The sequence below is a fragment of the Cydia pomonella genome, chromosome 17 (genome assembly GCF_033807575.1).
Source record: "Cydia pomonella isolate Wapato2018A chromosome 17, ilCydPomo1, whole genome shotgun sequence".
NCBI classification, from domain to species: domain Eukaryota; kingdom Metazoa; phylum Arthropoda; class Insecta; order Lepidoptera; family Tortricidae; genus Cydia; species Cydia pomonella.
This window is the reverse complement of record NC_084719.1, coordinates 842893-1996325: the sequence shown is the minus strand read 5'-3', so window position 1 is coordinate 1996325 and position 1153433 is coordinate 842893. Positions and strand designations below refer to the sequence as shown.

General features: G+C 36.9%; 21 protein-coding genes and 3 long non-coding RNA genes across 32 annotated transcripts; 9 read left to right on the top strand and 15 right to left on the bottom strand.

The window, feature by feature from the left end:
- Positions 1 to 49695: 49695 nt before the first annotated feature.
- Positions 49696 to 101144, bottom strand: LOC133526928 (acetylcholine receptor subunit alpha-like 2). The gene is made up of 8 exons (XM_061863788.1): positions 100669 to 101144; positions 79770 to 79814; positions 77273 to 77382; positions 69377 to 69557; positions 68653 to 68812; positions 53682 to 54252; positions 52976 to 53168; positions 49696 to 52359 (listed from the first exon to the last, which is right to left on the bottom strand). The coding sequence occupies exons 1-8, from the start codon at positions 100852 to 100854 to the stop codon at positions 52162 to 52164; spliced, it is 1644 nt and encodes a 547-aa protein (XP_061719772.1). The 5' UTR covers positions 100855 to 101144; the 3' UTR covers positions 49696 to 52161.
- Positions 101145 to 207317: 106173 nt separating this feature from the next.
- Positions 207318 to 695397, top strand: LOC133526927 (acetylcholine receptor subunit alpha-like 1). The gene is made up of 8 exons (XM_061863787.1): positions 207318 to 207799; positions 541239 to 541442; positions 658670 to 658714; positions 673955 to 674064; positions 685716 to 685896; positions 687774 to 688358; positions 690229 to 690504; positions 691230 to 695397. Exons 2-8 carry the CDS (start codon positions 541257 to 541259, stop codon positions 691440 to 691442), a joined length of 1596 nt encoding a protein of 531 aa, XP_061719771.1. The 5' UTR covers positions 207318 to 207799; positions 541239 to 541256; the 3' UTR covers positions 691443 to 695397.
- On the bottom strand, positions 275602 to 276451 carry LOC133526758 (uncharacterized). The gene has a single exon (XM_061863470.1). It carries the CDS (start codon positions 276305 to 276307, stop codon positions 275732 to 275734), a length of 576 nt encoding a protein of 191 aa, XP_061719454.1. The 5' UTR covers positions 276308 to 276451; the 3' UTR covers positions 275602 to 275731.
- LOC133526923 (uncharacterized) lies at positions 427610 to 434112 on the bottom strand. Its single transcript, XM_061863777.1, has one exon. The coding sequence runs from the start codon at positions 433815 to 433817 to the stop codon at positions 427869 to 427871; it is 5949 nt and encodes a 1982-aa protein (XP_061719761.1). The 5' UTR covers positions 433818 to 434112; the 3' UTR covers positions 427610 to 427868.
- On the bottom strand, positions 628841 to 630037 carry LOC133526998 (uncharacterized). Its single transcript, XR_009800803.1, has 2 exons — positions 629432 to 630037; positions 628841 to 629009 (listed from the first exon to the last, which is right to left on the bottom strand). It is a non-coding gene; the product is annotated as an uncharacterized LOC133526998 (long non-coding RNA).
- A 10113-nt stretch (positions 695398 to 705510) lies between the features above and the next one.
- LOC133527275 (uncharacterized) lies at positions 705511 to 711645 on the bottom strand. The gene is made up of 4 exons (XM_061864213.1): positions 710432 to 711645; positions 707386 to 707603; positions 706562 to 706672; positions 705511 to 705926 (listed from the first exon to the last, which is right to left on the bottom strand). Exons 1-4 carry the CDS (start codon positions 710567 to 710569, stop codon positions 705722 to 705724), a joined length of 672 nt encoding a protein of 223 aa, XP_061720197.1. The 5' UTR covers positions 710570 to 711645; the 3' UTR covers positions 705511 to 705721.
- An 8230-nt stretch (positions 711646 to 719875) lies between these two features.
- On the bottom strand, positions 719876 to 743480 carry LOC133527084 (uncharacterized). Its single transcript, XM_061863977.1, has 4 exons — positions 743017 to 743480; positions 742269 to 742450; positions 741434 to 741544; positions 719876 to 720323 (listed from the first exon to the last, which is right to left on the bottom strand). Exons 1-4 carry the CDS (start codon positions 743149 to 743151, stop codon positions 720179 to 720181), a joined length of 573 nt encoding a protein of 190 aa, XP_061719961.1. The 5' UTR covers positions 743152 to 743480; the 3' UTR covers positions 719876 to 720178.
- A 1483-nt stretch (positions 743481 to 744963) lies between these two features.
- Positions 744964 to 753920, bottom strand: LOC133527083 (uncharacterized). Its single transcript, XM_061863976.1, has 5 exons — positions 753399 to 753920; positions 751545 to 751770; positions 747912 to 748121; positions 746820 to 746933; positions 744964 to 745585 (listed from the first exon to the last, which is right to left on the bottom strand). Exons 1-5 carry the CDS (start codon positions 753565 to 753567, stop codon positions 745471 to 745473), a joined length of 834 nt encoding a protein of 277 aa, XP_061719960.1. The 5' UTR covers positions 753568 to 753920; the 3' UTR covers positions 744964 to 745470.
- A 2470-nt stretch (positions 753921 to 756390) lies between these two features.
- Positions 756391 to 763155, bottom strand: LOC133527108 (uncharacterized). Its single transcript, XM_061863999.1, has 5 exons — positions 762807 to 763155; positions 761548 to 761758; positions 759485 to 759700; positions 758085 to 758192; positions 756391 to 756526 (listed from the first exon to the last, which is right to left on the bottom strand). The coding sequence occupies exons 1-5, from the start codon at positions 763153 to 763155 to the stop codon at positions 756391 to 756393; spliced, it is 1020 nt and encodes a 339-aa protein (XP_061719983.1).
- A 769-nt stretch (positions 763156 to 763924) lies between these two features.
- Positions 763925 to 774825, bottom strand: LOC133526924 (uncharacterized). The gene is made up of 5 exons (XM_061863778.1): positions 774490 to 774825; positions 771530 to 771734; positions 769847 to 770026; positions 766452 to 766562; positions 763925 to 765788 (listed from the first exon to the last, which is right to left on the bottom strand). The coding sequence occupies exons 1-5, from the start codon at positions 774647 to 774649 to the stop codon at positions 765650 to 765652; spliced, it is 795 nt and encodes a 264-aa protein (XP_061719762.1). The 5' UTR covers positions 774650 to 774825; the 3' UTR covers positions 763925 to 765649.
- Positions 774826 to 785319: 10494 nt separating this feature from the next.
- On the top strand, positions 785320 to 790473 carry LOC133527271 (uncharacterized). Of its 2 annotated transcripts, XM_061864208.1 has the most exons (4): positions 785913 to 786254; positions 786994 to 787154; positions 788444 to 788548; positions 789001 to 790473. In XM_061864208.1, the coding sequence occupies exons 1-4, from the start codon at positions 786108 to 786110 to the stop codon at positions 789113 to 789115; spliced, it is 528 nt and encodes a 175-aa protein (XP_061720192.1). In that variant the 5' UTR covers positions 785913 to 786107; the 3' UTR covers positions 789116 to 790473. The 2 variants fall into 2 exon arrangements, 1 of the variants encoding a protein (XP_061720192.1); XR_009800851.1 differs by lacking the exons at positions 785913 to 786254; positions 788444 to 788548; positions 789001 to 790473 and adding an exon at positions 785320 to 785841 and having other exon boundaries at positions 786994 to 788250.
- An 11061-nt stretch (positions 790474 to 801534) lies between these two features.
- On the bottom strand, positions 801535 to 808223 carry LOC133526869 (uncharacterized). Its single transcript, XM_061863697.1, has 4 exons — positions 807540 to 808223; positions 806058 to 806278; positions 802725 to 802832; positions 801535 to 801981 (listed from the first exon to the last, which is right to left on the bottom strand). Exons 1-4 carry the CDS (start codon positions 807747 to 807749, stop codon positions 801804 to 801806), a joined length of 717 nt encoding a protein of 238 aa, XP_061719681.1. The 5' UTR covers positions 807750 to 808223; the 3' UTR covers positions 801535 to 801803.
- Positions 808224 to 809875: 1652 nt separating this feature from the next.
- Positions 809876 to 810818, bottom strand: LOC133527106 (uncharacterized). The gene is made up of 2 exons (XM_061863997.1): positions 810408 to 810818; positions 809876 to 810205 (listed from the first exon to the last, which is right to left on the bottom strand). Exons 1-2 carry the CDS (start codon positions 810816 to 810818, stop codon positions 809876 to 809878), a joined length of 741 nt encoding a protein of 246 aa, XP_061719981.1.
- Positions 810819 to 810987: 169 nt separating this feature from the next.
- Positions 810988 to 821861, top strand: LOC133527294 (uncharacterized). Its single transcript, XM_061864270.1, has 4 exons — positions 810988 to 811965; positions 816990 to 817222; positions 819884 to 820000; positions 820964 to 821861. The coding sequence occupies exons 1-4, from the start codon at positions 811825 to 811827 to the stop codon at positions 821118 to 821120; spliced, it is 648 nt and encodes a 215-aa protein (XP_061720254.1). The 5' UTR covers positions 810988 to 811824; the 3' UTR covers positions 821121 to 821861.
- Positions 821862 to 824590: 2729 nt separating this feature from the next.
- Positions 824591 to 830101, bottom strand: LOC133527272 (uncharacterized). Its single transcript, XM_061864209.1, has 4 exons — positions 828912 to 830101; positions 826728 to 827215; positions 826265 to 826375; positions 824591 to 824974 (listed from the first exon to the last, which is right to left on the bottom strand). Exons 1-4 carry the CDS (start codon positions 829179 to 829181, stop codon positions 824794 to 824796), a joined length of 1050 nt encoding a protein of 349 aa, XP_061720193.1. The 5' UTR covers positions 829182 to 830101; the 3' UTR covers positions 824591 to 824793.
- Positions 830102 to 832873: 2772 nt separating this feature from the next.
- LOC133527010 (uncharacterized) lies at positions 832874 to 842718 on the top strand. 2 transcript variants are annotated; one of them, XM_061863897.1, is made up of 6 exons: positions 832874 to 833524; positions 833667 to 833760; positions 834358 to 834483; positions 835374 to 835468; positions 838526 to 838633; positions 841009 to 842718. In XM_061863897.1, exons 1-6 carry the CDS (start codon positions 833499 to 833501, stop codon positions 841160 to 841162), a joined length of 603 nt encoding a protein of 200 aa, XP_061719881.1. In that variant the 5' UTR covers positions 832874 to 833498; the 3' UTR covers positions 841163 to 842718. The 2 variants fall into 2 exon arrangements, with proteins under 2 accessions (XP_061719881.1, XP_061719879.1); XM_061863895.1 differs by having other exon boundaries at positions 832874 to 833760.
- An 8916-nt stretch (positions 842719 to 851634) lies between these two features.
- LOC133527105 (uncharacterized) lies at positions 851635 to 859743 on the top strand. The gene is made up of 6 exons (XM_061863996.1): positions 851635 to 851663; positions 852812 to 852884; positions 853105 to 853236; positions 854157 to 854230; positions 856084 to 856191; positions 858884 to 859743. Exons 1-6 carry the CDS (start codon positions 851635 to 851637, stop codon positions 859029 to 859031), a joined length of 564 nt encoding a protein of 187 aa, XP_061719980.1. The 3' UTR covers positions 859032 to 859743.
- Positions 859744 to 859798: 55 nt separating this feature from the next.
- Positions 859799 to 972497, bottom strand: LOC133526866 (acetylcholine receptor subunit beta-like 2). Of its 3 annotated transcripts, XM_061863694.1 has the most exons (14): positions 972342 to 972497; positions 960494 to 960592; positions 958669 to 958765; positions 954872 to 956937; positions 947651 to 947844; positions 946562 to 946690; positions 942875 to 943036; positions 941140 to 941299; positions 939862 to 939989; positions 937509 to 937684; positions 931250 to 931402; positions 929948 to 930066; positions 928641 to 928753; positions 859799 to 861779 (listed from the first exon to the last, which is right to left on the bottom strand). In XM_061863694.1, exons 4-14 carry the CDS (start codon positions 954921 to 954923, stop codon positions 861561 to 861563), a joined length of 1605 nt encoding a protein of 534 aa, XP_061719678.1. In that variant the 5' UTR covers positions 954924 to 956937; positions 958669 to 958765; positions 960494 to 960592; positions 972342 to 972497; the 3' UTR covers positions 859799 to 861560. The 3 variants fall into 3 exon arrangements, with proteins under 3 accessions (XP_061719678.1, XP_061719677.1, XP_061719676.1); XM_061863693.1 differs by lacking the exon at positions 972342 to 972497 and adding an exon at positions 962698 to 962849 and having other exon boundaries at positions 954872 to 958765; XM_061863692.1 differs by lacking the exons at positions 954872 to 956937; positions 958669 to 958765; positions 960494 to 960592; positions 972342 to 972497 and having other exon boundaries at positions 947651 to 950592.
- A 12663-nt stretch (positions 972498 to 985160) lies between these two features.
- LOC133527293 (uncharacterized) lies at positions 985161 to 992604 on the top strand. Of its 2 annotated transcripts, XM_061864268.1 has the most exons (5): positions 985161 to 985583; positions 986766 to 987459; positions 987805 to 987882; positions 989478 to 989658; positions 992129 to 992604. In XM_061864268.1, the coding sequence occupies exons 2-5, from the start codon at positions 986770 to 986772 to the stop codon at positions 992296 to 992298; spliced, it is 1119 nt and encodes a 372-aa protein (XP_061720252.1). In that variant the 5' UTR covers positions 985161 to 985583; positions 986766 to 986769; the 3' UTR covers positions 992299 to 992604. The 2 variants fall into 2 exon arrangements, with proteins under 2 accessions (XP_061720252.1, XP_061720253.1); XM_061864269.1 differs by lacking the exon at positions 985161 to 985583 and having other exon boundaries at positions 986516 to 987459.
- Positions 992605 to 992788: 184 nt separating this feature from the next.
- LOC133527071 (alpha-tocopherol transfer protein-like) lies at positions 992789 to 999829 on the bottom strand. 4 transcript variants are annotated; one of them, XR_009800818.1, is made up of 8 exons: positions 999410 to 999486; positions 998235 to 998332; positions 997528 to 997687; positions 995995 to 996244; positions 995518 to 995628; positions 994627 to 994763; positions 993418 to 993543; positions 992789 to 992955 (listed from the first exon to the last, which is right to left on the bottom strand). XR_009800818.1 is itself a non-coding variant. In XM_061863960.1 (8 exons), exons 3-8 carry the CDS (start codon positions 998320 to 998322, stop codon positions 993498 to 993500), a joined length of 792 nt encoding a protein of 263 aa, XP_061719944.1. In that variant the 5' UTR covers positions 998323 to 998332; positions 999410 to 999451; positions 999677 to 999829; the 3' UTR covers positions 993289 to 993497. The 4 variants fall into 4 exon arrangements, 3 of the variants coding, with proteins under 3 accessions (XP_061719944.1, XP_061719945.1, XP_061719946.1); XM_061863960.1 differs by lacking the exon at positions 992789 to 992955 and adding an exon at positions 999677 to 999829 and having other exon boundaries at positions 993289 to 993543; positions 999410 to 999451; XM_061863961.1 differs by lacking the exon at positions 992789 to 992955 and adding an exon at positions 999777 to 999812 and having other exon boundaries at positions 993289 to 993543; positions 999410 to 999454.
- A 4827-nt stretch (positions 999830 to 1004656) lies between these two features.
- LOC133527079 (clavesin-1-like) lies at positions 1004657 to 1011429 on the top strand. The gene is made up of 6 exons (XM_061863971.1): positions 1004657 to 1004869; positions 1005866 to 1005960; positions 1006397 to 1006541; positions 1007669 to 1007760; positions 1008650 to 1008751; positions 1010925 to 1011429. The coding sequence occupies exons 1-6, from the start codon at positions 1004722 to 1004724 to the stop codon at positions 1011222 to 1011224; spliced, it is 882 nt and encodes a 293-aa protein (XP_061719955.1). The 5' UTR covers positions 1004657 to 1004721; the 3' UTR covers positions 1011225 to 1011429.
- A 13297-nt stretch (positions 1011430 to 1024726) lies between these two features.
- Positions 1024727 to 1029154, top strand: LOC133527081 (uncharacterized). The gene is made up of 2 exons (XM_061863974.1): positions 1024727 to 1025705; positions 1028999 to 1029154. Exons 1-2 carry the CDS (start codon positions 1024900 to 1024902, stop codon positions 1029009 to 1029011), a joined length of 819 nt encoding a protein of 272 aa, XP_061719958.1. The 5' UTR covers positions 1024727 to 1024899; the 3' UTR covers positions 1029012 to 1029154.
- A 64563-nt stretch (positions 1029155 to 1093717) lies between these two features.
- LOC133527234 (uncharacterized) lies at positions 1093718 to 1095326 on the top strand. The gene is made up of 3 exons (XR_009800842.1): positions 1093718 to 1093969; positions 1094082 to 1094214; positions 1094311 to 1095326. It is a non-coding gene; the product is annotated as an uncharacterized LOC133527234 (long non-coding RNA).
- Positions 1095323 to 1096404, bottom strand: LOC133527235 (uncharacterized). The gene is made up of 2 exons (XR_009800843.1): positions 1096135 to 1096404; positions 1095323 to 1095563 (listed from the first exon to the last, which is right to left on the bottom strand). It is a non-coding gene; the product is annotated as an uncharacterized LOC133527235 (long non-coding RNA).
- Between the last annotated feature and the right edge of the window lie 57029 nt (positions 1096405 to 1153433).

Genomic DNA, 1153433 nt, shown 5'->3' with positions numbered 1-1153433 from the left:
ATGGGTTTTTGAACAGCGCGCCAAGCGGGACGTTCTGGAAAGTCAAAAATCTCATACAAAATGACACTTAACGCAAACGCGTACGTCACGTTTCGCTGTCGAAAATATTTACACTAGGGGTACAGATGTTTGAAAGTTCCGTTCTATCTTGGTTCGATATTTTCAATTTATCCGTTAATATCATTACACAAAAACGAAAGACGTACGAATTTGGCGTACACTGGTATATCAATAGAATAGTTCTTTAACCGGTAACCGCAAACAGAAACAAAATTATTTTAATTCCCGGGTGAATGAACGAAAACGGTTTGAAAAATAGAACGGCTTCCGAGCTCACAATCAGGAATAGCATCTCAAACTTAACTCCAAAAACGCTTGTTAAAAATACATGCCCCCACTTAAGAACATCGAAAAATAATTCAGTCCCACCCCATTTTCTCAACCCTTATACTTTGAAATGATCACTAACGACCGGCTGAAAATATGGCAAAGCTATTTGAATACATTCTGCGTAAGCCTGACAAAGGAAGGGTCCTGAATTCGATTTCCGTCCCGGCAACAACTTTGTATGCTATAAACAAGTGCGGGAGCGGGTTGGGGACTTAGTTTCGTGTGAACTGAAGGTCAAAAGGTTATTGGTTACAGTTTTTACTGCGGTTTTTATAGAGGTCGCTTATGTGTATGTTATGGTGGGGCTACAGGGTTCGAGAACTCTATTTTAACTAGTTCTAACCCCCCCTCCCCTTTCCTAGATCTTGGTAGGAATTCTAAATAACACAATTGAAGACAAAAATATGAAAAACAATTAGACTCTGATATATCATTTAAATGCGAACTGTAGAGTTATATAACATCAGTTATATCGCTATTAAAATTTAGACGCAATTTATTTATTTAGTATACATCTTTTTTTTACACTTGGAGAGACTTTACACCTTCAAATCTTATTAGTATTAGTACTCTGACATTGGAGACCTTATAAATCTCTAGATTTGCTGTATTTTTAACCATAGAGAGTACAGGTACATCTCTGTTGTATTGTAGTCCTTGGATTTCACGGGCCTATAAATCCCGGTCTTTTGATTGCGTGGGGATATATATCCAACACGTAGAGGCCCCTTGGAGAGCTTTAATGTCATGTAGAACGCCTGTTGGAACCCATTCACAGGCGCAACAATAGACACCCATGAACCGGTCGCAGCAGGCATTGGGACTATTGTAGTAAAAGTGAACAGTATAACGGTCTATGGATTGAAGTTTGGGAGGACAATGAGACTGGGTTATTGTAAAAACGTCCGGACGCTAGGGAATGCAAAAACCGGAGGTTTTTCAAAACCGGTTTTTTCTTCGGTTTTACCAAAAAAAAACCGAAACCGGTTAAAACCGGTTTCGGTTTTTAGAGTCAACAATTCTTAAATTCATCGCCATGGAATGAAGAAAAGATTGCTTCACGTGTAAAAACTAATGCTAGTATAGTAGATACACGATTTTATCACGAAATTAAAGACAGAATATCTGACTATTTTATTGTATTGTATGGGAATTGTCAAATGACTTAATGTTATTTGTAACTAGGAATAGGAACAAACCAATTTTATTAAATTATTTTTTTGGTTAGTTGGTTAGACACCGAAGGGATTTTCGACAGCCGAAAACAGCTCTGCCGTTTGGCTGAACAGCGCTCACACTTCCCTGGTTGACGTCCAACTCCATCACACGATGCGTCTCATCTCTGGATGCCTCAAGGCCACACCGATCTATTGGCTACCAGTCCTATCCCACATACTACCTCATATGCGGAGAGAAAGATACCTTGGCCTTGAAATACAAAAGATCCGGGCATCCCCAAACTTACCTGTCCATGAAGACCTTCACGATTTTAAAAAGACAAGACTTAAGTCTCGCCATCCTCCAGCGCTGAGATTCCATGATCCAGCACCAATGTCTAACCTACGGGATTCTTGGGAATCTGAATGGGAATCAAGATTTCTCCCTGGCGACGTCTCCAAGCCTAATACCAAGACACGACCTGCTGGCTTTGAGGAGCCCCGACGCATTTGGTGCATGCTGAATCGGATAAGGACGGAAGTTGGAAACTGTGCCTATCTATGGCACAAATGGAACTGGTGCGAATCACCAGTATGCCGGTGTGGAGCACCCGAGCAGACCGTACACCACACGGTATTTGACTGTCCTCTAACCAAATACCATGGGCAAGTAGAGGATTTTACCACCTTAACTAAAGAAGCTGTATAGTACTTAAAAACTGTAAATCTTTGAAGTAGAGTAACAAAAAGCCACACGAAAAAAAAAACCGAAGGGATAGGTATTTTTTTCTTAAATATATGACTATCAATTTATAATTTAATGTTATTTGTCTTAAATCAAATGGCCCAATCCGAAATCTTGCTCTAAGTTTTTCGCTGTCTTCTAGTATATATTCAAGTAGTTAATTCGTTAAGTTATTATGGATTTGTAAAGTAGGAAATAAATGAAACAAGCTAATACAACAAATTCACGTCACGTGTTTCTCCTCGAAAAGTCAATTAGAAACTGATGGTGTTAGCTTAAACTGAGCAAAAACAGGTAGTCAAGTAATTCCATTCTTTAGGGTTTGAACTACCCTTTCCTATTAGTGCGAAAGAGACAATAAAGGTTGTCGGTAAGTCGTTATCACCGAACCAACAAAAGACTTTAAAGCTGCCATTGATATAATTGATTACGTAGAATTTTTCTACAGCGCATCGCATAATAAAATTATAAGTAAGACCTTTTATACCCATTTTTATTAAAAAGTACTCCTATACAATTCGTACACCAGCACGGATGTCCTGCCACTGCCAGTAAGTACTTTATATTATTTAAATCTATCGTATTTTTGTATTTTGTACCGTAAAAATTCATTTAGCGTTACAAATGATCAAACTAACACAACACCACATTATTTGATTTGATGTCGATTCAACCGGTTTAGGACCGATTTATACCATTATAATGAATAAAACATGCAACTTAGGTAAATAAAAAAACCGAATAAAACCGAAACCGGTTTTTTCAAATTCTAAAAACCCGGTTTTAATTTTCCGGCAAAAAACCGGTTTTAACCTTTTTTTTCGGTTTCGGTTAAAACCGGTTTGCATTCCCTACCGGACGCCTGCCATAACATTGTTTTCACTAGTTATCGAGGCAGGCGGTGACTCGCCGCCCACTAGATGGGCTCCTGAAAATGCCGTCGTGAAGACGACCAGGAGCAACACCAGTGTGAGCGGCTCAGGGGTGTCGAGAGGTCTGCGCCGCTTTCTACCCAGTGGCTGATAACAGCCACTGTGCCAACTCGCGTCTTATGCAAGTTTTCACTTCCACCTCTGGAGCATTTAGCTCTAACGACTCCTCTCTAGCCGGCCAATGAAGGCAAGCCAGAGCTGAGAGTCCTGCGGTTCCCCTTGGGGTCCACTCCGACCGACGAAGACACGCCGGAGACGGAGACCCTGACCGACTCTCGGGAGTACTCGGGTCCGTGGGGTCGTTACTCCCCAACAGCTCGCCACAAGCTGCCCTGCGTATTGTAGTTATTATTTATTTTAAGATTATTATAATGTAATGTTTACCCAGGCTGGCAGGCTGTTGTATTTATAAATATTAATTATTGTCACTGTATGAAGTTACTATAAATGTTGTATTGACTTGTAAAAGAGCTCTTGGGGCATACTTGCAGGAGATAGTTTTTGAATTATGAATTTTTGTATTGTATTGTACGGTTGGCGCGTTGTTTCATATGCTACTATTGATGCCGACTGTACACGACCTAAACGAAATTTTCAATAGACTTTTGTACTTACGGAGGATTCTTAGGCCCATTCTATTCTTCCGGTCTAGTCTACCATAATATATTTGAAGAAAGAATTAATTTGCACTAAAATAGTCCAGGTTAATAAACATTAATCTGGCTGAAGCTCATTAAGTCGGGAAGCTGGAGCTGCAGTCAAAAATATGTATACGACTTTGCACCTTATTTCAACGTGTTAAGGGGTATTTATGATGTTGAGGGTACAACTTAGAGTTACGTCTAAGTAATTGTTTTCCACATACATAACAATAACGATAAATAAACATACAAAGTGACCTTATCGGGGAGGGTGAGGTTGCTCGCCTAGTGTTTAAGTGGGATCTATGAGGATGGCAGCTTCTTACCTCATTTACTGCTGCTCGCTACACCGTGCCACAAAATAAATAGCGGCGGCGCGCGCCGGAGCAGAGTTCGCTCAGTATAAAGTGCCATTTTCGCCGCACGCACACAGACGTTACATTTACAGGCGTTCTCGGGCACTCTCGGGCAGAGCTTAGTCGGGCTGTGCGCGCGTTGCTCACTTGACGTCCCCGCCGCTACGTAGGTACCTACTGTCATATACGTCAAAATGCAGTGTCTAAGGAATGTAAACATGATAAGATGTATGTATAAACGAATCGATGTATGTATGTCTGTAAACTTATATTACCTACTCCTTTTTAAAATTCGAAATTAATACAGAAGCAACCCTAGTGAGTCGGGCAAGTTTAGGTATGTATTTTCAAGAACGGCGGGAACGGACCTTCTGTTTATTTTTTATTTTGTGACCGTGCGTATTTTAGAACCTGTGTCAAGAACAAAAACTTACCAGCAGTGATTAAAGAATCAGAATCAGAATCAGAATGCTTTATTTGTAAAACATAGGTATAAATAGGTCTAAGGTATACATTTTGAACACTATGTTTCGCCGGTCGGCATACAAATGTCAGAAGAAATGAAAATCTAATTAAAAATTGCACAATGCTGTAGCTTATAAAATAAAACAATTAAAATGAGTATTACATTACAATTAAATTAAAATACAGTTCAAAATTCAAATACAATTAAAATACAGTTCAAAATTCAATAAAATTAAAATATACATATATCATGGTTATAATTACTATTTATGTCATAATCATCTAGATATTCTTTTATGGAGTAATATACTTTATTTACTAGGAATTTAAAAACTTCTTTTTTGAATATATGGATGTCCTGTAGTTTCCGTATGCTTTCGGGTAAATTATTATAAATTCGGGGTTCCATTCCAAATATACTTTTAGAGAGAAGAGCTGTTTTATATAGTTAATTTTTTATGTTGTCAATTTTACGTGCACTGTTAAATTTTGTATATTGACTTATATTGCTCTTCACATACAATGCTGAGTCTCGACTCAAGTGTTATTGATATCGATAGCAAGGAATTTCTATAGAGCACTTCTTCATACATTAAGTTAAATTTTTTTTAGGTTAAAGGTTAAAACGGGACCCTATTACTAAAAATCCGCTGTCCGTCCGTCTATCTGTCTGTCCATCTGTCAGCAAGCGGTATCTCATGAACCGTGATAGCTAGAATGTTGAAAATTTTCACAGATAATGTAATTCTGTCGCCGCTATAACAACGAATACTAAACAGTATGGAAACCTCGGTGTGCGAGTCCGACTAGCACTTGTCCTTTTTTATCTCTTGGGGTAGCATCTGTATCCCCTGGCCGACGCGACGCCCGAAGTCCCCTCCAGGTGAAAAAGTAATGTACAGATTATTGGAATCAATGATCTTAAAATTGTCATATCCACTTTGTCATCCCTCCGTCACTAAAGACGCTCGGGCCCGCAATAGTTTACATGTTATCGCACCGCATTGTGACACTAGTTTCAGTTTAGTTGGCTTTATTAGAACACTGCGGAGCTCTCAGGAACGAGGAATTCATAGCAAGAGTTCGCGTCAATAGAGTTTTCGGAGTTCAAAGTGCGCTTAAGTTGGTGGAGACGCGGGATTTCCTGGGTAGCGCAACAATGTATGTTTGATAAATCCTACTAAGAGTGTTATAAATGTTAAAGTTTGGTAGGTAGATGGATGTGTGGATAGAATATGGCTGTTTTGTTGTTTTGTCTCATCGAAAGACCAGCCCTGGCAGTCACCAGCATGATACTGAGATGAGACCATTTCGTGACACTTTCTCCGTCCTGTTTTACTTTTTATTTATTTTTTCTTTTTCTATTAAAGCAATAAGTTTCTAATAAATTATTTCTATTTTTTACAAGATTTTATGTCACTTTCCCTGTTAGTTGGTGTGGGTCAAATCTTAGAAGCTAAATTTGAACCACTTCCCGATTTCCGGTTGAGCTAAAATTTTTCACGCATATGTAAATCGGATGACAATTAAATACAATATTATAATAATATGGAGTTGATCCGATGATGTAGACTGGATGTGGCCATGGGAACTCTGTGATAAACCCATGTTGCACAACACGTCTTTGAATTCGGCATTCCTAGCGTTCACATACATTGTAGTACAAAGAGTAGCACGAAGGTATTCAATATCACAACACGAAATCCACATGCAGTAATGACGCCACAAACCACGTGAATATGCGCATGGAAAATAAATAAATAAATAAATAAATTCATTTATTTCGACCAACTTAGGATCATATTACATTTAACTTATTATATTACATTTAACTTATCATATTTTAACCTATTCTGGAGAGGCTTGGACACCAGTACGTGAATCATATGACAGTGATTCAGGCACTGGCAGTCAAATCTCTCCGCAAACGCTCTCAAGATGCCGTTGGAACTAGCCCGCACCCTGCGCACCAGGGATGTGCAGCGTTTCCTCATTGTAGTGTAGAAACAGTCTACTCTGGCCTCCGCGAACATCCCCGACGCACTACAAAACCGAGGTAGTCCCATCAGCACCCTGAAAGCGTTGTTAAAAAATCCCGGTAATCACCATAATCGCATGCATATGCGCGAAACATGCGTGCGGCATCCCGTTATTGCCGGTAATGGGAACGCACTGATTTTGCCATTGTAGTGCGCCGTAAATTCGATCATTTCTGAACGGAATTTCGATATTGATTTGAAATTGGAACTGAGCTGAAATTGAATGCTGCTGTTTTTTTGGTCGATTAATAAGTTTTTGGATCACAGATACAGAATGAAGTGGGCTTGTGATTTGGGAGTTGCGGTATTTAATCTGTCGGCCGAATTAATTGTACCTAACCTAAATAGTCCGCAATGTAACTAAAATTGCATGCGAGTTCACTTGCCGTCTAGATCAGCCCTTACGCTACACGTTCGGAAAACAAAGAAACAAGTAGATTTAATGTGATATTCCCGATTGACGCTCGACGATCTAGAACGACGCTTAGGCTTAAAGATAATTGAAGTGTGTAAAAGGGAAGCCATCACGTATATTAACATTACATGAGTGCAAAAGAGGCAGACTACGAATGAAAAACGTGACCATGTTTAGTTTCAAAGCGGCAGCTAACGGCCGCTTGAATATACCAAAACGTAAGGTTAGCGGACTGGACTACGAAATGCTGTATTCAGGAGATACAGTGTATGGTTACCTATTTCTTGGAATATACTGTTACAACTCAGTTATATATTATTTCTGAATTCAGTACCTTCTTCGAATGACACTTAGCATCTATCCGATTTTCATTGATATTTTGATATTTGACCAATTTTGTACATTCTACATCTATGTTTCGGACTTTTTGATAAGATACGCAACTTTATTACCTGACCACGGGAAGGATTATGATGCTTATGATTTATCGGTATGTATTATGCGGTCGATATTTGTCGGTTTGTTTGTGATGATTGTTCCAATAAAGCGTTAGCGGTATCACTGAGCCCAATTAGGTAACCCGTAACAAAAATATATCGACCATAGGTATAATAAAAATCGGCCCAAAAACCGTTGGACTTCTGCACGTTTCCACTCTTTTAAAAAACCTCCCCTGACAGATTATAATTATGTATAAGAAATTAACACAGCGTGTTAGCTGCAAAAGTATTTTCAACGATAGAATCATCGTTCACGCTTGGATACAACTGACCCTAATAAGCCTTCCAAAACATCAGCCCTTCATACCCACAAAGCACTTATCTTTCGTAAGAAATATCATTAAAAAGGCGAAACGAATCTATTGTACGCCACAAAGGGACCTGCGCGAGACAATCCGAGGGATAAGAGGGTTTTTTAGGGATCCAAGGTTTAAACTTGGATAAGGGCAGTTAACTGTTGTTTTGCGTAATTAAAGAATTTTATTGTGTAGATTAAATATGGTTTGGAGGATGGAATTTAATGTGTTGGGGGTTTTAGGCTGTTAATAAGTAAATATCAAAGTTAAATCACTGAGTCTCTGGAAAGTGATTAACTTATTTCTGAAGAAAATACATAAGTATAATGCGACCCATGCTAACTTGTGTATGTAGTAACGTATTTATATATATAAATAGATATAAATACGTTTTTAACATTGGACATATCGGCCGCATGCACCCGGAAATGTGAGCCAAAATGGTAACTGAGTTTCCACTCCCATCTTCCACTTCCTATGGAACATCATATAGACGGTGCAGGACGGGGTGCAAGCAGACCGAAAAGGAGACGGCGGGACGACTTGGACGCATTCTCTCCAAAATGGTGGAAAAATGCCAATGACACGGTCGAGTGGAGAAAACGAGTAGGCCTTTGCCCAGCAGTGAGAAACTAAAGTAGTCTAACGAAGAAAGAAACAAATGGTTGTTTCGAAAAACAACTCCGCATGATAATTTCCCCTATATGGAATGAGCAAGAGCCAAACAAAAAATTACATTAAAAATAAACAATTTATATTAATATTTAACGTCTCCGTTTTAACAACGAGCCACCATTTAATTATTTCCCATGATTTTACGTAAACAATAATCAAATAAGTAAATAAACACGAATGTATTCAATAACAATTTCCACACGAACAAATCTTTTCAGCGGCCAAAGACTTAAGACTTGAAACTTCGACCCAAGCCAAGTAAAATACAATACAAGTTGAACAAGTTCCTGCTTAATAAAGCATTGATTTATAACCGAAACGACCCAAGTCATTAGGCCAGCTGGCAAGCGAAATCTGTTTAAATTAAGGCCCGTTTATATTGTCTGACAAGATGTCTGATAACCGGTATCTAACGTTTATTAATACAAATCTTCCGCAGTGAAACTAATTTTAAGGTTCAACTTACGTAGGAATCTTTAGTCATATTTAGCATTTGCCAGTAACTATTTCCCAGCTGACATTTAATTATTTTCCAAAATACAAGTTTTTTCACTTGATTGTTGTGTCAACGGACCTTCCATTATCTGTACCACACCAAGTACTGGCCTCCGCGATATAATAGGCTTGCCTAGCCTAGTATGGGGACCACCGATACCGATTTTGCATCGCACGTTAAGATAAGTTCCTTACATAATAAATTAAATAGTGAATAAGTTTGTATATAGAGATTACTTAAGTTAAATGTACCTACTTATCTTAAATAAATATTTTTCATTTTCATTTTCATTCCTGCGACATGTTTCGGTGAGCCTAGTAGGATGACTGCTGTAGTTATTGGCCCGTCCATAGTAAATAGCCACTCCTAACAAATCAGAAAGAAATAAGTCAATAGAAGTCTTACTGTCAAGAGTGGCCAATTACTACGGAGTGACCAATAACTACAGCAGTCGTTTAGTGACTGCTGTAGTTATTGGGTTATCGGTCACTCCGTAGTAATTATTGTGCATGTAAGTAAGTTAGTAAATAAATATTCTTTATTGTGCACCATACAGTTAAAATGACCGCATGTAAAACTTTACTTACTCTATTTTCTTCGTATGTATTATAATTTATATAAACGAAATCGAATACCAGACAGTTATACGTGTCCGTTATATATGGTTTTACCAATTTTCATGTCATTTTAATGCACACATAAACTCACGCCTGTATTCCTAAAAAGGGCAGGCAGAGCATATGAGACTGCTAGTTTCAGTGCCACTTCTAGCAATGAAGGGGTTTAAAATAATAATGAAATTGCGCAATTCAAAAATGTGACAGGTTCGCCCACAAGACACTTGAAACCATATCCCACAGTCGACGACACCTACGGGAGGAAATGGGGTGGAGAAATTCTTAACCCAACATTAGCTGGTTCAAATAAACTGAAGCTTTCATAATAAATAAATAATAAATAAATAAATATTATAGGACATTATTACACAAATTGACTAAGTCCCACAGTAAGCTCAATAAGGCTTGTGTTGAGGGTACTTAGACAACGATATATATATAATATTAAATTATATATATATATCGTTGTCTAAGTATTAAATTCAAGAAAACATCTGCTGGGTACAAAGGTAACTGTCGGGAATATAATCTCCATTCACTCGAGGATAGGCGCAAAGTGGCTGAATTGAGCCTACTTTTCGATATAATTAGAAATGGTTTAGACTGCCCTGAACTGTTATCTGGCTTATCGTTTCGAGTTCCAAGACGTCGAACTCGACCCACAACTCTGTTTCATGTTCCTTTCCACTCCACTAACTATGGTTCTAACGCCGTCTTATCACGGATCCCACACTTGTATAACACCGAATTCTGCTCTGCCGATCCTTTTGTAGGGTCTAAGTATAAATTTAAAAAAGACATATATTCCGTTTTGCTCAGAGATAACGAAAATTAATATAAAATCCGTTTTGTATTATAATATAAAATCCGTTTTGTATTATAATATAAAATCCGTTTTGTATTATTTTTGACACTTGTTCTAATTCGTTCGTAAAATAAGAAAACAAGTACAAATCTTATAATAATAATATCTAAGTAGGCATATCATAACTTCTTCAAGCTATGTGTTGATGGGTACTAGGGAAATGCAATGCAATTTGTTAGAGGTTTTTTTTTTAAGGAGTTTCTTTCTAAATGTTGAAATTTTTATTTCTTACTACCTAATTCTACCATTAATAAAAATTCAGTTCAAATACTATGTTCAGGTATTTATTTGGATATGTTACTAATGCAAATTTTATGGTCTTTTGCCAAAAGTAAATTAAACTCGATTATTCATTAAGTACATATTTTACGACCGGTATGTATTTTTAAGGTTTCGAGCATTTGTGTGTATATTGTACATTTTCGTCGTTTTTAATTTTTTTGTTATTTTACTTTGTTATGTATTGCAATTTAATGGATGACTGTCATTGGCCTTCTTTTACGTAAGCATTTATATGTTTAGTTATATTTACGGCTGTTGTTATCCTGAATACCAATAAAATAAAAATAAAAATATAAATATTTATAAATACTTTAATACATAGAAAACACCCATGACTCAGGAACAAATATCCATGCTCATCACGAATAAATGCCCTTACCAGGATTTGAACCCGGGACCATCGGCTTCGTAGGCGGGGTCACTACCCACTAGGCCAAACTGGTCGTCAACTGCCAAACAGGTGGTGGTTTCATTATTCGTAACTGTCTCAAAAATAATGAATTTTTTAAAATGAATTTTCTAGTGCACTATTTCTTGTATAAATTAAATTAAACATATTTAAAAGATATATTTTATAAATTAAATGTATTTATTTGCATTAAGTGTGGTAAACATTTCATGGTCATATTTACATATGTAAAATTAGATCACACACTTAGCTAATAATAAGCATGCAAACATTTTTATTTAGTATACTTACAAACATGAATTGATTGTTCATGTTCAATGCTAAATAAGTAAATACTTAAGGACATTACATTTTATTCTTCGTTATAAGATTCTAAAAAATCATTCATTGTATATAAACATTTTTCTTTTAACCATGTAAATAGATGCTGCCTAAACTGGGTTATCGATGGTTGTTGACTTATATCAAAAGGTAAATTGTTAAATATTTTTATCGACATAGTGACAATTTTTCCCTATATATCATTATATCTGTGTCCTCGTATGTTATTATATCGTTATATCTGTCTCTCTCTTATCATTGGCTTGTCGTCTTTTATTCCATAGATGTACCTTGTGTCGATTAAAAAGCGCTGGTGATCTAGCGGCAAGAGTTGCAATCCGGAGGTCGCGGGTTCTAGTTTTCTAGCCCCGGCTCGTACCAATCAGTTTTTCGGAACTTATGTACGAAATATCGTTTGATATTTACCAGCCGCTTTTCGATGAAGGAAAACATCGTGAGGAAACCGGATTAATATCAATAAAGCCTAATTTACCCATCGGGTTGGAATGTCAGATGGCAGTCGCTTTCTTAAAAACTTGTGCATACGTCAATTCCTGGGCTTAGTTGTCAAGCGGACCCCAGGCTGCCACGAGCCGTGGCAAAATGTCGGGACAACACGAGGAAGGAGATTTACCTTGAGTCGATTATCCGTACGATATCTCGGTCAGTGTGAAGCTCCTCTAACACTATCCAATCCACTTGATGACTTGTCACCGTCCAATATGAGCAAGTTCCCGCAAATAAGCTTTTGTACCAAGTTCTAGAAGTAATTAACATTGTAAACCGGCTTCGGGGTTGCGGGGTTGTGGAAGTAACTCGTGTACCGGGTATAATGACAGGAATTGCTATTGGGTCGGCGTGTCGAGTTCATTTGACATTTGGTACCGTCCGTAATGGTATTCATAATTGACATTTGGATCGGCCTCAATTGTGGTCTCATAATCGTAACTAATACGTACCTAAGTTGGATTAAACTCCATATTGAATCGTCCGTGTGACTGAATTTCGGTTGAAATTCATCAATCTTAATTTGATTTGTTCGTTAGTTGAAATACTATTACCTCCTTACTCTCTGCTATAGTCTACATCTTAATCAGCGCAATCCAAACTACAACCTTTCTTTTCAACTATAAGGCTGCGTTTCTACCAGAGATGTGCAAGGATGCGTTGCATAATCACTACACGCTGAGCGAGCAAAACCAATGATATGATACTATTGGTTCTTAACAAACACATCCATCGCTACGCATCATCGCACATCTCTGGTACAAAGGCAGCCTAATAAGCTATGCTCAGCTCCGTTCAGCTCAATCATTCATTAGGATACAATCGGTAAATGAGCCGATTTTTTTCTGACGTCGTTTTTTCTTGTCAGATTTCATGAATTTTAATAAATATATGTCCTAAAAAATCTTCCCCCAAAGTTACGAAAACGTATGTATTTTTTGTGGCTCAATGGAAAATAATATACATTTCTTTGACCATATTTGAAATTTCGTGTTTATTCCGCCCAGAACGATGAGCTCTCTAAGCCTTTATTGCTGTTTCACACCAGAATAATGTAAGAATTATGTATGTATCTCTATCTAATACACTATATTTCTAGTACTTGTAGATTAGTCTACAAATTATAAAGAATAAAACTTCGACGACCGGTTTGGCCTAGTGGGTAGTGACCCTGCCTACGAAGCTGATGGTCCCGGGTTCAAATCCTGGTAAGGGCATGTATTTGTGTCATGAGCATGGATATTTGTTCCTGAGTCATGGGTGTTTTCTATGTATTTAAGTATTTATAAATATTTATATATTATATATATCGTTGTCTAAGTACCTCAACACAAGTCTTATTGAGCTTACTGTGGGACTTAGTCAATTTGTGTAATAATGTCCTGTAATATTTATAAAAAAAAAAAAAAAAAAAAAAAAAAAGGGGATGGGAAAAGACACGAAGGAGGACAATTTAAACGTTGAGAAGACGGCATAAGAAAAATAGCTGGCCCAACTTGGAGACGAACTGCAAAGGACAGGACAAAATGGAAAGGTTTAAAGGAGGCCTTTTTTTACGACAATAGCAGCTTAGCAAAAGCTATACAAAGTCAAATTAGTTCCGGCTTGCTTACAAATATTTTTAAATCACCGATAAAGGCCTCTAGCTGCCTAGAGGCATAATAAAGGTCTCTCGTTCCATTCTAATATGCCTGATAAATCCAAATTGCATTTTTCTCGGCAAGTTTTGATGCCTGGGCGACTAGAGGATAGAACGCAGAGATAACGTTTATGAATCATCTCCGAGATCATTGCCATCGATCAGCGATCGAAAATGAGTTTGTCAAAGGTATTGGGGTCAACTTATAATATTTGTACAAATTAAACGTTTAGAAGTTTAGTAGTTAGGGGTTTACTGTGGGACTTAGTCAATTTGTGTAATAAAGTCCTATAATATTTAATATATTTATTTAGAAGTAACTTGCGTAAGTGCGTAGTGTTGGTATGGTCTACTACTAGAGTCTCACATGCCTAAATTAGAAAAATATTGAAGAATTTGTGTTACTTTTACGAGAGTGCACGGTCTTATTTAGGTATTTTATTTTTTATCACCTTCATGGAAAACTAACAAGTTTAAATATTTATACAAACTACAATAGAATTACAGAGCCAATTATAGTATTTTTTACGAGTTTTCCAGCGTAACTTAAAATGACTCGAGTCGTACAGGCTCAATAAATAATTATTTTCTTTAAAAATCAAAATATGTAGCAAGTTAAATAAAGCTCAAGTTTCGGTATAATAACTGAAGTCAATCACATAAGTACCATGTAAATTGTAAAAGTGCCGAAATAACGGAAAATCTCAACAAAAAATAATACAAACATTACACGTAATAAATGAATATTTTCTTTCGTTGATAATTATGTTTATTTAATTTGAAACCTTAACAAATGTTGTAAGGCATAAAAAAGATAAGTATAATGTAGGTTTTAGAAAGGAGCTATAACACATTTATTTGTGTACTGTTTCAATTGCTATTGGTGAGCAAAAGAGAATATTTGTATTGTATTGTTTGTTGTAATCTGGTTAGTTTGCAATCGTATGTAAATGATAATCACTAGTTGAAAAATAGTGACTTGTAACTAGCGTCTAAAAATAAAAACTGAGTTGAGTCAAAAAGATAAAAGATTCAAAAGACTCCGAAAAGACTCGAACAACTCGAGTGTTCACATCACTACGATTAAGTCGCAGAGTCAGCTCACACTAAGTGTCATATTAAACTGTTCGGTCATATATTTGGATATTTCCGCTTTTGGGACACAAGGAAAAATTTGTCGAGAATATTTCTTAGTGTAAAGTGGTATTGGTTTGGAATAAAAAGGTTTCAATAGTTTTAATTTCAAATGACATATAAGCAATTTTAATAAGCAGGTAGGATAAAAAAAAAACTTAAAGCTGACTTCAAAAAGGATAAAATAAAATATCATCCCGTTTTACATGGGCTAGCAACTGATACGTTTGATTGATGTCGAGGCCAAGCGTTTACTAGTAGAGAATGCCTTCAGGCATCAAGTACGCCACACCACATTTATTTTCCTTATTTGTGCTATAAATATGAAAATTCACAAGATCCATTTCGTTTTACCGAAGCCAAAAAATCGCACACTGTCGTAGATATCCCCTCGAGTAGCGGCACTTTATCAAAGAGCTAATGAACTCAGCGTTAGAGGAAAACACGCGTCAGCCAACCGAGCACTACTCGCATTGATCTGAAGCCCGGAGCAAGGTACTGGATTCTCGGCTCAATCAGTCAATCAACAGAGAAATGAAAATGTCGTCTCTTTTATCGGTGTTTGAAATTATCGGTGCTTTGTTGTATTTTTAAGATGAACCTATGGGAGAAATTTTTCAATACCGCTTTTTTATTCGAAAATTCAAATTTTTCAATAAAGTGGAAAACGATACTCTGTATCTTTAGGTATTTAAATAGAAGTAAACAAATAATTTGTACATTTTAGAGTAGTTATAACATTTATTGGCTTACCAACCAAACACAAAACCGCCTGGATCTGTGACTAAACGACCTGACTTTAACCTACTTTATTTGATCATGTAATGTTTTCATCTACCCTTAACTAGCTTAAGGAGCCATTTGAGGGTAGATTTTGTTTACTTTTGTTTCGCAAGCCTAGCCTTAGAAAAAGGATAAATAAAGGAAATAATAAATATTATAGAATAGAACAGAATAGAATATCATTTATTTCAGTATAAGTACACAGTTATACAATACATATAGAGGAAGAAAGAGAAAAAATGACTTATAACTAACTTGTACACTGTATATAATTATACTGAAAAAGGTGAACATTCAGCATAATGCCAGGTCCTACTGAAGTAGTACGCTGACGCTGGTCTTCCGCCGTGGACACCTGTAGGGAGCGTAGTTGCGCGCAGCTACCAACTACAGTTAAGTTACTGAGATAACTATAATAATTACGACGGTAAACAACAAAGCGGCAATGAAGCAGTTGACATCATATGTTAGCATGACTATCATGGTCCAGAAAATATATATATATGTACCCAAAATAATAATATAAATAATTAGTTACAGTACTTAAGATTATTATATGGCATTATTACACAAATTGACTAAGGCCTACGGTAATCTCAATAAGGCATGTGTTGAGGGTACTTAGACAACGATATATATAATATATAAATATTTTCCGTTGTCCCGGCATTTTGCCACGGCTTATGGGAGCCTGGGGTCCACTTAACAACTAATCCTAAGATTTGGCGTAGGCACTAGTTTTTACGAAAGCGACCGCCATCTGACCTTCCAACCCAGAGGGTAAACTAGGCCTTGTAAGGATTAGTCCATAATATATAACCCTGTAAGAATCCTCGTAAGGGCATTTATTCTTACAGATTCGTACAGGGTTCCTACCCACTAGGCCAAACCGGTCGTCGAATAATGTATATATTATTATTTTTAAATTAATATTTATTATTAAGTAGCTCAGTTGTTGTCCAATCCAGAATAAAATACAGTCTAATCACACACATTAACAACAATACTAACCTTACCTAAGTACGGTGTCCTGTCATCAGAAGCCTCTTCAAATAGTGGTGATCACGTATTTTTAGCGCAGACGAGGGAATAGCCGTTATCCAAATCTAATGGAAGGTCCCTGATTTGGGATGCAAGTCGCGTTGGGCCGCAGTAAACTGTGTTTAGGGTATTATTTTGTGGTGACATTCTGATTGCTAGCGCGCAAATATATTTTGAGGGTCAAGATAAGATGGCAATTGTACAGTCAGAATCAAAAGTAGCAGATCAGACTACACATAAAAAGTATCCACGATTGTTTAATAGATTAATAAAAAGAGATATGTCTCTATGTTCAGGTGGGGTAAAAGAAACACCTGGCCAGTGATTATAACAAATAAAAGTTGTAAAAAAACTTCAAACAGTCGTTTAGTAAATTAAATTTGTTTATTGACATCCCTGCATTTTTTTAATATAATTTTTAATCCGTATTATTATTATTAGTATAGTTATTTACATTAAATAACTACTATTAAAACGAATGATTGTAATATATTTTAAATTATTTTCGGAAGTATTACGTAGACTACTAAATTTAGATATTAGGCAATTGGTAATAATATGTTTTGTAAGGTAATTTTAAGTATTTAGTAATAAGGTTAACTTGCTATACCCTACTCAGGGTCCATGTTGTGAAAATTTAATTTAAGATAACATCTGTATGTACCATGGAATGCAATTAATAAATGAAATGAAATGAAATAAATGTGCACGTAATTTTCTAAATCATCGACTCGATAAGCGACACTAAAGTCGTCAGATGGGTGCGAAACCTAGTCCATTCGATGCAGAAAAATCTGGTGATTCCAACAATGTATATAACTCAATATCTCTAAAAATGTTGCTTATCCCATTTCTTCTTTCCAGAGTCGATATATTATTTATATACGTTCATTCTCCCGGCCGGTTTCGACCACGGCAACTGTTTCAACTCCGCTGCTGAAGACGTTCATGTGCCCGCGTGTGGCCTGCGTAGCCGATCTTACTAACCCTTTACTAAAAAAAGTTTACTTGGCAGTGTGCATTCTTATGGTTATGAACGTTACTCTTTTTAAAAATCTACGCTACAAGTTAACAGCCTGCTTTATCTCTTTACAAAATGATTTAAGCCATTTTTGGATCAGATTTGTAAAACTTACAATTTTGCAAGTCTGAACCGTAAGATCCTTTACTATTGATGCCTACTGTAAGACTGCTAGGCCCTCTGAACTACAAGAGCTATCGAATCAAGAAGAATACCTCACCGGATCATATTCGCCCGCAAACAAGCCTTATCTGGGCAATTTGGGGGATCACTCGAGACATTTGTTTTTGACGGCGGCGATTTTTCAATGTCCACAATTGATGGCTTTGTTACGTTTAATAACAGTGTTTGCGATTCTTGTTTGTGTAGTTAATTGGCTCTGAAATTTTCGGCTTGGTTGAATGATTAAATACTAACTGGCTTGAATACTTATCAAATCTGGGGTTTGCTGTTTGAATGAATCATTGTTAATGAATAAATTAGTTTAGTGCGTAACTCATAATATTTGTAACGTTTCCAAGCAAAAAGTCCCACTTTGTCACTTGCCACAAGGAGGCGTTGACAGGTTATTCGTATAAAGATATAAGCAAATTTCGTGCTTGTGGTAAGCGACAAAGTGGGACCTTTGACTAGATTTCGACACATTTAGAGATAGGAGCCAGGGATGTTAGAATTTGTACCTAAGACGCAGGTATTCGGGTTTTAAATATAATTAACTGTTTTTAGGGAATCAGAGCTACCGCTTCTTAGACTCTTCGATACGACTTTTAAGAAAAGAGAGATTTCCTCATTTTCCGCAAAAAAAATTTTTTTCCACAATGTTTGGTTTACTTATTTTAACCTACAACTAGTTTTCTTAAGTAGTTTTCTTTAGTATAATAATGACATCTATTTCAGTATATCTTTGTCTAAATTGAACCTTCTACCTACCTACCTACCAACCTAAGAGTCATTTATCCAACCAAAAACGCCACTTTTAACACTGACAGATCAGTATCATATCAGAAATAGATCTAATAACTAAAACTCGAATCGGCCTGTTAGCCAGTGTATAAAGCCATAAACCTTGTCAACCTACCTCTCGGTATTCCAGCACCTCGAGCGACACGCCAAGGTTCTCCCGAGAGTTACCGTGCTAAAATTCTCGCGAGAATTTTTGCGAGAATCACCGCGCGTGCCGACGCGATAAATTACTTAACGCGGTAGTTAGGTGGATGTTTTCTTGGAAATTGTCACTACACGGCTTTAACGACTCGCGTGCTTGGTATTTTTAGTAGACTTGATTGCTTATGTAATAAGAATGAAATCTGCTAACAAAAGCTATAAAAGGCTCCTTAATTACAAATTTACAAGTTTTTTCTTATCGGTAAAAAGAAACCCAAAGGATACAGGATAGGTAAACTAGTTTAGACTGAAAAATTCGTTACAAGTAACTATTTTTAACTAGTTAAAACGGGTTTTCACTGAGGCGACGTGGAAAACTATTATTTTATTTACTTTCACTAAAAACGGGTTTTTACGATGGTATGACATGCATTGATATGACATTGTATTATATTAAAGCTTTAAAGGGGGGAGCTAGCTCGGTTCTCCATACAAAGGTTGTTACGTTCTCATTTTAAAACGACTCACTAGATTGCTCTGAAACTTTGTATTTATAAAAGGATAAGGTATATCTATGCCTGTAATTAGTTTATGTAGCTTCATATGCCATAGTTAAAAAAATACAGCAAATTTAAGATTTTTATACAATACTTGTTATTACTATATTTCGTTTAATTTAAAAGATGGAGCAATATAGGCTGATTTCAACCCTAGATATATCTTATGTCGTTTTACATGCAAAGTTTCATTACAATCCAACATGTAGTTTTAAAATGAGAATGAAAATCCGTGTGTATGGGAAGGTGAAATTCGGCCGAGCTTACCGGGGACTCTTAATAAATACTCGTATCTATCCATTAACTATCTGCAACACATAACAAGCCCCAGACATACAGAAGAAACCAAAATTACAACAAAAAACAATGTATAAATAAACAACCGAGCGCCCTGAATGTTGAAGCGGCACCAACTTTTTGTATAATTCTGTCTGTGTCAAGTCGCGTTAGAGAACTTTTCCCATCCATGCTGATAGACATACCTTTTCTTTTTAGCTAAATGTCGGGGTAATCTAACCTTTATGGAGTGGTAATACGGATCTAAAACATTTTTGATGACACAGCGATCTTAGGAAAGTTAGTAAAAAACTTTTGTGTGTGGAGATAAGTTGTTGTTATGCGGTAATGAGGCAGTTTTGTTAAGAGTCTAATTTTTGAAGATTTCATCGGTACTTTGGAAGTACAATGTTTACTTTGTTAACATGAATTCGCTAATACTTTTATTAACATATGTATCTGTACCTATTTCTTTTGTATTTTGATGAGTCATGTACACTAAATTAGTAAATGTGTATGAGCTCGGAAAATCTTTCGCTATCGCTTGAATTCTGCCTTTTCTTTTTCCTATTAGACCATCTTTAGTGTCGGGTTTCGTAGCTGACAGTGGGACGAACGGACATATTCACATAGGAAAATAGACTGTTCCTGGCTGACAACTAAAGGTTGATAACTATTGTTCCAATGTTTTGGTTAACGGTGAAATCCTCACATGATAAACTTATTTGAGTTAAAAACATTTTTATTCTGAATTAAGCTAAAGCATCTTTTCTGTTGATATTTTAACGAACAGAATTTAAAGAAAAAATTTATTACTTTCGTTATCAGGCATATTCAAACCTTCTACTTCTTATAAGTTGTATGATGAAAGTTTTACTAAAACGTATCCAATTCGTTAACTTTTATAAAGTCCACAGAAAAAGACATCGGTTTTCCCGAACGTTCCTGACCCATTTAAGTATTGAAATTAACATTGGTACGAGAGTAATGTTTTCTTAGACCGGCAGCTGACTCAGAATGTATTTGATCAACTAAATTACAAACCCATTGTCTAATTGAGTCGGCCACGTTTCCGAAAGCAATCAAAAGCACTTCTGATCCAACAGCGCCCGCGACACCTCCTGTTTACAAGAGGCGAGGAAAGCCCCAGCCTAATAAATATTCCAATGATTGCCATCCAATTCGGCCAGCGCCAAATCTTTCCGATGGGAGTTGTGCATTAGCATACAGCTCGATAACTTTATTCTGCTGCCCGTTTTGTACGTACAATTGAATCTAAACCTTATCTTTAATGTGTTAAGGAGATGTTCTGAAATCATGATGGTAATGGTGAGTTGGTTAAGTTTATTTCTAACGCTCAGTGAGAACAATCCTTCAAAAGAGCGCACCTCTTTGAATAGAGCTTGAGACCCGAAGTTTGAAACGCCTTAATTTATGCGTTTCTCTTTAATTTTGTTCAGAGATTTGAATGCGATGGATTTGATTTAAAAGAGAAGACAATGCAACGTTGAAGAGATGAACTAAAACAAATGAATGAATTATTTAAAGCAGTTTGGAGAGCGTGGACTAAATTGGTACATTTTAAATGGTGTTTATTTTGTTTCTTCCGTTGGTAATTAAATGTTAGTAGTTAGTAGCAATTTTCGCAGGTTTCTACGGTTTTCTGTTAATTTTTATTGGATTTGCAGCTGCTTTAACTAGTAACAAGTAGTAGCGATGCAGATTAAGCAATTAATAAGGAGCTTACAGTTATTTTGTGTATTCGTACTGTGTAGAAACCTTGTGTGCAACTGTACAAACTGTAAGTATAACGATGTAATATAATTTATACCAACAAATTTCTTCATCGTTCTTAAATAATGCAAGGAATGCCTTAATTCGTTTTTGTATAAATTCGTTACTGTACATTTGACATAGAAACAAAAGACATGCATGATCTCGTAATACCTATAAACTGAAGTGTGTTAAGATGTTCATTAAATTGAGGTAGGACGAGCCTTAACAAAAAGTCGGGAGCACACCAGGAACGAGGCACTGCTCGTATTATATTTGTTTATATACACAACTTTGTTTATGGAGCACTTTAATTATACCTATAAGACCACTTCGATGTTATTCCAAGGTAGCTGGATAAAAAAAGCTCGTTTCAATCACGAATCATATTAGTCAGTACAAAATTATGAAATCTAACCCTAGGTCAACTTCTAAATTCCATGGACTCAATATCAGTTACCCATGTCATATTTGACGACCGGTTTGGCCTAGTGGGTAGTGACCCTGCCTATGAAGCTGATGGTCCCGGGTTCAAATCCTGGTAAGGGCATTTATTTGTGTGATGAGCATGGATATTTGTTCCTGAGTCATGGGTGTTTTATATGTATTTAAGTATTTATAAATATTTATATATTATATATATCGTTGTCTAAGTACCCTCAACACAAGCCTTATTGAGCTTACTGTGGGACTTAGTCAATTTGTGTAATAATGTCCTATAATATTTATTATTTATTATTATTATTTATGTCCTATAATATTTATATTACTGCTCATTTTGAAAAATCTGTTCTTTTCATATTTGTCAAAATCTTTACCCACTTGCCAAATGACCTAAAATCCCTGGATTGTCAAGGATTTAAAAGTAAATTATTTAAGTGGTGTTTACAAAAAATGTTCTACACGGTCAATGAACACTTTTTATCCACCAATGCTTAAAAAAAAATCTTACTCCATTTTATTACTATTGACAATTAAATATTATGAATTATTGCGAAAAAATTGTGTTTGCTACTTTTCTATATGCATGACATTTACCTATTATTATTCCCTTTATTTATTTTCGGTCTTAGGCTAGGTCATTTATAATTTGAATATAAAAGTAAAATATAAATACACATTAAAAAAAAATAAAAACACATATAAACACATTTTAAAAAACCTAACCTAGGGTGCTGCCAGCAGCTGGGCAGGGCTCAAGCTGCCGGTGGTCAGGGCCGCAGAGAGAGGAACCGCCGGACTATCCGCGCCGTGTCCAAGATCACCGCCTTCTGCATCTGACCCTTGATCCAACCACCTAGCGAGAGTCTCTCAAGGTCTTACCTATTATTATTATTATTATTATTCTTTTTATACTTATTATTGACTTTTTTATAATTTATACTTTTTTTTTTATTCTGACATTGTTATACTTTTATTCTTAATTGGTTTTAATGACATGCATATTGAGAGTCCGATTATTGTACGCCAAACTCTGGCTGATTGTGATGTAACAAAATACTAACCCTACCACCATTTATAACCTCACATTCAAACAATAAATAATTTGTATTTGTACTTGTAAGCTAACTTGAAATTGGTACTTATTTGTACGAGTACGAGTTCTCTACTCTTCAAGGCACCATCAATTTAATGCTGTAAGTAATCTCGAGCACATGGAGAAGTGAGGTAAGCGAGTTAGGGAGTTAGTAGCGCATTCATAAATTCCAAGTAGTATCACAGCTCCAATATTTGTCGAACCATAGTTACCCAACGACTCACGTACGTTATTTCTAAAATAATTACTAGCATAGATATACCTACTACAATCCAATACGTAGTTTTAAAATGAGAACGAAACTCCGTTTGTATCGGAAGGTGAGATTCGGCAGAGCTTGCTGCGGACTCTTAAAACAGGCTTGGTGCCAACATGGTCCATGGTCCAACTTAGGCTTGGTGCCAACATGGTCCATGGTCCAATTTAGGCTTGGTGCCAACATGGTCCATTTTTTTTAAAGAGGGGAAATGCGTTTCGCATACCACCCAGGCGCGGGGACGGGCCTGGGATGGTTATGTGGGACTCCCGTATAGACTGATGAGATTTACCCACTAAAACCCCTCTGTTGCCGCCTCAGTGCTATAGGGCGAGGTCCCAGGAACGCCGAAGTACTCTTCCGCAACCTCGCCAGCGGCCGTCCGGACTCGGACTCGACTCGTGGGGGGCCAACATGGTCCATGGTCCAACTTAGGCTTGGTGCCAACATGGTCCAAGAGTGACAGCTGAAGTGGTTAGTGAACGTCAGTAGACGTTTCCACAAGTTAAATACAAGATACAAGATACAAGAAATTTATTGGTAAAAGTCAATGTTTTACAGGTCATTTTGAGTTAGGTACATATTCAACTAATACTAGTAGGTACACAGCATTTTTTGGATAAATGTCACTTATTATAAAATAAAAAATATGTTTAAAGCAGAACAAATACATAATCAGCATTCAATAGGTCGCATATGTCTTTCAAGTCGTCATGTTATTTATAAGGTAAAAAATTAAAAACGTGTTTATATATAAATTACCTACTTAGGGTTAGTACACGATTCAACAAACTCGTCGACGCTGTAGCATGCTAAGTCAGTTAACATTGCTTTAAGATTTTGGTCAAACTTTTTATTCGTTTTTGCTAGTTTTATTTCCTCAGGTAGCAAGTTATACAATTTTACGCCTAAGATCCCAAGTGACTTTCGGGCCCTTGCGAGCCTGCACCGCGGGACGATTAACCGGTTAATTCTACGGGCCTGCGAATGGGTAGCGTATTGATCCACGTTAGCTCTAACATACTTACATGCGCTTAATGTGTAAACACTCGGAAGAGTGAGAATCTTATACTCTTTAAATAAACTTTTTGCGGGATGATCATATGACTTTCCGCTGATAATACGAACAGCACGTTTTTGTAATTTGAAAGGCCTTTCGCGTTCAGCCGCCGTCGCCCAAAGGTCAGCACCCATAATAAGAAGCGAATGAAAATACCCATAGTACGCTTTTATCACATTTTCATGAGACAAAGTCGGTGCTATTCTGGAAAGCGCATAGCATGCGGAAGACAGTTTGCCGCACAAGCAGTCGATGTGAGGGGACCACGTGAGACCGGAATCTAGGATGAAGCCTAGGTATTTTACCTCTTTAGCTTGTGGTACTTCGACGTCATTTAGCTTTATAAGTAGTTTGTTGTTAATGTTATGTCTAAGCTGGAAATATAAAATATTGGTTTTTTCTAGATTTAATAGCATTCCGTTTGCAGCAAACCATTGAGATATTAGTTGCATAGCAATTTCGACCTTAGAATTTAAAATTTGAAGGTTGTCAGCGCTCACCAGGATGCATGTGTCATCGGCATAAGTTATGAACTCTAAATCAGGACTAGCCGATGAGATGTCGTTTACCAGGATTAAAAATAGGACATTTCCCATTGTGGATCCCTGTGGTACAGCCGTATTGCCTATATTTTCTAAATTCGATTTAGAGTTCATAACGCATGTACTCTGTTTGCGGTTATTTAGAAAGGAGTATAGTATTAGTATTATGAAACTGGCCTCCGACACCATACCTAGATAATTTTTCAAGGAGCAAAGAGTGGTCGATCAGCTCGAAGGCGCGCGACAAATCGCAAAATATAGCAGCGACTTGTCGCCCGGCGTCGAGATGAGTCAGCGTCCGCGCCACGACATCGCGCGTCGCGTCAGTCGTCGACCGCCCCGCTTGATATGCATACTGTTGCGTATTTAATAAACCATTACCTATGAAATATCTCATAAGTGATGAACTCATAAGATACTCGAAAACCTTAGACATAATGGGTATTAGAGATATTGGTCGGAAACATTTCTCAAGCTCCATTTCACCCTTTCCTTTATATATAGGTTGTACTTTTATAAGTTTCAATATATCTGGATATACTCCATTAATTAGGCACTCGTTGAATAAAAGCAGGAATAATGACACGACCACTGGCGGTAGGTAGTCCAGCACGCAAGTAGACATGTCGTTAATATCTTGGGATTTTTTTCGCTTAATTATTTTAAAGGCTTTAACTATTTCAGTTAGAGTGTAGGGTTCAAACTGGAATGTAGGCACGTATATTGGTAAATAGTTATACAAATAGATAAGAGCAGAGCGATTACACGCCTTTGTATTGTTTACATTTGTTTGTATATAGTACCGGTTCAGGCGGTCGGCGGCAGCGACGGCGCGCGCGGTATCGCTCTCACCAGCTGTTTTGGAAATAAATATGTTTAAGGCACTATTATTTTTATTCGAGTTTTTGCATGTTTCGGAGGCGATAACGCGCCATATGCATCGAGACATGTTTTCATTCGATCTAGCTATCTGACTGTTTACATATTCACAACGAGTCGATTTTAATGTGGACCAATACAGTACTTCCATTTTTTCAAGGGTCAGGCGTAACTTGCAATCATTAGGCGCTCTAGATATTTCTAACTTAAGTTTGTGTATTCGGTAGCGAATTTGTCGAACCGTTTCGGTAACCCAGATTTTCACATTGTTTTTTACCAACTGTTTTCTAAGTGGGAAACATATGTCAAAATAATGCTTTATTACGTTCATAACTAAACCTATCTTATCACCAGGACATATACGTTTATCATGAATTTCAACCCAATTATATTGTTCCAAATTAGAAATAAAATGATTTATGTTGTTATTTGAAAAAGTTCGTTTTAATACATGATTACTACCAGTATTTAAGTTATTTTTAATATTTACAGAAACATTTATGCTTACGTGGTCAGACAAGTTAAGCTCAATACAAGATACATTCTGGATGTCAGATTTCGGAATATTCGTACATGCGTGATCGATACAGGTGCTAGATAAAGTGCTTATTCTAGTAGGCATATTAATTAATTGTCTAAATCCATATTGTTTTATAATATCATTCATTTTACATGTCAGGGTACATTTAGTCAATAAATCTATGTTAATATCACCGACTAACAAGATCTTGTAATTTTGCATAATTGTCATATTTAATAATTCGGTTAGCTTAGAAAAATATAATTGTACGTCACCGCTAGGAGGTCTGTAAATGCACACTACGATGAGGTCGGCGCCGATGCACTCGACGGCACAGGTTTCGAAGTGCATCTCAACTGACAGGTTTCCAACTTCTGGTCGCTCTATCGTTATTAGTTCGGTCCTGGCGTAAATACAGGCGCCTCCGCCACGGCGCGAGGGTCTCGAGTATTGAGCACGAAGGGAGTAGTTAAGGATATTGACTGTACTTAGCTGGTTTGACTGCAGCCAGTGCTCCGTCAGGCAAACCACGTCTACGACAGGATCGCATAGTTGGAGTTCGCATTCCAATCTATAGGTTTTATTTTCAAGACGGTTTATATTCTGGTGGATTACATTAATTAATTTGACTCCACTGTTGTTAGACTCCTTGTGTTTGTGTGAATAAATATTATAAAACATCTTTACATAAGTTGACTGAGTCCCACAGTAAGCTCAAGGTTTTGTGTTGTGGGTATTCAGATAACGGTTATTGATAGTATGGAAAATGATGAGAGAGTGATCTTGCAATATTTGATCAGTACAAAAGGTGGTTTAAATTTATGTGCTTCTAATTGGCTGCGATACAGAATATGTGGAGCGCTCCTATTGGTGCTTTCGAAAAGTCTCCGAATACTAGCCGAGCCCGACGGCTGCGTTTAGTTACTGCATTGGAAATATTTTTATATGATAATAATAAGTAAATATTCGCAACACCCATGACTCAGGACCAAATATTTGTGCTTAGCACACAAAATACCGGGATTTCGACTCCAGCACGATCGGTTTCATTCATACTAGGCCCGACCGGTCGTCGCAAGTTAAGACTTTTTTTTTTTTTTTTTTTTATTATCACAAATAGTATGGTACATTTTAAACTTGTGTTAGGTTCGCCAAACTTGCGTTTAACGGCGAAATGAGGCACTCATTTTCAACGTTAGTACCTTAATCTAAATTATATGATTAACTTATAATACTAAGGTTAATACATATTTATATCATATTAACACAGTATAAGTAGTTGTAGTATATTTACCTATCCTATTTATTTATTCAGACATGCGTTGTACCTATTAGCAACTTCTTAATTTTTGATTTAAAGATGTTTTTACTAGCACATTCGTCTTCTACTGATAACTCATTAAATATTCGCGGTGTGATATAGCTACGCGTCCTTTTACCATAGTAGTTGCTAGCGGTTGGTTCCACGTATTTACGACGCTTTAACCCTCTTGGCGCTCGGGTATATACTCGCGGAGTTTTAAATTTGGGATTATTAAATTGCTCAGCTGCTATTAAGTACTTAACTTTATCATGCACTGGCAGGATGTTCAGTTTCTTAAATAAGACCGTGTAATCGTTTCTACAGTTTGCTTTAGTTTTTTTATCAATTATATTTTTTAGTAGCCGTAGTTGTAAGTTTAATATTTTGTCCAGATAAGTTTTGAAGGTGCGTCCATAAGCTATTAAACCGTATCCAATTATAGCATCCGCCAGCGCATGGTATAACATTCGTAATATTTTATTATTAACTATATTTTTTAAACTAATAATTTTACACAGTATAGATCTTAATCTATTACATACAGAATCTATGTGTATTTTCCAGTTAATGTGTTTATCTATAGTTAGGCCTAGGTATTTAAATTTATCAACTACTTCTATTGATTTACATTTACAATCTCGTTTCTCGATATGCAAACAATCGTATGTGTGACCAATAATTTTAATAGGCTCCTGGGTTGGTTTTATGTATGGTGAATGTATGAGTAGAAATTTGGTTTTTTCAGTGTTCAATATTAAACCATTATCGTGAGACCATTTAAGTATATTTTCGAAGTCCTGCTGTATATAAGTCTGTACGTTAATAAGGTCTTTATCAGCAAATAGTAAGCAAGTGTCATCCGCATACATGTATGTGGAACAGTTCCGTACAACATTAGTTACGCTGTTCACATGCATTATGTACCCGAGTGGGCCATACACCGAGCCGGTCGGCACCCCGGTCTGCACCTCTGCCTCGTCACCGCTGACACCGTCCACGGAGACACGCAGGGTTCGTCGCGACAAATATGTACGGAACCATTCCAACACCGGACCACGAACCCCACATTCGTCCATCGCCTGCAATAGTTGTTCGTGGTCCAAGGTATCGAAGGCTTTTTTAAAATCAATAAAAAGCACCCCTATGTACTTTTTATTATTTAAATTACTATAAACTTGAAAAACTTTGTTTTTTTTTTTTTTTTTTTTATAATAAACAGCCTGTTTTAGGCTTAATTGATCGAGCTTTAAGCCGAGCGGAGGTCTCCATTTCTGCTTTATCAAACATTCTTTCATATGTCTGGTCTTGTCTACAAGTTAAGACTTGAAAAACTTTGCTTTTTTATAATAAACAGCCTGTTTTAGGCTTAATTGATCGAGCTAAAAGCGTTTCGTACTTATGTCCAGATGTTCTTGTCTAAAGGTCCCATTTTTCAAACAATTCTCGTGAAATTTGGTAAGGTTAGATTTTTTGTCGGTTTAGTTATTAGTTTTACTTTAACTGACTGAGCCTAGGAGGTTCGCGAAGTCGACAGCTCACAGAACCACTATTATACCGGTCCAAGAGTTTGAAGTCGGTAGTGAATGTCAGCCAGCCGCGGCTATCCGCGAGTTAAGACTCGAGCAACTTTGCCTTGGAGAATAATCTGCTAACACAGTTTGCACCTGGAATATTCAGGTCAGATTATTTGTCTAATAGAAGATAACTTTAAAATGTAGTGATATTTGGTTAAATAATGATGATACGGAAGTGAAAAAGGTAATTTGATGGAGAAATTGATATTGAAATTTACTTGGTGGCAATATGCTTTGCTGCTGCCAATGTTAACGTCGATGTTGCTGCCCTGATTTTCGACATTAATTAAATTAAATATTCTCGGGTAGAGGTGTAGGGTTAGAGCCGGAATAGCTTTATTCGATGTTCATAAGCTCATTATAATATGCCTACTTAAATAATTAAATATCTTTATCTTATCTTATTTGAAGCAACCATACTGTCGGCAGCAATCTGACGCAGTAATGCTGGACGGTTTAGTCTGAACCCGAACGGTACCTTTAGAATTTAAACATTTAAATTTGAATTTTATTTATTTGTTTTTTTTTTTTTATGCGAGCGGTCGGTTCTCGTGTTAGTGACTTGTAAGCCACAATTTCGTTAAAAAAAAAACAACTGTATCGTGATAGTATTTTGGCAGTGAAGTGAGAGCATGGCAGGAACATTGAAGAACGACCGTGTAGTGTAGGATAGAACGTTTATTTGTTACATTGTACATAATTATACATTACTCATCAGGATGCATACACTATTGGTTTCTAACAATCTAAAGTACATGTAAAATAATTCCCTCTCTTTTTCTCTCTGTCTGTCAACATGACAGTCCGAGTGTTGCCGTGGTTGTTTGTAAAGGTGGCTTCACACGAATGTATGTGGTCGCCACATTATTTAGGATCTATGTAACAGCTCATAAGATAACATGTTTTGGTAATGTAGGACGATTGACTACCCCAATGTAGGCGAGCGCTCATATTATTCTGATTTTAACCTTAATTGTTGCTTTGCCACGTCGGAAATACTTAACACATTAGGGTCTGAGGCTAAGAATCATTTGAGAAAATTCATACTATACAATGAATGAATCCTTCATACAAACAAACATTCACTAAACATTTAGTATTACATAAGACAATATCGACTGCAAATGACACTACCGCAAGCACTAAATCTCAGAAATTTATGCATAAATAAATCTGCCGTTAGTTAGTTTATGGGCCGTTAATAACAGCTGGCAAATATTCTACCACGACCTAGAAGCAATTTAACTTGGAAGCAATTGAATTGTAGATTCGCAGACTAACCAAGCTGCTTAATCAGTTTTGGGAGTGCGCACTACTAAAACTAAATTGCTAAATTTAACATGTAGGCGTTAGAAAATTGGTATTAAGCTAAAAACAGAAAGAGGTGACATATGAAAAGACGTTATTGATACTTACGGCCTGATTCGATGAATGAAATACGATAAAGATTAGATAGATAGATAGAATACTCTTTATTGGCACACCTCAGTAAAAACATACAAGAATAATAAACTATTAATTAAATTTAGAGGCAGACAACAGGCGGTCTTATCGCTAAAAAGCGATCTCTTCCAGACAACCTTTGGGTAGCAGAAATAGAGAAGTTAATCGAAAAAGTAGGTGTTGCTAAACCGTTATGAAGCCTAGATTCACACACACAATTACAGTGAATAAACATACATACATGGTAGAGAATGCCTCAAGGCATTAAGTCCGCCTATTGTACGTCATACTTGTACTTGTGCAATAAAGTTTAAATAATAATAATAATAATAATACATAGATTAGTTCTGGTTTAGACCAGTTTTAATTTAGATATCGTTTGTATGTCGTATAATTGACAGAAGCAGCTCGTTTCAGGCAACCAATGTCACTTTGACGTTAGAAATATCGTAGATAGATTTTATAGGGAGCGTGCATGAACTATAGGAGGCAGCACAGGAGCCGTCAGATTTTTGGCGCGAGGCGTAAATGTGATGTTTATTGTTCCAATGTAGCCCACAAGATGGCAGAACCACGGCAGAACCTACCATGCACAACAAACCACGTGACGTGTAAATTTACATGTTTATTGTCCCGATTCAGGCCACAAGACGGCAGACCCTCCAACGCGCACGGTCCCTATTGGGATCACAGCGGAATCGAAATAAGCGACAATTTTGACATGTCGTTTGGTTATCGATCTTTCCAAGATCTTAAACGCGTCTTAATCATTTTTCGAATCGGGCCGTTATTCTATGGATTGATGAAAGGATTTTAAAGAATATTCTCCGATTTTGTTTATAGGAAGTCGAATTAAAAAACCTGACGGCATTTAGGCTTTCATTATTTTCAAGCTATTATTCAGATGATTAATTACACGTAAGTAGCTTGCCCATGAATAACATTAGTGGCTATTGTGGTGGTTAGCTGTAAACCTCGTGATAAGATTCATAACCTAAAAAAAAAAAAATTAAAAAATACTTTCGACTTCGTTGAGTCATTATCGCAGCATACTAACAATGGTCTTAAGCGCCATTGACCCTAATGGAAGTTAAGTCCTTTATGCTAATTTCCACCATTTTGAACATTAAAAAAAAACGAAAACGACATAATTTTTTTATTTAATTATTCAACTGCTCACAAAATTTCATAAGAATCGGTTGAGAATTGCGACCGCGAGAGGGGTACCCCTAGTGTACATTTATTCGATAGCGAAACGTGACGTACGCGTTTGCGTTAAGTCTCATTTTTTATGGGATTTAGAAACAGCGCGCCAAGCGGGACGTTTTGGAAACTCGAAATCCCGTACAAAAATTGCATTTTCTCAATCAAACGGTCCCGGACTGGAATCGAAATATGTAGGTACAGTCCAGGTGATCCGTATAACTTTTGTTTTGCTGTTTGGGATTGTACAGTGTACATCTATAAGTATATATATTGTTTAGGTACAGTCAGCTGCAGAGGTAACTCATCCCCCTACATAGACATTTTTTTGCAAGCGGCGCAACAATCTCTGCAGCTGGCGGTACGTTAAGTTACCACGAACTTTTTTTGAGGTTTGCTATTTATTTTGTTTATTTGTTTATTAGGATCACCAACAGAAGATACAATTCACATACTATAATTTACATACTAAAAGAGCACATTTATAATTGATCCCCCACTTAAAGGCAATCACAGCATGCATTATTTAAGTTAAGATTCAGAATAAGACCTTAATATAAATATGATATTAATTAACAAAACGTCTACTTAATACGAACCATAAATTTTCCACACAAAAGTAACCAAGTTAGCCGAGCTAGCTGAGGTTGTCAACAGATAATAATTTGTTTTTAAATGAGGCTTCACTGTCGTGAAACACATCCAAAGAAGGGACATTATTAGCATGCTTGTTGTATAGGCGAGCCAGGCGAGGCAGAGGGGAGTGAGCCAATAGGTTAGTTCGACTACGACGCACATAGAGTAAGGCACAAGGATAACGTGGTAAACGAGACGGTACTTTCAGCCCTATCTGACTAACAATATGCATAAAGTCAATCTTGTCGTTTAGAAGTTTGTACAAGAACATTAGGTCCAGCATAGTACGCCTACTACTAAGAGAAATTAGTTTAAATTGTTTAAGTCTAGCGTTATATGCTTGGCAGCCTGTTCCACGGCGAGAAGCAAGATGTCTAGTAAACCTTTTTTGCAATCGTTCAATCCTTTCAATATGTATTTTGTAAGTAGGATCCCAGACAACGCTACAGTATTCTAATTTACTCCTCACAAAACAATTAAAAAGGGTCACCATTGTAGAACATTCTTTAAACTCCCTAGCACATCTTAACACAAACCCTAGAGATTTAAAGGCAGCATTTATTGTCTTATCTATGTGACGCACAAAGCGTAGTCTGCTGTCTATTATGACACCCAAATCTCTTATTTCATTGACCTCTTGCAAAGTTTCGTTAAAAATAATGTACTCTGATGGTATAGGGTTTCTTTTCCGACTAAATTTTATGTGGTAACATTTAGTGGGGTTAAGCACCATTTTGTTAGACTTACACCATTTTACCAACACATCCACATCCTCTTGTAACAGATGGACGTCAGATTGATTTTTTACTACCCGGACCAATTTTAAATCATCCGCAAACAGCGATACAGTCGAATTATTAAATTCATAGGTGATGTCGTTAATAAATATGTTAAAAAATAATGGCCCCAAATTAGACCCCTGTGGTACACCGGAGAGTGCAATATAACAGTCAGACTGAGTGCCTTCTATTACCACAGTTGAAGGCCTGCCTTGAAGGTAAGTATGGCACCAGCTAAGTGCTACTACAGCCATCGCGTTTTTTTTTTATTCTTTCATTTAATATTTAATTAATTGAATTTGCTATGGCTAACCGAGAACCGTAAAACTAAAAAGAAGATTATAATAGGTAAGTATAATTTGTATGGAATGGATATTGTGGTGGTGTTTTAGAAGTTATGTTATATGTGATTTCAACTTGGGGAAATTATACTTATATGTAATTTTCTATTCCTCATTATAAACGAAGGTTCTAAAATCGAGTTTTCAGAACAGTTAATTGAAATAATATTTCCATAAATGCTTGTCAAGTATAAAGTATGTAATAATTGACTCGGTCTGGTCGGTACGAGTAATTACTACCATCCGAGCGTAATATCGTACGATGTTAGCGTATACTAAAAGCCTTGTTTTTAGTCTTATCGCTGCGAGCCAGCTGCCCATACAAACGATGTCAAATTTTTACCACACCAGCTGTCAGGGCTCTATTTTATTCTTCGAAAACTGATGAGAAAGTTGCATTTTATCCACAAGAGCGGCAAAGTATTTTGATATTTTTTTGTATTGTTTCCTTATGTTGGCTGCTAGAATTGACTTTAAATAAACATAGGTAATTATAGCGTTAATTTGGATTCCACTTTTAATATTTTACGGTATGTATTTTGCGAATTGTTATTGTGAAAAATGTGGTGTTGGGAGCGGTCGTTCTCACCCGCGACGGGTACATGACGGGTTAGAACAATTTGGGCCTAACGGGCAGTGGGCGGTAGTCGCGGGCGGCAGGTGGACGTTGCTTAGGTACTGCGAGGCGGGCCAGAACGACCGCTCCCGAACATCTACGATAACACACGCCACGGGCGACGGGTTAGAATGAACCTGGGCCTAACGGGCAGCGGGCGGCAGGTGGACGTTGCACACGGCGCGGCGGGCGAGAACGACCGCTCCCGAACATCTACGATAACAGACACCGCGGGCGACGGGCTAGAACGACCTGGGCCTAACGGGCAGCGAGCGGGGGTCGTGGGTGGCAGGTGAACGTTGCACACGGCGCGGCGTTCAAGAACGACCGCTCCCGAACATCTACGATAACAGACGCCACGGGCGACGGGTTAGAACGACCTGGGCCTAACGGGCAGCGGGCGGCGGGCGCGGGCGGCAGGTGGACGTTGCACACGGCGCGGCGGGCAAGAACGACCGCTCCCGAACATACCATACAGACGCCGCGGGCGACGGTCCGCTGCTCGCCGCGGTTGGTGGATGAGATTGACCAAGGCCTAAGGAGATGCAATGAGGGTTGATAGTACTCGTACAAGAGTACTAAAGGCGAAGGGGAACATACGCCGAGAAGATTATATTATTTAAAACATCTGCCCGCTATTATCTAAAGATGCAGAAACATTTGTATGTCAGCCTGTACGTATGAGAATTATCTTAAACACGGCGGCGTGTTCGTGTCTCTCGTTACGCGCCGCCCCGGGCCCCGGGCCCCGCCGCGTGCTAAATGAAACGGGAGAATCCGACATGTCAAAATTAAATTCACGGAGAAAAATTATATTACGTGCTGATACCTTATTATTTTATATTAAGAAAATATTTTATACAGTATGTATACTAACGAAAACCATTTACTCAGATCCCTAAATCTTTGAGTCAGAAATATGAGATCGGTATTGGCACCTATTTTATTTATAACCGGAGAATTTTGAAGGTCTAAAATATAAACCCCCTTTTATTGAATGTTGACATTCTCAATGACAGCATTGAAAACGCACCTAAAAGACAAGCGTCAAACGTCATCATGATGTTTTTTTTTTGAAGGACAGGCAGACGTTTGACCACGATCTCACCTGATGGTAAGTGAGATGCAGTCTACAGTGGATCACGCTTACCAACAAGATACCTATTTACTCTTGCCTTGAAAATATCCAGATTCTGGCAGGGCATTCCACTCCTTGGCAGATCGCATAAGGAATGTTGAAGCAAAACGCTTCGTGCGTATTTGTGGAATACCTACCATGAAGCGATGCCGGAGTGCCGTTTGGTAGTCCGATGGAGAAATGGGGACGGAGGAATAAGATTGTGCAGTTCCTTGGCACATTCTCCGAAATGTATCCTGTAAAAGATCGTTAGGCTGGCAACCTTGCGACGATGCTCCAGAATTTGGAGTCGAGCATTCGCCTGGTTACACATAAACAATACAAAACACACGCGCCTTGCTATTGACAACGGCCATTATGGAACTAATTAATTACCTAGGATACTTTTTAACAGTTCTCATAGCGCATGAGAGTTGACAATAACAAGTTAATGTTGATAAGCTGCCCCTAATTTACATATTAAAAGTGCACAGAAAGCATGAAAGTCATAAATCAGAAACGTTAACGAGCTTTACGGGTGTTACAAACACCTTCAACCGACTGCAAAAAGAAGATACTTACTTGTCAAATTTATTAAACAATGTAATGCCACATGCTCAGAAGCTACTAAAACTACCGGCCACAGTGAAGGCATATTGTGCAGACGCAGGTGCGTGAATTCGAAGCCAGGCGACGTACAGAACTTGACGATAAGCGTGACGAGCTAAAGGCCAGACCACCTATGGCCATAACATATAATTACGTAGGAGGGGTGCTGACCTGCAGCGAGTGTGGCCGCACATTCGCTGCTAAGATTGGCTACGTCAGTCACCTGAGAGCGCACCAGCGACACTCTCAGCGGTAGAAAGCAGTTGCTGTGGCCGAAAACGGCTAGGAGACGATGATGATCAGGTGCAGTTTCAGTTAAGTTATGAACACAAATAGTGAACTGGCATTAATGGGTTGTGACCTTGCCTATTAATTTGATGATCCCGGGTTCGAATCGCGATAAAGGATTAGGAGGGATTTATTTGTGTGATGAACACAGTCAAATATTTATTCCTGAGTCATGGGTGTTTTCTATCAATATAAATATCTATTTATCTATATTAGTATGTTTATTGTCGCCTAGTGCCCATAGTACAAGCTTTAAACTTAGTTTGGGGCTAGGACGATCTGTGTAAGATTGTCCCAAAATATAAAACAATACATACATTATTACCTTACATACAATCACGTAAGTTTTTCTGGGTGCATTGACATTAGGTTGGTTTTTATTCGTATGTGAATTGGCATATATTATTGAAGATTAATATTCAGAGTCAGAAACAAATATTATTCCTCCTGCTAAGTATATTTAAAGCTTACAAAGTTCGACATTTCGCTAGAAAATTAACCGAATTGGCACCTCGCAGACCTAGCTCCGCGCAGCGTTGATTACACCAGCCCATAGCTAACCTTATATTCATTACTTGTTATTAAATTTGTCAGTCCGAGCGCGAATTAGCTGGCAGACATCTTGACGCTAATAGACAGAGGAGACGAACCAGAATTTCCTGACCTGTGAACTTACATACATCAACTCCTTTGCGATCTCTTGGTTAAAGTATTTAAAAGGGGGGTAGTAGGTCTGGTATTTCTGGTCACGTTTGCTAGTTCCAAGCGATGATCTTGAAAGTTTTATTTCCACGATACGAAGTTGTCGTGACGCTAAGTTGGACTATTGACTTGGAATAAATTTAACTGGGAATTTAATTTTTTTACAACATGTTTAAAAACCATCTTAACAGAGTATATTGACTGTACTAGCTATAAGTACTTATTGCCACAGTTCTTAATTAGTTATAAGCTACGTTAGTTTTTTTTGTATAAATTCGTTACTGAAGAAGAAATGTTTCTGGGAGGTAGTGCTTAAATCAAAATCATGGACTTTTTAATGTCGTAATTATAACTTCTTTTTGAGAATTTCTGTCACTAAGATAATATTGTAATGCTAAATTAGAATTCAGATGTCAGAGTTAAGTTTGAGTAAAATCCTCTCTTTATTTATATTCACACAGACGCGAGACATACAGAACAATTCGAACGTATGTACACTGACATCAGAATCATGCACGATAACTGAATGGCATCATTTAGATATCATTTTATAGATATTGGACCCGGGTACGTCCACTACGGCCAAAAGAGAGCTATGGGCATTGCGAATATCATCACGCTTTGTGTGGTACAGCAGCACAGCGGATGTCATTCCAGATTCTAGAGCAGAGCCCAACTGGGGAAGTACCTTCAACTTACAGAAAACTGCAGCCAAATAACACTAGACCCTACTCATAGTGTTGTGTTCCTGCCGGTGAGAAAGGTTACCAGAGCTCAACGAGGGGGGGGGGGGGGGGGGTTAGGTTCGCAACGCACATGTAAATCCTCTGGAGTTGCAGGCGTACATAGGCTATGGAGACTGCTTACCATCAGGTGAGCCTTATGCTTGTTTGCCACCGACGTAGCATTAAAAAATAAATAAATCAGTAAACGTTCGAAGCTCGAATCGCCCTGAAAATGTGTGTGTCAAAGTTGCATAGGTACACTATGCTACGCCTAATCGTTATTTAAAACGTAATACCAAATGTAAATGTACATAACGCACACACGTTTAGAACTTTTACGTTCCAATAAGTGGCGTAAGGCGGTCATGAAGGAGCCTCGAGAGCAAATAGTGGTCCATTAATGTGCCGTTTAATATTAGTCGTTCGTGTGCTGAATCAGAAAACGGGATCAGATCGAGTGCACCGAGTGCAAGGATTGATGCGATGGAAAAGCGGTCCGGACGAAACTTTCTATTCCATTTGAAGGTCTGAACAGTTAAGTGGGGATTACACAAATCATTATACGGTTTTAAATGTTTGTTTTCACTTTTCATGATCGGATAAAGTTGGTGTTTAAGGCGCGTGTGAGCGGCATAAGTAACGTTGGCTTTTTTATGGTCCGTACATAAAGTAAAATTATCCATTACGACCCTTATTATGCTACGTACTGCTACGCGCTCGTGCGTGGAATTATTTCATCTTGATTTAAATAAATCCGGTAAAATAATCTGAAATATTTGGTATTTTGGGATATTTTGCTCGCAATCGAAATAAAGAGCAGTGCGTCGCTGTGCGTACAAAAGTCGCCATGTGTTTTTAACCTACTTTACAGGAGACACAAAAAACTGTTTATTTCTATAATTATTGGACCGAAATAAATCAATATTTTTATGTCAAATGCATTTGCATTTTAAAATACATTAAGGAATAACCTGAAAAGATATTTTAGTTTTAATAATATGAAAAAAATACTTTTTCATAAATATGTTACATAGCGTTTTTTGTTCGACTCATAAATAACCTCTAAGTGTCTTCGCGTTACATGGTTAGATTTAATTGTTTCGGTGGTTTATCCAGTTTTTCCCATATTGCCTTAGATGGTGTATCCCTACCAGTCTGCTCCGATTTCCGGTACCTTGGGTCATTGATCCAAAGTGACGGCAACATCGACCGTGACGTGAAAAATAGAATAAATGCTGGATGGATGAAATAATGGCGACAGGTCTCTGGAACAACTTGCGATCCACGAATGCCTCTTAAACTTAAGGGGAAAATCTACAGGACGATCGTGAGACCTGTTGTAATGTATGGATCAGAATGCTGGGCGACGAAAGTGACGGATGAAAGAAGAGTGCACGCAGCGGAAATGAGAATGTTGAGATGGATGAGTGGAGTGACGAGAAAGGATCGGATTAAGAATGAGTATATAAGGGGAAGTTTGAAAGTAGCACCGGTAGCGGAGAAGATAAGGAGTGGTAGGTTAGCGTGGTATGGACATTTAATGAGGAGGGATGAATGCCATATAGGAAAAAGAATGTTAGGAATAAATGTTGATGGACGGAGAGCGGATGGTAGACCGAAAAAACGATGGATGGATTGTGTGAAAGAGGATATGAGAAAGAAATGAGTGAGTGCTGAGGTGACGAAAAAACATCGACTGTAACTAGTATAAAAATATCGCTATATGGCAAGACTTACATAGCAGGCGCACTTATGTTTTTAATGTATTGCTGCTCAAGAAAGCTAATGTAGTTATGTGACTTATTCCAGTTAGCGATTATAGGAAGAGCATTCAATAAAACATAAAATTATAGTTTGAAGTTAGGTTTGAGCAGTAAAACTGTTTGTGAAGCGCAATAATAAAAGAAAAAACAACGACATTTGAGTAAGATACGTATTAACAACTCCCATCTCAGATTAAGATATAAAATGTATGCGTAAAATGTTCAGCGTAAGTTACCTTCGAAATAAGATCGAAACTGTAACTAATTGTTTAATCTGAATCGATCTCCTTGTCTGTGTCGCAGCGAATACTGGCTACTCCAACGACAAGAGCGAGGTTCTCAAACAGAAGACAAACACCTATAAATATTACCTACTCTACGACGATTCACACGTCCCACAGGTCGAAATAGAATCCATCTTTCCAAGACTGCCGCTGGCAGCCTGTGATTAGCCTGCCGTGCCATCCACACAGCTACCTATTCTTTAACCTTAAGACCAAGGCATAGGAATCAAAAACAGTCAGTTATTCCTGTCACTGTTAGTACACGGCACTGGCGTCGGTCCAAATCGTTTGTCCGCAACTGTTCGCGTTTTTACTGCCCTATGCCCGTTTTTAATTCGGGAATAGTCGCATTGCGTTTTTTTGTGGCGACGACGGTGACTGCGATTGCGGAAGTGTGTTATTGAACGGAGTCTAGCGCTATTCAATTTTGTTTTCTTCAAAGTTATATTTACGTTCCACTGGTCCTTGATTTATAGGGTGATAAATGTATAAGATCAAACAACAAAATTCAAGTATAAAAAAAGGTTACCTTTACTACTCGTATTACCGATTTTATGTCTTAACCACTGAAATATAATACAAGCATTATAAGTCTTACTTACTTGCTATAGGAAACAGTAGGTAACATTTCATATCCATCGATGAAATAAGTAGTAAAAACTGAGGAGGTACGGAGGTCTCTTTTATTATACGTAAGAATCAGGTTACATTGCAGGTCGAATATGTATGTAGATATGGAGGTGGCCAAAAAATGGTAAAAGTTGTTCAATATAATCACAAAACCTGCCAGGGAATGGGAATGCACGTATTTTTTGGCCACCTTGTATATTTGTGATATCAACTCCATGTGATTGTTATGTGATAAATTATTGTTTCATACGTCATCATAACATGAACTACCATAAGCCTGCCTGCTTCTTGCCGGTCTGTGTCGCGCTATACACGGCACTGGCGTTGGTCCAAAGTGTCCAAACCGTTTGTCCGCAACTGTTCGCGTTTTTACTGCTCTATGCCCGTTTTTAACTCGATAATAGTCGCATTTCGTTTTTTTTTGTGGCGACAGTGATTATAAAAGTATGAGTTTTTTTTAACGATTAACATGCTTTGCAATGTGAATGTAAGTTATACTGAATAACTTTTCCTATGGGACCATTCTGAATTGAAACTTAGCTAAGTTTTACTAAGTACTTACTTGTGGTTCAAGTTTTATTCAACTTCTAAAAAGTCCGAAACTAATACAGTTCTGTTTGTAAATCCAATACGGGCGATAAATTAAACCCCATATATAATTTATTTGTGTAATAATTTAAAGTAAAGTAAGTAAGTAAAGTAAAAATTGTTTATTTCAAAAAATATTCACTTGGATACAGTTTTTACTGACCTCCACACTAGGCTTTGCCTGTCCCGTGGAGGAGAGAATGATAACCCTAAATATCTAGTAATACAATAATGCTAATAACGAATAACAAGTTTAAATGAAATTATTAGACAAAATAGTATTAGAGAATTGAACAATGGGTAGGTACATTCGTTATTACAGGGAAGACTAAATTGTAAAACTAGACGATATATATTTAATATAGTGAAAGAAGATAGAGAAAATAAAGATAAAGTAAAATAAAATTGTTGTCTTCTATTAACTTAATAAAGTAAAATATTAGGATAGAATAAGAGTTGTGCTTGTGTGTGTGTGTGTGTGTGTGTGTGTGTGTGTTTGTGTGCGAGTGTGTGTGTGGGACTGGGATGCATAGGAGTGCATATGTTTGTGTTCATATGAGTATGCAAGTGTGTATCAGTATGGTATCCTTATGAGGTTCTCTGTCTCTGAATAGGATAGGTGCATCATGCACTTTATTAGTAGCTTTTTTGCTTCAATTACTGAGTGTTCCTGAAATTTATAAAGCCTGATTAATCGGTTGTAGATACGGGGATACAAGAAAATTGCAAAGCGGTGTGAAAATGAAGTGTTGACGGAAGTGACAGGTACTTTGAATATTCTGTTTGTAAGTAATGTCTTATATTCGGGGAGGTTTAAGGCTTTTTTATGTACATGTAATGCAACTCTTATTATATTATATTATATTATATATGTCTTATTATATTATATATGTCTTATTTACACTTAATAACCATAAAAAACTCGTATCTCGTAACTTGTGTGCTGATTTACATTGCGGGCCGAATTCTTTTGTATGGTTAAAATTGTCATTGTATTTTTAAGCAAAATTTATCTCGATATACTTGGCCGTATTGAATTATCACCCAAGGCAGAGGAAGGCCAAAAACGAAATGGCGAGACGACCTGGACTCATTTCGTGGCGACTGGCGGGAGCATGCACAAAGCCGTGACGAGTGGCGTCTACAAGAGTAAAAGTCCACAACTCTGCTGCTGAATAGCGGAAACAGAAAGATATGTATCACGATTCAAGTGGAAATTTGTTTCTGATTCAGCGTCTGTAATTCAAAGTAACATTGTATTTCAATATTAAAATGCATTACAATTTTATTGAACAATGAAATTGATGTGTTGGAAGAGTATGAATTTATTTTAATTTTGTTTTGAACTGTTTCAATTTATTTAGATTTGGTTACACGGATGCTCGTTTAAATTATAAATTGCTTTACCAATGTTTAACCTGGTTTCACCTATGAAATTTAGCGTATATTCATTTGTATTTTTTATACTAGACTTGCAAACAGATGTCTCGTCAAACTATAAGCAAAATACGTAATTATATTATAATGTGAAAATCCAAATAGTTGTTGCTGGTTTTAAAGTAATTATTTATTTTCGATTTCCATCAGTTGTCTTAAGTAAGTATAACTTTTTGAAATATGTCCAACATGTACAAATATATCAAATAAACTTTAAGAAAACTTAGTTCACCTACAGTTGGTCACAAGTACATGAAGTAAACTAATAGTTAATCTAATGCACCTTGGGTGAACAGAGTAAACGAAAAATATGTTTCAAATTTGACAACGACGTAAAGGTGAATAAAGTGTATTTTTAGTTTACTTAATTGACCCGGGTGATCTGAGCTGGGTGAACAGAGTCAACTACAGGTACTTTAATACAACCAAATTTTGAAATGAGGCGTAGATTTTTGTGCTATAAAATTATGTTAAAAACCCCTCTGGTGTTGCAGGTGTCCATGGGCGGCGGTAATCGCTTACCATCAGGTGATCCGTCTGCTTGTTTGCCTCCTCTATCATAAAAAATAATAATTTAGCCTTAAACAACAGGATCTAATCAAAAATTGAAATATTTCGCGCGGCATTGCGTTCCGAAAACAGTCATCAATTTTAACAGTTGTAACGTCGCGTCAGTAGGTGCGACATTTTGAACAAAGTAGTGGAACATTGCGTGTTGACTTATTTTACAAGGAAAAATAAATTGTCGTAACTTTTTGTAAATCATACGCAAGTTAACACATTAACTTCTCTTATAAGATTTCTGCTGGTATCAAAAATACACGCTGCATAATTTTCCTTCGCCATAATGTTCACCTAACCTTTCAAGACAACTTACCGTTAAAATACCTTACCGTTTTCTTTGTTCAAGCATCCAGATCAGGAAAGTTTCCATCCCGAGCCGAACTAATTTTGAAGTCAATACCGCGAATTAAACGACCATCGGTCGCCGATGAATAATTCACAGGATCACTTTGATGATGTGTTTGTGTTGTGTTTCAGTTTCCTAATGACAGTATTATATTAGGGGGCTATTAAATGTGCAATAATTTTAGCTGTTAGGCAGGTTTTAGTATGTTTGTATTTTTAAACTTCGCGATTAAAATTGTATCAAAATTCAATTCGCAATATGAGTATCTTTTATTTCTAAAAACAGATGTCAAATCAAACAAATACATTGAAAGAGGCTTTGATCACTTTATATTATATGAGAACATCTATTTCAGTTAATAATTGGGTACTTGACACATGTTGAATATTATAACAAAATTTAGTTAAATGGATAGAAAATGAGCCATCCATTGTAAAAAAGTGGAATTTAAAAAAATATATTGTGATTACAAAAAAATACAAGGCGCCGAAGTCTCAAAAAAACATTTTTTTTGTCTTTCAAAAATAGAATAGAAAATGGTACCATTCGATTCCTTACATTTTATTGAAAAATAAATTGTATGACAACTATACAAATAAACGCAATATTTCAGGATCAAAATGGCAATTTCCTTGATCTTCCATACATTTAGGACAGACTTCATCACCGTATCATTTTGTTAGAGGCGTTTTAATCGTCCACTGCGAGCGTCACACTTTAACTCTCATTTCTGACCTTTGTGTTGCTTAAATGCCATGAGTCCTGTTGTGTGGGTAATCATAAAGATATGTATTAGAGGGTAGAGAAAATAAAGTTCAGTTGTTATCGAATACGCTTTTCATTCACATCATGGTGACAGCGGTGCCGTATTTTATTAGATATTAAGGGCATTTTGGGCAAGTAAACAAGTGTCGTGTAGTTTAGAAGTGTGTGCTAGTGATAAATTGTGTTTGTGTAAACAATGGAGCATGCGCGGCCTCCACCAGAGTTGTGCCTGGAGGGTGGCCCTGCCGCGCGCGCCGAGGCATGGCGCCGGTGGTATACACAATTCCAAGTATTCCTGAAGGCTTCAGGTGTCTATAAGGAGACAAGTGATGTGCAAGCCAGTTTGCTGGTAAACCTAATAGGGTCGGAAGGTTATAATGTGTATTTGACCTTCAGATTCACAAAAGATGAGAACCGCGATGACTTGCAAACCTTAGTAGACAAATTTAACGATCACTTTGGGACCAAACAGAATGAAACGATGGCACGATTCAAGTTTTTCTCTAGGAACCAGGAAAGTGGTGAATCTATAGACGAGTACGTAACGGCACTGAAAATACTTGCCCAGCAGTGCGAGTTCAAGGACCTCGAGGAGAGCCTAATGCGTGATCGCATAGTGTGCGGTGTTGCCAGTAGCAAAGTACGCAACCGCTTGCTTAGGGCGGAGGATCTAACTTTGGAAAAGGCGGTAAAGATAACTCAGGCGAATGAGATGTCAAGTGAAGAAAAGCGCCAAATCGAAGGCTCTAAGGTTGCCGTGGCAGCGTCATCGTCGGCAGTGGATGTACTGTATGGAACCTCTGGACAGTTTGCTGGGGGTGGCCGCGGCAGGCGCCGTTGGCGGGGACGCGGCGGCCGGCGCGGTGGTGGCGCGACGGCGCGCGACGGCGCCGCCGCCGGCCCGAGCGCGCCGGATCGCTCCTGCGCTGCCTGCGCGAGTACCTATTGCGACGGAGGTCAGCGGTGTCCAGCGAGAGGTGCAAAGTGTTTATTGTGCGGTGGTGCAGGTCATTTTAAGGTAAAGTGCCCATTTAGAAAACCAAACAAAGTGTATCAAATTGAAGAAGAGGACGGCCACAGTGACGACGACGAACTGTACTTCATCGATGGGGTCGATGTGGACTCTGATTATCGCAAAGACCGCAAAAAATGGTATGAAACTTTACTAGTTAGTGATAATCGTAGGGCCGAGACTTTTAAGCTTGATACTGGCTCGGATTTAAACGTTTTATCAATGAAAAATTTCAAAAAATTGGGTCTTGACAGTAGTACTCTTATAACACCTGATAATATTAGGGCCGAATCATATTGCGGAAATTTTGTACCTATGATCGGTTCGTGTATTATTAATTGGTTATATAAAGAACGTTTATATCCGTTGCGGTTTGTTATATCTCGAGACGATAGAAAGAGTGTTTTGGGCAAATATGCTTGTGAGGACTTAGGCCTGGTCAAACGCATATATTCACTTACCTTAGATCATTATGAGGATCTCTTTCATGGCTTGGGTAAATTGCCGGGTGAGTATACTATTAGTATCGAGGAAGGAGCGCAACCGTCAGTCTGTCCGGTTCGCAAGATACCTATGGGCGTGCGCGACAAATTACAGGGTGAATTAGATCGCATGGTTAAAATGGGGGTCATTAGAAAAGTGTCCCACCCCACACCGTGGGTCAATGCGATTGTAGTGGCCGCGAAAAAAGATGGCAGTATACGCGTGTGCCTCGACCCGCGGCCGCTAAATCGCGTTGTGCGCCGCGCTCGCTACCCCCTCCCCGCGCTCGGTGAAATAGCCACAAAGCTACAGGGAGCGCGATATTTTAGCAAACTTGATGCTCGTTCAGGTTTTTGGATGGTACAAATAGACGATGCCAGTGCCGACCTATGTACATTTGGGACACCGTTCGGTAGGTACCAATTCTTACGCCTCCCATATGGTATAAACTGTGCGTCTGAGGTATTCCATTCTAAGGTTCGTCAAATTTTGGAAGATCTGGAGGGAGTAGAGTCCTTCGTCGATGATATTATAGTCTGGGGACGTACCTTAGAGGAACACGATGCAAGACTAAAGTCGTTGCTAGACAGATCGCGCGAGGTAGGCATTAAATTTAATAAACAGAAGTGCGAATTTAGAGTACAAAAGATTACTTATCTAGGTCACACGTTTAGTCATGAGGGTATGCGCGTTGATTCTGAGAAGGTTAAGGCTATCGAGAAGATGCCTTCTCCACACGACCGAGCGTCTCTGGAAAGGTTTTTAGGTATGGTGAATTACTTATCGAAATTCATACCTAACTACTCGGAAGTGGCGTCACCTTTACGAGCCCTGTTAAAAAAAGACACGGAATGGTGCTGGGAGCCCGAGCACGAGGCAGCCGCCGGACAGCTGCGGGCATTGGTGAGCGGCGCGCCTGTGCTGGCCCTGTACGCACCGCGCGCTCCAGTGCTGGTCTCGGTAGATGCTAGTCAGCACGCGTTGGGCGCTGTGATCCTTCAAGCGGGTCGGCCCGTTGAGTTTGCCTCTGCCACGCTAACAGATGCACAGACCAGGTATGCACAAATTGAAAAGGAGCTTCTTGCCATTGTCTTCGGACTGGAGCGTTTCCATCAATACGTGTACGCTCATGGTGACGTCACAATCGAAACGGATCACAAACCACTGGAGGCATTGTTTTCAAAACCTTTAGATGCTGTGCCAGCGCGTTTGCAGAGGATGATGCTTCGCATACAGGGTTATGATTTCAAGGTCGTGTATAAGCCAGGTAAATATATGTTTGTCGCAGATACATTGTCTCGAGCGCCCCTCCCGGATAACATCAGTGACAAAGTATCCGAAGAAATAAACGACCAGTCATGTTTCTTATTGGAAAATGTCAGATTCAGTGACGGTAAGTTACGTACTATCAGACAAGTGACTACAGACGATGATGAGTGTCAGTTAATAATTAAATATATACAGTCAGGTTGGCCGCACAGTAAATATGAAGTCAACGAAAAAGTGCGAGGACACTGGTCGTTGCGAAATAGTTTCGAATATGTGGATGGTATAATTTTCAAGGACAATTTAGTTTACATCCCCAAGGCGTTGAGGGCAGAAATGATAAGTCGCGTGCACGACGGACACATGGGCATCGATCGTTGTAAGCGGCACGCGCGTGACGTCATGTTCTGGCCGGGAATGAGTCGAGACGTGGAGCGTCGCGTGCGCCGCTGTGGGGCATGCGCCGCGCGCGCGCCGAGGGCCCAGCGGGAACCCATGCTGCCGCATGACATACCTGATTTACCGTGGATAAAAGTAGGTTCAGATATTTTTCAATATGGCTCTAAATATTTTCTTATACTGGTTGATTACTTTTCTAATTTTATCGAAGTAAGTCAAATCAAAAACATAGGAAGTAGGGCAGTCATAGAAGCCATGAAAGATAAGTTCGCAAGACACGGCATTCCTTGGGTATTAGTTACAGATAACGGACCTGCTTACGCATCCAAAGAGTTCGCGGATTTTAAAAAAGAATGGGAGTTCGATCATATTACGACATCTCCCCATTATGCTCAATCGAACGGTCGTAGCGAAAAAAGCGTGAGAACTATTAAGGACATTCTCATAAAATCTATAAATTCTGGTACTGACTTTTACTTAGGACTTTTAAACTTCCGAACCACACCCCGCGACAATTTAAGTTCGCCATCTCAGTTACTAATGGGACGCACGCTCAATACAAGATTACCGTCTCACGAGAGCAAACTTCGGCCGAGCCGAGATAACAGCCGTGACTACGAGAATATGGTACGTAACCAACAAACTAGTAAGCAACACTACGACCAACGAGCACGTGCGCTGCCGGAACTACAGCCGGGTGACCGGGTGCTGGTGGTGGACAGGCAACGCAGGAGACAAGCCCGTGTCGAGTCTCGAGCAAATCAACCTCGTTCCTACTTCGTGACTGATCGTTCCGACAGGCGGATCAGACGAAACAGGCGCCATTTAATAAAACTTGAGCGATGTTCACCCGTGGATGACAGCAACGTTGCTGACAAATTACCGAGTGACGACGAAGCCTGGTCGAGTGCCGACAGCGACAGCCTGCCGTCGCCTGACGGAGCTGGTGCTGCTCCTTGTCCTGCGCCTAACTCGCAACCACATACGGAAAAATCTCGCGAACCTAGACAGGCGGCGATTAAGGCACGCATTAATATGAAAAACTATATCTAACTCTTAATTTTTCCAGGCCAATGAAAAAGTTACCCTTACAGTTATTGTCAATTAAAATAATTAATTAAGCTCATATAATCCTCATAATAATAATAATTTAAAAAAAAAAGGAGATCATTCTCCTTACTTACCTAAATACTCAATGTTAAGCTACGTTTACGTGCATGCAAATGTGTATTTTACTGAGTTAAGAATGGTTATTTACTTATTTGTAGTACTCGTATGCGTGTGCTTCTGTTGATAGATTAGATTACGTGCATGTTTATCTAAAATAGTAATAATAACTATCGCATTGTCACTGTGTCAACTGGCACAATTACAATATGATCAATAGGTACTACGCGAAGCATCTTGTTTATTACTTAGTTAAGATATATAGTAATAACTGATATATACTTGCAGTAGCACAAATGTATTTATTCGTAACGATTAGGCTGTTACGTCATTAATATATACAATTATTACTCCAATAATTATATCTTTTATATACCAATATAATAGTACTTCAACTTTATACTTATGTAAAGTTAGCTTCTATATCCATTGCAATTATAATAATGTAGCTTAAGCTTATGCTACTTATGTATTTATGACTTATTTTCGTAACGGGAAAGATGTTGTGTGGGTAATCATAAAGATATGTATTAGAGGGTAGAGAAAATAAAGTTCAGTTGTTATCGAATACGCTTTTCATTCACATCAAGTCCTATATATGGACATTTGATCCTCAGGAAAATCAAGATCGTTTGACATTATTTACAAAAAACAGTCAAGTAGCCAATTATTTTGGGTTAAGCTCTAAATACAATGTGTGTCTAAGAAGACATTAATTTTATTAGAAAAGGAAAATACTCTTAAGAGCAAATTGTTATAGTTAGATAAATCATTGAGGACGCTCGAAAATTCAACAAGCCATATATATTTGCTACGTTGGCTTTCCATAAGCATTAGACTTTGTGAAATGACTTACAATAATTGTCAAAGGTAGAAAACCAGGGCCATCTGAAGCAGTTAATTGATAATTTCCAAATGGTTATGATAACATTGCCGCTTTGGCACCGATTAATGATGTTGTCGGCTAATTTTTATTGATTGTTAATAGCGTCTCTCAAGGGTGCAATCTATGACCGCTCATGTTTAATATAAATATAATTATTATGTAGAAAAGATCATGCACACTCGAACATACAATGACATCTAAATGATGTCATTTAGTTATCGTGCATTTTGTTCTTACTTGCCGGTAAATTTAATAGCACGAGCGAGACGCACGATAGCAAAATGACACCATTTTGGTGTCATTGTACGTACGAATTAGTCTGTATAACTAATATTCGGAGCCAAATAATTGCAAGCAGCGGATATTGTACCGTTCATTATTTCTAATCGAGGTAATATGAAAATACTACCTACTTAGATACAGATAATGAATTTTAAATTAGTTCGCGTGGTCGCGATATCATAGTAACAAATGAAATTAAAAATTAAGTTTTTTTTTTAACATAGAAGAAAGGTACGATGGGCAATAAAATAAACTCATTTTATTTTATGACACCTTTTATTTGCGGCATTACAACGTTAAATCGCTACATAATTACCTGTTATAACTAGGTATTCGGTTAAATAACCATCGATTATAAAACGATCACTTACAAATACGTATTACTACCAATATGTACGGCTTGTGAACAATTTGTGTAACTCTTAGAGGAATTTAATTTGTGCCAGGTTGATATATTGAATCCAGACTTGTGTTCTGCACGCCATTTTTTTCTAGAATATTTACCAAACTTTTTTTGAAAAATTAGATAAGTAAATCAATTTTATTAAATAATAAAGCCTATCAATTGAAATACAGTAAAATTGGTTTATCAAAAATGTACGTCAAATAATAAATAATTTTAGTATTTATTTATGCTATTAAAGCAAATAACGTTTACTCTGAACAAAATATATGATCATTTTCCTGCGTAATATACTAGTCAATATGTGACAAAATATTTTTATGTCATCACTCATCAGGCATAAGTGCAGTTTTGTGTAAAATACTTCCTTTAAAATTTATGACTACACATGTCAGGGTATTGGCATAAAGTTATCTACACCGTGTTTTTATTGAATTGCGTTAACTCCGGGGTTTCGGTAAGTACGTTTAAGGAAACTAAATGGCATAGTTAATTTTCAAAAAAAAAAAAATTTTTTTGTTTTTTTTTACTATTTTTATTTTTATAAAAAGTAACTAAATGTTGCATATAGCGATATTATAACACGGGCATTACATTTAACTCAACCAAACAATTGAAAACTGTGATATATCAATGTCATTTCTAACATCGATCGTCCGAGATAGTACGTACGTTAGTAGCACATGTATGAACTCGCACTAAACACTAATCAATAAGTAAACAGGCCCTAAGGCAAGTGTACACGCTCGTAAGGGCCTTATAATATAAAAAAATATGATTGATTATCTCCGAAATGGAGTTAATTAGAATATCGGTGTCTTTGAGAAAGTTACTTAATTAAAGCTCAGGAATGCACCCTCGAAATTAACGCAAATCAAAAAAAACACGGTGTATAAGTGAAATATAGAAACGCTTACCAAGTATCAGAAAAAGGAATAGTTAATACTTATTATATACCCTTATTCTACTAAATTCAGTAACATTATAAGCGATCCTACGAACATTAAATCTAACACAGCCATATTATGGAATATAGACGCTTATTTTAAACCCATTCCCCCAAAAACGTTCGACGAAAGTTATTCATAAAAGTTTTACTATCTAATACAATTTAGCCACTCCGCAAAGTCTGAATTTGAAAAATGAAAACAATGGAAGGAGATTCGAAAAGTTATAGACAAGTAAGATATTAGACCTTAGATATAAGACCTAACTATATTTAAAATATTAAATAACAAAATCAGTAAGAAGACAATCTATTTTCGATCTATTTTCTATGGTATGAGTAAATTTATCTAATTTGTCAATAAAAATTTACTAGACAGCTGTTTAGATTTTAATTGGTACACTCGCTAAGTAGGCAGTGGTTAACTTATTTTGTTTTAACAGCACAGACTCCAGAAAATTAAATCAAAGTTTTCCTGAATATCACTCATTAACGACTAATATCCAATTGAAATTACATTGACAAATACTTCTTATACTTAACTATCGTTTTAGTTCTAGCCATCTAAGCATTGAGCTAAAAGTAACTTATTTCCAACCTCCACGATTTCAATCGGGGTTCATTATACTCGCTGTTGCTTGTATCATTTCTGTATCAAAATGAATTACATTAGCAACACACTTTAAACTTATATTGACTTGAACAATGTTAGCTACATTTTAAATAACAAGTCACAGCCTGGAGAACTTTGGCTTTAATAATTATCACTAACACTACACATGCACGTTATTCTAAAATTATTTGTCGATCATTTGAATAAGTAATAAAATTTTGACACAGTTATCTTTTGAACTAGTAGACATCACGACACTCATCAAAATCATTACTTATTAATGCAAATTAGCTTAATACCTCCTCACATGTTGTTTTAAAACAATGTACACACTAAATATAATTATATTTTGATACTGTAATTTGCTAGCAAAATGTCCCATTCTATTGACTTGTAATTTTGTTTGATGCGTGCAATCTATTCTGTTTGCTTTCTAAACAATTGAAATCTACTGTTTGCTTGTATAGATGCTCAATTACTCACGGTAGGTGAGGAGCTACGGTGAGTAATTATGAGTGTAATAATTTAATAAACATTGAAATAACATTTTTATTAAATATGCAAAAAAGTTTAAAAATTTCGTGGCCTGAGTAGAGATCTGAAACCACGGCCTTTTTTTTACTGGGGCTAGTCTCTCATTAACTTTTCGGGCTTCAGAAAAATAAGTTTCAGCCAGACACTACCCGAAACAAGGCAGACATGAAAACGCAAAAGTATTAAAGAAATAACTCCCGGAAGGTATTCTTTTGTACTAATCGTGTTTAAGAATCACCACTATCCACCGGCAAGAACTGCTGCTGGGCGACCGACGAAAGAATCATGTCGATGGGTTTGGTGTCGTCGTAGAGTGACGGGGCTTCGCAGAGAATGGCAAAAGTGCCGACGATGGAGGCAATGGTGAAGATCCAGAGGAACAGACGGTCGAGGACCATGGCCACGAAGCCCCAATCCTGGTCTTCCTGTAGGCGAAATGTAACATGAAATATGTTGAGCCAAGATACACTTGTTCTAGAAATATACTATTAAAATGCCTACTTCCTCGTTTGATTTTGGTGTTGTCCAGTCGGAATACATATTTTTGTAGCATGAATGAAAATATAGGCGATCTACACATTTTCTGTTAGTTAACAATAAGGCATTAAGGAGGAAAGAGGCAGAAAATATTGCATAATTGATATCATAACTAAACTGAAAAACCTCATAGCAATACCAAAATGCTAAAAAACATCAACAGTTTAGGTTTTTAAATGTTCTGCTAAATTATTGGTAGTCAAACACCACAAAAAAAAAATATTAAACTTGGTATTACGAAGTTATTCCTAGTAAAAAACATATTTTTTGTGTATCTACACTAATTACATTGATCAAATCCTGTCACTACATATCGTGCTGTATAAACATAAACGTTGTGTATCGTATATGGCTTTTTCGAGTTCGAAGGAATAACTTCTTGCATGGGGCCACGTCGCTCAGCAAGTCATCGTGGCTTGATATCACGGAGGGGAGGCCGCTGAACTTCAGGACATGATGATGTTTAGTGGAAAACCAAACAACAGTAAACTACAATAAACTAACCGCATTGAACTCGTCCTGTCGCTGCATGTGGTGTTGAATAAACATAACGTTGTGTATGGCCTTCTCGAGCTCGAACGGGTACTTCTTGCGCGGGGCCACGTCGCTCAGCGAGTCGTCGAGGCCTGACATCACGGAGGGGAGGCCGTTGTAGCCAGCGCCAAGGCTCCCCAGAGCACCGACGAGGCCGCTGAACCTATGGACGTAATAATAATACATAGTTGATTAACTGTGAGGCTATAGGCCTTAGAACATGTAACTTTAGAGATAGGCTGTATTGAATAGCGAATAGGTAAGGTTGCTTGGTGCTCTCAGACTAAATAAAGCAACAGTCTGTTCAAGGTGGCATATAAATGATGTAAAGTTAATCAGAAATAGGTGGATATAGGTACCTGTCTAAAGTTACCCAGTACGTCCACTAGGAAAATAATAATAAAAGGAGTAATAAATACACCATAGTCTCATGCTTAAATGCCGGTGTCTTTAGGAAATGTACTGGTTGAAAGAAGTTTTAGCAGTGATTTTCATGTAAACAACTAAAAGTTTCGTTTTATTTATTTATTGAGATGACAGCATTGACAACGGGCTATGAATAAAACTAATAGTAAACGAACATTTTATTCCTTGGAAAGAGTTTTATTCCTTTTATTTCATTTATTTATTTGTGTTATTTTTTTGTAATTTTGGCCTATCACAGTAACTTAATTACCTGTTAGTAGCAGTAGTCGAGTGCAATCCATTACATCCTCCAGGCAAATGATGTCTCAACGAATCCGGGCTCGAAGCGTTAGAGTTTGTCTGCTCCGCCGCCGCCAACGCATCCTTAAACTTATTCTTCTTCAAGCTCCTCCCTGCGATCTTCTGCGCAGCCAAATCCCTCAACAAATCTTTAGGCACACGCATTAATAGTAATCTTGGTAACTTCGTTATGAAGAACTTTCTTACCCAAGGAGCCATTTTGTGAGTACTAGGCTTCCGATAATGCACATTCAGTATAACTATAGTTATAACCACTGACAATCCTACGAGCAACATGGTAAACAGCAAGTATTTCCCAAGTAACGGCAAAGCTAAGGATGTCGACGGGATGATTTCAGAAATCAGTAAAAAGAACATGGTTTGTGAGAGCAGGATGGAGATGCTGAGAGCTATCTTCTCTCCAGAGTCGGCGGGGAGGTAGAACACAAGGACGGAGAGATAGGAAATGCCGACGCACGGAACGATGAGGTTGACGGTGTAGAATAAGGTCTTGCGGCGGAGCGTGATGTTGAAGAAGATGTCTGGAACAAAATAAGATACATGAGCTACAGAAGAGATACCTAATATGTTGGAGCACATAGCACTTGCAAAACAAACAATAATCAGAGTCATTTCCTTATACATCATAATACCAATGAGGATGGTATTTGTGTTCAACGATTTATATGGCGATGAATTCATTGCCCGTCTACTCTTACAGACACTTAGAAGTTCAGGGTCCACATGCGGGTTTCCGACCCTTTAAAAACTTTGTAAATACAGGATGGGGTGTGAGAAACAAAGTTCACTCGGAGCATGAGAAACCTTAAAAGAAAATTTTTTCTACGTAATTATTTTTAAGTTTTATTTAGTTTTTAATGATATCTTTAACCTTTTCGACGCCGTGTCAAACACAAAAGCTGTCACTCGGATTTTACAGATGTTGATCTGTGATCTGTGACGGATTAACCCGTCTTCAGCGTTGGACCCACGGTGTGGATATTATTGATAACTTTAACTATTTATTTTCCCAAGTGTTTCTCTTGCTTCATTCTCTTACCCCACCTAACCTACAAAGTACCTACTCCTTGAAGATCTCATACTGTAGCCCCTTGAGATAAATGATCGCAGTCCAAGTTTCGTTGATCGTGATTAAAGACATGCCTTTGCGGACAAATTGTCCTTCGCTGAGGTATTTACGTATGTACACATGTGTAGAGCCATAGAGTACATTCTGTAGATTCCACATTATGAAGAACTGACTATTGGTCGCTACTTTGTTTGAATATGCCAAACGGATTCCGAGATACAAGACTAGATTAGACTGATTTATAGGTAAACTTTCACGATTTTTACACGTTATAGAAACGGAACTTAATCGCGTATTAAGTTTTAAATTTATCTTCGGTGTTAATATGCGATTAAGTCTGTTTCTATAATTTAATAAGATAAGCTTACATCTGTGGATAACTTATATAGGTGGAAAAAGTCATTATGGTAAGTAAATATTAAAGATTGTATGAAATACAACACACACAGAAATTGGTAAGTAAACACTTATCTTAATGCGCATATCAATTGAAACCCGGACGCATATCGCTGGAAACCAGTATTGAATTTTATTGGGAGCGTGCACGACTGTCACGCAACCTAGTGTCCGCAAGTCTAGGGGAAAACGTCAATTCACTAAATCTTATAAAACTACTCCAAAACTAAAAACTACTGAACGGATTTTCATACGACTTTCATCTATCAATAGAGTGATTCTTGAGGAAGGCTTAAGTATATAACTTGTTAAGGTTTTGTGTAAATTGTTTGAAATATAACGATGTTTTCGGAAAAAATCACGCTGGCTAGGAGCTTTAATCGAAAACGCTGCCTAATCCGTTTGAGCTATAACAACACAATGTATGGTGGGGTTGTTTCTCATTCATAGGTCTACAAAAAAGTCCGCGATGTTAAATGTCTATCTTTTAAGGATAACTTACTATATCCATTCTTAACTTCTAGAAAAAGATCACGTAATATGTGGCATTTGCAAAGCTATTTACATGAATACATTATTAACAATTATCAAAATAAATACGTTAGTTATATTAAGCATTTCATACAGATTACAATGGTCCTTTACACCATACAATTTAAAAGAATATTTCAGGAGTAATCGTAAATCAAAGTTTCATTTCGAGCCATATAATTGTACGAAGTGTTAAAGACGCTATCCGCAGTTAGTTCAAATTTTTACCACCTTATGCGCTGGGATCGCTTTACTTACCCCCACCATGCACTTCGCACGGTCCCAATAAACCATCTCTGTGTTTTCCAACCTTATTCACAACAAAACGAAAAATTATTTTTCGTAGCCCTCTACTGTTGTTTTACAAAGGTTTAGCAACCTTCTTATAAAGCTTGGCCTGGGCCAAATGGAGGAAAATATTGCACCATCTGGAATGAGGCGATCTGCTGGTAGCCGCTATTAGGGCCGCTATCACACGGCGCCGAACGCGCGCGTGTTATTTATGGCGTTCCGTAATCTCGCTTTATATGTTTTGTACTCCACGTTTAAGTGTCTGAGGTTACAATTTACGTTAATGTTATTTGAAATTACGCGGTTTGCGCGCATTTGAGTTTTTGTAAGTATTTATTTAGTATTCGATGTTCAAGTTCACTAATTTATTTTGCTAAACAGATTTCATCATTTAATGCATAAGGAACCGTTCAAATTCAGACTGCACAAGCATTACTGCGGCAGTATTGCGGCACAAATATTGTTATAAATATCAATGTTGATGCTCTTTTTAGGGTTCCGTACCCAAAGTACCATACTAAAACTCCGCTGTCCGTCCGTCCGTCCGCCCGTCTGTCCGTCTGTCCGTCTGTCCGTCTGTCCGTCTGTCCGTCTGTCCGTCTGTCCGTCTGTCCGTCTGTCCGTCTGTCACCAGGGTGTATCTCATGAACAGTGATAGTTATACAGTTGAAATGTTCACAGATGGTGTATTTCTGTTTCCGCTATAACAAAAGACAGTAAAAAACAGAATAAAATAAATATTTAAGGGGCTCCCATACAGCAAACGTGATTTCGGCAGAAATTGGACTAATCTCAGATCAGAATAAAACGTCATGAAGATCAGCGCATGCATCAACGATGAGTCGCTAGCAATCCCAGAGCCCAACTCTATAAAAAATTATATTTTTAACTATCGCACTATGACCTACCAATATGTAAATACCAAATAATTGAGCCCGTCATCTTTTTCAAGGCAATATTCGCCATTGCCGGTATTAATGATTGTTAGGGCCGTTCACTAAAACTTTTTTAGCGATATTTGTATCGCTGAAAAAGTTTTAGTGAACGCTCGATTGCATCGCATCGACCGGCAGTATTTAAATAAACTTACTATGTCGCCCCCGACACCGCTACTGTACGCTGTTATAGATCACTGCAAAAAGTATGTAAAGGGTATTACAGTGTGAGACGTGTTCAAGATTACATAACACCGTGTGACACGCGGCCTCGAGATCACATATAAATCGTGGCTCGAGCCGCTCTCGACTCGAGCGCAATTTGACTCGGAGGCCGATTCTGAGTTAAGAATTAAATCAGATATATAATTTGTTATCAGGCAATTAAAGCTCGTAGTTATGTAGATATGTACCATACAGACTAAACACACTTGATAATAATATTCTTAGAAACTAAAAATTATTGTGGCGGTACAATAGTTTTTTGCTGTGTCAAAAAAACTCTGCTTTTTGTCAGCTATCGTTGATCAGTGCTTATGATAAAATTCGTATCAAAAAAGCCGATTAAGACGATATATATCGCACCTGCATGTTTCGGCCACGGCAGACGATGTGTGGTATTTCGAGGGTCTTGTGAGAATCTGCCGAATGACTATAACAGGTGTTATAACAGGTGTTATAGTCATTCGGCAGATTCTCACAAGACCCTCGAAATACCACACACCCTTCGGCCAAAAGTCTGCGTTCGCGATGGTATCCAGCAGCGGCCGCGGCAAGCCTCCCATTAACGAGATGAAGTGTTTCCAGCCAACACTCTTAGCTTGTAACGGGTTTTCTGGCGGACATATTCACATCGTCTGCCGTGGCCGAAACATGCAGGTGCGATATATATCGTCTTAATCGGCTTTTTTGATACGAACTTTATCGTAAGCACTGATCAACGTTAGCTGACAAAAAGCGTCTAGAAGTCATCTCTTTGGACCCGGGTATGTCCTTATATTACGTCCAAAAGAGAGGTATGGGCACTATGAATGTCATTTCGCTTAATGTGGTAGGGCACAGCATAGCGGATGTCATTCCAGATCTCGAGTAGAACTAGGGAAGTACCTCCACCTTATAGAAAACCACAGCCAAATAACACTAGACCAAACTCATAGTGTTGTGTTCCTGCCGGTGATGAAAGTTGCCAGAGCTCAACCAGGTTGAGGGGTATTAGGGTCGATAAGGCGCATGTTTCCTCTGGAGTTGCAGGCGTCCATAGGCTACAGTAACCGCTTACCACCAGGTAGGCCGTATGCTTGTTTTCCACCGACTTAGCATTAAAAAAACTCATAAAACATTTCGCTCGCACTTATTGGTACGCATGATAATAAAAAGACTCAAGGTCGTATCAAAATGCGATAAAAATCATATTAAACGTTTATACCAGAATCGACCCCTCGAGCCGTGCCCTAATGCGACGATATGCGTAATTGATACTTAAATGCGAATTACGTTTATCTGCAGATACGTGGCGGAACGGGGTATGTTCTAAAACGAATTTGTAACGTTGAAATTGCGATTGTGGTTGGTTATGTTTGTCGAAGGAAGATTTATTGCTCGATGTGGGTTAATCTATCGGTATTTTTTTGTTGAGTTTATTTAATTTTATTGATTTAAGTTATTATTAACGTGAGGATAAAACATCAGCATGTTTTTTTATGTGATAGTCAGCAAACTAGCAGACGGGCTGCCTTATGGGAAGCCCTCATCGTCACCCATGGACAAAATTAACATCACAGGAGCCACCTACCCTAAATTTAATACCCGCTTCGTGACGAATCCGATATTGTAGCGCAAAGGAAATAACTCAGGAGGCAACTCATTCCATATTATGCACGTTCTAGGAGGGAACAAGCGTAATGCCCGCTTATTCTTTTTGTGCCATGTATCTTTGAAGTGAGGATGAGCTTTGCTCCTTTAGCGGGAGGTGCGGCGATAGAAACGAGTTGTTGCCGCCACTGTATCTGTCAATTTCCGTCAAATAATATAAAGATTCAATTCAGCTTTTAACATCTTTATTACTTACTAGTTCTCGAAAGTATATCTGGAACTAATCGTTCTTCAGTGTTAATCATTGAACTATTATTTATTTTGTTTATTTATTTTAACATGAATAAGAAATAAAAGTAAAATATATAAACACATTATAAAAAACCTAGCCTAGGGGCGCCAGCTGCGGGACAGGGCCCAAGCTGCCAGTGGTCAGGGCTGCAGAGTGAGGAACAGATGGTCTAGGTGTTGGTCGAGACTCCTCTATGAGATCGATCGCTGACACGACTACGAGTATCGGAATAATGATCGTCGCGTCAATATCCCACTGGCGGTTATCTCGTGAGCCAAGTCTAGGTACTTGCTGGACTTATCCTTCTCGGTTTTCACGAGTTTCTTATAATGGGGGATGGTGGTATATCAGCAGCAGCATGATGTCAGGCTTATTGGCAACAATAGTCCTGTCAGTGATGATAGATCGATCCCATTATTCCCAATAGAGTGTGGCACGACCATTTTCGAGAACTGGCGCAGGTGAGTACTTGTAGTACAGCACTTCGCAGTCCACAAGGCCGTATAGGAGAGCAAGCTGCTGGTGAATAATTCTGGCTACGAGATTTTGTCTGTGCAAGTAATGAGCCTGATATAATATGCCTGAGTGACGTATAGAATCGGCACAGAGAACAATTATTTTGCGGCATGAGTTGTTGTCGGCCGACAACAAACTATGGAAACGGAGATTGAATCTCGCGACCTAAAGGCGTAAGTACTATGAATTTCATGGCGGTTATAACGTTTTGGTCGCATGGTAATGATAACACAATGGTGATAAGATGTTTTTTGTAGTTATCTGCGTGTGCAATAGAGTAAATGATGAGTCACGCTAAAACGATCCGGGTATGGGCCGAGGCGTCTGAAAATTCATTTTTTAGGGTTCCGTACCCAAAGGGTCAAACGGGACCCTATTACTGAAACTCCGCTGTCCGTCCGTCCGTTTGTCCGTGCGTCCGTCTGTCCGTCCGTCCGTCTGTTACCAGGCTGTATCTCATGAACTGTGATAGGCCAGTTGAAATTTCTACAGATTATGTATTTTTGTTGCCGCTATAACAACAAATACTAAAAACATAATAAAATAAATATTTCTTTCCAATCTCGATTCTCATCCAATCACTAAAGTTAAGCAACGTCGGGCGGGATCAGTACTTGGATGGGTGACCGTTTTTATAGATAATGGTACGGAACACTTCCTGTGCGAGTCCGACTCGCAATTGGCCGATTTTCTATAGAAAGCATCAAGTGATCACTCCTGTCATAGAAAACAAGGTGTTGGACGCCTCGACACAGACCTGGACCGTTCTCCTCGACTCATTCTTAATAGTGTCTTGTCCAGGTACTAACCACGTTTTTACTCATAAACTGATACCCGTGTATCCTCATTTAATAGTGTGAAGCTCGGAATACTTAATGCATATATGTCTGAAGCAAGTGGATGTTTGATCAAGGGCAGGGAGCCCGGGCGAACGTCAGAGCAGGTTTTCATAGAGTAGTCTATCTTTAAGCAAAACCCAACATTATGTATGTCATCATCATCACAGGCCTTTGCGTCTATTGCAGACGATTTAAGCATTGCTGTTTAGACAACGGGTTTGGCTGTGGAGGCCGATGCGTGAGCGGCACGACCTCCCACATTTTTGGCAGAGAATGCTCATGCCACCTGAGGTTCCAGTCCCGATTTGCTTTCTGCGACACCTTCTGCTATCTAACGTATTACACCAGGCTTGGTCGCATAGCCTTCTTCCCTCCACAACACGCTTGCGCCATCCATGTATGTGTGTATTGATTAGGTTATTCCAAATAACAGTGTCGAAGTGTAAATAGGTTTTTATATAATTAATATTTTTATACATATTGTCTATGCTTACTTGACACCTTGTATGTATATTTCTTTTATTTTTAGTTGTCATTAAAATGTAGGCTGGAATCTAATAATCTAGCGGGTTGTTTCGTTCTGCTCTCCAAAGCTATCCTTAAATTAATGTCCACAATTCCCGGAAAAACAGTATATCAAACTTAAATCTATGAAACGCAATTGTATAAAATGTAGTACATCTACAGGCTAAAGCTATTTCATTAATTAAACTTAAAACTATGTAAGCGAAAAAGTCACGTTATGCACTCAGTTTTTCAACCAATGACATAATTCCTTTGATTTTTTAAAATCTCATACGCCTAATCATTCAGACTTTTTTTTATATTTCCTTAGTATCCGTATGAAATAGACTATAGGGCAATTTAACCTGAGATTTGCATCAAGAGGGGGCCTGAAGCCAGGCAGAAGGGAACAAAATATATGACGCGCCGCGTGAAACTTGCGATGGAAGATTGGACAGATACTATGGAAATATATTCCTTTTTTAAATTCTGCTCGTTAGGTCCCTCAACAATATCACTAGCTATTTTATACTAATAATTTACTGCAATCGTTTGCAGCGTAAAACAACAAATGAAAATTAGACATTGTTTCGTGTTTTTTTTTTCAATGAAGCCAACTTTAACCTTTTAACTTGATGAATGAAAGGACTGATTTTTTTATTGATTGATTGAAGGAAGTTATGCTACTATCATTCTCTCTACTGCGTTTTCGCCTTTTATTTGTTTGTCTCATGCACGAACAGAATGCTTACACTTTGAGCGTTCGAGCGACGTTTCTCCATTTTAATTAACCTAACTTCTGTACAGTCGAGAGTCGAGTTCACAAACATCTTTACAATACAAACCAGTGTTCCGAAAATATATTTAGACACCTCTAAGACGCTGACAATAAGGACGTGTAAATAAATATTTGGAACGTACCCCATTTCATTACGATATGACTTTAAAACTGACAAACGCTTCCGTTAAATGTATTTGTCTTGGTCTGGGATGCATGCTCGTGTGTAATTAAACGTATGTTAATTAAAATTTGTTTTTGTGTATTCGAAAATGACGTGAGAATTGGGAATTAATTTGCTGAATTTGCTTATGTATGGTTTTTGTAGGTTTGCGTTTTGTTGATATAAGTAGCGATTGCATTGTTTTTTTCGTTTTCATTAGTTTATTCATCATTGAAATTCTATTCGATTTGGTAATAGCGTTTCAAGATTAATTTTCCATTTACTGCACACTACCACATTAGTTTACTGTATAATAAGCTATCAATATTACACATTAAACAATTTAAATGAGCAAAAAACAAAGGAATTAATCACGAGGCTAAACTATCAAGATGGCGTTCGAATCGGAAATCCAAAAATGATATATCGTCAACCAAAACCGTCACTTTTGACATTCGGCCCGTTTCGAAGAATGATTAAGACACGTTTAAGATCTTGGAAATATCTTTAAAAGATCGATAACTAAACGACTTATCAAAATTGACGTTTATTTCGATTCCGCTGTGATCCTAATAAGATCTATCAACGATATTACTAACGTCCAAGTGACATTGTTTGCCCGAATCGAGCTGCTTCTGTCAATTATACGACATACAAACGATATCTAAATGAAATCTATACAAGAATTTATCGTTTTCGTATTTCATTCTTCGAATCGGGCCGATTTACAGACCAGATTCAGCTCTAATTCTTAACCTATTATTAAAAACAGAATACGCCTGTTAGTGATCGACTATTTTGTAAGCGAAACGAACACCCCGCCTAATCTAGCCCTAAACCGTTTGTAATTACCCGCGTATCCAAGGCTATTCAACCGTATTCTCTAACTAATACAGACCAAATTGCCTAGTCATTTAGTTTTGGGATGGTAAGCGGTTAGAATTGTCCTTCGACGGGAAATGGCGATGTTATTGGGATATGGATCGGTGTTAGTGAACTTAAGGAATTCGTATTGAGGGTAAATGTACTTCAGAAAGGGGAGCTGAAAGTCATTGTGCAATGACAAATGGTTACAATAGAAATCGGCGTGTAATTAAAAGGTTTTTTTTTTCTATTCAACCTTATCAAAACAAATATTAAGGTGATATCTGAAACTGATACCTGAGAGTTTCTTTTTTTGCCACATTGTATGTGATCTTTTTTGTCACGTTTGTGTTATTTCTAGTCAGGATCGCGAGCCCTTTTCATCCTTATAGGAGAAAAAACGTGTCCCAAAATTTCCATACATTTTTCACACTTTCTTTTTCTGGGACATTTACATATTTACATACCATTAGGATCGAAAGAGCTAGTGATTTTGAGTAGAAAAAATACAAAATGTATGAAACAATACAATATTAATGAAAGTGCCTTTTGTTAAAAGAATCGCTCACCTCATTGGTACGAGCCAGGGTTTGAACCCGCGACCTCCGGATTGCAAGTCAAACGCTCTCACCACTAGGCCACCAGCGCTTCATTCACTTTTATAATAATAATAATTATTAAATAACTTTAAAAGTTGCCAGCCGCCCGTTACCGCCGCGCCGTACCTCCGAAAGCCTAATTTAATAAACAAAATGATTTACGCGCACATTAACACATCCTGCGCTCCTAATGACTGTTTTTATTCTGCGCCCATTCATTGTTACGGCCCTCGTGGGCGTTCAACTTATCGGCGCACCTGGAGGCTTATTCTGATTGTAATAACAAGATATAAATTTGATGATATGTTGTGCGCGTGCCGCGACCGCTGCAGGGGACCATCGAATGCGCCGACTTCTGGCCGAAGGGTGTCGTGTTTCGGAGGTTCCGGGGCAAACTGCCGAATCCGACACAAGAGCAGCCGATTCAACGGAGCCACGCCGTTTTGTCGCCTAAATAGTGTTTAGATGTAATTTAGACTAATTGCTATGGCTAAAGCACGGGTAACGCATTTACGATTATTAGACGTAGCATCAAGCAATTAAAAAATAATAATTGGGCACATTTATTGTACACAGATTTTTTAGCTCAAAACTAAGCAAAGCTTGTAATGGGACTTATGAGGTAATAGGCGATTTGACAGTTGACAAAATAGATGTTAAACACTGAGAAAATTCACATGTTTTATTACATCAAACGCAATAATCACTAAAAGAGTTTATCAATAAAAAGTTAAACTTAGAAGTTACTACTTTTTCCGAAACCTTTGTGGGTTTCGGAAAAGGTAGTAACTCACTCAACGTCATATTAACGGTCGCTATTATAACTTCTAAGCGTAGCAATGGGGTTGGCAACTGTCAAAGGTTTGCATAGATGGCGCCATCATAGCTTGCCCCTGTCTCTAGTTTTGTTCTATGAGATTTGGCTTAAAGTACTGGAATCCAGGTCACAAAATTCCCAAAAAAAAACAAGAATTTGATACAATTCTAGGGATTGACAGGGCAAGCTATGATGGCGCCATCTGTTTAATACTTCGACCGGCCAACCCCATTGGTAGTATAGTCAATACCTGAGTTCACTTGGGTCTCTCTCGCTCAGGCTCGATATGCAATGCATCTCTATATCGTTGCAGAGGGTCTACAGCGAACCACAACGTTCATTCGTCTGTCTATTTGCCTCTTTATCGTCGTAAAATGCAAGAGCGATAAAGAGGCAGATAACGAATTTTCGATTCACGATTTTCGCGGTAGGGCCTCAGATACTAGTTAAAGCGACGTAACTCATGCACATTTTCCACTCAAACGCCCTTTTAATTTAACAGAGCAGAGTTCACACATCGTCGACACATTTGACTGACATATCGTAGAACTTATTGCTGTGCCATAAGGCCTACAATTGGTCAGTGTGTTCAGTAATTTTCTTGCGTGGGCGAAACGTGTTGTTATACTAAATACATATATGTCTGGAATAACTAAATGGTATGTGTTTTGCAGATTTTACCGTTGTATTGTTTTGTGACGAAGCCTGTAGCTGATTGTGAGTATTTGTGAGCCTGTATTTGTGTTCACCTGACGAAGCCTGCGTTGCGGATATAAAATTAATTGAAATAGCTGTTATATACGACAGAAAAAGTGACCAAGGCCTATTAATGCCCAGGGCTGGGACCAAATCAGTGACCTCTGCATTCACGGCAGATGACTTAAAGACTTGCACCACACATGCTCTTAAATATATCTTATACCTTTAAACGAGCAATTCTTGTATATATATATATTTCTGTGATCTCGGAAACGGCTCTAACGATTTCGCTGAAATTTGGTATATGGGGGTTTTTGGGGGTATACAATCGATAGTCTTATGTTTAGGGAAACGCGTGTTTTCGAGTTTTCATGCGTTTTTCTTTCGACGCAGAATATGGTCGCTAATTTCGTGTTGTCGGCCACTGACCGTCTGGTCCAGCGGGTTAAGACGCGGACGGCTAGAAACGAGTGTTACGGGTTCGAATCTCGCCCGGTGATTAACTTTTTTTTTTTATGTTGAAGTTTATATATAATTTTTATTGTTTTAGACAAGTTTAATTTAGTAAAAAAATGTAGTTAATGTTTGAGATAACAATATATATTTCACATAAATATGTCTAACATTTACCTATACTGATTTCGTGAATAAGATTTATGCTTTCGAGTTTTTATTTTATTGAGACTTATGAGGCAATAGTGATACACCACCATATTACAATAAATAGTTATAACCGAGCAAAGCTCGGTCGCCCAGGTACTATAATAATAATCATGACTGATAGATATCTAATTGTATAGGTAACCAACAACTTATATTCAGTGTATTTTACCTGTGAAAAACATGTATTGTTCTGTTGGTAATCTTAAATACAGAAAGTAAATTAGACCAATACGTTTCGTACCTCCTATTCGAATCAATGATTCTGGGATAGTTAGAAAGTTGGCATTGCCTACAATGTTTCTAGAAAACAAGTTAAATTATTTTATGAAAATATTTTGATTTGGATTATTTCAAATAGAAAACTCTTGTAGATTAAAGTATCCCTGTTGGGTACTCGTAGATAGGTTTGTACCTATGTAGGTATTGTGAAATGCGGTAAGTACTTTGGTTTTGCGGGCGGGCTTACCCGACAGTAAATTTCTTAGCGTCGTCGGTTATCTATGCTAAACTGCCTGTCGCTGTAAGCGGCGTTTCACCCGTACCAGAGGCAAGTTAACTGTACATTGCTTGTTGTTATTTTTTGCATGTATTATATTTTCTTGAGAAGTTTGGAGACTGATTTGAATTTAATCTTATTTATATGGCAATTTAAATCCATATTTATAAGGACAAAAATATTTCATTTATTTATACTTGCGCATCTTTGGATGCACCACCCCGAAAACATAAACGCTAATATATATAGTTACGTAACAAATCAACACCGAAAGTACAAAAAAAAAACATTTATTTCAGATGGTCTGTGTAATGCCAAAAACTCCGTTCGCCTGAACTCATGTTTTTAAAAGGTACAAAAGAAACCCTTATGGTGCGACTCTGTCCGTCCGTCCGTCCGTCTGTCACAACGCTAAATATCTCGGGAACCACTTAAGCTATCGATTTGAAATTTGGAATAGTTATGGAAAACGCTAACCCAGACACATTGAAAGTATTATTTTGTGAAATTAATTTTCATGATGTTTATAGGTCTGGTTGTTTTACTTTTAACAAGAAAATATTAGAAATCATTTGTATTACCTCATTTGATCACACACTGCATTAAAAATACCAACTTATGTGTCTGTAATATCACCCTGATAGGGTTACTTAATTAAATAAATAAATAAGTAAACTACCCTCTTTTTGAGCATTATTATTAAATGATAGTTTGCACACAACAACGCGAGCTCACCATGATGCTACTCGGTATGGAGTGAAACACATCAAGCAGTTTTCAACTAAAAATACGTGTTTGACCCGTTAAAATTTTGGTTTTTGAATCTCTACACATTTTAAAATGGCATAACTTAAAGACGAAAATCTTGAAGTTAATCTATTATGCAATGATCGTCGGATTACTTTGCATTGGTTTGCAGCTTTGCATTTTTACTGGCACTTGATTTAAACCCGAGAATGCGCGATACTGCTTTTATGGCGTTCGTTGCTACAGATCATTTACTAGTAGATGAAGATATACGAGGCCACTACTCAAATAATTCTTAGTAAACTGAAGTAAATGTCATATAGGAAAGAAAAAAGTGACCAAGACCTCCAGTGCCGAGGGCTGTAATCATACCAGTGAAGTACCTCCATCTTACAGAAAACCGCAGCTAAATAACACTAGACCCTACTGATATTTAGTGTTGTGTTCCTGGGTTGTGTGTGTAGGAGGGGGGGGGGGGGGGGGGGTTTAGGGTCGTCATGTCGGTTGCCGACCCTAACACCCCGCACCCTCATTGAGCTCTGGCACCCTTACTCACCGGCAGGAACACAACACTATGAATATAAAACAATAATCATTATGATGTCAAAATGTATGTTTGGACGGGCCTCCTACATTAGTTTTGTTAAGAAATTCACTCAGTTTCCTAACTAATCTGATATCACTTCTAAGACCAGTATTATATCATGTGTACATTTTATTGATGATGATAATAAATGATAATTATAAAATAAATAAATGAATATTATAGGACATTATAACACAAATTGAGTAAATCCCACAGTAAGCTCAATAAGGCTTGTGTTGAGGGTACTTAGACAACGATATATATAATAGATAAATATTTATTAATACTTAAATACATTAAAAAAAAACCCATGACTCAGGAACAAATAACCATGCTCATCAAACGAATAAAATGCCCTTACCAGGATTTGAACCTGGGACCATCGGCTTCATAGGCAGGGTTACCCACTAGGCCAGACCGGTCGTCGAGTTATGATATAAGTAATATAAATTGTTATAGGATGTAACTGAGAGGTATGGCTCATGGAGTATAAATACTTTAACCGTCTTATATGTGTGGTGACGGCGACGAGTTTTCGTAAACTCTTCAAAGTGTCGAGTCTGTTAAAGTAATCTACAGCCACTGCAGACACTTAATGTCGATCGTAAAAATTGCATTTGGAAACCATTTCTGTTAATCTCTTGAATAGATTGAGTGCATTATAAATATTCACCGAAATCCCTGCAGAGTGCAACGAAATATTTAAACTAGGATTATGCGCAAACATTTTGATTGCGATTATTCGTTATTCTGGGAAGAATGCAAATAGTATAAAGCTACCTAGGAACGTAAAACCTTGTATAAATCCAGTAAGGTTATGTGGGGTAAGAGAAACATAGTTTTTTTTGCTTCTAGGCTAGAGATATAGTAGAAATATTCCCTACAACCTTAGTTGTTTTATTATTCCAACTGATCGTCTAGTCTAGACTAATCTAAAGAGGTTTTGGCCGAAGGGTACCCCAGCTCCGTGACCGGCTTCCTGACACTGCGGGTCACGAAATGCTTCAAAGCCAATTCTCTGACGTCGATTTCTGCCTCAATAGTGTCGCCGCCGGTCTGTCTTTTTATTTGATTGGTTTCAGATTTACAAGTATGATCTTATTTTTTCTCCAAGGGCTCCTGGTAGCACGAATACCTCTCATGTTTCTCAGTAGGCACCCCAAGATATCCTACTCCACGAAGAGATACTATCCCTAACACTTTCTCTGAGGTCGATTCCTGCACTTCTATAGTGTCGTCTGTCTGTCTTTTCTGATTGATTCGCTTCAAGTTTATGATCTTAACTTTTCTCCTAGAGTAATAAAACCAATAAAAAAGGACTCACCCGGATAAGGTTCCTGGCAGCACGGGTAGTACCTCTCGTGCCTCTCAGCTGGCACTCCCAGGATGTCCCACTCCACGGAGGGATAGTATTCCCTGAGGTCGATTCCCACCTCAATAGTGTCGCCGGTCTGTCTCTTCTGGTTGATGTGCTTCAGATCAATCTGAGTGACAAAAAAATGATGATTAGTATTTGAATTCCAGAAAAATATCATTCATATCTTTTTATGAAGCATTTATGTTTTGGTCGTTTTCACCTAGTTAAAGGCTGTGAGCATCGAGGGACCGGCGGAGGAACATTATTCAAAACTTAAATAATGTTTGGAAATGATGATGTGATTTTTCATTCGCATTTGTTATCCCATTAAACTTTACTTTTCAATTGGTGTTTGACGTTTGTCGATAACCCATTGCCATCTTATGGCGCCGGTTCTTGAAAAAAGATCAAGGCTGTCCAAGAGTAGCCTAGGATTTTAAGATGTGGGTAAAAAAAAAACTAAACATATCATGGGTGGATGTACTTATACGATCGATTATGAAATAACGCGCAAGTTCTCACACGATGATTTTCCTGTATAGAAAATGAATAGGATGACATTCTAAGTTAAGTTTCAAGTTCCGGGAATCTCAATGGTACGAGTCAGGATTTCAAACTATGGATGGCTTTTGTCGCCAGGTCAAGTAAAGAGTGAGTAGGTACTAACCATTCTTAGGTATATTAAAAATACCTGGTCTCCATCATAGCTCCAGCTCCCAAACTTGAGGAAGCAGGTCTGCTGGTCGAAGGGGAAGTAGCGAACGTCGATCTCGCAGGAGGATTTGAAGATGGCCGGCGGCGTCCATAGCACCTTTCCCGTGTAGCTGAGCACCGCCTTTGTCATCGTTGTCACCACGTACTCGCCGTCGGCACTGGGGAATGCTATAAATTAGTTAACGAGTCAACCGGCAAATATATCATTTTATATACACATCGAACCAACGTGGCTAAACTATATACAGTGGAACCCCGCTAACTCAATACTCGATAAGATGAAATCCTCGTTAACACGTAATAATATGCTATGTTCGCATAACCTATACACAAATTTTAAAATTTCTATTAGGTACAGTCAGCATCAAAAGTAGCGGATCAAATAACGCTTCATAAGTATCTACCATTCTGTAGCAGCTTAACAAAAAGTGATGTATTTAATATAGAACAATTAAGACTGTAAAAGATATACTTTTGAAATTTATCGAATTATCATATATTTTTATTATTTTTATTTATTAGAATTATATTTATTTTTTATTTATCGAATTTTAGAAATTTATCTATATTTGGAAAAGTTATCCGAAATATCAGATACATTTGGCGCGTTGTTTCATCCGCTACTTTTGATGCTGACTGTACTTTGGAAAGAGGCACTCTCATCTAACTCAGAATTATTCTTTACTGTCATACAAATGTCCATCGACGCCTTTTATTCGCAAAATCATTACGAGTTATTGTGTTGAAGATGTATTCGTAGCAAGTTTACCATGCATTGATTTAAGTGCCGTTATACGTAAATAATCAAACTTAAAAACGGGGTCTTTTGGGCATTGCAATGTATTTGTATGGATTATGTACTTATAGTTCTAATATTATATAGCTCACAGCGTCAACATGCCTGCTAATTGATAGCATCGACAAGAAACGGAATGATACATCAGGCCGTCAAAACAGGCGCGTGGCCATTAATCATCCACGAGCAACGCACGTGCGCTAATCTTACGGGTGGCTGGCCAAGGGATGAGGGGGCAGCGTCATTCAATAAACACATGTAAGACAGATCATGTACCGTTAAAAGCATATAATAGTAGATTATTAACACATTGAGTGCTGGGAAACCGCTCGGTGGGTTCTTTATTCGTAGTCGGTTTCCTATATAAAGCGAGAAAACCCTGGGATCCCAAACGAGCGTAGCGCTACGAAAACGTTGGCAGTTAATGCGATAATCATCAGTTTTTGTGGTAGTCGTTTTCTAGATTATCAGAAGTGTTTAATCCTATATAACAATCTTACGGGTGGCTGGCCAAAGGATGATGGGATAGTGTTATTCAAACAGACCACGTTTTAATTAAAGCATATAGTAGAAACTTGAGAGTGGTAGTTATTTTCTAGATTAAAGAAGTATTTGTGTTTAAACCTAAATAACAATATCTTATGAAATTTACTATTTTTGTAATCTTTGTCACTGTCGAATGAATTTTAGAACTTTAATAAATTATTACTGTAGATAGTCATAATTGGTCCCGCTGAGACGACGATAAAAACGTTATAATGATGAAAACACAAAGATTTAAATCGACCGGGATATGAACCGTTATTACCTTTTTTATTGTTTATGAGCTGAAGCATATATTTCAACGCAGTTACATGCATCCTGTTCACAGGTAACTGGAGAAAGCGGGTGGGTGTCAAAGGGTAGACCGCGCTCGGTCTACCCTCATTCGTGCGCGTCGGCTGCGTTCGCTTTCAATGTTACCACTGGTCGCGTCATATTGCGGTCGATTTAAGTCTCGTGAAACTAACTGAGAATCATTCAAAACTGTCAATCACAAAGATGATTATATTAAAATATTATTTTGTTGAATAATGTGAAAGCCATTTTCGATGCTGCCATAAATATTTAATTTCCACTCCACTGGATTACGCGAAAAGAGGTGACTACCCTTGATTTTTATAATGTAATGTTTTCCCAGGTATTGGCTGTTGTATTTATAATAACTTGTAAGGGCCTACAAAAAACCTACACTGGATTGCCCGTTCCAGCACCACTGGATGAAATTACATGTCCGGTGACAGTGGACAATCTACTGAACCGTTGAGATAGGGACCGTGCGCGTTGGAGGGTCTGCCATCTTGTGGTCTGAATCGGAACCATAAATATGCACATTTACACGTCAAGTGTTTTCTTGTGCATAGTAGGTTCTGCCATCTTGTGGGCTACATCGGAACAATAAACATCACATTTACGCTTCGCGCCAAAAATCTGACAGCTCCTGTGCTGCCTCCTACAGTTCATGCACGCTCTCTATAATATTGTAATTATTAACTGATTGATTACATTTATTATTGCATTGATTTCCGAATTGATTGAAGTTTTATATACCCATTCATATAATGTATTGTAAATATTTAATTTTGATCATAATTGTTGTTTTTAATCAATGATCACAGGGTAATAGATAGATAGATTTTTTTATTGGTACTAATCACCAATAAATAAATCAATCTATCTATTTAATAAATTATTTTTAATTTTTGTTTCAGCCTTAAGTAATACTAACATCATATTTATTGTTTTGTTATATTGTTACTAACCAATGTGTCTGAAATAAAGTTTTCAATTTCAATAAAAATAATGAATTTAGGATTTCAATTTATGGTTATACATTTAGGTATACGTGCTGTATAGCGCTGTATTAGTACTGTTTCCCATGACTTATGCCATTCAACTGCCCGTATGTCCGACCTCTACAAGTGAGTTAGCCCCGGACGGGTTTATGGGACCTGCCACAAACGACGGAAGACCGCGCCGCCAGCCAAATGATTTATTTTTCATAAAATATTAACTTGATTCATCTCCGGACCTTAGCTGAAGTGCGGGATTGATTCATTAAGCTGTTTATTAGCCAGCTTTTTGGAAAACGAAAATATATTTCGGAACTGAACCGGTCAAGTCGAGCGCTTAATTTCCCCTTTTGGTTGAAACGTCAGACGGCAGAAATAGATCACATTTCTGAGAAAATACACCAAGTCTACTTTTACTGTTATCGTTTAATATGCGTTCGAAAAAGCGAATGAGAAGTGTTTTTAGAACTTAGAATGATGTGCGTTGCGATCTATGGAATCAACATTGTTTAAATACATCATATTTTACGACTGCTATGTACTTTTAAGGTTATGTATAGTATTGCACATTCTCGTTGTATTTTTTTTTATCATTACATAATGTAACTAATTTAATGGATGACTGTTATTGGCCTTCTTTTATATAAGCATTGATATGTTTTAGTTATATTCACAGTTGTTCTTATCCTGTTTCTGAACACCAAAAAAAAAATACAGATTTTACCTCTTACCTCAATGACTTTAACTAGGTATACCAACGCATTAAGAGAAATGGTGCTATAAACAGTCCAAGCAGGATACTTCACGTACACTTCTAGCAATAAAATCCTTACAAAGTCATCCTCCTTACGACATGAAAGACGGTACGTTCCCATCGCCATTCCATATTCCACCAGCACTCTCCACTTTACGATATCAATTTGTACGGAATCGACTTTCCATCCAAGGGGGAAAGCAGAGTGCAACTCTGCAAATGGTAGCAAATAAATTCGTTGACCATTCAATTTCCGTTCTGCGCATGGATTGTTTACTGCCCGAAGATTTATTCTTCACTCGCCTCATGCGTAAGAAATTCTATATGTCATGGGCCCGTGACAGTCGGTAAAACTTAAGAAAACCTTATTCCCATAGACTTAAAGTACAGTCTTGTTTAACGGTATGTATTAGACTGGGAAGTATCCGCTCTGATAGATGATTTCAGCAAGATCCTATTACAGTCTAACTTGTAGTTTGAATTTTAACTTTAATCAGATGGAGTAAGGCATAGTTTTTATTGCTACAATCATGAGCTTGTGGTATTCGGCTACATAATGTACTGTTTCGATGTTATGTGTCCTTTCCAAGGATACTGTTTTAGCCGGGACGTACGTACTTTTATTTCTGTAATAAACTTCCTGATGAGTTTCTTACGTAACTTTGTCACGACACTAATCATGTTGCGAGCCTACTGTAGACTAGTCCCTTAATAAGAATCGTGTGTTGAGTTGATGGAATAATTTGGGTTTTCTGAAGGTCGCCGTTACTTAGAAAATGAAATTTATAAACGGAAAATCTTCGTGGTCTTAGAATCGTGTGACGAATTCGCTTATAGCGACGAACCAGATACAACGTCAACATTTTGAGGTCCTGTCGTGGTCAAGTATAAGTATTTAATCTTGGTTATGACTTCTTCTTCTACTTCAATTTCATTTTTGCTACAAGCTTTTTTCGCTGACTGTACTTTTTTTCCACAGGCAACTAATACTCATCGAGACAATTCTAAAAACCCCAAACACAATTAGGTTGCGTTGTTTTATCACAGCGTTCCTATGGCTACCTCTTGTTTCCATCATCAGATCAGCTTGATGGTACTATAATATTGCATTGTCACCCGACTTACATATGTATGCAAATTTTCAGCTTCATCGGAACCGGGAAGTGGGTCAAATTGAACTTGCAAGATTTGTCCCATAGGTACATACAAACAGAGCAAGTTAAATAAAAGCTTGTAAAAGTGACATCATTCAGATAATATTATTTTATGTCAAAATGCAAGTTTTGGACGCGGTCATGCTGAACCTCATCATTTTCATAATGTTGTCCCGGCATTTTGCCACGGCTCATTCAAGGAGCCTTAGATCCGCTTAGCAACCTAATACCAACAGGCACTAGTACTGGTCACAATAGTAACGAGTTAATAAAAGGTTCTTATAATCTAACCTTTGTTTTGTTATATCCAAACAAACAAGGGATTTTCGGTTGTATTGATCATGAAATAATGCAGTCGAAACCGTTTATAATAACATCGAAGCGACCTTTGGATTATAGCGATTATAATAACCAGTAAAGTAAGGACGCTAAGCATGTATAATTTCGTAATTGTACTGTACTTGTACAATTGACCTCTATCGCACGCGCGTAATTATCATTCCTGTCCCTTCCATGATGCCGGCGGTCCATGACTAATACGTGTACGACTAACGTGTTTCGGGTTTTTAGAATTGTCTCGATGAGTATTAGTTGCCTGTGGAAAAAAGTACAATCAGCGAAAAAAGCTTGTAGCAAAAATGAAATTTTTGCCAAAAATTTCGCCCGTGTTTCGCTGGTCAATGCTGGTGGTGGTGGTGATGTACGGACAAGTTAGATCATTTGGATATATAATTTTGACGTCAAACTACGCCTCCAGAATAAATACGTTAACTATCATTCTAGTGTTGTCTGTTACCTGTCCATATAGGATAGAATTTCCATAGAACTTAATTCCATTAAAATTAGACTGTTTGAAACTTCCATAGAATTTTTATGTATACATCATCATCATCATTGGCCTTTAACATCAATTAAATGATGGTTTAAACAGCGCCCATAACATTGCGGCACTTACGTAAATGACTAGTAAGTCCAATTCGAGAGCGGCAGCCGCGACCGCATGGCGGGCAGGAGAATGTCATGCCCGGTGACGAAAGTGGGAAAACAGCGCGCTGGTGTCTCAGTTCTCGCCTAGTGTGAAGGAGTTTAAGCCATGCTTCATCGTGTGCAACTACTCCATCTCCCAGGGTCTTCCTCCAGTGCTCGCGGTCTTCAGCCTCCCTTTCCCAGTCGGTGGGATCGATCCGGAAGGACAACATATCCTTAAAATGAAGCACAAGAAGAGAGAACAGAGGTATAGGCATTGTGAATGTCATCTCGCTTTGTGTGGTAGGGCACAGCCAGTGGATGCCATTCCAGATCTAGAGCAGAGCCCAACTGGAGAAGTACCTCCACCTTACAGAAAACAGCAGCCAAATAACAGTAGACCCTACTCATAGTGTTGTGTTCCTGCCGGTGAGTAAGGTTGCCAGAGCTCAATGAGGGGGGGCGGGTTTAGGGTCGGCAACGCGCATGTAACTCCTCTGGAGTTGCTGGCGTACATAGGCTACGGAGGCTACTTACCATCAGGCGGGCCGTATGCTTGTTTGCCAAATTGCCACCGACGTAGTATAAAAAAAAAACACATTTACATTTATGTATACATTTGTTTTTTTGAACGTGATATAATTCTCCGGTCTCCGCTCCCCCGTCACGGTACACATCATACCGAGTGTTCCGTTGTCGAGTCCATAATGCCCGACATATAAAATATTATGCCGCTTTGACTCTTTGTCTCGTAATATGGTTGCCGTTTTTTGGTAATTTTATTGCGATTTAAAGGGTCTGAGCTTAAATGGCCGGCAATAATATTTGAGTGTGTTTTTGCTAGAATGGAACAAAGGGTTTTGGGTTGGAAGTTGACCTTGATTTAGTTTTACGTTTTTATGTGAGTGTGAAATGCTTACATAAGTACTGAATTTACTAACACTATCGTACAGATGTATCATAATTTTCATAGAACGTTTGAGTGGAAATGAAAAAGGTTTACCTTCGGCTACTTATGTAGTCCAGACGCGGTTTATTTATTTAGTATAAATTTTATTTTGACACTTGGAGAGACTTTACACCTCCAAATTTTATTAGTATTAGTACCTACTTTTACATTGGGGACCTTTTACATCTCCAGATTTAATGTGTTTTTAACCATAGAGACTATACATCTCTATTGTATTGTAGTAATTATTTATTTTAAGATTATTATAATGTAATGTTCCAGGTATTGGGTATTGTATTTATAAATGTTGTTATGTATTTTTCATGTCACTATATGATGTTACTATAAATGTTGTATTGACTTGTAAAAGAGCCCTTGAGGCCTACTTGCAGAATAAATTTATGAATTTTGAATTTAGAAGTGGAGTGAAGTTATAGTAAACATTATGTTTGTTATGTACGAATTTTGAAATTTTGAAAGCTTGAAAATTTTATGACCACGAACGGACATAAAAAAACTAACAAATATAATAATTGTTATATTTGTTATAGTTTATATAGGATAATGCACCATATATTATGTTATGTCTTCCCCATGGCCATAGCAATATCAAAGGGGCCATGCGTAGCTAACCTTTGAGAACCAAACTTAAATCGACCGGGATATAAACCGTGATTACCTTTTATATTGTTTTCGAGCTCCCGATATTTCGACGCAGTTACATGCATCTTGTTCACGGGTAACTGGAGATAGCGGGTGGGTGTCAAAGTTGTGTAGAACGACCACACAACTACACGACGACGACAATGAGCGCGGTAAAAGAATAAAAGGTAATCACGGTTTATATCCCGATCGATTTAAGTCTAGTGAAACTAACCGTGAATCATTCAAAACTGTTTTTGATTACCAATAATACTTGCTTCTCAAAGAACTCCATATTATAATATGTAGGAATAAGGGTATCACCTTAAGGGAATCGCCTCGTTCTCTTGCACGGTCTAGGCAGAAAAATAAAGCTGGATTGGACATTCAGTCTGAAGCGATCCTGACCACATAACGAGGCAACAGCTCTTTAAACCTGGCGGCGGACTATTATTTACTTTTATTATAGGCTTTTGGGAAGACTTGGAGCGAACTCAAGCTGGAAGACCGATCCAGATGGCGGCGCTCTTTGCCGGCCCCTCTGCCCTATCTAGAGGATATAAGATCAAGTACCTAAGTCAATGCCTTATTGGAGTCATTCAAATAGGAGCAGGTGGAAAGTGACAAAGATGAGAGCGCCACTGTAAACATCTCGTTTTCATACAAATTTAAGTCGCCAGTAGCCAAGTCGTTGAAGAGTTAGCTTGGACTGACCCTGGATGTGGTACTTGCACAAATGTGTTAAGTATATACTCGTAAGTGATTTTTTAGTAAGCTTACTTGTTGTAAAGAACGATATCAGGGAGCCAGATGTGTTCAGAGGGCACATACAGTTCCTTCTGTCCGCCGTACTCGTTCGGGTCCCATTTGAACTTGTGGTCCTCCCACTCCTGCAACCAAATAGTATAAGTTACAGCCACAACACTTATACTGGGTGATTTAGAGATCGTGATCTCCAATGTCAAATATGTATTGAGATGGTCATACTGAACACGTTTTCCCATAGGACCGATATGAAAATCGTGAAAAAAAATTGACGTTCATTTCGCTGTGATCCCAGATCCCAATAAGATCTATCTACGATATTTCTAGCGTCAAAGTGACATTGGTTGCCCGAATCGAGCTGCTTCTGTCAATTATACGACATATAAACGATATCTAAATGAGAACTTATCTAAACCAGAACTTATCGTTATCGTATCTTATTCTTCGAATCGGGCCGTAAGTCTGAGTCTTCGCCGACTTGGCAGACAATCAGGTCAGTTCGAGTTTTTGTTATTAAATCTCATTCCAATATGATACTGATCTGTCAGTGTCAAAAGTGAACTTTTTGGTTAAAAGTTGACATAATGCGCAATTCAACAGGTCCTCTTAAGGAGACTGGAACCATCTCATATATTAAAATGATCTCAGATCCATGTTAGAGCAGAATCACATTATATTGTTGGAATTGGCCTAAATGAACGGCTACGCTATACTTGACGTAGAACTTGACGCAGATTGATCGTAGATGGACCAACACAATTTACTAGAAAACATAACCACCCACAATAACCACTAACCCTAACAATGCATTTTTATCTGTATCTTTACACCAAACATACCAAAATTCATTAAATATACAGGAAACTGAATTTATACCCACGCTGTACGCGCGGAAAACAATTTGAGCTGAAATTGCTCGGTTGCATGTCGCAAGGCAATATTTAGCTGCATTCGGGGCACTACATTCTGGGTCTGAGTTCCTTAAATGTTCGTGAAATATACTGTGAAGTGTTGCTACATTAATGCATCGGTTTTACAAAGGAATGTTGTGTTTTAATAACTATAGTACCTGGGCGACTATTTACTGGTTATAACTATTTATTGTAATATGGTGGTGTATAGGTGATAATCTTAACTACATTTTTTTACTAAATTAAACTTGTCTAAAACAATAAAAATTAAAAAAAAATATATAAACTTGAACATATAAAAAAAAAAAGTTAATCACTGGGCGAGATTCGAACCCGCAACACTCGTTTAGCCGTCCGCGTCTTAACCCGCTGGACCAGACGGACAGTGGCCGGCAATACGAAATTAGCGACCATATTCTGCGTCGAAAGAAAAACGCATGAAAACTCGAAAACACGCGTTTTCCCAAACATAAGACTAGATCGATTGTCTACCCCCAAAAACCCCCATATACCAAATTTCAGCAAAATCGTTAGAGCCGTTTCCGAGATCCCAGAAATATATATATATATACAAGAATTGCTCGTTTAAAGGTATAAGATAAACAACACTAAAAGATACTAGAACCAAAGCGATCGCCGAGCGACTACTTCAAATTGTATATTCTATTTTTATTACAACTTCTGATTATGGTTTCACAAGTTTCACCGAGGTCTAACAGAAAGACTGGCTACAGTTGACATGAGCATGTAGCTTTGCGAGTTTTTCTAACTACCGCTTACTTACCTTTATTTGAAACTCAAAACGTTTTGCACACTAGGCATATAACTAGGCCGACGCATTAACACTAACGATATTCATTTCTGCTTACATTTAGGTACTATATGGACTAACTAATGACAGGATTCCATGTGAATGCGACCCCTAAAACTATTATACCGATTCTCCCATTTTTGCCAACCTGATTGAAAACCTCGAAGGCAATGTTTAAAGTTACTTACACGCGTTAAGTTAACTACACGCGAGTAAGGGTGCCTTTCGACCAGAGATGTGCTATGTTTGCTATGCTATGTTTTCATAGCAAACGCAGCCTTAAAGTAAATAATAATACGACTTCTTTTATTGACCGAGCGTTAGCGAACGCCTCCGTTGCAGCTTGGACAATAATGTCAATAATGCTTTCGCATGTCCGGATTTTCTCATCTACAGGTCACATATCTCAAGTATCTCAACTAATTCACGTGAAATTTTATGAGCAGGTTAAATAATTAAGTAAAAAATTGACAATTTCGAAGTCTGCAGCTACAGAGCTGCTAGTGTAAATACTTTTTACAGTACATATGGTGCTACTTTACCGCACTAGTGCGAAAATTAGAATATTACGTTACTGTGTCGAACACTTAAAGGGCCATAATGTACTGTAAAACGTTGTACGATACATGTGCGAATAGGTAATTCGCAACTCGTGTCGATTTAAAACACTCCCTTCGATCGTGTTTTAATTTATCGCCACTCATTTCGAATTTCCTATTTTTCGCACTTGTATCGTAATGTACTATTAAGAGCTTAAGCCTCTGGGCTATGATTCCTTAACTATACTCACATGTTCGAGCCATACGTTGGTGGTCAAGATTTGATCTTTCAAGTTCTGAAACAAAAGAAAGAAAAAATATTATTTTTAATCAAAAAGTCAGTGACATTAAAATTCGGACTTGTATTCTAGTGCAGATAGATACCTAATCTTGAAGGATATATATACTAAACTAACTTTGAGACATTTTGCATTTGAAGGTTAAATTTTTTTGCAGATGACAGCTGTCACCGTACCCAAGCTATTTGAAGTAAGTAGGTCATTTCACGAATGTCATTAATCTTATGTGACAGCTACGAATTAAAAGTTTGAAAAGAGATAAAAGCGAGTTATAATACCTATCACTGTTCAGTAAGTAACATAATACTGCTTTATCTATACACATATTATAAGCTCTCTATATTTGATCACACTGTTTGCAAATTTAATTTCCATTAAAACGTCATCTCGACTGATACTAATGAATGAGGTCAAATCAAATTCTTTTGTTTTTCAGAGATATTCGAAATTGAATTTCATTATTAAATCGACATTGATGTTATTATTAAGTTTGTTCTAACAGGTCAGTTTAACTTTATGCTTACCATAAATTGCGGTTTTTTAACGCATCATAGAAACTTTATGGTATATTTGTGTAGATAGTAAACGCCTCTATATTGGGACTGGCACTAGTAATAGTATAGACAAATCCCGTAAAACAAGTATTTACCATCAGTTTTTAAACGATAATAACATTTTACCATAAACAAGAGCCAAAGATCTGCTTAAGTTTAATTTCTCATTGATATGTGTTAGTTCGAAAATTAATGGCGCCATACATCCCATGACTGGAGCAAAAAAACATAGTTTTAATTTGTTAATAATATTGAAACCCATTGCAGAAGCTTTCATTAAATACATAGAAAACATAAAAGACAAATAGAACATTCAACTTTTAACGCATAAAGCGGTAGAAATTTTAGTCTGTGAAGTATCAAAATTTTCTACTAAATTTCCCATTATTGGTGCCGTTAACAAAGACATGTTAAATTCGCCCCCGGACATCGCAACCAGCAGCACAGAACGTTTCAAAACCTATTCATACATATACCTGAACCTTCAATAACTTCATTAAACGCGACCTGAGGAAAACCATTACGTTGAATGGGATGTACATTAGCAGGGACTCAATAAGAAAAGGCCTCCTGGGTTCGAGGCCTGGTAAGGGCATATGCTTGTGAGCATAGCACAGATATTTGTTCCTGAGTCTTGCATGTTTTCTATGTATTTAAGTATTTGTATATTATATATATCGTTGTCTGAGTACCCACAAGACTATAGCGTTCTTGGCTTACTGTAGGACTTAGTCAATTTGTGTAAGAATGTCCCTATAATATTTATTCATTTATTTTATTATTTCATGATATGATTATAAGGGTCAACAGGTTACAAGTAGCTGCGGAAGATCTTTATTTTAGTGTCTACGGTTACATTTTATTCAGCAATTTTTGCGGAACCTATTAGATGTGGGAATATTGGACAAGTTGAAATTAAGCAGTTTCAGATAAAACTGTGTAAGATTGTCCTCCTGTTCTTCTGACCCTAAAGTTGTGTATGAGTTAAATATAGCACATTATTGCTGGTGAATTCAGATGGAACATTTTTATGGCAGATGTCGATATGTGCCTCCTTAAGACGTGTAAACAAAAGGAAGGAATGGATTTCAGCCCTGTAATATATGTACTTAACATGGCGATATTGTTGACGGAGCAAGCGTTAGAACGAATGCATGAATGAATGCCTATATTACTGTTGGAGTTGCCAACACTCGGCGCTCAACAGTAGCAATGATTCTGGTTAAGAAATTATACAAAAAGAGGATCAAAGGTAATCTAAAATGTAGTGTGTAGTAAAGGGAATCTAAAATTAACTATGTTTTATTTGAACTTACTACTGAGATTATTGTATACGATTTCGCCAGCTTAATAAATTTTGTTTTTTAACTAGTGAAATCATTGTTATGGCAGGTGTCCGGTCTTTGCAATAACCCAGTCTCATTGTCCACCCAAGCTTCAATCCATAGACCGTTATACTGTTCACTTTTTCTACAATAGTCCCAATGCCTGCTGAGACCGGTTCATGAGAATCATGAGTGTCTATTGCTCTACCTGTGAACGGGTCCCAGCAGGCATTCTACATGACATTAAAGCTCTTCAAAGGGCATCTACGTGTTGGATCTATATTCCCACGCAAGCCTATCCAAAGACCGGGATTTATAGGCCCGTGAAAAAGGAAATATATTTTATTGTTAATTGTAAATATACGATACAAAATTCCGCGCCGGAAACAAACGACTCCGCCAATACATCACTGCTAGATCAACGCTAACTAATTAAACAGGATAAACTGCACTTTTACAACAGCCATAAATTATGCAGGCCCCTTGCATTCCGTATTCAGATTGATTACGCGAGTGCGAGCGAGAACTGGACTGGATGTCTTTCGATACCTCCCGGGCGGGAGGTATGAGTGGCCGTGTCTGCCGTTAGGCTGCGACGGCTGTAGCGGGTCGCTCCCCACCGAAGTGGGGAGGTTATTTCACGTCTTTTTGTGGACGTGTGTGCTGCTGGTGATGATCAGCTCTTCGCTACCGTTACCCAACCCCACAACCCCTAGCCTGATACCGTTTGAGCGGGGCCAGGTTTGGGGGCCATGTATGACACTAATTAGCATGTTAACAAATATTTAGTTTTAGTTAAATTATTAATTGAGTAGCAAATATAATATCATATACCCGATATACGTTGGCCTTCTGACTGTATACTTCTTTCTTTATACTTTATTCTTTCTTTATTGCATCCATGGTTTGTACAGGTGTTACATACTCGTAGTAGTTGTGAGTTTCACATGGACCCTGATAGGGTACAGCAATAGTCTTAAATCTATGTTATGTACTTAAACGAGGTTTTATAACAATGGTTAGTTGATTTTATACTATTCTATTCTATACTAATTCCAATTTTAAATTTTATGTCAACAAATTCATTCACAACTAAGAGATAATATTATTACTATATGTATAACATTGTATTCCATCTCATTATAAAACGGTAAACAATAAATGATTTCTATTCTATTCTAATGTAAAAACGTTCATACTGCATACGGTTCTATAAACTCGCTCGTGCTTCTCAGGCGATTGCAATAGCTGAGCTCGATGGGGTCGCGACCATTCGTTTACATTGTGACATCATTTTCCTTTACATTCGAAAGAGTGGAAAAATAAGCTAGGGCTATCAAACCGCACTTCAATAAAACGAATAATAAAAGAAGTTTATAATTCAATTTAATAGACGAAATGTAAATTTTCGATTAATTTTTCATAAAGTGAACGTTTTCATGGTAAACATCACAAAAAATAGAACCAGTAGAATATTAGTATTTTAAAAAGAGCCCCAAGAGCCTGGTAGACTTGGTCCCCCTGGGATCAAAGCTCCCAATTAGGGGTCAACAAGTCTCCCTAACACCGGGGACACTTGGTAAAAGTCTACAGTATGGCATTTCATTAAGTATTGTTTTATATTGTTGCACAATTCTGTTCGAATTCAAAGTATTAATAAATATATATACCAAATAGTTATTCTGAATCGTATGGTCTATACAGTTTTTCAATACTGCAAATGGTTAAAAAAATTCAGAGTAAAATCAAGAAGGGTGATAAACCCTATAGTATGTAAAACTTCTACTCGCTTTAATTTCTTCGTATCAAAATTTAAACTTAAATATATGTAAGTTGAATGTCCATATCATCCATTGTCATTGTCATTGTTTTGTCATTGTCATTTTAAAATGAGAGCCTAACTTCGATTCGGCTGGATTCGTGAGGTTATTAGCCAATTTTAAGTAGGTTCCAGTAAGAGGTAACCCCTAGATACTTACACAGGATAGTCGAGCCCAGTTCGGTTCTCGGGTCGATAGCTGGCTGGTTGCCAACTGTCGTCAAATCACCATGCGTAATGTTCGTCTATTTTGGTCGCCTTTTGAGAAGATATCTACTGCCTATGTATAACAACGGTACGTGACGTTGGCAATAATACATGCTAAGCTAAGAATATTAGTAAAGATGTGACCATTACACCATAAAAAGTGCGATGCAACTACCCGCTAACTTCACTCCGTGGAGAAGTGTCATGGAGAACGGGTGGGTGGCAGAGTACATGAGTAACAACAGTTGTTTCATTTCACCACCCAGTAGACAACGAAGCCTAATAGACGTCGCAACAGACAATGGTAGTCAGATCTTTCTGGCAGACATGTCAGGCAGACAAGTAAGGCATAATATATGCCTAATTCCACCATCATCCTCGTTGCCGTCGATGTATCAGTCAATTTCCTTGATAAAATGGGTGTCATTCACCGCTGCATTACTGCTGCGATAATGACGTTCATTCTGTTACCTTTAGTTCAAAAATTTGTCTCCCAGAGAGTCTGCCAAAGAGATTTAACGGACATATTTCTCCTTACAAGTCTTAATTAGATTTTTTTATAGTACTTCGGTGGAAAATAAGCTAACGACCTGCCTGATGGTAAGCAGTTTCCGTAAAATATGTACGCCTGCAACTCCAGAGGAGTTACATGCGCGATGCCGACTCTAGCACTCCGCACCCTCGCTGAGCTCTGGCAACCTTACTCACCGGCAGAAACACGACACTATGAGTAGGGTCTAGTTTTATTTGGCTGCGGTTTTCTGCAAGGTGGAGGTACTTCCCCAGTCGGGCTCTGCTCTAGATCTGGAATGACATCCACTGGCTGTGTCCTACCACACAAAACGAGATAACATTCATAGTGCCCATACCTCTCTTTTGGACGTAGTTTAAGGACATACCCGGCGACATACCCGGGTTCGGGTGGTTTGCTAGTATAGGTGATATTACAGGCCTTTAGCTGCTCTGAATCGGAACGCAATAGCCTTCTGCAGGAGTACTAGATGTTAATTACAGTGTGAAGCTTTTGTGCTTACCAAGCGTTCGCTGGGATTATTTTGGCTGACCGTGTGGGCAATTTGAACGCATATTTAACATCAAACTGAAATATAAATGATGTCATTTAGTTATAATTTAGCTCCTTTCTCTCGTACATGTATTGGCGCGAGCCAGACGCACGGGCAAATGATATCAAAATTAATTTTGATGCCAAAATGTAAGTTCGAATTGGCCTCCGTGTGCTAGTCGAACGCAGGGCTTAAAATGTGATTGGGTCAAACACATTTTAGAAAAGGTACTTCTGTCTGTGAATACTTTAAAAGCTAAAGACCTAGTTATTTAAATATCATGTCTATATAAATTGCAATACCGCAGTCATAAATGTGTTTTGTACCGACTTATGGCGAAAGAATGATTTCGAAAAACATTTAATTATCTCTGAAACAAGGACTAAATATTACCAGGAATGCTTAGTTAAAATGTCTCGCAATGCCCACGGGCACCTTGTATATTTATATGTATGTCTATTTGTATTCCTTATATGTGTATGTTTATTCACTGTAATTGTGTGTGTGAATGTAGGCTTCATAACGGTTTAGCAACACCTAAACCGCCTGATGGTGAGCAGTCACTGTAGCCTATGGACATGGACATGTTGTTGCCGACCCTTTAAAACTTGTACACTCCTTTTTCGATTTTTGATTGTCTAGTCTCTCGAGAAAACCTCTGCAGTTTAAAGTTGATAAATAAATAAATAATAAATACTTGGGGACAATCTTTCACAGATCAACCTAGCCCTAGACTAAGCAAAGATTGTACTATAGGTACTAGACGACAATATACATACATATACAGGGCGTCCCAAGACTATGGGACATCAAGGGAAAGTAAACTTAAATATAAGACATAGGATATTTAGCTAAAAGGAGACTTTATTTTATTTTCAAAACTGAGTAATACTGCATTCAAAGATTTAAAAAAATATAAGTTACTTTGTGTGAAAAAAAAACATCCTGTATTTTTATGATGCCAATCGAAAGAATACATAAAAAATAAGTCATCTCAGAACTATGATATCGCAAAAGAAATGAATAGAGTAAAATTTTTGATTAAAATTTTAAGATTCGGTTTAATTCCCAGAAAAAGTAAGCAATTTTCAATTTTTTTTTTTAGAAATTCTTTGATTGCAATATTACTTACTTTTAAAAATAAAATAAAGTCTTCTTTCAGCAAAATATCCTATCTACGATATTTAGGGTACTTTCCCTTGATGTCCCATAGTCTTGGGACGCCCTGTATAGATAAATACATACTCATACCCAGAAAACATCCATGACTCAGGAACAAATATCTGTTCTTATAGCACACACAAATAAACAAATAAATGCCCTTACTAGGATTCGAACCCAGATCGGCTTCATAGGCATGGTCACTACCTACTAGGCCAGACCAATCGTGATATGTAAACTTTGAATTGGCCTCTAGGGGCTATAGGTAACAAACCGTAGCATAAGTTGTTGAATTTGGGTGCATTTCGCGTGCATCCGACCTGATTTGTGCGGGAGGCTTTGTGGACTAGCGATGTGAACTCACCTATTACCGGCACACGCAGCATACATGATATTTACCAATGGTATCGTTTACTATTTTGTATCACACTTGCTCGTAAACAGTACTATTGTATGCCAGCATACGATAGAATGAGCGGTAATAGAGTTATTTTAATTTCACTATGCCCATGGGCATATATTTTTAATTATATCACTAATTTATACGAACGAAGTGGATATAAATTAGTTTTACTTTTAAAATATTGACGTTTATAATTTAATATTTTTTTATGTTTAAAAATATTTAATGTGATTAATTTAATAGCCGTCTTAAATATTTTTTTACACAATTTTCATTTGTGGATGGATCTGTGCCTTGACGATATGGCGGACGAATGTTTGAAATGTCACCTAATTTAAGAATTATTTCGCTTAATTTTTTACACAAATGAACCATAATTGTACCACGGGCGGTACAAGAATTACGAATTCGTAACACTTGTTCCTAAAGTCTTGTTTACCGCCCTTAATACACAATGTACTATTTTATTACACTTGATAACAAGAGAGAGCTTCTGTAGTACCTAGGTACCAGTTATACTGATCTTCTGTTATTTTTCTATGAGATAATACAGCGTGTATTTTTGATACGAACTCATAATCAAAGGGCAGTTAGTTTAGGCTGTAATTAACACACTTTCATAGGTTGTATAAAAAATGGACGACTTTTATTTTTTCATACAAAATAATTCAGCAAGCAATGTATCACTACTTTGTTCTAACTCAAAACGTCTCATTAATGACGCGACGTCACAACTATCACAAGTGATCATGATGTACGAAATATATTGTTGGGAATCATGGCATTTAAGCAACACAAAGGTCAGAAATGAGAGTTAAAGTCTGACACTCGCACTCAACGATTGAAACGCCTCTAACAAAATGATAATGTGATGTGACGTCACATCATATAAGTCTGTCCTAAATGTATCGAAGATCAAGGAAACTGTCATTTTGACCCTGAAATATTGCGTTCATGTGTATAGTTGTCATACAATTTATTTTTCAATAAAATGTATGGAATCGTATGGTACCGTTTTTTCTATTTTTGAAAGATAAAAAAAAATTGAGACCTTGGAGCCTTGTATATTTTCAATCAATCAATCATTTATTTATTTATAATCGCAATATAAATTATTGAATTCCACTTTCTTATAATGGATGGCTCATTTTCTATCCATTTAACTAAATTTTGTTATAATATTCAACATATGTCAAGTACCCAATTCCCGGGGACATTTTTGAATTCTATCATCCTTAGGCCTGGGGATTTCAACATTTTCCGGGGAATAAAGTTGCTTTTATGTTTTTTGAAAACTGAACAAATCAAAACCAATGCAACCCAACAGGGACACCAATTAAATATGATTTAAATTGTATCGAACTGGATAAGTCCTATAAGAAGCACCTTGGGCCGTACGAGGTTAGACAGACATTTATAGTTATTTCAGTTCGTTGATAAAAGTGTCGGTGTATTCTCGTTTATCTCCACCGGGCACAGATGGGAATAGGCGCTACATAGACATCATTCCCATCTGTGCCCGCCTCTTGTGTGGCGGTAGTCACGTGGCGCGGGCACACAAGGGAATACTTACACCAAAATGTCTCAGTACCCCTAGTGTAACTTTGATCGACATCATAACGTGACGAACGCGTTTGCGTTAAGTCTCATTTTGTATAGGATTTTGAGTTTCCAAAACATCCCGCTTGGCGCGCTCTTTCGAAATCCAATACAAAATGAGACTAAACGCAAACGCGTACGTCACGTTTGGAAATCGAATTTAGTTACACTAGGGGTACAGATCAAATATTTCAAAGTACATGTTACAAAATGTTAGTAGTTTATTTCTATTTCTACTAACAACCATTATTAGGTACAATAAATGACCGCCCTTAAGTAAATGGTTTACGCTGTTATCGCTAGATAAACAACGAAGTATTTTTTCAGAAACTGTGTTAAGGTGCTGTGTAAAACCGTGGTGCTTAGCGCTAGAGCGTCTAAATGACGAGCGATTTTCCGCGATGGCGCTCTTGACGACATGTACGAACAAGCCTTAACGCTTGCTTGTGAATAAACGAGTTTTATAACACCTGCCACAGTGGCCAGAAGAGACACAGTATGTATACCACACATTTTTTCACCAGCAGCTTGAAAAAGCCTACTTGCTAAGTGCGACTTTCCTCACTTCAGGGAGTGAGATAAGCTTTTGTCATAATGATGATGCTTTTCATTCATTAATGTAAATAAATGTGATTTTTTTAACCTTTAATATGTTCTCACTGCTGAGGTGAAAAGCTGTATGTGTCACACGAGAGCAAAGTTATTTTACATCTCGTGTTTTTTAGTCCCTCGCTACGCTTAAGATTTTAACTTAGAATCACTCGCGAAGCGAGTAAATTATAGAATCTTTCGCTTACTCAGGACTCAAAATCAAAACTCGCTAAAAAAACTTTCCTCTCTTGTTGCACAAATAACTATTTTTAGATATAAAATCAGTATTATACGGTGCCCCTCATAGAAAGAGGAGTAATGAAGCTCTGGGGTTTTATCCTGGTCCCGGGTTACTATCCTGGTAAGGGCATCTATTTATGTGTTTAACACGAATGCGTGTTTCTAAGTTATGGATGTTTTCTATATATCTATTACATACATCGCCGTCTAGTATGGATCCGCAACAAAAACCTTATTGAGCATAAGTACTGTTGTAAATAGGACAAGTCGATGTGTGTAAGATTGATCTATAATATTTATTAACCGCCTTCAACTGTAAGAAGGAGGAGGTTCTGTATTCAATTGTGTCTATTATTATTTATATAATTTATTTATTTATTAAATAAATATTATTGCACAAAATATATACAACAATGTACAAATGGCGGACTTAATGCTCAATGGGTTTTTATAGATAGATATATTTATTTATTTCATAATACAGAATACATTATAAATTGCAGGCATGTCAATCTACAAGAATTCATATTATGATCGTCAAAACAGATATACAAAAACATAATCAATAAAATATCAATTCAAAAATTAAATAATTACAGGATACTAGTATAATAAAATAATGTCAATGTATAATTTATAAAAACGCCGATCATCGTTTTCCTACTGTTAAAAAATGTCCCCTGTGTCCCAGTCCCACCGAGTTGTTACGTTTTTACTGCCGTCATTTCTTTAAAACGTGGTCTGTGTACAGTCGGCTGCCAAATTGGCTCGCAGCGTGCGTTCGCTTACACGAACACGTCGCTCAAGGTGCAATAAATCAATAATAAATGAATAATTATTACTTATAGGACATTATTACACAAATTTACTAAATCCCAGAGTAACGGAGTCAAAAGGGACCCTATTACTGAGACTCCGCTGTCCGTCCGTCTGTGTCCAGGCTGTATCTCATGAACCGTGATAGTTAGCCGGTTGAAATTTCTACAGATTATGTATTTCTGTTGCCGCTATAACAACAAATACTAAAAACAGAATAAAATAAATATTTCTTTCCAATCTCGAGGTTCTCATCCAATCACAGAAGTTAGGCAAAGTCGGGCGGGGTCAGAACTTGGATGGGTGACCGTTTTTATAGATAATGGTACGGAACCCTTCCTGTGCAAGTCCGACTCGAACTTGGTTGGTTTTATTTTCGTATATGACATCAACGAGTATTTCTGTTTATAATTTAGAAAGACCAACTCAACAGATAGATATGTAGCTATATTTATAATTGCCTGAATATAGCTAGGGAGCTATATTCAGGCAATTAAACACCCAATGTCCTTGAAATTGATGTTACTTAAACAGTTTTTTAAGAAAGACTATTTGTTTTAGTCAAGTAAGAAAAATATATGTTCATATTAATTATATTTCAAAGACCGTGGTTGTACTCGATACATGATTGAACGAAATCGGCTCGATAGAAAATAATTGCAAAGATTGGTCTTAAAATCACAATTAAACGGTTCTATGTCTTTATTGTTTTGACTTATGGGTCTGCAATTAAAATCACAATTTCAAAACATTTATATCTAAACCGTGGTTGAGTAAAATATTACACTAATAATCCACTTTTTTTTATTTAAATATTTTTCTTATTATTCCCTTGCCCAGGCCCATAGTAACATGCGACAGTGCTATCTCATTTACTCCGATAGAAATAGACAGTGTGCGCGCTTTAGGTATTGACAGCCTCTTAAAAGTCTATACTCAAATGTGTCGGCTTAAAAGTGTCGGCCAATTCCGAAAATCACCCATAATTCCATCATATTAGAGTACATTTTAGGATTTACCCGAATACACTACTAACACACATTATATCACATAATGTACGTATACCCGAAAAGCTTTCATATCGATACTCGTACTAACAAAAAAAGGTTAAAATCGACTCGCAAGATTATATTACATCGTTAATTACTTAGTTAATAGTATAAAGTGAAGTTAAAATTTTACTGGTTAACCCATGGTTAACCATTTAAAACTGCTCCAACTCCAACTTAACGAGCCATATCAAATGAATACCAATCAGTATCTTTACCTAACTAGAGACATTAACCCCCTTATTCATAAACGTCTACTAAAGTTACGATGTCGCTGATAATCGTTTGTCCCTATCCGACGTATTGGTATGATGGAAAGGGACAAATGATTATTAGCGGCTTCGTAACTTTAGTAGACGTTTATGAATAAGGGGGTACATTAATACCAATAAGAATTCAAGTCCTATAATCGTCCCTCACTCTCCGATCTGTTGCCATAAAAATGCCTCAATTTTTCCGCTCTCGAGTTCGCATAACCGCCATGTAACGAGCTAGTAGGTCCTAATTGAAATGGAAGAGACGTTTACGGACCTCGGGGTAATTGCTATGCATTTTGCCACGTTAAGTTTTTTGTGCTTTGGTTTCACCTTAATTTCGTTTTACCCATTTACCAAAATTAAATGTGGCATTATGAAAATACCTAAATCTTTAAAAAAAAATGTAAATTAAAAAAAAAATTGGCATTCACCGATTCAGAAATTATCACTCTTTTCCGTGCTCAGATCTATTTGTGACGTCTATGAAAAGGGACCTTATTGTCGGTGGCGCTTACGCCATTATCAACGATGCTCCCATATTATAAACAACGCCGCGCTACGCAGTGCGGCGTAAGCGCCATCGACAATAAGGTCCCTTTTCATAGATGTCACAAATAGATCTGAGCACGGAAAAGAGTGATAATTTCTGAATCGGTGAATGCCAATTTTTTTTTAAATTTACATTTTTTTTTTAAAGATTTAGGTATTTTGGGACTTGGATAATATATTTTTATAGAAAAACCAAGTATTTGAAAAAAATTAATATCGATAAATATTTTATCGATAAGTCAGTCATAGATTAATAATTAAAAGATGTAACTTGTACTTGCTGTAAACTACTAAGATATTTCAAGAATGCAAATGAGTTACAAATCGGTATATAATTTCTTTATTACATATATTTAGTACTTACTAAGAAATAAAAACACGAAATGTATGTGTTGTGTCAAAAGAATAGATAACTACCAATATAGGTATTAAAGAAGATATCGTACACGTTATGTATTTCGCGGTAGCTATCTTCTTAAGCAATATTTAAAATATCTATAGTTAAGGTTAAGGTAACATCGATAACATATATTATGTCGAGTTTGTCAATCACTTTATTTTGCCACAAAATTTTGATTGATTGACAAACTGAAATAACTTTTTAATAAATAAGTGATTGTCGACTTCCGGACATTTTAAGAAGGACACAATTTGACATTTTAACCATTTCGGAGACAAAGTTGTTTAGAAATGCAGGACTTATAAACCATTAGAATTATGTGTGGTTTAATAAGTTCTATATTCCGAGCAAGTGTGTTGAAAACAAAGATACATACTTCTTATCTACCGGCCTGCAACATGAGGTAAAAATCCGTTACGTAAGCTGCCTACTTAAAATATAACCCAGATTGTGGATAATGTCGTTAGAATGTAAAATTGCAATTTTCCTTCGCCCGGGGTATTTATTTTCAATTATAAACTTCATTATAGTGGCGAATGGAGCCCTCTTCATTATGAATAAAAATACCCATGCATTATGAGCGTAAAATAGTCCGAGAGCCATTGTAATCTTGTTAAGGTTGCGGAGTTTATTATTATGTAGGCATTTTTTTTTTAACTTTCTTGAAACAGGAAAAAATTAGATGTTAGGTGATTTACGTGAAAAAGTTACACGAGAATATAAATCTTTGGATTGATTGAGAGTATAAATAAAGAATTTTAATATTTATGTCAAAAATAATACGTTCTAAATTTTACTTTATTATTTTCTTAATTTATTTTTCTTCTTAAGTTAGGTTGTTAAAAATATGAACATAAAAGTATAATTCAAAAACACGTACAAAAACAATACATAAATGACTCTTTTATTAATAAGATCAATAATACGGGTTAATTTTTAAAATCGAATATCGACTACACCAGAAACATTTCATGCTTTGGCAACGTTTATGTACGCTACCATAACTCTTAGCAATACATTTAGCTTACTATTTATATACAGCAGGAAGTGCTTCCAGATTTGTAGATATTTTTTATCTTCAAAATTGACGCGTTTTCCAAGTTACCCATGTTCCTCGCGCTATCTCAACGTTTTATTACGGCTCATTGGAGCCTGGGATCCGATTGGCAACTAATCACAAAAAGTGACGTAGGCGCTAGTTTTTACGAAAGCAACTGCCATCTGACCGTCCAACTCAGAGTGTAACTAAACTTTATTGGGATTAGTCCGGTTTCCTCACGATGATTTCCTGATGATATTTCATACATAAGTTAGAACAAGCCGGGGTAGAACCCGCGACCTCCACACTCTTACTGCTAGGCCACCAACGCTTGTTTTCAAAGTCACCCAATGCAAAAACGGAACCTCCATGAGACGAGAAAGTAACGAGTGATTGACTATTTTCTTTCGGAAAAAAGGTAACGTGTAGTCGATGTAACTAAAAGTAAATTAAATACATTCATATGTATATGCCCCCTTTGGACCCGGGTATGTCCTTAAACTACGTCCACAAGAGAGGTATGGGCATTGTGAATGTCATCTCGCTCTGTGTGGTAGGGCACAGCACAGCGGATGTCATTCCAGATCTAGAGCAGAGCCCAACTGGGGAAGTACCTCCACCTTACAGAAAATCGCAGCCAAATAACACTAGACACTACTCATAGTGTTGTGTTCCTGCCGGTGAGTAAGGTTGCCAGAGCTCAACGAGGGTGGGAGGGGGTTAGGGTCGGCAACGTGCATGTAACTCCTCTGGAGTTGCAGGCGTACATAGGCTACGGATACTGCTTACCATCAGGCAGGCCGTATGCTTGTTTGCCACCGACGTAGTATAAAAAAAAAATATATATATATATATATATAAATCTGGACAGGCGAGTTCTTTTTCCTATATAATTCATTTATCCGTGAAAAAAACTGCTTCTGATTGCCGCCGAGCTGACAGCAGCGCAGCTTAAGCCAGCTTTGACGACTTATTATCAGGTTCTAAATAAAATATCATTTATTATTTATATACTTATTACGTTATACTATAAGGTACTAACAATGTATATTTTATTTTTACTTCGTTACTGGGAAATGTAACTAGTTGCTTGTGTCGTTGTACATCACAGCTGGCTAGGAATTGAATTACCAATATGTGTTACATGCGCGTTGCCAACCCTAGCACCCCGCACCCTCGTTGAGCTCTGGCAATCTTACTCACTGGCAGGAACACAACACTAAGAGACGCTAGTGTTATCTGGCTGCGATTTCCTGTAAGCTGGAGGTCCAAAGAGAACTTTGCAACTTTGGCAGGCAACTGTTAAATTAGCTGTCTTTGCGCCACAAAGTGACACTGTTCCGTACATTGCCTTATGATATCATAATGGCACCAGAAGCCTGTTAAAAAACGCTTACCTGCAAAATAAAGCTCATTTAAATTAACTAAAACTTGTAGGGCAGATGCCTCGCGTGCCTCCGCGGGCACGCCTCCGCGGGCGCGCCGGGAATCCCAACTATGTCACAAAGAGCCAGTGTGTTAGACTTTGCTATGAACAGAATTTCACATGGAAACTGCCATGTATTTTCTGTAGCTTCTTGGGCTTTATGTTTAGTGAATTGGAAAGCGCTTTGTTGTTATAATATGTACTGTGTAAACTAAATTTTTCAGCTTATAACAATGGCACTTGTAAAATTATATGTTTCGTGAATTCAAATTGATCTCAATTTAATCTTATTTTGACATCACTCAAATGCCGCTTTTGTGATAAAACTAACTTATTAGAGAAACATATATTATTTATGAATATGCTGGGAAGAGGCAAATGCCATAAAAGTTTGATGAACCGTGAATAAACATAAATAGTCGTAAAACTGACATTTTAAAAGCCAAGTTTGTAACACGATCTGGATTCAACCAAATTAATTATAAATAAAACATCACCTAATAGGTATTTCGCTTGCACCATTAAGTGAAATCGAGATGTGTAATAATTATAACTTGATCTTCAATGTGCGTGTAGTGTTGTGTGGTAGTGCGAACGAGTGCGGACGAAAACTTTAAAATTAGAATACCGTTCTAATTCTATAAGTTTTTTTTGTGTAGGTGTAGGTGTACCACGTAGTGTATGGTGGCAAACAAGCATATGGCCCGCATGATGGTAAGCAGTCTCCGTAGCCTATGTACGCCTGCAACTCCAGAGGAGTTACATGCGCGTTGCCGACCCTAACAACCCTCCCTCCCCTCGTTGAGCTCTGGCAAGTTTTGGTAGTCTCATGATACGACCTTAATACGAAAGAGGGCGACGCTACCTAATTGACTGGGGCTCCAAAGTAACGTTGTCCCCATTTTTATCTCTGTATACGAACATTATATTAAATATATTTACGCAATTTGCTATGCTACGTATGTTTGGAGAAACGATCGTCTACTATCGTCTTAAAACGACTCGCATTACATCTCCCGCGCATAAATAAATGCGAGAGCGATGTCTTATAAATATCATAACTGTAACAAAATTCAGAATCTAAATACCGCTCAAAACCGGGATAATTTCAGGGCCTCGCCTGCCAATACCGTTCGAGTGTGTGCCAATTTAGTGAAACTAATCAAAAGACGCAAGTTTAGCGGGATTACGGGCTATGTTGTAACTTGCTTCAATTAAATGGATTTAACGGAATTTGAGGTAGATTTCGCATGTAAGTGGAACGTTGGGTTTTAGTGCTTGTGTTTTAGGTAGAGGTTCTTAGATTTAACTGCGGATGTATCTTCTTCTTCCTCGCGTTGTCCCGGCATTTTGCCACGGCTCAAGGGAGTCTGGGGTCCGCTTGACAACTAATCCCAAGATGTGGCGTTCCAACCCAGAGGGTAAACTAGGCCTTGTTAGGATTAGTCCGGTTTCCTCACGATGTTTTCCTTCACCGAAAAGCGACTGGTAAATATCAAATGATATTTCGTACATAAGTTCCGAAAAACTCATTGGTACGAGCCAGGGTTTGAACCCGCGACCTCCGGATTGCAAGTCGCACGCCCTCACCGCTAGGCCACCAGCGCCTCATATATCCGTCCTCTTTAATGTAAAAGTAACTATCTACTAAAATTGTTGCTATAATAATGACTTTTAATTAACACTGAACTGACTTGAGCACTTTTTGAAGTCCTTTTCAAAGTATTATTCAAATGGGAAGGGTATCCACGCTGACAGATGTCATCTCCATACAGTTTATAACTTAAAAATGTCAAATCTCGCAAAATTGTATTGAGATGACATCTATCAGCGTAGTACCCTTCCCGTTTGAAATGTACTATACCTAGTGAATTAGTGATGAGACTGAAATTTTAATAAGGGATTTGACAGTTTAGTCGTTTCTTTGTCATTTATTGAAAATGTAGCCATAGTTCTTAGGTATCATTGCACGTAAATCTAATATTGCCATTATCTGTATTTGTCCTAACTTTCAAAACAACACCCAGTCCCAAAATGTCTAAATATCAAATGGATTCCTTCTTATAATTGGCGAATGACAGAATACCTTTCATTAATTTCGTCGGAATCTTAAAATACTCAAACATTGAAAAGTACATTTGGTGAAATTCGAAATTGCCGATGGGATTTCTTTTTGAAATATATTAAGTTTAAATACGCCTTACGTGTAATTTTGTATCTTACATTGAATTAACAATCATTAGTTAACGGTATGCTGGCTTTATAACCAAAAAAACTTTGTGATCAGATCATTTTGAACGCGTTTGAGCGACTCCTCTCACTACATCAGTTGTCGCTCAAAGTTTGCCAATTAAGCGCTACTTTAACAATGCTCGAAACCAATTTGTCATATTCTCCATTAACCTGCATGTCGGTGACGCGGCTGTGTTTGAGGCGCGCAATTAATTTCTGTTATTAATGAAATGCGAGCAAACACGGTTTGTGTACGCGTGTCTTTTAGTCGTCGGCTGAGAATACATTTTTGCCATGTTTATTTTTGAGAAAACATGTTTTTGATGATTTCTAAAATAACAAAAATATGCTATAACTGACACCAATCGATTGAATAAAATATACATTTTTCAAAATTTTTGAGCCATATCCCTATTTTAGTTTAGGATAATTACACTCGCTAAAAGAAAATATCAGAAAAATTGTGACATACTACATTTTCTGCCATGTCATACATTAACCCCCTTATTCATAAACGTCTACTAAAGATGACAAGCCACTAATAATCGTTCGTCCCTTTCCGACGTATTGGTATGATGGAAAGGGACAAACGATTATTAGCGGCTTCTCAACTTTAGTAGACGTTTATGAATAAGGGGGTAAACGTTTAAGTTTTACTCATCCAAAATGGATTGATTTTATTTCCAATATATTCAAAATATTTGTATGATATTTATATTGTATCTTTAAATAGTAAACGTATATGCCAAAATGATAAATAAGTTCAAAATTACCTATATATAAAACTTTACGAAAAAAAAAAAACATTTCTTTTCGCTTTGGTTTCATTTCACGTAAGTCATTTAGTTTTACCCCTTTACCAAAGTTCCCAGATCTCAAAACGGAATGTGTCAAAATGTCTGAATCTCAGAATGCCTAATTTTTTTCTTAAAATACCACAATCCCAAAATGCCTAAACTTCAAAGTAATGTTAAGATCTGTATTCTTCTTCTTTTCGTGTCGAGGTTCCTTTTTTATACGATGGAAGCCCAATAGGCAGCGGTGTTGACAGCCCTGGCTGTCGCGTCCCTCAGATCCAGCTCCGAGCAGTGATGTGTCGCAGGTACATTGAGTCGAAGATCTGTATACTTTTTGTATATGGTCAAATAGAATATTGAGTGAAGTTCTGGAATCCGTGCGTGAAAAGTGTTAATAATAGAAACCTACCACGAAAAACGTAATTCAAGATTTCTTATATCTTGCACGACATTACCTTACGCGATTAAGTTCCGTTTTAGTATATATAAATAAAGTAACCACACTCCAGCGTTCAGGGCCTGGATCGAACCAGCGTCCTCTGCATTTATTTTGCGGCACATAGTTACACTGGGCAGTCCAGATCACGACGGTACGGGTCGAACTTTTTCAAATATATGCAATCGCTTAGGAGGCTGTCAATACCTAAAACGCGCACACTGTCTATTTCTATCGGAGTAAATGAGATAGCACTGTCGCATGTTACTGGGCCTGGGCAAGGGAATAATAAGAAAAATATTTAAATAAAAAAGTGGATTATTAGTGTAATATTTTACTCAACCACGGTTTAGATATAAATGTTTTGAAATTGTGATTTTAATTGCAGACCCATAAGTCAAAACAATAAAGACATAAAACCGTTTAATTGTGATTTTAATACCAATCTTTGCAATTATTTTTTTTCGAGCCGATTTCGTTCAATCATGTATCGAGTACAACCACGGTCTTTGAAATATAATTAATATGAACATATATTTTTCTTACTTGACTAAAACAAATAGTCTTTCTTAAAAAACTGTTTAAGTAACATCAATTTCAAGGACATTGGGTGTTGACAGCCTCTTAAAGGCTTACGGCGTTCTTTAACCAACTACATTTGTTAAAAAAAAATTGCATTTTAACCACCCCTATCTCTGCCTCGATCTAGGATCAGCACCCTCTACAGCCATTTTAACTCGAAAACCCGCGGAATTGTGTCAAACCCTTAGGTAAGCCCTTTTAAAATATTATAAGGAGCTCTCTAGTGGCTCATTTAAGTCTAAGGGCTCAAGCCAAGAGTCCTGCTGAGGCTCGATATTATACGTATCCGACGGCAAATCTGATAAACGCTGAGATATGGGAGTTTTGGAGGCAATAGTCGAAGATCAACGAAAAGTATTCGTTTAAAAGAGGGCTAATACAAAATGGTAGTTTTTAATGTACAAGTTTTAGTCAATGGTAAATGCCATGGAAAAATAGCACGGAAACTAGATAATACATATTTAATAGTGCATTCGTTAGTGGGTGGGGTGCATTTTGACACCCATACTTAACATGATTTCATAATAAATCTGTTTCCAATCATTTAATGGGATATAAGGTAGAAGTGAAGTACTAGAGCTCGACGCTGCACTAATACTCGACATGGGCACTTTATGTCAAAGTGACAAGGATTAGGTTCAAATTTAACCTGCATTTCCATTAAATAAAGTGCCCGTGTCGGTGACTAGTGCAGCGTCGAGCACTAGTACTTCTACCTTAATAAATCTAAAACTATTAGACAAAAGTACCGTTTATTATAGTTATACCTTGTACGTGTTCAAGTAATCACAGTTTTTTTGCCACGTGCGGCAAATAGTTCATAGCGCGAGCACCCCAAGGTTGATAGCTTAAAGTTGGCACTTTTGGAAAAAATCACGAAAGCATGTCTTATTTTCCTTATATTTTCAGTTCTATATCATTATCCTGCATATAATAGCTATATAACTTTAGTATAAAATAGCTTGTTTATATCGGTAGTCCAGGGAACTGATGAGTAAAATATTAAACCGGAGTATATTTTCAGTATATAGAGGGCCTTTGGCACCCGTTAACATTTTTTGAGGTGTAGGTGGTATCATTTCCTTCCTTTCCGTCCTTGGAACCTTTGTCCTAGGAGCAACGGTTACGGAGATACGATTTTTTAAATGTTTTTCCTAAATTACCCAAAATCTGATATTCGAAGCCCCATAACTTTTTTTGTGTATGGTTTTAAATGTATAATTTGTGTATTGTCTTAAGTTATGTCCGTCTACTTACAAATACTAGTTTTTTGTTCCAAATACACCACAATATGAACCGTGGCTCCTAGGACCAAGGTTCCAAGGACGGAAAGGAAGGAAATGACACCACCTACACCCCAAAAATTTTTGACGGGTCATGTACCCAACACCCAGTAAATATATAAGTATATTTTTAAAATGTAACCTCAAATTAAAACTACCTACAAAACTAAAACTAATAGGTACCTAAAAAATAAAACGAGATGTTTCCGGATTAACATCTGCAAAACTTTTATGTAGTTAATATAACTTGATTAGTAAATAAATGAAAGATTTGACGTATATATTAACATTATTACTATGATGAGACTAAGAAAATAAATTACTAGCAGTAAGAAAAAAACTTTGAATTAGTTATACCTATTGTTCTGCAAAGACACTGCTGTAATACGATAATAAGCCTTTTTAGGGTTCCGTAGCCAAATGGCAAAAAACGGAACCCTTATAGATTAGTCATGTCCGCCTGTCTGTCCGATTATGTCACAGCCACTTTTTTCCGAAACTATAAGAGCTATACTGTTCAAACTTGGTAAGTAGATGTATTCTATGAACCGCATTAAGATTTTTACACAAAAATAGAAAAAAAAAACAATAAATTTTGGGGGTTCCCCATACTTAACTCAAAAAATCTTTTTTCATCAAACCCATACGTGTGGGGTATCTATGGATAGGTCTTTAAAAATGATATTGAGGTTTCTAATATCATTTTTTTCTAAACTGAATATTTTGCGCGAGAGACACTTCCAAAGTGGTAAAATGTGTGTGAATGATAAACCTAAAAAAAATATATGTTGTACATTACCATGCAAACTTCCATCTAAAATTGGTTTGAACGAGATCTAATAAGTAGTTTTTTTAATACGTCATAAATAGTACGGAACCCTTCATGGGCGAGTCCGACTCGCACTTGGCCGCTTTTTTATATTGCGCTTTTTGAAGTACCAAAGTACGGACTGAACCCCATAAAGTACGTAGGCTGACGTGCTTTGGGCCTGTTTTATACTAAAAATAATACAGCCACTCACCAAGTCAATCAGTTGGGACAGCCGGAGACCGAGTTTCACCAAAACAGTATTATTGTTTTTATCAACAGGTCGGATCAGCCTGTTATAATTACTGAGTAAATCATCGTAAAGTCTCTTAGCATCCGGATTACCCCACACGACAAAAACAATCGAAAACAATACGAAAACTATACGCTTTGCAATCATTTTACCTTCGCTTTGAGGTTATGTTTTAAAATCAATAGCACTGACGAAACGCTGTTCTTTTTTTTTAAGCATACGCGTTAAATGTATTATAAAGTATCTTTTAAAGTCTATGAACGGTTTTAAAAAGCGATTTTATAGTACATTTGACAGCTAGACCCGAGAGCGCTCAGTCTGTGGCGCCATTGCGGCCGAAACGTCGAATCACTACTGCGCAAACTCGCTTTCTGTTTATTACCTTGACCAATGAAAAACTCCAGTTGTAGCTACATTCGACAAGTGACGAATAAAATCTGGTGAATGTTTACTTACTGTATTTAACTCAGATTAGCATTCATATACATTTTCATACTTAATTTATTTTCAAACTTGTTTTTTTATAACCAAAAAGCTTTTGGTACTGTTATGTTTTGCCGAAATATATGTGTTTTTCGGCCGCGAATACATTATTTACGTGTAAGTAACCGATCGATGCGCAGTACGCACGCGCGTTACCCATACATGGTTGTCACCGCATCGCAATAATAGATGGCGTTGGCTGTAGGCAATTAATTTTGGTTGTTATATTTACGTTGGGATCTCACGCGGGCGGGAATGTACAGCTTATCTCCCGGTACTTAACGGGTTGAAACTTATCTTGTACGCTTCCTTATACCTCATACTATTATAGGAACAGTATTTGTATTCATATTATATAGGCCGGTAATGATGATTTGTATAATATGTATGTATTATTTTGTAATAGCGGGTTGGAGATGACCTGTTAATTTTGATGTACACACGATTTGGTTTAGGTTATTTTTACGAGATAAATGGAACTTATTTAAATCCAAATCTGGCTGTTATTTCGTTCACGTAAAATTAATTACACGAACCGGTACCAATGTTAATTATTTTGAAAGAATAATAAAATACACATATGAAGCGCTGGTCGCCTAGCGGTAAGAGCGTGCGACTGCGACTTTCCATACGGAGGTTGCAGGTTCAAACCCCAGTTCGTACCAAAAGTTTATTTGAAATTTACGTGTGAAAATATCGATACGAAAAATGTGCCAAAATTATGTATACACAACCTTAATATATGGGAAATAAAGTCGTGTATACATTTTTGGCAATTTTTTTATCGATATTTTCAGACGTGACCGTAGCTACGAAATATCATTTTATATTTACCAGTCGCTTTCCGATGAAGGAAAACATCGTGAGGAAACCGGACTAATTCCAATAAGGTCTCTCGGTTGGAAGGACAAATGGCAGTCACTTTCGTAAAAACAAGAGTCTACGCCAATTCTAGGGATTAGTTGCCAATCGGACCCCAGGCTCCCATGAGTCGTAGTAAAAATGCCGGGACAACGCGAGAAAGAAGAAGACATAAAATGGATGACCGGTTTGGCCTAGTGGGTAGTGACCTTGCCTACGAAGCTGATGGTCCCGGGTTCAAATCCTGGTAAGGGCATTTATTCGTATATATTATATATATCGTTGTCTAAGTACCCTCAACATAAGCCTTATTGAGCTTACTGTGGGACTTAGTCAATTTGTGTAATAATGTCCTATAAAATATATATATTATGTAAATCGAGTCTTTGATTCACGAGGGGCAAAGTCAAGGCACGGCGGTAACAAACTTTGCTCTGAAATGTAAAACGACGTTTTTGACCACACCAACGCGAGGAAAATGCTAACTTTAAACTATAAAAAATCAAATACAAATGAACGTTATAAAATATTTTTCATTCAAAATAATATCTTTAAAAGTCAATTCTACCAGCGAACATGAGGAAACAACTCAAAGTTCATCGGATTACTTCTTGTTGATAAAATGAAATTTTGTCATCAGTTTTTGGTTTAGGTATAAAGAGAGCATTAACGAGCTGGTGCGGTGAAAAATACAAACCGTTAACATGAAGTACCTAATAAACATGCACACACATCACATATACAGTGTGGAAAGATAAGTCGGGCCCTGGAGGGAAACTAGCTTAAATCCTTAAGCTGGCTCATTTTACTTAAAGGAGACATTCCTTTATTTAAAAAAAAAAACAAAATTGCATTCAAAGATTTTCTAAAACTCGCTAGCCTCGCCCGGGACTCGAACCAACTAAAATTAAAAAAACAGACACTCCCTATTTTATTATACTAATCGATAGTATTATTATTCAGGTTAACACTTCTCTAACAAATATTTGGTTACTGTTCACTTTCAACAAGTAAAAGACACGTTCTCTTATCCATTCCGTGTTCGTGAAACGAACAATCAGGTCAGGTTTTCGTTTAATGTTTGGTGTGGAATCAAAAGTAATATGGTTGTTTTGGTACACATTTACGAAGGACATCTGAATGCAGCAAAATACATTGAAATATTGGAGCTTCTACAAAATCAATTAAACCTTCTACCGGAAGAGGAACGAAATAATATCATTTTTCAACAGGTTGGTGCACCTGCCTACAACAGCAGAATTGCCAGGACTTACGTCAATGAAAATTTCAATGTCTGGATAGTTACAAACGGGACGATTAGATGGCCTGCAAGAAGTCCAGACTGACGCCCATGGACTTCTTTTTATGGGGTCATGTAAAAAATGTTATTTATGAAACTTGTTATGAAACCGTTTAAGAGCTAAGGGTTGCGGTGGAAAATGTTATTAGGGGCATGCACCACAACACTTTGCTGAAGGCTACAAGAAATGAATTTCAACGGCGACTAATTTTGTGTAGCCGGAACGAGGGGGCTCATTTCGAACAATTTATCAGTTAATTAATTTAAGTGTAACAAATTGATAGTAAAATAAAGTTAATGTTAGATTTAACAATCATTTTTATTTTTAAGGCCAAATGTTTGTTAGAGAAATTTTATCCTGAATAATAATACTATCGATTAGTATAATAAAATAGGGAGTGTCTGTTTTTTTAATTTTAGTTGGTTCGAGTCCCGGGCGAGGCTAGCGAGTTTTATAAAATCTTTGAATGAAATTTTGTTTCTTTTAAAAAATAAAGGAATGTCTCCTTTAAGTAAAATGAGCCAGCTTAAGGATTTAAGCTAGTTTCCCTCCAGGGCCCGACTTATCTTTCCACACTGTATAATACACATACACACACACACATCGCATTTAACTAGCACACTCGTACTAGCATTTAGTTAGCTTTATTAGTAGGATAACCAATGACTTCGTTTAGGTATTTTCAGATTTCATAAAATTTACAGTAGCAGTATAATCCCAAAGTGTAAAACTTGAGACGTTGTGCAACTAAATCGAAGGACCAAAAAGGTTGAGCAGTAATGCGTTCATAAAAGCAGGCCCGGGCAAGAGTGAAAAACTTTTCGCATCTTTCAAATTTGGAAATGTCGAGTTCTTTTGTTTTGAGCGTTCGGATTTAACGTTGTCCGTTTAATGGGACGGAATTTGGTAGTTAATTTTTTTGTTCGAAATTGAACTCTATTTTTAAGGAATTAGGATGTCTAGTTTGTATGGCATTAGTTGTATTTCACTGATATTTGTACGGACATGTGTTAGCGCGAACGAGACGCAGGGGTGACTGACATCATTCAGATTAGTACATTACGATACAAGTGCGAAAAATAGGAAATTCGAAACGAGTGGCGATAAATTAAAACACGACCGAAGGGAGTGTTTTAAATCGACACGAGTTGCGAATTACCTATTCGCACATGTATCGTACAACGTTTTACAGTACATATGGCCCTTTAAATGTTCGACACAGTAACATAATATGCTACTTCTCGCACTAGTGCTATAAAGTAGCCCCATATGTACTGTAAAATATATTTTAATATTTATTTATTTAAACTAATATATTTTGATGGCACCGATGTAAGTTCACAGTCACAAATTTTTTTATACTACGTCAGTGGCGTACAAGCATACGGCCCGTCTGATGGTAAGCAGTCTCCGTAGCCTATGTACGCCTGTGTTAGATTATTATTTATAAATTGTATTATGTATGAAACTGACCTGTTTCTCTGACTTCCAATGTTGATAAATATTCATTATTTAAACACTTAACTTAATATCACGCGAAGTTTACACAATTTGTGATTTATGTGGGTACGATACGAAACCACGGTTGTTTAGAGAAACATGGATAGTGGTAACTTTGAGACGGTAGTTAACCTTCTAATAAGATTCGTAAACTATTTTAAAGTGATTATATTATGTATTAACATTACTTATTAGTAATTATGTATAACGGAGTTTATTGAAAAGATGTTGTGATCATTTTATTCTGCATTATTCGATAAATGAGAAGATACGTTTGTGACGTCACTTCTCAAACGACAAATGGCATGATTAACCAGTTGTGAGTGGCTGGTTAGCAGTGGATATAAAAGGGCCCGACCCATTTCATTTGGATTAATTCTCATTGTCGTTCTGCTTTGCGCTGCAGCACTGAGTTAATCGTCGCCACAGGAATATTGAAAGTTAAGTAAATACTATGTGGATAATTATTTTAATGTTTATATACCTTAATGCTGAATTAATTATTAAATAATTCATTCAGACATATATTGGTGAATTATAAAGTATTAGTGATTGTATTTACTAGTTCTTGACGATAAAGTGAATAAATTGGATTATTGACTTTTATAAAAAGGTTTTATTTTCAATTATATTTGTTAATTATTTAATTTATCATACTAGTAATCCAAATAGCATCTAGTGATTCTTTTAACAGTTTCGAACAATTCTGAATCAAGGTAAATAAATAACTTGATGACAAGTTATGCCAAATTTATACAGTTAACTAAGTGTTGTTAAGTAGTATTGAGAATTTAATGTAATATTTACTGTTAACTCTGTTTTAATTGCTTATTTACATAGCAGCAGGGTTTGCTTTTATTTACTCGGACATCCATTTTAACTTATTATTCTAACATCAGAAGTGGGATAGTATCTAGCCTTACTTTAAGGAATACTTATATATTTCAGATAATTTTGGAAGCTGTGCAAGGCCTTCTGAAAGCGATCAAGGATGCTGTCTCCGGTGCTCTCGGAAAAGACGTGGACATTGCTTTGCCTACTTTTGACCCTGCTACAAGCGACAGTGGAGCAGAGTCCTGGTACACCTATAATGATGTAAATGTTAAAATTTAATTTTTTTATAGTAGTGTTACCTCAACATCCGAATCGCCTATATATTAAAAATAGTTTGCTGTACTATAAAACTGCACATAATGCGAAATGAATTGTCAGATTGGCCGAACGGTTTTTAGAGAGTTTAACAAACGGTAGATACCACCGTCCGAAAATCTACAGGATATACACCTTTTCATTATGGATTTTTTAATTATACAGAATTTTGAAAGATAAATTGATAAACTGTATAATCTTTTAGTTCTGACACTTGGAGACTTTTACACCTCTAAATAATTTGAGTTTTTTTTTTGTAATTTTTTTAAATATTATTATTATACTTTTTTTTGTAATTCGATGTTTTCATTTTGACGTGTAAAAGTGCCCTGGTGGCCTATTTACTGAATAAATGTTGAAGGTGCCATTGCCTAATAATGTTATGTCGGTAAATATACCTTTTATGATAGATTGGATATAATATAATTAAAAAGAAAACGCTGGTACGCCACATACTTGATACCGATTGGTCTCACTGGCAGCGTGTGAATGTGATCGGTATGTCTAGGTATGGTTTGGCATTTTTGATGCACTATTTCGGTATCCGCTGGTCGGTCATTTACTTGGTGTCAATTGTCTCACTAGCAGCGGGTGAATGTAATTGGCATGCCGAGGTATTTGGCAATACCCACATTTTTGATACACTTAATTTGGTATCCGCTGGTCGGTCATATACTTGGTGTCAATTGTTCTCATTAGCAGCGGGTGAATGTAATTGGCATGTCTAGGTATTTGGCAATACCCACAGATTCGATGATTGAATGGTGCTAAGATGTTTATTCAAGCAGTTAATAATATTGATTATTTAATAATGTATGACATAGCATTATTGTTTATTAAGCATTGGTTTCAATCTAAAGAGTAGCGATTGAATGAGAGTAACATGTTTATTCATCCGGTCAATAATATTTAACATTGGCTTTACTTAATTAATGATGTGGTTGTCTTTCTTGAATTATGCTTTTAGTACTTCGGGAACGAAGTACACGTCAGTATGGCCGTGTTAGATTATTATTTATAAATTGTATTATGTATGAAACTGACCTGTTTCTCTGACTTCCAATGTTGATAAATATTCATTATTTAAACACTTAACTTAATATCACGCGAAGTTTACACAATTTGTGATTTATGTGGGTACGATACGAAACCACGGTTGTTTAGAGAAACATGGATAGTGGTAACTTTGAGACGGTAGTTAACCTTCTAATAAGATTCGTAAACTATTTTAAAGTGATTATATTATGTATTAACATTACTTATTAGTAATTATGTATAACGGAGTTTATTGAAAAGATGTTGTGATCATTTTATTCTGCATTATTCGATAAATGAGAAGATACGTTTGTGACGTCACTTCTCAAACGACAAATGGCATGATTAACCAGTTGTGAGTGGCTGGTTAGCAGTGGATATAAAAGGGCCCGACCCATTTCATTTGGATTAATTCTCATTGTCGTTCTGCTTTGCGCTGCAGCACTGAGTTAATCGTCGCCACAGGAATATTGAAAGTTAAGTAAATACTATGTGGATAATTATTTTAATGTTTATATACCTTAATGCTGAATTAATTATTAAATAATTCATTCAGACATATATTGGTGAATTATAAAGTATTAGTGATTGTATTTACTAGTTCTTGACGATAAAGTGAATAAATTGGATTATTGACTTTTATAAAAAGGTTTTATTTTCAATTATATTTGTTAATTATTTAATTTATCATACTAGTAATCCAAATAGCATCTAGTGATTCTTTTAACAGTTTCGAACAATTCTGAATCAAGGTAAATAAATAACTTGATGACAAGTTATGCCAAATTTATACAGTTAACTAAGTGTTGTTAAGTAGTATTGAGAATTTAATGTAATATTTACTATTAACTCTGTTTTAATTGCTTATTTACATAGCAGCAGGGTTTGCTTTTATTTACTCGGACATCCATTTTAACTTATTATTCTAACACCTGCAACTCCAGAGGAGTTACATGCGCGTTGCCGACCCTAAACCCCCCCCCCCCCCTCGTTGAGCTCTGGCAACCTTACTCACCGGCAAATGTAAGTAAAAGATGAACCTCGGCGTATCTTCCAAGATAGGCTCCTTAAATGTTATTCAAAATCAGCAGCGAAGACTTTCCTACTAAAATTAGGGCCAATGACGGTTTACAGGGTCAATCATTGGGTTGTTTACCCTATTTACATGTATTTCACGTATAGTGTTCTCGAACACGAATCTTAATTATATGCGACGTTCTAATTGGTTGAAGTTTATTAGTAATTTTACTTTTCTTTCTTTGTCTCTTGTCAATTTTATTTTTGACTAGCGTTGAAAAAACCCGGAAAAATACGGGAAAATTTTAAAAACGACTCGTTTTTTTTTTTTAAAATTCGAAAAAATAATGCAAATTTCAGTTACAATACTTCCAAAAAAAACGAATAAAGCTGAAAAAATCTAGTTTTTTTTTAACTTCTGTATTGTTCCATATGAATTTAATTGGGAATTTAAACAGGAAGGTTAAGGTTGCACGTCTAATGTGTTACTTTCTGGCATTTTATATATTTGACACTGTCATCACTCATGAGCATTGTATATGACGTATTTAATTTTTCTGAATAAAACAGGAAAAAAACCGAAAAAACGAAATTTGGTAAAATTCCCGAAAAAAATTTTGTTTTTTTCTGGAATTTTCATCCCCTACTCTTGTTATTGTTAGTGACACAAAAGTATGTAAGTTGTGGATGAATAAAGATTTTATACTATCTATCTGTCTAATTAATTAATATACATGATCGCTTGCTGCTGCACCGCCATGGCTGCTGAAATGGTGGAGTATGTACACCAGAAGACCGGCTACACGCTGAGGGTGTTCCAGCTTCGATCGCGCCACTACGTGCACTTCAACTCTTTAGTGGTACGTGTGCCGCGACCGCTGCAGGGGACCATCGAGTGCGCCGACTTCTGGCCGAAGGGCGTCGTGTTTCGTAGGTTTCGGGGCAATCCGAATCCGACACGAGAGCAGCCAATTCAACGGAGGCGACAAAACTTTTGTTAGATAAATAGTGTTTATTTTTAATTTTATAAGATGTATATTGTATTGTATTGTATTCGGGCGATTTTTCCGCAACTCGACGACTTGCGCCTATTTTGCGTGATATGTTGGGGGTGGGCTAGTCCTGCCAGCCCAGCTCCTCGAGGAATCCTATCAAACCTTTGATGTTGAGTAGGACCTCGGGGAGGTCTCTCGGAGATCCGAGATGTTTAGCCCTGTATGGAGTCACTCCGCTGCATTCCAGCACCACGTGAGAGGCTGTTTCTTCTGTCTCCATGCAACCTCGGCACAGGGGACTGTCTGTGACACCTGTTGTGAAAAGATGTTTGTTAAATAGTCCATGACCTGTTATGACACTGGTTACCATACTCAGTCGGACCTTCTCTAGTTGCAGGAGCGCCCTTGTGAGTTTTCCGTTGATGCCAGGCATGGCTTCTTTTGCCTGTCTGCATCCAGTCTGGTTCAGCCAGTGTTCTGTGTGTAGTTTCCCTGTACGTGCCAGCAGCATTGAGCGTACCTTGCTAAATGGTATCGGAAGAATCGGTTCCGGACCAATCGCCCCCGCATTCGATCCTTGCCTGGCAAGCTCGTCCGCAGCATGAGATAGATGAGATGTATATTTAATGTATGTTAATCTATAAGGTATATGTAATATGGGCCGTGATGCTAGAATCAAGTTTTAAATTTAAAAAAATCAAGTGCGATAAATTATAATACCTATTACTCAAAATATTATTTTATATATATATGGCTGCCAGTTATTTAATTAATTTATAGAGTGCTAGAGTAGAAAGTAATTTAAGGATATTTAAAACAAATATGATATATAACAATAAAGTATTAATAAAAACTATAATTACAACTGTCATGTTTTTTGTAAACAAATATACTGTATACCAGATATAAATTCGGAACAGTTATAAGATGTTACAATTTCAAAGTTTTCACAGAAGTTGATGTATAATTCAGTGTTTTGTGCTGCGGAGACACGTTTAGTTTTACTATTATAAGTGTTGTTGTTTCCTTTACTATTCAGGTGGCCGTTGGAAACTACGACTACACTTTGGAAAGTGTAAGTATTACAATGTTTTGTAAAGAGAGGATGTTATGTGAGGGAATTAGAATAAAAACAACGATATAGCACGCCGCGCGTAACATGCGATGGAAAATATGGCCGTCGCGCATGTTTTTATAATAAATAAATAAATAAATAAAAGGTCTTTATTGACACACATACAAAATTAACAAAATACGTGAAAATAGCTAAAAAAAAAAGAAAATAACTTAAACTTATTAACTTAATTTAACATAATAATTATAACTTAATTCTATGTTTTACCTTTCCTTCTACGTAAAATACACCGAATAAATACTTCTGTTTAAACTTTTGCTCAAAACAAAATCGGTTCTAAGACTTAAAATTTATTTCTTAATAATTTAAAACCAGTTAAGTATTTTTTCAGTGTGTAAAAAAATAGAACTTAGGTATAATAAAGACCTAAATTAAAGTACCTTTCGATCGACCAATTTGTAAAAAAATATATATTTATACCTATACATCTCTGGCCACAAGGCTCAAGAAAGTTTAAGCTAACGTTCCCACCCAAAGCGTAAATTGGGGACATCACACGCATTTAAGTCCGTACGCAGATGTATTATGCAAATGTGCAGGTTTTCTGTGATGTTTTCCTTCCCGGAAAGCAGCTGGTAAATATTTCTTACATAAGACCCGAGAAACATTAAACGAAAACTTTATCGTTATTCCTACAATTCACACACCTTCACAGCCGGGGCTAAAGAAAATTGTAGTTTTTACACTAAACTACATATATTGAATTTTTACACTTTGTAATCAAGGGCAAGTGTTATGGATAACAATGTACAAATTGCAGAACATTCCCAAATCGCGGAAATATTCTTATTCTCGACTAAAACCTGAATATCTTAATATCTAGATGGTGTATATTATGAAATCATTAAGTATTCCGATAAATTCTCGTTCTCGAGAACATTCTCAGAAGTTACCGGGAAATTCTCATGTGGAAAGTTTCGCAACTATGGAAACTTCTCGTCGGTGCATTGCTAGTTATGGATAAATTCACACGAAAACTAGATAAGTAAAGTCGGTTTAATGAAAAAAAAAAACAAAAAATTTCTAATTTTTTGCCAGTATAATTTTTGTATAAAATAGCTATTAACTGAGTGACTTAGCCGAGGAATCTCTACTTCTTCTTCAACCTAGCGTTTTCCTGGCCTAGCGCCAGGGTCTGCTTTCTTACTTAATCTTCTCCACTTTGCCCGGTCTTCAGCATCTTCAGGTGTGAGATTCTTCTCTTCCATGTCCGCTGTTACGACGTCCAGCCAGCGTTTCTTAGGCCTAGGTGCGTGATCTAAGGCCTTGGACGGTGAGGTTGAGGCATCTTTTTCCGACGTGAGGAACAAAATTACAAAGAGAAGAATATTTTCATTTCATATTTTTCATAAAAAACATCTGATAGTTTCCCGAATTCCTTGAACAAACCCTTTCGTTTAATGTATTAGTACAGGATGGCAGCCGATATAAATTACCCACCCAAAATATCGACTAGTACACCTTTATAAAATTAGGCGGGTGATTCATCTCAATTTGATCGCCTTCTGCAATTATTACCGAGCGGCCCCTGGTGAATTGGGAACTGAATTAAGCACTCTATTGCTAAGGCTCTGTATTGAGTCACAAGCGATATTGGATAAGTTTAAGAGTAAAAAAAGTATTAATTCGAGAGTACCAACTGACGTGTTAAGGACTTGCGCGAATTCGCCTTTTTATACGAACGTAGTCTTCATTTTCCTCTCTGGATAATAACCAGTGATCGGAACTATGGGAGTAAAACTTTAACAAAACTTATCTTAAACATATTCGAATATCTATGAATGTAAATACTTTTATGGCTGTAAGTACTATACTATTCCTATCCCTATGGAAATGAATATTTTTAGGGCTGTATGCACTATTTTATGTCCGCTTAACAAGTTTTGTTAAAGTTTTACTCCCAAAGTTCCGATCACTGATAATAACACGATTGAAAATATTTTGACACAGTTGGTTGTATATCAACCAAAGCTATGTCCCTACGTTAGACTTATTGCGCATTTCTAATTATTATACGATCTAGGAGCATTTAAACATTTTGGATGAAATCTGTTTTTCACTCCTAATTTTTACAATAAACTAAAAAATCGAAAAAAGTCATGGCAATGGTTAATATATAAAATTTGCAAAAATATTTTCCATAATATCAATACCAAAACGAGGGCTACGTTTGTATTGAAAAAGCGCCCGTCCCCGTTCCTCTTAACATTTTGCAATTGGCTACTTGACTGTTTTTTGTAAATAATGTCAAACGATCTTGATTTTCCTGAGGATCAAATGTCTATATGGGACTCATGGCATTTAAGCAACACAAAGGTCAGAAATGAGAGTTAAAGTCTGACGCTCGCAAATGCCTCTAACAAAATGATAAGGTGATGTGACATCACATCATATAAGTCTGTCCTAAATGTATGGAAGATTTTTATTTTTATTTTATTTATTTCCACACTTACTTAGTATCCTTACAGGTACTAAACCTAAGACAATAGTGTAACTATTAACAAATAATTATTTTAACTTATGGCGCATATAACATAATGTGAACAATGTGGACTTTGTGAAGATCAAGGAAATTGCCATTTTGACCCTGAAATATTGCGTTTATGTGTATAGTTGTCATGCAATTTATTTTTCAATAAAATGTAAGGAATCGAATGGTATCATTTTCTTTTCTATTTTTGAAAGACAAAAAAAATTTTTTTTTTGAGACTTCGGGGCCTTGTATTCTTTTATAATCTCAATATAATTTTTTAAATTCCACTTTTTTATAATGGATGGCTCATTTTCTATCCATTTAACTAAATTTTGTTATAATATTCAACATGTGTCAAGTACCCAATTGTATATGGCGCTGTAGTGCGCCACGTGTTTTGCGGTCACCGAATTGAAAGTAATTAATGAAATAAACGTATTTGTCTACTTAAGTTAACAAGCCGCAATCGTTTGTCCCTTTCCATCATACCAATACGTCGGAAAGGGACAAACGATTATTAGCGGCTTTTTAACTTTAGTACACGTTTATGAATAAGGGGTTTAGATTTTACGCATTTTACTCAATCAATGTATATTTATTCAAGGCTACCCCGTGATGGCAGTAGCCCTCCCAATTTCTCGAGTACATACGATCTTAGAAAGCTTTCGCGTCTTTTACCAACTTCAAGTGTGCCTAGTATGTATACATTTTGTTTCCAGACTTAGAAATAAAGTCTACGCCAGGTAATTTGCTGCTCAACATTTACTAACGGATTCTAATCCTTATTTAGACGTAATAAGGTCTATTTATTATATTTTAGTATATCGCTGTTAGTATGTCTATCTCAATTAACGAGGTAGTTAATAGATTTAATTAGTATAGAATTCAGCGCACCGTAACAGAAAGCCGTGTCGGATATAATTATTTCCACTGATCGAGTTAGATCGGATGCGCATCAATTATAATGTTAACACGTATTCAATGAGCGATTTAATATCACGTTGATACGGAGGACGATTCTAATATAACAATTTGGTATGGTTTTGATCCGGAGCCCTATTTAAAGGACCATGGGCAACTTTGTATGGAGCCTGGTCCAAAAACCAACAGAAATGAGAGTTAGGTCATTAGATAAGTAGGTATTCTATGTAATTCATTTCATTATATGTACACCAAGCGGAATTCCATTGCAGAACTGAGATATTTGGATTTTAGTTGAAATCATCATCCTTATTACCTTGGCAATAGAGTCTACCTCTAAGCGGCGAATTGTTTGCCACAACGAGGGTGTGAAGTGCTTAAGAGTCGGCAATGGTAAGTGCTAGAGTCGGCGGTTGAGTTGCAGGGGTATATAGGCTACGGAGACTGCTTACCATCAGACGGGCCGTATGCTTGTTTGCCACCGACGTAGTATAAAAAAAACCAAAGGGAAAACTTATGTGTCTGCTGTTGCTCTTTAATGAAATATTCACAGGGTGCTTAGCCAAGGTGACAATCGCTTGCGCTACAACGAAACTTTATGTCTCTATCACTCTTCCATATAAGTGCGACAGTGACAGTGCGCTGTCAGTGGCTACGCACCCTGGTAATTTATTTTGAATTTTCCGAAACATTCAAAGAATTTAAGCACGAAACCGAATTAGTTTCAAGTCGGCAACAAAAAGAAACAGAAGTATTAACATCTTGAATTTCTGGAAAGCAATCAAACTTCTTGCTTAAGATTTGATGAATTACCCGAATATTTAGAAATGTTATTTAAGCGGCGAAATTACCTGCCGGTTCAGAACAAAGAAAACTTTCCAGATTGTGTTCATTAAATTCAAATAAGATAAAATGCGCTGGGAATTATCAAGTAATTAAATTTGACCCTACTGCACTCTGAAGGTGTAATTTGGATAACATAACAACATCAACAGTTATACTGTACCTAGCTGTCGTTCGGATGTCCATCGCAGGGTTGTCTTAATCATTCCCGAAAAATATTTTGGCGAATGTTATTTCCCAACCAATTTTTCGCGTAATTTCGTTTCGCCGAATGATCAAGTAGCAACTGAACATAATAATTCGTATTATTTCCCAACCTAACACTTAGCAACTGTATGTTTGGACTGGACTAACTAACTAACTATTGTGGCGCAGTGATCCAAAGAGGGTCTTGGCCTCCAAAACGAGAGAACGCCACCTGTCCCGATCCTGTGCCACTTCCTGCCAGTTATCGGCTTTGAGTTGGCACAGATCCGCCTGTACACTGTCGCTCCAGCAGCGGTATCTGGGCCGACCCACTGGACGGCGACCAGTCGGTTGTCCCAAATAAGCTCTCTTAACACCTCGATCCTCACCCATCCTCAGTAAATGGCCGAACCAGCGAAGTCTGTGGCATTTCGTTTCGCCGATGATATTGGGTTCGGCCACTAACCTCTCGATTTCGGCATTCTTACGGATCCTTCAGGTGCCGTAACACCTTTCTTTCCGCTACCAGGAGCTGAATCTCTTCTTTCAGTGTTAGTGTCCAAGCTTCGCAGCCATACATAAGGATTGGTCTTGGACAACAACTTAAAAATAGACTTTTTAAAACGCAATGTTTTAGGTAGCAGAATGACTTTGTAAGTCTAATACGAAACATAAAAAGTTTATTTTTGTAATCTAATATCGTTCGATGCAAAAAAGTGTGCCCTGTCAGGTTGCAGTTCACTTAACACGCTCCTCCTCGCTTAGCTCGTCGTCGCACCTATCTTGTCTCTGTCAAATGAATAGACGTTATCTTATTACTTTTTTTTAGCCACATGAATGATTTGGCAAAAGAAATGCATTCCAAATGTTAAATATCATAATAATTATCTACTTAACAATAATTATACCCAGTAAAACGTCATAATGAAAAATTGTCGAATGTTGGTTGCCAAAGTGAACCTGCGAAAAGTTGGTTGGCAAGTGAAATTCGGTAGGGTACAGAAAGGTAGTGTACTGAAAAAGGGTTCATTTCTCAGTGCTGAAGGATCCAATGCTTCTTGAATATCAAATAAGTTTAAACAGTCCTTTAGTTCAGTATGTGATGAATACACAAGGGCTAAAACAGGTTTTTAACGATATAGGAGGGGCAAACTGAAAGTATTTAGGATAGAGTAAACTAGTAAGAAATCATATAAAACTATGAGATAAAAAAGCGGCCAAGTGCGAGTCGGACTCGCCCATGAAGGGTTCCGTACCATTTATGACGTATTAAAAAAAAACTACTTACTAGATCTGGTTCAAACCAATTTTCGGTGGAAGTTTGCATGGGAATGTATATCATATATTTTTTTTAGATCTTTCATTCTGTTATTTTAGAAGTTACGGGGGGGGGGGGGGACACACTTTTTACCACTTTGGAAGTGTCTCTCGCGCAAACTATTCAGTTTAGAAAAAATGATATTAGAAACCTCAATATCATTTTTAAAGACCTATCCATAGATACCCCACACGTATGGGTTTGATGAAAAAAGATTTTTTGAGTTTCAGTTCTAAGTATGGGGAACCCCCAAAATTTATTGTTTTTTTTTCTATTTTTGTGTAAACATCATAATGCGGTTCATAGAATACATCTACTTACCAAGTTTGAACAGTATAGCTTTTATAGTTTCGGAAAAAAGTGGCTGTGACAGAATCGGACAGACAGACGGACATGACGAATCTATAAGGGTTCCGTTTTTTGCCATTTGGCTACGGAACCCTAAAAATGACAGCCGAATGAAATTTACCTTTTCATCACACTTGCTCGAAAATGATTGTATTATATGCAGGTATTAATACTGAAGCGCAAAGGCATGTAATTGTCACCGTGGGAGTTATGGATTGTGAAAAAAATAATTGAATGGAATCAGGCGTTACTTTGCGAAAATCCATATTAATTAAAACAAAAAATATTACTTTTCTAATCCGAGGAAAGATAACATGCCAGTCAATCAGTGCTAACCCGTTATAGGTACTTACTTGCGTTGCGTATTTGTATGGGTGTTTTGAAGTGTGAAATTGCACAAGATTTACCGAAATGAATGAATGAATGAATGAAATTTAATCCAGAAAAAAATGCTTAGGATCTTGTTACTATGGATTTTGAACTTGAAAAGATTTTAGGAATCCTTTTGTCTACCCGATGATAAAATGCAGTCACGTTCCTAATATATCTTTCGACGACCAGTTTGGCCTAGTGGGCAGTGACCCTGCCTACGAAGCCGATGGTCCCGGGTTCAAATCCTGGTATGTGTTGTGTGGTTTTCTATGTATTTAAGTATTTATATATTATATATATGGTTGTCTAAGTACCCTCAACACAAGCCTTATACGCACACACACACTCACCCCTCTCCCTACTCCCCTCTTAAGGGAACTCTCCATACACACACCCCTCCCCCTACTCCCCTCTTAAGTGAACTGGAAACCTGGTATCTTTACCCTGTAAGTTTATTAATTTTCTTCTCTATTTTCTACTCAACTCATCATGTAGTAATATAGCATTTTCTGTATTTTAAGTTAATCTGTATCACCTTTGTTAGTTAAGATACTTTACTGCGGAAGAGCGGTGTCTCTTATCACAAGTATCTCTGAATACTTAAAAAGAAACATCTACCCTGTTATTGTAAAAAGCATGTATGCTAACGAATAAATAAAATTTTATATTTATATTTATATCATGTGTGTGGTACCGATTTAAGTTAATGATTTAATCTAAGTTACTAGATTAAACATTATGGAATTGCATGTCATTCTAAATTGAAATCATAGACAATATTAAAACGCGTCATATACGGTTAAGGCATTTAATTTCAGTCCCATTTCCTACCTTGTTATTTTGACAATAATATGAGTGTCACTATCATATTGAGTGTCACTATGACAAACGAAATAGTACCGAAATTATTATTTGAATAAAGTAAGCAAATTTGTAGGCAAATTTGACAACTGTATATTTTTGTATTGACGACCGGTTTGGCCTAGTGGTTAGTGACCCTGCCTACGAAGCTGATGGTCCCGGGTTCAAATCCTGGTAAGGGCATTTATTCGATCGTGTGATGAACATGGATATTTGTTCCTGAGTCATGGGTGTTTTCTATGTATTTAAGTATTTATATATTATATATATCGTTGTCTAGGTACCCTCAACACAAGCCTTATTGAGCTTACTGTGGGACTTAGTCAATTTGTGTACTAATGTCCTATAATATCTATTTATTATTTATTTATTTATTATCATGTGTGTGGTACCGATTTAAGTTAATGATTTAATCTAAGTTACTAGATTAAACATTATAGAATTGCATGTGATTCTAAATTGAAATCATAGACAATATTAAAACGCGTCATATACGGTTAAGGCATTTAATTTCAGTCCCATTTCCTACCTTGTTATTTTGACAATAATATGAGTGTCACTATCATATTGAGTGTCACTATGACAAACGAAATAGTACCGAAATTATTATTTGAATAAAGTAAGCAAATTTGTAGGCAAATTTGACAACTGTATATTTTTGTATTGACGACCGGTTTGGCCTAGTGGTTAGTGACCCTGCCTACGAAGCTGATGGTCCCGGGTTCAAATCCTGGTAAGGGCATTTATTCGTGTGATGAGCATGGATATTTGTTCCTAAGTCATGGGTGTTTTCTATGTATTTAAGTATTTATAAGTATTTATATATTATATATATCGTTGTCTAGGTACCCTCAACACAAGCCTTATTGAGCTTACTGTGGGACTTAGTCAATTTGTGTAATAATGTCCTATAATATTTATTTATTATTATTTATTTATATTGCTATTATTGCTTTAAAACGTCATAAATTTTGCTGTGACTGGACATTTAGACACAGCGCTTCAAAACCTTGATAATCGTAGGTACAGCGCCATCTACTGGACTTACGGCTGCTCAGATTTGTTTTGTGAACTCCCTCTATCTCGTTTTTGTCTTTTATATCATTATCAAGTGACTGGTTTAAAGTCAAAGTAGGAGCTAACTTTTGAATTTTTTTCTTCATTTGGGGTAAATAATTACAACTAGTAAAATACTTACCTACATTTGAACAAAAACTATAAGATCTTTAACCGAATTTTCATTGAACCCTCTTAAACGAAAGGTGTTTAATCCTAAAACACATCGATAAACCACACTTGTTACTACAGCCATTCATGCATAAAACAAGGGAACAGAAACTAATAAGAGTAACCTGACAGCTTCCCAGATACCAATAACGAATTCTTATTTAATCCTATCAAATAAAACTTACAACCTAATTCAAACCTTAACCTAAAGCACTAAGGTATTTTATAAGTAGATATAGTGACGAGATAAGAGTTTGCGAGGATGACGTGTCGATATTATGATAAATAAGCTACCCTCGTCAGAATGCCGCGGTGTGCGTAAATGGAAAACTTGACTGGCATTTGTTTGTGTTGCGACTTAAAACAAATGTAGGGTAAGACGGTGTGTAAACCATTGAAATGGTGATTTAACAGTCGGTAATAAATGTAAATACAAAAAATACGGGTACTTAATGATACTTGCTAAACTACACAAAATGTTGTCACAAACAATAACTGATATTGTATTCGTGTATAAGTAAGCGATCTGAGTATCTAATTTTAGATTTGTGTACCCACCAACCTTTACTGCATTGCTAGAACTAACGATAGTTTATTCCCTGATCCCTATAAGACAGGTTTACCTAGTTTAGGGCTCAGGACACTATTCCTAAGCTATCTAACAATAGAATAGTCATAAAAAATTTAAAACTCTTCTACTATATAAAGCTGCATTTTTGATAAGGTGATTTTATTATTATGATAATAATAACTAATATAAGTAATATAAACTAACTAAATTAAATCTAATAAAGTAATAAACGTAATAAGAATATTAAAAAAACTCCTCCTATGAAAACTCCCCCAGGTCTGTCCGCTGCGGAAGGGTGCCCATAAGGCTGTCTACATTCCCTCATTTTTGATACCTAAATAAATCATTTTTTTCCCTTTTCATCCTTATAGTAGTACTTTCTAGGGTATAATATAATTAGACTAATCGGATTAAGATGAAATTTTTGTTGGTGTAGCAATGTTCTTTTTTGTCGTCTCCCTCTTGTCAGAATGGTCGTGGTTGTCATATCAGGGCCGGTGGCAAGTTTCTCAATCCGTCAGCATTCTTCCCGTATGTAGACTTTCTTGTAAATACATTCATGGAGTGGTCTTTTGAGTGCATTTTAGACAAGTCAGTCAAAATGATCAATATTATGAGGAGTTTGAGCACATCAGGCCTGTGCAGGGCGAGTATCGATGCGACACTATGCAAGATTAAGGTATTGTGGTTAATCTTGCAAAACTTTAAATCTCCGCGGCCACTGCACTGGAGATCACATTTTCTTTAGTACAAATGCCATATATTCCAGTTCAGTATCAAAATCTCAAACGCAACACATGGAACAAAACGAATGGCCCGTGTGAAAAAACTGTTATAAATTGGGCCAAATTACAAAACTCTTCGTTACGTTAAATTTTATTGTGGAGCCTACGTCGGTATTAAACTTTGCTTATTATTGAAATGATTCTGACAAAGGCCGTTATTGCTGAGAAATGATACGGAGTTGGCGCCGGGGAGATCGTTTGGCCATAATGCTTAAAAACTTGAAGTATTTACTGGAATTGGGGAATCGGGGAAGAGCGGTCGGAACGTAACACCGTTCAATTTTTCCCTGAAGTGTAAAAGTCGCTGTATCTATCAGAATGACGAGAAGTGGAAAAATTATCAAACCACGAATCGGTAATTATGTTAAAACTGTCCTTTTATCCATGTTTTATATGTGTTTTTTTTATTACACGCTTATGCATGAGGTAAAAAATGCAGTTTTGTTCGCGGAGAAGAGATTTTTTTGTTCCTCTTGAAGTTTAAAAGTCCTTTCTTAATGAATTAGTTATTTTACGTTGTAGGCCGATATAAAATTGTACTAATGGTATTCTCTACCAGTCAACCATTGGGTCAAACAGACACTTGTCGCTAGAGCTGGATTGTAAAGATCGAGATGAAATATGAAACAAAAATCAAATGATTGTAAATGTTAAAACATTGTTCTAATACTTACACATATATTATTTATTTAATCTTTATTGCACAATACATGAAGGTTAAAATGGCGGAATTAATACCTTAAGGCATTCTCTATCATTTAACCAATGGGTTAAACCAGAAAGATTACGTAGGTGCAGGGTTTTTTAAAGTAAATGAATTTGTAACCGAGACTATATATGAATATATACTTTATACTCGTATTGATAAACTTACACACATACTTAATACAAAGAACATACATATATGAATACATACAAAATTATACCAAGTATGAATCATCAAGTTGATGAAGAAGAAAATTTGTCAAGGAAATACTTGCGCAACATGCGCTTGAATGTGAATTTGGTCTGCGCTTGTCTGATAGAGAGTGAGAGAACGTTCCAAAGTCTGATTGCCTGGACAGTGAAATAATTGGACATGTAACCCGTTCGGTGTTGGGGGACAACTACGGGAGGAGCGAAGACCTGTACCTGGACGTGGGGTAACAAATTTAAATTTTGAACGGAGATAATCTGGGGCGAACGGGTCAAACAAGATATAAAAATAATAACAATACTAATAAACATGCAATACTCGTACATTTATCCTTAAGCACGTTAGCGCGCTCCTTACATAACTTGCTTTTAAATGAAAATTAGCTCTGTAACAAACTGAATAATTTGTGTGTTTCAAATTATGGACTCGCCTTTAACAATTTCAACTGCATGTTATATGTCAGTGTTTTCATATATTTAGATAGATCGTCTCAACTTATCTCTAATTGGGCCCAAAATGTCAATAATCGCAACTCGAAACTCTAATTGCAGCGGCAGACGTATTTACCCTTAACGTATCGCAACATTCGTAACTTTACATTACCATTGACAAGTAAATGATGAAGACTGGTATAGTCCATAGATATTAATATTCTACTTTAGATTTATTATATTATATTCCGTTTATTTACTCAGACAAGATCCACACATTTGTTAGTATTATTAAAGCTAAAACCTAAAAACTACGTTAATATTCGTAACTCACTAATGATAACGTATTTTTAATTAAGTGTTGCATTATTGAGCACTCATTACTTACAGCTAATGTCTTCAGGAGGCTGTTCGGGCTGTCACGTATTCTGGTTAGAAGCGATACCATCATTTTACGCAGCACAGCACTGAAACTGTCTACGCGTGCTTCCGCGAACATGGTGAATGCACTGCAGAACCGTGACAGCCCCAGCGGCGCCCCTAAAAGCCTTATACTGCACTGTACGTGCCCAGCTTACCCACAGTGCAGCCGAGTACAGCGAAGTTCAGTATGAGCTTAGTTTTCACTGCAGCTGTACACCGCGCGTATTGTATAAGAATGTATTGGGGACTCAGAGGCGTATTCTGTTATGAACTTGATGTAGATTTGTTATGGATACGATCTCTCAGTATCAAAAGTGGCATTTCTTTTTGAAGAAATCTGTTATTACAATCAGAATACATCTCTCAGTTTGTTAAAAGTTTGGAAGATAAACCTTTGCTCCGGTGGATTGAATACATTTATTATCTAAGTTAACTCACTACAATATTATTACAGTGTTAAACAAAAATACTTTAATAATCATAATGGGCACAACATACCTAAATTATAAAACTTAAATCTAAAAATCTTTCTAGAAAATTATGTACCTATTATTTGCAGATATTTTTTAATCCACAAAAAATTTGAGTAAGTACGTCTTTTCTTGACGCTCTTTTCTTGTGTATTTCCAACCGCAAAGAAGTTTTTGGTACAGTCTGCATTATAATTTTTACTAATTTTGTTTTAAACTTAATGTCACCTAATAATACAGTAAAGAGCGGACTGATTGTCTTTTGAAATTCTCTACGAGTCATCTGTAGGGGCAAAGAGAATGTTGGTAAAAAAGTAGCTTAACATTACCTACAGTACAAATCAAATAATTTTATTAAATATTTAATTAAGTAGTCACACTACTATATTTATAAATTATAAACTGAAATAGATGACATATACTAAATCAAACCAAGCCCTCCAGTAGCGGAGGCCAGATAGTCTATAATAAATAATAATAAATATTATAGGACATTATTACACAAATTGACTAAGTCCCACGGTAAGCTCAATAAGGCTTGTGTTGCGGGTACTTAGACAACGATATATATAATATATACATATTTATAAATACTCAGGACTCAGGAACAAATATCCATGCTCATCACACGAATAATTGCCCTTACCAGGATTTGAACCCGGGACCATCGGCTTCATAAGCAAGGTCGCTACCCACTAGGCCAGATCTAGTCTATATCGTTGACTGGTCTCTGGCGCTACCTTTTTCAATTAATACGTAGCTAGCTGTGTGTTGGCGTTACATGGTTACCGGTTTGTTGACTCTGGATTGAGTTTCTCTTTCGCCGCTACTATAAACTTTGCGTTTGAAGGGTTAACTTAACTATGTAGTCGCAAATGGCTATTTTAAGCGTTGCGGTCAGCGGCTTTCGACGTTCAGGATTGGTTTGATTTGATATAGAATTGTTGTGATGTGTAGGGCTACCATTAGTTAACACTTGACATTTACGCTAGCGACTGCGTCAACTTCCTCCCGCGGACGCTCCGGCTGTGGAATGAGCTCCCTGTCGAGGTTTTCCCGAGGGTATACAGTATGGGGTTCTTCAAAATAGGAGTGTACAGGTTTTTAAAGAGTCGGCAACGCGCATGTAACTTTCAAAATTCAAAATTCAAAAATTTATTCTGCAAGTAGGCCTCAAGGGCTCTTTTACAAGTCAATACAACATTTATAGTAACATCATATAGTGACATGAAAAATACATAACAACATTTATAAATACAACAGCCAATACCTGGGTAAACATTACATTATAATAATCTTAAAATAAATAATTAATACAATACAATAGAGATGTATAGTCTCTATGGTTAAAAACACATTAAATCTGGAGATGTAAAAGGTCCCCAATGTCAGAGTACTAATACTAATAAAATTTGGAGGTGTAAAGTCTCTCCAAGTGTCAAAATAAAATTTATACTAAATAAATAAACCGCGTAACACCTCTGTAGTTGCAGGCGGCCATAGGCTACGGTGACTGCTTATCATCAGGCGGGCCGTATGCTTGTTTGCCACCGACGTGGTATAAAAAAAAACATAAACTCGATCGCAGTCCATCTCGCTCGCATTGATGTTTTGGTGCGATCAAGAGGAAATGCTATCGAGTTCATGCAGTGTTGCTGGCGGGGAAGGTTTTCAGTATTTTTGCAGTTGCCAAGGATTATTAGGAAACTTGCTTTATTGACTATGTGTCACTTTTACCTGTCAATAAAGTAAACTCACCCGTCCGTCTCGCTCGTGGAAATACATATACGAACGAGTACGAGTATGTATGTAGTGTATGTACGAGTATGTAGTTGTACTGGCTCAAGCGGTTAGGGCTGAAGATGTGGCCCGGCTTAAAGCGGTAAGACAACCTAAATCGGGGGCTTGGTTGCAGGCACTGCCTTCGCCACATTTGGGGACCCTACTGGACAAAGACTCCTTGAGAGTAGGAGTCGCCTTACGGCTGGGTTCCAAGGTGTGTGAGCCTCATCGCTGTATATGCGGAATGATGGTGGAAGCGAATGGACACCATGGCCTGAGCTGCTCCCGGTCTGCGGGGCGGTTCCCGAGACACCATGCGATCAATGATTTAATACGTCGTACCATGGTCTCGGCGAACGTGCCTTGCATTCTGGAGCCTCAAGGCTTAAGCCGTACAGACGGCAAGCGCCCCGAGGGCCAAAGGCCACTGCTTGCTGTGGGATGCAACTTGCGCGAGTACATTAGCGCCTACTCATCTTGCTCCCACTAGCAGGTTGGCAGGCGCAGCCACAGAAAATGCCGCGAGGCTCAAGCGATTAAAATATGCCAACCTGGAACCAGCGTACGATTTTGTTCCGGTTGCGGTCGAAACGGCTGGGCCGTGGTGTTCAGAGGCTAAAAAATTGGTTAGGTACTTGGGGCGGCGTCTACGTGACAGAGGGTGCAATCCCCGTTCAGGCTCCTACTTAGTCCAAGAAATATCGCTTGCCATCCAGCGCGGCAATTCCGCAAGTATTTTTGGTACTTTCGGACTGGGGAGTCGGAATGGGGTTGATTTTTTTTTTTTATACTACGTCGGTGGCAAACAAGCATACGGCCCGCCTGATGGTAAGCAGTCTCCGTAGCCTATGTACGCCTGCAACTCCAGAGGAGTTACATGCGCGTTGCCGACCCTTAAACCCCCCCTCGTTGAGCTCTGGCAACCTTACTTACCGGCAGGAACACAACACTATGAGTAGGGTCTAGTGTTATTTGGCTGCGGTTTTCTGTAAGGTGGAGGTACTTCCCCAGTTGGGCTCTGCTCTAGATCTGGAATGACATCCACTGGCTGTGCCCTACCACACAAAGCGAGATGAAATTCACAATGCCCATACCTCTCTTTTGGACGTAGTTTAAGGACGTACCCGAGTCCAAAGGACGTACCCGGGTCCAAAGGACGTACCCGGGTCCATTATAAGTAGGCAGTATATTAATTAATTGTTTTGGTTTTTTTTTGTTAGTTTTAAGGTGACAGTCCATTTCTGACCGCAGCTGCACTACTGCTCCGACATTACTGCAGCGGCCTGAACGCGTCGGTGTTATTGTCAATTTCCATAGTAAAATCAATGACGGTACCGACTGTACGTAATATGGTCATTTTAACGTATTTCCGACCGCAGCTGCACTACTGCTCCGACATTACTGCAGCGGCCTGAATGCGTCAGTGTTATTGTCAAATTCCATAGTAAAATGATGACAAGACCTACTGCACGTAGCATGGTGATTTTTAGTGTTTGGTGTACATACGACCGCAACTGCGAACCGCACGTCAAATCTTTACAGAAATGTCTTTGGTCACAGATATTAGTAGCTCTAAGCAAAGAGGATATAACCACTACACTCTAAGGAGTTTATTACACCCGCGGATAAACAACCCCGATAGTTTCTGTGTTTCGCGGTAGTTCCTCTGTATCTTGGCGTTGCTCTTATTGTTTTTTTTTAATGTTTCCTGATAATTTCATTAAATAAACAGTTCTTTCCTTTTTTCGTAGTTTTCCGAGAACAGCTATAAGCTCGAAAGGGCAAGAACGATAGAGAGGCAAATATACGATTTTCAAATTAAGATTTTCATAGTAGGCAATAAGTAGATAGTAGCTATGTATGTATGTATATATAAATTATTTACAAAGTAATAATAGTGAAAAAACTGGAAAACTGGTTCGCCTTTGTATTAATGATGAGTGTTTTTTTCCTGTTTTGTGTTCATTTTTGTACAATAAAAAGTTTTACTACTACTAATACTAAATTACAGGACGCACTTATGTGCTAGAATAAAATCGATGTAGGTATGCTAACCATTATCGTACAATCATGTACACATAGCATAAAAATGTGACAACATAATATTTCTATGATGATTCTAATACTGAACGGAGTGGTCGTATGCAATTTCCTCTCTCTTTCCTCTTTCTCTCTTTTTCCAAATTTTGACTGAGAAAATGTTTCGAATGAAATAGCTTACTCTGTATCCTCTGTATTTGTGTTAGGATATTACGAAACCACAGTAAATTACATTTTTTTAGTGGCAACAATGGTCGCGCACTGTGCGGCTTAAGAGGAATTTCCTCCCGCGGGCGCTCCGGCTTTAGTATGAGCTCCCTGCCGAGGTTTTTCTGAAGGTCTACAGTATGGGTTCTTGAAAAAAGAAGTGTACAGGTGTTTAAAGGGTCGGCAACGCGGAGTTGGAGGCGTGCTTAGGAGTTTCAGTGATGCTTATATTTAACAGGATTAATTACTGAATTCTCGCTGACAGTACCGTGGCGTCTGTGGCACAGTGAATTTGGCGTGATAAAATGTGAAAGTGTCGTAATATCATATTATATACACCGTGGGTTGGTAAAATCCGACAGATCTTAACCACGCATTCCTGAGGATCAAAAAATGTTTAGTAAAATTCGGAAAAAAAATGTTCTGTTTTTTCTTTTAGCCGATTTAAAAGCCATTTTCTGCACACAGCACGTTATTTCTTTCTACATCTTGGCGAAAAAAAAAACGTTACAACGAAGAAGAAAAGTTTTCTTAATTCATCTATAGATCAAAATTACGAGTGTTCTTTTTAGTTGAGTAATGTTTGTCAGAAGGTATGACTAAACCAAGTCACATAGAGGTAGCACCGCAGCCAAAAAGGCGTTTTTCACAAAGTTATTGCAAAAACAAATTTTCGCAAGAATTGCCATTATCTCTGAAAGAAGACCGATTACAGAAAATTTGTATGATATTTTAGCCTCTAAATGCGATTAAGAATACAACTTTAAATCTATCAGGTTTTACCAGCCCACGGTGTATAATATCGTGACACTTTCTCACTTTGTCATTTCAAAGCCATTTCTGAGATAAAAGAAGCAATAATTCAGTTGTATTACCTAGAAATACAAAAGGCAAAGTTGTTGTTTAACACCTCATGGTAGCATATGGATACTAAAACGTAAGAAAAATTACAAAATTGGACCACAAGAGAAGCGACAGCGGTTTTAAAATAAAATTGTATTGACAGTTGCAGGGACTTCAAGGCATGAGGGTTAAACAAACTTTGCTACAGAGCGCAACACGAATTTATTTTATCACACCATCACGAGGAAAATATTTATTATTCCAATTAATTTATTAAATATTCTTTCTATCAGCCCCTTGGCTAACGTAAATAGCTTTCTTCATAAAGGATTTCTTGTCTCGCCCATCAAGTTTTATATGGTCTAGTCATAAACTGTATCTGCCACGACCACGAGTGCCGTCGCCCATGGACATCTGCAACACAAGAGCGATTATAAGATTTAAATTTGTGCTTTAGTTGGAAATAGGAAACTGGACAATATTAAGTGTAAATTGCGTAATTATAGCTCTTACAAATCAATTTATTCCTTTATTCTTTACTTTTAGGTAACTAATGAAAGATTGGTTTAATATGAAAACTCAGAAAGATAAATCTGTAATATTTTGCTAACACTGAACGAATTTATTTTGTCGCATCGCCATCTCCGAAACCCACGAATCCCTTTGCAAAAATAAAGTAAACCCGGGATAAAAGAGCCTACCTAGCTTTTTGAGGGGACGTTTATCGCAGACTTCTACATCCAGGCGGTACTAGGCCACCAAAAACGTGCAGACACCACCGGCTGGATTTGGCTGGATCACGTGATGCAAGTGGATCAAGTGCGCATACCGTATCCATCACGAGCAACATGAGTCCCGCTCTCGTCGGGTTGCTGTGTGCGGTGGTCACGCATTTAGTCAAGAGGATGGGGAAGATAATTTCAAAATGTTAACTTACCTTAAGTGAAGAAATATTTCTCCTCTGCATTCATTTAATTCGAGTAATTTGGTTGTATTTCTTCAATTTGAAGTTAAATTGTTATTCATTTAATCGGAAAACAAACGATCACCAACAATATCTGGTTTTTTAATAATATTGCGTAGCTGCCTTCGACTGACTGTGACTTTTGTAGAAAGGCAAACTGTTTTTCGTTTTCGTGTACCATGTAGCATTATCGTCACTTACTTCTTCTCGTAAAAAATACAAATAAGTAAATTAGTAATTTTATTTATACGTCTGACAGTGACATTATTCATTGACTTTGACAATCAACTGACGAACGCTGCCGCGACTACACGCCGCAAACAGCAGCAGTCGGCCGCTGCAGTAATGTCGCACCAGTAATGTCGCAACGGTAGTGCAGCTGCAGTTGGAAATGGACTGTCACCTTTAGTGTCTTTGTTTGTTTTTTCTTTGTCTTTTATATGCATGCGTTTTGGTTTTAGATTTTAAGTTTTGACATAGTGATTTTTGTGTATGTAATGTTATATGTATAAATTACTTGTTTAAATAAATTAAATGTACTATTTATTGTTGTAACTTATAAGATATACTAAATAGAATAGTTAATTTACGTTAGGTTATTTTTTGTACTTGTTTTTTGTGTACTAGAGTATATGTAGCTAAAACTTGCATTGTCAAATAATGCGTTGCATAGCTGCCCAATGGGTGCCGATGAAATGCAAACAGCTCATAAATCAAACTGGAATTTATAAAATGCACTGTTATTACCTATCACTTTTCATTTTTTATTTTATTTATTTATCCATAAACACATAAATACTATTTGTCATTGCATAAACAGCGAGCGAAAACCGCATACGGTTTATTTGCCGCCATTTTGAATGAAATATGTGAAATAGAATATAAGATGGGAGTACCTACGACAGTCGACTCGTTTATATAGCCTACCATGAAAACGTAATACGATTTATTTGAAAATTGGAAATTTGAAAAGCAAGAGCGACAGAAAGGCAGATAACATTTTTCGATATTTAAATGTTGGCGGTAGGCCTTCAGAGGTCAATCTAACCACGGACCATGTCGCGGGCAGAGACTGGTAATTGTATAAATATGTGGGTATTTCAGGTAGAATGTAGGAAATATAATTAAAAAGGTGACGGTGAATTATTTCGAAATGCTATTTAAACTACACAGTGTGACATACGGTCCAGCAAATGTTGCTTATTTTTTTAAGCCGACTAAATTCAGTGTTGGCCAAACGTTAATTAGAATTGACTATTCATTACAAATTAAACCGTACACCGTACCGGCCGGTTCAATTTGTAATGGTTAATGGTCAATTCTAATTCACGTTCGGCCAACACTAACTAAAAAATGTTCAACGACCTTGAGTGTAATACGCACCAAGCTACGAAATTGCACACATACATAGGCCAATTCAAGCGTGCATCTGTCATCAAAATAATGTCCGTTATTAATCATTCGCGCACAGTTTGAATTAATGTTTTCATAAAGTGACTATGAATTCTACGGCTGGGTGTACAAGTCGGTAATACTATTCGCTTAGCACCTTTGCATACAAAATACAAACCTCTACGCAGGGGATCACTTTTCACTGCAGCTAACTGAACATTGAGCACGTCATTTGCCGCCAGAAATTTTACGATATATCTTATTCATTTTTTTTTGCCATGTCAATGGCAAACAAGGTGGGTTGTCGACAAGGCATATTTGACAGATCCAAAGTAGTAACGGGTTTTCATTTATTTTATGCAATAAATATTAAAGTGTAACTAAAAATACCTGACTAAGGGCTTGTTTCACAAGGTGCATATAAAATATTAGATTGCTAATTAACAAATAAATTAACTGCCAGATAATTCTTTCTCCAAAACTTGGCACTACAGGCCGCGTGGCCAACGTGCATACCTATCGTTCACGCTCTGTGGTGAACGAAACGCAACGATATGGAAGAGTGATAGAGAGAGATAGCTACGATACGCTACGGAGAGTGAATGATTGTAACGTTGGCTGCGCGGCCTGTGAATTTTTTTGAACATTGTGAAATGCTATCGTTGACTTTATTCGCCAGATAAGTGGCAAGTAGCTTTAATCAGGACTTACTTGAACGTTGTGAAATAGAGGGCCTACCGCGAAAATCGAAATTCGTCAATTGCGGGAATTTTTCTCTGTCACTCTAATTACGTCTTAGTGAGAGTAAAAGAGAAAGATCCCCGCAATTTGCGAATTTTAGTTTTCTCGGTAGGCCATCAGGCCCTTAAACAATTAAACTGCCGGACATTACTGTATAAAAATAAATATTAAATTAAACTATAAAAAAATATAACAACCATGTGTCTCGGAACTAAGTTGCATTCTCTTGATGATAATATATCGCGTACTCTTACCCAGTGCGTCGCATTTAAACCCCCGCAATGCGGCGCGCACACTTAGACTACCACAAAACAAAATTATACTGATTCATTGCTGACGGGTAAGGCTGCCATCTGGAATTTCGCCAAACCCGGACAAAGATTCAAAAAAACCCGGACATTTGGCGTAAATCGCATTTTTTCCCCGGACGAGTCCGAAAATAATATTTTTAAAAACAAGACCTTTAATTTTACATGTAGTTTTAATGTGCTTCCTTACATGAAAAGTGTCCGGAGTTACACTTCTTGACCCCCCCCCCCCCCCCCGGACGGCCTCCAAACTAGGACAAATCCGGGAAAACCCGGACGGATGGCAGCCCTACTGACGGGTTATGGAATACTAGTGGGTCTGTGAGTTGTACACCTCGCAGACCCTCTTGGCTCTGCCATTTTTTTACAAAAATATAATCGATAAATTCTTCTTCCTCGCGTTATCCCGACATTTTGCCACAGCTCATGGGATCCTGGGGTCCGCTTGACAACTAATCCCAAGATTTGGCGTAGGCACTAGTTTTTACGACTACCATCTGACCTTTCAACCCAGAGGGTAAACTAGGCCTTGTTGGGATTAGTCCGGTTTCCTCACGATGTATTCCTTCACCGAAAAGCGACTGGTAAATATCAAATGATATTTCGTACATAAGTTCCGAAAAACTCATTGGTACAGCAGGGGTTTGAACCCGTGACCTGCGGATTGCAAGTCGCACGCTCTTACCGCTAGGCCACCAGCGGTTCTAGCTCCTATAATGGTTAAAAATTTGAAATAAAAATCAAACGTATAGTAAATAAATTGAATCAAAATATATTCAATAATGTTAATATCCAGAGAGGAAAATGGGGACTATGTTTGTATGAAAAGGTGATTTCGCACCGGTCTTCCACTTTCGTTGTCTTCTTCTTCTTTTCATCCTATTACCCCCTACTGGGGTGTAGGGCTCGAACCATTTTCTTCCACTGACTCCGGTCCTGGGCAACTTCCTCCCACCCCATCCACAATACACCCAACTCTTGCTCCACGGAACGGCGCCAAGTAGATTTAGGGCGACCATGTTTCCGTTTTCCGGGCATCTTCCAGGTCAGGGCCACCTTGGATAGGTGGGTGTCAGGCTTCCTGAGGGTATGCCCAATCCAATGCCATTTGCGCGTTTGGATCTCCTTATGTACGGGTTCTTGTCCGGTTATTCTCCATAAGTGAGCCCACTTTCGTTGTAATGAAGTGAAAAATCGTGCGTGAGATTCGCACCAATCACCAAAACGATCGTTAAGGCTGTATAAAAATCAGTTCAATTCCGTAAGAAGTTATTTAAAAATCGTCCTGTACAATGAAAGAAGATTAAAAAAAGTAGTTTTCAGTTTCAGTGACATGAATCGTAAAATTGAAAAAGTCAAAACACACCCTTCCAACGCTTCTCTAAGTGATTACAGAGATTTCAAATCTCTCCCAAACACTTCTCGCTTTGCGCTATTTATACAAAGCTGTTTTGAACCTTAACGTAACGCGTTAGAGCGGAATTTCGATCAAATATAAACTGTAGTCTTTGATGTTCTCTAACAGGCGCGAATTTAAGTAAAGGGAAGAAAATTGTTCACAGCCGATGCAATTTGGCTGTTTGACTGTTTGAAGCATTTGTATAATGAATATTGCCTAATCCAATTTGTAAAATTATTTTAAATGCAAAAGTAACTGCAACTGCTGGTTTCTCTATCTTTCTGTTACCTTTTCACAATAAAACCGCTAAACCGCCTAACCTAGGTTTAAAGATCATTTATTCCCATTAAGAATTTTACAATTCAGTTATTATGAGAACAGAAATTAATTACTTAGTAATAAGCGTTAAGAAAACAAGAAGGTAGTTTACCCAATACTCGGACAACATAAGTTACCGATACACATTTCCGACTCATGCTAACCTAACCTAACCTAAGTTAAATTTTCCAGTAAACCATGGTTTTAACTCAACTACTTAGATGAATAAAATTGCAGCGTTGACGCAGGCTGTGTTACTGTGTCACAGTCAAACTCCTTGATAAATTAGTGTCAGATTTCAATCTGTCTTTTAGTTCACGGCTATTAATTAAAGTATTTATAATCGAATGGATGAGCTGGCCGATACAAAGGCATGGGTACCACGTCGTACAACTGACAGAAACTCTCCTGGCGTTCAACACTTAGTTTAGTTCTTAGTTAGGGCCTCCGCTAGCTGGCGCGGGTGCACGGAGCGGACGAGCGGGTTAACGAAAAATAGTATGAGCAACGCTAACTGAAGCGGACGCGTGTGGCGGATTTCACCTACAAATAGCACCCGCGTGTGTGCGCACGCGGCGGGCGTCCGCGTCAGCTAGCGGAGGCCCTTAGTTCTAATAAACGTAGTTGATAAGGTTACTGAGTCCGATTTAATACCCTTATAATATGGCAAGAGTACCCAACCCTCCACCCCCCCTTGTCACGCAAAATAGGCGCCAGTCGTCGAGTTGCGGAAAATCGCCCGAACTACAATACAATACAATACAATACCCTTATAATTTCCAAATAAATTGGCAATTGACGTAAGAACGCTCTAATCGCTGCAGGAAAGCAACAATTAAAGTAAAGAAATCTCGGAATCAATCAAGGAAATTGACAGTCACATTTCCCCGTCAACGCTCCAAAACCTGCTGCAGTCGTCATCCGAATGTCACCAGGTAGCATTCCGTTGTCACTCCAAAAGTAGTGACTGTTGCGACATTACTACTGCGGCCAGTGTTGTCACATCTACCAACTTTTGGGTAGATCTACCTATTTTGCCTGCGTTCTACCTATCTACCTCCGTCGGCCTGAAATCTACCTATTTTTCAATACATGTGACGGAACATTACTTAATTTCTACCGAATTTAGATTCGATGTAATGAAAACTTGCCAAAGAAATAGATTATACAAGCAGATTACCTACAAACAATGGAAATCCTCATTTTTGTTTCGATTTCTTTAATAAACACACTAACATCATAATATTAAAGACTAATAAATAATTTGAAAATTATAAAAACGCACTCGAGTGGTACATCTACCTGTTTTTCATTTTAAAACCACCCATTTCTACCTATTTTTGCACCCTGTTCTACCTCGTCGGCAAAATTGTATGTGACAACACTGACTGCGGCATTGAAGCTGCCGCTGCGTTGTATCTGTCAATTTCCTTGGTAAAATGGGTGAGGTTCGTCGTATTACCCACGATTATGACATGTAATCGGTCACACATTTTATCGTGGAAATTGACAAATACAGCGCTCGCGACAAAGCAGTATTAGTAATGTAGCAACAGTAAGACGAATATGGAGGACCCGTTCGAAATCACCTTTTCATACAAACGTATTCCTCATTTTCCCCCTGGATATTAACATAATTATAAATATTTTGACATTGTACTCGTATATCAACTACAGCTATTCCCCTATGTATGATTTTTTCCGAATTTGTAATTATTATAAAAGTTAGGAGCATTTAAACATTTATATGAAATCTGTTTTTTGCTCCTAACTTTAGCAATTAAAAAAAAAATCTTAAAAAAAGTCTAACGTAGGGGCATAGCTATAGGGTTAATATACATTAAATGATGTATATTTTCCATAATATCAATCAGAAAGGAAAATGGGGACCACTTTTGGATGGAGAAGCGGCCATCCCCTTTCCTCGTAACGCATCTGTAGTTGCCGTGAACTTTTTGTAAGCCCGCAAGTTTTTCACAAATAAAATATAGATACATATGGTGGCTGTTACGGCTGTAATACCAAATGTTGTCGAACGCTAACCTGAAGTTTAATCTTACAACATTCAAATAAAAAAGTGTAGTTAAATAAGTAAAGTACACACAATACACGAAGAGTAATAAAAGCTTGTAAACTCTAAAAAATATTAGCCGATCTATGTAATTTAATAACTCAAAAAATTACTGAACCTTAGATAATAAAAAAAAAACATTTTGTTACGAACAGACCTTTTGGCCGACGTAACACATAGTTCGCAATTCCTAATTTTATGTGAGTCGTAACAAAATAATTAGGCATTCAAATATTTTTTTAGTGTAAAAAATTAAGACGTCCAGGTAAGCAGTGGCTCGTCTAGTAAGAGTTTCGTTTAGTTAAATAAAATCTTGTAAAATACGAAACCTACCAATCTTAGTCATAAACTAACCTAACAGAGTGCAGACACGAGAGTCATATAGTTTCATGTGTCATGAAATATCGTCGGCCATGCAAAACAGAGTCCAGCCACGTCAGCACTAAATCAGGGAACAATAATCCAGCCGGCCGTCGCAATGTGCTGTCTTCGACGCTTTGCACGATAGTGTACTTGTCTGCTAAATACGTGAATATTATGCTGATTTCAAAATTGTGATCGATGAGAAAAAAAAATATAGTTTTTCGAACTGTCTCCTATTACCTGTCTCCTCGCTGACAGGACGGAATTATAAGTGAGTACTAGATAAATTAATAGAAACTTTGGGTTATCTAGTGCAGTTGATGTGATCGTTAAAACAACTAATAGTTCTCATGTATATGTAGTGCATCCTTTATTATTTATCTTATATACCCTGCCATAAATATTACATACTAAAACATTTGTTAAATTTTATTTTATGACTGACAAACAGACATATTTAGGAATCATTTTGAATAAAAATGTCGTTGATCCCCTGGAGGATGGGCCGTGCGCTGGTGTGGGACGCTACTTGCGCCGATACGCTGGCAGCGTCCTACTTGCCAGGGACCAGCAGAAACGCCAGGGCGGCGGCTGACGCCCGAGAGCGTTTTAAAACGAATAAATATAGCTGTCTCGGCACGAATGTAGCTTTTGGTGTCGAGACACTTGGTCCGAGACAAAGGTGCGCGTGGGCTCCACAGGGAGCTTGGAAAGCGATTGAGGGAGGCAACGGGAGACCCTCGCGCAGGCAGCTTGCCGTCGCGATACGGCGCGGGAATGCTGCCTGCGTGATGGGCACCCTGCCAAGTGGCCAGGGTTTGTTTTACGTATCTTTATTTTTTCTAGGTAGGTTACTTACTAATAGCCCCCGTAGCCTATTCTGACAGAATACTACGGAACCCTACTGCTCTTGGCCGATTTAAGTAAATTTAATGACAATAACTGGTAGCAATAAGATGCTAGTTTAGGTAAATCAACAAAAATTAATAACACAAAATATTGCACGACATTAGAAAGGCCAAAATACTTACCTACTTAGCATCAAAAGTTGCTAAAGTAGCTAAAATTTAATTTTAATATTTTGAATGTGCATAATTAGCCTCAGGAGTAATTATACACATTACGACTAATTAGTCTTTAAAGACCAGAATATTATGAAACAGGTGCCGAATTTAACGAAATAACGTAAGACGGTACTAAAGACGAACTGTTTAGTTCGTGGGTGGGAATAATAAATGTGTGTGTGTGTGTGGGTGGGTGAGTGGGTTTGTGTGTGTGTGTGTGTGTGTGTGTGTGTGTGTGTGTGTGTGTGTGTGTGTGTGTGTGTGTGTCGCGTGCCTGCGTGCGTGCGTGCGTGCGTGCGTGCGTGCGTGCGTGCACATTACTCATAAATACTAGTTGTAAAAGCTACTTAACCTAAACTAATTTTAAGATTTGTGGTATTTTAAGATTTGCAGATATCATTCCAGATCTAGAGCGGAGCCCAACTGGGGAAGTACCTCCACCTTACAGAAAACCGCAGCCAAATAACACTAGACCCTACTCATAGTGTTGTTCTCCTGCCGGTGAGTAAAGTTGCCAGAGCTCAACGAGGGGGGAATGCTAGGGTCGGCAACTCGCATGTGACATCTGGAGTTGCAGGCGTACATAGGCTACGGAGACTGCTTACCATCAGGCGGGCCGTATGCATGTTTGCCACCGACGTAGTATAAAAAAAACTCTTTTAAAACTATATGGATCTCCCTAGATTCGAAATAAATAAATGATTGAAATTGAATATCTATATACACCGTTGTTGTCTTCTTAAAACTCACAACACAGGCCTTATTGAGCTTACACTGGGGCTAGCTCGATTTGCATGTATATTTGGCCCCTAATATTAATTATTTATTTTTATTTATACGTAGACCTTGTTTCTTTACAAATGGGATTACTGTCAGTGAACTGCGTGAACACAGCGTGTAACACTGTTACACGTCTAAGCTGCAATGCAGCACGCACTGTGAATTATATATCCAAGTGTGACCCGGTTGTGCGGATTCCTTAGCTTACAACTTGAATTATAAACTTACCTTTAGCTCAAACTAGGACTAAGGACCTGTACCCCTAGTGTAAATAAATTCGATTTTGAAACGTGACGTACGCGTTTGCGTTTAGTCTCATTTTGTATTGGATTTAGAAAGAGCGCGCCAAGCGGGACGTTTTGGAAACTCAAAATCCTATACAAAATGAGACTTAACGCAAACGCGTTCGTCAAGTTATGATGTCGATAAAATATACACTAGGGGTACTGTTTCACAATGTCCAAGTATTGGATAGCTAATTAACAAATTAATTAACTGCCAAATAAACCTCCCTGCAAAACTTAGAATTTTATCTACCAGTTAAGCTTATTTGAACATTGTGAAACGCCAACGATGACTTTATTCGTCAGATAAGTGGCAAGTAGCTTATTCAGGACTTTACTTGGACATTATTAAACAGAGCCTTACTGCCCGATTCGAAGAATGATTAAGACACGTTTAAGATCTTGGAAAGAGCTTTAAAAGATCGATAACTAAACGACATGTCAAAATTGACGTTTATTTCGATTCCGCTGTGATCCCAATAAGATTTATCTACGATATTTCTAACGTCAAAGTGACATTGGTTGCCCGAGCTGCTTCTGACAAACGATATCTAAATGAGAACTTATCTAAACCAGAACTTATCGTTATCGTATCTCATTCTTCGAATCGGGCCATGAGACTAATTAAACAGCCTTTGGGACTGTTGTTAGAATTTCATAAACATATATGCTTGAACTTTTTGATCTATTTTTATACATATGCGTTATTCTGATAATCTTTACGGTTTTCATATAATACTTATACATAGAGGAGGTAGGTACGTATTTCTTAGTTTTATGGGAAATACTCACAAAAACATCACAAAATCGCACAATTTCAAATATGAAAATGATGCAGCACTCCAAAGCGACCACGGACTCTGTTACTTCAGGAAAATCAACGTGTCATATACAAACGAAACAATTCCGTAGAGCGTTCCTGTCTTACTACCATAATAAATTTCGATTTATTGCAGGCCCCCAAAGGCGTACTAAAACAACTTTACAACACTAGTATCACATATTTTTATATCTACAAATTTCGACTTTAAAAATCAACAAGATAAAGACGTTTATCAAATACTCTGCGTGTTTAAATAAGAGTCTTCGGAAGTTATAACGACGATGTCAAATGCGAAAACATTTTCTATCTGCGCTTCATCGAAAGGTAAATAGAAATGGAAGAAATATGGCGGGATAGTAATGCTCAAGGTTTAATGTTCATCTAGAGATGAGTTTTTAAGTTGCAACGCAAAAGACGTCTAGTGCAGTTCCTTGGTGGCCAGTTCAGAAAATAAGGATTTGAAAGTAAGGCTGGAGTTTGTTAGTAGGTAGTTTTATACTTAGTTACTAAGCGTACGCGAAGAAGCTGATAAACAGATGAAATTAAGATTTTTAGGGTTCCGTACCCAAAGGGTCGAACGGGACCCTATTACTGAGACTCCGCTGTCCGTCTGTCCGTCCGTCCGTCCGTCTGTCACCAGGGTGTATCTCATGAACCGTGATAGTTAGCCAGTTGAAATTTCTACAGATTATGCACTTCTGTTGCCGCTATAACAACAAATACTAAAAACAGAATAATATAAATATTTCTTTCCAATCTCGAGGTTCTCATCTAATCACCGAAGTTAAGCAACGTCGGACGGGGTCAGTACTTGGATGGGTGACCGTTTTTATAGATAATGGTACGGAACCCTTCCTGTGCGAGTCCGACTCGCACTTGGCCGGTTTTTTATATAACCTAATTACGTCATATCTCTGCAACTAGAGTTAGACCAAGCTAAGTTGGCAGCGATTTTGATAACCCAGTCTGTGCAAGTGTTAAGTAAACGTCATAATTTCGTAGATGTTTGACGTTTGAAATAACACTTGCGATGTCTGGGCTTAGCTTGGTCTGACTTTATCTGTGTGATATTTTCCGTATTCCTTCAGCTGTTTATCTATAAATGAGCAAAAACATCTTCAAATATTTAAACACAGGGAAATTTACATTTAGATTAATACTGCAATGAAAGGAATAAACTAAAGAGATTAAATTTAAAAAAAAAACCCTGCAATCGCACTATTGAAATATTACAAAATAATTACATTTCGTTCAGGACTGTAAACTGGGGTTTTATTCAACATAGATTATCGATTTAAGCGGAATTGAGGGTTGATTTTTGAACGCAAGCGTAAAAATTTTATGATATGGTTGACAACCTTAATAAGAATACATGATCAAAACGTTCAAAAACATATTCCTCTTAGTTTTAAAATCGGTGATCAATGTTAACCGCAATTTAAAGTAACCCCAGTTATCGGTACTCTTTCATAAATCGACCCCAATCGCTTTAAGTTCAACTTCAACATTTATTCAGCAAATATGAATTACATACAAGCAAAGATAAGCACATGAACAATTATAAAATACAATTAATTAAAAATATTAATGCTAACTAAGGTATTGTTGTTTAAACAAAAAGTAAGTAAGTAAGTAAGTATAATATTTTATTATTATTACTTAGAGATGTATAAAGTCTCTAAATGGTGAAAAACAAAAAAAAAACTAAAATAATAATAATAAAAAATACAAACAGATACAAAAGTAATAATTAAAATTTTTGGAGGTAAATATCTCTAAATGTCAGAACTAAATATTTTTTTATCAAATTATCCTTAGAGATGTATAAAATAGAGTCTCTAAGAGTCTAAATTCCGTATAATTTAAACATTCATTAGGATAAAAGAAACATATGAGAACCGAATGAGGTGTCTCACTGTAATTAGGGTGCCTTTCCACCAGATATGTGCTATGCTGTGCTATGCATATGCTAGCATAGCAAGCATAGCTCTGGTCGCAAGGCAACCTTATACTCAAAAATAAAGTTAGCTTAAACAGTCCGGTTGAGTCTCCACAAACAGCTAGCACCCGTTCACGAGTATGACTTCAGACTCCAAGACCAAGACTTGATCAGACTAAAAAAATATTCCTCGATAATGTTCTTTCCAATCGAGATTATGCTAGTTCGAGAGAGATATATACATACATATGGTAGTTAGAGAGAGATAGGTGCGACGTGAGAGGCAATTCGAGCGGTGTTAGAGTTCGCTGGTTGATCCCATTAAACGCGGGCATCGGCCGTGAGCTGTAGGGGAAATATTCCTGGGGTGACCACAGTAACCGCCAATAATGAACGAACTGATAGGCTTTCCTTAAAAGTCTATCTCACCAAACACATTTTCATGTAAAATTTTGCCAAGACTTATCCATAAGGCTCGCACTATCGTTATTAGAACCTCTAGTGTACATTTATTCGATAGCGAAACGTGACGAACGCCTTTGCGTTATATCTCATTTTGTATGGGCTTTTGAGTTTCCAAAACGTCCCGCTTGGCGCGCTGTTTCTAAATCCTATACCAAAATAAGACTTAACGCAAACGCGTTCGTCACGTTTCGCTATCGAATAAATTTACACTAGGGGTACTGAACTATCATACTGATGACTACTTTAGAAACAACTTAAATCTAAATATTTAACAGAATAATTTGACACCCACACAAGCAGATCCTTATGTAAATGGGTGTTTTCTATGTATTTAAGTATTTATAAATATTTATATATTATATATATCGTTGTCTAAGTACCCTCAACACAAGCCTTATTGAGCTTACTGTGGGACTTAGTCAATTTGTGTAATAATGTCCTATAATATATAAATATATAAAAATATATAAAATAATTTCTACGTCAATTCTTACGTTTACAATAATTTACTGTTGCTGTGCTGGTGCAAATAGAAAAGGTTAAATATGGAAATTAGAAATTAGAAATGTTTATTTGCCAGAATACGTTACAATAAGGTCTTAAAACAGTTTTAGTATCAGTAAGAACGAAGGCTTAAAAGACCCAAGGATCTTTAGCAAAGCCGAAAAAAAGTCCCCAGAAAGAAAAAAATCATGGCCGCCCCAGTTATCGCCTCCGTATGTGCGTTCCGAATCTTCATACATAAAACATGCGGGAATCCGAACCCAATAATATCGTGTATTGTTTGACAGAAGCGGTGTATTGTCTGAAATTATGATAAAAGGACCAAACGGACCCGTATAAAATATTATCGGCCCGCGACGGTACTACAGATTACACGTAAAAATGATGAAAATGTGCAATCGAGATATTCTTTGAGCGGAATTCTGCTGTTTTTATATGATACGACCTTGACACGACTCGCAATGCGTTCCTTAAGAGAATATTACAATACCACGTGTTCGTGCAGAGAGAAAATATTTTTCCACTCCTAAATATTTTCCATTTTCCATGATTTTTTTGGATGTCATTGACACAATGGCAACTAAGTTTTCGTTTTTGTTTCAAAATTTTCAATACAGCGCTAAAACGCGAGACCTATAAACCAAAAATTTGAATATATTATGCTGAAGCGATTGACATCAATATCAAAGTGATTTGTTAAGATTTAGTTAGTGGAAACCGTTTTCTCCCCAAATGGAATTTCATAGAAAAAGTACCGTTCTTTCGTTAGGATCGCCAAGCTATTCTTCCCTCTTAGGGTGACGTTCGAATGTCTACTGCAGCTGCATTACTGCTGTGGCGTCTTTGTTGCCGCTGCTGTTTCTGACGATTTCCTTGATTAAACAAGTGACGGAATGTCATAATCGTGGCAGTAATGCGGCGGCGAATCTCATACATTTTATCAAGGAAATCGACAGATACAGCGGCAGCAACAACGACGCCGCAACAGTATTGCAGCTGCAGTTGACATTCGAACGTCACCTTTAAATGAACTGTAACATTGATAAATTTTGACTATCTGTCTGGCCTAGTGAATTAACCCTGCCTATAAAGCCGATGCACGATGGTCCCGGGTTCCAATCCTGGTAAAGGCATTTGTTTATGTGATGAGCACGTATATATGTTCCTGAGTAATGGTTGTTTTCTATGTATTTAAGTATTTATAAACATTATATATATTGGCATCTAAATACTCACAACACAAGCCTTATTGGGCTTACTGTGGGACTTAGTGTATAAATTTAATTGTAACGGTGTTAGCTCATCGGCACTAGTTAGTATTTGAATCTAGTAGCTTACCTTTCTGTAAATAGCCGTGTCCAAAACGAGGAGGTAAACAAAGACTCCGAAGCGTTGCCAACTGCCAATTCACTTCATAACCATTTTATTTTCGCGTGCAGAGGCACGACCGATTTAGTTTTCACAATTTGATAAGGTTTTGATTTGACAAAGTATATTGTGGCAGTTTACAGTGACCAAATATTTTGGTAATATAATATTTGCTTAAAAATTGGGACTTGCGAACTATGTGTTAACTACAACGGCCAACAGGTAAGTTTATAACAACTAAATCATATTGATCAAAATGTATTTCTAAGTTCAATGAGTGCGGCTAATTATATTGTTCAGTGCAGGCATGTTACTCGCACTTTTTGATGCAACTGAGGTGCGCTGACTGCATTCGCGATCGTCAAGGTTGTCTCGAAACACTATCTTAACGAGAGAAAACCTTAACGATTTTTTCTATTTCGATTAACTAATTTACATGAATTTAAAAATATTTATTTTCTTATATAAAATAATTGTAAGCGTACTTGTACTTATGACATTGACGTATCTGATCATTAACTATGCCAATATAATGTATTTTGTTTGTGTTATGCAATTTTATCTGTTAAGAAATTGCATGATTAGTCTTAGCAATTAATGGTTTTACTTCGCCAAATATAGAAACTTGAACTTGAACTTTAATCAGCAATGCTTGCAGCAACTTGAGTTTTTATAATAATAATATTATTAAATACTAAAAAAATAAAGTGTGATTTGTTCAATGATTTTGAATAAGAATACGGGATTTCTTAAAATAAATATAAATTATATATAGGTACCAGGTATCTGGATTTATTCCTCTAGTTTGAGTATATATCTTACATTTTGTTCTGACAGTAATGATACTTTTACTGATTTAAGTAAAAAAGGAAAACTTCACTTGTAATTAATAACTAAGATACTTTAAAATGATAAAAATCAAGCAACAAAACTTGTATTAACTCATTATAATATCCACTATGTAACATTTCCTGTGCTACAGAACGTTGGCAACAAATCGCCATGTATCAATTTCGCACATGACTATTTTAAGTGAACCAAACTTAAATCGCTATGTAGCCAAATTCTGGTTTTTAATTCCTATAATAAATTTCTACGAAAAAACTGTTTGTTTTCTTCATGTTTACCATGTAAAAACTATAGATCTTTTATATAAAAAATAAAGGTGTAACAAATATGTTACGTACAGAGAAATAAACAGTTTTTTTCGTCTCCTGAAAAGTAGCTCAAAAACACATAGCGATTTTTTGATTCGCACCGATGATTGTGTTACGGTTTTCATCTCGTGTTAAAGTCAAATTCAAAGGGTTATTTATACAAATAGGTAGGCCTAGTAACAAGCACTTTTAAATTATCAAATTTTACAAATGTCATCTTAATCTAAATATCAAAGCAATTTATGTCAAACTTAATAATAAGAATTATGGTGGCACCCTAGGTTAGGTTTTTTTATAATATGTGTTTGTATATTTTGTATTATTTGGGTTTTTATATTTTACTTTTATATACATATTGTTAAAAGCCTAGCCTAAGAAAAAATATAAAGAAACAAGGTCAATAAAGAATATTACAACAGGGTCGTCTAACACCAAAATCACCTTATATATACAGTTAAAACGATCTTGAAGGTCACTCGATTGATGCATGCGAAATGAAGAGAAAGTCGTGCGTGAGATGCGCCAACCCCCAAGATGATTGTCAAGGTCGTCTCAAAACGAGTTCATAGCCACAATAAATTGTAAATCACGAAACGTCTGGTTGACGTAACTGGTGACCGAAGAACTGGCGGCTTCCTCGCACAACGTATCAGTATTGCGATACAACGAGGAAATGCCGCCAGCATCCTTGGTACAATGCCTCAAGGGCCTATTCTAGATATAAGCTAGTTATAGTAACCATCTGTATATATCCATTATGTATATTGTTATCTCAAAAAATTGAAATAATTGTAAAGGACAATGGGCACTTTTGTATGGGGAGTGTCCCATGGATGTATACTGTTGAGACATATGTCGTTTTAAAGCTCTTAATCGTAGTATTATTTTATTGTATGGCACCAACCTTGGACCACTTGCAGGGACCGAGCTATATAAAAAAAGAAGTTGCGCATATAAGCAGTTATATTTCCTTATACGCGGGATATAAAAAGTTTTAGCGTATTTTATTCGAAAGAATATAAAAAATGCTTTATGTTTTTTGTATCAACACCAATGATAAAGTATTTAAAGGGACACAATGAACAGTTTTAAAAAATCGTCATTCTAAAAATTACTTGATACACAGCGAAATAAGAGTGTATACAAATGCCATGTATATCATGTGAAAAGTATTTTTATAAGCTATTTTTCGTATAATATAACTGGGGTCAAATCGTTGCAGGGACCAAAATAAAACCATTTAATGAGTTAATTAATTGTAGTTAATTACGCCTTAACTTTTCTACTCAACGCCAGATGTCGCTCTAAAGCAAAATTCTACTTGACGTAAAACATTTATACATCGCGGTAATCTCGTCAGTCTTACTCCATCATTTTAAAAAGTATAGACTAGTTTATGGATTTCTAAAGTAATGTCAAGATGACTCTGAATGTAATATTGTCAACAATAATTGTCAAAACACGCAATTTAAAATATTCAACATTGTAATTACAAAATAGTATATTTCTAATACGCTATAATTTTCTCCAATCGAAAGGCACTCCATTCCATTGATCTCAGAGAGTATGCTCCTTGATGATCTTCACTATTCATGGGGTAGGTAAGATCAAAGTATTATTTTTTCTCGTATAGCTGCTATATAGCGTTCGACTCCATGGAAAATAAAGGCTCCAAATTATATAAAAAATGTAGCATATATACAAAGTGCAATTTAGATAGTATTCCAGAAAAAAATGCGCCTATGTAAATGCTGAAAAGTTTCCTATCGTATTGTCGAACAAATTCATATCTACTTCTGATCTACGCGACCTTAGAAGTTTGGATTGTCCTACCTAATCATTTTACATTTTATTGTTTTCAGAACAAGAATTATTTTACTTCCCACTGTCTATGTAAGGGGACTTAGAGCGGATTCATACTTTACTATACGTGTCGTGTCGAATGATAGTCCCTATGTCAGTTTCTCCAATTCTATTTTGCGTAGGATAAGTTAAAAAAATAATTAAAAATATGTGTTACCGTATTTTTATTCGTGAAATGTTACCTATATTTCTAAGTTAATGATTGTACTATACTTCCAAAAATATGTCTGACAAACATTTTATATGAAAGCCATTTTTCCATGTAAAAATGAACTGTTATAGGGACCATCTTTTGAATTTATGATAATTTATTCATATTTTAATGTACTCGGGTAGTTAATATTGCAGGCATTATATCAGCACCAAATAAATGCTGTGAATCAGATATATATTAAGTGGCGAATAACGTTTCCAAATCGCATTTTCTTTTGACATATTTTTCTTTTTTTTTGCCCTTTTTTTCACGACCGTTTTGGCCTAGTAAGTCGATGATCCTGGGTTTGAATCCCGGTAATCACACAATCCATCACACAAATAAATGCCCTTTATTTGTGTGATGAGCACAGATATTTGTTCCTGAGTCATGGATGTTTTCTATGTGTTTAAGTATTTGTATATTATATATTATTATGTCGTTGTATGAGTACCCACAAAACAAGCCTTCTCGGCTTGCCGTGGGACTCAGTTAATTTGTGTAAGAATGTCCCTATAATATTTATTATTGTATGTCCGGTAACAGAACTCCCCAGGAGCACTCGGGTGTGTAAGGTCGCTACTCCCCAACTTATTATAATTGTTATTACTTTCAGCATTTTTAAGTTGTTCATCGGACACTGAGGCCATTGAAGTTTCAAGTTGGCGGCATCAAAATGGAGTACCTAGGTACTGTTTCAAATAAATGGGTGGTAAGTAAGTACATTTGGTGAAGTGGAACTGCTGATGTTGATCAGAAACGGAACTCTTCCACGCGCGTGATTTGTCTTCTTTGTTAAGTTTGTAGCGAGTAAGTTTCAAGTACCAAGGTTTTTAGGAACCTTTGTGTCAAGGTAAAGGTCTGACGATGGGTTCCATGAGGAAGCGAGGGAACACCTCAAATCTTATAGGCATATAGTCATTTTGGATTTTCATCAATACCTTAAGCTTTTTCATTCCCACTAGTGGCATTTAATGAAGTGGAACTACTGATGTTGACCAAAACGGAACTCTTGAACGCGCGAGATTTTTCTTCTTTGTTTTTTTTTTATGATATAAGAGGCAAACGAGCAGACGTCACACCTGATGGTAAGCGATTACCGCCGCCCATGGACACCTGCTAAACCATAGGCGTTGTAAGTTCGGTGCTGGCCTTTAAGATTGGAATACGCTGTTTTCTTAAAGTTTTAAATGTCGTATTGGTCCGGAAATACCGCAGGCAACAGATCATTTCATAGTTTAGCTGTATGAGGCAGGAAGTTTCTAGAGAAATGCACAGTTGAGGACTGCCAACCATCTAAGTGGTAAAAATAAAAATGTTGTAGCGTAGAGCGATGACGAAAAGAGGCGGCAAGGATTAATCCGAGCAATTCGATGGAACACTCGCCGTAATAGATTTGTCCTGATAAGTTTGTAGAAAGTAAGGTTGTTAAAAAACATCTGTGTCTAGATCCAGGTCTGATAGAAAACCTCAAACCTTATAGAAATACATATAGTTTTTTTTGGATTTACATCAATATCTTTGGGCGTTTTATTAAAAAAAAAAGCTACATTTAATCAAGTGGAACTGCTGATATGTTCCAGAACGGAACTTTTCAACGCACACGTTTTGTATTCTTTATTAAGCTTGTAGTGAGTAAGGTTCTTAAGGTGTACTTAATACATCAATGTCCAGTTCTGATGACGGGTTTCATGAAGAATCGAGGGAATTCCTAAAATCTTTTAGGCATACATGTAATAATTTCTGGGATTTTATTTACATATCAAGCATTTTTATTAAAAAATTGTCATTTGACTAAGTGTAACAGCTGATGTTGACCAGAATGGATCTCACCAACTCGCGCGCGATTTGTTTTATTAGTTAAGTTTGTAGCAAGTAAGTTTTAAGTATTAAGGTTTCTAGGAACATTTGTGTCAAGGTAAAGGTCTGATGATGGGTCCCATGAAGAATCGAGGGAATTTCTTAAATGCTATAGGCATATATGTAGTACTTATTGGATTTTCATCAACATATTATCAACTTTTATTCACAAAAGTGACATATGATGATGTGGAACTACTGATGTTGACCAGAACGGAACTCCAACGCGTGCAATTTGTCTTCGTTAAGTTTGTAGCAAGTAAGGTTCTTAAGAAACATTTTTATCAAAGTACAGTTCTGATGATGGGTTTCATGAAGAATCGAGGGAATTCCTAAAATCTTATAGGCATACATGTAATAATTTCTGGGATTTTATTTACATATCAAGCATTTTTATTAAAAAATTGTCATTTGACTAAGTGTAACAGCTGATGTTGACCAGAATGGAACTCGTCAAATCGCGCGCGATTTGTTTTATTAGTTAAGTTTGTAGCAAGTAAGTTTCAAGTACTAAGGTTTTTAGGAACATTCGTGTCAAGGTAAAGGTCTGATGATGGGTCCCATGAAGAATCGAGGGAATTTCTTAAATGTTATAGGTATATATATAGTACTTATTGGATTTTCATCAACATATTATCAAGTCTTATTCACAAAAGTGACATTTGATGATGTGGAACTACTGATGTTGACCAAAACGGAACTCCAACGCGCGCAATTTTTCTTCGATAAGTTTGTAGCAAGTAAGGTTCTTAAGAAACATTTTTGTCAAAGTACAGTTCTGATGATGGGTTTCATGAAGAATCGAGGGAATTCCTAAAATCTTATAGGCATACATGTAATAATTTCTGGGATTTTATTTACATATCAAGCATTTTTATTAAAAAATTGTCATTTGACTAAGTGTAACAGCTGATGTTGACCAGAATGGAACTCGCCAACTCGCGCGCGATTTGTTTTATTAGTTAAGTTTGTAGCAAGTAAGTTTTAAGTATTAAGGTTTTTAGGAACATTCGTGTCAAGGTAAAGGTCTGATGATGGGTCCCATGAAGAATCGAGGGAATTTCTTAAATGTTATAGGTATATATATAGTACTTATTGGATTTTCATCAACATATTATCAAGTCTTATTCACAAAAGTGACATTTGATGATGTGGAACTACTGATGTTGACCAAAACGGAACTCCAACGCGCGCAATTTTTCTTCGTTGTTAAGTTTGTAGCGAGTAAGGTTCTCAAGAAACATTTTTGTCGAAGTACAGTTCTGATGATGTGTTTCATGAGAAAGCGAGGGAACTCCTCATTCTCCTCAATTCTTATAGGCATATAGTCATTTTGGATTTTCATCAATATCTTTAGCTTTTTTTATTCACATTAGTGGCATTTGATGAAGTGGAACTAGTGATGTTGACTAAAACGGAACTCTTCAACGCGTGAGATTTTTTCTTTTTTTGTTTGTTGTGATATAAGAGGCAAACTAGCAGACGAATCAACTGATGGTAAGCAATTACCGCTAGCCATGGACATCTGTTACACCATAGGGATTGTAAGTGCGGTGCCGGCATTTAAGATAGGAACACGCTCTTTCCTTAAAGTTTGAAAGATCGTATTGGGCCGGAAATACCGCATGCGACAGATCATTTCATAGTTTAGCTGTATGAGGCAGGAAGTTTCTAGAGAAATGCACAGTTGAGGATTGCCAACCATCTAAGTGGTGAAGATATAAATGATGTAGCGTAAAGCGGTGACGGAAAGAGGCGGCAGAGATTAATCCGAACAATTCCTTGGAACTTTTAAGTTTGTAGAAAGTAAGGTTCTTAAGAAATATCTGTGGTAGACACCAGTGTCTAGTGTCTAGGTCTGATGATGGACACCTCAAACCTTATAGAAATACATATAATTTTTTTTTTCATCAATATCTCTAGGTGTTTTATTTAAAAAAAGTTATATTTGATCAAGTTTTTAAGTGGAACTGCTGATGTTGTCCAGAACGGAACTTTTTAACGCACGCGTTTTGTATTCTTTATTAAGCTTGTAGCGAGTAACGTTCTTAAGGTGTATTTATATCAATGTTCAGTTCTGATGATGGGTTTCATAAATAATCGAGGGAATTCCTGACATCTTATAATTTCTGGATTTTTATTTACATATCAAGCATTTTTATTAAAAAGTGACATTTGACGAAATGCAACAGCTGATGCTGGCCAAAATGGAACTCGCCAATTCGCGCGCGATATGTTTTATTTGTTTATTTTGTAGCAAGTAAAGTTCTTGAAGACATTTGTGTCATAAGGTCTAGTTCTGAGGATGGGTTCCATGAGAAATCGAAGAAATTCCTCAAATCTTATAGGCATACAATACATACAGTAATGTTTGGATTCTCGTCAACATATCAAGCATTTTTATTTAAACAAGTTAGTGATATTGACCAGAACGGAACTCTTCAACGCGCGCGATTGTTATTCTTTGTTAAGTTTGTAGCAAGCTAGGTTCTTAGGAAACATTTGTGTCAAGGTCCAGTTATGATGATGGATTCAATGAGGAATTGAGGATTTTAAATCGATTTGAATTCACAATTGGGAGGAATTGAGGATTTTCGTCAACATATCAAGTTTTTTTATTTGAACAATTGACATTAATTGATGAAGTGAAACTGCTTATATTGAGCAAAATGGAACTCTTCAACGACAAGTATTTAAGGAACATTTGTGTCAAGGTCCAGTTCTGATGATAGGTTCTACGAGAAACCGAAGGAGCTTCTCATATTGTATAGGATAGGCATACATATAGTCATTTTAGGATTTTCATCAATATTACAAGCATTTTTACTCAATAAAGTGACATTTGTTGAAGTAGAATTGCTGATGAAGAACGGAACACCTCAACGACTTCCAGATTCTTTATTTTTATTACTCTTCTTTCTTTTTCATTATTCTTAGAACAGGTATTTCTACTAAGTGAACCGAACTGCTACTATTAAAAGTAGGTAGGTAGGTAGGTTAAATAGGTTAAAACTGTAAGGATTATTATGTATAAGTAGTCTTTCTTTTAATTAAACATAGGTAAGTAATTCTATTTAAGTATAAGTGTCTTTAAAAAAAACATCAATCGACTCTTATCTGTCACTAGTTCCAGTTTCAGAGTATAAAATCCGGGTACACAGCCACGGCCAGCCGGGTAGCCAGACAGTTCGAATACGGACAAGTTATTGTGAATAAAAAATCTTATCGTCTTGCAAAAGTTATTGTCATAAATGTATAGGTTTCGAATACATGAATATAAAGTTAAAATGCTGGTAAAAGTATTAGTTTTTATCATTAACCATTTTATATCCCAACAAAACTGTTACCCTTACAAAAATAAAATGCTTTAATTACCTAATGTAGGTTACCTTAGGTAATAAATAAATAAATAGGTAGGGACAATCTTACACAGATTGGCCCCAAACTAATCAAAGCTTGTATTATGGGTACTAGGCGACGTTAAACATACTTATTTAGATAAATATATATTTACGTATATACATAGAAAACACGCATGCCTTAGGAACAAATACCTGTATTCATCACACAAAGAAATGCCCTTACGCGATTCAAACTCGGGACCATCGGCTTCATACTTCATAAGCAGGGTCACTACCCACTAGGCCAAACCGGTCGGCAAAAGGTAAAGATAATTAGGTAAAGACAATGAATACTTAAACGTATTATAAATTGACACCAATATCCATCAAATAGTATAACTAGGTATGCTAAGAGCGGGCTTCAGGCCATTACGTCGCACCTTTAGAATTAAACTAATTTGACTCAAAAAGTACGACTACTTTATATATGTAGTTTGGTAGAACAGTAAGAACTCACTATATGTGTCTCTTTTTCATGCGGTGAAATCCCCCCCACCCGGAAAGGGTAGCGACGCCCATTTTATCGACTCTCGAGTCGACTCCAATCTGATACTAATAGTAAGTAAGTACTTACTTAGTAAGCAAATTGTAGTAGTCATCCCTTCTTAGTAAAAGGAAAGTATTGTAAAGATACTACTTTTTAACCGACTTCAAAAATTTTCTGAACCAATGTTGAAAATTAGTTATCGTTTGAAAGTGGGTATATAGTTCCAAGATGGTCCTATTTTTGACAAAACCACGAGGAATTAAGGGAACTCCCCAAATCTTATAGGCGTTTTTTAGTTTCATCAACAGACCAGGCATTGCCATTCAAAAAAGTGCTATTTGAAGAAGTGGAACTTCTGATCAGGACCAGAAAATAACTCTTTAACGATGCGTATTTCACCCTAGACGATTTGTCTTCTTTGTTATGTTTGTAAAGAAGCTACTTGCTTAACCCTTTACCAGGCCAAGGGATATATTTCACCCACATCTTATATCGGTTACCGTAGTCAGGTTTTAACTCCAAACCACCTATAAAATATTTTGTCAATCCCTGAAAATATTATTTTATGATCTTCATTCACAACACGCTTCTAAATTGCGTAATATATCTTTGGCAGCCGTTTAAATTCACTTGAACGCTAATTTCAGTAAACTACGGATAAATTCGAACACTTTTCATAATTTCTATGAAACAGAAGTACATAGGTCGAATAATTTTTTGATATTTTGTAGATTTTGAGTGTTGAAAGCTAATGTAATCGGAAACATTGCTAAATATTCATGCATTATTGTGTATGACCAGAATTAGGATGTGGGTTGACATTATCCCATGGCCTTATTAGAGTTTAACTGTGTGGGAGCTATATTTCCCATGGCCCGGTAAATTGTCTTGTCATGTCATAAAAACTCACGTAAGTAAGTGATTTTTTTTCAGTGATTGATATAATGTTTCGTAGGAGATTTGGAGTTAAACCTTGACTATTATAACCGATATAAGATGTGGGTGGAATATATCCCTTGGCCTGATCAAGAATATAATAAGACAAAATCTAGTATGACAGTTCATTACTTAGACAGGCGATGGGATAACCTTAACCCACATTTTTATTTCTGGTTTAAAGGAAGATCTCCGACGTTCATAAATACATTTTTTACAAGGCGTTCAATACGGTTGCAACAGCATATAAAGTACGTATTAAGACACGCTGGTTCTTCGGGGCCTGGTAAAGGGTTAACGAGGTTTAAGGAATATTTGTGTAAAGGTCTAGCTTACATCATGGGTTCCATGAGGAATTGAGGCAACCTCTCAATTCTTGATGGAACGTAAAACTGTTTATTGACATAATTGTCGATAGGTATCCCATCTGCTCTAATTTACCCCACTTGACGGTACTTACATGAAAAAAAAACTTCTCTTAAAAATAGGAAACCGACTTCAAACATAGGTATTAGAAAACAATACAAAAACTGTTATTGTATTTTCAGAAACCATACGGAAATAATGAGGATGCATCGACATAAGAAGAATCGAACATGGGCAAGATAAAGTTCAAGAAAAAAGCAAATATAATGTGTACTTGTGTGTAGTCAAAGAAAGTTGAAAAATAAAGCATAATTAATGGCCATAGAATACAGAACCGATACACGAACATTAAGACTATTAAAAATAGACATATAGGTTGATCGTACTACTCGTACTAATGTATTTCTTTTGTTCAATTATATTATTGCATTAAAGTTAGATTCTCTAGATATATATTATTCATAGGTTCTGTATTCTATACGAATTGTTTCAGTGTAATTATTGTACTAAATACCGTTGACCGCCTGTCAACAGTATTTATTTCTACATTACTATCACAGAAGATTTTAGGCCCTACAGTAGTTTTTGAATTAGTATTTACTATGGACAAATATAGCGAAATGTGAGTTTTTACCTAAAATATCAATCTTTTGTGAACGTGGTGTAGAGTATATACCGCCTAAGACTGAAGTAGCTACGCGGGCAACGTTTTCAAAATAGAATCGTGTTCATGGTCGGCCCATGGTAAAAATAATTAGGTACACGTAGACCCGCTAAATAAACCCCGTGGACCCACCAGGAGAACATATTGGAGAGACTAGAGATAATATACCGCTTTAAGGGCGGTCGCACTCGGCATTGACATCTGGCGTCTAGATGGCGGGTGGACCTCAGCGAATTTCAAAGAAATATTTATAAACATCCAATGACGTCCGGCTCGGACACCAGATCTTCAATCTCCTGATTCCTGTGGAGTCTCCAGGTTCCATCCTCTCCACGTGTGAGTCCTAGGATTTTTCGCGCTGCCAGACTCCGATGACTCAGGCACGTAGTCCAGATGGGTGAGGATCGTGCAGCCTGGAGGGCGTACTCTGAAGTTCCAAATGGCCGAAGACCGTCTAGACGTCCTAGGTAGGTCCCGCTGGAGAGATGAAATGCAAAAAGACCTTAGCGAACTCGGCGCCGTCGACTAGATGGAAACGGTTTTGGACAGAGAAGCATGGCGGTCTTTGGTGTCGGAGGCCAAGATCCACTTCGGGTCGCTGCGCCATAGCAGTAAGTAAGTATTTATAAACATACTGTACCTTCTGTGTACCTAACCCAAAACGAGATATTTAAGAAAAAGTCCACCCGCCATTCTGACGTCAGGATTGCGGTTGGATCTATGAAATCTTGCATTATACCGCACTAAAAGTATGCAGTTATATGGTACAGTCGCCATCAGATATATCGGAGTGGCCGAGGTGCTCAAAGATCTCTAAACACGCACTCTAACCTCTTGACAGTAGAGGCATGTTCAGATATTCGTGGGTACCTTGGCCGCTCCGATATATATGATGGTGACTGTACCTTCAGTTTACCTCTGTAAATAGAAATAGAAACCGGTGTACCTCTCCCCAAAACAAGCTAGCTAGGCTAAGCTCATGCACAATATAACTGCATACTTTTAGTGCGGTATAATGCAAGATTTCATAGGTCCACCCGCCATCCTGACGTCAGGTTGGCGGGTGGACCGTTTTGTAAAATATCTCGTTTTGGGGAAAGGTACACTGGTTTATATTAAAGGTACACAGAAGGTACAATATGTTTATAAATATTTCTTTGAAATTCGCTGAGGTCCACCGCCATCCTGACGCTTACCATATATCTAAGGACCGACCTTAGGGGCAATAACGATAGTGCTAGTTCAGTTGTGTCATTCACAAATTCGAGCCAATCGTGCTGTCTAACGCAACTAGATGCGATCAATCGCGTGCATAATGCGAACTCATCAACCAATCACGTCGTGGTACTTGTGGCGTTAGACTGCACGATTGGCTCAAACTCGTGTGCGTAACACCGCTGTACTGGCCCCATTCTTATTGCCCGTAAGGCCCGTCCTCAGATATATTATGTCAACGACACAGTCGCGATTTTAAAAAATCACATCGCTTCTGCTACCAAATTGTTGAGCATAACGTTTTCCTATCCATAGGTTCCATCTGTCCAGTAGGATCCACCATCTCGATCCACCAGATTGAAGAGATTGTTACTTAACTGATGGATCGAGATAATGAAACCTACTGAATAGAGCGGGTCGATTGGATATAACAAAGTACGCTTATATGAAACGCTACTCCGGTGTGCGAGTGAGACAGTCAGGCCAATTTGAACTTGCATTTGACAGAAAACTGACTCCATCAAACGCTACCAGTTCCATTGCCGGCCTCTTCGCTGCCTTCTATAGTGGTTCAATCTTACCTTGCTTATGAATATAAGGGGCGTGCACACCGATATTAGAGTAATATTGGAATCATATCAGTTAGTTGCGGGCGTCTCGCTCGCACAAATACATGCGTATAAGTGCGAAATGAACACACGAATGACAGCTAACTGGTATCATTCCAATATTATTCTAAAATTGGTTTAATGTCAGTTGCACTTTCGAATTGGCCTACATAGCGATTTCCTTAGCCTGCACACCGGATCGGCGTGTGGGCCGGCATCTAGCTAATGTAAAGCCACCTCATTGGGTGCTTTTAGCCTTTTGAACGGCAAGAACACCTAAAGATGTGGTGAGAGAAAGCCGCGCGTCCCTCATGCACTGCACTAGCTTTACAGCTTGCATTGCGACCAATGTATGCCGCTCACCGCCCCGCCGGTCGCGTGGGTCCAATCCACGGCCCTAGAAGACGTACTTTACATATAAACAAGAGCACGCGAGCATTTTGCGAGTTGTGTATGTGTACTTGTGTTATCTAGGCGCACAAACGGTTACAATAACAAGAAGTGTACACCGCGTGTGCAGTCCAACACGGGAGCACGGGTGCGATTCGAAAATAACGCGCTAGCGACGCATTACGACATTGATATTTTACCCTTTGAACGCCATAACAAAAACGTTACTCACATGCCAAGGTCACTGGCGCAAGTGAGCTTGAAAGTGCATGAGTATTACATTAGGGACTTTGACAGCGATTATAACAGCTATAATCATTAATGTGTTCATGGCCCTTAAATCATGTCTAGTGACGGCGCCTTTAGGTGTTCTTGACGTTCAAAAGGTTAAGGGCGTTTGCTAGCTGGCGCTAGTGCACAGAGCGGGCAAACACGCGCAGGTGCCTTTGTAAGTAAAATCAGTCGCACGCGTCCGCGCCAGTTAGCGTTGCTCATACTGTAAGAGCTCGTTCCCACTATGTCGGATGTCGTGGCGATTTTTAATCGTACGTTCCACTGGCAGAACATTTTATATGAAGCTGTTCACACTCGTCCGACAACGATTTTGTGTCGGATACGACATAAAATGTCGTGCGTTTTGCCAGCCCTCCCAGCCCGGAAAAAAATCGTGTCGTGTCTCGCTCGCGTACGAGTGAATATAGCGCTGTTCACATTTTGTCGGATGTCGGAACGATTTCGCCCGCGCCGCCCGCGCGGCACCCCCTCACACACCCGCGCGTCGCTGCCGCGTCGTTGCGATCGCTTCTTAATTCAGCTATCAAATTCTGAAATATTCATAAGGTAAATCTTTCCTTGAGAATTGGGTGTACCCAATATCTCCTTTTTTTAACTGCCTCTAATCGTTTCTTTCGCAAATAATACAAAACCACAAACATTTCGTCGACGTTCATCTTGTACTAAGCCTCGCTACCCACTCGAAAAATACACGCCAGCTGCGATCGTGCACGACAGACGACTAGTGGGAACAGTACCGCCGACACCCGATTGAAATCCGGATCCGACATCCGACATAGTGAGAACAGCGGCAACGACACACGATTAAAAATCGCCACGACATCCGACATAGTGGGAACGAGCTCTAAGCCGCACGCCCGCTCCATGCACACGCGCGACGTTGCGGACGCCCTATGCCCTAAACCTTACTTGAAAGTGTGAAGGTTACTCTGACAGCGGCTATATCAGCTATAATGTATTTATGACGCTTTGAGCATAGCTAGTTACGACGCCTTAAGGTATTCTTGGCGTTCAAAAGGTTAAGGGCGTTTGCTAGCTGGCGCGAGTGCACGGAGCGGGTGCACGTGCGCGGGTGCCTTTGTAGGTAAAATTCGTCGCACGCGTCCGCGCCAGCTAGCGTCGCCAGTTACTGTTTTTCGTTAACCCGCTTCAGCTAGCAAACTAATCGCAAATGGTCCGAGATTGGCGCAATAACCATGCATTCTCTTATCTGGATCTGGATGCACCTATTCACCAATGCTTGCTTTAAATTAACTTGTCGACTCATCCTGCTAATATTTGTGCGACCGTGAAGAAAATGTATGCCGTCAGTTATTTTTCAATTTATATGAAATAAAGGTGTTAAATGTATTCAAAAGTTTTTATTTCATATGTATATATAATGGAACGAAATACAGCTACTATCTTAGCTTGGCAAGCAGTTAAGAGTCGCTGATGCTTTTATTGTATTCACTGCGTTAATTTTAGGTTTAAGATTCTTTATTCTCACTAAGAATTTGACAATTCACTTACATGAGAACTTAAAACTACACAATTTAATCCTGCTTCATATGGCAAACGAAGGAAACGTTGCTTTGAACCGCGACGCAATCTCAAATGTTTCACTTTTACACAATTTTCCTGCAGAGAGACAAAACAAGTATGTACATAGTACCTTTTTACGATTTATTTTATCGTAACATATAAACTTAGATTTATTTTCTTGCTGCTAATTATGGTACTCCAACTACTCCATAAATACATTTACTTACCTACTTATTGCTTAGGAATCTTATTTCATGTTTAATAATAAGTTTATATAACGTTTCTAGCGGGACATAACGCGAACTTTAAAAAATGTAATGCTTTTTCTACCTTTATCACTCGAATATGTAAGAGCAAGAGAGATAAATAGACGAAACTTACTAGTTCAAGGTAACCACTCCTTTTATTGTCAAAGTTCCGAATTAAACAAACTTATTCTTCGGTGACATTTTTAGCGTTTATAAGCGACTATACGGATCCAGCATTTGCCGCTCATTCGGTTCTCCTATTGCACGCAAGATGTCAGTACTAGAGAGGATTTGAAAAATCATAATTAAGTAGTTTAGTGCCATTTATTGAGCAGTAATAATTTAAAAAAATATATAAATTACTTTTTCATTATATTTCAGGCATGCAAAGTGATGTAAATGGTTACAAAAGTAACTCTAGATGAATGACATTTTTTAGTTCCAGTTTACGCCGCAGCGCATGATCAAAATTATTAATATCATCTTCCCTGGACACTTTCGGTCTTTGGTGTCATATAAGTAATTAATGCTTAATTGAAGACCTTCCAAATAGGATATGACTCAATTGTATATATCAATAGTAAAAATTACCCAAACTGCTACCAAGGCTCCATCTAGTGCCAGGTAGAACAAACAAAGCGGCATTTACCACAATTAATTAACGAAAAAACTCGTTTTATTACTGCCCCTGCAAGCATTTGAGTGCAAGTATATATATATTAAAATACCTTATAAAAACGTCTTTTAAATGATATATATGGCTTGAGTATACAAGCAAGTTTCAGTGTTTAATAGCAATATTTTTCATTCAAGCATATGTTATATCAACTAATTCCAGCCCTGTACGTACTTAAACGTAAGTAGTGGTAAACAGAAATCTAGAATTTCTCATATTCTTTCATACAAAACACCTAACAACCGGCTACGTAACAAGTACTTTGTAAAACAACAGTTTATATTCGCCACTCTTTTTTTTAAATTGCTCAGTCCCTGCACGTTATCCAAAGTTGGTGTCATACAATAAAATAATGCTAAGAGTCAACCCTTTCAAACGAGATATGTCTCAACAGTATACATCCATGGGACAAATTGCCCATTCTCCTTTAGAATCGACCTCCTAGACTCAGGCCACGTTGCATTTTATTGCAGTTTTCGAAGGGTCATTTTGGCGGAAATGGAGTTTGGCGTCGTCAAAGAGAAGTAAGTTAATAAATACTTCTATTCATATTATAATATATTTACATATATGTTACTCGAAATAGTGGAAGATGGCACTTCTTATCATCTTTGCATTTTTAGGATTTGACGTTCCACACTCTATCAGTGCAAAATCTTTATCTCTATAATACAGGATGTTTCTTTAGCAACGTGCAATAATTTTCTGGGTGAATATATAGGTCATACTGAGCAGATTTTACTATGGGACTAACCCCACAATCGCGCAGGAAATATTGGCTGTGTCACTTCAATTTTTTTTTTTTTTTTTTTTTTATATTATAGGACATTAGTACACAAATTGACTAAGTCCCACAGTAAGCTCAATAAGGCTTGTGTTGAGGGTACTTAGACAACGATATATATAATATATAAATATTTATAAATACTTAAATACATAGAAAACACCCATGACTCAGGAACAAATAGCCATGCTCATCACACGAATACATGCCCTTACCAGGATTTGAACCCGGGACCATCAGCTTCGTAGGCAGGGTCACTACCCACTAGGCCAGACCGGTCGTCAACTTCCTATGAAGTTAGACATTTTTCTGATATTGTTCGATTTTTTTTATATTTGACAGGCAATCTTGTACACTAGACCTGTGATATGGAGACACCTACATACTCGCAAACCTGCATATGACAAAGCTTCAAAAATCTCCACACAGGCTAGGATTCAATTTAAAAGTCGAGGTGAGACGGCCCGAGTAATTGGTACCACGCGCTGATTGGTTAAGCTAGTGTGAGCGAGTCGGAGTGAACCAGTTTATTTATTTATTTGTTTTTTTTACACACGTGCAACTTAATGGGAAGCGCTGGTACCAATGAGTTTTTCGGAACTTATGTACGAAATATCATTTGATATTTACCAGTCGCTTTTCGGTGAAGGAAAACGTCGTGAGGAAACCGGACTAATCCCCACAAGGCCTAGTTTTACCCTCTGGGTTGGAAAGTCAGATGTCAGTCGCTTTCGTAAAAACTAGTGCCTACGCCAAATCTTGGGATTAGTTGTCAAGCGGCTCCCATGAGCCGTGGCAATATGCCGGGACAACGCGAGGAAGAAAAACACACGTACAACTTAATAATAATTGACGACCTGTCTGGCCTAGTAGGTAGTGACCTTGCCTATAAATCTGATGGTCCTGGGTTCAAATTCATACGTTATAACGTATTTTATTCCTATTTTAAGATCTAGGTTTTAAGTTTAAGGGTCCACTGAAAATCAGCGTCGTTGCACTATGTGCTCCGACACGTGCTGAAGTGGTATCCTCTTTGGGACAACAACTTACTAAAGTCAAATGTTAATTTTAAGATTGTTGTGTGTTGTTTCAAATAAATAATTTTCATTTTTTATTTTCAAATCCTGGTAAGGGTATTTATTTATGTGGTGAGCATAGAATTTGTTCCTGAGTCATGGGTGTTTTCTTTGTATTTAAGTATTTATATTATATATATCGTTGTCTAAATACCCATAATACAAGCCTCATTGAGCTTACTGTGGGACAAAAAAAAGGAGAACTCTTCATTCTTGGTGGAATAATACAAAATCCCAGCTTGGACAATAATAAATTTCATTGTTTTGCAAAAATACCATACATTTCTGTACGTCAGTGGAAAATTGTTCCTAATACGTATACTTAGAATAGAAAACTCTATCCATCCAACAAATTTAAGGTGCCGTAGGATCAGAGAGCGGACTTTTTGAAAGAAGATCAGAAATTGTTTCCAAAAAAATTATGAGCAATCTTGAGGATTTCCCCTAGTGCATAGCGACTAGTGATTTTTTGACTTTTGCTGGATAGAAATGAATTATGAACATAGGTTTAAAACATTAAAAATATGGAAATTGCTTCTAATTCGCAAATTGATTTTTGACGGACCTAAAATTAACGCAGTGAGAGTGAGAAAAGAACACGATCCTTCGTAGGTTCCTAAGAGGTCTGTTTAAGCCCACACGGGCTACATGTTATGTTATAAGTATGTAACTTTACTTTTGAGTGGCATTAACGTGAGACACTTCATTCGGTTCTTGTCTGATTAAATTTTTTGTCTTTTAATTATTTATATAAGAATTTAAGCCTTGGGGACCCTCTACATCTCTAAAGATAATTTAATATCTTATTTTTATATTTTATGTCTGACACTTAGAGACTTACACATCTCTAAAGAATTTTAGTATTAGTTGGTTTTTTTTTTGTGTAATTTGACATTTAGAGACAGTATACATCTCTAATAAAGTATTTATTATTTCATCGATTCCATATTTGTAATTGTTTTTAGGGTTCCGTAGCCAAATGGCATAAAACGGAACCCTTATAGTTTCGCCATGTCCGTCTGTCTGTCTGTCTGTCTGTCTGTCTGTCTGTCTGTCTGTCTGTCTGTCTGTCTGTCCGAGGCTTTGCTCCGTGGTCGTTAGTGCTAGAAAGCTGAAATTTGGCATGGATATATAAATCAATAAAGCCGACAAAGTCGTAAAATAAAATCTAAAAAAATAATTTTTTTAGGGTACCTCCCCTACACGTAAAGTGGGGGTGAAATTTTTTTTTCGCTTCAACCCTAGAGTGTGGGGTATCGTTGGAAAGGTCTTTCAAAACGAATAGGGGTTTTCAAGAAACATTTTTTGATAGAGTGAATATATTCGGAGATAATCGCTCCGAATGAAAAAAAAAATGTGTCCCCCCCCCCTCTAACTTTTGAACCATAGGTCCAAAAAATATGAAAAAAATCGTGGAAGTAGAGCTTAAAAAAGACATTAAATGAAAACTATAGCGGACATGATCAGTTAAGCTGTTTTTGAGTTATCGCAAAAAGTTTTCCCTTCATAGTAAAAAGACTTATTTTAATTAGGTACTGATTATGCAAATTTGCCAATTTGTTTAACTCAGGTGAAAGGTACCGTTTCATCCCTTGGTTAACAATTTACTATACTTTAAGCTCCAGTTTAGCTTATTGTGACGGAAGAGTTACTACGGAACCCTACACTGAGCGTGGCCCGACATGCTCTTGGCCGGTTATTATTTGTATTTTTTATTGTTTGTAAAAATGGACATTTAAAAGTGCCCCTGTGGCCTATTTGATGAATAAATGTTTGATATTTGTTTGATATTTGAATGGTTCAAATCTGCCAAAAAAACGACAATAAGATAAAAATCGACCCAATTACAATTTTCTTCTTTCTATTCTCTTTGGCCAGTGCTACCTTCGGTCCTTGTTCGGCAAGTGATTGGAATACAATTCTGATAACCGTCACTTGGCAATAAAACTGAAACGGTGGCCGTTGTTTGGTTATTTTTAACGGCTGCATAACCGAATGCTCGAGGATTGCACAATTATCGACTATTGTATCGGTTAATTGGAAAGCATTTTTATTTAAGCTGCTTTTACATTTGTAGACATCCCACTACCGTTTGGATTCAAAATGTACCAGCATTACTGCAGCTGTATTGCAGCGTGACATTACTGTCGACTGCATCGTTGTTGCAAATATAAAAAATCTAGGCAGTAGCATCGATTGTGACATTTGCGGCAGTGATGTCGGCAGTAATGTCGCTCTGCAATGCAGCTGCAGTAATGCTAGCGACTAACCGAAACGATAGCTATTGTTTGGTGATTTTGACAGCTGCGTAACCGAATTCTCGAGAATTGGCACGATTATCGACTGTTGTACCGATTAATTGGAAAGTATATTTTATTTATACAGGATGTCTATTTAGTCACTTGCAATAATTTACGGGGTGAATATATAGGTCATATTGAGCAACTTTTACCATAAGACCAACCACGAAATCGCGAAAAAAAATTACTCTTCCATACAAAATGTCAAGGTCAGACAGCCAAAATGTATGACACATGAAACCATGCTGCTAACGTTGGCTGGCAATCTACATATTGTCACTAATCAATTCGCAACACTCACGAATCAAACACCTCCCCGTGTCTCCCTCGCACTTCGCGTTCGAATATTATTTGAATTTGCAATCAAATCTCTGTCGCTGAGTTCAGCAATCACAATTTATTAGCATCTGACAATCGTTACACGTTTCAAATGTCCTAAAATATTGTTGGAAAATATGGACTAGGCTTTGTTAGGTGTTGACACTATATGATTTATTATTTAAATCGCCGATTTTACTGGCAGCGTATTGAAATCAGTGTGACCTATGTCAATATCAAAACGAATATTTTAAATAGAACTCGACTTTGGTACCTACATATACTTCGCAGGTGTGTTATGTATCTAAAGATGAATTTATTGTAATAGTGTTTAATAGCGAGTTTCGATCATTTTGAACAAAAAGCCCGTTTAAGTAAGTAAGTAAATATTCTTTATTGCACCAACAATTATACATTTTACCTCTTTCTTATGTCAAATTCGTAGTGATTTTTAGCGTGACAAATGATTACATAGACAAATATATAGGAATAGATAGTCTTTAAGAAATAGACAAATACGTATTGTGTTACGTTACCGCTTCGTTGTAGTTGTGATGTTTATTTATTTATATGTTAGTATTACACCAAGAAAGGGTGCTTACTTAAGAGTCAGGGGGTACTATTGCTCCACCGCTACAGTACAGTAATAAGAGCCATAACAGCTATTGGAAACCTCATGCGATTCTTAACCGAATCCTCGTACAATAAATTTCAAATTCAAACTAGTTTCCCACCGTCTCTTGCGGATGCTATGCCCGGTGGGATGGGCATTAGCGTCTTGTCTCTGAAATAATGTCAAATCTTCGTTTCCGAATACCGCCTGAACACGCTTCAAGCCTCAAACATCGACGTCTCACTAAACTCATTAGCCGGTGCCGAGGTTCACATAATTCAAGTCAGCCGTAGTTTGCCGTAACTTTGTTTAAGCATGTGCACCTTAAACACGATTACGTTCGATGAACAAAAGCCTTGTGACGGCTCTTGGCAGTTAACGTTTACACATTACTTCGTTAAAAGCGCGCGTATACATTTTCGCCTTTTAATTTGAAGTGTACTATATTAATTTTCTATTAAGTTGCTCATCCCGCAACTTAATAGAAAAAAGCCATAAAAACATAAGCTAAATGAATGATGTCAAATATAAAAAGCTAACGTAATAAGTTTCAATGTCAAATGACATCACTTAAAAATGCAAAAGCAATAAAATATATTATAGGGTAGCGTTGCAACACTTGCAACAATCGGGAATCTAGTATTCCGCTAGAACTGGTTTACACTATTCGCAAACCAAACATGCAATATATTTGTGATTATGTTTTATTATTTTACTCACTGATTACAGTTTTGACAACGCAAAAAATCATTTTAAGCTTAAATAAAACTGTGTGTAGGCGTAAAATCAGTTCTTCGTATAACGGCTTATCACCTTCCGAAATAAAAATGCTATTGTAACAAGTTTTAATGCTGTTTACTATAGAAGGCGGATAAATTATACTATCGAATTCGAAATTGAACGCTGTTTTGAATTTAATTATTTATGATCCGATTGCGTTGACAGCCGTAAAGGTGACATTGACAACTGCAGGTGTTTTACTGTTACAACATTACTGCGGCGGTGTTTTTTTTTTTTTTTTTTTTTATTAAAAACTGATCGGCGATTGGCTCTAGTCACACCTGATGGAAAGTGAAGACAGGGCCTAAGATGGAGCTCACCGATTCAGTAGTAGCCTATTCACTCTTGCTTTAAAGAGACCGAGGTCATATTTATCAGGGAATACAGAGGGCGGGAGCGCATTCCATTCTTTAGCCGTCCGTAACAAAAAAGAGGAGGCAAACCGTTTAGTGCGAACAAATGGAATGTGTACCACGAACGGGTGCATTCGCTCCCCACGCCTGGACGTCCGATGATGGAAAGGGGACGGTGGGATCAGATCGTGCAGTTCCTGCGCACACTCCCCGAAATGTATCCGATAGAACACCGATAGGCTAGCGACTCGACGGCGATGCTCAAGGCTCTGTAATTTTGACTTGATAGATGGGTCATCGCCAAAAAGTCTATGAGCCCGGCGCTCTATCGAGTCCAGGGCCGCCAGCTGATATTTGGCGGAACCGTCCCATAGGTGGCAGCAGTATTCCATGCTTGAGCGGACCTGTGCTTGATGCCTATCGGTATCTGTCAATTTCCTTGATAAAATGAGTGACGGATTGAACGTCATAATCGCAACAATGAAGCGGCGGCGAACGTCGCTACTTTTATCAAAGAATTTGACAGATACATCTACGGCGTTGGTGCCGTAGCGGTAGTGTCGCAACTGTAATGCAGTTGAAAATGTCATCTATCACCACCTAAATGCACCTCAAAACTATGTCCAGTTTTGATTACTTACATATTGGTGGTCACTTTTGTGTTAAAGCTACCGTTGTAATTGAATTATACTCGTAGGTTCCTAGTAAAGCGTCTACCTTTCTGTTACATCTTCTCTCTTACACTGCTGAACTGATTTATATGAAATTTGGTTTGGAGACCTATTTTGAGGTCCAAGGAAGGATATAGGATACTTTTCTCTTAGACGACCCTGTCTGGCCTGATGGGTAGTGACCCTGTCTATGAAGCCGATGGTCCCGGGTTCAAATCCTGGTAAGGGCATTTGTGTGGTGAGCACGGATATTTGTATCTGAGTATTTATATATTACAAATTGTTATCTAAGTACCCACTAGCCCACAACACAAGCCTTATTGAGCTTACTGTGTGAATTAGTCAATTAGTGTTATAATGTCCTTCATTTAATTTTTTTTAATTAAAAATAAATTATTATTCTACGCAAATGAAGTCAAGAGCAGAAGCTAGTCCTAAACAAATTTCTGTAAATTTTACGAAAATAATTTCGCCACAAAAATGTTGTCATCGCCTGACAACAAAGTAACATAACACTTATTTTCCGTTGTCAGGGGACGCCAACTGAAGTGCCCTATAGCGCGGTGTTAATTCGATTTTAATAATTAATTGTCCTCCGTGCCGACCTCTGCTAAGAGATAAATCTTGTTAGTCCACGGTTCTTTTTGTAAATTGTGACACTTTTCAGATAAAATGATATCCTTCGGGAGTTAAATTTCGTAATGCAAATACTCAGTATCTTCTTTCCACGATTTAAAAATCATGCCAGAAGAGTTATTTTACTCAATAGTTCAGATGCGCTCGACTTACGATTGCTTTGAGCAATCATTAAGAGGGGATTACCTAAAGTAAAATCGTAGTTCTTATTCTGTAGTAGTAGTAGCAGTCTCTCATTATCGTATATAAAACTTACACAAGGTCAGTACCCCTAGTGTAAATAAATTCGATTTCGAAACGTGACGTACCTACGCGTTTGCGTTTAGTCTCATTTTGTATTGGATTTAGAAAGAGCGCGCCAAGCGGGACGTTTTGGAAACTCAAAATCCTATACAAAATGAGACTTAACGCAAACGCGTTCGTCACGTTATGAAGTCCATTAAATTTACACTAGGAGTACTGGTAGGGTAAGAGAGACATACATTATTTTGCTCGGGATAAGGAAAACCGTATGAGGAAAGTCCTTCTACGTGGGTATTTTTAAGTCAATGTGATTTATGCATTAGGTTTATTTTTGATATTTTTTTTGTATCTCTGTTTATTTTCCCTGCAAGTGTCCCCCTTGCCCCATATTTCCTCTTATCCCACCAAACTCTTACTACAAACATGAACCCTGTAAACAATACACTCTTTTCTAGGGCATTCGTGTAAAAAGTAATTTGCAATCAAGAAAAGCTAAGTTATAATTAGGAAAGGTGAACTTATTCCTTACAGGGATTTCGTCCAGTGACTCCAGAATTGCAGATTTTATATAAAAATATATAAGTTAGAAAAAAATCACACGATAACTTCTCCCGAAATCTTAAAAAGTTTAAGTTAGCTTGATCAACAAACATTTCGAGAACGTCTAATTTTCGTTTATTTTTAGATGTAATTTAAAAATATATATACGAAAAGCATCGAACGTTGTGGAGAAATCGAAAAAAGGTAATACTCGGAATTTTCTCCGTTTACAAATAAATAATATATGAATCCCTGTATTAACGTTCCAATGTCATTAAACAAAAAAAAAAACCCGAATGTAAATCTTTCTTAGTGAAATTTCACAAATCAATGAATTAAAGACTTTATTCCTTTAACACAAGGCATTCATTTAATCACCGTTAGCACCCTTTATTTCCATTTTTAATATAACCAAAATTAATTCTCCTAACGAAATTCGTATATTTCAGAACTACAAGCGTTTAAGCAGTTGAATAGGCAAGTCTCGCAAAATCGCTTCTAAGATCCTCAATGCATACAATATTAACGTATGCTAGTCTTGTACAGTTGGCGTTGACAGAATACAACGCGCCCACTTACTTAAGAAAAACACTCACATTACTAAAACAAACCGTATACTTTGCGTTATAGAGTCTAGTTTCAGTTGTAGTGTTTACACATTTCTTAAAGGCGTTCGAATTACAGGGTCTGCCCCTTATGTACGCCAATAAAACATACAAATACATGATTTGATTCGCAAGAGCTGCCAGTATCGGATTTCTTGTGTAATTTGAGCTATTACCGAGTTTTGTCGCTAACAGGCGTATTCTTATTTTAAAAATACGATCTTAAACTGATATTGGTTTGATAGGTCACAACGCATCTCACTTGCATCTTGCAGTTTTTAGGGTTTCGTAGTCAACTAGAAACCATAAGGGTTTTCTAGTTTTGCCATGTCCGTCTGTCCGTCCGCCCGCGGCTACGCTCTGTGATCGTTAGTGCAGCTGCAATTTGGCATAAATACATTAATCATCCATGGCGACAGAACGTTAAAATAAGAAGTACAAAAATATTTTTTTAGTGTACTACCGATACAAAATTTATTTTATTTTCGTTATTTTTTACTTTCTCCCTATACTGTGAGGTATCGTTGGATAGGTCTTTCAAAACGAATAAAAGTTCCAGAAAAAGATTTTTTGATAACGTTAATATTTCCGAGAAAAAAAGGTCCCTGCTACTCTCCTCACACTAACTTTTGAATGCCTACTAAAAATAAATCGTAAAACAAAAACTTAATAATGACAACTTTTGCGAAAATAATCGTTTCAGTCGTTTTTGAGTTATTGCAACGAATCTTCTCATCTTAGTAAAAAGGCGTAAAAAGTGCTGCGAAGGTGTACTCCCTTATGCTTGTAATGTACAGGATACTAAATAATAACCCCCATTTGGCCTGTTCTGACAAAATGGTAATTTCTACACGTCTTGGTCACGGACCAAAGCCACGAAAAAAATCGCATGGAATCTAGACTACATATATTTGCAAGGGCAGGCCCAACGAAAACCTTAAAAGGATAAAGTTATGTATCGTCCCCTATATACCGCAGTCTAATTTACTTACTTATAGCTAGTGATATAGCCGAGGTATCTGACCAGTAAACTGTTAAACAGAATTCGGAGTAATTGAAATAAAAGTAAAAAACCGGCGCAACGACCATTACTTCTGTCGCAAGTTTCGCACGGTGCGCCATATCTTTTGTCCCCTTCTAATTTCCAAAGTATAAAACAATATCATATTTTTAAATTTAAATCATGTCTTCGGTTTTGGAATGCTTGTGATCGCAACGCTCCTTATTTTCTTTTCATTAAGGTCTTGTTTCAGCGGATGTTTTTATAAGGGAATCGTGGGATTCGTGACAGTAAACTTCCAGTTGAATATTCCGAGTAAACTGTGCCCATTTTTAGGGTTCCGTACCTTGAAAGGAAAAAACGGAACCCTTATCCACTCACTCACACACTCACTCACTCACTCACTCACTTCACTTACTTCACTCACTAACACTTCACTTCTTCTTTCACTTTGTTGTCCGTCCGTCCATCTGTCTGTCTGTCAAGACCCTTTTTCTCAGTAATGCGTGGAAGTATCAAGATGGAATTTATATTAAATGCTCAAGTCTACTGTGCCTTGGAGCTGTGAAAATATCAAACTTCTAAGCCAACGCAATCAAAAGATACAGCCGTTTATTAGCCGTTAGCCGCAAATTTCCGCAAATTTTCGACACTCGCAAGGGAATCAAAACCTACAGGGTACTTCCCGTGAACTCAGAATCTTGAAATTTGGTACGAAACAACGTCTTATAGCGCAGATAAAGGAAAAATTGCGTAAACCGTAAATTTTTAGTTACACCATATAATAATATAAAACTAACAGGTTTGTACGGAACCCTCGGTGCGCGAGTCCGACTCGCATTTGGCCGGTTTTTTCAACTTACAAAAACTTACTTGTCAAAATCCTATGGTTTATAAAGACATAATAAAACTTAAGACATAATGAAATATTTTAAAAGTTTGTCTATTAAACTTTTATAATATTGACTTCCACACTTTGTTACCTCAGATGGACGCCCCTCGCTTATTAAAGAGTTCTTCTCTGATAAAAAATCACCTCTAAGAGCACAGAGGGGCTAAGATATGTCGTACAGCTTTCACGTTCTAACAAGATTGCTGTATGACACAATTTTATTATCAGCTATCTCAAGAAACATTTTCTATAGCGCCCGCCATGTCACGCTAACACAAAACCCCCCAATTCAACTACAAATGGACTCCGTAATTCTACAAAATACGGAGAAATAGTAGAATTGGCTCATTTCAGATAGCCATTATATTTATTGGGCGGAAACTTGCCGGCGGCGGGAGATTAAGAAATTTAGTTACAGTTCCATGGCTTGGAATTGTGCGGGTTTAGTGGCTTTTTAAGTGAATGCGACGTTTGAGGTTGTATGACAAGGAGGGTTAGCCGGGAAGGGATTACTTCTAGTCACTTGTGCACAAAAAGGAATTTATTTAACATTTTGATGATCCTTCCGGCCAATTTTGCCTATGGTGACCACTTCGAATCCTAGTTAGCCATGCGCCTGAAGATGGCTGACGTAGCCGATCTTCGAGATGAACCCCCGTGCACAATGAGGGCACGTGAGGACACCAGCTACGTAGTGGTAGTGAATGGACGCAGGCTGGGGTGTTTTCAGCTAGTTGCGTTAGTGTTGGCTATAGGATGTGCTAAAATAGAAGAATTAGATACGATAACGATAAGTTCTGGTTTAGATAAGTTCTCATTTAGATATCGTTTGTATGTCGTATAATTGACAGAAGCAGCTCGATTCGGGCAACGAAAGCTACTTTGACGTTAGAAATATCGTAGATAGATCTTATTGGGATCACAGCGGAATCGAAATAAATGACAATTTTGACATGTCGTTTAGTTATCGGTCTCTTTAAAGATCTTAAACGTGTCTTAATCATTCTTCGAATCAGTCTGATGAATAAGACAAAACTTCGTGTAACTTCGTACCAGCGGCGATACGAACATGCTCGATGAAAAATCCTAAGCGGTTAAAAGGTTAAAATGATTCTGATGCCCCTAAAGGTACTGTTCGAATTCAATTACATTATCAGCATTTCTGCAGCAATTCTGGTATTGAAAGATCATAAAAATCGGCCCGATATTCCGGTATTGGTCGCAGCAATGCAATCGGCAGTATTGTCGCGCTGCAATACAGCTGAAGTAATAATGTTGTAGTCTGAATCTGAATAGCACCTTTAGATGAACGTACGACAGTGTCTCTCTCTTTCAATTGCAAAGTGTTAAAAAGTGACACTTATTTTATTACTTGGATTAAGTAACTTTAATACCCCTGCAAGCATGCAAATGTAAACTTCAAATGGATACTTTCCTTTTCTTTATAAGGTCAAATATCAAATATCAAACATTTATTCAGCAAATAGGCCACAGGGGCACTTTTACATGTCCATTTTTACAAACAATAAAAAAAAAAACAATTACAAATATCGAAACGATAAAATAATAAATACTTTATTACAGATGTATACTGTCTCTAAATGTCAAATTACCCAAAAAAAACTATGATAAAAAAATAAAACCATAAAATACTAAAATTCTTTAGTCTCTAAGTGTCAGAGATAAAATATAAAAAAGATATTAAATTATCCTTAGAGATGTAGAGGGTCGCCAAGGTTTGAATTCTTATATAAATAATTAAAAGACAAAAAATTAAACAGACAAGAACCAAATGAAGTGAATGAATCAAATTTCGTTGAAATTCATATTTATATTCAGGAAAAGCGGTGCTTATTGAGAACTATTGAGAGTAGAAGAGGAAACATGTTGGGATACCTGTTACGACACGACGAATTTATCAAGACCATTATAGATGGGAAAGTCGAAGGAAAGAGGAAGAGAGGAATGCCAAGAAGGACATACATGGACCAAGTGAACGTGGTGTCGTATCAGGCTGTCAAAGAAGAGGTCGAGGAAAGAAATACCTGGAGATTGCTTCATCGACAAGAACGCGTCTCTTAAATTACTAATGATGACATATTTATATAATATTTATTACATTAAGCATTTTCCAAAACCAATTAAGTATAGGTAACCTATACAAGAACAAAAATCCCTGAAATAAAAGTTAACCGCAGCGGTCTAAAAGTTCACCTAAAATGTGTGATGAAGGTTGACTTAAAAATATGAAATGTAATATTCTCGAAGTGCATTGGTAAGGCGAGGGCAGCTAAGTAAAGGTTTTACTCGCCAAGTTATTATATTCCATAACTTCCAGACTCGATGTAGACAGGTGCCCATACACATTAATATTATTATGTTGTTTTTAAAATAATTATATTATGAATGCAGAATATTAATACATGTATGTATGTAAACACTTTATTGTACATAAGGGACAGGTAAAGATACAATAAAAGGAAAAAAAAAATGTTGGCAATGTACAAAGGCGAACTTATCCCTATAAGGGATCTCTTCCAGTCAACCTTTCAGCAATTGAGAGTCAAAAGTAAAACATGAAAGACAAACGAACTCTATGTACAAAAAAGTAAAGTATGGTTCAATCATTAGTATCATTACACAAGTCTATATAAAATATATAGCGGTAATGCAGCGGCAATGCTTGCGGTAATGTTTTTGAACAAAAGTTTGTAGGTTTGAAACTTAGCTCGCAGCGACTTTTACCTACCTATAAGTATTTTGGAACTTACAAAATTTTTGTTTACTTCCACAATTTTTGTTTTTAAATAGAATAGAATAGAAAGACGTTTATTGCAAAACCATCTACAAACAGCACCACATTAGAAAACAAAAAAAAAGTAAGAAAGAAGATCTAATACACTAAACAGTTATAACTACTTGTAACTTATACTAACATGCAAGTATAAGTTACAAGTAGTTATAACTGTTTTTTTCAATTTAGATTGTTGAATTTTAAATGAAAGAAACGGTATTTTTTTTAAGATACGTCCGGGAAAATGCAAAGATGAGAAGAAGGAACCGTTTGACAGGCCGTACTCGTAAAACGAATGTCAATTGGGGCACGAAATTTCTTTAGTGACCGCGAACGGGAGGGCTCAGTAAAATAAGTAATCCAACAAGTTGGACCGACAACTTATTCAATAAATAATTAACCAACTTCAATGTAGATGAAGTCCGCAAAAGCTAGTCCTTACATAGAACTTCTTAGGTTCATACAATTTAGCATACATATCTTTGTTAAATTTAACTCTGTCTATTAAACACAAATCGGAAAAAGGCTATATAACTAATATAACACTATTTCCCCTTTGCCAAAGCACATGCCTAATTGGGCATAAAGAGCGTGCATGAACTGTAGGAGGCAGCACAGGAGCCGTCAGATTTTTGGCGCGAGGCGTAAATGTGATGTTTAGTGTTCCGATGTAGCCCACAAGATGGCAGAACCTACTATGCACAAGAAAACACGTGACGTGTACATGTACATGTTTATGGTTCCGATTCAGGCCACAAGATGGCAGGACCCTCCAACGTGCACGGTCCCTATAGCGCGATGCCTGTTGTGACTCGTCCGTACACAAAAAGAGATCGAAGTGTGCAAGACTTGTCTTTGACGTGTGTCTTTTCTATGTATTTGTGTCGTAATTATAAATGGGATTATGTATGTAGTGAGAAGTGCGACTGTGTGCATGTTTGTCCCCGCAAAAAATAGCAAAACGTTTTGTATGGTAAGATATCGCTTGGGCACCTCGCTTCCGACGTGTCGGAAGCCGGTGTTGCTGATGAATGAAAGGGACTAACGATTAACAAAGGCATGTTATACTTATTTGACAAACGTTTGTATTTAACGCCCTAGTATTTTAATCCACAGAATCAAAATAAAAAACAATTTAGTAGGAAAAAATACGGTAAAAGTTACAAAATATATACCAAAAAATAATTAGGTAGCATGTGTGACAAAAGGAACGGGCTTGACATAAACCGCATCAGCCATTACATTATACAATATGACCGCGCAGCGCTGTTTTTCTGTTTACCTTCCCATCACTGAACCACATTTATATAGGTATATGCGGTTTAAAAGAATTTTAAACAGAAATTAGGTCGTATAGGTATGATAAAAATAATAGGTATATGAATTTAATATTAGGGCAGCCGGTATTGAGCTACACAGAGCTCGGCCGCCGCGGCCGACACTGTCATATAAACCAGTACGAATATACTTGACTAAAACAGCCTTAATTCTTCCTGAGAAGCTATTTGGACAAACCTAAATTTTGAAAGCAATATTTAGAGTGTTAGTTTAAATATTAAGAGTGTTAGTTGTCAAATTGAAGTATTCTGACATTTTTGATACATATTTATTGTATTATTTTTCCTTACGAGTATCAACATATTATTTATTTATCAACACATCAACTCTCTTGTATCTAACAGTAAACACATAACTAGGTTTTAACAATTTACCTTAATTTATTATAGAGGGTAATATGTATTTGAACGGGAGACTATTTCTATGTTAAAATACTTAATGTGCGTTATGTTTTATAAGATATAAATGAAATGTAGTTCTATAAATCTATTTACACATTTTCTTTATTAAGCGCAACAAAAATGCTAACTGTCTGATAGATTTTATTTCACAAATCTGCGCTCCAGTCATCTCAAGTCATCAATTTAGCCTACAACAGATTGAAATATCTAAGCTGACAGCAAATCACTCTTTCAGAGCAACAACAAGATTGATGTCAAGCTGCAAACACCAAAAAATGTTTCACAGTTTAATACCTACTTTTTAATGCGGCGATAGAACTTTGGAGTTTGATATAATCTTTCAAGAAAAGTTTGGGGCCTAATTCATCTCTTTCATGTTTCTTCGAGAAAAGAGGTTGGGAAAAATTGCTTCTGTTGGCATATTTTTCGCGAAAACATTTCTTACGATCGCTCTATTTCTTGTTAAAAATGTTAATCTAAATATATCAAACAGTTCAGTTGCCACTATTTTAATTTCAACCAATAAATGTGTAAAACCAATCATTTTATTAAGATAAAGATAAGATAAATCACCAGTGGTCGTTGACCTGCCACCGAGACCGGTCGTTATCTACGCGCGGTAGTGAATTATATTTTCACGAGTGAAATTTCTACCCTCATTGTGTAAAGTGCGTAATGATGGAATCGGATTTTTTCTACCTTCAATAAGTGACAATACCGCAAATTTCTTACCGTTTCTGACTACAGGAACAAAATGAATTCCCAAACGTTAGTCAATAACCCTAGTTATGCTACTGTGACACAAATCACCACATTCCCCAAAAAGGACCAAGCAATCGTCATCGATGCTTTAGAAAACGTACAAATAAAAGATTATGCTCAAGCTTTAGGAAGAATAATCGACCCATCTCAAATCCGATTTTTGTCAAGAATAGCAAACAATAGAATTTGTATCTACCTTTCCTCAAAATTAATCGCTGATGAGATCATTGATAATAAAAAGTATATAACAATCCAAAAACAAAAACTACCCATCCGACCGCTTATCAGCAGAAACAAACGTATCATTATATCTAACGTGTGCCCCATTATACCGCACACGGAAATAGAAAAGAAACTTGTAGAAATGAATATCACGCCACAGTCACCCATCTCTTTCCTACGTGCTGGTTTCAATGAAACGGGCTACAATCACATTCTAAGTTTCCGAAGACAAGTTTACGTAACACCTGAGGATTTCGCTCGGCTTCCAGAAAAAATGACGATTGATTTTGAAGAAACGAATTACTGGATTTATTTTTCATCAGATACAATGACTTGTTTCATATGCAAAAAAGACGGTCACGTTGCCTCTAAATGCCCAGATAACACCAACGACACGAATTCTTCCAACCAAAATACACAGGATATTACTCATACTCCGGAGACACAAATCTTCAAGCGTCCACATCCACCCACTGAATCTTCGACAAATACTGATTTCATGGACTCCGAAGCAACAAAAGAAGACAGTATACCTAGCAATGAAAATAGTGATGAGGACTTTGACAACGTTTCCCAGTCCAGCTCAGACGAAGTTTACAAATCCAAGAGTGGAAAGAAACCCAAGAGAACACCTCACAGTGATCTGGAATCAATTAATTGGGACCACTTGGAGAACTCCATAACCGATCCTTGTAAAACGTACCCACTATCTGGAACACAAGTTAAAAAATATCTCACAGACACATATGGAGTTAAGGACATCTCAGAAATCACTTACAGTTACACAGAAGAAATTGATGCCCTGATTGATATGTTTACTGACTTGATACCTCACATCACATGTCGTAGTGTTAAGAATAGACTCTCGCGTATCGTAAGTAAACTAAAGCTCTTATCTGGCAAGGGAAGTTCCGAAACAAATAAGTAAGTCACTCTTAGGCCTTTTTTTTTTTTTTTTTTTTTTTAATTTGTTTAATGGACTTGACTACACGTTTCAAGCTTAATATTATTCAATGGAACTGTCAAAGTCTGATACCAAAATTAAGTGAATTGGATGCATATCTAAATAACGAAAAAGTACATATAGGCATTCTTTCTGAAACTTGGCTGGAATGTAAAAACCAAATTAAATTAACAGGTTACTCTGTCTTTAGAAAGGATCGTGCAGATGGGTATGGAGGTCTAGCTATCCTGGTCCACCAATCTATAAATTGCATTGTCAAAACTCTTCCAAGAAATTATGATAATATTGATATTTTGTGCCTTGAAGTTCTTAATAGCAACAAACTTCAACATATCATAGGTGTCTATTCCCCCTCAAATGTCATAGTGAGCGTTACGGACTACCAGGAGCTTTTCAGCCACTTCTCTGAGAAAACTCTAATAGTCGGAGACTTCAATGCGCATCACACCGCTTGGTCATACACAACTGACACACGGGGTAGGCTTTTATCAGACATTAGCTTAGAACATAACTACGTATTTCTTAACAATGGAGATTTTACTCGTTGCGCCAAGCTTAATGATAGAACAGTATGCACATCACCTGATATATCTTTTTGTAGTGCTGATCTCTCACTCGACTTTGATTGGAACGTCACTAACGAATCTTTTGGCAGTGATCACCTTATTATCTCTATTAAAACGTTAGAAAGTACTCAAATTAGCCCCGAATTGAAAAGAAACATCAAAAAAGCCAACTGGGTAGAGTATACACTACACATTAGATCCGCATGTGAGGGATTGGATTTCGGAGACGACAACGTACAAAGTAATTACGATAAACTCATAGAGATAATTGAAGAAAGTGCTAACAAAAATATTCCTTTTATTAAAATCAGTATTAACCCTAACAGATTCAAGCCGAAACCTTGGTGGAATCCTGATTTATCGAAGGCAGTAGCAGAGAGAAGATTATCTCTAAAACACTTTAGGAAATCACGCACGGTTGAAAATTACTTAATTTACAAAGAGAAGGTAATTACTGCTCGAAAACTAATTAAACTTGCAAAAAGGAACTCCTGGCAACAGTTTTGTGACAGCATAGACTGTAATACGCCCAGCAGTGTGGTTTGGAGGAAACTCAGATGGCTTAAAGGTTACCGAAGTCCTAAAGACTATTTACCAGAAAGTACCGCAGTTTCCTTCGTAACAGAACTCGCTCCTGATAGTGTCTCCTTCCCGCCCCTAGATTTTAATATGAATGGTTCCAATCCACTTTATTTCTCATTTTCAGAACTAAATTTGATTCTTAAAAGACTAGATACTTCGGCTGGTTTAGATTCTATTACTTATTCCATGATTAGCCATTTACCGGACAATGCGAAAGAATACCTTCTGCATATATTTAACTCAATTTATAAAAAAGGTGAGATACCAGAGCAGTGGCGTAGGATCAAACTTATAGCCATACCAAAGAGAAATACTGATACTCTTAAGTACCGTCCTATCTCACTTATTAACTGCCTTTGTAAGACCTTTAATTTAATGATAACTCGTCGCCTTGAATACCATTTCGAAAGCAAAAAATTATTTAATGACAGCACTTTGGGTTTCCGTCGTGGACTTTCATGTCAAGACAATCTCAGTAGGTTTATTGTAGACACAGAAACTGCGTTTATAAACAAAGACTACGTTTTATGCGCTTACGGAGACATAAGTAACGCCTATAACAATGTGGCAATTGAACCTCTAATAACCTCTTTAGTTGAATTTGATGTGGATCCGCTCCTGTGTAGATACATTAGAGAATTTTTAAAAGAAAGATATTTGGTATATAGGCTACGGGATGGTAGGGAAATAACACGAATAAGCAGACAGGGTTTGGCTCAAGGTGACCCTATGTCACCCATTTTATTTAATATAGTCACAATTAAGTTATGCAACCAACTCACTAAAACAGTTAAGGTCTCACAATATGCCGACGATTTCGCTCTGTATTGTATCAATCAAAGCATTGATTTTTGTGCTAGTATCATTCAATCAAGTCTTAACATATTTACATCAATGTTAGAGAAAATTGGCTTAGAAATATCTCTCTCAAAGACTAAACTCTGCATTTTTACTAGAAAATACAAAGTACCTGCTATTAGTATACGTATAAATAACATTGAGATTGAGGTAATTAATTGTACAAAGTTTTTGGGTGTTTGGGTAGACAGTCGCCTGAATTGGACTCGACATGTTTTAGAAACTGCCCAAAAGTGTACTGCATACGTTAACATACTTAGTTCCATAAGTAACTCAAAGTGGGGTGTCCACCCAATTCACCTAAGAAGACTTTATTTCGCACTGGTACGATCTCGACTTGATTACGGATGTATAATTTACGGTAACGCCAGCTCTAGGCTCCTTCAGAGGTTGGACGTAATCCAAAACCAATGTCTCCGCCTTTGTGGAAGCTTTATTCGGGACACTCCAATTTTTGCAATGGAAAGCGAACTTTGTATTCCACCCTTAAATTTTAGAAGAACCTATTTAAGTGACAAATGCTTCCTGAAACTTTCTTCTAGAACATCCGACTATTTGAGAAAACAATTAGAAATATTAGACAACACATTAGATTCGGGCGCAAGATATTGGCGCAAAAAACAATTTCCACTGTTGCTTGAGAGTTTCAGAAAGTACTCTAACTTACCTATGTCAAAATTTGAATTTTTGCCCCAATTTTTGCTCTCCCATGATATTAAAACACTTCCTTGGGATAGAATCATTTTTCACAGAATGAGCACTATTATTGAACCTAAAGCTCATCTATCCATTCACGATCTTAAGCAACGTACCGAAGATATGATAGACGTACAGTTCTTAGATCACACTAAAATGTACACGGACGGGTCCAAAACAAGACACGGTTCTAGTTGCGCGTTTTACGATGAAGCTGCGGATTTTGGGGCGAAATTTCTTATTGAAAATCCATGTATACCCATAATGGGAGTCGAACTGACAGCAATTAATGAAGCAGTACATTACATAGAGTCTACAACATACCGTAAAATTGTTATCTTTACAGACTCGAAGAGCAGTCTACAACATTTGTTGGGAAGTGCTAAGGGCGGTAGTGTCGGTAGATACGAAGCTTACCTCATTATTAAATGTATCCATAGATTGATACGTAACGGGGTTGAAGTTCGTCTACAATGGATTCCTTCACACGTGGGCGTCAGGGGTAACGAGATAGCCGACTCACTTGCATCCGAGGCTCTACAGAATGGCATACCTCTCGACACCGTACCGCACTATACTGATCATCTTCCAAAAGTAAAAACCGACAATTATATTAAATTTAAATCCTATTTCAATGAGTGCTCAAAAGAAAAGGGTATTTGGTATAAGACCATTGTAGACGAACCACCGCGCATACCTTGGTTTGCCTCTCGAAACCTCAACAGAAAAGAATTAGTTATCTGCTTTCGAACCCGAACTTACCACCTCCCACTTAACAAGTTTAACTTCATAATGAAAAAAAGAGACGATCCAAACTGTACACGATGTGAGAGAGAGGAGGACCTCCTCCACTTAGTTCTGGAGTGTAAAATCAACGAACAATCTAGGTTGGATCTCTTAAAAGAAACTCGGTGCTCTGCGGGGGATCTTCTCTTCTTTTTCCATCAAATTTTAAGCTCAGGGTTCACTGCCGAATATAGTGGTAGATTTTTAAGTTTCATCATACAGTCATTGGACCTTAGATTCGAATATTATAAAAACTCTCCTTAAATAGTAATACCAATTATTTAAGTAACATCTAAAGTTTAAGTAACTTTGTTTAGTTTTGAATATTATAAAAATACTCCTTAAGTAGTAACCCTAATGTTTTAAGTAACACCTAAAGTTTAAGTATCAATGTTACTATTTTTAAGCCGACTTAATCTTAAGATGTATGGCTTATAAAATAAATAAGATTAAAAAAAAAAAAAAAAAAAGATAAGATAAATATATTTCTTTGTTTAACGCAGAGATGGCTAAATATCTGTATCTGAATTATAAGAAGACCGTATTCTTTGATAATGTTATCGAGTTAGAATATTATCTTTCCAAGATGATTATTCGACATTACAAAATTGATTTTATATTGATATCAGTCTCAGTAGATTATCGTCATTATCATCATCAGTTGCATTTGCGGGTCTCGGGAGTGACCCTACTTACGAAACAGGAATCCCGATTTTCTACATGTACATTCAAATATTTATATATAACGCTATATTATAGATCTCTAAAAAATTACTGGACGGACAATAAAGAAATTAAATACATGTCAGCGGAGTATGGAGACAAGCATAGTAAAAATAAGAAAAATATACAAAATACGTAATACCATCATACGCCAAAAAACAAAAGTTACCGATGCGCTCTCTTACGCGCAAAAATAAAAATGGCGATGGGCAGGCCACATAGCCAGATTGACTGATGACCGCTGAATATTACGAATAACCTCATGGTGAGGACCAACAGGAACCAGGAAACATGGCAGACCTATCACAAGGTGGGCATACGACAACATTATTATGTTTTCGCCTATTATGTTCGTTAATTAAGTACCTGCGAGAAATAAAAGGCTTTTTTATTTTTTCTTTATTTATTTTATTATAGATCTCATTGGCCATTCAGCGTGGTAACGCTGCCAGTGTGATGGGAACATTTGAGCCAGGTACGATTAGTGATGGTTATTTTATTTATTATTCAGCTTAAACTATTGTTTACTCGTATAAATGACGAAGCCTGTTGCGGATATCATCATTGGTTTGCTTGGGACGAAGCATGTTGCTGATATGCATCAGTGGTCACCTGATGAAGCCTGCGTTGCAGATAATTTACATACTAAGTGGATTGTTTTAAAAGTGGTTATAAATAGTGTACATTTTAAATATTATATATTATAATATGTATAAATCTATTTATTGACAATAACAATATACATAATGGATATATACAGATGAATACTATAACTAGCTTATATCTAAAAGAGGCCCTTGAGGCATTGTACCAAGGATGCTGGCGGCATTTCCTCGTTGTATCGCAATACTGATACGTTGTGCGAGGAAGCCGCCAGCTCTTCGGTCACCAGTTACGTCAACCAGACGTTTCGCGATTTCTCCAAAAAACTTGTGCGCGCTGGGACCCCATGGACCTAGAGTTTCAACGCCAAAAGGTACAAAATGGTACTCTCTACCGAGGCTCTTATATTTATTACGTTTCAAAATTTCGGCGCTTTCCGCCGCTGCGCCCGCTTTTACATTAGTCCGTTGGAGGTGGGACGGTGCCAGTGTGTCTACGCAGGTAGCATCCCACACTAACATCCGTCCCAAGCTCCAAGGAACCAAGGACACCCCATCAGGCCTCTTGCCATCATCCCTGATAATGCCAGTTGGCTCAAGAAGAGCAGGCACATTGATGGTGGCAAGAGATCGACGGATTATGTCATTAAGCGACGCATGTCTTGAAAAACGACCTGCACTTTTTTGACAAGATAATCCGTGGTGTCCCAGTCGGTCCACGTCCGTGCCACAAGAGCATATATGTGGCGTACATACCGAAACCCCGAGTCGCAAACCAGTCGCCAGTCTTAGGGAGGTCGGATCCAAGAAAGTACCAGTATTAGGTGAAGGATGGGCATGTAGCCAGTAGCCGGCTTCCCGGGCTCCGACCGCCAAAAGTCTCGCGTGATCTGGACCCGTACAGTTGTTTAGAAGAGTATTGTAAGTTAAATCACAGTAAATATTATCCCAGCTCCTTTGTGATTTTGGGTTGTCTGGAAATTGTTTGCCCGGGCAAGCAATTTTAAAAGCATTTTTAGCATCCTCAAAGCCCGTAATCTCATAGTTTGTGGGCAAAGCCCTTAAGATATTTCCTATGAGACCAGACGTGCTATTAATGGATGCCAAAAAGGCTGGGGAAGCCACACTGGAAATTTTGCGAATTCCTAAACCTCCGAACCGAATAGGGAGGGACGCTTGAGACCAGGAAGGCTCACTCAGCTGAATGTTTAGAATCGTCTCTATACTAATTTTGATCAAATCGTCTATAGGTGACAATAAATTTTGATGTTTCCAAAAAGGACAGCAGCGGAGCACATATGTAAATTTAGGGACAAAAAGACAGAATTTCAGAATCACAAGAGCATAATGAGGGCTAATTTCGAGTAAACTATTCGTGTGACTTTTGAATTTAGATATAGAGTTAGAAACATAATCAGGAAAAGATTCTTCAAATATAGGAGAACCCAGGAGGCAAAGAGAATCCTTGTCTACCAATTTTATATTAGGAGCCAGATCGTCAAATTTGGGTTTTAAGTCGGTCAAAGTACAAGAAGATTTGTGAATAAAGAGTTCGCATTTGCTGAAATTCAAATCTAAACCAATATTTTCGAAACTGCTCCTAACAAAAGACAAATCAGAGAGCACAGTATTCACGTCGCCTCCTAGGGTTCCGTCGTCTAAGTACCAGACGTTGAATTTTGATTTTAAATTTTTAATAATTGGATTTATAGCCAAACTAAAAATTGCTGGCCCGAGAGGGTCACCCTGCTGACAACCAACCTCAGAAGATAATTCATGTGATTTGTACATTAATTTAGATGAGTCTGAATAACAAAAGAAAAGGTAATTGTACAGTTTCGGAATTTTGTCCTTAACTTCTGTCAGCAAAGTGTCCCTATTAACCGAATTAAAAGCATTTTTAACGTCAATTTTGACTACAATTTCACAATCATCGAATGAAAGGTAGGTCCTTAGGGCATGGACGGCTGCCTCGCACCCACCTTTCGTGCCAAAACCTAGCTGTACTGGTTCAAAAAGGGACTGCAATTTTGATCTAAAGTGTCTAACCGCAATTTTTGATGCCAGACGTCGTAAAGTAGACCCCACCGCAATGGGTCTCACCCCTCCGTCCTTTTTGGTTAGGGCAATCAGGTTTGCACCGTATAGGATAGGAACAATTTCGGTGTTAATTTTGCCTGAAAACATAAAGTTTATTAATTTAGTAAGGGAACAGATAAGCTGCTCACCTGAGTCGCCCACCGAATGACAAATTAGGTCCTTCAAATGTTGGGGCGAGATCCCATCCAGGCCAGCCGCCGAACCGGTTTTGAATGACATTATAGCGTCAATAATGTCCTTGCCTCCGATTTGGAGGCAGGCCTGGTCAGCCGTAGGTGGGGCAAATGAGTGTGGTGTTGAAGGAGCCGGGGGATGTTTAGAACGTAAGGCCGAAAGGGTATCAGGAGTATCTGGCGATTATCGTTATTATAATTGACCTATCTAAAATTGTTCTCTTAGTAAAATTCATTTATTTTTCTCATGCACCAATTCAAAAACTACGAGTGAAATGTCCTGCAAGAGCCTCTATTTGAAGAATGAAATACGATAACGATAAGTTCTGGTTTAGATAAGTTCTCATTTAGATGTAGTTTATATGTCGTATAATTGACAGAAGCAGCTCGATTCGAGCAACCAATGTCACTTTAACGTTAGAAATATCGTAGATAGATCTTATTGGGATCACAGCGGAATCACAATAAAAGCCAAATTTGACATGTCGTCTACTAATCGATCTTTTAAAGATCTTTCCAAGATCTTAAACGTGTCTTAATCATTCTTCGAATCGGGCCGTAAGGCTTAGTAAGCTATACCTTAATACATCTGTCTCATCGATCGCGGTTCTTGGCAAAGTGATCGCTTTCGGCAGTTTTTGGCTAAACCTCACCTCGTCGGTCTATCATCACGTCGACACTGTAACCGGTCGTACTGGCTCAGAGCCAGGCAGACCAATTCGAATAGGCAATTAATCTCAAAAGGATATCTTTTTGTTATCATTCGCTCGCGTGTCTCGCTCGCATGTATGGACAAATACAGTAAAATGTATGCGCAAGTGGTAACACAATGACATAATTTTGATATCAAAACGTAAGTTTTAATTGGCTTCAGGCACTGTTTAATTCTCATAGGCACCAGTTCGTTCAATAGCGAATACTGTTTTCTAGAATTAGGAAAAACCTGACAGTTTGTACCTAAACATATTTTAGTCTCACATATATTTTTGTAAGCCTATGATAATTGCGGATGCGGAATAACTTACCGAGAATAGGCACTGGTCCTGATAACTCCTTATTACGCTTCCACTGCTGGCGGCGGCACATTTATTACTTTGACTTAAGTTTATATGCAGGGCGACAACTGAAATGCGGATGCTTCGCTGGTCTGCGGGTGTCACCAGGTTAGACAAAATCCAGAATGAGTATGTCAGGAGAAGCTTTAAGGTTCTGCCTAACAAAAGTTAAAGAAAACCGCCTCCGCTGGTACGGGCATATCCAAAGACGGCCAGAGGACCATATAGTGACGCTAGCCCTAGATTTGCCAACGACGAAACGGGGACGTGGAAGGCCACCGGCCGCTTGGCTTACGACGGTCGGGAAAGACCTGAAACAATTAAGATTGGACACCAGCACAGCTCAAGACCGAGCACAGTGGAGGAGAAAGATAAGGAGGGCCGACCCCAAGTACCTAGATGGGAAAAGATCGCGACAATAGAAGAAGAAGTTTATATGCAGGGAACCCCAATAATTGTTACGTAATCTGAGTCAGAACGGTACTTTAAATCTCACCAAAATAGTTAAGAGATAAGCTAAGCTACCTTGTAAGATTTGATCGTAAATGTTAGTACTTTCGTCAATTTCGATGTTTACGATAACCTTTGCTCGATAAGCACTTCATCTTCAAGAAGCTGCATTTGAACTATAAGAATCTCAAATTGATTTGATATTACTCACAGTACAGCGCGTCTTGCTCAAATCTACCTACACCTGGCTTGCGCGTGATTATGAGTATGTATGTATAAGACCTGATGTCTACTAAATCTTCTTGGTGTAGTTTCGACTCCTTGCAATGGCTCATGCTTGGCAACTTACCCGGAGCATTGGCAAAATCATTAGGTTTTAAGAAAGCAGCAATCTCTCTCGTAAAATCTGGCCTCCCACAACAGAAGCAAGCACTTGCGTAAGAGCGTGCGACTTACAATTCGGAGGTCTCGGGTTCAAATTCAAACCCCGGCTCGTACCAATGAGTTTTATGGAACTTATGTACGAAACATCATTTGATACCAGTCGCTTTTCGGTGAGGGAAAACATCGTGAGGAAACCGGACTAATCCCAATAAGGCCTAGTTTACCCTCGACGTTGGAAGGTCAGCTCGCAGTCGTTTTCGTAAAATCTAGCGTGTACGCCAATTCTAGGGGATTAGTTGCCAAGCGGACCCCAAGCTCTCATGAGCCGTGACAAAATGCCGGGACAACGCGAGGAAGAAGTTTGCCATCTTGCCACCCACCACAGAGGGAAAACTAGGCTTCATTGTGGTCAGTCTAGTTTCCTGAGGATATATTATTATCTTAGGAAATTTCAAATTATATTCATTCCGTAAAACTCATTGGTAATTACACTAATTACGAGGGAGTTAGAACCCGTGATCTCTGGATTGAAATTTACATGACCTAGCCTTGCGCTACCAACGTTTTATGTCTAGTAAAATATCTAGTCTTAAACAGACCTTAACATTTGAATACCACGTCTGAGAATAAGACGAGGCTTGGCGCCAACAACTACACGAGTTTTGCTTAAAACTTTAATAAGTTTTCATTCTGAAACGTCACAATTTACTTGGAAACTTTGTTCTAGTATTATAATTGCAATTTTCTTTGCTTTGTTATAGTACTCGTAAAAGGGTTATTTCAGCATTAAGAATCCATAACATTATCTTACGGCCCGATTCGAAGAATGTTTAAGACACGTTTATGTTCTTGGAAAGATCTTTAAAAGATAGATATCTAAACGACATGTCAAAATTGACGTTTATTTCGATTCGAAGAATGATATACGATAACGATAAGTTCTAATTTAGATAAGTTCTAATTTAGATATCGTTTGCATGTCGTATAATTGACAGAAGCAGCTCGATTCGGGCAACCAATGTCACTTTGACGTTAGAAATATCGTAGATAGATCTTATTGGGATCACAGTGGAATCGATATAAACGTAAATTTTGACATGTCGTTTAGCTAGTGATCTTTCCAAGATCTTAAACGTGTCTTAATTGTTCTACGAATCGGGCCGATATTTTCATTAACCAGAAACGTAATTTTTGACACTAACAGATCATAGTCATAACAAATCCAGAAGATATTCATAACCTGTTATTACAATTAGAAGGCGTCGGTTGAGAATACGTTTGTGCCATATCTATTTCCGAGCAAAATCGTTTTTTTAATGATTCCTAAAAAAACAAAAATATGCTATAATTGACACTAAGTAATCGGTTTTAAAAGTTGTATTTATGAAAAAATTTGTGCCATATTCGTATTTTACTATTATAGGATAATTTACACTTTAACAGAACAGAAAATTATAACAAACATTTTGACAAATCCAAAATATCCATAACTTTGTGGGATGTACGTTTACTCATCAAAAATGGCAATAATAAAAATGCTTTTATTTCATGATTACTACTATATTCAAAATGCATAATAATATATTTATATGGTACTATAAATAGTTAACACGTGTGCCGAAATGAAAACTAAGTTGAATATTTTCTAAATATAAAACTACGTTTTTCTATAGTCTTTTCTTCTTTTCGTTCGCCTGCAAACCAATGTAAGTGGCGTATGGCACAAATGTACTCGTATTTATACGCACCCGATTTCATTTAAGTAATCCAAACAGATATCCATGATAAAGATGATGTTACAAGTACATCGGTTACACATGACTTAAAGAAACTAGCTGAATACTCTTCTTTCGTTTCCTACATATTATAATTTTAAGCAAAACTAAACAAAAACACCCTTTTAACCACCCATTTGATTGTTTCATATTTTGTTCTAAAAGCTGTCGAAAACTTACTCCAAACTAAATTCGTCACCTGTTTTCACAGAAAATTTGTTGAATAAGCATAAATTCGTTAAATCTGACAATTAAGTTGTAACTTCGGCAAACTTATAATAAGGCTCTGGCACGGCGTACAGTTATTATTGGACACGAGGAGCGAGTTATTTGTCGTCAAACCAGTTTACATGACCTACGGCCCGATTAAAATTTTCTTCAAACAAAAATATCACTTTTGACACTAACATAACCGATCCATATCGTATCTAGACCTAATATTTGACGTATCTTAAAGTTCGAATCGGGCCGCTATCGTAGACGAACTTCTACTTTTAGGATATTATAGAGTACTCATCATCATCATCATCATATCAACCCTTTATCGCCCACTGCTGAGCATAGGCCTCTCTGCCAGTACGCCACTTGTCCCGGTCCTGAGCTAATCTCATCCAGATGTGGCCCGCAATCTTCCGAATGTCGTCCACCCAACGAGCCAATGGACGCCAGGGGCTTCTTTCATCGGAAAGCGGCCACTATTCCGTTAACATTTTAGTCTACCTGCCATCACCCTGCCTAGCAACATGTCCCGCCTAACTCCATTTTAGGTTGGTAATGACGCAACCCACGTCTCGAACCTTGGTGCGCCGATCGACTCGATCTTGAAGCTTGATATAGCATGGCACGCTCCATGGCTCTCTATGCTACACGGATTTTATGCACAGCCTCCTTGGTGAACGTCCATGTCTCGGCACTGTAGGTCATGGTGGGCAGGACACATTGGTTGAAGAGGCGAGTTTTCAGGCATTGTGGAATGTTAGCAGATCTCACGATGTCCGCTAATTCATTATTTTTTGTAGAGTATTTGTGCCTTTGTACACATTTATTGTTTTCTTTGTTATGTATTTGTTTTGTACAATAAATTGTTTTATTACTGCTACTACTGTAACTATTATATTACTCGTATGTTACAGCGGTATCAACAAACGACACCGCAACAGTTTGATATGCGAACGTTACTTTTACGCTTGAAGCCGGCAGCGTTGGTTGACGTTAAAAAGCAAATGCTCCAGCGTGCTCAACAAGGGTATGGGGTGTTAGGGTCGGCGTCTATACGCTACGGTGAAAGCTTACCATCAGGCGGGCCGTAAGCTTGTTTGCCACTGACGTAGATAAAAACCTTTTTATTGGTTTTTAGATAGAACTGCCTTTCCACTCAAGCAGAGATAAGAACAGACGTACGAGAATCAACCAATACCATTGTCAGTAATCCAGTGGAGCGGAGAAGACAACCCATGCTGCTGTTTCATTCCCGCACGTCTCTTATCTCCCTTCATCTCCGCCTCAGTGGAAACTAAAGGCAGCCTAATCGGTAAGCAATCGGAATTAGAAAATGTCCTTGTTCGACTCGAAGTACTCGAACTGTGAGCCCATGCGTTACATTCAAATTTTATGCTAAACAGCCAAATAACAAGCATTAGAAGCCGATACATATTCATAGGCGGATTAATGAGTTTTGCCGAGTTCCACGTAAAAATAGGCTGGGATTTACTCGGCTTCAGAACATAACAACAGTTGCGCACAAAATTTATAAATGAAACATATAATAATAACAATAAATAAATAAAATAATAAATATTTGGGGACAATCTTACACAAATCTACCTAGCCTCAAACTGCAAAGCTTGTACTATGGGTAGGGGAAGGTGAGGTATAACGATCCCCTTAAGGGAAAAACTTAACTGTGGCTAAAGTTGAAAGCAAAATCGCAAGATTTCTATTGTTAGAGGTAGTGAATTTACTTAACTTTGTAACTGCATACTTATTTTTTATTTTATGTATGTAGTTTTTTTGTACAAGAGGTTTTTGTTAAAGTTTAGTAAAGGATCATTTTATACACACCCATGTAAAAAATGATCCCTGGGGTAGGGGTAAAATAATCCCAGGGATCATTTTATACCATTATTTAATAAATATCAGTGAAATAAAACACTCAGCTGCTTATTTTTATCATATGTATTGTTCATAACAATTAAGTATATAAGCAAGCTACAAAAAACCTTTCCAGTCTTCTAGTTTAATTAGAGATCTTTTTTTATAATTATCTACTACTCAACCAACAAAAGTAAACATTAAATATTCCAACAAACTTTTAAAATAAAATAATAAATATTTGGGGACAATCTTACACAAATCTACCTAGCCTCAAACTGCAAAGCTTGTACTATGGGTACAAGGCGATGATGTAAATTCGTATACACGGTGCCCGCGAGGAAACGGAAAGATTTTAACAGTATATTACGGATCGTATTTAGAGACAAAACGGAGACGGAAAAGACGGGAGGAAATTCTTTTTAACCACCACTATCACCATCCAGGTTCCAGGGTATGAGGATGATCACCCTGCCGGCAACGAGCGGTGCAGTATTAGAAAGCGACCTTTGGCGTCATGACAATTAATTCTTCAGAGCACAGCTCGTTGAACAAGCGGTAGAACACGCACAAGGAGGGATACTAAAGCGTTATTTTTTTTTTATTTTACACAACTTTGATGTATATTTGTTTGACGACCGGTCTGGCCTAGTGGGTAGTGACCCTGCCTATGAAGCCGATGGTCCCGGGTTCAAATCCTGGTAAGGGCATTTTTTCGTGTGATGAGCATGGATATTTGTTCCTGAGTCATGGGTGTTTTCTATGTATTTAAGTATTTATAAATATTTATATATTATATATATCGTTGTCTAAGTACCCTCAACACAAGCCTTATTGAGCTTACTGTGGGACTTAGTCAATTTGTGTAATAATGTCCTATAATATTTATTTATTTATTTATTTATTTATTTGTAGGTAAGTATGACCTTTTTATAGTTTCAATCAATCCTGTTTTTTAAGAGTGAAAACTAAAGGTCGACATGGGACATTAAAGCAATACACGAATCAGAAATTAGAGTCCGTCGGAAGTTTTTTCAACACACCTAAAATGCCTCATACAATTATTCCGTCGCATTTCTTTAGTTCGCATACCTACCGAGATCCGGAACCGTAAAATAACGTAAATACATACATAGATTCCCGTTTCAATAAAAATCTGTGAAACCAGCGTGAAAAAGGGGCGCATTTATCAAGATCACAGATAGCGGCAGACGCACAGATGGTTTTAGAACGAACGTCGGCTGGGGATAAATTATCCACAGGATGCTTAAAGTGGGCCACTTTTTGCACAATGGTGGCAAATAAGGGTAAGGGTGATGTTCCGATGTCAACTGCAGCTGGATTAGTATCGCAGTGCTGTTGTTGCCGCCGCCATATCTTGCAATTTCCTTGATAAAATGAGCGTTGGAATGAACGTCATAATCGCTGCAGTACTTCGTCGTCACTTATTTTATCAATTGACAACTGCAGCTGCAGTTGACATCTGAACGCACCTTAAATGTACCAGACCATTTCGGACCGCAGCTGCATTACTGTCCCGGCACTACTGCAGCAGGCTGAACGCGTCGGTATTGTCAATCTTCATAGTAAAATGAATGACATGGGCTTAGCTTAGGCATGCATCGGTCAACGTAGGCATGACCTTGCGGACACCATTAGCGGAGGATGACAACTTTAGCGGAGTTACCGGCGTACAACGTGTTGCCAAGTGGTTGCCAACAGTAATCCATGCTCTTACATAGCTCATAAAAGGGTTTTGCGTGTTTGCAGATTTAAAACTTTGCCTTTGTAGTTCTTTGCTTCAAGGTGACGTTCAGATACCAACTGCAACGACATGCGCCGCATTACTGCCGTCATTTATTTTATTAAAAATAATGACAGGTGCCGTGGCGGCGGCAACAAGGACCGCAATATTAATACAGCATTAAGAGGAAAGGGGACGGCCGTTTCTCCATACAAACGTAGTCCCCATTTTCCTCTTTGAATATTGAAATTATGAAAAATATTTATACAGAATTTGATGTATATTAACCATAGCTATGTCCCATGTTTCATTTGTTTCGATTTTATGATTATTGTAATAATTAGGAGTGAAAAACAGATTTCATACAATTTTATAAATGGGAACTTAGTTAATAATGTGTAAAATCGTGAAAGTTGAACTCAGAATTTTATTTTGCTACTGCCCATGGGATCCTGGGGTCCGCTTGGCAATTAATCCCGAGAATCGGCGTAGGCATTAGTTTTCACGAAAGCAACTGCCATCTGACCTTCCAACCCAGAGGATAAGAATAGTATTTTATGAAACCGTTGTTTAAGAGAGGTCAGAAAAGGCGATTTGAGGCGAAGCCGAAAGTTGTTAATAAAGACGCCACGATTATTTTTTGACTTAGTTAAACAACGTTGCGTACAATACTTTTTCTATTGGTCGTAGAAACACTTACTATGAAAAAAAAATTGTAAATTTAACAATTATTTTTCATGTTATCTAGTGGACCGGTATCTAACTATTCTAAATAGTATAGTCTGAGATACTTCAGTTGGTGGATAAAACATTTCGTCTTCATCCATTTAACTTGAAATACACTGTTTTTTAACACAAAAGTTTAGTTTTTATTCGACTATTAAAATACGAGTATCAGTTTAAGAAACCAAAGTAGTTTAGTTAAGGAAATAAATATATTTAAAAGTGGACTCTGTAGTTTTTATTTAAAGCATACATTTTATAATAATGACCAGTAGGGCTAAGATGGTCGGCTCTTCATCGTTTGTCACCATGCCTGTCACGTTCTGACAAGTACGTAAGCGCGAAAGTGACAGGCATAATGACAAGTGATAAAAATTTAACCATGCTGCCACCGCAGCTCGTATATTTTCTTGAGTCGACACGGATCTGTGTACATAGTGGAAAGTGGTTATTAAAAATTAAGTTTCACAAATCGAGCTACTGTTTGTTCAATATTTAAAATTACGGATGTTAGCTTTTCATCCATACAAAAAAGATAATTTAATATTCTAGCTACCATTTTCAACCATTTTCTTTCATCAAAACCTGGAGCCCGAAAGTTGTTATATCTTAAGAACTTGTTAGGGTTTTAAAATGGTTTAATGCTACATTGACGGTCGTCTTGGTGGTTTAATGTTGCTTAATTTCATGCACCAGATATCGAGAGTGATACTCAAGGTAATAATGAGATCAAAATTGTAACAAATTGATAAATCTGATTTGGGCTCTGTGTGTTATTTTATTGTGTTTCTTTGGTCATTTGCTCTACGTGTATCGATGTCCAGTTTAACCGCAAACTGAAACGAAATCAGTTTTCTTTTCTTAGCACGACGGTGGAAAACAAGTATACGGCCCGCCTGATGGTAAGCAGTCACCGCAACCTATGGACGCCTGCAACTCCACGGGTGTTAAATGCGCGTTGCCGACTCTTTAAAAACCTGTACACTCCTTTTTTGAAGAACCCCATACTGTAGATCGTCGGGAAAAGAATGGTGAATGATCGAAAACAGTTTGAAAAATAAAACAGTTTACGAGCCCTGTGCAGTACCCCTAGTGTAAATAAATTTGGTTTTGAAACGTGACGTACGCGTTTGCGTTTAGTCTCATTTTGTATTGGATTTAGAAAGAGCGCGCCAAACGGGACGTTTTGGAAACTCAAAATCCTATACAAAATGAGACTTAACGCAAACGCGTTCGTCACGTTATGATGTCGATAAAATTGACACTAGGGGTACTGGTCAACAAAACTTTTTAAAGACATTCTTTTCTAAGTATAACACGGACAGACAAATATCTTCACCTATAGGATTTCCATTAACCGGGTCTTCAAAACTTGTCCCAAGTGAACGTAAAATAGCTAAAGATGTCTGTAGTGGTTTGTAGCGGAGAAGAACAGGGGGTAGTGAAAATGAAGGAATAGGTTGCTAGTTGTTAGTGTGGTGCAAGTGCGGAATTTTACAGTTTTGAGCAAAAATTTGTATCTTACCAATTTATTCTATCTTTGTTTTCACTCTTCTTAAAAAGATCAATAATTTTGGATTTCATCACTTCTAAAATAGTACATTTCGATGCGAGTGCGGAAAGTATGTCATTTTCCGCACGTGTATCGAACGACGTTTTTTAATACAGCTGCGAAAAAATAACGAAAACAACAAGTACCTTTTTATGCATGTTCTATAAGACAGAAACAATTATAAATATAAAATATTATACTATTATTACTTAAGTAACGTTATTTACGATTATTTGTGTATCGTGTATTTAAATTGTATGAAAACAATATCGAATGTTGCCTTTGGAAACTTGAAACATTCTTGCAGTAAGAAAAAACGCCTCTGCTTTGACAGGCATTTCGGCAGCTATTCCGTTCCATTCAGATAACTTATTAGGAACGGTTTTTCAATATTCAATTTTTAAAATTAAACGTGCTGTAATGATGAAGAGTACCTAATAAAATATGAAATATGCTTATACCTATTTATTATTTTTACATAAACTGTAGGTTTTTATGTTGATTACGACTTTTAAAGGAAACTAACATTAACACTCATCAATAAGTAGTCATGAATTGGAACAAGTGGAAAAGTAAAAAGCACTAGTTCGCGAAATCCAACTTTCCGCACGCTAAACAGCTACGTAAAGTAGCACTTTTTGAGCAACAGTATTAAAAAATACTAACCAATTAAATCGTGTTAGTCATCATCTCTACAAGGTCCAGTGCCCCTTGGTTTGTATTAAAGGCAAGTCCGCAAGGGACCGTCAGCGGAGTGGCTCGATCTCTCATTTGATTTACGACATCGCCTCGTCTGCCTTTTGCTCTTAACCCAATATACTCATTACTGATCAGAACGTATATACTTGTATCACTATTTCTTCAGCGTCGCCGTTTTGTTTGATTGGATTATGGTGTGAGAAAAACCAATATAGTATTTTTCGATGCAACTGAGAGGTTAGACGAGACGAGATATCGTCACGTTGCCAATCATATTATACCTATAATATTGCCAATAATCCTCTTTGTTCACATTTTTTTATTTGTATTATTTTTATATAAAAAATAAGAGATAAAGAGCCTTTAAAATGTCACTACTAACAAGGTTATCTGAAAAATATCTCTTAAAAGTATAGTTCGCCTTGGTGCAGACTGTATTTTTCTCTGTGTTATTTTTTTTTTTGTGCAATAATGTAAAAAAGTAAAAGTAATGTAAAAAAAGTTTATTGCCAAAACTATAGTCTGTATCTTTAGGTATTTAAAAAAAGGTAAACAAGCAATTTGTACATTTTCGGGTAGTTTTAATATTTATTTGTTAACCAACCAAATACAAAACCGCCTGGATCTGTCACTGAACGACCTGACTTTAAACCTACATTATTTGATCATGTAATGTTTTCATCTACCCTCAGCTGCCTTAAGGAGCCATTTGAGGGTAGATTTTGTTTACCTTTTTTTAAATACCTAAAGATACAGACTATAGAAATCATCTTTCCTTAATAATTACAAATTATAAAAGAGATAAAAAAACAAGACATTAAATATAAAATAATAGGTACCTTTTTTTATACTACGTCGGTGGCAAACAAGCATACGGCCTGCCTGATACCTACATAATTTAATTTCATATCGTTAAGCCTGTGTATTTACATGCAATTAATGTTCGTGTAATAATTACACGAACATTAAGTAAACACAACTACATGACAACAACAACATTATTTATTGATGTTGTTGTTGTGTAAAAATACACAAGTAAGTATAACGGGTTGGCACTGATTGACTAGCACTGACTGGTGCGGATTAGAAAAGTAATATCTTTATTTTAATTAGAATGGATGCATATTCTGTACTCTGGTCTCGAAGGGGAAAGCTCAAAATCAAACACCTCGTTTAATTATAAACAGAAGTATGTTTAATTCGGCTGAACTATTAACCACACAAATCGTCTCAAATACACAAAACAAAATTAATATCTTATAAAATCCACGATAGACAACCGTTCGCTAGTTTAGAAATAAAAAGCTACATCTACCGGGAAATTGAGTAACCATATTTACTTAGGCGTTTTATACAATGGATTTCCGCAAAGTAACGCCTGTTTACCTAAATTAGACGTCAGGCCAATTCCAACAATATAGGTAATGTGATACTGATCTAACATGGATCAGTACCCCTAGTGTAAATAAATTCGATTTCGAAACGTGACGGACGCGTTTGCGTTTAGTCTCATTTTGTATTGGATTTAGAAAGAGCGCGCCAAGCGGGACGTTTTGGAAACTCAAAATCCTATACAAAATGAGACTTAACGCAAACGCGTTCGTCACGTTATGATGTCGATCAAATTTACACTAGGGGTACAGAAATCATTTCTATATGAGATGGTGTCAATCTCCTTTACGAGTAGTATAACCTGTAGCTGAATAAGCATAATAACATAACATTTTCGTATTCGCGCTAACAACGCCAAGTGATGGCTCCAGAGCAAAGTAGAAAGTCTGCGACTTGTATTTTTAGGTCTGGTGCAAGGAACGAGTTACAGTCACGTAAATGTTTGACAATTAAAAAAGCTAAAAGTTTTTTTTTTTATAAATTAACAATTATAAAAAGGTTTAAAGGTTTATGTTATACTCGACGACCGGTTTGGCCTAGTGGGTAGTGACCCTGCCTACGAAGCTGATGGTCCCGGGTTCAAATCCTGGTAAGGGCATTTATTCGTGTGAGATGAGCATGGATATTTGTTCCTGAGTCATGGGTGTTTTCTATGTATTTAAGTATTTATAAGTATTTATATATTATATATATCGTTGTCTAAGTACCCTCCACACAAGCCTTATTGAGTTTACTGTGGGACTTAATCAATTTGTGTAATAATGTCGTATAATACAATATTAATTAACCACGGATTTTTTCGATAGGAACACTACCTTTTAAAAACTCGGATCGTTTGCCTACCATTCATTCAACAATGGCCTCCGTCAATGTCAAGTGTCGTTGTTCAGTAGTAACTTTTAAATAAGCTCGTAGAGCTTGACGTGGTTCGGTAGTTGCTTTTAGTAAAGAGATAGCTGGATTCACTAAAAGCTACGATGGATTACCCGGTGTTGATTAAAACATGCTTAAACGCGTTTCAAGATTAGTTTCTCATAAACTACACACTTTCACGATAGTTCACTGCATAATAAGCTAATTAAAGCAAGAAATATTACTTTGCTAATCCGCGAGAAAATAACTCGTTAGTCAATCAGTGCTAACCCGTTATATTTACTTGCGTATTTTTACATGCAATTAATGTTCCCACCCTCCCACCACAAAAATAAATACGCAAATAAATATAACAACCCACCACCAAAAGTACAAAACTCGACATGTGTTTCGCCTCTCTACGAGGCTTCCTAAGGAGATGCTGGAGATGTTGACGGTCTGACACCCGACAACTGAACTGATAATAAGCTATCAATATTATACTTTAAACAACATTAATAAGCAAATAAATATTCTGGAGACATCTTCGCCATCTTGAATGTCAAAGACAACCAAAAACTAAAGTTAAAACACCTTTTATAACAAATTGGCATTCCATTTAATGTTTTTGCTGTTCTACCCGCTACCGCTCATGCTTGGCCCACAACCACAAACTTTCGCGGTGTATTCATCCCAGTTTACTACCAACTTTTAACTGGCCAGATGCGGCTCAGCCTCTCGGGTATGAATCTGATTTGCTTTTAAATTAATACGACGTATTTTTGTTGGAGTGTGCCTTCTTCTGCATCGCTGCGCTGTGTATTGGACATGGGGAATTTCGATGTTTTAAATCGTAACTGGATTTGTTATTGATATGCAGACATATAAATTTTGTGTTGCAAAATAAAATGATTGACAAAATCAAACATCAACATGTCTGTTATCGGTGTTACCTCAACGTTATAAATATTGTTAACATTGTGTTTATAAAAAGATAGCTACTACACAACACGTCCTCCTCCTACCAAATATCCTCTTTGATATAAAGGTAGTTTTCTATTCTTTTGGCTTTGTATATAACAGTATAAGTTTTTATTTTTAATAATTATATGTAATGAAGAAATTATTTACCGATTTTTTATTGATTTACATTCTTAAAATTTCTTAGTAATTTAGCAGGTACATGTTACATCTTTTCATTATCAATCTATGACTTATCAATATAATATGGTTCATTTTCTCAAATATCAATTTTTTGCCTCAAAAACTTCTATGTCTATGATAATTATGACATCTACTGATAGAATTGAACAAGACCAAATTTGGGTAGTTCGAAAAATCCGCAGTCAGAAGATGTTGATGTGATCTTTAAAAGGAAAGGCGATGGGGGGAAATTAAGTTTGAATTGATATTTATGTATCTTGATTTTTGTTGCACGCGCGATGCATTGCAACGTGCCAAGTTCATATAATATCAATAAAAAATAAAGCTAAGATTTCAAACTCCGAATAGACCTCCTCTCTATTGGATTCTGGTAATAATATTGCATTTTACGCTCGGAAACTAATGGAAAACTGTCTCAGAGCTGTGATAAAGATTGTTGGTACGGAGGAAGTTATTACATAAAACGTGTCGATATGTAAGATGCAAAGCTGAAGTGTTTAGGTGCACTTTGTTGGAGTTAATGATCGTTTGGAAGAGATCGCTTTTTAATAGAACTGCTTGTATTGTACTATCTTTTTAATAAAATTGCTTTTCTTGTAGGTACTGGCTGTGTTGCATAGATTTACTTCAATCCTGGCAGTGAATCCATAAATCTATATTTTTTGCCACTTAATACATGTGTTTTACTTATATAGGTACTGCGCATAAAGGCAGACGCAGAGGCAAACGGGCAGACGGATCACCTGATGGTAAGCGATTACTGCCGCCCATGAACACCTGCAACATCAAAGGGGTTCTAAGTGCGTTGCTGGATTAAAGATAGGAAACCGCTCATTTCTTGAAGGTTTGAAGATCGTTTCGGTTCGGGAATACCGCAGGCGACTGTACATTCCACAATTTAGCTGTGCGAGGCAGGAAGTTTCTGGAGAAACGCACAGTTGAGGAATGCCAACCATCTAAGTGGTGAGGATGGAAATTATGTCGCGTAGGGCGATGGCGAAAAGAAGCGTTAGGGATTAATCCGAACAATTCCTTGGAGCACTCCCCGTTATACATGCGATAGGAAATGCAGAGCGAGGCCACATCTCTACGAACTCTCTCTAGAACTTAATTATAATTAGAATACAAAAAAAAAGTTTATTATACATATATTTTTTTCATTGAGGTTTAAAAAGTACCTACTCGTATTTTATTCTAGTGAATGGGCATCAAAAAACACTGGCCAATTATTTGCGTAAATATAAATTGGGTCAGCGATACTAACCCCAGGGAGCAAGGCCCCCTAAAGAAGTTTCGGCTAATCCCTTAATGACGTAGACGGCATAATATTATAAACACCGCACTTCCCTACTTACCACAGACCAGGGATTGAATAGATATCTATTCAATCCCTGGTCTGTGGTACCAGAGTTGAAGCAACGCAATAACGGCATGTCATGTTATGATAGCGGGAGTTTTAAATTAGTGTTATTTTTTTCACTGATAGTAAGTTTAGCAGTCAACTAACTGCAAGATCTGCTTGTAAAAGAACCCTTGAGGCCGGCTTACAGGATCATTTTTTGAATTATGAATTTTGACCAAGTTTTTACAAGGTGTTTCGTCTTGGCGGGGGCATAAACCTCCTTGTGTCGTATTCAGCAGTATTGAGGTGGTGTGGAGTCATATTATTATGAACTGAGGAGTCAATTAGACTTTTTAGCCTCTGACGTGGTCTAAAAGGTATGAGAGTAAGTTATGTATCTGATGCCCGCAAGGGTAGCGGCAAAGTCATGCACAACGACAAAGACGTAGATGGAGTAGAGCCCGCAATTATTAAATAAGAAACTTTTGAAATTCGTTAATATTTGTAAGATTTATACAATGAGCATTTTTAACTATTAGTATATGTTAGTTGTAACGCTTGAGATGACAGCTGCTTATAAGCATTTCCGAAGTCTATTTAAATGAATAGTCTGTGTTACCAACGTAGTCGATTTGAAGGATCTTGTTAACGTCAAAAATGAGAGCCAAACTTAATTTTGATATTATAGGGGAGTTAGAAGATGAAGCTAGTTAATATCGTTACTGTAACATGTTTATGCTTTTTACTGGAGTTGTGAGTGGGTTAAATGAGTTGAGATGATACACCCAGGTCATTTTTTAGGGTTCCGTACCCAAAGGGTAAAACGGGACACTATTACTAAGACTCCGCTGTCCGTCCGTCCGTCCGTCTGTCACCAGGCTGTATCTCATGAACCGTGATAGGCAGACAGTTGAAATTTTCACAGATGATATATTTCTGTTGCCGCTGTAACAACAAATACTAAAAAGTACGGAACCCTCGGTAGGTGAGTCCGACTCGCACTTGTCCGGTTTTTTGTGATATTAGTAGGCAAACGAGTAGAGGAATAGATGGTAAGTGATTACCATTGCCCATGCACACCCGAAACCTCAGAGGGGTTGTAAGTGCGTCGCCAGCTTTTAAGATGGGAGTACACTCTTTTCTTGAAGGTTTGAAGGTCGTATCGGTCGGGAAATACCGCAGGCGACAGTTCATCCCACAGTTTGGTTTCTGGAAACACACAGTTGAGGTCTGCCACCCATCTAAGTGGTGAAGATGAAATTGTCGCGTAGAGCAATAGCGGAAAAAAGCGGCAAGGATTAATCAGTTCCAAAATATTATGAATTTGGAAAGGCTTTATCTCGAAAACTACTAAATCTACAGAGACAATTCCAGTCTTGTGTTGTAGCAAATTTAGTTTAAAAACGCCCTTGTACTATTAAAAACTAGTCCTTTAGGGTTATAATCGCTCAAATAAAAATAAAAAATTACCGCGGTTTTTAAAAATTTTGATATTTTTGCGTTCGTCAGAGGACTTGAGGTCACAAACTTGTATGATTCATATATATAACATCATAAACATGTGTGCAAAAAATTAAAACTACCGGATTTGACGCAAATGAACCCCATTACAAAAGGCGACAAAGTAACTGACCACGTTTATTTATTAATGCTCGACCATCATGAATATCATGATTACGGAAGGTGGAGATAAGGAATGGAATCTCCATATACCAAAAAGTGTCATCAAAAAACCTTAAATAGGTGACGCTACAGGTATTGTAGCGTCACCTATTTAAGGTTTTTAGAATACTTGAACAAAAAATATCAAATCATAGACAGCGCACTTCACTACGTCAATAACGCCTAGGTTCTTAGCTACTCTAGCGCTACCCTGGAGAGATTTGGAACTATTATTTATAGCTGACCACTGGACACTTTTGCATAAGTTCTGCCTATGGAGATTGCGTTCCTTAACTCTACCTGCCATAATCATGATGTCTATCTAATGTCATTTCCTGACAAATATTCTACGTAAAAACGTATTTGTTATTAGATTTAAACTGTATGTTTTTATTTGGATATTTCTCATTCAATTAGTTTGGATTCGATTTCGTCCACTCTGTTTAATCCAGACATAACCTATGTCTATACAATTTCACTGATTAAATCCGCGATCGGATAGGAACCCAATCAAATCACACACACACAGTCTCTGACCAGTTATGAACCTTGTTGCAATTAGATAAGGCCCAAGGACTGGTCAGGTAATTGTGTTGCGTTAGTACCTTACACAGTAGATTAAGGAAGAATGTTGCGTGCTACCGTTCGCCAACAAACTGTCAAGCATTTTGGCGAAAAAATATGTAAAAAGAATTATGCTGTGTATTTCTTATTGTGTATTTTAAAAAAAATGTATTCCTGTATACCAAAGCTGACAATTTCAATTTATATAACATATCTGGTTTCATCACTGTAGAATTTGTTATAGAACTTTTCAAACACGAAGGGTACAGTGACGTGTGTTATCTCCATACAATCTATAAGCTTAAAACGCCAAATCTCGCAGAGCTGTATTGATATCTGTCAGCCTACTTTTTTTTTTACTTCTTTTTAAAATTATGGCTGTAGTCCAGTGAGACTTGTTCGCCAGTATCAGGGTATGAAGAGCTTTGAATACGACTAAAATTGTACGGTTAGTACAAGATAGTGTACGGTGATTTGATCAGCTCCTGTAAAGCGATAGCTGGACTTCTTAGTTATTGTGAATAAGTGATATAATTTACAAAAAGCTATAACTCCCTAGAGAGTTAGGGACTTATAGCTTTTTTCCCTAAGGAGTTAGGGAGTTATAGCTTTTTTTCCCTAAGGAGTTAGGGAGTTATAGCTTTTTTACAATCCATAACTCCCGCGGAAAAATATAGGCCTTTGTTCTTCAGTACACCTGCATGAAATAAGGTCTTTTTCGACCAAACGAATATTTTCTCACTTACCGCTTGGTACCCGGTTGGCCTTATGCTAGTTAGCCACTAACATGGTATTTTGACTTTTAAAGCGAATTCTGGTTGACAACCTTTATGTTATAATTGGAGCCCTGTATCAACGCGTTGATTGTCACTCACAACTGCACAAATGATTACCATAATGTATGCACGTTATGTTGTGGTTACATTAATTGGTTGTATAATTCATTCATCCAAGCTTTTTTTTAATACTACGTCGATGGCAAACAAGCATACGGCCCGCCTGATGATAAGCAGTATCCGTAGCCTATGTACGCCTACAACTCCAGAGGAGTTACATGCGCGTTGCCGACCTTAACCCCCGCCCACCCCTCGTTGAGCTCTGGCAACCTTACTCACCGGCAGGAACACAACACTATGAGTACGGTCTAGTGTTATTTGGCTGCGATTTCCTGTAAGGTACTTCCCCAGTTGGGCTCTGCTCTAGATCTGGAATGACATCCGCCGTGCTGTGGCCTACCACACAAAGCGAGATGACATTCACAATGCCCATACCTCTCTTGTGGACGTAGTTTAAGGACGTACCCGGGTCCAAAAGCTACACTGAAATGATATTTACTTGATGGTGAGTAAGGCACCAAAGACAAAATCCGATAATTTTAAATAATAGTACCATAGAACAGGTCAAATCATTTAAATATGTAGGCAGCATAATTACTAGTGACTCCAGATGTACACAAGATATTACCACCAGAATAGCTTTTATATATATACCACAAAAAAGTGCCTATTTAAAGCCCGAATATCAGGCAATATATGCAAGAGGCTCATAAAAGTTTACATCTGGAGCATAGCACTATACGGAAGCGAAACGTGGACAATGAGGCAACGTGATAGGGAAAGGCTGGAGGCTTTCGAGATGTGGTGCTGGCGGCGAATGGCAAAGGTCAGTTGGATGGAGAAGAAAACAAATGAAGAGGTTTTACGCATGGTAGGAGAGAAGTTTGTTGAGAACCATAGAAAATAGAAGAGGAAAGATGCTTGGACACCTGCTACGACACGACGAATATATCAAGAACACAATTGAAGCGAGAGTTGAAGCAAGGAGACGGAGGGGGAGACCAAGGAGAACCTACATAGATCAAGTAAAGGAAAAACTCAACGTCGTGTCTTATCAGGCTGTCAAGGAGAAGGCAGAGGACCGACACACATGGAAATCGCTCCACCGACAAGAGTCTAACTCTTAAATATATGATGATTATGATGATGATGATGAGTAAGGCTTAACAGCCTTCAAGCCTAATCGATAGTGTCCCTGCCTACGCAGGAGGAGGTTCCGGGTTTGAATCCCGGTAAGGGCATTTATTTGTGGGTTTATCAGGAATATTTGTTTCTAAGTTATGGGTGTTATTTATGTTTCTAAGTATATATATTGTGGGCTTTGGGTTAGGTTATCTAGGGTAGGATTATCTCCAAATATTTAATACATTAAAATTACCAAAAATACACTATAGTGGCTGATACAAAAATGGAAAAGTAACGGCCGAGCTCTGAATTAGTATTTTCGAATTGACCTCCTGGACACATCAAAATCTAAAATCGATTACCGTTTGACATTTCAATTTAAAAACCTTCCCCTAATCTCTGTTTAATTGGGAACCAGATTCAAGGATACTCGAGATAAATTATTATATCTGAGAACAAGAAGATTGCTTTCGGAACTCTGCTTGTTTTCGATTAAATTACGTTGAGTTTGTACGTGGAAGTTTTTCTGCAGGGAATCATACCGAATGTTCCTCCCTATTAGTTTTATTGAAAGTTAGTGAGCTTAATGTGCTGGAATATAGGGGAATTTGTGGATTGGAATGATAATTTAACATTTTCTCAGTTTCATACATTTTTAATTGACCAATTGTAATGTATTATTGGTAGTGTTTTTTCTCGTACGAGTAAAAAACATGGCAACACCTAGAAGTTCATTGAGTGTACAGGAATATCTTATAGTAAAATAACCGCGGAATGAACTGATGACTTCTATGCTATCAGGCCATCAGCACGACTAAAAGTGTACGTTTAGTACTAGACAGTGTACGATAATTTTATTAGCGATAAATGGACTTTACAAGTAGCACGTGGACTATCAGCCCGGCCGTTGACTCCAAAATGGTGATAAAACCCGTTTCAAGATGAATTATCCGTTACCAGCACACTACCACATTAGTTTCCTGTAGTTGACTCTGTTCACCCAGCTCAGATCACCCGGGTCAATTAAGTAAACTAAAAATTCACTTTATTCACCTTTACGTTAATAAGCTATCAATATTACACTTATTTAGACTTATATATATTAATTATTTATGTTTGTTTAGAAATGTTTGTTTTGTTTTGTTTGTTGTTGTTTATTTAGAATTGTACTCGTAGTTTATTTATATATTATTGTTTTGTGTGTATTTGTTTCTAATTGTATTTGTGTGTAATATAATATTCTACTTTTGTAATAAATTATAACTCATTGGGAAAAATATTACACTGTAAACAATATTAATGAGCAAAAAATAAAGGACTTAATCACGAGACTATCAAGATGGCGCAGGAACCGGAAGGCCCAGAATTTTATTTTAGACCATCAAAAATTTTATTAACCAATCACAACTTTTTTTAATACCGGGAAATAGTGCATTGGGTTGAAAGCTACGGGCGGGGTATAATTACGGAGAAGTTGTCCCGGCATTTTTGCCGCGGCTCATGGGAGCTTGGGGTCCGCTTGACAACTAATCCCAAGATTTGGCGTAGGCACTAGTTGCACGAAAGCGACTGTCATCTGATCTTCCAACCCAGAGGGTAAACTTGGCCTTGTTGGGATTAGTCCGGTTTCCTCACGATGTTTTCCTTCACCGAAAAGCGACTGGAAAATTAAAAACTTATTGGTACGAGCCGGGGTTTGATCCTGCGACCTCCGGATTGCAAGTTGCACGCTCTTACCGTTAGGCCACCAGCGCTCAAGAGTAACCAATTTAAAAATTTAGTAAAAGATATAGGTACAAAATATGCTGACCTTAGGCAAAGTAAAAAGCCATACTTCTAAACGAAAACCTTTAATCCATAATACCCTCGCATTAGTCAACAATTCGGAGTCATCAAAGCGTCCCTAGGCCACAAATAGTTGCGATAAATACAAGTTGCGGCAAAAAGTCCGCTCAAAAGACCCTGTTACTTTGATGTCGGCCGAATTCAGATTGTGTTCGGTGAGAGTTTTGATGTTAGGAATGTAATTTTATTTTTTATCGACTAACGGCCCGACTCGAAGTATGATTAGGACACGTTTAAGATTTTTGAAAGATCGATAACTAAACGACATGTCATGTGTCAAAATTTATCTGGTAGTAAATTAATTTTTGAATAATCTATTCAATACTTTACTCGGAAATTGTGAAACAGGCCCATAATAAACTAAACAATTTGTTATTTAAAAATATGAATGCACACACAAAAAAAAATTGTTTCTGTAAAAATATTTTTTTTTCACATTCATATACATTTAAAATTTAACATGAATACATTATACTAGGTGCCCGTGAGCATTGCGAGGGATTTTAACGGTGCATTCCTGATGGCAACAGAAGCAAAAAATGTTATGAGTTTTTGTGAAATTCGACAAAAAAAAAATAGCTTTTTTTGAACACTTCTGTACATAAAACGCAATTTTTATTGATAAACACATCTTCTTCTTCTTCTTCTTCTTCGTCGTTCCCTCATGCCTGAGGATCGTGACCAACAACTATGTCCCTACATTTAACGCAATCAAGGGCTATGTGGGCTGCCCTCTGCATGGAACCACATGCTTGTCTTATGGAATCCGACCATCTTGCAGGGGCTCTTCCTCTAGCGCGCTTGCCTTCAACTTGACCCAGTATGATGTCACGTTCGACATCAACTAAATACACAAACTAATTTTTTTTATTTGGGGGTAGCCTCTCGAATACATTTTTTAATATTTCGATGACAATCAATAGGTATGTCCAGACTAGACCAAAAAGTGGCAATACCGCAGTCAAAAATGTGTTTTGTACCGACTTATGGTGAAAGAATGACTTCGAAAAACATTTAATTATCTCTAAAACTAGGCGTAATCTAGAAAATTTTATATGACATTTTAGTTTCTAAATATTACCAGGAATGCACCGTTAAAATCTCTCGCAATGCTCACGGGGACCTTGTATGTGTTAGGAGCAATATGAAATAAATAATTAATTAGTCTTCCTACAACTAAGGTTAGTAAACACAGGACATAACATACTATTTCTACATACAGTATATTGGCTTGCCTGTCAGTACATGTATCATATGGCAATGGTTTATGTACTGACAGTCAAACCTTGCCGCAAATGCCCTCAGGATGATGCTAGAGCTGTCCCGCACCCTACGCGATAGGGACGTGCACCGCTTCCGTATTGTGGTGTAGAAACAGTCTACCCTAGCTTCAGCAAACATCCCCGATGCGCTGCAGTAGCGAGGCAGCCCCATCATCATCCTGCAGGCATTGTTGTACTGTACACGGAGGGCGTTGTACCGTTTCTGGGTATAAAAGATCCACAGGCTCTCGTGTAAAAAGTTGTGCAAGAGGCTCTAAATAGAGCAGGTATCAGCCTGTCAGAACAAAAAGTTGATAGCTCCGAACTGACGGGTCTATACCGACCGGCGAACTCTTCAATGTTGTTAAACAATATTAACATGTACTAACTGTATCAATGGCCTATTTTCTTTACATAATACTTTATAAACCTATCTGTTCAGTTTACTTGTAGTTTAAAACAAGCTTAGTTTCTCGTAAAAAGCAACCATTGGATCGTAAATAACGAGCGTGCATCACGTGTCATAGTACGGCTACGAGCGTAGCGCTTGCTACGAGCGGCGTAGCAGGGCTACAACATTAACACGGCCCGATTCGAACTTTAAGATACGTTAAATTAGGTCTACATATGGATCGGATAAGTCAGTGTCAAAAGTAACGTTTTCGTTTGAAGATTCTATATTAGAAGATTATATATTCTCCGTGATTTTTAATGTTATTTCAAAATTTGCACCAAAATTATTTCTTTATTTGAAAAAAAAAAGCGATACCGACAAACCTAGAATATACATATACAATATATATATATTTATATACACATATATATATATATATGCTGAAGCGATCGACATCATAATCAAAGTGAATTGTTAAGATTTAGTTAGTGGAAAACATTTTCTCCCGAAATGGAATTTCATAGAGAAAATACCGTTATTTCGCAAGGATCGCAAAGCTTTTCTTCCCTCTTAAGCCCCCAGGAGTGGTATTCGAATCGTATTGAAAACTTTGATATTATAATGTGTATACATAACAATATCAAATCTGTATTGATTTTACATTACCTTATCAATCATTTTGCATCACGCTCGTTCTAAATAGATAGCTGAACTTTGCTTTTTTTAGGGTTCCGTAGTCAACTAGGAACCCTTATAGTTTCGCCATGTCCGTCTGTCTGTCTGTCCGAGGCTTTGCTCCGTGGTCGTCAGTGCTAGAAAGCTGAAATTTGGCATGGATATATAAATCAATAAAGCCGACAAAGTCGTACAATAAAATCTAAAAATTTAATTTAATTTAGGGTATCTCCAGTACATGTGAAGTGGGGGTGAACTTTTTTTACTTCAACCCTACAGTATGGGATATCGTAGGAAAGGTCTTTCAAAACTTATAGAGGTCTTCAACAAACATTTTTCGATAAAGTGAATATATTCGGAGAAATTCGCTCCGAAAGAAAAAAAAATTGTCCCCCCCCCCTCTAACTTTTGAACCATAGGTCAAAAAATATGAACAAAATCGTGGAAGTAGAGCTTAAGAAAGACATTAAATAAAAACTATAGCGGATATGATCAGTTTAGCTTTTGAGTTATCGCAAAAAGTTTCCCCTTCATAGTAAAAACTAAAAAGACGTACATCCACAGTTCATCCCTTGGTTTACAATCTACTATACTTTAAGCCCCAGTTTGGCTTATTGTGACGGAAGAATAAATACGGAACGCTACTTTGAGCATGGCCCGACATGCTCTTGACCGGTTTATTTACTATATTATCTATGAGACTGATATTGTAGATAAGAAATACTGCGTACAAAAAATTGCTATTTAACTTTTCTCATATTGGGTTAAGCGAAATGCAACTTTAGTTACCTTAGTACAATAAAATAAAGATCAGATATTGAAGTTAGAAAGCTGATGTAAAAGTTTTTCTAAGTTAAGACATATTATTTGATTTAAATATTCATTTAATAATATAAAGTAAGTTTAATAGAGTTTGTGCGTTAGATTTGAAAGCGAACATCAAATTGTTTCTAAACAAAATTAAGTGTGACAAAGTTTTAGGGCAAAGTGTAAGCGGACTCCCGTTAAAACGTTACGTATGAAACCATTCGAGCGGAAAATCTGCCGTTCGCTGCAGCGCGATATGCTTATTAAACAAAATAGTCCAGTTACCCTTAATTAAATGTAATTATCATAGGTTAGTGTCTTTGTTCAGCAGAGACGGCCTTATCGACTGGGCGGAACTCGCCGCTCGGCTTCACTCGGGCGCGCTCGGCCGTCTCCGCTGCCCTTCGTTCACTAGGAATTTAAGGGCTGCGTTAGGAAAAGTCCCACGCACATTATATAACCCAAAAAATGATGAATGTGTTTTTTTAAAGCTAGCATTTAAAAGAAACGGCTAATTTTTATTGAATTGAGTATACTAGCAATTCCCTTTGCCGACAACCCTTTGGGTTACGCGGTCTCGGCACATGGTCTGGCGCGACGCAGGCGCGCTCGGCGGGGCGCGGGGCCGTTCCCGGGCCGCCCCGCCTCAGTGGCAGGCTGCAGTGGAAGCGCGCGTGTCGGCTGCGTCACTTCCCGCGGTCGCTCATTTTGCAAGTCGCCGCATTTTGCAGCCGACGCGGCCTGCCCCGCGGGCGCCCCGGCCCGGCGGCCGCGCCTCGCGCTTCGATCGCATGTGCCCGCGCTAACATGCCCGTGTGTTCGATTGTTTACCTTAGCACTAGTTGATAGCCGAGGCTCTGGCATGCTCATGTGAGTACCAGTTGTCAACGCACGCGGCCGCACGTCTGAACCCTGCATTGCGTCGTGCCAATGCGTGCTGATATTTACTAACCCGTGTGCCAGATTGTGATGCGTTTTGTGGATTGTCGGCAGTCGGACTGTGGTCGGCGATTCGTGGTCTGTTCGCCGGGGTCTGGATCGGTGTCGCGCGGCAGCCGCGCGGTTGGCGCGCGTCGTGGCGGCATGCGGTAGCGCGAGCGCGCGGCCGAGCGGCGGGTCGGGTCCTGTGCGCTGTCGGCTATGTGCCCCCCTTGCGCTACACTGTGAGTACACACTACCCAACTAACCTCAACAACTCATTATTGGTATCCAACACATGTTTGGGCCACTTGTCTACTTCTAAAGCACCAAACCACAATGATAACAATAAAATAATATTATCATAACCCGATTTACGGGCAACACATATTTCCCAGTGGCACTTACTGTCAAAAATATTCAACGGCATTTCACATATCAACATCTTAGTCCATAACAGTTCACTCTATTACAAAACCATTGCCTTACCTTAAACACCTTATAAACAAAACGTAAGGTCAGGCGTGGTAACAAAAACATCGGAGCTAGGGAAACAACAAACTAAAAGTATCCGCCAGCCTAGATTACTTTTCCAAACATATATGTATCTCTATATGTACAGTTCGCGTACAAAAGTATATTTTACAGTCTAATTAATCGACATATATAAAATAAATAAAAATAAATAAATAAATATTATGGGACATTATTACACAAATTAACTAAATCCCACAGTAAGCTCAATAAGGCTTGTGTTGAGGGTACTTAGACAACGATATATATAATATATAAATATTTATAATTACTTAAATACATAGAAAACACCCATGACTCAGGAACAAATATCCATGCTCATCACACGAATAAATGCCCTTACCAGGATTTGAACCCGGGACCGTCGGCTTCATAGGCAGGGTCACTACCCACTAGGCCAAACCGGTTGTCTTTATATATATAGAGATTATGTGGCTTTCCATTCCCAGGGTCCTTTTAAGCTTCATGTGTGATAAGGACTTTTTAATTAGATGTTTTGTTGGAATTTCAGATGGAAAGGACCTTATTGCACTTGAAGCATAAAGACTCTTCTATGATGAAAAGCTACATAATTATATATCTTTTTGTTAAGCTATTAGAGAATGGTAGATGCACTTGACACATAGTCTATCCGCTTTTTTTCATGTTCTCTCGACCACAGGATTATTCAATACTGGAAACGAAAGTATAGTCAGATGCACAGACACCTAAACCCATGGGGAGGGGGATGTCACTTTACTGCAGCTAACTGTATTCAATGATATCCTATACTTATTACAGACTACCTAGACTTTGATAATAAGCCAAGCAACCGATACTAAGTTGTTAAAAAAATTATAAGTTTCATTCGTCTTTTGACCATATGCTGGTCCCAAATCCGGGTCTGGTCCGGGTTACCGAAAATTGTTGAACAGTTGAGTTCACAACCATATGTGCAAGCCGACGTTCCAAAATATATTTACACGCCTCTAACACACTGGCAATAAGGTCTTCGGTTTCGGTTTAAAGATTCTTCATTCTCATAAGAATTTGTAGGTACAATTCACTTAAAATGAGAACTTTACAATATACATTTTATTAACATATTCCATGTCACAAAAGGAGCGATAGACACTGATTATTTGTTATTATTTATTATATATATTATATTTATTATGGTGTTTGTTATTATTTTGCCGGTAAGTATGTTTAAGTGTTTGTATTAGGGGGTAGGTTTGTGGACACCAGTGCGCGCAATACTCGTACATAGATCGCTGATGAGAAGACACACGGCCCGATTCGAAGAATGAAATACGGTAACGATAAGTTCTGGTTTAGATAAGTTCTCACCTTGCACAAAGTAAAAAAGAAGTTAAGGAACTGGTTTGCTTCCCTCTCATATAACGACACGGAAGATATTATGCGAATTTAAAGCTTTGATAGTGGGTATAACTCACATACACACACACACACACACATATACACACAAATACACTACACACATAGGTCAATTGTATCGTTAGCATAGAATAAGTACTCCTTTTCATTTTCTTTTTTGTCTTTTGTTCCTGTATTTACACTAGCTCTCAACCTTATAATGTAAAATGTAATTTACTTTAACCAACCTAATAATGTAAAATGTAATTTAATTTAACTTCTTATAATTTGTTATACATCCTAGTATATAATTGGGTAAAATGTTTATGTAGAACCGGCTCGGTGGATCCCAAGATACAGGCTCAGCCTAGTTTGGGACACACAGGACAGCATTTGTGCAACTATTAGTATGTATTATTTCATGATAATAAATTATTCTTATTCTTAAAAAAAAATCTTATTCTTAGATATCGTTTGTATGTCATATAATTCACAGAAGCAGCTCGATTCGGGCAACCCATGTCATTTTGACGTTAGAAATATCGTAGATAGATCTTGTTGGGATCACAACGGAATCGAAACAAACGTCAATTTTGACATGTCGTTTAGCTATCGATATTTTAAAGATCTTTCCAAGATCTTAAACGTGTCTTAATCAGTCTTCGATTCGGGCCGATAGAATGGGCGCCACTATATATTTTTGGAATGTTGGGTTGTAAGTTGTAAAGATGATTGTGAACTTGACCAAATTAAAATTACAATATTATTCTAAGTAAATAAAAGATGGGCGTGGGTCAAAATTATTTTCGTTGTATTTTTAATGAAAACTCTATGGCTTAAAAATTTGCCTTTAAATAAAAAAGTCCAGTGCTGCGTGTCTTTCTAGCTGTAGATTACATTTTACATCAGAAAAATTAAAACTAAATTTCATCGCATCTACTCCGTCATATTTTTTTGCGACAAAAAATAAGACAAAGAATATAAATTTTGGCCCGCGCACTGAAATGAGAAAGAAAATTTAAAAATGTCATCAATATTCCAGTCTGTGACAATTACAAAATACGCCAATCATTTTACAAATGTATTCCCAGAAGGACCTTTTTGAGAAGCTTCTACTTGAATATTATTAGAGTACAAGTATCAGGCGATCTAGATTAGATATGGATCTGATCTGTAGGTGTCAAAAGTGATATTTTTGGTTGAAAATATATTGAATTTACAATAATACATACCTACAGATTTCTAAGTTATTCTAGACGTGACTCAAGAGATTATTGCACGAAAGCATTTGCGATCTAAATATATCTACAAAACAGTTTAATTTCGTGAGATGTATTTAATTATTCATAAAAAATGTTTAGTAATTCATAAGTTAATTGATAAACTTATCAATCTTGTGTAGGCTGCAGGGTTAAGATGGTCGGCTCTTTGTCATTTGTCACCATACCTGTCACGTTCTAACTAGTATGTAAGTGCGAAAGTGACGGGCATAGTAACAGGCGACAAAAATGGAGCCATGATGACACCGCAGGTTACCTTTAAAAAAATCCAGTTAAAAAAAGGTCCATAAATGTTGGAATTTCGAGATCTGAAACTTGAATTTAACTATGAACTTAACAAGAGCATTTTGTTACTAATAACATCTATAAATAAATCAGTCAATGCCTATTTTTTAATGAAAAAAAAAAATTGCAATGGAGTCGGCTAATATTTAAATTTCATTCTTTGTTTACCTTTTATGAACAAAGTATCGATGTTCCCACATTGGCTAGCCGTTAGCGATCGTTATTCCGCCCTCCACAAGACTTACACATTTTTATCACAACATTTTATACGGGCAAACTTTAAATTATGCTTACTCAGCAGAAATGTTGAAAAATGCAGCGCAAATGCAAGCCACAGCGTTGCTCGTGAAAGCTAAAAGCTAAAAAACTAATTCAGGACGTACAAAAGTGCGTGGTGCGGAGCGGTCGTAGACTACCACTTGCAGATACAGCGTTACGAACAAACTCCCTTATAAATAACTGACAAATAAATAAATTACCTATTAGATAATGTTACACAAATTTAGCCCTACAGTAAGCTGAAGAAGGCTTGCGTTGTGGGTACTCGAGGTTCTCTGCCTTTTCGCCGAAAATTGTATTGCCGAATTTCACTTGCCAACCAACTTTTCGCAGAAGTTTCATTTGGGCGAATTTCATTTCCCAACTTTACATAATCCAACCTAGAACGCAATTTTCGTTGCGTTAACGGTTGCCTAATAATTATTTTGTAAAAGTTATTCGGCCGAATGAAACGTCAGTGAAAAATTGGTTGGCAAGTGAAATTCGGCAAATCAATTTTTGGGCGAAAAGGCAGGATACCGTACTCGGGCAACGATATATATTATATATAAATGCATAGAAAACACCCATGACACAGGAACAAATATTTGTGCTCATCACACAAATAAATGCCCTTACCGGGAATCGGGAGTTTCATAGGCAGGGAGTTTCACCTACTAGGCCAGAAAAGGCATTGTCATCAATGTTGCAGTTAATTCAAAATAAGGGTTTGCACAAATACATACCCTAAATTCACCTTTTAGTACATAACTTCGCCTTCACTAGTATTAAATCATAGTTGTACACTATAAACTGTATCATGAAATTTATTATCGTATTCAATATAATTAATAAAATTATAGGATTTGGAATAATATGCTAATTTGAACGTGCACTGAAATCAAACCGATATTTGGATGATACTGGAATCATAATAATTAGCTATAACGGTTAACTCAAAGTTGGTTGGCTAACCATAGCACGCGCAAGTGGCCCTCAGTAATTTACATTCTGCGTTATTTTATACTATGTTTTATAATAACTAGCTTCCGCCTTGACTTCGTCTCCGTAAACTAATTATTTCCATATATTATTTCCATAGTAACTTATAAAACTACCCTCTATAAAACTATCCCATGTCCTTTTCCCCACGACACTCTCTCCTTATAGGGGCATTCCACGGGCTGTCTCATACGGACGCATTTTATTTCCTGTGTTGTGACTTTTTTTTAAGCCGGCGATTATTTTTCTGTACATACTTTTGACCATTAGTCACCGAAAAGGAAACTCAAATACAAAAATTTGCGTTTGTATGAAACAGCGGTAGACAATTTCATGGAATGCTCCTATATTCCTTTTCCAGGTTTCATCTAAAACATTTCTACCGCGTAAATAGGTAACAGACAGACAGAATTATTGTAATATTAGGACCGGTAACTCATTATTTTGGCTTTAAAGATAATATTATTTCGTGTAAATGAAATTTCAGCCTTATTGAAATTCGAGACTCAAAGTTTCTAATATAGGTATTTGAAATGTATAAACTTGGACGCCACTAAAAGCGCCAAGTCTTACTAAAATTATTTGTGAACAGCGAGTACTCTAGTATTATTATATGAATTATCTAGCAGGGAGGAGATCTATGAGAGTACAGAGCACGGCTGAGGGTGTAAAGGCATACCTATATCCTATATTATACAATATGTTGAAGTAGAAAAACCGGGGTAGTAATGCGTGGAAAATTGTATATTTTTAACAATTGCCAAAAATTAATTTGACTTATATTATACTAGTATTTTGATAGTACAATAAAACTATAAAAATTGTCAAAATTTGGATTACGGGTATTTATTCTCAGAATCTATCTGTTTAAAAACCGGGCAAGTGCAAGTCGGACTCGTGCACGAAGGGTTCCGTACCATTATTTATAAAAACGGCAAAAAATTATGTTTGTTGTATGGGAGCCCCCCTTAAATATTTATTTTATTCTGTTTTTAGTATTTGTTGTTATAGCACTGTGGCAATGTGTCCCATAGGCAGTTAATCGACAAACTATATAAGGAAACCATCGGGGCCCTATGTCACGCTGCCGCAGTGACGCACATAGCGAACAAGAGTGCGGGGAGGCGCCGGTTGGCTGGCTGGAACAAGCACGTGAGCGAGGCTCACAGGTACGCGAAGCTTAAATTTGCAATCTGGGAGTGGCACGGGAAACCACAAACAGGCTCGGTTTTCTCCGAAATGATAGACGCTCGTAAAGTTTTTAAAGGAAGGCTAAAGTGGTGTCAGAACCACCAGGACCAAATTAAAATGGACCGGTTGGCGTCTCATCACGCTAGCGGTGACTTTGCGAGCTTCTGGAAAGCTACAAACAAACTAAACCCTAACAGCAGCGTACCTGTGAGTGTCGATGGTATTTCCAATCCCAGGGAAATAGCAGACTTGTTCAAGCGCAAATTTACAGTTAGTTCTCCCTTGGGTCCTGCGTGTAGGGCTGACGGTGCTGGGTCGCAGAAAGGTGAGTTGTCTGTTTTTATCTATGCTAAAGATATTTGTAAAGTGATTAAAAACATGACAAAAGGGAAGTCACCTGGACGCGACGGTTTATGCATCGAACACCTGAGGCACGCGGGCCCTCATCTACCGCGTGTGCTGTCTCTGCTGTTCAACCTGTGCCTGAGCCACTCTTATCTGCCGCCTGAGTTGTTGGAGACTCTGGTGGTGCCCATTATTAAAAACCGGACAGGTGATGCATCGGATGGGTCAAATTACAGGCCTATCTCCCTGGCTACAGTTGTGGCCAAGGTGTTTGACAGTGTGATTAACTCATATTTGAGAACCTATGTCAAACTTCACGACAATCAGTTCGGATTTCGACCTGGGCTGTCTACAGAAACTGCAATCCTTAGCTTAAAGCACACTGTCAAATACTACACAGATAGAAAGACGCCTATATACGCCTGTTTTTTGGACCTGTCTAAGGCATTCGATCTCGTCTCTTACGACATCTTATGGAAGAAATTACAGAAGTCAAGGCTACCATCAGAGTTCATTCACCTTCTTAGGTACTGGTATCTTAATCAAGAAAACCGTGTGAGATGGGCTGGTGAGGTTACGGAAACATATAGGCTCGAATGTGGCGTACGACAAGGTGGGTTAAGCTCACCAATATTATTCAACCTGTATGTGGACGCGCTGATTGAGCAGCTTAGCAGCACTCATGTCGGCTGCCATGTTGATGGCGTATGTCTAAACAGCATCAGTTACGCAGACGACATGGTGCTGCTGGCGCCCTCGGTCGGCGCTCTCCGCAAGCTTGTAGCCATATGCGAGTCCTATGCCTCGTCACACGGTTTGATTTACAATGGTAAAAAGAGCGAGGTAATGGTCTTTAAAGCCGGGAACAAATGCCCCTCGCATGTGCCCCCAGTTCGACTCAACGGGACCGGTCTCGTAAGAGTCAATAGGTTTAAATACTTAGGGCATATTGTTACCGACGACTTAAAGGACGATGAGGATATAGAGAGAGAACGGAGAGCGTTGTGTGTAAGGGCGAACATGCTGGCCCGAAGGTTTGCTAGATGTTCAAAGGGGTAAAAGTAACTTTGTTTAAGGCGTTTTGTTCATCTTTTTACACAGGTAGCCTTTGGGTCAGCTATACCCAAAAATCGTATAATGCTCTGCGAGTGGTGTACAACAATGCCTTCAGGGTGCTGGTTGGGCTGCCTAGGTTCTGCAGCGCCTCCGCCATGTTTGCGGAGGCTCGAACCGACGGCTTCGCAGCAATTATACGCAAGAAAGCGGCCTCCTTACTACGTAGAACCAGGGATAGCACAAACAGCATTCTGAAGATGATTGCTGATCACGTTTGTTGTCCCATAATGATAAGTTTAATTAAATTAATTAAGTCTAATATAACTTTTAAGTATTAACATTAGTTTTTAAGTCTTATCTTATGTAATACTAACAAAAAATGGGATCACTGTTATCTTGAAATAAAGAATTGATTGATTGATTGATTGATAGCGGCAACAGAAATACATCATCTGTGGAAATTTCAACTGTCTAGCTATCACGGTTCATGAGATACAGTCTAGTGACAGACGGACGGACGGACGGACGGACAGCGAATTCTCAGTAATAGGGTCCCGTTTGACCCTTTGGGTACGGAACCCTAAAAAGAAATACGTACGACAAATCAAACAACCACGACAAGCTCCAAGTAAGTTTTCTTTCAAGATGTTACGTAACCATTTGCTAAAATAAAGAGTACAATCAATATTCATAAATATTATATTTCTAGTATGTATGTGTCTTTACATTTATGTACTACTACATACACTATGTAGTTTATAAGTATATTAGTTTGCTTTTCTTTTAAATTCATTGTTTTTTTTTCTCTCTCTGCACCAATTGCAAATGTCTCTATTTTGCCATATGGTTGACTGGTAGAGAATGCCATTTGGCATTAAGTCCGGCATTTGTACATTGATATTTTGTCCAATAAAGTTCAAATAAATAAATGTCCGATTAAAAATGGCGCCTTTTCACATGCATTTTGTACGGTCTGTCACAAAACTGACACCAAAATTGTACATGAGGAATTTGAAATTTCTCTCTTTTTTAAATAATGTTCTCATGATTTTCAGTCTAAGTAACCCAAAAGTTAGTAGGTTTTACCAAAAACTTATTTAAATTGCAGTCTCATTTCCATTCAGATAAAGAAGCAAGTTTACGTTGAGCAAATACCCTCTGCATAGTTCAAATTGTTCAAGTACCTATGAGCACCTACTCATATACCTATATTATGTATAAATCGTAACTTTTTTTAATGATGTTTACTTAGTTGAGTATTTTTGAGCCTGTTCCAATATATGTTTATATAATAGACTAAATAAACATAATGTTCTTTAACTTTAAATTTAATAGTCTACATAAGTTATGTATGACAAGTGCGATCACAAAAAATTAGTAGGTATGACAATTACATTTCACGCAATACTAAATGTATACTTTACATACATTGAATATAGCACAGAGAATTATCCCAATGTACATTCACAAAAAAAAAATCCCCAACCCAAGAATCCAAGTAAAGTCTTTTTGTTTTCAGATTAGAAACAATAAAACCAGGCTAAGTGCTAGTCGGACTCGTGCACGAAGGGTCCCGTACAATAACGCAAAAAACGGCAAAAAACACCTTTGTTGTATGGGAGTCGCACTTAAATATTTCTATTATTTTGTTTTTAGTATTTGTTATTATAGCGGCAACAGAAATACATCATCTGTGAAAATGTCAGCTGTCTAGTTATCGCGGTTCATGAGATACAGCCTCGTGACAGACAGACAGACGGACAGTAGGGTCTTGTTTTTACCCTTTGGGTACGGAGCCCTAAAAAGTACCTAATTACTTTTCTTACTTATGTAACCGTAATATAAAATATCACATTCATTTTCCTAAATCTCTCCGAAAATATCTTACTTACAAGAATATCTTTCGAGTTCATTGAGTTTTTCGTACATGAAAATAGGTACGCATTACCATGCCTTTTCAATACCTTGTTCAGGATGTAGGCGTCTTTGTATCTGGAAAGGGAATTTATTTCGTAAATTGTAGATTTGGCTACATTTCTATGTACGCTGAAAAAAATGTTTGCATTACAGTAACGAAATATTTTGTTACTACTTAAACTGACCTAGTCAGTTTGTACTTGTAACAGTCGGTTTTCAACAAAATTGATAGAAATTAATTTATTTTTAACTTAATTTCAGTTGTTTTTTATTAATGCGTGCTTCCGGCTAAAAAAAGAAGTGATAATATATTTTTTACCGATTTTTTCGTTAAAAAAATGCTTGTAATGGGGGAATAGTTAAACATGTAAAACGCTCTTCTGAATTAATTTCACTATTGATTTTGAGAAAAAGATATTTACCACTATTTAAGAAATAAAAACATTTTTTTGCCAAATCTTAGTCAGAGCATTGTCGACTTACATTCATGTTTTTTTTAATTATCAAATTACTTACAAAAGTGACGTTATCGGAGTGTACCAAGAACACATAATTTTCTCGGAAGCCATTAATTTTCGCAGATCTCACGTGGGGGTAAGTAGCTGTAGGCCCTTTAACTTCGGCATACGTGTGATCAGAACCCCTGGTGTAAATTTATTCGTAAGCGTGACGTGACGTACGCGTTTGCGTTAAGTCTCATTTTGTACGGAATTTAAAAACGGCGCGCCAAGCGGGACGTTTTGGAAACTCAAAATCCCATACAAAATGAGACTTAACGCAAACGCGTACTTCATGTCTCGCTATCGAATAAATTTACACGAAATAAACTTAATAATAATTTACACTTTACTGATCTAAAAGCGACACAGCCGACAGATAATAAACTATAAAATTGAAAATTGGTTTCATATCATATGTTATAAAGAAAAAAAAAAGTGTGACTAAGTTTTTGGCATAAATGTTTAGCAAAGTAATAACCGTAAATCCACCCAATTATTGACCAGTGATTGTAGAAGGGTCGCATTTTTATCACTTGTCATACCTGTCCCGTTTTAACAAGTATGTAAGTGTGAAAGTGACAGGCATAGTGACAAGCGATAAAAATGGAACCATACTGCCACTGCAGCGGTTGTAGAACGGTCGCATTTTTATCACTTGTCACTATGCCTGGCCCGTTTTAACATGTAAGTGTGAAAGTGACGGGCATAGTGTCAAGCGATATAAATGGAACCATGTTGCCACTGCAGCGGTTGTAGAACGGTCGCATGTTTATCACTTGTCACTATGCCTGGCCTGTTTTAACAAGTATGTAAGTGTGAAAGTGACAGGCATAGTGACAAGCGATAAAAATGGAACCATACTGCCACTGCAGCGGTTGTAGAACGGTCGCATTTTTATCACTTGTCACTATGCCTGGCCCGTTTTAACATGTAAGTGTGAAAGTGACGGGCATAGTGTCAAGCGATATAAATGGAACCATGTTGCCACTGCAGCGGTTGTAGAACGGTCGCATGTTTATCACTTGTCACTATGCCTGGCCTGTTTTAACAAGTATGTAAGTGTGAAAGTGACAGGCATAGTGACAAGCGATAAAAATGGAACCATACTGCCACTGCAGCGGTTGTAGAACGGTCGCATTTTTATCACTTGTCACTATGCCTGGCCCGTTTTAACATGTAAGTGTGAAAGTGACAGGCATAGTGACAAGCGATAAAAATGGAACCATACTGCCACTGCAGCGGTTGTAGAACGGTCGCATTTTTATCACTTGTCACTATGCCTGGCCCGTTTTAACATGTAAGTGTGAAAGTGACAGGCATAGTGACAAGCGATAAAAATGGAACCATACTGCCACTGCAGCGGTTGTAGAACGGTCGCATTTTTATAACTTGTCACTATGCCTGGCCCGTTTTAACATGTAAGTGTGAAAGTGACAGGCGTAGTGACAAGTGATAAAAATGCGTGAGTGCTACAGCCGCAGTACTCTACCTGTATATCTATGATTTATGATTTCAATATGAAATTAAGTGTAAACAACATTATTTTTGGTTTTGTTGTGTTTTATCTTCAATTTAATCACATTTAAATAATAGTCACACTTGAACTAGTCAGTTTTGTAATTTGAGTGTTTCTAAAATTATGAATATAAGGTATTTGTTAATTTACGTATACCTATTACTATTTTTTTTTTATGGAGCATAGGCAGGCGTTTGACCACGATCACACCTGATGGTAAGTGATGATGCGGTCTACGGTGGAGCACGCTTACCTATGAGATACCTATTTACTCTAGCCTTGAAGAGATTCAGATTGTACTCATACGGAAACACAGACTCGGGCAGGGCATTCCACTCCTTGGCAGTTCGCATAAGGAATGTAAGTAATTTAGGTATTTTAGGTATTAGGTATAGGTACACTCGTTTCTTTCTCGCTCTTAACACTTTTACCTGTTTGGCCTGACTGACTGACTGGTAAAGAGAGCCTTCTGGCATTAAGTCAACCTTTTGTACTATATTTCGTGTGCAATAAAGATTAAATAAATAAATACATGGGGTAGGAAATTGGTAGCTTTTAAGGTCGTCTAATATTGGCCTTTCGTTTGGTCGGTACTGAATACAGGGTTGTATTCTAACATACGAGTATATAAAACCATCACCTAAATTTGGTATTTATCAAAACAAAATTGTATGAAAATCCTGTATTACATTAATCCCACTTAACGGATTTATTATGCACTACCAACATAGAAAACCATGATAAAAATTAAATATTTAATTGGCAATATTTGAGGCAGCTTATTCGGTCATTATAAATCAAATTATAATTTAAGGAGCACTCAATTAAAACCTCCATTTCAAAAATTTACCTCATTCCGGCTTAATCAGCCTATAAATAAATAAAAAGCCATAGCAAATTGAACTTTGGCTCTTTAAAATAAGATTTCATTTAGCTTGGTTGCGTCTCATTCAAAATTCACCGTTCATGAAACATTTCTAGTTAGCAAGCTCGTTCGTTATTCCGAACGCTTGCCAGTCTACAAAACCAATGAAACCACGCATTTATTAAACGTAATCAGTAAGCACACTTATAGTGGTTCCTTTGAGCAAAATGACCCTCGAGCGCTCAGTATTCGAATGGAATAACTTCAGAGTAGAGGGTGGGGTTTATAGGCACGCAAAGGCGTAAGTAGAAGGATATTTTTACTAAATTGGCTTTTTCGGTGTTGGAAGGAAGACCTTTATTTGAATATTTATTAAACTGGGCGCGACGTTGTTGTGACGTATTTTTTGCTATCTCGTCGACAAGTTTCAGCTAAGCGATTTGATGTCGTGGCGCCAGAGGTCTGCTAACAACAGATAAGGATTCAGTACTCGGCTTTTACATATTTTACTGTAGATCAATAAGCACTAAAGAGTATCTTGAGGATATTCCGTTAACAAAATAGTAAATCCGCATAAAGAAATAAATAGTAGACTGCGCTATCGAAAAGCACAAACAGGAGAACGACCAGCGGCACCCCTTGCATGGACATATCCTGCCACCTGCTCGTCTTAAAAGTCGCAGGAGTTTCATGCGGAACACCAGCCCCTGCAGGGTGAGCTGCCCGATGTGCGCCGCTTGCTGTGGCAGACCCGGTGCCCTCCACCGGACGTGTACGTGCAGGCATTAGAGCATCTACGGGCCTAGTCATAAAGAACCTTGGCCAATTTGGATGTCCTTAAACAGGCGCAGGTCCCAAGTTGGTCGCTGTAAGCAAAACATGGCCAAATGGGGACTGCTCCGTAGCCCCTCGACTCAATGTACCTGCGACACAGCAACGCAAACCATGGCGCATCTACTGGCGTGCCCCGCATGCCTACATCACTGCTCGGAGCTGGATCTGAGGGACGCGACACCCAGGGCTGTCAACACCGCTGCCTACTGGGAATCCATCGTATGAAAAAGGCACCTCGACACGAAAAGAAAACGATGGGAAAATTTTACACGACTCGATCTAGCTCACACACTAAGATCAATAAGGCTTGTAGTGTGGGTGTTAGACGATGATATATATGATATATAGATATGGATAAAATTAAATACTTAAATACATAGTATCTTACATCTATAAATATAACCCAGATTTTGAGCTCGGTATCTCCTGCTCCGTTGCCAGGTGGCCCGATTTGAAGAGTGAAATACGATAACGATAAGTTCTGGTTTAGATAAGTTCTCCTTTAGATTTCGTTTGTATATCGTTTATTTGACAGAAGCAGCTCGATTCGGGCAACCAATGTCACTTTGATGTTAGAAACATCGTAGATAGATCTTATTGAGATCACAGCGGAATCGAAATAAATGTCAATTTTGACATGTCGTTTAGCTATCGATCTTTTAAAGATCTTTCCAAGATCTTAAACGTGTCTTAATTATTCTTCGAATCGAGCCGAGGGTGACTACCGAATAGCTGGATATTATTTTGAGAAATACTTCTAAAATAAGCTTTATTGACACACTGGCAATATTAGTTTAGACATCACGTTTATCTGAGGTCCCACAACGGTTCGCTCCGGTATTTCGCAGAAGATAAACAAAGTACAATCAAATTACATATCTATATAAAAAAATTCAATACTGTTTTCTGATTTCTTATTACGAGTATGCAGCCATAATACGTATACTAAAAACTCATTGCCATTATTATCTTATTATTTCCACTATCCAACACCAAATAGGGTACTTGCCTGCTAGTCAAATCAGTTTCTCTTTTCGAACTGTCAAAGTAACTGCTGTCTCGGTTTTTTTTTCTAATAATTTTCTATTGTTTTTTTTTTATGCAAGGTCTGAAATAATTTATTTTAAATACAGGAAACATCCCTATTGCAAAAATATACAATTAAATGACCATTGTTAGACTTTATTCATTTGCAATAAGGTTCACGATGTGTTGTGCGGACGAGTACTAAAGTGGTCGACTTCACTATATTTTCAAATTCAGATTTTCAATATCCGTTGAACGCAATATCCGAGCTACAGTTATTGACGAGGGTCGGACTGGTGGTGTAATAATGTGAATTGCTGGTAGTATTTAATATTATTTTTAATAATTGTATTACTCGTAAATATAACATTATTTAGGCTACCTCCTAGCCTAGTCGGTAGTAACCCTGCTTACCTTATCGTTATAGATATTTAAAACGTAATTATAGAACTAAGTTTTGCCCGCGACTTCGCATTGAATTAGTAATTTCAGTTGAATTAGTAATTCGGGTAGCTTTTTTTATCCAATCAGCTTTTAATTGATTTCCTTTACAAAATTCCTTACTTGACAGACAATTATAACGCCCTGATAAAGTGTAAAGGCAATGATTCAATCTGAGCATATGCTCACATCAAGTATCAGGCGATGCATCAATTATCTTACTTTCGGAGCGTAAGAGAGATATTTAACCCTCTTGAAGAATGAGTTCAGGAATAAAAACTATCCTATGTTCCCCGGGACTCAAATTTTCTTCTTATCAAATTTCAACGAAATCGGTTCAGTGATTTAATCGTGAAGAGATAACAGACAGACACACTTTCGCCTTATAATATTACTAATATGGATGATGGGTGCTTTTGCCACGAACAGTTATAAGGCAAATCCCTATTGGAACAAAAATGGCGGAGTTGAAGTGAACATTTAACATCCACCGCTAACTGGATTTGCGAGCGAGCCTGGGCCTCGGTAATTGCGTCAGTGGTTGTCGGCCTTAGTTCCTATACTTGAAGTATACCTTTAAAATTATAAGCTATGATTTATCTATACCCAAAGTCTACACAGACTCTGCATTCGAAAGAACAAGATGCCACCACACATACGTGAAATTTTACTTGTAAAATGCTATAATTTGAGCAGTTGTATTTTGTGCTATTTTATACTATGTTACACCCGCAACGTAATTTTTGTTGATCTTCTTAACTTACACGAGTATAGGTCGTAATTGTGGGCGCAACTGAAGTATGCGCTCTCATACAAAATGTGTTCGGAAGTGTAGTGACCTCGATTGTCTTATGTGCTTCATCTAGTTGATGAGATTGTCTGTGCCTTTGTTTCTCGCGTGGAATGATGCTCCCTTTAACCGTTTATTTTTATATTACATGACCTGAGGAAAGTCCGTGATTTTATTTTTTGGAGCGAAAGTCACAAAGACAGGATCGAATGAATTAAATTGTTGGCAACCATATTGTGATTTAAAGACGCGGTACAATTTTTCTAAAACACCGCTCTCAGAATCTACGGGACCTTAAAATAAATTAGGAATATTTCGAATAGTCTAGCTTTTAGAAAGGCGGGTTGATATGACATAAAACGACGACCCCAATGGCCAACGCAACACAACGGGCAACGGTCGGCGGACGAGGAGGGCCTACCCCAAGTAAATGGGACTACCGGTCTAGGGAAGAAGAAGAAGATATGACATAAAAACCGACAAACTGAGAACCTGCTCCTTTATCATTTCATTGGTGCGAGTGAAATGAAGCAATGGAAAGATTCGCATGCCACTGGTACGGTTCGGTAGTTCCGTTGCTTAAGAGCGATCGGACCGCTGTTCCAAAAGGTCGCAAGTTCGAGTCCTGCCCGAAGCAGTGATTTTTCCATTTTTGTTTCAATACAAAAATTTACGAGCAAAATATTTTGACGACTGATATCCACTCAATCGAATTGGCGCGAGTTGAGAACCACCTCTACCGGTGAAACTTAATAGATGAAATAATCGTCAATGCCTCGTATCGGATCCGGCGCGAGGTTTACGATTTCCCGTCGCCGCCGCCTCATTTCCCCGCTTCCTGATCGACTTGCAATCCGTAACAGTTCGCTGGGGCCTAATTGCGTCAATGCACAATATATTTCGGAGATTGATCATCTTTTGTTTCTTGCCGTAGATCGCTTGCTACTGGATTTTGTACGATGATGAGTGGTTAATTATATATTTATCGTAAGGTGATTACAATACATTGTAAAGTCGCCATCAGATATATTGGAGCGGCTAAGGCGCTCACAAATATCTGAACACGCCTCTATTGTCAGGGCGTTAGAGTGCGTGTTCAGATATTTTAGAGCATCTCGACCGCTGCGATATATGTAATGGTGACTGTACAGTTCAGAATACATACGTTTTAAGCATTCGGTTGTTTTGTGCGAAAATCGCAGCGTTAAAGATGACTCACGATAGAACAGCCCGGGTCCAGGCCGAAATATGTAAGGTATATGTAAGGTTACCGGGATATTTTCTATAGATTTAGATTTAGATTTATTTCACAACATAATTATGATTACAGTACAAATTACATCAATGTCAATTTATAAGAATCTATATTGTGATCGTCAGAAATAAACTTGAATAATAACAAGATAATCCAAATAAATTAATTTCAATAATAATATATATATATGAAAATGTTCACCTGAAAAGGATCGTCAAATAATACCAAGAATAAGCAAACACAATGTCAAATCATTATGCAATTATAAATTATACAGTTATGTCAAAAAATTCACTTATTGAATATAATGGGTTGTCCAGTAAAAAGTTTCTCAATAGACGCTTGAATGTTGTATCGGATGTGTCCGTCCTTATTTCTGCAGGTAATCGCTCATAATAAGTCGGACCGATGACACGCGGGTTCTTAGCTGCAAGTTCCATGCGACGTGGAACTGTTCGCAATCGACCTGTAGTTCTAATGTTTATACCAGCTACCTCAACGCGTTTAAACAAAGATAGGTTATTTCTAACATACATAAGGATTTCGAACAAATATAACGAGTAGTGCGTCATTATTTTGTGCGTTACAAAAAGGCCCCTGCATGAATGTCTAGGCTTCGCACCTGCTAGCTAGCACGCTCCTCTTATTGCCTGTTTTTGCATGATAAACACTCGGTTGGCATGCGTAGAGTTTCCCCAAATGAGTACACCATACGTCATTAGTGAGTGGAAGTGAGCGTAGTAAATCGATTTTAATGTAACATACGAAACAAGGGGTTTCAAGTTTTTAGAAAAGGAAGTATCGGATGCCTAGGCCCAGACTCGGGCCGTTTTAACGTGAGTCATTATTTAAACGCCTGCGTTCAACGCAATGCGTTTGCCGCATCTGCGTCCCGAAATCACGACAATGCATTGTCATTTTTAATACGTTAAAACAATGTAGGGCAACTTTGTTTTTTGCATAGAACGCTGGGTCCGCAACGTGACTTAGGCTCCTCACACCTTGCATTTAAAAGCTTGAATTTTAAGGAACGTTCACATGGATCCCAGAGATTGTATGTGTCAAATTTGATTACTGTCGCTATTGTTTGAAACCCATTTAATACCTAAAATCTGTTTTTGCAATCACAATATTTAGTCCGAAACCTTTTTCTTTCGTTAATTTTATTAAATTTGTTTTTCATAGCACTCGTGTACTAATTATGGATCTACTGATGTCTGTTTTATTGAAATCCGCTCAATAATTCGGCGTCCTCTCAAGGCGGCTGTACTAATTTTTCTTCAATAAAACTAGTGTAAACAGGTTGTGAAGGGCAAGAGGGATCTACCGATATGTTATTTGAAAAAATCCGGCCAGTATCCTAAGCTACAGGATGTTCTGAATCATTTGTACTTAGACCCATAACCCTACTTTCTGGTGAAGTCGCAGTCGAGTAAAATGTTGATATTGAGGTAGATCACGTACAAATGTATAGACAAAAGTGGAATTCATATTCCTCCGAGTTTCCTATTAAGATAATGTCCCCTTTTTTTGTTTTTTTTTTTGTTGACGGAGTGGGAATGATTTACGCACGGTGTGTGGGACTCGCCACTCCTTTCCCCTCTCCAGGGAAGAGGGGGGGAGAATTTAGCCCTACCCACTAAACCCACTCCGGCGTTTCACCCTCTTTGCCGTTAATGAGGGCGCACTGGGATCGATGATGACATTCACCACGGCGCCCTCCGAAGATAATGTCCCCTGGAAGCGTATAAGCGCTAAACCTAGATTCAGCAAGTATTTTTTATAATAAGATGCATATTTTCCTAGATACCGTAGATTTAGAGTAAAATGCGAAGTTCTCCAGCATGGTACACAATTTCCAAGATGGCTGCGATTCCTCGAGGACCCCAAATGTCAAATGGTGTGGACATGAAAAAGGGGCCTTTAATTTGTATACATGCCATATTTCAGGACTGTCCCAGAGATTTCGAGGTTTGTTCTATTCCGATTGTGCTATTAGTTAATTACATAACTTAAGGTGCAGGGTAGGGCAAGGCATTCTCCATACAAAGCTTGTGCAAGTTTTATTCGTTAGTTTTGGCACTATAGCATTTAATTTAATTTTTTACTTGTATATATTGGATATACGCAGAACTTGATATAGAAATTTTTCTTAATCTAAAATAAATAACTAACTAACTGCTTTGGCTCAGCGATCCAAAAAGAATCTTGGCCTCCGAAACGAGAGAACGCCACCTGTCCCGATCCAGCGCGGTTTCCTGCCGTGAATTGGCATTCAGCCGACGCAGGTCCGCCTCCACGACATCACACCAGCGGTACCTGGGGCGCCCGATCGGAAAATTAAGAAAAATACAAAAACACAAAAAAATACTACATCAAGCCCTAGCTAATAGGAAAATAAGCATATTTACCAAAAATAAGAACTGTAGCGCAAACACAAACGAAAAAAAACGCGCACAAAGTTTGTATGGAAAGAGCTTGCCCTACCCTTCGCCTTAAGACAGAAGTTCCCTTAACTAGGGACTGAAAAAAATAATCGACTTGGTATTACATGTATCTCACTACTTTTCACGGTAGAAGAACTGAGTTGCGAGACTTGGTTTTTTTACAAGTTTTGTTTTTGATGGCATATTTGACTTTTATATTGATATTGTATAAAAACATAAGCTAAGACGGTGTATAATACAGATTTTTGCAGGTTATTAACGTGTGCCATACACGTCACGTCTCCTACAAAGTAGACTTTTTTTATGGAATGCTCCTAAAACACTACAAATTGCAAGAATATGTAATAATAACACAAAAATCAGAGAACCGTATTAAATATTGAAATATGATACAATATGAAATCAATCTCAAAGCGTCCCCCTAGTTTCGTAGAACAAAGCAAAACTAAATTTAATTACCGAAACATCAATGACAAATACGCACCCATGTTAGCGCTCACACAGTCGAATAACGTCGTAAGCGACTCGCAGTGTTACAGAACGTTGTGATGTTGTAAACTGTTATTTGCGGGCGTGTTAATGAGATTACCGGGAGGACTATTCTAATTGTAAACACAGGTTATTAATTTGATCTGGATATAATTTGTCAGAGTACAGTCATGTCTGAAAATATCGATATTTTGGACCCGGTTACGTCCTTAAACTACGTCCAAAAGAGAGGTATGGGCATTGTGAATTTCATCTCGCTTTGTGTGGTAGGGCACAGCCAGTGGATGTCATTCCAGATCTAGAGCAGAGTCCAACTGGGGAAGTACCTCCACCTTACAGAAAACAGCAGCCAAATAACACTAGACCCTACTCATAGTGTTGTGTTCCTGTCGGTGAGTAAGGTTGCCAGAGCTCAACGAGGGGGGGCGGGGTTACGGTCGGCAACGCGCATGTAACTCCTCTGGAGTCGCAGGCGTACATAGGCTACGGAGACTGCTTACCATCAGGCGGGCCGTATGCTTGTTTGCCACCGACGTAGTATAAAAAAAAATATATAGACAAAGTGCCAAATATACGTATACACTGCCCTAATATATAGGCCATAAGGTCGTATATACTTATTGTCTGCACCTCAATCGTGTTGATATTTTCAGACGTGACTGTACAAAGTGTCTTTTCTTCAGCTGCAAACGACGCTTTTGATACTGACAGATATCCAAAACATTGCGAAAAAATTCCTAAGTAAAGTAGATTACTTTTTTATTCGATTATGAAGATTGAACTTTTACATATTTATGACACGTTAAGGATTAAAAATGATTATGTCATTATTATATAAAACAAAAACATAAGTCGAAAAGCTTACTGTAAGTATATTAATTGGCGCAGTTGGTAGGATCCGTATACATTTCCCCCCGTACTAATTTCATAACTCAAAAGCAGTAACTAAAACAGTAATTTCCATCATACCTTTGTACTGAATATCTTGAATTTAATTTCTTTGAAGTCAACTAAATCAATTTCCGCCCTCCCGTCCATTAATGTACACGTAGTAGTGCTACGCCGCTACGCTTAACGCAGACATTATAATTTCAATTTTAATAAATAGCGTAGTACTTTGCGTAAATGCGTCCGCAGGCGACAGTGATCTTTATTACTTGGATTTATGGTTGATAGTTGAGTGGAAAGCTTGTTAACAGCGTAGTGAATAAATAGGTTACGCAAAGTGCTATATTGCTGCATTTGAGGTATAGGAATCAACAACTTAACACATTCACTAGATACGTTTTCGTAATGCTAAGCTCGTAGCCGATCCTAGTGTTTTCCGCTTTGTAGAGAAAAGTAACTAAGAACAGAGAACCCATAGAGGAACAATTCGACAGAAGCCGCGCCACTGGCGACCAGCTGCGACACTGCAATGGCGGACGTTTTCAATGTGTGCGTGTCCCGAATGTATATCCAGGCGGATTGAGTACATTTTCTCTAGTTTGGTACGAACACCTTTCTAGCTTGGTAATAATTTTAAAGTATGAAAAACAAGTGGGATCACCCTCCACTTTAGGTACAACTTCATGGATTAATATTGTATTTTACGAAAAATAACGTGATAGTTGATTAACGTATCTATGAAAATTTGTCATGTCCCTTTATTTTATTTCAATCGGTATAATTTTTGCAACATTTGACCACGTATTTAATTTTTTCTTCGAACAAATAATGCACTGACATCTTAATTCGACTGACGGCAGATTGGTGTATGAGGCCATAGAGATAACTGTCAATGTGTGCGTGTCGCGCGTAAATACTAGGAAATTGGTGGATGATGGAATCCTAGTTGTGTTTTAGCGAAACTACGTCCTTAGTATTTTAGGTCCATGAGCGGGTTCCCGTCACTCAATGTGTTAAACACTGTTATTTTTCGCTTTCACTTTATTATTCTATGGGTTTTGTGTTTAAGTCCAATTATTCCAAGATTTAGATACGTTAAATATTAGGTCGAGCAACACCGGCTTCCGACACGTCGGAAGGGAGGAGCCTCACTCACTACATACAAATTTCAATCTGTAACCACGACACAAATACATAGAAAATGACTCAGGTCAAAGACAAAATCTTGCACACCTAGATCTCTTTTTGTGTATGGACGAGTCACAACATCCACCGCCATAGGTACAGTTGTACCTATGCTTCGGCAGAGGGGAAATAGTACGAATGCCGTCTCTCTTCCCGGCGTTGCTCGAAGGTCTAGATACAATGATAGGGATCAAATATAGAATAGAATAGAATAGAATACTCTTTATTGGCACACCTCAGTAAAAATATACAAGAAAAATAAACCATTGATTAAATTTACACAAGACAACCTTTGGGTAGCGGATATATTAGTGTTAAAAATGACGTTTTAATTTGAAGACAGAGATACATCATTTTTGACACTGACATAATATCCTATCCATATTGTATCTAGTATAAAGTTCAAAACGGGTCGTAAATTCTATCTAGGTTCACTTCAAGCTGTCTGATCAAAACATTGACAACTTAAAAAAATCGTCTATAATATTCCCAATTGAGTGTTTTATATCGACGATAAAAATATAGTACGTAAGCATATTCATCAATCATAACGTTATAAAAAATGTAAGTTGATATCAACCTAGGTTTGGAAAAAATGCACAAATTATTTATTTACTATCATTTATTGCAACATTGTCACTTTATTTCGTATTAAAATAATTTAAACTTAGATCAATTATAAAAAAAGTTATTTATTAAAAAAAAATTAAGAGGCAATGCTGCAATAAGGCTGGAGTCATGTTTTTTCTTTAAATCTGGATCTTTAAAAGGTTTAAATAAAAATAACAAGTCAGAGGAATGTACTGAATAGTTGTTATTACTTCTTTCACTTCACCGTTTCGAGTTTCCTTTGAGGAACTCGGCGGATGTGATTTCTACATCAACAACGTTTCAAAGTATTTCAATGGACGTTGAAACTGAAATGAACAGGGTAGATATGTTTACTTTATATATAGGTAAAACTTCAACTTATACCTTAGTATCTTAGTAAGTGCTTTAAAAAAATAGTACAGTTTACGACAGATTACTTAGCATAATCTACATATTAAATATCTAATTACGTCATGGTTATTTTTTATCACTTAAATAAAAAAAAAAAAAAAAATATTATAGTCACATTATTACACAAATTGACTAAGTTCCGAGTGGAGTAGAACGGCGAAAAGAAAATCATCTGCAAGAACTAAACCCATCTAACAAATCCTGTAAAGTCCGTCCGGAGAAAGAGAGACAGAAAGAGACGACTCTGGGACATTGACGATTAAAAATCCAAAATTCGTTAATTTTTAACAAGTTTAATATGTTTGACAAGGCTAAAACTAAAATTAAGTTTAAACATTATTTATTTATTTATCGTATGGCGGTTACACACTGGTAAAAAAAAATTAGTACAGTAAGTATTCAAAATATACAATTATACAGGTATAAACTGGCATTCTTCGTTAGGTTTTTGAAATCTTCGGCAGGTCCATTGTATTTGGTAATGGGGCACTCGAACACCATGTGGTGTATAGTCTGTTCCGGATCTCCACACTCGCACGCCGCCGATTCGCTCCATCCCCACTTGTGCCAAAGGTACGAACAATTACCGAACCCAGTCCTCAGGCGGTTCAGTTTGCACCATATTTGCCGGCTTTCACTAAACCCTTTAGGCCGCTCATCTGTGCTAAATTCATAGAGGTTGTTGTTTAATTTGTGTTGCTGGGCTTCCCATTTTTGCAACCACGCTTGGCTTTCTTTCCATGTCGTGCTAAGTATGTGGAAGGTTTTAGCTTGAGGGTTTCGGGACTTAAGTCGGGTGTTTTTGAGGTTGCTAATGTCTTCATGGATGGGCAGCAGAGTATTAAAAGTGATGAAAGTTGATAACATTGAAAGTGATGAAAGTTGTGGTGATAGTTTTTTTTTTTTCTGTCAGAGAAATGCATTTAAGTGTTCACTTAAATACACTTCTCGATTAGAATATGTTGTATGTTAAAATAATTAATATTTCCGTTTAAATTGTTATTTAGTCAAAGAAACCAGTAAATTAAAGACACTTAGCGCGAAGAATTTCGTAAATTGACACGGTATTTCCTGTCCCTATCGCACACGCATAATTATATTACTGTCCCACCGATGATGCCAGCGGTCAATGCCACTGTGCGAGCGGGACTTCAATATAATTATGCACGTGAAATAGAAATAAAAAATGGCGTATATGACCAAAAGTCTGCATGCTTAGCGTCCTTAATTTACCCTGGTATATTTTATATACAAAGGAGAATTATTCTTTTTTTTAAAGACGAACAAAATAAACACGTAGAAGTTCACTTCAATCAAACAATTCATCACCATAATCCCAGTGGCTAATCCAAAAATTATCTGATTTTAATTTTAAAATAAAGACCCCTGGACCACGTATCGAACAATACGTTCCCAAAACACATCTATCCAGCTCAGCGATGCGTAAAGACACTTTAAAACAATTCGGTAAATTGAAAACCCTTGTTGTGCGTACTGGGGCCCGAATCGATGTTTGTAAATCTCAATATTTGTTATTCATATGATACGAGGGTATTTCTAAGTTGTACTTGAATATTATATATTGGATTTTTTAAAATATTTTCACTCAGAATAACAAGCTATTTATTTTGATCCTAGTTCTAGAAAAAAGTGTCCCCGCAATTTTATACATTTTTTGTTTGTCCGTTTATATATATTACGGTCATAGAAAGTTGTATTTATAACGAAAAAAAACGGAATAAAACATTGGGGACATTTAATATTATTTACTTTATTGTATTCTTCTGCTGTGAGCTGTAGACCTCGTGAGCATAATTTAAAAATAAATAGATGGTATGATGCTTTTTTTTAAATTTTCTCAAAACTGAATTGACAAAAAACATACAACCATCGAACCTGCTCAAAAAAATTCACGAGAATCGGTTGAGAATTGCGACCTATAGAGGACACGTCCGGATATACGAAAGGCATCTTTGCCCTAACTAAAGCGGAGACGGATAGAACTTTAAATAGAAATGCCTACTAACTTGGCTGCTCGGTGCATCTTGCTTGAATTTATTTTTTCGCTAAGATGGGAACTGAAAAAAACAACTAACCTAGCTTATTTAGTTTCTGAATGAGCTTTGTTACTTTAATTCAAAAATAACCCATTAAACCAAAAAATATTACTTTGCTAATCCACGAAAAATAAACAAGGTAGTCAATCAGTGCTAACCTGTTATTCTTACTTGCGTATTTTTACATGCAATTAATGTAAAAATACGCAAGTAAGTATAACGGGTTGGCACTGATTGACTACAACATTATTTTTTCGCGGATTAGCAAAGTAATATTTTTTGTTTTAATTAGTATGGATTTCCGCAAAGTAACGCCTGATTGTATTCATTATTTAAAAATAACTAAACTTACTTAATTCGAACGTACACTGATATCAGAATTATATTTGATGATATTGATATTTAGCTATCCTGCGTCACATTCGCACCAATAAATTGTACGGAAAGTTCGAGCAAAATGTAAATGAATGAAATAATTTAAAATATAAGTCATTTTGATGTCAGTGCACGTTCGAATTGGCCTATTACGTTATACATTTATAAGGACTACCGAGTGAAGTCAAACAGATCGAATTTAGTAAGTCAAGTGGAATCGGCATTTCGTACTGCGAGCCATGCCCAATTCCAAGGTATCATAATATATTAATAACAAATCAAGTTGCGATGTTTATACTTAGAATAGGCCGCCTGGATTATAATTCCGATATTCATCTGGTGATATTCAGAGCTTGACCAAACTCATTGTTTTCATTGAGCAAGTTAAATTGTGTCCGCATACTTTGCCTAATCCGACATGGACCAGGTATAGATGGTGTCATTTTGTTTAGGGACCTTTAAGGATGACTCGAGGCAGATCGGGCCAGGCCCGGGCCGAGGCGTCTGACACGTCATTTTCTATGACGGCTGATAGGTGATCACGTGGTGCTCTCCATGGAAAACGAATCACCAGAAGCTCTGGTCCGGCCCTGGCCCGGTCTAGCATGAGCCATCATTTATCCTGTTCGAGACCTTTAAAAAATCAAGGGCTCCTCACATAAACTAAATGCCAATGAGACATTTATGGCCTGAACTAATTAAGATTAAGTCATTCTAATAGATGGCTATCAATCGTTGCATCTTTGAGGTAAAATTAAATTCGACTTCCCCCGTGGATAAAATAATAACTAGCTGTTTGTTATTGACAAGTCCCGTAAATCACGCGATTCCCTCTTTACTATACACGGGTAGTTTATTGTCACGCGTGCAATAGAGTATTTAAGAGCAAGTTCGGCCTGGCCAGCCACATTAGGGCTCATGCTAGACAACGTCCATAATATGTTTATTTGGGGTCGCCGTCATCGAAAACGATGAGGAGGACTATAGTTTAAATATAAGATAATAGTACATTACTATAGAGGTCGGGAAACAAAGGGTTGCAAGTCAAGTAGATATAGACAGTTAGGGAAACGCGGCCGGCAATCCCGTTTCTCGCCGAGATTTGTACGGTGCTTTTATCAAACTTGTAATGAAAAAAAAAACTAATTACAAATCAACTGATGGGTGAATGCATTACTTTGTGTTTACAATTTGGCTTTTAAAAAAGGATGGTTATTTACAGGCCTAGGTGTATAAAGTTGTATGCAATTCCTTTATATATATCATCTTCACTCATATTACCGGATACGTAGTTTCGGATCTAATTTGAAGTAAGTCTTTTGAGAAAAATACATTTATACGTAATGACCATAAAATATGTACGGAGATGTATCGACAACAAAAGCAGAAAAACCGGCCAAGAGCATGTCGGGCCACGCTCAGTGTAGGGTTCCGTAGTTACTCTTCCCTCACAATAAGCTAAACTGGAGCTTAAAGTATAGTCAATTGTAAACCAAGGGATGAAACGGTACCTTTCACCCGAGTTAAACAAATCAGCAAATTTGCATAATCAGTACATATTTAAAGTAAGTAAGTCTTTTTACTATGAAGGGGAAACTTTTTGCGATAACTCAAAAACAACTAAATTGATCATGTCCGCTATAGTTTTCATTTAATGTATTTCTTAAGCTCTACTTCCACGATTTTTTCATATTTTTTGGACCTATGGTTCAAAAGTTAGAGGGGGGGGACACATTTTTTTTTCTTTCGGAGCGATTATCTCCGAATATATTCACTTTATCAGAAAATGTTTGTTGAAGACCCCTATTAGTTTTTAAAGACCTTTCCAACAATACCCCACACAGTAGGGTTGAAGCCCCAGAAAAAAATCACCCCCAATTTACGTAAAGGGGAGGTACCCTAAAAAAAAAATTAGTTTTTATTATACGATTTTATCGGCTTTATTGATTTATATATCCATGCCAAATTTTAGCTTTCTAGCACTAACGACCACGGAGCAAAGCAGACAGACAGACAGACAGACGGACATGGCGAAACTATAAGGGTTCCTAGTTGACTACGGAACCCTAAAAAAGACACAAAATTGACCCAACTTAGCTTGCTTTTAGGAGTTTTATAATACTGGCAGCTCTTCTTATTTGCAACAATATACGAGTATGAGAGAAAGATCCACTGCGAGTGAAATCAAAATTTAATCCTAAAAAGACATCAAATTAAATAAGTACAATTGTAAAGTTCGAATAGGCTTAGTGACTTGTCAAATGTTGAAACAAGTTATTAGTTTCGGGCTTTGCCTAAGACCACTTGTCAATCTAAAGTTAGGCCAGACAAATCTACAACAGGGTCTGACTAGCATTTATTTATATATGCTGTAGGGCTGACACGACCTCGATTGTAAGCGTAGAATAATTACGCAACTTTGACAACCCTTGGGGCGGAAGGAAAGTAAACACAATTATTAGATTATTATATTTGTCTGTGCAACTCCGCTTAAACAAAAATGAACTCAAACCCAAGTGGAGAAGATTGTTATTCACTTGGCATGTGATATAATCAAGATTATAATAATTATTGTTTGGCAAGGGATGTGGGTTTGACATTTAATTCTTCCCTGCTTATTTTATAGTAGAATTCGCCTAAGGGAAGAAGTTAGATAATTTATGAAACCGTTTCTTCACATTTTGAAGAAAACTGATTACTATATTAGTAAAAAATATTACCTTTAGCTTTGTGCTCATTTTGAAATGAAGGTCCACGAAAATCTAAATTTTGTTATTTTATTTTTATCTGTCTCTGTATCGTTCGAATATGCAAGAATGATAGAGAGGTTAGATAACGAAATTTCGATCTTCTTGTGTTGCGGTAGACCCGCAGATTGTGATGGATTTTGGTAGTGGCGCCCCCTACGCAGAGTTTCGCGTAATATTTCTTATTAGAATATCATAAAAAGGGAAAGGGATCGTATTTAAGAGCAATCCTACAATTATGATCATATACGCCTGATTTTTTTAAATTGTTGTAATTACACTATCATGGATTATTTAGGGAAAAGTGGTATATATAGGGACATTATTACACAAATTGATTAAGTCCCACGGTAAGCTGAAGAAGGCTTGTGTTGTGGGTACTCAGACAACGATATATATAATAGATAGATAGATAAAATCTTTATTCAACTACAACTTACATGCTTTGTGACACAAACAAATAACAAGAGAAAAAGAAAATTGACAAGAGACAAAGAAAAAGTAACATACAATTTGACACTAATATCAATAACAATGTATTACGTGTCTTATTTTTAGATTAATAGAGATATTAGTAGAGGGTCATGTGTTGTGGTAAAGAATAGGCGCTGACTCAGCATAAATGCTGCGGAGACCACAGCGCTGATCTTCCGTCAGAACCTTAAAACCTACACTAATAAACGACCAGTACCCCTAGTGTAACTAAATTCGATTTTGAAACTTGACGTACGCGTTTGCGTTTAGTCTCATTTTGTATTGGATTTAGGAAGAGCGCGCCAAGCGGGACGTTTTGGAACCTCAAAATCCTATACAAAATGAGACTTAACGCAAACGCGTTCGTCACGTTATGATGTCGATCAAAGTTACACTAGGGGTACTGTGCCCCTAGTGTAACTAAATTCGATTTTGAAACTTGACGTACGCGTTTGCGTTTAGTCTCATTTTGTATTGGATTTAGGAAGAGCGCGCCAAGCGGGACGTTTTGGAACCTCAAAATCCTATACAAAATGAGACTTAACGCAAACGCGTTCGTCACGTTATGATGTCGATCAAAGTTACACTAGGGGTACAGTAATACAGAAATACTGTTCGAATTTGTGTTTGAATTCGGGTTATCACTATCATAAAGTAATTAAATACGAACAATTTTAACAAATTAGGCGTATTTCAAATTGGATATAGACAGATAACCAATAAGTGTTTAATGTTGAAAGCTTTAACTCTAAACTTACTTAAATACTTAGATAACGAAATTTCGATCTTCTTGTGTTGCGGTAGACCCGCAGATTGTGATGGATTTTGGTAGTGGCGCCCCCTACGCAGAGTTTCGCGTAATATTTCTTATTAGAATATCATAAAAAGGGAAAGGGATCGTATTTAAGAGCAATCCTACAATTATGATCATATACGCCTGATTTTTTTAAATTGTTGTAATTACACTATCATGGATTATTTAGGGAAAAGTGGTATATATAGGGACATTATTACACAAATTGATTAAGTCCCACGGTAAGCTGAAGAAGGCTTGTGTTGTGGGTACTCAGACAACGATATATATAATAGATAGATAGATAAAATCTTTATTCAACTACAACTTACATGCTTTGTGACACAAACAAATAACAAGAGAAAAGAAAATTGACAAGAGACAAAGAAAAAGTAACATACAATTTGACACTAATATCAATAACAATGTATTACGTGTCTTATTTTTAGATTAATAGAGATATTAGTAGAGGGTCATGTGTTGTGGTAAAGAATAGGCGCTGACTCAGCATAAATGCTGCGGAGACCACAGCGCTGATCTTCCGTCAGAACCTTAAAACCTACACTAATAAACGACCAGTACCCCTAGTGTAACTAAATTCGATTTTGAAACTTGACGTACGCGTTTGCGTTTAGTCTCATTTTGTATTGGATTTAGGAAGAGCGCGCCAAGCGGGACGTTTTGGAACCTCAAAATCCTATACAAAATGAGACTTAACGCAAACGCGTTCGTCACGTTATGATGTCGATCAAAGTTACACTAGGGGTACTGTACCCCTAGTGTAACTAAATTCGATTTTGAAACTTGACGTACGCGTTTGCGTTTAGTCTCATTTTGTATTGGATTTAGGAAGAGCGCGCCAAGCGGGACGTTTTGGAACCTCAAAATCCTATACAAAATGAGACTTAACGCAAACGCGTTCGTCACGTTATGATGTCGATCAAAGTTACACTAGGGGTACAGTAATACAGAAATACTGTTCGAATTTGTGTTTGAATTCGGGTTATCACTATCATAAAGTAATTAAATACGAACAATTTTAACAAATTAGGCGTATTTCAAATTGGATATAGACAGATAACCAATAAGTGTTTAATGTTGAAAGCTTTAACTCTAAACTTACTTAAATACTTTATCTGGAGGAGAAGAAGGTAAGGAGAATGGACTGCGTTAATTAAAAAAATCCTTAATTAAAAAATCGTTAATTAAAAAAAACAAAACTCCCAAAAAAAGCAAATGATTTTTTAAGAAAGCCGAAACAAAAGGTTTCACGTAAAATAGCTGGCACAAAAAAAAACATAATTTTGAACGAAACCAAAATAAAAAGGTTCGAAGGATAACGTAGTAACCAGTTAATTTAACCGGTATTCAATCCATACTTAGGCTGATTTACTCACAACATATTCCTCTACCAAAACCCGTTATATGAAATAAAATTCCGCACATAAGCTCCAAAATGCAATGATACACAAAATTCATTTATCATTAATTTCAGTTTTAATAAATCCCCGTATACATTGTTTTGTTCGTCGCGGTCTCGATACGCAGTCGCGCGTGACGGCCAACAGATACCGGCATTTCTGTACAATTTAATGAAAGCTACATTTTGACACGAGGCGACCGGTCCGGTCATGTCGCCATTATGCAGGCAATATTGAAAAAGGGTTCATTTGAATTGGGAATTAAAGAATTCTCTTCTAATTTTCACGCAAGTTGGTACTTGCGAAATGGACAAATTAGTTTAATTACGCATCTCGCTCGCAGTTATTGATGTGATTGATGCCATTTAAATGTTAATATTGTTTAAAATCGACTTCATAATGAAAGATATACACAATTGATAGCGTAGCCCTTGTCGAGGCCTTCATGCGATTATTTGTTCCTAACCAGTACACTCGCGCGCGGCGTCACCCGCTGTTAGCAGAACGCGGCGCGCGCACGCGGGCGCACGCACAGGCGCCGGTCGCGCGCGCGCACGCTCTACTCAACTCCGTGCTTGAGGCACACCCGGAGTGTGACTTGTTTGTGAGTGCAATCGGACGATTGATGACTGAGTGTAAGAGAGTGATAGAGCGAGAGATGCCTGTAAGTAGTATTATATAATGTGATTATGTAGATACTTTTGTACTCAATGTAATACTGTCTCCCAATTTGTGCCGCTGTGGCTTTAGCTGTTAAGGTGCAATTGTAAACTGATTAAATAAATAAACAAATATAAAACGCACTAGGTCTTGAGTAATTGATTTATTTGTGAATTAAGTACATGATAATATTAAGTCCGACGACCGACGCTCACGTTGGCGCGGGAAGCTCTCTTGACAGCCGCGCCCATGACAGCTGGGCTGTCAGGGCACGTTTACAAACCCGGACAATATAAATATTAACAACTAGTATCAAAATAGAAATAGTTTGATGACAGACGGTGTTTTCCAAATAATAATGATATAAATTATCTTACATTTCTAACAATACGTTATTTTACGAGGTTTCATTTCCTTTATTTTGGGGAACTTCTGCTGACTCTCAAGGGTTACTACCCATATGTGCTTTTTTCTGGAGAGGCAATAATTAGATGTGCTTAGATTTTTCATTGGAGTTTTTAATGACGAAACGAGTAAGTGTCGGTGGCCAAATAGATGGTGGATGGTGGATGGTGATGGTGATGGTGATGGTGGTGGTGGTTGGTGGTGGGATTTCCTATTCAGATTTCATGGGCTTAGAATCCTGAATCATAGTTTCTTTCGAGGTATACGTAGGTTTTGTATATTCCATATTTTTATATTGTATATGTGTATTTGTCATATTGTATAATGCTTATGTTTTAGTGTTAGTTGTTCTAAAGATATTGTTGAAAACTCCTCAACTCATCTCCTCCTCTTCTCCTCCTCCTCTGGAGTTGCAGGCGTAAATAGGCTACGGAGACTGCTTACCATCAGGCGGGGCGTATGCTAGTTTGACACCGACGTAGTATTAAAAAAAAAACTAGTTTCGTTTTGTGCTCTTCAAGCAATCCTATTCATTATATAAGCTAATAATTATTATATCATTTATACAAGCAGGAATGAAGATAATGACGAACCAGATCAGTGCTTTTACAATTTCATTATTTTCTCATTTAGATTGCCATCGTAAGTAAATACAAACTGAAAACAATTATTGCGCAGCAAATTAAATGGTTTTCAACAAAAACGCGTCCATTCTCCATCAAAGAGCAAAATCCTCAAAGTAAAAGTAAATTGTTGCTTTATTTAAAAGTACCCAAAATGAAACTGGCCTGGAGCTCGAGGGTAATCTGTGAAAATGTGGTCTACCTGGAAAACTTTTCAAACACCTCAATTGAAAAGTACCTGAATACATTATAACACTTGAACAGTGGTTTAAACAAAAATATATGCTGCTTTACAAATATGCCAAAAAAGGCCCGATTCGAAGGATAATTAAGACCCGTTAAAGATCTTGGAACGATCTTTAAAAGATCGATAACTAAACGACATGTCAAAATTCACGTTTATTTCGATTCCACTGTGATCCCAATAAGATCTATCTACGATATTTCTAACGTCAAAGTGACATTGGTTGGCCGAATCGAGCTGCTTCCTGTCAATTATACGACATGCAAACGATATCTAAATGAGAACTTATCTAAACCAGAACTTATCGTTATCGTATCTCATTCTTCGAATCGGGCCGATGATCAGTCAAAATAATCTCATTAGACACATAAATGTGAAATGAGAGCCAAGTTCAGTCAAGTATTCGGATATCCTAATACTTGACTGAACTTGGCTCGCATATGCGTCGTGGTTGACTTCGCCGGCTAAATAATTGTGATCTATAAGGGTGCCAAGTTTATAGGCTATATTATATTTTTCTACGTTATTTTCCTAAAATTTTGGTTTGTTGGTATAAAAACTAGCCAAGAAAAATCCTGATCTTTCATTACATACCAGGTGAACTAAAACTTGGCACTCATATAGATCTCAATTCTTTTGCCGGCGAAGTCAACAACGACGCATATTTAGACACACTTATTTTTTGACGGGTTGTCATAACTTTTTCTACAGAAATAATTAGTACGAGTATTAAACATGATTGATTGAAACTTAAATTAATTTGTGCTATTACAAATTCTAAAGGCGCTTAATGTGTAAATAAAGACTGTGTTTCTTAAAAAATATAACAATTAGAAAAAAAAACACAGATTTTTTATCTTCAGTTTGTAACCACACAATTATACCCACCTGGATGCTAAATTCTAGTATGATAGGTCAACTGGAAGTGAGGTATTTTTATGTTGTTAGGTCAGTCAGTCAGTTAGTGAGAACAATCCCGGTTTTTAGATGTTTGTATCTTAATAACCGGTTAAGTTAGTTAACCTTAAGGGTTTACTTATTAGGATGAACCACATTTTACACTCACACACAAATCTAACAAAATTGATATGAAAGGAAAATACTAAAAATAACCTAATGCCACTTACTTTACATATTCGACATTCGAATTTTGTATTCATCAAGATCAAAGGGAATCCAACAAAAGTGTTTCACGGTTGACAAATAGGTGCTTAAGGTAACATTGTGGGGTGTTGAGCAGAAAATTTGCGTTGATTTCGCTTTCAGCTGCAGACGAGTGAAAGAGTGGTATTGAGATTTTGGAATTTTAACTTGTTTTGTTATTGATATGATCAACTGCTCAATTCGAACAATGCTTATAAGCAGGGCCCGTATATTTCATACCGTTGACGCAAAAAATACGTTAAATAACATATGGGGAGTTTTTTTTACGACGCTACAAGATAACTTATTGACGCGTGAAAAATAAATACTTGTTACGTAAAAAACACTTATAAAAATCAAAAGTATGTATTATTTAATAAACTAATAGACTATTATTTAGTTGAGTGCCAATAAGATGCTGTAGTTTTACAATAAAACCACATAAAATCGTTCATAACCTTTTTAACCGAATAAGTTGAAAATTTAAGCGAAGCGCTGGTGGCCTAGCGGTAAGAGCGTGCGACTTGCAATCCGGAGGTCGCGGGTTCAAACCCCGGCTCGTACCAATGAGTTTTTCGGAACTTATGTACGAAATATCATTTGATATTTACCAGTCGCTTTTCGGTGAAGGAAAACATCGTGAGGAAACCGGACTAATCCTAACAAGGCCTAGTTTACCCTCTGGGTTGGAAGGGCAGATGGCAGTCGCTTTCGTAAAAATTATTGCCTACGCCAAATCTTGGGATTAGTTGTCAAGCGGACCCCAGGCTCCCATGAGCCGTGGCAAAATGCCGGGACAACGCGAGGAAGAAGAAGTTGAAAATTTAACAACACTAGACTACTAATTAATAAAGAAACATAAATATTTTATCTTTAAAGAAGCACCCATTGTGGGTTGAAACCTCCGTGGTTCATACAAAACAAATCTAAGCTTTACGGAAACATTTTTCTATTATATTACGTCTCAGTTTCCTAATTTTTTCAGGAGGAATTTTTCCATAAAACTCGAGTAATTTGAGAATTCACCTTGTGAATGCTGTTATATATATACGCAATGAAAGTCGGATTTTTTAGATTTTCCTTCCTCATAGGAAAATTCCAGCGCTCACAAATTGTTCAATGTAATTTATTACAAATTATTTATGTATTCTTGTTTGTAATAGACACATTAAAAATTATAACACTTGTTTTAGTTAATTGCCGAGAAGGCGCTGCCAGCAACACTGATATTTGTTGAAAAAATTAAAAATAAAGTTCTGAATAAACTAAAAAAAACAGCCTAAAATATATAATACATATGTATTCAGGGATCACGGAAACGACTTCGATGAAATTTGGGGTTTTCTGGGGCGAAAAATTGATCTAGCTAAGTCTTATCTTTGAGAAATCGCGCATTTTTCTGTTTTTTTTTTTTTGCTTTCTGAGCAAAGCTCGGACAAAGTTAGGTTTAATAAACGGCGGAAGTTTCTAGGTTTCATCTTTAAATAAACATAATTATGCATAATAATAACTACAAATCGAAATATTTAATCGAATAAAAATGTTAACCTTAATTACTACTGGGCACTGAGCATAATAATTACCTATACTTTCCATGTATACAAAGAACCAAATAATGTTTAAAGTTTTCTTAATAATTTCATCAATAACTTATATTTAGCTACCTAATTATAATTATTTTCATTTCATTCAAGTTAACTAAATGATTTTGTTAAGATTTTTATTTTACATAACTCGAAATGCGTCTCATTTGCACCGTACGTATATACTAAAATAAGATCAATTTGTTACGTTCGAATAACGTACGGTCAGGAACATAACCTAATTGCCAACATATTCCTACATGTACCACTAAAAGTGCGCAATATTTCCTCGCCAATAGTAATGGCAATATTAATGCTCGGCAATTTTTAATCCTCTGCAATTTCGCCCTCCATTCCAACCTTTCACGCTCAATCACGCTGTCAGCTTACTACTTACACCCTTCGGTCACCCCCTCTGGGAGGTCAAGGAAATGGCTACAATATACGGAGGGGGGGAAATTGTGTTGCACAGCGCTTTCGTGTGTTATCCAAACTTGAACAATGAAGAGTAATTTTTGAATACAGATAGAGAGTACGAGTAGTAAATGTATATAGTGTTCTGTATACGCGCCGCATGATTTCGCTTTGTTGTAGATGGCGCTAATTCATTCATCGCGCTAATAGTTATTTGTTAGACATAGTTGTTGTTTTTACCGCTCGGGCATATTGTATTGCATATTGATACCCGAGCAAGCGAAAGATTCCAAAATCAAACCATGAGCGTTGCGAGTGGTTTGAAAAGTAGAACCATGAGCGTTGCGAGGGTTTCGTGGGGTTAAATAAATTTTGCCCCCGAGTGTAACACTAGACCCTACTCATAGTGTTGTGTTCCTGCCGGTGAGTAAGGTTGCCAGAGCTCAGCGAGGGGAGGGAGGGTTATTAGGGTCGGCAACGCGCATGTAACTCCTCTGGAGTTGCAGGCGTACATAGGCTATGGAGACTGCTTACCACCAGGCGGGCCGTATGCTTGTTTGCCACCGACGTAGTATAAAAAAAATAACACGACATTTTTCACCACATCAACCCGAAAAAAATATTAACTATAAGATATCAAACAAAATCAAACCAAATGAATGACACTAAATATTTATCAAACGATCAATATAAAAGGAAACAACTCAAAATTTGCATCTAATTACTTTGCCCCACATGTGGATAAAACGCAATTTTCTCGTCAGTTTTTGGACTATCAACAGAGCTTTTACGAGCCGGCGTGGTGGAAATATATTTTTTAACACTATAATTAAGTAAAGGACAATGGGCACTTTTGTATGGGGAGTGTCCCATGGATGTATACTGTTGAGACATATGTTGTTTTAAAGCTCTTAATCGTAGTATTATTTTATTGTATGGCACCAACCTTGGACAACTTGCAGGGACCGAGCTATATAAAAAAAGAAGTTGCGCATATAAGCAGTTATATTTCCTTATACGCGAGATATAAAAAGTTTTAGCGTATTTTATTCGAAAGAATATAAAAAATGCTTTATGTTTTTTGTATCAACACCAATGATAAAGTATTTAAAGGGACACAATGTACAGTTTAAAAAAATCGCCATTCTAAAAATTACTTGATACACAGCGAAATAAGAGTGTATACAAATGCCATGTATATCATGTGAAAAGTATTTTTATAAGCTATTTTTTGTATAATATAGCTGGGGTCAAATCGTTGCAGGGATCAAAATAAAACCATTTAATGAGTTAATTAATTGTAGTTAATTACGCCGTAACTTTTCTACTCAACGCCAGATGTCGCTCTAAAGCAAAATTCTACTTGACGTAAAGCATTTATACATAGCGGTAATCTCGTCAGTCTTACTCCATCATTTTAAAAAGTATAGACTAGTTTATGGATTTCTAAAGTTATGTCAAGATGACTCTGAATATAATAATGTCAACAATAATTGTCAAAACACGCAATTTAAAATATTCAACATTGTAATTACAAAATAGTATATTTTAATGCGCTATAATTTTCTCCAATCGAAAGACACTCCATTCCATTGATCTCGGAGAGTATGCTCCTTGATGATCTTCACTATTCATGGGGTAGGTAAGATAAAAGTATTATTTTTTCTCGTATAGCTACTATATAGCGTTCGACTCCATGGAAAATAAAGGCTCCAAATTATATAAAAATGTAGCATATATATAAAGTGCAATTTAGATAGTATTCCAGAAAAAAATGCGCCAATGTAAATGCTGAAAAGTTTCCTATCGTATTGTTGAACAAATTCATATCTACTTCTGATCTACGCGACCTTAGAAGTTTGGATTGTCCTACCTAATCATTTTACATTTTAATGTTTTCAGAACAAGAATTATTTTACTTCCCACTGTCTATGTAAGGAGACTTAGAGCGGATTCATACTTTACTATACGTGTCGTGTCGAATGATAGTCCCTATGTCAGTTTCTCCAATTCTATTTTGCGTAGGATAAGTTAAAAAAAATAATTAACAATATGTGTTACCGTATTTTTATTCGTGAAATGTTACCTATATTTCTAAGTTAATGATTGTACTATACTTCCAAAAATATGTCTGACAAACATTTTACATGAAAGCCATTTTTCCACGTAAAAATGAACTGTTATAGGGACCACCTTTTGAATTTATGATAATTTATTCATATTTTAATGTAGGTACTCTGGTAATATTGCAGGCATTATATCAGCACCAAATAAATGCTGTGAACCAGATATCTAAAGTCTTTTAAGCGGCGAATAACGTTTCCAAATCGCATTTTCTTTTGACATATCTTATTTTTTTCTTTTTTTTTTGCTCTTTTTTTCACGACCGGTTTGGCCAAGTAAGTCGATGATCCTGGGTTTGAATGCCGGTAAGGGCATTTATTTGTGTGATGAGCACAGATATTTGTTCCTGAGTCATGGATGTTTTCTATGTATTTAAGTATTTGTATATTATATATTATTATGTCGTTGTATGAGTACCCACAAAACAAGCCTTCTCGGCTTGCCGTGGGACTCAGTCAATTTGTGTAAGAATGTCCCTATAATATTTATTTATTGTTATTATTATCGTATGTCCTATCATGGAACAATAAGGTTACGGACCGTGCGCGGAGCCGAAGCAACACGTAGAGCCCTTTGGCCACCTTAATGAAATGTAAGGGGTACTCCGATCGGATGCTGCCCTTGCCCGTATTATGGGTCGCACGCAGAGGCAGCACCCGCCAGGGTGTAAAGATTATTTGAGAGTTTATAGAATCTAAAATGAACCGGGCTATTGGGTAAAAGCGATGGAATAAATACTGGGCTATGAAATAAAAAAACCGGACGCCTACCTAATAAAACGGTATTCAATTTTATTTCCGGCAGACGGCGACTCGCCCCCACAAAAAGCGACATCTAGGATGGCTCTTGAGCCGGTAACACCGGTGTGAGCGGCTCAGGGGTGTTGAGAGGTGTACGCCGCTTTCTACCCAAGCAGCTACTGTGCCAAATCGCGTCTTATGCATGGTTCACTTCCACCCCTGGAGCTTATAGCTCTAACGAATCCACTGTGGCCGGCCGTCTAAGGCAAGCCAGAGGCAGAGAATCCTGTCCCACCCACCCTCCTTGCAGGTAACAGAACTCCCCAGGAGCACTCGGGTGTGTAAGGTCGCTACTCCCCAACTTATTATAATTGTTATTACTTTCAGCATTTTTAAGTTGTTCATCGGACACTGAGGCCATTGAAGTTTCAAGCTGGCGGCATCAAAATGGAGTACCTAGGTACTGTTTCAAATAAATGGGTGGTAAGTAAGTACATTTGGTGAAGTGGAACTGCTGATGTTGATCAGAAACAGAACTCTTCCACGCGCGTGATTTGTCTTCTTTGCTGTTTGTAGCGAGTAAGTTTCAAGTACCAAGGTTTTTAGGAACCTTTGTGTCAAGGTAAAGGTCTGACCATGGGTTCCATGACGAAGCGAGGGAACACCTCAAATCTTATAGGCATATAGTCATTTTGGATTTTCATCAATACCTTAAGCTTTTTCATTCCCACTAGTGGCATTTAATGAAGTGGAACTACTGATGTTGACCAAAACGGAACTCTTGAACGCGCGAGAGTTTTCTTCTTTGTTTTTTTTATGATATAAGAGGCAAACGAGCAGACGTCACACCTGATGGTAAGCGATTACCGCCGCCCATGGACACCTGCTTAACCATAGGGGTTGTAAGTTCGGTGCTGGCCTTTAAGATTGGAATACGCTGTTTTCTTAAAGTTTTAAATGTCGTATTGGTCCGGAAATACCGCAGGCGACAGATCATTTCATAGTTTAGCTGTATGAGGCAGGAAGTTTCTAGAGAAATGCACAGTTGAGGACTGCCAACCATCTAAGTGGTGATAATAAAAATGTTGTAGCGTAGAGCGCTGACGAAAAGAAGCGGCAAGGATTAATCCGAGCAATTCGATGGAACACTCGCCGTAATAGATTTGTCCTGATAAGTTTGTAGAAAGTAAGGTTGTTAAGAAACATCTGTGTCTAGATCCAGGTCTGATAGATACCTCAAACCTTATAGAAATACATAAAATTTTTTTTTGGATTTACATCAATATCTTTAGGCGTTTTATTAAAAAAAAGCTACATTTGATCAAGTGGAACTGCTGATGTGTTCCAGAACGGAACTTTTTAACGCACACGTTTTGTATTCTTTATTAAGCTTGTAGTGAGTAAGGTTCTTAAGGTGTACTTAATACATCAATGTCCAGTTCTGATGATGGGTTTCATGAAGAATCGAGGGAATTCCTAAAATCTTTTAGGCATACATGTAATAATTTCTGGGATTTTATTTACATATCAAGCATTATTATTAAAAAAGTGTAATTTGACTAAAAGTAACAGCTGATGTTGACCAGAATGGAACTCGCCAACTTGCGCGCGATTTGTTTTATTAGTTAAGTTTGTAGCAAGTAAGTTTTAAGTATTAAGGTTTTTAGGAACATATGTGTCAAGGTAAAGGTCTGATGATAAGTCCCATGAAGAATCGAGGGAATTTCTTAAATGCTATAGGCATATATGTAGTACTTATTGGATTTTCATCAACATATTATCAACTTTTATTCACAAAAGTGACATTTGATGATGTGGAACTACTGATGTTGACCAGAACGGAACTCCAACGCGTGCAATTTTTCTTCGTTAAGTTTGTAGCAAGTAAGGTTCTTAAAAAACATTTTTGTCAAAGTACAGTTCTGATGATGGGTTTCATGAAGAATCGAGGGAATTCCTAAAATCTTATAGGCATACATGTAATAATTTCTGGGATTTTATTTACATATCAAGCATTTTTATTAGTAAATTGTCATTTGACTAAGTGTAACAGCTGATGTTGACCAGAATGGAACTCGCCAACTCGCGCGCGATTTGTTTTATTAGTTAAGTTTGTACCAAGTAAGTTTTAAGTACTAAGGTTTTTAGGAACATTTGTGCCAAGGTAAAGGTCTGATGATGGGTCCCATGAAGAATCGAGGGAATTTCTTAAATGTTATAGGTATATATATATAGTACTTATTGGATTTTCATCAACATATTATCAAGTTTTATTCACAAAAGTGACATTTGATGATGTGGAACTACTGATGTTAACCAAAACGGAACTCCAACGTGCGCAATTTTTCTTCGTTGTTAAGTTTGTAGCGAGTAAGGTTCTCAAGAAACATTTTTGTCGAAGTACAGTTCTGATGATGTGTTTCATGAGAAAGCGAGGGAACTCCTCATTCTCCTCAATTCTTATAGGCATATAGTCATTTTGGATTTTCATCAATATCTTTAGCTTTTTTTATTCACATTAGTGGCATTTGATGAAGTGGAACTAGTGATGTTGACTAAAACGGAACTCTTCAACGCGCGAGATTTCTTTCTTCTTTTGTTTGTTGTGATATAAGAGGCAAACTAGCAGACGAATCAACTGATGGTAAGCGATTACCGCTGGCCATGGACACCTGTTACACCATAGGGATTGTAAGTGCGGTGCCGGTATTTAAGATAGGAATACGCTCTTTCCTTAAAGTTTTAAAGATCGTATTAGGCCGGAAATACCGCATGCGACAGATCATTTCATAGTTTAGCTGTATGAGGCAGGAAGTTTCTAGAGAAATGCACAGTTGAGGATCGCCAACCATCTAAGTGGTGAAGATATAAATGATGTTGCGTAAAGCGGTGACGGAAAGAGGCGGCAGAGATTAATCCGAACAATTCCTCGGAACTTTTAAATTTGTAGAAAGTAAGGTTCTTAAGAAATATCTGTGCTAGACACCAGTGTCTAGTGTCTAGGTCTGATGATGGACACCTCAAACCTTATAGAAATACATATAGTTTTTTTTTTCATCAATATCTCTAGGTGTTTTATTTAAAAAAAGTTATATTTGATCAATTTGGTCTGATGATGGACACCTCAAACCTTATAGAAATACATATAGTTTTTTTTTTTCATCAATATCTCTAGGTATTTTATTTAAAAAAAAGTTATATTTGATCAAGTGGAACTGCTGATGTTGTCCAGAACGGAACTCTTCAACGCGCGCGATTCTTATTCTTTGTTAAGTTTGTAGCAAGCTAGGTTTTTAGGAAAAATTTGTGTCAAGGTCCAGTTATGATGATGGATTCAACGAGGAATTGAGGATTTTAAATCGATTTGAATTCTCAATTGGGAGGAATTGAGGATTTTCGTCAACATATCAAGTTTTTTTTATTTGAACAAGTGACATTTGATGAAGTGAAAACTGCTGATATTGAGCAAAATGGAACTCTTCAACGACAAGTATTTTACCTTAGGCGTTTTTTTTATTTTATTTCGTTTATAGGATGTAAGGCTTTTAAGGAACATTTGTGTCAAGCTCCAGTTCTGACGACAGGTTCTACGAGAAACCGAAGGAGCTTCTCATATTGTATATTGTGTAGTCACTTTAGGATTTTCATCAATATTACAAGCATTTTTACTCAATAAAGTGACATTTGATGAAGTAGAATTGCTGATGAAGAACGGAACACCTCAACGACTTCCAGATTCTTTATTTTTATTACTCTTCTTTCTTTTTCATTATTCTTAGAACAGGTATTTCTACTAAGTGAACCGAACTGCTACTATTAAAAGTAGGTAGGTAGGTTAAATAGGTTAGAACGGTAAGGATTATTATGTATAGGTAAGTAGTCTTTCTTTTAATTAAACATAGGTAAGTAATTCTATTTAAGTATAAGTATCTTTAAAAAAAAAACATCAATCGACTCTTATCTGTTACTAGTTCCAGTTTCAGAGTATAAAAGCCGGGTACACAGCTAGCCAGGTTACGTTAGGTAATAAATAAATAAATATGTAGGGACAATCTTACACAGATTGGCCCCAAACTAATCAAAGCTTGTACTATGGGTACTAGGCGACGTTAAACATACTTATTTAGATAAATATATATTTACGTATATACAAAGAAAACACGCATGCCTTAGGAACAAATATCTGTGTTCATCACACAAAGAAATGCCCTTACGCGATTCAAACTCGGGACCATCGGCTTCATAGGCAGGGTCACTACCCACTAGGCCAAACCGGTCGGCAAAAGGTAAAGATAATTAGGTAAAGACAATGAATAATTAAACGTATTATAAATTGACACCAATATCCATCAAATAAGTAGTATAACTAGGTATGCTAAGAGCGGGCTTCAGGCCATTACGTCGCACCTTTAGAATGAAACTAATTTGACTCAAAAAGTACGACTACTTTATATATGTAGTTTGGTAGAACAGTAAGAACTCACTATATGTGTCTCTTTTTCATGCGGTGAAATCCCCCCACCCGGAAAGGGTAGCGACGCCCATTTTATCGACTCTCGAGTCGACTCCAATCTGATACTAATAGTAAGTAAGCCCTTATTTAGTAAGCAAATTGTAGTAGTCATCCCTCTTAGTAAAAGAACGGAAGTATTGTAAAGATACTACTTTTTAACCGACTTCAAAAACTTTTTTTTTGTATATATGTTAAGTAAGATCTTCGTCATTTCTGAACCAATGTTGAAAATTAGTTATCGTTTGAAAGTGGGTATATAGTTCCAAGATGGTCCTATTTTTGACAAAACCACGAGGAATTGAAGGAACTCCCCAAATCTTATAGGCGTTTTTTAGTTTCATCAACAGACCAAGCATTGCCATTCAAAAAAGTGCTATTTGAAGAAGTGGAACTTCTGATCAGGACCAGAAAAGAACTCTTTAACGATGCGTATTTCACGCTAGACGATTTGTCTTCTTTGTTATGTTTGTAAAGAAGCTACTTGCTTAACGAGGTTTAAGGAATATTTGTGTAAAGGTCTAGCTTACATCATGGGTTCCATGAGGAAATTGAGGCAACCTCTCAATTCTTGATGGAACTTAAAACTGTTTATTGACATAATTGTCGATAGGTATCCCATCTGCTCTAATTTACCCCACTTGACGGTACTTACATGAAAAAAAAACTTCTCTTAAAAATAGGAAACCGACTTCAAACATAGGTATTAGAAAACAATACAAAAACTGTTATTGTATTTTCAGAAACCATACGGCAATAATGAGGATGCATCGACATAAGAAGAATCGATCATGGGCAAGATAAAGTTCAAGAAAAAAGCAAATATAATGTGTACTTGTGTGTAGTCAAAGAAAGTTGAAAAATAAAGCATAATTAATGGCCATAGAATACAGAACCGATACACGAACATTAAGACTATTAAAAATAGACATATAGGTTGATCGTACTACTCGTACTAATGTATTTCTTTTGTTCAATTATATTGCATTAAAGTTAGATTCACTAGGTATATATTATTCATAGGTTCTGTATTCTATATGAATTGTTTTAGTGTAATTATTGTACTAAATACCGTTGACCGCCTGTCAACAGTATTTATTTCTACATTACTATCACAGATTTTAGGCCCTACAGTAGTTTTTGAATTAGTATTTACTATGGACAAATATAGCGAAATGTGAGTTTTTACCTAAAATATCAATCCAGGAGAACATATTGGAGAGACTAGAGATAATACACCGCTTTAAGGGCGGTCGCACACGGGATTGACATCTGGCGTCTAGATGGTGGGTGGACCTCAGCGAATTTCAAAGAAATATTTATAAACATCCAATGACGTTCGGCTCGGATACCAGATCTTCAATCTCCTGATTCCTGTGGAGTCTCCAGGTTCCATCCTCTCCACGTGTGGGTCCTAGGATTTTTTGCGCTGCCAGACTCCGATGACTCGGACACGTAGTCCAGATGGGTGAGGATCGTGCAGCCTGGAGGGCGTACTCTGAAGTTCCAAATGGCCAAAGACCGTCTAGACATCCTAGGTAGGTCCCGCTGGAGAGACGAAATGCAAAAAGACCTTAGCGAACTCGGCGCCGTCGACTAGATGGAAACGGTTTTGGACAGAGAAGCATGGCGGTCTTTGGTGTCGGAGGCCAAGATCCACTTCGGGTCGCTGCGCCACAGCAGTAAATAAGTATTTATAAACATATTGTACCTTCTGTGTACCTAACCCAAAACGAGATATTTAAGAAAAAGTCCACCCGCCATTCTGACGTCAGGATTGCGGTTGGACATATGAAATCTTGCATTATACCGCACTAAAAGTATGCAGTTATATGGTACAGTCGCCATCAGATATATCGGAGTGGCCGAGGTGCTCAAACATATCTAAACACGCACTCTAACCCCTTGACAGTAAAGGCATGTTCAGATATTCGTGGGTACCTTGGCCGCTCCGATATATATGATGGTGACTGTACCTTCAGTGTACCTCTGTAAATAGAAATAGAAACCGGTGTACCTCTCCCCAAAACAAGCTAGGCTAAGCTCATGCACAATATAACTGCATACTTTTAGTGCGGTATAATGCAAGATTTCATAGGTCCACCCGCCATCCTGACGTCAGGTTGGCGGGTTGACCGTTTTGTAAAATATCTCGTTTTGGGGAAAGGTACACTGGTTTCTATTAAAGGTACACTGAGGTACACAGGAAGGTACAATATGTTTATAAATATTTCTTTGAAATTCGCTGAGGTCCACCGCCATCCTGACGCTTACCATATATCTAAGGACCGACCTTAGGGGCAATAACGATAGTGCTAGTTCAGTTGTTTCATTCACAAATTCGAGCCAATCGTGCTGTCTAACGCAACTAGATGCGATCAATCGCGTGCGTAATGCGAACTCATCAACCAATCACGTTGTGGTACTTGTGGCGTTAGACTGCACGATTGGCTCAATCAAACTCGTGTGCGTAACACCGCTGTACTGGTCTCATTCTTATTGCCCGTAAGGCCCGTCCTCAGATATATTATGTCAATGACACAGTCGCGATTTTAAAAAATCCACATCGCTTCTGCTACCAAATTGTTGAGCATAACGTTTTCCTATCCATAGGTTCCATCTGTCCAGTAGGATCCACCATCTCGATCCACCAGATTGAAGAGATTGTTACTTAACTGATGGATCGAGATGATGAAACCTACTGAATAGGGCGGGTCGATTGGCTGAATTGGATATAACAAAGTACGCTTATATGAAACACTGCTCCGGTGTGCGAGTGAGACAGTCAGGCCAATTTGAACTTGCATTTGACAGAAAACTGATTGTCTCCATCGAACGCTACCAGTTCCATTGCCGGCCTCTTCGCTGCCTTCTATAGTGGTTCAATCCTACCTTGCTTGTGAATAAAAAAGGGGCGTGCACACCGATATTAGAGTAATATTGGAATCATATCAGTTAGTTGCGGGCGTCTCGCTCGCACAAATACATGCATATAAGTGCGAAATGAACGCACGAATGACAGCTAACTGGTATCATTCCAATATTATTCTAAAATTGGTTTAACCCTTTACCAGGCCAAGGGATATATTCCACCCACATCTTATATCGTTTACCGTAGTCAGGTTTTAACTCCAAACCACCTACAAAATATTTTGTCAATCCCTGAAAATATTATTTTATGATCTTCATTCAGAACACGCTTCTAAATTGCGTAATATATCTTCGGCAGCCGTTTAAATTAACTTGAACGCTAATTTCAGTAAACTACGGAGAAATTCGAACACTTTCCATAATTTCTATGAAACAGAAGTACATAGGTCGAACAATTTTTTGATATTTTGTAGATTTTGAGTGTTGAAAGCTAATGTAATCGTAAACATTGCTAAATATTCATGCATTATTGTGTATGACCAGAATTAGGATGTGGGTTGACATTATCCCATGGCCTTATTAGAGTTTAACTGTGTGGGAGCTATTTTTCCCATGGCCCGGTAAATTGTCTTGTCATGTCATAAAAACTCACGTAAGTAAGTAGTGATTGATATAATGTTTCGTAGGAGATTTGGAGTTAAACCTTGACTATTATAACCGATATAAGATGTGGGTGGAATATATCCCTTGGCCTGATCAAGAATATAATAAGACAAAATCTAGTATGACAGTTCATTACTTAGACAGGCGATGGGATAACCGTAACCCACATTTTTATTTCTGGTTTAAAGGAAGATCTCCGACTTTCATAAATACATTTTTTACAAGGCGTTCAATACGGTTGCAACAGCATATAAAGTACGTATTAAGACACGCTGGTTCTTCGGGGCCTGGTAAAGGGTTAATGTCAGTTGCACTTTCGAATTGGCCTACATAGCGATTTCCTTAGCCTGCACACCGGATCGGCGTGTGGGCCAGCATCTACCTAATGTAAAGCTACCTCATTAGGTGCTTTTAGCCTTTTGAACGGCAAGAACACCTAAAGATGTGGTGAGAGAAAGCCGCGCGTCCCTCATGCACTAGCTTTACAGCTTGCATTGCGACCAATGTATGCCGCTCACCGCCCCGCCGGTCGCGTGGGTCCAACCCGCGGCCGGCCCTAGAATACGTACTTTACATATAAACAAGAGCACGCGAGCATTTTGCGAGTTGTGTATGTGTACTTGTGTTATCTAGGCGCACAAACGGTTACAATAACAAGAAGTGTACACCGCGTGTGCAGTCCAACACGGGAGCACGGGTGCGATTCGAAAATAACGCGCTAGCGACGCATTACGACATTGATACTTTACCCGTAGAACGCCATAAACAAAAACGTTACTCACACGCCAAGGTCACGGGCGCAAGTGAGCTTGAAAATGCATGAGTATTACATTAGGGACTTTAACAGCGATTATAACAGCTAGAATCATTAATGTGTTCCTGGCCCTTAAATCATGTCTAGTGACGGCGCCTTTAGGTGTTCTTGACGTTCAAAAGGTTAAGGGCAAACGCTAGCAAACGCTAGCTGGCGCTAGTGCACGGAGCGGGCAAACACGCGCAGGTGCCTTTGTAAGTAAAATCAGTCGCACGCGTCCGCGCCAGTTAGCGTTGCTCATACTGTAAGCCCGGACGGACGCCCTATGCCCTAAACCTTACTTGAAAGTGTGAAGGTTACTCTGACAGCGGCTATATCAGCTATAATGTATTTATGACGCTTTGAGCATAGCTAGTTACGACGCCTTAAGGTATTCTTGGCGTTCAAAATGTTAAGGGCGTTTGCTAGCTGGCGCGAGTGCACGGAGCGGGTGCTCGGGTTGTAGGTAAAATTCGTCGCACGCGTCCGCGCCAGTTAGCGTCGCCAGTTACTGTTTTTCGTTAACCCGCTCCAGCTAGCAAACTAATCGCAAATGGTCCGAGATTGGCGCAATAACCATGCATTCCCTTATCTGGATCTGGATGCACCTATTCACCAATGCTTGCTTTAAAGTAACTTGTCGACTCGTCCTGATAATATTTGTGCGACCGTGAAGAAAATGTATGCCGTCAGTTATTTTTCAATTTATATGAAATAAAGGTGTTAAATGTATTCAAAAGTTTTTATTTCATATGTATATATAATGGAACGAAATACAGCTACTATCTTAGCTTGGCAAGCAGTTAAGAGTCGCTGATGCTTGTAATGTATTCACTGCGTTAATTTAAGCATTAAGATTCTTTATTCTCACTAAGCATTTGACAATTCACTTACATGAGAACTTAAAACTACACAATTTAATCCTGCTTCATATGGCAAATGAAGGGAACGTTGCTTTGAACCGCGACGCAATCTCAAATGTTTCACTTTTACACAATTTTCCTGCAGAGAGACAAAACAAGTATGTACATAGTACCTTTTTACGATTTATTTTATCGTAACATATAAACTTAGATTTATTTTCTTGCTGCTAATTATGGTACTCCATAAATACATTTACTTACCTACTTATTGCTTAGGAATCTTATTTCATGTTTAATAATAAGTTTATATAACGTTTCTAGCGGGACATAACGCGAACTTTAAAAAATGTAATGCTTTTTCTACCTTTATCACTCGAATATGTAAGAGCAAGAGAGATAAATAGACGAAACTTACTAGTTCAAGGTAACCACTCGTTTTATTGTCAAAGTTCCGAATTAAACAAACTTATTCTTCGGTGACATTTTTTAGCGTTTATAAGCGACTATACGGATCCAGCATTTGCCGCTCAATCGGTTCTCCTATTGCACGCAAGATGTCAGTACTAGAGAGGATTTGAAAAATCATAATTAAGTAGTTTAGTGCCATTTATTGAGCGGTAATAATTTTAAAAAATATATAAATTACTTTTTCATTATATTTCAGGCACGCAAAGTGATGTAAATGGTTACAAAAGTAACTCTATATGAATGACATTTTTTAGTTCCAGTTTACGCCGCAGCGCATGATCAAAATTATTAATATCATCTTCCCTGGACACTTTCGGTCTTTGGTGTCATATAAGTAATTAATGCTTAATTGAAGACCTTCCAAATAGGATATGACTCAATTGTATATACCAATAGTAAAAATTACCCAAACTGCTACCGAGGCTCCATCTAGTGCCAGGTAGAACAAACAAAGCGGCATTTACCACAATTAATTAACGAAAAAACTAGTTTTATTACCGCCCCTGCAAGCATTTGAGTGCAAGTATATATATATTAAAATACCTTATAAAAATGTCTTTTAAATGATATATATGGCTTGAGTATACACGCAAGTTTCAGTGTTTAATAGCAGTATTTTTAATTCAAGCATATGTTATATCAACTAATTCCAGCCCTGTACGTACTTAAACGTAAGTAGTGGTAAACAGAAATCTAGAATTTCTCATATTCTTTCATACAAAACACCTAACAACCGGCTACATAACAAGTACTTTGTAAAACAACAGTTTATATTCGCCACTCTTTTTTTTTAATTGCTCAGTCCCTGCACGTTATCCAAAGTTGGTGTCATACAATAAAATAATGCTAAGAGTAAACCCTTTCAAACGAGATATGTCTCAACAGTATACATCCATGGGACAAATTGCCCATTCTCCTTTATGTTATTCTCTAGCATGCGGTTCGATTTTTGTCAATGACACACAATGTCAGAGACACAAAGAAAAATGTAAAGAATATTTCTGTCAATAAATAATTTTGTATTTTTTTATGATTATGTATGCATTTTAGCTTTGTGTGTGTAAGACTGTACAACTGTTGCGGCTTCTTATTTATGATCAAAACGTAAAATTAGCCTATTCCGACAACTATCATCAACTATCATTTGACGACCGGTTTGGCCTAGTGGGTCACTACCCTGCCTACGAAGCTGATGGTCCCGGGTTCAAATCCTGGTAAGGGCATTTATTCGTGTGATGAGCATGGATATTTGTTCCTGAGTCATGGGTGTTTTCTATGTATTTAAGTATTTATAAATATTTATATATTATATATATCGTTGTCTAAGTACCCTCAACACAAGCCTTATTGAGCTTACTGTGGGACTTAGTCAATTTGTGTAATAATGTCCTATAATATTTATTTATTTAATTTATTTAACCCGCTCGTCCGCTCCGTGCACCCGCGCCAGCTAGCGGAGGCCCTCACATGAGCAAAACAACGAAGGAGATTAATAAAATGCATTGTAGGCAAAATGTATATTAAAGTAAATAAAACGAAAGTCATCAGAAGTTAATGTTTCTATCTATCTATTAATAAAGCTTGATAAACGAATAGTAAGTTCAATAACTGGCATGTATATTTAACCCCATGCTACAATTAGGTACTTCATGGACATTACTTGCTCGATGGATGTTAACGAGCAAAAATTGTTGAATATTTATTTTTAACGAGAGCACATTGTGCTTTTAAAAGGCCATGTTCCTAAAATAGCTTTATCATTCTGTTAACAGCCCCTTTTGTCACTCAAATCTATCCTCGGAAAAGAATAGAAATAGGTACATTTGAAAATAAATAGCTTGAGAGTAAAGAGGACAGAACAATACATACGCCTAATTAATCTAACGATATCCTTTACACGCTTAAAACAGTCGCTTTCCCCTTAAAAGTAGAGTTAAAGCGGGTACAGTGGCTCAGCTCGAACAGTGGCTCAGTCGCCCAAATATTGTTTTATACCGTAGAATTCTCGCGTTTTACAATAACCATTGCTTGTCTATTCGATTACTGAATGTGCTGTATTAGCAGAAAAGCAAATAGCCTCTCTCGTGTTGGAATTAGGTTGAGTGAGCCACTGTTCCTGCCTTGACCCAAAATAAAAAGGAAAATAAAAGAGACAAGTTTAAAAATTTACATAAAATAAAAAATGGAGGAACTGGTCATCTTAACTATAAGAACAGAGAATAAGTAGGTATGCAGGTATGCTATAGTATTAATACTATTTATTACAAGATGGAGCATATTCCTATTCATATTGGTTATTTTTATTAATCATACATTGTCATACGTGCATAATTTATATTATATAAAAAACAATAAATTTTACATAAATACATATCTTACAAATTATTATAACATCTCGCGGTCACCATATTTAATATTAATTTTATATGGGAGCACCCATATAAAATTAATATTAAAACGCGATTACTTATTTCTATTGCGTTTACATATGTGCCTTGTTTTCATATTACTTAATATTTATTTATACCACGTCGGTGGCAAAAAAGCATACGGCCCGGCTGATGGTAAGCAGTCACCGAAGCCTATAGACGCCTTCAACACCAGAGACGCTCCTTAATTATTTATTTGTTTTACAAGGTTGTTGTCTCTTCGTGCTAAGATTGATACTTGAGCAAGCGAGAGGTTCCAAAATTGTGAGGGTTTCAAGACCGGTTTTAACAAACTTTGCTACCGAGAGAAACTACCTTTTACATCACACCAACGCGAGGAAACCACTCGTACCTAGTAAAATATTACAAATACATCTCAATCTCAATGATCACTTTATAATTTATAATTTATTTTCTTATTCTGACATGTTACTAATTTTTTCTCTTAATTTTTAAATGATATTATTTGATTAATTTTTCTTCTTACTTATTGACATATTTAGTTTTTTTTACTCATATTTTAAATTTTTTACTGACAAATTTTTAAATTACTATTCATGTTTTATTTTTATTTTTGGGCTATCTATTTGAGCGGGCGATTTATTTGAATTAGTTTTAATATTTATTTTTATTTTGATATATTTTTTGTATGCATGTACCTAGATTTAAGATTTTTCAAACACAATGTAATATTGTTATTGAATATAAAAAAAACAAACGTAAATAAATCAAAGTCATCACTTACCTATAAGTCAATTCCACCATCCAACACGAGGAAACAACTCAACATTTGCGTCAAATCACTTTGACACTCTTGTGAATAAAATACAACTTTCCCATCAGTTTTTGAATAATAAACAGCGCCTTCTCGAGCGTGTGGTAAACACTTACAAAATAATACCTCTACGGTTATACATCAGTTGAGTTATAAATGGTGTAAAATGCATAGTAGTGCTGTTTACTTTTACAAGAAACATTACCCATTTTTAGTGACCTCGTGTTCTTCGTCATTGGTTCATAACGCGGTGTCTGTGTAGTTTGGAGGGCAAACAAAACTAAACCTCCCTGTTATAGTCATAAAACAATCCGTAGCCTCCCTTCCTCCCTTCCAGAAAAAAAGAAAAAAAGAAAACACGTTCCCTCATTTATTTATGAGTACCTCCTTTAAGACTCGCGACCATTAGCTCTATTATCTCTTTTTCTCTTCCCATGCTTCCATATAGCTGTCTCTGTCAGTTTTAAGCATTGTTCGGGTTAAACAGTTCAAGTTTGCGTTCATGTCGAAAGTGTCTCAATGTGAATTCCACAGTAGTTAAGTTAAATTGTTTTCATTCGGAACGACGGGCCGAGTGATTTGTTATTTTGGAAAAATATTTTAGCTTGTAGGTAAATTTTGTTTATCTCCAGGTGACATCCGGATGGTGGTTGTTGAATTATTTTATAACGAAAACTAGTCAAATAGATAGCAAATGAGCTATTTATCAGAATAATGTGGATATTAAAATAAAATATGGAAATGATAAAAAATACAAAAGTTGGAATTTGAAAAAAAAAATACTAAAAAAAAAGTTATTTATTTATTTTTACTTTCAAAATGGTAAAAAGTAATGATACCATTCGACTTATTACACTTTATGAATAAAATATTGTATAGTTGTATTGTATTAATGCAATGGGTCTCATATAGACATTTGATCCTAAAAACAAACCTGATCGACTGATAATATCTTTGAGCAACACCGGCTTCCGACACGTCGGAAGGGAGGAGCCTAAACGATATCTTACCGTACGAATCGTTTTGGCATTTTTTGCGGGAGAAAACTGTGTGCAACAGTCGCACTTCTCAATCACTACACACAAAATCTTATCTGTAATAACGACACAAATACATACAAAGACCAATCTTGCACACCTCGATCTCTTTTTGTGTACGGACGAGCCACAACACGCATCGCCATAGGTACAATTGTACAAATTCTTCGGCAGAGGGGAAATAGTACAAATGCCGTCTCCCTTCCCGGTGTTGCTCGAAGAATAATATGTATTAATAAAAAAAATTCGTCAAACCTATTGCTGCAGCGTTGTCACAGGCAGTGTTAGTGTCAGTTTCGTTGAACAACCAACCAACTAATGGTCTGATTTGTCAATGCCTTTTAGTTCGTGTAACTACCGTTGGCGCTAGTTGCATCTACAGGTGTAATGCTCAGCCAAGGTATGGTTGAACCGGACCGACATGTTCGTGATTTATTTTCTATCAAGCGAAAGTCAAACACTCTGGATTTTAAAAAGCGGTACGATTTTTCAAAAACTCCGCTTTGAATCTGAACCACCGCCCGAGGTATTCCCGGACCAATACAACCTTCAAACCTTTCAGGAAAAGATCATAAAGTATCTACTTACCATCAGACGATTCGTCAGTTCGATCGCTTCCTGAAAAAAAGATCCTTCTGATCTGAGTGTTTGTATGTTTTTGTAAATTTCCAAAACTCATTATTGTTTAATAACAAAACTTTATACACAACCTTTCTCGTTGTTATTCTAGCTTTTTGATGCTTTCAGAAGTTGAGCTGCGAAAAGCCAGCAGAAAAGAGATTATAGTGTTAAAACCGGCCAAGAGCATGTCGGGCCACGCTCAGTGTAGGGTTCCGTAGTTACTCTTCCGTCACAATAAGCTAAACTGGAGCTTAAAGTATAGTAAATTGTTAACCAAGGGATGAAACGGTACCTTTCACCCGAGTTAAACAAATAGGCAAATTTGCATAATCAGTACCTAATTAAAGTAAGTCTTTTTACTATAAAGGGAAAACTTTTTGCGATAACTCAAAAACAGCTAAACTGATCATGTCCGCTATAGTTTTCATTTAATGTCTTTTTTATTTTAAGCTCTACTTCCACGATTTTTTTCATATTTTTTGGACCTATGGTTCAAAAGTTAGAGGGGGGGGACACATTTTTTTTTTCTTTCGGAGCGATTATCTCCGAATATATTCACTTTATCAAAAAATGTTTCTTGAAAACCCCTATTAGTTTTGAAAGACCTTTCTAACGATACCCCACAATCTAGGGTTGAAGCGAAAAAAAAAATTCACCCCCACTTTACGTGTAGGGGAGGTACCCTAAAAAAAATTAAATTTTTAGATTTTATTGTACGACTTTGTCGGCTTTATTGATTTATATATCCATGCCAAATTTCAGCTTTCTAGCACTAACGACCACGGAGCAAAGCCTCGGACAGACAGACAGACAGACAGACAGACAGACAGACAGACAGACAGACAGACAGACGGACATGGCGAAACTATAAGGGTTCCGTTTTATGCCATTTGGCTACGGAACCCTAAAAATGAGTATGCATTATGAAAGTCTGAGGGCGAATTTGTTCGGAAAGTTCCGTATTTCAACTTGATTTTAGTTTCGCCATTACTTGGAAATAATATTACAAAGTTAGTGTATGAGATTTGTGGATGATTTGGACCGCATGTTTATTATTTTTTGAAAACATAGTCTCTTCCTGAGTCTTTAACACTATTTAGTGGACTAGAAATGATATTAAAATTAATTAAAATTACGATAGTCATGCTCAACCCGAAATCGATTTCTGATTTTGCGTTTATTTTTGCTAAGTCAAATTATTCGAATCCTATATCGAAAAGGTACTTTTTAAACAAACTCTGAGGGAATGCAAAAAAATAAGCCTAAGTATGCTGCCGGATAAAACAGAACGGGATTTTTTGTAGATTTTTAAAATAGGTATAAGAAACAAACGAGCAGATAAATTACCTTATGGTAAGCGATTATCGTCGCCCATGGACACCTGCATCACCAGAGAGCTTGCAAATGCATTGCCGGATTAAAGATTGGAAGAACGCTTTTTCTCTTCGTAAAATAATAGGGTCGTTTTTTCTCATAAAATAAACTGGCTCTCACGTAGAAACCATAGACCCGACTTCTAAACCATTAGGATTCAACCTCCCCCGGAGATTGTGGTGCCGCTTAAATAGACTGAGAAGGTCATGGTCGCTGCAATTACTTTCTGCATAAATGGGGGTGGAAGGACTCTGCAATGTGCGAGTGTGACGAAGAAGTCCAGACTATGGAGCATATAATTCAGCGATGCCCTTTGCACTTATACTCGGAACCACCAGAGGACCTGCTGCGCCTAACACCCGACGCAATTGCGTGGCTGAACGCTCTGAATATTGACATTTAATTGAAATTTTAATTGTAATGTAATTTTTATTCTGTGATATTTATATAACTACCTATTTTTTGTATAAGCCATACGATTAAATAAATAAAATAAACAAAAATTCATCGAACTCTAACTACCTTCACTGTATGAACTATTTACTGTAATATCATCTACAATAAGGATGACCCGCTAGTGGTATCTTCTGCTATCTAAGGAAAACGGCCACATTTCTGACCAGTTAAAGTCAAAAACAACAAACCTTGTAGTAGCTGGATAAGGTTCAAAATAATCCTAAACTGTTCAGTAACATCACTCAGTCCAACTAATTCCAAGCTATACCCGGATGCCGATTGTGTTTTAACGATTTGATAAGGTTTTCATATTATTTTAATACGGCCCTAATAGTGAGAACCGTTAAGTCTGTTAATTAGCTTTGTATTTTGATATGTAAATTAAGGAAACTATAGGTCAATTTACTGCTGCTTAATCTAATGTTCAATGTTATTGAATGACTGTTTGTTTCTGAAAAAAAAAAAAAAGTCTGACGCAGCGACCTAAAATGTGTCTTGGCCTACACGGTCCACTCCACCACTCCACTGATCCCGGTCCTGTGCAGTTTCTCGCTAGTCTTCAACCTGGAGCTCGCGCAAATCGTGTCCACCACATCCGCCCATCGATACCTAAGTCACGCGGATTGGTGGTCAAAAATGCAATCAAGAGTTGTCTTATTAACCATCTCGTTGTTAACGGTGTGAATTCCATAGTAATTAAAATTGAATTTTTTATTTATTTAATCCACGTTAATTATAATATGTAAGAAGCGCTGGTGGCCTAGCGGTAAGAGCGTGCGACTTGCAATCCGGGGGTCGCGGGTTTAAACCCCGGCTCGTACCAGTGAGTTTTTCGGAACTTATGTACGACATATCATTTGATATTTACCAGTCGCTTTTCGGTGAAGGAAAACATCGTGAGGAAACCGGACTAATCCTAACAAGGCCTAGTTTTACCCTCTGGGTTGGAAGGTCAGATGGCAGTCGTTTTCGTAAAAACTAGTGCCTACGCTAAATCTTGGGATTAGTTGTCAAGCGGACCCCAGGCTCCCATGAGCCGTGGCAAAATGTCGGTACAACGCGAGGAAGAAGAAGAATTATAATATGTAATGAATTGAAAAGATGTGTTTCTTGCCGGTACCATATTGGGATACCCTCCTCCAATTGAGGGGGATTTAAATTTTCTCGAGACAGAGGTGTAGGGATAGAGACAGCGTTATTGGCTTTATTTGACGTACGTAAGCGCATTGTAATATGCCTACTTGAAAAATAAATCTTTCTTTTTACCGTTCGGATTCAGATGATCGATGTTGGTGCCGTAATATAGGTGTTAAAAGATATCAAGTCATATTAAGTTGTTAAAAGAGAATCGGCCTCTCGCTATTGCCTCTAATCCCAGCTGCGGTTTCGTTTTCCATTTGTCTCTCTGTCCTTCCCAATGGATATAAAAGGATAAAATAAATCTTAAAGCGAACGATAGTCTTGTAAGACGCAAGCATGGACTACATCCCATAGATAGCGCTTTGCAAAGAATCGCGGTCAGGGACCCGTCCACCCCTTCCCAGAAAAAGCCTTTAAATATATCAAATAGCTCCAACGATTGGCTTTCCCTTTGAATTGCTTACACGTTCATTTAACTTGGCACTAGGAAAGGGTTTCCTTTTCAGAGATACTGCTAAAATGAAAGGGTATCCCCTTCCTTATTCAAAAATACCTTTCAAACTACTCTTCGATATTAAACACGACTTTAGCTTGTGGAGGTCTTCGTATGCTGATGACCAGGAGTGTTATCCTTCGTAAAGCCCAATGTCATTACAATGTATACTCCGTTTCAATCTAATAAAGCATTTTGTAAACCAAATAAAGTCGTATTTCTTTTGCTCTAACAGTTTTGAATGATTTACGGTTAGTTTTACTAGACTTAAATCGAGCGGGATATAAACCGTGATTACCTTTTATATTATTTTTGAGCTCCCGATATTTCAAAGCCGTTACATTCATCTTGTTCCCTGGAAACTGGATATAGCAGGTAGGTGTCAAAATTGTGTAGACCGCGCTCGGTTTACCCTCATTCGCGCGCCGGCTGCGTTCGCTTTCAACGTTACAACTGGTCGCGTCCACACTTGATATAAAAGGTAATCACGGTTTATATCCCGGTCGATTTAAGTCTTCTTTTGTTTTATTGCTTTCTCAAATAAAGTGAATTAAATGCACACAATAACTATAAATTCCGTTCCAGTTTTAAAATTATACACGAAATTCATCTCAAACCTTGTTGTATGTAAGGCTAGTATTATTATTTGACTTCCTTAAATAATGAATATACTCTAGCCTAACGTATTGGAACGGGGAGTAGTGTTATTTTATTGTTAATTTAATTATTATTAGTTATTTTCGATGTTTACAATGATTTTAATTTTATTTATTTCTGACATAAGTACCTATTGTATATATGAATGTAAATCATGACAATGTATGATCAATACAAATAAAGGTTAAGAATATAAGTAAATAAGGTTCAAATAAAAATAGGAATATTTTGTATGATGGGTTTTACGAGGTTGAATGCTTCATCTAGTTAGTGATCCGTGGGTCAGGTAATTACGGTCGGTCTTTGTGAGTTCAGCGGATTTAGAGAAAGGTTTCAGTTTCGTTTGAGCTAACTTTGGTTCAGGTTGTTTTAGTGTTTTAGGGAGCCTTTTTCTAAGAAATTGTATTGTTTTTGGGAGAAATCGCACTTATGACTTAAACTTTTTACCCCCAATCGAGCATGAGCATAAATGCTTGAAACGAGCCAATTACTTTTTTTTACTTGTGTAAGTTTATTAATTTCCGCTGTCCAAAGGTTGTCTCGGAGAGATAGCTTTTTAGCGATAACATCGCCTGTTGTTTACATCTAATCGTGTTGTTTTTTTCTTTTTGTATTACAAATATTTGGTAGTGGTTTCCAAATCTGAACTCTTCGACCATTTCTCATAAATAAGACATAGGACCTTTAATGGTTTGCTTAAGAATACTTTGACATCATACGCTTATAAGCGTTCTTAAATGACGCCTCAAGCGTACGTTTTCATAAAATTTTAAATATATAAAGGCAAAAAACTTTCAGCATGCTTACTGAATATGAAATTGGATTGTAACATTATTCTTACAAATTCAATTTGTACAATTTGTCTTTGAATTTTTGATGAAACATTTTCATGAATAATTTTGTTACAGCCTCATTAAAATACAAAATGTATTTAATATCGTTAGAAGAATAATGATGTGAGAAGGAATATTTGTGTTATATTCTCGGTATGTTTAATGTGATTAGCAAAACTTGGAATGCGTGGGTTTCTATCTAAGTATATGTATATCTCGTAGGTTGGTGTTAAGAGCAATTCCTAGCCGAGCAACTTTTTAAATCTTTGAAGCTATGTTTCTGGTCAGCTCTGCGGTGGGCGGGAGTGCGTGCGTGCGATAAGGACAACTGCTGCTCGAAGTAAAAACTCACGCAAAAAACTCAAAAATCGAGGTTTCGTTCACGACCGTTTCCTCCTCTAAAACGGAACCAATCATTATGAAATTTTAGAAACTGCAAGAGGAAGAAATAATCTATGCCGCTGTGTTTAGATTTTTTGGATATTTGTTATCATATTTGTATACTGCGCCTTTTTTGCAGTCAATTCAATTGAGCCGTTTTTGCAATTTTCGAGGCGCTGTAAGTTTCTTTAAAATAAAATAATACACAAAAGCAAAACATAGCGGAACAGATATTGATGATTTTGATCTGATTTGAAAAAATCATTGCTTTAGGTTAAAAATCCAGGGAGGAAACAGTCGAGAGCGTTTATATGGAAAAATCGCAACTAGGAATTCATCTTAAGGTACCATTCGAATTCAGACTACACCAGCTGCAGGAACGCGGCCCGACATTATTACCGACTGCATTGCTAACTAGAATAAATGTTCTCAATACAACATGTAGGACTTTCACATTTTGAATACATTTTAAATGGGTCTATCCCGAATTTGTATTGTTACCGTTGTTTCTGACGTTTCGACGCAGGTTTCACTGATTCTGGTCGTGGATAACTAGATGTATAGCCAACGTACCAATCGTTAACGCTGCGTAGCGTTGCGTAGTCAGTTCTCTCTATCACTCTTCCATATTAGTGCGACAGTGACAGTTGCGTCTCGTTCGCTACAGAGCGGTAACGAATGGCATATTAGCTACGTAGTCTGACGTGAGAGCAAAATGTTAAATAGAGATTTGTGTAACTACCAGTGGCGGCGCGTCACAAACATTCGTAGGAAACCCGGAGCTAACTTTGTTTTCCTTTTCTCCATGAACCGATCGTGAAAGTGCTCAACGGGCTGTAATTAGACAAGCCGGTAGGAATTCAGTTCTTTGCACGATCCGCCACTGGTAACTACCCGACGAAAAATCTATGAAAACGTTTGTGGTAAAGCCGCGTTTTCACTTGGTGCTCTGACAGTTCTGAGCGAGCAATCGTTCGTTCGTTCGATTAATGGAAACAGTTGCTCCAATAGTAAATAGGAAGATCAAAAATTTGCTCTAAACAAAATTATTGCTGAGAACAGTAAGTGAAAACGCGGCTTCAGACATCACAAATTCAAACAGTCCACCACAGTTATATTTTAATTATTGTCAATATTCCGACGCGCAACACTCACTTTATCCGCGCACACATCGGAAGATCCCTTGACTTACACTTCTGGATCACTGGTCCCCAAGTTGGCGATAAGTTAAAACCGTCTTCCCTAAAATTTCTGAGGTGCTTCCTGCTTCTCGCATAACTCGCGGATAATAATGGCATTTAGTGGAAACAATTTTCAATAAATCGCGATAGAGCCAGTTATAAATACGTTTTAAATTTTCATAATAGATACCGACTTTCTGAAGTGTTCGCGAAATAACCCGAACTTACATTACCTATATTCAATGAGGCATGAAAGATATATTCTTATCACGCGTTAATAAACTCAAAAGTCATCGTTATCAAACACAATTTTACGGCTTGTTCACGTTGGAATGAATCTTTAACCTTATTTAGCGGCACAATGCAGTTTTTACGAGCACTCCGGTTTGTGCGTGCTTTATTTTGCGATGGAGTCCAAAGGCACAGTTGCCAGATAAATTGTAGTATATTATTACCATAAAATAGCTCCTGGAACTCCTCTACCCTGACTAGAAGAATTAAAGTGAGGATCTTCAATTCAAATGTAAAGGCCGTGTTACTGTACGGGTGCGAAACCTGGTTTATCCGCAAAGATCTAACAAAAAACTCCAAGTGTTTGTGAACAAATGCTTAAGGCAAATTCTACGAATCTTTTGGCCTAACTGGATCACAAACGCTCACTTATGGAGAATAACCAGACAAGCACCCTTATACAAGGAGATCCAAACGCGCAAATGGCATTGAATTGGATATACCCTCAGGAAACCTGACACCCACCTATCCAAAGTGGCCCTGACCTGGAAGATGCTCGGAAAACGGAAACATGGTCGCCCTAAACTTACTTTGCGCCGTTCTGTGGAGCAGGAGTTGGGTGTATTAGGGATGAGGTGGGAGGAGCATAATACCCGAGCAGCCCAGGACCGGAGTCAGTGGAAGAAAATGTTTCGAGCCCTGCACCCCAGGTAACAGGATGGTAAGAAGAAGATAAAATACCTCATATTCTTCTGAAATGTTGGGTGTCGTGACTTAGGCGAAGGCACAGAACATATGTGGTGGTGTGGCACCGCCCACCGCAGCGGCACGCAGTGGAGCGGCTTGAAATTTTGTATCCTTCGCCGTTCCGCGCGGTGAAGCGGCGTTGTGTGTGCGCTCAAGGCGGATTACCTCAACACCAACAACAACAGAGCTCAACGAGGGGCGGGAGGGGGTTAGGGTCGGCAACGCGCATGTAACTCCTCTGGAGTTGCAGGCGTACATAGGCTAAGGATACTGCTTACCATCAGGCGGGCCGTATGCTTGTTTGCCACCGACGTAGTATAAAAAAAAATACCCACACCGTCATACACCGTGATCTTCGCCTTATCATGCATGCCGTTTCTCCCTTACAAAATTTCTTCCATATACTACATGGTGTTTCACGACGAAAGAAAGATATTAATGGTGCATTTCTGATTATATTTAAAGACTAAAATGTCCTACAAACTTTTCTGGAATTCGCCTGATTTAAAAAAAATAAAACATACTTATATTGTTAGGTACTAAGTGCTAAACGCCTTTGTAATGGCGATGTTGCCACTATGAGACCTAGTCTAAATATTATTGATAGATGTCAAAAAGTGACAAGTACCACTTTGCAAACGAAAAAAAAGTAAATATTCATTTTAAGCGTCAGTTTTACCCATAGACCATTTACTCTTTATGTAAAAAACATCCAATAAATCGAAAAAATGTTGTTATTTAAAAGTATGAGAATTGGAACAAATTAAATCACACATAATCAATAGAAATCATTACACAAAAAACTTAAATAAAACACTACTATTACAAAAAAAAAACAAGCACAAACTTAAAATTATTTAACTAACGTAAAGCCCGTCCTGTGTCATGCCTTGTCCAAAAGTCCCCATCCCACTCGCAGCGTTGCCACGCTGTATGGCGATGGAGAACTGTTGGACAAGCCAAGACCCAGAACGGGGATCGTTCCCCCTCTCCCTTAGCCGCCGACCCAGTTCCCTGAACAATTCGGACGCCTCGCTGCACCAGGGTCCGGCTGTCTCGACAGCAATGGGCACAAAATCGTACGCCCCCTGTAACCCGGAGTACTTGGCACGCTTATTTTTGTTTATTTTTGTTATTTTATTTTTATTATTCAAAACTGTTTAATACTACCTATTGATAATAATCTAACCACTGTGGCGAGTTTATGATTGTTGGAAAGTTAAGTGCCACTGTTTGTCCTTGTTAGCTGAACTCAGTCTTCCACAAGCTCACTTTAAAACAGATTTTATTCTATACTGCACAAGGCACAAAATCGATTGACATCAATTTGACGGGCAAAGGAAGAATCACGGTCATTAGCTTCAATACATTATGGGCCATGTTCTGTACAACAGAAGGTATAAATTTGAGAGGTAGATGGGAAGCCTTAAAATTTGTACTCAGACTAAGTAATGGTTATATTGGCACAGTTTTGTATTTATACCTGTTTTACTGATTTTGATTGCTAAATAGCCAAGTGTTCCACGGGTAAATAAGTCAAGGATTTGATTAAGTTAATTATTTTAAGAAACTAATTTTAATTAAAAAAAATGACTGGGCCTAGGTGTGAAAATCCAAAGCCGGAGCGTTTCGGAACAAAATTTCCTAATCAATCAACAAGAATGTTACGATAATATTTCCATACTTGTTTGGGAAATAAGAAAACTCCAAATCATGATGCTATATATTAAATTATAAGTATGTATTTATCTATATACTTATGTATTTCGTCGACTAGTACTCATAGTACAAGCTTTTCTTAGTTTGGGGCTAGGTCGATTGCTCTGTAATATTGTCCCCAAATATTTATTTATAATTTTATTTCATGAGTAACTGTCCCGGGTACCGAAGACAATATTATAGTATATCCTATGTCCTTCTTCGGTCCTCAAACTATAATTTAAATTAAACCGGTCCAGTGGTTTAAGTATGAAGAAGTAACAGACACACAGACAGAGAAACAGACAGAAACACTTTCGCATTTATAATATTAACAGGAATTTAATAACCGTATCGACTTATTCTACAAACTAATGAAGTTCATGAATAAAACTTCTTTAATATAGCGTCCAATAGATAATTTATTAAAATCATAAATAAATGAGGGCCGGGCTAATATCTCTCAAATGAAGGGTAGCAGATATTAAATTAACTAAAATAAATTCTTGGAAATTTGGTTCAGTTCAGAGCGTTTGAAATTAACGTAATTTGATTTAAACTAAAACTTTTTAGGTTAACAAATATCGACTTAATTATCTATTTATGTGTAGGTGTACGTGTAATCTGACAATGATACCCATGAAATAAAAAAAACCGGACAAGTACGAGTCGGACTCGCTCACCGAGGTTTCCGTACTTTTTAGTATTTGTTGTTATAGCGGCAATAGAAATACATCATCTGTGAAAATTTCAACTGTCTAGCTATCACGGTTCATGAGATACAGCCTGGTGACAGACGGATGGACGGACGGACGGACGGACGGACGGACGGACAGCGGAGTCTTAGAAATAGGGTCCCGTTTTACCCTTTGGGTAAGGAATCCTAAAAAAGACAAATAAATAGACATTATAGGACAGTATTCAACAAATTGAATTAGTCCCATGGTAAGCTCAATAAGGTTTGTTTGTACTGTGGGTACTCAGATAAAAATATATGTATAAACATTAATAAACACATAGAAAACACACATGACTCAGGAACAAAATATCATGATTTGAACCCGGGACTATCGGCTTCATAGGCAAGGTCACTACCCACTAGGTTAGACAGTTCGTCAAATAAGGGTGCCTTTCGTTTCGACCAGAGATGTGCTATGCTGTGCTATTCTATGTTTTCATACATTGTAAACGTAGCTGTAGCTGGAGCTGTGTTTCAGATGTATGAAAAGTTGAAAACATAGCATACCAAGCATAGCACATCTCTGGTCGAAAGGCACCCTAATTCTTGCCATCATTTCGATTTTGGTAGCACTTTTGACATTTGACAATCTCTTGTATTTTGTGCCATCGCATGATGCTTCCCCCTTAAAAGAGGGGAATGGTGTAACCTTCTACATGACGGCATAGCGAAGCATGATGAAGTCTGGCTCGATGATTTAAAGCAGAAAAGACTTCGGACTACACAGGAACCATCAACAGATTCGCGCTTCACCTGCGATCTTTGTGGCAGAAAGTGCCGTGCTGCGATTGGACTTTACAGCCACAGGAAAAGATGTACGCACGGACCTCTTCTTCCTCTTCTTAATAACCTGTCGCTGCAACAATCATCTGTCAAGATGCTGTGGCCAATGATGATGATGATGCTTCCGCAGCGCTTCCTCACTACTTCATGTTTTCCTAATTTATCCTACATACTACACATTAGATTACAATTTACTCAAAGTTAAATGTATTAGTAAAATTAAATGTATTGATATTATAAATATCAAGATTGTTATATTTGTTCTTTTTACTCAGCAAAACTGCTTGTTGTTTATATTATTTGTTAATTCAATTCTACACGTGTTGTTATGGAAGAGCGGGGTCTTCTGTCACAGGTATTTTATACTTACTAGAAGACTCCAACCTTTACAATTGAACCCTGTATCATTAACAAATAAAACATTTTTCATTTTTTTTTTCATACTATACAATCCAGCCGTGGTTTCTAAAAAAATATACATTGCTAAAGCAACTAAGCGCACAAAGCTAAATCTGGCAACACCCACTTATTTGTGTTTCACATTGGCAAGCTCTTGCCCATATTTTTCTTCCCGCATACGTGCTTACCACAATTCTGTGCTTCTCTAAAATCGCCTGTATTTCTTGGTGTTAAAGAGAATCGTATGGATACGTGGTTTTATTGGCAACGGTTGTGTTTTGATAATACGATTGTTCGCAGCGCATTGTTCTGGCATTGTTTGCGGTTGAGAAATCTTATAGTTTACAGTGGATATTTCATCTGTTATGTAGGTATATTAATTTCTTTGGAATTGCTGATAATTTGGATAAATAAAATAGAATAAATAAATAAATAGAATAGGAAAATTTTACACAGATCGATCTAATCCCACAGTAAGCTCAATAGTGTGTTGTGGGTACAGTCGATTTCATAAATATGTATATATATTTATGACTTCGACTGTAAAAGACGACGATGTTTATAATATATAGTTATATATAAATGCTTTTATACATAGAAATAATCACAAAAACATCCAAGAAAAAATTTAAGACAAATATTTTGTGATAAACATACAAATACATGCCCTAACCGGAATGCAAACCCGAGACCTGCTTCGTAGGAAGTGACAATTACTGCTTTACAAAAAGAGATTCTCTATAAGAGGGTGGCAGATCTTTTGGCTTGTTTTATCTGCTAATATTGATACTACATGTTAAGTAAAATTCTGTATTCCATTTTATGGATATACTTATATCTTACTTACAGAAGAATATTTCCAAGTTCACACCGTGGGCTCGAGTAAGCCGATAGATTTTAACCACAAACTACTGAGGTCATATGGAGCAAAAAAATGATGTGATACTATATTGACGACCGGTTTGGCCTAGTGGGTAGTGACCCTGCCTACGAAGCTGATGGTCCCGGGTACAAATCCTGGTAAGAGCATTTATTCGTGTGATGAGCATGGATATTTGTCCCTGAGTCATGGCTGTTTTCTATGTATTTATATGTTATATATATCGTTGTCTAAGTACCCTCAACACAAGCCTTATTGAGCTTACTGTGGAACTTAGTCAATTTGTGTAATAATGTCCTATAATAAAAAAAAAAAAATCTTGTGCGTGTGTTTCCTGCACACGAAACGTTATTTATTTTTACATCTTGGCGCAAAAACTGTGTTATATCATGGAGAATATTCCCAGTAAAGAGAACATTCTAAATGTAAATAGTCTTCCTGGTCTGAAAAATGAAAGTCTATTTTTTAGGAGTAGTGGTAAATTTACATCATCTGTCTTGCCAAATTTCGATGCACAGCTGACAGCTGGTAGCAGCTGCTACACTATTAGATTAGCTACTAAAACGTGCCATAGACGTGTACACGTGATATATTAATAGCAGCAACACTATGAAGTGACCATTTGGTGGACCTTATGACTACAATAAACCTACTGAAGGAGTTTTCCGGCTTTTTAGGGTTCCGTACCTCAAAAGGAAAAAACGGAACCCTTGTAAGATCACTTTGTTGTCCGTCCGCCCGTACTTCTGTCTGTCAAGACCCTTATTCTCAGGAACACGTGGAGGTATTAAGCTGGAATTTATATCAAATACTCAGGTGTACTGTCCCTTGAAGCTGTGAATAAAAAAAATCAAACTTCTAAGCCAATGCCATCAAAAGATACAGCCGTTTATGTCACAAATTTCACTGACAGTTTCAACTGTGGTTACTCAAAGAATACGTCTGACTACCCGTCAAGTTACATCAGTTTAAGTTACATATATTTTGCCTATATATGTCCTGATATTCTCCTTCAAAAATATTGTTGATGTTAACCTTAACAAAAACGCAATCGCTAAAGTTCATGTCACACATCCCTAAGCCTCCGTTTGGCAGGGATCCAAGATGGCGGCTGGCGCCAGAGAACGCATCGAGCCCGACTTTAGTGCTGTTGTGTAGGCTGATTTACAATCGAATAATGAGCGCCGCTATTTAGAAGCTACACTTACACATAGGTGAAGTCAGACCTCTTAACTTTTACAACAACGCAATCGCTAAAAGTTAATGTCGCACATCCCTAAGCCTCCCTTTGGCTCAGCCAAGATGGCGGCCGGCGCCAGCGAACGCATCACGCCCGACTTTAGTACTGTTGGGTACTGATTTACAGTCGAATAATGAGCGTACTGTGAACAGACAATGCGAACGCAGAGGTCGATTCAAATTTTAAAATTTGTGATGGTGATTGGCGCACATATGAAGCACGAATTTTGCTTCATTTCACATGAGCATGAGTACTCTTCGAGGTCATATCAAAATGAGATCAATACCATAACAAGTTGTTAAACTTGAATTGGGCACCTGGGTTACACGCTGAAATCTGAAAAAGACCAACACATTACTTGTAGTTAGTAATTTTTATAGATCAATATTTCCAGACACTGTTGACTTTTGAGCGCGCGGTTGTTTCATACGATGGACGCAGCGTTGAACGCATGCGATCACGGAATGTAGGGAAAATGACAATGCGCTACCGCTGCGTTATCGCGTAAAACAATATACGGTCATTAGATTATTTGACTTAAAATGGATGTGCGGCAAACGCATTGCGTTTGACGCTGCGTTATCGCGTAAAACAACCGCGCACTTTACCTATTGTTCACTCATTTGTAAACTTTTTTACAAGGACAAGCTTTTTTATTTGTATCGCTGTTACAAAACCAACAATAAATAAAAGCAAATAATGATTCTTAAGAAAGAGACAACAGTTCAATAACCTTTACTGCAGCGAATCGATTAAAAGGCTTCACACATTTTTACATAATAAACCAAAAAATACTTTACCAGTTGACAATAAGGACGAATTCAAATTGCGGTGTTCCGAGACATTTATTTCAGTCCAAAACATTTCTGCCGCATACCACCGACATTCCACGTCTTATGTCGCTTTTTATTTTTATAGCATCTTCTGAATACTCGCTGTTTCCAAAAAAACCTAATGTTACCAGTATTTTCCGGTAAATTCCGGTTATTTTCATGTAAATGGGTGGTTGGTTACGCCCAACGTGTAAGCTCTTTGAGGCAATTTGTGGAAGCAAGTGCAGTTCTCGACGCTTGTGGGTTAAATATTGAGCTACATTATTGTTTACGTATGTCGAGTACAAACTGGGGCCTGAGGCTTTGCCGGCTTAAGGCAGACGACAATCTTGTATCAAACTTGAAGCTGAAACTTGATATAAGTATAAACTTTAGACACGTTCCGACACGCCTACGTTTAACACAATTTTGGAAACAAAACAAATTATTTTAGAAATGTTGGCTTGTGTTTTTTAAGTAGTCAAACGATTGTACGTTAAATTAAAAACGGAAACGGACGTCATATTATATATCATTTATTTGTGTTACTTTATAATTAAAAATAATTGTTAAATACTGAAGGTCTGTAGTTATATTTATCTGTGGAAGTTTTCAAATATATGATTTATTTAATATATAATTTAGTAGTCTTATAAGGAGTCAAGAAAACACTTGAAATATTTTTACCTGACAAATAAAAATACAAACTAAGGGAACTTCCAAATTTTAATGAATATCTCTATTAAATTAAATCTAAATTTAATTGCCGTAGTAGTTTCAACTTGTTGTTAAATTGTTATATTATTTTCTTGCTTTAATGTTTATTTTGCGTTTAACTTCAATGAATCCGAAATGAGGAATCTAACATATTTGGAAGCTTATACTTGTAGTCAGTACAAGCATTTCTCATCAGCAAATTCAGTTGCTCCCGCAAGTCCCTCGCTAACAGTATGGTCTCGTACGAAATCGATCGTTTCATTTTCAGAGCGCTTGTGAGTGTGGTTGGCCTAAGAAGCTTCGGCTGCGGCAGGGCTATCTGTCTATCAGACTGTTCTACCAAGCTCACTGTGTATGAAACTAGATACTTTATCCCATATATAATAACTGCGAGGAATACGGAGAACCCGGTCATTATGCAATTCTTCTCTGTGCAGATCATTATTAGCTCTCTTTCATCCTGATCTATATCTTCACTTAGCTCAATGATATTTCGGATCGGACTATAAACGCCAATATATAAAATTATACCGAAATAAAGAGCAATTGCTAAGGTAACGTATGTTTTATATTTTTCAGTCTTCTCGTTTAGGTAGTTGGTGATTTTACGGAGGTCGTAGGCGGGGTTCAGCATGACGAGAACCATGACCATTTGGATGAAGAGCAGGACTGCAGCGACCGCGCAATGGGAGTCCATTTTGCTTGGTGAAATTTCTGGTTCAATTGGTTTTTGGTGTTACATTTTATTTACTATTTTTCACTCGCAATTTTATTTGTATCGGCATATTGACAGATAACACAATGTAGTTTGAAGTAGGAATGATTGTCATTAATTTTGACGTGTGGTAGAAAAATGGATGAAGTTTTTATACGTTTTATTTTACATCTAAGGCCGGGTTTACTAGGTTGTATTTGCTCAAACATTTATGCTGCATTTTTATCTTATTCAAAAGATTTTGAAAGAGAAAATTATTCAGTGGTTCATTAGTTGTATAACAGAGAGGACCAGATTGTTTGCTTCGAATGACAAATTATCAAAATGATGAGATGCGCTTCACAGCTCCGTAAAGGCTCCGTAATAAACAGTACCTAACGATGTTACCGATTGACAATTCGATTATCACAAACATGTAGGAGACATCATTATTATAGTTTATTCTGCTCGGGGCAGGTGAAAGAGTACGAAGATTCTCTACAAGTTTTTCTATTGCCTCAATGTTTGTCTTACTCCATCTATCTTTATCTCTCTCTCACTATGTTATAACCAAGTGATAACAGAGATACACACAAAAGATATACAAGTATATGTGTAATACGTTTACTCACTTATACCTATATTGAGACAGCAGCCACACGGTGAGTTACGTGCGCAAGCACGCGGATGATACGCATTCTTATCATTCCGTGCGTGATAATTTGCGCGTTCCGTCTGTGGATCTTTCTCTACTGATAGTACAAAAAAGGTTTATCTACAGCTACTTAAGCTTTGTTTTCATTGCACCTAAATATCATAATGCCATTATATTTGTTTGTCCTAAATTTCAAAACAACTTAGTCCCAAAATGCTTAAATATCACTAGAACACCACTAAAACCACACCACCACCACCAACACACCACCAACACCACTAGAATAACACTAGACCCTACTAATAGTGTTGTGTTCCTGCCGGTGAGTAAGGTTGCCAGAGTTCAACGAGGGGCGGGAGGGGGTTAGGGTCGGCAACGCGCATGTAACTCCTCTGGAGTTGCAGGCGTACATAGGCTACGGATACTACTTACCATCAGGCGGGCCGTATGCCACCGACGTAGTATAAAAAAATATTTAGGTATTATAACACCAAGTCGATTTGAAGTTTAGGCATTTTGGGAATGTGGTGTTTTTGAGAAAAAAGTTAACCATTCTGAGATTCAGGAATTTTAATGAGTAAAATAAAATGAAGGTGCAACAAAACCAAAGCAAAATAAAATACGGAAATATACTTCAAAATCAGCTGTAGTCATAGTGGATCGTAAAAGGTATAATTAATCACATTTTGCACTTTGGAAACAACGGTAGAATTAGAATGTTCTCTGGACTGAAGTATAGCGTGTCTGCACATCATCTCAAACTCCATCATCCTTGACAGCACCACTAAGAACTGCATCAATCTCAAAATCAGAACCAAAAGGAATACAGAAGAAGAAAATGTCGTGTAACATTTTAACAGATTCACCATTTCAAAGTCTTTTACCAATGCCCTGTCATTTACTTCAAATAATATGTTCTTAAATTCCATATTCTCCCAAAGAATCTCCAAGCAGGACACAGCAGCCAAACCAGAAACTATTACTGGTACAGTAATTACGTCCCGAAGCAAATCATACCAGATGGTCCTGATACATTCAGACTCTCTGACAGGCTTCAAGAGGGCCATGACCATTAGAATTTCTAAAACCAGCACAAAACTCACTATCGTAGTAAATGGGTTAATCATTTGATTTCACTAAAGCAGATTTCGACGTGAAACTTTCTTGACTTAACTCATCAAAATCTTCCGCATCAGTTATTAAACCTGAATATCTTGTAACTTTTTTCTTCTGTAAATATTTGTTTATACGCGAGTTATCACTTTCATCCAGATCGTCCAGTGACGGCTAATCTACTAAATTATATTCAACTTCCTTGTTGACCGAAAAGAAATTCGTGTATTCCGACTGATCCGTCATAGAGACATCCACCAAATCATAATTTTCCATGGACTTTGAGAATTCGTATAGCTTTGCAGAAAACTGGACGTAATCGAGCAATCTAAGGAACACTAAAACCAGAAAGAGTGAGAACGCTCCGAGCCAAAAATTTCGTTTTGCGTGGCTGATTTCGATAACACGAACCAATTTTTCTCTTGCAGTAAAACTCTTATATCTCGACTTGTGTATGTTTAAATTTGATAATTTCTTCATAGGCTTGAGGATTCCGTGCCATATAATGAAAATACTATAAACAGTAGCTACTAAAACTATAACATTTTTCATAACTCGATTGTTCTTACAGAACGTGATAAATTTTGATAAATATATAAGGTCAAGCACTGGTAGGACGAGGATTAGATTTATTATCATTTGAATTCCATTTACAGCTATTAGATATGTGGTTGGAGTATCCATTAGGTGTATTTTTTCCGTTTCATTTTGTTCAACTGACAGTGACAACACGTTGACGTGACAAAACCTTTTTTTCATTCGTCTTCGATAGAGTTCAGATCGCATTACGTGATGCAGAGTGCGTACTTCTCTGATTGAATTCGTTATCAACCCGCAACGTATCGAACGAAGCATCTAACAAGATGCCTATTTACGCCGTCGATATCTCGCTGTGAAACAAAATAACGGGCTAGTACGTGGCATTCATTTTGTCATGGCACATTATGTTGCTTGCCTCGCCTGCTTCGCTACGCACGACACCCGCGTTGTTTCCTAACATTAAAAAGACTTATGTTGCAATCGAACCCGCATGCAGATAAGTCGTTTAGGTTTAAAGTTTCGCTTGAATGCGACGTGCCATGGGTGTAATCGAAAGGAGGATATCTTGAGTCTCGCTTGCACTAAGCGCACGTGGCTTCCCCAGCCAGGCTCTATTCACAACCGACTGTATTTTCACGTGGAGCTGACGGTCCAGTATAAAAGAATCATTTCATTATACGTAGTTAGTATATCTGAGGATCAAGTTATGTTAGTCTTGAACGTAGTTGGCTAGAAGTTTTGTGAATGGCCATTCAGGTGTAAGCGCCCTTCCAACAGTAGCTATGTCGACTTATCAATTATGCTGAACTGTTGACTTTGCAAACACCAATATTTTCGACGCTTGCGGCATGCGATCCCAAGGAAGCCTGGTTTTAGATTTAATCTTTTAATTAATGAGCGTTCGGACGTAGTTGGGCTTTGGACAGGTAAATAGAGTGTTTAGTAAAATGATGGTTACGGTAATCCTTTTGAAAGAGGACGGGGTTATCAAGTTAAGCAAACGAATATTAAAAGGATCATTACCTCAAAAGACTGTAACACTATATAATATACATCGTACAACAAGGTTCCCTGCCGCGTCTGTCTGTCAGAATGTGTACATACAAAGTCTATCTATATACGTCTTATAAAACAAATTCCCCCGCCGCGTCTGTCTGTATGTACATACATACGGACGCGGTTGTCTGTATGTTCGCGATAAACTACTGAACAGGCTTTCATGTGGTTTTTACCTATCAATAGAGTGATTCTTGGGGAAGGTTTAGGTGTATAATCTGTAAACTTTTTGCGATAACTAAAAACAGCTAAACTGATCATGTCCGCTATAGTTTTCATTTAATGTCTTTCTTAAGCTCTACGATTACGATTCCACGATTTTTTTCATATTTTTTTGACCTATGGTTCAAAAATTAGAGGGGGGGGGACACATTTTTATTTTCTTTCGGAGCGATTATCTGCGAATATATTCACTTTATCAAAAAATATTTGTAGAAGACCCCTATCAGTTTTGAAAGACCTTTCAAACGATGTCCCACACTGTAGGGTTGAAGCAAAAAAAAAAACATCCCCACTTTACGAGTAGGGGAGGTACCCTAAAAAAAAATATTTTTAGATTTTATTCTACGACTTTATCGGCTTTATTGATTTATATATCCATGCCAAATTTCAGCTTTCTAGCACTAACGACCACGGAGCAAAGCCTCGGACAGACAGACAGACAGACAGACAGACAGACAGACAGACAGACAGACAGACAGACAGACAGACAGACAGACAGACAGACAGACAGACAGACAGACGGACATGGCGAAACTATAAGGGTTCCTAGTTGACTACGGAACACGTTAATACTCGTAAGACAAAGTCGCCTACAATTTAATGTACCTATTTGTATAACAAATAAACGAACCTCGTGGCTTTGGATTAAGGCTAAGACTTATGATTTCACTATGTATATCACAGTGTAGGCAGATTTAAGGCTAACTTTTACGAAAGTAGGTCAAATAATATGAGGGCGATGTTTATCAAACATGTAACAATGTGCCAACATAAACGGGCTCGGGGATCTGTTTTGTGATACAAATACAGTTGCTTCTTTTTCTGTACTTTTAGACTTACGGCCCGATCGAGGAATGATTAAGACGCGTTTAAGATCTTTAAAAGATCGATAACTTAACGACATGTCAAAATTGACTTTAATTTCGATTCCGCTGTGATCCGAATAAGATCTATCTACGATATTTCTAATGCCAAAGTGACATTGGTTGCCCAAATCGAGCTGCTTCTGTCAATTATACGACATACAAACGATATTTAAATGAGAACTTATCTAAACGTATCGTTATCGTATCTCATTCTTCGAATCGGGCCGTTGGGTTGGATTTTAAGTTATTTTTAACAATATTTTCTGAAGAACTTCATATTTGGACCGATTTTAATTTAGTTGATGAATTTGTTCCGTGCAAAACATTCTTCACGGAACACTTAATATGGGATCACTTTGGTCTTGCATTCCCTAGAATGCGGTTTTCTTAGAGAACGTTTGATGTAGATAGCTTAAATTTGGAACAGTTATTTCGTCAGATTTAGATAAATTTTGTTGAAAAGATAGTACCTATTATGTACGATATAAGCGCAATTTCACCGTATTTCATAAAAATCTTCCACTGAGTTACGAAAAAGTCTCGTATTCTCGTAACGCTACCGAATTTTTCGGGTCCAGCAGGTTTCGTATTCATCTCACCCAGAATGAGAAGTTCCGTATTTAGTTCCGTAAGTATTTTTCACAAAAATATGAAATCGACCAATATTCATTAAATTTCAGTTTCTAAAACTTAAAGCCAGAATTTGACCCCGAGAAATCAATTGGCAAAACATGCCATGTTAATAGAATACCTAGTTATTGTTATTTTTTTGAAATATTTGATAAGGTTTGAATGATAACCAAAATTTATGAAAACAGATATAATTATGTTTGTTTCGTTAAAAAACCGGTCACATTTTTTACAATATTTGTAAGTAAATAAATAAACATTTTTCCAACTACTATACCAAATAGACATAAGCCGCTTACCGACAGGAATAAGAGCCTCGTAAACCCAAATGAGTTCTCAGAGCCCCCCTTATAAATATGATTAAACGAAACCAAAACCGCATTTGTTATACACCCTGTATAATACAGGGTGCGTGGAAATAGCTCCTTTGAGTCACGTAGCCGAGATAATGACGTCACGGAGTTGGACCGGAGTTTTGGGGCACATGTGGATCTTGTAAGTGTGTAAATGTAGCAGAAAAAGTGGATTTTACCCTGTTTTCCAAAAATTTGGGAATTTTGGTGCTATCATAGTGCACCAAAATTCCCTAATTTTTGGAAAACAGGGTAAAATCCAACAAATAATTTTTGATTATACGTAAAAATGTGTAGTTACCTACTTTTTTATTCAAGAAGTTTGAGCTGGATTGTAATAGATAATACTTACATACCTAATTTATGTAACGAGCACCAAATAAATGGATATACATTTTACACTAAATAAATGTAATACAAATAATTATTGTAGCTTAGGTAAACTATGATAAAGTAAAAACTAAGGGTGCATTCACACCGCAGTTAATTTTTGTGCAACACGGTAATAAAAAAAATGGTTACAGATAGAAACTCAATGTAGTAATAATATTTAGGAACGTTCTTCTACAAAACGTACTTGCGGTGTAGATGCCCTTTCACCATTACCACCATTTGGCATTTGACATCGATGTTAGCGTCTGCGTAAACTCGAATGCAGTACATCTCGCTTGCATTGATTTATTGGTGCGATAGAGAGGGTATGCGATCGAGTTCACGTAGACACTACCGTCAATGTCAAATGCCAACTCGTGGTACAGCTTCTTAACGCTCTTACTGTTTTTATTAAAATGTTCAGTATAAATAAAATATGGCTATTATTTATGTCAATAGTTTAAAGAAAGAGTTTAATATGATTGATTAATGTTTAAATATTTGTTTCAGGTAAGTACGAGTCGCTCTGCCATCAATGTCCACGTGATGGGTCCTCGTAATCACTACTTTTCTAATTGGTAACTTTAGTAGATACACAATAGCAATACACACATAATAGTGTAGCAAATGCTACTCTAAAGTTATTTATAACTTAGTGTTTTTGTAAATATGTTTGTTTTTTTTTATTCTTTTTGACATTTCGACAATACCTAGGTTGTCCCTAGCTATGTATACATTGACATTTTCTTTTTTGTCGTGACATTTCTTTATTTATTAATTTTATATTTTTTGTTTTAATGTTAAGTTGACGATCTTTTAGTGAAAGCCTTTGTTTTATTCTTTTGTGTAAAATACTGTGTCTTTTTCTTGAAGAAATAAATAAATCTAATCTAATCTAATCTAAGGTTTGGTTTTAACATTTTTGTTCAGATAACCGCTCGCGTCACGTCGCTCAAGGTTAGGTTGAAGAAGCTGTGGTTATCTGACTGCTGAATAATTTTCCTTTCCTAGTGTTCCTAGTGTAACTATAATCACTAATTATTTTCCACTTTTTTCATTCTTTTTTTTGGCTTAATTTCCCTATTACTTTTTTGTGTAATATATGTATGTTTATCCTATAAATTTTGTATGTATTTGTATTTGTATCCTCTACTTTCTGGTACCTTGTTGTACATGTTGCTGCATTTGTCACCCTCTCCTCTCATCTACTCAAAGGTTATCTGGAAGAGATCCTTTAAAGGGATAAATTCTCTTTTGTACTCAGCTTTTCCTAATTTTAAGTTACTTTTATTATGTGTTTTTATACAATAAAGAGTTTACTATTACTAATACCACTAAACACAACTAACGGCCGTATTCGTATAATGCTTATAAGATGTCACAGCGATACTGTTCTGTCTGTGTTAGAGCGAAGAAATGAAGCACATTAATTTATTTAAAAACATAACATTTAAAACGATGCTGTAAGTACAAACTTCTTCTATTATTTTTTAAATTAAACTCAAATAAATGGGACTTGAAAGAACTGTCATACTTCTGTACCTAACCTTAGCTACAGCAATCAAAACTCGCTTTGTATAGCATTTACATACAGATACGTTTTCTATACTCTTGAGTGTACCCAGGGTGAAATTTTAACCACCGTTTATACTCTGCGTAGTGACTTTACAGGGCCCTTATTCGACATGCTAAAAGTGACGTTTCGTGTTGATTTCCATTTGATGTGAGAAATATTGTGACTTGTCGAATTGCTATTATCACCACCTGTCAGTGAACAATATCCACACTAGAGGCGGGGCGTTGTACCGGAATAGTTTTTGGAACAGGTTATTTGTAATAGACTACTTTTAGCTTGTCGAGTATTTAAAAGTACGGACTTTGATTTCTGAAATAAAACAAATATGAAACTTTTATCACCTCGTACCTCCATTCTTACCGTTACTTTAGGTAAAATAAAATTTTGTTAACAGATGGTCGTCTGGGTGTCTGTTGTATCTAAAAATAATGTAATAATATATAACAAAAATATGACAATAGATTCATAGCCTTCACTCAAAACGTCACCATATTTCCGACCCTTAACGAAATAATAAGTCGATATTTGTATAAATAATCCTTATTTGTAAGACGCCTAAGCACGGCAAATACGTAAACTGCCTATTGGGGGTCATACTCGTAAAACTGGTATTTTAGACGTACTTTTGGTACGAGTAACAGAGACGTACTTTTGGTACGCAGTCCCAGCTCTAGTCAGGATTCTAGTTGTCAAATATAAGCGTGTCGAATACGTATTAGTTAACTGTCAAATGAAATTAGATCAACGGTAGACTTTTTTGTCGATGGGTATGGCTGCCATGTTTGGATTTATGACATTTAAAAGGGGATCCTAAGGCAGAGAGTAGTTTTACCTGTACGATTTTGATTCTTCTACTGGACGCAAGATGGAGTTAGCTGCCAAATTCCGATCAGGCTGACGCAACTAGGAAGAAAAAAGTTTTGTATGGAATTTGTTTCGCAAATCATTGCCAACGAAGAAAAAGAAAACGTCAGTGCTATTTATTCTGTCAAGTTTACATCAAGTCTACTGTCAGCCTAATTGCTTTGTTTGTTTTGAGGGCTTCAATGTTTTGTTCGGGTATTTCGTGTAATTTCTTTATTATTTAGTGCAAAAATCGAAAATAGTCAACAAGAGCGAGTTTGTTACAATGCCAGCGAGAAAACGGTTTACTAAGTGTGAAATATGTGGCAAGCGAGCCACTCGAGAAAATCACGAAAAAAGGGATTTTATGGCGAAATTTCCCTTGGATGAAGACTGGTAAGTATTGCTTTAGATACTTTTGACCTTATTTTGGGTCAGCAGGCTATAAACACATCGAAAATTAGATATTTTACATTATTTTTCGTTGTGAACTAGGGATGTACTATAACTATCGATAACTGTAGTTTTATTTGTATATCAGTGTAAATAATTAAATTAAATATGTGAAATTTCCTTAGAACTAGCATGCAATATGACCATAATTAATTCGTCGAAGATTAATAATGCATAAATTATCTATTACTTATGCATTAATGATCATTAGTTAACATATTTTTTTATCTAGTGATTATTTAATATATTAACCTAAAATGTAAGAAAATTAATCTCTGTTTTTATGATAAATAAAGAAATATTATAGGACATTATTACACAAACTGACTTAGTACTAAAGTATGAATGGCATGTGTTGTGGGTACTTAGACAACGATATATACCCACAACACATGCCATTCATACTTTAGTACTAAGTCAGTTTGTGCAATAATGTATATATATATATGTACATAGACCTAATTTATAAGTATTTATAAATACATAGAAAATACCCATGTCTCAGGAACAAATATTCATGCTCATCACACTAATAAATGCCCGTTCCAGGATTTGAACCTGGGACCATCGGCTTCATAGGCAGGGTCGCTGCCAACAAGGCCAGACCCGTTCTCATGATTAACAGACATATAAATACATAAAAAGTTAAAGCATTGATAAAGGGTTGTTGATAACTGGATGCCGAAAAACATGATTTATAGATGCATATTAGCGCGAAATAATCAGTTGATCATCTCATTAGCAAACACATGGAATATAAACTGTAGATAAAGTCATGTTTTTCCAAGGCTGTATGTTTTCAGATGCAGGCAGTGGGCCAAATTTGTTGGGAACGAAGACCTGATACATCTTCCCATAGAAAAGTTACATTTATTCAAACATGTATGTGCACATAATTATGAAAATCAAGCATTTAATAAAATAAAAAAACACGACTTAAAAACTGTATTAAAATAATTCGGGTCCACATTAAGCCCGACCAGATAGTAGTCCAATTAAGAACTATCCACTATATAACATACAACTTAAATGTGGACTCGATGCTAACCTGATTTCGAGTACAAAATTTGTAGACAGGAGCCTATGTTTCAACCCTCCCCATTTTATCGATATCGATAAGAATCGTAAGCGTGTACTACACTATTTAAATCGCTTATGTTGGTACTATGGTTCTTTGACAGTTCTTTGTCGTACATTTTGGTAATGATTTGCGAAACAAACTGATTCCACTCGCTAGTATGGAAGTCCCGTCTCTTAAAACGTAGTGATTAAGTATATGCTCTTTGACAATGACATGCAGTTGCGTCGATGTAGATCTATCATAAAACGTACATGTGACGCATGTGACAATTGTCCAGGATGAAAGAACTATCTTGACAATTAACATAAAGCAATACAATACCACAAAATGTCAACAAGAAAACAGATTTATTATAAAATACAAATTATATATAAAGCTTCATTTTAAAACCAATGGTCGTGGGTTCTAACCCCGGCTCTTAACAATGTGCATCTTGTAACATGTACCGATTGCTTTTCAGTAAAGTAAAATATATTATCATGAGGAAGATGGAGTAGCCCCAATAAGGTATATTTTCCCCTCTGGGTTAGAAGGTCAGATAGTAGTGAGACAGGGAGATATAGTGAAGAATGCGGAAAAACAAGCATTTATTGTGTTGTTAGGCTAGTTCTTTTTTTCAAAATTTGAAAACGAACGCAACAGCATGCTCAAAGCCCCCTGTGAGTCAGAATCTGTTAAATTCAGGCTTAAGACGAAACAGGAGCTAAGCCCGTACACAAATTTGAGATTAAAAATCTAAAAGGTAAAAAATATCGCCGTCGCGCTGACGAGTGTGGCACCCCGTACCTAGCTAGAGACTATCCCTTGTGTGTGTACCAACAAACCAAATTTTAGACAAATATGATACGTCTTCTTCTTCTTTGTCGTTGTACTCTTTGCAGAGCGTCGTGGTCAACTGCTGACATCAGGCGCAGATGTTGCTTGCCGTACGATTTCTCGCCATTTTTCGCGGTTGGGGGCCATTCTGGCAAATGCGTTCATGGACCCTTCATGGCAGATTTGATTTGGTCAGTCCATCGCATAGGTGGCCTTTTGCGCGGTCTTTTTCCGTTTGCTCTACCCTGCACCACTAGACGCTCTATGGAGTCGTTGTTCCTCCTCGAGACGTGACCGAAAAAACTGAGTATGCGGGTCTTTACGAGAGTCGAAAGGCGCTGCTTGATATGGAGTTCTTTAAGGATGGAGACATTAGTCCGAAACTCGGTCCAGGATATCCCCAGCATTTTCCTCCAGCACCATATTTCTAGGGCGTCTATCGTCTTTTCCTCTGTCTTTCGGATAGTCCAGGTCTTCGCAGCGTATAAGAATATAGGAAAAACGAGGGCCCGTACAAGCCGAACCTTCGTGGTGTTTGTGACGTTTCGTGATACGTAGCCTATACGTAAAAACTAGCCAAGACAAATCCTTTATAATTTCAGGATTTTCTACACAGCACAGAACATGGCACCCATATAGATCTCAATTCCGTTGTCGGCGAGTCAACAACGACACATATTCTTAATATTGAACTTAATTGGCTCTCATTTCACATTTATGTTATAAATTAATTATAGGCATAGACATACCATATCTTATTGTAAGTACAAAGTTTCAGAGCAATCTAGCAAGTCATTTTAAAATGAGAGCGTAACTACATTTGTATGGAGAACCGAATTTGCTGCGGACGCACAATGTAGCATAATCGGATTAGGACCAACCTCGAAATCTCTGTAACAGTCATGAAATTTATTATGTATATAAATTAAAGGCCCCTTTTTCATGCCCAAACCATTTAACATCTGGGGACCTCGAGGAATCCGAGCCATCTTGGAAAATGTGTACCATCAACACAACAGTCAACATTAAAACTTATTAAATTCTACACAAAAAAGTCCTCGATATCTTTGCAGAACAATACATCTTGTTATAGAGAATACTTGCTGAATCTAAGTTTAACGCTTATACACTTCCAGGGGACATTCTCTTAAAAGGAAACTCGGAGGAATATGAATTCTATTTTTAACTATACATTTGTACGTGGTCTACCCCAATATTAACATTTTACTCTCCTGTGACTAAACCAGAAAGAAGGGTTCTGGGTGTAAGTACTGATGATTCAGTACACCCAGTAGCTAGGTATTAGGATACTGGACGGATTTTTTTAAATGACGTATCGTTAGATTTCTCTTGCCATTCACAACCTACTTTTACTTGTTCTATTAAAGAAAAATCAATACAGCCGCCTTGAGAGGACTCCGAATATTAAATCATGTTTTTTCTTCTAGCGCCTAAACTATTGAGCGGAGTACAGTAAAACAGACATCAGTAGATCCACAGTTAGTATACAAGTGCTATGCAATACAAAGTTACTAAAATTAACCGAAGAAAAAAGTTTAGGGCTAAATAATACGTCATTTAAAAAATCCGTCCAGTATCCTAAGGTACAGGGTGTCCTGAATCCTCAGTACTTATACCCATAACCCTACTTTCTGGTTAAGTTGCAGTCAAGTAAAATATTGATATTGGGGTAGATTACGTACAAATGTATAGTTAAAAGTGAAATTTTTATTCTTCCAAGTTTCCTATTAAGAGAATATTCCATGAAAGGGTATAGGGGTAAATCTGGGTTTAGCAAGTATTTTTTATAGCAAGATCATTTTTTTTCGCAAAGATGTCTAAAACTATTTTATGTAGAATTTTATAAGCTTGAATGTTGCCTTACACGATTATTGAATAAAGAACGTATATTTAGAGTAAAACGCGAATTTCTCCTGGATGGTCCACTTTTTCCAAGATGGCTGCGGTTCCTCGAGGTCCCCAAATGTCAAATGGTGTGGGCATGAAAAAGGGGCCTTTAAGGGGCGTATATACATACCAAAATTCATGACTGTTCAGACATTTCGAGTTTGGTCCTAATCCGACTGTGCTAATGCCACTATGTACGTAAACTGTAACTGTACTGCGGACTCAACCTTCACGTTATAATTTTTTAAGTATTAACGTTGACTTAGTAACGAAAATAATAAACACGTCAATTGAAGTAAACAATATTATTATATGCAAGAAAATTTTGCAAAATAGGTACATTAATGATTAATATGTAAAACACCATTAATTATTGAATTAAAATTATGATTTTGTGTTAAAAAATATGAGACCAATTATACAGCCCGATTACACGGGCTACATATTAAAAATGATTATCATGGAAACAGTAAATATACACAGGTGAACAAAGTTATAGTAAAATAGGTGCATAATTTCAGAGCTTGCCTGGCCCACCTGTACCACCTACCATGACCACGGCCGTCTCCTACTATTATTTTTTTCTAATACCTATGGCCTTACTAGCGAATAGTATTCCATGTTCTTGATCCAGAATTTAAACCCTGAACTACATATTTGTGGCACTTGGGGTTGAATTTGAAACTCTAGGGCACTAGCGTGGCTCTATGAGAGCGCCTTATATAGGCTTCTGGTGACCAGAGGATCAGCATTGTTAACCAGCGCGGAAATGCACCCAGCCTTCTGGGCACCCTACCGAGCGACCAGAATATAGGGCAAATATTTTATGTATACGTTTTTGACTTAAGTGTTTTTATCATGGTTTATATTTAAACTTACAGATGTCGAACTACCAGCAAAGTTTTTGAAGAGGTGTAGTTTTTATATTTCCTGGTACCAAACTGATACAGGAAATTGGAACATCAGTAAATAATCTACACCGAAGACAATGAATTATAGTCACATAATACTTTAATGTTTTATTTTATTAAAGAAATCGGTAGAAAAATGTGTTAACTGAAAAAGATAAATTTTATTTTATTTGTAGTTGAATAACAAAATATGTATTTAATCTCCTTTTAACATAGGAATTCTCTTTGTGTAGGTACATATAAATAATAGGTACTTAGGTCTTGGTAAGTAATATAGACAGTACAGTAGGTCTTATCTTAATAATTTGAGATCTCATACATGCGTTCCGATATATCTGATGGCGACTGTACATACAATGGGGTCGCGTATACGAGTACAAAGAGCATTAAAATAGTTGTTGATAGACCAAGTGAGCGAGCTACTATGGTACCTATCTTTTTATCCATTTTATGCATTATGTAATAGCGCAATACAGAAATTTTTTTTGACTAATGTAGTATTATTTTTATAGTAATAAAGGTTATTCATGAACCATCTCGTAATTTAAAAAAAACGGACTTTATCTCTAAATCATATGCCTTATATTTACAGATGTGTTAGGTTACAACTTGGTTCGTGAATGTGGTTTAGAAGCAACGTGAGATTGGGGGCGGAGTAAATTGCATCAATTTTTTTTACAATTTTGAGCGTTTATAGGAGAATATGTGGAGCGAGCATTATTCGACGTGTAGGTGTGGGTTCAACAAAAAGATCGCATGTCAATAGTTCTTTATTGTCGTTAAAATTCAATTAATAATCGCCTTTATCGACCATCAACTGTGTGGTCACTTTTTAATTGATTGACGTTGTCAGGTACAGTTTCACTACTCGCCGCCGCATTGTTCATAGCGCATTACTTATCCTATCGAATACAAGATGTCGCTGATTCCTGTAAACTTATGTTTAAAAAAAAAAGACGCTTTACTCTATGCCATATATTGTAGGAAAGGAAGGGTATTCCCTGTCGTACGTCAAAAAATCCAAGATGGTGCCCAAGCCCATGGACAAAAAAGTCTAGCAATAAAATCAACACTTGTCAAAATTTGACATTAGCAATCCACAGTCAGGTGACAATCAAATCAAACCGAACCACTTCGAGTTCAGAGCCATTTCAAACTATATAGTAGTAATAAACAAAGTTGATTTTTGTTTGATTATTTTTTCTATGAATGAGTTTTGATTGTTCCAAATGATAATATCCACAGTTGATAGAATCAACACTTGATACAATCAACATGCGATAGAATCAAGTGTTGATTTGATGTGGACGCGAAATTTGACAGTTGTGCATCTCGAATAAGGCCCCAGGTCATACTGAACAACTTTTATTATGGGGTAATGACGAAATTGCGAAAAATAATTTGGCGGATGATCCCATAGAAATCAGCGGCATCACGTCATCAGACGGAATGTATGAAATAACCAAAATTTTTTGAGTCATACTAAAAGTGGTTCAGTATGACAAATTCATTACTTAGAGTATGAACGGTGGTTTAAATTTCTTGTATTTAAAGTTAGAGAGTAAGTCCATATGGGCTAGTTTTAATACCTTACTTTGAGTTTTTTTTTGCCCAGATACTTTAGTGTCCCACAGCTGGCCAAAGACCTCACCTCGTTTTTAACCGACTTCAAAAAAAGGAGGAGGTTCTCAATTCGTCGGAATATTTTTTTTTTATTTTTTTTTATGTATGTTCACCGATTACTCGAAGACGCCTGGACCGATTTGCAAAATTCTTTTTTTGTTTGATAGGGTATACTTCCCAGGTGGTCCCATAGTCATCAGGTCAAGATCTGATGATGGTATCATTGAGAAATTGGTGGTATTCTTAAAATTTTATAGGCAATTTTAACGTTTTTCATATACTTCGTAAAGCTATTTAGGTATTTGCGCCTGGTAGTCATCATCTCGTTACAGAGCTGATGATGGAAGATACAATTCCTTAACGGTAAAGAGATAGGGGGTAGATGGCTTCCGTTGTTGCAACAATACGTTTACTTTAATGATGATGATTACACGGGAAACCTTGTCAATACTAGCAAACCGCTTTCTTGGCCTAATGAATAGGTACCTGTCTACCTTTAGTCAGTAATGAGATTTCTCAACCGTTGCATTTCTGCTAATGCCCGTTCATCGTGGGGTTTAGTTAACAGTTTAGTGGGTTCTAAATCAGATAGAGCTATTCCTTCCAGTTTTTACTCTGCTGAGAGCTACATATACTTGTCCCTTAGCAAAATTTCGAGCTTTATCGAGGGTTATACCCTGTAGTTTATGTACTGTTACAGCCCAGCATAAAATAATAGGCAACATTCAACTTCTTCAACTTCAACATTTATTCAGCAAATAGGCCACAAGGGCACTTTTACACGTCAACATGGAATTTACATACAAACAAAAACAAGCACATTAACAATTAGGGTTACCCTCATGTGGCAGAACAATATTGGTCAGAAACACACTTGGCATAACATGTTTCGCAGAAACACTTTCGGTCGAATGGTAATTTTGCATAAAGGTATAGTTGGAATTATTAATACCACGCATACGACACATTTTGCAGCACATTGTTTCGTAGAACATTACTTTGGCCGACTTTGGTTTAGCATCATTTTAGATACCATAATAATCCTATAGCATACTATTACAATTGCATAATTATTTTCTGCTAAGTAGGCATAATAGGATTGTTAGGTATCTTGCGTCCCCAACACAACCGACTCGCTGTCAAAAAGGAAATACAGTCCCAGAGTCACCGTTAGGTACGACGACGAGCGTAGCGAGGAGGAGTGTTAGGTATATTGCGTCCCCAACACACCCGACTCGCTATCAAAAACGAAATGCAGCCCCAGAGTCACCGTTAGGTACGACGACGAGCGAAGCGAGGAGGAGTGTTAGGTATCTTGCGCCCTCAATACACCCGACTCGTTATCAAAAAATAAATACAGTCCCAGAGTCACCGTTAGGTACGACGACGAGCGAAGCGAAGAGGAGTGTTAGGTATCTTGCGTTCCCAACACACCCGACTCGCTATCAAAAAGAAATAGGAAGAATTATAAATAAAACAATAATAATAATAATAATGGATACGGCGCGGATAGTCCGGCGGTTCCTCTCCCTGCGGCCCTGACCACCGGCAGCTTGGGCCCTGCCCCGCTGCTGGCGGCACCCTAGGTTAGGTTTTTTATAATGTGTTTATATCTTTTGTATTGTTTTGTAAGTGTTTATATATTTTACTTTTATATACATATTGTAAAAAGCCTAATCTGAGAGAAAAAGATAAATAAAGGAAATAATAATGGATTTATGATAAATAAAGAATAACAATTGTAATCTTTTTATTTTAATTTCAAATTAGCACCTAGCGCCTTCAATAAACCAATTTAGGCGGCATGACAACTTTATGCCGCCTAAATATTATGCAAAAAAAAAGTATCTGCGAAAGTACTATTCGTTTAGAAGACAGTTATGCTCATAAACATTATGGCAATATAAGATTCGATATTATAAAAATCTGCGAATTGATTTATGCCAAAGCATACTCTGCGTAAGGTGTTTCTGCCAAACGTTAATTCTGCCAAGTATCATTATGCGAAACAAAATATGTCAAAAAAGTTTGTACAAGACAACAGTGAACCCAACAATTAAGTATAAAATACAATTACAAAAAAAAACTAAAATAATAATATTTAAAAAAAACATACAGGTACAAAAAATATCTAAAATGATTAAGAGGTGTAAATAGCTGTAAATGTGAGAACTAAATGACTTTTATCAAATTATCCTTAGAGATGTATGGAGTCTGTAAGAGTCAAAATTCCGTATAATTAAAACATTCATTAGGATAAAAGAAACATACGAGAACCGAATGTGGTGTCTCACTGTAATTATATACTCAATAAAGTTAGCTTAAACAGACCAGTCTCCACAAACAGCACCCGTTCACGAGTATGACGCGTATCTCAGCCATCGCCTCCCTCAACCTTCATTCGGGAAATTGGCGACCCGATCAACGACGCCACCATAAGTAAGGACTTTTAAGCGAGCATGACATGTTCAAGCTAACAGGGTATACTAATATTTAAATAGTAATAACATGTAGCTGTGAGACACAACATTTTGTGCTTGTATGTCAGATAAAAGACGCAATAGCTACACAAAATTACTAGCTTAAATTAACTTAAATTTACTTAGAGATGTAAAGGTCTCTAAGTGTCAGAATCATTAAAAATATAGGTATACACAATCAAATTAAATACAAAATAAAAGTAAAAATTTAGAGATGTATAAAGTCTCCAAGTGTCTAAAACTAAAATTAAGTTAAACAATATAATTCAGGAATATCTGAAACGGTCATTTTGTTCCAGTTTGCCTGAGCAGGAATTTTTCGTTTTTTAATATGATTTGAACAACGAGTACAGGTCACGATATTACCTAAAGCGATTAAAACAGCAGGAAGTAAATTGTCTAGATTTGTAGTTACTAGTCTCGTACGCTGCTGAGGATATATCATTTTATTGCAAATGGTGCACACAACATCATGATGGCTATATATATTTACATCACTAAAAATCAAAAAATAAATATTTTTTAATTAAAAAAAAAATCCGCCTTCAAAAAATATCCAATAATAAAAATAGAAACTATATACACAGATAAAACACTAAAAATTTAGAAATAATAAAGTTTTTTCTGTATTAGAAATCCAAAGTTCGTTAAAGAACCCCTTTACAAAATATATTATTTACTTACAAATCAATAATAATAAACAATATTTGGAGTCGGTGCCAGCAACGATATAAAAATAACTAGTGATACAACTTAAATGTCGTTTTCAATTCAATAACTTAGAAATTAGTAGATAATGTAGATATGTTTACAAAAACTTAATCCCATTATATCGTTGCTGGCACCGACTCCAAATATTGTTTATTATTATTGATTTGTAAGTAAATAATATATTTTGTAAAGGGGTTCTTTAACGAACTTTGGATTTCTAATACAGAAAAAACTTTATTATTTCTAAATTTTTAGTGTTTTATCTGTGTATATAGTTTCTATTTTTATTATTGGATATTTTTTGAAGGCGGATTTTTTTTTTAATTAAAAAATATTTATCTCCACTCGATCCTGTCATTGACATTTTCCCACCATTTTGGATAGAAAGCGTCTTAACTTTAAAAATAGTAAGTATTAAACTGCTAACCTTTTTTTTTTTTGCTTTTTTTTTATTTGTTCTTTGTTTGTCCGTTGTTTGTTTGTTTGTTGTTCTTAAGTGGTGGTAGTCGAGTGGATATGACGTCCGACTTTCAATCCGGAGGTCGCAGGTTCAAATCCTGGCTTGTACCAATGAGTTTTTCGGAACTTATGTATGAAATGTCATTTGATATTTACCACTATGTTTTCGGTGAAGGAAAACATCGTGACGAAACCTGCATACATCTGCGAAGAAATTCAAAGGTGTATGTGAAGTCCCCAATCCGCATTGGGCTAGCGTGGGGACTATAGAGCCCGAGCCCTTTTGCACATGAGAAGAGGCCTGTGCCCAGCAGTGGGACGTATATAGGCTGAATTATTATTTTATATTATTATTATTTAACCTTTGTTCTATGCTAAACTTATTCTTTGGGTTGTTGGCCATTATTATGCATTTACTAATTCGTAAAATAAACCAAAGTCCCGCACACAGCTTTTAAATAAAACGCCGTGTATTTTAAGCATCTACACATCCTCTTATTAAAAGCCCAATGACCTTTTTTCAGGACGACAACACGTATTTACGACCTACAAGGTCTTATTTCAGAGTCCTGAGTTTTAAAATAGAATGTCCTCTTTTTAGGGCACTTGGTTATTTTTTGTAATCCTTAAATTATATTAGGCGTCACAAGGATCCTTACATATCAAACCTTTAGAGTGCTATATTTATAACCTTTACGTAACTAGATAAAATGGTCCTGGGTTTGAATCCCGGTAAAGACATTTATTTGTGTGATGAGCACAGATATTTGTTCCTGAGTCATGTATTTGAGTATCTGTATATTATTTATATCGTTGTCTGAGTACCCACAACACAAGTCTTCTTGGTTTACCGTGGAATTTAGTCAATTTGTGTAAAAATGTCCCGATAATATTTATTTATTTATAAAAACCCTGATTTCATATCACGATTTAGTACAAATCATTATTCACTAAAACGAGGCTTAATTTCCTCTTTTAATTATAATAAACTTCAAGACCGAGTGAGGAATGTCGAGATCCGACGTCGCACCAAGGTGCAAGACGTCGGACACGTCATTACCAAATTAAAATGGAGCTGGGCAGGACATGTTGCCAGGCAGAGTGATGGCAGGTGGGCCAAAATGCTAACGGAATGGTGGCCGCTTTCAGACGAAAGGAGTGCCTGGCGTCCGTTGGCTCGTTGGGTGGACGACATTCGGAAGACTCGCTCGCTCGGGACCGGGATAAGTGGCGTACTAGAAGAGAGGCCTATGCTCAGCAGTGGGCGATAAAAGGCTGATATGATGATGATGATGATGATGAATTATACATCGTGAGCTGTTAAAACCCGACAGATTTTAACCACGCATTCCTGAGAAAAATATTTAGAAGAAAAAGTGTGTGAGTGTCGTAGAGCACTCGGTTGGGACGAAGTATGTTGATGAACAAAAACAAAAAAAAAAATCAATCGACAAAATAATAACTATCGAAATTAGGCAGTTTCGATAATCATCAAATAAATCAGTTCAGAAATGCCATTATGCCACTTACGGGCGGGGAGAGCAACAAAACATAAGATTTTTTTTTGTATTAGCTGAAACTGCTTCAAATTCGCTTAGTCAATCAAAAAGTATGAAATTAAAGTGTAAAAGGAATACAAAAAGTTACAAAAAATACATGTCCGGGGATAGAACCCGGATCGTCGCTGTTATCACATATTTTTAAGCGACTGTTTGCCAACTGCGTCACTTTAGGACATACGTAAGGCGGTGAAATAAGGCTACTTACTCTCGAGATAGAATTTAAACAAAAGAGGGCCTCGACGAAAAAATCACACTTTTTTACGCCTAGCCCCCGTCCGCCAAGCGTCCGATAAGGAACTTCGTTCCAATACCGGTTAAAAAGTGTTTACAAAACACAAGCCAGAAATACAGCGAGTATGAGTCGACGTGCGGATGAATAGGGCGCTATCGATCTGTCTAGCAAAAGTGAAACCGCGTGGGTTCAGGCGACGTTCAGATTCTAAAAATAGGTATCATCTTTATTTGGTCTCTTGGTGCATGTTGCAAACATAAATATGAGTTTTGGGTTTCATTTTAGACTTTAAATTTGAAGTTTAATATCTGGTAAATAGCTTTTTAGAAATGTGAATAATTTATTTCAGGTTCGGCGATGTCTGAGATAAATAAGTGTTTAAGTTTAGGTTCTAATTATAAATCACGTTTGGTATCATTTTCAACATAATTAAATTTGAAGACCATTCATTTAAACCGGTTAATTGGTTATTAATTTCCCATACAAAACTTCACCCACCTTTTCACACCCTTTACTTAAGGGATGATTTTGGGATAAAAACTAATCTATGTCATTTCCGGGACTCAAACTATATCTATACTTGATCTATACCCAATTTCAACTAATATTAAATCGGTACATCGGTAAAATGTCAGGCATATTCAAAAAATATTAAGCATATTTATATGAAGGCATAAACCTTGATGTCTTCAGTTTAGAATTTATATAGATTAAAGTAAGTACTTTGACAACGCACAATATTTCTACGTGATATTCGGGGAACGAGAACTCTCGACGGCTTTAAGGGTCCTTAGTATTCAAGGGGTTAAAATCGGTAGTCAAAGAGCACTCTTCATTCATTAATCCATTCTCACGCAAAATCAGTAAGGCTGCCTTTCCACTTGTCATGGCTCGGAAACCGGTTAAATTTCCAAACCGTTATCACATACTTGGCGCAAAAACTTTTAATTTCGCTTTCGTTCGTAAAACCGTAATTTTTAAACCGGTTTTTAGGAAAACATTTCTGGAAAGTTCTTGTCAGATTAACCGGTTTAGAACAATAAAAACCGGTTTCTTCATATATCTGTATCTTTGTTTACGCGGCACACCACCACACCCGCTGACCGTTTCGAACGTACGACTATCCATTCACAATCAAAATGAGCAAATAACATCTCTAATACTTACGGGTCTGACATCTGACCTCATTCCAATATGAGATGGTTCTAATCTCCTTGCAGTCCTGTAAGGACTGACAGAAGGAGGACTGAATATGGAATAATTATGGAATATGGACAGGAAGGAAGCTGAATTGCGCATTATGTCAACCTTCAACTAAAATCGTCAAATTTGACACTGACGGATCAGTATCAGATAAACTTCATATTGGAATGAGATCTAATAACTAAAACTCTAATTCAAAAACGTCACTTTTGAAACTAACAGATCAGCATCATATTGGAATGAGATTTAATAACTTAAACTCGAATTGGCCTGTTAAATAACCAAAACCCGAATTATTTGTACGGGTTAAACTGCCATTTTAAAAACCTTTCCAAAAATATCCCGGAGCGTACTAAAAATGTTTTGTGCAAACATAGAATAATGAGTAGTGATGAGTCGTTGCCAGAAATACTGGAGTATTGTCGGAAATATTGCCTTTTTTTTAAACTACGTCGGTGGCAAACGTGCCCGCCTGATGGTATGCACATGCAGTGCAGTAAGCATGCTCGTTGTCTACCCTAACACCCCGCACCTTCGTTGAGCTCTGGCAACCTTACTCACCAGCAGGAACACAACACTATGAGTAGGGTCTAGTATTATTTGATTGCAGTTTTCTGTAGTAAAATTGTAGTTTGACTTTTTATCTTGCAACGTTGAAATTAAATTGAGCTGTTATTTTATGGAATGTTTTTATGCAGACCGATACTACATATTTTATCTAATCAATTATTTATTTATTCAAACATTTATTCAGGGCCAATAATTTTATATCCGTAACGCTGGCTTCGTCAGGTGAACACAAACTCATAATAAGCTACAGGCTTCGTCGCAATACAATACAACGGTAAAATTTGCAACAGGCTTCGTCACAATACAATACAACGGTAAAATTTGCAACAAGCTTCGTAAATTTACTCTAAAAGTATACATTAAAAATAAACCCTACAAATAAAAAACACGTTAATAATTATTTAGTTCTGGAATTATCTATAATTTTGTTTGCCATTTTAATTTGATTGGTGGTATTGGATTGAAATACTGGAAAATTTAATTATATTCGATATGAAATTAAAAGTCCAATGAAAATGTCCATTAAGTATTTATTAAATTTTATAAGAAACGTACTTCCAAGTTCAAATAAGCAGTTGCCAGTAAGCTATTGCAAGTAGGCAATATTGCAAACAATATTGCTGGCAACGGCAATTCGTCCCATCCCTAGAAACGAGTACTGAACTTGATATTGCGCGGTTCTGGCCGTACTACTATTTGAATATAAATGAACTTCTCCAAACGCGCATACATTTTTATATCTTCAATCCTCTTATTACAATAGCTCACTTGTTTTGTCTACCTACAAGGGTTTTTGAACTCAATGTGAATGCGTTTAAGGTTTATAATTCTGTTTTAAGATTTGAATACATCTCAAACCTTTATGGGAGTGAAAGTTAGTGGGCAAGAATTTCGGAATGATGATTGCCTTATTTTTTTAACTAGCCTATGCCCGCGTAGTACAGTCAGCATCAATAGTAGCGGATGAAACAACGCACCAAAAGTGTCTGACATCTCAGATAACTTTTCCAAGTATAGATAAATTTCTAAAATTCACGTTTCAAAGTATATATTTTACAGTCTCAGTTGCTCTACATTAAAAACATCATTTTTTGTTTAGCTGTTACAGAACAGTAGATACTTATGAAGCGTTATTTGATCCGCTACTTTTGATGCTGACTGTACCTACTCAGTAAAACTTCCAAATCCATTACTCTTTAGGATTTTATTAAAAAATCCTGTCTGCGTGGAGTTTAATAGGGTGGCAAAAAATACAGTGTCAAAAAAATTTGTGAATTATTTTTCTTTAAATTTTAAATGTCATTTAAAGTTTAAATAAACTACAATCAGATGATAATTAAAAAAAAAACATACTATCTTCAATCACTAACGTGTAATCTTTGACAACATATTTTTACGCCAGCCTGTATTATTAAGGAAAGTCCCTTTTTCCCAAACATCACCTTTGACCGTAGTTCAAAGGTTTCTTACTTATTATGTATTATTACCTATTGTATTCAAAAACAAAATATCATATTGATATTAAGGACCGATCACTTTTTAAGTGAACTTACGTATTTAGCCTTAGTAAGTAGGTAATGCATAAATATTAGGCAATCCTGCTTTACAAAAAGTAACTTTAAGTATGTTTTGTCTTAAAGATACCTACTCAACATTGATTTAATTTATAGTTACTCGAATAGGTACTTAAAAGTTCGTCTTTAACATTATCCTGTAAAATCAACTCTATTACTCACGCAATAAGTTTCCTTTTTAAACGAATGAGATTGACTTAAATGACAAAGATCAGAGTTGTCGGGTTTGAAACTTAAGGCGAGGAGCTGGAAGTTCGCAGTTGGTTGTTAACTAAAACTTACAACTGACAATGGGTATCTGTTCTGAAATCTCTACAAAACTGTTACGTCAGTTACTATATACCACAGATTTACAATGAAAAACATTGCCTGACAAAAATATGTGTGGCCTCGAATTTCTTAAACATCCGACCAAAATGATATTTTAACATAATGCTAATAATCAACGCATTTTCTTTCTTATATGCTGACTCTGGTACTCCGATATAGAGAAAAGTACATAATGAATAAGGTGGGATTTGACGATTTTCAATATTTCTGTCAGGCTAGCCTCAATTTGACGTTTCCATAGTTTTGCCTTTCAAATGTTTCGCTTTTGTAGATGGCGGCAAGTGACTTTAGACTAGTGGTGGACAAACTTTCTTCAGGGGGGGGGGGGGGGGGGGGCAGAAAGCCTAAAACATTTAAGAGGATGGCCAGAATTGTAGCAGGATTGTATCTTGATTTGCGATTATCGTGGGCCAATGCCATCTATATATATAAAATATTTCAACTCGTCTAGAATAAAAGGTACAAAGCTTTTGCTTAATTTAACAATATAATGGTCTAAATAGCTGAAATAGTTCATGAGTTCATTACATATTGGCAAAAGTGTGGATTTTGTCTTAGCTCTCCTAAAAAAATGACTGTTTTTCACATCACCCGATCCCACCCGACCCGATCACATTGAACCTGAAGGCTAGCCTGTGTAGTGTGGAGGTTTGCTGGTGTAATGTAATAATCACACCCATTAAATCTTCAAAAAAACACCGAGTACTCTGTACAGGATTACTATAAAATATGTACACGTTTTCATTCCCTGTATACCTAATAGGCAAGAAAACAGGCCAAGAGCCGCCCCGAGCACGGAAACTTACCTTATGAAAGTTTGCACGACAAATACAAATAAACACGACTTGCCTTACACGGGCTTTCATACTAGTTCTTTGTTCAGATCAGTTTTATAATAACATGTGGGGAACATGCGGTTAAAAATTGAGTTTATACCCGAGTGGTGGCATTTTATAACAGGTTTATTGGAGGAGGAATTTGTATTGAACGGTTTACTTGGCACATACTGGTTTAAAGAGAATTATATGATTAGATTTTAAGTTTCTAGTTGAATAGTATAGTTTGTATTAGAAGATATACAAGGTGCCCGTTAGCATTGCGAGAGATTTTAACGGTGCATTCCTGATGGCAATAAAAGCAAAAAATGTTATATGACTTTTTGTGAAATTCGACAAAAAAAAATTTTTTTCCCTTTTTTTGAACATTCCTGTACACAAAACGTAATAAACATAATAATATATAACCTAAAATTAACTAAAAAGTTTTTATTTTATTTGGGGGTAGCCTCTCGAATACGGTTTTTTTTTAACAAATAGTATTTTCAGTCCGAAGATTTTTTTAAACAAAAACGTTATAAAATTATAAAAATAATTGAAATTAATCTATCGACAGATCCATTTAGAAATAAATTGAAATAAGATAGGTGAGATTTCATGGCAAGCGAAGAATATCTCTATAGAAATGAATTGTTACATTCGTGGTAGGAAAGAATGGTCAACGATATATTTTCCCGTTCACCCACGTCCCCATTTCTGCTTATTTTTATCTCTGAATGCGAATCGTTAAGTTGGCAGCTCGCCGCCGACGCATAGATTACGGCACAATGCTTTTGTGTACGAAAAAGCCGTGAAACTATATTTTGGGCTTGTTTGTGTGTGCTAAATTTTAGTAATTTTTTGTGAAAAAGGATATATGTCCCATACAGGGATAAGTTCGCCTTTGTTGTATTTAATTTACTCTGTAACTGTGTTTTGCGTGTTTTTATCTCTATGTACAATAAAGTATATACATACATACATACATACATATGTGTAAAGTAACAAAATAAATATATAAAGTAATGTTAAATTCTAGTTTTTTTTTCTGTGTAAACCGTAGATTATATTATTTATTATATGTGGTTTATAGTAGTTTATGTTACTGCTATATTATGCAAGCGATGTTTTAATTACTAATTATATAGAGTTACATTAATAGTACATTATGATACAAGTGCGAAAAATAGGAAATTCGAAATGAGTGGCGATAAATATCGACACGAGTTGCGCATTACCTATTCGCACATGTATCGTACAACGTTTTACAGTACATATGGCCCTTTAAATGTTCAACACAGTAACGTAATATGCTAATTTTCGCACTAGTGCGGTAAAGTAGCACCATAGGTACTGTAAATATTATTTATGAAATTACGAATGCTTTCGTTTTCAATCCTCCTTTATATACTTACGAATCAAATATAAATTACCTTTTTTTCAAATATTTAATAACGAAGCCCAAAATAATGTGTTTCATACAAAAGCAAGATCTTCAGTTCTAGCTAATTATTATAAAGCCCCCGGCCGGGCCATGTTCACGTGTTTGCGAAAGAGGCTTAAGTCACTGGGCCTTGTATGAGACTCAGGGCTTTATTCGCGGCGCGACGGACGCACGACGGTTATGCGAGGATCTTACTGTTTTATTATACCGTGGCTTGGAGCGCTTTTGTGTTTTTACTTAGCTATACAGCTTGGTGCTTGTTTTATTTGGGAAAAGGTAAAACATTAAAATACCGTTTTGGTAAGATGGATGTCAAAAACATTTTCATGTAAAATGTTAGCAAGACGACGTAATAGTTGGGGGTTTTCAGAAATAAATTGTACCATTTACTTTTTTCGAAATTCAACCAACTTTTGAGTTATTTCGACTCATAATCAAGAGGACTATTTGAAATATAGAAAAAAGTAACCCGTTTTTCATACAAATTTTGGCTGTCAGTTTTGTGTAGGTCCATATAAAATGTATGTAGAAATGCGTCACACGTCATTTTTTTCGGAAACTTAAAAAAAGATAGTCTTTATGATTGTGAGTAGAAATAACCCAAAAGTTATTAGTAGACTTTTATTTGATGCCCGGTTATCAGATATCAAGCCAGCCAAGCTTCTAACTCGTCTACATGCCCTAATTCCACAAGCTCTAATTTCACAAACTCTATTACACCTTAGTCAAAATACATAATTATGTGGCTTGACCGTTGTCCGTTGTCCTTTGGTAAGTAGTGTTACGGCCCAATTCGAAGAATGATTAAGACACGTTTAAGATCTTGGAAAGATCTTTAAAAGATAGATAGTTAAACGACATATCAAAATTGACGTTTATTTCGATTCCGCTGTGATCCCAATAAGATCTGTCTACGACATTTCTAACGTCAAAGTGACATTAGTTGAATCGAGCTGCTTCAATTGACAACTTGAATAACAATATCTGAATGAGAACTTATCTAAACCAGAACTTGTCGTTATCGTATCTCATTCTTCGAATCGGGCCATTACTAAACATTGCATTGTTGTTATGTAACGAGCTTTATACGCCTATTTTGCAAGTAGCATTCCATCATAGCAACCATCCTTAAAATGTATAAACTCAAATAATGTTACTATTTTTATTATAATTATATTAATTATAATTTGAATCATATCTTTTGTTATAGTTTTTAATTTCTTAATGTATCATTATCATAGACAATGTATGATTAAAGCCAATAATCTATCTAGCTATATATAGTGGAACATTGTATTTTGAATATATTTTACCTCAGTCTCCTGTTGACTACAAACGCTGTAAACGGTGGAAAAAGTCGGGGTAAATTTTATAAAAATATTACACGCGATATATAATCCCCCAAATAGAGATGGAATAAGGCCTGAAGAAGAAGAAAATACGCGATATAATCAGTTTAAATGGTTTTATTTCATGAGTTACTAGCACAGAATATATTATTATTAAAAAATAAAAATAAAAACCACGCTTCTGACATTTAGGCCCAACACTAGTCACTCCATTCGATACAAGTGAATAAATATGGCCGGACGCAGCAAAAAGCGGCAAAAACTGGCGAAAATGTCCAGAGCAATGTACCATTACTAGGGTTACCAGGTCGTTGCTATTTTGAGGGACATTTTATGGGATACGATTCTATTAAACTAATTCTACGGTCTAGCGGAAATAATTTAAGTCACTCGCGTGGCATGTTTGGGAGAACCTAGTTGCCTTACCATAGTTACCATGATTGATATTGACCAGGCCGCGTAGCCAACGTGCAAATCACTTACGCTCTGTAGCGATCGCAACGCAACTGTCACTGTCGCACTATGGAAGAGTGATAGAGAGACATAAAGCGTTGCGTTGTCGAAGCGCTTGCGATTGTCACCTTGGCTAGGCCAGTTGAAATTTACATATTCGCTAGCGTGTGCGTAACTTATTTTCTATGCATCTTGATCGTACTGGCATATTAGTGCGAGTGAGATGTATAGAAAGTAGGTTACGCAGACGTTAGCGAATACGTCAGTGTCAAATTCGTGGTTAAGCTATTAGCACTAAGAGTTCTGAGGATTAGTTTACGTTGACGTCGCGTACTCACGAAAGTTAATATTCTTTAACTACATCTTTCCAAATGATTACACACAGACATTGGATAAAATGTTTAAATCAGGGATAAGTAACTATGTTTACGCTTTTATTTGCTTTAAGTTACATATTATATTCTAGCGTAAACATATCTTCTTTCAAATTATAATAAGCTCCAAATATATTCCATAATATTCTAATAAACGGCGTGCGGAATGGTCACATGTTTCGTAGTCAGTTAAACAGTTTATAGTGCTTATACTGTTTAATTTAATTCACGTATTTTTAGTCGGTATAACTACTAATATACTATACTATAGTATAGTGCTTAATGACCAAAATGTTCTGCCCCAAATTCGATGTAATTGGTTCCCTTAAATTTTGAGACTTGGAATTGGAATAAAAAAAAGTCCCGATACATTCTGTAAATCTGGTCACCCCATTCCGCCCCACTAGTTATACTATTCTGATAAATGATGCTGGTGATAAACGGTTTGTGAAAACTGTTTGTTTTTGTCCCATTGTTTTTTAGCCGTTTGACGGTGGACTGAAACAAACGTCAAACACATGTGTGGGTTCGCGCTAATGACGTTGGCATCGAGATTCGATTCGATGTGTTAGTTTTTTAGGGTTCTGTAAAGGCTGTGAATTAAAATCCTATTTATTGAATTGTTAGTCTGTGTTTCTGTACGCCTATCCAACGCTCGGAACCGGCTTATAAAATACCGGTAAATACCGTTTATAAGATCGCGAACGTTTTAAGAACTTTAGTGTAATTTAAAAAACCGGTTTATTCGACGAGCGACGAAAAGGCCGGCCTGGTGGTGTGCTTCGCAAACATAGACATCGACGTAGGAAGAAACCGGTTTTTATTGCTCTAAACTGGTTAATTTGACAAGAACTGTTCTCATAAAAACCGGTTTAAGAAGTTTTTCGAGCGAAACGAAATGTTTTTTCGCCAAGTACATGGTAACGTTTTGGAAATTTAACCAGTTTTGGAGCCTTGCGTCTGTCCATAAGCGGGCTCTATTTCAAGAGCCGTTAGACAGTTGATTTTTTTAATCTTCCAAAAATACGTTCGCAATTGTTTCATCGCTTCTAACTTTAATAATTAATAAAAATCGAAAAAGTGACAAAGCTATGACCATCATTCATCTTCAGAGGCCGGAATTATCGTGGTATTTTTGAAATGTCTTAAGGACTGGTCATTTATCGACTATCGATATACGAGTACATATATCGACACAATTTAGGACACAAAATATTAAAGAAAATAAAAGTAGAGGTAAACAACTTATCGAGAAGGAGGAGGCGGTCTTATCGCCAACAAGCGATCTCTTGATAACTTTTAATTCGTTGAAAATGTGAAATAAAGATAACCAATTAAAACAATGAACAATTACTAGTTAATAATGTCACATTTAAATACTTCAGTTCAGTGATTTTTTTTCAATTTCATGTTCAAAATCTGTTTTCCTGTTAACAGGTGCCCGATGCGTTTCTTTATATTAGAAGTAGATAGTTATGTTTTTTCATATTATCCGGGTAAATTACTTCCTTTAAAGTTACATCCATTAACAAACATATTCTATTTATTGACAATAACAATATACATAATGGATATATACAGATGATTACTATAACTAGCTTATATCTAAAATAGGCCCTTGAGGCATTGTACCAAGGATGCTGGCGGCATTTCCTCGTTGTATCGCAATACTGATACGTTGTGCGAGGAAGCCGCCAGCTCTTCGGTCACCAGTTACGTCAACCAGACGTTTCGCGATTTCTCCAAAAAACTTGTGCGCGCTGGGACCCCATGGACCTAGAAATCCATTAACTATTTATTATGTTGTGTTCTACATTATAATATCGATATTATGAATATCGGAAGTCGATAAATTTAATGAGAAGTCCCATGACAACTGTTCAAAAATGTCACGATAATTCCAGTCTCTGCTCATCATATTATGTAATAATATTTTCCGTAATATAAAATAACCACAAAGGAAATTGAGCCTACGTTTGTATGGAATTAGTCCATTTTCCTGTTAGGTACGTATATAATTTACCATTTAATATCTACTTCACAAACTTTTCTAAACAACCAAACAATATTAAGAAAATTAAAAAGAAACTCCATCTGAATTGGTTCAAGAAACGGCGAAGTTTCACAAACTCCTGATGAATTCTCTTTCCGATATCCCAAAGAGACTTAGTAACCAGTGAAATTGTTCGTAGTGTTATTTTTACTTTGATATTCATTCCCGTAATACAAACAAGCTTTGAATTTGTATTGCTTTTCAAAAGGTATTTATCAACATATATTGTAATATTTTCTCGTAATTTGTGCTGTGAATAATCCCACTTTGTTTCGGTAAATAGGTCTTTTACTTAAAAAATATTGAAGAATTGTTGCTTTTGATATAAATAGAGTAACGTAGTATACGTTTGGTATTCCAAAACCAGCCCAATTTATACAAACCATATTCTTATTTAAAAAAATTGCTCACTCAACAGCTTACATTTAATTTAACTATATCGAACTTAAGCTATCTAAATCAAGAATATATAACCGTATTTTTTGTTTAATACAAAACTTAACATAATTAAAATATATATTAAAATGGGTCACCATTTTTTTTAGTTGAATATTGCTCGACGTCTTTTGCGTCATAACGTGGAGTTACAACGGGACGCCGCCTATCTGTAAATTCGCCGACGCATGCTTCCGACCAAGCTGCTTGTTATGGAGCTAAACATGTCGAACAATCTTCCACTTAAAAATATGTGAGTGACCCGTTGAAATTAGGATTTTTAAAATTATAAAAAAATTGATCTCAATTTTATTTAATGTTGACAATATAGTAATCAGGTGCGAGCGAGATGCATATCTAAAAATCGAATGCACGCCAGTGTAAATATGAGTAGGTAATAGGTAACATTAACGATACATTTCGTACACTGAATTGCAATTTCACCGAGTTCAATAAAACAAACGGGACACAACCGCCGCTTCATAATGGACGACGTTAATAGGAACGTGAAAGCGTTTACATGTCACGATATTCTATATGACGTTAAATGTTTCAAGTTTAAGGTATTTTATATATAAAGAACGAGTATCACGAATGGTTGTGTACAGGTTTAACTCAGAGCCCCTTGTGTAAATTTATTCGATTTCGAAAGGTGACGTACGCGTTTGCGTAATGTGGCTGATAGACGGGCGAGTAAGTTCGCGAACTTATGGCTCGACGACTTTTTTCGCTTGTAAAGTACGCGTACTTAGGCTCACACACGAGCGAAAAAGGTCGTCGAGCTGTAAGTTCGCGAACTTACTCGCACGTCTATCCGGGACTTTAAGTTTCATTTAGTATGGGATTTAGATACAGCGCGCCAAACGGAACGTCTTGGAAACTCAAAATCCCATACAAATTGAGACGTATATCGAATAAATTTACACTAGGGGTACAGACCTTTGTTCATATCAAAAAGTTTACCTCAGACCAAACTTCAACAATTATAAAATAGAATAAATAATTATAATTTAGAACCTTTATACAGCATAGATAGATTAGTTCAAAGAAACTAGGGCTTATTGGTTTTAGAGATAAAACAAATTGCCATTGAATACACATACAGCGATGTAGGCATTTCAGAAACCACATCTATAGATATAAACTATATATAAAAAACAGCACTTTTCTGCACACATCAAACATATCTTACAAAAAGTTTTTGGCAAAAATTTCATTTTTGGTACAAGCTTTTTCGCTGAGTGTACTTTTCTTTCCACAAGTAACTAATACTCATCGAGACAATTCTAAAACCCCAAACACAGTTCGGTTACGTTGTTTTATCACCGAATTCCTATGGCCACCTCCTGTCTCCATCATCAGATCATCTCGATGGTACCATAATATTGCATTGTCACCCGATTTACATATGTATGCAAATTTTCAGCTTCATCGGAAACCGGGAAGTGGGTCAAACTTAACTTGCAAGATTTGATTACAAACAGACAACCACATTGTCATTTTTATTACAAGCTTTTATTTACTTTCACCTGGCCGTTGTCTGTTTGTAATCAAATTTTGCAAGTTAAATTTGATCCACTTCCCGGTTTCCGATTGAGCAGAAAATTTGCATACATATGTAAGTCGGGTGACAATGCAATATTATGGTACCATTAGAGCTGATCTGATGATGGAGACAAGAGGTGGACATAGGAACTCTGTGATAAAACAACGCAACCTAATTGTGTTTGGGGTTTTTAGAATTTGCTCGATGAGTGTTGCCTGTGGAAAGAAAAGTACAGTCAGCGATAAAAGCCTGTACCAAAAATGAAATTTTTGCTAAAAACTTATTTGAAATACAATCAATAAAAATTGGAAATCTCGTGGTGTTGACCAAGGGGCTTTCAATTCTATTAGTAGAATTTAAATGCCTAGTAGTAAGGATATTATTAAAGCGATAACCCGAAATCGAACGATCGAAATTCAAAAATCTGCCCCCAGTTCTGTCAACCAGAATTAATGGAAGTGCACATTATCAATTAATCGTCACACAAAGAACCTTTATGATTGCCGTGTGAGAGCCCTCGGCCGTCACTCGCGCGGTAATTGCCTCGAGGACTATTATCGCAGATTGATGGGTTCCCCATTGTTCTAATTTTGATACGGGAAGAAGAAAACTATCTATTTTGATGACACTATTCACTTGTATTAGATTCTTTCTTCTTCCTCTTTGTCGTATCCTCATGGCTGAGGATCGTGACGACTACTGATGGTCGTGTATTTTGAAAACGTATTTGATAGCTATTTTGTAACTTCGAAAAACTTTTACATGAGATATTAAAAAAATTGGTACACAACAATTATATACAGTGAAAAAAATATGATCTATCGAGCACAAATTAAAGTAATTGTCATTCAGATTAACTGCTTTAGAGAATATCAACAAATGTTTTAAACACAGTAAAATACAAAACAGTAACCGTAACTGTTTGAACAGTTCTAAGTATTGAAAAACGAACAGTAAATACATTTTAGCTACTCAAAACAGTGAAATTTAATGTCTTTTCTGAACAGTAAAATTACTGTTTTGTTCGATAGGCTCATATGGAACTGTTTAAAGCATCAAAGTTAATGCATTTTCAACTGTTGTAAATGGCTTTTTTTCTCAGTGTACCTACATAAAGATATCATAACTATAATTTTGAACTTATTTGCCGTTATAGGTATATATATTTTTGGACACTACAAGGGTCAAAACTGAAATCCTACCACTCCATATAGGTAGTTATCTCCATATTATATAGTTGGCCGCATGTAAAGGGCGTGTTTGTGGCTGAACGTGTCACTCAAAGATAATTGCCTCGAGTGCTATTATAGTGGCAGCTGGTACCGTGCATAGTTTCGGTTTATGCTTTAGTGTGGGTAGTTAGGTATATGCGACTTACGACCCGATTCGAACTTTAAGATATGTCAAATATTAGTTCTATATACGATGTGGATCGGATATGTCAGTGTCATAAGTGACGTTTTTGTTTGAAGGGACGTCACTTTTGACAATGTCATATCCGATCCATATCGTATCTAGACCTAATTTTTGACGTATCCTTAACTTCAAATCGGGCCGTTTAGCATTCAGTTAATCAATGGTTTGAATATTTTGACATTAACATATTTCAGGTGAACGGGCCAATTACATCCACACTTCCCGATATCGGGCCCGAAATCAGTCCCGATGTTTACATATTTTTGTGAAATATTTTGTTAATAGTTTATATGTTGAAGCCATTAACCAGTTGGCTAATTAGCCAGCTAATTAGTTGGCTGAAGAACAAACAGCCAAGTTATTGATCGCAACGTTTAACTCTGAACGTCGTCGTGTAGTAATTTAGTAAATTTGGACATTGATAAATTTATGTTTGGTTTGGTTACGTTAGTGTTTTATTGCACATTTATTTATTATTATTATTTTATTTATTTTATGTTTTTAAGATTACATTGAAATCAAATGGCAAAGACGTTTTCAAAGAGCTGACTTTCAATATGCCAAGTTGTTAAAAGTTGAGTGATTTTCTATCAGCCTAGACGACCAATAAGCTGGCTAACTAAACCAGATGGCTGCGATTCGAACATGGAATTATATTTTATTTTTGTAAATAAGTATTGTTAGATATTAGGTACATACCTTCTCTGGTGGAACATAAGATACGTTCCTTTAATTATTATAATCTTATGTATGTACTATATTTAAAAAATCTGTAAAATAATTTTTGGCCAGGAAAGCTTTCTACTCCTGTAAATCCTGTAATGAATTTCTTACTGAAAACTTTGACTGACTAATACATACATTATGAGTATTTTATTTGGAAATTGTAAAAAACTTTATTCTTATTATTTTATAGTGACATTGCTGGAAGTTTTAATTGTTGTTAAGTGTTAAAATATTGTATTTGTTGACATTCAATTCTCTTTGTAATTTAGTGCATGTTGCATGCTAATTAATATTATCAATGAAACAATTTGGTATGCCCTTGGGTACGACATAGTGAAACAAGCAAATATATAACCATCATATGCAATATCACACCTATGTTCTTCGAATAAAGTATTTGTATGTAATTTAATTATATTCTTGCAATAAATTATTGATTGGTTGATTTAATATCCGGACGTCCAAAAGATGTCGTTTTAATAAGCATTTCTCCCTCCTTGTCATCTTTATTGCCAAGATGCCATTTCATAGAAAGTTAATGAACTATAAGACCGTAAAAATTACTGCCATAATTACTTTTAAATTTACTCATTTCGGTCTTCACTCAGCAATTAAAAAGAGGTCACTTGGTACATAAAATAGCCTTATTTCATTGCTATTTGGTGTATAATATTGACCGGATTCCTGTAAACCGTTACGTAGCGTAAAATCCGATGTTCCCGAAATCCTTTAAACATTTTTATCACGCGTTCGCAACCCTTCCTTATTGTATCTCGGATAAATAAATAATTTGGACTACTCTTACAATTTAAAAGGTCTTAACCACCACGTATTTTGTATTGATATAGGCTGTTTTCTATTAAGGCTACAGACGGTACTGATAGACGTGTCGAAATTACAAACGCCCTTTATTGTTTCTTTCAGAATAATTCGAGTGTGTAATATGGGTTTAGGATTCAGTGCTGTTTGTGACGTTCCACTGGCAAAGGTATCTGATGCCGGTCGACGCTTATGCTATTATATACGACGCTCTAATACATTTAATTTTAGAGTCAAGGCTCCGAACCGGTTTATAAAATACCGGTGAATAATTTTCCTTATTGTAACCTACAAAAACCAGTTTATTCGACAAGTGACGAAACGGCCGGCCGGCCTGGTGCCAAATAAACATAAACCGACATAGGAAGAAACCGGTTTTTGTTTTTCTAAACCGGTTAATTTGACAAGAACTGTTCTTATAAAAACCAGTTTAAAAATAACGGTTTTTCGAGCGAAGCCGAAATTAAAATATTTTGCGCAAGTACATGATAACGGTTTGGAAATTTGACTGATTTCCAAGCCTTGTTTAGAGTACTAAACGTTAAATTATTCTTAGTTTTGTGCTAACCATCCACGATGTAATATATGTAGTTATATTGTATAATGTAATACAGTCAACAACACTATTGGATCTACATCCTATGTACTATTTTTTTTGCGACACTAAATGACTTTTTATTTATTATTTAAACTTTATTGCACAATAAAAATAAGTACAAATGGCGGACTTAATGCCTTAAGGCATTCTTTACCGTCAACTATAGGGCAAAACAGAAATTCTCGAATGTGGGAATTTATTTATTTAAACTTTATTGCACAATATAACAAATAAGGTACAAATGGCGAAATTAATGCCTAAAGGCATTTCTCTACTAGTCAACCATCAGGCTAAACAGAAACAGTAGTACGTGCAGGCATTAAACAAAATAAACAGAATAAGTAACTTAAAATAGCGATAAATGATATATACTAACGGTAATAAACTTACATAACATACATACATACATACATATAATCACGCCTATTTCCCGAAGGGGTAGGCAGAGACCACGGATTTCCACTTGCTACGATCCTGACATACCTCTTTCGCTTCCTTCACTTTCATGACATTCCTCATACACGCTCGTCGGTTTAGGGTGCTCTTGACCTGGCCTTTCTTCAGGATTTCCCCGATTTGATCAGAGAAAGTCCGCCGAGGTCTACCCCTTCCAGCTCCCTCTTCTACTTCTCCCTTATACACTCTCTTTGTTAACCTTCTTTCACTCATTCCTTCCACGTGTCCCAACCATCTCAACATACCTTTCTCAATTTTTGACACTACGTCTTCGTTCAGTCCACACTTTTCCCTTATCACACTGTTCCTAATTCTATCTTGTAATTTTACACCACACACACTTCTCAACGCTCTCATTTCCACTGCATTCCACTTACATAAATATACTATAATTAGATATACACACATATATATTTATTTATGTACCCAGTGCAAAAAATACTATGACTACGATGGACAACAACAATTATCTTGGAGTCATCGCACTTAAATTTTGCAGCGTTATCGATATTGGAATTCAACAGCGTGTCACCGACCGACCCTTTTAACGCATTTACTGCCAGCAACCCGCCAGACGGGCGCTCAGTCCGTAGTCGCTTTTCGCTACATACGCATTTTCCCATGTTATCGGCTACGCTCGTAGCGCGTAGCACGCGCTGGCACTGAATGTGTTAACCGCTTGCTTGCAGTCACGAGTTGGATACTGATGCGATTTAATAACAGATAATGGATGACTCAGGCTAGACCGGGCCGGGGCCGGGCCGGAGCTTTCGACGCTTCGTTTTCTATGGAAAGCACCACGTGATCAGTATTAATAGAAAGTGACGTGTCAAACGTGGCATCCTTTATCCCATGCCATGTCCAAAACCGTGTATACCAAATCCTTTACTCGATTTTGCCTTTTAGTAAAAATAGCAATGAAACTCAAGTTTGTCAGGTTCCCAACGAATACAGCCTTCATGTGCCCATATTTCACACTGTCTTGAAACAATATACATAAGCATGGGTTTTCCGTGTACTGTAATACAAAAATACACTCGTACAAAACCGGGTACTACCCGGTTTTATCCCGTCCGGTTTTGACCCAAACGCAACTACGAAAAGTAAAAAATCTGCTGACATAAAAACGATTTGCAATAACAAAATAATGTTTGTTCTGTCTTAATACCTACATACTTGTACTTAATCGCATAAAAAACACTTATTATCCTTACCTTCCTGCTACCTAAAGGTTGTCTGGAAGAGATCGCTTTTTAGTGATAAGACCGCCTGTTGTTACCTGGTTCTATTTTCCTTTAAAATTTATTTGTAGTTTTACATGTATGTAAAATGTATAATTGTTGGTGCAATAAAGAATATTTACTTACTTACTTACTTACCTTAACGTGCGACAGATTGGTATGATGAATTCCATGGATTATTTTATCAGGCACCACCATAAATATTTTTTCTTATTTCATTTCTAAACGCTGCGCTGGCACGCACGTTATTAAACTTTTGTTGACAAACTAACCATGATGGATGACAGTAGTGACCAAAGCGTTTGTCAATATGAAATTATCTGAGTTGCTATTATACCGTGTCTGGTTTTATCCCGTGTTCCGCTTTTGGACCAATCTTCTCTACAATATTTTCACGTTGCCAACACGCGCGCGGTTCAGTTGAGTCGCCGCACAGTTCCCATGGGCAGTGGGGAAAACTGCAGCGTTCGAGCTTTCTCGACTCCGTTCGGCTCAGCATTGCTACGTAACGAGCCATTATTAGGGTTGTCAAAACTTGACGTCCGTGAAATTTGACAACCCCTTAATAGCTGGAAGGGATAGTGCCATGCACTAGAAAGGGAAAACACGATTTGTCCCCGAATCGCTGTTAAACTTCGGTTTTACAGATATATACCTAGATAGATAATATTAATTTGTAATTGAAATATTTTCACATGTTATTTTTCCATAAAAAATGAACATAATTGAAATTGAATATACAATGTGCCCGTGAGAAATTTTCTATATTAGGCCTAGTTTCAGAGATAATTAAATGTTTTTCGAAATCATTCTTTCGCCATAAGTCGGTACACATTTTTGACTGCGGTATTGCCACTTTGAGGTCTAGTCTGGACATAAAAAATTTAAAAAAATGTATTCGAGAGGTAGCCTAGCCCCAAATAAAAAAAACTTTTTAGTTAATTTTAGGTCATGTGTTAATCAATAAAAATTACGTTTTTATGTACAGGAGTTTTTGACGACCAGTCTGGCCTAGTGAGTAGTGACCCTGCCTACGAAGCCGATGGTCCCGGGTTCAAATCCTGGTAAGGGCATTTATTCGTGTGATGAGCATGGATATTTGTTCCTGAGTCATGGGTGTTTTCTATGTATTTAAGTATATATAAATATTTATATATTATATATATCGTTCTGTAAGTACCCTCAACACAAGCCTTATTGAGCTTAATGTGGGACTTAGTCAATTTGTGTAATAATGTCCTATAATATTTAAAAAAAAGGAGTGTTCAAAAAATAAAAAATATTTTTTTTTTTGTAGAAAGTTTTTCTGTTGCCATCAGGAATGTACTGTTAAAATCTCTCGCAATGCTCACGGGCACCTTGTACAGTAGTACTATTATTTATTCTTTATTCTGTGCCGTGGGGTCGCTCTAGTCAGTCTTGTATAGACATCCCATTTAGTTCGTTGCTTATACCCGACAGGGCGGCGCCACCGTCACCCACGGAGAATCACATGATACAAAAACCACGTCAAAAAGCTACACCGATCAATAAACCTCGACCTTATTTTTCTCGTAAATGTCGAGACATTTGGGAAATCTCAGTGGTCATAATAAAAAAACACAATCAAAACAACGATATGGCGTTTCTCAGAGAATAACGGTTTCATACGCTGCGGGTTATGACGGCATTGACAAAAATAAACATTGGTGGAGAGTTAAATGCCCCTGTTTTAGGAGAAAACTCCCGTGAGACGTGAACATATGAAAATATAGAACGGGTCACACATTTAATTAACGAATAGGTCAATTGTCGGTTGATATGTTTTGTGGTCTATTAAGAAGTATTCTATGGAACACGTTTCGAGGAGTATGCGATGGGACTATTTGAGCTAATCCCCTCATCTTCGTTCTGCCATCGTGGACATGGCGCAGACTTGAGTTCCACCCTTGTGTTGTTATTCTTTTACTAATTCGCCTTAAACACTGCTTCCAGTTTTATTATGCGAACGGGTAAGGAGTGGAATTATACTTCGTATCCAAATCCAAGACAACAAATATAATTTACTAGCAGCAGTACACGTTATCGTGCAGTCCAAGTCACACATTTTAGAGATTATAGTATTTAAAAAACAAGTTTGCGCTGTCCCTCTCACTCGCTACGCTGCGTTCCTGCTTCGACATCGCTCCTCCAGTACTTTTTATTTCAGAGTTATTTTTGTGTTATTAACAGAGACTATTTTATTTTCATTTTTGGGGATGGGGGGCGGGTCTTTGTTGTCTTGGATTTGGATACTCGCATAATTGTAATCAAACTTCACAGGTAAGTTCGTTTGATTATTAAATATATAACATGGATATTTTCTAATTGAGAGTACATCTTTTAGGTGAGCATGCTAGAGCATGAGAATGGCTTTATACCGTGGTCAAATGTGTTGGAGTATTTTTTATTTTTTTGAACTAATGTTTATAAATATAAATATGTTCACCTATTCTGCTTCCAACTTGTTTGTGCCCCACACCAAGAGAGCTAAACCCTCATACATTTCCACAGTAAAAAGTGGTACTTTCTGGACTACGTCGGTGGCAAACAAGCATACGGCCCGCCTGATGGTAAGCAGTCTCCGTAGCCTATGGACGCCTGCAACTGCTGCAGAGGTGTTACATGCGCATCCGACCCTAACACTCCGCACCCTTGTTGAGCTCTGACAACCTCACTGGAACACAACACGACACACACATATACAATACAATTTGACAGTTCGCTAACAAATTATATTAATCTGATACTATTAAAAAAAGACCTCTTTAGCTGTTAACTATTTCGTCTATATTTAGTTTAAAAATCTTGGGGCGCTACGACCCATAACAACGAAAGTACATTGTTTATTTTATTATGTACTCGTAACGCATTTCGGGTTATTTTATGGGGTTTTTATTGTGAGGTGAACAGAAACGAGGCTGTCCTCTTTATTATGTTTTAACTTGGGCTTAAATGCCTAGAATGTTTATGAGGTATTTTATCGGACGAAGCGTGTTTGGGGTCGCAGATGATTATTTGAATTTTGGATAACGACTTTCTTGTTTGGTTTGGTCGTAAAAATCGTAAAAGCGGTTGGTTCGTCGCACAGACTACTTGCCTAATATGTAGAGCATTGAAACATGAAATTGTGTAAAAATATTTTCCATAATGTCAATATTCAGGGATAAAAATGGGGACTACGTTTGTATGGAGATGCGGCCATCCTCTTTCTTCTTAAGATGGTTCGATTTCCATACAAAAAACGATTACGTTTTATGAAGTCATTACACACTATTACTACATAAATATGTGCGCATCTATCTACTTTGGACTATTAGTTTGTAGACCAAATTGATAGAAAAAACTATGTTTCATACAGAAATCACGCAAAAAACGTTATATTTTTCTATCAAAGTAACACCAAAATGGTCACTGGTGAGTATTTTAAATTAATAATTGCTTGACATCTTTCAAAGAGCCTGCGTCGGTCCGCCAATACATGCTCCTGTTGAGAGTCTTCGCTACTATGGACCGAAATATGTCAAAAAATATTCGACTTAAAATACACCATGAGTAACCCGTTTTATTGTATTTAATATATTATATATCTGTTGTTACACGGAAGTTTTATTATTACCTTAATTCATAAGTATTACCTTGTAGTCTTGATAAACGTTTCAAATAGCATTATCTGTGACGGGTAGTCTAGGCGTCGAAGGTTCTCAAACTTTCCATGGTTCGCGCATTAAGTTATGGAGTTCAGGAATTGGTAACGACTTTTTGATATGACTTCGGAAAACGGCTATTAATATGTACTTATTTGAATAACTTGTGAGAACTTGCTCTGCAAACTGTTCTTATTTGAACTTGTAGAACCACATTCTCATAATACCTCTATAATTTAGGCATGAGGTCTTATTTGAGTTGCCGATCAAGGCAACTGTTTCCTTATGGGACTAATAAACGGGCCAGGGGCCTATTATATCGTCAGTCATCGCTTCCCGGCTGATACTTTGTCATGATGATAGTTTAGATGCTGTTTTAAATAAATAATACCGTCAGCCAGTTGTATCGCGGGGAAAAGACCGTCAGCTATTTATTTATTTAAGGTTCACCAACAATTGTTGACATCGATTCATTCAAAACGTACAAGCTAATACATGTAAGGAGTGGTGTCACAATTACTTACAGGTAAACACGGCATGCGAGCTATTCACATGAACATGTAAAAAATACATCATCTGTGAAAATTTCAACTGTCTAGCTATCACGGTTCATGAGATACAGTCTGGTGACTGACGGACGGACGGACGGACGGACAGCGGAGTCTTAGTAATTGGGTCCCGTTTTACCTTTTGGGTACGAAACCCTTCTTCTTCTTCTTCTTCACTGGCTCAGTGACCCAAACAGGATCTTGGCCTCTGACACAAGAGAGCGCCACTCTGCCCTATCCTGCGCCACTTCACGCCAGTTGGGTATTCCGAGGGCGAACAGGTCTTTTAGGACTTCGTCACTCCAGTGGTATCTGGGACGCCCAGACGGACGTTTTCCACCCGGGTGCCCCACATACGCTCTTCTCACGGCACGATCCTCTCCCATCCTCTCTAGGTGACCGATCCAGCGGAGTCGTGTGGCTTTGATCTCGCCAATTATATTGGGCATCGCAACCAGCTCCTAAACCCTTACACCCTAAAAACCCTAAAAATGACAAAACTGAACGTAAACATGGGGTCAGTTAAACCCGGTACAAATCAGCATAAAGTTATTACAAAGTGGTGTCCTTGGCCCGGAGTTATTGAAATCTAAAATGGGTCTCGTTCGCCTTTGCTCGCCAACGTAATAGAGTGCTCCGGTGACTACGCTTTTGAATATTCATGGTTTTTAATTTATTGTGGAAGAAATATTTGGTATAAAAGGACTTAATAACAAATAGCGTTCCCTGTTCTTTGGGGTGAATCATAAATGAGTATAGGCGCTTATATAATATACAATACAAATACTCTTTATTACACACCTCACTTAATAATACAGAAAGAAAACAGTAACATAAGTAGAGCTAAACAACAGGCGGTTTTATCGCTAAAAAGCGATCTCTTCCAGACGACTTTTAGGTAGCGGAAATCGATAATGTACACAAGGTAATAAATAATATCCTCAGAAAATATTTCATTACACGAATCTAAAAATAAGTTTGGAATTCTTTTTGAGAGTTCAATTTCAATGTTCAACTTCATTTATTCAGAAACCGACTGGATCATTATATTCATTATTGTTAATTCAACTCAAATTGAAATTTATGACTAGTAGACAATTTTATCTCAGGTATTTGTCTAACAATATTCGCAATTTTGATTTGTAGGTCGCAAAATGACGTTAACCGTTTTTACATACCTATTGGAACCAATTTGTGTCTACCGCGTGTAGAGCCAGTCTAAGCTAACTTTGCATTTGCACTGACTTGAACAGTACAGTACATAGTGAGAGCTTCATTATAAACGTTAACTGTTATAAAGCTTATTTGACACCGACGTAGTATAAAAAAACCTGGGTCATACAACATGTTCTCGGTAGAAGTAGAAACACACTTACACTACATACATACATACATACATAAATAATCACGCCTATTTCCCGAAGGGGTAGGCAGAGACCACGGATTTCCACTTGCTACGATCCTGACATACCTCTTTGGCTTCCTTCACTTACACTACGGTGACCGTTAATCATCATTAGAACAGTATACTTGCTTGCAACCTACGAGATATAAAAAAAGGAAATATCCCGGAATGACAAAACTGATGGTCACCGTGCGGCTAACGGGCGATTCACCCTTTGTCGGCGCGAACGTGTTCGAGGGGCCACTTTTACAATTCAGCGGCAACCGGACGGCAAGCGCTTACTTTGTCTGATACACATCTGTTGAGATATTATTGAGTTGCATGGCTTAAAAATCTACATCCATAGGACATAGCGTTCATGTGTTTCACAAGGGGGCAAAGTTGTTATTTAACTGCTCGTGCTAATATTGATACCCGTGGAAGCGAAAGATTTAAACATTAAGAAGTGGAATCTTGAGCGTTGCGAGGGTTTCAAGACACGAGGGTTAATCAAACTTTGCCTCCGATTGAAACACACAAAAACAAGAGGAAAATATTACTATGAAATACCAATTTAAACGAACCAAATCCAATCCAAATAACGTTATAAAAATTGTATCATTAAATAAATAAATATTATAGGACATTATTACACAAATTGACTAAGTCCCACAGTAAGCTCAATAAGACTTGTGTTAAGGGTACTTAGACAACGATATATAAAATATTTATAAATACTTAAATACATAGAAAACACCCATGACTCAGGAACAGATATCCATGCTCATCACACGAATAAATGCCCTTACCAGGATTTGAACCCGGGACCATCAGCTACGTAGGCAGGGTCACTACCGACTAGGCCAAACCGGGCGTCGAAATCATTCAAAATCATCATTTAATAGTCAATTCTACCAGCTAACATAAGGAAATAACTCAATTGTTGCATCTGATTACTTTGCCCCACATGTGGATAAAGTGCAAATTCCTTATTAGTTTTTGAACAATCAAGAGGGCCTTTACCAGTTGGTGTGGTGAAAAATAAAATGTCCTCTTAATTCAGAACCCCTAGTGTAAATTTATTCGATAGCGAGATGAGATGAGAGGCATATTACAATGCGCTTATGAACGTCAAATAAAGCTACACCGGCTCTAACCCTACACCTCTGACCCGAGAAGATTTAAATCCCCCCTCGATTGGAGAAGGGTATCCCAATTATATTTTTAACCGGACTGGCAAGAAACTCGGCGGGACATATCTTTTCAAAACATTACATCTTATAATTAACATGCATTAAATAAGAAAAAATACAATTTAGATTACTATAGAAATCATGCAATTAGTAGGTAGCTACTTTTCTTTATAGAAATTTGAATCAAAAATCAATTCATAAAAAATGATTTATTTTTAATATGCCCAAGTAAGACACTTGAAGAAACTGTTTTGTTTTACTTAAACGATTGTAGTTTTTATTTTTAATGGCATTTTGTAAAACTAACTTATGAAGCAATTGTTTCTACTATAGAACCTAATGAATATTTTGTTAGTTGGCAGCAATTGGGACCGTGCGAAGTGCGTGGTGGGGGTAAGTAAAGCGATCCCAGCGCATAAGGTGGTAAAACTTTGAACTAACTGCGGATAGCGTCTTTAACATTTCGTACAATTATATGGCTCGAAATGAAACTTTGATTTACGATTACTCCTGAACTATTCATTTAAATTGTATGGTGTAAGGGACCATTGTAATCTGTATGAAATTCTTAATATAACTAACGTATTTATTTTGATAATTGTTAATAATGTATCCATGTAAATAGCTTTGCAAATGCCACATATTACGTGATCTTTTTCTAGAAGTTAAGAATGGATATAGTAAGTTATCCTTAAAAGATAGACATTTCACATCGCGGACTTTTTTGTAGACCTATGAATGAGAAACAACCCCACCATACATTGTGTTGTTATAGCTCAAACGGATTAGGCAGCGTTTTCGATTAAAGCTCCTAGCCAGCGTGATTTTTTCCGACAACATCGTTATATTTCAAACAATTTACACAAATCCTTAACAAGTTATATACTTAAGCCTTCCTCAAGAATCACTCTATTGATAGATGAAAGTCGTATGAAAATCCGTTCAGTAGTTTTTAGTTTTATAAGATGTAGTGAATTGACGTTTTCCCCTAGAATTGCGGACACTAGGTTGCGTGACAGTCGTGCACGCTCCCAATACACTTATTTTGAAACTATTAATGTTGATTTTGTTAGGTTGGTAGCCATTAATCGCAGTAACGTTTTAGCGATTTGAAAGCAGAAGTGCTGTTATGAGGAATGGACAATATAGACTTTTATTTAAACCTATTATATATGTTACTATATGCTGACAGTATTATTATATTTCCAAATATGTATGCAAGTTTACAGTTCTAAACGAAAACACTAACAAAAAAAGACTTGTAAAAGACTTGTGAGTAATAAAATATTCCTAAAAATGTATTTTCACGTACAATTTTGTCACACAATACTTACGTGTCCCAGTGTACTTGAATTATTTATAGATGCACTCATTTTGCTGAGTTTAAACAAATGGTTAACAGAGAAAGAAATGGTGCAATAAACTAGCGGGAGTTAACGTTTGGTGTGACTTGAATATTTAGTACTTTACTTAACTACAGCGTAGTTTGTTATGGGAAGCTGCAATGGGTATGTGAACGTAGCGAGGGATTAATCATTATCAATCCATATATATGCTTGTTACAAGCTAAAATTAATAAAAAAATATCAAAAATTGAATGAAGTTTCTTAGCGTTATTTCTCATCAAAAAATTAGTACCTAAACCTAGAATACCTATACAACAGCTAAATACAAACGATGTACATCTTTTGAGAACAGATTATTAAGTCTCAATAACACTTCTTTTGACACTGACAGATCGGTATCGTATCGCTGTGACATCTTATAAGAATTGTTCGAATTGGGCTGCATAACTTCGATTGCATGGCGGCAGCCAGGTTCATGTGATTCTTACTGAACATCCATTATAATTTAAGTAATAGCTTTTACGCACGGTTCAGTCAACCATCTTTCACATTAATGCTATTACTTCTACTAATATTCATATTCTTAGCCTAAAATACATGCATGATGCGCAAAAACACCATTATTAATAAATAAAAATACCTTTATTATCTCAGCTGAAGCTACTTAATGAAAATCACAAATTCTTCATTTTCCGACTCTATTTCATCAGATCAAGGTATAAAATCGTATAACATCTGTCGACGAAGATGCACTCACGGGAGCAAACTAATTAGGAGGCTTGAGAAACGTCTTTAATACGTAATCTTCCTTTACACAAAAGGTCATATAATACAGATAAATACGCACACGACTTTCAATTTTATCTCAATGAAGTAAGGTAGGTATGGGATGTTTAGATGTTGTTTTTGTTGGGGCGATAATGTCTGCAACGCTTATACTGTGACGTAGAGGACGTAAAGATATTCTAAACAATTTTCCCTTTTCATCGCATGCTTGATAAGGGTGTTGTTTCACGAATGCGTAGAGTAATCGTTGAAATGACGTCCTATGGAGTAATTCTGTTATATTTATACATATGTAGCTTTTCAGCAATAAGGCCGCATGTTATTTTAATGTTCGTTATAGTTGCTATTGATGTCCTCCCAGACGTATCCGTTGACGGCGACCTCCTAACAAGTTATTTTATTTTTACTACATATTACGCGCGTGACTTGCAAATCCAAATTTAGTCTTGAAAGTTCGGCTGCACGGAGCACAGTAGAGCTGTCCAGATGAGTTGTATGTATAGTTGTAGGAGGGCTTGGGACGAGTTTTTCGGAGCTGACGTTTTGCGTCAAGATCTTCAAGCACCCGCACCCGGTTGAAAGTTGTCAAGACCCGTACTGACAGCGGTTCGCCAGTCCGATCATTCAGACGTACTCTCAGAGTAAACAACCAGTTGAAGTTGAAGCGTTATTATCTCCGAGTCGCAAGCTCCTCCCACGATTCGCAAGATATGCCGGTGGCCGACAAATGGTTAATAGTATCATGTGGATAACTTAGTAATAATATTTTAATAATGCATTAATTTTTGGGAATAAAATGTTCATGTAATATACATATGAAACTTTGCAGTTTCGACATTGTCACGTAAAGTGTACACATGCAAATAGGTAATTCGCAACTCGTGTCGATTTAAAACAGTCCCTTCGGTCATTGCCGATTTCCTTCTTTCCGCACTTGAATCGTAAATAACTATGTTTCGATATAGTTTGCCTACTTACGAGTAAAATATAAATAAATAAATAAATATTATGGGACATTATTACACAAATTGACTAAGTCCCACAGTAAGCTTAATAAGGCTTGTGTTGAGGGTACTTAGACAATGATATATATAATATATAAATATTTATAAATACTTAAATACATAGAAAACACCCATGACTCAGGAACAAATATCCATGCTCATCACACGAATAAATGCCCTTACCAGGATTTGAACCCGGGACCATCGGCTTCGTAGGCAGGGTCACTACCCACTAGGCCAAACTGGTCGTCAAAACAAATACATTAGCCAAAAACTTACCATCTTTGGTCCAAAACTCCCTATTATGGTCCAAAATAAATCTAATAGATATAATTCGTTTAGTTTGTACTTTTACTTGCATGTCGTAGTTCTAAGGCATTTTTTAATAAATGCAAGAAAAAAAAACGAGATAAAACCAAACAGATCATAATACTCATATATTTACGGTATATCAAACAAAATCTTTATCATTTATACATACTTATATATTTTACGTAATCAAAGTATATTTCTCAAAGAATCTGTAATACTAATGATTTAAAAGAAGGAAAAGGAAGGATCTAAATTATCCTTATTGACCTTTAAAGGAATAAGTAATAAGCGAAGATGTAAGGGCCTCATCGTATTCGCATTGCAGATGAAAGTGGGCGATCGCGCAACGAACGTAGTCTGTGTCTATCTGTCTATTTAAATATCTATAAACCCTACAAACCTGGGAGATGCCCGGAAAACGGAAACATGTTCGTCTTAAAACTTAGCGCCGTTCCGTGGAGCACGAGTTGGGTGTATTGGGAGGAGGTGAGAGGACAAACTACCCAGGAGACAGAGACTAGTTGACAGAAAACGCCAATAGAAACTTTGGTAATGTATGATTATAGTCAAGTGACTTTCGTGGCATTGCGAATAATTTTGTATAAATTCCTATCTCTTACTTACGGCCCGATTCGAACAAAAGTGACATTTTGGTTTGAAAAAGAGTCACTGTTGACAATGACATATCTAATCCATATCGTATCTTTAGCAAATGTCTGACGTATCTTAAAATTCGAAGCGGGCCGTTTCTGTCTGTGACAAGCTCTGTACGCACCGATCCGTTTTTTAATAAAAAGCGTCTCAAAAAATATCAAATAAATGTCTATAAATTTGGTCAGGATCCTTTCTAAGACAAGAGGTTAACCCTCTATCGCCATGGATAAGATATCCATCTCGTTTTACAAGATTATCTCTGCAAAGTATCTTTTCAACAGCTATTAACGAAATGCCGCGTCCAGACGTTGAAAAAGCTGTCAAACTATTTTTACAAACAATTTGTTTCTGAATGAACATAGCTTAACAAACTCCATACCATAGCAAAAACAAGTACGTGTTACGAAAACAAAACGCTCCATACCCCCAACATAATACTGAAGAACCCCAGTATCGTTTAGCTCCGACGAAGTTTCAAAGTTACTTCGTTGGCAAAGTTATATTTTCTTTAGTTCACCATCGTTACTGGTGATCGTGACTGCCTTGATTAATTCATTCGAGTGGATGGGGGCTATTGTTTTTCTTCTTAATGGTAGTTGGAGTGGGGTGATTTATTATTTGTGTTTTTTAAGATACGTGCGTTTTGAAGCGTCATGCTGAAGTTTGTTAAGCTATTTTTTTACGTAATATTTGGACTATTTTTATGTAGAAAGGAATAAGAATATTAATAGAGATAAGTAGAGTATAAATAGAGTGACATACAGGCCAATTCAAATGTGCACCAGCCATCAAAACGATATTTGGATCATATTGGAATCATATAAGGTAGCTGTCATTCGCCCGTTCATTTCTCTCTGACTTGTCCGACTGTCCGTACATGTGTTACGGCCAAATTCGAACTTAAAGATACGCCAAATTTTAGGTCTAAATACGATATGGTTCGGATATGTCAGTGTCAAAAGTATTTGTTTGAAGAAACGTCACTATTGACTCTGACATATTCGATCCATATCAATTCAATTCAATTCAAATATACTTTATTCATGTAGGCCTAGCAACAAGCACTTATGAATAGTAAGACAGTATTACATATAATTATCTTAATCTAATTATCTGAGCAATTTATTGATGTTGTAAATATTATTCCATATATAATACTAATGAATATAATTCATAGATCAAATTTAATACTAAAACTTTCACAAAATATAGTCATGCAAAAAAAAATGTATAAAAAATACTAGTCTAGATTGTTTCTAGAATAAATTCTAAATGTCAAACAAATATAATAAAAACAACAAAGGAAATACATGCATTGGAATATCCATTTCATCATCATTATTCAAATATAATAAATAATTAATCATTTCGAATCTCAATTAATCCCACTTTGTTTTATCATTCATGTAGTCTTGTGTGGTATAATAAGCTTTAGAAATAAGTTTACGCTTTACATGATTCTTAAATTTATTAATTGGTAACTCAGTAATATGGTTTGGAAGTTTATTATAAAATCTCACACAATTACCCATGAATGATTTTTTAATTTTATGGAGCCGAGTGAAGGGCACGGCGAACTTATGTTTATTTCTAGTATTAATATTATGAATGTCACAATTTTTCTTAAAATCGGCAATATTTTTATGCACATACAGAATATTCTCATAAATGTATTGACAGTGCACTGTCATGATGTCAATTTCCTTAAATTTATCTCTCAGTGAGTCTCTATGGTTCATTTTATATATTGCTCGAATAGCCCTCTTCTGCAGAACAAAAATGGTATTTATATCTGAAGCACCACCCCACAGTAAAATACCATATGACATAATGCTATGGAAGTAACTAAAATATACTAATCGAGCTGTTTTGACATCAGTTAACTGACGGATTTTGCTTACTGCAAAAGCTGCAGAACTCAGTCTATTCGAAAGAGTAGCAATATGGGGACCCCACTGGAGTTTAGAATCTAAAGTTATACCAAGAAAAACTGTACTATCAACTAATTCCAATTCCTCATCCTTGACAATGACACTTGTTTTTACATGCCTTACATTACTAGTGACAAACTTAATACATTTAGTCTTATTCTCATTTAACAATAAATTATTAACATTGAACCAATTTACTACTTTTGAAATAGCATCGTTTACATCATTGTAAGCTTGTTGCTGTCGTTTGACTTTGAAAATAAGTGAAGTGTCGTCTGCAAACAATACTATATCATGGTGGGTCTTTACAAGGAATGGCAAGTCATTTATGTAGATAAGGAACAGGAAAGGTCCCAATATTGACCCCTGTGGTACACCCATAGAGACCAATGACCCCGGTGATCGCTGTCCATTCACATCGACCCTTTGTATTCTACCATTTAAGTAGGACTTAAGTAAATCCAGTGCCGCTCCTCTAACTCCATAATAGTGTAGTTTCCTGATTAATGTTTCATGACAAACGCAGTCGAAGGCCTTAGACAAATCACAGAAGATACCTATAGCATCTCGTGACTCCTCCCAGGCATCGAAGATACGCTTAATTAGCTCAACACCAGCATCGGTTGTCGAGCGACCCCGTGTAAAACCAAACTGCTTATTATGCATTAAATTATTGACGTTAAAATGTCGTACTAATTGAGAAAGTATTAATTTTTCAAAAATCTTACTGAACGTTGGTAGCACAGATATCGGTCTAAAGTTAGTGGGGTCAGAGTTGCTACCCGATTTAAATAAAGGAGTTATTTTACTATGTTTCATTAAATCAGGAAACTCGCCGCAATCAACACTGTTGTTAAATATAATTACTAAGTCAGGCGCTATAATTTCTACTAAGGATTTGACAGCATGGACAGAGACTCCCCAGAGGTCATTCGTTTTTTTGACATTAACCGAATTAAACGCCTTTACTACATCGGAGGTACAAACACGTTCAAAATGAAAATCTCCACAACACTCTGGAGCGTTATCTTTTAATAGAGTAACAGCGGATGAGGGTGATGAATTTAAATCCTTAGTTGTGAAAACTGGTACGTCAGTGAAAAAATTTTCAAATTCTGTAGCTACTTCTAAATTGGAATCTATAATTTTGTTATCAATATTTAGTTTAAAATCATTCACTCTGTGTTTCGAGCGACCAGTCTCCACATTGATTACTTTCCAGGTTGCTTTAATAATGTTGGGACTATTTTTTATTCTTTGACTTAGATAATTTCGCTTAGCTATATGACAATCTATTTTAAACTTTTTCGAATATTGCTTGACATGTTCTTTAAATTCATCACTCGTGTTAAACCGCCGTTCCTCATACAAGGCATACAGTGCACGTCTTCGTTGATGTAAGTCCGCAGTAGCCCACTCACTAAAAACTGATGCACCACTAACTACGACCGATTTTGAAGTAAATATCGCATTATAATGATCCATAAAAGTGTGAAAGAATGAATTATACATACTATTTGGACCCATATCGGAAGACAAAAAGGGTAGCGCCTGAACTAGACTTTGCTTCATTCTTTCTACGCGGTCCGAGGTTACTGGTACAAAAGTTATTTGTTTTCTCAAAGTATTTTTCCTTAATGTCTCAAATACCATTAATTGACCTAAGTGGTCTGATTCTAAATTACTGATAACTTTTTTAGTAATAGGAACAATATCAGTGAAAATATTATCTATACAGGTTGCACTAGTAGCAGTCACTCTAGTAGGCTCCATAAACATGTGGTTGAGATTACCAGATTTGAATAGATTCAACAATCTACAAGACATTGTTGAATTTTCCAAAATATTTACATTAAAGTCGCCGCATATAAATAATTTCTTACTAGAAGATGATATTTTAAGTAGCACAGAATCCATTACACTTTCAAATATTTCAAAATTACTTAATGGCGGCCTATACACACAGACAACAATAAATTGCTCCAATTCTACTGCACTTAGTTCTATAGTCCGTTCAACAGACATGGATACAATATCCTTACGTTCCTTAAATTTTAACTGACTATTTAATATAATTAACGACCCACCATGTATGGAACTAATTCTGGTGAACGAACTTCCCACCTGATGATTATTAAATTGAGGCATTAATTCATTATTTGTTAACCAATGTTCAGTAATACATAAAATATCAACATAATAATCGTTCATAAAAAGTTCAATCTGTAAATCTTTTCCTCTAATACATTGAATGTTTTGATGCACCAGGTGGATATACTTTCCATGTTTACAGTATTTTTCATTATATTTATTTAAAACTAAATTGCCAGAGACAGAATCTTTTGTCTTAACAGCTAGTTTAAATCATTGGTTATGACTGGAACCAATTCCAAGCTCATACTGGGCTGCTCAATAGGAGCAGAGTTGTCTGCCAAATTCTTGGCAGAAATGTCAAGTAAATAGGATAGCGATAAAGCTATTTGTCTCTTGTAATAATTTGAAAGGTAACACTTACCTTTAGTCAAAAACACCATAGGCATATGGTATTTACTAACAAATTTGTTAGTGTCAATTATGATAAACTTACTACTATATGTACAAAGATTATATAGAGATATATTCAACTTATGTCTAATGTTATTTTCTGCCTCTGACATTTGCTCACAATAGGGGAATGTGAAAATAATAATTTCATGCACTGCAAGTGAATTTAACTGTTCAAAGTATTTATGTAAATTATTTTTGTTCACATTTCCCCTATTACCCATAAGAATTAGCAGTGTTGTCTTAGAATTAATATTACTGTCATTTAAAATTTGTTTTAAGATATTTTCAAAGCTACTGTGAGGCAGACAATTGCTGATTGTACTAAGTCCCTTTAGGTAATAGTTTAAAAATGAGCTCATATTGCTCCCAATTTCATCACAATACATAATAATATTAGGTTTAGGTGTGCTTTGTTGTGGAGTGTGGAAGGAGCTATTATCATTTATTTGCTGTTGTGGTAAACTGTCACACAGGCTTGGATCGAGTACACTGGTCAACAAATGTCCAGTCGCTTGCTTACATGCACATGACTGGGCATTGGTCAGCGACTCAAACCGCTCTGAATTGTGCTTAATCTGGGATATTAAATCATCCATGGCTAAAGAATATTCATTAATCACCTTTTTCGAACTCTCATTTATTGTTTCTAGGGATTGTATAGAATCCTCCAAACTCTGAACTTTTGATTTTAAAATCTGTGTGTCAGTTTCATACTGTAGTTTACTATGTTCTAATTGAACAGAATACAAGTCTAACTTATCCACTAAATTAACATTAATTTTACAAAATCTCAATTTCTTAAAAAACAATTTATTCATTTTTGATAACCTCTGGTTTTTTTTAATCATTCTATTTAATTTAATATATTTTTTGAGTTTGTTTCCGCTGCAATTTACTAGTCTTGGTGTGGTGGATTCATTGATTAAATCTATACTAACAACAGGGTTTTCAATTGGAGCGGCAACCAACTGTGAGTCGGGCCGGACCAGTTCCTCGAATAAGTTTTGAGTGTGTGCCGCTGCAGCAATATTTTGGGCCTCCTGTAGCTCGTAGATTTGCTCGTGGGCGTCGTGCAGTGCTCTCTCTAATGAGTTGATGTCTGTCAAGGCCTGTTCATATGCTGCACTACACTCAGTAAACTTGTCAACCGTCTCCTGGAGCCGGGCCCGCTCTGAATTTACATCATTGTAAACATTTTCTAAAGAACATAGTTCCTTCTTTAACTTCTCTATACTATCAAGTGATAATAATAGTTCCTTTTCACTATCCTCTCTTTCACTAAGCAATTGAGCACACAATTCCTTGGATTTTTTTAATTCCAGCAAGGTAATTTGGAGTTTGTCAGCCTCCTGCTGGCGAACCGCTGCAGCTGCTCTGCGAGTTAGCATTATAAATATATTTTATAGTAGGATAGACCCAAAACAAACCAGGGAATTGCTTACTCAAGCTAAGCGATATTACGAGCGTACTTACATGAAATAGTGACGTTTCACTATGCCTACACTGTGTTCTGACTCTGTACAATGATTTACTACGCTGTAATACAAACAAAATTGGTAATAAATAGCGATAAAAACATAGAAAATATACCGAGACGAACACAAATTTAAATTTATAACCTACAACGGCTACAAATTTAAGATATTACAAGACACTTGTAAACGTCACTAAAGCACTTCACTTATTATGTATACATTAAAATTAACACTAAAACTATTTAATTCACACCAAAATGGCTTAATATTACATGAAATATAATTAAATATAGAATAATTAAAAGGGACCTAGCAAAATCAGCTGCTGATTCTTTGACAGCCAGGGTTGCCTGTCATATCTAAGACTTATTTTTAAGTTCGAGTCGGGCCGTAAGTATTAGCGACAACTAACTGATATAATTTCAATATGATTCAAATATCGGTTTGATGTTAGTTGTACGTTCGAATTAGCCTGTATGTAATATGTCATAGTGATATAATACCGGTGTGGAAGTTCCGCGTCAAAAAAGTGACGTATGACTCACATTACTGAGCTTAGGGGGTGCGTCAGCGTTTTCTGATCGTGGTGTGGGCATAGATATAAGAAGTAAACCTTCTATGATCTGAGGGTGTTGGTTTTTTGGGAAGACAGACCGAATTTTTTTTTTTGCCTAGTGATGAAAGCTAAAAATTACTTTAAGAACTACGTATTATTATTGATAATTAACTACGTGTTTTATTTATTTAATTGGCTTTAGGTAATTAACAGTTACGGTAGAATGAGCTTATTACAATCACGTTTTTTTAAATGATTTCCCGTGTTACAGAAAAAATTTCTCTGGTCCCTTTAGCGGCGTTAAACCATTTTCTCATGACTCATATGATGTCATGCTTGATACACATGTTTGGCGTACACATATTATTATTTAATATTCTATTTTAAATGGGTACAATATTTCAAATATGTATATATCATAAAAAATATGTGTATGTATGTATATATGGTATATGTATGTATGTATTTAGTATAATACTATGTATTTTTGCATGTTTATTTATAATAGTAGTGTTTAGATAGTGACTTTTTATTCTCTGTACTGATTTTCTTTTCCGCACCAATTGTAAGTTTCTATTTGGCCCAATGGTTGACTGGTAGAGAATGCCTTAAGGCATTAAGTCCCCCATTTGTACTTTTTTGTATTGTGCAATAAAGGTTAAAAAATTTTTTTCCAAAAAAGCGAAACTAATAAACCTGGAATATAATACGCTGAAGAGATCGACATCAAAACCTAAGTGAAGAAGAAAAAAATGAAAAAAAAAAGTTATGGGTTCAGATTTAGTACCACACCAGAAGTAGTAGAAAAGTACCGATATTTAGAATAGAATAGAATAGAATAATTGTATTCGTAGACACAAACAAGACACATTAAATTACATGATATAACAAAAACAAAGGAAGTATAAAGTGCCACGAAATGGCCTCATCTCAGAATGTTGCTGGTGGCTTCCAGCGCTGATCTTCCGATGAGACCATCAAGTGAGAAAAATCACGAAAGGTAACAGACACGAAGGAAAGGAAATTTAGTTAAGATCGCAAAGCTTTTCTTCCCTCTTAAGTAGGATTTAGTGTAATAAATAAGCGACTTGTGCCCGAAGTATACTCCTGATCTGACATTAGTACAAGTATACCCAGGCATATAAACTCTAGGAATCATAGGCAACCATACATTTCCACTAGCGAACGTCCAGGGCTATAAAAATGTCAGGCGCAGTGAAACATGACGCTCGCCAGTAAAACACATATATTTATGGAAACATCCACCGTGGGCCTTGTAACACGAGCAAAACTTTCAACGAATAGTGTTTTCGAGTGGTTTGAACCAAAAAATCAAAATCTAAAACGTTTCCATTTCAATAGAGTTTTTAACTTCAGTGGTTTAAAGTGTATCTAAGTAAATATTTTTCCACTACGCAAAGGTAATTAGCACGTGCTCACTCATTATCAATGATCACATACCTACCGTAATAAAATTTCTTGTAAATGTAAATATTTACCAATAAATATCATATCATATTATACCGTTTTCTTTTATTAAGGTTATTTTTTTATACCACGTCGATGGCAAACAAGGATAGGGCCCGCCTGATGGTAAGCAGTCACCGTAGCCTATGGCGCGTTACCGACCCTTTAAAAATCTGTACACTCCTGTTTTGAAGAACCCCTTACTGTAAGCTCTGGGGAGAACCTTAGCAGGGGCTAGGTCGTAAGGTGTGTAATAAAAAATATTGTATTTTCTTGTATCCACGAAAGTTGATTGATTCGGTATAAATAAAATTCGTATGCTGAGTTGCGTCCATTTCGTGATGCACACTAAGGGCCACTCGCACCTTATATTTGAATATTATATAAATCTAATTAATTCTTATTAAAATAAATTAAAATAATTCGACCCGTAATAATATTGAACTTTGAAATCATTATATTTCTGTAAATAATGTTTTCATCTATAAAATAATAATGTGTGATCCTATTAAATAGATATAATTTGTTGTCATGTAAAATAATGATATTTTATCAATAAAGTTTTGATTGATTGATTGCACCGTCCTACTAACCTGGGTTTAACCAGTTAAACCTGTAGGTACCACGGTAACCAGTGCAATTTGACATTGGGTTAATGGTTTAACCGGTTAACCCGGGGTTAGTGGGATGGCACAAGTGGCACAGAATTTTTTATTTCTCGAATTTTCTTGTCTCTACGTATGAATAAATGTATTTTGTCTTTTCACTACATACATATTCTAATGTCAAAATTCATTTAATATTTACTTGTAGTATTTATTATGTATTGTAATAAAATAATAATAGGATCGTTTAAAAAGTGAGTGTGATAGTATGATGAGACTAAAAGACCGATTCTAACTTAACAATTTGTTACAGTTTGATCTTATTTTGATACAAACTTGAAGATCGCTCACGTTGATTGGTGATTGTTAAATTAGAACCCAACTTAATTTCAATATTTACTCTCGCTACATGCCCCACTCTGTATACATTGCGTCCTTTCAAACCGCGGCGGTTAAACGAGCCTGTGACGGCGACCGATTAAAGCAGAAATGTACACAAAACGGAAACGCTTCGAGATAACGATGTCGGCTGTTTTTTGGTGGTTTGCTGTGTGGGGGTTTTTTTAGCTAATATTGTACTGACTTTGCAAGTGTTTGTTTCACAATAAGTAATATAATTGTACTTTATTGTCGAGGCTCCGAAGCAGCTACTTGCTATACTATGTATCTTTAGGAGACGTGGCAGACAAAGATTCATGGACGTAGTTTAAGGACCCAGGTACGTCCTTAAACTACGTCCAAAAGAGAGGTATGGGCATTGTGAATGTCATCTCGCTTTGTGAGGTAGGGCACAGCCAGTGGATGACATTCCAGATCTAGAGCAGAGCCCAACTGGGGAAGTACCTCCACCTTACAGAAAACAGCAGCCAAATAACACTAGACCCTACTCATAGTGTTGTGTTCCTGCCGGTGAGTAAGGTTGCCAGAGCTCAACGAGGGGGAGGCGGGTTTAGGGTCGGCAACGCGCATGTAACTCCTCTGGAGTTGCAGGCGTACATAGGCTACGAAGACTGCTTACCATCAGGCGGGCCGTATGCTTGTTTGCCACCGACGTAGTATAAAAATAAAAGATTTGCTTTGCCGCCTTTTTAGGGTTCCGTAGCCAAATGGCAAAAAACGGAACCCTTATTTAACTAAAAAATAATTAATTTAATTTGGCGACCTGTCTGGCCTATAGTAGGTAGTGACCCTGCCAATGAAGCCGATGGTCCCGGGTTCAAATCCTGGTAAGGGCATTTATTTGTGTGATGAACATATTTATTTGTTCATGAGTCATGGATGTTTTCTATATATTTAAGTATTTACAAATATGTTAATATATATTATATATATCGTTGTCTAAGTACCCGCAACACAAGCCTTATTGAGTTTATCGTGGGCCATAGTCAATTTGTGTAGTAAAATGTCCTATAATATTTATTATGTTAATTTATTAATAAAAAATAGAAGTGTATTTTTCTGCTGAAAATACGCCAACATATTTGAGAAAGCTGTTCTGTTTGGCTGTTCGTCGACTTTGCCGTTCATTTTTGAGAAAAATAGTATTGAATGGTCATGTTTTGAGAGTTGGGAATATAAATGTGAGTCTGTTTGGTGTGGGATAAAGTAGGTATGGTACGTACCGTGGATTTCTGTACCAGGTACTCGTCCCTGATGTGATGATAGAAAAAAAAATGTGTGATGGATCATATTTTTTATTCGACTGATTTGATCATTTTTATTTAAAATTACACCTAATTTAATATTTTCCATCACAAAATAAAGGTACAGAAAAAGGCATAGTCACAGGTGATAAAAATGTGAACATGATACCGCTGCTGCAGGGCTAAGATGGTCGGCTCTTTATCATTTGTCACCATGCCTGTCACGTATTTACAAGTATGTAAGTGCAAAAGTGACGCATGGCATGACAGGTGATAAAATGTGACCATGATACCGATGCTGAATTAGATGCCTAATCATCACTAAAAATATTAAAAATCTACAACCATTGTGCACCGTAAAATGGACAGCGAATAGACGCATAGCGGAGTATTAAGGGCCGGTTCAGACGGACTACAACCCGTCTGCGACTTGTCCGACTTTGCAGTTGGCGTGCAGTTCCCATAAAAATTGCAATCGGGTTGTAATTGATTTATGTACTGAATCCTAAAATGCGTATACTTACTGTTATTAAAAATAAACTAGTAACATGAAACCAAGCTTTAAATTTCTTAAGAAAAACTTCACAACATTTTCTAAAGACGTTCATGTAGTAAACAAGATTGTATTAACCGAACAAAAGCGTACTCTGATAAAATATTAACAGCACATGTACAGGGTGTACAGCGTAAATAAATGAGCACCCCGTATTTGTTTAGGGACGTTTTCCTCGTAGCATGTCTAAGGGAATGTGTAATTTCCGGATCCGATAACTGTCGACACGTGGTGCGGATATCTGGTGATTTTTACGGTTTTGCTGAAATATAGCTGTGTATTCTCGGACAATTTGCTTAGGGCCTGTATCACAATGTCCAAGTATTGGATAGCTAATTGACAAATAAATGGACCCGGGTACGTCCCTAAACTACGTCCAAAAGAGAGGTATAGGCATTGTGAATGTCATCTCGCTTTGTGTGGTAGGGCACAGGACAGCGGATTAATAAATAATGTCTGGTTGATCTTCAAAATGGCGAAGTCTCCTCGTTTTTTTTTTGCTTACTAATTTTGTTTAAAGTGTAATGGGTACTTTTTACAATTTAAACAACATTTAAAATGATCATCGTCATCTTTCTCGCGCTGCCCCGGCATTTTACAACGACTCGTCGAAGCCTGGGGTCCGCTTGGCAACTAATCCCAAGAATTAGCGGAGGCACTAGTTTTTAGGAAAGCGACTGCCATCTGAACTTTACCTGAGAAGGAGCCGGTAGACCTCGTCGGCGACGGCGGGATAACTTGGACTCCTTTTTGAGAGGCTGGCCAGATACAGCACTAAACAGAGACGACTAGAAAAAGAGGTAGAGTCCTTTTCCCAGCAGTGGGACAGTGGGCTCTGAATAATAATAATGACATTAAAGCTCTCCAAAGGTCCACTACGCGTTGAATCTATGTCCCCACGTAAGCCTATCAAAAGACCGGAATGTGTATGATAGTGAAATATAAATTGGAGATACAAATAATAATCATTTAATAAACTCATCTCATCATTTAAAAAAGTTACTCAAAACTAATTCAAATCATACCATCTTGGCCTATCTCTCTTTAATGGCTACTTACTCTTGTTTTCATTTGAAAAATTCGCCATCAAGGAAAATTCGCCAGCAAATTAAGTGCCAAACATCCTTAAAAGCGCAAGGAAACTTTATTAAAATACCTACCTGTCTATTTCAAATAAATTTTCATGTAAAGTACATCGCAATCACCTCAGTAATTAAAGAGAAAATGGTGCAATATATCTATTAGAGGTTAGTGGTAATAAGTTAATTTAGCTCTGAGCAGAATTCTTGGTGCGCGGTACCTGCGACATAGTATCGCTATAGTAAACAGTAAAACCCGTAAACACGTTCAAGTCTAATGATCATATTAATAAGTAAGTAAGTAAATAAATATTCTTTATTGCACCAACAATTATACATTTTACATACATGTAAAACTACAAATGAATTTTAAAGGAAAATACAACCAGGTAACAACAGGCGATCTTATCGCTAAAAAGCGATCTCTTCCAGACAACCTTTAAAATAAAATACACGAAAAAATATATATGTGACGTGAGTAAAATTTTGAAAGTTGAGTTTATTTTAGTTGTTTTGACTTACACTTACTTTTTATGTACTAAATAATAACCTACCAAAAAGCTTTTATAACGCAATATCTTAAAAGCTAAGGCGCATAAATATTTTAGTTAATTAAGCTTGCAGAAACGTTAACATAAATTTTATTAATATTATTGGTTTATTCCATTATATGAAGTGTTAGCTGCGAACAATTCGTACCTTTTTTTGTGTGAAATTAGCAGTAAAAAAAAACAGTACATAACACAGAGAAAATACAATTTATGTGTACAAAAGCGAACTTATCCCTTTAAGGGATCTCTTTCAGCTAACTTTTGATCAACTGAGAGAGAAATGTTGTTTCTTTCTTACACATAATGTTAAAATGATAGGATTAGGACAAACGATATCCGATAGCCACATATCTCAAGCTAACCAAATGCATATTGGAGGTTTTAAATACGTACCTAGGTTATTTGCAAGTGTGTTATAAAAATATTCCTCGCGACCACAGTTTCCTGCACTAAAAAACAAGCATCGTAATACTGATTTAAGCTTTTACGATTTTTACACATAGTTAAACTATAGAAACACACATATTAAATACTTATGTCAAAACGGGTCGAAAACGTACATGTTAATATGTCTGTGTCTCACGGAAGTTTTGTTATAGAAACTCAATACACTATTAATTCAAACTCAATACGCTATGAACTATCGTTTCTATAATTTAATAAGATATTTTAATATATTACGTTATGGATCAATATTCCAACGAAACTGAAAGCTGTACCGTACCGTACTGTTCTAGTCCTGTGTGGTGCGTCGTGCGTGGGCGAGTGACGTCACCGGCAACCTTCGGCCCCGGGGCTCATATTAAATGTATACCAGGACTGTTAGCTGCACGCCGTGTGGCAGCTTCTTTTACAGCCTACTTTACAGACCGGTTTATATCTATATCCAAAACTGGGTGAAGTGGACAGAGGAAACTAACAGGTTTTGAACAAAACAATTGAGATTTATGTACTTGTATATTAACCCTTTGAACGCCACGCGTAACATACGCGGCGCGTAATCGTGAACCTTGTCGGTACGCATGAAGGTTGATATTGGGCTGAAGCCGCGCGCGTCATATGACGTATTTGGCGGTCAAAAGGCTAAAAATATAAACGAACTAGGAAATAATTAGAACCATTACAATAATTGTTAATCATGCAGTATATAATACTAAAAAAAATTATATAAGTAATACAATTAACTAAACTAAAACTACTATATAAAACTAAAAATCTAAATTTAAAATGGGCCCCCGTGGCAAGGTACCGAGGATGCTGGCAGCATTTCCTCGCTGGATCGCTATGCTCAAGCGTTGGGCGAGGAAGCTGCCAGCTCTCTTATCCCCGGTCCCATCCACCAGCCGTTTCGCCAATTGAAAAACACTTACCTACTAAATGTATACTTACCAGTATGCTTTTAGCTGCAGATAGCCGATAGCGTCAAGTCAATAAAATTGTAAAATTTTGGCTAAATATTTTTTTCAAAACAATGTATTTGTTCTTACTTAATGAATGTTCATTACAAGATGTAATGTTTTGATAAAACGCGTCCTGCCAAGTTTCTTGACAGACCATATTGGGATACCCTTCTCCGATTGAGAGGGGATTTAAATATTCTCGGGTCAGAGGTGTAAGGTTAGAGCCGGTGTAGCTTTATTTGACGTTCATAAGCGCATCTTAATATTCCTACTAGAATAATAAACTATCTTTATCTAAAGGTCGAACATTCTTGTTTGGTGTATCTCGGTGAAATGCTACAACGCGATTAGTTAATGAGTTTGCATCCATTGAGATATAGAACTAGAGTCGGCATCTCTAACAAAATGTTTCCGCACCTCAATGAAGTGTCGGCACAGCACTGAGTTTAACCTTTTGAACGCCACGCCTATCGCATCGTGAACCTTGTCGGTACGCATGAAGGTTGATATTGGGCTGTAGCCGCGCACGTCATATGACGTCTTTGGCGGTAAAAAGGTTAATACGTCTCTGACTACTGGCGAGATGGTACGTATGTGACAAAAATTTAAAAATAATAATAAAAATTAAAAATGCCAATATGCGCTATGAAAATGTGATCTAATAATATCAAGAAACATAATAAAAGCAATATATTAACAATCTACTGCGAAAAAACTCTTGTTTTAAGCTCATTTAGATTATTGATGTCGCATAGATTACATTTCGCAGATGTAACATGTAGGTACTAATGATGACCTACCTTATTGTTTGCAGAATATATACACAATAATGATATATTACTCTTTATCTCGTAATTTTTCGTAGTGTTTTTCTCATATTTAAAGAGTATATTATGCTATAAGCGAGATTTGATCAAAATTGCTACGAGTACGAGAGTCAAATAGAAAGAGTTTTATGACTATTTTTATAAATTTTAATCTCGGCCGCATCACATTCAAACATCCTAGACTAGTATTTTTTATACAATTGTTTTTTTTTGTATGACGATATTTTGCGAAATTCTTAGTATGAAATTTGATCTATGAATTATATTCATTAGTATTATATATGGTATAATATTTACAACATCAATAAATTGCTCTGATAATTATATGTAATACTGTCTTACTATTCATAAGTGCTTGTTGCTAGGCCTACATGAATAAAGTATATTTGAACTGAACTGAACTGTCACAATGTAAAACAATTTCAATACACTTGTAAGGAAATAAATACATTTATCTAGTTTCTTTACAGTGCGTATATAGGCAGAAAATAACAGTTGTCATAACAGTTTCGCCTCTGGCTAGCTACACAGCTATGCTTATTCTTTAGCTTAGTGACAGACGTCAAACGCCGAAAATGGCGGACTCAATTTGTTCTCGATAGCCTGTCTAGTACATTTATGTCAGTGTTCGCATCACGCGCGCGATTGGTCGCAACTAGTTGCGTTAGACTGCAAGCTTGGCTCGCATTCGTGCACACCAGTGTCACTGTCAACCGCAATATAAGTCAATGACCTATTCTGATAAAGGCCAAACTTTTAAGCCATCCTAATTCCAATAGAATCGTATAATCACAGTTTAATTTGTCCGGAAAATCCCAATTGTAAAGTTTACGTTACGCAATTAGGGGATTGAATCGTAAAAGCTTATCTGACTTGCGGTGTAATGCTTGGGCGTTTTATGTACGCCGGAGGCATAACTGAATTCTGAGAACTGAGGCCAAGTTCGTTGTTGGTACATACTAGTTAGGGTACAGTCAGCAACGTGGGTATAGGGAAGGGGACGGACTGAAAATCAGCGCTGCGCAGTCAATTTGTAATGAAATGGCTGACGCAGCGTATGCTGAGCCCGTTCCTTTTGCCACGCATGCCAATTTTTTTAAAGCGCGCACACTGTCTATTTGTATCGGAGTAAATGAGATAGCACTGTCGCATGTTACTGGGCAAGGGAATAATAAGAAAAACATTTATATATAAAAAGTGGATTATTAGTGTAATATTTTACTCAATGGCGGTTTAGATATAAATGTTTTGAAATTGTGATTTTAATTGCAGACCCATAAGTCAAAACAATAAAGACATAGAACCGTTTAATTGTGATTTTAAGACCAATCTTTGCAATTATTTTCTATCGAGCCGATTTCGTTCAATCATGTATCGAGTACAACCACGGTCTTTGAAATATAATTAATATGAACATATATTTTTCTTACTTGACTAAAACAAATAGTCTTTCTTAAAAAACTGTTTAAGTAACATCAATTTCAAGAACATTGGGTGTTGACAGCCTCTTAATCATTCTATTTTGAGACCTATCTGTTTTTATTATTGTGTGGCAATAAATGGTTTCTTATTCTTTATTCTTATTCTTAATAGGGTAGATGACAACTTTTTATTAAAAGACCATGGAGCAACTTTGTATGGAGCCTGGTCCAAAAACCAACAGACATGAGAGTTGGGGCATTAGATAGGTCTTTCTATGTGCTTTATTTCGCCAAGCGGAATTCCACTGCAGAACTGAGATATTTGCGTCTTAGTCAAAATGTCGTCACCCTTATTATCTAGGCAATAGAGTTTGTGTAAGTAAATTAATTGCTGCACGATAGATGTTCACGCACCCAGCAGTTGACTCTGTTGCTAAGGTAATAAGAGTGACGACTGCATTTTAACTAAAATACAAATATCTCAGTTCTGGAATGGAATTTTGCTAAGTGCCCATAGAATGAAATGTAGAACAGAGAAATACCCATTTAATGAAATAATTCTCAACTCTGTTTTTCGACCATTTAGACGCTTAGTCCATTGCCTAGTTATCATGTAAAATGTCACCTTCTTATCTTTATCAGAAGTATTGAAAAATAGCGTCACGTACCAGACAGTTTATTACAAGAAAGTTTATGATAGATAAAATAGATCACCTATGAAAAATTTATGGTTTTTCTAGAGCACGACGAGAAAATTCTCGCACATTACTCTTATTTAGCCGACATGTCAAAACTTGGCACGACAAATTCAATTAAGATTTGTTAATAACATTCAAAATAAAATGGAATGTGATACCGTTTTTAGGCCCCAGGGCGACTAGAGATTAAAAACGTTTAAACGGAACATTTTGTTTGCAATTAGTTATGCTGTCGACTGTACTTCATGATTATTAAGGAGAGGGTCACAGACGATAAGATTTACAAATCGATGATACCTCTTACTCAAAACAATATTCCATAATAATCATACATTTCTCATTTTAAATTCGTTCGTTTTTTTGTTTTTTTGTTTTTTATTCGTTCGACATTTTATATTCCTTCTCTACTGAAACACTGTTAACATCAGTAAAATTCGATTTCCAAACGTGACGTACGCGTTTGCGTTTAGTCTCATTTTGTATTGGATTTCGAAAGAGCGCGCCAAGCGGGACGTTTTGGAAACTCAAAATCCTATACAAAATGAGACTTATTATTATTATTAAATCCTTTATTTCAGGCAAAAAACCCATAAAAGTGTTAGTATTACACAACATAACTTACAAGACTATTGTTAGTACATACAGAGATCACAAACACAGACATAACCGGATGAGCATAAAATAATAAAATGTCAATAACTTATCTCTACAATAATTTAAATCGTCCATTAAACAATATAACATAACAATTACAATTAAGATATTACAATTAAACGCATTAAATTAAATTTTGAAAATTATAAAATGTAGAGAATTAAAATTAAATTTCGTCAAATAATAATAATAATTAAAACATGTCACCAATCAAAATTTACAAAAGTAGTGTGAAGGCTGATCCATCTTTTTAACATGGGTGAGTCCCACCTGTCGGCAAACACCTTCAGAAGACTACTAGGGCTCCCCCGCATCCTTTCCCACAGTGCGGCGCAGCGCTTCCTCATGATCGCATGAAAACCATCAACCCCCGCCTCCGTAAACATGCCCGAAGCGCTGCACCTCCGATGAAGCCCCAGCAATGTTCTAAACGCGTTATTATATTGCACACGAAGTGCGCTGTACGTCCTCTGCGCATAATTGACCCAGAGATTGCAGGTGTAAAAGCACTGGCAGTATGCCCGAAAGAGCGTTAGCTTTACTTCTCTAGTACACTTTGCAAATCTCCGAGCCAACATATTGCAGCGGACGGACAGCGCCCTTCTCTCCCTATCTATATCCATGTCATCAGAGAGGTCTTCAGTGACCCAGTGGCCCAGATACTTAAAATGCTTAACTCGGCTTAAATGAGTGCCACATAGAGCAATTGGTGGCACAACCTCGTACGTCTTAGTACCGGCCTTGAAGATTAGGAATTCACTCTTCTTAGCATTATATCTGAGCCCATGGTCCACTGCATACCTCTCACAAACACCGAGCAAGTTTTGCAATGCGCCGAGAGATGGCGTGAGCAGCACCATGTCGTCTGCATAGCTGATATTGTTAATATAAACTCCATCCACCGAACACCCGACTTTGGTGCCGCTCAACTTCTCTATCAAACCGTTGATGTACAGGTTGAAAAGCCGGGGAGACGTAAGCCCCCCCTGTCTCACCCCGCACTCCAACCTGTACTCCTCCGAGAGAACACCCGCCCATCTCACACAGTTTCTCTGGCTATGGTACCAGTATTTCAGTTGAGAGATTACCTCTGACGGTAGCCCTGCTATTTCCTCAACTTTTTGCCATAGGATTTTATATGAAACGAGGTCGAAGGCCTTAGATAAGTCCAGGAAACATGCAAAGACTGGCGTTTTTCTAGATGTATAATATTGGACGGTACGCTTGAGACAGAGGATAGCACTCTCAGTTTAACGCAAACGCGTTCGTCACGTTATGATGTCGATCAAAGTTACACTAGGGGTACAGAGCCCCTAGTGTAAAATTTGATTTCGAAACGTAACGTACGCGTTTGCGTTTTCTCATTTAGTATGGAATTTAGACACAGCGCGCCGAGCGGAACGTTTTGGAAACTCAAAATCCCATACAAAATGAGACTTAACGCAAACGCGTACGTCACGTTACGCCATCGAATAAATTTACACTAGGGGTACTGATCACGTATGATAGGGCAAAAATGTGACATTGTTTGCAAATTAATGTAGATAAGGATTTTTTGTTCCGGCGAGTGAACAATAGCGTGAACTCAATATTTTTTGGGCGTAGATAAACTAGATATCACGTGTAGGTGTTAATTTGCCTTTATCACGCCCTGGATACTAAACTTGTTTACATTTTTAGAGTACGTAGGTATTTGTGTTATCTATCACTCGAACAAAAATTAAGAATCATTGAAATGAGGGGCTTTCGCACAAGAAAAGAGCTTTAATATGCGAATATAATAATAATATAAGTAAAATGACATATTATGTGTTATTGAAATTTATATATTCACGATGATGGTCCATAAATTATATTTCGTTGCGAAACTAACTTACGGCCCGATTCGAAGAATGAGATACGATAACGATAAGTTCTGGTGACTGTGATTTAGGCCGAACTCGATAATCCTATTTTTGTGTTTATGTACATACTAGTACGATATGATAAATATTGTAATAGTTTAGTATTAATATAAGTAAGGATGTCTGTTTTAAGTTCCGATTACAACGCTGTCGTAAAATTATTGTCGAAACTCCTAGTGGGAATTGTGTTAAGATGTAGGCTAAATTTATTATTTGAGAATCTTATCCGTATATATTACTGGCCTGTATCTGTTTTTTTCCCGAATAAAGAAAAAAAAAAAATTGTTTGTATGTCGTATAATTCAATTGACAGAAGCAGCTCGATTCGGGCAACCAATATCACTTTGACGTTAGAAATATCGTAGATAGATCTTATTGGGATCACAGCAGAATCGAAATAAACGTCAATTTTGACATGTCGTTTAGTTATCGATCTTTTAAAGATATTTCCAAGATCTTAAACGTGTCTTAACCATTCTTCGAATTGGGCCGTTAGGCTTTGTGTTTAATGTTACTTTCAAACAACTGAAGGTTATATTTGGTTAGCAACTGCAGCAGCGTTTCTGTTGCAGTACCCGTTCAAATTATATCTTAAGTAAGTATATATTTTCGACGACCGGTTTGGCCTAGTGGGTAGTGACCCTGCCTACGAAGCTGATGGTCCCGGGTTCAAATCCTGGTAAGGGCATGTATTTGTGTGATGAGCATGAATATTTGTTCCCGAGTCATGGGTGTTTTCTATGTATTTAAGTGTTTATAAATATTTATATATTATATATATCGTTGTCTTAGTACCCTCGACACAAGCCTTATTGAGCTTACTGTGGGACTTAGTCAATTTGTCTAATAATGTCCTATAATATTTATATTTATTTTCATTTAAACATTGTTTTATTATGTAAGTATGGTATTATCGTGTCAGTTCTTCTGTTAAACGGAAAATAACATGCGCTACTGACTAACTAAGTAGTATTGATATGATTTCCCTCTAGTTTGGTCATTATTTGCAGTAACTAGCAGGATTTTTATTATTTTTTTACTACTCGTCTATACTGGAATATCACTGTAATGCGGACTGAAAGAATGAGCTAGATATTTATTCTAAGCAATTTACCTTTATTTAACGACTATTTTTCAAATGTACAGAGAGAAAGCTTTTATACTGCCATTTTATCAAACGGTACATAAAAGATATAAGAAGAATACATGTTTGACAAATTTGTCGTTTAAGGAGTAAATGTAACTCTAGTTACATATTATTTTGCGAGTACCTATAACTTAATTTTTGACTAAAAATAGTCCGTTTTTTCCGAATCCTTATAGAAGGTAACCTTTTTTATACGGATCCGAACTATCCGGATATCCGGAACCGTCAAATTTTAATATTCGAAATATCCGGATCCGAAAAATTGACAGATATTGCAAACCCTAGGCGGATTATACAATCTGACTGCGACATAAACCTTTTTCGAATTATAAGCCTACGAAATAACAGCTACGTCGTAGAAGGCGCGTCGCGAATTATTTCGTAGCACTTGTAGCATATATGCCAATGAATAGTTAAACGAATTCGTAGTTTAGCGAAAGTTGAATACTTTAGAATGAGGCGTTGTTTTAAAAATGGATTCTATTATAATCTGATTACGGATGATTATCGAGAATTCGGAATCCACTGAATACATCTTAATTTTCTGCTGACATAATACGTATTTTTTTTAAATTAATTGTTTATTATACATTATTCATGCTCTCAACTAAGACTTTAATACGAAAATAGTGATTTTAATATGTTTTTTTTTTTATATAGTCACTTTTTTTTATTCAAAATGGTGAGATAACAGATCTCAAAATAAATCAACACTATCGCCCAAAACTACGAAGTATAAAGCGCAATACGTTGGGTATAAAAATAAAATTCCTTTCCAATGAAAAATATATGTAAATAAGGAATAAGTAAAAAAAAGAAAGGTTAGCAAAGTACTCTAATATGCCACTCTTCAAGTATTTTTAGATATCCCCAAACAGTAATCACTGTAGGATGTATCATCCCTATTATTCTTTATTTCTATATCGTACTAATCAATACCGAAAATAGGGTAAATAGAGCAAATTCGACCACTCAGCCGATGAAAGCATCCCTCAGTACCTCGTCACGTTGGCTGTCGAAGCAATTTGTTGGGACGAATGTGATTTGTGGCGAACATTGTTTCTTATTGAGTTACGCCGTGTTTTGTTTTTGGCTAATGTAGCTTGTACTACACTTGTATTATATTAGATCCAGTGAAGGAAAATGTTAGAGAGGTAAGGTAGAAGTACTAGTGCTCGACGCTGGACTAGTACTCGACATGGGCACTTTATGTCAAAGTGACAAGGATTAAGTTTGAATACAGAAAAATCTTCGTTGTTCAAATTTGACCTATATTTCCATGAAATAAATTGCCCATGTCGGTGACTAGTGCGGCGTCGAGCACTAGTACTTCTACCTTATCTAGGGTAAGTTGGATGAAATTTGACCATAAGTGTAAAATAATCAAATGAAAAATTTATAACAAATATATTATTTTATCTATTTCGTTATACGCTATTATATAGTTGTAACTTTTAGGTTTTATATGATAAATTTTAATTTAAAAAAAATACAGTAACCACTCTTTTCTAACATAAGTACCTAAATAAGTGTAGATCAGTACCCCTAGTGTAAATATTTTCGACAGCGAAACGTGACGTACGCGTTTGCGTTAAGTGTCATTTTGTATGAGATTTTTGACTTTCCAAAACGTCCCGCTTGGCGCGCTGTTCAAAAACCCATACAAAATGAGACTTAACGCAAACGCGTACGTCACGTTTCGCTATCGACTAAATTTACACTAGGGGTACAGAAATGAAAAAAAAAACTAAAAATGATGTAACTAAACATCCTTCCAGAAACATTAAATATATAAAAAAATGGGTGACTCACGTTTAAAAGTCGAATATTGTTTGACATGTTTCGCTCCATAACGAAGAGCTTCATCTGGAGCACGCATTGATGGACCGACGCAGACTGTAGCAATCTTCAACTTAAAAATACGTAAGTAACCCGTTTTAATATACATTATAAAATTGGTACTCTAATTACAAGAATTAAAACGCTTGCCAACTACTTAAACAATTCGCATAATTTCAACGAATTCTGTTTTAAAAAAACAGAACTAAAGATCAAAACATTGTAATCAAACTGTTTACAGCTCCTCGCCACGCTCGTAATCCAATGAAACGGCTTCGTTTGCGTCACGGTTTATAGCCAACAAATAATGCATAAATGTGTAATATATAATTTGATGGCTTCTTATGTCGAGTGGTTGATATTTATCGTGCAATAACACCTAACTATAAGAAAGTTATGATGTTTGTACTGGGTTCGGACAGAAAGAATTATTGTAATAATATTAGGATGATACCTACTTGTATTTGCTGATTTGTCTTTAGTAAAGAGTAATTATTAACCAATATATATAAAAAGATTATTAAAACAACTTATTATTAATACTCAATACATTGATTGCACATAATGGTTGAAAAAGAGGTGGTATATAAATATAATTATAGATCAATTACATATCATCGCACACACTGTTACGGTGGTTCACTTTCCGTACAAAATACAATAGCATTTCATGAAGTCATTTCACACTATTAAGTACTACGAGTACATAAATATGTGCGCATCTATCTACTTTCGAATATTCGTTTGCGCTCAATTAATAAAAAAAATATTTCATACAGAAACACGCAAAAACGTTATCTTGGTGTTAAATTGATTAGAAATATAACGTTTTTTTACGTAATTTTTGTATGTAACAAAGTTTTTCTAACAATTTAGCGCAAACTAATCTAAAGTAGATAGAAGCGCAAATATTTACGTAGTAATTGTGTGTAATGACTTAATAAAAGGCAACTATTTTTTGTACGGAAAACGAACCACCTTAACTGTCCATCGGTGGACCTTATTAAAAAAGGCATAAGGCCCTCTGATTGACAATTAAGTGTTGCTGTTTGTGCCCTGTTGGGCGCAGAAAAAATAAGGAGCAAGGCACTTAGTATATAATTATAATACAATATAATGTACATCTAGATTTCACTTAATATATCAGTTAATCTCTTGCTGAACGCTGGTGGTCTAGCGGTAAGAGCGTGCCAATTGCAATCCGGAGGTCGCGGGTTCAAACCCCGGCTCGTACCAATGAGTTTTTCGGAACATATGTACGAAATATCATTTGATATTTACCAGTCGCTTTTCGGTGAAGGAAAACATCGTGAGGAAACCGGACTAATCCCAACAAGGCCTAGTTTTACACTCTGGGTTGGAAGGCCAGATGGCAGTTCGTAAAAACTAGTGCCTACGCAAAATCTTGGGATTAGTTGTCAAGCGGACCCCACGCTCCCATGAGCCGTGGCAATATTCCGGGACAACGCTAGGAAGAAGAATATATCAGTTAATCTCTTCTAGATATTCATTTCAAGAATAATAACGATTCGTAATTAGTATTTGTTTCTGCCTAATTTCTTTGAACTCATTTTATTTCCAAAAAAGTCAAAATACATTGTCTTCATGTGCAATTCATGCGTTAGGTACACTATACCATAACGCTTAATTTCTTAAGTGCGACTAGTGTTTAAAATTGTTGACGGACTCTTTATTTAGAGGAGTCCGTTTTCCTCTTCAGTGGATAAATGCTGGTTCAGTTGTTTCTACTGTTAATTCTACCGGTAATTTGTTATACTTTTCTCTGGTTCATTCTTATGGCACTCATCGAGATGCGGTTTCCGCATGAAGTGCAAGTGTGACAACCGCCTAAAATTGCAATTAAATACTCGTATTAAAGCAATAGTACCTGGGCGACCGAGCATTGCTCGGTTATAACTATTTATTGTAATATGGTGGTGTATAGGTGATAATATTATCTACATTTTTTTACCACATTAAACTTAGACAAGTTAAACAATAACCAAACAATAAGAATTAAAAATATATATATAAACTTGAACATATAAAAAAAAAAACTTAGTCATCGGGCGAGATTCGAACCCGTAACACTCGTTTAGCAGTCCGCGTCTTAACCCGCTGGACCAGACGGACAGTGGCCGGCAACACGAAATTAGCGACCATATTCTGCGTCGAAAGAAAAACGCATGAAAACTCAAAAACACGCGTTTTCCCAAACATAAGACTAATCTAGATCGATTGTTTACCCCCAAAAACCCCCATATACCAAATTTCAGCAAAATCGTTAGAGCCGTTTCCGAGATCCCGGAAATATATATACATATATATATACAAGAATTGCTCGTTTAAAGGTATAAGATTAAGTAAAGTATCTAATAGATAAGTAGCTAAAATGATTTTGCCATTGAAGTAATGCTCGTAAAAATATATGTAGTATACAGCTAAGAAATATAAGAGGTGTTCAAAGTTGTATGTACACAATGTCAAGATATCTTGACGTGCGATTTGCTTTAGCAGTTTCTGACTTGCGACCCGTTTCTAACTTTAAGATACGTCAAACATTTGTTAAAGATGCGATATGGATATATTCTTCAAACAAAAACGTCACTTTTGACATTGAAATATCCCATCCATATCGTATCTTAAGAGGAATTTCTAGTTGCGATTTTTCCATACAAACGCTCTCGACTGTTTCCTTCCTGGATTTTTAACCTAGAGCAATGATTTTTTCAAATAAGATCAATATCATCAATATCTGTGCCGCATGTTTTGTTTAAAAAAAAAAAAAAAATATTTTGAAGAGCCTTACAGCGCCTCGAAAATCGCAAAAACGGCTCAATTGAATTGGCTGCAAAAAAAGGCGGAGTATACAAATATGACAACAAACATCCAAAAATAGATTATTTGTTTCTCTTGCAGTTTCCAAAATTTAATTATGATTGTTTTCGTTTTGGAGGAGGAAACAGTCGAGAGCGAAACCTCGATTTTTTAGTTTTTTGCGTAGGAATTTTAGTCCGAGCTGCAGTTGTCAGAAACATAGCTTTAAAATTCGAGATTTGAAAAGTAGCTCAGCTTGGAATTCAGCGATTGATAATAAACATAGATGACGAACTAGCTCTGCAAAATGACCCCACACATATTGTGCCGAAGCGGGCGGGGCGTCAACTTTGTGCCGCGGAGCTATTTAGTTCGCAAATGGCGGCCCGTTGTCACAGTCGTAGTAAGAAGTATTAAAAATATATCTTTAATAAAAGAAATATGCCTTATTGTGCGGATAAATGATGTGCTAGTAGTTCCAACAAACACTGGAAACAATATGGGATTACTTTTCACGTATAGTTTAGCTAGGATCATATTATTTTGATTTCTCTTGATCACAACAGGCTTTATATGGGGATGATGTTATGCATTTTAAACAATCGTTGATATTAAGAAACTTTCATTTTAAATTTGTTCAGGTTGTTATTTTGACAATTTAAATTCGTGATAGTAAATACGAATCGTCGTTGTAGGTGGCGCTTTTTTATGTGTAGGTACATTTTCACTAAGTAAAGTAAAGATCTCGCTGCTATTTATAACTTTTCGTTAAATTCGCGGAAGGCTGGACCGATTTTTTGTATTGCAAAACCGCAGGCTAATTTTGGTATTGCAATATTTCTAGGTCCAGGGACGGTTTGAATGGTGAAAAAATATGGAAAGAATGCAAGTGTGGGTGTTAAACCTACGTGGATCGTAAATAATAATGCACGCACTTAATAAACAATATGTAATGTTCGAAATACAGTTAAAAAGTTATTTACAGTACATATGGGGCTACTTTATAGCACTAGTGTGAGAAGTAGCATATTACGTTACTGTGTCGAACATTTAAAGGGCCATAATGTACTGTAAAACGTTGTACGATACATGTGCGAATAGGTAATTCGCAACTCGTGTCGATTTAAAACACTCCCTTCGGTCGTGTTTTAATTTATCGCCACTCGTTTCGAATTTCCTATTTTTCGCACTTGTATCGTAATGTACTATATTATTTAAGTTAGTATTAAACACAAGCGGTTAGCACAGGCACATACAGTTCACCGAAACACTAGTTAGGTTCATGCACCATACCATTTATATTAGTCCGTGAATCCATAGGTTAGTATCACGATAAGCTACTAGTCAAGTACGCGGATAGGATTTAACTGGCGTTGACGATGTGCGAGCGATCGATTCCGTGACGTAAGTAACACTGATGACAGACGCGGGCGCCGGGCGGCGCGGCGCACGCGTTACCGACGGTCTAGCAACGGTTGCCAGCCCGCGCGCCGCCATGTTGTCGGCTGTCGTGAGTGGGTCCACCCGAAAAAGGTTTTGTGACTCTGTTTTGTTTGCGTACTTTGATGTGTGAGTAGGCCCCACAAAGAAAATAGTAAAAACAATAATGATATTTTCCCATTCCCATACAAACTGTTCCTACGACGACGTGTTCAATACGAATTTCTGCATGAACGATACAATGTATTAATTGGTTCGGAGGCTTAATTCCCTTTAAACACGTGCGACAAACGAACAAATAATAAGCCTATATATATTTACTCTTTAAAATAAAATAACAAATTATCATACAAAATATAGCATTTAAAACGTTCTATATCGCATGAAACCGTCTACGTGGAGTTGGTTTCCATTGTCATGTATTTTCAAGTGTCAATGCTACAGCCAATCACAGCGCCTTATTTTATAATACACCAATCGTAGTTTGGGTGGTTTAAATTGACTAATCATGGTCAAACGCAGTTTCGTCGTTGAAAACAAGACGTCAACATCGACGAGTTGCAATTGGTCCGTTATGAGTACTGCGTGTTTTAATAGTGGGGCCACTTTTACGCTGATATTTTGTTTGAGATTAGTCTTCTATGTTTTTTTCGTTCGCTGTTGGAATTACTTTTAAAGTTCGAATTGGAGTGTTGGTTGCAAATGTTTTGATTCTAGCACCATTAAATAAGTCTGTAAAACCTTAACTCATCCTTCGTAAAAGGTGTCCCATAAACCTTTAACGACGAAATGAACTCGTCCGTTAAAACTATTAGCTCGTCGTTACCACGCACGTTTGTAACAGTTTCCAGTAGATTGCCCCGGAGTCCACTAAGACCCGACAAGTAAATATATCACGGAAAAATCCCCGTAAGAATTTCCACTACGCTGCAACCCTGTAGGGTATCAGTGTTAACGCTAGTGATGGGACGCGCGCAGGAATATTACTGGGAATACTAAATAATATTATTAGATTAATGGAAATGAAAAGAAAAATTCACCGTTTCGGGCAATATTCGAACTTGCGACCTTTAGGAACACAGATCCGATCACTCCTGAACGAAGCTTAACAGAAAAGTTTGAATTTCTACTTTTTCGAGATTTACACGCCTTAGGGAGGCGCATTTTAAAAATAAATAATAATAATAAATATTATAGGACATTATTACACAAATTGACTAAGTCCCACAGTAAGCTCAATAGGGCATGTGTTGAGGGTACTTAGACAACGATATATATAATATATAAATATTTATAAATACTTAAATACATAGAAAACACCCATGACTCAGGAACAAATATCCATGCTCATCACACGAATAAATGCCCTTACCAGGATTTGAACCCTGGACCATCGGCTTCGTAGGCAGGGTCACTTCCCACTAGGCCAGACCGGTCGTCAGTTTAATACTATGATTGTTTTCCCTCTAATACGACTGAGCGAAATTCGTTTGATTAAAAAAAAATACTGAGATTAATTATTAATATGAGATTTATATTAAGTAATGAAATTGGATTTCTAATGCGGTTGCGTGAAATTCGTTTGCTTGAATGCCTCTCGAGGTAAAGGCGGTCAAAACTCGTATACATAACTATTTTACACCACACACTTAATACACTAAAAAGCATTAGCAAAATAGATAGTATCAACGAATACTTCAGAGATACAATATAATTATAACAAGCTTCAAATAATCATCACTTTAAAAAAACACAATCAAATGGAATAACGTCAATACCCATTCGCGAATGTGTAAAGGCTCTCAGTTTTCTTGCGCAATTATTATTATTATGTCTGTCTTTCACAAATTCTCGGGATCATGGGGTCCCTGACATTTGGAAGGCGTACGTGGGGCCGAAGCCAACACGTAGAGTCCCCTTGTAATAAGACAAATTACTCTAAATGTAACGTGACACCAACCGACGATTATCCCTGTTCACACTATAGCAGTGCACCCAAGGACAAGCCCCGGTTAGTGTAGGACTATTGTAAAAAAAGGGTACCAAAATAAACCGGGCTATTGGGTTGAGTTGCAAGTGTACTGGTAACCGGGACTATGGAGAATACTATGGCACCTGCCCTGATCATATGTTTTTAAAAACACGACAAAATGGGCAGGTGGTGACTTGCCAACTCACAATATGGGTCCCCGAAAACGGCCGCTCGCACGGAGCGACAAGGGGACAACATTGCGTGAGCGGCTCAGGGTGTGGAGAGGTGTACGCCCCTTTCTACCCAGTGGCTGTAAGCAGCGACTGTGCCAACTCGCGTCTTATGCAAATCTCACTTCCACCCTGCGAGCATATAGCTCTGACACCCCACTCTGGACGGCCGGTAAAGGCAAGCCAGAGGTGAGAGTCCTGCGGCCCCTGCTCAGTGTTCACTCCAGCCGGCCAATCAAAGCAAGCCGGAGAGAGGGGCCTGACCGACTCTCGGGGGTATGGGACCCACGGGACGTCACTTCCCATTCGGCTCGCCACAAGCTGCCCTGGGGGCTTATTATTATTATACCTAAAAACGTACTGTTTAAAGAACAAAGTAACATTTATCTAAAATATGAAACATAATAAAACAAATAGGTATTTTGTTAAATATTTCCTTCTTTCCGAAATATTACCTGAAAGAATTCCCATGGCACATCCTTATAAAACACGTTCCGCGTTACGCTACCGTGATTTTACGACTCAATGCGTGTCCAATGCTCCCTCGCTACGAGCAAAACATTAACACGTGAACTGGAAGGAGCGTTGCACTTTCGCATTACGCTTCTCGCTTTCTATTTGCCTTGTACTTGGTAGCGGTAGTGAATAGTGCCTATTTTTGACAGCTGCACTCAACTCAAATGTTAGTGTAAAGTGCATATATTGAAGCGGTTTGCGATTTTGGTAAGTTGACAAAGCTTTTTAAGTAGTTTTGGTAGGAAGTTGAATCTTTTGAGTCTAAATTTAATGAACACGACTTTTTTTTACTTGCCTTTGCGCTAAAAAAAATTTCGTAGTTTTTAAGTTTTATATTGAGTATTTTTTGAGCGCAACTCAAAAAGACTCCGTCAAATATTTTATAGATTTTATCTAAACACTAGTAGCACTTAAGAAATTTAGCGTTATTTTATGGTGTACCTAACCCATTGAATTATACAATGACTTTTTGGAAATAAAATGAATTCACTGAAAAGGACTCGAGTCATAGTACAAAATACTCAAGTTTCTAACAAGTTGAACAAAGCTTTGACTTAATTATATGAGTCTGAAAAACACAGTCAAATCTAAATTAAACGACTCAAGTCTTAACCCAGCTCTAATTTTAAATTTTTAGAATTTAGAGGTGATTGAATAGAGGAATTGCTGAAGCGCTGGTGGTCTAGCGGTAAGAGCGTGCGACTTTCAATCCGGAGGTCACGGGTTTAAACCTCGGTTCGTACCAAAGAGTTTTTAGGAAATAATGTATGAAATATCATTTGATATTTACCAGTCGCTTTTCGGTGAAGGAAAACATCGTGAGGAAACCGGACTAATCCCAATAAAGCCTAGTTTACCCTCTGGGTTGGAAGGTCAGATGGCAGTCGCTTTCGTAAAAACTAGTGCCCACGCCAATTCTGGGGATTAGTTGTCAAGCGAACCCCAGGCTCCCATGAGCCGTGGCAAAAATGCCGGGACAACGCGAGAAAGTAGAGAGGTGATTGAATGGAAAAAGAGAGACAGGTAAAAATAATGAAACCAGAAAGTCATACTTTGCATTACGTGCTTCGAGAACTGCATACTTACCGTAAAAAGTAAAGTAACCAGCATAAATCGCCTGAAAATGCTCCCAATAAGATGGAATATAACGATTTGGTGATGGAAAAAAATGTCTCCAATACCCAATAATCATAGCAAACAACAGTTTTCAATAAAAAAAATGTTTACTTTGATCCCAGTTGAACCTCAAGTCGATTTTAGGTATGTTTACTAGCGTAAATCTTCCACAAATCGGCTTGAGTAAAATACAAAGAGGAAAACATCCGAAACCGTTTACTTTAAAGCGTTCTTATCTTACCTAAGCTTACCCATATAATGAGAATTAATTAAAATCTAAAATTACTCAGAACGTAAATACCCAAGTAATTATCTGAGGAACGTGGCGAAGTCGAACCAATGTTGACTCAACTTTAATGTCGCAAAGTGGACTTTGAATACCCACTTAGAAGGGTTAGGAAATTTCAATTTCATCTGGCTTATCATGGCCGCACTTTGATCATCCATATCTATATCCTTCACGTTCTAATAAGTACGTAAAAGTGAGACGCAAGACACGATAGACGGTAAAGGGTAACCATGCTTTTCAGGTCAGAGGGTAAGGGATAGTGAAGTGCTATGAGTGCGGGTTGGGCAAATATACCCTTCGGTGAAATATAGGATGGCTGCCATGCTTTTATGGTGCCCTGGTAGGTTAGGGTCGAAATCAATCGAGTTGTTAGCCTCTGAATTGAAAATTGATTATATCTTATCGGAAAATTCATGAATATATATAATTTTTCATAAATGATTTTTTATTTATTTCGTTGTTTGTTTTGTTCACAAATTAACAAAAAACTAGGTACAGAATAAAAGCTTTCAATGATACAATCAATAAATCGATGGAGTTGCAGGCATCCATAGGCTTTGGAGACTGCTTACCATCAGGCGAGCCGTATGCTTGTTTGCCACTGACGTAGTATTATAAAAATATATATACAATACTTTTTATTGCACACCCCACACAGAAGCCATAATCAATATTTTTTTTATGATATGTTTTTTTTTGTGAATATCGATAATCATCGTATAAATGAGTAAATTATTTTTTATACGAACTAGACGTATATGTTTTTGAAAAGAGTAAGTATATATTCTTTATTGCTCCAAGAAAAATACATTTTACATGTAAAACTGCAAATAAATTTTAAAGGAAAATATAACTAAGTAACAACAAGCGGTCTTATCGTTAAAAGCGATCTATTCTAGACAATTTTTGGGTAGCGGGAAATGTAGAACTCATACAAAAGTCAATAATGTTGTATTAAATATAAAACTAAACCTAAAATCGGAGTTTTTTTGCTTAAGTACTAACAATGTCTTTAAAAGGTAATTCGCAAAATTTTAATAACAAAGATATATAAAAGTATTGCTGATAAAATATACCCAAAACAAAACAAAACAAAATACAATAACAGAACAAAGACAAATAATACTTCCTAATGAAGAAAATCTCTCCATGGACAAAACTACGAAAATTACTGACACGTACATATCGCCGAAGGGAACCAAATAATCGAGCTTTTCTACTCACGAATATAGGCTCCGACCTATTACAGTAATTCCTGCTCTGGACACGCAAAAATGAACCATGATCCAATAACTTAAGGTATATAATCGGAAGTTCAAGAATCACAGACTATAAACCACCTTTACGAGTTTCCGGGGGTCTTAGAATGTAGTAAAATAACTTAAATTGAAATAGCCTTATTTTTTCTACTTTATGACGTTTTCACTATGACAAGTCGGTAGTAAAAGATATTTATTACTGGTCTAATCTATTAGAACGGTTTTCGATTAGCTTTGGTCGATATTTTATGCTCTAATTTAATACATTTTTAGTAGCTTCATTGCAACACTTGCAACCAATAGGCGTATAATGGAAGCGTTAATTGTGTTTGAAACACTGAAAAAAATAGATAGCCGAACTGGTTTTGTAACTTTACTAAATAACTAAACTACGGTTATAAGAAAATAAACTTTGCATAAATTTACAAACTTATTTTGTAGTGTATACCCAGTACCTGAACACCAAAGGGCGGCCGATGGATGCAATATGGTGACGAAAGCATAAGATGGATAAGACTTAATAAGTTTCGAGTTATATTTATTTATAAAAATAAATGCATTTTTTGTTATTATATCAGTAAGTTCCAAATAATGATGAAGTATCACTTTACGAATACGCACCTCTTACATCTGTAGATGTAGAGATCATTTTCCCTGCATAAGTGTATACTATAAAAGGAATGGACTGAAAATATCGAATAAAGAAAAATTATGATTAATTATTTCAAGAATAAAACACTATAACTTTTTTGAAATTATGTTGTCTTTATTTAAATCGATTGTAGTCGTATTCATATTACGTATATCGTTCAACATTATTTTGACGTAATTTGCATCCGTCAGCCGCCCATTACTGAACACTGATAGCCAAACACGGTTTTGTAACATATAACACATAGTTCGCAAGTCCCAATTTTTGTGTAAACAGTAACCAAAATTTTGTTACAGTTATGCAAACATTTCTTTCAGTGAATGAAACCCGGTGTTACAAAGTGACGTATGCTTTATGAAGTCTGCTCAAACATGCCAATACGTCATTTTGATGTCATAATCATACAAAAAATATTTCATTATAATTTAGAATCCTATAATGTACACCCTAGCAAGGTAGCATGTACAGTCAGCATCAATAGTAGCGGATGAAAAAACGCGCCACAAGTATCTGATATTCCGGATAAATTTTCCAAATATAGATGAATCTCTAACTTTCACATTCAAAAGTATATCTTTTATAGTCTTAATTGTTCTACATATAGAACCATCAAATTTTGCTAAGCTGTTACAGAATGGTAGATACTTTTGACACCTTGTTTGATCCGCTACTTTTGATGCTGACTGTACCTACTTGACCATATGTAAGACCAAAATGTACAAATGAACTTGATTTTCAAAGGAATAAATGACATGATATGAAATAATATATCAAATACATAATATTAAAAAAATCAGGTAAAAAAATCTTATATACTTCAAAATAATTCAGATATTTTAATGAAATAGTTAGTTAATATTATTATATCATAAATAAATAATAATAAATAAATTTATTAAATTGTTACTAAAATGGTACTGTTCGGGATTATTGTTCATTAATTTCATCTCGTTAAAATTATTGATAATTACTTGCCCAGTTACTAAACGGACAGTACCTAAATCTTACTCTATAGTTTAAATATATATTATGTAAATTAATATGTTCAATTAATATGTAATTCTTAAACAAAAAACTTGTCATCTTTCCTTTCATCATCCAAATTTCTTAATAACAAGACCTCATTATAGCAATGTAGTGTTGCCTAAATTGAAATGTATTCCAGAGGAACAGGGTTCATTTTTAAATACATATCATCACACATTACTGGGACTAAAAACCTCTCATGTTTTTGCGTCAAAGAAAAGAACGCGTATTTTATTTCATGTGGATTGCGACGAGTTATGATTAGGAAAATATGAGTAGGTACTCGTACGTACGTGAATTCTGAAGAAATAAGATTTTTCCTGTGTAATTATTTTTATCTAGCTACATTTTTAAACCTACAATCCTCATTGTTGTTACGTTTTTAGTTTTAGAACAGTCAGCGTCAATTAATTAGAGGATGAAACAACCCGCTAAAAGTATCTGTCACCCTGGATAATGTTCCAAAAAAAAAAAAATTATAGGACATTATTAGTATTATTACACAAATTGACTAAGTCCCACAGTAAGCTCAATAAGGCTTGTGTTGAGGGTACTTAGACAACGATATATATAATATATAAATATTTATAAATACTTAAATACATAGAAAACACCCATGACTCAGGAACAAATATCCATGCTCATCACACGAACAAATGCCCTTACCAGGATTTGAACCCGGGACCATCAGCTTCGTAGGCAGGGTCACTACCCACTAGGCCAAATCGGTCGTCAACTAATTGCAACAAAATTTTTGACGACGTAATTAGCACGGCTTTGAATAAATATCTATCGATTTATCCTTGATATTAAAAAACTGAGTAATACTTATGTCGGTATATATTTTCTTGATATGATTATTTTAAGCTAACAAGTTGGTTCCTTCTCAACTTTTTTACATTAAACTTGTTACAATTATTAGACGTTTAAATTCAATTAAAGTTTACAAAATTGTGCTGCAGATAAATGTCATTTATTTTCATTTTTATGTAACGTTTATTACCTACTCTTCTCTCAATGCTACGAAAGACACTACTACGTTTACTATATCTCCCGAAGGCTAATGGAAAGCGCAACAGAACAGTTTAAAGTAGTTTAATTAAGGCAGCAAAAACTACTAACAGTTAATTAATGTAAGTTGATCGGCACGCTTCACTCTCATTTATGAACGACCTCAAGGAGACTCGGCCACTGTAACTCGACCTTAAGTTCCGTAACAACTTTAAGTTATCAAAAACACCTTTTATACCGGTTTCTGAACAAGCAGCTCGATGAGCGATTGAAAATGCTTTAGCAGACGAGGAACAGATTCCTCGTTGATTAGTTAAGTTTGCACTTGTTTTTAGCGCCAATTATAGTTAATTTAATGGGAAACGGAATGGAAGGTTTTTGTAACAGTTTTCAAGGAGTGAAATTGTTTTTACCTGATTGGCGTAACTATTTAAGTATGTATTTATAGATATACACCAAATTGACTAAATTTAGCGATTTATGAGGTCTTGTAGATGATTGATTGGTTGCTATGGGCTAGGCTGCTACCAATAAATATATGTCTTCAATCCGGTTATGTATACGACGACCGGTCTGGCCTCGTGGGTAGTGACCCTGCCTATGAAGCCGATGGTCCCGGGTTCAAATCCTGGTAAGGGCATTTATTCGTGTGATGAGCATGGATATTTGTTCCTGAGTCATGGGTGTTTTCTATGTATTTAAGTATTTATAAATATTTATATATTATATATATCGTTGTCTAAGTACCCTCAACACAAGCCTTATTGAGCTTACTGTGGGACTTAGTCAATTTGTGTAGTAATGTCCTATAATATTTATTTAAAAAAAAAACTTATTTAAAAAATGTATGTATGTATGTATGTATGTAAACACTTTATTGTACAGGGACAGGGAAAGATACAATAAAAGTAAGTTATCGCTATATGCTCATGAAATAAAACTATGTAAACGGATTATATCGCTTAAAATACTTCCCGACGTTTCGAACCCTTTACAACGTTCGTGGTGAACGGGAGATGAGTCAAAGAAATATAATATATACTATATATGTATAAACTATTATATAAAATACATATCAGACTTGCTTGTAAAAGGTGTTATTGTACGCCAGCATACTGAGATGGAATGAGCTATATTATGTCCACATGCTCGGGCATAATAGATTTGTTTTGTTTGTTATTATGATGTCACCATATTTAAGTATTAAATCGTTTTTTTAGTTTTATCCTCACGGTGTGAAAAAAAACATTGTGTATGCCACGGGCGGTATAACAATTACGAACTCGTGTTAATTAAGCCTTCGCCTTTGACTTCGGCCTTCAAATTAATACTTGTTTGTAAAGTCCTGTATTAAAATGATAATGTGCAAAATTACTTACAAAAAAGTTACAATACAAACAAAGAGATAACCTTGTTTCAGTCAACATGTATCAAAATGGGTGTTACAAATAATACCGTTATTTATAAAATTACACAATTTTCTCCGTTTTTCATTTAACACTTCGTTTTTTATTGACGTATCTTTTCATAAGAAAATTCATTCTAAATAAACAAAAGCCACCATTTGATATCAGAATCAACATAAATCCCAGACCATTATCCAGAAATACGTCTAACACCGTAAAACTCTAACAAAGTACATCTACGCTCACCAACCTCAAAATTCTTCAGCACCGCAGCTAAATTGCAAAATCCACGTTAAATTTCCACAAATGCACTTACAGTAAATGTCCCGAGCATTTGTTACAAGTATTAGTCCGGTCTTTCACGTCCACATGTCGTAGTCGTAAAATTTCTCGCTCGGTACCCTTACCATGAGTTTGCAATGACCGTACTTACTCGCTAGCGACAGCGTATAAGGATATAAGCCAATCAAATTAGATCTATAAAAAGCGTTTCGAGGAATCAATTTCCAGTATCATCATTTTAATACCTTAATTATATGACTTTGCGGAAATCCAGGAGGTTTAATAGGCCCAATAGTTTGGAATTTTTCTCAAAGTAATGTTTTCGATGTGAAATAAGTATTTTTCACACGTATTAGTCCGGTCTTTCACGTCCGCCATGTCGTTTTCGTAAAAATTTTCGCTCCGTACCCTTACCATGAGTTTACAATGACCTTACTCACTAGTAACAGAGTAAACGGTGTGTTTGGAATAGGCAATTTTCTATTTAAAACAATTGTCAAATAATAGACACAGCTCTGTAGCTATCCCGTGACCTATTAAAATACCGAGTCACTCACGAAATGGTCGAATATTTTTGATATATTTTGATCCGTTACGAGGATTTTCCACTAAAGCAACCGCGCAGCACAGATCCAGAGTTAACTGCGTAAGTGACCCGTGACATTTAAGTATATATGTAATAGGTAAGTAAAAAAAAATTTACGGATATGCGTGTTTGATTCCAACGAGTCGGTTCTGTAATATTACATCTTTTGTGTCCGTACTCGGCCACTCGGCTCGCCTCTGTCGTGCACAAACCTTATGTATTACTCTTATTGGGCGTTAATTAAAAAAATATATAAATTATAATGTTGCGGTGTATTACATTTATAAACGACCTATCAAACTACCGTATACTGTGTATTAAAATTATCAGATGACCTATTAAAATACCGAGTCACTCACGTAATGATCGAAAATTCTCGATATATTTCGATCCGTTACAAGGATCTTCCACTAAAACAACCACGCAGCACAGATCCAGAGTTAACTGCGTAAGTGATCCGTGACATTTTAATATCATAACTTAAAAAGAAAAGTTTTTACGAATATGCGTGTTCGATTCCAACGAGTCGGTTCTGTAATATTACATCTTTTGTGTCCGTACTCGGCCACTCGGCTCGCCTTCTGTCGTGCTCGAACCTTATTTATTACTCTTATTGGGCGTTAAAGGAAAAATATGACTAATAATGTTTCGGTGTAAGTATTGGGTTCTTTGTAGTGTGAGTATTGGTATTGGGGCCGTTATGGCACTCTTACGTGGCTTTATTACCAGCGCGTATAGCTACATTGTTATAGCTAGTAATATATACGGACAAAAGTGGCCTTGACAAAAGTGGCATATATTATGTCGTTTTTGAATTGTTTGAATTTAGATTTTATTTTAATTAATCAAATTTGAAATTTAATTGACATAATCGGTCGGGAGTCGACGGCTCCACGGGATACTTAATAGTGTAATGAAATATAATAGATGTTTATTTTATGTAGGTATGATAATGAACATTTTTTTAAATAGGCATGTTTAAAAAAAATTAACGATAATCAAGCCAATCCAGGAAACCTAACTAACCTAATTAATTTGGGTTTATTTTAATTTTCTTTAATAATTCACGCAATGTAAGTGAAATTTAAAGTCCCTAGCTAGCTTAAATAGTACCATGTATAAAGAGGAATGTTATTTTTTATTTTTATTTTTATTCTTAATTATAATTTTAACCCTAATTCTAATTTTATTTTGACATATAATTGGCTTTAGTTTTTATTTTCAATCGTAATTTTAATTTTTATACTTTAACTTTGTTCTCAATTTTAATTTTAACCGAAATTCTAATTTCTTCACGATCAAACCGCTGAACCGAACGAGGTGAAATAGTTTAAGGCATGAAGGACCTAGGGTAGTTTTCATTAATCTACGTCATCATTCCAAGCAAACGAAGTCATGAGCAGAAGCCAGTTATGAAATAAACTTAACCAACTGTCAAAAAACCTCGACCCATACGCATTGCGTCGGAAATCAAATAAATGAGAGACTCACGTTAAAACGTATTTAATTTGAAACTGCGGCGCGCGTGTCAACATTATGATTAATGACTGGAATCATTCGGGCTTGGTCGCGATTATAATGTTAACACCATGATGATAACACAATGTTAAATATGTTAAACCTATGAAATCGGCGTTTTTGTGCACAAGTATTAGTCATGTCATAGTTTATTTATTTTAATAGTAATTTGAACTTTCTAAAAGGATTAAAGAGGTCACCGGTGACCGCAGAGCTGGCAGCTTCCTCGCTCAAAGAATTAGTCTTGCGATACAGCGAGGAAATGCTGCTAGCATCTACGGCACCATGCCGCAGGGGGATAGTTTTATTTTATTTTAAGTCTAGTTTTATTTATTTTCAGATCTAGATTTTAAGTTTTGTAGTTTTTAGTATATTTACCAAATATTTTTCTACAATAAAATAAATTCCATTATAAATGAAATTAATTTTTTTTTTAAATAGTAACTTCGACGTATTTTTAATTTCATTAGTGCGCTACATAACAACGATTTTACATACAACTATTTGCTACTTTTATTGTTTTATATATTCAGAATACCGCCCTGAAAACAGCTCTTTTCATGTGCTGCCGGCTCGAGTATTTAAATGACTTATATTTTTTTTCGGGACAGATTAAAAAAAAATTGTCTCAGATTACTGGCATAAATTTTTTTGGTTTGAAAATGCCATCACAAAATAATCCGCAAAATTGATTGTATGAAAAATCGAATTTCGTTAAAGTTCTCCATACAAAACGCCAATTTCATAGGTAATGACCTAATATTAAATATTATGTTAGTGTGTATCAGTTATTTAAGTTAGATATGTACATACACAGACTCCCTAATGAGACTCAGGCCATGGCTGTTATCCTGGTTTTATCGTTCTAATCTATGTACATGTAACATGTTTTGGTAATGTAGGACGATCGACCACCACAATGTAGGCGCGCGCTCATACTATTACATAGAATTGAACCGTAACACTATCGCTATATAGTTGCTTTTTAAACGACATTGTTATTTTGCCACGCGCTTGACACGGGAGCCGACCGATCGCACAATAGAAACAATAACTTTTTTTAATACTACGTCGGTGGAAAACGAGCATACGTCCCGCCTGATGGTAAGCGGTTACCGTAGCCTATGAACGCTTGCAACTCCAAAAGTATTACATGCGCGTTGCCGATCCTAACACCCCGCACCCTCGTTGAGCTTTGGCAACCTTAATCACCGGCAGGAACACAACTCTATGAGTGAAAAAAAAATTGAAATTTGAACTGTTTATTTCTTTTTTAAGTTTTTTACTTAGCTTAGTGTAGGGTCTAGTGTTATTTGGCTGCAGTTTTCTGTAAGGTGGAGGTACTTCCCCAGTTGGGTCCTGCTCTAGATCTGGAATGACATCCGCTGTGCTGTGCTCTTCCACACTAAGCGAGATGAGATGACATTCACAGCGCCAATACCTCTCTTTTGGTATAATATCTTAGGTATAAACTAGTTAAAAAATGACGGTCACAATATACGAGTGTTACCATATAAATAAATAAATAAATAAAAATAAAAGGTCATTTAGTGTCGCAAAAAATAAATAAATAGTACATATAGCAAGGAGCACCCCTAGATGATATAGAGGTCCTATTAAAACAAGCAACTGAACCTTCTGGCAAAGTTGCATGATTACTTTGGACACACTTTTCTAATGTATATTTTTCATAAATTGACCGCGTGTTTACGTCCTCTGGCAAACTGGAGCTTTCCAAGAATTCCCATAAACTCTCCATCTGAATTTTATATTATTATATCATGTTTTAATCATTAGAAAATAAGCTATCAAACTGTGCTTAAACTATTTTATTTATTTTAAGCTTTATCTTATGTTGAATCAGTTGAAAACCTAGTAACAGAACTTAGTGACCGACTAAGCAGGTACGAGTATACTAATATGTACTAAGAAACATAGAAAACTTTAGAAACATACATTAAAGAAAATAAGTTACTTACACCCTTATTACGTAAAAAAAAAAATGTGTACCTTACACTAATGTCTTAATAAAAAATAATATACACATCACACTAATAGTGGCATTCTATTAACTAACCAAAAGTAGATCTTATGCCTTTGCATTATGGTTCAAGACTAGTCAAATGGAGTAACATTAACTTACGCAAATCCGTGCGTCTCTCTTTGAAGTTGCAGGCTCGTTATGATTGTTAGGCAGTTCTTTGAGGTAGATGGCGTTGTGTACTACTTTCATTGTGACTTCTGACATAGTTTTAGCGGCGTAACTAACTGGATCTTCCATATACAGGGGGAAATTTGTAATGGGATAAGAAATAACATGATGTGTTGAATAATTAGATTAGATTAGATGATTTATTTCATAAATGACAATTACATAATAAATTTGCATTGATGTCAAAAATATAAGAATTTCTATCATGATCGTCAAAATAAATAAAAATGAAAATAATAACAATACTAATGAAATAAAATTATAGCTCCAATAAGGATCGTCAATACAATTAGAATAACAGTAAGTAGGTAAATACTTACAAAATCCAAAATATAAATTTACAACGACAAATCCTACGAAAATACGAAACAATAAAAATAAAATCGATAAATTAATAAAATAACACAAATAATATCTCCCAATAAGAATCGTCAACACACAACAATATATAAAAAAAAAAAAACAATGAAATAGTATCTCCCAATAAGGATCATCTGTATGATAAAGAAAACAATGTCAATAAATAAAAACAATAAGAATAAAAACAATTTCTGAATCAAAATGTCAATTCCATGAACTCATTTACTGAGTACAGAGGGTTTAAGAAAGAGAAAAAAACAATGATAAGTGGGATAACCGGTTATAAAGCTAACTGTTGTATTTTCTTACAATAACAATATAAATAATGGATATACAGAGGACTACTATAACTAACTTAAATCTAAATTAGGCCGTTGAGGCATTGTACCAATGATGCTAGTGACATTTCCTCGTTGTATCGCAATACTGATACGTTTTGCGAGGAATCTGCCAGCTCCTCGGTCACCAGTTACGTCAACGAGACGCTTCGCAAGTATGTGACCCTATAAATAGACCAAGACCAAGCTAACTTAGTATTATTCGAATTTATTTATTCCCGTGACGGCATTAATAGACGAATTGTTTGTGGTCCAGCAAGCATTTTCAGGTAGTTAATAATTTCTTTATTATTATAAATAAGTATTTTATAAAAGTTTAAGATAGATTAGAAGCCGTCTCAACGCAGCGGTATTTTTCTATGTTAGGTTTCTCTTTATCGGGTGTACCAATAATGATAAAAGTTATTTTTAATTATGTTTTAGTTATTCCTTTGTCTAGAGGTTAAGCTATCTTGTATAGTAATTTGAGCGCCACTGTGGACAATCCACCGAATTTCATGTCTGCTAGTAAAACATTGTTAATATTTTATAATTTTAATTTATTTTGTCTAGAGGTTAAACCATCCTGTATAGTAATTTGAGCGCCACTGTGGACAATCCACCTAATTTCATGTCCGCTAGTAAAATAGTGTTAATATTTTATATAACCGCGGCGAGTCAGCTTAGCCGTGGAGTCCAAGTCATAAAACTCTTACTTAAAAAAAAAATGGGGATTATTTATTTTAACTTTATTGCACAATATACAAAAAATAATGTATAAATGACGGACTTAATGCTCTCATTCTCAGTATAGTATTTATTTAGAAATTTTATTTCGCTCAAAAGTTACGGTTTTTTTTTGTTTAATTCTCACCGCACCCACCTTGAAGTTTTTCTGTTGTTTCCGTATGGTTGACTGGTAGAGAATGCCTATTGGTATTAAGTCCGCCATTTGTACTCTTTTTTTATGTGCATTAAAGTTTAAATAAATAAAATAAATAAATTCTCAACCATCGGATTAATAAGGAACAAAGATTTTTAACATTCCTTGTAGAATTATTGTACTCTCTATCAATACAATAGTTTTTTGTTTTACAAGCGATAGATTACAAATTTGAATCTCGTGGTATCTTGAGCGTTACGAGGGCATATAATTACTTTGCCACTCTTGTAGATAAAATGCAACTCTCTCATCAGTTTTTGAAGAGTATCGATGCCTTTATAACTCTGCTGGTGTACTGAAAACTATAACGCCTTGGTAGTACGGTTGACAGCTAGTGTTAGCATGATATTTTTTTCAACTAAAACTATTCGTTGCTGCTCGAAGTATTTTACAGATTGCGCCAGCATAGGTTTATCACTGAATCCCAACGAATTGTGTCAAATTATTGTTTTTATTTTTTATTTTATTGCCTGACAGTCGAGTGAAACCTATGTTGGCGCCGTCTATAAGACCTTTGATAGTTTCCAGCAGGGATCGGAATCGGTTTTTTGCAAAAACATCGAAATAACCATATATTTCGGTTTATTTTATACTCTAAATGTAGGACTCAGTTGTGTTTTCAGATAACGACTTCGTATTATTAGATTGCCTAATTAGAAATGAAGTAATTAAAAAAGAATGAAAAAATACCGTTTTCGTTCCCACACAAAAAATACCGATTTCCGATCCCTGGTTTCCAGCCCCATCGAGTGGCTATCCAACCGCTCACGCTTATAAATTGCAACAAAGCCCCATTCCGAGCCGAGGATCCTCACTCAAAGCAAAGTAAACACTATTGCCTAATTCATAGAGCTCATTTTAAAATGCAGCGCAAGCGCACGCTGGTCAGGTTTATTTAGCTTGATGATTTACTTAGGGATGTCATGGTATCATGTTAATTTATTATACTAGGATAATGTTACATTTTGATATTTAAGGGAAAATGTTTCCTTGCATATACACCGTGGACCAATTAAACCCGACAGATTTCAAAGGTGTATTCCTGAGAGCATATAGAGACTATAATGTGGCGCTGGCGTAATGGAGACGCTGGTGGCCTAGCGGTAAGAGCGTGCGACTTGCAATCTGGAGGTCGCGGGTTCAAACCCCAGCTCGTACCAATGAGATTTTAAGGAATTATTATGTACGAAATATCATTTGATATTTACCAGTCGCTTTTCGATGAAGATAAGGAAACCGGACTAATCCTAACATGGCCTAGTTTACCACTAAGTTGGAAGGTCAGATGGCAGTAACTTTCGTAAAAGTAGTGCCTACGCCAAATCTTGGGAGTAGTTGTCAAGCGGACCCCAGGCTCTCATGAGCCTTGGAAAAATGCCGGGACAACGCGAGGAAGAAGTTATAGCGACTATCATGTCATACTAAGTTTTCTGAAATCGATCTTGTTTTAGATACCTATAGTCAATCTTTGAGAAAATTTGTTTTTGTTATAACTTAGTGAAAAACGCTTTTTTTAGCTATTTATAACGCTGCCACTGTGTGACTTGATTTAGACATACCTACTGACACACAAAGTTTTAAAGTAAACTTGCAATAATTATAAACAGGTTTTAAAGGGTTGGCAACGCGCATGTAACACCTCTGGAGTTGCAGGCGTCCATAGGTTGCGGTGACTGCTTACCATCAGGCGGGCCGTATGCTTGTTTGCCACCGTCGTGGTATAAAAAAATTATTATCTGTAAATAAAAGAAAACTTTACTTATTCGTTGTAATGTCTTCTTTTACCAAGGTGTAGAAGTAAATAACGTGTCGTTTGCGGAAAACGCAAAAAAAAATCGGCAATAGAAAAATATTTTTTTGGCGAATACGGTTAAAACTCATATAAATTTTTTTTTGCACCTTATGACCTCAGGAATGCGTGGTTAAGATCTGTCGGGCTTAACTGGCCCACGGTGCATATTGTATATCCATGGTACGTTATATAAGGGTTATCTGTTATATGTGATAAGAAATAAATGATGGATAACATTCACATTGACACATTGCAATAGGTTGCTTCGTTTAATTGCGTACGACCATTTTTTTTTTACATTTGTGTATAGGTATAAAACTTAAGTAAGTCACCTGTTGTATGTAGTTGTGACGTTTTCGAATAGACAATACATGTTTAAAAGATACACACAAACAAAACAAATGTCTATTCGAATACGTCACAACATACTTAAGTTTTATACCTATTGTTATTTAATCGTATATTCTGTCAAATGAAAGCTTATGTAAATAAATATCATTTATTTATATTCAGGTAACTAAGACCCATATATATCCCATATATATCCCATATATATCCCATATATATCCCATATATATCCCATATATATCCCATATAGACCCATACCTTACAAAGTAACATACGTACAATAAAAAAATCATTTTGACGACGTTATTTTCTGTTGCTGTTATAGAATACAACCTAATCTATAACTATTACAGTTAGATTATATATTATATAATCTCTTATATATTATATAATCTATTATATATTATATTATCTATTATATATTATATAATCTATTATATACTATATAAGCTAATTGTAATAGTCGCCGTTTAAAAAGTTGGTCTAGTCAATGGTTGCGTAGATTGAAGATCAAAATCGGTTAATCTAGGCCAATTTCGGAAACACATTATTTTTTGTATAGGAATCCAAATTTACCATATCCAAAATTGAAGTTTACTTTGTTCCTGAAAAAAAATCCTATATTTCAGAGAACGTTTTTTTTTTTTTTTTTTTACTTTTTGTAAATTGCAGAAAAGCGCTGGTAGCCTAGCGGTAAGAGCGTGCGACTTGCAATCCGGAGGTCGCGGGTTCAAACCCTGGCTCGTACCAATGAGTTTTTCGGAACTTACGTACGAAATATCATTTGATATTTACCAGTCGCTTTTCGGTGAAGGAAAACATCGTGAGGAAACCGGACTAATCCCAACAAGGCCTAGTTTACCCCTCTGGGTTGGAAGGTCAGATGGCAGTCGCTTTCGTAAAAAACTAGTGCCTACGCCAAATCTTGGGATTAGTTGTCAAGCGGACCCCAGGCTCCCATGAGCCGTGGCAAAATGCCGGGACAACGCGAGGAAGAAGAAGACTTTTTGTAAATTGCACAATCTGTAGTTTAGAGGAGACATATTTAGCTTTAAATATATGACTTCAGATGTAACACTAATACACTCTGCTAGGACTTGTGTATTAATATGAAGAAGGTTAAAAAATATTGAGTATGTCACCATAATATCATATTATTATATCTGGAAATTATTATATCAGACGACCTTATTAAAGTCGCCGAAAGACGCTGAATGTGGGTCGCTTCCAACCGGTACATGTGGAGGTCCAAGGGGGAGGCCTATGTTCAGCAGTGGACGCCTTATGGCTGAGATGATGATGATGATGATTATATCTGGAATACGACTCGAAAATTCAAATATTTTTACTTAAATCGAACGGAATAAGGAGCGTGATTAGTGATTACCTTTTGTATTGTTTTCGAGCTCCCGATATTTTGACGCAGTTACATGCATCTTGTTCACGGGTAACTGGAGATAGCGGGTGGGTGTCAAAGTTGTGTAGGCAGCGGTCTACCCTCATTCGTTAGTTCGGGAGCTCGAAAACAATACAAAAGGTAATCACGGTCCATATCACGGTCGATTTAAGTCTAATAAAACTAACCGTGAATCAGTAAAAACTGTTTTTTTTTATTACACGTTGACGGCAGACAAGCCTACGCGCGCCTGATGGTTAGCAGTCTCCGTAACCTATGGACGCCTACTGGCTGTTTTTAAAATAATGTCATAAAATATAATTATATTTCTGTGTCACTACCAAAAATACGACAAGATTTTCTTAGCAGCGAGTGCAAGGTTAAGAGTTTATGAGAATTTTCAGTTGGCAGCTTAACCCTTTCACTGATGCGCATAAGGGTATTACCGCGGTAAAGCGCTACGAAGCTACGGAACGGTAAACATCTGCTACGAGCTACGGCGTAGCAATAATAATGAGTGCCAATGTGATAGCAAGGCGTAGAGGGATTTATAGCGACTAGTATTCCTTGAGATAAGACACATTTGACAAAGTTTTATAATTAATAGAGTGGTCCAGAAAAATAAAGTAATGAATATACCTTTTCCACAGGGTTCTTTTTTATGTAATATGCATAGAAATCACTCATACCAAAATTTAGAGCAATCAAACATCATTTACAGGTAGCTATGAAAAAATTGTTTTTAATAACTCTTTATACATTTTATCTATTAGATGTAAGTATGTAAAAATATGTTCATTTTATTACTCTCGGCTTATTTTTTTTATTTGTTTATGGGAACTTGAAAATCACAAAATCATAGCGACCACTAAATCATCAGCAAATGAATTTAAATTTGGTACATAGATTACTATTTCATAATATAATAAAATGAGCCTTATGGAGATAATTTTTTTTTTTTTTTTAAGGTAGACCACATTAATAATTAAGATTTATACTCCTTATAAACGTTACGTTATCTACGTTTTAAATACTCTTTATTTACTAATATAATATATATAATGTATTTATGTTTGTTTCAGGTAAGTACTGATCGCCGTCTAAACCCGACTTCAAGTGGTGAAGTAACAAGTTTACAACAACACTACTATAATCGAATACAGTACCCCTAGTGTAAATAAATTCGATTTCGAAACGTGACGTACGCGTTTGCGTTTAGTCTCATTTTGTATTGGATTTAGAAAGAGCGCGCCAAGCGGGACGTTTTGGAAACTCAAAATCCTATACAAAATGAGACTTAACGCAAACGCGTTCGTCACGTTATGATGTCGATCAAATTTACACTAGGGGTACCGAACAACTCCTGTTATCGTCACGCGCTGATAATTTTTTTGTTGACGGTTACAAATACGATATATTATATTATATTACACACCTCACCTTAATACATGTTAATATTATAAGTAAGTAAAGTAAATATAATATCATTAATGATTAAATATTGTCTTACATTTCCTAGATTTTATGTAAAAAAATTACAATTATATTTTGTAAGGTTTGTACTTGAAAAAGTTTTTACATGCATCAATATACAACGATCACATTATTGGCCAAATATTAGGTCTACGGTCAAAAACGTCACTTCGGATCCATATCGTATGTAGCCTATCGTATCTAACCTAACCTAACATTACGGCCCAAAGAATCTGGAATTTCCTGGATTCCATGGGCATTAGTAATGAACTTTTCTCAAACTAGCTATAAAATGATGACATGACTTACGTCAAAATAGGTCCGGAAATATTACATATCGGTGCGATGAGTGGTGATATGTAAAGGAATTTCATACTGCCTTACACACCTAGGACTGTAAAGCAACCCTCTTTTGTTTTTTAACGTCAAATTGTGACAACGTCTTGGCATCCAACCAAGGTTGTACACCGCTAGTAGAGTGGCGAGCCGAGTAGTTACCCACAAAACAAATTGACCACAATTTTTTGTTTTAATTGCAAGTTTGAGAAAAGCACTATACATATCTCGGCGAGAAACGGGGTTGCCGGCCGCGTATCTCTATCCTGCTTCGCTACGCTCAGCCGTATATATCTACTTGGCTTGCAGCCTTACGTTTCCTGGCCTCTATAGTAATTTACTATTAAAGGGCCGTCACAATAGATCACTTGTTAGTTGACCTGGCACTAAAAGGCCCACAACATCCCAATAATAATAATAAAATAAAGTGGACCCAATATTTGACGTATCTTAAAAATCGAATCGGTCCGTACCTCCTATTTCCAACTAACAATCGATACGATCTTTCAATCTATCCGCCATATTTACGCAAATAAACAAAACCAATCGCAAATGTATTCAAACAAGCCGCACATTGACCCCTGTGATGAGATACCCAATACATCTCCCTTTCACTAGAACGTGGCCAGTCTATGATGGTCCCTACATTCGTATCGAACGCTTAACAAGTACAGGAGACCAATTCCAGCTTACATTCATCTATCAAAATGTAATAATTTGTATACATTTAACACCTTATCACCGTCATAAGCTCGCAGCGTTTTTCCGTGGGTTTCGGTTTAGGATGATCTTTCAATAGTTTTTTACGTTCAACGCTACTAGCCTTGATATCTAATGAATTAAGCTCGGAGTGTATTTTTCTTCTCTAAATCTTGAGCGTTCAAGGCTCAAATAAACAAAACAACACTCGCAAATGTATTCAAACAAGCCACATTTTGACCTCTCCGTGATGAGATACCCAATACCACCCTTTCACTAGAACGCGGCTAGTATATGATGGTCTCTTCATTCGTATCAAACGCTTAACGAGCATGGGAGGGAATAATAGAGTGAAGGCAATTCTGATTATACAATTTAAGTTATTTAATATTATAGTATTTAAGTTGAGGACTGATCTTGTTGACACGACCTTGCCGCTCAAAGTTGATTGATGTGCGGAATGCGAAGTCCAGTCGATAGGCATCTTACCTGTACCAATAAGTGCTGCAATAAAATTTCAAGACCGTTTTGAGGTCTAAAATCGACGCTATCAGCGTTAAACGCTTAAAGCGTTTTTCCACAGTCATCGGTTCCATCGGTCGGTCGGAACTTACGAGTAGTTAAGCTTGTTTACGCTCAACGCTACCAGCGCCGGCATCAAGCGTATCAGCTCGGAGCGTTTTATTTATGATCTTAGAGGCATGAGCGTTCAATTTTATAAGTTTTATTAATGAGACCCACTTCCTATTAATTGAGCTGTAACTTCATCAAAGTAAGTTGGATAACAATACAAATATTATGGTAGCATCGAGCTGATCAGATTATGGACACAGGAGGAGGTGGCCATAGAAACTTTGTGATGAAACCATGCCATCAAATTTTATTTGGTTTTGTTAGAATTATTTATTTATTTATTTAATTTTTATTGCACAATATATGAAGGTACAAATGGCGGACTAATTCCTTAAGGCATTCTCTACCAGTCAACCAATGGGTTAAACCAGAAAGATTAAGTAGGTGCAGTAGGTAGGTTATCTCGATGAGTATTAGTTGCCTGTTGAGAAGTACAGTGATTACTAAAAGCTTGTATCAACAATGAAATTTTTGACTAAAAACTTATTTTATTCGAGGTATGAGCGCTCAAAAAACTGGAATAACCTCAGCTCTCAGTTGTTGGTTGTATCTCAAAAAATAACCATCACAACTTGATCCCCCCTCTTTGATAATTCCACGGACATTTCAACTTAAATAGCCGTCTAATACGACGCTAGCAGGATCTGTGTATCTGGTTGCAGAGTATGTGTAAAAATATGGGATATATGGGTATGTAGTGCTATATTTCCTGTTATAAGTCATACCGTTGAATCGCCTCACTAAGCTGGGGTGATTTATCGTGCTCTGGGCTTATCTTAATGCATATTTTTAATTATTTTATTTCGTTTTCCACGGCTTCACATTAACATAGTTATTTATTATTAGATTTATTTGAATCTTGCAATACTAATTGTAGCAGCAAAATGTAATTCATTGTATAAGATGTAGAAATTTAAGTCTAAAGGATGATTAACGCTACAACGATCCGGGCCCAGGCTGGGTCGTCCGACACTTCAGTATTCTATAGAAACAGTCACGTTATCACCGTCATCTGTCATAAAAAAGATCGTGCTCTCGGCCCGGGCACGGACCCTTCTAGCGTGAGTCATCCTCAATGAATAAATGTAAAAAAATACCTACTGGGTTTCATTTGCGCTAAAACTTTCTCAAGAAACGGGTATCCAGGGTTCTCAAGAGTTTGGGACATATAAGTGGCTCCTCCGATATTGATTATGTCCATGGACGACGGTAAGCACTTCCTATTGGACGGCTCATCTACTTTTTTGCTGACTACCACATAAAAGATGGAGCTGCACGGCTCCATACATTTTGCAGTAGGTACTGACGTTTGTCAGTAGTTACCACAAGACACTTGGTGCCGCCGGGAAGAGCATTTTATTATTAGGCTTGATTCGTACGGTCACAGACATTAATTGTTGACCCATTTACGGATCAAGCTGATTTGTTTGTCAATTGTGTATTGATAACCTAGATTTTAGATTTTTTAGGTAGACATCTCCATTATACTTCGGGTGTCGACCGAAGACGATTACATATATTTACTTGCAGCAGTACGAGAGTATGCGCCGTCTCTGTCACACATTGAGAGTAGGCCTAGAAAGCGAAAAGAACCCTATCCCCTCTCTTACTCCCGCGTACGACCGGCTCCCAGTCACGTGGTAGCTTCATTACGTGATTTTGTGTCGTCAAGTTCACACGCTAGACTTTACTTATAGCCACGATGGATTGTCGGGTGTTGATTAAAACATGGTTAAACGCATTTCAAGTTTAGTTTCAAATTAGCTGTACACTTCCACGATAGTTCACTTTTTGTACAGAGTCGGTGGCAAACAAGCATACGGCCTGCCTGATGGTAAGCAGTTTCCGTAGCCTATGTATGTGCAACTCCAGAGGATTTGTATGAGCGTCGCCGACCTTAACACTCCGCACCCTTGTTGAGCTCTGGTAATCTTACTCACCGGCAGAAACACAACACTCACTTCACTGCATAATAAGCTGTGAATAATACACTTTAAACAACATTAATGAGCAAAACACAAAGAATACTTCTCGAGACGTCTTCGCCATCTTGAATCTCAACAACCTAAGATATGTCGAAAATTTCCTAAAGATACGATATGGATTGGATATGTCGGCATCAAAAGTGACGTTTTTGTTTGAAGAATTGTCCCTTTTGACATTAACATATGTTATCCATAAAGGTAGCAAATGTTTGACGTATCTTAAAGTTCGAATCGGGCCGTAAGGTAACGTAAGTCCACACATCATCACATGTAAATAAGAAATTAAACTTTAAACGGCAAACTTTGTTTAGGGCTTGTTCCACTTGTTTGGACTAGACTGCCAATCACAAAATGTCTTAAGTCCATATAAGTTTGTGTCTTGTACTGCTTTCTTCTATGAATAAAGTTTTTGGGACAATTGACTTAGGGCGTATTGGAGAACGTCCGTGTGTCACGTTTTAGCGACGTATAGATAACGCTTTACGAAATTGTATTCCATTTTAACCCAGCTTGACTCTTTAGGTATTTTAACATATGCACGAAGCGGTGGTGGCCGAGTGGATATGACGTCCGACTTTCAATCCGGAGGTCGTGGGTTCAAATCCTGGCTCGTACCAATGAGTTTTTGGAACTTATGTACAAAATGTCATTTGATATTTACCACTAGCTTTTCGGTGAAGGAAAACATCGTGAGGAAACCTGCACACATCTGCGAAGAAATTCAAAGGTGTATGTGAAGTCCCCAATCCGCATTGGGCTAGCGTGGGGACTATAGCCCGAGCCCTCTTGCACATGAGAGGAGGCCTGTGCCCAGCAGTGGGACGTATATAGGCTGAATTATTATAACATATGTACGAAATAATCATTATTGTAGGGATATACGAGTAGGTAGGTACATAATATATGGATGTTGAATCGTATTTAATTGGAACCTTGATCTTGATGTTGATTTAAAGTGAGTGAATGCATTTAGGGAATATTGCTCATTTCAAGTAGTAATGATGTTTTTTTTTTTTTTTTTTTAATTAAATCTCTGTACTAATCTAGGAACCTAAGTATACTAGGTAAAAAGGCCGAAAACGCGAAAAAAATTGTCTGTCCCATAGAAATCAGCGGCTTCACATCAGCCGAAATAAATCCAAATTATTTTTTTGCTATTTCAGCATTGATCCCATAATAAAAGTTGTTCAGTGTGACTTACACAGCCACTAGGACAAGGCCTGGTGGCTAAAATTACGGAGTTACAGAAATTTTTTTTGTCAGAAATCACTAATGCTAAGAATTTATTTTTTGCCTATTTTACTAATATGTTTTATTGGTAAATGGTAAATAGGCAACAAAAGTGAATTCTTAAAATTACTTTAGGTATTAAATATTTTTTACAGAATATATTTAAAAAGCCTATTCGTTGAAAAGTTAGAGTACAAAACTATCAATAAAATTAAACATAAAAAAGAAAAATCAAGTTCAGAAATAATAAAGTAAAATATTTTTTCCATTTATATGCTCTAACAATTAATGATATGTTTGAAGTCGCCATTACCTCCCCCTTTTCTCGAAGCCGGTTAAAAACGAGGTCCAATATCGCGAAATTATATCGCAATAAACCAGTGACATCTACTGCAAAGAGGGCAATAAATAAATAAAATAGTTTGACGTCCGGCCTATCTCGGCCCGTTTTCCTTGTAAATACGGCCAAATGGCTGAATAACACTAATATATTGTGTCTCCGTACCATTAGCTGGAGGGAGTGACAAACAATAGTAACGCCATGATGTGTTATTTACTCGAACGTGTACCTTTTGTGTTTCGGAGCGTGTGATGTGATGTTGATTGTGTTTTGTTTTTATGGCGAGGTGACAAGTGAGTGTGATGTCCGATTCTCGCAGAATGTTGGAACAGTAAGCTCTGGTTTCCTGTAATAGCGATGCCGTCGTATAGCGGCCGTAAGGTGGTGTCTTACCTGAGCAAATAACTCGCGAACGTTCATTTTGGAGTGAAGGTGTTAGAAGAAATTAAAACAGGTCCATACGCTTATGACTATTTATTGCAACTAAAAATGCAGCGGTGGGTTGGCTCATCATAGGTACATATAGGTATACATGTATAGATGCGTATAGCTAATCAAATTTCGACTTAACATATCGCCCACCAAAAACAACAGTTTTTAAACCATGCTCTAGAATGAGTAAGAAAATATTCGTTGACCTAAACCCACATAATAACACCAGTACATTGTAAACTTTAACCGAAAAAACATAGGGCATAAAAATCTAGTCGATTAAGTTAACAAATAACAGTCGACATGCAAACTATGAAACCAAATAATCATAAAAACTATAGTTCCTTACTCAATACAATTTAAACTATTAATTTTAATTTAAGTATTATAGTTAAGAAAATGTTATCTCATTGATAACATTTTCATATTAGTTTGTATAATTTTTGCATGTCGTTCACCGACTGAATACTCTATTACCTAATGTACCTTAACACCCTGTACTGTATGTTGTTTTTTAAGTATTCTGGCAAATAAATTAATTCTGATTCTGATTCTGAACGCGAAGCGGCGCGGCGCGGCGCGGGTGAATTCAATCCTTTGATACCTATTGTAAGGATACTGTTTAGTTTATATAGATATTTTGTCATTAAAATACATCTTTCTAGATTAAATAAGCTAACTATACTATTGAAAGTATTTGTAACGATCGATCGCGTGAAGAGTCACGTGATCGATCCCTCCATCTTAAATATTGAACGAGCATTCGGGAGGTGACATTCGAACGATGACAGTCGATGCAAATTACAAGTGGTTACGTTGATTGTATTATTAGCAGGTCAGTACGTTTTGTTTTGTTAGAACTCGAGACAATATAACTGCTTGTCTAAGCGTACTACTGTCGTGTGGTTAGTTAGATTGGAAGAGGTTATATTCATTGTGCCGAATAAATGTATTTTGATCACACCTACCGTTCTTTTAATATTATGGTTAGACCCCTTATAATAAGGAAGTCTCCTACGTGTGCGATCTCCGAATGCCGTTGGGCCGCCGCGCCGCGCCGCGTCGCATTCGCGAGTCATCGGCCACGTAACCCGCGCTGTAATACAGGGGGCCTACCGCAAAAACTGAAATCCACAAATTGCGGGAATTTTTCTCTTTTACTCTCATTAAGACTTCATTAGATTGACAGAGAAAAATGCCCGCAATTGACGAACTTTGATTTATGGTGATTATAACCCTGCGGTTGAATGACGGCACTAGAACGTTGTCTATCGGCCTGATTCGAAGAATGATTAAGACACGTTTAAGATCTTGGAAATATCTTAAAAAGGTCGATGTAACGGTTCCTCAACTTAAGTAACCAAGTAGCCATACTAAGTTGTATAGAAAAGTGGATATTTATGTTAGAGAACCAACTGTACAATAATGTTGACGAGCTGGCACTTTGGTCAAAATGACTGACAAGAAACCGTTGTAGTCAAGAAAGTAATGTGGATGAGTTAGGAGTGACGATTTACGAATAGTATACTGACTACATCGCATTGTGGACGATATAAAACGGTGACAAAATAGGGTTGTGAACGAATCGATCCTGAGCCGATTTTGGTTGGGTCATTCGCAAATTATAATGGCTGCGGTCGGACTCAACTTCGTCAAACTTTTCATACGTTTAGTATAGTTTGACGGAGTTTAGACGTAAGCACAAATCTGGAGAATGATCTGGTTGTATTTTGTACCAGAATAGTCTATGTACGCCTTTACTATGTTTTGTTAATTTTTGTATTGTATCTTTTTTTTATATACCACGACGGTGGCAAACAAGCATACGGCCCGCCTGCTGGTAAGCAGTCACCGTAGCCTATGGACGCCTGCAACACCAGAGGCATTACATGCGCGTTGCCGACCCTTGAAAAACCTGTACAATCCATAAGTGAATGTCAAACTTGTTATTTAGAACCTTGTTATGTACTCATAAAGTGCGATGAACGCAAGTCTTTGTAATAGAATAAGTAAGGGTTTTTGCTTTATTTATAAATGGAAAATCTGAGAAATAAACACAATATTTTCCTGTTTGTCGCAAAAACTTTCTTAAGCTGAAACTCTCGCACGTGTTTAATAAAGTTCCCATTGTATATAAACAACAATAAGTGTTCAAAAAGCAATAAGACCAAAATCCGCGGTAGCTCGTGTAAACAGGCGGAGTTCTGGTGTGATTCTCATCGCTTTTGCTAGCTGAGCGAACCGGGGTCCAGGCTTTACCTACGTACCTATAAGGCTGTTTTTCACCGAGGTGGCGATAATACGAGACGCATTCAACCAACCGCATTTTTCGTAATCAACACCTCTTGTCCGCTCCGCTGAATTATAATAAATAGGCTAAATGTACATTTTTTCTTAATGGTTTTAATCGATCAGGTTTGTTTTTAGGATCAAATGTCTATAAGGGACCCATTGCATTAAATCGATACAAAGTTCAGAAATGATAGTCAAAGTCCGACATTGGTACTTCACTCGCGAACGCTCCTAACAAAATGATAAGTCACGTTCACTATGAGAAGCTATTTTGTCGGTAAAATATTGAGTTTATCTATATAATTGCTATACAATCTTTTTTTGGATAAAATATAAGGAATCGAATGATACCCTTACTTTGTTCCTTTTTGAAAGTTAAAAAAAAAAACCATTTCAAGTCCTTTTTTATCATTTCCATTTATTTATTATTATTTATTATTGTGATACATTGCTCATTTGTTATACAATTCAACATATTATGTAATCATCCCTATTCTATTGGTTGATTCCGACGTCTCCATCCCCTCATCTCCGCCTCAGTGAAACAGCAGCCTTATTGCGTTGTATATTAGCCATATCTTTTGTATCGTTCTATTTTTTTAGCTTCACGCCTGTTCCCTCTCAAGATGGAAGAAAAGCTTTGCGATCCGAACGAAATAACGGTACTTTTTCTATGAAATTCTATTTCGGGAGTAAACGGTTTTCAATAACTAAATCTTAACAAATCACTTTGATTTTGATGTCGATCGCTTCAGCATAATATACCTATGCAAGGTTTATAGGTTTTTTTTTTTTGTATTGCAAATAAAAAAAAAATTATGAACCTAATTCTTTCATTGTGTTTTTTTTTTTATAATGCAGGAGGCAAAAGAGCAGATGGATCACTTGATGGTAAGCGATTACCGCTGCCCATGGACACCTGCAACACCAGAGAGGTTGCAAGTGCGTCAATAACATATTAAAAAAATCATGGGGAAAGGAAAATATATAGAAGTGGATAAACGTTTTATCTTCTTTCATGGCCGATCACGTCGTATACTTTTCTCTTAAGTAATGCTAGCTAAACTGGTTTGTCAAAAACTTGTAGCTTGCAGAACCGATAAGAACACGGCTCGAAACTCCTTTATACCTTATGAATTATTTCACTTGCTCCGTCTTGCTAAGTTATGCCACAGTTACGAAACTTGTGGTGAACCAGTAATTTAACTTACGTAACTCGCCGTGGGCGGGGTGCGTACGCGTCAAGTCAACAATGCTCCCACCAATCGGGCAATCTCACTCCTAAACGAACTATCAATCCAAAGACCTGATGTTGATGTCTTTTATGACTCAGCAGGCTCCTTTTTTCACAGCTTTATATATGTTTTTGAGTGGTTGTACCTAGTTTGTAATGTTTAACTATTTGTGGATATTGTAAATAATTCTAATTATTAATATTATTATTTAACATGTAAGCGCTTTGGTATCTGAACTGTAAGCAGTTGCAGTTGTTTATTCGTGCAACACACAAGTATTGCATGAATAAACAATAAACTGCTTCGAAACGTTCATTAACTATAATAATAGCGGGACGGTCGCCGAATCAAACTATGTCGGTGCCTGGTACCACATATTTTGATTTGGCGACTGCATCAGTAGGCGACCGACTGTTACATTTGGTAAAATCATTCATCATCATCCTTCCTTGCCTTATCCCATGTACTTGGAGCCGGCACATCTAACACTCTGGCGCCATTTTTGGAATTCATATCTTTTGGGATTCAAAGCTTTTCTAACTCTTATCCATACTTTGGGAACTGAAATATATATAGTTAGATCATATTGAGAGAATTTTACGTGAAAAAGTCAATGTTCAACATTTAATTAACAAGCTTTCATTTTTTTTAGCAGTAGCCATACCACGACTGCCTTAGCAGTGTCAAACTGACATATTGGCTAACGTCTGCGTAACTTACTTTCTATACATCTCGCTTTCTAATATGCGAGTATGAGCGAGATACATAGAAAGTAAGTTACGCACATGCTAGTGAATATGTCAGTGTCATACTAGTGGTAGCCATACAGGTTAAGTATTAGTGACATATTAATAAATTCGCTGGTTAACATTAAGTCAATATACTGTTAAATAATTTATTCTCTTTCCTTCTGCTTCTGCAAAGTTATTTTAACTACATACTTCGGTTACAGTGATATAACATGGTTTTCCTAAACCTGTGTACTTTAATAAAAGTTATAGTATTTTAAATAAACGAGTGTTTATACAATCGTGCAATGAACTCGCGCTGATCAATCAAAAAAAAATTGTTGAACTTTAACGTCAATACCACACGCCACAAAAGCATCCTCACAATTAAAAATTGCCACATTTCCCCCAGCCCTTTGTCATCGGTATTCATCATTAAATTAACGCGAACATTGGGAAGTATTAGCCAACAATGTCGGACGTAATGCCCCAAATATTTCACGTGCGCCGAGCGTCAATAATTGTGAAAAATTGCTTCCTACACGACCTTGCTTAGAGAGCGTTCACACTGCATTATACTTGCCGCACCACCAAGTGGCGTGTCGGACAAGAAAAGTCAGGTACCGTACAATTACGGACTTTAATTGTTGTCATTTAGGGTTCACATTGGACATTTCCTATTAGTATTGGCAACCAAATTAACTTGAACCCTAAAATAGGTAACTTGAACCCAGAAAAGGTAATACTACGAGTCACGCTTCATACTCGTAAGGCCAAAGCCTTACAAATAAGAGATAGCATAATTCCGATGATTTACAACCTGAATTTCCACTTACTTTTGCGACAAGTTTAGTGTAGTCCATAAATTTTGAAATCTAGGGTAAAATCCGGATAATGCCTGGGATAGGTTCTTCGTATTCAGAAATATTAAAGTTCTTAATAGCGTAACGATAAAAATGTATCGGCTTTTTCATGTCAAATCATGTTAATAAAAATAATGTGCTGTTTGTTGTCAATATAAGGATATTGATAACGTTGAATCCGTCATTCAATCTATCAAGGGATAAATTGAATGACGGATTGAACATCATAATTGCAGTAGTAATGCGGCGGCGAACGTTTTTATTATAGTATTTTAAACTTGATTGCACGTTAAAAAAGTTAAAAATGTCGGACTTAATGCCTCACTATTTTATCAAGGAAATTGATAGATACAGCGCAGTGGCGACATCAACGCCACCGCAGTAAAGTCGTCACAAAAATGTAGCCAACGTTAGGATCCGAACGTTAGACGTGGCAACTGGCACATTGTAAACGCACCTTTAGCTGTACGTTGAGTCATAAGAACCACAATTTATCAAATATGTTACCCTTTTTTGCCATATAGCTTTTGTAAGTATGAAATAGGGTTACGAAATGGAAAAATAGACGTGTTTAAACGCGTTGTTGATTGTATGATTCGTATAAAACTTTTTATTTAGACCATATACAATTTCAAACTAAAAACTTCAAGTATTCATATGAATTCTTATCATTGTTTTTGCGTGTTGAAATTAGTTAGTCCCAGTCAAATTCTTTCTTCTTTCTTTCTTTAATTTGTCGTATACTTACCAGAAAATTGAAGAAACTGAACGTTATTTAAAAAATCATCAGGTATTTAGCCTTAAACCAGAATTATTATTTTTAAATTTACTATTAAAGCCCGCTCCACATTCTCGACAAGACTAGACGTGACCGGTTTTGTAGAGATATTTGCCAAGATCGGGCGAAACTGAGAATCTCCCACAACATTCTCGCCTTACGCATTTGTAGTTGGACTTTCATCCAAGATGGACGTCTTCGAAACTGTCGCTGCAGTATTATGCATTGTATTAATTACTGCTTCGTTAAAAAAGTCATCAAAAAACGGTGGAATAGGCGAAGGTATTGGATGACTTCAATACATCGCAACAGAATAAGGTAAAACAAATTATATGCCTTTATTAGTTATTTATTTTAGTCCAATACAGCGAGAGTTTGGAGAGATAATTTTAGAAATAGTTTATTCGTGGCAAAACTATACAGATAGAAAGAGGAACAAAAAGAAACTTATACATTACATTACAAGTTTCAAGTAGTACTAAATATATCTATTAAATAAAAGCTACAAAATACATATTATGTGTACAAATAAATAACATTTTTAATTAATTACCTTCTCAAGAGATTCAATCTAGAATATACCTATAAATAACTTCAGTTTCTTACATTTGTAATACTGTAGACTTTGGCGTCAATTGCTTTTTGGATTTTGAATGTAGGATGCTTGATTAATGACTGGATGATTGAATAACGTATGCAGATGAACTTTTGAATGATTTTAATACAAAATTCTTCATTACATGCAGTTTTTACTATCTAGGCTTATTAACTACACCATTTTGACACTGATTTTGAGTTTTAAAAAGGGCGTAAGTATGTGTGCGCTCGTCAACAGCGAACGGCGAAGAGTGATATGCAAATTAGATGCGGCTGCCTCCCCCGCGCGGTGCATTCCCCTCGGATCTCCGTGAGTTAGGGTTCCTTAACAAATACTTTAAAACACCTTAAATAAGTTTATTAACTTTTGTTCAGGTAATTCATACCAAAGCAGTCGCATAACGAACCTTAAAATGCCTCCGACTCCTAAGCGTGTCGTATTTTTATATTAAACGACCTCGCACGGCGCTCAGCCGCCAGTAGGTACTCCTACCATGAGTCTCCACGGCCGTAAACGTTATTGACTGCGGCAAAGGACTCTCACTGTATCTCGCTCACACCAATATATCAGTGCGAGCGAGACACTATGAGTGAGTTTATACAGTCAATAGAAAACATGGCCGCGTTAAACTCGTGATAAGGGTTCAGGCTTCAAGTTGCTCCATAAATTTTATGACTAAGTTACGTATAAGCGAGGGAATGGAAGGATGGAAGTGAAATATGGCAGACGTTTTGTTCTTAGCTGAATTTATCCGCAGTATCGGGAATAAATTTTAAGCTTATTTGCGAGCTTTCCAATTGAATTGTACACTGATGTATGTTTAAGTAAATTTCGAGTGAAAGTTTTACATAAACTACCTACTACTAGGTAATCTACAAAACAAATGCATATAAACATAAATTACGAAAGTAACTCTATGTGACACCTCTTCATGCTTAAAATCCCGGAACCGATTTTGATAAAATTTAGCATGTAGATAGTTTGACACTCGAAGAAATGAAATAAATAGCGCAAAAGCTGGAATAACTTTTATAAATATATATATATATATATATAAAAGCGGTGGTGGCCGAGTGGATATGACGTCCGACTTTCAATCCGGAGGTCGCGGGATTAAATCCTGGCTCGTACCAATGAGTTTTTTCGGAACATATGTAAGAAATATCATTTGATATTTACCACTAGCTTTTCGATGAAGGAAAACATCGTGAGGAAACCTGTATGCATCTGCGAAAACATTCAAAGGTGTATGTGAAGTCCCTAATCCGCATTGGGCTAGCGTGGGGACTATAGCCCGAGCCCTCTCGCGCATGAGAGGAGGCCTGTGCCCAGCAGTGGGACGTATATAGGCTGAATTATATATATATATATATATCAAAGTCTGACTCACTGACATACCTATTAAAACATTTGATATGCGTTTTTGACTTAACTGTGTCTTCCGAGTGCACAAAATGGTAAATTATTACCCCCTTATTTATAAAACTTCAACCTCTTCCAAATCTCTGTTAGATTTTGTCTCTTTCTAGCAAACAGAAATGTCAATATGGAATAAGGATAAACATACGGTTTTCAACGGTTTGTTAATTTTTATTTATTTATTTGGAACCCAAACAGTTATAATACACTTATCAAATATGCAATAGCAAATATGTATCGCAGCAAAAGAAAATTAAAACAAAAAGACCTGGCAGTTCATACCTAATTATGAATTATACTACTTAATGGCGCAGCGACCCAAAATGAGTCTTGGCCTCCGACACGAGTACACGCCAGTTGTCTCGATCCTGTGCCATCTCCCGCCAGATATCGGCCTGGAGATCGCACAAGTCCGCTTCAACAGCATCGCCCCAGCGATATCTGGGACGTCCGATAGGCCTCCGCCCTACCGGGCGTCCCAGGTATGCCCTTTTAGCGCCGCGATCCTCCTCCATTCTCAAAACGTGGCCGAGCCAGCGGAGACGGTGAGCTCTTGTCTCGCCAACAATATTGGGTGTAGCCACATGATCTTCAATCTCGACGTTTTTGCGGAGTCAAGGCTGCAATTATGAATTATGGTAACTGAAATAAGTAAATTGATAGCTGCATAAATATATTTATCAGAGAAAAATCAGTGCTAGTACTTAAGGTTCTAAAACAAAACGTTTTACAATAAGTATTAGACTAGGTTAGCTGAAGAATTTTGAAAGCAATCTACATGAAATAAATATTTATTATAGTAACTAGGAACTCGTCTGAAAAAGGTATGCCTGGAGTAGTTCTTGACAGAAATAGCGATCGAGGGAGGGAGGGATTTGGCAAACGTTTATGAATAAGATGGCCGCTCGAACGAGTTCGAATCCTGGTAAGTGCATTTAACTATTTGTGTTTATCAAAAATATTTATTTATTCCTAAAATATGGATATTTCTATGTGTTCGTCGCAAAGTACCCACAACTCAAGCCTTATTGTGCTTACTGTGGGAATAGTCAGTCTTTGAAAAATTCTCCTATCCCTAACAACCAACACTTTATAAAACAAAGTCCGCCGCGCTGTCTTTGTGTAAACTGTTCGTGATAAACTCAAAACTCCTGAACAGATTTCATGCGGTTTTCACCTATCATGTGAAAACCGCATGAAATCTGTTCAGGAGTGATTACAGAGGAGGGTTTAGATATAATCTGTTAAGGTTTTGTGTAATCCGAAGCCGGGACGGGTCGCTAGTTATGCCTAGAACAAAAATTATCATCACTCATCTGTATGCTTTTATCATCTCTTTAGCTTTTGTGTGCTATGTTAATGATGTCACGTCACTTCCCGTTGCAGTCGAGTAACGTAAATCCTAGCCTTACACTCGAATGAGCATAAACATGTCAGATCTGCGAGTGTAAATAAATCATCTAGTTCCTTATACCTTCTTCCATGTCACATGTGAATCCCGTGGCTTTCGTGTAAACAAGCTAATGTGCGCAGTGTTTTTGTTTATTCTGTTTTACTTTGTGCGTAATTTTATGCTATTTATACAGTACGAGGTTTCGGTTAGAGGCATGTATGTGTCCATTCTTTTAATAGATATTTCATTGAATATTAAGAAGAACACTAACAGTTCAGCTCCCAAATAAAAAATATATGTGTTTTCCCCCCTCTCTAACCTTTGAACCGTGGGTCCAAAAAATGTGAAACAAAAGCTTAATAAATACTTTCAATGAAAACTATAGCGAACATGATCGGTCCGGTCGTTTGTGTTATTACAAAAAAAAATCTCTTCTTAGTAAAAAAAAACGTACAAAGTGCCGCAAAGGTTTTTTTTTTATACTACGTCGGTGGCAAACAAGCATACGGCCCGCCTGATGGTAAGCAGTCTCCGTAGCCTATGTACGCCTGCAACTCCAGAGGATTTACATGCGCGTTGCCGACCCTACACCCGCCCCCCTCGTTGAGCTCTGGCAACCTTACTCACCGGCAGGAACACAACACTATGAGTAGGGTCTAGTGTTATTTGGCTGCTGTTTTCTGTAAGGTGGAGGTACTTCCCCAGTTGGGCTCTGCTCTAGATCTGGAATGACATCCACTGGCTGTGCCCTACCACACAAAGCGAGATGACATTCACAATGCCCATACCTCTCTTATGGACGTAGTTTAAGGACGTACCCGGGTCCAAAACCTCCCTTATGCTTAGATGTACATGATACCTGCTAGCCCTATGTCCCTAATGAGGGATAACAGGATCACATCATCATACTCAATACTGAATATTTTATTGCAAATTCACAAAGTAGTTGTACAAGTGGTACACTTCTAAGCTAGGTCTTCGTGAACCCTCTCGGGCACAGCAATATTATTTACAATACCAAGGAGAGGAGAATTTGTGACTAATTATCTTTATACACAATAATTATTGGCAAATACAAATATACCTTTAAGTAAAAATTAAATTTACGTCAAAAATACAGACTCTTCGTGTATGTTATGTATGATATTATGTTATTGCATCAGCCATGAATATTAAATACATTGTTTTCTATCCCAGCCCCGGGAACAAGCTTAAATTACAATCTCATTATTATAATCACATTTACTGAAATATATAATTCACCTGTTACAATCCCGATCAATTACCTATTCCCAAACAAAGTTCCCAAAATCCCCGAAAACAGTGTCCCCGGGGCCAGATAAGTCCCGTTATCAGCTAACGACAAATTAAATAACTCAATACCTCAGCAGTTCACTAATGGCAACATTCTTCAACTCCAAACAGCCTTAACCGGCACGTTACACACACGAAATTACGTCTTTATCGAATGAGTAAAACTAGGCTTATTTCTATCGCTTGCTGATGGCAAACGACTGCCTAAATCCAATATAAGCTAACCCCGAGATCAGTGAAGAGTATACGGAAACAAAGATCTACATATACTGGCGAATGCTCACCAGCTGTAGGCAACTGGAAGAAGGAAAGAACTCCCGTAGGACTACGCAGTGACAAGATATAGACGTACTACATCAATCGGGTTTGCGGACCAAGTTAATAAGAGAGATGTGGAAGTGCTTATACCGTTGAGAGAGAGTCTGTTATCGCTCAATTTACGAGCATTTGCTGATTCAGGGAATTGGGAAGGATTATTTGGAATCTGCTAATAATAACAGTTATTTTCATTGTTGTTTATCCAGATGAACGGAAGCTTTTAGCACATTTTTCACTTCATAAAACGGTCCACATGACTAACACTTATTTGACTCGTTATCTCTGACAGCTATACCTTCTTTATAAATATACGCCAGCAGCTTTAAATATTACCCAATTTACAATTTACCGATAATAAAAAATAAGTTTTTGACAAAACATCATCTAGCTTTTATCGCTGGCTGTACTTTTCTTTCCACAGGCAACACTACTTATCGACACAATTCCAAAAACCAAAACAAAATTAGGCTGGGATGTTTTAACACAGAGTTCCTATGGCCACCTCTTGTCTCCACCATCAGATCAGCTCGATGGTACAAGATTTGCCCCGTAGATAGTAGATGCATTAAATGAAAGCTTGTAAAAAGTTGTGATTTGTCACTAAATCTTTTCATTGGCTTAAATGAAATCTATATCATGTCATGACACTCATGACTGACATGTCGCGGCATTACAATATTTGACAAATTGGGGTCATTTTTGAGATCTATATTTTTTGCGGAAAATAGTTGCTAGTCAGGTCATAATATCATCTCTTTCACTCTTGGTTAGTCTTAACAAGGGTAACGGAGATAGCATTATGATCTCAGTCTCCAGTTAGAATGCGAGTCTCCAGAAAGAAGCGCTGGTGGCCTAGCGGTAAGAGCGTGCGACTTGCAATCCGGAGGTTCCGAATCCGGGTTCAAACCCTGGCTCGTACCAATGAGTTTTTCAGAACTTATGTACGAAATATCATTTGATATTTACCAGTCGCTTTTCGGTGAAGGAAAACATCGTGAGGAAACCGGACTAATCCCAACAAGGCCTAGTTTATCCTCTGGGTTGGAAGGTCAGATGGCAGTTTCAGGCTCCTATGAGCCGTGGCAAAATGCCGGGACAACGCGAGGAAGAAGAATAGTCAGACGTCAACAGTTATTTTCTAGTTCGTTGTCTACATATATCACTTAATTGTTCATGCACGCTTGGCTCTCGTGTACTCGGAGCAGTAATTTAATTAAAAAGCACTGTCTAGCGCCTGAAAAGGAAAATGCGATAGAGAGAGACAGTCTGACTTTCCACTTTCAAGCATTGGTTTTGAGAGTGTGGTGATTCTGTAAATGGTAGTACTTATAAATCTTATTATATATTGTGGTGAAGGCTATTCTTAAGTATTCCAGACCAATGCAAGTTTGTGTGATCAAAAAAATGGAGCTCTACTGTGAATAACAATATTTATCCAAAAATATGACATGTGATTTTTATCGTCTCTTCGCAGATTACTGCTAAGTAAGTTATTAAATTAAAGATAAAGTAAAGAGTATTCAGAAAAAAGAAAAACTCATCGTGTAGAAAGCGTCAACAATTCCTCAAAAACTGTCAACTTCACCTCAGAAATGATCAACAAGTTTATCTCATAATTGGTCAACAATTTACCCTCAAAACAGTTAACAATTTTACCTCAAAAGCCAACGCTGTCCCGCAAAAAGCTTTTATTCGTCTTAACCTCAACTATTACATAAGATAGCATCCACTAGAGAGCGCATCTCGAGTCGAGCGTTCAATCTCGAGTGCTCAAAAGTGTTCAAATCCCGCAATTTGGCAGCGCTCGAGCACCGGCGGTGCGCCAGAGTAATTGTTTCACAGCCGACTGTAGAGACTAGTAAATACTAAAGACTGACTATACATAGTCGTTACATCTTCTTGATTAAAATAAACCGCAATAGGCACTATCATGTATGTATTATTGATTATTGAAAATATTTATTTCAGATTTACAACCATCCATATTTATTAGTATAACTTAGGAACTAATGTTAATTTTGTACTTAATATAATATTTCGCTGGAAAAATTTGTATTTTGGGGGAAAATCTTGGTGGAGAAGGGTTAATGCTGAAAAGAGGTTTGAACGCACAGTTGAGGACTGCGAACCATCTAACAGGCTAATCCCAACAATATAATGTAATACTGATTAAGCATGGATCTGACATCATTCCAATATGGATTGGTTCCTATTTCCTTTAGAGGACTTGCTAAATTGCGCATTATGTCAACTTTCAATCAAAAACGTCACTTTTGACTCTGATAGATCAGTATCAATATCGTATCAGTATCATATCAGTATCATATCGGAATGAGATTTAATAACTAATCTCGAATCGGCCTATAAGTGGTGAACATGTAAATTTCGATAATGTCATGCCATAATACATTAATAACGAAGACACCAAGTTGTACAGAAATGACTAGTCTTTATAATTTTCTAGTCGCTCCCCGCAAGCTAAGGTGGTTACCGTTTACGTGGTAGCCGCACTAGTATCATTTAAGCTGGTTGTTGTTAATATCTTTTGTTATTATATGTGAGTGTGCGGTTTTCTATATGGAGTGAAAATAAGGTTGGTTAATGAAATGGTTTAGACACAACTGTTTCCTTGTAAATTATTGTTGAGTATTGTCTATTTTATAGACTAGGATTAACTTAAGTGTTTGAACAATACTCAAATGTTTTGTGATGCAAGAAGAGTTATAAATAATTTTGTGTTTAGAATATTTTGTTCAAATTATCATTAATACAGTACGCAAATATTGGGGACAAAAATAAACATGTTAAAACTCCGTTTCTAATAGTAGTTATAATATAAATAATCAAATTAGCTTAAAAGGACTATAACTATAAGCGGATGTCATATAAAACATAGTTGATCAACGTAGGTTAAGTTTCTTAATTAATCTGAAATTCCTTTGTGGGAGATGAGTTTTATTAAATGGATACCAATTATTAACTTGACACTGAGAATCAAGACTAAAACAACTTACACGCCACGCACGCATCAAACGTCCACGCAAGGAAAGACATGGGGATGGCCACGAAAACAACGTATACGCCACGCATGCATCAAATGTCCACGCAGGGAAAAACGTGGGGACGGCCCCGAAAACGATTTACACGCCACGCACGCATCAAACGTCCACGCAGGGAAAGACGTGGGGACGGCCATGAAAACAACTTACACGCCACGCATGATCAAACGTCCACGCAGGGAAAAACGTGGGGACGGCCACGAAAACAACGTACAAGCCACGCATGCATCAAATGTCCACGCAGGGAAAAACGTGGGGACGGCCCCGAAAACGACTTACACGCCACGCACGCATCAAACGTCCACGCAGGGAAAGACGTGGGGACGGTCATGAAAACAACTTACACGCCACGTACGCATCAAACGTCCACGCAGGGAAAGACGTGGGGACGGCCACGAAAACCAGTGAATGTGTCATTATAACCGGTCATAATTAAATTAATGAATGAATATTATAAGGACATTTATACACAAATTTACTATATCCTACGGTAAGCCAAGAAGGCTTGCGTTGTGGGTACTCAAACAACGATATATATAATATAAAAATACTTACACAGGAAACATCCATGACTCAGGAACAAATATCTGTGATCATCACACAAATAAATGCTCTTACCGGGATACGAACTCAGGACCATCGGCTTTACAATTGTTATTAATAAAATATTTCATTTCATTTCATTTCTTTATAGGCGGGTTCATTACCCACTAGGCCAGGCCGGTCGTCAAATAGTTTATGAAATTATAATTTAATGAAAATAAGATTTATAGGTTATAACTGTTATAAGTAAGCGATTTGACACATAAGCGGAGTCATCCAATCCGATTTTGTCACAAATAATGTTATATGAAAAACCAAACTTCGCGAAGTAATTACGTCATAGTAAATGGTCGGTCAATATAAGCTGAGTCATAATAAACAGATTCCACTGTACTTAACGAGGGGGAGGGGGGGGGGTTTAGGGTCGGCAACGCGCATGTAACTCCTCTGGACTTGCAGGCCTCTATAGGCTACGGACACTGCTTACCATCAGGCGGGCCGTATGCTTGTTTGCCTCCGATGTAGTATTAAAAAAAAAACTTAAAAATTCTCACTTAACCATAAGTAACAGGAACGAATTTCGAGATATTATATTTTTGTGTATGATTTATTCCCGTAACGCTACATTGTCACCTCAAGAAACAAATACTTTATCCGCCATTCTTCACAATGCTCGGCGCTAAGCATTTTCAAAGGCGTCATAAAAACACAGCTCAGTGGCACCCTTAAGAAAACTCAAATTCACTGGGCCGGAGCGACAAAGGCAACTGAAAGTTCTTTTTTCCCCATTCTGGAGGCCAGTTCTGTTTTAGCAATTTGATATGGAGTTTAAAATATGCCTAGTTTAGTTCAAAGTATACTCTATTATAAAAAAAACAACGGGTTACACTCCAGGAGTGCCAGCAGAAGTGAAAACTTGGATATTTTGGAATGGTTAGGGAATAATATTTGATTGAACTGTAATTATATTAGATTTTTTTTATATTTAATTTTTTATAAGTGAGAACCTGTAATTGGCTCTGTATTTCTATTGTATGTTATAGAAATGTTTAAAGCTGTTGGTTTTCCATGTATGTAATAAAAAATAAAATAAAAATTGCACTAATTGCTTCTATTATCAGTATAAAAGTATTTATGTAGTAAAATACAATATTCATTTATTGCGCTATCGTACACAAACATGACAATTTATATTACATTAAAAATTTAACACTTCAGTCACAGTCTTCACTTCTTCTTAACATTAAAAAGTTTATCTCTCAGAAAAATCAACTTCCATCCATAATTTCAACGACTACTCTATTGGCTTCAATGAAATTGTTAGTTTTTCGATCAAGTCACGTATCTGTCTTACGAATTTTCAATCTGACAAATCTGTCGGTCACTCGACCTGTCGCGAATTAAAAAAAAAAATCCCCATCACAAAAACTTCACTTCAAAAATTTGATTAAAGTTTAAAAATTATTATGTTGTGGTGGGTATGTTGATATTATGCTGATTTAAATACCATCACTACATACACTATCATTGAGTGTTCAAGCTTTCTCGGCTCCAGTCAGCTCATCATTGCTCCGAGCAATCATTAAGATTGGCACAACCTGACTTCCCTTTGCGTGCACAACCACAGATAAGATAATGACTTGAATTTTGACAACCCTAAATAGCCGAAAGGGATAGTGCCATACATTAGAAAGGGACAGCATGAATCGTCCCTGAATCGCAGTCAAACTTCGGTTTTGTAGGAAGTGTCATTTCTGTACGATAGTACTATTATTTATTCTGTGACGTAACTCAAAAGAAGATCAAATTTTATCAGGTATTTTTATAAAATTTTGTGAAGCAGAATTGGGCTTCTGGTAACTGAAGCAAATTAAGGACATAAAACCTAAATGAGGTCGCGATTTCTGTCAATTGTCAGTGCAGGGTCTTTAGATTTGATTAAAGGCGCTTTGATGTGTGCGTTTAAGGAACGCCTTTTGTTTCGTGGCGCTATGTTTAGGGAGTTTTGTGAGTGAGATTTAAAAAAATTGCTTTTAAAATGTTGTATAGGTATGTAACAAAATTCAGGAGGTATCCCAATATGGACCGGCAAGGAACTCGGCGGGACACATTTTTTCAAAACATTACATCTTATAATTAGTTAACATGCATTAAATAAGAAAAAAATCAATTTTAGGAGTCAATGAGGAGTACACTTTTCATGTTCGTATGTTCTGTTTGTAATACGACATCGTAAGTATTATTTAGTTAATTTTAGGAGTAACTTAGTTCACATAAATATTTCGTTCAAGTTTTAATGTGTGGTGGACAGGTTTGGAGGCTAAGGAGTTAAGATAAACCTAAATGTATGTAAATGTGTGTCGGGAGATTTCTAGTCGCGCAGACTAAACTGTGTATGTACAACGAGCTGCAAAAGGGCATGCCTACATTACGAATTGAATTATTCATTCATCAAGTTGGTATACACATCTGAGGCGTACGTATTAAGCATGTATTATCTGTAAATTTGAGAACCTTTTCAAATAACTTATTATCCAAGCAGCAAGCGTGCCACGAATTCCAGAGACAACAATGATATTAGGATAGGAAATTGTTACGCCGTTTGCAACATGGGCACAACATAAGGGTTATGACGTTAATGCAGGCCAGGAAATGTTGAAAAAAAAAAAGAAAAAAAAAATGATTTATTTCATAAATGTTATAGGTACACATATGACAACAAGGTTGGGTCTTCCTAGTAGGTAAGAAATACCTGTGTCAGGAAGTACCGCTCCTCCATAATAAAAAGTGGTTGTTTGTAAGAATTGTAACTATTTAATTACTTATCTATAACTTAAAAACTAGAAGTACTTATTACTTATTACGACGATAGTGCAGTTGTAGTAATAATAGCCTTACAGCATAAATTATACTGTAAATAGGAACCTGTAGTTGGGTGCGTCTGTGTGTGCGTGATAGTGATTGTGAGACTGTGTATTTGTATGCAAGTCTGTGTGTGTGTGTGTGTGTGTATGTGTATGTGTGTTCATGCGTGTAAATGTTTACCTAATGTTAAAATTTCATTTTATGTTATGTACTTGAATGCTTAAATAAAGAATATTATTCAGAATTACACAGTTTATTTTATTTAGCATACATTTGCAATTAGTTAAGGGCAAGATTAAGTAGAAGTTCAGTGTCTCCATAGCTAAGCATCTTCAACCATTCCACTACGGATTTTTTACAATTATATATTCTCTGTTCGTATATATTAATTTTCACATTTATTTTGTCGTAGAGGTAAGCGGATTGTGTCTTATACTGCCTGTTAGCAAACAGGGATTTATATGTTATTTTTATATACTCAGTAAGATACTCAAACGCCTTAACTGCCTACCGGTTCAATATACTTCGGGCTTTTGTACTAAAGAAGGTACAACGGTTTACGACTGGTCGGCTCGCCAGGGTGACCACGTCGCTCCGCACCTTTTTACGGCACACTTAACTTTGCTCTTGCCATTAATGTTTGGTACATATAAAGTAAATTAAGACAATTGAAAAATGTTAAGCTTTTACAATTGTAAGCAATGAAAATGGGTGTTGTAGAAATTCTGTGCATTGGCACTCGTTTTCGTTGATGTTGAGTGTAGCTAAAAATATATTATATTTCAAATCGTATTGATCATTGCGTAAAACGATATTAAAATAGTAAAGCTACACTGATAGCAATGTTTGCATAATATTTTGTTACTAACACAAACATGGGACCTGCGACCTGTTGCAAAATACAGCTGTAGGATATTTATTTATTTCCTGAAAGTTCAGTCATATTTTGAATTATTCAATGTGTTAGGCCAATTATATTTTCAATGTAAAAAATATGAGGTAAGTAAGTTGTTAATTATGTTTGTATACGACAGTATTCGCGGTCAATTAATGAGGGTCAATGGCGAAAACCTTTTTGTGTTTTGCAAATTTATAGTGGTACCTGCATTAAAAAAAGCTGCTAAAAGAGACTAAACTAAACTAAACTAAACTAAACTAAACTAAACTAAACTAGACTAAACTAAAGAGAAATATCGTTTTAATATCGTATTGTATGCAAGCTTTAATGTTTTACATGGTAAGTGGAAAATATCTAAATTAAAAATAAACTCGAAATAGTACTAATTTCAAATCGCACTTGTTTTATTTTTGCTTGTTTTCTCACTTTTGTTTTTTGCTATTGTATGTATAACCTCTTCTTTTTCAAAGTCCGGTAATATAAATAATAATAATAAAAAGCTTCTTTATATTCTTATCAACTACTTACACAATTGGTATCATTTAGGTACATACTATTAATTAAACTTATTATGGTTAGTATATTTCAACTTATTTTTATGTTTTTTTTCCTATCAACTTTTAGTTTGACAAAAAAAAAATATAAAATTAAGTTGAAATATACTAACCATAATAAGTTCAAAGTCCGGTAATAATATTAATTAAGTATAACATTAATATTTTGCAATTAAATAACCAAATTATAATTTTAACCCACGTAATTTATATTTATAACTTACATTTACTTTCCAGGAAACTAATGTGAAGTCATTCATCTCGTCTGTTACATGCTTTTACAGTAATTGCTCCCTTTTTTAATTCACTGAGCCCCGGAAGCGTGGTCACATCAAAAATGGCGGCCAACAAAGAGTGGACGTCACATTTTGTCTCCTTTATCGCTTACAATTTTTCCTCAAACGTTGCTTTTTACTCTTTCACTTCATTTTGTTATTTTTATCGCCCTTCCAATTTTAAGGTTCCGCCGTGTGTTTACCGCTTTTTAAAAAGTAAAATCGACGGGACAGTTTGAATGAAGGAAACGTAAATGACGAGGTTTTTCCGACGGTCTACAGTATGGGGTTCTTCAAAAAAGGAGTGTACAGGTTTTTAAAGGATCGGCAACGCGCATGTAACACCTCTGAAGTTGCAGGCGTCCATAGGCTGCGGTGACTGCTTACCATCAAGCGGGCCGTATGCTTGTTTGCCACCATCGTGGTATAAAAAAAATGATTCAACCGATTTGGAACTACGTTATTCGTATATCGAGACAAGTAGAACCCAGGTTAGAGTCGGATCAAGATAAGTTTGGAGCGATTTTGATATCCCAAACAGTACGAGTGTTATTTTAAACGTCAAACTTCTAATAATTAAATTATTAATAATGTTGTAATAAAAATTGATTTGTGAATTGAATCCATTTATTTTTCTTATAAGCCTGACCTGTGATTTATACTATTAATAAGTATGAGTATGATGACGCTTACTTAACATTTTCACAGGTTGGACTATCAAAATCGCTGCCAACTTAGCTTGGTCTGACTCTATGAAATTCTGAAGCTAGTAATCATTGCCTAAGTATGTTTTAGATAGACTAGTATAGTAATTAAGAGTTACTTTATCTCCTACATGACCTAAACAGGGTATTTATTTAGTCACCTGCAATAATTTACTATCTACTGAATTTATAGGTCATACTAAGCTACTTTTACTAGGGGACCACCCCAGAAATTGCGAAAAGAAAAATACTCTCCCATAGAAAACGTGAAGGTCAGATAGCCAAAATGTATGAAACAGCCAATTTATTTTGGCGATTTCAAGGTTGGTCCCGTGGTCATCATCATCATATCAGCCTTTTATCGCCCACTGCTGAGCATAGGCCTCTCTTCTAGTACGCCACTTATCCCGGTCCCGAGCCAATCTCATCCAGAAGTGACCCGCAGTCTTCCGAATGTCGTCCTCACTCCTTTCGTCTGTAAGCGGCCACCATTCCGTTAGCATTTTGGCCCACCTGCCATCACTCTGCCTGGCAACATGTCCCGCCCAGCTCCATTTTAATTTGGTAATGACGTGTCCGACGTCTTGCACCTTGGTGCGACGTCGGATCTCGACATTCCTCACTCGGTCTTGAAGTTTGATGCCGAGCATGGCGCGCTCCACGGCTCTCGTCCCTCTGGTCCCGTGGTAAAAGTTACTAAGTATGACCTAATTACTGTTAGTCCGGTCAATACGGGTAAGTGTGATATACAGGTAGTATGTATTGCTGGCCTTCACATTGGGCCTGTTTACACATTGAGCCTATTTACACATTGATTAGTATTTATTGCAAGTTCATACCTGCATTTGCTACTTGCGTTTAGTTGCAAATGTATAAACTCGCTATAAACACTAATTAATGTGTAAATGAATGAAATTAATTTAATCCAGAAAATTATTTCCATATACATTATACATTTACACATCATACAATTATATTACTTACATAATTAAAAAAAAAAAAAAAAACAAAAAAAAAAACAAACTCAATGTGTAGACAGGCCCAATTTGAAGGCCAGCAATAGTTAGGTACCCGTATACTATACTAACCCGTATTGACCTAACTAAAGGGGCCCACTGATTAACAGTCTGCCGGACGGTATCAGCCTGTCACTGCTGTTTTTTTTATTTATTTATTTAAACTTTATTGTACAGTAAAACAAATAAAGTACAAATGGCGAACTTAATGCCTAAAGGCATTCTCTACCAGTCAACCATCAGGCTAAACAGAAACAGTAGTACGTGCAGGCATTAAACAAAAAAAAAACAGAATAAGAATTAATTTATGTACCCAGTGCACAGTGTACCCAGTTGACAGTTTCGAACAACTGGCAGACCGATACCGCCCTGCGGACTGTTAATCAGTGGACCCCTTAACAGTAAATAACATATTTTACTGAATAATGTGATGTGTAAACAGACCCTATTAAGAGGCTTACCCGTATTTACCTTAATTCTAATTAAAAGTACCTGGGCGACCGAGCTTTGCTCGGTTATAACTATTTATTGTAATATGGTGGTGTATAGGTGATAATCTACATAAACTTAAAAAGTAAAATGTTAATTGACAATTATTATTATTTACAATCGATTTTAACCTTACAGCACTTGTCAGAGTAACGCCATCTATTGTCAATTTCTCTTATTACATAGATCATTTTTTTACTAAATTAAACTTGTCTAAAACATTAAAAATTAAAAAATTATATATAACCTCGAACATAAAAAAAAAAACAAAAGTTAGTCCCCGGGCGAGGTTCGAACCCGTAACACTCGTTTAGCAGTCCGCGTCTTAACCCGCTGGACCAGACGGACAGTGGCCGGCAACACAAAATTAGCGACCATATTCTGCGTCGAAAGAAAAACGCATGAAAACTCGAAAACACGCGTTTTCCCAAACATAAGACTAATCTAGATAGATTGTATACCCCCAAAAACTCCCATATACCAAATTTCAGCGAAATCGTTAGAGCCGTTTCCGAGATCACAGAAATATATATATATATATATATATATATATATATATATATATATATATATATATATATATATACAAGAACTTTTATAGTGATAACTATTTTGATATCACATTTAATAATTAATTTTTAGTCTGCATTTGTTTCTTTTGTTATTTTTGGTCTGTCTAAAATTTATAAAGAATTGTGGAATTGATTTGTTGATATTTAATTTTTAATTGTTTAATTTTACGGATGATTTATATTATAATCTTTTTTCAAATGATTTTTCTTAATTATAAGATTATTTTGTAATTATATAATATTATTAGTGTTAATATGTACATAAGTTCTTGCTTTGCCCTAACAGGGCCCATGTGAAACTATTTATAATATTGTGTAACATCTATATTACCATGGTCGCAATAAAGTATTATGATTATGATTATGATTATAAGAATTGCTCGTTTAAAGGTATAAGATATTAATCTTAATTTGCCTTAGTGCTGCTACAAAACAATCGCGTGTTATTAAGTAACTCCTGATTACTAGGCACTTAACCCTCAAGCCTACATTCCAATTTGTCTAACGACTTCATTAGAGCCGGCGTTTTTTTCAACATTTTCAACGAAATCTCTAGAACAGTTGGCACGTTGCAGCTGCAATTAGTAGGAGCTAGTAAATGTACTCGGATTCGGAGGCTACACTAGAATTATTGAATTTTGCGGTAGTAATGTCACGCTGCAATACTGCAGGATACGTCAACTTTAATAAAAATGACTCGATATCAATAAAAAATATAAACTGTGTATTACAATAAAAATTACAATACATAGCGATCAAGCTTAGAACACCTTGTTTTCATTTAAAATTAAGTTTTTTGAAGAAAAAAAAAACATTTTTGAAACAAGCTATTATAGCGCACTGTCGTTTTTAGCAACAAACTCGTCGAGGCCATTTTCACATCCCCAAACACATTTAGGTTACGTTGTTTTATCATAGAGTTCCCATGGCCAACTCCTGTCTCCATCATCAGATCAGGTCGATGGTACTATAATATAGCATTGTCACCCAATTTACATATGTATGCAAATTTTAAGCTTCATCTTATGAAATCGGAAAGCGGGTTAAAAACTTGCAAGATTTGACCCGTACATTGCAAGTTCAATAAAAGTTTGTAATGTACGGTTGGTTGTTGTATGTTGTTGCTTGTTTTTGACGTTTCTCAAAAAGGTAATTTCGTCGAGACATTACTGCAGTAATAATGAAATCCGAACGGTACCTTAAAACTGTATGTGGTTGCAGAACGCAGTTAAATACATAAATCCATAAACCCTTCTTAAATCGAAGTTTTAACCTACTTTGCTTTGTCATTATGTCATTAACTGTAGAACGAAAAGGTATCCAGTAGTAATAAAATAAGGTCCAAACAACGTTATTTTGTTCAATACTAACCTAACATTTCTAATATCCAACACATCCTCAAATACGTTTCTTATATCTTAATCCCACTTTACAGCAAGTCTTTCAGTAGCCAGCCATGTTGCAACCGCGCCATCTGTCGGGGCGATAAAACACACCGCACACCGCCTTGGCACTTTTCCGATATGGTTTTTCGGCGCTTGGCGCAGACATGCCTTTATAGATCGCTGTGGGTTGATGTTTTAAAAAACGATTTGGCAAGTTTTGGGGTAAGGTTTTTAGAACCAAGTTTATTTTAAGGTTCAAACAAGGAGAACAGTTTACTTCCATAAGTTATATTTGTGTTTTAAAACGGTTTATTGTTATAGTTTCAGCGAGTTTTCCTTTATTTATTTATTCGTATGGCAAAAATACAATCGTTCATTCATATGAATTGTTTTCTTCTTCTTCTTCCTCGCGCTGTCCCGGCATTTTGCCACAGCTCATGGGAGCCTGGGGTCCGCTTGACAACTGATCCCAAGATTTGGCATAGGCACTAGTTTTTACGAAAGCGACTGCCATCTGACCTTCCAACCCAGAGGGTAAACTAGAGCTTGTTGGGATTGGTCCGGTTTCCTTACGATGTTTTCCTTCACCGAAAAGCGACTGGTAAATATCAAATGATATTTCGTACATAAGTTCTGAAAAACTCATTAGTACGAGCCGGGTTTTGAACCCTAGACCTCCGGATTGCAAGTCGCACGCTCTTACCGCTAGGACACCAGCGCTTCATATGAAATATAGGTAGGTATATTTATTACAGCAGTACGCCCAATTGCTGGATCCATTGGGTGACATTTTTGTCTAAGGTGAACAAATCCACTGCCGGGTTGCCCTGGTATTTGGTGAGTGGGCATTTGCGGATAATATGGTCCATGCTCTGCACCGCAGCTCCGCATTCGCATGGTGGCGACTCTCTCCAGCCACGTCTTTGTTGAAACTCTCGACTTCTACCCCAGCCGGTTCGTAATCGATTTAACTGGCACCAACTTGCAACTTGCCATCTTTGCAATAACCCAGTCTAATTGTCCACCCAAACTTCAATCCATAGACCGTTATACTGCTCACTTTTTCTACAATAGTCCTAATGCCTGCTGCGACCGGTTCATTGATGTCTATTGTTCCGCCTGTGAACGGGTTCCGGCAGGCGTTCTACATGACATTAAAGCTCTCCAATGGGGCTCTACGTGTTGGATCTATATCCCCAAGGAAGCCGGGCAAAAGACCGGGATTTATAGGTCCGTAAAATCCAGGGGTATATAGAAATCAGCTAATTATATCTAAATCAGAGCGACCCAGTAAGGAATTTTAAAGGGAATGAAAATTAAAACACACTAAGCTGTTTGGCAGCCGACAATAAGTGAACACTTTTTAAAACCTTAACAATTTTTGTAATGGTCTAGTTTATAATAATACTTATAAAAAATCAGTAGGAGTGTATTCAGTCACTCTTAACCCATTCAGACTTTTAAATCGGTCGTGTGTCTTTTTTCCTTGGAGGATTTAACAACTGGAGTCGCCTTTAAGAACTTACCCCTCTATCGAAAACTTCGTCCAATGGCCATAATGTATTGTTTTTTTTTGTTTTTTTTTATTATTATAACATTAAAATATAAAATATGTGTACCACAAAACAAAATGACGAGACGACGACGACGACGACGACGTTAATGTATGGTTATTTGTACGTTACAAATAACCATACATTTGACGTGCCGCTCCCCCGCCATAATCGGCAGACTGTTGACAGAACAGAAAAATTTCAGCGCAGTTATTTTGGAGTGTAATTACTTACATATTTTCATTATGTTTATGATTTCACATCCCACGTTAAAAAGCATAATTAAACAACATCAACTTACCAAATCTGCCAGTAAAAATACACTGTCCTATGTAAATATAATAAAATCATTAATGTAACTCGCTTACTGACCACAGGCGGCAAATATGATGAAAATATGCAAATGGGGTAAAGTTCCTCCGTTGCTTATTCAAAATAGATTGCACGGCCGCTGCCGCGTGAAATTGTAGGCTACGCAGCGGACACTGGGGCCGATACTGTAGCATCAATTTGATATGCTGATCATTTTACTTTGATACGATCTTGGTCAAAAAAACACTTTTCGATACACTTTTTGGGCAACCTTCAATTGTTTTTTTAAGACGACTGTATTAGAGCTATTACGCACTGTCAACTGATCACCGGCTGCATAGTGGCGACGCACAGGCGACTGCTGGTCGCCGGCAACAACTAGGATCACGGGTTCAACTGCGAGCAACTGTCGAGGCGACACATTTGCAACCGTCTCTCTCTCTCGAACATAGTGGTGAAGACACGCCATGTTTTAGTGATGGTTGGCACTCGGCTCGGTTTCCTGACCCTAGTTGCCCATGTTTTGGACGCTGAGAGACTAAGTCGCCGGTGACTTGTCGATAGTGCACCACGGCTCTTACTGTCTTAAAATTATTACGCTCTAGTTGCTGCGGGGTTGCTCAATCGAAAATTTAAACTTAATATTTTCTCGACGCATTGTGACAGTTGTTTTTTGAACTACCCTTACCTTGAGTCCGCGTGCGTCGTTACTCCAAATTATCGTGAGCCGCTAATGCTGATCGGTGCTAAGAAATGCAATCAAGAGTTGTATTATAAAGCATCTCGCTCGCACTTATTGGCGCACATGAGACGCCTGATAACACGACTCGAGGTCGTATCAAAATAAGATCAAAACATCAGATTGGCAAAATAGAATCGGCATCACTTTCGGTCACCTCTAGCAATATACGAGTATGAAACTATTACAGGTAATTTAAATAGATTATAAAGTTTCCAAGGTAGTTAATTGGGTAGGTCATTCTAGATTTCGTTACTAAAAAATTAATATTACAGCTGACAGTTTTGGATACAACGCAACCTCTACAAAACATTTGAAACTATTGTTTTATTTATAAATAGTATTTACAAGAACGGTTTACACCAATTGTAAAGGTTAAATACATCACTACATTTTCTTAAACCCTGGACCCGGGTAAGTCCTTAAACTACGTCCAAAAGAGAGGTATGGGCATTGTGAATGTCAAATCGCTTTGTGTGATAGGGCACAGCACCGCGGATGTCATTCCAGATCTAGAGCAGAGCCCAACTGGGGAACTACCTCCTTAGGATGTACCTTACAGAAAACCGCAGCCAAATAACACTACTTAGACCCTACTCATAGTGTTGTGTTCCTGCCGGTGAGTAAGGTTGCCAGAGCTCAACGAGGGTGCGCAGTGTTAGGGTCGGCAACGTGCATGTAACTCCTTTGGAGTTGCAGGCGTACATAGACTACCAAGACTGCTTACCATCAGGCGGGCCGTATGCTTGTTTGCCACTGACGTAGTATATTAAAAAAAATCCCCTACTGTCTGTTTGTATGTATGTATGTTCGCGACAAACTCAAAAACTATCCTTCTTTCCGCTATCAATATAGTGATTCTCGAGGAAGGTTTATTGTATAATTTGTTAAGGTTTACCCGTGCGAAGCCGGGGCGGGTATATACTTGCGTACCGATTACCTACCATGTTTCACAGTTCCTTTATTTCCAAAATGGAATTTTCTATGAGACGTAAACGCAAAAGTCCCTTCGCGCATACATCTTTTAAATTTGCCGCTTTTCTCTATTGACAGGAATGGCTTCATGGCTCTCCAAATCCTCTTATAAAAGGTGGCTAGCCACTCACATGCTTTTGGTAACTGTAGTAAACAGCTGTCACCCTTATTTGATTATAATAATAGAAGTGAAACATATCAAGCATTTGAGTGGCTAGTGTCTGATACCCAAATATTTCACAAAGAGTTGCGAGTAAAATTACGATCATTATACATACATAACCTTCAAAACTTCAAGAAAAGAGCGTACTCCCATCCCAAAATGCCGGCAACGCACTTACAACCCCTCTTTTTGGGCGACCGTAATCGCTTACGATTAGGCAATTTGTCTGCTCATTTGCCTCCTTTATCATAAAAAAAATATTAACAAACAAAAAACATAAATACTTAAACAAAACCAGCTTTAGAAAGGATTGAAAATTCTTAAATACAAATAGGTACAGTCAGCATCAATAGTAGCGGTTAAAACGGCGCGCCAAAAGTATCTGCCTCTCTAGAATATTTTCCAAATAAGAGATAATTATCTCTACAGTACCCTTACCAAGAGTTTTACGCGGCTTCTCGCTGGCACCAATGCCAGTACGAACACAAAGTAAATAGCGGCGGCGCGCGCCAGAGCAGAGAGTTCGCTCAGTACAAAGTGCCATTTTCGCCGCACGCACACAAACGTGACATTTACGCACACAGACGTTACATTTACAGGCGTTCTCGGGCACTCTCGGGCAGAGCTTAGTCGGGCTGTGCGCGCGTTGCTCACTTGACGTCCCCGCCGCTACGTAGGTACCTAGTGTACCTACTGTCATGTACGTCAAAATGCAGTCTCTAATGGGTCCTCTACATGATGACCCAGCGTAGGCCAGTCCTAGGGACGCATTTATGCGTTAGAGGGAGCAAGTGATATTGCTATCTCATTTCACCGCATAGCTGCGTCCCTTGGACTGGCCTACGCTGGGCCATCGTGTAGAGGAGCCCTAAGGAATGTAAACATCATAAGATGTATGTATACACGAATCGATGTATGTATGTCTGTAAACTTATATTACCTACTCCTTTTCAAAATTTGAAATTAATGCAGAAGCAACCCTAGTGAGGCGGGCAAGTTTAGGTATGTATTTTCAAGAACGGCGGGAACGGACCTTCTGTTTATTTTTTATTGTGTGGTACGAGGGAGTGTTGGCCGAACGTTAGGTAATTAGAATTGAAAATATTAAAAATTAACCATCACAAATTGAACTGTAAACTGTAACCTTCCGTTACGTTTTACGGTCCAATTTGTAATGGTTAATTTTTAATATTTTCAATTCTAATTAACGTTCGGCCAACATTTGTTCGAGTGGGATGTATTGTAAGTTAGTTTACGCAGTTAGTCGCTAGAAAATATATCAGTGACAAATTCATAAGGAATACAGTCTGCTTTGAAATTTTTTGCCATAATCGAATTGTTCTATACATTCTTAAGCCATTAAAGAATTGTAGATAATTTTGACGCGTTGTCTGATCCGCTCCTTTTGATGTGATATTCCTATGTCAGTTTTGTTCAAGGAAATGTACTAGAATACTTAATCTCTAAAAGCTATATTTACCTACGGGTATACCGTTTGCCGTTAGATGTTATCGTTGGACTCTGCCCAAATTATTGTACTCTGAACTGGCCGAACTCTGATAAATAACTTTATTATTCGGAAGAGTAGGTATCGGGTCATTAGAGATGATTACTTATAATAAATAACTTTACGGGTAGTGTAGAATTTACCGTGGCCAAAAAATTAATAAAATAAAATAATGTATATGCCTGTTATTATTACTATTATTATTTAAGCCTTTTATTTCCAATAGAAAAATATACATACATGCACGAATAAATTATAAAAGCATTTAAAAGTATTTACGTATATGCCTGTTATTGCACTTCAACCATAAGATGCTAATAAAATGAAGTAAGTAAATATTATATTTTTATAATTTTCTCTCTAGTAATATTTTGCTCTAAACATATTTTTTCTAATAAAAGTTACTAAGCACATTTTCCATATAAATCCATAGTCCATATAAATATGTGTCCAAGAAAGTAGGCCGTTGAATTATTATTATTATTATTTATTAAAAACCCCCTTTGTCCCACTGTTAGCCAGATGCCACCCCTATTTCCACTCGACAGTCTCTCAAAAAGAAGTCCATGTTATCCCGCCATCACCGATGAGGTCTGTCGGCTCCGCAGCTGAAACTATAATGCCGATCATGCTACTTAAATCTCCTACTGTTCTAACTAAATGCATATTTAGTTTTTTTTTATCATTTATTCTGGTAAAAAAACCCTGATTTTACAATTTAGTTTTTTTCTGCCAAACTGTAAGACAGTTTGTTGGCAGAGGGAACTCCCTTAAATACAGATGGGTTAGCTTATTGCCTAGTTAATTAATAAGTAAGTACGGTACATCTTATAGCTCATTGTGGTGGTAATTTAATTTTGTTTAATAGAAACGTTTTCAATTTACATTTAAACATCCTAAATGATTTACATTCCCTTATATCATACGGTATTTCATTATACAATTTGGGGACCAGATACTTTCTACTTCTTTTTCCATAATAATTATTACGGCACGACGGAAACTCTAACATTTTTTTACTTATTGTTCTTGTTAATCTAGGGCGATTAATATAGTTTTTAAATTCATCTTTATTGAACTGCTCTAATGCCAGCAACATGCAATCTACTCAAACGTTCTCTAAACTGAACGATGAAGCGCCTGCCTCTGAATCTCATACGTGTTATGTCATATACGCTTTAAAGTCAGCGTAGGCCCAAAATTGCCGCGCCCGGCTCAAATTTAAATGCAAATCCGACCTTTGTCCGGTCCTAGGCATAGTAATTACTGTAAAAAAATCCAAAAAAAAACAGTCTATTAGTACAACGTTTGAGCCCGGTTTTGCATCACAGACGACGGAAAATCCAATTTATTTTAATTTTTAGGGTAGTTTTTTAACTTTAATTTGCATGGCCCCAAAGACACGGATGTGCCGTCATTAATATTAAAGCTTTTATTACATTTCTCGCGGGAGCGCGCTTAAGGCGAGATAATTTGATCGTAAGAGAGTTTTGATGTTTACGTTAAAAGGTCGGTGTGCGAAGGGCGTTAGGGACTGAAGAGAGTCGGGCTGTAGATATTTATCATAATATGGATAGACGTCACCGTGTAATGGTTGACATCATGTCGGTTTCACCGACACCTGTCACAAACAAAAATATTACTGGCAAAATAAATATTACATAGCGTATGTATTGCTGTTATGTATAACTATCATCGTTTTTCTAGGCTTTCTGCATGGAAACTATCGAACATTTTTTTTTAATAATGTAGGCAGACTAGGTAATAAATCCGTATTTTTGCCATTATAACAAGGTATATTATTAACTGTTGTATATTTTAATGTGACTAACGGCCCGATTCGGACTTTAAGATACGCTAAATATTAGGTCTAGATCGCATCTAGAAAAAAACGTCACTTTTGACACATATTGTCATATATCTATATCGTATCTAGACCATATATTTGATGTATATTAAAGGTCCAAATCGGGCTGTAATAGGCTGATGTGCATGTCAAATATTATGAGGGTTACAATAGAATTAAGTTTTGTGAGATATAATGAAAAAAATAAAAATAAAGATTGGAAGTTAATTTTGCCGTCCACATAATTCCGAATGAAACATCTACAGAGCATTACAAAAGTACTTCCACTCAAACGAGCCCTTTACACTATTTTAGAAACAATTGATAAATTAACACAATTAGAGAATGGGAGGGATTCTTGAGAGTAATTTTCCGTCCGTTTTTTTGTTCTCCTTAAAAATTTTCATTTCATTTATCGCAGAGTGGTTCCCGCAAATTACCAGGGATTTTCCCGTTTTTAGGCTTTTTGTAAAATTGCCCACGTCCACTTTAGGATATTAAAGACGAGACAAAAGGGAATGTCGGTTAATCGGGGTAGTCTTTTCTATTTGTCGGGCGCGATTTGATTTCTGCGTTTGTGTTGCGTAAGTTGTTTGGTGTCTCGAGCCAGACGACATTATTGTGTTTAATCTTGAGTGAAAACGTAAATTTCTGCTGTTTTGTATAAAAATATCTAATATTCAGTATTGTGATGATTATTCACGGCTAGTGGGTGACCTTGCTTATGAAGCCGATGGTCCCGGGTTTGAATCCCGGTAAGGGCATGTATTTGTGTGATGAACAGAACACACATATTTGTTCCTGAGTCATGTGTGTTTTCTATGTATGTATTTATCTATATCGTCGCCTAGTACCCATAGTATAAGCTTTGCTTAGTTTGAGGCTAAGTCGATTTCTGTAAGATTCTCCCCCCCCCCCCCATATATTTGTATTTATTATTTCATAATTTGATATCATAAATTACACATATCTCCATAGATTTGTGTAATATAGATGTGTCTGTTGGCCATCGAAAGGGTGATATTTTCGCTGCATGTTAGATCACTGACTTCAATGTTCATCAAAATCTAGTCTTGAGAAATCGATTTACGAGCATTTTTATTTTATTTAACTTCTAAGATACCTAAATTGTTGATATAATCCCTACTAATATTATAAATGTGAAAGTATTCATATTCATTTATTTCGTAAATGGAGATAGTTTTCTGAAGATTTGCAGGTACAAGAGTTTCCTTTTCTGTGACTAATGGTCAAAAATATGCACAGAAATATAATCGCCTACTTTAAACGATAAAAAAGTCGCAACGCAAGAAATTAAATGTGTAGTGGTACGGGACAGCCCGTGGAAAGCTTCAAATGCACACAAACATTACACAACAAAAATAGTTTAATAAATAATAAACATAATAAACCAATAATATAGGACATTATTACACAAATTGACTAAGTCCCACAGTAAGCTCATTAGGGCTTGTATTGTGTACGTTTGGAAAGAGAAATATATTTTCGACCAATAATAACAATAAAGAAAATACATTTTAAATAATACAATGTCAGTGTGAAATAAGTAATTCTGCCTATTATATATTTACGCTTGAACCGCTAAACTAGATCAGATGAAGAAAAAACTTAAACTGTTTATTTATTATAAAAATTACAATTCTTACAATCAGATTACTTAGCATAATCTACATTTAAAAAGTAAGGAGATAATTTGAGGCCCGGGAAGGATATTTTTTTCAAAAACGAACGCAGACAACATCGCGGGCAGAAGCTAGTGTTTTATAAGTAGTCTACTTATATATTGAAAGACGAGCGCTCACATTCTATTTAACATAAAATAAAATTAATCAAATTCCAGATATTTTAGAATCGCTGCCAAGAACCCACATTATCAAATTGCTGATAAACAGAACTCTGACAATAGTTCGAAAAGCAATTATTTCTGATTCACACAAAGCTTAAGAGGCTGTCAATACCTAAAGCGCGCACACTGTCTATTTGTATCGGAGTAAATGAGATAGCACTGTCGCATGTTACTGGGCCTGGGCAAGGGAATAATAAGGAAACTATTTAAATAAAAAAAGGGGATTATTAGTGTTATATTTTACTCAACCACGGTTTAGATATAAATGTTTTGAAATTGTGATTTTAATTGCAGACCCATAAGTCAAAACAATAAAGACATAAAACCGTTTAATTGTGATTTTAAGACCAATATTTGCAATTATTTTCTATCGAGCCGATTTCGTTCCATCATGTATCGAGTACAACCACGGTCTTTGAAATATAATTAATATGAACATATATTTTTCTTACTTGACTAAAACAAATAGTCTTTCTTTAAAAACTGTTTAAGTAACATCAATTTCAAGGACATTGGGTGTTGACAGCCTCTTAACGACAATTCCACATACGCACCAGTGATTATCACAGTATCGAGCACCGTTATTTTATATCGAAGTTTCAAGTTATAGTTGAAACGAGCATTCATTGTACCTCGATAGAAAACATTTTGTGAAACTGGCCGTATTTGAAATCCCCGTACATTCTCCAGGTAACCATTGTAGCTTGACCTCGACATCTCTACTTTTGACATGCAATCTGAGAGCGCTTTATCCTGGTTAAATTGAGGCTTTGACTTGCTCGAAGCGATTGGTGTGATATTCCTGGACAATGAAGTATGATGGATGAGAACGTCGATCCGATTGCCGTTGGACAGTTTTGGCGATATCGGCATTTTGCTGAAAAATGCCAGATTTTGAAGCATTTCGGTTTTTCTTAAATGGTCATACTGTATAGTTTGAAATGTCTCATGCAATACGGATGTATATTGAGGTTTGTTTTCTCAAGGGAATTCATGGCAAAGGAAAAATAAATGGGCTATTTTTGAACCAGTGCGCAGTGAGCTTCTGCTTATGGGTTGAGTGTTTTGATGTTTTTACTATTAATTTACTATACAATTTATAAAATAGAAATTGTGTCTGAAAATAACTTCTGTCTACGTTTTTCTAGTAATATTCTGGTGCTTTAATTCATTTCAAGCATGGTGTGAAATAACTTATTTTAAATACAGTGAACGTCCCTATACATAACGTTGTTAACATATTATTGCATGTGCCTATGTAAAATAGTGCGTGTTATTTAACTTAATGTTAAATATTAAGATGTTGCTATATGTGAGATTCTATAATTGGCTCTGTGTCACTATTTATGTTGTTATTAGCATAGTTATAGCTGTTGTTATAAATAAAAATAAATAAATATATTTGTTTCAGAAAATATTAACGGCATAAATAATTTGAATGGGCATTTGTAAATTTAGTATTAATTATTATGTTTTAACTAAACACACTTTTTAAATTAAGAGACAACGTTACTTATAACAAATGGATTTAACGGTATTTACTATAAAAAAGGTTCGATGGTTAATGCAACATAACATATACGACAGTGTAAGAAAATAGCGCAATACACAATATACAAGTAGACGTCACTTACACAATGATAAATGTCATTGACTGAAAAATATAGTTAATGAAAATGGGACGGCCTCTAATTTGGGATGCCACTTGCGTAGACACCCTCGCGCCGTCCCACCTTCCGGGCACTAGCATTGATGCTGGTCATGCCGCGTCCGCAGCGGAGGACCTCAAACGCCGCAAATACGCAACCCTTGGCAGTAGCTATATTTTTGTGGCGTTTGGGGTCGAAACGCTGTGGTCGTGGGGGCCAAGCGCGCGTCAGCTATACAAGAATTTAGCGACGCGCCTCATAGACACCACAGGTGACCAGAAGGCTGGCCAATATTTCGCTCAACGCATAAGCATTGCCATTCAACGTGGCAATGCGGCCAGCCTTCTGGGCACACTTCCCATCGGTAGCGAGCTTGAGGACATATTCTATTTATAAGACTCTTATTTTAAATTTACTTTTTATCATTAGTTTTAAGAGGAATTCCTAGTTGCGATTTTTCCATACAAACGCTCTCGACTGATTCCTCCCTGGATTTTTAACCTAGAGCAGTGATTTTTTCAAATAAGATCAATATCATCAATATCTGTGCCGCTATGTTTTGCTTTTTTGGATTATTTTATTTTGAAGAAAGATACAGCGCCTCGAAAATCGCAAAAACGGCTCAATTGAATTGGCTGTAAAAAAAGGCACAGTATACAAATATGACAAAAAATATCCAAAAAATCAAAACATAGCGGCATAGATTATTTCTTCCTCTTGCAGTTTCCAAAATTTCATAAAGATTGATTGCGTTTTGGAGGAGGAAACAGTCGAGAGCGAAACCTCGATTTTTGAGTTTTTTGCATGTGAATTTCAGTCCGGGCTGCAGTTGTCCTTATCGCACGAATTGGAGGCGGAGACAGTTTCTAAATATACGTACACAGAAGAAATAGTGATGGGCATAACATCCTTATTAGGGATTGCAGAACCGGTACTGTTTTAAAGAACCAGGATTTCCCGGTACTTTCGTAACCGGTCTAATTATTTCATTATTTTAAATAAAACGACAGCATTTTGCGATTTGACCACTTTTCGTATTATAATTTAATAATCACATGTTCTTTTACTAAGTATAATCACAATAAACAAGGTAATTTTTTTAAGAAATATACTTTGTATTTTACATTGCGCACACTTGTGCGTCACAAGTAAAAGATAACTACTTTGATGTTTGCCACTAGATGGCAAATTTAATGCAATTACATTGACGAGGGGATTTATATACTTATAAGCAGGGATCGGAAACCGGTATTTTTTGTATGGGAACGAAAACGGTTTTTTTTCGTTGTTTGTTAATTATTTCATTCCTAATCGGGCAATCTAATAATACGAAGTCGTTATCTAAAAACACAACTGAGTCCTACATTTTGAGTATAAAATAAACCGAAATATATGGTTATTTCGATGTTTTTGCAAAAAACCGGTTCCGATCCCTGCTTATAAGTATCGCAGTCGTATTGTATAATCCGCCGTATTACATTACGGCTAGCCGATATCAAAATAAGGGCCATTTTGAAATGCGGCGGTTCAACGATTAAGGTATGTTGGGTAAATACCGGATGCGGGTGAAGAACGTAGGACATTCATTTCTCCCTAATTTGGCTTTATTTTTTAATGGTGGCAACATTGTGTAAGACATCATTTCATTGCGCCTCGACTGCCAGTGTCCCCGCGTTGCTTAGGGAGTTTGTGCTATGCGCAATCACAGAGAGCAAGGTAAATTTCGCGAATTTGAATTCGCCCTGTAATTTATTTTGCGTATTGTGATGAAACTGTGTTTGTTTTTGTAATTGTGTTAACAGACCTAGCACTGCTGTAGACCGATATCCGATCGTGACCCATCCAGGTAAAGATCGGAAAGAAACAATCCCATCTTTACCTATTTAAAACAGCAGTGATTGTCAAACTTTAAATTTTCTTCAATTTACCTACTGACCTACTTAATTATCACATTTATTGTTTTCTCGATCACACTTTCGTACCATTATTTTTATCCTGTACCATCCAGTTGTATGTGTATGTACACTTACTTACTGACAATGTAATTTTTTTAATTTCCGCAACCCAAAGGTTGCCTGGAAGAGATCGCTTTTTAGCGATAAGACCGCATGTTGTTTACCTGTGCTTATGTTTCTGTTTTCTTTTGTATTGTTTTCTTTTATTGAGGTGTGTAATAAAGAGTATTTATATTGTATAGGGATGATGATACATGTTGAATTTTATAACAAAATCGAGTAAAATAGATACTAAATGAGCAATTTTTCGCAATAAAGTACCTACACATACGGATGCATATGTAGATGTGCACGCATACATACATAGCTAGTTTCGGATACAAAATAGAGATAGGGCTTCGAAATTAGTTTCCTTAAAATGCTTCAAGAGGGCTCTCTTTTCCTATATATTTACTTTACTCTTTACATACGATCCTTACATTTTATAAAAAAAAGATTATATATCAACTATATATTATATACATAATTGCAAAATTAAACCAATAAAATCGCAATTTTACTTATTTTCCATACTTCAAGATGGGCTCGCAGTGACCTTGACCTTTTTAAAGAACTACTTAGTATTTTTGATTTTTAAATTTGATTCTTATTTTTTTGGCGACCTTCATTAAAAATGATTGGGCACGATTATTTTTTATTTTGATTTTTGTCCCTCCTACTTAAGTACTTAATATATTCCAGTACATTCCTTTCAATAAACAATTCATTTACACTTTTACTAAACCTGTACAGTTCACGAGATCTTAAATTGTCAAAACTTCGAAACCTATCAATTATTTTAGTGGTTTTTCTTATTTTATTACTTCGTGTAAACCTTACAATAAGAGGTTTCTTAGCACATTGTTTACTTATCAAATTACCTCATGAGTTATGACATAGGTATCAAAGTTTGAGAGCCACAATTTTACCAATTTTTGTATCAGGGTTAAGATCGGATACAAAAATACGAAAAAAAACACTTTCGTTGACAACTTTTAAGTTTGTAATTATTGGTGGCTGTAATGTAATTTATATACAATGGATAATAGACACCGGACCTATTTCTTTGTGATACCTTATTCTCTTTCCATTAGAAGCAACTTTTTTTCACCATTCGATGTTCTCCCTTGATGGCAAAACACTCGTTACCCTAACCGTTCTATATTGAAGATTACCAAAATTCAGGCCGAATCTACGGTTATTATTTAACGATTCGCTCCTTACTTCAAGAATCTGTCACGTGCTGAGATCTCGAAAAAAATTTTTTCACGAGTTCTCTCAATTGGTCCCAAAATTTTCCGGCATTACCCAGATTGTCATTGTCATCAAGTTTAGCCCCATCGTACTATAAGTTAAATAGATTGTAGTTTAAACATATATTTATACCTACTTACAAAATTTCACAAAACACCATGATCACTCCCAACTTACTGATACGGATAGGTACAGTCAAGTGTAAAAATATGGGTGTACACATCTTACTCAAAAATATGTCCCGTTGCATCTTATTCCAGTGTAATAAGAGCGTAGTACCATATTTATGAGACGATTCTTTCGATACATATTTTTGCACTTGACTGTACGACGACGACCGAAGCAGGGACATCATTCTTTTTTTTCTCTTACTTATATAGTAATTAATAGATACAGTATAATATAAAAATGAAAAACAATATTATGTGATAACAACAAAAACAACTTGCGTCGGTCGGGCAGCGCAGGATAAATTCCGTCCGGCTCGCGGGCGATGTCGACGGAACGGCGCGCAATGAGCGAGCGTTCGAGTCTCGCGTCTGTGTGCGCGCACTCACACTTAGATAGCTCCCGCCCACCGCAGCGCGACAGAAACATAGCTTCAAAAATTCGAGATTTGAAAAGTTGCTCAGCTAGGAATTGCTCTTAAGTTTATTTATAGCCTATTTTTAATTTAGAAATAAAATTGTATTTAGACTAGGAATACATTTTAGTTTCCACTTTTAATCAAAAACATTTATAAATTCTGGCAACCAGTCAAAATATTAACTTGAACCTTTTTTTAATAGACATGAAATATAGTTTTAAATACCTATTAGTTTTGGTTGGGAATGTTATCAAAAGCATATATGAATGCACAGCATATGAGACATTAAAGAGTGAAAGATACAATAAAAAAAATTTAGACTCAATACATAAATCACAGAAAGAAGAGAGGAAAAATAATGCTTAGAAAAAAATACGGGGAAATTGAGACTTAAACACACTTAAAAGATAAATAGTTACTATTGATTCCACGTCAATGTCTTTCACGTAATCGGGCTCAGAACTCGAATCGCCCCAGCTTAAAAACCGCTCCAATAGCTCTGCTAACCTTCACCAGCTTAATTCTCCCAATTGCTTTGTCAAAGGACGTCTCGTCTCCGCGCCCGCATTGAGAGTTACCTCTATTTCCATTGCTTACCTAGTCCAATACTCAGGCTATCCAATATAATTCATGAACCGTGAGAACTATGCTGTGTAAAAGAGCTCTTATACTGGTTTTGATGAGCGTTTGGATTTGTTTGCGTTTGGTAAGCGTTTTTAATGACGCTGGCGCTGCGCTCTAAACGGCGAACGATCATTCCAATTTGAACGATCAACACCAACATACGAATTTAATGGATCAGACATTTAGGCGCGGTGGGGTACTTGCTGCAATCTGCATATCTCGGAATCGTGAGTTCGAGTCTCATCCGAGGCAGATGCTTTTCATTTTTCTTTTATTTTTTTATATTTATATGTATGCTTCAAATAAACCTAGAAATATTTTGATACCAATCCACAGATGTGGATGTTGGATCTCATTGGCAAATAAAAATGACATGAGTTATAAGAAAAAATTCAATACAATTGACTGTCGGCCTTACGCCCCGATTCGAAGAATGATTAAGACAAGTTTAAGATCTTGGAAAGATCTTTAAAAGATCGATAACTAAACGACATGTCCCAATAAGATCTATCTACGATATTTCTAACGTCAAAGTGACATTGGTTACCCGAATCGAGCTGCTTCTGTCAATTATACGACATACAAACGATATCTGAATGAGAAATTATCTAAACCAGAACTTATCGTTATTGTATCTCATTCTTCGAATTGGGCCGTTAATCATAAACATTACTCTCAACTCGACAAAAAACATGAGTATTAGTGAAATACAACTAATTACTATATGAATAATGATGTTTTATCATAATGCTCGCCTCTAGGAATTAATAAATACAAAATTTTATTCACGTGCAGCATGAATCGCTTCAAATGGAATTGGAAAGCTAAAATTAAAGGATAAATTGGTATTTCCGTCAAAGCTTCAATTTCGCAGTTAATTCAATGGGCATTAATTACTCATCCTGCCATTATTGGACTGTTTAATATAGACGTTATGTAACTGACCATGATAAATAAAACGATTATGTACAGAATTCAAGACTTCTAGAATGTACGCAAACATATTAATCGTAAGTGAATCGCGTTCAGGCCATGGAATTTTGTAAATTGCCGGCCACTATTCAGATCTTATTCAACTTCTGCCACGAAAGGCTTAGTTCTCACTTAATTTAATTAAAACATCTAAATATCCTGCCATCGAGTTCCAGTCTAAAATAAACTCTAAATCATTATGAACAGAGTGCTAAATGGGTTGCCGAAAAAAATGTCATCTCACCGTGACGAGCCACTTCAGTATGGCAGCTTTCATCGGTATTCCAAACGTTAGATAGCAGAAAAGAATCAAGGGTTCATGAACCAATAGCGTCTGACATATTAAAGATTACTCGACATGTTTTGCTTCAACACGAGAAGCTTCAACGGGAGCACGCCTTGGCGATCGACGCACACTGCGGGAAATAGCTCTCCGGGACCGATAAAAAACTCTGGCACTCGCTATTGGCTAGTGCCCCGACTTGTCATATAGCTGGCCTTAGCGTTTATTTCAGACGATCTATGGTGCAATGTCCGCAAAACATCTTTTTTGGTGACTGAAAAGACCGATGCGAGAGCGGCATACTTTGCCACAGAGCTGGCAAGGGAAGTTCGCGACGGACTGTGACGTTTCACTACGGTGCCTTTTTTCCCTTTTGTCTGCCAGTGCCGCAATCCAGGCCTTGTCGCAGAACTTGCGACTATCTCCAACGCACTCGCGCCACTCCGTTCGCTTCTCCGCAAGCTTCTCCCAGTTTCGGAGGTCGATCTTAAAAGCTGCCATATCCCTCTTGGCGCAGTCTTTAAAGCGAAGCAATGGCCTCCCAACATCTCTTTTCGAATTCGCTACCGCACCTAGAAGAACACGGCGTGGCAGTCGATAAGGTTCCATCCTGCAATCCTGATAAAGGACCAGAAATCCTGACGTGTGGAAACCCTACTAGCAGTACAACCACAGTGCATCTTGTTTTAGGTCAATTCGAGTTTTAGTTTCTCGATCCGACAAGATACTGATATGTCTGTGTCAAAAGTAACGTTTTTGGTTAAAGGAATGTCATGTTTGACACTGAAAGATCACTATTATATTGGAAACAGATCGAATAACTGGAACCTCCAGTTCGAGCGCGATCTTGATAGTTAGCCTCGTGATTAATTCCTTTGTTTTTTTGCTCATTAATTTTGTCTAAAGTGTGATATCGATAGCTTATTATATAGTAAAGTAATGTGGTAGTGTGCAGTGAATGGACAATTAATCTTGAAACGCGTTTAGCCACCATTTTGGAGTCAACGGCCGGTAGCCCACGTGTTCCTTGTAAAGTCCAGCTATCGCTTACAAGAGCTGATAGAATCACCGTATACTGTCTCGTACTAACCGTACAATTTGAGTCGTATTCAAAGCTCCTAATAGCTTGATACTAGCGAAGTCTCACTGGACTGAAGCCATTATTGGAGATGATGATGATGATTAACTTAAACTCGAATTAGCGTTGCGCGCATGATACACTGCCAAATTAATTATTACTCAAGTGCTTCTGGTTTTTGCGAGACATTGAACCGTCCGCGAAACGAAAACATAGGGAATACAACTTGGTTTAGGATGACTCTTCTATTTCAATTCAACGCGTTCATGTTACGAACTAATTATAATGGATAGATCATTTTGAAGGTTTCCTTTTGATGAAAGAATAAGTCTATTCAGGGGAATGAATATGTCCCTCTAAGATTTCTGGCTTTATTTAGGGTGAGATTTTTTGGGAGAATTTAATTTGTAATTCTGTGGAAATGGCGTGATATTAAAATGTTTTTTTATTTTATTTTTGTATACGTTTCGTTTGTAAATATTTGGTCTTTGTAGGTACTTTGACGCTCCGCGATTGTTGAAACATTTAGGGTTTTAGCTAAATTGGTTCTTCAATTCATATTGAACACTGAAAATAAATCTATTGAATTATTACGCAATGAAATGTCTAATTTAGTTACTTACAATCTTTAGCTGCTCGTCTTGGCGGGGGCACTGCCGTGGCCCCAGAAAATAGCGCAACGCAAAGATCAACATGATCGTTTTTTTGCACGACTACCTGACTAGTCGGCCGACTAATCGGCCATCCGAGCGCCGATTAGTCGGCTAGTCGGCCAAACCGATAGTCGGTAAATCACTAGTATGTATCCCAGGGCCTTTGTTACTTGGAAATGAATGATTTTTGATCTAATAATTGTTGTTTTTTGTTTCAGGTAAGTCAGCAGAAGTATGGTTAGCAGGCTGAAGTGGTAATATAACGTAATATAATATAATTTAAAGTTTTTTTTTGTCACCACAGTATTGTAATTAAAATATTGTTCTCATTTTCATCCAAATACTGGTTTTAATAATTGTCTTTTCACATTGAAATTATGATGTAGTCTGTTAGTATATAAAAACTACTACACCATATATTTTCTATGCAAGAAACAAATGAGCGTTCCATATTATTTCCTATGGGTACTACTTCATAGTTAGAAAAAGGACAGTAAAAACGGTTCACTTTTCTGTAACCCCACTGGCATTACAAGTTTATTTCACATATTATTATATTATATGCTCTGTTTAAGCTCTGCTCTGTTTAATAGGCTAAGTATTTTTTTTTTGCTTCTTTTTTTGTAATTTATATTGTGAGAGGGGGCGTGCGAGTGTGCGTGTATTTGTGTGTGTGTGTGTGTTCTGCTTCTGTCTTTTTTCTTAATATCAAGCACTTTATTTTTAAGTTTGTTATAGTTTAATTTAATTTAAGGATGTATTTCATACAAAATACCTGTATTGTTCGTGAATAAATACTATGACTATGACTAGGTATGACTAAGCTAATATATTACGTCGGTCGGTAGTCTGTTAGTGTGTACTACCACAAAAAATCAATTAGAAATTGAGATTAAATTCACAATGTTGGTGGCGGCCAAAACATTTTCTAATACCTACACATTTATTGCAATTACATTTCATGGACATCCAAACAACCCGAATCGATTTCAAAATTAAAACAATTTATAAAAGAACATGAGTTTGAAAACTCATTTTTGTAATCAGCAGGCTTCGGACTATTTTTAGCATAGTAAGACTAAAGTGAGCCATGGAGTCGTTGTTAACATTAAAATTAAAGTCATACTCATACCCAAACCATTGATTAAGTTTGTCCGAATCGTTTTAAAATATTCTGACTAATTATATGTAATATGTTTTAGACCTGACACAATTAAAGATAAATTAGAAAAAGTTCTTGAAAGGAACCCTGATATTAATGAAACACATATGATGGCAAGCTCACATCAATTTGAGGAAGTCCTAAAACATGTTACTTTCACTTAAGTCGATGTAGAAAGATCTTTTTCGAGTTATAAGTGAATTTTAACCAACATAGACTATATTTCACTCCAGAGAACATGGAAAAAGTGTAAATTATTTACACATTTTACAACTGGACTGATGAAATGAACAACGTACACGTTATACCACGTGAAGATTATGAAGAACTCATTCCTATAGCTACGTGTTTTATGGATTTAAGTAAGTAAATGTTCTTTATTGTGCACCATACAGTTAAAAATAGACAGAAAATGAAAAAACACTTAAAAGTTAGGTAACAACAGGCGGTCTTATCGCTAAGAAGTGATCTCTTCCAGACAACCTTTGGGTAGCAGGAAACTATGAACTTACAACATTGAACGGGTAGTGCCGATATACATATAATTCAACAAAATGAAGACGCAAACAATATAATACATACCTACATACTAATAAAATAAATACATATATACATACATGCGTTATATATTATACAATCATAAATAAAGGCAAGTTAAGGCAGCGAAAGGTAACGATAATGAGGATTTATTGTAGTACCTGCATATTATTTGTTATACGTCAATGAAGATCGCGGTGTATTTTTTTATAGTTATTATTTATTTTATGAATTAAATTAACAACGACTCCATAGCTTACTTTAGTCTTACCGCGCCAAAATACTTCGAGGTCAAAAATAATCAGAATATTGCAATAATACATATTCAGATAAGCAAGGAAAACAAACTAGTTTGCTTCAATTCCAATGACAATGGAAAAGAAACTATCGATTTAACATTTAAAAATTCAAAATTCAAAAATTTATTCTGCAAGTAGGCCTCAAGGGCTCTTTTACAAGTCAATATAACATTAAATTTATTGTAACATCATATAGTGACATGAAAAATACATAACAACATTTATAAATACAACAGCCAATACCTGGGTAAACATTACATTATAATAATCTTAAAATAAATAATTACTACAATACAATAGAAATGTATAGTCTCTATGGTTAAAAACACATTAAATCTGGAGATGTAAAAGGTCCCCAATGTCAGAGTACTAATACTAAAACAGAACAATTTACTATTGAATCGGATCCCTAACCAGCTCATTTTTGCACTTACCATTTTTTATAGCTACACTTTGAATATATCTTCCATATTATTATACTAGTTGATACTTCAAACGATACTTAGAATTAATATTTGATCCAAAACAATGCCGACGATGTTTACTCTCAAACGAATGTCAGGCGGCAGCTCGCTTTATATGTCGTAGCCACATGCTTCGTGAAATCTATTTTATACCACGAATTAGAGTTGTTCCAACTCACGTCTTATACTTATATTAAATACACGATTGCGGCGTATGGATAAGTACATTTAATGCAACAAAATTACATAGTTAAAATTGGTACGTAGGATTTTTTTTCATACAAAAATTTGATGTAGCATGTTTATATTTAACTCAACTAAACAATTGAAAATTAGGAAAATATCAATGTCATTTTGAACATCGATTGTTCGAGATAGTACGAGTACTTGCGTTAAGTGGCAAATGAAGTCATAGTTACTAAGCACTAATCAATATGTATGAATATCAATACCCCAAAAATGTATGTAGTAATTCTGTAGAGCGGTCACCACGATACAGGCCTAGCCTAGTGTGGGACCACTGAGCTAGTTATGTAATTTTATCTTCTTTCTTTTAATAAACGATTTTTTTTATTTTTTTTATTTTTTTTTTAAATATTAAACAGGCCCTAAGACAAGTGTACACGTTTGTACGGGCCTTTTCAGACAAATAAAACTTCGACAAAATACTCGATTGACGGTTTTAGTATTTTTTTTTATCACACTTGCTCAAAAAAGATCTTATTTCATGCAAGTGCGAAGGACAAATGGCTATATGGTAGGTACGGTGAATTTGCATTGCTTTTTAGGGTTCCGTAGCCAAATGGCAAAAAACGGAACCCTTATATTTAGATTCGTCATGTCCGTCTGTCTGTCCGATTATGTCACAGCCACTTTTTTCCGAAACTATAAGAGCTATACTGTTCAAACTTGGTAAGTAGATGTATTCTATGAACCGTATTAAGATATTTACACAAAAATAGAAAAATAAAAATTGTGGGGGTTCCCCATACTTAGAACTGAAAGTCAAAAAATCTTTTTTAATCAAACCCATACGTGTGGGGTATCTATGGATAGGTCTTCAAAAATAATATTTAGGTTTCTAACACATTTTTTTCTAAACTGAATAGTTTGCGCGAGAGACACTTCCAAAGTGAAAAAATGTGTGCCCCCCCCCCCTGTAACTTCTAAAACAACAGAATGAAAAATCGAAAAAAATATATGATATACAATTACCATGCAAACTTCCACCGAAAATTGGTTTGAACGAGATCTAGTAAGCAGTTTTTTTAATACGTCGTTATAAATGATACGGAACACTTCATAGGGGAATCCGACTCGCACTTGGCCGCTTTTTGTTTAAAAATTATGTCACTAATTCACTTTCACACGTAAAGAAGTTTACTTTTAAAATACTGACGTCTATTCGTATTTTTTGCGTTTTTTTGTGTTTTTATGTTTCATAGCCGTTTCAAATATTTTTACGCAATATTTACTAAATTACGACGAGCTTAAAATTTAGTTTTTTCTTCGCAAGTGTCCCCCCCCCGCCCCCTCGTTGCGGATCAAATAGATTCTTTGCAGGTTCATGTATAAAATTAATCATTAGCGGCAAGAATATCGAATGTCAATCACGAAATGGTAATGGTAGATAGGTTACCTATAAATAACTGTACAAGCAAGTTGTTTTGAAAAACATCACTTAAGTCTTCTTCACAAGAGAATCAAGTCCAAATAAAAGAATCCAATCTTTCATAAATTATAAACCGTAAAAAAAATTGTCTTAAATAATACTCGAGTCTTTTCCATCACTACCACGCCAAGAAGTCATTCACATTGCCTTGACGTAAGCTTATAAGTAAGTAAACTAACAACCAACGCTTCAGACCTACGCCTCCCTATTCATTACAAGCCGAAAAGTCTCACTACATCTTGGTCGTTGATGAAAACCAGTCGCTATAATGGAATATTAGATTCGCCCATAAACCTGGTGACCATTAAATTTAGACCCGTAAATTATGCCTCATTTCCCCTCTGCGGTGCGGCGTGCGGTGATGTGCAGAGAGGGAGAGACGTCTACTTAGGCTGGTCAGTGTATTTGTTTGTTAACAAACACGTGTTTGAGGGAAATTGCCGGAAGATGTTTGCTTCGCAAAAGAGTAGTTTTGGTTGTCGTGAAAATAATTATATTTGTGATTTTAAAGTATGAAGGTTTTAGAGGAAAGGTATTTTACAAAATAAACTTAATAATAATAAATAAATAAATAATAAAATGATTTTATTTCGGATAGAAAATCCATAGTTGTTAGTTACATTTACATTTAACTTATAAAATAGTGTTAGTGGAATTACAAACTAACTTTAACCTACATATTTATTTTGCTACAGAGTGGAGTTTTGTCCACCGCTGCAGCAGAGGTCCCACCTGTCCAACAACGGTATCATGATACTGTTAGCGCTGCCCCGCCAGCGGCTAAGTAAAGAGGCGCACCGTTTCCGCATGATAGCCGCAAAGCCGTCGACTTGCGCCTCCGCAAACATCCCGGAGGCGCTACAGTGTCGAGGCAGCCCCATCAGCATCCTGAAAGCGTTGTTGTACTGCACTCGTAAGTCGCTGTACGCCCGCTGCCGCCGTTAAACATGTAGCTTAAAGTATTCCAGTGTTCCAGAATTATTGGTGCTGTTGCTAAAAGAAAAGAAAAGAAGAGTTTGTGAAGTTAGGGCTTGAGGAGCTAGAAGCTTGGCTCTATATGAGATCTGATAACTTTTTGATAGTGCGAGCCTTATAGTTTCGTCTTGGCAACATTTTACATGAAAACGGTTTTGGTGGGATTTCACTTCTTTTTGTAGGTTGCTTATGACAATCTTCCATCCCCTAATTTAAAGGGTGGGGAGTGATTTACTGAAAATTCTGAAATACGTATTTTATTATATAACAAGGACTCCATGTATCCATTTTCAGACGTCTAGCTACAAAATTTGCGGAGCTCCGATACAAATTTTCATTCCCTAGTTAAAGGGGGTTGGGGGGTAAAAGTTCTAAGTTTTAGATTTTTTTTTGTTTGTGTACTAATACTAGCTTACATGTCAAAGTCAACTTTCTATGACTTCAAGAACTATCCTAATAGTTTTGATGATCATCAGTGAATGATTGAGTCAGTGACGACATCGGGTTCTAGTAGATATCAATAAAATCTAAAGTATAAGAGCTATTCAAAATGTTATGTTTAATATGTTTACTTGTCATAATTCCGAGAATTTTGTTTATCTGGTATAATTCAAACCCGAGTTATAGGGATTCAAAAAAACGATGAAGCGCTTTGAGAAAAGGTATGTAGTGCACTAGCGCTACGCTTGGCTCGTCTTGGCTTGGGCACTACCGTGCCCCCAGATTAGGGTCTTAGTCGTAAAATTAATACTTTACGACATACTAAGTCTGCAATAAGTTGTTCAGCATGGTGGCTGTCGTCTCAGATGTAAAAAATAAATGGCAAAATATATTTCTCCCCCATAACAATATAGCAAGTTGTCAGCAAATAAAATTACACCTGTAAGGGCACATGGATGCGTAGTATTAAAGGCTTAAAAGGTTTACACACAATGTAATGGGAGCGAGCGTTGTCATACAAACACGCCTTTTTCTGTCTTAAAACGCATTATTTTAGCATACATAAAGAGTTGGTAAACAAAGGTATGCGATTATGGAATAGAATGGCGTTTGCGGTGAGTTTTTATTCGGGATGTTTGGATAAAGGTTTGTGGGTCACATCTGTGGTGATTTTGATTTTTATGTTGCATTGGGATTGTTAGGAGTAATTTAAAAGTAGGTATATTATACAACCGAGGGGGAAAAAATACTTTATTTAGGCAGATAGGCAGGCGTTTAACGTCACTCGATATAACCATTCACTCCCTATAACGTCGTAATTTCTCGTTGGATAATAGTTGGTTTTCTTTAGTATTCATTTCACTGTATATAACGAAAACTATAGCTTCAAAAAACGCCCGGTTTCTTGAGTGTCGCTATATATGTATAGTTTAATAATTATTTCTAACCCTTAAAAATATAAGAACGCATTCATTCCTCGATCGGCTTCACAATAAATGTACCTACGTATACGAGTAGGATAGGTTGTCATAAAACGTCACATTACCCAAGCCCTCGGCTGATCACGATTCCTCGCACAGTTCAGACAATTTAAAGGAACCATTAACGAAATGGTTCAGGGACTGCGGGACCCGAATATAGCCGTCGTTCATAATAATCGCTCGCACGGAAATATTGTAATGTCCCCCCAAAAGTTTAAGGGGTATTTATGTTGCCACGGTAAAGGGATTAAGGGAATCTTAGGATCGACAGTTTTCGGCTGTTCGGTTTCAGAAAATGGGGAAGATAATCTTTTCGTATGGCTTTTTAGATAAATAGAAATATTTGTAATCGGATCGCAAACGTAGCCACATACGTTATATTTTGATATAATAATACAATATAACAATGACTACTTAATTTGAAAAAGACAGTTTTAGTTGATAAAAAAAATTTTTAGCTTGACTAAAGAATAATTAACGGGACGAGTTTTTTACTGTTTAAAATTGAGTATTTTGTAAGGAAAAACATACTAATGTCGGCGCTCTCCAATTATTTGCCTCTGAAATTATATTTTAAAAGTACATTTTTGACGACCGGTTTGGCCTAGTGGGTAGTGACCCTGCCTACGAAGCTGATGGTCCCGGGTTCAAATCCTGGTAAGGGCATTTATTCGTGTGATGAGCATGGATATTTGTTCCCGAGTCATGGGTGTTTTCTATGTATTTAAGTATTTATAAATATTTATATATTATATATATCGTTGTCTAAGTAACCTCAACACAAGCCTTATTGAGCTTACTGTGGGACTTAGTCAATTTGCGTAATAATGTCCTATAATATTTATTTATTATTTATTTATTTATTTATGAGATTTCTTCAAAAAATAATGGCCAATAGCTGCACTGTAAGGAGTCAATCATAAAGTAAGTAGCTTACCCCATTCTATGCCCGACATTTTTAGTGAATCTATATCGTTAAGAACCTCTTTCTCTCGGTTTAATTTCAATAACATAAACCCTAACTCATAAGTACTAGAGTTCCATTTGCAATAACAATTGGAATCTAGAGCACTTCTATTAATCACATCTAGATTGGAACCGTTTTGCAAAGATTTAAATGACTTGGAACGTCGATACAACTGAGATTCAATCCGAAATTAAAAGGGTATCGAATCGAGATCGTTTAATTAAAGTTCTGATTTAAAACCCTGCCTCACCATTCTCAAGTACAAAAAGTCTTATGTCATATACATTTTGTATGAACAGACGATGTTTTGACATCCATATAACGTGCTAAGTAAAGGCTAAATGTGATTAAAGAAATTGAAATTTATGCTTCAAACATAAAGTTCCAATTCGTTTGCCTGCAACCGGTCGCTTCGTTAAACGAGCGGCTACATGCAAATTTAGACTTAAGGCTGGAAGATGTAAGATTGGTTTTTCAAGTGGTAAAGTTGAGGCGTTGAAGCATGTTGCGAATCGTACTTTGTGACAGCTACAGCGTTGATGCTCGATTGTTTAATGTTGCGAATAGCGGGTATTGGACTTTATTTTTTAGTCTTAATTGCAAAAAGAAGAATTATGATTTTAGTGCGTGTTGTGTTCTATCGTAGCATCAAAGCTACTGGATTGGATTTTGATAATATATCATTCATTTCGGGCTTATATAGGCTAAATTTCTAATAGATTTCCAAAAAGAAAAATTTCAAGTTTGTTAATGGTAGGCACTGGCGCGAGGAATGAAAAGCAGGAGTAAACTTGACAATGAAACTTTTATTTTAACTTTCGGATACAGGGTCGAGTTAAACCGATCGCGTCTAGCAGCGGACTGCCGCCGGCGCATAGCAACGTAGTGCACATTACTTGCATAACATGTCATACAATTTTGAACCTTAAGTATTAGTAACTAAGTATGTATTTAACATGGCAACTTTTCCTTAAAAATAAACTTAACTAGTTACATATGTACCTATAGTGAGCGCATCGCTAACACTTCCCACCCCAGTGCTGACTCAGCACTCTAAACTTACGGGAATAGGAGCGATGCGAGCCGCGGACCTCCGGTAAGTCCCGGTAGCCGTCCTCACCTCCACTAAACGGATCCGTCCGTCTGCGCCAGGAATTACCTGCGTGATCAATCCCTTCGGCCACATATTGCGGGGAGAGTTGGGATCTACCACCAGAACGAGGTCCCCTACTTTTAGCGGCTTCCGCTCCTCTAGCCATTTTGTCCTAGGCACGAGGGTGGGTAAGATTTCTCTTAGCCACCTCTGCCAGAACATGTCAGCGAGCCTCTGCGCCTTCCGCCATAGTTTTCTCAAGTAGAGATCAGAATCATCGAACTCTCCTACAAGAGGGAGTCGCGATGATGACCCTAAAAGGAAATGATTAGGAGTAAGAGACTCACCGTCAGCAGGATCGACAGACACGTGCACCAATGGACGACCGTTGACCATGTTCTCAACTTCTGCCATTAATGTGGTCAAAACTTCGTCCCTTGGTGCTCGTTCTTTTAAAACGACTTTGAGAGCCGTCTTTACTGAACGTATTAAACGTTCCCACGCCCCACCCCAATGGGGGCTGGCGGGGGGAATAAAAGTCCAATCCATGTTGTTATTAACCCCCTCAGCTTTTAGAACGTCCATATCTAGCGCCTCCATTGACCGACGCAACTCTGTGTCGGCGCCCCTTAGATTAGTACCGTTGTCCGAGTACAGATGACGCGGCCAGCCGCGCCGCGCCGCCATGCGTCGCAACGCCATGATAAGCGAGTCGGTTGTAAGGGAGGCAACCAGCTCGATATGAATCGCCCGCACTGTGAGGCATGTGAATAGAACACCATATCTTTTCTCTCTGCGGCGACCCACCGCGACCTCCATTGGCCCAAAAAGGTCCAACCCACAGTGAAAAAAGGGTCGCTGATGGTGTTCTATTCTGGCCTGTGGTAAATCGCCCATGCGCGGTACCTGAGGTTTGCTCTTCATTATCCTGCACAGCATGCACCTTGACGTCACGAGTTTTACAGTAGGTCGAAGTCTAAGTACCCAATACCTTTGCTTTATTTCGTTTACCACCATCTCCTGACTTCCGTGGGCCGCTTTCACATGGTAATGCCGGACGATTAAGCGTGCTACCTGATGACGGCCGTCCAGGATCACGGGTCTCTTGACGTCCAGAGGCACATCTGATGCGGCGTCAATGCGCCCGCCCACGCGAAGTAGTTCATGTTCGTCTAAAATGGGTGATAATTTTAATAACTTACTTGCGCGATGTAAAGCCCCGTGCGCCTTAATTCTGGCTAAGTCTTCCCCAAAAGACTCGTTTTGCGCGTGTTTTAGTAAAAGTATCTCAGCGCGCTCCATCATTGCGCAATCGATCTCGACCGCCCGACCTTTGCACCTAGCGATGAACTTTAGCACTGCCGCCGTGGCACGGGTGAGACGAAGCCACGAAGAGAAGCGCTGTGGGTCCGGCACTGGTATGCATGCAGGTTCGTCACGCACCTGGACGACTGCTACGCATTCCCCTGTCTCCTCCTCGTTACAGGTCGGTATTATAATATCCTTTGGCCATAGACTTTCGTCAGCGTATAAAAAAGAAGGACCTTTAAACCACTCGCTCTGTAGGGCTAGATCAAACGAGTCCCGCGTCGCTAAATCGGCAACATTTAGTTTCGTAGGAATGTACCGCCACTCGTCAACGCGGGTAAGGTCGTCAATCTCCCCCAAGCGATTTGCTTCAAAGGCCTTATACGTACGATTTTTGTTGCGAATCCAATGTAATACAGTTGAGGAGTCACACCAGAAGTAACGCCTCGTTGGCGTCAGTTTGTGCTCCTTTCCAATTGCATTGGCTAGTCTTGCAGACAACAATGCAGCTTGCAGCTCAGCCTTCGGTATAGTCAGCCGTTTTATCGGCATAACTCTGCTTTTGCTGGCAATAAATGCAACATAAATAGTGCCGTTATCCTCCCAGCGCCAATAGCCCACAGCTGACATCGCCTGAGAAGATGCATCGCTAAAAAAATGCATTTGTAAATTATTATAATATGAGTACTTACTACTCGATGCGGTCGTAGCAGATGTAGATGCCGCTACGCCCTCGTAGCATTTCGTAGCACTGTGCGTAGGTGCGTGGGTCGCAGGGGGAGAGGTAGGTGCCGTTGCGACGAGATCCACACAATCTTGCATTTCGCTCGCACGCGCTGTAGCCGATTGGCTGTCCCTTACCGCATTGCGCGCGGCTGTGCAGTACCACCTAGGTATACGGATATCTTTAATTACCTTCAAAAGGTCGACCCATTTTCGCCACTTGTGATAAATTTGGTCTGGAATGTAATCCTCCCAATCCACCTGTAAGCGCCAAGCCTCTTGAAGCATAATTCGGCCTTGAATCGTGAAGGGTGCTAAAAAACCTAGTACATCAAATATTGACATAATTACTCTTAACATTAAACGTTTCGTAGGCCTATTCTCACCTTCAAGTACGTCGCTCGGTATACGTTTTAATGACAGATCGAAGCCCAATATGTCATCAGCAGGGTACCAAATGAGACCTAAGGTACGCTCGCTCTCATGTTGCTGGCCGACTTTAAACCTTACAGCAGCAGTGCCTAAGGTCTCCTTTGGCACGCTGTTTAAAACTGCGACGCTGTTGCTCGTCCAATTTCTTATTTCAAAGCCGCCCGCCCTGTGGATATAACTGACATTTTTTACCATTTCGATCGCTGTCGCCTCGTCGGGCAGGCTGTCGATGTAGTCGTCCATGTAGTGCGAGTTGACGATGGCATCGACGGCGGCGGGAAATGACGATTCAAATCGCTGGGCGTTTTTATTTTTTACAAATTGCGCGACAAATGGAGCACAATTTGCGCCGAAAATAAGTGACGTCATCGCGTACGTCTTCATGTTTTCTGTGGGGTTGTTTCTCCACAGAAACCTCAGCGCGTCCTGGTCATCTTGATGGATCTTGACTCTCAAGAACATGTCTCTAATGTCACCTGTTACTGCAATTGGATGTTCCCGAAAGCGCAGCATTATACCTAAAAGTGATGACAATAGGTCAGGTCCTGTGAGCAAATAATCGTTCAGGGAGCTACCACTTACCTGACTTGCAGCATCAAAGACCAGACGAAGTTTTTGCTTATTGGGGTTGTCTACGCCGAAATGAGGTAAGTAATAAGTCTTCGGCGTGACCTCGGTGTTAATTAGTTCCATAGCGTAATCATTTTTTAACAAATGATTGACCCTTTCACGGTACCTTTCGGCGAAACCTGGATTCTTACCCATTTTGCGCTCAATACCCTTCATCCTGGTAAGCGCGTTTGGGCGGGAGTCGGGCATGGGGCGGTGTTCGTCCTTCCACGGAAGGCCGACGTACCAACGCCCATCGATGAGCTCGGCGGAGCGCTCCAGCTGCGCGACGGCGCGGGCGTCGTCGGCCTTTTGCCGCACGTGCGTCGTCACGCCCATGGAATCTAGCAAAAATGAGCGCCTAACATCTTCGTGGATTTCCCTTAGGAGGCACTCATCTGATGTGGTATCGTGATCTGCTCCGCTATCTGCAATAAAAAGGTTAGTATGCACAGCGACAGATGGCGGGCCCCTGGACGGACGGACAGTCCGCGGCACGCACACTTTCCCATGGACACTCCAGCCGAGGCGGGTGAGTGTAGCTGATGGCTCATTATATTTGCCCTCCCGTATTTGAATAGGTATTACAACATGTAAGTTATCTTGACCTAATAATAATTCAGGTTCTGAATCAGTGGTGCAAAATTTATGTTTTATATCAGCTAAGTGAGAGTAATTAACTAATTTTAAAACAGACAATGTTTGTATTGGCAAACTCAATTCTTCAACACAACGCAATTTAACATTATAAACCTTATTGTCCATACCTTTAAGGTCGACATTCACTTTTGTCGATTTGTACTCAAGTTCGTTATCTTTAAACGCACCGTGAACTCGCAATGTCTGTGAATTACCACGTAGACCGACGCGTCGCGCGAGATTAGCACTTATTAACGAGACGGAAGATCCATCGTCCAATAGCGCGGTGCTATTTACCATACCGTTAGGTCCCTGCACACGCACTGGTACTACTTTTAACAACACTCTGCTGTCGGTCGCTTTTATATGAGTTAAAGTTTCCATCACTGGCTTGAACGCGGGTTCGCGCGGCGCGGCTTCTTTTATCGCGGTACTATTATTCGGTGCACTTGCACTCGGCAGCGGTGCGGGCGCCGCCATGACGTCACGAGCACTGTTGTTTACCGGATAATGTAGTAGGCGATGATGTGGAGCTCCGCAGCCGTCCTTGTCGCACGCAGGGGCCTTGCAAGTATCGCGTTCATGCTTGGAGATAATGCATTTGTAGCATAAACCATGTTTTTTTACATGTTGCCACCGTACTTTTCGCAACGCCTTCTTAAATGGTTTGCATTCCGTTATCTTATGCACAGCTGTTCGGCAAAATAAACATTTTAAATCGCCTTCTTCAGTTTGTAGTAAAACAGTTTGTGTACGGGAAGATGAATGTTCGCTAGATTTGTTTTTATACATATCGCTGCGCGTAGTTGTTAAAAAACTTGCAGTTGTTGAAATCTTTAATGCTTCGTCATTAAGAAAATCCGATAGAATAACTAACCTCGATTTCCGGGCATCTTGGAGAAGTTTAAAACTGTAGTCTGACCATTTGGAGATAAGCACAGTGGGCAGCTTGGATAGGATGATGGAGACGATATTCATGCCATGTAGGTACTCCTCGCGTCCTACTGCTCGCACAGCTTCCACGAAATTTTGAACCTTCACTGCGAACATAACTATATCCTTATGATATTCGAGTTGCAAAGGCTGTAGCTTCTTGATGTCTTGCAGAATACGAGAAATGATGCTGTCAGGGTTTCCAAAACGTAGCTCCAAGGTCGACATTACCCGGTCGGGCGACGTGGCGCTGATAAATAATGCAGTGACAGCATCACGTGCGGCTCCTTTAAGACATTTACGAAGCCTCCATAAATTTTCTTTATCTGTAAATCTACAGACCTCAGTAGACTCCTGGTACGCCTGTTTGAACTGAAGCCATTCTAATTGGTCACCTGAAAATTCAGGTAGGTCCTTAGGCGTGCTAATGCGGCTGAGTAAACTGGCGTTAGGCACTTGATTGCTAGCGGTCGATAGGTCTTTAAGTGCGCCGGCTAATAATTGCACTGTTTGGTTGAGCGCGCTGACGGTACCTTCGGGCGCAGGCGGCGCTGCCGGCATGAAGCCATCGGCGGCGGCGCGCGGCGCTAAGCTAGACGCTGGCCTCGGCTGAGCTTGCTCGATGAATGCAGAGGGTATCACAGGTGCAGGCATCCGTGCTGGAACTGGAATGTGCAGCGCGTCCGTTGTGACTCCATTGTCGGGGGCTTGCTGCTCCTCAGGTAGTTCCGTTTGGTTGCTTTGGTGCTCAACCCACGCATTTATATCGTTGCGAAGAGGTACATTGCCATCAAATTGTGAACTGTATTCCTCTAGGTCCTCTTCGTCACTATTAAGTGCTGCAAGTTGCGCGTCTAAGGTTTTATTAATAAGATCCATTTGAATCGCAGCCTTTTCCTTTGCGGCGTCCAAAATTAATTGCTTTCGCCTGGCTTCTTTAGAGGCTGACGATCTTCGTGAGCCCTTGCTGCTCGGGACGGCACCCACATGTGACGCGGCAGGCTTTATGTCGGGAATTGGCTTAAATTGCTGCATTGGTTCCGACTTTATGCTGCTTGTCGCATTTAATTTGTATTGTAGAAACTTCTTGACCATCGGATCCAAAGGTTTCTCGATTTTTTCGGGCGTAGTTACATTGCACGGCGGTATAACCTCACTTTTTCTTTGTTCTTGCTCGCGCGCCATGTGTTCCGCGTGCTCCCGACGTGCCTTCGCACTACGCGTTTCCATTTTTGAAGGCGTTCGGTGTATCGGCATTATCCGGTTCGAAGACCACTTTGTTAATGGTAGGCACTGGCGCGAGGAATGAAAAGCAGGAGTAAACTTGACAATGAAACTTTTATTTTAACTTTCGGATACAGGGTCGAGTTAAACCGATCGCGTCTAGCAGCGGACTGCCGCCGGCGCATAGCAACGTAGTGCACATTACTTGCATAACATGTCATACAATTTTGAACCTTAAGTATTAGTAACTAAGTATGTATTTAACATGGCAACTTTTCCTTAAAAATAAACTTAACTAGTTACATATGTACCTATAGTGAGCGCATCGCTAACAAAGTTTCTCTGCTAACATCCAATTGACTGTATTCTAGCGAATAAATGATTTGATATTTAAAGATTTTAATAGGGTAGGTACGAAATCTGTGGAAGTTTGGTTATTCTATTAGTAACATTTTACTTAGCTACAGTTCATGATACTTTTAGCAAAATGTTGTAAAACTGTTCATGATATTTACTTCATTTTTTTTTCTTTGTGTGATTTTGTTGTCTGACCATGCTCTGAGTGGTGAATATGTAGGTCATAAACTTTCGGCCAACCTTGATAGCGAAAAAAAATCAGCTGTATCATACATTTCGGAAAATCACAATTATGTCAATGTTTTCTATGGAATGGCAACTTTTTTGCGTTTTCGGGGTTGGCGCCATAGTAAAATTCCTCCTTCTCTTCTCCTCAGGGTACGGTCAGGTATAGCAAAATCACTCTGTATTTAGCTTCCTAAGGCCCAGGTATTCAAGAAAAAATATAAAATTTGTCAGTCAGAATCTACAGTAAAAAAACCAGAGGTTGATTTTGATTTGTTTGAAAATTTAACGGAATAAAATAAATGCAATTCTGTTACTATTGAAAATGATTTAAATTTCATCGATCTTAATAAGTCTTGCAATATTTTATATTAATATATTATTTGTCCGGATTAATAATATTATTTGTCCGGACGCTGGCGTCGCCCGTTGCATGTGGGACTCCCCAGCGGTGTCATAGGTCAGGTCAATAGCACCTCCTTCTTAGGTTTTCATATTGACCAAAGCCTAACGTGGGAGAACCACATCGAATCCCTGTGCGGAAAACTAGGAAGAGCATGTTTCGCCTTAGGCAGGCTGACAACTGTTCTACCACGTCAGGCAGTCCGCAGCTGCTATTATGCCAGCATACAGTCCATTATACAATATGGACTTGAGCTATGGGGACGCGCGGCCGATTGGCAACTTGTTTTTCGGCTCCAAAAAACGAGCCGTAAGATCCATGGCTCGAGTACCATGGCATGAGTCGGCCAAGCCACATTTCATCGCCTTAGGTATTGTCACATTGCCGGGTCTCTTAATACTACAGACAGCCGTGTACACACGAGAGAACCTGGATAAATATCACAAACGGGGTGAAAAAAGCGACCGTTTGACTCGCTTTGGACACAAATTAGCGGCAGTGCCACGCAGTCTAGCCAAAACGGCTAAATCTATACACGTCATGGGCCCCGCTGTGTACAATAACTTACCAGCGTCCATAACTGATGCGCCTGTTAGAATAATAAGTTAAAATGGATGTCCGAGTAGATAAAAGCAAACCCTGCTGCTATGTAAATAATCAATTAAAACAGAATTAATAGTAAATATTACCTTAAATTCTCAATACTGCTTGATAACACTAAGTTAGCTGTATAAATTCGGCATAACTTGTCATCAAGTTATTTATTTACCGATTCAGAATTATTAGAAACTTCCAAAACTATCACTAGATGCTATTTGGATTACTAGTATGATAAATTAAATAATGAACAAATATAATTGAAAATAAGACCTTTTTATTATAGTTAATAAACCAATTTATTAACCTTATCACCAACAACTAATAAATACAATCACTAATACTTTATAATTCACCAATACATTATTTAATAATTAATTCATCAAATTAATCAAGTAAGCACAAAAACATTAACATAATGATCAACATAGTATTTACTTAACTTTCAATATTCCTGTGGCGACGATTAACTCAGTGCTGCAGCGCAACGAAGAATCACAATGAGAATGATCAAAATGAAATGAGTCGGGCCCTTTTATATCCACTGCTAACCAGCCACTCACAACTGGTTAATCATGCCATTAAATTTGTCGTTCGAGAAGTGACGTCACAAACGTATCTTCTCATTTATCGAATAATGCAGAATAAAATGATCACAACATCTTTTCAATAAACTCCGTTATACATAATTACTAATAAGTAATATTAACACATAATATAATCACTTTAAAATAGTTAACAAATCTTATTAGTAGGTTAACTACTGTCTCAAAGTTACCACTATCCATGTTTCTCTAATCAACCGTGGTTTCGTATCGTACCCACATAAATCACAAATTGTGTAAACTTCTCGTGATATTGAGTTAAGTGTTTAAATAATGAATATTTATCAACATTGGAAGTCAGAGAAACAGGTCAGTTTCATACATAATACAATTTATAAATAATAATCTAACACGGCCATACTGACGTGTACTTCGTTCCCGAAGTACCAAAAGCATAATTAGACAATCACTTCATTCATTAAATAAAGCTAAAGCCAATTATATACTTAATAATCCTATTCTACACATTTCGTATAATCAATATCATGATCTGCTTGAATATACATGTTAGTCTAATTCAAATCGACCAGCGAATATGTGTGGGTATTGCCAAATACCTAGACATGCCAATTACATTCACCCGCTGCCAGTGAGAACAATTGACACCAAGTATATGACCGACCAGCGGATACCCAATTAAGTGTATCAAAAATGTGGGTATTGCCAAATACCTCGGCATGCCAATTACATTCACCCGCTGCTAGTGAGACAATTGACACCAAGTAAATGACCGACCAGCGGATACCTAAATAGTGTATGAAAAATGCCAAACCATACCTAGACATACCAATCACATTCACACTCTGCCAGTGAGACCAATCGGTATCAAGTATGTGGCCGACCAGCGTTTTTTTTAACCAATCTACAGCAGATAATAATATTATCTTGTACAAAATACTATTTCACAAAATGTATATTTACCAGCATTACATTATTAGTAAATTGCACCTTCAACATTTATTCAGTGAACAGGCCACCAGGGCACTTTTACACGTCAACATGGGAAATACCAATGAAAACGTCAAATTAAAAAAAGTAAAATAATAATATTAAAAAAAAACAACACAAAAAAAATCTCAAATTATTGAGGTGTTAAAGTCTCCAAGTGTCAGAATAAATTATACAGTTTATCATTCAAAATTCTGTATAATTAAAAGATCCATTAAGATTCGTGTACATAAATACATAAAGAAATGAAAAGGTGAATATCCTGTAGATTTTCAGACGGTGGTATTTACCGTTTGTTAAACTCTAAAAACCGTTCGGCCAATCTGACAATTCATTTCGCATTATGTGCAGTTTTATAGTACAGCAAACTATTTTTAATATATAGGCGATTCGGATGTTGAGGTAACACTACTATAAAAAAATTAAATTTTAACATTTACATCATTATAGGTGTACCAGGACTCTGCTCCACTGTCGCTTGTAGCAGGGTCAAAAGAAGGCAAAGCAATGTCCACGTCTTTTCCGAGAGCACCGGAGACAGCATCCTTGATCGCTTTCAGAAGGTCTTGCACAGCTTCCCAATCTCTCTGAAATTACATAAGTATTTATTAAAGTAAGGCTAGATACTATCCCAACTTCTGATGTAAGAATAATAAATTAAAATGGATGTCCGAGCAGATAAAAGCAAACCCTGCTGCTATGTAAATAATCAATTAAAACAGAATTAATAGTAAATATTACCTTAAATTCTCAATACTGCTTGATAACACTAAGTTAGCTGTATAAATTCGGCATAACTTGTCATCAAGTTATTTATTTACCGATTCAGAATTATTAGAAACTGCCAAAACTATCACTAGATGCTATTTGGATTACTAGTATGATAAATTAAATAATGAACAAATATAATTGAAAATAAGACCTTTTTATTATAGTTAATAAACCAATTTATTAACCTTATCACCAACAACTAATAAATACAATCACTAATACTTTATAATTCACCAATACATTATTTAATAATTAATTCATCAAATTAATCAAGTAAGCACAAAAACATTAACATAATGATCAACATAGTATTTACTTAACTTTCAATATTCCTGTGGCGACGATTAACTCAGTGCTGCAGCGCAACGAAGAATCACAATGAGAATGATCAAAATGAAATGAGTCGGGCCCTTTTATATCCACTGCTAACCAGCCACTCACAACTGGTTAATCATGCCATTAAATTTGTCGTTCGAGAAGTGACGTCACAAACGTATCTTCTCATTTATCGAATAATGCAGAATAAAATGATCACAACATCTTTTCAATAAACTCCGTTATACATAATTACTAATAAGTAATATTAACACATAATATAATCACTTTAAAATAGTTAACAAATCTTATTAGTAGGTTAACTACTGTCTCAAAGTTACCACTATCCATGTTTCTCTAATCAACCGTGGTTTCGTATCGTACCCACATAAATCACAAATTGTGTAAACTTCTCGTGATATTGAGTTAAGTGTTTAAATAATGAATATTTATCAACATTGGAAGTCAGAGAAACAGGTCAGTTTCATACATAATACAATTTATAAATAATAATCTAACACGCCTAGTCTGTTTTTCTGTCTGAGTTTCAAGGCTAAACTCAAAAATTGGCTTATTGAGCGGCCGTTTTATAGTGTCGAGGAATACTTGACCTCAAAATATTGTAGTTAAATAAATAATAATAATAGTAATAATGTCGTAATAATCAATTTGTTAATTGAATTTATTTTTGAAATTTATGAATGTTGTATAATTATCTACCTGTAATTTATACTAGTTATGTAAGCCTGACCTGTAATTTACATTATCAATAAACTATGAGTATGAGTATGAGTATATCACCACTTCCAAAACGGAAAGTTTACCCAATTTCTCGCTAGATGGCGCTAGCGTCGAGTTAGATCGCGCTAGTGTTAGTGTTTCACAGTTCCATCGCATGCATGAGACATTAGTATGCAAACTGTTCGCTAGATAGCAGTGGCGTTGAAATAAAACGCGCAAGCGTTTGTCTTCCATAGAATAGATAAGTCCTAAGTTTGATTTTTGATTATTTGAGTTCGGCCGGGGACTTACAAGAAGAAGGGCAAGCAGAAGACTTACAAGAAAATATAAAATTTAATTGATAGAATCGATAGGTGACACGGTTATGCTATGCAAAGTATAGTATTCTGCTACTCTGTGTACTTTCTATGAGAGATGCTCAGAGACTGATTACTATTTAAGTGAGGTAGCCGGTGGTTTAGTTCGTGCTGAGGGTGATTGCTCCTACATTCTCTTGCGGATCTAAACCTTTCCCCGGACCAAAAAATGAACAGAAGGTCCGTTCCCGCCGTTCTTGAAAATACATACCTAAACTTGCCCGACTCACTAGGGTTGCTTCTCTGCATTAATTTCGAATTTTAAAAAGGAGTAGGTAATATAAGTTTACAGACATACATACATCGATTCGTTTATACATACATCTTATCATGTTTACATTCCTTAGAGACTGCATTCTGACGTACATGACAGTAGGCACCTACGTAGCGGCGGGGACGACAAGTGAGCAACGCGCGCACAGCCCGACTAAGCTCTGCCCGAGAGTGCCCGAGAACGCCTGTAAATGTAACGTCTGTGTGCGTAAATGTCACGTCTGTGTGCGTGCGGCGAAATGAGCGAACTCTCTGCTCCGGCGCGCGCCGCCGCTATTTACTTTGTGCCCGGACTGTGTTACTTTTTTATGCAATGTTACCAAATTTTAAAAATAAACTGCTTATCGAAACTCTTACTAAGAACGTTCCATCGATCCCGCCACTTGCAGTCTTATATTTGAAATTGTAAATTGAATTGTATCATGTTATCATTTATTGATTTTTAACGCAATTTGTACCTACCTAGTTATTATTCTAGAACATGAAGATCATTAGGAGACACTCGTACTTAGTCACGTGTTTTGTTTTGACATGAATGTATAAAATTGTTGACATAATATTGATTACCGTAAAACCACCCAACTATAGTCCAATACTGCAACTATGGTCCACAAGTTCAAAAGGAAATTAAGTATATATATCAATGTTCCTTGTGGTTTACTCCTAGTTTTACCTTCCATTTATAAACATACTTTGCCTTAGAACTACAAAAATATAGTAAAATACACACCTGAACGAGAAAAATTGAGTTTATTTATGAACCACAGTTGGGAGATTTAGACTATAGTTGGGTGGTTTTACGGTATTATAAAGAAATTTTTTTTAAATGTAAAGCTATAGGTAGGACAGTACTGAGCTTTAGGAAGTTAGAAGCAAACTTCAAATATTCCTCAGTGTTACAAAATACCTTTCACCTAACCTTTACCTTAAATCTTAACCCTCCTGTGTATTCGCAATAATAAATATAATTACCAAATACAGTTTATTAATTTAATTTCATTAATCTTGCGTCAGATTAACCCGTCCTTAACCAAACATCATTCGGCAAACAAAATTAACGAGACCCCATGTGTACGTAAATACTGAAAATGTTATTTGCCAAGCTAACTTCACCTTTAAAACAAAGGCCGTACGACGCAAATTTATAACAATGTAATGCAAATTATAACCTTGTTGTTCTAGTTGCTTACACGGTACGAGCGAGTTGAGGACTCGGGTGATGTATTATTTTATACCATTATGAATACACATCATCAGGGTTGGCAACGCGCGTGGGGCACCTCTAGAGTTTTAAAGGTTGTTTTTGGTTATTGTTGGTTCCCATAAGGGTCATTTTCGCTTCGAATAATGCGTCGTTTCTAGCGCAAAATTAGCGTCATTTATGTCAGCGGTACATTTATTTCTGTTTGAGCTTTATTTATTATTATTATTGTAGTGTAACGTCAATGTCAACTGAGCAAAAATTATAATATTATGAATTCAAATTTATTACGAATTTTATATGTTGTATTGCTGTAATTATCATCTGCACTGAAAGAACGGCGAGTGAAAGAAGTTTTGCCATGTTTCTGGTGTCTTTCTTTTAATAACACCAAATCGGTTCACCCTAAAAATATATCTGAAAAGTGACATCTCAGTGACTGATATATATAAACAAGGATATAAATACAGCGGACATATCCGTGTCAAAATGTCAACATTTACTTATATTTTCTACATACGTGCTTATAATTTTGTATTGTTTATCGTCTTGTGTTAATGTATCCGGCCTCCACCCAGCTCACAGAATGCCCTATTTGTCAAGACCAAAAACCCTACAAGGGCACCCATGGACTCAAGATCCATCTTGCCAAGAAACATGTTCCTCGGATAGACCTACCCCCGACGGACTCCTCTCATGTCAACAGGTCTGGGGCCTCTGTTCCCAACACTGCGACTCCCTCTGCAGATTTATGTACCCGTCTAGCAGTATTAAAAGCTCACACTAAAATAGCTAAACGTATACCAAAAGGCGCTAGGGTTGCTGTAGCTCGGAGCCTGACGGAATGCGTGGCCAAGGTTGTGTCTAATAATAATTTACCCGCATGGGAAGCCTTACTTACATTTACATACAAAAATATTCATATCCCTCAAGACCAATCCAATCGCACTTTATCGGCTATTATCAAAGAAAATGTACTCCATCCTGACTTTCCCGTAGATTCCGATTCCGCGGAATCTGCAACCTATAATCTTTGCAATACTCATTTAAACTATAAAATTAAGACAATAGAAAATAAGGTTTCTGACGGTAACATAAGAGGCGCTACAAAACTTCTATTTTCTAGTGACACCTTGGCCGCCCGTTCTGACGAAGTGTTCTCCTCTCTTAAAGAAAAGCATCCGATTTCAACTACACCAGTACAACTTCCCGTGCCGCCTCAAATCTCTCCGCAACCACTACAAGTTACGGACCGTGCAACTTTACAGGCGATCAGCTCTTTTCCAAATGGTTCGGCCGGTGGCCTTGACGGCATAACCCCGCAGCACCTCAAGGACCTGACGAGCCCGCTTATGGGAGATGCCGGAGAAACCCTCCTCAAAGAGCTGACCGCGTTGATAAATTTAATGCTTTCAGGTAAAATCTGCAGCGAAATCACTCCCATTTTATACGGCGCTAACCTGATAGCCTTAAAAAAAAAAGACTGCGGCATTCGTCCGATAGCGGTGGGAAGCACACTACGGCGACTAGCCTCTAAATTGTGTTGCCGCGAGTTTCACGACCGCCTTACAGACAAATTCAAGCCCAAACAACTTGGCTTCGGTGTCAGAGGCGGTTGTGAGGCCGCAGTACACGCCACACGGACTTTCCTGGAAAACTCAAATTTCGAAATTTTGGTAAAAGTTGATGTAAGAAACGCATTTAATTCTATCGACCGTAGCACTCTCTTAAACGAAATTTTAAAGGAAATTCCGGAAATATTTGAATACCTAAAACAATGCTACGGCAATCCATCCAAATTAATGTTTGGTGAAAAAGAAATTGCCTCATGCGTTGGGTGTCAGCAAGGAGATCCGCTTGGGCCCGTCATCTTTAGCCTCGCTATTCACCCAATCATCACTCAGCTAAAATCAAAACTAAATTTATGGTATCTGGATGATGGGACACTTGCAGGGACGGCTTCTTCAGTATTAAATGATTTAAATATAATCTCAAGGCAGTTCGCTGAGATAGGCCTCACACTTAACTTCAATAAGTGTGAGGTTTTTATCTCAGAAAAGCTTTCAGCTAGCGCCCGGGCTGCTTTGACTCTAAGTCTCAACTCTGTCGCGCCCAATTTCACCTTTGTTACACGAGATTCCCTCGTATTACTCGGTGCCCCTATTTTCGAAGACGCCATCCCTTTAGCAATAAATTCAAAATTAGATAACTTTCACAACTGTTCAGATTTATTATTCAAAATTAACGCTCATACAGCCATTTACATCTTACGTTTGTGTTTATTTTCTCCAAAATTCTTATATATTTTACGTTGCAGCCCTGTTTGGAAATTCTCAAGTCTCACGTCATCCATAGACAACATATTAAAAAATTCGGTTTGCAAAATATTAAACATCTCTTTCAGCTCTCAAAGCTGGTCTCAGGCTACTCTGCCTATTAATTATGGTGGCCTGGGTATTCGCTCTACGGGCGATCTGGCTCTCCCCGCTTTTCTCTCGTCTGTCCACAGCGTCGCCCATCTCATCCGTGGCATTCTTAATGTCACCAATCCCACGGTTGTAGTAGTGGCGAGCTTGGCAGATGCAGAGTCAGCTTGGAGTGCTGGAAATCCCGGCGAGAGTCCGCCTACCGAAAAAGCCTGCCAAGCAGCCTGGGACCTGATAAAAATCAAAACAACCCACAAATCCCTTTTGGACAATAGTTCGAACCCTTGCGAACGTGCTAGACTGCTCGCAGTATCGGAACCTGAGTCAGGGCATTGGCTGCGCGCGTTGCCGTCGCGGAACATTGGTTCCCTTTTGGACCCGGCGTCACTGCGCGTAGCCGTATGCCTCAGGCTAGGTTTGAAAGCCTGCGAGCCACACGCTTGCTCCCGCTGTGGAAGCCTTGTTGACGCTTATGGGCACCACGGACTCCACTGCCAGTCAAGCGCCGGCCGATTTTATAGACACTCGGCCCTAAACGACCTAATCCGCAGAGCACTCGGTACCGTCTCCATACCAGCAACCCTGGAGCCAGTTGGTTTATCAGCGGCAGATGGCAAAAGGCCCGACGGCTGCTCGCTCGTACCTTGGTTCCTGGGGCGGCCCCTGGCGTGGGATGTAACATGCGTTGATACGCTGGCCCCATCTCATGTCCGGCGCTCTGCCAGGAAGCCGGGGACGGCAGCAGACGACGCCCAAATTGCCAAGTGTCGCAAATATGCATTTTTAAAAAGTAATTATGTATTTGCGGCACTTGCTATTGAAACTTTCGGTCCTTGGTCGTCCGACACCAAGAAACTAGTTAAAGAAATTTCTACTAAACTAGTCTGGGTGTCTGGCGACCTACGAGCTGGCGCTTTTTTCGCACAAAAACTTAGCCTCACTGTGCAGAGAGGGAACGCGGCCAGTGTCCTGGGAACAATGCCTCAGGCTAATTTAGGCTTAGTTTTTTGATAATATAGCTATTGTAATTGATTATGTAAATATATATTTTATTATTAAGAATGTACCGGAGTCGTTTGTTTTGTAAATACAAATCAAACAACACAAATACAACACATATTTTGATGTGAAACGTCTCGTCTGTATAAACCTGGAGAAGGGGTCGGATCTAAAACTAGATGTAAAGAAAAGTGTTATGGCGCGGTGCCTTATATCTCTGCAACTAGAAAGATAATTAAGAAGGCCAAGAGTGCTCACTCCATACAACGGTTTTGTTACCAAAATACTATTATTTTCGTAGTCTACATCTAGCGTCAAGTAGCGGAACTCTCAGTACTGCTAATAAAATCGCGCTTGCATTACACCGCCACGGCTGCTGAAGTGGTGGAGTATGTACACCGGAAGACCGGCTACACGCTGAGGGTGTTCCAGCTTCGATCGCGCCACTACGTGCATTTCAACTCTTTTGTTGTGCGCGTGCCGCGACCGCTGCAGGGGACCATCGAATGCGCAGACTTCTGGCCGAAGGGTGTCGTGTTTCGGAGGTTCCGGGGCAAACTGCCGAATCCGACACAAGAGCAGCCGATTCAACGGAGCCACGCCGTTTTGTCGCCTAAATAGTGTTTATTTGTAATTTTATAAAATGTATATGTATGTTAGTCTGTAAGGTATTTGTAATATGGGCCTTGTTGCCTGAATCCAATTTTAAATAAATAAATAATATAGATGTCGCGGCAAACAAAAAGTCTAATGCTCAACGATTTTCCGCTTATATTAGAACGAGAGTAAGCGAAGCAGTTGAAAATTGAGTTCCGGTTACTCTAGTTATAGTATTATCGGAAAACCGTTGAGCATTAGACTTTTTGTTTGCCGCTACATCTATTTTCGAGTAGCAGTACTGAGAGTTCCGCTACTTGACGCTAGATGTAGACTACGAAAATAATAGTATTTTGGTAACAAAACCGTTGTATGGAGTGAGCACTCTTGGTCTTCTTAATTCTCTTTTTAGTTGAAATATAAGCCACCGCGCCATAACACTTTTCTTTACATCTAGTTTTAGATCCGACCCCTTCTCCAGGTTTATACAGACGAGACGTTTCACATCAAAATTTGTGTTGTATTTGTGTCGTTTGATTTGTATTTACACAACAAACGACTCCGGTACATTCTTTAATATTCAACTTATCTCAAGTTACTATCACATCTGATTGAGTACACATAATAATTGCCACGGATCACGAGTTCAAGTTACACTGGCATTATAATGATTAAATTATCGCGGGAGTATTACCTAACTCCCCTTTACTATACCATTTTGAATAAGCGGTCAAACACAATCTAAAATGTACTTCAATCCTCAGTCGTTATGGTTGAAAATAGAACTCTATACCTTTCGTAGTTGTGTTCATTTGTCATCTCGTTCTGAGAACAAGGGATGGTAATTTAGCTATGGACTATATTTGTTTCATTATTGCGTGCTTATTTTTGTATGCGCGAACGAGATGGATATTCCGAAGTGAAAAGTAGTTTCATGACTGTATTTGAGATGACAACTACCCTTTCTTATTATAAGTATAAATAAATATACCAGTACGTAGTTAAATATAAATATTTCATTGGCAAAAAAACCGCTTTACACTAATAATTAAGACCTTTACTTATCCTGCATGCGTCAGTAGATCTAAGCGCGCGAGGTGTTCAAAATTATCTAAACCACAGGATATACAGCTATATTATTAAAACGTACCTATGGTATTTTCGTAACTCAACGAAAAATTATATTCCTACACACTGTTTTATCCAAGATTGGGATTTTCTTTTTATTCCAACCATAATGTGAAACTCTTCAACCAGCCAATTTTATGCATATCTAACACAAAAAAAAATCATTCGTAACCGTCCCTTTACAATTTGAAAATTTCTACATTTCCCGCTAACTACAATGTAATAATGTCAATACAAACCAGGGTACTTAGCCAACATGCCAATAACCAACGAAATGCAACTGTCACTGTCGCACTAATATGGAAAAGTGATAGATTGACACAAAGCCGTTCGTTGTCGTAACGCAAGCGATTGACATCCTGGCTAGGCACCCTGGCTGTCCTTTAACCTTTTCGCCGCCATTGACTTGGTATAGTCAGTATATTTCGTGCCCAATACCCCACGACTTCATATCAAGTCGTGGTATTGGTCAGGTTTGTATACAATACATGCAATTTTATTTTTTGACGTGGCGTTGATGACACTTTATTACTTAATTGATGTGACGGCGAAAAGGTTAATAATGACATAGTTGCGACAACGTGACTCGGTCCCATTTTGCAAAGTGTAGTGTGTAGTGCAAGTGTAGTGTGTGTGTGTAAATAAATAAATATTATAGGACATTATTACACAAATTGACTAAGTCCCACAGTAAGCTCAATAAGGCTTGTGTTGAGGGTACTTAGACAACGATATATATAATATACAACGAGATATATAATTATATAAGGAACAAATATCCATGCTCATCACACGAATAAATGCCCTTACCAGGATTTGAACCCGGGACCATCAGCTTCATAGGCAGGGTCACTACCCACTAGGCCAGACCGGTCGTCAAAATCGTGTCGTCGTGTGTGTGTGTGTGTGTGTAGTGTGTGTGTACAGTTCAGTTCTGTTAGATAGTCAAACCCTGAAATTCTCATAGCAACTGATTAATTCGCAAATAGAGACGTCTGGAGCCACGTTTGCTCAGGCAACGAGGATTTGTCAGTGCTAATTTTGTATGGACTCGGGTGACACGAGGATTGCTAACGAGAATTGTATGCTTGTTATATCGTACGAAGATATTCAAATGTAGGAGCTGGTTATTGACTTGCTGGCTAGTAGTTAAAAGTGTCTTGTTCAATTATTTTGATAATAATAACAAGTATTATAAGCCAACCTAGATGTCTTTTTTGTGGGGGCAAGCCACCGTCTGCCGGAAATGGAATTGACAGGCGTCCGGTTTTTATTCCACAGCTCAGTATTTAGTCACTTTCACCCAATATATTAGATTCCATCAACTTTCAATAGTCCTTACACCCAAATGGGTACTGCCTCATACGGGCAACACCCGCTCGCTAGCCCTCAGATCTCATTAAAGTGTCCAAAGGTTCAATACGCGTTGACTTCGACTATACGAACGACTGCAAAATGTCCGGAAAACCATTGTTCCGTGATGGAAAGACAAGTAATAAAGTATTATTCTCTTCTAAACACAAGTATGCAACTGACAGTTGGACGTAGTTAAAGGAAAAGGATCCAATCCACAAAAATACCAAAACATGAGTTAAGTATACCAGGCAGGCCTTTAATGTGTATATTTTCATTCAGCAAAAAAGCACTGAGCTCACATAGCGTTTTCATATTTTAATCGACATCGGATACCATCCCCCATGTATGAAAGATTAAAAATGATATTCACCAATAAGTATTCAATACTCTTGGTACCTTGTTGTAAAATTAGGTTAGTGACAGGACTGGTTTATATAAATTTCAACAAGAAAAATCCAAACTGCTTGGAATGTTTTTGAGAAAATGCAATGAATACTTTTCGTCCTAAATATATATCAACAAAACTGATCCAACCCATTTGGATCGTTTTTGAGAAACTAATTTGACGATGTGTAAATACTTTAGCTAAACAACAAAAACGATTCAGCAAACTTGGATCACATTTGTGGAATTCTTGTTATTCCAGCGTTGGTGTGTCAGTAAACAACAAAAACGATTCATGTTAAATATATTAACTTTACTTTAGGCTGACTTTATAAATTTAAACAGTTTTATACTTAACCTAAAAGGCAGTTTTACTGCTATGATAGGCTAATTTTGAATTTTTTGCTTTATATGTCGACTTCGATCGTAATTCATAAACAAATGAAATAAATGAGGAAAAATAACAGAAATAATTCAAACTGTTTGAATCATTTTTGCAGGTTTAAATTAACTTGTACTTATATTCAGCGTCAAACATCAAAGTCGATTTAAGTTACTTGGATCTTTTTTGATAATTTACTCCAGGTATAGTTTCAAAGTGGCAAATTAATCAACGGAAAAGATCCAGTTTACATGAATACGTTATAGGGATTTTTTTTATTTCAAATGGCAATACAATGCAAAATTTTAATAACGATCCATGTTAATTATATTGTTCATAAAAAAAGTTACTTTTACTATTAATTTTGTTTATACGTTGCTGGTATTAATAATGTTATAGTAATTATAATTTTGAAACTTTAGAACTAAGTACATTGAGAAAAAGATAAAAGGTAGGCCTCTAGCCATCTCTGAAACTGATTTTTCACTATTGTGGCCTCATCATCATCACAGGCCTTTGCGTCTATTGCAGACGATTTAAGCATTGCTGTTTAGACAACGGGTTTGGTGACTGTGGAGGCCGATGCGTGAGCGGCACGACCTCCCACATTTTTGGCAGAGAAAGCTCATGCCACCTGAGGTTCCAGTCCCGATTTGCTTTCTGCGACACCTTCTGCTATCTAACGTAGTAAACCAGGCTTGGTCGCATAAAATTCAAAATTCAAAAATTTATTCTGCAAGTAGGCCTCAAGGGCTCTTTTACAAGTCAATACAACATATTTTATAGTAACATCATATAGTGACATGAAAAATACATAACAACATTTATAAATACAACAGCCAATACCTGGGTAAACATTACATAATAATAATCTTAAAATAATCATAGCTTTCTCCCCTCCACAACACGCTTGCGCCATCCATCACGGTCTTCAGCTAAAGTTTCCCAAGCATGGTGGTCGATTTCAAATGCTGACATGTCTCGCTTTACACAGTCTTTAAAGCGCAGCATCGGCGGCAACGTTCCTTTTAGCATACGCAACTGCACCAAGCAAGACACGTCGAGGTATTCTAGAGGATTCCATCCGGTGCACATGCCCCAGCCACCGCAAGCGTCTCTGTTTGAGAAGAGCGGCAAGACTGGGCAGCTGCGCTTTTTCAAGAACCCTCTGATTTGTCACTTTGTCCTGCCAAGTTATGCCTAAAATATTGCGTAGACAGCGCATGTGAAAAGTGTTGAGCCGTCGCTCCTGTTTTGCATACGTCGTCCAGGTTTCTGCTCCGTACAAGAGTATACTTAGAACGCAAGTCTGGTACACTATCATCTTGGTTCTAGTGGTGGTGTGGTGGTATTGTGGCCTAATGGAAAGGAAATACCTCAAGCAAAGTTGGATGATTTAAGATCGATGTTCGATCTTATCCTAAGGGACTGCCTACCGTTTTACTATTCCCTTCGAGGGAATTCCATGTTTGAAGAAGACATAGAAGGCTATGCAGGGCCTGTTGACTTTGAAACTGAAGATCCTGAAGTAGAATGCATAGTACCTAATATAGATACAGATTAAAAAACATATCTCGTGTATAACATTCAGACTGATTTTTTATGTAAACGATTAGTGATTATACGAGGCTTTTATTATCGCTAAAAAGAAGTGATCTCAATTTCGTTAATACTCAATACTTTGATAAGCTATTACATTGTTTTTTAATAAAGTTTTTTATCTTTTCTTGGTGATTTTCTCGTTTTTTTCCAATTTATTACGATGAATCCTTATTGCCTATTTAAAATGAAAAAGGTTACATGGAAAAAGTATTTTCTCAAAATGGATCCAACCCCACATTTAGTTAAATATCTCAAGAAATACGACATTCAACTAAATCGTTTATGTACAGAATCTTAAAACACGTCAAAACTCATGTTTCATCCAAATAAGTATTATGGGAAAAGTGAATCAGTAATGAGGAATACCATTTCTAACTTTAAACCTCCATAACTTTTGCTCATCTCGCTGTGGATTGAATCCTTTTCCTTTAACTACGTCCAGTTTACCGTTTCTAGTTAGGGTTCCGTAGCTAAATGGCAAAAAACGGAACCCTTATAGATTCGTCATATCCGTCTGTCTGTCCGTTTATGTCACAGCCACTTTTTTCCGAAACTATAGGAACTATACTGTTCAAACTTGGTAAGTAGATGTATTATATGAACCGCATTAAGATTTTCACACAAAAATAGACAAAAAAAACAATAAATTTTGGGGGTTCCCAATACATAGAACTGAAACTCAAAAATTTTTTTTTCATCAAACCCATATTACGTGTGGGGTGTCTATGGATAGGTCTTCAAAAATGATATTGAGGTTTCTAATTTTTTTTTTCTGAATACCGAAGAACTGAATAGTTTGCACGAGAGACACTTCCAAAGTGGTAAAATGACCCCCTTCCCCCCTATAACTTCTAAAATAACAGGATGATAAACCTAAAAAATATATATATGATATACATTACCATGCAAACTTCCACCAAAAATTGGTTTGAACGAGATCTAGTAAGTAGTGTTTTTTAATACGTCATAAATGGTACGGAACCCTTCATGGGCGAGTCCGACTCGCACTTGGCCGCTTTTTTATACAAATTTAACTCGTTCCATGTAAATGCCGCAAACGTCCGTCCACACTCGCACATCACGCGTTCTCGTATATCAATATATGGAGATGCGCCGATAAATTACGGCGCGCAATATGGACCCAAACACGGCCGAATTACAAAAACAACGGACAGTGAGTAATCGTCGTCGGTCACGCGTTTTCACATTTATTTTTGACGCGGTATCGCAAATCTTGTGTCACGGGTATAATTTTTTACGTATTTTTTATTTGATTTTTGACATACTGGTCTGTCTAGCAGGTGGAACATACACTGATATTTGAATTGTGTTATTTAGTTGCCGTGAGTCTCGCGCGCGAGGATGAATACTCAAGTATAAAAAAAAATACGAGTACATACGAAATTCCCGATAACTGAATGACATTAGTCAGTGTACGTTCGAATTGGCCTTTGTTTCATTGTCCAGTACTTAGTTCGTTTCTACTAAGGTTACTAGGCGACTACATAGATAGAAAACACCCATGACTCAGGAACAAATATCTATGTTCATCACACAAACAAATGCCCTTACAGGGAATCGAGCCCGGGACCATCGGCTTCATAGGCAGGGTCACTACCGTTTAAAACTATCGAAATCGATTTTGCTGCCTGGATTTTTTACATTCGTTGCAACATTGAAGTCGGTAGTAATGTTCCGCTGCAATACGGCCCTGTTCGAAGAATGAGATACGATAACGATAAGTTCTGGTTTAGATAAGTTCTCATTTAGATATCGTTTGTATGTCGTATAATTCACAGAAGCAGCTCGATTCAGGCAACCAATGTTACTTTGACGTCAGAAATATCGTAGATAGATCTTATTGGGATCACAGCGGAATCGAAATAAACGTCAATTTTGACATGTCGTTTAGTTATCGATCTTTGAAAGATCTTAAACGTGTCTTAATCATTCTTCGAATCGGGCCGATACTTGAGTAGAAATGTAGTTATAGTCTAAATCTTTGCCGGTACCTTTAGCCTCAAAACGTGTGAACAACTCGCTCTATGTAAATGGGCACTTATTGATAAACGGTCCATCGGGCGTTAAATCTCGTTTTTTATTGCGTATCTACAATTTTTGCGCCGATGATCGTGTTTTTATCGGGTTTTTAGCGGACAACGTGCCGATTGGGGTGGTATTATGTACATGACTTAACATGTTTTTGATGGTCTGGTGCATAACTGATTTATGGAATGAAAATAACAATTACACAATGAAGTCATACCTACCGAGCAAAATGGTAAAACACGATCAATATATAATACTTATGAAACGGAAATGTTCTAAGTCAGTTTATACAAAAAATATACTGGGTGTAAAAAAAAATTGTGGGGTTATAAAGGATACGTATAAGGTCATTCGTCAGGTGACAAGCAAAACTCTGTAATTACCACCACCATTTCATAGCCATAATGAGCCAATATTACTACTAGAATAAGGTTTAGTGATTAGTGAGTTTTGCTTGTCACCTTACGGTATTCGGTATTGTGTTTTGAATATGAAAAAGTAAAAGAAAATAAAAATTGACGCGAAAATTTTTTGGCCTTTGTATGGAGGGTAGGCCGAATTGGATGACCTTCCTTAGAAAACAAATGTTTTTTCACGTCATAAATATTTTTTTTTTCCTATTTAGAACACGATACCGAATAATATCCCTTGTATAACTGCCATGGTGTGCAGGGTAACGATACACAGCTGAAAAAAAAAATTGAAATGATTTTCGTGCAGTGTGCGACGCGGCGCGCAGCAGTACGCGAAGCACTGCCATCGTGAACGTTGCTCGCACTGTTAGCGCTTGAGAAAGGCGACCTAGGTTCTTCAAAACATGTCAAGCGAGGGAATAACACCTGAGTGTAAACCGTAAAATTAGTTTAAATGTTTTCGTGATTTGATTTATCGTGCCAACTTATACTTAATAAAGTTTTGCTAAGGGAGTTTTAAATTTGCTGCTTCCAAAGTATGGAATGACCTGCCTCCACCGCTCCGAGAGCCGATATCGTTGTTTAAATACAAAAGGTTAGTACAGGCTCACCTCTTGGCCAAGCAGAGCGATGAGGCATTCCCTCCCTCTTAAAGCTGACTCTCGTAAGCGTTCACAACCCACTCACATACACATACTCACACACACTTACAGAGACACACAAGCATAATCGCGAGCAATCCTAATCTCTTACTTTTTAATAGTTACCCATCTTTGTAATGCAATACACTAAGAAGTACAAGTATTGTTACTAAGAGTGACTATAAGTTTATTGATAGCTCATAGAAACGGGACTTAATAATGTGTAAAAACCGTGAAAGTTTAATATTTTCTCTTTCTCTCATGAGCACAAAAGTAGTATTATATATTTCGATGTATAATGTCCGACCGTCCTTAGTCTGGGACCGGTCTGAAAACCAGCGCCGGGCATGTCGGCCCGGCACACGCTGAGACTGGAACCCTTTGCCCAATACAATAAATACAATACCGGTTGATCTGTATAAATTATTAATGTATCTTTTTTTAACTATTATGTAACCTTATTCTCCTATGTACTTGTATGTGGCAATAAATGATTCTTATTCTTATTCTTATTCTAAGAGTCTGCCCTTGCAAATGTAATCTACTTTTTTAGGTCTTGTTTATTAGTAAAAAACGTGTAATAATTCAATATAAAAAGCAACCTGCCAAGAATTTTTTAATAGCACGATTTAGAAAATTCTCATATAATTTTTTTATTGTCTTTCAACGCTCTTTATTTTGATACCCCACTCGATGCCTGTCCCTAAGCCTTTGATTTATTTTTCTAAAAGTGTTTCAATATTGTGTATTAAGTCCGTTGTGTTGTTTTACTTGTGACGTCACACATAGCCTGTTACTCGGGTTAACGAAACAATACTAACAATACCTGACTGTCATTTGTGTGGATTTGTAAGTTATGGTGGAATAAAGAAAGTCACATACATATAAACATGAAAAAAAAGTCGTGTGAAAACTACAATTTTGCGTTATCTCCTCATATGTATAGTATGGACGACAAATTGCCGTGGCATGACCATTTCCGAAATGAAAGACACAAGCGATCGCAATCAGGTCGGTCCACACTGCGCTGTCGAATGCATTCGGCAAGAACCATTGTCAACTCGCTCTATTTACCGCGCGGGCGGATATGCAGTTAGCATCGGCCTAGCTAAGGTGACCATCGAACATCGACAAACACCATCATCATTTACAGATGATTTAAGCAGCATCTATGATCTAGCGACAGCGCCGCTCGCCGACACCAAACGAAAACGAAACATGTATCGTACAAAATGTTCTCATTTTTTATGTCAATTGTACATTTCGCTAAATATTACCAATACCTCAATTAGCTGATCAAGGGCGGGTTTAAATCCAGCAAGCTGTACCCGCACCTTTTTCATTACTTACACAATCAAATTGTTGCACTTTGTTGAGATAAATACTAACCTACACCTTGTACCTAAGATGGACTAGTTACCTACCTAATATAATAATATACATATTTGTACCTATGAACTGCTGTAAAAAGTAATGAAATAAACGTATTTGTATTTTGTATTTGTATTTGTATCGTGATGACAGATGCTATGAAATGTCACTTAAGTATTTCCGTTCATTTCTATGAACAATTTTCACCTTGGCTTTGCTCCCTGATAAGAATTTGTCTGTTGGTAGGCTGTCTTATGAGCATACACTGGACATAAATAGTAAAAACAAAAAATATTTTCACATTTTCTTACTACCTATTTTTAATTAGGTAATTTTTGGTATTTATTTATTTTACTACAAATAAAGGCAATAATTCCCGCACTCAAAACCCCGCAGTGTGCTTCACCTTAACCGCCCCAGTTACACCTTTAACCCACAGGTTGCCACAAATTACAGTAAATGTGCCTCCTAAATGTCAATTGGTACCAAAATTCCGCGCAACTCAATTCCACTTCTGGCCAACTAATCTGTAATCGCCGGTCACTGAATGCTGAGCGTGTGATTCTGGTTGTTTACTGACCGCAAGCGAGTTGGGGACTCGCAGATCCATAGTAGACATATTTAGAGCTATTCTTGGCCAGCGAGTTGTCTTAAAACATTTAAAAAAAAAAACCTGGCAATAATATATAACGAAATATATTTGTTAGGCAAAATTGATAATATTATTAAGTATTTGTAAAATTATCACACAACTCGCTAGCCAGAGTTATGCATTAAGATACCATTCGGATCAAGACTCCACCAGCCATAAAGAACTGGCGCAGAAGTGAAGTGCGACATTACTGCTTACTGCATTGCTGCCGCAAATATCAAAACGTTATCGGAATACATTAAATGTCATATATTTAGTCGACTTGTGGTTCCTGTTCGTTATTGTATAGTATCTTTATTATAATATCTGTGTCGTACTATTTTAATTCATCATGATGACTTATAACATAGTTATTTAAGTTTATATTCTGTAATAATTTGTATAGTTAAAATATTTGTTTAAGAATGAATTAATTTACTATATATATAATACTTAGATAGCTATTAATATTTGCACGCCTTCTTAAGGCAAAATATTTGAACCTAATTGTACCTATTGACCATCTTACTGTACACTATTTTATGCAAATAAATTACTTACTTACTTACTACTTACTGAAACCCTCAAATATCAAGGTCATGCGACTGGTTCTAAGTATTCAAATCCACACTCGCATAAGCATTGAGAACGCTCCGCTCGGACCGCGGCAAATGGAGCGGGTTGATTGTTGTTCTTGCCGAATGCGTTCGACAGCGACGGGTGGCGCAATGTGGACCGGACTTGCTGATTGTAAAGCCCGCAGATCACTGCGGTCTGCAGACGTAGTTACATCGCACTGTTTTAAGCTGTAGAAAAACAGAATATGGTCATTATGATGGGAGTAGGTTCTTTTCTAACTTAACTAAACAGAAAAACAAATGTCGTGTCTTACATGGATCTAAAGAATTTGGCCGAAGACCGCGAAAACTGGCGACTACTCCATCGACAAAAGCCATGCTCTTAAATTAAAAGAAGAAAGAAAGAAAGTTAACTAATGTGGCTCAGCGACCCAAAGGGGGTCTTGGCCTTCGAAACAACAGCACGCCGCTTTTCCCGACCCTGCGCCGCTTCCCGCCAAAGGAAAGGAGGTTATGTATGCTTAAATTTATTAGACTAAGAATATTTCGGTGTTCAATAATCATATTAAAAATGTCCACGTTGGACAAAGTTTCAGAGTTTTTACTTTATTGGGTACACTTAACAGAAATCAATATCATGAAACATACAATTGCATATCATGGTTTAAAAACTAGCACGAGATTCAAAACAAGGGTACACAGCATGCTTTGCAAGTAAGCGCAAATGTTACAAATTAATTTAACACCATATCATAGCTACAGTGAAAATATCAGAGAAAAAATAACTATCCAAACATCACAATATAATAGAGTAATAAACTTTATATTAGTAAGATTAAATCTCGCAAATGACACAAACCTAAATCAAAGCTGATTTCATCGGTCAATGGGGGAGAAGAAGAGTAAGGCCCATCGATGAAAAACTCACCGATAATGGACTACGATGGTATGGCCACGTCATGAGGCGCCCACCAGACCACATGACGAGAAATGAAATGAAATGAAATGAAATGAAATGAAATTATTTATTTTGCCAAAGACATGGTTATATAAGGTGTTGTAAGGTTTTACACAAGGTAATAAGGTACACACATCTCGCCAACATTAAGGGCATGCAAAGCAATTTCTTACGCTAATTATTTACACAACATAACATAGGATATTATTTACATCATAAAACATATATTCCTACAGTTAACTATTACAACAATATTTACACAGAATACCTACTTTATAGTTAGTTTAGTACCTACACAGACATTTACATTAATTTTCAAAATTATACTAAAACAAAATTACCCAGGTACTTCAAAATACATAAATTATTAAATTTCACAATTCATACTAGAATGTCATATATAAAGAGTTCAGCATATAATATAAAGGCATAAATTTTAATATCATTTAATGTAATAATTTAATAAATAAGCTAGTTTATTCTTACTGATGTACCATATATATTGTAAATTAGGTTTATTTAAAGTATCAATTTCATGTTAAAATATTCAGTTATACAATAAAAACATTTATCTACTAGCCAAGATCGAAACTTTATTAAAAATATATTATACGGCAAAACTCTTAGTTCGAGAGGAATATGGTTATAGATCTTAGCTGACATAATATAACAATTTTTCCTGAATATGGCTGTTTTAGAAATGGGCTGCTGAACTTTCAACATATCCCTTTCCCGTAACATTGGGTTTTGTACAGGCCTAGCGAATAATTCAGGATTTTGTCTAACAAACTTTGCGTGTTCATATATGAACATGGCTGTAAGTGTCAGTATGTTTAGTTTTTTAAATAATGGCTTACAAGGGTCTCGTGGACCAAATCCGCATACCGCACGAATGCACCTTTTTTGAATTAAGAAAAGCTTGTTAACGTCTGTCGAGTTGCCCCACATGATAATCCCATATCGGAGAAGTGCTGAAACATATCCGTGATAGGCCAGTAAAGCAGTTTGTTCTCCCGCTACACTTCTTAACCTTTTTAACGCAAATACAAATTTGTTAAGTTTATTACAGACGTTACTAATTTGTGGTTTCCAGTTACAAAATTTGTCAATGGTAATTCCTAAAAAGTTTACTTCATCGCAATTGGTAATATATTGCTCTTTATAGTGTACTTTCAACTGATCACCCTGATATCTGTGGTTTGTAAAATGAACTAAGTTGGTTTTGTCGATATTAATTTTCAGTTTATTGCTCTCTATCCATTTACCTATATCATCAATTGCATTGTTTATTAACGTTTCGTGTGTTATAGATTCATCATCGTCTGAAATGACAACTGACAAATCATCGGCGAACATAATCATTTGATGTTTGGTGGCAAGAGGTATATCGTTGATATACCTCTTGCCACCAAACATCAAATGATTATGTTCGCCGATGATTGAAAGGTGCTAGAGATGAGTAAGAAGCCTAGGGTCGCGGGAGGCCCAAGATAACATGGTAGGTCTCGTAAAAGAACCTTGAGGAAGAAAGAATACCACCGCACGCACCAGACGCTCCTGGCGACGCCGTATAAGGAGAGCCGACCAAGTAAACGGGATAAGGCTAAGAGAGGTGTTTAATGATTGTATTTTAATTTATATATTAACAAAGTTTCCATCAAATCATGAATTGTACTTAGTGCTTCTGGACATTTTCCGCAAATCGACAACCATTGTGCCTATTTTGCGTGAAACGAGGTAGCGCTACTCTAACCACCCCAGCTCCTCCACGAAGCCTAGCAAAGTTTTCAGGTTGCTAACTGCCTCTCTTAGTGTGCACGGAGTCCCTAGGTATTTGTTCTTGTATACTTCAACCTGTTTGCAGTCTAGGAGAATGTGTTTTGTTGTTTCCTCTTCTTCCATGCACGCTCTGCACACGGGGCTGTCTGTTTTACCCATGTTTTGTAGGTGTTTGTTAAGTGTGTTATGTCCTGTAATTAATTGTACTAATTCTATTATTAATTTAATTGAATGATGTGCTTTTGATTAATTCCAATTTATATTCCCTTCAGCATAATTTTTTTTACAAAAAGTTCGTCAGAAGCGGCATTGAATCGATCATGGCCGCCGGACGCGTCGTAATTGTGTCAACACGCGGCTAAATTAACTTTGCACATTTTAAAACAAATTCAGCATGATGGAAAAGCATTTGTTACAGTTAATTCGTTTTGAAGCGCTAGAGATGCTTTTAATTGGCACTATGGGAAATCCAACGCTGAATAAATGCTATACTTTTTGATATTGTACATTCAGCGTCAAATACTTTGTAGCAACCAAAGTAACCAAATAGTTCGGTACACCATATAGTTAGTATGGTGTACCGAACTATTTGGCCACTTTGACTGCTACAAAGTATTTGACGCTGACTGTACAACTGCACATGAAAGTGCCAATTGTTTTGGATAGACACAAGTTATAGTTATTCGATCTGTTTCCGATATGATACTGATCTGTCAGTGAAAAAAGCGACGTTTTTGATTGAGGGAATGGCACCTTCACAGATCAGTATCACATCGGAAACGGATGGAATAACGCAAACTCGAATTAACCTGTTAGATTATTTTGAACCGGAATTTGTAGAAATTAATCTCTATTTGGAAAAAAAAAAATCAGGATATTTTTAGCGCGTTGTTTAATCCACTACCGGCCTGATTCCAACTTTATGATACGTCATAAAATTGCTACAGTACGACGTGAATCGGGTAGATCAGTGACAAACGTGACGTTTCTTCAAACAAAAATGTCAGTTGCGTGTGGTAAAAAAGTAGTAGTCGATAAAAGTTTGTACCAAAAATTATGTAATTGGCAAAAAAATATTATAATGTTTTCTACAGTATCCGTTGAAAGAACTCATAGTAAAAAAAAAACTAGTGGTACCCTAGACGCGAATTTCACATTGATTTAAACTAATATCATAATTATCATAATTATGAGCCTCATTACAAAATAGGATTTATATTAACTAATCTCTACAACTATAGTCTTTGAACTTCGTGTACATAAATCACATGAATTAATTTATTTAAAAAATATTCACATGACATTACAGTCGGAACCAAAGGGCCATGAAATTATATATATAAAGCTTAAACTACGCAACAGTTGACGGCCTAGCACCCATCATCTCACAAAATCTCAGGCATTTACTTCTCACAAATCCAAAAACCCAAGATCCCAATGCTAAAAACCCAAAAACTTCAGTTACAAACAAAATAGCAGGCTTTTAAATTTCCATTATTGATACTCGTATCCCGCTACAACAGAGCCGAGATCTAAACGGGATCGATTTTTAAAATTCCCCTACAAAATCCATGACCGGTTTCCGAGAAACTTATGTTATCCTGTCCACTGGATTTCCATTAGGTCCGTATTTGCGAAGCTCTCGCGGATCGTACACGTATAATTTTGCTCGCCTGCGATTGGGTAAAATCGTACAAGTACGAGTATAATTTTGCTAGGCTGTGATTGGGTAAAACCGTACCAGTATCGTCGTCGTAGTAGTAGTAGTAGTGTCGTCGGAACGTAAAAACAGCGTACCTGGGTCGCTTAGCAGGAGGACGTCCTATCGGACGCCCTAGGTATCGCTGGAGCGACATGGTGGAGGCAGATCTGCGCGAGCTTCGAGTCGACAATTGGCGAGAGGTCGCACAGGACCGAGAAAAGTGGCGCTGTCTTGTGTCGGAGGCCAAGTCTCATTTTGGGTCGCTGAGCCAACGGAGTAAGTAAGTACTAGTATAATTTTGCTTGGCTGTGACTGGATAAAATCGCTCCGGGAAGTGCTGATTGCCGCTCTTGTTCGCTGAATGATATCGATTGCGTTGTTTTTAGTAGTGTGTGTTAATACAAGTTGTGAGTTTGTGATGGAAATATACGTGACGGAGCAGAAAATATGGTTATTTTTGTATATATGCTATTTCTTGTTTTTAGTAATAATCTCGATACTTAAATATTTATATTTTTTAATTACCTGCAAACGGACTACTTAGTTTAGGCCTTTGGTTTTTTAAAGTGAATATTTATTATATCCTGTCAGTCGAGGACAATATATATATATATATATATATATATATATATATATATTTATGTGAGTGACATTACACTGGATTTTAAGCTGTAAAAAAAGATAATAAGGTTCTTATAATGGAGTACGCTGTTTTCTGAAGGTTTTTTAAAGGCTTATTTTTACAAAGATTATGCTTAAACTAATAGATTATTAACATTTCGGTGTTCAATAATTGTATTTTGATTTCTGTATTTACAAAGTTCCCATTATACTTAGGTAATTTTAGCTATTTCGTACCCTTGGTAAAACAAAGCCACATCTTCAAAATCTCTACTTTCCAGGAGAGAGGTTTAAAGATTGCGCTAGTGAATTTTGAGGATAACTTTTTGGCATTTAAATGAAATTCCTCATAATTTTGTATGTGTAACGCATGTGCTGATCCGTCGTTATTAAGCGTAAGATTACGAGACGTATGTGCACATGTGTCTTTGTTTTACGAAGCACCCTAAGAGGCATGTTATCTTAACTAGGAAATATACTTAACATGTTTTTAAAGCATTTTCATTAAGTAATATGCCAAAAATCCATTTCCACAATATTAATGCAGAAAATTAGCTATTACAGTGAATCACTAACTTATGTTTTTTTTTTGCTAACAAGAGCGGACAGATTTTTTAAATTGATATGCAGAGTCAAAATGTATATCCATGTGTACGTTTTTCAGTATTACGTATTATTATTTTGAATACATGTAAAAAGATCAGGCAAGAAAACAAACCACTTGTAAAATGGTAGCTTTGATATAAAAAATTCAACTCAATAAAGGGACCAAGTTAAATACAGTGAGTGATTGCTATTCAGAGAGTAAGCCACCGATACCAGAATGCCAATGAGAAGAGCCGGCTGAATATAAATCAATTTCGAGTATATTACATAAATATTATAAGGGTAACAAATTAAAATATTTTTTACCACTAGTTATTTGATAAATATAAATACAAAATACAAAAAAAAAAACCGGCCAAGTGCTAGTCGGACTCGCGCACCGAGGGTTCCGTTCAAAGCTGTAGGTATATATTATTATATAAATGATGTAACTAAACATTTACGGTTTTCGAAATGTTTCCTTTATATGTTGCTTCATACCAAATTTCAAGATTCTGAGTTCACGGGAAGTACCCTGTAGGTTTTGATTCCCTAGCGAGTGTCGAAAATTTGCAGAAATTTGCGGCATAAACGGCTGATTGCGTTGGCTTAGAAGTTTGATTTTTTCACAGCTCCAAGGGACAGTAGACCTGAGTATTTGATATAAATTCTGGCTTGACACCTCTACGCGTTCCTGAGAAAAAGGGTCTTGACAGACGGACGGACGCACAACAAAGTGATCCTATAAGGGTTCCGTTTTTTCCTTTCGAGGTACGGAACCCTAAAAACTTGAAATGATTTGTGATTTAATTAATGGTTGACGCCTAAACGAGTAACGAGTTAATTAGATAATACTAATAGCATTACATTGCGCATGCAAAAATGTACGAGTATATGTTGCCAACAAAAACATTCTATAACACGAAGGAAAAAACAATGAAACCAGCAAAAACACTTATATACAATACAATATCCTACAATACAATACAATACATTACAATACAATACATTACAATACAATACAAATCCTCTTTATTGCACAACCTCAAAATAACATTTACAGAGAGACATACATAATACATGAAGACAGAGGTGACAACAGGCGGTCTTATCGCTAAAGAGTGATAGAGATAGCTTATATAGATTTGACGACCGGTTTGGCCTAGTGGGTAGTGTCCCTGCCTACGAAGCTGATGGTCCCGGGTTCAAATCCTGGTAAGGGCATTTATTCGTGTGATGAGCATGGATATTTGTTCCTGAGTCATGGGTGTTTTCTATGTATTTAAGTATTTATAAATATTTATATATTATATATATCGTTGTCTAAGTACCCTCAACACAAGCCTTATTGAGCTTACTGTGGGACTTAGTCAATTTGTGTAATAATGTCCTATAATATTTATTATTTTATTATAGATCGTGTCATTCATGAAGAGGCGTGCCTCGACTCGTATTGTCATGTTATGAAAGGTTAGATTTGACAAATCTGTGCGTCATCGTGGATGACACGTACTATAGGCTAGGGGGCCATTCAATAAATAAATAGTTATTAAGAGCCCTTAATCCTTGGAGCGTTCTCCGATTTCACGAAATAACGCTCGATAGATGGCGTTGGCGCTCGGTACGCGAGCGCCGGCAACACGACGCGCGTTTCAATGCAGACTAGAATAATCTTGATAGTTTTCAATATAATTTCAAGCAACATTAATTTTAGTGTCATATGATATCATATGGGCACTCTTTATTTTATTGTATATGCACAGTAGTTTTTTTTTTTATGTACACTACTACTAAGTGTACAGACTACAGAGTGTACTATAACCCTTGCTCTTTATTCTGTCTCTTTCACACCAATGGAAAATGAAGAAGTTACTAAATGACTGCAGGTATAAATAAAGTATATTAGTGCGATAGAGAGACAGATAGTGTTTCGTTGTCGTATCGTAAACGATTGGCATGTTGGCCACACACTTGCTTAGTGCCTAGCCAAAATACCAATCGTTTGCGTATATTAGTGCGATAGAGAGAGAGTAGTGTTTCGTTGTCGTATCGTAAACGATTGGCTTGTGGCTACGCACCCATGATACCTAGCCAAGAAGCCAATCGATTGCGCATATTAGTGCGATAGAGAGACAGATAGTGTTTCCTTGTCGTATCGTAAACGTTTGGCATGTTGGCTACGCACCCATGCTGCCCAGCCAAGATGCCAATCGTTTGTGCATATTAGTACGAGAGAGAGACAGATAGTGTTTCGTTGTCGTATCGATTGGCATGGTGGCTACGCACCCATGCTGCGTAGTCAAGATGCCAATCGTTTGCGCACATTAGTGCTATAGAGTTTCAGTGTTATTTGAAATCACGTTAGGGTTTGTATTATTATTTTTGACCCGAATGAAGTCCATCCAGGTTCTTATGATGGAGTCAGGAGTTGGTCACCAGAACTCCTAATCTACTCATTATAATTCCATCGTGCTTGGGCTCAAAAGATTTGCCCTGACGAACACCATCGATCTAGATGAGGTCCAGGGTCTCATGACGGAGTCAGGAGTTGGTCACCAGAACCCCCCAGAACTCCTAATATACTCATCATAACACCATCGAGTTTGGGCTCAATAGATTTACCCTGATGAGCACCATCAATCTAGATGAAGTTCAGGGTCTCATGATGGAGTCAGGAGTAGGTCACTAGAACTCCTAATCTACTCATTATAATTCCATCGTATTCGAGCTGAATAGATTTGCCCTGACGAGTACTATCGATCTAAATGAAGTCCAGGGTCTCATGATGGAGTCAGGAGTTGGTCACCAGAACTCCTAATCTACTCATTATAATTCCATCGTGTTTGGGCTCAAAAGATTTGCCCTGACGAGTACCATCGATCTAGATGAAGTCCAGGGTCTCATGATGGAGTCAGGAGTTGGTCACCATAATTCCTAATCTACTCATCATAACTCCATCGTGTTTGGGCTCAATAGATTTGCCCTCACGAGCACCATCAATCTAGATGATGTTCAGGGTCTCATGATGGAGTCAGGAGTTGGTCTCTAGAACTCCTAATCTACTCATTATAATTCCATCGTGTTTGGTAAGTATCCAGTCTCAAAAGCTGTAATAGTTTTGCGTGCAGTGTCCCGGAGAGGCATATGGCGCTGTTGTTTCTAGCTGTTCAACCTTATGTATTAATGTTTGTTATGTTTTAGTTATTTTGATGATGACATTGACATATTAAATACATAGTAGTTATGTATTCTGTAGAACTAGTTTTAAGATTGTTAGCTTAACAGTCTCTTGACGTGAAATATGTATTTCATACAATTTTTTATTTTTTTTATTCTTTGACATTTGGAGAACCTTTACACCTCCAAATCTTATTATTGTGTATTATTATTTTTCTCAGACCGTGGGGACCTTATACATCTCCATACTTAATGTATTAACCGTGGAGACTATACGTCTCTGTCATATTGTATAATATACTTGACTTGGTACATACTAGTTATGTACAGAATGTAGCATTAGTTTATGAGACTGCTAGTTTAACAGTCCAGACGCGGTTTATTTATTTAGTATAAATTTTATTTTGACACTTGGAGAGACTTTACACCGCCAAATTTTATTAGTATAAGTACTCTGACATTGGGGACCTTTTACATCTCCAGATTTAATGTGTTTTTAACCATAGAGACTATACATCTCTATTGTATTGTATTAATTATTTATTTTAAGATTATTATAATGTAATGTTTACCCAGGTATTGGCTGTTGTATTTATAAATGTTGTTATGTATTTTTCATGTCACTATATGATGTTACTATAAATGTTGTATTGACTTGTAAAAGAGCCCTTGAGGCCTACTTGCAGAATAAATTTTTGAATTTTGAATTTTGGGCTCAAAAGATTTGCCCTGACGAGTACCATCGATCTAGATGAAGTCCAGGGTCTCATGATGGAGTCAGGAGTTGGTCACCAGAACGCCTAATCTACTCATTATAATTCCATCGTGTTTGGGCTCAAAAGATTTGCCCTGACGAGTACCATCGATCTAGATGAAGTGAGATTTAATCCGACAAGCACCATCAAATTACCATTATGATGAATAGATTAGGAGTTCTGGTGACCAACTACTGAGTCCATCATGAGACCCTCGACTTAATCTAGATCGATGGTACTCGTCAGGGCAAATTTTTTGAGCCCAAACACGATGGAGTTATGATGAATAGACTAGGAGTTCTGGTGATCAACTCCTGAGTCCATCATGAGACCCTGGACCTGATCTAGATTGATGGTGCTCGTCAGGGCAACTCTATTGAGCCCATACACGATGGAGTTATGATGAGTAGATTAGGAGTTCTGGTGACCAACTCCTGACTCCATCATGAGACCCTGGACCTCATCTAGATCGATGGTGCTCGTCAGGGCAAATCTTTTGAGCCCAAACACGTTGGAATTATAATGAGTAGATTAGGAGTTCTAGTGACCAACTCCTGACTCCATCATGAGACCCTGGACTTTATCTAGATTGATCATGCTCGTCAGGGCAAATCTATTGAGCCCAAACACGATGAGGTTATGATGAGTAGTTTAGGAGTTCTGGTGACCAACTCCTGACTCCATCATGAGACCCTGGACCTCATCTAGATCGATGGTGTTCATCAGGGCAAATCTATTGAGCCCAAACACGATGGAGTTATGATGAGTAGATTAGGAGTTCTGGTGACCAACTCCTGACTCCATCATGAGACCCTGGACCTCATCTAGATCGATGGTGCTCATCAGGGCAAATCTTTTGAGCCCAAACACGTTGGAATTATAATGAGTAGATTAGGAGTTCTAGTGACCAACTCCTGACTCCATCATGAGACCCTGGACTTTATCTAGATTGATGATGCTCGTCAGGGCAAATCTATTGAGCCCGAACACGATAAGGTTATGATGAGTAGATTAGGAGTTCTGGTGACCAACTCCTGACTCCATTATGAGACCCTGGGCCTCATCTAGATCGATGGTGTTCATCAGGGCAAATCTGTTGAGCCCAAACACGATGGAGTTATGATGAGTAGATTAGGAATTCTGGTAACCAGCTCCTGACTCCATCATGAGACCCTGGACCTCATCTAGATTGATGGTGCTCGTTAGGGCAACTCTATTGAACCCAAACACGATGGAGTTATGATGAGTAGATTAGGAGTTCTGGTGACCAGCTCCTGACTCCATCATGAGACCCTGGACCTCATCTAGATTGAAGGTGCTCGTCAGGGCAACTCTATTGAGCCCAAACACGATGGAGTTATGATGAGTAGAGTAGGAGTTCTGGTGACCAACTCCTGACTCCATCATGAGACCCTGGACCTCATCTAGATCGATGGTGCTCATCAGGGCAAATCTTTTGAGCCCAAACACGTTGGAATTATAATGAGTAGATTAGGAGTTCTAGTGACCAACTCCTGACTCCATCATGAGACCCTGGACTTTATCTAGATTGATGATGTTCGTCAGGGCAAATCTATTGAGCCCGAACACGATGAGGTTATGATGAGTAGTTTAGGAGTTCTGGTGACCAACTCCTGACTCCATCATGAGACCCTGGGCCTCATCTAGATCGATGGTGTTCATCAGGGCAAATCTATTGAGCCCAAACACGATGGAGTTATGATGAGTAGATTAGGAGTTCTGGTGACCAGCTCCTGACTCCATCATGAGACCCTGGACCTCATCTAGATCGATGGTGTTCGTCAGGGCAAATCTTTTGAGCCCAAACACGATGGGATTATAATTAGTAGATTAGGAGTTCTGGTGACCAACTCCTGACTCCATCATGAGAACTTGGACTTCATCCGGGTCAAAAATAATAATGCAAATCCTAACGTAATTTCAAGTGAAAATGCGTTTTTCAGAAAATCGCAGCCAAATAACACTAGACCTTACTCATAGTGGTGTGTTCCTGCCGGTGAGTAAGGTTGCCAGAGCTCAACGAGGGGCGGGAGGGGGTTAGGGTCGGCAACGCGCATGTAACTCCTCTGGAGTTGCAGGCGTACATATGCGGGCCGTATGCTTGTTTGCCACCGAATAAGTATTAAAAAAAAAGTAACACTGAAAATCCATCAATAAGCGAGTCTGTTAGGCATACTGTAAAAATGAACTTTTATTAAGATTTTCTAATCGCAGTATATAGCACTTCTCGGAACTCCGTAGCTGATTACGATCGCAACGAATGCCTGACAATCGAGCACAGGTCCGTCCTCTAAGCGCGCTCCGCGCGGACTGAGAGCGGGGCGTCGCTGCTGCGTGATTTATACGTGTTTTAAAAAAATATAAATTTACGGCAATGTAGGTCCCATAGTTACGATTTTTTTTTTATAGGTTAACATAAAGTTACAGTTTGCTATAATATTATTTTTAAAGCAAAATATGCGTACAATTTGCGGAAATAAAATATAATAAAACCCTGTTTTCGCCAAAAAAATGAAGAAAACTCGGAAGGTATTTTATCAGTTTTTTCAAATGAATCTTCGATTGTTAATCATTCCAGCCCCTCGTACGAGATATGTTGAATCAAATTGTAGTCATTCATGTACCAAATGATTCTTGTTTATAGCAAAATTGAGAACCGAAACGCCACATCTCACTGCAAAATTTGGAAAAGACTCCCAAAAAACCTCAATAAAAAAGAGGTTTAAAAGAGAAAATGAAAATTTGAACTGTTGGAGCCCCTAGTTTAGGAAACGATTATTTAAGTACGTTATCAGTTTTTGAATAAATACTAATAGTTACGTCGTAATCTTGAATGAAAAAGGAAGCATTTTACAAAATACGCTCGTCTGTAGGAATAAGGACTCTTAAATCATAAGTTTCGCTTACTTTTTTATCTCCTTACCTAAAGTTTAACATATATATAGTATATCTATTATATATACCTACAAGATAGACCTAAGCATTAGATATTGGGGCTAAATGCTCGATATACATTATTCAAACGTTTGAAATGCTGAGAAACGACCATTAACATAAATTGTTATACATTATATATGCTCTCTGCATTGATACCTTAGACTGCTTAAGCTGGATCTAATACATGAGTGGCATTTGAATTTTGTGTATCTGATATTGATTTGTATAGTTAAGTGTTTATACCGGGTGTTTCCTGTAACAGAAGCAATAAATTAAACTGTACGCTGTACTCCTCAAACTCACCAACATTTGTTCAGCAACTTTTGAAAATAACTTATGTATTAATTTTTATTACACATTGAAGTTAATTCTAAGACGCAATGTATTGCGAATTTTGTTACGTTTAAGTGTGACAAGCAACGTCAAACACACTGACGTCAGCGTTCATTGAAAATAATATTAAATTTGTATTATTTATTTATCGTATGGCATTTTTACTGGATTTAAGTTAGATATTAATCTAGAGATTGATATTTGCACTCTTCAGATACTCGATGGCCCTTTCACTAAGGTTCGCGAGGTCTTCAATCCGTCCCTTGAATTTGGTGAGAGGGCATTCCAGAACAATGTGTTCGACCGTCTGCTCAGGGTCACCACACACACACTGAGGGGAGTCACACCAGCCCCATTTATGCCAATGGTGGGCACAGTTTCCAACACCTGTTCGTATGCGGTTCAGTTGACTCAAAACCCGGCGCGGTTTGTCGAAGCCAGGTGGACGTTTATTTGGGTTGAGTGTGAAAAGTTGTTTTTCCTTCAATTGTTGGGCATTCCACTCAGTCATCCATGAGTCCCGTATATCCCACTCGTTGTCAATATGCACCATACCAAGAGCTGGCGGGTTACGGGACTTGAGTCGTTTCTCTCCGAAATCACTGAGGTCTTTATGAATAGATTCAAGATTCAATTTGTATGAAAAAGATAAAATCTAAAGATCTCATAATTTTTAAAAGTTGTTAATCAAAAGTTATATCGTTTTAGGAGTAAAATATATGGTTTAATTATTTGCTTGTGTTACAGGAAACATCCGGTATATACTTATCGTTGTGTAGTACCCAAAACATGCCTTAATGTGCTTGTTGTGGTACTAGGACAATTTCCTTTGTAATATTTATTGATTAATTCCTTTGTCCACGGCTTTGTCTGCTTAAAAGACGTTATAACACATTCTTGCGGTCCGATTCGACCTTTAATATCACAAAAAACGGATATGACAAATATTAGGTCTAGATATTATTATTTGTAACTTTGATGCCATATATTATTTACTTATTTTATACACATACACTAATTTATTGCATGTAAAATTGGTTCTTGATGTGCACACATATTTAGGGTTACAGTCCAGTTCAGTACGCTGTAAGTCTCTAATATGCATGTAAACGCAATGACTGTAACCTGTTTTGTAAGCCTAAAAAAATATGATATGGATCGGATAAGTCACTGTCAAAAGTGATTAGAGTATTACAAACTAACTGGCACTAACTGGCCTTTTCATCTGTGTGTCATATTTGATCAAAATATACTTTTATGTGATTAAAGGACTGTTCCACAATGACCAAGGAAAGTTCAGAACAAGCTACTTGCCACTTATCTGATGAATAAAGTCATCGTTGGCGTTTCACAATCTTCAAATAAGCTGAACTGGTAGATAAAGTGCGAAGTTTTGCAGGATTTTTTTCTGGCAGTTACTTTATTTGTTAATTAGCTATATACTTGACTTGGACACTGTGAAACAGGCCCTAAGTAACATATACTAACTTATAGCGAGCTAGTAGGTAATTAGTAGCGTGTTTCGTTTTTATTCAATGCTAAGTTTACTTATTTTTTATCAACTCACATGCTGAACATTTTATTTAAATCGAATATATTTGTTTTTATTCATCCAATAAAACATGAATGAATTTAATATGCATAACCAAAACAGGTATATCTTATCATACTTGTATATATATTTGATACTTTTTAGGGGCTCACAAGGAAAATATCATTTTCCGCACTGGAATTACCCTCCCTCGTTCCTGAGAAAGAATTCAGTTAATAACATACCAATTTCCTGAAACTTCGAGATTGGATACGTACGAAAATAACATATATGAATGATGAAGCTTTATAAACGTCATTTTTTTTACCTATGACGTCAAAAGCGCTTTTAATTTAAGCGAAACAATTTTTCTACTCTTTTTCAGGTTAATAAAAATGACACCAATAACCCAATGGAGCTTAACAGGCCAATTCAAACATACACTGACATTTTAATTTATGCTGTTTAGTTATCGTGCGTCTCGCCCGCGCCAATACCTGTACGGACAAGAACGATCGAAATGCACGATAACTAAATAAAATTATTCACATATCATTATTTTGTCAGTGTACAATAGAATCGGCCTGTGATTTACGTCATAGCGATTTTTCGGCTTGCATGGGGAGCGTTGACGGCCCCGACCCCACGGCAGACCAAAAAAGCGATAGCTCGATGTCGTGAAAGCAAATATGAGCGTAAACGGACTCACACGAGAGGACGCCCAGGATCGCGTAAAGTGGAGGAAAGCAAGTAGGAAAGCGGACCCTAGGAAAGGCCGGGATAACGCTTGGTAGAAGAAGATGGGGAGCGTGGGTTTAGCACAGAAACCAAATAAATAAAGAAGAAGAAATAAAGAATAAATAAAGAAATATTATAGGACATTATTACACAAATTGACTAAGTCCCACAGTAAGCTCAATAAGGCTTGTGTTGAGGGTACTTTGACAACGATATATATAATGTATAAATAATTATAAATACTTAAATACATATAAAACACCCATGACTCAGGAACAAACTTTATTACTTCATTGATGTGGCGGCGAAAAGGTTAATAATGACATAGTTGCGACAAAGTGAATCGGTCCCATTTTGCAAAGTGTAGTGTGTAGTGCAAGTGTAGTGTGTAGTGTGTGTGTGTAAATAAATAAATATTATAGGACATTATTACACAAATTGACTAAGTCCCACAGTAAGCTCAATAAGGCTTGTGTTGAGGGTACTTAGACAACGATATATATAATATACAACGAGATATATAAGGAACAAATATCCATGCTCATCACACGAATAAATGCCCTTACCAGGATTTGAACCCGGGACCATCAGCTTCGTAGGCAGGGTCACTACCCACTAGGCCAAACCGGTCGTCAATCCCACCAAACACTAGTTTACGAAAGCAACTGATTTACCAAATTAGAGGAGAAACTAGGCCTTATCGCGAAACGGTATTATTGCGTTAGGAAAATGCTTACAATGATAGAGTTTATAGAAATATCGAATTGTAAAAATACATTAACCGTGATATTCCAATCTACTAAGTAAATAAGTAAATATTCTTTATTGCACCATATACAAAACAAATTCAAACAACAACATGGATGACTACTAACAAGGATGTATCCGAAATAATAATTAAAAGGGAAATTTACCCTCAAAATGAACGGTTTATTACGAATATTAATTCAAAGTAGATATCTACATAAAACCAAAACTATGAGACAAACACAACCCACAAATATGAACTCGCTACTGAAGAAAGTCAATGACATTTCCTTCAGAAATGCCTATCTACATTTTTTTATTTGAAAATATAAAGCTAATTTCACTGTTTAACTGACGTATTCTTAGTCACTCTAGTCACATATGGAGATTTAGAGTGTCCGAAACACAACAGGCGAATAACTAAATATACGTGAGTTATGATTCACGATAGCTTAAATTGAATGGATAGCGGAAACTTAATAAATGGCGCCCTTCAGGTAAAGTACCCTGTAAAGCAACGTATTTTTCGGCAATATGAATCGAATTACGTATTTAAAAAGCGAATTCGATATCCGTCGACCTAATATCTACATTTCTCTGGAAAATAAAACTGGAACACGCTTTAACTTGTTTGTAAGTTAAAATGCGTGTGACACGCATTCGGCCCGTTTTTAAAGAGTGGCATCGTTGAACCGGGTCTAATTGAAAAACTTTTCGGCGCACAACTTGGCCTGTCGTAAATTGTTTTTGTTTTCCATTCCAGCTACAGAGACGATTGTGTTCTTGACGATATAGATACGTGATGTTGTTCCAATTTGTATTATTTTATATCGTTTATCCCATTCTCCTCAGCTACTAAATCAGACTCCAGGGCTCGGAGCTATTAAGATAATATATGTTAATCGTTTAGCGACAAACGTTAATTTAAAATTAAAATTATAATACATTGGATGGCAGAATTCATATGAAAATTGACATGATCATTACCATAGATTAGATTAGATGATTTATTTCATGTTAGACAATTGCATAAAAAGTTTTTATTGATGTCAACAATATATTACTGTAATGATCTTCGAAATAAATAATAAATAAATAAATATTATAAATATTATGTGTATATGTAATCAATTTCTGTATCTGTTTTTTATGTAGTGTGCAATAAAGAGTTTTATTATTATTATTATTATATTATAGGACATTATCAAACAACTTGACTAAGCCCCACAGTCAGCTCAATGAGGCGTGTGTTATGGGTACTTAGAAAACGATATTTATACAGGGCGTCCCACGGCGATGCCACATGGAGGGAAAGTACCTTAAAATATCATAGATAGCATATTTTGCTGAAAGAAGACTTCATTTTATTTTTAAAACTTAGTTAAATTGCATTCATACTTTTTTAATTTTTTTTGAAAAAAAAATGTATGGAAAAAAAATATCGCGTCATTGGAGGAAAAGTACCTTAATTTTTGTAAATGAACATCTTACTGAAAGAAGACATTATTTCGATTTAAAAAAACAAGTTGAATTGCATTTCAAATAATTTCATGGTTAAACCGGGAATCGAACCCGCTACACGAGAAAAAAAAAATACCTTGTAGCTTTGTCATACCGATCGAAAGGCTTCAATGTGAGAATTATTTTTTTTGCCAATTAACATAGTGTTGGAAACAAAAGGAAGACCATTATTTTTTTCATTTGATGTGAAATTTTGATTAGAATAATGACATTCCCGTATGGGCATACAACTAATCTTTCATTTTAAAGTACCTATTACTAATGAATCAGGACCCACTTGAGAAGTACGCATCATTTCCTTATTATAATTGTAGTGCATGATAAAATGATAAAGAGATAAGTAATAAGTAGGAACGTACCTGTTTGTATGCAATCAATTGAGTTTGTGTGCATAATGTTCTGCCGTATGCGTAAACGACAACGAGCGTATTTTAATTCTTGCTATAATGTGTTTAAATTCCGTGTTTCGTGTCATTAAATTAAATAAATCTGTTAAAATAAGTGTCAATTATTGTTTAAACATGTTTTAAAATTACTGACTAGGCAGAAAAACAAGTATCTTAAACTATGATCAGGTGTTGAAAGTAAAAAAAAAAGTTTAAAAAGTTTGTTGGCGGGAATTGACTATTTTATTTAGTTATTTCGCTTTACGAGGATTTTGTTACGACGGTATTGTATTAAATAACCATGGCGTATCAAAATAATGTTGATTTAATGGAAGCATACTTTTTGAACCACAAAAACATAACATTAGCCTTAAATTGGCACCGTGAAAGATATCCTGATAGAAATACACCATCTCGATTTATTATGAAACGGTTGGTGGATAATCTGACAAATTTGGGACGTTTCGATCATCTATTACCACAACCACGGCACCAAATGTTAAACACTGACGATGAGCTCGACATTTTGATATACTTTGAGGCAAATCCTAAATGTTCAGTGAGGGAAGGTGAAGCAGAAACCGGATTTTCGAAAAGCAAAATACACCGTGTACTGAAAAAATACAAATTTAAAAGTTACGTTGAAGGGCGATTAGTACAAAAATTGCAACCGGGTGATCCTGGTAGACGATTGATTTTCTGCCGAGAAATCGAGAGGCTCATTCTAGAGAATCAAGATTTTCTTAATAATATTATCTGGTCTGACGAAACAAACTACAGCAATAATGGTATGTACAACAGACATAATAACCGCATCTGGTGCAGGGAGAATCCCTTACGTATCCGCGAGACTAACAATCAAGTGCGTTTTTCCTTCAACTGTTGGTGTGGTATTGTAAACAACCGGGTCCTCTTAGTACATTTTTACGAAGGGCATCTAAATACGGATAGGTATTTAGAAATACTTGAGATTTTAAGAATTGAGATAAATAATCTTCCGTTGGCAGAACGACAAAACATTATTTTTCAGCAAGATGGGGCTCCGGCTCATAACAGTCACAGAACAAGGGATTATCTCAATGAACACTTTACTTCCTGGATCGGAACAAATGGAGAAACTAGATGGCCGCCGAGATCCCCAGATCTAACCCCGTTAGATTTTTTTTTATGGGGTTATGTAAAAAATGTAGTTTACAAGAACCAGTATGAAAATGTCCACGAGCTACAAGCAGAACTTAGACGTATTATTTTAAATATCCACCACACCATAATTAAAAAATCGACAGGGAGTGAAATAATGAAAAGAGTGAGACTTTGTATTGAACAGGATGGAAAACATTTTGAGCATTTGATAAATTGATTTAATTTTGTATTAAAAATATTAAAATGCATGGCATTTTTATTTCGTTATTTAGCAAAAAAGTAATTCTCACATTGAAGCCTTTCGATCGATATGACAAAGCTACAGGGTATTTTTTTTCTCGTGTAGAGGGTTCGATTCCCGGTTTAACCATTAAATTATTTAAAATGCAATTCAACTTGTTTTTTTAAATCGAAATAATGTCTTCTTTCAGTAAGATGTTCATTTACAAAAATTAAGGTACTTTTCCTCCAATGACGCGATATTTTTTTTCCATACATTTTTTTTTCAAAAAAAATTAAAAAAGTATGAATGCAATTTAACTAAGTTTTAAAAATAAAATGAAGTCTTCTTTCAGCAAAATATGCTATCTATGATATTTAAGGTACTTTCCCTCCATGTGGCATAGTAAATGACAAATAAAACTAAAAATGGAAATAACTGGAGATATAAAATTGAAGAAATTTGAACTTAACATTGAATAACATGAGGTTCAAATTTCTTCAATTTTATAGGTATCCCAAGTTATCAACTTCCCAAGTATGGATTTATATGTATACTATATTATAGTTGCAATTTAATCTATTTGAAAATTCAGTAATCAGATTTTATTAGCCCGAAACCACATACCCTCGGTTCCATCGCGGTTGCCGGTGAGAATTATATACCTACCTACGCGTAAACTGAAAAGAGCTAGAAAATTGGGTAGTAAAAGAAGAATTAACAATGAAAAATAGAACCTTAATAAATGATTTAAATGTATACAAAAGAATGTAAAAATATAAATCGCAGATCCAATCGCATGTCCACAAACGTGATCGCGGCTCGCGGCGACAAATTGAAAACGTCGAATCCATCGCGGTGTTTGGGGAGCTCTCCGGTTCTATCAAAGAACTTCCGCTATTCAAATGTATATCAGTGTGGACGCTTCATATAAGTCCCAAGTTTTTTTTACTATGCAGGCCGCAATTACATTTTTTATGCTAATAAACATGGGATATACCACAAATTTGTCTGTTAGCTGTTTCTCGGAAGATTATATCAATGTATTGCGGAATTACATATATATAGTTTTTAAGTTTTTAAGTTGCCTGTTCCCAGGACAAACACTGCTTTTGCAAAAAGATTTAAAAATTTCCTTTTGCCTCATATATATAATAAAGTAAATAAATACTGCGATATTAAGAACTATAATGCAGGTGAAGCTAAAACAACAGTTATGTCTTGGTTAAAACATCTTAGTTATAATGAAACAGAACAACTAATGAAGGTTAATGATTGGTAAAATCAATGGTTTAACTTCTCGGTAGGCTTTGTTAGCGGTAAAGTTTGCCTTCAATTTCGCTTAGTAATATTACACACTTAAACATACACACACCACAAACACACCACACACAATTGCTGTCTACAACGGTTAATAATATAAATTCGTGTAATAATTTTACTCTACCTAAATTGTGATTGTTCCTATTTAGTTTAAGCCTATTATTATTATCAAAAATGTTTTACTATTAGTAACCTATTATAAAACCAAAAATTCAGCGTAGGATGTAATTCAAATTAGTATTGTTTTCAATCTGACTCCACAACACAGGCATAGCCTAGTGTGGCAGTCATAGGTTAAGGAAATCTTGTAAAATTTTTTGGTAAATAAACTATTTTTATTTTTATTTATTTATTTATAATCACACATATTTCCCGGTGGGGTAGACAGAGACCACGAATTTAAAATTACTATGATCCTGACATACCTTTTTCGCTTCCTTCACTTTCATAACATTTCTCATGCTCTAAATCCTGAAGAAAGGCCAGTTTCGAGTCCGATTTGATCAAAAGTCCGCCGAGGTCTCTTTTCTACTCTGTCTCTGCGAGTTATCTGTTCGCAGACTTATATATTATTGTGGGCACAAGTCTGTACAATTTGCATGTTAAATATCAAATTTGTGACGAAAATCAAAATGATCGGCCCGATTCGATCTTTAAGATACGTCAAAAATTACCTAAAAATACATTAATCATCATCAAGTGTAGCATTGAATTCAGAAATAATATGTCATTGCGTAATTAATTGCTTTTTTAACAGTATATTCCAATATATTGATGTCCTCCCAGACGTATTCGTCGACGGCGACATCCTGACAAACAAAAAGGGTCCTTACTATTACGTGCATGGGCGCGGACGTGGCTTGCGAATCCAAATTTTGTTTTGAAAGTCCGGCAACACGAAACACAGTAACCAATATATAACTACCCATCGGAATCTCCTGAATAGGTACAGCTTTTAGTATCTATTCACATTAACGTTTATTTATATAATGAGGGTTATTTATTATTATTTATAAGTCGATCGAAGCCAGATCAAAGCCAAATTATAATTGCAACATTATTATACCTAATAATTATGTATGTATGTATGTATACAGGGTGATTCAGGAGACGTGAGCAGGATCAAGCTTGAGCATTCAGTAAGTTATAAGCAACTGTTTCGTACCAGTATTTATGAGATTAACGTTCTTTTATTTTTTACTGTTCAAAAAAAATGTTTTAATTTATTTACGCCATGTACGGTCACCCTCTTTGCTTTATCCATAACAAGTGACAAATTGAATGTCATCGGAGTCTGGTTACTTTTGAAAAATCGTATCTCACTCAAGTGTGACATTTTGTTTTCTTCATAATCAAACTGCTGTCATAACGGTTAAAGAGGTTTTATCTTTCTTAATTAAGTGTTGTAGGGTGTCCATGATTGTAGATTATCAAATTTGTCCTTCCCAAAAAGTTAAATAACAGAAATAAAGCGAGATTGGTTTACTTAAATATGATGATGAACGGTTCATTAACATTTACTGATTGTGTAGGCTTAGTCCTGCTCACGTCTCATGAATCACCCTGTATACTTTATTGTACATAGAAATAAAAACACGAAAAACACAGTTACAGAGTAAATTAAATACAACAAAGGCGAACTTATCCCTGTATGGGATCTCTTCCAGTTAACCTTCCCATCCATTTCCATTTATTTTTTCCGTTTGAAAAATTTTTTTTTACGGATTATTTTTTACATCATGCTGATTTATTTACTGTTTATGCTAGTGAAGTTTGCACAGAGGTTTACGAAATATTCCCTATTAGGAAAGCATGTTAACCTTTCGTGCGAAGTGTCATGTAAACCGCATCTTTCCGTACTTTGTAGTTTCGCCGAGCTGGGCGGAGTTGACGTCATTCCAAGCATACATTACCACACGTTATACTCTTATAACACTCGTAGAATCTCTTTGAATTTCAAATTAGCTATGCGACATTCCGAATAATCCGATGTGCTCGCTGTCTTGAATTTTTAAGCTTTGATTCAGGTCCAAGAAAAAGTTTTAACTTGGTTTTTTGGTATAAAGATTACTATTTTTAACAGACAGTATAAAGGTATAATGCCAAAAACTTTGCAAATCATTCACTTCTGATTTCTGATGCTCGTTTAGGCCATCAAAAACCTCAAAATCAAAATTTGTCTCTTTTTTGATTCCTCGGAAATTTCGTAATTTTCTACTCCTATAGTCATAACTTTTCAGCACACCAGCTGTTAAAGACTCTTCTTAATTGTTCAAAAACTGATGAGAAAGTTGCGTTTTATTCACATGTTTGGCAACAAATTTTGAGATGTGTTCTTTTGTTGGCTGGTAGAATTGACTTTTAAATGATTAATTAATTTGGTTTCATTTTGTTTGATACTTTACAGTTAGTATTTTCCTTGCGTTGGTGTGGTGAAAAGTTTTGTGTGACAACATTTGTTTACCCTCGTGATTCCACTTTTCGTTCAATTTTGGAATCTTTCCTTTGCTTGGATGTCAATATCAGCATGAGTGGTTAAACAACAATTTTGCACCCTTGTAAAATAAATAACTATTTAATATCCGTTTCAATTTATTCAACATTACATTTTATTATTATTATTATAACGTGTAAATTGGTTTTACTAATAAATAACTTATGACTTAAGTGCCAGTGCGATACACTCAGGAAAATGACATTACGTGAACTATAAGTACTCATAGGTAGATCGATTTCTACATACCTATTTATATTGAAATCGGATACCAAAGAACTTGTTCACAGATTATTGTTTGTTATAACGGCCCGATTCGAAGAATGACTAAGACACATTTAAAATCTTGGAAAGATCTTTAAAAGATCGATAACTAAACGACATGTCAAAACTGACGTCTATTTCGATTCCGCTGTGATCCCAATAAGATCTATCTACGATATTTCTAATGTCAAAGTGACATTGGTTGCCGAATCGAGATGCTTCTGTCAATTATACGACGTACTAACGATATCTAAATGAGAATTTATCTAAACCAGAACTTATCGTTATCGGTTTTAATTCGTCGAATCGGGCCCAGCTTACAAGTTTAACGCAACTAACCCCTTGCTATATATATTTTATTTTTATTTTTTTATTATGGCAACAAATAGTCATTACATGAAAAGATACAATAAATGGACTACGGAGAAGACAAACAGTGCCGCAACGTGTTTCAAGTTATATTGTGGAAACATAGGAGTTGATACTGAGTGGTAAATAGATTCATCGTGCAACACAACAGACAGGTTTACAGCATTTAAACTGATCTATTACTTTATATACATATATGTATATAATATATTTATATTGGAAACCTTCCGCTGTCAGTTAAGTTGCCGAAGTAATCCGGTTAACAGTGTAATTAAATGACAGTAAATAGGAAATATTAAATTATTTCTTACAATCTTTCAATATATATATATTATTTTAATAACATTACGACGAACCTCGTTCCAAGACAACTCGATTTGTGAAAAGAAAGGCTTGCAAACTCTTGAATTTAGCTCCCTCTGTCGAGTGAAGATAAAACTAGTAACAGGTAAATACTTGCTTACAGTATTAAACATAACGACGTTGTTTCTAAAGACAACGCAAATCGTTTAAGTAGCTAACTTCGTATGCTATTCGTATGCTTCGTATGAATACGAACTCCTAACAAAGTAAGCCCCGTTTCCCAACTTCAAATGTATTCTCTACGGTACTGAGAGTGCAGGAGGAGGAGAATTCATAGGACTAGTGCATCATGGCCTTGAGATTCGTCACATATTAGTTTAAATTACAAACTAACCACATATTATACTCATATATAGAATGAATAGTGCTACATTCCGGTTAATTCGGCTTTGAGTAAAAGGTCATTATACCGGCTGGGTTTAATTCAGTTATATACAAAGCATTAGGTCTTATGGCATACTGGTCTGGGGTTAAGCAGGTATAATTATAAAAAAAAAACTTTGTCAATGGGCTGACGTAATGCGCAATAGCTAGAGATACATATACAGATCTGACAGATTAGTGTGGTTTCTACTAGATGGTTTTTCCTTCTGCGGACAAATCTGTCGAGCGGAGATCTGTCCACATACACATATGCCCTCCCTACATTGATAGATTTTTCCGCCAGACACTGTCAAACAGATCTGCTGGGCTAATCTGTACGTATATCTCTATTAATTTGGTTTGCTGCAGCCCTCACCCGACCTCTGTCGGCGATAGGAAGGGCTCTCCTGAAGTTTGCCTGTGGGGAAATACACTGATTACTCAGTGACAGGTTTTTATTACGTTTTTAGGACAAAATCTCAAAGTTTGTAATCCTCTTCAGTCCCGAGGGGATCTGATTAGGTACATTATGTAGCCGCAGTAAAACATGTCTTGTTTAAAGGACTTTTTTACCTAATGTTGAAACAAACAAAATGTAACTCGCATTATGATTAAAGTGATATAGGTTTACATATACAAATTTATGTTACGTGTTACGTAAGCTCATTATTAAAACTTTTGTTTCGATTTTCTCTCAAGTAACTTAGTTCTTAACTTCAAATTTATTAACCATATATGCAAATGAATGATTCAATTTTTTTCAAATTTACATGTAGTCTTTATTGCTCTGAAAGTATGCAGATAGTTAACCCTCAAAATTTTGCGTAAAAGTTAAAATAATTATGCTTGAACAAATAATTGTTAAATCGCCAAAATATAATTTATTGCTTAAGTTTCAAGTTGAAAAGATATTTATATTGCTGGCCACATCTGTGTACGTGCGACCCGCTATCGGCTGTAAATGTAAAACAATCAGCAGTCAAACCACGTAAACCTCACCCATTATTAAGCCAGAAAGGGTTTCAAATCGACCTAAACCCTTTTCCACGTAACCAGGTTAACAAAAAACCAAACACTGGTGATAGAATACGTATATCTAGTTATGCCCTTTGTTATTTGGTCCGTTAATTTCCTTTTTTCCCAAAAACCTTGAATAAGAATGAAGACATTTATCTTTTGTCTAAAGCGTACAAAGGGTTTTACTGCGTAGCGTAAAATACCAGCCAGATAAGCAGATATGTGAGGTTTTTAGGGTTCTGTACCAGACGGATGACGAATGGGACCCTATTAAACCCTGACACGATTCTATTTGCCCCCGAGATAGTGTCACTATAAGCAAAGCAATCTGCGTACCTACGTCATGTATGGCTAAATAAATTTTCAGTACCCGAACCTTTGACATAATTTTTTGCAACGTTTGTGCTTTAATCCTTTATAATTGCACAATCTTTTCTTCATATTCACCACTTCTTATAATCACCAGTTTTGTTTAAACGTTACCTGAAAATATGTCCAACCGGATTTTGAGTTCCTCATTTTTAGAATTTTACTTGTATATTTTCTGCGTTGCAGTGCTAGAATGTATTCCTTTATTTCATCCCCAGTTCTCATTGCTCATTTTTGTATCTGGCCAGAATCCAAACTACATCTTGCAGACAAGCCATTGAATGTGAAGCTTTAGATTGCATAGCTGTGATATAACTTTTGAAATAATGTTGGAAATGTACATTGAAAAGTATACTTACGTAGACAGCCTACTTACTGAGAATCAATTTAAAGTAATTCAATTCACTGATGGACTAAAATTATTTTTGATATTTGGATATTAAAAAGCTATACATAAAATAAATTATATTATCAAAACTACTAACCGAACTGCCAGTCCACATCGTACAAAAGCGGATACATTTCGCCTCCATATTGGGATTCCGATCCCGAGATATTGGAATTCTACTTTAAGCTATCGATTGTTACACTTAACGCAATAATTCTTGGCTGTATTGCTTATTCGTAGTTCTATCGCTTATGGTTGGGTCTATGGCTGGTGTAATATTTTTTTGTTATTGGGCTACGTGCTTTGAAAATAGTGAGTATATAACCACAACACAAGCCTTATAGAACTTATTATTGGATCAGGTCAATTTCGAAAGGTTGTAAGATTAAAGAAAGGTCAGGTCAAGTGTAAAGGACACTAACTAGCGTGTATGAGGTGATGATTCTGCAGACCGATTTCGGTCACAGCGACTGTGTGCAGAGAGTAGGCATTTAAAATGAGTGTCATTAGAGTGTAGCTGTTCCAACCTCTGGTGCACTTTTAGATGCCTGACGTAGATATGACGAAAGATAGAGTATCTTTCTGCTAAATATTCGAGCGTATTTTAGGCACGTCAGCACACCACCAACATAATTGTAGCAAATTGAGTTTGGTAGCCGAGCTTTAAGCTCACCTTGCTCATCTATTTTGTGCGATATGAGGAATATTATGAAAGCAAAACAGGTAGGTTAAGTACGATCTCATAAAAGATGAAATTTGCGATGCCCTGCCTTGAAACATGAGTGAGATCGTATAATAACAACGGAGGGGACTCAGGAGTAGTTAGTAAGTAAGTAAGTAAGTAAATATTCTTTATTGTGCACCATACATTTAAAAATAGACAGGAAATGAAAAAACACGTAAAAGTTAGGTAACAACAGGCGGTCTTATCGCTAAGAAGCGATCTCTTCCAGACAACCTTTGGGTAGCAGGAAACAATGAACTTACAACATTGAACGGGTAGTGCCGATATACATATAATTCAACAAAATGAAGACGCAAACAATATAATACATACCTACATACTAATAAAATAAATACATATATACATACATACATTATATATTAAACATTATTGCATTATTATACATTATTATTAGTTAGTGTACCTACCGTACGGTAATAAATAAATAAACTCAATTTATCTGGCCCAAAATCTCGCAGTCCCCACAATGGTCAAAAATGACTCGAATATCTTCGTTTAGGTGTAATTATTATTTGAATTAGGTACTCAGTTCTAAGACATTTTTTTTTTCGAAATTAGGAAGAAAAACTAAGGCAAAACCAAAAATAACGCTCATATTCATACCTTATTACGTATTGAACTCATGGACCATAATTGCAGTATTGGAATATAGATCGTGTCATTCACAAAGACGCGTGCCTTGACTCGTAATGTCATGTAATTAAAGGTTAGATTTGACAAATATGGGCGTCATCGTGGATGACCCGAATTATACAGTTGGGTGGTTTTACGGTACGTAGGTACTAAAATGTTGACAATATAGGTAAAATACTTAACCTGTGAACTTCCATCCCTTCATTACTATATATCTGTATTTCACCCTCTGAAGGGATAATCCCCGGATAAAAAGCAAAATATACTAGGTACCTATAACCAGGTTTTTAATTAGGGGTACATGTGCCGAATTTAATCAAATCCACTTAAGGCCCAGTAGCTTCGTGTTCTTATTTCACTTTTACTGAGCGTGCACGCTCGGGACCGCAGACATCATGTTATTGAATTAAATTTTGTGTGTGTTTTAATAATAAAAAAGTAATCACTAAGTTCATCAAGCATAATATTTTTAAAAATAATTTTTACTTTTTTTTGCAAGATTTAATATATTTTTTTAAAGTGTTTTAGACCAGTGTTTGTCATTTTTTTCTATCAAGCGAAAGTCAAGAACTCAGGACTCGAATCTCTGAAGTCCTTAGAGAAAACCTCAAGATTGCTAGTTAAATTTTCCCAACCGTATTTGTAATCCAAAAAAATGCTACGAGTTTTCATAAACTCCGTTTTCTGACCCTACTGCATCTTAACCATTTTGACGTGATTCAGAACATCTTCAAAATGTCTATAGAGTCATTTACAAAACTGCTTACTTTTGCTGAAGAACTGTTCATCTATTCATTCAAATAATCTCAAAAATAATAAGGATTAAGTGTGTGTTAAATATAAATACCTCCGTTAAGAAAATATCTTATTTTTGTCAACAATTGACACTATTTAAAACTATCAGGCCAATACGAATGTACACTGACATCAGAATGATATCTAAATTTTGACATTATTTATCGTTCGTCTCGCTCGCGCCTGACTAATGGACAAGTACGAAATACACGTTAACTGAATGACATCATTTATATGTCCGTTCGAATTGGCCTGTAAGGATATCATGCTTTCATATCCAGTAGTAAATACAGAGTAACTTTATTCTTTCCCCAGAGAACTTTTGGGACAGAAGATTGCTGATTTAATCTCGTCACTATGGAAGTCGAGTATATGTGTCACTTCAAAAAGCTTGCCAAATGAGATCCTCTTGATAGGATAAACTAAAAGTTTAATGAAAGTCGAAGAGTTAATAAGGTGATTACAAAATCATCCGTTATCCCATCATATCAGAGTCCATTTTCGGAATGATCAGACCGTCTGACATTTCGTAATCCTTTTTGCATACACATAAGTTCTGCGGCTGGTCAGTTAGAGTACTTCTGCTAGTAGTATTTCTGACAAAGGTAGTTAGATCTTAATATTCTCACTGCAATGCAAACAAACACACCAGAGTCACTCAAATAAAAACGTTGTTCCTATATTTAACGCAAAATAACGACTAAATAAAACCGGCCAAGAGCATGTCGGGCCACGCTCAGTGTAGGGTTCCGTAGTTACTCTTCCGTCACAATAAGCTAAACTGGAGCTTAAAGTATAGTAAATTGTTAACCAAGGGATGAAACGGTACCTTTCACCCGAGTTAAACAAATAGGCAAATTTGCATAATCAGTACCTAATTAAAGTAAGTCTTTTTACTATGAAGGGGAAACTTTTTGCGATAACTCAAAAACAGCTAAACTGATCATATCCGCCATAGTTTTCATTTAATGTCTTTCTTAAGCTCTACTACCACGATTTTTTTCATATTTTTTGGACCTATGGTTCAAAAGTTAGAGGGGGGGGGACACATTTTTTTTGTTTCGGATCGATTATCCCCGAATATATTCACTTTATCAAAAAATGTTTCTTGAAAACACCTATTAGTTTTGAAAGACCTTTCCAACGATACCCCACACTCTAGGGTTGAAGCGAAAAAAAGATTTCACCCCTACTTTACGTGTAGGGGAGGTACCCTAAAAAAAATTAAATTTTTAGATTTAATTGTACGACTTTGTCGGCTTTATTGATTTATATATCCATGCCAAATTTCAGCTTCCTAGCACTAACTACCACGGAGCAAAGCCTCGGACAGACAGACAGACAGACAGACAGACGGACATGGCGAAACTATAAGGGTTCCGTTTTATGCCATTTGGCTACGGAACCCTAAAAAGACTATTTAAATTCCTGGCACATGTATATACCCAAAGCAGTTACAGCGAGAAAAGTCGAATCTAACGATCGTAGTCCCGCATAATACCCTCGAAACTCGCCAGTGGCACCCCATTACCGTGGCGATGAAGTTTTAACACACGCTGTAGAGCTAAGTGAAATAAAGTCTCCGGGTAGCGGTCGTTACGTCCTTCCATCTGAGGGTTCAACAGCTTTTAATGACTAACTTGACAGGTTTTACGCTATCTCGATCAAGGTTGTCTGGATTTTACTTCAGCCATACCAAATTATAACCTATGTGTTGGAATAGCTGATGTAAAGTTACCCCAAATTATTATTCCATACAAAGAAAAAGAATGAAAATGAGTGTAACATGAGATTTTTATTTTTGTCTGAGATAAGAAAAACAAATGGCGTTCATTGCTTTAGCTATTTTGAATCGAATGACGAAACTTTATGCTTGAAATCATCAGAATCTTGCATTTATTCATAAAACAGAAATAAGAAATAAAATATGTTATGTGTCTGTTATTTAGGTTTATTTTTATATTTCAGGTAAGTACTTCAAATGGAAAGTCAAGGCAGCGAAATTGCGTAAGTACAACTACGATACGTCATTCAAGACAAAAAATATTGTAAAATAGATGGCTTATATGTACATAATCCATCTATGAACATATTGCTTGTAGGTTACGTAAATTACCTACGAAGCTGATGGTCCCGGGTTGAAATCCTGGTAAGGGCATGTATTTGTGTGATGAGCATGGATATTTGTTCCTGAGTCATGGGTGTTTTCTATGTATTTAAGTATTTATAGATATTTATATATTATATATATCGTTGTCTAAGTACCCAACTTCCAACAACAAGCCTTATTGAGCTTACTGTGGGACTTAGTCAATTTGTGTAATAATGTCCTATAATATTTATTTATTTATTTATAATTACTATGTGAAAGGAATGGTTCTTTGTTCGTAAACATTATTGTTGTACAGTTAGCATTAGTGTTGTACAGTCAGCATCAAAAGTAGCGGATCAAATAACGCTTCAAAAGTATCTACCATTCTGTAACAGCTTAACAGAAAGTGATGTCTTTAATATAGAACAACTAAGACTGTGAAAGATATATTTTTAAAAAGCGAATTTTAGAAAATTATCTACATTTGGAAAAGTTATACAGAATATCAGATACTTTTGGCGCGTTGTTTCATCCGCTACTTTTGATGCTGACTGTACCAAGAATATTTACCTACTAATAGCTTCAATTTCCAATTTCAAATTCAAATAATTTTCAAACACGAAGTGTGAGGGAGACTCGGGGGTGTTTTAGTTTCGTGAGTGTTGCTGATCCATTAGTGATAATGGATCACTGGTCAACAGAGAAGCGTGCATAATTGCATATGATTGCATATGATATTGAAGCGTCTCTATAGATACAAAAGATTTTCACTTAGTACCGCAGGCGTAAGTTTTGCATTAGGTAAATTCGGAATATGCCGAAAAGGTTGGAGGAGTGTGTACACAGCGCAGGTCTTAATTTATAAAAAAAAAATCCGCTTAGGTCCGCGGTTCATAGGTACAATTTTTTTTAAATCTAATCTGTTAAACAAAAATTTTGAAATCTGCCGCTGCCCTGTATAACTCATAAATATTGTACGAGGAACAACATGTACAGTCATACAATGGTTGACATGCTCAGCTGACACGTTCGCACAATTTAGTTAGGAACCTAACAACCCAATAGAAAATGACATTTTTGATTCCCTGCTAGCTCAGCTGCTCTGCTGGGTGTGTTTGAGCCAGTTATGGTCCGGGTCTGTGTAACACGTTTAAAGTGATTAAGATTGACAAACCCTTTTGAAGTTTGTTCTTTGGGTTTTTATTGCAAAGCCTGTGGTTCATCGGTACTGTCTTTAACTTGATGAAACCTGCCATGCATTGCCAAATATTGCGTGTCACTATAAGGGCCATCCGGATGCATTCCACACTAGCGTCTCCCGAGGTGTCTAGTCAACTTGGCTGCTGCCCGACGCAACATTGGCGCAACTGCGCAACTACGCCATTTTACATGCATGCATTTTACGTGCATGAAACTTTTTAACAAGTTACCAAAATCTATAAGAGAACTGCCTGTACATAGATTTAGAAACATATTAATGAAGCTATTATCTGATAAAAGCTATTATAGTGTAAAAGATTTCCTCTCTGAAGATATACAGCCAGATTTGTAGTAGTTTTAAGATTTTTGCATGCTAGTACAAATAGTAAACTGTTTAGTACAAATAGACACTTTTGTACCTACTTATTCTTTGCAAATAAATAAATACAATACAATACAATACATAGCGCTGACTCGACGCCAACGCGTAAAAGACGCTAATGTGGGGTGGCCTTAAAAGCAAACTTTTTTACAAGCTCAGCAGTGCAACTTCTGTTCTAGGTAAACTTAAATAACGAAGCAAAACGTAACAGGATTCAAAAGTTATACGCGCTTATCCAATAAAAACGGTTTCCAAAACGTTTTTCGAAACTCTCGAACGGACTTTTCTAGCAAATAGTTAAACATCCGAAACCTAAAACATTTGATATTCGAACACACTCCCCGTGTTTCGGCACGTTCGCGTTCGTTCCAAATTTGAATTCCGTAGCGCTCTCCTACTCGTCTTTTGCCACGTACTGGCTGAAGTTAAGGATGAATTTTAAATTGTATTAGAGCCGTAGTATGTACCTATATTTTAAGAAGTAAATTTGTTTTGCGTACGAAACAAGAATGCTGTATGGTATATTTTAAAAATAAGATTTGTTATGAACGTATTTTTTTGTGCCCATATTATGGGCTATAATGCACAAGTACTTAATAAAATTTCTTAAAACATTTTATAATCTTATGAGCCTATTCTATAGAGAAGACTTATCTTCCATTTTCCTAAAGATACACCAAGGGTATGTAAAGTTATGGATGGATTCCATGGTAACTGACGGATTTTAGGAGTTAATTAAGCCTTTATCCCCTCTCGAAGCGGGTATCCAATATTGTTCAACTTACATAATATATTGAATAACTTTAACATTATTAAACTACATGAAACTTGGCATGAATATTTACGCAATACAAAATTGCTACTCACTCTAATTCCTTTGTATCTTAATTTCTATCAACGCAAACTATTTAATATCAGATATTATGTCACTTGAATGTAGTTTATATCGAATTTCATGTTTTTAGGGTTCCGTAGCCAAATAGCAAAAAACGGAACCCTTATAGATTCGTCATGTCCGTCTGTCTGTCCGATTATGTCACAGCCACTTTTTTCCGAAACTATAAGAGCTATACTGTTCAAACTTGGTAAGTAGATGTATTATATGAACTGCAGTAAGATTTTTACACAAAAATATTTAAAAAAAAAATTTTTTGGAAGTGTGCCCCATACTTAGAACTGAAACTCAAAAAATCTTTTTTCATCAAACCCATACATGTGGGGTATCTATGGATAGGTATTCAAAAATGATATTTAGGTTTCTAATATCATTTTTTTCGAAACTGAATAGTTTGCGCGAGAGTCACTTCCAAAGTGAAAAAATGTGTGTCCCCCCTGTAACTTCTAAAATAACAGAATGAAAAATCTAAAAAAAATATAAAATATATATTACCATGCAAACTTCCACCGAAAATTGGTTTGAACGAGATCTAGTAAGTAGTTTTTTTTTAATACGTCATAAAATTAAAAAAAAAACTTCATGGGCGAGTCCGACTCGCACTTGGCCGCTTTTTTACTTTATACTTTGACTTTCGATTGACTTATTATTACTATAGATAAACCATACCAAACAATGAAACTGTCGCAATCGCAGTTGTATCTCGCGACCAAAATGTAGTAAGCGCCGTAGAAATTCACGGCAATTACGAGTTTAGGTCGCGAGATTCACGCTCCGCTTCTATGGTTTGTTATCAAATAACTACAACTCAAATACTGGTTCTCTGTGTCGGATCTATACGTAGAAATAATAGTTCAATGACGTCGGCCAGTACCCCTAGTGTAAATATTTTCGACAGCGAAACGTGACGTACGCGTTTGCGTTAAGTGTCATTTTGTATGAGATTTTTGACTTTCCAAAACGTCCCGCTTGGCGCGCTGTTCAAAAACCCATACAAAATGAGACTTAACGCAAACGCGTACGTCACGTTTCGCTATCGACTAAATTTACACTAGGGGTACTGATTCGTGGGACTGTTAAAACGTGGTGAAAAAATACACAAAAATAAATGACAAGTACAATCGTAGCGAAAATGCAAACAGCGTGTCAGATATTTCTCCCAGTTAGAATATTCTAGTATTTCTATTGCAACGCCCAGCAGTATTTTATTCCGACGATCTGGAACTCGGATTTACGAAGCAAGCGAACAGATGGGTTCGTTTAAAATGAGAATCGTGTTAGGATCTATGATGGAAGGTCGCTCAACTCTGGACATTGGTGATTGGGAATTGAAATATTTTCATATTTGAGCTTGATTTCGTAAAAATATTTAGAAATTTTTTAAGGTGCCGTAGGTTCAGAGGGTAGGTAAAATATGGTTGCATAAAATTTTATTAGCAATCTTGGGGATTTTCTCTAGGGACTTCAACGATTCGAATCCTGTTTTTCGGGTTCCGTAGCCAAATGGCAAAAAACGGAACCCTTATAGATTCGTCATGTCCGTCTGTCTGTCCGATTCTGTCACAGCCACTTTTTTCCGAAACTATAAAAGCTATACTGTTCAAACTTGGTAAGTAGATGTATTCTATGAACCGCATTATGATGTTTACACAAAAATAGAAAAAAAACAATACATTTTGGGGGTTCCCCATACTTAGAACTGAAACTCAAAAAATCTTTTTTCATCATACCCATACGTGTGGGGTATCTATGGATAGGTCTTTAAAAATGATATTGAGGTTTCTAATATCATTTTTTTCTAAACTGAATAGTTTGCGCGAGAGACACTTCCAAAGTGGTAAAAAGTGTGTCCCCCCCCCCCCGTAACTTCTAAAATAACAGAATGAAAAATCAAAAAAAAATATATGATATACATTGCCATGCAAACTTCCACCGAAAATTGGTTCGAACGAGATCTAGTAAGTAGTTTTTTTTTAATACGTCACCAAAATGAAAAAAAAAATTTTTTTTTCATCAAAACCATACGTGTGGGGTATCTAGGGATAGGTCTTCAAAAATCATATTTAGGTTTCTAATATCATTTTTTTCTAAACTGAATAGTTTGCGCGAGAGACACTTCCAAAGTGAAAAAATGTGTGTGTCCCCCCCCCTGTAACTTCTAAAATAACAGAATGAAAAATCTAAAAAAAATATATGATATACATTACCATGCAAACTTCCACCGAAAATTGGTTTGAACCAGATCTAGTAAGTAGTTTTTTTTAATACGTCATAAATGAACAACGGAACCCTTCATGGGCGAGTCCGACTCGCACTTGGCCGCTTTTTTTTTTTTACTTTCGCTTGATAGAAAAAAATCACAAACATATAGGTCTACACCGCACTTTGAATATTTTTAACAATTTATGCGCAAAAGATAAAAAAACGAAAATTGCTTCTAAAACAGCAATTTTATTTTTGATGGAAATCAGCGATTACTTTTTTTAACCTTACACCAAATAAAGCATTCAGTAAGTTATAAGCAACGGTTTCGTACCAGTATTTGTGAGATTAACGTTCTTTTATTTTTTACTGTTCAAAAAAAAATGTTATAATTTATTTATACCATGTATGGTCACCCTATTTGTTTTATCCATAACAAGTGACAAATTGAATGTCATCGGAGCCTGGTTACTTTTGAAAAATCGTATCTCACTCAAGTGTGACATTTTGTTTTCTTCATAATCAAAGTGCTGTCATAACGGTTAAAGAGGTTTTATCTTTCTTAATTAAGTGTTGTAGGGTGTCCATGATTGTAGATTATCAAATTTGTCCTTCCCAAAAAGTTAAATAACAGAAATAAAGCGAGATTGTTTTACTTAAATATGATGGTGAACGGTTCATTAACATTTACTGATTGTGTAGGCTTAGTCCTGCTCACGTCTCATGAATCACCCTGTATTAGCGATTTTCAACCTTACCTTAATTTCAAATTTATCCCAATGTACCTTATTACATAACAAGTCTGTCTTGAGTTCCTTTATTTACGTACTTTAATTATTAAGACACTTAGGGTTTACTTTACATTGGACATTTCATACCGTTAGTATTTTACAACCAAATCAGCTTGACCCCTAAATTGTTCAGCAATTATTGTCCGCGTCTGGGACCGTACATAGGTACCTAAGCATTCGTTTACTGTAACTGCCATTTCTGATATCGATGGGTTCCCCCACCTTAACTTTCAATTGTCACAAAGTTTCCAATTTAAACTGAATTCAAAACAAAATATTTCATTACACCTCCTGACAATAGAATGAACGCCACTTTGTGAAGTAGGTAGACATATCGAAAACCGATACGAATACAACCAGCTTTTTACGAAAGGTCGAAAGCGACGTACTTTTTGTGGTGAAGAAAGTCTTTTTAAAATGGAAAAGGTAAAGAGATCGTAGGAAATGGGGTCTCCTTCGGCTGTCAAATTTGCTTGTGTGCCAATGTAGGTGTCACTGGGGTATATGTTACGTAACAATGTCTCCTTTGTTTGAGTTTGTGAACATATTTCGTTTATTTGTTGGAGTTGGAATTATTTCGTGGGAGAATAAATTTGACTCATATTTTATGTAGGTATAACAGTGTTCAATTTTCCATGTTTAATGAAATTAACGATTAAACAATGGATAGTTCACTTTCGGAATAGCTTGAAATATTCAAATCGTAATTAATTGGCATAATCTTTCATTGTTGTAACTACTTAAATAGTGGCCATAATATCGTAACTGCAAACTACATTATAAAGGCCCGATTCGAACTTTACGCTACGTCAAATATGTCAGTGCCAAAACTGACGTTTCTTCAAACAAAAACGAATCGGGCCATAAGTGCAAGTGAGATGTTCAGAATATCAATAACAAATTGAGATGACATAGGAATTCAAAGTGGTCTCCAGTATACGATCCGTGATTGAAATTAAAAATAAAATGATTGTATCATTTAACTAAAACAAATACTCTCCTTAAGTTTTGATACACAAATGCTAATTAATAAAAAAATCTGATATATTTTTGCAAACTTAATTATAAATACTTTTCATGATCTTTGAAACTCAAAGGTAATATTAAACCCAATTTTCTAGTATAAGGAGATTATATAATGCTTAAACTACTAGTACTATAAAACTATTCGAATAAATAACTAACAATATACCTGCCGATCGGGATCTCGAGCACGCTGTGTCGTAAACTATAACGGTACTGAGCGAGCCCATTACAGATATCTCGCAGAACGACAGTGAGCTCTAATCTCAGTACGGGGCTTATAAGTCTTTGTTAGACACGCGAAAACTTAAAAAAAAAAAGAAATCGTCTGTTGTCGATTTAAACCTAGGAAGAGAAAAGAGAATGTAGATTTTGAATTTATAAATTCAAACTTAGAAAAAAAAAGAAATCGTCTGTTGTCGATTTAAACCCAGGAAGAGAAAAGAGAATGTAGATTTTGAATTTATAAATTCAAACTTAGAAAAAAAAGAAATCGTCTGTTGTCGATTTAAACCTAGGAAGAGAAAAGAGAATGTAGATTTTGAATTTATAAATTCAAACTTAGAAAAAAAAGAAATCGTCTGTTGTTGATTCAAACCCAGGAAGGGAAAAGAGAATGTAGATTTTGAATTTATAAATTCAAACTTAGAAAAAAAAGAAATCGTCTGTTGTCGATTTAAACCTAGGAAGAGAAAAGAGAATGTAGATTTTGAATTTATAAATTCAAACTTAGAAAAAAAAGAAATCGTCTGTTGTCGATTTAAACCTAGGAAGAGAAAAGAGAATGTAGATTTTGAATTTATAAATTCAAACTTAGAAAAAAAAGAAATCGTCTGTTGTTGATTCAAACCCAGGAAGGGAAAAGAGAATGTAGATTTTGAATTTTTAAATTTATAAATTAAAATTTTATAAATTAAAAATCTACAATTAATTTATAAATTCAAAATCTACAATTAATTTATAAATTCAAAATCTACATTCTCTTTTCTCTTCCTGGGTTTAAATCGACAACAGACGATTTCTTATTTTTCTAAGTTTTCGCGTGTCTAACAAAGACTTCTAACTAAAAAGTTTTAGTTATAACACACACATATAAACAGTTTTTTTTGTTATAACTAAACAGATCTAAAATTTCCAATTCAGATTTACCAACGTGTTATGGTTTTCATCTTACTTTGATTGGTTTTGATATCATTTCTATTATTTGATCTCGTTTAAAGTATTATAAAACTATTTCAAGAGATAACAATATACCTGCCAATCGGGATCCCAAGCACGCTGTATCGTAAACTATAACGGTACTGAGCGAGCCCATTCCAGATATCTAGCAGAATGACAGTGAGATTAGAGACTCCGTCTCACTACGGGGCTTAACTGTCTTTATACACGCGAAAACCTATAATAGTGATACCTAGTCCCTATTGACGATGATCCCTAATAAAGTTATATTTTCTTCGTAAACACTTAGCCCTCTCGCACATGAGAGGAGGCCTGTGCCCAGCAGTGGGACGTATATAGGCTGAATTATTATTATTATTATTTAAACACTTATAACCGGAGTGAGCGAGAACCTTAGATATCTCGCAGAATGACGGTGAGATCAAAGGCTCCGTCTCAGTACGGGGCTTACCTGTTTTAAATACACGCGAAAACTTATAGAACTACCTTGTCTCTTTTGACGATGATACCTTTTCACTTCTCATGCTCGTAATGTTGGGATTTAAGTCGCGTGGCAACATCATAAAATTGCTTTTTATGCTCTAGTGCATACAGTCAAATCATCTGTTATGACCTCTTTAACTTAGCAATAAAGTCCTGTGTCATAATACACATTGCCACTGCTGCAGCTGGCGGCCGGCGCTCCCCACTTGCGTGGACCCGAGTTCGTATTTCTGTAATCTTGAATGAATACAGTAATATAATTTTTTATATTAGTATTTTTGTATATTTTCTCGCAACCGAAGTGAAAAGCGGATACCTATAAATCGGCTATAAATGCCTATATTTATCCATGGTATTATGCCGGTCCGAGCGTAAGCGGAGGTTACTTTATGCTCTTGTTTGTACAATCTACTATTATTATCAGAAAGCTGAAGTCCATAGCTGATTCAAATGTAGCAGATGTTGATTTTGGACCTGTTTGTTTTTTTTATGTAATAGGCCGCAAACGAGCAGACGAGCCGCCTGATGGGAAGCAGTCATCGCCGCCCATGGACATAAGCAACATCGGAGGAGCCACTTATGCGTTGCCAACCTTTGAAAACCCTAAATACCTGCTTCTTGAAGAACCCCATGTCATAGCGCAAGGGAAACACCTCAGAAGGTAGCTCATTCCACAACTTGCACGTTCTGTGCAAAAACGAGCGAGATGCCCGCTTGTTCTTGGTTTGCCACGTGTCGAGAAAGTGAGGATGAACTTTGTTTCTTTGGCGGGAGGTGTGGTGTTTAAACATCAACGGCTATAATTACAATAAATCTAGCATTTGCCTAAAATTGTTGCTTGCTTTAGTATTTTTGTCATTTCTTATTACTACTAAACGCTAAAAAAGTAGTATCCCAAGCATTGCTAACAAATTATACGTCATACCAAACCAACACAACAGACACGAAACACAATAACGATAGCAATTACATTTACTGAATAGCATCAGCGATCTAAGCCCAAATCGGACTATCTACACCGCCTGGCTTTCTTTAACATTATATTTGAAAACAAACTCTATTATATCGGGATAAGGTTTAGATTTGATGCTACAGGAAATCCAAGTTAGGAGGTTTTGGTAGTCATTGTTGACGTATCTCCGTCCGTCAGTCCGCATTTAAGCCGCCGTGCCGATATTACTGCATTAATGTTGGGAATGTACAGTTTCCCGGCCTATTGTTGGAGTGCTAGGTATTTAACCGTATTGTATCGGTTTGATTCTCGAGCTTTTGGTAAAATAACTGAGATGTTATTAATTTTATGAAGTTTCTGCTTTTGTGAACCGTTCGGATGTTGTGTCGTGAGTTTATTATGTTGGTTTTGAAATTTTCGTTGAGTTTCACAATTTATTTTCCTGCTTTAAGCTTCTCTTTGTGTTTTAATCCTTTAACATTTCCAATGGTTACAACACATAATATAATAAACTAATCATCTTGTTGTCTAGGCGAAGAAGCTACTTTGCGTAGACAACACAAGACGATTTAAGTCAATAAGAATAATCAAATCTACGATATTTTCGTATCGAAAGCACTAGCAGAATCTAAAGAAGGACACATAGTAACTCAGCACTTCCTGAAGATGGTACTTGCCACAGTTTGTTATTTGTCATTAAAAACATCATCATAACAAGAAAATAAGTTACCTAATTGGCTTAGCTACAAGTAGTATAATAACGAGCATAGCTTAAAACTGAATAAATAAGCAGTTTTTTTTTAGAAATGAATCCGCAAAAAAAACTATTATCAAACTTTTAAAACAAAATTTTACGAGAATTGGTTAAGAATTTTATTGCGAACTGTATGGGAGAACATCAGGATATACTGACACTGAGAACTAACGCTCGGGCAATGAAACCGTAATTTTTGCTATCCCTCGTCTCACCTCGATTGCATTAGGTGTGCTAAATGTAATTCCTGGCACTATCACGGAGCCAGCCGAGGGAGGCGCGCCGGAAAATAGACATTTCCGCCGAAGACGCTGAGCTCCAAGATGCTGATGTAATAATGAAACCAGCAATATTCAATTATTGAAACTTATTATACCTACGTTTGAGGTTTACAGCAAATAAAACGAATATTAATTAAGTTAAATGACCCTAAGTAAAGTAAGTACTTAATGAAGGAAACTTGCCACTTTTAGAATAGAAAGGAAAAACGCTGATTTTTAAACGTGAAGAAATATTAAATTTGGCAAGGAATTGACTAATCAAGTCAATATATTTTTTATTCAAATAGGCCTGTCAAGTTTTATAAATATCATCTTAATCTAAATATCAGAGCAATTTATTGATGCAGTTATTATTGTTATTAAAAAAACATTGAATTATTACAGTTATGTCAAACTTAATAATAAGAAATTCACAAAAGGATCGTCTAACAACAATTTATATAAATTTAAAAGCTGGCATCACTTGACTGTTTTTTGGAAAAAAAGGTGTTTCAACACTGTAATATCTCAGCTATATACAGCAGAACACTCATAATCCCTCGTTATCCGCTTCTTACTTGGGCTCAACTTCCTTCAGGTCTCGGATCGTGTGTAATTGCAAATATGATCAATGTGTAACGCAATTGCCGTTGCTCGGTTGCACTTCTCTCGTCTTGTATTGAACGTTGTTGGACCATGACCAGGAGCCTGATTCCGATGTGAAAATTTGTTAAGGTTTTGATCTTATTTGGAGGCGACCTTGAAGATTGCTCACGATCAGTGCACGTGAATTAAAGTGCACTAGAAAAAAAAATACTAGTTGAACTAATAAGTTCAATGGAGGAATAAAAAAATAACTAAACTTAAGTAATAAAGAAGAAAGGGGACGACCGCTTCTCCATACAAACCTATTTCCCATTCTCTCTGGATATTGTCAATATGTCAAATATTTTAATATAATTTGATGACCATTTATCTATGCTTCTACGTTTGACTTTTTTAGATTTTTGGATTAAAATAAAAATTAGGAGCGAAAAACAGTATTCATACTTTTTTTTATTCTCCTAAATCCTCCTCCTCCTCCTCCAAATCCTCTTATAAAAATTAAAAATTGGAAACAAAAATCAAACCTAAGTGCATAGTTGATATACAATAAAATGTGGTAAAATATTTTCACTAAAGTTAGTATCCTGAGAAGAAAATGAGGTCTTACGCTTGCAAGAAAAGACTAATATCCCACGGGTCCTCCTCTTTCGTCTTAAGAAATAAGTTTTACTCAATATCCTAAACCGCAATAACTAACAGCCCCATTCGAACTTAAAGATACGACAAAATTTTCCTAAAGATACCATATTCGAATACGACGAAGTTCGAATCGGACCGTAATACGAATTTGTAACTGATAATGACATATAAATTATAAATTCGTATTACAGTCCGATTACCATTGTGGTAAATAAAATAATAATAAATAAAAGGCTTTTATTTCAGGCAGTCAGTACCCATAGTGCATACAAAGTTATTATTACTAAATTAAAACGAAACTAAATTGACACTGTAAAGAGGTGCCACTCATGTTAAAATTAAGCATGATAACACTTTAGTTCGCAACGCAAGTCCAATTTTTATGCAAATAGTCATAAAATATTTTGTAACTGTTATGCAAAAATTCAGTGTAAAGTCGAGCGTGAGATGTACACTAATCGACAAGACGTTTGACCTACCTTGATGTCGTGTCATAACCAGTTCAAACCCATAACAAATTTTTGACTTAGAACCGACCTCCGAAAATTGCTTTCTTGTCTTTAATTTGTTTATTAGGTAACACGGTTGAAGAATTCCGTTGTGATCTTATCGTTGTTTTCTTTATATAAATAAACGGTAGAACAATTTTAGTAAAATGAAAGGGAGGGTATTGTTTAGTGGAATTTGTTACAATACTGAGGGGAACAATGGTATTCGCATCGTCATTCATGTCTTCGTAGACAAAAGTTTTGATCTTGGGTATGAGTGATCCGATCAACATTATCTTTATTTAAATAAAAGAGTAGGTAAATATTAAAACCATCTTCTCATACTAAACATAACAGTAAGACTTTTGTATAGGTAAAACACTTTTTTTAAAGCCCCTCTTGAATGTAAGAGTAAAATGTTAGAATAGACGTTCCATTTTTGAAATTGTAATTTAGCAAATTATTATTCCATTTCTTTCAAGTTTGATTATTCCTGACCATTTCACTTATGATACTATTTTCTTGATATCGCATTATCAAACTGGAGTAACTGTCTTCGTATTTCTGGCGTCGTCCATAAATATGCAATATAATATTGTTTACCCAGAAGTAAATTTTAAAACATTGAATTTGAATTCATCTAGGCAAATAAATAAGGCACCATTTCCTAAACTCGGTGGAGAATGGCCACTGCATATCCAAATGAAAAGAGTTTTGTGTTATTTGCACAAATATTTCTAAGCGAATAATTTTAAATACCCATTAATAAATCTAACCCAAAATCACGCATCACAGTTTGAAAATTCTATCACACTTGCTCGAAAAAGATCTTATTTCATGTAGGTGTGCTAAAGGACAAAGGCCTATATTTTGTTCCTGCGGGAGTTATGGATTGTGAAAAAAAAACTATAACTCCCTAGGGATTTATTTTATTATGTCACTTATTCATACAAACCAAGTAGCATAAATGAATTTTACTTTTAACATACTGACGTTTATAATTTAATATTCTTGTTTATGTTTAAAATTATTTAATTTGATTAATTTAACAGCCGTTTAAAATATTTTTACATAATTTTCAATCGTGGCTGAATGCCGAATAGGTCTGTACCTTCGATGCCTCACATGCCAAGAAATTCCAAATGGCGGACGAATGTTTGATATGTCACCGTATTTAAGAATTATTTCGCTTAAAATTTAGTTTTTTCTTCGCAAGTGTGATGAAGAACATGGTGTGTAACTCTGGGGGTAAGAATATTGCAAACTCGGGTCTTTAATTCCCTAGAGCCTGCGGCTGTCGGGAATTACCACCCTCGTATCCAAAATTTCACTTACCCCCCTCGTTGCACAATGCTATATTATGCTTTTGCGCCTTTTGCTTACTTTACGCACACACACACACACACACACACACACACACACACACACACACACCCACACACATAGATATGTAAAAAGGGCTTTAGTACATTTATTTACATAGGTAATAGGTAGGTAGAACAGAGGTCAAATAAATAATCCAAAAGATAACTTTCAACAACAGATATTTTTCGTAAAAATTAAAATCTCTTGAGTACCTATAAGGACACTCAGGAATAATCATGGCAACTCCCGGTTGTTAAAAATATATTCGGCAATTTGTGATTTTGGATAATATTATTCATTTATTAAAGGATATAATACAGAAACAGTCACAAAAATACAGCGTATTGCTATGTTTATTAAAATACTTTACGGCGTTTACGGTTCTTTAATCATATCGTTTTACTGTGAACACATATGTTTTAAACACGATACAGTACACAATAGGTCTTTATTTTAGGAAGCCTGAATTCTCGACAATAATAGTGGGCAGATGATGTCTCCTGTACTTACGTTACGCAACATGACAATATCTGCTATAGGAAGTCTATCCTGGAGAGACAGCGTTTCAGTCAGGTAACGCATGAGTAATTACTTAGGTTCAGCTAGGTACAGTATAATGTCTAAGCTAATTACTCGTTCGTACTAGAGACGGCAACACACACCAATAGTTAAGCAAACTACTTGAGCGCACGTCAAACGACAAGCGTCTATTAGACTCAAGTAATTGAGCGTTAGTTACACTATCTAATCGAGGTATTTAATGATAGCTTGCGGCCACGACTTTGTAGCGCTCCGATTTAAGACATTAGGTTCCTAAGAGATGTGTATGTTAAGAATCAATCAATAGAATTGCCGACTAGAGCTGCGCTGTGATAATCTGGAAAAGCTGGTAATCACTGGTCAAATCGAAGGCGATGCAGCAGCCCAATGAGGTGGACAGACCAAATTCGCTCATGTAGCCCTTGATGTGACAGCCCTGCATTCGGCGACAAACAGAAAGAGGTCGCAGCAAATTGTCAAAGAGAAGCTGTTCCTTAGAAGTGGCCACGACCCTCAGTAATGAGCAAAATGATGCGAGGAGGAGAGAGAGCTGCGCTGAGCGAGAATAGGTAAATGAAGTGATTCTATTGGTTCTTAATAAACACATCCCTCGCTAAGCGTACTCGCACTTTTCTGGTGGGAACCATAATCATAATCATCATAATCATAGCCTTTTGTCTGTTTTATAGCTTGTAATAATGAGTTGTGCTCTGAGGATTTATTCGATATGATGCCCACAGCCGCTTTCTAAGAGCGCACTCGGCAGGGCATTCATCTTCACGATCTTAAACCTAAACGGTCGCGTATCGAGCGATTGCAAAGAAATTTCTTCCTCCTCCTCCTCCTTGCGTCATATGCCTCGTCATTGGCGGTCGTGACGTGACCTCCCGTTTGTACCACTTTCCATACCATCTGTTTCTGTCTCTGGTGGTGTGGAGAGCCATGTGAACTGTGGAGTCAAGCGCGATGCGGATCTGGTCAGACCAACGTATTGGACTGCGTCCGCGTCCAGGCCTTCTCCTATCCACTTTGCCAGTCACAATGAGCTTTTCGAGGTTACCACCGTCTTTTCTTGCAATATAACCGAAGTATTCAAGGACTCCGCGAAGACATTCGAATGACAGGCGCGATGAGATCTCGTACCGAGTATGCTCTGGTTGTGGAATGAACTCCAGGTTTTTACGGAGGACTACAGAATGATGTCCTTAAAAGCTCCAAAGTGTCAAGCGTCCATAAATTGACTATGTGCTTGTTTATGATTCCCACCAAACTAGGTAACCGTTAAAAATAAACTGGTGCCTATGTGAGTTGTAGACCTCGCGATAAGCTTAAAAAATGAGAAAAAACTTAGTTCGCCATTATCACAGCGAACTTTCAATAGTCTTAAGTGACATAAAGTCTATTGGCGCTTAAGTCATTCAGGCCAATTTTCGCTATTTTGAACTCTTTCCAAAAAACGAAAGAACAGAAAAATTTTACCTAGTTACTTCTCAAAAAATCGGTTCAAGTATGCGATCTGCCGGAAACATCCGGACATACGAAAGTATTTTTGCCCGAGCCGAAACGGAGATCTTCGCTAATGCTCGATCAATGACGTCATCGCTATGAGACTTTTTTTTTTTTTTATACTACGTCGGTGGCAAACAAGCATACGGCCTGCCTGATGGTAAGCAGTATCCGTAGCCTATGTACGCCTGCAACTCCAGAGGAGTTACATGCGCGTTGCCGACCCTAACCCCCTCCCACCCTCGTTGAGCTCTGGCAACCTTACTCACCGGCAGGAACACAACACTATGAGTAGGGTCTAGTGTTATTTGGCTGCGATTTTCTGTAAGGTGGAGGTACTTCCCCAGTTGGGCTCTGCTCTAGATCTGGAATGACATCCGCTGTGCTGTGCCCTACCACACAAAGCGAGATGACATTCACAATGCCCATACCTCTCTTGTGGACGTAGTTTAAGGACATACCCGGGTCCAAAACCCGGGAGACTATTTTGACACCATGACTTGCCAGTATAATTTTAATATCGCCTCTGTTAGTTCCAATTGCTTCAATCCTAGTTCTTTGCACGAAAATTACTAACTTAACCTATCTCGTATTTGGGAGCTTTTTCTAAGGATAAAGACCCTACCATAGGAGTATAATTTTAGAATAAAATAGCTAGATTGAAACCAAGCTAAGTTGGCAGCAATTTTGATAGCCCAGCCTGTGCAAGTGTTGTAAACGTGATATTTCATAGAAGTTTGACGTTTAAAATAACACTCACTGTCTGGGCTGTCAAAATCGCTCACAACTTATCTTGGTCTAAGTCTAGTGATGTAGCCGAGGAATTTGACGAGTAAAATTTTAAAAAGAAGTATATCCTCAGAGTAAATAATCAGAAGGTTCAATCTCGCGACCGTATCTTCCGTTGAAAGTATCACGCGGCATGTCTTTTGTTATCTTCTAATTTTCTGGCTTTACGTATGAACGCAATTTGAAGATAATTTTCACCTTCCTTTAGAGTGTACACCATAAATCGTGGCTCCTTAATTTTAATAACTGATCATTTATCAAGTGCGAATTGGCGAGATACGTTTATTTATTAGCTACCCGGAATTATTAACACGATTCATAATTAGACTCAATTTCATCTCGCTGTTATTTTCGTTGGAATAATTTGTTTTTATTCGAGTTTTAATTAAGGACCCTTAGGGGATTTAACTGGAGACCCTTTGTCTGTAATTTTCTGTACAAAACAGTCTGCCGATTTTTGTGGGGGAGGGGCTCGTCAGATGTATGGTTTGTACGTAACGTACAAATAGCCATATCAGATAATCGTCAGACCATACAATACATATGACCATTATCCGAGGTTTTCTACAGAAGGGTAAGGATAGAGAGTACTCCCATCTTAAATGCCGGCAACGAACTTACAACCCCTCTGGTGTTACTGGTGTCTATGGGCGGCGGTAATCGCTTACCATCAGGTGATTCATCTGCTCGTTTGCCTCCTCTACCATAAAAAAAGCTCTAAGTCCAAGTAAGGACCTAATATTGGCGGTTCATAAAGTTGTACATTATTTATTCAGATAGATGAGTTAAGTTTGCTTTTTATTGCTTTGGATAACATTCGCACATTTTGAAAGAGGTGTCAGCCATCTTAAATAAAAAAAATAAAAATAAAAATAATAAATAAAAATAGTTTATTTACCAAAATTTTTTTACAAGATTTCCTTAACCTATGACTACCACACTAGGCTATGCCTGTGTTGTGGAGTCAGATTGAAAACAATACTATCTTGATGGCTTTATTGCGCCAGTATCTATGATACAATATCTCAGCAGTTTTATGATTCCAATATCAAGCCAAAAATCATACTTAAAGTTGCTTTGGATTTCCAGCTGATCAGAATATAAATATCTAATCGCCTTTTCCATAAAGAGAGGCAATGAAAATAAATTCTTATGTTTGACATTTATTAAATACCAATTTAGAAATACAACAAACCATATGAAAAAAGCTGATCAGTTTACAAAAAAAAAAAAAACTTTCTCTTTTACTCTCACAAAGACGTAATTAGAATTCCCGCAATTTACGAACTTAGATTTTCGCGGGTGTAGCCCTGGTCCATGAGCGTCAAAAATACTAGCTATAGCGCAAGCGAGATTTGCTGGACCAGGTAAGAGCCGGAACGGGGGTGAAAACCCCTAGACTTCAATAAAAAGCAATGAGATATTAAAATATAAATTCCACCCATTAAACTCCCACAATGCAATTCATACAAGTTCTATCAACTCGCGAACAAGGTACCTGGAGGCATCTTAAAAATTCCTTTCAAACGAAGTTTAAACTCCATTGATCCGCGTAATTGAAAAAGTTTCTGTACCGCGATGTGTTGAATTAACATCAAGATATGAACCGAGTTACTGAATATTTGATGTGAAAGGGTTCTTACTTAAAATCCGGAATAATATTAAATTGTGGTGCTACGAATATAAAGGGATTCCATCATTATACGGCACGAGCATGTTCTGTACCACGGATGCGAATACAAATAGGAATGTTAGGGAATATGTAGTTGTTATTATGTATGTATATACTTTATTGTACATAGAAATAAAAACACGAAAAACACAGTTACAGAGTAAATTAAATACAACAAAGGCGAACTTATCCCTGTATGGGATCTCTTCCAGTTAACCTTTGAGGAAATGAGTAAAACAGAAGTAACGGTGAATGAATGACAAACACAAATAAAAGTGTACAATCACTGAAATTAATGAAATGCACGTTATTATCATTCCTAATCAGAAAATCAGCTGTCAGTACATAAAACTTATGTTATCTATGGTGGTTATATATGGTGCTTGGTTTTGCAATAAACGTTTTTCTATTCTTCTTCTTCTTAAAATGCTTTACTTGAAAACAGTTTGCGCGCACTGCCCATACGCGAGTCAACGAGACAGGACACGACCTGCGCATATTTGCTTCATTTGATGCGAATGTCGATGCAAATGTTTGAAATGTAAGAAAATTCGTATTATATACGAATACGAATGCGAATATTGGTGACATCCATATTCTGTACAAAAATGCTTGTGCCGCACAGTACCGCGTACCTTAAGACCTTTAGTCGAACGCTGTTATTCTCCAGTTACATTGGGCTGATTGTTATTTAATTGTTGTTTTTTTTTCGTGAGATCGATAAAAATGGTGAATAGACAAAATAATAATCGGCCCATTTGCCTACTTGTGAAAGCACTGTAAATAAAACTTTATTTTGGGTAGGTTCATATTTTTGAAGATCATGTTATTTTTAAGCATTATTTACAATAATATAGATATCTACATACAAGTAACACGCTTTTAATTAATAAGGCATAGGCTTATAATTAATAATAATATATAAAACGCTTGTAGCGGTAAGAGCGTGCGACTTGCAATCCGGAGGTCGCGGGTTCAAATCCTGGCTCGTACCAATGAGTTTGTCGGAACTTATGTACGAAATATCATTTGATATTTACCAGTCGCTTTTCGGTGAAGGAACACAATGTGAGGAAACCGGACTAATCCCAATAAGGCCTAGAAATCTGGAATAATTTCACCCTTACTGAAATGGGTGCAAAAGATGAACGAGCTGCGTTCATGAATAGGAAGCCAATTTAATATGCGGTCGGTTGATACCTGATCGCGTTTACGAAGCATTAATTTAATATAAACCTAATACAATTGTTAAGAAGCCCGTCTAATTTGTTGAGTAACATAATTCGCTGTTAACAGCCGACGGTAGTGAGTATACATTTAACCGTAATATAGTAGACGAATAACTTAGTGAGTTTGTTTTTGTTTTTTTACGTACTTTATTTCAAAATAATATATTATATACAATGTGATATGCTGTACAATAAACCAGACACAAATCACGATTATAAAACTACTTTCTCAGGCTAAACCCCTATATAAAAGTTTATGGCATACATTTTTGAATAAATAGTTTAACATGAAATGTTTATAAAAAAAAAAACTATATATCTAGTATAATATAATGGTAACTTATTAGTAGTAAGTTCACTTATAGCATGACATCTTTCTTAAAAGTCGATATATTAAGTCATATGGTCCGCTTCTTTAAAAGATCGATAACTAAACGACATGTCAAAATTGACGTTTATTTCGATTCCGCTGTGTCCTAATAATATCTATCTACGATATTTCTAACGTCAAAGTGACATTGGTTGCCTGAATCGAGCTCCTTCTGTCAATTATGCGACATATATTATAAACGATATCTATGAGAACTTATTTAAAACAGAACTTGTCGTTATTGTATCTCATTCTTCGAAACGGGCCGATACTCAACTCAAATAATGCTCAACACATTGGCAACCATTTTAATCCAAAACCCTCAGTAACACGCTTATACAACACAGCTTATATAAGGCCTAATTATTAATTAACATCTCAATTCTGTGATAAGTGTGGGACTCGGCACAATCCCCGACGGGAGCCCCGAAATATGTAAATTCTTTGCCACAACGCGCAAAATTCCGAAAACTTCTGGAGCGGAGTTGGAATTCGTTTAATCAAAAGCGAGTGTTACTAAGATAATACAATATTAGTATAGGAAGTTCGTGAACAGTTTCGGTTGCAGTACTCGTACGAGTATTTGCTCGATAGTCCGATAAATCAATATCATACTTTGATCCATAATGTGTAGTGTAGTGACTGTAAATAGTACATTCTCTACTAATAGTACATTATATTTTATTGTAAAGGCCGGGAAATGGCAATTCGTGGACGAGATTCGATTATGTCGGACGATCTGAAGCCGAGTCTAACAAAGAAGATGAATCCACGAATGGCTATTCCTGCCGAGGCATATACTCGTATAGTAACCTATACTTTTCTCTGAACTCTAATGATGGGATCTTGGAGAAATCGAGGGAACTCTTCAAATGTTATAGGTACATGTATGGCGCTTTTGGTAATATTTGAGGTCGGTTTTATTTTTTGTTAAAAAGTTTTATATTATTTAACGATAAAATGTGAAGCTTTTAACTAAAAGGTAACACATTGTCGGTTGTCGATTAGGTTGATTTTATTTCTAAGTTTTATGGAAATAGCGTCTTATCTACAACCGTATGTTTAAAAACGCCAAAAAAATTAACGTTCTTCTGTGCAGTGTTGGCCAAATGTTAATTAGAATTGACCATATTGAAATTTTACCATTACAAATTGAACCGTAAACTGTAACTGTTCGTTTACAGTTCAATTTGTAAAGGTTAAATTTCAATATGGTCAATTCCAATTAACTTTTACTTATGTAAGTTATAACGTAGTAATTATTTGTTTATTTTTAAGATTTTGATAGTGTAATGTGTAGGTTATTGGTTGTTCTGTTTATAATGTTGCAGAAGTTGCTATGTATTTTTCACTGTAAACATTTTATTTGACTTGTGAAAGAGCCCTACTTACAGAAAACATTTTTTTACATAGAAAAGTTAACTAGACTTACGATTTATGTATAGAAGTTATTATTTCTCATTAATATTTGACCAAAAGTCACCTCTGAAATTACTCAAGAGCAGACTCACAAATTTGTTATTCAAATTACAAAACACGATACAAAAACAAAAGCCAATATTTCGAGCCCTCGTCCTCAACTCAGAACTATTACAACTTTTCAACCCTCTGATTAATTACTAAAAGTTTAATTAACACCTCCCATAATTTAAGGCCTTGTCGTGTTTGATGGGTAGGCATACAGGGTGGCAAAGCGAATGGGCGTGGGGGGACTAGTAAATGAAGGTAATAAAACTTTTTAACAAAAAATAAAACCGACTTCAAATATTACCAAAAGCGCCATACATGTACCTATAACATTTGAAGAGTTCCCTCGATTTCTTTAAGATCCCATCATCAAACCCCGACTTGGTGCCAACGGGACCATCTATACCGGTCCATATACCCGTTCGATTAAAAAAAAATTTCGAAATCGGTTCACGATTATCGGAGATATCGAGTAACATACATACAAAAAAAATCCTCCTTTTTTTGAAGTCGGTTAAAAATAAAATACAATACCAATACTTTTTATTGCACACCAGAATTAATATTTAAAATAATACAGTGAATATAACAACACTCAAAAAAAGACAAACAACAGGCGAAATTATTGCTTAAAAGTAATCTTAACATAATGTTGAGTTACTTAAAATTATAATTTGAATAGTTTATAACTATGAATAATAAATATATATTAAATTAATTAAAGTAATATACTTCTCCAGAAACAATCAAGTAACAGCCTTCATAAACCTTCATAAAATTCCAAGTGAGGAATGTGAGTAATCATACTCACAGATCAATGTTTATAAAAAAAAAAAAAAATTAATCTGTTTATTTCATATCAAAAAAACATGCATTTTTTTAACTTAACTACTAATCTTAAATTAAAAAGATTTTTTGAGTTAAGGAGTCTAGGCGTGTAGAATTAATTATACAGTACACTTCATCTTTGTATAAATCAATATCAATTTAGGCATAGTTAACATAATTATGTAAAATGGAATATATCGTATCCAGACATTTATCTATTTAAAAGTCAGTTTTAATCTTAAACCGTATTGTATACATCTTTATGGAGCTCCCTCGCGCCATTGACGTTCGATCTGAATACCTTAGTATTCTGTTTATTTTTGTAGCTTATAATATTAACAGTAACGGCTTTAGGAAATATAGTATCCCATATTTACTGAAGTAAATTCACTGTCTTCGAGATGTTTGGCATCAAAATTGAACAATTTTAGGCTAAAAAACGGTTTCTGGCCAAAACTTTTGTTTTAATTACTTTAAAATTAAAATCTCTCGCCACTTATTTGAAATATCAAAGACGAACCGAAATGTATAGTTTCGTATATGTAAAATCTTTCACAGCAATCGAGTAACGAAAAAAGTATTTTTTAGATAATGTTTAAAACAATATTGTTAATTTCTTTTAAAATCCGGCAGACCAGAATGGAGATAAAAAATTGAAGAGTCGATAGTCGTTTGTCTTTTAATTCTATCTATAATGCAAATGTAGGAGTTACGACACAAAACTTGTCAAAAACCGATGAAAACCACGGCCCTTAACACACTTAGTACTTGTCTATAATCTATCTCATTTCCCTCTCAAACATACTTAAATCCCACTCTGTATTAGCGTACGAACAAAGGTAATGTTCGCATAGTGTTGAAGCTTGGGATATTAATTATTAGTAGAATGGGCGGCGAGGGCACGCGCTAGTCACTCCGTTTGATTAGGTCTTGTTTGTATGAACTAGTCTTGCATTAAGTTTCATACAAATAATAATAATATTAAATTAGACCGTAAAATGCCTTGCCTTGCCTCTTAACAAATTTAAGTCACACGTTAAGAGCTCTTTGTTAAGTAAGGCGTATTATGCTGTGAATGATTTCATAGATGATAAGGATGCCTTTAAGCCAGTAGCTTGATCTTGATAGTATGATAAAAATGTAAGTAATAGTGTTTTCGTTTTCTTTCTGTGAAATAACCATACTAGCGTCCAGTAGAACTGACACAAGAGAACATCATGTTCTCGTTTGATTGTATTATTTTAGTTTTGGACACTTAGAGACCTTATACACCTCTAAGATTTTATTTTATTTTAAATTTTATTTTATTTTAAATTCAATTTTATTTTAATACCTATTTTAATGATTTGGACACTTTGAGACCTGTACATCTCTAAGTCAATTTAAATTTATAATTTAGTTTTATAGGTAGGCACTCCTTATGAATAATATGTAGTCGCGTTTATGTGGCGCTATACCGTCTTTAATGTAACTTACAAGCACAAATGTAGTATCTCACAATTTTTTATTATATTTTTATTAATACAACCCGGCAGCTTGAACATGTCATGCTCGCTAAAAAGTCTTTACTTACGGTGGCGTCGTTGATCGGGTCGCCACTTTCCCGAATGAAGGTTGAGGGAGGCGATGGCTGAGATACACGTCATACTCGTGAACGGGTGCTGTTTGTGGAGACCGGTCTGTTTAAGCTTACACGGGGTACAGGTTATGTTAAAGTATGTAACTTTACTTTTGAGTGACATTAACGTGAGACACTTCATTCGGTTCTTGTCTGTTTTTTTTTTTGTCTTTTAATTATTTATATAAGAATTCAAGCCTTGGCGACCCTCTACATCTCTAAGGATAATTTAATATATTTTTTATATTTTATCTCTGACACTTAGAGACTTATACATCTCTAAAGAATTTTAGTATTTTATGGTTTTATTTTATTATCATAGTTTCTTTTTTGTGTAATTTGACATTTAGAGACAGTATACATCTCTAATAAAGTATTTATTATTTCATAGATTCGATATTTGTAATTGTTTTTTTTTTTAATTTATTGTTTGTAAAAATGGACATGTAAAAGTGCCCCTGTGGCCTATTTGCTGAATAAATGTTTGATATTTGATATTTGATATTTGAATGTGATTAGGCCCGAAAAGGACCTAATACCTTTTTTATACTACGTCGGTGGCATACAAGCATACGGCCCGCCTAATGGTAAGCAGTCTCCATAGCCTACGTACGCCTGCAAGTCCAGAGGAGTTACATGCGCGTTGCCGACCCTAACACTCCTCCCTCCCCTCGCTGGGCTCTAGCAACCTTACTCACCGGCAGGAACACAACACTATTACCCTACTCATAGTGTTATTTGGCTGCGGTTTTCTGTAATAGCGTAGACAAAAATAACTCTTGAATTATCTAATACCTACTTTACATTGACGAGAAAAAATATTATGTGCTTTAAAGATAAAAAAGATCAAAATCAACAAAAATTAACGAATGTCTTCAAACCATCTGTATTTCCTAATATAACGGCCAGTCACCCCTCGCCAAAGAGTCATAAACCCAATTTTAACACTTAAAAGTTACAATTTTAAATATCTCCGTATAAAATGGAACTTTATTCCAATAAATTCTCTGATTGAACGGTTTTTCCGCAGGGATATTTTCATTACTTAACGGGCCAAATGGCCGCGAGCCACGGAGCCACTAGGAGACGAGGGCGACCAACTTTTCTGAACCTATAAAGCATGTTATCTAATTTTGTTGAAATATTTGGTTACCGTTTCCATTTTTAGTTCCAGTGCCGCTAGACTTTGTTCCACCATTTAACAGGGAAGACTATCACATGATCGTTCATACAATAAGAGAAAACGTTTTTCCATTCTAAATATTTTCCATTATCCGTGATTTTTTAGTATGTTATTGACACAATGAAAAACTAGGTTTATAGGTTTTCCTTTTCTTCCAAATTTGCAAATCAAAAAAAAATAAAAAAGCTAATCGTAAACCTAGAATATATTATGCTGATTTAGTTAGTGGAAACCGTTTTCTCCCGATATGGTATTTCATGCAAAAAGTTATTTCGTTTGGATCGCACAGCTATATTTCCTCTTAATAATAATAAAAAATTTGAAGGCCATAACTCCAATAAAGTTCCTCAATAACAAGTGTAAAGTTCTTGTAGGGTCTACTATGCCAAAAAAGTACCTTTACATTCTGAAGAAATGGTAATGGCTAACTAATTACACGGTCTGTAATAAAAATATAAACTTCCAATACAAAAGGCGGACTTAATACCATAATGCTATCAGTCAACCTTAAGACTAAGCAGATACATTTTATGTAAACGGTAAAGAATATTTGCAAATAGCTCCCACGGTAAAACGGTTTCATTCTCAGGGAACGAATATTTAGTACTTAAGTCAGAAACTTACGACAAATATTCTAGATATTTATTTGTTATTCACAGGAAAGTGACGAAAACGAAAATACGTTTCTGTGCTTAAATACAAATACATCATTTCCAGCAATTTATATTTCAATGCTGTACAGGAGTTCCAAATTGCTCCACCGACTCCTTTCAGAATTCTGTAATGACATTCCGATCGTACCAAAAATTGAATTTTAAATTTACGCCTGTTTGCCGCGCGACGTGTTTTGACTTTTAATTGGAAAAGTGTCCAAGTGACGTCAGAGCCAAGGCGTCATGAGCATTGAAAGCCAGGTATTTCATGCCTATATTATTTATTCAAAGTACTTTTAGAAAAGAAATATTAAAGAGGTGTGAGTTTTTTGAAAACTCATTGCGCGAAACATTGGAGGTTTTTGAGTCGTATTGGCAATGTTCCAATAAGTTTTTTAAAACTACTTAATATGCTTACTATAAAATATATCAACACTCATTTTCAAGCGTCTAGCTCTTATTCCGAGGTAATAATGATTTGTTATACCTAATATAAAAAAAAGCTTGATTTTTAAAACGTCTGAAAGATTTGCTAGGTTTGGTTGGTTTGATAGGTCTCAATTCTTAGTGTAATTATCATATTTTTTATATGAAAATATATAAGTTAAAAAAATATATGTTTGGTTTTTTGGTTTCACTATATTAATAAACTATTTTGTTTTTTTTTGTACAACGTTTTACGCTGACTGTGTTTTTCTTTCCACACGCAACTAGTACTCATCGAGATAATTCTAACGACTCCAAACGTAAATAGCTAATTCCTGTTTCCATCATCCCATGGCTAACTCCTGTTTCCATCATCAGATCAGCACCATGTCATGGTGTCATTGTATGCAAAATTTCAGCTCAATCGGAAATCGGGAAGTCGGTCAACGTTAGTTTCCAAGATTTGACCCATACTAGAGTCAGACCAAGGTAAGTCGGCTACGATTTTGGTATCCCAGATGGTGCAAGTGTTAAATAATGGTCATAAGAAGTTTGACGTTAAAAATAACACGTGCGCCGTCTCGGCTCTCAAAATCATTGCCAAATGAGCTGGATCTGACTGTAACTAATAGGGCAAGTTAAATAAAAGTATCTAAAAATTGAAAAATTTACGCTTCCGACAGGCCTTGAACCCGCAACCTTTGCAATCCGTGAAAATTGCTCTTAAGCAATAAAACTGCGGAAGCCTACGAGAATCTTGCAAATCTTTCAATTTCTTCCCTTATGTTTAGAATACATTCATTTTAATTATCAAAACGATGTAACGTTAAGAATTCGTTGCGAGACAAGAGGTGATATTGAACCGATCGTTCGAGCTGTATACTTACCAGTGTTGGCCGAAAGTTAATTAGAATTGACCAATAACCATTACAAATTGAACCGTAAACCGTAACTGTAATGGGTTTGGTCAATTCTAATTAACGTTCCACCAACACTGATAATATATTAACTTTAAAATAATCTTAATTCTATACACTATCGTGATATAACTAATGCAAGTGACCAAGCCGAGTTCGTATTATTCGCTGACGACGGGTGCGTAATTGTAGCCGCTGACACCCATGCGCAGCTCGTGGCAAAAACCAGTATCGTCATGGATCAGGTAGCGTCATGGTTCACGGCCAATGGAATGACATTAAATGTCGAAAAAACTAACATCATCCGATTTGGGCTCCGTGGCAAGCAGGATCACAATCTGAATATTGTCTGTAATGGGCAACTAGTTCCACAGGTGGATGAGGTGAAATATCTCGGTCTAATAATAGACTCCGGTCTTACATGGGGTTCTCACATTGACACCCTGTGCAGTCGGCTCTCATCTGCATGTTTTGCGCTAGGTAGATTGCGTCCTAGCCTTAATACCGAGAATGTGAAAAAAGCCTACTGCGGCTACTTTCATTCACTTCTCGCTTATGGTGTCGACCTCTGGGGTAATGCTGCAGAGCGAGAAAGAGCGTTCAAGCTACAAAGACGAGCGATCCGAGTCGTCGCGGGCGTTCCGTGGGATAGTGATGCAAGAAAATTGTTCCAGGAGTACAAGATTCTGACACTACCAAGTCTGTATATCCTGGAAATTGCAAAATACGTACGAACGCACTTAGACCAATTCTCCACATACGGGGACGTTCATAATCGCAACACAAGGCAGCGAAATAAATTGCGACCACCCCTGACTAGACTGGCAAAATCTAAAAAACTTCTGCACTCAATTGGCCCTAGAGTGTATAATGCGATACCGGATGATATAAGAAAGTCTAATAGTAGTAGAACGTTTGAAAACAAACTAAAGCTTAAGTTGATTACGGATGCACTATATACTCTGTAAATGATTTCTTTCGGCCATCTGAGACCACCTGATTACTTGCCCAAGACCAATGTAAATACGAAGAATAATAGCTGTTAAGTAGTGTAAGATTGTTATTTATTTAACTATTTATTTAGTTATATTTAAACTTAAAACAAAAAAATTTATAATTAATTGCATGTGATAGAAATAAGTTACACTTAAAAAAAAAATTTTTGTTCATTAAAAATTATAATTATATTTGAATATTATATAAATCTTATTAATTCTTCTTAAAATAATTTAAAATAATTCGACCCGTAATGATAATGAACTTTGAAATAATTATATTTGTGTAAATAATGTTTTCATCTATAAAATAATAATGTAAAATAACTATATTTTATCAATAAAGTTTTGATTGATTGATTGATGACACAGAACCTTCGATACGCAAATCGGCCGAACCATTCTTGCGGCCCGATTCGAAGAATGAAATATGATAACGATAAGGTCTGTTTTAGATAAGTTTTCATTTAGATATCGTTTGTATGTCGTATAATTGACAGAAGCAGCTCGATTCGGGCAACTTATGTCACTTTGACGTTAGAAATATCGTAGATAGATCTTATTGGGATCACAGCGGAATCGAAATAAACGTCAATTTTGACATGTCTTTTAGTTATCGATCTTTTAAAAAACTTTCCGAGATTTATTTTTATTTTTATTAAAGGTCTGGGTGTCACAACTAGTACATCAATAAGAATATACATTTTCAAACAAAAACTTGTGTGCACCTTAAAATAGCAGACAGCATGGACGCATCTTAAACGTGTCTTAATCATTTTTCGAATCGGGCCGTTGCTTGGTTGCCACATATTTTAGTTGGTACGACAGCGGCAGTTTCGAACTAATTTGTCTCGCACGGCCCAATTTTAATAACAACTAACAATAGTGCAGAGCGCGGCTAGTCGTGATATTCGAAATTTAAAATTTTAAACTTGATTTGACATGACTGCAGTAAAAAAAGTAAAATTATAAAGTATGATTTTTTATACTACGTGGGTGGCAAACAAGCATACGGCCTGCCTGATGGTAAGCAGTCTAAGGGAGTTACATACGCGTTGCCGACCCTAACACTAGGTAGGTATATAATACCTACTCACCGGCAGGAACACAACACTATGAGTAGGGTCTAGTGTTATTTGGCTGCGTTTTCTCTAAAGTGGAGGTTCTTCCCCAGTTGAGTTCTGCTCTAGATCTGGAATGACATCCGCTGTGCTGTGCCCTACCACACAAAGCGAGATGACATTCACAGTTCCCATAACTCTCTTTTGGACGTAGTTTAAGGACATACCCGGTGTCCATGATTCTTAGGGCCTGTTTCACAATGTCTAAGTAAATACCTAAATAAGCTACTATTGCCACTTATCTGACGAATAAAGTCATCGTTGGCGTTTCACAATGTTCAACTAAGCTTAACTGGTAGTTAAACTGCTAAGTTTTGTAGGAAGTTTTATCTGGCAGTTAATTTACTCGTATTTGCAAACTAGCTTCCCAATACATTACTTGGACATTGTGAAACAGACCCTTACACAAATCCACCTAGTTCCAAAATAAGCTGTATAAGGTTTGTGCTGTGACTAGACGATAGGCTTAGCCTATATAAGTAGGTAGTATGGGAGTCGCCGAAAATAAAAATAATAAATATTTTGGGACAATCCGTAGCCAAAATGGCAAAAACGGAACCCTAATTTCGTCATGTCTCTCCGTCCGTCTGCCTGTATGTCACAGTTATTTTTGTACTAAATATGCTTGTGCCGTACACTGCCGCACACTGGTGGAATCCCGCCTTTGGTTAAATATTAATAAGTATAATTAAGAAATATTTATTATCGCATGATCTTTTTTAAATTGTTTATTATGGCGTCATAAATTACATGATATTCAAATAGACAAATCCAACTTACAAACAAAATTAAATAATAAACACACACATAATAGTACATTACGATACAAGTGCAAAAAATAGAACGAGTTGCGAATTACCTATTCGCACATGTATCGTACAACGTTTTACAGTACATATGGCCCTTTAAATGTTCGACACAGTAACGTAATATGCTAATTTTCGCACTAGTGCGGTAAAGTAGCACCATATGTACTGTAATAATATTATTATCACCAAGCTTCGCTCCAGGACTACCAAGTAAGCGACTATCTATTTAAATCAATGTATCAAATCGAGTTACAATTTTAAGAAACGGAAAAACACTCTAGGGTTAATTACGTCGGTACAAAATGACGTTTAATTTAAGTCACAAGTGGCCGTTCTGACAAATTGCCCTCCACGTCGTGCACAGACTTGTTCAAACAGTCCGTTTTCAGGCGAATCTAGTTAAATTAATCCGTAATTATGAAGGTTAAAGATTTAAAAACCTTAAAATTTATTAATAGCAAACAGAATTTTATCCGCTCTAGCCCATTCTGAAATTACATAACTTTACTTAGTTTCTAGGTACTTTTTTTAACCCCAAATATACGGTATTCGGATGTTTCTTTTCATTGAAGTTGTACATATGACGTCATTCCTTCTATTCTAATTTAGAGATTTGGGGTCAATGGAACTATGCATCTCTTGCCCTATGGAGTTCTGTTATATTTGTGTGTGCACGGATATATAATTATGTGTGAGTAAACGTACGTGCCTTTTGATTTCATTGGATGATTGATTTGTTTTTTTTTATTTGATTGATTGCCAGCTCTCCATCTGGCAGCTTCCTCGCACAGCGTATTAGTATTAATTGCAATTCAGCGGGGTAATGCTGCCAGCATCTACCGGACCTTGCCACGGGGTGAATTTTTGTTTTAGTTTAGGAGTAGGTTTTTTATTAATAGCATTTAGGTTTTAATCATCTTAGTTAGGTTTAGTTTAGTTTATAAGTTTTAATTATAAATGTTCTGTAATTTGTAATTTTTATAGTATTTCAATTTTTTATTTATTGACTTAGATGTTTTACATTTTCACAGAAGGAGATTAAATACGACGTATTTGATAGTTTTAACTTGTTACTCCTCTAGAAAGGAACTTAACAGGCAGTCAGGCAGGCAGGCAATGATGGAGTCATATAAATAAATAAATAAATATAGGACATTTGACTTAGCCCCACAGTAAGCTCAATAAGGCTTGTGTTGAGGGTTATAATACTTAAATACATAGAAAACACCCATGACCCAGGAACAAATATCCATGCTCATCATACAAATAAATGCTCTTACCAGGATTTGAACCCGGGACCATCGGCCTAAGTACTGACCTATGTAGCGATAAGATCCCAGTTGCTTCGTTTTACCGTTTTATTGAGATGTGCAAAAAAATTGTATATCGTATTTTACAAATAAATATCATAACAATTTTGTCTCAGTTACGACATTGCGCCTGCAGCAACGTGAAACTCTTTAGCATAACACGCCAGTTTGCAATTCCGAGACTAGACAGGATCAAGATAGCTGGCACTTGCATAAACTGTGCTATTCCAGCGTGGATTTATGCTTCCCACTGTCGTCTGGACACAGAGCAGCGACAGCGGAGGCACTTTGCTAATAAACCGCAGTGCTTTAGATACTTGTTTGATGCCGGGCCACAGAGAGAGAACGTTTTACGGCGTTACAAATTACGGTGACTTACGCATAGTTTTAAGACTGCACGATGCAAAGCATAATTTCTGATTTTCGTTCTTATGTCAATTGCAGCTGCATAACTGCGTCGTTGTTACTGCCACTGTATCTGTGTACAGTCAACCAATTTGAATCCTAGGCCACTATAGAACCTTGTCGCTTTAACTACTCTATACATGACATGTATCACTCAATAAGCACTGTCGTAGAAGTCATTATGACATGGTTCTATAGTGGCCTAGGAATCAAATTGGTTGACCGTACGTTCCCATCGCATTACTGCCGCGGCTATGACATTCATTCTGTCACTCATTATACAAAGGGAATTGTCAGATATCCGCTAGATAAACTTTGGTCGTGTCGAAGTCGTTCTATGTTTGCCTTTTTTACTCGTAACCTCTCCTGGAAATTAATTAAACACACTGAAATCACTTTCCTTCTTCTTCATCATAATTAAAAAATGGTTGTCCGTACTTTGATACCCCTTTTGCTTAAAACTTATTTTACCTCTTTTTGTAAGATTACTACATGAATAGTAATGTTACATAACGGCACCAACTACTGTATGTTGCGTTGTATATAGAAGTGTAGGGGTAAAAACAACCGATGTCGCAATAAATAATACCGAGTTTCGATCCCAAGTGACAACTTTGTTGTAAGATGTAAATTCTAACGTAGCATTCATCGTTATTTCAGAGCAGCATGGCGCCGGATGCGTCGTTTTCGGTATCTACTTATAAATTATTTCGTATTCCTCTACATTTATAATTCAGGACGGTACCCAGATCTGGTATCACGTTCGTAGTTATATCTCACACATACGAAATTATCTTTAGAAATATTATCTATATATAGAGGCGTCTCAAAATAAAAAACCGGTCAAGTGCGAGTCGGACTCGCCCACCGAGGGTTCCGTACTTTTTAGTATTGGTTGTTATAGCATAAGGGCAGTGATGAGTAAAGACTTTCAAGGCTCTGTTTCATTTGGTACCGACTTTTATACAACTACATCAATAATCTTAAGAATTTCCTCTAGTTTTGTGTTAATCGTTAAGAATTGCAGCATTAAAATAGTGGAGTGAGTAGAAGATTTCAATATAACTTTTATTTAAAAAAAAATACATTACATTATATTTATATGTGCTACGATTTCGATTTTAAAGACTTACGTAACTAATTAAGGTTACATTTGCTTTTGTGTAGTTGGTTTCTGACTAACTAAATTTACCAGTTTTAAGTCATCCTTAGATTACTTTGGTGAAAGGTAACTTTAGTTAGTCACAACGTTGTCACACGCGACTAACTAAAGTTTCCTTTATAAGCTGCGGTAGACAGTCTCCGCTTACTGTCAATTACTTGTTTGCTATCTTCGTAGTAGTTCAAAGGAAGAATAACTTAAGTTAGTTACTATAAACATACAAAATAATTGAGAACCTGTCTGCTACTTCGTAATTGTACGTTCGTATTTTAGTCACAAGCGACTAACTAAAGTTACCTTCAAAGCTGTGGCACACAGTCCGCTTACCGTCAGATACTTGTTTGCTATCTTCGTGGTAGTTGAAAGGAAGAATAACTTTAAATAGTCACTATAAACATAGCAAAGAATTGAGAACGTGCCTGTTTCTTCGTAACGTTACGTTCCTATTTTAGTCACAAGCGACTAACTAAAGTTACCTTTATAAGCTGCGGTACAGTCTCCGCTTACTATCAAATACTTGTTTGCTATCTTCGTAGTAGTTAAAAGGTGGCCTAACTTTAGTTGCGTCACTATAAACATACTAAAGAATTGAGAACGTGCCTGCTCCTTCGTAAATTTACGTTCGTATTTTAGTCACAAGTGACCAACTAAAGTTACCGTCAAAGCTGTGGCACACAGTCCGCTTAGTGTCAGATATTTGTTTGCTTGCTATCTTCGTAATAGTTAAAAGGTGGCCTAATTTTAGTCACTATAAACATACCAAAGAATTGAGAACGTGCCTGCTCCTTCGTAAATTTACGTTCGTATTTTAGTCACAGGCGACTAACTAAAGTTATCGTCATAAGCTGCGGCATATTCCGGCCGCTTGCTTTCACGACCCGTATTTCTCGATCGTATCAGATAACATGCTCCCGACCGCCCTACATGCGGCTCGTATGAATAGCATATACCTATCACATATAGGATAGTGTTAGGTTGGTTGAACTTATACTTTAAATACAGATGAAAAAGTGACATAATTAATAAAACAAGCTACAATAAAACTTAAAATATTCGTCTCTACAAATTTAATTACTTCGAGTTCGTAGCCTTTGGCGTAGAGACACTCGGGCCGTGGGGTAGGGGAGCGTGTGGGCTCCTTAAGGAGCTTGGGAAGCGGTTGAGGGAGGTAAGAGGGGAATCTCGCGCCGGCAGCTTTCTCGCGCAGAGGATTGCGATCGCAATACAGCCCGGGAACGCTGCCTGCGTGATGGGCACCTTGCCGAGGGGCCTTGGCTTAGAAGATAGGTTTTAGGTATTTTTTTTTTAGGTTTACTTAGGTTTAGTTTTAGTTGTCTTATTTTATATGTATCTTACTAATTGTATGTTACTTTTAAATACAGACTACAATTTAATTCGTGACTAGGAGACATTTTCGAGCATAATAATTCAAAATCTTTTTTCTTATTGTTACTTTATGGTACTAAAAAAGTAGCGATTGGGATTTAATAATGTATTACGATGACTTAAAACAGATTTTGCGGCAGGGGCCTTTTTTATTAGATTTAGTTTAGTTTAGTATAGTTCTATTTTGGTACAGTTTCTATTTGTAACTTTAAGTTGTTTTTATTTTTTGTTTTTGACATGTATTTGTACCTTAAATAAATTAAATTAATAATTAAATTTCTGTTTGGCCCACTGGTTGACTGGTAGAGAATGCCTCAAGGCATTAAGTCCGCCTATTGTACGTTATACTTATATTTGTGCAATAAAGTTTAAAAATAAAATAAAAAAGTTTAAACCCTTAAATATCGTAAGTTTAATTTATTTCAATAATAATTTAATATAATTTTTTAGAGTAAGTCGTACTAACACTGTATGGACCAAGGTCTGAAATAAATGATTTTTTTTTTTTTTTTAAATAAATTATAATACAAATAATATTATTTATTTATTTATTCAAACTTCATTGCACAATACAAAAAAAAAAAATGGCGGACTTAATGCCTTAAGGCATTCTCTGCCAGTCAACCATAGGGAAAAACAGAAATTCTCGAATGTGGGTGCAGTGAGAAAAATAATATTAAGATATAGTTATAGACAAATAGTATAATAATATCCCATTGTCACTCGTATTCCCCATTAATCATCCAAAAAGACGGGTTCCGTCACACCCAAACATGTCAGGGTCGATAAGATCCATTTTGACCCGCGACAAACTACGTACGTTTGACCCTTCCGGGGCCCAAGATGTTCATAGCCGGTAATTATTACACACTAAACCAACTTAATGAAATAATTAAAAGGGTACAAGTTCCATATAACTCTTAGACCCATTTTCAACTGAGCTGCGCGAGGCTTGTACCCCTTTTCACTATTTAACCTGCAACGTTATAAACTTCTAAAAGATTTTTATTAAATGAGATGTTTATAACCATATCAGAATATGTAATGGTTACCATTAGAATAGCCTAGCTTTATATCATAAAATAATAAATGATGTTAAAACGCAAACTAAGTTTGCTTTCAAGTTATGGGGTGAGGTATCCACACAACTTTTTTATTTAAATGATCATGATGTGTTTGATCATTTTGCAATCATAAACTTTGAAAAAAAACATTCGTAAAGTGTCTGAAAATAACTTATTTATGTAACCTTTATTGCACAAAAGAAAACTTATCGTACAAAAGGCGGACTTAATGCTAAGAGGCATTCTCTGCCAGTCAAACTTACAAAGCAGAGATTGTGGGCGGTTCTACTATAAACCTACATAGGGTAGGGTTAATCATGTAGTAAAACATACACTACTGTTACGGGTATTATTATATTATTTTCCTAGCTTTAACGCTATACTAACGGACCCGGGTACGTCCTTAAACTACGTCCAAAAGAGAGGTATGGGCATTGTGAATGTCATCTCGCTTTGTGTGGTAGGGCACAACCAGTGGATGTCATTCCTGATCTAGAGCAGAGCCCAACTGGAGAAGTACCTCCACCTTACAGAAAACAGCAGCCAAATAACACTAGACCCTACTCATAGTGTTGTTCCTGCCGGTGAGTAAGGTTGCCAGAGCTCAATGAGGGGGGGCGGGTTTAGGGTCGGCAACGCGCATGTAACTCCTCTGGAGTTGCAGGCGTACATAGGCTACGGAGGCTGCTTACCATCAGGCGCGCCGTATGCTTGTTTGCCACCGACGTCGTATAAAAAAAAAGTGAATCAAAGTACATGGGTATTTTTCTTTTAAAAACTTAGTCCCAGTCAATATTATCCCAACATCTAACTTAAACGTAAACAAACACCCTAAAGAGCACCTTTGAACTACAATCTTCCTGTTTCCTGTCCCTCCACAAAGACGTACATTCATATAACTGCAAGCCGATTCTGTTTTTACAATTTGTTATGGTTTCCATCTTACTTTGACACGACCAGCAGGTGTAATATGGATTAACTTATCCACGTAAAATAAGTGTCACTTTTTAACACTCCATGAGGCCTATAATATCTTGGCAGATTATTTAAGCAGCGTCTGTATGCAAGGGACAACTTTCGTGGCTGTATTAAGCTAGTAATGCGAAACCAGCATTTGCGACCGTATTTGTGGCGGCTGAAACAGGGAGCTATATCTATATAGGTAGCAATTTTTGGTAGATTGTGCATCTTGGCGCGTTTTCGGACAAGGGGATGGTGGAGGATATTAACACGATTGAAAATTAGACACCGTATTTATCACGCTGGCACGGAAACAAATACAACCATCGTATCCGTACTTGACCGTGAGCTGGTGCTCCTGACTGGTGAGCCAGCGGTTGCGGCTCACACTGATAGGTGCTGACAAATGCAATCAAGCGTTCTCATAAGGCATTTCTCTCGCACAATATATTGGTGCGCATGAGATATCTCATAGAAGACTCAAGCATGATTGCTATAGTAATCTGGTCCAAGGTCTGAAATAAATGATTTTTATTTTTATTTTATTTTATTTTATTTATTTATTTTTATTTAATGCATGTTAATTATAAGATGTTTTGAAAAGATGTGTCCCGCCGAATTTTTTGCCGGTCCATATTTGGATACCTTCCTTGGGTCAGAGGTGTAGGGTTAGAGCCGGTGTAGCTTTATTTGACGTTCATAAGCGCATTGTAATATGCCTACTTGAATAATAAACTATCTTTAACTTTATCAAGGTCGTATTAAAATGAAATGATAGACTTGAACAAATTTTACGGCTTAACTGATGTATTTTTAAACAGTCGCGTGTCAAGCCTCCATTTTCAACCACTAACAGTCGCACTTTACGTCGCAGTTTTGTTGGAGATGAAAACCATACAAAATGATTAAACAGAGTCAGCCTCCTGCAAAAGGCGCCCGATAGCGCCGGAAATCAAATGACGCGATCCTCGTCCAGACAGGAAGCTGCGATGATGTCGTTGAGATGGCGACTGAATATGAATAGATTAGGTTCAACGTCTTGAGGAGTGGGAGTGATATTCGTCGCTTAGTTCGTAGAAAACGTATATTGTGAATAACGAATGTTTTTTAAGAAATAATAATAGTACCTTTATCGAGCAATTAGGGGAAAATATTATCCCCTTATTTAAAGGGTTGGAGGTGATTTACTCAAAATCAGGAAATACATATTTTATTTTCATAACAAGGAGTACCTATAAAAAAATTCAAACTTCTAGCATCAAAATTTGCGGAAGTCTCATGCAAACTTTCATTCCCTAATACCATTAAGGTTTGGGGGGTAAAAGTTCCTAGTATTAGTTTTTTTTTTGTTTGTGTACTAATACTAGCTTACATACCAAATTTAAGCTTTCTAGGACTTCAGGAAGTACCCTAAGAGTTTTGATGATCATCAGTGAGTGAGTGAGTCAGTGACGAAATCGGGGTTTTTTAGATAACAATAAAATCTGAAGTATAAGAGCTATGTAATTAAACTTTCTTTGTTTAATACGTCCACTATTGACATCAATATCCCGAGAATTGTATTTATCTGGTATACTTAATCCAAACGCAACTTATGACCCTTGCGCTTCGCATGACTCGTCTCGAAAGTGCCTCCCGTGCCCCCAGATAAACCACCAAGCGTTAACACATGCCGAATATTTGCTTGTTGAGATGGTGACTGAATATAAATAGATTAGGTTCAACGTCTTGGGGAGTCGGAGTGATTGATACTCGTAGCGTACTCGTAGTTCCTAGAAAACATATTTATGAATAACGAATGGTTTTATACAAATGAACCTATTCAACTAGAAGCACTACCAATGGTAACTAGCAACAATAAGCAAAATGCCTTGGTTAGCGTTGCAGTGGCATAAATGTTGCTACAGCATGGATTTCTTCTGGCTTAGTAAATATTAGAGATTTTCAAAATTACCCGGACTTTGGAGTTTCCCCGAAGCACCTTATATTGTGCAATCAGATTTTTTTTTGTAGTATACTAAGAAATATGATAGACCGATAGGCGTTACGCAGATGTCGAATGTTTGCTTTGGCGTAAAATTAAATAAAATTCGTGGCGATATTTTTTTATATTACTGCCATAAACATTATTTTTATTTTTTGGTGTAACTTGCGAGCGTGTTGATCTAAGGTTATGGATAATTTACAAATCGTAGTCCAATGGTATATGTCTATTAAACTATTGTTTGCAATGTTATGTAAACAGCAAAACGCTTCACTAACAATTAGTAAGTCTTAATATTATGCCGATGCAATAAGGCTCAATATTTTGACGACCTAAGTCTCAATATTCATAATATATTATATCTTCTGTATCTGAGTCGACATTTTAACAACTACCGCTTGCTCTTTAAAAAAACCTGTGTAGGTTACGGTTGTATTCTTTTCTTTACAGTAATTTTAATATCCATAATTAATCCAATTAGTAAATTTGTGTGCAAATTAGAAGATCTTGAACAAAAAATCATTGAAAATCTGAATACTGGTGCTTTTACTGTATATTCAAATTCCAAGCTAATAAACTTCAGAAATATAATAGGTACTTACAATAGTTGATAAGTCGTAAAACTAAACTATACTCGGTCAAACAAATCTTGTCAGTAGTAAAAGGTGGCAAATGTGAAAAATCGCGGGTTAGCAACACCATTTTCGAATAATTCCAAAATCGCGTGTTTTATGTGTGGAATGTGGAAATTGACAGCCATTATGTTTGTTTACATTCTGAATCATTGCTATTTCAAGAGGAATTTCTGCTGTCACCATTAAATACCAATATATTAAATAAGCTTGTGCATACCCGGGTAAGTCCTTAAACTACGTCCACAAGAGAGGTATGGGCATTGTGAATTTCATCTCGCTTTGTGTGGTAGGGCACAGCACAGCGGATATCATTGCAGATCTAGAGCAGAGCCCAACTGGGGAAGTACCTCCACCTTACAGAAAACCCCAGCCAAATAACACTAGACCCTACTCATAGTGTTGTGTTCCTGCCGGTGAGTAAGGTTGCCAGAGCTGAACGAGGGGCGGGAGGGTTATTAGGGTTGGCAACACGAATGTAACTCCTCTGGAGTTGCAGGCGTACATAGGCTACGGAGACTGCTTACCATCAGGCGGGCCGTATGCTTGTTTGCCGCCGTTGTAGTATTAAAAAAAGGAACTTAAGCAAAGTCAAGGTGCCGACAATATATATACAATACAAACACGGTTGTTGATCGTAAATATTTGTAAAATTTGAGGTATTGATTTTGGTTGTGATTACATGTTTTTGGTTCGATGTACATTGCTGTTTATCTTAGCGCAATACCAACGCAATACTGCTTTTTGAGCGTTGCCCTACTTCAGTTTGCTGTACATTGCTACTGACATACTTTGCTTGACAGACTATAAGTCTTATTCCGTTTAATACCTGAACAAAAATCTCACCTGAATGAAACTACACTCACTCCGGCTTATAAAACAATCTCACTCGCAGTTACCATAAAAACTGATGACAAAAATTGTCGCAAGTTCTAAGGGCGAAAGTTTCTCTCGATAAACTAGCAATCTCTATAACGTGTGAGAAAAATAACGTCTCATCATGTCGACGGAAAGTTTTGGTACTCGGTCAAATGTCTGAAGACCAACTTCTCGAGGGTAATTTTTTCTTGACAGTAAATGAAGATGATAACTCAGGATTGGACCTTTATATTTTGTTGGTTTGATATACGCCTTAATTGAGGGATTATGAAATGTCTGGGAAGGATGTTTGGGGCGAATTCTGGAGTAAAATTGTGTTTGTATTTTATTTCGTTTTATTCATGACCAATTAGTTATCTGAACTAAATTTACACATTTAAAGTATAAAACTATTTGCCAAATTTAATTTTGATTTAATCTTGCGTAGTGGAGTAACAAACTTACATTGTCAAAACATAGAATATGTGATATATTTTTTTATTATTTTTTTTATTTGAAAACTGATCGGCGATTGGCTCTAGTCACATCTGATGGAAAGTGAAGACAGGGCCTAAGATGGAGCTCACCGGTTCAGTAGTAGCCTATTCACTCTTGCTTTAAAGAGACCGAGGTCATATTTATCGGGGAATACAGATGGCGGGAGCGCATTCCATGCTTTAGCCTGACTAAGTTTTTGTCGTCAAAATATGGGTCATGATTTAAACGAATCGGCTTCTTTTTTATTAAAATAACCTCAGTACTTTTAAGGCCACGGTCGAACATTTCTACATATAAATGCTAAAATCATAACCACCGTCAAAAAGTATACTACAAACATAACAATGGAAGACTCCTATAAGATATTAATGCTCTATGGGATTTCGTTTTATACATAACATGTTCGCAAGCCACATAATACATTATATGTTCGGTCATACCCAATACGGAATCAAAAATCTCTTAGCCGTCCCATCCTTACATTTCCTCCACACATTAATAGACAAGTAAATCCTTTCAGTGCATCTTCCAACAACTTATATTGAATTCTTACGCTTGAGATATTTCTGGGATCTCGGAACAGCAAGTATTATTTGTTATGACGCTGGACATTGAAAAGCGGATTTACCGGATGTATTTGGAGTGGTTACGCTATCTTTGATAATATTTTTGAGATATCTGAAGAAATACATGAAAATTTTATAAATATTTTAGGAGTAGGTACATTACCAATACATCTGCAGTATTAAATACAGATATGGTTTTATTTATCACCTAAATTATGTTAACTACTTCTTCTTCTTGCTAGCGTTGTCCCGGCATATTGCCATGGCTCATGGGAGCCTGGGGTCCGCTTGACAATTAATCCAAAAATTTGGCGTAGGCACTAGTGCCATTTTTACGAAAGCGACTGCCAGTTTCCTCACGTTTTCCTTCACCGAAACGCAACTGGTAAATATCAAATGATATTTTGTACATTAGTTCCGAAAAACTCATTGGTACGAGCCGCGGTTTGAACCCGCGACCTCCGGATTGCAAGTTGCAGACTACCAGCGCTCACAATTATGTAAACAATTTTTGTAATAAATAGAACCTTTTTGACAGCATTAATTTATTCATACCGTTTTGTTGTTGTAAGCTGTGTGTTCTTGAAGTTGGTAAGAGCTTCAAAATTATTACTTTTTGATTCCTATATCTATTAGAGTTATACAAAACTAAGTTAGTAGCGATGTTAATAGCACAGACTGTGTAAGTGTTCTTTTAAACGTTAAACTTATTTGAAATGATGACGTTTAAAATAATCAAAATCACTGCCAAGTAGTAGCTTACTGTAAAGTTACGTAGGTATTCTACTGCTTACTGTAAAGTTACGTAGGTATTCTACTGCTTACTGTAAAGTTACGTAGGGCAAAGAGGGGTATTTTTCTGTAATAGGTCCTATTATTAATTTTATTGTTTCAGCCCACTTTGGTACTTAATACTGAGGTATTACTATAACTAGCTTAAATTTAATCTAAAATTGCCCCTTGAAGCCTTGTACCAAGGATGCCAGCGGCATTTCCTCATTGTATCGCGATGCTGATACATGGGGCGAGGAAGCCGACAGCTCTTCGGTTACCAGTTACGTCAACCGAATGCTTCGTTTACTGCGAAAAACTTGTGCGCGCTGGGACCCAACGGACATTATTTATTTGAAATGTATCAAAATGTATAAATGTGTAGTAAATTCCATACTTTATACCATTTATATTAAATACAACATGACTGATACAATGTATCACAAATGATACCTAAATTTAAAACGAAATTTTTTAAACTCAAAAATTCATGCTCTTCATTCCTGTACATCCTACATGTCGTAAAAACGCGACCGTTAAAAACCTCTCAGAACCTCCGAGAATCCAATCAAAGCAAAAAATCCAACATCGCAAGTCAATATCGTAGGCTTTATGGACCAAATTCAATTTGCTTGCAATAAATTACGGCTCCGCTAGGTTCCGCGGACATTGTATTGATGGAGGTATTAAAAATAATAAAAGACGTTTGAGGAAGATATTGAGGTTCACGGTGAAGGTACAGGGTTTTGGATTGTTTAGTAAATTTTTAAATTAAAGGAAAATGGAAAAATTTATGGCTTGGGATAGGAGTCGAACTTGCGAACTTTTGGAGCACCGATCCAATCGCCCTTAACCGACTGGGCTAGCGAAACTTACAGCAAGCGTGCGAATTTTATTATACCTCCCCCTTGTTATGCATTAAAAAAAATTAAATATAGCTTGAAAAAAATTAAATATAGCTTAAAAAACGTATCTGCTTGATAAAAAGAAAATCATAAATGCTTATATTATTTTTTATACTACGTCGGTGGCAAAAAAGCATACGGCCCGTAAAAAAGATGGTATGGTATGGTGGACTGTATGAATAAAAGGGAGGAATATACCTTTGATATTGTTTTAATAAATATTTACAATAAATAGAAAATCACATCAACGACATAACCAAATCAGTATAAAAAAGTAACCTGAAGTAATCCGAATGACAAATACTTTTTTAAGTCAATTTTGAATTTGAATTTATAATAGACAAATAAGAAAAATAAGCCTGATGCTGCAAAGAGTGTGCAACATCCTGCCCCTCGTGCAGCTATGCACCAACTAACTTAAGTACATTAATAAAGGCTTAAGTGGTAAGTCTAATTAATTTTTTAAGGGGACGGCGTAGCGTACCCCCAGCCGTCGCAACGTCCACCACCCTGGTCACGCCATCCTTTCCAGGAAACATATTGGTTACCCTTCCTTTGGGCCACGTTCCGCGCGGCAGTGATTCATCCACTATTACCACCACATCTCCTATTTGAAGTTCCTGACCACGATCTCCTTTCACGTTGATTCGTGTTTGCATCGTTGGCAATACTTCACGCACCCAGCGTTTCCAAAAGTGGTCTGATAACCTTATTGCCTTCTTCCACTCTGAGCGACCGAACAGGTCACGGTCTTCTAAGGTCGATGGCAAGGTTTGATTTGATGGACACCCAATTAGGAAGTGGAAAGGTGTAAGGCTGGTTGGGTCCTCTGGGTCTGTGGACACGTGCGTCAGTGGGCGAGAATTAGCAATCGCTTCAGCTTCCATCAGCAGCGTCGTTAGTGTCTCCTCCTTGGGGAACCTTTCGTTAAGTGTTGCCTTCAGCGCCACCTTTACTGTTCTTACTAGACGCTCCCAACATCCACCAAAAGACGGTGCTGCAGCGGGAATAAAACTCCACTTGATTCCTCTAGTCGCTGCTTCTTCTTGAATGTCGTCTGAGTAGAATTGTCGTAGGATACGGTTTGCCCCAATGAAGGCGGTCCCATTGTCTGAGTAAATTGTATTTGGGGTACCTCGTCTGGCAATGAAACGCCTCAAGCTCATTATGGCGGAGTCTGAAGAAAGGCTGTGTACCAATTCCAGGTGTAATGCCCTTGTTGTGAGGCATGTGTAAAGAGCCACGTAACGTTTTTCATGGCGGCGGCCCACAGTAACATTGACGGGGCCAAAATAGTCTAGGCCAGTAAATGTAAATGCCCGTTGGTGGTGAGCGAGCCTTTGAGGTGGTAGGTCTCCAGTGGCAGGGTTCATAGGCTTCGATTTGCGAATCTTGCAAAGCAGGCATTTCTGAGCGACTGACCTGACTGTATCTCGGAGCCTCAGAAGCCAGAATCTTTGCCTTAGTTCATTAATGACGTATTCGTGATTAGCATGACCTGCTCGTCTGTGGTAAAACTGTACTAACAGCCGTGCGACTGGGTGACGACCATCAAGTAGTATCGGGAATCGTGATTCAGGGTCGATGTCTTCTACAACTTTTATCCTTCCAGCCAGGTGAATTAAATTATCTTCTCCCAGAGAGGGCGATAGTTTGATGAGGCGGCTGTTTGAAGGAATCGGCTTTGAGTTGACGATGCAGTGGAATTCTTGAGAAAAGCTTTCCAGTTGGATCCGTTGTAAAATGTGCCTTTCAGCGGCTTTTATCAGGTCGGCATTCAAGGGAGTGTGAGTGGTGGACGCTGATGAACAACGCGAGCGGGAGAGAACCACTCCGCTATTTGATTTTGAATTTCGAATTGAGGCCAAAATACTACCAAAAATTGCCGCAGCTTGATGTACCCGAGCTGTGGCACGTAAGAAACGAAGCCAGTCACTAAAATGTTCAAAATTTGCCGTAACTGGAGTTGGCAAAACAGTATTGACTGAAGTCAGCCCCACCAACTCGTTTTGTTGACATTTAAGTTCTTCGCGAACTGGTGTGACGTTAAGTGGCTCTATGGGCCAGTCCTCTGGGGACTTTAAAAGAAATGATGGGCCAGAGAACCACCTATGCGAAGTGGTCAAATCAATTGGACGAAGTCTAGTTGCGTCATCAGCCACATTTAAGTCTGTCGGTACCCAGTGCCAGTCTTTGACAGCAGAATTTTCGTAAATTTCGCCGAGGCGATGGGCAACGAAAGGCTTAAAAGCTCGTGCATCACTACGCAACCATTGGAGTACAGTCATCGAGTCAGTCCAAAAATATGTACGCGTTGGTTTTCGTCGATGACTGTCCTTGATGACAAGTGCGATTCGGGAAGCTATCAAAGCGGCTTGCAGTTCCAATCGCGGGATAGACATTGGTTTCAAAGGAGAGACCCTTGTTTTGCTTGCGATGAGAGTGAGCTCGACGCTACCGTCAGGGTACACCAAACGCCAATATGCAACGCAGGCGTAGGCAAGCTCACTTGCATCTGCAAGAACGTGCAATTCTCGGTAGGAAGGCTCCGAGCCTCTTATCTTTGAATACCAACGCGGGATCTTTAACGAAGAAACCTTTGAAAGGTCTTGAAACCATTCAAACCACTTAGATGCTTCAGTCTGTGGGAGCTCGGTATCCCAATCTATGTTAGATCTCCAAGTTTGTTGAAATAAAATTCGTCCCTTAACAACTATAGGCCCTAAAAGACCCAGTGGGTCGTATACGCGCATGACATGTGACAGAACCTTTCGTTTTGTTAGTGAAGTAGGAACAGTTTCAATTAAACCTGTGCGGAACCCTAAAATATCTAGGGCAGGATTCCACGCTATGCCTAGAGCTCGGATGCTGTTGGCAGATTCACCAAGATCGATTTCCAACGGCTGAGCAGCTCTAAGGTCATCGGGGACAAGATTAAGAGCCTCTCGCTCATTGGAAATCCATCCTCGCATTTCAAAGCAGGCGGCGTTGTGCACGGTAATAATATCTGCCGCTAACTGAGCAGCTTCGTCGACGCCATCTTGTGAATCGATGTAGTCATCCATGTAGTGGCTAAACAAAATGGCGTCCACAGCTTTCGGATACAAATCAGCATGTTCAAGAGCGTTTTTATTTTTAATAAATTGGGCAATAAAGGGGCTACAGCAGGCACCAAAGATGACAGACGTCATTCTGTACTCTTTAATGGCAATCGTCTTATCGGGTCTCCACAGAAATCGAAAAGCGTCCCTATCTTGCTCTTGAACGCGCACCTGAGGAAACATCTCTTTGATATCTGCGGTTATCCCAACACGACTTTCCCGAAAACGAAACACGACCTTAAGCAAAGGTTGGAGCAGGTCAGGACCCGATAGTAGTAAGGAATTCAGGCTGACTCCCTCATTTCTGGCTGCCGCATCATGGACTACTCTAACCTTTCGTTTTTGAGGGTGATAAACGCCGAAATGTGGAAGGTAGAGACGTGTGTTGTCAGAATTTTTATTGTGCTGCGCGTAGTAAGTATCTGGCGCACATTCCTCTGCGTAACCTTTTGCTATCATATTGTTAATAAATGCGTTGTACGCCTTAGCGAACTCAACCTCTTTGCACATGCGTCGTTCCAAACTTAAAAAACGTGACATCGCTTGTGGGTAACTATCAGGGACACGCTGTATATCGTCACGCCAAGGCATGCCTACTTCAAATCGACCAGTGGGCAGTCGTTTGGCAGTTGTTTCCAAAATGTCAACTGCGCGCTGGTCTTGTTTGCTATGCAATGTTTCAGTTTTAGTGATTCCTATAGAGTCGAGTTTATATTGTTCTTTGATTAAAGACTCTAAATTCTCATCATTAATTTTGTCGGCGTGTGTGTAATTAATAAATTCAACCAACTTCGTTTTGCTAGAAACAACGCCGTACAAAGTCCAGCCTAGTGCTGCCAACAAGCGGCTGGCTCGTTGATTCTACCAACACGGACGTCACGGGCGATTGACAAGTGCCAATGTTCGGCTCCTATTAAAATAGTCGGTGTAGCGTCTTCATATGTTAGAACGTCGGCTAAGTCAGCCAAATGTGAAAATGATTCAAGCGATTCACGATTGAGTGACTGTGTCCGCAAACCTAAAGTATCCACGCACCGAGCATTTCTCACTAAAAACGTTTCCTTTGTATACCTACCCTTAATTTCAAAATTGACATATGATATAGTAGTCTGACATTGGAGTTGGCACACACCATTCACTGTAATGGTCTCTGTTGGCCCAGTCGCCCCTATGCGCGTGGCAATACTGGAATCTATAAGGCTCGCAGTGCTCCCGTCATCAAGGAACGCGTACACGTTACAGGATCCAGTAGGGCCCGCGACAGTGACAGGTATGATCTTTAGATGGGCGCGCGGACGGAGAGCTAAATTTACGTTCGATTTTTGTGTGCCGGTAGAGGTAGTGGACACTATTACCTTGTCGTCGGTAGGTTGGTAACAAGAAGTATGTGGCGTATTGTTTTCAACATTAATTGAATCATCAATGTCATTGTTTGTTGTCTGATCGTGAATAACGTTGACAAGCGGAGCCGACGATTGCTGTTGGTGGAGAAGCGCGTTATGACGAAAGGGGCAGCCGTTAACGCCGCACGGCTTCACCCGGCACGCATTCCACTTGTGTGGACTAGCCCTTAAACACCTATAGCAAACTTTTGCTTCACGTAGCCACTGCCATCGTTCATCGACAGATACAGATTTAAATTTGGAACAATCCTTAATATTGTGATCATTTTTACAAAATACGCAGGTTTGTTTTTTAGTTCGACCGCCTATATTTGACGATCTTGACTGCATAATAGTATTGTGAACGCTTTCACGCTTTAATATTTTCTCGGTAATGTGTTGCGGTTGTGTAGCACTAAACTCTGGTGACAACCCGAAACGAATGTGTTGATCAAACTCGCGTTTTAAAAAATCGGACAAAATTTCAAGCTTAGGACGCCCTGTGGCATCTAGTGTGGCGAAGTCTGTCCACCGAATTTTCATTGTAGGGTTAAGTTTCCCTAATACAGCGTGAAATAGTTCAGGAGAATACAAGTATTCCAAATGGTTTAGCAACTTTATTGTAGAAATGGAATTGCGTACCTTATTAGAGAGTATTCCTAGTTCTTTCAAATCGTTATTCAGGCGCGGAAGGTTTTTTAATGAATTGACCTCTTTATAGACGATGAGCTCGGGGCGGGCGAAGTTGTCCTCGAGAGCGCGCATGACCTCTTCTGGGTCCTCCGTGGACATCAACAGTGCCGCAACAGCGTCTCGCGCGGGGCCGCGGAGCGCATTATGGAGCCGATTAATATTATCTAGAGGAGAAAAGTTATTTTTTGTAACATTGTAGATACGTTTAAATTGTAACCATTGCAGCGTGTTACCCAAAAATTGAGGTAATTCCAGTTTTTTTACACTGGAAGCTGAGGCGAGAGCCTTCGCTGCGGCCGCGGTGTCAGCTACCGCTTGCAAGAGAACAGGTTGGCCAAGCTCCGTGGGAAAGAGCGGGGGCATATAGCCGGCCGCCTCGGACGCTTTGGCGACGTTTGCAGGTTCTGATTGGCGATTGAGGGGGTTAATAGGGAATGCAGATACCCGCGTGGCCGTCGGTGGTGGTACCGTGAGGCCGGGAGATGGAACAGAGAAACGTTGCTCGCATCCTACTGCAGAGGTGTCCTTATTAACACAAGTGTCAAAATCGTGATTTTCTATCCATTTTTTGGTTCTATCTACGCTCACCCGTGTAGAACTCCGATGACTAGCGCGGCTACTGTTGGCGTCAGCGTCGATAGCCTGGAGCTCGGCTTGTAGCTCGCTCTCCTCAACCTGCTGCTGCAACTCCGCGAGGTGACGTTCACGCTCGCGCTCACGTTGGGCGAGCTCCTGCTCTCGTTCCAAGCGGCGGCGCAGGGCGAGCGCTTCAGCTGCGGTTTTTTGTGCCTTTACGGTCGCCGACGAACGGGACGATTTGCTATGCGCCGTTTGTACGCTAGGTGCGCTAGGTGCCCTATCGCCTGGTGGAACAGAGCTGTGGGGCTGCGGAGGTACTAAGTCGGCGTCAGGATTAGCTGACATAATTTTACTTTTGCTACGGGTGATCATACGATGAGAACTACGTAAATATATGAATGTAACCAATGAAAGAAAATGAAATGTAAACACGAAAACGTAACTGTCAAACTAAATAGGCACTGAATAAATGAGGTGAAGGACCAATAAAAAAGATGGTATGGTATGGTGGACTGTATGAATAAAAGGGAGGAATATACCTTTGATATTGTTTTAATAAATATTTACAATAAATAGAAAATCACATCAACGACATAACCAAATCAGTATAAAAAAGTAACCTGAAGTAATCCGAATGACAAATACTTTTTTAAGTCAATTTTGAATTTGAATTTATAATAGACAAATAAGAAAAATAAGCCTGATGCTGCAAAGAGTGTGCAACAGCCCGCCTGGTGGTAAGCGGTTACCGTAGTCTATGGACGCCTGCCTGCCTGCAACTCCAGAGGAGTTACATGCGCGTTGCCGAGCCTAACACGCACCCTCGTTGAACTCCGGCAACCTTACTCACCGGCAGGAACACAGCACTATGAGTAGGGTCTAGTGTAATTTGGCCGCGGTTTCCTTTAAGGCTCCAGTTGGGCTCTGCTCTAGATCTATTTACTAAGCGAGATGACATTCACAGTGTCCATACCTCTCTTTTGGACGTAGTTTTAGGAAATAGCCGGACATACCGTATTAAATGCAAATTAAGTAATTTTTCTTTAATAAATATGAGCACAATTTTAAACTTTTTTTAGCATTCAAGTTAACTTTTATCAATAAACATTGATTGAGTAAAATTTATAAAGTCTAAGACAATTTCGTGCTTCGAATAAGTCAACTTAACATGATGACGTACAGCTCCATACATTTTTCGGTAACTGTGGTTGTCAATTCATGTTTGACAATTCAGTGATCACAAAACATATGGCACAGTACAGCGCCATCTGTTTTGGATGTCTAAGGGACACGTTTTTTTTTCTTAGACTTTATTCTCTATTACAATCAATTCTCTTTGATTTTATTAATAGAGAATAGTAAGATTCTGTAGCTAGTCTAGTAAGTCTGCACGTTTTTCAATAAGAAAATATTTCCAATTATAATTAAAAAAATAATTTTGTCAGTTTCAATAGGTACTAAGTAGTAAATAAAAGATATATATAAGTGATACTCTCTGATCTTAGTAAATGAACATGTGAAGAAGTTCTTGTAATATAAATAGTTACGTTTATTCTAAAAAAATACATAAAAAATACGTATTAAATTTATTTCATCAAATAATCCTAAAGGCGGGATTCGACCAGCGTGCGGCACTGTGCGGCACAAGCATTTTGGTGCTGAATAATAATATGCTTGTGCCGCACAGTGCTGCACACTGGTGGAATCCCGCCTTAAACGAGCATTCATATGATGACATATGATATTGTATTACGGCCCGATTCGAGTAATGCATTACGATAACGATAAGTTCTGGTTTAGATAAGTACTCATTTAGATATCGTTTGTATGTCGTATAATTGACAGAAGCAGCTGGATTCGGGCCACCAATGTCACTTTGACGTTAGAAATATCGGAGATAGATCTTATTGGGATCACAGCGGAATCGAAATAAACGTCAATTTTGACATGTCTTTTAACTATCGATCTTTTAAGGATCTTAAACGTGTCTTAAACATTCTACGAATCGGGCCGTTAGAAACATTATATTACAATAAATTAGCTCATATATCGCTGATTCTAATACAAAGTAAGAGTATCATGGGTCTTGGGACACACGACTTTAATTACCTACGTGAAAGCCGGCTCTGGCGCAAGCGACAGGCGATCAGCGATTAGACATAGATTCGGACCGATTTAACTCTGCATAGTATTTGCAATGACAAAGTGTGGATTGGCATCATTAATGTCTATGAAAATATGATGTTTATAATGATACTCCTCACTTTGTTGTTCAAACCAGTGTTTATGTTGTTGAAAATGTTGAAATCAGTGAAAAATTAGCTTAGATGAACTCTATAGGCGTAACGGGGATTGCAAAAATGGGACAATTGGGGTGAATATGTAATATTAATGTAAAGAAGGGCCAGGATATCACTACAGGCCACCATACATAACCATACAAAAGGCTTAAGATTAGACGGTCTGCAGATAAGGGAGCCTAGACAAGTGACAATCGGTGTAACATAGAAAATCCAATCATAACTTTGAGAATAACGTGTTTTTTCGTCGCATTTGTCCATCACCTACATTTTTACTTATCGATGCACTTTTGTCGATAAATTGTCACTCACAATAATCACGTGCGAAAAAAAATTGTAAAAATGTTATGTTTGTTTTTACATATTCAAACAATATTTTCATAGTTGGCATGTTGGGCATGACATATTTTCACACAACCTTCCAGGTACAGCCAGCATCAAAAGTAGCGGATGAAACAACGCGCCAAAAGCATCTGATATTCCGGATAACTTTTCCAAAAATAGATGAATTTCTAAAATTCCAGTTCAAAAGTATATCTTTTACAGTCTTAGTTGTTCTATATTAAACACATCACTTTTTGTTAGGCTGTTACAGAATGGTAGATACTTATGAAGCGTTATTTGATCCGCTACTTTTGATGCTGACTGTACCACAGTGAATCTCGTAAAAAAAAATTGGATATGTTCCTTTCTAGACAGTGCCGATTTAGATTTACGTATATAGGTATTATATTGTAGCCGCCCACGAATTAAAACTTATCAAGATATATTCAATTTTTATTTTTCAAAGTAAAGATTCAAAATACAATGTATGCCTTTTTATAGGTCAGTGGGTGGCTAGAGCTTAAATTATGAATGTTTATTGGAAGAGGTCCCAATAATCGCTTAATCTTATAACCTACACCACGAAGCCCGCGGTGCGTCTATTCGTATTTAATCTTGAACTAAGCCGATTTTCATTTGAGTAATCCCCCAAATTTCGGCGACTGGCTAAGCCAACAGTCGTTATTAACAATAATTAACGTTCAACCTGCAACGAGATACTTTGTCGGTTAATTAATTGTTAATTAATTTGCTTTTAAGAAAAAAATCCTGACGTCTGTTGTTGTTGTAAAATTATTTTGGGTTGATTTATCCACTTTGAAATATAGTAAAATTACGTGTTTATTAATGTGTTCTATTATTAATCATATTTTCATTTTTTTCAGAAATGATGTGATGTATTTTTCATGTCACTATATGATGTTACTATAAATGTTGTATTGACTTGTAAAAGAGCCCTTGAGGCCTACTTGCAGAATAAATTTTTGTAATTTGTATTTTTTCCTAAAATAGGGCATTTTATTTTGAAAAAGGGGAAACATTCGCTGTCTTGTGTGAGACCACTTGATCGCTAGCCATACTCTGCTTTCTGAGCTGCCAAGATAGTACCCAATACGGCGAATATTTCCACCTTATATGAGCCTTAGAGAGTAGGCAGACTCTGTCACATCTACCGTAAGAGTTTTAAACTTCTTAAACGTATACCGGAGTTTGTAACATATGACCGTTTAAATTTTCGACATAGTTACATAATGTGCTAATTTACGCACTAGTGCGGAAAAGTAGCACTTTATGTACAGTAAAAATATTTTTAATTTGTTACGATTTTACCATGCCGCTTTTTCACGCGTTAAATATGGCACTTCTTTAATGTACTGTTTCGGATTCAAACTGTACAGACTACAGTGGTATTGCCTCCCCGCATTACTGCAGCTGATGTGTTGATGTAGTCCAAAAATCTGTCACATCGACGTGGTCATTTATTATTAATTTCACTTGATTGCTTTATGGTTGGGGAGCCCATGATGATTTTTGTAGTTACTCGAGCGCGTCAGATTAAGATATATTGCTACCCCGTGAAGTGTACCTTAACCACGATTGGCTATCTATGATGAGCCGTTGGTTGGTTGGGGATTCAACCTAATTGTTAAGCAGGTTGTGAATTTGGGCATTTTAGTCAAAATTGATGCTATAATTCTGCTATTACTAAATCTGACAATGATTTGTGCGCATTTCCTTAATCTGATGGTTACAATGTGAAAATCGGCGGAAAACTTTTTCTTCCTATCATCTAATCTTTCGGTCTTCCGGATCGAGCGCCATCTTAATGGTTAGCCTCGTGATTAATTCCGTTATTTTTATCTCCTTAATAGTGTAATGTCGATAGCTTATTATGCAGTAAACTAATGTGGTAGTGTGCAATGAATGAATAATTAATCTTGAAACCCGTTTAACCATCATTTTGGAGTCAACGGTCGGTAGTCCACGTGCTACTTGTAAAGTCCAGCTATCACTTTACAAGAGCTGATAAAATCACCGTACACTGTCTTGTACTAACCGTACAATTTTAGTCGTATATAGCTCCTAATACCTTGATACTGGCGAAATAGTCCAACTGGACTGAAGCCATAATTTTAAAAGAATGGAAGAATGAATCTAATATTTATATTCCTATAGGTCTCTATGGCGCTGGAGTACTTACACATTTAGCCCATTCCTAGCTATTATAACATTTAGGGATAAATTAGAAGATAAGCAAACTAAATATTATTATTATTATTGTTTATTAAAGCTCTTTATTCCAAACGTTTTACAGTTTCTACCTTCGTTAATTTATACTATCTATAGACATTTTTAATAGGTATTTGTTTCGTTAATGCATGCTATGTTCGTTTGAACGCCCAGTTTCGGGCAAAGGCCTCCTCCATATCACGCCATTTGTGACGGTTTCTAGCTGTTCTTTCCCATGTTTTGCCTGCCAGTTTTATTGTCTTTCCAGCGCGTCTTCTGCTGGCCACTGCTTCTCGTGCTTTTCTTTCTGGCGTCTCTTGGATACCATTGTATGATGCGTATATATTTTTAACATTATGGATAGTGTAACTACCAACTGCACAGTCTTCATAATGTAAAAGCCTACGAACACCGTAAAAAATATTTCACATTTTCCGTGTAGAGAAACTAAATTAAATACGAGCGAACCGCGAGCCAAATAGGATTTGGTTTAGTTCGTTTAAAAATAAATCATGAGGCTTTTAAATCAGAAATCCCAGTTATCCCTTTAGAGTGTTAGAAATGTCGTTTGAAAACCACACTTATTTGTATTGACAAAGAGACGGATCTAGGTTTGGCGTTGATGCGGTCAGGTTTTTAATTTCACGTGAGTTGTATAATTTTTTTTTTCAAATGATACAGAATGGCATTCCTTTTAAAGTGGAATTTGAAATGTGAGCGTAATTTTTATGCTTACTATAACGGATCCACAATCTTATATTTTTTTAATGGAGATTGAAGTACTGTACTTTTGCGTGAAAGGTATTGTGTTGTGATTAAATACTACTACTGCTACTTAATGGCGCAGCGACCCAAAATGAGTCTTGGCCTCCGACACGAGTACACGCCAGTTGTCTCGATCCTGTGCCATCTCCCGCCAGTTATCGGCCTGGAGATCGCGCAAGTCCGCTTCAACAGCATCGCCCCAGCGATATCTGGGACGTCCGATAGGCCTCCGCCCTTCCGGGCATCCCAGGTATGCCCTTTTAGCGCCGCGATCCTCCTCCATTCTCAAAACGTGGCCAAGCCAGCGGAGACGGTGAGCTTTTGTTTCTCCGACAATATTGGGTGTAGCGACAGGATCTTCAATCTCGATGTTTTTGCGGAGTCTAAGGCTGCCATCCTCTCTTCTAATAAATAAATAAATCATTATTTATTCACTGACATGACATGACACTGATGATGTTGAAAATGTTCGTTGTTCGACTGAAATTGGAAATAAGATCAAACTTCTGTTAAATATTAATCCAAAGATCCTTTAATTACTTAATTTTCCTGTTCTCTAATTACCTTATTTTAAAAGCCCACTTAGACGCTACAAAGCAGTTCCATGCTTTTATTTAAAATAAGGCTTGGAATCAAAAACAATAGTCGGAAATATCATAGCTGCCTTGAAGCTATGAGGTACGCTTTTCCATTAACATAAAAGGGTTCAACTTCCCAGAGGGACTGGCCCTGGCTGTGGAAAAAATTGAATCTTTGAAGTTAGGCTTTTATGTTTTTATTGGGAAACGTGAACGTGCCGTGTGTTGGGGAAACCGGTAGCTGGTTGCTTTTGGCTTTGGGGCAATTTGCATAACATGTCACTGGCTTTTGGGGCAAAATGCATGGGTGTAGGCAGAAGAGAGGAAAATAAAAATGTAGTATCCGCATGACAAAATTACAACAATTACTAGTAAGAAAACGATACAGAATTAATGAGTGGCTGTGATTTTTAACCATGAAATTTTGAAATCTCGCTACTCCTAGGGTCAATATAGGAAAGCGTGTTGAGGTTCTTGTGTTACTCCTAAGGTCAATATGGGAAAGTGTGGCGTAAGGATAGGTGTAGTTAGCTTTCACATTGGATATGTTTACACATTGATCAGTGTTTATTGTTGTTTGATTAGTGTGTATTGTTGTTGTTGTTGAGTTTATAAATTTTCTCCTTGCGTTTCGTGTCAATTGCAAAACTTAATCATGTTCACTTTACATATTGTTGTGTGAATGTGTGCCTGATCTCAAGTCTCAACTCTAGTGCCGATTTTATTAACTTTTTTCCATTCTTAACCGGCCTATAATAAAGGCATGGTTAATATTGTTAAGTTATTGTACTTAATTACACACACATACACGATAAACAACATACGAGTGCAACTACTTGTAACCACTTAAGTGTTATTGCACTCCGCCCAGATTGATTCACGAGGGCTCCACTACGGCTTATCTGGACCTTATCTCTTAATTAAGTACGACTCTAACGTAATCCGACCCGCTAGTGTCGGTACGAAGCCACAGGCCCAGTGTGGATACATACATTTGTATTCCATACCATCAAAACATTATAAAAACTACCGGTATTTAAGCAAAAACCAACCTTATCCGTTCCTCGTTAGGTTTAAGTTACAGTGACGCGTAAATTGAGGTGGGATCTCTTGGAAATGAGGATGCCTATTGTTTTCTTGAATTAGTATCTTATCTTTTGTTCTGGCAGCAAAAAAGCAATATGTAAACAGATACATTAAGATGAGAGATTAATTACGCTTTGTATAGTTTGCTTGTTGTTTGGTAAATAAACTTTTTGATCTTGCTGGCATTATTATCATATTATTATACCAGAAAAAAGGAATATAAGATTTTTTTGGAATAGGTACCTGATGTTTATTATCATCAATAATGGATGTAGACCTCTGTATCAAGGCAACGTTTTGGTCTCTATTAATTCACATACCTCTATCTTTATTTAACTTGCTATTGGCAAAACATGTATTAAAATAAACTGTTTTTAACGAGTTTATAAAATAGTCCATTCAAGTTTAATTTGCCTCCAATATAGGTAACAAAAATATATGTATAGAGGATACACAAAAGTGTATATTTTTTATGATATATTGCAAAATAAAGGTTGATTTGTAATGAAATTAGGAAAATGATATCAGAAAATACTCTTTTACCTGAGAAATTTAGTTTTAGATGCTTAATAAGCTTAACTTGTTTTGATAAGTGTGTCTTAATTTTGAGGTGCCTTGCTCCTGAGGTATTTACTGTATCATACGGGGTTCTTCAAGAAGCAGGTATTCAAGGTTCTCAAGACTCAGCAATTCTTAAGTGGCTCCTCAAATGTACTCGTAGCTTATGTCCATGAGCAATTTCTTCCCACCAGGAGGCTCGTCTGCTCGTTTACTAAATTTTACATATAAATTATTCACAAATTGAAAACATCTGCAAGTCTCAAGGTTTTTATAAGTAACATTTTTGTTGTTCCAGGGGTGGTGTTAGCCTAAGATGGTGTTGGCGCTGGTGGTCGGACTCCTGTGCGTGTGGAGTCGCCTGAGCGTCGCCAACCCTGATGCGAAGCGCTTGTACGACGACCTGCTGTCCAACTACAACCGACTGATCCGGCCCGTCGGCAACAACTCGGACCGACTCACCGTCAAGATGGGGCTACGGCTCAGTCAGCTTATCGATGTTGTGAGTACTTTTATTTAATTTATTGAGACATCCACACTAGCGTCTTTTCAACGTCGACGTCTAGTCAGCGCTATGGAAAATGGTGTCGCTCCGCAGTTGCACCGACTTTGCGTTGAGCAGCAGCCATATATGTAGTTGACTAGACGCCGTCGCTCGGAAGACGATGGTATTGGGTCTATCTTAAAGCTAATTTTGTAAGCTATTAAAAAATAATTGTTACTGAAAAATAATAGTGCTTATTTTTAAAGGAAAATTACTGCAATATTGATGAGAGACAAAATATTTACACACACGTAATTGCGACATAACACGACGACACACCGTCCTACGTCAACGTCGTATCGTGTGATGTGTTCGAACTCTTAAAATAACGTTTCTGAATTACCTATTGGAATATTTTTCTCCATGTAGCCAGCTCTTCTCTCCACATTAACCTGGAATGAAATTTGAACCCAAATAAATAGTATCTGTTTGGGATCCATTAGATCCATTTTTTCAATTAAAAACAAATCCACTTATAAACGAGAAAACTATTATTTAAAAATCCTAATATTTTTAATAAAAATCATTGGTTTGTTTGAAAAGGTATCCATCTTTAATTATGTAATGAATAGGATTCTTTACTGTGTAATTTAAGAACTACATACAGGAATGAAGGCATTTCTCTCGTTGCCTGATCCCCACAATGAGTAGGTATGGCAATTCTTAATAAGTTGTTTTTTTTTTCGGTATTCATGAAAATGTAGAACAAAACAATCTTAAAAGTAATTTGGAAACTGCTTGAACCAAAAGTCAGAAAATAATCGCATAGTGAACGTTACAAGACAAAAGTTTTATTTGAAAACTTGAAAGTCCCTTGAGTTTTAACAACGACATCCATTTCTACATTCGCAAAGATATTTTTAACTGCTTTGAAATAAATCGTATTTCGATCAGAATTTTATGAACATAACTGTAAAAGGAGTATCCAGAAAGATAACTTGTTACAATGTTAGTTGTTACTTTACTCTCGAATTTTTGGATATAACTGTACCTTTAACTACAAAACTCCCGTACGTGTAATATTAGTTTATGTGACTGCTACATAATAAAAGGCATAAACACGAGTGTTTTAATGCCTAATTATGTACAGTTACATACACTATTTTATCTACACACATATTATAAACTTTCTATGATATATTCACGAACCCAAATTACAGCCAACGTTGAGCATCTTTGCTCTCTTGGCGGAACTCGCGGATATGTGGTGGCGTCACCGAAATATTTTTATCGCTCATTTTACACGCACCTTTTGCAATAGTTACTTTAAAAACAACAAAACATATTCATTTTATACTTAAAACTAATTAAAAGATAACTGCACGTCAAATGGCGGTAAATGAAAAAAAAATTCACGCATGTCACGCATTCGTAGTTTTTTTTTAATTCACAGACAAACTAGAGTCTGGGGCCTATTTCCGTATCATTCGATACAAACTAACATGCGAGATATGTCAAAATTGTAGCAATTGAGATTTAATTCCGAACAAAAAGGCATCTCGACTGATATTAGAATAGAGGTCAAATCGAATTGCTTTTTTTTCCCGAGATGTTCCAAATTTGAATGTATAACCACGTCGATTTTGATGTAGTCATGAAGCAATTACAACATCATCACGGATAAGATTTTTTTTGTAACAAAACAGTTTATCGTAATGTTAGCCATTATTTACGGATTTTGGAGGCATCATAGAGGGTTTATGATATGTGTATAGATAAAAATATCTTAAACGGGATACTTACGTATTATTCAGTCTAGACATGTTTCGGTTGATCAGTTTTTAAGGACCTAGGACTGGAAGGCCGACTGCGCCGCATCTACTAAGTAACTAACCACTAAATGAATTGATCCTCGGTCTTCTCTCATCATTATCATATCATATTTACTCTTCTTCTCTTGTCGGTGGAGCAATTTCCATGTTTGGCGCTCCTCTGCCTTTTTGTGACAGCCTGATACGACACAATGTTGAGTTTTTCCTTTATTTGATTCATGTACTTTCTTCTTGGTCTTCCCTTCTTCCTATTTGCTCCAACTCTCCCTTCTATGATATTTTAATAAACATAAAATCTTCTATACTTGTATAAAAAAAAATCCCATGGTCATGTTGTTGTTGAGAAAACATGGCGCTGAATTCAGATGAAGAAGGATTCAAATTTTTATTTTTGTGCAATAAATCTATTATTACAGCACCATATTTAATAAATAAAAAATCTATCTATCAATATCCATCTTCAATTATTGTTCATACTCGTAATTACAATTGCTTCGATTATTAACCTCATTTGCTTAAACGCTTTTACATATTTAAACAGCTAAACAAAACAAAATACCACTCACAGGATTACTTGGAAATCCCCAATTACTTACCCGAACAGGTTTGAATTTCATTCATAACTCGTTCACGTGCCCGTATAGTTTCGAGTTCGGATTATCCCACGACGTCCGATTCTACAATTTTAGCAATTTGATAAGGTTTTGATTTTATAATGATACGATTTTGAGCATAATCCATCTCACGCGCACCAATGAATACGAGCGAGATGCCTTAAGACACGACTCCTAATTACATTACAGCCTCACGAAACGTCGCTGATAATCGCGCGCAATTTGCGATAATATTGCGGCATTTGATCGTTCGATTTATTTCGCTGCCCCTACTTAGCGGACGATCTAAAATTACATGCCATTTGTTGCAATGCTAACGCAGATACACAAGTAAAGGCTTCTTCTTTTTTTTTGTCTTTACGTATGTATCTGCGTTAGCGACTTACGCTGATTGGTACAGTCACGGATTTTAATTGTTAAACCAATTAGGGTAAACCAAGTAAACTTTACATTGGACATTTCATACCGTTAGTATTGACAAACAAATTAGCTTGAACCCTAAATTAACCAACAATTTAAATCTGCGATCGTAAAGCGGTCACGCTGACTTAAGCTAGTATCATATTAAAGCCTGACCAGTAATATATGACCACGCGCCATGTCGCGGAATTTCTATGTAACTAAATTTTTCATACTAAACTGATCTGTCACCTTATACATGAGAATAACAGCACCCTCTTGATAATGATCATATATTTCTGGTCGGGCTTTAAGATGAATCGGATATCAAATTGTGAAAATAGAATTGGCGTCCATATATCTTTAAGCCCTTCATTAAAAGGGTTCTGCACACGGGTCTTATTAAAAACTTGCGCATTCGACTAACCAGGTTTACTTTAACGTTAATTGTGAACAGTTGGTGGGATCCAGTTTGTGCTTTGTGCTAATGGATTGGGGATTTTGTTGCAGTTCGGTGACCTTTTAGTTTATGCTATTATAAACACAGCTTTAGGTTTGCGGCTGTATATAAACTCTGTATATTTAGTTATTTAAATAAAAGTAAACAAAACATACCCTCAAATGGCTCCGTAAGCCAGTTGAGGGTAGATGAAAATATTACATGAACAAATAATGTTGGTTAAAGTCCTGACTGAGTCGGTTTTGTATTTGGTTGGTTAATAAATGTTGCAACTACCCGAATATGTACAAATTGTTTCTTTACTTTTATTTAAATACCTAAAGAAGAAGATTAGCAAATTGTTTTCTGCCTCGCCAAACTTAGAGAGTTTGGATGCAGAATGAAAAACATCGTAATTCGACCAACTGCTTTTTTGTCTTCCAAAGAGAGAAAGAAAGAGAGATGAAGATCTTTTTGTTAGTCGTCTTGTTGCACCCTTTTTAAAAAAACGTCCTTTAATTATGAAGGTACGTCTTAGATAATACCGACACATCACAAAAAAAATCTAGACGTTGCTAGACGTTGTGATTAATTCACATTTTCATTATTTTGCGACGTTTAATACATTAGGTCCTGTGGCAAAGTTGATATAAATTCATCTGAAATCATGAGCTACTTTCTACGTTCTTTCCTAATTTGATATCAATAAAACAGATGTTTAGGTACATAATATTTTTCAACATTATGCGCTGTCAACACATATTTGATATTTTTATGTCTATCGCGAATTTATATTGTTACCTTTATTTCCGACGTTTCGACGCAGGTTTCATTGGTATTGATAGACCCGGTTTTAAAGTGTATTAAAAACGCAAAAGTTTTAAATGTTATATTATACGCTGTGAACTTAAATGACCTTGTTACGTAACTAAATGTAAAATTAAATATTTTTGTGTTAAATAACGCGCTTGATGAAATTTCATTCATAATAATTTGTAAAACCATCCCGTCATAATTCCGCTAGATCCAAATCCCACTACACTCCTAATTTGCGCCAACCAAAATTAGCATAATTGGTATTCCACTGATGTTTTGCCGAGCCAGCTATCCGTTTTCCCTGCTGACGTGTAACAAAACCAACTAATATCTATTCTGAAACTGTAGAATAGGCAGGTACCGGACTTTGAAACTACTTATAGGTGTAGCCGTGTCGTATTGTTATATCACTTAGATATACGAGTACGTCATTTTTCTGCACATACTAAAAGTTAAAGACCGAACCGCTAATTTTCTGATTGAATCGGAAAATTACCGTTAGGATTCAGCCTAGAAACGTAGTGTTTGCATGCTTTACTCTTTATATTCTCTTCTCAATGTTCCACATTCACCTGTGTCTCAAGTCGCTATTTTAGTTTTACGGCGTTTTTCGTGACCATCAGCTCCGCTTTTCTGGCAATATGTCTTTATTCATCCCCCCACATCGAACTGGCTTCATATCAAACTCATTCTGTGAGCAGGTGGCGCGCCCTTGGAATGGACTTCCCCTTAATATCAAAAATGCCCTTAATAAATTTGCTTTTAAGGAATCTGTACGTCCTTTCTTTGTTTGTTTTTATTTATTTATTTAGTGTATATAAATTATATTTATTGTATGTATTATATGTATTAAGTATATTATGTTAATTGTATGTATTATATTCTGTATTAATTTATGTTGTTCCTTATGTATGTAAAATTTCAGATTACCTTTTGTGATGAGTAGCACTGCTTACAATCTCTCTGCGTTGCCCTAAGGGTGACTGGTACAGAATGCTTTTAGGAATTAAGTCCACCTTTTGTACGAAAAATTTTCTGTTGTGCAATAAAACAAAGCCTTATTGAGCTTACTGTGGGACTTAGTCAATTTGTGTAATAATGTCCTATAATATTTATTTATTTATTATTATTAATACAGTTTCAATTGTAGTCGGCAGCATTACTGCAGCACTATTGTAGCGTGATATTAGCGCTGAGTGCGTTACTGCCGCAAGTAATAGTCAAAATCAAGTTGCTTCTCGATTTTTTGACATTTTGATAGCTTCCATATTAAATGTCATTGTGATATGGAATCGTCAAGTGTGAAAATATGGGTGCACACAACTTACTCAAAAATATGTCTCATAGCTCGTAATTCGTCGACTTAAGAGCTATTGGACATATTTTAAGCAACTTGTGTGCACCCATATTTTTACGTTTGACAAAACCTTGACTACAATTTTAATTGAGCAACTTAATCCTAAAGTTAACTCAATCTTGACGGCCATAACTTTACTGTCCTGGGTATACATTAATAATTTTCTTGTCGCGTGGGCCTCTAGCCACGGGCAGTCAGTTAACTGCGGCGAACTTCATAACTATTGGCAGACTTGCTCCAAACTCGTTTAACTAAGCCGTCGGTATCGCCGTCGCATTGATAAATAAACGCCGCAGTGCAACTTGGATGCGTGTGAAGTTTGAATAGTGTGGATTATAGATGGCGGTTCGAAGTGGGAACATTTGTATTAAAATAGTTTTTTTCATCTAATTTTGATGTTTGAGATAGTCTTTTAACGCGGCTCAGAGTTACTAGGCGTGTGATGGAGAGAGCGATGCTTGGAGTGTCTCTGCGTGATAGAATCAAAAAATAAATTAGGGATAATAGATAGTTAACCAAGAGATGAAAGGCAGTCCGAAAAAAACGTACTGGGAAAGTAAATCGCTCTAGTGCAGAAACATATTATTTTCTGCACTTTTTAGAACAATAACGACTCACTTTCAAAGTACGAGAAATGAAAATAAATTTATGGTCGGCATCTTTTTGATACATTTTTTGTACCTTGTAGTTTTTGAATTGATTCATCCTTTGTGGCTTTTTACTAAGAAGTCCTACGAAACAGTAAGTACAAAACGTCAGGAACTTTCTACTTTCTTACTTTGTTATGTGTATGTAATGGTACATATTTTTGAACATTGTATATTCACAACAGTTTTAACTAAACCAGGTGTCTGATTATTGTTTTTGAGAGTTTCCAGTTTTTGTGATACTCTGAGATAATTAGTCTTAATAAGTCCTCTTATTTAAAAGCATCTGGTAGCGCTATCAGCAGTGAAATCGAGAAATATTCAATATTAATATATTTTAGTGAAATAGAAAATTAATGATCTATAATAAATTGGTTTGTTCATTTGCAATATTGAAATATCTGTTTCTAAACGAACGTATAGCAACTAAGCATTGGTTCTCAATTTGAAATTAATTTCTATTTCTGTATTCATAAACGCTTTGAAATATCTAATTGATTGGAATTATACAATCTGTAGGTATCAATATGAAAATGTAATATAATAACTTGAAGATGAAATAATATGAATATCATTTTATTGATTAATTGGTGAAAAGTTTATTAGTTTATTGTGGTTGGATAGTGGGCTTGAGATTGGGTAGCAATGCTGCATTAGGATTGCTACAAAGCAATACTGCAGATTGCAGACTTTGCGGCAAGGGACGCCAAAAAGGACATTTTATCCAGATATATAGGTTTAAATTTGACGTTCCTTGCATCAATAGAGATTACTATGTTACTGCTGGCGATTTGCAGTGATGCTCTCTCTCTCTCTGGTCATTCCCTTATGGCTGAGGATCATAGTCATCACCATTTGACCTACATCTGGAGTGTATGATTTGAATCCATCGGCTTCTGTTCATCGCATCATTCACTATAGAGCAAAACTTAGAGTATGATGAGTTCTTTAGCTGGTCTGTCCACCTGGTGGGAGATCAGCTTTGGCTTGTTTGCCATCCGTGTTCCCGAACACTATTAACTTTTCCAGGCTCTCCTCTCCCCTTCGCAATATGTGGCCGAAATATGCCAGTATTTGCTGCAGACATATTGTGGACAATTAGGTCTTAATTTTAAGCTGATCGAGGATCGATCAGCGATCAGCAGTGATGAATTGCTGCAAAAAATTGAAAAACCATATCTCAGGAACGAAATATCTGTGATCATCACACGAATAAATGGCATTACCAGGATTAGATGTAAAAACAATTTTGCTTTTGCAGAAAAGTATTTTGCCGTAAATATTATTCACTACTAAAATACGGAAAAGGAACAATTGCATTAAGTTAACAGCAAAATTTAATTGAAATAATTGGAGTGTACAGGCAATTATAAACAACCGTATGAAACTCGACAATAAAACTAACCATTGTGCCCATTATTACCCATTTACATAATTGCTGCATTACATTACAGCACTTGTGCAACAAACAGTGCATTTGCTTTTATCCTCCTTCCCAATGTCCTTTTAAAAGGACAAATTCAAATTGTACTTTGTGCTAAAATGGAATAAAAGGAGGTTCCAAATCCAAAACTGCAAAAATAGGTTTAGGACTTAGCAGATTATAATCCACTTTTCCTGTCCTGGCTGTTTAACAAACGTTTCTTTTCACTCGTAATCTAGTTAGAAACAAAATATCCAGTGTCCAGTGAAAATAATATCTCGAAAATTGGAAAACTCCGAATCAAGGACCAATCCGTTTCTTGTTTACTGACGATTTAACTCAAACAAAAGCAACCTTTAACAAATGATCCTTCCTTTTAGCGTTGATACTCGAAACTAACTCAAACGGAATGGACTTTATCACCGTTGTACAGAGTTCAGTTTCGTTGAGATTTTTCGTTGCATGTTATCGTACTTGATTCATAGTGTTATGTATAAGCTGTTTTTGTGTTTTTGGAATGTTCCGGATAGGGCGATTGCTTGCCGCTGGCGCTGAATCGAGTAGATTGGGTGTTTGATCATTCTGTTAGCTTTGAATTACAGAGTGAGCGAGAAAATTAGAAAATTATTCGGTTATTTTTTTGTTTGTTTGTAATTTAGAGTTTTTTAACTGACGCAGTTACACAAGTATTAACCTTTAATTTTTTTTGCAAAATTGATTGATTCATCAATAAACTAGAATCATACATATTTTATAAACAGTAAATTAATAGATGTTTCAAAATTAAGGTAAATGTGGCAATTGAATAACTTAATGATTAAAATTCTCCTTGTTTTTCTTCTTGTAAGTTATGAATCTCTCCTTCACTAACACGATTATATTAAATGTCTCTGTTTGACCCGACATGAGAACGTGTTTTTATTTGTGCAATAAAGCAATAAACAAAGTTAAATGTAGCTAACATCAGATGAAAAAAAAGAATGATGATGATGATGATGAGATGTCAGTTGTCGGGTGTCATACCGTCAACATCTCCAGCATCTCCTGAGGATGCCTCGTAGAGAGGCGAAACACGTGTCGAGTTTTGTACTTTTGGTGGTGGGTTGTTATATTTATTTGCGTATTTATTTTTGCGGTGGGAGGGTGGGAACATTAATTGCATGTAAAAATACGCAAGTAAGTATAACGGGTTAGCACTGATTGACTAGCACGTTATTTTCTCGCGGATTAGCAAAGTAATATTACTTGTTTTAATTAGCATGGATTTCCGCAAAGTAACGCCTGATTCTATTAATTAAAAATAACATGTTAGAAATAGGGTTGCATTTAGGCAAGCCTTCCTTGGAGCTCTACATCCCAGCCCAGCCCTATAAATTAGAATATAATAGAATACAAACAATGCATTCGTAAGCTAAACATAGAAGAGACAATTATTGGGAGCGTGCACGACTGTCACGCAACCTAGTGTCCGCAATTCTAGGGGAAAACGTCAATTCACTACATCTCATAAAACTACTCCAAAACTAAAAACTACTGAACGGATTTTCATACGACTTTCATCTATCAGTAGAGTGATTCTTGAGGAAGGTTTAAGTATATAACTTGTTAAGGTTTTGTGTAAATTGTTTGAAATATAACGATGTTGTCGGAAAAAATCATGCTGGCTAGGAGCTTTAGTCGAAAACGCTGCCTAATCCGTTTGAGCTATAACAACACAATGTATGGTGGAGTTGTTTCTCATTCATAGGTCTACAAAAAAGTCCGCGATGTGAAATGTCTATCTTTTAAGGATAACTTACTATATCCATTCTTAACTTCTAGAAAAAGATCACGTAATATGTGGCATTTGCAAAGCTATTTACATGGATACATTATTCATAATTATCAAAATAAATACGTTAGTTATATTAAGCATTTCATACAAATTACAATGGTCCCTTACACCATACAATTTTAATGAATATTTCAGGAGTAATCGTAAATCAAAGTTTCATTTCGAGCCATATAATTGTACGAAATGTTAAAGACGCTATCCGCAGTTAGTTCAAATTTTTACCACCTTATGCGCTGGGATCGCTTTACTTACCCCCACCACGCACTTCGCACGGTCCCAATACAAAACAAGTATAGAAGGAGAATGTTCCACGAAATGGTTACATCTCAGCGAATTCGGCTAGTATCATATCACTCATATCTCTTTTATGGTTTCTTTATGGTTGAGCCAAGTATCCAAACTGGTCTTTAAACCTTGCCTAAAACTTATAAATAGTAAAATTGATCATTAAATACGTTAAATGATCAATTTAAGTAGGTATATGTATGTATCTAGTTAATTTTAAGTAAATGACCCGCTGCGAAGGTAAACTGTAAATTAATTAATAGTTAAACCGTACGATTAATCCTCGTTTAATTAAAACATTAATTTATTCTGCAAGTCTGTTATGCATGAGATTTTGAGATTACCTGCGGGAGATGCCGATTTAATCATAGTTTAGGTGTTTTTATTACTAACTAGTTTTTGACTTTATGTTGTAATTTGATTTTTCTGTGCATGTTTCTTTCTTTAAAAATAAAAAGGCTTTAAATAAATAAAAAAATATTTCAATACCGATGACCGTTCGCTTTGGCAACCGCAGCTGCATTAATGTTGCGACATTACTGCTGCGGTGTTGAACCGGCCGCTGTGTCTGACTCAATTTTTACAAGCTTGTATTTAACTTGCCCTGTTAGTTATGTACAGTCACGTCTAAAAATATAGATATGGATGGTGCCAAAAATATGTAAAAACCTTAATATATTGTACAATAAGATCGTCTAATACACGACGTGTATACATATTTTTGGGACTTTGTTCGTATCGATATTTTCAGACGTGTCTGTATGTGTGGAGCAAATCTTGGAAGCTGAATTTGACCGACTTCCCGATTTGCGATTGAGCTGGAAACTTGCATACATATGTAATTCGGATGACAATGTAATATAATTATGGTACCATCGAGCGGATCTGATGATAGATAGACGGGAGGACCTCCCGTTAAACGATGAAGTGATTTAATCAAACTGATCGCAAAGAAAAATTAATTCATGTAGTAAAAATATTCGAAACAACTTTAAGTATAACAAATTAACTTAAGACCTAAATGGCCTAAGAATTGAAAGTCTGTAATTCACTAATCGTATCTTGATCGCGTATAAATTAACATAAAAATTACTTCCCACGTTTTGAAGATGTCATTTTTCTTGTGGTCTTGAAGAAAATCTAGCTGAAGTTGACATCATCATATAGCTGCGAACTTTTTTCGAACTACCCGCATTCTGTCTCCTTTACACATGGAGTTCAGTCATTAGTAAATATTAGCGGAAATTAACATCACCAGATTAAAAACCAAACATTGTGAGGGATGTGTGTCGATGTCGGCCGAATAACATCCCAGTGTACTAAATGTTCAAGCTGATAAACATGACCAAGTACGGGTAGTTCGAAAAACTGGTGCAGTTGACGATTTTGATGTCAATTTTAGCTAGTCTTTTCTTCTATATCACGCAGACAATGCCATACACGAAACGTCGGAGGTAATTTTCAAGTCAAATATATACGCAATTAAGTCCCATTTTAAAATAAAACCTGAAACTTTATGACGATAAATAAATTAACTCCACGTTAATAGTTCACTCATTTTTTATTGGAATTTGCAACAAAGTTTGACACTTTAAGTGCTTATAAAAATATTTTCTCCTCAAGTGCTAATGCCTATGCTATCATAAAAGTATATGAGACTTTTTCAAATGACATTTTAATTAAAACCTATTATGCAAATTGCACAGTTTGTAAAACTTGTGTCAGAATCACAGATATATCTACTTCGTTGAACCAATAATATATATTTTTTATAATGATTTCTAAACTCGTAATAAACTAGTTTATAATACAATAAATGTTTTTAACTGCTCTAATTGTATACTTCCGGAAACTTTATAGAAAAAGACATTTAATAAAAAACTTTTAACGATAATGGTAAAAGATCTATACTTTGTTTTATATACGAGAATGCAGTAAAAAGTTTTTTGGCAGCAGTCGCAATTTATGCGTTAGCCAATATTGATGATAAGTTTCTCTCAGTTCGTAATATACAATGCACATTATTACGTTTCACTTGGTTTCAAATGTATAAAGATTTTTCACATTTGGCTTACGAATATTTTAGTTTGCTCCACAATTGTAATAAATTTATAAAAATAAAAATTTTTGACACGTTTCTGTGGACCCCAAAAGACTTGCTGTCAATCAAATCCTGTATTAGTACTAATGTGTTGTCGAAAATTTTACAAAATTGCGAAATTTCCACATGCTAAAATTTCGAAAACTTCTTAAATTTTTGTTGGAAATCGAAATGTATCATTCCCAAATTGAAATTTCCTGAGATTTTTGAAAAAATTTCGACTTTTATCAATTTCCATGTCTATAGGTCTATAGTAGACACTGTAATGTTCCGAATCAATAAAGATATTTACGAAATTTGTGTAGACTATATAAACTTCTTGATTCAAAATCGATAAGGATGTAAATAACACAAATCGGACGACATACTTCACCAATGTCTCCCTAAAAAAAATCGTATTCTCGAAACGGCCTTCACACAAAAATTACATTGCTTTTGTCAGCTTTTAAAATTTTCTTATTCTTCTTGCACGATTTATACGTTGACTGGTAGAGAATGCTATTAGGCATTAAATCTGCCTTTTGTATTTTAGATTTAAAATTAGAAATAACTCTTTGTCCAAGTGGCACATGCTCTCAAAGACTCTCAACTTCAAATTTCATCAAACATCCACCAAACAAAAATAAATTACAGAAACTAATCCAAAATGACAAGATCTTAATACCTTTCAACTTGTCTTTGAGAGCTAAGGGCTTGCGAAATTAGATTTTTAATTCAAAGACATTTCATTAAGTTAGTGTTCGGAACCTAATTTGCATTTGGATCTGGAGTTTGAAAATGAACGCCAATAAGAACTGAAACTATGCTGACTTTTATTGTTCTAAATTGCTACCCGTTATCCTAGATGTGATACATTTATGTATAGTAAATATTACTTGTCGCCACAAAGTAATGAAAAATAAATTTGGAATAGAGGTGTATTGTTAAAGAAAATTTTGTAGCCACAGTAAATTTACTTTCTTTTTCGACACACGATTAAAACTTTTAGAATGCCGTTTGACTTTGATTCTTTCATAGGTATGTGTTAAAATTGTTAAATATCAAAAAGTGGCGCCATCTTACCGGGAACCGGCTAAAGGTTGTGGCGCCATCGCTCGAAACTATGGCGTCATACCTTTGGACTTTGATCTATTAGATGGCGCCACTTTTTAAACAACAACAAATTTAAAGCTTATCAGTGAAAGAATAAGGATCAAAGTTAAATGGCGTCCTAAAAGCTTTAATCATGTGTCGAAAGATGGCAGTAAGTTCACTGTGGCTACAAAATTTTCTTTGACAATACATCTCTATTTCAAATGCTCTGATGAAACGCGCTTGCTAATACAGATATCCACTGAAAATCAGCGCCATGACTATCCGTGGCATAAATACAAGTGGGAAATATACACCTAATCCCCAATTAAGGGTTAGCGTCAATGGTTTAAAAATTGTATAGTGTATATACCGGACTTATTGGATACATACTTGTTATATATTCTCTAGCATTAGTGTATGGACTGCTAGCTTAACCGTCTAGATGTGATTTATTTAGTATAAATTTCATTTTGACACTTGGAGAGACTTTACACCTTCAAATCTTATAAATGTTAGTACTCTGACATTGGGGACATTTTAAATCTCCAGATGTCCAGATTGTGTGTATTATTAACCCTAGAAACTATACATCTCTGTTGTATTGTAGTAATTATTTATTTTAAGATTATTATAATGTAATGTTTATACTTCTTCCTTGCCGTATCCGGCAATGGCGACTCCATCAACAATTCTTGTCCGGATTATGAAATGCCCTTATGTGGCTCGCAAAACCAAACTTTGTTTTGAAGATGCGGTCACACGATGCGCAATGGAGTTGTCCAGTCGAGTTGCGGGTGTATGTGTAGGAGGGCTTAGGTCGCGTCTTGCGGATATGACGCTTAGCATCTAGGTCTTCCAGACGCTGCTGCTCAAATTGAGCTACTTTCTTTTGAACACTAGAACGCCATTCCGATCTTTGCAATGCAATGCCCTCCCAGCAGTCAGTCGGTATCCCGCAAGCGACGAGGTGGCGTTTGAGAACGTCTTTATGTCGCAGGTATTGGCCCCCCTGCTTCCGTTTTCCACAAGAGAGCTCCGAGTAGAAAATTGCTTTGGGCAGTCTCTCATTCTCCATACGCACGACATGGCCACACCACCTTAGCTGATGCTTCATGATCAGTGCTTCAATACCAGGCATCCCGACGCGACGTAAAACTTCCGTGTTCGGTACCTTGTCTTGCCACTTTATACGTAGAATTGAGCGCAGACAACGTAGGTGGAAGGTGTCCAGTTTTTTCATATCTGATTTATAGCTGCACCACGTTTCTGAGGCATAAAGCAGAGTGGGTATGATAATAGCTTTGTAAACCATAATTTTTGTGGACAACTTCAAATCGTGCGACCTCCAAACACGGTTGCTGAGCTTGCCAAATGCAACAGCTGCATTGGCTATGCGTGATGGTATTTCAGACGCTAAGGTATTCTCATTGCGGAGTTGGCTTCCTAAGTACCTGAAGCGCGGCACTTCTTCAAGAGCTTTGTTATCCAGATTGATACTGGAGTATTCCATGTGACAGCCCCTAGGTGGTTGTACAAGAATTTGCGTTTTTGCCGCACTTATCACCAAGCCAAACTTACAGCATGACGCATGGAGAGAGTCCACGTACGACTGGAGAGATTCTGCTGAATCAGCCATAAGGCAAACGTCATCCGCGTAAAGTATGTCCAATATCGAGTGCTTCGTGACTTTACTTTTGGCCCTAAAGCGCGACAAATCGAAAATGGACTTATCTGATCTGGAGCTAATTTCTATACGTCCACTACACGTTTTTGCATTGGGGACATTTTAAATCTCCAGATGTCCAGATTGTGTGTATTATTAACCCTAGAAACTATACATCTCTGTTGTATTGTAGTAATTATTTATTTTAAGATTATTATAATGTAATGTTTACCCAGGTATTGGCTGTTGTATTTATAAATGTTGTTAAGTATTTTTCATGTCACTGTATTATTATGATGTGACTATAAATGTTGCATTGACTTGTAAAAGAGCCCTTGAGGTCTACTTGCAGAATAAAGTTTTGAATTTTAAGATTTCTAAATATAAGATTTAAATTATGTTGCTCAAATATTTGTTGATAATTTATTATTTTGATTTAGATTATCAATATAATGTAAGTAATCTGTTTTAACAACACATCTTTCCATCTAGTTTCTTCTTTCTGACGACCGGTTTGGCCTAGTGGGTAGTGCCTACGAAGCTGATGGTCCCGGGTTCAAATCCTGGTCAGGGCATTTATTCGTGTGATGAGCATGGATATTTGTTCCTGAGTCATGGGTGTTTTCTATGTATTTAAGTATTTTTTTTTTTTAAATAAATTACAAATAAAAATAAAAACTAACTTAAAACTAACAAAAAAAGTCCCCCAAGTCTGTTCCCTGCGGAAGGGTGCCCATAATGCTGGCTACATTCCCCCGTTGAATCGCAATGCCGATTCTTTGGCCAAGGAATGAGCCAGCCTGAGGGTCTCGAGTGGTGTCAAGGAGCATCTTTTTTATTTCATTAAATAACCTATGGGCATCCTGACACCAAGGTCCCAAAGTCTCAACTGCAAACGCCGCAAATATGTGGTTGCTAGATAGACCCGCATATTTGCGGCGCTTTAGAGCTTCAGCTGCTGCCGCCGCACCGCCAGGCCGTGATGAAGTAGAGGCCAAATGGGACGGCGCCAGAGTATCCACACAAGTGGCATCCCAAATGAGCGGCCGTCCCATCCGCCAGGGAATAAGGGTCATTCCGTCGGGCCTCTTTCCGTCGTCGCGGACAAGACCGGGTGGCTCCAAAACGGACGGCACGCCCACGCTGACAAGGGCCCGGCGGATAACATCATTAAGGCTGGCGTGACGGGAAAATCGACCAGCGCTCTTCCGGCAATAAATAATAAATAAATATTATGGGACACTAGTACACAAATTGACTAAGTCCCACAGTAAGCTCAATAAGGCTTGTGTTGAGGGTACTTAGACAACGATATATATAATATATAAATACTTAAATACATAGAAAACACCCATGACTCAGGAACAAATATCCATGCTCATCACACGAATAAATGCCCTTACCAGGATTTGAACCCGGGACCACCGGCTTCGTAGGCAGGGTCACTACCCACTAGGCCAAACTGGTCGTCAAAAGGCAAAATATGTTTAAGTATTTATACATATTTATATATTATATATATCGTTGTCTATGTACCCTCAATACAAGCCTTATTGAGCTTACTGTGGGACTTAGTGAATTTGTGTAATAATGTCCTATAATATTTATTTATTTATTTAATATTTAGTTTCAGATCGGATTTTGCATTAAGTCAATGTCAAACCCACGTCAGCCCGGAGCAGGTTGGAAGGCAAACATTCCATGCTGATGATTTTCCTGCATTTAGTCGGTAATTTCGCGCAACGGCCTAGCTATTTGATGCGGCCTATCGAGCCTGATAATGCCGCAAATTGACCTGAGTACCTCTATTATGGCAACTAGTTTGGTGTTCACCGATGTTTTGCAACTTAATCTTAATGGTGACTATCAGAAATACATATTTATTTTATATTTATTTATATTTATATTTTATATTTATTTATTGAACACAATGCAAGTTTACAGTGTCAGACCAATTCACTTACATGCTAGGAAAACATAAATTATCAAGAATAATAAATTAATAAAGCTGAATCAAAGACATACAAAAATATAAAAATCATGCGCATAAAAATGTCAAAACTTGAAGTAAGTAAAATTGTCATTTTACTTACACTCTAAGATAACAAGAAAATAAAATAAAATCAAAATCAGGAATATGGTAAAACAATATAAATGGACGTAGTTAAAGGAAAAGGATTCAATCCACAGCGAGATGAGCAAAAGTTATGGAGGTTTAAAGTTAGAAATGGTATTCCTCATTACTGATTCACTTTTCCCATAATACTTATTTGGATGAAACATGAGTTTTGACGTGTTTTAAGATTCTGTACATAAACGATTTAGTTTAATGTCGTATTTCTTGAGATATTTAACTAAATGTGGGGTTGGATCCATTTTGAGAAAATACTTTTTCCATGTAACCTTTTTCATTTTAAATAAGCAATAAGGATTCATCCCAATAAATTGAAAAAAAAAACGAGAAAATCACCAAGACAAGATAAAAAACTTTATTAAAAAAACAATGTAATACCTTATCAAAGTATTGAGTATTAACAAAATTGAGATCACTTCTGTTTAACGATAATAAAAGCCTCTAATAATCACTAATCGTTTAAATAAAAAATCAGTCTGAATGTTATACACGAGATATGTATTTTAATCTGTATCTATATTAGGTACTATGCATTCTACTTCAGGATCTTCAGTTTCAAAGTCAACAGGCCCTGCATAGCCTTCTATGTCTTCTTCGAACGTGGAATTCCCTCGAAGGGAATAGTAAAATGGTAGGCAGTCCCTTGGGATAAAATCGAACATCGATCTTAAATCATCCAAATTTGCTTGAGGTATTTCCTTTCCATTAGGCCACAATAGTGAAAAATCAGTTTCAGAGATGGCTAGAGGCCTACCTTTTACCTTTTTCTCAATGTAGTTCTAAAGTTTCAAAATTATAATTCCTATAACATTATTAATACCAGCAACGTATAAACAAAATTAATAGTAAAAGCAATTATTTTTTTATAAACAATATAATTGGCTACTTGACTGATTTTTGTAAATAATGTCGATCTTGATTTTCCTGAGGATCAAATGTCTATATAGGACTCATGGCATTTAAGAAACACAAATATCAGACATGAGAGTTAAAGTCTGACGCTCGCACTCGACGATTGAAACGCCTCTAACAAAATGATAAGGTGATGTGACGTCACATCATATAAGTCTGTCCAAAATGTATGGAATGAAATGGAGGATGTATAGTTGTCATACAATTTATTTTTTAATAAAATGTAAGGAGTCAAATGGTACCATTATCTTTTCTATTTTTGAAAGAAAAAAATTTTTTTTTTTGAGATTTTCCGAGCTTTGTATTTTTTTATAATCTCAATATAATTTTTTTAAATTCCACTTTTTTATAATGGATGGCTCATTTTCTAGCCATTTAACTAAATTTTGTTATAATATTCAACATGTGTCAAGTACCCAATTAACATGGATCGTTATTAAAATTTAGCATTGTATTGCCATTTTAAATATAAAAAAATCCCTATAACGTATTCATGTACTTAAACTGGATCTTTTCCGTTGATTAATTTGCCACTATGAAACTATACCTGGAGTAAATTATCAAAAAAGATCTAAGTAGCTTAAATCGACTTTGATGTTTGACGCTGAATATAAGTACAAGTTAATTTAAACCTGCAAAAATGATTCAAATTGTTTGAATTATTTATGTTATTTTTCCTCATCTATTTAATTTGTTTATGAATTACGATCCAAGTCGACATATAAAGCTAAAAATTCAAAATTAACCTATCATAGCAGTAAAACTGCCTTTTAGGTGAAGTATAAAGCTGTTTAAATTTAAAAAGTCAGCCTAAAGTAAAGTTAATATATTTAACATGAATCGTTTTTGTTATTTACTGACACACCAATGCTGGAATAACAAGAATTCCACAAATGTGATCCAAGTTTGCTGAATCGTTTTTTGTTGTTTAGCTAAAGTATTTACACATCGTCAAATTAGTTTCTCAAAAACGATCCAAATGGGTTGGATCAGTTTTGTTGATATATATTTAGGACGAATAGTAATAATTGCATTTTCTCAAAAAGATTCCACGCAGTTTGGATTTTTCTTGTTGAAATTGATATAAACCAGTCCTGTCACTAACATAATTTTACAACAAGGTACCAAGAGTATTGAATACTTATTGGTGAATATCATTTTTAATCTTTCATACATGGGGGATGGTAACCGATGTCGATTAAAATATGAAAACGCTATGTGAGCTCAGTGCTTTTTTGCTGAATGAAAATATACACATTAAAGGCCTGCCTGGTATACTTAACTCATGTTTTGGTATTTTTGTGGATTGGATCCTTTTCCTTTAACTACGTCCAAATAAAATATGGTAAAACAACATAAAAACATATTTTACAGTACATATGGGGCTACTTTATAGCACTAGTGCGAGAAGTAGCATATTACGTTACTGTGTCGAACATTTAAAGGGCCATATGTACTGTAAAACGTTGTACGATACATGTGCGAATAGGTAATTCGCAACTCGTGTCGATTTAAAACACTCCCTTCGGTCGTGTTTTAATTTATCGCCACTCGTTTCGAATTTCCTATTTTTCGCACTTGTATCGTAATGTACTAATTTATTTATTTATACAAGGAATTCCAACAGCATAAAAGATTCATTAAACTTTTTAGATAGTGATACAGAGCCAATTACAGGAACTCGGAGGCCTGCGTTGTGGATTTGGATGATGGTTATGGATTTTCTGAATTGTAAGTAGCTTTTATTATGTTTTCTTTTACAATACAAGGTGCCCGTGAGCATTGCGAGAGATTTTAACGGTGCATTCCTGATGGCAACAGAAGCAAAAAAATGTTATATGACTTTTTGTGAAATTAGACAAAAAAAAATTGTTTTTTTTTTTCCCTTTTTTTGAACACTAAAATTAACTAAAAAGTATTTTTTTTCATTTGGGGGTAGCCTCTCGAATACATTTTTTTAATTTTTCGATGTCAATCAATAGGTATGTCAAGACTAGACCTCAAAGTGGCAATACCGTAGTCAAAAATGTGTTTTGGACCGACTTATGGCAAAAGAATGATTTCGAAAAACATTTAATTATCTCTGAAACTAGGCCTAATCCAGAAAATTTTATATGACATTTTAGTTTCTAAATATTACCAGGAATGCTTAGTTAAAATGTCTCGCAATGCTCACGGGCACCTTGTATACTCGTAGATAATCCTAATACTCACAAATAGAAACTGTACACATAATTACACAGTACACACTAGATACAAAAGACATGTGATACAAGATGTTCCAATATGGATTATACTCGTAGTTTTTTTTTTTAGCATTACGAGTAGAGTAGAATGTGGTAAAAAATGAACTCAGAATATACTACCACGTACCCACGTACTAAGAATTTTCATGCTGCGCATTGATATACTGAAGGCAGCTTAGCTAATTCTTTTAGACAAGCTTGTCAAATATCGAAATGGAGTGAATTTCAGAGCCAATATTTCGTCTTCCTGTGCTTAATTTTTTTTTATGCTTACATAGTAATTCCAAATCCAAGTAAAACCCTCTGAGCATATAATAAACAACCATCGAAAGCTCCTGAATAAGATATCGAGAGTGCATCCTTTACTATTCTAGGTTCATGTACTTAATGGACCAAAGTGCACATTTCCACTTTAAAAACGTATCTTATTTAACAGTTTTCTTGAAAAATGAACCTTAGTACTTGCTTTTAAAGTCTACATTGGGAAGTTGTATGAGGATATCTTGCGAAACATGTAGGGTAGATTAATGGTAAAGCGTCAAGTTGTGAGACATAGCTAATATTTAAAGGGGCTTCTACGATAGAACTATCTTTAAATTTTCGATAATATAAATAAAAAATCCTTACCATTATTTTCTTTTCGTGTTGGCTTCCGTATTTGAACAAGTATAGACGACCTGTCTTGCCTAGTGGGTAGTGACCCTGATTATGAAGCCGATGGTCCCTGGTTCAAATTCTGGTAAGGGCATTTATTCATGTGATGAGAATGGATATTTGTTCCTGATTGAGAACAATTCCTTATCGGACGGTTGGCGGCTGGGGATAGGTGAAAAAAAGTGTAAGATTATTCCGTCACGGCTTGTGTTTAAATTTTTTTTCGATAATATGTAACCTAATTTCGCCGACTTACGTATATCCCACAGAGGCATAGTTGGCCAAAAATCATGTCTATGTCTTCAATAACTGATGTTTGTTAGCTCTAACCCTAATTTGTTAAGCAAAAGGCAGTTTCTTTAATGCATTGATGAGACAGAAGGATCAGGCCCGTTTAAAAGGCAATTTCAGCGTTCTACTTATGTAGTTCAAATTCATGTAGGATCTAACCTCCGAAATAAAATCTAGAATGTATTCTTTAGATAAGAATTATGTTATCACACAGTTTATATTGATGATAAAGTAATCACCTAACTTTAACATACGCCAAAACTTTGCGCTAGATACGATATGGATCGAATATGTCACTGCGAAAAGTGATGTTTTTGTTTGACGTTCGAATAGGGCCGTAGGTAGACTGTTAATATCGGCTTAAAGCGGTTATTACACGAGTGGCTACATCTTGTTATCTAGCTGATTCCGATCGCTTACCGAATAAGGGCACCTAGAAAGCTTAAGGTGACGTTTAATTCCTGCCGACTGCATTGCTGCCGGAAACGTCAAAATTCTGGGCAGCAACAGCGATTTTGATATTTGAGGCAGTAATGCAGTCGGTAGTAATATCGCGCAGCAATACTGCTGCAGTCGACAGCATTACTGCAGAAAACGTTAAAATGTCAATGTATCGAGAAATACTAAAGACTGCTCCAGAAATAATGTCGCGTTGCAATACTGAGGTGATATAGATTCATACCTAATTTAGCTGTGGTGCTTTCCCTAGTGATAGGCCTTTCTTCGTGTGTTAAATTCCTATCCTAAATGAGAATCAGAATCAGAATTGTTTATTGCACTCATGTTAGTGTACAGTTCTTTAAAACTACTTAATACAGTTCCACATGAACCCTGTAAGGGTATAGCAATATTCTTAAAACTAACTTATGAAATAACATGCATCATGGGCATAAGCCAATTAGAAAGGGCTGGTGTATGATATACATATATATTTGTATGTCTTATTTGTGCCGGTAACGTTATTCGTCCATATTATCGTTAAAAAAATCATTTAATGTGTAGTACGCTTTTTTTACTAGATAAGTTTTTAATGAATTTTTAAAGTTACTAAAATTATTTATTTCTTTAATTTCATGAGTTGAGTGAGTCAATGAGTTGAGAAAGAAAGTCCTTTTTGTTGCGCTTCGTACAATTCAAAATTCTTCTTTTTAATTATTGTTATTGTAGGTTTCACTACACTTGAATCAGTCTAAACTTTATCGAGTTTTTACCAAAAACAATATTCTTATAGAAATGGGAGAACTTAAGACAATGATCTGACTAGACGAGAACACATGCATCGGGGTTCATAAAGACATGGAGACGTATTCTGATTGTAATAACAGATTATAAATTTGATATTGATTTTTTATAGACACATAATCTGTCAATCAAAAGTAACGTTTCTGGTTGAAGAAATATCACTTTTGACACTCCATAACAAAGCCAGATCAAATTTACAATCTGTTATAACAATCAGAATACGCTAAATGTACGGATACGTCACAGTACGGTTTTTTTTAGTGTCTACGTAGACAGACTAAAATAATTTCCGTACTGAGACGTATGCGCCCTGTTCTGTGAGCCCGGACATGTGAGGCAATCAGAACACAGCCTCAGGCAAGCATGTGCCTTTGAGGGATTACACACGATTAGCACAGAACGGTCATAGTGATCATATATATAATAGGTAATGAATAGGTTTGGTGTGCAATAAGTGGGTCCTTAATTTGATAGCGTGTGGGATTGTCGAATATATCCACTGTATAATTAATTGCAAGCAACATAATTATATGACCATAATATAGGAAGGCAAAATAAATTGAAAAAATTTAGAATAAATATCTGGGGCCACAATATCGAAACTCTTTTTTTTAATACTCGTAAAATGTTCGATTTCGATAAAATATATCACCCGATAACAATTTATCAACACAAAATCATAAACACTGTACTTTTTTTTTTATTTGGCGTTTGCCGATATACTATTAACATCTAGGCTAGCCCTCTGTTGTACACGAGTATACACGATGTAACACGAGGAACCCGATATATTTTAACATTATATTCCTTATCACATTTAAAGACTAAAATGACATACAAACTTTTACAGTACATATGGGGCTACTTTATAGCACTAGTGCGAGAAGTAGCATATTATGTTACTGTGTCGAACATTTAAAGGGCCATATGTACTGTAAAACGTTGTACGATACATGTGCGAATAGGTAATTCGCAACTCGTGTCGATTTAAAACACTCCCTTCGGTCGTGTTTTAATTTATCGCCACTCGTTTCGAATTTCCTATTTTTCGCACTTGTATCGTAATGTACTATTCTGGATTTAGTTTCAGAGTTAATACCAATTAAAAACAATCATCTTATTGTAACTAAGTGCAAAACACCATTTTAATGGCGATGACGCCATTATGGAGAGTTAGTCTACATGTTCTTATTGATAGATTCTTTGCAAAAACTAGCGACTTCAAAAAAACGCAAAAATTCATTTTTAGGGCCAGTTTTACCATAATATTTACATTTTATATACAAATACATGGGACCAACGGGGGACCAACGGGAAAAAGAAATGTTGGCCGACCAATAAGGCGGTGGGCTGATGATATCACACAAGTGACAGGAGCCGACTGGATTAAGCTGGGCAAGGACAGGGAGGCATGGAAGAGGATGGAGGAGGCCTTTACCCAGAAGGGGTCCATATTTCATTAGCATTAAGACTAACAAATTAATTTATGTACTTTTTTTTTTCTTTCCACTACAACCAACTAACAAAATTTAGATGTATATATGCGAAATATGGAATAAATGGCTTTATTATTATTATTATTATTATTATTATACAAATACATTTAAACATTTGAAACAAAAATACATATTATAACATTTTTTCCTTGTTTTGACCTCAGAAGTGCGTGGTTAAAATTTCGGGTTCATCATGTTACACTGTGTATAGAGGTAACAGCGCTCCATATTTAGAATAAACAATACAACTAAAACCCAATTAAACAATTCTATTTTTATTGCATAAAAACAAACTACTAACGAATATAAGGGTTTATGTAATACAGCATAACACTAGTCTTCAATTAAATTTGCATAGTTTTAATCCGCACCGTGCCTCCAATTCAGTTCAGGATTAAAGCCGCTGCCAGCAGAATCCATTCCCTATTACACACAGATACACAGCGATTTTGATACCTGGTGGCCAATTCTGTTTAACACTATGACGATTTTATACATTAAATTGATACGAAAGTACGTCAAACCAGTTAATTACATAAAATGCTGTATAAGTTACAAACGTTAAAAAGGACCTCCACTCAGTGTAATGCCACGGTAAGCCACAGTGCTGTGCTAATTTTAACTTAAGATTACAAAAAAAAAGTCATTTACGCAAAAAAAGTACATACGGCAACGGATAAGCAGACAAGCACTATAGGTTATAAGTCCAATAGGGTTGTAAACTGTATTACAAAATATATATACATATAATTATATTACACCGTGCACGGTTAGCACAAAACAGATTGATAAAAAAAGGATGAACCTGACGTTGTAGTCGCTAATCGTTTTGACTGTTCTAAGAGAATACAGACAAAAATCAAATGAAACAGGTAACGCATAGGGAAAAATAAAACAGTAAAGAAAAGATGACAATTGCAACTGTGCAAAAATCCTAAAAAGACGTCCAATAGTATAAATGATGTATGATGAATGATGATGTATAAAATGAAATCATTTAAAAACATGACAATGTTAAAAGTCACATTTCATTTCATTTCATTTCATTTATTAAGTGAAAACTTACTTAACTAACTTTTAACTAACTTAAGTAACTTTTGCCCAATGCGAAAAAAGGAATATAATTGAAGCATTAAAGAGTAAAAGTATTTATTTACAATAACAATATACATAATGGATATATACAGATGATTACTATAACTAGGTTATATCTAAAATAGGCCCTTGAGGCATTGTACCAAGGATGCTGGCGGCATTTCCTCGTTGTATCGCAATACTGATACGTTGTGCGAGGAAGCCGCCAGCTCTTCGGTCACCAGTTACGTCAACCAGACGTTTCGCGATTTCTCCAAAAAACTTTTGCGCGCTGGGACCCCATGGACCTAGAGTTTCAACGCCAAATGGTACAAAATGGTACTCTCTACCGAGGCTAAATAATATGATATTTACTGCCGCTAAGTGTTTTGAGCGTTGATAAACAGAATTCGACATTTAGATTTGTAACTGTTTACGGTTAAATTGGTCGAACAAGCAAAATTTACAGCCCCTTTGACTTTTGACTGGTTCGTAGCGACTACGAAGCAGGAGGTCCCGGGTTCGATCCTGGTAAGGGCATTTATTTGTGTGTTTGTTACAAATATTTGTTCCTGAGTAATAGATGATTTATATATGTAGGTATCAAATTCATAGTTTAAAATCAGAATCAGTCTCCTTATTACACACACATACACAGCGAATTAGAATACCTGTTACAATAGTGTGTGCGTGCTGCGGTCAACATTAATTGGGAAACTTCAGTTGGCTTGAAATGTTTATCGATAAATATGAAAGTCCGCGGCACATCAATTGTCTGAACTGAAATTCGAGAATATTAGTATGATAAACCATGTATTTTGTAAGTATAATAAGAATTTATTTTACTCTGGTTGACATTCTCAATCAATTTAGTAAGTGTTTCTGTGATTCAATTTAATTTTAATGATATTTTTTTATTTATGTTCAGGTGCTCTGCATAGCTTGTAACATATTTCCGGATAATGTGGACTTAACTCTTTAAAGATCAAAAAATTGCCATGGTAGTAAATTCAAGCCGCAAAAAATTCGAAATGATTGTCAAAAGTTGTTTCTAACCTATCTTTCTTTTTCCTCGCGTTGTCCCGGCATTTTGCCACGGCTCATGGGAGCCTGGGGTCCGCTTGACAACTAATCCCAAGATTTGGCGGACACTAGTTTTTACGAAAGCAACTGCCATCTGACCTTCCAACCCAGAGGGTAAACTAGGCCTTGTTGGGATTAGTCCGGTTTCCTCACGATGTTTTCCTTCACCGAAAAGCGACTGGTAAATATCAAATGATATTTCGTACATAAGTTCCGAAAAACTCATTGGTACGAGCCGGGGTTTGAACCCGCGACCTCCGGATTGCAAGTCGCACGCTCTTACCGCTAGGCCACCAGCGCTTCGTTGTTTCTAACCTATATTGTGTAATAAAGGATTAAATTGATAGCGTCATTAAAATACTAATTAGCAGTACTAACCATCTTGTTGATCGACGTTGACGTGAATTGCAGCCACATTTCAACAGAGCCTAATATCACAATATGGGGCTAACCTATGGCCCGATTCGAGGAACCTGATATGATAATGATAAGTTCTGGTTTAGATTATATCGTTTGTTTGTCATACAATTGACAGAAGCAGCTCGATTCAGGCAACTAATGTCACTTTGACGTTAGAAATATCGTAAATAGTTCTTATTGGGATCACAGCGGAATCGAAATAAAATATTATAGGACATTATTACACAAATTGACTAAGTCCCACAGTAAGCTCAATAAGGCTTGTATTGTATGTACCTAGACAACGATATATATAATATATAATTATAAATACTTAAATACATAGAAAACACCCATGACTCAGAAACAAATATCCGTGTTCATCACACAAATATATGCTCTTACCAGGATTTGAACCCGGGACCATCAGCTTCATAGGCAGGGTCACTACCCACTAGGCCAGACCGGTCGTCAATACGCGTAATAAACGTCAATTTTGACATGTCGTTTAGGTTATAGATTTGTTAAAGATCTTTCCAAGATCTTAAACGTGTCTTAATCATTCTTCGAATCGGGCCGCTTCTCTTAAAACGAAGATAAAACAGCTGGACAATCAAGGACCAAGACTTTCACCTTTAGAAACTCACAGCAACCTCAATGTTTGATCTCAAAATGGAACTTTAAAACTATTAAGTCCTGAAATACGTTTACAGCAAACAATACCTCGGGTCCGTATTCTGTGCGCATTCGAGCCAGCCAAAAGCTTTCTTGGGAGGCGTGCTCGCGAATAGCAATGCCGTGTTTGCTTAGCTCGGGCCCTGAGAATAGCGTAAAGCGATTTATAACTTTTAAGTAGTTAGTTTATCTTTTAAAAATTTCTAAATTTTTATTAATAAATCAGATTAGCTTTATTTGACATTCACAGGTATATTTTAATATGCTTACTTGCAATCTTTATCAAACATTGAAAATATAATCAGTCGGTAGGTACGGTAGTCGGTTCGTTCGTCTATTTGCCTCTCTATCGCTCTTGCATATTAAAGCAAGGGAAGCAGATAGAAGGATCAATTTCAATGTTTAATGTTTGCAGTAGGCCCTTCGATATATTATTACCGAAACTACGATCGGTGAGTCATTAAAAAGTTATGGTAGTAAAATTGATTAATCATAAATGAGTTTTTATACTGGGTGTGGCCTGTAACACGAGCAATAAATCTAACTGTAGGATGTACTCCTCAAATTTACCAATATTTGTTCAACGATTTTTGATTATTATGAATTAGACTTTCTATTTTTCATTTCATTAAATATTACCTTCAATGTACGCTGTCATCAGTGTAATTAACGTTGACTGTCAAACTTTAAATATACCAAAATTCGCAATACATTGCGTCTTAGGATAAACTTTAGTGTTCCAAAAATCAAAATAAAAGTAATTTTTTTATAGTTGCTGAACAAATGTTCTTGGACCCGGGTACGTCCTTAAACTACGTCCACAAGAGAGGTATGGGCATTGTGAATGTCATCTCGCTTTGTGTGGTAGGGCACAGCACAGCGGATGTCATTCCAGATCTAGAGCAGAGCCCAACTGGGGAAGTACCTCCACCTTACAGAAAACCGCAGCCAAATAACACTAGACCCTACTCATAGTGTTGTGTTCCTGCCGGTGAGTAAGGTTGCCAGAGCTCAACGAGGGGCGGGAGGGGGTTAGGGTCGGCAACGCGCATGTAATTCCTCTGGAGTTGCAGGCGTACATAGGCTACGGATACTGCTTACCATCAGGCGGGCCGTATGCGTGTTTGCCACCGATGTAGTATTAAAAAAAAAAAAATGTTGGTCGGTTTGAGGAGTACAGCCTACAGTTAATTTTTTTGCTCCTGTTACAGGCCACACCCGGTATAAACTGTAAAGGTACCGCACTGTCCAATCAAGATAAGCATACAGCGATTTTGGCAGCGCAGACAGTGCAGATATTAATTTAAACATCAAAATTCTATAAAATTATGACGTTTACTTAACACTTGCTCAGGCTGGGCTATCAAAATCGCTGCCAACTTATCTTGGTCTGACTCTACACATTTTGAATAGTAAAATATTATACAATATACGGTTTTCTGCGAAAGCAGAATAATTGTTTATTAAAGGGTTATGTCGAATTGACCTGTCGAAACACAACACGGCATAGAAAATATTGTGTTTCCAATTTCATTTTCTATTATTAAAATAAGCAAATAGTTTGATTATTGCGTTAGTTTTTATACAAAAAAAAAATTTGCAACCTAGCCTGTCGCAGCGCTTCTAATAGGACAATTTGGACGTGTATCCGACATCTTAATAATGTCTAAATGATGTCAATTAATAAGTTCGCGCGTTCATTTCGCTCAGAATTGTCCACACGTGCATAGAGTCAGACCAAGACAAGTCTGCAACGATTTTGATAGCACACGCAGTGCAAGTGTTATTTTAAACGGAAAATTTCTACGAAATTATGACGTACTTATATATGATATATACTCTAGCATGAAAACGACGCACGGGCGAATGCGACAAAATAAAATTATTTAGATATCAATATGATGTCCGATGTAAGTTTGAATTGTCCTCTAAATCGACCTGCAGGCCTGTAAAGCTGCAACCGCGTTCTTCGTGGCCCGATTCCCAACTTCCGCCGCTCGTTTATCGGAATTCGCGTGTTTCCTGTGAAAAACTACGCCAGTTAAGTGAGTAATGACCCGCCGGATGAGGCCGCGAGACGTATTGCCGCCTTACGTCGCTTGATTAAATCCTACGCGTATTATATGTGAGTTTACCTTTTTTTTATACTACGTCGGTGGCAAACAAGCATACGGCCCGCTTGATGGAAAGCAGTCTCCGTAGCCTATGTACGCCTGCAACTCCAGAGGAGTTACATGCGTTGCCGACCCTAACCCTCCGCACCCTCGTTGAGCTCTGGCAACATTCTCACCGGCAAGAACACAACACTATGAGTAGGGTCTAGTGTTATTTGGCTGCGATTTTCTGTAAGATGTCGGCTTAGCGAAGCAAACAAAGGGGTAATTTACCGATTTAGGTATATTATATATAGGCAGATTGGCAATCAGAAGTAATATTTTTCTTATGTAGGTATTTACTCGCACAAAGACAAGTACAGAATGACATCTTAGCATGTACGGTCACGTCTGAAAATATCGATACCAAAAATATGTATACACGACTTTATTGCCCATATATTAAGGTAGTGTATACATATTTTTGGCACAATTTTCGTATTGATATTTTCAGACGTGACTGTACCATGAACGACTTTTTTAATACATTTGGGTAAAAACTACAATAAAACAAATATTGGTTACACTTACGAATTTTCCCTTGAACTTGGTACACCGTGTTTTTATTGAATTCCGTTAACTTCGGGGTATCGGTAAGTAATTTTAACGAAACTATATGGCATAGTAAATTTTCGAAAAGAAAACTTTTTTTTTATACAAACCCTAAAGATACAGAGTATAGCACCTGCAATGTTCACTCAAAATCTACCCCCAAATGGCTCCTCAAGCCAGTTGAGGGTAGATGAAAACATTACATGATCATAATTATAATCACAAATAAATATTTACTTTATATCATGTAACAATATTTTTTGTACAATAATGTATGTCTAATTTCGAAATAAAAATAATTATAAAGTTTTTGAACAACAGAATCTTTAGTATGTATGGATTACGGTCAGATTTTAATAAATAAACAATTGGAAATGTAAAAAGCACTAGAACGCAAAAACCAACTTTGCGACGGCTAAACAGCTACTTAAAGTAACACTTTTTGAGCAGCTGTATTAAAATAGTACATTACAATACAAGTGCGAAAAATAGGAAATTCGAAACGAGTGGCGATAAATTAAAACACGACCGAAGGGAGTGTTTTAAATCGACACGAGTTGCGAATTACCTATTCGGACATGTATCGTACAACGTTTTACAGTACATATGGCCCTGTACATGTTCGACACAGTAACGTAATATGCTACTTTTCGCACTAGTGCGGTAAAGAAACACCATATGTACTGTAAAAATAGTTTTCCTTGTTTCGTTTCCCCAAACAGTTGCTATAAATGTTAACAAGCCTTCACGTAACAAAACAATATCGTTCGCAATTACCACTATCAACCCCCGGCATAATTCCCAATTTCCAGCCCTTTGTGCTCTTGACATGTACCAACACTTACCTATAGTGGACCCTATCTCCATGCAATAAGAGAGAGGTACAGTCAGTCTGTACCTACGTACCATCAACAGGGGTAACTGAGAGAGGTTTAGAACCTTATTTCAAACACATAAAGTCTATTATTCATCTATCTTATTCGATGGTCAGTTAAGAGGGGGCTAACATGAAAAATAACGAAATGCTATGAAAAAAAACACACGGGAATTAGTCTATATTTGCAAAGGCAGACTTAAACATTTTCGCCGCCACGCCAATGAAGTAATACACGTCAAAAATTGCACGTATACAAACCTGACCAAAACCACGACTTGATATGAAGTCGTGGCGTGTGGGGCACGAAATGTACTGACTTTGTATCAAGTCAATGGCGGCGAAAAGGTTAAACAAAATCTTTTAAGGTTAAAGTTGAGTTGATAGAATTTTAAAATAAAATAAATAAATAAATATTATAGGACATTATTACACAAATTGACTAAGTCCCACAGTTAGCTCAATAAGGCTTGTGTTGAGAGTACTTAGATAACGATATATATAATATATAATTATTTATAAATGCTTAAATACATAGAAAACACCCATGACACAGGAACAAATATCCATGCTCATCACACGAATAAATGCCCCTAACCAGGATTCGAACCCGGGACCAGCGGCTTCATAGGCAGGGTCACTACCCACTACGCCAGATTGGTCGTAATTTTATTTATTTATTTTTAGTTGTATATCGTAACCGTGCATAACATAGCAGTATCGTTTTAGTAAAAAATAGGTAGTGGTATAGCCGAGGGATCTGACGAGAAAAATAAACAAAAAGTAATTGAGCTAAAAAGGTACACTGAAAGGACTAACAAAATATTTTGTTACTACTTACACAAAAATATGAGACTTGCGAACTATTGTTACTGTTCCAAAATAGTTTTAGAATATTAGTTTTTCGGGTATGAGTTTGGCAGTTAACGAGTTCACTTTTTTTTTTTTTGCAGTATTAAGGAGTTTACTGATTAATAGCCCAGGTATCGGCCTGTCAGTTAGAACGATTCTCAATTCTTCCGTCAAAAGTTTCCCGTGGCGCGCCATTTTTTTGTTTCCTTAACGTTACCTGGATTATGCCCCCTCTTAAGGGTTGCTGTTACTGATGAGCACCGCATGGAGCGAATAGCCATCGCCCGGGCATGCAAAATGCATGGAACCATCTTCTAATTTTAGAACAGAGATGGGTTTTGAATTTACAATGAAGTCCAGCCACATGAAGCCGATGTTATATTGATATTGTGTGGTCAATTTGAGTACATAATAGCAGCAGTTTTTTTTTTTCGTAGTATGGCATTATTACACACCTTGGTTGCTTTATACACCGTGGGCCAATTAAGCCCGACAGATTTAATCAACGCATTCCTGAGGTCATAAAGAGCAAAAAAAAAATATTTATAATATTTATATTACAAATATGAATTTAGGCCAAATTTGCAAAAAAAGTGCGTTTTCTGCACACTACACATTATTTATTTTTATACCTTTGTGAAAAAATCGTTACAAAAAAATAAGTAGTTGTATTTTTATTTACAAATAAAATAAAAAAGTGAAAAATATTAAAGTTTTAAAGTATACTCGCAAGTTTACAAACAACAAGATTACAAATAACAAATTTGAATCCCATAAAACAGTATTACAGCGAAAACTATCAAGTTTCCCGCGAAATATAGTAACAGCCAAATACAGGCAAATTATAGCGACACTACCAAAATGTCTATTATAACCTGTACACCTATAATTATGCAATAAATGATATCTTATCTTATCTTATCTTAACCTTTTTTTTCTATAAGGCACGTTTGAGTAGACATTTTTACAGCTACCTAATATTTATATGAAATATTAATATCTGTCAGTAGATATGTCTAAACCAAGTCACACAGTGGCATCGTCACAGCTAAAAAGGCGTTTTTCACTAAGTTATAACAGGAACAATTTTTTACAAAAATGTACATTCTTTCTAAAACAAGACCTATTTCATGAAATTTTTGACATTCTAGTCTTTAAATGCGGTCAGCAACACATGTTTAAAATCTATCAGGTTTAATTGGCCCACGGTGCATTTTTTATTAAAGATTTTACAAAATATTCAATATTATCTTAACAGTACATATGGTGCTACTTTACCGCTTTAGTGCGATAATTAGCACATTACGTAACTATGTAGAAAATTTAAAGGGCCAGAATGTACTGTAAAACGTTGTACGATTCATGTGCGAATAGTTAATTCGCAACTCGTGTCGATTTAAAACACTCCCTTCGGTCGCGTTACGAATTTCTTATTTTCCGCACTTGTATCGTAAATAACCTATTATTTAATATTTCGCTAATTTTGAAGCAGGTACACTAAAATCAAGTAAAAAGCAACATTAGAATAGTACATTGTGCAACGAGGGGGGTAAGTGAAATTTCAGATACGAGGGCGATAATTCCCAACAGCCACAGGCTGGAGGGAATCAAAGCCCCGAGTTTGCAATATTGTTACCCCCGGAGTTACATACAATGTTTTTCATCACACTTGCGAAGAAAAAACTAAATTTTAAGCGAAATAATTCTTAAATACGGTGACATATTAAACTTTGTCGGCCATTTTATAATTTCTTGACAGATTAGGCATCGAAGGCACAGAATATAAATAATTTTAAACATAAACAAAAATATTAAATTATAAATTATCAGTATTTTAAAAGTAAAACTCATTTATGCTACTTGGTTTGTATGAATAAACGACATAATAAAAATAAAAAAACTCTATAAGCTTTTTTTTCACAATCCATAACTCCCGCGGGAACAAAATAGGCCTTTGTCCTTCAGTAAACCTGCATGAAAGAAGATCTTTTTCGAGCGAGTGTGATGAAAATATTATTATGCGTCCGTCAGGCACATTCGAGTTTTAGTTAATAAATCTCATTCCAATATGATACTGATCCGATACTGATCTGTTAGTGTCAAAAGTGACGTTTTTGGCTGAAGTTTGAGGAGAGAACAATCTCATATTGAAATGATTTCAGATCCATGTTAGATCAGTATCACAACATTGTTGGAATTGGCCTGTGTGTCTTAAATCTATGCGATATTAATAGCGACACACTCAACTGACCATTTAACCAATTCAATCAAAATTTCATTGTTTTATTGTCCCCAATATACTTTATTAAAGAACATTTCACAAAATTGCTCCGAATTTCACGTAAAATGGACTTAACATAAAAATTAATTTTAATACGCAATTGATTCTCCTTTTTATAAGTGAATGTTTCAATTCAATAAATACCCTTTAAAATGTTTCATAAAAGCGATCATTTTCCGTAGCAAATACTGGAAATTATTATGCCGAAGCTATCTTCCAGCTTCGTGGGGCGCGGTGCAGCTCCTTGCGGGTTTAAAAATGCATCGCGGATGCCACTCCACGATAATTGGCTGAGCGAGAAATATAATCAGTCGTCGCTGGGAGTTGGGCTATTTTCACAAAGCTGCGGCGTTAGAACGTGAACGCTATTTGAAATGTGTTCCTTTTTTAGGACTATAAGGTGCCCATCATCATCGTCGGCTACACCATCTATTCTGTTGTAGATGCTTTTTGCCGCGCTTGTGGGTTTATGGGGCTGGGCATCGCCGTTGGTGACTATAAAGTCCTATAGCAGCGCGATTTTTATATAATCTGGTGTGTTGAAGAGTTAATGCATTGTGTGTGTTTTGTTTTGCGGTATCTATATATTTTATGAAATAAAGTATTTAATTTTTATCGCCTTTTTATCTAGATTGATACTTATTTTTTCTTTGAGTTGTATTCAATCTCTCTTTTTATCTAAATTAACAGACTAAGATCAATAAAAAAATAATACCTGCCTAAATTAAATTAAAATTAAATTATCATTTATTTCAGATCTTTACAATCCATAGATTTTGTTAGTTTATCTAAGCTACGTACCTAATAACTAGTGTTAGTATTTACTAATTACAACAAAACTAAACTAAAAGTGATCGACAACCATAAAAGTTATTTTTGTACTACGTCGGCGGCAAACAATCATACGGCCCGACTGATGGTAAGCAACTAAGCAGTCTCCGTAGCCTATGTACGCCTGCAATTCCAGAGGATACCTGGCGATTTCCGATTGAATTTCAAAATGGCAACGTACCTAGTTGAATGTCGTCGATGATATTTTATTTAAAGTGTAAAGTTTAAAGTCTGACTGATAGCTTATTATGCAGTAAACAAAAGTGAAAGTTTGCAGCTAATAAAGAATCAGTCTTGAAACGTGTTTAAGCATTCATCGTAGCTATTTGTTAAAGTCCAGCATCACTTTACTAAAAGCAACTACCTACCGAACAACGTTATGCTTTACGGGCACGATTACCATCATAAATTTGATAGAAGCATTTAAAAGCCACTTAGCTGATAGTATCAAAATTTTCCTCAATTTCAACTTAACCTTATGACAAACTTGCAAAGATATACATAATGCACGCTGTACCGATTCCAGACTGCACCCTTACCAATTCATGTGATTACTCTCAATTCGACAGAGTTTGCTAACATATTCCAGGACAGTCCCCACGCGCCTGTAACGTGGAGACACCGAGTGCTCGGTGCCCGGGGGCGCAACTCTAAGATGCACGATGCATACGCTTTAGAAGATTTGAAGGATAAACGGATAAAATAATGAATGAGCCACAGTTTAAATTGAAGAATAATGTCTTGTCAGATCCAGAGTAATTAACGAGATGTTATATGTATGCTTTTATTGGGTAAATATATTCTTTAGAATATAGATACCTGTGTTAGTTTAGTTATTGGACGTATATATGGTTGTAATTCTGATTAGTTATGATGAGCATTGTATGACATGCGAGCGTAATAAATGGTATAAGTTTTACATAACTAAACACTAATTACGTACGTTTTAAACAGTAGGGCTAAAATGGTCGGCTCTTTATCATTTGTCACCATACCTCTCCCGTTCTAACAAGTATGTAAGTGCGAAAGTGACGGACATAGTGACAAGTGAGAAAAATAGAACCATGATGCCGCCGCTGGACGTGTTTTTAGTTAAAATTGATTCCACTTGTATGAATTTATGAAACATAATTATTAAAGTAGGAAATTCCTTTTATCGGTGTTTTTGGACATGCTCAACGTGAAACGCAATTTTTAAAACATAGAATTTTTACCATACCTATAATCTACATATGTATAATTATTATTAATGTTTCGTCGGTTTGTGAATTGACATTACTTTGAAGTAATACATTTTTCAATGCAGTCATTGTAATGAAATAATATGAAAATTTCAATACAAACGAGTAATGATATTCCTAATTGCTAATTGTCTCTAAAGTTGTTAACACTATAACTGTGTTGTATGTGATGTGATGAGATTTGCAACACGTCCTGACTAAACATTTATTAAACGACAAAAGCAATAACATTATTTGATTATGCAGTAATTGGAATCAAATAATATAAAATATTCCAATGTAACTTACTTACAATTTCCTAAATTATGTTCGTCCAATGTTTAGCCACTTGTATTCCTCGGGGAGTTGCTTTAAGGAGATCATCGGTAGTGCAGGTGACAGGGCATAGAGGGTACATTGTCGTGTGCTGTATCGTCTGATATGATCCGCAAGAACATTCGGCGCTTGGATTCTCGGGTGAAAATAACTTACATACTAGCGATAATTTTACGAACCAGCACAGTATCTGGTTTGCATTATTTAAGTTTTGAAATTGCCAAAGCATCCAAAAACAAGGACTGTTTTAGCAACGAGAAAACTGCATTTCGAAAATTAGCTAAATCGTACCAACAAGTAAAAAAAAAAAAACACAGAACACAGCGTTCAACAGAAAAACCCTTTCATTTCGCATCTTTAATTATTACGTGGCCGAAATAAAATACGCAACCCGAAACGTCAATAGGGCCCGAAATTAACTTGAGTCATTAAGCGAGCATGGCCAGTGCATTTGTCACGCCCAATTGCCCGCGAAAGGGTTCAGGGCACGGGATTGATAGCACACCTGTCCGGGATTAATCAATGATTCGATTTCGGTTAAGAGTTTTCTGCGTTATCCCGGATGGATGTGGTATCTATGGGCGTCCGCTAACTGGTGCGGTTGCACGGAGCGACTGAGCGGGTTAATCAAAAATATTATGAGCCACACAATAGTCATTCGTTTTGTAGCTGGCCCCGAACGGCTAATCCTTTGTCTATTGTAATTAAAACGGCTAGTGCTACTGCATAAAAATGTTTAGTTCGCTTTAACCGGTTTTTGAAATACGACTCTATGGGAATTGCAATAAGATTCAAAATAATGGAAAAATATGTTGCGAGGCTGTGTGTAGTCCCTCTACCGTCCGCCCCGTACCGTCTAAAATGTGTCATCAAGATGCGTAACAAAGCGCGTTATCGGAGAGCGCAGCTGCCAATAAGAATTATTTTTTGCTGGTAGTAGCACGTGCGGTTTTACGTACAATAGACAAAGGATTAGCCGTTTGGGGCCAGCTACAAAACGAATGACTATAACTGGCGCGGACGCGTGTTGCAAATTTTTGGTACCTACAATGGCACCCGCGTGCGCGCGCCCGCCCTGTGCACCCGCGCCAGCTAGCGGACGTCCTATAGTTTTACAGCAAGCGGTTGGCAAGAAGCTACTTCAATCTGTATGTTTGTATTATATCAAGTAAGTAAAATGAAATATACACCGTGTTTTTTTTCTTATTTCCGTTAATTTCAAAGGTGCATCCCTGAGCTTAAATTAAGTAACTTTATCAAGGACACCGGTATTTCAATTAACTTTATTTCGGAGATAATTAATAATTATTTTTTATCTTATAAGGCCCTTACTAGCGTGTACACGTGTGGCCTTAGGGTCTGTTTACATATTGATTAGTGTTTAGTACGAGTTCATACATTTACTATTTATTCAAACTAGTTACCTAACTGTTGACCAAGATATGTTGGCAGCGATTTTTAGAGCCCAGACATTGCAAGTGTTATTTTAAACGTCAAACTTCTATGAAATTATGACGTTTACTTAAAACTTGCACAGTCTGGGATATTAAAATCGCTGCCAACTTATCTTGGTCTGACTCTTGACTTGTCAAATTTAACGTGAAACCATTAGTTGACACTTGACGTTTAGGTACATAGTCGACTACAACTCGATCGGAGTCCATCTCGCTCGCATTGATGCATTAGTGTGATAGAGAGGGAATGCGATCTAGTTCAGGCAGTCGCTAACGAACATGTCAAATGCCAACTCGTGGTAGCCATGTCGGAGGCCAATTTGAACGTACACTTATTATTATTATTGGAGTTTGTGGGCCTTTGAGTGGCACGTCGACCAGGCAGTGATTTTTTGTTACAGCCCTTTAAAGTTCATTACTAATGCCCGTTGAATCCAGAAAATTCCAGATTCTTTGAGCCGTAATGTTCTGTACCTCACAGGCAATACGTTCCGCCCTAAGTGGATACTTCTTTTTGACATTAGTGGTAACAACATACATTTTGTCAGGGAAATTATATATAAATGATATCATTTAGTTATCATTTGTGCGTGCATTTCACTCGTACTTTTTCGTATATGTATTAGCGCGAGCGAGACGCACGGGTGAATGAGGACAAAATTACATCATTTAGATACCTATTTATTTTGATGTTAAAATATAAGTTTGAATTTGCCTTTGCGAGATATAGATAATAGTATGCATTATTAAATTTTTTTTTCGTTCGTAAGCTAATTAACAATTATCAAATATGCATAAGATATTATTTTCAAAACCCTATCATAAAACGGCTTCCTCGTAAAACTACGTATACGTATCATCATTGCGATACAACGAGAAAATGCCACCAGCATCCTTGGTACCTCAAGAGCCTATTTTCGATTTAAGCTAGTTATTAATTTAGTAGGTATATTATTCGTACAGTTACTGTCATACCTATGTATATAATATATAAAAAAACGTATTTATTAAGGTATGAACCAATTACATTCCAAATTAAAAATACAAATTACAATATATGAATATATCTATTATTTATGTAAATAATTGATTTAATCGATCATAAAATTCGCTTAACATTTATAGAACCAAAGGCTATTATCTAGGTACATTTAGTTCTGCAAACACTGTTAAGAGAATAAAGGGAAACGTTTTACCAAGGGCTCGATGCCTTCGGAAATATTCACGACCCAATTTCGATTCTCACTCCATCAGTTGGGAATTAGAACACACTATTTGAACGTTCACTATAAAAACTATAGCTATTTTAAAATAGAGTTGAGTTTTGATCTGTAAGTGTTTTTAAAATAAGGAAAATCTGTCTCATATAATGATGCCGTAACTTATCAAACGACGATACATAGCCGTAATACAATAAAACAATTCTGGTGTTTCTTTAGCCATCGTGATAAATTGGGTTCATACGAATTCTGAATATCTTTTAAAGATTAAATGTAGTAACGATCCAAACAGTGAAAAGGTTTCTTACTCTTCTGTCTTAACATTCTGTCTCTGCTGTGTGCGATAGCTTTAGTCTTTTCCCAATGTTGCACACTAATGTAGAGTTTTATGACTTTTACACGTATTAAAGTGATACCTATGCAATATTTAATGAAATATTATTTCTCACGAGTAGGCACATTCAGGGACTTTAATTGTTGAGCCGTTTAGGGTTCAAGCTAATTTGATTATCAATAACGGTACGAAACGGTACGGTAACGGTACTAACGGTATGGAATGTTTAATGGTGTATTTTTATCTGTCCACGCCGGGCACATATGGGAATAGGCGTTGCATACAGACCATTGCCATCTGTGCCCGCCTCTGGTATGGCGGTGATCACGTGGGGCGGGCAAAGATGGCAATACACATGTCTAATGATAAATGGCTCAGCAATTAATGTCCGTGGCTTTACGATCGGTGCCCTAATATTGTTATCCAACTAATGGGTACCAGATTACTTTTTGGCAAAGGATTTTGCCAAAGTGCAATGACTATTAAATTAAGCCGAAAAAATGTAAAGCGAAACCGATCACCACGCGCCGGCTGTCGTCGGAAATATTCGCGATAATCGATTCTCGCTCCAGCGCTCGGTTGTCACACAAGGAGCCTTTGCGACTCGATTTACAGCGGAATTTAATCGGAACCGGATTATAGGGATAATCGAATCGCCGTGTGTGATTTTATTCGGGGGCATGGAGATAATTTTGTACGTTGATTGGCGGTTACAAAATGGTACTTTTTTATAGTTATATAAAAAATAATTTGTGGTCAGATTGCTACATGGTACTCATGAGCTCAAAGTGCAGTCCCAACTGGAAGAAAGCATTAAATTTAGCATGCATGTAGTTTGCGTAGGTAAGAAAATTACTATTCAATTTAAAAAATTAGAAACCTCCTACGCTATATGCCAACTAAATCCATTTTATGCCAAAAAATATCGATTTCTATAAAACACTCGTAGCTACGAACCACCGCAAGAAAACTCGCTTTCATGTAAAAAAAAAAACAAAGACAGACAGACATACATTAGTGTGAAACATGTCGGGGGTTAAAAATAATAGTACTTATAGAATAGAAACTAAAGGGGTATGTATCTATGTGCGGAAGCAACTTGTTAAGTGGGTATTTCTCACTCTTCTTCCCACTTTTTGTGTCCTATTTTGTACTTTTTCATTGTTATTAGAAAAACGGTAGAGGTAACAATAACCATGAAAAATTAATTGTTCATTAAAATTGCTAATAAGTTCGTTCAAAATTCGATACCTAAACTGTACTAGAAGTATTTTCACCCTGAAAACTTTAATAAAAAGTACCTATATGACTACTGGCATACCTATGATATGAACTGTCGCCTGCGGTATTCCCGGACCGATACGACCTTCAAACCTTCAAGAAAAGAGCGTACTCCCATCTTAAAGGCCGGGGACGCACTTACAACCCCTCTGGTGTTGCAGGTGTCCATGGGCAACGGTAATCGCTTACCATCAGGTGATCCGTCTGCTCGTTTGCCTCCTCTACCATAAAAAAAAAGATTACTATTTCAAAAGAAATATACATGAATACAATGCTTAGCTATTACTTTCTTCAATCTTTAAGCTAGGTAAATGTATTTATTGTATGCAAACATTGACAAACACATAACCGTATCATTGTCTGCATTTTCTGTACACAAACTATTCCATATCTAGAGCGGCATCCGGATTTGAAAATGTGAAAATGATACATACATTTTACTTTAAAAACTAATTATTTCATTAAAAATATGCATTATTACAAGCTTAACTACTAATCTTAATTTAAAAAGTGCTATGAAACAATTTTGAAAGGATAAAGTACCTAGTCTCGAAAAAAATGACGAAAACGTGTCTAATTTTCATTTCCAGTTGTACCAATATCCTTACTCTGCATACCATAGCAGTATAATTTTAATATATAATAGTTAGTGATATAGGCGAGGAATCTGATGTCTGACATTTTAAAGAGAAATTTAAGAAAGTAATTGAGATAAGTTATAAACCTGCGCGATGACCATTTCTTCCGTCGCAAGTTACGCGCAGCGCGCCGTACCTTTTTTGCTTCTTATTTCCTGACTTTTTGCTTACCCCGTTGGCTCAGCGACCCGCAATGAGACTTGGTTTCCGACCCAAAACAGAGCCATTTTTCACGGTCCTGTGCGACATAGCCAATTGTTGACTTAAAGTTTGCGCAGATCCGCCTCCACCATGTCACTTCAGCGATACCTGAGTCGCCTAGCAGGACCCAGGTACGCTCTTTTCACGTTCCGATCTTCATAAATTCTCGCAAGCTGGCCCAACCAACGAAGTCTGTGATCTTTACTAACTTTACGCCCCTTAATCAAACCAGCCTGTATCTAATCTGTATCAAATTTTAAAAACCTGCATGCCACCTGCTTTGTCGACATTACTATTCGGCAACATGCAGCAACAATATTCATCTGTGAAATGCAACGTGACAGTACTGTAGTCTACGATACCTACGTGTGACGATGCCGTTCTAAATGGAAGCTGGTAACGGTGTTTAAATATGCTACGTTCCGTTTCTTTTTCTATGTAGGGTGATAGGGTGAAATGCTAATTACCTACGGTTCTAATAAATGAAAACCTTTATTTCAGGCAACTAGAAGCCCATAGATAAATTGGATACTTGACACATGTTGAATATTACCTATAATAAAATTTAGCTAAAGTGATAGAAAATGGGCCATTCATTATAAAAAAGTGAAATTTAAAAAGATTTTAAGATTTTAAGAGTATATAAAAAAAAGCGGCCAAGTGCGAGTCGGACTCGCCCATGAAGGGTTCCGTACCATTTATGACGTATTAAAAAAACTACTTACTAGATCTGGTTCAAACCAATTTTCGGTGGAAGTTTGCATGGTAATGTATATCATATATTTTTTTTAGATTTTTCACTCTCTTATTTTAGAAGTTACAGGGGGGGGGGGGACACACTTTTTTCACTTTGGAAGTGTCTCTCGCGCAAACTATTCAGTTTAGAAAAAAATGATATTAGAAACCTCAATATCATTTTTAAAAACCTATCCATAGATACCCCACACGTATGGGTTTGATGAAAAAAGATTTTTTGAGTTTCAGTTCTAAGTATGGGGAACCCCCAAAATTTATTGTTTTTTTTCTATTTTTCTCTAAACATCTTAATGCCGTTCATAGAATACATCTACTTACCAAGTTTGAACAGTATAGCTCTTATAGTTTCGGAAAAAAGTGGCTGTGACATAATCGGACAGACAGACGGACATGACGAATCTATAAGGGTTCCGTTTTTTGCCATTTGGCTACGGAACCCTAAAAATACAAGGCTTCAAAGGCACGAAAAAGAAAATTATACCATTCGATTCCTTAAATATTATTGAAAAATAAATTGTATGACAACAATATACATAAACGGAATATTTCACGGTCAAAATAGCAATTTTCTTGATCTTCCATACATTTAGGACAGATTAATGTAATGTGACGTAACATTACATTACTTATCATTTTGTAAGAGGCGTTTCAATCGTCGAGTGCGAGCGTCAGACTTTAACTCTCATTTCTGACCGTTGTGTTGCTTAAATGCCATGAGTCCTATATAGACATTTGATCCTCAAGAAAATCAAGATCGATTGACATTATTTACAAAAAACTGTCAAGTAGCCAATTCCTTAAAACTAACATACATATTACACCAATATATTTATCATATGTATGTCGCTCTGTTCAGTCGGAACGCTCACCACAAACGAATTAAAATTATTAAACTAATAAAGGTGACATTCAGATCTACACTGACATATTTTCTAAATTAGAGCTATTCCTTAGAATTTAGAAATAACGCAAGAGTTTTGAAAATTCATTCCAAAGCGCTGCACTTGATGAGCTCTTTTGTTCAAAATTTTCTTAAAAATTGGAATATTTCAATGCAAAAACGGTTTTCAAGTACCAGGATCTCATCAATGTTAAGCACGGGGCGAAATGATATGCAAATATGCTACGTCGGCAAGGTCATTTGCCCCGAGCTTTAGGTTGGCTTGGCCTAAGTCGAGCAAATGTTTGGTTATCGGAACATGTTCTCCGAAGCGGTTATGGGAGCCTGGTACCTGAATATGTAAATAGTATGAGAGATATTTGCTTCTTTAGGATTTTCCTTTCTAATTTGGTAAAAAAATAAATAACTGGGAAAATATTTTAGCAGGCGTCTAAAAGGTTTTATTTTGATGACCTGTACAATCGAGTTCGCAAACATATATGAGCCAACTTTGCAAATAAAATATAATAATATTATATTATTTACTTAGAGTTGCACTTTTGTACAGACAGCTACAACAGAGAGAGTTGTCCCCCCTGCAAACAAACTTCTAGGCGGCGGTCAGTTATTTCTGGAGTTATTTGTGTAGTTCACATGATGAACATATATTTACACATATTTTTTTCATACTAAATACGTTAATTTGTAAATGGCAATAAAATTTAAGGGTAAAAATAACCCTTGATTATGTACCTAGTTATAAAACTAATTTGAATACCGGATCCGCGCTTAAGCGTTTGATCCGAATATTTAATGTGGTTTTCCGTGTAATATTTGGTTCTCAACAACTGAGTTTTAAACTAAATTTTGATATTCAACTTTGCTTAATAGGTTAATATATTAAAGTTTGACGTTTCGATCAAACCCTACTTTACTACTTTAATATTTTAAATGCGAAATAGTAAATCTGTCCGTTTTGTTACCTTTTGACGATTAAACCGCTGAAACTATTTAAATAATAGGTATATAAGTATAATTTGAGGCCTGTGGCTGTAGTACGGTCGCATTTTTATCACATGTCAGTATGCCTGTCACTATCGCACTTACATACTTGTTAGAACGTGACAGGCATAGTGACAAGTGATGAAAATGCGACCATGCTACAGCCGTTGGGAAATAATACGTAGGATAGTTTTTACCAATCATCATCATAATTCTACTCGGATAAAGTCGCGGACCAGAAGTTAATAAGCTTCGCTGTTAAGTATACACACACACACACACACACACACACACACACACACACACACGCACGCACACACGCACACACGCACATGCACGGGTATACTTTTCAATTTTTAAATGTATAAAAATTCTTAAACTTAAGTTTTATGTACGCTTATAGGTCATGTCATGTCATGTAAGATAAAGAATTGTCAACCTTTTGTGGAAGAGCGGTGCTCTCTTAATACAGGTATCCTGAATACTTAAAAAGAGGCACCAGCATGGATATTGAAATGTTTACTTTAAGTTACTGAAGAATTTTTTTTTTTTTAATCTGTAAGGCCAATTCGAGTTTTAGTTGTTAAATCTCATTCCAATATGATACTGACAAGTCAGTGTCAGAAGTAACGTTTTAGGATTCGAGTTTTAGCTATCCACTCACTTGCTTTTGGTAACCGTGGTGACCAGCTGTCACACTTATTTTATTATAGTAATAGAAGTCACTGAAAAATATGAAGCAAGTGAGTGGATTCCATCTCATTCCAATATGATACTGATTACTAACCCGTAAAAAAAGTAAATTTATCCGATGGCGTAACGTGACGTACGAGTTTACGTTAAGTCTCATTTTGTATGGGATTTTGAGTTTACAAAACGTTCCACTTGATGCTGTGTCTAAATCCCATACTAAATGAAACTTATGCAAACGCGCACGTTTCGAAATCGAATAAATTTACACTAGGGGCTCTGATACTAATCTGTCAGTGTCAAAAATAACGTTTTTGGATTTGAGTTTTAGTTATTAGATCCCATTCCAATATGATAGTGATCTGTCAGTATTAAGAGTGACGTTTTTAGTTGAAGGTTGACATAATGCGCAATTCAGCAGGTCCTCTAAAGGAAATTGAAACTAACTCATAATGAAATAATGTCAGCTCCATCTTAAATCAATAACAAATTATAATGCTATTGAAATTGGCCTGTAACTCTACGAAATTAAAAAAAGCGGCCAAGTGCGAGTCGGACTCGCCCATGAAGGGTTCCGTACCATTTATGACGTATTAAAAAAAACTACTTACTAGATCTGATTCAAACCAATTTTCGGTGGAAGTTTGCATGGTAATGTATATCTTATATTTTTTTTTGATTTTTCATTCTGTTATTTTAGAAGTTACAGGGGGGGACACATTTTTTCACTTTGGAAGTGTCTCTCGCGCAAACTATTCAGTTTAGAAAAAAATGATATTAGAAACCTCAATATCATTTTTAAAGAGCTATCCATAGATACCCCACACGTATGGGTTTGATGAAAAAATATTTTTTGAGTTTCAGTTCTAAGTATGGGGAACCCCCAAAATTTATTATTATTTTTCTATTTTTGTGTAAACATCTTAATGCGGTTAATAGAATACATCTACTCACCAAGTTTGAACAGTATAGCTCTTATAGTTTCGGAAAAAAGTGGCTGTGACATAATCGGACAGACAGACGGACATGACGAATCTATAAGGGTTCCGTTTTTTGCCATTTGGCTACGGAACCCTAAAAATGGAGTAGATATATATTTTGTGAGAAATATACCCCATTCCATTGATAATTTAAATGACTAATATTGTATAATAATTAATTGATTTCTGCGGTTTCCAATTTGATAGCTGGTCATAGTACTTATTCGTGGTCGTTTCAGCGGTTCTCGATTTCATTTTCATTGGTTTGCGTCACAGTTTAATGTGTTTTTAAAATCCAATTACTGACGAATAATTAAATAAATCATACGCTAATAATTTACACTCATAACATGTAATGTTGAATTTAATCAGAGTTGTAAAATAGTATTTTATACAAACGTGATATAATATAGAGCTTTTCAGTCGAGTACCGTGTTAATTGCTGAGTTGCCTAAGTAAGGTACGAGATTGAAAAGCTTGATTATATCACTATTTTATACAATACGTTTTCTACGAGTCAGCTAAAATAATAGTTTTTTACTATAAAATTTAAATAATTAATTATTTTTTTTAAGTATATCAGTAGACAATACAAAGTACTCCCGCCCCGAGCTCGTTTATACTTTTCTATAGGAGCGCGGTATTTTTTTTTATAGTTGACTACAGCGTATCGAAATGAATATTATAGTTAAGTTTCCCAGAACCCACACATGAAAAATACGCTATAATTATAGGTTGGTATACGAAATCTTAATTCAACCATTACAGTCGACGATTAAAAAAACATTATATTAATATTATTGTGAGCCTATATCCTCCCCCCACTTTTTCCAGTCTTCCCGATCCTGTTAAATCTTTGGCCATTCCTAAGTCGTCTCGCCATCGCCGACGTGGTCTGCCAGATCCTCGTTTTGAGCAGGGCTACCACTCTGTGGCAATCTTGGCCCACAGCTCACTTGGCAAAAATCATATCCCTTTCTTTTGAATTTTTAGTAATAACGTTAAATAATTTATAATGCTTTTTTAACTTTGGTATTAAATTTTTTTATCATTCAGGTTTTTGCATTAAATATTTTTTTTCAAGTTAATCTAACACAATACGTCGTTATTGCACTCCTCAATAGAAAACAGAAAAAACAGCACAATTAGAGGTAAACGACAGACAGTCTTATGGCTAGAAAGTGATTTCATCCAGACAATTCAAGTAGCGGTAATTAATGAATTTCCACATGTGAGGTGCTGCAAATGCAATGAAAGAAACCTAGCACCCAATACGCACTACAAATAAAAAAAAACCTATACACATGAACATATTATTTTATATCTACATAATATAAAGAAATAAACGAAACAAAATCAACGAAAGAAAAAAAAAAAAAAAATCGAAAAAGTAAAATCGAAGAAATCAACGTAAGGCTGGCGGGCAATACCTACGCTACAAGGATGTCGTAAAACGCCATCTGTTGGCCACCGGCATATCTTGCAAGTCGTGGGAGGAGCTTGCGACTCGGAGATCGGACTGGCGAGCTGCTGTCAGTACGGGTCTTGCCAACTTTGAACGCACCCGGCTTGAAGATCTTGACGCCAAACGTCAGCTCCGAAAAACTCGGCCCAAGCCCTCCTACAACTATACATACAACTCATCTGGACAGCTCTACTGTGCTCCGTGCAGCCGAACTTTCAAGACTAAATTTGGATTTGCAAGTCACGCTCGCGCCCATGCGCGTAATTGTTAATAAATAATATTTAAAAACAATATTAATAAAAAAAAAAAAATAACTTGTCAGGATGTCGCCGTCGACGGATACGTCTGGGAGGACATCATCATCATCATAAAGAAATCAATATAACGTACATATAGCATTGCCAGCCATAAAGAACAAGGAACCAAATAAAAGTATCATGAAGGAAATACAAAGTTAAGTAATAATTTTAAGGAAACCAAATTTATGACGTCATATATTTTTTATTGCATTACAACGAAAAGTATTATATTTCCTCATAAATTTGAAAACAACCTCTCCCTTTATGCCATAGTTTAACCTTATAGCACCCAATTTTCCCTCTATCACACACTAACAGAACCCTAACTAGGAAACAAGCGGATATGGATACCTCCCGGACATGTCAATCTGTTCCCAAACACATGCAATTAGACGAAGTGATCACTAGTTTAAGTTAATCTCGACCATTTTACGGTCGAGTTGACAAACATCTTGCAGGCGATTCGAACGTATACTGACATGAGAATGATATTTGAATCATGTTATTTAGTTATCGTGCGTCTCGCCCGCGCCGCGCCATGTACAGAGTTACTTCTTTACTTTCCAATTTGTTTGTTATGTTAGAAATGTAAGATAATTAATATCATTATTAATTGGAAAACACCGTCTGTCATCAAACTATTTCTATTTTGATACTAGTTGTTAATATTTATATTAGCCGGGTTTGTAAACGTGCCCTAACTGACAGCCCAGCTGTCATGGGCGCGGGCTGTCAAGAGAGCTTACCGCGCCAACGTGAGCGTCGGTCGTCGGACTTAATATTATCATGTAGTTAATTCAGAAATAAATCAATTACTCAAGACCTAGTGCGTTTTATATCTTTCAGTTATGATAATGATGTGTAATTTTTTTAAATAATTATTTTAAATGATGTGTTACGTATTTTGTTCTTGTTATATTAATACAAAAATTGGCCTCGATCTGCATACGGTCATGGCCCCGACGGAAGACCAGCGCTAGCCCAGCCAGGCTAGCACCATGCTGAGTCGGGACCATTTCTTGGCTTATATGTTATGGTTTGTTACTTGTTGTATTCTTCTTTTATTTTGCCACGAATAAACGCTCTCTACTCTATGATAACTGAATGACATCAATGGCAATAAGTATCTACGGTTGGCAACCCTAACTTCACCGTTGGCGCCTAACTTCACCCAAGTAGACATTTGCAATAATAACGTTACCCAGAAATTCGAAATAAATTGTTATTGCCCTTTATAAATACTGAATTAATATAGTTTAATCCAAAAAACTTTCCTAGTCAAGAATCAAGATACCTAATAATTAAATTACATCGTCGGGGATAATACAAACCCGTGTAACTAGCACTGGTGAATAATGCGTACCTATACAGTAACAAACTTTGCAGGAGAAGCATAAAACATAGTAACTTTATTATTTTGAAGGCTACTTTTTTCTTTTATAACTAGAAAACATGATTCAATACTTTCTGTGTAAAAAAGGGAAAAGTAGCCTTCAAAATAAAAAAGTTACAACATGGTTACAACGTTGTCTAGACGCGTGCTGGTTACACGGATTTCCACTATCCCAGACTACATGTTATAGCCTCTAGTTTTCCAAATGAACAGTGTGAAACCACCCATTACTAATAAATGCATTATTTGTTACAGGTAAGTAAATTATACGCTGGTTTGGACGTGGGAGGTAATCTTCATGAATTAGCGGCCGTCATATCGCTCACAAGGCGATTGCTCACGAGCCGTATTGCTCAAAGATACACGTCACTTACACCACTTATTTACGCCCATATGCACTTACAACATGTATTGGATAAATCGTTGTTGGTGCTAAGTGAGCGCCATAAGACGTTGTAGCGTTCACATCTTGGACTAACATTTTATATATCTGTATCGCAAAAAATATAAAGGTTCAAGTATTTTATAATACAATACAAAACATCGCTTTAAGTTGAAAATGGATTCAAGCAGAGCCTTAAATTTTTACTCTCATTTTGATTGGCGCCGTTGCTGCCAACTGCATTGCAGCTGCAAATGTCGAAAATCCGGAAAACAACACCGATTTAGACATTGGCAGTTGTAATGCAATTGGCAGTAACTTCACGCTGCATTATTACTGCAGAAATGTTGGTTTAATCTCAATCTTAACGGTACCTTTAGGTCTAAATAAATGATACGCTGGTTTGTAGCGATATGGGAGGTGTCTTTATGAATTGGCGGCCATCATATCGCTCACAAGGCGATTGTCCCCCGAGCCGTGTTGCTCCAAGATACACGTCACTTACACCACTTACGTGCATGCACTTACAATAGGGATTGGATCTTGATAAACCGTTGTTGGTGCTAAGAGAGCGACACAAGAGGTTATAGCGCTCCCATTTTGGACTAACACTTTAGGTATCTTTAGGAGTACTGAGTTCTACAAACTACAATTCTTTATTTACCAATTTTTTTTTACGAGTTGACAAACATATTCTGATATATATTTGTCAATTCGTAAATTTTTGATTGAACTTAACATAAATTAGATTAAAATGACAATTGAGCTAATATCCAATCTAGGCGCAGCTTGTCTCTCGGGAACCAGGAAAATTGATTTTACTAAGAGATTTTAAATAAACTGAATCTGATTACCGTTTTTTGAATGAGAAATCTCAAATATGATATTATTTTTAAGTACATACAGCAGACAGTGCCTGCAGAACAAAAAAAAACAAAAACTAAAAAAAAAATAGAAACAAAATGAAAAGATCAGGAGACACATGCGTAAATGGAATATATATTTTAGTTTAGAATCCACTTAGAATCCTAATCACAAAATTCTACAAAGTACTCCAATCTTCTCAATCTTTCCAATGAAAACGGCGTCAGTCTTCTTTTTTCTTCTTTTTCTTCTCCTTTACTCCATTATTTGGGATCGGATCTCCTCGTTCTCATGCGCAAGGATCGTCTGTATTAGTCTAATATTACGAGTATTAGTGCGTTGCCATGGTAATCCATACGATTTGACAATTCGTGGACTAATATTGTTGGCCCCTGGGTTGTTTGTAGGCTCGTTCTAAATCCATTAACACGGTGAACCACCATGTAGCATACCGACGCCCTGGTTCTCTGGAAAATTGTCTCAGCCATTGAATTTTTATTAATTCTTGTTACTTTATAAATTTGTTTCCCGGCTTCTAGTTTTAGGTAGTGAAAACCCGTTTTCACTGAGGCGATACGGACAATCAATTTTGTCTAGGAAAAACGCGTTTTCATTAAAAACTGTTTGACGGTAACATTATCATTTTGATATCATATCATTACACCGCAAATCCACTATCTGACCTCAACCAGTTCCAAATGTTTGTTATAAACATTTGGAACTGGTTGAGGTCAGATAGTGGATTTGCGGTGTAATAGTATATATTATATGTCCATTCACTTAGGAATCTTAACATTTACTGCGGGTCGCTTAACAATAAAATCAAAAAATACTTTTACTAAATGACCTATGTTATCTTTGAAGAGTAATGCAAAACATATAATTAATCGATAGATGTAAAAAAAAGGTACTTTAACATAATACCAAATGCTTTGTTTGATGAAAAAGGTTGTAGGAATTTAATTTTCCCAAGTACATAAATATGAACTATTAGAGCAATAATGAAGCCCTTGAAACGTTTTTTGATGTGTTGGTAGGTACCTGTACATTCGAAAACCTTTTATACGCAGATCCCACCCTTGCTTGAACCTTTAACCACACAAACAAAGCCGTAAGCCAGCGGCCCCAAAATGGCGAGAGGCTGAACACCACAAGGCCCGCGGGCCCCCATTGATCGCCACGATAAGCCCCCATCCATCTTTAGGACGATTTAAATCCCTCGGATACGGAAGAATAATGATTTCCTCATATAAATACGTTTCCAATGGTTCTGTTCCAATTTTAAAATGTCTGTGCATTATATTAGTATAGTACTACAAAACCGTGTTGGTAAAGAAAAATCTTTAAAAAGATAAGTAGTTTTTATACGTTTACGTATAAACTTCAAACTTCAAAAATCGTTTATTGAAGTAGGCTTAAAAATAAGCACTTTTGACAAGTAAGTAAGTAAGTAAGTAAATATTCTTTATTGCACCACAAAGAAGACAAATTTAAAAAAAACAGATTTACAATGTAAAGAAAGGTAGCAACAGGCGGTCTTATCGCTGTAAGCGATCTCTTCCAGACAACCTTAGGGTAGCAGGATATAAAGAACAGTAAGTTTTTAGAACAGGTAGTGCACGAATGAATTAGAGGAATAGGAAAATTACACATACATCAAGCAGACAGTACATACAGTAAATTTACAATTTAAATAAACATAAATATAACAATACATACCTATATTAAAATAAATAAATATTAGATACATATCTAAATATACATACATACATAATATAACACAGCGGCACATTAAGAAAGAGACAAGTAATGATTTTTCAGTAGGGTTTTAAAGCTTTGAAGAGTTTTCGCACACCTAATATCTAAGGGCAGGCTGTGTCAGTATACAAAAAATAAAATATATCTTTAGATAACAAACATTCATTGGATTTTAAACAAGAAATAAATAATAACAATTGGTAACAATTAATCAATGTCAAAAATTACATATAAACAAGGGAATAGAAGTCAACCCGAAGAATAAAAAAATATATATATAAAAATAAAAATCAGATGTTAACTCAGTCCCAAGCAGTTTTGTCATTAATATAATCTTTGATGCTATAATAAGATTTACAAATTAATTTACTTTTAATTTATAGGGAGGGACAGGGACCGTGCGCGTTGAGGGTCTGCCTTCTTGTGCCTGAATCAGAAACATAAATATGTACATTGACACTTCACGCCAACGCAAGTGCGCCCATCTACCGTTCTCGTACGTTTTCTTGTGCATAGTAGGTTCTGCCATCTTATGGGCTATTATGGAAGCATAGACTTCATTTACACCTCGCGCCAAAAATCTGACGTCGCCTGTGCTGCCCCCTACAGTTTATGCATGCTCCCTACATATAATTTTAGGTCACATTATTTTCTATAAAACACCAATATGGCGAGTCAGTCCTTCGCCAGTTTAGGTCAAAGAATTAAAATTAGGCATAAAGAGCAAACCCCCATATTTTCAAACTCCTAATTAAAACAAAAACCCACTCCCAACTGCAATACCTTGAATATTAAATCACACTTACAGTTCTCATTTCCGTTCGTTAACTTAAAACTATACAGTCCCCATTAAAAACTAGAGAAGTACTAGGAAAGCAAAGTTAGCGAGGAGGTATATTTTCTCATTAGTCCGGCAAGTAACGGGAACTAGCGCAGTGCCGTACGTAGCCAAGAGACAGAGACGCTAGAACTGGCCGCTGGGGACCAATACAAACGTGGCCTGCTATGTTATGTTGCCCTGGTACTTGTATAACGATGCTGAATGTGCTGCAGTAACTCTAAATAACCTAATTTTGGGAGCATTGTTGAAAATGTGAAAATATGAGATGTGGGCTTGGTTGACTGAAATGGGTAGGTTTTAATAATGGAAATATGTTTATGAGTTTAGTAATGCAATAAACTAGATATAACTTTATATATATAAACCAGAGTAAAGTCCATAAGGAAAACGAAAAAACACTACCCCCTTATTCATAAACGTGTACTAAAGTTACGATGCCGCTAATCATCGTTTGTCCCTTTGCGACGTATTGGTATGATGGAAAGGGACAAACGATGATTAGCGACATCGTAACTTTAGTACACGTTTATGAATAAGGGGGTTAAAATTTATACCGTCAATCGGGGTGGATATGAATAAAACCTGGGATTGATATGGTAATTTAATTAATTTCTTAATTTTTAATCGCATGATACAAAATTTGGGAGTAGTTTTTAACAAATTATTAGATAAATATCTTTCCCGGCTTTTAGATATGTATAGTGACCGATCGAATATAAGTAATCAATATAATTGAAATTATTTGGACACAATTAGATGTATATAAATCACTGTTATGTCCCAATCGATTGATTTTTTTGAATTTTCAATTATTATAGACGTTAGAAGCATATTTGTATGGAAACTGTTTATCGTTCGCAATTCATATAATAATAAATAAAATCGAAAAATGTCAAACAAAGAGGCACAGCTATGGCTAGTATACATCAAAAGATGTAAACACATTTTCCAGAATGTCAATATCCAGAGATGAAAATGGGGACTACGATGTTTGTACGGAGAAGCGGCCATCCCCTTTGCTCTCAAGGCCGTGTCTACTGCCTAACATGAATGCAGACTCGATAGTCACATCCAGTAAATAAGTTACATGCAAACTAAGTCTACTTTCCCAGAGTCCAACTAATTACCATCGGTGAGGAAATAAAGTCCCGGCTTAGGGAGCGAAAAATGAGATAAATATTTTTCATGAAAACTGATTTCTCGCTTAGACTTCCTTCTCACTATAATAATATTTCCTTCGCTATTACTTAGGGAAATTTATCAGGAGGGTGTCTGGAATATTTTTATAGCAAACGAATTTATTCGGATTCCTTTAGTTAGAACTGGATTTATCCAAACCAGTGTTCGAGACAGTATACGGTCCGATTCGAACTTTAAAATACGTGAAATATTAGGTCTAGATACGATATGGATCGGATATATCAGTGAAAAAGGTGACGTTTTTGTTTAAAAGAAACGTCGTTTGACACTGACATATCCAATCCATATCGTATTTAGACCTAATATTTGACGTATCTTAAAGTTCGAATCGGACTGAAAGACGAGTTAATAGAAAGGTAGCTTTTGCCCGCAAGTTTCTCTGTGTTTGTTTGTTTAGTCTAGACGGTAATTTATGCTTCAATTATTCTGATTTATTTAGGATTACGTCGTTGTGTGGAATACCTACAAGGTAAGACTTCTAACTAAAATGGTCCGATTCGAACTTTTAGATACATCAAACATTTACTAAAGATACGATATGGATTAGATATGTCAGTGTTAAAAGTGACGTTTCTTCAAACAAAAACGTCAAGATATTCTTAGTAAAATATGAGTTCAAATTTGGCACACACATTACAAGGGAGATCTGAAGATAAAATTATTTCAACTTTTTTTTCTTCATACATACTTGGACCGGGTGGTCCAAGGTCCGGTCCGGGTGGACCGGGTGCGGGTGGTCCAAGTATGTATAGAGTAGATAAGAGGTACTAAACGTTAAAAACTGGAACGAGGAGAGAGGTTACACAAGTGTATCTAATTAATACACTCAAATTTAACGACTACCGTATTCGTACAGGGAAACAAAAAAGCCGTAAAAAGCGCAAATTCTGTAAACCTACACTGAAACGCTTTTAACTCCCCCTGTGTACATTTACCCTCTTTATCGCTCAGACGAAAAACGACCTTAGCGACGTTTTAGTTCATACATACTTAGTGTATTTTATCTAACAACAAAGCAACTGCAGATCGCAAACAGAATCGCTTGGTAGGCGACCAGTATATAGTGATCTCTGTTTAAACATTCTTGATACCAATCTCGGGGTCGAAGTATGTTGGAAAGTTATTGCAAACGCTAAGATCTGCCCACCTCATACATACTGCATTTGGTGATATTGCCTCTGAGAATGTGTTTGCTAGACGCAAGGTCTGAGGTTCAAAAGCATTTGAAGTTGAAATTGAAGAGTTAAATCTCCGAAATAGTCACGCCTTAGAAGGTAACGCGATGAATTGAAAACTATATGTTGGCGAGGTAAGAGGAACAAATACCTAACAGGCAGAATGTTTTTTCGTTTCGTTCCACACATAACATTAGTTCGGCTTTGATCTGTTAGGAGCCAAATAGATTTTAATTACTATTAAATTTAAAAAATCAGAACCCTCTACCCATTATGCCTAGAAATCCATTTTATGCCAAAAATGCTTTACATAATTTTGGCAGACCTGATATTCTTTATTAAATTGCCGGATCTTTTTTTATTTATTTTAAACTTTATTGCACATAATAAAGAGTACAACAGGAGGACTTAATGCCAATAGGCATTCTCTACCAGTCAACCATAAGGCAAAACAGAGAAACTTCAAGATGGGTGCAGTGAGAATTAAACAAAAAAAAACCGTAAATTTTAAGCGAAATAAAATTTCTAAATAAATACTATAGTATGTTTCATTATACCTTATGACTATGAGTACATAAATATATACATATATATGGATAAACAAGGATAGATACATATACATACAATTGCACGTGCGTTATGGGTTACTTACCGACTAATTCCCACTACACCTGCCTTAGCAGGTGGTTATAAAGCAAACGTTTAAAAGTTAACTTGCTTGGAGCCTGTCTGATCGTCAGAGGGAGCGAATTCCAGAGAAGGATTGCTTGTACGGTGAAGGAAGAAGAGAGAAAACCACTATCAAACATAGATAAGAACCACCGCAAGGACTCGTTTTACTCATATATTGATTTAGCCGTTCGCATAACAAAGCTTGAGAAAAAAAGTGTTTTGTGCCAATCAGTGACAGAATATCAACAATAATAAATCATAATTGAATAAAATACCCAAAAACTTAAACCAATTTAGCTAATTTCAGACTATCAATCACACGCCAACGAAAGCCATAAATACACCTTTTATTTTATTCATATACCCAGCTTATAAATAAACATAGCACAATAAATAACTACGCGAATACATAACGTGGAAGTTGCCAAATTCTGAGTCAGCATTGTTGCTGCAATGTAGCCTTTAATCATAGACTACTTCTGATAGACGTGACGTTTAAATAATTTACGGACATTTGCAAGGTACCCACATTAATGTTTTAATTAGTTAATTATATATTGTAAATAATTAATTAATTACCAACTGCAATATCCATCGTAATCTCTGCAGCTCTCTCCTTACCTTGGTCTAGTTAGAAATTATTTTTAGCCTAGATTAACTTACCTATACTTACTTATATTAAATGGCACAGCGACCCAAAATGAGTCATGACCTCCAACACGTGTACACGACACGAATCTCGATCCTGTGCCATCTCCCACCAGTTGTCGGCTTGGAGATCGCAATGCGTGGGACGTCCGATAGGCTTTCGCCCTACCTACCTAACTTACCTATAGATAAGTAAAGTAAACTGTATATAACTTTCTGTATAAATTCACGGCCAAATGTTAAAACTCGGATGTAAGCTAGTTTCCTACGAGACAGGCCTCGCCCAGTGTAGGACCGCGCCAACTGATGGAAGGCACAGACCCCTGTTCTTTCAAATTACTCTAGCCCAATTTAACTCCTAAAAATATTTTCACAATGGTAATTTAATATAGACAGGACAAAAAGATGAAACTGATATGAACGGTTACGCTATCCTACTTAAATAAAATTATACATGCGTATTACGAATTGTTATTGTATGATCCGTCCAGTAAGTGATCTGTGCTTGTAACCGAGTCACTATAGAATAGCTACGGAGCTGGGGATGTACAGGCGTGCGCAAAACCAAACAAGGCAAAATAGTCGGGGCGTTGAACTTGCCAGGATCGTGTACAGTTATGCTCAGAAGCGTTGAAAATGTAATGTTTAAAATGTCTTCATTGGGGATTTTGTTTTTTGTTTTGAGGGGAGCTACATCTTAAGTCGGGTGGAGAAACGCAAAAGAAGAATTAAGAAAACGGGTTTGAAGAAAGTTTTATAAACTTGCATTGGCTTCAAGTTGTCTGATATTACTTGATAATATTTCCCATTCTTTAGATCCAAGCGTTGACAATCATCATATAATTTTTGAAAAACACCGGACAATTGCGAGTCAGACTCGTCCACCAAGAGTTCTGTACTTTTTAGTATTTATTGTTACAGTGGCAAGAAAAATACATCATCTGTTAAATAAAATCTCAACTACCACGGTTCATAAGATACAGCACGGTGATAGACAGGCAGACAGACGGACCGTGGAGTCTTAGTAATAGGGTCCAGTTTTTATGGCTACGGAACCCAAAAAATATGATCGGAGAGTGATAAACTCCTCCTTCATTTGAAGTCGGTTAAAGATTGAAACAATTGATCTTCATCCGAAACATTTCTATTGCCTGTGAAGTTTCTAGCTGTAGTTTTGAAACATTCACGAATGAGTTAATAATTCAATATTATTCATCAAACGATTTTATAATTTTGCTTTCAATTCTCCCTCTTAACATCACATTATTATAATGTCAATCACTCGTGACATTTGTCCACTCAGAAACGATCTCGATTAAACTGACCCACTTTTCAACACTTAATGCAAACGAAAATCTTTTGAATCATTGAGTGCTTCACATGTCAAAATGACAGGTTTAAAACCAGTGAAATTAATAGCTGAAGTGTTAAATGGTTAACATTATAGATTTATTTAACCTCAATACCTCAATATTCCAATTTGTTTAAAGAATATTTAACTAAGTAGAGGAAGCTGCAGATGCAGAGATAAGCAAAACCTGCAAACAAAAGCCTGCAAACAAAAATTTTAATTAGCAAATTTCTAAAAATCTTGTAGCATTGGGTGTTTTTACAGTAGGTACAGTTTGGTCCACATGTTCAATTCTGTACAATTAGTATTTTTGGTGATGCCTGAGTTATTTTTCAAATTTATGAAATTATTTTCAGTCAGAATGACAATCAATCAAATTTTTACAACACAAAAAAAATAGCTAACTAACTATTAAAAAAAATTACGAGAAATAAAAATAACAAAATGCAGTTACAAATATGGAATCAATGATATATTAGATACTTTATTAGAGACGTATACAGTCTCTAAATGTCGAATTACACAATAAAAAACTAACTAAAAAAACTAAATATTCCAATAATATTTACACCTCAACGAATTTGACTTAATTTTATGTGACATATTTTGGAGTTTTTGGCTTAAAATTGGGTGGTTTTCGACAAAATAATAGTCATAATAAATAACATACACTGTGAACATATAGATTTATTAAAATTTAGTTCAAAACAAAATTCAAAAATCTACAATGCTTGTATGCAAGTTTAAAACATCCTTTAAAAATAATGGAATTCTATACTGGAGCTCTGGAGTCAACTTTTTATGAATTCTGCAAAAACTTTGGGTACAACTGTAAACCAAACCATCATCTTAGAAAGTTTTTATCACAAGCATTTCCGACATTCTAAATTATATTTTTTAACGAGTCTATAGCGAATGAAATTGTTTGCCTTTATTTCCGATTTTATTGTGGCGACTCCCAACTTTTTTATAGACTTTTTTCAGGTGGTTCACATTTACCCATATCTCTGCTTTAACAGATTGCTGGGAAATCAACCATTTATGATCAGGAGGTCGATTTTTTAAAACAATTTGTTATTGTTTTAAATTTGTTTGTATACAACAGGTACTTTGGCAATCTAAAAGGTCCACCGGAGTGCCGCAGAGGTAATAAGGCAGGCCCAAGCTCGGATGGTTGGACGGCGTATACCAGGATATCAGGAGCTTAGAAGTGACAATTTGGAGAAGGAAAGCCACACACCAAATCTCTCCAGCCCGATGCTGGAGAGATTTGCGTGACCAGACTAAGCCCCACCCGCGGCTGTAATGCCTCAGATGATGACCTTGACGATCTTAGTAATTGGCGTGCATCTCACACAAGACGAATCAAAATAAAATCAACACCGTAACAAGTTGTTATATTCGAATCGGGCTTCATGACCACTGAAATCTGCGTCGAAATGCTGGTAATAACTGTTGACTAAATTATTTCCTGATATATCGAATAAATTTTAGTCATAGATTTCTTTATTGCCAAAAATGTGTATGTCAGGTCGTATTTATAACACAAATAACAATAAAATCCATCCGATTATTAGCCTAGCGAGCGATTAAACGTTAAATAAAAAACACAATATTGAAACAATTACCTACCTATAGCTTTGCATAAAATATTCATTGTAGACACTGTTTCCTTTAAGCTTATTATTTTGTTGTCTTCATTCGTTGCCATGGTTACGGTCACCTGGGTCACTTTCAAATCCTAGTTTTATATGGCAGTTATAAGCTCTTTCCATAATGGGTCATCTCTGATTAGCATATTAGATCGTAATATACTAAGTTTCCTTCACTAAACAATGCTACTATTGTCGCCTGGCTGACGTGACAAAATAGTAACAAAAAAAGTTAATTCGCCCATTTAGTATGTTTTCAAAACTGGTGACGTGGACTGTACTCCGACTGCAATGTATTCCTCATTTCGCTGCTGTTTACATTGCGACGTAACGTGTCTCTTAATAATCGAGATGTTAACGCAGCTGACTTCTGTATTACAAACATGGTTATTTATATGTATATACCAGAGTGTGACGGTCCGATTCGAACTTTAAGATACGTCAAATTGGGTCTAGATACGATATGAATCGGATATGTCAGTGTCAAAAGTGATCAAACAAAAAATACTAAACATATTTTTTTTTTACTTAAAATAGTTAGTTTTGTATGTAGGTATCTCCTTACAAATATCCTTTAAGGATTAAAGGATTTGTTTGCCTTTGTTGTATTGGATTATTTATTACTGCGTTTTTCTTTTTTTTATGTTCAATAAATATATTGTTCAATAAATGTATTGTTTTTTTTTTTAAGTTAGCTATTTATAAGTTGTCTTTAAGTGAAATTTCTGTAATTTCTTAGACAACAATAAAGATTCTTTAAACCGAATATACATACACACCTGCATACATACTTATGTAAGTACCCTATACACAATATGTTTAACAGAGATTTTAGTACTTATCCTACAAATGGATAATGATATTATACCTAATGACGTTGTAGTGTTGTACAGTCAGCATCAATAGTAGCGGATGAAACAACGCGCCAAAAGTATCTGATATTCCGGATAACTTTCCCAAATATAGATAAATCTCTAAAATTTACATTCATAACTATATCTTTTACCGTCTTAATTATTTTACATATATAACCACCACATTTTGCTAAGCTGTTTCAGAATGGTAGATACTTTTGAAACCTTGTTTTATCCGCTACTTTTGATGCTGACTGTACAGTCACGTTTGAAAATATCGATACGGGCAAAGTGACAAAAATTTGTATACACAACCTTATTGCCCATGTATTAAGGTAGTGGATACATATTTTTGGCACTTTGTCCGTATCAATATTTTCAGACTTGACTGTACTACATACTTAGATACAATCAGCATCAAAAGTAGCGAATGAAACAACGCGCCAAAAGTATCTGATATTCCGGATAACTTTTCCAAATATAGAAGATCAAAAGTATATCTTTTACAGTCTTCATAATAATAATAATTCAGCCTATATACGTCCCACTGCTGGGCACAGGCCTCCTCTCATGTGCAAGAGGGCTCGGGCTATAGTCCCCACGCTAGCCCAATGCGGATTGGGGAATTCACATACACCTACAGTCTTACAGTCTTAGTTGTTATTAATTAAATACATTACTTTTTGCTGAGCTGTTACAGAATGGTAAGTAGATACTTATGAAGCGTTATTTGATCCGCTACTTTTGATGCTGACTACCTACCTAATGTCAAGACACCTAAACCCTCGTTTTTAAACAATCGACCAAACCTAATTTATTTATTTATAAGTGTCAACCCTAACCCAACGTTGTGAATAAATCTAGCTGCCACTCAAGGCCTATCCGATTTAATTAGGGTCACCACACAAGGGCCACCAACGAAGACCCGCGCATTGATTTCCGTCGCGTTAAGTGGTTTGCACATGTGCGGAAATGACGGGGTTTCTGGCGGCTGGATGTTTCACTGGCTTTTGGGCGAGGGAAGCCACATAATATTTCTTGGCTAAAAAATATAAAAATGAACATAAAATTTGTTTCGCACAGATAAATAGCTAGGAATTGCAATCCTAATTCTGAAGTTTTTTTTTAATGATAGAATTGTAAATCTGATTTGGATGAACTAGAAAAAAAATTGAGAGAAACTTTCGAGCTTTCATTTCATCAAGGATCAAAATTAGATATATCATTGACGACCGATCTGGCCTAGTGGATAGTCCCTGTCTATGAAGCCGATGGTCCCGGGTTCAAATCCTGGTAAGGGCATTTATTCGTGTGATGAGCACTCATATTTGTTCCAGAGTCATGGGTGTTTTATATGTATTTAAATATTTATAAATATTTATATATTATATATATATCGTTGTCCAAGTACCTACAACACAAGCCTTATTGAGCTTACTGTGGGACTTAGTCAATTTGTGTAATAATATCCTATAATATATTTTTTATTTTTATTTATTTAAATAACTATAAATCGTTTCATTCACGAAGACGCGTGCCTTGACTCGTATTGATATGTTATTAAAGGTTAGATTTGACAAATCGGCGCGTCATCGAGAATGACAAAAATGTAATATCATTTTACAAGTCATCTAAATCTGCATGCTTTAGCTTTATAATTATAACCCACATCTTTGTTTAAGCTTACTTTTAGGGACTTTTAAAGTAGCTGACATAACACAAAAAATGCAGGAAAGCCGTCTACGCTGGCGTGGCCACGTCATGCGCAGAGACCTGGATCATATGACCAGAAAGGTTCTGGCCATAGATGAAGTGTAGACGGGAAGAGGCCGCCCACCGAAGTGACATGGGTTGCACGAATCGAACTGCTTCTGTCAATTATACGACATACAAACGATATCTAAATGAGAACTTATCTAAACCATAACTTATCGTATCATTCTTCGAATCGGGCCGTAAATATCAACATCAAATGTATTCAGGAGATACGAGTGGTAATTATGCCTTACGGCCCAATTCGAAGAATGATTAAGACACGTTTAAGATCTTGGAAAGATCTTAAAAAGATCGATTACTATTAAACGACATGTCAAAATTGACGTTTATTTCGAATCCGCTTTGATCCCAATATTTCTAACGTCAAAGTGACATTGGTTGCCCGAATCGAGCTGCTTCTGTCAATTATACGAAATACAAACGATATCTAAATGAGACCTTATCTAAACCAGAACTTATCGTTATCGTATCTTATTCTTCGAATCGGGCCGTAAGAATATATTGTAACAAAAGCAAATAATTTGCGTAATCGATACTTCCACAGACATGTGACGTCATTCCGTTTTTGGCCGTTCTTTTGATATTTGACATGCTAAAAGTTTAGAATAATTCACCGTTAGTTGCACTATACTTAAATCGACCTCAAAACTCAAAAACAAAACAAAAGTTAATCAAGTTCCATATCCCGGTCGACGCAAGTCTTTCAAATTATAGATCTGTGCTTTATATTTACGTATTTCATGAATAAACTAATTAAATTAATGTAAATTGAAGATTAAAATTCATTAAAAGAAAAAGTCCCACATACCTACGAGTTCGTCGCTTTGAAGAAATTACTGAAAGCGAGAGCTCTTGATAGGGCGGTCGCGCGATAATACGACTTCCTACACTCGAAACGTCCTAACGTCATGTGACTTGTATTGACACATAAGCTGTTTTAGAATTTAAATGAGCCGCTGGTAGGGCCTAATGTGAATTTATGTGGTTGAATTAATGGAATTTAACATTAAGCTCTTTGTAAAAACGCTCCAGAAATTAGGTGAGTAATTCTGGGGAAATCTGAGCTTGCTGATAAGATTTGTGGTGTGCAGTGATAACCTTTTGAAGGGCGAAGTTAATTCAGGAGACTTACGATAGGTAGTCCCTAAAAAATTACATGAGGAGTTAATAAATTAGTTTTACTTTTCATCCGATATGAAATATTTTGTTGAAATTTGGTGTGCAGATAATACGTACATAGGCTACGGAGACTGCTTACCATCAGGCGGGCCGTATGCTTGTTTGCCACCGGCGTAGTATTAGAAAAAAAAACATAAAGAAGTGAAAACACATCAAAAATGTTTTCATATAAAATGTTGCCAAGACGAAACTGTAAGACTGTCAAAAAGTTATCAGATCAATCCCTAACTTAACAAACTTTACACCTTATTGAAAATATGTGGCATGAATTTGAAGACATATTTTATATAAGAAACTAATCATTTAAACTAAAATAAGAACTATGTTTAAAAAAAACATTTAAACTAAAATAAGAATATGTTTAGGAGTAAATTCACTTTTTTCGTATTACGATTACTTTTCACCCTTCGAAATAATACTAAAACAAGATTTATTGCTTTTTTACTCAAACGCCATCGTATATAATATAACACATGTATTTGAACAATTCATGACAGCAAACCGCGCTGGATCGGGACAGGTGGCGTCTCTCGTTTCGGAGGCCAAGATTCTTTTTGGATCGCTGAGCCAAAGCAGTTAGTTAGTTAGTTATTTGAACTTAAATTACACATTTTAACTTTTCACATAAAGTACCTACGATTTCACATAAACTACCTATATGAAATTTATATTTATTTAAGGCATTCTATAAAAGCTGCAATGGTTTTAGCGCATTATCAAAAAGGTACCTATGCTATAACATATGTATTGCAAAAACAAGTCCACATATTACCGGTATTCTTTTAACTTTCGCAACATATTGCTGCCAATTTTTCATCCAATAAAACATGTCCCACTCACACACCCCATCATTTCTAAAAATACAAATCACGACGTGAAATATCCCCTTCACATCCAAAATCTCGGCGCCATTACGTGGAAATATTCAACTTTTTTCGCGCTAACCAAAATGGCTTCCATAGGAGTATTCCAGGTTTTAAGTTTCAGTTTGTGACATGGCAAATATGAGATCGTTCGTATTAGAATTGTTACCAGCGATTTACTACTTGAATTAAATTAGATAGTCGTTCTATCCATTTTCAAAACCATTTTCTTGTTTAAGATGAAGTTCGCATGTCAACTGCAGCTGCATTATTGTTGCGGCGTTGTTGTTGTCGCCTCTATGTTTGTGAATTTCTTTGATAAAATGAGTGACGTTCACCACCGCATTATTGCCAAGATTTTGACTTTTATTCCGTCACATTCGAACGCATTTTGTAGGCTCTTTGCTTTTTCCCTTTTCAACTTTTTAGGGTTCCGTACCCAAAGGGTCAAACGGAACCTATTACTGAGACTTCGCTGTCCGTCCGTCCGTCCGTCTGTCACCAGGCTGTATCTCATGAACCGTGATAGTTAGCCAGTTTCTACAGATTATGTATTTCTGTTGCCGCTATAACAACAAATACTAAAAACATAATAAAATAAATATTTAAGCTGGCAAGATTTTATCTAGATATGCCAAAATATTCGAAATGGGTATAACAATATCCTCAATTTTACAAACTTTTATTTACTTTCACCTGACCGTTGTCTGTTTGTAATCAAATCTTGCAAGTTAAATTTGACCCACTTCCCGGTTTCCGATGAAGCTGAAAATTTGCATACCTATGTAAGTCGGGTGACAATGCAATATTATGGTACCATCGCGATGATCTGATAATGGAGACAGGAGGTGACCATAGGAACTCTGTGATAAAACAACGTAACCTAATTGTGTTTGGGGTTTTTATAATTGTCTCGATGAGTATTAGGTAGTTACTTGTGGAAAGAAAAGTACAGTCAAAGATAAAAGCTTGTACCAAAAATGAAATTTTTGCCAAAAACTTATTACCATATGATACGAGTAAAGTAAGTCAATATTTACATATGAAAAAACAGAGTCGAATACCGCCTAAGCTATTCCAACGTTTCAACTGCAACTCAGTTGATATACTGCTCACCGGAAACTATTAGGCGCGTTATATGGCTGTCTTCTGTCTCGGCACGTATGAAAGGGCCTTTTTAAGGCGGACTTGGAACGTGAAATATTATACCAATTTAATTTCAATAGTGTGTTGCGATTTCACGGTGGAGGCATATTCAAGAGGCAACCAATTTTTAAAATAAGAACGTAATGTGTAAGATTTGGCGTTATTATTATGGGTGCGAGCGAGATGCACTGCATGTAATCAAGTCCAAATAAAGTTTTAAGTACTAGTTTGATTTTGATGTCAGTAAGCAAATGATAGTGAAAAAAAAAATGTTGCCGAGAAGGTTTACTTAAATTTGCGACGTACAGGCGTAATGTAAGAATAGCCTAGGTAATAATACACTTTGAGGAAACAGTGGTTTTGGTTTTATTGGTGTGGAAATTAACAGGATGGCATTATTTTTAAGCCGAAATATTAACCAAAACATGAGAAACTTAAAAGTTCCCATATAGTTTTATAAGAAAAATTTAAGTTAGCTGGAAGATATCCACTTCAAGTTTTTTTATATTACGATTTGTTCTCTCGAACGGGACGAAATCTTTTCTGTTTATTAGCCCAAGGAACCGTTTCATATTAATAAATGAGTTCATGGAATTGACATTTTGATTCAGAAATTGTTTTATTCTTATTGTTTTTATTTATTGACATTGTTTTCTTTATCATACAGATGATCCTTATTGGGAGATATTATTTCATTGTTTTTTTATATTGTTGTGTGTTGACGATTCTTATTGGGAGATATTATTTGTGTTCTTTTATTAATTTATCGTTTTTATTTTTATTGTTCTCGTATTTTCGTAAGTTTTGACATTGTAAATTTATATTTTGGATTTTGTAAGTATTTACCTACTTACTGTTATTCTAATTGTATTGACAATCCTTATTGGAGCTATAATTTTATTTCATTAGTACTGTTATTATTTTCATTTTTATTTTATTTTGACGATCATGATAGAAATTCTTATATTTTTGACATCAATGCAAATTTATTATGTAATTGTCTTTCATGAAACAAATCATCTAATATAATCTATTAACTTTATTCAAAACGAATATTAAGTTATCAAATACTCATTTGTAATATCTAATAATATTGTCTCAGCTCTCATAGTATTTGCACGTAATAGGATGCAATTTTAAATTCAAGTATACATAAACGTGTTACCGTGAGGATCTCGAGAACTTTAAAGCCATTTGCAATCGCGTCTCCAGAGAGGGAACCTAGTTTACGAATTTAAAATGTTTATTTAAATTGAGTAAGTAAAGTTATGTATATTTTAAGTGTAGGTAGTTACGTGTTATTTTATTTATGTATACCTACCTACTGGATTAAGTACGTTGATTAAAAACACTCATTGGTTTAAGTACCTAAACACCTGCGTGAAATACAGCACAGCAATATGGTTAAATTAATAAGCTTTGCATATCTTGCGTTGTCTTTCATAACTTTTATATCTTCTTTACATTACTTTTCAGAAGTTTCTTTTTAGGGTTCCGTAGCCAAATGGCAAAAAACGGAACCCTTATAAATTCTTCATGTCCAGTGATCGGAACTATGGGAATAAAACTTTAACAAAACTTGTTAAGCGGACATAAAATAGTGCATACAGCCCTAAAATATTCATGTCCATAGGGATAGGAATAGTATAGTACTTACAGCCATAAAAATATTTATATTCATAGATATTCGAATGTTTAAGGCTATAAGCAGTCTTTTTACGTCCGCTTGATAAGTTTTGTTAAAGTTTTACTCCCATAGTTCCGATCACTGTTCATATCCGTCTGTCTGTCCAATTATTTTGGTTTAATATTAGACTATTTCCAACTTCATCATCCATGACCATCATTATCACCTGTCGTGTTTGTTTCACCGGATGGTCTCAGTCACCAGGAACATGCTGAGATGAGACCTCGTGGCACTTTCCCTTTTTTATGTCTCTCTGTCTTCTATAATTTTGAATTTTGTGTTTATGCTTACGAATACTTTATTTCTATTGTATTCTATTTTTTATCATTAATCTTCCAATCAAATAAAATCTAGGTATACTTTACTACCATGTCTTTCAGGCCGATTCGAATGTACCCTGACATCAGAATGGTATTTAAATCATCTTATTTAGTTATCGAGCATTTTGCTCCTACTCGTCAGTTTTTTTTTTTTTTGGTGAGGGCGAGCCGCACTATAACTTTATAACATGATTCAAATATCATTCTGATTTCCGTGTAGGTTCGAATTCGCCAGTTTGATACGTACTTTTCTAAATTTGTACATTATTCGTGCCAGGGGGACTAGGCAAGATGACAATCGTTCATCGACAAACCCAAAACGAAAAGTAAAAATATATCGGGATATTAACATAACCTACGAAAATCATTATTTCAGTTTAAAGAAATTTTTATTCTCAAAAGAATTACAATAAATTCGCTTATATGAGAAATATACAATTTAAGTTAGTTTTAGTTTAGCGTGCAATATTTAACGATTATTAGTAACTTAATCTAAACATAAACAGGTTATTTAGTAACTTAATCTAAACAAAACAATTAATATCCAAAATTAGTGGGTAATTTTAGTTGCTAAACAGGCCAGTGTGCAACGTGTTGCTCTGGCCGGTTGGAGATAACACGTCTACGAGTGCATTGATGTGTGTTTGGATGGATGCGGCATATTGCGAGTAGGACGAAACTTGCAACTCAAGGTAATACAAGACCATACTAATAGACTATATTAAGGAAACATTATTTTGAACAAATTTACAGTTTACACTTCTTCTTAAATACCTTTAAATGTGTTACGTTTCTTATTTCTACAGGTAACTGATTATTTAAGTTCGATTAACGTTTTTAATCATTGCAAGTCAGTCCCCATATGGAGTATTACTGTTACTTTTGGGCAGCACCTGGATGCCAGCTTGGGCCCCTCGACTCAGTCCAAAGGCGTACAGCGCGTACGAATCGTCGACGATCCCAAACTCACAAGCGGTATTGAACCATTAAGCCTAAGGAGAGACTTTGCCTCCTTGCGTGTGTTCTACCGATTGTACAATGGGCTGTGCATTGAAGAATTGTTTGACATGATGCCCACGGCTACTTTCTATAAGGCGTCCATAGGCTATGGTGACTGCTTACCATCAGGCGGGCCGTATGCTTGATTGCCACCGTCGTGGTATATAAAATCAAACATAGTCATCTAAGTTAGACCACTTGTTGTTTTGCATCTATCTTTAATCAAGTATTTTTTTATGTACTGTATAGTTTATTGAGATGAATATCTAATTCGTGTAGACGCGTATATACAGTATGCGAATTAGTGTCTAAAACGAACATGGCCCGGGAAATATATGGCGCGTCAGCCCCACCATTAGGTCGCAGCTGTGCTCTAACCTATTAACCCGGGTTATCTATGTACGCTGCTGAAAAATTTATTGTATCCTGTACAATAAAAACGCTTTCGGAATACTTTTCTAAGTCAGTAGAATACGTCCTTAAACTACGTCCATAAGAGAGGTATAGGCATTGTGAATGTCATCTCGCTTTGTGTGGTAGGGCACAGCCAGTGGATGTCATTCCAGATCTAGAGCAGAGCCCAACTGGGGAAGTACCTCCACCTTACAGAAAACAGCAGCCAAATAACACTAGATCCTACTCATAGTGTTGTGTTCCTGCCGGTGAGTAAGGTTGCCAGAGCTCAACGAGGGGGGGTTTAGGGTCGGCAACGCGCATGTAACTCCTCTGGAGTTGCAGGCGTACATAGGCTACGGAGACTGCTTACCATCAGGCGGGCCGTATGCTTGTTTGCCACCGATATAATATATATAAAATAAAAAAAACATGGTTTTAACTGCTCATTAGACGCACTGGAAAGAGTTAATAAGGGCCTGTATCACAATGTCCAAGTAAAGTCCTGAATAAGTTACTTGCCACTTATCTGACGAATAAAGTCATCGTTGGAGTTTTACAATCCTCAAATAAGCTTCACTGGTAGTAGATAAAGTGCTAGGTTTGGTTTGACGTTATATTACTTGGACATTGTGAAACAGACCCATGGGAGAATCAACTTTTTAGCGTCACTCATTGCCATGGTTACGATTAGTTGTCCAGGGGACAAAAGTTCATTAAAATACTGATTTTATGGTACTTAAATGTATCAAACTTGCGTTTTTGTGGTCGTTATAACCAATGTCCATAATGAGCTCCCTAATAAGCATGTTAATAGAACGGCATACAACGTCTCTCCAAAAAATCTGTGCCACTGTTGTCCCTTGGACAACGGGACAGGATAACAAAACAAAAAAAGTTGATTCACCCGTTACACAAATCCACCTAGTTCCAAAATAAGCTGTATAAGGTTTGTGCTGTGACTAGACGATAATATGTCTGATTTCCACGCTACCTATAGGCTTAGCCTATATAAGTAGTATGGGAGTCGCCGAAAATAAAAATAATAAATATTTTGGGACAATCCGTAGCCAAAATGGCAAAAACGGAACCCTAATTTCGTCATGTCTGTCCGTATGTAACAGTTAATTTATTTATTTATTAGCTATCCAAAATGTTACATGGACATTGTGAAACACAATCTTTAAATAAGCTTAATTGGTACCTTTACAACTATAGGTAGTTTTATCTGGCAGTAATTAACTATCCAATACTTTACTCAGACATTGTGAAACAGACCTACAGTGCTTAATTAAATAAACAATATTAATTGTTTTTATTATTACTAGACCGATTTGCTTCTGTTCAATACCAAAGAGAATTTCAAATAGAGGTAGGTTGTCAAAGTAAAACTTGTAGCCACAGTATATATCATCATAGTATATATCAGTATATGTATCATTTGTAGTTTTACATGTATGTAAAATGTATAATTGTTGGTGCAATAATAAAGAATATTTACTTACTTACTTACTATATTTACTGCCATCTTACGGCACATGATTAAAACTTTTAGAACGCCAATTGACTTTGATCCTTATTCTTTCACTAACATGTGTTACATTTGTTAAATATGAAAAAGTGCCGCCATCTAGTAGAGCGTACATAGGTCAAAGCCATCGCTCGAAAAGATGCCGCCATACCAAAGCCACCAGATCAAATTCAAATGGCGTTCTAAAAGTTTTAATCTTGTGTAGAAAGATGGCAGTAAATTTACTGTCGCTACAATTTTTACTTTGAAATCCACCCTATTTCAAATTATGTTTGTCGATACCTAATAAAGTACAATTTTAGTGACTTTTTATTATGTATTTAATTAAAATGTAAATGTAATTTCCTAGTCTGTTGTTTTTCAATAAACTTTATGGCAAAATTCAAAGTAGATTAATTCCTCTAAATAGTCTACGTCATTCTTATAGTCTAAGATATAGTTGTTAGCTTTGTAGCTGGCCCCCAACGGCTTATCTTTTGTCTATTGTTAACTAAAACCACGCGAGCCACTACCTGCATAAAAAATGATCCGGTCGCTTTAACCGGTTATTGAATTACAACTTCTATGGGAATTGAAATAAGATTCAAAATTATCAAATGGAAAAATAATTTGCGATTTCTTGTGTGGTCCCTCTACGGATACTGAGTGCCGGCGAGTCGAACGCTAACGAACCAGTCTAAAATGTGTCCTCGATATGCGAAACAAAGGCGCGTTATCGGAGAGCGCATCTACACTGGTTTTTTGAGCCTTGGACTAGCCCGCGCTCAGGTGCCAATTAGAATTATACGACCCTTTTTTTTTGCAGGTAGTGGCACGCGCGGTTTAAGTTAACAATAGACAAAAGATTAGCCGCTAGGGGCCAGCTACAAAGCTTAACGACTATACAAATAGCCAAACCTGATATTCCCCTCATAAATAACAGAACTATGTTACTTCATATTATTTTGTCGACTACCAAGACTTATTTGTTATTTGGTAGATTCTCAGAATAACAAAAGATCTTCTAAAATTCAATAATGATATATTTGTTACATATTTACTTCAGGAACCTGAACAATATCTTAGTAAACCGTTGTTCACTTTATACTCGTAATACGAGAAGATCAAATTATTTCCATCGTTTAACGTTACACTACACAATATACAAATCAGCGATCCGGATTCGCTTTGTACCTAATGGCTATACACAATATACACTTAGCAGGTGTGTGTACCACGACATGTATACAACAGTTGTGTGTATACACAATACACAGCCTGGACGCCCTCGATACTGGTTGTAATCGGGTTATTATGTCAGCCACAATAGGCCGGAAGGGGCTTAATTATATGCAAAACAAAACTAAACATCTTATACTACGATTTAATCGTTCAGTTATATTAATTATATATTTGTCATGAATGAAAAAAAAAAGTTGTTAAGCGGACCCCAGGCTCCCATGAGCCGTGACAAAATGCCGGGGCAACGCGAGGAAGAAAAAAAATGCCTTTTACTTGATAATGATAACATATAGTCTAAGTAAGGATAGTGGAGGTTTCGAGTTCCACTAATTTAATGTAAAACTACTTAATAATAATTAGTAATGATGCAAATAAGCATGCGGCCCGTGTAATGTTAAGCACCCACCGTAGCCTATAGGCGCTTGCAACTCTCTTGCAGTTACACGCGCGTTGCAGACCCTAGAAGCTTCCAAGGATTTTCCTAAAGAGAATCTAACGGCCTGATTCGAACTTTGACATACGCCAAAAATTAGCTGTAGATACGATATGGATCGGATATTTTAATGTCAAAATGAAGTTTTTGTTTGAAGAAATCTAGAGCTAATTTTTGACGTATATCAAAGTTCGAATCGAGCCGTGAAAGAACTCAATATCAGGAACACAATACTAACACACGTACAGAGAAAATAACATTGCGATTATGGCTGTGGTCTTCTAAGTAAGTAAGTTGGAGGTATGTATTTCCCCAGTTGAGCTGCTCAAAATCGAGAAAAATTACATTTCGCTGTGCCCTACCTTTCTTAAAATATATCTCTAATTTTTATTTGTATAATGTGAAAGTTATTACAAGGTTTTATTTAACTTGCTATGTATATATTTATGTATATATTTTCGGGTCAAATCTTGCAAGCTAAATTATTTATTTAAACTTTATTGCACAAACAAAGAAAAATGTACAAATGGCGGACTTAATGCCAAAAGGCATTCTCTACCAGTCAACCGTTGGGTCAAACAGAGACATATATGTTAAAATTAAACCCAGTATTGTGTGTAAATTAGACCCACTTCCCATTATTCGATTGAGCCGAACAGAGGTACATCATGAAGATGGGTGACAATGCAATATTATGGTACCGTGCTAATGACACAGGAGGTGATCATAGGAACTCTGTGGTAAAACAACGCAACCTGTTGAAAGAAAAAAATAAAAGTTTATTTTACAACATGTAATTTTTGATAAACACTTATTTTTCTTCAATATGCTTGGAAATGTTCACCTTAAAAAATAGTAAGTCAGTACACGAATTTTTCATTATGGTCAAATAAAAAAAAATACAAACCATTATTGTCGTGTTTTAGCGGACGGGAAGATATTACTGCATTGTTTTTTACTTTTTAAAAACTTGTTTTAATTAAGAAAAACGCAAACAGTCAATTAATATTGTTGCGGACTGCGTCTACACGACCCGGTCAGCATCATTTCAAACTATGGGATACGAACGACCTTACCTACCATCGAGTACGATCGTGCGAATACTGCGTAATAAAGTCAAAGACTACACATGCGTGCACATACTGCTTATATTGCAAAAACGAAACGCATCCACGAATTGTCCTTTCCAGGCCTCTGCGATAATGTACTATTATTTTTCTTAATTTCTTACAAAAGTAGGCCACCTAAATGCTAGGATAGGTCCTTATTTTAACTGTAAACTTTGAACAGGGTTGTGATGGAGCAAGTAAGATAGTTCCCGAATTTCGTAATAGCGACAACATTCGGTGGACTGCCGATGTGACCACAAGGAAGTTAAATTAGTACAGCGTCTGCTGTGTACATACTGGCATTCAATTTGTGTCACAACATGCCCATGGCGCGTTGCTGGGAAGTACTGATACTTTGAGGAGGGGATTTTTTAGGGTTCCGTAGCCAATGGAAAAAAACGGAACCCTTATGGATTCGTCATGTCCGTCTGTCTGTCCGATTATGTCACCGCCACTTTTTTTAAATGTTCTAAGATACTTAAGTTGAAATTTTTAAGGTGTATGATCGGCCGGGCTGAATGCCATGGGACTATTTGCGTCTATTTGATCTTGATCTATGCTTAAAACCTTCTTATCTATACGCACCCAGAGGCGCAATCTAGACAATATTTATATTTTTTCAAACAAATTATTTTTAACCGCAATTTTTCATATTGTACTCAAATCTTCAAACTCTTAATAAAACCTATACTATTATGTATCCCATTATATATGCACCGTAAGTGGCTGGCGGGTCTCATTACAGTGGTCGACTGCCGCCGATCCAATTACAAAGTTTAATTACTGGTCGGGGCCAGATGTCGGCATATGACAATGGATAGTGTACATTTTGAAGTTAGGCGGCTCGATTGGGAGTTGCATGCCATATCATTCGATACGTTTGATGTGAATGTACTCGTCCTTTTGATGGTTGCATGTTACTGCAAGTAAGGCTGACGTGTTTTTGATTGTTACATATTACTGCGAGTAATAATTAATAATCAAACGAACTTACCTGTGAAGTTTGATTACAATTATGCGAGTATCCAAATCCAAGACAACAAATATAATTTACTAGCAGCAGTACACGTTATCGTGCAGTCCAAGTCACACATTTTAGAGATTATAGTATTTAAAAAACAAGTTCGCGCTGTCCCTCTCACTCGCTACGCTGCGTTCCTGCTTCAACATCGCTCCTCCAGTCCTCATTATTTCAGAGTTATTTTTGTGTTATTAACAGAGACTATTTTATTTTCATTTTTGGGGATGGGGGGCGGGTCTTTGTTGTCTTGGATTTGGATACTCGCATAATTGTAATCAAACTTCACAGGTAAGTTCGTTTGATTATTAATTATACTTCGTATCCAAATCCAAGACAACAAATATAATTTACTAGCAGATGTTCAGAGCTTTGTATTTAAATTCAAATCCTGAATGCGAAAATAAAATAAAATATCGATATCAAATCAGTATGTTACGAACATACTGATATTATTGATTTTGACTAAAGAGAACAACGTACCACCTAGAAGTTATTAATTTATATCCAATTTAAATAATTATTTATGTATCCACATAGTATAAATGTAAAATGTATGTATAGCATAATAAAATTAAGGAGTGAAATTGCTCTTGGTATTTCATTTCGTTAATATTAAAAAAGTATAAAACTTTCTTTGATTTCATTGTAGTATATTGATAAAGTTGTATATATCTTAATATTCACAAGGTACAACTATTTTTATGTCATTTACAAGCCAGGACGCCATTAAGTGTAAATGTGTTTTCAAGCTTTAGTTGGCTCTAAATAAGTTTTAGATGGGCATTTTCTGTCTGTAACCATATAAACAAACCATTTTGTATAATTTAGAATTTACCAACCATTCTCTGGATGTAATTACAACGGAGACAAACAAGCATACGGCCTGCCTGATGGTAAACAATCACCGTAGCCTATGAATGCCCTCTACTGCAGAGGTATATTACATGCGCGTTACTGACCCTAAAATATAATCTAATTTTATGTTACGACACTTTAAAGTTAATTTTGAATACAGCAATCAATACTTTCCTCGGTAAATAGCCTTTGAGTGAGGTAGATAAAGGAGAATTTCCTTCATTGTAAAGCTACCATAAATATCAAGGCTATATGTAAGTACTTTAAAACTAAGTCTGGACAATTACTAGTAGAGTATCCTGTAGGTATTAAGTATTTGAAACTTATCACTTTGAAAATATAGATGGACTAATTTTAGTTATTACCACAGATCAAGAAATAGTAATATGATATTATTTATAACTAAATAGCTAATCTCATCTGCTTATGCGTATCTGAACGATGATGGCTACTACGCTAACAAGTGGCAAGGAACTTAGGTAGATTATGTGTTGAGTTATGATATATTTGTGAACAAAATATCTGGCATGACTTGTAACTTGTACTTCATTTTAAGGAGTAACATTTTTTAACGTTACCTACAATAAAACTGTACAGTGTGCATTGCGACGAAAAATGAAAACTATTTAAGCTTTCTTTTACAGCAAGACAATATGACAACCCGAGCATTTACATTTCAGACAATAATAATGTTATTGTTAAAGGATTTCAACCCTTTATTGCGATTATTAATCTAGCTACTTAGCGCAAGCGACTGCAACACGTGGCAGCATAACTCTAGTTGCATGGTTGCACAATTTACAGCACTTATTTCGCGTCGCGGGATAGTGCATCAACGGCGGTTCACCTCTTGTTTGATGCGGCGATGTTCCCCTGAAGTTTGGAGCTGAGAATCCGTAAGTAAATTGTACCGGATTTATTACATTAGACTCGTTGATATGGTATATTCTTGACAGCATATCAAAGCTGACGTTTGAAGTTATTAGGAGTATATAACAGCGTGATATGAGTACGAATCATAAATTTGGGTTAAAGGATTTACAGATATATTTTTTCCTATATGTTGTTTACATACAGCATTTCTTTGTCTGTAAGGGCAATGACATTGCGTACATTTTGTTTAAGGTATTTTAGGCCGCATTAACACCTATTAAATTACCTCAGCGTAACAAGAACCTCCTTTATATTTCATTATTTTTACAAGTCCTGTAAACTTTAGCTCAACCTTAAATATTTTTGCTCTTTAGTCCCTTATATTTACATGCGTAAAGCTACTTCCAATACTATTAAAGTCTTCAATCATTACATTGGCATCAACACTGTTATAGTAGAGCAACGTTATATATCTTTAACGATATCATTTTGAGATATGTATAATGACCGACTGTAGACCGAAGAGCGAAGTGACCGAAGAGCGTAGCGACCGAAGTGCGAAGCGACCGAAGAGCGAAGCGACCAAAAGGAGCAAAGCAACCGAAGAACCAAATGACCGAAGCATTATAACCTCGACACTTAAAATGAAGCACATATAGCCTCGAAGCTGCGGAAATGGAGGCCTCGATACGATTATTGTGGAATTGTATAGTACATATAACTTAAAGTGCGGCATATATCTTCGTCACTGCGACAGCTGCGACAGCGGACCCCTTGACACAATTATTGTGGAGTAATGATAGCATCCTCACTATGACGTGGGGCAAACTTAGCCTCAACACTACGACAGCAGAGCCCTCGACACAATGATTGTGGAGTAATGATAGCCTCCTCACTATTAAAGTGGGGTACATATAGCCTGGACGCTGTGAAAGCGGAGCCCTCGACACAATATTGTGGAGTAATGATAGCCTCTTCACTATTAAAGTGGGGCAAATATGGCTTCAACGCTGTGAAAGCGGAGCCCTCGACACAATGACTGTGGAGTAATGATAGCCTCTTCACTATTAAAGTGGGGCAAATATAGCTTCGACGCTGTGAAAGCGGAGCACTCGACACAATGGTTGTGGAGTAATGATAGCCTCATCACTATTAAAGTGGGGCAAATATAGCTTCAACGCTGTTAAAGCGGAGCCCTCGACACAGTGATTGTGGAGTAATGATAGCCTCATCACTATTAAAGTGGGGCAAATATAGCTTCGACGCTGTTAAAGCGGAGCCCTCGACACAATGGTTGTGGAGTAATGATAGCCTCATCACTATTAAAGTGGGGCAAATATAGCTTCAACGCTGTTAAAGCGGAGCCCTCGACACAATGGTTGTGGAGTAATGATAGCCTCATCACTATTAAAGTGGGGCAAATATAGCTTCAACGCTGTTAAAGCGGAGCCCTCGACACAGTGATTGTGGAGTAATGATAGCCTCATCACTATTAAAGTGGGGCAAATATAGCTTCGACGCTGTTAAAGCGGAGCCCTCGACACAATGGTTGTGGAGTAATGATAGCCTCATCACTATTAAAGTGGGGCAAATATAGCTTCAACGCTGTTAAGGCGGAGCCCTCGACACAATGATTGTGGAGTAATGATAGCCTCATCACTATTAAAGTGGGGCAAATATAGCTTCGACGCTGTGAAAGCGGAGCCCTCGACACAATGGTTGTGGAGTAATGATAGCCTCTTCACTATTAAAGTGGGGCAAATATAGTACCATGTCGACATCTCATTTATAAGAAAATATTTATTTAATATGTGTTTTAATTTTGAACTATTAATTAATGTGCATTATAAAATTACATTAAAACTTTAATCAACACAGTTAATACCGATTTTCTGTTTGATGAATATCTTGTTGCACAGTAAACCTAAGCTTCTAAGTACTCACGGAAAGGAGAATTATTATTAGACGGAGTCCACAATTTTACACAAATCAAGTATATCTTTCCATAATATATTTCATTTTAAAATTATATTATATTATGTTAATCAAAGCTGTCTAATAATAACAAAGCGGGTAACTAACTGATGATCAAATTTAGGAGGCGACCACATCGATTGGACCCAAGACTCGACGATACCGCGATGTCCGATTAAAGCCTACTACCTAATCCGTCATGATCCATACGATAGATTCACTATGGCCCTCATATGGGGCATGGGGCGCACGGTATCGGAGCACGCATAGCACGTCCCGTTTGTATACGTCGATTAATGGCATTAAACACTTTAAACTGTCAGTCAGACTAAATAGTCTTCCAATGTCTTATAGATTGTGTATTGATTGACATTACTCCTGTATATTTATACCTATAGGTATCCTCATAAGACGCTCATTAAACTTGTTGGTACTGTGTATGTACATTTGCATAAAGACGCGTTTTGTTATCATTCATAGGCACTTATTACCAATCGGCAAGGATTACCATTGTTATCTGTTTTATTGTATGGTAGGGTAGATCGGACATGGTAAAAGCCGCTTTCGTGAAACGATTACCTAGTATATATTAACTTTATTCAGATATGGTTTGTATATTTAAATCTGTACGCGAAAGCATCTCGTAAAAAAAAATTGTGAGTGAACATTGCATTTTATGCAATCATAAAATGAAATCTAAATAATATTATATTAGTAAATAATACTATAATAGTACGTATTACAATTATTTAAAGTTCAAATTGTAATCTATTTGTAGCCCCATACTTATTTTTTCCGTAATTTATTTATTCAAAAAAGAAGGTACTTGTAGTAAGTGATTTCGTATGAACGTAAAAATTACTTGCTTGATTTCTTAGGTAATAAGTTTATTACGCTAAACGAATATACCTACAATTTCAAATTGAAAGTTTAACTGCCATGTAAGTATGGCAAACGAGACTAGACTTGCCGAGCTGAATAAACATAAATTTTTCGTTCGAGGGTACGGCGGTCGGCAGTTCAAATAATGTTTTGATTCTATACTTCTTATTCAGCGCACAATAAACATTAATCGAAACACAATTAGGTACACATATTTAGAGGAACACTATTTTGGCGAAAATACGTGTGACTCGGACTAACACAAAAACATGTAATGAGGACTGGAGGAGCGATGTTGAAGCAGGAACGCAGCGTAGCGAGTGAGAGGGACAGCGCGAACTTGTTTTTTAAATACTATAATCTCTAAAATGTGTGACTTGGACTGCACGATAACGTGTACTGCTGCTAGTAAATTATATTTGTTGTCTTGGATTTGGATACGAAGTATAATGTTAAATATGAATGATTATATGACAATGGATAGCATACATTTGAAGTTAGGTGGCTCGATTGAGAGTTGCATGCCTTGTCATTTGATACATACCTACGAGTATCAAATACTTGTATATAAGGTAGAAGTACTAGTGCTCGACGTTGCACAATTCACCGACATGGGCACTTTATTTCATGGAAATATAGGTTAAATTTGAACAACGAAGATTTTTCTGTATTCGAACTTAATCCTTGTCACTTTGACATAAGGTGCCCATGTCGAGTACTAGTGCAGCGTCGAGCACTAGTACCTTACCTAGTATGTTTGATTTAATGCACAGTCAGCTACAGAGAAAAGTGTTTTTTTTAATTCTTTAAAAAAAATCAATGTTATACACAAAATTCCAATATTGAAATTCACTTTAAAATAACCCATTGCTACGACATGTGTTTTTTCTTACTGCTGTAAGTATTACAAGGCTTAGGCCCTCAACACACAAAAAATATGGCTGTAGGACCGCAAGTTTAATAAATAACAAGTTGTTATTTAGTTAATATAGTCACCTATGTCTACACCAACGTCATATCGGCTAAAAATCGCAACTCGTAGCGTTATTTATCACTTAGCCCATAATGAGCTCCCACCATTACACGACACAATCCCATTATTGCCCGAAAGGACCATAAATCAAGTCGTTGACGTCTTTTTTAATAACAAAGGGACCTTGCGGGACCCTGGTTTTGGTAAACAAGCCTAGCTTAAAGATGATAAGCGAAAAAATCCGGAGGCGGCTTTGTGTTTGTTTGATTGATATTTGGATTAAATTTTTCGCTGTTTAAGAGGCAACACCAAGATATGGGAGACATTGAGTGATGTTTAATTTTATTATATACTTTACATATGTTTATAAATGAAGAACTGGAAGAATTTTTTGTGTGTCGCTTTTCCGCGAAGGAAAACATCGTGAGGAAACCGGACTAATCCCAATAAGGCCTAGTTTACCCTCTGGGTTGGAAGTTCAGATGGCAGTCGCTTTCGTAAAAACTAGTGTCTACGCCAGTTCTCGGGAGTACTTGCCAAGCGGACCCCAGGCTCCCCCATGAGCCGTGGCAAAATGCTGGGACAACGCGAGGAAGAAGAAGAAGATATATGTTTATAAATAAATAGTCGCATTTTATAGAGACTAAACTTTTGAAGGAAAGACCGGGAAATGTAAAAAAAAAATATTTTTGATTGTCGTAGAAGTCCATTAAGAAAGTATGTTTTAAAATTAATTATTTTGGGAGTTCAAAGGTTTACCGCTGAACCAATTTGATGAAATGACTACAGACAACGTTGTATGGAGCCTGGTCTAAACACCAACAGAGATGAGAGTTAGGTCATTAGATTCATTTCGTTCTAGGGGTCCCAAGCGGAATTCCATTGCAGAATAGAGTTATTGTTATTTTAGTCAAAATGTCGTCACCCTTATTACCTAGGCAATAGAGTTCAAGTAAGGAAATACTTTGATGTTGGACAGATCTGATGTCCCTCTGATGCGCGGCAAATGGATACTTACTTGGACTCTATTGACTAGGTAATAAGGATGACGTAAAAATATCTATTGAATGATATAACTATCAACGCTGTTGGTTTTTGGATCATTTTGACGCATAGTACTTTGTTATGCAGATAATTAGAGACTCGGGAAAGGACATGGGATAATTACCGAATATCATAATCATTCCACTTAGATGAAGTTGCAGGGAGAAGCTAGGACATACCTTTTATACTTATACTTAAATCTGCATACGCCTCTAGCTTGTTAGCGCTTGCTGTTGAGTTGCGAACTTCTGAGCTTCGAGCTGGAGCATTCATCTTGATTTACACGTGTGGCTCGCTGAAATTGAATTTGGTTAGAATTTAGACCGTTCGAGTGTGCTGCATATCGTCTGGCTATAGTTATACATCTTATTATCGTTCTGTAAACTGGCAAATAAATTGTAATATACAGTATGTAATAAATACTAAAACCATTTACTCAAACGTAGATGTTTGGGTCATACTGGGCAACTTTTACTATGGGAAAATAATTATGAAATAAAATATGGCTATTTCGTACATTTTGTCTGGTACTAAATATTTTTGTGATTTTGGGGTGCCCCATAACAAAACTTGCTCAAGATGGCTTAAATATTAATGAGTTTGAGTAATTAGTTTTAGTTAATAAACATACGGCCCGATTCGAAGAGTGATTAAGACACGCTTAAGATCTTATTGATATACCTAACACTTTCAACAATGAATTCATCACGATTATATTCTTTTTAAAATTTTTGGTAATTAATATTGCAAACGGTTTGTATTATTTTGGCGCTTCCTGTATACCATATTATAACTTCCAAAACTTGAAGACTGAACTACCCAGCACATTATTGAATAAACAACGTTTCACATAAGTACGAGAATGTAACTCGTCAAAGAGTACAATGCAAAAACATTATTAATTAAACGTTGTGTTGCCAAATAGAAGTTCTACAATATTTTAGGGAAGGAAAAAGTACACCATGAACATCCAGGGTCTCAACTAAGGCTAAAGTGGCTGTTAAATACAAAAAAGAAATCTTTTATTTCTCAAGACGCCAAAAGTACGAGTAGCGTTAGCAAGGAGGCGCGGCAAACTATATTTTGCTGTCAGCCGCAGACACGAAGGCGGGCCCAACTGTTTTGCAGACTACTTTCCGTGTATTTCTACTTATTTAGTAGAAGGGCACGTTGAAATCTTGAGCGAAATTGTGTGAAATAATTCAAAGATTCGCAATTTAACACAATTTGACAAATAGGTGAAACAGATTTTGAATACTCGAATTATTATGAGTAATATAATATAATCATGGTCATTTGCGTATCAGGTAATTAGCGTTTCTTGCAGTATGCGTCGGATTCGTTGGGATTTGTGATCTCTGCTACTACTTATTAAACACTTTTTTTAAATGCCACTAAAATTTGGATTTTTTCCTTTCTTTGTTTCTCGTTCGCTTTTGGAAAACTATTGTGTAGAAATAGCCGTCCATCGGCCCAATTCGAAAAATGATTAAGACACGTTTGAGACCTTTAAAAGGTCGCTAACTAAACGACGTCAAAATTGACGTTTCTTTCGATTCCGCTGTGATCCCAATAAGATCTATCTACGATATTTCTAACGTCAAAGTAACATTGGTTGCCCGAATCGACCAGCTTCTGTCAATTATACGACTTACAAACGATATCTAAATGAGAACTTATCTAAACCAGAACTTATCGCTATCTTCGAATCGGGCCGCATGATTGTCCGAAATGTTTGTGAAGAAAACACGATAATCGGCCTCCGAACGGCGATTTTTGCAGCAATATTTGTTGAGTCAACACTTGTGTAGCGTTTAACTTATTACGCGACCAACTTTAGCAAATCGAAGTGTATAATACCTATTTATAGCACCTCATTCGGTTCTCGTATGTTTCTTTTATCCTAATTAATGTTTTAATTATACGGAATTTTGACTCTTAGAGACTCTATACATCTCTAAAGATAATTTGATAAAAATCATTTAGTTCTGACATTTAATGATATTTACACCTCTAAATAGAATAGAATAAAATAGAATAATTTTTATTCGTAGACACAAACAAGACACATTAAATTACATGATATAACAAAAACAAATAAAGTATAAAGTGTCACGAAATGGCCTCATCTCAGCATGTTGCTGGTGGCTTCCAGCGCTGATCTTCCGATGAGACCATCAAGTGAGAAAAATCACGAAAGGTAACAGACAAGAAGGAAAAAGACATAAAATAGTATAGAGTGAACAAATTGAAAAATAGATCAAAGATAACGACTAAATTAAGTAAAGATTATTTTTATATCAAGCATCGTAAACATAACACTGTATCGGTCCGGTCCAACCATACCTTGGCTGAACATTACAGCTGCATACGCAACAAGCGCCAACGGGAGCTACACGAACTAAAAGGCAATGACAGACCAGACCAATATCTAGCGTCCATTATATCAATTTACAAGATTTTTATATTATGAAAACAGCATCAGAGGAAGACTAACATAATACTACTCAAACAAGTATGGCATAACAGGAGTGGTGAACTATTGCTATGCAGAAGGAACAAAAACTTGTGGTAAGCGTAAGTAAAAGCGTACAAACTACAGGCAGCTAGTATCAAGTCTGTAGGCTTCCTGGTTAAGTTGGTAAATAATTTTAGTATATTTTTTTGTATCTCTTTGTGTTTTTTATTATTATTTTATTTAAGTTTTTTTTTTTTGTAATTCGACATTTAGAGACTTTATACCTCTCTAAGTAATAATAATAGTTTACTTACTTTTTCTTTAAACAATAAGTAATGCTTTAGTTTGCATTATTATTTTCAAGGAATTGTATTTTATAATAAAATTGTTGACGTGCTTATTTTTGCTTGTATGTAAATTCCATGTTGACGTGTTAAAGTGCCCTTTTAGCGTATTTGCTGAATAAATGTTGAAGTTGAAGTATATTATCACAAGTACGTACCAAAAATGTTAGAAATAGATTCCAGGCAGGGATCAAGATCCTTTGTGAACATTTCATCTGAAGGATTTTACCTTTAAGGATATTTTGCTTAGATTAAACTCAAAGTAAGAATCTTTGATTCAAGTATTCGGTTATCAATATTAACATATAATAAATATTATATACTATTATAGGACAATATTACATTACACAAATTGACTAAGTCGAGGTTTGTTTTGTGTATACATACACATTGATGTGTATAATATAAGTAATACGTAGAAAAACCGAGGAATAAAATATCCGCGGTCATCACACAAATAAATGCCCTTACCAGGATTACTAGGATTTTTTAGGATAATATAAAAAGGCTAGGGTCTGGCCTAGTGGGTAGTGACCCCGCCTATGAAGCCGATGGTCCCGGGTTCAAATCCTGGTAAGGGCATTTATTAGTGTAATGAGCACGGATATTTGTTCCTGAGTCATGGGTGTTTTCTATGTATTTAAGTATTTATAAATATTTATGTATTATATATATCTAAATACCCTCAACACAAGCCTTATTGAGCTTACTGTAGGACTTAGTCAATTTGTGTAATGATGTCCTATAATTTTTTTTATTTTTTTTTATTAATATAAACCAAAGATCTCGAAAATTGTCCCGTAACTATGCATAATCATTAGCCCGTAGTTTGACTTCTAATCCTAGTAATAGTGTTTCTAGGCCTACATATATATTATTGCATATTCACAAGAATAGTTGTTTGTGCAACAAGAGAGGAAAGTTGGTTTTTCTTGCGGGTATTGATTTTGAGACCTGAGTAAGCGAAAGATTCTATAATAATTGAATCACGAGCGAAACGATTGATTTTAAGTTAGAATCTTGAGCGTAGTGAGGAACTCAAAAACACAAGATGTAAAATAACTTTGCTCTCGTGTGACACATACAACTTTTCACCTCAGTACATAAACATATATTAAAGGTTGAAAAAATTCAGCATCAAGTAAAGTTAACCACATTTATTTACATTCATGAATGACATACATACATACATACATACATATAATCACGCCTATTTCCCGAAGGGGTAGGCAGACACCACGGATTTCCACTTGCTACGATCCTGACATACCTCTTTCGCTTCCTTCACTTTCATGACATTCCTCATACACGCTCGTCGGTTTAGGGTGCTCTTGACCTGGCCTGGTCTTTCTTTTTTTCTTTCATGAATGAAAGGCATCATAATTATGACGAAAGCTTGTCTCACTCTCTGGAGCGAGGAAAGTCGCACTTCAGTCAAACAGTAGGCTTGTTCGAGCTGCTGAGGTGAAAATATTATTCTTTAGAGTTTCAGATGTTTGAAAAAAATAATTGAAATAATTGTTTGAAGGGTTGCGCGCTATGCTCATTTCTAAAGAGTATTAAAGTAAAAATGCTCAAAAAAATGTCAATTGATATTAATTTAATAGTGCAATTACACAAACAGCTAATTACAGTATGTGAAGAAGGTGTGATGTTTTTTGTGACGAATTATAAGGGTAAATTCATAGGACTAGTGATGGTAACAGCAACGTCGGGTTTCTTAAAGCTTAGGAACATCACTACAAGGATCAGAAGTCAAACAGCGGTCTAATAATTATGCGTACGACACAATTCTAGAAGGCCTACTCTGCAGAGCGAAGATTGCTAGAAGCGGTTGAGGGAGGCAACAGGGGGCTCTCACGCCGCTGCCGGCAGGCCGGCGGCAGGGGACTACGTGGCTTACTCGCGTAAAGGATTGCTACCGCGGTACAGTGCGGGTACGCTGCCTGCGTGATGGGAATCTTGCTGAGGGGCCTAAGCTTAGACTTGGGAATTTCTGTTTTTAGTTAGGTTTAGTTATAAGAAGCGCTGGTGGCCTAGCCGTAAGAGACTTGCAATCCGGAGGTTGCGGGTTCAAACCCCGGCTCGTATCAATAAGTTTTTTTGGAACTTATGTACGAAATATCATTTGATATATACCAGTCGCTTTTCGATAAAGGAAAAAATCGAGAGGAAACTGGACTAATCCCTTGGGGATCCATCTGGGTTGGAAGGTCAGATGGCAGTCACTTTCGTAAAACTAGTACTTACGCCAATTCTCGGGATTAGTTGCCAAGCGGACCCCAGACTCCTCCCATGAGCCGTGGCAAAATTCCAGGAGTATGCGAGGAAGATGATGAGTTAGGTTTAGTTTTAGTCGTTTTGTTTATAATTACATACATCATTCTCTTAAAACATTTTTGTAATAAACATTATAAAGATTTCCGATCATAACATGTTAATATTTAGTTCCGCTATTTTTGTGCACATTAATATATTTACTTACTCCGTTGGCTCAGCGACCCAAAATGAGACTTGGCCTCCGACACTAGACAGCGCCACTTTTCTCGGTCCTGTGCGACCTCTCGCCAATTGTCGACTCGAAGCTCGCGCAGATCCGTCTCCACCATGTCGCTCCAGCGATACCTAGGGCATCAGATAGGACGTCCTCCTGCTAGGCGACCCAGGTACGCTCTTTTTACGTTCCGATCTTCGTCCAAACAAAATCCAAATATAGTGACAAAAATACCTCAGTCTGGCCGGGGCATGTCTAACCTTAAAATAAATTATACTTCGTATCCAAATCCAAGACAACAAATATAATTTACTAGCAGCAGTACACGTTATCGTGCAGTCCAAGTCACACATTTTAGAGATTATAGTATTTAAAAAACAAGTTCGCGCTGTCCCTCTCACTCGCTACGCTGCGTTCCTGCTTCGACATCGCTCCTCCAGTACTCATTACATGTTTTTGTGTTAGTCCGAGTCACACGTATTTTCGCCAAAATAGTGTTCCTCTAAATATGTGTACCTAATTGTGTTTCGATTAATGTTTATTGTGCGCTGAATAAGAAGTATAGAATCAAAACATTATTTGAACTGCCGACCGCCGTACCCTCGAACGAAAAATTGATGTTTATTCAGCTCGGCAAGTCTAGTCTAGTTTGCCATACTTACATGGCAGTTAAACTTTCAATTTGAAATTGTAGGTATATTCGTTTAGCGTAATAAACTTATTACCTAAGAAATCAAGTAAGTAATTTTTACGTTCATACGAAATCACTTACTACAACTACCTTCTTTTTTGAATAAATAAATTACGGAAAACATAAGTATGGAGCTACAAATAGATTACAATTTGAACTTTAAATAATTGTAATACGTACTATTATAGTATTATTTACTAATATAATATTATTTAGATTTCATTTTATGATTGCATAAAATGCAATGTTCACTCACAATTTTTTTTTTACGAGATGCTTTCGCGTACAGATTTAAATATACAAACCATATCTGAATAAAGTTAATATATACTAGGTAATCGTTTCACGAAAGCGGCTTTTACCATGTCCGATCTACCCTACCATATAATAAAACAGATAACAATGGTAATCCTTGCCGATTGGTAATAAGTGCCTATGAATGATAACAAAACGCGTCTTTATGCAAATGTACATACACAGTACCAACAAGTTTAATGAGCGTCTTATGAGGATACCTATAGGATACCTAGTAACTTGTGGATAACGTTGCTGGCTGTACATAAAAACAACACTTATAATGTAACACCATTTGTAGATTGTATTTGTATAGTTGTTTGTTATCCCTTAAAAACAATAAAATAAATAAAATAAATAAATACCTATAGGTATAAATATACAGGAGTAATGTCAATCAATACACAATCTATAAGACATTGGAAGACTATTTAGTCTGACTGACAGTTTAAAGGGTTTAATGCCATTAATCGACGTATACAAACGGGACGCACTGAAAAAAAAACCTGGTACTGGTAACCAGAATCTGGTTAGCTGTACTTTACTGTCTTGTTGTATATGTGACGACAGGACACTTTGTAAACATAACCAGACCATTCTGGTTAAATTAAATTTGTTAACTCTATGAAGTGTATAGTAATTCATAAAGTGCAGAAATGTAATGTATACCCATGCACCCTAGTAGTGGGTATAAGACTTTTAGTAAACCCAATTAGCCGGTCTGTTAATGGTTACTAAATAATACAGTAACATATACGTTCCTATCCTGTTGTTATAACAAGGTATTTGGTATGTGTAACTGAACGATTTGTGCGGTGTACTGGTTTTATATTGTTCACGTTACCAGAACGCACTATGCTAATGGGGCTTCTAAACGGGCCATATGTTCACTGCAATATGTGGCCAGCAACTATTGGTGTCCTCTCTCACATGTTAGAAAGGGACACTAATAGTTGCCGGCCACATATTGCAGTAAAAATATGGCCCGTTTAGAAGTCCCTTCTGGTTACGTGAACAATATATAACCAGTACACCGCACAAATCGTAGACAATTTAAAAGTAAAATAATACGAGAAATAAAATCAAACGCTTTATTATTGGTTTTCTAAATAATGATAATTATAAAGCATCTTCAAATTATTTAAAGTATATCAAGAACAGTATAAATTAAAGGGTCTAGCAGGCTGGGTTAACATGACTGCCCCCCACGAGGGATTTGGTTATACTTTTAGAGTAGTGGCTGCACCTGAGAACAAATAAATAATTAATTTAAAACATAGTTTTTGTATTTGACTTAATAAATACGTATATATGCGTCAACCCTAATGTGCAACAACCTAGTTAGAAAAGGCAAAAGAACTGCTCAAGCTACTTGTTTTATGAATACATGAGTTATAATATCACTCTCGTCGATAAATGACATGGATAAAATGCATAGCCATCAAATGACGCCATTTTGTTACAATAAATATGTCGTCACTCGAAATAATTATGTAGGTATCAAACACAAACTAGGTAAGTACAACCATACACCACACCTCGAGTATATGGCTAAAACTATTTTACAGCGGAATTGAATACAAAGCATTCATAATTATTTATTAATAATGAATACAGGCGAGTGATGACAAACATTAATTTCGACCATAACATCAGCTTTTTACTTACTTTCGAAAATTTCCGTATATTCCTCCAGGTTCCACGTTATTAGATGGTTTCTTAGGTCTTCGTCCATGTTCACAAAACAGACAAGTTTTTAAGCACACTTATACTATACACTTGTACTAGTTTACAGTTAAATTATGGACAGGATCTAAGTAAATAAAAACACGGACCGTCGCAACGAAAGACGCTGGGGCAATGGCTGTTCCGTGACTTGCGCAATTCCTTTCTCCCTCCCCCGCCACCGGCGCATACACCATGGTGTTGGCACTGTTTGATTCGTTCAGAGTACAATGCATTATAGTAGCCATAACATAATAACTTGTAACGTGTACACTCGTATCTTTATTTTTACATATCAATAGTTAGTGTTACGATGCATATATTAAACGAGACAAACGTTTAATATTTACAACACTTGCATCTTTAAATATACAACGAAATTGTAAGCAGTACTAAATTGCATTTAACTAGAATTAAACAGTGATGTTTAAAAAACAAGTTTTACACGATACAACATTTTTTGTTATTACTACCGGATTTTAGTAGGTATAACTAAATTTTTAACTACTATACGTTCTGGTAGTATTGTAGAAAAATATTTTTTTCGGTGCGTGCTATGCGTGCTCCGATACCGTGCGCCCCATGCCCCATATGAGGGCCATAGTGAATCTATCGTATGGATCATGAGATCATGACGGATTAGGTAGTAGGCTTTAATCGGACATCGCGGTATCGTCGAGTCTTGGGTCCAATCGATGTGGTCGCCTCCTAAATTTGATCATCAGTTAGTTACCCGCTTTGTTATTATTAGACAGCTTTGATTAACATAATATAATATAATTTTAAAATGAAATATATTATGGAAAGATATACTTGATTTGTGTAATATTGTGGACTCCGTCTAATAATAATTCTCCTTTCCGTGAGTACTTAGAAGCTTAGGTTTACTGTGCAACAAGATATTCATCAAACAGAAAATCGGTATTAACTGTGTTGATTAAAGTTTTAATGTAATTTTATAATGCACATTAATTAATAGTTCAAAATTAAAACACATATTAAATAAATATTTTCTTATAAATGAGATGTCGACATGGTACTATATTTGCCCCACTTTAATAGTGAAGAGGCTATCATTACTCCACAATCATTGTGTCGAGGGCTCCGCTTTCACAGCGTTGAGGTTATATTTGCCCCACTTTAATAGTGAAGAGGCTATCATTACTCCACAACCCTTGTGTCGAGGGCTCCGCTTTCACAGCGTCGAAGCTATATTTGCCCCACTTTAATAGTGATGAGGCTATCATTACTCCACAATCATTGTGTCGAGGGCTCCGCTTTAACAGCGTTGAAGCTATATTTGCCCCACTTTAATAGTGATGAGGCTATCATTACTCCACAATCATTGTGTCGAGGGCTCCGCTTTAACAGCGTCGAAGCTATATTTGCCCCACTTTAATAGTGATGAGGCTATCATTACTCCACAACCATTGTGTCGAGGGCTCCGCTTTAACAGCGTCGAAGCTACATTTGCCCCACTTTAATAGTGAAGAGGCTATCATTTCTCCACAATCATTGTGTCGAGGGCTCCGCTTTAACAGCGTTGAAGCTATATTTGCCCCACTTTAATAGTGATGAGGATATCATTACTCCACAACCATTGTGTCGAGGGCTCCGCTTTAACAGCGTCGAAGCTATATTTGCCCCACTTTAATAGTGATGAGGCTATCATTACTCCACAATCACTGTGTCGAGGGCTCCGCTTTAACAGCGTTGAAGCTATATTTGCCCCACTTTAATAGTGATGAGGCTATCATTACTCCACAACCATTGTGTCAAGTGCTCCGCTTTCACAGCGTCGAAGCTATATTTGCCCCACTTTAATAGTGAAGAGGCTATCATTACTCCACAGTCATTGTGTCGAGGGCTCCGCTTTCACAGCGTTGAAGCCATATTTGCCCCACTTTAATAGTGAAGAGGCTATCATTACTCCACAATATTGTGTCGAGGGCTCCGCTTTCACAGCGTCGAGGCTATATGTACCCCACTTTAATAGTGAGGAGGCTATCATTACTCCACAATCATTGTGTCGAGGGCTCTGCTGTCGTAGTGTTGAGGCTAAGTTTGCCCCACGTCATAGTGAGGATGCTATCATTACTCCACAATAATTGTGTCAAGGGGTCCGCTGTCGCAGCTGTCGCAGTGACGAAGATATATGCCGCACTTTAAGTTATATGTACTCTACAATTCCACAATAATCGTATCGAGGCCTCCATTTCCGCAGCGTCGAGGCTATATGTGCTTCATTTTAAGTGTCGAGGTTATAATGCTTCGGTCATTTGGTTCTTCGGTTGCTTTGCTCCTTTTGGTCGCTTCGCTCTTCGGTCGCTTCGCACTTCGGTCGCTACGCTCTTCGGTCACTTCGCTCTTCGGTCTACAGTCGGTCATTATACATATCTCAAAATGATATCGTCAAAGATATATAACGTTGCTCTACTATAACAGTGTTGATGCCAATGTAATGATTGAAGACTTTAATAGTATTGGAAGTAGCTTTACGCATGTAAATATAAGGGACTAAAGAGCAAAAATATTTAAGGTTGAGCTAAAGTTTACAGGACTTGTAAAAATAATGAAATATAAAGGAGGTTCTTGTTACGCTGAGGTAATTTAATAGGTGTTAATGCGGCCTAAAATACCTTAAACAAAATGTACGCAATGTCATTGCCCTTACAGACAAAGAAATGCTGTATGTAAACAACATATAGGAAAAAATATATCTGTAAACCCTTTAACCCAAATTTATGATTCGTACTCATATCACGCTGTTATATACTCCTAATAACTTCAAACGTCAGCTTTGATATGCTGTCAAGAATATACCATATCAACGAGCCTAATGTAATAAATCCGGTACAATTTACTTACGGATTCTCAGCTCCAAACTTCAGGGGAACATCGCCGCATCAAACAAGAGCTGAACCGCCGTTGATGCACTATCCCGCGACGCGAAATAAGTGCTGTAAATTGTGCAACCATGCAACTAGAGTTATGCTGCCACGTGTTGTAGTCGCTTGCGCTAAGTAGCTAGATTAATAATCGCAATAAAGGGTTGAAATCCTTTAACAATAACATTATTATTGTCTGAAATGTAAATGCTCGGGTTGTCATATTGTCTTGCTGTAAAAGAAAGCTTAAATAGTTTTCATTTTTCGTCGCAATGCACACTGTACAGTTTTATTGTAGGTAACGTTAAAAAATGTTACTCCTTAAAATGAAGTACAAGTTACAAGTCATGCCAGATATTTTGTTCACAAATATATCATAACTCAACACATAATCTACCTAAGTTCCTTGCCACTTGTTAGCGTAGTAGCCATCATCGTTCAGATACGCATAAGCAGATGAGATTAGCTATTTAGTTATAAATAATATCATATTACTATTTCTTGATCTGTGGTAATAACTAAAATTAGTCCATCAATATTTTCAAAGTGATAAGTTTCAAATACTTAATATCTACAGGATACTCTACTAGTAATTGTCCAGACTTAGTTTTAAAGTACTTACATATAGCCTTGATATTTATGGTAGCTTTACAATGAAGAAAATTCTCCTTTATCTACCTCACTCAAAGGCTATTTACCGAGGAAAGTATTGATTGCTGTATTCAAAATTAACTTTAAAGTGTCGTAACATAAAATTAGATTATATTTTAGGGTCAGTAACGCGCATGTAATATACCTCTGCAGTAGCGGGCATTCATAGGCTGCGGTGATTGTTTACCATCAGGCGGGCCGTATGCTTGTTTGTCTCCGTTGTAATTACATCCAGAGAATGGTTGGTAAATTCTAAATTATACAAAATGGTTTGTTTATATGGTTACAGACAGAAAATGCCTATCTAAAACTTATTTAGAGCCAACTAAAGCTTGAAAACACATTTACACTTAATGGCGTCCTGGCTTGTAAATGACATAAAAATAGTTGTACCTTGTGAATATTAAGATATATACATTATACAACTTTATCAATATACTACAGTGAAATCAAAGAAAGTTTTATACTTTTTTAATATTAACGAAATGAAATACCAAGAGCAATTTCACTCCTTAATGCATGACGCTTATCATTATAATATTTTATTATGCTATACATACATTTTACATTTATACTATGTAGATACATAAATAATTATTTAAATTGGATATAAATTAATAACTTCTAGGTGGTACGTTGTTCTCTTTAGTCAAAATCAATAATATCAGTATGTTCGTAACATACTGATTTGATATCGATATTTTATTTTATTTTCGCATTCAGGATTTGAATTTAAATACAAAGCTCTGAACATCTGCTAGTAAATTATATTTGTTGTCTTGGATTTGGATACGAAGTATAATTAATAATCAAACGAACTTACCTGTGAAGTTTGATTACAATTATGCGAGTATCCAAATCCAAGACAACAAAGACCCGCCCCCCATCCCCAAAAATGAAAATAAAATAGTCTCTGTTAATAACACAAAAATAACTCTGAAATAATGAGTACTGGAGGAGCGATGTCGAAGCAGGAACGCAGCGTAGCGAGTGAGAGGGACAGCGCGAACTTGTTTTTTAAATACTATAATCTCTAAAATGTGTGACTTGGACTGCACGATAACGTGTACTGCTGCTAGTAAATTATATTTGTTGTCTTGGATTTGGATACTCGCATAATTGTAATCAAACTTCACAGGTAAGTTCGTTTGATTATTAATTATGAGCTAGTCATTTTAAATGTTTCTGCATGAATTGTACGATCGCGCCGCTTTGATATTGAAATAACACTGTCATATTCTACGTCTCTAAGGACGTCCCTTGTCAACTGCCTTATTATCAAGTCAATAAACCTACCGTCCACTGAATAAAGTATTTTTTTAATCTTATACATTTTGAAATGGTCGCTGAATAGCAACGTGCCCGCTAGCCCTTGTATATCACGTCCATACCCTCTTTGCAGCTCCGCTGAGTTATAGCAGCGAGGGTGGGCATAAATAAAAAGGTCTTACGTTTTTAATAACAACCGGACCTTCGTCATATCGCCTTTGTTCCGTACGTGACCGCGATAGTTTACGTGCACCAGCCTACCCAGACATATAGCCGTCGCCGTACCACATAAAAACATGAAATAAAACCCTGACTAGCCGTAAAACAAAGAGGTCAACGCGCGCTGGTCCTCGTCTAAAACAAAAGACGCTACGCACAGAAAAACCAAGCAAAAAGCTGAGTAAGCTAACCGATAATAGACTCTTTGACGATGTCATAAGGACTTTAGGACACGCTTGTGTTTTGTGGTGCTGATATACCCGAAGTCAGCTTTTCGAGTAACGATGTTATTGGGAGGATAGGTTAAAAACATGAGTTTGGGGCTATTGTCGATGTTTTCAGTTAGGCCTCATCTCCGATTCATATAATCACGTAAATACGTTACGTTATACTATGAATTGGAGATTTTCTTTTAAGATTATTAAGACAAAGAACATAAAGTTTTCGGAAGCTTACGGAAACATTGCTTTTGTATATTTATTAGTGTGTTTGAAGTAACCGTATTGTGTGTTGTGTATTAAACCCAAATGAGAGTAGGAGAAAAAAATCTAAGAGTAAAAGTAAAAAAAAGTTTATTTCCAAAACTAGAAAACATCTTTCGTTAAAAATTACAAATTATAAAAAAGTGAAAAAACAAGACATTAAACATAACATAATAGGTACCTACCTACATAATTCATATCGTTAAGGCAATGGGTACCAGTCTCAGCTTGTGCTAGATATATTGTGATATCCAGCGCTGATTTTCAGCCTTCCCTATTCCCCCCGGTCGGCCCTGTTTCAAAGGTCTAGCAATATTACCAAGGGTTGGCAATATCCAAGATGTGTATGCGACTGTAGTGTAGTTTGTGTGTATATGATTTCTAAGTATATGTTCATACGAGTGTTACAAGTGCTATGTTTAAGTATAAATGATTATTATATATATATTAATCATTTATACTTAAGAGATAGGCACTTCCTCTATTCCCTATTACAGAACTCCTACCTCTTCAAAATTGTTCGGTTAAACTGTGTCCTACTGTGTGACTCATTATTTTATATATTATGTAACAAGTCTTCCGTTTTCCTCTAACATCCAAAAGTCGGTCAAGCAAATGCTTTTATCATCATCATCATCCTCCTAGCATTTGTCCCGTACTATGACGAGGTCCGCTTTCCTACTTTTGTCCTTCCACTTAGCTCTATCCCGGACGTCGTTTTCCGCTAACACACAGGCGTTTAAATCTTTGGCGATGACATTGCGCCAATGCCTTGCCCCTCCTGCAAATGGTTTCGTTAAAACAATTTCGTTGTATCAAATTGCTTGGTTGCCCGACAATATCGAATGCTGCAATAAATTGATAATCGGGACGCCGCTTAACCGCCGGGCGTAGCGGAACAAATGAGTTTTGTTAAATAAATACGAAGTTGTCTCCCGACTTAAAGGCCATTTCCAATGTGTGACATCAGAATGATATTTGAATCATGTTGTTTAGTTATCGTGTATGTATTGGCATGGGCGAGACTCACGATAACTAAATAATATCATTCAAATATCAATCTGATGCCAGTGTACCTCGAACGTAGGTATCTATAAATTTCCTTGAGTGATGTTCGCTGCCGCATTACTGCCGCGATTATGACGTTCATTGCGTCACTCACTTTACTAGAAACTGTACAACTATTTTGAGCACCGAGAAGTTTAGAACATACGACCTTTCCTCTTTTGAGTTTTTCAAATTCCATAGGTCGACAGGAAAATGCACGAAGCGCTGGTTGCCTAGTGGTAAGAGCGTGTGGCGTCCAATCCGGAGGTCGCGGGTTCAATCCCCGGCTCGTACCAATGAGTTTATTGGAACTTATGATCGAAATATCATCCACCAGTCCACCACCACCACCAGTACCAGTCGCTTTTCGGTAAAAGAAAACATCTTGAGGAAACAGGACTAATCCCAAAAAGGCCTAGTTTACCCTCTGAGTCGGAAGGTCAGATGGCAATTGCTTTCGTAAAAACTAGTGTCAATGCCAATTCTTGGGATTATTTTCCAAGCGGACCCCAGGCTTCCATGAAAAATGCCGGGACAACGCAAGGAAGATGATGGAATGTTGAGGCCCACAGAAAAATCATTTTTTATATTTTTGAATCGAGTAAACTGTCCCAGCCCCAGACTGAGTCCGAGTGGTGGCAGCATGGTTCCATTTTTATCACTTGTCACTATGCTTGTCGCTCTCGCGCTTACATACCTACTTGTCAGAACGCGACAGGCATGGTGACAAATGATAAAGTACCGACCATCTTAGCCCTACTGTTCACCCAAATATTCTAGCATTTACGGCCCGATTCGAAGAATGATTAAGACACGTTCAAGATCTTTTGATTCCGCTGTGGTCCCAATAAGATCTATCTACGATATTTCTAACGTCAAAGTGACATTGGTTGCCCGAATTGAGCTGCTTCTGTCAATTATACGACATACAAACGATATCTAAATGAGAACTTATCGTTACCAGAACTTATTGTTATCGTATCTCAGTCGAATTGGGCCGTTAGACTGTCAAACGAGTTTGTATGAAAGAAATGGCATGGATCATTAATAAAATCGCATGCAATGCAGCGATAGATAAAACTGCCTTAAAACACGACTTAACACGAACATTAGGACGATTTTTCATTGTAGGTTAAAGCCGCAGTGCAGTGATTATCCGACTATTTACAGGCCAATTTGAACGTACGCTAACATCAGAATAGAATAGAATATTTTTTTTAGAATAGAATAATTTTTATTCGTAGACACAAACAAGACACATTAAATTACATGATATAACAAAAACAAAGGAAGTATACAGCGCCACGAAATGGCCTCATCTCAGCATGTTGCTGGTGGCTTCCAGCGCTGATCTTCCGATGAGACCATCAAGTGAGAAAAATCACGAAAGGTAACAGACAAGAAGGAAAAAGACAAAATAATATAGAGTGAACAAATTGAAAAATAGATAAAAGATAACGACTAAATTAAGTAAAGATTATTTTTATATCAAGCATCGTAAACATAACACTGTATCGGTCCGGTCCAACCATACCTGAACATTACAGCTGCATACGCAACAAGCGCCAACGTTAGCTACACGAACTAAAAGGCAATGAAATTATGAGCCAATATCGAGCGTCCATATTATCAATTTACAAGATTTTTATAACAAACAAGTATGGCATAACAGGAGTGGTGAACTATTGATATTTCTGATTTTCTGATTATTTATGAGAATGATATTTCCATCATTTTATTTCGTTATCGTGCATCTTAGTCGCTCCAAACATGTACGGACAAGTATGAGCGAAATGCACGATAACTAAATAATATGATTCGATGTTCCGATGTCAGTGTACGTTCACATTGCATAATTGACCTGTTAGTTATTTCGGACAAAAAGTAACAGTAGGTACTTCTACGGAAAGTACAGCTACGCACTAAAGCGTGCAACGTGACGTAGCACTTAATTCTTCACTTAGTAATACAGTCATCTTGGAGAGCGCACTTATTATATTGGGTGCCATTTTTAAGATGATACAAGATGTACGCGATTGCACTCGTACTAAGTAACTTCCTTAGTTACTGTGCACAGTGTTGCTACACAGAAGTTAACTGCGGTGTAGATGAACCTTTAAAAGGGTCTACACAAGCTCTTGAAACTACTGGAGCCGATGCTCCACAACCGATGTAGTGTCCTGTTGGAAATCGCATGTTGTTATCAGCTTTATTTTAGTTTTTGAATATAGAATATAATGCACAGGCTATTCCCTAGTTTAGCATCGCACTGGCATTACTCCAAGTGATCATTCATAGGTCGGGAATTGGCACCGAACTCGCTTGGAAGCAGACGAATTAACATTTTAAACTTTTGTTGCAATTGATTTTAACCACGCGTTTAACCACCATTTTGTAGACAACGGGTAGTCCACGTGCTACTTGTAAAGTCCAGCTATTGCTTTTCAAGAGCTGATAGAATCACAGTACACTGTCTTGTACTAACCGTACAATTTTAGTCGTAATTAAAGCTCTTAATACCTTGACACTAGCGAAATAGTCCCACTGGACTGAAGCCATACTTTTAAAAGAATGAATGAATGAATGACGTATCTTAAAGTTCGAATCAGGCCGTTAGAACCAACGAATGGCTTGTAGATGGTCTTATAGGTCTTCCACACATCGACCTAATCCTAAATAAATCAGAGTAATTGAAGCATAAATTACCGTCTAGACCAAACACGATCCCTTAAGCATGTAATAGTATCGATACATCATCGATAACCGCAATAATCGACTCACCTCGTTAATCGAATCCCTCGAGATAAGATTACGACGTAAAATAGATTGGCAAATAAATAATTTTATCGCTTCGATATGGCATCTTAAAGGATTACCCGACGATTTAAGACAATGACGACTTAAGACCCGAATGACGTATAAAGCTATCTGTTAATGACATAATTTGAATTGAAGGCGTGTTGAGTGTTTTAAGCGGGGATAATTAGTGAAGGTAGGAACTTGAGTCTTTTGAGTCTAAATTGGAAAACTCGACTTATTTTTACGACACTCAGAGCTTAAAAAGCTTCTGAGTCTTTCAAGTCCCGAGTCGAGTCCTTTACTGAGTCTTTTTTAAGCGCAACTCAAAAGAATTCGAGTCTCCGAATGAAGACTCAGTCAAAAATTTTATAGGTTTTACCTAAACAACAGTAAAGAAAATAGGCGTTATTGTATGATTTATGTTATGTATATCCATGAATTTTACATAAAGGCATTTCGAAGTTATTTGTAAAAAAAAACAAGATCTCCGAAAAGGACTCGAGTCTCTAATAAGTTGAAAAGACCTCTAGTTTCGTCTTAATTAAAAGAGTCTATAAAACTGAGTCGAGTCTTAAAGCAGTCTCTAATAAGTTGAAAAGAACTCGAGTTTCCTCTTAATTATAAGAGTCTGTAAAACTGAGTCGAGTCTTAAAGCAGAGGAGTCAAATGACTCAAGTCTTAACCAACACTAGGGATAATAGGGCGTGATAAAGTTGCTGTGTGTTTTATGATTTGTAAATTGTTGTTGGTCTGTTTGTATGTATTTTGAAGAAAGTTTGAAGGTATTGTTAAGTTTTTAAAGCCTATTAAATTGAATTTCATTATTCTCCGCTATGTGTAACGGAAAAATGTGAACAAATTTTAGTGTCGTTTTGTAAACCCCTTGTTTGTAGTGTTGTTAATTTTTATCACATTGAGATATTTAGCCACATTGAGTGCAATTGTAGCAGTTAGTAAGTCATTCCGTTAGTGCGTCGTTAGGAACTTGACTTGTGTCGAACGTCCTTTACAAAGGATTGGTTAAAAAGCTAGTGCGTTGGACAGCTAGGAAATGAAATTTCTATGTTGTTCATGATGTAACAAAGTGAGATAGAATATTTTTATGAATTAGCTAAGATGAAAAGTATGTAGTTATGTATGAACAAAATGGGGGAGGATTCACCGTTCTATTGATCAAATAAATAATAAAAATAAAATAAAATATTTATATCAATCTTTCGCTCATATCACACTTAAATATTTACATTATAAAATTGGATATACATGAGTTAAAATTATTGATAGAATTAAATTCGAAAATATTAATAAAATTAAGAGATACTGAAAATAAGCGGTAAAAATAAAAACAAGTCTCATTAAATGTAATTTATCCTAACTTACTAATAAATCATGCGGCTTTGCCCAGTGGCCAACTATGGAGCTGTCATTAAACTCCACGATCGTCCTTAAAATGAGAATCTATCCACAGCCACAGAGCGAAAACAAATGAAATAACTTTAAAGGAGCTAAACGTGCAAGAACAACTTCGACGTTCCGGATTCCGTGACCTATAATTACCTAGACACCGGTCAGATCAAATTGCATTCTCAGCCGAGGAACGATTCTCGGGAAACAGGGATTCTTTGAAAGCGCCTTATATTTAAAATACCTCCGGATTGCAGGGTGGGATTCCAAATGCTAGTCAGGAGAAACGTTTGTTATTTTTCCTACTCCTCTACTGTTATCTGTCATTTATGCATTCATTACCACGAATATAAGAACATACATAAAAGGTTTCAAGAAAAGTCTATATTGTCTATTCCTCATAACAGCACTTGTGCTTTTAATCGCTATAACGTTACTGCGATTAATGGCTACCAACCTAACAAAATCAAAACGAATACAGTTTTTAACTACTTAAGTGCATTGCTGCCATCTTACAAAATATTCATTTGGTTGCATAGTACATAGTAAAACAATTACTTCATAAGTCAGAAACACGCATGTGACACCCGTAATATAACAATACCCATAGACTACGAAGACCGCTTAGCGTTCCTTGTTAGTCTCCGTAGGCTACGGTGGCCAAAATCGAGAAAAAACTGTCGAAAAATTTAATTTAGCAAGTAGCAAGTACCAGGGCCTCATGAGTTACGAGAAGGTGTCGCTGACTGGCCGGCCGTGGCCCGGGGCGGGCCGGGCGCGTAACAAGGTATGCTCGTGCATCTTGGCTACATACTTTTGCTTTGTTTACCTAAATTAAGATTTATTTTTGTGGACTCGTAGGAAAAGTATTGTATGCAACGTTGTATAAGTAGATCAAAAAATGCTCGTGGCGCTCCGGCTCACATTGTAACTCACGCCACGCACCTTTTTTGACCCTTCTTATACAACTGTTGCATAAAATACTATATTATCATTTCTTTTTTGTGACGATTACAAAACAAGTACGAATATGTACAGATAACAAAAACAGAAAAAACACATTAAATGTGCATCACGAAATGGACCCAACTCAGCATTAAGACCAGCGCTGGCAGTATAGCTAGTAAAGCCAGGTTCGGTCGTCCGTGGAGCTCATGCGGTGTAGCCACGACAGATAACAAACAAAGATACATTTTCAAAAATAAATATCCATGAAAATGTGTCATAATAATTAATCATACACATGAAGAACAAAGAAGCAAAACAGTCGCTCAGAATTTAGTTTCATTGAAAGCGAAATAGACCTGGGTTCGTTTAGAATGTACCTAATTGGGAAAGCATCTTATTTAACTATTAGAAAGTGGTCTTAACATCTTGTAAAACTAGTCTGCCAGAAAATTTGACTGGCTCGCGTAGCCTATTGGAATACACAGGTCGCATTGTTCGCTGGATATCGATAGAATTGGATCCGTCTGCGGCACTCGCCTGTCACGTATACCTACCGAGATCTAAGTAGCACAGGTTGAGAAAATGCATTGCATCGTGGATTCCAACCAGATCTTTTCAGTCACATACATATACTTTTATACTCAGGGAACACTTTCACAATCATGTATATTTACCGAGATCCAACCAGAATCAGAGCATAAAATGTATTGTATTTTAGATTCCAGCAAGATCTCACACACTTATATTATATACTCATGGAACACATTCAAAATCACGTATAAAAATATCTACTGAGATACAAACAGAGCAGGATGAAGAAATGTGTAACATTTAATTTCCAACTAGATTTTTATGTACGAATACGTACACAAAGTAAGGTGTATTGTAATACCTTCAAATGCGGGTTAATTTTGAAAATTGCTTATATCTTCTCATCCAAAAGCACTTTACTTGTATACTTGGGCAATACTTGTAGTCCATACTTGAACTGAGCTCATCAAAATAATGTATTCAGTATTGTGTTTAAAACCACAAGCACCAGTTTGAAACACAATACTAAATACTATAAATAAGTAAATATTTGGGGACAGTCTTACACAGATCGACCGAGTCCCAAAATAAGCAAAGCTTGTACTATGGGTACTAGGCAACGACATACATACGTATATAGATAAATACTTACTTATATACATAGAAAACACCCATGACTCAAGAACAAATATCCGGGATTCGAACCCGGGACCATCGGCTTTATAGACAAGACCCAGATCACACTAGGTCGTCGTATAGGTACGTAATTTACATACTCGTAGAGTCTAAAACAACGTGCCTAAAGTACAGTCGTCATCAGATATATCGGAGCAGCCAAGGTGCTCACAAATATCTGAACACGCCTCTATTGTCAAGGCGCTAGAGTGCGTGTTTAGATATTTTTGAGCATCTCATCCGCTCCGATATAACTGATGGCAACCGTATCTGCCATGTCTAATAATTTTCTAATAGCTTATAGCTTAGCTGATCCTCGTATTATAACGGCAGTTCGTTTTGAAAAGTATATTCTATAGTTTAACTAATTCATATATTATTAATTTATTATACAAGGCCTCCCAAGACTATGGGACATCAAGGGAAAGTACCTTAAATATAAGACATAGGATATTTTGCTAAAAGGAGACTTTATTTTATTTTCAAAACTGAGTAATACTGCATTCAAAGATTTAAAAAAATATAAGTTACTTTGTGTGAAAAAAAAACATCCTGTATTTTTATGATGCCAATCGAAAGAATGCATAAAAAATAAGTCTTCTCAGAAATATGATATCGCAAAAGAAATGAATAGAGTAAAATTTTTGATTAAAATTTCAAGATTCGGCAATATTACTTACTTTTAAAAATAAAATAAAGTCTTCTTTCAGCAAAATATCCTATCTACGATATTTAAGGTACTTTCCCTTGATGCCCCATAGTCTTGGCACGCATCATGTAGGGCTAATATGGTCGGCTCTTTATCACTTGTCACTTTGTCTGTCACGTTCTAACAAGTTTATAAGTGCGAAAGTGACGCATGGCATGACAGGTGATAAAAATGCGACCATGATACCGCTGCTGTATAGGTATATTATGACAAAAGTAGAGATATTATCTCTCGTTAATAAAGGTAGTAGATACTTTTGATGTGTAGTCCTGCCTACTATTTTTGACCTTTAAGGCTACTTCGGGCCCAATCTAAGGTCCAAAAGTTATTAAAGGACGGCCTTTTATAAAAATAATGCGCCGAAGTGTAAAAGTTTAGAGGAGTGGAAAGTTTGAGTGTTTTCACTTGACGGCTCATTGAGCCTTCAACCCTTTCCCAAAATTGAGGATTATTTATATTGTTGTTTGGGAATTTGCAACAATTTTCATAACTTAAAGGTAGGTAAAGTTGTAGTACTGTTGAGTGTGTACCAGGTGGTTTATTCTGAGAGGCTACGATCCTGTACCCCTAGTGTAAATTTAATCGATAGCGAAACGTGACGTACGCGTTTGCGATAAGTCTCATTTTGTATGGGATTTTGAGTTTCCAAAACGTCCCGCTTGGCGCGCTGTTTCTAAATCCCATACAAAATGAGACTTAACGCAAACGCGGACGTCAAGTCACGCTAACGAATAAATTTAAACTGAAACTGATTTAAACTCTCACAATTTTTACTCATTATCTTTCACTACAACGGGCGTAAAGTTATGTTTTAAATTTACCTCCAACGTTTCTAGAACAACGCCGTCCTCGAAACGTCGGAGGTAAATTTAAAACTCAATACGTGGTTAAGTCCCGTTTCTATAATTTAAATAAGACTACAACGGGCGTAAAGTTATGTTTTAAATTTACCTCCAACGTTTCTAGAACAACGCCGTCCTCGAAACGTCGGAGGTAAAGGACAATGGGCACTTTTGTATGGGGAGTGTCCCATGGATGTATACTGTTGAGACATATGTCGTTTTAAAGCTCTTAATCGTAGTATTATTTTATTGTATGGCACCAACCTTGGACCACTTGCAGGGACCGAGCTATATAAAAAAAGAAGTTGCGCATATAAGCAGTTATATTTCCTTATACGCGGGATATAAAAAGTTTTAGCGTATTTTATTCGAAAGAATATAAAAAATGCTTTATGTTTTTTGTATCAACACCAATGATAAAGTATTTAAAGGGACACAATGAACAGTTTTAAAAAATCGTCATTCTAAAAATTACTTGATACACAGCGAAATAAGAGTGTATACAAATGCCATGTATATCATGTGAAAAGTATTTTTATAAGCTATTTTTCGTATAATATAACTGGGGTCAAATCGTTGCAGGGACCAAAATAAAACCATTTAATGAGTTAATTAATTGTAGTTAATTACGCCTTAACTTTTCTACTCAACGCCAGATGTCGCTCTAAAGCAAAATTCTACTTGACGTAAAACATTTATACATCGCGGTAATCTCGTCAGTCTTACTCCATCATTTTAAAAAGTATAGACTAGTTTATGGATTTCTAAAGTAATGTCAAGATGACTCTGAATGTAATATTGTCAACAATAATTGTCAAAACACGCAATTTAAAATATTCAACATTGTAATTACAAAATAGTATATTTCTAATACGCTATAATTTTCTCCAATCGAAAGGCACTCCATTCCATTGATCTCAGAGAGTATGCTCCTTGATGATCTTCACTATTCATGGGGTAGGTAAGATCAAAGTATTATTTTTTCTCGTATAGCTGCTATATAGCGTTCGACTCCATGGAAAATAAAGGCTCCAAATTATATAAAAAATGTAGCATATATACAAAGTGCAATTTAGATAGTATTCCAGAAAAAAATGCGCCTATGTAAATGCTGAAAAGTTTCCTATCGTATTGTCGAACAAATTCATATCTACTTCTGATCTACGCGACCTTAGAAGTTTGGATTGTCCTACCTAATCATTTTACATTTTATTGTTTTCAGAACAAGAATTATTTTACTTCCCACTGTCTATGTAAGGGGACTTAGAGCGGATTCATACTTTACTATACGTGTCGTGTCGAATGATAGTCCCTATGTCAGTTTCTCCAATTCTATTTTGCGTAGGATAAGTTAAAAAAATAATTAAAAATATGTGTTACCGTATTTTTATTCGTGAAATGTTACCTATATTTCTAAGTTAATGATTGTACTATACTTCCAAAAATATGTCTGACAAACATTTTATATGAAAGCCATTTTTCCATGTAAAAATGAACTGTTATAGGGACCATCTTTTGAATTTATGATAATTTATTCATATTTTAATGTACTCGGGTAGTTAATATTGCAGGCATTATATCAGCACCAAATAAATGCTGTGAATCAGATATATATTAAGTGGCGAATAACGTTTCCAAATCGCATTTTCTTTTGACATATTTTTCTTTTTTTTTGCCCTTTTTTTCACGACCGTTTTGGCCTAGTAAGTCGATGATCCTGGGTTTGAATCCCGGTAATCACACAATCCATCACACAAATAAATGCCCTTTATTTGTGTGATGAGCACAGATATTTGTTCCTGAGTCATGGATGTTTTCTATGTGTTTAAGTATTTGTATATTATATATTATTATGTCGTTGTATGAGTACCCACAAAACAAGCCTTCTCGGCTTGCCGTGGGACTCAGTTAATTTGTGTAAGAATGTCCCTATAATATTTATTATTGTATGTCCGGTAACAGAACTCCCCAGGAGCACTCGGGTGTGTAAGGTCGCTACTCCCCAACTTATTATAATTGTTATTACTTTCAGCATTTTTAAGTTGTTCATCGGACACTGAGGCCATTGAAGTTTCAAGTTGGCGGCATCAAAATGGAGTACCTAGGTACTGTTTCAAATAAATGGGTGGTAAGTAAGTACATTTGGTGAAGTGGAACTGCTGATGTTGATCAGAAACGGAACTCTTCCACGCGCGTGATTTGTCTTCTTTGTTAAGTTTGTAGCGAGTAAGTTTCAAGTACCAAGGTTTTTAGGAACCTTTGTGTCAAGGTAAAGGTCTGACGATGGGTTCCATGAGGAAGCGAGGGAACACCTCAAATCTTATAGGCATATAGTCATTTTGGATTTTCATCAATACCTTAAGCTTTTTCATTCCCACTAGTGGCATTTAATGAAGTGGAACTACTGATGTTGACCAAAACGGAACTCTTGAACGCGCGAGATTTTTCTTCTTTGTTTTTTTTTTATGATATAAGAGGCAAACGAGCAGACGTCACACCTGATGGTAAGCGATTACCGCCGCCCATGGACACCTGCTAAACCATAGGCGTTGTAAGTTCGGTGCTGGCCTTTAAGATTGGAATACGCTGTTTTCTTAAAGTTTTAAATGTCGTATTGGTCCGGAAATACCGCAGGCAACAGATCATTTCATAGTTTAGCTGTATGAGGCAGGAAGTTTCTAGAGAAATGCACAGTTGAGGACTGCCAACCATCTAAGTGGTAAAAATAAAAATGTTGTAGCGTAGAGCGATGACGAAAAGAGGCGGCAAGGATTAATCCGAGCAATTCGATGGAACACTCGCCGTAATAGATTTGTCCTGATAAGTTTGTAGAAAGTAAGGTTGTTAAAAAACATCTGTGTCTAGATCCAGGTCTGATAGAAAACCTCAAACCTTATAGAAATACATATAGTTTTTTTTGGATTTACATCAATATCTTTGGGCGTTTTATTAAAAAAAAAAGCTACATTTAATCAAGTGGAACTGCTGATATGTTCCAGAACGGAACTTTTCAACGCACACGTTTTGTATTCTTTATTAAGCTTGTAGTGAGTAAGGTTCTTAAGGTGTACTTAATACATCAATGTCCAGTTCTGATGACGGGTTTCATGAAGAATCGAGGGAATTCCTAAAATCTTTTAGGCATACATGTAATAATTTCTGGGATTTTATTTACATATCAAGCATTTTTATTAAAAAATTGTCATTTGACTAAGTGTAACAGCTGATGTTGACCAGAATGGATCTCACCAACTCGCGCGCGATTTGTTTTATTAGTTAAGTTTGTAGCAAGTAAGTTTTAAGTATTAAGGTTTCTAGGAACATTTGTGTCAAGGTAAAGGTCTGATGATGGGTCCCATGAAGAATCGAGGGAATTTCTTAAATGCTATAGGCATATATGTAGTACTTATTGGATTTTCATCAACATATTATCAACTTTTATTCACAAAAGTGACATATGATGATGTGGAACTACTGATGTTGACCAGAACGGAACTCCAACGCGTGCAATTTGTCTTCGTTAAGTTTGTAGCAAGTAAGGTTCTTAAGAAACATTTTTATCAAAGTACAGTTCTGATGATGGGTTTCATGAAGAATCGAGGGAATTCCTAAAATCTTATAGGCATACATGTAATAATTTCTGGGATTTTATTTACATATCAAGCATTTTTATTAAAAAATTGTCATTTGACTAAGTGTAACAGCTGATGTTGACCAGAATGGAACTCGTCAAATCGCGCGCGATTTGTTTTATTAGTTAAGTTTGTAGCAAGTAAGTTTCAAGTACTAAGGTTTTTAGGAACATTCGTGTCAAGGTAAAGGTCTGATGATGGGTCCCATGAAGAATCGAGGGAATTTCTTAAATGTTATAGGTATATATATAGTACTTATTGGATTTTCATCAACATATTATCAAGTCTTATTCACAAAAGTGACATTTGATGATGTGGAACTACTGATGTTGACCAAAACGGAACTCCAACGCGCGCAATTTTTCTTCGATAAGTTTGTAGCAAGTAAGGTTCTTAAGAAACATTTTTGTCAAAGTACAGTTCTGATGATGGGTTTCATGAAGAATCGAGGGAATTCCTAAAATCTTATAGGCATACATGTAATAATTTCTGGGATTTTATTTACATATCAAGCATTTTTATTAAAAAATTGTCATTTGACTAAGTGTAACAGCTGATGTTGACCAGAATGGAACTCGCCAACTCGCGCGCGATTTGTTTTATTAGTTAAGTTTGTAGCAAGTAAGTTTTAAGTATTAAGGTTTTTAGGAACATTCGTGTCAAGGTAAAGGTCTGATGATGGGTCCCATGAAGAATCGAGGGAATTTCTTAAATGTTATAGGTATATATATAGTACTTATTGGATTTTCATCAACATATTATCAAGTCTTATTCACAAAAGTGACATTTGATGATGTGGAACTACTGATGTTGACCAAAACGGAACTCCAACGCGCGCAATTTTTCTTCGTTGTTAAGTTTGTAGCGAGTAAGGTTCTCAAGAAACATTTTTGTCGAAGTACAGTTCTGATGATGTGTTTCATGAGAAAGCGAGGGAACTCCTCATTCTCCTCAATTCTTATAGGCATATAGTCATTTTGGATTTTCATCAATATCTTTAGCTTTTTTTATTCACATTAGTGGCATTTGATGAAGTGGAACTAGTGATGTTGACTAAAACGGAACTCTTCAACGCGTGAGATTTTTTCTTTTTTTGTTTGTTGTGATATAAGAGGCAAACTAGCAGACGAATCAACTGATGGTAAGCAATTACCGCTAGCCATGGACATCTGTTACACCATAGGGATTGTAAGTGCGGTGCCGGCATTTAAGATAGGAACACGCTCTTTCCTTAAAGTTTGAAAGATCGTATTGGGCCGGAAATACCGCATGCGACAGATCATTTCATAGTTTAGCTGTATGAGGCAGGAAGTTTCTAGAGAAATGCACAGTTGAGGATTGCCAACCATCTAAGTGGTGAAGATATAAATGATGTAGCGTAAAGCGGTGACGGAAAGAGGCGGCAGAGATTAATCCGAACAATTCCTTGGAACTTTTAAGTTTGTAGAAAGTAAGGTTCTTAAGAAATATCTGTGGTAGACACCAGTGTCTAGTGTCTAGGTCTGATGATGGACACCTCAAACCTTATAGAAATACATATAATTTTTTTTTTCATCAATATCTCTAGGTGTTTTATTTAAAAAAAGTTATATTTGATCAAGTTTTTAAGTGGAACTGCTGATGTTGTCCAGAACGGAACTTTTTAACGCACGCGTTTTGTATTCTTTATTAAGCTTGTAGCGAGTAACGTTCTTAAGGTGTATTTATATCAATGTTCAGTTCTGATGATGGGTTTCATAAATAATCGAGGGAATTCCTGACATCTTATAATTTCTGGATTTTTATTTACATATCAAGCATTTTTATTAAAAAGTGACATTTGACGAAATGCAACAGCTGATGCTGGCCAAAATGGAACTCGCCAATTCGCGCGCGATATGTTTTATTTGTTTATTTTGTAGCAAGTAAAGTTCTTGAAGACATTTGTGTCATAAGGTCTAGTTCTGAGGATGGGTTCCATGAGAAATCGAAGAAATTCCTCAAATCTTATAGGCATACAATACATACAGTAATGTTTGGATTCTCGTCAACATATCAAGCATTTTTATTTAAACAAGTTAGTGATATTGACCAGAACGGAACTCTTCAACGCGCGCGATTGTTATTCTTTGTTAAGTTTGTAGCAAGCTAGGTTCTTAGGAAACATTTGTGTCAAGGTCCAGTTATGATGATGGATTCAATGAGGAATTGAGGATTTTAAATCGATTTGAATTCACAATTGGGAGGAATTGAGGATTTTCGTCAACATATCAAGTTTTTTTTATTTGAACAATTGACATTAATTGATGAAGTGAAACTGCTTATATTGAGCAAAATGGAACTCTTCAACGACAAGTATTTAAGGAACATTTGTGTCAAGGTCCAGTTCTGATGATAGGTTCTACGAGAAACCGAAGGAGCTTCTCATATTGTATAGGATAGGCATACATATAGTCATTTTAGGATTTTCATCAATATTACAAGCATTTTTACTCAATAAAGTGACATTTGTTGAAGTAGAATTGCTGATGAAGAACGGAACACCTCAACGACTTCCAGATTCTTTATTTTTATTACTCTTCTTTCTTTTTCATTATTCTTAGAACAGGTATTTCTACTAAGTGAACCGAACTGCTACTATTAAAAGTAGGTAGGTAGGTAGGTTAAATAGGTTAAAACTGTAAGGATTATTATGTATAAGTAGTCTTTCTTTTAATTAAACATAGGTAAGTAATTCTATTTAAGTATAAGTGTCTTTAAAAAAAACATCAATCGACTCTTATCTGTCACTAGTTCCAGTTTCAGAGTATAAAATCCGGGTACACAGCCACGGCCAGCCGGGTAGCCAGACAGTTCGAATACGGACAAGTTATTGTGAATAAAAAATCTTATCGTCTTGCAAAAGTTATTGTCATAAATGTATAGGTTTCGAATACATGAATATAAAGTTAAAATGCTGGTAAAAGTATTAGTTTTTATCATTAACCATTTTATATCCCAACAAAACTGTTACCCTTACAAAAATAAAATGCTTTAATTACCTAATGTAGGTTACCTTAGGTAATAAATAAATAAATAGGTAGGGACAATCTTACACAGATTGGCCCCAAACTAATCAAAGCTTGTATTATGGGTACTAGGCGACGTTAAACATACTTATTTAGATAAATATATATTTACGTATATACATAGAAAACACGCATGCCTTAGGAACAAATACCTGTATTCATCACACAAAGAAATGCCCTTACGCGATTCAAACTCGGGACCATCGGCTTCATACTTCATAAGCAGGGTCACTACCCACTAGGCCAAACCGGTCGGCAAAAGGTAAAGATAATTAGGTAAAGACAATGAATACTTAAACGTATTATAAATTGACACCAATATCCATCAAATAGTATAACTAGGTATGCTAAGAGCGGGCTTCAGGCCATTACGTCGCACCTTTAGAATTAAACTAATTTGACTCAAAAAGTACGACTACTTTATATATGTAGTTTGGTAGAACAGTAAGAACTCACTATATGTGTCTCTTTTTCATGCGGTGAAATCCCCCCCACCCGGAAAGGGTAGCGACGCCCATTTTATCGACTCTCGAGTCGACTCCAATCTGATACTAATAGTAAGTAAGTACTTACTTAGTAAGCAAATTGTAGTAGTCATCCCTTCTTAGTAAAAGGAAAGTATTGTAAAGATACTACTTTTTAACCGACTTCAAAAATTTTCTGAACCAATGTTGAAAATTAGTTATCGTTTGAAAGTGGGTATATAGTTCCAAGATGGTCCTATTTTTGACAAAACCACGAGGAATTAAGGGAACTCCCCAAATCTTATAGGCGTTTTTTAGTTTCATCAACAGACCAGGCATTGCCATTCAAAAAAGTGCTATTTGAAGAAGTGGAACTTCTGATCAGGACCAGAAAATAACTCTTTAACGATGCGTATTTCACCCTAGACGATTTGTCTTCTTTGTTATGTTTGTAAAGAAGCTACTTGCTTAACCCTTTACCAGGCCAAGGGATATATTTCACCCACATCTTATATCGGTTACCGTAGTCAGGTTTTAACTCCAAACCACCTATAAAATATTTTGTCAATCCCTGAAAATATTATTTTATGATCTTCATTCACAACACGCTTCTAAATTGCGTAATATATCTTTGGCAGCCGTTTAAATTCACTTGAACGCTAATTTCAGTAAACTACGGATAAATTCGAACACTTTTCATAATTTCTATGAAACAGAAGTACATAGGTCGAATAATTTTTTGATATTTTGTAGATTTTGAGTGTTGAAAGCTAATGTAATCGGAAACATTGCTAAATATTCATGCATTATTGTGTATGACCAGAATTAGGATGTGGGTTGACATTATCCCATGGCCTTATTAGAGTTTAACTGTGTGGGAGCTATATTTCCCATGGCCCGGTAAATTGTCTTGTCATGTCATAAAAACTCACGTAAGTAAGTGATTTTTTTTCAGTGATTGATATAATGTTTCGTAGGAGATTTGGAGTTAAACCTTGACTATTATAACCGATATAAGATGTGGGTGGAATATATCCCTTGGCCTGATCAAGAATATAATAAGACAAAATCTAGTATGACAGTTCATTACTTAGACAGGCGATGGGATAACCTTAACCCACATTTTTATTTCTGGTTTAAAGGAAGATCTCCGACGTTCATAAATACATTTTTTACAAGGCGTTCAATACGGTTGCAACAGCATATAAAGTACGTATTAAGACACGCTGGTTCTTCGGGGCCTGGTAAAGGGTTAACGAGGTTTAAGGAATATTTGTGTAAAGGTCTAGCTTACATCATGGGTTCCATGAGGAATTGAGGCAACCTCTCAATTCTTGATGGAACGTAAAACTGTTTATTGACATAATTGTCGATAGGTATCCCATCTGCTCTAATTTACCCCACTTGACGGTACTTACATGAAAAAAAACTTCTCTTAAAAATAGGAAACCGACTTCAAACATAGGTATTAGAAAACAATACAAAAACTGTTATTGTATTTTCAGAAACCATACGGAAATAATGAGGATGCATCGACATAAGAAGAATCGAACATGGGCAAGATAAAGTTCAAGAAAAAAGCAAATATAATGTGTACTTGTGTGTAGTCAAAGAAAGTTGAAAAATAAAGCATAATTAATGGCCATAGAATACAGAACCGATACACGAACATTAAGACTATTAAAAATAGACATATAGGTTGATCGTACTACTCGTACTAATGTATTTCTTTTGTTCAATTATATTATTGCATTAAAGTTAGATTCTCTAGATATATATTATTCATAGGTTCTGTATTCTATACGAATTGTTTCAGTGTAATTATTGTACTAAATACCGTTGACCGCCTGTCAACAGTATTTATTTCTACATTACTATCACAGAAGATTTTAGGCCCTACAGTAGTTTTTGAATTAGTATTTACTATGGACAAATATAGCGAAATGTGAGTTTTTACCTAAAATATCAATCTTTTGTGAACGTGGTGTAGAGTATATACCGCCTAAGACTGAAGTAGCTACGCGGGCAACGTTTTCAAAATAGAATCGTGTTCATGGTCGGCCCATGGTAAAAATAATTAGGTACACGTAGACCCGCTAAATAAACCCCGTGGACCCACCAGGAGAACATATTGGAGAGACTAGAGATAATATACCGCTTTAAGGGCGGTCGCACTCGGCATTGACATCTGGCGTCTAGATGGCGGGTGGACCTCAGCGAATTTCAAAGAAATATTTATAAACATCCAATGACGTCCGGCTCGGACACCAGATCTTCAATCTCCTGATTCCTGTGGAGTCTCCAGGTTCCATCCTCTCCACGTGTGAGTCCTAGGATTTTTCGCGCTGCCAGACTCCGATGACTCAGGCACGTAGTCCAGATGGGTGAGGATCGTGCAGCCTGGAGGGCGTACTCTGAAGTTCCAAATGGCCGAAGACCGTCTAGACGTCCTAGGTAGGTCCCGCTGGAGAGATGAAATGCAAAAAGACCTTAGCGAACTCGGCGCCGTCGACTAGATGGAAACGGTTTTGGACAGAGAAGCATGGCGGTCTTTGGTGTCGGAGGCCAAGATCCACTTCGGGTCGCTGCGCCATAGCAGTAAGTAAGTATTTATAAACATACTGTACCTTCTGTGTACCTAACCCAAAACGAGATATTTAAGAAAAAGTCCACCCGCCATTCTGACGTCAGGATTGCGGTTGGATCTATGAAATCTTGCATTATACCGCACTAAAAGTATGCAGTTATATGGTACAGTCGCCATCAGATATATCGGAGTGGCCGAGGTGCTCAAAGATCTCTAAACACGCACTCTAACCTCTTGACAGTAGAGGCATGTTCAGATATTCGTGGGTACCTTGGCCGCTCCGATATATATGATGGTGACTGTACCTTCAGTTTACCTCTGTAAATAGAAATAGAAACCGGTGTACCTCTCCCCAAAACAAGCTAGCTAGGCTAAGCTCATGCACAATATAACTGCATACTTTTAGTGCGGTATAATGCAAGATTTCATAGGTCCACCCGCCATCCTGACGTCAGGTTGGCGGGTGGACCGTTTTGTAAAATATCTCGTTTTGGGGAAAGGTACACTGGTTTATATTAAAGGTACACAGAAGGTACAATATGTTTATAAATATTTCTTTGAAATTCGCTGAGGTCCACCGCCATCCTGACGCTTACCATATATCTAAGGACCGACCTTAGGGGCAATAACGATAGTGCTAGTTCAGTTGTGTCATTCACAAATTCGAGCCAATCGTGCTGTCTAACGCAACTAGATGCGATCAATCGCGTGCATAATGCGAACTCATCAACCAATCACGTCGTGGTACTTGTGGCGTTAGACTGCACGATTGGCTCAAACTCGTGTGCGTAACACCGCTGTACTGGCCCCATTCTTATTGCCCGTAAGGCCCGTCCTCAGATATATTATGTCAACGACACAGTCGCGATTTTAAAAAATCACATCGCTTCTGCTACCAAATTGTTGAGCATAACGTTTTCCTATCCATAGGTTCCATCTGTCCAGTAGGATCCACCATCTCGATCCACCAGATTGAAGAGATTGTTACTTAACTGATGGATCGAGATAATGAAACCTACTGAATAGAGCGGGTCGATTGGATATAACAAAGTACGCTTATATGAAACGCTACTCCGGTGTGCGAGTGAGACAGTCAGGCCAATTTGAACTTGCATTTGACAGAAAACTGACTCCATCAAACGCTACCAGTTCCATTGCCGGCCTCTTCGCTGCCTTCTATAGTGGTTCAATCTTACCTTGCTTATGAATATAAGGGGCGTGCACACCGATATTAGAGTAATATTGGAATCATATCAGTTAGTTGCGGGCGTCTCGCTCGCACAAATACATGCGTATAAGTGCGAAATGAACACACGAATGACAGCTAACTGGTATCATTCCAATATTATTCTAAAATTGGTTTAATGTCAGTTGCACTTTCGAATTGGCCTACATAGCGATTTCCTTAGCCTGCACACCGGATCGGCGTGTGGGCCGGCATCTAGCTAATGTAAAGCCACCTCATTGGGTGCTTTTAGCCTTTTGAACGGCAAGAACACCTAAAGATGTGGTGAGAGAAAGCCGCGCGTCCCTCATGCACTGCACTAGCTTTACAGCTTGCATTGCGACCAATGTATGCCGCTCACCGCCCCGCCGGTCGCGTGGGTCCAATCCACGGCCCTAGAAGACGTACTTTACATATAAACAAGAGCACGCGAGCATTTTGCGAGTTGTGTATGTGTACTTGTGTTATCTAGGCGCACAAACGGTTACAATAACAAGAAGTGTACACCGCGTGTGCAGTCCAACACGGGAGCACGGGTGCGATTCGAAAATAACGCGCTAGCGACGCATTACGACATTGATATTTTACCCTTTGAACGCCATAACAAAAACGTTACTCACATGCCAAGGTCACTGGCGCAAGTGAGCTTGAAAGTGCATGAGTATTACATTAGGGACTTTGACAGCGATTATAACAGCTATAATCATTAATGTGTTCATGGCCCTTAAATCATGTCTAGTGACGGCGCCTTTAGGTGTTCTTGACGTTCAAAAGGTTAAGGGCGTTTGCTAGCTGGCGCTAGTGCACAGAGCGGGCAAACACGCGCAGGTGCCTTTGTAAGTAAAATCAGTCGCACGCGTCCGCGCCAGTTAGCGTTGCTCATACTGTAAGAGCTCGTTCCCACTATGTCGGATGTCGTGGCGATTTTTAATCGTACGTTCCACTGGCAGAACATTTTATATGAAGCTGTTCACACTCGTCCGACAACGATTTTGTGTCGGATACGACATAAAATGTCGTGCGTTTTGCCAGCCCTCCCAGCCCGGAAAAAAATCGTGTCGTGTCTCGCTCGCGTACGAGTGAATATAGCGCTGTTCACATTTTGTCGGATGTCGGAACGATTTCGCCCGCGCCGCCCGCGCGGCACCCCCTCACACACCCGCGCGTCGCTGCCGCGTCGTTGCGATCGCTTCTTAATTCAGCTATCAAATTCTGAAATATTCATAAGGTAAATCTTTCCTTGAGAATTGGGTGTACCCAATATCTCCTTTTTTTAACTGCCTCTAATCGTTTCTTTCGCAAATAATACAAAACCACAAACATTTCGTCGACGTTCATCTTGTACTAAGCCTCGCTACCCACTCGAAAAATACACGCCAGCTGCGATCGTGCACGACAGACGACTAGTGGGAACAGTACCGCCGACACCCGATTGAAATCCGGATCCGACATCCGACATAGTGAGAACAGCGGCAACGACACACGATTAAAAATCGCCACGACATCCGACATAGTGGGAACGAGCTCTAAGCCGCACGCCCGCTCCATGCACACGCGCGACGTTGCGGACGCCCTATGCCCTAAACCTTACTTGAAAGTGTGAAGGTTACTCTGACAGCGGCTATATCAGCTATAATGTATTTATGACGCTTTGAGCATAGCTAGTTACGACGCCTTAAGGTATTCTTGGCGTTCAAAAGGTTAAGGGCGTTTGCTAGCTGGCGCGAGTGCACGGAGCGGGTGCACGTGCGCGGGTGCCTTTGTAGGTAAAATTCGTCGCACGCGTCCGCGCCAGCTAGCGTCGCCAGTTACTGTTTTTCGTTAACCCGCTTCAGCTAGCAAACTAATCGCAAATGGTCCGAGATTGGCGCAATAACCATGCATTCTCTTATCTGGATCTGGATGCACCTATTCACCAATGCTTGCTTTAAATTAACTTGTCGACTCATCCTGCTAATATTTGTGCGACCGTGAAGAAAATGTATGCCGTCAGTTATTTTTCAATTTATATGAAATAAAGGTGTTAAATGTATTCAAAAGTTTTTATTTCATATGTATATATAATGGAACGAAATACAGCTACTATCTTAGCTTGGCAAGCAGTTAAGAGTCGCTGATGCTTTTATTGTATTCACTGCGTTAATTTTAGGTTTAAGATTCTTTATTCTCACTAAGAATTTGACAATTCACTTACATGAGAACTTAAAACTACACAATTTAATCCTGCTTCATATGGCAAACGAAGGAAACGTTGCTTTGAACCGCGACGCAATCTCAAATGTTTCACTTTTACACAATTTTCCTGCAGAGAGACAAAACAAGTATGTACATAGTACCTTTTTACGATTTATTTTATCGTAACATATAAACTTAGATTTATTTTCTTGCTGCTAATTATGGTACTCCAACTACTCCATAAATACATTTACTTACCTACTTATTGCTTAGGAATCTTATTTCATGTTTAATAATAAGTTTATATAACGTTTCTAGCGGGACATAACGCGAACTTTAAAAAATGTAATGCTTTTTCTACCTTTATCACTCGAATATGTAAGAGCAAGAGAGATAAATAGACGAAACTTACTAGTTCAAGGTAACCACTCCTTTTATTGTCAAAGTTCCGAATTAAACAAACTTATTCTTCGGTGACATTTTTAGCGTTTATAAGCGACTATACGGATCCAGCATTTGCCGCTCATTCGGTTCTCCTATTGCACGCAAGATGTCAGTACTAGAGAGGATTTGAAAAATCATAATTAAGTAGTTTAGTGCCATTTATTGAGCAGTAATAATTTAAAAAAATATATAAATTACTTTTTCATTATATTTCAGGCATGCAAAGTGATGTAAATGGTTACAAAAGTAACTCTAGATGAATGACATTTTTTAGTTCCAGTTTACGCCGCAGCGCATGATCAAAATTATTAATATCATCTTCCCTGGACACTTTCGGTCTTTGGTGTCATATAAGTAATTAATGCTTAATTGAAGACCTTCCAAATAGGATATGACTCAATTGTATATATCAATAGTAAAAATTACCCAAACTGCTACCAAGGCTCCATCTAGTGCCAGGTAGAACAAACAAAGCGGCATTTACCACAATTAATTAACGAAAAAACTCGTTTTATTACTGCCCCTGCAAGCATTTGAGTGCAAGTATATATATATTAAAATACCTTATAAAAACGTCTTTTAAATGATATATATGGCTTGAGTATACAAGCAAGTTTCAGTGTTTAATAGCAATATTTTTCATTCAAGCATATGTTATATCAACTAATTCCAGCCCTGTACGTACTTAAACGTAAGTAGTGGTAAACAGAAATCTAGAATTTCTCATATTCTTTCATACAAAACACCTAACAACCGGCTACGTAACAAGTACTTTGTAAAACAACAGTTTATATTCGCCACTCTTTTTTTTAAATTGCTCAGTCCCTGCACGTTATCCAAAGTTGGTGTCATACAATAAAATAATGCTAAGAGTCAACCCTTTCAAACGAGATATGTCTCAACAGTATACATCCATGGGACAAATTGCCCATTCTCCTTTAAAACTCAATACGTGGTTAAGTCCCGTTTCTATAATTTAAATAAGACTACAATATGTTTTGTTTTTTAATAACTCATTCTAAAATACGTGTAAGTAAGAAGAATATTTAAAATAAAATAGTCAACGAATATTTTGGGCCATCCTACATTATACAACCTGATTTATAATTGATTTTATACTAATTGTGCTTTTTTTCTTTTCAGAACCTTAAGAATCAAATCATGACAACGAACGTTTGGGTAGAACAGGTGAGTAAAAAACATTACTATCTTTTACTGTATTTTATAGCCTTAGAATTTCATTAATGAAAACACTAACCTAGAAAAAACTGAGTCATATATGTTAACCTTTTATAATTATGTATGTCATGTGGTGGTCAAAACTTGGTAGGCGATTGACTCCCGATCGATTATGTCATTTAAATTTCAAATTTGATTAATTGCAATAAAATCTAAAATCCAATAACTCAAAAACGACATATGCCACTTGAAGAGTTAGACCTCGGTTATGCTGCATATTTAGAGCATAAAAAAAATCTCTCAAAAAAAAATGCAACAAAATGACTAAAAATTCAGTCAAGAACCTTATCATAGACAGACAAGAGGTTAAACAAAATTTCGACGTTTAATCCCAGATCAAGTCTATTCTGTCAAATCAGAACCCCTAGTGTAAATTTTTGACGTACGCGTTTGCGTTAAGTCTCATTTAGTATGGGATTTAGAAACAGCGCGCCAAGCGGGACGTTTTGGGAAACTCAAAATCCCATACAAAATGAGACTTTACGCAAACGCGTACGTCATGTTTCGCTATCGAATAAATTTACACTAGGGGTACAGTTCAGTTAAGTTTCTTTATTGGTCAAAAATATTTTACAGGTCACACAGGTACCTACATTTGAAATATGATAGTTATACGGCCTGATTCGAACTTTAAGAGATATATCAGTGTCAAAAGTGACGTTGCTTCAAACAAAAACGTTACTTGGCACTGACATATTCAATCCGTATCGTATCTTTAGGAAATTTTTAACATATCTTAAAGTTTGAATCGGGCCAATATACATTTCTAGCTAAAAATAAATAGGTCAAAGTTTATGGTTCCCTGAGTAATAATAGTGCAATGCATTGTTATTAAAATACTTTATTACATAATCTCTGTCATAAAATCATCAACAGAATAACATGCTTAGTCTAGAAGTAAGTTTTTTAGGGATATCGAATCACTTTCTATAAATTTAATATCATTAGGAGTTTTGTTATATATTTTGGTCCCCATTATCGGACCTTGAATGACCACTAAATACTCGGTTAATCCTAATTTAGGTAATCCTCGCAAGTTTAAATTACAGTCAACCCACCGTTTCCATTGACTGACAAACCAAGACATCCATCTTCCTAGGGACCAACCTCAAGTATCAAACCCCAAATGTATACCACACTCACTCAAACGCTCACAAAAGACGTCAAGAAAACAGGATCTCATAAACCCGTTTAAACCTTTGACAAATGGGAGGAAGGGCCAGCGAGAACCGGACGGTCCTTTCTGCAGACGTCAACTCCCTGACTAATAGGTGTCGGCCGTTTTGTTCACTTTTAGAGCTCCGATACCATCAAAAGGACTACAATGTCTGTCAAGGTGTCTCAAAGGACGCATTCTGTGTGGATGCCTTCACAGTGAAGTCGAAATCTGGAGTTGGTAAATCGATTTTGCCAGCAATAAACTAAATATAGCTAAGTTTTGCGAATAGCGGGTTAGAACAATTGGTTGTGATTTGCAAGGTGCCAATTATAATTGTTAAATTGGATCTTCAACTTTACATTTCTTTAAAAGCAATTTTCTACGAAATTTGAAAGTTTAATTTTACACGTGTTGAAAACCGCCATACCAATTTCTTTTATTAAAAGGAACAATGATAATAAAATATGGTATGCCTCGTATGTTTTCAAAACAGTTCAAGGACGAGTATAAAGGAGATGTCCACAATAATTGAAAAGCGCGGTCAATACAAGAAAAACATCTTCGATTCCGATTTTCGGAAAGAAATTCCAGCATTCATCACGAAGAATATAATCACACAAAGTATCCTCCTTAATGGAACTAAACAAACAACTGAAGACGTTGTTTATTTTGTTACAAGCAAAAGTCGAGAACATTCGACTATCGTCGGCCCAATAAATAAATCGTAAACTCCGCTTGGTCGATCATAATTTTATTATTACGAGAACTTTTACGAGTAGGTATGTGGACGGTAAAAAACTTGATCTCAGAAAGGGATCGCTGTATGAATTCGGCGAGAGTGAAAGAGATAAAGTTTTCGGGACTAATCAATATGTTGTTAAGGGGTTGTAAACGAAGCGTGCTTATGAATAACAAGAACTGAGTAGATTAATATTCTTGAAGGATAAGTCGCCATGTAGATAATGTATAATTACGGCGGAAGCTCCTTGAAGATAAATGAGGCTTTAAATTTAGTAAATTAGGAACCAACTTAAGTCAAGATTAACTCAGATTAGTATGCGAGCCGTGAAGGAACTCGGGATGAGAAATTTGTAAGGTGTTTTTATGGACGTGTAAGCTAAATAGAGTTACACTTTTTTACATCTAGGGAACAAATCAAATAATATTTTTTTTTACTGCAATTGCAATTTTAATGTATTTTTGTTTTTATTAATTTATATTTTGTCTAGCTAATTTTATCAAAATTGCTATAATATTAATGATTGTGTAATTATGGATCGCATGTATCTGAAATAAAAGAATTTATTATTATTATTTACTTCTCCTCTTCTTCCTCGCGTTGTCCCGGCATTTTGCCACGGCTCATGGGAGCCTGGGGTCCGCTTGACAACTAATCCCAAGATGTGGCGTAGGCACTAGTTTTTACGAAAGCGACTGCCATCTGACCTTCCAACCCAGAGGATAAACTAGGCCTTGTTGGGATTAGTCCGGTTTCCTCACGATGTTTTCCTTCACCGAAAAGCGACTGGTAAATATCAAATGATATTTCGTACATAAATTCCGAAAAACTCATTGGTACGAGCCGGGGTTTGAACCCGCGACCTCCGGATTGCAAGTCGCGCGCTCTTACCGCTAGGCCACCAGCGCTTAATTATTGATTGATTAATATTTTTATTTTACTTATGTTTCTATAAGTAGTCATACTACTTTATATAAAAATTATTAACTGAAGAAATGGATCTTATTATTTACAGTAAAGAAAAGTGACAAAGCCGTCCGGTGGCCGAGGCCGGAATCGAACCATCGTCTTCAGCTTACAGTACAGTTCCAAGAATGCTCGCTAAGCTATATAGAATGGATTCTAGGGAAGATCTAATAAGGTTTTCAATCGGTGATAAGGAGTTTTTATATTTCCAAAATGGACAGCTTTACTTTATTTGCTTAGTAAAGTTTGTAGAATTGCACCTAAACTTAAAGGGACACAAATTTGTTCAATTTTACAGTCCTGTTACAATAATTCAATTCCGTACTAAATATTAAATGAATTTGCTCCCTCTCATCTCGAAACGTGTCAAAATGATATTATTCCAATCCGTAAACAATATCTTACCTTTCGGCGTTTCTATTAATATTAATAAAGTGTAGGGTAGTTTCGAAAACATGTACGGGGTCCGAACGAGGATGATTTATAACCTAGGAGAGTTATTGTACGGGTTTTATATTGAGTTATTATAACCATTTACACTTAAGGAAAATTTCAACTATTTTTATTGACAATAACAATATACATAATGGATATATACAGATGATTACTATAACTAGCTTATATCTAAAATAGGCCCTTGAGGCATTGTACCAAGGATGCTGGGCATTTCCTCGTTGTATCGCAATACTGATACGTTGTGCGAGGAAGCCGCCAGCTCGTCGGTCACCAGTTACGTCAACCAGACGTTTCGCGATTTCTCCAAAAAACTTGTGCGCGCTGGGACCCCATGGACCTAGAGTTTCACCGCCAAAAGGTACAAAATGGTACTCTCTACCGAAGCTCTTATATTTATTACGTTTCAAAATTTCGGCGCTTTCCGCAAATTATTAACTTTCTTATTCATAAAACCACGCAAATTCTGCTGAAGAAGCAGATGTTTACATATCTCTTTATAACAAACAGTGATATCAAAACGACGGATAGGGACATAACATTATCAACGATTTTCTAGATTTGATAAACTTTTATTAATGAATGAATAAAATAAAATCTTCATTTCAGGCAACTAGTGGCCCGTAGATAAAACCTTAAAACTAACATACATATTATAAAAATATGTCTTAAAACTAAGCACTACAAATAACATTATGGTTGCGGTGCATTACGCAACCTCGCAGTGTCACGGAGCCGGCCTCGGAACCGCCGAAACTTGACCCTTCCTGATTATAACCCCAGCTGGTACCATCAATCAGTTTTTGGGAACATTTATCTACATACCGTAACATACAAAACAAAATTTATATACAAAATACTTGGGTAATCTAATAATTACATTATAAAAGTCTGGAATAAATAATTACTACAATATAACAGAGATAATAAATTTAGACAGACAGAGATAATAAACTTAGGTTGCCAGAGCTCAACGAGGGGTGGGAGGGGGTTAGGGTCGGCAACGCGCATGTAACTCCTCTGGAGTTGCAGGCGTACATAGGCTACGGATACTGCTTACCATCAGGCGAGCCGTATGCTTGTTTGCCACCGACGTAGTATAAAAAAAAAAGCAGATGGCTCATAATACATTAAATTTGGAGATGCAAAAGGTCCTTAATGTCAGAAAAAATACTTATACGTTCTAATGCGATGTGGAGGTGTTAAGGCTCTACAAGCGTCACAATGAAATCAATTAATAGACCAATAGGAAGATGATGTTACGTTTCAGTCAATTCCGCTAAAGTAGAGAGGGAGGTCATAATCGCTCAGCTCGGGTTATTTTATTTCGACTGCACAATAACTCGATGCAGTTTTAATGGCTTTATTGATTTTGGTGGATTTCACAGGTCGTTTGTTTAGTTTGCACAGCCGAGTGCGTTGATTGAAATCAATATTTCCTGTTAGCTAAAAAAATAATACAGCACTGGACCATTCGAACGTAAAAATGTTGATCTAAATTTATTTGAAATGACTAGCAGTGCAATTCGTTTGCACCATTTCATTGTTTAATTCAAGTGGGAATGCGAAAAAATCAGAAAGTTATAAGATAAGATAAAATTTATTCATTTTAAATATAGTATATTTTTTTATTTACAATACTTAGCTTAAATACACATAAAGCAGGCCCTTGAGGCATTGTACCAAGGATGCTGACGGCATTCCTCGTTGTATTGCAATACTGATACGTTGTGCGAGGAAGCCACCAGGTCTTCGGTCACCAGCTATGTCAACCAGACGCTTTGCGATCTGCAAAAAACTTCCCATGGACCTAGAATTTCAAAGACATTATATTATGGCTTAATTACTTAGTTTCTAGGAAACACCACGACTTATTCCGAGACTTGCTTTTGCCCGCGACTTTGTTTACTTAGCGTAGAATGATCGTGGTAAAATCTATCCTTTGTCCTTCACCGGTTATCAGACTGTTTATGCCAAATTCCATACACATCGGTTTCAGCGATTTAAGCATGACGAGGTAAAATATAGACGGAGATACTTTCGCTTTTTTTTTGTTAAATATTATAGGACATTTATTACACAAATTGACTGAGTCCCACGGTAAGCATACGAGTAATAAGGCTTATGTTGTGGGTACTTAGACAACGATTTATTAATACTTCAACACATAGAAATACCCATGACTCAGGAACAAATATTCGTGCTCATCACACAAATAAATGCTTTTACCAGGATTTGAAGCACGGACCATCGGCTTCATAGGCAGGGTCACCCACTAGGCCAGACAGGTCGTCAAAAAATATTAGTAGGGATTAGTTCTCAACTACGTAAGTTATTAAGAGAAAAGAAACGCTACATTAAATAAATAAATAAATATTATAGCACATTATTACACAAATTGACTAAGTCCCACAGTAAACTCAATAAGGCTTGTGTTGCGGGTACTTAGACAACGATATATATAATATATAAATATTTATAAATACTAAAATACATAGAAAACACCCATGACTCAGGTACAAATATCCATGCACATCACGCGAATACATGGCCTTACCAGGATTTGAACCCAGGACCATCAGCTTCGTAGGCAGGGTCACTACCCACTAGGCCAAACCGGTCGTCAAAACATTGAAAGATTAAATTGCACTTGTCTATTTTATTCGTGTTTTAATACTCTGTTTCCAGGTAAACCCTGTTAAAAGGTGTTTCATGGGTGTTATGTCTGATATTCCCACATGGAAAAATAAAAGTCAGGCCACACCGCCGCCCCGAGTTCGGTTTGTTCAAAAATTGTATAATCCTCGTCCGCGTCGGAAAGCCTTTGTTTCCTGGCCGCATTCTTCCATAGATTCTTGCCGAGGAACTTTTAAATATTTCTCAAACAATCCCCCGTATTTCTGTCTGTTCTTCGCTTTGTTGATTATTTTTCTTTACATTTACATTGGGAGTTAACCATACTTTAGATTGTTACTGTGAACAATGCTTCTTTTAATACCTACTAAACAGTACGTAATTGTTACGATTTTCTGTTACTCATTCTGTGTATTAATGAAGTAATGTCAAGCCTTTACATGTATACAACCCAAGCAGTACTTCAAATTTTACCACTTATTTCTTCCGAAGATTGTAATGTATGTATGTCACTTTATTGCACATAAATAGGTAATCATAAGTTATTAGACATAAGTCATTAGTCATAAGGTATAATTTACCATATTATGGTATGTATGTAGGAATTTTACTGCGCTCAAAATATAAATTTTTCACTGCACTCACCTCGACGCATTTTTGTTTTGACCTATTGGTTGACTGGTAGAGAATGCCTAGTGACATAAGTCCGCCTGTTGTACTTTTTATATGCAATACAGTTTAAATGGAATCATCATGGGCCTTTGCGTCTATTGTAGATGATTTATAGTGAATGAAATAAGTTAATAAATATTTTATAATTTTGTTTATTTTAAATTCATGAAACTTTTAGTAGAATAACAATACCTTATCATAACCAGGAAAATGTATTCTGTACCCCTAGTGTAATTTTAGTCGATAGCGAAACGTGACGTACGCGTTTGCGTTAAGTCTCATTTTGTATGGGTTTTTGAACAGCGCGCCAAGCGGGACGTTTTGGAAAGTCAAAAATCTCATACAAAATGACACTTAACGCAAACGCGTACGTCACGTTTCGCTGTCGAAAATATTTACACTAGGGGTACTGATGTAACTAAGTAAAATCGCTTGTATAACACAGCCAAAGATACGATATGGATCGGATATGTCAGTGTCAAAAATGACGTTTCTTCAAAAACTTCACTTCAGCAATCATTAGCAAATTTTTGACAAATCTTAAAGTTCAAATCGGGTCGACTGTAAACATAATACCTAATAATATAATGATAAGTTACTTACTTAAAACAAATTAATTTCCATTAAATGGATAAGACTGAAGGCTTCACTTTGAAAAACATTACCCTCCATTTCTTGTCAGTCAGTTCATAAATAACAAACTCTCCCCAACTTTACCGCGCATAAAAAATCTCATTCCACCAAAAGATACAGTTACTCTCGGCTTAACGTCGCCTGCATACCAGAAAGGCAATGTTATAAAACACATAAAGCCGACCCTAACATTGAAACTTTCTATTTCCCTCATACATAAATGACGTTAAAGAGCGGGCGGCCAGGAAATTGTCACGAAGGCGGTCAATTGAAAAATCCTTGACGATTGTCAGACGAGGGACAGAGAATTTTAATATTGCCCTTGGTTTTTTGTTGAAAATTTACGGAGGTTTTCGTTTGATGAGCGACAATTTTCGATTGCTGGCGGGCAGGGTGTCGCGCATGGACGCTTTGTGTGTGTCGCTATTTAATTGTTACATCAATAGGCAGGGTACCAGTGACTTTAAATTGTATATCAATTAAATTGATACCTATTCCTATGGCCATAGTCAGTACGACAATCGTGTTTTGACAAATGTTAATTGAAAAGTGAAAATGTACATCGAAAGTCACGAGATCTTTTCCATAAATTATTTAAGTTCCGATTGGCGTTTCAATGTGTTTCGGATTTCAAATCTTATGAGTCAATATTTTTTACTCAACTGAATTGAAGGTTCGTTTATTCCAATTATTTCGTGTGGTTGAGTGCTTTCCTGTTTTTATTTGAGTTGAGTTTTCCAACGAAGCGTGAAATATAGTTAGCCTATATTGTATGTAACATAGTTGCGTTAGAGTTAGAAAAAGATAAGTCTGCAGCTGTTTTGATAGCTCAACTGTGCAAGTGTTATTTTAAACGTCAAACTTCTATGAACTTATGACGTATAAATAATACTTGCACAGCCTGCGCTATCAAAATCGTTGCAGATTTATCTTTTAATCTTATCTTATCTTATCTTATCTTTTTGATTTTATCTTTTTTTTTTTCTTTTAATTTATTTAGAGTTATCTTAGTCTCACTCCAATTGATTTTTATTTTACTAGGTTCGGGTGACATATCCTACTTTCACAAAGTCTGAATCAGTTCACAGAATAGCTTTTAATGAAAAGAAGACAGGAAATTACATATGTATATTCCTTTTAATTTTTATAATTTTCTCATGTTTCAAGACATTATCGCCATATTCATAACGGTCATATTTGTAACAAATCCAGATCAAATTCATAACCTGTTATTACAATCAGAATACGCCTCCTGGTACTGCGTGGGCTTTTCAGGCAAAGTATAACTAAGTCTATCGGATTTGGTCGTGTTTTAATATAATCTTAAGCAAACTCCGAATACTTAAACCAAGTATTTAACATCACGTGAATGCAAAGCCAACGTAAGGAAAAGGCCGGGCCATAACAAAATTAAATGAAATTCCTGATTTCATCAAGAACATACGTTACAAAGACGGCTGAATTAAGACTGCGTAGACAAATTTAAATTGAGTTTTAGCAACAGCAATTCCATCTACCGTGGGCAAAGCTTGCCAAAATAATAATTGAGAGCGTGAGTGCGGGTTGCCAGTTGCCGGCAACTTTCGGTTGGAAAAGAGGTGATTTAATTTAGTTTCCTACAATTTTGCTTGTATTTAATTATAGTCATTTTGTATTCGTATGAAGTAACTATTAAACACATGTACGTTTGTACGGCTTCCTAGCCTACTCGGAAGTAACCCTGTGACGAAGTAGGAGGTCCAGGGTTCGAATTCTGGTAACGGCATTTATTTGTGTGCTTATCACAAATATTTGTTCCTAAGCAATGATGATTTCGATGTAATTAAAAAAGTATTAATATATAACATTTTTTTAATGTATATGAGGCAAATGAGCACATGGATCACCTGATGGCAGCCGTGTAAGTGTGTTACCGGCCTTTAAGATTGGAATACGCTCTATTCTTGAAGGTCGTATCGGTCCGGAAATACCGCCGGCGACATTTCATTCTACAATTTAGCTGTGCGAGGTAGGAAGTGTCTGAAGAAACGCACACTTGAGGACTGCCAACAATCTTAATGAAGATGGAAATGCTTTCGCCTATGGCGATGCCGAAAAGAAGCGGCAGGGATTAATCCGAACAATTCCTCGGAGCACTCCACGTTATACATACGATAGAAAATGCAGAGCGAGGCCACGTCCTACGCAATGCCAAGAAGTCAAGCCGATATTGTGTATATTGTTGTCTAAGGGCCTGTTCCCAGGCGAAATCCGTCGCACGCACCCGCGCCAGTTTGCGCTGTTCATACAATTTCTTATTAGACGGTGCGTCCGTTCCGGATAATCCACGTCAGCTAGCGGAGGCCATAACGGCCCGATTCGAAGAATGAGATACGATAACGATTAGTTCCCATTTAGATAACGTTTGTATGTTGTATAGTTGACAGAAGCAGCTCGATTCGGGCAACCAATTTCACTTTGACGACAGAAATATGGTAGATTGATCTTATTGGGATCACAGCGGAAAAGAAATTTTGACATGTCGTTTAGTTATCGATCTTTCCAAGATCTTAATCATTCTTCGAATCGGGCCGTAATACCTACAACACAAATCTTATTGCGCTCACTGTGGGATTAGGTCTATCTGTATAAATTTATCCTATTGCTTGCTAAAAAAAACTAGTCAGAAGTACGTTTGTATTGTAGTTTTAATGTTTGCTCGAAATCCAGTTGTTTATTTAGCAGTGTGTGTACGCTGCATACAACACACGAGACAATTACATTAACATGGAGCTAGTCTTTGCATCCATCTTTGTGGACTCCACTGCAAAATCCACACTTCGGCTGGACCAAGCAATATTCCTTCGGGAAATCACGGCGAAATTCCCCGAAGCGAGCTAAATTATTGCTTTTAAAATTTAATAACTCGGCATTGATTCTGGAAGAACTTTAAGAGAAGCAACAAAAGCGAGATTTAAGATTATTACCTTAGAAATCTTTGTTTGATTAAATTAAATTGAGGATTAAATGAAATAGACTAACCTTGAAAAAGATTTAAATCTTGATTGCTAGAATTGGAATGTCTTTAGTAATATTTATTGAAGTCTTATTACAGGTGATATTAGTATTTAGATTTTTTTCTCACTTCCCAACTAGCAAAATAACCTTATAACCAAAGGCTTATATGGCGAAAACTCTTATAAACGTCATTTAAAGGCATCGTTTATGTCAACATACCGTATAAAAGCTTTTTACAAGAGGATTAAGCTAATATGGCTACAGACTTTATAATAAGGTCAGGTAAACGTTTACAAACCTAAATTATATGACTACAATAAAACCTTTACTTATAAGGTTACAACCTTTATAATTGGGTTCGGTAATCGTCAATAAAACCAAATTATATGGCCACTATAAGACTAAAAATATTAATTACCTTATAATGGCTAATTATAAGCGTGTAGTCCTTATTATTGTCATAAAACTTTTGGTTATATGACAAAGACAGCCATTACACGAATTAAGTTTGCTTAGATAAAATTATAAAAGATGAATTTGGAAGAATGGAAAAAGTTCAAAAAAAGTGGTAGTTACAAGAGGAAACTGAAAAGGATGTACGACCAAATGAATAATGATATTAGTAAAACTAGGACTTCTACTTATGTCAACAACACTTCTTTTGTCAAGGACAATACATCCGAAAGTGCAATTGGTTCCGTACAAAATATTAACTTAGAGAGTTCGGTTGACGGCTTTCAAAGTTCGGAACATTTTAGTGAAAATTCGGAATATGACAGCCAATTTGCAGTATGAACGAAAAATAAATCTTCTCTTCTTAGAAGTCGGTCCACATCAATGAAAATAACCATAGTAGTTCGTTCGGCAGATCTAGGATAAAAGAGTTTTATTTAGTCATTACTGAACCCTAAAATGTATCAAGATGGAGAACGCTTAGCTCGCAACATAACCACTTTAAACGTTTTCCCTTGTAAACACCTTATAGAGGTTTTGTTAATTTCTTGAAGACTTATTGAGGCAATAACAAAGGAATGAAAAATGATTCAAACTTTTTTTCACCACAAAAACATTGTCAATTAATGGGAGCGTTGAAAATGAATTGAAAACCATACCCCATTTCCTCACTAAAACGAGTTGCCACTTAGTTTCAAATATTAAAGAGACAGAATCAAAGTTAGAATTATGGAAATAGACTTACCCTTTTCAAAATGGTTGATGAATCAAAAAATATGTCATTTATTAGAAACACTTGCGCAATTATTCTTGTTGTAGGATTGCTGCGACGTTTTTAAGTTAAATTACATTTAAAGCGATTCTTACATAGCGGTTACAAAAACATGTGTCTTACGAATGGAGTTCATATAGCAATTATAAGTTAATTCTACTTAAGCAAGGTTTATAAAATTCAACTATAAGGACTTTGAACATATAAGGAATTAAAATTGGCAGTTATATGGGAATCATACTTATTGCTAGCCGTTATACGTCTAGTATAAGAAAAAATAGCAAATAATAAAGCTACAACATGGTAATCATAAGGTTTACTTACTTATAAAGTGGGCCCAATTCCACTCTTATAAACGTTTATGTGACTTGTATTAGGATAACTTTTTTTTCCTTATAAACCTTTATATGACATATTTTTGCTAGTTGGGTTATACGTATTTAAAAAATATATAATTAAAATTAGAACTACCTTCAAAATAAAGTTTTTGGCGTCGTTACACGAACGCAAACGATTGTTAAAATTATCAAAAATGTGTACAGTAAAAAATCTAAATGTTTTGACAAAATTGTCAAACTATTTTCGGACCATTCTCTATCATCCTACTCTCGGTCTTGCATTGACAGTTTGAGTATAAGTTCTATAAGATTATTTTGTACGTAGTGTTTCCGGTATAATGTTTTTGACATTTCGACAATACCTAGGTTGACCCTAGCTATGTATAGGGACCGTGCGCGTTGGAGGGTCTGCCATCTTGTGGCCTGAATCGGAACCATAAACATGTGCATTTACACGTCACGTATTTTCTTGTGCATAGTAGGTTCTGCCATCTTTTGGGCTACATCGGAACAATAAACATCACATATACGCCTCGCGCCAAAAATCTGACGGCTCCTGTGCTGCCTCCTATAGTTCATGCGCGCCCCCTACATTGACATTTCTTTTTTGTCGTGATATTATTTTATTTATTAAATTTATATTTTTATATTTTTTATTTCTGCTTTAATGTTAAGTTGACGATCTTTTAGTGAAAGCCTTTGTGTAAACTACTGTGTCTTTTTCTTCAAGAAATAAATAAATCTAATCTAAATCTAATCCAAGTTTAAATACTCATTAGTGTGTTCATTCCGTATACACTTTGGTATTGTACATTCAAGTGTAAAAATATGGGTGTACACATCTTACTCAAAAATATGTCCCATAGCATCTTATTCCAGTGTAATAAGAGCGTAGTACCATATTTATGAGACGATTCTTTCGATACATATTTTTGCACCTGACTGTACTGTAATACTATTAACGTAATCAATTACCTCCATATTGAAAGTCGCATAGAGCATGCCTGAGGTTCCGGGTACAAAGTTCGGTTCGTGCAAGTGTTAGGTATTTATACGTATGTCATAATGTCATAAAAGTTAGAAGTTTCCCGTTTAAAATAACACTTGCACTGCATGTGCTATCAAAACCGTTGCAGAACTTATCTTTTTTTTTAATATATTACGTCGGTGGCAAACAAGCATACGGCCCGCCTGATGGTAAGCAGTCTCCGTAGCCTATGTACGCCTGCAACTCCAGAGGAGTTACATGCGCGTTGCCGACCGTAACCCCGCCCCCCCTCGTTGAGCTCTGGCGACCTTAATCACCGACAGGAACACAATACTATGAGTAGGGTCTAGTGTTATTTGGCTGCTGTTTTCTGTAATTGTAATTGTACTTCCCCAGTTGGGCTCTGCTCTAGATCTGGAATGACATCCACTGGCTGTGCCCTACCACACAAAGCGAGATGAAATTCACAATGCCCATACCTCTCTTTTGGACGTAGTTTAAGGACGTACCCGGGTCCGTACGTATCTTGGTGTAACTCTAGTTATGTACGGAAAATCATATTTGCCAATCGCTTTCCGGTGTAGGAAAACACCATGAGAAACCGGACTAATCCCAATACGGCCTAGTTTCCCCTCTAGATTTGAATGTCTGTTGGCAGATGCTGTTGTAAAATTCCCATGATCTGTGGCAATAAGGTGGGACAACGCGAGGAAGATGATTACTGCTAAAAATAATTTCATTACTTACTTGGCTGGCGCGATGACCCAAAATGAGTCTTAGCCTCCAACTTGTAAATTCGTACGTAAGTGAGACAGGGAGGCAACACGTCGAACGTTGTTCGCGGTAGGCTCTCAGAGCGGTATAACGCCGCTTTCGCTAACGCCGAGCACACGGAGATCTACATCTACTCTATTTAATCACTTAAATAAATAAAATAAACTCCAACCTACGATTGACGATCTCTGATGTGGAGACGCAAGTCTTACCACGCTTCTGTCTAACAAATGTGTCTTAACATTCGGACATACATTCCGAGCTAAGGTGCCAATCTCATGCCAACTTAAAAACACTTATAGGAAATAAAGTAGAGTGCACTGATTCCCCGTTTCGCCTGACCCCTGTTTCTATTGACACTCCGGAACTTTAATAAGACCAGCAATTTCCGATGCCTGACCACGGCTCAATCCCAATTCCGCTTGTTTCAAAAAAAGATATTTGAGACAGAATTTAATCTTTGGACCGATCAAAAGGAATTCCGAATTTAAATCCTCGGGATAAATGTTACAGTTGTGATTAAAATAAAAATGAAAAATAACTTGGCTTTTATGTGGACTTATTCTGCTCAAGCATTTGCTTAAATAATATAGCAGAAATTTATATTAAAACCACGGCTGTTCACAATTTTAATATCAAATCATCAACTTTAGGAGGTCCATGAACCATTTTTACGTAATATTTTTGTTGACGTGCCTAAGCACTCGTGTCCTAGCCATTGTCCATCCTCGTTGACCCTTTCGTTTCAAAATATAATTAAATGAACCCCGCTATCCTTGCTTATGGAACTGACGTTTTAAATTTGGGTAAAACTAGTTATTTACATAGATACGTGATAAGCATTATTTAATTTTCTGGAACATTATACAGAACATTATTAAGATGAAAGGGGACGACAAAGGGGATAACCAAACGGTGAAATAAGTAAATATAAATCAATAAATATTTGGGGACAATCGTACCCAGATCGACCTTGCCCCAAACTAAGCAAAGCTTGTACTATGGGTAATAGGCAACGATATATTTACGTATATAGATAAATAGTATAAGTACATACTTATAATTATTATACATAGAAAACATCCCATGAGGGATGGTGGCAACATGCAACATTAAGGGTGAAGAGAAATAGGACCGGATTTGTCCGGTAGACTCTGTTTTCCATGTCAAAAAAAATGACTTAGAAACAAATATATCTATGTTCATCACACAAATAAACGCCATTACCGGGATTCAAACCCGGGATCATCTGCTTTATAAGCAGGCTCACCCACTAGGCCAGACCGGTCGTCGACCACCATTTTTTTTTTTAATATTATAGGACATTATTACACAAATTGACTAAGTCCCACAGAAAACTCAATAAGGCTTGTGTTGAGGGTACTTAGACAACGATACATATAATATATAAATATATTTATAAATACTTAAATACATAGAAAACACCCATGACTCAGGAACAAATATCCATGCTCATCACACGAATAAATGCCCTTACTAGGATTTGAACCCGGGACCATCAGCTTCGTAGGCAGGGTCACTACCCACTAGGCCAAACCGGTTGTCAACCATTTATGTCCAACATTGTAATACTGTTCCGTTTTGCTGCAGGAGTGGAACGATTACAAACTGAAGTGGAACCCGGAGGACTACGGTGACGTCAAAACTCTCCACGTGCCTTCTGAACACATATGGCTGCCAGACATCGTGCTTTATAACAAGTAAGTGCCATAACTACCTACACTTAAGGTGATATTTGAGTGTCGACTGGAACTGCTGAATTAATAATGGAACATTATAAAATATATTTATATTTGTGTACAATCTTATACAAATCCACCTAGCCCGAAACTAAGCAAAGCTTGTACTATAGGTACTATGGTGATGATATGCATACGTATATAGATAAATACATATTATACACAGAAAACACCCATGACTCAGGAATAAATATCTGTGTTCATCACACAAATAAATGCCCTTACCGGGATTTTTGCTTTTCTAGCTAGATCAATTTTCGTCTATGAAAACCCCCTTAAAGCAAATTTCATCGAAATCGTTAGACCCGTTTTTGAGATCCTCGAAATATATAAATATATAGGTATATACAAGAATTGCTCGTTTAAAGGTATAAAACACGGGACTACCTTTATTACCTTAAATTTATTGTTTAAGTTAAGGTCACGTTTGAACCAACAGGCGAAATAATATTTTTTTTTAGGTTTAAGATTCTTTATTTCTCACTAAGAATTTGACAATTCACTTACATGAGAACTTAAAGCTATACAAATACATTTATTTTGCATGAAATTAGCGAAAGAACTAAAAATATAGAGGGTATTTAAACATACAGTAAAATAAAATCTGCCGATACACTTAAACAAAACAAGGTGATTAGTGGTGCATGGATGGTAAATGGTAAACACTCCGTCTGTTCAGATATACACAAAACATTTTGTAATTATTAGTAAGCTAAGGCCAGCGCAACTTGTTTCCGAAATTCGTAATATCTAAGCGTCGGCGGGGATCATCCCTGTACTGGTCAATATACCGCGTAGGTAGACGCCGTAGACGGTAGTTATTACGAAATATAAGTAAGTTACGCGTAAGTGCAAGCCCCATTTTTATAATAATGATCCAAGATCGTGTTAGATTAAATCAATTGAATCTCCAAAGGAACTTCTCTAAACTTAAGAAAAAACCAACAAACGAGACTAATTAATAGTGAGTTCGTGACGACATCGACTCTGTTTGTCCAACTCCACAAACTAGCCTGTCGTTTCAAACTCCATTTTTTTCAATCAAAGTTAACTTTCGTTGCGAAGACCGGCAAACTCGGGGTCTTATTGGATCTGGTCTTATTTCCTTGTTGGGAGACCCATTACTTCCCGTTATCCTGACAGCTCGATGAGTTTATCTCGTAAAGTTTAACCCTGAGTTGGCAAAAACTTATCAACCACAGCCGAAACCGGGAGTTATAGTTTTTGTCGCTTGGAATTAAATTGGCTTAACGTACGTACGCGTCGAAACTTACGATTAGATCTTTGATATCTCGCGACTAAGATAGAAATACGGACTCATTGTCCATCCTTTGAGATGTAAATTTGCCTTTTCTGTGTTTGAGTGATTTAGGAGTATAAGAATTTAAAATGTGGATAGAGTACTTATGCGTACAGGTTGATTCAGGAGACGTGAGCAGGATAAAGTCTAATTAATATAAAATTTTCACATTTATTATAAGTATGTATTTCCCATCATGGAACAATGATGTGGACCTTTGGGAGGCGTACGCAGAGCCGAAGCTAACACGTAGAAGCTCTTTTGACACTTTAATGAAACGTAAATGGTGCACCGACCGTATCATGAGACGCACGCAGAGACATCACCCGCCAGGGTATAAAGACTGGAAGTTGATGGAATCTAAAATTATCTGAGCTATTGGGTGAAAGCGATGGACTAAGTACCAAGTGGTGGTGGTAAGGTATCTGATAAAGAATCTGACGACTGCTTAAGAAAACGTTGCAATTTTATTTCCGACAGACGGTGACTCTTATTTATTATAGTTCCCATCAAAATATGCCTCAAGTCTCCTAAAATTACCCTGTTATATCATATAACCCAACCTCAACATTCTAGCGCTAAATACCTCCCTTACCAAAACTAAATGCTTTTAACATTATAGTACACCAAGCTATCTCACGTTTAAACTTCGTATTTTCGCTACGTCACCCATTTCTATGCATTAGCTTTAACCTGTCTAATGGAAAGTAGACTTTATTTGAGGTGCGAAAAGGTTAAACGTTGAATGGCGTCTGTGTTGAGTCAGAATGCGCGGAGTCGCCCAAGCGGAAGAGGTGATAAGTGCATAGCGTAATCTAAATAGCATCAGTGCTAAACATGGCTGGAAACAAGGTTTTATTACGGTTAAGGTTTCTGGGGCACAATAACGGCACTGACCTGATGTTTTAACTGAAGGGTTACACGCGACCACGCGATGAGATATACTGGGTGACATACAAAATACCTATATGTTCGCGATTGCACAAATTTATATGATCAACTTTTACTAAAGCATTCATGCTTTCCTTCCTCCTTCTTTCCTCCTATCCTTGATTTTAGTGGTTTTAGAGTTCACTCTAAAACCACTAAAATCAAGAATTTTTGTGATTTTAGAGAGAGAAAGGAAGGAAGGACACCTTTTTGCGATTTCTGGGTTGTTTAAATAAAAAAGGTGCTTATAATAACGGTCGCAGTCGCGTTTATATCTGGTAAAAAAAAACACACGCCGTATGAAAGATCATAATATGGGAAGATTGTAAACGAGAAAATAAATTGCGGCTTCCAAACCAGAGATGGATTCAAATCCAGACACGCACGTAACAATGAGTTTCTTGGGAATTACGAGTACTATACAAATCACATTTGAAATTTAGCTATCAGTTGCTATCGATGAAACAAAACTTTTTGAATAATCGGCGTACATATGCAAATAAATTTAAAGATGCGTGTGAAGTCCGAAAATCAAGAAGTTTCCATTAACCATCAATCAATCAATCAATCGTTTATTGATAATAAAAGTTATAATATACGTCATTTAACATTTTGCTTAGCACACTTTACATACGAATAAAGATTATAATTATGTCATAATTCTTTCAAGAATTAACTTCATTCATTCATCATTAAATTGTAATAAAATATAGAATTATGTCACAGGCATTTGGAATATTATATTAATATATTCGATTTATAAATTCATCTACTGACTACAGATGTTTTTTTAATAGGTACAAAAACTATACCTACACCTACACAGTTCTCCTGTTTGTAATCTATATAAAACCTTTAATTTCAAAACTTGTAACGATTTTAAACTGGTTTTGATACGACTTTGAAGATCCTCTTGTTGATTGGCGCGCAGTTCACGCACGACTTTACACTTCATTTCGCATTCACTAATCAGTTTCAGCGATTTTCAAGGTCATATCAAAATGAGAGCAAAGCCTTACAGATTGTAATACCAGAATAGGGCTCCAACCCTCCTGATTGTAGGCAGCTGTAGGGACTTCGACAATATCACAAACACGTTGCTTACCCTTGAAAGCCTAGTTCGAAAACGGTTTTCATATTAAATGTTCGCGTTTTCTTTGTGCTATTTCTACATACACGGTCGACCCTAAGTAGCAGAACTTATCGACTATCTCTAAAGGCACACCTTCCAGCGAGATGGACGGCGGAAAAGTGTAACCTTTGCTCTAAAATTACTGTTTTCTTCGTATTTATGGACATAGAAAACAGGGTACAAGCGTAGGCAAATTTGTCCAACAGAACTTGGAGCTCGTGGGGAGTTTCGGCTACGAAGGCTGCGTCGTCGGCAAAGAGCATGCTGTCAAGAAATAAATCCTTGCGGTTGCGTCGAGATTTCAGAAGCTTAATACTAAACAGCTTTCCATCGGCTCTTGTATGTAGGTGGATTCCCTGCTGCGTGTTACCAAAAGCAACCATGATAGGTCCTGGTTTCAAGACTTCGCCCGAAAACGGGCATTAAAACAGATGTGCGATGAAGGTCGCGTCGGTGCGGACCCTCAGTTTATTTGCCATAAATGTGGACGATTATGCCGTTCAAGAATCGGTTTGTATAGCCACGAGCGGTGCTGTCGCTAGATCATAGATGCTGCTTAAATCATCTGTAAAGATGTACAAGGCCTGATGATGATGATTTCTACATACACCATCACACAAAATGTTCTTGGCCATCCTTGCGGTGTTAAAAGAAACAAAGCTTCATAAACAAAATACATGCCGTGAACGCAACATTTTAACACCAAAACAGCTTAAGAAACTCGTTTAACGCTTTCACTGAGTCGTAAAATAGCTTTAAAATGTGAGTAGATAAGGTGGAATGTCCTTTAAAATGTGTCCTGGAACGTGAACTATGCAGAATGGCTTCCTCTATAGTGGCGCGTTTTATTTAGAGATAGTATGAAACGTTTTAATGCACCTGTGACAAGGCTGAGAGCTCTTGGTTTTTAGTTTATATTTAATATTTTACTGGCATGTTGGAGAATATTCGCTGTTGTAGTTAGTTACAATGTCCAGTTCCTGTTCTGTCAGGAGACCTCAAATTTTTTTTTTTTATTAAATAAGTATTTATCATCTCCATAATTTTTACTAGGCCCATTGAAATGATAATTTCACCTTTATTTATTTTTTTATTCGAGTAATTACAGTAACTATATCTCAACTTATTTACTAAGTATCGTTAAACTAGTTAGGGTTGTCTCGATACTCAATTTCGTAGTAGATTTTATACAAAAATGAATTTTAAATTAAATGAGCTTCGGCTAATTTATTTATATTTTCATAGTGACAAAATGCTTCTAATAACTAAAGCCCACTAAATGCAAAGCAATATTTATCCAAAAAATTACTTTATTTTTTTATTTATTTATTCGAGTAATTACAGTAACTATATCTCAACTTATTTACTAAGTATCGTTAAACTAGTTAGGGTTGTCTCGATACTCAATTTCGTAGTAGATTTTATACAAAAATGAATTTTAAATTAAATGAGCTTCGGCTAATTTATTTATATTTTCATAGTGACAAAATGCTTCTAATAACTAAAGCCCACTAAATGCAAAGCAATATTTATCCAAAAAATTACTTTATTTTGTTATAGTCTATCCGTTTTTCTAAGATCAAGTACGCCATGGTATTTGTATGTATGGCGTACAAAAGAGTAGCACGGTTCATTAAGGCTTTGTGTGCTCCTGCAATAGTTATTAGTTAGTTTTGGTTGTTGCCTGGCGAAATGTATGTTTCTGACCATGAAAACCCTGCGGGTCATTGTGAAATACTTGGAAAACCGTGTTTATTGTTTTATCTTGTTGGAATTACAAAATTAGCCTTCTCGGTCACAAACTCACGGGCCTAGCATTTGTTATTTAATTGGCGACGAGACATCAGAATGTTGTTTGAGATTTAGATATATAAATAATTTTACATGTCACTCAGTGTATGAAATAAGTATCCTTAAAAGAGAGCTTTTGCTATAATATAGCACCCAGTCTAAAACTGGCGTGGTACCCAATCTTATAAAACAAGATTGTACATATTTTGTATTCGTTGTTGTCAAAGCAAAGTTAGTTTACGACAGAACAGGTATTCCTAAATTGTTCAACACCAGCCTTCAGCTTAAAAGCTAGCCCAAAGGCTGCACCTGCCCTTAAAAGCCTTTTTCTCGAATATTAAGTTTATTTTTAATGCTTCACCTAATGGATGACAGCGTGACCCAAATTTCTCGAGACAATTTTCGTTGTTTAATAATGTGGTCGCTTCAGCGGCTTTTAGAAGTGAAGTGTATATTCGGTTGAACTTGATTCTTTAGACTCGGTATTACGTTGAGTTTCTAAGACCGATATGAGTTTTTCAACATGTTTGAGTTATGTGTCTTCTGTAGAAACTCAATTATTTTCTATTAATTACATTATTTGTCTTAGTATTTTTATCAGTGTTGAACATTAAAATATAAGATACCTACTAAAAAAAATTAAATAATATTTCTCACTAGATTCCACCAAAGTTAATTGGTAGGACTTTGCGCTTAAATAATAATTATTTGAGGATATTTTATTGTGAGATCCTAATTGACTTAATAAATATATTTCTTTAAAAAAAAATATAAGTATACCTTGACCTAAAACTGACTTAATTGATGTAAAATTTAACACGATTCCGATGATTAAATTGCTTGATAGCAATTATTTTAATCATCTTAAGGGCCTTTCAACTGTGTTCCGCAAATGTCGCATAATACTCTAAGTATTTTCCAAGTGCGGAATCTGTATATCGATTTGCGTTTCGAAACCCCGTAATATCGGTCGGATAAAAACAACGGATGAACAGATGTTGCCGCCCTGATTGTTGGTTGGCAGCAATGCAGCCGGCAGCAATGTCGTACGATACTACTGCTGCAGCAATCTATTCTGAATCCAAAAGGTACCCTTAAGTTTTTTTTTATAATTTAGTAATTCACCATTAAAATTGTTTCAAAAAAAGTAAATTTAAAAATGTAGGAAAAGGTAAAAAAGTGCTATAATTTAAATGCTATAATAATCACTTCCACTCTCAGTGAAATTTATAATTTCATAAAAGCAGTTATTCAACTACGTTCGCCTTTAAAACTTTTGCTTTTTTTTTCTTTTTAGGGTTCCGTAGCCAAATGGCAAAAAACGGAATCCTTATAGATTCGTCATGTCCGTCTGTCTGTCCGATTCTGTCACAGCCACTTTTTTCCGAAACTATAAAAGCTATACTGTTCAAACTTGGTAAGTAGATGTATCCTATGAACCGCATTATGATGTTTACACAAAAATAGAAAAAAAACAATAAATTTTGGGGGTTCCCCATACTTAGAACTGAAACTCAAAAAATCTTTTTTGATCAAACCAATACGTGTGGGGTATCTATGGATAGGTCTTTAAAAATGATATTGAGGTTTCTAATATCATTTTTTTCTAAACTGAATAGTTTGCGCGAGAGACACTTCCAAAGTGATAAAAAGTGTGTCCCCCTCCCCCGTAACTTCTAAAATAACAGAATGAAAAATCTAAAAAAAATATATGATATTCATTGCCATGCAAACTTCCACCGAAAATTGGTTCGAACGAGATCTAGTAAGTAGTTTTTTTTTATTACGTCATAAAAATTAAAAAAAAAAATTTTTTTCATCAAACCCATACGTGTGGGGTATCTAGGGATAGGTCTTCAAAAATGATATTTAGGTTTCTAATATCATTTTTTTCTAAACTGAATAGTTTGCGCGAGAGACACTTCCAAAGTGAAAAAATGTGTGTCCCCCCCCCCCCGTAACTTCTAAAATAACCGAATGAAAAATCTAAAAAAAATATATCATATACATTACCATGCAAACTTCCACCGAAAATTGGTTTGAACGAGATCTAGTAAGTAGTTTTTTTAATAAGTCATAAAATAAAATAAATTTTTTTTTTTCATCAAACCCATACGTGTGGGGTATCTACGGATAGGTCTTCAAAAATGATATTGAGGTTTCTAATATCATTTTTTTCTAAACTGAATAGTTTGCGCGAGAGACACTTCCAAAGTGGTAAAATGTGTGTCCTAAGTGGTAAAATGTTGAACGAGATCTAGTAAGTAGATTTTTTTTAATACGTCATAAATGGTACGGAACCCTTCATGCGCGAGTCCGACTCGCACTTGGCCGCTTTTTTTCTCGTGTAGGAAGGAAGCGGTGGTGTCTGAGTGGATCTGACGTCCGACTTTCAATCCCGAGGTCGCGGGTCCAAATCCTAGCTCATACCAATGACTTTTTGGAAGTTTTGTACGGAATATCATTTAATCTACTAAAACATCGTGAGGAAACCTGTATACATGTGCGAAAAAATTCAAAGGTGTATGTGTAGTCCCCAATATAATAAAAATAAAAAATAAAAAATATTTATTCTCAGACAATACAGTCCATATTTGTTAGTATCAACTTACAACCTATGTTATGTTACCTTCCGCACAATAAATTACATAAATTAAATTAGGTAACTTACATAAGGTTTTGTGAACATGCAATTCGATAAATCGTCCCAAAATACCAGAATCTGAATCCTTTATGGTATTTAAATTTACCTTAATATTTGAGAGAAGTTTCCGAAAGTAAATATAAATAAATAAAATAAAATATTTTTATTCAGTAGCTTAAAAAACAAATTACAATATCTGCGCTGGTGCCTCTTTTTAAGTGAGAAAACACTTGTGCTAAGAGAGCACCGCTCTTCCACGCGGTTAATTTACAGTAACTTAGATGTAGAAAGTATGTTAAACTATAGAAAAGTAACAGATACCTAACAACATTTTTTCATTTACAAAATTTTTATCAAGACACTATTATGATACAAGAGATGCATTGGGTACTTAATATAAAATAGACGTGTGTGTGTGTGTGTGTGTATGTGTATGTGTGTGCGTGCGTGCGTGCGTGTGTGTGTGTTTGTGTTTGTGTAAGTAGGTAGGAAATTAGGTATTCCATGTGGAAATCAGTGGGAATCAGTACCTTTTACCAACTGATTAGTAGGTATTCATTCTATGCCGATTTTTTCGCACATATTCGCCACATCCCACCAATAAAATAATTTGAATGTGAATGTCACACGGATACGCGTTCTTGAGACACGATATTGGATCAAGCGCCGAAATGGAATTCCGACCGAATTCCTGTATTTTGACTTGCAAATAAATAATGTATTCTCCAGTTATATGCAAATTTTATTTTTTTTGCGGTACGGGTGGTTTTAGGGGGAAACCTGTGTGGCCATTTCTGTGTTCATAATTTGGTTCGGTATGAGTACCGCGTTAAAATGTTTAATGGGGAATCGATTTTTTCTCACTTTTACTTATGCCGTTTACAGTATAAAACATATCGTCCTACTTTATCGCACTAGTACGAAAATTTACCACATTATGTACGTAACTGTGTCCAAAATTTAAAATGCCATATGTACTGAAAATCGTTGAAGCGCTGGTGGCCTAGCGGTAAGAGCGTGCGACTTGCAATCCGGAGGTCGCGGGTTCAAACCCCGGCTCGTACCAATGAGTTTTTCGGAACTTATGTACGAAATATCATTTGATATTTACCAGTCGCTTTTCGGTGAAGGAAAACATCGTGAGGAAACCGGACTAATCCCAACAAGGCCTAGTTTATCCTCTGGGTTGGAACGTCTGATGGCAGTCGCTTTCGTAAAAACTAGTGCCTACGCCAAATCTTGGGATTAGTTGTCAAGCGGACCCCAGGCTCCCATGAGCCGTGGCAAATGCCGGGACAACGCGAGGAAGAAGAGATGTACTGAAAATCGTTGTACAAGACATATGCGAATATGCAATTCGCTACTCGTGTCGATTTAAAACACTCCCTTTTATCGTAATATACTATTACAAACGCAGTTGTGCAAAGACTTTTTTTCTGTGTTGTCAAAAAAAATAGTACAGGTATTTTATTTCAATTATATTCAAAGAGAGTTAACGTCGTAATATACATTGGACGGCGCGAGATTATAATGCCGCCTCTTGTAATTGCTAGCGATTAAGGGCTAAAGTCAGTAGATCACGCCGGGACAGGAACGCGGCTTAGCCTGATTCATCGTCGGTGGACATTGTGTTCGACCACTAACCGTTTATATTGAAGTACAAGTACCCATTGCACATTGGCTGACTGTGGTAATAACAACAGAAACCAAGCAATGTTCACTGTTCCGCGTTTGAACTTTCGATTTTAATTATTGTTGGTTTTAAAACGTTTTACTTATTTGAATAATTTTTCTTGATACTTGTAGTAACTAACGAATAACGGGCCGATTCTAACTTTAATACGTCAAATATATATATATATATATATATATATATATATATATATATATATATATATATATATATATATATATATAAATATATATATCTATAGATATGATCTAGATCGGATATTTCAGCGTCAAAAGTGATGTTTTTATTTAATTTAATAATTTTATTTCGGATAACAAGACTCATACATTACTAATTACATAATATAATTTAAAAAACATGTAAATAATAATGATAATTAAGTAATTAAATTTAAAGCATTGTCAAGTCATAACATCACTAATAAGAATAAATTAAAATAAAATAAAATTAGAATGTCAGGTTTTAAAATAATAATTATGTTCAATTATTAATTTAATATTACAACGTGATGATAATAATGTCGTGAATGTTTTTGTTAGAAGAAAGTCAGAAAGTCGTGCATGAGATGCACGCCAATCACCAAGACGATTTTCAAGGTCAGGTTGGAACCAATCTAAACCATAACCAATTGTTAAATTAGGATCGAGCTCAGGAACGCGGTTTTGCCTGATTTGTCGACGCTGGACATTGTGTTCGACCACTAACCATTTATGTTGAAGTACCCATTGTCCTAACTGTCCTAATAACAATCATAATAACAACCAAGCGATGGCGATGGGTTCCATTACTATGATTTAAACGTGACAAAAACAGTGAGTATTAAAGCTTGACCAGAAATGTATGATCATTGTCAAGAGGGCGCTGATAGTTCATACTCGTAATTATGGTGCGTGATCATATATTATATTACTGGTCATGCTTTACAAATTGTTACACACATTTACTCGCACGTTAAGCTTCACTCCGTATGTTTGTATACGTATTCTTCAACGTGAAAACCCGTTTACCACTAGTAAAAACTAGTTTTGCAAGACGCCATTAGTAAAAAGGCCTTTCCTGGATTTTATTAGTTAACAGTTTCCAAGTGCTCATGGGAAAACTGATTTTGACTTAATGTTCAAAAATCAATTTCAGTTAATAGTTAGTTCCATAGTCAATACTGAAGGTCATTTTTCGGTTGGGAAATGTAGACCTCCGGGAGTGAAGAGGTCAGCCTTGTCATCATCAAAAGCTTTCGGGTTTCATACAGTCAAATAGATGTCAGGTTAAGTCGACGTTTAAATCTGGCAGGTGAAGTAAGCCCGAAGCGTGTCAAAATTTTACCGCTCAAGAAAATGTCTTATTTTATAACTTCCAGTATAAATCTAAGATCCTTCAGTGCAACTTTAGGCGGAAGACATCGCCATAGATACGAAATCATTGCAAGTTCAGTCCGCAGATCCGACCCCGGACCATGAATAGCGGAATTAATTAAAACTCTTGACGTTCTTGAAGAAAATCGCAATTACGAGTTCCAGATTTAAGCCTTTTTAAATTGTAGGAGTCATTAATTGCATTGCAGCTCAAGACGGAGTAAATTGTCTGCTCGTATTTCTCAGATATGCTGAAGTGTTGTTTTGTTACTTGACTACTGCAAAGTCGAACGGGGTTATGTTTTAGCGTATGTATTGTGTGATATATTTATGTCACGTGTTCTACCGTAGCATCTAACTACTGCGTATATTTTTAAGATACCGTTCGGTTTCAGACAACACCAGTATTACTAATACAGTAATGTCGTAACACTGCTCTGCTGCTGCAATAATGCTGCCGACTGCATTACCGCATGAAACGTCAAATTTATTATAAATGTCTCAATAACATTACCTTATTGACGTTTTCTGCAGTAGATCAGTAGATAGAGTTGCTGCAGGTAGCAGCAGAATTGCAGCGCGACATTAGTGCCAATTCCGTTGCTGTGTTGCGTTTAACGGATTTTGCGGCAGCAATATCACTGCTGTTATTTAAATACAAACGGTTCCTTAAGGGTTCAATACGAAACTGAGCTTTACAGCGTTTAACTTCTTATATAACCACACCCATATATCGAATCAACGTTTAATTGTTTCATTGTTGCCCACAGCGCGGACGGTAACTACGAAGTGACGATAATGACGAAAGCCATTCTACACTACGACGGCAAAGTGATATGGAAGCCCCCGGCCATCTACAAGTCCTTCTGCGAGATCGACGTGGAGTACTTCCCCTTTGATGAGCAGACTTGCTTCATGAAATTCGGTAGTTGGAGCTACGACGGTTATACGGTGAGTAAAGTCTTGTGGAATCCGTCTGTCTTTTACAATGCCTTTTGGTTCATTGCCGTAAGGGAAAGCCTTTTGACAAGCCAGATCTGCTGCTTGAATTTCTGCACAATCAACTGTGGAATTAACTGTCGCTCGTGGTATTTCCGGACCAATACATGTTTTAAACCTTCAAGAGAAAGCCTACTCTCTTATTAGCACTTGCAAATCATCTGGCGTTTCGGGTGTCCATGGGTGACGATAATTGCTTCGTATTGGATGATTTGTCTGCTCGTTTGCCTTCTATATCATAAGACAGTAAAGTCGTGTGGCATCTGCCTGTTTTTTACAATGCCTTCTGATTAATTCACGTAAAGTACTTGCCTTTTGGCAAGCATACCTGCTTCTTGAAATTCGGTGGCTTGAAGTTTAATTTTATTTAAATACCTATTTCTTCAATATGGGCAGACATAGTCGGGATTTTAAATAAGACAGCTGTTTGGTAGAGAATCACTATTTGTAATTAATGTATTCAGGCATGGTAGGCACTGTAGAAAAAGTAGTAGACGGCATATATGCGATCGAAATTATGACAAAGATAAAACTTTTTTTAAAGTGCCAGTCGCAAAAGTTTGAAACAGTATATGAATCAATGTTACAGACGAATAAAAAATATGACGTGAGCTCCATAAAACTTGAAAAGTCATTTAAAAGTTTTATAAAACCTCAAAAGCTCTAGTCCGTACAAGTTCATAATAAACTCGTAGCAAAACAAGATTGAGCCTCATAAAGTACGGCCAATACTCTGTCAAGTGTAATATTTATCGGGCAATAAATAATACGGACAATGAGATATGCTTCTCGATGAGAGAGGAAGTAATAAAAAGTTTCCAATGGAGTTTACAGCGATAGGCCGAAGACGGCCGTCTATCGGGTGGGGAAGCCAATAAATCTGAGGTTCCGACTTGCTCATAAATAAGGCTCAGGCTCACATTCGCGCCTTCGTGTGTTAGAGATTTTGTTCCGATCTTATCAGCGCATATCTGGGCCTCTGTTGCCAGTAGTGTAACAATCGCTAGCGAGTTCAATTATTGAGCAAACCAATGTAATTTCATCTCGCTATCCATAAGAACTATAAAAGACCTGAAAGTGAGCTTGTACTGGTCCTCATTACCTTTGCTCTGTTCGCGTTTGGAATCAAATCCCTGATCGCTGTTACACTTTGGAGGCAATAAATGTCTGAAAGAAAATTAGCGCCCCCCAGTAAAATCTTTTAAGGGGCGATAATAGCCAATGACCTTGAGTGCTCGTTTTCTGAGCTCTTTCTTTTTGAGATGGTGTGAATGAGAAGCACTGTTGTGTACATCGTATGGCCGGCCGTCTTCTATTCGGAAAGATGAATTCAAAATGCATACAAATATCATGTCAAAATAAATGAATAGAGATTACAGATTTAAAAGTATTCACTTACCTGTTCGTTTTAATATAGAAACCGAAGTGAATTAAATAGCGATAGTATACAACCCAGCAGTCTCTTCAAACAGACTGATGGGTTATAAACGTTCGGGCAAATCGGCGTCTTTTCTGTGTACATTACAAATAGGATACATTTCTCTAAGACTTTTATCATACCACATGCACCTAAGAAGTAGAAGGTGCCACGTGCATAAGAATAAAGTAAGGAAACAAGGCTTTATAGTCTATTTATTTCACAGAAAAGACGCGTAACCTTAACTCACGATAAACAAGTTATTGTAGTATTTATTTACAATTTTACCATCGCGTGGGCCGCATGCTGTTTTGCCACTGATGTACTTAGTATAAAAATTACCTTTAACTTGTAAGAGTATGTATTTGTTATCTAATTAGAATTATTTTACATATCATCCTTTCTTTTCCAGGTGGATTTGAGGCATCTGAAGCAAACACCAGACTCTGACGCGATAGGAATGGGCATCGACTTGTCAGAATACTATATATCCGTGGAGTGGGACATCATGCGAGTGCCGGCCACCAGAAATGAGAAGTTCTACTCCTGCTGCGAGGAGCCTTATCCTGATATCATATTCAACCTAACCCTTAGAAGAAAAACCCTCTTCTACACGGTCAACCTCATCATCCCATGCGTTGGGATCTCCTTCCTCTCAGTCCTGGTCTTCTATCTACCTTCCGACTCTGGAGAAAAGATCTCACTCTGCATATCTATCCTCCTCTCCTTGACCGTGTTCTTCTTACTGCTAGCAGAAATAATTCCCCCCACCTCACTCACTGTTCCACTTTTAGGAAAATATTTATTGTTCACTATGATGCTAGTCACATTATCAGTAGTGGTCACTATCGTGGTGCTGAACGTTAATTTTAGGTCCCCGGTAACCCATCATATGGCACCTTGGGTCCGGAAGGTCTTTATAGATTTTTTACCGAAAATATTATGCATACAAAGGCCGGAGAAGCCAGAAGACGATGATAACGATAAGCCGACTGAGGTAAGAATTATGATATCGCGTCACAACTTGCAGAGCTCGATTTTGATGTAACCCGCCCCAATTAAAGTAATACTGGTATTTTTGGATCTAAAGGATCTAATTTTTAATACAACTAAATTAAATTGAGACTTAACTTTCAGTAATATGAAACGTTCTTAAAATGTTTTTTTAATTTACCGTTAACTAAAACAGTACAATTAATTTTTAAAAAATTTTGATGTGGATGATGCTACTTATGATGTTGCGGTAGTAAGTTTTGAATTAAAAAAAAGTAGTGATACTTTAAGTGGTGACTTATTTTATAAGGAAGAAGAAGAGTTGTTAAATTTTAGTGAAATATATGAAAATTAACGCAAATAAAAAATTCAAGCAAAAACCGTTGGTCTGAATTTTTATTGCTCTTAAAAGTATTTTGAGGAATAAGTCAACATGTATCGGGCTCGGCATGGTTTAGCGAAAGTCAACAAGTATCCCAAACTCTGCTGACATACTTCCCCCCGCCAATATCGTTTCACGACTCCATTGAAGCGGTCGCATAAACACCCGTTCCAAAAACATTAATCATCACGCATAAAAGAGATGTTTACCTCGCTCAAAAACACGGCATCGCGCCGTTTAATTAAATTTGTTAACTAAAAGCTTTCACAAATGAAGTTCTTTAGATGAAATCCCTTTCAAAACGAAAAAACAACACGACGCCTTTTCTCCTCAAGTTTCCTTCATTCAAAACATTTTCCATCGGAACGGTTTCAATACAAACAGAACGCTATTACGCCGAGTCGAAGCCACCCTCGACAATAACCATTTTAATTGTCCTCAGCCGCGGGACTTCTAGAAACGCTGCGTTCAACAATATTCTAAATCCATTGTGTTCTGTGTGTATCGCTTCCAGCCCAATTTCATTCCATTTCGATTTTCTTTTATTACTCAACGCCGACGGGCTTAACGAGCGCGCGCAGCCCCTGTTATTTATGTCCCCCTGGTGGCTCGGGACGGATCGCGAGATATACAAGCCGGCAAGGCCGAAACCGAACCCACTTCGGCCTAATTGTGTGCGGGCTTAAGCCGTCGATACACTGCTGCGCCCACGGAACGTCCGACAACTTAATCTCTCGGTGTTCCAGTGTAACGAGCCAACAAATTGACGCGTATATATCAAACGAGTTTTCCAACACTCAATTTCAAAGCTGTTACGCATCGCACCCTTCTTTTACCCGAAACAATTGCGCGTGGATCGCATGAATTCAGATGTGATACTGCATAATATACCAAAAATGTTTCTGTAATTCAAATCCTTTTCTCCGAAACTGGTGATTCAAAAGAACATTCACAAAACGTGCTACCTCCGTTAGTTCCAAAGCGATTTTTCCATTTAGAACTTTTTATTCCATAATACTGACGATTACGTCTCCCGTAGAACAAAGTTTGCATCGATATTTTTCACATCTGAGCAGCTTCTTTTACCGGCGATTAGTCTCAATCGACAATTCCAAATCCTATTTCATAAAACGCCTTTCATACCAGTTCAACAAGTTTCCTTATGCAATAGCTCTTTAATTACTATTTGTACGAAATGTACTATTTTAATCTCGTAACCTCGTTGTAGCTACTATGTGAATATCATATTCTTGCCATGCTTCAGATAATGAAGGTCCTTGGCGCCGGTTAATGAAAGCGTGAATTTAAAATGCTAAAGGAGGATTCAAAGCTTCGCTATTGAGTTTCATCATCCGTTACATGGAAATAGCATAGAATGCTCTTTGGCAGGCGTGGTAGAGGAATCACACAAAATAAAGAATGAGCCGTGTCCTAAACTCTCTAAAAAAGAATCGTCAATCTCGAAAGAATCCTCATAATCTACACATTTCAGGTCCTCACCGATGTATTTGGTGGCGACGACCTAGACGGCAAGTTCAAAGAGTGGGGTTGCGAGGAGTACGAGCTGCCGGGGCTGCCGCCGTCGCCCCCTCCGCCCCCGGGTGGGGACGACGAACTCTTCTCCCCACCCCCTGGCTCGCCCTGCCACCTGGACCTGGACGCCGACACTCCCTCTCTAGATAAACACTACGTGAGAGAGATGGAAAAGACTATAGAAGGCTCCAGGTTTATTGCGCAACACGTCAAGAATAAGGATAAGTTTGAAAGTGTATGTATGGCTTTATGTTTTTCATGATTTCATAAAAGTTATAAGTTTTAAGTCTCACGAATCGGTTATGTATATTATGTATATATTTATGTAATGTATGTATGTGTCTTTATGTATTTAAGTAGTTTATAATTAATTTATGTGTATTAGGACTCTAATTCTTTCAATAGCAATTTATTTTAGTTTTAAACGCACCGCCTACAAGCTTTTCTGCTTTGCCCTAAGGTTGACTGGTAGAGAATGCCTCATGGCATTAAGTTCGCCTTTTGTACATTAGGTTTTTCTTTTGTGCAATAAAGTTTTAAATAAATAAATATCATTTTATGTTTTCAAAAGTTCTTTAATTTAAATAATAGCATAATATATTAAGGGTATGTAATTTTTGCCGGCCTCTCGTAAATACTTAGTTTTGCTAACCTTACCAATTTGAATAAATAGAAAAAAAAAACGAAAACTATCAATAACATAGTCACCATGATTTATTCAATTTTCAAACTTATTAATATGAGAATTATGAGAAGCTTTGAATGTGGATAGAATTATAACCTAATAATTTATTCTTAAAACAATATAATAAACTTAATACTAGATTACAGGACGATATTATAATAATTACTAATTACACAATTAAAAAAAAATTAAATTAAGACATTAACAACGAAACATTTTTAAGCTAACAATTGAAACTAAACTAAAACTAGAAATTAACTAATGTATTTTTCCAGGTGGAGGATGACTGGAAGTACGTGGCGATGGTACTCGACAGGATCTTCCTGTTCGCCTTCACGATAGCGTGCGTGCTCGGCACCGCGCTCATCATCTTCCGCGCCCCCACCTTCTACGACAACTCCAAACCCATCGACATCCTCTACTCCAAGATTGCCAAGAAGAAACTCGAGCTCCTAAGGATGGGCTCCGAAATGGACCCGGGCCTCTGAAATTCGTCCTACGTCTTCGGCCACTCGCCGCCGAAGACGTTTTGGGAGCTGATCGTGATGTGGTGGCACGGATGATCGCAGTGAAGCTCCTAGCGAATGTGAGGCGAGGACTCTGTGCTCAGTGAGTGTGGTGTGACGTACGCAGTGGAAACCGTCTTTTTATATGAACTCGAGGAGACTGTGTCCGTCGGAACGCACGGCGCGCGCCGTAGTGAATCCGCCACAACTATTTTTATATTAGAATCGCTGTATTGATCGTATATACTGGAGCGAATGTGTAATTTTTGTATGTTTTCATCGGAAGGTTTCTTTTCCAGGAATTATTTGATACGAGCGCACAAACATTGTACAGATATATTAAGGGATTTATATTAAGTTCTCGCGATAGATTCGTTTAGTTATCAGGACGTAAACGACGCTCTTATTACTTACTATATAAGGTTCACTTCGGATAAGTGGAGCTCAATTTCGTAAGTTTAAGTATTGTACGGGCTACGCAAAGTCGATTAGCGGTTGGAGTATTAAATTATAAATTTTCATGCAAACGTCCTCCATGAGAACCGGACATGTAGACACATGTATATGTAATGATTGTGTAATAATTTGAATTATACATAATGTATTTGATAAACTAAGTACTCGCGTAACAATCATAAGGACAATATCGATAAAATGACGAATGTATTGAATCTGTTAGGGTAAGGTTGTAGATACGTTAGGGGTTAGGGAGCCGAGCCGCGCCGCGGCCGTCATCGGCGCGCGTTGCTGCCAACCTAGCATAGTCGACGGTGATATTATTTAAATAGATATTTAAACACAATTGACTGCCAATTGTAAAATACATTTTTATAAAAAGTCGATATTCTTAGATAGTTCGATAAATTATTTGATTAGATTTTTTAAACAGAGTGCCAAACGCCATCGCCAATGTTTGAGGACATGCCAAACTGACGTTCATTTCTGCCGGTCCGTTTGCGTGACGGTTTGCTTGGATACATTAGTTTAACATGTATGAAACAGATGCTTGCCCTTCAAACGACTGAACATATAGTTTGCTCGTACTTTCGTTCTAGGTCCGCGTTTCTAATAATCATAGAGTACAGGGTAAACTTAGTACACAATTTTCTTCCCTTGATTTGTCTCACGATCTTCACCGATAGTAATATCTTGTACACTTATCGGCACTTTACCTAACACTATTAGATAATAGTCATTGTTGAGGTTTGTGACATTAGTCTGTATGTAGTCCGTACTGTTCCTTTGTACTAGACTAGTAAGGTGTTTCTTTGAGTTACTTAGATGCGTCTTTTCGGCGCGTCCCTAGTTACTTTAGTAGTCGTACGTCTATTGGAACACTCTTGCGCGTAATAAGCGTTTTACCTCACTTCGACCCATTGTGTAGGGTTAGTAGCAGTCTATAATAAAAAAAAATTTCGAGCCGCGTATTTGATATGTCAAAGTAATAAGAATTATAGATAAAATACTTAGATAACTCAGAGTTATTGATATAAAGGAAACCACAGCGAGCAGTTAGGAAAACAGGGATGGTTATAGTAAAATTATTCAAATTGTTTTTGTGATTCGTCTTCATATTTGTAAGTGTTATTGAATATGTATAGCAGTTCGTGTGGGCGAACGCTGTGGCTAGACTAAGACATGAACGCGTGTACCGCCCGCGTCACACCGCAAGGCGGTACACGGAGGCAAGCAAACTGGTTTCACGAAGGAATTCTCAAACGGAATTGTTCGTCTACTAATAAAATAAACTAATAAAATAATTTTCTTATAAGACACAATTCACACGTCGGTTTATTGAAAGTAGGAATGTGCTATTGCACGCACCGAAACACACCAATTTAGTATTATTAATTACTATTTATCAATAATGAATAATTAATTAAGACCACAGGCTTCCCACTGTTCCGTGATCATCTAAACTTTTATTGTAGATAATTGCTAGAAAAGGACGGTCTGTTGTTATTTTTATATGACTGCAAATAAGTAAAACCTAGTTAGATTTTCTAAACACCGTAGGCTAAAGTGTCGCGTGTTTGTACATTGGAAGATACATTTGATGATGTAAATAGTATGTTGTCCGAGGAATCTGGTCAATAGATAAATGCAGTAAATAGTGACGACGCAAGAAATGGCTTTAAATGTGGTCAAGGCATATTAATAACCAAACTAGAACAGTACATCGCCAACCCGGACGGGCAAAATACCAGCCGTTGACGGGTTACAGAGGTATCCGGATTATCATCTGCAATTGTTTAAGCTATATTAAACTCATAACTTAGCATATAAATAAAAGATATTGCATTCATAAAGCTATGGGAATAAATTACTAACACTAGAATAAATTGTGAAATTCTTCTGCTATATATTTTTGCATTTCGAAGGGACTGTTAGTCAGAGAAGAAAATTCCTAAATTTGTGACTATCACGGCAGTGCGCCATCATCTTGATCGGCCGGATTACAAGGATAACCGGGTTAGCGAAGGTACGGATTAACGAAGCACTAATAACAACTAAAAGCATAATATGTCTCATTTAGATTGTCATGACTGTTATCATTGGATAATGATAATCCAGTTTCTACAAAAACGCTCACATACATCATGTAGTTTTATCATTTACATAATATGCTTTTAGTTATATTCAAGTAAACACATTTTGTTTCGTGTTATTAAAATGTCTAAAACCTGGACCACATAGAGTCTAAACTGAATGAGCTGAGCCTATACAACGATAAATGACCCTAATATTTTGAATGCGTGTTATCTCTTTAGATGTCTCATTGTATTGCCCACGTTCGCTCCGACCCCCGAGTAGACCCTGAGTATCCTCCGGGTATCCTATGGGTAACTCCGCGGGTAATCCCCGGACTTTTAAGACTATAAGTTGTATTTCGTCGAGGTTGTGTGAACAGCCTTCCCTGTCATTCGTACCTCGGTTGTAGTAGTTGTCTTTAAGACCTAGTAGTCGTGTTATAGTTTACCCTATTTAACAGCTGCTACATTCCATTGCAAACAGGATAATACCTTAATGTTATTTGTTATTAGGTTCCGGATTTTTTACTTATTATTTACCACTTCTTAGATAAAAAAATTCACACCTTTCGATTAATAATTGTATTAAACTAACATGTTGTGGCTTAAAAGTAGCAAATCTCTTAACTCAATCTGAAGGAGTTAAGGAATTTATCTCTTATCTAATAATACCTTGAGTTCAAACTTGACCATTCCGTTCGAAAAAGATAAGAGGTTTGCTACTTTACATGACGATGTCTGAAAGTTATTGATCAGGTTGCAAAAAAATCAATGTCTTAAAAAATAACTTTGCTCTCACACGCACTGGACTAAGCGCAATAATTTTTCACGGGTACGGGTAAAGATAACCCCTTTTGACAACATTGAATATTACGTTATATCTCTTCTTTGTTTCCCTATTTATTATATCTATGTGAAATACTTATCGAAATTAATTTTCTTTTAAGAAAATGATTTTAAAGTAAACGAACTAAATTCTCAAATACAGAGTTACGTAACATGAAATTAAATTAAGATGGAGGCTTACTTTTGAAACGTAATTATTACAAAGTTTCATACTCTGAGAAATTAAATTAGTCTAAGGGACTTCTTCGCTTATTGTTATTAATTTCCATATATAGGCCGCTTTAAGAGAATATCAACCTTCATAAAAGTCGGTAATGAAGTCTGCAATCTTATTTTATATTCATTGTATAATGATTCCAATAACATTTCAATGAGAAATACATAAGCTTTACAGATAAATCCAATTAAAGTTTTACTTTCCGTGTTTCTAACAGGTTTTTTTTTATATTACAGATTTTTAAGTATAAATCTAATTTGTAAGTAGTAAAATTATTTACGTCGCTTCTTTTTTCTAAAACGCATTCTAATCTATTTTTTCTTGTTAAATACTTAGCCGTCATAAGTCACAATTTAATTGATTGTGTGATGTGTCCGTAAATAATAAATAAAAACATTTTATATGTGTAATGAGTATAAAATGAAATCAAATGTAGACAAAGTGAATTCCATTTACAACTTTGAAATCCAAAAACGGAATATAATTATTCAAAAAGTTTATATATTATTCAAAAAGTTTATATATTATTCAAAAAGTTTATATATTATTCAAAAAGTTCGTATATTCTCTGCAATGGACTGTAGCGGTTGACTATCGTTGTGCTTGTTCAAGTTTACGTTACCAGACGTTTGTCTGAGGAGCGGGTGATAGTTGTCTGAAGGTAGATAGGTAATAAATTTAACAATAAACAGATTTAGATCAGGTAAGTGTATAAGTGGTGTTTAAATTAGCTTCTCAGTGTTTTAGGGTTAGTCGACGAATGAGTCGGCTCGGGACGCGGTGGTAGATAAATTTGTTTGTCCGTTTTAGTTCTTATGTAAAGGTCATTTATTATTTTTTAAATATATTAACTTACATGTTTATTAACTGTAAGCTCTTTTTTTCCTATTCTTTAATAACGTATACAATTGTTTATTCTTGTATCATAAAACACAGTGAGGAAAATAATAACTAATAATAATTTAACTAATAACTTAGGACAAATTTGTAATTACAAATACTTTCCAAAAAACCGTACCTAATTAAATTATGTATCTATTATATTTCTAAGAAAACATTACAATTCACGTGGAACATATTGCAGTTCGTCTATCAATTAAAATGAGTTTATCCTTATTCGTCACCCTATTATAACGTGTATTTGTGTTAAAGTCAAACAATTGTATTTGTGTTAAAGTCATTAATTAATTTATATGTATATTATTAATTTTTTTGTGATTATTAATTTTAATTTTATTGTCAATTTGCGAGAATTAAAAGGCTTTTTATTTTATTTTTATTTTATATATATATATTATTTTAAATAGCAAATTTATCTCCACCGGGGGCGAGCGGCGAACTCATAGTCAGCTATCACATGGCTGTCAGTAATTTTAAGAATCAACTTAACCGAAATGTTGACGTGTACATATAAATGATCAACATAGAAATTAAAATAATTATATTGACAACTTATTTTTCTACGTTACTTTCAGGCATTAGTGCTAGTAGTGTAGACGTAATATAATAACAAGCACAGCATACAAATACACAGCAATAACATTTAAAATTAATTTCATTTTAAGCGTATCTAAATTTAAACTTTTATTTCTAATGGACAATGATTCGGAAGATCCGTAACGCTTTATAATTAGTCATCGAGATCTCGATTAAGTAAAAGTGATAAGCACGAAGAATTTTGTACATTGACCCTGCCTGTTTCGATCTCTGCCGCATGCGCATAATTATATTTCTGTCCCGCTTGTACAGTGGCATTGACCACATGGGTGAGACAGCAGTATAGTTACGCGCGTGGGACAGAGATAGTAACAGACGGATCAATCTACGAAATTCTTCGTGATTATCGTCTTTACTTTAGTTTTGTATAGTATTTCCTTCGGTATCGCTATCCAGATTAATCTTGCTTTCACGCACTTTTGATTAATTTCTTGCATTCATATCTACATACAATATGGACATACTTAAACTATGTAAGTTAGAAGTATTGCATGTTTAATCAAACGTCTTCCAAAGTGACGTAAGATGAATTTAAGGCTCTAAGGGAAAACGACGGATCATTTGTATTAACAAGACCTAAAACACTATTGGGGTTATTCGTAAACCCCCGTCATGTCTAACAAGCTTTTAATGATCGTTTGTCCCTGTCATTTTGACATTAATGTATGTTATAAAGGGACAAAAATTGGAATTTAATAATGTTCATAAACATACTATGATCAGTCGTCGTTTCTTCATGGAGTCTCATAGTTTTTGTTAATTATTTTCCCATTTTCCGTTTTAGTTAAACGACATATTACCTACTGTAAATCCACCCAGATATAGTCCAAAGCTCCATACCATGGTCCAAATTCGAATATCTTTGTTCAGAACCCCTAGTGTACATTTATTCGATAGCGTGACGACGTACGCGTTTGCGTTAAGTCTCATTTTGTATGGCATTTAGAAACGGCGCGCCAAGCGGGACGTTTTGGAAACTCAAAATCCCATACAAAATGAGACTTAACGCAAACGCGTACAGGTCACGCTATTGAATTTTACACTAGGGGTAAAGTGAATATTATATGAATGTCGCAGTTCTGAGATGAAATAGGTATTGTGATAAAACCAAAAATAATATTCATACTTCATTACTTACGTCTTGAACTTGTGAATCATAGTTGTAGTACTGGAATATGGGTAGTTCTACAGTACTTGAATTGAAAGCCATTTAATGTATGCAATCATTTACGTATATAATGAATTCGTGCTGACATGATGCTAGAATACTTTGATGCTGCGCAACGTAAGTACTTATAAGAAAAACGTTTAACGAAAACCTAAAAAATGCTACATTGGTTTTGAAGAATACAACATTAAAAGAATGATTAAGACACGTTTAAGATCTTGGAAAGATCTTTAAAAGATCGATAACTAAACGACATGTGAAAATTGACGTTTATTTCGTTTTTTTAGTTTCTGAGGGGATTGGAAGGTCAGATGGCAGTTGCTTTCGTAAAAACTAGTGCCTACTCCGATTTTTGGTATTAGTTGCCAAGTAGATCCCAGAGTTCCTTGAGCCACAGCGAAAAGCTGGGACAAACGCAAAAAAAGAAGATAAAGATGAAGATGATCTAAAAAAAATTATAGAGACGATAGCGTAGGGTACTAACTCGGATAACTTCTATTATTTTATTAGAAAATAATAAAATAATATATATTAATATTTTGATACTTGATGATTGCATATATTAATCTATATGGCTCACGAAAACTTCTGTGTCGATATTCTGTGTTTTTACGTACTCGAATTCGTATAAATCGCAAATTCAAATGAAATGTAAATAGTCAACGGCAAAAACAAAAATCATAATGGCTTTTTTTCCATTTATTGGTATTTTGTAAAAACACTAAAAACAACAAAAATTTTAGTGTCATACAAACAATGAGCTTTAAATTTTGAGTTCTTCAAAAAAGCAATTATGTCAATTAGTCTTACAAAGGACATCGTAAATGAAAATAAATCAACATAAAATGGTCGTTTTACGAATATGAGTAGAAACAACACTTTCACTTGAGTTTGCGGTCTAGGTACCCTAGAAAACAGCCTAAACTCATTATTTACACCCAAATAATATCTTTATACAATAATAATTTTAAAGTTTTACACACGTATTTATAGACACTTGAAATTTTTACTTTATTGTAGTTTTATTTCCTCAGATTTTGATAAAATCTGGTAAGTTTGACGAGCTCTGGGCTCAATCTGGACGGGATATATAAGAAATTCAAATATTATGTAATTTCCATTGAGTTACCTAACAGGTACTCTATTTATATACTTACATAATTGTATCGATTTTTGACGAAATAAAACAACAAAATAAAAATAACTAATAATCTCTTTGAAACATGACACACGCATACTCTGAATCTTTAGGTATTTAAATAAAAGTAAACAAACAATTTGTACATTTTCGGGTAGTTATAAGATTTATTGGTTAACCAACCAAATATAAAACCGCCTGGATCTGTCACTGAACGTCCTGACTTACCTACATTATTTGGTAATGTAATGTTTTTATTTACCCTTAACTGGCTTAAGAAGCTATTCGAGGGTAGATTTTGTTTACTTTTATTTAAATACCTAAAGATACAGACTATAGTCACTAAAAATACGTGTGTAAAATCAGATAATTACTATAGTATTGAAATGATTCACGAGAATTACAATTTGAATATCTTTATAGCTTACTCCTACGATATACATAGTTATATACATAATATATTAAATGTACTTACTAATAAGTAGTAAACACACGAAATTTGCGTTGAGCTTCCAACACGATTAGATGTAAATACAGACATAATGAAACTGTTCACTAAAGTGTTATGTCCCTTTCAACACGTGCATTGTTAACTTCACTGTCTTATTATTTAATGCTGTTACAATATTATTATTCATTTGTCAGCTATTCATATTTATTGACCTTACCTAAGTGTTGTTTTATATTTAAAACGTTGTTTGTTACGAAAATGTACCTTATCTACGTCACAAAATAAGTAACTAAAACAGATTTTGAGATTAATACTAATTGTAACAACAGGTTATGAATTTGATCTGGATTTGTTATAGATGTTAATGGAAATGTATGTAATCAGTTATTGTATATAATTCCTAGTAAAAATTATATTATTCCTAAAATCGCCCTAAAAGGTGTGAAAAAATTATAAGACATATTTTCTAGAAATTCTATACATTTCTTAAATAGCAGTAGGAAACGTATTCATTTTATTCAAAGAAAGCATAAATTTTACACATTTCTTAGTACAATATCGGAATTCCAATGAATTCCTAGAAAATGTGTATATACATATTTTCCAGAAATATCATACTATTTCTAAAAACTGAATACATTTCCCAGGATATGTGTGTATTAAAAATCTTTCAGCAATACTTTATACATTTCCTAAATAGCCTCGGGATTGTATACATATATTTCTGACAGATCATATTCATAACAGTACCCCTAGTGTAAATAAATTCGATTTCGAAACGTGACGTACGCGTTTGCGTTTAGTCTCATTTTGTATGTGATTTAGAAAGAGCGCGCCAAGCGGGACGTTTTGGAAACTCAAAATCCTATACAAAATGAGACTTAACGCAAACGCGTTCGTCACGTTATGATGTCGATTAAATTTACACTAGGGGTACAGATCTAGATCAAATCCATAACCCGTTATTAAAATCAAACCTCTCGATCTTTATCATGTTGAAAAGAACCCGCAACCGGTCCTAGCAACAATCATGTGTTATTAATTATTTTTTCTATTTAAGTTTAAAACTAACTCGATTTTCAATCATCACCAAATATCAGTAGGTAATTACGCAACCTTTTGAAACGGCAGTCCTTGTAATAAACACAAAATATAAAACTTGTTATTATTAACACAAATTACAAGAAAAACTTAAGGAAGTGCATCTAAAGTTACGTAATTACCCATTTAGGCCGCGAACTGGACGAAAGCGGTGTCCAACATTGCGTTCGACCAAATTTATGGACGACCTTGATTCGCCGCTCGCCGCTTGCGTCCAGTCTGCTGCCTTACTCTTGACATTTAAATGTCGTGGCAACAAAAAAAGTCTGTGCAAAATTACTTTTTTTTTCGTTTTGCGAGTAATCAAGCTTGTCTTGTTTCAAACATTTTATCAATATAAGCTTATAAGCTAATAGTTTCAAAATTAGTCTACGTGTATTTGTTTAGGTTTATTAAGGCTAGTATTTATTTTTATCATTGATTATAAATTTATGTGTGCCTTATTTTCATAGTCTTTGAAACTAAGTTCTGCTAAATTGATTCTAGGTAAATTTGGCAAATGTTGAGTTGAGATTTGGAGTTTTATCTTCGCGCGGTGTTTTCATACATATTTCATACGGATGCGATTTATACTAATTATCTATGTATGTTAAAAGTGTTAGTTTCATAATAATATCATACGTATAACACTGCCTGAGAAAACTTATGAAATATAATCACAGTTCGTAATAAGACTCCTCTGGAGTTGCAGGCGTACATAGACTACGGAGACCGCTTACCATTAGGTGGGCCGTATGCTTGTTTGTCACCGACGTAGTATTAAAAAAAAATGAATTCTTAAATTCTTAGAGAAGCTATATTGGACGTGTACTTTTGTCGAATCTACCACCATCAGCCGGGGTGATTGAGGTGCTCAAAAATATCTGAATACGCACTTTAGGGCTTTGACAATAGCGTGTTCAGATATATTTGAGCACCTCGGTCGCTCCGATATATCTGATGGCGACTGTACTTTATATATTTATGGCCTTGTTGAAGAGTAGATGTTTTGTAAAATATTGGTTGTTAGGATATATTAACGCCGAACTTGTATGAAAACATTGCGCAATTTAATTGTTACTTAAAGCAATCTTAGCTTATTTTGGTAATTAACTTGAAATTTGTATTAATTAAAAATTAAAATTGAAAATTTGGTTATTGTCGAAACGGCATATTGTAGTTAGGGTTCAACGTATGTTTCTAACATCTGATATTATTAATGTTAAAATAATTAATGTCCTCTACTGTAGTAATATACTATAAATGTTTATGTTCAATTCTATATTATTTTTCACCTTTCTCGTCAGAAGTAACGGGGCTTGTCATGGAGGATTTTGTTGAGAATAAAACAAAAGACATTTTTTTCCTTTACCTATTTATATAGTGTTTAAATTCAATACGGGAAAACCTTTGAACGGTAGTTAGCAAAGGACCTAAGAAGTATATTGCGATAACTTTTGCTTAGAATATTAATCATACAAAATAATTCGACTCGCAATTTTAAGCAACGCACAAGATACGAGCTTTTTGTAGTAACTCTCAACGCCTTGACAGTTACTGTGAAAAGCTCGTATCCTGCAATGTCATGTCATGTTATATCTCATAATGTTTTCAGTACATTGCTGCTCGGTAAATTTTCAAATATTAATTACGGTAGTAAGTGTAACTTAAAAAAACCTTCATTCATGATAACACGAGTAAATTCTATGTCAGGTTTGTTTTATTGCCCGTATTGAATTTACACACTGCATATACGTACCTACTTTGAGGCTAGGTGTATTTATGTAAAATTTTACCATTAATTACTCCCGTAATATATTGTCGTATGATTTATTTAAAGATTATATGCAATAATCTTTTTATAAACTAGACGTTAATTAAAACTCCACCAACAGTTTACTCAATTTACGCAGACGAACTGTTATTAATGTACCGATATTTTGATTTTCTAAATTGAAATCTCTCATTCAAATCCTCCATACACACCATCCAGTGAAAATGGCATTCGCAAACGAACACCATAATAATGATACAAATATAGTAATAGATAGTACGAAAGTGAATTCCTTAATTTTTATTAAATATTAAGGTACTGTAATACAATAATGTCTTGCCTCCGAATGGTCCATAGGGTGAGCATCCGTTAAAAGCTAGGGAGCGGAACGATGCAAGAAATAAAAAGAGCGCCGATAAAAACTTATTCACCAATGGGAACGCATCCTCGCACCGTTCGACTACCTCGCACACCTCTCGCTTTAAGGTTACTCACCCTTAGCTTAAACTTGAGACCATCGGGGGACACGTTTATGCACTATGCTATAAAATCGTATATGTCTAAGTCATAATAGCTCAATAATTTAATGAACTCTATGAAATTGTATAATAAAATATAATTAAGATATTGTAAGCTTTAGATAATTGCAAAGTTAATGTAAGGAACGCGAAATAATATACATAACTTAGTGTAATTGTAATGTAAGTCCCATTTTGTAATGTTAAATTAATTAAATCAAGCACTACCACCTATTATTATGAATACACTCATGACTTCTTGTCTTGCTAATATTGAAATGTATTATAATATGAACTATAAATATTAAATGTTATGCGTTAATAATAAACTAACGTGTTTTAATTTTATACCCATTTAAGAGCATTCGTACCGCTTCATATCTTTATCAAATTAACCTCGCAGTATTAGTGCAATAAATAATCAAGCGGAAAAACGTTAATAACTTCGAAACTTGAATAGGTATGGTGTTATTTATTAAAGTCATGGACACTTTTATAGGTTCAATGTCAACATTAACTTTTTTGCTTTAAAAATGAACTTACAATAACTGATTCAAATTTCAAATCTTTCGAGCTCATTTTCTCGATTTCAACTAACTGTCGCTTGTTCACTTATTTCATAACACTGTCCAATTTTTGATACATTGTTAATAGATATTTCGCACTTGTACCTACTTCATTCAGTCATTATAATTTTAAAATAATCCGACATTATATGTCTCATTATAGATTTTTAATATGATTTATTAAAGGTATATATCATAATGTCGTTGCTTCTTAATATGTGCTTACAATAATTAATTATAGGCTACATCCGCCCATCCGCGGCTTGCTTAGCGTCAATACTAGAGCCTAGTGACGGGCCTTACGAGCACCACGAATGGGACCAATACTTGGGTGTCAAAATCGCATTTAGTAACACCCCTGCGCTCAGTCGCGTGGCGAATTCCGCAATGTGAAGGCGTCACGTAATACCATTCCCAATAAAAAATGCCCTAATAATTGTGTCGTGAAATTGATTAAAAACGATTACAGAAAAATAAAATACACTTAATAAGATTTCATATTATCATCGGTAAATCGAATTTACACTGTCCTAAGACATACTGACAGTAAATCATTTCAATTTACATTAATTTCTTGCTTAAAACAAATTTTAAGCAAGAAATTAATGTCATTCATTTTGTTTCATTATGACTGTCGGTTGACCTTGCTTGGCGTTAGATGCGGAGCAGCGAAAATAAAGACACATATTAACGTAAAGACTGCACTCTTGCCTTCAAAAAGACTATAAATATTAAATGTTATGCGTTAATAATAAACTAACGTGTTTTAATTTTATACCCATTTAAGAGCATTCGTACCGCTTCATATCTTTATCAAATTAACCTCGCAGTATTAGTGCAATAAATAATCAAGCGGAAAAACGTTAATAACTTCGAAACTTTTATAGGTTCAATGTCAAAATTAACTTTTTTGCTTTAATAATGAATTTACAATAACTGATTCAAATTTCAAATCTTTCGAGCTCATTTTCTCGATTTCAACTAACTGTCGCTTGATCACTTATTTCATAACACTGTCCAATTTTCGATACATTCTTAATAGATATTTCACACTTGTACCTACTTTATTCAGTCATTATAATTTTAAAATAATCCGACATTATATGTCTCATTATAGATTTTTGATATGATTTATTAAAGGTATATATCATAATGTCGTTGCTTCTTAATATGTGCTTACAATAATTAATTATAGGCTACATCCGCCCATCCGCGGCTTGCTTAGCGTCAATACTAGAGCCTAGTGACGGGCCTTACGAGCACCACGAATGGGACCAATACTTGGGTGTCAAAATCGCATTTAGTAACACCCCTGCGCTCAGTCGCGTGGCGAATTCCGCAATGTGAAGGCGTCACGTAATACCATTCCCAATAAAAAATGCCCTAATAATTGTGTCGTGAAATTGATTAAAAACGATTACAGAAAAAAAAAATACACTTAATAAGATTTCATATTATCATCGGTAAATCGAATTTACACTGTCCTAAGACATACTGACAGTAAATCATTTCAATTTACATTAATTTCTTGCTTAAAACAAATTTTAAGCAAGAAATTAATGTCATTCATTTTGTTTCATTATGACTGTCGGTTGACCTTGCTTGGCGTTAGATGCGGAGCAGCGAAAATAAAGACACATATTAATGTAAAGACTGCACTCTTGCCTTCAAAAAAACGTGCCGAGCGAGTTAGCTGGAGAGAGCCTCTGCTATTGCCATATTTATTAAAATAAATGTAACCTTTATTGGTTAGGTAGGTAGGTAGTTAATTAATAAACTCACTTAAAATTATTTTCTTTCTAAATGTTGACATTCAGTAAAAATCTTTGGTTATGAAATATTTTAAATGAAATTAAAAAAGAATGTACCTGTTTATATAACACATTTTAATTTGTTTTTGTCCTACTTATTCATACTTAATATTCTTAAGTAATAAACAAGCACAGCAAATTATTTGTTTAAAATATGTTTACGTGACATTACAGAAATCTAATGCGTCATGCAACCAAGATCAAACATGTCAACAATAGCACATAATAAAAGAAGATACAATAAAAATAAAAAAAATCAATTGTCACTTTATCGTTCGCCCCGAAAAAAGAAAGGGACTAAGGTATCTCTCGAGTTATTTTTCTAGACACTTTTTCTTCAGGCGAGAGTGCAGTCTACTTTCATGTTGGTCAGAGAATTGATTTTATCTTTTCTCTGACCATTGGCCATGTAGTTTACGCAGTTTACAACAGATGGTGTACAGTATAGTTACAGTGCATACGCATGGGCTTATCTTTACCTTGAAATCATTGACTAGAATGTTCGTTTTTTTAAGCTACTCACTAGGTGACTCGCTAGGATCTAGACACTAAGTAAACCGCCTCTTTGTGTGGACGTAGCCTTATACTTTAAATAACCACAGTTACAATTAGGAAGAATCCAGGTTAAAAACCGCAGTAGAGGAGCAGGCGTTTTAAATTCAATTTAACCAAAGTTGTTGAACGCGGCCCACGGACTCGCCGGGTTGACATTAGATGGTGGTGTACTATAATATCCCTGGGCCAAGTCAACCAGCGAGAAAGGACACTTGTACATGTCGCAGTTCTCCAGAAGGACGCCCAGTCGGTGCGCCGAGTCATATATGGCGTGCTCGATCGGCTCTTCGGGAAGGACTTTTGACATTGGTAATCTGAGAAAAAAAGGGTTGTGTAAGGGAGTTTTTGTTTTCATTTACCGAACTAAGGATCTAGCCGAAATGACAATCGTTTAATTTATAATGGACGACAGATGCAATGAAAAGTCATGTCCTCACGTCATTATTTCTTACGATACAATTTGGCAAATACCTACTCAAAGAAAACATTATTAAGCAATGTTTTGGCGTCACTTATATTTGTTGCAAGCTACGTTAATAGGTAATTGTATGCGGATATTACTACTAATAATACATTTTAAAATATGTACAAGAACGAACGAGCGTTTTTAATTTCTATTCTAACATGTTTTTTCCCGTGCGGCTTGAAATACCTAGTGGCCTCGCACGGGGAGACCGATAATGATTTAATAAAATTTGTTAAAGTTTTGATCTTCTTATAGAACTACCTTTACACTACTCCCTGTGTATTTACGCGCACCAATCAGAGTAAGAAATAGTCAAGTTCATATCATAGATCAAAACCTTAAAAAAATGTCTTAAATTTGGCCTTAGGGTATCTTAAACAGGTGGAAGCGATCCCCCATCATGTTTAGCCCGTGCAGATTAAGACATTAAGTTGGTTGCGCATAAAGTATTCGTTGTCACTGATATGCTGTAACTGTACTTACGTGAATAGTGTCCTGAACATCTCTTCCACCATGTTCTGACCATGCGGCACGATTCGTTGCGTGGTCTCACACAGGGTTTTCAAGATACATTGGCGGCCACTGTACCCCATACTGGAGCAGACAATTCAAACTTTAATTTAAATTCAGATTTGAACATTTTATGATAGAAATTCAATCCCACCAAAAACATTTTGATGTAAAATGTCGCCAAGACGATATCATAAAGCTCGCACTGTCAAAAAGTTATCAAATCTCATGTAGAGTCAAGCTTCTAGCTCCACAAGCCCTAACTTCCCTTAATTGTACACCCCAATTTTTAGAACTCTAGAACTCTACAATCAAAATTTGCGGAACCCTCATACAAATTTTCATCCCCTAGTTTAAAGGGGTGGGGGTTAAAAGTTCCAGGTTTTAGATTATTTTTGTTATTTGTGTACTAATACTAGCTTATAAACCAAATTTACCTTTCCAGAACTTCAGAGTTCCCTTAGAGTTTTAATGATCATCAGTGAATGAGCTAGTGAGTTAGTGACGAAATCATGTTTTTTAGATATCAATAAAATCGAAAGTATAAGAGTTATGCAATTAAAACTTTCTATTTTTATTAGGTGTACTATGCCCCCGATAATCCCTGATAATTTTGTTTATTTGGGATAATTCAAACCCAAGTTATGAGGGTTCAAAAAAACGTCGATGCGCTTCGAAAAAAAGTAGGTAGTACCATTGCGCTTCGCCTGGCTTGTCTTGACGGGGGCACTACTGTGCCCCCAGATAATTTAACGATCAAAACGATTTTGGGCCTTTGCTACTTATTACGTACTTACTTATCGAGTATAACTTCCAGCTTTTCATACAAGTCTCTCCTGCTCCTTCTCTGCGCCACCGGTTTGCCCAGCCTGTACTTTCTGTGGTACGCTGCCAGGGTCTCTGTAGCGTTGGGCAGCTCGTAGGCGATGCCCCAGTTGAGGCCGAAGTTGAAGGTTCCTGGGGCTGAGGACGGGGCCGGTTGGCCGATCATACCGACTGTCATGCAACCGGCGCACTGGAAAAAATAAATAAATAGTATAGGATATATATATTTTTTTTTTATACTACGTCGGTGGCAAACAAGCATACGGCCTGCCGGATGGTAAACAGTCTCCGTAGCCTATGTACACCTGCAACTCCAGAGGCGTTACATGCGCGTTACCGACCCTAACCCCACCCCCCTCGTTGAGCTCTGGCAACCTTACTCACCGGCAGGAACACAACACTATGAGTAGGGTCAAGTGTTATTTGGCTGCGGTTTTCTGTAAGGTGGAGGTACTTCCCCAGTTGGGCTCTGCTCTAGATCTGGAATGACATCTTCTGTGCTGTACCCTACCACACAAGGCGAGATGACATTCACATTGCCCATACCTCTCTTTTGGACGTAGTTTAAGGACATACCCGGGTCCGAGGACATACCCGGGTCCGTACATTATTACATACATTGACTAAGACTGATATAGACATGACATATTCCAATGAATAAATGTATAAACCGAAATAAATGTCATATACGAATAATAAAACACTAGGAAAACACGGTTTTATACGATGTTCCATCATGAAGTTCCAGTTAATATCTTCCGGCTCGATCATCAAATCAGTCCGACAGTACCATATTATTGTATTATCATCAGAACTACATACAACTGCCAATTTTCATGATGCTACGATCCTTGGAAGATGGTTACATTAGTTACCTTAGATTTCATTACATAGTTACATACAGGTCGACCTAATAAAAGCGTGTTAAAAAGTGACCAACAGTGACCAAGGCCTGCTGGGACTGGAATCGAACCAGTGTCCTCGCCATCGCAGTAGGCCTAAAGCCCCTCGGTCACCCGGGTCACGGCGACTAAGGTCGAATTTTTCGAAGTATATATAATTTAGACGACCGGACGACCTAGTGGGTAGTGACCCTGCCTATGAAGCTGATGGTCCCGGGTTCAAATCCTGGTAAGGGCATTTTTTTATGGTAGAGGAGGCAAACGAGCAGACGGATCACCTGATGGTAAGCGATTACCGCCGCCCATGGACACCTGCAACACCAGAGGGGTTGTAAGTGCGTTGCCGGCCTTTAAGATGGGAGTACGCTCTTTTATTGAAGGTTTGAAGGTCGTATCGGTCCGGAAATACCGCAGGCGACAGTTCATTCCACAGTTTAGCTGTGCGAGGCAGAAAGTTCCTGGAAAAAACGCACAGTTGAGGACTGCCAACCATCTAAGTGGTGAGGATGGAAATGTTGTCGCGTAGGGCGATGGCGAAAAGAAGCGGCAGGGATTAATCCGAACAATTCCTCGGAGCACTCCCTGTTGTACATGCGATCGAAAATGCAAAGCGAGGCCACATCTCTACGCAGCGCCAAGGAGTCAAGCCGATCCGAAATGCACTGGCAGTCGACAATTCGAGTCGCTCTTCGTTGGATGCGGTCCAGAGGGAGAAGCTGGTACTGGGGTGCCCCTGCCCATAGATGAGAACAGTATTCCATGTGCGGGCGCACCTGCGCCTTATAAAGCTGTAGGCGTTGGGCCGGTGTGAAATACTGTCTCGATCTGTTGAGCACACCGAGCTTTTTTGTGTGATTTATTTGTGTGATGAGCATGGATATTTGTTCCCGCGTCATGGGTGTTTTCTATGTATTTAAGTATTTATAAATATTTATTATAAATATCGTTGCCTAAGTACCCTCAACACAAGCCTTATTGAGCTTACTGTGGGACTTAGTCAATTTGTGTAATAATGTCCTATAATAATATATAATAACGCAATTTCTTGAGGGCTTATAGCGCCTTCTAGCCATCCCTAAGGTAGATCAGATTTCATCCCTGGGCACTGGAGGCCCTAGTCACTTTTTCATCATAGGTATATGACATTTATTTCGGTTTATAATTTACTGTGCATGAATCCAATACGGTCGTTAAATTAAACCACATAATAGAATTTGTCAGTGTAATCATTAAGTTTTTTAAGTAACAATTATAACCGCTTGATTATTTTTTGAAAATTTAGCGAGCAGTAATGTACTGCAAACATTACGTGACATAACGTGACATGACATTACGAGATACGAGGTTTTTATAGTAACTACCAACAAATGTTGACAGTCTTTAAAAAGCTCGTGTCTCGTAACTTGTGTGTTGCTTCAAATTGCGGGCCAAATTATTTTGTATGAATTGTATGGTAATAATTTTCTTCGTATTTCTAATAGTAATCAGTCTCTTCTTCTTCAGTCGGTCCCTAAATGCTGAGAATCGGGACATCATGTTCTTCTGTTGAAGACCAGATTCCTTCCTATTCCTCGCCAAGCGCATGGCCTCATGCAGTTTTAATAGTTTTAATAGGTTATGTAGTGATTTAAGCACGCCATCTAGTGGGGGGAGGGCCCTGAGTTCTGGTGCTTTCAACTTTGCCCGTCATAATAACTCTCTCTAGGCTATCCTGGGAACCTAGCTTGTGCTTGTGCGTTCTTGGGTGTTCCCAGACTAAACGAGCAGATTTGATGAAGCGTATCAACGTGTTAGAAATGTGGTGTTGGCGCCGGCTTTTACGGATAACTTGGACAGCTATGCGTACTAATAAGTCCATACTGGAAGAGCTACGTATAAAACGCCGGTTATCAACAATATGCCAGGACCTAACTCTCATAAACTTCGGACATCTCTCACGCCGCTCCCCGGATAGCATAGAGAGTAATCATGTTTATAACTCTTTTATATTCTGTAAAAAGTTATATTAATGCAGGTGGTTTTCACAAAAACTTTGGTATCTTTTACTTAATCCAATTTGTCAAAATTTCATTCTGCTGATTGTCCTTGTCAACCTCATTCCACAACGTGCACTTACCGAGAAACTGGAGCCTTCAGGAAACGTAACATACCGCCGTTTTCTAGACAGAACTTTCGACGCAGAATCGCTGACTCCAGCCCTGCCCAATTCCATTAAACCACACACAAAGAAAACCAAACCGAGATTTATATTCATGTTCGAAATTTAAAATAACTTTTTTAAATTGTTAAAGAATTATTTTCGGCCAGTTTTGTTATCTCAAACTAACACTGAGAGTGACCATGAGAGACTGTCAGCTAGCTTTCAGAGTATAAAAAGTAACGGAAAGTTATTATGACAATAAAGTCTTGTTAACAGTGTCCCGCTATGAGTAGGAATTTGGAGTAGGTTATGTTGAGGTCAAGTGGTCTTGCAAATTGGTCTAGATTAAGCCTCTGGTAATATTATAATTGTCAGTGTTTATATGTTTCAATGTTAGTCTCTTAAAAATAGTTACGCACAAAGACATATAAATCACCATATTTGTACCTTTTGCTATTTTGACATAAAATGATTATTTAAAAAAATAAGCTCTTTTATATGTATTATTTAATACCGACATCTTAAGGAACCCATAAACAAAAACGTCTCCATAAAATGCTATCGTTTGATGATCCTTCAATGTTTTCCCATTTATGGACAAGGTCAGCATTTTCGGATAAGAATAATGATTCCCTCCTTCCTAAAGGTAGTATATGACTTTGGAAAAAATGCGTATACCTATAAAGGGACAAATGGGCCTCGCATCTCGTCCCCATCTAATGCGTCGGCAGGTCCGTCAGCGGGACCAATTTGTTTTGCAGTTATGACGCTCATTTGTCACACTTTTACCGAAGAATATATCTTAACCCACAATTTATCCAATGGATATAAGGAAGTTCTTTGCAACTAATAGCGATGTTAAAGTAAATATGGGACTACCTATAAAAATACGTGTCCCAAATGGTAAGAAATGTTATTTGTCAACTATTATTATTTTCCTGAGAAAGGGAGTTACTGAGAAAGTTCGACAAGAATAAAAAGCTGGTAGAGTCAGACCAAGATAAGTTAGCAGCGACTTTGACAGCCCAGACAGTGTAAGTTTTATTTTAAAAGTCAAATTTCTATGAAATTATGACATTTATTTTAATACTTGCACAGGCTGGGCTATAAAAATCGCTGCCAACTTAGCTTAGTATTGTATTGTATCGTATCATGTCGTATAGTATCGTATCATATAGTATCGTGTCGTATCGTATCATGGTATGGTATCCTATCCTATCCTATCGTATCTTATCGTATCGTATTGTATTTCGAAAGATCTCAAACCAAAAAATTCGTTTCTGATCAAGTTTTCTAGAGAATGATAAAACATACGATTTTGGGCCTTAAGTATCTTTGACTGTGTACTGCTTTAACTTAAAATTTCATTCGTTTCCATAAATAAATGTCACAATAAACGGAATCATTTTACACCACAAAAAATGGCAATAGGGAGCGTGCATGAACTGTAGGAGGCAGCACAGGAGCTGTCAGATTTTTGGCGCGAAGCGTAAATCTGATGTTTATTGTTCCGATGTAGCCCACAAGATGGCAGAACCTACTATGCACAAGAAAACACTTGACGTGTAAATGTGCATGTTTATGGTTCCGATTCAGACCACAAGATGGCAGACCCTCCAACGCGCACGGTCCCTATAAGCCAAACATGGCTTCAAATATTTTAGCACGACTTTCAAACTGACAGTTATGGGAATTTAAATGATTGTATAAGATTGTTTCAATAAAATTAGAATAGTAAAAGCTTCATAAATATCAAAGGGCTTCGATCGTCCGACATAATTAGCCGTCGCGGGTCGGAAAAACCTCGAAAGCCTTTTTAAAAATAATGGACCAGGCGGACACGAACGTCAAGGAGATTACTTTGTGAGGGTAAGGGTGCTAGTTAGAAACCTTTTTTACCCACAAAACGACGGCGAATGTGTTTCGTGTGTTGTGGGAATGGGTTCCGTACCTAAAGGGTCAAACGGGACCCTATTACTGAGACTCCGCTGTCCGTCCGTCCGTCCGTCCGTCTGTCACCAGGCTGTATCTCATGAACCGTAAAATTTCTACAGATTATGCTCCAACGCGCACGGTCCCTATATAAGCTTTCTGTAAGCCTGCGCAGTGGTTCAGATAAATGAGATTAAGTTTTGACCCTTATTGTTATGGTATTCATCATGTAGGTATCTACATAGGCATATATATAGATGTACCTTTTAGCAATCTAGGGTCACAAAAAAAAACTGTCAAAAAACTAACAGAATAAATTTAAATGATGTCTATAGATATATGTATAGAACAAAAGGCAATAAACTGAAATAGATGTTGTATAGCTACAAATGCGACCAAGCCCTTCAAGTAATTCAGCCTAAATAAAATAAAAAATAGAATTATTTTATTTGTTTCCTTGTTAAAAAGTGGGGTAAGAAAATAGTATTTTATACAATCGTGATAAAAATAGAGAGCTTTTCATTCGAGTACCGTGTTTAGGCAACGAAGCTTGCTGAGTGGCCTAAGTAAGGTACGAGATTACGGGAGAGTACGGGAGACGAAGATTACTCTCGTCCGCAAGAAGATTACCCCGTGTTACCTTGCACGTGTCTCCCGGGTGGTGCTAAAGAGTAATCAACCTTGGCTGCTACACTGCTCTCAATGAGCCTCGTAGCCTATCACTAGATGCAGAGATTTTTTTATGAACGTCAATTAAAGCTACGCCGGCGCCGGCTCTAACGCTCTCTCTCTCTCTCTCTCTCTCTCTCTCTCTCTCTCTCTCTCTCTCTCTCTCTTTCTAAAATAGATACTTATAATAATTTCCCAAATGAGGTGGCATCCGAAACGCCTTTATTAGGCTAAATAAATAATGGGTCATAAACTATTTTTGCCCTTATGCTATCCTAAGACTGTCATGAATAAGAAAATAAAGTCGGATCAAGATAATTTCTTTAAAATATGATGTACCTAAAAGTTTAATGACACTCCTACTCTTTGTGCTTTTAAAGGCGCTGCAAAGTTATTTTAGACGGACTCTAATAATCTTATAATTTATCTGTATCTGTATAACATATAACAATGCCATACGATTAAATAAATCACTATTGTATACAATACTTTTTCTACGAGTCATCTGTAATAATTAATACTTTTTGTACTATAAAATCGGAATAATTAGTAAATAAAAAATTGCTGAGTATCTCAGTAGAAAAAAATGTAGTACAAAAGACATAAACGCTCGACTATTTAGTCCGGCTCCGTGCCCTAAACGGGATCTTTTCTATAGGAGCGCGGTGGCACGTGATTGGTATTTTTCTTTTATAGTTGACTACAGCGTTTCGAAATAAATATTATAGTTGAATTGGGAGCAATTATAGATTGGTATACGAAATCTGTATAAATCTTATTGTACGAGTAGGAAAAAATATTTGAATCAAAATAGCACTGCAACATTACCATTTAAAGAAAACCAGCAAAATGGCGCTAATGTTTTATTTGAATCTAAGCGCTCTTAGTGTCTGTATTGGCATTTTTCTCAGCTGCTGCCTCCGCTAAGAGCCTCGCTCGCATTAAAGTCACTTTAACTACGGCTCGTGATGGTGGATTTTAAAATTGAGACTGTAAGTCACTTTTCGCAGAAGACTGTCGAATATGAGACACTAAGTGCATTTCTGATATGTTTTAGCAATTTTTAGCTCATATCAATATTGGTATATACTAGTTTCCAAGACTCGGAAACCGGCTTAACGAGGATGGGCAATTTTTTATGGATACTGACCTATGAACCAATAAGAATAAGCGACATATCATCGGAAAGGTTTTTTGGACGACCAGTTTGGCCTAGTGGATAGTGACCCTGCCTACGAAGCCGATAGTCCCGGGTTTAAATCCTGGTAAGGGCATTTATTCGTGTGATGAGCATGGATATTTGTTCCTGAGTCATGGGTGTTTTCTATGTATTTAAGTATTTATAAATATTTATATATTATATATATCGTTGTCTAAGTACCCTCAACACAAGCCTTATTGAGCTTACTGTGGGACTTAGTCAATTTGTGTAATAATGTCCTATAATATTTATTTATTATTATTATTTATTATATATACATTTTTTCTTGTATAACGAGACTTGTCAAATCTTTGTTTTAAATGTGTTAATGAAATGAAACGTTCGGTACCCATAGTGTAAATTTATTCGATAGCGAAACGTGACATACGCGTTTGCTTTAAGTCTCATTTTGTATGGGATTTTGAATTTCCAAAACGTCCCGCTTGGTGCGCTGTTTCTACATCCCATACAAAATGAGACTTGGCGCAAATGCGTACGTCACGTTACGCTATAGAATAACTTTACACTAGTACCACGGTACTACTTGGTTAACGGGTTTATTTATGCATTACAACCAGTACAAACATACACTTACGGCCCGATTTGAACTTTAAGATACGTCAAATATTAAATCTAGATACCATTTGGGTCAAAAGTGACCTTTTGTTTTTGTTTGGAGAAACGTCACTTTTGACACTGGCATATCGTATCTAGACCTTATCTTTGACGTATCTTAAAGATAATAAAATATGGCCGATAGATGCAGTCTTAGGTACTCCTACTTAGCTATCGTCCGTGTAATCAATTAAAACTCGATTTCACGACATTCGAAACTCACAGTATACCAGTATCTTTCAGATTTGTGAACGCCATATTATTATCACTGAATTTAGGACACTTGACAGTTGGAATCCATCTTTCCGGTCGAAACTGATCTGAGGATTATGCAACTCAATCCAGTGATTTGTTGATGCCTTAAATGTTGTTCGGAGAATTTGGTATCGCTCCTCAATCCAACATGGTATTGTGACATAATGATCGGTGCGTTTAGCGTACAAGTCACTTTAAGACCAATATTCCTATATAGGCGCGTTTTAAACCCTTAACCGCCTACTAGTGAAAACTTGCCTAAATAGAATAGAATATTTTTTATTCATAAACACAAACAAGACACATTACATTACATAATATAACAAAAACAAAGAAAGTATAAAGTGTGCAGCATGTTGCTGGTGGCTTCCAGCGTTGATCTTCCGATGAGACCATCAAGGGAGAAAAATCACGAAAGGTTACAGACTAGAAGAAGAAAAACATAAAATAATATAGTGAACAAATTGAAAAATAGATAAAATATAACGACTAAATTAAGTAAAGATTATTTATATGTCAAGATTATTTAAATAATACAAAACAATTTGACTTTTTATGAGGATAGAGGTAAGAAGACTTTTGCCATTGCCGATAAAACCATACTTTATAGGTGAAACTTTTACAGTGCTCTTTCTAGCATGCTTAAATATTAAGTTCCGACATCTAGATAATGTAAATACAAACTAGAACGTAGTGAATATGAAATAGTAGTTATAAATAAATAAAATATAATACACAGAAACAAGAAGGAAGGAAGACAAAATTAATATCTTAAAACTAAACGTTAAAACCTCCCTCAAATCCCCTGCCTCTGACATAGATCCCAGAATGCTGGCAGCGTTACCTCTTTGCATCGCCAGATAAATATGATAGTAGTAATTTTATTACATGTCCCAGTGTAGACTCAGGTACTTCTTAACTTGTTCCTTCTTCTTATGACCAAAGCATAGGAACCGTGCGCGTCTGAGGGTCTTCCATCTTATGGCCTAAATGTTCATTTACACTTCACCTGTTTTCTTGTGCATAGTAGGTTCTGCCATCTTGTGGGCTACATCGGAACCATAAACATCACACGCCTCGCGTCAAAATTCTGACGGCTCCTATGCTGCCTCCTACAGTTCATGCACGCTCCCTATTATTATTATTATTATTATTGTAGTTTGTGGGCCTTTGAATGCCACGTCGACCAGGCATTGGTCTATTGTGACAGCCCTTTAAAGTTCATTACTGATGCCCGTTGAATCCAGGAAATTCCAGATTCTTTGGGCCGTAATGTTCTGTACCTCATAGGGTTGCAATACGTGCCGCCCTAGGTGGGTACTTCTTTTTGACATTAGTGGTCCACAGGAGCAGAGAATGTGCATTGCAGTCTCCTCTGACTCATGGCAGAACCTGCATGTCGCGTCTTGTTTCTTTCCGATTTGAAACATGTGTTTGTTCAATTTACAGTGTCCAGTCAAAATTCTGGTCACCGCGCAGGCTTTGTGTCTTTTGAGCCCTAGAAGCTCCCTAGCATTTTTGCTGTTGAACCCTTTGATTAGAGCTTTCGAGTGTTCTTGTCCTTTTACGAACTTCCACCAATCGTTTGCCCTTATTTTTTCTAAATTGCTGAGCAGTGAATATGCATCCCGTTTTGTGATTCCACAGAACGGTTCTGGGCCGACCAGGGGTGTGTCTGCGCCCTTTCTAGCAAGTTCGTCCGCTTCTTCGTTTCCGTTAATGTCGGAGTGCCCTGGTACCCATCTAAGTGTGACTTTGTTGGAGTTTGCCAGTGCATTGAGGTTTGTTTTACAGTTCTGGACTAGTTTTGAGTTTGACTCAAGGGATTCTAGTGCCAGCAGAGCAGCCTGGCTGTCTGAGTTGATGTAGATATGTTGGTGTCGTAGCACGCTCCCTAGCATAAGTCATCGGATCTACAGACAAAAAACTTTAAAAGAGATATATCTTTATGTCAAATTATGGCCCTATAAGAGATACTTTTGAACAGAAGTATTCCAGGGTGTACTTTTACTTTTGTCGCGTTGTATTGCTTCATCCGCTACTAGTAATGCTGATTGTCTGCCATGAAACTTATCAAAGAATCGAAAACGTGTCAAAGGTACGAATTTTCTTTTAAAACGAACTCCTTTAAACATCGCAGCCTCTCCATCATTCATTGTAGCCGAGATGAAGTTTTCTTAAGGTTTTGAGTCACGCATTTAATGCAAACGAGAGTTGCGTGTTTCAGCATATGATCGATCTTAATGGATGGGGTGATCACACGAGAGGCCTTGCTGTGTGACCCGTCCTTCACACAAACGATAGCGATTTTGTCGTTAATTCTTTTACTTTGAAGAAACTAGTAAAATTGAAAACATTTTAACTTGTGGTATTTTAACACGTTCACAGTCCAGTGCCCCATATATGGCTCACGCTGAACTATCTCCACACGTCCGTGCCCCACATATGGGTCACGAGGATACGACCAGGTACGCGCTTAGATTAGTATAACTTCATACTGCGAGATTATATAGGGATAATTTTTATATAATAATATTTTTGGCTAGTTAGACAACAGTATATAGAAAGTAATTGTTGTAATTCGAGTGCGTGCTTGTTTTTTTCTTAGTGACCCATATATGGAGCATGGACGTGTGATTGAAGTGATTTGCTTGGACGTACCAGGAAATGCATACATGTAGTATGGGGACTGTTAACGTGTTAAGTTAAATTCTAAACTGAAATATATTTCATATAAAAAAGGAAAAGTGAACAAGGCCTCCAATGCCCAGGGCTGCATTTGTGACAGATGCCTAGACCACGACTCACCACTCGGGTGGGTCGAATTTTCTCAAATATATATTATGCAATCTCTTAACGTTCTGGCTGACTCGGGCCAGCCTTTAAGGCCTTGGTCACTTTTTCTTCCTTATATGTACTTATATGTTCCGTATACAGTACAATAATATCTTCAGGATGTTGTTAAAGCTGCCTCGTCATTGCAGTGCGTCCAGACTCGTGATTGAGGTGCGTGCTTCTATACGGAAGAGGGTAGCCTCTTTGCTGAGACGAGTGAGAGGCAGCAATAACAGCATCCTGAGGATGGTAGCCGGACGCCTCGACTGCCATATATTAAGACATTGGGTCAGCATTGTAACGGGGAGTGCAAAATAAGTTTTAATTTTGTTATAAATTTATTAACATTTAGTTTATAGGATTCCGAGTTTAAGTGAGACTAACAAGATATGGATTTTATGAGTCTGAAATAAATATATATATTTTTTATATTATGACATTTATTTTAATTCATAATTGTTTTATATCTTATCATATTACTTTTGTGAAGTGGCTTGCGTAGTTTTATTAGGTAGGAGAAGTAACTTTACCTGCATTTTATTGACTACACCTGATCTAAGGCCCTTGAATACATTTTATATACTAACATAATTATATTTATTAGGTACCCATTTCAAGATTACTAGCTTAATAATAATTTTAATTTTAATTTTAATTTTACTAGCTTCATTAGTTTTACTTCAATACTTTAGTTGTGAATTTCACATCAGAGTTCAAATTAAGTAACTTTTTGTTACTAATTTCTCATTACGAGAGGCTGAAACTTATCTTATTATCTGTTTCTTTTCAAGAATACATTTAATTTCTTAGTTACTAGGGAAAATAATGTGCTAGAAAGGCTTTTAAAAAACAATTCTCTTAATTTGCATTACAATCTATTATCACTTTACCAGTTCAAGATTCCAAAAACGATTATAAAAATTCTTAAAATAAAATATGTCTAATATAATATATCCCAAGAACGCGATCTCTTTTCAATTCGACCATCCCGGCAGTGACTTTCTACTCGTTTTAATGGAATATATCGTTTCAATAACCTGGTAATCTAGGCGTGCAGCACACCGCGCGCTCCTCCGGTGAGGGTTATTTGATGTTGCGGAGATAAAAACGATCATTAAAGCGGTATAATTAGCGTTTTAAAAATGTATTTTATAGACAGGTGTTTTACTTTTTCATATAAACCTTTTTACCTTTCAATATTTCCAAAACCGTAATGTAAAGTTAGTTGTTAAAGTTTAGTTGTGCATATTGTTAAACTAAATATACTATTCATCATCAAATAAAGGATTTAATGCAATAAAACAGACATAACTTGGAAAACTCCTCTACGACGCCGCCATTGCAGCGATGCTCATCTGTCAGTTCTTGCCGCGCTACACCTAGTAACCATATCCAATACCGAACGTAGGGCTGAAATTGCGAAAGCTTGATCATCGGTTATCAATAAATATCATTTCTGCTGATTTTTAATCTGTTAGTCATATGAATATATTATTAGTTAATTAGGGCTAAACCGATGAAATTTTCTACCAGTTTTTAAAGTCACGTTAACCCTGCGGCTCTATTAAAAAAGGGTATAAGTTACGTTCAGCACTAGTTAAAATGGGTATTATATAGGTTCCATATTTCATACAGTAAAACCTCGATTATCCGAACTAATTGGTGATCCGAAATATGGGTTTTTGGACGAAATTAACAAAACAACACTTTTTATATTAAAATCGGACTTAAGAATTAACGTTAAAATAAAAGACCTAAAAATTTCTGATAATGTAGATTCCGGAACAACTAAACTAAGCGTTCGGATAATCAATGTTTAACTATATCCTGTATGAAACTACTAATTGGTCCCCATTTGACTGGAACTTTGTGAAACTTATTCCCATTTTCACTTTAAATAAAACTGCTAAACATGAAATTCAAAACGTTTTATTAAACAACAGGACATTGTAAACGTGTAAATATATTTATTTACTCAAGGAAAGAAAACAAAACCATACTTTTTTGTTCCGTATGAAGCTTTGTTTACTTATTTTACTATCCGTTGAACCTTTTAGAGAGTTGTGACGATTTACAACATGGTCATTATCATGTTTTGTAGCTACCTAAACGGTCAATGGAATTTATTTATCTTCGAATGCTTAAGATTAGCTAAAATGAACAACGAAATAACACACAAAATAATAACACACACAATATTGCACAAACGCACATTTCTAATACCTCTGCTTATTCAGCGCCAAAACAACTTGCAGCAAAGAAATCGGACAGTCGTTGACCTTGTCACAGAGGTGGGGGTCGAGCAGATCCTCGTACCTCCCCCCCACTTCCTCCACGAACCCCCTCTCGTGAAGCGGCGCCCTGCGGAAAGAGATTATTTATTAAACCCATTGCATCTGAGAGTAACGGCCTTAACGCCACTGGAGCAAAAAGGTAGTAACTACCTGAGAGAATTGAGAAAACATGTTTCTTTTTAAAATTGTAGAATCAGAACTCCCTTACTTGGAAAAGAGCGTATCCACCAAAGTGTTTTTAAGGAGGATGTGCTTTTTCATGTATGATACATGCTTGAAGGATATGTGGAGATGCGTATTTGTTTTGAAGAGCGGCTATTGTTTTTAGCTTGAGATATTTGCGGACGTTGCTCAAGAATTATGGATAGTTTGGTTTTTCTCAATATATATCGTTCAACAAGGCTTGCGATAGTTGCGATATAATGTTTAAATTTATTGTCCACAATGTACAAGTTAAGGAAAAATATAGTCTCATTACTAAGTCGTGTGAGATGTAGTCCCAACAGCATTCTAAAGGAAATTGCTAATAGGTTCGATTGTCCCATGTTAAAGCACTGGACCGAGCTAATTAAAAGTGTTGCGCAATTTATAATATAGATATAAATTGGCTCATCTTATTTAAATTATATTTATAAATAAGCACTAATACTAGGTTAAGATATTTTCTTGTTGTACTAACACTCTATGGATACATTGTTTGTCCGAAATAAAGAAACATTTATTTATTTATTAAGCTACCGTTTCGGAGCCCAGAGTCCGCTCGAGATGAATAAATAAATCACTTTTAGATTACTAACTACAAGCACTACAAACGGTAAAAATAATGTTTATTTTAAGAAAGGTCCAGGAATAAGTTTCATATTATATAGTCAATTTGATAGAGAAGGCAAACGAGCAGACAAACCACCAGACGTTAAACGATGACGACCGGTTTGGCCTAGTGGGTAGTGACCCTGCCTACGAAGCTGATGGTCCCGGGTTCAAATCCTGCTAAGGGCATTTATTCGTGTGATGAGCATGGATATTTGTTCCTGAGTCATGGGTGTTTTCTATGTATTTAAGTATTTATAAATATTTATATATTATATATATCGTTGTCTAAGTACCCTCAACACAAGCCTTATTGAGCTTACTGTGGGACTTAGTCAATTTGTGTAATAATGTCCTATAATATTATATTATGTCCTATAATATTATTACTGTTGCCCGTGGACAGAAATGTAACACTAGAGGGGTTGCCAGTGCGTTTAAAATAGAAGTACGGTCTATTCTTGAAGGATTGATAGTTCGTAACGGCCCGGAAACAGCGCGGGTGAAAGTTTATTCCACAGTTTAGCTGTGCAAAGCAGAAAGCCAGCAAATATATGTTTTGATTTTTCGCCTCATTACAAAGGGGTAAGCTGCAAAACTGTAAACATAATTATCTTTGACGACGAATGCAAATACCAAACTTCCAAACCATATTACTGAGTTACCAATTAATAAATTTAAGAATCATGTAAAGCGTAAACTTATTTCTAAAGCTTATTATACCACACAAGACTACATGAATGATAAAACAACGTGGGATTAATTGTGATTCGAAATGATTAATTATTTATTATATTTGAATAATGATGATGAAATGGATATTCCAATGCATGTATTTCCTTTGTTGTTTTTATTATATTTGTTTGACATTTAGAATTTATTCTAGAAACAATCTAGACTAGTATTTTTTATAATTTTTTTTTTGTATGACTATATTTTGTGAAAGTTTTAGTATTAAATTTGATCTATGAATTATATTCATTAGTATTATATATGGAATAATATTTACAACATCAATAAATTGCTCTGATAATTAGATTAAGATAATTATATGTAATACTGTCTTACTATTCATAAGTGCTTGTTTTTTTTTTTTTTTTTTTTTTTTTTACTTTATTTCACAAATCACAATATACAATGTACTTATAATTAAAGTTTCGCCAAACTGTAAAACAGTTTGTTGGCGATGCGCTCCAACTAAACTAAAACAATAATAGGTACTGCTTGAGAGCCATATATCGACAACACAGCTGTCACCCGGCCAATAATAAACCGTATTTCGACGCAATAAGATGTCACAGCATTTGTCCGGTAAGTAATACCTACGCCGCACGGCTTACGCTAAATTATTGTTATTTCCGCGAGTAAAGGTGCAAATTATATATTAAAGTCTACCTTAGATCAAAATAGGGTTTACTATTGTAGGCAGGTAAGTAAATCTTTCTTTACATAACATTTTAGGAGTATAGTAATACGTATATTGTTATATTATTTAACATATGAATAGTATTTTATACATTCGGTTTTTTATTGTATGTTTTTTAGGACTTAGTTTTATGTATTTGAAATTTTGTATTTATCTAATAACATTTTTTTGAGTTGTAATTTCAAACTGCCTATTCTTAACTTAGTCTCGTCAAGCAATAGTGGGTACTCATTATAAATCTTTGGGATCATATATTCTCTTGTTCTTTTTCCGTAGTAATTTTTAACTGAAGGTTGCAATAGTTTAATTATGTTAGTTGACCTAGTGTTTCGTTTACTTATTCTTCTTACTTTAAATTCTTCACTATAGTAGCTATGTAAAACATTTAAATATACGACCTTACATTGCACGGGAAGAATACCACACGTTGAAAAAAGTAGATCGTAATTATAGCGGTGCTCATGTTTAGTGGTTTTATTAACCAAATATTTAATTATTCTTAACTGCAGTTGCTTTATTCGGTCCAAATACGATTTAAAGGTAAGCCCATAGCTACTGAGTCCATAGCTTATCAATGCGTCAGCGAGTGCATGGTAGACAATGTGCAGTGTGCGTCTATTAACTATTCGATTTAAATGGTAGAACTGACCCAATATAGATGTTAGTTTATTGCATACTTGATTAATGTGTAAATTCCAGTTAAAGTGCTTATCAATCAAAAGTCCCAAATATTTAAATTCGTTAACTAATTCTATTTTATTACACGTGCAGTTACATTTATTTATATATAAACATTGATATGAGTGTCCTATGACGTTAATATCATTAGGCAATATAGTTTTCGCCGCTTTATTATACGGAGAGTGTAGGATCATACATTTCGTTTTATTAATGTTTAGAATTATTCCATTATCATGTGCCCACCTGGTTATATTCTCAAAATCATCCTGCACTATGTCTACCATGTCTGCCACACACCTGCCGGCGAACAACAGGCACATATCATCCGCGTACATAACTACCTTACAGTTTTTGATGACATTCGACACGCTGTTCACATGCATGATGTAGCCGACGGGCCCGTATACCGAGCCGGTCGGCACACCGAGGCTGACGCGGGCTTCGTCTCCGGCCGTCCTATTGATGACAGTGCGCAGGGTCCTGTTCATTAGGTATTCACGGAACCACTGGTTTGTGGGGCCCCTGATACCACATTCATCCATGGCCCGCAGCAGCTGTTCATGGTCCAAAGTATCGAATGCTTTTTTGAAATCAATAAATAGGACCATGACCTGTTGTCCGTCGCCGAGGTTGTTATTTACATAATTCGAAAACTCAGTTAAGGCAGTGGTAGTGCTCCGACCTCTCCTGAAGCCGTGCTGGACCTGTGATACTATATTATGATGCTCTAAAAAATGGCTTACCTGTTCTATTACAACTTTTTCTACTATCTTGTTTATTACTGGTAATATAGCAATAGGCCTGTAATTGGTGTAATCCATATGGCATCCTTGTTTAAATATCGGTCTAATTAGCGATTTTTTTAATTGATCGGGGTATAAGCCTCTTGTCACACATAGATTTACAAACTTTGCCAAAATCACGCTAATATCTTTTTTAACCAATTTTATATCTTGGACTCTAATTTTGTCAATCCCTGGCGCTTTCCTCACGCTTAATTTATCAATAATTTTTTCTACATCGCTACAACTAACCTTCTTAAACCTAAAAGACACATTACTCGCATTGACATAAGATTCTCTGTTTAAAAATTTGTGGCTACAGTTATGCTTTATATTTAAAATTTCTTGTGTGAATGTATATGAAAATTTATTACTAATGTTTTGCTCACTATCCGATTTCCCCAGATATTTCGTTATCGTACTGTCTACATTACCTTTGTTCCGACCTAACCACCTATTTATATTACCCCATATCTTCCTAAAATCCCCCTCACATTTTTTTATCTCATCCTGCCTAAACTTATTTTTAGCAACGTCTATAATTTTGTTAACTCTATTTCTGTACCGCGTGTATTCTAACCTTAAGGTCATACTTTTAGGATTACGCTTCCAAGTGCGGAATAATTCATCTCTGTGCTCAATCATACCTTCAAGTTTTTTATTAACCCATGGTTGCGTTTCTCTTTTACTTTTTTGATTTTTAATTTCAATGAATGCATCGTTATAGATGTTGCTAAAAATAGTACATAATTTTTCATAAAGGATCAAAGGGCAATCGATTGTTAAAAGATCGGTCCAGTTAGTTAGTTTTAATTTTTCCATAACTCGCCTGTTATTCAGTACAAACCGCGCCGCTGGTTCATTTGCGCCAGTACCGCTTGGTTCGAAGTCCAGCCGTAGCCCTATCATATGGTGGTCCGAGAGCTTGCAAGTGAGCATATGCGCCGAGGCGCGCGATACACTGCGCCGGCGCACCCACGCGTGGTCGATGCACGACGACTGCAGCCTGCCATCTACTATCGCCTCGCGCGTTATCTCGGTCGCCGGTATGGCACATTGGAGGCCGTATCCACACAACATGGTTTTATAAGTTGAAATAATCCTATTCATGCTGTCTCCGCGTAGATCCAAGTTGATGTCACCAATCACCACAATATCATCTATTGATGGAATCTGTTTAAGTCGGTTTTTTATTTCCTCTATAAATTTTATTTTGTTAGACTTCGGCGGCCTATATAGAGATATAACATGTAATATTTTACCATTAATTTTCAATTGTCCATGCAGTATTTCCGATGCTGTAATATCCTTCGTGTCACATATAGTAAAATCAAGACTATCCTTCGCATATAATAGGACTCCTCCTCCCCTACTTTCTTCTCTAGTGTTTGAGTGTAAGATATATCCGGGTATTGAATAAAAGGATAATTCTTCCTGCTTGATGTTCACTTCCGATAGTACAATTATGTCTATTTTTTCCTCACATTGTTTTAATATAACAAGGAACTCTCCAAACTGTTTTCTCATAGACCTTATATTTAAATGTATGATGTCCAATTCTTTTTGTTTGTCTTTAATGCTATTACACCATAGCCGTGTGTTGTCGTATTTAATGTATTCAATATCTTCATCTATATCATGGAGTGTAGTATTCATAAGTTGATGCTAAGATTAATAATCAGGTAGTGTGTATACGCAATACAGCGAGACGTAAGTATGTGAGTTGTTTACTCGTCCGTAGTAACAGTATTATCGTTTTGAATTAAAGATTCGATATCCTCTTCGCTTCTTATATTAAAGATTTTACCTTCTGTTTCATTCTTTTTTACTAGTATATTCGATCTCTGAAACCACACATACTTGTAGGTGGGTTTTAGCTGACTTCGCGCGGACCAAAATAGTTGTCGCTTATACTTAGTCATTTCCTCATTTATGTAGATCCTTTGGTTGCTATTATTTCCGTAAATTGAACCATTAGTGAGGCGTGTCTTACGTTGGCTTATCCACTGGTCGCGGGCTACCTTCGTGCGCATAGCAACAACAATTGGCCGCGCGCGGCGCGGGCGCTGCGTATCGCCGGATCCTGCATCTACCGTCTTCTTCTTCGGGGCGCCTACCCTTCTAGCATGCTCAATATCATCTGTTTTGAGGTTTAGGCTACGAGCGATGTTTGCCACTACATCATCCAGCTTTTCATTTTCCATCTCCTCCACGCAGGCTAGCTCAACCAGTTTCTCCTTCTCTTTTTGCTCAAGAATTTCTACTCTTTCTTCCAATGCAGTATTACACTTTTGTAGGTACACATTCTTCCTTTCCAAAGCTTCAATTTTCCTCTCCGCTTTTGCTTTAAACTCTGTTAACTCGCCGTACTTTTCCGAGTAAAAATCGATCAAAGTCGACATTTCTCCCAGTTTAGTCTCAATTTTAAATACCACGTCCAGCTTATGGTCTACCTGCTTCAGTAAAGACTCAACTGTAAGATTACTGGCATCCAAGGGGATTCTAGATGTTGTAGGAGAACCTTTTTTTTCGCAGTCTTCACACAGCCCATTTTGACCCAACTTCCGTGCACATTTTTTATGGAAAACTCCAGCACACACACCTTTACATTTAATAACATCATCCTTTAGGACCGATATAAATAATTTACATTGCTTACACTGCACCATGGTCTTTTTTTTTTACTACCGCGTACAGTAATTAAACACCTTAAAAACACGTCCGCGTCCGCACTCGGAGCGCTCTGAGCCGAACTGGTTGCTAGGCCTACATGAATAAAGTATATTTGAATTGAATTGAATTGAAATACCTACACTTGAATATTAATAAAATTCAGGTAAAATATGTTGAGTTTGTTCTCTTCTCGTTAATTGCTGGTTTTAATTTTTTTGTGGTTTATTAAAGTATGATTTTTTTTCAACCTGTGTGTCCCACTGCTGGGCAAAGGCCTCCCCTCTTTCTCGCCATTTGACCCTATCCAAAACACACTCCCGCCACTCTTTACAAAATGCATCAAGGTCGTCCCGCCATCTCCGATTTGGTCTTCCACTGCCCCGAGATCCATCCTGTGGGACCCAGTCTGTGGCTCGTTTGGTCCAGCGCTCGGGGTGCCTTCGGCAGACGTGCCCTGCCCGGTCCCACTTTAGCTCGGCGGCCTTCATGCCCACATCCTCAATTTTTGGAACGCAGTTCGTTGTAACAATATGTGAATTTAAATTTATTTTACTTTACTTCATGATAACAGAAATTATATTTATTTACTTATTTTAAGGAGTTCCAAAAGCTACAAAAAATTGTGCAGATTTAACAATACAAAGCCAATTACAGGTACTCACTCACATATATCCTATAGATATTCCACTATACAAAATACAAATCTTTATTTATAACGCCAAAGTTACAAGTCACAAATCAAAAGGTTTAACAATATTAATAGGTACAATAGTAAACCAAATTATTTATACAGATTATTATTCCATGCGGTTATTACATTAAACATAAGTTAACACAGTGTGTAAGTACATTGAAACTTATGTGTACGGAAGTTTAAAAAACTTCTCGACACTGTACAAAGCTAAAGTTCGTAGCCACTTTCGCAGTCTACGTTTAAATATATCGGTTTTTAGGTATATATATTTATTTATTTAATGTAGCCGCCGTGCAGGTCAGGATCTCGACGACTTAAATAAAACTTCGATTGATTATAAAGTGAAGTATAATATTCCAAAAGGTACTGGTTTAGAAGGGTTCTTGCCAAAACGGTTCAATGTCGAAACTGGGTGTTGATAGTATGGAGGATGATGAAAGAGTGATTTGCAATCGTTGATCGGTACAAAAGGTGGTTTAAATTTAGGTGCCTTTAATTGGCCGCGTTAGAAAATATGTGGAGCGCTCCTATTGGTGCTTCTGAAAAGGCTCCGAATACTAGGCGAGCCCGACGGCTGCGTTTAGCTACTGCATTGATTTCTATACAATAATAAGTTGCATTCGCAACATTTCATCTTTATTGCACATTAAAAATATACAATTACAAAAGGCGGACCTAATGACACAAGGCATTCTTTATCAGTCAACCTTTAGGTCAAACTGAGAAGCAAAGTTGGTGCGGGGTATGTAAATAACACTATATAAAAACTTTATTTACAGTACTTACTAAGTTAATGTAAATATAGGTACATAATATATAAATGTAAAATGTAGATAACTATATACAACAATAATATATACATATAATATATACCAATAAATAAATAAATATATATATATATATATATATATATATATATATATATATATATATATATATATATATATATATATATATACATAGACCAGCTACCAAATATACTATGAGTATTCTAAATCTTTATTTTCAAAAAGATGTTTGCGCAGCTTGCTTGCTTCTATATCGAGCTCAAGATTTTCTTAAAGATCATCACTTTGTTATAAATATTTCTTGGAATTTTTAAATTTCAAAAATAAATCTTCACTATCAGATCTTCATGCCCCCCTAAGAAGCTTACCTTTTATTCCGGACCATTTTGAAAAATGCAATAACCGGCAAGTGAAATATCTCGCGATAAGTTCCGTGGACACCTCCCGCGGGGCGATGTGTCTTGGAGGCGCCCGGCTGATAAATATCGCCATTGAATTATTTAAAATTGCGAAACTTTATGTCATATTTCTAAAGAACTATTGTTGCAATTTATTTAAGCTTAGTTAACCTGAGTCAATTCATATCAGCGTACCTACAAAAAAAAATTATAGATAAAATCGAATAAAACTTGTGTGTACTATTGCACATTGTCGTTGTTTTTACATTTTTTGTTAAATTAAATAGTTACATAATGCGATTTAATAGATGAATGTCATTGGCCTTCTTCTATGTAAGCATTAATATGTTTTTAGTTATATTTACGGCTGTTGTTACCCTGAATACCAATTAAAAAAATAAACATTTAATTAAGTATTTACAACTCACTCGTCGCTGCTTGGCACTCTAGGTTACATTTTCTTAATAATATATTTATAAGAATTTATTTATTTAAACTTTTTTTTTTAATACTACGTCGGTGGCAAATAAGCATACGGCCTGCCTGATGGTAAGCAGTCTCCGTAGCCTATACAACTGTGCGTTTCTCCAGAAACTTTCTGCCTCGCACAGCTAACCTGACCCGCGGTATTTCCCGACCGATACGACCTTTAAATCTTCAAAAAATGGTTGGTGGTTGCAGGTGTCCATGGAGGGCAATAATCGCTTACCAGCAGGTGATCCGTCTGCTCGTTTGCCTCCTCTATCATAAAAAAAAGGTTTGTAGAGAATATTATATTGTTTTTGTGTTTTTAGGGTTCCGTAGCCAAATGGCAAAAAACGGAACCCTTATAGATTCGTCATGTCCGTCTGTCTGTCCGATTCTGTCACAGCCACTTTTTTCTGAAACTATAAAAGCTATACTGTTCAAACTTGGTAAGTAGATGTATTCTATGAACCGCATTATGATGTTTATACAAAAATAGAAAAAAAACAATAATTTTTGGGGGTTCCCCATACTTAGAACTGAAACTCAAAAAATCTTTTTTCATCAAACCCATACGTGTGGGGTATCTAAGGATAGGTCTTCAAAAATGATATTTAGGTTTCTAATATCATTTTTTTCTAAACTGAATAGTTTGCGCGAGAGACACTTCCAAAGTGAAAAAAAGTGTGTCCCCCCCCCCCCCCTGTAACTTCTAAAATAACGGAATGAAAAATCTAAAAAAAAATATATGATATACATTACCATGCAAACTTCCAACGAAAATTGGTTTGAACCAGATCTAGTAAGTAGTTTTTTTAATACGTCATAAATGGTACGGAACCCTTCATGGGCGAGTCCGACTCGCACTTGGCCGCTTTTTTTATTCGCCATTATTATCAAATAACGTAACTTATGAAATAAAATAAATAAAGGAAATAATAATGTATGAAGCATTTTTAATACTTCGCCGTTAATTACCTAAGTTCAAGTTAAACAGAGAATTAAACATAATGAAATACATTCTCTTGTAAACTGTTTATTAAAGGAACTTGTACTTTTTCTCAAGTTAGTACTTTCTTAAAGACTTTAAGCGTGGTTCTTATCCTTACTTAAGCTGTTGAACACAAAAGTTTTGTAGCAGAAAAAAGTTTATTTACAACATTTTTGTAAGTAAGTATGTATTTATTTGAAAGACGCGACATGCAGGTTCTGCCATGAGTCAGAGGAGACTGCAATGCACATTCTCTGCTCCTGTGGACCACTAATGTCAAAAAGAAGTACCCACCTAGGGCGGCACGTATTGCAACCCTATGAGGTACAGAACATTAAGGCCCAAAGAATCTGGAATTTCCTGGATTCAACGGGCATCAGTAATGAACTTTAAAGGGCTGTCACAATAGACCAGTGCCTGGTCGACGTGGCATTCAAAGGCCCACAAACTACAATAATAATAATAATGTATTTATTTGCAAAGAATAAGTTGGTACAATGTAAATGAGCAGACGAGCCGCCTGATGGGGAGCAGTCATCGCCGCCCATGGACATAAGCAACATCAGAGGAGCCACTTATGCGTTGCCAACTTTTGAGAACCCTAAATATCTGTTTCTTGAAGAACCCCATGTCATAGCGCAAGGGCAACACCTCAGAAGGTAGCTCATTCCACAACTTGCACGTTCTGGGCAAAACGAGCGAGATGCCCGCTTGTTCTTGGTTTGCCACGTGTCGAGAAAGTGAGGATGAACTTTTTGCTTATTCTTCTATATGTACTTTACAGGTTTTTATGAGTTTTTTTGACGATCGGTCTGGCCTAGTGAGTAGTGATCCCTGTCCATGACGCCGATGATCCAGGGTTAGTATCCCGGTAAGGGCAATTACTTGTGTGATGCTGACCACAGATATTTGTGCCTGATTTATGGGTATTTTCTATGTATTTAAGTATTTATATATTATATATCGCGTTGTCTGGGTACCCACAACATAAGCCGCCTTGAGCTAACTGTAGAGCTTCTAGTCAATTTGTGTAATAATGTACAATATTTTTTTATGAAAGTTAGTTTTATTTAAATGTGCACGCGTTAATTAACACCCAAGCAAAAGAATGTTATTCATAATTATCGAAATTTTAAAATACAAACTGCTTTTAACAAAAAGTTCAATTAAAGGTTTGGATGACAATGACAGCAGCATTACTGTCACATGGGGCCGTGTGTTCGAAGAATGAGATACGATAACGATAAGTTCTGGTTTAGATAAGTTACTATTTAGATATCGTTTGTATGTAGTATAATTGACAAAAGCAGCTCGATTCAGGCAACCAAAGTCACTTTGACGTTAGAAATATCGTAGATAGATCTTATTGGGATCACAGCGGAATCGAAATAAACGTAAATTTTGACATGTCGTTTAGTTATCGATCTTTCCAAGATCTTAAACGTATCTTAATCATTTTTCGAATCGGGCCGACAGTCAATTTCTCAATTCGCTGAAATTTTCCAACTTTAGAATTATATTTTTCTTCACATTAATAAACGTAGAAAATGGATGGATATTATTTGAATGTAGGCAAATAATGAGTTAAGTGATGAGTTGAGTGATATTGATCTGACTGAACAAACATCCAGTTAATTGATATTTTATCAATTAAGTATAACCCAGTACAGCTCTGCCAAACAATGGGTCGATGTTACTCGAACTTGGCAGAAAGAGATAGCTCGGAAACTTTCGCAATATCTTACATCACTTATTTCTGACAAAGCAAATGATACCTTAAGTGGAACAGTTAAGGCTCTATATTCAAAGGAAAGCGTAAGTGTGATAACTGTCCACGATAGCTTACGCGTACTGAGAATATAAATTGATTCTCTAACTCTGAAGTAATTAAAATTCTGGGGTCTGTATTAAGGGTTGACGTACACGAATTTTAATATATATTTGCTTAGTTTTGTTAATAGTGTATTGTGAAACAGACAGATAAAGGTCGCAGGGTCGCTTTCTACATTACTCGTTTAATAATGTATTAAGTTTGATATGAGATTTACATTTAAGGTGACGTAGCTTCAGAGAGCGGAGGTTTTGAAAAATCCTACCGCTTATTTAGATAACAAAACGCTTGCCAAAAATAGTTATTTGTACAACAAGAGAGCAAAGTTTGATATTTCTTCGAGTGCTTGTTTTGAGTCCCATGCAAGCGAAAGATTCTATAATTCTAAACAAATAATACTATACTATATATATATATATATATATATATATATATATATATACTATTCTATATTATAGAATCTTTCGCTTGCACGGGACTCAAAACAAGCACTCGAAGAAATATCAAACTTTGCTCTCTTGTTGTACAAATAACTATAGCAGTTTTGAGGATTTTCTCTAGAGACTTCAGCGATTTTAATCCTGATCTTTTGACCTTCGTTCGATAAAAAAAATTACGAACAGGTCTAAAATAAAACGCAATTAAGCAAATTGTAGCAATTTATACAAGGAAGAGATTGCTTTTTTACGATAAGTCCGCCTGTTGTTACCTACTCACTGATGTCCTTTCTTTGTTTATAACATGTATTTTTCTTTGTAGTGCACAATAAAGACGTATTTAATTATTATTTTTATTATTAAAAGCATCAAATATGAAAATTGTTTCGAAAAATGCACAATTTTTATTTTGAGAGAACTCAGTGATTACTTTTTCTTTTTTACAACAAACTGAAATTCAAAAACATGATATCCGCAGTCCCGAACAGCCACATCCGTCTCGGTCACGCTTACGCTCAGTGGGAGTGAAGAAGAGGGAGAGGGAGAAGAAGAAGAAAGAAGAAGACGAACCTATGGGACCTTAAGCCTTTGTTACCTTATTTTTGCATGGTGTCCTAAAAAATTTTTAAAAATATATTTTTACTGCTGTATTTTATTGATAATGTGGACAAACTGCTGCGTGACAAAAAATTGCGTTTCTGTATCAAAGCTAAAGGGGAATATTTTGAAGATAATGCGATTTCATATACTGAGGTTTACTGAAGGTTGTCTGGAAAAGATCGCTTTTAAGACCGCCGCCTTTTTTAAGACCGCCTGTTGTTGCTTAGTTTTTTATGTTAATTGCTGTATTAAATCATGTTTTCATTGTGCACAATAAAGAATATTATTATTATCTCCTATATTCGTTTAAAATTTTAGGTTAGAATATTTATAATATGAATATAAAAGTAAAATATAAAACACTTACAAAACAATACAAAATACATATTAACACATTATAAAAACCTAACCTAGGGTGCCGCCAGCAGCGGGGCACGGCCCAAGCTGCCGGTGGTCAGGGCCGCAGAGAGAGGAACCTACGTACTATACGCGCTGTGTCCAAGATTACCGCATTTTGTTTTTTTTTCGATAATATTAATAAATACTTATCTTTCATGACATTTTGTGAAATATGTGTAATAGTGTAGGAAATAAAGGTAGTGGACCCCGCAGTAATCCCTCTGCCAGAAAAAACTTTACAGTATGATAATGTATCAATAAATAAAAAGTATTTTCTTAATTTCCAAAGAATAATAATAATAGGATTTAAGTAAATACCTAAAGTATTAAATCGTTAATATCTTTTTACGGAAAAATGCTCCGTTCAAACTTTCTTCACCAGACATATTACATGTAACGTATTACAACAATATATGAAATATCCAAAAAAATATCCTAGCAGAAATACCAATATTAATAAAATATAATTTTTGGACGTGTCTTGGACCGGAAAATTACTCCGTCTAATTTTTTCACTGGAATGCCATTTTATTGCCGTTTTATAGCTACAAAATGAAAATCTAAAAAAAAATCCATGTAACTATACTATTTTCAGAAATTGCCTTTTAATTCGCTGTGTAAAATTTCTCTATCCATTTTATTTATTGAATTAAGATCACAGTTTTATTTCCATCCAACTATAAAAACATCCAAAAAAATAACGAGCGTATTAAAAACTTAACATATCGGGAGCAGTGTCTAGGGAGCGGGGTGTACAAGCGGGGTGCGGGAGCGGTACCGGCCGCTGCCAGCGCGCGCGCCGCGCCTGCCCGGTGGTGGCAGCTTGCTACTTTTCTATTCATTCGCGTATCGCCTAGGTGAATAGGTTACTGTTTTTTTTTAAATATTGCTACTTGTTTCTATTTTGACCTGCCTAATGCCTGCCTGTCTGTGTAGTACCTACCGTAAGTATGGTCTCTATCGTACCTACAAATGAAGTAGGTAGGTTATGCGGTGTGTCTAATTTAAATATTTATATTCTTAAATTCAATTTATTCAATTCGAGTCGTACGTGTTAGGCCACCAAACGAAGGAAAAAACGGGGAAATAATTCGTGTATAAGCGAATTTTGGCATAGTTGTAGATAAAGGTACCTTACATAACATACTGAAAGTACTGATAGATGGGGGTGGCGCTATTGTGTACGGGGGAGGGAGGGTTTAAATGTCCCTTTTTTAGTTTATCTTAAATAACTCGTTAACGGTGGCCCATATCAAAAAATGATCTATCACGCAAATCATCTATATAACATTTCCTACAAGAAAATTTCAGTACACTTTTTCACTAGTATAAATATTTAAAATGATATTAATGCGGGAAAATTAATTGAAGTCAATTTTCTGATCCATTTTTCTATAATATTTTCGTAAACGGTTGCAATTAGCAAAAAACGCTGTAAAATGTAAATAATCTACACAAAACTTCTACAAAAAAGATTCAGTACACTTTGTGAAAGGATCAATATTTAAAAAGATATTAAAAAGGGAAAGTTAATAAAACCAATTCTAAGGTTCTTTTTCTTTAGTTTTCGTAAATAATTTGTAAAGTATGACCCATAGCAAAAAAATGTCTCATACTATCTCACATATCTATAGATGTTAAGAAACCTTAGAATTGGTTCTATTAACTTTCCCTTTTTAATATCTTTTTAAATATTGATCCTTTCACAAAGTGTACTGAATCTTTTTTGTAGAAGTTTTGTGTAGATTATTTACATTTTACAGCGTTTTTTGCTAATTGCAACCGTTTACGAAAATATTATAGAAAAATGGACCAGAAAATTGACTTTAATTAATTTTCCCGCTTTAATATCATTTTAAATATTGATCCTAGTGAAAAAGTGTACTGAAATTTTCTTGTAGGAAATGTTATATAGATGATTTGCGTGAGATAGAGAGATATAGATATCTATAGATGTTATGTTACTTATTTATACATTAACGTATAAGTAACATAACATTTTCTATAAGAAATATGTAGCACCCTTTTTGCTTGGATGAATATTTAAAAAGCTAAAATATATAGGGGGTAAATCAATTCATAGGTACTTTTTTTAGTTGTTCGTAAATAACTCTTAAACGGTGCTCCAGTGCAATAAGAATGTTAAACATAAATACTTAACATAAAATTTTCTAGAAAAAAGATTTCTTACACTTTTTCTTTAGGATCAATATTATTGAGATATTAAACGGAGAAAGTTAATTTTAATCAATTCTGCACATTATTTGTGTTTCTCGCTTTAAAAGCTTAATAAATATTGATCTTAGGGAAAAGTGTTCCGCATGTCTTTTGTAGAATTTTTCATTATAATTGTTTATATATATATATATATATATATATATATATATATATATATATATATATATATATATATATACAGGATGATTCAGGAGACGTGAGCAGGATCAAGCCTGCATATTCGGTAAATTATCAGCAACTGTTTCGTACCAGTATTTGTGAGATTAACGTTAATTTAATTTTTACTGTTAAAAAAAAAGAGTTTTATTTTATTTACGATATTTATGGTCACCCTCTTTGTTTTATCCATAATAAGTGACAAATTGAATGTCATCGGAGTCTGGTTACTTTTATAAAATCGTATCTCACTCAAGTGTGACATTTTATTTTCTTCATAATCAAAGTGCTGTCATAACGGTTAAAGAGGTTTTATCTTTGTTAATTAAGTGTTGTAGGGTGTCCATGATTGTAGATAATCGAATTTGTCCTTAAGAAAAAGTTAAATAACAGATAAAAAGCGTGATTGTTTTGCTTAAATATAATGGTGAACGATTCATTAACATTTACTGATTGTGTAGGCTTAGTCCAGCTCACGTCTCATGAATCACCCTGTATATATATATACACCGTGTTTTTTTTGATTTGCGTTAATTTCGAGGGTGCATTCCTGAGCTTAAATTAAGTAATTTTCTCAAAGACACCGATATTCTAATTAACTCCATTTCGGAGATAATCAATCATAATTTTTTATATTATAAGGCCCTTACGAGCGTGTACACTTGCCTTAGGGCCTGTTTACTTATTGATTAGTGTTTAGTGCGAGTACATACATTTGCTACTAAACGTACGTACTATCTCGGACGATCGATGTTAGAAATGACATTGATATATCACAGTTTTCAATTGTTTGGTTGAGTTAAATGTAATGCCCATGTTACAACAACGCTATATGCAACATTTAGTTACTTTTTATAAATATAAAAATTGTAAAAAAAAAACAAAAAAAAATTTTTTTTTGAAAATTAACTGTGCCATTTAGTTTCCCTAAACGTACTTACCGAAACCCCGGAGTTAACGCAATTCAATAAAAACACGGTGTATATATATATATATTTTTGCTATAGGTCATAATACTTTACAAATTATTTACGAAAAAATAAAAAAAAGAGACCTGAGGATTCATTGTAAGTAACTTTGCCCCTCTGACTAAAAAAAACCGAACAAGTCCGAGTCGGACTCGCCCACCGAGGGTTCCGTACTTTTTAGTATTTGTTGTTATAGCGGCAACAGAAATACATCATCTGTGAAAATTTCAACTCACGCAGACGGACGGACGGACAGCGGAGTCTTATTAATAGGGTCCCTTTACCCTTTGGGTACCCTAAAAAGGACCTGGAAACTGATTATAATGAATTTTAATATTTCATTAAATATTGATCCTAGCGAAAAAATTTACGGAACTTTTGTTGTACAAAATTACATTTCTATTATTAATGTATAAAGAACTTTTTGCATTGGGCCACTGTTTACGAGTTATTCACGAAAAACAAAAAAATTAGGGACTTGTAAATTGTTTGTGATTTACTTTCCCCCTTTAATATTGTTTTAAATATTGATCCTGGAGAAAAGTGTTCTGTATGTTTTTTGTAGGAAATATTATGTTAATTATTTATGTATAAGAACCTGTTTTGTTATGAGCTGCCGTTTAAGAGATATTTACGAAAAACTAAGAAGTGACTTTAAAATTGATTAGTATTAATATTCCCGCTTTAGTATCTTTTTAAATGTTGATCCTAGCGAAAAGTTTCACATATCTTTCTTGTAGAAAAATTTATGGTTAATATTTATGTATGAGAGATTTTTTGCTATGGATCATACTTTACAAATTAGTTACGAAAAACGAAAGAAAAGGAACCTTAGAATTGATTTTAATTGACTTTCCCTCTTTAATATCTTTTCAAATATTGATACTTTCAAAAAGTTTATTGAATCTTTTTTGTAAAAAAAATTATGTAAATTATTAACGTTTAACAAGGTCTTAGCTATTGGGGACCGTTTACGGGTTATTCACGAAAATATAGTAAAATGGACCATAAAATTGATTTTATTAACTTTCCCACTTTAATATTTTTTAAATGTTGATCCTAGCGAAAAAGTGCACTGAATCTTTCGATTAGGCAATTATATGTATATTATTTACGTTAAAGAACATTTTTTGCTATGGGCCACCGTTTAAGAGTTATTTAAGAAAAACTGAAAAAAGGTACCTTTAAACCCCCCTACCCGTTAGCGCCACCACCATCCATCAGTACTTTCAGTATGTTGTGTAAGGCTCCTTTAACTACAATAGTACCAAACCAAATTTTGCTTATACACGAATTATTTCCGCCAGTGAGCTGTTTGTGGTCTTCATTTGGTGGGCTATATGTAATAGTGTTAGAGTTGCATAATATTTATAAATGTCAGTCTATGTGGGCGTCTAAAGAAGGTAGCTGGCAGGGACTGGATGCAGAAAACGGGAAATCGTGTTTTGTGGCGCACCTGGGGGAGGCCTATGTCCAGCAGTGGACTACAACAGGCTGACGATAATGATGATGAAGTATCTTTCAGCTTATAGTACAAGTTTTATCAAAACTGGTTCAGTAGTTTTAAAGATCTCGACGGTTAAGTTTTAAGATATCGCAATTTATTAACGATAAGCATACAATAAGTAGGTAATCTTTATTACGTGGCAAAAATTCTAGAACCTAGTTGTTTTTGACGTCGGTTGTTATTAACGTCTTTAGCGTGATATTATTCTAAACAATGTTATATAAAACTGCGTAAGTATATATTATTCGGTACAAAGAAAACGCAAAAATCACTAAATGTAGTGTAAAGACTCGCACACCAGTGACAACGACAACTCCCTTCTTAAGTGTGGACTGCGGGTCATGCGGTCGGGTCGTACTAGTAGCACAAGGACACTAATCTGCACTTAACTGCTAAAGGAAGACGGTACATTATTGCGTAACCGCGGGTGGATTTATCTTCGCTTCAAAAATTTCGGTGTTCTGGATGATATTTCTTTTGGATATTTTGAATTTAAGTGTATACGTGACTACTTAGTATATATTTAAAAAGAATACAGGCTGAGAAATTTTCCACTCTCAGTTTTTAATAGTTGTAAAATACATACATTTGGGTATGTATTTTTTTTGGATATTCTTACCCACTACGCCAAATTATATTCTAAGATCATATAAGAAGAAAAAAATGATAGAGCAATTTTCCGATAAAAATGAGCGCCAAAAAAAGGAATTATCATTAAAAAAAAATCTGATGTTTGACAAAATTTTTAGATTTTTTTCTAGTATTACATACTGATACAAATAACTTATTTGTTAAAATAATTTTGGACAGAGGAATTACTCGGTTAAACATATAAACAGATTTATATTTTTACGTATAAATACCTAACTTAGAAGTGTTTTTTCTTTTGGATATTTATATGTTAGTTTCGACTCATACTATACAATAACCAAGCAAAATTTCATCGACTGAGAAATTAATGCATGGGTCTCCATACAACAACTTGCTTCATTTCCTACACTATAAGAAAAACGTTCTTTTTGATTATGACATATGATTAGCCAAAATGTTTGACAACGCCAAAAAAAAAAATCACGAATTCAGAGTTGTTTCCATATTAGTATTACAGCCTTGTACCTACTTTAATTTGACGATATTTACGAGATACATAGGTATAAGTAGCCATATTGATATATTTTCCGTAATTATTTAATTTGACATTGATCATAATGTAAAAAATTCATATAGATTAGCTTTAAATAATTTATATTGTAATTTAATATGATGAAAGAAATAAATCTAAATCTATTAAGAGTCTTCTTCCGTGTCCTATCCTCATATCAACTGGACGTGACGACTATGGATGCTCTTCACCCGTGCCAGCCAAGTCGCTCTATCTTTGGCCCAGTGTATGCTAGCCTGTATGGGGTCTCTGTCTCTGACGTTCTTCTGTCCGCCCAACGCATCGCCATACGTCCATCCTTACGCATCCTTGCCATGCGCCCAGTCTTTTTCTAGCCTATCTAGCCCTGAACCAAAAGCATTTAAAGCCCTCCTGTATGTATGTTTATCAAAATTCTATAGTGTATGGCAAGCTTTACATAGTAACAACACGAATTCGCGTCACGTCCGCGGATTATAAGGCGATCAGCGATACCGTAGTGAAACCGCAGCGATTGCCAAGCGATTCATTACCGCGGAGCTAATTACCCGAGCTCTATTGCGTTATGGAGATTACAGACTTATCATTCCTGAGCATGGTTTAAGGATAAATAAATATATATTTAAGCAATGGAGCGGAGCATACTCGGAGTCCGTAGAATCGATCGGATAAGGAACACAGAGCTGCGCTCCAAAACAGGTGTCGCAGATGTGGGTGTGAAGGCCGCCAAGCTCAAATGGGATTGGGTGGGGCACATCTGTAGGATGCACCCGGACAGATGGGCCAAAATAGCGACCGAATGGGTACCACAGATCACCCGAGGCAGAGGAAGGCCAAAGACGAGATGGCGAGACGACCTGGACTCATTTCGTGGCGACTGGCGGGAGCATGCACAAAGCCGTGACGAGTGGCGGAAAACAGGGGAGGCCTTTGCCCAGCAGTGGGACACAATGTAAGCTATAAAAAAAATCAGCCTATATACTTCCCACTGCTGGTCCGGGCCTCCTCTCATGCGCGAAAGGGTTTGGGCTATAGTCCCCACGCTGGGTGGAGACTTCACATACACCTTTTAATTTCTTTGCGGATGTATGCAGATTTCCTTACGATGTTTTCCTTCACGAAAAAGCTAGTGGTAAATATCAAATGATGTTTCGTACATAAGTTCCGAAAAACTAATTGGTACGAGCCAGGATTTCAACCCGCGATCGGATTGAAAGTCGGACGTCGGATCCACTCGGTCATCAGCGCTTCTTCTTTCTTTTATATATAAATCTTACAGTAAGCTAAATGACCAGCGTGTGTTGTACTAGACAACTATATATAAGTATTTATTTACAATAACAATATACATAATGGATATATACAGATGATTACTATAACTAGCTTATATCTAAAATAGGCCCTTGAGGCATCGTACCGTTCTATGTTGGTACGATGCCTCAAGGACCCATGACTCACAAACGAATATACATGTTCGTCACACGAATAAATGCCCTTATCAGGATTTGAACCCGGGAGCATCTGCTTCATAGTCAGGCCAGGCAGTTCGTCAATACTCACATTGCACGTTGGATGACTCACCTTAGAGAGGTCCGCGTCCGGGCCGAGGAGTCCGACACTTTGTTTTGTATATTTCGGCGGCAGATCGTAAGATCAGGCAAATGGTAATGATCTGTAACGCTTTGACGGTAGTCACATTAAACCAATAGATAGGTAGAATAGGTTCATTGGGTTGCTTCAGATACCCGGAGGGCGAGTTCTTTAGAAACCTCTTTTCTCATCATGACGTCTCGCCGGCAGACTAGATGGCGTTGATCGCCGCCCTTTCGCCGCCGCAAAGCCGCGTTCAGTTTTATGTCGTGTCGTACAGCTGCGTTCGTGACCCACAAATGGTCTCGCCGGAAGATCAGCGCTGACTTTTGAGTTAGCATTAATGCTGAGGCGGGACCATTTCGTGGTAAACTATTTATTTATTCCATGTTTCTTTCTTTTGTTATGTTGTTATACTTTTGTATGTCATAGTTTATCACGAATAAATGCTATGATTTCTGATTTCTGAAACAGGAGCCCATTCGAGTCAAGGAACGAGACAAAGATTTTCACGTTTCACGAAATGCCTAGGAATTTCATGTTATGCCTGATATGGCGATCGGCCGCCGACATATAGAAAACATAACCAAAGCCATACTTACGTAAAAATTACTCTTAACAGGTCATGGACAAGTGATTTTCCTGGATCAGCTAAGCGAGTTCTGGCTTCACAGATGCTTCTTAATATGCAAGCTTGCCCGTTCATATTGTGACTGGAAGTAAATTAAAAAGATATTAATTTTTGCACGTAATATATGTACTCATACTTTTTTTAATTCACTGCTATGATTTGTCTTATTTGTCATCAGTATACACGTGCGGCGCATTGATTTGATATACTAAAAAATAACCAATATCTCCAGTACCCAAGTTCGTATTCGAAATCAGCGTATTAGTTAGCATTCGTGGATAATGCCATTAACTAAGAATATACTTTCAAATTAGTGAAGAGAATGTACCTAATATTTAATATATGAGATTATTGTGCATTTTTTCCAACAGTTAAATATGCTGTTAAATTCAATAATCACTTACTAGTGCATAGCGTTTTCTAATCCCTCCCAGAACTCCCTCTTTTGCCTGTGTTGCAGTTTCCTCCGATAGGTGGCGTTGGTGTGAAGTCTGCATTTTTGATAAATGTCTAATAGGCTAGGAAAAGTCAAGAATGTCTATCAGAAACAGACTACATACAAATTTTAGAATATTAAAAAGTTCTAAATTAACACAAGTTCTGCGATTTACACGCATCAGCTCTAGTGTATAAAATAAAATAATAAGAAAATAATAAACAAATCACTTACTAATCCAAAGCGATATCCAATCTCTCCCAGACCTTCCTTTTCTGCGTATGACGAAGTTTCCTCCAATAGGTGGCGTTGGTGAAGTGTGCATTTTCCTAAAAGTCTAATAGGCTAATAAAAGTCAATAATCACTCACTAGTCCAGAGCGTTTTCCAATCTCTCCCAGAACTCCCTCTTTTGCCTGTGGTGCAGCTTCCTCCGGTAGATGGCGTTAGTGAAGTTAGCGTCCGGCAGCGGGAAGAGGACGTCAATCTCCAGCGCGAGGTTCCATCCGGATGGCGCGTGCGTCATGAACGCCTTCACCAGGGAGATCGTCATCTACAATAATTTATACAAAATTACTATGTTGGAAGAAAAGATCAAAAATACTGCAGTGACGTAATCAAATCTAGGGCCTTGTTAATATTAGATGGTCTGAAGTTTCGTTAGAAAATACAGTAGTATGAAATGGCGTTGTCCACGTGACAAAATTCTTATTAACGCCGCGCGATTGCAAGAGATAGATACCGTAGCTATCACGTTGTTAAATAAACAAATGTGATCGTCATAATCGTCCTGAATTCTTCTCCCACTACTAAGACCATAGATAATTATTATAAACTTAGCGCAGTGACTTTAAGGCCCTGTTTTACAAAGTCTGTGTAAAGTATTGGATAGCTAATTAACAAATAAATTACCTGCCAGATAAAATTTCCTGCAAAACTTACCACGTTTCCTTCCAGTTAAGCTTATTTGAAGATTGTGAAACGCCAACGATGACTTTATTCGTCAGATAAGTGGCAAGCAGCTTATTTAGGACTTCGACATTGTGAAACAGGCCCTAAGTTTACTTATTTCTCTATGTTTTTATACATAAATGAATAGTAAGATAAAAACCAACTTACAACAAAATCCGCTCCATCGGGAAACGTAATATGTCTCCTCTTCCTTATGGCACTAAGTTGCGTTTTCACATTGGGGCAGTCACCCCCACTCTCTACCAAAAACAGGCTTACCATCACTAGCTTTAAACACCACATTTTAAAGTATTTTAAAACCTAAAAACTGTCTCACTTTTGGGCAACGACTCGAGATCTTCAACAGTTTTTTTAAGCCTATAAAATAGCCTTTCTAGAGTTAAAAAAAAAAATACGTAGAATTGTATGTTCTTACGCAACGCGGCCGGCTCGCCGTGCGTTTTCTTGTGAATGATTTTTAAATTACCTTTGGAATATTGTGGATCATCCAACATATTACTGATATAATATACATTGTGTCGCATTCAGTACGGATCAAATGAAGGCCAATTACAGAGAGGACCTTAAGAGCTACCAAGTTAATCTCCTTATGTTGATTGAAAGTGAATGTAATAATTGTATGCTACCTACTAAAAAATATATTGGAATTTCTGATACAAATTGACTAAGTCCCAGAGTAAGCTTAAGAAGGCTTGTTTTATGGGCAATCAGACAACGATACACATAAATAGTATATAAGCACTTAAATAGAAAACACCCAAGACTCAGTAACAAATACCTGTGCTCATCACACAAATAAATGTCCTTAACGAGATTCGAACCTAAGCCCATCGGCTTTATAGGTACGGGACTAGTGACTAGGCCAGACTGACGGTCAAATCTACCTACTAATAAACCTACTAATAAGTATACTATAGCAACAGAACTGGTTGTCAATGAAGGTGCTTTCACATACATACTTGTCAATCGCCAAAAAGGTTCGTTCTGGAAATTAACAGTCATCATTTCAATCACATTTACTTAAATAGGTACATCATTTCTTTTTAAATCTTTGCAATGTGATTATCCATTTACAACATCATATTCCTTCTGAAGTTTTAAATAAATAAATAATAATAAATATTATACGACATTATTACACAAATTGACTAAGTTCCACAGTAAGCTCAATAAGGCTTGTGTTGAGGGTACTTAGACAACGATATATATAATATATAAATATTTATAAATACTTAAATACATAGAAAACACCCATGACTCAGGAACAAATATCCATGCTCATCACACGAATAAATGCCCTTACCAGGATTTGAACCCGGGACCATCAGCTTCGTAGGCAGGATCACTACCCACTAGGCCAAACCGGTCGTCAAACAGTTTTAACAGTTTATTTCGTTTAAGCACATCTTGAATACAGAAAAGAATATCCACTCAAAACCCAGCGCGTGACGAGGAGCTTGCCTGTCCGTTGACCCGCGCTGTTTGCCCTAAGAATTAGAGCACTACTGCCGCCTCTGCTCATTAGCTTGTCACGTTTAGCACCTTCTTGGAATTTCTTGTCTACATTTTATTCTGTATTTTCCGTTTTCGCTCTTATAATTATGCGATTAGAGTTGGTTCTTGAATGAAGTGGCTGATAGATTTTCGGTTTTTGAATAAGAGGATTGCATGGCTTAATTCCGTTCGGTGGGAAAAGTTGCAAGTCATGGTTTAAACATGAAATAATCTGTATTTAAATATTTACAAAACTTCTTACTTGAGTAGCTTTTATTGTTTACTGGTTTAATATTATATGTATTGTAAAATACTAAATATAATACCTATTAGGTCTATCTTTTATAACCTTTATTTTTTTATTTGTCTTTTTATTTTTTATCTTGTATTATCTTTTTCAGCATACTTAACAGCGTGATTCTTTAATGTGTTTGGTTCATTTCGTGCTAAATGTATTGCAAGCGGTATAAGTTTTATTCAATACAGTGTTGAATATTACTAATATTACAAGTTTACAACAATGGTAAAAAATATGAAATTATTTATATTATTTGTGTTATTTTTATAATTTGTGTTATAATAATGATGAATTAGAGGAAAAAATATTTTTCTGTTTATGATCTTCATTTCTTTGTTGTATTCCACAATATTACTAATGCTGCTATTCTAATATGATCTGTTCCTAAGGTCAATATGGGTCAGTTCATTATTTCGTTGGGATAACTGTAAAAGGTAAAAAATGTTGTACTCTTATTTGTACCCAAACACAGTCAGAAAGGAATAATTTCACTGTTTATGATCTACCTACCTCCTGTAAGTGAAATATGTGTGCAAAAGCTAGAAGCGACGATAAAGCTTGTAGACGATCTTACCTTATAGTCGGTCTTCTCCACAATGACCTTAATGCATCTTACTATAAATTAGTACCATAAAAACATACATAAATTGTAAAAAAAAAAATACTATATTTCGAATTTAGACTGTGAAGAGAGAGAAAAAATACGTGAGTGTAATCCGTAGAATTATTTCAATACTATATTTACAACATATTTTATTATCTACAATAAATAATTACAAATTTAATTAATAATAAATAACCACATAACTTCATGTTGTTATGCTTAAATCCTCACATTCTGAGTACAATTCCGCACAATCTTCATGCGTGTTATGTGCTTTGTCATATTCCAATATGTCTTCTAGTGCTGCTCCTTTTGGTAACCTGGAAATGTATTACAGTTGTTGTACTTATTTTTTTACAATTACCAATGTCCCACTGCTGGGCACGATTTTCCTCTTGTACAAAGTTTTCCGGTATAGAATCCATAAGGTTTGTTCTTTCATAATATTTTTTTTTTGGTTAAGAAATATACTTCTTTTTATAAGTCCATCTCTTTTTTACCCGACTACGGCAAGCAAAAAAAAGGGGTCGTAATTTACAGTCGTTAGATTTGTAGCTGGCCCCGAGTGGCTAATCCTTTGTCCATTGTTAAGTAAAACCGCACGTGCTACTACCTTTTTTTAATACCTCATAAATGGTACGGAACCTTTCATGCGCGAGTCCGACTCGCACTTGGCCGCTTTTTATTTAGGCAACAAACAGTCTTATACAAAAAAAATGTAATAATATGCAATGTGTTAATAGAACTTGAGTGCCCTACCCCAACAATAATATGCTTCAATCTAAAGTAGCTAGTGTAGGAGCAGTAAGCGGAAAACAAAACTTAACTTGCCTTTATTTATGATTGTATAATATATAATGTATGTATTTATATATGTATTTATTTTATTAGTATGTATGTATGTATTATATTGTTTGCGTCTTCATTTTGTTGAATTATATGTATATCGGCACTACCCGTTCAATGTTGTAAGTTCATAGTTTCCTGCTACCCAAAGGTTGTCTGGAAGAGATCGCTTCTTAGCGATAAGACCGCCTGTTGTTACCTAACTTTTACGTGTTTTTTTCATTTCCTGTCTATTTTTAAATGTATGGTGCACAATAATAGTACATTACGATACAAGTGCGAAAAATAGGAAATTCGAAACGAGTGGCGATAAATTAAAACACGACCGAAGGGAGTGTTTTAAATCGACACGAGTTGCGAATTACCTATTCGCACATGTATCGTACAACGTTTTACAGTACATATGGCCCTTTAAATGTTCGACACAGTAACGTAATATGCTACTTCTCGCACTAGTGCTATAAAGTAGCCCCATATATACTGTAAAGAATATTTACTTACTTACTTACCTCTCCTGCATAAGAAGAGGCCTGTGCCCAGCAATGGGACGTACTAAGGCGGAATTATTAACATTCAAGCCGGAATAAATAACATTATAATATTAAGTATAAAAATAAAACGCTCACAAAACGAAACTTGTTAAACTCCAAAACTCAGCTTAACGCTGTTAAACTGGTTAAAACTCTCGAATAGTTTAAGGAAACTTACGTGAACGTTGCCCTGAATAATTCTTGAAGGAAGGTCCCTTGTTCCTCGTGGGCCGTCGTTTTACCGACGTCGCATAATAATCTGAACACGCATTCACGGCCAGAATACCCGAACCTGGAAATATTTTATAATCGGAAGGTTTTCTGAGGACTTATATTTTAAACAAACAGAAACAGTTGTGATTATAGTAGTTTAAGTGACTGCTACATAATGAATGATTAAAACACGAGTGTGGGTTACATCACGTGAGTGTTATAGTGTCCAATTATGTAACTGTTACATACACTGCTCTAACTGCACATATATTAATATAAGCTCTCTATGATGTGTTCAGCGACCGTATGTTACGACCACCATTTAGGTATTTGGTCACACACTCAATAAGACATAATCTCGACTTTGTTTTTCAGAGATGTTCGAAATTTGAATATCATTATTAAACCGATATCGATATCGAATATCATTTTCACAGTTAGTAAATTTGTAGTATCAATGCAGTTTATTATCTTTATGCTGACCGTAATTTGAATGAATTATACAGACTTTTGATAATTATATTGTGTGTAGATAGAATATTGAAAAAGTTGTATTTTCAACATTTAATCAGAGGTACTTCTTACTCCTAGAAGATATCATTTCATGACAAAACTTAATGAAATGACTGGCGAATAATTATACAATGAGCATCAAAAGTAGTCAAGTTTGGCCATTTCTATTGTAAATCTAGTGTAAATCTGACGTGTCCTGTGCTGCCCCCTACAGTTAAGCACGCTCCCTATAGATGGCTTTCTAGCAATGACATATATCTAAAAACGGGCCACTAAGAATGTTGCTAGTTCAGTGGTGTTAATTCGAGCCAATCTTGCAGTCTAACGCAACTACTTGCGACCAATCGCACGCATGATGCGAACTCATCAACCGATTGCGTTGTGGTGTTAGACTGCACGGTTGGCTCGAATTTGTGTGCATGACACCGATGTACTGGCCCCATTCTTATTGCTCGTAACGCCTTAGATATATGTCAATGTTTTACACGAATTTACATTAGCTCGGTACAAATAATGATTAAACTACATAGTACAATACACTTACGCCTCGAACAGCGTCTCCAACTTTTTATACAGACTGTGCCTGCCGCTTCTATGGAAATTTGCACTCGCCCCGTCTAACTTCTGGAGATAGCTCCTGGACTTCTGCAATTCATGCATTTTCTTTATGAAAACTTGCTTCTTTATGCTAATATTTTCATCCTCGTTATTTTGAATACTTCGTTTTGCAAACGCCGGATTTATTATAGGTTTTCTGCAAAAATATTTTAAACTTTGGTTAGGTTTTCTTCTAGTTATTGCAAAAGTTAGAGGTAAACGTTTGTGAGGCTAAATTCCTATAGTTGATATTCTCGAATTAATCGACATTCATGCCAATATCATTTCTTCCTATTCGCAATTCTACACAGTCTAAATTCCTCACAGTAAGTATTTAACCACATTCGCTATTGTGCACAGTCATTATTTGTGTACAGTAGCGATTCAGCCTTTTCGCAATTCTGCACAATCTGAATTCTACACAACGGCATTTCACCACAGTCGCTACTGTGCACAGTCATTATTTGTGCACATTAGCGATTCAGCCTTTTCGCAATTCTGCACAATCTGAATTCTACACAACGGCATTTCACCACAGTCGCTACTGTGCACAATCATTATTTGTGCACATTAGCGATTCTCCCTGTTCGCAATCTCGCACAATCTTAATTCTACGCAATATCATTTAATCGCATTAATAGTTTATTTTTTCGTTTTTAGTCGATATATTTAGTCAACTGTAATTTTTTGGGTTTGATGGTATCTCAAAAGTTTAAATATAGTCAAGTACAAGTCAGACTCGTGCATGAAGGGTTCCATACCACTAGAAAGTGGTCAAGATCATGTCGGGCCATGCTTAGTTGTAGGGTTCCGTGGTTTTCCGACAGTCATAGTAAGTGATTCCGATTTAAAGTGAACTATTTGATATATGCTATTGAGATTACATACTAAAAAAATCCTACGGCGGGCTTATGACGGGTATCATATTACAAATTATTTTCTGACCTAAAAACCTTCCTAATACCTCACACATCAAGGTTTTTATGGAATAAAATACCTCCTGCCCTATAACATATTACCCTAAAAAAATCATTTGCCACTTTTTATTTTACCACTTCCGCACGTTTAATATACAAGGTGTTACAAACTGTCAAAAAGTGATAAAGATAGACAGTCGCGTGCATCCTTAAGTGAAATTAAAATTAATATTAAACTAATTAAGATTGTGCGAGATTGCGAACAGGGAGAATCGCTAATGTGCACAAATAATGACTGTGCACAGTAGCGACTGTGGTGAAATGCAGTTGTGTAGAATTCAGATTGTGCAGAATTGCGAAAAGGCTGAATCGCTAATGTACACAAATAATGACTGTGCACAGTAGCGACTGTGGTGAAATGCCGTTGTGTAGAATTCAGATTGTGCAGAATTGCGAAAAGGCTGAATCGCTACTGTACACAAATAATAACTGTGCACAATAACGAATGTGGTTGAATACTTACTGTGAGGAATTCAGACTGTGTAGAATTGCGAATAGGAAGAAATGATATTGGCATGAATGTCGATTAATTCATATTCTCATACATATATTTTGACATCAAAATGATAGCTTAATGATGTCATTTCATAAGTAAGGAAATATTCGTTATTGCACTAGCAAGAAAACAAATTTAAAAACAAAGTTACAATGTAAATAAAGCTAGCAACAGGCGGTCTTAACGCTGTTAGCAATCTCTTCCAGACAACCACACATTCAAGACAAGTTATAACTCGCGCTTGCATTTCGTTCGTACGTGTTCGTTATCTTGATGTCAAAATATAAGTTTGAATTGGCCTCTACTGTATCTACATTATATTACAAAGAGTACAAATGGCGGACTTAACGCCTTAAGGCATTCTATACCAGTCAACCATTGGGCTAAACAGAGACAGTTAGTTTGGTGCAGGACTGCGAAAAGTGGGTATGAGAATAGATACAAGTCGAAATAACTATGATAATTTATACGCACGCAAATATACATTTTAAATATACTTAACTACATATATATATTCAATATTTATATATATAAATATACATACATATATATAATAATTTATGTACCCAGTGTGAGATATCACGTAGACATCTAGTCGCGAATGTTTTCAAAGAAGTGCTTACGCTTAGACATGCTCAGAGCAAACTTACTTTCAAAAGCAAGTTTGCTTTTGAAAGTAAGTTTGCTCTGAGCTTGTCTAATACGCAGAGGGAGAGCATTCCACAGACGAATTACTCGGCAGGTGGAAGAGTTGGACAAGAATCCAGTCCAATGAGGAAGGACAGCCAACTTCTGAGTACGAGAAGCACGAAGGAAACAGCACAGTTTGTTTGAAAAAAAATTGTACCACGTTCATGTACAGTCATAATACTATTCGCTTAGCACATTTGCATACAAACTTCTATGCAGGAGGTACCTTTTCTTTTCTCTGCAGCTGACTATACGGACAATATATGGCCCATGGAAAAGGCTTTACTTTTGTCGAGTTTCCTAATGTCGAATTTTGCGAACTTTTTCGCAATCTGAAGGCCAACTTTAAAAAGGCTTAAAAAAGTCATCGTTGTCGAAATTTGCGACAATCCGGTATCCGGTTTTCGTACATACAACTAAATCGTACAATGCTAAAACAGTAACGTTCTAAGATAGTGACGTCTTAGAAAGAAACGTACGCAGAAAGTGACGTACTCAGAATGTGACGTCCACAGAAAGTGGCCTACATCGGAAGTGACGTACTAAGAAAGTCACATCCTCAGAAAGTGCCTGACTTCGAAAGTGATGTTCTCAGAACTTGAACTAACTCAAAAATGACCTACCTCGCCTAAAACTTGACAAGTAATAATATCAAGTAGTAGTAATATCTACCGTTCTGCCACCGTGGGACTAGACACGGACTTGCGTTTCACCCTTACGTCGTTACTTTACCACTGATTCGCACTAAACGCTACGCATCCAGCTTTATCATGCGAACGGCTAAGGAAAGGAATTCACTTCCTGCAAATCTATTCCCAGTCCACTATAACTTGGACCTTTTTAAATCGAGAGTGAATAGACATATTTTAGGTAAGCATGTTCCATCCTAGACTACATCGGCACTTTCCATCGGGTGAGATTGTGGTCAAATGCTTACCTTTTCGGAATAAAAAAAAATCAGTACATGGCGGGAAGAAATTGATAACTTGTGATTTAAAAAAAAAAATTTGAACTTAAATAGTACATTACGATACAAGTGCAAAGAATAGGAAATTCGAAACGAGTGGCGATAAATTAAAACACGACCGAAGGGAGTGTTTTAAATCGACACGAGTTGCGAATTACCTATTCGCACATGTATCGTACAACGTTTTACAGTACATATGGCCCTTTAAATGTTCGACACAGTAACATAATATGCTAATTTTCGCACTCGTGCGGTAAAGTAGCACCATATGTACTGTAAACAGAGTTACCTGTTGTTTACCTCATCTTGATGTGCTGTATTCTTTATATTGTTTCTGTATTGAGGTGTGCAATAAAGAGTTACTGTATTGTATTGAAGGTACTTGAGGTTCAAATTTCTTCAATTTTATATCTTAAGTGATCAACTTCTTCCCGCCGTGTCATGACTCACCTTTTATATGGTACTTTTGCTACTAATTTACCGTCTTCGTCTAAATAGTATATGTGTTTGTTGACGTTAGTATCTTGTCTTCGTATGTTATACGGTTCTCTCAGCTGGTTCCTGAAGTAGCCAAATATGGAAGGGTCGGTGGGTAATGTCCACGCTAGGGCAGCCGTGTTGCCGATCCACACGATGTCTCCGAGCTGGAGATAGCCGTGGTTTTGGGTGCAGAATACTGAAATAGTTTGTAAAGCCACTTAAGTTAAATATAAATAAATAAATATTATGAGACATTATTACACAAATTGACTAAGTCCCACAGTAAGCTCAATAAGGCTTGTGTTGAGGGTACTTAGACAACGATAATATAATATATAAAGATTTATAAATACTTAAATACATAGAAAACACCTATGACTCAGGAACAAATATCCATGCTGATCACACGAATAAATTCCCTTACCAGGATTTGAACCCGGGACCATCGGCTTCGTAGGCAGGGTCACTACCCACTAGGCCAAACTGGTCGTCAAGTTAATGTTTAAGTTTTAAAGAAACTGATGTGTAGCATTTAAAATCAAGCTAGTGGTTGTATGAGCTGTAGACCTCGCGTTAAGCTTAGAAAATGTAAAAGTGAAATACATGGTTCGTTGAGTCGTTATCACAGTGATCACAATGATCTTAAGCGCCAGAGACGCTATTGGCGCTTAAGTTATTTTTGACAATTTCTGTATTTTGAAATAATTCCAAAAACTAACTCGTCAAAAAACACTATTTAATCATAGATAGTCACAAAATTTTACGAGAATCGGTTAAGAATTGCGATCTGTAGAGGAGAACATCTAGACATACGAAAGCAAAATGCTCGAGTTAAACGGAGACCTTCGGTGACGCCTCGGTCAATAAACACCTGGATCTAGAGGAAAATAGAGTAAATTTAAGTAAGTAATTGAATATATAATAAAATCTGATTACAGCAAATCTGACATATTATTATACATATGAGTTTAATTAAGTTACATAAATATTACGAAAGTAACTTACAGGTGTAAAGGCGGCCTAAAATTGAAATTCTTGGGTTTCAACTTGTTCCTATTGTTTTTACAGTAAGTATAAATATTGGCACAATCGTTTTTTAACTGTTGTTAGTTTAGACCAACATGTACACACATACTGCAAATTCATACACGTATGATGCACATCTGCACACATATTTGTACCTAATACATGTATAGATTAATAAAAAAGTGGCTGTGACATAATCGGACAGACAGACGGACATGACGAATCTATAAGGGTTCCGTTTTTTGCCATTTGGCTACGGAACCCTAAAAAGAGAATCACAATAAAATTCATTTGTGTTTTTCTTCTCTGAAGATATGCATTTTAAAATGATTCAATTTACCTAAGGGTTTTTAAATTAAAAGGGTGGACCCATGCGAAGTCACCTTTTCACACAAACTTAGTCCTCATTTTCCTCTTTAGATATTAACATTATTGTAAATATTTTGACACGATTTGTTTTCTATCAACCACAGCTAAGCTTGATTTTTTTTAAATTATTATAAGAGTTAGGAGCATTTCAAAATTTGTATGAAATCTGTTTTTCGTTCCTAATTTTTAAAATAATCAAAAAATCGAAAAAAATAATCAATCGTCCCTACGTCCATGCTACGTCATAGCTATGCCCCTGCATAGCTATGGTTAATATGCGTCAAATTATGTAAAAATATGTTCCATATTGTCAACATGCAGAGAGAAAAATGGAGACTTCGTTTGTACGGAGAAGCGGCCGTCCCTTTTTCTCTTAAGCAAAAATGTTTAAACGACTTCTAGTGCCACATTAATTAAATAAATATTTACCAAGTTGAAGAGAGCTGCCGTCTGGAAATATCAGGTATCTTTTCTTTCTTGATAATATTTTACTTTCACTTCCATTAATTTCTTCTGATATTGAATTATTAAGTGATTCTACCTCAGCCAAAACAGCCAATGGAATAACTACTAATAACATAATATTTCTTAATACCATCTTTGATTTTGTTGAATATTTCTAAGATAAGCTTTGTTTCATATCCAAGTCTAAAAAATTTAAAACACAATGTTAATGATGTGTAGCACTGCAATATCTGGCCACGACTGAAAGAATGTACACAGGTCTAGTTGACACAGTTAAGGTCTACTTTCAAATTGGTTAAGTCGGAAAACAATTGAGGCTCAAATTGTGTGTAACGGGTCATTCAGAGTTATGGCGCCAGTGACAAATAGGTGAAGACCTAGTTTACATTCTTGCAAATTAATAGCTACTGTGTTAACATTATCCTTAGCAGAAAACATGCATTTTCGACTGAATATATGAATGAATGATTTTTTTTATTTCATGTAACACATTTTTTTATTAGTAGAACTTACAAACCAAGGGGTTAGTAGGGACAGTCAACCCTATCCGCTATCATTCGTAGGATGCTGTTGGGACTGCCACGCACCCGGCGCACTAGGGATGCTGCGCGTGCACGCATGGTAGTATAGAAACAGTCCACGCGCGCCGTCGCGAACATCCCCGATGCGCTACAGAAACGGGACAGTCCCATCAGCACCCGGAACGCATTATTGTATTGGACTCTAAGGGCCCCGTATGCCCGTTGCGAATACTGCGCTTACAAATTGCAGGTGTAAAGGGAAGTGCAAAACGCCCTGAACAGTGTCACTTTAACCTCTTTAGAGCATCTTTCAAATCTGCGGGCGATGATATTCGCCAGGACCAACAGGGCCCTTCGTTCCCTTTCCATATACAGGTCGTCCTTGAGGTCCAGGTCATATAGGTACTGGGTGGGTTGGGTCGTGGGGCAGCAAGGGGAGGGTGAGAGGAGAGTGAATAACATTTTTATACATATATCTTCCTATCTAAAGTGGCCCTGATCTGGAAGATGCCCCGAAAACGGAAACATTGTCGCCCTAAATTTACTTGGCGCCGTTCCAGCCAGAGTTGGGTGTATTGGGTTTGGGGTGGGATGAGGTTACCCAATTTCCAGGACCGGAGTCAGTAGAAGAAAGGTTACCCAAGCTACCCAGGACCGGAATCAGTGGGAGAAAATGGTTCGAGCCCTACACCCCAGCGGGGAGTAACTAGATGGAAAGAAGAAGAAGACGTGTGCCTTTGAAAAGAGTCTTTATGATATTATTAGCTTGCGCTTACGACTTCTGTAGCGTAAATAAATAAATATTTTATGAAAATTTTACACAGACCAACCTAGTTCCACAATTGGTTCAATAAGGCTTGTGTTATGGGTACTACAACATATATGTATACACCGTGTTTTTTTAAATTCCTTTTAGATCGTGGTATGGCTGCGTATGTTCAAGGAAACTAATTGGCATTTTTATTTTTATTTGCTAGCCTGTTCTGTCCCACTGCTGGGCAAAGGCCGCCCTCTCTTTCTTCCACGTGTCTCGGTCTATGGCAATATTAGGCGAATCTTTCCGAATGACGTCAATTTGGAATATTAAAATTATAGTTAATTTTTAACAAGAGACATAATGTTCGTTTGTATAAAAACCAGCTATTTAGACATTTTTATGAGAAAAACTAACCAAACTTGTTTTAATGAAAGATATCAAAACTTTGTTTAAATAGCAGATATGTGAAAAATAGTTTATAAAAAGTATATAAATACAAAATACAAATACTTCCTTGATTTGTTATTTCAAATGCAAAATAGTTCAGTGTCGAATGCCGCACATGACCACAAGCGTAGCGGGTTATTAAATATGTAGAATCTTGAGCATTGTGAAGGTTTCATAGCACGAGAAGTGAACAAACTTATCTGCCCTGGTGATACACAAACGAGACGTTGCGTTACTAAACAGATTCACCAGTTCCATGTTAAAATAATGATAGACCTGCAAGGATTTTTTTTTATTTTATTGTAAAGCCAGAAGAGATTGTAACTCCTACTTGCTTTACCTAATGAAAATTATTTTGTATTTTGAAAATAGATCCCATAAACTATATCAAATAAAATACAAAATAGTTTTCTTCAAAAGTATTTGCATTTTAAATACCTAAGTCACATTTCTGTTAAATAGGTAGATTAATTATTAGCATTTCATTGTTTGTAGAATTCCTCTAAATAATAATGCTTGGTTCCTTTGACGAGCGCCGGCTGTCAATATCTCAAACATTTTCTATGGATGTTTTGTAGAGGGGCGAAACATTTTGTAACCATTTTTATTCATGGCGGTGTTTTGTTATATTCATTTGCGTATTCCTGTAAGCATGGTAAGTGTAACAAACGTCTTACTAACGCTCCGATTCGAACAATACTTATAAGATGTCACATTGATTGATAATACTGATTTGAAAGTGACGTTTTTGGTTAAAGGAATGTCACATTTGAGACTGACAGATCAGTATCATATTGGTATGACGTCGCGGGAGTTTTTAAACTTTACAATTCTTTTTTAGGTATTTCTAGAAAAAAAAACTATGTTATTTGTTTTCAATTATTATATTTACATAATAATCACCTATTTGCAATTAACGATGGCGCCATCTATGGCGGGAGGAAGATAACTTTCAACTGCGTGTGCATATATACAAGTTCCATGTACATGGCTACGGCTCCGTTTTTGAAACTATGAGCGTATGGGAGTACAAAACTATTTGACAGTTGACGTATGCGAGACCGCATGAATAATTGGGCCAAGTCATCTTGGAACTCTGGCACCAAAATATGACCACGACAATCTGCCTACGCTATTTCTCCCTCCTAGCATCCAACAATTTGTCACTAATTGACAAAAGCGGTATAATTTGTCGTAATAAAAAACCTTTTTATTCAATCATTCGTTTTCGTCAAAGATTCTGGGAGTCTGAGAAGTCATCGCACGGGTACAGCTCGTCGCAGTCCTTAGTCGCTGCGTGGGCTTCATCGTACTCTTCTTCGAAGGAACCCTTAGGTAATCTGGAAAACATATTTAATTCCTGTAAAAAAAGTGTTGGTAAGTGTTGTCATATACACCGTGGGCCGTTTATTCGCGAGAGATTTTAAAGGTGTATTTTGACCGTGTTGTGTTAAAGTGAAAATTTGTAGGTTTAAAGACATTTATTCTCGTAAAGATAATTACATCACTGACATGAGAACACATTTAGAAAATATATATTTACATCTATTTTCGTCGTTGCAACATAACAAAAATAAAAAATAAAAACTAATTAATTAAATCAATTATATACATACACGTTCAACTCGTTTTGCATTGTTATATTATAGGTATTTCTGAAATTACGTGTTTAGCAAGGTGCTTTTTAAAAGAGTTAAACGCGTCGAGATGTTTAATATGTGCTGGTAGGAAAATTTGTTTCTGTTATAACTTAGTGAACGTACGTCTTTTTAGCTGTGACGCTGCCACCGTGTGACTTGGTTTAGTCATACCTACTGACAGACATTAAAGAATTAAAGCAAACTGTTAATTTTTATCTGTAAATAATAAAAATTATTCGTTGTAATGACTTTTATTTCACCAAGGTGTAAAATAAATAACGTGTCGTAACAGAAAACGCAAAAAACTATTTTCGGCAAAAAAATGTTTTTTTTTTTTTGGCGAATTTGACCAAAACTCGTCTAACACGTTTTCCTACTTATGACATCAGGAATACGTGGTTAAAATCTGTCGGGTTTAATTGGCCCACGGTGTATAATATATATCTCTTATAAAGTGCTATATTACTTCCTAATTTACCTTTAGTTTTTGATCTCAAAATTTAAAAGATTGGTCAATTTATGAACGAGAAATTGAGTGAGTCTTACATGAACATTAACGAGGTGCAAGTAGCAGACTATTCTCAGAATTTCCAAAATTTCTGGAAACTTTCTTGTGAAAATTCTCATGAAAGTTTCCGCTTAGAAAGTTCCCGTTCAGATTAGGGATGTGATTACTCAATGTTCTTAAATGTTGACGACTATTTTTATTTAATATTTAAGTCACTTATTGGGGTCTATCTCATGTGTTCTAAAAAATTACTAACTGTAAGAAGGTTTGGCAATAAACGTGCAGAAAAAAATACCCAGAACACTTCATGAGAACTAAGCAACCATTGAAATAAGTTTTTGGCAAAAATTTCATTTATGGTAAAAGCTTTTATCGCTGACTGTACTTTTATTTCCACAGGCAACTACTACTCATCGAGACAATTCTAAAAACCCCAAACACAATTAGGTTGCGTTGTTTTATCACAGAGTTCCTATGGCTACCTCCTTTCTCCATTATCAGATCAGCTTGATGGTACCATAATATTGCATTGTCACCCGACTTACATATGTATGCAAATTTTCAGCTTCATCGGAAACCGGGAAGTGGGTCAAATTTAACTTGTAAGATTTGTCCCATACATACTAACAGGGCAAGTTAAATAAAAGCTTGTAAAATATCTTTGCCTAACATTGTTAATATTGACCGTAGCATTTCTCCAGGTAAGTGCTCTATTATGTATTGTCGTTCGTCCGGGCGTACGATATCGTATGACTACTAAAATCTAACGAAGCTTACGTGAATATTGTTCTAAGCGTCTCCTGCAGGAATGTGCCCTGCTGTGTATATCCCTGCCCCGCCTTGCATAGTCTGTAAAGAACGCATTGCCTTCCATTCTGACCTAACCTGTCAAAAGCAACATTATGATCAATTCAAGCATACATTACTAAAACTTTTATATTAGAAATCTGACCACATCCATCCACTTTTGTTATCGATACTCTTATGAAAGTACTATTCGGCAAAAATATCTTGAAAGATTTCTAATCGTTTTTGGGTAGGAGTATTCTACGAAAAAAATCAGAGGTGGGTTTGAGTTCCCTATTGGCATAGAGGCCAATAAAATTATATTTTTTCGAAGAATTAATTCCCAGCAAGCTGGACATCGCTTTAATACCTTTATTTGGTCCTAAATGCGTGCAATCCGAAAATTGTAACTGCATGGTTTTCTTTTTTATGCTATTGTCTACATTCTCTAGAATGTTAGAGATAATAGTGCGCATTGCCCATTCATTATCTGCTACCTTTTTAATACGCTTCCTATTTATGCTTAAATTAGCCAAGGCATGGTTGAGGTCTTGGTGGCTCAGATGAGTTCATATCTCACCCAGGACAGAGAGTTAAAACTAAGGTAGACAGACCACAATGTTCTTATAGCAATTTGCGCAAATCCGGGAGATGTGCATAAATTTTAGCTTTTTTCAGTTTTTTTGCTTGTAGATCGTAAGTGGTACGTCCGACACAAAATTTGTTCTAATCATGATGAAAATTGATACTAAGGAACCGAAAGATATGATATGTTCAAAATCCGAAAACGCCTTTGTCATCAACCAAACCTTTTTGTGTCCCATTCCTATTCATGGTGGGTTACACGTATTGAGGACCAAATAAAGGAATTAAATGTTTTTTATGTCATAGTCAGCAAACAAGCAGACGAGGCACCTGATGGGAAGTGGTCATCGTCGCCTACGGATATAAGCAACATCAGACGAGCTACTGGAACGTTGCCGACCCTTGAGAACCCTAAATACTCGCTTCTTGAAGAATCCCCTGTCGTAGCGCAAAGGAAATACCTCAGGAGGTAACCCATTCCGCAATCTGCACGTTCTAGGAAGAAACGAGCGAGATGCTCGCTTGTTGTTGGTGTAGGTATCTAAGAAGTGACGATGAGCTTTGCTCTTTTGGCAAGATTTCCAGCTTGCTGGAAATTAATCACGCAACACGCTTTTTTGGATCTAATTTGATTAGCCTAAATAATAGGCAATATTTGCAGTTACGAGGGGACTATGGCTATATCTTTTTTACTTACAAAAATACTAATTAAAAAGCCTGTTCTACTTTTGATGGAAGATAATTATTAGGCTTTTAAAATTCTCAGTAGCAAGCAAAATTTATTTTGTTGTACCTACAGTACTTACGCACTGAAGAAAGTCTCTAACTTCTCTAGTAAACTCAACCGGCTGCTTCTATGGAATTCTATATATCTTTTGTCTAGATGATGTTTTCTTAGATAATTCTCCTTCAGTTGAGTCTTGTGCATTTTCCCTCGATCGATTTTTAACTTTTTTAACTTCTCTTTATAAGTTGGTTTGTCTTCAATGCTTCTTTTCGCGAATACGGGGTTGATGGGTTTTCTGTGGATTCAAATTCATGAGCTTAATACTTGTCAGCTAAATTATATTTTATAAACACAACGTTCGTATCCTGGTACGGGCATTTATTTGTGTGTGTTGACATAGATATTTCTTTACGAATCATGGATGTTTTATATGTATATCTATTATATATATCGTCATCGTGTAGGTCGATTTGTGTTTGATTGTCAAAATTTATTTATTTATATTTCTGAATAATAGGAAGACAGTCCCCTCTGAAGCTCAGTAACAAACTTTTGGTATACAAATGTATTATAAAACCTATCTGGACGTATGGTATACAACTCTGGGGTTCAGCGAGCAATTCTAACCTCGAGATCCTTCAAAGATTCCAGAATATTGCTCTCAGAACAATATCTTGTGCACCCTGGTTTATCCGTAATAAAGAAATACATGACTACCTACATATACCAACCATCAAAGAGGAAGTAAATAGCTTCTCAAAGAAATATAAGGAAAGGCTCACAAATCATGAGAACGAACTTGCCAGAGACCTATTAAACAACAACAGTAACATCACAAGACTCAAAAGGTGGCAGATCTTGGAACTAGACCAGAGAGAATGGGGGTGGGTACCCCCTGTTTTCACATAATAAAGGAATGGTGGTTAAAGGACCACCACCTGGAAAAAGACATTTTTTTAGATACATAGATACAATCTGATTATTGCTAAGAAAGCCGATGGCAGATGAGAGTAAAAAAAAACCAAAATTTTTTTTATATATTTCTTTATTTGACAATTCGGTACTCAGATAAAGTTTTGAGCTCAAGTATATAATTTTAAACTAGGTTCGTTTCTGTTACAATTACAAAAATAAATTAATATTCCAAAACATTGTGGTCTGTCTACCTAAGTTTTAACTCTCTGTCCTGGATGAGATATGAACTCATCTGAGCCACCAAGACCTCAACCATGCCTTGGCTAATTTAAGCATAAACAGGAAGCGTATTAAAAAGGTAGCAGATAATGAATAGGCAATGCGCACTATTATCTCTAACATTCAGGAAAATGTAGACAATAGCATGAAAAAGAAAACCATGCAGCGGAAACGCAAGGAAAAACATTAAATCTCAATACCTGCCTAGTTTTCTTTACAAAAAGTAATGATATTCCACCAAACACATAAATGTTAAAAAGGAGAGGCAAGTTCGATACAAAAAGTATGCTTGGCTGTGGGCTTTATGTATTTATAGGAAAAAAATAACATTATGAACAAGTATTAAAGTCTATTTCTTTGCTTTATTTGATACCTATAACAATTGCTGTTATTTAAAAAAAAAGTGAGATCTTAAAGTAGGTTAGATTTGACTTGGCCGGTTTATATAAGAATTAAAAATATATATATGTTGAATAACTTTATAAAATGACTCATGTAATTGTTATAGGGTATCCAATAACGCAAAGAAATAGAGTTTAATACTTGTTCATAATGTTATTTTTTTCCTATAAATACATATTTGGATTTTGCATAGACCTTGGCACTCATTTAGATCTCCATTCTTTTTGCGGCGAAGCCCACAGCCCAGCATAATTTTTGTATTGAACTTGGCTCTCCTTTTTTACATTTATGTTTTTGGTGAGATTTAGTTTTTACAGGGAACGTTGGCAACATCCTCCCCCTGCTTGTTCAAATAACAGATAATCTTTTGATGATGGTAATTCCTTTAAATCTTTTTCCATTACATGTGGAATATAGCGGGATCTGTGAGCATATCGCGCGCTGGGCAGTGGTTTGGCTGAATAGGAAGATGTCCGAATTCTGGTTGAAGTTTGGAAGTAGAATAGTGAAAATTATAACATTAATTATGGGCAAAAAAAAACCTACCTCTTATAGGGCACTTTGGCTATGACCTCCCCGTGCTTGTTCAGGTAGTAGATATTCTTCTGAATGTCATTTCTGCGCTGAGCGACTTTCTCCCCTTTGAACATATGGAAGATGGCAGGATCCGTGGGCATTTCCCACGCAAGGGCAGCTGTTTGGCCGATAAGGAAGATGTCGGCGATAGGGATGAGGGCGGTTGTTTGGAGGCAGAATACTGTAAATGTTAACAAGATGCAAATATTAATTTGTTTTATTTTAAAGTGAAAACAAATATTATTTGAAATGTAACATTTCTCCAAAATCGATTAGGCCCAAAAAGTTACAAGATTGGAAGACTGACAAACCTTTTAATTGAATATAGACAACTAAAATACTAATAAGTGAAAAACATATGTGGCTTACTGTTTTATAAAATGATATTTTCAGTTTTACTGTCTGTGTTTTGTGTATTATTTTTCCTTCCCATACAGATGTTTTTACAGTAACTTACCTATTTGAAACTTGATATTTCAATACTTGTTAAAATGTAAAGAAATACCATTTTGTGATAAGCGTCTACAGTTCGACATCGTAAGCATCGGACGAATCGCATCAATGTATCTGAAGGCTAATTGTAAATCGAAATTTTGTTATCTTCCTCCCTGGCATTCTCTCATAATCCAGCAAAAGAGAGGCAAATAACTAAGTTTCGATTTTCGTTTTTCGCGGTAAGCCCTCTGAAATCAACAGACAGACAGAGTGTAGATGTAGATCCGTAGATATTGCCGATGCGACCGCAGTTTGCATCTCAAGCATTGACTTAATTATATTGACTGTATCATATAATAAAAATATTGACGGAATTATGAAGATTCTCCTGTTCTTGGAGTTTGGACTAAAATAAAGAAACTAGAGGTTTACTTTAGGTACAACTGGTATGAATTCATCAGACAAGCGTAAAACTACAATCATATGATGCAGATTCTAAAGAAAGGGCTTCTTTTTAGTCTCAAAGTAATGACTAATGACAATAACAAGTGACAGCCAACGGATCGCGGCGTGGTCACGCGGGCTGATGCAAAATGTATGACGTCATTCACAAGACGTTGCTCTACAGAAGCTGAAGAATATGACTACGACGCGTCCAATAAGAGCGATACGTAACTGTTCTGTGGACGCTAACCTTAATATTCACGACAAAGATAAAACTTAGAGCATGCCGCGGCAACCGGACGTAAGTATGTTAAATAAATGGGCGTCATAAATATTGTCGCCTTTCTTACCCAACTGAAATGAACTGCCTTCAGGAAACAGTAGATACCTTTTACTTCTTGACAATACCCTTGGTTCCTTACTTCCACAAGTTTCGTTGGTTATGCACCCGACACACTCAAATAACAAAAATAGCACAACAATTTTCACACCAATATCCATGATTAGATCAAAACTACTTAACGTTAAGGAAATACATTTTTTTGTATATTTAAGGTAAGTTGCTGGTTGTAAAATATGACATAGACTGTCCCCTTCTTCCAGAGCTGAGCAAAGTGTATAAATTAGGCCCAAATTAACAAGTTTCGTGTCAACGCATTTACAGTTATTCTCGTGTTGAAATTCGAACTGTACTTCCATTAACACAGTGTATTGATCATTAGGAACCCTTATTCCAAAGAGATAAGGTATATCAGTGGCCAGTCATGTGTGTTGCGGTTTTTAGTTGGTTTGGAGACAAACAAGGAACTACACGATTCAGCCGTGTGGGTGGCGCAATGAATGAAATACTGGAAATGTTAAATTATATATAAAGAATAATAAAAAAATATACCTTAAGTACATCTCGACAATCATATGAAGTTTTTCGTTTAATTCGAATAATTACTCTGTCAATAGTATGTTTTTAATACAAAAAGTAACGTTACTCTTACTAATGTAGATAAGTAATATTTGGATCTATCCAAATTACCTAGTATAATTTTTTCGTATCGTCAGAAAGTTGAACCCCCAATTGCAAGATGGACCAAAAAGTTTCTTTTAGTTTTAAATTTTTTTTTAGCTGAATATCGTGTGCTCTAATCACATTCATACATTCAATACTGTTTTCGTTACTAGTACTCTATGTAGCTGTGTGCGAAAATCATTCACCTCAACTCTCCTGGCGATACCTATATCCATACCAGTAGGGCTAAGATGGTCGGCTCTTTATCATTTGTCACCTGTTACGTTCCAACAAGTAAGTAAGTGTGAAAGTGACAGGTGATAAAAATGTAACCATGCTGCCACTGCAGCATCCATATTAGCCCTACTGCATATAAGCGATAACAGAACTGAAAATTTTATTTAGCGTGTTCTTGCTCGTATATCCACGCGCCGTTGTTATCTACATCCTTTTTGATTAATTTTTTTATACAGGCATAACAAGTACTTAACTAACTATTTATTAATGCATACGTAAGTATCGTATGCGTAACGTACGTAACGTATGCGTAACGTACGTAACGTATGCGTAGCGTACGTAACGTATGCGTAACGTATTAAGGTTCAGTATCTTTATTGTAACATTGGAATGTACCATAATTATGTTCTTGTGAATAAATTATAAATGAATTGAAATAAACGCTACAGTACCAGAACTATCGTAAATTTACTATGACATAAAAAAAAGCTAAATATTCTATAATAAACTTGCATGATTATTATATTATTACATTTTGGTATAGAGGTATGGATGGTTAACAAATTATATATTTTTATATCCTAGCTGAGCAAAGATTCAGTTTCAAAATATAGAGGTAGGTAGTAAAATTATCAGATGGTAAGTTATGACTGTGTAACTGTTATAATATAAAATAATGTATTTACATGTATAACTTACGATATGTGTAAATATAAAGTACTTAACCTAGAGTTCTCGAATACTGTCAAATACTTCCTCGTAGTACACATTTTTGAAATCGGTTCACATGATAGGGAAATATCCTCGAAAAACCAACATGACACACAGTGGAAACTGTTTTGGCTTATATTCTAACTGTATCTTGTACCTTATTGTATTATTATGTGCTATATGTTTCCCAAATAAATAAAAATTACATCGCGCAAATTAGTTAGACAATTTGCCGATAGATGGCGCTGAACACAATAATACTTAGTATAGGTACTTCTGACCAAACGTTTCGCCTTTATAGTTACACGAGATAATTCAAATTTTGTACGGAACCCTCGGTGCGCGAGTAAAACTAACTCGCACTTGGCCAGTTTTATTTCCTTTGTATATAACATTTATTTGGTTTACGTTTTTGTCTGCTTTCTTTTTACTCTCCTTTTCAGAAAAAAGTGCTAGTAGTAGGCAGAGTCCAGCATTTAACGTCATAACCGTAGACTTTGTAACTAGATCATTAAACTTTTTGTTGTACGTTGTCGTCATTTGAACTTTACAAATTGATCTCATTGAGACATCACTCGAAAGATTATATTATAAGCTGTACCGCTAAAGTAAATACAGCGTACTTAAAAACTGAAATACAAATGTACTTAATAATGGTAACTAATTTCGTAAAACTTATTTTATTTACCTGATGATGTGTGCAAAATGACGTCATCCTCACTAAGTGCAAGCCCTGTATGTTCGTCAGCAAGTAAAGGTCTCCCCCACCCTCACATAATATCGTCGTAGAATCGGCAAAAACCGGTAAAACAAAGTGTTATATCTGCGTAATAAGAGCGAAAAAGATTTCAAACGCGGCGGAAGGCGTCGGACCAGCCGAGCCGAGCCGAAAGACCTTTTTGGCCAAATGGCCGATTTATTTTATCATCTTTTGCCGATTCCGCGTTGATCTCTGTGGTAACAAAAACATTCAATTTTTTACAGTATTATCACGCAACATTCCACAGTAAAGCTGTCTTTTTAATGGATGTTACGAATATTATAAATTATGGGTAGTGGCGCAGATCTCCAAAAAAAATTGGAAACGACTTTCTGATTTTAATATGTTTTCTTATTTATATTACTTAATTAAACACTGGCGCTTATTGGCGCATACAACACACTTCAATTCGCGTCAAGATCGTATCATACAATAACAGTAACAGTTTGTATTTGACACTAAGAATTGGCATTGGTGTTCGTCTATTGTAATGTAGAAGAAAGAATCTGATCTGATGTCAGAATGTCATCACAGTCGGGATACAGCTCCGCACAGGATTCGGTTGCTGAGTGCGCTTTGTCGTATTCTTCCAAGTCGAAGGAATCCTCGCCTTTTGGTATACTGTAAACAAACACATTACATACCTTATGAATACATTTGTCTACTACTATCTACTACTACTACAAGGACGCAACGACCCAAAGTGAGTCCAAGGTAACCAAGAGGTGGTCCAAAAGTGAGTCAAGGGGAGTCCTGGCCTCCGAAACCATCGCGTCATGCTTCTCAGTCTTGCGATAGTTCGCACCCGTCGCTATGGCCGAGGTTGAGCATGTTTAGCTACTACGTATTTCCAGCTGTATCTAGGACGTCCAATCGGGCATCTCCCATTTGGTTGTCCCAAGTACGCTCTCTTCACTGCAAGATCCTGTCCCATTCTTTTTGTGTGTTATAAATTTATTTACAAATAACATTGTTAAAATAGTCATTTATTCCATTGTTATCATGTTCCTCAGTACATATCAGCCCAAATATTGTAGTTAAGGGCCTTGGACAACGTTTTTTGAGACATATAACGAGTGGTTACTAATTACTCATCTGCTCTACCACACATAACATTTCCACATTCTCGTGCTATAAACTATTTTTGGTTAGTTTGGCGCCTTGAAAAATCTAACAATTCGGCCGATTCAAACAGCAAATATGATATTTTTTGTAGGTAATGTTATCGAATTCAATAAAGCAAAGGACTGTAGATTCTCCATGTAAAGTCAAATAAGTACTTACGTAAATACAGCTCTCATGATTTCTTCTAAGAACGACCCTTGGGGATGGTGTTGCGTTTGTCCCATATGACACAGGGTTCTCAGCACACAGTCTTTCCCACTGCTCCCGATGCTGAAATATAAAATTGTACACTCAAAAGAAGCTATGAACCAATACCCTTTACTTCCATAGTGTCCACGGGAATTACGCCCGTTCTCCCGAACGCTTACGTAGACATATTAAGGTCATTAAAAAGACACGAATTCCAATACTGAGTCCTAATTCACGTTTTATATAACCTACTTGAGTCAGATAGGATTTAATTCAAACTTAATTCAATAGTAAATTTCAGAATAAGTAAAAGTCAAAAATAAAGCTTAGCAAAGCAAATACTCATATGTTACCATAGTTAGATTTTAAAATTTAATTTGACAAAGTGAAATTTAAACAAGTTGATGGCAAAATTTTCATTTTTGGTACAAGTTTTTATCGCTGACTGTACTTTTTTCATAATACTCATCGAGCCAATTCTAAAAACCCCAAGTACAATTAGGTTGCGTTGTTTTATCACAGAGTTCCCATGGCCACCTCCTGTCTCCATCATCAGATTAGCTCCATGGTACCATAATATTGCATTGTCACCCGACTTACATATGTATGCAAATTTTTTGGTTCATAGGAAACCGGGCGAAACTAAATAAAAGCTTGTAAAATTATAATGATTATTATTGAATAAAGCTTTTAAATCTTGGCGAATAATCTCAAAAAACCGTATATATATTTTTGATATAACCACAAACTTAAACTAGACGTAGGTTTTAGTGCTATAAATCAATTATAGATATTTTATTTATTTAGCCTTAATGAATAGAGTATAATTATTTTTTTGTTTTTTCAAGTGGCAATGTATTTCGTACATCATGGTCACTTCTTGTGACAGTTCTGACGTCGCGTCATTTAATGCGACGTTTTGGATTTATATTAAAAAAGGTAAGTGCCTAGTGGTACAACATTGCTTGCTAGATTATTTTATAGAGAAATACAAAAGTCAATCATTTTTTTATGATTCATATGAAAGTGTGTTAATTAAAGCCTAACCTTAAATTATGCGTATCAAAAATGAACGCTGTATAAAGAAATCGCATTTGCTTAATCCATGCACACAAGTCATACGGCTTGATTCGAAGAATGAAATACGATAACGATAAGTTCTGTAGGGCTAAGATGGTCGGCTCTTTATCATTTATCACCATGCCTGTCACGTTCTAACAAGTAAGTGCGAAAGTGTTGCGCATAGTGACAAGTGATAAAAATGGAACCATGCTGCTACCGCTGGTTTAGATAAGTTTTCTTTTAGATATCGTTTGTATGTCGTATAATTCACAGAAGCATCTCGATTCGGGCAACCAATGTCACTTTGACGTTAGAAATATCGTAGATCTTACTGGGATCACAGCGGAATGGAAATAAACGTCAATTTTGACATGTCGTTTGGTTATCGATCTTTTAAAGATCTTATACGTATCTTTATCATTATTCGAAGCCGATAATTAATGTTAACTTTACTCTTAATACCTCTTAATTAAAAAAAAATCTGCTACTAGACTAAACTATCCCAAGCAAACCCGTTTTCAAACGACTACTTCGCAAGCATCTTTTGTCAGAAGAACTTAAATAAGGTTCACCATCATGTATATGTACATAATTTTATGTATTAGTCTATCTTTTATACATTATATAAGTAGTAGTATTTAACTATTTATCCTCCTGGGGTCCGAAGTACTAATACTAGGACAAAATCGGTTTACAGTGAAAGCCCAAGTATCAAAATAGATACTTGATGCCAAGACCCAGCGTGATAGTACTAGGACAAAATATTTACACGCTCCAGGTGGATTTGAATTACCCGCCATGTCATTTTGACGTTACTGGTTAGTCAGTGTATATATTTGGCATTGTGGCAGCACTGCTTGAAGTGAGCGGGGAGGGATATTTTCGGTCTTCTGTCACAAGACGTCGCAGCAATGACACGTGCAACGACAAGAGGTTAGTTTAACTTATTATTATCTTTGTAATCTTTACATTTTATTCACTACGATTGGTTTTATTTTCGAGATAAAGAAATAAATCATTCGTAAATACTGTTATTTCAACTTAATTTCGTATATTTTAATATGATTCTTGTATGAAAATGTATTCGTTCTAGTACTAGTACACTGGGCGGTCATACCATAAATTGCTTTTCATATTGATTTACTATGCTCCTTACTCTAATGTGCTTATGTGTCCGTGTGATAAAGAAAATTATAGATATTTAGGTAGAAATTAGCTGATATTGTCCTAGTATTAGGCCGTCGGGTTTATAAAGTTTTTTTTTCAGCTTTAAAAGATAGTCAAGTGTTGGATTTACTCCAGCAGTCTGATTTCGAAGACGACGAAGATGATCCTTTTGGAGGGAATGATACAGACGACGAGTATATCCTGTGGAGAACACGGCCATCGAAAGCGACAGTGACAGCAGTACCAGCTCAGAACCTGTGAGTGCAAGCCCTCCGCCAGCCCCGCAACTTATTCGAGGACGAGGTCGAGGTCGATCGTTATGTTTTTGATTGTTAAAATTTACATTTTGTAAGTGGTTTTTGTAGTTACTGCTTTGTAAAATTAGACTTAAATGTAAATGCTTAAGTTTTATATTGGTCTATTTTTGTAGTGACTATTTATGATGATCCTTTTTCTGTAGTTTTTAAATAAAAGAAGATTAATTATGTTAACAAAAAAAAATCAAAAGGAATATTTTGTTGATTTGAATGTTAAAATTTGTTTTTTCTGTAGAAAATTTAAGTTCCTGCTGTGAAGCATGCTATTTTTTTGTATCTTAGATGATATTAATGATGATTAAGTTGATTTCTGATAGTATAAAGTGTTAAAACTCTTGTTTTCTATAAGATTTTCAAGACTGATTGATGTGATTTATATTATAAGTAAAAGCCCAAAGTGCTAAATATAGAACAAAAGATTATAGTGTTTTTTTTTTATTTCCTGGCAAGCCTAAATCATTATTATAACACCCCTAAAATATAAAACTTGTACTTGCTAGGGTTAACCAGATATGAACAATTTTTGTTCTGGGCGTTCAGGACTTTATTAATTAGTTCTAATATTAGGACATTGGGTCTTCCTCGGATGTACCCTCTAAAAATTTGGGTCGTAGGAGGTTATATATTTTTAATATTATTTGACTTCACGTTTAATTTTTTCCTTATTATTTGTTATTATTTTTTCCTGCACCAACATACACAAATGTCTCTGTTTGACCCAATGGTTGACTGGTAGAGAATGCCTTTTGGCATTAAGTTCGCCATTTGTACATTTTTCTTTATGTGTGCCATAAAGTTTAAATAAATAAATAAACTTACGCCTGCAACACGGTCTCGACTTTCGGATAAAGCGAGGCCCGGGCGGTCCGGTGAAACTCTGCGCTGCGTCCGTCCATGCTTTTCAAAAACCCCCGTTTGTGTTGCGAGGCGTGCATCAGTTTCCTGTCGGCGTTTTTGCGGAGGCTGCGTTTTGCCATCGCCGGGTTTACGATGGGTTTCCTGAAAGGTATTAGCTAAGTAAAGGTTAAGCGCTTTTGAAATTGGGAACAACGGTGCTGAAATGGATTCCTGATTGATTTTAATCATTTTAAAAGGCAATCTTAATATACGGCCCGATTCGAAGAATGAGAGACGATAACGATAAGTTCTGGTTTAGATACGTTCTCATTTAGATATCGTTTGTATGGCGTATAATTGACAGAAGCACCTCGATTCGGGCAACCAATGTCACTTTGACGTTAAAAATATCGTAGATAGATCTTATTGGGATGTCGTTTAGTTATCGATCTTTCTACGATCTTAAACGTGTCTTCGAATTGGGCTGTATAGTTATTTATTGAATACTAAGATAAAAAGAAATAGATTTCATTTAATTCATGCAGCAAATGACAATGGGCTTAGTAAAATATTCCATCTTAGCAACAACCCTTCTACGCAGTGGGTCGGCTCTAATAAGGTTGGAATGCGAGTACGTGTTCCTGTGCTAACGCCTAATCTTACTACTAAATAGCTGTGGTAATTTTTCAACTACCTAAACATTCAATTTTAAACCTTGTAGTCAACCCTGTGATGCAGTTTGTCTGCTCTCAAGGATATAACAACCGGAGTCGCCTTTAAGAGCTTAACCCTCTGTCGAAAACCTCGGCCAATGGTCTTCTTCTTCTTCTTTTCGTGTCGAGGTTCCTTTTTTTTTATACTATGGAAGCCCAATAGGCAGCGGTGTTGACAGCCCTGGCTGTCGCGTCCCTCAGATCCAGCTCCGAGCAGTGATGCGGGCATGTGGGGTACGCCAGTAGATGTGCCATGGTTTGCGTTGCTGTGTCGCGGGTACATTGAGTCGAGGAGCTACGGAGCAATCCCCATTTGGACATATTTTGCTTGCAGCGACCAACTTGGGACCTGAGCCTGTTTAAGGACTTCCAAATTGGCCAAGGATCTTTATGGCCAGGCGGTAGTTGCTCCAAAGCCTGAATGTACACGTCTGGTGGAGGGCACCGGGTCTGCCACAGCAAGCGGCGCACATCACATCGGCCGGCTCACCCTGCAGGACTTATCGCTAAACAGCGATCTCTTCCAGACAACCTTATAATATATATATATATATTCTATTCTGTTGTATATTATTCTATATATTCTTTGTGTATTGTATGGACTCTTTTTTTGACATGGCTATTTGTATGTAACGTACCTACTAATAGCGTACATTTAACGTGCCCCTTCCCCCAAAAATTGGCAGACTGTACATAAAATTACAGACAAAGCTTCTCCAGTTGTTAAATCCTCCAAGGCTCTATGGCGAAACGGCGGTTGAATATCTCATAATAACTATAAATGACCACCGCGGTATTTCCGGACAGATACAACCTTGAAACCTTTAAAAAAAGAGTGTACTTTCATCTTACTGACCGGCGACGCAATTGCAACACTGTCTATAAGCGACGGTAATTTGTGCATTAGGAATTTCGCCTGCTCGTTTGCCTGCTATATAAAAAAAATGCCCACCTATGGTACTGCTTCCCCCATAACACCTTGCCTGTATCGTCAGTAAAGTATATCATCTTGGTGTCAACCCTTCGATGCAGTGGATCAGCCTTATGGTTGAAGGGCGAGTAGGGATTCTGTGGCAACTCGTAAGCCAGCGCCGCCGTGTAGCCGAATTGAAAGATGTCACCGATTTGAAAGATCGTCGGGAACGATAGACAGAACACTGGAATTAGAAATGAGTACACTGAGAAAAAATCCATTTAAAACAATTGAAATTGCATTAACGTTGAATGCTTTAAACAGTTCCATATGAGCCTGTCGAACAAAACAGTAAATTTTACTGTTCCAAAGACAGTACATTTTACTGTTTCGAGTTTGTAAAATGTAGTGACTTTTCGTTTATTTTTATCGTTTTTTCAATACTTAGAAATGTTCAATCAGTTAAAGTTACTGTTTTGTATTTTCGGTTTTAAAAATACATATATATTTTAGGGACAATGTTGCATAAAAATGATGATATTTGTTAGTATAACAACGCTAACTCTAATTTGTTACCCTGTCTTGCTGTTTCACCTTTGTTTTACTGGGTGGGGTTTATAACAGGGGCATAAGATTAAACTGTAGGCTGGAGTACAGTCAGCATCAAAAGTAGCGGATCAAACAACGCTTCAAAAGTATCTACCATTCTGTAACAGCCTAACGAAAAGTGATAGTTCTATATGTAGAACAATTTAGACTGTAAAAGATATACTTCTGGACGTGAATTTTAGAGATTTATCTTCATTTAGAAAATTTATTCGGAATATCAGATACTTTTGGTGCGTTGTTTCATCCGCTACTTTTGATGCTGACTGTACAATCTATGTTTTGATTATTTGCTCGTGTACTTTTAAATACTGATTATCAATCGTAAACCGTACTTGCAGATGGCCAAGACTCAGCCTAGTTTGGTCACTGACGTATAGTGTTACTGAACGTATAATTCTAAAACCTGTTTTGTGAAATAAATCATTTATTTTTGAGGACAATCTTACACAGATCGATCTAGCCCTAAACTAAGAAAATCTTGTAATATGGGTACTAGGCGACACTGCACATACTTGTATAGATAAATACATACTTATATACATATAAAACACCCATGACTCACGAACAAATATCTGCGTTCATCACACAAATAAATGCCCTTACCGGGATTCTAACCCGGGACCATTGGCTTCATAGGCTGGGTCACTACCCACTACTTAACTAGGCCAGACCGGTCGTCAAATTATTATTATTTTTGTATATATTTGTATTTTAGATCCATCTAGCCCAAAACTAAGCAAAGCTTGTATGTACTCGTACTATGCGACAGTATATTATAGGTACTTATGAAATGAAATGAAATTACTACTAAAAAACTTAGATACATAGTTCACATTCATAACTAACGACAACAATTAGGCACAAATATATGTATTTAATCAACGCATGATTGCTCTTGGGATTCGCATCGGGTTATTATTACTACCGTATTGCTTAGATGGCTGTTAAAACCATATACGTGAGATATTTGCAAATTTTTGAACAATAACTTTTTTCAGAGTTTAGTTTTTTGGGTTTTATCTAACGCGGAATCGTTAGCGCTTTTGATACTACAATAAAAAAGACTGCACTTTTTCTTTTCAGTTCGTTGCGTTTTGGTAGGAACTTTTTATTATTATTTATAGGTGTGACGCATTGGCGACTGAATTTTAAAAACAAAAAAATGTCTCTTTTTATTGCCTATATGAATCGATATAGCTAATAATTCTGACTAAGACCACACCAATGGAAGTTTTGTAGACAAATTTGTAAATCCCGCTATTATGACGTCACTGGACAACATCATTCGCCATACGTTAAACTCGTGATAAGGTCAGACAAGGTGCTTTCATTTACTGTTATATGAATTCGCTCAGTAACAATGACGTCATAAACATGGTGGCTATTGTTTTCACGCGTAAGTCTTCCTAGGCATTTAGTTTAGGTATTTATCAGTATGCTGTTTGCTTCTACATTTAATCTTTTAACTCCATGAATACATGTCACTCAAAGTGAAACGTCAAGTCGTTGAACGTCGTCGTCAAACGTCGTTGTTATGAACTAGCACAATGAATATTCTGTTAAAAAATACAAGGTTACTTTAACAGACAATACTATTTTGTACAACAGTTACATAAAAAGGGTTATTAAAAGTTGAGTTTTGTAAAGACAGGCCCAAGACTTAATTATGTATCCCGCGAACTTTAAGATACGTCAAATATTTGCTAAAGATACGATATGGATACATATCAGTACATACGATATGGAGATATATCAGTTTCAAAAGTGACGTTTCATCAAACAAAATTTTTTGACGTATCTTAAAGTTTGAATCGAGCAAACATCTAAAATGATAAATAAAATCAAGACAAATATTGGTTTGTAGGTCTTTGCCAAGAAGTCAGTATTAAAAAAATACAACAGTTGCATAATATTGTATGAATTTTCCTAACAACACTGCTGTTACGATCCTATACACAGGGGCGCGGGGGCTCCACGCGCAACGCTTCTTACGAGTATGAAGTTGATTTCGATCTAACAGGCAGTTTTAATCGAGAAATAAAAGTACTGAAGTAGAAACACGTACTTTATAACACTTCTAAGAGTAAGCGTTCTCGGCGCTACTGTTGTATTATTTGTTTTGTTTTCTTATTTTAATGTGCGGAAATAAAGAATATTTATATTATTATCTATATAACTGTAGCTCTAGTGAAAAGGGGTGCAAGTCACGCGCAGCTCAGGTGAAAATTCATATAATAATTCTATTGTACCCTTTTTCACCTACGCTGCGCGCGATTTTTTTTTTTATTCACTAAAGCCACTTTTATTAGCATATCAGTTAGCAATCGGTTACATTAAACGAATTAAAAGCGGTAAAATTGACAACATAATCGAAGTTAAAACGAACATACCAAGTTGAAACGAACTTCCTTCTGGATACACCAAAAACCGCTTCCTCCTTGACAGCACTTTTGATTCACTAAAGCTATCTACATCTATTGCACTATAATTATAACTTTCACTAACAACTGCACTGACTAACATACTCAATAAAATATATATCGACGCCATAGTTACAGCTAAAACACACTCAAAAGTATAGCTTAGATAAAGAAGTGAGTTTCAAAGAAGTGTGGTCGTCACGAACTTAATGTCACGATGCGCAAACATGAGCGACCGTTACGCGTTATCTACAGCATGTTTTTTCTGGAAATTCACATCTCCAAATTTGAGTCGAGTTTGAGGCGTACTTAAGTAAGTAAGTAAGTAAGTAAATATTCTTTATTGTGCACCATACATTTAAAAATAGACAGGAAATGAAAAAACACGTAAAAGTTAGGTAACAACAGGCGGTCTTATCGCTAAGAAGCGATCTCTTCCAGACAACCTTTGGGTAGCAGGAAACAATGAACTTACAACATTGAACGGGTAGTGCCGATATACATATAATTCAACAAAATGAAGACGCAAACAATATAATACATACCTACATACTAATAAAATAAATACATATATACATACATACATTATATATTATACAATCATAAATAAAGGCAAGTTAAGGCAGCGAAAGGTAGTGAGTCTTCAAAAGATTTTTGAAAACGGGAAGGGATTTAGCACGTCTAATGTCTAATGGCAAAGCATTCCACAACCGAACAGCACGAAAAGAAAAAGAGTTGCTATAAAATTTTGATGATGAAGGTGGTGGAGCAAGGAGATGCATCTCCGCACAGCGGACCGAGGAAAGATAGTTGAAACGCTTTTTAAGATATAGAGGGGTGGAGGGGCTGAAAAGAATGTTATAAAGAAGTACAAGAATATGAGAGTTACGGCGATGACGAATAGGGAGCCACTTGAGCTGGGTACGAAATTCAGAGACGTGGTCATATTTGCGTAATCCAAATATGAATCTTATACAGACGTTTTGAAGGCGCTCAAGTTTATTTAGCTGGTCCTCTGTAAGATCAAGATAGCAAATATCGGCATAATCCAATATAGGGAGAAGAAGAGATTGAGCAAGCGCAATTCTGGTAGCGAATCATTTTTTAGTTTTGAATTGTATTTAGAAATAATGCTATAGCAAATGGCAATAAATATTCGGAATAAAAGACCTTATTTTACTTACATAACCATAAAAACCATTTATCATAAAATTGTATTTTTTCACGACACCTACAAGTCAAAAATTCAAAGCTTTTTTCGACCAAATATTAATGTAATTAAGCCTTTTTTAAACTTATAAAACTCTTTATTTTATGGCGAAAAATCATTTTAGAAACGGTAAATTCACTTCTATGTGTATGACATGTTCTACATTTTCCAGGTATAATTATAGATCAAAAAATGCTACGGAACTTTGATTGACGGATAAATTAAATCGAAATTATATGAACAGAATAAATATAATACTTTTAAAACTAAAATTAACCTAAAAATTACATAAAACAAAGTTCTAGATTCATTCATTCTATTATCCATATCCTCCATCCATCCAGCAGCATCTCCATCTAGGACCAGTGTCTTACAATAAAAATTGACCTATTTTCATTAAAAATATATAATGTGGTATAATATACTGACCTGACTTATTTAGGTTCTCCTTCACGATTGGCGCTAATTTCTATACCAAAAACAATATCGTCAGATTTTAGTAGAACTTATTGACATAAAAACATCACACTTTACGGTTTTCATTAGCAATCATTTTTATTTTTAACAGGTATGAATTTGTCCTATTTATCACCCCCATTTCGCTGACCGCCTCATGCTACCTTTATTTACATTGTAAATCTGTTTTAAAATTTGTTTTCTTTGTAGTTCAATAATCATCATCATCGTCCCCTAGCCGTTTTCGGCCACAGCAACTGCTTTCTACCGCTGAGAGTGTCGCTGGTGCGCTCTCAGGTGACTGACGTAGCCAATCTTAGCAGCGAATGTGCGACCACACTCGCTGCAGGTCAGCACCTCTCCGACGTAATTATATGTTATGGCCATAGGTGGTCTGGCCTTTAGCTCCTCACGCTTATCGTCAAGTTTTGTGCGTCGCCTGGCTTCGAATTCACGCACCTGCGTCTGCACAATATGCCTCCACTGTGGACGGTCACCAGCTAGACTCTCCCATGTCGTTGGCTCTATATGAGCTCTCTTCATATGCCGCTTCAACACATCTTTGAACCGCAGAAACTGGCCGCCTCGCTTTCGCTTACCATTTTGCAGTTCGCAGTAGAAGATGTATTTCGCGACTCGGTCCTGGGACATCCGGGAGACGTGACCGTACCATCGTAGCTGTCGTCTCATTAGGTAGGCCTCTATTCCGGCGACATCGGCACGTCTAAGGATCTCCGTGTTCCTAAGACGGTCGGACCAGTTCAATAATAGTAGATGGTATAACAAGGGCATAAAGCGATCCATTATTATTATCGGGTGGGGGCAGTTTGTATGGCAGATTTTGGACTCTAGAGCATAATAAGCAATTTTATGCTGCTTACACGCGACTTAAATGTCAACTTGACGAGTATGAGAATTGAAAATAATATTTACTTAATTAAATAAATAAATAAATATTATAGGACATTATTACACAAATTGACAAAGTCCCACAGTAAGCTCAATAAGGCTTGTGTTGAGGGTACTTAGACAACGATATATATAATAAATAAATACTTAAATACATAGAAAACACCCATGACTCAGGAACAAATATCCATGCTCATCACACGAATAAATGCCCTTACCAGGATTTGAACCCGGGACCATCAGCTTTGTAGGCAGGGTCACTACCCACTAGGCCAGACCGGTCGTCAATTACTTAATGGTACTTATTGTAATAGTATTAACTGGTTTATTCCTACTTAGTTTTTTTTTTTATACTACGTCGGTGGCAAACAAGCATACGGCCCGCCTGATGGTAAGCAGTATCCGTAGCCTATGTACGCCTGCAACTCCAGAGGAGCTATATGCGCGTTGCCGACCCTAACCCCCTCCCCCCCTCGTTGAGCTCTGGCAACCTTACTCACCGGCAGGAACACAACACTATGAGTAGGGTCTAGTGTTGTTAGTTAATCATTTTTCTTAGTTTTTATTATTATATTATATAGCCCTTTGTTCTGAACATGATTGTTCTTTTTGATAGTCTTGAATTATCATATGAAGTCTCTTAGTTCAGTGTGCCTGTCGGCAAAGGCCTCCTCCAACTCCTTCCAGTATCTTCTCTCTCTTGCCACCCTTGTCCAGAGTGGTCCCACTGTACGAATAATTTCTTCTTAGTTACTAATAACAATTTTACGTTGAAATAGCATTCGGGTGAGCGATTCTGGAGACTGGAGATGACTAATGTTGAGCGAGCTTAAGGAGACAATTTGTCAACGTCGCGCGTTCCTCCTTTTTAGTTATCCATTGTAATTTCCCCGGGTTAGTTGTCTTGATAAACTTCATTGTTTTAATAGCAGCTAGCGCAATTGGTTGTATTTTAGTCCGTCCGTTTCGTATGAAATGTACAGTTGAACTTACTCAATTTAGAGAAAAGAGATCAACTCAATAAAATTTGAACTTTCTGCCAAAAAGAAAAGTCACTCAAATCTTGATCAAAGTTGCCATCGTCGCCAAAGCCAACATGTACCGCTAAATCCTTTGAAATTCTTTGCGTTGGATTAGCGCGGACTTTTTTAATCCCCCTATAATCTCCGACCCCTTTAGAAGCACGATTTGGCCGCTAAATCCGACTGTCAATAAGGTCGCGGTCAAGTCCCCACAAATAGTTTTTGGGTAAACTACGTTTTCTATAATTACTTTTCATATATTAAAGTCTGATAAATAAATACTCATTTATAAGAACGTAACTGAAAGGTATATTACCTAATCAACGACATACATCGTGTTATTCTTGGTATAATGGTTATAGGCCTTTTATACTTCGTCTAATATATACTTCCATGATTATTCCATACTTTAAAATATATTTTTCTAACTAATAACCTTATACGTTAGTCTCATTAGAAATAAAAGATTCCCATAAAAGTGGGTTAGGTTAAGTTAAAACTGTGACCCCAAACAAAAGAAAACCTAGCAAACAGTGGGTTAAGTTAGGTTGGAACTGCGGCACCGTACAAAAAATACATTGATTGCACAAAGTATATTGTTATTTTAAAATATAATATAAAAAAACAATAATATTTTACTAAATATCTTCACTAACATAACATACAATAACTTTACTTAAGACTGATACTCACAACCAAGCAATGTAAATAATTTGCAAGAAATAAAAGGCTATTTTATTTTATAGAATTGAAAATGAGTGGTCAATACCACTACATTCCCAATTTATCTGGCTCGTATTTCAAAAATAGCATTTCGCCGTCTCTCACACATTTATGAGTCACGAAATTGAGCACTCGAAATTCAAACCTGACCGTAAGCAGTGGACACTTGCTTGTAGCTCCGGTAGTGTCGAAAACGGAACGATCCTGTAAGTTACGACAATTCATTGTGTTGACAGGTTCAGGCATAACATACATGTATTTACATTCTTGGGTAGCTCGGCCTATATACCCAATTAGGCATGTATTGGATGTCAGAGATAGGCAATAAATACGTTATATCGCTTCTGTCGCTTATCAAGGTCATTCCAGAGCAGAGTTAGCTTGAACGTACACTACGACGATATTGGCGCAACTCACTATGTTGGTCAACTTTTTTTTGTCACCCGTTCCCATGGTTACGTTCCCTGGGTCTAGATTGTATCATTCATGAAGACGCGTCCCTTGAATCGTATTGCCATAATATTAAAGCTTACTTTTGACAAATCAGCTCGTCATCGCACCGCTCGCCGTCGGCAGGGTGTTCATCCTCACACCCTAGAACCTAAACGGTCGCGTACTGTGCGGTTTAAGCGAAATTTCCTCCCGCGGACGCTTCGGCTGTGGAATGAGTTTCCTGCCGAGGTTTTTCCGAGGGGCTACAGTATGGGGTTCTTCAAAAAAGAAGTTTACAGGTTTTTAAAGGGTCGGCAACGCGCATGTAATATCTCTGGTGTTGCAGGCGTCCATAGGCTGACTGATAGGGTGACTGCTTACCATCAGGCAGGCCGTATGCTTGTTTGCCACCGACGTGGTGTAAAAAAAAACTACACCAACTATCACTCTTTTAACCCTGGATTTATGGTATATAAAATACAAAATATGAATATTTATTTATTATTTATTTATTTAATCTTTCTTGCACAATACATGAAGGTACAAATCCTGGTAGTTATATATAGATAAACCCTCTCCATTGAATGGGGCGTCCACCAAAAATCTTAGTAGAACGTGCATGGTACAATAAGTTTTCTAAGAAACAGCTAATATTTAATAATCAAACGAACTTACCTGTGAAGTTTGATTACAATTATGCGAGTATCCAAATCCAAGACAACAAATATAATTTACTAGCAGCAGTACACGTTATCGTGCAGTCCAAGTCACACATTTTAGAGATTATAGTATTTAAAAAACAAGTTCGCGCTGTCCCTCTCACTCGCTACGCTGCATTCCTGCTTCAACATCGCTTCTCCAGTACTCATTATTTCAGAGTTATTTTTGTGTTATTAACAGAGACTATTTTATTTTCATTTTTGGGGATGGGGGGCGGGTCTTTGTTGTCTTGGATTTGGATACTCGCATAATTGTAATCAAACTTCACAGGTAAGTTCGTTTGATTATTAATTATACTTCGTATCCAAATCCAAGACAACAAATATAATTTACTAGCAGATGTTCAGAGCTTTGTATTTAAATTCAAATCCTGAATGCGAAAATAAAATAAAATATCGATATCAAATCAGTATGTTACGAACATATTGATATTATTGATTTTGACTAAAGAGAACAACGTACCACCTAGAAGTTATTAATTTATATCCAATTTAAATAATTATTTATGTATCCACATAGTATAAATGTAAAATGTATGTATAGCATAATAAAATTAAGGAGTGAAATTGCTCTTGGTATTTCATTTCGTTAATATTAAAAAAGTATAAAACTTTCTTTGATTTCACTGTAGTATATTGATAAAGTTGTATATATCTTAATATTCACAAGGTACAACTATTTTTATGTCATTTACAAGCCAGGACGCCATTAAGTGTAAATGTGTTTTCAAGCTTTAGTTGGCTCTAAATAAGTTTTAGATGGGCATTTTCTGTCTGTAACCATATAAACAAACCATTTTGTATAATTTAGAATTTACCAACCATTCTCTGGATGTAATTACAACGGAGACAAACAAGCATACGGCCTGCCTGATGGTAAACAATCACCGTAGCCTATGAATGCCCGCTACTGCAGAGGTATATTACATGCGCGTTACTGACCCTAAAATATAATCTAATTTTATGTTACGACACTTTAAAGTTAATTTTGAATACAGCAATCAATACTTTCCTCGGTAAATAGCCTTTGAGTAAGGTAGATAAAGGAGAATTTTCTTCATTGTAAAGCTACCATAAATATCAAGGCTATATGTAAGTACTTTAAAACTAAGTCTGGACAATTACTAGTAGAGTATCCTGTAGGTATTAAGTATTTGAAACTTATCACTTTGAAAATATAGATGGACTAATTTTAGTTATTACCACAGATCAAGAAATAGTAATATGATATTATTTATAACTAAATAGCTAATCTCATCTGCTTATGCGTATCTGAACGATGATGGCTACTACGCTAACAAGTGGCAAGGAACTTAGGTAGATTATGTGTTGAGTTATGATATATTTGTGAACAAAATATCTGGCATGACTTGTAACTTGTACTTCATTTTAAGGAGTAACATTTTTTAACGTTACCTACAATAAAACTGTACAGTGTGCATTGCGACGAAAAATGAAAACTATTTAAGCTTTCTTTTACAGCAAGACAATATGACAACCCGAGCATTTACATTTCAGACAATAATAATGTTATTGTTAAAGGATTTCAACCCTTTATTGCGATTATTAATCTAGCTACTTAGCGCAAGCGACTGCAACACGTGGCAGCATAACTCTAGTTGCATGGTTGCACAATTTACAGCACTTATTTCGCGTCGCGGGATAGTGCATCAACGGCGGTTCACCTCTTGTTTGATGCGGCGATGTTCCCCTGAAGTTTGGAGCTGAGAATCCGTAAGTAAATTGTACCGGATTTATTACATTAGGCTCGTTGATATGGTATATTCTTGACAGCATATCAAAGCTAACGTTTGAAGTTATTAGGAGTATATAACAGCGTGATATGAGTACGAATCATAAATTTGGGTTAAAGGGTTTACAGATATATTTTTTCCTATATGTTGTTTACATACAGCATTTCTTTGTCTGTAAGGGCAATGACATTGCGTACATTTTGTTTAAGGTATTTTAGGCCGCATTAACACCTATTCAATTACCTCAGCGTAACAAGAACCTCCTTTATATTTCATTATTTTTACAAGTCCTGTAAACTTTAGCTCAACCTTAAATATTTTTGCTCTTTAGTCCCTTATATTTACATGCGTAAAGCTACTTCCAATACTATTAAAGTCTTCAATCATTACATTGGCATCAACACTGTTATAGTAGAGCAACGTTATATATCTTTGACGATATCATTTTGAGATATGTATAATGACCGACTGTAAACCGAAGAGCGAAGTGACCGAAGAGCGTAGCGACCGAGGTGCGAAGCGACCGAAGAGCGAAGCGACCAAAAGGAGCAAAGCAACCGAAGAACCAAATGACCGAAGCATTATAACCTCGACACTTAAAATGAAGCACATATAGCCTCGACGCTGCGGAAATGGAAGCCTCGATACGACTATTGTGGAATTGTATAGTACATATAACTTAAAGTGCGGCATATATCTTCGTCACTGCGACAGCTGCGACAGCGGACCCCTTGACACAATTATTGTGGAGTAATGATAGCATCCTCACTATGACGTGGGGCAAACTTAGCCTCAACACTACGAGAGCAGAGCCCTCGACACAATGATTGTGGAGTAATGATAGCCTCCTCACTATTAAAGTGGGGTACATATAGCCTCGACGCTGTGAAAGCGGAGCCCTCGACACAATATTGTGGAGTAATGATAGCCTCTTCACTATTAAAGTGGGGTAAATATGGCTTCAACGCTGTGAAAGCGGAGCCCTCGACACAATGACTGTGGAGTAATGATAGCCTCTTCACTATTAAAGTGGGGCAAATATAGCTTCGACGCTGTGAAAGCGGAGCACTCGACACAATGGTTGTGGAGTAATGATAGCCTCATCACTATTAAAGTGGGGCAAATATAGCTTCAACGCTGTTAAAGCGGAGCCCTCGACACAGTGATTGTGGAGTAATGATAGCCTCATCACTATTAAAGTGGGGCAAATATAGCTTCAACGCTGTTAAAGCGGAGCCCTCGACACAATGGTTGTGGAGTAATGATAGCCTCGTCACTATTAAAGTGGGGCAAATATAGCTTCGACGCTGTTAAAGCGGAGCCCTCGACACAATGGTTGTGGAGTAATGATAGCCTCATCACTATTAAAGTGGGGCAAATATAGCTTCAACGCTGTTAAAGCGGAGCCCTCGACACAATGATTGTGGAGAAATGATAGCCTCTTCACTATTAAAGTGGGGCAAATATAGCTTCGACGCTGTTAAAGCGGAGCCCTCGACACAATGGTTGTGGAGTAATGATAGCCTCATCACTATTAAAGTGGGGCAAATATAGCTTCGACGCTGTTAAAGCGGAGCCCTCGACACAATGATTGTGGAGTAATGATAGCCTCATCACTATTAAAGTGGGGCAAATATAGCTTCAACGCTGTTAAAGCGGAGCCCTCGACACAATGATTGTGGAGTAATGATAGCCTCATCACTATTAAAGTGGGGCAAATATATCTTCGACGCTGTGAAAGCGGAGCCCTCGACACAATGGTTGTGGAGTAATGATAGCCTCTTCACTATTAAAGTGGGGCAAATATAGCTTCGACGCTGTGAAAGCGGAGCCCTCGACACAATGGTTGTGGAGTAATGATAGCCTCTTCACTATTAAAGTGGGGCAAATATAGTACCATGTCGACATCTCATTTATAAGAAAATATTTATTTAATATGTGTTTTAATTTTGAACTATTAATTAATGTGCATTATAAAATTACATTAAAACTTTAATCAACACAGTTAATACCGATTTTCTGTTTGATGAATATCTCGTTGCACAGTAAACCTAAGCTTATAAGTACTCACGGAAAGGAGAATTATTATTAGACGGAGTCCACAATATTACACAAATCAAGTATATCTTTCCATAATATATTTCATTTTAAAATTATATTATATTATGTTAATCAAAGCTGTCTAATAACAACAAAGCGGGTAACTAACTGATGATCAAATTTAGGAGGCGACCACATCGATTGGACCCAAGACTCGACGATACCGCGATGTCCGATTAAAGCCTACTACCTAATCCGTCATGATCCATACGATAGATTCACTATGGCCCTCATATGGGGCATGGGGCGCACGGTATCGGAGCACGCATAGCACGTCCCGTTTGTATACGTCGATTAATGGCATTAAACACTTTAAACTGTCAGTCAGACTAAATAGTCTTCCAATGTCTTATAGATTGTGTATTGATTGACATTACTCCTGTATATTTATACCTATAGGTATCCTCATAAGACGCTCATTAACTTTGTTGGTACTGTGTATGTACATTTGCATAAAGACGCGTTTTGTTATCATTCATAGGCACTTATTACCAATCGGCAAGGATTACCATTGTTATCTGTTTTATTGTATGGTAGGATAGATCGGACATGGTAAAAGCCGCTTTCGTGAAACGATTACCTAGTATATATTAACTTTATTCAGATATGGTTTGTATATTTAAATCTGTACGCGAAAGCATCTCGTAAAAAAAATTGTGAGTGAACATTGCATTTTATGCAATCATAAAATGAAATCTAAATAATATTATATTAGTAAATAATACGTATTACAATTATTTAAAGTTCAAATTGTAATCTATTTGTAGCCCCATACTAATTTTTTCCGTAATTTATTTATTCAAAAAAGAAGGTAGTTGTAGTAAGTGATTTCGTATGAACGTAAAAATTACTTATTTGATTTCTTAGGTAATAAGTTTATTACGCTAAACGAATATACCTACAATTTCAAATTGAAAGTTTAACTGCCATGTAAGTATGGCAACCGAGACTAGACTTGCCGAGCTGAATAAACATCAATTTTTCGTTCGAGGGTACGGCGGTCGGCAGTTCAAATAATGTTTTGATTCTATACTTCTTATTCAGCGCACAATAAACATTAATCGAAACACAATTAGGTACACATATTTAGAGGAACACTATTTTGGCGAAAATACGTGTGACTCGGAATAACACAAAAACATGTAATGAGTACTGGAGAAGCGATGTTGAAGCAGGAATGCAGCGTAGCGAGTGAGAGGGACAGCGCGAACTTGTTTTTTAAATACTATAATCTCTAAAATATGTGACTTGGACTGCACGATAACGTGTACTGCTGCTAGTAAATTATATTTGTTGTCTTGGATTTGGATACGAAGTATAATTTCCCCTGGCTGACGAGACAGAACAGTACTTGTTACATTATTTTTCAATTTCAATTTCAATTTATTCAAGTAACCACAAAATGTAACAATACAGGACTAGCCTAAGACATTACATTTCTTATAACTAAGGTCATTATAATTATAAATGTTAAAAAATACTAATAATAATAAATAATTATGTGATTATGGATTAGCTACACGTCATGTCATAAAATACATTTAAACATTTAAATAATTAAATCAGGTCAGTAACTCGCATATTTTTAAACAATCTTTCTCAATAACCGTCCAGCCGTCCGCAAACAAATCGCAGGAGTGTTGCACAGCAGCGAGCTTATTGAGCGTGTGCAACGCTCGACAAACGGGCGAGTTGCGCCGCGAGACCGTGCGGGCGGGAGGGACCGCGAAGAGGCGCAGGCGGTCAGCACGACACCGCGCACGCCCGTCTGGGACAAATAGTCGACATGCCTCGCCAACTAACTCAGGACAGTCCAGACGACCGCGCAGGATACGAAGCACTGTTACCAGCTGGTCGAACAGTCTGCGCGTCGCTAGTGCATTGTATCCTAGCGCACCCTGCAAGTAAGCCGTCGGATACATGAACGGATAGTACCCGTACATTTTCTTGAAGAGAGTACGCAGAAAACATTTTTGAACCTTCTCAAGCATAAGCATGTAGGTCGTCTCGTATGGGCTCCATACGCACTTAATATATTTACAGTACAGCACATTATAAGTACAGCGTATACATTATTACGTGGAAACAATATGTTACGTAGATGTTCCTGTCCTAGATTTGCGTTAGCTTAACTACCGTTACGTTACACTTATTGTGTGTGGTTTTCGGTCGGTTTGCATTATATGTTATCAAGTTTAAACGAAGACATTTTTGACCCACTAAGACAGTTGGTTAAGTATAAGGAACTGGGCAGGACAGTGAAATGGTTACCATGAAAATGTTTAAAATTTTCTTATTATCTTATTTAGTTTTAATAGCTTTTGTGTTGATTGGTACCGGTGATGCGAATAGTGAAAGGAGTCATAGAATTAAGAGATATTTACGTTTTGACAATATTTCTCATTTTTTCGTGAGTACCTTTTTTTAACAACTGACGCTTGTTGGATTGCTAGGATTGTTATAAGTGTATCATATGTCATGAGCTAGCCCGGTTTTTCCGGAGCAAAAACTTACTAGTGCTAGTGATGAAGTAAATATCGACTCAAGCGTTATCGATGGTATCAAATTTATAAATAAAAATAATGATCCTATGAAAGTTTTAGGCGTACAGTACAATGGGTGCATAGCATGGTACTAGGCTAGACCTGTACCGCCGGAGACCAGTATGCAGTTGTATGTCATGTGTGACAGTTCGAATACAAAGAAAATTGTGAACTAATAATACTTTGGTTTGTTAGTATTGAATTGCTGTTGCATGAACAACTATTCCACGATTCCATTACCTGTTGCGTTGTTTATTGTACATTATTTGAGGCTTGGCTAGAAGGCCGTTGATCTGAGACTAACATGCCAATAAAATTCGAACCTGCACCTGACATCAAATTGGAATCATTTTGGAATCATATCAGTTAGCTGTCATTCGTACCGGTGTCTCGCTCGCACTAATATGTGTACGAACAAGTCAGAGCAAAATAAAACGTGCGAATCACAGCAAACTAATGTGATTCCAATATGATTCAAATATCGGTTTGATGTCAGTTGCACATTCAACAACACCACACAAGTTCCAACTTCAACAATAATACAACTGCGTTTGGGGCTCAGGAGGATAGATATAACTAAAAGTTTAAATTGTTTTTTAATTGCAGTATCGCCTCAACTTCAAAGCCAACATGGTGCCCTGGAACCAGATATACGCCTACGCGCTGGGGTTCCGTATGAACTGGGACGAACCGCCTGACTCTTTTCACCCCTACCGCCATCTGCATCGGAGATCAGTCTACGATAATCTGGAAACACTGCTGGACAGGTTAGTTCTGAGACTGGACCTTTCCAGCAGTATTGCAGTGCGACATTACTACCGACTTGCACTTGTCAGCTGTCAACTTGCCAACTTGCAAATGTCAAAAATAAAGTTGCTGCTCGGAGACGCGTGATACTCCATTATACTTTCACTAATAAGTACCAAATAGCATTAACGGATTTGGTATTAAAGAAGAGACGCTTTCCATATAAATTTTCGTTCAGTACGTATATATAGCTGTGCCGTTCTCGAGAATGTTCTTGCAAGAGCACATTCCTCATACAAAACTGAGAACGTTCTCGAGAATGGCACAACTATACGTATAAGTCTCTATTGCATGCGCATAATTATATTGCTGTCAAACTCGCACAGTGACACTGACAATCGGCATCATGGGCGAAACAGCAATATAAAATATGCGTGTGCAATAGAGATAGCAACAGGCGCGTCAATGTACGAAAATCTACCTGGAAGCGTCGGGATGCCTTGCCGACGTGCCAATCGTTTACGCTCAGTAGCGTATCGTAGTCATCTCTCTCACTATCACTCTTTCGTATTAGTGCGACAGTTACGTTTTGTTCGCTACGGAGCGTAAACGATTGGCACATTGGCTACGCACCCTGGGGTACGTTAGATCGTTGGGTGGATAACATGATCGTGGGGCACTTCTGGATGAGACTAGCCCAGGACCGGGATAAGTGGCGTACACGAAGGTCTCTTTTATGGTCAGTAGTGTGCGATAGGCGGCAAAAACAGTAGATCCAGACTTTTACTAGTGTTTTTGACCCGTCAAGCGTTTGCGCCCTTGACCTGTCCAATGTCCTACGTTATACTCTGTACCTTTAGGTATTTAAATAAAAGTAAACAACATCTACCCTCAAATGGCTCCTCAAGTCATTTTAGGGTAGATGAAAACATTACATGATCAAAATGTAGGTTAAATTCAGGTTGTTCAGAGACAGATCTAGGCGGTTTTGTATTTGGTTGGTTAACCAATAAATGTTATAAATACCCGAAAATGTACAAATTGTTTGTTTAGTTTATTTAAATACCTAATGATACAGAGGATAGTTTATTTTAAGATTATTATAAAAATATTTACCCAGGTGTATAACACCCGATGTTCCGAAAGACTTACCTTTTTATTATATATAAGCCCTTTTGCTTGTACGATTTTTTATACCGTATAGGTATAGGAGGTACGGATCCGTCCAGTATGCGTGGCTCGACACGGACTGGGCTGATTTTTACAACATCCCATATCATAAGCTACATAAAGATAACGTCATTTCCAGAAACGGTCTCAACGGGTACCACTGCATTCGCCGCGCAGTCTGCGAGACGCAAATGCTACTAAAGCCTACGGGGGTGTACTTCAACATACTTAAAATGGTTTTTCGGTACGTATGTTGCACCCAGCGTCAGTCAGTTGGATCTGGCTAATTTTGTGTCCCGAGCAAGTGCAAAATTCACAGCTCTGGCACATTGGACTTTTCACGTTAGCAGCAGATATGAAAAGTATTTCTTACTAAAATGTTATAAGTAAAAACGGCATACCTATGAAAAATCACAAATGCAGCGACTCCTGCGCAAAATGAGCATCATCTAGGCCTCTCGTTTTCGAGTGTTTAATAATTTGAGTATCTACAATCATGGATACAACCTCACAAAAAGTGCACAGCGCCAGAAGTTTTCACTTCAAATCATCAAACCAAACATTTCTCATATTTGGATCAAACAAACTCGTGTTTTACACAACAATAATTATTTTTTATAGAACGACTTACACATAATACTTTCCTACGTTGAAAATGCAGACCATTTTTATTTTATACTTTTTTGTCTTTTACAGAAAGCAGTCATCGGCAACTGAAAAATGGCACAACGTAACAGAGGAGGGATGTCAACAGTCAATCTCCAACTGCCCCTTTTCCTTGCTCGAAGTGTCACCTTACACTGACTTATGAAAACGAGATCTCTTCCACTGATATTCGTGTTGTGTTGATACGCGCGGTGTCACTGTCGATGTGTGTGTGTGTCTGGGGGGGGGGGGGGGGGGGGTTTGGACGTTACTATCCCGACAACAATGCGTCAGCAACCCAATTTAAGTTCAAATTCAATGTTTATTGACTTGATAGTAAAATGTGAACGCTGCAGCGGCTGAGATTTCAAATTAGAAGAACTATAAAAATATAATGCACTGGGATTGGAGCGATATGGTGGAGGCGGATCTGCGCGAGCTTCGAGTCGACAATTGGCGGAGAGGTCGCACAGGACCGAGAAAAGTGGCGCTGTCTTGTGTCGGAGGCCAAGTCTCATTTTGGGTCGCTGAGCCAACGGAGTAAGTAAGTAAGTAGTAAGGGATTAATAAACAAATCATGCCACAAAAATGGTAGAATTATTTCATTTTCTGCAGCATATCTCATCAAAGACTAATATAATACTCTCTAAACATTCTCATCGTCATCGTTCAATTTGACTACCGGTCTGTCCTTGTGACCCTGCCTATGAAGCCGATGGTCCAGGGTTCAAATCCTGGTAAGGGCATTTATTTGTTCCTGAGTCATGGATGTTTTCTATGTATTTAACTATTTAAAATTATGTTTGTATTATATATATCGTTGTCTAAGTACCCCAAACCTTATTGAGCTTACCGCGGGACTTAGTAATTTTTTTTTATAATGTTCTGATATTTATTTATTACTTTAAGGTAGTGATCCTGCCTAAGAAGCCGATGGTCCTGGTTCGAATCCCATTCCTTTCACTCGTTCAATTTTTATCACTTGTTAGAACATGACAGGTATGGTGACAAATGATAAAAAGCCGACCATCTTAGCCCTACAGGTCTCATCACAAAACTTGCGACCCTCATCTAGTTTAGTACGTTGTCTATGTTGTAACCCACGGAGTAACACTTCATAATTATGATACGTAGAGCTTGAAATGAGTATACAGTTCCCTTCTAATCAGTACTCAAGAGTGAGTAATGATGCTCGCAGTAACAAGGCGAGCTTCGTTTGTTATGTTGTTTTTGTACTGATATAGAATAAATCCCCGATTTCACAGTCGGTTTGGAACCCCTCATTCTTCGGAGAGTCGTTGGCTCTCTATGCCTGTTCTACCGTCTGTACAATGGAGAATGTTCTGAAGAACTTTTTGAATTGGTGCCACCGTCACGTTTTTATCACCGCACCTCCCGCCAAAGAAACAAAGTTCATCCTCACTTTCACGACACGTGACAAACCAAGAACAAGCGGGCATCTCGCTCGTTTTTTCCCAGAACGTGCAAGTTGTGGAATGAGCTACCTTCTGAGGTGTTTCCCTTGCGCTATGACATGGGGTTCTTCAAGAAGCAGGTTTTTAGGGTTCTCAAAGGTTGGCAACGCATAAATGGCTCCTCCGATGTTGCTTATGTCCATGGGCGGCGATGACTGCTTCCCATCAGGCGGCTCGTCTGTCGTTTGCAGCCTATTACATAAAAAAAAATTGTGTCCGCTAAGGATCAGATAAGGGAGGGAAAATCACTTACTTTGCGTGGCGTATTTGCTTTGTAGCATCTTTCATAATAGCGTACGAGTTGCGAACTATGAAGATATTTATCGAACATGTAAAGTAATCTGTACATGTTCGATAAAGATTCGATTTCGGCGAGCGCAGCATTGCTGGATATAGTACGCTGCAGGAAACGGGCAATGACACTGTCAATTTCTTTGACATATTGCTTGACCGGGACATTCTCCGCGTTAACGCTACAGTAGTATCGCTATTGCAGTGCTTATCAGAATGCCATCTTAACTATTAATTCATTGTACCACATTAAAAGTTTAGACTTATTTACTATCTCATGAATCAAAACATTTTCGTGTAGAGCGTAGGATCTGCTAGTTCATTCACTCACTCGTTAAAACTACTTACTATATTTCACTTTATGTTATACCATTACATATTATAGTGGTACGTAGAGGTTGGAATTAGTATACAGTTCCCTTCTAATTAGTACTGGAGAGTGAGTAATGATACTTGCAGTAACGAGGCGAGCGTCGTTTGTTATGGCGTTTTTGTTCTGATATAGAATAATTCGTGTCAGCATCAGAAACAGGAGTGAAAATCACTTTTTACTTGGCATCGCATTCGTTTTGGAGCCTAATAGGTCATACTAGTTTTAAAAATAGTAGTATAAATGTGTCGTGTAGGTAACATTTGTAATGTTAAGGTAACATTTCGAGTGCAAAAGGATTGCGTCAGGATGTAGCATATGTAGGAAACAGGTGATGTCTATTAATCAGGGTTTTGGATGCCACACCGCGGTATATCAAGTTAAAATAGTAATATGGATACGCCTTAAAGCGCGATACCTTATGGACTGATCGAAAAAAAAACGCTTTTTTAGTGTAGATTATGTAACGTATGCATAAAATATACGACATTAAATAAGCAGTTATATTCACTGTATTTAAGCCGATAGTTAAGGTAACTTTTCGATTGCAAAAGGATTGCACAAGGATGTAGGTGGGATGTAGCATAATAGTACGGTCGCCAAGCCGCTCCGAGGCCAGATTTAATTGACTCAGCTCGGCCTTACCCACAACCAGTATCAATGTGTTCGGACAGTTCTCCTGATCACCGTACATGCGGTAGTAAAGCGGAAAAATGGTGGAGGGGATAGTAATGACGTCACAAAGATGGCGGCCGGACCTATTCTTTTTGGCGGTGTATCTCGAAAACCACTTAACCGATTTTAATCATCGAGGTGTCAAATAATAGCTTATATTATGGAGATTATTTCCTTTTCTACAAACATTTACGTGAAACCTATAGGAAAAAAAATAATCACAAAAAACAGTTTTTTTATAAAATTATTATTTTTTATTTTGTAAAAATCTCCGTAAATATTAGCATTTCGCAAATTTTGTTTAATATAAAACATATTGCTTCATTATCAAGGAATATAATGAGCCTTAAAACATACAGATCGAGTAATAAACAATGAAGCTACACTCATTTATTTGCGCATGGGTAACGATAACTGGCTTTTACCGGTCGAAACTGTGGTGACTGTTACGATACGTATTGAATGGAATTTATAGAGTATCGGTTTTAATTACTGAAATTATAATTAAAATTATAAAAACCAGACACAATAATGTTACCTTACTTCGACGTTTAGTCTCTTTTTTCGTCTTAATCATAGGTAGGTACATATTTCTTTTTACTTAAAAATTTTATACAGGGTGAACTTTTAACCACCAGTCATACTCTGCGCAGCGACTTTATAGGTCATACTTAACAACTTTTACTATGGGACTAATTCCGAAATCGCGAAAAAAATTTTGACTGTCCTATATAAAGGTGCGACCAACTTTACCAGACCAACACTTTTCCAAACTGAGCTACAGCTGTCCGATGAAGTTAAGTACTTAGGACTAACTCTCGACAATAAACTCAATTGGAACAACCACATCAACAAACGGATAGACAAGGCGGGAGTTGTCTTCTGGCAGTGCAGAAGGATGATTGGTAAGAGGTGGGGACTCAACCCGAAAATTACCCTCTGGCTCTATAAGACGATAATCCGCCCCTTACTCTGTTACGGTGCTCTGGTTTGGTGGCCAAGAACAAACCTAGGCAACGTACGAGACAAACTACAAAGACTTCAAAGGCTCGCATGCGCGGCCACCACTGGCTGCACGAGGTCTACCCCGACTGCAGCCATGGAGGTCATGCTAAACCTTCCACCGCTGCACCTACACATACAGCAAGAGGCCAGTCTCTCAGCGGTAAGGTTGCGAACCCTCAAGATATGGTCTAACATCACAGGAGCTCTTCACACAAAATGCCTGGAAAAGGTGTATGACGAATTTCCAGTGCTTAGGTCAGGCACGGACCGGATTCACAAACAAGCTATCTTCGATAAAAGGTACAAAATACAGTTATATGAGGACGACAATCATGAAGGACTCAATCCCCGGGAGCTGAGAATCTTCACTGATGGGTCCAAAACAGACAGCGGATCGGGCTCTGGAACCTTCTCAGAAGACCTGAACATGTCGATCACCACTCCGCTAGGAGCCCATAACTCGGTATTCCAAGCTGAGTGCATGGGCATCATAAACGCGGCGGCTGCCATCACTGCAAGGAAGGTAGTAGGATCCTCCATCCGCATACTCTCCGACAGTAGAGCAGTCTTAATGGCTCTAAATAGCCATATAGTTACATCCAAACTTATACACGAATGCCACGAACGACTAATGGAGGTATGTCATAATAACAAGATCACCCTACAATGGATCAAGGGACACAGTGGATCCCGAGGTAACGATGCTGCGGACGAGCTTGCCAGGCAAGGATCGAATGCGGGGGCGATTGGTCCGGAACCGATTCTTCCGATACCGTTTAGCAAGGTACGCTCAATGCTGCTGGCACGTACAGGGAAACTACACACAGAACACTGGCTGAACCAGACTGGATGCAGACAGGCAAAAGAAGCCATGCCTGGCATCAACGGAAAACTCACAAGGGCGCTCCTGCAACTAGGGAAGGTCCGACTGAGTATGGTAACCAGTGTCATAACAGGTCATGGACTATTTAACAAACATCTTTTCACAACAGGTGTCACAGACAGTCCCCGACAGTGCCGAGGTTGCATGGAGACAGAAGAAACAGCCTCTCACGTGGTGCTGGAATGCAGCGGAGTGACTCCATACAGGGCTAAACATCTCGGATCTCCGAGAGACCTCCCCGAGGTCCTACTCAACATCAAAGGTTTGATAGGATTCCTCGAGGAGCTGGGCTGGCAGGACTAGCCCACCCCCAACATATCACGCAAAATAGGCGCAAGTCGTCGAGTTGCGGAAAAATCGCCCGAATACAATACAATACAATACAATACAATACAAGGTGCGACCAGACCGCAGCTTAAAAAACGGTCACGATACGGAATCGCAGTGACGCGTCGTATGCGTACCGTTTTTGACGCATGCTCCCCACACCGCTGTTTAAAAAACGGTGACGGTACGGAATCGCAGTGACGTGCTTCACGCGAATCTTTTTTGTTCGCAAAACAGTTGCGTCTTTTACGTCACCGGTACGGTGTCTGCCATAAGATCTCCGTGTAATATTTTTTGCGATTTTTACGCAGTTCAATTTACGGTGCGTCAGCTTATTTTAAGCAGCGGTGTGGCGAGCATGCGTCATGGACCCGGGTACGTCCTTAAACTACGTCCAAAAGAGAGGTATGGGCATTGTGAATGTCATCTCGCTTTGCGTGGTAGGGCACAGCCAGTGGGTGTCATTCCAGATCCAAATTTTCTTGCGTGATTCGGCATTGGTCCCATAATAAAAGTTGTTCAGTATGACCTGTAAAGTCACTGCGCAGAGTATGGCTGGTGGTTAAAATTTCATCTTATACCTATATTCGACACAAGTAGTAAGTACTTACAGACCAACTATGATACACATTTTGCCTGTATAGTGATACATAGTGAATAAATTAATACCTGATTTAAAAAATAAAACAAAAATAACAAATAGCATGTTATTTAATTCAGTAATCACTAATCAGTCTTAAACAATGAACATCATACTTTTAGATTAGACAACAAAATGTATATTTATACTGTGTTTCGACTTGAAAGATTTTACTGCTTTAAAACATAAGACAAACCTACCAACCAAATGTATAAATAAAAATGTTTTATATGATTATTATTTTCCTATAGGTTTCACGTAAATGTTTGTAAAAAGGAAATAATCTCCATAATATAAGCTATTAGTTGACACCTCGATGAATACAATTGGTTAAGTGGTTTTCGAGATACACCGCCAAAAAGAATAGGTCCGGACGCCATCTTTGTGACGTCATTACTATCCCCTCCCACCATTTTTCCGCTTTACTACCGCATGTACGGTGATCAGGAGAAACGCCCGAACACATTGATACCGGTTGTGGGTAAGGCCGAGCTGAGTCAATTAAATCTGGCCTCGGAGCGGCTTGGGGACTACTAATAGTAAAAGTTGTTCAGTATGACCTATAAAGTCGCTGCGCAGAGTATGACTGGTGGTTAAAAGTTCACTCTGTATAAAATTTTTAAGTAAAAAGAAATATGTACCTACCTATGATTAAGACGAAAAAAGAGACTAAACGTCGAAGTAAGGTAACATTATTGTGTCTGGTTTTTATAATTGTCATTATAATTTCAGTAATTAAAACCGATACTCTATAAATTCCATTCAATACGTATCGTAACAGTCACCACAGTTTCGACCGGTAAAAGCCAGTTATCGTTACCCATGCGCAAATAAATGAGTGTAGCTTCATTGTTTATTACTCGATCTGTATGTTTTAAGGCTCATTATATTCCTTGATAATGAAGCAATATGTTTTATATTAAACAAAATTTGCGAAATGCTAATATTTACGGAGATTTTTACAAAATAAAAAATAATAATTTTATAAAAAAACTGTTTTTTGTGATTATTTTTTTTCCTATAGGTTTCACGTAAATGTTTGTAGAAAAGGAAATAATCTCCATAATATGAGCTATTATTTGACACCTCGATGATTAAAATCGGTTAAGTGGTTTTCGAGATACACCGCCAAAAAGAATAGGTCCGGCCGCCATCTTTGTGACGTCATTACTATCCCCTCCACCATTTTTCCGCTTTACTACCGCATGTACGGTGATCAGGAGAACTGTCCGAACACATTGATACCGGTTGTGGGTAAGGCCGAGCCGAGTCAATTAAATCGTGTTTCTAGAGGGCTTTTGAGATTTGGCGACCGTACTATAATATGTAGGAAACAGGTGATGTCCATTGATCGGGGTTTTGGATGCCACACCGCGGTATATCAAGTTAAAATATGGATACGTCTTAAAGCCCGCGATACCTTTTGAACTGATCTATGACAATAGGATAAAATATAGGACGTTAAATAAGCAGTTATATTCACTGTATTTTTTCTTGATTAATTGAGTAGGTTACTACTACTTCTACTAGTTGATTGAGTTGGTGTCATTGACACAAATGTCATCGCTGACGAAATTGGAACAATCAAATTTGTCAGTCTATAGGGACCGTGCGCGTTGGAGGGTCTGTCATTTTGTGGCCTGAATCGGAACCATAAACATGTGCATTTACACGTCACGTGTTTTCTTGTGTTGTAGGTTCTGCCATCTTTTGGGCTACATCGGAACAATAAACATCACATTTACGCCTCGCGCCAAAAATCTGACGGCTACTGTGCTGCCTTCTATAGTTCATGCGCGCCCCCTATATTATGAAGATTGACAGTAACATTTATTTTACTAGTTTCTCGGAGACTTACATTTTGAGATTAAAATGATGTAATTTTGTTATCAATCGCCCATGCGTCTCGCTCGCGTCAATACAACTATGAACAAGTACAAACGGAATGCACGCGCTTATGATAAGAAAATAACATCATTTATATATCAAAGTGTAAACTATTTAATATCGCTTTAAAGAACTGTAAATACATAATTTCGTTTTAAGATCTTAAAATAAACGTTATATTCTTCAGACGTTGTAGCTCCACTAAGAATTTTGGAAACTAAAGTGAAAATATTTTCATTTATTTATCCACAGATGAAGCCACAGATGAAAGCTAGAGTCGGACCAGGCTAACTTTGCATGTTTGGTCATATGAATCATATGGCATCTGAAATGACCGTTCTTCACTTGATTCTATTCAAGTCGATGAAAAGTTAATTTAAAGGGATTCCAGTTAAAATGTGACTTTCCATTAAAGAAGGGTCCTTATGCTTCAAGTGCAATAACCACTCACTGCCCGATTCGAAGAATGATTAAGATACATTTAAGATCTTGGAAAGATCTTTATAAGATCGATAACTAAACGACATATCAAAATTGACATTTATTTCGATTCCGCTGTGATCCCAATAAGATCTATCTGCGATATTTCTAACGTCAAAGTGACATTGGTTGCCGAAATCGAGCTGCTTCTGTCAGTTATACGAAATACAAACGATATCTAAATGAGAACTTATCTAAACCAGAACTTATCGTTACCGTATCTATTCTTCGAATCGGGCCTTTTGGTAACTGTAGTTACCAGCTGTCACCCTTATTTTATTATAATAATAGAGGTCATCGAAAAATATGAAGCATGTGAGTAGCTATGGACGTTTCCATCCGAAACTCCAACAGAAAATCAGACAGAAATGTCCTTGCAGATGAAGTATAAGGACCCTTCTCTGACCGAATGTAATCGGTCTGAACACATCCAAATTTCATTGATAATGACAGCCAGGCGCCTTAAGCATAAAATATGTGCGCCGTTCCGCCCGAGGTAGTAAATCGGCGGAATCGTTTGCGATTGCTCCGGTCCTCTGGGCACCATCCATTGTCTCACACATCTTACGAGAATGAATAGGATCACTGGAGCTTAACTGTAGTGAATATAATCCTTTACTTGCGTTATGTTTGGATATTGTTTGCTGAATTAGCGCTGGTGGCCTAGCGGTAAGAGCGTGCAACTTGCAATCCGCGGGTCGCGGGTTCAAAGTTTCAAACCCCGGCTCGTACAGTCAGCATCAAAAGTAGCGGATCCAACAAGGTTTCAAAAGTGTAGATTCTGTAACACCTTATCAAAAGTTGATGGTTCTATATTCTAACAATTTAGACTGTAAAAGATATACGTTTGAAAGTAAATTTTAAAGAATTATCTTTATTTGGAAAAGTTCATCAAATAATTTTGGCGCGTTGTTTTATCCGCTACTATTGATGCTGACTGTACCAATGAATTTTTCGGAACGTATGCACGGAAAATCATTTGATATATACCAGTCGCTTTTCGGTGAAGAAAACATCGTCAGGAATCCGGAGTAATCGCAATAAGGCCTAGTTTACCCTCTGGGTTGGAAGGTCAGATGGTAGTCGCTTTTGTAAGAAAGAACTAGTACGTAGACGTAGGCCAATTCACGGGATTAGTTGCCAAGTGGACCCCAGGCTCCCATGAGTCATGGCAGAATGCCGGGACAGCGCGAGGAAGATGTTTGCTTAGTTAAGCAAATATGGCTGAAAATTTGTATTTGTTATTTCACTCCTCTTGACGTGTCTCGGGTCGTGTGTAAACTAGGCTGTAAAAAATAGCTAAATTGAAGTGTATTCATCAGTTTGGACCCTTATTTACTTAGAAATAGAGTTCCAGATGTGCTATAAAATACTGGGCAGGGTGGGGTGGTGCGAGTCGCGTTTTGGTGCTCTAGTCCCAATAACTACACAGTTATTTAATCAAATACTTTCCTGACGACTAACAAAGAACGAATATTTCGAGTTGAACAACCCAAACAAATACCAATTAAATGATTCAACGAACATTTATGATTTAAAATAAAATACCAGGATGCAGTAATTGCATTATTCAGCAACAACTGTTACTCCATTACGAAGCAGAAAATTGAATTGTCAATGTAATTGTATTTCACACTAATTTACAATTCGAGCCACTGATTGTAATATTTATTGATTTCTCATGCGTACTGCGATTGGTTTAATATTTTTGTTTAAGCTATAGTTTGTCGTTATAATAATAAGTCAATTTTCGACACACTTGCTCAAAACGGCGTTTTTATTGCACCGATTTTTGGCTCATAATCCTACATGTTAAACACTCGTGCTTTTTCAGTATATTATAACACTCGTGCTTTTTCTATTTTTATTCGACTAAGTTAAGAAGGTAGCTGATTGCTAATAATATGTATGGAAACGGAGCCTTCTTAAATTGGTCGAGTATATTTTACAACGTGGATTGGCGGGAGCCGGCGCCCCGCCGGCCCCAGCGGCGGGGCGAGGGACGGCAGGCAGTATAACAGATGCAAGACTTTTACTAACCGATATAACAATTAAAATGAGATTAATAAGAAAGTTTCTTTTTTCCTCGCAAGTGTGTTGAAAAACTTCGTATGAAACGCGTGTGCTATGGTCATTACACACATCGGCTTTCTTATTGCGTACAATATCGCCTCGTGTTTAATGACCAACTTAGCACACTTGTATCACAATGTACTATTGGCTCATGGTAACCGACACGTAGAAGGACATTAGGACATTACACACGACGAGAGTATACAAAAACAATACTTCATTCTATAATCCAATTACAAGAATGTGCCGCCACTATAATGATTTAACACATTCAGTGCCAGCGCACGCTACGCGCTACGAGCGTAGCCGATAACATGGGAAAATGCGTATGTAGCGAAAAGCGACTACGGACTGAGCGCCCGCCTGACGCCTGCTGGCAGTGAATGCGTTAATAGCCGGTGATCATTGCGGTAGCGGTATTGATATTTTTGACCCCCACATTGCTAGGTTTAAGAAATGCTTGGCTGACATCCTTTTCTCCTCCTCTCTCACTGACAGATGACATCAGCTATGACTTAAGTTTATCTCATTGGAGATGTTAAATCCTAATAATGTAAGTTTATTAGTCTATTATAGTTAGTTTAGATAGTTATTTGTTGATATGGTGTTAAATTATTTTGTTGCATTTGCGCTTACTTGTTAGGGTCGGCAACGCGCATGTAATATCTCTGGTGTTGCAGGCGTCCATAGGCTACGGTAACTGCTTACTATCAGGCTGGCCGTATGCTTGTTTGCCACCGACGTGGTATATAAAAAAAAGCATGCTGTGTACACTTTTTTTGGATCTCGTGCTAGTTTCTAAATCATGATATGCAATTGCAATTGACGACCGATCTGGCCTAGTGGGTAGTGACCCTGCCTATGAAGCCGATGGTTCCGGGTTCATATCCTGGTAAGGGCATTTATTCGTGTGATGAGCATGTATATTTGTTCCTGAGTCATGGGTGTTTCCTATGTATTTAAGTATTTATAAATATTTATATATTATATATATCGTTGTCTAAGTACCCTCAACACAAGCCTTATTGAGCTTACTGTGGGACTTAGTCAATGTGTGTAATAATGTCCTATAATATTTATTTATTTATGATATTGTACTATTTCTGTTAAGTGTACCCAATAAAATATAAATAAAACATTCGATTACCAGGTTACAGTTCAACCAACTTAAACTTTGGCGGTCGGTAAGAACTTACTACGCTAAAACTCAGATTTGGATCGACTCGACTGAACTAGTTATCGACGCTTTCTCGAACCTCGTAGTCCTCAACTGCGCGTTTCTTCAGAAACTTTCTGCCTCGCATAGCGCATAGTATATTGTTTTTTTTTTTTTTTTTTTATAGCCATACCTAGTATTTTTTAAACAGTAAGGATACGCTGACAGATGTCATTTCAGTACAATTTTGCGAGATTTGGTGTTTTAAGGTGAGGAGTGATTTTTTTCATGGCATATTTTATTATACCTACGACATGGTGGTACAATACTAATTTTCTACTATAATACAATTTTATATATATTTGTACTACTACTACTACTACTAATTAATGGCGCAGCGACCCAAAATGAGTCTTGGCCTCCGACACGAGTACACGCCAGTTGTCTCGATCCTGTGCCATCTCCCGCCAGTTATCGGCCTGGAGATCGCGCAAGTCCGCTTCAACAGCATCGCCCCAGATATTTGTACTGGATGCAATTATTTCCAGTTTAACGATTAAAGCATATTCCTTGCGTTTTGGAGCCTCTAGAGTTGTGTCGCACGGATGGCAAGAGGCCTGATGGTCTGAAATTGGGTCCATGGCAGAAGGTTCAATGCCTCTTGTGGGATGCGACGTGCGTGAGTACATTTGCGCCGTCCCACTGGAGTCCCACTATCAGGTTTGCTGGGACAGCCGCGGAGTATGCCGCCAAAATGAAGCATGCCAAGTACTCTGCCTTGGAACCAATATACGACTTTGTGCCAGTTGCAGTTGAGACTGCGGGACCTTAGGCTGTGGAGGCCAGGGTTTTGTGAGGGATTTGGGTCGGCGACTGAGGGACAGGGGGCGCGACCCCCTGTCCGGATCGTACTTGGTCCAACAGATCTCATTGGCCATTCAGCGCGGTAACGCTGCCAGCGTAATGGGGACATTTGAGCCAAGTACGATTGGTGAAGATTATTAATTTTTTTTTATGATAGAGGAGGCAAACGAGCAGACGTATCACCTGATGGTAAGCGATTACCGCCGCCCATGGACACCTGCAACAGCGGGTTGTAACATTTAAATTGTTATTAAAATAAACTAACTTGCTACATATTAAAATTAAATTTTGTAAATAAATGGTAAGTTTGAAAAATAAAGCATGTTTGAAAACATACGAGTACATACATAAACATAAGTTTTTATTATAACCAACCAAAATAAAGTACCTACTAGTGGCTGAACTACTATTATACGTACTTTGCATTACAGTGTCAGTTTTATCAATTTTAGAAGCCAAGTGCAAAATATTATTACTTACATATTTTTTTCTTACAATACAAACTTGAGGCGAGTCGCAGTTCATCTCGAGCGCAAGCGGTCGTATCATAAATATTAAAATCAAAAACCATAACATTTTAAATTTGATGACAGCTCCTATTGTCATCGGCGTGATAATATTTGGTCCGGTTGTTTATTCAATTTCTTCTCTCACATGATCCTCGATCCGTACTCCTGTTAGACTCCCGGCTCCAAGAAAAACCTTCATTCAAGTTCAACTCTATGAATCTACTCGTCCCTTAACTGTGAGATAAACTCCAAGATCCCCTGACCCTCAGGACAGCCGCCATAGATATAGGAACAACTGAACATCTGCCGTCCGGCCACTGCAGCGTCCACGTACGGCGCCATGGCCTCCTTCAGGTCCTCATCCAGCTCTCCGAAAGGAGATTTTCCGTAGTCTGGTCTGGAAAAATCGTTTGGGGTTTTTTAAATAAGTTCGTGTTATATCCCTGACATGTCATATTGTTTGTCTTGATCTCGATTAAGAGGTGGCCTCGAAACGCTAAATAAGACAAATGTTGTAGGTGTAATTGATTGTTTTGACATAAACAGTAAAACCATTAAGAAGTAAACTAAAAAATTAAGAAGTAATTTACTACTATTTACTGAAGGTGCCACCGTAATTAACCGCGAAGGATATCATATGTATTATTAATAATTAATTAATGAACAATTACTGTTACTGTGACAAGGAAGGCAGTACAACTAAGGAACAAAATTAGTTTACTAAATATTTTTTGATTTGTGTTAAGGTACTTACGAAGTAGCAAATAAATCAAATTTCTTGACCAATACCTATTGTCTTGTTGCAATAAGAATAATTTATGAAGAGATATTTAAGTAAATATCAAATGTCTAAGTAAATATATATTAAGATTGTCCGAGCGAGCGTGAAGTGTAAGCAAACGGTATCTGCTCAAGCTTGAACAAAAATGTTTTCGTATTTCCGCATGTTTTCCTATACAGATCGTATTTCTCAAACGATTTTCTTTGAAATTTCGTGAACAGGTACGCAAAGAATAATACATAGATCTTTTTGCCAATTAAGTTTTTGCAAATTCTTGCCAGCTGGAGCCATGGGAAGTTCACGAAATCTACAGCTTTTCAAATCCCACGGCTCAGCTATTTCACATTTCTAACACTTACGTTAGTAATACATGTATGATCTCCCCGACAAAGCCCTCTTCTTCTACGGGGAACTGCGCCGCTTCGCAAATCGCACGCAGCACGCATTCTCGGCCGTTCAGACCTCTCCTGGAAATAATATGTATAAATCATCGGCCAGCTGGCTTAAAAAGTGACTTTGTAGATTTGGCCAAGTGGTTGGTTGATATTACTGGGAATAAAACAGCTGGCACCTTCCTCACTCATCTAATAAGCGTTGCAATTCAGAAAATGCTGCCATAATCTTGGGCACTGCCTTAGGAGCCTTCGTTAGATTTCGATTTTATGTTTTTAATTAGGTGAAGTTTTTGTTGTATATATATAGTGTATTTGTATCAATTTGTCTAATCCTATGTAATTTCTAAAAATATATTATAACAGCAGTGAAAGGTAAGAACATCCTGCCTTGCACAGCTAAACTGTGGAATGAACTATCATGTCGCCTGCGGTATTTCCGGACCGATAGGACCTTAAAACTCAAAGAAAAGGATCGTATTTCCATCTTAACTTTCCAACCGCTCTTATCTCTTATGTCGCGGGTATTTATGTGCGACGGTAATCGCTTACCATCAGGCGATTCGTCTTCTCGTTTACCTCCTATATAATAAAAAATAGACATTAGAATAGGTAGTCTGAAGTAGTCTTAATGCAGCTCTGTGATGAAGCAGGAGCGACTTCCAGTTACGGGCGGTGGACTTAGGTGGAGAAATAACGCAGGAGCTTCCAAATTTTAACACTTTTAATCAGTAATTAAAACTACATGGTAAGTAAGTACTATATGTACGTATGCGTTACTGAATAGATGATGAGTGAGGCGTGGGTCTCGCCCGCGCACAGTGTGGGATTTTCGATCAGTTTTGACCACCCTCGTTTTATATTTTTATAATACGCATTATAATATCCTGCATCCCAGTGTAAAACTAATAACGTAGTTAATGCACAATATTTTTTTGTTGATTAGGTCAATGACCTTAAGAAAACATGTTTATTGGCATAATTACTAAAGTACCGTCAATATAGTTCCAATTTTTATTTCTGAGTTTTAGTGAGAGATACTCATTAATTGTACGAAAAATCCAGCATTTTAGTGCCATTCAGTTAAAAGTTAGAAGTTACTAAAGTTTTCAAACATTTTTTTTTATATCTCCTATATTTTCCGATATTAGCGTTTTATTTTTTATTAAATGTATTTAAAATATGGTTAACTATAACTACTCAAAATTTCAAAAGCTAATCTTGCGGGATTTAGGATTTATAACATTTCTAAGTTTTTTACCGATTTCTATGGAAATAGGGTTGTCAAGATTGACTTTAAGACATGATACAGTAATATAGTTTTTAATAGAAAATTTGAATTAACCAGTTAAATAAGAATCGTCTTCAGTCGTCAACATCATTATCATCATCATCTGAATGAAGTAGAATTTCTTCTATAGGGAGAATTAAATCCGTGCTTAACTCCAATGGGGTTGGCCGGTCGAAGTATTAAACAGATGGCGCCATCATAGCTTGCCCTGTCAATCCCTAGAATTGTGTCAAATTCTTGTTTTTTTTTTGGAATTTTGTGACCTGGATTCCAGTACTTTAAGCCAAATCTCATAGAACAAAACTAGAGACAGGGGCAAGCTATGATGGCGCCATCTATGCAAACCTTTGACAGTTGCCAACCCCATTCCGACAAATCCGACTCTTCTGTTGCAATGGAAGAATTTGGTTCGATTGGTTTTAAAATGGCCAAAACTTTTGCCGGAATAGGCTGATGCTTTTGTTTACTTAAACGGTCTTTCAGGGAGAAATTTGAAATGTAAGGATCAGATGACCGTAACGCACGCCGAAAAAGATCTAGGATTGTAATTTGCTTATTGATTTTCCTCGTGTGGTGCTCTCTGTCAAAAAAATCAGGATTCGAATCACTGAAAGCCTAGAGAAATCCTCAAGGTTGCTGATAAAATTTTTGCCAACCGTATTTTTTTTTTATATATACTTTGTCGGTGGCAAACAAGCATACGGCCTGTCTGATGGTAAGCAGTATCCGTAGCCTATGTACGCCTGCAACTCCAGAGGAGTTACATTCGCGTTGCCGACCCTAGCCCCCTCCCACCCTCGTTGAGCTCTGGCAACCTTACTCACCGGCAGGAACACAACACTATGAGTAGGGTCTAGTGTTATTTGGCTGCGATTTTCTGTAAGGTGGAGGTACTTCCCCAGTTGGGCTCTGCTCTAGATCTTGATTGACATCCGCTGTGCTGTGCCCTACCACACAGAGCGAGATGACATTCACAATGCCCATACCTCTCTTGTGGACGTAGTTTAAGGACATACCCGGGTCCAAAATTAAACAGTGGTACGATTTTTTAAAAGCTCAGGTCTCCGAACCTACGGCACATTAATTTACAAATTGAACATATTCACCATAGTAACAGTGGAATAGTAGTTGGGTGGGTTCACGGCATCGCCCACACTGTTGACTGTCCATCGGTGGACCTTATTACACAAGGTTTAAGGTCCACCAATGGTCAGTTAAGAGTGATCCTGTACCTTAGATTAAAAACACTCAGAATTTCTGCTCAGAGCTGCAGCGCTGGTGGCCTAGCGGTAAGAGCGTGCGACTTTCAATCTGGAGGTCGCGGGTTCAAACCCCGGCACCAATGAATTTTTCGGAACTTATGTACGAAATATTATTTGATATTTATTTACCAGTCGCTTTTCGGTGAAGGAAAACATTGTGAGGAAACCGGACTAATTCGAATAAGGCCTAATTTACCCTCTGGGTTGGAAGGTCAGACGGCAGTCGATTTCTTTAAAACTAGTGCCTACAATTTTCTCGGGCTTAGTTGTCCAGCGAATCCCAGACTCCCATGAGCCGTAGCAAACAAAGCCGGGATAACGCGAGGAAGAAGAACAGAAAGAGGGAATTTCTGTTCAGACTAAAAATTTATTTTTTATCAATTCACATAGATCAAAGTCCAAAGGTATGGCGGCGTCGTTTCGAGCAATGGCGCCACTTTTTGATATTAATAAATTTAATACATATCAGTGAAAAAATAGCGATCTAAGTAAAATGGCATTCTAAAAGTTTTTAATCATGTGTAGAAAGATTTCAGTAATGTTTTTTTTTTTACATCCATTTCAAATTCTCTTTTCCAGTATTACAAAATGTAAAACGCGGCCGGTAAAACGTCCTACTTTGTTGTTTGTCATAACACCGCTTTGTCAGGTTATACTTATAAAGATACAAGTAAATCTCGTCCTTATGGCAAGCGATAAAGTGGGACGTTTTGCCAGCCGCGATCACAATTATTCGTGAATGCTTACGAGTCCATCATCTCAGCAACAGATCTATAAAACACAAGTCTCTCATCCTTCCTGCCCGCCACATCGGCGTCTCTCTGCTCCCTGGACACCGTGTTGATGACGTAGTACTGCGACAGCTGCGTGATGTTCGTGAACTGGACGTATTGATACTGGAAGTTGAAGAGGAAGATCAGCGGGACCTTGTCGTCGTTCTTTATTGGTGCTGTGAAGCCGGTGATGAGCTGGAACGTAGAATATAGATGCGTTTAATCTTAAAATTATTACCGTAACCATGCACTTGGCCCTGGAGGGTCTAGGACATTATTACACAAATTGACTAAGCCCCGCAGTACGAGTAAGGTCAAGAAGGCTTGTGCAGTGGGTCTCAGATATAATGGGAACGTAAGTAGGTATATAATATACAAATACTAAAATACATAGAAAACACCCGTGACACATGAACAATCTTTAATCATCACACAAATAATTACGGGGATTCGAACACAGGACCATCAGCTTCATAATAGGGTAATTTATCGACTAGGCCAGGCCAGTCGTCAAACCATAGCATATTACTACAGTTGAGAAAGAATTGAGTGAGTGGGGTTCAAAATTAGCTTATTTATATTATCATCGCATCTTGCCAAACCGGCTAAAAGCAGTATGATGGTTTATGGTATGGAGGTTTAAGAATGATTTAAGAGCGCTGGTGGCCTAGCGGAAGAGCGCTGGTGGCCTAGCGGTAAGAGCGTGCGACTTGCAATTCGGAGGTCGCGGGTTCAAACCCCGGCTCGTACCAATGAGTTTTTCGGAACTTATGTACGAAATATTATTTGATATTTACCAGTCGCTTTTCGGTGAAGGAAAACATCGTGAGGAAACCGGACTAATCCCAACAAGGCCTAGTTTTACCCTCTGGGTTGGAAGGTCAGATGGCAGTCGCTTTCGTAAAAACTAGTGCCTACGCCAAATCTTGGAATTAGTTGTCAAAGCGGACCCCAGGCTCCCTTGAGCCGTGGCAATATGCCGGGACAACGCTAGGAAGAAAGAAGGTTTAAGAATGATTTGATCAAGTATATGCTAACGGTTTTAAGCTTAGGTATTTCTAATTAGTCGCGATATTCGTAAAACGTATGTGGAGCGCCACGATTGGTGCTTAAGAAAAGCCCCCGAGTACAGTCAGCATCAAAAGTAGCGGATGAAACAACGCGCCAAAAGTATCTGATATTCCGGATAACTTTTCCAAATATAGAGAAATTTCTAAAATTCGCGTTCAAAAGTATATTCTTTTACAGTATTAGTTGTTCTATATTAAAGACATCACTATTTCTTAAGCTGTTACAGAATGTAGCGGATCAAACAACGCTTCAGAAGTATCTACACTTCTGAAGCGTTGTTTGATCCGCTACTTTTGATGCTGACTGTACTAGCTAGCTGCTGCCAGCCAGCTGCATTTCTAACAAACACGTTCAGGTATAATGTATATTCTTTGGAATGACGTACCTTATAAGTTGCTCCATACGGGTAGACCAAAGGCAACGCGTTGATTTGCCTTTTGGCTCTAAATTCTACCTCCTTTAGGTTTTCTTCTGAGCTCGCATTTGTAAGAGTCCAATAGAGACAAAGCAGCCTAATAGATACCCTGAAATATAAATATAAGTTTTGCAATAAAAAATGGCTATTAAGAAAAAATACATTTCTTGGAATACACATACAACAGGTATGAAATGAAATTTTAGTGGCGTTTGAACGGGACGCATCAACGGACTGATCGGAATTTGATAATTTGAAAAAGTCTGTAAATTTTGATATTTTGATGGGTGAATCAATTATTTCTTTTTGTTATTCTGTCCCGTCAGCCAGGCGACACTATTAAAACAGTTTCTTTAGAAGAACTGTTGTACCGCGATATGTTATCGTGCTTGGTAGATGACCTATTTTGTAATAAGCCCTTTACACTAAAATGTATGGTTGTTAACTACCACAAAAATGTATGTTTGGTATTGGCAATACCAAAAAAATTATATTCATTGCGGTTCGATATAAAAAGTGCATCTTGATTAAATGCCAATTTAATGAGATACCCAGGAGACCATGGAAAGGCGTGACTAGAAAAAGTAGATCCACCCTGATATTATTCTTCCTTCACACAAAAACGGCTGAACAGATTTCTATGAAATCAGGCACACATAGGCTAATAAATTGGAAAAGGATATGCAATACGTTTGTTACGTAAATGGGTTCAATGGGGGGGGGGGTTGTCCATTTAGTACAAAGGGAGAAGTGGAGGGTAATTTGACGATCACGCAGACAAAATCGCGGGTAAAAGCTATTTATTTCTGCGTAATAAGCAATATACTAGCGTAAGTAAATATTGTTTTTTTAAATAATAACTCGGGAATGAAGAAACTTACCACATATTTTCAAAATACCAAATATCCATAAAAAATTCAAAAGCACACATCCAAAAAATAATTCACTGACCTCATGGTCCAGATTAAAGCACCCATTCACGGCCGATTGAAGCGCGTCACATTTTTCCTCTAAAGCCTGTTCACTGACGGCTTGATGCTTCGGCAGCGTCAACGGACTTGCCAGCTAATACGTAATGCAATTGTTAGGTCGTGTTCTCACTGGATAACTTTAATATGCGCAGCTTTTAGACATGGGTAAGTAGGCGTAGGTAAGCTTTACGCACCATTATTTTTATCACTACTAAAATTTAGACTAGTCAGGATTTGAACCCGCGACCTCTGGATTGAAAGCTGGACGTCTATCCACAAGGCCAGCAACGCTACCCGCGTGTCTTTAGGAACATACAAGTATGTACGGAATATCATTTGATATTCACCACTAGCTTTTCGGTAAAGGAAAACATCGTGAAGAAACCTCCATAAAAGAAATTCAAAGGTGTATGTGAAGTCTCCAACCCGCATTGAGCCAACGTGGGGACTATAGCCCAAGCCCTCTGGCGCATGAGAGGAGGCTGATATCTAATAGGCGGCTAGCAAAAGCTGGTGGAAAACTTCTAAAAATTAACGTACATACACGGAGAAACAAAAAAGCGGCCAAGTGCGAGTCGGACTCGCCCATTGAAGGGTTCCGTACCATTTATGAGTTTATGACGTATTAAAAATTTTTGCATGGTAATGTACATCATATATTTTGTTTAGTTTTAGCAGTCTGTTATTGTAGAAGTTACAGGGGGGGGGGGGGGGGACACATTTTACCACTTTGGAAGTGTCTCTTGCGTAAACTATTCAGTTTAATTTTTTTTATTACTAACCTCAATATCATTTTTGAAGATCCCACACGGATGGGTTTGATGAAAAAAAAAATTAAATTTCAGTTCTAAGTATGAGGAACCCCCAAAATTTATTGTTTTTTTTTTCTATTTTTGTGTCAAAATCACAGAATACATCTACTTACCAAGTTTCAACAGTATAGTGCTCATAGTTTCGGAAAAAAGTGGCTGTGACATACGGACGGACAGACAGACAGACATGACGAATCCATAAGGGTTCCGTTTTATGCCCTTTGGCTACGGAACCCTAAAAAGGCCAGACGCGGGGACGGGCCTGGGATGGTTATGTGGGACTCCCGTATAGGCTGATAAGACCCCTCTGTTGCCGCCTCAGTGCTATAGGGCGAGGTCCCAGGAACGCCGAAGTACTCTTCCGCAACCTCGCCAGCGGCCGTCCGGACTCGGACTCCACTCGTGGGGGAATATATATCACCCCTCCACCTCAGTGGGCGCGTTGATCATGCATCGCGCCCGCCTGCGCAGGGACCCTTGTGTAGGCGGCAGACGTCCCCGAGCCTGCCGCCCACAGGAACCCTTATGGGGGTAATCGGCGGTCGTATGCCAACCGCCTTCGCCCGACACGTTTGCGGCACATTGGCTGGGAGGCCGGATCTTCCTCCCTGCTGCGCTCCGCCGCCTCCTTCTGCGCCATCACGTCCTCGCAGAAGGAGGCCGCAGCCACCCATGGCCTCTCCCCACCAAGCATGGCTTTCACCACCGCTGGCAAGGAAAGGTCGCTCCCCACTATGGCCACGGGTGCGGCCCACTGCTCCGCCCACGCTGGGCACACCGCCAACGTGTGTAGCGCCGTGTCTTCGGCGTCGCCGCAGTCGTGGACTGCATCGTCGGTTCCCGTCTCGCCCTCCTACACAGGTATCTCCCGAAGCAACCATGCCCCGAAAGGACCTGAGTAAGGTGGAAGGAGAGGAACCCCCCTTTCTTTTGTCCCATCGCTCCAGAACGGGACGTCTTGTTTCGACGGTCCAGTGGCCGGCACTTGGCGCCTCCAACCTTTCTTTCCACTTCTGGAGGTGCACTCGACGGGAGTCAAGTCTACACCGTCTGACCTCCTCCAGGGGTGGTTGGATCCCACTGGCTCGTGCCTCAGTGACACGCCAATAAACGTCAGCTAACGCTGCTGCGTCGAGGTCCCAAGGCGGAGTCCCCGCCAACACGCACGCTGCCTCGTGGGAGACGGAGCGGTATGCCCTCGCCATCCTGACCGCCATGACCCGCTGTGGCCTTCGCAATAGGGCCTGATTTTCGGCGGTCAGGAAGAAGGCCCAAATCGGCGCCCCGTATAGGGCCATCGACCGCACTACACCCGCGTACAACTTCCTGCAGCTCACATTCGGCCCACCGACGTTGGGTGGAAGCCGGCTAAGTGCCGACACCGCTCCTATTAGTTTGGGAACAAGGCCTTCAAAGTGCTTCTTGAACGTCCACCGGCTGTCGAGGACTATGCCTAGGTACCGCATTGTCGACTTGACACCAATGGATGCTCCCCCCACCACCGGCGATTAAACCTAGTCAACCTGCTGCATCCTATTTACTCTTACTTTAAAGAGAAACAAGGTCATATTTCTGAGGGTATACAGAGGGCAGGCTGAACAACGAACGGGTGCATTCGCTTCCCGTGCCTGGAATTCCGATGATGGAAAAGAGGTGGGACCAGGTCGTGCAGTTCTTGCACACTCTCCAGAATGTATGTCTGAGTATTTTTTAATGGAAAATTAGGAACTTAAAGCGCAGCTTACAGTGCACTGTGCTCTCGCCCTTTCCAAACCATCCAAATATCCAGTCACATGCTCAAGCGGACACTAATTTGTTTATCCAACAAGGGGCATGTCACGAGACACAAAGTACACTGCCTTATTACGTGTCGTAGTTGCTATTGGATTTAATGACCAGTAATAAAACTCCTTGTTGGTTGCAAGATGAACATTTGAAATATTAACGTACTTATTAAGGTGCTTGTTCATTAACATATTACTCGGTAGTTGCTTATCAGTGAACGAGCACACCGGACCGACATAGAACAATGACATTCGAAGAGGCTTATAATGTCATATGAAAGCTGGTGATACTTAGTGTAACAGTGAAAGAGACTACTCTTTTAATTACGTTTCAACGACCTTTACGCGACCGTATACGGCTTGTTTTAAAAGGCCTAAGAAGGCAGTCATTTGTCTCTTGTATTTGTTATTTTTGCCCTCACAAAAAATAGATATAATTGAGACCAAATCAAACTGTGACAAAAGAATTAAGTAGGTGTTATTGAATTATTAAAAAATAAAATACTCTCGAGATCGCCAAGGAGACGCTCTGTCCTGTCACACGGATTTTTCTGTGTAGGTAACTTTTATTTATAATGTCGTCGTCTGCATCGTTTACCCTATCGTCATCGCAATCACTTTGACACGTAATAAGTGCCGTTCGACTACCGTACGGCACTTGCCACACATTCAGTCCATCAGAACCATCATGATGACGAGCAATGCGGCGATAATCAGTGTATTATGTTGCGTGGCAGCCCTTATAAGTGGGAGCGAGACGACGATAGGAGACGAAACAGTGCACCGATATCGGCGGCAGCTTTTGTATCCTAATAGCACTTTGTTTCAAGTAAGTTATAATATTTTTAATCATTGCGATTACCTTATACACGGTATTTTTTTAAAACTCCGTTAACTTCGGAGTATAGGTACATTAAATGAAACTTAATAGCTTGTTGCTGCATATTTAAGTTGAACTCGCACACCGAGAGTTCCGTACTTTTTAGTATTTGTTGTTATAGCGGCAACAGAATGCGAAATAATCTGTGAAAATTTCAACTGTCTAACTATCACGGTTCATGAGATACAGCCTGGTGTCAGACGGAAAGACAGACAGACGGACGGACTGCGGAGTCTCAGTAATAGGGTCTCGTTTTACCCTTTGGGTTAGGAACCCTAAAAAGTAGTATTTGCGTTTAGTAGTAAATGTATAAACTCATACTAAACACTAATCAATATGCAAACAGGCCCTAAGGCAAGTGTATACGCTCGTAGGAGCCTAATCAGATTAAAATAAATTATTAATTATCTCCGAAATGGAGTTGATGAGGATGAGAAAGTAACTTTATTTAAGAGGAAAGTGTACGTACATTTTTGATGAAATTTACATTCCGGGAGAAAACGGTTTCCACTTATAGCACATTCGGATTAGGACCAACCTCGAAATCTCTGGAACAGTCATGAAATTAGGTATGTATATAAATTAAAGGCCCTTTTTCATGCCATTTGACATTTGGGGACCTCGAGGAATCGCAGCCATCTTGGTAAATGTGTACCATCTAGGAGAAATTTGCGTTTTAATCTACATTCTTTATGAAAATATAGTGTAAAGCAAATTTAAAGCTTATTAAATTCTACACAAAAAAAATCCTAGATATCTTTGCGGAAAAAATAGATCTTGTTATAGAAAATAGTAGCTGAATCTAAGTTTAACGCTCATACACTTCCAGGGGACATTGTCTTAATAGGGAAAAACGGAGGAATATGAATTCCATTTTTAATTAAACATTTGTACGTGATCTACCCCAATATTAGCATTTTACTCGACTGCGACTTAACCAGAAAGTAGGGTTATGGGTTTCAGTACTGATGATTCAGTACATCCTGTAGCTTAGGATACTGGACGGATTTTTTTAAATGACGTATCGGTAGATTCCTCTAACCCTTCACAACTTACCCTTTACACTTGTTTTATTACACAAAAATTAAACCAACCGCCTTGAGAGGTCTTCGAATATTAAATCATATTTTTCCTTCTAGCGCTTAAACTATTAAGCGGATTTCAATGAAATAGACATCAGTAGATCCATAATTAGTACACGAGTGCTATGCAATACAAAGTTACTAAAATTACTGAGGAAAAAATTCCCTTCGGCCGCGTACGCAACCAGAGCTTCGTAACCAGATGCGATCGAAAACTATTTCTGCCTTGTACGAAACCGGTTGCGATCAAAAACTAAATTCGTCTTACCCGTAACCAGTTACGATCAAACACTTCTCGTTCTTATACGAAACCAATGTCTGGGTCATCTAGCTATAGGTTTTTTTTTTTCAAATATTTTGTCATGATACTCATAATTTCTTATCCTGTGCATTTTTTGGAAACTATTGATTTAACAAAACTCAATATAACATATTTAGATCTCACATGAAACCTTTACAGTGGGTAATATAACAAATCACTGGCCACTTAAACATTACTTCAAGTGAGTTCTAATCTGATTACTGTGTTCTGATTTTTGACTAGATATATAACGTGTACAGTACTTATACTGTATAACAAGGTGTATAAATATAATCTCAGCTGACTTTATCAACGGTCGAAAGGTTTCGTACAACAAAGAAAAGTGTTCGATCGTAACTGATAACTAGTAAGACGGAATTAGTTTTTGATCGCAACCGGTTTCGTATAAGGCAGAAATAGTTTTCGATCGCATCTGGTTACGAAGCTCTGGTTGCGTACGCGGCCGAAGGGAAAAAATTTAGGGCTAAATAACCCTTTACGGCCGGGAAAAATATTTTGCATAGATTCATAAAAAATGCATGTGAACCATTTTTAATTGTTATAAAATACGTGTATAAAATGTTTAAAAAAAAACTTGTGTCCTTTGTCATAAAAAAAATCGCGTGCACGAAAGTGACGTTCAGGAACTATCTGGAAATGCACGAACGTGCAAAATCATTCAGTTTTGTAAAATAATATGACTAAAACGCAACATTTTACAGAACAATGCATGTGTATGCTGCACATGCATAGCATATGAAGTAATCAGTATTCAATTTAGCATAATTATCACAATTTTCTTTAAGAATCAACATCTTAACGATTAAAGAATGATTAAAAACAATAATCAACAATTGTAAAGTACTCTCAATTCAACTACATCTAAAGGAAATGCTTGAAAAAATTATTTTGACGTGTAACGAACACGTTGCATTTAATACAACGAGTAATAGCCCTGCTGAAGCAGTCTGAAGCAGTCTGAAATTGGCGGGCTCTTGGAGATTTGGTATCGTCAAATTGAAGCATCATCTGAAACATCACTCAGACGCCTCAGACATGCTTCACTACGTCGTTTTCTTGGTGGTTTAACCAACATTTCTAAGATTTTGAAGCTAAAATCGAGTAAATCCAGTATTTCGCACGTAGGACGGCCTATGGCATCACAATCAAGCGAATATCCATAAAATGAATATTGATTCATTCACATGTAAAAAGAAAGAAAGAATTTGGTTTCAGTGTCCATCTCCTTGTTTAAAAAAGGTATATCAACGCCTCCCATGGGTTTATTAGTTCATAACTTTTTCTGAAGCTGTAACATACACGTATGACCGAATCTTTATCTCCCATCTCTTGACAACCTTAATGCTGATCGTTCCCGAGCAGTTAGACAGTAGGAAAACATATTCGTTGTCTTTCCTCCTAACTAGTGACACTGGGTCTGTCACCATCAGCAGACTCTCTTTAGGTACATCTCATAGCATCTCATCATATTCGTCGTTGATTCTTTGATTTCGTTTTCAATTCATTCAAAAAGCGAATAAGGGAATTCTTCGAGGGCATCGTATAATTCATCATTATGTGATATACTCGTATTATTATTGCACAAAATTTCAAGGAATTTTTTGCCTCTTAATGGACGCTTAAAAAAAACACAAATCTAACATTACAAAACGAAAAGTATTATAAAACTATCAAACATATGACTATTTCTTTTGATTTGATTTTCTGCGCAGAAGCCGGATAGACAAAAACTTGCAAATAGTTACGACCATCGATTTACGGGCTACGGCCGAACCCACAAATTCGTGCAATTCTTTTTTTACGAGCATGTAGTTTCCCCTTAATAACTTATTGTTACTCTAATTTGTGATAAATAAACACACATAACTCTTTTACTGTAATAATTAAGTATTAAATAACAAGTTTGATACCAAAATTATACAAAATTAAGAACTTACGTGTGCCACTACTCCCATCAAAAAATGCCACCATCTTCAAAGCAGTCTCGCGACAGACTGATCCTACTGACCTGCGGTATTTAGTACTGAAACGTGTCGCTAATGTCTGCAGATTCGATCGGAATAGGCCTGAGCTCGAAAAGACAATTTACTTGCGGGCAGGATTTTTTAAAAGTAATTTGCCGAATTATATCGAACCGGTCGTAAAGGGATAATGTGATTGCAATAAAAGATTTTAGGTCTTAAATGGGGTTCAAAAAATAGTGACAGTAATCAAATTTCACAACTACAATTTCTGGGATCTGGAAAATTTGAGCTTCGGGGCCACGGGGAACATTACAGACGGCATGGGAAAAAAGTATGCAACTTATTTGTTTTTTCTTTTTTTCTCTGTAGCTATGGATTTAATATGAATATTGTATAAAGCGAAGTAAAAGTTTATTAAATTTTACGCAATAAATACCTACGTGCAGGGACAACAGTACTTATTCTACACAGTAAAAAAAGTAAATGCCATCAAAATGAGTCAAACAATTTTTTTGCTTTAAGTACTTAGGAAATCGGGCCCGCCAATTGACATAAAAAAGATTTAATTAGGACTGTTACTGAAACCGGTTTTTTGTCTAAAAATAGTCGTCTATACTTCGAAATACTTGCAATTTCTTGCACTATTACTGGTCTCAAAGTGCGTCGTTTCACGGTCTGGCACTGACGGCCTCCACGACATATTTTATTTAGACCTCGCAAACGTATTTCAATGATCCATCGATATAATCATTGATGGACATGGCTGGTCAAGTCTCACGTAACTCTCGCGATGGATTGCCGGGTGTTGACTTAAGAATGATTAAACGCGTTTCAAGACTTACTCTTAATTAGTTTTATATTACCACGTAGTTCAATGGATACTAAAAATCCCATTACACTTAAACAACAACAAAAATATCTGGAGATCTTCTCGCGAAAGTTACTAAGTTTAAAATAAAATAAAATTCAGTGCAAGCATGATAATATAATTAGATGGAATGTCTGTGACCAGCCATTTGATTCCCAACTCGCCACTTTTCCGACCAGCGCCCCCTCTTCGCTTCTATTTCAGAATTATATAAATGACGATTGGAGCACTTTGGTCTGATTTGGAATGACATAAATGACAATCGCATCCGCTATAGTATTACTTGCAGTTTTGCATGAACGTGAAACGAAATAATGATTTTCTTTTTTAATTTTAAAAGTTCGTTTAAAACCTACCTTACCTTAGGGCCACTTGTACTGGGTTAGCCATTAACTCGGAGTTACATAAACACTAACCCGGGGTTGAGTTGAGAGTTCGAGATGGGAAATTAAAGATTTCAAAATCTCTTCATTGTAGCCTTTCGTCTTTCTTTTATCTGTGGGTATGATTGTACGTGTCAGTGTTTTGTCAGTGTACTCGTTTAGTCTATTGTTCATCTTTATTTCATTTTTGTCAAGAATGTTTTTTTCTACTCTAAACAGCCCAACCCGGATTTGAACACACAATTTTTGATAGGTTAAAGGATGCCCATGTACGATTATGCGGTATTACGTATACCTAATAGACTTATAATAGTCAACAATTCATTAATTTAATACATTATCGTTATTTTCCAGGTCAACATAGGCGTGGGAACCCCAACGCCAATAAAGACCATAAACGTGAACTGGGCTATCCAGGCCAACTTCCAGCTGCCCTGGAACCGCTCCCAGATTCCTGTGGATATCCTGTGGGCCAACTCTGGATATGACGTTGAGGTATCCAGGAAGAAGAGAGAGTTGGAGGGATATTACGAAAATGATGCGAAGTTGTACCACTTTTATAAATATGTTGAAGATGCGTTGAATAAGTAAGTATTGTATTTCCTGAGAGCTTTATAGCGGCATCAGCCGGGCAGCTATGTGGCAGGTTAAGGACTTAATATAGTAATATACCTTCAGATACATAAATACATAGAAAACACCCAAGACTCAGTAAAAAATATCTGTGCTTAAAAAAAATAGAATCAGGCGTTACTTTGCGGAGATCCATGCTAATTAAAGCAAGAAATATTACTTTGCTAATCCGCGAGAAAATAACGTGTTAGTCAAACAGTGCTAACCCGTTATACTTGCGTATTTTTACATGCAATTAATATTCCCACCCTCCCACCGCAAAAATAAATACGCAAATAAATATAACAACCCACCACCAAAAGTACAAAACTCGACACGTGTTTCGCCTCTCTACGAGGCATCCTCAGGAGATGCTGGAGATGTTGACGGTCTGACACCCGACAACTGACAAAGTCAGTCAGTCATCGCGGATTAGCAAAGTAATATTTCTTGCTTTAATATCTGTGCTTGTCACACAAATAAATTCCTTACCGGGATTCGAACCCAGGACCATCGGCTTCATAAGCCCCTGCTTAGTGACCCTTCATAACCCTCTAGGCCAGACCAGTCGTCAAAACGTGACTTCCAGGTATTGATTTTTTATGATATAGAAGGCAAACCAGGACGGATAGTAAAATAGTAAGCAATTACCGAAGCCCTTGGACACCTGCAATACATTCTCCATAAATATACCACCCGCATCTTTGAATATTACTCAATCAATACATGAATACCCGCTCTTCAAAAAAGTTTTGAATGGTGAAGAAAAGTTTTGATTGGGTAAAAGAACCTCTGTCAAATCTCTTGTGCAGCATTACAGTATTTGACGTTGTCAAGCTTCGTGCAGTACAGTTGAGTCACCCGCGGCACAATTCCTTGGGGGTCATTTTTTTTTATACTACATCGGTGGCAAAAAAGCATACGGCCCGCCTGATGGTAAGCAGTCTCCACAGCCTCGAAGGTTCCTTACATGCGCGTTACCGACCCTAACCACGCCCCCTCCTCGTTGACCTCTGGCAACCTTTCATTTTTAAATTCAAGTCAGACTTCTATAATCTTCCCAGGTCGTTAATGAGTGTAACCCATCATTTTAGCCTCCAGTCGCCTACTGCTAAGTATAGGCCTCTCTTCGTGCCACTTATCCCGGTCCTGGGCTAGTCTCGTCCAGAAGTATTCCGCGATTTTTCAAACGTCGTCCACACAACGAGCCAATGGACGTCAGGCGCTTCTTTCATCTGAAAGCGGCCACCAATTCGTCAACATTTTGGTCCACCTGCCATGACTTTGGCTGGCAACATGTCCCGCCCAATTCCATTTCAGCTTGTTAATTACCCCACCCACGTCTCGCACCTTGGTGCGGCATCGGATCTCGACATTCCTCACACGGTCTTGAAGTTTAATGCCGATCATGGCGCGCTCCATAGCTCTCTGTGCTGTGTCGTATTTGTTTTGAGTGTAACCCATGTACATATATGTAACAAATGGTATTTTATTAGCTTATTAATACTGTTGAAAACATAGCGATGCTTCAATGATATTTGTAACATTTTGGCCAGACTTTCGTAATATAAAAGCCAAAACCGTCCATTTGCTCGCGTGAATTATCGAATTCTGACAATTGTTTGCTTGAAAAGCAATTTGCGCATAAATTGCCCTCGTCATTCCTGTTTTCCGAATGTCGCGCTATAATTTATTACTGTTTACCCGAACAAAGCCTGTTTCATACTAAACGTTATAAATAGAGTTGTTTTGTGACAATTAGTGTTGGTTTAAGACTCGGGTCCTTTGAGTCCTCTGCTTTAAGACTCGACTCAGTTTTGCAGACTCTTATAATGAAGACGAAACTCGAGTCCTTTTTCGACTTATTAGAGTCCCGAGTCGTTTGTAGAGACTTGAGTCCTTTTCGGAGAACTTGCTTTTTTTTAAATATCTTCGAAATGCGTTGTCTTTATGTAAAATTCATGGATGTACATAACATAAATCATACAATAACGCCTATTTCCTTTATTGTAGTATAGGTAAAACATATAAAATTGTTGACTGAGTCTTTACTCGGAGACTCTAGTCCTTTTGATTTGCACCTAAAAAAGACTCAATGAAGGACTCGACTCGGTACTTAAAAGACTCAGAAGTTTTTTAAGCTCTGAGTCTCGTAAAAACGAGTCGAGTTCATCAATTTAGACTCAAAAGACTTGAGTTCCTACCAACAGTAGTGACAATCGATATTATTTTTGATCGAGCAAGTGCGAAGCCTATTCGTTTCTGCTGCGTTTCCAGCAGAGATGTGTGAGGAGACGTACTGTCGGTCTGTCTGACTGTTCCCGTCAAGCATTTCTTTTTTCAACCGATTGTCGTAAAATTTTGTAAGCTAGTTCGATAATTATATTATATTAATTTATTTGAGTGATTCTGTTTTAGACATTTTTCATAATGGCAAAGCCATGTGGGTTCTCAAGCTCATAGAGTTACTAGGTACTATTAACTTGAATGAAAGAGCTTTACATATGATCGTCAATTTTCTTTGTCTAGTGTCACACATAAAGAAGAGGGTGAGGTGCATTAAAAAAGTCTATCTTTAACTGTAAGTGAATACAGGCTGAATAAAAAGGCATAATAAAATTGAAATCGTTTTCCAGTTTCGGCCACAATGGAACCGCCTGCGTGCTGAAAACTCTGTGCCAGCTGGGAGCTGATCCACTCCACACGGACCACGAGGACGATTTGCTGCATGAGATAACCAGCTACGTACTCAAGTAAGTCTCTCTTATGCTGCAATAATGGAGCAGTCTGCATTGGTTAAAAACCCTGTGCCAGCTGTAAGCTGAGCCACTCCACACGGACCACGAGGACGATTTGCTGCATGAGATAACCAGCTACGTACTCAAGTAAGTTTTTCTTATGCTGCAATAATGGAGCAGACTGCATTGGTTAAAAACTCTGTACCAGCTGGGAGCCGAGCCACTCCACACGGACCACGAGGACGACTTGCTGCATGAGATAACCAGCTACGTACTCAAGTAAATCTCTTTCGTGCTGCAATACTGCTGCAGTACTGCAGCCGCCTGCATAGGTTAAAATCTCTGTACCAGTTGGAAGCCGGGGCACTCTACACTGACCACGAGGATAACTGGCTGCATGAGATAACCAGCTACGTACTCTCAGCACGTACGTACTTACAGTCCCTCTCTTTTCTAATATTCTATAAGTTAACCAAATTACGATTACAAGACGTCAAAATGTATATAATGTCTATGAACTGCTGTAAAAAGTAATGAAATAAACGTATGTGTATTTGTCAATATGAAAAACTATACATTATCTAAGTGTTCTTCCGATTGTGTTGGTAAATTCTCTCAAGAGACTTACCTGTTTGTCCTTTACTACTATAACTATTTACTACTTCCTTACTCATTACTTTGCATGTTTTTTCGTTACAATGTTTGCTAAAAAGAATAATATTCAAATTAGAGAAATACTTCACCTTCAATATTTTTGCTATAAATCTATGCTGCAGTTTTTGTCGGTAGTGCTTTTTGTTTGGTTAAGTTTGATTACTATACCGCACAAGAGCTCCGAGGATTGTACTGAAATGTTTCTCTTTTTAATTATTATCACACATATAGTTAATGCCTTTAAACTGGCTGACTAAATAATCACTCACCAACGACTCAACGACTGGATTTTCTAATATTGAAGCCCGCATTTTCTCTTTTCAGTCCTTTAAACGACATCGCAGAGCACCCATGCCATGAGGCATCCCCATACGTGCAAGCGTTCGAGCACGGCCAGAACCTTCGAGACTGTTCCAGAATATTTCAGTGCACTTCTATTTCACTCCTCGATATGTTTACTAAAGTGTTTGATTCTCCATAACAGCGACCTACGGCTAGTTGTCCTACTGAAGCGCCTATAGTGTCCTGTCACGACTAAGGTTGATATGTCAGGATTTTTGGTCTTTTGTCAGGATTGCAGGCGGACTTGGCGAGCATCAGGGTTATTAGAAAATCAATTAAATAATAGAATCTATTAGCTACAAGTTTAATTAAATTATTCTCACTGCACTGGTTTGTCAACCAAAAAGAGAGGGTACGAACAATACACCTGCCGCTCGGACCGATTTTTAACCTTAAAGTTTTCCTGGCAAAAAAAAAAACTTATGCTTAATCAGTTTTATAGGTTTTTAAAAACTTTGAGACACAGACGCCTAAGATACGTCGGAAGCTTTGGAGAAATGATTTTCCACTTTCTTCTCAATTTCGTGTACGGGAAATGTCAGGATTTTAAAGGTCATGTCCGGAGTTTATCCATCTTTTCAGGTAACAACCCTAGTCGCGACTCATATTCATATTTATCAACAGTGTAGTCTGACTTGAGGCTCTAATTACTATACAAAATTAAAACATTATTTTGTTAATCCGCGAAAGAATAACTTGCTAGTTAATTAGTGCAAATCCGTTGTACGTACTTGCGTATTTACTCCTCTACTTGCGCCTATCGGGAACTTCATAATGTGTATCTTAACTTTGTCATAATCGATAGAAATAGAAATAGGAGGTATTCGAGATACGAGTATTCAAAATTCAAAGACTTATTTTGTAAGTAGATCTCAAGGGCCCTTTCATATTCATATTATACAGGTTGATCAATCCAAAACGGTCAGTATGGGGAAGTCAGAAATTATGAGAGATGGCCACATCTGTTCTTAGGAAACATAGCTTCGATTTTAAATTTAATAATAATGACATTCAATCTTTTTTTTATATTTACTTATACTTTCAGGATCAATTATGCAAACAAATACTATTTACACGCGATTACATAAAGATTGACCTGGTTCGATTCCCGGTTGTGTATGAGTGATGAAAAAGATTTGAATGTCATTATTATTAAATTTAAAATCGAAGCCATGTTTCCTAAGAACAGATGTGGCTATCTCTCATAGTTTCTGACTTCTTCATACTGACCGTTTTGGATTGATCACCCTGATCAAGGAGAGATCTTCCAAATCTCGATGTTTGTCGTAGATCGTAGTAATAGTGAATAGGAATGTTCGCATATACTATTCCGATAATTTTTAGTGCTGCGAATACTTAAAACTTTATTCGCGCAGATTATTATGAAATCACTTCGGTGTAAAAGTTAAATGCGTTTTTGTCAGAGATCATTTGACGTAAATAAGGAAACTTTGGAACAATTACAGTTACTACCAACACTTACATTGTGAATAAGTCAAGCCACATATTTATCAAATAATAAAATAAAAAGTCATTTATTGTCGCAAAAAATAAACAGAACGCGTGTGTTAGATTCTGTTATAATATAACAGAATCTAACACACGCGTTCTAACTATTTACTTTTAGATTAACGTTTGTAGAGCTCAGAGGACCTACCGCGAACCACGTTCGACGTGTTGTTTCCCTGTCACACTTACGTACGAATTTACAAGTTCGACAGAGAGGCAACACGTCGAACGTGGTTCACGGTAGGCGCTCTGATCTACCAATCACATAGCACAACCGTTGTCTTTGGTATGGTTGCGCTGTCCCCTTTGTCGCTTCAGTTAGGACAATGCTGGAGTGAATGGTGCCATATTTCGTATTTTCATAAAATTAAATGTATTTACTATACAATCTTTTTATTTTTGTCTGGCCAAGTGTCGTATTACTAATCCTCAGTTATCTATCAAAATCGCTGCCAACTTATGGTTTGACTCTAGGAGTGAGTGTTGCGAGTCGGACGATTGACAATAATTAACACATGTGTGGTAGACCCAGTTTTAAATAATGTGTTCAAAACGCGAAAGTTTCAAATGTGCTACTTTTGTCGCCTGGTTGACGGGACAGAATTACAACAAGAAATAGTAAGTTCACCCATTATAAGGGTGTCTCCAAACATAGCTTTTATGCAGAGCTTGATTCTATTGATTCTATTCGCTACACTGAGCTAGTTTTATAATGAAATCAACCCCGAAATAATTTTTGTTTTTGGCTTTATATTTTGGATAATCATATTATGTCGATATTTTCTACGGGAAAGCCAAAAATTATTTCGCTATTTCTGGGTTGCTCCCATAGTAAAAGAAGCTCAGCTTAGCAAGTAGACGCCCTGCTGCATTTAATGATGGGACCCACATTGTAGATGCGAGGGAAGGAAGGTGATGTGCTAATGATAAGCTTAGTCAGCCATTTAGGGTGCGGCGAGGATTTATGCACATATTTTCCTCGCGTTATCCCGGCAGATTTGCCATGGCTCATTGGAGCCTGGCGTCCGAGTGGCAACTAGTCCCAAGAATTGGCGTAAGCACATTTTTTTATGAAAGCGACTGCCATCTGACCTTCCAACCCAGAGGGTAAAATAGGACTTATTGGGATTATTCCGGGTTCCTCACGATGATCTCCTTCACCGAAAACCGACGGGTGAATAATAAATGATATTTTGTACATAAGTTCCGAAAACCTCATTGGTACGAGCCGGGGTATGAACCAACAAACTCTGGATTGCATGTTACCGCTAGGCCACCAGCGCTTAGCGGGTAGGATTGATAAGAATACAAATAAAATTATATTGCGTATCTTAACAATTTGATTAACACAGTCCAAATTTATGCAGTTCTTTTACGGAATTTTTCGTTGATACGCCAAATTCCGTAAAAGTTTCCAAAGCCGAGGACTCGCATTCCGGGAACAGGGTCTCGCAGTTGCGCTGCGGCTAAGTCACCTCGTCCGACGTTAATCGATTAAATTAGATTTTAATGTCATAATGGCTATGTAAATATATTTTTTTGTTGTTGATATAATGAATCTGTAAGCGTTCTTTTCTTAGATATGTCAAAAGCATTTGGCCTGGTTTGTCACAAGAGGCTACTGGATAAATTAGAGTTGTAGCGCGTGAGAGGTAATATTCATTGCTGGATTAAATCTTACCTAAGTGAGAGAGCACAGTGTACAGAAATAATTAAAGAAGAAGGAAATACTATAGTGAACTACAAATCATGTTACAAAACAAATAAATTCGGGGTACCTCAAGGTAGCGTCTTGGGGCCGTTACTCTTTTCCTTTTATATAAATGATTTGCCAAAAATTATTGGATATCAATCAGTGTTATTATTCTATATAATCGATGTGTCATCGATTATATAGAATAACTTGTACATACTATATTTTTAACAACCCTATGTAACCCGTATTCCGCAAATAAAATTAATTCAATGACCTTTTGAGTAGGTATTGCAGCGCGATATTGCTGCAAACTGAATTGAAGTCGCAAAATATTAATGATCTTGGCATCAACATCGATTTTGACATTTGTGACAGTATTACAGTCGGCAGTAATGTCGCTCTGCAATACAGCTGCAATGATGAAGCCAACTGTATTGTCGTAAGAAACGTAAGAAATTGCCATTTTATCAAGAAATTTATATTTAATTTGATATCTGTCGTCGAGTCGGCAGTAGGGTCTCGGTGCAGTCACCTGCATTACTGCAATAGTTACAATAAATGATGATTTTGAAATGAAACATATAAAACTCTATTGTCTTTTTTATAATCAATACAGTCCAAATTTATGCAGTGTATCAACGCCAATTTCCGTAAAAGTCTCCAACACGGAGGATTCGCATTCCGGGAATAGCGACTCGCAGTTGCCATCCGCGCTGCGGCCTAGACGCTCTGCGGCATGGTATTCGTTGTCTGTGTGGTGCGATAATTCGTCCGAGGTTGTGGAGGGCCTGGAAATAAACAATATTATTTTCACTTCTCAAACTCATATCCTACTAAAATCGCGTGAAAGGGCATTTTTACTTCAAAGTGTACCATTTTTTATTATTAAAAAAAAACCATCAATTTTAGGTTATTTCTACTCAGAATTACAAGGATTTCCCAAAAAATTACAGTTTTGTGACACATTTTCACATACATTTTGTATGGATCATCACAAAACTGTCACTCAAAATTTGTATGAAATACCGATCTTTAGTTCAGTCAATAGTCCTAATGATTCTGAATCGAAATAACTCAAAAGTTGTTAGTTTTTCGAGAAAAGTAATCCATTTGAAAACATATGAAAACTCCCGTAATAGAGATAATAGATAATATAGATAATAGAATATATAAATAATAGAGAGTAACATCATCCCCATTTAACGTCGTATGATGACCATAAATAACGTCCAAAACCTGCCCTACAAACTGCCACTGCTGCTGCAGTTGGGGGACGACACTCCCCACGCGGCTCCGAGTAATCATTTCTTTAGACTTGAATAAACAAGACAAAATAGCTTTAAATATTTGATTTTCTGTATACTTTCCTCGCAATCAAAGTGCACAGCAGAGTATATATAACTCGGGCATAAATTCCCATTTTATCCGAGGCAATTTATCTCCAAGCGTATGCTAGTTACTTTATGCAGTTGTATAATCTACTGTTTATGACAACAGTAGACAGGAGCAGTTATTTACAAATATTTTGAAAACATCAATCGAATAGAGTTAGACCAAGCTAAGTCGGCAGCAACTTGGATATCATAGAGTGTGCAAGTGTTATTTTAAACGTCAATCTTCTATTATGATGAAATAACACTTGCACAGTCTGCGCTATCAAAAATGCTGCCAAGTTAGATTAGTCTATCTCTAACACTAAACTATACGTTTATCGAAGATAAATAACACCACTATTTAGTACTGGTATTTATTTAGCTATCTACCCAGAAGAATGTTATAAAAGTAATTGCATTGTATTGTGTAATTTTGGCGAATCTAAATAGCATTGATCTTGACTCCCAATAAAATGGAAAAATCATTTTTTTTAATTAGTTACGTTTTTCATTAGTAATCAACATGATGTTTAAGATTATATTTTTCTAACAATGTTATTATTTTCTTTTTTAAATATGCGCCTTCATTTCTAACACGAGTACTTATTGATACACCCTCGTGTGTATAAAATAAAGAAAAATTATTAAAATTACAATGTTATTGATCAATGATCTGAAATAAACTATTTTTATTTTATTACTCACGTAAACAGAATGTGTGCTATTTCACCCAGCAGGCCATGCTCATACGTAAACGGGATCTCAGCCGCCTCGCAGATAGTACGTAGCAGGCACGGACGACCCGAGTACCCGTATCTGTAATACATGGAACTTATTTCATGGAAAGTTTTATTTTCCTTATTACTTTTTTTTATTTCAAAGGGGAGATTAGTGAGATTCTAAGAGTGATTATTTCCAAGAATTTTAAATAAATCACGTTGTATTAAAAACTTTACAAACATTATAATAAAAACCAAAATGTAATCACGCAACCCTTCTCCTTTGTATGGAATTGACTATGAAGTGTAGAGCGTGTGAAAATGCTCTAGTAACGGTTCGCTCTAAAAATGCAGATACAAAATTAGCACGTGAAGGTGTCAATTGAGTTAGAGACACAATTTTTAAATTAAACCGTTACTAAAACTGTGAAGTATAATGAAAAGCGTACCTTTCTGACATATGTTCAATAATTTTGTAAAAGTCCCATCTGTTCATTCTCTGTGGCCCTGTCTCTTCTTCTCTTGCCTTTTGGTCTATAAGCTCCTGTCGACTTATAGCTTCATCTAAAGTTAGCTCATTTTTATCTTGTGTTGCGCCACCTTCAGAGTATATTAACGATCGCCTTCTTCTGTCATTAAAAGTGATATCAACTAAAGAATCTTCTTGAGAATCTTTACTTTCATCGCTTTCATTAATATCATCTTGCGATTCTTCTTTATCATCGTCATCATCAACAGCTATTTTCCTAGATTCTGAGTCTTTATCTTCAGTATTACTATTTCCATCCATATCTCTGGACACTGTATCAGCAAATCCGTATATTCTGCTAGTGTACTCGGTACTGTTTGAGGGAAGGTAATATTGGAACTTAATAACAGTTCCGACTGTCACCGCCTGCTCCTTGAGATCCACTGGAATACCTAAGCCAATGATGAACTGGAACAAAAAGCTCAAATTTTAATTTGAAGTATAATAACAGCAAATATGATATTTTTAGCCAGTATCAAAAACGTCAGAGATTTAATATATTTAGTCTAATTCTAAGTAATGGAATGTTCACAAAATTTCCATTAGAATTGAACATATTAAATATATTAAAACTGTTTCCCTTTACACTTGAGACAACTGTTTTATTATATACAATTTAATGTTCTGCTTAGAACATAGGATGACAACTGCCTCCTTTATGCATTGGAAAAAACTAATTTAAGAAATTGAAATAAAAAAATACTTTAATGCCAGACCTAAATATGAAACAAACACAAAGACCCAATTAATACTCGCCTGTCAAAAACACGATATCATTTATAGCTTTCCATGTTACAAAAACTTGCCCTACTTTACCAGGTAAACAGTCGAGCACGTTTAGCCTAAAAAGATATTTACACAAAGAAAGAGGATATTATATTAAAAAATACAAAAGCGAAAACAATCTTGAAACTGGAATGGGAGCTTATAATATTGGTTATTCTGGTGTACTTTTCGGCAACGCTATTGTTTCGCAGGCCCTTGAGTAGAGGACACTTATGAAATTAGATATACTCGATCATGGCTAATGATATCCAGCCATTTATCGACAGATGACAGCCCGTGGGGACTCGGATATCGCCGCGTATTGAAACTGACGTGATTAGGTTAATGGAGCTAATTAATTATGAATATGTATCAACAGTCTTCTTTATTCACAGATATTTTGACAAATTAGAGTGAAGATGATGTAGATAGAGTCCGTCTAAGCTAATTATGCTCCTAATTGAATAAAACAAAGTGAGGGAGTATCATTATAAACGTCATAAGTTTATAGAAATTTAACATTAATGATGACATTTCCAAACTTTGGCATTGCGAATGCCGTGGAAAGTTAGCTTGCTCCGACTAAAAAAAGCATTTAAAATGTTTAGGGGAAATACATGATTTTCTTGAGGATATATTAAAATTACTGATATCTATGACTAGATCGATTTGTTTAAGATTACTTCATAATATTTTAATATCCGGGAACTTAAAAATGCGCGTTATCTCAGTGATAAGGCCTAACTAGATCAATTTTCGCCCTCCAAATAGCAAATTACATTCAATCTCCACAGCCGTTTCCGAGATATCTGAAATTTATAAATATACAAGAATAGCTCGTTTAAAGGTATTTTATTTTTTGTTGCGTACTATGGGCGACTTTGCTTGCTGCGGATCGAAAAAAATTATTCCCTATCAATTAGATATTAAAAAGATATTCAACATACTTGACCTAACTATTCTCTTAGTCTATATCTTATTCATGACACTATTAATCAATTTAGGAGTTAAGATTGTTACATACGTACTAAAAAAATGGTTGTATATTATGATGTACTAGACATAACACGTTTTTATTCAATCAAATTGAATCAAAAATTCTCCACTCACCAAGAATTAAACGAAGCAAACGAGAAAAAACCTCTACTAAACAAATTCCTCGCAACACTTCAAAAAGCAGGCCAAAGCGAGCAACTTAATTGCATTTAAATTCACCAACAAGAAAAAACACTGCTTCGTTAAGCCCGATCCGGTGTGCAAAGAAAATATCATTTGCCCGAGTTAAATCAGCTACGTTATGTAAATTTGCATGAGCGAATTCGAATAAGGGAAGAAATACCTGGGCTCGGGTCGGGCCGCCGTCGGGGTACACAAGGTACCTCCGCTGTCTATGTGCTTCGAGCGTTGTGAGAACATTTAGGAGGATTAGTGCGAGCAGCATTATGTGCGTCTTTCGCCGAGCACCGCGGGAAATAAAATAAATGTAGTAGTATTTACTCTGCTTTGTGACTAATGAACCGTTATGTTTTCTCAGTGATTCCGGCATGTGCCATATTAGCGTTACCTGAGTGAACGGGCAATTAGGCTCGCATGCCTGTCTGCTAGCCATCCCTTTGAACTGACAATGTTAGCTTAGTGGAATTAGTATTAACTGGTTATGAGGTCAAATTTGGGTAGTTTTTCCAGACATATTAATCAACATTATCACCTGTCCCACTGTTGGCTTCAGGCCTCTCCATAAAATATATATTAAGGACTTCATATACATCTTAAGTTTGATTTCAAATCTATGCAGGTTTACTTAAGATATTTTCCTTAGCTTAAAAATGATAAATATAAAGTAAAACAAAAATTTCAAAGCATCGCAATACCAATGTTTATATCAAATCATTGCCATTAATTGCCAGGACAGGCATTCAGACAGCATTGAAATTTGTTATACCTTCAATAATATGACTACGTGTACATAACTGTAGTGTCATCCACGATGATGCGCAAATTTGTCAAATCTAACCTTTGAAAACATGACAATAAGAATCAAGGCACGCGTCGTCGTGAATGACACGATCTATAAAAATTTAAACGAAAACCGAAATGTGATTAAATTTTGTCGTCACCGACTCTACAAGCATTCCTCTTTGAATTGCAAAGCGAAATAAATTGTAAATTAGAAGGCTGCATGTCGAGCACATTTATTGAGCATGTTGAGCTGCAGCCACAGAATCCCATTATATTATGGCCCTTCATTCCGATAAATTGGCCTGCGAGCGGAAAGAGAGCGCCTTTGATGCGGTGCGGCGGTCTGATGTCGGAAGGCACGGAGGGGGCATATCTAGTCCGTTCAGCCAGCAGACTTTTTGAAAAATTGTAACGCTTTTTTAGCTTTTTTATTTGACGCAAAGACAGACCGAAGCCCTCCTACGCGTATACGTACAATTCATCTGGCCAACTTTATTGTAACGCCTGCAAAAGGGTCTTTAAGACCAAGTTCGGCCTGGCCAGCCACATTAGAGCCCATAACAGGCAAAATCCATAATTTTCACGCTTATATCAAATCGTAATATGGTTGCCAAAATATATGAATAGCAATTATGAGGCTTTTCTCTATTAACTTCATTTACTTATTCTAGACCTAATTAAACAACTTTCGCTGGATAGAAAAAATGAAGAATAGAATGTACTCGTACCTACGTCTAAACGCATCATGAAAATTTCTTCTAAAAATGCGTAATGCTATTTTTGATTGAACTCATCGCTACCTTATTTGTAAAAAAAATAGCTAAAAATTACAATTCAATAACAATAATACCCGCAATCCCGTGCGAGCTGCGTTGGGAGAAGAATCTGAACTCACTGCACCAGAACCACTTAAAGTTGAGGATTTTATCAAAACAATACCGCTCTCAAGGTACAATTGCACGGTACATTCAGTGCTGTGTTCACTGAACCGAACATCGAGATGCATTTCTATCGGGACTCATCGAATTTCACGATACGTCGGCCTTGTTGGAAGGCATTCAGAAAATGTTTGAGTTATTCCTTTACAATTGTTAAGTTACAGCATGTTTTTTTTAACATTTAGACATACCTATTTTGTGAGGTGAATATTCATGTACTTATCATACAATTTTAAATATAGAACAGTAAATTACTATATAGGCCGGGAAACGAAGTGTTGCAGATCAAGTAGATACCGATGACCGAGAGTAGCGAGGCTGGATAGATAGGGATACGCGGCCGGCAACCTCGTTTCTCGCCGAGATTTGTATAGTGCTTTTTTCGAACTTACAATGAAATAATAATAAAATATGATGATGATGATGATGATGATTGTTTCATGTCTACTCATAGCATTTCCGAACCTAATTTGAAATAAGTCATGTCAACATTTCAATGCAAGTTTGAGAAAAAGTATTGAAAACTGCTGTGTCTATAAGCCTGTATAATTATCATCAATATAGTCCCAAAGTAAATGCAATCATCTTTATAATATCAGATAATAGATAACTTAGAATACATTTTAACAGAGGATTTACTAACTATAACCATTAATGCACTGCCCTAGATATTGACTAGATTGTTTTACACTTAAATAAACTTTAACTATTTGATTCTTTTGCACGAAAAAATTTAATCTGGGACCAAGACGTTCTGGAAAACTGGCTGCTTTGTGTGGACTATATAAATTTAACGATTTAGATACATTTTTCTTAGACTTTCATCATACGCATTTAAAGAAGTAGAAGGATTTAAGATGCCGATAAAAGCATTTAAAATCCAATTTTTACAAGCTTTTATTTAACTTACCCTGTTAGTCTGTATGGGACAAATTTTGCAAGTTAAATATACCTAACCCACTTCCCGGTTTCCGTTGAAGCTGAAAATTTGCATACATATGTAAGTTGGGTGACACTGCAATATTATGGTACCATCAAGCTGATCTGATGATGGAGACAGGAGGTAGCCATAGGAACTCTGTGATAAAACCTAATTGTTTTTGGGGTTTTTAGAATTGTCTTGATTAGTATTAGTTGCCTGTGGAAAAAAAAGTACAGTCAGCGATAAAAGCTTGTACCAATAATGAATTTTTTGCCAAAGCCTTATCTTCTGAAAAATCACATGACCGTAACTCATAATAAAAAAGATTTTCACCCATGTAGTTCTTGAGACGTCAGCCCAAATGAAATAAATAAATATTATAGGTACATTCGTACACAAATTGCCTAAGTCCCACGGTAAGTCCAAGAAGGCTTGTGTTGTGGGTACTCAATCAAACAACGATATACAAGGAGGCCAAAAAATATGTGCATTCCCGTTTGCCAGGGATGTTTTAACTTTTACTATGGGACCAACCCCGAAATAGCGAAATAATTTTTTACCCTCCCATATACAATGGACCAGCTAAAATGTATGAAACAGCCAGAATTTTTTTATACGTAAAGGCCAAATTGAATATTGTTTGTTTTTCAAAGCTTCGTAGATCGTTGTCCAATCGGATCTCGAGCCGCGTTTCAAATATTCTCTCTCCGAGTTGCTCCGGGCATACCATTGACTTTTGAAAGCCAGCACATATGAATTATATCAATTATCAATCGCTAGCTGAAATACTAGTATGGAATTTTTTGACTCGTTTAAAAAGGTTTTCATTATTCTTAAATTCAATTTATAATGCTGGTTTTTGGGATTTATTTTGTAAGTATCTTTGTGTGGCTATACTACCGCCATCTATCTGTTAGAATATTGTGGCACGACGTTCATTTATTATCTTTTAAATTTAATAAATATTCATGTAATTACATTAATACAATTTAAAGTAAATTTTAAAAGTATCATTAAACCAAGGCATGTCTCGATATTCCAACAAAAACATGACTTGACAATTAGATTTAACATGGGTCTAATCCATATTAGCTTTCTAGCCTTCTTAGAAAATCAAATCATAACATTAGTAGTAGTTCTTGTATAGTATTTTTTAAAAACCCTACCCACCCTACCCCTAGCCATGACCCTACTCATAGTGTAGTTCCTGCCGGTGAGTAAGGTTGCTAGAGCTCAACGAGGGGGAGCGGGTTTAGGGTCAGCAACGCGCATGTAACTCCTCTGGAGTTGCAGGCATACATAGGCTACGGAGATTGCTTACCATCAGGCGGACTGTATGCTTGTTTGCCACCGACGTAGTATTAAAAAAAAAACAGGAAAGGTACGCTGATAGATGTCATATCCATACAATTTATAACCTAAAATGCCAAATCTCGCAATATTGTATTGAGATTACCAGCGTACCATTCCTGATTGAAAAATATAGTTAGCAGCTTTCTGATGCTCCATTTATGTCTATTGATGTCACTAAAGTGGACGTGTAAAATACTCAAACATTCCAGTTTTAAAAAGAAAACCAAATCAACAATAAATCGTCTGAATCCACGTCCAAGTAGCATTCGCCTCTTAACATACGTATACTTGAGGATCGTGATGGCTAAATTACAAGTCCTCACTAGAACGTGACCGGCAAACCTTAGACTTTCCAACAAATGCTCGCTTTCCCCTTTCGTTTCCATCGCGGCGCCAAGCGGAGCCGCTGGGACTTTCGTCTTTGATTACAACGTATATGTATTGTGCAACACCAAACACAAGTCCCGTCAACCAATTTACACTTACTTGACAAACTATCTCAACTACTGCGCGTACAGACTGCTTGCACAGAGTAGAAATTAAACCAAATCTCTAAGTGCGAACACTATTTCGTTTTCCAAGCGTGGATTTTTTTAGTTCGTTTGCTTAGTCTGTACGAGCATCGAGTGATCACAAATTGTTAACACAAATAAGACGTCAAACGTTCATTAAGTTGGGTCCAATACGGTGACAGTTTTTGGACAGTAATTTGCTGTCAATCACCGTTTTCAACTTTCTGTTATATTGAGAGAAGATGTGGATTGATTGCCATTGGGTGGTGTATGTTTCATTTTTTAACTTGTTTTCCTTCAGATGGAAATTTTAGTGCATAAACATTGTAATGTTTGAGTTTCTTCAACATTATAATGAAACATCGAAATTATGGAACATGGTGTGTTGTGACAATTTTATTTGTTTTCAGGTATTTAGTTATATTCAACTTGGACAGAGTATTACCGAAAGTGAACAGCAGACAGAAGAGATATTTGCTATTTACCTCGTCGACACAATATGGAGTGAGTATATTTTGAAACATATATATTATAAACCACATTTTTAACTATAGGTACCTGACTAAAAACAACGTAAACAAAAGGTTCTCTTTCTTTTTCGCCACACTCTTGTCAGAGTGGTCGCGGTCGTCATATCAGGGCTGGGTGCAAGCTTTACAATCCGTAGCCATTCTTCCCGTACTGTATGTAGCCCTTGTACGGTCACGTCTGAAAATATTGATACGGACAAAGTGCCAAAATATGTATACATCACCCGTAATATATCGGCCATAAGGTCGTGTATACATATGTTTGGCACTTCGATCATGTCGATGTTTTCAGACATGACTGTTCATTCGTGGAGTAGTCCATTCAGTTCAAACAAAAGGTAGGAAAGGACAAATTCGCTTCTGGTAAGCTTCGGTTCGTCAGTTAGTTAAGAGCGATTAGACCGGTGTTCAGAAAGTGGAAGGATGATAACGATGGTTATGTTGAGGGATAAGTTCGCCTTCGTGCATATATTTTCATTACATTGTTTTATCTGTTTTGTGTAAACTTGCTTAATCCTCGTACATACTAAATAGGGTGGTACATACATGATGGAGGTGTCCAAACTTGCAGGTATTTGCGACGGTGTCCGTTCCGTTGCACCCAGATACAACGACAAGCGTGGCGTGGTTTTATGAAGCGAATTATTACAACGTTGCCAACGCCACATACTTTCAACCATTGCTCGGAGACATCCCGGTACGTTGAGATTGCTTCAGTATATTGTTGCCGAAGGATGTAAAGAAAAGCATTTTCTGATGAGGTACTTAATGCCAGGCTAGGCTTGCCGAGGTCCGACTTAGAAAATGCCTATTTCCACCGAAGTAACATAGTGCTTTTCTCAAACATGTGAGGAAATTCAATAAACATAATAATATATTTAGCGGATGTCGCATACGTACGAAATTTGGAACATAAATTATAAAAATTGGCCAAGTCACTATTGTGGGGTTCCGTAGTTACCATTGTGTCAGAATAAGCTATCCGGTGGCTATTAGTATGTACATAATACTATATTATTTTACAAGCATAAAGGAGTACCTTCGCAGCGCTTTGTACGTATTTTTACTAAGAGAAGACTTTTAGCAATAACTCAAAAACGGCTGGACCGATCATATTTGCTATTGTTTTCATTTCAATTATTTATGACGCTCTTGTTTTTGTTTTTTTTTTTTCATATTTTTCTAACCCATGAATCAAAAAATAGAGGGGGGGGGGCACATTGTTTTTTTCTTTCGAAGCAATTATTTCCAAAAAGTTTCACTTTATCAAAAAATATTGTTGGTGACTATGCAATGATACTCCACACAATGGGGATTGGGGTAAAGTAAAATAAATTCAATAGTAATCACTTTGTATGGGAGGTACCCAAAAAATGTTTGGTGTATATTAACGTTCTGTTGCTACACATGATTCATAATATGCCAAATTGCAGCTTTCTAACACTGACGAGCACGTAGCAAAGGCGCGAACGGACGGAGAGAGAAACATGTCGAAACTATAAGGTTTCCTCCTCCTTTTCTTGACTACGGAACCCTAAAAATGGATACCATTAAAAATAGTAAGTAAATGATTCCATTTTTTTCCAGTGGGGCAGAAGTGAAGATAAACGCAGCACAGATGACACGAATGAGTTGCTGACTAGAAGACTACTGTACACTTCCATCGAAGCTATGTTGGAAAAGTGAGTACTTACTTCATTGGCTCAGCGACCCAAAATGAGACTTGGCCTCCTACACAAGACAGCGCCACTTTTCTTGGTCATATGTGACATCTCTTGGTCATATGACGACCAGTCTGGCTTAGTGGGTAGTGACCCTGCCTATGAAGCCGATGGTCCCGGGTTCAAATCCTGGTAAGGGCATTTATTTGTGTGATGAGCACGGATATTTGTTCCTGAGTCTTGGGTGTTTTCTATGTATTTAAGTATTTATAGATATTTATATATTATGTACCTATATCGTTGTCTGAGTACTCACAACACAAGCCTTCTTGAGCTTACTGTGGGGCTTAGTCAATTTGTCTAATAATGTCTTATACTTAATAATATTTATTTATTATTTTATCTCGCCAATTGTATAGACTGACTAGTAATATATGACCACGCGCCATGTTGCGGAACTTCACTGGAACAATTTTTTTTGATACTATACTGAACTGTCACCCTATACATGAGAACAGTGCCCTCAATGATCATATATTACTGGTCAGGCTTTAAGGTGTTATTGTCCAAGCTTTTTCAAGCAAGTTTCGAATCTATAAAATCGTGGAAAAGTATGTGCTTCTTAATAATATATCATGATGGTGGCGGATAAGTAAATGATGGTAAGCGGAGCAGCCAATTTATATGCGGTAGAAACTTCAGTGTTACAAATTTTTAGTAGAAAGAAAAAAATGAATAAATTACCGCTTCGGGCAAGACCCCAATTTTCGACATTTTGGAACACCGATCCAATCGCTCTTAACCAACTGAATTACCAAAGTCAAAGAAAGAAAGGAAAAGAAATGGGCAAGGAAAGGAAAAAAAAACAAGAAGGTAGACAAAAAATAGAAAATCTAATTGTCGAACCCGAAGCGGTGAATTTTTTTCCAATTTATTTCAATAAAAACAACTTGTAGTATTTTTACGTGTCTGCTTGATAAAAAAATTACTCCAAATTTGTTAAAGCGCTACCGATTATTTTAATAAAGTAAGTACAATATTATCATCCAATGTGAAATTTCTTGTTGCCTACACAGTGGCTTGGGAGCTATGGTAATTTTAAATTACGCCGTCACAAATTCATTCGCTCAAATCATTCGGTATTCATTAATATACATAATGTTTAAAAAAATAATGTGACACGAAAATAACGGTATTTTAAGTTCCGCTCCCCACCATAACAGCCGTAATAACAATTGGAAAACCAGTTTGTATTTAGATTCTGCTATGCCCCAATAACTACGGTAAATAGTGGAATGAATTTTCAATTAATTTGATTGTTATTGCTATTGTCCAAGGTGAGTTTTACTACAAAAAACCTAGATAGTATTTTATACAGAATAGATACCCTACGCCTTGAATAAAATTACCTCACATCGAAGTGGTGGATTGTCAATGCAATGAGGGAATCTTAATATATTGGTTTAAAAGCACGTTTGGTTGCGCCAAAATATTATCAACTAACTGCTTTAATGCACTTATATACACATTGACACGTATGTACATTTCGTGTGCACAAAGATATTAAATTGCTGTCCGTAGTCTATTCACATCTACCCTCGTATAAATAAAATAAAATAAAAATCGTTAATTTCAGACATAAGCGCATCGGGGTTAGTAAAATTGATGCTTCGTAGGTACTGAAAATTAGAATAAATAGTATTGAAATGAAATAATAAAATAACAAAAATTAACTTAAAGTATGGCCAGTTATCTATAAAACTGGCGCATGCACACAAAGCCAGGCTCATCAGGGATCTGTCCCACATTTTTTTTAACAATGCAGAACATTCCATATAAATATATAAGCACCAAAAGCGGTACTTTAAAAAGAAATTATTTAAATATTGATCAGATAAACATAATAATATATAAGGAGAACTTTATTCGTTTCTTACCTACAAATACATAAGTAACATTTTACACTCTAAATTAAAAATAGGCTATAAATAAACTTAAACCTAATGATAAAAAGTAAATTTAAAATAAGAGTCTTATAAATAGAATATGTCCTCAAGCTCGCTACCGATGGGAAGTGTGCCCAGAAGGCTGGCCACGTTGAATGGCAATGCCCTTGGACCCGGGTATGTCCTTAAACTACGTCCAAAAGAGAGGTATGGGCAATGCGAATGTCATCTCGCCTTGTGTGGTAGGGCACAGCACAGCAGATGTCATTCCAGATCTAGAGCAGAGCCCAACTGGGGAAGTACCTCCACCTTACAGAAAACCGCAGCCAAATAACACTTGACCCTACTCATAGTGTTGTGTTCCTGCCGGTGAGTAAGGTTGCCAGAGCTCAACGAGGGGGGTGGGGTCGGCAACGCGCATGTAACTCCTCTGGAGTTGCAGGTGTACATAGGCTACGGAGACTGCTTAACATCAGGCAGGCCGTATGCTTGTTTGCCACCGACGTAGTATTAAAAAAAAAAATGCTTATGCGTTGATATTGGCCAGCCTTCTGGTCACCTGTGGTGTCTATGATAAATTCTTGTATAGGGTATACGTACGGTTAGTTGGCATATGACTCTTATTAGGTACAAGTGGTTTTACACATTGTTTGAGATCCTTGATGGCGATCCTAGAAATGCTGCTCCCACATTGGGTGTTACAAAATGTTGTATAACGTCGTGTGACAGTGAGGACATATTAAAACACTGTCAATACTATTATGCTGTCCCTGTCACACGATGTTATATATTTTATAACAGTCAATGTGAGAGCCCCAAAGCAAATCTAAGCATCCAAGTGATCCTAAATAATAATAATAAATATTATAGGACATTATTACACAAATTGACTAAGTCCCACAGTAAGCTCAATAAGGCTTGTGTTGAGGGTACTTAGACAACGATATATATAATATGTAAATGTTTATAAATACTTAAATACATAGAAAACACCCATGACTCAGGAACAAATATCCATGCTCATCACACGAATAAACCAGGATTTGAACCCGGGACCATTAGCTTCATAGGCAGGGTCACTACCCACTAGGCCAGACCGGTCGTCGAAAACCCCAGTCATTTTCTTTTGCAGAAACAGCTTTCCAGGTCGAGCATGCCTGTTAAGGGCTATCTGCGAGGCAGCCGCTTCCCAGTTGAGGGATAATGGCGTTTTGGGAGACCTACTGCATCTTACACTGACGTAAGTCTCTTCGGTACCTATGCCCTGAGTGGTAGGCATTCAGATTTTTAATGTAGTTTTATTTTGTGTTCATTTATTGGTGATTTTTAGGGTTCCGTAGCCAAATGGAAAAAAACGGAACCCTTATAGATTCGTCATGTCCGTCTGTCTGTCCGTTTATGTCACTTTTATCCGAAACTATAAGAACTATACTGTTCAAACTTGGTAAGTAGATGTATTCTATGAACCGCATTGAGATTTTTAGTTTTTTACACAAAAATAGAAAAAAAAACAATAAATTTAGGGGGGTTCCCCATACTTAGAAATGAAACTAAAAAAAAAAATTCATCAAACCCATACGTGTGGAGTATCTATGGATAGGTCTTTAAAAATGATATTGAGGTTTCTAATATAATTTTTTTCTAAACTGAATAGTTTGCGCGAGAGACACTTCCGAAATGGTAAAATGTGTCCTGTAACTTCTAAAATAACAGAATGATAAAGCTTTATAAAAATATATGATATTCATTACCATGCAAACTTTCACCGAAAATTGGTTTGAACGAGATCTAGTGAGTAATTTTTTTTAATACGTCATAAATGGTACGGAACCCTTCATAGGCGAGTCCGACTCGCATTTGGCCGCTTTTTAGGGTTCCGTAGCCAAATGGCAAAAAACGGAACCCTTATAGATTCGTCATGTCCGTCTGTCTGTCCGATTCTGTCACAGCCACTTTTTTCCGAAACTATAAGAGCTGTACTGTTCAAACTTGGTAAGTAGATGTATTCTATGAACCGCATTAGGATGTTTACACAAAAATAGAAAAAAAACAATAAATTTTGGGGGTTCCCCATACTTAAAACTGAAACTCAAAAAATCTTTTTTCATCAAACCCATACGTGTGGGGTATCTATGGATAGGTCTTCAAAAATGATATTGAGGTTTCTAATATAATTTTTTTCTAAAATGAATAGTTTGCGCGAGAGACACTTCCAAAGTGGTAAAATGTGTGTCCCCCCCCCCGTAACTTCTAAAATAACAGAATGAAAAATCTAAAAAAAATATATGATATACATTGCCATGTAAACTTCCACCGAAAATTGGTTTGAACGAGATCTTGTAAGTAGTTTTTTTTAATACGTCATGAAATTAAAAAAAAAAATTTTTTTCATCATACCCATACGTATGGGGTATCTATGGATAGGTCTTCAAAAATGATATTAATGTTTCTAATATCATTTTTTTCTAAACTGAATAGTTTGCGCGAGAGAACCTTTCAAAGTGAAAAAAAGTGTCCCCCCCCCCGTAACTTCTAAAATAACAGAATGAAAAATATAAAAAAAATATATGATATACATTGCCATGTAAACTTTCACCGAAAATTGGTTTGAACGAGATCTAGTAAGTAGTTTTTTTTTAATACGTCATAAAATTTAAAAAAATTTTTTTTCATCAAACATATACGTGTAAGGTATGTATGGATAGGTCTTCAAAAATGATAGTTAGGTTCCTAATATCATTTTTTTCTAGACTGAATAGTTTGCGCGAGAGACACTTCCAAAGTGGTAAAATGTGTGTCCAAAGTGGTAAAATGTTGAACAAGATCTAGTAAGAAGATTTTTTTTAATACGTCTTAAATTGTACGGAACCCTTCATGCGCGAGTCCGACTCGCACTTGGCCGCTTTTTATTTGTTTAGCCATTTACCACTGTGTAAGGTAAACTTAAACCGACCGAGATATAAACCGTGATATATTTAATATTGTTTTTGAGCTCCCGATATTTCGACGCAGACGGATCAAAAACAATATTGAAGGTAATCAGGGTTCATACCCCGGTCGATTTAAGTCTAGTGAAACTAACCGTGAATCATATTTTTAATAAAAGAAAAAAAAAAAAAAAAAATCATACAAAACTGTTATAGTGTAAGGTAATAAAATTGAACAAATGCAGTTTCCTAAACATAAAATTAAATTTAATACGAATATTGCCGTTTTTAATAGCGCGTTTTTATGAAGCGCTGGTGGCCTAGCGGTAAGAGCGTGCGACTTGCAATCCGGAGGTCGTGGGTTCAAACCCCGGTTCGTGCCAATGAGTTTTTCGGAACTTATGTACGAAATATCATTTGATATTTACCAGTCGCTTTTCGGTGAAGGAAAACATCGTGAGGAAATCGAACTAATCCCAACAAGGCCTAGTTTACCCTCTGGGTTGGAAGGTCAGATGGCAGTCGCTTTCGTAAAAACTAGTACCTACGCCAAATCTTGGGATTAGTTGTCAAGCGGACCCCAGGCTCCCATGAGCCGTGGCAAAATGCCAGGACAACGCCAGGAAGAAGGATTGCCGTTTTTAATATACAAAACATAAAATGCTTATCATAATTTACTATATTTCAGGCCTTCAACATCTATGGAAGAAACAGATGTAGAGGACTGTTTTTACGAGGCGGAGTACCGCGGGACACTGCACGACTGCGTCAAATATCTTCGTCACTGCCCGATCAGCCCACTCGACTACATATCCGTCCAAACAGAACAACTCTTTTATTAACGTTATCAACTTGCAGTCTTATTGAACTGTCTCTATGAGGAGAAAAAACTGCCTGATGATTCAACTTGAGGAAAATTCTAGTTTTAGTTATAAGCTAGATTTGTTTCCAATATGATACTGATCTGTCAAAAGTGATGTTTTGGGTTGAAGACCCACAGAGTGTTACTTTTGACACTGCCAGATTAGTATCATATCAGTATCATATTGGAAACAGATCTAATGACTAAAATAGAATTGGTCAGCAAATCTCTGCCCAATCGGAACAAAATATTCTACAATAAAATCGTCAGCTTTAATGGATGTTTGGTTTTCTAAGAGGCGAAGGAGCGCGAGCGGGATCCTACACGACTGCGCCAATTATATCTGAGAATCTCCAACGAATATCTCATAAACTACATCTCCATCAAAACGGAAGCACTTTAGGAACCATAATATGAACTTACAGACTTTAGGGATATTCTCTGTGAGGCAGATACTTGTTGTGCGGTATTACAAATCGGCGACATCTACGACTACAAAACTTTGACACAGATTTTTTACTATGCATATTGTTGATAATTGTAACGTTTTCGTTTGCGTACCACAACCTAATGATATTTTTTGAAGATTCAGAGACTTCTTGTAAAAGACATAGGTAGTAAAAACATTTTTGAAAAAACATTCTTTTCAACGTATTTTTGGGCCAACCATCTCCAGCTACCACTGACTTGACTGCCAATTTTATAAAATAAAAATATGTTTTGTCAACCTAGCACTTTTATTTTACATAAATAATAAGTATATTAAAACTTTTTTTTTACTCCAATTAAAAATCGTAATAATTAAGCTAGTCGGAATGGTATCGAATACCAATTTCAAATATAACGGCCTCCTATTCTAGTCAGTAGTGAGTATGAGCAGGAGCTCTGGGTTCGAATCCTGGTAAGGGTATTTATATGTGTGTTTATCATAGATATTTTTTCTTCTGGGTTATGGATGTTTTCTATGTAATTAAGTATTTATTTGTATATATCTATTTATATATATATATATATATCGTCGTCTAGTATCGAGCGTTATTGAGCGCACTGTGGGACTAGGTTGATTTGTGTAATATTATCCCATAGTATTTTATATGGTTCAAAGGTCGTCCTCATGATGTTTCACAATGGGTATATATTTATATATTTATGTATCATATTATTTATGTACGTATAATTTTATATAATTTTCTGGTTTTTTTTTGTCATTTTACTCTGTATTCTGACCCTGCACCAATTAGGATCTTTTGGTTTGGCTCATGGTTGAGAATGCCTTCTGGCATTAAGTCCGCCATTTGTACTCTTCATGTTTTGTGCAATAAAGTTTAAATAAACAAATAAATATATATATTAAATATAAACAATCTAGAAACCTAAACGCTAAGAGAAAAAGCCGTTCTAAATATGATATACGAAGACATACAGAATCTACTAATAATTGTAAAATGATTATAAGTAATATGACTAGATTTACAATACGATAAATAGGATAATATTATTCAATTACTGTATGATGTTTATAAATAAATAAATAAATAAATAAATAAATAAATAAATATTATAGGACATTATTACACAAATTGAGTAAGTCCCACAGTAAGCTCAATAAGGCTTGTATTGAGGGTACTTAGACAACGATATATATAATATATAAATATGTATAAATACTTAAATACATAGAAAACACCCATGACATTGTATGATGTTTATATATAAATAAATAAATAAATATTATAGGACATTATTACACAAATTGAGTAAGTCCCACAGTAAGCTCAATAAGGCTTGTATTGAGGGTACTTAGACAACGATATATATAATATATAAATATGTATAAATACTTAAATACATAGAAAACACCCATGACTCAGGAACAAATATCCATGCTCATCACACGAATAAATGCCCTTAACAGGATTTGAACCCGGGACCATCAGCTTCGTAGGCAGGGTCACTACCCACTAGACCAAACCGGTCGTTGTTCGATTACATTACACTGTTGTTTTTAGCCATAATATTTAATGACATACATAGTTAGTTGTCATATATGTTTTGTGCATACCTAACGAACCTAACCTAAAATATTATGCGAATTAAATTTATGACTATACAAAAAAAATGCATTTAATTGCTAAATTATATTGTGTATTTTGTAAGAAAATATTCATTTTCATGAACAATGTTTGCCATATTTCACGCACATGTAAACCATAACTGCACTTTATTACTTTCCACTTATATTTGTCATTTGTCGCCATTACAAATATAACGAATGAACAGAAGACATTTTTAGACTTGAATATTTTTTATTCTATTGTAATTCTTCTTAAAAACCTATTTAAAACTGATATTCTTAAATCATATTTATAAGAGATAATCTGTAGTGCTAAGGTTTCCATTTACACCGAATTACAGCTATTATACAGCTTATCTATTGCTTGTACAGCTACTGTACAGCTACTGTACAGCTCTAATAACGCGAAAAGCTGTATAATTGGGGCCCTTTTTTAACTTATAAGGGCTGTATAAGCGCTTATACAGCTGTAGTACAGCTTATAGTATTCAAATAAACTGATATACAGCTCTTATACAGCTAGCAATGCTACTTGGGTACCCTAATATAAAATGCCAGTTATTTCCCAAAAACCCAGTAACAGCGGTTGTGGTCAACAGTGAGCCAGCAGAATTTCGGCTTCATTATATCGATGCTACGGGGTCAGTTTGCGATTCGGACAAATAAGTATCAGCGAGTCAGATGCAGCGTTTGTTATTTACTTTTCAACTCCCGGGAGAAAATTCAGACACAAAATAAGTGATCAAAGTATAAAATAAACTCAAATAAATATTTGAACTTCGAAGTATATTTGTGACCGTTTATATACAAAGCTCAAACTGAAATATTATTTCTAATCATAGTCATTATTGACACAAAAAGTATTTGTGAAAGCACGTTTCTCCAACAGGCATACCTACCTTTACCTAAACATTAATTAAATTGTATTGTCTTGTCACGCATTCACAAAAATATTCATTGTCAAATAGGTAATATTCAAATTAAATCCAAAATTGCGGATATAAGAAATTCATTATAGATGTTTTTTTTTTTTTCGTACTATTATAGTATTATTTACTAATATAATATTATTTACATTTCATTTTAGGTATTAAATGCCTTAATCACAAGGTTTTACCAACAAGGTATAAAATTAAAACTAAACTAGCCATAAAATAAAACTACTTAAAAATTAAACTAATATTAAATAAAACTAAAAGTAAAAGATATACTAATGAACAAATTAGTTATAAAAAGAATACCCCTTCTAAAGCCTCCGCCTGCGGCAAAGATCCCATAACGCTGGCCGCGTTACCTCTCTGTATTGCCAGGGATATACGCTGGGAGAGGTAAGCGCCAGCCCTATGGTCTCCAGTGGCGTCGATCAGCCGTGCCGACAGGGCCCCCATGAATGTTTTCATGTCCGCCGACCAAGGTCCCATTGTCTCCACTGCAAGCGCCGCAAACTCATAATCTTGCAGTAAAGATGAGTATTTGCGGCGCTTGAGTTGTTGGGCCTGGTCGGCAGCATTGATATTAAAATCTACAATGATACAGTAAATATTCAAAGTATGTCTTACTTAAGCATTCCTTTAGCATTTGTTCTTGACGAATATCTAAGCATTAGGTACTGCCGACTACATTACTGAAAGAAATACCAATTTTAATATCAACGTCCTGGATATTTGACATTTCTAGCAACAATGCAGTCTACAGCTACCTACATTCGGAATGTCAGAACCTTTTGGGATTATGTGCATTAATTTGGCTTGTCTACTGAAACTTCATTTCGTCTTTAGGACAGGTTTTTGATCGTCGTGTTCGTCGCCAAACTATAAAGAGCCATATGTACTGGATTGTACGATACACGTACAAATAGGCAATTCGCAACTCGTGTCGATTTAGGCACACTCAGTATCTTCTACCCTAGATTAATAGAGGTAAATGTCTACAGTCCAAAATTGAACAAGAAAACCTATTCAAAAGAAAAAAACAACCAAATTGACCACCTTCTCCTTTATTAAATCGTTTCAAAATAAATACCTGCTTTTCTCTTTCTAAACAAGATGGAAAGAAAAAGAGAGCTCACGTGGGAATGATTGAAGGCAGAGAATTGATTATCGCTCGTGATTTCTACGTTTTTTTCAATGTTGTTGACGTTTTTTGGTTACGTTTGTGCGATACAATCACTTCGTACAACGTCTCATATTTAGTATGGAGTGTGGAATTAAGAGGAGTGGCATCTCTTATGGTAGAACTGTTGCAAAAGTGTCCAGCTGTCAGCTATAAATAATAGTTCCAAATCTCTCAAGAGTAGCGCTAGAGTAGCTAAGAACCTAGGCGTTATTGACGGAGTTAATTGCGCTGTCTATGATTTGATTTTTTTGTTCAAGTACTCTAGGTATTGTAGCGCCACCTATTCAAAGTTTTTTGATGACACTTTTTGGTACATGGCGATTTCGTTTCTTATCTCCACCTTCCGTAATATTTAGATAAAGGAAACAGATAAACCAAATTAGTCAATACTGTATAGTAAATCTCAAAATATAATTTTGTAGGTAATAAGCGATTTTCATTGCCGCCAGAAACGATTGTATTTTTTTATTTATCATCATCATCATCAGTCATCCATATTGCTTTAAGGTGCATTTAATATAAAATATAATAATAATTCAGCCTATATACGTCCCACTGCTGGGCACAGGCCTCCTCTCATGCGCGAGAGGGCTCGGGCTATAGTCCCCACGCTAGCCCAATGCGGATTGGAGACTTCACATACACCTTTGAATTTCTTCGCAGATGTATGCAGGTTTCCTCACGATGTTTTCCTTCACCGAAAAGCTAGTGGTAAATATCAAATGATAATTCGTACATAAGTTCCGAAAAACTCATTGGTACGAGCCAGGATTTGAACCCACGACCTCCGGATTGAAAGTCGGACGTCATATCCACTCGGCCATCACCGCTTCAAGGAAAGAAGGAGGGAAGGGAGGAAGGAAGGTGCATTTATTTCAGGAAAATACACCGATAGACAGCTCGCTCGCGTGCTGAAACCGCGTTGCACACGCACACTGAAAAAAACAATTAGCCGAAATCATTGAGTAATTAAAATAAAACCGTTAAAAAAATAACTGAACTTAGAAAATAGACAAATATATTTTTCTCAATATCTTACAACCGACTTTATTACAGGTATACAGGTTCACAAATACTATTTTTGTGTAACTAGGTATCTACTGTTATGCAAATATTTCTTTCGGCGCAGGGTAAAATTCAGCTAGTACGTTCTGCCGTTGACTCGTGCGATTGATCGGCAAATATTTCGAGTTCCTCGCGTCAGCATGCTCACTTCGTCCATGGAACGCTTTACATGAATTGTAACCGCTGAGCTTGCTGCAACAAAAACAGGAACACCTAACACAGAACATGAAGGATTATCAGAGTGCTCCATGACAAATGTTTATATTGTAAGACCAAATTATTTTACCTATGTTTTACGAATAAATGATTATGATGATAATGATTATCTTTGTATGGTTTAATAGTCAAAATTGTGAAAAATAAAAAGTGGCTGTGACATAATCGGACAGACAGACGGACATGACGAATCTATAAGGGTTCCGTTTTTTGCCATTTGGCTACGGAACCCTAAAAACGGAACACTTATAGATTTAACTTATATCTGTCTGTATATCATAACTATTTTACTCAAAAACTATAAGATATTTTAATTAAATTAGGAACGTGTGTGTATTTTGTGAGCCACTACTTTTTAGGGCGTGGGCAATTCAACTTCATACAATTTGTAACTAAAAGTGAAAAAAAAAACGTAATATCAGTATGTGGTACATCATTATATAATAACGATCCTTTTACTTAAAATGTTCATATAAAAGTTTATACATAGGCATATTTTTTAATCGACCAAGTATAAACTAATCGCATTTTCCTTGTATTCGAAATTAAAATTTGAGTGTTTAGCTCGGGTGAATAGTACCCATTCTAACTCTATTGGTCAAAATGCCTCCTTGGTTAACAATCTACTATTCCATAATAGTTATTTACGATTCAAGTGCGGAAAATAGGAAATTCGTAACGAGTGGTCGTTAATTAAAACACGACCCAAGGGAGTGTTTTAAATCGACACGAGTTGCGAAATACATAGGTAGATGCGGATAGCCGCACGTGTATCGTACAACGTTTTAAAGTACATATGGCTCTTTAAAGTTTCTATACATGTTTGTATAATATTGTTTATTAATTTATGATTTTAAAATAATTAGCTAGATCTATCTTTTTTCTAAGATCTAGTTCTCAGTTCGGGGCGAACTAACTACTAGTATTATCGCACCATGATGTTCTGGGTCTTCCTCTACCTCTTTTTCTTTGTACGTTTTGCAACAGTATAATATTTAAACATAACATAAAATGGAAACTAAATAATCACTCCGTTCACGCGTCGACACCAAGCCATTGTGGTAAAACCCCGCTAAACCTATCAAAGGCCTTTCAACTCGAAAGCCAATTTTTATTCTATTTCATCACAAAACACGCAATATAGTTTTGCAACTGTTCAATCCGCTCTGAATAGAGTTGGCACTGAATAGCGTATATGAGATACAGTTTGCAATTTAGATAAAGTAAAAAGCACTTTGAATTCTGTTAATAACAATTTTTATATCCGAATTACAATGACCGTGTTTTATTTAAGTGAATAACTTCAACTACTTACCTTACTTAGTTTAGTTAATATTAAAAATATTTTACTACTTTGTTAGAGTTGTTAGAGTAGCGAAACAGAGAGGGCATTCGCATAATGACCGTGGACATCCGTTAGGATATGGCACGCTGAAGAAGAAGTAGCAAAGCGTACGGTTCAAATGATGGGAAGGCGAACCTTCCCAGTACCTTATAAAACCTCTATGGTGTCTTAAGAGCGTTAGTAAACCTGTATAGGAACTTATTAGTCTTATTAGTCAAATTATTTATGTTTTTACTTGACTCTGCGCTTAACTTCCGAGTATTTTAACTCCCGAGTCGAACTCAAAACTCTCACGAACCTCCAAATAAAAATTCCGTGAACAGTTTTAAAGCTTTTATCTAAATTAACAGTAAACAATTTGTATGATTTGTCTAGTATTTACTCATAAATTAAATTTCATGTGAAGAAAATGCGATTAGAATGTTTTTGTTAAAAACGATAGTTGTCTGAAAATGAATCAAGTCTCTAACAATTGAAAAGATATCAAGTTTCGTCTTAATTGTTAGTCTGATAAACTGAATCGAGTCTTATAAAAAAAAGACTCAAAAGATTCCAAGCTTAATTAACAGAATCAGAATTCTTTATTTGTAAAACATAGATATAAATAGGTCTTAGGTATATTACATTTGAACACTATGTTTCGCCGGTCGGCATACAAAATGTCAAAAAGAACGAAAATCTAATTAAATATTGCACAATGTTGTAACTTATAAAATAAAACAATTAAAAGTAGTGGTAGTACATTACAATAAAAATAAAAATACAACTAAAATACAGTTCAAAATTCAATAACAATTAAAACATAATTATTTGTCGAAAGAAAAACGCATGAAAACTAGAAAACACGCGTTTTCCCAAACATAAGACTAATCTAGATCGATTGTTTACCCCCAAAAACCCCCATATACCAAATTTCAGCAAAATCGTTAGAGCCGTTTCCGAGATCCCGGAAATATATATATATATATATATATATATATATATATATATATACAAGAATTGCTCGTTTAAAGGTATAAGATAAATGTAATTAGCTATTGTATCTTTAATTAAGGAAACTGTAGGCTTAATTTAATATTACCATATATTTCTGTTCAATTGTATATGTATGCAACCGTTTGTTTCTTAGTAAACAATAATTAAGGTCGCGTCAATAGGTGCGGCGTTTATAATTAAAACAAAGTAGTGATACATTGCGTGCTTAATTATTTTATAAGAAAAAAAGATTTTTTTGGAAAACATTCATTTTTTTTAATTAAGTTTAAACAAGCAGAAACGTCTATGAACTACGCCATTAAGCTTAGAGACCGAATATGTTAGGACCGAATTATTTATTTTAAGATTATTATAATGTAATGTTTTGTTATGTATTTTTCACGTCACTATATGATGTTACTATCAATGTTGTATTGACTTGTAAAAGAGCCCTTGAGGCAGTTGAGGCCTACTTGCAGAATAAATTTTTGAATTTTGAATTTTTGAATTTTGAATTTTATGGTGGAAAGATTCGCTGACTATGGATGAGGTCTTGGTGGCTCAGTTGGCAGAGCGCTGGAGTATCGATCCAGAGGCCGTGACTTGAAGTCTCACCCGAGGCAGTAATTTTTCCAATTTTTCATATTTATTCTAAGCTATATGGAAGTTAATTGATTGTGATACATACTAACTGCGCTGAAGCGCTGGTGGCCTAGCGGTAAGAGCGTGCGACTTGCAATCCGGAGGTCGCGGGTTCAAACCCCGGCTCGTACCAATGAGTTTTTCGGAACTTATGTACGAAATATCATTTGATATTTACCAGTCGCTTTTCGGTGAAGGAAAACATCGTGAGGAAACCGGACTAATCCCAACAAGGCCTAGTTTATCCTCTGGGTTGGAAGGTCAGATGGCAGTCGCTTTCGTAAAAACTAGTGCCTACGCCAAATCTTGGGATTAGTTGTCAAGCGGACCCCAGGCTCCCATGAGCCGTGGCAAAATGCCGGGACAACGCGAGGAAGAAGAAGACATACTAACTACCTTTAGTCATATCAAAAATACACGCTACAGGATAGGATAGGAGATATACTGTCAGAAGTTCTAAAAAAAAAAACAAGGAGATATTTCCTTCATATGAGGATTTAAGGAGCGAAATTTGCCTTTTAAGCCCCACGAGCACACGTCACTCATCACTTCAATTCTAAATCACACATTTATTTGTTTACACGTCTCGTCATATTAACGCTCTCACTAATGTCATGTAAGCACATGTACATTCGCCCTAATGACGCCAAGAGGCTTTTGTCACGAAAATTACGTAAATTCAGAGATTACATCTGTCAAGACGACATAAAGCCAATTTGTGAGCTCGGCCAACATAAATTTGCCGTCGGTTTTGTGAAATAAATTCACGCCTGGTACTTGTGTGAATGGAATTGTGATTGGAATCCGGGTGTGAGCAGTTTTTGAAATGCTAATGTTATATTGGTTTTTGGGTATTAGAGCGGAAAGTGATATGGGTGGAATTTTATTTTTCGTCTTAGTTTTAGGACATTGGCTTTTTTAGGAGACTTTTATTCATTTTCAATTATTACAATTGACTTTAATGGATATACATCGTGTCATTCACGAAGACGCGTAACTTGACTCTTATTCTTTAGGCAGACTTAATATAAATAATGTCAAGAAAGCTTATTACGGCTGCTTTCATTCAATACTAACATACGGTGTCGACCTATGGGGCGACGCTGTGGACCGACTAAGGCCATTCAAACTCCAAAAACGAGAGATTTTATGCTATCTGGGGTCCCATCCAGCACAGAAACTATTTAAACAAACAGAAATTCTCACCTTACCTTGTTTATACATCTTTGGAGTGGCAAAATACGTAATACGTAACCTAACGCAATTTCCAACTCGTGGCAACGCACCAGGTGCGAGTTCCAGAAGAAAAAATGAACTTTATCCCCCTAAAACTCGACTTGCCAAGTCTAGAAAGTGTATGCATACGGTAGGACCTAAAGTATATAACAAAATACCGGTGTAATAACAAAATATCTTGGCGGGGTGTTTGATGCGTACTATTCCATCGATGCCTTTTCCGAGCCCTAACACTGTACCAAGTGAGTAAAACTATGTATAAAAAAAAACTGGTTCGCTAGCTCAGCCTTGCCTCTCAAACTATGCCTGAGGAACAACGCGGAGCGAGGGTCTGCCCACTTCCCTAATAAACGTCTTGACCTCAGGACACCAACAGGCTGTTGAAACCACTTGGTTTCCACGGAAAAAGTGACAAATAACTAGTAGTTCGTTAGCATTGCATACTTCTCCCGCTTTCTAACTAGCGCTAGACAAAATTAATAAAAACAAAATTAAAAATTTTGACAAAACCCACGACGGTTAAAACGTAGTTGAATAAGGATGCACAAATAAATGTTTACTGCAGCGCCCTCTGGCGAGTTGTCACCGTAACACCTATCTAAGAACATGCACCAATCAAACCCGAACCCATCACTGATAACCGCATCAAAATCGGACTAGTAGTTTTTAAGAAAAATGGCAACATTAGTTTGCACAAACATCCTCTCACCCCAAACGCATATACCGTCTCCGTTCCGTCGTGGGTAAAAATACCTTTATTACATATTGGACCTTTGGGCCATAGATGCAGTACTGGAATATAATTGGTACAAGGTACACGGTACCAATAAACATTCCATACGGACAATAAACGGAACCCCACCGCTCCATATTTAAAGTAAACCATCTCTATTTAACACGTCCTAGGTAATTGTCAAGCGATCCACATACGCGACTGGAAGTTTTAAAACCAGTTAGTGTCATACGAGTCAAGTATAAACAGTGTCAGTTATTAAGCTATTCTAAATTTGTAAATTGAGTGAACTAAATTCGTGTCGGCTTGAATATTTTCCGTTTTTTGTTGCAAAATGCTGTGGCTTGGGGCGACTTTATTTTGGCAAGTCATTTAATTGTTTTTTTCTTTATCATTTTTAAATCTCGTTATATGACCGGTCTGGCCTAGTGGGTAGTGACCCTGCCTATGAAGCCGATGGTCCTGGGTTTGATTCCCTTAAGGGCATTTATTTGTGTGATGAACACAGACATTGTAATCGAGTCATAGGTGTTTTCTATCTATATAAGTATGTATTTATCTATACAAATAAATAAATAAATATTATAGGACATTATTACACAAATTGACTAAGTCCCACGGTAAGCTCAATAAGGCTTGTGTTGAGGGTACTTAGACAATGATATATATAATATATAAATATTTACAAATACTTAAATACATAGAAAACATCCATGACTCAGGAACAAATATCCATGCTCAACACACGAATAAATATGCCCTTACCAGGATTTGAACCCGGAACCATCAGCTTCGTAGGCAGGGTCACTACCCACTAGGCCAAACCGGTCGTACAAGTACATACTTGTACCCATAACAAGCTTTGCTTACTTTGGAGCTAAGTTGATCTGTGTAAGATTATCCCCAAATATTTATTTATTTGTTTTATATTAGGTTGTAAATACTGTACAGTAATATCCTATCACACACTATATTATAATGATTCTCTGTAGGTTCACAGAAGGTGAAGATAAGGCGTTCTGTACCCATCAGTGAACCTACAAAACCAAAATAAAGAACTCATAGATTTTATTTGTTTATTGTACAGTAAAATATACAGATAGAAGGTGAAGATAAGGCGTTCTGTACCCATCAATCTGTATATTTTACTGTACAATAAACAAATAAAATCTATGAGATCTTTCAATGATTTTAAAGTTAATAAACGAAGTGTTTTGTTAAATTTTAGGAGTTTAATTGGCTACAGTGCTGGTGATATCGAGAAACGAGCTCTGATCTTTCCACCAACCAGTCTTTATGGGGTGAGTTTTTAGTTTGATATTTTCTACAGTGAAAAAGTGCTTCAACGACCTTTCTAGAAAGAAATCTTACGTAAATAAAGAAACGTTTTATAGTTTCTGGTTTCCCGTCGCATTCGCGCGCCGCAAGTTTAACCTAACCTAACCTGAAAAGGGTTTCAACTTACATTTTAATGCTGTAGCTCCTGACACTAAATTCATAAATAAAATTGTTCCATTGCAGACTTTTTTGGCAATCGCGGTGCCGATCGACATCCCCGATAAGAATGTATTCGTGTCTTATAACTTCGAGGCCAACTACAGCCCGGTCACCAACATCACGGAGATCGATGACGTCATCTTCCCTAACTTACCGGTGAGTAGCTATTCAACTATAACGTGTTCTTGGGAATCGCGGTGCCGGTCGACATTCTCGAGAAGAACATCGTTGGTGTCGTACAACAACAACAGCCTGGACATCAACAAGGGTCCAACTTTAGGCTGTCTAGTAAGATATTACAGGTCAACGAGGTTATCCACCTTTTTGTGAGAAGCTTTTCATACATGCACGTGATCTTGTGCTGCAATTTAATATCAAACTTGAACCCGGTGTAGTGGAGTAATAAGGTTGCCACAAAGTATCCTTAGATCTTTTAGAAACAATGTCCAAATACAAGAAAGGGAATCCCGTCAAAGTGCCAAGTGAAGACGATACGAAAGAAATTAATGAATTTAATGATGATTTACTCGTATTTGTCTAAGCATTCAAGATTCAATGTATTGTTAACCATACAGACGATAATACATCTCTGTTGTATTGTAGTAATTATTTATTTTAAGTTTATTATAATGAAATGTTTACTCAGGTATTGGCTGTTGTATTTATAAATGTTGTTATGTATTTTTCATTTTACTATATGATGTTACTATAAATGTTGTATTGACTTGTAAAAGAGCCCTTGAGGCGTACTTGCAGATTTTATATTTCAAATATAAATTTAGATTTTTTAAGTTATTGTTCCTGAATTTACTGTAGAAACCTAATTTCTTATATCCACGAGTTTTTACATCAGTCAGATTTTTTCACACTAGCATAGTACTCTGTAGTACGTGTTTTTTGTTGGCCTGCAAGTTGTATGTCCAATAAATGGCCTCAGTCCTGTGTGTGTTCTATCTTGAGATTAAATATGATGAACATTCCAAAGTGACCGAGATCCGATAATTTATGGTTTTGCTTACTAAAGTATATTTAAACGCAATTTAATTAACTTTTTGTATTAAACCTTTGTTTTCCAGGAAATTAGCCGAAGACATAGCCGAAGTATCACCAGAGAATTAGCTTATGCAGTGTTAGAAGCCAGATTTAAGGAGTAAGTCACTACTTAACATAATGAATAAGATCGATTTGATAATCATCGCATTAGTCTTATCTGCTAGCCGCCCAGAGACCTATAAAATGTCTCTCGTTCCATTACATTTAGATATCTAATTTGACAAATCAAAATTACATTTGTTTTCGGAAGCTTTTATGTGTAGGCTAGAGATTATGACTGCTCTGTCTTTAAATTTGGTGATCCTAGGTTCAAATCCTGTTAAGGAGATTTATTGTTGTAATAAGTACGGATATTCTTTCCAGCGGACTAAGCACGGTCGCATTTTTATCGCTTGTCACCATGCCTGTCACGTTCTAACAAGCATGTAAATGCGAAAGTGACAGGCATAGTGATAAAAAGGCAACCATGCTGCTTTTTTATCGTGCATTGTAAAAATGGGTTGGTCTCGGACTGTCTAGAACACAGAATAACTAGTGTAATATTTTGCCTATATCCCGTTTAGTCTACATTGCAAACGGTCTAGAACACAAAATGACTACAATTATTTAGACCTTTATTTATCTACGTATCGTCGATTTACTTTTACGTTAGCGATGTCGACGGAGCCCCGCGGCAGCTATTTCTGTGCGGTTTGGCCTTCGGCCATTAAAAGATAACTAACTAACCTAACCTACCTATAAGTGGTCATTTTGTGTTCTAGACCGTTTGCGATGTAGACTAAAAGGGATATAGGCAAAATATTACAGTAGTAATTTTGCGTTCTAGACGGTCCGAGACCAAGGCGTTAAAATTACTTGACATTGACAACTCTTTGTCTAACCCACTAGTTACTACCGAACTTTACAACGCCGCATATTTATTTTGGTTTTTTGAAGTGGCTAATTGACAATATATCGAAAAATCATAAAAATCCAGTGGTAATATTTTGTAGTTTTACTAAACTGTTTTAGTGCTATTCCAGTTAATCTTTGACTATCCGAACACTTTCTGCAATATACAAGAGATGTTTTTACCTATATTCTCAACATTTATTAGTAACAACATAAGTTTTATTAAGAGTCTTACGCACCCGCCGCCAAAATCGTTCAGCAACCAATCCATTAACGCAGCTCTTCGGGTCATTCAACCAAAGGTCACGGTGCTCAAGCACAATTTCAATACTTAAGAGGCTGTCAATACCTAAAGCGCGCACACTGTATCGGAGTAAATGAGATAGCACTGTCGCATGTTACTGGGCCTGGGCAAGGGAATGATAAGAAAAATATTTAAATAAAAAAAAGTGGTTAATTAGTGTAATTTTTTACTGAACCACGGTTTAGATATAAATGTTTTGAAATTGTGATTTTAATTGCAGACCCATAAGTCAAAACAATAAAGACATAAAACCGTTTAATTGTGATTTTAAGACCAATCTCTGCAATTATTTTCTATCGAGCCGATTTCGTTCAATCGTGTATCGAGTACAACCACGGTCTTTAAAATATAATTAATATGAACATAATGTTTTTCTTACTTGACTAAAACAAATAATCTTTCTTAAAAAACTGTTTAAGTAACATCAATTTCAAGGACATTGGGTGTTGACAGCCTCTTAACATTCTATCAAACGTAGCCGTCATAAGAGTACTACCGTTCGCCAACAAACTGTCAAGAAGTTTGGAGAAAAATATGTCAAATGAATATTGCTGTGTATTTCCTTTTGAGTAAATAAATTAAAAAAAAGAGAGGATCTGCAACATGGCGGCGGCTAGATTTGTGTGACTTAAACAAAATGGAAAGGGTTTGGTTAGTTTCTGTAACAATGTCAATGTTTCTGTGTGTATTTAATCCTGTTTATTTGATTACTTTCTTTTATCTCGGATTGTTTTCTAACTTAATTTAATTTACAGACACGGCATGAAAGGCAAAGAATGTATGTTGCGCAACATCTGCGAAGCCGCCGAGACGCCACTGCACCACAACGGGTTGCTTGGACATATCATGCACATAATTTTCACGTAAGCACGTATTTTTATTAGACAAATTTAGTGTACTTTCCCACCAATACAGACAGAATGAGTTCAAGTCGTCCTGCCACCTCCTTTTAGGTCTGCCTGCACCTCGGCCAGCACCTCTATCTAAGGTGTGCCGTGGGCAACCACTCGTTAGCCATTTTGATCTTTTACTGGTGCATCCGTCAGACATGTCCAGTCCAGTTCTACTTAAGCTTAGTCCTGACACCTACAGCCCGATTCCAAGAATGGTTAAGACACGTTTAAGATCTTAGAAAGATAGGGCACCGGTCATATACTTACCACTTCTTTCTGTCAAGCACAGATTAAATACAATTTGAATTATCTGGTGGTTTAAGAGGTTTATGAACGCATACATAAACGGCCATTCATAAAAAAAATATGTTGGCAACACTGTGAAGTGTCATAAGTAGGTTCTGTACCTGCTAAGCAGAGAATTTGAAAGTCGAGCGATTTTTATAGTGTTTAGAGAATATTTGTAATCAAAGTGTTCTATAAAGATTCCGGTAGGTGGTTTTTGTTATTTTTATGTAATAATTAGTTATTTTATCGAGCTAATTAAATGCTATTCACTATAAAATACATATTCCCACGATTTAGGATGATAGCTCAAAGTTGGTGGTAAATATTTTACCAGTGCCCGTTACGGTCATAAAAGTACGGATCAAATAAAAAATATTAATTTTTATTTTCTTGTTTTCAGTAAATATGGCTAGATAAAAGGAGTAAAATGATAAATATATTCAAGAAATACTTAATAGTAATCTTTTCAGCCCTGAACGTGAGTCAAATGATGAGATGTGATATATTTCAAATTTTGTTAAGGAGTATAATTGAGATAACTAAGTTATACGAGAATTATCAAAAATGTTGAGTTCTGAGGTTGTCGAAGAGCATGTTGTTGATACCAGAGATGATTATCTAGAGATAGACGATATGGCAACAAGTGAAAATACCCCACAAAATACTAAATCAGTCTTCTGAAGATATTTTGAAATCAGTTGACAGCGTAACCATGGAAACTGAAAAAATCGCAAGACCTGTTACTCCCTTAAATAATATGCCTACCCCTATTGCTTCATCTAGCACCACTGAGACAACTGATACTCAGTCCAGCAAGAAAATACCACAAGTTATATTTGTTTTTTTATTTTTTTATTAAATTACAAAGTAAAGTTGTGCCTAGTTCCCTTCTACGTTCAATGCAGACACTGTCTCCGGTCATCAATCAAAACATACCTCAAGACATGGATGAAACTAAGTTTCTTCGTATAGAACCAGCTCAAAAATGGTCCTCAGATTTACCAGTACATCGCATACCCAAGTTTATTAGACCACTGCCATTTAAAAAAAAAAATATGGCATTTACTCACAAAACACAACTCGACGGTTTCTTTGAATATATTTTTTTCCTGACGCGGCCTGCGAACTTATTGCAGAACAAAAAAACATTTACGCTATACAAAAGAATGCTTGGCCAATGCCAAGCCAATGGTTAAAGCAACCCAATGGTTACTTTACTACAAACAAAACCGAAATACTCGCGTTCCCTGGTATACTCATTTTGACGGAACTCAATTCACTACCTGATTGCAACTTATCTTGCTCATCAGATCCGTTTTACAGAAACCAAGACATTTATGAAGCGTTTATATGTACAATATTTCAGAAATTGATAGAAAACGCTTCACTAGTCTGAAGATATCATTTCCTCATGTAGCACGAACGGGCAACGGTAAAATACTTACCACTTCCTAAAAATCATTAAGAGGTAACGGTCATATAGTTACCACCCCGATTTTCATGAAAACTAGTTTCCTGAAAAATATTTTTTTACAACCATGTTAATTGTGGCTACATTAAATATCTAAATCACTCACTGAACATGTCTTATTTCGAAATTCATATCTCTGCCCTTAAGGGTTAAAAAGATCGATAACTTAACATGTCAAAATTGACGTTTATTTCGATTCCGCTGTGATCCCAGTAAGATCTATCTACGATATTTCTAACGTCAAAGTGACATTGGTTGCCCGAATCAAGCTGCTTCTGTCAATTTTACGACATACAAACGTTATCTAAATGAAAACTTATCTAAACCATGTCTAAACCATAACTTATCGTTATCTTATCTCATTCTTCGAATCGGGCCACTAGTCAAACATTTGTACAACACGAGTTTTGGAGCTTGGTTTCCTATTTTTACAAATTACAAACTTTTATTTAACTTTCCCTGTTTTAGTGTGGGTCAAATCTTGCAAGCAAAATTTAACCCTCTTCCCGATTTGCAATTCATCTAAAATTTTGCATACATATGTAATTCGGATGACAATACAATACTATGGTACCATCGAGCTGATCTGATGATGAAGACAGGAAGCGGCAATGGGCACTCTGTGATAAAACAACGCAAACTAATTGTGTTTGGGGTCGTTAGAATTGTCTCGATGAGTACATTTCAACTAATTGCTTGTGGAAAGAAAAGTACAGTCAGCGATAAAAGCTTATGTACCAAAATCGATTTTTTTTTATCAAAAACTTATTTGTTTTGATTCAAAAGCAGATAAGTAGGTATATGTTTTTCGTGTTTTTGTAATTTGGCGGTCATACTAACTGTCGCGAAGCAAAAAAAAGTTAATGAAAGTTTTATTTACATTACTCACATTACTCATTCCAGACCGTCGACGTCCCGCGAAGAAGGTTTAGCGGATGACTACTACCAAGCAGAGTTGGACGGGCAAAACCAGGACTGCGACAAATATCTGGACCTGTGTCCGTTTAGCGTCTTCGACGTGATCACCAGGCTGGTGGAATACCAACACTAAGATCTACCTTCAAAAAAATTTAAACCGGAGCTCAACATTGATGTGGCAAATATCTCTTTTAATTTTTTTTTATACTACGTCGGTGGCAAACAAGCATACGGCCTATGTACGCCTGCAAGTCCAGAGGAGTTACATGCGCGTTGCCGACCCAAACACTCCGCACCCTCATTCAGCTCTGGCAACCTTACTCACCGGCAGAAACACGACACTATGAGAAGGGTCTAGTGTTATTTGGCTGCGGTTTTCTGTCAGTTGATACTTCCCCAGTTGGCAATAAAATTTAAACTTATATTTTGACATCAAAATTATATCATTTTCGTCACAATTGCCCGTGCGTCTTGCGCGCGCTAATAATACATGTAAGAACATTCAAGTAGGAGTGATATGCACGCGTGAATGATATCTAAATGACATAAATAATTTGGATATAATTTTGATCAAGTGTACGTTCAAATTGGCCTCCTATTCACCATTCAGTCTTTTATACATTCGGGAGGCCGACGGGCCAACATTGTCATCTTTCGTACAATGAAGACTACTAATCGAATTAAAATCGAAAGACTGTTGACTCTGACCACGATAACTTTGCACAATCTACGCAGTAAGAATTCACAATAGCTCCATGGCAAAAATTAAACAGAAATAATTTTAGATGTAATTCTAAGATTCGTGTTGTTTAAGATATATTTAGCAAATTAAGTTTAAATCCTTGTTAAAACTTGATAGAAAGAAAATTCTGTTAATGTTTAATGACGAAATAAAATGAGTTTTTAATTTTTGTATATTTTTATTGTTTGAATATTTTATAGCCGAAGTAAACATGTGTTTTTTTATATATTACATATATTAAAACGAGTCACTCGCGTATTTTAAATCGTCCGACAAGTTTCGCTCCATAATGAGGAGCTTCATGGGGAGCACGAGTTTGCGTGCCGACGCAGACTGCTCTCCGCGACCGATTGCTCGTTAGTATCTACTCTTAAGTACTACTTAAATTACTGTACTACAATCGATATCAAATATTTAACAAAGTAACTTCACAGCCATCAAACGAATTCTTGTAAGTTCAATAATTACAAAATCAATATCTTACAATTAATGTATCATCAGCCAATTAGGTACATGCCTAAGTTCAAATGCTGGGCTCAGGGTTTCCTCTTAGGCCGCTGACTGGACGCAAGCGGCGCAGCGCGACGCTCGACTCCGGTCCGCGACTTTACAAAAATGTTTGATATAATACCTAAAGCTTAAGGCCGATTGTGAATTATGAATTGGTTAAGGTTTTGATAATACTCTTGTCATATGAACTTGAACATAGGCAATAGCAGTGGGAAATACGTAGGTTATTTAGTGGTAATGGTTTATTTAATTGTGTTGCATTAATCATGAAATATTCATATTTTAACTAACCTTACATATAAAATTTTGTAGTTGTTATCGAAATATACGAGGTCTTTTAATGAGTTTATATTGTGTCTATCTTAGCCTAATTAAATAGTGAGTAACTTTAAATAAAAATCAACAATGAAATCAAGTTAAAAGCAATCAAATACATAAAACATTTAGTTAATAAAGATTTTGGCTCTTTGATCAGTAGGCCTAGCACATGATTAGCTCGACAGTATCTCGGGGCGAGATAGACTACCCGTCTTTTTCTAACTATGTTAATTAAAGCGGGACGGGTAGTCTATCTCGCCGCTAATAATGGGCTAGCACATGCAGCGGTAGAATGGTATATACTAAATCGCTGTTGGAAGTTTCTAACACTTAAAAATCATTAATATTTTATTATTACGGTTATCTATGATATAATCTTCTTAATGATAATTAATCCAACTATCCCAAGAGTAAGTTTTTAATGTAGAAAGAAACAGAAATACATTAATAAATATTTCGGCTCCTTCACGAATAAAGTGTCTTAGAAAGGTAACCCTTATCATCTCTATGTGTAATTTAACTAACAATCCCATTAGGGTTAATGCCCTTCGGGTAGAAGTTGCTTTTCCTCATGGGGATAGAAGACAGCAGCTGGTCGACAGGAACGCGCGTGTCGTACAGCGAACGACTGGAAGATGATGCCGAAGGTGCCCACGAAGCAGGCGATGGTGAACAGTCACAGGAAGCGGTCCAGCACCATGAACATGAACTTACAGAAACAACTGCATAGATGTAAGCTACCATGTAAACTTCGTGACATTTACGTGTTGAGGAAAAGTCATAATAGCAGTAACTACAATTTTCATAAGTGAAGATGGTTGTAGACATCTGTGTGTCAGAAAAGCTAAAATTTGGAACATTAATTTTCACAAAAATGTCCTCTACACACATACCCCGAAAGATCTATACAAGCTTACACCCGACAGAATATCGTGGGTTAGGATCATGAACGCGAGCTCATAATTATTTTTCAATATTCCAGTGCTGAACTCTTTCCCAATGGCGGCCATCTTCAATCTAAAGTCCAAGCAATACAGATAACAAACTGAATGTCATTTATGGGAACTAGAATTTGACCTAATTATGTATAACTTAACTAATAATCCCAATAGTCTCAATGCCTTTCGGGTAGAAGAAGTTGCTTTTCCTCATGGGGATGGAAGACAGCTGCTGGTCGACAGGCACGCGCGTGTCGTACAGCGACGGTGACTGGAAGATGATGCCGAAGGTTCCCACGAAGCAGGCGATGGTGAACAGCCACAGGAAGAAGCGGTCCAGCACCATGGACATGAACTTCCAGTCTTCGACCACCTAGGGAAAAAAGAGCGGATTAGTAAATGTAGAACAGTTGATTCATATAAGGAGTCTCGTGTGTAATAGGTATGGCTCTATTAGCTGTCCATATACACACATTTTCTTATACCACTTCGTCATAAAAACGCAGTAAATCTGAGCTTTGTAAAAAACTACGTATGATCAAATTATATTAGGAGTTTAAAACAAAACATTTGTCACATCTTTACTTATTTCAAGTATTTAAAAATGCCTCTAAGTGAGGTACGAGTATATTTCGTTTTGCAGAGCCTTTGATACCTTCAAATAAATCTATTAGGGACCTTTTCAATGTAATATAGTCTCAAACGCCGCGTTCATTTCATTATCTCTCGTTGGGTAAAGAGGATAGTGAAGAAGAGAATCTTATTCCAATCGCTTTCCCAGTATTAGTTCAAATAGGAACTAGAGTGTACAAGTATTATTTAGAAGCGCTTGCCTACGGGTTACTTATTTAGGTTCGTAGAAGGAAAAAATGTGCTTATTTTGCGTCTCTATGATGTTTTGATTCCTAGATGAACATTTTATTCGCAAGAAGAGCTAGTCGCAGTAGAAATCACCAGTGTCAGAAATATCACAGAAAAACACAATTTATAAATAAATAATAAATATTATAGGACATTATTACACAAATTGACTAAGCCCTACAGTAAGCTCAATAAAGCTTGTGTTGAGGGTACTTAGACAACAATATATATAATATATAAATACTTAAATACATAGAAAACACCCATGACTCAGGAACAAATATTCATACTCATCACACGAATAAATGCCCTTATCAGGATTTGGACCCGGGACCATCAGCTTCGTAGGCACTTAGGCAGGGTCACTACCCACTAGGCCAAACCGGTCATCAATAGTTGACGTCTATCTAAAGTTGAATGGAATTTTTTTGGTAACCTACGAGAAGAATCTCAAGTTTGCATAGGTAAAAAAAACTATACTTACTACTTATTACCTCCTTAGTCCCTAGCTCGACTTAATGATTAAAAAGTAGGTAATACAAAATCCACTATGCAAGAAGTTTTATTTAAATTCTGCCATGAAATATACACAATGAAATTTTTTTGTATGAGCATACCTTAATGGATGAAAAGCTGTTTCATAGAAAACATTGACATGTGATTCACCGAAATGTATGAGTCAGCAGATTTATTTTTTCGCGATTTTGGGGTTGGCCCCATGGTTAAAGTTATTGAGTATGACCTACATATCCACCCTTTAGAGTATGGTCAAACATAATAATTTCACCCTGTATTTGGCAACAACACAATAAACTTCAAAAAAATTCTATAAAATGTGACGTTTACGACGGTGTTGCCGCACTTGCCTGCAAGCATAACTCAACTTGCTCACACAATAGTACAAAACATACTATGTTTACTGGTTCTCTTAGACTAAATCTCGGTATGAAAGTGAATTAACTGAACAGGCCAGGGTACTCGTCTGTGACGCAAGCTAAATTGAAATTCGATATCCCGAGGCACCGGGCCGAAGATCTCATAACTGAAGCGATTGTGGTTAGCCTTCACAAGAATCTTTGTTTGCTAAGTGAGTTTTTTGATGTTTATAATACGTCGGAAATTATAATATCCGACTAAATTAAACCAGGGTAGATTATAGGACATTATTACACAAATTGACTAAGTCCCACAGTAAGCTCAATAAGGCTTGTGTTGAGGGTACGTAGACAACGATATATATAATATATAAATATTTATAAATACCTAGAAAACAGCCATGACTCAGGAACAAATATCCATGCTCATCACACGAATAAATGCCCTTACCAGGATTTGAACCCGGGACCATCAGCTTCGTAGGCAGGATCACTACCCACTAGGCCAAACCGGTCGTCAAAATTTGAATTCGTCAAGATTTGGATGACTAATTTGAGTCTCTCTCTTCCTCCTGCCCTTATCCCACGTTATGTGGGGTCGGAACAACATGTTCTTCTCTTCCATTCTCCTCTATCTTTCGTCACCTCAGCACTCATTCCTTTCTTTCTCATATCCTCTTTCACACAATCCAATCCAATTTGAGTGAAATAAGTTAAATAACATGTATCATCCTACTACCAAAATTCGTTAATTTTTAAATGTAGATAAAAATAAATGTTAGAATATGTCTCGCTGTTAATTGGTTACTACTTCATACAAAATACTACACAAAAATAAAATATTATTCTTTTAGAACATATGTATATGAAATTTGCAAACCCAGATTTTGCTAATTTTTTTTTGTTTATTTCACAAATCACAATATACTTATACAATGTACAGTCAGCATCAAAAGTAGCGGACCAAATAACGTTTCATAAGTATCTTTTTTTTTTTTTTATACTACGTCGGTGGCAAACAAGCATACGGCCTGCCGGATGGTAAGCAGTCTCCGTAGCCTATGTACACCTGCAACTCCAGAGGCGTTACATGCGCGTTGCCGACCCTAACCCCACCCCCCTCGTTGAGCTCTGGCAACCTTACTCACCGGCAGGAACACAACACTATGAGTAGGGTCAAGTGTTATTTGGCTGCGGTTTTCTGTAAGGTGGAGGTACTTCCCCAGTTGGGCTCTGCTCTAGATCTGGAATGACATCTGCTGTGCTGTGCCCTACCACACAAGGCGAGATGACATTCACATTGCCCATACCTCTCTTTTGGACGTAGTTTAAGGACATACCCGGGTCCGATATCTACCATTCTGTAACAGCTTAACAAAAAGTGGTGTCTTAATATAGAACAACTAAGACTGTAAAATATATACTTTTGAGCGCGAATTTTAACAATTTATCTATATTTGGGAAAGTTATCCGGAATATCAGATACTTTTGGCGCGTTGTTTCATCCGCTACTTTTGATGCTGACTGTACCTATAATTAAAGTTTCGCCAAACTGTAAAACAGTTTGTTGGCGATGCGCTCCAACTAAACTAAAACAACAATACTGTTTAGTTTAATTGTATTACTGTCAGGAATACGTATGAACGTCTAGTCAAAAGTCCAACTTTATCGCTTATTATAAGGGCGAGATTTGCTTGTATTTTTATACAAATAACCGGTCCAATTATCCGTATAGCAAGCGTCAAAGTGGGACTTTTTGCTTGGACACGACGACACATATAGTTAATATTGTTTAGCGAGGAAGACATTGAAAGCCCGTTTCGGGACAGCAAAGTTTGAATGAATCTTCTATATCCTATGAAAATAGCGATAACATTTATAATTTTATCCTTACCACCCCAGATTTAACTGTTATTTATCGGGAAATCAAATTTTCAAGGTCGAAGACTGACGTGATCAAACTACAAATAAGCTCTTTTGACGTAGCTCGGCAGCGCATTCAAACATAAAATGTTTTTTTTTATACTACGTCGGTGGCAAACAAGCATAGGGCCCGCCTGATGGTAAGCATTCTCAGTAGCCTATGTACGCCTGCAACTCCAGAGCAGTTACATGCTTTGCCGACCCTAAAACTCCGCACCCTCGTTGAGCTCTCGCACCTTACTCACCGGCAGGAACACAACATTATAAGTAGGGTCTAGTGTTATTTGGCTGCGGTTTTCTGTAAGGTACTTCCCCAGTTGAAAAATTAAGTTCAACACTTCATATTCTACCCAGAAAGTAAGCTTCTTATTTTCTCCGTCGCTTTCTTTATTCAAACAATCTAAAATGCGATGGATCGTGACCTGTGGCAGCGTGAAATGACAGCGTTCGACGCCGCGCGGCGCCGCCGTGAAGGATTATGTCCGGGGGCCGGTGGTGTCGCGAACGGTAGACTGATATTGTTACCACGCTTTTCACTAGATTTTTATGGTGTTAATCAATCCTATTTATATGATGTAAAACTTTATATAAAATTGAACCAAATGCATTATATCAATATAAAAGCCAGAGTCAAAGTCGTACACCTTTCTACCAATAGACTGACGTGATCAAACTACAAATAGGCTCTTTTGACGTAGCTCGGCAGCGCATTCAAACATAAAATGTTTTTTTTTTATACTACGTCGGTGGCAAACAAGCATAGGGCCCGCCTGATGGTAAGCATTCTCAGTAGCCTATGTACACCTGCAACTCCAGAGCAGTTACATGCTTTGCCGACCCTAACACTCCGCACCCTCGTTGAGCTCTCGCACCTTACTCACCGGCAGGAACACAACACTATGAGTAGGGTCTAGTGTTATTTGGCTGCGGTTTTCTGTAAGGTACTTCCCCAGTTGAAAAATTAAGTTCAACACTTCATATTCTACCCAAAAATTAAGCTTCTTATTTTCTCCGTCGCTTTCTTTATTCAAACAATCTACAATGTGATGGTTCGCGACCTGTGGCAGCGTGAAATGACTTAGCGTTCGACGCCGCGCCGCCGTTAAGGATTATGTCCGGGGGCCGGTGGTGTCGCGAACGGTAGACTGATAGTGTCACACTTTTCACTAGATTTTTATGGTGTTAATCAGTCCTATTTTTATGATGTAAAACTTTATATAAAATTGAACCAAATGCATTATATCAATATAAAAGCCAGAGTCAAAGTCGTACACCTTTCTACTAATAAAGCGCGCTCAAAATAGTCGAAATGGGCCATATTAAATGGCTGCAATAGATGATGCATGTTTTTTATTCATATAAATTGAATGCACAGAAAATAAGTACATTGTTATTTTAACCATAAAATATTTTGTCTATTTATTTTAAACAAGTTATAGGAACAAATCAAATTATTTTTCACCACACCAACTGGTAAAGGTCCTCTTGATTGTTCAAAAACTAATGAGAAAATTGAATTTTATCCACATGTGGGGCAAAGTAATTAGCAGCTAATTTTTTTGAGTGGTTTCCTTGTGTTAGCTGGTAAAATTTACTTTTAAATGATGATTTTGAATGATATTTTTTTATTACATTAATTGGGATTCGATTTGGTTTAATTTTTTGGTGTTACCTAGTTAGTATTTTCCTCGCGTTGGTGTGATGAAAACTTTTGTGTTTCACTTGGAGGCAAAGTTTGCTTAACTCTCGTGCCTCGAAACCCTCGCAACGCTCAAGATTCCACTTCTCGAACCACTCGCTATGCTCGTGGTTCAATTTTGGAATCTTTCGCTTGCTCGAGTATCAGCACGAGCGGTTAAACAACAACTTTGCCCCCTTGTAAAACAAATAAGTATTATTAAATATTTTGATTTATATTTCCTAAGTAAAAGAGAAAGTTTAAAAAGTGACTAAAACCAGTAGCCGGCGCCGGATGCGAGCACTAGAGGGCTTAGTCACTTTTTTTTTCAGTTTAAAGTAATGGTTTTATAAAATTATTTTTTATTTAAATGTAAGAAATCGAATCGAATCGTATCATTTAATTACACTATACTAGCAACAGCAAGAATATGCTAGTCAGATACATATTATTGTTTTTAAAGTTATTCCATACCGTGTTATTAACTCAATATCAAATCAAATGGGGCTCCACATTTAAAAATCTTCATCAATCTTCCGAAGTTTAAAACCAGCACTCGCTTGTTTTGTGCGGAAATCGCAGCGTTATACGTATTCGATCAACGTAATGCGTTTGTGGAGTCTGCGTTCCGAAAACACGTCATTGTTTCTTGGACACAACGCGGATAGTCCGGCGGTTCCTCTCTCTGCGGCCCTGACCACCGGCAGCTTGGGCTCTGCCCCGCTGCTGGCGGCACCCTAAGTTAGGTTTTTACAATGTGTTTATATGTGTTTTGTATTTTTTTTTCAGCAAGCGGTCACACAGCGAAGAGTCTCGACCAGCACCTTGAGAGACTCTCGCTAGGTGGCTGGATGAAGGGTCAGATGCAGAAGGCGGTGATCTTAGTCCGGCGGTTCCTCTCTCTGCAGTCCTGACCACCCCCTGCCCCGCTGCTGGCGGCACCCTAGATAGATAGATAGATAGATAGATAAAAACTTTATTCGTTTCCACAACATACATGGTAGGTAGGTATAGACAATAAGAAGAACATGCAGCTTAGAATTATTCTTAAAACTAGTTTACAATTCTTGAATGCAAAACCATGTGTCGTGGCAGAGAATAGGCGCTGGCTCAGCATGATGACGCGGCAAGCCACATCGCTGATATTCTGCCAGGACCTTACAAAAACAAAAAAGACTGTACAACGCTTAATTCTTATTAATATAACCTAATTATGCTCATGTTGTGTTGTGTGTGTAATGGCGTGTGCTTTTGTGTATTCGATATAGTAGGTAGCTACATTATTGAGATTTAATTTATATGTTACAATTTGACCCTAAGATTTTGTAAAATTTGAATTTAAATAAATAAATGAGACTACTTCATCTACGAGGGAGTTTCAACCTTGAAGTTTTTGATGGTTTAAAAGGTGTAACCGATATTTAATTTTAAAATTGAATTTATTTTTTAAATTACGAATTGGGGGAGGAATGTTGTTCCAACATTTTGTTGCACGGTAGCGGAAACTCCCTCTAAAAGCAGCGGACTTGTGTTTAGGGACTTGTAGCACGGCTGCTCGTGACGTTCTAGGTTGATGGTGGTTGTTAGTGAGCCATACAAGTTTTTTAAATAGATAGGTGGGCAGTTTTGTCTGTATGGTATCAAAGAGTAAGCACGCGAACATAAGATCCAGACGCGCGGTCATTTTTAGAAGACCCGAGTTATTTAAGTATGGTGTAACGTGTGCCCGGGGAGGGATTTTAAAGCAATACCTAGCGCACGCATTTTGCACTCTTTGAATGAGACGCTGTGAACGAGCAAGAAGACATGGGCCGTAAGCAGTGAGGCAATAATGAAGTTTAGATAAAACGAGGTTTATATGTGTGTTTTTATATCTTACTTTTATATCCATATTGTAAAAAACCTCAGTCTAAGAAGTAAGAGAGATAAAGGATAATAAAATCTTACGAAAATTAATAACCTCAACCTACTCCTAATAAGCTAATGTACTCCTTCCTTGCCGTATCCGGTAATGGCGACTCCATCAACAATTCTTATCCGGATTATGAAATGCCCTTATGTGGCTCGCAAAACCAAACTTTGTTTTGAAGATGCGGTCACACGATGCGCAATGGAGTTGTCCAGCGTCCAGCGCGTCTTGCGGATATGAAGGTTCTAGGTCTTCCAGACGCTGCTGCTCAAATTGAGCTACTTTCTTGTGAACACTAGAGCAATTCCTAGCTGAGCAACTTTTCAAATCTCGAATTTTTGAAGCTATGTTTCTGTCGCGCTGCGGTGGGCGGGAGCCGGAGCTATCTAAGTGTGAGTGCGCGCACACAGACGCGAGACTCGTGCGCTCGCTCATTGCGCGCCGTTCCGTCGACATCGCCCGCGAGCCGGACGGAATTTATTCTGCACTGCCCGACGCAAGTTGTTTTTGTTGTTACCACGTAATATTGTTTTTCATTTCTATATTATACTGTATCTATTACACCCTAATACCAAACACCCTATCACCTGTACTAAATGTATTTTACACCTATGATGACGAAATAATAAATTATTGATTGATTGATTGATATTAATTACCATATAGGTAAAAACTGCAAAAAATAATGATGTCTCAGCTTCGGTTGTCGTCGTACAGTCAAGTGCAAAAATATGTATCGAAAGAATCGTCTCATAAATATGGTACTACGCTCTTATTACACTGGAATAAGATGCTATGGGACATATTTTTGAGTAAGATGTGTACACCCATATTTTTACACTTGACTGTACCTATCCGTATCAGTAAGTTGGGAGTGATCATGGTGTGTTGTGAAATTTTGTAAGTAGGTATAAATATACCTATGGTTAAACTACAATCTATTTAACTAGTAGTACGATGGGGCTAAACTTGGGCCGCCTTATTGAAGAACGTATCGCAATGACAATCTGGGTAAAGTATGTTGGGATAATGCCGGACAATTTTGGGACCAATTGAGAGAACTCGTGAAAAAATGTTTTTTCGAGATCTCAACACGTGACAGTTTCTTGAAGTACGTAGCGAATCGTTAAATAATAACCGTAGATTCGGCCTGAATTTTGGTAATCTTCAATATTCATTCATTTTCATTCATCATTCATCATTCATATTAGCCTTTTATCGCCCACTGCTGAGCATAGGCCTCTCTTCCAGTACGCCACTTGTCCCGATCCTGAGCTAATCGCATCCAGAAGTGTCCCGCAATTTTCCGAATGTCGTCCACTCAACGAGCCAACGGACGCCAGGGGCTTCTTTCATCCGAAAGCGGCCACCATTCCGTTAACATTTTAGTCCACCTGCCATCACTCTGCCTAGCAACATGTCCCGCCCAACTCCATTTTAGGTTGGTAATGACGCAACCCACGTCTAGCACCTTGGTGCGACGACGGATCTCGACATTCCTTACTCGATCTTGAAGCTTGATACCGAGCATGGCGCGCTCCATGGCTCTCTGTGCTACACAGATTTTATGCACAGCCTCCTTGGTGAGTGTCCATGTCTCGGCACCGTAGGTCATGGTGGGCAGGACACATTGATTGAAGAGGCGAGTTTCATAAAATCTTCAATATAGAACGGCTTTAGTTTTGTACCTGTGTAAAGATGAGACATACTTTTTTTTAGGGTAACGAGTGTTTTGCCATCAAGGGAGAACATTGGATGGTGAAAAAAAGTTGCTTCTAATGGAAAGAGAATAAGGTATCACAAAGAAATAGGTCCGGTGTCTACCCTTTTGTATCCGATCTTAACCCTGATACAAAAATTGGTAAAATTGTGGCTCTCAAACTTTGATACCTATGTCATAAGGCAATTTGATAAGTAATCAATGTGCTAAGAAACCTCTTATTGTAAGGTTTACCCGAAGTAATAAAAAAAAAAAACCACTAAAATAATAGATACGTTGCGAAGTTTTGACAATTTAAGATTTCGTGAACTGTACAGGTTTAGGGAAAGTGTAAATGTATTGTTTATTGAATGGAATGTACTGGAAGATATTAAGTACTTAAGTAGGAGGGACAAAAATCAAAATAAAAAATAATCGTGCCCAGTCATTTTTAATGAAGGTCGCCAAAAAATAAGAATCAAACTTAGAAATCAAAAAGACTAAGTAGTTTTTAAAAAAAGTCAAGGTCACTGAGAGCCCATCTTGAAATATGGAAAATAATTAAAATTGCGATTTTGTTGGTTTAATTTTGCAATTATGTATATATATATATATATATATATATATATATAGTTCATATACAATCTTTTTTTTATAAAATGTAAGGATCGTATGTAAAGAGTAAAGTAAATATATAGGAAAAGAGAGCCCTCTTGAAGCATTTTAAGGAAACTAATTTCGAAGCCCTATCTCTATTTTGTATCTGAAACTAGCAATGTATGTATGCGTGCACATCTACATATGCATCCGTATGTGTAGGTACTGTATTGCGAAAAATTGCTCATTTGCTATCTATTTTACTCGATTTTGTTATAAATTTCAACATGTATCATCATCCCTATACAATATAAATACTCTTTATTGCACACCTCAATAAAAGAAAACAATACAAAAGAAAACATACACATAAGCACAGGTAAACAACATGCGGTCTTATCGCTAAAAGGCAACCTTTGGGTTGCGGAAATTAAAAAAATTACATTGTCAGTAACCGTCGCGCTGGTAGTGGTACTGGATAAAAATAATGGTACGAAAGTGTGATCAAGAAAACAATAAATGTGATAATTAAGGTCAGTAGGTAAATTGAAGAAAATTTAAAGTTTGATAATCACTGCTGTTTTTTAAATAGGTAAAGATCTGATTGTTTCTGGTCTCTCGGTCTACAGCAGTGCTAGGTCTGTTAACACAATTACAAAAACAAACACAGTTTCATCACAATACGCAAAATAAATTACAGAGCGAAGATCGGATAGAAGGAAGAATTCGCGAAATTTATCTTGCTCTCTGTGATTGCACATAGCACAAGCCCGACTCCCTGAGCGACGCGAGACACTGACAGTCGAGGCGCAATGAAATGGCGTCTTACACAATGTTGCCAACATTAAAAAATAAAGCCAAATTAGGGGGAAATGAATGTCCTACGTTCTTCACCCGCATCCGGTATTTACCCAACATACCTTAATCGTTGAACCGCCGCATTTCAAAATGGCCCTTATTTTGATATCGGCTAGCCGTAATGTAATACGGCGGATTATACAATACGACTGCGATACTTATATATAAATCCCCTCGTCAATGTAATTTCATTAAATTTGCTATCTAGTGGCAAACATCAAAGTAGTTATCTTTTACTTGTGACGCACAAGTGTGAGCAATGTAAAATACTATATTTCTAAAAAAAATTGCCTACTAGGTACGTAATAAAAGAAAATGTGATTATTAAATTATAATACGAAAGGTGGTCAAATCGCAAAATGCTGTCGTTTTATTTAAAATAATGAAATAATTAGACCAGTTCCGAAAGTACCGGGAAATCCCGGTTCTTTAAAACAGTACCGGTTCTGCAATCCCTAATAAGGATGTTATGCCCATCACTATTCCTTCTGTGTACGTATATTTAGAAACTGTCTCCGCCTCCAATTCGTGCGATAAGGACAACTGCAGCTCGGACCGAAATTCACTCGCAAAAAACTCAAAAATCGAGGTTTCGCTCTCGACTGTTTCCTCCTCCAAAACGCCACTAATCATTATGAAATTTTGGAAATTGCAAGAGGAAGAAATAATCTATGCCGCTATGTTTTGATTTTTTGGATATTTTTTGTGATATTTGTATACTGTGCCTTTTTTTACAGCCAATTCAATTTAGCCGTTTTTGCGATTTTCGAGGCGCTGTATCTTTCTTCAAAATAAAATAATCCAAAAAAGCAAAACATAGCGGCACAGATATTGATGATATTGATCTTATTTGAAAAAATCACTGCTCTAGGTTAAAAATCCAGGGAGGAATCAGTCGAGAGCGTTTGTATGGAAAAATCGCAACTAGGAATTCCTCTTAAGCTAATGACAACACACTCAAAATTACGAGAGTCAAATTAACTAACAACATTAACTGGAATCATAAGCCAGTCTTATTTCCTTGTTTGTAAGCCTTTGAGAGTTCTAAAGAAAACATCCAATTATGCTAAGAAGGCAATCTTACGTTGTTTTCAAAGCTAGTTTAATTGCGCCTTTTCAAAGTTTTTAAAGGGTATTTTTTCATTACATCCGGTTTACAAAGACCTTCAGCTAATGGCGACGGTAATTTCCGGGGGTAGAAAGGGGCTGTGATTGTCGCTTTGATCGTGCGTGCCGCTGTTGTGTAATCTGGGATGATAAGGCGTGTTTGTGGGGAATTGTTTCGACATGCATGACGTTATCCAAGTGTAATTTGTAGGTAGGGTAGAACGGGGATAATTGATCCGCGGGTAATACCTACATACGTACATATTTACGAAGAAATTAAAAATCCGTATGGGATGTAATTGTTCGTAGTTCCGCATGGGATTAAATACCACATAGATCCCAAACGGGCCTATGATATATTGTTACGATCTGTGAATGTGAAGTTCAAATTCATTACCTGACATTACAATCAGAATACGGCTCAGGGTTTGCTTCACGTTATATTTGGAATTTAAACTTTATTTTCTAAGCAAAATGGTTGACTTTGCAATGTCGCTGAGAACGCAGTTTGTAAAGTACCGATTTGTTAGCAGTTCTCATGCAATTGCCTGATCAAAGTTCGTGGATTCTTTAAGAGTCCGCAGAAAACTCGATTTTCCATACAAATATAGTTACGTTCTCATTTTAAAATGACTAGCTAGATTGCTCTGACACTTTGTACTTACAATATGATAAGATACATTAGACAGGTAGGTTAGGTAGCTTAATACAAGACTACAAGCTCACCAAAATACTACTGAAAACACCTAGACTCCAACTACGTAAACTAGTAGGATTAATTACACACTAAACAAACACCTAGACAATATGGGTAAAACAGACAGTCCCATGTGCAGAGCGTGCATGGAAGAAGAGGAAACAACAAAACACATTCTTCTAGACTGCAAACAGGTAGAAGTATACAGAAGAAAATACCTAGGGACTCCGTGCACACTAAGAGAGGCAGTTAGCAACCTGAAAGCCTTGCTAGGCTCCGTGGAGGAGCTGGGGTGGTTAGAGTAGCGCTACCTCAGTTCACGCAATAAAGGCGCAATGGTTGTCGACTTGTGGAAAATTTCCAGAAGCTCTAACTAACTAGGTAGATGATTAGACTTGCATGTGTTTGTATTTTGTATGTTAGATATATATATATTAAAAAAATTACTTGTATTTTTTGTATATATGAACAGTTGTGTCTGAAATAAACATATTGAATTGAATATATATATGCCTGTAATTAGTTTATGTAGCTTCAGATACCATAGTAAAAAAAATTACAGCAATTTTAAGTTTTGACTTGAAACTTGTTTTTGCTCTATTTCATTTTTTTCATAATCTGGAGCTATATTAACTAATTACAGACATAGATATACATTATATCATTGTATGTGCAAAATTTCATTACAATCCAAAACTTACTTTTAAAATAAGAACGAAACTCCGTTTGTATGGGAAGGTGAAATTCGGCAGAGCTTGCTGCGAACTTTAAAACCAGTGCAAGAAAGGTCTCCGATGACTCATAACTATTATTAGACTTGAGGTCAACGTATACTAGTAGTTTAAGAATTAAGGATCCTATTCCCTGCAGTGCGTACTTTGAAGCAGTAGTTTACATAAATTGATGGCATATGGGAGTTTTGGTGGCTCAGGGCCAATGCGCAGGCTTGAAATCGACTTTATTATAAACTAGATGTGTATGCGGCTTTGCTCGCATGGGAATCGTATGTATCCTTGCCTTTGGGCTGCCTTTCCACTGAGCTGTATATAAGCGAATATGAGATATAATTATGCGGGAAAAGAATAAAATGAATACAAGTTTTATTTGTTTTATTTTTATTTAAAAACATTTTTGGAACGTTTGTTTGTTCCTACAAAGGTACTACTGGAGCCCGTATAAGCTAACTCGGTACCGTGTTTGATACCATAGAGTGCGGAAGTATTATTTTAAAAGTAATAATTTTATAGAAATTTGTTTTTTTTTTTTGCATCTTTGTGATATTACATATAACTACGAACCCGGGGCCCACACCTTTGTAAAAAAATATAAGACATGTTCGACCCCCCTTTCCCCTAAATCATCTTACGTAATAACTAATTGCGCATTAGTTGTAATGCTATAAAATTAATCAAATGAATTATTTTTAACATAAACAAATAAAAATAAGTCATAAACGTCATTATATCCTATTATCTCCCCTATCTATCCCTATCTGTCGCCTATTTATCTCGTATGAATAAGTGACACAATAATAAAAAAAAACCGGCCAAGTGCGAGTCGGACTCGCGCACCGATGGTTCCGTACAAACCTATAGGTATATAAGTAAAAGTTATGGTATTTTTAGGTTTAAAATTATTAAAAATATTTTTATTACATAACGTAACAAAAAAATTCCGGTTTTCGCAATTCTTCCTTTATCTTTGCTATAAGACGTTGCTTCGTACCAAATTTCAAGATTCTGAGTTCACGGGAAGTACCCTGTAGGTTTTGATTCATTTGCGAGTGTCGAAAATTTTGCGGAAATGTTTGATTTTTTCACAGCTCCAAGGGACGGTAGACCTGAGTATTTGATATAAATTCCAGTTTGATACCTCTACGCGGTCTTGAGAAAAAGGGTCTTGACAGACAGACAGACAGACGGACAACAAAGTGATTCTAATAAGGGTTCAGTTTCTTTTTTCGAGGTACGGAACTCTAAAAAACCGATAACTCCCGGGGAGTTATAGCTTTTTTTCACAATCCATAACTCCCGCGGGAACAAAAACATGCCTTAGTCCTTCACTTATACTTCAGGTATACACCTGCATGAAATAAGATCTTTTTCAAGCAACTCTGATAAAAAAAAAAAAACAAAGTTTGTATATCTGTATACAAGTCATAAAATTTCTGGTATCTACTAGCACGTAATAATGTTCAAAATCCAATGTCAAATTCCAGCCTGATATTCCTTACCCAACACGCTGCGGTTAGTTACTTCCAAACGAACCTGGAGTGTTCCGTCCCCCGCAGGGATGCTTCAAATGTCGGAGGTAAATGAAGCCAATTCTATTCGACGATGGAAATGATTTCAATTCAAGAAGTAAGGTTATTCTAGATGTTGTTGAAATATACATTCACAAACAATTCACTCTAAGAGCTACCGAAAACCTTACTTTGGTTTCTAGATAAAGTTGAAATCCAATATCGCGATTTCAGCCACATTATATTTCACCAAACGAACCTGCATTGTTCAATCTCCCACAAGTCCAATAATTCAGAAAGCTTTTTTGTTTAATAAAAAAAAGTTACCAACTTAGAGGTCTGATTATATTTTTCCTATGAAATTTATAGGAATATTAATTCTATGTAAAAAAAAATATAATTTTTCTTCGGTAAACATGGGAGATAAGGGGGAATGGGATTTTTTTACGTTTTCCTTCATAAATGAAGACTTTATATTGGGCATTTTCCATAGTTATTAAAAATATAACACTTTCAATGTGTCTGGGTTAGCGTTGTTCATAACTATTTCAAATTTCAAATCGATAGCTTAAGTGGTTCTCGAGATATTTAGCGATGTGACAGACATACAGACAGACGGACAGAATCGCACCATGAGGGTTCTTTTTGGTACGGAACCCTAAAATTTAAAAAGTCCCACGTCTTCATAGCTCGGCTATCGATGATTTAAGAGCAACTTTATTCACTAATCTCTGTAACATAGTACATACTGCTCATGTAAACTATCTTTCCCCACAAATCGTTCAATCCCTTGACAAAGTAGTAGCGTGTAGCCAAACTGCATTTTGCTAAGAACGCAGCAGCAGCTTCCGCAGAGATAGCTGGCTGCATGTTCTACATAACCCGCGATGTCGACATTTCGCCTCGTGTGAAACAATATAAACTGGGAATTTACGTACAACGTCGGTATATTTACAACAGCTGAATTTCCATAGCAGACGAGAACGCACGCCTCGGGCATGAGAATGTATATCCTAGCTATGCCATCGAAATCTATGAAACATGGACATATAAAGGTTGAATTCCACTTAGGACATTGCAGCGCAGTAAATGTCAATTATCCATCAACATTGATTTTGGCAATTCCTGTGAAAATGATAATGATAACTGCAATTAAATTATGTGATATTACAATAAATGTCAAATTCAATTCAGGGAAAAAATCGACAGTAGCGCCACCAATGTGCGATGAAGCAAATAACAGTAAAAATGTGTGTTTGATATTGATACATACTCGTATAAAAAGGTGTCATATAAATGATGTCATTTAATTTTAATGACTTTTAATAGGGACCGTGCGCGTTGGAGGGTCTGCCATCTTGTGGCCTGAATCGGAACCATAAACGTGTACATTTACACGTCACGTGTTTTCTTGTGCATAGTAGGTTCTGCCATCTTGTGGGCTACATCGGAACACTAAACATCACATTTACGCCTCGCGCCAAAAATCTGACGGCTCCTGTGCTGCCTCCTACAGTTCATGCACGCTCCCTATACTTCTGGTTTAAAAAAAATCTCAATTTAGGCCATGATTAACCTAAAATAAGGGCCGTTTTAAACTAAGACTAAAGTAAATTAATTATGTAAATACATTTTCTTTTTTTTTTGCGCCGCTTTCCAAAGTACGGATGTCTGCCGTCTCCAATTCTCCCTCAATTTCTCGAAGGATAACTGGAATAGATCCCTTAAAGAGATAAGTTCGCCTTTGTACTAATGACGAGTGATTTTTTTGTTTTATTTCATTTTTGTACAATATAGTGTGTCATTACTACTACTAATAATAAGAATCGAAGAAACTGCTTCCAAAGAAATAGGTTACGTTAGGTTAAAACTGTGGCATTCTACAGATACAAACTGTAACCAGAAAATTTTGGTTTTAGAATTATACGCAACTAGAAGGCGCTGGTTACAAGTAAAAAATAAACGAACGCGTCTCAGGCTACGCTAAAAACACACAAATATACAAATTTATACATAAATACAAAAAAAAATAACTTCTTTACAAAATTCCAGCCACTTCATCACCGAAACGAATAGCGTTTAATCCAACTCCTCATTCCGTGCTCGTCGCGATAGCGGCACATCATTTATAACGAACCAAACAAAAATGGATCATTTTTAAACTGTCGATGCTCTGTAATCTGTTCAGTATTGATAGTAGGCGATTTGGAGGCCTGTCCGAAGTGTTAAAAGCTCAACTTGATTCGTTGTTGATGGTATCATGATATGGCTGACAGTCAAGGCTCAGAACCGGTTAACTTTCCAAAACGTTACGAGTATCATGTACTTGGCCAAAACCTTTTAATTTCGGTTTCGTTCGTATAAACGTTATTTTTAAAGTGATTTTTATGAGAAAATTTCCATTACGTTCTTGACAGATTAACCGGTTAAGAACAATAAAAACCGGTTTCTCCTATGTCGGTGTCTTTGTTTACGCGGCACACCACCAGGCCAGCCAGTCGTTACAATAAAGTTCTTAATACGTTCGCGTCTTGTAAAAGTTCGGATTAAAACCGAAATAAACCGGTATTTACCGCTTTTCTTGAAACTGGTTCTGAGGCTTGCTCCCGGTGCATGTGACGACCTGACCGATGAGGTGGGGTATCTACATTTTATTATTCTGATTTTGATATTTTTGTAATACGATGATTCTGTCAATGCGATCGCATGACTCGTGCATTTTTGCATTTCTATACTGGTTTTGTATAGAAAATACCAGTACCAGTAGAAAAAAAGATGAGATAATAAACTTAGTTAAATATTTATTAGTCTTGAGACCAATAAAATGCAAATAAAATGCTTGAGGACCACTAAGTGTCCGTAAGCTCGGCCGAATTTCACCTTCCCTTACAAACGGAGTTTCGTTCTCATTTTAAAACCACGTGCTGGATTGTAATGAAACTTTGCACATATAATGACATGCAATATATCTATGCCTGTACTTAATTAGTTTAATATAGCTCCAGTTTATAAAATCAACGAAATAGAGCATAAATAATTTTTAGATGAAAAAAATTAATTCGCTGTATTTTTTTGCCACGGTATCTGAAGCTACATAAACTAATTACAGGCAAAGATATACCTTATGTTAATGTTAGTACAAAGTTTCAGAGCAATCTAGCTAGTATTTTTAAAATCTGAGCGTAATTACGTTTGTATGGGGACCCAGCTTGCCGCGGACTCTTACCGAAATGCACTGCGAGTCATGTGAAAGAGGCCTTGAGGCCTCAAGAATAATGTATTTATTTAGAAATTAAAATATTCAAGTTTTAATCTAATCAATAGCAATTCATGTTGGATTCTTAACTTCGAATAGGCCTCTAGGGCTCCGAAAGCCGAGTTATTGCTGAAGAGATGGATCAAGATTAGACGGACAGTCCAACAATTGTGAGTTGAAAGTGAGTTATACCTCCGCTTTTTTATACAGGAAGCTCAATCAACATGTAATAGCTATATAGATATTCTATTATAAGGGGCTTTTACTTTCTGGCTACAGAAATATGATCTTAAAATTATGAGGGTTAAAAATAAAATCTGCATTTCAATGACTTAACCTAAGCCAGACTTTCTTATCTTTAAGTATCATAATTTTAATACTAACATGAAGCAGGAAATTTAAACCCGTAAAAACTTGAAAAAGCAGGAATTATACTCAAAGAACACCCCCCTTTGTCAGTAGAAAAGGCGCGAAATTCAAATAATTCAGAAAATAGGAAGACAACTCTTCGTGCCCACATTTTATAAACTAACTGCCTCTTTTTCTATTGACAAAGTCGTTCAGTCGTTCTATAGTTACTAAACTAAATAAATTAATTAATAAAACTAAAATATGACATATAATATCACATTTCAAGTAAACCCAATAACATAAATATTGTATCAAAACTTATAAATTAAACTAAATTATAACCATCGAAATTAATATCAATAATAATAAGAAAAAACCCAAATCCTAAAGTAAAATTAAAATTCACCCCTCGGGAAGGTGCCGTAGATAAATAAATAAATAAATATTATAGGACATTATTACACAAATTGCCTAAGTCCCACAGTAAGCTCAATAAGGCTTGTGTTGTAGGTTCCTAGACAACGATATATATAATAAGATAAGATAAGATAAGATAATCATTTATTTCATTTCAATCTTAGTTGGTAAATACACAGTGGTCGAGTCCTCCTATTAGGTATGAAGTACCTGTGTAATATATAATTAAAATACTTAAATACATAGAAAACACCCATGACTCAGAAAAAAATATCCGTGTTCATCACACAAATATATCGAGGGCTTCAGGCCAAAGGGGCGTATACGCAAAAATGCCATTTTTCGTTTTTAACGGCATCGTATTCGTCTTGTAACAATACGTAAGCACAATTTTTTTCATAATTTTATCATAACAATTAGTTAAGTAAATAATTAAAAAATCATTTGGCGTATAACAGACAGTCATAATTTTATGTCGTTCCAAAAAGCCGTACTGAAGGCGTATAAGTGATATTTTCATTCAGTCCCCGATATTCATCGGAGTATAAAGGCGTACGTACATACTTCTCTCATGTGACAGTGCGAACCACCAAATAGTGTCACGCTATATAGGCGTATATACATACGACCATAAACTTTTACCAACTATCCTCAAAGTGCGTCGCGGCAAAGAGGCGTATGAACATACGACCGTACAAAAATTACGTTGGCCTTCAAATAATGCCGGGCCAAAGGGGCGCGGAGACAGCGTCCTTGATTGCCGCATATTGCTATCCCTTTCTGTCAAGCGGGTAAGCGCACTAGGGCCTCCTGTCTCTCAGTCAGTGTCTAGTGCGTTACAGTATGGTGTGCATCTCGTGCGAATAATAACAATAAAGTGGAGCGCTCTGATGCTGATGGCTCTGCCCTGGGCATTCAAGAATGACGTGGGCGGCTGTCTCCTCTGCCTCCAAGTACTCTCTGCAGAGGGGGCTATCTGTAACACGTAGTGTTAGTAGGTGTTTGTTTAGTGGGGCGTGGCCGGTTATGGCCCCAGTCAAAAGCCGGACCTGTGGCCTCTTCAGCTGTCTCAGCCTCCTCGACAAACCGGGGTCGATTGTCGGGAGGGCTTCCTTCGCCTGCCTGCACGTGCCTAGGTTAGACCAGTACGGTTGGTGTTTTACCTTGGTGTTGTGTCGCAGCATGTTCCGAAGCCAGGCATAAGGCAGAGGTATAATTGGCTCCGGTCCTGCCACCCTCAGTTCCGAACATCCTCTCGCCAATATGTCGGCCGCATCGTTCCCTCGCGAGTTGCTGTGTCCCTTGATCCACTGCAGAGTTAAGCCGGTGGTGGTGCTTACCTCTGACAGAGCTTTGTGGCATTTGTAGATTAGCCCTGAGGTCAAAGTATAACTTTGCAGAGCTTGTAGTACTGACCAACTATCAGAGAGTATGCGGATGGAGTAGTCCAATACTTTCCTTGAGGTGATTGCGTGTGCTGCCATTATGATGCCAATTCTGCCTGGAAGACTGTGTTGTGGGCACCTAGTCAAGTCCTAGTGGTGTTGAGATTTGTATGTTTAGGTCCTCTGAGAATACTCCAGCGCCAGTGCCTGACCTTGTCTTTGATCCATCCGTGAAGATTCTCAGCTCTCATGGGTTGAGTCCTTCACGAGGTTCTTCGTGTAACTGTATCTTAATTTCTTGTCGAAGACGAATTGTCTGGGTATCCTGTCAGTCACCGCTTCTATTAGCGGTTCCTTACCTATCGCCTCGTAGAGGATCTCGGTGTGTGGTACCCTAGGTGGTCTCCAGAGATTAGATTTTTTGAGACGTACCGCCGTAGCTAGCGCTCCCTGTTGTATAAAGAGGTGCAGCGGCGGCAGGCTCAGTAAGGCTTCCAGGGCCACGGTTGGTATTGTCCTCATGCAGCCCGTGGTCGCCATACAGGCCAACCTCTGAATTCGTTGTAGTTCAGCTTCAACTACGGATAGTGTGGTACGTGGCCACCAAACTATCGCACTGTAGCTTATTATTGGTCGCATGGCTGCCTGGTAAAGCCATAGAGTTATCTTTGGGGTTAGCCCCCAGGTTCTACCCACTATCCTACGACATTGCCAGATTGCGACTGTGGCTTTGTCAATTTTGCCGTTTAAGTGATTGCTCTAATTTAATTTGCTGTCAAGTATTACCCCTAAATACTTTACTTCCGCAGATAGTTGGAGTTCAGTGTCGAACAGGCGGAAGTGTTTGTTGGTGAACATAACCAGCTCAGTTTTGTTGGGATTGTCTGAGAGTTCGTTGTTAAAACACCAGCGTTCCACCCGTCCCGAGTTTGATGGTTCGTTGGCTCAACATGTTGTTTATCCATTCTGTCATAACTGCATTCGCGCCATGTCTTACCAGTGCTGCTGTAATGCTACTGAACCTGGTCCTGTCGAAAGCCCTGTCTATATCTATGAAGGTTCCTAAGCACATGGATCTGTTTTTGACCGCCACCTCAATTTTACTTACTACTGCGTGAAGTGCCGATTCTGTAGATTTGCCAGGGCTGTAGGCATATTGGTTTGGATGCAAGGGCACATGAATTTGCACCCTCTCTCTAAGGTACCTGTCACACAACCTCTCTAATGTTTTCAACATGAAAGAGGTCAGGCTGATGGGCCTGAAAGATTTGGGGTCCGAGTAGTCGTTTTTACCTGGTTTCCGTATGAAGATAACCTTGACCTCCCTCCATAGCTTCGGCACGTACCGGTGAGCCAGACAGGCGCGCAGAACGATGGTTAGCTTCAGAGTGAGATGCTTCCCGCCCCATTTAAGAAGCGCAGGGAAGATCCCATCCATTCCTGGAGATTTGAAGGAGTCAAAGCTGTTTAAGGTCCACTGCGTGCGCTGCGGGCTGATTACCTCATATGTCTGTAGCCACTCGTCCTCCGTCGGGGCGGTAGTAATTCTTAAGTGTAACATTCCTCTGTTATAATTTGATGGAGACGTAAATGAGTTAAGTTGTTAGCTAAACTACTTTTAGGTTTATTAGTACAGAAGATTTAATATTGTTTCTTTTTATGAAATGACGATAAATGATGTCGTATTTATTTGTTTAGAAGTATTGATTAATATTTTATTGTTTAAGATAGTCATAATTTTGTTACCAGTGGTACCATTAAAGAAGGAGTAATGTTTATTGTCTGAATACAAGTTTTGATACGTTTTAACTTTAACCTTTTGTTTTAGTTAATGCACTCTAAATTTAATCGTTTGATTGTTTCTTGACTGCTTTTTTAGAAAAGCTGTCATTGTGTTGTCTTAGCAATTTCCATGCATCCTTTACTACCAATTTCAATTTTATTATTTTCTATTAAATCGTTTTGTACTACTCGACTTTTGAGCGACTACCATTTACCTACTATCACAAATAGTAAAAATGATCTTATTGGAATTCAGTTAAGTCAGTTTTCTTAAGTAAGCCCACACGTCTTAACTCTAGCTCCCAGCGAAGTGCTAAACGACTGCTATTATAGGCAAAAATCAGAATAAGCGGCGTGATTGTCTTTTGAAACACTTCTTCTTATCGTGTGGGTTGTAAGATTGATGTACCTTAAAAACCCTGGTGTTAGAGTTATTGAGTCGCCAAAGGCCTCTGACATGGCTTTCATGACGAGCACCACCGGATAGATAGCAGCCGGGACCAACGACTTTACACCGTGCCTTCCGAAGCACAGAATCATCTTACTTTTCGGACAATCAGGTGATTCAGCCTGCAATGTCCTAGCCAAACCGGGAATAGTCTCACAAAGTCACAAAGCGACTTTTGCTTGACAGTGTCCCCACCGGGATTCGAACCCGGAACCTCCGAATCGAGAGACAACCGCTCTAACCATTAGACCACGGAGGCTATTGAAACACTGAAATGCTCAAAGTGGCAATTCAAAATAGTTACTTACCCAATCGGTAACCAGCTCGAGTCGACATTGCTTAATCTCGTGGACAGTTGTGACACTATCAAAACCATCAGGAATAATTTTAATGGTAAAATCTAGATGAATTTATGAATATTTCGTCAAAGTATAATTTGGCGCCCTATTATACGGCCACAAATAAAGGATACTTACACGATAGATTCGTCACCCCAGACGGGCGTATAAAAATCAGAAAAAATAGAAGAAACTACACAATGATGACTAAATTACTGTAAAATTAAAGTATTTCGCATTATTAACAATATTTCCACCTTTCATGATTAAATTATCGAATAGAAAAAAAAATGAAATATACGACCATAAATCTCAAGTATTTTTCAAAAAATTTCAACCTATATGTCGGAAATTACTGTCGTGGTAAAGAGGCGTAACTACATAATTACTGCTTTTTAGAATACGTAGAACAAAACTAGGCATGACACATGAAACAGACAGTAATTTAAATACTCTATGCAAAATTGTAGAACAATCGGTACATTGTAACAAAAGTTATTCAGTTTTTTGTCTCTCCTGAAAAGTAGGGTTCTTGCTTATACGCCCCTTTAGCATGAAGCCCTCGATATGCTCTTACCAGGATTTGAACCCGGGACCATCAGCTTCATAGGCAGGGTCACTACCCACTAGGCCAGACCGGTCGTCAAAAAACTACTATCTACATCTACTTAGGTAGATGCTGGCAGCATTACCCCGCTGGATTGCAATACTAATACGCTGTGCGAGGATGTTATTAGTAAGTACACACTCATTCGTGAGTCATAAATAAAAATAAAATGAACAGATGAATGAAGACCATAAAATATGTGTATGGTACAGTCAGCATCAAAAGTAGCGGATCAAATAACGTTTCATAAGTATCTACCATTCTGTAACAGAACTGTAGAACAACTAAGACTGTAAAAGATATACTTTTGAGCGCGAGTTTTAACAATTTATCTATATTTGGAAAAGTTATCCGGAATATCAGATACTTTTGGCGGGTTGTTTCATCCGCTAGGTTCTTTTGATGCTGACTGTACTATAAATAGTAAACATGTGTGCCTGAATGAAAAATAAGTTAAAGATATCCTAATTATAAAACTTTCCGATAAATTAAAATTTGCTTTATTTCGCTCTCCTGCAAACCAATGTAAGTTGCATATAGCACAAATTGACACAAATAAAAGAAGAATACTCGTAAAAATAGAAAATTACCTACTTGTTATTAAGGTGGTTCGACTAGGTTACCCAAAGCTTAAACCTCACTAGATGGCGCCACAATTGCAAATTTTGAGTTTTAATTTTTTTGTGGAGTAGTCTTGGTATTTCTATACTGTAAATTATGTTTAGCGCACTCTTTAAATAAATATTGAACTATTAAAACAAACATTGAACACTTCATTGTACAAAAACTACCCCTTAATGTCGACAGAATGTTTCTTGACTCTATTTCTAAGTATCACTCACACATTCAAACAGTCGTACTGGGATCCTTGTAGTAGACAATTTGGCACAGCGTGAGTAGGCTTCAATAGCGTTGCGGTATGTACGTGGAAATACATGCAAGAGGATGTGGGTTCGAGACTCATTATTTTTTTTTTGTTGTCAGTATTATCAAGTACCTATTATTAATAAATTATTTTATGAGAAATATGAGCGTTTTTCCATAAAAATATTAAGAATCTGATTCTCACACTTCATGATATTTTTGGGTTCTTCCAACTCAGAATCACTAGCATATGATGAAACTTCAAGTTGGGTTGCAAATGAACTGACGTTTTATTAAAAAAAAATATGTTATCACACATGGTACACAGATGGCGCTAGTGGTAGTACATATATAGTAGTATTTTGTTACTAGGATAGGAAAATAGATTTACAACATCCTCTCCTAACAAAATAATCTAAAAATTACCTGAGAGTTATAATCTCAAAAACAATAAACAGAAACATACATACACTTTTATTTCAGAAGCTTACATACCAGTCATGCCCATTAATCTTAGAAATTTATAGTGCTTGTCTGCACTAAGGCTTTTTGTGAGCAAATCAGCTGGCATGTTAGAAGTTGGTACATATTCTAGTTTAACCCTGTTATGCATTACACACTCTCTAACAAAATGATGTCGCACATCAATATGCTTGGTTCTCTTGTGGAACAATGGATTTGCTGCTAATTTGAGTGAACTTTGACTATCACTGTATAAGCTTATTGGTGTAGTCTCACATGGTTTTAATATATCATTTAATAAATTCTTTAAATAAATTGCCTCTTTACAAGCTTCGCTTAACCCCATGTATTCCGATTCACAACTCGACAAGGCAATAGTTCTTTGCTTTCTGGATTCATAAGATATTACACATCCCGACATTATGAAGCAATAACCTGTGTAAGATCTTCTATCTATAGTACATGCTGCCCAATCGGCATCCACAAAACCGTGCAAAGAACTATCACTCTTTCTATAAACTAAACGATAACTTTTAGTTTTCTGTAAATATCTTAACAGTCTTTTTAAATGTTTCCAATGAGTTTCATTATAGCTGTTGTTATACTGACTAAGAAAACTTACACTATAAGCTATATCAGGTCGTGTTAGGACAGACAGGTACATAAGACTACCTATTAATTGTTGATAGGGATACCTTTTATCACAATTATTTATTTCCTTTTCTAATTTTAAATTGACTTCCATAGGAGTGCTAGAACCTTGACAATTAGTCATATTATATTTGTTTAAAATATTCTCAACGAATTGTTCCTGGTCAACAGTGATACAATCTTTTTCAACATTTACTCTCATTCCTAAGCACTGCTTGATCTGACCTAAATCCTTTATTTTAAATTTATTGACAAGTTCAGATTTTAACTCTTCATATGAATTTTTACAATTATAAAACACAAAGAAATCATCCACAAACAATGCTATATACATTTTAACATTGTTTTCACATTTTTGAAACAGACAGGGTTCATACTTTGATTTCTGATAACCCAGTTTTAACAAACATTCTTCTACTCTAGTGTACCAGGCCCTTGCCGACTGCTTTAGGCCATAAATTGCCCTTTTTAATTTTAGTACTTTGTTATGACAATTAACAAAATTTGAACATTCTGGTATTTCCATGTAAACATTTTCTTTAATGAAACCGTTCAAAAAAGCTGTAGGTACATCTAAGTGATTCACATTTAAATCTAATTGAACACTTAGGGCAAACAAGAGTCTTAGAGTAGAGTACCTTAACACTGGTGAGAAGGTTTCCGTAAAGTCTATGCCCTTCTTTTGCGTGAAACCTTTTGCTACTAACCTTGCTCTATAGCGCACTTCGCCATCACTGTTAAATTTCTTTTTAAACACCCACTTATTTTTCACCACTGTACCGTCCTTTGGCCTATCTACTAGTACCCAAGTGTCATTGTCACTGAAAGATTTTAGTTCATCTTTCATTGCATTTTGCCACTGCACTTTTTCTGGTCCAGTCACAGCCTCGGTAAGTGAGATATTTTCACCTGGAATCTCATCAACACACATGGTTGCATAGCCATAGTAATCTGGTTGACATTGAACACGCTTGGACACCTCCTGCATTTCTTGCTCTGTCTCCAGTGTCGAATCCATTTCTCGCTCACTTGGAACATATGTCACATCATTGTTATCCTCGTGAACACTGTCATCTGTGGTACTCTGTGACATACTTCTAGATCGGCTACTCTGTGCCTCTAGAGTCACACACTCACTATCCTCCTCTCGATTATCTTCTACCAAAGGTGTATCCTTTTCACCAATATTTTCCATAATTATCACATCTCTGGCAATAACTATATCCTGAGAATTTGGATCATACAAGCGATAACCTTTGGTGATTTCTGAATAGCCAACAAGGAACATCTTGGTTGCTTTCTTGTCCCATTTTCTACGCTTTTGCTTTGGGACATGCATCATCACTGGACTACCAAAGATCCGTAAATGGCCAATATTTGGCTTCTTGCCTGTCCACCTTTCATAAGGCGTAGTATCTCCATCTAGTCCTGATGCTGGTGACCTATTCTTCATATACACTGCTGTGTTTATTGCTTCTGCCCAAAACTTCTTATCAAATTGAGCATCAAAGAGAAGACAGCGTGCTTTCTCTACTAAAGAACGGTGATATCGCTCTGCAACACCATTCGATTCTGGTGTATAAGCTGTTGTTTTCTGATGCACTATGCCGCACTGCTTCAAGTAGTTCTCCATTTCAGTTGAGCAAAATTCTCCACCACCATCGCTTCTCAAGACTTTAATTTTCTTAGACTGCTGGTTTTCTACAAATTTCTGGAACTCCTTGAAGTATTTGGATGTTTGATGTTTTGATTGAAGAAAGTAAACAAAACACATTCTGCTGTAGTCATCTACAAACAGGAGGTAGTATCTTGCATTTCCAAGTGACTTATTTTCCATTGGGCCGCACAAATCTGTGTGGATTAATTCCAGGACCTCCTTGCTTCTGCTTGCACTCTGAGGAAATGGCAGTCTTGCTTGCTTTCCCTCGCAGCATACTTCACAGCTGGATTTATCTAACCTGCCACTTTTTTCTTGAAATGAGACACCTTCAACTACTCCATTTTTCATTTTACTGAGATCATTTGCATTAATATGACCCAAACGTCTGTGCCAAACTTGATCCAGATTTGAAGTTGCTGTTGCCGCCAGCATACTTATTTGCCTGATGTTTAAACGGTACACTCCATCTACTAAATCAGCTTTTCCGATGACTTGATTTTGTGCATTTATAATGTAACAGCCATTTTTCTCAAAATGAACCTTGTTTCCATTCGCAATCAACTGACTGACTGATAACAAATTCGTGGTTAAGTTAGGAATGCACAATACATCACGAACTGGAATGTCATACTCCGTATTATTCACCACTGTAGTAATCTGTGTATCTCCTGAACACACTACTGGTACACTAGCTTTATTAGCAACGATTATTTCTTTCATTTTCGGTTGGTAACAAATATTGGATAGATTGTTTTTATTAGACACAAAATGGCCGCTCGCGCCTGAATCAACGTAAAAATCATTCGGGCTAAATTTTCCAGTCGAAAACACGGCACTAAACGCATTCATCTTTACTTTCTGCCTCTCAGGACATTGATTTTTATAATGCCCCAGCTGTTTACACTCGTAACAACGAATTGACGCTTTTGATGATTTGACGTTTCCGTTGACAGATGTCGAAGATTGCGTTTCGTTACTCCCACTGTTGTAACGTTTCATTTGTAAAGTTTTATTGCTACCTCCAATTCGTTTGTGCGAATTTTTAGCAATGAAGGCGGTTTCTGATTTAACCTCAAAATCTGTACTCATATCCAATAACTTTGTTTTTATAGCATCTGCACTTAAACTCATCCCCGAATGCTCGATCGCCATAATCATCGGGCTAAATTTCTCTGGAAGACCTGCCAGTAGTAAAGAACCGATCCACTCATCGTTTATCTCGAAACCAGTACCTTTTAATTTCTGTGCCGTTTCCACTAACTGTGTCACGTACGCTGTCATAGACTCACTTGTTTCAAGACGTATCGAAATTAAATTCCTCAGTAAGCTAATCTTACGCGTGTAACCGGAGTCGTCAAACAATGATTTTAGCTTATTCCATGTACTTCGCACTGTTGTCTCGCTTTTAATATGAACATAAAGCGATGGATCGACGGTTAAAATCATCTTAGCTCTGGCTTTTCTGTCGCTTGCTTCGTCTAGCACTTGCTGGCTGGTCAAGTCAACGCCTTCCAAGACGAGAAAATTTTCGACAGCAAACGCCCAGTCGTCATAGTTTTCTCGCCCTTTTAACTTTGGAACGTTCACTGCATAGTTCGCTGACATTTTAATTCTGTGCACTACGAAAAAACCACCGATAAAACTCCGAAAAAAACTAATTAATTTCGTGCTGGGACCGTAACCTGATGAAACTTCAAGTTGGGTTGCAAATGAACTGACGTTTTATTAAAAAAAAATATGTTATCACACATGGTACACAGATGGCGCTAGTGGTAGTACATATATAGTAGTATTTTGTTACTAGGATAGGAAAATAGATTTACAACAGCATAATCAATCCTCGTGCTATAAAAACCCGAAAATTTGTATTGAAATTTTAGTTTTACACTGAAATTTCTTTCACACTAAAATGTGACGTAATGGTATGGATATTTTAGGATATCTTTTTTTAATGCTAGGGTGGAGAAGATTCTAAGTAGAATGAACCTAAGAAAGTCCAAATTTGTAAGTCAGATTTTCCGGTATTTTTTTCAAAAAAAAAAACGCTGTTTTGTTCTAAAATTAAAGCAATCCCTTACTGCCCAGCCTTTAAAAAAGTAGGTACTATTTTACAGTAGAATTAAAACATTTTTTTACGATACATTTAATTAAATTACAGTGAGTTACAAAATTGCATGGCCTTCTATTTATAATCATTATAAAAAGAAATGAGATATTTACCATTTTTGTTTATATTATTGATTTCCCGATATTTTGACACAACTAGAAGTTTCACACAATGCCTAGAGATAGAAAATTATTTATTTATTTTATTTATTGTCAATTTCATTAAACGGATCACATCATATCCAATTTATGTGTTTATGTATTGCATTGTTTTCTACCTAGTTGGTTATTAAATTCTGTTACTGCAATAATCTTTATCTACATAAAATATAACAACGAAAGTTTAATAAAGTATATATTAAAATGAAGTACACAAAATCAGGAATTACATATGACAATATCATTCAAAATCGCCTCCTCTGGCTTTGACACAGGCCCTCAAACGACGAGGCCAGTCATCAATAGCGGCACGCACGATTGTCATGTCTAATTCCGTCACTGTCTTAACTATGGCCCGCTTGAGGGAGTTAAGATTTGTGTGGGGTTTAGCACAGGCTTTCTCCTCAATAACCTGCTATATGGCATAATCCAGGGGGTTAAGGTCCGGGCTAGAGGACGGCCAGTCTTCGTGGGCTTATAAAGTCAATTTTGTTCCTTCGAAACCAGGCTTGAGTTGTTTTTGCCTTATGTGCAGGAGCTGAGTCCTGTTCAAAGATCCATGGCTGGTTTTGAAATAGGGTGTGGCTTTAAGGGCTTCACTATTGGTTCGAGAACGGTTTCCAGTTTCCGGTTTTCACACCTTTTTCACAGAAATGAATCTGTGTTAGCCCTGAGTATGACACACCCAAAATCATGTTTGGCGGGTGCCCACATTTGTGCAACGCAATAGGGTTGTTTCCATCTACAAATCTTAGGGCATTATTGTATCCCAATAAATTCTTTTGGATTATAAGAACATGTTAAACTACTTTTAGGGGACCTGTAATGACCATATTTTTGTAAATATTGAATTTAAAATATCTTTTGGCACACGTCACGTGACCAAACTCGAAACGTCATTGAAGATTCTGATGACGTCACAACTCTCGGATTGACACTGTTGACAGTTAGGCGATTAACAACAAATGACAAATATCAGTTGACAGTTCGTATCTTCTACGTATGTATGTAGTTATGTGTCAAACCATAAACTGTGACGTCACACAATTTTCAAAGAGCGTTTTGGGCGCGAAAGCATCTGTCAAAATATATTTTGTTAATTTAACATATTTAAAGCCGTTTTTAGTATAAAAGCTGAATTTTAAGGCAACTTTTAGTTAATATAGAAAGTAATACAAGCGTTTCAAAAAATTGGAATACGATTCTCTTTTAGGCCCCAATTCATTATAGATACGACGAGATAAGCGTTATGTGTGGTATATAATTATAGCTCACAAATCCACCACATTATGTCATTTTTTATTTTATCGGTAGCATTTGTTTTAACGGAAATAAAGAGGTTGCAAATCGAGTAACGGAACAGATATCATTTGATATTTACCAGTCGCTTTTCGGTGAAGGAAAACATCGTGAGGAAACTGGACTAATCCCAACAAGGCTTAGTTTTGCCCTCTGGGTTGGAAGGTCAGATGTCAGTGGCTTTCGTAAAAACTAGTGCCTACGCCAAATCTTGGGATTAGTTGTCAAAGCGGACCCCAGGCTCCATTGAGCCGTGGCAATATACTGGGACAACGCTAGGAAGAAAGAAAGAAATCGAGTAACAGAACTTAGTAACCAACTAGGTATAATAGTTATGATGTAAATGTCCATATCATGTTGGAGTCATATATTAGCCAACTAATTATTCAAGATCAATACACTTAGCTCCCTTAGGTATTCGCCTAAGTACCTACAATCTTGGGCAAAATTGAGTTTTATAAAAGTGAACTAGTTTCTAGGTCATATTTTCTATGAATTGGTCATATTTGTAGACTCCAATTACAGTTACACTTTTCCTGGTTTTTCGCGGACCAGAATATCGATGATTTTTGTAACTTGATTTAGACGTTGCTATCATTTTCAATCCAAAAACACATAAAATCACAATTCAGAACATGCGGCAGCGTTGTTTTCTATCAAGTACCTCAAGCACCAGGGCGACTACCGGGAAAATCGAAATTCGTCAATTTCGGGTATTTTTCTTTGTCACTCTAATTACGTCTTAGTGAGAGTAAAAGAGAAAGATCCCCGCAATTTGCGAATTTAGATTTTCGCGGTAGGCCCCCAGGTCCTGTCAAGTTTCAGCAGTGTTGCCAGGTGAGCGGAAGAGAATTATCGTACTTGAGTGTCAATATTATTGTACCGTTGAAAAAAATATCGTACGCCAATCAAAAAGGCAGGCCCTAAAAATGTCTAGCAAAATAAGCTTAAATTTCCAATTAATAATAAAAAAAAGACAATTTTCGTCTAAATTGCGCAAAAAATCTGTTTATGTTTGTGTATTTTTGGGATAGACTCAAACGGTATACAGGAAATTGAGACATTTTAAACTTTAAACTTACACCAAGGAGCCGAACACCCAAAATATACTAATTTTAGCCTATTTCTGAGAGAAAGTGTCATATTTTGCTTCAAATTACTAGACTTTTAAGGTGGCATCATCCAAGGGCTGAAATTATAGTACTTTAGTGTACGATAATGCTCTTTCGAACATTACGTCATACCGGGGCCCAAATTATCGTATATGTACGACAATTATCGTACGCCTGGTCACACTGAGTGTCAGTGTCGACAGAGTCAGCTAAAAACGCGTCAAACATCGCAACGTCGCGCCGATGGCCGTCCGAGGCATGAAGTGGCAACGCCGCAATGTATTTGTACACGACATTTGTCACACACACATGAGTAAAATTTATAAAAATATAACGTTGATTATTGCATGATTTCTGTATGAAACAAAGTTTTTCTATTAATTTAGCGCAAATGAATATTCGAAAGTAGATAGATGCGCAACTATTTATGTAATAATATTGTGTAATTAATTAATTAATAGCGATTGTTTTTTGTATGAAAATCGAACCACCTTAAGCAGGAATTCAAACAAATGAACAAGATAACTCAGTCATCCATTCAAACACTTGGAGTTGAGTTCCCGAGCCATCAGCAGTCTTTGCACGTCCCTCCCACAGATAACCGCACTTCATTTTTGGAGCGACGATAAATGGGGCCCGCGGGCCGAATAAATTTTAAACCAAGGATTAAACAACCAATCTATTTTGCGGGTTCGTTTTGGAGATTGATTTTGTATAGTTTGCGTTGTCATGGCGGATTACACGGGCAGATGATAAAGGTTTTTAAAATCTGTGACCGCGTGGGATGCGGTCGGCGTTTTAAAAAAAATATTTTCTGTCCCCGTGACTGCGTGGGCTTTGGGGGCCGATTCTTGAATTTTGTCACTCGAAAATCTGTGAAAAATAGCGAAATGCCATTTTTGAAATATGAGCGATAGAAATTAGGAATCTAGTGGTACCGTTTTCAATTCTTTAAGTAGAATTTAAATGCCTAGTAGTGGACGTAATATTGAAGGAAGCCACACGAAATCGAACCCTTAGTCTTTATTACCGTCTTCCTGTCCGAGAAGGAAGAGGTTCTGTATTCGGTTACAGCTATTTTTTTATATGTATGTTCACCGATTACTCCGAGACCCGTTTTCCGATTTGAGTAAGTAATTCTTTTTTGTTCGAATGGGGGTACCTCCACGGTGGTTCAATATTAATCTGGTTCTGATCTGGAATCCATGAGGAATTGAAGAAACTCCTCAATTTTTAAACACAAGTGTATGTGATTGGGGTGTTTTCTTAAGAAACTCGAGCATTTTCTCTTGAAAACCACCAATTTGATGAAATGGACGTGATGATAATGATTGTTTTGATAATAATGATGATTTTTTTAATGTAGTATGTTCAGCGATTACTCCAGCACCCGTGGTCTGATTTGTTTTTATTTCCGTTTTGTTTTGTATTAACTTTATTATAGTGCATATTCTTTCAAAGTCAATTATAGTTTGATATTTAGAGCACCTAAACTATGCACCGATATGAATAAAGAAAAGTGAGTGTCATTATAAACGTCATACTTTCGTATATTATAAATTTGACATCAACAGTGACATTGCCACACTTTTTCTATGCAAGAGCCATGCAGAGTTATTTTGATTCAACTATAATCTTTACGATATTTTCAAGCTTAAAGTAAAATAAAAAAAACCCTATAGCTAGTTCAGTGAGCATTCAAGTTACCTGCCTATAGCCCTGTACGTGTCATCAGAAACCAAACAGACGAATAAAAGACCTTAAATCATGTGTAACTGTGTCAACATCCCGTAATGAACTAAATTCCTCACGCTTTCGGCCCGCCTACATTCCGCTGCGCTAAAAGGAACTCCAAGATCCTCTGAGACTCCTTATTCACATTGCATACTGAGCTCAGGCGAGTTACAAAATATTTCTTAGTATCCGGCGACATTTCATTCCGTTTAAAAAAAAAAACTGATGCTAGTGTCATCGAATGACACTATACATTTGACTTGCCCCTCCCCCGCAAAAACCGGCATACATACGAAAATTACAGACAAGGCTAGCTGTTAAGTCCTCCAAGATCCAGAAGGCTGGCGGCGTAGTTAAAAGTGAATAATTTTACGGCCAATATTAGTAAGACCCACTTGTAATATCCCACTAACCCGGGGTTAAGCGGTTAAACCGTTAACCCAGTGTCAAATTGTACTGATAACCATGGTAACTTCAGTTTTAACCGGTTAACCCCGCTTTGACCCTGCCAAGCCGGTGGGAATCACTAAGACCGAAGTTGTCGTATACCTATACTTACAACCTAGCTGGCCAGCCTCATTGCGCACCAAGTGATCGCATTTCCAAAACCAAATTTGGCTTTGCATATTAGAGCGTTCCATGTTTCCGAATAAGTTGGAGGAGTTAGTCGCTGTCGTCGGATACGGCGACGAGGACTATATTTTATAAATATATATTTGTCAATCCGCCTGAGCCTCCAACTCTACTAGCAGTCGGAACAACAAGATCCTCCGGGACCAGAACCGATGACTAGCAATTTAAATGTGCTGATTCCAAGCCCTAATGTAACCGGAGTAATTAGTTCGACGATGAAGTCGTAGCACAGATCCTTTACTAGATCTAGCATTACACGGCCACTGCCATTGACGGTGCTATGATGCTTTAAGTGAGTATCGAAGCACGAGCGTTCATTTGACTAGCACCCACAGATATGCGTATGCATTTCCCTAAACTTGGAAAAATTTCTACAAATTTAGGATTTTTATTTTCTTGTGAATTTTTCCAAAATTTCCTAGAACTTCAACAAGTTTTTGGAAGCTTTGCGCAGCTTAGACATCTATAGTTACGTTCATTGCCTACAAACTGTACGCAACGTTTTAATTAAAATAGATAAAACTGAATGAAAAAGACATTTTGAACGATACTATTTAGTTGGTAAGCTAGAGTAAGACGTACTTATAATACTTTTTATCTTGGAATCATTGTCGTAAAAGGTTGATATGGGAGTTGAAATTACGAAAGAACGACAAGATGAGAGGCGATGAATAGGATAGAAATGGGAATAAAATTACTTCTACGTGGTAGTTGCGAGCAGAAAATTAAATTCCAGTGTTTAATAAATTGCTGTATGCATTATCTACTGAATAACGCAATTTAGTGAAACTGCTCGTGTCGACGAGATCGCGAGTCATCGATAAGCTTCATAATACGGTGTCTACGTGAGGGGATCTTTGCGAGAACGCTAATATTAAGTCTGACTGCAGCCGTTTGTTAGAGAACCAGACGATTGGCGCAAATTAAGTGCTAATGAAGGAGACAAAGAATTCAAAGAAAATTGTTTTTTTAGAAAAAAAAAGAGGACCGGTAGTGAAAATCTTTTTTTTTAAATAATAAGATAATAATATATGTTGCAAATTCCAGGATAACTCATATGAAAAAACACGAGCCCGACCGCAGATCAGCAGTTCCGCTGACGTCACGAAACACTCGCAACCAATAGATACGGCACTGCGATATGCAGTCGGGTTCGATACTAACACAGCGACATGACGCGGGGACGCGTAGAACTAGATACGGCACTGCGATATGCAGTCGGGTTCGATACTAACACAGCGACATGACGCGGGGACGCGTAGAACTAGATACGGCACTGCGATATGCAGTCGGGTTCGATACTAACACAGCGACATAACGACATATGTAGCGACACGAAGTCTGCAGTTGTCGTCTGCGGTCGCTATACGTCGCCGGATTCCAACCTAGGTAGGTTGGAATCGGACTCTTCTTTATTTGTATGAAATTTGTACAAATAAAGGACGACCGGTGTGGCCTAGTGGGTAGTGACCCTGCCTACGAAGCTGATGGTCCCGGGTTCAAATCCTGGTAAGGGCATGTATTTGTGTGATGAGCATGGATATTTGTTCCTGAGTCATGGGTGTTTTCTATGTATTTAAGTATTTATAAATATTTATATATTATATAATATATCGTTGTCTAAGTACCTTCAACACAAGCCTTATTGAGCTTACTGTGGGACTTAGTCAATTTGTGTAATAATGTCCTATAATATTTATTGATTTTATTATTATTGATTTTTATTGAAAGGATAGTTCCAAATTCCAAGTTCCAAAATCTTTAGAGCATAGGTAAACAGGTCGCGATCGTTTTTTACATTGAAATGCAGATCTGAAAAGCTCTTTTCGGGAAGAATTGGGGAAGATATATCAAGGATGAAAAATATGACTGTCTTCAAATTTCTAATGTTATCATCATCATCAAGCTGAGCTTCGATCTTTGAATTTGAAATTTCGAGGTAGAAAGGTGTTTATTTCTTAATGAGGTAAGAAGGGAAAATTATGTATACGCTAACTGGAACAAAATAATCATTAAAATCTTAAAAAAAAATGTTTTCATAATAATTAAAGTGTTTGGGATGAAAATGGGATGGAAATGGGAAATGGGATGTGCCCTAAAGAATTGTTTGACATGATGCCAACGGCCGCTTTCTATCACCGCACTGCTCGCCGTCGGCAGGGTGTTCATCCTCACAACCTAGAACTTAACTGGTCGCGTACTGTGCGGTTTAAGAGGAATTTCCTCCTTCGGCTGTGGAATGAGCTCCCTGCTGAGGTTTTCCCGAGGGGCTACAGTATGAGATTCTTCAAAAACGGGTTGTACAGGTTTTTAAAGAGTCAGCAACGCGCATGTAATATCTCTGATGTTGTAGACATCCATAGGCTCCGGTTATAGATTTGTCTAGTACGCACAATACAAGCCTTATCGAGCTTACTGTGTACTAGGTAGTTTTGTGTAAGATTTATCTGTAATATTTTATTTATTTACATCTAATACAATTACATTACAGTACTTCTAATGTTGTGAAATTATCCTCTCCTGTAATCCACTTGACGACTTATAATTATGAAGTTCTGCGAACAATTAATATTTCGGCAAGCCGCAAATGTAATTTCTTTCAAGTTTCAATTCTCAGTAATTTGACTTGAAATTTTGTTCCCAATTAATCCTATTGTACGATCACGCACAGATTGCTTATCGCAAAGTTTCAAAACATTCCTTTTTCTAAGTTTAATTTATCATATTAAAAAGTCACCATCAAACCTAACTAATTCAATGGCTTCCACAGAGTGATTTTAAAAAGTTTAGAAAAAATTACGAAAAATATGGCCAATGAAACATTAGCCAATATTTTTAGAAGTTGCGATAGGTATCGATCTTTGGTGTCTAAATATATTGTAAATATATAAAATTAACCTTTAGAAATTTATCATCAACTATAAATAACTAATAAACTTATGTACTATTTACATACGTACCTAACTAAAGTTGTTATAAAATTAGATTTTGGGCGCCAGGGACCGATATTCATTTGAATAAATTCGCCAAACTCCTGTTCAAACTGGGTCAGAAAGGCATATAAGTTTCAAGGCAATTAAAATTATAAATTATTATAGGCAAAATTAATTTAAGGCAAAATGGCGACAAGAACCGAGAAGTTTTTAGGTCTAATTGGGTCCCTGGTAAATTGACATGTCGACGCAACTCCCTCTATTAGTGGCGCCATCATGCAACAGAGCCTACCTAAGTACCTACCATTCGGATTCAGATTGCATGTAGTATTGCTATATTAGTAGTATTGCAGCGCGACATGACTGCTGACCGCATTACGGCCGCAATTTTTTTTTATTCTACGTCGATGGCAAACAAGTGCACAGTCTCCGTGGCCTATAGACGCCTGTGACTCCAGAGCCAGAGGTATTATATGCTGTTGCAGTTACACTAAAAATAAATAGCGAGGACGCGAGGAGTAGTTTTAATATATAACTTTGCGAAAATAATTCTGTTTCGTCCCGAGTACAGAGTGCAGAATAGAAATATACCATTTTCCTAAACATCATTAATGTTTGTAAATTAGGCTGTGGGGATTTCCAAAGAAAATGCTTTTCGTAGGGCTTTTCTCGGAAGATATGAAGAGAGAGACATAATCTGGATGGTTTGGATATTAGGGAATATTAGGCAGTCCAATTTAGTAGGTGTAGTAAATGTATAGCGAACTTGATCTTAGAATAAACAAGTGCGAGTTGGACTCGCGCACGAAGAGTTCCGTACCATTATCTATAAAAATGAGTAAAAAATCACGTTCGTTGTATGGGAGCCTCCTTAAATATTTATTTTATTCTGTTTTTTAGTATTTGTTGTTATAGCGGCAACAGAAATATATTCTGTGAAAATTTCAACTGTTTAACTATCACGGTTCATGGTGACTGACGAACAGATGGACGGACAGCGGAGTCTTAGAATAGGGTCCCGTTTTACCCACGGAACCTTAAAAACGGACAGACTATCATCATCATCATATCAGCCTTTTATCGCCCACTGCTGAGCATAGGCCTCTCTTCCAGTACGCCACTGGTCCCGATCCTGAGCTAATCGCATCCACAAGTGTCCCGCAATTTTCCGAATGTCGTCCACCCAACGAGCCAACGGACGCCAGGGGCTTCTTTCATCCGAAAGCGGCCACCATTCCGTTAACATTTTAGTCCACCTGCCATCACTCTGCCTAGCAACATGTCCCGCCCAACTCCATTTTAGGTTGGTAATGACGCAACCCACGTCTAGCACCTTGGTGCGACGACCGATCTCGACATTCCTTACTCGATCTTGAAGCTTGATACCGAGCATGGCGCGCTCCATGGCTCTCTGTGCTACACAGATTTTATGCACAGCCTCCTTAGTGAGCGTCCATGTCTCGCCAGACTATATCAAGATTTATCGTATGAAATCTAGAAAAGCGTCATTACAATTAGTTTTATTAGGAAATAAAACTATTTATGTGGATTATAAAATTCGAGATGTACTTTAAATTAATTATACGCCATATAATCCATCTAAACAGTTTTATTTCTTATATATCGCGGTAACCGAAGACAATTTTAGGTTTATCAGCTTTCTTCAATGACATGTAGATGCAGCTCACTCTATTAGTTGCGCCATAATGCAACAGAGTGCAACACTAAACTGAACTTAACGACGCTCTTTACGACTGATGCGGGTTGTTAAAGTACAAAATTGCACTTTTGGTGTTTACGTGAAGTGCATTAAAATGAGATGGTTGAAGTTAAGCGTTAAATATTCGCTATAAAATGCGTACGATGTTAATCTTTTTACTTCATATAAATTACAAAGTGTCGTACCTATTAATTTTATAACAGCATTTATTTTCTCACAACAAAAAAACAGTAAAACATAATAAAAACACTTCAATTAAAAACTTATAAATAATTTTTTTTTGCCGAAGTCGAAGTCGCTCGGTAGGGTGCCCAGAAGGCTGGCTACATTGCCCCGCCTGGATAGCAATGCCGATCCGCTGGTCACCAAAAGCCCCTATAAGCCGCTCTGACTGCTCCTCATAAGGGCGACGCGCGCTAGGCTCCCACGGACCCAGAGTTTCTTTTCTACCCTATCCCTAACCTAACCTAATCCTAAAAGAAAATATAGTTGAGTTTCTGACAAGATGTTTTACACTTTCTGTCATGTCAACAATTGTTTGTCTTAAATATCGTTATTAACGTGTCATTTGACTTAATAAAAAAACCGTCAGCTAGTAGTATCGCGGTGGAAAGACCGTCAGCTGTAAAATTTACGTGTAAAAAATACACGCCTTACCACTTTATTTCAGCAAAGTATGCGTAATGTGTAAATTGCGTAATTTGTTTATGGCGTTTCAGGCATTTCACCTGATTAAATGCTACATGCAAAGTTTCATGATTTGTTATTGCTATCATAAAGCGCTTATTTTTTACATTTGCATGCGACCTGCTGACATTCTTACCACCGCGATAAAACCGGCTGACGAATTTTTTAATTAACAATAGTGTCTGAACTATCGTCTGACAAAGTATCAAAAGGGAGGCGATGATAATTTTGTACGTGTTTCGGTGGCTGCCATTCCTCAACCCACCATTGTAGCGGCAGCTGACGTCCACGAGGGTTCATCCTACATAGCCGTTAACCACTACATATACAAGTTTTCACCCGGCGATTGGTCATGGAAACCTATTCTTAACTCGCCTCTATAAACTCCACTGGCTGTAAACATCCAGTGGCGGAGAATGGATACGAACTGGCGACTACATTGCAGCTTCCGTGGCTAACGTCCTGCACCATTGAGTATAATGCAATCTTAGAAAGACTAGCCGTGTTTGACCAACTCGTCGTGCTGCACGGACTTTAATTGTTTAGCCATTTACGGTTTACTTTACATTCGACATTAGTATTGACAACTAAATTTACTCGAACGTCCAACGTGTTGCATTTCTGTTGTGCTTGTAAATTCGTACGTAAGTGTGAAAGGGAGGCAATACGTCGAACGTGGTTCGCGGTAAACCCTCTGATTTCGGGCGGATGGAAGTGACCACCGGTTGCGATCTAGTGCGGAGCTTTCGCTCGCTATTGCTCCCCACAAACAAAGGTCTTACAATAAATCATTCACGGTACACTATGTGAAGCTAAGGAACGCGTTGCCATCTCCGCTGAGGCAGTGCCAGTCTGTAGCGACGCTATGGCTATCAAATTAATTTCAATTGGATGAAACGTAGGTAGGATTGTGAAGTTTTATATTTTAATATATTTGTAGTTATGTACATATTATCTTAGTTTGACTACCATTTCGTATCTATCTCAGTCGCTTAAAGGTTAACTGGATGAGATCCCTTAAGAGGATAAGGTCACGGTACACGTTTACTGTATTCTCTCTGTGTTGTGTAATTGTTTTGTACAATAAAGTGTTTTGTACTACTACTACTTGAATCCTAAATGGATAAAAAAAAATCTGTAACCGTACCAACTACGAAGAGAGGAGGTGTTCTTAAAGCATATACACGGCCCGATTCGAAGAATGATTAAGACATGTTTAAGATCTTTAAAAGATCGATGACTAAACGACATGTCAAAATTGACGTTTATTTCGATTCCGCTGTGATCCAAATAAGATCTATCTACGATATTTCTAACGTCAAAGTGACATTGGTTGCCCGAATCGAGCTGCTTCTGTCAATTATACGACATACAAACGATATCTAGATGAGAACCTATCGTTACCAGAACTTATTGTTATCTTTTCTTTATCAAATCTCATTATTCGAATCGGGCCGACATTACCATTTTCATACAAAAAGTTAACACAAAACTATAAATAACAACAATTTCGCCATTTCAAAATCTGCAAAACGTTTTGGCATTGCACTACGGAAATAATATGAGCAAATGTATGTTTTTTTGCCTCCGCGCGGCCAATCAGATATCAGGCTGCCCTTTAATACTTAAACGTCGTATGTAGTTACAATATTGTTATACAGATAAGACGTTTTGGTAAATATAAAAGGCGATAGAAATCGCTTGTAAAACAAGTCTTTGGGCGGAGACGTTAGTGCGCTGGGAGCCAAGAAACGGTAACGGTTTTAACGATTTTAATTTATGTTTCCTTTTTGCTGTACCTTACATAATTCAGTTGGCAATTCATGTGTATTTAATGATAGAAGAAACTGTTGCGCCATATTTGTTTAAAATTAGTGAGGGGCAACGGGGAGTTTCGGTTTTGGGAAATGGGAAAAATATCAATTTAAAATGAATAACGTTAAAAACTGGTAAACTCCTGCATCATCATCTTCCTCGCGTTGTTCCTGATTTTTGCCACGGCTCATGGGAGTCTGGGTTCAGCTTGGCAACTAATTCCAAGTATTGGCGTAGGCACTAGTTTTTAAGAAAGCGACTGCCATCAGACCTTCCAACCCAGATGGTAAACTAGGCTTTATTATCATTAGTCCGGTTTCCTTACGATGTTTTAAGTCATCGAAAGGCGATTGGTAAATATCAAATAATATTTCGTACATAAGTTCCAAAAAACTCATTGACACGAGCCGGGGTTTAAACCTGCGACCTCCGAATTGCAAGTCGCAAAATTCCCTACTAGTAGGTACTATAAATGCAAAAGACAGTTCTTTCTATGTGTTATCTCTTTATACTTAACCTTTGAACCGATTTCGATGAATTTTGGTATGGATATACTTTGGACCCCGGGAAAGGTCATAGGATAAAGTGTATTAATCAGCATCATCATTTCACGCAGATGAAGCCGCGGGAAAAAGCTAGGATTTTTTTTTCTAAAGCGGTAATAAGTTATATAATATATTTCAGTCCAGAAACACCAAAATAAGAAACATAGCATCATGTGAGCATGATGTCTATAACAACATGTGTGAAGATGTGCATAATGCTAATAACTGATAAAAAAGCCCCAAGGTTTGCAAGTACATACTTTGGTGGTAGCTAAATATTTGGGACGTTTTGGATTGAAACCCTTGAGCCGTGGGGACCTAGCGCGCGTTGTCTCTAAGGAGTTGGTGAATAGAAGCTTCGGCTGACCAGAAAGCTGGCCAATATTTCGCTCAGTGGATCAGCATTGACCGGTAAAGAGCCTCATGGCATTAAGTCATTTTTACTGTAAGGTTTTCTTTTGTGCAATAAAGGTTAAATAAATAAATAATTTAAGAGTTTCATTATGTTTTTACTTAACTGTGTTTCGTTGCACCTAATAAATTACCAACCTAAATCTGAATATCCCTAAAAATGAACGTTTATAAAGGCTAAATTAAAACGATGCCGTCAAAAAGCAAAGCTATAACACTTCGTTTAAACCCTTTCTTAAGGGCTATAAATCCTTAAAATATACCGTCGAGGTAAAATCCCGTTCAAAAACAATATTGTAATCCCTTCCAGCGAGAAATGTCGTTAGATTTCTAATTTAAATATTCAAAAGGTGTTAACTGATGAGGCATTAAAATATCTCCGTGATTACAGCTAGTGATGGGACGATTTCGGGAATATTTCCAAACGGGAAATACTAAACGTGCCAGAGACTATCAGGCAGGAATATTTTGATAGATCTGGGTGAAAAAGAAAAGTATGAGGAGATAATATGAACATATTATATTTTCTGAAATATAAGCACTGATACATATTTAGACTATTCATATTTAGCAGCAAGGTCGAAAATAATCTGACGGCATCACGCATGCGAACAAAAGCTGTTTATATTATTCAAACATTTAAACTTGTTCCACGCGCGTTTATGCAGTTACCTATAAAACAAGATTATTTCAGTGTACGAAGACACATTCTATCATATTTCTGGAAACATGACTTCAAAGTATATTATGAAAAATGACTAAAATAATAATTCAGCCTATTTAAAGCTCATGAGGACTTGGGCTCCGCTGACACAATGCGGGTTGCGGACTACGCGTACACACATTTGAATTTCTTTGCTTTCATATTTTCCTTCACCGAAAAGCTAGTGGTAACTATCAAATGATATTGCGTACATAATTTCGGAAACACTCATCAGGGCAAACCAGAGTTTTTAACTTGCGAACTTCGTATTGGAACTTTGGAAATCGGTCGTCACTTCGCTAGATCCACTCGGTCACTTCCCTCCGCTTTCTTTCGCTTCGAATTAAAATAACACGAACTAAATGAGAAATGGCATGTGAGAAAGTTTCATTTTAATTTACATTATGTCCGGAAATATAATCAATTACTTACCAATAGAATCAATATTCCTTTTACTATTTTTATTTTACATAGGATTAAGTTACTTATGTAAAAGTTTTTTATTCGGAAGTTATACCGCGATAACATTAGCCTCCTGGAATTAAATATTTGTAACTTGCATTTTGTGTTTAACTTATAGTCGTTTAAATAAATAAAAAAAACAGTACTTATTTATTAAAGAAAAATATTTTTACTGTCGGTTTTACCATTCCTGAAATAATGAGAAAACAACTTTTTTTACTTTTTTACTTACTGTAATAAGACTTTTCTAAACAAGGTATTTTAGGGTAAGAAAAGGTTAATTTTCTCGCGGCAAAATAAACTGTATGAGGATTCCCTACATGTTTTTCTCTTGTCCCAGCGTTTTTCTTACCCCATATAACAATGAAGTAAAACGTAATAAAACCCTGCCATCACTAAACTTATTTCTCTATAATATTGTATGCAACATTCCAGCAATTACCGAAAATAATGAAAAAATATTTCCCCAGCAGCATCACTACAGAACATTGGATACAATTTCTATTGCATTCTAACTGGAAATTTCAAAACACTTCAGTGTTGAGAATGGTTGATTTTCTTTTGTTTCCGACCGAGATCCGATGCTGATGTGATGTGATACACTTTATTGCCATTTTTATTAGCAAGCGAGCTAGTAGAAATCTGGTTATTCGATTTGTTATCTTTTTTGAAGTTATAACGTATTTTTAATAAACTTGCATTACATTTTCCGTTACATTGTTTTAAAACTTTTTGACGACTAGTTTGGCCTAGTGGGTAGTGACCCTGCCTACGAAGCCGATGGTCCCGGGTTCAAATCCTGGTATGGGCATTTATTCGTGTGATGAGCATGGATATTTGTTCCTAAGTCATGGGTGTTTTCTATGTATTTAAGTATTTATATATTATATATATCGTTGTCTAAGTACCCTCAACACAAGCCTTATTGAGCTTAATGTGGGCCTTAGTCAATTTGTGTAATAATGTCCTATAATATTTATTTATTTATTTTTGCTTACACCATTTAAATATGGAAAATACATAGATTTTAAGCAGCAAAATACCAGTAAAAAGTTTCGGTATAAGTATTAACGATATTATTATTATTTACGACGCATTATAAATTTTTGCGTCAGGTATCTTGATTTATTTCAGCAATTAGAAAACTCATGAAAGTATTGTTTAATGAAACAGTTATTCATGGCACCGACTTCATTTCTGTAGCAGCTGTTACACGATTGGTTACCTCGTATAGCAGAGAAAATCGTATCAAAGATGCCTGTTTTTAAACAAACATTTTCACTGTACAGGCAAATGAGACCGATTCAAGCCTCTAAATTTTACGTGTAGATTAGTCTAAACACACACTTCAATTCTGTAGCTGGATTTTTCGATTAATTCTTGTTTTTATTACTTTAAGCGGTTAAACTCGTTTTGCCGTATACGACCTTATATAATAAGCTAGCGCAAAAGCAAATTCACTACGCGTGAAGCATCGGGATGAGCGCGGGATTCGGGAAGCAAGCAACCGCCGCATTTTCTGATTTTATGTTTTAACGATGCGTCATCTTAACAACAATGTTATAGTTGTTAGCTTTGTAGCTGGCCCGCAACGGCTTATCCTTTGTCTATTGTTAACTAAAACCGCGCGTGCCACTACCTGCAAAAAAAAGTATCGTAAATTCTAATTGGCACCTGAGCGCGGGCTAGTCCAAAGCTCAAAAAACCAGTGTACGTGCGCTCTCCAATAACGCGCCTTTGTTCCGCATATCGGGGACACATTTTAGACTGGTTCGGTAGCGTTCGACTCGCCGGCACTCAGTAACCGTATAGGGACCACACAAGAAATCTCAAATTATTTTTCAATTTGTTAATTTTGAATCTTATTTCGGTTACCATAGGAGTTCTAATGAAATAACCGCTTAAAGTTACCCGGCCCTTTTTTTGCAGGTAAGTGGCACGCGCGGTTTTAGTTAACAATAGACAAAGGATAAGCCGTTGGGGGCCAGCTACAAAGCTAACAACTATAATTTCATAATACTTACTTCATTGGCTCAGCGACCTAAAATGAGACTTGGCCTCGACACATGACAGCGCCACATTTCTCGGTCCTGTGCAATCTCGCCAATTGTTGACTCGATGTTCGCGCAGATCCGCCTCTTTCATAATATGGTAAATGTCCACCAATTAGAATGTTTTATCTAAAAGAGCTATGTCTCTATGGTTTACTGCCAGCATTTAAATTAATTAAAATACTCCTCGGCCCAACGCAGCGACCCGATGGCAGCTGGAGAATCCGCAAAAACGTCGAAGTCGAACAGATAGTAGCTGAGCCAAATATCATGGGTGTCACAAAGGCGCAAAGGCTGCGGTGGCTCGGTCATCTAGAGCGAATGGGAGCCGATCGGGCGGTGAAAAGAGCGTTTGAGGGAAAACCGACAGCACGCCGCCCGGCCGGTCGACCTAGGTATCGATGGGCGGATGTGGTGGACTCGGATCTGCGCGAGCTCCAGGTTGGAGACTGGCGAGAAACTGCACAGGACCGGGATCAGTGGCGAGCAGTAGTGTTGGAGGCCAAGACACACTTTGGGTCGCTGCGCCAGAGGAGTAGTAGTAGTAGTAGTAAAATACTCGTAAGTTATACTCTGTCGTAAAATATGTACCTATAAGAAACGTCACATAAAATGTCAATTTAAGGGTCAGAGTTACAATGTCACTCATGCCGGTTCGAGCGCCATCTTGATAGTCACGTCTCGTGATTAATTCCTTTGTTTTTTGCTCAGTAATATTGTTTAAAGTGTAATAGCCTACAGATCCGAACGAAGTTCAAAGTCTTATACTTAGATTAGACCTTAAAAGTGCCTCTGGTCAAGATGGTATAAGTAATAGACTTTTAAGATCTATTAGTGATGTTATATCTCCTCCACTTTCGGCTATTTTTAACCTTAGTTTCTCGTTGGGTTTATTTCCTCAAGATTGGAAGACCGCTGCCGTAGTTCCAATACACAAAGGTGGGCCTACTAATACACCAAACAACTACCGGCCGATCTCACTCCTTGGAGCTTATTCTAAACTACTTGAACGGCTAGTACACAAGCGTCTTGTCCAATTCCTGGAAAAAAATCAGCTCCTGTCTGACCGTCAATTTGGCTTTCGCCAAGGAAAGTCTACGGATGAGGCTGTAAAAAAATTAACAGAGCTTGTCGTTTCACATATTGATGAAGGCAAAGAATGCATTGGTGTTTTCCTCGATTTGGCAAAAGCCTTTGACACGGTGTCGATTCCCATCCTGCTCAGAAAACTGGAGGCTTTTGGAATCCGTGGAAAATCGTTGGATTGGTTTTCTAGCTATCTTACGAGTAGAAGCCAGCATATTAAAATAGGAAACGTCACTAGTGCTGCGAAGCCTGTGATATTCGGCGTACCACAAGGCAGCATACTTGGTCCTACGTTATTCATTGCATATATCAACGACATCATGTCGCTAGACCTTAAAAATAGTGAAGTTTTATGTTACGCCGATGACACAGCCATAGTGTTTCATGGTGACTCATGGCGGGACGCCTATGATGTGGCTACAGCAGGGTTACAACGACTATCCACTTGGCTAAACCAGAATCTTTTAACCCTTAACACTGACAAATCAAAATTTATCGGATTTCATAAAACAGCGGCATCATGTCCTCCACCTGCCATTTCTTGTCTTAAAATCCACAGTCACATTTGCATAACACCGCCTACCTCTGCGTGCTCCTGTGACGGTATAAATAGAACCAGTTCACTCAGATACTTAGGCGTTATAGTCGACGAGAACCTTAACTTTAAAAAACATATTTCAGCGACGTCTGGTAGGGTTCGCAAACTTATATACACTATGAAACTTTTACGGGAGGTTGCGGATACTCACCTGCTTAGAGTTGTATATTTGGCTCTGTGTCAGTCTATTTTAAGTTATTGTATACTCGCTTGGGGTGGTTCTACTAAATCAACTTTAATCACTTTAGAGCGAGCACAAAGAGCAGTTCTGAAAGTCTGCCTAGGACTCCCCCGACGGTATTCTACTTCTGAACTTTTTATTAAAGCGCACGTCTTAAGTGTTCGTAGATTGTTTTTACTGCGTGCTTCCCTTTACGTACACAATATGGTCAGTCGTCCGCCTAATCTACAAGACATGATACTAAAAAGAGTGTACAAAATTCCCAAGCCCCTTGTTAAAACTGCTTTTGCTATGAGATTCTCGGCTTATCTCTTTCCGCATTTATACAATAAATTAGTAAAAATCTGCGACATAAGGCACTGTAACTTAACTGAAGCAAAAAGGCATATCCAACCCCTACTACTTTCTTGGAACTATGATGAGTCAGAGGATTTTTTGAAATGACTGTAGTAGACGACAATATTCAATTGCGTCTGCTCCCGAAAGATGAATAACTTCTACAGCTACTTTTCTTTTATTTTGTTTTCTCTCACATTTCGTAGTTATACACACGCACATATTCATACATACATACTCACATATATACACACATACCCTCACATAAACACTTTCACTTACATACAACTTATTGAGACCTTTTTAACTGTTTTTGTGCTTAGTTTGATAGTTAGTCATATAATAAAAAAAACTAATTTAATTTAGCTTTAACAATAATGTATTCTGTTAAAATGAGAACCGCACCATTTCGATACTTCTCTGAGATTCCCACGTGACAGGCTGAGCCTAGTGTGGGGATCAATGTACTGCTGGTCTTGTAATGCCAAATTCTTGAAATAAATATTATTCTTATTCTTATTCTTATTCTTATATCGATAGCTTAGTATACAGTAAACTAATTCTGTACTGTGCAGTGAATAGAGAATCAATCTTGAAACGCGTTTAACCACCATTTTGGAGTCAACGGCCGGTAGGTATCGCTTTACAAGAGCTAATAAAATCACCGCACACTGTTTTGTACTAACCGTACCTACAATTTTAGTCGTATTTAAACTTAAAGCTCCTAACAGCTTGATACTGGCGAAATACTCCCACTGGAATGAAGCCATAATTTTATTAGAATGAATGAATGAAAGTGTCACTCATATTAAATTACATTTGTCATTGTCATTACGGCTCTATAGCGAATTGATTTTATTACCTTTATTCAGCGACGTTTCGACAAAGGTTTCACTTATAAAATAAATTCGCTATAGACTCTATATTAAGTTACATGTAGTTTATACATGTTATTTAATGTGTTCAAAACGCGAGAGTTTTTGAGGTTATATTACAGTGTAACTGCTATATAAGATGTTATTATAGCATTAGAATAAAATGCACTTTTTGCTCAACTGTTAAAAACGTGGAACCAAAATAAAGAAGACTAGAATCGTGCAGAAGACGTATGCAAACTCCCGCGGGGGCTCTAGCGGTACGTTTTATTACCTATCGAAGACTCGAATATTGAAACGGTGCGGTGTCATTTCAGCGATCAATGAAAATTTTATGAAGTCGTAACTTGAAGCTTATTCGCGTTATGACTGCGGTACTGACACTTTTTTACTTTGTTTCAGTGAATTTTTGAGTTGAGTTATCATTATTATCATAAAAGACTTCTTTTAAGCTAATTCACTTCAATCACGTCGAAAAGGCAATGTTACTGAATTAGAAAATTTTAATTGAAAAATACGGTACTTAAAAAAAAAAAATATTTTTGTAAAAAGTCAGTACAACCGTTTTGAGGTTCCACTGATTATCAACTCTATGTCTACGAATACAATGGACGTCCTTAAACTGCGGCCAAAATAGAACAATGGATATTGTAAATAATGTCATCTCGCTTTGTGTTGTAGGGCACAGCACAGTGGATGTGATCCCAGATATAGATCAGAGCCCAACTGGGGAAGTAGACTTAACTAGACCTTGTGAGTTTTGTGTTCTAGCCGGTGAGTAAGGTTGCCAGAGCTCAAAAAGGATACGGAGTGTTAGGGTCGGCAACGCGCATTTAACCTCTGGAGTTGCAGGCATACATAGGCTACGGAGACTGTTTACCATTAGTCGGGCCGTATGTTTGGTTGCCACCGACGTAGTATAAAAAAACCAATTACAACTCAATTAAAAAAAAGTATTTTACATTTCTATATTACTGTTATTTATTTCTACCATTATTCATTCCCATTATTAATAAATTGAACAATGTGTATATTCTAAAATATTTTTATATGTATATCAGTAAATGTTAACTATGATGTAGTTAATCAATGTATGGATTATGGATTTGCTTATTAAGAAAAATCCAGAAGGTTATATAGAAGAGATCATGTACATTGAGTTCGTCCGTAGGCGGTAAGCAATAACAACATACAACTTTCAGGGTTTCCGTCATTTTCACATTCATTCATACAGAGCATACACCTGGTAGATGGCGCGTTAAAGACGACTCGTGGTCGCGAAACGAAACGGCCATAGTAATTTAGAATGTAAACGCTCATTTTGCCATGTGCATTACAATTAACCAAAATTTAGTTCGATAGGTAGATCAGGGTATGTCTAAGTTTAAAGTATATGGTACAACTTATTAGCACGAGAAATAACTACGCCATTGTTCGTTCTTCTAAAATTCTTATCATTACGTGTAATGTGTAGTGATAGAGTTATTTCCCAAAATTTAATTTCTTACTGTGTTTTTCTTTTCAGATGAGATTGGTAACCTAAAAAAACCATCTGTAAATATAAATGAATATTAAGGCCGTCACTTGGCCACCACCGAAAAAAATGATAATAACAAAAATTGAGTTATCATTCTAGTTCTCATTAAAAACACCAACTATTTTTATTGCACCCTATCTAGGTCATCGTACTCATGATTGAGTTGCATGTATTGTTACTTCGTTCCAAAAATAAAGTGAAATTGAAAGTGTTTTCGTAATGACATTGAAAGTGGCGACCGGTCTGGCCTAGTGGGTATGAAGCCGAGGGTCCTGGGATCAAATCCTGGTAAAAGAATTTATTCGTGTGGTGAGCACGGATATTTGTCCCTGAGTCATGGGTATTTTCTATCTATTTAAATTTTATATATAACGTTGTCTAAGTACCTTTAACACAAGCCTTAATGAGCTTACTGTGGGACTTAGTCAATTTGTATAATAATGTCCTATAATATTTATTTTTTAATACGGAGTCTATAGGCAATAGTCGGGCCCGTCATCTGCCTGACTTATTCAGGCGTGATCCCACCATCCATCATGCTGCCATGACGATCTAATATTGAAATAGCTTTACTATGCGTTAAGTAAATATCACTTTCCGTGGCGGTTTGTGTCGTGTGAGTAAACAGGGTGTTTTGTCAACGCTGAGTCATTTTCCCTGGAAGGATGAAGGTGTAGAATGATTTTTCATAATAAAACAATCCTGAAATTCCGACGAAACAATATTAAAAATATATATGTATACAGAACCCCTAGTGTGAATTTATTCGATAGCGAGACGTAACGTACGCGTTTGCGTTAAGTCTCATTTTGTATGTATACATATATAATAATAATTCAGCCTATATACGTCCCACTGCTGGGCACAGGCCTCCTCTCATATGTGAGAGGGCTCGGGCTATAGTCCCCACGCTAGCCCAATGCGGATTGGGGACTTCACATACACCTTTGAATTTCTTCGCAGATGTATGCAGGTTTCCTCACGATGTTTTCCTTCACCGAAAAGCTAGTGGTAAATATCAAATGATATTTCGTACATAAGTTCCGAAAAACTCATTGGTACGAGCCAGGATTTGAACCCGCGACCTCCGGATTGAAAGTCGGACGTCATATCCACTCGGCCACCACCGCTGTCCATATATAGGTATTTTCAAAAAAAAAAAATCCTGATCAGAACATGAAACCGAACGGATCCCCACTATTTTTGTTACCCCTTGTATTTGTAATCTCAAAGCAGATCACATGGATAGATTATGAACTAATTAAGTAATATCTAAATATTTTCAAAATATTTACGTCAGATAAAATACAACGAGCCTTTGTTTCTGTCGCACAAATACCCTTGAATTTCCCAAACCACAAACTTGGAAATCGTGCTCAAGCCATTCAAGTAGAAAACGCGAACAACGGGAAACTTATTGCTTCCTAAATCTATTATATTGGCCTACAATGTGTTTAAATACTGACCATGCTGCACGGAGTTAAGGTTCATATTTGTAGATAAGTTTAAGTGTTATAGGAACTTGGAATTGTTATCGCATGTTTGCGGTAAACAAAAATTCCTCAAATCTGGTTTATCGACCAACGGCAGGCCAATATAGAACAAATAATTTGTACAGAAGTTTCACTGTGTGACAAAATGAAAATGAAAGATGAAAAAAGTTTATCGCATAAATTTTAACTTACAGTTAATCACGACCTTTGGTACTGAGCTAAGAAACCCTGTGTTACAGAACCCAGTTTCGTTATACTAGTTTCTTAATCTATATATTGATGTACAAATTGTACAGAGAGTTACAATGAAACTTACTGATAGGTATATCTTATTTTTTTATTATTATAAACTGATCGGCGATTGGACCTAGACTAGACAAACCTGATGGAAAGTAAAGACAGGGCCTAAGATAGATCTCACCGGTTCAGTAGTAACCTATTCACTCTTGCTTTAAAGAGACCGAGGTCATATTTATCAGAGAAATCAGATGGCGGGAGCGCATTCCATTCTATAGCCGTCCGTACCAGAAAAGAGGAGGCAAACCGTTTCGTGCGAACAAATAGAACGTTTACCACTAAAGGGTGCATTCGTTCCCCACGCTAGGATCTCCGAAGATGGGGAAGGGGAAGGTGGCATCAGGTCGTGCAGTTCCTGTGCAAACTCCCCGAAATGTATCCGATAGAACACCGATAGGCTAGCGACTCGACGGCGATGCTCAAGGCCCTGTAACTTAGAACCTGTATGGTTAATTATTCCTAAGCTGCGTGTGTACGAGTGTTTGTTTATATGTTAGTGTATGATAGATCTGATATTTGGCAGCTGAAATCTATATAATATTGCAGCGCGACATTACTGACAACTGCATGGTTGCTGCAGGAATGTCGCGGTGCAATACAGCCCACTGCTTTGCGGCAGAAAACGGCAAATATGCCCATTTTTTCAAGAAATTTATATTAAATTTGACAATTGCGGCAGTAATGCAGTCGGTTGCAATTTTTACATTTAAAATGATGTAGAAATCAACTAAATAGTGCGATACGCGCGTGTGGTTTTCGGTATGGATATACTTGTTTCCACAACCAAACAGGCCAATTCCAATTCGCGCGTCCATTTCGTTTGACTTGTCCGCACATGTATTAATGCGAGCGAGTCGGCCACGCGAATGGCAGCTAATAGGTATGATTCCAATATGACTCAAATATCAGTTTTATGCCAGGTGGATGTTCGAATAGACCTGATAGTTTGGCCAAAACATTCCCGGTTTTTCGTCGAGATTGGCCCGCGGCCCGCTGTTTATTTTTCATTAAACTATTAAATGTTTGTGTTGGTTCTGCAGTTAATTAACGGCGTAGACCCGACTTTACCGCGATGCTATCTGTTTCGTTTCGGGGGTCTGAATGATTTAGTTAACGATGCTCATTTGGTTTTTATTACAGGCCCCTGTTTTGTTTATGTGGTATGAAAGAGTTTTATTGCTTATTATATAAATACACCGTGTCTTTATTTCCGTTAATTTCAAGGGTGCATTCCTGAGGTTAAATAAAGTCACTTTCTCAAAGACACCGATATTCTAATTAACTCCATTTCGGAGATAATCAATTTTTTTTTTCTTGTAAGGCCCTTGCGGGTAAACAGGCCCTAAGGCAAGTGTACGAGCGTGTACACTTGCCTTAGGGCCTGTTTACATATTGATTAGGTAGTGTTTAGTACGAGTTTATTAATTTGCAACTAAAGCTAAGTACTATCTCGGACGATCAATGTTCGAAATCACACTGATATGTCACAGTTTTCAATTGTTTGGTTGAATTAAATGTAATGCCCGTGTTATAACAACGCTATAATATATGCAAGATTTAATTACTTTGTATAAAAATAAAATAAAAACATTGTTTTTTTTTTGAAAATTTGTATGCCATTTAGTTTCTTTAATCATACTTACCCATACCCCGCAGTTAACGGAATTCAATAAAAACACGGTACCTATATATAAAATCTAGCAAGAACAAAAAAAAATTAAGCTATTCAGTTACCATAAACTTTCTTTTTTTTTCATTTCCTTTAGCCAAGCAATATTTAGAACCTTTTTAACGCGTTTTAATTTATTTTTATGTAAAAAGGTTCACTTTTATTATTTAATTTGTGGAAAACAAATTGAACAAAAGAACGTCGCTCAAAAATGTAATACATCGCTCAAAAGTATGTTTTCTTGTAAACGTGACTCGTGGGAACCACAATAAAGTTAAACAGGCTATATGCATGTACTTAGCGTGTGTTGCACGTGGTTTGCAGTGTGTTAGACCACCTCCAACTAGACACCTTAGACGGGTGCAATTTGATTTGACGTTTGCGAGGACAAGTGAAACTTTGATACACGGTGTCGATAAAATTATGACATTAGACAGTACTGTTATGTGGTGACGTGAAGGTGATGGATGAAAAGAGATATCATGTAGCGGAGACGAGAATATTAAGATGGATGTATGGCGTGACGAGAATGGATATATAAACGAATCGCCTAGCGTAGTATGTGATGCGGAGGGATGAAAGTCATGTGACGAGAAAGGTATTACTAATGATTTTGGAAGGAGGTATGAGGCAAGAAAAACCGAAGAAAAGGTCGATGGACCGGTGTGAGAGAAGATATCGGTATGAGGGCTACAGAGAGGTATGTAAGAAAAACACATGCTGCTCCGACCCCAAGTGAATGGGATAAGGGCAAGTGAATGATGATAAGACAGTACTTTTATGTAATTTTTAAATATTATAATCGATATTACATTAAAATTAACTACATTATTATTCGATGTTTTTTTTTTTTCACTGACTTATGATAATGTCGGATCAGATATTTACAGTTGCAATTAGAATTTATCAAAGAGGTTTTCAAAAGGATAATAAAAGAATACACTTTAAATTAATAATGTTACTTCAAGGACAAATTACGTATTTTATAATGATTTAGAAATTGCTCTCTATTGATATCGATAACACTTGAGTCAATATTTAAAAAAAAAATTTTTTTCGTTAATATAATAAAACACTAGCACTGGTATGTTTTTGCCTCAAAAACTGGGCTATGACATTTAACCCAAAATTCTACCGACACCTGCCCTAGTTTATACATGCCCTATCTAAGTGTTGGTGGTCTGTAAGCGCAGGAGAAAAATGGTTATCTTGCCATGCATTTGTATGCATGGCTCGGCAGCTTCCCGCAGCTTAGCGGATCGAATTTATGATATTTGACCATTTTAAGAATAGAACAATTTCTCACTCAACTCTGTGAGCTGTAGACTAGAAAACGACGCGTTAAGCTTAGAAAATGTAAAAGTGAAAAATACGAACACCATGTTTTTTTTTTTTATGTAATAGGCTGCAAGCGAGCAGACGAGCCGCCTGATGGGAAGCAGTCATCGCCGCCCATGGACATATTATAAGCAACATCGGAGGAGCCACTTATGCGTTGCCAACCTTCGAGAACCCTAAAAACCTGCTTCTTGAAGAACCCCATGCCATAGCGCAAGGGAAACACCTCAGAAGGTAGTTCATTCCACAACTTGCACGTTCTGGGAAAAAACGAGCGAGATGCCCGCTTGTTTTTGGTTTGCCACGTGTCGAGAAAGTGAGGATGAACTTTGTTTCTTTGGCGGGAGGTGCGGTGATTCAAGAATATCTACTAAAGATGACAAGCCGCTAATAATCATTTGTCCCTTTCCGACGTATTCTTTTCTTTTTTTTTTTACTTATAGGACATTATTACACAAATTGACTAAGTCCCACAGTAAGCTCAATAAGGCTTGTATTGAGGGTACTTAGACAACGATATATATCTGTGCCCCTAGTGAAAAGGGGTACAAGTCGAAAAATGCTACTTTACAGGAGAGCAAAATAACCGTTGGAGAATAAATTAGAGCTTACTGTGTCGTAATGGTAAAAAATACTAAATAACTTTAAATGCAGTTTAAGCAAATAAAATACTCGCTTTCATGTTGTATTATTAGTTTTTGTATAAATATAACGGTTTAAAAAAAAATTGACATGTATCCATTGCGATCAATGCATTTCAAAAGTATAAATTAACATGTATCTCTTTTCACATATTTCTTAAATTGGTGAATAAAAATATACATTTCAATATTTATGAAATAACTTTTTACGTGGCAATATTTTAAATAAACTTCCCAAGATTACTTTAAATGTCTGGTTTATGCCTTTTGTTTCGCATGTCTAATTCTTGACTAATTATGAAAATACTGACTTTTACCTTTTTGTACAGAATATCACTCAAGTGTAAACGGATGTAAATAGATTTGTACTGATGCTTTTTGAAAGTTGTATCGAATTTTCACGCAAAATTATGAAAGAAAAGTCGTGTTTTTTTGTAAGTTTTATTAAGAAAATACAAAAATACTTACACCAGCAGTCTACAGAAAACGAAACAATATAATACTCAAAGACATATGTAACAAATCAATTGAGCATTCTTTAATGGGTTTTATTTTTTTCCGTCTCTATAAGTGCATGATCTACATCACACTCCATATGACTATATCCAGGTACAAAAAAAAAGATACATGACATCTTCTCGCGATACGTAACCATCCTAGCCTGCAAACAATAACCCACAACTTTTTTGTACCTGGACATACCATACCATATAAAAGTTTTTGTTTTGGCCATAACAAGAGTCCGAGTAAAATATTATGTTTTACACCATCAGGAACATGATTAAGAATGAAATTGTTAACTTAAGATGCAATTTCATTGCCTCCCCTACCAGCTATACCTTCATGCCACATAAAGCAATACGAGTATGATTTATTAGTGATGCAATTCCTTATGGTTAGGTTAAATATCCATAGTTGGCGTTTATAAAATACAGCTCCTAACTTTAAGTACGGCGTCGGTTTTGAAATTCTGGAAAATATTTAAGGATATTTTTATCATTTATCATTCAAAATTTAGTACGTTCACACATTTTTTTTTTATATTTCTGTAACCACTTTTCATTACATTTAGGTGAAGGACAACATTTATTGTAATGTATTTATTAAAAATATTTTAAATACATGGATTTTGGCGCCATTTAGATTTTTATATTATCCAACATATTGTTTTTTTACCACCTTATCAATTCTACAACTATGACATGACTAACTCCTCATTTATTAAAATATGTAGGCTGTAAGGTGTAAGGTGCATTCAAGTTATTCTGTAAAAAAACACTAAAATAGTGGAGGATAATTCCGAATAGGATATTGCAACAGAATATGAGTGATTTTTTAATGATTTTCGGGATCAACCAATTTCTGAAATTACCCGAATACACCTTACCAAACAATTAGACAACCATAATACGTAGTAGATACTAAAACCATTTTTAAAGTGCAGGCCTTAGCACCTGAGCCCAAATCGAATGTAGGTTTTTTTTTATAGACGCAATGAGCACAAACACGGTAAAAGTACGTACGGCCTTTTGTTGTGTACCTCGGCGTACAGTGCATTTAAGCCTCGGACGGGACGCAAGCGGACAAACGTACATACATTCGACCGACAACCATAATATTTTGATATTGCACAGTAGCGAGTGAAGCACAAAGTCGTATAAGTCATTATAGGTACCTATTTATTGTTAAAACTAATACAAAATGGCTTTATAGGACCCTGTCTATAGCTAAGTAAGGTAACTGGCCATACAAACATTAAATTTCATTCCATAATCATAGAAATCAATCGTACACAGTTTTTATGATTAAACGTTACCAACTTAATTTAAGTCTAAACTTGCTTGGTGTAAAAGGGTAGATGTAAATCTAAATCCTAAAATGTTACGGTATTATTGCCAGAAGAAACTTTAAAAAATACGTGAAAAGGGATATAGCTCACGCGTATAAAATGTCGCCTCTGTGGCTCGCAAGCGGCGTAAGCACGTCCTCCTCTCATCACTGCGCACAGGCGACAGCGCGGCCCGTGGGCGTGCGCGGGGGCATCGCGCTTAAATTTGTATCGTTTTTACACGTAAATTTTACTGACTTTAGACGGTATAAGTCAACTTGTACAAACGGTTTTTAAAATTAAGTCGTAAATATGGATTTAAGTCAACTTGTTCTATTATTAATATCACTTTTTTAGTGTAAACTAATTTAAGTAGACTTCGATCCTGTGCCATCGAGAATTCTCAAAAGAGATAAAAATAGGTATAGCATTACACACAAAAAAAAAACAAACTCGTGAAACATATCGACACTCATACCTTTCGTCACAAAATAATTATATGCTTTTTTTGTTAACAATAATATATGTTAACATATACCCGCCATACTGAGTTAATTTGGGTCAGTTATATCATTTTGCACGTTCGTAACTTTGTTAATCGTTGGGGTAACTAAGATCCATTTACACCAACAGACGCGTTTTATTTTTTTAAACATTTTGGTATATATAACTCAATTTAGCCAAAATCGGACTTGTACCCCTTTTCACTAGGGGCACAGATATAATATATAAATATGTATAAATACTCTAATACATAGAAAACACCCATGACTCAGGAACAAATATCCATGCTCATCACACGAATAAATGCCCTTACCAGGATTTGAACCCGGGACCATCAGCTTCGTAGGCAGGGTCACTACCCACTAGGCCAAACCGGTCGTCAAACGGGTATTGGTATGATGGAAAGGGGGCGTCCATTAATCGCGTCATACGTTTTTGGCTTGTTTTAGACCCCCCCCCCTCCCCCATGGTGATCTTTGGTGATATTTTCAGGACCCCCCCCCCCATCCAATATGACGTGTATTTTTTTCGATAACTAAAGAACAGTTTTCTAACAAATGAACCTAAGTACACGTGAAGGACAGTTTGGTTAATTGAAGGGCGGAAAACTATTATTTTTATTTTATTGACTATAATACAGTATAGCACAGATGAAAAAAAATACACGTGATACGTGTCCATACCCCCCCCGTCCCCTGTGGTGATCATTGGTGATTTTTTGCTGACCCCCTCGTCATATTGTATAGGGGGGGCTATACAATATGACGCGATTAATGGACGCCCCCAAAGGGACAAACGATTATTAGCGGCTTGTTAACTTTAGTAGACGTTTATGAATAAGGGGGTTAGTTCGTTGAGTCGTTTTCATAGTGAACTTACGATAGTCTTAAGCGCCATAGACGCTATTGGCGCTTAAGTCCTTTATGTCAATTTCCGTATTTTGAAAAAATCCAAAAACCGTCAACCAAAAAATTTCATTGTAGAATCTGGTTACAAAATTAAACCAAAATTGTTAAAGAATGACCTGTACAGGAGATACGAGAACAAAATGCTCAAGTCAAAACGGAGACCTTCGCTAACGCTACGGTCAATTAAGAGTCTCACAAACTCTCAGCTAAAGGCCGCTCCCATACAATCAAAGTTATATTTTAAAACAACATTCTGTAATAACACGAAATTTAAGTGAGATATATATATTCTATTTCTGGCACCTACTAATTATTGTTGCTTATTTTGCTAGATAATACCAAAAAATAAGAGAGTGAAGAAGTTCTATATTATACAAAACTACAACATTACAAATTTTTTTTATAACCAAGTCGGTGGCAAACAAGCATACGGCCCGCCTGATGGTAAGCAGTCACCGTAGCCTATGGACGCCTGCAACTCCAGATGTGTTGCATACGCGTTGCCGACCCTTTAAAAACCTGTACACTCCTTTTTTGAAGAACCCCATACTGTATACCCTCGGGAAAACCTCGGCAGGGAGCTCATTCCACAGCCGGAGCGTCCGCGGGAGGAAATTCCTCTTAAACCGCTCAGTACGCGACCATTTAGGCTCTAGGGTATGAGGATGAACACCCTGCCGACGGCGAGCGGTGCGGTGATAGAAAGTGGCCGTTGGCATCATGTCAAACAATTCTTCAGAGCACAGCCCATTGTACAAGCGGTAGAACACACACAAGGAGGCAACGTCTCTCCTTAGACTTAATGGTTCAATGCCGCTTGTGAGATTAATTTAATAAACATGTAATTTTAAAATGAGAACGTAACGGGTTTTTTTGATGAAATATTCTAAAGTTTGTTTAATGCAAAAGTCGGCTAGAATGATTCGCTCGCGTCTATGCTCGCATGTGTGCTTGAAATGACACTTCTTGGTGCAGTATCGTTTCCTCGCGTGCTTCGTCCCGCTCCGGGTACTCTTGGTTACATTCTGAAGGCGACATCCAATTCTCATTTTTATCAAGAAAACTCGTATATCTTCAACTCCTGCAATTTTGCAATCACAATCTGTAGTTGTAAGATAACATAAACATATACATATTTATGACGTTTAAACAAAAACAACACAACTAATAAATTACATGTAAATAACTTTTAGGTGGGGTAGTGACCCTGCCTATGAAGCCGATAGTAATGGGTTCGACTCCCGGTAAGGTCATTTATTTGTGCGATGAGCACAGTTATTTGTTTCTGAGTCATGGATGTTTTCTACGTATTTAAGTATTTATATATTGTATATATCGTTGTCTGAGTACCCACAACACAAGCCTTCTTGAGCTTACCATGGGACGTAGCCAATTTGTGTAAGAATGTCCTATAATATTTATTTATTTATTTTTATTTATTTAACTCTTATAACGCAATTGAAAACGTTTCCACTCTGCCTGGTGTCAAAGTATAATTGTCACTTTTAGACTGCGTTTCCACTGAGGCGGATATGAGAGGAAATGTGCGGGAAGCACGCAAGCAAAGGGAAGCAACCATATAACTCAATTATCATCGACTTGCCCAGAGAGAATATTTGACGCGCCGCCACTGGTAACGTTAGTTAGGGGCATGGCACACTGCGTCCGATTTGCACGTCATTACAACGCAGAGGGCCTACCGCGAACCACGTTCGACGTGTTGCCTCCCTATCACACTTACGTACGAATTTACAAGAGCGACAGAGAGGCAACACGTCAAACGTGGTTCACGGTAGGTACTCAGACCAGATCGTACGCAGTGTTTCATGCCCCTTAGTTAGGTTAGTATCTTTAGTATCTCAAACTTACATATATTGTCTATCTCTAAAACACGACTGCCATTTATCATGAAGTGCAGAGTGTAAGCTATAACATTAAGTGAATTTCCTATACTCCATAGAAAAATAAGGTAGTGACTATGAAAGAAAAACTTTCCTTCTAAGCTCCCTAGTTCTATGACCATATTTTTTTAGCGTTCTGTACCCAAAAAGTAAAAGGGGAACCTGTTTCTAAGACTCCGCTGTCCGTCTGTCTGTCTGTCTGTCTGTCTGTCCGTCTATCATCAGACTGTATTTCATGAACAGTGATAGACAGTTGAAATTTTCACAGATGTATTTCTGTTGGTGTTATAACAACAAATAGGTACTAAAACGTACGTAATCCTCGGAGCGCGAGTCCGTCTCGCACTTGTTCGGTGTTTTTACTTAATTATACATATACATTCATTGTTAACGTCAAAAGTCCATTTTCTTACAAAAAATAATAAATGACCTAAGAATAAATACAAGTCCAACCTCGGACAGTGGCCTACTTCGAAAATCGAAATCCCTCCTGCTTCTCTATCACACTCCCATATAGCAATAGAGATGGAAATAGACGAATGAAAAGGGCCAGACATCGTCATGAATATGTAACAAGCTAAATAAACGGAGCTCTTAAGAGGCGATTAAAAACAGCTGCCCTTACTCTGCGATGTTCGACATTGCTTTGGAAACGTTTGGAGGATTTAAAAGCTGTGACTTAATTTCTTTTAACACAAAAGAGACTTGAAAACAATGGCGTTTAGAAAAACCCAGATTTTTGACTCTTGCTTTGTGAGGGATTTAAATATTTAAAGGAGCAGCTATTGGAATCGAAGTTTCGCTTTAAGTTGTATATTTATTGCGAAGAATACTGTGAGAAACGGAGAAAGATGAAAACGGAGTGGAAACCCGCTCTGCGCGGTAATTTTGTAATGAAATTGCTGACGAAGCTTATGATGATATAAGCTGGTTCCTTTTGTCACGCATGGCAATTGCTAATGTTCTGTAACTCGCTATTTTTTATTAGCATCGTTCGCAGACGTTTCTGCTCGTTAAAAATTAATTTAGTATGGGTAGCACATCGTTACCATAATAATATATACTGTCATGATTTATTTATGTTTACATTTAAGATAGCAGTTAAATAATAATTATACCGTGACAACATTATTATGTTACCCCGATTAATACAGGGGTAGTTGGAAAAATAACATTATACTGAACACGATTTAACATTATGTCAAAACACGGTAGTTTTAGCAGGTGGTGGGGACACGGTAAATGTTGGACAGGCTCGTTCACTTGGGTTGAGGCTGTCAAAGAGGAAGCATCGTAATGAACTGGTTAGGTCAGAGTACCTGCAAGTATCCCGATTGCTGTAGTAGTAATAGTTTAGGGTAACCATGCAATAAGAAGCACCATAAATCAGAAGTGTTAACGTACCACTAACCCACATTGGGATTTTGAGATTTATTTTGATTCCTAAGTTTTATGAAACGTAAGTTATAGAAATAAAAAGTATTTTATTTCATGAGTTTAGGACGATTTACATGCTTCAGATATATGTTTTTGGCGACTGCTTGTAAGTAACTATTATATGTATTAGCAATTTAAAAAAATGCATGATGAAGTTGCAGGTAGCTTTAAAACTCGTGAGTAAAAATAGTCATTAAGAAGTATATCTTACCACTTCTTTGCAAGCAACTGAAAACAATAAATTGGCTGGTAGTTTATTGTGATAGATAATGAATTTATAATAATTTAGACAGATAATATTAAATGATTGTTGTAAATCATATGATGGCCCAAGAAAGTTAAGTAAATATATATTATGATAATAAAAGTTCCTTTAAGACATCAGTATATGAGGCATCATGACCAGAAATAAATTAGTTTTGTCATTTTTACACATGGAGTAGGTTATGCTTTCCTATATATTTTTTTCTTTGATAAGAATTTTTAAAAGCATTTATGTATTTCATTGTTGTACACGTCATGATTTATGTTCAATGCAGCAGTTTTAGTTAAATCTATACGAAATCAGTGAATTGGACAGCACTAAAATGCGAAATAATAAGTATCTATTTATAGACATATTTTTGTCGAAATAAATACCTACGTTTAATGGTGGCAGTGACAGTGTTACACAGGTGACAGTGTTACACATGTTATCTGTAAATTTTACTCCAATTTAGCTAAAATTGTATGAGACTCATAGTTTATTTATGCTAATGAAAGCCTTACAGTTGAAAGCGGGCTAGCATAAAAATATAAGTAAATACAGATACTTATTTAAAGTAAGCTAGTGTACAACAACGTAAACAAGCGTTTTGTGTAGTATATACTTATGTAGTTTTAATAACATGAGTAATATTAAGAGGGTAATATTAAGAGTTTGGACGTGAAAGATGAGATAAATAGAATAGCAGATTCATAATGTGAGCGTACATTATGGTAAATTTACATGAGCGAATGTAAATTAGATGATAGTACTTCATAATGTGAGCGTACATTACGGTAAATTTACATGAGCGTATGTAAATTGGATGATGATAGTTTTTCATAATGTGAGCGTACATTATGGTAAATTTACATGAGCGTATGTAAATTAGATGATGATAGTTTTTCATAATGTGAGCGTACATTATGTAAATTTACTTGAGTGTAAGTAAATTAGATGATGATAGTTCTTCATAATGTGAGCGTACATTATGGTAAATTTACATGAGCGTATGTAAATTAGAAGATGATAGTTCGACATAACGTTCTGATGTTGCATTATCTTATACCTTTGAACGAGCAATTCTTGTATATATATATAGTTTTCTGTGGTCTCGGAAACGGCTCTGGCGATTTCGCTGAAATTTGGTATATGGGGGTTTTTGGGGGTGTACAGTCGGTCTAGATTAGGCGCGTGTTTTCGAGTTTTCATGCGTTTTTCTTTCGACGCAGAATGTGGTCGCTGATTTCGTGTTGCTGGCCACTGTCCGTCTGGTCCGGCGGGTTGGGACGCGGACGGCTAGAAACGAGTGTTACGGGTTCGAATCTCGCCCGGTGACTAACCTTTGTTTTTTTTTATATGTTCAAGTTTATATATAATTTTTAATTTTTATTGTTTTGAACAGGTTTGGTTTGGTAAAAAAATGAGCTATGTAATAAGAGAAATTGGCAATAGATGGCGTTACTCTGTGACAAGTGCTGTAAGGTTGAATTCGATTGTAAATAATAATAATTGTCAGTTCACATTTTACTTTTTAAGTTTATGTAGATTATCACCTATTATACGCCACTATATTGCAATGGATAGTTGTAGCCGAGCGGAGCTCGGTCGCCCAGGTACTAGTAATTTTAAATGAGCGTATCTAAGAGATCTTAATGAAACATAAAGAGATTTGTTATGGGCTAGAAGCCTGAAATAGACAATCCTTTTTTTTATTTTATTAATGAGTTAATTTAATTGGGTTAAATGACACTATACTTATGTATAATGTGACAATGGATTTTGACAGTGTGTAAATTTAAATGCATTGATTCTAAATCACTTATTTAGTATTAAACGACAATATAGAACTTGGAAAGAAGTTATGATAATTAAACTCATGCAGAGTCTGTGTAAAATTGCTGGTCAATCATATGGTCTACTAGTATGATTTAAAGTTACGCAGGTACACGATATATAATAACAATGTGAGAGAGCATTATGGTAGCTTAACATAAGCGAAGGTAACTTAAGAGAAGTTAACTCAAGTTTTTGTATGACAATAATAAATAATATATGCATATAGCATGAGAGCGAGTATTGAGAGTTTGCTGTATACAGAACTATTCAGTGTCAGTGCCAGATGATAGTTTTGTTAAAGACAACAAAGAGCGAAAGAAATATAATTTATAACGAATTTGTTTGTTTCACTGATGAAAATATTTTATCACGTCAGCAGCTCGAACAAGGGTAATTTGCTGCTTAAAAACAGTGAGCAAAATCACATTTTGCTCACCGAGTGAGACAAAATAACATTCAAGTGACCTTTAGAGTCGAATGTCATTTCAACGAGCGGGGCCTAATACAAGTTCGGAATATTTGAACAAAAAAAAGTGCATACGTAATTCAACGGTATATTGACGGTTTATAATAGACCCCCGAAATAAGTCAGACCGCATCGTTCCAAAACACCCTACGAGTCTTCATTCGTAATAATTAATTAATGAAATAAAAGTTTAAAATTTAATAAAAACACCATATTTTACGTATTTTATTATACAATCAAAACAAGCACTCGAAGAAATATCAAACTTTGCTTTCTTGTTGTACAAATAACTATTGTTCAATCAAGTTATTTAACTTTTGTTGGACGTGAGAGTGCGTCTAAAATTTGATTATCGATTGACGTGAGCATGCGTCATGGAAGTAGGAAATTTTTTGACGTGAGAGTTCGTCTGAAATATGATTTGTACTTGACGTGAGTGTGCGTCAAGGAAGTTGAAAATTATTTGACGAGAGAGTGCGTCTTAAATTTGATTTTTATTTGATGTGAGCGTGCGTTTTAAATTTGATTTTTGTTTATCGTGAGAGCACGTCAAGGAAATTGTTTTTTATTTGACATGAGCATACGTCAAGGTAGTTAGAAGTTATTTGACGTGAGAGTACATCTGAAATTTGATTTTTGTGTGAAGTGAGCGTGCGTCAAGGAAAGTAAACATTAAAGTACGTGAGAGTACATCTTAATATTTTATTTTTGTTTGACGTGAGGGTTCGTCACGGATGATTGAGAATTAGATGAAATTGTTTGTTTTTTGACGGAAGTGTACACATTGAAATTGCGAATTATAAAATGCGAATGTGCGAATGGTGAATTCTGTATGACTAGTTGCTAAAGATTTGACTATGGTGGTCGCGAGAACGCGACGGATGTTTTTTTTAGTCCAAATAAGATGACTAATCTTTTCTTTGATTGTTCATAAATTATATTCTAACGTGACATTGCAAGTAATATTTACAGTATTTAGTACGATGACGAGAATGCAACTGGTTATTGATGGAATGATAATAAAAAAAAGTAATTTGTAGCTTATATTGATTTTTAATTCCAACAAGCATACGTATGTATTGATTAAACGGAGATACAGAATCACAATAGTGACTTGTGAGAGCTGTAAGTGAAATATGAAAAAAAACGGAACGTTAGTAGCGAACGTTCGTTCTCTTGAAATGGTTCATATATTTTTTTATTTTATATATGGTTGAAATTAAAATAACCCTGAGCATACGCCTCAAATTTTGGAGAGATGAATCAAACGAAGGATGAATTAGTGAAATTACACTCTTATGAAGATAAGAATTATAGATTTTTATCGACGCTGGCAGTTTCACGACTGTCGTGTGTGGAGATATACTTACGCGATTTTTTTAGATATAGAATTTACAGTGGTCTTGTGAGAAGAGAATATAAAGTATAAGTGGGTAAAATGTAAGACAGCGTCTTGATTACAAGTTAGATCGAAATTAAGTTTGATCTCCGTTAAATTCTATAATACAGAGTATTAAATATTTTATTTTATGAAATGAAGTAAAAAAAAAAAGTATAACAAAACCTAATGGTTTACATCTACCTAATGATAGATGGTAAAATGAAAAGAGAGATAAGTTATACATAGAAAACATATTGTATGTGTGTGAGCATTGTCCGATTGAAATGGTTAATACTATTAATAGATGCTAAAATGAAAAGAGAGACAAGTTGTACATAGAGAACAGATACTGTATGTCTGTGACTATTGTTCGATTGAAATGTGTGTTACAATTAATATTTTTTACAAAAAAAATTGTTAGAATTTGGGGAAGTTTTTCTCTTTTTCTAGGAAAAAAACAGTTGTTTGAATTTCGGGTGTTGAGCCAGATGAAGAACGTAATTGAACATGAATGTGTTTAATGCTTGAGCATTGATTAAGGCTCTTGAGTTTGATATAGTGATCCAAAACTGAACTGCAGAAATTTAAACCGTCGTGAGTAATGATACAGTAGCAAGTACGTAAAGTGACTGAGTTCTAACACAGATCGAGGTTTTCTTTCTTTCTTTCGAGTAAAGAGATTTGCCTTTAAGCAGGAAATTGAAAAGTATCGAGGTACTTAGGTAGGTAAGCAGAAGCCGATGGGGACACGGTAAATGTTGGACAGGCTCGTTCACTTGGGTTGAGGCTGTCAAAGAGGAAGCATCGTAATGAACTGGTTAGGTCAGAGTACCTGCAAGTATCCCGATTGCTGTAGTAGTAATAGTTTAGGGTAACCATGCAATAAGAAGCACCATAATACTAATCTATAATCGTTACTGGTGAATTTTGACTTGGAACTCCGGTAGCCGTCTAAGAAGTGTAACGTTCTTACGGTAGATGTCGCTAGGGTCCCCTAAACCCATATGCTGGAAAGATTTGCTACCTAGGGATGAGGAATGGTGTCTTATTTTTATTATACAATTTCGGAAATATTTTGTTCCACAATTCGTGAAAGCCTAGATAATACAGGACAAACGATGGTTTTATAAGTACCTCCTTCTTATATTTCGTAAACGACCGAACGTCTTGATGTTTGAGTTATGTAGATCAGTAAAACTAGCCATCAACTATATCAGCACCCTCTGTGCTGCTGCCTTTTCTTACCAGATATATATCTTAGCAGCATGTCAAATCTTGGACCCGGGTACGTCCAAAAGAGAGGTATGAGCATTGTGAATGTCATCTCGCTTTGTGCAGTAGGGCACAGCACAGCGGATGTCATTCCAGATCTAGAGCAGAGCCTAACTGGGGAAGTACGAGTACCTTCACCTTACAGAAAACCGCAGCCAAATAACACTAGACCCTACTCATAGTGTTGTGTTCCTGCCGGTGAGTAAGATTGTCAGAGCTCAACGAGGCTACGGAGTGTTGGGGTCGGCAACGTGCATGTAACTCCTCTGGAGTTGCAGGCGTACATAGGCTACGGAGACTGCTTACCATCAGGCGGGACGTATGCTTGTTTGCAACCGACGTGAATACGTATGAATACGTACTTACCTCATTATCCTTGTCAGCATCCTTGATGTGTTGTGCGATGAACCTCACGCTCTGTAGTGCTGCTGCTACTTCTGGCGAGAGATGACGAGGCAGCATGTTTTCAGATTCCGTCACTGTCAACAAAACAATTTTATACACATGTAACACTTATAAACCTGACCACTACCTACTTTTCAATTAAAAGGGTGTGGCTTAGTTGAAACTGATAACAGGAGATGTTTTGATCTTCTTTCTATTTGATAACTTTATTCGGAATCATTTCAGTCATTCGGGAGCTTTGTTTAAAGTGTAAAAAGTAGCAGAGCAGATGTAATGGTACGGTTTTAATGGTATAAGTCGATCCAGTTCCTTTTGAGGATCATATGTCTATTGGGAGCGTGCACGACTGTCACGCAACCTAGTGTCCGCAATTCTAGGGGAAAACGTCAATTCACTACATCTTATAAAACTACTCCAAAACTAAAAACTACTGAACGGATTTTCATACGACTTTCATCTATCAATAGAGTGATTCTTGAGGAAGGCTTAAGTATATAACTTGTTAAGGTTTTGTGTAAATTGTTTGAAATATAACGATGTTGTCGGAAAAAATCACGCTGGCTAGGAGCTTTAATCGAAAACGCTGCCTAATCCGTTTGAGCTATAACAACACAATGTATGGTGGGGTTGTTTCTCATTTATAGGTCTACAATAAAGTCCGCGATGTAAAATGTCTATCTTTTAAGGATAACTTACTATATCCATTCTTAACTTCTAGAAAAAGATCACGTAATATGTGGGATTTGCAAAGCTATTTACATGGATACATTATTAACAATTATCAAAATAAAGACGTTAGTTATATTAAGCATTTCATACAGATTACAATGGTCCCTTACACCATACAATTTAAATGAATATTTCAGGAGTAATCGTAAATCAAAGTTTCATTTCGAGCCATATAATTGTACGAAATGTTAAAGACCCTATCCGCAGTTAGTTCAAATTTTTATCACCTTATGCGCTGGGATCGCTTTACTTACCCCCACCACGCACTTCGCACGGTCCCAATAAGATCCATCGCATTAAAGTAATACAAAATTGAGAAACAACTGTCAAAGTTGGAAAGTCATACGCAACGCACAAAGCGCACCTTACTAAGCGGTACATAATCGTGGCTTCACGTTCACGATTACGAAGCCGTCAGGAAATATGAAGAACAAGAAAATTGCTATTTTGACTTGGTCTAATTTCTCGGATGCAACGGACAAGGGAAAACTCAAAATAAGGAAAAGGAAGAGAAAGATAGCTTTGGTTTAACCACTTACCTGAAGGTCTCTGATGTCCTCCGGCGGCCATCATGTCATCTTCAGGGTTGGGAGACTTCCTGTAGTCACCATTGTCTCCATTTTTGCTGTCACTAAAGGCGTCAGTCAAGCTGTCGCGACTGGGAACACGAACAAACATACTTTTTTTTAATATAACTAGGAACCTTTATAGAAATGGTTTTTTTTTAACTTGGACAATTTAATTTGATTTTAAGACCAACAATTATACATTTTACATACATGTAAAACTACAAATAAATATTAAAGGAAAATAGAACCAGGTAACAACAGGCGGTATTATCGCTAAAACGCGATCTCTTCCAGACAACCTTTAGGTTCTATTATATATATTGTTATTGTAAATAATATATTTAGTAGGAAAAAATCAAAGTTAAATATAAGATAGATAAACGTTTGATCTAGGCTAGAAAAAAATATAATTATCAAAAAAACAGGTATTCCAGACAGTGATGCTTCATGCAAATGCCGAAAAAGCATTGAAAGGTTCTCAGTATTATTGCTCTCGCTCTTATCAATTTATCTTTAAAAGAAAAATTTATGAAATAGAGATGGCATACGCTAAACAAAAGTGACCAAGCTCTTTAGTGGCGGTGTCCGTATTTACATTTTTTTACCATAATCGTGGCCTAAAGGGCATTTAACTTCAATTATTTTTGTGTTATATTATTATTAAATAACAATCTTTCGATAACTTGCAAACAATTTTTTTACTTTTTATGGTAAAACTACATTAAAAGAGTCATATAGAAGCAAAGTCAGCAACATCCACTTTTTTAGAATTTCGTCGACAAACTTTGACGACCGGTTTGGCCTAGTGGGTAGTGACCCTGCCTACGAAGCTGATGGTCCCGGGTTCAAATCCTGGTACGGGCATTTATTCGTGTGATGAGCATGGATATTTGTTCCTGAGTCATGGGTGTTTTCTATGTATTTAAGTATTTTATACATATTTATATATTATATATATCGTGGTCTAAGTACCCTCAATACAAGCCTTATGGAGCTTACTGTGGGACTTAGTCAATTTGTGTAATAATGTCCTATAATATAAAAAAAAAAGAAACTCTTATAATGCGACGCTATCCGTTTGTCTATCACATTAATATTTTACAGTGAATGTTGCTGCCTTTGCAGCTTTGCTTAGTTCTATATGACAATAAATGACACTAAAATTTCAAATCAACTTTTAACTATAGTGTTGACATCATCCTGTCTAGTCGTTAAGAGTTTTGGCATCAACTTCAGCCCCACGAATTCATGAGGTTTGGAACCTGCAGTTACCTCATCTCCAGCTCGTTCGTGTATCCGTTGGAGACGAAGGTGTCGTCATATTCAGGGAGGGAGTACTTGGTCCGCCGCATCATGAGGAGCTTCGGCATCAGCTGAAGGAACAGCTTCTTCATCCAGGGCGACATGGTGTGGGTTGATGGGGACCTAGGGTGATAAAACATTAATATTTTTTATTAACCATGAATATTTTTAAGCCAAAATACCATTGTGAATGTTAAAGTCAAAAAGGTCATTAAATGGGAATTTTCTAATTAATTTGACATTTGCGATAGTAATGCAATCGACAGCATTACAGCAGCAGTATTGCAGCGCGATATTACGAGTACTGCCGACTGTATTGCTGCCGCAGATATCAAGATCGATGCCAATGTCCGAATTTGACTACGTCGGTGGCAAATAAGCACACGGCCCGCCTGATGGTAAGCAGTAGCCTATGTACGCCTGCAACTCCAGAGGAGTTACATGTACACCCCCCCTCGTTGAGCTCTGGCAACCGGCAGGAACACAACACTATGAGTAGGGTCTAGTGTTATGTTGTCGGCATTAATGACACAGTGGAATACCGCAGCAGTAATGCCGGTGTAGTCTGCATTCGAACAATACCTTTAGACTATTTGCATTTGAACGTGATCAAAATTTCACGCGCGCAAAGCATTTCTGCTAGCATAATCGGTGTCGCTCCAACCAGACAACAATAGGGCTATTTATGTGCCGGAACGTCCACTCGTATATTGATTATAAACTCTAGTACGTTGTCATAAAGGTGATAACAGAAAGCATGATACTATTGTTTATGACATGACACGGCTTTATGCGATATTAGAAGCTGGAACTGCCGAAAATCCGCAGATTCTGGTCAGTTGTTGCTATTACAGCTGTTGATTACATGTTGGCGTGAAATATCTTTGACATATTTTTTTTCATAATTACTTTTCGGATATTATAGTTTGATATATCGTCATTTTGAATAACGTAATACAAGGCATACTACTATATTACCTAATCATCGACCTACATAACGTTATTCTTGGTATATTGGTTACAGGGTTTTTTACACTTCGTCTAATATACACTGCAATAATTATTACATACACTAAAGCATATTTGTTCTAACTAGTGACATTAAATAATTATATGTAAGATACAATAAAAATAAACGGTTCCTAGAAAAGTGCCTTAGATTAAGTTAAAACTGTGACAAACGAATATGTAACGAAGTATTATTGGAAGCTGGATCGACTTTTTAAGTTTATTTCGACATGAATTACAGAAAATCTTGCTCGTTTTTATTACAGAGTGCACAGGGACTAGTATGTTTGGAACAAACGAAGTTAGATCTGAGTAATGTTAACGTGAGATGAAATATTAAGTTCAAATGAACCAGACGATATTAGTATATTATTATGTAAGCACTGAACTTCATACATTTCAACCAAGTTTAGAAAGGTATATAATTTAATGAATACAGACAAAAAGTTATTATAGTGAACGACGTAAAAAAGCTGGCAATACTCGTATACAACGCAGTGTAAATCTCTGGCATTGTTGCCTTTTGTCGATATCGTGTGGCTTGAAATATGGCGCCCCTCTAAATTGGGATGCTTCATTGAATGAACGTGTTTGGCGTCATTGTATCAAACAAACACATACAATGTGTGTCGCCATAGTCCGGATTCATACATCAAATAACAGTTTCTACAGAAATCAATTTTCACTACACGTAATTTAAGGACATATTTCACGGACAACTAGTCCCAGGAACATATTTCACGGACAACTATTATGGAGAATTTAATGCATAATATTTTGGCAATTCGGCGGGCTAATTTATGACATCGCTTTATATTGGGATGTTTAGTTGAATTAACGTGTTTGGCGTCATTGTATCAAACAAACTTACGTTTTCCCAAAAATACGATGTAAATTTTTAGTACAGTGGCAAATTGTTCATTAATTTAACAAATGATTGGGTTTGTGTATCAAGGCTAAAAGATAAAATTTTGAAGGACGTTTTGTTTTAGTTAAATGATTGTTGTTTGGATTTTTTTAAACATTTTGGTACATATAGACGTGAGAGTAAGAAATATATTTTTTTCAATAGAGTTTTGCATTGGTTTTAGTTTTTTTTTTTTGGTTTCTATGAAATTGAAGTCGGTTAAAAATGACAAATGTCGGAAAATTCAATGCAATGCAATTTGACAATTTGAGAAATACTATAGTGCTGCAGCTTTGACGCGGACACTGTATCTGTCAATTATCGTCGAAACGTCATTAAAATATCGAATTAAGCGAAATTTTGTAAGGCCTGATATTCCAGCTAATTTCCATACCAGCACGTTATAGTACAGTCGCGATCATAAATCACGTTCACATTGTGACTGTGTCGTTTTAATAATAGAACGCGTGATATATGGTAGATCGCGCGATAAAAGCTATTAGTTTGCGCAATTTGTCGTGCTACGGTTTCATTGTTTAATAACTAACTTGAAACGTTTGCAATTTAATTCGTATTTTTAGATAATTTTCAGAAATAGGTTCACGTCGGCAGCGGCAGCGGCCCGGGCATTAACATTTATTGTGACATTTGCGACAGTAATGCATGCGGCAGTAATGTTCTGCTTCAATACTACTGCAGTAATCCTGCCGACTAAATTTGACGTTTCCTTTCGTTCCACGTTCGCGCAATAAAAACTATTAGTTAGCGCAATTTTTCGTTCTATAGTTTTCATTGTTTAATAACTAACTGCTTGAAGCATAACTATTTAATACTTTGAATATTAGGAAATTGGCACATGTATCATAATTGTATAAACAAGGAGAGTATCGGAATTTTTAATGTGACATGGGTTTCCTGTCTACAAATTTATTACCATAGTGTTTAATTTTATTTATTCTTATATATATGGAGTGTGGAATTAAGAGGAGTGGCATCTCTTATGGTAGAACTGTTACAAAGGTGTCCAGCTGTCAGCTATAAATAATAGTTCCAAATCTCTCCAGAGTAGCGCTAGAGTAGCTAAGAACCTAGGCGTTATTGACGGAGTGAATTGCGCTGTCTATGATTTGATTTTTTTGTTCAAGTACTCTAGGTATTGTAGCGCCACCTATTTAAAGTTTTTTGATGACACTTTTTGGTACATGGAGATTTCGTTCCTTATCTCCACCTTCCGTACTTATATATATGAAGCCCAGTATGATTTAAGTAACTTGTCCTTAAACTGTCATGAATAAATGATCTGTCTGCTGTCATCAGTGTCATTTTGGACTAGAAACTCGTCATTAGTTTCTTCCCTATACCTTTCATCCCTATTTTGAGACCGATTTTACATTTCTATAGAACTTTTAGCAAACTGCCAAAATATTCTCCATTAAATTCTCAGCAATGCATTATAAGCCTATAGTCGAAGGTGCAGCTCGTAAAATTCGGTGTTGCGTCAACAAAAGTTTTCCTTTGGCAGGATTGGTCCATAGGACCCAAGGATGGATTTGAGAAGTGGAGCCATCAAATTTTTTGATATAAATTTTTAGACGAGGGCTATCAACTTTATCTTGATAATTATCTATATCATTTAATCTACTAGGTCAAGTTTGGTACCGTTTTCGTAAAAATCTGGGATGGCGAATTAATTTATAGTATCATATGGACACGTAAGTAAGAACATATAAAATAAAAATAAAAAACTTTTTTTAAATTCCTCTTCATGCTAAAATCTCGGGGAAGAACACAGGATAGGTTTTATCCCAAAAATCATCCCTTAAGGGTGGTGTGATAATGGAAGTGGAATTTTGTATGGGGAATCAATAACCGCTGAACCAATTTATGGCTCCTCTTCACGATGGCTCAGCGCTGGCCCAGCGAGATGGCCATGCGATGGCTGACACGCCACTACATGATGGCGACATTCAGTTGCGATCTATTCGTTTTCCAAGATGGACGTGGAAGCATTAGCCGCTGCAGCAATTTATTTATACGCCACGTACCAACCTTTTCTTAATCTGCACAATAATAAAGTAATTAAAAAGAAATGACGTAGAAGATTATGGTGGATGTTATTTATCCGTCGCAATAAATAAATAAATAAACTACTTATTATAGGACAGTATTACACAAATTGACTAAGTCCCACGGAAAGCTCAATAAGGCTTGTGTTGTGGGTACTTATACAACGATATACATATTATATACATATGTATAAATACTTAAATACATAGAAGACATCCATGACTCCGGAACAAATATCCATGCTCATCACACGAATAAATGCCCTTACCAGGATTTGAACCCGGGACCATACGGCTTCATAGGTAGGGTTCCCACTAGGCCAGACAGGTTGTCAACTAAGTCAATTTAAATTTGTGCAATAAACACTTCAAAGCTTTGAAACCCTACTAAAAATCATTACTTGTCTCTTTCTTAATGTGCCGCTGTGTAGGTATATATTGTGCATATATATAATTTATGTATGTACATATATTTAGATATGTAGGTATCTAATATTTATTTCTTTTATTATTGGTATATTTATTTATTTAAATTGTGAATGTACTGTATATATAGATGTCTGCGTAATGTATAAGTAATTTTCCTAATCCTCTAATTAATTCGTGCACTATTTGTTATAAAAACTTTTTTTTTAAATATCCTGCTACCTTATTTCTATAGTTTTGGTCTTTATGTTTGGGGTTCCATGTTACGCTTTCTCCCCGATATAACTCTAAAACCTTTATTCTTTCGTGATGCGGCAATATACTCGTCATTTTTAATCAAAATAATACACAGCACGAACGTCCACTCTCGACCACGTTCGAGCACGCACTGTGGGATGGGCCACGTGTAGATGCGGACAGCCATCGCTGGTCCACTGCCTTTGATGTGCCGACGAAAAACCGACACCGCGGCCATCCCATCGCCATCCCGCGCGCCATAAGCCATCCGACACCACTACCCTCTCTACACGCTGGCCCAGCTTAGTGGGCCACTATGATGGTCCATCGTGTAGAAGAGCCATTAGATGAAATCTACGTCTACATCTTTCATTTAGTTGAAAATGACACTAATCTTGACGTAGAACCCAAACTGGAACAATTAGTAACCTAAGAAGTCGCCGGCGCTGAAAATTGACACTAAATAAATAAAACTTTTGTTTCACAACTTTTTAATATTATGAAGCTTCCCATTTTTTATACAAATTAATTATTTTATCTCATGTACGCAATCATCATTGTACCTATTTATTTGACGTTGCTTGTCACACTTTAATCATAACAAGATTCGCAAAACAGTACGTCTTGAAAATAATAGATTTTTGAAATAAAGTAAAAATCAAAATACCTACAAGTTAATTTTAAAAGTCGCTGAATAAATTTTGGTCTCTTTGAAGTCGAGCCTACAGTTTAATTTTTAGCTCCTGTTACAGCGTCTGTTCCTTAAAGCCTAAGGAATGACCTCTCCTTTACCTGAAGTGCATATTGAGCACACACACGGTCATCCACACACTGAATTATACCAGGATCATGGTGTGCAGCAAGTATTTGCCCAGCAGTGGGATCGCCAGCGACGTGTGCGGGATGATCTTCGCCAGAAGCAGGAAGAACACCGTCAGCGACACCAGAAGATACTTAATGATATCTAGAAATAAGCGGAGTCAGCCGTTGGAAAGTAAGTGTTATCAGTGTAATAAGTTCATATTGACTAATCTAAAATTGGCGCAGCTCTTGGCATAAGCGTTTATGATATCGACTGATATTCAAGTTTGGCGACGTACTTAAAATTCTTAATAAATAACATTATTTACTTCTACTGCTAGGTTTCTTCTATCCGTACAAATTCAACTTTGCACTAGTTTGTTTAATGATGATTTTAAGTATTTGTTACCCATTAAATTTGATATTCTAAGGTCTAGAAACATCTCGTTTTTTTAAAGGACTGAACGAAGGTATCAGTGTAACAGTGTAAGAATATGAGTGACTTTCAAAATACCTACCCAAGAAGGTGAGTTATTTCGAAAATCACTACCTAAGAAAGTCACTTACTAAGCCAAAAGCCAATAACACGTACATACTGACCGTTTGAGTACGTTGAGACGTCACATAAACACAGCGATTGAATGTCATCCAATTTTGTATAAGTCACTTTTGTACGCGCTATTCAGATATTAACGTATCATAAAAGCTCGCCAGCCATTTGACGCGTTATAAAATCCATGTCTTACTTTCCATCGCACCTCCGCTTTCTATTATTAGTCATTACCTGAAATGCACGTTTAGTATGCACACTGTGACCCAAACGCTGAGCGAGACGAGTATCATGGTGAAAAGTAGATATTTCCCGAGCAGAGGAATCGCCAGTGACGTTGGCGGGATGATCTCGGCCAGACCGAGGAAAAACACGGTGAGAGACACCAGGATAGAGATGCAAAGCGAGATCTGGGGACAAGTGCTTTTTGAAATTCCTTTTCAGGGTAATGAGCTGCGAGCGAAGTAAGATAATGAACGAGAGAGCAACACGTTAGGGAGTGATTTTTATAATGTAGTCGATTTTTTCGTCGTTATATTTAGATAAAATTTGGCTATTAAAAGAGTTCCTCATTCTGGGTGGTATAAATACAAAATCCCAGTTTTAGACAAAAAAATAATAATTTTCTGTTACGAAAATTATAAACAAAATCCATTAAAATTGTACGAATCATGACCAAACTAGGGAACTCTGACTATACACCAAATTCTATCGAAATCTGAAGGGAAAAAAACGAGAACACACGACAAAATTGACAAAATAAAGATCGGCCTTAGTAATAGAATCAGGTTTGTAAGGATCATCCCCATCTTCGCACCGAAATAGCTATATATTCGACCGCATAGATAAGTCGGCAGAGAGATATGTGTAAGCATTAGTGTTTTCGGAACCGGTATTCTTTTTGAGAACCGGGAATTTCGGTACTTTTGTATTACGGAACCGGGATTTCCCGGTTTTTTCGGTATTTTCGGTTCTTGCTAGTTTTTGTCATATAAAACAAGGGTTATGCTTCAAAAGTAAACTAAAATTCTGTATTCAAGTAAGTTTAATTCGAAATTTTTTCTTCTATTTTCTGTTCTCATACCTAGTAGTAGGTAATTATATATAAATCAGACTATAATTAATCATAGTGTTATGTTATTGTTAGGTATAGGTACTAAAGTAAGTATTTACTGTCAATTAAAGGGTAAAAATAAGGCAGTCATCTTAGATTCCTTAACATTTAGAATTATCTTAAACATTTTTAAAGAAAACAAAATTAAACTATTTTCTATTCTCATACCTAGTAGTAAGTAATTATATATAAATCAGACTATTGTCAATCACAGTGTTATTCTTAGGATCTTAAGTATTTACTGTCAATAAAATGGTCAAAATTAGGTAGTCATTTTAAATTCCTCAAACATTTAGAATTATCTTAAAGATTAAACATTTAGAATTATCTTATCTTTAACGAAAGATCGAATCTCAATTCTAGTATGTAAGATAATAATTATATGAATCCAAAATATCTAATCTGAGTCTGCTGATGGTAGGGTAGGAAGAGGAGAATAACCCGTTTCTAAGTTAGGAGCTAATGGTCCTGTTTTGTTTTACTAAATATCTAAAAGAACAATCTATTAAGACTTAATAATATCCAAGTTCTCGAACAATTTGAAACTGTAATAAAAGCTACTCTCAAAGAAAGTAGTAAAGTTTTATGAAATGGTATAATTCATGATGAATGGATCTGACTTTTCATTCTTAATTAGGATTACTCTGAAATAATTAGACTCGTAGGGGTGATTAAAAGATCGGCCACTCTCAGTGGCCACTCTCAACAAATCAGCAAGAACAAGGCAATATAAATCTTATTGTTAAGAGTGGCCAATTACTATTGGAGTGGCCAATAAACTATAGCAAACACCCTAGTAGGTTCTAAGTATCTCAAAGTAGTACTTTTTTTTAATACTGGAACTAAATGTGTTACTTTAATACTTCTTCTTATAGTGCATTATTATCATTTTCTAGATTTTAATTCAAATCATGCAATCATTAACTAATTACTTTTATCAAAAACATCGTCAATATTTATTATGATTTCAGTAAATAAAATTAGAATTTAGACTATTTATAAAATTAATGTGGTAGACCGGCATATAAAATGTTTCGTTGCGAAGAACGGCGTAGGGCAAAAAACTCCTATTAATATACTTAGTAAAGTTACAGACTTTAATTGCTGATCCATTTAGGGTTCAAGCTGATTTGGTCGTTAATACTAATGTTATGAAATGTCCAATATAAAGTAAACCCTAAATAGCTCAACAATTGAAGTACGTGACTACACCTTCTTCACTCAGACATATTGAGAAAGGAAGCGCTTTGCATTTTCTCTGCTTTGCCGACCTCCTTGTATAAGTGGAGTATCTGTAGTATGTACAAAAGCAAGAGTTAAAAGCGATGAAAGAGGTCATAGACGGTCTTGCCTATAGTCGGTCTTGCCTATAGACGGTCTTCTCCACGTTAACTTTACCTCGTTAGTCTCTGGCTAATGACCACCATGTGATGAGGCAATTCTAAGATGTATATTTACTAATCAGTCTCTTACCTTCTCCCCAGAGTCAGAAGGTAAATAGAACACGAGCACAGTGAGGAAGGTGAGGCCGACGCAGGGAATGATCAGGTTGACGGTGTAGAACAGAGTCTTTCGCCTCATGGTCAGTTTGAATGTTATGTCTGGAACAATGTCTTGGTTAATATTCAGAAATAAATAGGACGGTGGCTTAATTAATAGAATCAGGCGTTACTTTGCGGAAATCCATGCTAATTAAAACAAGAAATATTACTTTGCGGATTACCGCGAGAAAATAACGTGCTAGTCAATCAATGCTAACCCGTTATACTTACTTGCGTATTTTTACATGCAATTTATGTTCCGCACCCTCCCACCGCAAAAATAAATACGCAAATAAATATAACATAATATGTTTCAGTTGTCGGGCGTCAGACCGTCAACATCTCCAGCATCTCCTGAGGATGCCTCGTAGAGAGGCGAAACACGTGTCGAGTTTTTTACTTTTGGTGGTGGGTTGTTATATTTATTTGCGGTGGGAGGGTGGGAACATTAATTGCATGTAAAAATACGCAAGTAAGTATAACGGGTTAGCACTTATTCACTAAGTAGCACGTTATTTTCTCGCGGATTAGTAAAGTAATATTTCTTGTTTTAATTTGGACAGTGGCTTAGACGGACTTTTGAGGGGACCAGTAAAATATGACATGATAAAAAAAATATCGTTGGTATTAGTGCTGCCTACAAAGCAGATGGTCTCGGGTTCGAATCTCGATAAGGGCGTTTTATTTGTGTGCTCATAACGAATAGTTGGTCCTAAGTGTACGAATGTTATCTAGTATGTGTATGGTTACCTAGTGCTCATAGTACAAGCTTTACTTATGATTGGGGCTAGGTATTTATGTGTTAGATTGTCTCTAAATATGTGTTTATTTATAAATTCATCTAAATTGTCTGTCCAAACCATTTACTCTATGACAATGGCACGAGTGAAAAGCAACCGGCGCTAAGGATAGTCCACTCTATGGAGAGGTAAAACTTTCATGCATGGCTGCCTACTTCCACCAAGTCCTCTTGTGGAATACAGGTTGAACTCGATCAGACCAAACTTCAAGTGTAACGGACTGGTCCATTTTTTTACTAAAGGAAAAATTGAAAAATTCACCGCTTCGAGCAAACACCTTTTGAAACACCGGTCCTATCGCTCTTAACCACCTGAGTCACCGAAGCTTACCAGAAGCGTGCAAATTGTTCCAATCCTTTCTCACCTTAGGGAGACGCACGGTTCATAATATTTCCATCTGTTAAACATACCAGAGAATGGCTCATTGGGACAGCACGGGTAGTACTCCTCGTTCCTCGTAGCGGGCACTTCTAGAATGTCCCATTCCACCGAGAGGTAGAACTCGCTCAAGTCGATGCCCACGTGCACCAAGCTGCTACCCGCTGGCTGGTCCATATGCTTTAGGTCCACCTGCCAAATTATTTTATATATCATAACAAGCTGTCAACGGGGGCCTTCATCTTAGTTCTTAAATGAACTTTAGGTAAATATGGCACGGTGCAATCTTAAATCTATATGTTAACTTTGAACCTACTAGGCTTCTAAAACAGTATATCTATCTACGAACGTCAATTTGAAGTGGCTTTAATTTAACTTTACCACTAAATATTCTGAAGGGGTATTTGATGTAGTTTTACTCATCAGCTAATAACTTTGGTATTTACGTTCGATATCGCAGTTTAAAGTTTTCTGATATCATTTGTATTTATGTAATTATCGCTTAATTGGACTTAATGTTTATATTCACACAAATAAACAAAGATGTTTATGCAATCGCTGGTGACTGGTTATCTTAATTTGATTAAGTCATTGGATTTTACACGGCAGACTAATATGAGGAAAAGAAAACTACAGTTCTAAGTTTTTTTTTTATCTTAAAACTCTTTAAATAAGAAAATTTAGTTATCTTTTCGTAGAATAACTGCTGTAAATTTACAAATAGAGAATAAATCAAATTATTTTTATTAAATATGGTCTGTAAGTAAACAGAGGCCCAACAAAATGCCTACCAAAAGGCCACTAGGGCTGGCCTAGAGGACGTTAGCCACGTAAGCTGACGCCACAGGTTCGATTCCGGCCTCGGCCATTGTAGGGCTTCGTAACTTTTGCTTAATACCTATGTATACAATTTTTTTTTAGTTTGTAAGTTAAACATTTTCTACCAAAAATGTCTTTTTTGACACTAACAGATCGGTATCGTATCGCTGTGACATGTTAAAGCATTGTTCCCTCCCATCACTGGAATTCTCCTTAAACACATACAAGAAAATAATATAAAACTTTAACGGCTCTACATTTTCTAGTAAAATCATCTTATGTCTATTGTCCATTTCTTATCTCTCCTTATGTTGGTATGCTTTCTAATTGTCAAAACTGTTACCTTTCCCGCTCTTTTTCTAATAAACTGTACATGTCCTGTGTTGTCTGTGATGTCCATAACAATAAATGTTTTTTGTTTTAAGTACCTACCATAAGTCCTTTTACCAAACCAAAATTTATCATACACCGAACATGCTTATCGTGCGTGGGACGTCTTAAAACGTCGTCATTGGCAAAATCCCTCCTGCCAAAACACAAGAGGGGAATGCCAGGAAAAAAAAAAAGCATTGTTCGAATAGGTCCGTAAGTTTGCTGAATGACTGACCCGATTTCCTGAAAGGGGAAGTACTCGAGGAGAACTTATAAAATAGCAAGCAGTTTTAAATTCAGATAATAATATAATTTGAAAAAAAAAAATTGAATCCGCATTCATATCATATAAATAAAGAGTTTTGGTTCTTAGTTCTAGTTTTTTTTAATCTGCCGCTAGCTATCATCATCTCAGCCATAAGACGTCCACTGCTGAACATAGGCCTCCCCCTTGGACCTCCACATGTACCGGTTGGAAGCGACCCACATCCAGCGTCTTCCGGCGACCTTAATAAGATCGTCTGTCCATCTTGTGGGTGGTCGCTAGCTATACCTGTACTTGATCAACAACGTTACCTGAAATCCGCTGTAAGTCCACGATCCGAACTTCATGAAACAAGTCTGCTCGTCGAAGGGGAAGTATTCCACGTTGATCTCGCAGGAGGACTTGTAGATGGCCGGTGGCTTCCAGTTCACCTCGCCCGTGTACTTGATTGTGGCCTTCGTCATCAGCGTTACCTGAGCATAGCAAGGTGAGTTACCGATCACTCGTGAAGTTCCAAAGTATGACCTGCTTTAAGAATATCTAGATATGTTTCTTCTTCAGTGAGGTCGTTTATAAAATGAATATAAAAGTAAAATATAAAAACACGTACAAAAACAATACAAACATATTATTGAAAAAAAGCGGCCAAGTGCGAGTCGGACTCGCCCATGAAGGGTTCCTTTATGACGTATTAAAAAAAACTACTTGCTAGATCTCGATCAACATTTTACTACTTTGGACACACATTTTACCACCTTGGTAGTGTGTCTCGCGCAAACTATTCAGTTTAGAAAAAAATGATATTAGAAACCTTAATATCATTTTTGAAGACCTATCCATAGATACCCCACATGTATGGGTATGATGAAAAAATTTTTTTTTTTAAATTTCATGACGTATTAAGAAAAAACTACTTACTAGATCTCGTTCAAACCAATTTTCGGTGGAAGTTTACATGGCAATGTATATCATATATTTTTTTTAGATTTTTCATTTTGTTATTTTAGAAGTTACGGGGGGGGACACACATTTTACCACTTTGGAAGTGTCTCTCGCGCAAACTATCCATTTTAGAAAAAAATTATATTAGAAACCTCAATATCATTTTTGAAGACCTATCCATAGATACCCCACACGTATGGGTTTGATGAAAAAAGGTTTTTTGAGTTTCAGTTCTAAGTATGGGGAACCCCCAAAATTTATTGTTTTTTTTCTATTTTTGTGTGAAAATCTTAATGCGGTTCATAGAATACATCCACTTACTAAGTTTTAACAGTACAGCTCTTATAGTTTCGGAAAAAAGTGGCTGTGACAGAATCGGACAGACAGACGGACATGACGAATCTATAAGGGTTCCGTTTTTTGCCATTTGGCTACGGAACCCTAAAAACCGGCCAACTGTGAGTCGGACTCGCGCACCGAGGGTTCCGTACAAACCTGTAGGTATATAAGTAAAAGTTTACCCATCACGACAATTCGAGTCAGAATATGCGGTATAAATGGTTGTACCTTTGCGTTTTTGCGTTGATTTATGTTTGTAAATTTTAATTTGTGTATTTTCACAGCTTAAAGACAAAATTAGACCTAAGTATATAAGTTTATAGATATATCTCTACGCGTTCATGAGGAAAAGGGTAATAAGTTTATTATTATAAAAAAACATGTGATGTAACAAAAAATTCAAGGTTTTCGGAATTTTCCATTTGTAATTTGTATGCACTATAAAACATTGCTTCAGGCCAAATTTCAAGATTCTAGGTCGACTGGAAGTACCCTTTAGGTTTTGATTCCCTTGCGAGTAGTTGCGAATTTAAAAATATGCGACTTAAATTGCTGTTTCTTTTGATTCCGTTGACATAAAAGTTCGATTTTGTTACAACTTAAAGGTATTGTAAACTTGAGTATTTGATATGAATTTCAATTTAATACCTCTACGCATTCATGAGGAAAGGGGCAGTAGGTTTAAAATTATTAAAAATATTTTTATTATATGATGAAAGTAACAAAAAAATTACGGTTTTCGCAATTTTTCTTTTATCTGTGCTATAAGACGTTGCTTCCTACCAAATTTTAAGATTCTGAGTTCACGGGAAGTACCCTGTAGGTTTTGATTCCCTTTCAAGTGTCGAAATTTCGCGGCATAAATGGCTGTATCTTTGATTGCGTTGGCTTAGAAGTTTGATTTTTTCACAGCTCCAAGGGACAGTAGACCTGAGTATTTGATATAAATTCCAGCTTGATACCTCCACGAGTTTCTCAGAAAAAGGGTCTTGACAGACAGACAGACGGACGGACGGACAAAAAAGTGATCCTATAAGCGTTCCGTTTCTTCCTTTCGAGGTACGGAACCCTAAAAATGTAGCCTAGTAGGGCCCAAACTGCCGGTGGTCAGGGCTGGAGAGTGAGGAACTTCTGCATCTGACCCTTGATCCAACCACCTAGCGAGAGTCTCTCAAGATGTTGGTCGAGACTCTTCGCTATGAGACCGTTCGCTGAATTCGCTGATACGACTATCGGGACAATGATCGTCGAATCAACATCCCACATGGCGGGCGGTTATCTCGTGAGCCAAGTCTAGGTATTTGCTGGACTTGTCCTTCTCGGCCTTCACGACATTCTCATCATGGGGGATGGTGATGTCAACGAGCACGGCCCGGCGTTGCGATCGATCTGTCAGCACGATGTCAGGCTTATTGGCTACAATAGTCCTGTCAGTGATGATAGATCGAACCTAATAGAGCGTGGCACGACCATTTACGAGAACTGGCGCAGGTAAGTACAGTCACCTTTAGATATAACGGAGCGGTCGAGGTGCTCAAAAATATCTGAACACGCACTCTAACGCCTTGACAATAGTGGCGCGTTCAGATATTTGTCCGAAGACAAGACCGTATAGAAGAGCAAGTTGCTGGTGAATAATCCTGGCTACGAGGTTATGTCTGTGCGAGTACTCAAGTTAGCAAGATGAAAACAACCGGAGATGATATTCTGAGTGACTTTCCGAGACGGCGTCATGGATATTATTATTATATTATGATATTAAAATGTTATTTTACAGTACATACGGTGCTACTTTTCCGCAATAGTGCGTAAATTAACACATTATATAACTATGTCGAAAATTTAAAGGGTCATAATGATGTAGATACTGTAAATTTATAGCCACTCGTTACGAATTTCCTATTTTTCGCAATTCGATACGAGTGGCGATAAATTAAAACACGACCGAAGGAAGAGTTGCGAATAACCTATTCGCACATGTATCGTACAACGTAACGTAATATGCTAATTTTCGCACTAGTGCACTAAAGTAGCACCATATGTACTGTAAATAACTATTACAGTACATATGGTACTTATTTACCGCCCTAGTGTAATAACTAGCACTATATGTGGATATGCGGAAGAATTTAAAGGGCCATATGTACTGTCAAACGTTGTACAATACACGTACGAGAAGGTAATTCGCAACTCGTGTCGATTTAAAGCGAATTTCCTACTTTTTACACTTGTATCGAAAGGTACCAATTTAGGCATAATAATCATATTTGTAAATACATACATAATCCTAGCTGTTAAGCAACGAAGTGATGCTCTCAGCAGCATATTGCATGTATAATTTGCAAGGCCTTAAAACGATGCTTTTTTTTGACAAATGAAATTAGGTACCTACTTAATATTGTTTGACATAAATAAAAGAAATAACTCTTTTTCAGGCAGTCGGGTAATAAACCTTCAATCGGGACGTCGCAGGATCAAACCCCGGTCCGGGTCGTACTAATCAGGTTTTTAAACTTATGTAAAATATATCATTTGATATTTACCAGTCGCTTCTCGATGAAAGAAAACATCGTGACGACACCAGGCTAAACCCATATAATGCCTAGTTTCCCCTCTGGTTTAGAAGATCAGATGGTAGTCGCTTCGTGCCTTGGCCAAAATTCTTGAGTCGTGGCAAAAAGCCGGGACAACCTGAGGTAGCCGATGATGATGCTTACTTCGTAGTTGCCGTCCCAGTTGTTGTACAGGACGATGTCAGGCAGCCAGATGTGCTCCGAGGGTACGTACAGCATCTCCACGCCGCCGTATTCATCTGGATTCCACTGTAGCTTATAGTCGAACCATTTCTGAAACACAGCACAATTCATGGATACATTAACGCAGTGTTGCCAGGCGGACGATAATTCGTCGTACACGTACTTTAATTTGGGTTTGGGTACGATGTACGTTCCAAAGAGCATTATCGTACGCAAATGTATAATAATTTCAGCCCTTAGACGAAAAATCTAGTTTTTGAATCAAAATACGACACTTTACTTGAGAAATAGGCTACAGTCAGCACCTTTTGGGCGTTTTGCTCCTTGGTTTACGTCAAAAATTTCGAATTTTCATGTAAACAGTTTGGATCTATCATAAAAATAAGTACAAAAATATAAAACGGATTTTTGCGCAATTTAGACGAAAATTGCGTTTTTGTTTGATTATACATTGGACATGTAGGCTTATTTTGCAATAAATTTTGGGATAGTGCATTTTTGATAGGCGTACGATGATTTTTTCATCGGTACGATAATTTGGACACTAAAGTACGATAATTTTCTTCCGCTCACCTGGCAACACTGCATTAACGAGCCTAGTGGGTACCCTACCTATTTTTGATGCCGATGGTCTTGGGTTCGCATCTCGGTAAGGACATTTATTTGTGTGATGAACACAGATATTTTTTCCTGAGTCATGGATGTTTTCTATGTATTTAAGTATTTGTATATATATATATATATATATATATATATATATATATATATATATATATATATACTTATCGTTGTCTGAGTGCTCACAACACAAGCCTTCTTGAGCTTACCGTGCGAGTTAGATAATTTAATTAGTCCGAAGAACTGACGGCTTCCTCGCATAACGTATCAGTATTGCGATACAACGAGGAAATGCCGCCAGCATCCTTGGTACAATGACTCAAGGGCTTATTTTACATATAAGCTAGTTATAATAACCTTCATGAGCGACAGCTTCAAGCCAGGCCACACGGTCAGAATGTCCGACACATTGGTCATATTGGTATTACTAACCTGCTCGACCCATAGATTTGTGGTCATGACCTGGTTCTTCAAGTTGACCTCCATGAGCTGAGACAGTTTCAGTCCGAGCCGTACGGTCAGAATGTCTGACACGTTGGTCACAGGTCGGATCAGCCGGTTGTAGTTGCTAAGCAGGTCATCATACAATCGCTTGACGTTGGGGTTGGCTTCGAGTAGCTTTAGACCTGGAATAAGTCGAAATAAAAATGATAATTTTGAATGAAAAAATAGTATATTGTTAACCAAGAGATGAAAGGCATCCATTTCTGTCGAGGGAGTTTGGCGCTCGAACGCAGTGAAGTTTTACGAATACGAGGAAAGTAAGATAACTGTGCATTTAAAAAAAACCTAGCTAAGTATAAACTTCAGTAGTATTTTTATGGTATTTATCATTTTTACAATTAAGGTAAAAATATCGTTATTTATGGAATGGGGAGTTATATATCGGAATGGAAATTGTACAACACATCCATTTAAAACCAAAATTTTAATTGCTTATCGTAGAAAAAAAAGAAAAAAACCTACTTAGAAAACACAGTGCTCTAGCCGCATCATTTGCTGCACATTTTTTAGAACGACAACAATCCACTTTCAGAACATGAGAAATATATTTATTATAAATAGTGCACTATCTATAATTGGCTCACTATCACTATCTATAATTGGCTCTGTGTCACTATTTATGTTGTTATTAGCATAGCTATAGCTATTGGTTCTCCATGTAAAATAAATAATAATAATAATAATAAGCCCCCAGGGCAGCTTGTGGCGAGCTGAATGGGAAGTGACGTCCCTTGGGTCCCATGCCCCCGAGATTCGGACAGGCCCCTCTCTCCGGCTTGCCTTGATTGGCCGGCTGGAGTGAACACTGAGCAGGGGCCGCAGGACCTCTGGCTTGCCTTTACCGGCCGTCCAGAGTGGGGTGTCAGAGCTATATGCTCGCAGGGTGGAAGTGAAATATGCATAAGACGCGAGTTGGCACAGTGGCTGCTGACAGCCACTGGGTAGAAAGCGGCGCACACCTCTCCACACCCTGAGCCGCTCACGCAATATTGTCCCCTTGTCGCTCTGTGCGAGCGGCCGTTTTCGGGGACCCATATTGTGAGTTGGCGAGTCACCACCGGTCCATTTTTTCGTGTTTTTATAACATATGATCAGGGCAGGTGCCATAGTCACCTATATAGTCTCGGTTACCAGTTCACTAGCAACTCAACCCAATAGCCCGGTTTCTTTTTGTACCTTTTTCTTACAATAGTCCTACATTAACCTGGGCTTGTCCTTGGGTGCACTGCTATAGTGTGAACAGGGATAATCGTCGGTTGGTGTCACATTACTTTTAGAATAAATTGTCTTATTACAAGGGGGCTCTACGTGTTGGCTTCGGCCCCACGCACGCCTTCAAAATGCCCGGGACCCCATGGTCCCGAGAATTTGTAAGAGATAATAATAATAATAATAATAATAAGCCCCCGGGGCAGCTTGTGGCGAGCTGAATGGGAAGTGACGTCCCTTGGGTCCCATACCCCCGAGAGTCGACCAGGTCCCTCTCCGGCTTGCCTTGATTGGCCGGCTGGAGTGAACACTGAGCAGGGGCCGCAGGACTCTCACCTCTGGCTTGCCTTTACCGGCCGTCCAGAGTGGGGTGTCAGAGCTATATGCTCGCAGGGTGGAAGTGAAATTTGCATAAGACGCGAGTTGGCACAGTGGCTGCTTACAGCCACTGGGTAGAAAGCGGCGTACACCTCTCCACACCCTGAGCCGCTCACGCAATGTTGTCCCCTTGTCGCTCCGTGCGAGCGGCCGTTTTCGGGGACCCATATTGTGAGTTGGCAAGTCACCACCTGTCCATTTTGTCGTGTTTTTAAAAACATATGATCAGGGCAGGTGCCATAGTATTCTCCATAGTCCCGGTTACCAGTCCACTTGCAACTCAACCCAATAGCCCGGTTTATTTTGGTACCCCTTTTTTTTTTACAATAGTCCTACACTAACCGGGGCTTGTCCTTGGGTGCACTGCTATAGTGTGAACAGGGATAATCGTCGGTTGGTGTCACGTTACATTTAGAGTAAATTGTCTTATTACAAGGGGCCTCTACGTGTTGGCTTCGGCCCCACGCACGCCTTCCAAATGTCCGGGACCCCATGGTCCCGAGAATTTGTAAAAAATAATAATAATAATAATAAAATTCTTTATTGCACACTACATAAAAAACAGATACAGAAATTGATAAAATATACACATTGGTAGGTAACAACAGGCGGACATAAAACAAAAATAAAAAATAAAATAATTTTAGTATGTCTCACGACATTTTAAATTCGATATCATATATTACATTATTATTTTTAAGCAAATTACACCCATTTATAATAATACTATGACAGGTAACCTAAGTACGTATCGACCTAGAGGCCAATTCAAAATTATTGTTCTTTTTTATACTACGTTGGTGGCAAACAATCATACGGCTCGCCTGATGGTAAGCAGTCTCCGTAGCATATGTACGCCTGCAACTCCAGAGGAGTTACATACGCGTTGCCGACCCTAACACTCCGCACCCTCGTTGAGCTCTGGCAACCTTACTCACCGGCAGGAACACAACACTATGAGTAGGGTCAAGTGTTATTTGGCTGCGGTTTTCTGTAAGGTGGAGGTACTTCCCCAGTTGGGCTCTGCTCTAGATCTGGAATGACATCTGCTGTGCTGTGCCCTACCACACAAGGCGAGATGACATTCACATTGCCCATACCTCTCTTTTGGACGTAGTTTAAAGACATACCCGGCAAGATGTTTAACGGCAAGATGTTGTCTAATGTTGAGATTTTGAAGAAATTCAACGAATGCTTCATATGCTCCAAGTACTGTATCCATACCTACCTACAATTAATTAGGATTTTTTATAGTATCTCGTGCATTATATGAAGCTAAGCTGCTGATAAACACTTTGAACTTGATAGTAACCTTGGATATTATTTTCTTGCAGGTATAGTACATTACGATACAATTGCGAAAAATAGGACATTCGAAACGAGTGGCGATAAATTAAAACACGACCGAAGGGAGTGTTTTAAATCGACACGGGTTGCGAATTACCTATTCGCACATGTATCGTACAACGTTTTACAGTACATATGGCTCTTTAAATGTTCGACACAGTAACGTAATATGCTAATTTTCGCACTAGTGCGGTAAAATAGCACCATATGTACTGTAAAGGTTATTTTCCCCATGCTGATATTAACAACTGCTTTGTCTGAAGGCAAGACTCCAAAGGCCACATGTGGGAAATGCAAAGAAACAAATAACGTGCGAGTTGTCAGCCCTCTAGCAGACCACCACGCTCTAAATCCGCTCGTAAATAATTTTAATATCAAAAAAAACATCCGGACTAACTCCATCGGGCTTCCTGGTTTACAGACACTCGATGTGGGACACAACCAAATTGGGAATATCGATACGATTACCTTCAACAATGCACCTAAATTGACGCATCTATATTTGAACGATAACCATATAAATCAACTACCACAATTCGTTGCAAATTCGCTTTCCAAATTATCAGTACTTCAGTTAGATTATAATAATATTAAAAAACTTGATAACCCAAAGGCGTTATTACCTTTACAGAAAATTACTCTTATCCAAATACGTTTTAACCAAATCGATTATATCCATGAGGATATGTTTAAAAGTTTGCGAAACCTGCACACTATTCACTTGACAGGCAATAAGCTTAGGTACTTCTCAGAGAATCTATTCCAGATAAAGACACTTGAAGAGGTCGATCTTTCCCAGAACTTGATAGAGTATGTTCCAAGGAATTCTTTCCTTGGAAGTGGGATTAAGCGTTTGTATGTCAACGGAAACAGAATAACACATCTTCAAGATAGATTTCTGTCCCAATTTCCAAAGGGCAGGTTAGACACATTTCATTTTGAAGGTAATTCTTGGCACTTCAGCTGTTTTCGTGATCTGTTTGAAGAATTGAAGAGAGCAGGTATATCAAATTACAAGGCAGAGTATTTTAATGGAAAACACAAAGTGGCCGTAGTCCGTGAGCTTGTGTGTAACAGAGATAATGTATACCCGGAGTTGTCCAATTGAGAAAACAAGTATGATTGATAGAGGTCCGTTTCTGAAGGAGTGCAAAAAAACCTGTTACGAAGCTGCTGTTTATCTTAATCTGTGACGAAGCAATAGTGTATGAAGTTTTAATCACTAAATACAACAAGACCGCCTGTGAAATATATATAAAAAGTGCGACCAAATTCGGAAGGATGATATATATTTATTTATTTTAAACTTTATTGCACAGCGCTGGTGGCCTAGCGGTAAGAGCGTGCGACTTACAATCCGGAGGTCGCGGGTTCAAACCCCGGCTCGTACCAATGAGTTTTTCGGAACTTATGTACGAAATATCATTTGATATTTACCAGTCGCTTTTCGGTGAAGGAAAACATCGTGAGGAAACCGGACTAATCCCAACAAGGCTTAGTTTACCCTCTGGGTTGGAAGGTCAGATGGCAGTCGCTTTCGTAAAAACTAGTGCCTACGCCAAATCTTGGGATTAGTTGTCAAAGCGGACCCCAGGCTCCCTTGAGCCGTGGCAATATGCCGGGACAACGCTAGGAAGAAAGAATTGCACAACCAAAGAAAAATGTACAAGTGGCGGACTTAATGCCAAAAGGCATTCTCTACCAGTCAACCATTGGGTCCATGGAAGCCCGCTAATTATTTAGGGAATTAGGCCGGCGTTTGCGGGACAGGGGTGGTGATCCTCGTTCTGGGTCGTACTTGGTCCAACAGGTCTCCATAGCAGTTCAGCGGGGGAATGCTGCAGGCATTATGGGGACCTTTGGGCCAGGTGCAATGCAGGGGGGGTTATTTTAGGCTAAGCGTATAATTAATTTTATTTTTAAGTTTTTTATTTTATTTTAAGGTTTGTTTTCTTTAGTTTTTAATAATTTACTTGTGTGTGTATAAAAATTGTGTATGTGATTTTCAGTTAACAATGTGATTAATAAACTATATGTACTTACCACCATTGGGTCAAACAGAGACATATATGTTGGTGCAGAAGATATACATTAAATTATTTAATCGAAAAACAAAATATTATACATACATTTAAACATATTAAAAATAAACCTACAAAACTATGACCAAATACTATTACTTATATGATATACAAAAGATAAACTAATATATATGATATGTCATTGCGTGATGAGCGTCATGTTATTGCGTAAATTATTTCCTTAAAAAAAAACGGTTTATTATAAAAAAAAAAAAATACAAACAGATTACTTAATCTACATTCTAATAGATTGTTATCTAAAAAGTATAAAGTTTTTTTTCTAGTTACATCATTATTATAATTACTTATTTAATATAGTATATATGTCACCGCAAAATTGTAAATACTCGTCAGTTTATAATATCACTAGTTACATTATAAACACACTCATATTTTAATAACTTTCATTATGTAGCAGTCACATAAACTACTATTATTAAAGTCTGCCTCATTCGCACTCAACTTTTGCACACTTCAATATTATCGTAACCGCCATTCTAGATAAGTACCTATTAGTAAGTAAGTATTAGTTGAGGAGAATTATTAATAGGAAGGCAGTAATCCAAATCATGATCTTCCACATTGTCCTGGCTTTTTGCCACGGCTCATGTGAGCCTGGGATTCGCTTGGCATCTAATCCCGAGATTTGGCGTAAGCACTAGCTTTTACGAAAGCGAATGCTATCTGACCTTGGAAACTAGGCCACGATGCGATAATGAAAAGTAAAATTAAATATAATCTCTATTTTTGTCATCTCTCTTTTTGTTTTGATTTTTACTGATATTTATAAAAAAGCGCGAGTCGGACTCGCCCACCGAGGGTTCCGTACTTCTTAGTATTTGTTGTTATAGGGGCAACAGAAATACATCATCTGTGAAAATTTCAACCGTCTAGCTATCTCGGTTCATGAGATACATGAGATATCTGGTGACAGACGGACGGACGGACGGACAGCGGAGTCTTAGTAATAGGGTCCCCGTTTTACCTTTTGGGTACGGAACCCTAAAAATTGAGATTTTTGGTGCAATCAGTGCTGATACATTTCTAACTCACACGAGGTCGTACGTAGAGTTTAAATAATATCTTTCGTTTTTATTAATTGTACGTACAGTGTATTTTCTGTATCAAAGCCAAAAAGAATATTTTGAAGATAATATTGTTTTAGTTGAATAATTGTAACTTTAGTATAATATACAAACGCATGGATAAATTTATTGATATAACACGATTTATAATATAATTTATATGTTGATAAGTTCTGCATACCTCTCCATTATTTTTTTATTTCGATATTAATGTATTACCTATAGGTACATTGTAGATAAATACTTCAAACAGTTCCAATTCTTACTTATTTTTTTTTATTATTATTATTATTTGGAGCCTGTCGTGTCCCACTGCTGGGCAAAGGCCTCCCCCCAATCTCTCCACTGATCTCTGTCGAGTGCTATGTCTGGCCACTCCTTCAAGAAGGAGTCCAGTTCATCCCGCCATCGCCGGTGAGGTCTGCCAGATCCCCGATTCGGTTTTCGGGCTCCCACTCTGTAGTGACTTTGCCCCACAACTCAATCGGCATTCGGCAGACGTGACCAGCCCAATCCCATTTTAGCTTGGCCGCTTTCCGAGCTACATCGATGATTTGTGTCTTGGAGCGCAGCGTGGTGTTCCGGACTCGATCCACCAATTTGACACCTAATATGCTACGCTCCATAGCTCGTTGGCAAACTCCGAGTTTGGACTTCTGAGCTTTAGTCAAAGACCAAGTCTGTGCCCCGTAGGTTAGAACTGGGAGTATGCACATGTCCATGAGCTTCCGTTTGAGATATATCGGAAGATTACCTTTCATCAGGTGTTTCATGGACCAATAGCTCCTCCAGGCGTTTTCAATCCGTCTTTCGACCTCTTTTTCCTGACGCGCCTGGAAGGAGCCTAATTGGCCCAAATAAATAATTAATTTTTTTAATAACTTAATAATGTATAGAATGTTTATTTTGTACTTATAAGTTTGTTATATTTTTGGAAATAAAGTAAATATAAGTATAGACTTTCTTTTATTTATCTCTCTTATCAGCTAGGATCGTAAAATCTTGTTGATTTACTTAACTTTCACTAATAAAAATAGCAAACTACTTACCCATACAAGTCCTTGTGAATGCTATGAAAAACCACACCACTTGCAACTTCATATTGCTTGATAATTATTATGGTTTTATTTTCAATGAATCATGTTTATGAAATCCTCACAGATGCAATTTTCCCGTGAACTGAATGTGCGTGATCAATAGGGAACGAGAGCGCCACTGTCGCTCTACCAGAATAGGATAAAATTACACGAAAATTAACCTAAATGTAGTGCCATAAGAACGAAAATTAAGTTGATAAAGTTGTAGCCAAAAGAAGGACGCCACTAGATATTGATTTTAGCGCTACCTATTAGATGTGTGTGGAACTAAGATACGAGCGGTGCTACGAGTTGATAATGTGCTCTCTTAGCGAGTTACGGTGGAAAATGGTACAGTCGAAGGTGAGATAGATGGCGCTAAACTTTGTTTGGCCAAAGTTAGTTTGGCTTGTAAAGTTTTATAAATAAGAGAATTAGAATTGAAAAATCTGTATTAAGGTAAGGTTGACATCAAGTATTTATGTTAAATGAAAATGTCGATTTTACCTCAACGCGTCGGCAGCTAGCTGCTGTATAAATATCAAAAATTAATTTCAATAAAACAAAATAAATTTCTTACAGTGTTATATTTTGTCCTTCATTATAAAATATTTTATGATAGAAGTAGGTTACTTTTTTATACAAAACTACATCTTCGTAACTGTCAAGTACTTACATATATTTCATACTTACATAGATAACACAATGTCCCGACTGTAAAAGCAACAAAATAAACTGACTATTTTAGGCCTTATGTCGTAGGGTCGTTGTGCTAGTTTCTGTCCACTTGACGAGAATATAAAACTATAGGGACCGTGCGTGTTGGAGGGTCTGCCATCTTGTGGTCTGAATCGGAACCATAAACATGCACATTTACACGTCAAGTGTTTTCTTGTGCATAGTAGGTTCTGCTATCTTGTGGGCTACATCGGAACAATAAACATCACATTTACGCTTCGCGCCAAAAATCTGACAGCTCCTGTGCTGCCTCCTACAGTTCATGCACGCTCCCTATTTACCTTGTCACACAAATTTTGACTTATCGTCGGGGATAGTGCAATACCGCGTAACTAACAAATGCAGTAAGGTCCAATTACCTTGTACATTGTTTGAATTTCGAACTCTTACGACTTCGTTAGTTGCGCGGTACTGCACTATCCCCGACGTTATGGGAATCCTTAACGCATTCACTGCCAGCAACCCGCCAGGCGGGCGCTCAGTCCGTAGTCGCTTTTCGCTACGCATTTTCCCATGTTATCGGCTACGCTCGTAGCGCGTAGAACGCGCTGGCACTGAATGTGGTAAGACGAAATGAAGGACCCGTTCGAAATCGCCTTTTCGTACAAATATTGTTCTCATTTTCCTCTCTATATTAATATCCATTTCTGGATTAATGTTAATACATTATTGAAAATATTTTAAATTAATTTGTTGTATATCAACCACAGCTATGTTACACAGTTAGACGGATGATATATATTTTTTTAATAAATAAATATTATAGGACATTATTACACAAATCGACTAAGTCCCACAGTAAGCTCAATAAGGCTTGTGTTGAGGGTACTTAGACAACGATATATATAATATATAAATATTTATAAATACTTAAATACATAGAAAACACCCATGACTCAGGAACAAATATCCATGCTCATCACACGAATAAATGCCCTTACCAGGATTTGAACCCGGAATCACAAGCTTCGTAGGCAGAGTCACTACCCACTAGGCCAAACCGGTCGTCAAATATTCGCTCCTAATTTTTACAATAATCAATTTTTTTTTAAAAGTCGGTGGGGGCATAGCTTTTTTTAATGTTATTTATGATAGAGGAGGCTAACGAGCAGACGGATCACTTGATGGTAAGAAATTACCGCCGCCCACGGACACCTGCAACACCAAATTGGTTGTAAGTGCGTTGCCGGCCTTTAAAATGGGAGTACGCTCTTTTCTTGAAGGTTTGAAGGTTGTATCGGTCCGGAAATACCGCAGGCGACAGTTCATTCCACAGTTTAGCTGTGCGAGGCAGAAAGTTCCTGGAGAAACGCACAGTAAGGTTAATAATATACATCAAATTATGGAATTAAGAGAGGAAAATGGGGACTAGGTTTGTAAAAGCGGCCATCCCCTATCCCCTTAAATTCTAAATAATATATCTACTTATCTACATAAAAAATAAATATATTATTCGCTACTCCGTCAACGGGGACAAAAACTAGAGCCTGTACCCCTAGTGTAAATAAATTCGATTTCGAAACGTGACGTACGCGTTTGCGTTTAGTCTCATTTTGTATTGGATTTAGAAAAAGCGCGCCAAGCGGGATGTTTTGGAAACTCAAAATCCTATACAAAATGAGACTTAACGCAAACGCGTTCGTCACGTTTCGAAATCGAATTTATTTACACTAGGGGTACAGTACCCCTAGTGTAACTTTGATCGACATCATAACGTGACGAACGCGTCTGCGTTAAGTCTCATTTTGTATAGGATTTTGAGTTTCCAAAAAGTCCCGCTTGGCGCGCTCTTTCGAAATCCAATACAAAATGAGACTAAACGCAAACGCGTACGTCAAGTTTGGAAATCGAATTTATTTACACTAGGGGTACTGGACACAAACAATAAGTAGTAAGTTTTATGAATGGTAATTTAAGAGGCTATAGATCGTGGCATCCAAAATGATGCGCAGATTTGTTGCGAGTCGAGGCACGCGGTATTGAAGGTAGAGGTAAGGAATTCAATCTCCATAGGCAGAACTGATGCAAAAGTGTCCAGTGGTCAGCTATAAATAATAGTTCAAAATCTCTCCAGAGTAGCGCTAGAGTAGCTAAGAACCTAGGCGTTATTGACAGAGTGAAGTGCGCTGTCTATGATTTGATTTTTTTTCAAGTATTCTAGGTATTATAGCGCCACCTATTTAAGGGGCTGTCAACACCCAATGTCCTTGAAATTGATGTTACTTAAACAGTTTAAGAAAGACTATTTGTTTTAGTCAAGTAAGAAAAATATATGTTCATATTAATTATATTTCAAAGACCATGGTTGTACTCGATAGATGATTTAACGAAATCGGCTCGATAGAAAATAATTGCAAAGATTGGTCTTAAAATCACAATTAAACGGTTCTATGTCATTATTGTTTTGACTTATGGGTCTGCAATTAAAATCACAATTTCAAAACATTTATATCTAAACCGCTAACGAGTAAAATATTACACTAATAATCCACTTTTTTTATTTAAATAATTTTCTTATTATTCCCTTGCCCAGGCCCAGTAACATGCGACAGTGCTATCTCATTTACTACGATACAAATAGACAGTGTGCGCGCTTTAGGTATTGACTGCCTCTTAAGGTTTTTTGATGTAAATTTTCGGTATATGGAGATTCCATTTCTTACCTCCACCTTCTATAGCGATCTAATACTAGGTTATATATTAAATTATCACACGTTCATCAAAAACACATGCCATAAAAAATCATACGGAAACTAGATTATATTTTCAAGGGCAAATTTTGCTTTTAAAAAATAATCATGAAATCAAAAATGTCTAATTTTTATTTAATTTTAGAGCTATCCCACACTCTAGCGTCTTCCGAGCGTCGGCGTCTAGGCAACTCTATGGCTGCTACCAAAGAGAATTTGAAATAGAGGTGGATGACGTGCACCACTTCGATTTTCATCTCGAACAAATTTCAGCGGGCATCTGTGTGTTTTAGTTTGTACAATTTTATTTCTTTATTAAATGAACGTTGCTGCCTTGGCTACCTCTTGTTTAGCTTCGTTTGTAAAACTAAACTTCTCTTGTGCAGAAAGTGGCCCGTTTCCCTTCTGTATCGGAAGATCTCGCTGGATTCTTCTCCTTCTGTCAAAAAATAAATAAGTAGCACTATAAATTTTTGCTGCATACAATTACATGATCCGAGCAATTAATGGATCAGCATTTATATGATAATATAGGAAAATAACTCTTCTGGAGTTGCAAGCGTACATAGGTTACGGAGACTGCTTACCATCAGGCGGGCCGTATGCTTGTTTGCCACCGAAGTAGTAAAAAAATCAAAATGGCAGTGATAATTAATAAACAAAACCGCAAGGAATCTAAACATGTTACAAGATTTTTTTTTTATAAAATAATATGTATCTTATTTTAAATGAGTTTTTATCTAACGGCTCGATACGAAGAATAATTAAGAGACGTTTAAGATCATGCAAAGATCTTTAAATATGTACGATAACTAAACGACATGTCAAAATTTACGTTTATTTCGATTCCGCTGTGATCCCAATAAGATCTCTCTACGATATTTCTAACGTGATAGTGACAATGGTTGCCCGAATCGAGCTGCTTCTGTCATTTATACGACATAAAAACGTTAACTAAATGAGAACTTGTCTAAACTAAACCAGAACTTATCGTTATCGTATGTCATTCTTAGAATCGGGCCGTAAGGCGCAGAACCCACGCCACGTAGCGGCGTGGAACCGCTCTACGGCGCGCCGGCGTCGGCGGTGTGGTGTAGGTCAGAGGGCCTACCGCGAACCACGTTCAACGTGTTGCCTCCCTGTCACACTTACGTACGAATTCACAAGTGCGACAGAGAGACAACACGTCAAACGTGGTTCGCGGTAGGCCCTCAGAGGCCACCAGATGGCAGACCGCCAGCCTATTTTATTTTTTGCTTATTTAATAAACTTAAGTAGAAACGGACCGCGATGGTCATTTTATTTTAAGAACCGGACTTCTGAATAAACTAATTGGTGACGCCTGGTGTAGGTAAACCGACTAGTCTGCGCCTTTTTTTTTATACTACGTCGGCGGTAAACGAGCATACGGCCCGCCTGATGGTAAGCAGTCTCCATAGCCTATGTACGCCTGCAACTCCAGAGGAGTTACATGCGCGTTGCCGACCCTAACCCCCTCCCACCCTCGTTGAGCTCTGCAAACCTTACTCACCGGCAGGAACACAACACTATAAGTAGGGTTTAGTGTTATTTGGCTGCGGTTTTCTGTAAGGTGGAGGTACTTCCCCAGTTGGGCTCTGCTCTAGATCTGGAATGACATCCGTGGTGCTGTGCCCTACCACACAAAGCGAGATGACATTCACAATGCCCATACCTCTCTTGTGGATGTTTAAGGACGTACCCGGCTCGAAGCCTAGTCGAAGCGCTTCTCTACACCCTATAGTTGTGCCGTTCTCGAGAACATTCTCTGTTTACTATGGGGTATGTTCTCGCGCGAGAGTATTCCCCATACAAAACGGAGAACAATCTCGAGAATAGCACAACTATACCTACACCGTCAGGGCTCCTCTACACGATGGCCCAGGCGTAGGCCAGTCTAAGGGACGCAGCTATGAGGTGGAATGAGATAGCAATATCACTAACGCATAAATGCGTCCCTAGGACTGGCCTGATACAAAACTTCGCGCCGCGCCACCGACATGCCTCGCGGCGGAGCGATGCCACGCCGCTACGTGGGTTCTGCGCCTAAGTATTTGTGTATGGACTGAGAACTCTTAGCTTATTTGTTTATCTTTGTGTACTACGCTTGACTCTATTGAAATATATATAGAATAGTAAAATGATTAACCTCTGTCAGGAAACTTGGGCAAAGGCCATAAGCTGAACGGGTAGAAGTACGCGTTTGGCATCCTCCGCACCACGATTGTCTTCTCTTGCACCTTCGAGTCTGAAACAATTCAATGTATATACTGACAGACAACGCACAGCCTACAATTTTAGGTTAATTCTATGTTGTAGAACTCTTAGCACAATCGGAATAGAACAAACCTCGAAATCTCTGGGACAGTCCCAAATTTGGTATGAAATGTAAATTAAACGCCCCTGTTTCATGTCCACACTATTTGACATTTGCGGACCTCAAGAAATCGCAGCCATCTTGAAAAATGCGTACCTACTATCCTGGAGAAATTCGCGTTTTACTCAACATCTACATTCTCTAAGAAAATATGGTGTAAGACAACATTAAAGCTTAGTCCTAGATATCTTTGCGAAAAAATACATCTTGTTATAGAAAATACTTGTTGAATCTAGGCTTAGCGCTTATACACTTCCTATATGAGAAACAACTTTTTGTCAAAATTTAAATTTTTGATACCTACGAGATTTTATCGCTGAGTGTACTTTCCTTTCAACAGGCAATTCACTCATCGAGAAAGTTATATTCTCACAAATCCAAGCACATTTAACCTTTGGTATGCTTAGGAGCAAATCTGCTCCATATATATTCAACCAAATTCAACTTAAACATGAAGATGTAATAATTCAATAATTGCTAAATAAATGGCAATTTTTTGCCCGGCGCATACGAAATGTTAAGTAGCGTTGTTTTACATATAAGAGAATAATACTACACCTCCGGTGTCCATCATCAGATCAGCTCGATGGTACCGCCCCCATCAGATATACGGAGGCGGCTGAAGTGCTCAAAAATATCTGAACACTCTAAGGCCGTCACAAAAGATGCGTGTTCAATCGTATAGTGGGAAGTGGGTCTAATTTAGCTTGGAAGATTTACCCCGAACATACATACGACGACCTGTCTTTATAACTAGTGGGTAGTGACCCTGCCTATGAAGCTGATGATCTCGGGTTCGAATCTAGGTGTACTACACAGATATTTGTTCCTGAGTCATGTGTGTTTCCTATGTATATATGTGTTTGTCTATACCTATACGTAAGAATGTGTATCGCCGCCTAGTACGGTCACGCCTGAAAATATCGATACGGGCAAAGTGCCAAAAACATGTATACATTACCCTAATATAATGGGCCATAAAGTCGTTTAAGTATACATATTTTTGGCACTTCGATCGTATCGAAGTTTTCAGACGGAACTGTACCCATAGTACAAGTTTTGCTTAAATTGGGGCTAAGTCGATCTGTGTAAACTTCTCCCCAATTATTTATTTATTGATTAACATACATACAAATAATCAAAGAAAATAAAAGTTTGTAAAAAAAATCATAGTCGACTCTTGAAAATGGAGTTTTAAGTATGGAAAAACTATTTGAAAAAATTAATCCCGACACACGAGAAGTTAAACAGATTTCACGCGGGCAAAGTTGCGAAGTGAAGGCTAGCGATATCAGCGCCATCTATTAGTTTCTACGCTATATATTTTTTTTCAGATTTGTTTGATTTACATTTCTCTGATATTGAAGAAATGTCACATTTGACAGGTGGACCATCTTAAAAGCCGGCAACGCATATCCGGGTATCCACGTTTGTCGGGTGGGCAACGGTGATCGCTTACTATCAGGCGATTCGTCCTGTCGTTTGCTACTATATCATAAAAAATACCTCACGGATATATTTCTATGTTCATTTTAAACTTTGTCACAAAAATGTTTGGTTAAAAGTAGTAAACGGTTCCATACAAAATATTGAATTGTATTTTAATTAACTAACTACATATATTATTGGATTACAAAAGTTAATATTTAAATACAGTTGAGTTCCTAAACACGTTGCAAAGATGTATTTTGTCAGTGTCTTCAGAATCAGAAAAGCCATTTATTAAATTAACATATACTTAGGTACATTATAAACAGTATTTACATTCATTAATTATATAAGTATTCATAAATCTAAAGGACCATATGTACTGTAAAATGTTGTACGATACATGTGCGAAAAGGTGATTTGCAATTCGTGTCGATTCACAACACACCCTTCGGCCGTGTTTTAATTTAACGCTACTCATTTCAAATTTCCTATTTTTCGCACTTGTAATGTATTAACGAAATAATTGTGACTTAAAATTACCTCACCTTCAAGGGTAGGAGGCGTTAATAAAACTCCATTGATTACCAGCCTTGTTACCATTTTAGTGACTTAAAATGGAAGATATTCATTTACTTTTATTTATTTTACGTTTTGTTCTGTTTTTGATTTTATTACTTCATTTAGGTAAATGCGTTTTTCAAAAAGGAGCTCGTACCATGCTTCTCGATCCCGGGCCGCGCACCGCCGCGTCAGTGACTTGTACGTAAATATATTTTTGGAATGTAGACTTGTAAAGATGTTTGTGATCTCAACTGTACACTTACTGATGCCAAAGGAATCAAGAATCATAACCGACATAATGAAATAATGATTCTCAGACTTCCACATTCTAGAATGAAACTAGGAAGGATCGAGACGTCCTGTTAACTATGTAGAATCAGGAAGAACTACCAATGTCAACCGGTTGTTTTGTACCGGTATTACTGAGACCGGGGAAAATTCCAGTGGTCATAATTGACTAGGTAAGTGCCACTGGATTTGAGTTGACTCAATGTTACGTGTGCCATCGTTCTTTATTTAACTAAATGGAGGAGGTTCTCTATTCATCGGAATTTTCTTTTGTACCTATTATACTAGTGGCTTTGTGACCTCGCGTTAAAAGCTTAGAAAATGTAAATGTGTGTTGTTATCACAGTGAACTCACTATAATCTTAAGCGCCATAGACGCTATTGGCGCTAAGTTCTTTATGCCAACTTTTTCATTTTGAAAATTTTTAAAAATGTAGATCGACCATAATTTAATCATATATCCTGGTCACAAAATTTTACGAGGATAAGATGAGATTTGCGACCTGTAAAGGAGGACATTCGGACATACGAAAACAAAATGTCCCAGTCAAAATGGAGACTTTCGCTGACGCTACGGTCAAAAAAAGGTATAAATTGTTATTTAGTTCTATAGTCATCCGGTCCTGGAGAAATCAAGGGAACTTTTAATAATACACATAATATTTTCGAGCAATGGAGGCTGTCGACTGCAGCTGCATTAATGTTACACTTGTGATGGCCATTTTTGCCGCCGCTGTATCTGACAAGTTCCTTGATTAAACTTTTGATGCACTGAACGTCATAACCGTGGCAATAACGCGGTGGCAAATGTCACTAATTATAACAAGGAAATTGACAGATACAGCTGCGGCTACAATGACATCTGAAGTATCTGAACGTCACCTTTTATTTAAAACTGACAAACTTGAGAGTCAAAACCAGTGAATGCCACCCCTCCTCCCACACACTACAGTCAAATATAGGGAGCGTGCATGAACTGTAGGAGGCAGCACAAGAGCCGTCAGATTTTTGGCGCGAGGCGTAAATGTGATGTTTTTTGTTCCGATGTAGCCCACAAGATGGCAGAACCTACTATGCACAAGAAAACACTTGACGTGTAAATGTGCCTGTTTATGGTTCCGATTCAGACCACAAGATGGCAGACCCTCCAACGCGCACAGTCCCTATAGCGCTTTTCTGAAAAATTGCCGCCAAAATGAAAATAAAGAAATAATATTTATTGAATATCTTAAAATGGTAACAAATTGTTGGGAATCTCAATTCATTACCCATTTGGAACTAGGGTGTAGTGTTAAAGTTCCAATTTTAGACATTAACTACCCGGAGAAGAAACATGAGATTTCCGGGCACCATATTAAATCAAAAAATAATAATAATATGTAAACCCTATTAACCTTATTATCATATAATAATAATAAATAAACCCTATATTTAGTTAGCAATGTATTTTTTAGTTATCCCTATTATGTGTGTCTAACAAACGGCAAGGGTCAAAGGCATATCATGAATGTCTTCTATGTGATTTGATGTTACGTCCCGATTCAAAGAATGAGATACGATAACGATAAGTTCTGGTTTAGATAAGTTCTCATTTAGATATCGTTTGTGTGTCGTATAATTGACAGAAACAGCTCGATTCGGGCAACCAATGTCACTTTGACGTTAGAAATATCATAGATAGATCTTATTGGGATCACAGTGGAATCAAAATAAACGTCAATTTTGACATGTCGTTTAGTTATCGATCTTTTAAAGATCTTAAACGTGTCTTAATCATTGTTCGAATCGGGCCGTTTATTTAATTACCTATTTATTAGATCTAATGTATAATAGTCCAAAATTGGTCTAGCCTAGTGGGTAGTAACGCTGCCTATAAAGCCGATGGTCCTGAGTTCCATTCCCGATAAGGGATGTTTGTGTATGTATAAGCACAGATATTTTTTCCTGAGTCATGGATGTTTCACAATATGTATTTGTATGTAATATATATTGTAATATACACACACACACACACACACACTCATATAATAATTAAGGAACATAGCTTTAAGAATAGAATTGTATAATACTGACTGTACTTAGCTACGGAAGAGCGGTGCCTCCTAGCACAGGTTATTTTGTAAATAACTTACAAGGAGACACCAGCCATTGTAACATTTGTCATGGTTTTTGAAAGAAATAAACAATTTTGATTTTTGTTTTTTGATTTTTTGATTTTTTTGATATATATCGTTGTCTGACCCACAACACAAGCCTTCTTGGCTTACCGTGGGACTATGTCACTTTGTATAAGAATGTCCTTATAATATTTTTCTATATTTTTATATTTAGTGGTTTGAATAATTTGGGACTGGTTTTGTAGAACATTGTCTCAGTGATTATTCTCTTGCACCGGTCCTTTGCTGTTACATCAACGATTCAGAACACCGCTCCAAAAATAGGGTAAATCAGTTGACAACATCCTGTCAAGTGCAATATTTGGGTCAGTCGAGACCAAAGACGCCGCCGACCGTTGACTCTTGGCTACATATAACTCACTTAGCGTTCCGGCACCACTGTCTCTATCATAAAGCCACCGTTAGTAAAGGATGGCAATCGTCGACAGGTGTCAAGAGTCTTGAATAGGCGAGACGATTTACACAACGTGGTTACTACATGTCGAGATGCGGGTGATTGAGTGTTTTGGTTGGTTTTGTCTTTGTCGTTTGTTGGATGGGAGTGAAGGATGGTTAGATGACGAGGTGGGTGAATGTTATGAGTAGGTCGCTTGGAGACTCGTGGCAATGATCTCAATAGTCGCGGGATAGCGGTCAACTGCGCGCCGATGGCCTACCTCGCGTGTGGGCTCATTCAGATTCGTATCATACCATTACATTTAGGTTAATTTTTTCTTAAGAATAATTAATCTGCTAACCATATCAAAACACATCTAAAATGAATTTTTGAACTTTGAAATTTATGGACTGCTCACCCTCAAAAAACATACATACATATAATCATGCCTATTTCCCAGAGGGGTAGGCAGAGACCACGGATTTTCACTTGCTACGATCCTGATATACCTCCTTCACTTCCGTCACTTTCATAACATTCCTCATACACAGTCGCCGGCTTAGGGTGCTCTTGACCTGGCCTTTGTTCAGGATTTCCCCGATTTGATCAGAGAAAGTCCGCCGAGGTCTACCCCTTCCAGCTCCCTCTTCTACTTCTCTCAGTTGTTTGAGTTACTTGACTGCAATTTTGTCCAAAAGTGAACTGAAATGGGATCTTAGGGTCCACCCTAACCCTATTTTTGTATGTTTTTGTGTATAATGTTTGTACGTTGTTAGGCGACATCTTGAGTAATCTTCGATCAAATATTATGAAAAGGGTCAGTCTGGAGGTTAAGGGATCAAGCTATTGTATTGTATTGTAATTCATCAAAATTTTTCCTAAAGCTATTTCGCAAACCACGTGTCACAGTCTTACTTAGTTCACGTGCGTATCCCAATTGGTAAACGTTCGCTTCCTTGTGACGCACTAGTCGGTACAAAAGGACATTTTTGCGACGTTCCCGATGGCACGTACTGCGTTTCTGATCGCAGTACAGGGCATACCCAGGGCAATGTTTCACAGTTAACTCGCCAGTGGGCATGGCGTAGGTGCAAACGCTAATTTAATGGCATCCTCGGTAGGAGAGGAAATCGCGAAATATTGATCCTTTGAGACTAAGAATGTTAAAGCCTAGATATCTAAAAGAGTAAACTTATTATGTAGTTGTAGCTGGTGACGGTCTCCTGGTTTAGTCGGTAGTGAACTTGCTTACGAAACTGGTGGTACTTAGTTTGAAACGAATATTTTGGAGACGTGAGCTTTTATACACATAATGAAGAGGTCACAAAGTGACTTTTTAGGATCTGCTCACTCTGTAGCTACCTGCTACAAAAATTGCACCTCTCATAATTTGTAAACTTTAATTCCTCGCTCCATATTTCATAGGAATTAAATAAAGGATAGAATAGTACATTACGATACAAGTGCGAAAAATAGGAAATTCGAAACGAGTGGCGATAAATTAAAACACGACCGAAGGGAGTGTTTTAAATCGACACGAGTTGCGAATTACCTATTCGCACATGTATCGTACAACGTTTTACAGTACATATGGCCCTTTAAATGTTCGACACAGTAACGTAATATGCTACTTCTCGCACTAGTGCTATAAAGTAGCCCCATATGTACTGTAAATTATTTTTCATTGGCAGTTTTGTTGCCCGTTTTTTAACGACTATGAAAAACTGCATAAAGGGATACAACAGTGGGGGGACTTGAAAAGTTTTTTCCCTTTTATTATTTTTCTTAGACATATAATAATAATATATTCATTTCATGCTTTCTTCCGGTTGGGGCTGTGCTTAAGGAGATTATTGCTACCAATAGCTTCAAACTTTCTAGATATCACTTAAGGCTCGTTTCAATTTGTGCCTTCCGGTTAAATTCCGTTTGACTCACCAAGTCACTTGGTCTTGAAATATAATTACAATCATCCAAAGTTTTACTAGTCGTGGTAGAAGTTTTCAAGTCACATGACAGTCACAAGTCTCTGTAAATGTTGTTTTGACTTGGCTACTTGTAGAATAAATTCTCTTCTTGTTTCACAAGATCATCGACGATTTACGAATCAACATTTCCATCATCAAGACATCCTCAATAAATCAATCACTTTATTTGCAATGGAACATTCTTAAATGCGCATGCATTGTTTATTTTTTGTTGACATTATTGTGACCAATATTATAATTGTATTTGCATGAATACAATTATAATACGGTTCACAATAATGTCAATAAAAAATAAAAGAAAACAAAACAGATCCTAGAGATCAACAGAGTAGAAGTTTACAAGTTTCTCACGAACAGCGAAACGCATGCACCTAGTAAACGGGAAGCTCACTTAAGCCACCGTTACACAATCCTAGCACGTTGGCCGTTTATCATTTAGCATTCTTCCGACAATGCGACGACATGTCGACAGTCACGTTGGACTGCATGCTTTTGTGGGCGGTAAAGTACAAGAGTTTACGTATAGTACCGTTAAATGTGCCTACTTTACTCCAAAAGGAGGATGGGCAGATTTGTATGGACACTGGCCCATGAACCAATAAGAATATGCCAGGCAGAGTGATGGCAGGTAGACCAGGGATCGGAACCGGTTTTTTGGAAAAACTTTGAAATAAACATATATTTCGGTTTATTTTATACTCTAAATATAGGACTCGGTTGTGTTTTTAGATAACGACTTCGTATTATTAGATTGCCCAATTAGAAAGGGAATAATTAACAAAGAACGAAAAAATACCGTTTTCGTTCCCATACAAAAAATACCGGTTTCCGATCCCTGAGGTAGACATATTATGATGAAATGTTTTAATAGGTATTAGATATTTAGTTAAATTTAATATTGTGTAACTATGTTCATGACTGCAATAAATAAATGAAATGAAATGACATAAATGTTGACAGATTGGTAGCCGCTTTCGGATGAAAGAAGCGCCTGGCGTCCGTTGGCTCGTTGGGTGGATGGCATTCGAAAAACCGCGGGACACTTCTGGATGCGACTAGCCCAGGACCGGGATAAGTGGCGTACACGAGAGAGGCCTATGCTTAGCAGTGAGCGACTGGAGGCTAAAATGATGATGATGTTAAATAGGTATGTTGATATATAATATGCTGATTACATGTAACTTTTAAATACAAATACAAATACAAAATTCTTTATTTTTGTAACTTACGCATTAAATATAAGCTAAGGGATGGAGCCTCCCTGTAAGCAAAAATAGCTTGTGTTGGGAGCCTCCGCTCTTCCTTAGGTAACATGAGGTAAGTATAAAGCTATATAATTCTAGTTATACATGCTATTAACATAATATTAGTCTAAAGTGTACAGTTCCTAGATATGACTTAGATTAATACATAACAATAAAGTTAACATATGCAACCAAAAACCAAATATTACTTTAATTTAGGTATCCAATTGAGATAATCTGACAACTCAATTTAGACAAAAATTTAAGAAAGTTCTTTTAACATTCTAACAAAAACTCAACAGGTTTCAGGAGTATTCAGATTCAGATTCAGATTATTTTATTTGCGATAAGTACATGTACATGCAAATACAGTTATACGGGTATATACAATTATTTACAATATATTACATCAATCTTGTGGTATATGAATGTCAAATATTATTATAATAAAAAGTGAACCTTACAATGTATCCATAAAACAATTTAATCAAGTGCGTTGGCAAAATATTCGTCAATAGTGTGGAATGGTCTATTTATAAAATAATCGCTTACTTTTATGTCAAAGGTTTTTAGATTACTGCATTGTTATATGTCGGTACAGTCAGCATCAAAAGTAGCTGATGAAACAACGCGCCAAAAGTATCTGATATTCCGGATAACTTTTCCAAATATAGATAAATTTCTAAAATTCGTGCTCAAAAGTATATCTTTTACACTAAGACTGTAAAAGATAGTAGACTGTATAGATTGTTCTATATTAAAGACATCACTTTTTGTTAAGTTGTTACAGAATGTGTAGATACTTCTGGAACGTTATTTGATCCGCTACTTTTGATGCTGACTGTACTTAATTTATTAAAAAATTTTATTGCGATATTGTTAAGGCTGTTATTGAAGTGGATAAAGTTAGATTTAGTCTGAACAAATTTCGATTTATTTCGGAGATTAAAATTATGAGTTTCTTCAGCTTTCCTATAGTTATTTTGATTGACATAGATATACACACATATTCTGTGTATGTGTAAATGATGTTGTGATACAGTTTTCATTAAAAACTTTTAAAGCAAATCTACATTTAAGTACCCAGTGGGAACCAAATTGGACACGTTTTACTTGGACACGGTAGCTGAGTATAAATGACTCATGCTCACATAAACCCTGCGGTGGCAGCATGGTTCCATTTTTATCACTTGTCACTATGGCCGTCACTTTCGCACTTGCATACTTGTTAGAACGTGACAGGCATGGTGACAAATGATAAAGAGCCGACCATCTTAGCCCTACTGGTATCATATTATAATTGCGAAAGCAACTTGTCTGTTTGTCTGTCTGTCTGTCTGTTACCTCTTCACGCTTATTTACACCCACTTATCACCCACACCAATGAACTTATTTAGATTTTGGTAATTTTTATTTATTTAAAATATTGTGATTTTTTTCTTAAAAGTAATAAACAACGTAATCTTTTGTCTTTCTTGACACCCGAGAAGTAGGTATAACGCATAATGGGTCAAACACATTTTATAATAAAACCGGCCAAGAGCATATCGGGCCACGCTCAGTGTAGGGTTCCGTAGTTACTCTTCCGTCACAATAAGCTAAACTGGAGCTTAAAGTATAGTAAATTGTTAACCAAGGGATGAAATGGTACCTTTCACCCGAGTTAAACAAATAGGAAAATTTGCATAATCAGTACCTAATTAAAGTAAGTCTTTTTACTATGAAGGGGAAACTTTTTGCGATAACTCAAAAACAGCTAAACTGATCATGTCCGCTATAGTTTTCATTTAATGTATTTCTTAAGCTCTACTTCCTCGATTTTTTTCATATTTTTTGGACCTATGGTTCAAAAGTTAGAGGGGGGACACATTTTTTTTTCTTCGGAGCGATTATCTCCGAATAATTTCACTTTATCAAAAAATGTTTGTTGAAGACCCCTATTAGTTTTAAAAGACCTTTCCAACCATATCCCACGCTGTACGGTTGAAGCAAAAAAAAATCACCCCCAATTTACGTGTAGGGGAGGTACCCTAAAAAAATTTTTTTTTTAGATTTTATTGTACGACTTTGTCGGCTTTATTGATTTATATATCCATGCCAAATTTCAGCTTTCTAGCACTAACGACCACGGAGCAAAGCCTCGGACAGACAGACAGACAGACGGACATGGCGAAACTATAAGGATTCCTAGTTGACTACGGAACCCTAAAAAGGCCACTTCTGTGGTCAATTTTATAAAAGTTACGACTCTGGTACACATAAATCCTATTTTTTTCTAATTTGAATCTAAGTACTGAAAAAAAGTATCCCGCCTCTAACGGTGTACCGTCAAAATTAGCTTTAGATTTCCTTAACTTTCCTATGTCTACAGGGAAAATGCGAACGAGTTAACCATGCTATAAAATGTATATGATTCATTTGCATGATAAATGATAATTTAGTTATCTACATAAAATGAGAAAATACTAATTTAGTAATTTTGCTTTTTCATTTGTTATTCTTGTGATTAAAATGAAAAATGGGTTTCACTATTTCAGTCTCAAATTATTGATTATAATACCTCGACTGAAATGAGTACCCTTCATGCCTCGGTAAACAATTTACTATACATATAATATAAGTACATATATAGTCGACAGAACAACGTTTTATACTTACATTTTATATCTAATTTTGATTGTCAGATATTTTGAAATAATTAAAAAAGACAGCTAACTGAAAGGCGTTTTTTGAGTAGGTTAGGTACGGTGACGTCTGAAAATATATATCGGTACGAAAAGTGTGCCAAAAATATGTATACACTACCTTAATATATGGGCAATAAAGTCGTGTATACATATTTTTGGCACTTTTTTCGTATCGATATGTTTAGACGTGACCGTACTCGTTTTTTTTTACTTGATATATTCGCTCCATAAAAATATTGGTATTTTGTTATTGTATTTAATTGTTGTTATTGTCTATTTCCTTTTTTTTTCTTCTCCTGGTCCTGTGCCTGTAGACTTTATGAAATAAATGACTTTCCTTTCTTCTTTCTTTCGCACAAACCAATTAATTTTTGAAACCAACCCTATTAGATTAATCTGTTTTCGTAATTTTTAGTCTTAAAATTTAGAAAAGCCATTTGCCATTTTTTTATAAAACTAAATAATACTTATAATAATATTCATATTTTTTGTAATCTAAGTTTAAAATCAAATAAACAAGTGAGAACTTGAACTTATTAATTTAATTGGGCCCCACTAGCTGCAATTTTTTGTAACAAAAGTGGCGCTGTTTTTACAATAAATATATTTCTATTTCTATTTAAATTGCGAGGCGGCATAGCTGTGATATCTTTAATATATTTTCTGTCATTATCAAAGGTATAAAACCTCCTAACACATAGAGAAAAGACTCGTAGAACTCCTAGGCTGTTGCTAAAATGTGTGTATGTACCAAAAAGATGCTAACTGGCAAGCTTGGGTTTTAAAGTAACATGAAAAGTTGCTAAATTTAGCAAGTTGGATCATAGGTGGCGTAAAAAGAAGCTAAATTTACTTTAACACTGTTTACCTTTGACATGCGTGTGTAGGGGCGGCGCAGGCGCAGCGCGCGCGAACAGCAGCGCGCAGACACACGCGCATGCGCACACGAACCACGCGCGTAACATCACTCGCTGCTGGTTATCGACTAACGACTTGTATCATGCGATACGATACCCCGGAAGCATCCTATACGTCCATCATCCATCCGCAAAAGTCGTGCGAATTTATACATCAACATAACCCGGGGTGCGGAATGTTTTACACTTAGGGCCAGTTGCACCAACCATATTTAGCGGCCTGATCAACGTCAGACAGCAGTGACGTATGAAACTTCCCATACAATAAAATTTAGCGAACGCTTTAACGATGACAGACGGTTTGGTGCAACCGACCCTTAAGGTAGCCAAAATGAGTCATAAATTACACCTTTTGACATCAAGCACGACTTGAGTCGCTTGAAGACATGATTATAAATATATAGAAGTCTATTATTAAGTGATGCTATGGCTCATTTGGCTTTTGTTTCGATGCATCTAAATATCAAAATTACTTACATACATTTACCCCCTTATTCATAAACGTGTACTAAATTTACGATGTCGCTGATCATCGTTTGTACCTTTCCATCATACCGATACGTCGGAAAGGGACAAACGATGATCAGCGGCATCGTAACTTTACTACACGTTTATGAATAAGGGGGTTACACATTACATTTCCGACCAGAACAAAACACGAGGAAATCCCAAGACAATGAAGATCGTAGGTTCTATAGTAAATTTGCAAAATATTTTAAATGTTGGAGACGCCATGGTCAATGAAGCTATGGGCGTCGACAAAAAAAATAGAATGCACCGCATTTCGCCGCGACCAGGGATCTGGGCCTATGGGGATTGAATATAGATAAAATCAAAACAGAGTAGGTAAAGAAGTAATTTGATTTATTGAATTTAATGTACTGACTCTAGCCGGTATACTAAATATATCCAATGTTGCCGATGAAACTCATTATAATATACCGCCATGAATACTAAAACCAATGGAATGAAATTTTGTCAGGAAAATATGGCAATACAAAAACCTGACGACCAAGTTTAACATAATACCACACTCATAATGACATAAATCATAATCACCATTGTCATAATTATAATGTTATAATATCTTAATAAAATGACGGAATGATTACGTACTTACTATATTTGATATAATATTTCAACCTTACCTAACTAAACACTCACATTAAAAGTGCAACCAAATATCTATTAGATTTTGCACAAAGTAGTTATAATGAAAATTCCTTATATTGAAAATCTTTATCCTAAGTACTAACACTTTTTAATTAAATCAACCAAATTACCATGTATGCAATTACAGACAATATTAATTAGAAAAACCGTTGACATAACAAACAAATTCAACAACCACTACTAACGAGTGTGCTAATTAAAACAGTTTGTGTAGAATAAATCCACCCATCCTAAATGATGCCAGTTATCTGAGTAATGGCGATTAAGTAAGTGATGCAGAGTCCGGCGAAGATTTGCACGAGAGATGCATCCATCGGAAGCAAATTCCACAAGCTCAGGCGGAACGGGCGCTGTTGAATGTAATCGGCGGCCAACGTCAATGCAGCGTATAGCGAGTCTTCTGGGTACAAGAGAGAAGTAAATTAATAAAGAGTTATACTAATGACGGTTGGCAGTAATGTCGCGCTGAAATACTGCTGCATTAATGCTGATTTAGTCTGAATCCGAACGATACCTTTAGTGTTAAATAGTGTGGAAGCATTATAAACTACGGAAGGTGGAGGTAAGGAAATAAATCTCCATGTACCAAAAAGTGTCATCAAAAAACCTTAAATAGGTGGCGCTACAATACCTAGAATACTTGAACAAAAAAATCAAATCATAGACAGCGCACTTCACTCCAACAATAGCGCCTAGGTTCTTAGCTACTCTAGCGCGACTCTGAAGAGATTTGGAACTATTATTTATAGCTGACAGCTGGACACTTTTGCAACAGTTCTACCATAAGAGATGTCACTCCTCTTAATTCCACACTCCATATTATAAACGGTATCATATTTTCATAATTTAACATTTTCACTGACAAGCTGTCACTACAGTCTGTGCAGAAAAAGGTTACGTCCGATGTCATCTGCAGCGGCATTACTGTTGCAGGGACGTTGATGCCACTGCTGTATCTGTCCATTTCTTTGATTAAATTAATGAAAACAAAATCGTTTAATTGCGAAAAAAATCGATAGGGTACAGTGAAAGAAGATAGAGAAATAAAGATAAAGTAAAATAACGTTATTGACTCTTATTAACTTGACAAAGTATTAGGATAGAATAAAAGTTGTGCTGGTATATATATGTATGTGTGTGTGTGTGTGTGTGTGTGTGTGTGTGTGTGTGTGTGTGTGTGTGTGTGTGTGTGTGTGTGTGTGTGTGTGTGTGTGTGTGTGTGTGTGTGTGTGTGTGTGTGTGTGTGTGTGTGTGTGTGTGTGTGTGTGTGTGTGTGTGGCTGTGGATGTGTGTGTAGCGTGGGATGCATAGGAGTGTATATGTTTGTGTTCATATGAGTATGCAAGCGTGTATCAATATGGTATCCTTATGAGGTTCTCTGTCTCTGAATAGGATAGGTGCATCATGCACTTTCATTGTAGCTTTTTTGCTTTTTGACGTTCTCCACTGCATTATTGCCGTGATTATGACATTCATTCCGTTGACAGTTACTACGGGGGCAACAACTATGGAAGGTAGAGGCAAGGAACAGAATCTCCTTAGGCAGAACTGTTGCAAAAGTGTCCAGCTGTCAGCTATAAATAATAGTTCCAAATTTCTCTAGAGGAGCGCTACAGTAGCTAAGAACCTAGGCGTTATTGATGGAGTGAAGTGCGCTGTCTGTGATTAAATTTTTTGTCAAGTATACTAGATATTGTAGCGCCACCTATTTGGTTTTTATCGGACTGTTTTTGGTATATGGAGATTCTTCTGTTCCTTGCCTCTACCTTCCATAGCAACAATGACGCCGCAACAGAAATTTGTAAATGAAGTGACAAGCAAAATTATAATTATATCGTCACCGCTGGAATATTCATGGTCTTCACAATCAAGGAGCTGGTCCGCAATGATTATTTTCAATTTGTCCAATTCCCAGTTAATCAATTCTACAAAGGCAGCAGGTAAGCAAGCGAGCACGAAAACAAAGAGACAGGTAGACGCTACCAGGAAATCATCAAATAATCCAGTTAAAGTTTCCTGTAAATAAAGATTATTAGTAATATTATTTAGATTAATAACTCTAATTCTTAAGATTTATTTTTCTTCAAATAATAAATTGTGGAAATAACGAACTTCTTGTTTGATCCTCGAAACAACATTAGCGCCTTGAGTAATGCAGTAAGCAAAGCAGGTAGCAAATCTCACAGTTATCTAAAAAAAAAACCAAAAACCTGTAACAATTTATATTATTTCCCCATAAATTATTCATACGATTGTATCGATCAATATTCTTCTTCAACCTAGCGTTTTCCCAGCCTAGCGCCAGGGTCCACTTCTCTACATAATCTTTTCCACTTTGCCTGGTCCACCATCCTCAGGTGTGAGATTGTTCTCTTCCATATTCGCTGTCAGGACGTCCAGCCAGCGCTTCTTAAGCCTACCGCGGCCGCGTGATCTATGGCCTTGGACATGGACAGTGAGGTTGAGGCATCTATTTCCGACGTAGTCTACTGGTCTGCGGCTTATATGAACGGAAACTTAAAAAAAAAATGAAGTTGCCTGTCGGAAACATGTGAAAAGCTAGAGAACTTAACAAGTCTTGAAACAGGTTCTCTTTCCTTTATCTCTTGAAAACACGCATTGTTGATAAGAATGATGATCTTGTCACATTCGTCTGGTGTAGGTGAGGTAAGGTGGGATAAGACGAACATGCTTTATTGCTCGGGGCAAGACAAACAGTATGAAGATTACATACAAGAGTTTGTCGTCTTACCCCACCTTAACTTATATCATTATTATTTAATTCTTATTTCTAATATGTCAAATGATAATAAGGTATTTAAACGTAATTCGAATGTGCATTTACCTGTAGTTTTGCCCAAAAAATTTTTTCGTTAAAGTTGTCAGTCAACGTTTTATAGAGTTTTAAGCAGTTGTATATGTTTTCAATTTGACTGTCTATAATGGTGTGACTGTTTAAGTGAAATCTTAAATTTAATTTAAAGACGTGTCGCAGTAGAGCTAGTCTAGAACGGAACAAATCCAAGAAGATAATATGGATTTGACCATGTAAACACACTGCAAAATTTATAAAACAACTAGAAAAGAAGGTCCAATCTAGACTTGGTACTGCATAAGTAAAAGCTATCAATTCAAATGTCTCATATAAAAAAGTACATGATAGTATGTATTTAGCTGTAGAACTTATTAATGGTAAGTGTGAATACCCCAATTCTATGTCTACTTGCTCGATTATTTTACAGAATTGAAAAAAATAATCTTCTCCCGTTACTAAGGAGACAAAAACGCATACTGCGTAATCAATAATGGGAGTTAGATTAATATATTTTTTTAAGCTCTGGTCTTCCACAAAAAAGCTGAAGAATATGGTGATGAATGTGGTGGGTAGGACGATGCAGTGGAGGCGCGCGGCGGCGCGGAGGACGGCGCGGGCGGAGAGGTGCGGGTAGAAGCCGAGGGCGAGGCGCAGGCGCAGCACCCAGCGCAGTGACACCGTTTTGGCGCGAGGCAGTAGCTCGTCCATTATTCTATAGACACGTAAGTTTGTTCTGTAATTATTAGTACATTGTGCAACGAGGGGAGTAAGTGAAATTTTGAATGCGAGGTGGTAATTCCCGACAGCCGCAGGCTAAAGGAAATAAAAGACCTGAGTTAGCAATATTCTTACCACCGGAGTTACATTTTTTTTTAAAGTAAACTACAGCAGATCGAAATGAATCTTATAGTTGAGTTGGGAGCCCAAACATGAAAAGTACGCAATCACAGTTTGGTATAAGAATTCTTAATTCAATCATAACAGTCGACGAGTAGAAAAAAAATTACAATTCACCCAAAGCCGAGGAGGAGTTCCATTCTGGTCTTGGTCAGTAATAAAAACGCTTGACTTAGAGATAAAAATAGAAAAATCGCATGAGTATTGACGTTTTAAGGAGTTCCTTTAATCTTCATATTACGAGTATTACTGGATCTTTTAAAATTGGTTCTGAAATTATGAAGTTCTGATGTAACAGACAAAAAACAACATACCAGATTATTAGAATACGTAAATTATAATTATATTAATCCCCCGAGCACACAACAGGGTTGAGGGCGCAACCAGGATGAACAAAAGAACCAAGAGGAAGAACAAAATTCGTGAGAGAAAAAGACAGGGCGAGATAGTGAGTTGGGTGGACAAGCTTCTTCATACGTTTAGAAGTCGTTATATCCGGATTATATTAATAATATAAATACTACCTTGAACGGGTGGTCTATTAGTAAGTGTCATCTACACAACACGCAAAAGAGAGAACTTTGAAGGGAGTATTTTGTTAACATTAACGGTTCGTAATTCCCAGCATTACGACCCGTTAATGTTAACAAAATACTAATGAAATTTAATCACGGTAGGCTCGTTAATGACATTAAATAAAAGGGAGTATGTTTTAACTTACTAAGAAGGGAAGAGTTTTTCTCAAACTTGCAATGAAATGTTGACATGACTTACTTCAAATTAGGTCCGGAAATACTACATATCAGGGGCGATGAGTGGAGATGATATGTAAAGGAATTTCATACTGCCTTACACACCTAGGCCTGTGAGGCAACCTTCTTTTGTTTTTAACGTCAAATTATGGCACGTCTTGGTATTCAAACATAAAAAATCTATAAGCAAAATTCTGCCATTATGCTTTATTTTATTTTTTTTGTATTTGTAAAATGCCTGTCTCCTAATGGGGAACGAAAACTTGATTATTTTTGCGCTACTACGCACGGTTTAGGAGATACAGCCCTATATATATTTTTTTCAGTCACGCAGAAATTTTTATAGGGCTGTATTTCCTAAACCGTGCATCGCAGCGCAAAAATAATCAAATTTCATTCCCCTTTTAGTAATCCCAAAGTAATAATAAAAAACACAAAAAAGAAAAACATATAAAGATAAAAAGAAAAAAAAAAGGAAAGCGTGATGGCGTGCGTCGTAGCGCCAAAATAATCACATTTTTGTTCCCCTTCAATACCCGACGCACTGAATAACCTAGAAAATTAGGACATGAAACAATCATCATCATCATCATCCTATTTTTTTATTTATTAATTCATTGCAAATTTGAGAAAAGCACTATACAAATCTCGGCGAGAAACGGGGTTGCCGGCCGCGTATCCCTATTCGACCTCGCTACGCTTGGCCGTCTATATCTACTTGGCCTGCAACCCTTCGTTTCCCGTCCTCTATCGTAATGTACTATTGCAATGATACATCAATCTCTGTATGCATTCAAGTGAGTTTTACTGTTACGATTTATTTCATACTAGCTTTTTCCCGCAACTTGGTCTGCATGGAATTAGTAATTTGGGTAGCTTCTTTTTTATCCAATCTGCGTTTTATTGATTCTCAATAGGGTTGTTTCCATCTACAAATCTTGGGGCAGAATTGTATCCCAATAAATTCTTTCGGATTATAAGAACATGTTAAACTACTTTTAGGGGACCTGTAATGACCATATTTTTGTAAATATTGAATTTATAATATCTTTTGGCACACGTCACGTGACCAAACTCGAAACGTCATTGAAGATTCTGATGACGTCACAACTCTCGGATTGACACTGTTGACAGTTAGGCGATAAACAACAAATGACAAATATCAGTTGACAGTTCGTATCTTCTACGTGTGTATGTAGTAATGTGTCAAACCGTAAACTGTGACGTCACACCATTTTCAAAGAGCGTTTTTGGCGCGAAAGCATCTGTCAAAATATATCTTGTTAATTTAACATATTTAAAGCCGTTTTTAGTATAAAAGTTGAATTTTAGGGCAACTTTTAGTTAATATAGAACGTAATACAAGCTTTTCAAAAAATTGGAAACAACCCTATTACAACGCCTAACAATATTATATTATAACGCCTTGATTCAGTCTACAGGCAATCATTCAATTTGAGCATAATGCTTGCATCAATTATCAAGCGATGGCGCTTTCGGGATATAAACTATCCTGGTTCATTCCCCGGGACTCAAACTATCTCTATATTTTTTTTAACTAAATCGGTTTAGCGATATAAGCATGAAGAGATTTTATATAGACACACTTTTGCATTTATATTATGAGTATGGATATTTGGACCCATGGTTGAATAGTTAAAATTGGGGGCACATTTTTTTTCGTTTGGAGCGATTATTTTTGAAAACATCAACTGAATCAAAAATAGAGCCCCCCTAGAGCTCAAATTTAATTTCCTATTCGAGGGCGATTGTATAGACATAGTTATCTTCAATCGAATTTCACTCCCTGAAGTTTTTACAAATATTTATGACTAAATTTAGACGCAACCGCACGTGGAAAAAGTTGGGTTTAGAAACGTTTTCTGAAGATCACTTCACCTTCACCACCTCACCTCCCTTCCACCTCCTTCTTCACCTCACCTTTTTTGGACTGTCAATATCGTTGGATAGAGATGCTTATACTGAGGCTTACCCTGTGGAACGTGTATTGGTATCACAAACTCTCATCTAGATTAAATTGACGTAATGAATGACTCATATGCATGTAATTATATTTTAAAATAAACTTTAAATAGTTCTCGACCTTCGATTTTTCGAATAAAATATTAGACGTAATTAATAGATATAAGTTATTTATTTGTGTTATGGCTATTTTAAATTACTCACAATTATGATTATGAACTATAAAATATGCAGTCCGCAGTATGCGCCTGCTCCTGATGACACTCCTCGGTACGGAGTTAAACATCTTGAGCGTTGTAGACTTAAGGCCCTGCATCGAAAAATAACGTGATCTTTGAAGCGTGGCAGGGGCTAGCCCCGGAAACAAACTGGCGTGATTTTCGAATATATGTATCTTGACTATATGATAAGAGGTATGATACTAGTCGAAACAAAAAGGCTTACAATTTTCTCGATAGAATATAAATCCAAAGTTACATCTACATGTTTAGTGTTTACCTCAGTGCAACTAGAAAACACATCTTCATCCAGCATAATCCACTTTAAAGTAAAGGTTTTCATCTCGTCTTAAACATCATTCAACTAAATATTAACTTATTATCTTATACAAACGGATTTATTCTCGTTTTTGATTGTATGAATTCAACAGAAAACGCCCATTTTACGCAGTTCGGTTTCTCTTTCTGTCATGCGTCAAAGTCATAAATGCGTCCTTTATGCCAGTAATGTTAGATGGCCGTGGTGCCTCAAAGAGGTAAGACCTATGTCAAATCGCGCAGCGCTCCAAATTATGTAAAATCGACATATCCAATAAACGTTGAGTCGTAGCTCTATTAACTAGTAACGGAATCGGAGGTCTACTACGAATGGAGCTATCTTTACAGGCCTATACGTTACGCATGTGTGCGTGTTTGCTTAGCTACGTCAAAGTCTAATACTCTTTGAACAATTACAACGGGTAAGGAAATTTCGACAGTTTCTGTAATGTATCGGTAGCTGTGTGGTCGTGTAGACACCAAAGAAAAAATGGGAGACATCTATAGACCAATCTATACGCAACTTTTTGTTTTCTTTTTTTGTTCCTATATAATATCTTTATTCCTTATTTTCTATTTTATTGTAAAAGTAAATCTTGTCTGTCTTATACAGAAATAAAGTTATTCTTTTAAATATGTGTATAAAAAACATATTTTAATGACACGAATAATTTTATTTTATTCATACCAATTTTTGTATAGCCTAGGTAATCTTTATGTAAAACAAATATACCTACTTATTATATAAAAAAACGAAAAAATCAACACATTTATTAGAAAAAAAAAAACTCGTTTGCACGGGCCGGGGTTTGAACCAGCGACCTCTGATTTGTAATCCGCATGCCTTAAGAACATAATTCACATAATGTATTTAACAGGATACTGTCAAAACGTCAATGACTAATATGACTTTTCAGCAAAGAGTAAAGTAAGTATGCTTTTCAGTTTGATTTTACTTGACAAGGAGCAATAAGAAAAACGTACCGAATCGTCCTTTTCTTAAAATTGCCATTCAAAGAAAATTCAGCTCGTGTGTGGTGCTATCTATATTTTTTTTTTATATGGGTATGCTGACAGCTGTTGTTTCAATACGATTTTGCGAGATTTGGCGTTTTTAGGTTAAAATTATATAGAGATAACACCTGTCACCCTACCCATCGAGTTTGAAAAATACTATAAATGTTAACATATACAGGATGGTTTTTGATAATGTACATCTTAGAACTTAAACTGTTTTTAATTTCTTTTTTTTTTCAGATTTTAAAATTATTCCGCTCTACTTTTATACCTTATTAATATATCTTAGTCTTGACAAAGACGATTAAAGTTTTATACTTAGCAAAATCGCTTACTAACAATGTCTTTACAAAATCGCTCTCCTGTAAGTTTAGGCAACTGCTATAGTAGATACCACCATTTAACAGTTGCTTCAACCTCTTGTCTAACTGTCTGATAATTAAAGTAGTTCCTAATAGACGGCTTTGTGCAATTATGGATATCCCGATCAAACTTTTCATTTCAGAGGAACGCGATTCTGTGTTGATAATGTTAGTCTATACTTTATTTGTCCATGCTCTTGAAACCATTAGCCAACCAATTAGCTTATGGCGGGCATTGAAGGGTCGTTCTTTGAAATCAGATTATTAAATATAACTTCAATATAAGCCCATCAATCTAAAAGCGACGAGGGAATGAAAAAAACCGATAAGGGAATGACAAGGAATGACATAATGACAATGAATTTCGGAACAATTAGTTCCAAAATAATACACTGAATCATAGAACGCTCTTAGCAACTTAATGTTATTTTTAAGATCTATAGAACGAAGTGCCAAGCGTTGATTTTAGTTGAAACCCCAGTCCAAAGGGATGGAATGAGAACCAGGGGAAAAGAAATAAGTATGTCTTTGATCAACTGTTATGATTACGATAATTTTACTTAATCCATGAAAGTAAATAATCAACCCATGAAGAATACATTTTATATCAAAATACAGGGGAATGAAAATCACAGTGAACCAAAGCCAGGGGAACGATATTATGAAATCGTTTATTTCAGGTGAAAGACCCATAATTACATCACAAACAAACGAAAATACAATACAAATTAACTTCAATTAAAAACAGTCAAAATAACAAACAAAATAAAAAAAAAAAACAGTAAGAATAGCATATATTTTTAAGAAAATAAGTTAACTGAATATCAATAAACTTAGTAATTTACCTCTAGTTTTATGTCAACCTAATATCCTAAGAGCATTTATTAGAAACATATTAAGAAGTTCGAAATGTCACGAAACGTGTAGTGTGACTTCCTCGGATTTTATGATATCTTATTTTTCTTTGAAAGTGATTTTGCAAGAATTTTATATCCAATGTTAACACTTACACCTATTCCACAATACGGTTTAAAATTTTATGGATATATAACGACTTTATAAAAAATTTAATAACATACGAGATCAGTTTTCGTGTCACCGCCGCGCGTGGTAACATAAACATGCAGTACTCGGTAGAAAGTTACCTTTACGTCTGGCAGCCTTTTTAACGCTATTTTTTTAGAACAGCAATACTGTGTTGGTGTCATATTTGCAAATGGCTGAAGGGAGAAGTGTTGTCGAAAATTATTTATTTGTGTTAATTAAAGAAAAAACAAAGGTCAACCTTAACGCGTCACCGCCGTGTTTGAGTTTTAAAAGTCAGTACTCATTTCACGTTATTGTTTGTAACATAAGATATACCTACTACATTCGAGATTGAGCTAATTATTTAATATTTGCAAAGTCAAAGGTAATTTTTAGGTAATACCGAACATGTTTCAAATTGTCCCGACAGTGGCCTCAAAATTCTGTCCCCGCCACGGACTTTTGAATCCATGTTCGTGACATATAGACACGTGGTCGTGACATTCTCAATTCGTTTGATTAATTTAGAGGCATAGTCACTCTTTAGAAATGGATTTTATTAGATACGTTCATTTGTTATTATTGCCCAACTGCCAAAGCAGAAAAATGGTTTCCGCGTGTATGTGGATGTATGATGTGTATCCGGTTCTTTGTCACGCTCTACAGCGCTAGTTTGACGAATTTCAACGTATGAGCTGTCATTCGATGTGTCGTAGTTATACTTAGGCTATATTAAAAATATTGTATAATTCAAAATAGTGGAGTTGGCCGCCAAAATGCTGAAACGTCACGACTGAGGGACACTTTGTGACAACCGTGATTATGTACTCATTTTATTTACCTTTCCTGAGGGTATTAAGCTTGACCATATGCATCAAAAAATGCTTTTTATACGTAACAATATGTGAAAAATAAAAAGCTTTTATGAAAAAATATTTTTCTGGACACAATTTAAGAATCACCCTGATTGTTTGAGTAATTGTTTAAAAGTTATTAGTTGAATATTACATATTTCAGCGTAATAAAAATACTAACTTCACTTTTTTTTGGTAGTTTTCGTTGTTACCATATTACTTACTTTTTTCTTTTTTTATATGTAGGTAGTTCTCACTGACAACTGTGATTCACTATCATCCGAAAAATTGGTCGTCGGAAAACGGCACCCTGTATTTCCTGCCTCAACAATATATTACTAAATAAAATATGATAACTAACAATGTAAGATACCGAATTTAAAAAGATAGGTAGTGTTATATACTTACAATTAACTATACTATTAACATCTTCCAAAAATCAACAATAAAAATTGGCTATATTGTAGTCTCAGATTTATTACAATTTACAACAATATATTTTTTTATTTTCTAGTAGCAAGTAATAACGCCATCTTTTTTATTTTCTAAGAATTAAGTTTCTGGCCGACCACGTATAATCGTAGTTAACTTTTGTAACGCTAGATGGAGCTTTCACCTACACGTGCGCCGCGGACTCCGCGGAGCGCTTCCATGTGTGCGTGCTAGCGGGGAGTGAGGAAGCTAGCGGGCGTGGCTTACGAACCGGTATTCGCGGCTTTAGTAGGCCCTTAAAATACGTGAGTGAACCGTTTTAATATATTTAATATAGCTATAAAAGACTCAAAATTATAAAAATGCATTTATTACTAGTAGTAATAGTAGTAGTACGCGTGAAACACTTTATTGTACAAAAAAGTTGAAAAAAAAAAAACAAATTAACTTAATTGCATATCTTTTTTTTAAAGGGAACCAACCGCTTTCAAAAAACCAACCCATTGAAAAGCACAAAATAATTTTATTTTTTATATACCCCACCCCTATTCTTGTCCAGACAGTTGTGTATGTCATTTTAAATCGCTTTATTGTAACCTATGTAATAACCTATAAATATGGTAGTTTAAAAAACTCCTCGAAGTCATACAAAGCTAAGGTTAGTAGCCACTTTCGCAGTCTACATTTAATTATATCGGTGGAGGCCGCACCTCTGACCGCTGCGGGCAGTCTGTTATAAACGGACGGACCCATAATGTATGGAGAACGCTCTGACTTCGGAAGCTTGTGTTTAGGTGTGACAAGACGGTAACTATATTTATTGCTACAAAGCGCATGAATTTCATCCATATCACTAGTCGTCACGTTCGCGAATCGAGTCACTTTCATCAATCTCACTAGTCGTCACGTTCGCGAATCGAGTCACTTTTGGTGCGGCAGCTTTGCTATAATAATTTTCAAACTGCACGGCTACGGTGACCAATGTCAGCTCCATATACTCGTAATTTAGTATCGTATCGTATAGTATCATATCGGTATCATATTGAAATAAGATTTAATTTAAAAACTAAAACTCGCAATGGCCTGTTAAGGCAAATAAACAATCCAAATCTGCAACAACAATAATATTTATTTCGAAAATTTTTTACATAGCAGCTCGATAGGTAATTGTTATGTTTATAGGTATGCATTATAAAAGTATATTCCAGAACTTAATTATGTAATGCACGTGCATATGTGTCATGACGTCAGTGCAATGTTGATCAAGGTTTGTGATAGCCACACGTTCCGCAGGGCGAGCCACAATGTAAGCATATCTATCCGACGATTTCGACGGCTCAAAACATGTATGTAGTCCCGCTTCAGAAAATATTTTTTTATCACAATTGCTCGATAAAGATCTTATTTCATGCTACTTAAGGACAAAAGCTTGTATTGTTCCCGCGGAACTTAATGGATTGTGAAAAAAAAAGGAAAGCAAGCAGCTTTTTCTATATTTTGTGACTAATTCATACGAAACAAGTAGGTATAAATGAGTTTTACTTTTAAACGTCCGACTTTCAATCCGGAGGTCGCGGGTTCAAATCCTGGCTCGTACCAATGAGTTTTTCGGAACGTATGTACGAAATATCATTTGATATTTACCACTAGCTTTTCGGTGAAGGAAAACATCATGAAGAAACCTGCATACATCTGCGAAGAAATTCAAAGGTATATGTGAAGTCCCCAATCCGCATTGGGCTAGCGTGGGGACTATAGCCCGAGCCCTCTCGCGCACGAGAGGAGGCCTGTGCCCAGCAGCGGGACGTATATAGGCTGAATTATGTTATTATTTTTTTAAATACTGACGTTATATTTTAATTTTATTGTTTATATTAAAAATATTTAATTTGATTAATTTAATTGCTGTAAAATATGTTTACAGAACTTTTAATCATGGCTGAATGCCGGATAGGTCTGTGCCTTCGATGCCGGACGAATGTTTGAATTGTCACCGTATTTAAGAATTATTTCGCTAAAAATTTAGTTTTTTCTTCGCAAGTGTGATGAATAACTCCGGGCGTAAGAATATTGTAAACTCAAGTCTTTAATGCACTCCAGCCTGCGGCTCTCGTGCATCTATGGATCTCGTTTGCAAAATTTTACTTACCCCCACGTTGCACAATGTACGATTAATACCGCAGGTTTTCTATGCTTGTTTTCTAATATAAATTGTTTGACTTAAGATTCATCAAAATTTAGTTTGCCACAAAGGAACAAACATATACCTAAGTATACAAAGACTGATAAACACATTACTCTCCTTTGCGTTACGCTGTAGGGTAAAAAGTACCTACTAAACAAAATGAGACCTCGCAACAACACTCATTGATGCGCGAATATTTTTTTGGGGTTACGTAACTCCGTCCTCAAAAGGAAAAACAGAACCCTTATAGGATCACTCGTGCGTCTGTCGTTCTTCTACGGAACAATATGAGTAATTGAAAAAAAGTTCATCATTTTTACCAGACAAACTTGTGTATTTACAGAATAATGGACGAGCTGTTGTCTCGCACCAAGACTTCGGTGGGCGTAGTGTCGCTGCGCTGGGTGCTGCGCCTGCGTCTTGCCGTCGGCTTCTACCCGCACCTCTCCACCCGCGCCGTCCTCCGCGCCGCCGCGCGCCTCTACTGCATCGTTCTATCCACCACAGTCATCACCATATATTTCAGCTTTTTTGTGGAAGACCGAAGCTTGAGAAAATATTTTGATCTAGTCTATATTATCAATTACGCAGTATGCGTTTACATCTCTTTACTAACGGGGGAAAAAGATTTGTTTAACTTTTGTAAAATGATCGAGCAAGTGGACAGAAAATTAGGTTTTCCACACTTACCATTATTAACTTTTAGAGCTAAAATCATGTTTTTATGTATTTACTTATATGAGACCGTTAAACTTATAGCTTTTGTATTTGCAATACCAAGATTAGATTGGAAATTCTTTACTATTTGCATTATCAGTATTGCTACGTCTGTTCATTGTATAATTCAAATTATCTTCTTGGATCTGCTTCGTTCTCGACTGGCCTTACTGCGACAAGTCTTTGAATTGAATTTAAAACTTGACATCAATAGTAGCACCATTATGGACAGTCAAATCCAAAACATCAGCGAGTGCTTAAAACTCTATGCAATTTTGATTGATACCTTGAGCGAAAATTTTTTTTGGTCAAAACTACAGGTGAATGCATGTTCGAATAATCTTAAATACTTACTTATAATTTGGGATTAGTTGCTAAGCGGACCCCAGGCTTCCATGGGCCTTGGCAAAAATGACGGGAAAACACAAGGAAGATGATTATTAACAATTACATGGGCTCCTGGCCCGAATGAAACGTTTTTTCTTATAAAAATTTGTAACTCTAAGTTTTCATGCAGTTTCAAACTAAAGTTTATATACGAATAATAATATAACTAAAAACAAAATATAGAAAAATCCGACAATTCTTGTGGAATAAAAATTTACACATTATGAAAAAATCAGGTATCATAAGCATACATTTTTGGAGACCTTCATTTGTTTCAGATAATTATAAGATTTACTACCTGTTTTGCCTTCTGCATCACTAAAGGCGCTGAATGTGTTTCGAGAATCAAACATGCGGTGAGTTATTCTACATTTAGACAAAAAAAATAAAGATTAAAAAAAAAACGGTATAATCATAAATAAGATGAAGTGTTACGCTAATCTACATAAGGTGACTGTGGTGAGGGCCGTCTGCAAGGCAAGTCCGTCAACACGTTCTAAACTTTTGAATTTGCAAGCGTATGCCGCTGTGGCGCCCAGTCGTTAAAGCAGTTTTTCGCTCTAGTTCATTCACTTTAAAACAGATGGCGCTGTGGCAATTAAGTTTAGAGCAATTCTGATGTGTGTGTGATGAAATAATGGTGCGACAGTCGTTAGAAATGTTAAATAAATAGTTTGTGAAGAGATCGTGCATCAGAAAGTAACTAAGTACGTAAGTAATATCCTTCCTAAGGCCTTCCTAATAGTACTTTAGGAGTTCGATGAAATTTAATTCATTTTCAATTGGAACAGAGTTCCATTTTCTTTGTTTCGTTCAATTTTCAAATAAAACAAAATCAACTTACCATCAGGCAGGCCGTATGCTTGTTTGCCACCGACGTAGTATAAAAAAAAAAAAAAAAAAAAAAAAAAAAACTCTATTCCCTGCACTATAGGCTCAATTTCAGGGGAAAATTTTGAATTTTTCATTTGTATGGCTGGGCCTTAGGATGATATAAGAACCAGCTATCGTTTTTCTGTGTTTAAAATTATCAGAATTTGGCTAAGTTTTGTAATTATACGTTCCATTATATTGATTATTTTTTTGTAATAAGTTGACTACGAACATATAAACATCCATAATATGGCTGATATTAATATGTAGTGTGCGTGTGAGCCGTGTGCTCTGTTAGTGGCATTGTTTCACCCTGTATGTGTTCCACAATAGGCTTCACCGAGTGTGGTAGAGTTAGAAAAGCTCTTCCCTCAAGTGACTGCTTTACTGCGTAGGAACAGACTCCCCAATTACTAGACGAACTTACCTTAAACAACACGAAAGACCGTTTAATCGTCGAATTTACGAAAAATACTATTGTTTTTGCTTAATTTCTGATTAACATGATGTGTCACTATTGCTAAGATATTGATTATAAAATTATGCATGGTAGGCGATTACAAGCAGTAACATAGGTGAATAATTAACGTAGTTAGATCACTCCAAAGTAAAAAAATATGCCGGTCTTGGCCACAATAACCTAATACATATATATATTTAAATGAATTTTCTGTTTGTTATTGTCGCTAAAAGTCGAATGGATGGACCTGGTGGATATTTGTGGAAGTCAGAGAAGGTTCGATGAGAGAATTAATTTTTATACTACGTCGGTGGCAAACAAGCATACGACTCGCCTGATGGTAAGCAGTCTCCGTATCATATGGACGCCTGCAACTCCAGAGGAGTTACATGCGCGTTGCCGACCCTAACACTCCAGGTCCTAAAAAAAATATGGGAAAATTGCGAGGAAATTATTAAAAATAATAATATTTTTATTCTCATCCTACGAACTGTTCCACACTGTCAAACTCCACTGTCCACCTGTATTAAATAGCTATCTATCTTTATCTTCTTTTTATAATATACATATATAACACATGTCAAAGTTCGCCGGGTCAGCAATAATTTTCATTTACAGGAAACCTTAACCGGACTCTTTGATCAACCACTCGTACTGGAAACGACCAATTGCTTCATTCGTTTCATCCTCGCGAGCCTACCAGCTGTTTTCACCGAACTGATCCACTGGGAAGAAGAAAAACTGAAAACAGTTATCGCGAATCAGCTTCTTGACTGTGAAGATTGTCAATATTCCAGTGGTGAGGATATAATATTTCCTTTTCATTTTCAGACCAACCACCTCCAAAAACTTTGAAGTGTTTGAGTTAGGAAAAATAACAGTCTTGGCATAAACGATAAATTACCATAAAAATATGATGCTAATAATTTTTCCACATCCACATTTTATCCTGACGATGTTAGCTCTATTTACCAAATAAACTAGAGGTATAAACTATATTATAGGTATTTATGAAATAATTTCTCAAGCTATGAGGGAAATGATTGAGAACACTGTCGACCATGACGACTGAATCGACTTACATAGTCCCCTTATTCATAAAACTTTACAAGCCCGAATTAGTTATATTATGTTTTATCCCTTTCTTAAAAATACATAAGTCAAAATGACAAACTACATAAAGACAAACGATTTATAGCTAATTCAGTAGGGCTAAGATGGTCGGATCTTTATCATTTATAAAAGCGAAAGGGACGGACTTAGTGACAAGTGATAAAAATGGAACCATGCTGCCACTGCAGGCTTGTAAATTGTAATGCGTTTATGACAATCAAAACAAGGGAATTTCTCAATTTAATTTCATCAGCCATCGTTTGATTGAAGAATTATTTAACTAATATACCATCTTGAAGCGAAAGAGTTGTTTCATATAAGTTATTGTAAGTTGGCAGCAATGCAATTAATACTTATAGTTTTCAAACCAAACTTAGTTTGAGTATAAGTATTAATGAGTCTTGGCCTCCAACACAAGAGCACGCCACGTTTCTCGGTACAGAGCGAATTTACGCCAGCTTCCGCTGATACCGAGCTCACGGAGATCTGCCTCAACTCTATCCGCCCAACGATATTTAGGATGACCAGTTGGTCGACCTAAGTAAGCCCTCTTGACTGCCCGATCGTCACCCATTCTTTCGAGATGGCCAAGCCAGCGGAGACGATGTGCTTTGGTCTCACCATTATATTCGGCTCGGCTATTAGCTCTTGTATTTCGGCATTCTTTCGAATCCTCCAACTGCTATCGTCTCTTTTCTTTTTTCTCTTTTTTTGTTTGATTGGTGGCCATTAATTACAGTATCGTTTTAGAGATTTTAAAGCACAAGTACTTTAATGAGCAGTGTTGGCCGAACGTTAATTAGAATGGTCCATTTACTATTACAGCTTGAACCGTAAATTGTAACCGTCCGTTAGGATTTACGGTTTAATTTGTAACGGCTAATGGTCAATTCTAATTATGCGCATGGCCGCATCACAAAGAAAAAAGTCAATCTGTGTGGAGACACCTCCGCTTTTGTAAGTGATTAGGTGTTCAACCTTTTTCTTAAAAAAGGTATTGACTATGCGCATATCGAAGTTTGATGCTAATTGCAATATGTCCTTTCCTTGATCGTTGAGGATGCCATACCCAAAGTTTCCATGAGCATTGCCATCCCTAGCTTTTTGGCCTACGTGTCCATTTAGATCACCTGCAATGATTTTCGTTTCCGTACTTGGCATACTTTGAAGTACCTCTTGTAGTTCCTCCCAAAAGGCTTGCTTTTCTTCTTTTTTGCGGCCTGTCTGTGGTGCATATGTAGAAATAATGTTAAGACACGGCTGATTGTCGAGCGCTAGTTTGACGTACATAATTCTATCGTTGATTCGGTCTACTTTAATAACTCTTTGTTTAAGGTGTTCGTCGAGTATAATGCCCACCCCGTTCCTAGTGGACGAGCCATGGTAATACAGTTGGTAGTTGTAACCAATATTTCTAGACTTTGAACCTTTCCATTTGAGTTCTTGAATACAACATATATTTATATTACGTCTATGTAAAGTTTGTGCCAATTCGTGGCTACGTCCGGTCAGTGAATCAATGTTCCACGTCGCTATGCGCATGTTAGTAGCGCTATGTCTGAAGTCGTCGTCGCTTCCGGGGGACGCCCTAGTATTTATCTCTTTCTTTTTATGTTGTATTTTCATTTTATTGTATCAGGAGATTGTGTTTTGGCTGTTAGTTTTACGGCCGGTTGCCACCTGACGCCAAGACTGTTACCTATCCTCCAGGTGCGAGCGCCGCCGTTGTCCCGCTAGGGGTTCATCCGCCGCCGACTCTCCTACGTGCCCCAGCCTAGACACGCAGCACTGCCCGCGGCCTCTACTCCGAATATGTCGGAGAAGCCCGGGGCAGGGGTTTTATAACGGAGTATCCTTCTCCGGCCTTGTGGTCCGCGGGAGGTATTTTATTTCCCTCCTACCCTATGAAGGTTTACTTTGGCCCTCCATCGAGCATTCCCCTATCCGCCACCCGGGGACGCGTCCTCTAGGGAATCAGGCTACCCCGAAGGAATATATTGATATATATAAACTGAATTAGTATTGAATCTTATTTTAAAGTTTTCTTAGTAACTCGATGATGCTAGGAACTGACAAATAATATATCTCCATGACAATATTGATTAAAAAGGGCATTCTTTGGTCTCTTGATTAATTTACTTGTCTCTTTTACCCAGATGACTCACTATACGCTGCACTGACGCTGGCCGCCGATTATATTCAACATCGCCCTTTCCGCCTCAGCTTGTGGAATTTGCTTCCGCTGGACGCGTCGCTCGTGCTCACCTTCGCCGGATTCTGCACCACTTACTTAATCGTCGTTACTCAGATATTTGGCATAATTTAGTGTTTATCCACAAGAAGAGTTCTAATTAGCACAAGCAACTTCGTGTAATATGGTAGTATTAGTAGTTGAAAAAAAAGAGATTATATAATTTTAAAGGTTTTTGAAATAATGTTTGCTCACAAATCAACTCTGCGATTAAAAAACACAAAAGGACACAAGAAGTACTTGATATACATGTATAACTAGATAAATGAGAAGAAATGCAGTCAGCTATAAAAGTGTATGTCACAATTTTTTTAAGGTATTCCAAATATTGTCTGTAGCATGTGCACGGTTATTTGGTTGAATCCGTTAAAAAGTGTGTTAAGAATACGAATAATTTTTATTATACTATACTATTTATTACACTAAATATTAAATCTAATAATAATAATGCACTTCAATATCCTGATTAAACAGGTGTGTGTTGTTGTTCTTTGGTACCCCATTGGTACAGAGGACCTTCGTGGGACGTCGCCAACCGCTCCTGTCCTGCGCCTCGCGCTCCGGCTGCCCGCAGCTCGGCGTCGACGGTGCGCTGCCACGTGTCCGCCGGCCGAACTCATCGCCTGCTCCCGTGCGGTCTCCACGTGAAAGCAATCCTGGCCGTGTTGTCGTCTGGTCTTCGAAGGGTGTGCTCTATCCACTTCATGTGATCGATTTCTTGCTTGACCGGGACTTGGTGGCATCGATATAATAGATAGTAATCGTATTAAATATTTACAAGTATTTCCTGATTTCCGATTAAGCTGCAATTTTGCAGCTGCTGATCTGATGATGGAGTCAGGAAGAGATAATTGGAACTGTGATAACACAACGCAAACTAATTGTGTTTGGGGTTGTTAAAATTATCTTGACAAGTATAAGTTGCCTGTGGAAAGAAAAGTACAGTCAGAGACAAAAGCATGTACCAAAAGGCTTATTTTGTAAAAGATGTGCTACTAAGAAATTTATTCTTAAAAAAATGTCCGGTTCCAAGATGCTTATATTAAAGGCAAGAAAAAACATAGTATTTTGATTATTTATTTAATATAACAATAAGATTCCCCATTTATCGTCACAATTTTTATTTTTCGGTCGATATAAGTAATCAAGATCTAATAAAGAAGTATAGGTACAGCCCAACGCAACGCCCATTACCTAATGATTCCTAAATTTTTCCCATTGTTCCCAGTCATCTTCGACACCTTCGCTCAAAATCCGAAGATTGAAGACAATATCTATTTCTTCGGAGTTTTCCACAAGTCATCTTTATTTAACGCATCACTGAAAACATCAACAATAAACTTTAGATATTAATCAAACAAATATCCAAAAAGGGGTATCAACTCGGTCATATTATGAATCCTCATCGATGCTCTTTAAAGGGATACATCTACCATTGCGTTTTTTCCTATCTTACTGCTACTTTAAAGGACATAACGACTGTATATGCGTAGACGAGCACGTGCGATATTGTATTTGTGCACGCACCGTCGCTCATAGGGATCTGTATATGCACATGCTTGTCTACGTTTACTCATCCAGTGTGATAAGACCTTTAACATACAGGGAAATAACACATTGTTCTCTATTCCTCTCAGCAGAAAATTTCCCACGAATATTATCTTCTTCTTCCTCGCGTTGTATTGGAGCCTGAGGTCCGCTTGGCAACAAATCCCTAGGATGGGGGTAGGCTCTAGTTTTTACGAAAGTGATTGCCATCTGATTTTTCAACTCAGAGGGTAGACTAGGCCTTATTGGGACTAGTCCGGTTTGCTCACAATGTTTTCCTTCACCGAATTAGTATAAGCCAGGGTTTGAACCCGCGACCATCGGATTGAAAGTCGCACGCTCTCACCACTAGGCCACCAGCGCTTATAAAAGATACGAGTAATTTATAACACCTAAATACTACAGCTACCGGTCGGCTTACTAATAACCAAGAAAACAAAAGTCGTTACAGATAAAATTTAATTTTCATTTCTTGTGTTCTGAAAGTGGCTCATTGTTAATCTATGAAGCGGACAGGTAGTGATTTATTATGTTTCTGCCCTAGGGCGTTTTACGACAGGCACCTCGTCAGAAATGAGTACAATAATGTTATAATAGGTAATGACTATCTAGTCAAAAGCGCTGTTGCACTTCGACTCTTCAGTGATACTTGGGACGCCCAGATGGTCTTCAATCAGTTGGACGTCCGGATTACACGGTCGTTGACCCATAAGAACTACGTGCCCTTTGGACAGAGAAGTGGAAGTCTTTGATGTTGGTAACCAAAATCCATTATAGGTCGTTCTCACAGCAGTAAGTATAATCACTATTACAAACCAGCCAAACCATGATGTAAACTATACAATTTGCACCCACCTATGTTTATGGATGAGGTCAATTATTTCTTTATTGTACACTTCTAAACTATTGAGGTTCCCGCCAAAGTCCTTGGGTAGGTCATCCTTACTGAAGTATTGGAACAGGGTGTCTGACTTAGGCGCGTGGAAATGCAGCTGAAATTTTTCAATACAATCAGATAAATAGAGAGGTATTGGCTGTGAATGTTATCTCGCTTTGTGTGGTAGGGCACTGCACAGCGGGTTCCACATATAGAGCAGAGCCTCACTGGGAAAGACCCTATTCATAGTGTTGTGTTGGTGCTGGTGAGTAAAGTTGCCAGAGCTCAACAACAACAGAGGGTGCGGAATGTTAAGGTCGGCAACGCGCATGTCCTCTGGAGTTACGGGCGAACACAGGCTATGGCAACTGCTTACCATCACGCGGGCCGTATGCTTGTTTGCCACCAACGTAGTATAAAAAAACATTTTATGTGTACATATTTTAGGTACTTTTTTATACATTGGTAATAGATATGTACTATTACCAACAGCAATGCTACTCGTAAACAACGTTTATGTGAGAATTAAGTGGACCTTAATAACATTCGCGATTTGGCTGTAACTGTATGGAAAATTATTCTTTGTTCGTTTATGATATAGGTGGCAAGCGAGCTGGCAAATTGCCACTTACCATCACCCACGTGCATCGCGTCGCGCATGTGCGTCGCGGGTCCCCCCAATAGTATATTGTGCGTCGCGAGTAAGTGATATTTTGCCAATCAGTCCGGAATCACTTCATGTGTTTATCGGGCGACAGTTCATTCAACAGTTTAGTTTTGCAAGGCAGAAAGTTTCTGGAGAAACGCACAGTTGAGAAACGAAATGTAGTGGCGTTGTTTTAGTAGTTATTATTAATCCTGATACTTACTACGTCACTCATTTCCTTGCTCATAAATGGTTTTAATATTGAATATAGTTTGTCCATGAATGACGGGGTGTTAACCATGTGCATTTGCTTTATTCGAATCGGCATGGCTTCCTGGAAGGAAATTTAATGATTACAGAGTGATTTTGGTGTCTGATCATACTCTAAGAGATGAATTATGTAGGTCATACTGAATAAATTTCACTAAGGGATTGGCCCCGAATAAGCAAACAATAATATGCTGTTTCATAGACTTCGGTGAATCACATGTCAATGATATCTATCTGCAGATATTTTTTTTCAGGTGTGACATAACTTCCATAATCAATGCAGTAATCATTGATATTTTAACTTTCTGCAGACGAATATTTTAACATATTTTAAATCCCCATTTAAATTTCTAAGGCCAACCAAGTTTTCTTTAAGTTAAAAGGGTATAGTCATTAAGCACTTCTAATAAAGTTTGTGAGAATCTCTTACCTCCTGATACTTGAACATTATCTTCTGTAAAGATAAATGTATTCTCCAGAAAATCTTCAAGCTTGTATCCTTGGCATCAAAAAGTGTCAAATCTCCATCCTGTAAACTGCCTTCTTCAAGTAACCACGCATCGAAAGCCAATAGAATGGTGCGAATGAACTCGAGATGTTCAAACTTTCGGAAACCGGGGTCATTTATTTGGAAGATCCAGAGGCGTCTGTTTCCTGATATGGGAACGAATGCTAGAGTTCTGAAATGAAAACAAGCGTGATAAGATATAATAATAATAATAAAATACTTTATTGCACACTATATGATAAAAGTTACAGAAAATTCATTGTAGATATGATGAGATTGTTCCTCGAAATTTTGTTTACGATACATTATTTACGAGAAGTTCTCGTGTAGCCTCATTTCGTAGAGAACGCGTCCCCAGGTGGCGGATAGGGCTCACTGAGCTAGTCATGCTAGCTCAGGGGGTAGGATGAAAATAAAATACCTCCCGCGATAAGGACGGACGTGGGAACTTGGATATCAAACTCCACCTGCGAGCTTCTTGGAGATATTCAAAGTAGAGGTCAAAGGTGTGCTGGTCATCCAGGTTGGGATGTTGAGTAGGCATGGCGGCGAAAGAACCTAAGGGTCAACAGCAGCTCCCAAGCCCTCCACGAGGGTCACAACCTTGGCGTCAGGTGGTAACCTGCCGTAAAACAAAAACTAAAAACACATTTCTCCTAATTATGAAAGTCAAAGGAAAGAATAAGGGTATAAATTCTGGGGCGTACCCCTCAAGCGACGTGAAGATTGCGAATGCGATAAATAGAAATAGAAATAGAAATAGAATTTGTTTTATTCATAAACACACAAACAGAAATAGACAGACATAAAAGAGAACATAGTGAGAGTAAAGTGTCACGAAATGGCCTCATCTCAGCATGTTGCTGGCGACTTCCAGCGCTGATCTTCCGATGAGACCATCGAGTGCGAAGTAATCACGGAAATACTAGGACGTACCCCCAAAGCGACGATTTCATTGACAAGAATAAGAAAAAATCGCAATCTACAAAACACTTCGGATAGCGACGTGGAACTTAGATTCCTTAACTGGACATAGTCAATAACTGGCAGAAACACTCAAACGTCGAGACATAAACGTTTGCTGCATTCAGGAGATGCGTTGGAAGTGATCAAAGTCCAGGGACCTAGGCTGGTACCATAGCTGGTCTATTACGTAACTGATAATAAACACAACGTAGTCGGCATTGTACTAGATCATCTTCTGAAAGACAAAATTGTGAACATAAACAGGATAACAGACTGCCTAATCGCAGTTAAGTTAGCACTAGATCGCAATCTCAAGTGGGTTGTAAAGACCGGGAGAAAGAGGCCTTCTGGGATGACCTTGAGGACGTGGATTTCAACCAATACTATTGGGTGATTTCTCTCATCTCCGCCTTAAGCATGGTGGCATAGCCTACCTAAAATGGCTGTACAATTTTGCATATCATTTGAAACAATATTTCGTCTACTTACACATACTCAAACGCTTGCTTCACGCGTTGTCCCAGCGAGTCTCGATCGCCAAAAACCGCTGGGGCGTCGGTGCGGATACTCGAGAAGGCTTCCATGGCTTTCTGTGTTTTTTGCATATCATAGTAGCAACTGTGCAAGAACCTTCTCAGTAGTTTGTCATCTGCAATATTTAAAAGAACGATACTATACGTCACTACATAATTCTATATTATCAGTTTTATTCTGAGACTTCACACCAACTGAGAAATAGTGAAGTACTGTAAGTAGTTCCTTATATCTAGCTCCAATAAAACCTGATAACGTTGTCACAGGTCAATTATCGACGCGTTTCTAAGCGCATCAAAATATGGGTGAATGAAAGTATATATTACACATGTTTGAATTTGACTTTGGCGTGTTTGTCAGTATGTATTATTTTATTCATAGATTTGTAATTATTTTTATATTTATGCCTATACACTTAATGCATCGTATTTAGTTGTTTCTCGGGTTAACGTTTTAAAAGTCTTTCCGTCTTGTAAAAATATTAGTTTGACTACCATTTCCTATTTATCTTTCTCAGTTGCTTAAAGGTTAGCTGGCAGAGATCCCATAAAGTAGGTTCGCCTTTTTTGTATTCTCACTTTGTTACGTACTTGTTTTGTGCAATAAAGTTTTTCACAGCTACTAATATTGCTTTGAAAAGGTCAGAATTGTATTTGACTTACCCATATCTTTGGCTACATGTGGATGCTTTGCGACCCATTCATTCAGCTCCATAACTTGTTTTTTCAGTTCTTCTTGCGGGTCCTCCATAATTCATTCACTGAAAACGTAAATATTTTTTTTATAAAAGTGGAAAATTTTAAATATCTTGGAAGTTTCATACGATAAATAAGCTGCCGGGGCAACCAATATATCTCCGTTTCAGAGGAATTACCGCGAAACACGAAAATCAAAATTTCGATATCTGCCTCTCTATCACTCGAATACGCAAGAGTAATAGAGAGGCAGCTAACGAAATTTCTATTTACTAGTTTCGCGAGAGGCCTTCAGTTTGCGTAAAAATGCTTTCGTGTGTCAGGTTTTTCGGTTGTTGACCTATACACGGTGCTCACGAGGAACCCAAAAGATTTTGACAATGTATTACTAATCACATTTAGAGACTAAAATGTAATATAAACTTTTCTGAATTTCGCCTAGTTTCAGAGTTAATACCAATGTTAAAAAAAAAAAAACATATTTTATCGTAACTTAGTGCAAAACGCCTTTTTGATATCGATGATGCCATTATGGGGCGTAGTCTAAATATCCTTATTGATAGATGTCAAAAAGTGACAAGTAACCTTTGCAAGAACTAGTTTTTACAAAAAAAAATCGTAAATAAATATTTTCAGTGCCAGTTTTACCATAACATTAACTTTTTATGTACAAATAGGTTTAAAATTTGAAAAAAAAAAAACAAAAAAAATTTTTTTTTGGCGAAATTTAGTGAAACTCTTATAACATATTTTCCTTCTTTTGGCCTCAGAAGTACGTGGTTAAAATCTTTCGGGTTCCTCGTGAGCACGCGTTTACAACTGACAATACATATGAAGTTGCAGAAACTCCTAATTCAACTGTCATTAGAAAACAGACATGTAGACACGAAAAACAGACATATATATATAGGTACAAAACTGTATCAATTCAAGCAATAATCAATGTATTCAAGATACCAAAAATATATAATACAATACAATATACTCTTTATTGCACACCTCAATAAAAAAACAATACAGAGAGAAAGCATCAAAAGTAGAGGTAAAGAACAGTCGGTCTTATCGCTAAAAAGCGATCTCATCCAGATAACATTTAAGTTAGCGGAAATCAAATAATATAGAAACAGTATATAGGTACCTACCTTTATTTCCTTATTACGAATCGTTAGTTTATTTTATGAGCACTACTTAATTAAAATATATATACAGGATGTTTATTTAATCATCTGCAATAATATACAGGCTGACTATACAGGTCACATTGAGCAACTTGTACTACGGGACCCATCCCGTAATTACGAAAAAAAAACTCTTCCATAGAAAATGTCAAGGTCAAAATTCTATGAAACAACCAATATTATTTTCGCGATTTCGAGGTTGGTTTCTTGGTGAAAGTTGCTCAGTATGACCTATATATTCATCCCGTAAATTATTGCAGGTGACTAAATAAACACCGTGTATATATTTAAATCAGCATAAAAAACACTTAATGATATATATGTTATTTACAATAAAATCGTAATAATAACGCGTAAGAACTCAAGCACTGTTTCAAATCAAATGACAACACTGATAAAAGTGATAAAGTTGTTTAGGTGTATTCAGTACAGCCAAAGACAATTGATTGTAATAGAGAGGTAACGTCTAAGAATAAAACGAGCCCCTTAGTTTGAAATCCCGAAACAGATGGCGCTGTACTGCGCCATATATTTTGCGGTCACTAAATTGTCAAACGTCAACTTTTGACAATCGGAGTTATAGCAAAATGTATGGAGCTGAACAGCGCCATCTCGTTTGACCTGTCAAATTCGAAGCACGAAATTGTCTTTGATTGTACACATCTTAATCAATGTATCTTTGGTACAGCTGACCTTAAAGCGCCATTCGGATTAATTTATTATCATTATTTGACATTGATACCAACGCCGCGACGCAGGCCAATTCGAACGTAGACTGATATCAAAGTGACAAACAAATGATGTCATTTATTAAACTTATTTTCAACAGGTTGGTCTCATTTTATTAAGTCGAATTTTGGTTCGAAAGATGTCAAGCGTTTTTTCGACTTAATAATAAGTGAGTAACCCGTTGAAAATAATTTTAATATCTTCGAATCTCACAGGAGTTTTATAGTTAGAATTCATATTATTTAGTTATCTTGTATTTCGCTCGCACTTGTCCGTACATGTAATGGCGCGAGCGAGACGCATGATAGCTAAATGTCATCATTAAGATATAATTTTGACGTCAGTGTACGTTCGAATTATATGTAGAGTCTCATCTCAACACACTTGCAAAGGGTGCGTAGACAAAATGCCAAATCGTTCACGCTCTGTAGCGCAGCGTAGTTATCTCTCTCTATCACTCTTCTATATTTATTTATTTAAATAAATAAACTCTTCTATAATAGTGCGACAACCCAGTTGCGTTTCGTTCGCTACGGAGTATTAACGATTGGTTTCTTGTCTACGCACCCTGTTTGGTTGCAATTCTCACTTTTCGCAACGCAAAATCAAATCAATACGAGATTTAAGAGTACCCGGGTACGTCCTTAAACTACGTTCAAAAGAGAGGTATGGGCATTGTGAATGTCATCTCGCTTTGTGTGATAGGGCACAGCCAGTGAATGTCATTCCAGATCTAGAGCAGAGCCCAACTGGGGAAGTACCTCCACCTTACAGAAAACCGCAGCCAAATAACACTAGACCCTACTCATAGCGTTGTGTTCTTGCCAGTGAGTAAGGTTGCCAGAGCTCAACGAGGGGGGGCGGGTTTAGGGTCGGCAACGCGCATGTAACTCCTCTAGAGTTGCATGCGTACATAGGCTACGGAGACTGCTTACCATCAGGCGGGCCGTATGCCTCTTTGCCACCGACGTAGTATAAAAAAAAGATTTCGTAGTTCGAATACCGCTTGTCCTGAGTTATAGATCGTGTGTTTCACGAAGACGCGTGCCTTTACTCATAATGTCATGTAATTAAAGATTAGATTTAACAAACCTACGCGTCATCGTGAATGGCACGAACTATATCAAAGGACGTACCCTCCCTATCTGTAAAATGTATATTTGATATCCGGTTAAACTACTGTTATCGGTAATTACTGCTGATTACTTGATAACTTTATAAACTATACCTACACGTCTATTATTATTTTGACGATTACGATTAGGTATTTTTATATCACAACAATAATTATTAATAATTGTAGCGTATTGTAAACATTAAGTTAATTTTAGACTTCACCAATCGCGTTCGTTATACACAACATATTTAAACTAAATTTGGATTATAGCGTACCTATTGTAAACATTAAGTTAATTTTAAAACTATACCAATCGCGTTCGTTATACACAACATATTTAAACTAATTTTACATTGTAGCGTATTGTAAACATTAAGTTAGTTTTAAACTTTACTAATCGCGTTCGTTATACACAACATATTTAAACTAATTTTACATTGTAGCGTATTGTAAACATTAAGTTAGTTTTAAACTTTACTAATCGCGTTCGTTATACACAACATATTTAAACTAATTTTACATTGTAGCGTATTGTAAACATTAAGTTAGTTTTAGACTTCACTAATCGCGTTCGTTATACACAACATATTTAAAGTAATTTTATGTTTCATGTTAATTTGAGGCGTGACTATCAAGATGGCGCTCACTTTACAAATAGTATCAGTGTACAGACTCAAGTAAAAGTGTGGAATCTATTGGATTTGAGCTATTAATTAAAAGACACAGCGATTTATAAGATTTAGAATTGATTATCGCAATATTGTAAGGCGACATGTGCTCCTATTCATATGTATAGCTACCATGGGACTAAAGTACTAGGCTAAGTAAATATTAGGAACTATGTGGGCTGTTGTTTTTTCACTGCTTAAATATTTATGGTATAATATTTTCAAATAATTTGGGTACGGTCACAGTCGTCATCTCAATACATATTGTTGTTTTAAGGTTATTGTATGAAGGCGACAGCTGTCACCGTATCTAACATGTGTGAAAAATGATAAAGAGGTAGTTGGTCCGACTTGATGTTTTATTTTTTATTTTTACAACACATGACAGATTATAAAACATTAAATAAGGCAATTTATAAATAAATAATATAAATAAATATATATTATATTACGCGAATTGACTAAGTCCTACCTACAGCAATCCAAGAAGGTTTGTATTGTGGGTACATATTTATAAATACTTAAATACATAGAAAGCTCCCATGACTCAGGAACAAATATTTGCGCTCATTGCACAAACATACCGGTCGTCAAGTCGTCATTTATATCGATTTTATTTGATTTAAAACTTAAATGAGTGACGTTCGCCGCCGCAGACTGCAGTGATTACTGTCAAGAAAATTGATACAGTGACAGTATCAATACCGCAGCAGTATAAACTTATAATATACTCGACTTATTGGATACATATTTATGTATTCTGTAGCATTAATTTATGAGACTGCTAGCTTAACAATCGAGACGCGATTTATTTATTAAGTATAAATTTCATTTTGATTCTTGGAGAGACTTTACACCTCCAAAACTTATTAGTATTAGTATTCTGACATTAGGTACCATATACATCTCCAGATTTATTGTATTATTAGCCACATAGACTATACATTTCTGATGTGTTGTAGTAATTATTTATTTTAAGATTATTATAATGTAATGTGGTATTATTGACTGTTGTATTTATAAAAGCTGTTATGTATTTTTAATGTCACCATAATATGATGTCATGTAAGAGAGCCCTTGAGGCCTACTTGCAGAATCAATTTTTGAAGTTTGAATTTTGCAGGAGTACCTACCTAATAAAAATAAAAATAAAATATTTTTATTTCAGAATCATAAGAATTCCATAAAAAAATATAGCAACAGTAATGCAGATGCATTTGACATCCGAATATCAACTTTAGAGTGATGATAATAATTGTATTTGTATACTCAAGAAATGTCTATAAAACCTCTACCATTTTCACTGTGCTACCTATGGTGTAACTACAATTTTTTAATGTGCTAAATTGTAGTTACACTACAAAATAATTAAAAGTGCAAATTATTTCTACTTTATATGAGCCGACACGGGAACTCCTACCAATCAACAGCATAGATTGCTTACTCTAATAAGCAAAAAACTAAACGGTATATCCGTGCTCCTGGATTAATATTCACGTCTGCGAATAATCGATCGATTACAAGGGATAGAAGGCGTGAGGTAAGCGCTCGTGCGTCGCGTCGCCTATCAGGCGAAAGTGTCAGGTTATCTTATCTTCATAGCCCGGTTTTTTGGGGGCAAAACGTACCAGTGCTAGTGATTTATTAAATATCGGCTCAAGTGTTATCGATATCGATACAAAGTAATTTCAAATTCATTTTGAAAAACCGGACAAGTGCGAGTCTTTGTTGTTATAGCAGCAACAGAAACACATCATCTGTGAAAATTTCAACTGTCTAACTATCACAGTTCATGAGATAAAGCCTGGTGACAGACGGGCAGACAGACAGACAGGCGGACAGTGAAAACCTAAAAATGAGCAGAGAAAAGTTATTAATTATTAAACACAAATTAAAAACTTAAAAATAAAAAAGTGATCGTTTGGTAGCCCCCCTGGATAGCATTTTATCCACTGAGCGAAATACAGGCCAGCCCTCTGGTCACCCGAAGCTTCTATAGGCGCTTTGCTAACTCCTTTATAGAGGCGACGAGCGCTAGGCCCTTACGGCCCTAGGGTTTGATTGAACCCCAAACGCCGCAAATCATGATAACAAGTGTGACTCATTCTTTAAGTAAACAATATTATTTAAGAGTTAAGAAAGAGTGTAAATATCAGACATCTGACAGACTCTAGCCAATATAACAATAATAGTTATTAAAATATTTTAATTATTAAAATAACAGAATAATAGCTTTGACAATTTAATCCTAATAGCGATTATAATGCACATTTAAAAATTACATAACGGTAAATTACCTTTTTAATTAAGTCATGATTTTATCGACATCGATTTAAAGTAGGTTTCACTTGTCTTCGCACTTTTTAATCGTCAAACTAAATTGAATCTGTCAAATCGGGGTTTGATTATAGATCGTGTCATTCACGAAGGCGCGTGCCTTGACTCGTATTGTCATGTCATGAAAGGTTAGCTTTGACAAATCTTCGCGTCATCGTGAATGACACGAACTATATCTTCCCGGCTCGCATGAGCCGGGAATAACGCGAGGAAGAAGAAGGAGACGTAAATCGGATGACAATCCAATATAATGATGACATTGAGCTGATCTGATGATGAAGACAAGAGGTGGCCGTGGGAACTCAAATATCAGTCAAGCTTGTTACGAAATTTTTGCCAAAACATCCAAATCCAATCCAATCCAATCCAAATCTAATCATATTTTGTAGTATCGGTGTTGTTACCACTGTTACCAGGGTACCAGGATGTTCAAGATGTACTTAGAAATAGCCTTCGAGGCTGAACTGGACACCAACGAACACCCAGAGCTCTTGGAAATGGCTCGTGAAGTTTGCGAAGAGTACTCGGACACCAGGGCCTCAGCTATTCAGGAGCTTAGAGACATGATATATGGTAAGGATGAAGAGAGAATATTATTAATGAAAAATTGTTTTTTCAGGGCCATCAAAAACGGATCTTAAATTAATAATGTTCCCATCTATGGGCTTGGGTTCATTTAAATATTATCTTGACTATCAACAACTATTTCTAATAGACAATAATCGGAAATCTTAATTAAGATGCAGCAAGTTCAGGTCCTTCTCCGAACGCAACTCGCTAAGCATTTAGCGGACGGCTGTGCGTGCCAGGGATCGCGGATACAATAGTTATTTTTAAGAAAATAGTTATGGATGAGTTCGATCAAAAATATCAGTACGCATTTTCGCATCAAGTAATTTGCATGTTACAAATTTTGACTAGTGCGTTTAAGACCCATGTTCGAAATGTTTTGGTCGTTCATTATATGAAGCGCAAGTTGTTTAATCAGCTTTCGAATTAATGAAGTTATTAGAACAAGATCTCAAGATTGTTTTTTACTCATATTTTTTGGCAACTGAGTTATGATCTAAAAAATGCCCTTTAAAAATTTCTGCTTGCAAGAAAATATTTATACCAATAAATCACTTTCTATTTAGATAGGATACTTCAATTTTGATAAACGATTAATGCCATATTTTATTGCATTGTGGTTGACTGATTTACTCACATGTAATGAAGCTGCTTACATAAATTCATTAAAACCGCTTCCATGCTTGAATTACCCCAATAGATGATTCCGTATCACAAAACGCATCAAACATGAGACTAAGAAATAACTTACTGACCACCAGAGCGTGGCACGTGCTCGCATTAACATACTTAATTTTTGAGTTGTTAATTAATTATCTAATTCAATATTTGTTTTCATTTCTATTATTTTGTTTCCATTATTACAGTCGATTAGAATCAAGCTTCATAAATTATGTGCCTTAATTACCGCTTCTATGTTGGTCGGATTACCCCACTAGATAACCCCGTATCGCAACGCTCGTCAAAAATGAGACTAATAAATAATTTATTGACCGTCAGAGCGTGGCGAGTGCGCGCCGCGGCGGACGGACGACGAGTTCCTGCTGCGGTTCCTACGTCAACACCGTTTCGTCGTGCGGCGCGCGCACAGACAGGTCACATAAGTACTTATTGGTTTATCTCAATCACGAACGCACCTATATTTTCAAACAGGGACAGTGCTCTTTGACCTAACTCGGACTAAGTATAAAACCTATAAAAAACGTGATGGTAATAAATACCAAAACCAAATGGAATGGTCATATGGAAATTATGGAATTGTATAAATGTGGCAGAGAAAGCGTTAGAAAGAAATAGTTAATTAGTCAGCAACAGCGGTTGATCAATCAAACCAAATCACCGAAGATTTCCAGACACGTATTAGTTTATCTATCTTTTCCTATGCTTAATTAATACCAATAACTTTTTATTAAAAATACTTTTATACCCAATGAAAACATTTTAGGGTAAAAGTATTTGGCAGTTTAACAACTTCTACGCAGACCAAATCGCAGGCGGAGGTTAATAACTGATAACTTATACCATCCACAGTTGGTGCGGTACTGCACATTTCTTGAGCAGTACCCCGACCTGTACAAAGATGTGGACCTCTGGGGTCTGGCGAGGTTGGGCGCCGCGTATGAGGTCTACATACTTGACCGCCCGGGCGTCGGCCGCATTTCAATACTCAGGTTTGGTGCGTACTGTATTCAGTACATAATATCCTATCCTATCGTAAACATTTTATCATCTCTATAACAACATGCTATACTTAAATATTTTCTAGAAGTCTGAAAACTATTAAGCAATTTAAAAAAGCAAAAGTTACAAAGTAAAGAAAATAAAAGTTTAATAATATAGATAAATATTAAATTAAAGTTAAAATAAACATATAAAATAATGTTGTCAAGAAATCCATTTTTAATACAAGCTCTTATCGCTGACTGCACTTTTCTTTCAACAGGCAACTAATACTCATCGAGACAATTTTAACAAACCAAAACATAGCGACGTTGCGTTGTTCTATTACAAGAGTTCCTCTGACTACTTGTTGTATCCATCAGGTCAACTCGATGGGTACCATAATACAATTGTATTGCCACCCAACTTACACAATACACATGTTTGTGAATCAAATTAATCGAATAATGAGAATTGAGTTTAACTTAGCCTTCAAGTCAGGGATCGGAAACCGGTATTTTTTGTATGGGAACGAAAACGGTATTTTTTCGTTCCTTGTTAATTATTTCATTTCTAATTGGGCAATCTAATAATACGAAGTCGTTATAAAAAACCACAACCGAGTCCTATATTTGGAGTACAAAATAAACCGAAATATATGTTTGTTTCAAAGTTTTTCCAAAAAACCGGTTCCGATCCCAGCTTCAAGGTATTACATAAAAAAAACTTGTAAAAAGACTTCAAAACTGGAAGTAGGTGTCTTTTTTTTTAATACTACGTCGGCGGCAAACAAGCATACGTCCCGCCCGATGGTAAGCAGTCTCCGTAGTCTATGTACGCCTGCAACTCCAAAGGAGTTACATGCGCGTTGCCGACCCTAACAACCCTCCCTCCCCTCGTTGAGCTGTGGCAATATTACTCACCGGCAGGAACACAACACTATGAGTAGGGTTTTGTGTAATTCGGCTTCGGTTTTCTGTAAGGTGGAGGTATTTCCCCAGTTAGGCTCTGCTCTCGATTTGGAATGACATCCGCTGTGCTGTTCCCTACCACACAAAGCGAGATGACATTCACAATGCCCATACCTCTCTTAGACAAGGCTCATACCTCTCTTTAATAAACGTAAACGTTCCTAAATTATAGGAGCCTGGGATCCCGACGAACACCCTGGAATCTTCCTTGTGCAGGTCGCTTTCGCTATGACAGAGATCTGGCTTCGACTGCCCAAGTTACAGGTGAGATTGCTAGTCTTACTGACTTTCTACAAACAAGAATGAGAGACTGCTAGACAAGAATTAAAAACCGGACAAGTGCGAGTCGGACTCGCCCACCGAGGGTTCCGTACTAGTATTTGTTGTTATAGCGGCAACAGAAATACATCATCTGTGAAAAATTCTACTGTCTAGCTATCACGGTTCATGAGATACAGCCTGGTGACAGACGGATGGACGGACGGACGGACAGCGGAGTCTTAGTAATAGGGTCCCGTTTTACCCTTTTCTATCTATCTATCTATATATTAAAGAATAAGTGACGAAGCCTGCCAGTGGTGAAGGCCGGATTCCGCCGGGAATATTTGATAAAAATAATTTGATTTATTTCCAAAGTTGTGTAAATAAGTTTAAGTTACTGTCAATATTTTTTGTAACACACTCGTTTATTCCTAAATACATACATATTTTCTCATTTGCATCTCTATTTTTTCCACCGAAAAGTTCCGTTTGCTACCTTTCGACTGCATTATCAGATCAGCTCCATTTTAGCATATTAGTAAACTCTCATCGGGTTGAAGGAAGTAGGTACAGTCAGCGTCAAATACTTTGTAGCAACCAAAGTAGCCAAATAGTTCGGTACACCATATATTTAGTATGGTGTACCGAACTATTTGGCCACTTTGACTGCTACAAATTATTTGACGCTGACTGTACCCCAAATTTCAAATATATGAGATACAAGAAAGTGGTTTACATATATTTCAGTAACACAAGATTTAAAGCACAAAGCACACATACATATGTTATATAAATATATGGAGGGAAGCTAAATAAAAGTGTGTAACTTTGATGACGTGAATTTCAGTTTTCGTACTTTAGAATCCACCAAATCTCAGTAATCTCTTTCCAGGTGTTAGGCGGCACGCTTATCGTCGACTTGGAGAATATCACCATGAAGCACGTCGCCGCGCTGACCCCCACCATCGCCTATCAGATCGTGTGCTTGGTCGGGGTAAAGTCAATTGTCTATCAAATCCCTCTCAATTAACTCTGCACCTTTACTTATTTGGCGCAATGACCCAAAATAAGTCTTGGCCTCCAACACAAGAGCACGCCATTTTACCCGGTCTTGCGCGGCTTCACACCAGTTTTCACTGACGCCGAGCTCACGGAGATCTATCTCCACTCTATCCGCCCACCGATACTTAGGATGACCTACAGGACGGCGTCGTCGACCCAAATATGCCCTATACAGCATGATCTGCACCTATTCTTTCCAGGTGGCCCAGCCAACGGAGACGATGTGCTTTGGCCTCACCTATTTTATTCGGTTCGACTATGAGCTTCGTTTTCGACATTTTTCCGAATCCTCCAACTGCCATCGTCTCTTTTATCGGCTCCCAGAATCTTCCTTAACACCTTACATTCTGTGACTAAAAGGCTGTTCTCCTCTTTGAGCGTCCAAGCCTCACATCTAGGGAATGCAAAAACCGGTTTTTTCTTCGGTTTTTAGAATCAACAATTCTTAAATTCATCGCCATGGAATAAAGAAATGATTGCTTCACGTGTAAAAACGAATGCTAGTATAGTATATACACGATTTTATCACGAAATTAAAGACAGAATATCTGACTATTGTATTGTATTGTATGGGAATTGTCAAATGACTTAATGTTATTTGTAACTAGGAATAGGAACAAACCAATTTTATTAAATTATTTTTTTGGATTGTTGTTTAGACATTATCATTTGTCATTTTTTCTTAAATATATGAAAATATCAATTTATAATGGCCCAATCCGAAATCTTGCTCTAAGTTTTTCGCTGTCTTTTAGTATATTAGAAACTGATAGTGTTAGCTTAAACTGGGCAAACACAGGTAGTCAAGTAATTCCATTCTTTAGGGTTTGAACTACCCTTTCCTATTAGTGCGAAAGAGACAAAAAAGGTTGTCGGTAAGTCGTTATCACCGAACCAACAAAAGACTAAAGCTGCCATTGATATAATTGATTAGATACGTGGATTTTTTCTATAGCGCATCGCATAACAAAATTATAAATAAGACCTTTTATACCCATTTTTATTAAAAAGTACTACTATACAATTCGTACACCAGCACGGATGTCCTGCCACTGCCAATACTTTAAACTATTTAAATCTTTCGTGTTTTTGTATTTTGTACCGTAAAAATTCATTTAGCGTTACAAATGATCAAACTAACACAACACCACATTATTTGATTTGATGTCGATTCAACCGTTTTAGGACCGATTTATACCCTTATAATGAATAAAACATGCAACTTAGTTAAATAAATAAAAAACCGAATAAAACCGAAACCGGTTTTTTCGGTTTCGGTTAAAACCGGTTTGCATTCCCTACTCACATCCATACATCAGTATGGGGCGGATCACGGTTTTATAGATCCGTAGCTGAGCCTGTTTACTAAACGTCATATTTTCATAGGACTTTGACATTATAGTGATGATACATGCACTTAGTCACCGCAAATCCCATGCAGAATTAACTTGGTCAGTCTCTAAACTAAAATAGATGTCACATTTATTTTATTATTATTATTTTTCTCCTCTTTTGTCATATTCGATTTTAAAGGTATATGACAGTCGTTTGCAATGTAGCGTTGCAATACTGCAGCCCAAGCTCAAGCTCCAAGTGGGGCCTTAGATAACTATTGATCATTTCTGTGGCTTTGCATGTTCATGGCTTCGAAATTGGTAACAACTTTTAGACCAATTTGAACTTACACTGATGTCAATTTAGGTTTGAATAGGCCTAGCTGTTAGTTATTTCTAATAGGATGTATAGCTTGTTTTTTTTACACTGAACTATATAAGTAATAGTCTTTTGTCATCCAACCAATTATGCAATGTGGCAATGGGCAGGCCACATTCCACGCAGATAAGATGACCGATGGGGTCGAAAAGTGCTCGAGTGGAGATCACGGACTAGCAAGCGCAGAGTAGGACGTCCACCCACAAGATGAACAGACGACCTTATTAAGGTCGCCGGAAGACGCTGGATGTGGGTAGCGTACAACCGGTAGATGTGGGGGTCCAAGGGGGAGGCCCATGTTTAGCAGTGGACGTCTTATGGCTGAGATGATGATGATGATGAATTATGCAATATGTTTTCTCGTGAAAATTAAAACCCCCTTTTCATTTCAGTTAGCGCTTCCCTGTGCCCCAAACTCCATCCACATCATCAACTACAACTGGCTGCTTCACACCTTCTTCTTCCTCTTCAAACGCTTCATCCCTAAGAAGGCATGGAAAAAGATCCACTTCCACAGGCACGACCTTGGGTCTCTTCATCAGATCATTGACCCTGAGTGTCTGCCGCCTCGGTACGGGGGTACCTGCCGGCATCATACCACCATCGGTCATTGGTTTAATAAGGTCAGGCAATACAGAGATGAAGCTTTTGATCAGGAGATGAAGGAGTATGGTTGGTTAATAAAGGAATAAAGTGAGAAGGAAATTATAGCAAGATCTAGATTATTTAGAATCGCTAATGAGATTATCAATACCAAATTTTAACTGGAAATATATGACGAAAGTTTTTCATACAAAATGTTCTTTCATTTTCAATATATTTTTGCACTTTAACCCAATAGATTGGGGTATCGTTCGATAGGTCTTCAAAACGAATAAAGGGTCTAAAATAACCATTTCTGGTAAAGTGAATATTTTCGGAAATAATCGCTCCGAAACAATTAAACATGTGTTTATAGAATCAAGAATTTTACAGTGAGAAATTGTATAAATATATACCGACATCTTATTTAGGATCGATATCAAATCCCTAGAACGTGCCCCGATTTAGCACATGTATTTTTATTGTCTATAGGGACCGTGCGCGTTGGAGGGTCTGCCATCTTGTGGTCTGAATCGGAACCATAAACATGCACATGTACACGTCACGTGTTTTCTTGTGCATAGTAGGTTCTGCCATCTTGTGGGCTACATCGGAACAAAAAACATCACATTTACGCCTCGCGCCAAAAATCTGACGGCTCCTGTGCTGCCTCCTACAGTTCATGCACGCTCCCTATTAGGTATTTGCTTTAGTTTTTCACGCCCTCCTGCGGCAAGTTGCAAAACAACTAACTTCTTATGGTTTCATTAAGAGGTAACGCTTGCGTTCTCCGCATTCGTTCATCTATTATGTACTAGATGGCACCAATATAAAGTTAGACTTTGCGTTAGCTTGTTCTATCTTATACCTTTAAACGAGCAATTCTTGTATATATATATATATATATAACGGCTCTAACAATTTTGCTGAAATTTGGTATAGGGGGGTTTTTGGAGGTAAACAATCGATCTAGATTAGTCTTATGTTTGGGAAAACGCGTGTTTTCGAGTTTTCATGCGTTTTTCTTTCGACGCAGAATATGGTCGCTAATTTCGTGTTGCCGGCCACTGTCCGTCTGGTCCAGCGGGTTAAGACGCGGACTGCTAAACGAGTGTTACGGGTTCGAATCGCGCCCGGTGACTAACTTTTGTTTTTTTTTTATATGTTCAAGTTTATATATAATTTTTTAATTTTTATTGTTTTAGGCAAGTTTAATTTAGTAAAAAAAATAGTTGAGATTATCACCTATACACCAACATATTACAATAAATAGTTATAACCGTGCAAAGCTCGGTTGCCCAGGTACTAATGTATTATGCGGCAAAACGGGTTTCACAACTACAGAATTGAAGTGTGTATTTAGACTATTCTACACGTCTCTAGCTACAAATTTCACGTCTCGTGAAGTCCTAGAATTGTTAGGTTAGGATGAACATTTGGCCATTTGTAGTCCTAACTAGATTATAAATCTAAAGCCCGATGTACAGTCGAGATCACAAACATATTTACTCGTACAAGCCAAGCCAACGTTCCATAACTATATAAGGTGCTATCAAATTAGTTACCGATATTTTAAGATGGTACTTTACATTAAAACAATTAACTTTGAATAGAAATTAAGGAAAGTTTTCATTTTTTTTTTTTTTCGTTTTTATTTACCGAACAAAGTACATTATTGTCGAGGCTCGGAAGTAGCTATTTGCTGGCTGAGGATTTTAAACGAACGACCTTGGGAATCCGTTTAATTGAATCCGAAGCCAGGAAGTAGCCTTCCAGCCGAGTCATATATAATGTTTTTCTAAAAACTGATGCAAAAAATATAAATGTAATAGAAATTATTTACAGAAACAACATAAAATATATATTTTCACAGAAAATAGTAAAAACCATTGAAAGGATTTGCTTTGTCACCTTTTTTTTTTTTTAAAATAGAAGTGCATTTTTTGGCAAAATACAGACATTTGAGCAGCGAAATAGTCGCGGTACCAACATTATGATAATAAGTATTGATCATCTGACTGCTGTTTAATGGACTTATGCCTTCATTTGATATGGCCATGTCAACTTTTTTTAAAGTTTGGAAATTTACAAACAATAGAATTTGTATGCAACATTGCAGTCCCGAAATCAAGACTAATGTTTCTAATTTTTAATTCATCATAAACTACCTATACCTACTTGCGACCTATTTTTTAACCGACAAAGTCAACTTTGCCGTCCACTTTTGAGAACATCCTTTTAAGCTTTTCATTTTTAAAATCCTAAAGGTCTTTTCCAGGGCACAGAGATGCCTGCTTTCACGTCACTCAGAGACATGTGCTATCGTAATTGCGATCTGCGCTCTGAAAAGCGTGTGTTTGATAAAAGAGCCTGCGTTCCGGAGGCCAATTAAGACATACATCTTGACATCAAAATGATATCTAAATGATATCATTCGCTCGCTCACACTTGTCCGTACATGTATTACCGCGAGCGAAACGCACGGTCGACCGATATCATTTAGATATAATTTTGATGTCATCATGTTTGTTTGAATTGGCCTTTCGGTTGGACACAATATTGTGGATTATCCTTTAATGCTACGTAGATTGCCAATAAACCGCTTTTGTAAGTCTCTGCGACAAGAAAAACTGTTTTACTAGCTTAGTCGCGTAACGAACTGAAAATAAAAAAGTAACAACTGAATCTAATAAGACGTGGAGCAGAATATTAGTGCTGGGCTGCTGGGGCAGGAATACTGCATAACGGCCCGATTAGAAGAATGAGATACGATAACGATAAGTTCTGGTTTAGATAAGTTCTCATTTAGATATCGTGTGAATGTCGTATAATTAACAAAAGCAGTTCAATTCGGACAACCAATTTCACTTTGACGTTAGGAATATCGTAGATAGATCTTATTGGGATCACAGCGGAATCGAAATAAACGTCAATTTTGACATGTCGTTTAGTCATCGATCTTTTAAAGATCTTTCCGAGATCTTAAACGTGTCTTGATCATTCTTCGAATCGGGCCGTACATCTCTGAACTGTATGTCTTTTGTTTAAAAGGAGCCATTTTGCTCGCCTCACCGCATCCAAAATCTCCAATAAAATTGCACAATAGTAGCTTTTAAGTTTGTCTTAAGACGACAGACAATGAGAGCGTACTCCTAGTTTAGCATAAATTATAAAGGGGTTTAGTTGAAATGACAGAGTATGCAAATCCTTCAAGTTTTGCGAGTGTCTCGGGTTACGTCGAGGGAAACAATTAGGTACAGCGTTCTTAATGTCTTACGTGGGCTTTGGTCTTATGAATTTGTCATTGAAACTCGGATTTAGAAACGGTTTAAAAGCTAAAGTCTGACTTATTTTGGATTCTTATTTGGATAGTACGTGTTGTACCTATGTATCACATTATATTACTATGGTTAAGTGCATTGGGGTAAAAACGAAATTTTCAAAAAGGTAGGTAAATATCTATACAACCATAATCACTTTATACTTTAGTAACGCTCGGCTTGGAACCGGTTTTAAAAATAACGGTACATACCGGTTTATTTCGGTTTTTCTCCAAACTTTCATAAGAACGCGAACGTTTAAAGATCTTTATTGTAGTCTAAATAAACCGGTTTATTCGATGAGCGACGAGACGGCCGGCCGGCCTGGGTGGTGTCTCACGTAAACAAAGACACTGACATAGGAAGAAACCGGTTTTTATTGTTCTAAACAGGTTAATCTGGCAAGGACTTTATGGGAATATTCTTCTACAAACCGGTTTTAAATTAAAGGTTTTACTAATGAAACGGGGCCTTAGTATCAAGACTCAGAAACGGGATTTCCAAAGCGTTATCGTGTACTTGGCGCAAAACTTTTTAATTTCGGTTTTGCTCGAAGTCGGTTATTTTAAAACCGGTTTTTTTGTGAGCAGTTCTTCCTATGTATTTATATTTACGTTTACCAGGCCGTTTCGTCGGTCGTCAAATGAACTGTTTTTTTTAGGTTACAATAAAGTTCATAAAACGTTCGCGTTCTTATAAAAGTTCGGAGGAAAACCGAAATAAATCGATATATACCGGTATTTTAAAAACCGGTTCCGAGCCTTGCTTAGTATAGTATATATATTATGATTACACAATATTTGATCTTGTCACGATACTGCCTCAACGATAGCTCACGGTGATTGGTGCGCGAAAAATCGAATTAGAGTTATCAGTCAAGTCATTATGCATCTCGCTCGTACTAACTGATCAGCTACCAGCGTTTAAGTAAAGTTTGCAAAATGTAAATAACGAAAAGTTCAAAGCAAGCTATCTACTGGCATTTTCTTCCATCAGTTTCTTATCTTTCATTTAATTACCGAACTAATTTCATAGTTCGCTTCTTCACTGAACTTTGATGAAGTTAGCTGCTTAGCCACTGTTTCGATCTGTCTGAATAAGTGAATTAAGTCGTCAGTCATCGTTTACTGCGGCTTTGACCGCGGATAATACACTTAATGTTGCAAGAGTACGTATTGTAAATGTTTTGTTTTGATATTGCTAGAAAGAAAATTATCGATAGCAGAGTTCGCTCAGTACAAAGTGCCATTTTCGCCGCACGCACACAGACGTGACATTTACGCACACAGACGTGACATTTACGCACACAGACGTTACATTTACAGGCGTTCTCAGGCACTCTCGGGCAGAGCTTAGTCGGGCTGTGCGCGCGTTGCTCACTTGACGTCCCCGCCGCTACGTAGGTACCTACTGTCATGTACGTCAAAATGCAGTCTCTAAGGAATGTAAACATGATAAGATGTATATATGTATGTAAACTTATATTACCTACTCCTTTTTAAAATTCGAAATTAATACAGAAAAATTAAAAAAGTATTTTCAAGAACGGCGAGAACGGACCTTATGTTTATTTTTTATTTTGTGCCTAGGCTCTCCGAAACATGTCGCGCCACTGATTACAAACACGTCAGTTAAACTTTAAAATAAGCTTAATATCATGAACTAATATTTGTATACTGCACTGATAAAATACCAAGTTTGGGTATTTCGAAAAACTCAGACACAGCTAGATGTCGATGGTATACTCTTAGCCAGACTTTTTAACATTACCACGACAGCTTACTTGTATTTTGATGAACATGGGAAGTTATTTTCATTTATTGAGTAATGTGAAAACGTGAAAGTTTAAATCAGTATGCAAAAGAGTTCCTTTCACGGAATATAATAGTTATATTTATGTTTTAAGCCGAAAGAGGACGACCGCGCCGGAACATCTTTCCATACAAACGTAATCCCAATTATGCTCTCTCGATATTAACGTTTTAGAAAATATTCTTACATAATTAGATGTAAATTAATAACAAAATAACAACTATATCCCTTTGTTTGATTTCTTAATTATAATAAAATAAATATTTTTTTTTTATTGGCATTAAGGGAAGTACATTTTAGTGTTGAAGTCCCTGACTTCTGAGCTAGGTAAAAACCTGTGTTACAGAAGTCAGTGTCCTCTCCCAAACATAATAGTAACTATTAAGACATTTACCATTTTCATATTAGACTTATTCTATATTATTATTATCAGAGTCTGCGGTGCGTGGCAGCATCGTTCCATTTTTATCACTTGTCACTATGCCCGTCACTTTCGCGCTTACACGCTTGTTGAAGTTAGAACGTGACAGGCATGGCGAAAAATGATAAAACGCCGACCATCTTAGCCCTACAGTAGGGCTAATATGGTCGGTATTTTATCATCTATCATCATGTCTGTCACGTTCTAACAAGTATATGTTAGTGCGAAAGTGACACGAGACATAATAAGTGATAAAAATGCGACCATGATACCGCCGCAGGAGGATTTCAAAATTGATATGGAATTTGTTTCTAGCTCTTAAGGTTACGACATATCGTTAAACATTAAAATCTAAAAATGCGGCGCTTGCTTGCATTCTCCCCGAAACCCGCGCTCATACCGATATTTCGCACGTACTGAATATGCTTTTACGCTAGCTTATTCTATAAGGTCGTAAATTTATTCTAAGCTTAATATCATCGTTTGCAGACGTTTCTGCATGTTAAAAATTAATTCATGCCATAAAATATGAATACCAATCTTGAGGTCTTTGTCTAGTAACTTCATCGATTCGAAACCTGTACCCCTAGTGTACATTTTATCGACATCATAACGTGACGAACGCGTTTGCGTTAAGTCTCATTTTGTATAGGATTTTGAGTTTCCAAAACGTCCCGCTTGGCGCGCTCTTTCTAAATCACATACAAAATGAGACTAAACGCAAACGCGTACGTCACGTTTCAAAATCGAATTTATTTACACTAGGGGTACTGATTTCGTGACTTTCGCTCGATAGCAAAAATCACGAACATTGGTCTAAAACGCACTTTAAAAATTGGTATAATTGCACAGTAGCGAAAAATACAAAAATTGCTTCTAAAAATACAAAATTTTATTATTGATCGAACTCATTGATTACTTTTTATTGTTAAAAATTACAATAAATAAAATAAAAACTGAATCGCGATATCCGCGATCCCGGGCACGCACAGCGGTCTCGCTCACACTTGCGCTCAGGGAGAGTGAGAGAAGACCTTGAACCTACGGGGCCTTAATAAATGAAGTCAGGATTTCTGGAATAACTAAATGTGACCTGAATTTTGAATTTTGGCGCAGAGATTCTCTGCCTCTTACCCCAAGAGGGGTGCGCCTAATTCCTTAGCCAGAATGTAGGGTCGTCATTCCGATCATGTGACCAAATTAGGATGATAATGGATGATCGCTTTTCCATACAAACTTATTCCCCATTTTCCTTACTGGGTATTGATATTATGGAAAATATTTTTACACAATTTGATATTATTATGTATTCATCATAGCTACATCATAACGACGCATTGTAAATTTTGGCGTCAAGTATCTTGATTTATCTCAGCAATTACAAAACTCATGGATGTATTGTTTGGTGAACAGTTTATTCATGGCATCGACTTCATTCCTGTAGTTGGCGTTACACGATTGGTTAAATAACTTTTATAGGGAGCGTGCATGAACTGTAGGAGGCAGCACAGGAGCTGTCAGATTTTTGGCGCGAAGCGTAAATGTGAGGTTTATTGTTCCGATGTAGCCCACACGATGGCAGAACCTACTATGCACAAGAAAACACTTGACGTGTAAATGTGCATGTTTATGGTTCCGATTCAGACCACAAGATGGCAGACCCTCCAACACGCACGGTCCCTATAGCAGAGAAAATCGTATCAAAGATGCCTCTTTTTTAATAAAATTTTTCATTGTACAGGCAAATGGGACCGATTCAAGTCTCAAAATTTTCCATGTAGCTTATTCTAAATACACACACTTGGCAAAGTGAAAACTTCTTATGAAAATATTCTATATTTTTAATAAAATCTGTATACCGGCGGTATTCAAATCGACGCGTCGCCTGCATCCTGTAATATAACCCTCGTTTTAGTTCGGCTGAAATTGTTTTACAAACACGGTACGTTGCTAACCGGATATTAAAGAAAAGTTTTAAACTAAATATACACGGAAACAACTAAAATGGATCTCGGTATATGAAAATTGATATTCAAATTTAACATTTTCAGTGTTTTCGAGTGTATATAGGTACTCGATAATTATCCTGAAGTTGTAGGATCGCTCGCTTGTTTGTTTAAATTTAGTTGTTTTAAATCAATTTTAAATGTATATTGTTACAATATTAGTGCATACTACTTAAGATTAAAAATATTATTAGTTGAACTTATAGAGAAGATCAGTGTTTAACGAATTCATTGCCAGGGGGTGTGGCCTAGGAACAAACTTGTATGACGGTGAACGCATATATGCGTCGGTGGCAGTGAATGCGTTAAGAATGTTAAGATGAATAAATAAAATAAATAAATATTAAAGGACCATTTTTCAATCCAACAGTAAGCTTGAATTTTGGTATGAGTCTACTAGACGACTATATATATATATTAGTTTATTCAGAAACCAAACAGTCATATAAACACATTAAAAAGGCAATTCAAATGTACTGCAACAAAAGAACAAGGCAACAAAAAGACCTGGAGGTTCATACTTATAAATTATGTTAACTGAAATAAGTACTTACAGGTACAGTCAGCATCAAAAGTAGCGGATCAAATAACGCTTCATAAGTATCTACCATTCTGTAACCGCTTAACAAAAAGTGATGTATTTAATATAGAACAACCAAGACTCTAAAAGGTATACTTTTGAATGCGAATTTAAGAAATTTATCTTTATTTTGAAAAGTTATCCGGAATATCAGATACTTTTGGCGCGTTGTTTCATCCGCTACTTTTGATGCTGACTGTACAAGTATATATATTATAAATAAATACTTGTATACATAGAAAATATCCATAACTCAGGAGCTCATAGTTTTTCGTACATTTTATTATATTGACCTACGTTTGTTTTTCACAAATTCGGTTTGTTGGTAAAACATAGCCAAGTCACATATTTAACTTGGCTCTTATTTAACATTTATGTTTTTGATGGTATTTTTAATTACAACAAACAATTGTATTCTATTGTAATTTTATTATCCTACAATAATGACATTTACCTACTTAGAAGTTCCCATTGTACAAGTAATTGTTCCTATTCTATTTTTAATTACTGCAAACAGTGTTGGCCGAATGTTAATTAGAATTGACCATTAAGCATTACAAATTGATCCGTGATCCGTAACGAACGGTGACAGTTTACGGATCAATTTGTTATGGTTAAAGATCAATTCTAATTGACATTCGGCCAACACTGCAAACAAGTGAATATGTATGGTCTACATACCGCACAATACATTGCCATCTCAGCGAAATGACTTACAATTGCGTTAAGCAATAAATTACGAGTCAGTTCACGTTCATAATTAGCACCCATCACGCGTGTCCTCATTAGCACTGTTATACACAATATCGCGCTTTTATAGTTAAAGTATTTTCGTATCAATAAAGTGTTTGTATTGAAGAGGCCGAAAAATTTAAAATGACAAAATAAAGGGGTCTCGGCGCCGAATACAATTTCATTCCTTTTGGCGTCGAGACACTTGGCCCGTGGGGTCCAAGTGCCCTTAAGCTCATTAAGGAACTTTCAAAAAGGTTAGCAGAGGTCACCGGCGACCGCAGAGCTGGCAGCTTCCTCGCTGAAAGAATTACTCTTGCAATATAGCGTGGAAATGCTGCCAGCATCTACGGCACCATGCCGCAGGGGGATATTATTTTTGTATTTTATTTTAAGTTTAGTATTAATTATTTATAGATTTAGGTTTTAAGTTTTATAGTTTAATTATATTTTATCTGCTGTAATCAATATTTATTTTTACTCGCACAATAAAGTGTTATGTAGTGAAAATCGCATTAAGCTTGCCAGAACAAAAGAGAGGGAGAGGCCGCCCGCCATCGACCTGGTGGTCAAGCATCGAAAGAGACCTTAAGAAAGCCCAATTGCCAAAACCGACAACCCAGGACAGATCAACCTGGCGCCGTAGAGTGAGGAGACCCGACCCCAGATAACGGGACCAGGGACGGAAGAAGAAGAAGAAGACAATAAAGTGTTTACTTTAAGCAATATTGGGAGTTATCATTGAATCAAGCAACCAACATAATTCGTATATGAGGCACTAGCAGCCCATACAGAATATTCGAAGGCAGTGACAACCACAGATGCTGCAGTTTTTAATTGTCGCAAACAAACAATTTCACCAGCTTGCGTTATTCCGACGGAAACAAACAGCCGCCCGAGCCGTGGAGATTGAAAAACTTTCGTGGTGTTTAGCTTTAACTGCTCCGTCGTACCTATAAGCAGAACTTGGAATTTAAAAAAGGTAAGTTCTTAAATATATACAGACCTAACACAAATATTGTGTTAGTTCAATGACAGAAAAAAAAATTATTCACCTCAGCAAATCGAAAAAGGGTATTTTGATGCTTAAAAAGAGTGAGTACAAGTCGATTTTGCACATTGCGTAGAGAAAGCATTTCAAAGTACGGAGTGTAATTAATACCAATTGGGATTGTTATGGATATGGGTAGTTACCCAACTCAAAACAAACCCATTCCCAAACCCATTCGAATGGGTATATGGGTATTTGGGTTGGGTGAATGAGTGTACCTATAGCCGAATGGCTACATTGATGTAGGTTGAATGAGTATAGGTGTATGTTTGAATGGGTTATGGGTGTATTTTTTCTTACATGTATTTTCGTACTGTTGAGATGAAAAGTTGTGTCACATAAAACCAAAGTTTTTATTAGATTTCGTGCCCTAGAGTCCTTTGCTACACTCAAGATTCTACATAAGGATCAGTTGATACGCTCGTAATTCTAATATAGAATCTTTTAATTGATCAGAACTCAAAGCTTTTTGCAGTGAGAAAAGTAACTTTGCTCAACCCGCACAATTATTATTAAATTATTATCCATTTTGAGTAGCCAGGGGGCACACTGCACGGGTGCAGCAAAATGTTTATTTTATAATGCAAGTTAAATACTAGGAACGATATTTTAATATGAAATTCGTAGGTACTCATCGTATTTTTTATGTATTAACCGGATGCTTTGCATTCAGAAATAAATAAATTATATATAAATCACCATTTATATTATAAACAATATAAAGTCGTCAATTTTGGAAATTGGTACACTAAACTTGTATCAATTACTGATGATCCAGACTATTTCTTTTAAATAAAAATAAATTGAAGAGAATCATTACATCGTTAAAAGCTTTAATTGTTGAGACATCATTGTCAATCAGTATCTTAAAGCGGTAGGCCTCAAGAAATCACTTCTTATTTTTTTTTGACGAGAAAATCGGATTTTCTTAATTGACGAATCGGCCTTCGACGATTAGGCTGCTAATTGTACGGACAAAATGATATAATACTTTAGTATTCTGCGAAAATAATAGGAAAAATACTACTTACGGCTGTCTGTTAAAATATATCCCTGTTAAAAGTTTAGTGTTAGTTTGATCTAATATTCGTAAAAAAACGTCTAAAAAATTATAAAAAAAAACCATAAAACATACGAGATTCAAAAGCGATAATTACTTCGATCCTATTAATCATTACCTATTTATATACTTAACATGAGTCCACAATTTTAAATAAATAAATAAATATTATAGGACATTATTACACAAATTGACTAAGTCTTACAGTAAGCTCAATGAGGTTTGTGTTAGGGTACTTATACAACGATATATATAATATATAAATATTTATAAATATTTAAATACATAGAAAACACCCATGACTCAGGAACATCCATGCTCATCACAGGAATAAATGCCCTTACCAGGATTTGAACCCGGGACCATTGTCCTATGTCCAATAATGTCCTATGATATTTATTTATTTATTTATCTATTTATTTATAATCGATTATGTCTTTTATATACTAGTAACCTAGTGGTTTTGTTTTTTGTACAAGAAATTTAAATAATTATTGCGTTAATATTTGTCTTCGAGGTATTTGAATAAATAATTCTTATTATACCTAATTGCTATGCTACTACTTTCAAATGCCACTTATCCGAACCAGCTTATTTTTCCTTTACCTACAAAATTCAAAATAAAATTGCAATAAATTCAACTAAAATCGGTACCTCGTCCCGTTTAAACCCTCACCTTTTGCGGTACCGCGGTGGGCATCGCAAATTCACCGTACGCCGTTAGCGGCCACTGCAGGTGTGAGGACCGTGGGTTCCGTAGAGAAAATTTGTAACGCTTGTGAACTATACAATCCTAGTACTTTATTAGAGTATCTTGAGGCTTTTTGTTGATAAATAAATATTCGTGTTGTATCTGAGGTAGCGTTGAAAAAACCCGGAAAAATTCCAGAAAATTTCCAAAGGACAGTTTTTTCGAGCTTCTTTCGAAAAAAACAATGCAAATTTCAGTTACAATACTTCCGAAATAAACGAATAAAGGCGAAAAAATCGTTTTTTTTAACTTCTGTATTTTTCTATATGAATTTAATTGGGCATTTAATCAGGAAGGTTAAAGGTTCCACGTCTAATGTATTAGTTTCTGGCATTTTATATGTTTTACACTGTCATCACTCATCAGTGGCATTGTGTATGACGTATTTAATTAACGTATTTAATAAAACGGGAAAAAACAGAAAAAAAAACAATATTTGGTAAAATTCCCGAAAAAAAATTTTTTTCCCGAATTTTTCATCTGAGGTCAATTCAAACTTACAAGTTTGAATTGACCGTGCACTGACAATACTGACATGAAATCGATATTTGAATCATATTGGAATCACACCTTAGCTGTCATCACCTACTCTAGGTTTTTTTTATACCACGTCGGTGGCAAACAAGCATACAGCCCGCCTGATGGTAAGCAGTTACCGTAGCCTATGGACGCCTGCAACTCCAGAGGTGTTACATGCGCGTTGCCGACGCTAGGTACACTTTTTGGCTATAAAAATCCTGTTTATAACTTGGTCCATTGGGGTGACCAACTGGGAGACGTCCGGTCGGAATGCCAAGGTACCGGTGGATCGACGACTAGGTCCAGAAAGACTTGTGCGACATTCAAGCGCTAGCATACAGAATAGGAACGAATGGTGAAATCTAGTGTCAGAGGCCAAGATCTACTTCGAGTCTGAGCCAGTGAAAGTAAGAATAACTTGGTCTATAAGTGACGTCCATGGAAGTGAGTGTACCCCAAAATAGAAAGAATAGGCCAAATTTGTATCAATATCAGGGAAGATAGCAAGATGCTACCATTACCGCACTTAAGCAAGAATCCTTATCATCATGAGATATTATTCTACCGTTACAACATTAATACATTTTCGACCTACTTTTGCAAAAGATGGCCACAAAAGCAACAACTATTCTAGCAGGGTGTCGATATCAAGCCAGAGCTACTGACATTCTTTTGACTACATTATTTCGTTTGGCAATTATGAAGACCACCACAATCACTCACTGAATCCCATTAGCTCAATCTGTATCAGGAAACGCATTAAACAGATTAAACCCATTCGGGTTACAAGGAACCCTATCGCTTGGAGTGTGTGACGGTTAAAATGCAAATGCGTCGCCCGCAGGCGGCGAGAGCACACTATCTTTTTCTGCAAAATGACGGCCGTAGATGTAAACTACTAGAACTGCTTAGGGGCTACCGCGAACCACGTTCGACGTGTTGCCTCCCTGTCACACTTACGTACGAATTTACGAGTGCGACAGAGAGGCAACACGTCTAACGTGGTTCGCGGTACGCCCTCTGGCACCTTTAAATATTACTTACTGAAATAGATGATAATTTATATTCATACGAGTATTTCCCTTCCAGTGATAACTAAATACCTACCTAAGTACTATTAATTTACCAACTACGTATAGCAATGATATAGTCTCATTATAGTGCATGATAACCACTTTTATAGATGTCAATACCGTGGAAACAATCGTATTTTCTTCTTCACATTTAAGAAGCATTACTTTTAAGAGTGATTTACGTCTACGGCAGTTGGAAGCTTCCATAATATTTATTTATCCCAAATTTAAAAAAAAGCTAAATGTTAAACTGTTTCCTTCTTATAATGAACAAGTGTCCATGATATGTATGTATGCATGTCTATGTGTGCGCGCGCACGCATCCCATTACCTACACATACAAAGTCAGTAATAAACCAGCTGTGCCTCGGTACGATTGCGTTTCATTGCTCCCCACTCTACCCACATATATCTCAGTGGCGACGAGTCGTGTCTTACCCGCGCGTAACAAAAAAGTGACATGGAGCATTTTTTCGGAAATTTGTCTGTTTTCGACCATAATTCCCAGGAATGGGAGATTTTTCATAGTCGACTGTTGCAGTTTGTCAAATTAAATCAAGTGGGGGAAGACAAAAAGGGCGCGTTAGTCTTAACGCATTTGTCAGATGAAACATACCGATTGGCAAGGAACCTTGTTCATCCTAAGAAGATTGAGGAAGTCAAGTTCGACGAGTTGGTGAAGGTACTCGATCAACATTTTACTCCGAAGCGCTGTACTTTCGCAGACCGTGCGAAATTTTACGCGGCTACGCGGGATATTGGCGAAAGTATCGAGCAATGGGCGGCTCGAGTTCGAGGACTTGCGGTGCATTGCGAGTTTGGGAGCGCGCTCGATATGATATTGAGGGACAGGCTCGTGCTGGGGTTCAGGGCAGGACCGGAGCGTGACAAGCTTTTCGAACAGGATGCTGCAACACTCACGTTCGCGAAAGCCGTAGAAGTAGCTCAGCAGGCGGAATGTGCAAGGAAGGTGAAGGCCTTACCTACCGTGACCGTTAAGGAAGAGCCACTGTACAAGGCGAGCATGGGCCGGGCGGGCCAAGCGGCCAGCCGAGACCAGCCTATGCGTCGGTGTAGTGTGTGCGGTTTGAAAGGGCATGAGGCTGATAAGTGTCGTTTTAAAAATTATCGTTGCCAAAAATGTCACAATAAAGGTCACTTGAAAAAGGTGTGTAGTGCGCGTGTGAACAACATTTCTGTTGAAGATGTAACTCCAGACGACCAGGATTGCAGTGACTGTCAGGAATGTAAAGTCTTTAGTTTAAGGTGCGTACACTATGATCCTATACTAATGTCTGTTGCCATTAACGGAAAGGAGTTCGATATGGAAGTCGATTCCGGTTCGAGCAGTAGCGTAATTTCAGATAGCATGTATCGAACAGAATTTTCAGAAACACAGTTAAGTAGTTGTAGTATGAGAATATGTTTCTACAACGGTCATAAAATCTTACCTCTGGGTTATTTTTCCACACAAGTATCATTTAATGGCATGACAAAGCAAATTTCATTTTATGTCATAAGAAATGGAGGTCCAGCCTTGCTTGGGCGAGATTTTATGGCCAAGTTCGGATTAGGTATATTGCCTATAAATAAAAATTACAATTTAAACTGTTCGTGCGATATAGATACCGATAAGTTGTTAAATAAATATAAAGAATTATTTAATGATGATTTGGGTTGTTTTAAATATGGCGAAGTAAAGTTACAGCTTAAACATGGTGTCAAACCGAAATTTTGCAAAGCTCGACCCCTACCTTTTGCACTTAAGGGTCCCGTAGAGGAGGAGTTGATGAAACTCGTGGACAAAGGAATATTGGTACCTGTCAATCATTCCGACTACGCGACGCCTATAGTACCGGTACGAAAGGCTAACGGTAGTGTAAGAATATGCGCGGACTATTCGATAACTATAAATAACGATGTATACATAGATACGTATCCGCTTCCCCGTATCGAAGAAGTGTTCGCAAAACTTAGTGGAGGGCAACATTTTTCCAAGTTGGATTGTAGTCAAGCGTACAATCAGTTCCGACTTTCCAAAGATTCTCAAAGGCTTACTACTATTAATACGACTAAGGGCCTGTTTATGTATACACGTCTCGTATTTGGATTGGCAAGTGCGCCCGCGATTTTTCAACGGGCGCTCGAAAGCGTACTAGCGGGTATCGAAGGGGTAGCCGTGTTTTTAGATGACGTGTGTGTAACGGGGCCCACTAAAGAAATACATCTGAAAAGGTTAGAGGAAGTTTTTAAGCGGTTCCAAAATGCGGGGTTGAGGTTAGGTAAAGATAAATGTGCTTTTTTTCAGGAAAGCGTCACATACTTAGGTCATATTATTAATAAAGACGGGTTACTGAAGTGCCCAAAGAAAGTTGAGGCAATTGTGAGTGCTCCTCGGCCTAATAATGTGACAGAATTGAAAAGATTCCTGGGTATGTCTAACTATTACCGAAATTTCGTTCCAAATGCATCATCTTTGCTAGGGCCTTTACATGAGCTATTGCGCGCTGACGCGCAATGGGAGTGGTCAGAGCGGCAGCAGGCGGCGTTCGAGGCGATGAAGCGCGAGCTGGCGTCAGATCGCGTACTCACACACTTTGAGCCGAGCGCGCAGCTGACGGTAGCTGTAGATGCTGGTCCCTACGGTCTTGGGGCAGTACTGGGTCAAATTGGCCCCGATGGCATCGAGCGACCGCTCGCCTATGGTTCAAGGTCCCTAACAGCCGGCGAGCAAAACTATAGCCAGCTTCACAAAGAGGCTGCAGCAATTGTATTTGGTGTGACACGGTTCCACCAATATTTATATGGTCGGCAGGAGCCTTTTATTTTGAAAACGGATCATAAACCGCTTTTAGCAATATTTGGCAAGAGCAACGGTATTCCTGTAATGACAGCGTCGCGTTTAATCCGGTTTGGCATAATTTTGTCAGCATATAATTACAAAATTAAATATATTACCAGTAAACAAAACGAGGTTGCGGATTATTTCTCGCGTATACCGACTCAGAATCAGGATCCGCAGGAGTCAGCACTTGAAGATGAGGAAATACATACTTTAAATTCAATGCAATTAAACAGTCTCCCGTTAACATATAAAGATATTCAGGTAGCGACAGCCAGCGATAAGTGTTTACGTACTGTACTTAGGTATATACAGTATGGCTGGCCACGTAAAATTAAATGTAGGAATATTTATCCATACTTTTTATGCCGTAACGAACTCGACGTAGAACAAGGTTGCTTATTACGAGGGCATAAGGTGGTTATTCCGGCGACTTATAGGTCTAGGTTGCTACAAGAATTGCACAAATCGCACCAGGGAATAGTCAAAACAAAAAGTAATGCACGAGCGCGCTTATGGTGGCCTAACATAGATAAGGATATCGAACAGCTGATTAATGCATGTACCGTATGCGTGCATCAGCGCGGCGCGCCCCCGCGCGCCCCTCCTTCGCCATGGGCCCGCCCCACCTCTGCGTGGCAAAGGGTACATATAGACTATTTCTCGGTGGGTCAAAGGTCGTTCTTAATAGTAGTAGATGCCTTTAGTAAATGGCTGGAATGCTTAGATATGGGGAACAATTTAACTACGCGGAATTTAATAATAAAATTGAAGTTTTTGTTTGCTAGGTTCGGTCTTCCAAGAGTTATTGTCTCGGATAATGATGCAAAAATAGCTTCTCAAGAATTTGTCGAGTTTTGCAAAATAAACGGGATACAATACCTTACGTCGCCTATTTACCACCCGTGCAGTAACGGGATCGCCGAGATAAATGTTCGCACTTGTAAGACGCAGCTAAAGTCCATTTTACAGTGTCACTCGTGTGCTCAGATCATAGATGAAAAGTTACAAGACTTTTTATTTGAATACCGTAACACTGCACACTGTACGACGGGTGCCAGCCCGGCTAAGTTAATGTTGGGCCGCGAGCTACGCTGTCGGCTGGACTTGTTGCGACCGCCGGCGCCGGCGCCGCGCGGAAACAATAATAAGGAAAATGATAACAATAAAAATGTTAGACGGTTCGAAATAGGTGACCTAGTGTGGGCCAGATGTTATGAAAACCGTAAACCTTGTTGGAAAAAAGCGTGTATATCTAAGAAACTTGGCAATAGAATGTATGAGGTAAAATTAGAGAATGATATTGTAGGTAAGAGGCATATCGATCAATTATTAAAATATACGAATGTGGAAACTGATCTGTTATCGTCAACTGACGTATCAACGTCAAATTCTGCCGATTACACACCTGTATCAGACCCTCTCACTTGTTCACTTGATATTCCAATTACGGTTAATGATCAATCGGACAGTACGGGGGAAGAGGTGAGAATCGCGGAGGGAGAGATGACTGAGACCGAGACTCCTATGAGTGCGAGTGAAAATAATCAGGTAGTTGAATCATCGGAGCATTCTGAGCAACCGGTGCAAGACAATAGGGAGGGAGTCTCGTCTGGCTCATCGCCTGCTCCTCAGCCTGGATGTAACTTAAGACCTAGGCTTAAGAAAATTAATTATAAGGTTTAGCAATTAAGTAATTTGTTGTAATTGTCCCCAGATTCCCAAATTAAGTCGGGAGGAGTTGATATGTATGTATGCATGTCTATGTGTGCGCGCGCACGCATCCCATTACCTACACATACAAAGTCAGTAATAAACCAGCTGTGCCTCGGTACGATTGCGTTTCATTGCTCCCCACTCTACCCACATATATCTCAGTCCAACAAATACACGTACACATGTGTGATATATTGTCCAATCCCAAAATATATATACTCAGTAACTAACTGTTTTGGCTCAGCGATCAAAAAGATCCAAGTCCGTTCGTGTGTGGAATACTGTTCACATCTGTGGGATGGTTCAGCCAAATACCAGCTTGAGGTGCTCGAGTCAGTCGAGAGGAGGGCCAAGAAAATTATTAATGACGACGATCTGACGAATGCTCGACTTCAAAGTCTGGAGCATCGTCGCAAGGTTGCCAGCCTAACGATCTTTTATAGGATTCATTTCGGAGAGTGTGCTGAGGAATTGCACAACCTTATTCCTCCTTCCCCATTTCACCATCGGACTACCAGACAATCGGCACTTCGGCATCGCTTCATGGTAGGTATTCCACAAATACGCACGAAGCGTTTCGCTTCAACATTCCTTATGCGAACTGCCAAGGAGTGGAATGCCCTGCCCGAGTCTGTGTTTCCGCATGAGTACAATCTGAATCTCTTCAAGGCTAGAGTAAATAGGTATCTCATAGGTAAGCGTGCTCCACCGTAGACCGCATCATCACTTACCATCAGGTGTGATCGTGGTCAAACGCATCCATAAAAAAAAAAAACTTGGCCGCCGAAACGAGAGAACGCCGCCTGTCCCGATCCAGCACGGTGTCCTGCCATGAATTGGCATTCAGCCGACGCAGGTCCGCCTCCACGACATCACACCAGCGGTACCTGGGGTGCCCGATCGGCCAACGGCTACATACACAGTAATGTAGGTAATTCCGGGTTTAGGGATTATGATAAGGACACCAGGTTGTATTGTGAAAAAATGGGATTCTGGGATTTAGGCGTTTTAAGAACTAGGCATTTTACGCAAAAATAAATTTATGAACAAATAGGGGTAATCACATTCCCAGTAGTGACAACGAAAATAATTACTTCCATGATAGTGACATTCTTGAAAAAAGACTGCGCACAAGAATTAAGGCATCTCCATTATGGAGTTCCTTCCAGACAACTATAGATCCTGGTTCCATAATGGAGTCGCTGTTCCAACAGTTCCGACGTGTCTGTTCCTGTTTAGTTTTAGAGCCCGATTAATGACCGATCCCTTTTATTGTTGATTTTAACGATGATAGCTGCGATAAAATCGATATTTACCAATACTTTCGATTTCAGTACAAGCTTTTGAAGTGAACTATAGTTATTTTGGCACAGATAATATTTACGAGCCTTGAGAGCCTATTACCGAGGATTTGTTAGCTGCACGTCCAATACGCAGTTCGTCCAAATCGTATTTCGTCCAGTCGTCTACTACGCAGTTCGTCCATAATGTCCAACGCCAAAGAGGCATTAATTTGTCACAGACCACAGAGCAACATAGACCTAAGGGCATATGGATAAAGTTCAATTTCAGTTTTGACACTTCTGTGACGTGGCGTCCGAGTGACAGTTTTTGTGTGTTGACGCAGCGTTGAAAAGGTTAAGAGTCACACAAAACTAGCCACTAACCTTGCAATAATATTCCCTATTATTCTTGCGGCATTATGGAGTTCCTTCCAGACAACTATAGATCCTGGTTCCATAATGGAGTCGCTGTTCCAACAGTTCCGGCGTGTCTGTTCCGGTTTTATTTTAGAGCCCGATTAATGACCGGTCCCTTTTGTTGTTAATTTTAACGAGCATTGCTGCGATAAAATCAATATTTGATAATGTTTTGTAATTTTAGTACTTACAAGCTTTAATAGTAAACTATAATTATGTTGACACAGATAATAACTAGAGAATACGAAATAGAGGTGGATTATCAAAGTATGTAGCCAGAGATCGCTTACAGCGATAAGACCGCCTGTTGCTACCTTTCTTTACATTGTAAATCTGTTTTTTTAAATTTGTCTTCTTTATGGTGCAATAAAGAATATTTACTTACTTACTTACTGAAATTTACTGCCATCTTTCGACAGCTTATTAAAAATTTTAGCCATTTGACTTTGTTCCTTATTATTATTATTATGAGCCCATATTGTCCCACTGCTGGGCAAAGGCCTCCCTCTTATTCTTCCACGTGTGCCTATCCTACCAGTCTCTGTCAAAGGCGTCAAGTTCGTCCCGCCATCTCCGACGAGGTCTACCGTGACGCCTTACAACCTGTGTTCCTTATTATTTCACTGATGTGCTAAAATTGTTAAGTATCAAAAAGTGGCGCCATGTACTAGAGCAAAGACCAAAGGTGTTACGCCATCTTTTCGATAGATGGCGATGAGATATTAGAATGATGATTCCTTGTATCAGCTAGATTCCATATATAGTGTCGTATAGTGTCGCCCGCACTAAGCCTAGGTACACACGGCGTTAATTTTTCGCGTATACCATAAACTGGATTTTAGCGAATACCGTGGTTACAGTAATTTTTTTTATAGTAACTTACAAAATCTATCACAAGCCTAGACAGCTCCCGCATAGACGCCGTGTGAACGATTTTGAAAGTTGACACACAATTTTTGCTGTAACTATGGTATTCGATAAAATCCCGCACCTATACGGTATACGGGAAAAATTAACACCGTGAGAACCTAGCCTAATACTTGTGCGGACAAGTCTAGCGAAATGAACGCGCGAATAGCTAACTGATAAGATTTCAACATCATTCTTATATCGGTTTTATGTCAGTACCTACACGTTCGAATTGGCCTGTAGGGCTAATATGGTCGGCTCATGCCTGTCACGTTCTAACAAGTATGTTCGTGCGAAAGTGAGAGGCATAGTGACAAGTGATAAAAATGCGACCATGATACCGCTGCTGTTGATCGTTACGAATGTACACTCGTATTCTATTTTTATTTTTTTTCAAATCCATCCTTTATGCAAATCACCTCATCGGAAGCTTTTTGCACTTTAGTGTAATTTTTTCCTGTAATTTGTATATACTTACGATAGACGCAATTTTTCCTTGAGCTGAAAATGGATTTCAAATTCGCTTGATTCGCACTTCGGATGAATAAGTAATTTGTTTTTATCCAACTGGAAAAGTAAAATGCGTGTAATATTTTTCAGATGTCATATTTTCTTTGGTTTGCTTTGCAGTCCAAAAAAGTTAAAAGAGCTCGACGTATTTTGAAGTGCACTAGATGTATTTAGGCTTTTCCTAACTGAAACTTGGAGGACGATTCGAAGTTTATAATCTTTCTTTAAGGTGACATCGTTAAACAAGAAAATCAAAAATGCGGCGCTTGCTGCTCGAGACCCGCGCTTATCTCCATAGGGACCGTGCGCGTTGGAGGGTCTGCCATCTTGTGGCCTGAATCGGAACCATAAACATGTACATGTCACGTGTTTTCTTGTGCATAGTAAGTGCTGCCATCTTGTGGGTTACATCGGAACAATAAACCTCACATTTACGCCTCGCGCCAAAAATCTGACGACTCCTGTGCTGCCTCCTACAGTTCATGCACATGCAATTTGCTTTTGCGCTCGCTTATTCTAATAACCGGCCAAGAGCATGTCGGGCCACGCTCAGTGTAGGGTTCCGTAGTTACTCTTCCGTCACAATAAGCTAAACTGGAGCTTAAAGTGTAGTAAATGGTACCTTTCACCCGAGTTAAACAAATAGGCAAATTTGCATAATCAGTACCTAATTAAAGTAAGTCTTTTTACTATGAAGGGAAAACTTTTAGCGATAACTCAAAAACAGCTAAACTGATCATGTCCGCTATAGTTTTCATTTAATGTCTTTCTTAAGCTCTACTTCCACGATTTTTTTCATATTTTTTGGACCTATGGTTCAAAAGTTAGAGGGGGGGGGACACATTTTTTTTTTCTTTCGGAGCGATTATCTCCGAATATATTCACTTTGTCAAAAAATGTTTCTTGAAAACCCCTATTATTTTTGAAAGACCTTTCCAACGATACCCCACACTTTAGGGTCGAAGCGAAAAAAAAAATTCACCCCCACTTTACGTGTAGGGGAGGTACCCTAAAAAAAATTAAATTTTTAGATTTTATTGTACGACTTTGTCGGCTTTATTGATTTATATATCCATGCCAAATTTCAGCTTTCTAGCACTAACGACCACGGAGCAAAGCCTCGGACAGACAGACAGACAGACAGACAGACAGACAGACAGACAGACAGACAGACAGACAGACGGACATGGCGAAACTATAAGGGTTCCGTTTTATGCCATTTGGCTACGGAACCCTAAAAAGTCGCATCATAAGAAACGCAAAATGGGTTTTATCGTTTAAAGAAAAAAAAGAATTAGGTAATCAAAAAATCCTAACTGTATTAATTTTTTTTTTTATACTACGTCGGTGGCAAACAAGCATACGGCCCGCCTGATCGTAAGCAGTCTCCGTAGCCTATGTACGCCTGCAACTCCAGAGGAATTACATGCGCGTTGCCGACTCTAAACCCGCCCCCCTCGTTGAGCTCTGGCAACCTTACTCACCGGCAGGAACTCAACACTATGAGTAGGGTCTAGTGTTATTTGGCTGCGGTTTTCTGTCAAAGTAAGATGACATTCACAATGCCCATACCTCTCTTGTGGACGGAGTTTAAGGACGTACCCGGGTCCAAGACAGTGCATTCTCAGTTCTCAGTTCGGGGCGAACTACTAGTTGAATTTAAATTCTTGTTATCTTGTAATTCGATGATGCATTCGGTGCGGATTTTATGGATTGAAGAATGGTGTTCTTAGTCAAATTTCGCAAGCGAGTTGTGGTTGTGATTGCCGCATCCTAGAGCGTGCGCTTTGCCAGTGCAGTGCTTATGAATCTTACCAAAAAAGTTTTTTTTGTTGAGGTACAGTCAGCACTCAGTTATAATCTCTATATTTGGAGATTGTGTTAACTAAGTAAACGATCCTTCTATATGGAGCATTCTTCATCCTTAATCTTCCGCTATTATATTCTTACGCGGCTGGCCCGTTTCGTTTGGCATTTTCTCGTTGAAACTGTGTTGATCGGATCATACCGAAGGTCACTTGAATAAGAGCAATTACTAAAGGTGCAGATAGACGAAATAAATCGTGAGATTACAGTAAACGTGGATCGATCATTTATTTTGTTTTTAAACAGTTTGTAGTATTTAAAGAAGGGGAAAAAATCAATCGTTAAAACAGTGCCGATGGGCCATTGACTTCACTTATATTATCTTAAAAAATAAGAAGACAGTTAAGAAATAAATTTACGTTGGGTAGATGTAACTTTTCCCCTAACCCTTATCAACGCGTCATTTCAAAATAATATACTTACAATATACTGCGTAAACATCTATATTACGGTAAACAGCGATATATTATTTCTAAATGTTTACTTAGGACCTCGTCGCGTTGTTTTAACGTGGTCATGTTTCACTTCGGTAGGTAAATAATGTCGGTAAATTTATTTTTTGGGTACGTACTCAACTTTATTATTGCGGTGACCGCTTACCATTTAAGGTAACATTTGAATTGTGACTTTTGGAATTGCGATAGCAGAATTAAAGAAACAATATCATTGTAAATCTCCTTTTCAAAGTTCAGTATGAAATCGCATTTGAAGTCTTATATCATGACAATGTCAACAATTTATTAAAGAAATAACTTGACAATTGTATTGTGCCGGATGTAGAGTTTTGGCACCGCTCCGATCCAATCAGAGTAGCGCGAGATGAGACGAGGAAGAGCGAGACCAGAAGGGAGCAGTATGTACACACTCGTTCTCGGCCTGTCTCAGGATGTCTCGATGAGTGTGTACAGTCCGCATCAGCAGTAACGCTGCTGAAGCCGCAATCCGAATGTACAGTGAAAAGATTTAATTTATGACCCATTTCGTACCTTGTCACAGTGACAGTAGTATGAGGTCTCTAGCGACTTTCATGTTGTCTGTTTTACCCTGTGTTGGTTTAGTGTGTTATGTCCTGTAATTAATCTTACTATTTTACGTAGTAAAAATATATATTTTATTTAGATTTGTACTCTCATTTGTATTTACTGTATACAATTTGTAGAATACACTATAAAACTTAAAACCTAAATCTAAAAATAAATAATACTAAACTTAAAATAAAATACTAAAAAATATCCCCCTGCGGCATGGTGCCGTAGATACTGGCAGCATTTCCTCGCTGTATTGCAAGACTAATTCTTTGAGCGAGGAAGCTGCCAGCTCTGCGGTCGCCGGTGACTTCTGCTAATCTTTTTGAAAGGTCCTTAAAGAGTTTAAGGGCACTTGGACCCCACGGGCCAAGGGTCTCGACGCCAAAAGGTATGAAATTGTATTCGGCGCCGAGACCCCTATATTTGGTTATTTTTAAATTTTCGGCCGCTACTGCCGCCGCGCCGACCTTAGCAGATGTGCCGTGGAGATGAGACGGGGCTAGAGTGTCTACACAAGTGGCGTCCCATACCAACACCCGTCCCATCTTCCACGGAATTAGTGTCATTCCGTCCGGTCTCTTACCATCGTCTCTTAAAATGCCGGCGGGCTCAAGTAGAGCTGGCACGTTGACGCTGGCGAGAGACCGGCGGAGAATATCGTTGAGCGCGGCGTGTCGGGATTTCGTTTTACGTAGTTGGTGTCTAGGTGTTTTCAGTAGCATTTTGGCGAGTTTGTGGTTCAGTTCCGGTAAAATATCCTTGGTATGCCTGAATGTGTCCATTTCATTCCAGTTTTTATTGTACCGTTGTCTGTGATGTAGGTCTAGCTGGTTGTGTATATAGAATATTGGGGTATGATGGGATATATAATATCAATATCAAAAATTCAAAACAAGTGACCAAACCACAAGAACCCAGAATGACAAATAGGCGTGACGTGTCAAGGGTCACCCACAAATCAAATTGATTCACTGCATGTAATATCTCGGGAGTCCGTGAACCTAACTCTGACCTTTTCCCGTTGACAATAAATAATGGAATAAAAAACAATAGGAAGAGATACTGTTCCATCGGGGACAATCGTCCCAACTAGGGATCGGAACCGGTTTTTTGCAAAAACATCGAAATAACCATATATTTCGGTTTATTTTATACTCTAAATGTAGGACTCAGTTGTGTTTTTAGATAACGACTTCGTATTATTAGATTGCCTAATTAGAAATGAAGTAATTAACAAAGAACGAAAAAATACCGTTTTCGTTCCCATACAAAAAATACCGGTTTCCGATCCCTGGTCCCAACTACACCCAAAAGCACAAAAAGGGGGTTTTTGTGCAAATTTACCAGATTTTATTGTTCGTAGAGTCCGACCAAGATAAGTTGGCAACGATTTTGATAGCCCAGACGGTGCAAGGGTCAAGTATACGTCATAGAAGTTTGGCGTTTAAAATAACCCGTGCACAGTCTGCAACATATCTTGGTCTGACTTTATGTGCATTATCATTAAGAGTTTAGTAAGTTAGCATTCTCTGAAGATATTTAAATATAATAATATATTCTGAATAGGTTTATCATTAAGTCGGTCGGTGAAATTATACCCAAGAGCAATGGAAGCAGGTCACCTGATTTAGAAATTGACTACATGCATTCCTAATTAGTTAAATTAACCTGTTGTTGTTGTTGTTGTTGTTGAAGGTTGTCTGGAAGAGATCGCTCTGGCTGCCTGTTGTTTACCTTTATCTTCATGTATTATATGTGTTTCCATGTACATTTTTTCAGAGGTTGTGCAATAAAGAGGATTTGTATTGTATTGTTTGCACAATTACCGGTTTTTATTGATATTGGGTGTACGTGTGGTATCAGTTTAACAGGTCATCTAGTGAGGTTAAAAAAGTTAAAAGAAGATGAAGAATTTGTATTTATATTTTGGTTTCTAACATTGAATTACGGCGTCACGGGGTAGCTTAAGATGGAACAATAGCTTTATAGCTTAGTCAATTTGTGTAATAATGTTCTATAATATTTATTTATTTTACGATTCTAACGAAACAACGGTATTTTTTCTATGAAATTCCATTTCGGGAGAAAACTGTTTTCACTAACTAAATCTTCACGCAAACACACACACACACACACACACACACACAATCACTATCACGCACACACAGACGCACCCAACTACAGGTTCCTATTTAGCCGTAAGGCTATTATTATTACTACAACTGCTCTGTCGTCGTAATGAGTAATAAGTACTTCTAGTTTTTAAGTTATAGATAATTAATTAGAGAGTTACAATTGTTACAAACAACCACTGTCTATTATGGAGGAGCGGGACTTCCTGACACAGGTATTTCTTACCTACTAGGAAGACCCAACCTTGTTTGTCATATGTGTACCCAACATTTATGAAATAAAATCATTTTCATTTTCATTTTTCATTTTCATTTTCAAATCTTAACCAACCACTTTGATTTGATGTCGATCGCTTCAGCATAATATATTCTAGATTTTTAAGGGTTTGCTTTAAAAAAAATGTGTTGCAAATTTTGAAAAAAAAGTAAAAACTATTATATAAAGGTGCGACCAGACCGCAGCTTAAAAAACGGTCACGATACGGAATCGCAGTGACGCGTCGTATGCGTACCGTTTTGACGCATGCTCCCCACACCGCTGCTTAAAAAACGGCGACGATACGGAATCGCAGTGACGTGCTTCACGCGAATCTTTTTTGTTCGCAAATCTTTGCGTATTTTACGTCACCGGTGTGGTGTCTACCATAAGGTCTCCGTGTAATATTTTTTGCGATTTTTACGCAGATCAATTTACGGTGCGTCAGCGTAGTTTAAGCAGCGGTGTGGGGAGCATGCGTCAAAAACGGTACGCATACGACGCGTCACTGCGATTCCGTATCGTGACCGTTTTCTAAGCTGCGGTCTGGTCGCACCTTTAACCTAATTTTTCATTGTATCAAATAACATACTAATAAATCATAGTGAATCGAAAATATTTAGAAGTCGAAAATCATTTTCTGTTTTTGTACTGACAAATACGTTGTAGTATACTTCCCGGGCGTTGGCTTCGTAAGCTAAAGACACTGGTTCAATCCAGCCTTCGCCAATTTATATATTATATCTATTTCAGTTTAAACTGATCCAAAATTCTTACTTAGGACGTGGACGAGACGAGAAATATTTTGCTAGCGGCAGTCGCAAGTGCCTAGCTAATATTTAATAGCAAAACGGCGGCTAGCTCCAACAAGTACTAAAATAATATTTTCCTAAAGCGGTGCCGTCTACAGCTTCCTTTACCACAGTTGCTTTTATTTGTAATTTAAACTCAAAAATAGGCCAGACTTAAAAATATACTTACTTACTGCCATCTGTAGGTGGAAGTAGGTACAGTCCGGTTCACAATCATTTTTACGAACCAAATTGCACAATCGGAATAGGACATACTTCGAAATTTCTAGAACAGTCCTGAAATTTGGTATTTATGTAAATTCAAGATCTCTTTTTCATGTCCACATCGTTTGACATTTGGGGACCAAAGCTTTGTCCTAATCTGGTTGTACTAAAATATTTTGGCTTCCAAAAATAGGTATGTAACATAATATAAGTTGATATCCGATATCGTCGGGTGAGAATACGCTTTTTTTTAATACTACGTCGGTGGCAAACAAGCATACAGCCCGCCTGATGGTAAGCCGTCTCCGTAGCATATGTACGCCTGCAACTCAGAGGAGTTACATGCGCGTTGCCGACCCTATGGATATGCTCAAAAATGGATATAGACGAACGTATTCTCAATTTTTCAACCTAGGATATTTGAATTTTGAAATATCTTATATACTCACCCCCCTAAGTGACCAAATACAACGTAAAATACCTTAAACTAAAAATTTGACCACTTTGCCCGTCACTACATATATTAATAATTCGATGGTGACTGCATAAACAAACATAAATGGCATATTTAAATAAAAAAATATTAAAAAAATACCTACCGTTTAATTATTATACCAAATTCAACGAATAGTGTTATTTGTAGTACGAGTATTGCCTTACTAAATTTAAGCTTAAAATTTTTCGCCTGTATTAGTTACATTAATGAAAAAGCTTTTTAGAAAAGTTTCGCAATAAAGTCCACAATTAATTAAGTTAATTACTATTCACGTTGGGTTCAGTCTACAATTACAAATAGAACTTTCTGCGGGTAGTCTGAAGTTTCGAGTGTCGACGATAACTGCCGTAGTGCGGGAGCTCGCTCGTTTCGACGAAAATCGTCGAGGCACGAAATTATCGCGTTATTTAACATGGCGAGGTTGAAGACGTGTACAAAGCTGGGACATTAACGTGGAACATCAAAGATTGTTCGTAAAGATAATTATTCGTACCGTGTCGAGTCAAAATTAGTAGGTAACGTTAGCTGTGTTAGCACATTATTGTACCTAAATACAGTGCTTTTGTGTCATTATGATTCTAGCTTTAAAGCATATGACAAAGAGTGCCTACGTTGCTACCCACTGGGTATTAGTTGTGTCCCAACCGTTTTTATATATGAACAATCATATAAATGTTACAATATTATAGTAGTTATGGTCTAATATACGGTATATTATATACCTACCACAATAAAATAATTATTTTTACTCTATTTCGAATTTTGGAGCAACGAAGGCACATTTCACGATATTGATATGGTACAAACGTACAAACGCAAATGCATGCACCACGCACAGGTTATATTTCTACGAGAAATATGACTGATATTTTTCATACATAAGTATAATTTATTTTTAGAGGGCTATCAAGTCCAATGCTGCGCTCTCAAGCTATAATAATTAGTTCCGCTGTAGCAACGAGCAGTCGACGGCTAAATGGTGCGCAACGGTAACGGGTTCGAAACGATTACGACGCGATACAGTTTTTTGTTTCTTGTTGAATGTTAAATAGGGACTGTTCAATTTTAAATAGGGACTTTACGGAGCTCCAGTTCCGGTTTTGTTAAATCGGAACTTCCAATTAGTATTACTTCGGTTCCGGTTCCGTATCTTTTGAATCGGAAGTTATATCGGATACAGCTTAGCGCGGCGGCGGTACTTACACCAAAACAAACAGGTTTATACCTGTCACTCACTGCCACGTGCTGCACTATTTACTTGTTTTATTTTATTCGTACGTGTAACTATTGTGTGTCTAGCGCTGGAAGTCGCCAGCAACATGCTGAGATGAGGCCATTCCGTGACACTATTCTCACTATGTGCTCTTTAATGTATATCTATTGGGTGTTTGTGGATGTCAAAAAAATCTATTCTATTCTATTCTACTGACAGTACTGACTCAGGTTTCGATTCTAGTTCCCGTTCCGTTTCTGGTTCCGATTCTGTTTCTGGTTCCGGTAAACTAAATTTCAAACATCTTTCCGCTTTCGGTTCCGATAAAATGACATCCGTTACATCCCTGATTTTAAGTCTTGCTAATGTTGTGCAGTGCTAAGAACAGTTATGATTTGGCAGTATTTATTATTAAGTTACTCAAAATTTCAAAGTTTAAGTTACCAGGTTAACTAGGGTACAATATAAAAGGGCTCAGTGCATGAACATGGAGACCTAAGCTCTTAAAATCATGTCGCGTGAGTGACTTTTGTTAATATGACTTACGACAGTTTAAATTCGATTATTCATGTTGTTACGCTAAACCGATCCGTGCCCGGAACGTATAATAAAAAAAAGAAACAGTCAGTTATTGTCGCAAAGAAATAAAATTGTACATACAGCAACAGATAAGTAAACAAGCAAAATAGGGACAATAGGGTGTAAGTCCAATAGGGCTATAATGGCTCATCGGTGATCACGTGGTGCTTTCGATTTGAAACGAAGCGCCGGAAGCTCCGGCCCGGTATAGCGTGAGTCCTCATTATTCGTATCGTCGTCGTTACGTAATCGTAAGCTATAAAGTAATGTTTAAAAGCAGTTTCAATTAAAATGGTAGGAATGTGTATTTCTGCGTGCGGAGAACCGTTAGTAAAAAACCGGACAAGTGCGAGTCGGACTCGCGCACGAAGGGTTCCGTACCATTATTTATAAAAACGGCAAAAAGATTATGTTTGTTTTATGGGAGCCCCCTTAAATATTTATTTTATTCTGTTTTTAGTATTTGTTGTTATAGCGGCAACAGAAATCTGTGAAAATTTCAACTGTCTAGCTATCACGGTTCATGAGATACAGCCTGGTGACAGACGGACGGACGGACGGACGCACAGCGAAGTCTCAGTAATAGGGTCCCATTTGATTCTTTGGGTACGGAACCCTAAAAAAGGCTTTTATATCTTATGAAACATGAAAAAAGACTTGTTCAGAGAAAACTGGAAGCAGAATTAATATAAACTTATTTCTTCGTTCGCATATATGGGTTGAGTGCAAATGCAAGCATGTTTATTCTACCATTGCAGTTGAATCTGTCGCGAGCAAGCCTTGGAATTCAGTGTAAATATAAATCTTGTTATGTTTACGGTTGACAAATAAAAATTAACGGTTATGCCAAAGTCAATATAATACATAAATAAGTATTAAGTACTAAGTATTCTTTTTTTAAACAGGCCTAGCAACAAGCACTTTTAAATTGTCAAGTTTTATTAATATCATGTTAATCTAAATATCAGAGCAATTTATTGAACATTGAATTATTATAGATATCGGCCGTCATCTTACCGGGCATAAGCCAAAGGCTGTGGCATAGCTCGAAATAAGAATAAGAATGATTTATTGCAGTACTGTCTACATTTGTACATGCAAATCCTGATACAATTTATTAGTTCCAACAGTTACTCATTTCGGGTATGCAATACTTAAATAACTTATGAACTAAACTTAAATAGCACATGCAAAGATAATTAATTACATACCAATTAATGTTCAAAATATTATTTTAAACTATAAAATGATTTATTAAGTAACCAGTTTTTCAATTTTACCCGGAATCGGTTACCTTCGAGTGCCTTAATATCAGCTGGAAGGTGATTAAATACCTGAATAGCTGTTACAAAAGTGCTCTTTTTGAATATGGATGTGTTTATTTTTGGTAGCATAATATTATATCTATATTGCGTCCTAGCGTTGCACTTTGTTGAAGAGAGAGCTGTAAAATAATTAGGCTGTTTTTTTACAAATAAACTTACTTCTAGAATATAGATTCCGGTCAGTGTAAGGAAACGTTTCTCTCGGAAAACGTCTCGAAGTGAATCTCTAAAATTCATTCGATAAATTATTTTTAGGCATCTTTTTTGGAGTATGAATATTTTATTCACATCAACAGAATTACCCCAGAAAATAACTCCGTAGGTTAATAGAGGATACACGTTACCATAGTAGGCACTAATAACTATATTTTCAGAGCAATTCTCTGCTAGTATGGATAAAGCGTAACAGTTTTTGGATAGTTTTTTGTTCCATGTGAGTCTTCCAATTTAAATGTGAAATGATGCCGCCATATATTTGGCCATTGATCTAATAGATTGATCTAAGTCAAACGGCGTTCCAAAAGTTTTAATCATGTGTCGAAAGATGGCAGTAAGTTTACTGTGCCTACAAAGTTTTCTTTGACAATCCACCTATTTCTATTCTCTTCTCTCTCTCTATTTCAAATTCTCTTTGGCTATGGGTTGCGTTGTTATCACAGAGTTCCTATGGTCATCTCCTGACCTGTGTCCATTAACAGGTCAGCTCGATGGTACTTTAATATAGCATTGTCACCCAACTTACAAATATATTATAAATTACATTTATTTATTGACAATAACAATATACATAATGGATATATACAGATGATTACTATAACTAGCTTATATCTAAAATAGGCCCTTGAGGCATTGTACCAATATATTTATTTAAACATTCTGCTTAATCGAATAAGGGTAAGTGGATCTAATTTAACCTACAAGATTTGATCCGAATCTACAAAGGTAGTTAAATAAAAGCTTGTAAAATATAAATGAAATTTCTTAGACAAGTTACCAACAACTCTTTGTTAGTACGATTGAGGATTAGACCCCCGAATTGGAAACCTTACCGCAAAGATGAAAAAAAACGTACTACACATTAAATGATTTTTTTAACGATAATATGGACGAATAACGTCACCGGCACAAATAAAACATACAAATATATATAATATATCATACACCAGCCCTTTCTAATTGGCTTATGCCCATGATGCATGTTATTTCATAAGTTAGTTTTAAGAATATTGCTATACCCTTACAGGGTTCATGTGGAACTGTATTAAATAGTTTTAAAGAACTGTACACTAACATGAGTGCAATAAACAATTCTGATTCTGATTCTGATTCTGATGTGGTTCCAGCTCCCAGTACTCGTTTTCTGACACAAAAACATTACTATAACCGGGAATACCCGGTTCTATAGTATCGAGAGCATTCCTTAAGGTACCGTTCGGATTCAATCTTCACCAGCATTACTGCTGAAGTGGTGCTGCCGGAAATGTGAAAACTCCAGGCAGCAACTGCGGCTTCCATATTTTTGGCAGTAGCAAATAAAATAAAATAAAATTAACCTATATTTCAAGCTCAGCTTCATTGTTAGTTACAAATCTTACAATAACAGAAAAAACTGAAAACTATGTTAGTAACAATAAAGCTAGACAGTTACAACGGTTCACCGTTACTAAGCTTGTGAAGTCCGCAACACATATACGAAGAGTTGATCCTGTCCGCAATCATACTTATTTGTTTATTTATTAGATATTTATATGCTTAACAGGTACACCAAATCGCTTACAAACTAGCTAAAGATTACAGTAGGATTTACAATACAAATTATATACGTATATTAAAACACAATTCATTATTTACAAAAATATTAAATGTAGGATTATTAAATAAATTAAATTAGTCAAATGGAAATCATCATCATAATAATTAATTATTGAAAATAGAAGTCAAAATTAATTGTGGCCATAAATATTGGCTAAGGAATAAAGATAAAGATAGTTTATTATTCAAGTAGGCATAATACAATGAGCTTATGAACGTCAAATAAAGCTACACCGGCTCTAACCCTACACCTCTGACCCGAGAAGATTTAAATCCCCCCTCAATTGGAGGAGGGTATCAAAATATGGACTGGCAAGAAACTCCGCGGGATACATCTTTTCAAAACATAACATCTTATAATTAACATGCATTTCTCAAATCTCAAATAAGATAAATAAAATACAATTTAGATTACTATAGAAACTGAATACTGATAGTTTTTTACTAAAACCACCAACACTATCCGCGGGGGACAGGGACGAGCCGTAGGTGAGTTAGCGGCGCGGCGGGTGCGCGAGGGGCACCCCGCGAACAGGGGGCCTACCGTAAAAACCGAAATTCGCAGATTGCGGGGATCTTTCTCTTTTACTCTTAGTAAGACGTCATTAGAGTGACAGAGAAAAATGCCCGCAAGTGACGAATTTCGATTTTCCCGGTAGCCGCCCAGGCTCGCCGGGCCGCGCGGGCAGCGTTCTCAGGCCCGGGGGACAGGGACGCCACTCCGGGACGAACAGGCCGAGTCTCTCCAGTACATCCGGATAATTTACTGTCTTGTTTATTACACCGTAGTAGTGCATCAACAACAACAGCTTCCGCCTTAGCTCCAGCGTATGAAGCCCCACCATCCCCGAGACGAAAAGCGAAGGATACAGGAGAGGGTAATATCCATACTGCCTCTTGTACAGGTATCGGGCGAATCGTCTTTGGACTCTCTCCACCATTAACTGGTATTTTTTCTCATTGGGGTACTTAGGATGATGTTAGGGCTGGCGGGCACGCGCCGTACCAGCGATGCGGCTCGCAGGCGCATTGCTGCTTTTTAATAGGTAAGTAATGTAGTCGGCAGTAATGTCACGTCCTCGATCATAAAAAAAAGCATTACTGCAGCAGTACTGATGGCATTGCACCCGCATATGTCCAAATCGATATTCCTGCCCGGATTTTTGCCATTTGCAGCAGCAATGCAGCCGGCAGTAATGTCGCGCCGCATAATCGCAGCAGTAATGCTAGCATAGTCGGAACTCGAACGGAACCTTTACTTGACACTGAGCTTAGCACTCACCACATCATACACGAGAAATACGGAAGTTATTCACAAACGAATAGTTAAATTTTGCATTTCGCATATGGGAAGAGTGCAAGCAACATGTTTATTTTACCATCAGAGCGTCTGTCGTGTGCAATCCTCTAGGGGCTCTCCGTGCATTTTAAGACGTACCACTTTTCATTCTGGCCATATTATTTATTTAAAATAGGGTTGTTTCCATCTACAAATCTTAGGGCAGAATTGTATCCCAATAAATTCTTTTGGATTATAAGAACATGTTAAACTACTTTTACCTGGGGACCTGTAATGGCCATATTTTTGTAAATATTGATTTTAAAATATCTTTTGGCACACGTCACGTGACCAAACTCGAAACGTTAATGACGTCACAACTCTCGGATTAACACTGTTGACAGTTAGGCGATAAAAAACAAATGACAAATGTCGGTTGACAGTTCGTATGTGTCAAACCGTAAACTGTGACGTCACACAATTTTTAAAGAGCATTTTGGGCGCGAAAGCATCAGTCAAAATATATTTTGTTAATTTAACATAAGTATTTAAAGCCGTTTTTAGTATAAAAGTTGAATTTTAGGGGAACTTTTAGTTAATGTAGAACGTAATACAAGCTTTTCAAAAAATTGGAAACAACCCTATTGTCCGAGTGTGCATTGAGACACTTAAAAGTATAAAGTAGGTAATTTTGCCCCGATTTGAATAGACCAAAGTGAAGCAGTGTCATTATTACCGTCATATTTTGTAAGATGAACAATATGCGAACACACATGCCTATACAATTACCTAAATACAAAACATAAATTAACTATGTGAGGCTCAACCAAAGCATTTGACATTTGGCAAATGCTAAGCAATGTAATAAAAATACCAAAACTGAAAAAGTTGTTGTGACAGAATGAGTAAACTTTTTTTTGTTGGTCATTGTCACAATTTTTACATTACCCCAAAGCCAAAACGGTCATCAGTAACTGTAAAATTCTCTTAAAATTAAACAAAGAGAGTAGAATAATTACACTGGTAACGTCCCACTGCCAGCAGCCCAGGCACAGGCTCCTTTCATGCGCGAGAGGACTTGGGCTATAGTCCCCACGCTAGCCCAATGCGAATTGGAGACTTCACATACACCTTTGAATTTTTTCGTAGATGTATGCAGGTTTCCTCACGATGTTTTCCTTCACCGAAAAGCGACTGATGAATATCAAATGTTATTTCATACATAAGTCCCGAAAAACTCATTGGTACAGTCAGCATCAAAAGTAGCGGATGGAACAACGCGCCAAAAGTATCTGATATTCCGGATAACTTTTCCAAATATAGATAAATCTCTAAAATTCACGTTCAAAACTATACCTTTTTTAGTCTTAATTGTTCTACATATAGAACCATCCCTTTTTGTTAAGCTGTTACAGAATGGTAGATACTTTTGAAGCGTTGTTTGATCCGCTACTTTTGATGCTGACTGTACAAGCGGGTTTGAACCCGCGACCTCCGGATTGCAAGTCGCACGCTCTTACCGCTAGGTCACCAGCGCTTACCTAGCGCAACTATTTGTTATTTAAATATACCCTCGTGCGCGGCTTACAAGTAAACCGCCCTTAAAACATAAAAAAAAACTTCTTCAAAAATTCGTCACTACACTTGTCAATTCCAACATGTGCTCCATTTTTGAAATTTATAATGTACACTGTAAACTATACATAATTTGTCATAATTTCTTTGTTGTCTGGAAGAGGTTGCTTTTTAACGATAAGACCGGCTGTTGTTTACCTCTTCTTAATTTGCTGTATTCTTTGTCTTGTTTCTGTATTCTCAACGCAGGCTTCGTCAGGTGAATACAAACTCAGAAATTATTGAGATGTATTGATGTATTGAGATGTGCAATAAAGATTATTTGTATTGTATTGTTTTTTTTTTTTTAATGAACGAAAAGGTAAGCATTTGACCACAATCTCATCTGATGGAAAGTGCCGATGCAGTCTAGGATGTCTATTCACTCTCGATTTAAAAAGGTCCAAGTTATAGTGGACTGGGAATAGATTTGCAGAAAGTGAATTCCACTCCTTAGCCGTTTGCATGATAAAGCTGGATGCGTAGCGTTTAGTGCGAATCAGTGGTAAAGTAACGACGTAAGGGTGAAACGCAAGTCCGCGTCTAGTCCCATGGTGGCAGAACGGAGATGGGGGGAATTAATTTCCTTTTCTCAAAATTTGCAAGCTCATAGCAGAATTTACAAGCGCAAAGACGTAATGCTTTTCTGTCTATTAATGTTGTCACTATATATTAACATACTTATCTCCCTTTTAAGCCGCCGGCCCACTTGGCTCAAACCCAGAATTCGCGACATACAAGTATATCCTACTCGAAGAATTCCTTTTGATTTATCTATTCAAAAACCTGCCAAAAACAATCGCAAAACTAGGTCTCGGGTTATTTACGATTTTAAGTTGATACTTTGTCAATTTATTGCTTTAAAAAGGATATCACTAATTTTGCATGAAACAAAAAGTTCAGGATTTATGTTTTAAAGTTGAGCTTTATTCAAATTTATTAGTTTTACTTTGGGATTCGTATATTTCAGATTTCGTGTATTTCAAGATTAAATGGATACATTTTGAAGACCTTGAGCTTTAAAATATGTAAATTATTTCGTTAGAATAACAATTATATACATAATGGATATATACAGAATCCTCTGTAGCAGTGTGTCTGTGTCTGTCTGTCTGTAGTAATCCTACTATACCTAGCTTAAATTTAAAATAGGCTCTGGAGGCATTGTACCAAGGATGCTGGCAGCATTTCCTCGTTGTATCGCAGTGCTGATACGTTGTGCGAGGAAGCCGCCAGCTCTTCGGGCACCAGTTACGTCAACCAGACGCTTCGGGATTTCTGAAAAATATTTCGTTAGATATTACTGATTTATTTGTGTATTTAAGTATGAGAATTACATTACTTATTGAAACCTAGTTTGTGGTTTTTTAACCGTGATGGCATTTAAATTCAAACCGATTTGTATATAAAAAAAATCGGCCAAGAGCATGTCGGGCCACGCTCAGTGTAGGGTTCCGTAGTTACTCTTCCGTCACAATAAGCTAAACTGGAGCTTAAAGTATAGTAAATTGTTAACCAAGGGATGAAACGATACCTTTCACCCGAGTTAAACAAATAGGCAAATTTGCATAATCAGTACCTAATTAAAGTAAGTCTTTGTACTATGAAGGGAAAACTTTTTGCGATAACTCAAAAACAGCTAAACTGATCATGTTCGCTATAGTTTTCATTTAATGTCTTTCTTAAGCTCTACTTCCACGATTTGTTTCATATTTTTTGGACCTATGGTTCAAAAGTTAGAGGGGGCCACATTTTTTTTTTCTTTTGGAGCGATTATCTCCGAATATATTCACTTTATCAAAAAATGTTTCTTGAAAACCCCTAAAAGACCCTTCCAACGATACCCCACATTCTAGGGTTGAAGCGTAAAAAAAATTTCACCCCCACTTTACGTGTAAGGGGAGGTACCCTAAAAAAAATTAAATTTTTAGTTTTTATTGTACGACTTTGTCGGCTTTATTGATTTATATATCCATGCCAAATTTCAGCTTTCTAGCACTAACGACCACGGAGCAAAGCCTCGGACAGACAGACAGACATATAGACAGACAGACGGACATGGCGAAACTATAAGGGTTCCTAGTTGACTACGGAACCCTAAAAAGGTTTAAACCAAACTCTTGTGAGAAAAATTATACATCTGAATACAGAGGAAAAGACGGATAGTAAATATACATTTTTACACCAGAGTTTAAAACTGAACTTCCCTGTAATAGGCCGTTTTTTTAAGCGTTATTTAGTTACTTTCATAAAAAATATCGGTATTTCACGTATAATAGAAAAATAGAGTGTACTTTGGCTAATATTAACCCACTACACATGTTGAACGCTAGCGCTAGCACACATAAACATACACTAGAAGTGCCCCAATAGACATAAATATTACACCAGAAGTGCCCTTACCGACTACAGACATGAATATTGTTCGCTGCTCCCGCGAGATAGCAGCTGTGTGCCCCGCAACTTGCTGCCTCACTGAAGACCAACAGCGTACTATTAACCGTACAAAGGCTACACAGAAATACCCTAACAGACATGAATATTACTGGCTGCTCTCACGAAATATAATGCATACTCGTACCCCGCACCTTGCTGTCACTGACTACCAGCTATAGTATGAATTTCATGAGAAGATTTTTTCGGTTCGGGCCCTAAATCTGTTAAATAAAAGGGTTCTTTTATGATAAACCATCTTCGGCGCGTGCCAAAGAAATCACGTCGTTAAAAAAGCGGCCAAGTGCGAGTCGGACTCGCTCATGAAGGGTTCCGTACCATTTATGACGTATAAAAAAAACTACTTACTAGATCTCGTTCAAACCAATTTCCGGTGGAAGTTTGCATGGTAATGTATATCATATATTTTTTTTAGTTTTATCATTCTGTTATTTTAGAAGTTACAGGGGGGGGGGGGACACATTTTATCACTTTGGAAGTGTCTCTCGCGCAAACTACTTATTCAGTTTAGAAAAAAATGATATTAGAAACCTCAATATCATTTTGGAAGACCTATTCATAGATACCACACAGGTATGAGTTTGATGAAAAAAAATTTTTGAGTTTCAGTTCTAAGTATGGGGAACCCCTAAAATTTATTGTTTTTTTTAATATTTTTGTGTGAAAATCGTAATGCGGAAAATCTTAATAATTCATAGAATACATCTAATTACCAAGTTTGAACAGTATACTTCTTATAGTTTCGGAAAAAAGTGGCTGTGACATAATAGGACAGACAGACGGACATGACGAATCTATAAGGGTTCCGTTTTTTGCCATTTGGCTACGGAACCCTAAAAACAACTATCATAATAATATAATAATAATGCAGCCTATATACGTCCCACTGCTGGGCACAGGCCTCCTCTCATGTGCAAGAGGGTTCGGGCTATAGTCCCCACGCTAGCCCAATGCGGATTAGGGACTTCACAATACACCTTTGAATTTCTTCGCACATGTGTGCAGGTTTCCTCACGATGTTTTCCTTTACCGAAAAGCTAGTGGTAAATATCAAATGACATATCGTACATAAGTTCCGAAAAAGTCATTGGTGGTGTAAATAGGTTTTTAAATTTTTTATACATATTTTCTATTTTCTATGTATATTTCTTTTATTTTTTAGTTGTCATTAAAATCTAGACTGGAAAGGTTGGTTGTTTCGTTCTGCTCTCCAAAGCTATTCTAAATTATATATATTAATGTCCACAATTCCCGGACATTTTGGTCCTTACGAGCCAGGATTTAAAGCCGCGACCTCCGGATTGAAAGTCGGACGTCATATCCACTCGGCTACCACCGCTTATCATAATATCACTATCATAATAGTATTAAGGTTCAAATTGATGTAACAGCTTATTTGAAGAACAATCTGACACGCAAGTAGCAAAAACGGCAGGTCATTGTTTATGGAGATAACAAAACTAGTTATCTCCGAAAATGGGCTCTTTCATAAATTTGAACAATATTAATAGGATGTTAAAATTGTTTTTTAAACGGCTTGTTCCCGTTTACGTATGACATTGTTTTTAGTATAGTCGTTCGATTTGTAGCTGGCTCCGACGGGGTAATCCTTTGTATATTGTTAAGTATAACCGCACGTGCTACTACCTGAAAAAAAAATGGTCCGGTTACTTTAACCGATTATTGAATTTAAACTAATATAGAAATTGCAATTAGATTCAAAATGAGCAAATAGAAAAATAATTAGCGATTTCTTGTGTTGTCCCTCTACGGTTACTGAGTGCCGGTGAGTCGAACGCTTACAGAACCAGTCTTAAAGGTATCCTGAGATGCGTAACAAAGGCGCGTTATCGGAGAGCGCACCTACGCTGGTTTTTGAGCGTTGGACTAGCCCGCACTCAGGTGTCAATTAGAATTATACGACCCTTTTTTGCAGGTAGTGGCACGTGCCGTTTTACTTAACAATAGACGAAGGATAAACAGATTAGGGGTTTGAGCTCAAGAAATCACCTCTGAACTTTTCCAATTTTTTTTTTATAATATTTTTTTTTTTTATAACTATAACTTGTATCTAATTGTCAGATACTTTCGCACACAAGAAGCCCCCGCCAGATATGAATATTGCCACCTGCTCCAGAAATAGCTATTACCATTTTTACTTTCAGTGTTTGTCATCTTATAAAAAAATCAGTATCCCTATAACTTAAAAAAGTCATTTAAAAAAATATAGCAAGAAGCAGCAAACATGATTGACTAATTGTTTTGACTGAGCAACTTGATTCGGCTGAACAGTCAACCACTCTATAAGCATTAATTACAGCACAGTAGCAATAAGTATACAGCTTTTGAGAACTATGATAATATACCTATTGTTTACATTCAAACTCTTAAGTGCGACAATGGGCTCGGGACTCAGCTTTTGCCGCGAGTCTCGTGACTGCACAGCGCTGTGTTTCAGCCAACTTGTAAACTGCACCAACCTTTCGTTGCTACACGGAACTATTGAATATTATCGTTTTATATAACAGTCCCCGTCGCTAAGAAAACTGCAGTTACTTCTACGAACGAACGAAGCATGGATAAGAATATTTTAACCTTAAACAAGAAAGCAGTGAGAGTTATGGCCTTCACCATGTTGCGGATTTTTAGTGGCACTAATTTATTTTGCTGGCAAGGAAATTCTTTGATAACAAACGTTGGTCATCGAATGTCATCGATATAAACAAGAATAAATGCAATGAAATACTGTCAGTATCTACGGCACTATGCAGTAGCGGGGTGGTTTTTAGTATTATTTCAAGATAAGTATTATTTATTTTAAGACTAAGGTTTAAAGTTTTATAGTATTCGATACTTAAATTGAAATATATGTATAACTCATTAAAAAACGTGAAGCAAAGATTTCGTAATTATAATTGATTTTACCACAAAATTACTAAAAAGCATCGAACAAATAGAGGAAAAAATATTTAGAATACCATAAAATATATACATAAAACGGTGGAGGATTCCGTAGTATTCCAATAAACAAAGTTTTAAAATTAGAATTTGATATGTCCACCGGTACTGACATTTAATTTGACTATACATGAGGTGCACACAATATTGCCATATGTAAGCAACATTATCTCAGGGCCATACATTTTTAATTACTTAATGACATGTTTTTTTTTATTATTATAACATTAAAATATAAAATATGTGTACCACAAAACAAAATATTCGCCAAACTGCGAGACAGTTTGTTGGCGATGAGCTCGCTCGTTATACTTATAAAAAGGTACATAATTTTGCACTGTCCTACCGTCCCGGCATGGCCAATTTTTATGTAATAGGTATTACAATTATGAAGTAGGTATATCGTAGGACGTTTGGTTATAAACTAACAACTAGTTATATTTTTACAACACAAGTGGCAAGAGGCACTACAATAGTTGATTTATATGAAGTTATTTATTTTATGATACTAATATTAATGTTAGGTATTTAATTTACTATTCATGCTTTATGGAGTTATCGAATCTGTCTATTAATATTTCTTTAAAATTTTTTGTGTATTTGTTTTTTGTAAATGTAAAATATTCGTATTACTACATTTATAACTTCTTGCAAATGATTACATAATTCTAAGAAACCATTAAATGCAACTTCCATACAAAAACCTTTCCACCGCGATACAACCGGCTGACGGTTTTATTTATTTGAAACAGCATCTCAGCTATCATCTGACAAAATATCAGCCGGGAAGAGATGACTTTTTTTTTTTAATACTACGTCGGTGGTATTAAAAAAAAAATCTTACCACATTTATAACTTCTTGCAAATGATTACATAATTCTAAGAAACGATGAAATTCCGCTTCCATACAAACAGCGCCACCATGTAGGAAGCGCCATACATATCGCTTACATCGAACTTGCGGAGGGAGTTCCTAGTCTTTTCCAATATATACTCGTACAACCCCTAACCAACTCTCTTCAGACATCGGTCCCCAAGTATAACGCCTGGAGAGAGTACTTTTTACTGTCCTCACATTCTTTTTGTTATATACTACGTCGGTGGCAAACAAGCATACGGCCCGCCTGATGGTAAGCAGTCTCCGTAGCCTATGTACGCCTGCTACTCCAGGGGCATGCGCGTTGCCAACCCTAAACCTGCCGACGAAACGAGGGGGTCGTTGAGCTCTGGCAACCTTTCTCACCGGCAGGAACACAACACTATGAATAGGGTCTAGTGTTATTTGGCTGCTGTTTTCTGTAAGGTGGAGGTACTTCCCCAGTTGGGCTCTGCTCTAGATCTGGAATGACATCCACTGGCTGTGCCCTACCACACAAAGCGAGATGAAATTCACAATGCCCATACCTCTCTTTTGGACGTAGTTTAAGGACGTACCCGGGTCCAATACGGGACTGACGATATATGCTCCTGGCCCGCGTTATATAACCTGCAATTAAAATTAAAATACACCTATAGGTTTTATAGGCGACCTCATATCAATGTCGCAAATGACTTAGAACAATCCCTTCTTTGACTATTACTTCATTAAACTTTTTTAAACCTTACCCAAGTAATTTATCTTTGGTTGAATTAGAAAGACAAAAGCGTACTCTATTCTGCGTCCTTAAACTTTTGCGAGTTGATTTATATTGGGCACTTTATTTTTTCCCCGCGAGTTGAGAGTTGGGCAATAAATAATTTAGTTTTATCAGAAACAAGAGCTGAACAGCCTTGGCATTTTAATAAGGAATATGTAATAGAGAGATTTATAGGGTCTGTATTTTGTCCGTGCTAGTGCTTATAATATTGATGGCCGAAATATCGAAATGAGATCATTGGATTCCTGTCGAATCCAACCACCTTATAGAAAACAGCAGCCAAATAACACTAGACCCTACTCATAGTGTTGTGTTCCTGATGGTGAGTAAGATTGCCAGAGCACGATAGGGTCGGCAACATGTAACTCCTCCGGGATTGCAGGCGTACATAGGTTACGGAGACTGCTTACCATCAGGCGGGCCGTATGCTTGTTTGCCACCGACGTAGTATATAACAAAAAAATGTGAGGACAGTAAAAAGTACTCTCTCCAGGCGTTATACTTGGGGACCGATGTCTGAAGAGAGTTGGTTAGGGGTTGTACGAGTATATATTGGAAAAGACTAGGAACTCCCTCCGCAAGTTCGATGTAAGCGATATGTATGGCGCTTCCTACATGGTAGCGCTGTTTGTATGGAAGCGGAATTTCATCGTTTCTTAGAATTATGTAATCATTTGCAAGAAGTTATAAATGTGGTAAGATTTTGCATGCCACTAAGAAATTACAAATGTAATACCTAATATTTCTCCACTATATGGCTCCAGTATACGAGTACAAACACATTGTATAAATACAATAACTTACAGTTTAGCACATAATGTAAATATGTGTATTATTAACCTAAAAATTCAGTTACAACTTAAAAAATAAATATAAAATAGATCACTCCGAGCTACGCTTCGTGAAATTTTTTTTTTTTTTAATCCACTAACTTTGTCGACTTTGACGCAATGTTAAGTTAGTGAATTATTTTGCAAATTTGTAGAAAAAGCATTAACTGTAAGTGACATTGTATAATTAATCTGTAATTGGATTAGTTACGCCAGAATACGCAATTAAATGAATTTCGAATTTCATTAACAGTTTTTTGCATGGTGGGGCAGAACTGATGAAGAGACCTTGAGCTGGATACAGAGTGCTTACCGCGAAAACCGAAATTCGCAAATTGCGGGGATCTTTCTCTTTTACTCTTAATAAGACGTAATTAGAGTGACAGAGTAAAATGCCCGCAATTGACGAACTTCGATTTTCCCGGTAGGAGCCCAGATTTAAAAACATGTTACGGTTTTGATATTATTTTGATGTGACCTTGAAGATCGCTCACGCTCATTAGTGCATGTGAAATGAAATTAAAGTCAAGCGTGGGATGCGCGCTAATCACCAAGACGAACGCCATGGTCGTATCAAAACCATAGTATATTAAATTAGAATGTACCTCCTTAAATTTTAATATATATAATATATAATAAAAAAATCAAATTATATATTATAGGACATTATTAAATATATTGACAAAGTCCCACAGTAAGCTCTAAGGCTTGTGTTGAGGGTACTTAGACGACGATATATATAATATAATACTTACATGATATACAGGAACTTATCCGTGTTCATCATACGAATAAATGCACTTACCAGGATTTGAACCCGGGACCATCGGCTTCATAGGCAGGGTCACCCACACCCATAGGCAGGGGCAGGGTGGCCGACTAGGCTACATAGGTCGTCAAAAACCAAAACCTTTGTAAAACATTATTGCTCTTCAGTACCCCTAGTGTAACTTTGATCGACATCATAACGTGACGAACGCGTTTGCGTTAAGTCTCATTTTGTATAGGATTTTGACTTTCCAAAACGTCCCGCTTGGCGCGCTCTTTCTAAATCACATACAAAATGAGACTAAACTCTAACGCGTACGTCACGTTTCAAAATCGAATTTATTTACACTAGGGGTACAGTACCCAGTGACGTACGCGTTTGCGTTTAGTCTCATTTTGTATTGGATTTAGAAAGAGCGCGCCAAGCGGGACGTTTTGGAAACTCAAAATCCTATACAAAATGAGACTTAACGCAAACGCATTCGTCACGTTATGATGTCGATAAAATTTACACTAGGGGTACTGGTTCGCTTATATACGAGTAAGTATAGAGTTTCCAAAAAAAAACGGGGGTCTCTCCGGTGTTACAACATAAATCATCTGTAAGAAAGGAAATTGTCCATAATAATAGTTATGATATGTGTCATTCTCCAGATTTGTGTCCGCTTCTAAATTCCGTCAAACCATATTGTTGAGTTGAGTCTGACCGCAGTCATATAATTTGAGAATGGCCCGCAAGCGGCGGCGGTTTTCCAATAAGCTAGGTGTTTATTTTATCAACGAGCATTAACAGCCTTTTGATCACATCCAAATCACACCTGACTCGTTTGCATCTTTCCTATAGTCATTAACAAGTTTTGCGAATCTAATTAATGGACTGCACTTTAACACACAGGATACATTTATTCAGTACTTGAGACTCAAATAAAAAAAAACGTGATAAATATTTAGCCGAGTTGTTAACTTTGATGTTTTGTCCACAGAAGTGACCTTTGTCTGAATTGTGCTTGAAGTTTAGTCTTGGCTTTGTTCAGTACCTCCAAAGCGGCACGTTTGTTGTCCGGGCTGAATTAAAACATACATTTAAGTGAGTACATTAACATTTAAATAGTGTTAGTTTAGGCCAGCGAGGCACACGAGTAAAACAATGTCGCCATTTTGTGCACGGCTGCCATTTTGTAAACAGAGGCCATTTTGTTGCACTTAAGTATATTTTAAGTCATTTAAGGTGACATAAGAAAAGTTCTTACAGTAGTATAAAATAAATATTACCATAGGACATTATAGGACATTATTACACAAATTGACTAAGTCCACAGTAAGCTCAATAAGGCTTGTGTTGAGGGTACTTAGACAACGATATATATAATATACATATAAATATTTATAAATACTTAAATACATAGAAAACACCCATGACTCAGGAACAAATATCCATGCTCAATTGCTCATCACACGAATAAATGTCCTTACCAGGATTTGAACCCGGGACCATCGGTTTCGTAGGCAGGGTCACTACCCACTAGGCCAAACTGGTCATCAAAAATAAAGTATAATAGTATTTTATGCAACCATTGTTTAAGCGAGGTCAAAAAAGGCGAGCGGCGTGATTAACAATTTGAGGCGTAGCCGAAAATTATCAATAAAGACGCCACGAGTATGTTTTGATTCAGTTAAACAACGTTGCCTACTATACATTTTCTACGAGCAAGCTCTTACTTTGAAATAAAATTGTAAAAACAAATATTTTTCATGTCATCTATCGCGATTTTGAAGGCAGCATATTTTTAGTTCTTGGGCCATCAATGATGTTTCTTCAGGCGTAGACACTAAGTTTTCGTCTTCATCCATTTTAACTTGAAAGACACACTGTTTTTTAACATAAAAGTGAAATTTCTATTCGACAACCACAGTAACCACATTTAAGAAGTAGCAACGAATAGTGGGTATTATGGGACATTATTACACAAATTGACTAAGTCCCAGAGTAAGCTCAATAATGCTTGTGTTGAGGGTACTTAGACAACGATATGTATAGTATATAAATACATAGAAAACACCCATGACTCAGGAACAAATATCCATGCTCAGCACACGAATAAATGCCCTAACCAGGATTTGAACCCGGGACCATCGGCGTCGTAGGCAGGGTCACTATGCACTAGGCCAGACCGGTCCTCAAATTAAATAAATGAATGAAATAAAAATAAAAACTTGTGTATTTATTTGTCAGAGATGCCATTTAAAATAAGGTTGGCAACATATTTTTAAGTGGTCATTACATGAAGTATCGAAAAGTGCCAAAAAGATACTGCGTGTATGCACAAATGCGGTTTTGGGAATATACTAAAGACTAGTCACCAAGGCTCAGCCCTGAGTCCTTTTCTGTTCAGCGTAGTGCTAGACATTGTTTCGGCAAAAGTCCATGAACCATCTCCGTGGCTGATGATGTACGCTGATGACATTGCACTGACAGATGAGGACAAACAGAAACTGGAGCATAAAGTGAATAAATGGAAGGGTGCGCTAGAGAATGGCGGTCTGAAACTAAATGTTGCGAAGACCGAGTACATGGCATGTGGCGGCACGGACCCCGACCCCATAAAGGTAGGAGACGAATTTGTCGTGAAAACGAATAAATTCAAATACCTTGGTTCCGTGCTGCACGAATCTGGTGAAATCGATCACGACGTCCAAGTCCGAATAAGTGCTGCTTGGGCAAAATGGCGAGAAGTAACCGGTGTCATCTGCGACCCTAGGATCAAATATCAAATATCAAATATCAAACATTTATTCAGCAAATAGGCCACAGGGGCACTTTTACATGTCCATTTTTACAAACAATAAATAAATAAAAAAAAAAACAATTACAAATATCGAATCTATGAAATAATAAATACCGGTGAAGCTAAAGGGCCTTGTGTACAAGAGCATCATCCGACCAGTCCTACTATATGGTAGCGAGACCTGGCCTGTCCTCGGAAGACATGTCCAGCAGCTTCACGTCACCGAAATGAAGATGTTGCGATGGATGTGTGGCGTTACGCGATTAGATCGCATACGTAACGAACACATTCGTGGCAGCCTTGGAATTCGTGACGTAGCGGATAAGCTGCAGGAAAGTCGCCTCCGATGGTATGGCCATATAAGCCGCAGACCAGTAGACTACGTCGGAAATAGATGCCTCAACCTCACTGTCCAAGGCCCTAGTTCACGCGGCCGCGGTAGGCCTAAGAAGCGCTGGCTGGAGGTCGTGAGAGCGGACATGGTGGAGAGCAATCTCACATCTGAGGATGCCGAAGATCGGGCAAAGTGGAGAAGATTAAGTAGGAGAGCGGACCCTGGCGCTAGGCCGGGAAAACGCTAGGTTGAAGAAGACTAAAGACTAGTCTTGACAATTATGTAACTATAAGGTAGGGTTTTAAAGATGTGTGCACGTGCCTTTAAATGACAAATAAAAGTACTGGAGTAGAAAAAGATCATAGTTATCCCTTAATTTTTTCATAACAAAACGGGACTGAATAACCATATTTTTATTATTTAAATAATGTGTGAAAATCATGAAAATTAGTAAAAGGAGCTAGGTTATTAAAAAATGGATGGATACCCAAAAATCTTTTATATTATTATATTATTTTTTTTAGGGTCGGCAACGCGCATGTAACACCTCTGGAGGTGCAGGCGTCCATAGGCTACGGTGACTGCTTACCATCAGGCGGGCCGTATGCTTGCTTGCCATCGTCGTAGTATAAAAAAAAGCGGCCAAGTGCGAGTCGGACTCGCCCATGAAGGGTTCCTTTATGACGTATTAAAAAAAACTACTTACTAGATCTCGTTCAACATTTTACCACTTTGGACACACATTTTTTCACTTTGGAAGTGTCTCTCGCGCAAACTATTCAGTTTAGAAAAAAATGATATTAGAAACCTTAATATCATTTTTGAAGACCTATCCATAGATACCCCACATGTATGGGTATGAGGAAAAAAAACTTTTTTTTTTAATTTCATGACGTATTAAAAAAAAACTACTTACTAGATCTCGTTCAAACCAATTTTCGGTGGAAGTTTACATGGCAATGTATATCATATATTTTTTTTAGATTTTTCATTCTGTTATTTTAGAAGTTACGGGGAGGGGGGGGGGGGGTCGACACACATTTTACCACTTTGGAAGTGTCTCTCGCGCAAACTATTCATTTTAGAAAAAAATGATATTAGAAACCTCAATATCATTTTAGAAGACCTATCCATAGATACCCCACACGTATGGGTTTGATGAAAAAAGATTTTTTGAGTTTCAGTTCTAAGTATGGGGAACCCCCAAAATTTATTGTTTTTTTTCTATTTTTGTGTGAAAATCCTAACGCGGTTCATAGAATACATCCACTTACTAAGTTTGAACAGTACAGCTCTTATAGTTTCGGAAAAAAGTGGCTGTGACAGAATCGGACAGACAGACGGACATGACGAATCTATAAGGGTTCCGTTTTTTGCCATCTGGCTACGGAACCCTAAAAACTACCAAATAGGGAAAATAGTTCGTGTTTAAACAAATTTTGGCATCGTTGTAAGGAATGGTGTTTTAAACAACATATGAAAAATAATGATGGGTGGGGGTGAAGGTATCTGATGCTGTGTAAAGGACCATTATTTAGTAATTAAATCTTCTTCTCCTTCCTCGCGTTGTCCCGGTATTTTTCCACGGCTCATGGGAGCCTGGGGTCCGCTTGGCAACTAATCCCGAGAATTGGCGTAGGCACTAGTTTTTACGAAAGCGACTTCCATCTGACCTTTCAACCCAGAGGGCAAACTAAGCCTTATTGGGATTATTCCGGTTTCCTCACGATGTTTTCCTTCACCGAAAAGCGACTGGTGACCCGGGATTTCAACCCGCGACCTCCGTATTGCAAGTCGCACGCTCTTTACGGCTAGGCAACCAGCACTTCCTATTTAGTAATTTAATACGAAACGAAATTTCGTTTTTTTTTTTAAGTAATGATCAATCTATGTACTTCAATTGGTTTATGAATGGATCTAATTAGATTGAAATGGAATGTACATTGTAATGCATTTGCATACTTTGTTAAATCGTTATTCTCCGTGATATCTCTTGAGTCATGAGAAACTTACACTCTTAACGCGCGTCTAACAAGGAAACGTCAAGTACACGTGACAAGCGAACTGTCAAAGTCATCGTTCTACGTGACATATTGTCAGGAAAAGTTTTAATCAAGAACATTGTTCCATGTCAACGCGCTGCGACGTGTAGTCGAGCTTATGAGAACGTATAACGGCTGCATTCTGTTCATTTTAATTTAATTTAAATCTAAGGTGATTAATGAAAAATGTGACAACGATACCATGGGTTATAGAAGGTGGAGGTAAGGAAAGAAATCTCCATATACCAAAAAGTGTCATCAAAATACCTTAAATAGGTGGCGCTACAATACCTAGAGTACTTGAACAAAAAAAAATCAAATCATAGACAGCGCACTTCACTCCGTCAATAACGCCTAGGTTCTTAGCTACTCTAGCGCTACTCTGGAAAGATTTGGAACTATAATTTATAGCTGACAGCTGGACACTTTTGCAACAGTTCTATCATAAGAGATTTCTCTCCTCTTAAATCCACATGGGTAGTGATAGTGACAATGTCAATGACAGCTTCTGTCACGATTATTTGGTCACGTGCGATGCCTCATTTTGACGACAACGGAATAGCCATTTGAGGTTACTTACTTATTAGTTTTTTTAAATACCTATTTATATTACTATATAAACCTATTTATTAATATGTGTATATCACTTCCTAAGGCCTTGGCAGAATAACAGCGTTGCAATTTGCCTCGTTTGCGAATAGCAACAATATGGTGAGAAAGGGTCTTTTCCCTACTGCACACATTGTTGGACCCAAGTGTGTAATTTTAATGTGTACATGCCCTTGGCCTTTGGCATAGGCCTCTCCCATATTCCTCCACGGGTCTCTGTCCAGAGCCTGACTTCTCTACAAGGCTCCAGCTACCTGCCTGAACTCGTCTTCCTATCTCATGTTTTACCCATCACCATAATCCTTTACTTGTGTCTGGGGTACGACGTTGTGATGTCTTTGGGCCATTTTTCTCTTTTGTATCGGAGCATGTGGCCGGTCCATTTCCACTTAAGTCTTTTCATAGTGTATTTTGTGTCCATTTTTTTTGTTCTCCTTCAGTATGATTCTTTCTTTAAGTCTAACATTCAACGTGATTCATTCGATACTATACTATTTTGGCAGACTTCGAGAGACTTTTATTATTATTTTCGCCATTCGAATTGGATACATTTGAATTAATTTTGATATTAGGTACTTACCTACACGGAGCAGCTAGGTCAGGGGTGCACAAATATTTAAAGAGGTAAACTCAAGAAAACTTGTGTTGTGGGTACACAGACAACGATATAAATATAAATAAATAGAAAACACCCAAGACTCAGGAATAAATATCCGGGATTTAAACCCAGAACCATCGGCTTCAAGTCAAAAGTCAAGCTTATGTTTTTATTATTACATTAAGACAGTCCGAATGCAGACCAGTGTATCTTTAATACACGGTGAATGAAAATCCGTTGAAACGAGTTCATTATAAACGCTCCAATGGCGGCTTGGACCCCCTTGCAATTTCCTGCTAAAATACCTATTTATTGCACAAAAGATGTGAAAGGGGTGTTTTTTGAAGCTTGCTAATTGAAAGTGCAAGTTTTTAAGTCAAAAGGCTGCCTTAGGGGCTACAGCTTTTTGAATAAAAGGGGTATTGCGACGTTTCTTCAGAAAGCGCCAACCGAGCAGAGTATGAAATGAACATCCGATGCTATGACTTAAAGGGCCAAAATAGGTATTATGTGCAAATTTTATTTCAAGAGACAAATTAGTTAATAAAAGATTACATTTCATTATTTTACATATATATTTAAAATAAATATACTCGTAATGTTTGCAATAATAGTATATTATTGCTGCAGCGAAGTTTTCACGAAAACTTTAGTATTTCTATTTTAAAAAAAACACGGGATGTTTCTACAACAACTGCGTTACTTTACTAAAACCTTATTTTACTTACAAATCAAAACTTGATTAAAGGAGTAATTATTTAAATGTACTCATTAAAAAGCATTTTAATTGTTGAATACAATTTTGATTATTTTTCCAGCTGTATTAGATTCTAAGTTCGAGTAAGATAAAAAAGAAAAAAAATATCTGTCCATTGCAAAATTTTCTAACAGGATAACCTATAGGTTTTTTTTAAATATAAAACAACGGAAGCAAAATTGTGATCACTCTAACAGAACAAATTTGAGGTTAGGCCGTAAACTGAGATTCCCGGCGTAGTAAGTAGCGGCCGTAAGGGTTGTACAATTGTACAAAAGTTACAAACTTCCAGTTAAAAGTAAACCAAATGTTCTCAATCCCTTCCTGGCTCATTGTTAGGAGTTCGTGAACTTTTTTCATTAAGACAAAATGTTGATTCGCTAAGTAAACATACCTACTTTTTTCAATGTTACGTTAAAATTACTAAGAATTATACGTCCAGTAAATTTGGCTGTATAATTTATCGAATTGAAATAATGGTACCTCGTATCAGAGACACTGGGTCACTGAAGACCTCTCTGTCAACATGGACATAGAAAGGGACCGTTGGCTGCAATATATTATGTTATTTATGTTGGCTCGCAGGTTTGGAGGTGTACTAGAGAAGTAAAACAAACGATATTTAGGGCATACTGCCAGTGCTTTTACACCTACAATCTCTGGGTCAATAATACGCAGAGGACGTACAGCGCACTCCGTGTGCAAAATGATAACGCATTTAGGGCTTTGCTGGGGCTTCACCGGAGGTGCAGTGCTTCGGGCAGGTTCACGGAGGTGGAAATTGATGGATTTCATTCGATCATGCTGCGCCTCATTGTGAGAAGGGATGCGATAGGGAGCCCTAGCAGCCTTCGTGTTTGTCCACAGGTGGGATTCGCTCATGTTGAAAAGATGGATCGGCCGACACTCGACTTTTGTAAATTTGAATTGGTTAATTTTAATTGGTGACATGTTTTATTATGATTGCAATTTGATGATTGCTTGTAAGTTACGCTTTGTACATGTGTTACACATTTGTACATATACGAATAAATAATAATTAACTATTATCTCGTATGGGATTTTGCATGACATAAATGATGATTTATTTATTTATATATAGAGTTTATTTTTATTTCAAGTACTGGATAAAATTACAATTATATTATTTTTAGGATTTTTTATTACGTCGATGGCAAACAAGCATGCTGCCCGCCTGATGGTAAGCAGTCTCCGTAGCCTATGTATGCCTGCAACTCCAGAGGAGTTACATGCGCATTGCCGACCCCCCCCCCCTCGTAAAAATTTAAAACATTTTTTTTTGGCGAGGATTTTATATAATGGTTTCAGAAGTAGATATGATACTTTATAAATGTGTATGTATATAATAAGTTTTGTCCTTGTCCGATATAAGGACTTTTATTGCTGTTTCTCTTAAGGGATCCCTTTCAACCCTTCAACTGCCTGTCGTAAAAGTTTCTCGAGTTTTAAACGCGTAGTCGTATAAACATTAACATAGTAATAAGTATTTAATAGTTTAATGGCCGAGACAGAAGTGAACTATGCGGAAGCTTATTTTATATTACTTTTGCCACTGGGACTATTCCATGTAATGGCTCTGAAACCGTTAACTTTTCAGGATTTTCGTAAGGTAATCCTATAGATAGGTTTTTTTTTATATACTATGTCGGTGCAAGCAATATCCGTAGCCTATGTACGCCTGCAACTCCAGAGGAGTTACATGCGCGTTGCCGACCCTAACCCCCTCCCACCCCTCGTTGAGCTCTGGCAACCTTACTCACCGGCAGGAACACAACACTATGTGTAGGGTCTAGTGTTATTTGGCTGCTGTTTTCTATAAGGTGGAGGTACTTCCCCAGTTGGGCTCTGCTCTAGATCTGGAATGACATCCACTGGCTGTGCCCTACCACACAGAGCGAGATGACATTCACAATGCCCATACCTCTCTTAAAAGTTCAAAATAACGGGGTTCAGTCATGACTTGATTGACGACCGTTCTGGCCGAGTGGGTCACTACTCACCCTGCCCACTACTACCCTGCCTATGAAGCCGATGGTCCCGGGTTCAAATCCTAGTAAGGGCATTTATTTGTGTGATGAGCACCGTTTGTTTGTCATTTGTTCCTGAGTCTTGGGTGTTTTCTACGAAGCTGATGGTCCCGGGTTCAAATCCTGGTAAGGGCATTTATTCGTGTGATGAGCATGGATAATTGTTCTTAAGTCATGGGTGTTTTCTATGTATTTAAGTATTTATAAATATTTATATTTTATATATATCGTTGTCTAAGTACCCTCAACACAAGCCTTATTGAGCTTACTGTGGGACTTAGTCGATTTATGTATTAATGTTCTATAATATTTATTATTATTTATTTATTTATATATATATATATATATCGTTGTCTGAGTATTCACACCACAAACTTTCTTGAGCTTACTCAATTTCTTCAATTCTTCTTAGGTTTAGTCAATTTGTGTAATAATGTCGTATATTTTTTGTAACGAGCCTATAAAGTATGCCACTGCTGGGCAAAGGCCTCACTCCTAGACTTCCAATCTTCCCGATGAACTGCAGCATCGGTCCAGTTGCTGAGAAATGCGTCCAGGTCGTCCCGCCATCTCCTCTTAAGCCGACCATGGCGGCAGCGTTTACGTCGTGGCACCCATTCCGTGGCTAGTTTAGCCCACCTCTGTGGGTGCATATGTCGTACATGGCCTGCCCAGTCCCACTTTAGCCTGGCGATGAATGACTAACTGTTTTCGTCACCAAACTTAATCAATATCAAAAAAGTCATCTGCTTTATCGCTACATGGACCGAAAGTCCCAACTGTGGCCTCCTGAGACTCTCTAGTAAACAATCCCAGCTGATACTGCTCGAAGTTTAATAGTTTTTTTATGACATGACAACTTTTGGGTCGAGTGCGAGTTATTTGCCAAAGTTTCGTAGATGCCGTGTAAATTGTTTTGTAGATTCGATAGCTAAGGTCAATTAAAGTAAGTATAAGGCATGTTTGTCAAGATTAAGCTCTGGTTGGAATACCTACTAAATAATGATATAATGTGACTAGTCACAATACTGTACATTAAATTGACCTAATCTTTAATTCTAATCATTATTTTAATTTTAGTGTAAAAAATAAGCTGAGTGAAAGAGCTCGATTTAGATTTAAAAACTTTTTTTTATTATACAAGAGGCAAACGAGCTGACGGATCACCTGATGGTAAGCGATTGCCGCCGCCCGCAACACCGGGGTTGTCAGTGCGTTGCCGGAATTTAAGATGGGATTACGCGATTTTCTTGAAGGTTTGAAGGTCGTATCGGTCTATAAATACCTCAGACGACAGTTCATTCCACAGTTTAGCTGTGCGAAGTTGGAAGTTTCTAGAGAAATGGACAACTGAGGACTGCTAACCATCTAAGTGGTGAGGATGGAAATGTTGTCGCGTAGGGCGATGGCGAAAAGAAGCGGCAGAAATTAATCGGAAAAATTCCTCGGATCACTACCCGTTGTACATGCAATAGAAAATGCAGAGCGAGGTCACATATCAAATTCAATGACAGATTTGACAAACATAATAATAAGATGAATCTCATAATCTCAATTCGTTTTCGATCATGAAAACCATAAAACAAAGTTGACTAAAATACGCAAGCAAAAGAAAAACGAATAGTAACATAATCAGCATTAATAGGAGTTACAAACACAAAGGCAGATGTAAGAATCAAGTAATCTTTATCGGGGTTGTTGACCTTCTATAAATATGATAATAATAATTCATTATCATTAATTTATTCATGTATTCCTAACGACTATAAATTAGTACATTACGATACAAGTGCGAAAAATAGGAAATTCGAAACGAGTGGCGATAAATTAAAACACGACCGAAGAGAGTGTTTTAAATCGACACGAGTTGCGAATTGCCTATTCGCACATGTATCGTACAACGTTTTACAGTACATATGGCCCTTTAAATGTTCGACACAGTAACGTAATATGCTAATTTTCGCACTAGTGCTATAAAGTAGCACCATATGTACTGTAAAATACATTACGCTTCTTATACAGCAATACCTATGTAAGAAGGTAAGTGACCTTACAAATAGAAACAAGATACCTATTATCGTCAATTAGAATTTATTCTCATTTGTCCCCGCTGGGCAAGGCTCGGAACCGGTTTATAAAATACCGGTAAATAACGGTTTATATCGGATTTCCTCCAAACTTTTATAAGAACGTTTTAAGAACTTTATTGTAACCTAAAAAACCGGTTTATTCGACGAGCGGCGAAACGGCCGGCCGGCCTGGTGGCGTGGCCGACCGACATAGGAAGAAACCGATTTTTATTGCTCTAAACCGGTTAATTAGACAAAAACTATTCTCATAAAAACCGGTTTAAAAATAATGGTTTTTCGAGCGAAACAGAAATTAAAAGGTTTTGTGCCAAGTACATGATAACAGTTTGGAAATTTACCGGTTTATTTATAAACCGTTTTCCAAGCCTTGCCACCGGGCACAAATGGGAATACGTGTATTCATATAAATCATTCCATTTTGTCCCCGCCTCATGTATGAGGTCACGTGTGACGGGGAGATGTGGGAATATATCTCAATTAGCCATCAACACCCAGGCCGTACGCTTGGTTGCAACCGTCGTAGTTTTAAAAGGGACACATGTAATTTGAATATGCAATATGCATAATAGGTTAACAAAACAAAAATAATACACTAAGTTAAATTGAAATGTAATATTATTCTTTAATAATATTAAAATTCAAACATGTAATTTAATGAAGGTAAATAATTTCAATTCATAACGTATTAATTTGTGTGTAATTCCGATTAATTGTATCGCCATTAAACAGAATTAATTTTTGTTAACAAAATACGAGTAATATGTTGAATACGACGTGTGTATCGATTTATTTTCTCTATTCAGTTTATTGTAAACTGCGTCGAAACTCTGTTTTGACCGAAAAGTTTCATTCAGAGTGAATTTTAATAAGTGTTGTGTGTAACAATTACTAATTTATTCCAGTTATAGTGTGAACTGCGACTTCTGAAACTACCCTTGACGACCGATCTGGCCTAGTGGGTAGTGACCCTGCCTATGAAGCTGATGGTCCCGGGTTCAAATCGTGGTAAGAGCATATATTTGTGTGATGAACACAGATATTTGTTTCTGAGTCATGGGTGTTTATATGTATTTAAGTATTTATAATTATAACATATTATATATATCGTTGTCTAGGTACCTACAAGACAAGCCTTATTGAGCTTACTGTGGGGCTTAGTCAATTTGTGTAATAATGTCCTATAATATTTATTTATTATTTACCCTCAACATGTTTACGTTTGTACCTCTATTAGTCGAAGGTCTTAAAATACGGCGTTGCGTGAACGAAAAATTTTCTTTTGCAGGATTCGCCCTTAGGATGGATTTAAAAAGTGGAGCCATCAAGATTTATGATGTAAATTTTTAAGGAGTGGGCTCTCAACTATATCTTGATATCTGTATCATTTAAGCTACAAGGCCAAGTTTGATATCGTTTTCGTATAAATCAGAGTTGCCGAATTCATTTATGGTAACATATTGATACCATTCCGTAGTAAAACCATATAAAATATGATAAAAACTTTTTTAAATTCCTCTTCACGCTAAAATCGTTTCACCAATTTAGTTAAAAGTTGGCATAGAGATGGACTGATTCCTGGGAAAGAAAAAATAATAGTTTTTATTCCAAAAAAATCCCTTAAAAGTGAAATAGGAGCAGTATGTTTGTATGGGGAATTAATTTCTGCTCAACCGATTTAGACGAAATCTACGTATCTTTGATTTAGTTGAAAATGATACCATACTGGACTTAGAACCTAAAACAATTATAACCTCAGTCGGCGCCAACGCTGACGTTTTGAAAACTCCGTTTTCTAAACTTACTGCACATTGACATTGATTCTATGGCGGACATAAATATTTATTTATCAGATATCACAAACCATGTTTGTTACATATGTGGCTCTCTTCATTTGGAGGATAATGGAGTCGGACAACGATTAATTACCAGTCTGACTAGATCTGGACTTATTAACAATTCCGGCGCATCGCCTTTGATTAGATCTCGCATACTACTCGTAACCTTATGACCTACATAACTAAATCTATCTTCGTCATATGCTGGCTGTTGTATTTATAAATGTTGTTATGTATTTTTATGTCACTATATGAGGTTACTATAATGTTGTACTGACTTGTAAAAGAGACCTTGAGGCCTACTTGCAGAATAAATTTTTGAATTTTGAATTTTGAATGATTCTTCTTTTATTTATTTAAACTTTATTGCACAAAATACAAATAACCGGCCAAGAGCATGTCGGGCCACGCTCAGTGTAGGGTTCCGTAGTAACTCTTCCGTCACAATAAGCTAAACTGGAGCTTAAAGTATAGTAAATTGTTAACCAAGGGATAAAACGGTACCTTTCACCTGAGTTAAACAAATAGGCAAATTTGCATAATCATCAGTACCTAATTAAAATAAGTATTTTTACTATGAAGGGAAAACTTTTTGCGATAACTCAAAAACAGCTAAACTGATCATGTTCGCTATAGTTTTCATTTAATGTTTTTCTTAAGCTCTACTTCCACGATTTTTTTCATATTTTTTGGACCTATGGTTCAAAAGTTAGAGGGGGGGGGACACATTTTTTTTTTTCATTCGGAGCGATTATCTCCGAATATATTAACTTTATCAAAAAATCGTTTTGAAAGACCTTTCCAACGATACCCCACACTCTAGGGTTGAAGCGAAAAAAAAATTTCACCCCCACTTTACGTGTAGGGGAGGTACCCTAAAAAAATTTTTTTTTAGATTTTATTGTACGACTTTGTCGGCTTTATTGATTTATATATCCATGCCAAATTTCAGCTTTCTAGCACAAACGACCACGGAGCAAAGCCTCGGACAGACAGACAGACGGACATGGCGAAACTATAAGGGTTCCGTTTTATGCCATTTGGCTACGGAACCCTAAAAAGTACAACTGGCGGATCTAATGTTTAAAAGCATTCTCCCCCAGTCAACCATAGGGCTAAACAGAGAAGTAATAAAAATGGTGCAAGAAGGAAAGTAAGAGAATTTAATTACAAACTATTTTACAACTGAAAAACATAATAAACTACAACATGAAAAACATAACAATATATGTATGTGATTGGCAATCAATGCGGGAGTCCCTCAAGGGTCCGTGCTTTCAGCGACGCTTTTCCTGCTACACATATACCTGCTGAAACCAGGTACGTTCGGATATGCAGATGACAATACGGTTGTTGAAAGCTACATACCCAATTCACGAGCTAGTGGAGCCCAAATACAGTCACTCAGAGAGGCTATGGTCGAACGCATGAACGTGTCACTGAAGGCAGTGTCCGATTGGGATGAAGCCAATTTGGTCTCGTTCAATGCTAGTAAGACCCAGGCATGTCTTATCTCCGCTAAACGGAGGCCAGTCCAATCTAAGCCCTACTTTCCGAGATGTATCCCTTCCGATAACCGACCATCTTGAGCTTCTTGGAATCTCGACTTCGAAACTCAACTTCGGCCCGCATATCGACTCGAAAGCACAGTTAGCAGCAAAAAAGCTGGGCATCCTCAACAAGGTGAGGCAGTATTTTACACCTAGCCAGCTGCTCGACCTTTACCAAGTACAAGTCCGATCGTGTTTGGAATACTGTTCACATCTATGGGATGGTTCAGCCAAATACCAACTTGAGGACTAAACCCAATAAGGTCTATTTAACTTTTTCACAACGGGAATATGAGTTAAACAGTAGTCGTTAATAATTTAACCTATTTGACCACATATCTGGAACAAAGCAATCAGAGTATGCTCAAGACTTGAGTCTTGAAAGTTAGACGCCTGCAAACTTATGCAGTTAAGCCCCTTCCTTTGACTGCGAAGTTATAAGAGACAACAAACATCTAACGAGCAGAACGCATCAGGACAGACTTACGACTTGTTAGTTCCATAACTAGGCTTATGCTAGTCTAGAATTTAGAATAGGTGTCCGACGTAATAACAATTACAGATAATATAGTCAGAACTAAATTTATACATTTTAAAATTGCATGGTCTTAGTCCAGGAATAGGCGATCCTTTTAAATGATTGAAATACAATTAAATATTTTTTCATCACACTTGCTCGAAAAAGATCTTATTACATGCAGGTGTACTGAACAAATGCCTATTTTGTTGCCGCGGGAGTTATGGATTGTGAAAAAAAGAGGTATAACTCCCTAGGGAGTTATAGCTTTTTTTTTAAATTATGTCGTTTATTCATACAAACCAAGTAGCATAAATGAGTTTTACTTTTAAAATACTGACGTTTATAATTTAATATTTTTGTTTATGCTTAAAATTATTTAATTTGATTAATTTAACAGCCGTTTAAAATATTTTTACATAATTTTCAATCGTGGCTGAATGCCGAATAGGTCTGTGCCTTCGATGCCTCACTTGCCAAGAAATTACAAGATGGCGGACGAATGTTTGTATTTCACCGAATTTAAGAATTATTTCGCTTAAAATTTAATTTTTCTTCCCAAGTGTGATGAGAAACATTGTGTGTAACTCCGGGGGTAAGAATATTGCAAACTCGGGTTTTTAATTCACTTGTATCCAAAATTTCCCTTACCCCCCTCGTTGCACAAAGTACCTACTATTATATGCTAACCGAGTCTTTTTATATTTATACCTATCAATGCTTTTTAACAATAGCTTTAATTTATTAGCTAATTAACAGTGATCGGAACTGTGGGAGTAAAACTTTAACAAAACAATAACCTACATAAGACAACCCCAAAAGATTAAAAATATATCGAATTTTCAAAACATCCTAATATACTTACTTATTGTAAAAAAAATATAAAAAGATATATACTGTCTATTTTAATCGCCTAACAAAATGTTGATCGGTACCCCTAGTGTAAATTTATTCGATAGCGTGACGTGACGTACGCGTTTGCGTTAAGTCTCATTTTGTATGGGATTATGAGTTTCCAAAACGTCCCGCTTGGCGCGCTGTTTCTAAATCCCATAGAACATGAGACTTAACGTAAACACGAACGTCACGTTACGCTATCGAATAAATTTACACTAGGGGTTCTGACAATTATCGTAACCAGAATTTGAGTTATTTACCTCCTTGACCTATTGGATCTATTACCTACTAGGATAGCCTAGTAGGCCTCATAGGAGGCCGATACAAAAATAATAGGTATTCTACACTTTTTAGTCATTTCCGTCTTAAGGATTACTCACGTTAGAAGGGTCCGGGTCTGGGCCGAGGCATCCACTTAGTTTCATTTAGAAAGCATTACGTGATCACCGGTCACCTGTCATAGAAAACAAAGTGTCGGTGCTAAATCGTCCTTTGAGAGAATATAGCTATCTTCTCTTAAAGGACAATTTATGCTAGAACGTCAAACAGTACACAGCTAGAACAGTAGCTACTGTCCATGGTTATCATGACTTTACGGATTTTTTACGACCCGGCTGGCTTAGTGGGTAGTGACCCTGCCTATGAAGTCAATGTTACTGGGTTCAAATCCTGGTAAGGGCATTTATTCGTGTGATGAGCATGGATGTTCCTGAGTCATGGGTGTTTTCTATGTATTTAAGTATTTATAAATATGTATATATTATATGTATATATATCGTTGCCTAAGTACCCTCAACATAAACCTTATTTTGCTTACTGTGGGACTTAGTCAATTTGTGTAATTTATTTAATCGTATGGCTTATACAAAAAAATAGGCAGTTACATAGATATATCACAGAATAAAAATTACATTACAATTAAAATTTAAATTTAATGTCAATATTCAGAGCATTCAGCCACGCAATTGCGTCGGGTGTTAGGCGCAGCAGTCCTCTGCTGGTCCCGAGTATGAGTGCAGAGGGCATCGCTGAATTATATGCTCCATAGTCTGGACTTCTTCGTCACACTCGCACATTGCAGAGTCTTTCCACCCCCATTTATGCAGAAAGTAATTGCAGTGACCGTGACCCGTTCTCAGTCTATTTAAGTGACACCACAATCTCCGGGGGAGGTTGAATCCTAATGGTTTAGAAGTCGGGTCTATGGTTTCTACGTGAGAGCCAGCAGAAGCAGTGGTAATGGACCAGTTTTCCAGGCTTCAGTCACATCATTTAGAGTTTGAGCAGCAGCATACGCAGGACTTCGGGACTTTAGGCATTGGGGTGGTGGGTAGAAAAACTCATTGTGGATAGGCAATGCTGGTTTGAAGCTGATCTTCTCAGCTTGCAATTTGTGTAATAATATCCTATAATACTTATTTATTTTAACTGTGAGATATCTCCAAATTCATCTCAGTTACGGAGGGGACCTGTACTAATTTTATGTAAGCTATTACTTCGGTTTTAAAACTTAAAATATATGTATATTAATAAAGCGCCAGCCGCTCCATAAAGCTTAACTACGGTAACCCGTTATGTACTACGTGTACCATAAAGGACATAAAGAATCTCGTTTAAGTTAACCCTTGCAACACTTTCCAATTCGGAGTAAAAACCTCTAAACATCGCTCCCTATAATAACGTGGTCGCGTATATATAACCAGGATCACCTCGCCTCAATAAACCATTGAACTGAGAAATGTATAGACGCTTAATTCGATTCAACAAAGTCTTGGTAAACAATAATTTAAATAGTTTCTATGTAAGCTGTAAACACCCATGGCTCCGAAATTTTTTTTCCTGAATCGACACGTTGGACCCGGGTACGTCCTCAAACTGCGTCCACAAGAGAGGTATGGGCATTGTGAATGTCATCTCGCTCTGTGTGGAAGGGCACAGCACAGCGGATGTCATTCCAGATCTAGAGCAGAGCCCAACTGGGGAAGTACCACCACCTTACAGAAAATCGCAGCCAAATAACACTAGACCCTACTCATAGTGTTGTGTTCCTGCCGGTGAGTAAGGTTGGCAGAGCTCAACGAGGGGCGGGAGGGGGTTAGGGTCGGCAACGCGCATGTAACTCCTTTGGAGTTGCAGGCGTACATAAGCTACGGATACTGCTTACCATCAGGCGGGCCGTATGCTTGTTTGCCACCGACATAGTATTTAAAAAAAAAATCTACAAAATTTCACGATAATCAGTTGCGAAATGCATCCTGTAAAGTAGAGCATATAAAAATAGGGAAGAATGTTTTCCTTCGCTTCATAATTTATAAAGTGCTAAAATTTTAATGATGCCAACTTCACGATCTTCTATATCTGCACTATTATTTAGCTAGCATTACGGTAACGTACGGTTCGATTCAAAATACCCTTAATTTCAATAGGTTAGATATATTTAACTATCCTGCTTATTTCTCATAGTATCATATATTGAAATTACACCTTTTAGTTTTCCTTTGACCTCGTGAAAGTCGAGAACCTCCATGACTCAGCCATTAAAAAAAGAAGTCGACTGAAAATCCATATATTTTTCGGTTATACTCACAAATTTTCTCGAGAAGTGGTTAAGAAATATTTCACGAGAATAAGTAGGTTAAGAAGTATTTCGCCTATGGAGGAAAATAGCCAGACAGTTATATGCCTCATTCAAGCTACCGTAAAATGTACCTACTTTGGTCAGAATTTGCTACACAATTCAAAATTTAATCAGTATTATTTTTTATTTATTTTTAAATATTTTGGTATTCAAGTTGAGATACACCGATTCCCCATTTAAAATAAACCTACACTACGACAACAAATACTACTAAACTAATACATCATGATGTAAAACTTATTTATAATTATTTTTTTTTTATTTAAGGTTTACCAACAGATACAACACTACAAAAAATACAGATAAAAACCCAAAAATACATGAGTAAGTGTCTATCCAATAATAGGTAAACACAACATGCGTTAATACTTAATATGTATTTAATCAATTAAGACCTAAAGTAATTATGATGTTTTGATATAGATAAAATGTATAAAACTGGTGCTGGAGCACAATTTATCCAGTGCGGAGCAAAGTCGGCATGGTATCCGTTTTTATGCCCAAGTATTTTTAAAACGAAATATCCGGGGACAATCTAGCCTCAAACTATGCAACGCTACTATGGGTACTAGGCGACGATATATATACGTATATAGGTAAATACATACTTATATACATAGAAAACACCCATGACTCAGGAATAAATATCTGTGTTCATGACACAAATAAAAGACCTTACCGGGATTCGAACCCGGGACCATCAGCTTCATAGGCCGGTCGTCAAAACAGTCGAAACGCAGACCTTTGCTTCGTGGTAACCTCAAAGAAATTGCAAACCAATTGGATTTTCCATCATTTATTTTTTAGTTTAATTATTCACTATTAATTATTGAAACAAGGTTTAACACAAAAAGCCACTATTGAAAACATCTAGGGTTTATGTAGTAGTTGGCGAGATCGCGCGGACCGATCCGCGTTTGCTTAAGGTGGTTCGATTTCCATACAAAAAACAATTGCGTTTTATGAAGTCATATCACACTATTACTACATAAATATGTGCACATCTATCTACTTTCGACTAATAGTTTGCGCTAAATTGATAGAAAAACTATATTTCATACAGAAATCACGCAAAACACGTTATATTTTTCTATCAAAGTAACACCAAAATAACGTTTTTTGCGTGGTTTCTGTATGAAACATAGTTTTTCTATCAATTTAGCGCAAACTAATATTCGAAAGTAGATAGATGCGCACATATTTATATAGTAATAGTGTGTAATGACTTCATAAAACGCAATCGTTTTTTGTATGGAAATCGAACCACCTTTATATTATTATTACATACTTAGTTATATTTTCCTGTCGAAGCTGTTATTGTATCCAGTCCATATGATCGAGTTCGTTGCAATATCCCGCACATTTGTATAAACTTTTTTGCAAGACAGCTGTCACGGTTTACGCCCTGTCGTAAAACCTACAAGCCGGATTTTGACAAAATACGTTCGGCCTCGTTTTACGGCGTTTTGTCTTTATGCGGCTATCACATTCCGCGATTTATTTCACTCGTTCAAGTGTCTGTAAAAATATGCATGCGGAGTTTTTTTATGTCCTGTGATATTGTGGCCATTTTATGTTGTTTTTATGTTATAATTGCTTTTCTAGTGAGATCAAACAAATTTAACTTCATTCATTTCATTTCATAGTAGGTTTTGGCAAAATTTTCATTTTTGGTACAACCTTTTATCGCTGACGGTACATTTATTTCCAAGAGCAACTAATACTCATCGAGAGAATTATATTGTTATAATAATAATAAAACAAACTATAAGTAACCCCAAACACAATTATTATTGTTTGCGTTGTTTTAGAACAGAGTTCCCATGGCCACCTCCTGTCTCTATCAAATCAACTCCATCGGCCCTACTCGAAGAATGAGATACGCTAACGATAAGTTCAGGTTTAGATAAGTTCTCATTTAGGTATCGTTTGTATGTCGTATAATTGACCGAAGCAGCTCGATTTGGGAAACCAATGTCACTTTGACCTTAGAAATATCGTAGATAGATCTTATTGGGATCACAGCGGAATCAAAATAAACGTCCATATTGGTATTATATAGCTATCGATCTTTCAAAGATCTTTGCAAGATCTTAAACGTGTCTTAATCATTTTTCGAATCGGGCCGTATGTCATCATAATATTGCATTACCATCCCATCTACATATGTGTGCAAAATTTCAGTTCAATCGGAAATCAGGAAGTGGGTCAAATTTAGCTTTCAAAATTTTACCCATACATACATACATATACATACTAACTTACTTACTTACTTCACTGGCTCAGTGACCCAAACAGGATCTTGGCCTCTGACACAAGAGTGCGCCACTCTGCCCTATCCTGCGCCACTTCACGCCAGTTGGGTATTCCGAGGGCGAACAGGTCTTTTAGGACTTCGTCACTCCAGCGGTATCTGGGACGCCCAGACGGAAGTTTTCCACCCGGGTGCCCCACATACGCTCTTCTCACGGCACGATCCTCTCCCATCCTCTCTAGGTGACCGAGCCAGCGGAGTTGTGTGGCTTTAGTCTCACCAATTATATTGGGCATCGCAACCAGCGATACATACTAACAAGGCAAGTTAAATAATATAGCTTGTACAAAGACACTTGTTTTTACAGAAGCGACTGCCGTCTGACCTTCCGAAGGGAAATCTACGCCATTTCAGAATAAATGTGGTTTCTTTTAACGAAAAACGACTTGTAAGTTGCAGTTAGTATGTGTGTCTCACTCTCTTCACTCAACTACGAGGTTAACTGGGAGAGATCCCTTAAGGGGATAAGTTTGCATTTATACTTAGATTTTGCTAGTTGTAAGTTACTCTTATTATGTGTTTTTGTACATAAAGAGTTTACTACTAGTTACTATGAGTCGGGGTTCGAACCCGCGAACCTCTTGCTCTTCACTGTCACCAACACACGTTTTTATAGAACCTAATAGAACGAGAGTATTACTATTAATATTCACTTGTTTTTTTTTAATCTGGTAGTGTTCAGAATTTCCAAACTTTTACTGAAAAAAAAAAAACAGAATTTTGATAATGCCTATGTACAGTCAGCATCAAAAGTAGCGGATCAAACAAGGTTTCAAAAGTATCTACCATTCTGTAACATCTTAGCAAAAAGTGATAGTTCTATATGTAGAACAATTACGACTATAAATGATATACTTTTGAACGTAAATTTGAGAGATTTATCTATTTGGAAAAGTTATCCGCAATATCAGATACTTTTGGCGCGTTGTTTCATCCGCTACTATTGATGCTGACTGTACCTACTATGTTATAATTCTAATATTCCAAACGCTCTTATTGTTTATTATTTCCGTATCAAAATCATTTATTTAAAAAAAAAAACCTTTTAACCACTGTAATTTATCATTATAACTTTTGGCCAGAAACTTTTATGAAACTATTGTTTTCAAGCATAAATAGCTATTACGAGGAAATTTACCCATAAAATATCCCTTGAGATAAAACTAAGTCAGTTTTAAACTGCCCCAATAAAGTACTGTTAGCTGCGAGATGCTAAAGTTTGTTTAAGATACTTCACTATGGAATTCATAGTTTGTGTAGTATAACCAGTATATTAACTTCATACAAGTATCAGGCTTAACGAATACCGTACGTTTTTCAAGCGTTTATATTACGTCGAAGTTAATTATTTACACACGAGAGCAATAAAAACGGGTCAAGTTTTCTATAAATCTTCAAACCAAGTGACATGTTTTCGTAGCTATTTAAGTGCTTAGGTAGGTAAGTAAGTAAGTAAATATTCTTTATTGCACCAACAATTATATTACATTTATTGCACCAACAATTACATACATGTAAAACTACAAATGAATTTTAAAGGAAAATAGAACCAGGTAACAACAGGCGGTCTATACAGGGTGATTCAGGAGACGTGAGCAGGATCAAGCTTGAGCATTCAGTAAGTTATAAGCAACTGTTTCGTACCAGTATTTGTGAGACTAACGTTCTTTAATTTTTTACTGTTCAAAAAAAATGTTTTAATTTATTTACGCCATGTATGGTCACCCTCTTTGTTTTATCCATAACAAGTGACAAATTGAATGTCTGGTTACTTTTGAAAAATCGTATCTCACTCAAGTGTGACATTTTGTTTTCTTCATAATCAAACTGCTGTCATAACGGTTAAAGAGGTTTTATCTTTCTTAATTAAGTGTTGTAGGGTGTCCATGATTGTAGATTATCAAATTTGTCCTTCCCAAAAAGTTAAATAACAGAAAGAAGATGATTGTGTTGACTTAGTGCTGCTCACGTCTCATGAATCACCCTGTATAGGCGGTAGGTATATGTCTTGTTCGACTTACAATGTTCTTTGTGACAAACACACGTAATAGTCAGGGTAGCTTAAAAGTCTTCTTAAGCTATAAGTTACAGGCCAATTCGAACGTACGCTAACATCAGAATGAAATCGGAATGATATCATTTAAGTTACACTCGTGCCAATACATGTACAGATAAGTACAAGCGAAATGCATGATATCTGAATGACAACATTTAGATTCGAATTGGCCTGTTAGGCTGCATAAACATAGGACAAATCAATGTATTTTATAACAATTTCAATTGATGACTTTGAATAAGTACCGTAATTGTAATACTGCCCTACCAGATAAAACAACCATAAAGAGACATTGCAAAGCCAGTTGGAATTTTAAAAAACGCTTCCCGAGAGTCCGTTAAACAATTGAATGAGTTTTCGTTGCTGTTATTTCTAGTGGCCAGTATTCATATTAAAAAAAAAAACATTTTAGGCGATCCTAAAATGGGCCAGTTAATTTATTGTAAATTGTATTGAATTTTTTTTAAATTTATTGAATAAACAAACAAGAATTTAATACAAGACCCATCGTAGGCAAAACCTTGAGGAGGTTTGTGTGCCGATGGGGAGTTCAGAGAAAAAAAAACAATATATTAATATCTTATACCTAATAAAAAAACATTGTAGGATTTTTAGTATTAGTAATATTTTTAATAATGTCAATATTTATCCAATAACCAATGTAGAAGTTTTGCAAAGAATGAAGAAAAAATTGGAACTTTTGGAAACAGTAAAGAAAAGAAAGATATCGTACTTTGGACATATATATCGTAACAATAAAAATGTAATTCTAAGGAACATAATAGAAGGAAAAATAGAGGGTAAAAGAAGTAGAGGAAGAAGGAAGCTAGCCTGGATGGATAACATTAAAAGCTGGACTCATATAGGATGCTGCCAACCTGAGCAGAATGGCAAAAGATAGAAATAAGTTCCGAGAGATGGTCGCCGACGTCAGATGATGACATGGCACAACAAGAAGAAGAATATTTATCCAGGAAGGAACTTGGGGACTAATTTATTATAGAAGTAGTCGTCCACTATCCACTTAAAGTACTTGCGATAATAATTGTACAGTGACTATGTAAAACTTGGCCATGAATACATTAATTTATATCTTGCTTGTCTTTTATATGAAATTTTTATGCAAATCAGTTTTCGACTTTGTTTAAAAAATAATTAGCTCCACAGGAGAGCTAGATGAGTAACTAGCTACTTACTTTAATTATTAAGTAAGTAAGTAAATATTCTTTATTGTGCACCATACAGTTAAAAATAGACAGGAAATGAAAAAACACGTAAAGGTTAGGTAACGACAGGCGGTCTTATCGCTAAGAAGCGATCTCTTCCAGACAACCTTTGGGTAGCAGGAAACTATGAACTTACAACATTGAACGGGTAGTGCCGATATACATATAATTCAACAAAATGAAGACGCAAACAATATAATAAATACCTACATACTAATAAAATAAATACATATATATTATATGCATAATATATTATACAATCATAAATAAAGGCAAGCGTTATTACGTATATAAGTATAGAATTATTTTCTTTCCCTTCACTTTTAAGCCTTATTTATCCTCTATAGGAGATAGACCCTTCAGGAAAAACGTATTTTCGCAGGGGCCTCGATTTGGTAAACTAATATACGAAGGAAGGGTTCCGTACCATTTATGACGTATTAAAAAAACTACTTTCGGTTTCGGTTCAAACCAATTTTCGGTGGAAGTTTGCATGGTAATGTATATCATATATATTTTTTTTAGTTTTATCATTCTGTTATTTTAGAAGTTACAGGGGGGGGGACACATTTTATCACTTTGGAAGAGTGTCTCTCGCGCAAACTATTCAGTTTAGGAAAAAATTATATTAGAAACCTAAATATCATTTTTGAAGACCTATCCATAGATACCCCACACGTATGGGTTTGATGAAAAAAGATTTTTTGAGTATGGGGAACCCCCAAAATTTATTGTTTTTTTCTATTTTTTTGTAAACATCTTAATGCGGTTCATAGAATACATCTACCAAGTTTAAACAGTATAGCTCTTATAGTTTCGGAAAAAAGTGGCTGTGACATAATCGGACAGACAGACGGACATGACGAATCTATAAGGGTTCCGTTTTTTGCCATTTGGCTACGGAACCCTAAAAAGAAGACAGGAAGAAGGAGCCTGCTATTGTGGGAGCATGGAGGGAAGAGGTCATTCACAACAGTAATGAAATTATGTAGTTATTTGTGCAACAAGAGAGGAAAGTTATTTTACACCTCGTGTTTTTGAGTCCCGAGTAAGCGAAATATTCTATAATTGAATCACGAGCGAGGCGAGACTAATTTTTTTTTATTTTTAGTCCGCAACATCAAACTATCAACACATTAAATTGCATCTAACTCGGTTCAGCGGTTTAAGTGTGAAGAGGTAACAGACAGACAGATAGACAGAGGAACATTCGCGTTTATAATAATGAATAAAGCCCCGTGGGTTAGCTTCATCTCTCATTCACTGAACGTAAGCGGTGAGCGGGACGGCCGTGCGTGCCCCCCGGGATCGCGGATTAATATTTTCGAAATGTTATTTTTCGATCAAAAATAAAATTGTGCATGTTTAGAAGAAATTTTCATAAGGTATACTATTTTTAGCTTACAAGATATGTTAGAATTTTTTGAGGTGCGTTTTAGACATAATTTCGTGATTTATTTTATATCGAGCGGAAGTCACGAAATCAAGTTACGAAGCGAAGAAGTTAGTAGAAAAAATCCTCAAGATTGCTATTTATATTTTTGGAAACTGTATTATAATCTGAAAAAACGCTACTATTTTTTTTAAACTTACTGAACCTAATGCGCCTTGAATAAGGATAAGTAAGAAGAGCGAGATACACTGCGGTGTTGTCCAGATAATATCAATTTGAAAAATTCGGTTGCTGCTCAAGACCTGTCTTGAACCGGCTATGCTCACTACAGCAGTAACAACCATTAAAACCATTCAAATTTGAACTTTGTTGCACAAGAACACGGTTGACAATTGAATAAAATGGCGGTTACGGCTGTTATTGTGGGAGCATGGACGTCCTTAACTCAATTAAGATAGGCACGCTACGACTTCTGCCTACGAGTCTAACTGTTTCACAGGGAAATCACTACAGTAAGAAAGTCATAGTACATTACGATACAAGTGCGAAAAATAGGAAATTCGAAACGAGTGGCGATAAATTGAAACAAGACCGAAAGGAGTGTTTTATCGAGTCACAGACTTGACGCATTGACGGTTCAAGCTAATTTGGCGATCAATACTAATGCTAGGACATTTTCCAAATGTAACCCTAAAAGGCTCAACAATTAAAGTCCATGACTGTACCATCAAACAAGTTTATTTTGTAGTTTTAAGTGTTTTTTAAGCCGACTTACACATTTTTTTTAATGCGTATATTTATGTTATTCCTTATATCAAAATTTGACAAAAACAACAACAGTCAAGTTTTATGTATATTTTATAGGGGTCTCGTTATTTTTTTTATTAACTCTATCTATGATAATTTAACCTATTTAAGTACCTATCTATTTACACAGGCAGTAAGGTTAACAAATTCAGTTTTTGTCATTTACAAAGAACAGCACTGCAATTTTCTTTTGTCCTTCCTAAACTACAGTTGCAGTACTGTTCTAGTCCTAATACAGCGCCTATCTGTCATCTGGCAGACCAGCGGAGCAGAAGTTACTGCGATATCTAGGCCACTGGAACCGTAGTTCAGCAAATAGGCCACAGGCCACAGTGTTGTTTACAAGTCACCTACGTTGGTTAGGGTAAGGACCACCTGTATGACATTTGTATAGCAACTGCAGCTACATTACTGTTACAGCATTACTGCTGCGGCGTTGAAACGGGCATGGTCACTGTCAATTTCGCTGGTAGATGAGTAACTCCTACTGCCGCGATTAAAACATTCAATCGGTCACTCATTTTAAGAAATAGACGGTGGCATCCCTATAGTTGTGCCGTTCTCAAGAACATTCTCCGTATACTACGGGGAATGTTCTCGCGCGAGAATGTTTTCCATAGAAAACGGGGAACGGTCTGGAGAACGTCAGAACTATAGGTATCCCACGTGAAGGCCGCAGGAGTAATGGCTCAATCAGTTGCCATCCAATGCAGCATCAGTTGCCATCCAAACGTCACCTTAACACTCAAACCATTAGTCATCATGATGGCGTGTACCGTCTATGAGAGACCATTCGTCTATGTATAATGTCATTAATGTCCGAGTGAAGATTTCAAAATAATAATTACCTTCTTAGAAACAAATCATATTGTTTTTATTTGTGTTTTTTAAGTACTTACTCCGTTGGCTCAGCGACCCAAAATGAGACTTGGCCTTCGACACAAGACAGCGCCACTTTTCTCGGTGCTGTGCGATTTTTGGCGAGAAGTCGCACAGGACCGAGTTTACTTGACAGTTTTTTGTAAATAAAGTCAATCGATCTTGATTTTCCTGAGGATCAAATGTCTATAGGTATAAGACTCATGGCATGTAAGCAACACAAAGGTCAGAAATGAGAGTTAAAGTCTGACGCTCGCACTCGACGATTGAAACGCCTCTAACAAAATGATAATGTAATGTGACGTCTCATTACATTAGTCTGTCCTAAATGAATGGAAAATCAAGTAAATTGCTAATTTTGACCTTGAAATATTGCGTTTATGTATATAGTTGCAGTACAATTAATTTCTTAATAAAATGTAAGGAATCGAATGGTACAATTTTCTAGCTAGCGGGGTCTCAACTACTACCCGTACGAATTAACCGTGCACTCCGCTGGAATGCGACCCCTCTCCCGCTGCCCCGCGCGGCGCTCCGCATTCGCCGCAAGCGCTCAGTAGTGATAGCATCTTTGTTGCCGTTGAGCGTCTCGTTTTAATCGTCTAAATACGGTTTAAATCTCCTGTTGTTATTACTAGCTACTACTTAGCACGAGGTACACAGTTAATTCGTACGGGTAGTATGTGATTATTGCGTCTATTTGAGTTATGTTTTTAAACAACGTGAGAAAAATCCCGTCATCTATATCAAGCTACAATCAGGCTCTGATAAAGGCCTATCTGAAGCCTAGACCTACTTGGAGAATAAAAAGTAATAGAGGGCGTTCTGGCCGAAATAGACGCATTAACCCCATAGTTGCATTATTCCGGTTGACCATATAGGTTTTTAAAGATTCGGAAATGCGCATGTGACTACGCTGTAGTTGTAATTTACCCGTTTTCCATTGTATCATATTGATATCATAGCCATAATATAAAAAAAAAATACGTCCTTACTGAGCGTGAAGGACGAATTTTATAACACAATCTCACACATTTATTCTAAAAATCTAACAACAGTTTCTATTGCTACTTATGTGTACACATAAATCTTCGATGAAATAAGTTCTTTTCACGGTTACTGATTTATCACCGATGAAAGAAGTTTACGCCCTCGTAAAATAAAAGGTAAAATAAACCCTCTGATTAATGGGATGAATATAAAGGCCATTTCATTAACATATAAATAGTTACATATACTGTATAATAAGCTTTTAATAGAATAAAGTAAAAAGAAAATCGCTCTATGTAATATTTTAATTTTATTACAATATATGATAATTAGGTTTGGTTTAATGTGTCTACAAATTAAAGACGCATTTTCAAAGATTGTAAATATTTTGTGAGTTGTAGAAAGTACAGATCAGAGAAATTCCATACACTACTTAAATATTTCATAACTTACAGGGTTACAGGAGAGCAAAAAAGATTAAAAAATAGCGACGCTTTTGCCCCGACTGACCTCAATTGGAAATGATTTTCATAAATACTGTAAACAGATTTCCTCTTAATTTCCTTATTATTTCCAGTTCCACTTGACTGGAGGTTTATTATACTGATTGGAATAACAGGTTATGATTTTGATCTGGATTTGTTATGTTATATGATCTCATGGATTTATTATTACTATAGAGAAGCCATACGAAACTAAGATATTGTAGCAAACGCAACCTATGCCACGCGACCGAAACGTCGTAAGCGCTGTAAAATTCATGGCGCTTATGCGTTTAAGTCGCGAGATTCACGCTCCGCTTCTATAGTTTGTTGTCAAAACAACAACTCATGGCGCAAAATACTGGTTCTCTGTGCCGGTTCTATATGTATGTATAATAGTTCAATGTATGCTCATTAACATTTCTTCAAAACCAAAAAGTCACTTTTGACACTGACAGATTATAATATCCATAATAAATCCTTCATGTTGTAGTCGCTGAGGTCCCAGCAAAATATCAAATAGAGATGAACGGGTGATGTCACCGTCAATATCCTTGAGTGCAGTATGTTCGTGTTCTTCTTCTCACACTGAACGTAAACATGAGTGAGACGGAATTCGTGCCCGGGAGCGAGGATATCATGTTTTTAAATTTGAATATTTTGTATTGTAGCCATTGATATACTAGAGTCGGCATCTCCAACAAAATGATTCCACACCTCATTGAAATGCCGGCACTTCATTGCGTTTAGTACGTCTCTGACTACTGGCGAGATGACACACATGTAACGAAAAAAAAAATTGAAAATGCCTTTATGCGTTATGAAAATGTAATTTAATAATATTTAGCAACATAATATAAGCAATATAATAACAATCCACTGCGAAAAATGTTTTGTTTTAAGCTTATTTAGATTATTTTGAAACGTCACTTTAAACACTCGCGGTGGTACGCCATTTTCTTTGGCGCATAGATTACATTTTGCAGATGTAACAGGAGGTACTAATGATAATCTACCATATTGTTTATATAATATATACACAAAAATGATAAAATAGTTGTTGTCTTGTAACTTTTTGAAGTGTTTTTATTATATTTAAAGAATACATTATGTTATAAGCCCCATTTGATCAAAATTGCTACGAGTACGAGTCAAACACAAAAGGTTAAAATAGTCTTTTAATATTTTAAGTTCTAGTATTTTAATATCGGCAGTGTCATAAAAGAAACAAAAATCATTACACGTTAGCCCTTTACGACCGGTTCGATATAATTCTGCAAATTACTTTTAAAAAATCCTGCCCGCAAGTAAATTGTCTTTTCGAGCTCAGACCTATTCCGATCGAATCTGCAGACATTAGCGACACGTTTCAGTACTAAATACCGCAGGTCAGTAGGATCAGTCCGTCGCGAGACTGCTTTGAAGATGGTGGCATTTTTTGATGGGAGCAGTGGCACACGTAAGTTCTTAATTTTGTATAATTTTGGTATCAAACTTGTTATTTAATACTTAATTATTACAGTAAAAGAGTTATGTGTGTTTATTTATCACAAATTAGAGTAACAATAAGTTATTAAGGGGAAACTACATGCTCGTAAAAAAGAAGTGCACGAATTTGTGGGTTCGGCCGTAGCCCGTAAATCGATGGTCATAACTATTTGCAAGTTTTTGTCTATCCGGCTTCTGCGCAGAAAATCAAATCAAAAGAAATAGTCATATGTTTGAAAGTTTTATAATACTTTTCGTTTTGTAATGTTAGATTTGTGTTTTTTTTAAGCGTCCATTAAGAGGCAAAAAATTCCTTGAAATTTTGTGCAATAATGATACGAGTAATGAGTATATCACATGTTGAGGAATTATACGATGACCTCGAAGAATTCCCTTATTCGCTTTTTGAATGAATTGAAAACGAAATCAAAGAATCAACGACGAATACGATGAGATGTACCTAAAGATCTGCTGATGGTGACAGACCCAGTGTCACTAGTTCGGAGGAAAGACAACAAATATGTTTTCCTACTGTCTAACTGCTCGGGAACGATCAGCATTAAGGTTGTCAAGAGATGAGAGATAAAGATTCGGTCATACGTGTATGTTACAGCTTCAGAAAAAGTTATGAACTAATAAACCCATGGGAGACCTTTTTTTAAACAAGGAGATGGACACTGAAACTAAATTCTTTCTTTCTTTTTACATGTGAATGAATCAGTATTCATTTTATGGATATTCGCTTGATTGTGATGCCATAGGCCGTCCTAGGTGCGAAATACTGGATTTACTCGATTTTCGCTTCATAATCTTAGAAATGTTGGTTAAACCACCAAGAAAACGACGTAGTGAAGCATATCTGAGGCGTCTGAGTGATGTTTCAGATGATGCTTCAATTTGACGATACCAAATCTCCAAGAGCCCGCCAATTTCAGACTGCTTCAGACTGCTTCAGCAGGGCTATTACTCGTTGTATTAAATGCAACGTGTTCGTTACACGTCAAAATATTTTTTTCAAGCTTTTCCTTTAGATGTAGTTGAATTGAGAGTACTTTACAATTGTTGATTATTGTTTTTAATCATTCTTTAATCGTTAAGATGTTGATTCTTAAAGAAAATTGTGATAATTATGCTAAATTGAATACTGATTACTTCATATGCTATGTATGTGCAGCATACACATGCATTGTTCTGTAAAATGTTGCGTTTTAGTCATATTATTTTACAAAACTCAATGAATTTGCACGTTTGTGCATTTCCAGATAGTTCCTGAACGTCACTTTCGTGCACGCGATTTTTTTTATGATAAAGGACACTAGGATTTTTTAAAACATTTTATACGCGTATTTTATAACAATTAAAAACGGTTCACATGCATTTTTTATGAATCTTTGCAAAATATTTTTCCCGGCCGTAAAGGGTTAATGGAAATAAATAAAATTTATCTAGATTCTTTACAGTACGTATTTAGGCAGAAAATGAAAAGTTGTCATAACAGTTTCGCTTCTGACTAGCTATTATTCTTAAGCTTAGTGACAGACGTCAAACGCCGAAAATGGCGGACACAATTTATTTTCGATTGCGTGTCTAGTACGTACTACATTTTATATCAATGATTGTTGCATAATTTAGACCTATATTCATTTTTTTTTCTATCGAGAGAAATTCAAAAACTTAGGATTAGAATCAATACAAGCCCTTGAGAAATGCCTGAAAATTACTAATAAAATTTATCGCAGCCGTATTGTGATCCTAAAAATAACTACGACATTTTTTTAACCATTTCATTTCAAACAAAACTTTTGACCATAATATATCTCCGTTTACAGGGAAATGGCCGACTGGCCGTACAGATCATTATTCTTTAGTTTTCCCTCAATAAATACAACAAGTTCATATTTTTATGCGTGATGCGAACTTTAAAGGGTCTTGACTAGAATACGGCCTAAAATATCGGGCATGGGTTATCCTCTGAATTATTCAGTAAACGTTCTGACAGCGGCAAGTCACATGAGGCGAACGGTTTGAAGAAGGTATTTTGATGACCGGTTGGCGTAAAATAATCTGTCATGTCATAAAGTCGAATCGTTTTATATTGGGATCTTCTTCCTTTAGCTTTTTTCTTAAAACTTTACCAAAAGTGAGTCATTGGTCCGTTGACGTCGTACGCTGTACGCTGTATGTTACGACATCTAGGTACTATTCATATAGGGGGCGTCCTCTTCTTCTTCTTTTCCTTTTCCCACTTTAAGTGGGGTCGGCTCTCCTAATTAATTTACGCCAGGCACTTCTGTCCTGGATTGTCTTTATGTCTAGCTTGGCATGCTTTATTGTTTGGGTCATATTTGTCCACCAGGTGCCGGGCGGGCGCCCTCTACCGCGTTTTATTTCAGGAAATTCCAGCGCCTTACGAACCACATTGTCATCTTCTCTTCGCATAACGTGTCCGTACCATTCGCCGACTTTCTGTTATTTTTTCAGGTATTGGGGCTACCTTGAAACTACCTCTTACATGTTCGTTTCTAATTTTATCTAGTCTAGTAACACCCCCCGACCATCTCAACATTTTCATTTCATTTACATGAATTTTCTGTTCATGACTTTGTTTGACAGCCCAACATTCAGCGCCGTACAGTAAAGCAGGTCTTATTGCAGTCTTCTGTCTATTAATACACAGAATCAGAAAACAGCAGCCAAATAACACTAGACCCTATTCATAGTGTTGTGTTCCTGTCGGTGAGTAAGGTTGCTAGAGCTCAACGAGGGGGGCGGGTTTAGGGTCGGCAACACGCATGTAACTCCTCTGGAGTTGCAGGCTTACATAGGCTACGGAGACTGCTTACCATCAGGCGGGCCGTATGCTTGTTTGCCACCGACGTAGTATAAAAAAATAGGGGGCGTAAGGCCAAGAAATTAGAAGGGAACAAAATATGATGCACCGCGTGAATAAAACTTGCGACGATAGAGTACCCTAAAAAATTGGCCTCATCCAGCATCTGCCATTTTACCTTCCAATAAAGAGGAAATATAAGTATGAATTTGTAGGTCCGTTGTTGCTTTTTCACGACAGTCGTATGTTGTCTCTATCATAATATTTCATTTAACCCTTTAAAAGACCAAATTTTAAGTAATTTACAATTCTAGTCCCAGTTCAAAGTCTGCTTCATTCTGAATAAGAAAAGCGGCCAAGTGCGAGTCGGACTCACCCATGAAGGGTTCCGTACCATTTATGACGTTTTAAAAAACTACTTACTAGATCTCGTTCAAACCAATTTTCGGTGGAAGTTTGCGTGGTAATGTACATCATATATTTTTTTTTAGTTTTATCATTCTGTTATTTTAGAAGTTACAGTTCAGGGGGAATACACATTTTACCACTTTGGAAGTGTCTCTCGCGCAAACTATTCAGTTTAGAAAAAAATGTTTTTTTTTTTTTCTATTTTTGTGTCAATATCTTAATGCGGTTCACAGAATACATCTACTTACCAGCAAGTGTCAACAGTATAGTTCTTATAGTTTCGGAGAAAAGTGGCTGTGACACACGGACGGACAGACAGACAGACATGACGAATCCATAAGGGTTCCGTTTTTTGCCATTTGGCTACGGAACCCTAAAAATTACAAAAATATGATGACCATGAAAAAGTTACTGGTATTTTTGCCTTCCAATATCTTATAGGGTTACCATGGTTGACGTAAAAGAGCTTTTTCTTAAAAAAATATTGCAGACCTGATTCTCGCAGATCTTGGTGTTTTTGGGTTCTTTCAACTCAGAATCACTAGCAAACTAGCATATTCAATCTTGGTGATAAAAAAATGACCCAAAAATGCTTTGTACACTATATCGTGACGTAATGGAACGGACATTTTGGGACATTTATTTTAATGGTAGGTTGGAGAATGCTAATGATTCTGAGTAGAATGAACGCAAAAAGTCCAGATTTGTAAGAATAAAGTTTTCAATATTTCAAAACGGAATATCACAAAGTTATTCCGCTATCTCTTATCTTCTAGCCACCGATTTGATGGCTCGTCAAACCGACCCTTTTTATGCGTGGATCTAAGAACCTAGTCTGCTGCCGACCATTATTTCCTCGTTTGATCGCATCCTCGTATTCAAAGGTTTACATTAGGTTCTCAGGATTATTTATTGGTATTATATTTACAGTCCAATTCCAACAGCATAATGTGATTCTGATCTAACATGGAACTCAAATTCCAATCTTCTTCTTCTTCTTCCTCGCGTTGTCCCGGCATTTTGCCACGGCTCATGGGAGCCTGGGGTCCGCTTGACAACTAATCCCAAAATTTGGCGTAGGCACTAGTTTTTACGAAAGCGACTGCCATCTGACCTTCCAACCCAGAGGGTAAACTAGGCTTTGTTGGCATTAGTCCGGTTTCCTCACGATGTTTTCCTTCACCGAGAAGCGACTGGCAAATATCAAATGATATTTCGTACATAAGTTCCGAAAAACTCATTGGTACGAGCCGGGGTTCGAACCCGCGACCTCCGGATTGCAAGTCGCACGCTCTTACCGCTAGGCCACCAGCGCTTTTTTTTTTCCAATATAAAATGGATAAAAGCTTTTGATAACAGCAGTAGCTGCGATTCGGGCAATCAATGTCACTTTAATGTTAGATAGTATTGGATATCAGCCTGATATCTAACAGATATTTGACAAGAGGACCTGCTGAATTGCGCATTATCTCAATCAATCAATCTTTGGGTATTATGGCTCCATCGATATTGTCGATAATTCCGCTAACGCAACGTCAAGGTTTAGGAACATCTTTATGAAGACGAATGGCCGATAAATATCCACGATGCAGTTCACTCGGATAAAAATGGATCCGCATTATCTCAATATTCAACAGAAAATGTCACTTTTGACACTGACAGATCAGTATCATATCATATTGGAAACCGTTCGAATAACTAAAACTTATTTGGCATGTTAGCTTTAGGGCAATTGTACTTCAGTAGGGCTAAGATGGTCGATCTTTTATCATCCGTCACCATGCCTGTCACGTTCTAACAAATATGTACGTGCGAAAGTGACGCATGACATGATAAGTTATAAAAATGAAACCATGACACCGCCGCAGAATTTATTGAATGAACAAGGTTACTTAAATATTTGGGTCGACTTTTATTTTTTTGGAACGTTACAATAAAATTTGGTGTATATATTCTATACAATATAAGCGCAATTTTACTGTATGTTCTACAAAATCTTCCTCAGAGTTACCAAAACATTTCAGATTTTTGTAATCCAATGGAAATTTACATACATTTTTGTTCCGAATTGGGATTTCGTACTTATTTCGCCTATAATGAGCCCGATCCAAAATATTATTAGCTCTTTAGGGCTTTAAGATGCCGTGAGTTCAAGGAAGCGGAGTTTAAAAAAAATCCTATTGCCTTTTTAGATAATCCGTTACGGATAAAAAATATGGTACCATTCGATTCGTTACATTTTATTAAAAATAAACGCAATATTTCACCTACAAAAATAAGTGGCGGCGCGCGCGCTGCGCACGGTGGTGCGCGGTCACGCCGGCGAGTGCGCCGCCGTGCGCTACGGCGTGCCCACTGGCTCGGTCTATGGTCCTGTCGGCTACATCATGCACGTAAATAGTCTATGTAATGTGGTACGCGATTGTAAGATTTATATGTATGCAGACGATACGTGCATGCTGTACGCAGACAAAGACATAGCGGTTGCAATGGAAAAAGTTCAAAATGACCTGGACAACGTAATCAAATGGGCACACGATAATGGCATTATCATAAACCTCAATAAGACAAAATGTATGCATATACGCTCACCATATAATAAACCCCTGCAGGCGAATTTAAGTATAGTTGGGCATGACTACGACTGCTTGCACAAGGGGGGGCGAGACTGCAGATGTAGTGAAATCGTCTTCGTGAATAGCTTTAAGTACCTCGGGGTAACAGTCGACTGCGACATGTCATGGGCGGCACATGTTAATAACGTATGTGATAAACTCAAATCTGTGCTCGGAAAATTTTATCACTTGCGAAGTGTAGTAAACAGAGCCACACTATACATGTTGTATCACGCACTTGTAGACTCGATTATATCCTACGGTCTAAGTAGCTACGGCCGCACTTTTCCCTCATACCTAGATCGAATAAAAGCAATACAAATTAGGTTTTTAAAATATTTAGTAGATAAAAAAACAAAACAGGCCAATAGAAGTAACTATGACAAACTTTTTCCGATTTGCAACATATTACCAGTGCATGAAAAACGGTCCTTGCTTATAGCTCTGGAACAGTATCAGCGTAATGATTATAAAAAACCGATAGACCATAAAATACAAACAAGAAGCGTCACCAAGGAAATAAACCTACGTAGGTTGTTTATACCGAAAGTCTGTAACTACTATGGAAAACGTACTCGAAAATATTTAGTGCCCATGATTTTAAATAAATTACCAGAGCAGTTAAGATCCTGTCAAAACGTATCAAAGGTTGTGTATAAAAAAACGATTAAAAAAAGCATTAATGCTTGGACTGGAACGGGTCACATGATTAATAGGCCAACCGATTGCTTTATGTATTTATGTAAAAGGAAGTTAATACCTTGCACGTGTTACCGTAAAATGTATAATTATGTATAGGTAGTATAGCGCTAATATTAATACACTCGGGGGCAGTGGGATGCTGCACCCTGATAGCTTCATTATCCCACACACTTTGTTTAGCTTCACTCCGTGTGTTTGTTGTTTTCCAGTATCTGGTTGAAATAAAATGGAGCACCTATACCTACTGTTCCCATGACAATGCAGTAACAGACTGACTAAATAGGTAAACAAACCTAGTTAGATAGTCTGTTATTGCTACTAATGTTTATGTTAGCTTAATGTTTATCTAGTCTGCCTGTCTAAAGCTATTACAATTGTTTGTAAGAAATCGCACTCGCACTATAAATATAGCTATAAATCAAGTAAGCAATAACTTACTTAACAATGTTGGAGGGTAGAATAAGTTTTCTGCCAACAAACTGCTATGCAGTTTGGCAGATAAGCGATCATAGCCGATGTAATTTCTCTTTTATAAATAAATTAAAAAAAAAAAAAAAAAAAAAAAAAAAAAGTGACGTTACATCGTGACGTCACGATCAGTCAGTAGTGCGATTGTCAGACTGACTTTTGTATTGCTTTAACGTAATGGGTCCCATACAGACATTTGATCCTCAAAGCAAATCTGATCGACTGATACCATCATTAAAAAAACAACTAGCATATTCATGACAAAAGCTAGAAATATGAAAACTGCTCCTAAATCATAATAATGCGCAATTTTATTTTTAAGGGAACTCAGCGATTACTTTATCTTATACCTTTAAGCGAGCAATTCTTGTATATATATATAAATATATATATTTCTGTGATCTCGGAAACGGCTCTAACGATTTCGCTGAAATTTGGTATATGGGGGTTTTTGGGGGTATACAATCTATCTAGATTAGTCTTATGTTTGGGAAAACGCGTGTTTTCCTGTTTTCATGCGTTTTTCTTTCGACGCAGAATATGGTCGCTAATTTCGTGTTACCGGCCACTGTCCGTCTGGTCCAGCGGGTTAAGTAAGACGCGGACTGCTAAACGAGTGTTACGGGTTCGAATCTCGCCCGGTGATTAACTTTTGTTTTTTTTTTATTTGTTCAAGTTTATACCTATATAATTTTTATTGTTTTAGACAAGTTTAATTTAGTAAAAAAATGTAGTTAAGATTATTACCTATAGACCACCATATTACAATAAATAGTTATAACCCATCCCAGGGTCGCCCAGGTACTCTTTTTTTAAACTTACAACAAATTAAATGTTTAAAACATTACGGTCCCGAGCACGCACATCCGTCTCGTTCACGCTTGCGCTCAGTGAGAGTGAGAGAAAAACACAAACCGACTGGGACTTGAAATGTATTTAAAGATAATATTGAATGGACAAGGTTGCTTAGATATAGTTGGTCAAGCAAATCTTGTCAGTAGAAAAACGCGGCAAATTTGAAAAATCGCGGGCTAGCAACACTGTGTTCGAATAATTCCAAAATCGCGTGTAATCTGTGTTTTATCTGTAGAATGTGGATCGTCCATCTTGTTTGTTTACATTCCGAATCGGTGCTAATTCAAGAGAAATTTCTGCTCCCAGCATTAAAATAAATATCAATATATTAAATAATATTGTGCATGACCATAAGCAAAGTCAAGATGCCTACAATGTAAGTAAAATCATGCTCGTTGATCTTAACCATTAGAAAATTTTGAGGTTATGATAATTACTTCAAGATCCCGGAGAATTTTTAAGATAATATGCAGTTTTTTCTGTTTCAGGGTTAAAAGGCTTAAATAAAGATAAAACGTATGCCTAAATATATCCAATAAGACCACGAATTGTGCCCTCGAAACCGCAACTGATTCGATTGTTCCCAATATCAACAGACGAAGTCCTCAAATATTTTCAAAGGTAACTTTTTTAAACAATCTTAAGACGTTTAAGAACCTTGATTATACCTACTTTCTTTCGCAACATCAACCTAATACTTCCATATGTTTGTTGCAGGATTAAAACTCGCCCAATATAAGGCGTTCGTAAAAGTTTCTCTTCATACAAAACTTACCTACGGCGGTTTACGTACATACGTGTACAACGCAAACAAGACGAAAAATAAACTTGTTAATTAAAAAAACTAAAAAAATTGGGACAATAGTTTAGATTATTATTGTAAAAGTTGTCCGTTTGTTAATCATCACGAAAATATATTATTTAGGCTGATTTGTTTCATGCACTCAGCTATTGCACATGTATACCTATGGAAAATCCTAGTTTATACTTTCTGAAGTCGGTATGTACCTATTTAAAAGAAGTTTTAAGTCGCTTTACCTGTTTGTTCAATAAATTAAAATAATTTATTCAGTGTGCATAATTTTAGAAAAATATTTTAACATTTAAATCATACCTTCTTTTATCCAGAAACAATATAACTCCATATTACTCACATGAGTGGAAGTTGTTAAGTTTCCATTGTCAAGGTATCTTTGATTAATATTTTGAGTACCTGAAATTGTGTCAGTTCCTGACAAGTCTTGAATAGACTAATGTGAAAGTTAATAAAATTTCTTAACAGCATTCTCCTGATATCTAAATGACTTTTTTAAATATCTACATATAAAATATGATCTAGCCAATACATATACCTGTATAAAAACAGTAGTGTGAGCAAAACCTTACCAAGCTAGCATGTAAGAGTGGTCTCAGAGATATTGGAATATCTCTGTACTATAAATTAGGCAAATTGCTTTAGACTAAGTTTTATGTGTAACTACTACTATAAGAATACATTTTGAAACTTGGAATGAAAACTTTAAACTTGAAATTACAAATTTTCAAACAGATCTGTTTTATGCTTAAGATGCAATAAGTGACTAGGTACAAAGTATTCTGATGCTTGGTTGGAGTGGACCAGTAACATTGGTAACTTAATGATATTTTTTCAATGAATGGCCTGAATTAAGTGTAAGTAAGCTAAAGTGACCCGTATCTTAATTGCCTTGAAATTAAATGAACACCAAAATATCTGCAGTTGTGTTTTATTTATTTTTAATCTGTATATTTATATAAATATATTGTAAAACCATTTCAAAATTACACTGGTATGTGAATGTGACATTGTTCAAGAGAAATACACTAATTCACAATTAACAAGTGGCATAATTATTTTCTTTGGGCTTCTTCAGTTTCTGAACTGATGTTAAAAACAGCTTTCTACCGTGGTGCTCATGTTCTCTTTGCTCCCTATTTGTCTTCTAAGTTTGCTAAAACAGAATAAAACCATATCAAAATGATGTAAATAGTCCAGATATTTGATATTTAATAAGCCCTGCAATTGTGACAAGAATAGTTACAGTGATACCCTACCAGGGCTACCGCTGCCAGTGATGGCTCAGGGGTTACTTACCTAGGTTTTAATATTTACCTATATAAAACAATGGATTGTTTTATTCTAGTGAAATTCAGTAGTATAGGTACCTACTAACAGCTCGTTTAGTAAAAAGTACTCAAGTGCAAATGCCTTAACCTTTACATTTATTTAGCTATGACATCTTCATGTTTAAGTTGAATATATAATTATGTAGCAGATCTGCTCCTAAGCATACCAAAGGTTAAGAATGCGAGCGCTCGCCTTTTGCGTCCACCTTTTACTAAGCATACAAACCTTTATTTTAATTCAATCTATTGATATATTTTTCGATTGTACCTACCTAAATATGTCTAATTAGCTTTCGAAGGTTGCATAAAGGAGCATTTGTATTGCATTTTATCGTGATATATCTTTAATATTGAATTCCAACCGAGAAATCTGATAATATATTAAAATCCAGCTACCTGCGGAAGCAATGACTTGATTCAAACATTATTTTCTCCAGCATAGTCCGTTTGCAAATAGGTATTTTTTGATCTCGTTTATCATATTGATTGACATCGTTTTTAATCCAGTTTAAATTGTCCCTCTCATAATATAACAATTTCCAAATGCTTCAATAAACCGCGAGCGGCAATTTTAGTTGACGTACGAAGAGCGCGCTCAGCGGAAAAAAATATGTTTCGGTTCGATGTACATTGCTGCTTTTCTTAGCGCAATACTTCTCTGTGAGTGTTGCCATACTTCAGTTTGCTTTACATTGCTACTGACAGACTTTGCTTGACAGACATAACTACAAGCTTTAATTGAATTTGAATTAAGAACACGAGTGACGTACTCGTATTTTGTCAAAGGTCTATTATGAGTAAATAATATTATTTACAGAAATAATGTTTGACCTTCGTTAAAAAGGGTCTGTTTAATTGACGGTGTAATCATATTTCATAAGGCCGTACCTTTCATCCGTAGTAGATGCTAATAAACTATTATGTTCATCTCAAAGGACCTCAACGATTTACTGGGTACCCATAAAGTCTACACTGGTACTCATGGATAATATCTACGTTGCTTATGAATTATATTTAGCTTACGCAAAGGCATTTCAGCCCGATAATTCTTTATAAAGAGTCGAATTATGACTGTAATTTGATTATTTATATTGAATAGCCTGTTAGAAATCGACAGAAGTAAAATAGTATTTTATGCAACAGTTGTATAAGAAGGGTCAAAAAAGGCGAGTGGCGTGAGTTACAATGTGAGCCGGAGCCGAAGGCGTAGGCGAACATTGTAAAGGAATACGCCACGAGAATTTTTTGACCTACTTATACAACGTTGCATACAATATTTTTCCTACGAGTCAACAAAAATAAATCTTAATTTAGGTAAACAAATTACAGCAAAAGTATATAGCCAAGACGCGCGAGCATACCTTGTTACGCGTCCGGCCCGCCCCGGGCCGCGGCCGGCCGGTCGGCGACACCTCCTCGTAACTCATGAGGCCCTGGTACTTGCTACTTGCTAAATTAATTTTTTGGACAGTTTTTTCTCAATTTTGGCCACCGTAGCCTACGGAGACTAACAAGCAACGCTAAGCGGTCTTCGTAGTCTATGGGTGTTGCTATATTACGGGTGTCACATGCGTGTTTCTGACTTATGAAGTAATTATTTTTACTATGCAACCAAATGAATATTTTGTAAGTTGGCATCAATGCACTTAGTTTAAAACTGTATTCGTTTTGGTTTTGTTAGGTTGGTAGCCATTAATCGCAGTAACATTATAGCTTATGTTGACTTATGTTGACTCGGAGGACAAACAAGTTTACTGCGGTGTTCCACAAGGATCGGTATTAGGCCCGTTGCTGTTTATTATTTTTATTAATGATCTTCCATATAATATATCGTTTGGCAAAGCATACCTCTATGCAGACGATACCAGTATAATAATTCAAAATAATGACATTGCCTCACTCGAAGCTGATACAACTCTCACTTGGACACAATTGTTACACTGGTTTCAAAGTAATGGTCTCAAAATGAATTTAGATAAAACTAACTACATGACTTTTTGCAGACATACAAACAGCATTTCCTATGAGCTTCCATTACCTATTTCAAGAGTGGAAAACACAAAATTTCTCGGTATTGAATTAGACAATCAATTGCGCTGGTCAAACCAAATAGATGTGCTAAGAAAAAAACTAGCTAGTGCTGGTTATGCGTTAAGAAACCTATCCAAGATTTTGAATCCAACAGACCTGAGGGCTGTTTATTTTGCACATTTTGAGAGCATTCTAAGATATGGTCTGGAGGTATGGGGTAACAGTGTTCTAATAAATACCATCTTAATATTACAAAAGAAAGCTGTAAGATGTATTGATAAAGCTAAGCCCCTGGAACACTGTCGCCCACTTTTTGTTAAACATAAGATAATGACCGTCATTTCATTATACATCTTCTCAATTAGCATATTTATTTACAAAAACAAATCTAATTACCAGTGTAAATCCAATAACAGATTGCATGCCTTAAGAAATAACAATGATATTATTTTACCAAAATCAAATAATTATATTCATTTTAAAAGAAGTATTGAGTACAATGGAATCAAAATTTTTAATTTTTTAAGTAATGACATAAAAGAGTGCACTAATTTAAATGAATTCACAAAAAGGCTAAAATGTTATTTAATAAACAGACCTTATTACTCCTTGCAGGAATATTTCCAGAAACTGTATGAATAGTAATAATATTTTATTTAAATTTGTATAATACTCGTAATAATTTTCTTAGCTTCAGAATTACCGAACTATTAGCTATAGAAATTTAATGTCATCGTAAACTTAGGCTAAATGTATTACCTAGTGTAAGTTTTGCATGCCAAGTGTGGCAGAACATGCATTCATGTAACCTATCTACTGACATGACAAATTGTAATATCTGTGTAATGTTCTAGCAAAATAAATGATTCTGATTCTGATTCTTATAAAAGCACAAGAGCTTTTATGAGGAATAGACAATATAGACTTTTCTTGAAATCTTTTATGTATGTTCTTATATTCGTGTTAATGAATGCATAAATCACAGATAACAGTAGAGGAGTAGGAAAATGATTTTAAAACACGGGAGGACATTCATACTTATAACACGCGTAATAAGAATAAACTATGCGTTCCTTCGACGAAGCTAGTCAAAACATTTATGCAAGGTATTTCCCTAAAAGTTACCCTTTACAATTTATTGTCTTTACACATAACGAATTTAACATGTATACAATTTAAAAGTAAACTTAAACGTTTCTTCCAATGTAATCCATTTTACTCAATGAATTTACAGATAAAATGAAAAATTATGATTTTGTTATATAAAATAATTCTAAGCATAGCTGCTTTTATATTATATTATATTGATGTATTTGATCATTTACCATGTTAATAATATATTTTGATATATATAATTTTGTCTACCTTTATACCTATTAAGACATTGCATGATTAGTTTTAGCAATGACCTGTATTTTGACATGCTAGATGTAACGTTCTGTTGTTACTTGGCCAAATAAAGAAACTTGAACTTGAACTTGAACATTTTGAGGCCTACTTACAGAATAAATCTTTTAATTTTGCAAAATGTAAGCTTTGAAGTCACCCTTTGCTCTAAAACCTTAATTTCTAGAAGCCATTGTTACGAAGTCCATTGTTTTTACCTCGCCGTGTTTGACCGTAAATTATCGCGGCCGAGGATTGTGACACTGACTCAAAACACTCGCAGTTTTTTGTAACGTCGTCCATTAAGGGTAGCATAGGGGAAAAAATCAGTAGGACGATTTATGTGTGTAATTCACCTGCATTGACAGTACACATTTATAACGCGTTCGTGATATTTTATATGGATTTTCCGGTTGCAATCCAAAATGGCGATGTTGTCTCGAGAATATATTTTTGTTTTTTGCTCGTTAATATTGATAGTTTATGATGCAGGGAACTAACGTGGAAGTATTTAGCTAATGAAGAATGAGTCATGAAACATATTTTCTTTATGATTTAGTCAACACCCGGCCATCCACCGTGGCTATTTGTAAAGTCAGCAATATCAGTTTACTAAAAACAATTACCAAACAACGTCATGCTCTTCGAGCACACTTTTCACATTGGTGAAATCATCATAAATTTGATGGAAACCATAGTTTCTAAAAGAAGAATATGGAAGGATGTGTAGCGGAGTGACGTTTGTGAACGCACTCCTTAAAATATGTTATCTATGACTGTCACTTTGACAGCTCTCTCTAACTCACCCCTTGCTTATATGGACGGATATGCTGTATATCAATTTAACTATAATTAATATTAAGAAGTCACTTACAACTAAAATAAATACAACAAGAAGTGTATCAAGTGTTTTATTGAAGATACTACAGGATGTCCTTACGAAATGCCTTTTTTATACTTCTGAAAATACTGAGAAAGCTGAATTTAGCAATAAAAAATATCATGTGCCGTGTCAACCGGAGACCAAAGCCTCAGAAGAACTTCGAACAACGCTTCTAAGAGACGATATGTCAGTGTCAAAAGTGACATTTCTTCAAACAAAAACGTCACGATTGACACTAACAGATCGGTATATGATCTCTTAGAAGCATTCTTCGAATCGGTCCGTTAGAAGCGACATCATTTTGATTCCACTGTACGTCCTAGTGTATAACTGGAGTATAATTTATGCAGTCCATTAGCGAAGCGAGTCGCCTCATTGTCTCACGTATTGTCGCTGCAATCTTTATGTTGATGGGAGGTAGGCTGGTTTAAAACACCTATTCAACGTAAAAAAGAGGTCATCGTTACCTTAGATAAAGGTAGCCCTTTACGTTTTTCAATTTATATGTACCCTGACTAGATTTTATTTGACCTTCGCCATGGTGCGGATTTTCATCGGAACTTATTTATTTGTATTTATAGGTACACTGTTAAAAATTACGTGTGATACTTCTATAATTTATATGGCATGTGTCTTATTTTATTGATAAACATATGAAATTACTTTTGTCCTTTGCGGCAAATTTAAAGCAACTTAGAAAAACACAAGTCATGTTAAAAAGGACGAAGGAGAGGTTAATGTTAATAAGAAAGGAAGGAAAGCAAAAGGAAGAATAGTACATTTCTTATGGTAAAATGAAATTCACGAATAAACAAATATTTATTGGATAATAATGTGTGCTTGACATATTCATAATGCGATAAACAACCGCCGCCATTTACGACAACATTAGCTTCTTTCTTCTTCCTCGCGTTGTCCCGGCATTTTGCCACGGCTCATGGGAGCCTGGGGTCCGCTTGACAACTAATCCCAAGATTTGGCATAGGCACTAGTTTTTATGAAAGCGACTGCCATCTGACCTTCCAACCCAGAGGGGTAAACTAGGCCTTGTTGGGATTAGTCCGGTTTCCCCACGATGTTTTCCTTCACCGAAAAGCGACTGGTAAATATCAAATGATATTTCGTACGTAAGTTCCGAAAAACTCATTGGTACGAGCCAGGGTTTGAACCCGCGACCTCCGGATTGCAAGTCGCACGCTCTTACCGCTAGGCCACCAGCGCTTTTTTACGACAACATTAGCTATATAACTAATATCCATTTCCCGCTTTGTTTTAGATTTTTAACGCACCCGTTCGGTAAAAGTAGGTTGCCAAACTGAGCAAAATTGAGTTAAAATGCTAAATCTTAAAAGTAAAAACTTAAGTCTAAAGGAATGCATGCCAAGACATATATGGACTTCGGTGTACAAGCGCTAAATCGAAAATACATAAACTACTTAAATTTTATGTGAATTTGAACTTCAAACCCCTGTTTCACCACGTTTACGATTGTCGTCTGACATTGACAATTCACCGTACATTGCTAGTCCTACAAGTAAACGTCTTCCGGTTCAAGTGCCATCTTGATAGTCACGCCTCGTGCTTAATTCCATTGTTTTTTGCTCATTAATACTGTTGAAAGTGTAATATGGATAGCTATATGGTGTGTATTATACAGTAAACTAATGTGGTAGTGTGCAGTGAATTTTTTTTTTATGGAGTATGGGCAGGCGTTTGACCACGATCACACCTGATGGTAAGTGATGATGCGGTCTACGGTGGAGCACGCTTACCTATGAGATACCTATTTACTCTAGCCTTGAAGAGATTCAGATTGTACTCATACGGAAACACAGATTCGGGCAGGGCATTCCACTCCTTGGCTTGGGTGAATGGAGAATTAATCTCGAAACGCCTTAACCCACCATTTTGGAGTCAACGGTCGGTAGTCCACATACTACTTGTAAAGTCCAGCTATCGCTTTACAAGAGCTGATAAAATCACTGTACACTGTCTTGTACTAATTGTACGATTTTAGTCGTATTTAAAGCTTCTAAATATTATAGTCCTCCACATCGATTTCGATGACGGCGACCTCAGCAATCAAGGTTTCTTCCTCTTATGAGCTCTTATGTGGCCGTGATACTGGCGAAATAGTCCCACTGGGTTGAAGCCATAATTTAAAAACCGGCCAAGAGCATGTCGGGCCATGCTCAGAGTAGGGTTCCGTAGTTACTTTTCCGTCACAATAAGCTAAAATGGAGCTTAAAGGATGAACTGTGGATGTACGTTTTTTTACTATGAAGGGTAAACTTTTTGTAATAACTCAAAAACAGCTAAATTAATCATGTCTGCTATAGTTTTCATTTAGGTAATGTCTTTCTTAAGCTCTACTTCCACGATTTTTTTCATATTTTTTTTTATTTTTTCTTTCGGAGCGATTATCTCCGAATATATACACATTATCAAAAAATGTTTGTTGAAGACCCCTATTCGTTTTGAAAGACCTTTCCAACGATACCCCACACTGTAGGGTTGAAGCAAAAAAAAATCACCCCCACTTTAAGTGTAGGGGAGGTACCCTCAAAAAAAAATTTAGATTTTATTATACGACTTTATCGGCTTTATTGATTTATATATCCATGCCGAATTTCAGCTTTCTAGCACTGACGACCACGGAGCAAAGCCTCGGACAGACAGACAGACAGACAGACAGACGGACATGGCGAAACTATAAGGGTTCCTAGTTGACTACGGAACCCTAAAAAGGATGATAATGATACAAGTAAACATTGATGCTTTGTACCGTTGTTACTTAAGGACCCAGAAACGTACGAAAAATTATCTGGACCGATACAGGAGTGATAGTAACAGTTTTCGTCTCCCCGTAAAGTTTTGCAGCAATCGAATTTAAACTACCGTGAGTTATACTAAAGGTACTATTTGAATTCAGACTTCACCAGAATTATATTACTGCTGCGGTATTGCGGCGCGACATTACTAATATTAATTTTGTAACTTTACTAACAGTTAGTTTATAGGATTTCGAGTTTAAGTGATATTATGGGCATTGTGAATGATCCATCCAGATCTAGAGCAGAGCCCAACTGGGGAAGTACCTCCACCTTACAGAAAACGGCAGCCAAATAACACTAGACCCTACTCATAGTGTTGTGTTCCTGCCGGTGAGTAAGATTGCCAGAGCTCAACGAGGCTACGGAGTGTTAGGGTCGGCGACGCGCATGTAACTCCTCTGGAGTTGCAGGCGTACATAAGCTACGGAGACTGCTTACCATCAGGCGGGCCGTATGCTTGTTTGCCACCGACGTAGTATAAAAAAAATACTAACAAGATATGGATTTTAAAGGAGTCTGAAATAAATAATTTTTATTACTTCCGACTGCATTGCTGCCGCCAATGTAAAAAATTCGTGCAGCAAAAACAATTTTGACATTTGCGGCAGTAATGCAGTCGGTAGTAACCTCACGCCGCAATACTGTTGCAGTATCGCTGCCGGCTTTATAAGACGTTACACACAACTTCAAGAACCTATGACTGTCTACCAAACTTCAATTACTTCACCGTACGTGAAAGTTTTCAATAAACATAAAACAGAGTTTTGGCACTCCAAATGGAAAATGCATATAACAGTAAAACGTCGTTTTTACGAGTGTATAAAGCGGCGATCTGTTTCGCCGAGGGAAATAGAAAGATATTCCACTCGATTTATTCGCCTATTGGTTGACCGCTCTTTTATGGCTTGATAAAAACTGTTACACTGATTGTGCAGTCTATGAAATATTAACACATTCACTGCCAACTTTTTCGTAGGCGATCCCAGCGTTATCCCGCTTTGTAGAGAAAAACAACTACGAACAGAGAATTTGCCAGACGATAGGTATCCCAGCACTTATGAAACTACTAGTTCTGCTCAAGACTTTGTCTGCGTAGCATGATGATGATCACTGATAAAAACTTATTCATTGTGAAGTCATGTACATTTCAATTAAGATGTTATATATATGAACAAGTCAGAACATGACACCCCGTAGGGGCATACAATATTACTTAAAGTTAATAACAGTACCTACATAATTAACTAACAAAATAATTACAAGAACATCTATCCTACATTCTTCCTCAGGTCTCAAACGATCTCTTTAACGAATTTAATTTAAATTGGCCCAGCAGCTTAAGTGAGAAGAGGTATCGGATAGACAGTTAAAACACTGCAGCTGTAATTGCAAAAACAAGAAAATAAAAATGCGGAATCCCTGTTACTATTTCTGTTTACTCAAGAAGTCTCAACATCTCCAAAAAGTCAGCAAGTATCTCATGTTACTAAACTATTATCTTGGCAAAAAACTGGTCGGACATGACAGGGCTCGAACGATATACAAACAATTACATTAGTCGCTGGAAGGTTGCCAGCGAAGCAGAGTTATTCATCTTGCCAGATTTTACTAATGGTTTACGAATATCGTTAATTATGTAAATATGATTGTTATAACAAAAACATCGGGTGATGGTGATGAGACCGTTTGTTTTAATATTATAAGATTACATCCTTTAAATTCTTTTCAAAATAAGATATCAGAAAATTACGAACACAACAGCAACAACATCTGGTAGTATAGCCGCCACCAGGCCCCTATTGGTACACATGCAAGATGCACTACGAGTCGTGACAAATTGGTATCATCCAAATGAAGATGATATTTTTTAAACCTGAATTTAATTCCTTAAGGTATCGTTGGGATTCAGACTGCACCAGCAGAGCAGCAGGGCTGAGCGCGACGTTACTTCCAACTGCATCACTGCTGAACATTTGAACGGACTGAATCCAAACGGTACCTTTAATAAATATCCATTTTTGAGTTTGTAAATATTATAGTTATTGATATCCTTTTATTGTGCAGTGCATCAGGAATGTTCTCCCAAGCGCACACGGATGATTTTCACGCGATAATGCGTAAAAAAATCACGTCGCTAATGGGTCGCGTAAGGGAAAGTCGAAATAGCATTCTGAAGGTGATTGCGGACAGATTTAACCCTTAATTTGGCACTGTATGACATGTTATACAAGTAATACAAAAAAATCTACCAGTCGCATATTGATATTTATTTGTTACCATTAATTTTTTTATGATAGCAACATTATTCACAAATTTGGTAAAAAAATAATTCATGACACTGGCAACCTCAATAATCAGTTGTCAACAAGATGCCGGGGCGAAGGAAGAAAGTTGCACTTTCCAAGGTAATTATTGTTGTTTTACTTTGTTTTTCTCTATGATACGTGCTGTTTTTTTCTAAGTTTGTAATGTGGTAATATATTTCACATCTGCTTTCATTAAAAACTTACACCAACTAACCTTATACTAACAACTATTTTGCTTCAAACTTGTTGTATGGTGTGACATACTCTGCCAATAACATAAGAAAGCATGGTTTTATTTAGCTGTATGACGTGTCATACACTGCCAAATACACTAAAGTTTATGATTTGAATTACATGTATGGTGTAGCATACATTGCCAAATAGTAAAGAAATAACCTAAAACCTTTTTTGTATGACACGATATGCACGGCGAACTGGTCATTATTATTATTTTTGCATTTTTTGTTTGTTTTTGGGAATGGTTACCATAGTTTTTGTTTATGTTGCCTACAGCACCAAGTTCAAACGCGTGGTGGAAGGTTGCTTGCTCTTGTTCCGATGGTAAATGCCACATCAGATCACAGCGAAACCTCAGACAGCGAACATGAACTGCTCTCCCCTGCACAATCCTCATCTCCAGCCCCATCCATTGCTAGCTCCTTAGAGAATATTAACATTTCTGATTCCGATGGAGATGAAAACGTCCGCTTGACAACCCATTCTTCATGAACTTTGCCCAGAGCCTGATAAAGATCCGAATTTGAGCCAAATCCCGATTCTAACAGAATTACCGTCTCTAACTGCTACTCCTTCATCCGAATGCACCTCGCTTCGGTCTCCTGCCTCTGTGCCTGTCAATTTTTCTGCTCCTGTTCCACCAGCTACGCCTGCGACATCTGTAAATCTCTTCATAAGCCCTTTAACTCCACGTATACGCAAAAGAAACGCTAATGCTAGACCACAACAAACTAGATACGTCGTTCTACCCAAACGACCACGAAAAATTCCAAAATTCGTTCTTGTTTATAAGTGGCAAAGGGCCATGTTTCGCCATCAAGCAGTTATTGAAGAAGACGAAGATTGGGCAGACATCCCTGAAGTAAAATCACCGTTGCACTATTTTTCCAAGTTTTTCTCGTCAGATATGATAAAGGATATCGTAGAATAGACCAATCTCTACTCAGTTTCCAGTGACGGAAAATCGGTTAACGTTACAGAAGAGGAGATTCGCGATTTTCTTGCAATCAAAATATTAATGGGGATCGTAAAAATGCCTTCTTACTTGGACTACTGGTCTCAACGTACGAGATATGATAAAATAGCCGATTGTATGACCCTAAAACGATATCAGCATCTTCGTAAATATCTGCATTTTGTTGACAACGCTTTTGAGGATACCGACAGATATTTTAAAGTGAGACCTCTCGTCGAAAAGGTACGAAATAATAGCCTAAAACATGAGAATGAGCTGACGATGTAGACGACGTAGATGAGATGATGATCCCTTACAAGGGGACAAAAGCTGGAAAGAGACGTCAATACATGAAGGACAAACCAACTAAATGGGGATTTAAATGTAAACTGCAAAAAAAATATTATAAATATTGCTACAAATACTTGTTTTATTTTTTCCATAACAAAGTCTCTTAATTTGGCAGTGTATATTGTGACATACATGTTTTTTTTTCTAAAATAAGCCTAATAGATTTTTTTCAATATTTTTCTGTGGTATATTAAAGCTGTATAGACATGTTAAAACAAAAAGAAGAAAAAAAAATGCATTTTTTTTTCTCTGCCAAATTAAGGGTTAACTGCCCCATAATGTGGCATTGGGTGGAGCAGGTCAGATCTACTTTGACCTATGTCAAGTAGGTCTGATTGGCATAGTATAACCTTTGTGAATAATATAGGTTTTAAGTTAATTTTACTAACCATATATGGACTTCTGGGTCTGAAATAAAGATATATTTATTTATTTATTATTTTATTTTCTATGTTAGTTTTTTAGGTTATTCTTAAAGTATTCCATATTTGAATACTTGAAGTATCTTTGCTTATTTATATTTTAATGTCAATTAGCAAATAAATCTGCTGCTGAATAGTCAACTGCTTGTGTTATTTTTCCACTTTCTCTTAAACTATCGAAGCCCTCTTCTTAATACATTGTGATTAATATTGGCAAAATTATAATCTCCAAAAAGCAAAAGTATGCTCAAAATTTGCCCAATTTAGAATAATTAACTTGTAGTACGATATTCTGTGGCCAAACGTAATTATCTTCTTATTGACTATTAGTAACCACAGGCCGGTGAATTGGTGCAAAATTGAATGAGGCTATTTCGTCGTCGCTTTGAGCTCTGGGAATAAATATTTAACAAGAATTCAATCAAAGAGAGACTACGTCCAATTTCCTTTGTAGAAACTAGTTCACTTAGCAGATAGTTCAAAAGTAGAATGTTTAGCGCCCAAACGCGTAAAAGGGGGACTTATTAACGGTCAGCGGCTTCTTTCAGCTGTTGTGGCCGAGTTGGCGAGAGCTTCCGTTGAAGTAACTAAGTTTCCGTTTCCGATCCTTTGGTTTCATAGCACGAAAAGGGGAAAAGATTTAATTTATAATTGGCACATGTTTTGCTTTTAATACTTAGGTACGAATTATGGCAAGGGCATTTATTTGTGCCAAAATTTTATGTTCACGTATGAACCCTTCGATAGCTCAGCTGGTCCTAGGTTCCCTAGCATATTAAAACTTTTGGACAGGCATTGCACTCATTCAATATGGGATATAGTCACTAACCTTGAGCACACTCCGATAACTTTGAAGATCCTGGGCCTTCTTCAGCTAGCTAGCAATTCCAGGTCCTTGAGAGGTCAATACAAGCACATAAAACTGATTGTTTACCCACAACACTAAGCTCTACTAGTACCTATTGAGCTTACCCACTGTGGGTCTAGATCGATTTGTGTATGATTTTCCTATATTTAAGCCTCTTTGAAACTTTTTCAGACATATTTGTAATAAGTAAAAAACTGGTGTAAGGAAAAAAGAAACAATCCAATTCATTCTAAAGCCGGAGTGTTTCAACACTTTCAACCAACTGTCAAATAACTTAAACATTCCAATGTTTCTCATAGCCCCTAGATTGACACCCTCATTATAAACGTAGCCAATACTGGAGAACAAATGATACAATTTAAATTTATTGTACTTGATAAAAGGAAGTGGGATCTTATATTTACTATTATTTAACCTGAAATATCATGTAACAGATCTTTATAAAACAGACCCGGAGTGAACCATGGGTCGGTACACGCATTAAATCTACCCTAACAGCCATATGAATCACTCGCATAGCTTTCTGATAAACCGCGGGCTGGCTACGCATGACAATGGGGCTTTTTGCCGACGGAGAATAAGAAAAAGGAGAAATGTGTATGTGTTCAGCTGGGAAGGTCAGACATAGCACAGACTGTGGACAGATTTAAATATCAGAGTTAAAAAGACAAAAACTCTGCTATCCTTGATTAGTTACTTGACTTGATGTATGATTGTTGTTGATATATTGAAATACAAATGGAAATTATTTGGTTAACTAGTGAAAATAATTGTTACATTTAAGGCACTATTGTATTAGGCTCGCAGGTTCGCAAGACGCTCACAACCTGTGAAAATTACTTTGTTTAAGGCATTTTGCCAGTCGTTTTATACATGCGACCTGTAGGTAAATTGTACGCAGCGGGCATACAGCGACTTGCGAGTCCAATATAATAACGCGTTTAGGTTTGTTGGGGTTGCCGCGGCACTGCAGTGCGTTGGGCATGTTTGCGGAGGCGCGGACCGACGATTTTGCTTCCATAATGCGCAAGCGGTGCGCCTTCCTGCTAGCCAGAGTCCGCTGCAGCACCAACCGGATCCTGCGTTGTTCTGCGTTGATGCGTCGATGGACGCAGCTCCATATCTCGCGCTCCACGTAGGTAGTTTATAAGTTTTTATTTGTAGATTTATTTATTATTATGATTTAAAAAATACTAACATTAGCTTATGTATGTATGTATATACTTTATTGTACATAGAAATAAAAACACGAAAAACACAGTTACAGAGTAAATTAAATAGAACAAAGGCGAACTTATCCCTGTATGGGGTCCAGTTAAATTAAGATATGGGTTTATATATATAAATTAAGAACCATAATTTAAGAATTATAATTCCTCTCTTCTGATTTTTTATTTTTATTTATTTCTTGTGTTTGTTCTTTATGTTCATTAAAAGATTAGTAAGTATTCGAATTCTATGTTTTTGTTACAAATGCTGTGTATATTTATTGTGTTAAGTATATTTTTTTTTGGATATTGGTAGCATCTAGTTTTTTTTTTTTTTAGTTCTAGTTCTAGGTTTAGTTCTAGTCTTATAATTAGTTTTAGTTTTACCAGGCTTCACTGAAAACCAGCGTCCCGTAGTGTGTCGTAAGACTAACTTCGGGACATCAAGCTGAGTGAAGACCTTTTAGCGCAATTTTCTGTGAGTACAATTAAATATTAATCTAAACTTTGTAACTTTTTGTGCTAATAAATATTTCTTATTCTTATTCTTATTCTTATTCTTATTCAGTTAACCTTTGAGGAAATGAGTAAAACAGAAGTAAAGGTGAATGAATGACAATCATACAACACAAATCACAAGTGTACAATCATTGAAATTAATGAAATGCACGTGTAATATTATAAGTATCTTGATTGATTATTTGTTACTTACCATAACTATGGAACGTACACGTGTTCTGAAAATAAATTGAATTGAATTGAATTAGGATCTACCTGTCAAATTAGTTGCAGTAGTTAATAATAAATAAATAATTAATAAGTGAAGGTCCCTGTAGTGGGTATGCTTATAAAATAATGTGGGTACTTGGGGTAATGCACGATATTGAATAAATCAGTCTTACGCCATCAGCTGTTTAATTTGGTTCTTGTCCTATACTACAGTCCCCATGGTGGACAGACATTTTTGTCAAGACTACAGTTTTGGCGATTCAGGGACGCTTTATACTTCTTTTGAATTTAACTTCTAATGCTTCGCATAGGTATACAAACATTTCGTAAATGACGTATCTAGATTATAGCTTAGGCTTTGGATTATTTTTTATCAAGTGTGGAATAGTTTGTTTTGCAAAGAGGGACATGGACAGTTTTGGCATTCGGACCGACGATTGGGAGAAACGCGCCGAAATGGGACCGGAATGGCGTCACGACATTAAAGTCGGAATATCAAAGCACGACGATGACTGGCTGGAGCACCTTAAGCAGAAAAGTCTTCGTTATGCTCTACCACCTCCTGCGAACTCATGATTTGTATGCGATCGATGTGGAAAGAAATGTCGCGCTGCTATAGGACTTTATAGCCACCAACGGCGATGCCCAGCCCCATAAACCCACAAGCGCCGCAACAAGCATCTAAAACAGATGGTGTGGCCAATGATGATTATCTTTTTTATTTTTATTTTAACCAATCCATATTGATTTTGCTACATAACTAGAAGACGTTCAGAGAGCGATGATAGCAGGCTAGAAGCAAGAGCAGACAACTTTCAATCCGGTGGTTGCGGGTTCATAGTTTCAAACCTCGGCTTTACCAATAATTTTTTCAGGACTTATGTACGATATATCATTTGATCAGGTCTAATCCCAATAAGGCCTAGTTCCCCTCTGGGTTGGAAGGTCCGATGACAGTTTCATCATAAAAACTAGTGCGTATATGCCAACTCTTAGGATTAGTTGCCAAGCGGACCCCATCAGGTTCTTACGAGCCGTGGCAAAATGTTCGAACAACCCGAAGAAGATGATGATGACTTAGAAAACGGATCCCTTTCTTTCGCATAATTATCGAAAGTCATAATGTAATGATAGTCATATTACCATTAGTCATAACTCTAAAACCGTTAACTTTTCAGGAATTTCCTTAGGTTATTCTATAGATAGGTAAGGTTAGGTTTGTTTTATGGCAATCCTGAAAAGTTACGCGTTTCTGAGAAAAACCAAATTATGGCTAACGAAAATTCGGACAAACAATACATTATGACTTAAAACTGTATTAGAAACAATAGCGACCCCTTAGAAAATGTTCCGAATGAAGTATGACACACGTTAGATCGCCCCAGAGCCCAGGCCGGGGCGTCCAACACTACGTTTTCTATGACGGGTGACCGATGATCACATGATGTTCCCTATAGAAAACGAAATGTCGGAAGCCCCGGCCCGAACCCGGGCCGGTCTAAAATGAGTCATCCTTTAAGGAAGTCATTTGCCATCTAAATACATGAAATCATCTAAACATCAAGTAATACACACAGTATAAAAGGAATTGAAACCGAAAAACCTCGGAAGTGATACTAAAGTAAGTCCCCGATTTATCAGAACGCATTGGGTTTGATTCATGAAGCGGTTACGGCCGATTTAATGGCTTCGATAACCGCATGGAGTTTTAGGACACGTTTTTTGAAGTTCGAATATTTGGTGTTACATGTGTTGTTTTCGAGCTCCCGATATTTCGACGCAGTTACATGCATTTTGTTCACGGGTAACTGAAGATAGCGGGTGGGTGTCAAAGTTGTGTAGGCCGCGCTCAGTCTACCCTCATTTGTGAGTTCGGGAGCTCGAAAACAATACAAAAGGTCGATTTAAGTCTAGTGAAACTAACTGTGAATCATCAAAACTGTTACGTGGAATTTATTTCAGGTTTTTGGTTAAAACTTCGTTATATCAATATCGAGAGTTGCTATACGGTCGAAAAAAATTGTACATCCCTTCAATCGCTTGCTAAGTCCCTGCAGAAGTAATGTCCAAGGGCCCGATTCGAAGAATGATTAAGAGATGCTTAAGATCTTGGAAAGAGATTGAAAAGATCGATAACTAAACGATATGTCAAAATTGACTTTTATTTCGATTATGCTGTGATCTCAACAAGATCTATTTACGATATTTCTAACGTCAAAGTGACATTGGTTTCCCGAATCGTACTGCTTCTGTCAATTATACGACATACAAACGATATCTAATTGAGAACTTATCTAAACCAGAACTTATCGTTATCTTATCTTTTCCGTATTTCATTCTTCGAATAGGGTCGCAAGTGTAAAATAGGTTCGGTTAAAATACCGTTCAATCAATTTCTAGGTATACCAAAGTCTGTAAAGTACCACGCAGCCTTTAGGCGGGGCAAGACGGGTTCGTATTAAAACAGTTGAGTTTTAGGCCAAAATCTGAGTAAGTATGACTCTAATGTTGCCAGTTTCTATTTAATTCTGATTCTGAGTAAGTTCGATAATGTATAGAGCATTTTATTAGTTATCCAAGTTCCTAAGATGTCAGGTTATTAAGATCTCAAATTCCTAGCTCTTCAGATTCTCATAATGCCGGATTCTGAGTAGGTCAGAAAATCACATAACCAGAATTTTAGTATGTGCAATTCCGAGTACGACCGATTCGATGTTGATTGGATTCTGTTTAGTCTTTATTCTGAGAAGGTCAGGTAATATGTCAGTCATTTTTTGGGTACGTCAGGCGAATGTACAGTCAAAGGAAAAATAAAATATTAGTTATATTAATAAAAAAATATGTATTTATTACAATATTTTTCAGGCAGGTATCTAATAAAAAAACGTAATATACCACTTGTTTTCAGTAGCTTAGAACTTAGAAACATTTTTAACTTAACTAAAGTAAGGTCCTCTTAAAATTCACCCTTTACTTCGAACGCGTTAGATACCTATAACTTATAAATTAAACGCCATCCGATAATAATCATTCAAAATATTTCATAATCACTTGAACAATCACTGGAAGATTCACTCTCGGAACTCGCACTGCTAGACTCATTTTTAGGGTTCCGTAGCCAAATGGCATAAAACGGAACCCTTATAGTTTCGCCATGTCCGTCTGTCTGTCTGTCTGTCTGTCTGTCTGTCTGTCTGTCTGTCTGTCTGTCTGTCTGTCCGAGGCTTTGCTCCGTGGTCGTTAGTGCTAGAAAGCTGAAATTTGGCATGGATATATAAATCAATAAAGCCGACAAAGTCGTACAATAAAATCTAAAAATTTAATTTTTTTTAGGGTACCTCCCCTACACGTAAAGTGGGGGTGAAATTTTTTTTTCGCTTCAACCCTAGAGTGTGGGGTATCGTTGGAAAGGTCTTTCAAAACTAATAGGGGTTTTCAAGAAACATTTTTTGATAAAGTGAATATATTCGGATATAATCGCTCCGAAAGAAATAAAAAATGTGTCCCCCCCCCTCTAACTTTTGAACCATAGGTCCAAAAAATGTGAAAAAAATCGTGAAAGTAGAGCTTTAGAGAGACATTAAATGAAAACTATAGCGGACATGATCAGTTTAGCTGTTTTTGAGTTATCGCAAAAAGTTTTCCCTTCATAGTAAAAAGACTTATTTTAATTAGGTACTGATTATGCAAATTTGCCTATTTGTTTAACTCAGGTGAAAGGTACCGTTTCATCCCTTGGTTAACAATTTACTATACTTTAAGCTCCAGTTTCGCTTATTGTGACGGAAGAGTAACTACGGAACCCTACACTGAGCGTGGCCCGACATGCTCTTGGCCGGTTATTGTTACTCGTATCGCCAAATAATTCTCTCTTTACATGTCTTTCATAGCTCAAGTATGCCACTTTTTTGAGAAAATCTACGAACCCGATAGTTTTCTGCTTCACTTCTGTGAGTAGATTTCGCACATGCTTATCATATTTGAGGTCAATTTTTCTAGATTTTTTAGTTTCTCGGTGGGCAGAGGCTTGTCTGATACTTATATCAAAATGTTTACCCTCCTTCTTTAGCACAAACAAAAATTTAAATATATTTGACTGTTTACACAGCTTTTTGTTGAACCTATTATGCCAACCTTCTAAATCATTGGTTGTGCGATTTTTTTCCTGCGAGCAACCAAATATTTCCGGAGTTATTATTGACAGCCAAAAATCATTAAAATATTTGATAAATTGGTCGATATTATTCACACCAGGAAATTTTGAAACAAGAGCACGCCATGTTTCAGGAATATGTTCATTCGGTAGCAAGGGCAGATACGTCAGTAACCTGAGAAATGATGATTTCCCATCATCACTGCAGAGATTCATTTCTTTCCCTTTTCTCCAAATAGCTTTTATAAAATGCAGGAAGCATCCCGATTTCTTGACCGACGGAAAGACCTGAGATACAGCATTCAAAGGAGCTAACTCGAAGTCAGCCTTATAATGTTGGATGTTTGCATTCAGAATGGTTTGCAGTGCTTGAAACAGTCTGACGTACGTTTCCTCCTTTTTGTCAGGTAGAAGGGCGTATATGATTGGCACAATGGTGCGGCTACTATCGGAATCATAGTTCAACATGGCGTGTATCGTATACAGTTGACAGAATGGTTTCGGAACAACTTTAAAAGTGCCATCCCCGAGGAATCGAGTAGTCTTCCTTATAGTTTTTCTTGCCAAAGGAGTGCAGAAAATAAACATTTTGTCATTATCGTCGCCTTCTTCGAAAACCAAAAATTTTTCGCTTATTATTTTTGGTATTTGCACGTCTTTGGGATTATCAAATTTTAACGCCTCGGTACCCAAAGCCCGCTTTTTCCAGGAATATAAGGAGTCTTTTTTGGAGGAGAAGGTAGGCAGTAAGATCGAATGGTGCAAATCTTTAAGATCTTCTAAGGACTCCTCGAAAATAGGCTGTATAGGCTCAAAATTTTGTGCTACCTTTTCTTTACAACCAAACATCGCCCATTCAATGGAATTTCTTTCAAAGTCCGGGAGGCAGGTATGTTCACTTACCCGAATAACAGCACTCATTGATGCATTCATCGTCAAAAAAGCACTACACGAATCTCTGTTATTGCATCTAAAATTTAATGTCTCTGATTTTATGTTTTTGACATTGAAACAATATTTAAATCCGTTCAACAGTATGCAGGGCCGATCTTTAGCAGTTTTAACAATTTTAATGTCTTTATGTTCCATTATAAAAACTTCTCTAAAACTTACAGAGCACAATTTTATATGACTTACAATACAATACAGACATTAATGTGATATTGTCATTAAGAACTATCTATTAATTACTTTATCATATTTAATCTTAAAGTGGCCAGTATCTCAGATATCTGCTGATTGTACCTGGCCTTTTCGAAATTAAATATACATAAAATCTGTCCTAATAAGAAAGCGTTATTTCCAGAATTCATCATTAAAAGAATCTGCTTAATATTTTAATCGAATCGTTGCTAATCGGATGAGATAAGAAACTGCATAAATCCGATCCCAACTTATTACTAATCAGACGTATTACTGTCATGTCACGGGACCATATACGAATCTGACCTACTCAGAAATTGTTTTAAAAATAAAGTGACTTCTATATCATAAGTCGTATGTCGATATTGTTTTGTTCAGAAAGATACCTATGGCGAATCTGGCCTCTACAGAGTCGGGCTTACTCAGATTCGGGCCCAAAAACGAAACTGTCTCAATACGAATCTGCCCTGGCCCGCCGAAAGGCCACGCACAACCATAACTTATATCGAAAAATTATAAATACCTAGGTAACTTTTTCCTTCCTATTTAGTTACATAAGTCTAAGTTATTAGTTAAGTGCATACGAATATACACTAAGTCTCTCTAAACACAAATTGTCATGTTGTAAACCGTATGTTAGTGTTAATTATTAAGATTAAGTCTGTATTTAAAGACTTTTATGCTATTTAGGTTTTTGTTCAGCCCATGTATTTTTTCTGTGTTAACTCCTCAATAAGCAGTGGTGGCCGAGTGGATATGACGTCCGACTTTCAATCCGGAGGTCGCGGGTTCAAATCCTGGCTCGTACCAATGAGTTTTTCGGAACTTATGTACGAAATATCATTTGATATTTACCACTAGCTTTTCGGTGAAGGAAAACATCGTGAGGAAACCTGCAATACATCTGCGAAGAAATTCAAAGGTGTATGTGAAGTCCCCAATCCGCATCGGGCTAGCGTGGGGACTATAGCCCGAGCCCTCTCGCACATGAGAGGAGGCCTGTGCCCAGCAGTGGGACGTATATAGGCTGAATTATTATTATATATTAACTCCTCAATAAAAAAAAAGTTTCGAACCTCCAATACATCTGCGATACATCTGCGAAGAAATTCAAAGGTGTATGTGAAGTCCCCAATCCGCATCGGGCTAGCGTGGGGACTATAGCCCGAGCCCTCTCGCACATGAGAGGAGGCCTGTGCCCAGCAGTGGGACGTATATAGGCTGAATTATTATTATATATTAACTCCTCAATAAAAAAAAAGTTTCGAACCTCCAAAAATACTGATTCGAGTCTTAAAGCAATTTGAAGAACTCGAATCTTAACCAACACTAATACTATGTCTTTCATGTTTTCCTTTTTGACTGTTCAAAGGTTGACTGGAAGAGATCCCTTATAGGGATAAGTTCGCCTTTGTACATTACATTCTGTTTTATTGTATCTTAACCTGTCTTATGTACAGTGAGCTGCGAAATTGCATGGAGAAATTATGAATGAATTCGTTGATAAAGTCGCCATGCACTTTAATAATTTACTGCTGATAGTAGAGTTTAGTAGTTTATGTAACTGTTACATAATAAAAGGCATTAAGAAACACGAGTCTGGGTTTAAGAAACGAACGAAGTGAGTTTCTTTTCTTAAAAGGATCACACGTCGAGTGTTATAATGCCTAAGTATATATATATATATATATACAGTTACATACACTATTTTATCTACACACGTATTATAAACTTTCTGTGATATATTCACTAACCCAAATTACAGCCAACGTTGGAACATCGTTGCTCTCTTGACGGAACTCGCGGATTTGTGGGGGCGTTACCGAAATATTTTTATCGCTCATTTTACAGAAACTTTTGCTATAATTACTTTAAAAACAACAAAACAAATTAATTTTATACTTAAAACTAATTAAAAGGTCAACTGTACGTCAAATGGCGGTAAATGAAAACTTTTTTCACGGATGTCACGCATCCGTATATTTTTTTTATAATTCAGAGACAAACTAGAGTCGGGGGCCTATTTCCGTATCATTCGATGCAAACTAACATGCGATTTTGTCAAAATTGTATGCAATTGACATTTCTCTTCGGACAAAAAGGCATCTCGACCGATATTAGAATAGAAGTCAAAATTGTTTTTTTCAGAGATGTTCCAGATTTGAATGTCATAACCAAATGATGTAGTTATGAAGTTATTACAACATATCACAAATAAGAAATTTGTTGCAAACAAAACAGTTTATCGTAATGTTGGCCATTATTTACGGATTTTGAAGGCATCATAGAGGGTTTATGATTTGTGTGTAGATAAAAGTGTTTACAATACTAGTGTGGTAATGTTATTCGTACAAGCATCGCTTCATCAGAACGCACAATGCGCTGGTGATTCATGCGCCAGTTAGGTTAGACCAAATGGCCCGACTGCGTGGAGCTTTTCTTTATTTCATTTTTATTGCACGAGGAAACTCGTGGAGAACCGAAGTTAATGCTGTAACATTACAGGTCAAAACTACGGAAACAACGTTGCTTTTTTTTTACGCGACTGCGTTAGAAGGAGGGTAATGCTTTTTGAGCATGTGATGATATGTATGTATGTCCATTTCTTTGACACGCTCTACAGACTAATCGTTAAATTCGTCTGAATTTTGGTAGTGACATAGGCTATATAAATTTGGAAAATGGCGCCCGCATATTAATTAAATATATAATTAAAATAATTATACATTATACATACATGTAAAACTACAAATAAATCAATCAAGTGAAAGCTAGTAAAAATACCATTTGTTTGCAGTCAGGTTTTTTTAATTATTAATTTTTATTTTTATTTGTTATTATTTTATATTGTTAACCAAAATAGTAATTTATACAATCGTGACATAATAGAGAGCTTTTCGAGCTTTTCAGTCGAGTACCGTGTTTAGGCAACGAAGCCTGCTGAGTTGCCTAAGTAAGGTACAAGATTGAAAAGCTTGATTATATCACTATTGTATACAGATTCCCGTAATACGTTCAGCAAGCCGCCGGCGTGATGACATTTTACACTTCCAACCTAGAAAATAGGTCCCACTCTTGCGACTCCACTCTGGCCGGCCAGTTAAAGCAAGCACAGATGCGAGGGCCAGATCAAAGGGCCCTCTGGAATAGAGGTCCACGGTGTCGCCACTCACCGTCAGCTCGCCACAAGCTGCCCCCGCGGGTATATTATTATTGTGTGTTTATATGTTGCCTGATGTACTGCCAGTATTTTTATAAATAAACGTCTCAGAACACAGTATACTAGTCAAAATGCTCCAAAGGAAATTGAAACATAATGTTTACTATTTAGATAGTTTATTCTTTCCTATATCTGCAATTATTTTTACCCTATCTCTGCAAAGTATGCCTTCAACTTTTCATAGCGCAGCGTGAGACGTAGTTAAGACGAAAGTAGAAGACCCACGCGAAATCGCTTTTTCATACAAACATTGTCCCCATTTTCCTCTTTGGTAAGTAAGTAAGTAAGTAAATATTCTTTATTGCACCAACATACACACATACGTTTTACATACATGTAAAACTACAAATAAATTTTAATGAAAATAACAATAAAGCAATAACGCTAAAAAGCAATTGTAATTGGTATTATAGAAAAAAATACACAATTTAATATATATTAATATTAACCAATGCTGTGTCCCTTCGTTTGATTGTCTTCCATTCTTTAATGATTATAAGAGTGAAAGCTTTTAACTGATAAAACAGGGGAAAAGCCAAGGCAAATGAAAACGTGGAAGACGTACGGTCAACCATTTTGAATCCTAGGCCACTATAGAACCTTGTCGCTTTAAACACTCTATACATGACATGCATCACTCAATAAGGACTGTCGTAGAAATCATTATGAAATGGTTCTATAGTGGCCTAGGAATCAAATTGGTTGACCGTACCTCGTGGCTCAAAAACCTCAGGCACTGGTTCAAGGTGAACACTAGATCGCTGTTTTGTGATACAGCATCAAAATTTAAAATAGCCCAAATGATAGCCAACCTCCGGTAGGAGACGGCACCATAGGAAGAAGAAGTTAGTAATAAATATTCTTTATTGCACCAACAATTATACATTTTAAATACATGTAAAAATAGAAATAAAGGAAAGGAAAATAGGACCAGGTAACAACAGGTGGTCTTATCGCTAAAAAGAGATCTCTTCCAGACAACCTTTAGGTAGCAGGAAATGTAGAACTCATGCAAAAGTCAACAGGTAGTGCAAGGAGCTAAATAAAGAAGACGAATAAAAAGGCCTTTTAAAAAAATATGGAATATAATTTCCCTACTAACTCTTATAAAAAAAATCTAAACAAATAAAACTAAAACATCTAATTTTATAACAATATTTTCCCAAATACCCAAGGGAAAATGGAAACTTCGTTTGTATGGAAACCCGGTCGTCCCCTTTCCCCTTAAACAACTTCGCCGGAACCGCTGTAGCACTAACGGCAGTCATTGAGCGGAATTTGCAAAGAAATATAGCGTTTTAGCGTTTAAGCGCTGAAAATACGACCTCCAGCTGCATATATATAGTAAGAATTTCAACAAAATATAGAATATTTGTGTTTTATTTTTCGTAAATGAGTGGAGTGGGGGAACTTAAAGTAAAACTACACTTTTACACAAAGATTTAATTTTATGGTTATTATAGGTTTCATAATGCTAATATGCACGAACAAGAGCAAAATTCACACACGAATGCTAAGTAACAAAATGTCATCATTTTGATATCAAAATATAAGTTTGGATTGGCCTCTGAGTATACACTAACCCTGCTCTCGTCTTGAGGTTACGATGTTCAATTTCCTATTGAGAATACAATGTAGTTTTCAATCGGAAAAGATAAAATACACAAGGCATTCCGATTGTCGCAACAAAATATTTTGTACACTTTGTAGAATTTCATTGAATGACTATACATTTTGATTAGGTACCATAAGTTCCATTAAGTATAAGGCCTGAGTGGACCCTTGAGTTGGGCGTGCAGCGGGGAGGAGCGTGCGGCGTGCATGTTAAACAATTACAAACGTATTGGAACGGCCTTAGTGCACGCTGCTCAAATTACTTGTGAGCCCGAACGCCACGCTGCTCGCTCCGCCGAACGCTCCGCTTCGAGCGTCCACTCAGGCCTTACACTAAGACAGATCGAGAACTTGCATACATTTCTTTACATTGCGGTGTTTGTTCGATCGACTGAATTAATTGTACTCTGTAGTTGGCAATGTATCGAATACCTCATGCAAGTTCTCAAGATGTGTAAATACAAAATGAGGCTTAAACCACCCAACTTTAGTCACAACTATGATCCACAAGTTGAATACTTAATTATTTATTTATTTAATCTTTATTGCACAAACCATAAAGGTACACATGGCGGACTTAACGCCTTAAGGTATTCTCTACCAGTTTAAGTATACAATTATGTAGTTAAGTATAAACTAATGTTATTTTATGATTTTATCTGGGTTTTTTGTGAAATTTATGAAAATATTTTGCCTCAGAACTGTCTCATTTAAATAATGATCACACCTAAATGAAGGTATTCTAGTTGCTTTTGCATGATAGTTGGGAGATTTTGACTTGGTTGGGTGGTTGTATGGTATGATCTAAAATTGTTGGATTGATTATTAAGTGAGGGTGACGAATATAATAGATAAAGTAAGAGCGAATCGCCTAGCGTGGTATGGGCATGTGATGCGGAGGGATGAAAGTCATGTGACGAGAAAGGTATTACGAATGAATGTGGAGGGATGGAACGGGAGAGGAAAACCTAGAAAAAGGTGGATGGATTGTGTGAGAGATGACATGAAACGAATGCGAGTGAATGATGAGATGACGGGTGACAGAAAGATATGGAAGAAAAACACATGCTGCGCCGACCCCAAATGAATGGGATAAGGGCAAGCGAATGATGATGGTGACGAATATTAGAAAAAAAAAATTAGATAACGATAGTTTATTATTCAAATTGACGTATTACAATACGCTTATGAACGTCAAATAAAGCTACACCGGCTCTAACCCTCCACCTCTGACCCGAGAAGATTTAAATCCCTCCTAGATTGTAGGAGGGTATCCCAATATGGCACCGGCAAGAACCTCGGCGGGGACACATTTTTTCAAAACATTAGATCCTATAACTAACATGCATTAAATAAAAAAGTACAGTGTAAATGAATGTGGAATTAAAAAGAAACATAAAATAACAAACAGAAGGTCCTGGCTTATAAAAATTGGTGTACTAAATTGCTAATTTAGTATTGCCAAACATCCCTATCCAATGATATAATCGCGTGTTTTATAGTATGCTCACGAAATGAGTTTTTGCTTAACAACAGATTTGAATTTATGTGAACTCAGTGACATTTTTTGGTATCGTGTAATAGGATTTTATACACTTTCCCAAGAAAGACTTTCTTGTTTTAGCCAGTCTGTAAGACTTTAGGCTTTCCTGTGTTTCTTGTAACCTTTGACGTATCAACATTCGTTGGGAAATGGTGTAAGTTTTTCCTCACATACATTATTATTTCAAATATATATAGTGACGGCCGAGTTGTATTATTGTATTTCCTCCTTAAAGAATTATTATTTTTCAAACTTAGGAACATATTACATTTCAAAGTTGTATGTTTACTGTATATAACAATTTCATTAAAAACCATCATAGCTACTTATTTCCAGAAATATAGTTACACTGTTCTGTATTTTCAGAAATGTAAAGAACAAACAGTAAATATAAATAAAACATTTTAAAATAAAATGTTAAAGAAAACTGCACGAGACTCGCTCCAGTCCTTCCATATATTACGTCGGCGGCACAGAAAACAGTAGCTTTCTTCCTTAGGGAGCCGGAATATAATATTATTTCTGTTTACAATTTGGAACCCAATCCAGATTTAACAATTTCTTATGGAGGCCAATTCGGACGTACACTCGACATAAAAACGATATTTAAATGATACATAATACAATACAAATCCTCTTCATTGCACAACCTCAGAATAAATGTACATGGAAACACATATTATACATGAAGAGAAGAAGAAGATAAAGGCGATCTCTTCCAGACAACCTTTAGATAGTGGAGAAATGAGTGTAAATTTAACTAATTAGGAGGTGCAAAAAAAACTAAATGAGGTGAGGTTAGATACAAATCATAGTAGTTATTTTCAAGGAACGAATCAAATTATTGAAGGTCCTTGCAGGCTTACTCTCATGGGAGGAAGGGCTTGGGCTATAGACCCCACGCTGGCTCAATGGGGGCTTAGGGGGTAAGGGGCTTCACATATACGTTTCAATTTCTTCGCGGATGTGGGTACGTATGGTTTTCCTCACGATGTTTTAATTAATCGAAAGATATAATGATATTCCTTACATAAGTTCCGAAAAATTCATTAGTACGAGCCAAGATTTGAACTCGCGTCTAATAAATAATTGAAGATACTCTAATAAAACACGCTATTGCCTTCATTTTGTATATTTGCCTGTTGAGAATACAACGTTGCTACGAAAACTTTGTCCAGTAAAGAGCGGAGAAAGGGATTAATTTAAAAATGTCCGCGTCTCCGGTCCAATCCATTAAACTATTCAGGCGTTCCACAAAACAAATGAAAACTCGACAATAAATCAGAGTTTTTAAATTATTTCAACGTTCATTTTGTTCTAAAAATACGGGGCGTTTCATCGCAAACAATTATGTAGTGCATGAAATTTAGTAGGCGATAGAGATGGAAAAAGAACTGGTATGCAGTTTTGTGGACAGACGTTTTGAAAAACAAAGCATATGCATGACAACGTTCGACTGCGGTGTATATCAAAAACGAATGGAAAGAGCATTCGACTTGTTTGTTGGCAGTTTTGTTGACAATCGAATTTCGTATCACAGTAGGGTAGGTAATTGTTTATTTACTGTTCATCAGTAAACAGTTGTGATTCAGTACACTTTCCATCAACTTAATTGCGAGGAACATCTAAAATTAATACCTTGGCAACGAAACCTGGTACTAGACATAGGTACAGTCAAGGTATTAAATATCGATACGGACAAAGTACCAAAAATATGTATACAATACCTTATTGCCTTAACACCTCTGCGTAGCTACTTCGTCTGCTGATCGTGCTACACTATAAATACATCTCTCTCTTCTTCAGTCGGTCCCTCAATGCTGAGGATCGTGACATCATGTCCTTCTGTTGAAGACCATATTCCTTCATAGACTTCTATTCCTCGCCAAGCGCATGGCGTCGTGCAGTTTGAATTGCATAGGTGCAGTGATTTGAGCACACCATCTAGTAGGGAGAGGGACCTGAGGTCTGGTGCCTTCAACTTTGTCCGTCATCATATCTCTCTCTAGGCTATCCGGGGAGCGGCGTGAGAGATGTCCGAAGTATATGAGAATTAGGTCCTGGCATATTGTTGACAATCGGCGTTTTATGCGTAGCTTCTCCAATATGGACTTATTAGTACGCATAGCTGTCCAAGGTATAAATACATATACAGTCTGTAAATCCAATACGGGCGATAATTTAAACCAGATATAGAATTCATTAATGAATTAAGAAGTCAATTAATTAACAGGTCTCCATCGCCATACAGCGTGGTAACGCTGCGAGTGTGATGGGGACTTTTGGACAAGGCATGTCACAGGACATGGTGCTTATTTTTTTTTTTTTTTTTTGTAAAAGTAGTGTTTTATTTAAGTTTTTTGTGTAATGATTTCTATTGGTTTTATTTAATTACTTACACTGATATACAAATAAACATACAATAAAAGAAAAATTAAAAAGTTATTAATCAAGAAGTTTTCTTATTTAGCCAGCAACAATCTACCACAAACATTAAGAGACAACATGACACGAGATACGAGCTTTTTATAGTAACTGCCAACAGGCGTTGACGGTTATTTCAGAAAGCTCGTATCTTGTACCTTGTGTGTTGCTTTACATTTCGGAGCGAATTATTTTGCAATTATGGTTAATATGTTCATTCTATTTCTAAGCAAAATGTATCCTCATAAGGTCCTATTCTAACCACCGTTTAAATATTCGCCCGTATTGTATTTACACACTGAATAAGGAAGATGTTAAGAGGAAAGGGGACGGCCGCTTTGCCATACAAACGTAGTCCCCATTTTCCTCTCTAGATGGCTTTATGGAAAATATTTTTACATAATTTGATGTATATTAACTATAGCTATGTCCCTGCGTTCAACATATTTTTTGATTATAGTAAAAATTAGGAGCGAACAACAGATTTCATACGAACTTTAAATGGTTCTCTTATAATAATTAAAAATTCAAAAAATCAAACGTAGCCAGCTAAGTACAGCTGTGGTTGATATATAAAAAATTGTTTCTACATATTTTCAATACTGTTAATATGCAGAGACGTCGTCCGTGCTTCGGGTACTAATACAGCGCAACCCTCTGTCATCAGCGGGGGGCCGCACACCCCCCGCACGACGGTAGTAACAAACGGCCTTATTCGAAGAATGAAATACGGAAAAGATAAGATAACGATAAGTTTTGGTTTAAATAAGTTCTCAATTATATATCGTTTGTATGTCGTATAATTGACAGAAGCAGCACGATTCGGGCAACCAATGTCATCTTGACGTTAGAAATATCGTAAATAGATATTATTAAGATCACCGCAGAATCGAAATAAACGTCAATTTTGACATTTCGTTTAGTTATCGATCTTTTCAATCTCTTTCCAAGATCTTAAGCATCTCTTAATCATTCTTCGAATCGGGCCCTATGACTCTTTTAATAAATAAATAATAATAAATATAATAGGACATTATTACACAAATTGACTAAGTCCCACAGTAAGCTCAATAAGGCTTGTGTTGAGGGTACTTAGACAACGATATATATAATATATAAATATTTATAAATACTTAAATACATAGAAAACACCTGAGTCATGGGACTCAGGAACAAATATCCATGCTCATCACACGAATAAATAAGGCTTGTGTTGAGGGTACTTAGACAACGATATATATAATATATAAATATTTATAAATACTTAAATACATAGAAAACACCTGAGTCATGGGACTCAGGAACAAATATCCATGCTCATCACACGAATAAATGCCCTTACCAGGATTTGAACCCGGGACCATCAGCTTCGTAGGCAGGGTCACTACCCACTAGGCCAAACCGGTCGTCAAATTTATCACTACTTCCTTTTTCCTCACTCCCAAGCCTCGAGACATAAACAAATAAAGCGAATGTCCATTGCTGATTGACAGACAAACATCTCCACTGTTGAATAATTTATGTCAGCAAAATATTTGCTTCTTTCGGAAATCAAAGAGGCGAAAATGTCACCTCATTTGTGTTTCTTGATTAGATTGGGCTGATTTTAAGACTGATTTTGTGTCAAAAAATTCTTTTGACGGTAACGGATTTTATATTTTTTGCCTTCTAAGAACATCGCTAGAGATAAAATTAGCATTACCTAAAAAGCGGCCAAGTGCGAGTTGGACTCGCCCATGAAGGGTTCCGTACCATTTATTAAATTAAATTAAATTAACGTTTATTTCAAGCGCGTGTGGCTCATAAAATGTTAGTTATGTACAATAAAACTTAGAAACTATGTTAGTAACAATAAATATCTTAACTAAAATCATAACGATTCACCGTTACTGGGCTTATGAAGCCCGCAACAATGCATTATGTACGGACAGTCGATCCTATCCGCAATCATAGTTAGGATGGTGTTGGGGCTGGTTTATGACGTATTAAAAAAAAACTACTTACTAGATCTCGTTCAGAAAACCAATTTTCGGTGGAAGTTTGCATGGTAATGTATATCATATTTTTTTTTTTAGATTTTTCATTCTGTTATTTTAGAAGTTACAGGGGTGGGGGGGGGACACATTTTACCACTTTGGAAGTGTCTCTCGCGCAAACTATTCAGTTTAGAAAAAAATGATATTAGAAACCCCAATATCATTTTTGAAGACCTATCCATAGATACCCCACACGTATGGGTTTGATGAAAAAGAATACATCTACTTACCAAGTTTGAACAGTATAGCTCTTATAGTTTCGGAAAAAAGTCGCTGTGACATAATCGGACAGACAGACGGACATGACGAATCTATAAGGGTTCCGTTTTTTGCCATTTGGCTACGGAACCCTAAAAACCAAATGCTTGTTTTACATTTGACAACCGGTCTAGCCTAGTGGGTGATGAATCCAGCTGAGGGCATTTATTTGTGTGATGAGCACAGACATTTGTTCCCAAGTCTTGGATGTTTTCTATGTATTTAAGTATTTGTATATTAGAATGAGACCAAGCTAAGTTGGCAGCGATTTTGATAGCCCTGTGCAAGTGTTAAGTTAATGTTACAACTCCATAGATATTTGACGTTAAGAATAACACTTGCACTTGCAGCACAGAATAAAAGTGCACAAACTTTGAAAGGGTGCACTTTTAAAATGGTTGAGAAAAAACAGGTATGGGGGATGATTTGTCGATAAAATTCATCATACTATACGTGATTAACGGTTCCACTATACGTGGACAAACACATTGTATAAATATATATATATATTTCGGGGATTTCGGAAACTTCTAACGATTTCGATAAAATTTGCTATATAGGGGTTTTGGGGATTTAGCTAGATCTTATCTCTGGGAAAACGCGCATTTCTGAGTTTTTATATGTGTTCCGAGCAAAGCTCGGTCTCCCAGATATTTATCTTAATCAGAATAAATCTTAAGGTTATATTCCGATTCTGACTGCAGCAACTTTGCTGCTGTAGCGTTGCGGTAGCAGGAAAAGGTCAGTGTCAATATTCATTTCATTGAGGACAATTCGAAAATAATATTAAGCACATTTTGATATTTTCATGATTTCATTCAGTTATCATTTGCGCGTGATATTCGCTCTTACTTATTAGTGTCAAAATTCAATATAAAAACTATAATTTTGCGTTAGCTCTTAAGTATATTATCAACGTGTACTCATTCGTATTCAACGTGTTCATCCAGTGTCGAGTCTATGCCTCTTTACATTATGTTTCAAAAGGTAAATCTATTGTCAACAATAAAAACTTTTCTATTAGGTCAGATTTTCAATTAAGACACACTGACCTCACCTGATACAAGGACCCTTGGATACTAATTCTCTCAATAGTCCCCTGATGAGGCTTTTCTGCAATATCAGGCGCTTTCTCTTGTAGTACCGTCTTATTAGCCCTTCGGAGCGTTATTCTGGCCAAAACTGCAAGAAGGCCTTTAGGTCAAACTTTGGAATTTACAAAAAATAAATCAAAATATGAATATAGTCAATAGAATTCATCGTTACTTTACAGCCTTAATATTATTTTGCTAATCCGCGAAATAATATAATAATAACCCAATAGCCCGGTTTATTTTTGTACCCTTTTTTTTACAATAGTCCTAGACTAACCGGGGCTTGTCATTGGGTGCACTACTATAGTGCAAACAGGGATAATCGTCGGTTGGTGTCACATTACTTTTAGAGTAAATTGTCTTATTACAAGGGACCTCTACGTGTTGGCTTCGGCCCCACGCACGCCTTCCAAATGCCCGGGACCCCATGGTCCCGAGAATTTGTAAGAGACATACAAATAATAATAATAATATTCTTTATTGTGCACAATGAAAACATGATTAAATACAGCAATTAACATAAAAAAAACTAAGCGACAACAGGCGCTAATATCGTGCTAGTCATCATTGCTTGCCCGTTAAATGTACCTACTTGTGTACTGCATGCAATTAATGTAATCAGCCTCTCACCACGAAACTCAAGAAGGCTTCAGAAATTGCTGGAAAATGTTGATGGATCTGGCGTCCAGCAACGGAAACATATTTTTATTTTACACAATTTCTCATAGAGCCAACATCCACTGGAGCGGTCGAGGAATGTTATTTGTATGAAAGGCTCGAGAGAAGTTAAATCGACGATTCTGTCAAAATTACAAGGTTAGAATAGAATTGAGGAATGAGAACAGGATAATCGGTCTTTGTAATCATCCTTGCATCTAAGTCTCCGCACTTTTCCACAAGTGGACTTAAAAATATATTAATGTGCATGAATTAGTTGGCCTTGTGTCGATTAAAATACTCTACGACTCTACTCAAAACTGTTTGACTAAGCCAATGGTAGAGTGACCTACATTTATGAATAATAATTTTTTCTTTAGGTAACGCGCGACGCTCGCGTACATTCAGTGTATAATATTAATTGAAAATAAATGATATGTACCTACTTTTATTTTATTATTTATACTCGTATTCGTATTTAAAACAAAACGAGTATCCTAATAAATCAGAATAAGTACATCCAGAGTCATCTCGGACACCTTTCTTCATTTCGACTTGTCCGAGTCCTTCCTTACGTGCCCGTCATGCGGGTAGAATGAAAAACGTCGCCAGTAGGACAAGGTCACACAAAGCTGGTAGAACAGATATTGCATATTTAGCAAACTTCTATTTAATTTTCATTCTTCATAATCGAACTACAATTTAACGCCCGATTCAAACTTTAAGATACGTCAAATATTAAAACGTCACTTTTGACACTGACATATCTCTGACGTCTTGACTCCGTATGACAAGGTGGTAAATAAAATACAGATTGTGATCGTGTGCTTGCGACTAGACATCCGCTCGCAATGACACTTTCCAACGGAGTGTCGACTTGAAGGTACGAAGTTGGCAGGCACACATTTATTGTGTATACGTCACAATATCCTATCCATATCGTATTTATACCTAATATTTGACGTATCTTAAAGTTCGATTCGGGCTGTTAGATTGTAGTGTTACGCATAAATATTTACTGTCCGCCTTGAAAGCGTTACTTGATAAAATGTCTCCTTTTTAGGTAACGTACTTTGTATTAATACATAATAAACTGATATTATAAACAATGTGAAAAGCAAAATGAATTCGTTTTAGCCCGCTTTCATATCGAACCTTCTATTTATGACTTCATTTTCGAGGGTCCTTTGACAAATATTAATTAATCAAATTTTTATTGTTCAAAGGGTTAACTGAATATATACTCTGACAAGATTTGATTTGCCCTTCGCAATGTTATGGATTTTCAGTGGCACTAATTTATTTTAATGGCTAGCAGACTCTTGCTGCCCTATTCGAAGAATGATTAAGACACGTTTAAAATGTTGGAAAGATCTTTAAAAGATCGATAACTAAACGACATGTCAAAATAGACGTTTATTTCGATTCCGCTGTGATCCCAATAAGATTTATCTACGATATTACTAACTTCAAAGTGACATTGGTTGCCCGAATCGAGCTGCTTCTGTCAATTATACGACATACAAACGATATCTAAACCAGAACTTATCGTTATCGTATTTTATTCTTCGATCGGGCCGTTGGACAACGTTAAAAAGTCATCGAATGACATCGATGTAAATAACAAGAAGAGATTTCACAATTATAACGATTTTAACCCAAAAATACCAACAATGATTGTCAAAGATGCAAGAAAAAATTGTTTGAATACAATAAGATATTTGCTATTTTCTTTTAAAAATTATTTGTAGTTTTACATGTATGTAAAATGGATAATTATAAATAAATAAATAAATATTATAGGACATTATTACAGAAATTGACTATGTTCCACAGTAAGTTCAATAAGGCTTGTGTTGTGGGTACTTAGACAACGATATATAAAATATATAACTGTTTATAAATAATTAAATACATAGAAAACACCCATGACTCAGGAACAAATATCCAGGCTCATCACACAAATAAATGCCCTTACCAGGATTTGAACCCGGGACCATCGGCTTCATAGGCAGAGTCACTACCCACTAGGCTAGACAGGTCGTCAAATTATTGGTGCAATAAAGAATATTTACTTACACAATATTTTGAAATTACAGGGGTATTCTGTATTTAATAATAAATTGAGAATTAGATCTCAATTAGAAATGGATCTGATCTATCATTGTCAAAAGTGACGTTTTTGGTTGAAGAAATGTCACTTTTGACAGTGACAGGTCATATCTATATCTAATTCAGAACTAATCGACAAGCTGTTTTTAAAATCAAAATACGCCTGTTAGCCGTTGACATGACATGGCAGGTACTGACATTTTATTTGATTATACATGAAGTACCGTAAAATGGGGTGAGTATAGGGATTACGAGGGCAGTTGGGTTGTGAATGGGGTGAGAAGGGATGACACGAGGTGTGAGTTGGTATTTACTGGCTACCGCTACGTACCTAAATTATATATTCTAATAACAAATCAAGCTCTTATAATGTTCATAATCCCTAAGTGTCGATCCAACAATTTACAAAACACACCTTAGTAGGAAATCCCTCTTCACCTTTACTATTGGGTGAGCTGGGATTTCCTACTATTTCGTCTTTATCTTTAAAATTATGAAATGGAACTACACAAAATCATAAATAAATAAAATTTAAGCGACCGGAACATTTATTATGTTTAAAAATCAGTTTACCACATGCAAAAATAAAGTTTTATCGAGGTTTGAACGTCAGTTTATCCCTACTCACCCCATTTTACGGTGTGCACATTATTGTCATATATGAAATCTCTCTCTGCTTCTAGCGACACTATCTCAGGACCAATAATAATCTTAATGTTGTCAGGCCTCTTAACAAATTCGTGATCATTGTACCTTGTACAGTCGAGGAAATTGATTCTTAAGCAGGTTTGTGGTTCACTTTACACTGGAAAGCTCATAGCATAAGTATGTTCAACCAAATTTACTTAAACCGCAAATTGCTAAAGAATCAATTTCCTCGACCGTACTATTGAATTATTGTACCTTGGAATTTTCATCATTCAGTTTGTAAATATTTCTGAGCGATTGGAAGTCGAATAATGCTAAAACTTTTAGAATTTCCGGATTTCAGTATTATTAGGTGCTTAAATAAATTAACGGCCTTTACTTGTGAAAGCAAGGATCTTGAATAATTTACCAAAAAAAAACGTAATCAATGTAATTAATTTGATAAATAAAAGGCTTTTTATTTTATTTTTATTTACTGTAAGTAAATTTGCAAATATAACTGTTTAATTATTTGATAACTTGATCATGTTCATGAATTGTATATAAGGTATACGTCAAATGTTAGGTATAAATACGATATGTATCGGGTATGTCAGTGTCCAAACGTTTTAATATTTGACGTATCTTAAAGTTTGAATCGGGCCGTAAGTCAAGGAAGTATATTTTTTTTCTTTTTTTTAATACTACGTCGGTGGCAAACAAGCATACGGCCCGCCTGATGGTAAGCAGTATCCGTAGCCTATGTACGCCTGCAACTCCAGAGGAGTTACATGCGCGTTGCCGACCCTAACCCCTCGTTGAGCTCTGGCAACCTTACTCACCGGCAGGAACACAACACTATGAGTAGGGTCTAGTGTTATTTGGCTGCGGTTTTCTGTAAGGTGAAGGTACTTCCCCAGTTGGGCTTGGTAGCCTACCGGTAAAAGCGTGCGACTTTCAATCCGGTGGTCGGGGATTCAAAACCCCGCTCGTACCAATGAGTTTTTCGGAACTTGTACGACATATTATTTAATATTTTACCAGTACTTTTTCGATTTGTTCGATTGTTTCTAGCTGTTCAACCTTATGTATTAATGTTTGTTATGTTTTAGTTATTTTGATGATGACATTGACATATTAAATACATAGTAGTTATGTATTCTGTAGAACTAGTTTTAAGATTGTTAGCTTAACAGTCTCTTGACGTGAAATATGTATTTCATACAATTTTTTATTTTTTTTATTCTTTGACATTTGGAGAACCTTTACACCTCCAAATCTTATTATTGTGTATTATTATTTTTCTCAGACCGTGGGGACCTTATACATCTCCAAACTTAATGTATTAACCGTGGAGACTATACGTCTCTGTCATATTGTATAATATACTTGACTTGGTACATACTAGTTATGTACAGAATGTAGCATTAGTTTATGAGACTGCTAGTTTAACAGTCCAGACGCGGTTTATTTATTAAGTATAAATTTTATTTTGACACTTGGAGAGACTTTACACCTCCAAATTTTATTAGTATTAGTACTCTGACATTGGGGACCTTTTACATCTCCAGATTTAATGTGTTTTTAACCATAGAGACTATACATCTCTATTGTATTGTATTAATTATTTATTTTAAGATTATTATAATGTAATGTTTACCCAGGTATTGGCTGTTGTATTTATAAATGTTGTTATGTATTTTTCATGTCACTATATGATGTTACTATAAATGTTGTATTGACTTGTAAAAGAGCCCTTGAGGCCTACTTGCAGAATACATTTTTGAATTTTGAATTTTGAATTTTGATGACGGAAATCACTAGAAAACAGGACTAATCCGAATAAAGTCTTAGTTTTTAGTTAGAAGGTCAGATGCCAGTAACTTTTGTAAAAACTTGTGCGTTTGCCAATTTTGCGATTAGTTGCCAAGCGGACCCCTAGACATGATCCAAGACAAAACCTAGGAAGATTGCAATTTATGTCAATATGGATGTATTTTGGACCCGGGTACGTCCTTAAACTACGTCCAAAAGAGAGGTATGGGTATTGTGAATGTCATCTCGCTTTGTGTGGTAGGGCACAGCCAGTGGATGTCATTCCAGATCTAGAGCAGAGCCCAACTGGAGAAGTACCTCCACCTTACAGAAAACAACAGCCAAATAACACTAGACCCTACTCATAGTGTTGTGTTCCTGCCGGTGAGTAAGGTTGCCAGAGCTCAATGAGGGGGGGCGGGCTTAGGGTCGGCAACGCGCATGTAAGTCCTCAGGAGTTGCAGGCGTACATAGGCTACGGAGGCTGCTTACCATCAGGCGGGCCGTATGCTTGTTTGCCACCGACGTAGTATAAAAAAAAATATAAGTCGTAAGTCGTAAATATTCCTTGAAAAGGGCTTTAAACATACTGAGAAGGGAACGAAAGCCAAGCTCAAACAATAATGTATGGCCGTATCTTGAACATTTCATGGTTACATAAGGTCCCATAAAAACCCTGAGGCCTAAAGGCCCTTAGCAGTTGGATTTGGAGGCAGATGGATTTTATGAGCTGCCCATTGGTTGGTTATAGAGAACGAATACAGATAATTCAAAATAATTCACGGACATTAAACCATATTTCAAATCTTTTATTTGTTCAGCATAAGTTTCAAAATACAACAATGGATTCAATTTTACTTTTATTTATTTATTTATTTATTTATACAAGGAATTCCAACAGCTATGAAAATACATTAAACTTTTTAGATAGTAGTACAGAGACAATTACAGGAACTCGCAAATAGAAACTGTATATATAATTACAAAATACACACTAGATACAAAAGCACATGTGAAACAAATATATTACAATATGAAATATATCAAGGTTACAATTAATAAAAAAAAGAGAGACCCAAAAAAAAAGATATGAGCAATAAGCAAGAACACTATAATTAATGAAATTACTTGCTGATAATAGAAACTACTCGCTGATAATATTATGTAATTATATAGAAGGTAGTGATATCGGTTAATTATTCTCAAGGACAAAGCCTGCACCTAACAAACGTCTCTTTTTGACCCAGTGGTTGACTGGTAGAGAATGCCTTAAGCCATTAAGTCCACCATTTGTACTTAATATTTTATGTGCAATAAAGTTTAAATAAATAAAAGTGGTAGAGAGACACAAAGCGTTTCGTTGTCCTAGTGAGTGGACTTGTACGTTCACGTGTTTGAAATATTCGAGCCGAGCACGCACACGTCACGCAAGCGGTGTGCCGTTTTTCATAAGCATCCGTATATTACAACGTGCACGTGCAAGTCTACGTATACGCGGGATGCACAAGCTTTGAAGTGAACAATCTTCATATAACTTAATCTGCGCAAAAATGTTTTTGCATGCATTATGTTTATTCGGCAATCTGCATGCGAATACGAATCGGTCGTTTGATTGGGGTACCAAGGGGATATTGGGGCAAACCGGAATACTTGTGACTATAATTAAAAGTGGCGTCCTTAACTATTAGTCGGTAGTGATCCTGTCTCCGAAACAGGAGGTCCCGGGTTCGAATCCTGATTTTGATTTTTTTTTCTAAAAGCGCCAATAGCGTCTATGGCGTATAAGACCATTGTAAGTCAACCGTGATAATGATAATGACTCAACAAGCTATTGTTATTTCTATTACAAGTGGAAAAAGTTGTTGTTTAACCCCTCGTGCTAATATTGATACCGCGCAAGCGAAAGAATCTAAAATGGAACCAGGAGCGTAGCGAGTAGTTCAAAAAATTCAATCTTGAGTGTTACGAGGGTGTCAAGGCACGAGGTTTAAACAAATTTTGCCCCCAAGTGAATCACAAAATTATTCACCAAACCAACGCGAAGAAAATATTAACTGTAAGATATAAAACAGGATCGAACCAAATGAAATGCAAATGAACGTCATTAAATATTTATCATTTAAAAGTTAAGCGTCTGAGAAAGCTGGTATCAGTTTGTGAAAATGATGTATGTGCTCACGGCTGATTTACAACGTAGCTAATACAGAACTGATGGTTTTTAGGGCTGGAAGGGGTCCGGATAACATATCGGAAGTCAAACTAAATGGAGAGAAGTTGCATATTGTGCAGCGGTTCAAATGTCTTGGCCATATACTGACGGTTGCCATGAGAGACGACAGTGACATGGAACGAGAAAGAAGAGCTCTGGCTGTCCGTGGCAACATGATAGCCCTCAGGTTTGCCAGGTGTAGCAGGGGGGTCAAATGTACATTATTTGCATATTGTCTCTCCTTCTATTAACAATTTACCTCTCGTAATAAGACAACAACCATCGATAACCCAGTTTAGGCGGCATCTATTTACATGGTTAAAAGAAAAATGTTTTTATACAATTAATGATTTTTATATAATCTGATAACGAAGAATAAAATGTAATCCTTATTTACTTATGCTATTTAACATGAACAATATGATTGAAATTTGTAGTATAATGTTGTATTAATTTTTCAATCATTTCATTTTTGTAAGTATACTAAATATAGTTGTTAGTGTGTATAAAAATTTTTGCATGCTTATTATTAGCTAAGTGTGTGATCTAATTCTAATTTTAATGCAAATAAATATATTTAATTATAATTTTTAATTTTTTTATTTTTTCTACACTTGTCAACTGTGGGTTAGGTACAGCAGGAAATCGTACGGCACGTTCCGTGTGCAGTATAATAATATATTCCGGACACGGATGGGGCTGCCACGTTCCTGCAGTGCCTCCACCATGTTCGCAGAAGCCAGAAACCCTAACTTCTTTGCAGTGGTACGCGCGCGCATTGCTTACTTCCGCTCGTATAATACCATCCTCATGTCTGCGTACCGAAACATTAGCGGTAATATCTTTAGGCACTGGCTTTCCGTGCACTTAAACGGGAACAAAAAATAGTGTGATAAGCACTATTTTAATTGTTCAACTTTTATTTTATTTTATTATAAAGTATTCTTTTGGCATTGTAATTTTATTTGAAAATACGGCACGTTTACGATATAATTCGCTATGTTGGTATATTACAAAAATCCAAGTCTACCTTCCATTCATTCATTCATTGTATAAATACATTCACTCATTCGCTCAATCTGTCATTCGCTTAATATCATTATTCTTGCTTCACTTGAATACAGAACGTTGAACAGTCAACACGTATTTTTACTTTGCCGACCCCACCTATACCTATAGGTTATGGGCCCAGGCCACGTGGTTGTTAAAAATCAGTTTGAAAATTACGTTCAAATATAAATACGTAAAAATGGATCAACGTGCAAAAAGAAATATTCAACCGTTTAATGGCGACCGGTATAGCACGTGGAAGTTTCGCATTAAATCACTTTTAGCGGAACTGCAAGTCTCGTCCGTTATCGAAGAACCAGCTCCTGTAAACCCTGACGCCGTGTGGACGCGAAAGAATCTTATCGCTAAAGGTACAATAGTGGAATATTTGGGTGACGCATTTTTAAATTTCGCCCAAGATACGGATTCCGCAAAAACCGTTATTGACAATCTCGATAAAATATATGAACGGCGAAGCTTGGCTACACAATTGGCGTTACGTAAACAATTGTTAAATTTAAAATTGCAACCTGACGTGAATCTGATCCAGCACTTCACAAATTTTGATAGTTTAATCACTGAATTGATTTCCGCTGGCGCTAAACTCGAAGAAATGGATAAAATATCTCATTTGTTACTTACGCTGCCTGCCAGTTACGATGGCGTTATTACTGCTTTGGAGACGCTCGGCGAAGATAATTTAAACCTATCGTTTGTCAAAACGCGCCTTTTGGATCAAGAGGTTAAAATAAAGAACGAGACAGTCACCGGATTAAAAGTACTTCATGCGGCGAGTGACAAATTCTCTTCTCACATCCCATACCATAAAAGGAAGAGACACGTGGATCATTCATCGAGCTACGTTCCCGATTACAAAAAGAAGAAACCTAATTATCATCATCAGTTCAAGACAAATCATCAAACTAGAAATTCATCGCATCATATATCTAGAATGTATTGTGACTTTTGTGGACGACGTAATCACTTCAAACAAGATTGCCGTTACTTCAAGAAATCACAAGTAAACAGCAATGGTGGCGGCAACAACGGGCAACAGACGCAGCAAAACATCGCCCACGCTGCCGTGCCGGAACAAAACAACGAGGACGGTTTCGCTTTTATGTTCTCACAATGTAAGTTACCAAAACCTAATCATAATACTAATGAAATTACTTTTCTTCTAGATTCTGGAGCCACGGACCACGTTGTAAACACACAGGTTTTTTTCTCATCATATGCAGAACTTACCTCACCCCTGAAAATAAATATAGCTAAAACTGGAGCATTCATACAGTCAACAGGACGAGGTCGTATTGATGTCACAACCAACATGGGAATACAAGGTTCCCTCGAAGATGTTTTATATTCGACGGAGGTTCCCGATAATTTACTGTCAGTAAGTCGAATGCAAAAAGCAGGTATGGAAATTGTTTTTAATAAGGAAGGCGTTCGTGTTTATCAAAATAATAAGTGTATTATGTCTGGCACTACTTGCAATAACCTGTCTAAGATAACATTTGCTATTAATTTGCTAAAGGTGTTGAGTGTAAATATAAATAGAAATTCAAATTTATACAATTTATGGCATAACAGGCTTGGACATATACATAAACAGAAGTTCATTAATCTTAAAAATATGATTGATGATTATTCTGTAATTGATAAAATAATTCCACCTACCGACGAGTTATGCGAGCCATGCGTTCTAGGTAAACAATCTCGACTGCCTTTTGCAAAATCAAAACCAGAACGCACAAACAACAGGCCCTTATTTATAGTTCACAGTGACGTATGTGGCCCCATAACTCCCACTACAATTGATGATAAAAACTATTTTGTAAATTTTATCGATGATTACACGCATTACACGGTTACCTACTTATTGCATTCGAAATCTGAAGTTTTAAAATGTTTTCAAGATTATGTTTCTAAAAGCGAAAATCTATTTAATTATAAGGTAGTTAATTTATATTGCGACAATGGCCGAGAGTATCTGTCAAATGAGTTCAAAGATTATTGTGTAAACAAGGGAATATCATATCATTTAACTGTGCCCTACACACCTGTCCAAAATGCAGTATCTGAACGCATGAATCGTACGTTAACCGAAATGGCTAGAACCATGGTTACAAGTGCGAAATTGGGTAAACAGTTTTGGGGCGAAGCCGTGTTAACATCAACTTATTTAATAAACAGGCTACCCACTAAAGCGCTAATTGGCAAAACCCCGTACGAAATGTGGCATGGTATAAAACCGAAAATAAGTCACTTGAGGGTATTCGGTTCCACTGCATATGTTCATAATAAAACTAGAAAGACCAAATTTGACGAAAAATCATTTAAATCAATTTTAATTGGTTATGTGCCTAATGGTTATAAATTATTTAACACTGAAAATAATCAATTTTTGATCGCCAGAGATGTATTGTTTGACGAGTCAAATTTTGGTGAATCTAGGTCAATATGCAGTGATGACATTCCTAATAAAATCAGCAAGCCGAACCATGAGTCGGTGGAGTTGATCAAGCCAATATGCAGCAATAATGAAATTCCCGCCAAAATCAACAAGCCAAATAATTCGGTGGAGTTGATAGGCATTACACAAAGTGACGTAAACAACAAGTCGCTAAATAACAACAATGAACAGTTACAAAGTGACGTTAGCAGCAAGTCACTCGACACCGAATCCAGTTGTTTACGACGTAGCGATAGAATTCGTAATCTACCCTCTAAAAATTATGAATTAATGAATGACCCAGATTTAGCAGTTTTATCGCTTTGTTCTAAACAACAGTTACCATTACCTGTGCATTTTAATGATATTTTCAATCGGCCAGATACAAATGAGTGGTTAAGTGCAATTAAAAGTGAAATTGATTCATTACGTAGCAATCAAACTTGGTGTCTTGTGGATAAGCCTAGTGGTGTAAATATTGTAAGTAGCAAATGGGTTTTTACTATCAAAAATAACGAGTTAGGTGAACCGATACGATATAAGGCCCGATTAGTAGCGCGAGGTTTTAGTCAACAATATTTGGAAGATTATGACGAAACGTTTGCCCCAGTTGCGCGGATTACTACGTTTAGAATGATTTTAGCATTTGCGAATCAAAATGATTTACTTGTCCATCATATGGACGTGAAGACTGCATTTTTAAATGGCATCTTAAAGGAGGACATATATATGCAGGTTCCAGAAGGTATTTCCTCTAAGTCTAATCAAGTGTGTAAATTAAATAAAACACTCTATGGCTTAAAACAGTCTTCACGGTGCTGGTACGAACGTTTCGATCAGGCGATTAAGGGCATGGGTTTTGAAAGCTCGAAAGTTGACCCATGTTTGTACACATTGAATAAAAATTCGATCGATTTGAATGTGTATATAGTTTTATATGTTGATGATTTAATAATAGTAACCAAATGTGTACAAACAATGCAACAACTTAAGAACTGTCTAATGAAACAGTTTGAAATGACCGATTTAAATGATATTAAATTGTTCCTTGGCATACGAATTGAGAGAAGTAAAGATAAAATAACTTTGGACCAATCAACATATCTCCAAAATGTTTTAAACAAATTTTCCATGAGTGATTGCAATCCCTCAAAATCACCGTTCCCAAATAAATTAAACTATGACGCATTGAATAGTGATGTCCAATACAATGCACCCTCTAGACAAGTCATAGGTTGCCTTATGTACGCAATGCTTTGTACGCGCCCTGATTTATGCGCGGCTGTTAATATTCTAAGTAGATTTCAAAGTAAAGGCAATGAGGAATTATGGAAATGTTTAAAGCATCTTTTAAGATATGTGAAAGGAACTTTAAATCTTAAATTGACTTATTATAAATGTGATTATAAACAGCTAATGACCGGCTATGCGGACTCTGATTGGGGAGGCGATGAAACTGATAGAAAAAGTACAACAGGATATTTATTTCAAATGTTTGATAATTGTACAATTTCGTGGTGCACACGTAAACAAAATACAGTGGCCGTTTCCTCAACAGAAGCCGAATATATGGGTCTATTTGAAGCTGTAAAAGAGGCTATATGGATAAAATCGTTACTTATTAGTGTATATATAGAAGTAACTAAGCCTATACTTATTTATGAAGACAACAATAGTTGCATTAGCATTGCTAATAATCCCACGAATCACAAAAAGTCAAAACACATTGATATAAAATATCATTTCACCCGTGAACAAATAAATAATAATGTGATAATGCTAGAATATATTTCCACAGGAAACCAACTAGCAGATATGTTCACAAAGGCGATTCCAATGACCAAGTTTCACGAATTAAGAGTAAGATTGAATTTAATTTGATTCTATTATAATTGAATTATATAAATCTAATATGATTGCATAAGATAATAATATAAAATGATTAAAATGTATTTAAAATGCGTTTGATTAGAGTGTATATTAAATGTATAAAATACTTGAATTTTTGAGGGGGACTGTTGGTATATTACAAAAATCCAAGTCTACCTTCCATTCATTCATTCATTGTATAAATACATTCACTCATTCGCTCAATCTGTCATTCGCTTAATATCATTATTCTTGCTTCACTTGAATACAGAACGTTGAACAGTCAACACGTATTTTTACTTTGCCGACCCCACCTATACCTATACGCTAAACTAACCGTGAATCATTCAAAACTGTTCAAAGTCTAGTTACCCAGTATACCTAACCCTGAAATTCTTTATAATAAAATTCAAAGCTTTTTTCTATAATTAAGGTAGCTCGTTAAGACGGGTTGTCGTGGACGTGATAAATTACCTCATTAGAACGAGAAAATACATTAGACACTTTCATTATAAGACAGGACAGTAAGAATAGTATGATAACCGTCTTTAGTGAAGTTTATTGGGTCGATGATAATTTCTGTTCGGGCTATCTTTAATTCTGCTAAAATCCCTTGATTTGATCCCTTGATCCATATTTTTTTATAAATAGCACTGTCTATTTCTCCCGGGTACGTGCTTAAACTACGTCCAAAAGAGAGGTATGGGCATTGTGAATTTCATCACGCTTTGTGTGGTAGGGCACAGCCAGTGGATGTCATTCCAGATCTAGAGCAGAGCCCAACTGGGGAAGTACCTCCACCTTACAGAAAACCGCAGCCAAATAACACTAGACCCTACTCATAGTGTTGTGTTCCTACCGGTGAGTAAGGTTGCCAGAGCTCAACGAGGGGGGGGGGGGGTTAGGGTCGCATGTAACTCCTCTGGAGTTGCAGGTGTACATAGGTTACGGAGACTGCTTACCATCAGGCGGGCCGTATGCTTGTTTGCCACCGACGTATTTTTTTTTTTTATACTTGACTACACTACTTTTTTTTATACACTAGTATATATATATCAAAAAAAAACTTACATCCGAATGAGAAATCAAAAATTAGCTAGTGACCGAGAAATATTCGAGATCTTATCTTTCTAACGATTAGACACTGACTGAGTAGAAACACCGAGATTTGTGCTTCTGTAACGTGATTTTAATTCTAATAAAAATATGTAAGCCTCATGGCTCTCGCATCGTTAGCTTGGATAAAAGTTATTTGTGACCGTTTTTCACCACCTGCTTATTTGCCACCAAAGTGGTAAATCTTGAAAAAAGAAAAATGGACTTCAAAAAGGATAACATAAAACTTAGAAATATATAGTATACTTTTGAAAAAAAATTGCCAATGCCAAAAGAAAAAAAACCGGTCAAGTGCGAGTTCGTTTTACTCGCTCACCGAGAGTTTCGTACAAACTTTGAATTATCTCGTGTAACTATAAAGGCGAAAAACTTGAACAGAAGTACCTATACTAAGTATATTTGTGTACAAATAGGCAAATTGTATAACTAATTTGCGTGATGTAATGCATGTATGTTGGTTTGTCGAGGATAATTCTCTATCATGTGAACCGATTTCAAAAAGTGATCTTTTATTTGAAAAAGGTGTATTTAATGTTATCTCATAGAAATTTCAGGTGTGATAAACACATATAAAGGTGGTTAAATTGCAAACTGAATTCGGAATAGTTTTTTATTAACTAAAAAAAAATTACCAAAATACAGGTCTAATTATATTTTTCCTATAAAATTTATTATAGTAATGTTAATATTATGTAAATATTTCATAATTTTTCGTCGGTAAACTTCGGAGATAAGGGGGGAGTGGGGGGGGGGGGGCACATTAATAACCTGGTCTATAGGATTTTTTTTATCTCTTTATTTATTTATCTTTTCGGACTCGGTTATAAATGGGATTTAACATGTGTTCAAAACACGAAAATTTAAATGTTACCCCCTATTTTTTTGATGTTGGTTAAAAAATAATTATCGGTAAAGTTCACGTCACATAATAATATTTGTAACTCTTGAAATAGGTGGTTTACGAACTGTTCTCAATCTGTGCACCACTTTAGACTTCGCGGGCTGAAGTTACGACTTCGACTTGTTAATGTTTTTACCAGAATAATGAAGCTTCACAGACAAGAAATTATTAAAAACGCTGATTACTACACGCTCCATGAAAACAAAGTTTTTTACTCTGCATATTATTAATGAGCATCGTTAGCTTCTGTTTCAGACTGACTAATGTAGCTGCCTAATAGCTAATGTTGCGAACGCAACTTTTTATTGGTATAAAACTATTTATAATGCAGTTGCTTATCACCGTCGGGCTCGGCTAGTATTCGGAGGCTTTTTCAAAAGCACCAATAACAGTGGTCCACATATAGGGCTGATAAAAGACTCATTTAGACGGCGCGCGAACTCTCAAGCGATTTTACGAGTAGTTACATTGCCAACTTTTGAGGTTACATCCCATTCGCCGACCGATCAAATACCGCAATGTAATGAAACTGCCATGCGAGTTCTCGCACCGTCTAAATGAGTCCTTAGACGGCATACGAACTCGCATGCGTTTTTAGTTACATTGCGGACTATTGAGGTTACAACTAATTCGGCCGACCGATCAAATACCGCAATGTAATGAAACTGCCATGCGAGTTCTCGCACCGTCTAAATGAGTCCTTAGACGGCATACGAACTCGCATGCGTTTTTAGTTACATTGCGGACTATTGAGGTTACAACTAATTCGGCCGACCGATCAAATACCGCAATGTAATGAAACTGCCATGCGAGTTCTCGCACCGTCTAAATGAGTCCTTAGACGGCATACGAACTCGCATGCGTTTTTAGTTACATTGCGGACTATTGAGGTTACAACTAATTCGGCCGACCGATCAAATACCGCAATGTAATGAAACTGCCATGCAAGTTCTCGCACCGTTTAAATGAGTCCTTAGACGGCATACGAACTCGCATGCGTTTTAAGTTACATTGCGGACTATTGAGGTTACAACCAATTCGGCCGACCGATCAAATACCGCAATGTAATGAAACTGCCATGCGAGTTTTCGCACCGTTTAAATGAGTCCTTAGACGGCATACGAACTCGCATGCGTTTTAAGTTACATTGTGGACTATTGAGGTTACAACCAATTCGGCCGACCGATCAAATACCGCAATGTAATGAAACTGCCATGCGAGTTCTCGCACCGTTTAAATGAGTCCTTAGACGGCATACGAACTCGCATGCGTTTTAAGTTACTGCGGACTATTGAGGTTACAACCAATTCGGCCGACCGAGCAAATACCGCAATGTAATGAAACTCGCATGCGAGTTCTCGCATAAATGAGCCCATATTGTATTGCGGCCAATAGAAGTACCTTTTAAAACCATTTTTGTACTGATCAATTTTGAAAATCAGTCTTTCATCAGTCTCCATACAATCAACCACCACTTTCTGCACTTACATTTAATTTTACACTGCATGACACTTCAAAAACAACGCTGCAGACAGCTACTGCAGGCGCTATATGAATGTAAATATAACACGGCAATGGCAACGTAATTAATGACATCGACGATAGCATCGCCACACGAAAACTGCAGCAGTAACGTTGCAACTATAATCGACATCGATCTTGATATTTGCGGCAGTAATGTATTCGGCAGTAATATCGCGTAACATTGCTAAAGTAATGAAGTCTGAATTCGAATGGTATTTATATGCAACAACATAATGTAAACATGAAACTGACCACGAAGCATCCGGTCATACCTCTCGGCACAAAGTAAACAGCGGCGGCGCGCGCCGGAGCAGAGAGTTCGCTTAGTACAAAGTGCCATTTTCGCCGCACGCACACAGACGTTACATTTACAGGCGTTCTCGGGCACTCTCGGGCAGAACTTAGTCGGGCTGTGCGCGCGTTGCTCACTTGACGTCCCCGCCGCTACGTAGGTACCTAAGTACCTACTGTCATGTACGTCACAGTCTCTAAGGGATGTAAACATGATAAGATGTATGTATAAACGAATCGATGTATGTATGTCTGTAAACTTATATTACCTACTCCTTTTTAAAATTGGAAATTAATACAGAAGCAACCCTAGTGAGTCGGGCAAGTTTAGGTATGTATTTTCAAGAACGGCGGGAACGGACCTTTTGTTTATTTTTTATTTTGTGCTCTCAGTTACTCGAGGCCCGAACGATGTCTGTCTGTAGTGTTGCAGCGCGACAGTACTGCAGCAGTAACGCTAGTGTACTGTGAATCCGAACGGTACCTCGGTACGGGAACTGACCATGGAACATTGTCCAACAAGCCACCGCACTGTCCCGTGTAATCCAGCTATAACTCTCGGTTACACTTGACCCGAACGATGTAAGCTCTGTAATTAAACTGTAATGTTAGGCGGTGAATACACTGGCATCACTAGCTTACGAGCTGTGTAGCTTATGACAATTATGGATTTAGATGACTTTCGGATGACAACTGCATCAGAATTTAGGGACCCGTTCAGATTTAGTATTACAGGGCGAAGAGCGACATTACTGCCGACTGCATTGCTGCCGCAAAATGTCGATCGATGTTACAGCCCGGATCATAATCAGCAATAATGTCGTTGCAGTAATGCTGGTGCAGTCTGAATCCGAACGGTACTTTAAGTGTTGTAACGTTGCTGCCTTGGCGTGGGCGGTGTCAATGTCGCTTCTTGATATAACGAAAACATTTAAAACTTGATGAATTCTATGCAAAGAAAAATGTCCATGACACTCGAAAATAAAATTAAATTTATTTTAAGCGGGTATCTGATGCAGGGATCGGAAACCGGTATTTTTTGTATGGGAACGAAAACGGTATTTTTTCGTTCTTTGTTAATTATTTCCGTTCTAATTGGGCAATCTAATAATACGAAGTCATTATCTAAAAACACAACCGAGTCCTATATTTGGAGTATAAAATAAACCGAAATATATGTTTATTTCAAAGTTTTTCCAAAAAACCGGTTCCGATCCCTGATCTGATGTAACGTCACCGATAAGGTGACATTCGGATGGCAACTGCAGGTGCAAGAAGGTATCGTTAGGATTCAGACTACCTACACCAACATTACTGCTGCAGTATTGTAGCGTGAGATTGCGGCAGTAATGCTGCGCTACAATACTGCCGCAAATATCGAAATCGATTTTGCTGTCTGGAGTTTTGACATATGCGCCAGCAATGCAGTCGGCAGTAATGTCGCACTGCAGTGCTGAAGTGCTGGATTGATCTGAATCCGAAAGGTACCTTTACTGTTGCGGCATTACTGCTGCGCGTTGACGCGGCCGCTGTCACTGTCAAGTTATTTGATGAAATGAATCTTTGATAATTGGTGTTCTTTATCCCTTTTATTTATGATACAGGAGGAAAACGAGCAGCAAATCGCCTGATGGTAAGTTATTATCATCGCCCATGGACACATGCCCCATTAGAGGGGTTGCAGGCATACAAAGGCTACGAAGACTGCTTACCTTTAGGCGGGCCGTATGCTTGTTTACCACGACGAAATAAAAAAATAGAGCGAGAAAAAGTTGTATGTAAAATTTCTATTCGTTCTAATTTGTTTGTCTTACAATTTGTATGGCGGCGGCTAAGTTCGTGTGAGTTAACGCAGATGAAGAAACTAGTATAGATTGTGCCATTCACAACGACGCATGTCTTGACACGAATTGTGACGACCAGTTTGGCCTAGTGGGTAGTGACCCTGCCTACAAAGCCGATGGTCCCAGGTTCAAATCCTGGTAAGGGCATTTATTCGTGTGATGAGCTTGGATATTTGTTCCTGAGTCATGGGTGTTTTCTATGTATTTAAGTATTTAAAAATATTTATATATTATATATATTGTTGTCTAAGTACCCTCAACACAAGCCTTATTGAGCTTACTGTGGGACTTAGTCAATTTGTGTACTAATGTCCTATAATATTTATTATTATTATATTGTCATGTTATTAAAGGTTAGATTTGACAAATCTTCGCGTCATCGTGGATGACACGTACAAATATAACAATCGGTACTTCTTCACTATTTCTAACCAGACTGAAAAGTACAGCAGTTAGAGAAATTGTGGCACTATAAGTTCCTTTTTGGAAGAAACTTTTTATCGTTATTATTTACGCTCATCGATAACCAAATTTAATAATATTTTTTGTAACACCAGGCTAAAAAGGGACATATATATAAAACTATCGATAGGTCTTCAATTCGAAATATTGCCAACTCTCACCAGCGGATACTACCACGTAACACAGTGAGCCTATACATAACCGTGAATTACTTATTCATCTTCAAAAAAAGGTTGACAACTACTGCGTAAAACCTTTCACAGGGCAACATAAGACCCGCTGCGATGAAAAATCCCTTAACACGGCTTCCGAACAAAAGAGCGATATTTGCAGGGATCCGCAACCTTTCGGGGGCTAACATAATATGCTTGTAATATTAATGCAGGTCGCACAGGCCGAGCGTGACTTGAACGGGAATAGAACCCAATCACGGCGGCTAATAGAGCTTTCCGGTCTTTGTGATGTATGCTCGACAGACTATCGATGAATGACCAACTAGATGAGAAAGCGTCGCTCGTAGTAGCTAGGAGGTTTTGAGGCTAATTGGGACATGAGTGTAGCTTAATGCTCTAGTGGCCAGTAGGTATATGCTTTAGGATCAAATACATGTTTAGTGCAAGTTATGTTATCGTCAAAACCTGGTTTTAGTGATGACGCGTTTTCTTTAGTTAAAGTTAGTTTACCGTATCGCTTCAGTGAAAATTTTCGCTAGTTAATACTAGTTTTCTGTAAGGCCTCGGTGAAAACTAATTTTAATGGGGATTTTTTAGTAAAAACTAGTTTTCATAACGTGCCTCGGTGAAAACTAGTTTTGACAAATTGTTAAAAAAATATATTTTAGTGAAAAATAGTTGTAGCACGACGATGCAAGTACACAAAAACCCTTTTTTTTATTCGTTACAAAATCCATATTATTTAAGTCGGTCCTGGCGCTCGCCGGCCGACTGCCTGCGATATGCTCGACGCTTGATTTGCTCGCTCAACTTCACGCGCTATTTGGTCACGGTTACACTAACACGCACCTGTCCTCCTCGCTTCGCTCGTCGTCGCAACCTTTATTCCCTAGCAAACTACGGTGAAAACTAGTTTTAACTAGTAAAAACGTGTTTTCCCTAGTCTAAACCAGTTTTAACTTAAATTAATTTTAAATAGGTAATTAGTGAATACTAGTTTCCATTTAGGCATTTTGTTAAAATCTTTTCTGATGGTTTTCTAAAGTTAAATTTACCTTTTTATGATCAGGTAAAAGACGGCTAAAACCTTAGCAATGTCAAACTGACATATTCGCTAACATCTGCGTAACTTACTTTCTATGCATCTCGCTCGCACTAATATGAAATTAAGTTACGCACACGCTAGCAAGTATGTCAGTGTCAATCTTGTCGTAGCAGTACTGATGTAATATTCATCCAAATCTTACCGCTCTTAAATGAATCAATATAAAAGAAACAATAATTCGGTACAAAAAGTCACGTGCCTATAATGCTTACTATGCTTTATTTACATGGTCGTGCTGGGACCGTCAATCAGTGCTGTCAAACATCTTGTTAGACTGTGTGAGAGCTACGCGCAACAGCATGGTCTTAGGTACAACGCGAGCAAAAGCGAGGTCGTTATCTTTAAGGCTCGTAAGTATAACACTAAGACCCTGCCTGAGATCATGCTGGGGGGGAGTGGTTCTCAAAATAGTTGATAAATTTAAATATTTAGGGCATATGAATACGAGGGAGCTCAGTGATGATATGGATGTGGAAAGAGAGAGGAGAGAGCAGTACGAGGTACTATGCTCGCCCGCAGGTTTGCACGCTGTAACGAGGAAGTAAAACTGACACTTTTTAAGGCTTAATGCCAGACGTTTTACACGTGCAGCCTTTGGGTGAGATTTACACAGAAGGCATATAATACTAATAATAATCAATAAAATCGATCAAACGTAAAGACTCGAAGGATATCTACGACATGTCGTCCCATCTGCTAGATATATTACCCACTTTCATTATAGATATATTTTGTGACCTAATAAATAGATGTATAAATGCAGGTACCTATCCCAGCACGTTGAAAAATATTAAGGTACAGCCGATATATAAAGGTAAAGGTGACCTTAATAATTTGAAGAACTATCGACCCATATCGTTGATACCACTGTTCTCGAAGGTCTTCGAGCGACTACTTAGCGACAAGTTAATGTCTCATTTCTACTCAAATAACTTATTAAACACTCAGCAGTATGCTTACCAACCCGGGAGATCGACGATCGACGCGGTGCGCGACGTTGTGACCAGGGTGACTAGCCACCTCGACGCCGGGCGACGGGTGGCAGCCATATTCTGTGACTTGTCGCGCGCCTTCGAGCTGGTTGGTCACTCTCTCATTTTATCCAAATTAGATCACTATGGAATCACGGGCAGCTTCCTACAAACCATAGCCTCCTTCCTAAAGGGCCGGAAACAATTAACATCCGTTCGTGGTGTACGATCTGATCTCCTGGAATTGGGGGATACTGCTGTTCCTCAAGGGTCTGTGATCGGAAATAACCTTTTTTCAATATTAATGAACGATTTCACAACCGCCACCGACGATGCGGAAATTGTGATGTTTGCTGATGACTGTTGTGTAATCGTCGCGGCAGAAAATCACATCCTACTCAAATACAAATTGGCTAAAGTAATGGACGAGGTAGCGAAGTGGTTTTCAGCCAACGGAATGATATTGAACGTTGAAAAAACTAATATAATACGCTTCTGCTTGCGAGGTAAAAGAGTGCACGATCTACATATAAGTTGCAATGGCCAGCGTGTCCCTCAGGTGGATCAAGTGAAATACCTAGGTCTGATAATTGACTCTGGGCTTACGTGGAGTCCGCATATTGATCAGCTATGTGACCGCCTGTCATCCGCTTGCTTCGCCCTGGGCAGACTTCGCCCCAGTCTAAATATAAATAATGTTAAGAAAGCTTATTACGGCTACTTTCATTCAATACTAACATACGGTATTGACCTATGGGGCGACGCTGCGGACCGACTGAGGCCATTCAAACTCCAAAAACGAGCGATTCGGTGCATATCTGGGGTCCCATGGGACCATCCAGCACAGGAACTGTTTAAACAAACAGGAATTCTCACCCTACCGTGTTTATATATCTTCGAAGTGGCAAAATACGTAAGACGTAACCTAACGCAATTTCCGACTCGCGGCAACGCACGCGGTGCGAGTTCCAGAAGGCAAAATGAACTTTATTCCCCTAAAACGCGACTTGCCAAGTCTAGAAAGTGTATGCACACGGTAGGGCCTCAAGTATATAATAAAATACTACTCGAGTTAAAACAAACTGCGAGCGACGAAAATTTCAATAAAAAACTTAAATCTAAACTGGTGTCTGATGCATACTATTCTGTCGATGCCTTTTTCGAGACCTAGCACTGTATCTGGTGAGTAAAACTATGTACATATGTGTATATATATACATACAAAACAACTGGTTCGTTAACTCAGCCTTGCCTCTCAACTATGAGCAATATTAAATAATAAGACTTAGCTATAAGCACAATGGTACCTGACATGTAAAATTTTATTTTATCAATAAAGTATTGAATTGAATTGAATTGAATACACTGCGTGTGCAGTGCAACAACGTCCTTTAGAATGCTGTTGAGGCGGCCTAAACGCTGCAGCGCATCGGGCATGTTCGCCGAGACTAGAACCGACGACTTCTTTGCCATAAGGCGAAAAAGAATTGCCTCACTGCTTGGGAGAGTGCGCGGAAGCAGCAACAGCATGCTAAGGACGTTGGCCGATCGCCTCGACTGCCCGCTCACAAAATACTGGGTTGATGTGGTTATTGGGAGGGAAAAATAGGGTAAGCCTATTTGTCGCTCCCAATACCTACTAGGTTAAGTTTCCTGTAGATAGATAGTTCATAAGACTAACATAGATTTTTAAGAACCTAAATTACTAACCAATTTCCATGAATTGTGGTCCGAAATAAACAATTTTTATTTTATTTTTATTTAACATTCGCTAAAACGAAAACCTATTTAAAAGCACTCTTGTATCAAAAAATCTCTCTATAAAATAAACCAAACCAAACTAAATTGTTTCAGCTACAACTAAATGACATTCAGACTTAATATATTCCACTTGAAATGATTTCGGCCGCTCGAATCGCTGAAATTGTTGTCTCTAACTGTAAAATCATGTAAATTAGAGCGGGAATGCTGAATAAAATGCTTAGAAAGGAAATTAGATATGTAAGTGGTTTCGTCACGGTGGGTTCATCCGTATTTCAAGGCTTAAGTGGAAAGGAGACGATCGTTTCCTATAGGGAGCGTGCATGAACTGTAGGAGGCAGCACAGGAGCCCTCAGAGTTTTGGCGCGAGGCGTAAATGTGATGTTTATTGTACCGATGTAGCCCACAAGATGGCAGAACCTACTATGCACAAGAAAACACGTAACGTGTAAATGTACATGTTTATGGTTCCGATTCAGGCCACAAGATGGCAGACCCTCCAATGCGCACGGTCCCTATACAAACGATACAATACTAAATATTTTTGTACAATTTTATGAACATAGCTAAGGGGACTTAGATATTTAGCTTGACAACCTTTACATCAAACGTACAGCGGTAGCAGCATGGTTCCATTTTTATCTCCTGTCACTATGCCTGTCACTTTCGCACTTACTCCCTTGTTAGAACGTGACAGACATAGTGACAAATGATAAAGAGCCGACCATCTTAGGCCTTAGAGACATGAATCTTTAGGCCAAAGAATCGCTCCTGCTTATAACAATCCAAACATCGTATAACCTCAAACAAAGGGGCATAACAGTGCAGTGTGATGCGCATGTAAAAGTCAGGATTCGTTCTGAGGGTCGCGAAGTTGGAATCTCGACACAATGCGAGTTTTAATTCTTTTGCTCCGACCGAACGTCGAGCGAACTTCACTAAGGAGGAGTTTTGGCCGAAGGGTGTCAAGTTCCGGCGGTTCGGCGACCGGTTCCCTGACACAGCGGGGTTGCGTAATACATAGGCAAGTAACCGTGATGTTTTTTGTAGTATTTCGTTTTTAAATATATTTTTTTTTAATTTATATGCTAGTTTATTAGTTGCCTGAAATAAAGTTCTTCATTTGATTTCATTTCATAGCTATGGCTTATATTCCATAAATTGTATTAAGACATGTTTTCCGTAATGTCAATATCCAGGAAGGAAAATGAGGACTACATTTGTAAGAAGAAGCGATCGTCTACTATCCTCTTATGGCGAAGCCCGAAAAAGATTACTCTATTTCGTAGTTATATTTTATATAATAAAGCTGTTTTTGCCTAAATTAAATTGTAAAGGACCATGGGCAACTTTGTATGGAGCCTGGACCCAACGCCAACAGAAATGAGAGTAAGGTCATTAGATAGGTATTTCTATGCACTTCATTTTGTTCTATGGGCACCAAGCGGAATTCCATTGCAGAACTGAGATATTGGTATTTTAGCCAAAATGTCGTCACCCTTATTACCTAGGCAATATAGTCTAAGTAAGTAAATTAATTACTGCAGGGTAGATGTTCGCGCACCGCCGGGCGAGCACACTGAATGATTTGCCGCGCTGGCCCGGCGGTGGACTATATTGCCTAGGTAATAAGGGTGACGACATTTTGACTAAAATACCAATATCTCAGTTCTGCAATGGAATTTCGCTTGGTGCCCATAGAACGAAATGAAGTACATAGAAATACCTATCTAATGACCTTACTCTCAACTCTGTTGGTATTGGGGCCATTTTGACGCATAGTCCTTTAATAGCAGCAGGGTTTTGAAACACACATTTAGCTTGGTTCAAGCTAAATAAACAGTGTGGCCTAGTGGGTAGTGACCCTGCCTATGAAACCGTTGGTCCCGGGTTCAAATCCTGGTAAGGGCATTTATTTGTGTGATGAGCACGGATATTTGTTCCGGAGTCTTGGGTGTTTTCTATGTATTTAAGTATTTATAATATATTTATATATTATATATATCGTTGTCTGAGTACTCACAACACAAGCCTTCTTGAGCTTACTGTGGGGCTTAGTCAATTTGTGTAATAATTAATGTCTTATAATATTTATTTATTTATTTATTTAGTGTAATAGAGAGTCCTTTCATCCGAGTTAAACACTCTACTTTTCATTTCAAGTTGTGAAGGAATCATAACCCAAAAACTGAAGGATTTTGACGTCGAACAGAGCTGGAAGTACGGGTGAAGCAAATTTACTGGTGGAACTACCCTACAAGCCTTATATCTCACAGTGAAACCAGACGGTTTCGGTCTGTCACGAAAACTCTGGTGTCGTGTAAACAGACCGAGGACAGGTCACGGACGCTGTAACTATTTTCACCATAAATGGAGCTGGTGGGACTGTGCGCTTTGCGATTGTGGTGAAGAGGTTCAAACCGTCAAGCATATTATACAGCGCTGCCCTTTGCGCTCTTTTCCAGCCCCCCCCCCCCAAGATCTGTTTAAATTAACACCTGACGCAATCTCATGGCTTAAGACCATGAATGTGGATTATATTGTTTAAAATGTTTATAATGATACGCCATACGATTAAATAAGTTATGTGCGCACTGTATACCTTGCGCTAAGCGACTGAATGGGCTTAATGCTTCTTTGAACTTTATATCAAAAATACTGACTGTAAACACGCGTCACCGCCAACTGACTGGGCTAAATACTTCTTTGAACTTTATATCAAAAATACTGACTGTAAACACGCGTCACCGCCAACTGACTGGGCTAAATGCTTCTTTGGACTTTATATCAAAAATACTGACTGTAAACACGCGTCACCGCCAACTGACTGGGCTAAATGCTTCTTTGAACTTTATATCAAACATACTGACTGTAAACCCGCGTCACCACCAACTGACTGGGCTAAATGCTTCTTTAAACTTTATATCAAACATACTGACTGTAAACACGCGTCACCGCCATACCTTAGGGACCTACAATGATTTTACTGCATACTCGACGCGAACGAACTATATGCTAGAAGCTGCAGTTGCTATTCAAACGTAAGCTTAAGGCTCAA

Bases quoted from the DNA above. Each gene is read 5' to 3' on its own strand.
- LOC133526928 (XM_061863788.1), bottom strand. From the start codon at position 100,854: ATGATTGCAAAGCGTATAGTTTTCGTATTGTTTTCGATTGTTTTTGTC. The intron at 68,813-69,376 runs GTATTTTTAATA...TTTGTCACTCAG, and splicing joins GGAGCTATGATGGAGACCAG to ATTGATCTGAAGCACATCAA. The intron at 53,169-53,681 runs GTAATTAAGTTA...TTACGTCCATAG, and splicing joins TCGACTACTGCTACTAACAG to GTTCAGCGGCCTCGTCGGTG.
- LOC133526758 (XM_061863470.1), bottom strand. From the start codon at position 276,307: ATGGACTCCCATTGCGCGGTCGCTGCAGTCCTGCTCTTCATCCAAATG.
- LOC133526923 (XM_061863777.1), bottom strand. From the start codon at position 433,817: ATGCCGATACACCGAACGCCTTCAAAAATGGAAACGCGTAGTGCGAAG.
- LOC133526927 (XM_061863787.1), top strand. From the start codon at position 541,257: ATGGTGTTGGCGCTGGTGGTCGGACTCCTGTGCGTGTGGAGTCGCCTG. The intron at 541,443-658,669 runs GTGAGTACTTTT...TTTTCTTTTCAG, and splicing joins TCAGTCAGCTTATCGATGTT to AACCTTAAGAATCAAATCAT. The intron at 685,897-687,773 runs GTGAGTAAAGTC...TTTCTTTTCCAG, and splicing joins GGAGCTACGACGGTTATACG to GTGGATTTGAGGCATCTGAA.
- LOC133527275 (XM_061864213.1), bottom strand. From the start codon at position 710,569: ATGAATATAAATCTCGGTTTGGTTTTCTTTGTGTGTGGTTTAATGGAA. The intron at 707,604-710,431 runs GTAAGTGCACGT...TATTTTTTCCAG, and splicing joins CTGAAGGCTCCAGTTTCTCG to TGCGCCGGTTGCATGACAGT. The intron at 705,927-706,561 runs GTAAGTACAGTT...TTTTTTTCTCAG, and splicing joins ATGTTCAGGACACTATTCAC to ATTACCAATGTCAAAAGTCC.
- LOC133527084 (XM_061863977.1), bottom strand. From the start codon at position 743,151: ATGTGGTGTTTAAAGCTAGTGATGGTAAGCCTGTTTTTGGTAGAGAGT. The intron at 742,451-743,016 runs GTAAGTTGGTTT...AAATTATTGTAG, and splicing joins CCGATGGAGCGGATTTTGTT to ATGACGATCTCCCTGGTGAA. The intron at 741,545-742,268 runs GTGAGTGATTAT...ATTTACTTCCAG, and splicing joins TTGGAAAACGCTCTGGACTA to TCACAATATGAACGGGCAAG.
- LOC133527083 (XM_061863976.1), bottom strand. From the start codon at position 753,567: ATGGTATTAAGAAATATTATGTTATTAGTAGTTATTCCATTGGCTGTT. The intron at 748,122-751,544 runs GTGAGTCATGAC...ATATTTTTGCAG, and splicing joins GCAAAAGTACCATATAAAAG to AAAACCTATAATAAATCCGG. The intron at 746,934-747,911 runs GTAAGTGTATTG...AAATATTTCCAG, and splicing joins TTGGAGACGCTGTTCGAGGC to GTTCGGGTATTCTGGCCGTG.
- LOC133527108 (XM_061863999.1), bottom strand. From the start codon at position 763,155: ATGGAAGTACAGTTCGAATTTCAACACGAGAATAACTGTAAATGCGTT. The intron at 758,193-759,484 runs GTAAGTACTGTA...TGCTTTTGACAG, and splicing joins TTAGAGACTTTCTTCAGTGC to GTTAGGTCAGAATGGAAGGC. The intron at 756,527-758,084 runs GTAAGCTTCGTT...ACCAACACTTTT, and splicing joins ACGCTTAGAACAATATTCAC to TTTACAGGAATTAAATATGT.
- LOC133526924 (XM_061863778.1), bottom strand. From the start codon at position 774,649: ATGGCGTCGATATATATTTTATTGAGTATGTTAGTCAGTGCAGTTGTT. The intron at 771,735-774,489 runs GTATGTTCGTTT...TTCTAATTCCAG, and splicing joins AGGAAGTTCGTTTCAACTTG to TGTTCTGTCTATCGTTCCCG. The intron at 766,563-769,846 runs GTAAGTTTATTT...TTTATATTTCAG, and splicing joins GTCGAGACCGTGTTGCAGGC to CATCGGGAGCAGTGGGAAAG.
- LOC133527271 (XM_061864208.1), top strand. From the start codon at position 786,108: ATGGTTACCATGAAAATGTTTAAAATTTTCTTATTATCTTATTTAGTT. The intron at 787,155-788,443 runs GTTAGTTCTGAG...CGTCATTTCCAG, and splicing joins CTGGAAACACTGCTGGACAG to AAACGGTCTCAACGGGTACC. The intron at 788,549-789,000 runs GTACGTATGTTG...TGTCTTTTACAG, and splicing joins ATACTTAAAATGGTTTTTCG to AAAGCAGTCATCGGCAACTG.
- LOC133526869 (XM_061863697.1), bottom strand. From the start codon at position 807,749: ATGTGTATTCCAAGAAATGTATTTTTTCTTAATAGCCATTTTTTATTG. The intron at 806,279-807,539 runs GTACGTCATTCC...TCTACGTTCCAG, and splicing joins CGTATGGAGCAACTTATAAG to CTCATCACCGGCTTCACAGC. The intron at 802,833-806,057 runs GTAAGCATTCAC...TATTATTTCCAG, and splicing joins GTTGCTGAGATGATGGACTC to GAGAGGTCTGAACGGCCGAG.
- LOC133527106 (XM_061863997.1), bottom strand. From the start codon at position 810,818: ATGCGGTACCTAGGCATAGTCCTCGACAGCCGGTGGACGTTCAAGAAG. The intron at 810,206-810,407 runs GTCAGACGGTGT...ATACCTGTGTAG, and splicing joins TCCAACCACCCCTGGAGGAG to GAGGGCGAGACGGGAACCGA.
- LOC133527294 (XM_061864270.1), top strand. From the start codon at position 811,825: ATGATGACGAGCAATGCGGCGATAATCAGTGTATTATGTTGCGTGGCA. The intron at 811,966-816,989 runs GTAAGTTATAAT...GTTATTTTCCAG, and splicing joins CTAATAGCACTTTGTTTCAA to GTCAACATAGGCGTGGGAAC. The intron at 820,001-820,963 runs GTAAGTCTCTCT...TTCTCTTTTCAG, and splicing joins ATAACCAGCTACGTACTCAA to TCCTTTAAACGACATCGCAG.
- LOC133527272 (XM_061864209.1), bottom strand. From the start codon at position 829,181: ATGGCTAGCAGACAGGCATGCGAGCCTAATTGCCCGTTCACTCAGGTA. The intron at 826,376-826,727 runs GTACGCTTTTCA...CATGTATTACAG, and splicing joins ATTGAACATATGTCAGAAAG to ATACGGGTACTCGGGTCGTC. The intron at 824,975-826,264 runs GTGAGTAATAAA...GTTTATTTCCAG, and splicing joins ATAGCACACATTCTGTTTAC to GCCCTCCACAACCTCGGACG.
- LOC133527010 (XM_061863895.1), top strand. From the start codon at position 833,611: ATGAAACATCGAAATTATGGAACATGGTGTGTTGTGACAATTTTATTT. The intron at 833,761-834,357 runs GTGAGTATATTT...CCAAACTTGCAG, and splicing joins CCTCGTCGACACAATATGGA to GTATTTGCGACGGTGTCCGT. The intron at 834,484-835,373 runs GTACGTTGAGAT...ATTTTTTTCCAG, and splicing joins CATTGCTCGGAGACATCCCG to TGGGGCAGAAGTGAAGATAA.
- LOC133527105 (XM_061863996.1), top strand. From the start codon at position 851,635: ATGCAGTACTGGAATATAATTGGTACAAG. The intron at 851,664-852,811 runs GTACACGGTACC...GTTAAATTTTAG, and splicing joins TGGAATATAATTGGTACAAG to GAGTTTAATTGGCTACAGTG. The intron at 856,192-858,883 runs GTAAGCACGTAT...TACTCATTCCAG, and splicing joins ATCATGCACATAATTTTCAC to ACCGTCGACGTCCCGCGAAG.
- LOC133526866 (XM_061863692.1), bottom strand. From the start codon at position 947,923: ATGGATGCCTTTCATCTCTTGGTTAACAATATACTATTTTTTCATTCA. The intron at 946,691-947,650 runs GTTAGTAATACC...GCTGTGTTTCAG, and splicing joins CAAATCTATGGGTCGAGCAG to AAATGGTTCGACTATAAGCT. The intron at 939,990-941,139 runs GTATGTTTAACA...ACATTGTTCCAG, and splicing joins TCCCAATGAGCCATTCTCTG to ACATAACATTCAAACTGACC.
- LOC133527293 (XM_061864268.1), top strand. From the start codon at position 986,770: ATGGACGAGCTGTTGTCTCGCACCAAGACTTCGGTGGGCGTAGTGTCG. The intron at 987,883-989,477 runs GTGAGTTATTCT...TTTCATTTACAG, and splicing joins TTTCGAGAATCAAACATGCG to GAAACCTTAACCGGACTCTT. The intron at 989,659-992,128 runs GTGAGGATATAA...TCTTTTACCCAG, and splicing joins AGATTGTCAATATTCCAGTG to ATGACTCACTATACGCTGCA.
- LOC133527071 (XM_061863960.1), bottom strand. From the start codon at position 998,322: ATGGAGGACCCGCAAGAAGAACTGAAAAAACAAGTTATGGAGCTGAAT. The intron at 996,245-997,527 runs GTAAGTAGACGA...TTTTCATTTCAG, and splicing joins AAGCAAGCGTTTGAGTATGT to AACTCTAGCATTCGTTCCCA. The intron at 993,544-994,626 runs GTGGGTGCAAAT...TGATGTTTTCAG, and splicing joins GACCTCATCCATAAACATAG to TGATGCGTTAAATAAAGATG.
- LOC133527079 (XM_061863971.1), top strand. From the start codon at position 1,004,722: ATGTTCAAGATGTACTTAGAAATAGCCTTCGAGGCTGAACTGGACACC. The intron at 1,005,961-1,006,396 runs GTCACATAAGTA...TACCATCCACAG, and splicing joins TGCGGCGCGCGCACAGACAG to TTGGTGCGGTACTGCACATT. The intron at 1,007,761-1,008,649 runs GTGAGATTGCTA...ATCTCTTTCCAG, and splicing joins TTCGACTGCCCAAGTTACAG to GTGTTAGGCGGCACGCTTAT.
- LOC133527081 (XM_061863974.1), top strand. From the start codon at position 1,024,900: ATGGAGCATTTTTTCGGAAATTTGTCTGTTTTCGACCATAATTCCCAG.